At 45.2% G+C, this 1,153,433-nt stretch overlaps 8 protein-coding genes across 21 annotated transcripts in view; 5 read left to right on the forward strand and 3 right to left on the reverse strand.

Moving 5' to 3' along the window:
- The first annotated feature begins 183,498 nt into the window (after positions 1–183,498).
- SDK2 (sidekick cell adhesion molecule 2) lies at positions 183,499–818,948 on the forward strand. Of its 5 annotated transcripts, XM_033961162.1 has the most exons (45): positions 183,501–183,817; positions 541,077–541,236; positions 638,333–638,439; positions 647,968–648,115; positions 657,464–657,597; positions 679,887–679,998; positions 681,602–681,792; positions 682,403–682,486; positions 683,728–683,922; positions 686,814–686,930; positions 696,717–696,884; positions 698,056–698,158; positions 701,111–701,287; positions 701,858–701,994; positions 702,776–702,923; positions 703,133–703,273; positions 703,950–704,131; positions 707,090–707,205; positions 722,276–722,471; positions 724,442–724,540; positions 726,849–727,040; positions 727,612–727,733; positions 729,780–729,889; positions 738,719–738,869; positions 740,327–740,564; positions 741,676–741,791; positions 744,563–744,752; positions 746,961–747,059; positions 748,783–748,977; positions 749,098–749,299; positions 751,890–751,993; positions 752,154–752,224; positions 754,565–754,700; positions 761,090–761,146; positions 761,835–761,936; positions 762,612–762,727; positions 766,670–766,856; positions 769,598–769,735; positions 772,993–773,154; positions 777,548–777,673; positions 779,265–779,429; positions 779,524–779,664; positions 782,744–782,882; positions 795,887–796,013; positions 816,122–816,619. In XM_033961162.1, exons 1-45 carry the CDS (start codon positions 183,739–183,741, stop codon positions 816,473–816,475), a joined length of 6,534 nt encoding a protein of 2,177 aa, XP_033817053.1. In that variant the 5' UTR covers positions 183,501–183,738; the 3' UTR covers positions 816,476–816,619. The 5 variants fall into 5 exon arrangements, with proteins under 5 accessions (XP_033817056.1, XP_033817052.1, XP_033817054.1 ...); XM_033961165.1 differs by lacking the exons at positions 795,887–796,013; positions 816,122–816,619 and adding an exon at positions 785,700–785,985 and having other exon boundaries at positions 183,499–183,817; XM_033961161.1 differs by lacking the exon at positions 795,887–796,013 and having other exon boundaries at positions 183,500–183,817; positions 816,122–818,948.
- Positions 818,949–908,359: 89,411 nt separating this feature from the next.
- CDC42EP4 (CDC42 effector protein 4) lies at positions 908,360–911,552 on the forward strand. Its single transcript, XM_033961468.1, has one exon. It carries the CDS (start codon positions 908,393–908,395, stop codon positions 909,398–909,400), a length of 1,008 nt encoding a protein of 335 aa, XP_033817359.1. The 5' UTR covers positions 908,360–908,392; the 3' UTR covers positions 909,401–911,552.
- An 11,829-nt stretch (positions 911,553–923,381) lies between these two features.
- Positions 923,382–933,288, forward strand: CPSF4L (cleavage and polyadenylation specific factor 4 like). Of its 4 annotated transcripts, none has more exons than XM_033961469.1 (8): positions 923,382–923,514; positions 925,171–925,221; positions 925,514–925,666; positions 927,395–927,490; positions 927,599–927,692; positions 928,039–928,204; positions 930,796–930,939; positions 932,375–933,288. In XM_033961469.1, exons 1-8 carry the CDS (start codon positions 923,412–923,414, stop codon positions 932,441–932,443), a joined length of 876 nt encoding a protein of 291 aa, XP_033817360.1. In that variant the 5' UTR covers positions 923,382–923,411; the 3' UTR covers positions 932,444–933,288. The 4 variants fall into 4 exon arrangements, with proteins under 4 accessions (XP_033817360.1, XP_033817362.1, XP_033817363.1 ...); XM_033961471.1 differs by having other exon boundaries at positions 928,165–928,204; XM_033961472.1 differs by lacking the exon at positions 928,039–928,204.
- Positions 928,263–967,930, reverse strand: C10H17orf80 (chromosome 10 C17orf80 homolog). Of its 4 annotated transcripts, XM_033961464.1 has the most exons (6): positions 967,789–967,841; positions 965,626–965,755; positions 955,367–956,704; positions 949,748–949,870; positions 948,691–948,807; positions 928,263–928,606 (listed from the first exon to the last, which is right to left on the reverse strand). In XM_033961464.1, the coding sequence occupies exons 3-6, from the start codon at positions 956,694–956,696 to the stop codon at positions 928,566–928,568; spliced, it is 1,611 nt and encodes a 536-aa protein (XP_033817355.1). In that variant the 5' UTR covers positions 956,697–956,704; positions 965,626–965,755; positions 967,789–967,841; the 3' UTR covers positions 928,263–928,565. The 4 variants fall into 4 exon arrangements, with proteins under 4 accessions (XP_033817355.1, XP_033817354.1, XP_033817356.1 ...); XM_033961463.1 differs by lacking the exon at positions 965,626–965,755 and having other exon boundaries at positions 967,789–967,929; XM_033961465.1 differs by lacking the exons at positions 928,263–928,606; positions 965,626–965,755 and adding an exon at positions 943,958–944,162 and having other exon boundaries at positions 967,789–967,928.
- A 97-nt stretch (positions 967,931–968,027) lies between these two features.
- FAM104A (family with sequence similarity 104 member A) lies at positions 968,028–979,889 on the forward strand. The gene is made up of 3 exons (XM_033961473.1): positions 968,028–968,310; positions 975,740–975,833; positions 979,258–979,889. The coding sequence occupies exons 1-3, from the start codon at positions 968,294–968,296 to the stop codon at positions 979,477–979,479; spliced, it is 333 nt and encodes a 110-aa protein (XP_033817364.1). The 5' UTR covers positions 968,028–968,293; the 3' UTR covers positions 979,480–979,889.
- A 2,609-nt stretch (positions 979,890–982,498) lies between these two features.
- Positions 982,499–1,010,882, reverse strand: COG1 (component of oligomeric golgi complex 1). 3 transcript variants are annotated; one of them, XM_033960490.1, is made up of 15 exons: positions 1,010,469–1,010,881; positions 1,009,022–1,009,266; positions 1,008,041–1,008,222; positions 1,007,794–1,007,964; positions 1,004,536–1,004,692; positions 1,003,723–1,003,933; positions 1,002,231–1,003,019; positions 1,001,530–1,001,676; positions 1,000,165–1,000,326; positions 999,212–999,339; positions 998,874–998,982; positions 992,563–992,672; positions 989,007–989,088; positions 984,604–984,649; positions 982,638–982,741 (listed from the first exon to the last, which is right to left on the reverse strand). In XM_033960490.1, exons 1-14 carry the CDS (start codon positions 1,010,757–1,010,759, stop codon positions 984,638–984,640), a joined length of 2,796 nt encoding a protein of 931 aa, XP_033816381.1. In that variant the 5' UTR covers positions 1,010,760–1,010,881; the 3' UTR covers positions 982,638–982,741; positions 984,604–984,637. The 3 variants fall into 3 exon arrangements, 2 of the variants coding, with proteins under 2 accessions (XP_033816380.1, XP_033816381.1); XM_033960489.1 differs by lacking the exon at positions 984,604–984,649 and having other exon boundaries at positions 982,499–982,741; positions 1,010,469–1,010,880; XR_004540823.1 differs by lacking the exons at positions 982,638–982,741; positions 984,604–984,649; positions 989,007–989,088 and having other exon boundaries at positions 999,207–999,339; positions 1,010,469–1,010,882.
- A 28,921-nt stretch (positions 1,010,883–1,039,803) lies between these two features.
- On the reverse strand, positions 1,039,804–1,041,044 carry SSTR2 (somatostatin receptor 2). Its single transcript, XM_033960491.1, has one exon. The coding sequence runs from the start codon at positions 1,041,042–1,041,044 to the stop codon at positions 1,039,932–1,039,934; it is 1,113 nt and encodes a 370-aa protein (XP_033816382.1). The 3' UTR covers positions 1,039,804–1,039,931.
- A 46,855-nt stretch (positions 1,041,045–1,087,899) lies between these two features.
- Positions 1,087,900–1,153,433, forward strand: part of SLC39A11 (solute carrier family 39 member 11) — a 549,521-nt gene continuing 483,987 nt past the window's right edge. For both annotated transcript variants that reach the window (XM_033962153.1, XM_033962155.1), the window contains exons 1-3: positions 1,087,900–1,088,040; positions 1,092,770–1,092,888; positions 1,097,928–1,097,966. In XM_033962153.1, the coding sequence (XP_033818044.1) occupies positions 1,092,781–1,092,888; positions 1,097,928–1,097,966 (147 nt within the window). In that variant the 5' untranslated portion in view covers positions 1,087,900–1,088,040; positions 1,092,770–1,092,780. The remainder of the gene's footprint in view (positions 1,088,041–1,092,769; positions 1,092,889–1,097,927; positions 1,097,967–1,153,433) is intronic.

Raw genomic sequence — 1,153,433 nt, forward strand, 5'->3', positions numbered from 1 at the left:
GAAGTATTTCTTCACCAAAAGAGTGGTTGACAATTGGAATGAGCTTCCAGTGCAGGTGATCGAGGCCAGCAGCGTGGCAGATTTTAAAAACAGATGGGATGCCCAGACCGGATCTCTAGAAGGGTAGAGTTAAGGGGATGGGTCATCAGAGCACGATATCTCAAAGGGTAGCTAGGAGGGAGGGTCAATAGAGTGGGCAGACTTGATGGGCCTTGGCCCTTTTCTGCCGTCACTTTTCTATGTTTCTATGTTTCTATTCGGGTCTTTATCTGCCGTCATCTACTATGTTACTATGGTGATGGGGTAAAAAAAAACCACAAAACACCTGGATATTTAATGCGATGCCAGGTTAGATCCATCCCAGAGCAGTCAGCAGATTTTAAAATCATTGACAACCACGGGCTGAACTTTGGGGAGCAGGTACAAATATTGGGGCTTTGAATTTAAATTCAGGCACTGAGTCATTTTAAGCTTTCAAAAGAGGCCAATTTGAGCCATAACTCTCAAAGACAGGAGCGTAAATCCTTTTAAATATTGGCTCACAATTTATTCCGCCTTTTTAATTCCTCTCATACAAATATACAGCAAAAAGAGAACCCGTTGCCAGAATATGCAGTCTGACATCACCTGGCAAAACGAGGATCTTAAAACATGCAAAGGTTTCAAAATGTAAAACCGCAGTAAATCTCAGGAGACAATAGCAATTATGTTGTCAAGCACAATGATATAATATTTGGTACCTTTTACAGACTAGCTTTGAAGCTGTAAATCTTGTGCTCTTCTCTTCAGTTTGTCAGCAGTGATCTATCATAAGACTGAAAATGCAGCCGTACAATACAGGAGCCTGTAACAGGTGCCCAGCGGGTCAGCTGATGAAACAGTGTTAGTCCACTTTAAAAGGTTAATAAAAATAAAAGAAAACGGAGAAAATAAAGGGGTATTTTTTCAGCGGACTAAATTAACACCGTTTGAGTAGCGTTCAGAAGCCAAACATAAGAAGTTGCCTCTGCTGGGTCAGACCCGAGGTCCATCGTGCCCATGACCATGTAATGTGATCCTTCTCTAATCCCTTTTATCCTTCTATCCTTAAAAAAAGAGGGGAGAGAATTGAGCCCTGAGGGACTCCAAAGGTTTGAGCGATCATGGAAGAGATGGAATTGTTGAAACTGCAAAGAGCTTACATGGAGAACTTCTGCCTCAACAATCCTGGAATTTGGACTGCTTGTGCAAACGGAGGGATGAATGCAGTTGGTTCCAAATCCTGGAAAAGGCCACCCCAGAGCCACAAAGCCTGTGCTCAAGCCCACTTGCGGATGAACCTGGGGGCGAGCCTTGCTCCTGAGGGAATGTCCCTGAGCCCTTGAACTATTAGTGCAGGTTATCCAAGTGGGTGCACTACAAAGCAAATCATCCCCTTGGAAGCAGACCCTCGACCTCAGAGTCTGTGCTCTCCTGCAGCCAGAACTGTCCCACAAAGGGTGTCCTCTGTGGCACCAAAAGCCTCGTAAACTTAGCGAAAAAAGCCCAAATTTAAATGAAAATAAACACGAGCAGACAAGAGCCTACTGTCTCGCTTGTAAGAAGACAACTGAGGAGCTGAAGGAAAGTCCATAGGTAAGGGAGAAGGAGCAAAAAAGAATGCAAATGAAGCTCCCTACAGGAGTTCTCGTGAGAAGAGGTTGACTACTCACAGGTTCAGGATTATAATGTCTGTCGTACTAGAAATGTGTTTATTCCTCATTTCAAAAGGGGAACAAACATAAGCCACAGGACAGTAGGTCAGCGTGAGTACGACATTCGTAGCAGAAAGCGTCGAGTGGTGAAGGGTTGTCCCCTTGGCATCGTGCCCTTTGAAATCTGTATTTAGGGTCAGTCAGGAAATCTTAACTAAGAATCGGTGAGGGCCCCTTTTACAAAGGTGCGGTAGCATTTCTCCCATGGCAACGGCACCGAAGCCCGTTCAATTCCTATGCGCTCTGGTGCATTTTCCGTGCAAGAAGCGCGACTGCGGCTTCGTAGATGGGCCTCGGCCTCCAAGGAAGGCAATATAGAAAATGGAATGAATAAATAAGGGAATAAATGCATATGGATTGCAATAAAAGTGGGAGGGGGGCAGGGGACATGGGGTTGCCCTATGGCTCCAGAAAAAGGAGGATGGATTGAGCTCTCCTGGTTTTACTTCCATTGCTCTGGAATGCGATGCCACAACATCTAAGAGAGGAAATGAATTTGACCCGCTTTAAAAGTAATTGAAAAAGCTTCCTTTTAAAAGATGCTTTTAACCCTTAAAATACATGCGGTTCTTATACAAAATTCCTTCTCTAATTGCACCCTTTTTTAAAATTATTTTTTTCCCCCTTTTTTCCCTTTTCTTTCTCTTTTTAGATTCCTCGTCCTATTGTTTTTTCCATATATGTCTCTCCTCTGAATTTTAAAAATACTAAATTGTAGTTCTATCCCCTCTGTATGTCCAATTGTCTACCCCATTATTTTAAATTTTAAATTGTGTGTAAAAACATATGCAGCAATTGTGATATCATAGCTGCAGTGAGTTCGTTAATCCCGGTGATGGGAAACGCTACCAACTTAAGGTTCGGACCTCTTGTGAATCTGATCATGTGATCTACTGTATTGTTTGCCCCTGCAGACTTATTTTTGTGGGACAAACTTCACGTCCTCTGAGACTGCGCCTAAATGAACACAGAAGTGCTTTAAAGAGAGGACTAGCCTCACCTCCGATGGTTCAACATTGTGATACTCACAAGCACGATTTTTTTTCAACTCCGCTGTTTGGTACTTGATCAGATTCCTATTCATCCTAGGGGCGGCAATAGAAGACTTCAACTCCAGCGCAAGGAGCAATTTTGGATTTTTCAGCTCCAGGCTGTGCAGCCCCATGGATTAAATACAAGCATCGATCGGTTCTATTTTTACTGAATCCCGTCAGCATTGCTACAGTTAATCATGTCATCATTTTAGTTTTACCTTGTCTGCAGTATTTCTCTAGTATGCTCACTTTTGCGTATCAGCTGTCTCTAGCTCAAGTGACTTCAATCATTCTGTTTTGTGAATGAGCTGACATGGTCTGCCCGGATTGGCTGGTTCGTGTTCAGCTGACCTGTCACGTGATCTTTCTCCTTGACAGGGCTGCACTTGGTTATAAGCCCCACAACAGTGCTTTGAAAGTTGTGGTTGAAAGCAGCAGTTAGGATCGGCGTACTGTAAGTAGTTGAATGAGCGTCTGCTCTTTTTCCAACTTTCAGCAGGTGAGCAATTTCATTTCCCTTTTGGGTTTGTGTTTTGTGTTATAGGATAGCCTGGATTTGGCGCTAAGGCCCTGAAGCAGCACGAAACGATCTTCAACCTGGCCTGTTTGTGTTTAGTGGTTTTTACCATTAATCGTTCTCGGCTATTTTTTGCTCCCACCTGCTAACTTTAAACTTGTGCGAAAGTTTTTTGCCTATGATGCTTTGGTGGAAGAGTGTGGGTCCACCTCTTCGTTAGTCTGAGGCTTTTCTTTCACTTAAGTAATAAGCTCGCTCTCTTGTCTTGTGTGGTGCTTTTGTTTTGGAGTGATATTTTTTAAATCTAAAAACATATGTTTACGTTTTATTAATTTTTGTATCTCGCTTAGTAAAACAAAATAAGCGATTCATCAAAGCCCCCGGGTGCCATCATGGTGGGGGTGCCAGCACCCCTCCTCCTCTCTGCCCCCTCCCCCTGCACCCCCCTTCCCCCGTAGCTCTAGTTCTTCACCACCATGAGTGACAACTTCAACGCGCTTCTCGCAACCGTGTCGGCTCCCACTGACGTCACTTACGGGTGCTGTGCATAGGATGTCTCTCCAGCTTTCCCCACATCACACACCCTAGCGCCACCCCCTCATCCTGTTCTCGCCGGGAAAGAGGGTACCGCGCATGATGTCACTGCATTGCATCTGTTCATGTGGAGATGTCCTCCCGACGCGGTCCCAAAGAAGAAGCTTTTCAAAACCCGGACAAGTCCAAATAAATCCGGATGTCTGGTAACCCTAGTCACACCTGCAAAGATGATACCAACATACATAAGCCTAAGTTACAACGCATTTTCTCCCATGTTCTATGAATGGGAATCCAAAACTGGGATTTCTGAATTGAAATGTTCAAGCTGGAGGAACGTTTCCATCAGATGCCCTTAGTGGCACAAGTACTGCAATTCCAGCCAGCGGCCACCAGAGGGGGCTCAGCCTTAACAGCCCACAGGAGAGGGGAATACAGTGAGATCCCTCCCAGACAATATGGTAGGGTTACAGTTGTAAAAATTGTTCAAGTGGGGATGGAACTGTACGCATCAAGCAGGGATAGGTGAAATGAGTAAATATTTCTTGAAATATTAATATAACAGTCTCCCTCTGTATTTACTGTGAGTCATGGACTGCAGAGTTTCGATAGAAAGACAGATTGATCCCACATCTTGACTGTCGTACCTTCCATTGGTGTTAGGCCCTACAATGACCACAGGGACCAGATAAGCATCCTCCACACAGCTGGAGTGGATGAGCGTGCCAGATGTGCTAACCACACAAAGATCCCACTAATTCCTACAATGTGCCGCAGAATATTTAAGTGCTTAATGGGCTGCGGTAATGTTTGTTTAGACTTGTTAATCTACTATGAAAAGAAGAATAAAAAGCAGTAAATACTTGGTGGCTAAAAGAGGCATTGCATCCTGTCTGCTGTGCCTCAGTGACTCAGCCCCTCCCCCCCAATAAAGAGCGGCTGCATTTCCACAAGCCCGAACATAAACAGAGCAGAATCTGGTAACTGATAACGTAGAAATGAACGCAAACAGGTGACTAGATAAAATGATAAAAATGTAGCATTCACAACAGATCCTGCCTCACAAGTCATATACTAAAGAGCTTGCCTACAGGAGCAATGCTTTGCACATTCATTGCATCTAACTATAAACACTGAACATGTGTATTTTAAGGTGATGCTTTTCAACCTGGGCATAGAGACCAGGAGGAACTCAATTACTCCGTCCCATCCCCGTGAGCTTTGTCGCTGACCCTGCCCCATTCCTGTAAGCTCTGCCTTAACCGCCTAAGCCTCTAACACTTATGATTTTAAAGTGTTTGAGACTTGTGCAGGTGAAGACGGAGCTTAGGCATTGGTGGAATGAGGCATTATGACATCACAATCTGAGCTCTAGATGTTGCTACTTAGGATTTTAAAGCGTTTGAGGCTTGTGCAGATGAGGACGGAGCTTAGGCATTGGTGGAATGAGGTATTATGACGTCACAATCTGAGCTCTAGATGTTGCTACTTAGGATTTTGAAGTGTTTGAGACTTGTGCAGATGAGGGCGGAGCTTAGGCATTGGTGAAATGAGGCATTATGACATCATAATCTGAGCTCTAGAATGTTGCTACTTAGGATTTTAAAGTGTTTGAGGCTTGTGCATGTGAGGACGGAGCTTAGGCATTGGTGGAATGAGGCATTATGACATCATAATCTGAGCTCTAGAATGTTGCTACTTAGGATTTTAAAGTGTTTGAGGCTTGTGCATGTGAGGACGGAGCTTAGGCATTGGTGGAATGAGGCATTATGACATCACAATCTGAGCTCTAGAATGTTGCTACTTAGGATTTGAAAGTGTTTGAGGCTTGGGCAGAAGAGGACGGAGCTTAGGCATTGGTGGAATGAGGCATTATGACATCACAATCTGAGCTCTAGAATGTTGCTACTTAGGATTTTAAAGCGTTTGAGGCTTGTGCAAGTTTCAAGTTTCAAGTTTATTTAACTCTTGATATATCGCCTATTTGAATATTCTAAGCGATGTACATAATATGATAAAACATAGAAACATTAATAAACATTTAAAAACAGCAAATTTCAATAGTGACTAACAGGAAAGCGAGGGAAAGGGGGCAAAGTTACAATAAGGGCATAGGAAAAAAGGGAAAAAACGAAAGGTAGGGTAAATAGTTACAAGGCACTCCTTAAGAAAATTAATTTAAGCAAAGTATATCCATTAGAGCTTTAAAGATCATAGGCGTCCCTAAACAAATAGGATTTTAAAAGTTTTTTAAAAGCTGAGGTATCGTGTTCCATTCTGATATACTGAGGAAGGGAGTTCCACGATTGTGGACCGGCTACAGTAAAGATGTCGGCTCTCCGTGTACCGATGATTTTTAGAGATGGGATAGTTAGTAAATTTGATTCGGATGAACGTAAAGATCGTTGTGGTTTGTAAGGGATCAAAGATTTTGATATGAATTGTGGCTCGCTAGATGTTAAAGTCTTAAAAATTAGAAATATAATTTTGTACAATATCCTATGATTTATTGGTAACCAATGTGCGTCAATCATCAGTGGGGATACGTGGTCGAATTTTTTAGCGTTGTAGATAAGTTTGATAGCCGTATTCTGGATGATTTGGAGTCGCCTTCTTTCCTTCTGAGTGATGTTTAAGAATAGAGCGTTGCAATAGTCGATTTTTGCAATGATAAATGAGTGTATTAAGATTTTTATGGAGGAAGGGTTTAGAAATTTGGAAATGGCTCTTATCTGACGAAGTTTGAAGAAACAGTTTTTGACAATAGAAGAGATATGGTCATGGTAAGATAAACTGTCATCAAGTATAACCCCAAGAATTTTAATTGATGCTTCAGTACTAATAGGAAAGTTATTAAGAATAAATGATTTTGCTAGGCAAATATCTTTTTTCCAGTTGAATAATATGGATTTGGTCTTATTAATATTTAATGACAATTTGTTTGAGTTCAACCAATTGTGTATTTGTTCTAGTTTATGGTTTATGGAGGCAATGTCTGTGACATTTTCGGGATCTAAAGGATGGATTAATTGGATATCGTCAGCGTATGCGTATGGAATAAAACCTATGGCCTGACAAATTTCTAATAATGGCGATAAAAAGATATTAAATAAAAGTGGAGATAAAATGGATCCTTGAGGGATTCCAAATGTTGAAGTGAAAGTAGTAGAGTCTTCGTTGTTAAAATTTACAGATGAAGTACGATTGTTAAGATAAGACTTAAACCAATCTAGAACTGCGCCGCTTAAACCTTTTTCTTCTAGTCTATTTAAAAGCAAGTCGTGATCAATGGTGTCGAAGGCAGCTGAGATGTCTAAGGAGAAAAGGATCACGGATTTGTGGTGGTCAAGGTAGTATTGAATGTTGGAAGTTAGACCTATTAATGAGTGTTCTGTACTATGATATTTTCTAAATCCTGTTTGATGTGGGTGTAGTGCGTTTGTTTTTTCAAAAAAATCGGAAAGCTGGTTAAATATTAGTTTTTCAGTGAGTTTGGCCAAAAATGGAATATTCGCTATCGGGCGGTAATTAGATAAATCGTTTATGCTGGATTTATAATTTTTAATGATTGGGGTAATTGATGAAGACTTCCATTGAGGTGGTACTATTGATGTAAGTAGGCTGTTTTGGATAATGGACAAAATAAAAGGGCCAAAGTGGGAAAAGTATTTTTTCAGATAGAAAGGAGGGATTATTTCTGATCGAGAACTTTTCATGTTGACTTGAGAGAAAAGAGATTCGATATCTTTTAATGATGGGATTGAAAAGTTTGAACATTTAGCTGTCGGAAAGAAGTTTGGTTGATTAGAGTTAGAAATAGTGGTAGATGTACTTTGAGTGAAGGAATTCCGAATATTATTTATCTTAAGATTAAATGCGTCAGCTAGATCTTGGGCTTTGAGAGAAGATATGCGAGAGAAGTTTTTTAATTTATTTAAGGGGTCCATTGATTTTAAGATATTAAAGAGAACAGAAGAGTTATTTGCTTTTTCGATTTTTTTAGAGAAATAAGACTTTTTGGCCAGATTGATTTTAGTTTTGTATGTAGTAACCATATCCCTGAAATTTTGTAGATTGTCTGGTGTCTTACTTTTACGGACGGAGCTTAGGCATTGGTGGAATGAGGCATTATGATATCACAATCTGAGCTCTAGAATGTTGCTACTTAGGATTTTTAAGTGTTTGAGGCTTGTGCAGGTGAGGACGGAGCTTGCAGGAATGGGGCAGGGACAGGAAAAGAACTTGCGGGGATGGGAGGGGAAAATGAGTCCCCACAGGGACGGGGAAAAAAATTGTCTCCATGTCATTCTCTAGGGACCACCTCTGAGCTCAAACTAGCACCCTGGGCAGTCACGGAAGGAGGTGGGGGGCCTTCTTAGAGTACAGGCAATGCTATGTCTCATCGTAATATGTTTGTCATGTTATGTCTTCCCATGCTTTGTTAACTATGTTTTGTCATCTCTGTCAGACAAGGTCTTGCCATGCCATGTTTGTCTTCACCTTGTACAAATGCATCTTTAATATGTGTGTAACCTTGCAATCCGTTCGGAGCTCTTCTGGGAGGACAAGATATAAAACCAAATAAATAGAAAGCAAATAAATAAAATAGAGGAATAGCTTAATGGCCAAAGCAGCAGGTGGAGATCCAGGGGAGCCACTGTATCTTCTCAGGATCTTGAACAAGCTGTCTGTCTCTCCATTGTTTCAGGTATCAGGTTAGATTGTAAGCCCTTTGGAGACAGGGAAATTCTTAGTCTGCCTCTACTTGCCCTGGATCAGTAGCTTGGAATGTTGCTACTCTTTGGGATTCTGGAATCTTGTTACTCTCTGGGATTCTGGAATCTTGCTATTATTTGGGATTCAATGTGGAATGTTGCTACTCTTTGGGATTCTAGAATACTGTTACTCTCTGGGATTCTAGAATCTTACTATTATTTGGGATTCAATGTGGAATGTTGCTACTCTTTGGGATTCTATAATCTTGTTATTCTCTGGGATTCTGGAATCTTGCTATTCTTTGGGATTCTCTTATGGAATGTTGCTACTCCTTGGGTTGTGGCCAGTACTAGGGACCTGGATTGGCCACCGTGAGAACGGGCTACTGGGCTTGATGGACCATTGGTCTGACCCATTAAGGCTAGTCTTATGTTCTTAATGTAACCCTCCTTGAGCTACAACCAAAACAGGCACTAGTCCAATCCCTTCTGTTTTGATGGCATGACCCCGTTTGAAGATGTGGCCATATCCGAGTGCCTGCGGAAGAATTAGCTCTACCAGCACTGCAGTAACAGGTGCAGCACTGGTGATGACAGCAAGACACCCTGTCCCCTCACTCTGCAGCTCTAGGCAGCTGCCTGCTTTACCTAATGGGGATACAAAAGAAAAGCGGAAAAGTTGCAGGAGCGATGATGAGGCAGGGCTCCCTAGCTGCAGCCCTGAGGACCACAACCCAATTCGGTTCCCAGGAGTTCTGCAGTGGAAGCAGGAGCTACATATGCTGACGATGGAAGCAGTGGAAGCAAATATGCGTGGGGTCCAGTGCCGAAAGCTGCACATTAGAGCTATTGGCCAAGGGCAGGTTACTGCATCGGTGGGAACAACTCTCTCATTAAATAATCCAATGCAAATTCAAAGCACTCAGAACTTTTGCGCTAATCAAGGCAGGCCTCTGGACACATGCACCTGAGAATCTGCGCCAAGGGCAGTTAGTACTGTGTGCATGTCTGAGCAAAACAGAAGTGTTGGCACATATCAATGCAAGTGCTGGAATGTTATTCTGTGGATAAATATTGTCACAGGGCAGCCCCTGTTCCTAGCGAGGAAGCCTTGCCAGAAGAGGGAAATGAGGTTAAAACCTTTGAAAGTGTTCCTAAGCCTGCTAAGGAGAGTCTCAAAGCAGCCCCTAAGAATACTTACAAGCCAAGCCTTCCAGCAATGAAACCTCCTAAAGCCCTGCCTAAAGCAGGCAGATCTGGTTTAGCGTTACCTAAGCCAGTTGTGGGAAAACAGACGAAAAGACTACATCTCCCAGCAGCCATAGGGCCAGGGAAAGGAAAGAGCAGGAATGGAATACTGGCCACACCCAAACAAGCTCAAACTGGTTTAGGTCAGGTGAGAAGTTCCTGGAGGGCAGGCTACCCTAACACACCTGCAAGGAGAACTAATCAGCTCCCTGCAGTGAAAGAAAACGGTTTAGCTTTCCCACAGAAAAGGGAGCTCCAGGGCCAGCCTCAGAGTACACACCCGCTCCAGACCCAGTAAGCCAGGGCCATTCAGCAGGCTGCAAGCACAGAGAACCAGAAAGCCACAACCCACCTCTTGGCAACAAGCCCAGAGGTTGGTGAAGAAGTGGCTATCGAGAAATGTGATTCTGTAGTGAGATGGCAGGTCATGATGACCTTACTTGTGATATGGAAGTAGAGGAAACAGTTTTGCCTAGCATGGAAGAGATGGAGCTATGTTAATCTCCTCAGGATAAAGGGGGCTGGGTGAAATGGATTGTGCTCCAGATCAAGGTACAGCTGATATTTTGTGGAACCCTTCCAAGCCACCAGGCAGTCATTTTTGTTAAGGGAGCTACTGGAGCGGATCCCTTCCTTGGGCTACTACGTAAATCCCAAGGGGAGTTGTGCTTGGCAAAAGAAAAGTTTTTTTTTCTGATATTGAGGGCTTGGAACTGAAAATTGTTTTGTTGTCTGAATGCTGAAATGATACACAAGGGGATACAAACCTGAAAATCCCATCTGGAAGTTTGTTTATGATTCATGAACATTAAACTGCCCCATTGTTTTTGGAACTCTTTTATGCTAATACCAAGCTACCAAAAGACCCTCGCAAAACCACTCGGCTGAGGTTTGTGTGTACTAGGAATGGCCACTTGCTAAGGCCAGCTTGACTGCACCCGGTCACAATATCAACCTTGCAAAACTTTCATGCATGCAAAATTTTTGCACAGAACAGTCCAGTGTGTGCACAGATGCAATTTCTTCCTGCTCGTACCTGTGCGCCGGACTGTCACTTCCTAGTTTGTCTTAAAAATTGTGGGTGCTGTTATGCCAACAGCCTAAAGCAAACAAAACTGGCATTAAATCCTCCCGCTAACCCTGGTGCATCTCCTCAGAACTGGTGTTCAAGTTATAGCACTGGTGCTGGGGGCAGGTTCTGGAGGGATCCAGAGTGGAGTTGTGGATCTGCTGCAACCTGCGGTCACTTGTCATTTCGGAGTCCCAGGCTGGTCAGGCCCATGATGCAGGAAGCAGGCCTGGGTCCCCAGTGGCAGCTGATTTGCCGGCCACTGGGAGGGGAAGAGCAGAAAAGAGGGCTCAAAGGTGCATGCACAAAGAAGAGAAGAGAAGAGCCGGGCCAGGAGGAGGACGGGGCATTCTCAGCGCAGGAGTGTGCCAGCATTGTGGAAGAGGCCGGTAGCTGTGGGAGCTTCAGGAGTGCTGCCTATGGCGGCAGTTTGGTCCCATACCCTGGCTGAAGTGAAGACCAGGGTCCGAAGGAAAGGCATTTGGGGACAAAGGATGAGAAAGAGATGCAGTACTGGGAAGGAGGGAGGTAGGAAAAATATTGTTTTTGTTGCTTTAGAATAAGTAGTATTGTAGCTGTATTGATAAATGTTTATAAACAGAATATGGAAATAAGGTAATCTTTTTATTGGACTAATTTTAATACATTTTTTTACTAACTTTCATGGACTAAAACCTTTTTCCTCAGATCAGGATAGGATACTGTAACAGCTATATACCGTACTGACCTGAAGAAGGAGGTTTTGATCTCTGAAAACTAATTATTGAAAAATATATTAGTACAATAAAATGGCATTATCTTATTTTCCATTTTTTGTTTTAATTCTCTTTGTTAATTTTGTAAAGTGGTGAATGTTTGTTAGTTTTTTCAAATTTACATCTGCTATCTTTATATTTTGCACAGTTTTAGAGGACTGTGTCATTGTTTCTGTGATGCTGCATTGTATGCAGAGTCTGGCTTCTTGGCGGTTCAGTTTAACTTTTGTCTACATATTTCTATTTTTAGTTTGTAGATACTTATCCCATGCTTGGTGAGGGTTTGTTTATGTGAAAGAGGCCAGTTATTCTGATAGCACTGAATGTCTATGTAGAATCAATCTGTAATAATCCAGTTTGTTTAGTAGCTTGGGAACAAGAGTATTTCTTAAACTTAATGCTAAACTTGAACAATTATAATGGATGTTGATATTATTTTGCCTGTTTGGTTTCTCACTGAAAAGGCAATAAGCCATTTGCTATATGTTAATACAGTATAATCTCGTTATAACGGACTCGCTTTATAACGGAATATCGTCTATAGCGGAGGAGGTCCGCTGGTCCCGGCTGTGTGCCTTTATAAACATACAGAAAATCATTGGATATAACGGACAACCAATTTGGTCCCCAGAGCTGCTTTTAGCTACAGTTTTGTTTGGCTATAACGAACATGCAGGCTCCGCCTACAGGGCGCGTGGCGTGCCGGTGATATAGTATCAAAATGCAGCTCAGAAGAAAACGAAAAAAGTATTTTTTTTTCCAGTACAGTACGACATAATGCTTTAGAACAGTGGTTCCCAACCCTGTCATGGAGGACCACCAGGCCAGTCGGGTTTTCAGGATAGCCCTCATGAATATGCATGAGAGATATCTGCATATAATGGAGGTGCCAGGCATGCAAATCTGCTCCACGCATATTCATGAGGGCGATCCTGAAACCCCAACTGGCCTGGTGGTCCTCCAGGACAGGGTTGGGAACCACTGCTTTAGAACAGTGTTCTTCAACCTTTTTACACCCGTGGACCGGCAGAAAAAAAATAATTATTTTGTGGACCGGCAAACTACTAGGACTAAAATTTAAAAATCCCATTTCCGCCCCATCTCCGCGAGCTCGGTCCCCACAAATCATCTGATCCCATCCACACAAGCCTCAGTTATGATTTTATATTGAATGTATTTTATTAAAGTATAAAAAGAAACAATATTCTGTAGAATTGTCATTTTATAAATACAAATAATTCAGAGCAAGGATCAACAAAACCCCTGTCTCCCCTCCCCTTCACATATATCCCCTCTACTATCAAGAAAACTGAACAAGCCAAATTATTACAGAATGCTACACAGAAATATCATGCTAACAGAATACTGAAGTAACACATGACAGGAATAGTTTTAGGGGAGTGCAACTAGGGCAACTGCCCCCTGGTCAGAGAGCGCCCTAAGCCAGCTGAAAGCTAAAGAAGCACTGCCTGGGTTTTGCAGTCCCCAGTTATGTCTAACACCAGCTCTAGCAGGATATATATTTCAAATCTGATATATTCTAATCACAAAATAGAAATAAAATTATTTTTTCTACCTTTTGTCGTCTCTGGTTTCTGCTTTCAATCTTTTTTTCACTCTCTTCCTTCCAGCGTATGCCCTCTCTGTCTCTTCAATCCAGCATCTGCCCCTTCCATCCACTATCTGTCCTCTCCCCCTTCCATATGGTATCTGTCTTCTTTCTATGTCCGTCTCCCCTTTCCATCCAGCTTGTGCCCCTCTCTCCTATTTATATGATTCATTCCAGCTTCACTGCTCTCTTCATTTTTATCTCTCCTACACCAGATCTATCATCGTTGTCCCTCTGCTTATTTTTCTGCTGACCCCTTCCTATCATCAATCTCTCTACTTTCTCATGCCTGTGTCTCCCCTTCCCCTCCTCTAATCTCTCTGCCAGCTGTTTCCTTCCTTTTTTCATTCTCCCTTCCCTCCTCCTCCTGTCCAGCAGTAACTCTCTTCCCTTCCTCCCCTCCCAGCAGCATCTCTCCGTCTCCCTCTCCAGTAGCAGCTGTCCCTTTTTTTTCCTTGCCCAGCAGCTTCCCAGATTCCTTTCCCTCCTCCCCTCCCAGAAGCATCTCTCCTTCTCCCTCTCCAGTAGCAGCTGTACCTTTTTTTCCTTGCCCAGCAGCTTCCCAGATTCCTTTCCCTCCTCCCCTCCCAGAAGCATCTCTCCTTCTTCTCCCTCTCCAGTAGCAGCTGTCCCTTTTTTTATCTTGCCCAGCAGCTTCCCAGATTCCTTTCCCTCCTCCCCTCCCAGAAGCATCTCTCCGTCTCCTTCTCCCTCTCCAGTAGCAGCTGTCCTTTTTTTTCCTGGCCCAGCAGCTTCCCAGATTCCTTTCCCTCCTCCCCTCCCAGATGCATCTCTCCTTCTCCTTCTCCCTCTCCAGTAGCAGCTGTCCCTTTTTTTTCCTGGCCCAGCAGCTTCCCAGATTCCTTTCCCTCCTCCCCTCCCAGAAGCATCTCTCCTTCTTCTCCCTCTCCAGTAGCAGCTGTCCTTTTTTTTCCTGGCCCAGCAGCTTCCCAGATTCCTTTCCCTCCTCCCCTCCCAGAAGCATCTCTCCTTCTTCTTCTCCCTGTCCAGTAGCAGCTGTCCCTTTTTTTATCTTGCCCAGCAGCTTCCCAGATTCCTTTCCCTCCTCCCCTCCCAGAAGCATCTCTCCTTCTTCTCCCTCTCCAGTAGCAGCTGTCCCTTTTTTTATCTTGCCCAGCAGCTTCCCAGATTCCTTTCCCTCCTCCCCTCCCAGAAGCATCTCTCCTTCTCCCTTTCCAGTAGCAGCTGTCCCTTTTTTCCCCTGCCCAGCAGCTTCCCAGACTGATAGTGGTTTTCTCCCCTCCCAGCAGCTCTTCTTACTTCCCAGCGCAGCGATTCACGAAGGCAGCCTCGGGTCCTTTGTTGTGTCGCGCCGCCTCTGAGGAAAGAGGAAGTTGCATCATCAGAGGCAGCCGCGACTCAGCAAAAGCCCCGAGGCTGCCTTCGTGAATCGCTGCGCTGGGAAGTAAAGGAGAGCTGCAGAGAGGGGAGAAAGCCACTGTCGGAGGCTCCCCAAGATCTCTCCGGCCCAGCGCACGCTTCCGATGCTGATCTTGCCGGTCCTGCGCGGACCGGCAGGAAGTTCAAATGAGTCAATCTTGCCGGTCCTGCGCGGACCGGCAAAAATTTCCTGCGGACCGATACCGGTCCGCGGACCGGCGGTTGAAGAACTGTGCTTTAGAACACCTTGTAGGGTTCTGGTTTTGCAATCGTTTCATGCCAGACTAATGTTTTGCCGAGTTTTGTTCTTGATGTTGCTGATATTTAGAAAAATTTAAAAGTAACCTGAAAACTTTTTTATTTAATGATGCCTTCATAAATCCACAATAATTTCATTATAAAATAATGACAAGACTCTGTTTTACCCCTCCCTAATGTACCTTCCCTAAATGTTTGCCCCATCTGTATATTATATTGTAACTTCTAGCCCTTCTCTTTCCTATGTGTGTCTAGTATTGTTAAATTTGTCATCAGTTTAGTCAACATTCTTTAATGTATTAATTTTTTATATTGTAATTTTATTATGTACATCGCTTTGAATTAAGATAAAGCGATTAATCAAACCTAAATAAACTTGAAACTTGATATGCTTGTGCCGTGACGTTGTTTCAAGTTGACCTAAATAAAGTTTTTTTTTAAAAATGCAACGCTGGATATAACGGACTGTTTTTCCAGGTCCCTTGAAGTCCGTTATAACGAGATTAGACTGTATTAAGGATTGTCTGTATAGACTTCAAGGTTTCTGGAAATGGCTGAGAGAAAAGCGCTCTTTTACAAAGCGGTGGTAGCGATGCTGTCGTGGTAAATGCACCAAAGCCCTTTGCAAAAGAGGCCCCAAGTGATTTGTGTGTGAAATTCTGAGGTTTCCTTTTCTTTGCTTTGCTGCTTGCAAGTGGCCGTTGTCTGATTATGCTGTTTGGTTTCGCTTCACACCGAGCAAATCACTAAGCCATGTGCTACTGGTTTGCTTTTACACCGATTCCCCCCCCCCCCCCGGACCTCTTATACTAAGCCGCGGTAAAGATTTCTACCATGTCCTGGGGCGCTGAATGCTCCACGCTCATAGAATTCCTATGACCGTTGGAGCGTTTAGCGCCCTGGGCCGTGGTAGAAACGTCTACCATGGCTTAGTAAAAGCGGGGGAGGGGTAAATAATTCCAGAAGTGTGTGATCTTCTCAGGGCTGTTTTTGACACGTTTGCAATTGTCTGTTTTGCTCACACACACAAAAAAAATTCACATCTTGGTTTATTTGTTGCAATTTTTTGGAACTGAATAAGAACAAAAAATAAAAATGATTGGGAGAGCTGGACTAAAACATCACTAGTATTGAGCTGATGTCTGGTTTCCTGTGCGCAATGCAGAGCCCATCAAGCCTCGCAAGTTCCACTTTTATTGATGTTCTTTCAATCAAAATAAGTTAGAAACCCCCCTCCCACCCACGTTTATTTGCAATGCTTTATGCCCATAAAATTGAGTAACATCATCTGTCTGCTTTGAGAGGGGGAGAGGCGGGGGAAGAAAATGAAGACGATGGTGATGGGGAGAGGGCAGGGATGAATCTTTGTCCCCGCACCACTCTCTATTCCTGAAACACTTTGCGGCATTGCAAGGGAATAATGATGCACACAGATGTCTTGCTAACTGCACGCTACCACCCGCAAAACATTTCTGCATCAGCCCCCTCATTGCGCAAATCCTGAAAACCAGACTGCTTTGAGGCTTTTGAGAACCAGAATGCCACAGACTGGCTGGATTAGGAGAACTGGGAGTAAGACCATACCATACCATACTAGGGTTGCCAGAAGTCCGGATTTCTCTGGACATGTCCTCCTTTTGAGGACACGTCCGGGGGACCGGAAGGCTTTTCAAAACCCAACACTTTGTCCAGATTTTGGAAAGAAATTGCGTCGGGAGGAGGGCAACCGCGAATGCGTGGATGTAATGCGGAGACGTCGCCTGCATGCATGCAACATCATCGCATTGCATCCACCCATGCGTGGGTGCCTTCCTACCCAACGAACAGGCAGCAGGGGCAGGGCAGTGGGCAGGGATGAGAGTGGAGCTGGGGGATAACAGGGTGAGGATGGCGGGAACTGGGGGCCGGGTCTTGGGGTCTGGATTTTACTGACATAAAATCTGGTAACCCTATACCAGGGATCTCAAAGTCTCTCCTTGAGGGCCGCAATCCAGTCGAGTTTTCAGGATTTCCCCAATGAATATGCATTGAAAGCAGTGCATGCACATAGATCTCATGCATATTCATTGGGGAAATCCTGAAAACCCGACTGGATTGCGGCCCTCAAGGAGGGACTTTAGGGACCCCTGATGTACAGGCTACGTCTCTTACATGTTCTATATCAGGGGTCCCTAAAGTCCCTCCTTGAGGGCCGAATCCAGTTGGGTTTTCAGGATTTCCCCAATGAATATGCATTGAAAGCAGTGCATGCACATAGATCTCATGCATATTCATTGGAGAAATCCTGAAAACCCGACTGGATTGCGGCCCTCAAGGAGGGACTTTGGGAACCCCTGCCCTATACCATACAGACTCTTGTATCCCGCTAATGTCAGTTAGGAATCGTTGCAGATTACACATCCCCCTCCGTATTCGCGGGTGTTTGGGGCAGAGCCGGTCCGCGAAAATGGAAAAACGGCAAATTAATATTCGGGCCGGTTCTGCCCCTAACCCCCGCTTCCCCCGGCTATTTTAAGCCCTGAAAGCCCCCCCTTAACCCTCACCTGGTGGTCTAGCGGGTTTTCAGGCAGGAGCGATCTTTCCACGCTCCTGCCCCATGCAGATCGCTCACAGGAAATGGCTGCCTTGAGCTCCCATAGTCTCTCGAGCCATTTCCTGTGAGCGATCTGCATGGGGCAGGAGCATGGAAAGATCGCTCCTCCCTGAAAACCTGCTAGACCACCAGGTAAGGCTTAAAGGGGGGGGGGGGGGGCTTACAGGGCTAAAAATAACCCAAAAAATGAAAAAATATTTTCTGGTCAAAAATTGCGAATAACTGAATCCGTAGATATGGAATTCGTGAATACAGAGGGGGAAGTGTACATAATATTAAAAATGCTACAGAGACATAGATATCGCGCTGGTGACTTCATAGAATTGGGTCAGAGCAGTGAGCAGCAGAGTTGTGACCTTACCTGTGGCATTATTGGAAATGATAATTCAGTTTTCAGCACTCGGAGCACAGACTAGGGGTCTGGAGGGACTGTCGGATGACCTGACTTTATTAGAGGGAAGGACAGGAGAAGAGGGAGAGTGAAAAAACCTTATTCTGAGTGGCCCTATACTGAAGGGACTGTTCATTTTACAAATGAGACTTTGGGTGTCGGTTTCTGCCAGAAGTCCTGACCCATCACCTGTCTTGGAACAGTCGATCTCTGTTTGCCGCATCCAGTAGCACAGGTTAAGCTGCCCCGCAGAGCTCATCCAAGCAGCAGGTTCACTGACTTTAATGAGGACACCTTTATATTAAGGACAAGAACTGTCTCCTGGTGTTTGTGTGTCGCATGAAGGAAAGGGAAAAGTGAAGAAAAAAAGGCAGGTGGAGGGGGAAGTCTGAGTGGTGCGCTGGCGGCATTTGTGCGCATTGATGAAGAGAAGAACGGTTGGATGGAGCTAATGAGAAGGGTCCTGGCAGCGAGGGTGGCCGGGTTAATATCTTCTGCTGTACTGGACTGCAGATGAACATAATTAAGTCCTAACTTGTCATTTTTTTTAATGAAGTTCTGGAGCCAGAGTGCTAGAATTCCTAATGAGGCAGGATAATAATTAGTTGTTTTTTCTAATGAGGAGGATGATCACTGTCAGACAGCGCTGGATACCCGGAGCCTTTTGCCTTAATTTTTCTTTTGTAATTGTGACAACCAGATGTCTAGGCCTCTCAGGTTCCATCCTGCGAAGGCGCTTCTGAGCCCAGCTTCCTGCCATCAAGCTGCTGGCATATGCCATGCCATCCTTCAGCCTTTCCTATTGATACCTTCAACAGCATGCCAGGATGGAGGGATATCGCATGCTGCGCTAGGGCAGTGTCCTGAGACTGGCTGGTTGCCGCGTCCTGTCTAAAATTTGTGAGATAGTGATTTCAGCAGCTCACATCTCATCTTTGTATGGTGTCTGCAGTCTCCTGGCACAATGACTGCTTGGCGTGCGCCCATTTGTATAATAATCACTGCTCATATCCACAGTAGTACTGAATCAGGCAATGATTTGCAGAGATAGTGTGGAGGAGAGTTCCTGCCTGTGGGGATATGCTGCAGGATTAACTTCTACCCACTGTCAGGAGATTGTGGGAGTTACCAGAGGTGTGGGAGTCCCTTTTTACCTGGACTATTGTAGCACTGCAGCTGCCTGCCTGTGACTCTGGGGCTCTTTTTAGTCCTATCCACGTCTTCTGATTTCATAGAGGGACTGACAATAAGTAAAAGATGGCCAGAGGTGGGGGATTACAGTTACAGGTTGCCACTCAAGGGGTTAACCCAGCGGTGTAGAAGCTGCGGTCTTTTGCGGCTTCTAGTGCAGCCTGTTATGAAATGGTACAATATAGAAATAAAATTTGGGGCATCTTTATTTATTATGTTCAAAAGTGTGCCTGAAATTAAGCTCTGGAATTCATTACCAGAGAATGTCATAAAAGTGGTTAGCATAGCAGGGTTAAAAAAAAAAAAAAGTTAGGACATATTCCTAAAAGAAAAATCCATAGGCCATTGCTAATAAGGACCAGGGAAAATCCACCACTTATTCTTGGAATGTTGGCAGGTACTTGTGACCTGAGCTGGCCACTGTTAGAAACAGAAGACTGGTCTGTCCCAATATGGTCATGCATATGTTGTTATGAATGACTACAATTGTGTGACACAAAAGATCACATGCCAACAACAATCAGCTGTAAGTTGTGACACAACACTAATGCACCAATGCAGGACCTTGAGCATCTGCGCTTGCTGAAGGCCCACCAAGTGCCTACCCTTCTGAACGTCCCATTTTAGAAGAGGTGGGACCGGTGGGCTTGATCATGTGCAGAAAGGTTATGTTGGCAAGCTCAATGACAAGCCATTACTGCCCAGAGGGGGTAAAGAATAGGGTTACCAGACGTAGGGATTTACCTGGACATGTCCTCTTTTTAAAGGGCATGACTGGGTGTCTGGACGGCTTTTCAAAACCCAGCAGATGCAATGTGGTGATGTCACGTGCATCATGTGTGCATGTGATATCATCGTGCCACATCCGTGCATGCGCAGATGCTCTCCCGAACGAGAAGAGCAGGTAGAGGGGGCAGGGCTAGGGACAAGGCTGGGGCATGGCATGGGCGTGACAGGGCGGGGATGGGTGGAACTGGACAGGCTTGGGGGGGGCGGGTCTAGGGGTCCAGATTTTACATACCTAGTTGCAAGTCCAGGAAGTGATGTCAGGGGAAGAGCAGACACTGGCGTAACAGCAGTTTGGGGGTTGCTGCTCACTCCAGGAACATTACAGAGGTATGGGGTAAGGGAAGCACTGTGCGATGTAGTACTTCCATTTAGAGAATCCTCTTTTCCTCAGGGTGAGGTGACTGTTTATCTTCCCTCCCCCCTCCCCCGCACCACCACCAACAACTATCCACCAAAGAATGGGGATCAGAGGAAGATCCCTCTTGACCTCTTTGGGGTCCATTTCGAGTCTTTTGGAATCTTTTTCCCCTCTTCAGGACTCTCCTTTTATCAGTTTAGCTCAGTATGCAAATCAACTACATATATTCATAATAAAAATCCCGTTTTCTTACCACTGAGAATAAAACAGTTTGAGGAAGGGTGGGACAGCCTATTCCTGATAGCACCCACCTAATCTTCTACCTAATCAGGAATTAGAATAACCAAGCAATCCCCGGGATGGTTAACCCCCGGATGTTTGGCCCTCGGGGCCCCTCACTTCCTCGTGATAGGAAGGGCAGTATAAAATCTGTTTTACTACTTGGGACCTGGGTTGACCACTGTTAGAGACAGGTTGCTGGGCTTGATGGACTTTCGTTCTGTCTCATATGTTCTTATGTGAGCTGAGTCTAGGACAATAAATCCATTGTGACATCATTGCTGAGTTTGGCTCTTAGGCATTGGTGGAATGAGGCATTATGATATCACAGTCTCAGCTCTGGAATGTTGCTACTCTTTGGGCTTCCGCCATTGTGACATCACTGATGAGGTTGGTTCTTAGGCACTGGTGGAATGAGGCATTATGACATCACAAGCTCAGCTCTGGAATGTTGCTACTCTTTGGGCTTCCGCCATTGTGACATCACTGATGAGATTGGCTGTTAGGCATTGGTGGAATGAGGCATTATGACATCACAATCTCAGCTCTGGAATGTTGCTACTCTTTGGGCTTCCGCCATTGTGACATCACTGATGAGATTGGCTGTTAGGCATTGGTGGAATGAGGCATTATGACATCACAATCTCAGCTCTGGAATGTTGCTACTCTTTGGGCTTCCGCCATTGTGACATCACTGATGAGATTGGCTGTTAGGCATTGGTGGAATGAGGCATTATGACATCACAATCTCAGCTCTGGAATGTTGCTACTTTTTGGGCTTCCGCCATTGTGACATCACTGATGAGGTTGGTTCTTAGGCACTGGTGGAATGAGGCATTATGACATCACAAGCTCAGCTCTGGAATGTTGCTACTCTTTGGGCTTCCGCCATTGTGACATCACTGATGAGATTGGCTGTTAGGCATTGGTGGAATGAGGCATTATGACATCACAATCTCAGCTCTGGAATGTTGCTACTCTTTGGGCTTCCGCCATTGTGACATCACTGATGAGATTGGCTGTTAGGCATTGGTGGAATGAGGCATTATGACATCACAATCTCAGCTCTGGAATGTTGCTACTCTTTGGGCTTCCGCCATTGTGACATCACTGATGAGATTGGCTGTTAGGCATTGGTGGAATGAGGCATTATGACATCACAATCTCAGCTCTGGAATGTTGCTACTTTTTGGGCTTCCGCCATTGTGACATCACTGATGAGGTTGGTTCTTAGGCACTGGTGGAATGAGGCATTATGACATCACAAGCTCAGCTCTGGAATGTTGCTACTCTTTGGGCTTCCGCCATTGTGACATCACTGATGAGATTGGCTGTTAGGCATTGGTGGAATGAGGCATTATGACATCACAATCTCAGCTCTGGAATGTTGCTACTCTTTGGGCTTCCGCCATTGTGACATCACTGATGAGATTGGTTCTTAGGCACTGGTGGAATGAGGCATTATGACATCACAGGCTCAGCTCTGGAATGTTGCTACTCTTTGGGTTTCTGCCTGGTACTTGGGACCTGAGTTAGCCACTGTTGGAAATAGGATACTGGGCTTGATGGCCCTTCGGTCTGTCCCAGTATGGCTATTCTTATGCTCTTAATTCTTGTACCCCATTATAGACGGCTAACCTGGATATTCAGAGCCTGTGCCTGGACATGATCCATCATCAAACAGAATGCTAGGAATGATAAAGAAGGGGATCACAAACAATCGGAGAAGGTTATCATGCCATGGTGCGCCCTCACCTGGAGTACTGCGTATAGAACTGGTCCCCATACATGAAGGAGGACACGGTACTACTCGAAAGGGTCCAGAGAGCGACTAAGATGGTTAAAGGGCTGGAGGAGAAACTGGGCCTCTTCTCCCTTGAAAAGAGGAGACTGAGAGGGGACATGATCGAAACGTTCAAGATAATGAAGGGAATAGACTTAGTAGATAAAGACAGGTTGTTCACCCTCTCCAAGGTAGAGAGAACGAGAGGGCGCACTTTAAATTTAAAAGGGGATACAGTAGATTCCTTACAAACATAAGGAAGTTCTACTTCACCCAGAGAGTGGTAGAAAACTTGAACGCTCTTCCAGAGTCTGTCATAGGGGAAAACACCCTCCAGGGATTCAAGACAAAGTTAGACAAGTTCCTGTTGAACCGGAACGTATGCAGGTAGGACTGGTCTCAGTTAGGGCGCTGATCTTTGATCAGAGGGCCGCCGCATGAGCGGACAGCTAGGCACGATGGACCACTGGTCTGACCCAGCAGCGGCAATTAAAAATGCTCAGTATTTGCCCCTTAGCATATAATTGTCCTCCCTTCTGAAATCCCCTGCAGCTGAGACTTGAACGGGATTTTCAATCTGGCTGTGTGTGTGTGTTCCTAGCAATGCCGTTTTGTAATGTGATAGGACAGAAATCCTTTATACTTGAAGAATCTCTTTAATCTGGTGGGAGACAAGTCCTGTACTCTTTGAAGTTTCCAATTTAAATGTGTGTGTATGAGTGAGAGATTGAGATTCATCAAGGTGTGCCAGTTCGGTTGATACTCAACTCTTCATCTGATGTGCTGTAGGTATTTTCATGGCTTGGACATTCGTTCTGGGCCAATGGCGTACCTAGGGTATATGACAGAACGTGTTACAAAATAGCATTACATAGGGTCCAACCCCATGCCAGCGCTGTGGTGTAAACAAAAAAGACTTTTCCTCTCTCTGTTGGGTCCTAGCCCATGCTCACTGTCTAACACCTGCTCTGGCAAGATACACATTTCAAATCCGACATATTGTAATCACAAAACAGAAAATAAAATTAATTTTTCTACCTTTTGTGGTCTGGTCATTTTATTATTCAAATCATGTTGGTCCCAGGCTCTGGTTTCTGTTTAACTTGCTCACCAGGGTCTCCTGCCCATTTGAGGTTTTCTTCTTTCTCCAGGCTCACCATCCATCTTTCATCTCAGTACCTTTCCTTCCACTGCCATATCCAACATTTCTGTTTCTTTCCCACTGTCTACCATTTCTCTCTCTTCTTGCTTTGTGCCCTGGGCCAAACCTCTCTTTTCCCTTCCATGCAGCATCTCTCCCTTCCTCCCCTCCATTATCATGTGCAATATTTCTTTCTCTCTCTCTCTCTCTCTCTATGCACCATCTCTTCCTGCCCACCACCCTATGTCCAACATTTCTCCATGCATATCTCCTCCCCTCCACCATATGCAAGATTTCTCCCTCTCACCCCTTTCTACCTCTTTATTGCATCTCCCTTCCTCTTCTCCAGCCCATGTCCAACAATTCTTCCTCTCTCCTCTCTCCACCCCATGTGCAGCAGCTTTCCATCCCTCGCTCCAATCCTCCTGTATAGCAGTTTTCCAGCCCTCCCTCTCATTCCCCTTTTCAGCACCTCTGGACTTAATTGACCTCCTCTCCCCACCATGAGATTTGACATTCCTTTGGCACTCCAACGGCAGCAATAACAGTGATGGCAGTGGCCAGTGACGCAAAAGAGGGAAGGCCCTGGTAGGCCAGACCACAAGAAACCTGTTCAGGAGTGCTGCCTCCAACAGCCGGCCACCGCTGCTGTTGCTGTAGAAGGCAGGCCTGGAGGTATGCGAGTTCTCTCTTTTGATGGCAGCCTTAACTCTCTGCTCTGCCGGTCTTCCTCTCTGCCAGTCCTCCTCTCTGCCAGTCCCGCCTACTTCCTGCTTCCGTGAAGGCAGGACCCAGCAAAGAGGAAGGCCTGACGCCGGTAGAGTAGTGAAATTCCCTGACCCATGACGCTGATCCCGGGAGCACTCCATCATGGTCTGCACCCACTTTTCTGTGCATAGAGGTAACTATAGGAGGTAAGTATTATGCCCCCTGATATTCAGCAGGTCTGAGCCGGCTCACGACTGGTTAAGTCCTGTATCTGTTGATATTCAGTGGGAGATTGCAGCTATATATCACTGAATATCAAGCTCTCCAGCCAGCCCGGTGGACAACTATATCACCTGACATAGCTGATCGCTGCCAATTTTCATTGGCTGGCCAGACTGGCCCACCTAAAAAGCAGGTCTTTCTTTGGCTGTTTGCCTTTGGTGGCCAGCTGATGAAAATTGGCTTGGCCGGCTAAGCATGAACGGCTGAACTTTTCCCTAGATTATTCATTGCCGGGGCTGGATACAGCCCCAGCACTGAAAATCCAGGATGGCCGCCGGGCTGTCCAATATCGTGTGGTCCAATATCGGGCCCTATAGATTCTTAGGGTACTCTATATCTCCCTAAGCCAGAGGGCGGGAGCGTCAAATGCCAACTCTTTGCAAGAAGGAGGATAGAATCCACAAAGCTAATAAAACCATCAGAATACAGATTAAATGTGTCTGAACTGTGACTGAGATCAGTACGTAATTTTGGTATTCACTGACTTATTAGGAAAGGTTTGGACAAGTTCCTTGAGGGAAAGTCCATAGTCTGTTATTGAGAAAGCCATGGGGGAAGCCACTGCTTGCCCAGTATCAGTAGCATGGAATGTTGCTACTCTCTGGGATTCTGGAATCTTGTTACTCTCTGGGAATTCAGAATCTTGCTATTCTTTGAGATTCTGTATGGAATGTTGCTACTCTTTGGGATTCTGGAATCTTGTTACTCTCTGGGATTCTGGAATCTTGCTATTCTTTGAGATTCTGCATGGAATGTTGCTATTCCTTGGGTTTTGGCCAGGTACTAGGGCTACTGGGCTTGATGGACCAGTAAGGCTATTCTTATGTTCTTATTAGGATGTTTCATCTTTTTGAAGAAATTCACCCATGATATCTCACCCATGATCTAGAATCAGAAAATGCTAGTAAATGTTGAAGAACTAAAGCCAGGACTGGGCAGACTTGCACAGTCTGTGTCTGTATATGGCCGTTTGCTTGAGGATGGGCTGGGGAGGGCTTCAGTGGCTGGGAGGGTATAGATGGGCTGGAGTAGGTTTTGACGGAGACTTCAGTAGTTGGAACCTAAGCACAGTACCGGGTAGAGCTTTGGATTCTTGCCTCGAAATAGCTAAGAAGAAGAAAAAATTTTTTTAATTGAATCAGGTTGGACAGACTGGATGGACCATTCAGGACTTTATCTGCCATCATCTACTATGTTACTATGAATAACCTAAAAATAGGCAATAATTGATTATAGAGTACAATGCCTTGAAATGACAGTATACACTATTACCTAGTATGTTTCTTCGAATTTCAACACAACACTCATTAAAACAGCTTAATAGATAGCACAGGGGTAAGTGGAGGTGAAACACATAGATAAAAGTGGCAGGATGTAGCTGGATTTACTGTTAAAAAAAAAAAATTTGTGTTCAATGAAAACCTGCAGTTTATGGACTTTTCCTCCAGGAACTTGTCCAAATCTTTCTTAAAACCAGCTACACTATCTGCTCTTACCACATCCTCTGGCAACGCGTTCCAGAGCTTAACTATTCTCCGAGTGAAAAAATATTTCCTCCTATTGGTTCATCTTTCAGTTGTGTCTTTGTGAGTAGGTAAACAAGTGATTTACTGGTGGCCATGAGGAAGCAAGGAAAAATTCCAGGCCTGTATGAGTAGGAGGGTGGACTTGACCTACCAGAATCCAACAGGCCTTGTTTTCCTGTGTTGGAGCTCCATTGCTAGGATGCGTGACTGCAGTCAAGCTTTTTATGTCCGTCTTTTACTGCCCATCCTCCTGTCGGCTCGCCCCATTCCCGGCACGCAGCAGACATAGCAACAGCGGGCAGAAGTGACTCAATCTGCAGGTGCTTGACTTAAATGTCTCATCTGTATCCGAGGAAAGATTTTTGATAATCCGTGGTGAGGCAGCTGCATTTGAATTGCTCTTTTTATCAGATTTGACATTCCTTCAAAGCCGCACTGAGATTTCTTTTACATATATTAATACAAAATCCAGTGACCTCCCAGCGTCTACCTGGCTCATTCAGAAATGTTCCTAGCTTTCCGAAACAAATTTTATGAGCTCTTTCTCGTTTCTGTGGGCGATGGTGCATGGCCGTTCGTAGTTGGTGGGGCGATTTTATGTCTGGTTAATTCCGATAACGAATGAGACTCCTCCGTGCTAAATAGTTACACGACCCCCGGCGGTCGGCATCTAACTTCATAGAGAGACAAGTGGAGTTCGACCACACGAGATACATTATGGTGTCACCTGGCATTTGAGTCGGGTGTGGAAAATATACCAACCCAATCGCCCAGAGGGAACACTGCGATTAATGCGTGAGGAATTAACTACCGTACTTCTGTCATTTTGGTGGCAGGGGTGTTTTTGTGGAATAATCTGACAGGATCATTTAGAGTAATTTCTGATGTTCAGAAATTTAAAAAAAGGTGCTGAAGCCGACTTTATTTGTAGAGACGTTTTACGAAAAATGATTCGTGCTAATCTTGACAAGTGAATTTTTATGTATGGCTTATTTATTGCTGTATTGTCTTATAATTATGAATGTATTATGTGGATTCCTTAGGTGGAAGCGAGGTACAAGTTTTTAAAATAAATAAAATGTCACCATCTTGTCTTATGTCAGCAAAAACTGCGAGGACAGAAAGTTAGTGCACTAGAAGGAGAGGGGGGGGTGGGGGGTATCCTTTGGCTGTCCAGTTCCGATTTCCTGCCAAGTCATGCCAGGCTGTTGACCTGGAACCTTTTCTTCATTTCCATTTCCCTCACTGCAACCAGACTGGAAGCTGCTGACCCCATCCCGACTCCTACTTTTTGGAGAATTGTCACGGAGGTGGATTTAGGCCAGCCAGCATTCACTTCCACCCCTGTGATTTCTCATCCCTGGGTCATCCAGGACTGGATGCATTTGACAAGTATGAACAGGAAATTCAGTTTATATTGCAAAATGTTCCAAAAGTTTGCAATTGCTCATGGATTCATCCTGCGCAGCCCCCCAGGGGATTCTCCCAGAATCTCTCTCCACCTTCCGTAGGGCTATGGAGATGAAAAGGAAATCCTTTTCTCTTGCTGACTAAAGACATTTAAAAAAGTCCAGAGGTCGATATTCAAAGCGATTTAACTGGTCCGAAATGACCCTTGGTAGTTAAATTGCTTATTCGGGGGGGGGGGGGGGGGGGGGGAGTAAACAGTGAGAATGAGCTGGCAAATAAGTGTCACAAGTCACAACAAGCAAGAAACCTCAAAACGCCACTGTTAGAAGGAGAAATCGCAAAACAAAACTCCAGCAGACTAGAACCGGCAAGGCGGAGTAGATGAACTTGAAAATCCCAGGTTTATTAAAATGAACCTGAAAATTAAAGCATAAGACATTAAAAAGCAATAAAAGGCAATAAAATCCCATACAGCTGGCAATGCTGGCAAACAGTGCCAGGTAAATAAATACCAGTCTCTAAAAGGGAGTGATCATCGCATAAAGATGATTTCACTTTGTGGCACGCAGTTGAAGCAGTTGTGTGGCTGACTATCCTGCTGTTCACGGAGAACCTACGTTACAGGTAAGTAACTACACTTTCTAGGCTGGACTATTGTAACTCCATTAATCTAAGTCTAACCAAGAAAAGTCTTCAAAGACTTCAGCAGATCCAGAATACTGCAACTAAGTTGATCTTCGCAAAAAGCAAATTTGATCATGTCTCCCCCCCTTCTGTCAAAACTTCACTGGCTTCCAGTAATTTCTATGGTTCACTTTAAATGCGAATGCCTAACATTCAAGATCCTGCATGGCATTCTTCATGCCATTCACCTCTTCCTGAAATACCTAGACAGCTGACCCACTTCCCTCCTTCCCCTCTCTTGCCCTTTCTCCCCATTGTTCCCACATCCCTTAAGTTAACTCAACTTGTACGTCAACTCAACTTGTACTCCACTAATCTTCTGTAAACCGCATAGAACTTAATGGTATTGCGGTATATAAACTGTTATTATTATTATTATTCCTCCTCTAATTCCACTCTCTTGGAATTCTGCGAGACCTGACGCTACCAGATCCATTCAAAAACTTAAACTATCTTTCCCCTCGTTAAAAGGCGTTATCTGTGCTGGAAAATTAGGGAAATCTCTTTTCTTCAAAATCACAGAGTTTTGGAATAACCTTCCTGCCCAGCTGCGGAATCTGGGCTCCTTCCAATTATTCCGAAAACATCTGAAAACTTGGCTATTCTCAAAAATGTAAATTTCGCTGCTCTCTTTAGAATTACTAAATCTTATTATGGTTTTTTTTCCCTTTTTTTTAAACTTCCTGTAAACCGTGCCGAGCTCTATCTTTATAGAGAGGATGTGGTATATAAGCCTAAGGTTTAGTTTAATTTACAAATTATCAAGCGCAGTATGGGCAAATCGACTGACAAAATGGTGATTTTTCTGTTTAAGAATTTGTATTCTCTTTGAATACGCTTGATATTTTGAAATTTAGGACCCCTGATGAAGGCATTTCGACATGACGAAATGCAGCCAATGTAGGGTCCAATTGAATCTACCTGGTTACCTATTTGCTACAGAACAAAAAACAAGAAGCAAAGGGACTGTGCAAATCAACCTTTTGGGCAATTACAATTTATTGAAAATAATCATAAAAACATATCACAAAATAAAAATATGTAAAACAAACAAAAAAAAAAATAGTGCTTTATTTTTTTTTTTTTTAATATGCAGATGGTGGTGAGAACACATGGATAAGAACCGAGCAAGTGTTAGCTCCGCATCTATCTCTGACCTAATGCGCCTAAGTTCTACCCTGCAGCGCCCCCTGCAGTAACACTGAAGAGTGTCAGGGGACCAGTGAGGTATCTGTACTATGAACAGAAGCTCTGAGAATTTGTAACGGAAAGAAGCAAGTGACCTCACCTGGAGTATTGCGTTCAGTTCTGGTCTCATCTCAAGAAAGATATATAGTGGCGCTAAAAAAGGTTCAAAAAAGAGCGACCAAGATGGTAAAGGGGATGGAACTCCTCTCGTATGAGGAAAGACTAAAACGGTTAGGGCTCTTCAGCTTGGAAAAGAGACGGCTGAGGGGAGATAGGATTGAAGTCTACAAAATCCTGAGTGGAGTAGAACGGGTACAAGTGGATCAATTTTTCACTCTGTCAAAAATGACAAAGACTAGGGGACACTCGATGAAGTTACAGGGAAATACTCTTAAAACCAATAGGAGAAAACCCATATGTGGCTGACTCATCCTGCTTGTCCTAGGAGAACCTACGTTACAGGTAAGTAACTACACTTTTTCACTCAGAGGATAGTTAAGCTCTGGAACGCGTTGCCAGAGGATGTGGTAAGAGCAGTTAATGTAGCTGGTTTTAAAAAAAAGTTTTGGACAAATTCATGGAGGAAAAGTCCATAGTCTGCTGTGGTAGCATGGAATGCTGCTACTATTTGGGCTTTACACCCCAAATGTCCCAAAATGCAAGGACACAAAGGCGCCTATGTTTCTGTAACAATACCACAACCTTCCCAGGTAGAAAGACAAGGAAAACAGCAAATTCTTTCTTTATTGGGTCAATGGAGACAACACGTTCGTGTTTCGGCCTGCCTCAGGAGTCTGAATCTTGAACTTATAAATGAAATTAATATCAACTGTGTTATTAGCTGCTAGAGTCTGATATTTTGTTTCTACAAGCAGACACATTTTATTTTTAATTTTTATTTTCTTTCAAGTACAACAGCAATAAGGCTAAGTATCCACGAAGATGGGATACTGGACTAGATGGACCATTGGTCTGACCCAGTAAGGCTATTCTTACGTTCTTAACTAAACCAGTTTCAACAAAGCTGTAGGCATGCCTAGATGTCTTTTGATGGTAGCGAGGAAGGGATACAAGGTCTGCATTTCCCAACAGAAGGTCCGTCCAGGACCCAGGCTACAATCGGAGCCCTAATGAGCAGGAAGTCGGTCCAAGGAGAAACATGAGAAGTAGCGACTGGGAAATGCTTCAAAACCCTCCAATTGAAGCACATCTGGTTCTCCGCACGCTCGGTTCCATCAGCAGAACATTTTATTGGGCACCGAGTGTGTTGCAGTGAGGGTTCGGGTTGCCAGATTTTACGATTGTGACATCCGGACGCATGGCCCTGCCTCCCATGCCCGGCCACTTCCACATAGCCCCGCCCCCTCAACCTGCTTTTGTGCTTGGAACCGTGTCAGGAGGGCATCTGCGCAGGTTTGGCTCAGTGACATCACCCTGTTGCATCGGCACGTGCGCAGAAGCCCTCCTGACGCGGTCCCAAGCCGGAAGCTTTTCAAAACCCGGACAAAGTGCCGGGTTTTGAAAAGCCAAAACGGGAGATGCCCAGGTAAATTTGGACGTCTGGTATCCCTAGTGAGGCAGCATGTGCACAAGGGTGTGTGCCATCCTCACCGTGTGTATGTGCTTACCGGTACACCGTCAATCACGCACAAGACAAACACGGTAGCCAAATACACACTGACAATTGTGTGCAGTACACTCATAAGTCTTCATGCGCATGTACCACAAAATGAATTATGGTTGGCATATGACCAGAACTGAACCTTGCCACATCATCTTCCGAAGAAAACTGAAAACCCATCTGTTCGACACTTAATCTCCTGTACCCTCTCCTCTTCTCCTGCCCTTCCCCTCCCACCTCCTCTCCCCCTCTTTTCTCTCCCTTCCCCTTCCTCTCCCTCCCTCCTCTCTTTAAAGTCGCCTTGAGCCTGTAAAGGTATGAGCGACGTACAAATAAATTAGATTAGATATCAGCTTTTTAAAAAATCACGCGCATGCAGCACGCTCGTGTATTGTCCGTCGCACAATTGTCCAGCAAGCAGTTGTCTGGCACGTAATAGTTCTGTGTGCAATTGTTGGCGTGTATTTGACTGTGCGCGTTTTTTGACTGGTCACCGTGCTTACCAGACAACTTGTGTGTACTGGCTCACGCCTTTAGAACAGTGGGTGGTATAAAACATCTGGACCGCTCAGCCCCTCTCTCTTCTTCTCGCCATGTTGCTTGAGCTCAGTTCTGCATCATCCCCAGGGTATATACAGACTGGCAGCGTTTTTCTAAGGCAGTGTGACGGATCTGCTCAAGAGAAACCAGCGTCTCTGGGAGTAGCACGGAGAGTCTCGTTGTATCCTCAAGTGGTGCTGGTGGGAGGGGAGCAAGAGCAGAAGAATCACATTCTGACATTTATGCTGGCGCTGGCCTCGTCCTCTGCTTGTTCTAGCGTCCCTCTCTCCCAGTGCTATAGATTTACGCATCAGACATTGTACTTGTACCACAATGACATTAATTGGGAAAAAAATCATTGCATTTGTGCTTAGAATGACTGCAAAATTCTTCCCGGCACTTTCTTCCCATACATTTAATAAGGAGCTACGGGAAGGTGCTGCTTTATAATAATAATAATAACTTTATTCTTCCCTACCGCCACAGTCTGACAACTTTTCAGTGGTTTACATCAAAGAGAGCTGGACAACCAGCAAAGTACAAAATACAAATAGCAAAAGTACAATATCTTTCTTAAGGATAATCAGAGTAGAATTATTGCAATTATTACAGAATGATTGCAATTAATGTAATTTCTATTTAGGAAATGAATCTATCAAACAGTACAGTTCTAATTTCTTTCCGAAAAGCGCCATAGGTCAACCTGGCTCCACTAATGTAATGATAGGCTCTTTCTTTTTTTGTAATCAAAAGGCTGTATAGTTTTCCAGGTTTGACCATTTTGAGCTCCACTCCTTTCCCCACACATCCCATATTGTAAAGGGTTTCAATTTCAGGCTGAAGACCAAGAAAGGACCATCCTGTGCTCTTGCCTCAGCCCTAAAATTTAATCTAGGCCAGCAAAAGGCCAGGAAATGGACCTGTGTATGCCGGGATAGGATAAGAGAGGGCCACTCGCATAACGAATGTCTTGGTTTGGGATCAGGGCTGGGAGGCTGTGGATAGTTTTACCTAGGGTTACCAGAAAAAAAGAGGACGGATTTAGGCATTTAAATATCTACGTAATGTAAATGCACATGAGTTGAGTCTTTTTCATTTGAAAGGAAACTCTGCAATCAGAGGGCATAGGATGGTGATGGGCTCCGGAGTAATCTAAGGAAATACTTTTTTACGGAAAGGGTGGTAGATGCGTGGAATGGTCTCCCAGAAGAGGTGTTGGAGACAGAGACTGTGTCTGAATTCAAAAGGGCCTGGGATAGGCACGTGGCATCTCTTACAGAGAGGAAGAGATAATGGTTACTGCGGATGGGCAGCTCTATGACCTCACAATGCAGGTGCACAGAGCCTTAGCCTATAGGAAGAGGAAATGCAAATGTTATGAACCTTAGCCAATAGGGAGAGGAGGAGATAGTGGATGCTGCGGATGGGCCATTTGGCCTTTATCTGCCATCATGTTTCTATGTTTCTTTAACCAAAAAGCTCTATGACATCACAATGCAGGTGCAAAGAGCCTTAGCCTATAGGAAGAGGAAATGCAAATGTTATGAACCTTAGCCAATAGGGAGAGGAGGAGATAGTGGATGCTGCGGATGGGCCATTTGGCCTTTATCTGCCATCATGTTACAATGTTTCTATAACCATAAAGCTCTATGACCTCACAATGCAGGTGGAAAGAGCCTTAGCCTATAGGAAGAGGAAATGCAAATGTTATGAACCTTAGCCAATAGGGAGAGGAGGAGATAGTGGATGCTGCGGATGGGCCATTTGGCCTTTATCTGCCATCATGTTTCTATAACCATAAAGCTCTATAACCTCACAATGCAGGTGTAAAGAGCCTTAGCCAATAGGAAGAGGAGATGCAAATGTTAAGAGCCTTAGCCAATAGGGAGAGGAGGAGATAGTGGATGCTGCGGATGGGCCATTTGACCTTTATCTGCCATCATGTTTCTATAACCATAAAGCTCTATGACATCACAATGCAGGTGCAAAGAGCCTTAGCCTATAGGAAGAGGAGATGCAAATGTTAAGAGCCTTAGCCAATAGGGAGAGGAGGAGATAGTGGATGCAGTGGATGGGCCATTTGGCCTTTATCTGCCATCAGGTTTCTATGTTTCTCAGCACATCAAGGTTGTGGGTTCAAACCCCACACTGCTCCTTGTGACCCTGGGCAAGTCACTTAATCCCCCCATTACGTTAGATAGATTGAGAGTCCGCCGGGAAAGACAGGGAAAAATGTTTGAGTACCTGAATAAATTCATATAAACCGTTCTGAGCTCCCCTGGGAGAAAGGTATAGGAAAATGAATGAATAAACGACTGAGCATAAGTTGTGCACATATCCTGTAAACTTGCACATAACAAGCCATGCCCAAGATCCGTCCCTAACCACACACTCTTTTTAGGTTTGTGCACTGGAACCAATGCAATCTTTTACAGAATTGCACCTACCAAGTTAAACTGATTGTGTCTATCTTTAGATCAGTGGCGCAGTGGTTGGATCTACAGCCTCAGCACCCTGGGGTTGTGGGTTCAAACCCCGCGCTGCTCCTTGTGACCCTGGGCAAGTCACTCAGTCCTCCGTAGCCCCAGGTACGTTAGATAGATTGTGAGCCCACCGGGACAGAGAGGGAAAATGCTTGAGTACCTGATTGTAAAAACCGCTTAGATAACCTTGATAGGCGGTATATCAAATCCTAATAAACTTGAAAGAAATCAGAATAAAGCACTATTAGCCCCAAGCCTGAAATTTTAAGATTACATACAGGATAATGACAGATAAAGACCACGCACAGAGAGGTGGTGGAGAGGAAAACGGTGACTGAATTCAAAGAAACGTGGGATGAACACAGAGGATCTAGAATCGGAAAAGAATATTAAATATTGAACTAAGGCCAGTACTGGGCAGACTTGCACGGTCTGTGTCTGTATATGGCCGTTTGGGGGAGGATGGGCTGGGAGGGTATAGATGGGCTGGAGTAGGTTTTGACGGAGATTTCGGCAGTTGGAACCCAAGCGCAGTACCGGGTAGAGCTTTGGATTCTTGCCCAGAAATAGCTAAGAAGAAAAAATTTAAATTGAATCAGGTTGGGCAAACTGGATGGACCATTTGGGTCTTTATCTGCCGTCAACTACTATGTTACAATGTAACTTATAATTATGAGGTATTGAAAGCTGGACAGTACGGAAACACGGCAGAAAGAAAGATGACTCGTTTGAGCTCTGGTGCTGGAGAAGGATTGTAGGCGTGCCATGGACCGCCAGAAGAACTAACAAATCGATTCTGGAAGAGATCAAACCGGCTGTGTCACTCGAAGCCCAAATGATGAAGGAATGACTTGTTTTATTTTGGTCCCACCGTCGGAAGAGAGAGATCGCTGGAGAAGGACATCATATTTGGGAAGATTGAAGGAACCAGGCGAAGAGGGTGACCTGCAACCAGATGGCTGGACACGTTGAAAACAGCCATGGGGATGACGCTGGAGGACCTTTCCGGACTTGCACAAAACTGATCTCTTTTTAGATCTGTAATTCATCAAGTCACTAAGACTTGAACATGAGTTAATGGCAGCTAATAATAATAATGAAGACATAATTATGCCTCCATTCATGCTTTATTTTGTGGCATTTAACCTGCGAAATGAACTACATTTATGATTTTCCACTGAGCCTTCCTTTTATAGAGCTTTAGACAGGCAGTGAAGACTTATTACTTTGAGAGAACCTTTCCACTTGCATAGATTTGGCTCTGGTTGAAACCCATCTTTTAGTCTTCTCTGGAGTCCACACTCTATAATACTCATATATTAAATTTCTTCTTGTGCTTCCTACCTTCCGTGGCGAGTGTGTGACGCAGTGGTTAAAGCCACAGTCTCAGCACCCTGAGGTTGTGGGTTCAAACCCACGCTGCTCCTTGTGACCCTGGGCAAGTCACTTAATCCCCCCATTACCCCGGGTACTTTAGAGAGATTGTGAGCCCACTGGGACAGACAGGGAAAATTGCATGAGTACCTAAATAAATTCATGTAAACCATTCTGAGCTCCCCTGGGAGAACAGTATAGAAAATTGAATAAATTAATAATGTGCCTATGTTCTCTTATGTTGAGGAGCCAGCTTTTCAAAATGATTGAGGGTGCTAAATTCAAAGCAAGTAGAACGGGTACAAGTGGATCGATTTTTCACTCCGTCAAAAATTACAAAGACTAGGGGACACTCGATGAAGTTACAGGGAAATACTTTTAAAACCAATAGGAGGAAATATTTTTTCACTCGGAGAATAGTTAAGCTCTGGAACGCATTGCCAGACGTTGTGATAAGAGCGGATAGCGTAGCTGGTTTTAAGAGAGGTTTGGACAAGTTCCTGGAGGAAAAGTCCATAGTCTGTTAAGACATGGGGGAAGCCACTGCTTGTCCTGGATTGGTAGCATGGAATGTCGCTACTCTTTGGGATTCTAGAATCTTGTGACTCTCTAGGATTCCGGAATCTTGCTATTGTTTGAGATTCTATATGGAATGTTGCTACTCTTTGGGATTCTAGAATCTTGTGACTCTCTGGGATTCCGGAATCTTGCTATTCTTTGAGATTCTGTATGGAATGTTGCTACTCTTTGGGATTCTAGAATCTTGTGACTCTCTGGGATTCCGGAATCTTGCTATTCTTTGAGATTCTGTATGGAATGTTGCTACTCTTTGGGATTCTGGAATCTTGCTATTCTTTGAGATTCTGTATGGAATGTTGCTACTCTTTGGGATTCTAGAATCTTGTGACTCTCTGGGATTCCGGAATCTTGCTATTCTTTGAGATTCTGTATGGAATGTTGCTACTCTTTGGGATTCTAGAATCTTGTGACTCTCTGGGATTCCAGAATCTTGCTATTCTTTGAGATTCTGTATGGAATGTTGCTACTCTCTGGGATTCTAGAATCTTGTCACTCTCTGGGATTCTGGAATCTTGCTATTCTTTGAGTTTCTGTATGGAATGTTGCTACTCCTTGGATTTTGGCTAGGTACTAGGCCTACTGGGCTTGATGGACCATTGGTCTGACCCAGTAAGCTTATTCTTATGTTCTTTTGGAAGTTGCCTCTCCTTTAACACACTCAAGGAGTTTGTTGTGTATCAGCGGTGCTCCAGAACCTACAGAGTTCACTCCTATGTTTAAGGCAAACCCTTTTCTGTCCTCTTTTCCTTCCTCCTCTTATTTCTCTCACTTGTAAGCCACTTAGATTTTATTTTGATTGGCAGCACATCAAATAAAGACGACCGACCATAAGTTGTGGTGTTAGTCTACATGTAAGGACTTCTTCTGTTTGAAAGCATTCTGCTCTCTGTTACCCATCTGTTTTCTCACCACCACCATGACGTAGGGCGGAGACCTCATTCCCAGAGCTCTGCCTCTGGAGAGACATCAAATCAAAGAACCATTTTCACAGGAGGGAATCTTTCCAAGAAACGCATCAGGTCTCTAACCTCTGAGTGCCATCACCAATAAGCACCATTAAATCTTCTGAAGCTTTAGAGTGGGGGCTGGGGGGGGGGCTCTTTTCTTGCTTTTAAAAATATTGCTACCTGTTGCTCTGCAGACGGTGTCTCACCAGAGCGGCAACAGTGCAAGTTATTTTTAAAGCCTGAAAGCATTTTGTGGTTTTTTTTTTTCAGCTCCACTGAAACCAGACCCCCAGGCTTCCATTTTTTGGAGACCCTGCTATAGCAAGTGGAATGGAGAGGAGGGAGGAGCTGGCCCATTTTCAAAGAAGGGCTGCTGCCAGACTAAAGCCTCACCTTACAAATGCAGAACAATTACGTAGCATACGTAAATCTTTACATCATGTATAATTCTGTGTAACATGTTGAACTCTATACAGAATCCTATGTAGAAATCTGATGCTTGTAACCCATCTTGAACTCTAATTAATGAGGATTTGGTGGGATAAAAGATTGCACCTAACATAACATGTTGAACAGAATCTTCCATCTGTACAGCTGGGTTCCATTAAAGATGGGTGGTGCTGTGCTGTTTGTCACCAGGCAACTATGCAGACAGGAATAGATTGGCGGCCTATAGGTAAAGATAAAGGGTTGTGGATTTGACATGCCACCTTTGTGTGCTACAACCAAAGTGAGGAGTGTATGGCACAGTGGTTAGAGCTACTGCCTCAGAGGCCAAGGGTTCAAATCCCACGTTGCTTCTCATTACCCTGGGCAATGCCACCTAATACCCTATTGACCCAGGTACATTAGGTAGAGTGTGGGCCACTGGGACAGATAGGGGGAAAAAAGCTTGAGTACCTGGAGACAGGGACAAAATGTGAGGTTATTAAATTTGCTGATGACACCAAACTCTGCAGCAGAGTTAGAACCACGGAAGACTGTGAAGACCTGCAAAGGGATCTAACGAGACTGGAAGAGTGGGCAAAAAAGTGGCAAATGAGTTTCAACATAGAGAAATGCAAGGTCATGCATGTAGGTAATAAGAACCCGATGTTCAGCTACAAAATGGGGGGATCATTGCTAGGGTGAGGAACCTTGAAAGAGACCTGGGGGTGATGGTGGACACAACATTGAAAGCATCGGCACAGTGTGCGACAGCCTCAAAGAAAGCGTTAAAAAGGGTATCACAACCAGGACGAAGGAAGTCATCCTGCCGCTGTATCGTGCAATGGTGCGCCCACATCTGGAATATTGTGTCCAGTACTGGTCGCCGTACCTCAAGAAGGATGTGGCAGTACTTGAGAGGGTCCAGAGAAGAGCGACTAAACTGATAAAAGGTATGGAAAACTTTTCATACGCTGACAGGTTGGAAAAGCTGGGGCTCTTCTCCCTGGAAAAGCGGAGACTTAGAGGAGACATGATAGAAACCTTCAAAATCCTGAAAGGCATAGAGAAGGTAGACAGGGACAGATTCTTCAGACTGTGGGGAACCACAAGTACAAGGGGTCACTCGGAGAAACTGAGAGGGGACAGGTTTAGAACAAACGCTAGGAAGTTCTTTTTTACCCAGAGGGTGGTGGACACATGGAACACGCTTCCGGAGGTTGTGATAGGCCAGAGCACGCTACATGGGTTCAAGGAAGGTCTAGATAGATTCCTAAAGGATAAGGGGATTGAGGGGTACAGATAGAAGTAGAGGTAGGTTATAGGAATAGTCAGGGACCACTTCACAGGTCATAGGCCTGATGGGCCGCCGCTGGAGCGGACCGCTGGGCGCGATGGACCTCTGGTCTGACCCAGTGGAGGCAACTTCTTATGTTCTTACCTGAATATAAGTTATGCAGGTACTTTCTCTCTTCCTAGTGGGCTCACAATCAAAGGGCCATTTTTTAAATTAGGGTTGCCAGATTTTGCATTTGGAAAAAGAGGGTGTGTGACCCCAGCCCCATGCAGACCTCGTCTCTTCAGGCCGAGTCTGGCGTGCATCTACACATGCGTGTGACATCACCGCAGCGCATCCGTGCATGCACGCCAGACTCAGCCCCAATCTCGATAGCTTTTTCAAAACCTGGTCAAAGTGCCGGGTTTTGAAAAGCCATCCAGACATCCGGATAACTCTACCTTTTATCAAGCTGTGCTGGAGGTTTTTAGCGCGAGCCAGCGAGGTAAGTGTTGGGTTATCAGACGTCCGGATTTCCCAGGACGGCTTTTCAAAACTGGCACATTGTTTGGGTTTTGAAAAGCTGGTGAGATCGGGGCCAGGGCTGGAGTGCATTTGCGCACATGTGGATGTGACGTGATGCTGTAGCACGCATGCTCAGATGCACCCCAGCCCGAAGAGATGAGGTTGGGGTGGAGCGGGCTTGTGCTGGGGGCGGACCCGGGGTGTAACAGGGCGGGGCCACGCATCCTCTTTTACCAGATGGAAAATCTGGAACCCCGAGGTATGTGCTCCGATCTTCATAGGAATTCTATGAGCGTCAGACCATTTACTGACCTAAGGGACTTACGGTTTTGTAAACCAACAAATGCAGCGAAATGATATTTCTGCCTCTAGAACAGAAAGGATTTTGCATTGGTGGGACTGAGGAGCTCCAAGTAAGGAAATACTTTAAGAAGCAGTCTAACAGTTCTGCTTTCGAGCTCCAGGGGTGTCTCTCTATTTACAAACCCCCCACCAAGTTCAGAAAGAAAGCGGGAGAGAGAAGAGGCAGGTGAGCATCGCAGACAGGGCCAGACTTGAGCAAGTGCAGAACTGTGTTGTAGGCGCAACAAAACACACTTTTTTATTTTCTTCCTGGAAATAATGATCAATCAGCAGCAGATGTAACAATGAAAGAATGCTCTACTGGCTTCCACTCTGCGGGGGAGAAAAAAAAAAAAAAAAAAGCAAACCATAGCAGAAACATCTAAAACAAGAACTCTAGTTAGATTTTTGTGTGTTTTTTTTTAAACCAACTTTATTCAATTAGGCCCAAATGTGTTTGTATCCTTAAAGTGTGCTGGGAACCCTCCTCCCTCTTTAGTCTCTCTCGGGGGGGGGGGGGGAAGGGGGGGAGGAAACCAGTCTCTGAACCTCAGCCTGTGCATCAGAGCCTCACATCAGCATCTTTTCAAAATGAAATTATACCAAATTCTCCAAACAGTGCTGTATGTTAGGCTGTGGCGTAGCGAGGGTGAGAGGCGTCTGAGGCGGTAGTGCCCCTCCTCCGCCCTCATCTCTGCCCCCCCTTCCCTTCCCTCTAGTTGAAATTGTTGTTTGTTTGCGGCACTCGGAAGTGATGTCAGTGGGAGAGCCGAAGGGGTTGCAAAGAGCGCGTCGTCGACCGTCGCGAACAACAACTAGAAGTAGGGGGGAAGGTAAGGGGGAAGTGCGCATGGAGGGGCGGGATGGGAAGAGGTGTGGGCAGAGAGGAGAAGAGGTGCCAGCCCCCTCCCTGCTGTGGCGGCGGCGGCGAAAATGGCACCCGGTGCAGACTGCCCCACCCCCCCTTACTACGCCACTGAGTGGTAGGCACCCTACCTCTGCCTAACTTAATTGTTTTAATGGGTTCAATCTGTGCAGTAATTGACTGCACTGATTAAAAACTCATTTAAAAGAAATGTAGGCACCTGGATCTGCCTCAAAAAATGGCACCGAGTGTCCAGCATCGCCTAAGATCGAAGTAGGCATGGTTTGCACCAAAAACGACATTAGGCGCCTCTGTAGATGTGATTCAAGTCAAAGATAGATGCCGGTACTGAAGGCCTTCAAAACTCTGGCCTACGTGTCTGGCGCCTACCTTTGACGTTAGAGGTGATTCTGCAACTGACGCTTTAATGTGATTGACACATGACTGGCACTGCATGTGCAGGCAGCCGCCGAATACAGCGCCGTTTGCAGAATCTGGCCCTAAATGTCCAGATTCGCAGCGCACCTGGAAGTTATGCAGGTGCCAATATACAAATAATAATAACTTTATTTTTCTATACTGTGCCATGACATACTGTGCCAGTGCATACTGCACTGGGCTAAGATCCAAATGTGTTTTGTGCTGCCCAGCTGGTATATGGGCATGAGCACTGAATATCAGCAGCGCCCAGATTGTCCATGCCTAACCTAACTCTGCCTCTGAACCACCCTGCACCCACTGGACTGTGCTGCAGAGATCAGGGGAGATACAAATCAGGGTGCACCGGGAAGGGGCCTAAGGCCCTGATTGGCTCAGGCACCTAAGGCCCCTCCTATGGGAAGGGCCTTAAACACCTGAGCCAATGGCCCCTCCCAATACATCCCAGGGTGCATCAGGAAGGGTGCACCTGGGCCAATCAGAGTCTTAAGCCCCTCCCAGTGCAACCCAGGGTGCACCAGAAAGGGGTCTAAGACCCTGATTGTTCCAGGTGCCTAAAGCCCCTCCTATGGGAATGGCCTAAAGTGTCTGAGCCAATCAGAATCTTAGGCCCTTCCCAGTGCTGGGAAGGGGAAGGCCCATCATTTTGAGGAAGCTGGCCTGCTGGCAGGAGGGGTAGTGGGATTGGTGGGTGGGAGGGAGGGATGGAGAAAGACAGAGACAGGAATCAGGGATCTCCCTGCTGGTTCAGCTAATGGCAGCAGGGGAATCCCTATCAGCTGAGCCTGTAGGACCTCCTGAAGCTGCGATCTGGGGAGTCCTGCTGGCTCAGCTGATGAGGATTCATCTGTGGCAATCAGCTGATGGCCAGCTGTGGACTATTGTCATGGGATCTCTCAGCAAAGAAAGGCCCCAGAAATGTAAGTAAGGGTTTTCCCGGCATACATTTCTGGTGCTTATATTTGAGTGAATTACACCTATGTAGGCCACTTCCAGCCTAAAGCATTTTTAACGGCGTTCTTCAATTATCTTAGGCTGGCAAAATTAGTCACTTGGATCACTTTTATTAATATAAGCAACAATGAACTTGTTTGCAAAATCAGGAAACTGATAAGCCCGACAACAGAAAATTTATGCTTAAAATATTACTAAAATTAATTTTGTATGAAGCCATTTTAAAAGTATAGATGAAAGTAATTCCACCTCTCAATCATTTAAATAAGAGCCCCCCCCTCCCCCCAATTCTGAACTTTTGTGAGGCCCCTGCAGATTGTGAGGCTCTAAGCTGTAACTTGTTTAGCTTCAAGGTAAATATGGCCCTGACCTCATTCCTGCTCCGGTTATACAAATCACTTACTGTTGCGGTACTGAGACTTTCGCTCTGCCAACCCCTGCCACTTCAGTACTGAAATGCCCTCCTCCCCCACCACTACTACTGCTATGAACTATTTCTATAGCGCTTCCAGACATACGCAGTGCTGTACAGAGTCACAAAGAAGAAGACAGTCCCTGCTCAAAAGAGCTTACAATCTAAACAGGCAAGATAGACAAACCGAATATCACCGATACAGTTAAGGGGAACGGTTAATCTGCCGGCTGGGTTGGAGGGCAGAGGGGAGTACATTATGACATCACTGGTTGGCTCTTCTTGGTGGAATGAGGAATTATGACATCACAATCTCAGCTCTGCTTCCCAAAGACTGAAACTCTTCAAACTACTACTATGAATTATTTCTATAGCACTATCAAACGCACGCAGCGCTGTATAGAGTCACAAAGAAAAAGACATTCCTTGCTCCAAAGAGCTTACAATTTAAACAGCCACGACAGACAAACGGGATGTCATGGATACAGTTAAGGGGAAGGGTTAATCAGCTGGCTGGGTTGGACGGCAGAGGGGAGTACAGGACAATCCAGCCATTGTGACATCACTGAGGAGGTTGGCTCTTATTGGTGGAATGAGGCATTATGACATCACAAGCTCCACTCTGCTTCCCAAAGACTGAAACTCTTCAAACTACTACTATGAATTATTTCTATAGTGCTACCAGATGCACATAGCGCTGTACAGAGTCACAAAGAAGAAGACAGTCCCTGCCCGAAAGAGCTTACAATCTAAACAGGCAAGATAGACAAACAGAATATCACCGATACAGTTAAGGGGAACGGTTAATCTGCCGGCTGGGTTGGAGGGCAGAGGGGAGTACATTATGACATCACTGGTTGGCTCTTATTGGTGGAATGAGGAATTATGACATCACAATCTCAGCTCTGCTTCCCAAAGACTGAAACTCTTCAAACTACTACTATGAATTATTTCTATAGCACTATCAAACGCACGCAGCGCTGTATAGAGTCACAAAGAAAAAGACATTCCTTGCTCCAAAGAGCTTACAATTTAAACAGCCACGACAGACAAACGGGATGTCATGGATACAGTTAAGGGGAAGGGTTAATCAGCTGGCTGGGTTGGACGGCAGAGGGGAGTACAGGACAATCCAGCCATTGTGACATCACTGAGGAGGTTGGCTCTTATTGGTGGAATGAGGCATTATGACATCACAAGCTCCACTCTGCTTCCCAAAGACTGAAACTCTTCAAACTACTACTATGAATTATTTCTATAGTGCTACCAGATGCACATAGCGCTGTACAGAGTCACAAAGAAGAAGACAGTCCCTGCCCGAAAGAGCTTACAATCTAAACAGTCAAGACAGACAAACAGCTGTGGGAGGGGGTTCCAAAGCTTGCTTGCAGGCTCTCCCTCTTTTAACTTCAGGCAGGTTTGGGGCCCCTGGTAACATGGGGGCCCAGGGCAATTGACCTGTTTGCCGACCCTACACTCAGCTCCACAGATGCTGCCCACTCCTGCCTTCCCTGATTTCCCAGTACTTAGACCACCACCCATAGATCGGCCAGTGCACCCCCCTCCTATTCTAGTCCCGAGTGCCTCTTTCCTCCATTCCCACCCCCCACCCCAGCGCATGCAAACACTGCTCTGCCAATGCAGTTATACACATGCTGGCTATTTAAATCTAAACCACTTTAGGATAAGAACATTATGGTAATGCGTCATTATGGTGATAAAGGAAACTACATTCATAGAAACTGCAAGATCTTAAAAGGAATTTGCAGGAAAGTATTAATATGCAAATTGAAAGCAACAGTCATTTAAATTAATGTCCTTGCTGACGATGGATGTTACAGCATCGGATGCGTCTGTCCTGTTTCCCATCTATCCAGCCTGCAAGGGATCAAAAGAGCAGCTAGATCCAATCGATGTGGAGCGGTTAGGTTCTGTCATTGTGCCCGGAAGCTGCCTGCCATGTCGGATTCTGCTGTGCACAGAAGATCCAGAGGTCCTGATGAGGTCCGGTCCATGGCACAGAGGATGCGCTGCTATTCAAAGCAGACGTATAGACTTTCATACAGGGCAACCTGCCACTTTTGAGAATGTCTCAAGTTTTGAGAACGTGGAGAATGAGAACGGCCAATCAGCAGGAATTAGAGAGAGAGAGAAAGAGACAGAGAGAGATATATTCAGAGAGAAAGAAAGAGAAAGACACAGACAGAGAGAGAAAGGGAGAGAGATTCAGAAAGAGAGACAAAGAGACAGAGAAAGATAGACAAAGAGAGAGAGAGAGAGAGAGACAGATTCAGAAAGAGAGACAGAGAAAGATAGACAGAGAAAGAAAGAAAGCAAGATAAAGAGACAGAGAGAGAGATTCAGAGAAAGAAAGAGAGAGAAAGATAGACAAAGAGAGAGAGAGAGAGACAGATTCAGAAAGAGAGACAGAGAAAGATAGACAAAGAGAGAGAAAGACAGAAAGAAAGAAAGACAAAGACAGAGAAAGGGAGAAATAAAGAAAGCAAGATAAAGAGACAGAGAGAGAGAGACAGAGAAAGAGAGACAAAGAGAGAGAGAGAGAGAGAGAGAGAGACAGATTCAGAAAGAGAGACAGAGAAAGATAGACAGAGAGAAAGAAAGAAAGAAAGACAGAGGCAGAGAAAGAGAGAAAGAAAGAAAGCAAGATAAAGAGACAGAGAGAGAGATTCAGAGAGAGACAGAGAAAGAAAGAGAGAGAAAGAGACAGACAGAGAGATACAGAGAAAGAAAGAGACAAAGAGAGAGAAAGGCAGAAAGAAAGAGACAAAGAAAGACAAGAGAGACAGAGAGAGAGACAAAGATTCAGAGAGAGACAGAGAGAGAGAAAGAGAGAGATCCAGAGATAGAGAAAGAAAGAAAGACAGAGAGAGACAGAGAAAGAGAGAGAGAGAGCTAGTGTGTGTGTGTCCCTAGGTCCCTGAGTATTTTGGGTGGAGAAGACACATACGTTTAAGACCTCTTGTCCAGGAGAGACTGTTGTCCTTTCCCCTCCTGTTAAGAGACATCCTGCCCTTCTGCTCTCATCCAGCCTTGGGTTGGTGGGCTCTCTCGTACCACACCTATCCCTATTTTTAGCTAAAGTCCAGCTGTGCAGAATTTCAAGTGTTTCTAGAACATTTCAGTCTCTGACTCCAGGGTATTTTGGCCAATTGGTTGGCCTGATTCCACAACCTTAATGTGAGAACTCTGAGCCTGTCTCCTTATGCGTGAACAGAGGCGCAGCCTCTCTGTTTCAGGAAAGATGAGCTCTAGCAGGAATAAAAGAAAAAAATCCTCTCCTCTGAAAAGGAGGGATGTGAAGTGGCTCAACTTGACATACTTTACGTGCCAGCTAAAGAAAGTAACTTAGTCTCGGCTGTTCTGAAAAATTGGCGACTGCAGCACCAGTAAGATCAAAGAAGCTGAACTAAAGAAACCGCTGTTCACATAAAATCACAAATTATTTCCCCAGGTAAAAACTGACTTTCTCAGCTTGGAGGGCCTGAAGGACTTGAGTGGCAATTTGTCATCATGGCACCAAGATAAGAACATAAGAATAGCCAATGGTCCATCAAGCCCAGTAGCCCATTCTTACGGTGGCCAATCCAGGTCCCTAGTACCTGGCAAAAACCCAAAGAGTATCATTACTCCATACATAATCCCAAAGAATAGCAAGATTCCGGAATCCCAGAGAGTAACAAGATTCTATAATCCCAAAGAGTAGCAACATTCCATACAGAATCCCAAAGAATAGCAAGATTCCGGAATCCCAGAGAGTAACAAGATTCTAGAATCCCAAAGAGTGGCAAGATTCTGGAATCCCAGAGAGTAACAAGATTCTAGAATCCCAAAAAGTAGCACCATTCCATACAGAATATCAAAGAATAGCAAAATTCCGGAATCCCAGAGAGTAACAAGATTCTAGAATCCCAAAGAGTAGCAACATTCCATACAGAATCTCAAAGAATAGCAAGATTCTGGAATCCCATAGAATAACAAGATTCTAGAATCCCAAAGAGTAGCAACATTCCATACAGAATCTCAAAGAATAGCAAGATTCTGGAATCTCAGAGAATAACAAGATTCTAGAACTCCAAAGAGTGGCAACATTCCATACAGAATCTCAAAGAATAGCAAGATTCCGGAATCCCAGAGAGTCACAAGATTCTAGAATCCCAAAGAGTGGCAACATTCCATACAGAATCTCAAAGAATAGCAAGATTCCGGAATCGCAGAGAGTCACAAGATTCTAGAACTCCAAAGAGTAGCAACATTCCATACAGAATCTCAAAGAATAGCAAGATTCTGGAATCCCAGAGAGTAACAAGATTCTAGAATCCCAAAGAGTAGCAACATTCCATACAGAATCTCAAAGAATAGCAAGATTCTGGAATCCCAGAGAGTAACAAGATTCTAGAATCCCAAAGAGTAGCAACATTCCATACAGAATCTCAAAGAATAACAAGATTCTGGAATCCCATAGAATAACAAGATTCTAGAATCCCAAAGAGTAGCAACATTCCATACAGAATCTCAAAGGATAGCAAGATTCCGGAATCCCAGAGAGTCACAAGATTCTAGAATCCCAAAGAGTGGCAACATTCCATACAGAATCACAAAGAATAGCAAGATTCCGTAATCCCAGAGAGTAACAAGATTCTAGAACTCCAAAGAGTAGCAACATTCCATACAGAATCTCAAAGAATAGCAAGATTCTGGAATCCCAGAGAGTAACAAGATTCTAGAATCCCAAAGAGTAGCAACATTCCATACAGAATCTCAAAGAATAGCAAGATTCTGGAATCCCAGAGAGTAACAAGATTCTAGAATCCCAAAGAGTAGCAACATTCCATACAGAATCTCAAAGAATAACAAGATTCTGGAATCCCATAGAATAACAAGATTCTAGAATCCCAAAGAGTAGCAACATTCCATACAGAATCTCAAAGGATAGCAAGATTCCGGAATCCCAGAGAGTCACAAGATTCTAGAATCCCAAAGAGTGGCAACATTCCATACAGAATCACAAAGAATAGCAAGATTCCGTAATCCCAGAGAGTAACAAGATTCTAGAACTCCAAAGAGTAGCAACATTCCATACAGAATCTCAAAGAATAGCAAGATTCTGGAATCCCATAGAATAACAAGATTCTAGAATCCCAAAGAGTAGCAACATTCCATACAGAATCTCAAAGGATGGCAAGATTCCGGAATCCCAGAGAGTCACAAGATTCTAGAATCCCAAAGAGTGGCAACATTCCATACAGAATCTCAAAGAATAGCAAGATTCCGGAATCCCAGAGAGTAACATGATTCTAGAATCCCAAAGAGTAGCAACATTCCATACAGAATCTCAAAGAATAGCAAGATTCTGGAATCCCATAGAATAACAAGATTCTAGAATCCCAAAGAGTAGCACCATTCCATACAGAATCTCAAAGAATAGCAAGATTCCGGAATCCCAGAGAGTAACAAAATTCTAGAATCCCAAAGAGTAGCAACATTCCATACAGAATCTCAAAGAATAGCAAGATTCTGGAATCCCATAGAATAACAAGATTCTAGAATCCCAAAGAGTAGCAACATTCCATACAGAATCTCAAAGGATGGCAAGATTCCGGAATCCCAGAGAGTCACAAGATTCTAGAATCCCAAAGAGTGGCAACATTCCATACAGAATCTCAAAGAATAGCAAGATTCCGGAATCCCAGAGAGTAACAAGATTCTAGAATCCCAAAGAGTAGCAACATTCCATACAGAATCTCAAAGAATAACAAGATTCCGGAATCCCAGAGAGTCACAAGATTCTAGAACTCCAAAGAGTAGCAACATTCCATACAGAATCTCAAAGAATAGCAAGATTCTGGAATCCCAGAGAGTAACAAGATTCTAGAATCCCAAAGAGTAGCAACATTCCATACAGAATCTCAAAGAATAACAAGATTCTGGAATCCCATAGAATAACAAGATTCTAGAATCCCAAAGAGTAGCAACATTCCATACAGAATCTCAAAGGATAGCAAGATTCCGGAATCCCAGAGAGTCACAAGATTCTAGAATCCCAAAGAGTGGCAACATTCCATACAGAATCTCAAAGAATAGCAAGATTCCGTAATCCCAGAGAGTAACAAGATTCTAGAACTCCAAAGAGTAGCAACATTCCATACAGAATCTCAAAGAATAGCAAGATTCTGGAATCCCATAGAATAACAAGATTCTAGAATCCCAAAGAGTAGCAACATTCCATACAGAATCTCAAAGGATGGCAAGATTCCGGAATCCCAGAGAGTCACAAGATTCTAGAATCCCAAAGAGTGGCAACATTCCATACAGAATCTCAAAGAATAGCAAGATTCCGGAATCCCAGAGAGTAACATGATTCTAGAATCCCAAAGAGTAGCAACATTCCATACAGAATCTCAAAGAATAGCAAGATTCTGGAATCCCATAGAATAACAAGATTCTAGAATCCCAAAGAGTAGCACCATTCCATACAGAATCTCAAAGAATAGCAAGATTCCGGAATCCCAGAGAGTAACAAAATTCTAGAATCCCAAAGAGTAGCAACATTCCATACAGAATCTCAAAGAATAGCAAGATTCTGGAATCCCATAGAATAACAAGATTCTAGAATCCCAAAGAGTAGCAACATTCCATACAGAATCTCAAAGGATGGCAAGATTCCGGAATCCCAGAGAGTCACAAGATTCTAGAATCCCAAAGAGTGGCAACATTCCATACAGAATCTCAAAGAATAGCAAGATTCCGGAATCCCAGAGAGTAACATGATTCTAGAATCCCAAAGAGTAGCAACATTCCATACAGAATCTCAAAGAATAGCAAGATTCCGGAATCCCATAGAATAACAAGATTCTAGAATCCCAAAGAGTAGCACCATTCCATACAGAATCTCAAAGAATAGCAAGATTCCGGAATCCCAGAGAGTAACAAAATTCTAGAATCCCAAAGAGTAGCAACATTCCATACAGAATCTCAAAGAATAGCAAGATTCTGGAATCCCATAGAATAACAAGATTCTAGAATCCCAAAGAGTAGCAACATTCCATACAGAATCTCAAAGTATAGCAAGATTCCGGAATCCCAGAGAGTCACAAGATTCTAGAATCCCAAAGAGTGGCAACATTCCATACAGAATCTCAAAGAAGAGCAAGATTCCGTAATCCCAGAGAGTCACAAGATTCTAGAACTCCAAAGAGTAGCAACATTCCATACAGAATCTCAAAGAATAGCAAGATTCCGGAATCCCAGAGAGTAACAAAATTCTAGAATCCCAAAGAGTAGCAACATTCCATACAGAATCTCAAAGAATAGCAAGATTCTGGAATCCCATAGAATAACAAGATTCTAGAATCCCAAAGAGTAGCAACATTCCATACAGAATCTCAAAGGATAGCAAGATTCCGGAATCCCAGAGAGTCACAAGATTCTAGAATCCCAAAGAGTGGCAACATTCCATACAGAATCTCAAAGAAGAGGAAGATTCCGTAATCCCAGAGAGTCACAAGATTCTAGAACTCCAAAGAGTAGCAACATTCCATACAGAATCTCAAAGAATAGCAAGATTCTGGAATCCCATAGAATAACAAGATTCTAGAATCCCAAAGAGTAGCAACATTCCATACAGAATCTCAAAGGATAGCAAGATTCCGGAATCCCAGAGAGTCACAAGATTCTAGAATCCCAAAGAGTGGCAACATTCCATACAGAATCTCAAAGAATAGCAAGATTCCGGAATCCCAGAGAGTCACAAGATTCTAGAACTCCAAAGAGTAGCAATATTCCATGCTACCGATCCAGGGCAAGCAGTGGCTTCCCCCATGTCTTTCTCAATAACAGACTATGGACTTTTCCTCTGGGAACTTGTTCAAACCTGTCTTAAAACCAGCTGTGCTATTCGCTCTTACCACATCCTCTGGCAACGCAATTCCATTATAGAATACTGGTATAAGTCAGTATTGGCACGCCCTCTTTCAACATCACAGGCCCATGCCCTGCCCAAGACTCCGCCCCTTGCAGTGAAGCACTATGGCACTTGAGCACTACCTTATAAAACATTGCCTACAGTAGTACGCATAGATGCCTAACTGCCAATGAATGCCTCCTTTGATGTGCCTAAGTGGCGTGTACTTCTAGGCCAGGGGTAGGCGATTCTGGTCTTCGAGAGCCACAGGCAGGTCAGGTTTTCAGGATATCCACAATAAATATGCATGAGATAGATCTGCATCTCAAGAAGGCAAATCTACACAGGGGTAGAGAGAGAAAATGCTTGATGTATCTGTATGGAAACTGCAAAAAGGCAATATACAAGTCCCAATCCCCCCATTGATTTTGGAAAGCTACCTCCTAGGGCTGGCACAAACCCTTTTCAGATAGACAACAACAGAGTGCAATCAATCTTGATGTTATCAGAACTTTATTTATGAATGGCAGATACCTCCTGGTCCTATGCGATGTGCAAAAGATAAAGCCAGCACATTAACTGTTAAATTTACTATCTTGGCTTGAACCCCTGTGATGAGACTTGTTTTCTTGATGGATGGAGAGAGATTTTATGGCGATTACTTTCCACAAACGTACACACGCCATTTGCTGATCTCACTGAACACTCTCTTCCCTGAGGTGGATTAATCATCGCCAAATGCCACCAGCCTCTCATGCGACTATCTAAAGATGGGTCAGAAATGTCACACCCAGATGCCACCAGTCGTCAGTTTAGGCAGAATTTTTCCAATGCCATATCCCTACAGGTAGCTTGTTATGATAACCTTACAAATGGAAGAGTGAAATTAAGAAATATTTGTTTATTTATTCCGTTTTTTATACCGTTCTCCCAGAACAGTTTACATGAATTCATTCAGGTACTCAAGCATTTTCCCCTTTCACAATCTATCTAATGCACCTGGGGCAATGGGGGGATTAAGTGACTTGCCCAGGGTCACAAGGAGCAGCATGGGGATTGAACCCACAACCTCAGGGTGCTCAGGCTGTAGCTTTAACCACTGCGCCACTCTAGAAATCAAAATGTACTAAAAGTGAGCTGAGTCTAGGATAATCAAGCCATTGTGACATCACTGATGAGGTTGGCTCTTATTGGTAGAATGAGGCATTGTGACATCACAATACCAGCTCTGGTGATCAGAGGCTGAAACTCTTCACACTATTTATTCAGTTTTCTATACTGTTCTCCCAGAGAAGGTCAGAACGGTTTACATGAATTTATTCAGTTACTCAAGCATTTTCCCCTGTCTGTCCTGGAGGGGCCACAATCTATCTAATGTACCTGGGGCAATGGGGGGGATAAAGCGACTTGCTCAGGGTCACGAGGAGCAGCGTGGGTTTGAACCCACAACCTCAGGGTGCTGAGGCTGGAGCTTTAACCACTGTGCCACACTCTCCCCTACATGGGGAATAAATGTGAACATGTTTTGACAGATTCATCTTACAACTGAACAATACTACAGCGCTGCTTTCGCCTTTCAGCGCTATATAAATGATAAGCAGTAGGAGTGTTAGCGATTGTGATACTACAATAATTTATTTAAAAAAAAAAAAAAAAAAGTCGAATGTGTTTTTTGGGAATCAGCATGCCAAATGCTAAAAATAGACTTGAAAACATGCAGTTGAACCCAACTTTTATGCAGAACGTATAATTATGCTACATACGTAAGCCATTTCAATGGATTTCTGATTGAGCAGTATGAAACTTCTAATAAACTTGAAACTTACAGTGGGAGGATCTGGCTCACAGTCCGGGTGTGAGAGACCTAGGCAAAGTCATGAGTAGGAGGGGGGCTGCTAACTCAAAACCTAATTTCCTCTGTTCATTGCAGAGGTGCCAAGTTCTGCAGTCTCAGGCTGGCGATTTTTAGTATAGTCCTGGTTTTGAACCCACATAGCATAACATACAGTATTCCCCCGATATTTGTGGGGGTTCCATTCCATGAAGCCCCGCGAATCTCGAAAAAACCGCGAATATGGTTTTTCACGGGGGAGCCTGAAGAGGGAGCGGGAGAGGGCAGCAGGAGAGCAGTCAGGGCACCGCGAGTGCAGGAAATCACTCGCGGTAGAAAGAAACATAGAAACATAGAAAGATGACGGCAGAAAAGGGCCAAGGCCCATCAAGTCTGCCCACTATAGACCCTCCCCTTAAGATTAGCTAGTGTTTTGCCCTGACCCTCTTAGGGATCCCACATGGGCGTCCCATTTATTCTTAAAATCTGGCACGCTGCTGGCCTCGATCACCTGCACTGGAAGCCCGTTCCACCGATCAATCACTCGCTCCGTGAAGAAATACTTCCTGGTGTCGCCGTGAAATTTTCTAAGTCGGGCCTTATCCAATCGGGAGCTGCGTGTCAAAGCAGCTCCTGATTGGATAAGGCCCAACTTAGTGCAGAAAGAGGCGGTCGGAGCGTACTGCGAGTGATTTCTTTCACTCGCAGCGCTCCGGTTGCTCTCTCCTGTCTCTCCCGCTGCCCTTTCCTGGTCGGTAGTTCGCGGTCGGAAAATACCGTGAATGACCGGGACCACGAATGACCGGGGGAACACTGTATTGGATGTGGTACTAAAATGCCTAAATATGCCCTCCAAAACAAATTTCAATAGATTAACATGTGTGGCATCTTAGGGCTTTCACCAGTCCGTGAAATACTGGAGATAGCTACACTCTGACTGGCTACTTTCAAAACTCCCGCCAAACCTTTTCAATCATCCTGATTGGCCACTGTGCTTCCAAACATTTTGTATATGTAAATTTAACTCTCAAGGGATGATTGAAGCATGAGGTCCCTATACAGTATGGTTCGGACTCTCAAAGTTAATACAAATGGCATCGATGCTGCAATTCAGACATGTACATAAGAACATAAAAATAGCCTTACTGGGTCAGACCAATGGTCCATCAAGCCCAGTAGCCTCTTTTCACGGTGGCCAATCCAGGTCACTAGTACCTGGCCAAAACCCAAAGAGTAGAAACATTCCATGGAGAATCTCAGAGAATAGGAAGATTCCGGAATCCCAGAGAGTAACAAGATACTAGAATCCCAAAGAGTAGCAACATTCCATACAGAATCTCAAAGAACAGGAAAATTCCGGAATCCCAGAGAGTAACAAGATTCTAGAATCCCAAAGAGTGGCAACATTCCATACAGAATCTCAAAGAATAGCAAGATTCCAGAATCCCAAAGAGTAGCAACATTCCCTACAGAATCTCAAAGAATAGCAAGATTCCGGAATCCCAGAGAGTAACAAGATTCTAGAATCCCAAGGAGTAGCAACATTCCATACAGAATCTCAAAGAACAGGAAGATTCCGGAATCCCAGAGAGTAACAAGATTCTAGAATCCCAAGGAGTAGCACCATTCCATACAGAATCTCAAAGAACAGGAAGATTCCGGAATCCCAGAGAGTAACAAGATTCTAGAATCCCAAAGAGTGGCAACATTCCATACAGAATCTCAAAGAATAGCAAGATTCCAGAATCCCAAAGAGTAGCAACATTCCATACAGAATCTCAAAGAATAGCAAGATTCCGGAATCCCAGAGAGTAACAAGATTCTAGAATCCCAAGGAGTAGCAACATTCCATACAGAATCTCAAAGAACAGGAAGATTCCGGAATCCCAGAGAGTAACAAGATTCTAGAATCCCAAGGAGTAGCAACATTCCATACAGAATCTCAAAGAATAGCAAGATTCTGGAATCCCATAGAATAACAAGATTCTAGAATCCCAAAGAGTAGCACCATTCCATACAGAATCTCAAAGAATAGCAAGATTCCGGAATCCCAGAGAGTAACAAAATTCTAGAATCCCAAAGAGTAGCAACATTCCATACAGAATCTCAAAGAATAGCAAGATTCTGGAATCCCATAGAATAACAAGATTCTAGAATCCCAAAGAGTAGCAACATTCCATACAGAATCTCAAAGGATGGCAAGATTCCGGAATCCCAGAGAGTCACAAGATTCTAGAATCCCAAAGAGTGGCAACATTCCATACAGAATCTCAAAGAATAGCAAGATTCCGGAATCCCAGAGAGTAACATGATTCTAGAATCCCAAAGAGTAGCAACATTCCATACAGAATCTCAAAGAATAGCAAGATTCCGGAATCCCATAGAATAACAAGATTCTAGAATCCCAAAGAGTAGCACCATTCCATACAGAATCTCAAAGAATAGCAAGATTCCGGAATCCCAGAGAGTAACAAAATTCTAGAATCCCAAAGAGTAGCAACATTCCATACAGAATCTCAAAGAATAGCAAGATTCTGGAATCCCATAGAATAACAAGATTCTAGAATCCCAAAGAGTAGCAACATTCCATACAGAATCTCAAAGTATAGCAAGATTCCGGAATCCCAGAGAGTCACAAGATTCTAGAATCCCAAAGAGTGGCAACATTCCATACAGAATCTCAAAGAAGAGCAAGATTCCGTAATCCCAGAGAGTCACAAGATTCTAGAACTCCAAAGAGTAGCAACATTCCATACAGAATCTCAAAGAATAGCAAGATTCCGGAATCCCAGAGAGTAACAAAATTCTAGAATCCCAAAGAGTAGCAACATTCCATACAGAATCTCAAAGAATAGCAAGATTCTGGAATCCCATAGAATAACAAGATTCTAGAATCCCAAAGAGTAGCAACATTCCATACAGAATCTCAAAGGATAGCAAGATTCCGGAATCCCAGAGAGTCACAAGATTCTAGAATCCCAAAGAGTGGCAACATTCCATACAGAATCTCAAAGAAGAGGAAGATTCCGTAATCCCAGAGAGTCACAAGATTCTAGAACTCCAAAGAGTAGCAACATTCCATACAGAATCTCAAAGAATAGCAAGATTCTGGAATCCCATAGAATAACAAGATTCTAGAATCCCAAAGAGTAGCAACATTCCATACAGAATCTCAAAGGATAGCAAGATTCCGGAATCCCAGAGAGTCACAAGATTCTAGAATCCCAAAGAGTGGCAACATTCCATACAGAATCTCAAAGAATAGCAAGATTCCGGAATCCCAGAGAGTCACAAGATTCTAGAACTCCAAAGAGTAGCAATATTCCATGCTACCGATCCAGGGCAAGCAGTGGCTTCCCCCATGTCTTTCTCAATAACAGACTATGGACTTTTCCTCTGGGAACTTGTTCAAACCTGTCTTAAAACCAGCTGTGCTATTCGCTCTTACCACATCCTCTGGCAACGCAATTCCATTATAGAATACTGGTATAAGTCAGTATTGGCACGCCCTCTTTCAACATCACAGGCCCATGCCCTGCCCAAGACTCCGCCCCTTGCAGTGAAGCACTATGGCACTTGAGCACTACCTTATAAAACATTGCCTACAGTAGTACGCATAGATGCCTAACTGCCAATGAATGCCTCCTTTGATGTGCCTAAGTGGCGTGTACTTCTAGGCCAGGGGTAGGCGATTCTGGTCTTCGAGAGCCACAGGCAGGTCAGGTTTTCAGGATATCCACAATAAATATGCATGAGATAGATCTGCATCTCAAGAAGGCAAATCTACACAGGGGTAGAGAGAGAAAATGCTTGATGTATCTGTATGGAAACTGCAAAAAGGCAATATACAAGTCCCAATCCCCCCATTGATTTTGGAAAGCTACCTCCTAGGGCTGGCACAAACCCTTTTCAGATAGACAACAACAGAGTGCAATCAATCTTGATGTTATCAGAACTTTATTTATGAATGGCAGATACCTCCTGGTCCTATGCGATGTGCAAAAGATAAAGCCAGCACATTAACTGTTAAATTTACTATCTTGGCTTGAACCCCTGTGATGAGACTTGTTTTCTTGATGGATGGAGAGAGATTTTATGGCGATTACTTTCCACAAACGTACACACGCCATTTGCTGATCTCACTGAACACTCTCTTCCCTGAGGTGGATTAATCATCGCCAAATGCCACCAGCCTCTCATGCGACTATCTAAAGATGGGTCAGAAATGTCACACCCAGATGCCACCAGTCGTCAGTTTAGGCAGAATTTTTCCAATGCCATATCCCTACAGGTAGCTTGTTATGATAACCTTACAAATGGAAGAGTGAAATTAAGAAATATTTGTTTATTTATTCCGTTTTTTATACCGTTCTCCCAGAACAGTTTACATGAATTCATTCAGGTACTCAAGCATTTTCCCCTTTCACAATCTATCTAATGCACCTGGGGCAATGGGGGGATTAAGTGACTTGCCCAGGGTCACAAGGAGCAGCATGGGGATTGAACCCACAACCTCAGGGTGCTCAGGCTGTAGCTTTAACCACTGCGCCACTCTAGAAATCAAAATGTACTAAAAGTGAGCTGAGTCTAGGATAATCAAGCCATTGTGACATCACTGATGAGGTTGGCTCTTATTGGTAGAATGAGGCATTGTGACATCACAATACCAGCTCTGGTGATCAGAGGCTGAAACTCTTCACACTATTTATTCAGTTTTCTATACTGTTCTCCCAGAGAAGGTCAGAACGGTTTACATGAATTTATTCAGTTACTCAAGCATTTTCCCCTGTCTGTCCTGGAGGGGCCACAATCTATCTAATGTACCTGGGGCAATGGGGGGGATAAAGCGACTTGCTCAGGGTCACGAGGAGCAGCGTGGGTTTGAACCCACAACCTCAGGGTGCTGAGGCTGGAGCTTTAACCACTGTGCCACACTCTCCCCTACATGGGGAATAAATGTGAACATGTTTTGACAGATTCATCTTACAACTGAACAATACTACAGCGCTGCTTTCGCCTTTCAGCGCTATATAAATGATAAGCAGTAGGAGTGTTAGCGATTGTGATACTACAATAATTTATTTAAAAAAAAAAAAAAAAAGTCGAATGTGTTTTTTGGGAATCAGCATGCCAAATGCTAAAAATAGACTTGAAAACATGCAGTTGAACCCAACTTTTATGCAGAACGTATAATTATGCTACATACGTAAGCCATTTCAATGGATTTCTGATTGAGCAGTATGAAACTTCTAATAAACTTGAAACTTACAGTGGGAGGATCTGGCTCACAGTCCGGGTGTGAGAGACCTAGGCAAAGTCATGAGTAGGAGGGGGGCTGCTAACTCAAAACCTAATTTCCTCTGTTCATTGCAGAGGTGCCAAGTTCTGCAGTCTCAGGCTGGCGATTTTTAGTATAGTCCTGGTTTTGAACCCACATAGCATAACATACAGTATTCCCCCGATATTTGTGGGGGTTCCATTCCATGAAGCCCCGCGAATCTCGAAAAACCGCGAATATGGTTTTTCACGGGGGAGCCTGAAGAGGGAGCGGGAGAGGGCAGCAGGAGAGCAGTCAGGGCACCGCGAGTGCAGGAAATCACTCGCGGTAGAAAGAAACATAGAAACATAGAAAGATGACGGCAGAAAAGGGCCAAGGCCCATCAAGTCTGCCCACTATAGACCCTCCCCTTAAGATTAGCTAGTGTTTTGCCCTGACCCTCTTAGGGATCCCACATGGGCGTCCCATTTATTCTTAAAATCTGGCACGCTGCTGGCCTCGATCACCTGCACTGGAAGCCCGTTCCACCGATCAATCACTCGCTCCGTGAAGAAATACTTCCTGGTGTCGCCGTGAAATTTTCTAAGTCGGGCCTTATCCAATCGGGAGCTGCGTGTCAAAGCAGCTCCTGATTGGATAAGGCCCAACTTAGTGCAGAAAGAGGCGGTCGGAGCGTACTGCGAGTGATTTCTTTCACTCGCAGCGCTCCGGTTGCTCTCTCCTGTCTCTCCCGCTGCCCTTTCCTGGTCGGTAGTTCGCGGTCGGAAAATACCGTGAATGACCGGGACCACGAATGACCGGGGGAACACTGTATTGGATGTGGTACTAAAATGCCTAAATATGCCCTCCAAAACAAATTTCAATAGATTAACATGTGTGGCATCTTAGGGCTTTCACCAGTCCGTGAAATACTGGAGATAGCTACACTCTGACTGGCTACTTTCAAAACTCCCGCCAAACCTTTTCAATCATCCTGATTGGCCACTGTGCTTCCAAACATTTTGTATATGTAAATTTAACTCTCAAGGGATGATTGAAGCATGAGGTCCCTATACAGTATGGTTCGGACTCTCAAAGTTAATACAAATGGCATCGATGCTGCAATTCAGACATGTACATAAGAACATAAAAATAGCCTTACTGGGTCAGACCAATGGTCCATCAAGCCCAGTAGCCTCTTTTCACGGTGGCCAATCCAGGTCACTAGTACCTGGCCAAAACCCAAAGAGTAGAAACATTCCATGGAGAATCTCAGAGAATAGGAAGATTCCGGAATCCCAGAGAGTAACAAGATACTAGAATCCCAAAGAGTAGCAACATTCCATACAGAATCTCAAAGAACAGGAAAATTCCGGAATCCCAGAGAGTAACAAGATTCTAGAATCCCAAAGAGTGGCAACATTCCATACAGAATCTCAAAGAATAGCAAGATTCCAGAATCCCAAAGAGTAGCAACATTCCCTACAGAATCTCAAAGAATAGCAAGATTCCGGAATCCCAGAGAGTAACAAGATTCTAGAATCCCAAGGAGTAGCAACATTCCATACAGAATCTCAAAGAACAGGAAGATTCCGGAATCCCAGAGAGTAACAAGATTCTAGAATCCCAAGGAGTAGCACCATTCCATACAGAATCTCAAAGAACAGGAAGATTCCGGAATCCCAGAGAGTAACAAGATTCTAGAATCCCAAAGAGTGGCAACATTCCATACAGAATCTCAAAGAATAGCAAGATTCCAGAATCCCAAAGAGTAGCAACATTCCATACAGAATCTCAAAGAATAGCAAGATTCCGGAATCCCAGAGAGTAACAAGATTCTAGAATCCCAAGGAGTAGCAACATTCCATACAGAATCTCAAAGAACAGGAAGATTCCGGAATCCCAGAGAGTAACAAGATTCTAGAATCCCAAGGAGTAGCAACATTCCATACAGAATCTCAAAGAACAGGAAGATTCCGGAATCCCAGAGAGTAACAAGATTCTAGAATCCCAAGGAGTAGCACCATTCCATACAGAATCTCAAAGAACAGGAAGATTCCGGAATCCCAGAGAGTAACAAGATTCTAGAATTCCAAAGAGTAGCAACATTCCATGCTACCAATCCAAGACAAGCAGTGGCTTCCCCCACATCTTAATAACAGACTATGAACTGTTCCTCTAGGAACTTGTCCAAACCTTTCTTAAAACCAGCTACGCTATCCGCTCTTACCACATCCTTGGGCAACGCGTTCCAGAGCTTAACTATTTTCTGAGTGTAAAATCTTCCTTGCCACTATGAAGAAACAAGAACTGTATGTACAGGTACATAAAGAAGGCAGCGATCGGGAGTATAGTATCAGTAAATTTCTGTAATAACAGTAAGAAATAAGAGATAAGAAATAAGAATTACTGTACAGTATATTGTTCTAAGTAAATTATTGTCAAGAACATACAAGAAAAAAACGCAATTGAGTGAGGGAGGAAACCCCCCCGCGAATGACAGGGCCCAAACTGAAACGTGATTAAGCGGGGATTTACTGTAAAACTTTATTTAGGAATCTCAGATACTTCACAGTCTGATTTACAAAAGATAAAACCAAGACATTAACCGTTGAATTAATATTTAAACTCATGCAATAATCCAAAGCAGTGTGGGATTCATAGCGTCTGATCCTGTGCACTGAAATCACTGCTGCAAGCCCCCTAATGGCATCAGGACAGGGTGGTCCGAAATCCAGAACTGTCCCACAATCTTCAGCCTAGGGCTGGGACTTGCCATCTCTGTCACTTGCTCCAGATGGGCTCCCAGCTCCTCTTTTCCCATCTGGGACTGAGGGCAAGATTCTCAAAGCTTTAACCCCGTCGCTAAACTGTTTTCCGGTGATTTAGCCTGCACGCAATTTAGCGGCGGATTATCTCAACGGATTATCTCTGTCTTTAGCGAGGTTTCTAGCAGTCTCCGACAAAGGCGTGCAAATGGGCTCTTTAACAATGAAATGAGCCCTCCGGTGGATTCTTAAAAATTGCCAAAGCATTTTCGAAGAGTGGCGTCAGCTTTTGGCGACAAAAAGCAGCGACTGGTCCAGGGGTGTCGTTACAGTGCCAGCACTTGTGCTTTGACTGTGGATAATGAGAAAAAAATGTGTCTCTATATATTTTTTAAGTGGAGGGTAGTAAAATCTTGTTTCTTTTGAGTTTTTGGGAGAGACAGGCATGTTTCATGCGCGCTTGTTAAAAGCCAACGTTTCTTCTTGAGTGTGTGTATGATACCCTTGTCTTGTGTGTTTCTGGCTGTGGGTCATGATTACATTTTACATTAAAAACAAATTGGAAGATTTACCTGAATTATAGTCGTTTTTTGGAGAGAAAGGCATGTTTTATGCATGATTGAAAAAAGTCGACGTTGCATCTCCCCTTCTCTCCCTTCCATTCGTCCAATAGTGCAGCAGGAGAGTGTGGGTTGTGTTGTTTTGGGGGATTTTTTTACGGTGTTTTTCTGCGCACGTGCCCATCAGCGATGGGCACATGCAAATGTAGGAAATCTTCGCTGCTGTCCGCCGATCTTATTTGCAGGTGCGATTTTATAAGAATGTCTAGGGGTTTTTAGATTCGGTATCAAAACGGCTGCGATAGCAGACCGTCGCTTTTTAACGCTGGTTTTTGAAAATCCTGGCCTGAGTTCTCAAAATGACAACACAGTGCCAGGGGCTGGGCAGGTGATGGTGCCTCACAGACAAGAGCTCTTCTGCCGCACTAATCTTTCCCTTGTGCTACAAATAATTCAGCACCTCATGGCCAGGACCAGGTACTAAAGAAAATGATTATTCTCCAGAAAATCCCCTCTATTAAGTTTCCAGTGTGTCTCGCTACTTCTCCCCGCATTAATCCTTCCTGCTGTTCATCTCATGCATGGCTGTCTCCTGCCTGCAATGCAAAGGTTACTGTATGATAAAGATGGGAAAGCAGCCATGGCTCAGACCTGGAGAATTAAAAATGCGTTTACCCAGAATCGAAAGTAATTACACTGCATAACTAAGAAGCAGGCAACACCAGAAGCTGCTGAAAGGAACCATCATCTCTACAATCAATGCTGTAGTCGCATCTGAATTGGTTTAATAGTTTTAAAACAAATTAGCATTCATACACAGAATACATGTAATTATGGCTGTCTGTCAGATGTAGGATTCTTTTTTTTATTAAACCGTTTAATGCTTCCTGGAAATGTATTTAATAGTTTGGTCTTTCGGATATGGTTGTGATACAGAACACACAGAATAATGATTAGTGGTATAATGAGCCTGTAATTCTACCCAGATATCAAAGGTCAAGTGGTTAATTCAGGACTCTAGAGTCCCACCACAGGACTATTCTAATCAAGAAATACAGGTATGTGGATTGCTAAAATATAAATTTAATTAAGACCATAAACAAGTCAGCTACAGAGCTCATTACCAGAAAAAAACCAAAACGATGAGTGACAGCGGACATTTTGGCCAAAGAAATGCTCGCATTGTTACAGAGATGCCAAGTTACCCAGCTAAAGGCAGGAGACGTGGGGATTTTCATGGATTTATGACAACCCTATCTTGGTGCATGATGGCACTTGCAGCACTGATTTCAATGAGCAGGATTATTCACTCAAAGCCCACAATGCTTTGGAATGTAAGTTCAAAACCAGGACTGTCCCAAAATCTCCAGCCTGGACCTGGGTGACCTGGCATCTTTGTTACATAAGCCTCCTGTAGTCTCTAGGGCAGAGGTAGGGATCTCCAGTCCTCGAGAGCCATATTCCAGTCGGGTTTTCAGGATTTCCCCAATGAATATGCATTGAAAGCAGTGCATGCAAATAGATCTCATGCATATTCATTGGGGAAATCCTGAAAACCCGACTGGAATACGGCTCTCGAGGACCGGAGTTCCCTACCCCTGCACTAGGGGCTAGTTACATGAAAGAGGATCGGTAAGAATGTGTGGGTCTGCTCTGATCCAATTTTTGGCCGATTCAAAAACAGCTATTGATGCACTAAAAAGTTTGCATGCGGGTTCATCATAATCCCCAACTCTCCCATCTAATTGATCACTGCGAGAGTGACTCTCATTCATGTGCAGAGCCGGCAGGGGAAGTCCCCGAAGCAGCCTCCTGCCTCTCAACTGTTTGGGGCAGGAAACCTTTTTTTTTTTTTTAATGCGCACAGATGTTGTGCGTATTACACACAATATTTGCCCATTAAAAAGAAAAGAAAAAGCCCCTGCCCCCCATTGATGACTGCCCTCCCTGATGAACCCTGATGAACGAGGCACTGGGATTTCCCTCCCCCCCCCTGGGATGCCCACTCCCTCCTACCATGGCGACTCTCCCTCCCCCCACGAGAGAAAATAGGCAGGAGGGATCACATGGGACACAGAGGGAGGAGCCCAAGGCCCTGATTGGCTCAGATGCCTAAGGCCCCTCCCCGTGCATCACATGATGCACTGAGGAGGGAAGGCCTGCCATTTTGGAGGCATCCCCCAATCTATTAGAGCAGTGTTTTTCAACCTTTTTACACCTATGGACCGGCAGAAATAAAAAAAATTATTCTGTGGACCGGCATCGGTCCGTGAACCGGCGGTTGAAGAACACTGGGCTAAGTCGTGGGCCTGATCCCGCCCCCATAATAGTACTAATTGCACCTTGCACGTCCCTTGCCTCATCTGGAAGCCTTCTCTCTGATGTTGCAACGTCAGAGAGAAGGCTTCCGGTTCAGGCGCAGGATGCCCGTAGGAGCCACTGCCCATGGCTTTGTGCACTGAATCAGTTAGGAAGAGGGAGCTGGCTCAAAGATAATGCTGCATCGATTGCACCGTGGACCGGCGGTTGAAGAACTCTGTTTTGGGCCTGATGCACGTGCTGGCCCTGTGGACTGACAGGAAATTTCTGTGGACTGGCACTGGTCCGTGGACCGGTGGTTGAAGAACACTGTATTAGAGAACTAGACAACCTATGGAGCTTTAGGAAGGACACGAAAACCTTTCTCTTCACGAACCCAGCTCCATGAAAAGATCAAGCTTTAAAGAACTCTTAATAGTCTCACCAACTAGGCCATTTGTCTACGTTCCATACCAAAGTATGTATTGTAAATTAGTGTATTAGTCTATTACGTCTTGTCTGTATTATCTTGACCATTCTGTAGGTACTCCTGTAACCCATCCTGGGCTTTTTTGGGAAGATGGGCTAAATGAATGAATGAATGAAAAAAATAAATACTCATCGCTTGATTACTTTGGAAGTTGCTCTTAGGCCATCTGAGCTTGTCTGCAACAGCGCAAACCCAAGTGCCATGAAATATATCCCAAATTCCAGCTGCAAAGAACGGCACAGAGAAAAGGCATCTTACGCATGCCAATTCCCTCTCCTGGGTAGCCCAGCTCCTTCTGGGAGCCCCTTTCCTCAGCCGTTCAAAGTGGGCACTCTGTTACATAGCATGCATTCCTCGCCCCCAGCCAGATGTGCAAATGCAGGGAGCAGCTGTTGCGTTTCTCCCAGCTGGCAAAAGAGTTCTTGCCACTGCAGCGCACAAGCACTTTTTAAAGGGCCACTTTATGTGTGTGTGTGTTTACCTATGTGTTATGAGCAGAAAACGGCAGTCTTTGTGTGTACAGTGAGAAAAGTGTAGTTACTTACTTGTAACGTAGGTTCTCCGTGGACAGCAGGATAGTCAGCCACATATGGGTGTTGTCCCAACAGCTCCCAATTTGCGGATAAGCTCTCCAATAGCTCAGAGAGATTTTTTTTTTTTTTCTCTGAGTACGTGCAGTGCCCGGGCCCTACTGGGCATGCCCGAGCCCTACCCATTTCCCCCTGCTTCCCCCTAATGCCCAGGATGTTCCTAGCTGTGGCCAGGTTGGCCGTATGGGGAGGTGGGTGGTTTGTGTGGCTGACTATCCTGCTGTCCACGGAGAACCTGCGTTACAGGTAAGTAACTACACTTTCTCCTAGGACAAGCAGGATGAGTCAGCCACATATGGGTGACTCCCTAGCCGAGGGATGTACCAACTGGACCTGCGATTTAGCGCTCTGTGCATCCCTCGCCTGGCTGTGGAGGCCGAGCCGGGCAGGGTAATCAGGCGAAGCAGGTGAAGTTGAGGAAACAAGGTTTTAGATAAAGTGCTGTGTTAACTGTGGGGATTAGGGGGAAGCAGGGGGAAATGGGTAGGGCTCGGGCATGGCCAGTGGGGCCCGGGCACTGCACGTGCTCAGAGAGAGAGAGAAAAAAAAAAAAATCTCTCTGAGCTATTGGAGAGCTTATCCGCAAATTGGGAGCTGTTGGGACAACACCCATATGTGGCTGACTCATCCTGCTTGTCCTAGGAGAAACGGTTTTACGGTGGTGTGTGTTCAGTTTAGATTGTTACGGGAGAAATTGTTGGTTGAATTTGAAAAGTGACCTCTCGGGAAACAAAATCAATCATTAGGTTTCTTAAAAATGCAGCACAGTTTTTTTGGAATTTGACTGACAGAATACACAAACAGAACAAATTATATATCTGGCTACATACACACACACTGGAGGAAGGCACTAAGCAAATGAGGGGCATATTTCACCTTGCCTCTTTGAACACACTGCAAGAAAGGAATTGATCCCTGCTGCTTTATTTATTAGATGGTGTAATACCGCACAAAATCGTTTCCACAGTATCCCCCAAAACTAAATCATTTATTCTTGACAAAAATCCAATAAAAAGCTCAATCCTTCTCCATAGGCAGATAAAGCAAAGATTAATAGGGCTGGTCAGATCAAAAGAACACCGGGAAAATGAGGGAGAGAACAGAGGCTTCCGCCTACCCGAGGCTGGCGCAGCTTTATTACAAAAGCCGTCTAAACATCACAGACTAATCCTCAAATACCAGCCTAGCAAAATATGTGACCAATTTGTAAATCGTGCCCTTTACAAATTTGACTGAACTTGGGATTTTTTTTTTTTTTTTTCCCATTACTTTGATTTCTTCCTTGCCCAACTCAGATGCCCAGGACTCTTCCACCCTCCTAGTGCCCGGGGTTACAAGATCAAATTCCTCTGCCGCGCATTGCTGATGGGAAGATAAAGACCCTCTGTTAAAAATACCCTGCGCGTGCATCTCTTTGAATTTTATGGGGAATGCCTTCCCTTGTCACTGTCCAAAGATTTATCCATCCTGTTAAAAGCGGCCTAAAGGTACGAGGATGGCTGGATAGATATGTGTTATCAAAGGCAGGTTCAACCAGTCTTGGTTACATTGTAGTGTATTCATGGAATTATAGTAGAGTTGAAATCAATCTCAACTATAATCTCTAATATCGCCGGTAAAATCCGTTGGATCGCTGTAGTGCTGACAAATTGTTCGATTTCAAAACGGCAATTAATGTTGAAACAATTTAGCATTCAAATGAGTTCCATGCTCCCTCCCCCCCTCCTCCCTTGTGAAGATCAACAGCAGGGATGCCCAATTCCTTCTGCCTTGGTGGTCACCTTGACCCCCCCCCCCCCATACACACACACCCTGAGCCCCCTGAGAAGATCAGCAGAAGAGATGCCCACTGTCTCCTGCTTTGGCTACCCAGACCCTCCCCATTCCCTCCAACCCACCCACCCCATACCTTATTTAGAAAACAGCACGAGGGATGCCAATTGCCTCCTGCTGGCAGGCCCACCTCTTCAAAATGATGGGTCTTCCCCTTCCTGATGCATTCTGGGATGCACTGGGAGGGACCCAAGACTCTGATTGGTTAAGATACCTAAGGTTCCTCCTATGGGAGGGTCTTTAGGTGCCTGAACCTATCAGAGTCTAACCAGCTATGGCAGACACTTGGGATATAACCTGGTCTAGATGGGATGGATAGGAGGCAACAGAAGAGACTGTACTCGTCAGTGGTCCTAGGAGGAGAAACAGAGACCCTTCCTTCCCATTTGGAGAAAAAGGTGTGTCTCCATCTATCACTCTGAAGAAGTCAAGATAAGACTTACTGGAGCAGAGCCTTTGGGAAGTGATTACTCCTAGATCAGGGCAGTAAATACTGCTTACTTGGCCACTGATGCAGGTGATAGCATTTTCGGGAGGGAAAAGAGGTCTCCACAGCAGAGGTGCTCGACTCTCAAGGTCCGGTCCCACAATGAATATGTATGAGATCTATTTGCCTACAATGGAAGCAGTGCATGCAAAGAGCTCCCATGCACATTCATTGGGGAGAGCCAGAAAATCCAAGTGGGTGAGCACTGACTTTGAGAACCCCTGCCTTAAACTTTCCTAGGGTTAAGGGAGAAAAGTTCCAGGTGCCAGTGTATCGCAAACGGTGTGCCACAGAACAATAATGAGCGAACGGTATAGAAAACTGAATGAATGAAAAATGAAATAGTGTGCCATGGCAAGATTCCGGGTGTGCCGAGAGACACCAGTGAGGAGGAGAGGCACGGGCACTGGCTGACAGCTTACAGGACATACTTCCGCCTCTCTGCGTCTCTCTTCCTCCAGCATCCGCCCACCGGAGTAGTAACAGCAGGCTCAGGGCCCCGTCTGGAGGGCTGTTGATGTGATGATGTCATGCATGTGTGTGATGTCATCGTGTTGACGTCCACGCATTTCCAGAAGCCCTCCGGCCGCGGCCCTGAGCTTAGTGAGCCATGGCTTCAAAACGTTTGTGAGACACTGGCTTATTGTGTAGACAAGTAGAAAGTGGAACTGTGGATCCGGGGCAGATGGGGCAGGGGCAGAAAGAACAGCGACTGCTTTCTAATGATGAGCTGTCATTTGCAATGGTTATGATATATCCCGTGTCACTGTATGTCATTAAGGAATCAAAATGAGCAGGAAGAACAGATTTTGTAGGGGTTTTGTCCATTTGCTGATAACAGTGCATACTGTTTGCACAGAGGTGTTCCCAGACGTCCGGATTTTCAAAACCTGGCACTTTACGGCATTAGTCACGCCTGAAGTGGCATTAAGCGCCATAAAACACCTACATAGATGTGCTTCCGGCGTATATTATTTAGGCGCCAGTAGGCACATTGACTGTCGTGTTTGGTTCATAGACAACGGCGCGAAAGACAAAGGCGCGCCCAAACAATTGAGCGCAGCACGGAGGTGCGCGCCGCTCAAAATGACTGTTTTTAGGGCTCCGACGGGGGTTTTTGTTGGGGAACCCCCCCCCCACTTTACTTAATAGACATCGCACCGGCGTTATGGGGGGTTTGGGGGGTTGTAACCTTCCACATTTTACTGTAAACTTAACTTTTTCCCTAAAAACAGGGAAAAAGTTAAGTTTTAAGTAAAATGTGGGGGGTTAAAACCCCCCATGCTCCCCACAACGCCCCCACAACGCGGCGCGATGTCTATTAAGTAAAGTGTGGGGGGGTTCCCCCCCATGCCTCCCCGTCGGAGCCCTTAAAACAGTAATTTTGAGCAGCGCGTGCCTCCGCGCTGCGCTCAATTGTCTGGGTGCGCCTTTGTCCCGGCGCGCTTTTGACCTGACACGTCCTGTTTTTTGCCATTTTAAATGGGTGACAAACCTTTTTGTGAGGCAAGTACACTCCGCCCTCCGTGTTCACGGCGGTTACGGGCAGAACATAGCCGCGAATACGGAAAAACCGCGAATAACGTTTTGTATGTTAATTGCAGTTTATTTGTAACAGCCACCGTTTTTACTATTGAAACTGCGAATAACTGATAGCAAGCAAGCAAGCAGCGTTTTTCTCTGTGAAGACTGGGAAGCTGGGAAGCTGCGATTTTGAGGGTGAAAGCATGGAAGCAGCAATTTTCTGAGTGAATGCTGGTAGGCACTAAACTTGTTTATCAGTGCAATACAGGTACTTTACTCTTGATGTAATTAGGGAGGGAGGAGTCGGCACACGAAAAATTGTGAATAAGTAAATCCGCGAGTGCTGAAACTGCGAATACGGAGGGAGAAGTGTAAGTAAAAGTAAGAGGAAAAGAAGTTCTGCTGTGGTTCTCAAAAGTAGTAGCGAGAAGGTAGGGAACAAGAGGTTAGCTTTCATAAACTACAAAAGATTGCAGAAAGAGGAAGATAGGCAAAAATATCTGGAAAAGTTAAGAGAGGCTGGTCGAGAAGTCAGGAAAGCAAAGATACAAATGGAAGATAAAATAGCCGACAAGGTAAAACGGGGAGACAACCGAGTGTGCTGAAGGAACTCAGGGAAGTACTGGTGGCTCCGCCGACTGACCTTTTCAATGCTTCTCTAAAGTTGGGAGTGGTACCGGAGGACTGGAGAAGCGCAGATGTGGTCCCTCTCCACAAAAGTGGAAGTAAGGAAGAAGTAAGGAATTACAGGCCAGTAAGTCTGACTTCTGTGGTAAGCAAATTAATGGAAACACTTTTAAAACAGAGAATGGCGAAATTTCTGGAATCTGATAGATTACAGGACCGAAGGCAACATGGATTCACTAGAGGTAGGTCTCGTCAAACAAATCTGATCAATTTCTTTGACTGGATGACCAGAGAGTTGGATAGAAGATGTGCGACAGATGTGGTGTATTTAGATTTTAGGAAAGCCTTTGATAGTGTTCCACAGAGACATTTGATAAATAAACTGAATGCCCTAGGGATGGGTTCCAAAAGGAGGCATGTCAGGTGAAATCCGGACGTCTGGTAACCCTGTCCCTAATGAACATGCATGAGAGAGTTGCATATAATGGAGGAGACAGGCATGCAAATATGTCTGGTGCATTTTCATTAGGGATATACTAGCTGGGGGTCCCCAAGGAGTAGACTCTGCTTGTATTCTTTTTCAGAAGATTAGAAACTGTGCAAATTACAGACGTTATTGCATCCCTGTAGCACCTCTGTTCTCTTTTTTTCCTGTTCCGCTACAACCCCAATCGCTTCTGAAAAGGAGCTGCGTAAACGTTTAATTGCAGAACTCTTATTCGAGCAACCGAGTCAGATTTTTTTTTGATCTTGGAGAAAAGATGCAAGAACATCGGAATATATTTTCCAGTGACTGTGCAGAACCTCTGGAACCGGCTCTCTATAATTAGGGGCTTCTATTCTTAGCTGTTAATAAATTGTAAATTTACGAGTTAATATTCCAGCTAATTAGCTCTTCTTTGAAGGGCACAAGAAATTGGTGCTTATCTGTTTTCATACTACAGAATCTGTTGTTGATGCCTTTTCTATTGGAATCAAACGTCTCAATATGTCAGTGCAGAAAAGGCAAGAAAAAAAAAAAAAGCTTGACTGCCTAGAAGACGACAAATTACAGGGAGACTAGGCAAAGTGGTGTTTCCCCACCATTTAGCCAATAAATATGTTTCGCTTTGGTCCATCAGAGCTTACTTCGATGTCTCATCATTTAGAATTCTGGTACAATCCCTCATACTGAGTCAACTCGATTATTGTAACATCGCCTACTTGGCACTCTCCCAGAAAAATATGCGGCGATTGCAACTGGTACAAAATGCAGCGGTTAGGCTACTTTGTGGACTGAAGAAGTTTGATCACGTGACACCTTCCTATCGACTTCTACACTGGCTGCCGATGGAGGCACCTGTGAAGTTCAAGTTTGGTTGTTTTTGCTTCAAGGTACTTTATGGCTTAGCCCCTAAATACATAACAGACCTTTTCTCTTTCACAACCAACAGACATAGGAGAAGTTCACATCCGAACTTTGTTTCTCCACCGGTTAGAGGTTGTAAATGTAAAAGTCATCACCAACATCTTTTCTCACATCAAGCAGTTTTATGGGGTAAAGACCTGGAACAACTGCTCGTGCCTACTACTTATAGGGAATTCAGGAAACGCCTAAAAACACATCTGTTCCTGAAGTACTTAGGTAACTGACCTACACAATCTTAGTCCTCAACAAATGATCTTTAGAACTGTTATTCACTAACTCTGAACTTTGTTTATTCCACTCAATCTGTAATACCTTTTAATCATTGTAAACCGCATAGAACTTCACGGTCCTGCGGTATATAAACTGTTATTATTATTATTAAAACCTAACATCAGAAGCCCTATATCTAACACAAGTCTGTAGTTCAAATTGGCACCCTTGCAGGTCAGTGAGGAGGTAAGTTCCAAGTTCAAATTTGATTTGATATACCCAGTGGCTGCCCTCGTCTCCGCACGCCCCTCTTCTCTTCCGTTGTTCTCTCTTTGCTGGATTTTACGTGGGGCTTTTGTTCCTTTTGATTTGCTCTGTAATAGACGGCCCCCAATAGTGGTGCGGCACCCTCGGCCAGCACTGGAGTGAGACTGAAGCCCAGGGGTGGAGCGGCAGAAGGGCCTGCTGATGAGGGATGTCCTATGAAAGTATGTGGTTCGGTCGGCTGCGTATTTGTAGGGTGACCCATCAAATGCCCACACAATTGCATCCACGACAAATGCGCACACTGAATGGGAGGTGACCCATCAAATGTGCTCTGACAATTAAGAACATAAGAACATAAGCAATGCCTCTGCTGGGTCAGACCTGAGGTCCATCATGCCCAGAAGTCTGCTCACGCGGCGGCCCAACAGGTCCAGGACCTGTGCAGTAATCCTCTATTTATACCCTTCTATCCCCTTTTCCAGCAGGAAATTGTCCAATCCTTTCTTAAACCCCAGTACTGTACTCTGCCCTATTACGCCCTCTGGAAGCGCATTCCAGTTGTCCACCACTGTTGGGTAAAGAAGAACTTCCTAGTATTTTGTCTTTGGGGGAGCCCCCCCGGGGGAGCCCCCCCCCCACTACACTTAAAACATTCACTTCCTATCTAGTGTTAGGGTACATGATGATTATCAGAACTCTTTACATAAGTGGATACCTGGAAGGTCCTGATTTGCTCAGACTCCTCAGGCCCCGTCCCTTGGGAGGGGTTTGACGCGCCTTAGGCCAAGGGGCAAGGCCTGAGGAGTCTGAGCAAATCAGGACCTTCAATGTATGTATACCTTTCAAATTTCATGGGCATTGTCCTGCACATAGTTGTCCCTGCATGCAATTGTCAGGGCGCATTTGTTGGGGCACAATTGTCCTGCGCGAATTTGTCAGTATACCATTTGTAGGCCTGAGAGGGCTTGACTGCTGCTAATGTGTAATGGAGGTCTCGTGGTCTTCATTTTTCGCAAGTGTTGTTGTCCTGGTGAGCGGTGTGGTTGGGGATTGTGGAATGGATTGCCCTCGGGTTGGATGGTTCCGAGATCACGGGCCGCATTGAGGTGGAGGAAGAAATCTTTTTTCTTACGGGTCCCACGGCGACAAGAGGGCATCCGCTAAAACTTAAGGGGGAAAGATTTCATGATGACACCAGGAAATACTTCTTCACCGAAAGGGTGATTGATCGATGGAATGGTCTTCCATGCCAGGTAGTTGAGGCCAGTAACCTGCTCGACTTCAAGAGGCGATGGGACAAACAGGTGGGGTTGCTACAGAGTTAGACTTGTTGGGCCGCTAGCCCTTTTCTGCTGTCATACTCTATGTTTCTATGTTAAGATCCCACATCATTTCAGAAATTCAGTGCCTGTCATCAGAGCTTGTGTGTGTGTGGAGACATGTGGGCACAAATCAAGTATGACTGGTCCTCATGCATCGTTCCTAGGCAGCGGACGCTTAGTTCATGACGACCCAGCTTTCTAACCTGCTTTCTGAAGCCGGGGCATTTCTTGGATCCTGATGTTTCTGGTATTCTTACAAGATGAGTGGAAATAGCTTTGTTAGGGTGGAGAGCTGTAAGAAAAATTGACCATTGGGAATGGCACAAACTACAGACTGAGGAAGGAACAGGAAATGGCTGGGCCCAGAGGGACCTCACTACCACTCAGGCTCAGACAGAGAGAAAAAAAATCTCTCTGAACTATTGTAAAGCTTCTCCGCCAATGGGAGCTGTTGGTGACATCACCTATATGTGGCTAACTTATCTTGCTGTCCACAGAGAACCTACCTTACAGGTAAGTAACTGCACTTTTTAGCCCCATGCCAGGTCTTTCCCACAAATAGGATTGTTTGTACAGGGTGTTACAGTGATGGCCGCATAAAGATACAATGGTGTGAAATATTGATCTGCTGGCCTCCAAAGACCTTCCCAATGATTAACACAGAATTGAGCTGTTCTTGAGCTGCCGAATAAGTATCGGTGAATCCTTTGAAACTAGCACCTGCGCGAGAAAGAAATACGCTTGTGGCTCAGGGCTGCTTGGACCCAAGAAATACTGTCATTTCTTTCCCCAAGACGAGAGCGAGGTGTCATGCGTGAGTTAAATTATCCCCCTCCCCTACCATTAAATGGAAGGTTTATTGGCTGCCCTGACACAGACTAGTAGGTCCTGGATATTTAATGAACAGGCCTGATGCCAGAGCACACCGGCGGCAGCAGCTTCATGGGCTTCCCTGGCAGCCAGTAAATTGTCTGCACTTTTCACTCTGTCTTCTGATTACTTCCAGAATAACTGGCTCAGTCCTAGCAGCTATAGATAAGATGAGATTTGCATCCCCCTGTTTTTAATTTCCTTGAGTCCGTTCTTTTCTCTGTCCTTTTATAACCCAAAGAGAGGAATATATATATATATGTATGTTAATATATGTTAATTTAGGGGAATGCACTACCTACTTATAACTTGGCTCTGTGTAATATTTAAGAAAATATACTTAAAGCATTTAAGGAAGAACTAGACTTTAATTTTTACAGAGAAAAATTTTATTTATAAGATTAGGTGTTCAATGCAGTAATTTTAGTTAGAATTTTTAGAATCTTTAAACAAGGGAAATGTGCCACAAGATAAAATATTGTTAGAGAAGCAGAATGATTAATTTAAGCTGGATTAAAAGTAACTCGCTATGATGAAGGCCCTTGCTGGAAGAAGAGTTCTTCAGTTGTAGCATAACTGGGAGCACACGGCATCTTGTTTGTAGAGTAGAGAGTTGCACGGGGACAGAAATCCCACCCATCCCCGCCCGTCCCTGCCAGGATCCTCTCCGTCCCCACCCGTCCCCACAGGATCCTCTCTGTCTCCACCCGTCCCCGCCAGGATCCTCTCCGTCCCCGCTAGGATCCTCTCTATCCCCGCCAGGATCCTCTCTGTCCCCACCTGTCCCCGCCAGGATCCTCTCCGTCCCCACCTGTCCCCGCCAGGATCCACTCCGTCCCCGCCAGGATCCTCTCCGTCCCCACCCGTCCCCACCAGGATCCTCTCCGTCCCACCCGTCCCCGTCAGGATCCTCTCCGTCCCCACCCATCCCCGCAAGGAATTACCTCCATCCCCGCCCCGTCGGCACAATGCGCGGCAGCGGCAAATAAGGCAAATAGAATGTTGGGCATGATAAAGAAAGGAATCTCGAGTAGATCGGAGAAAGTTATAATGCCGCTTTATAGGGCAATGGTCAGACCACACTTGGAATACTGCGTCCAACATTGGTCTCCCTACCTAAAGAAGGATATAAAACTGCTGGAGAGGGTGCAGAGACGAGCAACAAAACTGGTGAAGGGTATGGAAAAACTGGAATACGAGGATAGACTTATAACACTAGGATTATTCTCCCTTGAGAAAAGGAGACTGCGTGGGGATATGATCGAGACCTTCAAAATACTGAAAGGAATCGACAAAATAGAGCAGAGAAGATTATTTACATTGTCCAATTTGACACGGACAAGAGGACATAAAATGAAGCTAAGGGGGGGCAAGTTCAGGACTAATATCAGGAAGTTCTGCTTCACTCAGAGAGTGGTTGACATCTGGAATACTCTCCCAGGGGAGATTATTGCAGAATCGACAGTCCTAGGCTTCAAGGGCAAACTAGATGCATATCTCCCTAAGAGAGGCATATAAGGATATGGTGGACTATAAATTAAGCCAGGTGTACACCTGACAGGGCCTCCACGTGTGCGGATCACCGGACTTGATGGACCGAAGGTCTGATCCGGAGATGGCGCTTCTTATGTTCTTATGTTCTTATGTTCCCCATAAAAAGCAGCAATTACTTCTGACAGGATCATCAATTCCACATTTTTTGTGTTTGCGCTGCTGTTTTCCTTGTGGAATCTCTTTGGTGGAACCCTTTTTTTGTTTTCTGTTCAGGTAATTAACTTATAAACCCCCTCTTTTACTAAGGCTGACGTGTCCATTATATTATATGGACGAACCCTGCTTCCAAAGCCTTCCATCCCCTTGGGAGTCCCGTTGGCTAGAGGGGGGTCCCCTTGGGAGTCCCGTGGGCCAGAGGGGGGTCCCCGTGGGAGTCCCGTGGGTTAGGGGGGGATTCCTGTGGGACCCTCGCGGGACCCGCAGGATTCCCGCGATCTTCGTTCCCGTGCAGACCTCTATTGTAGAGGAGAGATTCCAGCAAGGTGTCCAGCGGTGATCCAGAGGGGAGGAGTTTAGATGCATCTCCCCTTTTTAAGGACTAGAGAGGCTTTAAGACAGGTCCAATCACCAAGTCAGGAACTCAGGAACAATGTCCAATCACACGCCAGGAGCAGTGTCCAATCCTGGGCTTTCAAGAATGACTCGTAGAACCCCAGTCTTGAAACAATTGCGTTGGTTGAATATGCAGCAGAGAGTCCAGTTTAAGATTCTTTCAATCGTACATCAAATTCTATATGACGCTTCTCCAATGGTACTAAAAGGTGGTTGTTGTTGATTTTTTTTTAATCTACCAACCCAGAAAATGTGTGAGATCAGAAAATAGTATGAAACTGAGTTTGGAGGGTAACATGTTAATCTCTCATGTTAAGATCGGGGTGACAATGCTGGCGCTAAGGGCTCCTTTTTATCAAGGTGCGGTAGGCGATTAACGCGCGGAATACCGCCTGCCGCGCTAGTCGCTAACGCCTCCATTGACGAGGCGTTAGTTTTTAGGCTTGCCGCGGGGGTTAGCGCGTGATGAAATGTCCGATGCGCTAAGCCCCGTAGCACGCCTTGATAAAAGGAGCCCTAAGCTCTGGAATGCGCTGCCTGGTATTTTGCGATTCTGTGATGGGAGGATGAATTTTAAGAAAATGTTGAAAACGCAATTATTTGTCCATGCCTTCCTGTGCCTGTTAATGCTTTTTTGGGATTTTGAGACTCCATCCCGGCAGGATGAATTTGAAGAAGATTTTGATAATGATACTGTCTGTTTGCTGTGTTGAAACATGTTTAGCATTTGTGTAACGTGTGTAATTCTGTAAACCGCATGGTTATTGTGCGGTTTATAAATTTTTAAATAATAATAATTCAGTTCAGACTGGTCGGATGATGTCATCCGATTTGGCTCCCTAGCTGGGCAGTGCCTTGACTGAATTTTAATAGGGTCTTTGTCTGGGGAGTTTCAGGTCCTGTGTTTTTTCTTCTGCTCCAGCCTTTGTTTGCTGTCCATAGCTTGGAGAATAGAGTTCAGTTTAATACTGCTGCATCTTCTTTTATGGTGCATATCTTGCAGAGTAAAGGTCAGAGGAGATACTGCTGCTACACCCTGCCATTCTTTGTTATCCACTCAATGGGTACTTAACCTCTATTTTATTTTTTCAGGCTTTCAAACAGACGGCCAGAGTTTTCAGAGTTCTCGTAGTTCAGGCAATATTTTTCCAATTGCTAGATCCAGCAAAAATTAATTATATCATACTATTCTTTGAGTAAGCACACAGTGTGCCGGCTCTTGTTAACACCTCTATAAGACAAGAGAGGACTTTCTGTTGTTGAGGACTCCAGTGAGGTCCATTTCCTTAAGGAAACCAGGGCAAGTCTACTAGTGGTAAACCAGATCTGGACCAGTTTCTCCTGCACAAAAAGGAGCTGGTGGTCTCCAGGCTAGTCACAAAGATCGTCCTAGATCAGCTCCTCTCAAAGCTGCTTTGACACTGGTAGTGGTACAGCTCTATCCTGTTTTCTAGAGCTCGTTTCAGTGCTGTAAACTGCTCAGACGAGAGGTTCTGTGCAATCAGAATTACATGTGTCTTCATCTGCCAGTGTAAGCTTTCTGCCTGCTTTGTAAGAGTGAATACTGAAGAGAGAGATGGATGAAGCAGCTATATATCAAACCAATCTTTTTGGAACTGGTAATATACCATAGAAACATGATGTCAGATAAAAGCCAGATGGTCCATCCAGTCTGCCCAACTGCAGCATCCACTATCTCCTCCTCTCCCTATAGGCTAAGGCTCTTTACACCTGCATTGTGAGGTCACAGAGCATTATAGTTATAGGCCAGGGGTAGGCAATTCCGGTCCTTGAGAGCCGGAGCCAGGTCAGGTTTTCACGATCTCCACAATGAATATGTATGAGATGGGTTTGCATGCACTGCCTCCTTGAGATGCAAATCTATCTCATGCATAACCTGGCCTGGCTCCGGCTCTCGAGGACTGGAATTGCCTACCCCTGTTATAGGCTAAGGATCTTAACACTTGCAGTATGAGGTCATAGAGCTTTATGGTTATAATAATAATAATAACTTTATTTTTCTATATCGCCATAGTCGGACCACTTCTAGGCGGTTCACATCGAAAGAAGGCTGGACGTTCAGCTAAGGCTCTTAACATTTGCATCTCCTCTTCCTATTGGCTAAGGCTCTTTCCACCTGCATTGTGAGGTCACAGAGCTTTATGATTATAGAAACATGATGGCAGATAAAGGCCAAATGGCCCATCCGCAGCATCCACTATCTCCTCCTCTCCCTAAGAGATCTGAAGTGCCTGTCCCACGCTTTCTTGAATTCAGACGCAATCTTTGTCTCCACCACCTCTACTGGGAGACTATTCCATGCATCTACCCCCGTTTCTGTAATGAAATACATATTTCTTTAGATTACTCCTGAGTCTATCGCCTCTTAACCTCATTCTCATGCGTATATATACCACACAGGTATTTAAACATCTCTATCATATCTCCCCTCTCCCCCGTATACTTTATGGTAGCAAGGAGAGACCGCTTTGCACCAAAAGTGGAATTATTTTTCCAGGATCTCATTTATGAAATAAGTGCCCAAATTCCAGGCCTTTGCATTTATTAATGGTGCTTCCTAAGAAAGCCTGGGCCTTCTGACCTCTGGTTTCTTATAGCACACCTGTCTGATTATGCAGTGTATCAATACACGTACAGACAAAAAAAATAAAACCAGACCTGCTATCGTAGCAGTGACAGAAGCCAGAGCTCCCTGGGTTTGAAGAGGAACTTAAGAACAAAAAAAACGGGGGTTCAAAGTCCTCCAGCAAAAGTCAAAATAAATGTATTTTTTTAAGACTTAAGTAAAAAGTACAGTTTATTTATGTGAGTGAAAGTCAAAAAAAGGTTATTGCCTAATAAAATACTTCAAGAGTAAAAGGGTAAAAATATCATAAGTACAATGAATGGAACTGTTAACGTTTTTATCCCAACAACTTTATTGATAGTTTCATGGTTTATTAAAATTTTAATTAAACGCTTATCATTACATTCAAAGCGTTATAGAATAAAATGCTATAAATAGAGATGGGGGAAGAAACGACAAATAATAGACAAGATCTTTATACAACAAACCAACTTGATTGGGAAGGAAAAAATAGGGAGAAGTACAATTTATGAGTAAAGAAAACATTAAAAGATAAAAACGATGGGATTTGGAAAAGGTAGGGATTAAGGACAACTCAATCGTAAGCATCTTGAAAAAGAAAACATTTTAAACTGCTTTTGGATTTATCCAAGTTTTTTGTTCTGCTCTAATACATAATGGAAGAGAGTTCCAGATTGAGGGCGCAGTGACCGAAAAGATAGTAATGCGACGGGTGCCGATTATTTTTAACGAAGGAATGGTGAGAGTATGTTGCGAAGTGGACCTTACATTCCGGGGGTATCGTATGAGATTAGAAGTCTGTCTATGAAAGCGGGGGCTTTAGTCTTTTGAGTTTTGACAGTTAATAAGGCAATTATGTATGGCATTCGATATGGGATGGGTAACCAGTTTATTTATTTATTCATTCAATTTTCTATACTGTTCTCCCAGAGGAGCTCAGAACGGTCATGTATTCAGGTAGCTGAGTATTTTTCTGTCTGTCCCGGTGGGCTCACAATCTATCTAAAGTACCTGGGGCAATGGGGGGATTAAGTGACTTGCCCAAGAACTGTGTGGGATTTGAACCCACAAACTCAGGGTGCTGAGGCTGTAGCTCTAACCACTGCGCCACTCTAGAAATCATAATGTAGTAAAAGTGAGACAAGTGTAGGGCAATCCAGCCATTGTGACATCACTGATGAGGTTGGCTCTTATTGGTGGAATGAGGCATTATGACATCACAATACCAGCTCTGGTTATCAGAGGTTGGAACTTTTCACACTATTTATTTATTCAATGTTCTATACCGTTCTCCCAGGGGAGCTCAGAACGGTTTTACATTAATTTATTCAGGTACTCAAGCATTTTTCTCTGTCTGTCCTGGTGGGCTCACAATCTATCTAATAATGTACCTGGGGCAATGGGGGGATTAAGTGACTTGCCCAGGGTCACAAGGAGCAGCGTGGGTTTGAACCCACCACCTCAGGGTGCTGAGGCTGTAGCTTTAACCACTGCACCACAACCTCCCCTAGTGGGTATTCTTTAGTAAAGGAGTAACAGGATCATATCTTTTCGTTATGATTTTGATGGCCGTATTTTGAACGAGTTGAAGATGCCAAATATCTATTTGACAGAGCCCTTTGTAAAGTGAATTACAGTAATCGATTTTTGATATAATGAGGGAGGGAATTAGAATATTGAGAGAATTAGGATCCAGAAGAGGAACTAAGGATCGAATACGTTTCAATCCACTTTGCTTTTAGTAAAACTCAGTTTTGAAAATGACTGTCATGCAAATGTGCTTGTGAGTCACCTCAAGAAAGATGTTCAACCGCTGCATCCGTTGTGCACACAGCTTTTTTATTTGCAATATTTCATGCACTCAGTCACTTGGAGATGCCTCCAGTCTCAGCGTCCGGCTAAAGCTTTGGTCACAGATGGTTTGAAGAATGAAGCTGGCAAACAGTGACACCACTTAATGGGCTGTGGCACCGTCTCCTGGAAATTTATCAAATTTTTCAAACAACCCTCGTAAACCAGGGAATCCTGTTCAGTTTCCACTTCAGCTCTCTTCCTCACCCCCCCCCCTCAACTCTTTCAATTGTGAGCCCTCCAGAAACAAACATTGTGACACCTGCAAACCTGAAGGCTACTGAGTACAGTCAGGTACAGTAGAGATTTCTCTGTTCATAGAGGGCTAGAAAGATGCTGGGGTGCATAAGGAGAGGTAGGAAAAAGGAGGTATTGAGACCCGTGTATTAGACTTTGATGAGACCTCATTTAGAATATTGTGTACAATTCTGGAGGCGGACTTGGGGTGCAACAGGGCAGGGATGGGGCTGGGGGGCGAGACTAGGGAGGGTCCAGATTTTCCGTTTGGAAAATCTGGTAACCCTACTGTAAACCAGGGCATCCGACTTCATATTCTACTGCAGCTCGCTGGACTATATGAATAGCCTTCGATGGAACCTACGTTGTTTAACCTGCTTTTCAAACCACCCTCGTATACTGCATGAGTCCCTGGGGGGAGGTGCCACAGGACCAGCCACTATGTTAAAACATGCTTGTTGGTTTTTTTTTAAATTATAATACTGTGTTTCCCCGAAAATAAGCCCTAGTCGCCGGCAGCAGCGCTTCCCTGCAGGCGCTCTCCCCGCCCCCGCCATGCGCCCTCCCTCCCCCACTGACTTCCCTCCCATCCAAACCCCGACTGTGAGACCAAAATACCTGGTAAGAAACGGCAGCGTTGGCCGCACAGGCTGCATCGCGGCCTTCTCACCCCCGGGTGTTCCTCTGCTGCATTTCTGATGATGTCATCAGCAATGCGGCAGAGGAACGCCAGGGCGTGAAAAGGCCACGATGCAGCCCGTGCTGCCGACGCTGCTGTTTATTACCAGGTATTTCAGTCTCGCAGTCGAGGTTTGGATGGGAGGGAGAGATGAAAGGGTCAGCGAGGGGGGTGTGGAGGCGGGGGGGATGGGAGGGATAGAAAGATGCTGCACGGGGGGATGGGAGGAAGGGAGGAATAGAAGCTGCAAGGGTTCTGCTGCACAAGGGATGGGAGGGAGGGATAGAAAAATACTGCACAAGGGGATGGGTAAGAGGGGAGGAAAGGTGCTGCACATGTGGAGGAGAGAAAGGAAATAGGAAGAAGGTGGAGGAGAGGACGGGAGAGATGATAATTGTACATGAAAAAAATTAGCCCTACCCTGAAAATAAGACCTAGTGCCTTTTTTGGGCCCAGAATTAATATAAGACTGTCTTATTTTCGGGAAAACACAGTATATTATATGTGATAAATTATTGTCGGGCCACAGTCCTTTTTGGCTGCTTTGACAGATCTGATATTTGTGCAGGCTAATGGAAGAGACAGGAAGCTCCGCAGACCTGTGCCTGGGGACTAGGATATGTGCAGGTCGTCTTTATAGGTTGGCTGCATAGAGGTAAGGCTGTCTCCCTTCTGTTTTTGGTTCCGATTTGTGCTGTCTTCGCCTTCCAGTTCTGTAAAGAAATTCCAACTAAAAGGCTGAGAAAGCTCCATCAAAGAAAGTGTCTCCTTCTCCGGGGATACCGATTATCATTTTATCACGTATAATAGACTGTGCTGGCACTGATGGGACCTAAACCCATCATTTAAGCATCATTAAAAACTGCCGGAGCACGCCGTGTTAGCAGCTGCATGTAATCTGCGTGCAGCCAGTGGGGCCCGAGGGTGCTTGAAATCACTGGAGGTTAATGGCACGCTGATGGCACTTTTATTCCTGGAAGCAGGTGGCTCCCCTTACTCCCACAAGTAATAATCAGGAGCCCTTAAAGGTTGCTTCTGGGCCCCTCTGAACTCCTGTCACTCTCCGCTTCCTTTTTCAGAGAGCATCGCTGTAAAATTTTTGAAAGGGGAGACGTTGGCTTTTTTTTTTTCCAAGGTACGCTCTTGTGCAAGTGTGACAAGACCAAACAGGGGACAGTGATGACAGCTGAGCTGCACCCGCAAAGAAGATTTAAATGGTCCCTGGACACTCAATTAAAGACAGCACATGTGTCAAGTTTTGAATCTCCAGGAGCAGCAGCAGAGTTTTGCTTCCTGTTCCAGGGCTGGCAGTGGGGACAGAGATTGCTGGAGGAAGACTCGACTGCTATCCCATAAAAGTAATCGCACAGGTGGGCTTTGCATCAGAGCACTTCCTGTCTTTTTCAGCATGAGGGAGTGATGTCAGCACTCCTATGGTAGGGATGGGAATGGACCTCTGCTTCCTATTTTCTCCCCAGGGCATTTCCGGGCAGAGAGGCTGAGCATCGAGATGTCCAACACCCCCCCTCCCCCTCCCCCGAGGGTTAATGCGTCAGCTCAGATGACAAGTACTGTGCCACTGCCCCTGGTTTGGCTCCCAGGTCAAGGACTTGTGCCAGAGCCAGACATGGGGGTAGAGGGGGGTGTAGTTATTATCTGTGAGTGATGCCTAGTTCTGAACTATCCCCTTGCCAGTCAGGTTTTCAGGATATCCACAATGAATATGCATAAACTTGATTTGCATACGCTGCCTCCATGATATGCAGATTTCTTTCATGCATATTCATTGTGGATATCCTGAAAACCTGACTGGCAAGGGGGCACTCGAATCAGGACCCAAGGGAGTCACATGAGGTGGCATCTCCAACTAGAGAGTTGCGCGGGGACAGAAATCCCACCCATCCCCGCCCGTCCCCGCCAGGATCCTCTCCGTCCCCACAAATCCCCGCCAGGATCCTCTCTGTCCCCACCCGTCCCCATCAGGATCCTCTCCGTCCCCACCAGGATCCTCTCTGTCCCCACCCATCCCCGCCAGGATCCTCTCCGTCCCCACCCGTCCCCGTCAGGATCCTCTCCGTCCCCGCCAGGATCCTCTCTGTCCCCGCCAGGATCCTCTCCGTCCCCACCCGTCCCCGCCAGGATCCTCTCCGTCCATCCCTGCCCGTCCCCATAAAAAGCAGCAATTACTTCTGACAGGATCATCAATTCCACAGTTTCTTTTGTGTTTGCGCTGCTGTTTTCCTTGTGGAATCTCTTTGGTGGAACCCTTTTTTTGTTTTCTGTTCAGATAATTAACTTATAAACCCCCCTCTTTTACTAAGGCTGACGTGTCCATTATATTATATGGACGAACCCTGCTTCCAAAGCCTTCCATCCCCGTGGGAGTCCCGTGGGCCAGAGAGGGGTCCCTGTGGGAGTCCCGTATTTATGTATGTATCTATGTGCATCTGTGTGCATGTGTAAGTGTATGTGTGACTATGTATAAGTGTGTGTGCATGTGTGTCTATGTGCATGTGTCTGTGTGTGTACATGTGCGAGTGTGTGTATGTGTCTGCTTGTCTGTGCATTGTATGTGTGTCTATGTGCATGTGTCTGTGTGTGTACATGTGCGAGTGTATGTGTAAAAATCTGTGTTTGCCTCTAGCTGCGTGTACATTGGCGTGAGGAGTTTAGAGCATATCAGATCATTAAGTAAAGAGACAGAAGGAGGGGCTGCCAGAAGGGAATGTATGGAACTAAAACGGAATTATCTCTTGATGAAATACAAACATTTAATCTATTCAGTATTTTCCCACTGATCAATGTCTGTGTCTTAATTCACACCATTAACAAGCTCAAGATGTACCTATGACTAGTTCAGCTGCCTGCACTCTGCCATTTCTACACATTTGTTCCACAATTTTCTATATGCAATCAACATAATTTATTATTATTTTTTTTTATAGAAATTATTAATTGCCATTTTCTGCACAGTATGAGAAGTCATTAATTTTTTCTACTGATTTATCTAAAATGGAAATAAATGTGCCTCAGGGAAACTGGATGTTAGTAATCTCTACCATTGGGAGCCCCTTGTTAAAATATTGCCCCATGAATTCAGAATCAAGCTTTTGAAACTCAGCTTCTAGGGTTTTCCAGAATCAACAGGAAGAGTAAAAAAAATTCTTTTGGATGGGAGAAATAGGTGGGTAATGCCTATGTGGCTCAAAGCCATGAAGAGAAGGGAGACAGGCCTGGTTTTCACCCCTTATTCCAAGGCCGCCTAGGAAGAGATACTTTTTTTTCTGTCAAAAGGCTTTGAAACAAGACAGGATTTAAATACCAGTGATAATCCACTTGCTCCTTCTTTCTCTGCAGTCAACTAATTCAGTCTTTCCCAAGCCAGTCCTGAAATCTATCCTCTAGAAGGGTAGATGTTCTATTAGGTAGACTAGACAACTGACTACAAGTGGTCACATCATTACATAAGAAGGGCTGGTCAATACTAGAGGTACCAGATTTTCTGACAATGAAAATGGCAGGAGTAATGCCCATTTCCTCCTGCCATGGCAATACCACCCCCCCCCCCCAATGCAAGAGAAAATTGGCAGGAGGGAAGCCCACTCCTTCCTACCACTGGATGCTCCCCCCCTCCCCCGGTACATTTTTCCATTGGAAGCAGGAGGGAAGCACGATCCTTCCACCTTCAACACCTGCCAATCCAAAATGGCTGGCCTTCCCTCCTCAGTGCATCATGTGATGCACAGGGAGGGGCCTAAGGCCCTGATTGGCTCAGATGCCTTGGAAGGGGCCTTAGGCGTCTGAGCTAATCAGGGCCTTAGGCCCCTCCCTGTGCATCACATGGGATACAGAGGGAGGAGCCCAAGGCCCTGATTGGTTCAGACACCTACGGCTCACACGGTCTTACTGATCCTTAGTGCATCTGGGCCCAAATGTCTAAGGGCACCTGAAATTTAAATCCATTGCTGTTTGGCTAATGAGTCAGGTTTCAGAATATCTACTATGGATGTTACCAGTGGTCTGCCGCAAGGTTCAGTTCTTAGTCTGATTCTTTTTAACATGATATTGCTGAAGGGCTCAAAAAAAATGCAAGGTTATGGATTTGTCAAAAACCCTAGGGTGTGGTAAGGTGCAGAGTGTAAACTACTTTTGAGCATGAAAGAGGAGCAGAACTTGGGTGTGATTGAATGTGATGATCTTAATGTGGCAAAGAAGCGGAAAAGGTGACAGCAAAAGTTAGAAGGGTGCTAGGGTGCATAGGGAGAGGAATGGCCAGCAGGAAAAAAGGCGGTGATAATAGCTCTTTAGGGTGGTTTGAAAAGTTTGGTAAAAAAATGAGTTAAACAAATATTTAAAAAAAACCAAAACAGTTATATCTCTCAACATAGTCTCCATTGCGGCCTGTACATTAGTCTAATACAATACAATAAATCAATTTCTAGACCGCATAACCAAAGAGTAATAAGGAGAGACACAAATCTGAAGTAAGGAATCTAATTACCTATGATTTCATCAAAGAGATACGTCTTCAGTTGCCTTCTAAACTGAAGATAAGAATGGTATTAAAAGCACTGGGAAGCTTAGTAAATCTTTTACTTTTAAATTGGTGAGAATTTGGAATGGACTTCCAGATTCTCCAAGACTGGTAGATCAATTATTTCAATTTTGAAAAAGTTTAAAAACCTGGTTGTTTTCACAATAGTTAATTTGATTTTAGCTGTCGAATAGTAATTTTAAGCAATTCAACATACTTTTGTATTCTAACTTTTTCCATCCACCTAATCTAACCAATTTCTGTTTTTATCTCACAGTTTTTACTTGTTATGTTTCATTTTTTAACGAACTGTAAACCGAGTCGAGCTCCTTAGGGAGTAGATTCGGTCTATAAAATGAAGATTCGATTCGATTAGAGATCGAGCACAAATACCCGAAATCATCATCGTGCAGAGCAGCTGGAAAGGAAAGTTGTCGCTCGTGGAATCTTTTAAATTTGCAGCCATTGGCTGGTGGAAAAACAAACAGATCTGTCAGGGATTGTGGAGCCTGGCAAATGTCCACTTTTCCATCCCGTTGGAAAAATAGGTTTTGTCAAATTTTTAAAAAATATTTGTTTAACTTGTTTTTTCACTGAACTTTTCAAACCGCCTCACTGGTGAGACCTCTTTTAGATGATCAAAAACGTGGCCTACTAAAATAGTGGTCTAGAGCCAAAGCAAAACCAAGACTATGTCTTGGTTTTGGCCAAAAGTGAAGCCAAAAATGAAACTAGCCCTGTCCAGGCCCCCAAACAGCACCCACTCTCTCCCCCCAACCAGAAAGAGCCCCCCTCTTGGACCCACCTATCGTCAGCAGCCCTCTCCCATGCTTTTCATGCTAATGGGGCCACAAGCAATCCCCACTTGCTTCTGCCCATGCTGGCTCCTGCATCAAAATAGCTCCTGGATCTCCAGCACCAGCCTTATGGTTTATTCTTGGACAATGCCCTCTTTCCTTCCTTCCGAAACTGGTCTCTTTGTTTCACGTGACCTGACTGATAGACCAGCTAGCCTTCTTGGAGGGCTTTCCCTCAGGTTTGTCCAAAAAGGTTCATAACTTAGCCATCCATAAAGTCTTGTGTTATCTGGAGAAGACCAAATCTTCATTCTGTTGAATCGCCTGTGTGCCTTTTTTCAGGGACAGTGGAAAGGTCAGGTGTCTTCCAAATCCTCGATTGCAGGTTGAATCAAGATGACCTTTGAGACGATAGGTACATTCTGAGAAGGACGAGGTCCCAGGAAGTTTGAGAACCATTCTATCTAAGCTACAGTGACCTTGATGGGGTCAGAATAGCGTGTGACAAATTGAATTGAATTCTGCTTTGGCAATGGTGTTCTGAGTTCCAGGGTGCACCAGCACTGGAATAGTTCAGTATCTCTACCTCCATCTGCTGGTAGGAGGACTCTAGGAAAGGAAATTGACAGGTATGAACAAATTTCACTCTTATGTAAGCTGCATCTTAGAACAAAGAATAGCCCAATTGTCCATCTAGCCCTGTATCCTGTCTTCACGTGGCTAATCCAGGTAAAAACTCAAATAGTAGCAACATTCCATACAGGCCAAGCAGGGGCTTCCCCCCATGTCTGTCTCAAAGGCAGACTATGGACTTTTCCTCCAGACTTTATTTTGGTAAAAGCTTGTTTCAAATTCTAAAAGAAGCTGTCTTCAGATTCCTTTCTTAATCGGGACAGCGGGTGTTGCTGGCACAATTTTGAAATGGAAATAAAAACAGGTCTGAATCTGAAAGCCACAGAATGGTGTCACGAGAACTGCTTTGCAGCCAATCTCATAGAAATATCTTGCGTACAGCACTCCAACAAGGTTTAGTATTGATACTGGATGTGGATAGATAAGGAGCTAGGACAGGAGAAACTCCTAGACACATGGACGTCTGTTCTGGGGATAGAGGCTGCCTTTGTTTTCCTGATATCGGTTTTAAGGTGGTGGGTTAACAAGCCAAGCCACAGCTGTGAGAGAGAGAGAGAGCAAGAGAAGACACAGCAGGTGCTGGAAGGAGGCCCAAGAACCTGAGGCGTCTCACCTAGACAACACACAAGAGTATCCCCTTTGCCAGGCCAGATAATTTCTAGCATTTAAAATGTTCAACCTCCTAAAATTTTCCAGGCTCTAAATTCAAAGGAAGACTAAGAGCTGTCATTTTTTTTTTTCTTGCTCGAAAATGCCCTGTCTCACTAGCAGTCTCTACATCCCCACTTTAGTGCAATATTTCTAGTCTTTGCTTCTAACTAGAGAATGACACAAGATCAGATTTATCCTCATCCCCGCGGGAACTCAATTTCTCCATCCTGTCCCCGCGAGTTTTGTCGCTGTCGCTGCCACAATCCTGTAAGCTCTGCCTTAACCGCACAAGCCTCGAACACTTATGGAGTACTGTGTGCAATTCTGGAGGCCGCATTACCGTAAGGAGGTGCTGAGACTGGAGTCGGTCCAGAGAATGGCCACCCGGATGGTCTCGGGACTCAAGGATCTCCTGTACGAGGAACGGCTGGATAAATTGCAGTTGTACTTACTCGAGGAACACAGAGAGAGGGGTGACATGATCGAGACATTCAAGTATCTCACGGACTGCATCGAGGTGGAAGAAGATATCTTCTTTTTCAAGGGTCCTGCAGCAACAAGGGGGCATCCGTGGAAAATCAGGGGCGGGAAACTGCATGGGGACACCAAGAAATTCTTTTTCACTGAAACGGTGGTTGATCGCTGGAATAGTCTTCCACTTCAGGTTATTGAGGCCAGCAGCGTGCCTGATTTTAAGGCCAAATGGGATAGACACGTGGGATCTATTCACAGAGAAAGGTAGGGGAGGGTCATTGGGGTGGGCAGACTAGATGGGCCCTGGCCCTTATCTGCCGTCTATTTCTATGTTTCTTTGTTTCTATGAGGCTTGTGCAGATAAGGATGGAGCTTGCAGCAATAGGGCAGGGACAGGAATAGAACTCACTGGGATGGGACAAGAAAATGAGTTCCTGCGTGGATGGGAAAAAATGTGGCCCTGTGTCATTCTGTACTTGGGAGAACAGTATAGAAAATTGAATAAATAAATAGTGTGAAAAGTTACAGCCTCTAATAACCAGAGCAGGTATTATGACATCATAATGCCTCATTCCACCAATAACAGCCAACCTCATCAGTGATGTCACAATGGGTTGAGTGTCCTTTAATTGGCTCACTTTTACTTCATTTTGATTTCTAGAGTGGTGCAGTGTAGAGAATATACCAACGGCTGAGTGGAATTGTCCAGCTCAGAATGATGGGCACTAATGAAAGTGTCCTCCAATGCATCTGATAATATAGGAATCTTTATTCATCCAATGGCATAAAAATACATCCAACGACTCAATGACTTGACATGCACATGTTTCGACCAACAGGCCTTCCTCAGGAGTCTTGAGTGCCACCAATGTGAATATCTAGAATATATTCCCACTCTGATAGGTCTTACCAGACTTCGAACGAAAAAGAAAGTCAACTAAAACTTCTCAAAAAACGAATATAACATCAGGTAACAGGAAAGTGTAGTTACTTACCTGTAACGTAGGTTCTCCGTGGACAGCAGGATAGTCAGCCACATATAGGAGTCTCACCAGACCGAGAGATCTCTCCAGGAGTTCCTGCATGTTGCTGCTGACAACCAGCCTCCGCAGGGCATGAAGAGAAGTGAGGCCCGAGAATCTTCCTCCAGCAGCCATCCTCATCAGAATGCAGCAGCGGGGGATCCACATGCTACAGTGGCAAGGAGCCTCCAGGATGCCCTGGCTCAGCTAATCCCCCCGCCTGCACTTGGCCCGGTAGAGAAATATCTCCCGGAGTCCCTGCATGTTGCCGCTTAGAACCAACCTCTGCAGGGCAGCCGATAGGAGTCTCGCCAGACCGAGAGATCTCTCCAGGAATCCTTGCATGTTGCCACGCAGCCATCCTCTGCAGGGCAGCCGATAGGAGTCTTGCATGCTGCTGCGTAAATCCACAGCCTCTGCAAGCAACAGATCGGGGCTTTCACCCTCCAGACGGCATGCTGCCTCTTACAGCCGGCCTCTGAAGGGAGCCGATTGGGGTTCAAAGGTAAGTCCTATCTGCTTGTTTTTGGGAAAACCTCTGATAATCTGTTGCAGCCCCGAGGGCTCTGCCCCACCCTCCTCCCAATCTGAATTTAAGGAGAAAGAATCTCCCATGCTTCTTTCCCTTGGAGGGGACCTGCAGACCTCTCCCCCCAGTAGGAGACATGCTGCCCCAGAGTTCAGCTTATAAAGGACATGCTGAAAAAAAAAAAAAAAAACCAACTCGATGTTTCTTTCCCTCTTGGGGTCCTGCAGAGTCTACAATTCACACCTTTCCCACCCCTCCCCCTCTCAGGTTGGGAACGAGGAGTCTGCCTTTCTCAGCAGGGTGCTGATATCTTCAGAGATGCGGCATGTCAGACCATGCCTCTCCAAGGGTGGGGGTTTGAAACTCCACAGTCTAAAAGCTGTTTGCTCTTCATAAAACCTAGGCAGAGTGTTTTTCCAGCTAGCATGAGGGACTCTGTACTATTCATGATTTCTATAGCACTGAAAGGCATATGCAGCGCTGTACAGTTTAATATACAATAGACAGTACAGCAGCAGAAGCCCACTCAAGAGGCATTATCACTCCTCTTTCTCTGCCTCCAGGCACAGTGGGAAACGCAGCCAGGAGCACCGGCACAGATGAAGGGGTGCATCCTGCCCCCTCTCTGCAGGCTCTCCCCCCCTCTCAAGAAGGACAGAGAAGGGTGGTGGGGTACATGGAGCCACCCAACCAGTCAAGTGGAGCAGCACATGAACCTGCGAACCACCAGGGGTGGGACCAGCAGCCACAGTTAATCCTCCTGCTGACCCACTCCTCTCTCAGCGGGCTACACTCCCCACAATGCCCCCCTTTAGAGGGAGCCACGCACAACAACATGGCGCGGTTCAGCGGCAGGCCATGCACCCAAGCAACGGAGGAACAAGCTACACACCAGCCTCCAGCCACGCCCCGAGTCACCACCCACAAAAATAAATAAATATTTACTAAAAAATCCACGTGGGGGGACAACAAGTACCCAAGACAGAGTACTACAAGGCCTGAACTACCACTACCAGTACTTCACGCAGGCAGTGGCGATTCCAGTCCACAAGAACCTCCTGGACTGCAGAGACAAGATTTGGCTGACTCCCTCCTCAGGGCAACCAACATCAAGGAGACTGGGATTGAAGTACCAGATCTTTCCAGCCCAGGGATTCGACAACCCGCAGCAGCCATACATGGACATTGCGGTAGCTTAAGAGAAACAGGGCAGCACGACCCCCCCCCCCCCCCCTCCAACCCCCGTCAGGGAAGGACCTGAAAAACCCTGGTTTCCACGGGGAAAAAGACCTTCGAGGGCGCAATGCTGAGCGCACGAATTGCTGCGCTCCAGTTCCAGATGCGGCTTTATCAGGAGGCCAGTGAGAGGAAATAAATAAATTAAATAAATAAAATAGAGACTCCAGCTCACAACTGAGCCAGTCCACACTGACAGCAGTCTGTGCCCCAGCACTCGCAACAGTAACATAACTGCTACGCAAACAAGCACCGCCCGAGGGGCAGGGGCATCCAAGGGCAGCCCTCTCCCCAAGACAAAAAATAGAACCTTGACCACCCTCCGGCCCAGCAGGATCAGATTGTCTGCGAAGGCTTGGCCCAGGATCACCATCGACCAGTGGGCCCTCAGCATCATCAAGCAGGGATTCCGAATTCGTCTCTACTCCCGCCCCCCCCAAGTGGGTGGGGCACCCTCCATCTGACGACCCAACTTTCCTGCAGCAAGGAGAGGACCTGCTTCGGCAGAATCAATAGATGCGGTGACGAACAGAGGAGATCACCAAGGGGTTTCTACTCCGGGAACCCCCGCGTCACCATAGACAAGGACAACGCTCGTCCCTGGATCTCTGTAAGCTCAACAGATACATACATAAGGTCCAGATGCACTCTTTGGGTACAGTCTTGGCCCTGTTACAGCCCGAGTATTGGCTAGTATCCCATGCACCCAGCCCACAGGAGGCATCGTCGCTTCTAAAGCCAAGACAGACGCCTCCAGTACAAGGTCCTGCCCCTTGGACTCTCAACGGCTCCAAGAGCGTTCACAAAGTGCGTGGCAGTGGCACATCCTCACCTTCAAGGGGTGCGCGTCCTATCTTATCTCGACAGCTGGCAGCCCCGTTAACCACCATAACCCTCCTCCAAGAACTGGGGTTCCTCATCAACTACATGAAGCCCAACCTGATACCCACCCAGGGGATATCGTTCATCTGGGCAGTCATCGACACCACGCAGACCAAGGCCGTCCTACGGGACTACCAGATCGACGCCATGACATCCCTGGCCCAGTGCATCCCTGCCAGCAGCTCATTGTCAGCACGCTCCGGTCTTTGTTGTGCAGCACACCAGACTACTCATGTGATCCCTGAAAGGGCACCTCAGACATCACTGAGACCAGTGTACCCAACCTCTGACCACCCACCCATGTGCAGTGCCCGGGCCCCACTGGGCATGTCCGAGCCCTACCCATTTCCCCCTGCTTCCCCCTAATCCCCAGTCTTTAGTTTCCGCCCGTTCCCATCGGTCGGATTTTCTACAGCTCTCCATTACAACTTTTCTACTCATCAACTTGAAGATGCCTGAATCATCTAAAGAAACAACTGGGATGCAGGAGGAGGATGAACACACTGGATCCTCACGAATTGTGCGCCCACTGATTGGATCCGGCGCTCGAGGTTTCCGTGTGGCTTGCATTGTGCGCACATGTCACCACGTGCACGCAAGCTAAGGAAGAGGGCACTGAGAGACTTCATGAAGAGAAGTGAGGCCCGAGAATCTCCCTCCAGCAGCCATCCTCATCGGAGCGTAGCAGCGGGGGATCCACAGACGAATCCGGTGAGGAGCCTCCAGGACGTCCTGGCTCAGTCAACCCCCCCGACTGCAACTTGCCCGGTCGAGAAATCTCTCCCGGAAGTCCTGCATGCTGTCGCTAGCCGTCGGCCTCTGCAGGAAGCCAATAGGAGTCTCACCAGACCGAGAGATCTCTCCAGGAGTTCCTGCATGTTGCTGCTGACAACCAGCCTCCGCAGGGCATGAAGAGAAGTGAGGCCCGAGAATCTTCCTCCAGCAGCCATCCTCATCAGAATGCAGCAGCGGGGGATCCACATGCTACAGTGGCAAGGAGCCTCCAGGATGCCCTGGCTCAGCTAATCCCCCCGCCTGCACTTGGCCCGGTAGAGAAATATCTCCCGGAGTCCCTGCATGTTGCCGCTTAGAACCAACCTCTGCAGGGCAGCCGATAGGAGTCTCGCCAGACCGAGAGATCTCTCCAGGAATCCTTGCATGTTGCCACGCAGCCATCCTCTGCAGGGCAGCCGATAGGAGTCTTGCATGCTGCTGCGTAAATCCACAGCCTCTGCAAGCAACAGATCGGGGCTTTCACCCTCCAGACGGCATGCTGCCTCTTACAGCCGGCCTCTGAAGGGAGCCGATTGGGGTTCAAAGGTAAGTCCTATCTGCTTGTTTTTGGGAAAACCTCTGATAATCTGTTGCAGCCCCGAGGGCTCTGCCCCACCCTCCTCCCAATCTGAATTTAAGGAGAAAGAATCTCCCATGCTTCTTTCCCTTGGAGGGGACCTGCAGACCTCTCCCCCCAGTAGGAGACATGCTGCCCCAGAGTTCAGCTTATAAAGGACATGCTGAAAAAAAAAAAAAAAAAAAACCAACTCGATGTTTCTTTCCCTCTTGGGGTCCTGCAGAGTCTACAATTGACACCTTTCCCACCCCTCCCCCTCTCAGGTTGGGAACGAGGAGTCTGCCTTTCTCAGCAGGGTGCTGATATCTTCAGAGATGCGGCATGTCAGACCATGCCTCTCCAAGGGTGGGGGTTTGAAACTCCACAGTCTAAAAGCTGTTTGCTCTTCATAAAACCTAGGCAGAGTGTTTTTCCAGCTAGCATGAGGGACTCTGTACTATTCATGATTTCTATAGCACTGAAAGGCATATGCAGCGCTGTACAGTTTAATATACAATAGACAGTACAGCAGCAGAAGCCCACTCAAGAGGCATTATCACTCCTCTTTCTCTGCCTCCAGGCACAGTGGGAAACGCAGCCAGGAGCACCGGCACAGATGAAGGGGTGCATCCTGCCCCCTCTCTGCAGGCTCTCCCCCCCTCTCAAGAAGGACAGAGAAGGGTGGTGGGGTACATGGAGCCACCCAACCAGTCAAGTGGAGCAGTACATGAACCTGCGAACCACCAGGGGTGGGACCAGCAGCCACAGTTAATCCTCCTGCTGACCCACTCCTCTCTCAGCGGGCTACACTCCCCACAATGCCCCCCTTTAGAGGGAGCCACGCACAACAACATGGCGCGGTTCAGCGGCAGGCCATGCACCCAAGCAACGGAGGAACAAGCTACACACCAGCCTCCAGCCACGCCCCGAGTCACCACCCACAAAAATAAATAAATATTTACTAAAAAATCCACGTGGGGGGACAACAAGTACCCAAGACAGAGTACTACAAGGCCTGAACTACCACTACCAGTACTTCACGCAGGCAGTGGCGATTCCAGTCCACAAGAACCTCCTGGACTGCAGAGACAAGATTTGGCTGACTCCCTCCTCAGGGCAACCAACATCAAGGAGACTGGGATTGAAGTACCAGATCTTTCCAGCCCAGGGATTCGACAACCCGCAGCAGCCATACATGGACATTGCGGTAGCTTAAGAGAAACAGGGCAGCACGACCCCCCCCCCCTCCAACCCCCGTCAGGGAAGGACCTGAAAAACCCTGGTTTCCACGGGGAAAAAGACCTTCGAGGGCGCAATGCTGAGCGCACGAATTGCTGCGCTCCAGTTCCAGATGCGGCTTTATCAGGAGGCCAGTGAGAGGAAATAAATAAATTAAATAAATAAAATAGAGACTCCAGCTCACAACTGAGCCAGTCCACACTGACAGCAGTCTGTGCCCCAGCACTCGCAACAGTAACATAACTGCTACGCAAACAAGCACCGCCCGAGGGGCAGGGGCATCCAAGGGCAGCCCTCTCCCCAAGACAAAAAATAGAACCTTGACCACCCTCCGGCCCAGCAGGATCAGATTGTCTGCGAAGGCTTGGCCCAGGATCACCATCGACCAGTGGGCCCTCAGCATCATCAAGCAGGGATTCCGAATTCGTCTCTACTCCCGCCCCCCCCCCCAAGTGGGCGGGGCACCCTCCATCTGACGACCCAACTTTCCTGCAGCAAGGAGAGGACCTGCTTCGGCAGAATCAATAGATGCGGTGACGAACAGAGGAGATCACCAAGGGGTTTCTACTCCGGGAACCCCCGCGTCACCATGGACAAGGACAACGCTCGTCCCTGGATCTCTGTAAGCTCAACAGATACATACATAAGGTCCAGATGCACTCTCTGGGTACAGTCTTGGCCCTGTTACAGCCCGAGTATTGGCTAGTATCCCATGCACCCAGCCCACAGGAGGCATCGTCGCTTCTAAAGCCAAGACAGACGCCTCCAGTACAAGGTCCTGCCCCTTGGACTCTCAACGGCTCCAAGAGCGTTCACAAAGTGCGTGGAAGTGGCACATCCTCGCCTTCAAGGGGTGCGCGTCCTATCTTATCTCGACAGCTGGCAGCCCCGTTAACCACCATAACCCTCCTCCAAGAACTGGGGTTCCTCATCAACTACATGAAGCCCAACCTGATACCCACCCAGGGGATATCGTTCATCTGGGCAGTCATCGACACCACGCAGACCAAGGCCGTCCTACGGGACTACCAGATCGACGCCATGACATCCCTGGCCCAGTGCTTCCCTGCCAGCAGCTCATCGTCAGCACGCTCCGGTCTTTGTTGTGCAGCACACCAGACTACTCATGTGATCCCTGAAAGGGCACCTCAGACATCACTGAGACCAGTGTACCCAACCTCTGACCACCCACCCACTGGAGCTCAGGGCCTTAGGGAATGCCCTCGAAACCTTCAAACAGGCAGGGCAGTCCTCACCCAAACAGAAAACCAGGTGGCCTCGCACTATATCAGCAAACAGGGAGGGACAGGGTCAACCTCGCTATGCAAGGAAGCTTGCCACATGTGGGAGTTCTCCAACTCCATTCAATGCACCATCCAGGCAACTTACCTCCTGTGGGAGCAGAACGACCTGGCAGAAAGACTCAGCCACCAGCTGGATCCCGATGAGTGGTGTCTCAACCCAGCGGCGATTAAGAAGATCTTCAGCACCTGGGGCACACCGAGCATTGACCTGTTTGCAACCGAACCGAACTCAAAATACTCGACCTTCTGCGCAAAGAGATCAACCCATCGCCATCTCAGCCCCGACGGTCTGTCTGTGAGTTTGAACACCCTAAGTCCTGCAGAAGATTCTTCAGGACAGAGCAACGGTGATCATGATTGCCCTGATCGGGCTCCTGCAACCATGGTTCCCGTTCTGGCAAGGGATAGCGGTTCACCCACCTCTCCCCGCTCCAGATCAGTGCAGTTCTCATTACCCCCTCCACCACGACCTGCGTTCCTTAGCCCTGACCGCATGGATGATGAGAGGATGAACCTACCACAAGACGTGGAGCACACTCTTATGGCAGCCAGAAGACCTTCAACCAGAAAACGCTATGGGTTGAAAGGGAGAAGGTTCCGCTACCAGTGCACAGACACGCAGCGAGACCCCTACAACTGCCCCATACCGGACATCCTGCAGTACATACTGAGCTTATCTCAGGGGGACCTAAAACCCACTTCCATCAAGGTCCACCTAAGTGCAATCACGGCATACCACGCTGGCCTAGACAGCAAACCAGTGTCGAGGCATCCAGTAATCACAAAATTTCATGAAGGGACTGTCCAATCTGCACCCACCGGTCAGACCACCACCGCCCGGATGGGACCTCAACTTGGTGCCGCATCATCTCACCTCGACCCCTTCAAACCTTTGGGGGAGGCAGATCCCGTATTCCTGGCTGGGAAAACCCTGATCATCGTGTCTACCGACACACTCCCTCATGAGAACAGGGTGGTACCCAGTACCCACCCCCGATTCTTGCCGAAGGCGGCTTCAACGGGCCTCCCGGCACTCTACATCTCCCCACAGGGAGGCACACTGCCACCTCAGCAACACCTCCTGGACTGTGTGCGGGCCCTGACTATGCAGCAGATTAGACAAGCCTCAATTGTTCGTCTCCTACGACCAAAACAGACCGGGACTTCCGGCCACCAAACGCAGGCGCGCGCGCTGGATATAAGAGTGCATCCCCTTCACCTATAGAAAAGCGCAGCATCAACCGCAGGTGGGAGTCAACGCCCACCAGCGCAGAACCATAGCCAACACAACGGCACATCTGCACCACACACCAATAGGGGACATCTGCGATGCAGCCACTTGGTCCTCCATGCACACCTTCACCAAGCACAGGTTCCCTCCCAGGAGGGACAGCAACCACTAGCACAGCCTTGACAAACACTGATCAAGTAGGGTGTTATAAATATCGACAAACACTGTTCAAGTAGGGTGTTATAGATATTGATTAAGTAGGTCTTCCAGCACTCCTTCTAGACTGAATGTGGAATAGGCAAGTATGAATTCTCACATGCAAGTACGATTTGTCACTGTTGACCAGTTGGTTTCTCACTGTTCATTGATTGTCATTGACCAATTTCACTGTTCTGTGAGTTAAGTAGGTCTTCCAGCAATCCTGTCTAGTCTGAAGGTGGAATAGGCAAGTATGAATTCTCATATGCAAGTACGAATTGTCACTATTGACCAGTTATGAATTGTCACCGTTGACCAGTTGGTTTTCTCACTGTTCATTCATTGTCATTGACCAGTTTTTCGCCGTTCTGTGAGTTAAGTAGGTCTTCCAGCACTCCTGTCTAGTCTGAATGTGGAATAGGCAAGTATGAATTCTCATATGCAAGTACGAATTGTCACTGTTGACCAGTTAAGAATTGTCACCGTTGACCAGTTGGTTTTCTCACTGTTCATTCATTGTCATTGACCAGTTTTCGCCGTTCTGTGAGTTAAGTAGGTCTTCCAGCACTCCTGTCTAGACTGAATGTGGAATAGGCAAGTATGAATTCTCACATGCAAGTACGAATTGTCACTTTGGACCAGTTGGTCTCTCACTGTTCATTGATTGTCATTGACCAGTTCACTGTTCTGTGAGTATTATTGCTCAGTTAACACAGCACTTTATCTAAAACCTTGTTTCCACAACCTTACCTGCTTTGCCTGATTACCCTGCCCGGCTCGGCCTCCACAGCCAGGCGAGGGATGCACAAAGCGCTAAGGCGCAGGTCCAGTCGGTACATCCCTCGGCTAGGGAGTCACCCATATGTGGCTGACTCATCCTGCTTGTCCTAGGAGAAAGTGTAGTTACTTACCTGTAACGTAGGTTCTCCGTGGACAGCAGGATAGTCAGCCACACAACCCACCCGCCTCCCCATACGGCCGACCCGGCCACAGCTAGGAACATCCTGGGGATTAGGGGGAAGCAGGGGGAAATGGGTAGGGCTCGGGCATGCCCAGTGGGGCCCGGGCACTGCACATGCTCAGAGAAAAAAAAAAAAAAAAAATCTCTCTGAGCTATTGGAGAGCTTATCCGCAAATTGGGAGGTGTTGGGCCTTCCTCAGGAGTCTTGAGTGCCACCAATGTGAATATCTAGAATATATTCCCACTCTGATAGGTCTTACCAGACTTCGAACGAAAAAGAAAGTCAACTAAAACTTCTCAAAAAACGAATATAACATCAGGTAACAGGAACTCAATTTCCCTGTCCCTTTCCTGTGAGTTTTGTCGTTATTCCTGTCCCTGCTCCATTCCTGTAAGCTTCGCCTTAACCACACATGCCTTGAACACTTCTGATGTTAAAGTGTATGAGGCTTGTGCAGATAAGGGCGGAGCTTAGGCATTGGCGGAACGAGGCATTATGACATCACAATCTGAGCTCTAGAGTGTTGCTACTTAGGATTTGAAAGTGTTTGAGGCTTGTGCAGATGAGGATGGAGCTTAGACATTGGTGGAATGAGGCATTATGACATCACAATCTGAGCTCTAGAATGTTGCTACTTAGGATTTCAAAGTGTTTGAGGCTTGTGCAGATGAGGACGGAGCTTAGGCATTGGTGGAATGAGGCATTATGACATCACAATCTGAGCTCTAGAATGTTGCTACTTATGATTATAAAGTGTTGGAGGCCTGTGCAGATGAGGGCGTAGCTTAGGCAATGGTGGAATGAGGCATTATGACATCACAGTCTGAGCTCTAGAATGTTCCTACTTAGGATTTTAAGGTGTTTGAGGCTTGTGTTGATGAGGACTGAGCTTGCACGAATGGGGCAGAGACAGGAAAAGAACTTGCAGGAACGGAACGGGAAAATAAGTTCCCAAAGGACTGGAGAAAAATTTGTCCCCATGTCATTCTCTACTTTTAACCTCTGAAATCCAATGGACTGTTAGAAATTCAGGCTTGGTCTACAGCTGGTAGCTCTGTGATGGAGGCACAGGTAGCATCAGCAGATACCTCTGGCACTGAATTTGATAGGTGCTGGAGTGTGGCTGCAGTGGATGTGCCACTTGTCCTGCAGTGCTCTGCTCCCGCCTCCCGTTACCATGGAAGCCTGAGTGAGAAACAGGGCATCACAGGGTCCCTCAGTGCTCAAGGCCTAGTGCAGACCCTACCTTGCTGGATTTTCTTTTTTTCAGTGGCGTTACTTCTGCAGGGCTGGGGCTGTGCTATACTGCAAGCAAGACAGGGACTCAGCAATGACAGGGGAAAATGTGGGCAGAGTTTCCATGGACACCCCCCCCCCCCAATGACTTATGGAGATTTTCTTCTCCCTTTAACCTATAGGTACTCACAGTTGAAACTTTGTCCTGATGCCGTCTGCATTTTTCTAATGGGACTTGTGCGCAGAAGTAGTTTTTATTGCAAATTTAGAGGATCCACTGACTAACCTTTAAGTGCCATTTTTGATTTTTAGTGCCTAAGACAGGGGACCTCAAATCAAATCTAATGCTTGGCTTTATATACCGAGACTTCAATCTTGGTTTAAAGTAGTTAGTTTAGGCCAATAAGGACTGAAGAGAAAGAAAAAAACAAACAAACCCGAGAGGGAATTAATTACCAAAGTGAACAGAATAGTTTTCAAAGACTTACGAAAAAAAGGAAGAGAGACAGAACTTCTTAAAAAGAGTGGAAGATTTTTCCAAAGTTGAGGAAACTTGAAGGTCAAAGAATGGCCAAAGATCTTGGTTCCTTTGATGCCTTTGCTAGAAGGACAGGATAATTTGAGTTGTTGGTCACCCCTTGCAAAAGAGAATCTATAAAGATTTCAGGATAGCAGAACTAGAGGAGTGAAAATGCCATGAAGAATTTTGAAAATAACACAAGCACATTTAAACTGGATTCTGAAATACACAGGAAGCCAATGAAGACTATGAAGCAGTGGTGTCACATGATCAAACTTATGCTTCCTGAAAATCAGTCTGGCAGCTGTATTCTGGACCAGTTGCAGTCTAGAAAGACAGGTTTTTGTAATGCTAATTTAAATGGCATTACAATAGTCAAGATGAGATAAAATAATTGGCTGAACTAAGATAGAGAAGTGGTGTTGATGAAAGAGGTATCTTATCTTCCTCAACATATGCAAATTGAAAAAGCATTTCCTGATGACAGAGTTAATCTGATCCTTGAAAGAAAGCGAGGAGTCAAGAAAGACTCCCAGAATCTTAGCGGAAAACTCGATTTGTAAGGAGGAACCAGAACTAGGCAAAAAATCAAATTTTGTGGCTAGCCATAATAATTTTGTCTTAGATGCGCTCAGTTTCATCTGAATGGCTTGGGCCCATAATTGGAGTTTCGAGACACAAAGGTTAACTTTAGATACTAAATCGATAGTATCCGGATCTATCTCTATCAGTATAAAAATGTCGTCTGCATAAGTGAATAAGTTTCGCAAGTAGATAAGGCCCTCCAAAGTCATTTACCCAGTCCCCACTCGAGAGTTTTCAGCTCATGTTCTTAACCATTGCTGACCTGCTCCATTGTGGCTTTCTCACTATAGCGCTGCCAGTAATCCCCTCACATGAGCTGGACGGCCAAACTGACGTCACGCTTCCATGCCGCGTGACCCATCCACTGAGCGCTCAAGCTGGTGTGCACAGCCCTGTTGCCGCTGGGAGGGTTTCATGGAAATTTGATACGGCTGGCGGGAAACTTTTGGCATTTCTGAGTTGCCGGATATTTAGGCTACTTTATTGCAGGGGCCTGGTTGTTCCAAACTTCAGTATGCTGTTTTGGCTCTTTTTGTGAATACTGGTAAGTTTATGTTGGTTCTGTTCGGGTGGGGGGAGAATAGGGGGGTGCAGGGGTAGGATGAAATAGGTCATATAGAAATGTATATTGAAAGAATGATAAATTTCATATTTTATTATAATTTCATTAATTACTTCAATACAATGTGAATAGGAGGGGGAAAGGGGAGGGGAATTGGGGAAGGGAGGTGGGGGTAGTAGGGGGGTTGATATGGGTCTTATGGAAATTTATTTTGGAGGAATGTTAGAAATATGTATGAAAATATCATAATTTAATTATTTCCTTCAATAAAATGTTATAAATTAAATATTGTATTGTTCTTTCATATGGAGTTTTTTTTGCACTACAAATAAGATATGTGCAGTGTGCATGGGAATCATGTTTTGTTTTTTTCCAAACTATAGTCCGGTCCCCAACAGTCTGATGACCCCTAATAGCATGCTAAATTCTGGCTTCAGTAGCTGAACCTCTGGTCTCAGTTGCCAATGTGCAGTCTCTAGTCCAGTGAGACATTACAGGAGGGAGACTGCCACTCCGACCTAGAAACATCCTGGTACCTTTTCAGTTAGCATCAGAGTCCTTCAATATGTTAATGAACTCACAACTCATTCCCCGTGCATGAGTGCTTTTTGGCTAGGGCTTCTAATTCCTCCCCAGTGTGATGTAGGCAGCCATTAAAGATGGAAACACAATAGGCTCTTCTGAAGAGCTCCAAGCGGCACCGCTGTTCGTGGGTTTATACTTTATCCAAACAATCTTTTTACTCAGTTTGACTCAGAATCCCTCTGAAGCTCTTAATTGGTAATTGTCTGCCTTAGATTCCTGCCTAACCTGGGCTTCATGTAACATATGCACACAGGAGAATTGTTCTTATCATATAGTCTTCTACTGAGACACACATGGGGGAAGCCACTGCTTGCCCTGGATTGGTAGCATGGAGTCTTGCCACTTTTGGGGGATCCTGCAAGGAATGTTGCTACTATTTGGGGTTCCGGAATCTTGCTTATTCTTTGAGATTCTGGAATGTTGCAACTATTTGGGGTTCTGAAATCTTGCTTACTCTTTGAGATTCAGGAACGTTGCTACTATTTAGGGTTCCAGAATCTTGCTTACTCTTTGAGATTCTGGAATGTTGCTACTATTTAGGGTTCCAGAATCTTGCTTACTCTTTGAGATTCAGGATCGTTGCTACTATTTAGGGTTCCAGAATCTTGCTTACTCTTTGAGATTCTGGAATGTTGCTACTATTTAGGGTTCCAGAATCTTGCTTACTCTTTGAGATTCAGGATCGTTGCTACTATTTAGGGTTCCAGAATCTTGCTTACTCTTTGAGATTCTGGAATGTTGCTACTATTTAGGGTTCCAGAATCTTGCTTACTCTTTGAGATTCAGGATCGTTGCTACTATTTAGGGTTCCAGAATCTTGCTTACTCTTTGAGATTCTGGAATGTTGCTACTATTTAGGGTTCCAGAATCTTGCTTACTCTTTGAGATTCTGGAATGTTGCTACTATTTAGGGTTCCAGAATCTTGCTTACTCTTTGAGATTCAGGAACGTTGCTACTATTTAGGGTTCTGGAATCTTGCTTACTCTTCTGGAAGAGTTTCTGGAATTTTGCTACTCTTTGGGTTTTTGTCAGGTACTTGTGACCTCGATTGACCACCTTGAAGACAGGATACCATTGGTCTGATCCAATACGGCTATTCTTATGTTCTTATGACACTCTACAAGCTCTGATACTTGTTTGTTTTATCTTGTATCCCACGGGACAGGACCTGAGAAGTCTCAACAAATCAGGGCCTTCCAGATATCCACTAAAAGGGTTCCCATAATCATGCTGTCAACCTAACCCTAACACTAGATAGGAAGTGAATCCATTAAGTGTAGTGGGGGGAGTTCCCCCCTTCCTCCCTCAAAAAGACAAAAAAGTATCCTGTCGGGGCGTACCTCCCCACGTGCAAATGTCAGGGCGCAATTCTTGGCGCGCGTTTGTCCTGCACGCATTTGACGGGTCACCGGGCAACACACAGGGGAGCCTTCGTTGTCTAGACCGAACCTTTAAGGAACACAATATTCTGGCTGGAAAACTTTTGCATAACACGGCTGCAGAAATCTCCAGCAGACTAAAGGAATCTGGAAGACAAGGGAGGTGGGAGACGGAGCATTGTAGCCCTGTTACAAAGGACGACAAGATGCAGAAAGCAACAACAGCAGCAACACAGAATAAGCCAAAACACTTGCTTCTATTACCTAAGTACTGTATTTTAAAAGCTCGGCTCACTGCATTCCGTCTGGGGGAGGGGGAAGAAAACGAGTTTGATTCCTTTAATCTTTTGACACTAGCTGTCTCAAAGCAGTGCATAATGAGGACATCCACTTTCCCTTCCCAGGCATGGCAGTTCCTGCGCTTATTCTTGGAATGCAATTTCAGAAGGTGGCGGAGGAAACGGTGCCAGCAATCAGACGCTCTTGCTTTAATTGGCTTATTCGCTTCTCCTCGCAGCTGTCTCGTTAGACCAGGAATCACTCTCCGTGTTGGTGGAGGAATGTGCTTGGCATTTTGCCACCTGCAGGAAGCTGTCAGTCACCAGCGGCAAATACCAGTGCGGAAGGAAGCGGCTACACCTGCTGCCCACCATTAGTAGGTAGGAAGAGGTGGGAGTGGCAAGGCAGGATGAGGGGCTTCCTGTCTACCTCCTACCCCAGTCCCATGAGATAATGTTCGATCCTCCATGTGTCAGAAGCCCAGGAATTTTGTACACGGGCTGAAAATTCAACTTACCTCAGTCTGAGTTAATCTCAAAAGGTGTCTGATCATATGTTTAGAAAATTCAAAGCATGGTCTAGGCTAGGACATACCATGGAACTTGGTCTCCCTCCTTGACATTATTGATTTATTTAAAAATGTATATACCATCTAAGAACATAAGAATAGCCTTACTGGGTCAGACCAAGTCCATGAAGCTCAGTAGCCCGTTCTCACGGTGGCCAGTCCAGGTCCCTAGTACTTGGCCCAAATCCAAAGAGTAGCAACATTCCAGCATCTCAAAGAATAGCAAGATTCCGGAACCCCAATGAGATCAACATTCCAGAGCTGAGATTGTGATGTCATAATGCCTCATTCCAGACTGAGATTATGATGTCATAATGCCTCATTCCAGAGCTGAGATTGTGATGTCATAGTGCCTCATTCCACAGTGCCTCAGGCTCAGAGCCAGCCTCAGTTACAATGGCTTGATTGGCACACTTAAGAGCATAAGAACAGCCATACTGGGTCAGACCAATGGTCCATCAAGCCCAATAGCCCGTTCTCACGGTGGCCAATCCAGGTCCCTAGTACTTGGCCCAAACCCAAAGAGTAGCAACATTCCAGCATCTCAAAGACTAGCAAGATTCCGGAACCCTAATGAGAGCAACATTCCAGAGCTGAGATTGTGATGTCATAATGCCTCATTCCAGAGCTGAGATTGTGATGTCATACTGCCTCATTCCACAGTGCCTCAGGCTCAGAGCCAGCCTCAGTTACAATGGCTTGATTGGCACACATAAGAGCATAAGAACAGCCATACTGGGTCAGACCAATGGTCCATCAAGCCCAGTAGCCCGTTCTCACGGTGGCCAATCCAGGTCCCTAGTACTTGGCCCAAACCCAAAGAGTAGCAACATTCCAGCATCTCAAAGACTAGCAAGATTCCGGAACCCCAATGAGAGCAACATTCCAGAGCTGAGATTGTGATGTCATAATGCCTCATTCCAGAGCTGAGATTGTGATGTCATACTGCCTCATTCCACAGTGCCTCAGGCTCAGAGCCAGCCTCAGTTACAATGGCTTGATTGGCACACTTAAGAGCATAAGAACAGCCATACTGGGTCAGACCAATGGTCCATCAAGCCCAGTAGCCTAAACAGGTTCGAGGTCAAGTTTCAAGTTTATTAGGTTTTTATTTACCGTCTATCGAGGTTATCTAAGTGGTTTTACAATCAGGTACTCAAGCATATTTTGGATTACAGAATGCATATACTACAAGAGGCAAGTTTGAGGAGGAGAGAATTATGAATAGGATAACAGAGATGAGAGATGGAGGTTCTTTGATTGTATTGAGTAGAGGGCGGGATTTTGCGATATTAGATATTTTGAGTTAGTTGTGTAACATAGTAGATGACAGCAGATAAAGACCCGAATGGTCCATCCAGTCTGCCCAACCTGATTCAATTTAAATTTTTAAATTTTTTAATCTTAGCTATTTCTGGGCAAGAATCCAAAGCTCTACCCGGTACTGTGCTTGGGTTCCAACTGCCGAAATCTCCGTTAAAACCTACTCCAGCCCATCTACACCCTCCCAGCCACTGAAGCCCTCCCCAGCCCATCCCCCTTTCAAAAAAGACAGTTTTTAATTTTTTTTTTTTTTTTCAGAATCTGTTGTAGAATGTTTCCATCCTGATGTCAGTTGGGAGGTTGTTCCAGGTCTTGGTGCCAAGGTATGTGAAGAGCGAGTCGAGTACACGTTTGTAAAACATGCCTTTGCAGTCTTGACTATTTGCAACTTCATAGTCAGGCCTGGATCCAACACAACCCCTACAACAGTCTGCCAGACTGAGCACTCTCTGGGAGTCTCACATATTTGGATTGTCTACCTCTGAAGATACTATATGTTTCATTGCACGGCTTGAATACAGATGTGTTAAGATTGGTTAGACCAAAGACAAATCAAGCCCGTCATCCTGTTTTCAAAGCTCCCAGACTAAGGCAAACAGCACAGAAAAATAACCCTCCAAAGCCCATTGCTAATGACATTCAAAATACGTGAAAATAAAGGGGAGAATTGTTCCTGGCACACGAACACAAGTTTCGCAGTAAGTACAGCTCGTGCACATGTCCAGGCAAACCCTAAAATGAAGCACACATTAGTGTCATTCGTCTATGCTTTTAAATATAACCTTTCCAATTCTCTTTTCCATCTGAAAGGCTTATATTTAAGTGCAGAAATCAGGCGTCATCATTTTGCCCTTCTCTGAATCTTTTCTACTTCACTATCTCTTTTGAGAAGGGTAACCAACATCTACAATGATCACAATTTCTCCATTTTGCGCTTGTTCGGATGTTCAGTTTACTTTTTTTTTTTTTTACCTTCCGCTGTCAGCTGAGTTGAGGATATTAGCATAAGTCTCTGTTAACTCCAAGATCCTTTTCCTGGGTGTTGATACCTAATGTGGAATTCAATGTTACTCTAATTAAGATTTTTTTTCCCCAATGAGGGCTTACCACACAGAGATGAATGGGGGTGGGGGTGGGGGTTCAACTCAGTAATCAATCAGATTGCCTAAGGGCTTCGTGATGCTTCTAGATTCACTAAGCAAACCGATCGTGTACCGATCGGTTTGCGAACCCTTTGCGACCCGATTTCCCTTAGACCCGATTCACTAACCTCTGTCCCGATCCGATTCCGATCCGCGCATGCAAATGAGGGCAAACGGCATGCAAAACATGAAGGCAGCGATTCACTAAAAATAAAAGAGAACACCGACTGGGCTGGCCGATCCAAAAATAAGCGAGTGCTGAGAACCAGTCGCTCACGTCCCTGCCGACTCTCCTGCTCCATGTTGCCCTGAAATCCAAACTGATATGAAAGGAAACCTCTACAATACAGCTCTTGTGCAGCTGACGTGTAGAATTTGCTGCAAATGGAAAATGAATGTTTATGAAAGAGCTTAATAAAAAATAAAACCTCTTGCTCGAGGTTCCCCCTGCTCTCTGCTGCCCCAACTCTGGTCTCTGCCGCCCCGATACTGGGAGCAGGAGAGTCGGGGCGGTGTTCTCTCCTAACCCCGCCACTGGGAAGGTGCGAGATGAAAGCCTGTTCAACTCCCCAGCCTGAGTGCTACACCCCAGCAGCGGCGCAAAAATGATTTTCAAATCCTTTGGAGCAGACTGGACGTGTCCACCAAAGAAGGCTCCGGGAAAAGAAAGAAATGCAGTATTGAACGGTTGTGCATTTTTCTTTTTTTCCACTCTGGCCGCGGAAGACCTCGCATCCTCTTGCCCCAAATCTTCTGCTCTCTGCCGCCCTTCCCTGCAGTGCAAATCTGTGGTTCTAAAGCGGGGCTACACTGCGGGGAAGGGCGGCAGAGAGTAGGAGAGTCGGGGCAAGAGGAGGCGAGGTCTTCCGTGGCCAGGCAGCTGCTCCAGCTTCAAAATATCCTTCAATCGAGTTGGAAGAGCCGCATGAAACGCAAACGTTTCCGAAGAGATGCATAGCAATCCCGCATTGTGAAGGGGCCTCTCAGGTAAAAAAGATTGCGGCTCCGACGGGCATGGGAGGACCATCTACAGATGGTCTGCGCATGCGTGGGGATCGCAGAAAAGTGATCCGTGCCGGCAGATGGGGGTGTTCTCCAATTGCCCCCATCTGCATATTTTACTTCGCAGAATTCGTCGGACCTGCCCGGATCGGGCCCGATCGGGCAGGTTGGTGAATCTGGCCCTATATCCATTTCATTGAAGGCTGTTTTCTTACAATGAGATGCATTCAGAGTACAAGAATTGACAAATAATCTTGCAAACGTTTTTGGTTTTTAAAAAAATTCTGTTCTAAGATTTTAATGTACTGCCCAGTACCCAAAGTTTAAGAGCAATTCACAATCAAAGAAAATACAGGTATGAAATGCATTTTTGTCATGTCTGCTGCAACTTTTTCCTGGAGAAATAAGTTCACATCAAGAACTTAAAGTACGAAGTGAGGTTTGCTGATTTGGGCTAGTTTAGAGAGACGGTAAGAGATAAAGGAAACAGCCAAAAATCTGTCAAAAATGAGAGGAAAAGCAAAGCGGAGGCTATAACCCATACACTGAGGTCAGGAAGAAAACTCAAGGATGGAACTGCCCTTAACAAAGAGGTCGGGATCAGAATTTCAACAGTGGAATATTTCTACACAAACTTCAAAAGACACATTTACTGGGGAAACAAATGTGACAAGAGACAGAGTCCAGTTCAAAAACTTCACCTTGTGCAGCTTTTACACATTCTCAGACTTCACCTGAAGGTCCAACAAGCCCAGTAGCCCGTTCTCAAGGTGGCCAATCCAGGTCCTTAGTACCTGGCCAAAACCCAAGGAGTAGCAACATTCCATACAGAATCTCAAAGAATAGCAAGATTCCGGAATCCTCAGAGAGTAACAAGATTCTAGAATCCCAAAGAGTGGCAACATTCCACATAGAATCCCAAAGAGTAGCAACATTCCACATAGAATCCCAAACAATAGCAAGATTCCGGAATCCCAGAGAGTAACAAGATTCTAGAATCCCAAAGAGTAGCAACATTCCACATAGAATCCCAAAGAGTAGCAACATTCCACATAGAATCCCAAACAATAGCAAGATTCCGGAATCCCAGAGAGTAACAAGATTCTAGAATCCCAAAGAGTAGCAACATTCCACATAGAATCCCAAACAATATCAAGATTCCGGAATCCCAGAGAGTAACAAGATTCTAGAATCCCAAAGAGTAGCAACATTCCACATAGAATCCCAAACAATAGCAAGATTCCGGAATCCCAGAGAGTAACAAGATTCTAAAATCCCAAAGAGTAGCAACATTCCACATAGAATCCCAAACAATAGCAAGATTCCGGAATCCCAGAGAGTAACAAGATTCTAGAATCCCAAAGAGTAGCAACATTCCACATAGAATCCCAAACAATAGCAAGATTCCAGAATCCCAGAGAGTAACAAGATTCTAGAATCCCAAAGAGTAGCAACATTCCACATAGAACCCCAAACAATAGCAAGATTCCGGAATCCAGAGAGTAACAAGATTCTAGAATCCCAAAGAATAGCAACATTTCATGCTACCGATCCAGGACAAGCAGTGGCTTCCCCCATGTCTTTATTAATAACAGACTATGGACTTTTCCTCCAGGAACTTGTCCAAACCTTTCTTAAAACCAGCTACGCTATCCGCTCTTACCACATCCTCTGGCAACGCATTCCAGAGCTTAACTATTCTCTGAGTGAAAAAAATATTTCCTCCTATTGGTTGTAAAAGTATTTCCCTGTAACTTCATCGAGTGTCTCCTAGTCTTTGTAATTTTTGACAGAGTGAAAAATCGATCCACTTGTAGCCGTTCTGCTCCGCTCAGGATTTTCTAGACTGCTCAGAATGTTTGATAATATGCAGCATAGAATTGTTTTCAATTAAAAGTAAATAAATGAAATTATATTCAGTTGATATTCACAGTATTTAGATCATTCCTGTAAATGACTTCTGTGCATTTAATTATTTTGTACATCGGAAAAACAAACAGCGAAGGAGACTTTTGGTGTTCAATGTCCTTTATTTTATCACATGACTTGACACGATCGTGTTTCGGTCCAAGAGGAAACTGTATACGCTTGCGGCTAGCGTCATAGTCAGCACAGCCGAGTGGGTTCTCAGAGCCATTTTTTCTTTGTTTTTAAATATTGACTTATAAGGACAGTGAATTTACAACTTTTTGATTACAGACTCCTGAGACAGGCCCTCTTAGGCCGAAACGCAATCGTGTCGACTCGTGTGATATAATAGAGGGCATTGAACGCCAAGAGTCTCCTTCGCTGTTTGTTTTTCCGCTTTCCAAGTTTTGGGAAGTTGGTTTCTCCTGTTTTCCTGGGATTATTTTGTACATCACCATGGACTGAGCAATTAAGATAAGGAAATGTTATATAATGTTTGTTAAATTTATCCAGTTTACAATTCAGATTTAAAAACAAGAATAAAGAACACCGTTTCTTTGATAAAAAGCCTAATCATAATGACAGGAGTTGCTATTCAACAAATTGCGAGAAACTGGAAAAATTAGAATAGATTAAGTTATAGTTTTTGGTGGAATTCATTGTGCCATATTTTTTAAATGGAGAAAATATTAGCTATCCAACAGGGAGGTTATAAAAATATTCATTGAGGTTTGGGAGCCATTAATAAATTATTGTAAGGATTGATTATAATTAATAATTTATTTCTCCCATTTTGTCTACTGAAGAATAGGGAGGGGGAGGGGGGGATTAATTTTAAATGTTATGAAACTCTAAGATTATACTGGTGGGAGGGAGAAATTATATTATGATTTCATTGAATGTATGAATAATAAGTAATATTACAGTGTATTTGATTATATTATGAATCACTTGTTGAAAGTTTAAAAATGAATAAAGAAATTTTAAAAAAACCCAGAATCACAGACTAATAAACCCTATATTGTATGTGGTCCACAGAATTGCAAAAAGCCTGTATAAATAGATTTTTTTTTATCTTTAGATTTTTAAAAATCTTCATTTCTAATCACTTTAAGCCCATCATTCTACAAATACGGTCCTAAGGGTTCCTTTTACTAAGCTGCGATAGCGTTTTTAGCGCACGCTGAATTGTTACGTGTGCTAAACCTGTGCTACGCGGCTAGAACTAATGGCAGCTCAATGCTGGCGCTAGCATCTAGCACGCGCGGCAATTTAGCGCACGCTAAAACCGCTATCGGAGCTTACTAAAAGGAACCCTAAATAAAAGAAGTCCCTTTTATGAGTCCATGAGGGGTGCTGAAAAGTTCTCAGGCCAACCAAGAAGAGAATGACATGGAATGGTTCAATCAATGATCTGAAACAAGGTCAAAACACAGATTTTGTTTCTCCAAATTGGCACATAACGAAATCAGAAAAACCTCTTTTCACTCCAGTGGCAAAATAACGCTCAGAATTGAGGAAGTTGGTTGGCTGGGCTGAGAACTTTTCAGCACCCCCTCATATGTAATAAAAGTGAGCCAAGGATAGGACAATCCAGCCATTGTGACATCACTGATGAGGTTGGCTCTTATTGGTGGAATGAGGCATTATGACATCACAACTCTGGTTACCAGAGACTGAAACTCTTCACACTATGAGGAGGTGCTGAAAAGTTCTCAGCCAAACCCAGAAGAGAATGATGTGGATATGGTTCAATCAATCATCTGAAACAATGTCAAAATTTCATTTCTGCAAATTGGCACTTAGCGAAATCAGATCACCCTCTTTTCAGCTCCAGTGGCAAAATAAGGCTCAGAATTGAGGAAGTTGGTTGGTTTAGCTGAGAACCTTTCAGCACCCCCTCGTATGTAATAAAAGTGAGCCAAGTAAAGGACAATCAAGCCATTGTGACATCACCGATGAGGTTGGCTCTTATTGGTGGAATGGGGCATTATGACATCACAACTCTGGTTACCAGAGACTGAAACTCTTCACACTACGAGGAGGTGCTGAAAAGTTCTCAGCCAAACCAAGAAGAGAATGACGTGGATATGGTTCAATCAATGATCTGCAACAATGTTGAAACAGAACATTTTTGTTTCTGCAAATTGGCACTTAACGAAATCAGATCACCCTCTTTTCAGCTCCAGTAGCAAAATAACGCTCAGAATTTAGGAAGTTGGTTGGTTGGGCTGAGAACCTTTCAGCGCCCCCCTCGTATGTAATAAAAGTGAGCCAAGTAAAGGACAATCAAGCCATTGTGACATCACCGATGAGGTTGGCTCTTATTGGTGGAATGGGGCATTATGACATCACAACTCTGGTTACCAGAGACTGAAACTCTTCACACTACGAGGAGGTGCTGAAAAGTTCTCAGCCAAACCAAGAAGAGAATGACGTGGATATGGTTCAATCAATGATCTGCAACAATGTTGAAACAGAACATTTTTGTTTCTGCAAATTGGCACTTAACGAAATCAGATCACCCTCTTTTCAGCTCCAGTAGCAAAATAACGCTCAGAATTTAGGAAGTTGGTTGGTTGGGCTGAGAACCTTTCAGCGCCCCCCTCGTATGTAATAAAAGTGAGCCAAGTAAAGGACAATTGAGCCATTGTGACATCACTGATGAGGTTGGCTCTTATTGGTGGAATGAGGCATTATGATATCACAACTCTGGTTACCAGAGACTAAAATTCTTCACGCTTGGATGGGGTGCTGAAAAGTTCTCAGCCAAACCAAGACAAGAATGACGTGGACATGGTTCAATCAATGATCTGAAACGATATCAAAACATAGACTTTTGTTTCTGCAAATTGGCACTTAACGAAATCAGCTTTTCAGCTCCAGTGGCAAAATAACGCTCAGAATTTAGAAAGTTGGTTGGTTGGGCTCAGAACTTTCCAGCACCCCCTCATATCTCCCTAAAAAGTTTGAAAGCCATACTCCTAAGAAGTCATAGTAGTATGGTGAGCCCTCCAAAATCCACCCCAAATCTTCCGTAAATATATATTGTAGCCCTTCTGCCTGCAGATGCCATCTATATGTACATGCAGTAGGTTTTGGGTGCATTCGAATGAGATATGGGCCTGAGTCCCCATCTCTATAGACCACTGCACTGACCGCTAGGCTACTCCAGGACCCTGCTCGCTGCTTTAATAAGACTGGCCATAACATCTGATGCTGTCATACAGGCTGGTATGTACTGGGGAGGGGGGGGGGTCAGTGACCACTGGGGGAGAGCATGGTGGGAACATGCCTTAATCCCTCCAGTGGTCACATGGTCAGTTTGGGCCCTGTTGGCACTTATTCATTATTGAATCAGGTCTAGCCTCAAATGCCCTGTTTGTACCTTGGGCGTTTTCTACAATACTATTTACTACCATGTATCATTTCTCTAGCGCTGTACATTTAACATTCAATAGTCCCTGCTCAGAAGAGCTTACAACCTAATTTGTTCAGACAGGACATTTCAGGTTATGGAGTTTCTGGCAGAAGGAATAATGCAATGGATATAGGTGATTGGGAGTAGAGAATGACACGGGGCCAAACTTTTTCCCATCCCCGTGGGAACTAATTTAAGGCAGAGCTTACAGGAATGGGACAGCGACAAAACTGAGGAAACTGAGTTCCTGCGGGGACGGGGACAAATTTGTCCCTGTGTCATTCTCTAATTGGGAGTTAAGATTTGAAAGCAGCTTCAAAAAAGTGGGCTTTACCATTATTGCAGGAAAATGGTCAAATTATGAGCCCACCTGAACAATATAGGGGGGTCTTTTACTAGGGCGCATTAAATGCTAATGCATGCATAAAATATAATGGGCGTGTTAGCATTTTGAAAATAGTGATTTGGATGTTAATCTAATCTAATCCTTAAGTTTATATACCGCATCATCTCCATGAGAATGGAGCTCGACCTGGTTTACAAGAACTTAAATAGTAGGTAGAGAAGAAGAAAAAGGATGACATGAACTTATGTGTAGAAGGGGGGAGAGAAAGGGGGGAAGGATAGAGCTACAATTTGCTGAAAAGCCAGGTTTTCCAGTTTTTTTGCGGAATAACTGAAGGGAGCTCAGGTTCCACAGGTTCCAGGGTGGTGAGGTCGTTCCAAAGACCTGTGATTTTGAAGAGAAGGGATTTTCCCAGTTTGCCTGAATAGTGGATGCCGCGTGGAGAGGGGAAGGCTAGAGTACCTGATTGGGAAAACCGCTTAGATAACCTTGATAGGCGGTATATAAAAAATCCTAATAAACTTAAACTTAAACTTAGTCTAAGCCTTTGGGCAGTTCTGGAGGAGTCAGGACTGGAGGAGTTGAAGGATAGCGGGATGAGAGGAGTTACTGGGTCAGACCAATGGTCCATCAAACCCAGTAGCCTGTTCTCTCTTTGATGCATCGTGGAGAAAGATTACCAGGTATTCCTCCTTTTCTTTGTTGGGGGGGGGGGGGGTTGGGATTCCCATGTCCCCGGTTGGCTTGGCTTTTCATTTCTTTTCCTGTGGTTGTTCTCCAGAACCTGTAACTTCCTCTTTCCAGTTTATTAGGTTTTTATAAACCGCCTATCAAGGTTATCTAAGCGGTTTTTACAATCAGGTACTCAAGCATTTTCCCTGCTCACAATCTGTCTAATGTACCTGGGGCAACGGAGGACCGAGTGACTTGCCCAGGGTCACAAGGAGCAGTATCGCCACGCACTCCTCCCTTTTGGAGAAACAAATGTCCAGCGGTCACTCATAGGTTGTTTTTGTTTTGGATATTCTTCTGTTTTGAAAATGAGCCCCATAGTCTCATTTTGTAAAGCTACCTAACAATGGCCAGGATTCACTAACCTGCCAGATCGAGGCCCGATCCGGTCCCGATCCTGGCAGGTCCGACCAATTCAGAAACCAAAAATGTGCAGATGGGGGCGATCGGAGGATCACCCCCATCCGCTTGCATGGATCGCGCATGCGCAGACCATAGGAGCAGCTTTCTTTTTTTTAAAACTTTTTTTGTACTTTGGGCGGCAGGACTTTGGGGAGACTGAACCAACCGCCGGCACCTCCACTGATCCCAACCCATATGGCTCCCAGAAAGCTGGTCCCGCTCTTGCCAGCTGCCGCCCTCACTAATAATAAAAAGATAAATGGAGCCCGTGGTTTTAACCCGCTTAGAGCCCGCGGGTTAAAACCGTGGGCTTGCACTGCGGGAAAGCGTGGGAGAGTCCAGGCAGGCAGGAAATCATGGCAGTTCGGGGCAGGCAGGAGAAGAGCATCAGAAAGACGAGCAGCAGGAGATAAGAAGCAGGCCAGCATTCAGGGCGCGCAGGCAGGAGAGATTGCGGGGCAGTGAGCAGGGCTTCCAGTCGGAAAGACGTTTTTGACTGGTCCCCAGCAGTCGCTTCTTCAGGTAATGAATGACCAGCTCAGTCAGACCAGAAATTTGGTGTAGTGAATCGGGTCGCTGTCCAATTTGCATGCATTTCACCTCATTTGCATGCAAGGATTCGAAGCGGATCACAGGAGAGGTAAGTGAATCAGGCCTGATAGAAATTTGATAGTAAAGGGGTCACAAACCGATCGGTACACGATCGGTTTTCTTTGTGAATCTAGCCCAATCTTATGGTTGGTGACTGGTAGTTTTTTTGAAGTCTCTTAAGATTAGCCCGAGACATCCCTTCATACACTTCGTTTGCAGAGTCTACAACAGTCTTCCAAGTTTAATAAACCATGAACCACATCCTTCCATAATGCAGTGTAAGTATGATATACCTACGTCAAACACAGAATCACATGCTGAGTGCACACAAGGCTGCGTGAATTGTGGTTCCACATGCACACACATACAGTTTCATAAGTCTGAAAAGAAATGTGTGTTGTTGTTTTTTTAAAAAGGTGGAGCATCAGCAATAAAGGATTCATTACATCTGGATTTATCTTTTCGACAGAAGGCTCCATCAGTGAATGCAGTTGATGAGCAAAGCCTGGGCTGTTTACAAGGAACATAAGAACTGCCGCTGCTGGGTCAGACCTGTGGTCCATCCTGCCCAGCAGTCCGCTCACGTAACGGCCCTTAGGTCAAAGACCAGCACCCTAACCGAGACCAACCCTACCTGCGTTCATTCTGGTTCAGCAGGAACTTGTCTAACTTTGTCTTGAATCCCTGGAGGGTGTTTTCCCCTATAACAGCCTCCGGAAGAGCGTTCCAGTTTTCCACCACTCTCTGGGTGAAGAAGAACTTCCTTACGTTTGTACGAAACCTATCCCCTTTCAACTTTAGAGAGTGCCTTCTCGTTCTCCCTACCTTGCAGAGGGTGAACAACCTGTCCTTATCTACTAAGTCTATTCCCTTCAGTATTTTGAATGTTCCTATCACGTCCCCTCTCAGTCTCCTCTTTTCAAGGGAGAAGAGGCCCAGTTTCTCTAATCTCTCGCTGTACGGCAACTCCTCTAGCCACTTAACCATTTTAGTCGCTCTTCTCTGGACCTTTTCGAGTAGTACCGTGTCCTTTCTTCATGTACGGCGACTAGTGCTGTACGCAGTACTCCAGGTGAGGGCGCACCATGGCCTGGTACAGCGTGAACCCCTTCTTAATCATTCCTAGCATTCATTTTGCCCTTTTCACTGCCGCCGCACATTGCACAAACGGTTTCATCGACTTGTCGACCAGTACTCCCAAGTCTCTTTCCTGGGGGGTCTCTCCAAGTACCGCCATGGACATCTTGTATTGCTCTTTGCACTTATTTCACATTTTTAAAATTGATATTATGCAATAATGAATTCAAAACCTCCTTTGTCTTGGATGTAATCTGTTGCTCGTGTTTCTCCAGGATGATCCCATGTCAGTCCCTTTGAGACCCTCTCTCGTGGAATCACCAGATCTAGCCCTCCATGTGATGCTGAGCTGAATTGCTTCCCCCCCCCCCCCAACTCTTCCCATCTTTCCCCCCAGTCCCTTTTCTGCAGTTCTGTTACTTGACACTTTCTGTACTGTTTATTTTTCTCTCTAGAGCCCAGGGGGAAAGAACATGAAGTCATGTGACAGAAAACCAAAAAATAAATTTCATAATTAATGAGTTGTGAGTTCTTTGAACCAGTGCTTGGTCCTGGGGGACTGAAAGCATTTAACAAACTGAGACTAAAACTGGCACAATCAGAAAAAAAAAACCAACAACCAGAAAGTTTACATTCAGCCGTGAGAGAGACAGGATCTTTTATTTTTTTTTTCTTGTTTCCAACTCTGCAGGCAGAATATTCTGCATCATATCTGCCTCCTGTCTTCCTCTTTTCCCTTTCTTATTCATTTATTTTGTTCATTTTTGATCCCGTTTTCCCCAAAGAGCTCAGAACGGGTTATAGGTTGACATACATAATATACACTTAACAGGTTACAATTTGTTATAGTTACAATATAAGATTTTTTTTTCGATACAAGTTTTTATCCTAACCTGACACATACTAGGAATCTAATAGTTTCTAAGGACTATTAAAAATAGCCAAGCTTAGTTCAAAGATTAGCAAACCTGGCTAACAATTTTTGGAGCAATTTCAGAGAAGACAATCCTGAATTATGGCTTCACAGTGCCTAATAACAGTAATAGAATCCTGGGATATTGTGACCTCATAAAGGATAAGAACAGTGAAGGAATCTGGAGGATAGTATGACATCACAGAGCCTGATAACAGTAGTAGAATCCTGGGATACTGTGACCTCATAAAGGATAAGAACAGTGAAGGAATTTGGAGGATAGTATGACATCACAGAGCCTGATAACAGTAATAGAATCCTGGGATACTGTGACCTCGTAAAGGATAAGAACAGTGAAGGAATTTGGAGGATAGTATGACATCACAGAGCCTAACAGTAGTAGAATCCTCCAATAGTGTGAGCTCATAAGAATATGAACAGCAAAGAAGTTCTTAGGATAGTATGACATCACAGAGCCAATGAACAACAGGGGAAGGCTGGTGATAGTGACATCACAGAGTCTGGAATCTACAGGAGAATCTTAGACAATATGTGCTACTATTAAGACAGGTTATTTTACCACAAGTCATTCTATTTTAGCACAGGGTCCCATTATAGATATAGGAATGGCCAAGATCTAGTACAGTGCTTCCCCGCAAATTCGCGGTTGGCGGTTCCGCGGTCCCGGTCATTCGCAGTATTTCCTGAATAAGAATGACCGGGCAGGATAGGGCAGCTTGTGAAGGTACGTTAGATAGATTGTGAGCCCACCGGGACAGAAAGGGAAAATACTTGAGTACCTGATTGTAAAAACCGCTTAGATAACCTTGATAGACAGTATATAAAATCCTAATAAACTTGAAACTTGAAGCAGGAGAGGGCAGCTCTTTCCTCGCTATATGCTTCGACCGCCTCTTCCTGTACTTCCTGTACACTCTTCTTGCGTGTCAAAGCAGCTCCTGATTGGTGAGACTGACTTTAGTACAAGAAGAGGCGGTCGGAGCAAACAGCGAGTGATTTCCTTCACTCGCTGGCGCTCTGGCTGCTCTCTCCTGTCTCCCCTGCCTAAAAACCGTATTCGCAGTTTTTTGAAATTTGCGGGGGTTCCTAGAACGGAACCCCCGTGAATTTCAGGGGAGTACTGTAATATGGTACTGCACAGTCTTCCTCAAATTTTCTGTTCATTTAAAAAAAACCTCTAAAATTTGTCTGACATAAGGGTAAACTGTTTTAACTTTTGTGTTACAATGGATTTTTGAGCACACTATCCCTAGAAGACCATAAAATAATTTTATTTAAAGTAAGAGTGAGATGGAAACAAACTGTGACATCCTAATGACATCATTAGTCTGCATATTTGAATTTCAAGAGAGAAATGATGAAGGTTGATGATGCTATCCCAGAGAGTAACAATATTCTAGAATCCCAAAGAATAGCAACATTCCACTTAGAATCTCAAACAATAGCAAGATTCCGGAATCCCAGAGGGTAACAATATTCCATGCAGAATCTCAAAGAATAGCTAGATTCCGGAATCCCAGAGAATAACAAGATTCTAGAATCCCAAAGAATAGCAACATTCCACATAGAATCCCAAACAATAGCAAGATTCCGGAATCCCAGAGGGTAACAAGATTCTAGAATCCCAAAGAGTAGCAACATTCCATACAGAATCTCAAAGAATAGCAAGATTCCGGAATCCCAGAGAGTAACAAGATTCTAGAATCCCAAAGAGTAGCAACATTCCATACAGAATCTCAAAGAATAGCAAGATTCCGGAATCCCAGAGAGTAACAAGATTCTAGAATCCCAAAGAATAGCAACATTCCACATAGAATCCCAAACAATAGCAAGATTCCAGAATCCCAGAGGGTAACAAGATTCTAGAATCCCAAAGAGTAGCAATATTCCATGCAGAATCTCAAAGAATAGCAAGATTCCAGAATCCCAAAGAGTAGCAACATTCTATGCAGAATCTCAAAGAATAGCAAGATTCCGGAATCCCAGAGAATAACAAGATTCTAGAATCCCAAAGAGTAGCAACATTCCATAAAGAATCTCAAAGAATAGCAAGATTCCAGAATCCCAAAGAGTAGCAACATTCCATTCTATTGATCCAGGGCAAGGAGTGGCTTCCCCCTTGTCTTTCCCCTTGTCTTTCTCAATAACAGACTGTGGACTTTTCCTCCAGTAACTTGTCCATACCTTTCTTAAAACCAGCTACACTATGTCTTGGGTCACAGGAGTCCGAAAGGAGAAACCTCAGAGAAGGGGAAAGGTCTCTTTTGGTGAAAGAAGAGTGAGTGTAATATCAAAGGCAAAATTTATAACCTGGATTAGTGACTGATTTAAAAATATCCTGCCAGAGATTCCTCTGTCTCCCAGACCTATATCTGTTGTTTCTCATTGATAAGCAGTGACTATTTTGGTTTTGTTTTTTGGTTGGTTTTTTTTAATTTCTAAATGGAGGTGGGATTACACCCATCCATCCCACAGTGCAAGCCAAAGCCCTTGTAATAATTCACAATCCACAGAATAAACACATTTGTTTCCTTGTCAGTGGCAGACTCTGAGCTGTGCAGCAAACGTCCCATGGAGGCTCTATCGGAATTTATATCAAATGCTGTTGAAGTGCCTGAGGTTTATCAGTTTTCCCTCTTTGCTAAATATTTCCAGGGGGTTTTTGTAGTGCTTATATTTTAGCAGAGAGAAGCTATTCTGTAGGGCCCGTTGACCATAAAGCAAGCATTGAACAGATTTTATAGCAGAGAGTGAAAGATGTTGGACAGGAGGTAGATAGATCAATGGAGAGATGTCAGGCAGTATGCAGCTTATTAAATTGATTTCTTTGTTTAAGAAATTTGCTTGACTGCCTTTCAGAGTGTCCTGGTTGTGCTTCTGAAAACTGCCATGAAGATTTCTCCAAAGGAAACTTTCTCTAGCAGGTCTGTGAATCAGCAGCATTTTTGCTCTGTTATGAGGCTGAGTTGTAACAATAATGTGCCCCATGGCTTAAATCGAGCACAGAAGTCTCGAATATTTTCATTTATAAACCAAAAAAAAGGCTTTTAAGTGGCTTCACAGACACCTACTTGGTAGCTGCTTTGCCAGAGTTCCCCCAAGGGAGGCACTCAAGCATGGTCTGAAAATGAAGGAAAAGGAAAAACAAAAATGCAAACCTCCTCCGATATCTCTAAATTAGCCAGTGAAAAAGGCAGATCTTATGCAGACCTTTTTATAAGATTTGCTAAAAGATAGCCAAGGCAGAACCCATGCAAAATGTCAGGCTGAGAATGTTTACAGATGCAACTGGGGGGAACCACCACAGTTTCCTTGTTAAGCAGCTTGAAAACTGGGGACCTGATGCTGAAAACTCTGGTGGGAAAGCACACGTCCCATAGTTCCCAATGCCCGAAGCAGGGGTGTCAAAGTCCCTCCTTGAGGGCTGCAGTCCTGTTGGGTTTTCAGGACTTCCCCAATGAATATGCATGAGATCTATTAGCATATAATGAAAGCAGTGCATGCAAATAGATCTCATGCATATTCATTGGGGAAATCCTGAAAACCCGACTGGATTGCATCGCTCGAGGAGGGACTTTGACACCCCTGGCCCAAAGCAAATGGAGGCCAATTTTACGCATGTTAGTACATAAGAACATAAGCAGTGCCTCTGCAGGGTCAGACCAGAGGTCCATCACGCCCAGCAGTCCGCTCACGCGTGACCTGTATGGTAATCCTCTATCTATACCCTTCTATCCCCTTTTCCTTCAGGAAATTATCCAGTCCCTTCTTGAACCCCAAAACCGTACTCTGTCCTATCACGCCCTCTGGGAGCGCATTCCAGGCGTCCACCACCCTTTGGGTGAAGAAGAACTTCCTAGCATTGGTTCTGAAACTGTCCCCTCTTAATTTTTCCGAATGCCCTCTTGTTCTTGTAGTTTTCAAACGTTTGAAGAATCTGTCCCTCTCTACTTTCTCTATGCCAGTACCATGCTCTGTCCTATTACGCCCTCTAGAAGCGCATTCCAGGTGTCCACCACACGCTGGGTAAAGAAAAACTTCCTAGCATTTGTTCTGAATCTGTCTCCTTCCAACTTTTCCGAATGCCCTCTTGTTCTTTTATGTTTTGAAAGTTTGAAGAATCTGTCCCTCTCTACTCTCTCTATGCCCTTCATGATCTTGTAGGTCTCTATCATGTCTCCTCTGAGTCTCTGCTTTTCCAGGGAGAAGAGCCCCAGTCTCTCCAATCTTTCAGTGTATGAAAGGTTTTCCATGCCCTTAATCATTCGTGTCGCTCTCCTCTTCTGGAGCCTCTCAAGTATTGCCATATCCTTCTTAAGGTACGGTGACCAATACTGAACACAGTACTCCAGGTGCGGGCGCACCATTGCCCGATACAACGGCAGTATGACTTCTCTCATTTTTAACTGCTATTTATAAATTGAGTTATTTTTCGCTTGCTTGCATCGGTTTCATTTCTGTTTGCATTTCTGTTTAATAATGTTATACACTGCAAAGGTTAAGCTGCAACTAGGTTATGTGGAATCATAAGGATGGATGGATGCAGTTAGCCAAGGCTGAGAGCATCCGTTTCCAACCAGAGCTGTATCTCTGCAGAATTGGACAACAAAATTTCCTTCCTGGCCCTGTGTCAGGTGATGGACTCTGAAAGGCTGGATTTTAAAAGTTTTCCCTGGCTTGTGACTCTGACTTCATCCACATTAATATTTCTTTTCTTGTAAACTTTTTCAGTCTATGCTTTCTCATTATTTGTGCCACAGCCATAGATAACTCTGATGACAAATTGCTCCTTTATTTTCTCACTAAGCTTTTCTTTTTTTCCCAGAGGCCTTTTCTCTCTTTCGCTTCAAAGTGTTAAAATGCTTTCTTTTGATGCTGGGAAATATTATTAAATATAGCTGTTGTTATGTCTGCGGACCAGATTCAGTAAATGACGGCCGAATTTGAAAGACACACAAAAAAAATCAGTGCAGAATAGTGCTGCCCGATTCACCGATTCACTTTGATGAATCAATTTGAATCGATTCAGCGACCAACACCCCTCTGGTATGACCTTCTAAAGCAGCAGCAGCGGCGGTGGTGGCCAGTCAGCAGAGGCAGTGCTCTGAACAGGCTGCTCGAAGCCTTCCCTCTGCCAAGTCACTGATGATATCACTGATGACACGGTTTTAAAAGTATTTCCCTGTAATTTCAGCGAGTGTCCCCTAGTCTTTGCAATTTTTGACAGTGAAAAATTAATCCACTTGTACCCGTTCTACTCCACTCAGGATTTTGTAGACTTCAATCCTATCTCCCCTTAGCCGTCTCTTTTCCAAGCTGAAGGGAAAATCACTTCATCAGCTAAAAACCTCCACCTTACCCTTTCTAGTGTGCTTCTTGAGTTTTGTACCTGTAGTACACAGGGATCTGAGGCTTTTTTTTCCTTTAATTTGATTAAATTTTGAAGTATATGGAGTACGTTTTCAAACAGTGAGTATCACAGCTCTGAAGATTTTGAATTTTCCCTAAAATCAATATTTGGAAGAGAGCTGGATGGGAAATCACCCAGGCGTGTAGCCCTAAAGTTCCAATTTAACTGAATGACCAAAGAGGGTAGTTACTGGGTGCAAAAAAAAAAAAGAGAGAGAGAGAGAGAAGAGAGAGACCATGACATGTACGATCAGAGCACTGGGAAGGGACAGAGGAGAAAAAGGGGATTCCTGAATGAGAGAAACCAGGAGGCAGAAAAAGATGCACAGTAAGCAAGACTGAAGTGAGAGAAATGTGAGAGGAAAGAGAGTGTCGCAGGAAGTTTTTGGGCTGAAGAACTTTTCAAGACAGGTGTTACAAAGGGACGTTGTATGTTACATTCATAAGAACATAAGAATTGCCGGTGCTGTGTCAGACCAGTGGTCCATCGTGCCCAGCAGTCCGCTCACGCAACGGCCCTTAGGTCAAAGACCAGCAGCCTAACTGAGACTAGCCCTACTTGTGTACGTTCTTGTTCAGCAGGAACTCGTCCAACCTTGTCTTGAATCCCTGGAGGGTGTTTCCCCCTATTTGAATCCCTGGAGGGTGTTTTCCCCTATGACAGACTCCGGAAGAGCGTTCCAGTTTTCCACCACTCTCTGGGTGAAGAAGAACTTCCTTACGTTTGTATGGAATCTGTCCCCTTTCAACTTTAGAGAGTGCCCTCTCGTTCTCTCTACCTTGGAGAGGGTGAACAACCTGTTTTTATCTACTAAGTCTATTCCCTTCATGATCTTGAACGTTTCGATCAAGTCCCCTCTCAGTCTCCTCTTTTCAAGGGAAAAGTGGCCCAGTTTCTCTAATCTCTCACTGTACAGCAACTCCTCCAGCCCTTTAACCATTTTAGTTGCTCTTCTCTGGACCCTTTCAAGTAGTACCGTGTCCTTCTTCAAGTACGGTGAATGCTCCTTTCCTGCCTCCCTCTTCTCAATGGGCTCAACATTTCAGTTTTAGTGTTATTCGCTAGCGGATGACCCAATATTTAATCTGTCATTCACCTTCTGCAGTGTTAAAATTCTTTTGTTTGTTATCCCTGACAACTCAGGCAATAATAGACTCTCAAAAAACAATACGGAGACGAGATGAAAAAGAAAAAAAAAAAAACCAAAACCTAATGAAAGGCATTTCTTCTCTCTTCAGCCACAGTTCCACTCCCTTATCTGGCAGGTATTAAAATTTATAAGTCTGACACACTGCAAAGAGTGAAAAGAAGGACAGAGGGAGAGCGTGAGAGAGAGAGAGAAAGGGTCTATGTATCAGTGGTAAAAATATAATCAGAGGTAGGGAGAAGGAAAGAGACTGAAGAAGATGGAGTCCAGGAAAACAAGGTTTTGGATTCTGCCCATTTGTTTTCACTGATAATTATTTTTTTGTCAGTCTCAAGTGGCTACAGTAATAGAGTGGAAACGTTCTTTGAGGGACTATTTACAGGCAAGGAAAGCCTAGTTGGTGAAAATTTTTTGTGACTCGGTGTAAGACAGAAACTTTAGAGGGGATTCCATAAGTGCCACCCAGAGTTAAGTATCTGAATAAACACCATGCTAAACTAGTATCCCCAAACTGTCCCTGCATGTTCCATTCCTGCAAGCTCTGCCTTAACTGCACAAGCCTCGAACACATAGGATTTTAACATTATTGAGGTTTGTGCAGATGAGGACATAGCTTGCAGGAATGGGGCAGGGACAGAGCTCGCAGGGAAGGGACGGAGATAGAGAGACACCGCAGGGATGGGAAAAATGTGTCCCTGTGTCATTCTCCAGCATGAAGCATCCTTTGGAATACTAGCTTAGTGTGGATCTCACTTGATTTTATTTGCGGCACTTAGGATCAGATAAACTTGTTAATTATGTGGGATTTCAGAGATTTTCTGAAGGATTGGTATGATGGAAAATTCAAGAGGAGGGCGCTTAAAGTGTTGTTCCAAATGCCTGCCTGGAAGGATAGTGTCCTATCAAGGAATTTTTTTTGTATCGACATCCTTTTGGGGTTTGGAATAAGAACAGAAGAGTATTGCGGGAGGGGCGGGGATGATCCTGAAGAACGAAGTGCTTCATGAGGTAGGTGGAAGGAGACGTACATAGATGGATCAAAAATTGGTTGGCAGGTAGAAAGCAAAGGGTGGGAGTGAAGGGCCACTACTCAGACTGGAGGAGGGTCACGAGTGTTGTTCCGCAGGGGTCGGTACTTGGACCGCTGCTGTTCAATGTATTTGCAAATGATCTAAAAACAGGGATGAAGTGTGAAGTAATAAAATTTGCAGATGACACCAAACTATTTAGTGGAGTTGGGACTAAAGAGGACTGTGAAGATTTACAAAGGGACCTGAACAAACTAGAAGAGTGGCCGACAAGATGGCAGATGAAGTTTAATGTAGAGAAATGTAAAGTCTTGCATGTAGGAAACAGAAACCGAAGTACAGCTATACGATGGGAGGGCTGGTAATGGGTAAAAGTACACAAGAAAAGGACTTGGGGGTAACAGTGGACAACACAATGAAGCCGTCGGCACAGTGCGCAGCGGCCTCTAAGAAGGCGAATAGAATGCTGGGTATTATCAAGAAAGGTATTATAACCAGAACGAAAGAAGTTATACTGCCGTTATATCGGGCGATGGTGCGCCCACATCTGGAGTACTGCGTCCCGTATTGGTCGCTATACCTTAAGAAGGATATGGCGATACTCGAGAGGGTTCAGAAAAGAGCGACATGATTGATAAAAGGTATGGAAAACCTTTCATATGCTGAAAGATTAGAGACATTGGAGCTCTTTTCCCTGGAAAAGAGGAGGCTTAGAGAGGACATGATAGAGACTAACAAGATCATGAAGGGCATAGAGAAAGTAGAGAGGGACAGATTCTTCAAACGTTCGAAAACTACAAGAACGAGAGGGCATTCGGAAAAATTAAGAGGGGAGAGATTCAGAACCAATGCTAGGAAGTTCTTCTTCACCCAAAGGGTGGTGGACACCTGGAATGCGCTTCCAGAGGGTGTCATAGGACAGAGTACGGTTTTGGGGTTCAAGAAGGGATTAGATAATTTCCTGAAGGAAAAAGGGATAGAAGGGTATAGATAGAGGATTACTCTACAGGTCCTGGACCTGATGGGCCGCCGCGTGAGCGGAGTGCTGGGCGTGGTGGACCTCTGGTCTGACCCAGCATAGGCACTGCTTATTTTCCTTAGGTGGGCAAGGTGCCGAATAGTGTCTTGTAACATAGGCAGCCGAATTTGAAGATGATTCTGGCTTCAAGTGGTAGCCAGTGCAGTTTTTTGAAGTATGGGGAGATGTGGTCAAATTTTTTTCAGGCCGAAGATCAGTCTTACTGCCGTGTTTTGGATTGCTCATAGTCTCTTAATGGTTTTTGGTGGGATCCTAGGTAGATAATGTTACACTAGTCCAGTGAGCTTAGAATTAGAGCTTGAACTAGCAGCCTAAATGCAGCGAAGTCAAAGTAAGGCTTTAGCGTGCGTAATTTCCATAGCAGGCAAAAGCATTTATTGATCAAGATGTTGGTATGGGCGTCAAGGGTGAGTTGTTGGTCGTTGGTGACACCTAGGATTTTTATGGTAGGGTTGATTGGGAAGATGCTACCGTTTAGATTGATTGATGAGTCGATGGTTTTGTTTGACGGGGTCGCCATGAATTATGAGTTAGGTGCTATGAAATTTAGGCACGCACTTTATAGAACAGGGTGCAGAATTGCCAATTAATATTTATTGTTTATGTATATTGGATTTGATAAGCTGCATATTTCAACTTAGTATGAGAACTTTGACAATTTCAATAGCAGGGGTGACATTATGGAACAACTTGATTGGTCAGCTGATTAGGTGATGTGAAAACAGGTATAATTATTCTTTAGGGGGTCAGTAGATTTAAGAGGGTGGGCAAATAGTGTGGGCAGACTTGATGGGCTATGGCCCTTATCTGCCGTCATCTTTCTATGTTTCTATGTTTCTAAGTGCCAAAAAGGTATCCAAAGTGATCAGATAACCACTGCAGAGACAAAGTAAAGACCCCCCCCAGCGTTCACTGACCCTCTCATACTCCCACAAAGATTGGAATAAAACCATACATATCTGTCTCTAGAACATCAGCACCTGGCACAGGAAAGCCTAGTAGAGCTACACAGAGGTGGCTTAAGTAGCCTGGGGGTGGGCTAATGAACCTTAGAGAGGAGGACCCAGGCCCATAAGCCGCTCTAACCACTACATTCATGGCGAAAAATGTGGGTCCACCAAAAGAAACCAAGACCCTACTCTACTGCCATGCTCTATGAGTGTCAGGAGCTGCGCAGAGCATTAAGTGAACCGGCCTGAGCTAAAAATCGCTATCGCAGTTTTGTAAAAAGAGGGAGGGGTGGTAGATTGCTGGGGGACCTACAGGTCGTTGAGGATGATGTTAATTTTAGCAAACACAAACTTGACTATTTGCTTAATATTTTGCACAATGATTGGAAGACAGACATGATTGACTACTGGTGGGGAAGGGGGCGGGGCAGGATTAACTCAGGTGGGCCCTATACATAATATATTTTAAAGCTCCCTCAAATGGAGCTTTGTGTGCTTCTGACAACATAGGAGGAAACAGCAGTTAAGAATGTGCTGACTAGAGAGATGTGGGGAGAATAGACAGCGGGGGCTCTGTCCCCCCCCCCCACACACACTCTTCTTTCTACCACAGCTGACTTACCAAGGCAACAATGTGCTTTGCGAGCCTTTGAATTAGCACATTTGAGTCCTAGACACATGCCTAATTTTCCTAAGCTTTAATCCTTCCCTGGAGGTGGGATGAGAGGAAAAAGAGGAGAAAGGAATGGAGATCACATATTGTTATTGTTGGGGATTTTTCGGCTGCACCAGCTTTCCTTCTGGAGAAGTTTCTTCAACCCTGGAACCAACAACTTTTCTTATTTTCAGATGTTTTGGTTTTGGTCCTTGCAGCTGGATTCATCACTGCTGAAGTCGCTCAAGGGTGTGTGTGCGCGGAGGGGGGAGGGGATGTTCACTGTGTGGCTTTGTTTCCCAATAGCAAGCGTGCCTGCTGTGATGGGATAAAATGGACCACGGCTGAGCGCAATAGATTGAGAAGACCCCCACAGGCCACTTCTATCTTTTCTGCCAGGCCCTGACTTCCATCTTCGAAATGACAGACAGCGCCGGCTGCTCCGTTTCCTCCTAGGTTCCAGCACCTCCCCCACTGAGAAAATTAATGGTCTGAGTCAGGTGTAAGGTACAGGATGGCTGACCCAATATTTCAGTATTGTTTATGGCTGTATACTGAAGAGCTGGGCTCACACACACACATGCAGATAAACACACATACCTGGAAAAACACAGAGCACATTATTAGAGAATGGCACGGGGAAAAAATATATCACCGTTCCCGCCCCGTCCCTGTGAGCTCGTCCCCATCTCTGCCCCGTCCCCGCGAGCTCGGTCCCCGTCCCCACCCTGAAAACTGTCAGATCCCATCTGCACAGGCCTCAAATAGTTATGATTTTATACTGAACTTATTTTATTCAAGTATAAAAAGAGACAATATTCTGTATAATTGTCATTTTATAAACACAAATAATATAGAGCAAGGACCAACAAAACCCCCGTCTCCCCTCCCTTTCACAAATATCCCCTCCACTACTGTGAAAACTGAACAAACCAAATTACTACAGAATGCTACATAGAAAAATCAAGCTAACAGAATACTTCAGTTACGCAAGACAGGAATAGTGTTAGGGGAGAGCAACTTGGGCAACTGCCCCCTAGTCAGAGAGAGAGACCTAAGCCAGCTGGAAGCTAAAGAAGCACAGCATGGGCTTTACAGTTCCCAGTTATGTCTAATACCAGTTCTAGCAGGATCCATATTTCAATCCTGAAATATTCTAATCTCAAAATATAAAATAAATTTATTTTTTTCTACCTTTTGTTGTCTGGTAATTTTATTCTTCAAATCACATGGGTCTCAGGCTTTGGTTTCGGATTCCTTCTGTCTTCATCATGGCATGGCTGGCTCCTGAAGGTAAAATAGGCGCAAGAGGAACTGGGAAGGAGATGCCGAGTCTGACATGGGCACAATTTATTTTACCACAGGAGCAAGACTTTCCACCGCTCCTGTGGGGTGGTAAAAGGTCTTGGCCCCATTCCCGCGGGGCGGTGAAAGGTCTTGTCCCTGTTCCTGTGGTAAATCAGTTGCAAATGTCTCCATTCCTGCGGATTTATTGCGGTGACCACGGTTTACCGTGATAAACGGTCTCCGTGTCATTCTCTACACATTTTCTCATATACAAGACTAGACACAAATACCCAGCTCACATACATACACAAGCATGCACATGCTCTGTCCCTATGAGAAACAGGTCAACTTTTGTGTTTATATTTGTTTATTGGGTCTTTCAAAACCTGAATCAAAGAGTTTTACAAATTTAAAAATAAGAGAAAAAGAACCACAACTTACTGACAGGACAGAGGAAGAAAAAGTGAAAAGGGGGGGGGGGGGAAGAAGAAAAGGAAAGGGGACCTTGCAGATGACCACATGCTAGGGGTGAAAAAGTGAATTTTCAGGGAGATCCTGAATTTAGGGTATGAAAATTCAGTTCTAAGTTTGGCAGGAAGAGAGCTCCAAAGAGAAGGAGCAAGAAAAAAACCCAGAGTGACCAGTAGATTTCAGTCTAGAACGTGTGATTGATGGAATGGATAAACGGTTACTGGTAGAAGAACACAGAGTTTGAGTCGACCTCTAAAGGGTAATAAGGAAGGAAAGATAAGTTTCAAGTTTCAAGTTTTATTCAATATTTGATTAATCGCCTATCGTAACTACTAAGCGATTTACATTTACAGAAAATACATAATTAAAAATTAACAATAATATAATAAAATCTAAAAATCAATTTAAAACAAACTAGACAAATTTGGACAGGAAACATTGGGAAAGAGGGGGAAGAAATACAATTTATAATAGGAAAGGAGGGATCGATAAGGGTAAATACATAGAATGGATGGGAAAACAAAATATATATATATAGCTGACTGAAGTGAAAGGGAGTTGTAAAGAGTAATTGGCAATTCAATTAAGGATTAAAAGCGTCTATAAAAAGAAAACTCTTAAGTTGGCTTTTGAATTTGTCGAGGTTTTTCTCCTCCCTTAAATAAAGTGGGAGAGAATTCCATGTTTGCGGTGCTGTGACTGAGAAAATATACTGTCTTCTGGTATTTATGATTTTGAGAGAGGGGATAACTAATAAACGTTGCTGATTGGATCGTAAAGTTTTTTGAGAAGTGTATGGAATTAGAACTTTATAAATGAATGATGGAGTTTTAGATGATAAAGATTTAAAGGTGAGTAAAGATAACTTGTATAAAATTCGATGTCCCACTGGGAGCCAATGTGCTTTTTGTAATAAAGGGGTTACATGGAGGGGGCGGATCCCGCGTTAAGGTCAAACTTGTACGCTTGATCAAAATTTCAAGTTCATTCGGAACGTTCTATCCCACTTATCAAATTAGGACCAGCGATGGTGTCTCAGCAGAGGGGAGACATGGTTGACATGTTGAGCGATGGAAAACGAAAGGACAGAGGTGTTTTGAACTAACTGAAGTTTTTTATGGAGGGAGGCAGGGAAGTCAACGTAGACCGTAGTACAGTGGTCAAGTCTGGATAATTCTAGAGAACGGTGGCACACACATTGTTGTCCAGAAAAGGAGAAAGAGTTTCAAGTTTATTTAAAGTTTCTTATACCGCCCAATCAACCTTCTAGGCCAGGGGTGTCAAAGTCCCTCCTCGAGGGCCGCAATCCAGTCGGGTTTTCAGGATTTCCTCAATGAAAGTGCAAGAGATCTATTAGCATACAATGAAAGCAGTGCATGCAAATAGATCTCATGCATATTCATGGGGGAAATCCTGAAAACCCGACTGGATTGCGGCCCTCGAGGAGGGACTTTGAGACCCCTGTTCTAGGTGGTGTACAAAGTCATAAAAACATGTATTGACTAAAAAAAAGCTAATGGCTTATACGGTGAGCTATCATCGATCCCGTTTATACTCTCTATACCAAAAAATTTTTTAATTGTTTTTTTAAAACTTTTTAACTTTTTATAATTTATTTTGTATATATGCTTTTTTTGTGTGCTTTTTTCTACATTTAGCACAATATTTTATAAATTTTTTGGTATAGAGAGTATAAAAGGGATCGATGATAGCTCACCGTATGTAAGCCATTAGCTTTGTAATATACATCGGGCTTTTGGCTGGGAGCACTTGAGGCCCCTGGTTTCTCTCTGAAATACCTGTCTTTGTGATTATATTTGTGTGATAGCCTATTACTATAAGATTTCAGTGTGGTACACAAATTTTGGAAAGTTGACTAAAAAAAAAACATATTTAAGATGACAGAACATCATTAAAAACAATAATTATTAAAAACATTTAAAAACAAAGACGAACAGGAACAAAAGGGAAAAGGGCAAGAACTACAATAATCAAGTAGAGAGAAAACAAAAGGAAGGGTAGCTAAAGATAAAATCAAGCTATGTAGCCCTGAAAAGGACATTGACGTCTCGAAGGCATCAAGAAAAAGGAATGTTTTTAACTTCGTCTTAAAATTATTAAGAATTGATTCTTCCCGTAAATGGGATGGAATATTATTCCAAAGAGAGAGAGTGCTAATGGAGAAGATGGTGGACCTCACTGTGTTGATATACTTCAGAGACGGGATAGAAAGAAGATTTTTGGCAGACGATCTTAGAGTCTTAGAAGGATTATAGGGGATAAGAAGATTATTAATAAATTCAGGTTGGTTATTTTGTCTAGTTTCGAAAGTTGATAAAAGAATTTGATAAGTGATTCTGTGTTCTACTGGTAACCAATGAGCTTTATGTAGGAAGGGGGTGACATGGTCAAACTTCTTTGCATTAAATATAATCTTTACTGCAGTGTTCTGTATTATCTGGAGTCTTCTTATTTCTTTTTTAGTTATGTCTTTGTAGAGGGCATTACAATAATCAATGCAGGAGATCACGAGAGAATGGATCAAGATGTTCAGAGAAACGGGCTTTAACAATTTAGATATGGACCTAATCATGCGTTGCTGGTAAAAGCAGCGCTGGACCACTGTTCTGATATGGAGATGATAATCGGGTTTACTATCGAAAGTGATTCCGAGTAGTTTTAAAGAAGGCCCAACTTGAAGAGATTGAGTTTTCAATGTAAGAGGAGTTGGCAGAGAAGGTCCATCCTTGTTGGGAAAGATCATTAATATGGACTTTTCGATGTTCAAAGAGAGCATATGTAAATCTAGCCAGGAATTGATTTTTTCCAATTTTTGGTTTATGAGATTTATTTCAGTTAAATTGTTTAAGTCTATCGGATGAACTAATTGCACGTCATCCGTAGAAGCGAACATTGTGAAACCATTAGTACTTAAAGATCGAAACCAGGACTAAAGTACCAATACGACCTGGGGATCAAATGGCATCTGTAAATCCATCTGTAAATCAAAGATCACCCCAAGATATTTAAAAGACTCAACCAAACAAAGAGGGGTGTTCTGGATGGTGGGAACAACTGGAGGGCAAGTAGCTACTTTTTGGGTTTTGCTAGGTACTAGTGACCACCTTGAGGATGGGTTACTGGGCTAGATGGACCATTGGTTTGACCCAGGCCAGTAAGGCTATTCTTATGTTTTTATGGCTTGTAATCCTGAGTGCTACAGATTTAGATGGGTAAGCTCATTTTGGGGAAACAAAAGTATGATCATATTTCCCCTTTGTTGATCAAGCTTCACTGGCTCCCAATTCCCTTTAGGATCCAGTTTAAATGCTCATGCATAATATTCATGCTTCTCTATGGAATATTTGATCCTTTTGTCCCCTTATGTTGGAACACCCTCAGACTTTGCCATTTGAGAAACACACAAGGATATAAGTTAGTCTTCCCTTCCTTTAAGGGAATTAAATCTGCTGGGAAGCTCAGTCGATCTTTTGTTTTCAAGTTTGTAGAGATCTAGAATAGAGAGTTGCACGGGGACAGAAATCCCACCCATCCCCGCCCGTCCCCGCCAGGATCCTCTCCGTCCCCACCCATCCCCATCAGGATCCTCTCCATCACCACCCGTCCCCGTCAGGATCCTCTCCGTCCCCACCCATCCCCGCAAGGAATTACCTCCATCCCCGCTCATCCCAATAAAAAGCAGCAATTACTTCTGACAGGATCATCAATTCCACAGTTTCTTTTGTGTTTGCGCTGCTGTTTTCCTTGTGGAATCTCTTTGGTGGAACTCTTTTTTTTGTTTTCTGTTCAGGTAATTAACTTATAAACCTCCTCTTTTACTAAGGCTGACTTGTCCATTATATTATATGGACGAGCCCTACTTCCAAAGCCTTCCATCCCCGTGGGAGTCCCGTTGGCTAGAGGGGGGTCCCCGTGGGAGTCCCGTCAGCCAGAGGGGGATCCCCGTGGGAGTCCCGTGGGTTAGGGGGGGATTCCCACGGGATTCCCGCTATCCCCATTCCCGTGCAGACCTCTAATCTGGAATGAACTTCCCGACTCTATTAGGCTTTTAGGCCAGCTGCAATTATTTTGTAAATTCCTGAAAACTTTGTTGTTCTCACAATTTTTAAATGGTTTAACTACAGCTTCAACGAAATGATAATATTATAGTTATTTTTCTTATGCTCTTCTTATGTACTTTAGTTTTTAATTCGTTCTTCCTTCTCCTATGTTTTCTGCTATGTACTCTACTTAATTATATGTGAACCGAGTTAAGCTTCACTGGGAGATGACCCGGTATATAAACCAAAGATTAGATTAGATTAGAAAAAACTAGACAATTGATATCAATCTAGTGATCAGTTATGTTGAGAACCTTTGGCGAGCACTGAGATTGGGCATGTAAGGGTCTTGAGTAAACGAGCAGAATAGATGAAGACCCTAATAGTTGACTCCTGAAACAGCTGCGACTGAACTAAGGAAAGTATTAATAGGTACTGAACCTCGGGGGACCCCTCAGGAGAGTGGATAGTGGTTGGAATCAATAGATGGAGTGAACACCCTAAAGAAATGATCGATAAGCAAAGAGGGGGACCAATGGAACACAGATCCCAAAATACCCAGAACAGAAGGCCTAGACAGAAGAAGGGAGTGCCACACTAAATCAAAAGATGCAGAGAGGTCTAAAGAAATCGGCACAACAGAATTGAGCAAAGATGCAAATGGAAGAAAAGATAGCTGATACGGTAAAATTAGAGGACATAAGAATAGCTTTACTAGGTCAGCCCAATGGTCCATCAAGCCCAGTAGCCCGTTCTCATGGTGGCCAATCCAAGTCACTAGTACCTGGCCAAAACTCAAGGAGTAGCAACATTCCATACAGAATCTCAAAGAACAACAAGATTCTGGAATCCCAGAGAGTAACAAGATTCTAGAACTCCAAATAGTAGCAACATTCCATACAGAAACCCAAGGAATAGCAAGATTCCGGAATCCCAGAGAGTAACAAGATTCTAGAATCCCAAAGAGTAGCAACATTCCATACAAAATCTCAAAGAATAGTAAGATTCCGGAATCCCAGAGAGTAACAAGATTCTAGAACTCCAAATAGTATCAACATTCCATACAGAAACCCAAGGAATAGCAAGATTCCGGAATCCCAGAGAGTTACAAGATTCTAGAATCCCAAAGAGTAGCAACATTCCATACTACTGATCTAGGACAAGCAGAGGCTTCCCCATGTCTTAATAACAGACTATGGACTTTTCCTCCAGGAATTAGTCCAAACCTTTCTTAAACCCAGCTACACTATCCGCTTTTACCACAACCTTTGGCAATGCGTTCCAGAGCTTAATATTCTCTGAGTGAAAAAAATATTTCCTCCTATTGGTTTTAAATGTATTTCCCTGTAAACAGGGCCCTATTCGCAGATGGGCAGATTCTTTGTTGGAACATATATTTTCTTTTGTGGGAGAAGTCAACAATATAACTTCATTTGACGTATTATTGACTAATTCGGGTTTGAGGCACACAGACATATATGCTAATACCAATTAATTCCTTATATTACCACACTGAAAAAGGAAGGTTGACATTGGGAGTGGGATATAGACTGGGAACTTTGTTTGAACATCTGGAAGCTCTGTCCTCAATTTCATACTTGAAAAAGATCCTTGATTTTGTATCTCCACATATGAGCTATAAATCGATTGCAGATAAGTGGACTGAGGAATTGGGAGTGGAAATTAGTGAGGTAATAATAGAAAAGGCTCTTCAATTAGACATTTCATCAATTTCTTGCACTTATTATAGAGAAAGTCTATTTCGAATGGTTATGGGAGCTTATGTTTCTCAAGTTCAGGCTTCACATTTTGGTTGTGTTGAGACAAGAATATGCCTAAAATGTAAAAAATGGATAATACATTGGGTCATGCTTTTTGGTTATGTCCCAAAATTCAGAAATTTTGGAATGCTGTTTGTGTTTTTCTTGGATCAAGTATTTCTAGAATTGCGGTTCCTTCCCCCCCAGATGGTATTATTTCTTCAATGGGACACGATTTTAAAGAAAGGGGTTAGGGAATTATTTTGCAAATCCTTTATTGTAGGTCAAAAATGTATTTTACAACATTGGTTGGAAGAAAGTCCACCCTCATTTTGGCATTGGAGGGCAGCATTTCATGCTCTTATGATTATGGAAGCTAGGGCGACCAGTAGCGTACCTAGGGGGGGTGGGGGGGAGGTCTGCCCCGGGTGCACACCCTAAGGGGGTGCACAGGAGAGAGCTGAGTGTTCTCTCTAGGGCAGGGGTGCCCAATTCGACGGGTAGCTCGCCAAGGCAAAGTGAGTCGATCACCCAGGACTCACTTTGCCTTGGCGATCTATCGGGCCGATCAGTCTTCCTCTCCCCGACGTCAATTCTGCCGTCGGATAGGAAGTTCGGGCCAGCCAATCGCTGCCTGACTGGGCGGAACTTCCTCTCTGATGGCAGAATTGACGTCAGGGAGAGGAATGCTAGTCGGCCCGAAGCAGGGAGAGCATGGGGCGTCGGCGGTGTCGGCTTTGGGGCCTGTTATCCATTGGTGGCGGTTTGGGTCCTGTTCCCCGATGGCAGTGGCAGTGGCTTGGGGAAGGGCAGGGAGAAAGAAAGAAAGGGGCAGGCAGGGAGACAGAAGAAAAGAAGAGAAGCAGAAAAATAGAAAGGGGGCATGAAGAGAGAAAGAAAGAAAGGTCAGGGAGAGAGGAAGAAAAAGTTGGGGGAGGGAATGAGGTGTGGAGGAGAGGAAGCATACAGGCTGAAAGAAAGATTGGATGCACAGTCAGAAGAAGAAAGTGCAACCAGAGACTCATGAAATCACCAGACAAGGTAGGAAAAATGATTTTATTTTAAATTTAGTGATCAAAATGTGTCTGAATTTATATCTGCTGTCTATAGAGTCATCTGCTTTGACCTCTTTGAAAAAACCCCGGAATAGGAATGATAATTAACAATTCTATGCGTACAGTGTGCGTTGTGGGTTTTTTTTTTTTTTTTTAATTATTTATTTATTGTTTTCAACTTAAATTTCAAGTATAACACTTGTACAGAAAGCAAGAATAGAATAGAAATCAAATACAATAGTAATATAATTCCTAAATTAAACAAATATACTATTTATGCTCAAGTCCACAATTAAGATCCAAGAATTAAAGAAAATTGGCGAAATTATCAAAAAAGAAAGTTATAATATTAAGAAACTGAGAACTATAGCACTGAGATGGGGTCACAATATCCCAAATATAGGGCTCAAGAATTGTTTACATTCAGACGAGACATAGCCACGAAATTTGTCAATTGTAATGGTTCAAAAAACACATATTTAAGAGTACGGTGATATACAATACATTTACACGGATGTCTCAAATAAAAAGTTGCCCCCAAAAGATAAAACCCCAGGTTTCAACAGAAGAATTTTTTTTAATTTTATTGTTGGTAGATAATTTTGACTTGGCCACAAAGGTAAGAGGGAGGGAGGGAGGGGAGCTACTGAAAGACATCTAGTAATCCTTGCAGGCTTGACTGTGCAGGGAATTATTTTTGTAAAATCATGTTTTGTTATGTGACTGGCATTATTTAGACTTTAATTTTTATGAATGAATAGAATGAAAATGATATAAATTACTTGCTTGTTTTTATGTGCGTGCGCTGAAGGAAAGTGGAGAAAGAGTGGGCTAAGGACGTTGAAGGGAAATGGGGAAGAGAGAGTGGGGAGAAGACACTGATTTATAAATTGACAATTGTACAGAATATTGTTTCTTTTTATACTTTAATATAAACAATTCAAGGCTTGTGTGGATGGAATCAGGTGGTTTGCGGGAATGGGGACCGAGCTTACGAGGATTAGTCCAATAAAATGGTATTTTTTTATTTCTCATTATTTGTTTTATTTTTATTTGTTAATTTGTAAAGTGGTGATTGTTATGTATCAGTTTTTTCAAATTTACATCTACTATCTTTATATTTTGCACTGTATTAGAGGACATGTGTTACTGTTTTTGTGGTGTTGCATTGTATCCAGGAACTGGTTTCTTGGTGGTTCAGTTTAACTTTTGTCTACATATTTCTATTTTTAGTTTGTGATTATTCCATATTGGGCGAGGGTGTATCTCTGTTCTGTGTGTATGAAAAGAACATAGTTTTCAGTTGGCATTGACTACAGGATCAACTGACTTGTGCGGAATCTGGCTTGTTTAGTTTTACAATGTATGTGTTGGTGTTCTAGTGCTCACTGCAGTGTTTAAGATGCTGCCTTTTCCTAGGTACACTCTTGTTGTGTGATATGTGGATTGTTACTAAAAATCATATTTTTCATATAGATGGGGGGGTGTCAAAAAATGATGGGCCCCGGGTGCCACATACCCTAGGTACGCCACTGAGGGCGACCCCCCATCTTATAAAAAACAGAGTAAATTTGGGATGACCTGGGAACCTTATATACAGCAATTATCAGTCAGAGCAGGCAGTTTTGGAGTGAACTCATTACATTTGTAATCAGAAAGTGAAGCACTATTTATTAGTAATATTTGGGAATGGGATGGGTGGAGGGGGAAGGGGGGATGGGAAGGGGGGAGGTACTTTATCTGTTTGTATTGTGATGATAATTGATTGTCGATTTCTTTGAATTTATAGATCTACAATGTATTAACTGAGTTGAGATGAGATTCTTTCTAAGATTTTTGTTATGTATATTTGATTTTTAAAACTCAATAAAAATTATTGAACAATAAATGTATTTCCCTGTAACTTCATCAAGTGTCCCCTAGTCTTTTTAATTTTTGACAGAATGAAAAATCGATCCATTGTACCCGTTCTACTCCACTCAGGATTTTGTAGACTTCAATCCTATCTCCCCTCAGCCGTCTGTTTTCCAAGCTGAAGAGCCCTAACCTTTTTAGTCTTTCCTCATACGAGAGGAGCTCCATCTCCTTTACCATCTTGGTCGCTCTTCCCCGAACCTTTTCTAGTGCCACTATATCTTTCTTGAGAAAAGGAGACCAGAATTGAACGCAATACTCCAGGTGAGGTCGCACCATGGAGCGATACAGGGGCTTTATAACCTTTTTACTCTTGTTTACCATCCCTTTTTTTATATTCCTAGCATCTTGTTTGCGTTTTTGGCCGCCGCCACCACAACAGATTGGGCAGAAGGCTTCATCGTATTATCTACAATGACACCCAGATCCTTTTCTTGGGCGCTAACCCCCAAGGTGGACCCTAGCATCTGGTAACACTGATTTGGATTATTCTTCCCAATGTGCATCACTTTGCATTTGTCCACATTAAATTTCATCTGCCACTTGGACGCCCATCTTCCAATTTCCTAAGGTCTGCCTGCAATTTTTCACAATCCGCCTGCATTTTAACAACTTTGAACAAAATGTTTTTTTTTAGATATGTAAGTGATAGGAAGAAGTGTTAAAATGGCATTGTGAGGCTCAAGGGTGAAGGGGACAAATATGCAGAAACTGATAAGGATAAGCATGGAGTACTTAACAATTATTTCTATCAAAGACATTATGGATATCTTAACAAGGGAAGAAATAACCATGTTGGTTGAATAAATTGCTCAGAAAACAGATTGCAAGGGGTGTAACACATCTGCCAGGTGCTGGGACCCATGGGTCTTGGTCCGGCTCAGCATGGCTTTTCTTAAGTTCTTCAGGGATGTTAAAACATAGATGTGATGTGTTTAAGGAACCTGATCGAAGGACTCTGGGGGAACGGTGTTACCTGTAGCTTATTACAAATGCATTTGTTATAGAAAGTGATCCCATTATTCAGGCCGCTTGAAACTGAGTTGAGGTCCACGAAGTCCTCAAGCCAAGATGTGACATGGCTGTGAGTAACCCAAAGGATGGAGGAGGGATCCCCCCAAAAATCCTTCCAAACACATACCCACAATTGGTTCCATGATCACCCCCTTGCCCCATCAAGCCCAGCAGAAAACATACACTCTCTCTCAGAAGAAACTGAAGCAGAGGGAAAATCCCTGTCTGGTGAGTCCTGAACTGCTCTTCTGAGGCTGGGGGAGGGTGATGTAAGCGTAACAGGCCTGACTGACATGCTAACTAGTCTCACTAACTAGTCCTCCAGTTTCTCCACTGCAGACAGAGTAAGTGCAATCTGTCTCCCAAACCCTTGAAGCAGCCCAGACGTGCCAGGAAGGTGGGAATGGGGAAACATCCGTGACCTCTGCCGGCTGGTTAGCCCACATTACTTTTCCAAAATATTTCTACAAGCAGAACTTTTATTCCTGGGCCAAATAACCTCAGTTGGCAGGAATTTCTGCACCATCTGCTGGGCTGCACTTAGGACTTTCAGTCCAGGTTTACATCATTAATTATGATAACTTTCTCCCTGCCGGCTCCTCTTGCTCACCCATTCCTCCTTCAATGTACTTCAGGGCTGCCAAGTTACGCAGAGAGATTGTCTGGCCAGCTCTGTTACTCAGTTTGCATCCTAAAGTACTATTGAAGAGAGTGTGGCATAGTGGTTAAAGCTACCGTCTCAGCAACCTGAGATAGTGGGTTCAAACCCTGTGCTGCTCCCTATGACCCTGGGCAAGTCACTTAATCCTCCACTGCCCCAGGTCCATTAGATAGATTGTGAGCCCACTGGGAAAAAGAGGGAAACTGCTTGAAGTGCCTTTATGGAAACCGCTTTGAGTGTGGTTGTAAAAGTGCAAAAAGGTGGTATACAAGTCCCTTTCTCTGATGTCATAATGCCTCATTCCACCAATAAGAGCCAACCTCATCAGTGATGTCACAATGGCTTCACTGTTCTATACTTGGCTCACTTCTGCTATTGTATCAGAGGAGAGTGTGGTGCAGTGGTTAGAGCTAAAGCCTCAGCACCCTGAGGTTGTGGGTTCAAATCCTGCGCTGCTTCCTGTGACCCTGGGCAAGAGAGGGAAAATGCTTGAAGTACCTGCATGGAAAACTACAAAAAGGCAGTGTACAAGTCCCAATCCCTTTCCCTATATGGTTTCCAATCCTGATTTGACCGATTGAAATCAGTGCTGTAGGTCCCATAATGCAGTGATTCCCAACCCTGTCCTGGAGGAACACCAGGCCAATCGGGTTTTCAGGCTAGCCCTAATGAATATGCATGAGAGAGATTTGCATATGATGGAAGTGATAGGCATGCAAATTTGTTTCATGCATATTCATTAGGGCTAGCCTGAAAACCCAATTGGCCTGGTGTTCCTCCAGGACAGGGTTGGCAACCACTGCCATAATGCATCAGGACGTAGTGTTCACAAATCGAGGTCTGGCCCAAAATCTTCCTTCAAGCACTAGATGTAACTTAGCAGCTCCACCACCCAGAGCTAGGTTTTAGGACTTTCTGAAACCGCGCTGGGTCCAGGCAAGCTCCAGAATCCCGGATTCTCCTGCGTGTCAGAACCAGCCTTGAGAAATGAACGCTAGTACTGGGTTTTCACTTTTAGGATCAGATCGTGTCACCTGACCAGTGCCAGAAACGGAGCTTTCAAGACCTCACATGTCCCCCGTCATTGGTAAGTCCTTGCCCCTAAATTACCCTTCATGCTTCAGGGGTGCAAAGACAGAGCTCATCCTGAGTGTCTGTAAAGCAGTCGTGAAGATTCAGCTGCTATATTGATCAGAATGTCTGCGATGCCAACCCAAAAAAGGCTGGATGTTTAATCAATTTTCTTCTGCAACCTACTTTGACACTGTCAAGCGGCAAAGACGGGAAAATCTTTTGAGGAAATCGTACTGTAGTTTTACTGTAAGAAAGCAGAAAACTTTAATTGAGAGAGGCAGTGAGTTATCGAATACAAGTTATACATAGAAAAAAAAGTTGGCTGGCTTTGGAATTTTGTTCTTTACCTACAGCAGGGGTGTCAAAGTCCCTCCTCAAGGGCCGCAATCCAGTCAGGTTTTCAGGATTTCCCCAATGAATATGCATGAGATCTATTTGCATGCACTGCTTTCACTGTATGCTAATAGATCTCATACATATTCATTGGGAAAATCGTGAAAACCTGACTGGATTGCGGCCCTCGAGGAGGGACTTTGACACCCCTGACCTACAGAGAGAAATCAGTTGCTGATATTAGAGGAAGTCAAAAAAAGACACGTTTTCTGATTTCCTGTCTTCTGACACTGTTTTTCTAGGGGGGTGGTTGTTGCTTTTACCCTAGATGGCTGCAGAGACTTCATTTGGGATTTTTGTTCTTGGTTTGATCTGAACTTGTCTCGGAGAAGACATGTCCAAGCCCCCAAGAGAGAGCTGCTATTGTAACCCCTGCTAGCAGGAGGCAGGGAGAGGGATCAAGCATACAGCCTGGATTTTGAGTTCCTGGAGGAGTCAATGGAGTATGAAGAAAAAAAAAAAAAAAAAGGTTTGATGGATGGTTTTCAAAAACACAACCACATACAATAAGAGCTGTACTTAGGAGCATCTCAACACAGCTTGAGTTCTGTTTTCTTAGTGTGGCACACAAGGGAAGTGGACCAGGGAAGATGGTTTAGGGCAGTGGTCTCAAACTCGCGGCCCAGGGACCACATGTGGCCCGCCAGGTACTATTTTGAGGCCCTCGGTATGGTTATCATAAAAGTAAAATAAAACAGTATCTTGATCATATGTCTCTTTAGCTATACATGACAATATTATTATTAAGACTTAACCAAAACTATAAAGAGTTTTACCTCATGCAAAATTGTCATTTCTTTAATAAGACATTAACTATTTTTTTCTGCGGCCCTCCAAGTACCTACAAATCCCAAATGTGGCCCTGCAAAGGGTTTGAGTTGGAGACCACTGGCTTAACTGTAACCATGACATCCTGTTTGTCTTTGGGAACCAGAACTGAGATTGTGATGTCATAATGCCTCATTCCACCAATAAGAGCCAGCCTCTTCAGTGATGTCACAATGGCTTGATTGTCCTGTTCTCCTCTCTGCCCTCCCACCCAGCCAGCTGATTAACCATTCACCTTAACTCAGTGGCCTCAAACTCAAGACCCGCCAGGTCCTATTTTGAGGCCCTGGGTATGTTTATCATAATCACAAAAGTAAAATGAAACAGTTTCTTGATCATCTGTCTCTTTAGCTATAAATGATAATATTATTATTAAGACTTAGCCAAAAGGAAAGATTTATAAACTATAAAGAGTTTTACCTCATGCAAAATTGTCATTTCTTTAATAAGACATTAACTACATCATTTACTTTTGTTTGAAATTTGGGAGGTTCGACGTTCTTCTAGAACAACTCGTCTTTTTATGGAGGTTTGGGATCCTTATATTTAAAACCTTTCAACTAGAGCAAGAAGTTTAATTCTCAATAAGGTTGTTTAAATTACATTCCAGATTTTTATTTTATTTCTTTATTTTTGTCACCTTTCATCGGGGAGGGGGAATTGATTATGGGGTGGAGGGGAGGAAATAGGATGGAAGGGGGGAATGAAAGATTTGGAAGGGGGGGAGGGAGGAAGGGTGTGGGATTGGGTAGAGCTGGTGTTGGAAAGGGGTGACGGGGGTGATAGGGGGGTTATGGTTTATTATATAAAATGTTTGGAGGAATGATAGAATTTTATAGAATATATGGATTAGAATTTTAACATTTGTGAAATCATTTGTAAAGAATATCTTTCCAACATGGAGAGAGTTAAGGGTAGGGTTACCAGATTTTTCAATTGTAAATTCCGGACCCCATGGCCCTGCCTCCAGGCCCGCCCAGACTGCCCTGTTCCTCCCAAGTCAAGCCCCGTTCTGCCCCAGCCCCACCCCCCAATGGGAACTATAATTTTGCAAGTGGTGCTGCTTGCCTAAAGCTTCCCTCTGACGCAGCTTCCTGTTTGCCTGGGCGCATGGTGGGGTGGGGTGGGATGGTGCGGGGCAGGGGGCCTAGGGGCCCTCGACGAATTAATCCTGCCCTGCTGCATACGCCTTTCAGCGCTATAGAAATAATAAATATTAGTAGTGGTCAGTTATCAGGAATAAAGAGAACTGTGCTGGTTTAGGGAGAAATGCAGGTCTTGTGTGGAAGGTGGGGTTGGGGGGAGAGAAATGCTGAACGTTTTGAGGGGCTGGAGAAAGAAGTGCTAGCTGAACCCAGGAAGGGAAAGAGAGGAGTCGCAAGGCCAGGACAACCCCCCTCCCCCCAGCTTTTGTATTGCCAGTTTTAGGGGTCTGCCGGCAACCAGCCTGGCCATTGAAAAACCACCCTGACTGGCTAGTTAGCAACCTTTGTGCTTGCCTTCTCCCTTCCCCAGGAGCAGAAAACTGAGCCCACCAGAGTGGGAAGGAAGAAGCAGAGCAAAGCTTCCGGGGTAGTTATAGAATCGCTCAGATCTCCCATCCCTGCAGTGCCAGATATAGGTCGACAGAGTTAAAGCTAGCTGAGCTACAAAGAAAAACGCTTTAATGGAGAGAAAAAAAAATGAATGCAACAGGCAAGTAGAAAAGTGCAGAGTCACAGTGTGACAAAATGGCGAGTTTCCCCTTTCGTTTATTTGCAAACCCATGCGTGTCTGTGAGAAGCCATATCTCGTTAGGGCAGCAGGGTATGTGGAACTCCTCAGGGAGTGCTTTTCTCTGTGTATTTGTCAGATACCTAGACCCACTATAACCTCCCCAACCCTGAAATGTTCTGTCTAAATTAGATTGTAAGCTCTTCTGAGCAGGGACTGTCTATCATATGTTAAAATGTCAGATACCTAGACCCACTGTATCATTTCCTCTACCATAATCTCCCCAACCCTGAAATGTTCTGTCTAAATTAGATTGTAAGCTCTTCTGAGCAGGGACTGTCTATCATATGTTAAAATGTCAGATACCTAGACCCACTGTATCATTTCCTCTACCATAATCTCCCCACCCCTGTAATGTCCTGTCTAAATTAGATTGTAAGCTCTTCTGAGCAAGGACTGTCTATTGTATGTTAAAACGGCAGATACCTAGACCTGCTGTATCATTTCCTCTACCATAATCTTCCCAACCCTGTAATGTCCTGTCTAAATTAGATTGTAAGCTCTTCTGAGCAGGAACTGTCTATTGTATGTTAAAATGTCAGATACCTAGACCCACTGTATCATTTCCTCTACCATAATCTCCCCAACCCTGTAATGTACTGTCTAAATTAGATTGTAAGCTCTTCTGAGCAGGGACTGTCTATTGTATGTTAAAATGTACAGCGCTGTGTACGCCTTTCAGCGCTATAGAAATAATAAATAGTAGTAGTAGTGGTAGTCCTTTTTGGGTGGGGGGGAGGGAAACAGTAGCGAGGGTGAGAGGCGCCCGGGGGCGGTGGTGCCCCTCTCCTGCCTCCCCTGCTGCGCATGCAGACGCTCCTTCTTGTTCCCCGTACCTTTTTTGACTTCTCTGACACGAGCAGCGCGCCCACATCGGTATCAGATCGCCCTTTGACGTCACTCGCTAGGCGTGGGACCCAGACGTGGCCGATGCCAACGTGGACAGCAATGTTGCTCACGCCCGAGAAATTAAAAAGATACGGGGGAAGGCAAGATGGCGCGTACGCAGCAGGGGGAGGAGCAGGGGGTGGGTGGAGAGGAGATGGCACCTGGGTGGACCGCCCCCCTGCCCCCCCCCCATTACTATGGCACTGGGGTATTTGAGATGTGTAGGGGCTGGTATGTGACTTATGTGCAGATGGGGTGTGTTTGGGAGAAGGATATGTGTGGGGGAAAAGTGTTTGATGGGTTTAAGGGGGTGTATTTTTGCCCCTCTCAGCCCCGTCACAGGCCTTTCCCTGGGCCTACCTTAATCCCTGTGAGCCAGGGCAAGAGTGATGCAAGGTGGCTGATGCAAGTTGCCACAGGGCTGCTGCAGTGATTTACTGCCTTTTCATGAAGAGATTCACCCAAAGTGGTTACAATAGATCGAATAGTAGGTCCTCTTAAGTATTTTCCCTGCCTGTCCCTGGGCCAATGGAGGGATTAAGTGACTTGCCCAGAGTTGAACTCATAAGGTTAACAGACGTCCGGATTACAGCAGACCTGTCCTCCTTTTCGAAGACATGTCCAGGGGGCCGGATGGCTTTTCGGGTTTTGAAAATCTTCCTCGAAATCACGTCGGGCAGGCAGCAGGGGGCGGGGCTAGGGTAGAATTGGGGCGGGACTGGGGTGTAACAGGGCAGGAATGGGTGGTTCTGGGCGGGCCTGTAGGCGGGTCTAGATTTTACTAGCCCTAAACTCACAACCTCAGGTAGGCAATAGCCCTAACCACTAGGCCACTCACTCCTGCAGTAACCTTTTAAGACTGACATGGGTTCGGGTTTATATTAGAGTCAACTTTTTCCCCCAGTTTATATGTGGATGGGCTTATATTCGAGTATATATGGTCGCCACCTTTCTTCTGGTCAAAGCAAAACCCACAGACTCGCCCAGCAGAGCTCTCTCAAACTGCTCTATAATCGTGTTAAATCAGTTTGGTGAAAAGGTCTCACTTACAACTGTGTGTTAACCTTTCATTCTGCAATAAACTAACACATTCCTTCTATGCAAGAAAAAAATAGAATATTAAAAAAAAAAAACCCGATGACAAAATTGGCATTTTCTAGATTTTGACACAAACCCATTATTGCTTAGCAAGATGAATAAATTCCACCCCCTGGCAGATATTTCACCTGACAGACACACGGTATTAATAAAAGCCAAGCTCTTAGAAGGTCACATGGACTTATTAAGGAGTCCGGCTGCCTACATATGGTACCTATGTGCCCAGGCTGTAATTGACCGGCAGTGCTAACGAAGGGAGATAAGTCTTTTTTCACACCCTGGGGATGAAGCAGTTACTTTACAGAAGGGACCGTTTTGGGAGTCCCAGTAGGCTAAAATCAATTCTGGTGCCTCTCTGGAAATGAACAGAGCGCGTCAAACCTGAACCTCTGCCTATTAACCAAATGAGCTTCCCGTTCGAGCAGTCACAGAGGGTTATTACATCTGTTATTACAGGGATATGGGTGTTTAAGCAGAAGAAAAAAAAACCAAAATCCCTCCGAGTCATGGCTGCGCTGCAAGGCCACGGCGGAGGGCTAGGGACGTGACGGGACTGAAAGGCAGAAATCAAAAAGACGGGGGAAAAGTCAAGAGAACAGAACAAATTGAACCTGAAAGAACATGGCTTGTTGCACTCGGGCAGCTGCAGACTGCAAATTGCCCAGTTTGTCCACTAAAAACTATTCCGCTCTGTGTTTAGGAAGCAGGGAAAGAATGCCCAGGACAGATGCCCTTGTATCGTTTCTCTATCTGCCCTAAAGAACATAAACAATGCCTCCACTGGGTCAGACCCGAGGTCCATCGTGCCCAGCAGTCCGCTCACGCGGTGGCCCAACAGGTCCAGGACCTGTGCAGTAATCCTCTATCTATACCCTTCTATCCCCTTTTCCAGCAGGAAATTGTCCAATCCTTTCTTAAACCCCAGTACCGTACTCGGTCCTATTACGTCCTCTGGAAGCGCATTCCAGGTGTCCACAACACGCTGGGTAAAGAAGAACTTCCTAGCATTCGTTCTGAATCTGTCTCCTTCCAAGTTTTCCGAATGCCCTCTTGTTCTTTTATATTTTGAAAGTTTGAAGAATCTGTCCCTCTCCACTTTCTCTATGCCCTTCATGATCTTGTAGGTCTCTATCATGTCTCCTCTGAGTCTCCGCTTTTCCAGGGAGAAGAGCCCCAGTCTCTCCAATCTTTCAGTGTATGAAAGGTTTTCCATGCCCTTAATCATTCGTGTCGCTCTCCTCTGGACCCTCTCAAGTATTGCCATATCCTTCTTAAGGTACGGTGACCAATACTGAACACAGTACTCCAGGTGCGGGCGCACCATTGCCCGATACAACGGCAGTATGACTTCTCTCGTTCTGGTTGTAATACCCTTCTTAATAATACCCAATATTCTGTTTGCCTTCTTCGCGGCTGCTGCGCATTGCGCTGTTGACTTCGTTGTTGTGTCCACCAGTACACCCAAATCTCTTTCAAGGCTACTTCTTTCTAACACTAATCCCCCCATTTGGTAGCTGAACATCGGGTTCTTTCTCCCTAAATGCATGACCTTGCATTTCCCTACATTGAAGTCCATCTGCCATTTATTCGCCCACTCTCCAGTTTGCTTAGGGGAGGGGACTTGACATAGGGGTAGTGTTGAGAGTTGAGCTGGAGTATTTGGGAGGGCTGGGGGTAGGTACATGGGGGTAGTGGAAGGTATAAATGCAGTTCTCCTAAGACAAGCAGGACGAGTCAGCCACAAATGGGCTGTCCACGGAGAACCTACATTACAGGTAAGTAACTACACTTTGTGGGTGCACTATAGTTGGGATCAGTTTTTGGGGGGGTAGTTTTGAGGGTGGGAATTGGGGTGATGGTAGCTATGGGAGGACTATTTTTTTAAGGGGCCGATGTTAGTGCTAGATTTTCCCGGACTTGTCCTCCTTTTCAGGACCTATGTTTATAATTATTAGTATTATCTTGTACATCGCCTTGAATGTAGAGTAGGCGATTAATCAAATTATTGAATAAACTTGGAAACTTGGAAACCTGTCCGGGTTTGGAAAAGCTTGGAACAAATCACTCTCGGGCAGGATGTGTGGAGGTCATGAGATGATATCACGCACACACGCGTGTGACATCACTGCGTCGCATCTGCCCTCCTGCCCGACGACAGCAGGCAGTGGGGGGCGGGGCTAGGGCGGGATTGGGGGTGGGACTGGGGTGCAACGGGACGGGGAGGAGTGGAACAGGGCGGGCCTGAGGGTGGAACTAGAGGTCTGGATTTTCCAAACGGGCCCTGTAAGTCTCATCAAAATCCCCGAAAGGCTAAAATACCGACACTGTGCTTTCCCTATAGCTCAAGAAGGCATGAAATGTCCTGTAGTGAAGAGGCGGGATTAATTGCTAGATGACTGATGACTTGTTAAGCACTTTGGCCGCATGCAGAGCTTAATTAGGAACGGGAACGTTAAAAGCCTTGTTCTCCTCCTGCCTATAGGTGCTGGCAGCTAGAGAAGGGTCATGTCCCGAAGACAGAGACACCATCCTGGATCCAATGACATGCACGATAATCCCCAAAAGCTGAATCCTCACCAGCCTTCTTTTGGAGACTAACATGACTCCCCTTAGCTGGAATTTTTTCCTTTTCAGGGCTTTGCATGTGAACAGTTGGCAGTGATCAGCATTTTGCTGACCGCCACTGGCGTTATCCCTGGAAATTCAGTGCCATGCCCTGGCATGGGATTTCCAGGTTTACAGAGTTGGCAAAAACAGAGTAAATGACGGCAGATAAAAAGATCTGAATGGTCCATCCAGTCTGCCCTGAAATCACATGCATTACAATTTCATGATTAAATTAAAATGTTTCTTTGTCTTTGTTATTTCTGGGCCATAGACCTTAGAAGTCTACCCGTACTGCCCTTAAGAGTCTACTCAGTTGACTTACTGTGGCCAGTTAAGAGCTGACTCCTCCTAAGGAAAGTCCCTAAAAAGTTGGTTTTGAGTTGGGTACCAACACTCCAAACGAAGATCAGATTCGTCCATGCATTCATTTTCTCAGTGGTCAGTTACGGATGCGAGAACTGGACACTACGGAAACAAGACAGTAAGAAGGTTGACTCGTTTGAGCTCTGGTGCTGGAGACGGATTGTAGGCGTGCCGTGGACCGCCAGAAGAACTAACAAATCGATTCTGGAAGAGATCAAACTGGCTGTGTCACTCGAAGCCCAAATGATGAAGGAACGACTTGTTTTATTTTGGTCCCACCGTCGGAAGAGAGAGATTGCTGGAGAAGGACGTCAACTTTAAGAAGATCGAAGGAACCAGGCGAAGAGGGCGACCTGCAACCAGATGGCTGGACACGTTGAAAACAACCATGGGGATGACGCTGGAGGACCTTTCCGGACTTGCACAAAACTGATCTCTTTCTAGATCTGTGATTCATCAAGTTGCTAGAACTTGAACATGAGTCGATGACACCTAAGAACAACTAACCATTCACTTTCCAAGACACTATTCAGTTTCGTTTGCAAATTTCTGCCGAATGTGTCGATGCGCGATTAATTCTACATTAATACCGGCTTCTGTTTATTATGAATTCATATCGCGGTTTATTTCAAAACTTACTAACCCTGGACCCCCTGAAGAAGGCGTGTTTACCGAAACACGGACCATGTCGAGTCCTTAGGTTTGTTTCAGAGGGTGGTAATATTAACCGCATTTATATTTGATACAATAAACATAGGGCTCCTTTTATCAAGCCACGCTAGCGGTTTTACGCGCGTTATAGGGAGCGCTAAACCACCGGACGTGCTAGCCACTACCGCCTCCTCTTGGGCAGGCGGTAGTTTTTGGCCGGCGCGGGGGTTAGCGCGTGATGAAACATCGTGTGCGTTAACCCCACTAGCGCGGCTTGGTAAAAGGAACCCATAGCCTGCATCGTTGTACATTCTGTCTGCAGTTTTTTTTTTTTTCTTGTTTTCTCACTATCCAGTTTGGTGCCACTTAAAAGTGACCGATTAGCCCTGAAGAAGTGATTTAATTTGCCAGGAACCTTTTCTGACGGGTTAAATCGCTTTGACTCTTGACCGCTTATTTTGATTTTCTGTTCGGGGAAGGTATCTGAAGGCAATTGTAGGTTTGAAAGCATCTTATTTGATCTGGCAGGTACAGAAGTGCTGACTTCTCTGAAGCAGTCAGGCTCCATGAGCGAAGATGCTGAGGACTGAATAAAAGTGTGAGACCCTCTTTATAACAAACAGGTTTTAAGACTAATAAGTGGTTTCCTTATGAGGAAGGTCGTGACCAAGCTGGCTAACACAACAAGAATCAAAAGAAATTGGGACAGGTTCCTGGAGGAAAAGTCTATACAAAATTATTAGCCAGGTAGACTTTGCTGGAAATGAGTTATGCGAAACAGATCTACACTTGAGAGCTGCCGAGTAATTGAGCCATTGCAGAAGCAGGATGCTGGGACCGATGGACCTTGATCTAGCTTTTCTTATGTTAGAAACATAGAAACATAGAAAGATGACGGCAGAAAAGGGCTATAGCCCATCAAGTCTGCCCACTCTACTGACCCACCCAATTTAGTCTGTGTGCTAATGACCCAACTCTTTAACTCGACCTTCGTAGTGATCCTACGTAGGTGTCCCATTTATTCTTAAAGTCAGGCACGCTGGTGGCCTCGACCACCTGCACTGGAAGCTTGTTCCAGTGATCTATCACTCTTTCCGTGAAGAAGTACTTCCAGGTGTCGCCATTAAATTTCCCTCCTCTGAGTTTGAGCGGATGTCCTCTTGTGGCCGAGGGTCCTTTGGGAAAGAAAATGTCATCTTCCACCTCGACACGTCCTGTGATGTACTTAAAAGTCTCAATCATGTCCCCCCTCTCCCTACGTTCCTCAAGAGTGTAGAGCTGCAGTTTGTGCAGTCTCTCTTCGTACGAGAGACCCTTGAGCCCCGAGATCATCCTAGTGGCCATCCGCTGAACCGACTCGACTCTGAGCACGTCTTTATGGTAATGTGGCCTCCAGAATTGCACACAGTATTCCAGATGAGGTCTCACCATGGCTCTGTATAGTGGCATTATGACTTCAGGTTTCTGGCTGACGAAACTTCTATTGATACAACCCATCATCTGCCTTGCCTTGGATGAGGCCTTCTCCACTTGTTCTCCAGGTCTGTTAAAATAAGGACTCTGGGAAACAATCTTTCACCTGTTACAAATGCATTTCTTACAGAAAGTGATCCCATTATTTGGGCTGCTTTACATCGAGCCGAGGTCCGCTGTGTCCTCACGCCTACTTGTACTATGGCTGTGAGTCCCCTGAAGAGTGGGAGAGGGATCCCCCCCCCCACACACACACACACTCCTTCCAGACATGCATGTGCAATCGATTCTGCAATTGACATCACAGTGCTGTACCCATCCCCCGCTCCGAGGAGCACATATGACCGCAGCACTTGACAGACTGTTGACGTGGCTCAAAGATATGATGGGCCACCCGTGGATCTGCAAACGAGAGCCCCCCTGGATAGTGTTGAAATGGGCACATGACAAGCAGAAAGGCACCTAATTTTAGGCGACGAATATTCCGGCTTAAATTGAGGACCTCTAAATGTTAAAACAGTGAGCGCCGCTGAGCGTGATTCTATGATGGGCATCTAAGTTTTATAGAATCAGGGCCAAAATACTTGGCTTACTCTTCCTATATATTATATTCTGTTTAAGGTTGTCGATAGAGCTGTGGCTATTTAATCCACTGTGCCTAGACTCTGATGTCTCTCGCTACCATTACATTAGTGATTTCTATTCCGCCTTTACCTTGCGGTCCAAGGCGGATTACATAAGAATTGTTAAGATATTAAGAAGTACTTAGGGAATAGTTTGAACATTTTCTAATTTGCTAAGGAGTAGTTGGTAATGCAGGAGGAGTTCGGAACATTATTGGTTGTGTTATATTGGTTTTATGTATTTTTTGAAGAGTAGGGTTTTTGAAGGTTTTGTAGTCTGTGGTCGAAGACAACAGATTGATGAGTTGGTGGTCCAGTTTCACTGCTCTGGTGGCCAGTAGGTTGTCATATAGTTTTCTTCGTTTGACATTTTTGGTTTGCGGGTGTGTGCAGGGCCGGATTTTCCTATAGGCTAACTAGGCTTCAGCCTAGGGCCTCAAGATCAAGAGGGGCCTACATTCAAATTGTTAGCAAAATTAAAATGACACTATTCTAAAAACAGTGAACACTAAAACACTGAACCGAAAATAAGGAGAAATTCTACGCATATGACTAATAAACAAACATAAAAATGTATTGGTTAAGATCAACGCGTTTGGCTGATTGTATATACTAGATTGCACCAAAGTATAGTTCGTACGTTCACTGATTGCTATGGCAAATATTGACCTGCCTTATGCTCCTAAGCTCTGGTTTGTTCTTGCATCAATAAAGTGTAGATTGGAACAGACAAACGAACAGACCTATTGATATCCCGACGTTCGGTTATATTCGTGTTACTTCGATAATATGAAACACGTGTTAATGTTATTAGAAAAGATTCTTATTGTAGGATTGCGTACACGATCATTTGATTCTCGCCTTTTGAGTTCAGTAGGTTCAATACTTTAGTGAAGTGTTTATAGACTATTGAAAAATTTTTTTGTGACAATATCTTCATTTTGCGGAATTCTAAGTAAGTTCTTAACATATGTTTTAATTTGCATATTTTAAAATGTATATTACGTGCTTTATTTTATATTTTCATGATTATATCATAAATAATAAAATCCTAGAGCGCGCATGCGCTGTTGAAATATCGTGAGTCCTGGTGGCGTGAGGTGTGCTTCTGTGTCACTCCTCACGGCGCCTGCGCCAGCGACTCATCAAAATTCAGCCGGGGGTGGGGAATCTGAATTGCACACGTGCTCCAGCTCCGGATCAGATCCCGCTACTCCTCTATCCCCCCAATACCAACATGTTTCATTTAACATATTGATATATATCACAGTAATGATGTATTTTATTATCTCTCATGTAATTTACAAACTTAAAAATGGGAGGTGAAAGGGCCTCATAAGTGGAATAGCCTAGGGCCTCTTTTCATCTAAATCCGGCCCTGGGTGTGAGTGGGTTCTCCTGTGTCTGGTTGAGGTGGATTGAAGTAGTCGATTGATCCAGTAGGTTGGGCTGTTTCCGTTTATAGCTTTGAATAGTAGGCAGTGGAATTTGACGTGTACTCTGGCTTGAATTGGGAGCCAGTGTGAGTTGTGGTATGCCTCTGTGATGTGGTCGTATTTTTTCAATGAATAGATAAGTCTTAGGGCTGTGTTTTGTATTGTTTGAAGTTGTTTCATCATTTTTGCTGGGCAGGGGAGATATAGTATAGAAACATAGAAAGATGACGGCAGAAAAGGGCCACAGCCCATCAAGTCTGCCCACTCTACTGACCCACCCCATTAAGTCTGAGTGCATATGACTTAGTTCCTTAGCTCGACCTTCGTAGGGATCCCACGTGGATGTCCCATTTATTCTTAAAGTCGAGCACGCTGGTGGCCTTGATCACCTGCACCGGAAGTTTGTTCCAATGATCCACCACCCTTTCTGTGAAGAAGTACTTCCTGGTGTCACTGCTAAATTTCCCTCCTCTAAGTTTAAGCTGGTGCCCCCTTGTGACCGAGGGTCCCTTGGAAACGAATATGTTGTCTTCCAGCTCTATACGACCTGTGACGTATTTAAATGTCTCAATCATGTCACCCCTTTCCCTGCGTTCCTCTAGAGTATAGAGCTGCAATTTGCCCAGTCTTTCTTCGTATGAGAGACCCTTGAGTCCGGAGACCATTCTAGTGGCCATCCGCTGGACCGACTCAGCTCGAAGTACATCTTTACGGTAATGTGGCCTCCAGAATTGCACACAGTATTCCAGATGAGGTCTCACCATGGCTCTGTAAAGTGGCATTATGACTTCAGGTTTGCGGCTGACGAAGCTTCTCTTGATACATCCCATCATTTGCTTTGCCTTGGATGAGGCCTTCTCTACTTGTTTGGCAGCCTTCATGTCTGCACTGATGATTACTCCCAAGTCCCGTTCTTCTGAAGTCCTAGCTAGTGCTTCTCCATTCAAGGTGTATGTTCTGCATGGATTTCTGCTGCCGAGATGCATGACCTTACACTTCTTAGCGTTGAAGCCCAGCTGCCATGTCGAGGACCAGTTTTCCAACGTGATCAGATCCTGCGTCATACTATCCTTGAGATTACTTTCACTTACTATGTTACACAGCTTGGCGTCGTCGGCGAACAGTGCTACTCTACCCCGAAGCCCCTGGGTCAAATCCTCCACGAATATGTTGAAAAGGGATGGTCCCAGGACCGATCCCTGCGGCACTCTGCTAATCACCTCCGATGTCTCAGAGAGGATGCCGTTGACCACCACCCTCTGAAGTCTTCCGCTCAGCCAATCATTGACCCATGCAGTTAGTTTCTCACCCAGCCCCATCGATTTCATCTTGTTTAATAGTCTACGGTGCGGGACACTGTCGAAAGCTTTACTGAAATCCAAGTACACTATGTCCAGAGACTCTCCCGAGTCTAGTTTTCCTGTCACCCAGTCAAAGAAGCTGATGAGATTGGATTGGCATGACCTGCCCCTAGTGAATCCATGTTGACAGGGATCCCTCAGATTTCCCTCATCCAATAGCATGTCTAATTTGCCTTTAAGTAGAGTTTCCATGAGTTTACACACTATTGATGTGAGACTCACTGGCCTGTAATTCGCAGCCTCTGCTCTGCAACCTTTTTTTGTGCAGAGGAACAACGTTGGCTGTTTTCCAGTCCAGGGGGACTCTCCCTGTACTTAGGGAGAGATTGAAGAGCATGGCTAACGGTTTCGCCAGAACATCGCATAGCTCTCTGAGCACTCTTGGATGCAAATTGTCCGGTCCCATGGCTTTGTTCACCTTGAGTCTCGACAGTTCTCTGTAAACATCAGCTGGTGTGAACTCAAAATTCTGGAATGGGTCTTCTATGCTTTGCTTTGCTTCCAGCCGTGGCCCGTGCCCTGGTGCCTCGCAGGTGAAGACTGAACAGAAGTAATCATTCAGCAGCTTGGCCTTATCGGAATCTGTTTCCACGTAGTTCCCTTCTGGCGTTCTAAGGCGTACTATCCCGTTTGTGTTCTTTTTCCTGTTGCTAATGTACCTGAAGAAGGATTTGTCCCCTTTCTTAATGTTCTTCGCTAGAGTTTCTTCCATTCGAAGTTTGGCCTCCCTGACTGCTGTCTTGACCGCTGCAGACTTTGCCCTGTATACAATGTTTGCTTCTTTTTCCCCCGTGTGTTTGTATACGAGAAATGCTCTTTTCTTCTCTTTGACGAGGTACGAGACCTCATCAGTGAACCATTGGGGTTTCTTTTTTCTTTGCTGTTTGGTTACCGATTTTATGTAGCGTTTAGTTGCCTCATGAAGTATGTTGCAGTAGTCTATTAGCCTAGGATTCATGACAATGGGAACATCCCTGGGGAGGCATTGTTTAACCCAGGGGTGATCCTGTTCTCCTAGTGCATATTATAGCTAGAATATTTTGGAAGCTGCAGCCATCTCAGCTCAGAAAGTCAACCTGACCATCTGTTGAACATAGTAATATAGTAAATGTTAGCAGATAAACGACCTGCAAGTTGACCAGAGCAGTATCTGGCACTCTTTTCAGGTTCCACTTCTTCACAAGAGTGTGGCGCAGTGGTTAAAGTTACAGCCTCAGCACCCTGAGGTTCTGGGTTCAAATCCATGCTGCTCCTTGTGACCCTGAGCAACTCACTTAAATCCCCTCCATTGCCCCAGGTACATTAGATAGATTTTGAGCCCACCAGGACAGACAGGGGAAATGCTTGACTACCTGAATAAATTAATGTTTCCCTGGGAGAACAGTATAGAAAATTGAATAAATAAATAGAGTGAAAAGTTTCAGCCTTTGATAACCAGAGCTGGTATTGTGACATCATAATGCCTCATTCCACCAATAAGAGCCAACCTCATCAGTGATGTCACAATGGCATCACTGTCCTATACTTGGCTCATTTTTACTACATTAGGAGGGGGGGGTAGCACTATACACTAAGGATAATATCAAAACTACCAGGATCACAGAGGTTAGATACACAGGGGAATCACTTTGGGTAAACTTGGCCAGAGGGAATGAAAAATGCCTTTACCTCGGTGTGGTATACAGGCCTCCGAGACAACAGGAAGACAAAGACAAGGAATTGATTGAGGACATAGAGAACATCACTTTGCGTGGTGACACAGTACTGTTAGGGGACTTCAACATGCCAGATGCAGACTGGAACACCCTCTCCGCGACTACGAGTGGTAGCAGAAGAATATTAACCTCCATTAAGGGTGCACAACTCAAACAAATGGTATTAGAGCCCACCAGGGAAAAGGCAATACTGGACCTGGTACTCACAAATGGAGACAGTGTCTTGGAGGTATCAGTAGGAGACACGTTGGCCTCCAGTGACCACAACGTGGTATGGCTCAACCTCAGGAAAGGCTTCTCTAAATCAAACACAGCAACGAGGGTCCTCAACTTTAGGGGCGCAGATTTCGACCACATGAGAGACTTTGTCCATCAAGAGCTGCAAAACCATGCTAAAACTGACAATCCGGAAACTATGTGGTCAAATCTAAAATCCATCCTGAACGAAGCATCTAGCCGCTACATAAATACAGTAAGCAAACGCCGGAGAAACAAAAAACCACAATGGTTCAGCAAGGAAATTTCGGACCTCATTAAAAAGAAAAAAGAAGCATTTATCACCTACAAACATCTTGGGAAAAGGGAGGCAAAAGAAGACTATCTGGCCAGATCTAAAGCTGTCAAAAAGGCAGTCAGGGAAGCCAAACTTCGAACAGAGGAAGATCTAGCACGGAACATTAAAAAAGGGGACAAATCCTTCTTCAGGTACACTAGCGACAGGAAGAGAAACAAGGATGGGATAGAACGCCTTAGGCAATCAGATGGAAACTACGCAGAATCTGATACCACCAAGGCAGAACTGCTAAACGAATACTTCTGCTCAGTATTCACCTGTGAAGCACCGGGAGATGGTCCACAACTACAGACAAGAGACAACCAAAATGACCTGTTTCATGATTACGAGTTTACACCCAGTAGCGTCTACCACGAACTTTCAAGACTCAAAGTAGACAAAGCCATGGGACCTGACAATCTACACCCCAGGGTACTCAGAGAGCTGAGTGAAGTTCTGGCTGAACCACTATCCGTGCTCTTCAATCTTTCCATGCGCACGGGAAAAGTGCCCCTAGACTGGAAAACAGCTAACGTAATTCCACTCCACAAAAAGGGCTGCAGAACAGAGACAGAAAATTACAGACCGGTGAGTCTTACATCCATAGTGTGCAAACTCATGGAAACACTGATCAAACAGAAACTCGACAAAATTCTAGACGAAGAAAATTTACGTGATCTACACCAACACGGATTTACCAGGGGAAGGTCCTGCCAATCTAATCTGATTGACTTCTTTGACTGGGTGACCAGTCATCTGGATGCTGGGGAGTCCCTGGACGTGATATATTTGGACTTCAGCAAAGCTTTTGATAGCGTCCCACACCGCAGGCTGTTGAACAAACTAAAATCGATGGGATTAGGGGATACATTCACTACATGGGTAAGGGATTGGCTAGGTGGTAGGCTTCAAAGGGTGATGGTAAACGGTACCCCCTCCAAAACGTCAGCAGTGACGAGTGGAGTACCTCAGGGCTCCGTCTTAGGGCCGATTCTATTCAATTTATTCATAGGAGATTTGACCCAAGGGCTTAGAGGAAAAGTATCACTGTTTGCCGACGACACCAAACTATGCAACATAGTAGACAAAAGCAGTGTGCCTGACTTTATGATGCAGGACCTACGGCAGCTGGAACAGTGGTCATCAACTTGGCAGCTAAGCTTCAATGCTAAAAAATGTAAAGTAATGCACCTAGGCAAAAAAAATCCACACAGAACTTACACACTAAATGGTGAAACCTTGTCCAGGACCACGGTGGAACGTATTTTAGGAGTGATCATTAGCGATGATATGAAGGCTGCCAATCATGTGGAGAAGGCTTCATCCAAGGCAAGACAAATGATGGGCTGCATCCGTAGGGGTTTTGTCAGCAGAAAACCTGAAGTCATAATGCCACTGTACAGATCCATGGTGAGACCTCATCTCGAGTATTGTGTTCAATTCTGGAGACCACACTACCGGAAAGATGTGTTGAGAATTGAGTCGGTTCAGCGAATGGCTACCAGGATGGTCTTGGGGCTCAGGGATCTCACGTATGAAGAAAGGCTAAAAAAACTGTGGATGTACTCACTGGAGGAGCGAAGAGAGAGGGGGGACATGATAGAGACCTTTAAGTATATCACGGGGCGTATAGAGGTGAAAGATGATATCTTCAGTTTTACAGGGCCCTCGGTGACCAGAGGACACTCGCTGAAAATCAGGGGAGGGAAATTTTGGGGTGATGCTAGGAAGTACTTCTTCACCGAAAGGGTAGTCGATCATTGGAACGAGCTGCCTCAGCAGGTGATTGAGGCCAACAGCGTGTCAGATTTTAAGAGAAAATGGGATATTCACGTGGGATCTATAGGGGAGTAAAAGTCAGGGAGTGGGTCATTGGTATGGGCAGACTCGATGGGCTGTGGCCCTTTTCTGCCGTCAATTTCTATGTTTCTATGATTTCTAGAGTGGCGCAGAGGTTAAAGCTACAGCTTCAGCCCCCCAAGGTTGTGGGTTCAAACCCATGCTGCTCCTTGTGATCCTGGGCAATTCACTTAATTCCCCCCCCCCCCCCCCACACACACACCCATTGCCCCAGGTACATTAGATAGATTTTGAGCCCACCAGGACAGACTACCTGAATAAATTAATGTTCCCCTGGGAGAACAGTATAGAAAATTGAATAAATAAATAGTGTGAAAAGTTTCAGCCTCTGATAACCAGAGCAGGTATTGTGACATCATAATGCCTCATTCCACCAATAAGAGCCAACCTCATCAGTGATGTCACAATGGCTTCATTGTCCTACACTTGTCTCACTTTTACTACATTCTGATTTCTAGAGTGGTGCAATGGTTAAAGCTACAGCCTCAGCACCCTGAGGTTGTGGGTTCAAATCCATGCTGCTCCTTGTGACCCTGGGCAAGTCACTTAGGGCTAGATTCACTAACCTGTCCGATCGAGGCCAAATCCGTGGCAGGCTGACGAATTATGAATGATTCAGCATGCAAATGGGGCCATTGTAGGAACGCCCCCCACCGACCACATGGATCGCTACTGAGCGATCCTGAAGCATGCGCAGACCATCTTCTTTGTCTGTAGATGGTCTGCGCATGCTTTTAGAGCTGCGAGCTGCTTTTTAAAACTTTTTTAATACTTTGCGAGCCCGTGGTTTTAACCTGCATGAAACCCGCGGGTTAAAACCACAGGCTCGCACTGCAGGGAAAGGGCAGGAGAGTCGGGGCGGCGAGTCGGGGTGGCAAGAGGAGATACGGGGCGCAGGGCAGCGAGTCGAGGCAGAGAGCAGGGTGGCGAGTCAGGGTGGCAAGAAGAGATTCGGGGCAGAGAGCAGGAATTTTACTCAGCAGGGTGGAAGAGAGCGGAGAATCGGGTCGGGGCAGAGAGAAGGAGTTTACTGAGCAGGGCGGCAGAGAGCAGGAGAGGGCAGTTGGAAAGGGCGTGAGCGACTGGTCCACAGCAGTCGCTTTTTTCTTGATCGGCCAGCCCAGTCAGTGTTCAAGATTTTGTTTACTGAATCGCTGCCTACCTACTTCGCACGCCGTTCCCTCTCATTTGCATGCACAGATCAGAATCGGATCGGAGGTTAATCGGCCACAGGTTAGTGAATCGGGTCGGGGTCGAAAGCCGATCAGTACACGATCCGTAAGCTTAGTGAATCTAGCCTTTAACCCCCCCCCCCCCCCCATTGTCCCAGGTAGATTGTGAGCCTGCTGGGACCGACAGGGAAACCGTTCTGAGTTCTCCTGGGAGAACAGTATAGAAAATTGAATAAATAACACTGGTCTACTTAATGTCCATCTCGAGCACGGACCGTAGAAGCCTTCCTGGCACCAGTCTTTTTCCAACTACTGTAGTTGCTCTTGAAGCCTTGATCCTGATCTGTCTGCCATAGAGGTCTGCCCAGCACTGGTCATTCTTCCCAGCCTCTGAAGCTGCCATCAAAGTTCACTCCAGCTATGAGATCATTTAAGTTTTGCTCTCATTGGATTCCATCCTTTTTTGCTTTTGAAGGAGAAAAGAGGGAGAGAAATTGGCAACCGTGGTTGAGCGGAAGGGGCTTAGGGGAGTAAGCAAGGCATATATAGCTCATGCCAAGGACCTCAAATTCTGATCTCCGAATCTCCACGCCAGTCGCTGCTGCAACCTAAAGAGAGAGAGCGAGAAGCTGAAATAGCAAACATAACATCAAGTGGACACCCGAGGTCAGAGCCGTGAGAATGGCGGGGAGCCGCTGGCAGAGGAGTGGAAATAAACTGACAATGAGGTTGAGCAAGTGAGAAGAACATGTGTTATTGTCTCTGCTCGGATGGCTCCAGCAGCCTGCCCTCTCCGCACATACAGAGTAATGGAATTTAGTCAAAGCAATTTGTAACCTAATGCAATCTGGCTGGGGTACACGGGGGTGAGGGGGGGGTTAAAGTGCAAAATGAATTGCCTTCAACTATTATAAAATGGAATTAAAACTAGATTAAAGCTAAGTGCAGGTTTAATAAGGATAGCCGTGCACAACTAGTAAATAGAATATGCCTAAGGTATCCCTCCAATATCCCGTGTGAGTGGTTGTGAAGGTGTGAACATGTCGAGCAGAAAATAACATAAAAATTCACTTCTGTACCGCAAATACCATTAAGTTCTATGCGGTTCACAGAGATTAGCAATACAAATGAATAAACAACCAGAATCTAACTTCCAAAAGAGTCCATAAAAAGATGCGTTTTTAAAGCACGTCGAAATTGTTGATACGAATTTGAAAGTGTAAATATGCGAGTCAAATCCCTAATCCATGAGGCTGCCTGGAAGGACAAAAATTGTTCCTGGGATTTCTTATCTTTGCATCCCTTTGCAGAAGGAAACGAGAAGAGTGAGTGAGATTTTCTAGAATGTTTAGAATTTGTAATGGTGAAAGATGTGCGGCGGCGGCGAAGAAAGCAAATAGAATGCTGGGCATGATAAAGAAAGGAATCACGAGTAGATCGGAGAAAGTTATAATACCGCTCTACAGAGCCATGGTCAGACCGCACTTGGAATACTGCGTCCAGCATTGGTCTCCATACCTAAAGAAGGATATAAAACTGCTGGAGAGGGTGCAGAGACGAGCAACGAAGCTAGTGAAAGGTATGGAGACCCTGGACTACGAGGAACGACTTAGGAGACTGGAGTTGTTCTCCCTTGAGAAGAGGAGACTGCGAGGGGATCTGATCGAGACTTTCAAAATACTGAAAGGATTTGACAAAATGGAGCAGGAAAAGCAGTTATTTACAATGTCCAATGTGACACGGACAAGAGGACATAGACTGAAGCTGAGGGGGGACAGGTCCAGGACGAATATCAGCAAGTTCTGTTTCACGCAGTGAGTGGTGGACACCTGGAATGCTCTCCCAGAGGAAGTAATTGAGGCTTGTGGATCCCCCGCTGCTGCATTCCAATGAGGATGGCTGCTGGAGGAAGATTCTCGGGCCTCACTTCTCTTCATGAAGTCTCTCAGTGCCCTCTTCCTTAGCTTGCGTGCACGTGATGACATGTGCACACAATGCAAGCCACACGGAAACCTTGAGCGCCGGATCCAATCAGTGGGCGCACAATTCATGAGGATCTAGTGTATTCATCCTTCTCCTGCATCCCAGTCGTTTCTTTAGATGATTCAGGCATCTTCAAGTTGATGAGTAGAAAAGTTGTAATGGAGAGCTGTAGAAAATCCGACCGATGGGAACGGGCGGAAACTAAAGACTGGGGATTAGGGGGAAGCAGGGGGAAATGGGTAGGGCTCGGGTATGCCCAGTGGGGCCTGGGCACTGCTCGTGCTCAGAGAAAAAAAGAAAAAAAAAAAAAAATCTCTCTGAACTATTGGAGAGCTTATCCGCAAATTGGGAGCTGTTGGGACAACACCCATATGTGGCTGACTCATCCTGCTTGTCCTAGGAGAACCACTGTTCTAGGATTTAAGGGTAAACTAGATGCACATCTCCTTAAGAGTGGCATAGAGTGATACGGGTATGGGTAAGCTGGATGCACATCTCCCTAATGAGAAGCATAGACTATGCCAGGGTACACTTGGCGGGGCCTCCGCGTGTGCGGACCTCCGGACTTGATGGACCTAAGGTCTGATCCGGAGATGGCAATTCTTATGTTCTTATGCCATATAATACTCTGGGATTAGACCTGTTAATGCCTTAAAACAAATACAGCCGAACTTAAATTTAATTTGTGCTTCCGTAGACGTCGGAACGGGGGAGGCCACAAGATTGGTGTTCCCGTGTGGTGCCCGCCCCCACCCACTTCCTGGTGTTCTAATTTTAAATCTTCGGCCAGCTGTTGTGTCAATGGGCAAGCCTGCCCCGGGGCACTTCAGTCTACTTCCGGGTCAGGCCTGCTCGTTGACGCTACGCAATGGCTGCCTGAAGACTTACAATTACAGCGCCGGGAGGAGGTGGATGGGGAGTCGGGAGCTGGGGAGAGCCTGCGCCCACGCTGTAGGGCTCTACTGGAGCTAGGCGGAGCTCCTGGGCCACCCCCCTCCCAAACCATGCAGCGTTCTAACGTCTCTGCGTGCTTCAACCGGAAGCCAGTGCAGTTGACGATAGAAATCGGTGACATGATCAAATATTAATCTAACTGCTGCATTTTGCCCTTGCCTGCCTGGTTTGCGTTTCTGTATTTAAAGGTGTAGGGCAAAGCGCTTACTTCAGCTGTGTGTCCGGTATGTTATGTATTCATTTTATTTTGGAATTTTACAATTCAAATACAACACCTGCCCCCTCCTTTTCAAAGCCGCGCTGGCGTTTTTAGCGCCGGCCGCCACGGTAACGGCTCCGAAGCTCATTGAATTCCTATGAGCGTCCGAGCTGTCACCGCAGGGGCCGGCACTAAAAACGCCAGCGCGGCTTTGTAAAGGAGAGGGTTGGGGAAGAAAACAGATCTTACATGAAAATTCAAAGAATATTATAAAAACCTAATACATAGTATAAGTATCTATTACAAAAAAAACCCAAAACAATTTAAGGAAATAATTGTAATCAGGGAGAGAGAAGATTACAGAAAAGGTAGGGGACTAATATGGGAAAAAAACAACTTATAAATATTCCATATAAGCTTCTAGGAAAATTCTTAATTGAACTTAGGCGGGTTATCTAATCATTTTCTCCTATCGCTCAGTCCTGTATGTTATTAACATTTGTACAGACGTGAAGGGCGCTGTGTGAGCCTTTGATACGGCATCCACTTTTCACTGGTGCTGGAGCAGTGTGGGTGTGTTTGATAAAATATTAACTTTTCAGCGTTATCAATGCAGTCCGTGTTCCTTTTCACTCATCAGTGCAGTGGGCATTCTTTGAGAGACTGATGCCTTGTCAGTGTAATTAGTGCGTTGTGTCTGCTTTGGAAAACCGGTTCCTTTTTTCCTAGGTTATCACCGCACCGTGCATCTTTTTCTGTATTTCTGGGCCATTGGCTTACGTGTAGCTTGCCTGAAACGTTCATTCTGGGCTATGTTCCTGCAGCCTGAACACATAAGTTCAGATATTACAGATAAAAGAATGAATTTGTCCAAATGACTTCCACAATAGTCTACAACAGTGTTCTTCAACCTTTTGACACCTATGGACCGGCAGAAATAAAATCATTATTTTGTGGACCGGCACCAGTCCAGGGACTGGCAGTTGAAGAACACTGGGCTAAGTCGTGGGCCAGACCCCGCCCATCTCTGCCCAGACCCCGCCCCCATAATAGTCCTAATTGTAACACCATTTTTTCCATCCATTTTTCATATACACACATACAATATAATTGTATTAACAACACATAATGATTAACCACAAAATTAAAATACACAAATCACACTGTGCTTTTCAACATTCATTCCTACCAGAAAACAGATAACCCCATGCAAATACAGGACCAAAAACTAAAAGTACTAATATATACAAACAAAACCTAAGATTCAAGACTTTGCATGCAGTACAACCCCAGAGGAAAAGAAACCAATGCATTTCTTCCTGAACAGACAGCAGATGTAAATCAATCAGTAAATTCAAAAATAAAACCATTCCCCGCTTCCATTGTTGTTTCCCTCCCTCCATGCTGTGCCTTGCCTTCTGGTCTGCCCCCCCCCCCCCCCCCCCGGTGTTATCTTCAGGCTGGCTCCCACTTCCTTAGTGCTGCAGTGCACAAAGGCTTGGGCAACTGCTCCTCGCGCGTCTCATCTGGAAGCCTTCCCTCTGACGTTGCGACGTCAGAGAGGCGGCTTCCAGTTCAGGCGCAGGACACGCGTAGGAGCCGCTGCCCACGGCTTTGTGCACCGTAGCACTCGGGAAGAGGGAGCTGGCCCGAAGACAACCCCGCATTGATCACACTATGGACCGGCGGCTGAAGTGCACTGAATGGGGCCCGATGCAAGTGCCGGCCCTGTGGACCAGCAGGAAATTTCTGTGGACCAGCACCGATCCACAGAACACCGGTCTACAATATTCAGTAGCTGGGTTTCAGAAAACATCATTTTTCTTTTGTCGTCTCCCCCCTCCACCACGTCTATGTACATACACACACACACACTTGTTATTAAAATCCTCCTCTGGGGTTTCTCCACTATTCCAGGCCCCGAAGCTAGTCCTTAATCTAAATATGTGAAGAGGCCGAGGAGCTACTCTGTCTTAGAATAGCTGCAGCAAATTACATGGGTTATATGTGTGACCTAAAAGTGATCAAGGAGGGAGAAATGAGACAGATGGACAGAAAGGGAGGGGAGAGGCTCGGATCGATGGGAAGGTTAAAGCGAGCCTTCAGAATCAGTTTCATTTGAAATGCCAGGAACAGATTGGAATTGAATCTGATCACGGGAAGAGACCCCTAGCTCTGGGGGAAGGGGACAGCGGCAAATGGGAATCTCGTTGAGCGAGCAAATGGTGCGGACAGAGGTCTTGCATAGCATCCCAGTGTCAGCATGCTAGATTACTTAGGATTTCTGCTTCTTGATTAAATCTTAAAATATGTAGCTTAGTCTCTGATGGCTTTGTCTGAGCTTATAGGGCTCATTATTCATCTACGACAGACAAGATATCGGGTAACTTAACAGGGAGTATTTGCTCTAATAATATCATCAAATGTACTGGCACGGCTGCGCTACAGGACAGGAATGAGGTATATTGGCAGAGCTGAGTGTGAGAAATAGTCTCGGTTCTGCAGTCAGAGAGGGCGCTGCAAGGCAGGAGCGAGGTTCATTCTCGGAGCAGTGTGTGAGGCAGATTGGCAGAGCTGTTTGTAAGGGCCGCAGTACCAGTGGAATAAAAGGGGACAGAGCAGGAGTGAGGTGCATTGGCTGAGAGTAATGGAGCCTCCATATGGATAAGCAAGGGGTATTGCAAGACAGGCATGAGCTGCTTTGACAGCGCTGTGGGCTGGGGAAGGAAGATTGCCTTTTTATCACTGACAAGAGCACTATAACTGCACCCAAGTTTTTGAAAGCGTCAGTGCCCTTGGAAAATAAATAATTCAGAAAGCTCTTCCTGCGCAGAGTCATCATTGCATGCCACCGATTCCCTGTCACGCTGCCGATGCGTCTCCTTGTGAGCTGTAACCTGTCTCTGCTCCAACGTCCATCCTTCCATCTTCAGTTTGGGAAAATGTACATGAATGTCTGGGCAGTAATTCATCTTCTTGTGCATAAGTCCTCCACATCAAGGCACGTAAAGAGGATTTGGGCACGTTCAAACATGCTTCAATCAAACCTTGCACGCAATAAGGTCTGAAATGAACTGGAGTATCCAAAAATCGACTAATCCTCCTGCCAAATGATCCCTGCACCTCCCTATCCTTTCATTTGCATTGCTCTGGAGTTCAGGGGTCTGTTTTAGATCCACCGTCTGATCCCACCTCCTCAGATAATGAGATCAGGCAATTTAGGAAAAAAAAGATCAAAACACATCGCAAAGCAAAAGTCAAAACCCTAATTACAAAAGCTCCTTCCTGTATAGATAAATTTCTCATCCCACAGGCTCCCCCCAAATCGCTCAGGTCTACCATTCAGCATTTATTGTTTGTACCATCGCCGTATGAAAATATCCTCTTTAACAGTACCTCTCATTTGGAACTCTTTACCCTCTCACCTTGGGGAGGGAGGGGTAACTTAGATTAATTTAAAGGGGCATTAAAATGTTTCCTCTTCAAAAACGCATTTCATTCATTATAATTAATTGTGGGAGCTGTGGCGCAGTAGTTAGAACTACAGCCTCAGCACCCTGAGTCTATGGGTTCAAAACCCTCGCTGCTCCTTGTGACCCTGGGCATGTCACGAACATAAGAATAGCCTTACTGGGTCAGACCAATGGTCCATCAAGCCCAGTAGCCCGTTCTCATGGTGGCCAATCCAGGTCCCTAATACCAGGCCAAAACACAAGGTGTAGCAACATTCCATACAGAATTACAAAAAATAGCAAGATTCCGGAATCCCAGAGAGTAACAGGATTCTAGAATCCCAGAGAGTAGCAACATTCCATACAGAATCTCAAAGAATAGCAAGATTCCGGAATCCCAGAGAGTAACAAGATTCTAGAATCCTAAAGAGTAGCAACATTCCACATAGAATCCCAAACAATAGCAAGATTCCAGAATCCCAGAGAGTAACAGGATTCTAGAATCCCAAAGAGTAGCAACATTCCATACAGAAACTCAAAGAATAGCAAGATTCCGGAATCCCAGAGAGTAACAAGGTTCTAGAATCCCAAAGAGTAGCAACATTCCATGCTCCTGATCCAGGGCAAGCAGTGGCTTCCCCCATGTCTTTCTCAATAACAGACTATGGACTTTTCCTCCAGGAACTTGTCCAAACCTTTCATAAAACCAGCTACGCTGTCTGCTCTTACCACATCCTCTGGCAACGCGTTCCAGAGCTTAACTATTCCCCTCATTGCCCCCATGTACACTAGATAGAGTTTGAGCCCACCGAGAAATATGATAAAGTACCTGAATATATAATTCCTTGACATTTCAATTTAGTAATCTAGACCTATGAGTAAGAGAAACTTATTTCTCCTCACTCCCCTTTGTTTTAACCGGTTTATGTTACTTTAAAAAAAAATTGTCTAGTTCTACCCCCTTCTCTCTTGTGTAATTGTGAGTCTGTCTTGATCTATGTAACTTATTTCAAACGTTTATGGTGTGTTTAGTTTTTGTTCCTATATTTTATGTTCAATAATTTTTTATTGAGCTTTAAGAATAAAATATACATAGGAAAAATCTTACAAAGAATATTATCTCAACTCAGTTAATACAATGTGGATATATATAAATTCCAAGAAATCAACAATCAATTATCACCACAATACAAACACGGTAAAGTACCTCCCAACACTCCCTCCCTCCTCCACCCACCCCATTCCCAAATATTACTAATAAATAGTGCTTTTTGTTCCTTTATTTTAATGTACATCGCCTAGAAACCATGATAGGCGAGTAATCAAATCATTAATAAACTTGAAAAAAAACCCAACAAACTTGAAACTTGTCAGTTTAAAGATGTCTGACAGTCAAGAAAGAAAAAGAATTGAAAGGGTCTGATGAACGCTCTAAAGAAAAAAAAAAGTTAAGTGGAACTGAGCCCAGAGGGTAAAGCATATCCCAATCAGGGCTTAAACTCGGTCCATGCCCTCGCTGTCTCCTTTGTTTCGGAAAAGAGCAAAATTCAGCTGCGAGTTGTAGCTGCCTGTGTCTGTCAGAAAAGCTCACTAGGACCACAGAGGTCAGTTAGTGAGAAAGGAAGAAAAAAAAAAAATCTCAGAAGTTGCAAATTGAAAAGAATGAGGCTTTTGCGAGTTCCAAAGGCTTCTAAAACATCCTGAATCGATATCGGTACCTTTGCGTAGACTGGGTCAAAAGCAGGTGTCTGGTAGCAGCTCGTAATGAAGGTCGTGTCAGGATACCGCACCCTTTCGCATTTGATTCGGTTATAATGAGGATCAGCCGTCTCGGTTGTTGTCATCCTATTTGGCGGGTGAGCAGCTTGTAAAGGACATAAGATGGTTACAGCAAACCTCTCATTTGGATGCAACTAGAGAGAAATGACACAACAGAGAAGTCGACTGATTAGACCGTGATTCTGGTCAGCCCATTTCAAAATCAATATAACCATTACTAGCCCAGTGAATATTGGTTTTGGATTTGGCACCCAAAACAGCCTGAAATCTGGATTCAGGTCCCCCATCACGCCCCCCCCCCCCCCCCCCCCGCCATCACTATTCACCCTCGACCCTGCCCAACTTCCCTGGACCTATTTTAAGAAACTCTAGTGGTCTAGTGGCATTTTGAAGGGTAGGAGTGAACCCCACTTGTTCCTGCCTGATGCCGCTGCACAGTGGAAATAGCTGCTGAGACTTCCCATGGCAGCCCTGCGAGACTGTCACCGGAGGTCCCAGCAGCCATTTTGAGATTGGAAGCAGCACGAACCGGAGAGTCACTTCTGCCCAGCCTGGTTGCAGTCTCAGAATGGCTGCTGGGAATTCCCATAGCAATGTTATGAAACTGCCACTGGAAGTCCCAGCAGCCATTTTGACTGAAACCAGCCAGTTGCAGAAGCGAGTGGGGATGCTCCTACGCCCACCCCCACCGATGACAAGGTGGGCCCGAGAGGGGGCCACTCCTAAGGGCGGCTCAGGGAGGGGCGTGGGAGTGGTTGCTGCTGGAGGAGTGGGCTTGAGAGAGGGGCTTTATTGGTTGGGTAGAAGAGAGGGAGTGGGGGCTGTTTGGGGAGATAGTTTCATTTTTTGATTATTGCTGAAACTGAGTGGCCAATTTTAGTTGCAAACTCAGTTTCAGCAGAAACTAAAGATGCTGCGGACTCTAAGCCTAAAGGACCTTTCACGAAACCGCGTTATTCACCCACATTTCTGACTAGTTCAAATTGTGCATGCAAACTTGTAGAATAAGGCTAATTAGCTGCTAATTGACCTTAACATCCAATTATTGTCTATAATTGGTGCTAATTAGCTCCAATTGGCAAGTACTTGCATAACTGGGCTTAATTGGCATTCTATAAGTTGCGTGCTCTGATATCAGAGTATATATCTTCAAGGGAGTGTGGTCCTGGGACGGGCATTTCAGACAGCTAAACACATGGCTTATAGATAGGGTTACCAGACATTTGGATTTCCTCGGACCTGTTCCCTCACCGTTCCCGCAGTCTGAATTTTTTCACTGCATCTCCACGCTCAAAGCAGAAAGATGATTCTGAAATTTCATGAGCTTACAGCATTGCAAATAAACATTTTAACCCCTTATTTGGCATCGTTGCCCAGATGCAACATGCGTCTTCAAAGGCTCTTATGGGAGATCTGATTCTGCATCTCCAAATGCCCGTTTGCTTGGCACTATCGCTCTCGTTCAACATCAAGTTACGTAAAGCAGCCGTTTCACCATCTGCCAAGTAAAGGGTTAAGACTATTGTGTGTGGGAGGAGGGTTTCTATTTTTTATTTTGATTGAAAGAACATCAGTGACAGTACAACTTGAGAGGCACACAGAAAACCAAACAGTCCAGCACTCCCACAAATTTTAGTTCTTATTCAGTTCACAAAACCACAACAAATAAAGCAATTTTGTTTATTTTTATTTTCAGCACAAGACACAGTTGCAAACATATCAAAAACAGCCCTCAGAATATCACACACAAATCATTTGGGACCTCACGAGGCTGCTCTGTGAAGTCTCTACAGCCATTCTGAAAATCTTTGGAGTGGTGGCATTTGCGTTTATGGCGGCAGCAGGGGCAGGAAAGAGTTGGGTTCTTTTCAGCCCCCAAAGAGGCCACCAGACCACCAGGGATGTTAAATGTCCCCATTGCCACAGTATTACCGTGACAGCATTTCCCATTCCAATGGTACTACCTTCGGTAATACTGGGCAAGGTGGTCCAGATCCTCCCCAATTACCACAGTAATTACTGCGGTAACCATAAAATTACCACGGTAACAATTACCATGTCACTCACTCTCTGGAGAAAACCATCTGCACTGCTTATTCCTAGGATAAGCAGCATAAAATCTGTTTAACTCCTTGAGATCTTGCCAGGTATTTGTGACCTTGGTTGGCCACTGTTGGAAACAGGATACTGGGTTTGATGGACCTTCGGTATGTCCCAGAACGGCAGCTCTAATGTTCTTATGTGAGCCAAGTATAGGACAATCGAGCTATTGTGACATCACTAATGAGGTTGGCTGTTAGGCATTGGTGGAATGAGGCATTATGACATCACAGTCTCAGCTCTGGAATGTTGCTACTCTTTGGGTTTCTGTCAGGTATTTGGGACCTGGGTTGGCCACTGTTGGAAACAGGATTCTGGGCTTGATGGACCTTCGGTCTGTCCCAGAACGGCAGCCCTTATGTTCTTATGTGAGCCAAGTATAGGACAATTGAGCTATTGTGACATCACTGATGAGGTTGGCTGTTAGGCATTGGTGGAATGAGGCATTATGACATCACAATCTCAGCTCTGGAATGTTGCTACTCTTTGAGTTTCTGCCAGGTATTTGGGACCTGAGTTGGCCACTGTTGGAAACAGGAGACTGGGCTTGAAACTGTCCCAGAATGGCAGCTCTTATGTGAGCCAAGTATAGGACAATCAATCCATTGTGACATCACTGCTGAGGTTGGCTCTTAGGCATTGGTGGAATGAGGCATTATGACATCACAATCTCAGCTCTGGAATGTTGCTACTCTTTGGGTTTCTACCAGGTACTTGGGACCTGGGTTAGCTGCTGTTGGAAAGAGGATACTCTTGATGGACTTTTGGTCTATCCCATTATAACAATTCTTATGTTCTTATCTTTAAAGCTTAACAGTCTATTTATTGATATTTTCATTTACATTCTACTTTTCTGCCACTAATTAGACAGAAATTCACCGAACAAATTTCATAAATGTGTCCAAAGAAAAGCAGACACCACAAAATGCTCACAGTGTTCCTTCGTTCTTTGATGACTAAAGCACATCTCTGCTGTGCAGATAATGTAAAATGTATTTGCTGTTGAATATTTAAGTTTCTAAGGGAGAGTATTGCAGTTTTAAATCCATATTGAACAGTTTTTTTTTCAGCCATGAACATTTGGGAGGGGGGAAACCTTCTGCTGCTTTCAAAATAAGCATTGCATAAAACTAAATCTCTCAGGAACAGGAAATGTGAAATGAGACTATCTCAAACATGCAAAAGATCAAAATCTACATCCTGACTGGACTGGAACCCGTTTAGCCCTCTGCTCTTGAAATAAACCATGTTCTACTGTTTGCTGATTCTTCAGATAACTCACAGAGAAATTAGGCTCTAGGTTTTAAAAAAAAAAATTTTTTTTAAGGAAATTTACCTGAAAAGAAGGAAGCAGTTCAAAGCATTTCTAGTTGCTTGATTGTAGTTTTCTTAAAGGAAAAAATGGAAGATTTGGAATTGAAAGTCCAGTGTCCTGGCTCGACCTTGCAGGTGGATCAGAAAAACCAAGAGCTCAAGTTTCAAGTTTATTATCTTTTAATATACCGACCATCAACAGGTATCTGGCCGGTTCACAGTAAAATTATAAAAAGAGAGAAGAGTCATAAATATAAAAAGAAGATGGGTGAACGTCAAAGACATAACTTGACTGACATGAAAGTGAGGATAAGAGGGAAAGGAGGGGGAAAGTTACATGTTTTGGAGAAGAAAGGGAGAAAGTGGGAATGGGGAAAAACATATTGGGTGGGGTCGCTTTTTTAAAGCGGTTGGTTAAGTAAATTAGAACCAGCAGAGTGAAGGAGAGAAAAAAGAAAGAGAGAGAAATAGAGATGAAAAAATTAGGAGAGGAAAGAAAGGAAAAAAAAAAAAAAAAAAAGGTAGCTCTAAGCACAGGCAAAAGCGTCACGAAATAAGAAAGTCTTCAAGTTAGTCTTGAATTTATCTAGATGTTGTTCTTGGCATTCCACAACGTTGGGGCGACTACTGTCAAATTTATTTTTCGGGTATAATAGAACTCTTTTACGGAAGGAATTCGTAAAAGTTTTTGGTCTGTTGACCTCAAAGTACGTGAAGAGCTGAATCGAGAGACCATAAATGAAGTCAATGGACACGAGGCAGGTTTAGCAGAGACAACCTCTCCGGAGTCAGTGACAAAGCAATTGGAAGTGGCTTCGTGTCAGCGCAATGGGCTGAGAGCCAGGCAAGCCAGGGTTCAATCCCTGCATGTTACACAGACACTCTATGGCGCAGATGAGGAGATACGCCGCATAAATCAGAAAATAACTACAATTTGTCAGTGACTAAATGATAATATACTTTCCTTGAATATTAACAAAACCATGTTCTTTCCATGGAAAAATGGCCTCAAGTCCCCCTCACCGATTAGTATCAAGAACGTTCCTCTTCAGGAAGTTCTAGGTATAATCATCGATCAAAAATCTCACTTATCATGATCAAATAAATACGGTAGTCAAAAGTAGCTTTCACAGACTTCGAATGATCAGATCCCTGGCAAATATTCTCCACACACCTTCTTTAAACACCCTAATACACTCCTTAGTAATATCCAAATTAGACTACTGCAATTCCCTCTCTAAGGGAGTTCCACTTAAGAATTAAGACGGTTACAAATTATCCAAAATACTGCAATAAAAATCATCACCAAGTCTAGAACGTTTGATCATGTTGTACCCCTTCTAAAGCAAGCGCATTGGCTACCAATAAACCACAGAATATCTAACACTCCCACTCGCTTCTTCTACTCCCTTCAATACACATGAACCTCCACCTTCCCCTCCTACTGTACCCTCCAAACCAATTAACTTCACTGACTGGTATTTTTTCCCTGTAAATAAAAAAAAAAAAAAAATGTTACCCTCCTATTGTACACTCTTGTATATTCCTATTGTACACTATTGTATATTCTGTCAACTCCATTGACCTGTACACTCCAAAAATTGTTAATTCCAATGTTATCTTCGTTTGTAATCGTATTAATTGTTGTGAACCGCCTAAAACTCTCTGGGTATGGCGGTATACAAAATAAAGTTGTTGTTATTATTATTATTATATTAACTTATAAAGTATTATCCTGTAAACCTCCCCTAGTCCTAGAGAGAATGCTTATCTCCTTACCTCTCCTCTTGCCCAATCTTTCCTTTTAGAGCCTGTCTAGGTTTGTGCGACTCACAAATATTAAATTAGATTAGAATGCCCATTCCCGATGTCCTGTCAAGAGCATTAAGATCTGATGACAAAAACCTGTCTGTCCCATCCTTAAGATACATTAATACCTGGAGGGATTCTGTCTTTTCAGTTGCAGTCCTACAAACCTGGAATTCACTGCCAAAACAATTGAGGGACGAGAAGTCATTAGATAAATTCAAAGGATCACTAAAAAGCTTTCTGTACAAAGACGCTTTCGACAGAAAGGATTTCTACGAGGCTCTGAGTATTATTTTTCTTCCTGTCCTCATGTTCTGTCCTATAACTCATTTGTTTTCTATCACAATTGTAGTTCTCCCCGAATCCCTTTAGCTTCTAATAAGTCATGATCATCCATGTTTATGTTCTTAATTGTTCTGTCTGTCTTCCCCATATTTTGCTGTACATCGCTTTGAATTTCTTTTTTGGAATTACGATTTGATCAAAATTTTTATTAAACTTGAGACTTGAAACCTTCTGGAAGTCACTTTACCTCCCACAATTTCAGAGGCACACTTACCAGTCAATATTCAAAGTCCTGTCCAGTTAAATGCTTGTGAGTGACCACCTAAGCTATATTCAGACTCCTAACTACTTCAAGAAGAGCGATCAAGATGGTAAAGGAGATGGAACTCCTCTCTTATGAGGAAAGACTAAAAAGGTTAGGGCTTTTCAGTTTGGAAAAGAGACGGCTGAGGGGAGATAGGATTGAAGTCTACAAAATCCTGAGTGGAGTAGAACGGGTACAAGTGGATTGATTTTTCACTCCGTCCAAATTTATAAACTCTAGGGGACACTTGATGAAGTTACAGGGAAATACTTTTAAAACCAATAGGAGGAAATATTTTTTCACTCAGAGAATAGTTAAGCTCTGGAACGCGTTGCCAGAGGATGTGGTAAGAGCAGATAGCGTAGCTGGTTTTAAGAAAGGTTTGGACAAGTTCCTGGAGGAAAAGTCCAAAGTCTGTTATTGAGGAAGACATGGGGGAAGCCACTGCTTGCCCTGGATCAGTAGCATGGAATGTTACTACTCTTTGGAGTTCTAGAATCTTGTTACTCTCTGGGATTCCGGAATCTTGCTATTCTTTTTAGATTCTGTATGGAATGTTGCTACTCCTTGGGTTTTGGCCAGGTACTAGGGACCTAGATTGGCCACCGTGAGAACGGGCTACTGGGCTTGATGGACCAAGCTCACCCACCAGCAGGGGGAAAGGATGGAGAGCATGAAATAGCTTTATTCACATTGGCGAATGTGACGCAGACTCGGACCAGAGGTCATGGCCTGAAGCTGAGAGGGGACACGGCCAGGACAAATGTCAGAAAGTTCTGCTTCACACAGCGAGTGGTGAACGCCTGGAACTCTCTCCCGAAAGAGATGGTGGAGGAAACTACCATTCTAGGATTTAAGGGAAAATTGGACGCACATCTTCTTGCAAAAGACATTGAGGGATACGAGTGACTAATGCATGCACCAGGGTACGCCTGGCTGAGCCTCCGTGTGTGTGGATCACCGGACTGGATGAACCCCAGGTCTGATCTGGTGCAGGCATTTCTTATGTTCTTATGTTTATGTTCTTATTGGTCTGACCCAGTAAGGCTATTCTTATGTTCTTAAATAAGTGACTCAAGCAAGGATAGCAAAGAAATTACTAACCAGGCACCGGTCTGAATATTGGCTGGTGCCTGGTTAACATTTGGTAAATTCTGGCCCACTTCAAGCCCCCAACTCCTCTGCTCCTGGTCCCAATTCCCCTCCCTCCTCCTCCTCCAAAGAAAGGTTGTGGTCCATTCTTAGCCTGCAACACTCTCCCAGCATGGTACTGGAACACTGGAGGATGGCCAATGTAACGCAGATTTTTAAAAAGTGTTTCAGATTAATATGTTATGTTTCTACTTGAATTATGTTTATTTGTAGTAATTGAGGGTGAATGGGTAGGATGGGTGGTAATTGTTATATTTCATGTGTAAGATTTTCAAGTGTTATATGTTTATTACGTACTGGTATAATTTTGTACACTTGATGGATTTAAAATGAATAAAGAATTTATTTTAAAAAAAAGTGTTTCAGAAGTGATCCGGGCCAACTATAGACCGGTGAGTCTGACTTTGGTGTTGAGAAAAATGGCAGAGACTATTACAAAGAACAAAATGGCTGAGCATATATGTAAGCACGGATTAATGAGAGAAAACCAACATGGATTTAATCAAGGGGAATCTTGCCTCATCAATCTACTGCATTTCTTTGAAGGGGGTGAATAAACATGTGGATAAAGGTGAACCTGTTGATATTGTGTATCTGGATTTTCAAAAGGCATTTGACAAAGTACTTCATGAAAGACTTCTGAGGAAATCAGAAAGTCATGGAATTGGAGAAAATGGCCTTTTATGGATTGAGAACTGGTTGAAAGGCAGAAAACAGAGAGAGGGTTTACATGGTCAATATTCTCAGTGGAGAAGGGTAAATAGTGGGGGTTCAATAAAGTTAGCCACGTGAAATACTCCACATCACAAAACCAAGGGACAAACTAATCCAAACCCCACTACCCTCGGAAAAACATAAAATGCCTTATTCCTAGGTAAGAAATATTTTAAATCTGTCTTAAAGTTTTAACTTCCCATTAATGTCCTTCTTGGCCTCACCACGCATTAGAGAATGACACGGTGACAAAATTCATCACCATTCCCGTCCCCGCGGATAACCGCAGGAAATAATCCCATGTCATTTACTAGTGTCTATTTCAACCTCAGTCCTTCTACCCCAGCATTCTTCAACGCAAAGCTTGAGGGTCAGTGGTTGTGGCCATTCATACTCTGATTCTTATGTGAGCCAAGGATAATGAAGCCATTGTGACATCACTGATGTGATTGGCTCTTAGGCACTGGTGGAATGAGGCATTATGACATCACAATCTCTGCTCTGGATACCAGAGACTGTCATTCTGTAGTGTCTGTTTCAACCTCGGTCCTTCTACACCAGCATTCTTCAAAGCAAAGCTTGCGGGTCAGTGGTTGTGGCCATTCATACTCTGATTCTTATGGGAGCCAAGGATAATGAAGCCATTGTGACATCACTGATGTGATTGGCTCTTAGGCACTGGTGGAATGAGGCATTATGACATCACAATCTCTGCTCTGGATACCAGAGACTGTCATTCTGTAGTGTCTGTTTCAACCTCGGTCCTTCTACACCAGCATTCTTCAAAGCAAAGCTTGCGGGTCAGTGGTTGTGGCCATTCATACTCTGATTCTTATGGGAGCCAAGGATAATGAAGCCATTGTGACATCACTGATGTGATTGGCTCTTAGGCACTGGTGGAATGAGGCATTATGACATCACAATATCTGCTCTGGATACCAGAGACTGTCATTCTGTAGTGTCTGTTTCAACCTCAGTCCTTCTACACCAGCATTCTTCAAAGCAAAGGTTGCAGGTCAGTGGTTGTGGCCATTCATACTCTGATTCTTTCCTCTCTCCTTAAAGAATGACATGAAGATGGTTTCCCGCGGTTATCCGTGGGGACGGGGACTGTGATGAATTTTGTCACCGTGTTATTCTCTACCACGCATCGATGAAATAAATGTTTCAGGCCAAGAAGGACATTAATGGAAAGTTAAAACTTTAAGACAGATTTAAAGTATTTCTTACCTAGGAATAAGGCATTTTATGTTGTTCCAAGGCTAGTGGGGTTTTAAATAGTGGGGTTCCCCAGGGGTCCGCGCTGGGACTGCTGCTTTTTAACATATTTATCAATGATTTAGAGATGGGAATAACTAGTGAAATAATTAAATGTAATGATGACACAAAATTATTCAAAGTTGTTAAGTCGCAAGAGGATTGTGAAAAATTGCAAGAGGAGCTAATGAGACTGGGCGGCTGGGCATCAAAATGGCAGATGATGTTTCATGTGAGCAAGAGCTTTGTGATGCAAGGTTCCATGTTAGGAAAAGGATCTAGGTGTCATCACTGAGGTTACGTTGCAGCTCTTCAGCTCAGTGTCTGGTGGCAGCTAAGAAAGCAAATGGAATGTTAGGAATTATCAGGAAAGGAACTGGAAAACAAAGATGAACATGTTATACTGCCCTTGCATTGCTCTATGGTTTGGCCGACCTCGAATACTGGGTGCAGTTCTGGTCACCATATCTCAAAAAAGATATAGCGGAATTAGAAAAGGTACAGAGAAGGGCAACAAAAAATGATTAAAGGGATGAGATGGCTTCCCTATGAGGATAGGGCTCTTCAGCCTGGAGAAGAGACAGCTTAGGGAAGATATTATAGAGGTCTAGAAAATACTGAAGGGAGTAGAGTTGATTGTGTACTCTTTTGAAAAATATTAGCCATAGGGGGCAGACCATGAAGCTATTAAGTAGTAGATTTAAAACAAATTGGAGAAAATATTTCTTCACTCAACTTGTAATTAAACTCTGGAATTTGTTTCTAAAGAATGTGGTAAAAGCAGTTAACTTAGCAGGTTTAAAAAAAAAAAAAAAAAAGGTTTGAATAATGTCCTAAAACAAAAATCCACTGCTTTTTCCTAGGATAAGCACCATACAATCTGTTTTACTCCTTGGGATCTTTCCAACTACTTGTGACCTGCGTTGGTCACTGTTGGAAACAGGATACTGGGCTTAACGGACCTTCGGTATGTCCCAATAAGGCAACTCAAGAAGGACATGGCGGTACTTGAGAGAGTCCAAAGGAGAGCAACGAAGCTGGTAAGAGGGCTGGAAAACTGCCCATACGCCGAGAGGCTGGATAAGCTGGGTCTCTTCTCTCTGGAAAAGAGGAGGCTCAGGGGAGATATGATAGAGACCTTCAAAATCCTGAGAGGCATAGAGAGGGTGGATAGGGACAGGTTCTTCAGACTGAGAGGGACAACGGGTACGAGGGGGCACTCGGAGAAACTGAAGGGGGATAGGTTCAAGACAAATGCAAGGAGGTTTTTCTTCACCCAAAGGGTCGTGGACACATGGAATGCGCTCCCGGAGGAAGTGATCAGGCAGAATACAGTACAGGGATTCAAACAGGGATTGGACGGATTCCTGAGGGACAAAGGGATCGTAGGGTACTGAAAGGGGTGCGGGGACAAAGGGTCAAAAATTGGATGGGAAGATAGGACTTCGATGAGAAACCAAGGGGTGATTCAGACAGGGCCGCCGCGGGAGCGGACTGCTGGGCGTGATGGACCTGTGGTCTGACCCAGCAGAGGCACTACTTATGTTCTTATGTTCTTAGCCTGGTTCTGATCCCGTCAGCCCTCCTTAAAATCTCCCTGTTGGTCAGGGAAAAGGGAATCATACAGGGAGAAGTGATGCCCTCTCACTCCTGCCTGTTGTGGGTCTGGCCTCAAAATAGCCACTGTGACCCCCCAGCTGACTGCCTTGACCAGTTGGAATATAAACTCTTTGGAGCAGGGATATATTTTGCACTATTTAACCCTGGATTCCTTGGCTCATAACCTGCTGCTCTAACCATTAGGCTTCTCTTGCACTCCCCGCTAAAGAATGTCCCCTTCCCCACAGGAACTCAGTTTACCCGTCCTATCCCCATGAGTTTTGTTGCTGTCCCTGCCCCATTCTTGTAAGCAATGCCTTATCCGCAGAAGCCTTAAACACTTATGATTTTAAAGTATTTAAGGCTTGTGCAGATGAGGACGGAGCTTAGGCATTGGTGGAATGAGGCATTATGACATCACAATCGGAGCTCTAGAATGTTGCCACTTATGGTTTTAAAGTGTTTGAGGCTTATGCAGATGAGGACGGAGCTTAGGCATTGGTGGAATGAGGCATTATGACATCACAATCTCAGCTCTAGAATGTTGCTACTTAGGATTTTAAAGCATTTGAGGCTTGTGCAGATGAGGACGGAGCTTAGGCATTGGTGGAATGAGGCATTATGACATCACAATCTGAGCTCTAGAATGTTGCCACTTATGGTTTTAAAGTGTTTGAGGCTTGTGCAGATGAGGACGGAGCTTAGGCATTGTTGGAATGAGGCATTATGACATCACAATCTCAGCTCTAGAATGTTGCCACTTAGGATTTTAAAGTGTTTGAGGCTTGTGCAGAAGAACTCACAGGAACGGAACGGGAAAATGAATTCCCACGGGGACAGGGAAAAATTTGTCCCCGTGTCATTCTCTACTCCCCGCTACTGTCCAGACACTGAATGACAGCAACAGTGATGGGGTCCTATAGGTCTTTTTCTGTGTTGTAAGAAAGGATCCCAGGACCAACATGGGAATCCCTAGCCTAATAGCTCAGCTGAGAGAAGATCTACTGGTGTCCTGTCCTTTCTCCCTAGTCTCTTGCCTACAATAACAGTGACCCTGATTGTGATTCTCTCTCAGAGTAATGACAGTAGGTGATTTTTATGGTACAGTTGGACATACACAGCACTGTACAGTATTGATAAATACAGCGGGGCCAATATTCAGACCATGAGAGTTAGCTGGGCTGATTTCCACAGTTGGCGATGAAATCAGAAGCTCAATGACCAGCATTGAATTTCCAGACTATTTTTAGATACTAAAAATATAACTGGCTAACTTATAGTGGCCAAAGATATGTATAACTGCTATTTATATGGTCCTGTCTGGCCACTCAACTTGTTCAGCCAATGAATATTGGCAGTAATCAGCTGTGGCACGTGACGAAGCCAAGGACCAGGCTAGCTGCTAAGAGCTAATATTCAGCAGCCATCTTGCACTGCAGAGAGGACTGTTTGAACCCCATAATAGTTGCTTGGTACAGCAACATAAGAACATAAAATAAGAATTGCCTTACTAGTCCATAAGCCCAGTAGCCCGTTCTCATGGTGGCTATCCAAGACCCTAGTACCTGGCCAAAACCCCAAGAGTAGCCACATTCCATACAGAATCTCAAAGAATAGCAAGATTCCGGAATCCCTGAGAGTCACAAGATTCTAGAATCCCCAAGAGTAGCCACATTCCATACAGAATCTCAAAGAATAGCAAGATTCCGGAATCCCAGAGAGTCACAAGATTCTAGAATCCCAAAGAGTAGCCACATTCCATACAGAATCTCAAAGGATAGCAAGATTCAGGAATCCCTGAGAGTCACAAGATTCTAGAATCCCAAAGAGTAGCAACATTCCATAGAGAATCTCAAAGAATAGCAAGATTCCGGAATCCCTGAGAGTAACAAGATTCTAGAATCCCCAAGAGTAGCCACATTCCATACAGAATCTCAAAGGATAGCAAGATTCAGGAATCCCTGAGAGTCACAAGATTCTAGAATCCCAAAGAGTAGCCACATTCCATACAGAATCTCAAAGAATAGCAAGATTCCGGAATCCCAGAGAGTCACAAGATTCTAGAATCCCAGAGTAGCAACATTCCATACAGAATCTCAAAGAATAGCAAGATTCCGGAATTCCAGAGAGTAACAAGATTCTAGAATCCCAGAGTAGCAACATTCCATGCTACCGATCCAGGGCAAGCAGTGGCTTCCCCCATGTCTTTCTCAATAACAGACTATGGACTTTTCCTCCAGAAAATTGTCCAAACCCTTCTTAAAACCAGCTGCGCTATCTGCTCTTACCACAACTTCTGGCAACGAGTTCCAGAGCTTGTTACTGGGCTCCCTGGCTACATGGTGGGAAGCCCTGAATTGGTGACTAAAAAGGTACAGTTGGCCCCAAACCCCACCCCCAATTTCTTACCCTCCTGCTATGTCACCTCTATGTATACTTAACATCATGAAAACAGACCCTTTCCGATGGAAGAACCAACGCCACAGCTTTGTTAGGGGAACCAAATTTGTGCAAACATTAACAACAGAATAACACCTCCCACGTTATCAATATGTGCCCCATAATGAACCACATTAAAGTCCCCTGACCCCGCTACGTCAGCTAGGGCTTGAGGATGGCATGAACTCCACACCCCTTTCTGGGTCAGCTGACCAGCCACTCATGACCTGATGAGCCCAATACCCGGTAGCTCGGGATTACCACGACTGTGACATCTCAAGCCCCCCTTGCCATCTTTAACCCATCTCACCAATAAGAAGCGGGAGGGAGGGAAAACCGCCTCCGAGAAAGAGGAAAAACTCCTGAGCTTTGGAGGTCTTGAACTTTATATTCTCTCCCGTGATCCCATGCTCCTTTGCTCCTGCCCAATCAAATTAAAGTGTTTTAGCAGGGAGCCATTCCCACCGTTCCCCTACCTGCCTACACTACCTTCCCCCTTTTGCTCTCAGCTTGAGCACGGTCACTAGACTACCGGCACCTTCACCTTTGTTATAGCCGCCCATCAAGACAAGACTTCGGGCTCTACCATGCAGAAAAAGAGAAAGCACAGCTAGGGTTACCATATGGCTCCAGAAAAAGGAGGACGGATGGAGACATCCAGGTTTTACTTCTGTCGCATTCAGTGGATGTAAAACCTGGATGCCTCAATCCATCCGCTTTTTTCTGGAGCCATGTGGTAACCCTACTCAGCAACCAAGTAAAGAACTCACTTTTCAGCCCTTGATGGTTCCAACATCATTCATCGGTTACTCAATATTTGGGGTAGAGAATGACAAGGGGACCGTTTACCGCAGTAAACCATGGTCACCGCAGTAAATCCGCAGGAATGGGGACATTTGCAACTGGTTTACCACAGGAATGGGTACAAGACCTTTCACCGCCCCGTTGGAGCGGTGAAAAGTCTTACTCCTGTGGTAAAAAGAATTGCGCCCGTGTCAGACTCGGCATCTCCTCCCCAGTTCCTCTTGCGCCTATTTTACCTTCAGGAGCCAGCCAAGCCACGATGAAGACAGAAGGAACCTAAAACCAAAGCCTAAGACCAATTTGATTTGAAGAATAAAATTACCAGACAACAAAATGAAGAAAAATAAATAAATTTATTTTATATTTTGTGATTAGAATATTTCAGATTTAAAATATTTATCCTGTTAGAGCTGGTATTAGACATAACTGGGGACCGCAAAGTCCAGACTGTGCTTCTTTAGCTTCCAGCTGGCTTAGGTCTCTCTCTCTGACTAGGGGGCAGTTGCCCTAGTTGCACTCCCCTAACACTATTCCTGCCAAGTGTGACTGAAGTATTCTGTTAGCTTGATTTCTCTATGTAGCATTCTGTAGTAATTTGGTTTGTTCAGTTTTCACAGTAGTGGAGGTGATATTTGTGAAAGGGAGGGGAGACAGGGCTTTTGTTGAACCTTGCTCGGTATTATTTGTGTTTATAAAATGACAATTATACAGAATATTGTCTCTTTTTATACTTTAATAAAATAAGTTCAGTATAGAATCATAACTATTCGAGGCTTGTGCGGGTGGGATCTGACAGTTTGCAGGGTAGGGACAGAGACTGAGCTCGCGGGGACGGGGATGAGCTCAAGGGGATGGGGCGGGAATAGTGATAAATTTTTTTCCCTATGTCATTCTCTAATTTGAGGTGCTCAAGCACCCACAGAGGAGGCTGCTGTGGCTGAAGCCATACTTTGACGCCGATGTGGTGTACTGCGGTCTTTTGTTATCCTGGCCCAGGCTGACATCCCTGCTGAGGGTTTGGGGAGGTAGAGGATTCAGGGGGGAAAAGAAGTCATCAGCTGCACACACTGCATATCTGCTCTTACACCAGCTGGGATTATTTTCACACATCTTCTCTGACTCTGCATGAAATTTGTACCTAGTCATCTTTATTCTCTGTCTAACTCAGGGGTGTCAAGGAGGGACTTTGAGATCCCTGCATTAAAGCATCTTAATAGAGAGCAGACAGATGTGATAAACCAGGGGTCTCAAAGTTCCTCCTCGAGGGCCACAATCCAGTCGGGTTGTCAGGATTTCCCCAATGAATATGCATGAGATCTATATGCATGCACTGCTTTCATTGTATACTAATAGATCTCATGCATATTCATTGGGGAAATCCTGAAAACCCGACTGGATTCCGGCCCTCGAGGACCGGAGTTGCCCATCCCTGACATAGACACTCTAATCCAGGGATCTCAAAGTCCCTCCTCGAGGGCCACAATCCAGTCGGGTTGTCAGGATTTCCCCAATGAATATGCATGAGATCTATATGCATGCACTGCTTTCATTGTATACTAATAGATCTCATGCATATTCATTGGGGAAATCCTGAAAACCCAACTGGATTGCGGCCCTCGAGGAGGGACTCTGACACCCCTGGTCTAACTGCAGTGCCATTAGTTTATCACATCTGTCTGCTTTCTATTAAGATGCTTTAATGCAGGGATCTCAAAGTCCCTCCTTGAGGGCCGCAATCCAGTCGGGTTTTCAGGATTTTCCCAATGTATATGCATTGAAAGCAGTGCATGCACATAGATCTCATGCCTATTCATTGGGGAAATCCTGAAAACCCGACTGGATTGTGGCCCTCAAGGAGGGACTTTGAGATCCCTGATATAGAACATGTAAGAGACGTAACCTGTACATCAGGAGTCCCAAAAGTCCCTCCTTGAGGACTGAATCCAGTCAGGTGTTCAGGATTTCCCCAATGAATAGGCATGAGATCTATTAGCATACAATGAAAGCAGTGCATGCAAATAGAGCTCATGCATGTTCATTGGGAAAATCCTGAAAACCTGACTGGATTGCAGCCCTCAAGGAGGGACTTTGAGATCCCTGCATTAAAGCATCTTAATAGATAGCAGACAGATGTGATAAACTAATGGCACTGCAGTTAGACCAGGGGTGTCAGAGTCCCTCCTCGAGGGCCGCAATCCAGTCGGGTTTTCAGGATTTCCCCAATGAATATGCATGAGATCTATTAGTATACAACGAAAGCAGTGCATGCACATAGATCTCATGCATGTTCATTGGGGAAATCCTGAAAACCCGACTGGATTGCGGCCCTCAAGGAGGGACTTTGAGATCCCTGATATAGAACATGTAAGAGACGTAACCTATACATCAGGAGTCCCAAAAGTCCCTCCTTGAGGACTGAATCCAGTCAGGTGTTCAGGATTTCCCCAATGAATAGGCATGAGATTTATTAGCATACAATGAAAGCAGTGCATGCAAATAGAGCTCATGCATGTTCATTGGGAAAATCCTGAAAACCTGACTGGATTGCAGCCCTCAAGGAGGGACTTTGAGATCCCTGCATTAAAGCATCTTAATAGATAGCAGACAGATGTGATAAACTAATGGCACTGCAGTTAGACCAGGGGTGTCAGAGTCCCTCCTCGAGGGCCGCAATCCAGTCAGGGTTTTCAGGATTTCCCCAATGAATATGCATGAGATCTATTAGTATACAACGAAAGCAGTGCATGCACATAGATCTCATGCATGTTCATTGGGGAAATCCTGAAAACCCGACTGGATTGCGGCCCTCAAGGAGGGACTTTGAGATCCCTGATATAGAACATGTAAGAGACGTAACCTATACATCAGGAGTCCCAAAAGTCCCTCCTTGAGGACTTAATCCAGTCAGGTGTTCAGGATTTCCCCAATGAATATGCATGAGATCTATTAGCATACAATGAAAGCAGTGCATGCAAATAGAGCTCATGCATGTTCATTGGGAAAATCCTGAAAACCTGACTGGATTGCAGCCCTCAAGGAGGGACTTTGAGATTCCTGCATTAAAGCATCTTAATAGATAGCAGACAGATGTGATAAACTAATGGCACTGCAGTTAGACCAGGGGTGTCAGAGTCCCTCCTCGAGGGCCGCAATCCAGTCGGGTTTTCAGGATTTCCCCAATGAATATGCATGAGATCTATTAGTATACAACGAAAGCAGTGCATGCACATAGATCTCATGCATGTTCATTGGGGAAATCCTGAAAACCCGACTGGATTGCGGCCCTCAAGGAGGGACTTTGAGATCCCTGATATAGAACATGTAAGAGACGTAACCTATACATCAGGAGTCCTTGAGGACTTAATCCAGTCAGGTTTTCAGGATTTCCCCAATGAATATGCATGAGATCTATTAGCATACAATGAAAGCAGTGCATGCAAATAGAGCTCATGCATGTTCATTGGGAAAATCCTGAAAACCTGACTGGATTGCAGCCCTCAAGGAAGGACTTTGAGACCCCCTGCTTTAATGTGTCTTGTGTTGCCACTGGTGTCCTGTTATTCGAACAGTTGCTTATCCCCGGAAAGGGTGGAGCGAAATGCCAAGTAAGGCATAGGGTTCAGGGGGATCCAGGCACGGCGCTGCAGAGCGGCGCCAATGTGGGCGAGCGGCCGCCAGGTGGCGCTGTGCCTCTCCCGACCCAGACTCCCTCCGCCCCCTCTCAGCCCGGATCCCGAGCGCACGGCTCACTCTGCCCTGCAGCTCGCCCACAAGCAGCGGTACCGAGCGACGAGGCCGGACAACTTGCCGTCGCCTGGTCCGGACGTGCTGGCCATCGAGACCTCGCAAGCCGGGGATCGGGGGCTCCCTGAGCGGAGAAGTTTGGCAGCGGGGCGTCGCGACCCCCCCTCAGTTGCCCCCTCGCTCGCTTTGGACCATGCTGGAGCCGAACCGCTGGACGCTGGCCCTTTGGATCGCGCTTCGCCTGACGCTGCTGCTTCCTGCCCGGGCTCAAGGTCGGTGCGATTTCTGGGCTTTGGGGCAGAATGAAGTTGATGCATTGGGGCAATGAAGTGATGCTTTGGGGGAGCCTAAAACTCCCCCCCTTGGGTCGGAGCAAAAGAAAGAGAGAAAAAAGGAGAAGGGAATCTTTTTTTTCTCTCTCTCTCCATAAATATTGACATTTTGAAGAAAAATATCAACACAATATTAGAATGAGGTGTATGTGGGGGGTGGGGGGGGGGGGAGAAGTGAATCTTGAAAGCAAAGGGGGTGAGTTCCTCTTTGCAAGTGCAGCTGTACTTTTCATGCCCGGGTCTGCAGACTGCATCGGGGGGGAGGGGGGGGGGACCGCTTGCAGACTGTACATTGCTCGCTCAGAAATGGCTCACGGGGGCATGCACGCTTTAAGAGATCCAGTTCAGTTGTTGCAATCTGCCTGGGGTCCCTCTCACTTCTTTCATACACCAGCAGCCTTTCATTCAACAGATTTCCTAGGCAGCCTCTTCTCCCTGACAGAAGTCTTGGATAGGATGCAGAAAGCTGGACCACCACTGCTTTTGGGTTTCCTAAATTGGGCTCGGGGAGTAGATGGTTTCTGTTCCCAATCCCGACCAAAAACCAGGGAAGGAGATCAAAGGAAGGAGGGAAAGTGAGGTGATGAAAGGATTAGACCAGAGGGGGGGGGGGGGGTTAAGTGGCTGCAGAGCCGGGGCTAGTGCCCCATTTCAAAGGAGTTCTTCCAGGTACCTGATATCTTTCTTAACTGTGATTGTCTCAAATGTACTTTTCACATGGCTGATTCCTTGAAGGCAAACTATGTCCTGACCTCCCCCCCCCCCCCCCTCTGGGAGGGAGAGCCACCAGAACCCCCAGAAGAGTGGAACAGACAGGGCTGTTTGGGACACGTCTTGTCCATGTGGTTGGAGCTGGGAGAGCTGCCCGTGAAAATGACGAATTCTCCTCCAAGGGGAAAACATTTCAGTTTGTAAATCACTGTCTAGGCGACCTGCCCACTAGTTGGCACTTCAGCTCGGGGGTTTCTTCAGGCTGAGAGCTCGGCACCGATGGACGAGCTAAAGTTGCGCTATGTTATATCCCACTGAATCCTCGTTAATTAGAGTTCTGGGTGGATTGCAGGCAACATAACCGAACATTTTATTTGCCTACCGCAATACACCGCGAAGTTCGATGTGGTTAACAGGAGATGAAAAAATTAATCATACGTAAGAAGTGAGGATACAATTATTACAAGTAACGTAGGAGTAGAAATAAGAGGACCATTGTAAGGTTGGTCAGATACAATAGAAGAAAATCGAAGGAGAAGCAAACAGAGGTAGAGTCTCAGTACAGATATAGAGACGGAGACCCGAAAAGGAGGGGGAAGGGGAGGTTGTAAGAGTAGTGGCATAGCGTTACATAGAATTTTGTATAGAGTCAAATATGTTACGTGCTACATAATATTATCAAATTGTTTATATAAACACTAGTATTTTAGCCCGTTACATTAACGGGTGCTAGAATATATGTCTGTCTGTCTTTATTTCTGTCTCTCTCTCTGTCCCGCTGTCTTTCTTTCTGTCTGTCTCTCTCCCTGGCCCCCTTTGTCTGTCTGTCTTTCTGTGTCTTTCCCTGTCCCTGTGTCTTTCTTCTTTTCTTTCTGTCTCCCTTCCTCCCGCTGGTGCTAGAATATATGTCTGTCTTTCTTTCTGTTTCTCTCCCTACCCCTGTCTTTTTTTTTCTGTCTCTCTTCCTCCCGCTGTCTTTCTGTCTCTCTCCCTCCCTGGCCCCCTTTGTCTGTCTGTCTTTCTGTCTCTCTCCCTGCCCCTGTGTCTTTCTTCCTATCTCCTTCCCTACTTCCCTGTGCAGTAGCCGTAGCATTCCCTCTCCCTCCATTTCCCTGTGCATCATCATTTTTTCCCTCAGTCTAGCTTCTCCTGCGTCTCCTACACTCACTACTTTAAACTTCAGCCCGGCCTGTAGGTCAGGGGTTTCTCGGGCTGACCGCCACCCGCTGCTGGTGGCTCTGTGCTCGGCCGCCACGGCCTGCAGCCACCGACAGCCACCGGGGCTGACATCCGCCTCGGGGGAAGAGAGAGAGATTCACGCGCATGCGCACTCCTACCTGCGGTGCCCTACAGCACACAGAAAATGGGAGCACGCAGGTGGGAGTGCGCAAGCGCAGCTTAGGGTTTTATTATATTAGATTACATTACATTAGTGACTTCTATTCCGCTCGTACCTTGCAGTTCTAGGCGGATTACAAAAGAAGATAACTGGACATTTCCAGGAGAATTGCTATTATTAGTCTGGGTTTCTTTGGACCCCTGGTAGAGATTTCTTAAAGTCCCAGTGACGCCCCTTACTGGCCGGGTTTATTTGGTGACTGGGCTAATGTGTCCTCTCTATGTCTGTAGGGGGGGTATTTGGTAAAATGTTTCTGGGTGAAGCCTGTTGCATATGTGTGAAAGGGTTTTAATACAATTGAAGGAGGGGGTGGCATGCGGGTGTAGAAAGCGAGTGCGTGGAAAGAGCTGCTGAGAGTTCATCTGCGCTTAGACGGCGTAGGGGCGACGTGTGTGTGTGGAGTAGACGGGGAGTTGTGATGGCCGGGTGTGTTTTATAAAATGCACAGATATGTGGCGTTCACATGCTTTTTATAACTGGCTCAGGGCAGGAACAAATTTGTGGCTATTTGTTCAGTAATTGGCCTCTGTCTCATATAAATATCCTGTTATGAAATTATTTCCTCAGTGTCTAGACCAGGGATCTCAAAGTCTCTCCTTGAGGCCGCAATCCAGTCGGGTTTTCAGGATTTCCCCAATGAATATGCATGAGATCTATGTGTATGCACTGCTTTCAATGCATATTCATTGGGGAAATCCTGAAAACCCGACTGGATTGCGACCCTCCAGCAGGGACTTTGAGATCCCTGGTCTAGACCCTGAGAAGTCTTTTACGTATTTAGTTTAAATGGTCCTTTTTCTTCGCTATTTCTGGGCCAGAAACCCAGAGCCCTGTCCAGTAGTGTGCTTAGGTTCCATCAAAGCTCACTCCAGCCCATCTTAACCATCGAAACCCACCCCAGCCCGTCCTCAACTGAATGTCCATATACGGGACACAGGCCGTGCAAGCCTGCCCAGTCCTGGCCTTAGCTCCTTCAATGTATACCCATTATTTTCTGATTCGAGATCCTCTGTGTTCATCTGCGTCCTTTCCCTGTCTTTTTCATCTGTGGTCCTTCGAAAGACTCCTCCTCTGCTTGTGTAGTCGTTTTCCGAGGTGCAAAGCTCCTGCTCTGGTGGCAGTGAATGATTTTGTTCTGAAAAACAATTACTGGGCTCACATCTTCCTCCTCCTCTGGCCTCCGAGAGATCTATGTACACCGTTTCTGTCGGTTCACAGACGGCAGCGTAATTAGAAAAGCCAAAGAAGCCCAGGGCCCGCTGCTCAAAAGTCCCCGTTAGAATCCTGCGAGCTGTTGTAGTGCGATGCTCAAAAAAGTCCATCCGATCAGTCGCTGGAGAAGGTGACTGGCACGTCCGCAGAACACTTCCTGGAAAGAGGCGTACGCGTGTGCGTGCGCCAGGAAAAGCTATGTCAGGTGTGCCTTATTGCATAATAGGCGCGTGTCATAAGCGCCATTGTGGGGGGAGGGGGGAGGCAGAGAACTACCAACAGACCATGCAGATTAGTTGTTCTGGGCATCCACTCCATGCAGTTGGCAGCCCCAGACTTGCCAGTAAATGGTTTTTATGAAGTGCTTTTAACATGCATATAGCAAGCTATACATGCTTTTTTTTTTGGTGCCCCCAACCCTGTAAAAGTATGAAGGATGTATGTTTTTTAAACTTTCACCTCTCATGCGATCAGCAGCCCCAGACCTGTCAATATACGCCTTTTAACTCGTGCATTTCAATGCTACTGGCACCTCCAGACCTGCCGGTAATTTCGGAGCATTGAAGGTCATTGTGGGTATCATCTGGCATCCACACACACCTGCTGCCCCAGAGTGGACCCACCCTTGGCACGCTAGAGCTTAGGGAATGCTGTACGTTGGACTCCTTCCTGTCACGTTTAGGGACAAATATTTAAAGTCCTAAATGTGCACCCTACATGTCAGCCTGTGTTATTAGACTGCCTAAAAGAGATGCCCTGTTTGCCGGGTACAGAATCAGATAGGAATCCAATTTTTGGCCGGTTTTTTTTTTTCTTATCTTGCTTTTGGTGTGAAATGGGTCGGTTCCTGTACAGTTGTGTTTGTGTGTTGTTTTTTTAAAAAAATTCACTGTGGCCCTAATTGTGTCAGTTTTGTTCTCATGTTTCCGGCTCAGGATAGGGATAAAACTGCTCCCTCCACATAGAACCCCCCCCACCCAACCCCTCCATGTTAGAAATTTGCCAGGATGATCAGGGGGAATGGAACGATGCATTTCCTATCAGAGTTCCCCGCGCTCGAACAGATGAGAAACGATGCAGTGATTCAGCCGCCCCGAGGAAGGTTGCTCCTTGCCAGGAACACGGTGTATTACAGAAAGAGATCGCTCCACATTTGGGAGAAGGGTCTGGATGTGGGGTCCAGGCCCTCTTCCACCCTGCGCCACCTTTAATGCGGCATCTCCCGCAGGCCCTGGTCAAACCGCCCTCTCTCTGTGTTCCACTTTCTTGGACCAGATTGGAAAGCAGGGCTTTTATTTGTCTTGCACTGACTTTTTCGATTAGAAAACCAATCAATAACGTTATTTTGCAACGCCCCGCGTGGGATGCCAAAGCACCTGTAGGAAAGAAAAGTGTCGCCCTCCCGCTGTATGAGCCATCTTTCCCTTTCCTGATCAACGGGTGCAGTGATTTTGCAAGCAGAGCTCTGTGACAGCTTTTAAAAAAAAAAAAAAAAAAAAAAAAAGCCGTGAGGAGCTGGGTAAAGATGCTCCCACTCATAGCAGCCAACTTTTCAAAATAATTGGGGGTGCTAAAGGCCGAGGAGTTTGTTCAGTTTGGGGGGGGTGCTCAGGCATCCACAGAGCTGGCTCCTCTGCGCCCACCTGCCAGGGCACTGGAGCGGGCTTGCCGTAACAGCAATAGGATTCTTCCCTGAAGCTCCCAGGGCTTTGAAAGTCTAATATTTGGTCGGCTTCTTTGAACAGCTGCGTTTAAAGTGAGCGGCGGCTTTTTTAACAACCTTGTATCGCACTGCAACACCTGCCTCCCCCTCCTCCTTTTCGCCGCAGACCTGTCAAAGAGAACAATGCAAGAACGGGGGAGATTTACATGAAGAAGGTGGCAGTGTTGTCCAAGCCAGAGCTGCAGAAGGTTATTAGAGTACAGGGCGGCTTGCGAAGGAAGAGGCAAAGGGAGGCAATCGGAAAGCAGATTTGCGTTGAAGCCCCATGAGTTGCTCTCAGGGCGGTGGGAGCTGACAAGGGCCGTGCAGAACCTGTTATTATTCCCTCTGCTTTGTTGGGAGGGAGAGTCGCTAGAAGCCAAGGCGAAGGCTGGAGTTGTAGAAAGACTACCACAGACACATTTATCTTTCTGGAAACCCTGCTGTGGGGGGGGGGGGGAGTGGAGGGGTGACATGCGAGGAGGTGGTGGTGTGTGGCAGGTAGTGTGGAGGATGAGGTCATGAGGAGGTCATGAATCCTCGTACTTACGCTACAGTATTGTATGCCGACCCCTTGTTGGGACAGTGAATCGGGGAAAACCAGAGGGATCCGAAGAATGCCTTTTGTCCTCGTTAAAAATAATCTCCTACCTGTTGGATTGCTGAAAACCTTAGTTTCCATTTTGGGGTTAATTGAAAAGGGTGCCACGGTTTTGTTTTTGAACTCCGCTGCTTGTCCCCCCACTCTTTTTAATTTTAATTAATTAATTAATTTTGCTTAGCAGGTTCAGCTGTAGGTGAGTACGCGCATGTGCCAAAAAAAGAGCAGAATCTCCTGTTGTTCGGTAATGCAAGCAAATTAGCGGGCTACAGTCAGAAGGATTGAAATACGCTCTCCTCTGAGCATAGGGCCAGCCGGCAGGAGAGTCATGTGGAGGCTTCTGAGCAGCTAATCACACGGGCTGCCTTCATGCATTAGGAGAATGACAAGCAGAAAGAGTTCTTTGACTGGTTTTCTGTGATGTGGCATGTTCTAACGAAATATCATTTGAATGGAACGCCTTCGACAAAGAGCAGCCGAGGGATTCTGGACTCCGCTCGCACTCAGAAGCAGGCATGCATGCAGCCATCTCTAAGGAGGATGGCCATATCCGCGCTTTCCCAGATGAGACAGTCAGGATACCCACCGTGAATATTTCCGAAAAAAATTTGCATGTAGTAGAGGCAGTCCAGGCAAACCAATATCGTGCAAATTCACTGGATATCCTGAAAACCTGGCTGGCAAGGGGAGGGCTCCAGGACTGACCTGGGAAAGACGGCAGATGGGCGGAAGGTGCAATGTCGCAGCCCAGTTACAGGTAGAATAATGCAGTGCAGGATCCCGCAAACTTTCTCGAGCCGCGGCAGACTAGACGTAGTGGCCGTGGCTCGAGGCATCCGGAAGTGCGTGGATGTCGTCCGTGATGATGCCATGCGCATGTGTGATGTCATCACAAAGATGTCCGCACATGCACGAAGGCCCTCCAGATTGAGACACCAGTGTGGGGGTGCCAGCAGGGAGAAGGGCCAGAGAGAAGGAGAGGTGCTGGCGTCGGCTAATTCACTACAGGGCGGGCCTCTCACCGTGAGAAGCACATCCTGTAGGCAGTCTGCTGGCACCAGCGCCTCTCCTCCCCCCCACCCCACCAGTATGCCACAGCACACCTGAAATCTGAGGAAGCACATTAGTTTCTGATACACTAATTTTTACTGTGTTACTCCACTTTAAAGGTTTGAAATAGAAAAAGAAGAAAAAGAAAACATAGAAACCTGATGGCAGATAAAGGCAAAATAGCCCATCCACAGCATCCACTATCTCCTCCTCTCCCTATTGGCTAAGGCTCTTTACACCTGCATTGTGAGGTCATAGAGCTTTATGGTTATAGAAACATGATGGCAGATAAAGGCCAAATGGCCCATCCGCAGCATCCACTATCTCCTCCTCTCCCTATTGGCTAAGGCTCTTAACATTTGCATCTCCTCTTCCTATAGGCTAAGGCTCTTTACACCTGCATTGTGAGGTCATAGAGCTTTAGGGTTATAGAAACATGATGGCAGATAAAGACCAAATGGCCTATTCAGAGCATCCACTATCTCCTCCTCTCCCTATTGGCTAAGGCTCTTAACATTTGCATCTCCTCTTCCTATAGGCTAAGGCTCTTTACACCTGCATTGTGAGGTCATAGAGCTTTAGGGTTATAGAAACATGATGGCAGATAAAGGCCAAATGGCCCATCCGCAGCATCCACTATCTCCTCCTCTCCCTATTGGCTAAGGCTCTTAACATTTGCATCTCTTCTTCCTATAGGCTAAGGCTCTTTACACTTGCATTGTGAGGTCATAGAGCTTTATGGTTATAGAAACACAGAAACATGATGGCAGATAAAGGCCAAATGGCTCATCCAGTCTGTCCATCCACAGCCTCCACTATCTCCTAAATTACTACTTGTATTTATAGATCGGGTCATCTTTATAAAATAAAGCTCAACTCGGTTTACAATAAATAAAACAGAAGAATAGAGGAAAAAAAACAAACAATAAACTTAATAACTTACAATTTTGAAAATAGCCAGGTTTTTAGATGTTTACAGAAAGATTGGAGTGAACCTAATTCTCTCAACCATAGATAACATTCCATAATTCAGTTAGTTTAGATGAAAAAGATTTCCCCAGTGCCTATCCCACGTTTTCTGGAATTCAGACAATCTCTGTCTCCACCACCTCTTCCGGGAGACTGTTGCACGCCTCTACCACCATAGAAACATAAAAAGGAGGCGATACCTCCTTTATTGAACTCTCATGATTCATGTTTTGACTAGGGTGCCGATGCTATAAACGTTGCCTAATTGTGCAATTGTTGATCTTTCGCTAGGTGCCTTGTATAGAATCGCAACTAACAGTCCCTAAGCAGTCTTAGTCACTGACGGGCGTTGACACCTTAGGCACCCTCCCATTCATGCCTAAGTTAAGCATGCATTGGCACCTACGCCCATATCCGCCCCTAACATTGCCTATTTTCTGGTAGGTGCCTTGGGGTAGACACTTACCTCTAACTGGTAGGCGCCAACTGAGTTAGGCACCTACCAGCTAATTATTAATTTTTCAATTGTTTTTTTTATGGTGCTTTTCAATTAACGGTGCCAATTAAGTGAAATTGAATCATTAAGGGCTCCTTTTATCAAGGTGCGCTAGCGGGGTTAGCGTGTCGGACATTTCATCACGCGCTAACCCCCGCGGCAAGCCCAAAAACTAACGCCTCGTCAATGGAGGCGTTAGCGACTATCGCGACAGGCGGTTTAACGCGCGGTATTCCGCGCGTTAAACCCCCTACCGCAGCTTGATAAAAGGACCTCTAAGTTAGGCCCCTAGATCGGCTAGGCAGGCCAACCTAGGTGCCTCACTCCAGGCATCGTTTATAGAAGAATCTGGCCTTAGATTTTTAAGAACATTCCGGTTTTTAAATTCAGTTAATCCCTGTTAAATGTTTGTTAAATCAATTTTTACTTTAAATCATTTTTATTGAACATGAAGAAGTACAGTGAGAATTAGATATAAATAATTTCAATTTCAACCACCAGTCTCTCTCCCACCAACCCATTTCCCACCCAATTTCCAGAGCAATAAATATGTAAATATAATAAATAAATGAGAAAATAAATAATGAATATATCTACCTGTATCCTCTTCTAAGATTGCAAAAAAAAAAAATTAAAAATTTTCCTGACAAAACACGACTGCGAGCAACTGGAGTCCATGTTTCTAAAAATGGTTTCCAAATAATAAGCAAATTTCTACCTTGTTTCATATCCCAGTCAGAAACGGACATAGCTTCCACGAGTACTGGACATATAACATTCGTGCTCTCCAATAACCATAATTCGGTGCCTTAGGTCCTGTCCATGAATAAAGAATTACTTTCAACTCTGAAAGAAACACCCTTTAAAAAAAAAAAATCTTTAAGACCCTTAGGTAGTGGTAAGCCAAACTAAGCTGTAACTATTAATTTTTTCAATTTTTAATGATGTGCTCAGACCCACAACCTCGAAATTAAAGTGAAATACAAGGTTCACAAGCACGGATGGTCGCGGGACCATCATGGCACCATCTGGTCCCTCCGCATCAACTTTCAAGGTTGTAACATTCCCGTTTCTTATTTTTCAGCATAAACTGTGCTACTTACTGTGAGGCGGTTTCTGCCGTGTCTCCGGACACTGATTCAGTATATTACTGTTTGCTGCTCTTTTCGAGTCGGCCCCCCGACTCAAGTTTCGCCGTCTTACTGCTTTCCTTAGGAGGAGAAGCTTAGATTTTTAAGGCCAAAACATTCTTCTCAAGGTCAGAAAGAATAATTTAGTGAGAGAAGACAAATAAGCTGGCAAAGTGGTAAAGCCAGGCTTCATACCCTGGAATTCAGACTCCCTGGTCTCTCGGTTGTAGTTCTAGTCACATCACTCCTCACTTGCCTCTTTCTTTCTTACTTACAAGACGATTCTCAAGACAAGGCCAATTAACGCGGGAATAGCACGCATATAAATCTGTGCAGAATGCTCGGAGAGCTTTGACACAGGAAACAATGTGCATGGCAGAGATGGCCGCAAATTGTATTCAAATGTAGTCAAATGTATGCTAATGATGTAGTTTGCAATGCCTTCTCGATGCTGAGTACAGTGCACAAAGAAACCTGGAAAATACAAGTCATCCCCGATGTTCATGGGGTTCCGTTCCAGAATGTTGGAAAAACGCGAATATGGTTTATAGCAGGGGAGACAGAAGAGGGCAGCCGGAGCGCCGGCGAGTGAAGGAAATCACTCGCGATATGCTCCGACCGTCTCTTCCTATACTAAAGTCGGGCCTGACCCATTGGGAGCTGCTTTGACACGCAGCTCCTGATTGGTGAGGCCCGACTTTAGTACAGGAAGAGTCGGTCGGAGCATACCGCGAGCGATTTCCTTCACTCGCTGGCGCTCCGGCTGCCCTCTCCTGCCTGGTCATTCACGGTCGGAAAATACCGCGAATGACCGGGGCCGCGAATCGCGGACCGCGAATGACAACTTGGAGCTGCTGGTGGAAGGTTTGAAGAGAAGATTTATTTTAATTTCCAGTTTAAAATCTGCTGGGTTTGATTTCGTTCTAGAAGGAAGCCCAAGCAAGCCTGTAAGCGCCGATACTGAGAGAGAAATATGCGCGTATCCAGGCTAGGGTTACCAGACGTCCGGGAAAACCCGGACATGTCCTCGTTTTAGAGGACTGTCCAGGTGCCCGGACGGACTTTCCAAAACTCGGCAGATTGTCCGGATTTTGGAAAGTCCAGACGAGCTCCGGCTACATCAGAGCATGCGCAGATGATATCACTCACATCAGCGCATGCTCCAGGCCTTCCGGGCGCAGCCGGAGCTTGTCGGGGAAGAAGAGAGGAGGTCTGCGGGGGCGGGACTGGAGGCTGAACTGAGGCGGAAGAGGGTGGAGCTGAAGGCAGAACAGGGCATGGCTAGAAGCAGAACAGGGCAGGGCCATGTGTCGGGGGGGGGGGGGGGTGGTATTGCGGCTTGAAATGTGGTAACCTTAGTCCAGGCAAATCCGAAAGTGAAAGCACACATTGGCGCCTTAACTATAAGCCTTCCATATAAATTGAAAAGCTGATATTTTAACGGCACAGAAGAGTAGCACTGATGCGTGCTGCACATTTGGTTTTGCTTGGCGCACGCGCACAAGAGCTACAGAAACCCTGAAACTTCTGCGCTTGGCCCAAGCACATTCCTCCCCTTTGCTTTCATTTTTCAGTGCACATGGAATTTGACTAGAAGCTCTCTTGAATATTGCAGAGCAATTTTTCTTGGCGGACGGGGCGGTGTGGAGGTGTGTGCTGTCGCCTGTACCTCGGCAGTTCTAAAAATCTGCCTGTGAATTAGAACATAAGAATTGCCGCTGCTGAGTCAGACCAGTGGTCCATCGCGCCCAGCAGCCCGCTCACGCGGCGGCCCTCTGGTCAAAGACCAGCGCCCTAACTGAGACTAGCCCTACCTGCGTACGTTCTGGTTCAGCAGGAACTTATCTAACTTTGTCTTGAATCCCTGGAGGGTGATTCCCCCTATAACAGCCTCCGGAAGAGAGTTCCAGTTTTCTACCACTCTCTGGGTGAAGAAGAACTTCCGTACATTCATACGGAATCGATCCCCTTTCAACTTTAGAAAGTGCCCTCTCGTTCTCTCTACCTTGGAGAGGGTGAACAACATCTGCGTCTCTACGTCTGCCCCTAACAGTCCCTCATGCTCCTCTCTTTTCTCCAGTTTTCAGTTCCCTCCCTCCCCCCCCCATCACTTCTCCTTTGTTTCTCTCCCTCCTGTGGAGAAGATTCCCGCTCCTTCCTGTCTTCCCTTGAGTGATGAAGCAGTTTTCTGGGCTGCTGGTGTTGGCAAGTGTGACATTTCTTCTCTGGCGCTGTACTTTTCTGTCCTCAGGGGTTTTGCGGAAGGAGCCTTTGCTGCAGCCTTTCAAACCTTTTGTGTGCTCAGCACTGGAACAATTTGTAAGGGGCAGAACTGACATTTTTTCCCCTATATATATATATGAACCGAAATGTAATGGCGGAATAGAAATCTGTAATGTAATGTAATATATACATACACATTTTTAAAATGTTTTGTTTTCATTTTAAACAAAACCTTTTCCTGCTTATATTTGACTTTTCATGTGAAGATAATAGGGGCTGGGGGGGGAGGGGGGGAAGATTAATGGTAGTGTCCCGCAAACTTTTTGTAGTTGCGGCAAACTAAACGTGGGGGCCGCGGCTGCAGGGCATGCGTACATGCGCGGCCGTTGAGGTGATGATGTCACGTGCATGTGTGAGGTCTTCATTTTGACGCCTGCGCATGCGTGGAGGCCCTGCAGCCGCGGCCCTGAGTCTGTTATCACTGTGCCGGTGTGGGGTGCTGATGAAGGAGAGGCGCCGGATGACTGACCACAGGACGTGCCTTCACCGCGAACGGCATGTCCTTTAAGCAATCAGCCAGCGTCTGTGCTCCTCCTCCTCACCGGCGTCTTGTGTCACACCCGGAATCTCGCTGCAGCACCCCCTCCCCCCTCTTTTACTGAGGCGCTAGCCGATTTAGCGCATTCTAAATGCTAACGCGCCCATATCGTTAGCGCGCCTTAGTATAAGGACCCCCACAGTTTGCGATACGCCGTCCTAAGGAGATTTGGGCATGCGATTCTGGTGAAGAACAAAGCCCCTAGGCTAGGAAAACCTGGGCCACAGCTGGCATTCCCACGTGCTCTTGTTTTTCTTCCCCAGCCCCTCCATGCCTTGGGTGCAGTTTTTCCTGCTTCCTTTGAGGGACAAGGGGTAAGAAAGTCATTAAGCATGGGGCGGCAGGAAAATCAATTCAGCATTAGCACTTGCAACACTCGTCTGGTTGTTTCTATCGGGAACTCAAAGAGCATTCGGAAAATACAATTCTCCAGTATTATTCTGAAGGGTGTTGTTGATTCCTTCTCCCCAAAATGAGATTTCTTTTTAAAGAATGTGTGCAAATAAGGGGGAAATAAATAGGACCAGATTTTTCGAGAGTTCCTAGCTTCCACCTCTGGGACGGCAGTAAAAAGCGCTTGTTTCCCCCCATCTCCATGGCCTGTGTTTTCTGCACCGTGCGTCACCGATTAAGGCTTGATGTTAAGATCAATCACCCGGCTTCATTGACGGTTCATTTTCCTCTCACCAGGAGAGCGGCTGCACAGCCAACTGGTGAAGCACCAACTGTTGGAATGGAAATATCTCGCAGCGTTCGCTCTGAGCCCTCCCGGTCCCAGCCTGGCTCGCTGTGTTTTTAGTTGTCTTTTCGCCTGTTTTTCTTTGACAGCTGAACATGTTCCAGGGCTTGTTGGAAGATGAGGTCCTCCGTCAGGCCAGCTACAGCACAGTGCAAAAAATGACAACCGAGGGGGAGGGGGGGAACCAGAGGAGGGACAAAGGGAGGAATGGAGAAATGAATGGAAGGGAAAAAGAGGAGAGGGAAGGGCAAAGAAAAGGACAGATAATAGATGAGTGGGGAAGACAGAAAAGTGTGGGAATGGATGAAAATGAAGAGAGGGCAGATGAGAAGGAAGTGAGGGATGTGAGAGGGGATTTAAGGAGAAGAGGATGATTACATGCATGTGTGAAAGGAAGGAAGGGGAGATTGGAAAAGTGTGTATGGGGGGGAGGAGAAGAGTGACTAAAATGGTTAAGGGGTTGGAGGAGTTGCCATACAGTGAAAGATTAGAGAAACTGGGCCTCTTCTCCCTAGAAAAGAAGAGACTAAGAGGGGACATGATCGAAACATTTAAGGTACTGAAAGGGATAGACTTAGTAGATAAGGACAGGTTGTTTACCTTCTCCAAGGTAGGGAGAACGAGAGGGCACTCTCTAAAGTTAAAAGGGGATAGATTCTGTACGAACGTAAGGAAGTTGTTCTTCACCCAGAGAGTGGTAGAAATCTGGAACGCTCTTCCAGAGGCTGTTATAGGGGAAAACACCCTCCAGGGATTCAAATAGGGGGAAACACCCTCCAGGGATTCAAGACAAAGTTGGACAAGTTCCTGCTGAATCAGAACGTATGCAGGTAAGGCTAGACTCAGTTAGGGCACTGGGCCCTAACTGACCAAAGGGCTGCCACGGGAGTGGACTGCTGGGCACGACGGACCACCGGTCTGACCCAGCAGCGGCAATTCTTATGTTCTTATGACAGAGAAGAAGCGGGACCTGGGAATGAGATCAGTAAAAGAAGAAAGGGGCAGATGAGTGAGAGAAATGGAAAGCATATGGCTGCAGGTGGCATCTGGCACTTCCAGCCACAACTTACCCTCCCTTTATGTGGAGTAGTATCACTAGGGTTACCAGATTTTCCCAGACGGCATCCGTGCATGTGCGGACACGATGCAAGGACGTCACGTGCGCATGTGCGTCCGCGCATGCACGGATGCCCCTTCCCGACGCGATTTTGATGGGAAGCTTTTGAAACTGCTAGGTTTTGGAAATCCTTCTGGGCACCTGGACAATCCTCTGAAAAGAGGACATGTCCGAGTTTTCACGGATGTCTGGTAACCCTACTCTGTAGCCCCCCTCCCCCCATCTCCACGTCTTCATCCCTTTCTAATTCCCTTTAAGAGCAAAGTATATTGATTCACCCTTTGTCCTGTGTGTCTGTCATAATTAGATTGTAAGTTCTTTAGAGCAGGGACCATCTCTTGCGTGTTTAATGTACCGCGCTGGCATCTGGCAGCGATATAGAAATAAGTACAGTGTTGGAAGTGACTGTTTGGTTTAGGCGCTAGTCAACTGGCTCAAACTAAAATGCCTCCCTTAGCCAGAGAGAGGCGATATGGGGCACATGGGCGCTTCAGGTTCTCCCATGATAAAGTCTCCTAAACCTGCTGTGATCCTGACACCACGGAGATGTTGTTATTAATTAGGATTGGTCCTAATTGGTCTGAAAGAAATGCTTTGAACTCCCTGGGCCTCTTTCTCTGCCATTAAAGATCCTCTGGCGAGTAGATGATGCTTAAAATCCTCAGAAAGTGGCTCCCAAGTGAGCAAAGTATATTGAGCTTAAAATAAGCTTTTCCCTTCGCGTAGAAATTTTCTAATGAGTGGAAAGTGCTGAGCGGAACAGCAGCAGTCAGTTGGTAATGAGGATAAAGCAGCCACAAGAGACCACGATGTGACACTTACATGGATAAATTCTTCCAGGCTGGTCATTTTTTCTCTCCAGTTGGCATGGAAGGATTTCCCTAGGAAGACGAGCAGACGAGCTTCCCTGCAAAATACCAAAGAACGTATTTATTTGCCGAATTTGCAAAGGGCTCAGAAGTTTTCTTTAAAAAATGGGAGAGGCCCTTTAATCAAAGAAATTATTGCAATTTTTTTCAGTTTTTGGTTTTTCACCCCCAACATCCTTTCCCTTGCAGTTCAGCATCCTCCTCTCCCTACCTCCCATAGTCTGACATCTTCCTCTCTTTCCCCCTATCTTCACCTCCCTATGGTCTGTGAATCCCCCCTCCCCCGCTCACTCACCTAAGGACTGGCATCTCGGCAGTTCCCTCTCCCACACTGATCTAGCACTCCTCTACCCCCCCCCTCCAAGTCCAGCACCTCTTCCTCGACTTCCCTGACCACCCCGTCCAACAAATCTTTCTATGCCAGTGCCTCTTTCTCGGCCTCCCTCAGCACCCCCGGACCAGCGAGGTAACACTTGCCCGAGTCGATCCAGCTCCTTCCCTCTGCAGCATCCCACCTGTGCATAAGCTGGACATTACACCAGAGGGACAGGACGCTAGACAAGGAAGGAGCCGGCTGGATTCGGACGATGTGTTATCTCTGTCGCTGCCAATGAAGAACAGGTTTGCTGAGAGAGGAAGAGACGCTGGACTCGAGGTAGGAGGAGGAGAAGTTCTGGATGCATGGGGGGAGGGAAGGGAAAGATCTGCAGGCCCAGGCATTTGGCACCCTGGACCAGAGTCCCTACGTATTTTGACATTATCTTCTCTCGATTATTACTAGAACAGACCTGTCAAACTGCAACCCGTGATGGCTGCAAACTGAGCTAGTTCGTACGATATCTATAGAATAGCATGAAAGATATTGGGGTTTTTTTAGTCTTAGTTTATTTACAGAATTTTGCAATCATACAAAGATACAAAATAAGGAACAAAGAATGTAACCATCTGATCTTAAAGCATATTTGATGCTGAAACCTGATTCTTGCTTAGATATTGTTTGATATAATTTTGGATTTACAGAAACCTCTCGATTCTCTGTTTTACAAGCATATCCAAACTTCCATGAATTTACTTACCATTCTTCAGTCCTCCAGGACCATTCCCAACTCTAGAGAGGCTAGAAGGATGCCAGGATGCATAGGGAGAGGAATGGACAGTAGGAAAAAGGAGCTATTGATGCCCCTGTATAAGACTCTGGAGGTCGCACCTTCAAAAAGATGTAAAAAGGATGGAGCCGGTTCAAAGGAAGCAACTAAAATGTCCTGTGGTCTTTGTCCTAAGGTGGATATGGACAGACTTAAAGATCACAATGTGTATAGTTTGGAGGAAAGACAGGAGGCGCATTTAAACACGAGGCAAATCTCTTTCATTTGAAAGGACTCTCTGGAATGAGAGGGCATAGGATGAAGTGAAGCGGAGATAGGCTTTTTTACAGATAGGAAATACTTTTTTTACAGAAAGGGTGGTAGATGCGTGGAAAAGTCTCCCAGTAGAGGTGGTGGCCCGATTTCCGATTCGAATCGATTCACTGCGGGTGACCAACCCTTCTTCCCGTGCCTTCAGGTCTCCTAAAGCAGGAGCGTCAGTGCTGCCTCTTGCTGGCCGTCCACTGCTGCTGCGGCTCCTGCTTTAGGGGGCGAGGGGGTAGGGTCAGTCGGGAAGTGCTGCAGTGCTTAGGCGCTCTTTGCAGCGATTTCCAGCTTCCCCCATGGCCTCCTGATCTTACCTTTACTTAATTACAGCATCGGAGTAGCTGATCGCCGGTGATGCAGCAATCCTTGCAGGCTACCATCGTCCTCAGGAGCGTGTTCCCTCTGCCACGGTCATGGGCAGGATCGTGGCAGATTGAACGTGTTCCTGAGGACGACGGCAGCCTGTAAGGATCGCTACAGCACCGGCGATCCTTTCTGCAGGCTGCTCCGCTGCTATAATTAAGTAAAGGTAAGACCAGGAGGCCAGGGGGAACATGCAGGCCTTCGAGGGGGGGGAGGGGGCAGGCCCTCAGGGGGGGGGATATGCTTTCAGGGGGGTAGTCCTTCAGGGGGGAGGTGCAGGCCTCGCTGTGGATTGTGATCGGGAAGCACAATTTGTTATGCACACAATTGTCGGGGTGCATTTGACGGGTCACCCTCCAGACGATATTAAAAAACTTGTTTGTTAGGGATGCTCACCTCCCCATGGGATTATCTGACCCATCATTTGTTCATATGGAAAGGAAGGGGGATGGGACCTGATATATAAGGTCTGTTCAGAAGGTTCCAGGACCGTTTCAATTGCGCATCAACGGGGAGTTCTTTTGAGACATGCTAGGTGGCGTTGAGTAACTTGAAATCTCACGAGTAACCTCCTTTTTCCCATTGGTTGATACCTGCTTTCGTCTCCAAGCTACAGCAGTTTTGTGATCGGCTATTTTTCCTCATGCACGACAGCGTAAAGTTCAGTTTTAAATTGGGTAACTTTCTTTCTTTTTCTTGGTAAACTTTGTTAAGGCTTTGCAGGAGGAGAACTGGGAATATGAAACTGTGATTATCTAACCAGTAGCTGTATTGCCAGATGCCACTGTGGAAAACTTCCATTCCCAGTGAATCATGCTTGACGCTTTCTTCGCATGAAGAACGGGGAAAGCATTTACATACCTTCTGGCTTCCTGCATTCATCATGTCTGTTAAGAATGGCCACATCGGGTATAGGGGGTCCGGATTTTCCAAACGGAAAATCTGGTAACCTTATCTCCACCACTTCATCCATTATCTCACCATAGCATAAAATAATTTTTCAACACCCGTATTTCATTTTACAAACTAAATACCTTGGACTGGCCTAAATCTTCCTTCTGGAACCAGATAATGGGAGCTCCAAGAGCAGTGAGCTAAACCAGTGAATCAATTTCTTATTCCTTCCCAGGTTTCCAAATTCTGGGAGAAATTCCTGCCTGCTGAATAATTTGGCCTGTTGTGGATATCCCGAAAACCTGACTGGCTGGGTGTGTCCCGAGGACTGGGTTTAAAACCCCTGCCCTAGAGAGAAATGGGAACCACAAATCTGCACCGTTATTATGTAACCTGCCTAGCATGTTAGAGATAGTTCAGAGAATAAATATGGAAAATAAATAAGGACACTAAAACCAGGTCTGGATCAGCCCACCCCTCATGACATGGAGCTTGTTGCTGACCCAGCTGGCGGTGCTGTCGGGCAGCTTCAGATAGGTATAATTTTTGTCTCAAAATAATAAGTTGTTGTCGCTTGACTGCAATCATGGCAAATACCACTCAGGCTTCACACAACTGTTTGTAAATTGTCATTTCAGAGTCCAGCTTTCCCCTAAACTACTCCTGCCTTTACTGAATTAACTTTTGACCTGGTACAATTTGCCTTCAGTGTTTACAGCCACATAAGGATTCCTTCTCCTGGCAGGATTGGTGGGGACTAGGAGGGAGTTGAAAGTAAAAGCAAGCTGGTGGAAGGACCGAAGCCAGGCCCTCAAATCTCTCCCGACCCGACTGTCAGAGGGAGAGAGAGCACTCATATGAAGAAACAGAGGACCGCAGACATTTAGGAAACAATAAAGTTTAATTACAGCTGAGAGGCTCACCAGGAGTGAGAGTGTATTGATTACCTATGGCAGAAAAATAACTAATTGATCAGAGTCTCTTGCTAATTACCGAAATGGCTCTCTTATTGTGCAATCAGTCCCAGGTCTGATGGAGGTGGAATTTCCCTCCATTAGACCTGAAGCTGAAATGTTGCAAAGACTCTGCATTTCTGGGAGATTATGAGCCAGGCCTAGTGTTCAAAATCTCATTTGGGGCTGTCACGTTAATGGGACATAATTCTAATATCAATCCAGCTAATAGGCCTATCTGCTGCAATGATTCTGTGTAATCAGGTTTGTACCCCTGATCTGGAGTTGTCAAGGAGCCCAGTTCCAGGAGGGAGATCTTTAAACCAGTCCTGGATTTCTGATAGCCCTCTCTTGAAGCATTATGAGACCTGGAAGAACGGATTTCACTGGGACTGCAAATTCAATCCCAGTCATTTTCCAGCAGCAGTAAAAACGGCCTTCGTGCATAGAAAACTCTAGTAACTTTTTTCGATGGAAAGCTAAATTAAACTAAACCTTAGGTTTGTATACCGTGCCATTCCACAAGCGTAGAGCTCGGCACGGTTTACAGGGTTAGGTTGAAACGGAGCTACAATGAAGGGTTATAGGAAAGGAGCTAGGAAGATAAAGAACCAAAGAGCGGGAGGTGTTAGATTTTTGAAAAGAGCCAAGTTTTCAGGTGTTTGCGGAAGGATTGGAGGGAGCTTGAAATTCTGAGCGGGGAGGTGAGGTTGTTCCAGAGTTCTGTGGTTCTAAAGGGGAGGGATGTTCCTAGTTTTCCTATGCGGGATATACCTTTTGCAGAGGGGAATGATAGTTTCAGTTTTTGGGAGGATCTAGTGGAATTAGGGTTAGAGGAGTTCCAGAAGAGTGGGATAACGGGAGGAAGGATACCATGTAGGATCTTGAAAGCTAAACAGGCACATTTAAAGGGGACTCTGGAGTGAACTGGGAGCCAGTGAAGTTTGGACAGGAGTGGGGAGACGTGGTCGAACTTGCCTTTAGCGAAAATAAGCTTGGCCGCGGCGTTCTGGATTAGCTGAAGTCTATGGAGTTTTTTTTTAGTTAGGCTTAAATAGATGGAGTTGCAATAATCCAGTCTAGAGAGGATGGTGGATTGAACAAGGACGACGAAGTGAGAATGATGAAAGTACGATCTCACTTTCCTCAGCATATGAAGACTAAAGAAGCATTTTTTAACCAAGAAGTTGAGGTGGTCATTGAAGGAGAGAGAGGAGTCTATGATGATGCCAAGGACTTTGCTTGAAAACTCAAGCTGACGAGTGGAGCCGGAAGATAATGGGATGAAGGTTCTCTCCAGGGAGCTCCAAATGGTTTACATTTATTCAGGTACTCAAGCATTTTCCCTGTCTGTCCTGGTGGGCTCACAATCTATCTAATGTACCTGGGGCAATGGGGGGATTAAGTGACTTGCCCAGGGTCACAAGGAGCAGCGTGGGTTTGAACCCACAAGCTGCACCACTCTAGAAATCAAAATGTAGTAAAAGTGAGCCAAGAATAGGACAATCAAGCCATTGTGACATCATTGATGACGTTGGCTCTTATTGGTGGAATGAGGTATTATGATGTCACAATAGCAGCTCTGGTTACCAGAGGCTGAAACTTTTCACATTATTTATTTACTCACTGTTCTCCCAGCGGAGCTCAGAACAGTTTTACATGAGTTTATTCACGTACTTAAGCATTTGTCCCTGTCACAATGTATCTGGGGCAATGGGGGGGTTAAGTGACTTGCCCAGGGTCACAAGGAGCAGCGTGGGTTTGAACCCAAAACCTGAGGGTGCTGAGGCTACAGCTCTAACCACTGCGCCACACACTCCCCTGTATGTAGCATAAGATCATAAATCATTTCCATACGGGGTGAAATCACCGGTCCATCCGGCTAGTATTCCATTCCCAGCAGTGACCAATTTGGGTTACGAGGGTTCATAGACAACGGCGCGAAAGACAAAAGTGCGCGCCGACAACTGAGCGCAAGATGGAGGCGCGCGCCGAAGAAAATTACAGTTTATAGGGGCTCCGACAGGGGGTTTTGTTACTTAATAGACATCGCGCCGGCGTTATGGGGGGTTGTAACCCTCCACATTTTACTGTAAACTTAACTTTTTCCCTAAAAACAGGGAAAAAGTTAAGTTTTCAGTAAAATGTGGGGGGTTACAACTCCCCCCACCCCCCACAATGCCCCCACAACGTGGCGCGATGTCTATTAAGTAAAGTGTGGGGGATCCCCCCCACGCCCCCCCCCCGTCGGAGCCCTAAAAACAGTAATTTTGAGCGGCGCGCGCCTCCGCGCTGCGTTCAATTGTCTGGGCGCGCCTTTGTCCCGGCGCACTTTTGACCTGACACCGGTTACGAGTACTTGGAAGGATCCTCTAAGGTGGAAAGAGTCCAGGGATAAGCTGTGGGTTTCCCTTCAGAAAGCTTGTCTAAACCATTTAAGCCTCACATCTTAATTATACATGGAATTACAAAATATTTTCTCCTATTTGTTATACAAATTAACTTCATGGAGTCTTTGTATTGGCTGAAAGAGAAAATAACCGATTTGCGTTTACTCGATCCACTCTGCTCATGACTTCACATCAGGGGATCTGTAGGCAGTGGAAGTCCTGGAACCCATGAAATTCTTGGTTTCTCTGCTTCAAAGCAGTGGAAGGGGGGTTCATATGGCTGTTCTGTTGGAACTAGACAGCATGTCTGACATGTCACCAGAGCCGCTTAATCTTGTGACGCTCACATTTCTTCGTCATGACCCTGCATCTCACAAACATTGCCGTAGAAATAGCCACGAACAACAGAGATTCTTCAGCTGACCTCGGAGACTGAAAGAGAAACAACTGACATAAGATCATGTTTTAAGTATTATTTCGATTTGATATACCGCTTAAAATCAATCCTAAGCAGTTTACATAAAAATATAGTCTAAAAATGAATCTAAAACAGGGAGAACTAGCGTGGACAATTAAAATAACAAGGGAGACGACAGGGAAAAAAAGCATGGATTGCATCATTTCATAAAATAAAAAATGGACGGGGAAAGGAAAAGATAAAAGGGGGTGCAAACTGAAAACAGGATCCAGATTTATACCCCAGAGAAAGGTTTTGAGGCTTGCTTTAAATTGGGCAGTGTTAATTTCTTGTCGCATATTCGAAGGCGGGGAGTTCCACAATGTGGACGCTATTACCGAGAAGATTGTTTTGCGAGTTGTGTCGTAGACTATTTGGCAGATGGAAGGAACTGCAAGATTTTGTTGTGACGAACAAAGAACTCTAGAAGTTGTGTACGGAACTTAACAGTCGATCCATGAAGGCTGCTTTTACTTTGAAGGTAAGAAAAAGTAATTTGAATGTAATCCTGCGGGTGAAAGGCAACCAGTGTGCATTTGTCAGGAGAGGAGTGACATGATCATATTTCTTTGCCTTGAAAATAATTTTTACTGCCGTGTTTTGTATTATCTGAATCCTTCTGGTTTCCTTCTGTGTGAATTACAGTAATCCAAGTGGGAGATAACCAGTGAATGGATGAGGTTATTAAGAGATCAGATTTAGGGAAATATTTCAAGGTGGACTCTTTAGAGGATATTAAAACAACATGTTTGTTAGGGATGTTTACCTCCCCATGGGATTATCTGACCCATCATTTGCTCATCTGGAAAGGAAGGGTATGAGATCTGATATACAAGGTCTGTTCAAAAGGTTCCATGACAGTTTGAATTGCACGTCAACGGGAAGTTCTTTTGAGACACACTAGGCAGCGTTGAGTAACTTGAAATCTCATGAGTAACCTCCTTTTTCCCATTTGTTCATATCTGTTTTCATCTCCAAGCTACAGCGGTTGTTGTTATCGGCTATTTTTCATCATATGCGACCTAAGTGAGCAGCACTACAGCGTGAAGTTCTGTTTTAAATTGCATAAGACCGCTACAGAACCTTTTGAAATGTTAAAAATGGCTTATGGAGAGCATGTCATGAGTCATGGAAGGTGTTTTGAATGGTATTGATGCTTCAAAAGTGGTCGTGAATCAGTGGAAGTTTATTTGCAAACTGGAAGACCATCAATGTCAACTCATCATCATGTTGATCAAGTGAGGGTTCTTTTGCACGTCAATCGTCGATTAACTGTTAGAGAATTGGCAGAGGAATGTAACATCTCCATTGGTTCATGCCACAACGTTCTAACAGAGAAGTTGGGGATGTCTCGAGTTGGCAAAGTTTGTTCCACAGTTGATGAACAACGACCAGAAGAACAACTGCGAATTTTGCGCAAAAAATGTAATGACAGTTCTTCCCCAGCTACCTTGCTGGCCTGACTTAGCCCCTGCTGACTTGTTGTTTCCTAAACTTAAACCCAGCCTGAAACGAAAGCAATTCGACACCATTGAAGACATAAAACAAAATTCCTGAAGATGCTTTTAAGGACTGTTCCCAGAAGTGGAAACGACGTTGGGAAAAGTGTATATGTAGGGAAGGGGAGTACTTTAAAAGGGACCCGACGGAATAAGTTGTAAAATTGTTTAATATATTTTTTATAAAATCAGTCCTGGAACTTTTTTTTTTTTTTTTTTTTTAATACTTTATTTAAATTTTTTAGATAAATACAACAATTGTGCTTAACAGGCAACATTACGATATTAGTCCATCCAATATTTCAATTAATAAACAAAATAAATCAAAAAGGCAATAGAAAAATAAATCCAATTTCCTATTGGATCAATAGAATATAACAAAAAGGAAAACCCATATTTAATTTAAACATAGTCCTCAATCATAGAGAGGGGAGGAGACAAAGAGCGAAAATCTTCCAGGAAAGATCACATATTGTAAATTGAAAAGGAAATTAAGTGTAAAACCGATGGCACAAATAATAGACTTGAGTTATACCGAAAATCACTATGGTGCAAACGAAACTCCTTTCCCTTCTAAAAAGAAACGTAATTGATCTGAATCATAAAAAATATATCTATTGTTTTGATGTACAACAAAGCATTTACAAGGAAATCTTAACTGAAAAGAGACTCCTAATGATACAACTTTTTCCCGGTATGTAAGGAATTCTTTCCTTCTTGACTGAGTCCATTTTGAAACATCCGGGTATATATATATTCTTTCTCCCAAAAAAGCAACTTGTTTTAGACCATCATACAATCTCAAAATCATTTCTTTATCCTGGAACTTTTTGAACAGACCTCGTATCATCTTTCTGTGATTACAATCAAAGCAGGTTGCATATTACGAGTATACAGATCCTTATTTTGTACCCAGGATCACAAAGAGCTGCAGGAGGAATTGAGCTTGGCTCCTCAGGTTCTCAGCCCACTGGACTATCTATCTGGCAACTGCTCCACATTAGATATTCTTTTCCCCCATGTGTCTCCTACTCAAGTGGGATCCATGACCTAGAGCAGGGGTGCCTAAATGGTCGATCGCAAAGGCAACACGAGTCGATCGCATTGCCTTTGCGATCTTGTTCTTCCTGCCTCCCCGTGCCAGGCCTGGCACATACAAGCGCTGGGCCTATATGCCCCCTACCCCCCCTCCCTGATGTCAATTCTGACGTCGGAGAGGAAGTTCTGGCCCAGCCAATTGCGAAGTGGAGAAATCGGCACGATGGCTTGGGGAAGGGGGCAGGGGGAGAGAGAAAGAAAGACAGGCAGGTAGGGAAAGACAGAAAGACAGAAATAAAGAGGGGGCAGGGGGAGAAAGAAAAGGGGAGTGGGCAGAAAGAAAGAAATATTGGATTTACAGAAGAAGAAAGTGCAACTAGAGACTCATGAAATCACCAGACAAAAAGGTAGGAAAAATGATTCTATTTTTAACTTAGTGATCAAAATGTGTCCGTTTTGAGAATTTATATCTGCTGTCTATATTTTGCACTATGGCCCCCTTTTACTAAACCGCGATAGTGGTTTTTAGCGCAGGTTTAGTAAAAGGGGAGGGGGTATATTTGTCTATTTTTGAATAGTTGTTACTGAGGTGACGTATATTTTAAAGTCATCTGCCTTGACCTCTGAAAAAGCCCTGAATACAAATGATAATTAACATTTTCTCTGTGTATAGCGTGCTTTGTGTTTTTAAAAAATATTATTCTTGGTAGATCATTTTGACTTGGTCATTTTAAAAGTAGCTCGCAAGCCAAAAAAGTGTGGGCACCCCTGACCTAGAGAGTTGCACGGGAAAAGAAATTCCGCCTGTCCCCACCAGTATCCCACCTGTCCCCGCCCATCTCTGCGAGGAATTCCCTCTGTCCCCGCCCGTCCCCATGAGAAATCTCATCCGTTCCTGCCCGACCCCACAAGGATTCTGCTCTGTCCTCGCCCGTCCCCCTATAAAAGTTACCTGTCCCTATTAAAAGCAGCAATTACTTCTGACAGTTTTGATTTTTTTTTTTTTTTAAAGTCTTAGTTTATTTAAACCAACAATAAAATACAATATAACCAAATAACAGTGAACAGAAATAAGAGATGCATAACATTAGAATTAGAATAGACATTAGGTCATGTGACTGTAGGGTCGACCATTTCTTGGTAAAAGAGTTGGATTTTTTGGCAATATAAAGCTCATATCCGTAGAACAAACAAATCTGGTTCCACCATCTGGCAAAGGTAACTCGTGAGAGTTCCTTCCAAGATCCACAAATGGTTTTTAATGCAGCAATGAATAAAGAATCGAACAATACGGCAACAAAATAATTTAAAGCAGAATTGAGAGAGGAACTTTGCAGGACAACGGTTGCATAAGAAAAATGTGCCAAAACCGAACTAGAAACCCCCAAAACAAACTCGGCAAGTACTTCATTTTGTACTAAGCACAATTGGTTGCATAACCACGAGAGGGGGCTGGGCCTCCTGCTTTGAGCTTAGCCCCCCTCAAAATGAACATCTCCCTTGCTGTAGCTGGTGGGACATTTTGGCTTTCCATCATTTTGTCTATCTTCTACTAATTCTCTTTCCAGGCCTCGGGAACCCCGGTTCCATCACCGTGAGCCTGGGGGGGGGGGGGGTTTCCCCGCGGGAGTCCCGTAGAATTGGGGAGGATTCCCGCAATTCCTGTTCCCCTACAGACCTCTACCATGACTCTAGCCACTTATTTCCATGCTGTCGGGTCTTGTTTGAGTTGTAGGCCTCATTATCCCGGAAAATGGAATTAATTTATTCCTGTTTGTGGTTCTTTTTCCTCCACCCGCATTCCCAACACTTTCCCGCTGACATATCTTTCATTCCTACTTTCCACATATTAGAGCTGAAACTTCATCCCCTTTCATCCCTTTTCCCAATGTCTTTACTTTTGACCTTGTCCGTCACGGATGGTTTAGATGAGCTGGCATGAGTTTTGACGGAGGGTTCAGTAGATGGAACCTAAACACAGTGCCGGGCAGAGCTTTGGGTTCTGGCCCACAAATAGCTAGGAAGAAGGGAAATTTAAATTAAATCAGTAATTTAAAGAGAGGGTAAGGTTGGGCCGACTGGATGGACCATTCGGGTCTTTATCTGCTATCATCTACTATGTTACTATATGTTATCCCTAAGCATCCAAAGTAGGGTTCCTGTCTCTGTCACACTCTTATACTTTATGAAACGCATTAAACAAAACTGGGTCCATAAGCTTCAATTTCTTTGCTTTTCTGGATTGTGTCATACATTCAGGGCCAGTGCTAGACCACTGGACGGCCTAGTCAAACCTTCAGCCTTATGCCCTCCCTCCCAATTAACTTTCAGGCTCTTAGCCTAACCACTCTCCCCCCCCTTCGCAAAAAAATAGGCCATCCTCCCAGCAATAAAAGTAGACATTAATGGGTTTTTTTCAGTTTGCCTGTCAGGAGCTATTGTTTTGTTTTGAATGTAGACTGCTCTTTGCTGCCTCTAAAAAGCAGCAGCCCTGGGTGATCACATAAGTCTAGATCAGTGGTCTCAAACTCAAACCCTTTGCAGGGCCGCATTTTGGATTTCTAGGTACTTGGAGGGCCTCAGAAAAAAATAGTTAATGTCTTAATATAGAGAAATGCAAGGTCATGCATGTTGGGAAAAAGAACCCAAAGAGAGACTGAACAAATTGCAGCTCTACACTCTTGAGGAACGTAGGGAGAGGGGAGACATGATTGAAACATTTAAGTACCTCACGGGACGTGTCGAAGTGGAAGATGATATTTTCTTTCTCAAGGGACTCTCGGCCACAAGAGGGCACCCGCTCAAACTCAGGGGCGGAAAATTTCATGGCGACACCAGAAAGTATTTCTTCACAGAGAGAGTGGTTGATCATTGGAACAAGCTTCCAGTGCAGGTGATCGAGGCAGACAGCGTGCCAGACTTTAAGAATAAATGGGATACCCATGTGGGATCCCTACGAGGGTCAAGATAAGAAAATTGGGTCATTAGGGCATAGACAAGGGGTGGGTAAGCAGAGTGGGCAGACTTGATGGGCTGTAGCCCTTTTCTGCCATCATCTTCTATGTTTCTATGTTTCTATGTTCAGCTATACAATGGGGGGAACATTGCTAGAGGTAAGTACCCTTGAAAGAGACCTGGGTGTGCTGGTGGATACAACAATGAAAGCATCAGCACAATGCGCGACAGCCTCAAAGAAAGCAAACAGAATGCTGGGTATCATCAAGAAGGGTATCACGACCAGGACAAGGGAAGTCATCATGCCACTGTATCGTGCAATGGTGCGCCCGCATCTGGAGTACTGTGTCCAGTATTGGTCGCCGTACCTCAAGAAGGACATAGCAATGCTTGAGGGGGTCCAGAGAAGAGCGACGAAAATGGTAAGAGGTATGGAAAACCTTTCGTATGCCGACAGGCTAGAAAAGCTGGGGCTGTTCTCCCTGGAAAAGAGGAGACTTAGAGGAGACATGATACAAACTTTCAAGATCCTGAAAGGCATAGATAAGGTAGACAGGGACAGATTCTTCAGACTGTGGGGAACAACAAGTACAAGGGGGCACTCGGAAAAACTGAAAGGGGACAGGTTTAGAACCAATGCCAGGAAGTTCTTCTTCACCCAAAGAGTGGTGGACACATGGAACGCACTCCCGGAGGTTGTGGTAGGGCAGAAGACACTACAGGGATTCAAAGAAGGTTTGGATAAATTCCTGAAGGATAAGGGGATTGAGGGATACGGATAGAAGTAAGGATAGGTTTTTTAGCGCAGGGAACACTTGAAAGGTCATGGACCTGATGGGCCGCCGCAGGTGCGGACCGCTGGGCGCAATGGACCTCTGGTCTGATCCCGGTGGAGGCAACTTCTTATGTTCTTATTAAAGAAATGATAATTTTGCATGAGGTAAAACTCTATAGTTTATAAATCTTTCCTTTTGGCTAAGTCTTAATAATAATATTGTCATTTATAGCTAAAGAGAAACTGTTTTATTTTACTTTTATGATTGTGATAAACATACCGAGGGCCTCAAAATAGGACCTGGTGGGCCGCATGTGGCCCCCGGGCCGCGAGTTTGAGGCCACTGGCCTAGATTCACTAAACATACCGATCTGGATCGTTGTTGCGCAATTCTTGGCCGAGTTCTGCCGAGCGACCGATTCGCAACAGATTCTGCGTGCAAATGATCTGATTGGACGCACGCCCTACAGCGATTGAAACGCATATGCAGAGTATCCTTGTTGGTTATTGATACAATTTACGCACGCGCTTGCTCTTCGCCCCTTACTATGTAGTTAGTGGGCGGGGTTTATTGCCACACATCATTGGTGGGTATCGAATGCGCCGCCCGCAAAGCGCAAACGAGCTCAAAAGAAAAGGGGGCGAGGTGGCCGCAGTTTACTTTTGCTGGCCCCACGGGTTGTACATTTTAAAAAAAAGGAATGATTTGTGACCGACGCCAGATTATCGAACAGAACACGCTTTAAACCCGTGGGTTCCCAATGCGCTTTTTACAGAATATTTAAAAAAGGAACTCTTACGCATATTTATAGTTTTATTTTTAATTTTGATGGTTGTTTTATATGGGGTTGTAACCTCGATACTGATATTTCAGAGTGGAACCCAATCGTTGTTTCTTCTTCTGCTCTGTAGGGGAACAGGAATCGTGGGAATCCTCCCCAAGTCTACGGGACTCCTAGGGGATCCCCCCCCCCCCCCAGGCTCACGGTGATGGAACCGGGGTTCCCGAGGCCTGGAAAGAGAATTAGTAAAAGATAGACAAAATGATGGAAAACCAAAATGTCCCACCAGCTACGGCAAGGGAGATGCTAAGCTCAAAGCGGGAGGCCCAGCCCCCTCTCGTGGTTATGCAACCAATTGTGCTTAGTACATAATGAAGTACATAGAAACATAGAAGATGACGGCAGAAAAGGGCTATAGCCCATCAAGTCTGCCCACCCTACTGACCCTTCCTCTTAAGTCTATACCTAGTGACTATTTATTCAGATTGACCCTCTTAGGGATCCCCTATAGGCATCCCATTTATTCTTAAAGTCCCATTTATTCTTAAAGTCCAACACGATGCAGGTCTCGATCATCCCATCAAGTCTGCTGACCCATCCTCTTAAGTCTATACCTAGCGACCGATGTTCCAGTTCGACCCTCGTAGGGATCCCACATAGGTATCCCATTTATTCTTAAAGACCAGCACGCTGCTGGCCTCGATCACCTGCGCTGGAAGCTCATTTCAACCTCTCTTTCTGTGAAGAAATACTTCTTGATGTCGCCATGAAATTTCCCGCCCCTGAGTTTGAGCGGATGCCCTCTAGTGGCAGAGGGTCCCCTGAGAAAGAAGATATCATCTTCCACCTCGATACGTCCTGTGATGTATTTAAATGTCTCAATCATGTCTCCCCTCTCCCTACGTTCCTCTAGAGTGTAGAGCTTTAGTTTGTTTAGTCTCTCCTCGTACGAGAGACCTTTGAGCCCCGAGATCCTCCTGGTGGCCGAGTGAATTGATCGCTTCCAACTTTTTTGCATGCCATTTGCATGGGCGGATCGGATGAGGTAGGAGATTGATCAGGCAGAAGTTTAGTGAATCGGGTCGGGGATCGATCGCAAAACCGGTAAAACTGGTTTTGTGATCGTCGGGACAGGATTGGAAGGTTTAGTGAATCTAGCCCATGGTCTTACCCAGTGATTAAGCCAGCCCTAATTATAGCAGATCCTAGGATGCAGCTTCTCAGGCAAGGTTGAGAGAGACACACACCGGAATCTGTTCTGCTAATTACTCAGACCCGGGCCCGGGGTTTCCTTTATGAGCCCTGAGGTTGGCGGCAGAGCTCCAGCAGTTGGCTGTATTCTTTTGGATCTCGCAGTGGATGGAGAAGGAGGGCTAAGGCCACAGTCAGAGTGGTAGAAATTAGTGACGCTGACTGAACATTTGGAACACCGAGCGGAAAAACCTGGAGCCGCTGAGCAGAATATGTTGTCTGCTCTCGGCAATAACTCGTGCAGAGAAGGACACAGAAGACGTGCGGCTTAAAAGCCCTCATTCTTCCAGTGTTCAAACATATCCTGAGTGGCTTATGGAAATTTGGGGCCCGGTGAGAGCTTTTTCTGTGTGGGCAAACACTGGATAAATAACAATTTTATAGAGCAATGTTAGTCTGCTCAGTGTTGTCAAAGGAAATTATACTTTCTGTTCCTGGGCTCCAGGATTTCATAAACTGAATTATAAGTACTAGTGCTGGGGAGATGATTGCAATGGAAATCTCCCTCCCCCCTCCTTCCCTTTCAATGACTGAGCGAGAAGGGGAAGACGGGAGCCCAAGTAAATAAAAGGAAACCAACCGGAATAAGAAGAAAACCAAAACGCAGGTGTTACCTGAAGTAGTAAACAGCACTGACGTGTGTTCACAACCAGGTTTTAGCATACCGGAGGTTGAAATGAGAGGCCTTTATGTTTCTGATCCAGGGGGACTTTTGAAATAAAAGAATTGATACCGTGACATGCAATCCAATTAATCTAATACAAGATTTATGAATCGCCTAATACCAAACAGTTCAAGGCGATTCACGTCAAAGGAAGCCACAATAACGGATCCCTAGAGATGTTAATCGCTAAATTTCAACTCTGTTAAGTCCACTCAATTTGTACCATCTTGTAAACCGCATACAGTCCTGCGGTATATAAACTGTTGTTGTTATTATTATACCTGCAGTCGGTGTAATTAGTTGGCCCAGAATTCTTTCAATGTCCCTATAGCTGTGCAACGATTCAGCACTGCATCTGTTCTGGTGCCTTGATTTGAATCCCGAGCTCTGGTCTGTTCACTTGAGTGCTGCACTTCTTTCTCCGTGAGCAAAGTCTTTTGGTGGTCTCCTGGCAGCAAGCCAGGAGAGCACCATACGGCTTCTCCATATCTACTGCATTTGGTAACTTCTCTCTCTGATTTTCCCTTTTTGTAAAGTTAGAATTTTTTTTAGCTTTTAAATGAAGCTACAGCCACACGGCATGAATTTAGGCTTTGCCCTGCTTTAAAATTTACATAGTAACATAGTAGACGACGGCAGATAAAGACCCGAATGGTCCATCCAGTCTGCCCAACCTGATTCAATTTAAATTTTTTAATTTTTTCTTCTTAGCTATTTCTGGGCGAGAATCCAAAGCTTTACCCTGTACTGTGCTTGGGTTCCAACTGCTGAAATCTCTGTTAAGACTTACTCCAGCCCATCTACACCCTCCCAGCCATTGAAGCCCTCCCCTGCCCATCCTCCTCCAAACGGCCATACACAGACACAGACCATACAAGTCTGCCCAGTACTGGCCTAGTTCAATATTTAATATTATTTTCGGATTCTAAATCTTCTGTGTTCATCCCACGCTTCTTTGAACTCAGTCAATGTTTTCCTCTCTACCACCTCTCTCGGGAACGCATTCCAGGCATCCACCACCCTCTCCGTAAAATAGAATTTCCTAACATTGCCCCTGAATCTACCACCCCTCAACCTCAAATTATGTCCTCTGGTTTTACCATTTTCCTTTCTCTGGAAAAGATTTTGTTCTACGTTAATACCCTTTAAGTATTTGAACGTCTGAATCATATCTCCCCTGTCTCTCCTTTCCTCTAGGGTATACATATTCAGGGCTTCCAGTCTCTCCTCATACGTCTTCTGGCGCAAGCCTCCTATCATTTTCGTCGCCCTCCTCTGGACCGCCTCAAGTCTTCTTACGTCTTTCGCCAGATACGGTCTCCAAAACTGAACACAATACTCCAAGTGGGGCCTCACCAATGACCTGTACAGGGGCATCAACACCTTCTTCCTTCTACTGACTACGCCTCTCTTTATACAGCCCAGAATCCTTCTGGCAGCAGCCACTGCCTTGTCACACTGTTTTTTCGCCTTTAGATCTTTGGACACTATCACCCCAAGGTCCCTCTCCCCGTCCGTGCATATCAGCTTCTCTCCTCCCAGCATATACGGTTCCTTCCTATTATTAATCCCCAAATGCATTACTCTGCATTTCTTTGCATTGAATTTTAGTTGCCAGGCATTAGACCATTCCTCTAACTTTTGCAGATCCTTTTTCATATTTTCCACTCCCTCTTCGGTGTCTACTCTGTTACAAATCTTGGTATCATCTGCAAAAAGGCACACTTTTCCTTCTAACCCTTCAGCAATGTCACTTACATACATATTGAACAGGATTGGCCCCAGCACCGAACCCTGAGGGACTCCACTAGTCACCTTTCCTTCCTTCGAGCGACTTCCATTAACCACCACCCTCTGGCGTCTGTCCGACAGCCAGTTTCTGACCCAGTTCACCACTTTGGGTCCTAACTTCAGCCCTTCAAGTTTGTTCAACAGCCTCCTATGAGGAACTGTATCAAAGGCTTTGCTGAAATCCAAATAAATTACATCTAGCATATGTCCTCGATCCAGCTCTCTGGTCATCCAATCAAAAAATTCAATCAGGTTCGTTTGGCACGATTTACCTTTTGTAAAGCCATGTTGCCTCGGATCCTGTAACCCATTAGATTCAAGGAAATACACTATCCTTTCTTTCAGCAACACTTCCATTATTTTTCCAACAACTGAAGTGAGGCTCACCGGCCTGTAGTTTCCTGCTTCATCCCTGTGACCACTTTTATGAATAGGCACCACATCCGCTCTCCTCCAATCCCCAGGAATCACTCCCGTCTCCAGAGATTTGTTGAACAAGTCTTTAATAGGACTCGCCAGAACCTCTCTGAGTTCCCTTAGTATCCTGGGATGGATCCCGTCTGGTCCCATCGCTTTGTCCACCTTCAGTTTTTCAAGTTGCTCATAAACACCCTCCTCCGTGAACGGCGCAGAATCTACTCCATTTTCTCGTGTAACTTTGCCGGACAATCTCGGTCCTTCTCCAGCAAAGTTACACGAGAAAATGAGTAGCCTCTCACTAAAATGATCTACGGAGGGTGACCCAATGTAAGACCAATTTTTAAAAAAGGGTTTCAGGGGTGATAGGGGAAAATATAACCTGTGACTCTGACAGCACTGCTGGGCAAAATGATAGAAACTATTATGAAGACAAAATTACTGAAGCCAAGCGAAGTCTTCTCTTGCTTCACCGACCTGCTACAGGTTTTTGAAGACTTCCATAAACATGTGGATAAAGGTGAGCCAGTGGATGCATTGTATCTAGGTTCTCACAAATATTTTGACTTCTGAGAAAATTAAAAAAAGCCGTGGAATAGGAGGCAGTTCTGTTGTGAACTGAGGCCTGGTTGAAAGATTTAAAAATGAGGGTTGGGTTAAACGGATATTTCTCTCAATAAAGGAAGGTGGAGAGTGGAAGACCCCAGGGATCTCCCCTGCTTCCTTTTACCACTGACCATTCCGAGAAGCGCCTCCTTTTCTAGTGAGTTCGCCCTCATCACATGACCAAAATACACTTCTCCCTCCGTATTCACGGTTTCAGCAATCGTGGTTTCGATTATTCGCGGTTTTTAGCTTACTGGCTCCTCCCCCCCAATTACATCAGCTTGCATAGAGAAATCGCCGATTCTAAGCATTTCCAGAGAAAATCGCCGATTCTCAGCGCTTTCTTCACCGTGTTTTGCCTCTCCTTCAGGAACAGACCAGGTCTCCCTCCATGTTATTCGCAGTTTCACCCTATTCATGATGGTTTTTAATAGAAAACAGCGAATAACATATGAAAGCTTGGGATAAGACAGCTGATGGGGGGATATGATTGAGGTTTATAAAATCCTAATACAATGGAATAGGTAGATGTGAATCGATTGTGCTCATGAGAATATAAAAATTGAAGTATTGGGACATCAAGCCCAGTATTCTGTTTCCAACAGTGGCCAACTCAGGTCCCAAGTAGTAAAACAGATTTTATGCTGCTTGTCCTAGGAATAAGCAGTGTATTTCTCCAAGCCATCTCAATAATGGCCTATTGACTTCTCTTTTAGGAAATTATCCTAACCTTTTTTAAACCCCGCTAAGCTAACTGATTTCATCACAAAAGTACAATGATGAGGGGACACTGCATGAAATATGCAGTAATACTTTTAAAATAAAAAGGGTATTTTTTTTTTAACCCAGTACTTAGTTTAAGTTCTGGAATTTGTTATCAGAGGATGTGGTAAAAGCAGTTAGCATAGCTGGGTTTAAATAAAGTTTTGGCTAAATTCCTGGAGGAAAAGTCCATATACTGTTATGAAGGTAGACCTGAGGAAAGCCACTGCTTATCCCTGATGGTAAATAGTAAGCAATCTTGCTACTTACTGGGACTCTACCAGGTACTTGTGACTTGGAGTGGCCACATTTGGAAAGAAGGTTACTGGGTATTTGACCTCTTGGCTTGCCTCACTAAGGCACTTTTTATCTCAGGGTCTCTTGAACATGGCGCCATTTAGGAGTCAGAGTTCTGTAACAGAGTAATTAGACAGATAGATAGATGGGGGGGGGTCTGGAATGTTTATCAAACACATTTTATTAGTTGTTAAAAAAAAAATAAAGTAAAGAGAGAAAATGAAGTTCCTTTGTGAAACCTTCTTTGAATTTAGCAGAGGTTCTTCTCTTGCACCTAATCAATTTGCTCCACTGAATCCCCTGAAAAATACTTGTTAGTACAGTAGATTCTCAGTTAACCGGCACCCATGGGGATTGATAGATGCCGGATAAATGTCGTTTCTGGTTGCTTGAGAGTTACTATTAAAAATAGGCCTAACTAATACTATACTCATACTATGCCATACCATAAACTGTTCCAGACAAACTACCGGCCATGTGGTAAGCAAAGTGTGGGCATACCAAGTTTACACTTAAATTTCTGCCTGAAATTGATTTTATTTTCATTTAAAGTATTACAGTATTTCTTAGATTTTTTGTTTTGCTGGCTGCTTGCGAGTTCTGGTTGCTTGAGTTCTGGTTAACAGAGAGTCGACTGCATTCTTGCCGTACGAGGCATTTTCTCGTTGCTGTCCTCTGAGCACGCTCTCGGCATGACGACAAGCAAGCCCTGCCAGCTTCCAGGCCAGATGTGAGGAAGCAACTTTTGCTAGAGTTTGGAAAGAGAAGGGAATCCGAACTCCCTGTGCAGCACACGGAGGGTAGCAGTAAGCCTAGGGGAAGGCCCTATAATGGAAAACAGCTTGGACAGGGTTGGGAACAAAGTCGAGGAAGCAGAGAGTCTTACTGGAGACACAGCTGCTTTCTGGAACATCTTTTCCTAATTTTATGTCCATCTCTTCACCAAAGTACAGAAAGAATTTTTTTTTTTTTTTTTTTGGGGGGGGGCTTTATTTAGCACACCTACTTTCCCGTCCTACCCTTTCAAATCGCTGCATGCCCTGTGTAGTTCTGCAGGTGGGTTTAATGGAGGAAAAAGCAGAGGCCCTTCCAAGCTGTAGCACAGTCTGGATTTAGACCATGCCAATGCGAGACTTTACAGCACGCTCGGCGCATTTTTAATGCGGAATATCAGGCGCTGTTTTGAATTGGCTTAGACTCTAGAGCAGGGGTGCTCACACTTTTTGGGCTTGCGAGCTATTTTTAAAATGACCAAGTCAAAATGATCTACCAACAATAAAATTTAAAAAAAACACAAAGTACACTGTACGCAGAGAAATATGTGAATTATCATTTAGATTCCGGGGTTTTTTCAAAGAGGTCAAGGCAGATGACTTTATGCAATCTCACCTCAGTAACAACTATACAAAAATGGACATATATATCCCCTCCCTTTTTACTAAACCACGATAGCGGTTTTTAGCGCAGGGAGCTGCTCTCGACGCTCATAGGTTCCCTGCGCTAAAAACCGCTGTATGCTTACTCTTCTCCAGCCCTCATATTCCCTCCCCTAGCTTTTTCTTCCTCTCTCTATGCCCCCTTTCTTTCTTTCTGTCTCCCTGCCCCCCTCTTTCTTTCTTTCTGTCTCCCTGCCCCCCGTCTGTCTTTCTTTCTCCCTGCCCCCCCAAGCTGCTGCCGCCATCGGGGAACAGGCCCCCAAGCCACCGTCGCCGAGTTCTGAGCTCTCCCTGCTTCCCGACGTCGTAAACAGGACAGCAGAAGCGCCAGGCCCACCAGCCTTCTCCCCGAGGTCAATTCTGACGTTGGAGAAGAAGTTCCGGGCCAACCAGGCAGTGATTGGCTGCCCGGAACTTCCTCTCTGATGTCAGAATTGACATTGGGAGGGGGGGAAGGCTGGTGGGTCCTGCGCTTCTGCTGTCCTGTTTACTGCGTCGGGAAGCAGGTAGAACACGAAGGCAACGCGAGTCTATCACGGAGCCCGGGATGGGCTCCGCAATCCACTCGCATTGCCTTCACGATCTACTGGTCGATCACGATCGATCTCTTGGGCACCCCTGCTCCAGAGGATTCCTTTAAAACAGACAATATTATTAAAAAAGAATAACTTCTTTTAATTTACACCCCCGTCCCCCTTTTACAAAACCGTAGTGTGGTTTTTCGTGCCGGCTGGGGCAGTAACATCTCCAACGCTCATAGGAATTCTATGAGTCTCGGAGCTGTTACCATTGTGGCCAGTGCTAAAACCCCCACTACGGCTTTGTAAAAAGGGGGGAGGGGTTAGTTAGAGTCCAGATTGCGAAGTACATTACATTGATGTCTTCTATCCCGCCAATACCTTTCAGTTCTAGGTGGTTTACAACAAGAAATTAGCCTGGGCATTCCCAGGGAGATTACAAGGTTGATAGCTATAGTATGTGTCAGGATCTGGGAATGGTCGATACGGTTTGGTTAGATCTTTTGACAAATTTCTTGAGTAGTATGGTTTTCAGTTCTTTCCTGAATATTTTGTAGTTGGGCGTCGTGGTCAGCAGATTTGAGAGGTGGTGGTCTATTTTTGCTGCTCTGGTGGATAGTAGACGGTCATATATTTTTTTTGCTTTGCATGCCTTTGATTGTGGGGGGGGTAAAGTGTGATTGAGTTCTCCTTGGTCTGGATGTGTTTTTCCGGATTAGACGGTTGTTCAGATAGCTTGGTCCATTTCCATTTAGGGCTTTGAATAGGGTGCAGTAGAATTTGTGTTGTATGCGTGCTTGGACTGGGAGCCAGTGAGAGTCTTGGAAAGGTGAGGTCATGTGGTTGTATTTTTTCAGCGAGTATATTAGTCTTCGGGCTGTATTTTGGACTGTAATGTAATGTAATGTAATGTAATTTATTTCTTATATACCGCTACATCCGTTAGGTTCTAAGCGGTTTACAGAAAATATACATTAAGATTAGAAATAAGAAAGGTACTTGAAAAATTCCCTTACTGTCCCGAAGGCTCACAATCTAACTAAAGTACCTGGAGGGTAATAGAGAAGTGAAAAGTAGAGTTAGAGGAAAAATAAAAATAAAATAAACATTTTAACAAGACAGCATTGATCTAAATACTTTGGAAGGTAGAAGAGAGGAGAGAAAAGAATAGAAGCATGATGAAGTGATGAAGTGGAGCAAGTAAGTTTAGAAGGAGCGATTGACGTTTCCAGAAAGGGCTTCTTCAGGGAAGAGACTTGGCCGACAGTCCCAGGATGCCTATGTCTCCTCCCCTGAGATGTTCTCCCATCCATGCATTCCCTCCCAGACACACTGCCCGTGCCCCAGCCGCTCCAAGGAGGCTGCCCCAGATGAGGCCCACGGTGAATGCAGGATTCTCTCCTCTGCGGGAAAGCCGCCCGGAGCCGACAATCGATCTTCTTAGCGGATTGCAGGGAGGAATAGTTAACACTCTTGGTAGTATCGGGTCTGTGTGCTCTCGGTGGTTGTGGCTGGTCTCGTTGCTGCTTAGGTGTAATAGCAGTTGATCTCCACTGCTGCTGATATTTAAAAGCAGGCAGATTGATCTCTCCAATGGACTGCAGGGGGAGGAGTTCACACTCCTGGCAGGATCGGGTCTGTGGGTTCTTGGTGGTTGCGGTAGGTCTCGCTGCTGCTTGTATGTAAAAGCAGTTGTTTTTCTACTGCTGCTGATATTTAAAGCAGGTAGATTGATCTCTTAAACGGGATATAGGGGGAGGAGCTCACAAGCCTGGCTGGATCGGGGCAAGGGCTCCTATTATAGGCAGCTGGTCTTGCTGCTACTTAGGTGTTAAAGCAGTTGATCTTCCTAGCGGACTGCAGGAGGTGTGGAGCTCACACTCCTGTCATGATCTGGTCTATGGGCTCTTGGTAGTTGCGGTTGGTCCCAATGCTGCTTAGGTGTAAAAGCAGTTGTTCTCCCACTGCTGCTGATATTTAAAAGCAGGTAGATTGATCTATCCAATGGAATGCTGGGGGAAGATCTTATATGTCTGGCTGGATCCTGGCAAAGGGTTCCCGGTAGTGGCGGCTGGTCCTATTGCTGCTTAGGTGTAAAAACAGTTGATCTTCTTATCGGATTGTAGGGGGGGCGGATCTCACATTCCTGGCAGGTTCGGGTTTGTGGGTTCTTGGTGGTTGCGGATGGACCCGCTGCTGCTTAGGTGTAAAAGCAGTTGTTCTCCCACTGCTGCTGATATTTAAAAGCAGGTAGATTGATCTATCCAATGGAATGCTGGGGGAAGATCTTATATGTTTGCAATTGTTTTAGCATGTTGGCAGCGCATGACAGGTAAAGTATGTTACAGTAGTCCAGGAGTCCTAGGATTAGCGCTTGCACTATGAGTTTGAATTGCGCATGGTTGCGAATGCCTTCTGAACCATTTTGATTTGAAGTTGCATGGTGCAGCCTTTGTCTATCATTATTCCCAGCAGTTTTAGGTTGGGTTGTAAGGGATATGTGATGGAGTTTATTTCTAGGTTTGTTATTGTTTGGGGTTTTGTTTCTTTCTAGAAGTAAGAATTTGGTTTTGTCTTGCTTCAGTTTTAATTTGTGGTCTCTCATCCATTTTGACACTGTTTCTAATGCAATGTGTAGTTCGTTGTGTTGGGTGTGGTTTGGTCGAGAGGCAGGAGGTGGATGGTGATATCATCTGCGTAGACGTTTTGCCTTTTTTGTCTAAGCATGTGCCAAGTGTGGCTATGTAAAGGTTGAAGAGTGTTGGTGATAGTGGGGAGCCTTGGGGGACTCCGCAAGGGTTGTCCAGGATTCTGATTGTTCATTGAAGTACCTTACAGCTCCCCGCTTTTCCTGATTCTGTTTAATGATTTTATGAGTTCCGTAGGTTTGTCTCTTAATTCATTAAAGTATTACGGATATTCTTATGTCGATGATAATTTTGATTTTCACTCCAATGACTTCTAAGCTTTGTTAATTCACAAACTGTTGTCTTAGATTGCGTTGAAAAAAAATCCAACTGTGGGCCAATCAGCATTTGTTAAGACTTGATACTGTTAAGACAAAGATTTCCCCCTCTTTTAGAAAACTGCGGCACCAATTCCCATGCTGTAAATGTGATGAAGCCTATTCAATTCCTATGGGCTTTGTCACATTTGCCACACCAGGAATCGCTACCATAGCTTTGTAAAAGGAGCCTTTGATTTGAAACGTCTTTTAGGGCAAGGGTCAGGAACCTTTTTAAAGGAAAGAACCACTTACTTGATCCTAAATGTTTGACTCAAGATTACAAAGAGCCACAATGGGTAGAGAAGGGGGTTTGAGATATGATTTTCTTAATGTGATTTGGGTATATTCATGCAGTCTTCGGGTTCCATTTTTTAAACCGTTCTTAAGTTGAATTTGTATGTAACTCGGATCCTAGTATTCTTCCCACCATCTCCACCTCCTTGAGGCCCCTCTTACATTCCTTTCCATTCATCTCTTCCCTGTCCACCACCACATCCAACATTACTCCTTCTTATCTCTTGCTTCCCCATGCATTTCTACCTCACTCCTTTCCCACCACCATATCCAATAATTCTCTCTCCCTCCCTATGCCCAACAATTCTCCTCTTTCTTCATCTCCCCATGTGCATCATCTCTCTTTCCCTCCTTCTTAAACTTCCAATTTACCCTTTCTATTCTCTCCCTCACCTCAGCATCTCTTTCCCTCCCTCTTTCAATCCTATGGCTCATGCTCCCCTCCATTCTGTGTCCCAGGTTTATGCCCTCTCCCTCCTTTCTTCCATCCTTTGTCTGAAGTTTGTGCTCCCTCCCTCCGAAGTCTCAACACGTCCCTCTCCCTCCCTCCTGTGTCCCAACGTGCCCCTCTCTCTCCCTCCCCTCCATTCTATGCCCCAAGTAAGTGCCTCCCTCTGGTGGGTGTTTAACTATTAGCCGGCTCCTTCCTCCTTCCAGCCGCAGTCGTTTCTCTGCACAAAGCCGCCAGCAGCTAAGCCGGAAGTCTTCCCTCTGACGTCGGAGGAAGCTCCTCTGACTTCAGAGGGAAGGCTTCCGGCTCAGCCACGGGCAGCATGTTGGAAGAAACGCATGCAGCTGCCTGGAAGGAAGGAGACCACCAGGAGACAGGTACATACATACTTTGGGATCACTACAAGAGAAGAGCTGCAACCATGTGGTCAAAGAGCTGTATGTGGTTCGCGAGCTGCAGGTTGTCGATCCCTATTCTAAGGTTTTAGGTTTTATTTTGGATATCCAATTGACTTTGGAACCTCAGTTAAATCGTTTAAACAACAAGATCTTTGTAAATTACACCAATTAAAATCAATTAGATCTATTTTTGTTTCCTGAACATTATCAAATACTAGACTAGGCAATAATCATATCCCAAACTGATTATTATAATTCTTTATATATAGGTTTACATCAGAAACTTTTTTAACAGCTTTTCTGCAGGTGTTGCAGAATTCCACAGCAAAATTAATATTTGGCCAAAGGAAGTTTGACCATGCAACTCCTCAGCTGAGGGATTTGCATTGGTTGCTTGTTCATGCATGAATCAAGTTTAAGGTTGTCCATTTGGAATTTAAAATTCTACATGGTTTTTGTCCACTCGCATTCAGCTTTAAACCATACCATGCTGCTTATCCTATGAATAATCAGTGGATTTCCACAAGTCCATCTTAATAATGGCTTATAGACTTTTGTTTTAGGAAATTATGCAAACCTTTTTAAAACCCTGCTAAGCTAACTGCTTTCACCATATTCTCCAACAATGAATTCCAAAGTTTGATTACATGCTGAGTTCTCTTGCTACTGCAAAGAGTAGGAGAAAAACTTCATGATTCAAGAGCAGAATTGGTGATTCGTCTCGAAACAGGTCTGCAGAATGAACCTCTATTCTGCAAGGACAAGCAGTCACGAAGGTGCTGTCAATATGTCATCTGCCTGTCTCTGCCTGTAGCAGCTGGCTCCTTGCTGTCAGCTCTAGAAGTCAAGACTTTGAGTGGGAGATGAGGGTCTGTTTTGCTGTCCTGACACAGTCTCCACTGCAGAAGCCCGGGTCCTTATAGCTGTTACTCAGAGTCTCCTTGTCAGAGATCGTTCAACCTCTCAGTTGCTAGAATCATGCTATGCAAGCTTTTTCCTTCTGGTGTGAGATTTAAAATAAATACAGCTTCAGAGTTTGGCAAGCCCACACATTCTAGTTAGAAATAATTCAAGTTCCCAGATGAATATCCCAGAATTCCTCCTTTTTCATTTTTAAACTGGTGTGGTAGCCATGTTATTCCAGTTTTAAAGGTAATACATTTCTCCCTCCGTATTTGCGGTTTCAGCAATCGCGGTTTTGATTATTCGAGGTTTTTATCTTGCTGGCTCCTCCCCCCAAATTACATCAGCTTGCATAGAGAAATCGCTGATTCCAAGTGTTTACAGAGAAAATCGCAGATTCCCGGCACTTTCTTCACCATGTTTTGCCTCTCTTTCAGGAACAGGCCAGGTCTCCCGCCATGTTAGTCGCTGTATCACCATATTCATGATGGTTTTAGTAGAAAACAGCGAATAACATATGAAAAAGTTATTCACGGACCTGTTTATCCCCTATCACTGTGAATATGGATGAGAAATGTATATGGAAATAAAATAAAACATAATGAAGATATGGTGATACCTTTTTTTTATTGGACTAACAATGCATTTTTTTGATTAGCTTTTGATTAGCTTTCAGATCAGAAATAAGCAAATGTTTACAAATATCAGTAATCAATAATAATAAAATGCTAGAGGCGCATGCGCTCTTGAAAATTTGTGAGCGCTGGCGCCCTGAGGTGTGCTTCTGTGGCAACATTCTAAACCTCAGGGCGCATGCGGGGGCTGGAGGCGTGCGCACGGTGGCTGAAGGCGCGCGACTGTGGAGCTTTCTCAGCGGTCGTCTTCGGCGCATTTGGCGGTTTGCAGTCTGCCGCTGATTCGGAGGGAGAGGGGGAGGGGAAGGGGGGGCACAGGCACACCTGCCAGGATCTTCTCACCCTCCTCACCCACCCGCCACAGCTCCTCTCTCGAACCGCACCAGGCAGGGATCGAGAGAGGAGCTGCGGCGCGGCCGGCCGGCCCGCAGACAGGAGGCTGCCGAAGCCGGAAATGAAGCTTCCCGGGGGGGGGGGGGGCGGATGGCGAGGAAGGAGTGGGAGCAGGCTGCAGAGGCTGTCGGTACCTGCAGGCCGCGGCGGCTTTAGGCAGATGTCGGTGGAGGTAAGGGTTGCTGCTGGACATGGGAAGAGGTGCTGATGGACGGGGGGGGGGGGGGGGGGAAGGAAGGGAGGCCTACTGCTGGACAGGGGGAACAGAAAAGAGGTATTGCTGGACAGGGGAAGAAGTGCTGATGGACCGGGGGGGCAAAAAAAGGAAGGGAGGCCTACTGCTGGACAGGGGGAGCAAGAAAGAGGTGCTGCTGGACAGGGGGGGAGTTAAAACAAAGGGAGAAGGGCTGCTGCTGGATAAGGGGTCAGGGAAGGGGTGGTGGTGGACACAGGGGAAGAAAAAGGAAGGGAGAATGGACAGGGGGAGCAGGCAAGGGGTGGTGGTGGACCGCCGAGGAAAAAGAAAGACAGAAAGAAAGAAATACAGAAACAGGCTAAGGAGAGAGAGAGAGAAAGAAAGAAACACACACACACATATATATTCTAGCACCCGTTAATGTAATGAGCTTAAAGACTAGTACAGTATATAAGTGAGAAATAAAAGCATTCCAGTGATAGTTTCACAGGAAGAGATGGGGGTGAGCAGGGGGTGGGAGACAGAAAGATAAGAAAGTGACAAAGCAGTTTTAGTTCATGGCGTGTAATGCGAAACCAAGGTCTTTAAGTCCTGTCTGATGGGTGTCAAAATGTTTTATCATTTTGATTTCAAAGGACTTACGTTCCTGGATTGTCTTAAAATTTCCTTTTAGTATTCTCACCATAAAATCTTCGATGCAGTGTCCTGTTTTTCCGAAGTGTTGTCTGATGGAGGTGTCATCCTGGTCGGCATTGCAATTTTTAAATAATGGTATCTGTGCAAATTGATCCTCGTCTTTGGTATCTGGTTTGCTTCGCCAGTGTAACACCCTTCTTTACCCTTTTCCCGTTGGATGCTATATACCACATTAGGAGATGAGCATGTGAATGTTTTCCCCGTGTGAGTGACATTATTATTATTTGCTCACGATTGGGACTTTTTTTCCGAGCTGCAGTACATACTAGTGCAAAAAAAAATGACTTACCGTGTGGCACGCTTGGCTGTCCCGTGGTAATTCTGGGATTGGCAGATGCTACCTACGCACTGGGGGGTAGGTAGTGGGCGTGCTCTATGCTAATCGGTTAGCACAGCTGCTTTGTCGCACACTATTCTGTAAAGGCCAAATTCTGTAAAGGCCAAATTCTGTAAAGGACATCTGAAAGTTGGGCGTTGTTTCGACGTCTAGCGGGAAAACGCTGAGTGCGATTCTATAATGCATAATCGTAGTATAGAGAACCGTGCTCAGCGCTGCTCTGAGTCTAGATGCGTCTAAATAGTTAGACGTCCTTTACAGAATCACCTTTTAGGCGTCTTCGCAACGTCTATAACTTTATCACATCTCATTATTATGACATCATTAGAATGGTGATTTTATGCTGTTTTGCATTAAAATTGTATGCAGTGAAATGCTGCCAACGCTATTATATTTTATTTATCTTTTAATCCTTTTTTAAAAATTTTGCTTCTGTCACAGGGAGCAGAGTGGGAGTCAAAATAACACTATCAGGGCGCTGAGGCTGTCGCTCTAACCATTGCGTCAGATAATAAACTGCATGTCAGTTCCAAAGCCAAGCTTATATCCTCTTGATTTACAAGCAGTCATTTCTCTAGGGCAGGGGTAGGGAACTCCGGTCCTCGAGAGCCGTATTCCAGTCGGGTTTTCAGGATTTCCCCAATGAATATATATTGCATGCAAATAGATCTCATGCCTATTCTTTGCGGAAATCCTGAAAACCCGACTGGAATATGGCTCTCGAGGACCGGAGTTCCCTACCCCTGCTCTAGGATATATATGAAACATGTACCTTCAACACCTGTCCAATTCATTTTTTGGCCTCTATATTCCTCAAAGACCATGAAAAAAAAATACTGTGTGTGTATATATATATAGTATATTACATACTAAATTCTTTATTTTATAGTAAGAGGATTTTTTAGTAAGAGGTCTACTTTTGAGCGTGAGTTGGGCGCTAGATAGGCTTCAGTTTGATGGACGCGACTTAGGCATCTCCTAGGCATGCTGGAGGCGTCTGCATATAGGTGAACGGGGCTTCTATTTTTTGATGTTTAATAATTGCATTATTCAAGCAAAGCACATGAGATATATATATATATATATGTATATATATATATATATTGCATACTAGACCTCATTTCCAAAAGGTTAAGAAAAGAAAATGAGATATACTACTCACAATGGCTGTGCCTTGTGTCTGATGCACAATCGTGACATCATTGTGACATCATCAATATGCACCTAGATGGCAGAATACCACTAAAAAAATAGGAATATGTGCTGGGGGATCTGACCATACTTGGGATTGGAACCCATGACTGTTGGAAGATGGAAGCAGTGCTTTTAACCACTGAGCCACAGGTGCTTTCTTTTAGGCATGGGTTCCTGTCATGTGAGATGATACCTTAGGACGGGGGTAGGCAATTCCAGCCCTCGAGAGTCGGAGCCAGGTCAGGTTTTCAGGATATCCACAATAAATATGCACGAGATAGATTTGCAACTCATGGAGGCAGTGCGTGCAAACTCATCTCATACATATTCATTGTGGATATCCTGAAAACCTGACCTGGCTCCGGCTCTCGAGGACCAGAATTGCCTACCCCTGCCTTAGGAGATCATAACCATCTCAGGGTAAAAATAAGTTTCCTTCTGGACCCTGGAAAGGGCAAAGTCCACAATCCATACTCTCTAATGAGACCAAAAAGAAGCTGTTAAGGTACTAGGGGGGTTGTGTGGATTTAAACCCATGCCCTTTGGGAGATGGGAGCTTTTGTTTTGATAGGGGTTCCTATTATTTTTTAGAGGCATTCTGCCATCTAGGTGCATACTGATGATGTCACAATGATGTCACGATTGTGCATCAGAAACGTCCACTTGTTCTGAAGCACAGCCTTTGCAATTAGTGTATCTCTTTCTTTTCTTAACCTTTTGGAAATGAGGTTTAGTATGATATATATATATATATATATATATCTATCATGTGCTTTGCTTGATTAATGCATTATTAAACATCTTTTTCTATTCCTATCAAATAGTCCTCTTTAAATAGAAGTTTAGTTTGCAATATATATTTTTAATGTGCTTTGCTTAACTAATGCTTAAGGAACTTCTGTCGTATGTTAAATAGACATAATATTGTATGTTAAAATGTACAGCGCTATAGAAATAATAAATAGTAGTAGCATATTTTGAGCTTAATATCAACCTGGAGTCCTCTATACCCCCCAAATAAAAGCCCCGTTCACCCATAAACAGACGCCTATGACACACCTAAGTGACGCCTAAGTCACGTCCACCTAACTCCCAGTTCACGCTCAAAAGTAGACCTGTTTTTGCAACGCCTACATTTTGGGCGTTCGATAGACGCGTTAGCATGCGATTCTGTAAACGGACGTCCAAATCGGAGCCACTCCCACGCCACGCCTGTCTTTTAGGGGCAGCTTTTTCCGATGGACGTCCACGAAACTATTTGTAGAATTGCGTCCAGCGTTTTTGGACGTCCAACTTCCAATTATTACTTGTTAAACCGTTAATCTAGCTTATTATCCACTTGATTTGGACGCCTGAGTACGTCCTTTACGGAATTTACCCCTAACAGATTGGCATGTGTTTAGCGTCTGGGCCCTTAGCACCTGTATAATGGGTGGCAGGAGGGGCTGATGTGCTAATGGGAAAACCAGCGCTTGGCTAGGAAAACTGACTATTTACCCCTGCGGTACAAATGGCCTTAGCATGTGGGAACGACCCGTGTAAGGGCGTGCTAAGGCCACTTTTTACCGCAGTTTGATGAAAGGGCCCCTATGATTTTAAGATTTCATTATTTGATGTACACTGCATTTTTTAGATTCATTTTTCTGTTTTCTTTGAATGTTATTACTGTCTGGACAGTTGTATTATTGATATTGTATCGTTTAATATTAATATCCGATTACTCCTTTATTGTGATTTTTGTTGTCTGCTCAGAACTTTAAAGCCCCAAATTAAATTAAATTAAATTGGAGTAATGGAGATTTGTAAGAGACTCGGAGGAGGCCAGTGATAGCATGTCCTGAAAGGGTGATGGATGTGTGGAAGGGTTTCCGGGGGATTGATGGAGACTAAAACGGTTAAGGAATTCAGGAAGGCGGGAGATAAGGACAGACGATCCTTAGTTGTAAAGCCATGAAAGGAAAGCCACAGATCAGCTGGAGTCTGTTGTGCAAGTAGAAAGCAATGTAGGCAGCCTAGATGGGCCTCACAGTTCTTCTCTGTATCATAAGAACATAAGAATAGCCTTACTGGGTCAGACCAATGGGCCATCTCAAGCCCAGTAGCTCGTTCTCACGGTGGCCAATCCAGGTCCTTAGTACCTGGCCAAAACTCAAGGAATAGCAACATTTCATACAGAATCCCAAAGAATAGGAAGATTCCGGAATCCCAGAAAGTAACAAGATTCTAGAATCCCAAAGAGTAGCAACATTCCATACAGAATCTCAAAGAATAGCAAGATTCCGGAATCCCAAACAGTAACAAGATTCTAGAATCCCAAAGAGTAGCAACATTCCATACAGAATCTCAAAGAATAGCAAGATTCCGGAATCCCAGAGAGTAATGAGATTCTAGAATCCCAAAGAGTAGCAACATTCCATACAGAATCTCAAAGAATAGCAAGATTCCGGAATCCCAGAGAGTAACGAGATTCTAGAATCCCAAAGAGTAGCAACATTCCATACAGAATCTCAAAGAATAGCAAGATTCCGGAATTCCAGAGAGTAACAAGATTCTAGAATCCCAAAGAGTAGCAACATTCCATGCTACTAATCCAGGGCAAGCAGTGGCTTCCCCCATGTCTTTCTCAATAACAGACTATGGACTTTTCCTCCAGGAACTTGTCCAAACCTTTCTTAAAACCAGCTACGCTATCTGCTGTTACCACAACCTCTGGCAACGCGTTCCAGAGTTTAACTTTTCTCTGAGTGAAAAAAAATTTCCTCATATTGGTTTTAAAAGTACAGTATTTCCCTGTAACTTCATCGAGTGTCTTTTTGTTTCTAACACACTTTCTCGGTGTTTCATTCTTTCTCATACATAACATTGGTCCTTGGCCTTTCATGCTATATCAGTATTTCTCTATCAGGAATCTCGGAAACCAATGTTCCTCTGAGGGATAAAGGACGTCTATGTCTCTCTTCATCACTACTGCATCATAATTAATCTTTGACCCACTCGTACACCTCAGCCCGTGCACATGGCGGAAAACACAGAGGCTTCGTTTTCATACCTCTATGTTTCTTCCTCAATCTGTAAGCTTTTAGGATGCTTAAAAATTAGATATGGGGAACCAAGAATAAATCTCTACAGATATGAGAAAAAGAATTCTACAGATCTTAAAATGCTTTGGGGTAAGAGCAATAAAAAAAAACCAGCCTCCAGATAGGAAGAAACTGCTTCTCATTAATATTTGGCTGCTGTAGAGAAGACCAGAGAAAGTCTGCAGTTTGACAGCAAATATGGTTAAAAGTGGAAACGTGATTCACTGGCTCTGGAATAAAATAATCCTGTTGTGTAATTTCTAACATTTCTCATATGCATATGCATGCTGTGTTAGACACCAATAATGTCAGATAACCAAATTAGATGTTGTGGGTTTAAAAATTAACCAACAATGCTTTGGATCTCTCTCCTGATGGAAACCAATAGTTTCCAAGTTGATTTAAAATCTGATATTCCGTAAGACGGATATAACTATCTAAGCCACTTATAGTCTAAAATAAATTATCCTACTAGAGCAGGGGTGTCAGAGTCCCTCCTCGACGGCCGCAATCCAGTCGGGTTTTCAGGATTTCCCCAATGAATATGCATGAGATCTATGTGCATGCACTGCTTTCAATGCATATTCATTGGGGAAATCCTGAAAACCCGACTGGATTGCGGCCCTCAAGGAGGGACTTTGAGATCCCTGCAAAACATCACACAAAAGTGAGGATCAAGGGATAAACTACAATTTTATAATAATAATAATAACAGCAACTTTATTCGTATATACCACCACATCACATAGTTCTAGGCAGTTTACATCAAAGAGGACTGTACAATCAGTGAAAAAATACAATTAACATAAGAATACATTCAGGAAGGGTCAAAAATTATAACATACACTAGTTTTTTTAGCCTGTTACATTAACGGGTGCTAGAATAGATGTGTAGACTTAGGGTTTTCTTTTCTTTCTTTCTTTCTTTCTCTTTTTCTGTCTCTCCCCCCTGTCCACCAGCACCCCTTCCCTGCTCCCCCTGTCCAGCAGTAGCCCTTCTCCCTTCCTTTTACCTACCCATATTCAGGCTCTCATTTCCCCTTTTACCTTCCCTATTTTCGTCTGGCGCTGGTGGGATTTGGGCTCCGGGACAGCTGACTTGTACATCGGGTGCCAACGCACTCTGGCGCGGGGCCTCTGCTGGGCCGCGGGGAATTGGTTTGCCCACACTGCATCTGTGGAGCTCGGTGTCCAGGGTTGTTGGGTAGGTCTTCCGGGTCGCGGGAGAATAGGTTGTGTCCGGGAGCCGACAGGATAACGCCGTGGCTCCCTTAGTCCCTTGCCGCCCCCCCTTTCCCTTCTCACGGTCCTCTCGATACATACCACAGCTTGTGTAACTTTCCAGCGGCTCCTCTCACGATCGCCGCCTGTGTCGGAAGCCTTCTTCGATGCAGGAGCGGCTCGTGAGAGGAGCCGCCGCAGCGTCTTTTAACTTAAAAAGAAACTTCGGCCGGTAGGGCCGTATTTCCGGGATGGAGGACTGCGTGAGGTGGAGAGCAGGGAGGCCATCGCTTTTCAATTTGTCTGGTGGCCACTGGCACAGCTAAGCGTGCAAGCGCACTCCTGGCGGCCAGGGACCTACGGATCACGCAGGTAAGAGTGCGCATACGCGCTTAGCATTTTATTATAGTAGATTAAGATTTCAGTTGACAAATTTACCAAACAAATCAGTTTTTAACAACTTCCTAAAAGACAAATAAGAATGAGCCTGAGAAACAATGGTACACAACCAAGAATTTATTTTACCTGCCTGAAATGCAAATGATTTGGCAAGAAATCTCTTATACCGACAAGATTTTAGAGTTGGATAGGCAAATAAATGATCGAAACATTCAAGATAATGAAGGGAAAAGACTTAGTAGATAAAGACAGGTTGTTCACCCTCTCCAAGGTAGAGAGAACGAGAGGGCACTCTCTAAAGTTGAAAGGGGACAGATTCCGTACAAACGTAAGGAAGTTCTTCTTCACCCAGAGAGTGGTGGAAAGCTGGAAAGCTCTTCGGGAGGCTGTTGTAGGGGAAAACACCCTCCAGGAATTCAAGACAAAGTTAGACAAGTTCCTGCTGAACAAGAACGTATGCAGGTAGGACTGGTCTCAGTTAGGGCGCTGGCCTTTGACCTTAGGGCCGCTGCATGAGTTGGGCACGATGGACCACTGGTCTGACACTGCAGCGGCAATTCTTATGTTCTTTTATTCTTCGAGTGATCTTGGTCGGTTTATATCGTTCAAAACATGAAGACGGGTAAGTTGGAGCCAGACCAAGTAAAACCTTAAAACAAATACAACCAAACTTAAACAATATTGTTGCCTCAAACGGCAGCCAATGTAACTGTTGATAAAATGGTCTAACATGGTCGTATTTTTTCAGGCCAAAAATCAAACAAACTGCTGTGTTCTAGATGAGTTTTCATCTTTTAAGGAGCTTTTAATGAGATCCCAAGTATATTATATTACAGTACTGTATTTTCACGCAGATAACGCGCACCCGTGTAAAACGCGCACACGGGTATAGCGCGCAGAAACCACGATTTTATGTACAAAAACTTTTGTATACCGCGCTCACGCGTATAACGCGCGAGGGGTATGCGCGGTAGGTAAAAACGTGTATAACGCGCGCGTTATATGCGTGAAAATACGGTAATCAAGAACAGATAGGATGGAAAATTGCAGTAGCAACCTAAAGGATATACTATCAAAATATTTTTTTATTGTTCGAAGGTTCCAAAGAATCGAAAAACATTTTTTGATCAATAGATCCGTATGATCATCCAAGTTTCCAAGTTTATTATAAGTTTTGATTAATCGCCTATTCCAAATTCTAAGCGATGTACAGTTAAAAATTACAAAATCACCCAGAATGTGGACTAACTTAAGAGCGAAATTTTGTTTAATTATGAAATGGACAGTATCCAGATATATTTTTCCTTTAAAAAATATGTGGAAGTTCTCTCTTTATTTTCTTATACAAGCAATGTATATGTATCTATATATAAAATGATAAAGAAAAAAAAAAAAAAAAAAAAAATTACAAAATTGAGGGAAACAAACCTGACTAACAAAATTATTACTAAACATATTAAAATTTCAATAAGTACGTACAAGGTCAAAGAGAGGGAAAGTTAGGAGAAGAAGTACAATTCAATTCAAAAGTAACAATGAAGGTAAATAACACATTGGGAGAGGGGAGAGGTCAACTGGTGATCTAAGGATCTCCCGAACGAGGAGCAGCTGGATAAATTACAGCTCTACTCACTCGAGGAACGCAGAGAGAGGGGCGACATGATCGAGACATTCAAGTATCTCACGGGCCGCATCGAGGTGGAAGAAGATATCTTCTTTTTCAAGGGTCCCGCGGTAACAAGGGGGCATCCGTGGAAAATCAGGGGCGGGAAACTGCACGGTGACACTAGGAAATTCTTTTTCACTGAAAGGGTGGTTGATCTCTGGAATAGTCTTCCACTTCAGGTTATTGAGGCCAGCAGCGTGCCTGATTTTAAGGCCAAATGGGATAGACACGTGGGATCTATTCACAGAGAAAGGTAGGGGAGGGTCATTGGGGTGGGCAGACTAGATGGGCTGTGGCCCTTATCTACCGTCTATTTCTATGTTTCTTTGTTTAATGTAATTCCCAAGATTTTTTTTTTTAATTTATAACTTCTTAGTTTTACAATCAAGCATAATGAAACTTGAAAAAAGGTGAAATGGTTCACATTAAAAACAAAATCATAATAAGGAAACAGTAGTATTTGATTATTTAGTCCACAATATTAATATAAAAGAAAATCAACAGGTAATTAACCCTTAATGAAAATTAGCTTACATTATAAGGAAGCGGTAATACTCTTCATTACCTAAAGCCGGTAAAGCAAGTTACACATCATTTGTTACGGGTACTCCTTTGATTCAATGAATTCTATCAGCTGTTTGGGTTCAAAAAAAAGTAAGTTCTTAGTTTGATAAGTAACAAAACATTTTACCGGAAATTTAGTAAAAATATTCCTCCCTAGGCCAGGATTCTTGGCCTCAGTGCCAAGAATTCCTTTCTCCGCCTCTGGGACTTTTGAGACATGTCTGGAAATATAGGAATTTTAGAATACAAAATCTGATCATTTAAATGGCGGAAATACAATCGTAGTATATATTCCCTATCGCTTTCCAAAGCTAAGGTAACTACCAAGGTTCTCCTTTCCCAGCGAGCTCTCCCAAAAAGTTGTTAAGTCCACATCCACCACTTTATCTCCTTGATTTTCATTAGGAGTAGAAACTCCTACATGATTTTTCATCTGAAGGTAATTAACTCTGACAATAGGAGGTACATTTTTTGGTGGAATATATAATACTTCCATCTCAATAGTAGAGATCACAGGGGATTTGGGAAAATTTAAAAATCTCAAGTTATTTTTTCTCAGTTGGTTTTCAAAACTCTCCATTTTCCTAGAAATATAAGATCTTTCCTTTACCAATTCAAACTCTGTCTGTTTCATTTCAGAGAGTTTTTGTCTCCTGCTTCTCTACTTTTTCTTTTTTTGAGTGATAATTAACCCCTGTTGTTCCACTTTGGAAAAGATAGTCCCATAGTCAGTCGATAATGCAGAAAAGGATAGTTTCAGATTAGCATCCATAACTGATATAGCTTGGCATAGCGCCTCCAAGTCTATCTTTGCGGGCTTTTCCAACACCTCAAATTGTAAGTTAGACCCTCCTGAAGCACCTCTCACCTCTACACTGGTGCTGGGTCGTTGTTGAACTTCTCCCTGCATTCGTTCTCTTGATGAGGCAAGTGCTGAGCTCCCTCCTAAGCCGGGATCAGAGGATCCAGCTCTCCTTCCACCAGCGTGCTTCTGGGTTGGGGTGTTGTTATCCGCTGCTCCGGGCTCAATGACGCCCTTCCTATTTGCACAGGTTCGCCCGAGAAAATCCGAATTAGGTAGTGCTGAGTCATCCGTGCGGGAGAAAGCATCCGCGATCGTTGTCTGGACCAAACGCTGCTGGACTACCGCCGCTGGAGGGTTATAACGGAGGGCTCCCTTTCTCTTCCCCATGTCTCCTGTCTGGGGAAGACTATCAGGCAGTGTCGACCGAACAAGGTAACGGAGCTCCCCTCTCGGGCATCCGCTTCCGACGCCATCTTGATTTTCATAACTCCCAAGATTTTAATGGACATAGCTATTGAGAAAATTTGACCATTCAGATGGAGTACCTTCTCACCGATATTATCAGAAGAACTATCCTCCCCAAATTTTGTTTTTTCGGGGTTAAGTTTAAGCTTGGCCCTGATGGTTCATTGTTCGATTTGAACCAAAATTGATGAGATGTGATCTCTTATTTCTGCCGTGAAAGATGTAAGAGGAAGATGGGGAAGGAAAACACATTAGGATCCAGCCTTGCCCTTTTGTGACTGTATTGTATAGTATTAGATTGGATTGGATTGCCAAATGTACTGTCCAATGTAACTTCTGTGAATGTTGGCTTGTAACCCATTCTGAGCTCCCGGGATGACAGGATAGAAATCGAATCAAATAAATAAATGTACATCTTTCATAATTTTTCTCCCTATTGATAAAATAGTCCAGTTATTAACTATAAGCATCACTAAATAACAATGTCTTTAAATCAGGGGTGCCCAATACGTCGATCGCGATCGACCGGTAGCTCAGGAAGGCAACGTGAGTCGATCGCGGAGCCCATCCCGGGCTCCGTGATAGACTAGTATTGCCGTCCTGATCTACCGGCCGATCAGCCTTCCTCGGTGTTCTCCTTAGGGCCTTTTAGCTGCTGCTGCCGCTGTTGCTGAACATAAAAAAACCCCAAAAAACCGGCTTGGAGATTTCAGCCCGTAGCGAACTTATGCTCCGGGCTCTAAAGTGTGCGTGCCGGCTTCCCTTCTCGTCCCTCCGAAACCGGAAGTTATGTCCGGGGTGGGGGGGGAGGAGAAGGGAAGCCGGTGCGCACATGTTGAGAGCCCTGATGCAAGCGTTCGCTACGGGCTAAGGCGGGAGACATGTTAGTGAAGCATTTCCTCTTCTTGCTGCCGGGTCCTGCCTACTTTCTGTTTCCGCGAAGGCAGGACCCGGCAGCATTTCTCCCAACAGCTCGATCGCGGCCGAAGTAGGGAGAGGTTGGGGCGGCGTCGGCTTTCAGGCCTGTTATTGGCGTCGGCTTTTGGGCCTGTTATTGGTGGCGGTTTGGGTCCTGGTCCCCGATGGCAATGGCAGTGGCAGTGACTTGGGGGAGGGCAGGGAGAAAGAAAGAAAAAGGGCAGGCAGGGAGACAGAAGGAAAGAAGAGAAACAGAAAAAAAAGAAAGGGAGGCAGAGAGAAAGAAAGGGCAGGGAGAGAGGAAGAAAAAGTTGGGGGAGGGAATGAGGTCTGGAAGAGAGGAAGCATACATGCTGAAAGAAGGGAAGAAAGATTGGATGCACAGTCATAAGAAGAAAGTGCAACCAAAGACTTATGAAATCACCAGTCAACAAGGTAGGAAAAATGATTTGATTTTAAATTTAGTGATTAAAATGTGCCAGAATTTATATCTGCTGTCTATATTTTACACTGTGATCCCCTTTTACTAAACCGCAATAGCGGTTTTTAGCACAGGGAGCCTATGAGCATCGAGAGCAGCGCTGGGCATTCAGCGCAGCTCCCTGCAGTAAAAACTGCTATCGTGGTTTAGTAAAAAGGGAGGGGGGTATATTTGACTATTTTTTTGTATGTTTGTTACTGAGGTGATAGTGCATAGAGTCATCTGCTTTGACCTCTTTGAAAAACCCTGGAATAGGAATGATAATTAACATTTTCTATGCGTACAGTGTGCTTTGTGTTTTTTTAAAATTTTATTGTTGGTAGATCATTTTGACTTGGTCATTTTAAAAGTAGTTTGCAAGCCCAAAAAGTGTGGGCACCCCTGCTTTAAATCTATGTAAAATTTGTTGAGAGATGATTATAACCGAATAAAGGATGTGAGTTCTACAATGAAGGACATTGTACTGAAAAAATTGATCGTCAGATATGTTCATGAATAATTATTCTGTACCATGGAATATGTAACAGATTTTGATTCACTGATCTGGAATTCGTTGCTGGAGAAAGTGTGAAATCAGTTAAATAAGTGGGGTTTAAAAAAGGTTTGGATAATTTCCTAAAAGAGAAGTCCTTAGGCCATTATTGAGATGACTGCTTATTTCACGGATCAGCAGCATAGAATCTAGCTAGGGACTTGGGACCTGGGTTGGCCACCGAAACAGATGCTGGGCTTGAGGAACCTTCAGAATGTCAATTCTTATGTTCTAAGAAATCTTGTAGGAATATATGGAATTAAATGGTGAGCCAAATCAATTGGTTTGTCAAATTTAAGAACTTTATACACCAAAAGAAATATCTTATAAGTAATTTGGTGTGCCAAAGGAAGCCAATGTTCCTTTTTCAGTAAAGGAGTTACGTGATCATATCTTTGACCATTATTTTGTATAAGTGGTAACCTTCGTAGATCTTTTTGTGGAAAATGAGCATAAAGTGAATTGCAATAATCAATCTGCTGGATTAGAAATGAATGAGTCAGAAGAGTAAGGGACCAATTTGTTGTTTAAATTTGAATTGTGAATCTAAAATAACTTTTGTTCTTAACACACAAAACATGAACAATATTTACTCTAGAAATTTTAACATTTATTTTATTTTTTTATAAATATACAATTCAAGTATATATATATATAAAGAAAAAAGAGAGATTTACACACAGTTAAGCAGGAAACACAATCCAAAACTAAATAAAAATTCCATATGGAATTAACAATCTCTCTAATAAAGCCCACAATGTGGGAGAAGCAATTCATATTCCATCATGGGATCTGATAGATATCAAGGTAATATACAAAACAACTATATCAATAATGTGGTGTTACATCTTCTACAATATTTAAGGACTAAGTCCGCTTGGGGGTACTGGGAGGGATTACTCCTTTCCCCTCTAGGAAAAACCGTAACTGAGAACATAAGAACTTAAGAAATGCCTCCGCTGGGTCAGACCTGAGGTCCATCGCGCCCAGCAGTCCGCTCATGCGGCGGCCCAACAGATCCAGGACCTGTGCAGTAATCCTCTATCTATAACCCTCTATCCCCTTTTCCAGCAGGAAATTGTCCAATCCTTTCTTGAACCCCAGTACCGTACTCTGCCCTATTACGCTCTCTGGAAGCGCATTGGCTAAGGCTCTTAACATTTGCATCTCCTCTTCCTATAGGCTAAGACTCTTTGCATCTGCATTGTGATGTCATAGAGCTTTATGGTTATAGAAACATGATGGCAGATAAAGGCCAAATGGCCCTTCTGCAACATCCACTATCTCCTCCTCTCCCATAAGAACATAAGCAATGCCTCCACTGGATCAGACCTGAGGTCCATCGTGCCCAGCAGTCCGCTCACGTGGCGGCCCAATAGGTCCAGGACCTGTGCAGTAATCCTCTATCTATACCCCTCTATCCCTTTTTCCAGCAGGAAATTGTCCAATCCTTTCTTAAACCCCAGTACCGTACTCTGCCCTATTATGACCTCTGGAAGCGCATTGGCTAAGGCTCTTAACATTTGCATCTCCTCTTCCTATAGGCTAAGGCTCTTTGCCCTGCATTGTGATGTCACAGAACTTTAGTAACATAGAAACATGATGGCAGATAAAGGCCAAATGGCCCTTCTGCAACATCCACTATCTCCTCCTCTCCCATAAGAACATAAGCAATGCCTCCGCTGGGTCAGACCTGAGGTCCATCGTGCCCAGCAGTCCGCTCACGTGGCGGCCCAATAGGTCCAGGACCTGTGCAGTAATCCTCTATCTAAACCCCTCTATCCCCTTTTCCAGCAGGAAATTGTCCAATCCTTTCTTGAACCCCAGTACCGTACTCTGCCCTATAACGTCCTCAGGAAGCGCATTCCAGGTGTCCACCACACGTTAGGTAAAGAAGAACTTCCTAGCATTCGTTTTGAATCTGTCCCCTTTCAACTTTTCCGAATGCCCTCTTGTTCTTTTATTTTTTGAAAGTTTGAAGAATCTGTCCCTCTCTACTCTCTCTATGCCCTTCATGATCTTGTAGGTCTCTATCATATCCCCTCTAAGTCTCTTCTTCTCCAGGGAAAAGAGACCCAGTTTCTCCAATCTTTCTCTATCTATCTATCTCTATTTCTGTCTCTCTCCCTTTCTCTCTCTCCCTTTCTCTCTCTCTTTCTTTCTCTCTCTCTCTCTTTCTCTCTCTCTTTCTGTCCCTCTCTACTCTCTCTATGCCCTTCATGATTTTGTAAGTCTCTATCGTATCTCCTCTAAGTCTCCTCTTCTCCAGGGAAAAGAGTCCCAGTTTCTCCAATCTTTCTCTCTCTCTCTCTCTCTCTCTATTTCTCTCCGTCTCCCTTTCTCTCTCTCTTTCTGTCCCTTTCTCTCTCTCTTTCTGTCCCTCTCTACTCTCTCTATGCCCTTCATGATCTTGTAAGTCTCTATCATATCCTCTCTAAGTCTTCTCTTCTCCAGGGAAAAGAGACCCAGTTTCTCCAATCTCTCTCTTTCTCTCTCTCCCTTTCTCTTTCTCTCTCTCTCTCTCTTTCTGTCTCTCTCCCTTTCTCTCTCTCTGTCTTTCTATCTCTCTCTATATATATATTTCTCTCTCTTTCTGTCCCTCTCTACTCTCTCTATGCCCTTCATGATCTTATAAGTCTCTATCATATCCCCTCTAAGTCTTCTCTTCTCCAGGGAAAAGAGTCCCAGTTTTTCCAATCTCTCAGCGTATGAAAGGCGTTTGAAGAGCGTAAAAAAAAAAATATGAATGTTGATCCAAAAGGATCAAACATTTACAGGGCTATCTAACTGAAATTTAGCACCCAAAGACAGTACGGATTGTCTCAATTGCAGGAACCCTTTCCTTCTAGTCTGAGTTAACTTTGAGACATCTGGGAACATGGAGATCTTAGAGTCCATAAAGGTCACCTCTTAAAGCCTAAAATGCAGCCTAAGAAGTGCCTCTTTGTCTTGTTGAAAGACAAAAGTCACCAGAAGTATAGAGTAAGAGATGGCTTTATCCACCGAGGCTTCCAATATTCTTGTTAAGTCCATTAAACTCGCTGGATCAGGTAATACCTCAGGTTGTGAAACCTTCCTAGGACTGGAAGGAAATATATTCTATGTAGAGGTGGAAGTCCAGCCTTAGGAAATTTAAGATTTTGTAGCACAAATGGTGAAAGTGAAACAGAATCATCTGTAGGTATAAAAATGATAGCCTTTGATTTATCTGGATTAACTTCGATTAGATTCTGTTATCTATATCCTCCAGGGCCACCACTTAAGATGAAGGGACTAGAGAATTTCCTACCATTATAGCCATCCAAAATATAGAGGAGCAAGATATGATCGCTGCACGCAAGCTGTTGCCCAGATGAATAGATGGATTGTGGGAAGGAAGATAGGCACTCAATCATCGGAATTCGAGGAAGGAAACTTCTCATTAGCTCTACTTCAAGCTCATTATCGGGCTGCGCATCACTGGGCGAGGGATGGTCGACACTGGGACCACAATAAATATGCTGCTGTCAATGCTAATGTGATTGTGGTAATGAAGACAAACGTGGCACAGATGGGGAAATCTCTTGGCAATTACCACTAAGCCGGTCCCAGCTGGCAGCCCCCCCCCCCCCCAGTCCCCTCGGTCCTTTCTTACTCTGAATCTTCACCTAAGCTGGAAGACTGAGAGGGGGGCCTGGTTTTGAGGAGGTTCAAAATGTTGTAGCCCAAGAACGGAGTTAATCTGCAAGCACAGTTCACTTTGAAAGACCAGCTTTGCGCGATGTTCTGGCCGATGCAAACCTAATAAAGAAGACGACGAGGTGGCTCTGGGATGACTACGAGAAAGCAGGGCATCTCGGGCTTCCAGAAGAGCGATGGAAGTTGCAGGACACCTGCTGATTTTGGTGGTAGTTACAGTGTGCTGGCCTATCCAGGGTGGCAGCAAAGGCCTCTGGGATATTATATTAAAATCCTGATCCCTGTGACTGCAACAGACTAGATGTCTCCTGCCTTAACCCTTTCAGGACCATAAGGATCGTAGGCCAATTTTTGTGGTTTTGACGACATTTTTATGGTAAAAAGGGCTTGCAGATGCCAAAAAATTGATTTTTTTTTGGTGAAATATCATTATTTTTATTTAAAAAATCAAACTTCTGGCTTATGGACAGTGTGGCAAGTGAATCTTCTCGTCAATCTGGCAACGACGCTAATGAATGAATGTCGGAACCAGTTTGTTTACATAAAGGCAGTATCATATGGAATCCGTACATATCAAATTTAGAACTGTAGACTATCCCAATCAAAATTTATAGGATTTTAAAGTTATGGGACAAATATGTCCCTTGGTCCTGAAAGGGTTAAGCCCAGTACTTTTGCTTAGTACTTGGAATAGACAAAAGGACCCAGCCAGGCTGGCTCCATGTCCCAAGTCTTGAGTCTACACCTTCTTGGTAATTAGGAGACATCAGATGCAAAGGAATACCAATAGGTGACACAGAAAATACTGGAAAAGAGAAAAAAGATATACCTTTGTAATAATAGGCTTATTTCTTTATTATATACCTTTTCCAAACCACCCCTGGCTTTTGCCTATTATTCTGCAATCCCACTGCCTCTCTGAGGGCTGGACCCGGGACTAAAAGACTAGGAAAAACCCAAAAGATTACAATACTCTCAATGTATCAGGTGGACAGGACTCTTAGACACATGTTTTGTCTCCTGTACTGACCCACATTTCCAAATTCCTGTTATGTCTCTTCTATGGGGTCCTTTTATCAAGCTGCGGTAGGGGGGTTAACGCGCGTAATACCGCGCGTTAAACCCCCCTGCCGCGCTAGCCGCTAACACCCGCATTGAGCAGGCGTTAGTTTTTTAGCCGGCTGCGGGGGTTAGCGCGCGATGAAATGTCCGACGCGCTCACCCCGCTAGCGCGGCTTGATCAAAGGAGCCCTGTGATTCAAGCTGGTCTAGTTCACCTCTCCAGTTCAGCCTGGCACTTGTCAGGAGCGGGGTCCGTTTTCAGAGGTGTACAGGCAAGTTACATGACATTCAATATCCGTACTCGAGCACCATATTTCAGAGCCACCAATATGCAAACAACATTTGTTTTGATCACAAATACTAAGACCAGCTCAAGATCTTAAGTTTCCAAGACTTGATGTGACATTAGTAATAACCAATGCATCTTTCTTCTGGACAGCCTGACCTGGAGCTCGGTGCCTTCAGTCGAGGGAAGGGCTTCCTGAGTGACCAGAACGATAAATCGGGGGATGGGAGCTGGCTACGCAGAGTGTCTTATGTTCTGCTGCTAGTGAATCTGCTGTGAGCGGAGAAAGCCCACGTTGGGTGATTAGACGGTGCCTCGCAGAGCTCCCACTGCTGCTGATCAGTGCCCCGCTGCTTTATCTTCCAGCGGAAGGAGTCACTTAGCAGAACCAACCACTAGGCAATTCACTTGTTAATTGGCCCCATTCATTTAACCAACAAATCCCATCCTATGATAGTTAGAAGATAGATCTCAAATGCATGAGTGAGGGATGTGCACTGACATGTTTCTATTCAGACCTAAAGGTGAACAGGCTCTGTATTCTAGAAACATCTCTTGAACTCTGCAGTCCTACAAATTACAGGCTCTGTATCTCTGTGGCCGTCCTCTGAACCCTCCAGTCCTAGAGGTGACAGGCTATGTGCGCCTTTGTCCATCCCCGAGCCTTCCACTCTTAGAGGTGACAGGCTCTGTACCCTGCAACCATCCACTGAAATCTCCAGTCCTAGAAGTGACAGGCTCTGTATCCCTGAGACCTCCAGTCCTAGAGGTCCTATCTCTACCCATCCCCTTCTGGTCCTCTTCAGTCCTATCGCTTCTGTAATCTTTCCCAGACTTACTAACTTCTACTAGAGGGTGACCTTGAGACATTGACTCTCCTTTCATAGAGTTTGTAGTGAGTGGAAGAAACACAGGAGAAAAGGCAGCTTGTCCTGCCAACTGCCTGTTTAGATGTGTGCATAGAACCATTACACGGAGATTTTCCCTCCCTCTCCCTGACAGATACCACCTGTCTGCTATAAGGAGCTGTATCTCCTCCCCGTTCCCTAGAGTCCTTAGTATTCCTCCCCCACAAGTCTCTGCTTTGGATTCCACTGCCAGGGAGTGGGGTTGGGGGCTTTCGGTTCTGTTCTGGTTGGAACAGCTGTGGGAGGTTTTCTTCTCCTTGCTCACTGCCTCTGGTCCCCTCCCCAAACTTTTATACGGTAAAAATACTTTCCGAATCCTAGCAAACTTAATTAGCAGCTGCAAAGTAGGCAAGAGACAGATTCTGGTGTTTTACTTTCCAAAAATAACCCAGCACAAATTCTGGTTTTTAAATTGAAGCAAAGGTGCTGACATATGAGATTCACAACCCCCCTCTCCCCCCCCCCGACTTCCTCTTTGATGCTGCAGTACTTTTAACTCTTAAGCCCTAATTCTCCCACTCGCAGCCTTGTTTTTCAAGTATTTTTTTAAATAAGTGAATTTCTAATATCTCGTGTGTATTGTATGATTGTCTTAATTGATTGCAAACGCTAGGAAGCAGACACTGTCTCTTGTGTGTCATTTTAAAGCACTGTTTGCGCCAAATAGAGAGATGTAGGGGTGTGGTTACTAACAAATGTTTAGGGAATGAGGCACAATTTTGTCCCTTAAGACATTAAATGGCAAAATCACGTATTGGTTTTCTGTAACACACTTTAGGTTAAGCTACCATGTGCTTCATAATAGAAACATTGTAACATGATGGCAGATAAAGGCCAAATGGCCCATCCGCAGCATCCACTATCTCCTCCTCTCCCTATTGGCTAAGGCTCTTAACACCTGCATTGTGAGGTCATAGAGCTTTATGGTTATAGAAACATGATGGCAGATAAAGGCCAAATGGCCCATCCGCAGCATCCACTATCTCCTCCTCTCCCTATTGGCTAAGGCTCTTAACATTTGCATCTCCTCTTCCTATAGGCTAAGGCTCTTTACACCTGCATTGTGAGGTCATAGAGCTTTATGGTTAGAGAAACATGATGGCAGCTAAAGGCCAAATGGCCCATCCGCAGCATCCACTATCTCCTCCTCTCCCTATTGGCTAAGGCTCTTAATATTTGCATCTCCTCTTCCTATAGGCTAAGGCTCTTTACACCTGCATTGTGAGGTCATAGAGCTTTATGGTTATAGAAACATGATGGCAGATAAAGGCCAAATGGTCCATCCGCAGCATCCACTATCTCCTCCTCTCTCTAAGAGATCCCATGTGCCTATCCCAGGTTTTTTGAAATCAGACACACTCTGTGTCTCCACCACCTCTTTCGGGAAACTTCCACGTATCTACCACCCTTTCTGTAAAAAAGTATTTCCTTAGGTTACTCCTGAGCCTATCATCTCTTAACTTCATCCTAAATCCTCTCCTTCCGGGGTTTTCCTTCATTTGAAAAAGACTCATCTCCTGTGCATTACCACCACAGTTATTTAAACGCCTCTATCATATCCCCTCTCTCCCGTCTTTCCTCCAGATTATACATATTAATTCCTCTCTGTCTGTCCCCATACAATTTATGACAAAGGCCACTAACCAATTTTGTAGCAGCCTTCTGGACCGACTCTGTCCTATTTATATCTTTTTGAAGGTGGGTCTCCAAAATTGCACACAATATTCCAAATGGGGCCTCACCAGAGACTTATTCAACGGCACTATCACCTCCCTTTTCCTACTGTCCATTCCTTCTCCTTATGCACCCAAGCATCGTCCTGGCCTTTTCTACCTGTCTTGCCAACCTGAGATCAGACACAATCACAAGTTTTAATAAAATTTGATAAAATTGCTTATCTGGAATTACTAAGTGAATAACAATCCAATAATTATACAAATTAAAACTTATAAGAACATAAGAATTGCTGCTGCTGGGTCACACCAGTGGTCCATCCTGCCCAGCAGTCTGCTCACGCGGCGGCCCTCAGGTCAAAGACCAGTGCTCTAAATGTGTCCAGCCTCACCTGTGTACGTTCCAGTTTAGCAGGAACTTGTCTAACTTTGACTTGGATCCCTGGAGGGTGTTTTCCCCTATAACAGCATCCAGAAGAGCGTTCCAGTTTTCTACCACTCTCTGGGTGAAGAAGAACTTTCTTACGTTTGTACGGAATCTATCCCCTCTCGTTCTCCCTACCTTACAAATAACAGGGGAACATGACAAACTGATACATTAGGCCAAAAGTGATGAAATACATCATCATGCCCCGCTCTTCTTTCGTACACGGAAGTTCCTTGCCTCCTATACTAATAATAATGAGATGCAAATGCATTCAGAGTATTTCATGCCAAGAAACGTTATTTTTCTTATCTGGAAGCATGTCCTGAAGCAGGGGGGTGGATGATCACGGTCCTCAAGGGCTACAACCCAGTCACCATGAATATGCATGAGATTAATTTGCATGGACTGCGGCAGCGATAAGGGTGAACAGAATGCTAGGAATGACTAAGAAGGGGATCAAGAACAGATCGGAGAAGGTTATAATGCCGCTATACTGGGCTATGGTGCGCCTCCCACCTGGAATGCTGCGTCCAGCACTAGTCGCCATACATAGAGAAGGACATGGTACTACTCGAAAGGGTCCAGAGAAGAGCGACTAAAATGGTTAAGGGGCTGTTGGAGTTGCCATTCAGTGAGAGATTGGAGAAACTGGGCCTCTTCTCCCTTGAAAAGAGGAGACTGAGTGGGGACATGATCGAAACATTCAAGATAATGAAGGGAATAGACTTAGTAGATAAAGACAGGTTGTTCAGCCTCTCCAAGGTAGAGAGAACGAGAGGGCACTGTCTAAAGTTAAAAGGGGATAGATTCCGTACAAACGTAAGGAAGTTCTTCTTCACCCAGAGAGTGGTGGAAAGCTGGAACGCTCTTCCTGAGGCTTTTATAGGGGAAAACACCCTCCAGGAATTCAAGACAAAGTTGGACAAGTTCCTTTGACTTAAGGGCCACTGCAAGAGCAGACTGCTGGGCACAATGGACCACTGGTCTTATGTACTTAAGGAAATCTTGAAAACCCAACTGGAGGACCGTGATCGCCCACCACGGTTCTAAAGGAACTGGTGTGATTAAAATATAACTGTTGTCTGAGAACCCCTGTCCCCTTCCCCCTAGACCTCTTACCCCTAATGAAAACACATTTCAAATAGTCATTCCTAAACCCATCCCCACCCACCCCTCCTAGGCTTCCCTGGATCCCTGAGAAACCCTCCCCCCAACTTAGGTTAAGTTATCCCTGGTGGGCTAGGGGCTCGGAGGCAGGAGTGATCCCTAATTGTTCCTGCCTCTGCTGGTTCTGGGTTCAAAACAGCGCCTGCAATCCCTTTTGGTATTTCCACAGGAGATCGTTGGCAAGAGCGACTGGAATAGTGGAGGAGTGGCCTAATGGTTAGTGCAATGTTCTTTGATCCTAGAGAACTGGGTTCAATTCCCACTGCAGCTCCTTGTGATCCTGGGCAAGTCACTTAATCCCCCCTATTTCCCCAGGTACATTAGATAAATTGTGAGCTTGCTGGGACATACAAGGAAAAATGCTTGATTACCTGAATAAATTCATGTATGATATTCTGAGCTCCCAGGGAGAATAGTTTAGAAAATTGAATAAATAAATAGTGTGAAGAGCAGGTATTGTGATGTCACAATGCCTCATTCTACCAATAAGAGCCATCCTCATCAGTGATGTCACAATGGCTTCACTGTCCTATAGTTGGCTCACTTTTACTACATTATGGTTTCTAGAGTGGTGCTCCTTGTGGCCCTGGGCAAGTCACTTAACCCTCCGTTGTGCCCCAGGTACAAAAACAGATTGTGAGCCCACTAGGGACAGAGAGAGTTCCTGTATATAATGTGTACGTCTAGTAACGCTACAGCAGTGTTCTTCAATCCAAGGGCCAATGGCAGACCTCAGAGACCTTTTTGGAAATCCTCATTTTCTTTTTTTTTTTTTGGGGGGGGTATCCCCTGCTTCTCTGCCTCTCTACCCAGGCTGAGGACAGAAAGAGAAAAGTAGAAGGGGGAGGAATGTATGCTTCCAGTAGAATGAAGAAAAACCAGTGTAAGATCGTAACTTTAGTGCAGTGGTCTCAAGCTGAAACCCTTTGCAGGGCCACATTTTGGATTTGTAGGTACTTGGAGAGCCTCAGAAAAAAATAGTTAATGTCTTATTAAAGAAATTACAATTTTGCATGAGGTAAAACTCTTTATAGTTAATAAATATTTCCTTTTGGCCAAGTCTTAATAATAATATTGTCATTTATAGCTAAAGAGACATGATCAAGAAACTGTTTTATTTTACATTTGTGATTATGATAAACATACCGAGGGCCTCAAAATAGTACCTGGCGGGCTGCATGTGGCCCCCGGGCCGCGAGTTTGAGACCACTGCTTTAGTGTATAAGTCTTGTTTCCTTCTTTACCAAAGGTGACTCGTCCTTAAGCTAAGAATTTCTTGGTTGCTCCCTCTCTTCAATTCATAACTAAGGCAACTATTCGTTCCCGGGTTTTTTTTTGTGTGGTAGGTCTCCAATTTTGGAACTCTTCCTGAATCAGTCCGTTGTATTCCTCCATTTGTAAATTTTTGAAACAGTTTGAAAGCCTTTTTTTGGCTTTGGATAGACAGATTTAATAAGATTGTTTAATGTGTTTAGGGCTCCGAAATAATATGTAGAATTATCTATATGGTAAGATTTATGTATGTTACATATCCTATATAATAAAACCCTAGAGCGCACATGCGCTCTTGAAAAATAGTGATCCCTGGTGCCGTGTTTTCTGATCCGTGGCCGTGTTCCATTTTAGAACGCGGCCAGGGATCACTCTGGCCACTCCCCTCCTCATTCACCAACCCGAAGCAAGCTCCTCACCAACCGGAAGCAAGAACCTCACCTCCCACCCTCGCTCACCGCTGCTGCCGCTGCCGCTGATCTTTCTCTTCGGGGCAGCCTGCGATCGTGGCCGGCTTTGGCGGGCCTCGCAGGCCGCTTTCCGGCCTCGGTGGCACGTTCCCTCTGACGCACGGGATCGCGTCGGGAGGGAGCGTGTTTCCAGGTTGGGGAGCGGCCTGTGAGGTTCGCTGGGGCCGGCCACCACGATCGCGGCCTGGAGCAGGCCAGAAGACGCCGGGATGCAGTGAGGGTAAGCAGGGGAATCAATACAGGGGGCCAGAGGGAGAGGGAAAGGGGACTACTTTGGGGGGAGGGGTGTGCTGAGGGGAGACGGAAGGGGCCATGGAGAGACAGGGAGAGGGAAAGGGGGCTGCTTTGGGGGAGGGGTGTGCTGAGGGGAGACAGAAGGGGCCATGGAGAGACAGGGAGAGGGAAAGGGGGCTGCTTTGGGGGAGGAGTGTGCTGGGGGGAGACAGAAGGGGCCATGGAGAGATAGGGAGAGGGAAAGGGGGCTGCTTTGGGGGGGGAGGTGTGCTGTGGACAGACAGTTTTGCACTGGGGGGGAAGACGGGGCCATGGAGAGACAGTTAGGGAGAGGGAAAGGGGGCTGCTTTTGGGGGTAGGGGTGTGCTGGAGGCAGACAGCTTTGCTCGGGGGGGGGGGGGGGGGGAAACAGAAGGACACAGACAGCGGCCAAGGAGAGAGAGATAAAGAAACACAGACAGACAGACACACATATATTCTAGCACCCATTAATATAACGGGCTTAACGACTAGTAAGGGAAATAAATAGGCATAAAAGAAGGCATTTGGAAATGCTGACCCCAAATAACTGTGAAGGTGGTCTATGGGGATGGATGTCATTGATGCCCACTGGTCAGGACTGTCGTGGCTTCACATTGGAAGATATTTGGCAGCTGTGCTCTAGCTCATTAGAAGCCAAAGAAGCCCCAGTTTAAAAATTAATGATGACCACTCTGCAATAGAATGATTAATAGTGGTAATAGCTCTTTGGGAGGGGGGATCCCTGCCGATTTGTTCAGGAACAGAGCTAATTTCAGGACATTTCTATTATTTTGGAGGCTTCACAAAGCCTTTCATGTTTCCTTTTTTAGTAATTCTCCATCTGGGGGTTTGTCATTGCAGCCTGGTTTTTAAAGGTACTTTTTCCTGCCCTTTGTATTTGTCAGTCATTCACATGCCTGGATTGACTAAACATTCCAGGATTTATAATCTGCCAAGAGGTCACCTTGTGCGGTAGAAGAAGCTCTCCAGAGTGCGCATTCCTCTAGGATGGTTTTATCTTTACGCACAGTGTACATTAAATGCTGCATATTAAAGCGATATAAAACCTTGACGACTCATCACTCTCTGCTGCTTCAGCTTTTGTCTTGTGTGGTTTCTACTGGGAGGAAATATTTTTTTCACTCAGGGAGTAGTTAAGCTCTGGAACGTGTTGCCAGAGGTTTTGGTAAGAGCGGATAGCGTAGCTTGTTTTAAGAAAGGTTTGGACAAGTTTCTGGAAGGAAAGTCATAGAAACATAGAAACATAGAAAGATGACGGCAGATAAGGGCCATAGCCCATCAAGTCTGCCCACACTATTTACCCACCCTCTTAAGTCTACTGACCCCCTAAAGAATAATTGTAATTATACTGTCACTCTACTGACCCGCTCATTCAGTCCTAGTGACCCTATCCCTTGGCATGACCTCGTAGGGATCCCACATAGGTATCCCATTTATTCTTGAAGTCTGAGATGCTGCGTGCCTCGACCACCTGCACTGGAAGCTCGTTCCAATGCTCAATCACTCTCTCCGTGAAGAAGTATTTCCTGGTGTCTCCACGAAACTTCCCTCCCCTGAGCTTGAGCGGATGTCCTCTTGTGGTCGAGGGTCCCCTGAGAAGAAAGATATCATCTTCCACCTCTACCCGTCCCGTGATGTACTTGAATGTCTCAATCATGTCTCCCCTCTCCCTACGCTCCTCGAGAGTGTAGAGCTGCAATTTGCTCAGTCTTTCTTCGTACGGGAGACCCTTTAGCCCCGAGACCATCCTGGTGGCCATCCGCTGAACCGATTCCAGTCCATAGTCTGTTATTGAGAAAGACACGGGGGAAGCCACTGCTTGCTCTGGATTGGTAGCATGGAATGTTACTACTCTTTGGGATTCCAGAATCTTGTTACTCTTTGGGATTCTAGAATCTTGTTACTCTCTGGGATTCCGGAATCTTGCTATTCTTTGAGATTCTCTATGGAATGTTGCTACTCTTTGGGATTCTAGAATCTTGTTACTCTCTGGGATTCCGGAATCTTCCTGTTCTTTGAGATTCTGTATGGAATGTTGCTACTCTCTGGGATTCTAGAATCTTGTTACTCTCTGGGATTCCGGAATCTTCCTGTTCTTTGAGATTCTGTATGGAATGTTGCTACTCTCTGGGATTCTAGAATCTTGTTACTTTCTGGAATTCCGGAATCTTGCTACTCTTTGAGATTCTGTATGGAATGTTGCTACTCTTTGGGATTCTAGAATCTTGTTACTCTCTGGGATTCCGGAATCTTGCTATTCTTTGAGATTCTGTATGGAATGTTGCTACTCTTTGGGATTCTAGAATCTTGCTATTCTTTGAGATTCTGTATGGAATGTTGCTACTCTTTGGGATTCTAGAATCTTGTTACTCTCTGGGATTCCGGAATCTTGCTATTCCTTGGGATTCTGTATGGAATGTTGCTACTCTTTGGGATTCTAGAATCTTGCTATTCTTTGAGATTCTGTATGGAATGTTGCTACTCTTTGGGATTCTAGAATCTTGTTACTCTCTGGGATTCCGGAATCTTGCTATTCCTTGGGATTCTGTATGGAATGTTGCTACTCTTTGGGATTCCAGAATCTTGTTACTCTTTGGGATTCTAGAATCTTGTTACTCTCTGGGATTCCGGAATCTTGCTATTCTTTGAGATTCTCTATGGAATGTTGCTACTCTTTGGGATTCTAGAATCTTGTTACTCTCTGGGATTCCGGAATCTTCCTGTTCTTTGAGATTCTGTATGGAATGTTGCTACTCTCTGGGATTCTAGAATCTTGTTACTCTCTGGGATTCCGGAATCTTCCTGTTCTTTGAGATTCTGTATGGAATGTTGCTACTCTCTGGGATTCTAGAATCTTGTTACTTTCTGGAATTCCGGAATCTTGCTACTCTTTGAGATTCTGTATGGAATGTTGCTACTCTTTGGGATTCTAGAATCTTGTTACTCTCTGGGATTCCGGAATCTTGCTATTCTTTGAGATTCTGTATGGAATGTTGCTACTCTTTGGGATTCTAGAATCTTGCTATTCTTTGAGATTCTGTATGGAATGTTGCTACTCTTTGGGATTCTAGAATCTTGTTACTCTCTGGGATTCCGGAATCTTGCTATTCCTTGGGATTCTGTATGGAATGTTGCTACTCTTTGGGATTCTAGAATCTTGCTATTCTTTGAGATTCTGTATGGAATGTTGCTACTCTTTGGGATTCCGGAATCTTGCTATTCCTTGGGATTCTGTATGGAATGTTGCTACTCTTTGGGATTCTAGAATCTTGTTACTCTCTGGGATTCCAGAATCTTGCTGCTATTTGGGATTCTGTATGGAATGTTGCTACTCTTTGGGTTTTGGCCAGGTACTAGTGACCTGGATTAGCCACTGTGAGAATGGGCTCCTGGGCTTGATGTACCATTGGTCTGACCCAGTAAGATTATTCTTATGTTCTTAAACTGTTGCACCTAAATGTGGCAGTTGAGTGGACAGATGCAACCGTTTTGTAGAGAGCGAGCAAGAATACTCCCATACCCCTTTGCCCTTGGACGCGAGAGAAGCTAGCCTAGGGTTACCAGACGTCCTTAAAAACCCGAACACGTCCTCGTTTTAGTGGACTGTCCTGGTGCCAGAGGGATTTCTAAAATCCGGCAGTTTTGGAAGTCCCTGACCTCGGGGCCGCATTTTGAGGGCATGTGTGCATGTGCAGAAGTCGACATGATGACATCATATGCAAACGTGCATGCATATGATGTCATCATGTTGACGTTCATGCATGTGCAGATGTGGTCCCGAGCTCTGGGTGGTTCGTGTGGGGGTAGGACGTGAGGAAGAATGAGTTGGGGCTGGGGGCTGGAACAGGGAGAGGTTGAGGGTGAAATGGGGAGGGGCCAGGTGTCCTCTTTTTTTCAAAGAGAAAATCTGGCAACCCTAAGCTGGGCGCACTTCTTATAGAATAGGGGTTGTAGTTCACATATGAAACAGCAAATTAGCTCAAACAAGTGCTTGTTAATACTGATTAGTTAATTGCAGTATGTTACACACGTAACTGGCCCTTTTCTACATCTATAAGTCCAATTGCACGCTTTTCATCACCATTTATTGAATTTGGGGATAGTGCATGACCTTTCCTGATAGAATGCACACACCTGCACATATATGCTGGTTCGTGCATGCGCATCTAACGGGAAAGAACAATATATCTTCTCTTGTACGGCACCGCAGACATGGAACGCCCTCCCTATGTTTTTACGGGAGGAGAAAGAGTTTCTAAAATTTAAAAACGAATTAAAGACTTTCCTTTTTAGAGATGCATTTGCAAGTTAATTTTTAATCTTATTACTTTGCTTATTTTAATTCCCCTTTAATGTCTTATTACCCTTTTGTACTCTCCTTTGATGTTTCTTCTTTACTTTACAAATTGTATTTCATCCCTCCTTACCTTGTGTTAACAATGTTAATTTTTAGTTTTTTAAGTTTATTTATTAATTGTATGGACTGTTTTGTTACCTAATCTATGTAATTTTTTTTTAAATGTTCACCGCTTAGAAACTTTGTCTAAGGCGGTTAATCAAGCCACCTAATAAACTTGAAACTTGAAACTTGAAACACGCACTCTGCGCTGACAGCATGCTCTCTCTACGAAGAATATGCACAATGGGCCAGATTCTATTTCATGCATCGAAAGATCAGCACCAGAAATGATCCATGTGAAGCACAGTCTATAAAGGTAACACGACCTGTATAGTGTACGAGTGTAGCGTGAAAGTCAAGGCTAACATTGGGTCCAGACTTCTGTCTCATAAAAGCAGAAGGTTAAGCGTGGATAGACCTAATTGTCTAAAACCAGGCCTAACTTTTAGAAATGCCCCTGACCTGCCCACGCCCTTCCCATGGCCACATCCCCTTTTGAGAGCCACGCGAGAACACTCAGGCACAGTTGGCGGAGATCCTCATGTATCCCTCAATTGGTGTCAATTAAATGCATGTTAACAATAATAATTGCACCAATTGACCAATAATCCAATTAAGTAATTAAATTGCATGCAGATCTCCAGTCTACATGCAAATTCTGATGTCAGTGTTTTGGCACCGGAGAAAAAGCCCGCGAGATCTCTACGACGAGAGCAGCAGAACAAACACAGGCGTAGTGAGGGCGAGATGTCACCAGCTTAAGTGGGGGTCAAACAGGAGAAACTTTATTGATAGTTGCGATAATCAACTATTGTTTTGGCATCATATATGCAATTGGGGTCTTGTGTGCATAATGCACTCTTTTTTATTTTTTTTATTTATAATTTTGAATACATTACAATATCCAATAATTCAAAAGAAAAAAAGGAGAATCACATAAAACAATACATTATCAAATCATACATACATAATTCCTTTTAAGCCCACATTAATGGGGAGTATATCTTGCTATTTTTAATAAAATAAAGTTCAAGAAATATAAAGGACAATAATTCATGGTTCATACTAATGAACCTTTAGTCATTCCTTAAACTGGGATACTATTTATATTAATTCTCCTCATATTCTCAGTGGGATGAAACAAATCTCATTTCTATTTCTATTCTCTTGCAATTAAAAATTGTTGTAGTTGTAAAGGATCCCCAAAAAAATATTCAATATCCTGTAACTTAATCAAGCATTTACAGGGAAATTTCAGGTAAAAGGATGCATCCAGTGCCAACACTCTATCCTTCAATTTCAAAAATTCTTTCCTCCTCAACTGAGTGGTTCTGGATACATCCGGAAAAATCCTAACCAAATCCCCACAAAATTTCATTAACCTGTTTTTAAAGTAAAGTTTCATTATCAACATCTTGTCCATCTCGCTCATGCATGTTATTACCAGGGTGGACCGACTCTGAATCACATCCTGTGTATCTTCCAAAAATTCAGTCAAATTTACCTCTGGTGTGGTCAGATGGTCAATGCACTCTTTTAATAACATCTGTTTCCACATGAACCCCCCCCCCCCCCCCATGAACACAATAAGAAATATTTCTGGGTGCCCTCCTGTCCCCAAAATACCAGTCCTTTACTAATTAGAAAGTGCTGTGGATTGGTCTTCCTGAGTTATTCCGGTCTCCTGAAGGGCAAGAACGGGGCGTGACTCCTGTCTTCAGGCCAGAAATTCCAGGGCCCAGGAGACTGAGCAGGAGTCCTGTCTTGGCATATCTAAAGGACAAAAGAATCCCAGGAGCTAGTGCTTGTGTTTCAGAAAAAGGTAGAGAAGAAGGGCATTTGGGAGCGGGCAACCCCAGTGCCTGGAAACAGCTGACAGCAGCAAAAAGGGATCAAGTGGGATTAAGGAATCTTTTTCAGAGCAGAGAATGTGTCCGGTGTACCATGAAATTCACAGCTCATAGTCCAAACCATGAGTCACTTGGATGTATGGGGCATGCACCGTTTCCTAGCCTAACTTAATTCTGTCTCGGTGACTACCCTTGGTAAGGACAGAGAGATATGGAGATAAACGGAGACAGGGTTCACATTCCTGCCGTGAGGAGGCCGTTCTGGCTGCTGTTGTCTTTCTTTTAGCCAGAGTTCTTCTAACCCTGGTTCTTCTAACCCTGTCCAGGGGCACACTCTCCTTAAAGAGTCTTGCTAGAACCTTCGTAGTAGTAGGTTAAGGGAACACGCAGGGAATTTCTGCTGAAATAAATTGATTTTGCTGTAGTGCACTGGGTGAATTGATTGATATTAGCTTTGCAAACAAGTCAATAGTAAGTTGTAACTTAATAAGATCAGCTGACTAGCAAATCTGTTCAGTGCTGGAGGATGTTTTCAGCAGCTCCCGAGTTACCCCAGCGCTTCTCTGCAGCCTTGCGCGCTCAGTGGTAAAGCCGATGTGCAGGTCCTCTCTGTCCTTGCTAAGCTGTATCAAAGATGTCCTCTTCTTTCCACTTCCTGAAACCGAATCTAAATTTATTATTTATTTATTTAAAAGATTTCTTAACTGCCTAGAACTAGGCGGTTTTACAAAAAAAAAAAATCATGTAAAAAATAAGAAACATACAGCACATATGATACAAATAACAGAAGTTCCTTTATATCAGCCATATTTTACGGCCCTTGACAGCGTATCAATACAAAAACATTCAAGACCCAGAAAAGACATTTGTTGAAATGCTTCTACAAATAATGTAGTCTTCAGAAGTTTCTTAATCTTCTGAAAATCTACAAGAGCTCTTAGTGGTCCAGTCAACTTATTCCACAGCGTTACTCCCATAAGAACATAAGAACATAAGCAATGCCTCTGCTGGGTCAGACCTGAGGTCCATCATGCCCAGCAGTCCGCTCACGCGGCGGCCCAACAGGTCCAGGACCTGTGCAGAAATCCTCTATTTATACCCCTCTATCCTCTTTTCCAGCAGGAAACCGTCCAATCCTTTCTTAAATCCCAGTACCGTATTCTGCCCTATTACATTCTCTGGAAGCGCATTCCAGGTGTCCACCACACGTTGGGTAAAGAAGAACTTCCTAGCATTTGTTTTGAATCTGTCCCCTTTCAACTTTTCCAGATGCCCTCTTGTTCTTTTATTATTCGAAAGTTTGAAGAATCTGTCCCTCTCTACTCTCTCTATGCCCTTCATGATCTTATAAGTCTCTATCATATCCCCTCTAAGTCTCCTCTTCTCCAGGGAAAAGAGACCCAGTTTCTCCAATCTCTCAGCATATGAAAAGTTTTCCATCCCTTTTATCAGACGTGTCGCTCTCCTCTGAACCCTCTCGAGTATCGCCATATCCTTCTTAAGGTACGGCGACCAATATTGGACGCAGTATTCCAGATGCGGGCGCACCATCGCCCGATACAACGGCAGGATAACTTCTTTCGTTCTGGTAGTAATACCCTTCTTGATTATACCTAGCATTCTATTCGCTCTCTTAGCGGCCGCTGCGCACTGTGCCGTCGGCTTCATTGTCATGTCCACCATTACCCCTAAGTCCCTTTCCTGGGTACTCTCATTCAATAACATCCCTCCCATCGTATAGTTGTACCTCAGGTTTCTGCTTCCCACATGCAGTACTTTACATTTCTCAACGTTGAACTTCATCTGCCATCTCGTCGCCCATTCCCCTAGTTTATTCAGGTCCCTTTGCAATTCTTCGCAGTCCTCTTTAGTCCGAGCTCCACTGAATAGTTTGGTGTCGTCTGCAAATTTTATTATCTCACACGTCGTCCCTATTTCTAGATCATTTATGAATATATTAAATAGTAGTGGCCCGAGCACCGAGCCCTGCGGAACACCACTTGTGACCCTCTTCCAGTCCGAGTAGTGGCCCTTCACCCCTACCCTCTGTTTCCTACCCGCCAACCAGTTTCTGATCCATCTATGCACATCTCCGTCCACCCCATGGTTCTTCAGTTTCCGGAGTAGACGCTCGTGAGGCACCTTGTCAAAGGCTTTTTGGAAATCTAGGTATACGATGTCTATGGGGTCTCCTTTGTCCGTCCATTTGTTGATTCCTTCGAAGAAGTGCAATAAGTTAGTTAAGCACGATCTCCCCCTGCAGAAACCATGTTGGCTTGGTATCAGAAGTTCATTTCTTTCCAAATGTTCATCGATGTTTTCTTTTATCAGCGCTTCTGCCATTTTCCCCGGAACCGAGGTCAGACTCACAGGTCTGTAGTTTCCCGGGTCACCTCTTGATCCCTTTTTGAAGATGGGCGTGACGTTGGCTATCTTCCAATCCTCTGGTATCACACCTGTTTTCAGGGATAGGTTGCAAACTTGCTGCAGTAGTTCTGCTATCTCCTCCTTTAATTCCTTCAGAACCCTTGGATGGATTCCGTCTGGACCCGGGGATTTGTCAGTTTTTAGTTTTTCTATCTGCCTGCGCACATCTTCAAGGCTCACTTCCATGGATGTTAATTTTTCTGCTTCATTTCCATTGAAGAATTGCTCAGGTTCCGGTAAATTGGTTGTGTCTTCGTTCGTAAATACAGACGAAAAGAACATGTTAAGTCTTTCTGCGACTTCTTTCTCCTCCTTCACTACCCCCTTCCTGTCTCCATCATCCAGCGGTCCCACCTCCTCCCTAGCTGGCTGTTTCCCTTTAACATATCTGAAGAATGGTTTGAAATTTCGTGCCTCCCTGGCTAGCTTCTCTTCATACTCTCTTTTGGCTTTTCGAACCACTCGGTGACATTCTTTTTGATACTTCCTGTGCTCCATCCAGTTCCCCTCAGTTTTGTCCTTTTTCCATTTCCTGAATGAATTTTTCTTATTGCCTATCGCTTCCTTCACTATTTTAGTCAGCCATACCGGGTCTTTTGTTCGACTCTTTTTGCTCCCCTTTCTGAATCTGGGTATGTACAAATTTTGCGCCTCGCTCACCGTGTCCCTGAAAAAAAGCCAGGCATGTTCTACCGTTTGCCATTTCTTGGAAGTGTTCCTAAGTTTCTTCCTTACCATTTCCCTCATTGCTTCATAGTTTCCTTTCCTGAAGTTGAAAGTTGTTGCTATGGTTCTCTTTCCTTTCGGTATTCCTACTTCAACTTTGAACTTGATCATATTATGATCGCTGTTTCCCAACGGTCCCACTACTTCCACTTCCTTTGCAGGGCCCATTAACCCATTTAGGATTAGATCCAGAGTGGCATTTCCTCTCGTTGGTTCTCTAACAAGCTGCTCCATGAAACAATCTTGTGTAGCCTCCAGAAATTCTGTCTCTCTAGCGCATCTGGAGCTTCCAAGTTTCCAGTCTATCCCGGGGTAGTTGAAGTCTCCCATAATAACTGTGTAACCACTTTTGCATTCTCGCTTCATCTCGGTTTCCATTTCTCTGTCGATATCTCCGGTTTGCCCGGGTGGATGATAGTATAGGCCCATCTTTATTTCATGTCCTTTCCTATCCGGTATTTTAATCCATAGCGATTCCAGCTTGTTGGTCATCTCCACTGTGTCCATTCTTGTCGATTGTATGCTTTCTTTTATGTATAGGGCTATTCCACCTCCTTTCTGTCCTGACCTGTCCTGGCGATAGAGCTTGTACCCCGGCAGTGCTGTATCCCATTTGCTTTCCTCATTCCACCATGTTTCAGAGATTCCAATGATGTCTATGTCCTCTGCATTGGCCAAAGCCTCTAGTTCCCCCATTTTGTTGCTTAGGCTCCTTGCATTAGTATATATGCAATTTAGGTCCTGGCATTTTCTTGTCTTCACTACCTTTCCCTGTGCTTCGATGAAAGAGATGGCGGAGGACCCAGTACTCTCATAGTGCGCTGCTGAGAAACCTGTCAACGACAATCATACTGCCCCCTCGGATCGCAACGCTCTGAGTAGCCTATAAAGTGCCATAGCCTGTGACAGATAACATGGGATCCCTTGGTGGATGGCCTTAAACACCAACGATATTGTCTTAAAAATAATACGTGATCGAACAGGCAGCCAATGAAGTTTTTTCGACCATGGCGTTATATGGTTGAATTTTCTCAGACCACAAATCAACCGTGCAGCAGAATTTTGAATCATCTGTAGAGCTTTACATTGTAGGATCGTAATCCCGAGATAAAGGGATTTCCTTATGTATCTCCCTTATTTGTTTCTATAACTTTTAAACAAATTGTAACTCTTATCCATCTCCTCCCTTATGTTCCTAGTTTTGTTAAATTTGTCAATAGTCTCGTTCGTCTTAGTTTTGTTATTTACTGTATTATTCCCTTTATTTTGTAATTTTATTATTATGTACATCGCTTAGAATTTAGATTAAGCGATTAATCAAATTATTATTAAACTTGATAAAGGGCATTGCAGTAGTCTAATTTCTTTGGTCACCTTTAAACACTTTACCTGTGGTACAAGGGGCTTTGAGAAGGATTAGGAATTGATACCTAATGGTGTCAGAAGGGCAAGATTCTTGGGCTGCGTGGATACCCTGAAATTGAATGTTCCATCAGACTGTGGCGGAGAACCGTTAAGTAGGGAAAAGATTCAGCAACTTGTTAAAGGCTGGTGATGGGAATCCGTCCTGTACCTTCTGGCTTTGCTCCTCTGTGACTAAACCTGGAACAAATCTCAGGAACAGAGTTGTCCTACCACTGCTGGATGTCACCTATGAAAATATCATTTGTACACTACCCAATAAACACCTGTTTGGCAGTGTTAAGTGACTTGCCCAGTCCCAAGGAGCTGCAGTGGGAATTGAACTCACAACCTCAGGGTGCTGAGGGAGCTGCTCTGACCACTAGGCCACTCTTCCACTCCTTTAACCCTTTCAGGACCAAGGGACATATTTGTCCCATAACTTTAAAATCCTATAAATTTTGATTGGGATAGTCTACAGTTCTAAATTTGATATGTACGGATTCCATAGGATACTGCCTTTATGTAAACAAACTGGTTCCGACATTCATTCATTAGCGTCGTTGCCAGATTGACGAGAAGATTCACTTGTCACACTGTCCATAAGCCAGAAGTTTGATTTTTTTTTTAAAAAATAATGATATTTCACAAAAAAAATCAATTTTTTGGCATCTGCAAGCCCTTTTTACCATAAAAATGTCGTAAAAACCACAAAAATTGGCCTACGATCCTTATGGTCCTGAAAGGGTTAAAATGAGAAACATGAGCTTGAAAGATTCCCGTTAGAGAGCGCTACAGACTAGTGCTGCCTAATCCAGGGAAAAAAAAATTTCGATTCGATTTGGCCCATTGAATTGATTTTTTGATTCGATTCACTTTTCCTGGTGGGTTTATTTTGTAGCCTCTTCACCTACCCCACCCCCCTTTGCCCTCTCCAACCTCATGCCGAAGCTGTGGTGTTAACAAAATAAACAAAAAAGACTTTTCTTCTCTCTGCGCTAATTACTGTAGTGCTTTTTTTAGAATCCAGACTGTACATCTTTACGAATAATTAGGGTTACCATATATAACGACAGACAAACCCGGATGCACGGCCCCGCCCCATTCTGACTCTAGCCCCGCCTTGTTCTGCCACCAACCTTCCCCGTTCCGCCTCCAGCTCCGCCTCCAAAAGCCTCATCTCTTTTTTTCCTGACCTCCAGGCCGCGTTTGGAGGGCCTCCAGCGTGCGTGGATGCGTGTGACATCATTCGCGCATGCTTGTTGTAGGCCCCTCCAGATGTGGCCGGAGCTTGGGGCATTCTAAAACCTGGACAAACTGCCGGGTTTTGGAAAGTCCATCCGGGAATCTAGACAGTCCTCTAAAAAGAGGACATATCCGGGTTTTCCCGGATGCCTGGTAACCCTATGAATAATCATGGTGGAAACTCTGAAAAGCAGATCTGTAGTGGATGGCAAGAAGCTTCAGACTGCCTGCTCTGGAAAGCCATCCCTGTGCCGCGGGGGGGGGGGGGTGCTTTCAGAATTACCCACTGAACAGTAACATAGAAACATGATGGCAGATAAAGGCCAAATGGCCCATCCACAGAATCCACCATCTCCTCCTCTCCCTATTGGCTAAGGCTCTTAACATTTGCATCTCCTCTCCCTATTGGCTAAGGCTCTTAACATTTGCATCTCCTCTTCCTATAGCTAAGGCTCTTTACACCTGCATAGTGAGGTCATAGAGCTTTATGGATATGGAAACATAGAAACACGATGGCAGATAAAGGCCAAATGGCCCATCCATTCTGCCCATCCGCAGTAACCATTATCTCTTTCTCTCTCCGAGAGATGCCACGTGCCTATCCCAGGCCCTTTTGAATTCAGACACAGTCTCTGTCTCCACCACCTCTTCCGGGAAACTATTCCACGCATCTACCACCCTTTTTGTAAAAAAGTATTTCCGTAGATTACTCCTGAGCCTATCACCTCTTAACTTCATCCTATTCCCTCTCATTCCAGAGCTTCCTTTCAAATGAAAGAGACTCGACTTATGCACATTTATATTACACTAGTGTTTAAGCCCGTTACATTAACGGGTGCTAGAGTAGATGTGTCTGTCTGTCTTTCTTTCTTTCTGCACTCAGGCCCAACAATTGTTCCTTTCTATTTCCTCCCTCCTTCCTTCCTTCCTATGTCCTTAGTGCCCCCAGTGCCTCCTTCCCATGTCCTTAGTTCCTCCTTCCTATGTCTCCAGTGCATCCTTCCCATGTCCTTAGTGCCCCCAGTGCCTCCTTCCCATGTCCTTAGTGCCCCCAGTGCTCCTTCCTATTTCCCCCCCTCACTGCCTTCCAGCCTTTGTCCTACCCCCTCCCCCGAAGCTAGCCAGCCTACCTCCCTCCCTATCTGCCACGCTAAAGCCAACCTACCTGCCTGCCTCCCTCCAGCGCCGAAGCCTACCCCCCTGAACCTGCCCCCGCTGCTGCTACCTACCGTTTGGCCTACCACCGCTTCAAACACCTCCCCCCACAGTCTGCCGTTGCTGCCGCCTGCTGAAACTAAACCAAAAGGAAAAGGGTCTGCCGCACACAAACTGCTGAACGCGTCAAACACTGCCGTGGAGCTACGGATCACGGAGGCAGGGATCACGGAGTTAGAAGTGCGCATGCGTGCTTAGGGTTTTATTATTATTGATAGGTACTTAAACGTCTCTTATCATATCTCTCCTCTCCCGTCTTTCCTCCAAAGTATACAGATTGAGATCTTTTAGTCTGTCCCCATACGCCTTATGACGAAGACCAAATACCATTTTAATAGCCTTCCTCTGGACCGACTCCATCCTTTTTATATCTTTTTGAAGGTTCTCCAGAATTGTACACAATATTCCAAATGAGCTCTCACCAGAGTCTTATCCAGGGGCATCCATACCTCCTTTTTCCTACTGGCCATACCTCTCCCTATGCAACCTAGCATCCTTCTAGCTTTCGCCATCGCCTTTTCAACCCAAGCCCCGCTCTTCTGTCATGCACATAAGCTCTTCACTCGCTAATCTGTACCGCTCCCTCGGGTTTTTGCAGCTCAAATGCATGACCTTGCATTTCTTAGCATTAAATTTTAGCTGCCAAATATCAGACTTCAAGCTTCGCCAGGTCTTTCTTCATATTATTCACACCATCCGGTGTGTCTACTCTGCAGATTTTGGTATCATCTGCAAATGTGATCAGTGCAAACCAGCCCCTTCTTATTCGGATAAAATGCATAATTTGCAAATGAAATCTGTCTTACGCAAAGCATACCCATTATACAGACAAAACTTTTCTGGCATCTAAAAGGCCGGGAACAGCCACTTTTTTTTTTTTTTTAATAACTGTGTTTCTCTTCATTAGGGTGCGTACATTTTTTAAAAAGTTTGATGGTTTTGTCTTCTATGTCTCATTAAATTTTATTGCGTTTTAAAGGCAATTTGGAAAGGTTCTATTTATTTTTTGCTTTATAATGATTTTCAGTAAAATCCTCATTTCTGGCTCGTTTTCACTAATAAGACATGTTAAATGTTTCTCTGTCTGATACGGTATTGTATCCTATTACTTGGATTCAATTTGCCATCTCAAGTTTATCTCATTCTATATTTGGTCATTTCACTATTGCCAGGATGTTGACAACATTATAAGCTTTTGCCAAGCTAAACCTGCCGTTTACTGCCTTGAATTAATTTCTTCTTAAATGCGATTAATAAAGCCCAATAAATACTGTGTTTCCCTGAAAATAAGCCCTGGCATGATTTCTGGAGTAGGTCCTAATATAAGCCCTACCCCCAAAATAAGCATTAGTTAAGATCCATGCCAATCATCTTTCCATTCCTCTCCTCCACCCCACCTCCAAAAGCAGTGGCAGGGGGCCCGACTACCTGCGCAGACAGCTGGAAGGCACGGCTCGGGCGAGGATGAGCACTGTAGAGAGACTGGCTGCAGACAAGGCCAAGTACGTAAAGAGCCAGAGGCCGATAGTGACCGTCGCCAGCCCCAGCTCGACGTCAGAAAGCAGTGGCAGCAGTAGCAGCGAGGGCTACTCGGGCAGTGCCAAAAAGAGCTGCTCATGTACCGGTGGGGAGAAGAAAGCGAGACCAAAAGTGGGCGGCGGAGACCCCTCTGCGGACAGCGGGCTCAGGCGATCCAAGGCCTGGTACGCGAGAACTTTGCTGCTGTGGCCGAGCATGTGGCCCTGCGTGGGTGCTGCGTCAGTGTGGCCATATCTGAGGGTGGCTTAAGCCAGCGCAGCCGTGACGAGAACGGCCTGCACGAGGAGGAACTCAGTGAGCAGCTGCACCTCGGTAGTCGAGCGTAAGGCTTCGAAGGTATGTCATGCTCACGGAGGGTGGGTCGGTGAGGTTCCGCTGCTACTACTACCCGTGTTTCCCTGAAAATAAGACATTCCCCGAAAATAAGTCCTAGTGTGTTTTTTTGGAGCACAAATTAATATAAGACCCTATCTTATTTTGGGGGAAACATGGTATTAAATAACATGTGCATTGATGTGTAAGTGAAGGGTTTCTGCTGTACATAAAGCAGGGGTGTCCAACCTTTTGGCTTCCCTGGGCCGCATTGGCCGAAAAAAATGTTTCTGGGGCCGCACAAGACAGAGGAAGGAGCCGGCAAGACGGTAAACACCCGGGGGCAGCAGAGGAAAACACTGCATCGCCCTTGACCGGGGCCGCACAAAATACTTCACTGGGCCGCAGGTTGGACACCTCTGACATAAAGGGTCACATTCCGGCAACTAACCACCCCTACATTGTCGACGCTGCTTGGCGCAGTTATCAATCAACTGCTAGACGCCGCTTATAGAATAATGCCTAGCAGCGCTTAGGCTCGCTTAGGCTTGCTTAGGCATCCTAGCGGTAGGTGCCGGTATATTCTCCCAGGCTCTAGCGTCGGCTCTCCGGCTGCCCGCAGCCAAACATTGTGTCTTCAAGGGCCTGATGCTAGTGTTCAAATCCTTGCACGACATGGTTCCGGGCTTCATGACGGTTAAGTGTCCTCCGTACGCGCCGAACAGATCCTTCCGTTCCCAGGATGAAATACGCCTCAAAACGGCCCCCTGGTCGTGCCCTTCAACTGCATACCGCCAAACGACGTTCCTACTCCCACTTCATACTGAGCCACTGGAATCGACTGTCCCCGCAGATTATTTATTTTATTTCATGAAAATTTTATTGATTTTACTATAAAACCAGTATAACAAAGGCACAGAGCAGTACAAAATCAAGCAAAGTTATATAAAAATATAAATCAAATACAGTCAGACATTGATGTTTGCAAATAGTTCAGTAAAGGGGACCAACAAGAATTAGCAGAACGAGATTGACCTTTACGTTCATAGAATACCATTTCATATTTATGATGCTGTAAAACTAAATTCCACCAATGTTGGACGTGAAGTAAATTAGCAGATTTCCAATTAGTTAGAATCAGTTTTTGAGCTAGTATGATTAATATATCAAACAACTTTCTTTGAGAGTCTAATAGGTCAATATGTATAGAGTGTGACTTAAACATTATTATAGATAAAGATAATTGATTATCTAAACAAAACATTGATTTCATGATGGACCACACATCTTGCCAGAAGGAAGTTACAAATGAACATTCAAATATCATATGAATCAATGAACCTTGACCCATATTACAGTTCCAACATAGGCTAGAAGGTAAGAGACCTGCAATATTTAATTTATGAGGGGTCCATAGAGCTTTATGATATAAAAAGTACATAGACTGTAATGTACTGGCTGATGATAGAGACCTCAAAGATTTAGACCAAAGAAGCGCCCATTCTTTATTATCTAATTGATGTTCACAATCTTTTTCCCAAATACCCATTATTGTGTTATTTGGTAAGTTATTCTGTATTAGGGCCAATTTATATAGTTTAGAAGCAGTGTGTCCTGTTGTCAATAGAGTTGAAGCAAGATTAAAGATGGACGGTTGATGGGCATTAATAGTTTGAAAAGAGACATTGTTCGAAATACAATGATGAAGCTGCATCCATCTAAAGTAGGCTGATGACGGAAGAGTAAAGTTGGTTTGTAAGGTGGAGAAAGGGAGTAATTTAAGATTAGTATCTACAATATCTTTTAGGAAGAATATTCCTTTGTCTATCCATTCCTTCCACAAAAAAGGTTTTTTGTCAATGAGGATATTTGGGTTATACCATAGAGAGGTGTATAGAGAAGCAGTATAAGCTTTTTCCAGAGTAGAATCAAAATCTAAGAGACATTGAATTGTCGATTGTATCAAAGGATACAAAGATGGGCTACGTGTTGCTGTTAGATAGGCAGAAGGAGGGAGAGGAGCCATCAGTTGTTTTTCAATTTCTAACCAAACTGGTGAATTAGGGTCTTGATCAAAAAACCAGTATAGACCTTGGTGAGTGATGAAAGCTTTATGATATGTATAGAAATCTGGAAAAAAACTCCGCCAGCTTCCTTTTGTCCCCGCAGATTAGATCCCTTGAAGGACTCCTGAACTTTAGGGAAGCAATAAAAACATAGCTCTTCACCTAACTTCCCTGCCTAAGGTCACTAGATTACAAAGAAATATATATATTGGTACCAGATCCTGGTATGTGTCATTTATTTATTTATTTGTTTATTTCGATTTCTATCCCGTTCTCCCAGAAGCTCAGAACAGGTTACAAGTAGACATTCACAATCGTTTGAAGACAGACTAGTCATGACAACAAATAGGTTACAGTAGACAATAACAGAGTTTATTCTAGAGACCAGACTGGTCATAGCGAAGAGTACTAGAAGTATATTGAGGAGGCAATTTTTAATGGCCCGATTGGCAGAAGAGGAAGGTCATTAGTGAGTCTAGCGACCTGATCTGTGTGGGTAGTCTGTTCCATAGCTGAAGTAGGAAATGGCTGTAGAATAGTTTGTATGCTTTACTCATTCGGAGGGATCTCCCTGCGGGAATGCTGAGTCTTTGTTCCGCTTTGGAGCGGAGGGGGCGGTTAGGAGTGTATAGGTGTAACTTGGATGCTATGTAGGCTGGGATTTTTTTGGGTAGAATCTTTTGTGTATCGTGACCAGGGCTTTGAAGACGCATCGCTTTTTGACTGGTAACCAGAGAGCTGCATAGAGCGCTGGAGTAATGGGGTTATAGTAGCTGAGGTTGTATAGGAGTCGAATTGCTGAGGTCTGGTCTTTTTGGAGGTGTTTTAGATCTCTTGCAGCGATGCCATTGAGTAGAGAGTTGCAGTAGTCTAGTCTAGAGAGTACGTAGGCATATAGCAGTTGGGCTAAGTCTATTTCTGGGAGGTAAGGTCTGATCCTTCGCAGTTGGCGTAGGTAGTAAAAAGATGTAAGGAAAACTTGTTTTGAAAAATCATGCACTATAACTATGTATATTAAGTATATTAGTATTAGACCCCTAGTATTTGTGAAGTTAGGACAAAAACTTGTAAACTTGTACTGTAACTATGGCAGATCATAACCTATTACCCATTCCGAGCTCTTTGGGAACAACACAATAGAAAAGTAATTAAATAAATCAATAAATAATTGCAGGTTTATTGTCCTAATTTACTGGTGCCTAACTCGGATGATTAGCGACGCCTAAGTCAACCATGCCTACTTTTCAGTTAGGCATCCTAAGAGTTTGACACCAAACTCTTAATTGGTTATTTTAATGGTTTGGTTGGTTTTTGTGATTGGCTGAAAACTGGTGCGGTCACTTACCATGCCAATTAAGCCAATTAAAAAAAAGTTGAGCGCGGATTCCAAATTTAGGCAACAGTAGGTGTCTTTGATTAGGGCGCCTAGTGGCGCATAATATAGGCATCCTATACAGAATCTGGCCCCAAATGTCTTGTCCTCTTATTTGTGTAACTGAATCCAAATCAACGGCCATTTGCTTTGTGTCTTTATCAGTCTCTGGTGTCTTTTTCTCTGGTTCTCCGTTATCTTAGAATTTTACTTACTCAATGCAAAGCCTTCTCTTCAAACATCCGTCTAAACAACATGAAAAGTGTCATTAACGTGCTTAGGGGGGTAGGGGGAGTTGTTCCTAAAAATTGCTAGGTGCTTGTATTATGACACTTTTTTTTCTCATCTGTTTCTAGAAGAAAAAAGAGTCTGGAATGGATACAGTTAAGGGGAACGGTTAATCTGTTGGCTGGGTTGGTGGGGAGTAGGGTTATGGATTGAGGGCTATATCAGAAAGGTGGGGTTTTGGTCTGCTTTAAGGGAAGGGGCTTGGCAGACAAACTTAGGTAATTTATTCCAGGCATAGGGGCAGCTAGATGACAGGAACAGTCTAGAATTGGCAGTAGAGGAGAAGGGCAACACTAAGAGCAACTTAAACTGAGGAACAGAGTTCTCTGGGAGGTGTATAAGGAGAGAGAAGGGAGGAGAGATATTGGGGGGCAGCAGAAGGAACACACTTGTAGGTCAGCAATAGGAGCTTGAACTGTATGCGATGGCAGATGGGGAGCCAGTGAAGTGATTTAAAGAGAGGGGTGACATGAACGTAGCGAGATTGGAAGAAGATGAGTCGCGCAGCAGAGGCGGCATTCTGGGAGACCAGTTAGACATAGATAGCAGTTTTACTTACTTTGACCACAAGGCCACTAGAGGTTGACCAATTATTCAGCTCCAACAATTATTGAGCTTAGTTATTGCAAGATCTTTATTTCCTACTAACGGAAGCAACAATAAGATACCATCTGCATATATGAACATCTGAATTAGAGAATGACACGGGGGACAAATGTTTCTCCTTCCCGGCGGGAACTCATCTTCCTGTCCCTGCCCCATTCCTGCAAGCTCCGCCCTCCTTTGCACAAATCATAAGCATTCAAGGCTTGTGCGGTTAAGGCAGAGCTTTCTGGAATGGGACAGGGACAAGGACAGCGATAAAACCTGCGGGGATGGGACATGCAAATTGAGTTCCTGCAGAGATGGGGAAAACTTTGTCCTCATATCAATCTCTAATCTGAATATCATAGCTATGGATCAAACCTCCTACAGGTTGAAGATAGAAATGAAAAAGCGATGGGGTTAAAGTCGAACCCTGAGATGGACCCACTTCCATTGGTGTATTTGGGACCAACTGCTTTTATATCAAGCATGAAAGGATTTGTCTACCAGAAAACATGAAAGCCACCTTAGCATCAACCCAGATAATCCAGCTGTTTGACATCTTCGCAAAAGAATGGTTGGTTCCACCAAATCAAACGCATAGGATAAGTCCAAAAACAGAAGAGCGGCATTCTTACCCGTCTAGTGATAAACGATCTCATCCATCTTAGTTACCAACATAATTTCAGTACCACTATTTCTCTGAAAACTAGCCCCCCCCAACCCAAACAGATTAATTTATGAAACCAACTTTTTCGATCAATTTGGTCATAAATTGCAGATTTGAACTGGATGAAAAATTGCCAGAAGAGTCTTATCTGCACCCTTTTTCTTCAAAACCGGGGTAACCATGACTTCCTGTAAGTGCTCCGGAAACCAGTCCTGTGATAAAGAAGCATTGATCATCAGAACAGACTCTAAACCAGTGGTTCCCAACCCTGCCAGTCAGATTTTCAAGATATCCCTAATGAATATGCACGAGAGAGATTTCCATAGAACGGAAGTGACAGGTATGCAAATCTCTCTCATGCATATTCATTAGGGATATCTTGAAAACCCAACTGGCTGGGAGTCCCCCCCCAGGACAGGGTTGGAAACCAATGCTCTAAACAATGATAGAATAATCTAGCTGGGCCTGGATCGAGAGAACCAAAAGAAGTGTGAACACCCTTTACTGTACTTTTCAAATCCTCCAGCGATAACAGATGAAACTTTGTGCGTTTACCCTTCTCCACTGTTAATGATTGTGCAGAAAGGGTCAACCAAGGTCAGGTCCCCTTGCCCTTAGGTCTGGCGAATACAAGGATAGCTTGGCCTCCAAAAGCCATATTGTTCTCTAAGAACTCCGGAGCTCATCCAGGGAAGGGGGAGGGGGGAGAGTTGTGTGCTTGTGAGTCTCAAATACATTGATGCCTTGACGCTTCCACAGAGACTGAGCAGGGCCATCCTAACTCCTGTGCTTTAAATCTTTATCTTCAGGGATTACTGACTTCTGCTCCGGCTCTGTACAGACACAGTGGAGGAAGCAGCTTATCTGAGACTTTACAGTGCTCCCATGGGCGGATTTACCGGCCACAAGAGGCCGGCTCGGATTTATTTGTGATCACTTGAATGGCTAGGGGCTTTCTTTAGAGCCAGAAGAGAACCCTGCTTGGGGCTTGAGCGCATTACTTGAAATCCCTTTGATGCATTCCTTAAGGATGGCGCATCACGGCCCAACCAGTTCTTTTCCGTCATTTATTTAGCCCTGTGAAGGGTTGATATGAGGGTTTCTTCTACTCTACCATGTCCACAAAGAGTTCCACTACTAGTATTTATTATTTCTATAGCGCTGAAAAGGCGTACGCAGAGCTGTACATTTAACATACAAAATAGACGGACCCTGCTCAGAAGAGCTAACTATCTAATTTGACAGGACATCTCAAGGTTGGGGAGATTATGGTAGAGGAAATGGTACAGTGGGTCGAGGTATCCGACAGCAGCGAGGGGGAGTTAAGAGTTGAAAGCGGTTTCAAAAAAGTGGGCTTTTAGCTCGGATTTGAACGCTGCCAGGGACGGAGCACGGCGTATTGATTCAGGCAAGTCTGTTCCAGGCATACGGTTGCCGCAAGAAAGAAGGGACGGAGTCTGGCGTTGGCAGTGGAAGAGAATAATAATAATAATTTATTTCTTCTATACCACCAAACCAGTAAAAGGTTCTAGGTGGTTCATAGCAAGATAAGGCTGAACCTCCAGCCGGTTTACAATACAAGAAAAGCTATTTCTAGAAGATACATAATGCCTATAGGTTAAAAGCATTAAATTAGAACACTTAAGTTACAAATTTATCAAATAGTTGTGTTTTTAGTAAGTTTCTAAAATTATAGTAAGATGGAACTTCTAGCGTAATTTTGCCAAACCAGGTATTCAATTTAGCTGCCTGAAAAGCGAGAGTTCTCACTAAAAATATCTTAAAAGGACATAATTTGACAGGAGGGTGTGTAAATAACTGGATTTTACACGTGGGCTTGTTCGAGTAATTTGAGGAGAAATGGGAAGCGAGGTAAGCTGGAGACATACCGAAAACTGATTTGAAGCAGATACATGAAAATTTGAATAAAACTCTGGCCTCTATCGGTAACCAATGTAATTTTTGGTAATAGGGAGTAACCAAAAATCAATCGAACAGCCATGTTTTGAACGACTCTTAGTTTTTTGAAAATTTTCTTATAAGCACCCAAGTAAATTATATTGCAATAGTCAAGGATTCTCAATATCAATGACTGAACCAACAGACGAAAGGAAACTGTATCAAAATATTTCTTAATTGTTCGTAGTTTACATTTCCTGAGTAACAAATCTGTCTCCTGTTCTAAAGTGAGATGTCGATCTAAAGTCACGCCTAGTATTTTTATGGACTGTTCTATAGGATAATCCAGGCCATTAAAATGTATCATTGATTCTTCAATCTTGTCCGTAGGATTGGCTAAAAAGAGTTTCGTCTTTTCAGGATTCAATTTCAATTTGAAATCAATCATCCAAAATTCGAAGGGTACAGAAAAGAGGGGCTTGCCCGACGAGCGGAGATCACAGGCGGGGGGAGCATAGGGGGAGATAAGTGAGGAGAGATATCAGGGAGGCTTCAGGGTGAATACACTTGTAAGTCAGCAAAAGGAGTTTAAACTGTATTCGGAAGTGGACGGGGGAACCAATATAGTGACTTGAGGAGAGGGATAATGTGAGAATAGCGGCTCTCACGGAATATGAGTCGTGCAGCAGCATTTGGAACGGATTGAAGAGGTGAGAGACGGGTGCGCAGGAGACCGTAGAGAAGTACGTTGCAGTAGTCTAAGCGTGAGGTGATTAGAGCGTGGTCAAGGGTTTTTGGTGGTGTATTCAGAGAGGAGCGGATGGATTTTTGTAATATATAGAGGAGGAAGTGTCAGGTTTGCGGCGGTTTGTTGGATCTGAGCAGAGAAGGAGCGAGAGGAGTCAAAGATCACCCCAAGGTTGCGAGCCAACGAGACAGGGAGGGGGAGAGTGTTATCCACAGAAATAGAGAATGGTGAGAGGGGGGAGGTGATTTTAGGTGGAAAGGTAAGGAGTTCGGTTTTAGCCATATTCAGTTTGAGATGGCGGCGAGACATCCAAGCTGCAATGTTGAACAGGCAGGCTGAGATTCGGGCCTGAATTCCTGTAGCGCTATCTGGTGTGGAGAGGTAGATCTGGGAGTCCTCGGCATAAAGGTGATATTGAAAACCATGAGAGGAGATCAGTGTACCAAGAGAGCGGGTATATTGGGAAAAGAGGAGAGGACCAAGGACGGAGCGGTTATAACACTAGGATTGTTCTCCCTTGAGAAAAGGAGACTGCGTGGGGATATGATCGAGACCTTCAAAATACTGAAAGGAATCGACAAAATAGAGCAGAGAAGATTATTTACATTGTCCAATTTGACACGGACTAGAGGACATGTAATGAAGCTAAGGGGGGACAGGTTCAGGACTAATGTCAGGAAGTTCTGCTTCACTCAGAGAGTGGTTGACACCTGGAATGCCCTCCCAGAGGAGATTATTGCGGAATCGACCGTCCTAGGCTTCAAGAGCAAACTAGATGCATATCTCCTTAAGAGAGGCATATAAAGATATGGTGGACTATAAATTACGACAGGTGTACACCTGGCAGGGCCTCCGCGTGTGTGGATCGCCGGACTTGATGGACCGAAGGTCTGATCCGGAGATGGCAGTTCTTATGTTCTTATGTTCATCCTTACCCTGCCTGTTTTTTTGCTAATTTTTATACCATCTATATCATGTCAGCAGGTGTGTTGAATTTGTGAGTTATAGAGCCAATGTTCCTCCCTAGGTACAACAGAAGGATATGGTCAGGCACTAAAGTAAGTATATTGTGCTACCTTGGGTGGAATCTCTTCATAAAGGTGGTTGATAAATAAATGTTTAAGTAATAAATTTCAGTTCTCCCTATAAAAAGTCTTGGCCATCATGAGGCATTTTCCAGGTGGTCTCAAATACGGGATGTCAGCGTCTCCTTTTGGAAGGCAGCACCATGCACTGGAAGCCATCTGAAACCCAGGAAGGCAATAGCAGTCGTTGCAGGACAGCCGGGAATGTCTCATTCAACTGGGACATAGGGCTAGATTCACAAAGCAAACCGATCGGTTTGCGACCTGATTTCCCTCTGGCCCGATTCACTTACCTCTCTGCCGACCATTCTCCGATCCGCGCATGCAAATGAGGGCAACGGCATGAAAAGTAGGCAGGGACTCGATTCACTAAACAAAACCCTGCAACACCGACTGGGCTGGCTGATCAAAAAAAAAAAAAAGCTGAAGCCCTTTCCGGCTGCCCTGCCTTCTGCCGCCCTGTTCTCTGCCCTGTCAGCCCCTATCTTGCTGCTCCGAACACACTGCCTGCTTTCCTGCCCCGAACACGCTGCCTGCCTCCCTTCCCTGCACTGCAAGCCCATGGTTTTAACCCGCGGGCTTAAGCGGGTTAAAACCATGGGCTCCAAAAACCACGGGCTCCAATAAAACGATCGCCTTAAAAAAAAAAAAAAAAAAAAAATCTATGCCAGCCCTGAGGTCTAGCGCATGCGCTGGGATCGCTATCGAGCATTCCAGGAAGGCAGATGGGGACATTCCTCCGATCACCCCCATCTGCATATTTGGGCATTGTGAATTCATCGGGCCTGCCTGGATCAGGCCCGATTGGGCAGGTTCGTGAATCTAGCCCATTGTATCTCATGGTTCCTGTATCACTTGTTCCATTGCTTTAAAGAGATCTTTTCATTAATGTCAGACTTAGGGTAGTCGTCGTCATAAGGCGTATGGGGACATATTTAGAGAAATTAATACAGTATGTATAATCTGGAGGAAAGGCGGGAGAGAGGGGATATGATAGAGGTGTTTAAATATCTCTATGGTGTTAATGCACCATACGTCAGTCGTAAGGCGGAAGTCATTATGCCATTGTATAGATCCATGGTGAGGCCCCACCTGGAATACTGTGTGCAATTCTGGAGGCCGCATTATCGCAAGGATGTGCTGAGACTGGAGTCGGTGCAAAGAATGGCCACCCGGATGGTCTCGGGACTCAAGGATCTACCATACGAAAAACGGCTTGACAAATTACAGCTATACTCGCTCGAGGAGCGCAGAGAGAGGGGGGACATGATCGAGACGTTCAAGTATCTTACGGGCCGCATCGAGGCGGAGGAAGATATCTTCTTTTTCAAGGGTCCCACGACAACAAGAGGGCATCCGTGGAAAATCAGGGGCGGGAAACTACGAGGTGACACCAGGAAATTCTTTTTCACTGAAAGAGTGGTTGATCGCTGGAATAGTCTTCCACTACAGGTGATTGAGGCCAGCAGCGTGCCTGATTTTAAGGCCAAATGGGATCAGCACATGGGATCTCTTCACAGGGCAAAGGTAGGGGAGGGACATTAGGGTGGGCAGACTGGATGGGCCGTGGGCCCTTATCTGCCGTCTATTTCTATGTTTCTATGTTTCTATGTTTATGTTTCTATTTGGCATGTGGGATCTCTTCATGGAGGTAGTTAGGGGGGGTGGGCCATTAGGGTGGGCAGACTGGATGGGCCGTGGGCCCTTATCTGCCGTCTATTTCTATGTTTCTATGTTTCTATGAGATGAGCCTTTTTGAAATGAAGGAAAACTCCGGAAGGAGAGGACATAGGATGAAGTTAAGAGGTGACAGGCTCAGGAGTAACCTAAGGAAATACTTTTTTTACAGAAAGGGTGGTAGATGCGTAGAACAGTCTCCCGGAAGAGGTGGTGGAGACGGAGACTGTTGTCTGAATTCAAGAAAGCGTGAGATAGGCACGTGGGATCTCTCGGAGAGAGAGGACGAGATGATAAAAATGGTTACTGCGGATGAGCTATCTGGCCTTTATCTGCCATCATGTTTCTATCTCAGCAGTTCTGAATTCAGGACGTCAGGGTTTTATTTACCTCTAACGTTCCGTGAAAAACTCAGCAGATAGAATGTGAGAGACGAGTTTACAGGTCTGCCTATGGTTCCCAGTAAATGTGTCCTGTTTTAGACACCAGGAAATGCAAATCTGAAGGAGGATTTAATCCTCGCGTAGTGACAAGCGCCAACTGGAAACCTTAATAGAAACTTGCCTCCATTTTCACTTTGCCCTTTCACAGAGTTTCAAGGTGACGGCTGCTTTCCTTCCTTAGCCCTCTCAGAAGAATTGCAAATGTTTTTAAAGTAGCACTTTTTGGCTGGATTGCAAAAAAGTGATTGGAGATGAGCCCCGATTTCACCTCGCTTGGCCTCTCTTATCCCCTCCTGTCTTTGTCACATCTGTAAATGAGACGCAAAGGGAACCGGATGCAAAATTACTTCAGTTCAGGCTGCCAAGCTGCCACCTGCAGGTTATACAAGACAGGGTAGTGGTGGGAATGGAGCTGAGTGGTCTGATGAAAGACAAGATTGTAGGGAGGGGTGGCGGAGGGCATTGTGGTGGAATCGCATGTACATAAGAACATAAGAACTGCCTTCTCCGGATCAGACCTTCGGTCCATCAAGTCCGGCGATCCGCACACGCGGAGGCCCTGCCAGGTGTACACCTGGCGTAATTTATAGTCCACCATATCCTTATATGCCTCTCTTAAGGAGATATGCATCTAGTTTGCTCTTGAAGCCTAGGACGGTCGATTCTGCAATAATCTCCTCTGGGAGGGCATTCCAGGTGTCAACCACTCTCTGAGTGAAGCAGAACTTCCTGACATTAGTCCTGAACCTGTCCCCCCTTAGCTTCATTACATGTCCTCTAGTCCGTGTCAAATTGGACAGTGTAAATAATCTTCTCTGCTCTATTTTGTCGATTCCTTTCAGTATTTTGAAGGTCTCGATCATATCCCCACGCAGTCTCCTTTTCTCAAGGGAGAACAATCCTAGTGTTATAAGTCTGTCCTCGTATTCCAGTTTCTCCATACCCTTCACCAGTTTTGTTGCTCGTCTCTGCACCCTCTCCAGCAGTTTTATATCCTTCTTTAGGTAGGGAGACCAATGTTGGACGCAGTATTCCAAGTGTGGTCTGACCATTGCCCTATAAAGCGGCATTATAACTTTCTCCGATCTACTCGAGATTCCTTTCTTTATCATGCCCAACATTCTATTTGCCTTCTTTGCCGCTGCCGCGCATTGTGCCGACGGCTTCAGGGTCCTATCTATCAGTACACCCAGGTCCTTTTCTTGTTCACTCTTCCCCAGAGTTGCACCTGACATTGTATACTCGTATTCCTTATTCTTATTGCCTAAATGCATTACCTTGCATTTCTCCACATTGAACTTCATCTGCCATTTCTCCGCCCATGTTTCTAACCGACACAAGTCGCTCTGGAGTTTCTCTCTATCATCCTGCTAGGCAAACTGGATGGGGTAATTAGCTCTTCATTTGCCATTATCCACAGGGGCTCATTTTCAAAGCACTTAGACACACAAAGTGCCATAGAAACCAGAAATGGAAGATGTGATGGGAAGCATTAGAGCAAGTGCTAGTCTGAGCATTAGATAAGACCAGGCAGCTGCCTAGGGCTGCAGCTTCTAAGAGCAGCAAAGAGCAATAGGGTCCTGATTGTCGCACAACTCAACCACCAACGGGCACTTTTGCTTGCAAAAGGGGGGGGAGGGGAGGAGAGAGACAGTTTTCAAGAAACCCTTTCACCTCGGTAAATTTATTTAATAAGTCAGTTGGTTTTATATCCCATCTTCCTCGCAGAGCTTCAGTTTACATTTATAGTGTTACAGTATATCGTTGCTTAAGGTTGCTTTCTAGACTGGGGGTCCTCAAACTACGGGCCGTGGGCTGGATACGGCCCTCCAAGGTCATTTATCCGGCCCTCGCGCGAGAGTTTACCGCTCGTGTTCCCAATCGTTGCTGACCTGCTCCATTGTGGCTTTCTCACTATAGCTCCCGCGTTTGTTTTCAGAGTAAAGTCCCTGACACAAGTGTGGTGGGGCACAGTTCATACTTACAATGTTGTGTTGATATGGCAAACTGTCTAAAAAAAATCAGTGACACAGGGCAGGATTAACCAATAGGCCAATAGGCACGTGCGTAGGGCCCGAAATGGTCAGGGGGGGCCCGATGAAGGAGAGCATCAACATTGTTTTTTCCAAACGGCGATGGGCCTCTTCCATTGTCGATTGGCAATACGGACCCCCCCCCCCCCAATCGGCAACACGGTCCCCATCCTGATCGGCAACATCGACGGAAAGTAAGACAAGCAAGCGACGCGGGTAAGAAAGGCAACGGGAAGTGTAATTGTGCAAGCGATGCTGCTTGCCCAAAGCTTCCCTCTGACGCAGCTTCCTGTTTCCGCCTGGGCGCATGGTGGGGTGGGGCGGGGCAGGGGGCCCAGTGGACTTGTGTGCCTAGGGGCCCTCGATGAATTAATCCTGCCCTGTAGTGACGTGCATATCAGAGACTTGACGTGCTAGCGGAGTTTCGATTGCCGATCTGAAAGCAGCGTCATTAGGGGGTCCTTTTGCTAAATGCCCATTATATTCTTTGGGCATATTAGCATTTAGCGCGTTCTAAATCGGTTAGCACGTCTCGGGGATCCTTTAACGAAGGCGCGTTAGTGGTTTAACGCACGTAATAGCGTGCCCTAAACCGCCGGCCGCGCTAGCTGCTACCGCTAGCGCGGGGGTTAGCGCGTGATTAAAAGTCACGCGCGCTAAAGCCGCTAACGCGGCTTTGTTAAGGGAGCCCTAAATTAACACTTCTTAAGTTCTCAGTAGGAAAGAAAAACCTTTTCTTTTATTGACCAGTGATACACTCGGCTTTAAACTGGGAGCCAGTGCAATTCAAGCAAAATGGGAGTGATATGATCGAATCTTTGCATTTCGTGCAGTTTATAAAGGTCTCATAGCACAAGTTGGCCAGCTCACATTAGAGAGTTGCGCGGGGACAGAAATCCCACCCATCCCTGCTAGGATCCTCTCCGTCCCCACTCGTCCCCACCAGAATCCTCTCCGTCCCTGCCAGGATCCTCTCCATCCCCGCTAGGATCCTCTCCTTCCCCACCCGTCCCCGCTAGGATCCTCTCCGTCCCCACCCATCCCTGCCAGGATCCTCTCCGTCCCCACTCGTCCCCCCCAGGATCCTCTCCATACCCACCCGTCCCCGCCAGAATCCTCTCTGTCCCCACTCGTCCCCGCCAGAATCCTCTCTGTCCCCACTCGTCCCCGCCAGAATCCTCTCTGTCCCCACTCGTCCCCGCCAGAATCCTCTCCGTCCCCACTCGTCCCCGCCAGAATCCTCTCCATCCCCACCCGTCCCCACCAGAATCCTCTCCGTCCCCACTCGTCCCCGCCAGAATCCTCTCTGTCCCCACTCGTCCCCGCCAGGATCCTCTCCGTCCCCACCCGTCCCCGCTAGGATCCTCTCTGTCCCCACTCGTCCCCGCCAGAACCCTCTCTGTCCCCACTCATCCCCCCCAGGATCCTCTCCATCCCCACCCGTCCCCGCCAGAATCCTCTCTGTCCCCACTCGTCCCCACCAGAATCCTCTCTGTCCCCACTCGTCCCCGCCAGAATCCTCTCAATCCCCACCCGTCCCCACCAGAATCCTCTCCGTCCCCACTCGTCCCTGCCAGAATCCTCTCTGTCCCCACTCGTCCCCGCCAGGATCCTCTCCGTCCCCACCCGTCCCCGCCAGGATCCTCTCTGTCCCCACTCGTCCCTGCCAGGATCCTCTCCGTCCCCGCCAAGATCCTCTCCATCCCCACACGTCCCCGCCAGGATCCTCTCCGTCCCCACCCATCCCCGCAAGGAATTACCTCCATCCCCGCCCGTCCCCATAAAAAGCAGCAATTCCTTCTGACAGGATCATCAATTCCACAGTTTCTTTTGTGTTTGCGCTGCTATTTTCCTTGTGGAATTTCTTTGGTGGAACCCTTTTTTTTGTTTTCTGTTTAGGTAATTAACTTATAAACCCCTTCTTTTACTAAGGCTGACGTGTCCATTATATTATATGGACGAACCCTACTTACAAAGCCTTCCAAACCCGCGGGAGTCCCGTGGGCCAGAGGGGGGTCCCTGTGGGAGTCTCGTGGGTTAGGGGAGGTTTCCGGCGGGATCCCCGTTCCCGTGCAGACCTCTAGCTCACATACAGCGAATTACAATAATAAAAATATGGTGTAATCATAGTGTGAATGACAGACCTAAAATCACAACGTTCTCCTAAAGAAATAGTCCTGCTGTATCTAATGCCTGTCTCTAGCTCAGACATCCTCAGGGGCTGGAGATTTTTCAAGACAGAATCTGCAGATTTCTTATCTCCCTCCCCGCCTCTAAAAAAAGTAAAGGTATCTGAAAAAAAGCTCCCTTTGGAGGAAATCAAGGGAAAATGCTTTTAAGCCTGTAAGTCCCCAGACTGTGTTCCTCTGATGTTACCCTTATTGCCACCTTCATTTTTTCACTTGCCAATTTTATTTTTAGGGTTAAACAGGGGAAGAAAAAGGATAACATATTGTCTGATTTTTGTGTTTTCCATAAGGACAGAGAGATCATTTTTCTTTCAGTTAAACCCGCTCCAGGGGAAATTAACAATGCAATCAAGTTCTCTTTCTACAAGCTTTAATTGTCTGAAGCCATTGCTGCAAGGCACGAGGCCTGTGGAGTGACCCAGATACAGAGGAGCCATGTAATCTCATATTCGGAGGATTTGCAGCCCCTTCAGAAGTTGGGTGGAAAGAATTTCAAGCTAAAACGGCTTCTAGTAATTGATTAATCTTGGAGTGTTGGCTTTGTAGCCTTCTCAAAGGGGACTTGGAGGGAAAGGAGAGAGGTTCAATCATTATTTTTACACCTTGTCTTTTATGGACAAAAAAAGGCATTAGCAAGCTTCCTTTTTTTTTTTATTTCCAGTGGTCAGGAATGTGGGATCTTGTGCAGACACTCAACAAGTTCATAGTTAGAGTTATGCAATTCCCTCAAAAGTGAAAGATTTATACACCCAGATTTGGGCTACCTGAGCAGTCTGCACCTCATTCCTGCCCTGCAGCACTCCCTGCTGTTCCTACTGAGACCCTCATTCACACAGCTTTGCTGAAATACCTTATTCCTGCCCTGCAGCATCCTTTACAATTCCATTACTAAGACACACCTCCCCCCATTCTACTAATTCACCTCATTCCTGCCCTGCAGCATCCTTTACAATTCCATTACTAAGACGCACCTCCCCCCATTCTACTAATTCACCTCATTCCTGCCCTGCAGCATCCTTTACGATTCCATTACTAAGACCCACCTCCCCCCATTCTACTAATTCACCTCATTCCTGCCCTGCAGCATCCTTTACGATTCCATTACTAAGACCCACCTCCCCCCATTCTACTAATTCACCTCATTCCTGCCCTGCAGCATCTTTTACGATTCCATTACTAGTACTCACCTCCCCCCAGTTCTACTAATTCACCTGATTCCTGCCCTGCAGCATCCTTTACAATTCCATTACTAAGACCCACCTCCCCCCAGTTCTACTAATTCACCTCATTCCTGCCCTGCAGCATCCTTTACAATTCCATTACTAAGACCCACCTCCCCCCAGTTCTACTAATTCACCTCATTCCTGCCCTGCAGCATCCTTTACGATTCCATTACTAAGACCCACCTCCCCCCTCCCATTCTACTAATTCACCTCATTCCTGCCCCGCAAATAATGGTAGATAAAGACCATGGTGTATCTAGACTGCCAGGTAAAGTGGCCAATTGTATATCTGCTGCTCTGTGCAAGTTACTCCCTCTCTGCCTTTATTCCGTGCCAAAGTATTTGTGTGAATATAGCTCACACTTTTTTAACAGTAGCTCAGATTGAGTTATGACAGGTATTTCTGTGTCCCCACAGGGTTTACAATCTAATTTTGTACCTCAGGAAAGGGAGAGTTAAGTGACTTTCCAAGGTCAGAAAGAACAGCAGTAGGATTTGAAACCCGGCTGCTCTGATTATCAGCCCAGTGCTCCAGAACATAAAATGAGCCCTCCACATACATCCCCCAAACCTTTCCTGAACTGGGAAGTATAGGTCTGAACGGGGATTGCGGGAATCCCGCGGGTCCCACGGGTGTCCCGCGGGAATCCCTCCTAACCCACGGGACTCCCAAGGGGACCCCCTCTGGCCCATGGGACTCCCACGGGGGACCCCCCTCTGGCCAACGGGACTCCCACGAGGATGGAAGGCTTTGGAAGCAGGGTTCGTCCATATAATATAATGGACACGTCAGCCTTAGTAAAAGAGGGGGTTTATGTTAATTACCTGAACAGAAAACAAAAGAAGGGTTCCACCAAAGAGATTCCACAAGGAAAACAGCAGCGCAAACACAAAAGAAACTGTGGAATTGATGATCCTATCAGAAGGAATTGCTGCTTTTTATGGGGACGGGCGGGGATGGAGGTAATTCCTTGCGGGGATGGGTGGGGACGGAGAGGATTCTGACGGGGACAGGTGGGGACAGAGAGGATCCGGGTGGGGACGGAGAGGATCCTGGTGGGGACGGAGAGGATCCGGGTGGGGACGGGTGGGGACGGAGAGGATCCTGGCAGGGACGGGTGGGGACGGAGAGGATCCTTGCGGGGACGGGCGGGGATAGGTGGGATTTCTGTCCCCGCGCAACTCTCTACTGGGAAGGTCATTTAAGGTTTGCTTTGATTCTCTTCTCCTTCTATGTAGGAATCCCCTGCGTGTATCCCATGGGTTTGAATTCCCAGTGATGGAATTTAAAAAAATGTGTGGGATAAAACCGGAAAATCCATATGTTCCTGGAACTAAACACAGTCTTGCAATCTGACCTTATTTTTAGTGCAGTCTCTCCCAGTACTGGCTGCTGCACTTTGGGCCAGCTGTAAAGCTTTAATATATGTAACAGCTAAACTCACACAGGTCACAATACTGTCATCAAGGCTTGAAAAATGGTCCGTAGATTACTAGGAGTCAGAAGAGGCTTTAATTCACAATGTAATTTACATTCTCATTTGCATTTTATCCATATTTGATATCCAAGTTCATCCGAGTGCTTTACAAATCATAAAAATTATATAGTTTAAAAGGAGGAGATTAAAAGTTACAATATCACATTATCATAATCTGATCTTATATAACAAAGCGGCGGCCAAAAAAGCAAACAAGATGCTAGGAATTATTAAAAGAGGGATGGTAAACAAGAGTAAAAAGGTTATAATGCCCCTGTATTGCTCCATGGTGCGACCTCATCTGGAGTATTGCGTTCAATTCTGGTTTCCGTATCTCAAGAAAGATATAGTGGCGCAAGAAAAGGTTCAAAGAAGAGCGACCAAGATGGTAAAGGGGATGGAACTCCTCTCGTATGAGGAAAGACTAAAACAGTTAGGGCTCTTCAGCTTGGAAAAGAGACGGCTGAGGGGAGATAGGATTGAAGTCTACAAAATCCTGAGTGGAGTAGAACGGGTACAAGTGGATCGATTTTTCACTCCGTCAAAAATGACAAAGACTAGGGGACACTCGAAGTTACAGGGAAATACTTTTACAACCGATAGGAGGAAATTTTTTTTCACTCAGAGAATAGTTAAGCTCTGGAACGCGTTGCCACAGGATGTGGTAAGAGTGGCTAGCACAGCTGGTTTTAAGAAAGGTTTGGACAAGTTCCTGGAGGAAAAGTCCATAGTCTGCTTGCCCTGGATCAGTAGCATGGAAAGTTACTACTCTTTGGGATTCTAGAATCTTGTGACTCTCTGGGATTCCGGAATCTTGCTATTCTTTGAGATTCTGTATGGAATGTTGCTACTCCTTGGGTTTTGGCCAGGTATTAGTGACCTGGATTGGCCACTGTGAGAACAGGCTACTGGGTTGATGGACCATTGGTCTGACCCAGTAAGGCTGTTCTTATGACCATTATTTGAATATGGGATGTTGAAGTCAGCTTGGTGACTATTTTTATGACTATTATATTGACATTTTTATATGCCATGGCTATTATTAACGATAAGGCAGTTTAAAATTAATTTAGCTAAAAAACCATAATAAAATCATAAGGATACAATCTTCTGAGACTTGGTGCGAGTTTTCCTCCAGCAATAGTGTTTCTGACACGTGTTCCTTTTTGAGGGGATCTGGGGATTTATGAACAACTGGTCATCCAAATAACAGATGAAATTTAAAATGGGCAAATGCAAAGTGATGGCCATTGGGAAGAATAACCCAAATGCAGGGGTCCATATTAGGAGTCACCGCGAGGAAAAAAAAAAGATAGGTGTCATGGTGGACACTTACGTTGAAATCTCTTCCACAGACGAAATATATTGAATCAACAGCTTGGCCCACTTTATATAATAAAGCACTCTATGGGCTCCTTTTACGAAGGTTTGCTAGCGTTTTTAGCGCACACACCGGATTAGTGTGCGCTAGCCGAAAAACCACCGCCTGCTCAAGAGGAGGCGGTAGTGGCTAGTGTACGCAGCATTTTAGCGTGTGCTATTCCGCGCGTTAGGGCCCTATCACGCCTTCGTAAAAGGCGCCCTATATATAATAAAGCGTAAAACACTCTGGCGCAATAAAGAAGAGTAGGCATTCTCCAAAAGTTTTTGCGTCCGCCGGGAATGCCCGCTCTTCTGATTGCGCCAGAGAGCTAAAGTGGACCAAGCTGTCGATTCAATACATTTCGTCTTTGTTTCTGCTCAACGTAAGACTCCTGACGCAGGCCGGTTGGGCCGAAACATGTCCGTGTCACGTCAGAGAGTGAATAAAGCGGAGCTGTGAAATATCAGCCCACCTGGTTTCTTTGGACATCTCCACTGTTTGTTTGACGGCCAATAAAAGCACCCCAAATCCTTGGAACAGCGTATTAATTTTCCCCTCCCCCTTCACCCTCAAGCTCATGTTCGTATCTTTAATTTGTCCATTTAATGTTCACCTTTCCCCCCCCCCTATAATAATTTATTTTAACCTTTCATTTTTTGCATTGTAAACCAGCCAGGTGCATGTCGATGGTTGGTATATTAAAATTACCGTATTTGCCGGCGTATAAGACGACTGGGCGTATAAGACGACCCCCCAACTTTTAGTTAAAATATAGAGTTTTGTTATATACTCGCCGTATAAGACTACCCCTTCTTCCGCACACCTTCTCTACCGCCCCGGGTGCAGCACAGCCGGCCAGGTTCCCTTACTTTTGTGGCACTTCCCCGACCGACCGACAACAGCCCCGGTCCGACAAACCTCCCTGCCCTTAACCGCGAATCTAAATTACCTTCTTACAGCTGCTGTAAGAAGGTAATTTAGATTCGCGGTTACAGGGCAGGGAGGATTGTCGGACCCGGGCTGTTATCGGTCGGTCGGGGAAGTGCCACAAAAGTAAGGGAACCTGGCCGGCTGTGCTGCAACCGGGGCGGGGCGGGCCGCTCCTCTCCTTTGGTAGCCACTCGAACCACGAGGCTACTCTCCTTCTCCTTATCTGCCCTGCCTGCAGCACAGAGCCGAACGGAAGTCTTCCCGACGTCAGCGCTGACGTCAGAGGGAGGGAGGGCTTTGTTTAAGCTTTGTTTAAGCCCTCCCCCCCCTCCGACGTCAGCGCTGACGTCGGGAAGACTTCCGTTCGGCTCTGTGCTGCAAGCAGAGAAGGTAGGTAGGGAGAAGAAGAGCCGCGTACATCCAGAAGACTGAGCATCCAGCCCCGCAGGAGCCCCGCGACCCTTGGGGGCGTCCCCATGGGATCCCCGCGACCCTAGGGGGCGTCCCCACGGGATCCCCGCGACCCTAGGGGCGTCCCCGTGCAGCTCTCTAAACAGTACCCGGCGTATAAGACGACCCCCGACTTTGGGGAGGATTTTAAGGTACTGAAAAGTCATCTTATACGCCGGCAAATACGGTAATTAAACTTGGAACTTATTAACGAGTTTAGTTAAATTCCTCACAACGTATCTCCTCTTTTATTTTAAAAACACTGAAAACCAGCCATTAATTGATATGTTTTCCTTATGCTCAGAGATGTGCAGCTCTAGTGGGGAGTGTTTGCCCCCCCTCGCGGAGCTTGTCCGTCCAGTCATTGCATAATGAGTGCTGAATGTCAATCAATCCCTGCTTTTCAATATTTCATGCTATTTTGCTTCTTTTCTTTCTTTTTTGGTTTTCTTCTTTCTTTTTTCTTTATATATTATACATTATTATTATTTTATTCTTCAGTGTGCCAATACAGTAATAAGTGAGGTAATCTGAAGTTACTTATCTTAGATACATTTGAGGGTCCCGACGTGGCCCCATTTCGAAACCTGCTTCAGGAGACCCAATAAAAGCAAACAGAATGTTAGGAATTATTAGGAAAGGAATAGAAAATGAAAGAAAATCGGAAAGGCCTCTGTATCAGACCATACCTTGAGAGTACAGTAATCCCTCGATTATACGGACTTTGGATTTAACGGACTGTGCCCCGGTGACTACAACTCCCAGTTTGCAATGCATCACCCTCTTCAGTGACGCTCTTGGAGTGACGCCAGTGCAATGTTCGGGAGCTGAGTAGCCACTTCCCAGAGGAAAAGCTGGTTGTAACTTGCAACCATATAACCACCCCCCTACCCCTCTCTGGAGGGAGGAAGTTATTCAAGGAGGGAGGGATATTCGAATTTTCCGTACAATCGGGTTTAACGGACACCCCTCCCCCCCCGGGCAGTCTGTTATATTGAGGGTTTACTGTATTGTATGTAATTCTGACCACCGTATCTGAAGAGTAATAATAAAGAATAATAAACTTTATTCTTTTATACCACCTTATCATTTAGTTCTAGGCAGTTCACATTCAAGAGAGACTGAACAGTTCAGTGACAATACATTCTTAGAGAATACAGAGTATAAACATAGAAACATAGAAGATGACGGCAGAAAAGGGCTCCAGCCCATCAAGTCTGCCCACTCTGCTTACCCACCCCCTGTCTATGCCCTAATGACCCAATTTCCTTATCTTGACCCTCGTAGGGATCCCACATGGGTATCCCATTTATTCTTAAAGTCTGGCACGCTGTCTGCCTCGATCACCTGCACTGGAAGCTTGTTCCAATGATCAACCACTCTCTCTGTGAAGAAATACTTTCTGGTGTCTGCAGCAGCCACTCTCTCCTCCTCTCCCTATTGGCTAAGGCTCTTAACATTTGCATCTCCTCTTCCTATAGGCTAAGGCTCTTTACACCTGCATTGTGATGTCATAGAACTTTCTGATTATAGAAACATAGAAACATGATGGCAGATAAAGGCCAAATGACCCATCATAGAAACATAGAAACCTAGAAGATGACGGCAGAAAAGGGCTCCAGCCCATCAAGTCTGCCCACTCTGCTTACCCACCCCCTGTCTATGCCCTAATGACCCAATTTTCTTATCTTGACCCTCGTAGGGATCCCACATGGGTATCCCATTTATTCTTAAAGTCTGGCATGCTGTCTGCTTCAATTACCTGTACTGGAAGCTTGTTCCAATGATCAACCACTCTCTCTGTGAAGAAATACTTTCTGGTGTCGCCATGAAATTTTCCGCCCCTGAGTTTAAGCGGGTGCCCTCTTGTGGCCGAGGGTCCCTTGAGAAAGAAAATATCATCTTCCACTTCGACACGTCCCGTGAGGTACTTAAATGTTTCGATCATGTCTTCCCTCTTCCTACGTTCCTCGAGAGTGTAGAGCTGCAATTTGTTCAGTCTCTCTTCGTACGAGAGACCCTTGAGCCCCGAGATCATCCTGGTGGCCGTCCGTTGAACCGATTCAATTCTGCGCACATCTTTACTGTAATGTGGCCTCCAGAATTGCACACAGTACTCCAGATGAGGTCTCACCATGGCCCTGTACAACGGCATTATGACTTCATAATCGACGTTTAATTTACAAATTTTTCAAAAAGATACGTTTTCATAGATTTTCGAAAGGTGTAATAAGACGGAGTCTGGGAAATGATTGTACTTAACCGATTGTGCAATTTGCCTGCCCAAAATGCAAACGTTTTATCAAGAAGCGCAAAATCTACAGAAAAGGGCAACCGAAGGATTGAGGGCCTGATTCCGTAAACGACGCCGAAATCAGTAGGCGCCTACGGAAACGCCACCTACCGCGTTGTATTTAAAGTTAGGCGCCGTTTATAGCGGCATTTAAATTAAGTTAGGCACCGCAGTTGTTAGGGTTTTCGTGGCCTTTTTGGGTAGGCGCCTACCAGAAAAATAATTTTTAAAAAATTGTTTTTTAATGGCGCTGTTCAATTAACAGTGCCGATTGAACTAATTAAATAATTACTCCCTCCCCCCCTTTTTACAAAACCGCGTTAGTGGCTGCCACTGCGGTAACTACCCAGAAACCCATAGGGATTTAAAGGGCTTTGGGGCTTTTGCCGTGCGGCTTTGTATAAGAGCGGATAAGGTAGAAGCCTAGATCAGCTGGGTGCGCCGATCGAAGCGCCTAACACCAGGCACTTTTTATACATTCAGGGCCTTAGTGACTCTCGCGGTTAGGGCTCTGGAGCAGAGTGGCTGAGCCCAGTGGCTTAGCAAGGGTAAGAGGCGCCCCTTCGCTGCCCTCTCTACCGCCCCCCCTTCCCATCCGCTTCTTCCCCGGCCCCTCCTGCTGCACGCGCACGCCCCTTCCCCATACCTTTTTAACATTCCCGCCCGAGCGACAACCCCAACCAGCAGCTCGTGCCGGCATCGGCTCTTCCGCTGATGCCATTTCCTAGACACGAAGTCCAGGAAGTGATATCAGAGGAAGAGCTGCTTGCACTATGAACGTTAAAATGGTACGGGGGAAGAGAAACAGCACATGCTTGCGGTAGGGGGAGGCGAAGAGGAGGATGGGTGCTGGCGCCCCCCTCAAGATGGCACCTGGGGCGGGACCCCCCTCCTTATTATGCCACTGGGTAAGCATGAGTCGATCATGTACGCTGTCAAAAAATACAAAGAGTAGGAGATACACCGTGAAGTTACCTACAGTATTAGCACATTTAAATCAAATAGGAAAAATATTTTTTTCGCTCAACTCAATTCATTGCTGGAGCAAATGGTAAAAACCAATTAATTTATCTAGGTTTCAAATTGGCCAAATTCCTTAAACTGTTATTAAGGTAGAAATGAGGAAAGCCATTACTTATCCTTTGGGTAAGAATCTTGCTACTTTTTGGGACCCCTTTTAGCGTCATCCACCGCGGTAACAGCATCGGCGCTCTTAGAATTCCTATGAGCGTCGTAGCTGTTACCGCCACAGCCAGCACTATAAAGCACGCTACAGAGAGAGGAGACATGATTGAGACGTTTAAATATATCACAGGCCGTATCGAGGTGGAAGATGATATCTTCTTTCTTAAAGAACCATCGGCCACAAGAGGGCATCCGCTAAAAATCAGAGGAGGGAAATTTCATGGCGACACCAGGAAGTATTTCTTCACCGAAAGGGTGGTTGATCATTGGAACGAACTTCCACTGCAGGTGATTCAGGCAACCAGCGTGCCAGATTTTAAAAGTAAATGGGATACACAAGTGGGATCTCTAGAGGGGTAAAGTCGAGGGGGTGGGTCATTAGAGTGGGCAGACTTGATGGGCCATGGCCCTTTTCTGCCGTCATTTTTTTTATGTTTCTATGTTTCTTGGACTGGCCACTCTTGGAAATGGGATACAGAGCTAGTTGGACTCTTGGTCTGACATAGTAATAACCAACAAATATTCAGAATAAAGCTGCTAATAGTGGAAGGTAACAGGCTGAAAGGCTGGAGAAAAAGACCTCAGTGTTTTCAAGGAAACAACCAAGAAACTATATGTTCAGTTATAAACTGCCGTACAAAACACATCCCAGGTCAAAAAACTCCATGGAAAAGATTCATAAAGATACAGTTTAAAATACACCAGTTAAACGGCAAAAAAAACAGCAAAAAACTGTAAAAACTTGCACTTATCTTCCATTCATCTCCCACAAGCAGTGGAAATAAATATCCGTTGCTCCAAAACGGAACCAGACGCACTTTTCAAAGAATGAACTCAGTATTCCCGACAGGCCCTGTTTCGCCAAGTGGCTGCGTCAGGGGAATATCTTTAGAAAGAGAGCAACTGCTTCAAAAAATCTTCCCGTGTGTCTGGTTCCGTATTGGAGCAACGGATATTTATTTCCACTGCTTGTGGGAGATGAATGGAAGATAAGTGCAAGTTTTTACAGTTTTTTGCTGTTTTTTTGCAGTTTAACTTGTGTATTTTAAACTGTATCTTTATGAATCTTTTCCATGGAGTTTTTTGACCTGGGATGTGTTTTGTATGGCAGTTTATAACTGAACATATAGTTTCCTTGAAACACTGAGGTCTTTTTCTCCATGTTAGTTACTTGCCTTTCAGCCTGTTACCTTCCACTATTAGCAGCTCTATTCTGAATATTTGTTGGTTATTTTTTTTTATTTTTTTTGGATATTCAGCTTGTATACTTTTTGATAAATAGTAGGCAACTCCCCATTTACAGAAACAAACAGCTGAGACATTGTCCATAAACTCAGCTAATCTTGTGCAATCCCTTTGGGTTTAGTCTGTACGTTGGGAAAGCAGAGCTCGGCCTCGTTTTTCCAGGTGTTGTGACCCAGCAGGCTTCGGCCACTTCAAGAGAGCGCCATGCTAATTTATATAATTGGGCAGTAATTGGAGCTGTGAAATTGATTCTAATTAGTAAGTCAAGTAGGCTTTGGTAGAATACAGTAGCATAGTTAACAAAAGCAAACTTTGCAAAATTAATTCACAATATTATGAGCTATTTGGTTGCTGATTTACTATGTATGCTTGTAATCTGCTTTCTTTTGAACTTGGGCTTGAGAAAGGTGGTCTATGAGTGTCATGCGACAGAAAAAGAGGGGAAGGGACCGCTGCAAGGACAATCAGTTTACTGAAGCATTAACATATAACATATACACAGGATGTGACAGCAGCGACTCCCCAGTTCCTGCGGCGTTCTTTTTAAAAATTGTGTTTGTTTTTGAACTTTGTGCCAGGCATTAGGATTTGCGTAGCGCGCACCACAAGTTCAGTTTTTGGCTTGATGTTTCTTGAGATTTGGCGCCATCTACTGGGCTATCCCTTATACCCCTGAGGAAGGCCTTTTCGGCCGAAACACAGACCGTGTTGGGATCCAGTGTATATTACGTTACGAAGGACTGGGGCCCAGTATATACATTTTATTACAAAGGACTGTCACATCTTGGGTATATGTTATATTTGTATTTTCAATTTGTTAATGCTATGATAAACTGAACGTCCTTGCAGCGGTCTGACCAGTGGCCCTTCCCCACTTTCTTTGGCTCCTACAGTTCACACGTGGGGTTGTTTTTTCCTTTGTATTGTTTGATGCAGCAGAATATGACAGTGGATACTTGTGATATATTGGGTTGTACTGCGTACCAGTGTGTGCATGTCTGACGTTAATGATTGGGGCATGGGGCAGCGACTGGCTTTTGAATTAATTGTAAGAACATAAGAATTTGCTTCCGCTGGGTCAGACCAGAGGTCCATTGCGTCCAGCGGTCCGCTCCCGCGGCAGCCCTTCAGGTCCATGACCTGTAAAGTGATCTTTTGTCTAGAACCTGTTCTTCCCTAATCCTTTATATCCTTCAAACCCCTTTTTGTTTTTTATCTATACCCTTTCTTTCCCCTTTATCTGTAACCTTCAATCCCCTTATCCTTCAAGAATTTATCCAGTCCCTCTTTGAAATCCCATAATGTAGTCTGGCCTATTACACCCTCCGGAAGCGCATTCCAGGTATCCACCACCCTCTGTGTGAAGAAGAATTTCCTAGCGTTGGGTCTAAACCTGTCCCCTTTCAATTTCTCTGGATGTCCTCTTGTCCTTGTAGTTCCCAGTACGCTAAAGAACCTGTCCCTCTCCACCCTCTCTGTGCCTTTCATAATCTTGTACGTCTCTTATCATGTCTCCTCTGAGTCTCCGCTTCTCCAGGGAGAAGAGCCCCGGTTTCTCTAACCTCTCAGCATATGAAAGGTTTTCCATACCCTTTATCATTGTATGTGACGTCATAGGCAGCAGAACGCTTTTTTTGTTTGTGTGGGGTGTCCGCCCTAGTCTCGGCAAGGGTCCTGCGGCATGACCTCTCTGGTCACTGTGATTTTAAATCTTTCGGGCAGCCACTCCGCAGCGTCAACGAGCAGACTTGCCCCGGAAGTCTTCATTCTGCAGCAACGCAGCGCGAAGATTTAAAATTGTAGGCAGCCGGGAGGAGGTGGGTGGGAGAGTAGAGCCATAACTGACCGTTAATTTTTGGGGAGGCAATGGCCCCTGTGGCCTCCCCCATTCTGACGCTTATGTGTGAAGTCATATTGAAGAGAGTAGTTTGTGGGGTTTTTGTCTTTTTTTAATTTTTATTTTAACTAGTGGCAACAATATGTACTACAAAGACAAACCAGGTTACGCAAACTGTTTAAAAATAACTTCCTGACAAAATAACTCAGTATAACCCATATGAAAAAGTATCTCCCCCACTTTAAGTCAGTAATCCTTGCTGGACTCCCCCCATGCAATCTCCCTCTGCACCAAAGTGAGCGTGAAATCATAGGAGCGAGGAGTGTGTGTTAGTGTGTGATCACCGGGTAGGTGGGGGGAGGGGGCCCAGCCTGAGCAAGCGGTGCGGGGACGTGGAGAGTGTGCTGCGCTCTCGTTTCTGACGCTTTCTGCTCTGCTGGTAATGAAAGTCTAAGAATTGAAGTAATCACACACAAAACAGCTCGGCAAACACACAGAACAAACAATGAGAGGGAGCAAATGGAGGGGATGTTTGCAGAGACGCTATAAAGAAAGCCATCTTCTCTAATTAGATAGCATTGGCATTGGAGGGACTTAAAAGGCAAAACAACAAAAACGTTTATAAAGGAACGAAAAGCAAAATAGGAAAAAAAAAAAAAAAGCACAAAACAGCAAACTCGGTTATAAAGAAAAGGGGGAAACTAGGATTTTAATTACTTTTGGGTTGAAATTCAAAGCCATTTCAATGGGCAGGAGAAGCTCCTGCCTTCTTAAATGGCACTTTGTGGGCCTGCTGCCGATATGCGGCGGCACTTAACTGGGCTTTGACAGGCTGGTTTTAAAGTGGGCGGGAGAACGAGTTCCAAGGGCGCAGCCAGGGAGAAGGTGGCAGCTCTGAGGACGCCTAGGTGGCAAAGAAACCAACTAGGACCCGCGTAAACAGTCGTCCTAGCTTGAGTTGTTTGGCTGTGCAGGTGCTCGCACTGAACCCCTCTTTTACTAAGGCGCGCATTTCAGCTTCCGATGCACAAAATGGCTCTGCGCGGTCTTTTCTGTGCCCCATACCAGCCTCCGAGAATAGTATGGAAATGAAGTACACTGAGCTCATTAATATTAAAACGAGCACTCCAGACGATCCCCAGATACTGCCAGGTGATGCATAAAATAAAGTGCGCGCCTTTAACACTCCAAAATTACCGACAGGTCTAGAGGCACCAGTAGTGTTGAACCACATGTGTTAAAGGCGCATTCATTCTTGTATATGTACAATTCTTCTGAAAAATTATTTCTTAGTAAATGTTTTATTTTGGGGAAGAAATGTATCTTGTGTTGCTGGCTGTCTTCTGAACCACCTTCATTTTGGTATTGGAGGAATCGCCTCCAAGAACTTATGGGTTGGGAAGCCCGTTTGGCTCGTTCTTCCCGACGCCGGAGCAGAGACTTTGTTCACACTTGGACTCCATATTTGAACATTTTGCCTCCTGAGAGTCGTAGCCTGGTCTTGAATAGACTCCGCCTCTGAAACTGTGCTTCTAGATGTCTCTGCTGTTCCCTGCTTGCGAGTTTTTCTGTATCTGTGGGGGGGATGGGGAGGGGTGGGTGGGGGGTAGGGGTTTTCTTTGTTGGGGGGTGGGGGTATTGTGGGTCCGGGGAGGACATAAGAGTCCAGTCCTCCGCGGGTGTTTGATGAAACTGCATTCCATGGTTATTATTGCTGTTGTACTTACTGTTGATTAATAAAATAGATTTCAACATAAAAAAAAAAAAACCAACAAAAAACAAAACAAAACCATATACCAGCATTACTGAGGCTGCCGATTGCATGGTGTAAGTTTAAAAAAATACATTTGCGTAGTTTGTTGGTAGTTCTCCACCCCTCCCCCCCCCCATGACGCTTGCGATGCGTGCCTACGATGGAGGTTTACCTGATGCATGCACACCTTTATGTCTTTGTGAACTATTCGGCGCATGTGTCACTCACTTACTCTGATGGATCAGATTGCATTTCCTTGGACCGCGTTTGCACCTGAAGTTTGTGGCGCATCGCTCGTCGTTTAGAAAGTGGAAAAATTACCGCCATTACAACGGCTCAGAGGATTTTAACATCGACTTTAGAGCATCAGAGTAGAGGATGACACGGGAACAAACTTGTCCCCGTCCCCGCAGGAACTCAATTTCTCCGTCCCGTCCCCATGAGTTTTGTCACTATCCCTGTCCCTGTCCCATTCCGGTAAGCTCTGCCTTAATTGCCCAAGCCTTAAACACTTATGATTTGAAAGTGTTTGAGGCTTGTGCAGATGAGGGCGGAGCTTAGGCATTGGTGGAATGAGGCATTATGACATCACAATCTGAGCTCTAGAATGTTGCTACTTAGGATTTTAAAGAGTTTGAGGCTTGTGCAGATGAGGACGGAGCTTAGGCATTGGTGGAATGAGGCATTATGACATCACAATCTGAGCTCTACAATGTTGCTACTTAGGATTTTAAAGCGTTTGAGGCTTGTGCAGATGAGGACGGAGCTTAGGCATTGGTGGAATGAGGCATTATGACATCACAATCTGAGCTCCAGAATGTTGCTACTTAGGATTTTAAAGAGTTTGAGGCTTGTGCAGATGAGGACGGAGCTTAGGCATTGGTGGAATGAGGCATTATGACATCACAATCTCAGCTCTAGAATGTTGGTACTTAGGATTTTGAAGTGTTTGAGGCTTGTGCAGAAGAGGACGGAGCTTAGGCATTGGTGGAATGAGGCATTATGACATCACAATCTCAGCTCTACAATGTTGCTACTTAGGATTTTAAAGCGTTTGAGGCTTGTGCAGATGAGGACGGAGCTTAGGCATTGGTGGAATGAGGCATTATGACATCACAATCTGAGCTCTAGAATGTTGCTACTTAGGATTTTAAAGGTTTTGAGGCTTGTGCAGATGAGGACGGAGCTTAGGCATTGGTGGAATGAGGCATTATGACATCACAATCTGAGCTCTCGAATGTTGCTACTTAGGATTTTAAAGGTTTTGAGGCTTGTGCAGATGAGGATGGAGCTTAGGCACTGGTGGAATGAGGCATTATGACATCACAATCTCAGCTCTAGAATGTTGGTACTTAGGATTTTGAAGTGTTTGAGGCTTGTGCAGATGAAGACGGAGCTTAGGCATTGGTGGAATGAGGCATTATGACATCACAATCTGAGCTCTCGAATGTTCCTACTTAGGATTTTAAAGCATTTGAGGCTTATGCAGATGAGGACGGAGCTTGCAGGGATGGGAAAACGAGCTCCTGTGGGGACAGGGAAAAATTTGTGTCCCCGTGTCATTCTCTACATTAGAGCCGCAGTGCCTCTGCCTGGCATATCCAGACCTAATTTAGCTAGTAACTAAATATTGACAGATTTATTAATAAATCATTTATTGGTTTGTAAATTGTATTGCTAAAACTGTGCATTGATTAAGAATGAGTTTTTCTTTGAATTGTGCTTTTATGAATTGAATTTTGAATATGTTGTATTTTGAGGTCTGCATTTATGAGGCAATGAAGGGTAAAGTTACTTTTTTAAACCATTGGATTAGATTGGGTGAAATTAGATTATATGAACATAAAAACATAAGCGTTTCCATACTGGGATAGACCAAAGGTCCATCAAGCCCAGTATCCTCTTTCCAACATTAGCTAATCCAGGTCACAAGTACCTGGCAAAATCTCAAAAGACTAAAATAATTAGCCATCCCCCCTCCCCCCCCCCCCCCCGCCTTTTATTAAGCAGTACTAGACTTTTTTTAATCATCAGCCACGGCAGTAAAAACTCCGATGTTCATAGAATTCTTATAGAGCGTCGGAGCTAATACCGTTGCGGCTGGCAAGAAAAAAGCCTAATTTGGCTTCATAAAAGGGGCCTAGATTAGGTTAGGCTCAAGTAAAGGAGTGGCCTAGAGGTTAGAGCTCCTATCTCAACGCTCTTGTGACTCTGGGCTAGGATTGCCAGATTTTACTTTAGTAAAATCCGAAACCCTTAGACCTGCCCCCAGGCCAGTTCCCCCCATCCCCGCCCTGTTACGCCCAAGTCCTGCCCCAAATCCCGCCCTAGCCCCGTGCCGCTGCTGCCTGTCTTGGGCAGGGGGGGGCATCTGCGCATGCACGCGTGCGGATGACATCATCGCGTTGCATGCACGGATGCCCTCCTGCCCGATATGATTTTGAGGCAGCTTTTCAAAATCTGGAAATTCGGACATTTGGTAACCCTCCATTGGCCCAGGTATGATAGTTAGATTGTGAGTCTGCTGAGACTTGATTTAAAGCAAAATGTACAGCACGCTACCCTGAACTTTTCCAAGACAGGACAGTATATCAAATGCCTATAAACATTGTATTGGATCAGGGCTCAAATGGTCGATCGCAATCGACTAGTAGATCGCAAAGGCAACGCAAGTCAATCGCGTTGCCTTTGCGATCTTGCTCTTCCTGCCTCTCTGAGCCAGGCCAGGCACGTACAAGCGCTGGGCCCACAAGCCTTCACCTCCGAGGAAGTTCTGGGCCAGCCAATCACTGCCTGGCTGGCCTGGAACTTCCTCTCCCACGTCAGAATTGACGTCAGTTGAAAGCTTGTGGGTCCGGCGCTTGCACGCACCAGGCTTGGCTCGGGGAAGCAGGGAGAAATTGGTGTGGTGGCTTGTGGGGGGGGGGGGGCAGGGAGAGAGAAAGAATCGGGGAAGTAGAGAAATCGGCGTGATGGCTTGGAGGGGGGCAGGGGGAGAGAGAAAGAAAGACAGAAATAAAGTGGGGGGCAGGGGGAGAGAGAAAGCGAGACAGAAAGAAAAGGGAAGGGGCAGAAAGAAATAAATATTGGATTTACAGAAGAAGGAAGTGCAACCAGAGATTCATAAAATCACCAGACAAAAAGGTAGGAAAAATGATTTTTATCTGCTGTCTATATTTTGCACTATGGCCCCCTTTTACTAAACCACAATAGCGGTTTTTAGCGCAGGGAGCCTATGAGCATTGAGAGCAGCGCAGGGCATTCATCGCAGCTCCCTGCGCTAAAAACCTCTATCGCGGTTTAGTAAAAGGGAGGGGGTATATTTGTCTATTTTTGTATAGTTGTTACTGAGGTGACATTGCGTATTTTAAAGTCGTCTGCCTTGACCTCTGGAAAAAAAACCCCGAATATAAATGATAATTAACATTTTCTCAGCGTACAGTGTGCTTTGTGTTTTTTAAAATTTTATTGTTGGTAGATCATTTTGACATGGTCATTTTAAAAGTAGCTCACAAGCCAAAAAAGTGTGGGCACCCTGGATTAGACGATTAGTTTAGACCTATATCCCCATATCCTTGCCTCCATCCACATAGCATCTACTCTTAACTCTGCCACAGGCAAAAGACCTTCATGGGAGAGTATCTCAACAAAAAGCTACAGAAGTTGAAAATCGTTATTATTACTGGAATAATAACTTAAATTGAAAACTGTAGATGAGTCCTTGATGCAAGAAACCTTCACTGAGCAAATATAATACTTCATCAGCCTATATTTAGCCTAAGGAAAGAGGGGGTGGAGGCCTCTTTCACAACCCTGATGCCGGTTTCTGCAGAGTTCGGTGATAGCAGCAAATGATGGAGAGAATACAATACACTGCTCCCTCCGTATTCGTGGTGGTTAGGGGCGGGACATAACCGCGAATACGGAAAAACCGCAAAAAACTTTTTATATGTTATTCGCAGTTTTTTTTTTGTAACAGCCACCGTTAATATATTGAAATTGCGAATAACAAGCTGTGATTTTGAAAGCTGGGAAGCGCCAAACTTTTTATCGGTGCAGTATTTTACTCGTGCCGTAATTTGAGGGGGGAGGAGTCAGCATGTGAAAAATCGTGCATAAGCGAAACTGCGAGTGCTGAAACCGCGAATATGGAGGGAGAAGTGTATTGATGATATCTCGCAAGTCCTCACTGAGGAAGACAGTTCTGGCACTAGTTCACATCAAGTAGTTTTTGGGTTTTACCTTTTGACCCTTTTTGACCCCTAGCTTATGGGGGAGTCAGTCCTCATATTTTGCCAATTTCCATCTCAAGAAATCTCTGCCTAGAATTCTCTGCTCCTATGTAACTTCCCCTTTGTGTCGAATGGACTTCAGGCCTTTTTCAGAGGCAAAAATCCCTTTTTTTCTAAAGCGGTTTTGGAGGAGGTGTTGATTCTCTCTGTAGCTATGATGCATTGGTCTGAGTTTTGTCAAGTTTCGCTTCTCACTGATAAGATCAATCAAAATGGAAAAACCCAGAGGAAGAACACCTCAAAATCAAGTTCTATAATGGTTCTTCAAGTGAGCACTAAGAGACATACAGAATCCACTCACACAATTATATCACTATAAATAATAATTTGGTGATTTGGAAGTCCTCCGTGGTGAGTTGCATAAGTCGGAAAAACGCGCAACGTTCAATACTTATCTCATGCAAAGAGAGGCACATCCTGTAAGCAATCTCCCGACGCCGGCACCTGTTCTCTCTGCCGGATCTTCTTTCCAGCGCAGGTCCTTCTCTCGGCCCGAGGCCCGTTCGAGGGCCTTTATCGCATGCACTGATGCCAGCACACTTCCGCGTGCCTCGAGCCGGCGACACTAAGTTCAGTGTGCCCTGGATCGAAAAAGTTTGCGAGACACTGGTGTCAAATAATAATATGACCCAGTGAATAATAATGGACTGAGCGGAGACCGATCTCAAAAGTGCTGCCACACTGCTCAAACCCGCTAAGAGTACAAAATTGAAAAACTTATTTTGTGCTGGAAAATGTTGCCATAAGTGAATTTTCAGCTCCCGGTTCTACCGAGCTCGGTTTCGGGACAACCCCCTTCGTCAGGAACTTCCAAATTGCTGCTTGAACAATAACCCTCAATTTTTTTTTTTCTTATTTCTGTACTCCTAGCGGGTTGTGAAGATGCTTTCAATTGAAGTTGTTATTTCTTAAAATTTTTTTTTTCTTCTTCTTCTTCTTTTCTTTTCTCTTTTCTTTCCTTCTTTTTTCTCCATTAAGTCCTGCCCTTTTGTTCTTTCCCTTAATGTCTCTCTCATTTACTATAATTATTGTATTTCCTCCCTCTTTCCTTCATGTATCCTTTGTTAGTGCGTCCTTATTTAACCTAGTACGTGTTGTAGTTCGTCTAACAGTTTTGTATTTTCATTTTTTAAAAAGTTTGTTTTAATGGTAATTCTGTTTGTTGCAATGTTATTTTATCTAGTGCTTTGTACAACGCTTTGCAGAATCGATAAAGCGTTTAATCAAGAAACTAATTAAACAATAAACAAACAATAAACAATAAACAAACAGTGTTGTAGCACTTTTGAGATTGGTCTCCGCTCATTCCGTTATTACAGTGTCTCGCAAAACTTTTCCGGCTGGCGGCACACTAAATGCAGTGCCCTGGCCGGAAGGCACCCGGAAGTCGACGCGATGATGTCACGCGCATGTGTGATGTCACCGCGCCAGTGCATGCGCGGAGGGCCGTCTGGCTGCGACCCCGCCGTCACCTGGATCCGGGAGGTGCGGGGAGAAGAGGAGAGATGCCGACCAGGAGGAGAGTCATCAGCGCCGGCTGCCTGCCTACAGGATGTGCCTCTCGCCGCCAGAGGCACGATGTGGACGACTCTCCTCGCCAATGTGTCGTGGCACACCAGAAATCTCAGGAGGCACACTGGTGTGCTGTGGCACACAGTTTGCGATACAATGCATTATTATTTGAGTGGGTTTACACCAGGGGTGTCCAACCTTTTGGCTTCCCTGGGCCGCATTGGCCGAAAAAAATGTTTCTGGGGCCGCACAAACGTGCAAACACTGCAGCAAGACAAAGGAGGGAGCCGGCAAGACGGTAAACACCAGGGGGCAGCAGAGGAAAACACTGCATCGCCCTCAACCGGGGGCCGTACAAAATACTTCACGGGGCCACATGTGGCCCTCGGGCCACAGGTTGGACACCCCTGGTTTACAATATTATTATCACGCAGTAGGAAGATCCTGTGCTCCATTGAGCCTTGCGCTCTTGCAAGAGATAAGTATTAAACGCTGCGCGTTTTTCTGACTTATGCAACTCACACGGAGGAGTTCCAAATCACCAAATTATTATTTATAGTGATATAATTGTGTGAGTGGGTTCTGTATCTCTCTTAGGACAAGATTCTCAACACTTTAACGCCGTCGCTAAACTGTTTTCTGGCGGTTTAGCCTGCACGCAATTTAGCGGTGGATTATCTCCATCTTTAGCGAGATTTCTAGCAGTCTCTGATAATGGCATGCAAATGGGCTCTTTAACATTGAAATGAGTCCCCCGGGGGATTCTTAAAAATCACCGAGGCATTTTCGAAGAGCGGCGTCGGCTTTTGGCGACAAAAAGCAGCGACTGGTCCGGGGATGCCAGCACTTGTGTTTTGACTGTGGCTATTGAAAAAAAAAAATAAAAAAAGTGTATCTACATATTTTTAGTGGAGGGCAGTAAAATCACACTTCTTTTGAGTTTTTGGGAGAGACAGGCATGTTTCATGTGCGCTTGTTAAAAGCCAACGTTTCTTCTTGAGCGCGTGTATGATACACCTGTCTTGTGTGTTTCTGGCTGTGGGTCTTCATTAAATTTTACATTAAAAACAAATTACAAGATTTACCTGAATGCAAGTTTTGAATATGTAGACCGGGGGGGGGGGGGGGGGGGGTGATATATGTATTTGACATAGAATATAATTTTGATTGAATTTAAGTGCTATTATAGTGTAAAATGACTGTATAATATGTTGCACTTATTTTTGACTTTAAAATGAATAAAGATAAATTAAATAAAAAAAAAAGATTTACCTGAATTATAGTAGTTTGGTTTTCTTTTCTTTTTTAAATATATTTTTATTAACAACGGCAAATGGTCCAGACACGGAATCGTAGGCATCAAAAGAACAATACAGGAGCAACAATTGTTTGCGTAGAGTGTTTGGGCTGGATGTTGTATGTATGAGGTATGACTGTTGTGTCGATTGCGGGTTGTCGGGTTTTAATAATGACCACTATGGCTGTTGGATTAGTTTGTTGTTTGTATTTCTGCTGGACGTCCCCTTGTTGGACTCGCCATTTGGGGGTGTTTGGCTCTGCTAGTTAATAGTTAGTTTTTGGGAGAGACAGGTATGTTTTATGCACGATTGAAAAAAGTCGATGTTGCTTCTTCCCTCCTCTCCCTTCCATTTGTCCAATAATGCAGTAGCAGAGTATGTTTTTTTTGGGGGGGTTTAACTGCATTTTTTCTGCGCATGTGCCCCTTCGCTGCTGACCGCCGATCTTATTTGCATGTGCAATGTTTTAAGAATGTCTCGGGTTTTTAGATTCGGTATCAAAACGACTGCGGTAGCAGACCATTGCTTTTTAACGCGTGTTTTTTGAAAATCCTGGCCTCAGTGCTCACTTGAAGAATTATTATAGAATTTGAATTCTCACTGATAAGAGACAGGGTGTGATGGTAGGCTCAGTCCCTGAAGATCTCTGCCCTTGAGAAAGTGGCATTCACGCAGGCAGCCTCGAGACAGAAGCTGGACAACAGGGTCATTTAGTTTGTCTGTGCATAAGAAAAAAGCGTCTCTGTTAAGAAAGGAGCCAAAGCTTCAATTTATCCACGAGAGCTTTAAAAAACAGTCTTGCCCTGAAGTTCTGTTTGGAAAAACCAATATTTTCCTCAGCAAACACAAGTGCCTTGTTCAGTATTAAGGAATGTGTGAGGGAGAGCTTTGTTGACTATGATGCAGTGCTCCAGGACGAAGAACTTATTTATACAGGTGGGTTTTTTTTCCTTTGGTGACTCAGGTATTCTGGGCTGAAGTCCTCCAGATTTGAAAGGCAGGTCAGGCCACAGTGTGCACTAATACAGACTTTTTAAAACCATTTTTCATACATTTGAAAATGGCATCATCCATGGGATTTGAAATGGTAATCAAAAGGTATTGGTAACACGACCACTGTTCTTCTGTGATGGACTCAGGGGCGGGAAATTTCATGGCAACACCAGGAAATATTTCTTCACCAAGAGAGTGGTTGATCCTTGGAACGAGCTCCCGGTGCAGGTGATCGAGGCAAACAGCGTGCAAGAATTTAAGAGCAAATGGGATGCCCATGTGGGATCCCTTAGAGGGTTAAGCCAAGGGAACCTGTCACCAGGAGTGGGATCCCTAGGATAGTAGACTTGGGGGTGGGTCAGTAGAGTGGGCAGACCTGATGGGCTATGGCCCTTATCTGCCGTCATCTTCTATGTTTCTATGACCTCAACACTTTGGTTCATATGGGATTCAAACTGATAGCCTCCAGGGAATTAATTTATTTAAGACACTTGTAGCCCACATATCAACCATCTATGCAGATAGCAACGATACAGGATCTGAGGCAACATGGTAAATCTTGTCAAACGAACCTGAATTAATTTTTTGATTGGGTGACCGGAGAGCTGGATCGAGGACATATGCTAGATGTAATTTACTTAGATTTCAGCAAAGCCTTTGATACAGGTCCTCATAGGAGACTGTTGAACAAACTTGAAGGGCTGAAGTTAGGACCCAAAGTAGTAAACCGGGTTAGAAACTGGCTGTCGGACAGACGCCAGATGGTGGTGGTTAATGGAAGTCGCTCGGAGGAAAGAAAGGTGAGTGGTGGAGTCCCTCAGGGTTCGGTGCTGGGGCCAATCCTGTTCAATATGTTTGTGAATGACATTGCTGAAGGGTTAGAAGGAAAAGTTAGCCTTTTTGCAAATGATATCAAGATTTGTAACAGAGTAGACACTGAAGAGGGAGTGGAAAATATGAAAAAGGATCTGCAAAAGTTAGAGGAATGGTCTAATGTCTGGAAACTAAAATTCAATGCAAAGAAATGCAGAGTAATGCATTTGGGGATTAATAATCGGAAGGAGCTGTATATGCTGGGAGGTGAGAAGCTGATATGTACGGACGGGAAGAGGGACTTTGGATGTGATAGTGTCCGAAGATCTAAAGGCGAAAAAACAGTGTGACAAGGCGATGGCTGCTGCCAGAAGGATGCTGGGCTGTATAAAGAGAGGCGTAGTCAGTAGAAGGAAGAAGGTGTTGATGCCCCTGTACAGGTCATTGGTGAGGCCCCACTTGGAATATTGCGTTCAGTTTTGGAGACCGTATCTGGCGAAAGACGTAAGAAGACTTGAAGCGGTCCAGAGGAAGGCGGCGAAAATGATAGGAGGCTTGCGCCAGAAGACGTATGAGGAGAGACTGGAAGCCCCGAATATGTATACCCTAGAGGAAAGGAGAGACAGGGGAGATATGATTCAGACGTTCAAATACTTGAAGGGTATTAACGTAGAACAAAATCTTTTCCAGAGAAAGGAAAATGGTAAAACCAGAGGACATAATTTGAGGTTGAGAGGTAGTAGATTCAAGAGCAATGTTAGGAAATTCTACTTTACGGAGAGGGTAGTGGATGCCTGGAATGCGCTCCCGAGAGAGGTGGTGGAGAGGAAAACGGTGACTGAGTTCAAAGAAGCGTGGGATGAACACAGAAGATCTAGAACCAGAAAATAATAGTAAATATTGAACTAAGGCTGGCAAATAGCTAGGTGTAGAAGGGAGGAACATATGGGATTGGGGGAAGGGAGAGATATGGACAGAGGAAGTAAGAGAGGAAGAGATGGATATGAGGGAAGCGGGGGGAAGGGAGAAATAGATGTGGAGGAGGCAAGATGGGGAGAGGGAGAGAGATTCGGGGAGGGGACAGAAGGGGGAGGGAGAGAGATGGACAGAGAAAGTAAGAGAGGGAGAGATGGACATAAGGTTCATGCCGGTGGGCCAGAAGGGGTGCTGCTGGACAGTGGGAGCAGGGAAGAGGTGCTGCTAGATAGGGGGGGAGGTAAAAGGAAGGGAGATGGCCTACTGCTGGACAGGGGAAGCAGTGAAGAGGTGCTTCTGGATAGGGGGGAGGTAAAACGAAGGGAGAAGGGCTGCTGCTGGACAGGGGGAACAGGCAAGGGGTGGTGGTGGACAGCCGAGGAAAGAGAGAGGCAGAAAGAAAGAAAGATAAACAGACAGAAAGTGGCCAAGGAGAGAGAGAGAAAGAAAGAAAGCCAGACACACACATCCATCCTAGCACCTGTTAATGTAACGGGCTTAAAGACTAGTATCGTAATAAAATCAAACTTTCATACTACATCAGATTCTTAAAACAACCCAAACTTCCTCCTACCCAACCCCCCTTACCCCTCCTGGATGTGTATAAAGAATATGAATAATACAATAAATAATCTGAATAAAAGAAAAGAAACCATCATATACCGCCACGGTCTTTAACAAACATATCCAATGGGCTCCAGATGTCATTAAATGCCCGGAACTGACCATTTGATCCGCTAACATTTGTTCATACCGATAATACAAACACAGTGACCCCCACCAGAATGTGAAGTTTAGATGATCCCAATTTTTCCAGTTTCTTGTGATTAACTGCAACCCAACTCCAGGCTTTACCAAGAGAAGCTTATCTTTGTGAGTATCAAGCAGACTCTCGGGCATATTTGAAGTTCCAAATAAAATGGTCCCATATGATAATGGAATAGGAACACCAAGAATTCAAGTCATTTTGCCCCATATGGATTTCCAAAAGGCCTTAATTAATGGGCAATGAAATAACAAATCATCTAATGTGCCTGGCTCAAGCTGACAATGCCAGCATTTATTGGAGCAATTTTTATCTACTTTTTGTAACCTCACTGGAGTCCCTCCGTATTCGCGGTTTCGATTATTCACGGTTTTTAGCTTGCTGGCTTCTCCCCCCCAAATTACGTCAGCTTGCATAGAGAAATCGCTGATTCCAAGCGTTTACCGAGAAAATCACCGATTCCCGGCATTTTCTTCACCATGTTTTGCCTCTCCTTCAGGAACAGGCCAGGTCTCCCACCATGTTATTCACAGTTTCACCGTATTCACGATGGTTTTTAATAGAAAACAGCGAATAACATATGAAAAAGTTATTTGCAATTTTTCTGTATTTGCGGTTCTGTTAATCCCCTATCACAGCGAATACGGAGGGAGAAGTGTATAGCAAAAAGTACAGAATCTGTCTCATTGAGGCAGAGGCTTTGCATTTCACTCTACGATTCCATGTTCTGGACCACTGACACACCAGGATGACATATTGAATTTCCATTCTCCAAATATAACAGAGACTTGTTTTAGATTTTTTAGGCATATATTCAGATAATAACTTGTACCATTTTGACGCCTGATGTCCATGAAAATCTAATCTAATCTAATCCTTAGGTTTGTATACCGCATCATCTCCACGTTCGTAGAACTCGACGCGGTTTACAGTAGGAGAAATAGGAAGGAACTACAACAGAGGGTTAGAGGTAGAAGTGTGAAGAAAATTTAGAGGACCAAGATATAAGAGTTTCTTTGATTCCTAAGTTGGAGGGAGACTTACATTTTTTGAGAAAAGCCAGGTTTTCAGATGTTTGCGGAAAACTTGGAGAGAGCTCAAGTTCCGAAGAGGGGAGGTAAGGTTGTTCCAGAGCTCAATGATTTTGAAGTGAAGGGAGGTCCCTAGCTTTCCTGTGTGGGAAATGCCTTTTAGCGAGGGGAAGGATAGTTTTAATTTGTGGGAGGATCTGGTGGTATTAGGTTTTGAGGAATTCCAAGAAAGAGGGATAAAGGGAGGGAGGATACCATATAGGATTTTGAAAGTTAAACAGGCGCATTTATAGTGGACCCTGGCGATTATCGGAAGCCAGTGGAGCTTGGCCAGGAGCGGGGAGACATGGTCAAATTTACTTTTAGCGAAGATGAGCTTGGCCGCAGCATTCTGAATCCGTTGGAGTCTGTGGAGGTTTTTCTTAGTTAGGCTTAAGTAGATAGAGTTGCAATAGTCCTATCTGGAGAGGATGATGGACTGGACAAGAAGGGTAAAATGTTTTTGATGGAAGCAGAATCTAACTTTCCTCAGCATGTGAAGGCTGAAAAAGCATTTTTTTACCAAGGATTGGAGGTGGTCATTGAAGGACAATGTGGAATCAATGATGATGCCCAAGACCTTGCTCGAGAACTCAAGCTGCAGAGAGGAGCCAGAGGGTAGTGGGATGGAGGTGGGTAGGTGATCTAGTTTTGGACCGAGCCAAAGAAGTCTTGTTTTGGACTCATTCAATTTCATTTGCACAGTGTGGGCCAGGATTGTAGGTTCATTATACAAGAGGATATGTTCTTAGACAGGTCGGTGAGGTTCGAATCGGTCTCGAGGAGGACGAGGATGTCGTCTGCATAAGTGTAAATTGTTTCAAGGGGGGATAGCACAAAAAGGGGAAGCACTGTTGGCTTGCATAAGTACTCCATTCAGGGATCCCTTTCTGAATGGCTTGCTTCACTTGCAACCATTTAAAAGATTGAGTCTTGGATAGGCCAAATGACTGCTGCAACTGAAGCAAGGAAGGCAACTTACTCTGGAAAAATCACCTCATCCAAAGTTCGTATTCCAGCCTGTAGCCACTGTTTCCAGAAAATTTTGGAATTCTCCACCATAATTTTTTAATTTAACCATAAAGATTGACATTTAGGGTTCCTTTTATCAAGCTGCTCTAGCGGGGTTAACGCGCGTGACTTTTCATCATTTTCGTTAACCCCCTCCCCCCCCCCCCCCCCCCGCGCTGGCCAAAAAGTACCGTGGCTTGATAAAAGGAGCCCTTACTTTTATTAGTGGGGACTGGCAATAAAGAGTCTATAAATCTCAATGTTTTCCAAGTAGAATGAAAAATGTTGTTATTTTTACAAATTTTTGGAAGACCAATAAATAGTAAATGTTTGAGATGAAGTGAGGGCCATAAGATGTTCTTCAGGAAGAAGCCAGTCCGGCAAATTCTCTATGAGTTCAGGGAGGATCCAAAACATACCTTGACGCAAAATATAAGCTTAGAAACATAGAAGATGACGGCAGAAAAGGGCTACAGCCCATCAAGTCTGCCCACTCTGCTTACCCACCCCCTGTCTATGCCCTAATGATCCAATTTTCTTATCTTGACCCTCGTAGGGATTCCACATGGGTATCCCATTTATTCTTAAAGTCTGGCACGCTGTCTGCCTCAATCACCTGCACTGGAAGCTTGTTCCAATGATCAACCACTCTCTCTGTGAAGAAATACTTTCTGGTGTCGCCATGAAATTTTCCGCCCCTGAGTTTGAGCGGGTGCCCTCTGGTGGCCGAGGGTCCCTTGAGAAAGAAAATATCATCTTCCACTTCGACACGTCCCGTGAGGTACTTAAATGTTTCGATCATGTCTCCCCTCTCCCTACGTTCCTCGAGAGTGTAGAGCTGCAATTTGTTCAGTCTCTCTTCGTACGAGAGACCCTTGAGCCCCGAGATCATCCTGGTGGCCGTCCGCTGAACCGATTCAATTCTGCACACATCTTTACTGTAATGTGGCCTCCAGAATTGCACACAGTACTCCAGATGAGGTCTCACCATGGCCCTGTACAACGGCATTATGACTTCAGGCTTTTGGCTGACGAAACTTCTATTGATACAACCCAATATCTGCTTTGCCTTAGATGACGCCTTCTCCACTTGATTGGCAGTTTTCATGTCTGTACTGATGATTACTCCTAAATCTCGTTCTGCTGAAGTCCTAGTTAAAGTTTCTCCGTTCAAGAAGTACGTCCTGCATGGATTTCCGCTTCCGATACCTATAAGACTTTGGGAAATTTATTCCTCCCATAGATTGAGATTTTTGCAAAGATATTAAAGAAATTCTGGGAGTTTTATTTAACCATATAAAATCTGATAAAATTGTATTTAATTTTTTATAAAAGGATGCCTGAAAATATGTAGGTATTATACTCATCTGGGATCATCATTTTAATAGTTTGAACTCTCCCCCAGCAAGATAGATGTAAAAGGTTCCATCGCTCACACATTTCTTTGGCCTTTATCAATCAAGTTCTTTCATTTACCGGTAGAGTGTCTTCCAATTTAACTGAGGGCTTGTTTGCTGAAGGATCAGAAGAGGAGAGAGAGACTGGGGGTAGGGAGAATTCATTTGTTGGATTTTAGAATGAAATTCAGAATCTGAGGGTTTCTGAGACACCGTAGGAAAGGAGAATACCATTCTGGTTCTTTTTTTGTTTAGGGGATTAGGGCACTGATCTTTGACCTAAGGGCCGCCGCAGGAGCGGACCGCTGGGCAGCGGTAATTCTTATGTTCTCTGAAAATAAAATCTTGTTTGGAATCACCAGCTTGTTTGTCTGAAGTAGACAGCCTGAGACAACGAGAGATCTTGATTTCTCACACATTCAGTGGAGGGGGAGGGGCTGATCGACCCTATCCAGGTTAGAAAATCACACCATCCGAAACTTAAGAACCTAATAATCTAGGCAGGAATTGGAACTAACCTGCTGAACTGCATTTAGCATTAACAAGAGACACCTGAGAGCTTTGTCTCATCAGTGCTACCATGATGAGAAGATGTTACCCTTGCATTGGGTATTATGGGCTACCTGCACCTTCTTATTTTAGCAGTGTGAGCCAGCTTTTTCTTATTTAGAGCTTATTTGGGTTAACCATAGTCTTTTGACCTAGCAAGGAGTTTGGATCTGTCCGGGCGTGGCTGGTTCTGGTTTTCTTCTTCATCTTGCTTGAGATGGGGCTCTTTTCTCCTACATTCCTCTGCATGCAACAGGCTCAGCCTCTCCTAGGTTGCATGGATGAAAGATTCTGGTTGGAAGTGGAACGGCCAGCCTGTTCCTCAGCCGGACCCTGACCTTTGCCTTTCAGCTGCGGTAAAGACGCTGGTGCAGAGACAGAGCCGCTTGCAATGCTGAGAGATTCCTTCGGCCGTCTCCCAGTCCCAGCCATGTCAGTGCAACTGTGGCTCTTGCAGCCCTTAAAACAGACTTGGAGTCTGTGTGTTTTCATTTTGAGAGCCCCTTCTGCCAAGCTCCCTATTTCACCTGGAATTTTGCCCTAGATAAGGAGTAAATCAGCAAACAAGCATTTAACAGATTGTCTGTCTGGAAGGCAATATGCTTCTCTTTGCAGACTTGGATTCTTGGTGCAGAAGCTGTGAAAAGTGAAAGAACTGGCACAATGCCCAGTGCATTCTGGGAACGGAGCGATGAGCTAGGTGACAGTGAGCAAACCCCCTTGTTTCGGGGGGGGGGGAAGGGAGGCTGGCACTCTGTTGACAAAATTCTTGCCTGTTCTTCCAGATGTCTTGCGGAGATCTGGAAGCAGTCCCTGGTGCTGTATCTCACATCACATCACATCACATATTTATTGTTTTCTTTGGGGATTTGGGAATCGTTCCGTATGGCAGAACCAAGATCTGAATTATTTCGGTATTATCACCCGGCAAAGAGGGATCCTAGTGACCAGGGCTATTGAAGGGAGGGCTGGGTGAGTTCCTCCTTCCCTCCCTCCCTTTCTGCAAACATGTTGTAGTGCACTGGAGCAGGCTGGAAACCAATAACTTGCCTGCATCTGGTTATTATACACTTCAGTGGCTGCCGCCATCAGTCCTCGTGAGGCACAGGAGGCTGGTTTTTTAGGTTCATTTTAAGAGTCATGATCTGTGGTTTCGTAGCTGTGTTTATTTATTCGTCTGGATTTAGTTCAAGCCACGTTGCGCATCCCCCTCGCAGGGCCTTTGAAAAGCTGCTGGTTCTGCGAAGACCTGGCCTGGGAATTGAACCCAGGTCTGTGTACATGGCAGTGCCCAATTCTGCCCTCCCCCAAAAAAAGCACAGATTAGGTTAATCAGCCCATTTTAACTGTTCAACACTGTGGGTAATGGGTACCAGTGATCAGCGTGCAATGCATGCCAAAGTGCAAACAGGAATAAAACAGGTCCTGAGGCAGGTAGCCAGTGGCCAGTATTAATTATCTCCCCCCACCCCTCCTTATGTGAAATTGGCAGAATCAGGTGGCCAGTTTATTGAAACCTGGGTGTTGGAGGACCAAAGTCTAAAAGCCCAGGCCTTGGTAAATTGGTTAATCTATAAGGTGCCACCTGTCTCTATCAAGATTTTATCATGGTATGTTCTATGTATATGTTCGTTCTGTATGTGTGTCGTATATACAGTCTATGCAAATGCACTGGGGTGGGGTTGCACACTTTATATAAACACACTGTGTGTGTGTGTGTGGGGGGGGGGGTAATTGATTGTTAAATGATTGAATACATGTGAAGCCTGTTTGCACACTGTAAAAGGTTTGAATTCAATTGTCCAGCCACAGATATATTTAACGGGGATGGCGCTGACTGTGGCGGAAGTAGGACAGCGAGATCCCGGGTAACTTAGAAGTTGCCAGAGAGGCAGAGGTGCTGTTAGCCGCTGGTGGCCATAGTTGCGGTGGTGGAGGCTTGGATCTCTGGGCGCTGGATTTCTGCGCTGTAACCAATTGATTTTGAATCTGGCCGGAGAGCAGAGGAGGCGGTCCGCCCTCCCTGCCCCCGCACTACGATATTGTTCCCAGATCACCAGAAATTTCAGCACGATTCCAGGCCCGATTTTCAGCCCGCTTGTGCGACACTGCTGCCTGACTAGGGTTACCGGAAGTCCTGGAAAACCCGGACATGCCCGAGCTCCTGGATGGACCTTCCAAAACCCGGCGTTTGTTCGGGTTTTGGAAAGCTCCTCCAAGCTCGGCCGCATCTGGAGGGCCTCTGAGCATGCGCAGGTGATGTCACACGCATCCGTGCCTGCTCCAGGCCCTCCGGACACGGCCTGAGCTCGTTGCAAAGAGAGCAAGTTTTCTGGGAGGCGGGGCTGGAGTACGGAACTGGGTGGGGCAAAATGGGGGAGGGGTTTCTTTTTTTAAATATGGTAATCCTACGCCTGAATGTTCTACCACCATCTGAAAGTCAAGTTGACCTGGGCAGAGCTTTTTATCTTTCCCTCTTAAACTATCCCGTCCCTTTCCCCGTTCTCTATTTCTCCCCTGTCTCAACTCGTAGCCTTGGAATCATCTCTGAATTTCTTTCATTCTCTGCAGATATCCAACACATTGCTACAACACCTGTTGTTTCTTTCTCTGTACCGATAACATCACCATAAATTGTCTCGTCCTTTCTGAAGACGCTGCCAACACTCTTTCCCACATTCTTATCACCTCCTACTTAGACCACTGCAACTTTCTCCTCTCAAGTGTCTCATGGATCCATTTCTCTTCTCTTCTTCTGCTGATAGGTTAGAAAGGCTGGGGCTGGGGCTCTTCTCCCTGGAAAAGCGGAGACTCAGAGGAGACATGATAGTGACTTTCAAAATCATGAGAGGTATCGAGAAGGTAGACAGAGAAAGATTCTTCAGACTAATGGGGCCCACAATTACAAGGGGGCACTCGGAGAAGCTGAAAGGGGACAGGTTTAGAACCAATGCTAGGAAGTTCTTTTTCACTCAGAGGGTAGTGGACACATGGAACACACTGCCGGAGGCTGTGATAGGACAGAGTACACTACAGGGTTTTAAAGAAGGATTGGATAAATTCCTGAAAGATAGGGGGATTGAGGGATACAGATAGAGGTAGAGATGGGATATAGAGAGAGTTTAGATAGAGACCAAGGGGATTTAAGGGTTCAGACAATGATCACCGTACAGGTCATGGGCCTGATGGGCCACCGCGGGTGCGGACTGCTGGGCGCGATGGACCTCTGGTCTGACTCAGCAGAGGCAACTTCTTATGTTCTTATGTTTATAAGAACATAAGAATTGCTGCTGCTGGGTCAGACCAGTGGTCCATTGTGCCCAGCAGTCCGCTCATCGGCGGCCCTCTGGTCAAAGACCAGCGTCCTAACTGAGTCTAGCCCTACCTGCGTTCGTTCTTCTTCAGCAGGAACTTGTCTAACTTTGTCTTGAATCCCTGGAGGATGTTTTCCCCTACAACAGACTCTGGAAGAGCGTTCCAGTTTTCTACCATTCTCTGGGTGAAAAGAACTTCCTTATGTTTCTTCATCATCCGTCTCCTCAGGTCACTTCATTGGCTCCTTATCCATATTCCCATTTGGTTCAAATTCCTCTTACCTGGACTTGGTGAAATCCACTCCTTACTCCTAGGATAAGCAGCATAAAAAGTGCTCTACTCTTTGGGATCTTGCCAGGTACTTGTGACGGTCTGTCCCAATATGGCAACTCTTATGTGCTTGACCTTCAAATGTATCCATTGTTCAGTTCTCCTCTCTTCTCTCTCCCTAAACCCCTCCTCAGGGACTCCGTTCATTGGATAAGTCACGGATACAGAATCTGTGCTTTTTTCCCTCCACTGCAAGCTCTGTATTTATTTATTTATTTAATTCATTCATTTCCTGTCCCGTTGTGCCCAAAGAGCTCAGAACGGGTTACGGGTTAAACATACTTAATTTCAGTACAAGTTTACGATACAAGTTTTTATCCTAACTTGGCATATACTAGGGGTCTGATATTAATATACAATACTCCCCCGATATTTGCGAGGGTTCCGTTCCAGGAACCCCCGCGAATCTTGAAAATCCGCAAATAACGGTTTTTCGTGGGGGAGACTGGAGAGGGCAGCGGGGGAGGCAGGAGAGAGCAGCCGGAGCGCCGGCGAGTGCAGGAAATCACTCGCTGTATGCTCCGACTGCCTCTTCCTGCACTAAAGTCGGGCCTCACCAATCAGGAGCTGCGTGTCAGGAAGAGGCGGTTGGAGCATACAGCGAGTGATTTCCTTCACTCGCCGGCGCTCCAGCTGCTTTCTCCTTGTCGGCGGTTTACGGTCAGAAAATACCGTGAATGGCCGGGACCGAGAACAACCGGGGGAATACTGTACAGGTTAGTTTTGCCATAGTTATAGTGCAAGATTTTACAATACATACTGGTTCTGGTACCAATATACATTTCTGTGTATTCCATGGGTCAAGGTCAGGGGGTTAAGTGAAGAGGTATGTTTTTATTGCTTTCCTAAAGTTGAGGAGTCCGTCCACCTTGCTGTGCCAGATACCTATAATTATAGGTGTCAGAATGGGGGGAGGCCATGGATTCTCCAAAAATTGGTGTCTACCCTCCCACCCGCTTCTTGATGTTCTAATTTTTAAATCTTCCGGCAGCTGCTGTGCAGCGTCAGCGAGCAAGCCTGCCCCGGAGCACTTCATTCTACTTTTCGGGGGCAGGACTGGTCGCTGACGCTGCGCAGCGGCTGCCTGAAAATTTAAAAGTACAGCGCCGGGAGGAGGTAGGTGGGGAGAGTCCGCATCATAGGATTTCGCAAGGCTAGGGTGGAGCTCCTGGGGCCCCCCCAAACCAAGCAGCATGCCTATAATAGACCTCCTCAATCAGTTCACCCTGCGCCGTCTCTGGCCCTTTTCACATCCGGGAGAAGTCCCCCTTTTTGAGACTGCTCTTAAATCGGAAGATTCCGGAATCCTAAATAGTAGTATCCGTGGCCAGCGTGCACACTGGGATTTACCCCTGGTTTTAGTTGGTGTAACTCCTCGTGCCCACAGATAAGCGCAATCCTGGTGCTACGCGCCATTCTATAGAGGGCGCTGGTCCCAAAATGCCCATGATAAAATACAGTTCAGTGCTCATTTTTTTTTGTCAGGGCTGAATTCTGAGCACCGTTTACTGGATGCAGCCCAAAATGACCAGCACTATAGTATTTCCATTATCCGTTATTTATTTGCAATTAAAATGATGGAACAGAGAGAAAAGGGTATGAAGGACCCACATTGACTTCCCTTCAACAATTCTAACACGTTATGTAGATCAAGCCCTAGTGTTATGCAGATCAGGGTCTGCCGGGAAGTGCTTTCAATCATTTTAATTGGAAAGGAAAAAATATCTTTGAAAGTTTCATTGAAAGGAGCTGATGATGGAAATAATGGTGGTGACTGTATGTTTGGGGGATCTCCCTCTCTCTCTGAGATTCTTCTGTTTCAGAGGAGACATTTAAATGAGCTGCAGAGCCCATGAATATTTTGCTCGTAGATACTGGCTGGTGTCTATTCTAATACTGGCTAAATGTATTACAGAGATACAAGCGGTGCCGGACCAATCTATAGGCAAACCAGGCATTGCTAATGGCAGGAACTAGCAGCTGTGAAGCAAAACAGTAGCACCTGACAGCCCCCAAACTCAAAGAACCACCCTTTGAGAACATAAGAACACAAGACTAGCCGTACTGGGTCAGACCAATGGTCCATCAAGCCCAGTAGCCCGTTCTCACGGTGGCCAATCCAGGTCTCTAGTACCTGGTCAAAACCCAGGGAGTAGCAACATTCCAGACAGAATCTGAAAGAATAGCAAGATTCCGGAATCCCAGAGAGTCACAAGATTCTAGAATCCCAAAGAGTAGCAATATTCCACATAGAATCCCAAACAATAGTAAGATTCCGGAATCCCAGAGAGTAACAAGATTCTAGAATCCCAAACAGTAGCAACATTCCACATTGAATCCCAGATAATAGCAAGATTCCGGAATCTCAGAGAGTAACAAGATTCTAGAATCCCAAAGAGTAGCAGCATTCCACATAGAATCTCAAAGAATAGCAAGATTCTGGAATCCCAGAGAGTAACAGGATTCTAGAATCCCAAAGAGTAGCAACAATCCACATAGAATCCCAAACAATAGTAAGATTCCAGAATCCCAGAGAGTAACAGGATTCTAGAATCCCAAAGAGTAGCAACATTCCACATAGAATCTCAAAGAATAGCAAGATTCTGGAATCCCAGAGTAACAGTATTCTAGAATTCTAAAGAGTAGCAACATTCTTTACAGAATCTAAAAAAATAGGAAGATTCCGGAATCCCAGAGAGTAACAAGATTCTAGAATCCCAAAGAGTAGCAACAATCCACATAGAATCCCAAACAATAGTAAGATTCCAGAATCCCAGAGAGTAACAGGATTCTAGAATCCCAAAGAGTAGCAACATTCCATACAGAATCTCAAAGAACTAGCAAGATTCCGGAATCCCAGAGAATAACAAGATTCTAGAATCCCAAAGAGTAGCAACATTCCACATTGAATCTCAAAGAATAGCAAGATTCTGGAATCCCAGAGTAACAGTATTCTAGAATTCTAAAGAGTAGCAACATTCCTTACAGAATCTCAAGGAAGATTCCGGAATTCCAGAGAGTAACAGGATTCTAGAATCCCAAAGAGTAGCCACATTACATACAGAATCACAAAGAGTAGTAAGATTCCAGAATCCCAGAGAGTAACAGGATTCTAGAATCCCAAAGAGTAGCAACATTCCTTACAGAATCTCAAAAAATAGCAAGATTCTGAAATCCCAGAGAGTAACAGGATTCTACAATCCCAAAGAGTAGCCACATTCAATACAGAATCTCAAAGAGTAGCAAGATTCCGGAATCCCAGACAATAACAAGATTCTAGAATCCCAAAGAGTAGCAACATTCCACGCTACTGATCCAGGGCAAGCATTGTAAAGGATATTTGGGTGACTAGTATGATTGTTGAGTTTAATTATCAAAATCTAGTGGTGAGGAGTGTGGCTGACCGTTTATTGATGAGATGCACCAGCTCTAGACCCAAAAGTATCTATGGGCTTAGTGCCTGATTCTCTATAGGATGCCGATCTCGGTGGACGCCTAAGAAACAGCCGCCGATCACGTGTCAATCACACATTGGCGTCCTAAAAAGAACCGCGTCTACGTTCAATGACAGACGCCTTAAATGTAGGCCGTTTTTTTTGCAGGTCGCGTATCTACTGAAATGGGTAGAGATGCTTAAGCACGCCCAAGGCCACTTCTGAGCAAAACCATGCCCGCGCCCCTCCTCAAGCGTGGTTAAGCGTCCCTGTGCATCTCCATAGGTGCATGACATACGCCTACAATATAGGCATCCTTCCACCTTTTTATTTTTTTTAACGTGCGTCCCGATTGGCTGAGGGACGGCGGTAGTTTGCAGAATAAGGCGCTTAGTTTCTTCAACTTCTTCAACAGGCCATCTGGGGGGAGGGGATTAAAATTTGGTTGTACAGGGGGTCCTTTACCCCATCCGTGATCCCCAAACATTGATTTCAATAGCACCTGACTATAACCAGACCAGACCTCAGCCCCTGTCTGTGCTTCGATCTCCATCCTTTTGAGAAGTGCCTAATATTCCTTTGGCGAAACACAGCTCTCCTCCCTAGCAGAGAGATGCTGTCGAGTGCTTGTCACCGCCGAAGCGCCGGTGGTAGAAGTGCTGAAGGGCCTGCCAGGAAGCTGCGCACCCTTTCACGGCCGTCATTGCTGACAGGGTTAGGTCATTCTTCCAAGCTTCTGCAGTCCGCCCCTCTCTTGCGCTGGGAGCTATCACTGACTGATATTGTGTTTGAGGCCTTTCAGAGGAGTCACACACATGAGCTGCTTGCAAATTAATGCTCAAAAAGTTCACGACGGGGCCTTTTTACGAAGCCGCAGTTGGCACTCGCACATGACTAACAGCAAAAAAAAAAAAAGGCCTAACACAGGACATGCTAATGCACTGTCTTGCCAATTTTTGGGGCTCCGACACACTAATCGGAGCAAATGTTTGTTGTGGCAGATTATAATTGAAATTATACCTCTATACCTCCCCCTTTTACAAAACCGTAGCACAGTTTTTAGCGCTGGCCGTGGCAGTAACAGCGCTGACGCTCATAGAATTCCTATGAGCGTTGGAGCTGTTACCGTAGTGGCCGGCGCTAAAAACCATGCTACAGTTTGTAAAAGGGGTGACGGGATGGTAGATGTTCACCAAGCTGAGCACATTCATGCGGGCCTTTGTTTTCGGAAAATACCCAAACCCTTTTTTTAAACCCTGCTAGCTAACTGCTTTTACTACATTCTCTCTAGTAACAAATTGCATTGTTGTGTATTCGCGGGGAGGGGGGGGGGTCTTGCTTTTGCCACTCTCATTGCCTATGAACGCAAGAATCCCCCTTCCCTCTCCTCACAAATCATAATTGTAGTGGTCAAATCTTGAGGGGGTTTAGGAATTCACACAATTAATAGTCCTTTTACTAAGGCGTACTAACCGTTTAAACGGACGCTAAATGCTAACGCACCTTAGTAAAGGGACCCCTTAGTATCATAGAGTAAGTGTGCGCAGATGAGAAAAGTGCACCTTGGTCCTCAAAAATGTTATCCAATAAGTAAGACAGCAGAGCTGAATCCTCGCTATTAGAGAGTGGGGGGGGGGGGGAGGCCCCTCCCTCCCTCCCTCTCTCTCCCTCTCTCTCTCTCCCTCCCTCCCTCTCTCTCCCTCCCTCTCTCTTCCTCCCTCTCTCTCCCTCCCTCTCTCTTCCTCCCTCTCTCTCCCTCCCTCTCTCTCCCTCTCCCTCCCTCTCTCTCCCTCTCTCTCCCTCCCTCTCTCTCCCTCTCTCTCCCTCCCTCTCTCTTCCTCCCTCTCTCTCCCTCTCTCTCCCTCTCTCTCCCTCTCCCTCTCATATAGCTTTGCACGGGGTGGTGCGTAGGTGGATTGCTGGAGTAAGGGAGGCTTCTAAGCACCGCTAACAATTGTATGTGAAGGTTTTGCTTTGGTTTTGGGGTTTTTAAAAAAAATTTATACCCTTTTACATTTTCATCAAGCAAAACAATCTTGAAAAAGGATCGGAATATACAAAAAAGAAAACGTTAATCTATAAATACACCAAAGTGTATATTAGAAATACAATCAGCTATTTAGTCCACAAATTTTCAAGTTTCAAGTTTTATTCGTTATTTGATTAATCGCCTATCATAACTACTAAGCGATTTACATTTACAGAAAATACATGATAAAATTAACAATAATATAATAAAAATCTAAAAATCCTTTTAAAAAACTAGACAAATACGGACAGGAAACATTGGGATAGATGGGGAAGAAATACAATTTATAATAGGAAAGAAGGGATCAATAAGGGTAAAAACACAGTATGGATGGGAAAACAAAATATATATATATAGCTGACTGAAATAAAAGAGAGTTGTAAAGAGTAATTGGCATTTCAATTAAGAATTGAAAGCGTCTTTAAAAAGAAAACTCTTAAGTAAACTTTTGAATTTATCGAGGTTTTTCTCCTCCCTTAAATACAGTGGTTTTGGTTTCAAGAAAGGAAATACATTTCAATAAACTGAACAAAATATTCAGAATTAGAGTAATGGCACTGGTTATCCACCCTACAGCCGATAGACAGGTCATTCATCAATGGACTAAGAAGCCAACCCTTCTAATAACTGTTTAGGCTCAAAAAAGAGAAAATTTTAATTAATTAATTTATTTATTTTTAAATATAAAACATTTTGCTGGAAATTTTAGCAAAAAAGTAGCCCCAAGGGCCAGGATTCTAGGCCACAAGGCCAAGAACTCCTTTCTACGCCTCTGGGTTTTCTGAGCTAAATCTGGAAAAATTCTAACATTTGAGCCCAAATATAACGGAAATATAGACGTAAAACATATTCCCTATCGCTTTCCAAGGCTAGAGTCAACAAAAGAGTGGTTTGAACGTAAGGAATTTCAGTCAAGTTTACCTTCAGCATGGACGGTAAAACGGCTGCGACATGAAGATGAAAAAGTAGCGTCAGAATAGGCCTGGTAGTGTACGTCAATTTGAATGTGCCTTTACTAGCTTCTTTACTGCAGTTCATCAAGTCACTAGGACTTTCTGCTCCAAGTAAATACCTGTTTGCATTGATCTTCTCCCGGCCCCTAATCATTTTTTGGTTCTAAGTTACTCCTCCATTACCCACTGTGCAACCTTCAGGAAGGCTGTAATAGCAGCACCATGCCCCATGCCAGAACTCCTATAAATAGGAAGCACCATTGCTGCAAGGGATGATGGTCCTTAGCCAGCAGCTGCAGCCCTAGGGGTACAACAGCACATTCTCTGGTCTCCTTGATGCACTCAGCCGGAGGACGAGGGGGGTTAAAGTTCATGAAATTCCTTTACACCTGCTTCACTCAAATGTTTCCATCCATTTTTTCCCAGCTGTCTCATGCAAGAACAGGCAGTGTGTTGGGGGGGGGAGGGGGGGAGAGAGGGAAAGATGTGAGCAGGGAGCTGACTTCTGCAAAACAAGTGGATAGTGTAGCTGGTTTTAAGAAAGATTTGGACAATTTCCTGGAGGAAAATCCATAGTCTGTTATTGAGAAAGACATGGGAGAAACCACTCCTTGCCCTGGATCGGTAGCATAGAATGTTGCTACTCTTTGGGATTGTAGAATCTTGTTACTCTCTGGGATTCCGGAATCTTGCTATTCTTTGAGATTCTGTCTGGAATGTTGCGACTCTTTGGGATTCTAGAATCTAGGATTCTGGAATCTTGCTATTCTTTCAGATTCTATGTGGAATGCTGCTACTCTTTGGGATTCTAGAATCTTGTCACTCTCTGAGATTCCGGAATTTTGCTATTCTTTGAGATTCTGTATGGAATGTTGCGACTCTTTGGGATTCTAGAATCTTGTTACTCTCTGGGATTCCGGAATCTTGCTATTCTTTGAGATTCTGTATGGAATGTTGCTACTCTTTGGGATTCTAGAATCTTGTTACTCTCTGGGATTCCGGAATCTTGCTTTTCTTTGAGATTCTGTATGGAATGTTGCTACTCTTTGGGATTCTAGAATCTTGTTACTCTCTGGGATTCCGGAATCTTGCTGTTCTTTGAGATTCTGTATGGAATGTTGCGACTCTTTGGGATTCTAGAATCTTATTACTCTCTGGGATTCCGGAATCTTACTATTCTTTGAGATTCTGTATGGAATGTTGCTACTCTTTAGGTTTTGGACAGGTACTAGGGACCTGGATTTGCCACTGTGAGAACGGGCTACTGGGCTTGATGGACCATTGGTTTAACCCAGTAAGGCTATTCTTATGTGTTTGAAGGCCTCATTGGGACTTTGCATCCTGAAGGTGCTTCTACATAATAAGAAAGAGGTTATGAGCAGGGAATTCACTTTTCCCTAAGCTAGAGGAGGAGGAGCTGGAGGAAGGGGCTACAGTAGATTCACAGAGCTCTTTTCTGGGCACAGACCTGAAGCTCCCCCTTGCCCTGACTAACAATAGCTTAAGAGTCACTGGGCAGTGGTGTAGTAAGGGGGGAGGGGAAAGTGGGCGGTCCACCCCGGGCGCCATGTTGGGTGCTGCGCATAGAAAGTGCAATAGCTAAAATTACTGCCACAAAGTTAGTGCTTAACAATATATCCATTCTTGACTGCAAACGTCCGAGGGAGAGTCAATGGGACTGCGAGGAGCATGTTGTAACTCGCGGCCCGCCAGGCCCTATTTTGAGGCCCTCGGTATGTTTATCATAATCACAAAAGTAAAATAAAATTGTTTTGATCCTATGTCTCTCTACCTATAAATGACAATATTATTATTAAGTCTTAGCCAAAAGGAAAGATTTATAAACTATAAAGTGTTTTATCTCATACAAAATTGTCATTTCTTTAATAAGAAGAAATTAACTATTCTTTCTGCGGCCCTCCAAGTACCTACAAATCCAAAATGTGGCCCTGCAAAGGGTTTGAGTTTGAGACCACTGTTGTAGAGGGATGGGGGAAGGGAAGGGGGATGCGCGGTAGGCGGGATCAGGGAAGGAGCGAGGAGGGCAGAGTTGAAGGCGGGGGAGGGGCACCACCGCCCCGGGGTCTCTCAGCCTCACTACGCCACTGTCTCATGGACGAATTTTGCTTTCAATGGAAATAAAACCCGGATGTCTCGTTCTTCCTTCCTTTCTCTGGAGCCAAATGGCCACCCTACATTCAGGGAGCCCAAAATGGTGAGAAGAGCACTTGCTCTGATTCCGGCAGCCTCCTTTCACTGTCAACCCCCTCCCCAGGGTCCCACAGCCCTGTCTTGCTCTTAAGTCTGGACACTGGCTCAGTTGGCCGATGGCCATGCACTGGTTGAGGTTCAAAAGCCCCAATATTCAATGCCGGTTGCTGTAAATGGCCCAGGTTGAACACTGGCAGTGGGAAGTCATAGCCCTGTTTGCTGCCAGCTGAATATTGTTAGGGAAGTGGGGGGACTAGTTTTAGACATAAGGATCACATGTATTGGAACTGATTCTATAAAATAAAAGTAGGTTTATTTAGAAGAAACATAGAAGATGACGGCAGAAAAGGGCTACAGCCCATCAAGTCTGCCCACTCTGCTTACCCACCCCCTGTCTATGCCCTAATGACCCAATTTCCTTATCTTGACCCTCGTAGGGATCCCACATGGGTATCCCATTTATTCTTAAAGTCTGGCATGCTGTCTGCTTCAATCACCTGTACTGGAAGCTTGTTCCAATGATCAACCACTCTCTCTGTGAAGAAATACTTTCTGGTGTCGCCATGAAATTTTCCGCCCCTGAGTTTGAGCGGGTGCCCTCTTCTGGCCGAGGGTCCCTTGAGAAAGAAAATAGCATCTTCCACTTCGAGAAAATATCATCTTCCACTATACCGTTTTTTCCCAAAACGGTTTACAACAACTTACATACGTAAAATTTTATAGAAATCAAAACAAGATAGGAACAAAACCAAACAGATTCAATCTTTCCATAAGGTCAGTTGCTCCAAGAAATGCGTCTACAAATAGTTGTGTTTTTAACATTTTCCTAACTGCGTTCCTGTCTCTACATTTTCGAATTTGACCAACCAGGTTATTCCACAGCTTAACTCCTGCACATGTAAAAGTTTTGGCATTCATTTCCACGTATTTAGGGTTAGCCTTCGTTTTCAGCAATGCCGAACTTTCGGAGCGCAATGGATCTTATTTGGTTGATACTCAAACATCAAACCCTTAAAAGAATTCAGGGATCGTACCATATAAAAATTGGTGACATACCACAATTGGTTTGTCTTGAATTCTAAATACAACAGGCAGCCATTGCAGTTGTCGGAGATATGGAGTAATAGGCTCATATCTTCATGTTCCAGTTATCAATCGAGCCGCAACATTCTGTACCTTTCTCTATAAAATACAATGGAAACAGGTCAAATACGCACCTGTATTTTAAGCGTAAATTCCACCAGCTGGTGTAAATGCCAACGGCTAGACTGGGCATACAGGAATTAGGCACCTCCCACACGCCTTACACCCAACACACTCCTGTCAAGTACGCTCCAATACATACGGATTAGCGCATGACTGGGAAATGTTCATTTTCGCTCATTCTCACCACCTGAGTCGTTATCTCCTCCCTTTTTATGAAGCTGCGTCAGGCTTTTCTCAATCTCCATCCGTGGTGGTATTAGCTCTGGCACTCATAGAATTCCTATGAGCTTTAGAGCTAATACCGCTGCGGCCAGCGATAAAAAAAGCATAACAAGGATTCGTATAAGGGGTGATACCATCAGTGTTTAAAAAAAAATGCTACCTAATGGTGGCTGGTTCATTTAATCACATTAACGTGCCTTAATGTGCATCGGTACATGTTCACACATGCCATAAGTTGGTTTTTCTTCATGAGTCAATGGAGCAATATGCTGAAGAAGTGGGATTTGAACCCAGTCCCTCCTGCTCTCGCACACTTAGTCGTGTTCATGTCCACACACTTTCTCTTCGCGCTTTCAAGCCTTCTTGTGCACGCTCGCAGATGTACGCACAAATGCTTGTACGCTGACGTGCACACTCTTATCTTTACCGCTCTGGCTTTGTGCAGGGGCAGCTGAGCAATAGCGTGGCACTGGGATAGCCACGCGGAGCCTTGTTCAGACAGAGAATTTTCTCCTGATTTTGCGAGGAAGGAACGAGTTCTGATATAGAAAGATGACGGCAGATAAGGGCTATAGCCCATCAAGTCTGCCCACTCCCTTGACCCACCCCTTTGAGTCAACTGACCCCTTTAATTATACAGCCACTTTACTGACCCGCTCCTTCAAGTCTATACCCTAGTGACCCTATTCCTGGACTTGACCCCCGTAGGGATCCCACAAAGGTATCCCATTTATTCTTAAAGTCCGGGATGCTGCTGGCCTTGATCACCTGCACTGCTCAATCACTCTTTCTGTGAAGAAGTACTTCCTGGCGTCTCCACGAAACTTCCCTCCCCTGAGTTTGAGCGGATACCCTCTTGTGGTCAAGGGTCCTTTGAGAAGAAAGATGTTATCTTCCACCTCGACGCGTCCCATGATGTACTTAAATGTCTCAATCATGTCTCCCCTCTCCCTACGTTCTTCGAGAGTGTAGAGCCGCAATTTGTTCAGTCTTTCTTCGTACGAGAAACCCCCGAGCCCTGAGACTATCCTGATGGCCATCCGCTGAACTGATTCCATTCTGAGCACATCTTTACGGTAATGTGGTCTCCAGAATTGCACACAGTATTCTAGATGAGGTCTGACCATGGCTCTGTACAATGGCATTATGACTTCAGGCTTCCTGTTGACGAAGCTTCTCTTGATACAGCCTATCATCTGCCGTGCCTTAGATGAAGCCTTCTCCACTTGAGTGGCAGATTTCAGATGAACCATTTCAGATTACATTTGAATTAATTATGCAGCTTAAGCGTTAAGATGTCTAAGATTTATCAATCTGGGTTGTCGTCCCCCCCCCAGCCTCAGAAGCCTGATTTATTATAAAGTTTTTCAGCCATCTTGGGACTATGGGTACATAGGGAGAGGTAGGGCCAGTAGGAAAAAGGAGGTATTGATGCCTCTGTATAAGACTCTGGTGAGACCTCATTTGGAATATTATGTACAATTCTGAAGGCCACATCTTCAAAAAAATGTAAAAAGGATGCAGTCGGTCCAGAGGAAGGCTACTAAAATGGTGTGTGGTCTTTATCATAAGGCGTATGGGAACAGATTTAAAGATCTCAATCTGTATATTTTGGAGGAGAGGGGAGATAGGATAGAGACGTTTAAATACCTATGAAATGTAAATGCACATGAGTTGAATCTTTCATTGAAAGGAAGCTCTGGAATGAGAAGGCTTAGGATGAAGTTAAGAGGTGATAGGCTCCGGAGTAATCTAAGGAAATACTTTTGTACGGAAAGGGTGGTAGACGCGTGGAACAGTCTCCCGGAAGAGGTGGTGGAGACAGAGACTGTGTCTGAATTCAAAATGGCCTGGGATAGGCACGTGGGATCTCTTGGAGAGAGAGGGATAATAGTCACTGCGGATGGGCAGCCTAGATGGGCCATTTGGCCGTTCTCTGCCAGCATGTTTCTATGGTTTCTCTGCATCTGAGCAAAGACCAGGTGTCAGGCTGTAACATTTACAGAATGTCCCTGTAGGTACGTCAGCTGAACACTCTGTGGCAGTTTGTCCTTACTGAAAGAGACGACAGTGGATTTCATGGACCACAGGAAGCGGTCATGTCTTTATGGCTGCACACAGCAGAGAGAGAGACAGGTGCAGCTCTTAAAAAGAAGCCCCAAGAGCTAAGGTACAGGTCCTGACACAGCACCGCGAGAAAGATCTGTTTAATCAGGAATCTGAAGGAGACAGACTGCTATTTCAAGTGGAAAGAGTTTGGGGGGAGGAGGAAGAGATAATGGTGATGGAAGAACTGTACTTATAAGAGAAAGAAACAGATTGTAGAATATTGTGTTTTAATGAAGAGAAATGGAGAACGCAGTTGCAGGGTCTCAAAATGAGGAAGGTAAGCATTTGTTATGGCTCCAGCTGTATCTACAGTATCATAACATCTAATTTGTCTAACTCGCAATCTGGACTCTCTGTCTGCCGTCTGCATAGATCCGTATGAATTAGTGGCCGGCCTCAGTCAGGCTTGTGCTGCCGGTACATTTCTGACTAAAGCAATAACTCTCGTGAGCACAGAGGGATTTGGGGGATTATAAGAGTTTTCCACAGTGGGCCAGAAATCTACACTCGGGAAGTTCCAGCAGATGCTTCGTACTGCAGTGGAGATGTAGAGGTTAAGTGTTGGTGGGGGTCTTTTCCTGATACTCAGCTGTGGGCAATAACCCCCTCCCCCCCAATACACATACACGCAATTCATCACGGTACCGATCCCATTATTGCAGGGGTGTCAAAGTCCCTCCTCGAGGGCCGCAATCTAGTCAGGTTTTCAGGATTTCCCCAATGAATATGCATGAGATATTATTATTATTATTATCTGTTTGCATGCACTGCTTTATTGTATGCTAATAGATCTCATGCATATTCATTGGGGAAATCTTGAAAACCTGATTGGATTGCGGCCGTCGAGGAGGGACTTTGACCCCCCTGCATTAGGGGGATTTGGCGTTAGCTCACACCTTTTTCAGGAAGATGTCACAATCTAATCTCCCCGCCCCCGCCCCCTTTTTATCAAGCTGCGCTAGAGGTTTTTAGCGTGGGCCGGTGAGGTAACTGCGTCAGAGCATTTACTGTGTTGACTTGCGCTAAAAACCTCTTTTGCAGTTTGATAAGAGGGGCCTCTAAGTTTGTATTTGGAGCAATAACGGGTTAAGTGGCTTGCCCAAGATTACAAGGCGCCCGAGTGGAATTTGAACCCCCAGCTTCTCATCAGGCTGCTTCTCCTCCAGTCCTTAGCAATGGCTCACGTTTGCTCCAGAATTTTCCGGCACTACTAGGAAACATTTTACAGTGCCTAGTTTGCATTCCAGAAAAGTCTTATAGAAAGAACAAGATCAGCAATTTAACAAATACAAAAATATCTCCGGGTCACCAGTTTCTTCCAGCTGAACTAGAACCAGTCTCCACTGGGCTACAGTTCCATGAGCAAATCTTGGACCTGCCTGTGCCCTGTAAACACCCCCTTTTATTTATGCATGTAAATGAGTTTCCTGTGACATGTAGTAAGTGTGCCAGGATCTAATTCAGGGGTGTCAAAGTCCCTCCTTGAGGGCCGCAATCCAGTCGGGTTTCAGGATTTCCCCAATGAATATGCATGAGATCTATTTGCATGCACTGCTTTCAGTGTATGCTAATAGAGCTCATGCATATTCATAGGGGAAATCCTGAAAACCTGACTGGATTCCGGCCCTCGAGGACCGGAGTTGCCCATCCCTGACATAGACACTCTAATCCAGGGATCTCAAAGTCCCTCCTCGAGGGCCACAATCCAGTCGGGTTTCAGGATTTCCCCAATGAATATGCATGAGATCTATTTGCATGCACTGCTTTCAGTGTATGCTAATAGAACTCTTGCATATTCATAGGGGAAATCCTGAAAACCCGACTGGATTCCGGCCCTCGAGGACCGGAGTTGCCCATCCCTGACATAGACACTCTAATCCAGGGATCTCAAAGTCCCTCCTCGAGGGCCACAATCCAGTCGGGTTTCAGGATTTCCCCAATGAATATGCATGAGATCTATTTGCATGCACTGCTTTCAGTGTATGCTAATAGAACTCTTGCATATTCATAGGGGAAATCCTGAAAACCCGACTGGATTCCGGCCCTCGAGGACCGGAGTTGCCCATCCCTGACATAGACACTCTAATCCAGGGATCTCAAAGTCCCTCCTCGAGGGCCACAATCCAGTCAGGTTGTCAGGATTTCCTCAATGAATATGCATGAGCTCTATTTGCATGCACTGCTTTCAGTGTATACTAATAGAACTCATGCATATTCATAGGGGAAATCCTGAAAACCCGACTGGATTGTGGCCCTCGAGGAGAGACTTTGACACCCCTGATCTAAGGGAATCAAAGACCACCTCCCCACTCCAAGAAAGGAACTCGTTTTGGTCTTTTCAGCATAGCTTACGTATGTATAATGTAGACTCCCTGGAAATGCTGCAGCTTCATGCAGCAGATACCATGGAATGGACAGACTGGCTGTGATTTCTCTGTATAATCCATCCAGCCTTATCATTGGGATCTCACTGCTAGGGTTACCATATTTTTTTATGGAAAAAAGAGCACATGTGGCCCTGCCCCCAACCCCGCCCTCACAGAACCTCACCTCATCTTTTTCCCAGAGCTCGCGGCCGCATCTGGAAGGCCTCCTGGCATGCGCGGATGTGACATGATGATACCACATGCATGTGATAACATTGCACCACATCCGCGCAGGCTCAGAGATCCCAAAGACCATGGCCCCGAGCTCTGGCAGAGCTGGGGCTGTCCAAAACTCGGACAAATTGCCAGGTTTTCTAAATCCATCTGGACACCCGGACTGTCCTCCAAAAAAAAAAAGGACATATCCGGGTAAATCTGGACATCTGGGAAACCTACTCAGTGCCCCACAAAGCTTCTCCAAGAGGTTTTGGGTAGACCCTCGGGTTTGTTTTCAAAATGAGGATATTTATTTATTAAATTTTCTATACCATGAGCTCAGAACGGTTTACATGAATTTATTCAGGTACTCGAGCAATTTTCCCTGTCTGTCCCGGAGGGGGCTCACAATCTATCTAATGTACCTGGGGCAATGGGGGGATTAAGTGACTTGCCCAGGGTCACAAGGAGCAGCATGGGATTTGAACCCACAACCTCAGGGTGCTGAAGCCGTAGCTTTAACCACTGTGCCACTCTAGAAATCAAAATGTAGCAAAAGTGATCCAAGTGTAAGACAATCCAGCCACTGTGACATCACTGATGAGGCTGGCTCTTATTGGTGGAATGAGGCATTATGACATCACAATAGCAGCTCTGGTTATCAGAGGATGAAACTTTTGTCTATTTATTCTCCAAGGAGAGCTCAGCACAGTTTACATAAATATATTCAGGTATTTTTCCCTGTCTGTCCCAGGGGGCTCACAATCTATCTAATGTACCTGGGGCAATGGGGGGATTAAGTGACTTGCCCAGGGTCACAAGGAGCAGCGTGGATTTGAACCCACAACCTCAGGGGGCTGAGGCTGTAGCTTTAACCACTGCGCCACACTCGAAGTTTGACTCATATTTTTCTACACATGTCTTCAGAAGAGGGATGACCCTGACCCGAGTTGCCTTAGCATAATCTTCCCAGTGCTCATGCCCCTCCCCCCTCTTCCTTTATTCCAAGAGGATATAGAAGTATTAAGAATTAATCATCAAATCCATCTCATTACTTCTTAGGTTGTGCATCGTCTTTTTAATAAGAAAAAGAAAGAAAGGTGCAGATACATTCATTAATCTTTGTAACTTGTTCTGTTCCCTTCGTGCTCAGCCCCCATTTCTCCCCACCAAGCACAGGAGCCGAAACTCCTCCTGGCTATTAATTAAAAGCAACCTCTTCGTTATCAGGAGTGTTCTTGCCATAAATTAATTGTGGCCTTCTTAATCAAATCTTATCTCCTGTCCGGGCCCCGGCTGCTTGGCTCAGGTTTTGCATTTTGAATCGGTCGACCGTGAAAGTTCATTTTCGTTGCCTCGGCTCGCTTCACACTGTGTGCATCTCTCTCCCCCCCCCCCCCCCACCTTGATGTCCGCAGTGTCTGTAAATAGCAATAATAACAAGGCAGCTTGCAGTTGCTTATTCCTGAGTGTAAAGCAAGATTTTCTTAAGATGCTCCTGGCTCTGGCTCTCTTGCTGACTTGGGGCTAAAGACACCGATCGTGTCCTGACCCCGACCTGATTCACTAACCTTCCTCCCACACCCGATCCGATCCGTGCATGCAAATGTAGGCAGGCAGTGATTCACTAAAAAACAAAACGAGGAACACCGACTGGGCTGGCCGATCCCAAAACAAACGACTGCTGAGGACCAGTCCTACATGTCCATGCCGCCCTGAAATCCCAGCCTACTTCCACCAGCCCTGCTCCATTTAGCTCTCTGCTCCCTCCCTGCTCTCTGCTGCGATTCTCCTGCTCTGCCGAAAAAAAAACTCTCTGCTCCTTCTTGCCGCCCTTCCCTGCAGTTCGAGCCCCTGGTTATAACCTGCTTTAAACCCGCGGGTTAAAACCACGGGCTTGCACTGCAGAGAAGGGCGGCAGAGAGCAGGAGAGTCGGGGCGAGTAATAAAAAGTTTTTAAAAAAACCAAAACCCCGGACAGCAAACGTATGCGCAGGCCATCTACAGGCAAAGTAGATAGTCTGCGCCTGCGTCGGGATCAGTCTCCAGTGATCACCCGTATAACCTATAAAATCCTGCTTCTAGGGTTTAAAACACTGTCCACAAACGAACCTCAATTTATAAACCGGATGCTCATTCCATATAATACGTCGCGCTCTCTCCGTTCCACAGCTCAAAGGCTGTTAGCGGTCCCTTCTTTAAAAAGTTATTGGTACTAGACGCCATGACATATATTCAGTGATGGCCCCTCAGACCTGGAATAACCTACCAGAACATATAAGAGAAGAAAAAGATCTTAATAGATTTAAAAACAACCTGAAAACTTTCCTTTTTAGAGATGCTTTTATATCCAATGATTTATATCCAACTTACCAAAACACCATTTATATATTTTTTTTAAAAAAAATTTTTTACCTTCACGGAAAGAGTGGTGGATCACTGGAACAAGCTTCCGGTGCAGGTGGTCGAGGCCACCAGCGTGCTTGACTTCAAGAATAAATGGGACATCTACGTGGGATCCCTACGAAGTCGAGTTAAGGAACTGGGTCATTAGCATTCAGACTTATTGGGGTGGGTCAGTAGAGTGGGCAGACTTGATGGGCTATAGCCCTTTTCTGCCGTCATCTTTCTATGTTTCCTCATGTACCTTCCATTCATTGCTTCTTTTCTTTTTTAAAAATGAAAAACATTAGCTTTGTAACTTTCTCCCTTTTTTCCCCTTATGTTTTCATGTTTGTCTATATGTCTGTCCGTCTAACCCATTTTAAGTTGTACGTTAAATTGTATGTTTATTTTATATTTTATTGTAACTCGCTTAGTAAATTATATATAAGCGATTATCAAATTTAAATAAAACTTGAAACTTGATCCGTGTCGTCGGTGAGGGGCGTGCCTCCGATCGCCCCCATTTGCATGGAGATGGTTGGTGAATCGGTCGGCCTGCCTCGGATCGGGTAAGATCCGTGGGGCTTAGTGAATCTAGGCCTCGGTCTTTTGTCATGATTCCCTCCCTTTTTACTTCGATGTATTTTTTGATTTCTATAACCCTAATTCCTCCTGTATCAAGTCTGTCTGTGCCTCTTCTTCCACTCATGTCTTAATTAAGTAATGCCCCCTTTCTTTTAGAACTGTAGCCTCATTTTAATAAGTTATCTATAATATTGCAAACCGATAAACTTGGTCCCCGTTTTCATGTCTGATTGTGCTGGATCTCAGTGCAATTCCCCCCCCCCCCCCAAGTACGGAACAGAAAGGTCAGTAGATCCGGCAGAGTAAATGCCAAACCAAGTCCCATTAACCCTTCTTGAGCAGGCAGATATGCGAGTCTTACAGTCTGAATGAATTTCCTCTTGATCTACGTAGGAAGCGGCTCAAATGTGAGATAGCTCTGAGCAGAACATGGCCAGGCAAATCCTGATTTGTGATCTGTTCTCCCTCCCCCCCATCTGTCTATTTTTGGATTCTTTGTGTTGGCGGCTGGATCCCTCAGCCCTTGAATTTCGGCAGCTGTTGAATTCCTACGGCTTCGGTTTCCTCGGTAATTCCCGATGAAAAATGGACAGCCGTGGCACCCGTAACTTCACTTCAGCCTTGAAAGAAGTGATATGTCCTAGCCAAATTATATTTCAGGCTTAGATTGCAAAACAGTAGATGTGTAGGATGGGGGAGGGTATACTGGAAGGTCAATATGCAAAGGGTTTAGGCTTCTAACTTTGAGAAATAAGAGTCATTAGCTTTTCTGTTTGAAAATTACTTAAACTAACGATCCACTAAACTCCTAAATTTAGGTGTCTAAGAATTAGGGGGCAACAGGGGTGGATTTGGGCAAGGATTGTAGTATGAATTTTAGCACTAGGATCATAAACAAGGAAGCATAACTTAACAACTTCTAAACGAAGATGAATTTTCAGCTGCGCCAACCTGGTTCTACCACAGAAACTCAATTATCACTGCTCAGTAATGACCTCAAATAATTTACATTCTGTATTATGGTTTGTTTGTTGTTGGTTGGGGTTTGTTTAACGTTTGTGATGTCATCTTAGTGGATCACTCTCTTGGCCAATTAGGTTGCAGCTTTGAAAATTCAGCCTCTAAACTGCTACGACAGCCTAATTCTGCATTTGCCTTTTTACACTCTTCCTTCCAAACCTGCAGCAATTAGACGGGATGGCTCTGTGGGGGGATTTAAATCACTTTTAGATCCTCATTTCTTTCAAATGCCTTTTCTACTCTGATAAATGTTTTTGCTAGTTTATTTCTAATGTGAGTTTAATCTTTTACAGCTGGCGATACTTTTCTTATCATCGCCCTTTTTCATATTACACCACTCTCTTCAAGCATTTGCGTAACTGATGTTTATTTGATGTTTGTGCTCTATGAGAAATAAATAAATTCAGAAAACTGTACCCAGTATTCCCACACTGGCTCTGTACCATCAGGAGGCTTGTTTTTCTTATTTTCACTTCTCCCCAGAAATATGTTCTAATTGTGCTCAGCCTGCAAGAGTAGAATTATTGCAGAAATCCAGAACAAATGAAGTATCTATTGTACTAATATTTTATATCCTTCGAGAGAAATGAGTAGAAGACAGGCAGATCTATAGAAAGATGTGGATTCGATAATAAGATGTAAATGACACATATGATGGAGTCGGACAGGATCTATAGCTGTACGCTTTGAATTGATAAAGTATGAAACTCATTTCCTTTCGCTCAGATGGGTTTCAAACATGATCTATAATGTGAGCGACAAATGCATTTACTTAAGTACATTGGAACTCAATTTCAGACTCATTTGAGGCGTAGAGAAATGAACGCTGCCTGGATTAATGCTATTGAGCAGTGACATGACGGCAGAGGAATGCCAAAGGAGATCCATTATGGAGTCTGTTTATTCAACGCTCCATTCTCCTTCCCTTCCCTCCGACAGAAAAGAGGTGCTTCTGAACGCCACACACTGGCTCTGGCTTCAGCGAGTTCTTTAGCATACCAGTGGGATAATTTGCTAGTCTGTATTACACCAAAGCGTAGTCCATCTGCTGCTCAGTGACTCACATTTCCCTTGTGTGACGCTCTGCTTCAGCTCAGCAGTGCACCCATCCCGGCACTAGGCCATTTTTTTTTTACAGGGACTGGGACCGCTCTTTCACTGTAGGCCTGTACTAGGAATGCTGGAACCTGGATCTCATTTTAAAGATTGGTTCTGAAGACAGACCCATTGCTGGACTGACTTTGGAAGGGCGACTCCTTGAACTGAGGGGAAGATTCTCAAACGTTTGCGGTAAAATCCAACGGACCACATGTATAATTTCAATAAATTAGTTAAGGGGAGGGGGGGGGTGAAAATGCATGTTTTCAAAATATTTGTATATTTAAAGTGCTTTTGTTTGATTCGTTTATGTTTAAATTCACTGTATTGCACTGCTAATAATTGAAAACTAATAAAGATTTACAAAAAAAAAAAAAATCAGACGGACCGCTGTTGCGTTCGCTTATTGTAACGGTTTCAAAAACACGAGTCATTCTTTAAAACCACCAGGCATGCAAGTGAAGTTCATGGAGGGTCGCTAAATTTGCATGCGCCCTTTGCTGGTGATAGCGATCGGCACATGCGCAGAATAAATGCACACACACGCACACAAAAAACCCAGCGAAAATCAGCAGGAGGGATGCCCACTCCATTCCACCACCGAATTCAAGCAACCCCCCCCCCCCCCAGTCACAAAGGCCGGCAGGAGGGATGCCTACTCCGTCCAGCAGGCCCATCTCTTCAAAATGGCAGGCCTTTCCCATATCGGTGCATCCTGGGATGTGCAAGGGCGTGGCCTAAGTCTCTGATTGGCCAAGACGCCTAAGGCCTCTTCCTGCTTAGCCATGGATGTAGTTTGTGAGCTTATGAATAAGTCCAGGGCTGATGTGAAGCGTATTGGCACCCAGAGCACAAACTTGAGAGGGGGGGCCCCCAAAACCCACCAGCTCTGAATAAGTCGGTATGCATTTTTGCCCCTCTCCCTCCGTGACCTTGCATAAGTCACTTTATCGCTCCATCCCTCAGTTTGGCTACAGTAGTTTAAAGAATGGTCTCTCTGTATAAGGAATCCCTTGCTGCTGATGGCCTTTGGATCCACTGGCAGAATGCCAGCTGCCTCCCCAGACATTTCCCAGGCTGAATCAAGTGAGAGAGCCATGTGCCTTGCCTGGCACGAGTGAAACTGGTCTCCAAACATCATCCATCATTCCAGACTTTATTGACCACTCGTATTTTTTTTCTGTGTGCACTCATAGATGATGTGCAGAACAAATAATGTGGAGTAATCGCGCAGCTTCTTAAGTTCCTAGGGGATCACGTACCGTAGCAAGAGGGTTTGTGCACTGACCTTATGACCCTATGACATTTCTGCTCTGTCAGAAAGGAAATTCCTGCTGGTTCTGGTCCTGGCTCTGAAGTGTTCAAAACTGCTCTGAATTCTCTTTACACCCACAGCAGGAGAGGATTTGCCCCAGGCGGAAGTTTTGCTTTTCTGCATTCCTCCTATCCATCCCCTCTGCTTCTCTAAGACGAGAAGAATGGAGAGATCCAGTGAGGCAGAAACCAGGGCCTGGTCTAGTAGCTTTGCTACTGTGTCTTAATGTACAAATTTGACAGATGTTCTAATAGTTAGTAAAAGTTTTATGGAGTTTTCTGATAAAATAAGAACATAAGAAGAGCCTTACTGGGTCAGACCAATGGTCCGTTCTCACGGTAGCCAATCCAGGTCCCTAGTACCTGACCAAAACCCAAGGAGTAGTAATATTCCACACAGAATCCCAAGCAATAGCAAGATTCCGGAATCCCCAGAGAAGCAACATTCCATGCTACCGAACCAGGACAAGCAGTGGCTTCCCCTGTGTCTTTCTTAATTACAAATTATGGACTTTTCCTCCAGGAATTTGTCCAAACCTTTCTTAAAACCAGCTACGCTATCCACTTTTACCACTGCAGCTCCTTGTCACATTGGGCTAGCCTCTTCACCCTCCGTTGCCCCAGCAACAGAAAGGCAGTATATCAAATCCCATTTACCCCTCCTCCATAATCTTTATTCTAAAATATTTAGTGAAATGGCTTAATTGTTCCGTCCCTCTGCAATCTACCAATATACTGCCCTAAAAAGGCCAAAACACAGTAACAGTTGAGAAGGTAAAACACTGATTTCTCTGAATAAATTCCTTTGAGGCTTCCTGGGGGTGGGGCTGGAGGCAGAACAGGGCGGGGTTATGTGTCTGGGGTTTTCCTTTGTATATTATGGTAACCCTATGCTTACGTGAAAAAAAGTTTTAGAATTTGTCGCCCTTACAATACGAAAGACCAAGACAGTCACTTGGGGATTACAGCTAAAATTACAAGTATCAAAAGCAATATTTTACAGTTTAAGGAGGAGTGGCCTAATGGTTAGAGCTGCTGTCTCAGCACCCTAAGGTTGGGAGTTCAATCCCAGCCTGCTCCCTGTGACTCTGGGCAAGTCACTCCGTTGCCCCGGGTACCACCATTAGATTGTGAGACTGATTACTACCATGTTTCCCCGAAAATATGACACTGTCTTATATTAGATTTGGGTTCAAAAAACGCACTAGGGCATATTTTCGGGGATGTCTTATTTTTTTTCATGCTCAACAATCATCTCTCCCTTCCTCTCCTATACCCCAATTCTTCCTCTTTCCTTTCTCCCCCCCCCTCTCCATGTGTAGCATTATTTCTCCCCTTTCCCATCCCCTTGTGCAGCAGAACCCCACTGACCCTCCCACCGTAAGACTGACCTACCTCTGCTCTGAGGCCTCCTAAAGCAGGAGGGGTGTGGGTTACTGAATTGATAAGTCCGATTTTTTTTCAGCAAATCAGGCAGCATTAGTGTCAGGGATGGGGTCGGGGAGTGTTGGGGACATTCAAGGGCCCCGGCTTCGGGGGTTGATCTTAACTAGGGCTTATTTTTGGGGTAGGGCTTATATTAGGAGCATCTTTAAAAATCATGCTAGGGTTTATTTTCAGGATAAGTCTTATTTTCGGGGAAACATATTTTAAAATGCTTTGGGTGAATCTCTTCATGAAAAGGCATTTGATATATCTCAATCAATGCATGCTATTATTACCAAATTGCTTAGCACTGAAAATATTTTCTAAACAGCAGCATTTTTACATTTTTCCTAAAACTTAAATATGTATTCAAACATTCCAAACAAAAGACCATTTCCTTCCGGACTTTTGGAGCTTGTTCCCCCGTATTGAATGACTATGCTACATCTCCTGCCTTCCTTCATATTTCACTCTTGTAACTCCTAAATGTAAGTGTCTTGATTGGCACAGAGCGCCCCAGAAATTGAAGATTAGATTAGAAAGGATAAAATATTTTCATGATGTTTAAATCTTTTAGACCCTGTGGCTGATGGAAGAGCAAGCACACAATTATGATTCCATCTGCTATTGCTATTCAAGGTGGGAAATGAAAGGATGACTCTATAGTTCCCGGACAGTCCACCAAGATGAAGAGCTTACTTACAGAATTGGTCCCTTGGTGTCATCATTTGCCCAGGAGCATTGCCTCCTTTCCCTCAGGGGCTGTGACTGCCAGAATGGAACCTTTAAGGGCCACCCTTTCATTGCAGGACTGTTCAATGCCGCTGGATCAAGGTGGGGTGTATAGGGATGTTGGATTGAGATAAGATGGAGTGCTAGATCTGGGGGGGGGGGTGAGGGGGTTGCTGGATCCATAGATAAGGGGGAGGGGGGTTGCTACATCAGGATGAAGGTGAAGTGCTGATGGGTGTGTGTACTGGATTGCAAGATTTGCTGGAGTGGGGGTGGGGGGCATCAGCCCCCATGAGACATGCTGGAGGATTGCAAGACATGCTGCATCGGGGGGAGGTGTTTGGGGGCAGTGCCCCTCCCCCCCCCACGAGATCAGGGATGTCACAACATCAAGCAGTGATGAAAGGGCTGCGCTGATCTGGCGCAATACATCATTCGAGACACATGACGGCTGCTTCCAGAGTATCTCCATCCCTAACCAGTCCGGGGATTTGAGAACTTGATCCTGTATATTATAAGCTTGTATTGAGTTTTACCGAATGCTGGAGGTGACTTTCGCTGTGCCTCAACCATTTTAAAGAGATGCAGAAACACAGCATTGGAACCTGATGCCAGGGAGATTCCTCTTCCAGGGAGCTTTGGATCTGCTCTGTGTCTGCTGTCGCAACCGTGTCCCTTTCTCATTTATCACGCTGAATGCCTCGGCGTCACCTGTCACAACTCTTGCATAAATTGTGGCTAAGTCTCCGATGGGCGTCTCCTCAAAGAACTTAGCAAGGATTTTGTAACCTGCTTAGGATTTAAGTTGGCTAGAATTTTTAAAAAATAAATAAAATAACATTTCCCCCTCCCCCCCCCCCCCCCGAACTAACACTGACCACCTTCAGGGAAGTGATTGTGTTTTCACCCTCTGGGCTCCTTTTATGAAGGCGCGTTAGGGCCTTAACGCGCTCTAAAATGCCGCATGCACTTGCCACTACCAGTAGTTTTTCGGCTAGCGTGTGCTAAAAACGCACCTTCGTAAAAGGAGCTCTCTGTGTATTTTCCCAGATCTGAAAAAAAAAAAAAGACTCCTGGTCAGAATCTTTGTACCATTCCCCCCCTATATTCTCTGATTCTTACCGTATTTTCATGCATATAACGCGCATACGTGTATAGCACGCAGGTCCAAAGCATTTCTGTTAAAAAAATTTTATATAGCACGCACACACGTATACCGCGCATGCTGCTATAACCTCCTCCCACTCCCGCTTACTCTTCTGGCCTGCGAACCGGCATCCTCCCCCCCCGCTCGCGTCACCTCCCTCCCCCGCGATCCTACATCCCCCCCCAGCACCGCAAAACCCGATTGGGCACCGGCACCAGCACCAATGCACAGAACGTGCCAGTGCCCGAAGATCCTCCCTCGTTGGGCTGGGCTGGGCTGGGCGGTGCGAGGGAGATCCTCCTTCTTCCTTGGGCTGGACTGGGCTTTGAGCATTTGCGCATGCTCAAAGCCTTCTGGTCTCGCTCTCTCCGAGATTCTCAATGCACGTCCAGTGCATTGGTGCTGGTGCCGGTGCCCAATCGGGTAAGAGATGTTTTGCGGTGCTGGGGGGGATGTAGGATCGCGGGAGAGCGGGGGTGACGCCAGCGGGGGGGGAGGATGCCGGTTCGCAGGGGGGATGCCGGATCGGAATGAAAAAAAAAAATTGTACAACGCGCTCACACGTATAACGCGCACGGTTATGCACGGTTTGTAAAATCGTGTATAACGCACACGTTATATGCGTGAAAATACGGTATTTCAATAACATTCCAAATAGACATGTTATTGAGGGGGTCTTGGGGTGGCTGAGGAATAGATCCTTCAGACGTACTTTCTATCGCACACGGTAACCTTAACCCTTTCAGGACCAAGGGACATATTTGTCCCATAACTTTAAAATCCTATAAATTTTGATTGGGATAGTCTACAGTTCTAAATTTGATATGTACGGATTCCATATGATACTGCCTTTATGTAAACAAACTGGTTCCGACATTCATTCATTAGCGTCGTTGCTAGATTGATGAGAAGATTCACTTGCCACACTGTCCTTAAGCCAGAAGTGTGATTTTTTTTTTTTAAATAATGATATTTCACAAAAAAAATCAATTTTTTGGCATCTGCAAGCCCTTTTTACCATAAAAATGTCGTCAAAACCACAAAAATTGGCCTACGATCCTTATGGTCCTGAAAGGGTTAACTGGAAGGGTGATCCCTTGTGTTGACAGTATGCCAAGTCCTGAGGAGCCCCAGCAGATCCCGAATCTGAGTCAAGCCGACCGTTCTTCAAGGCCACCAGGTTAACTCGTGGCCGGTCCCCTGAACAGACTTTATCCATTTCTTCACCGACGCTACAGAATCCAGTTCCCTCCAATGCACAGTGATTACTGGGCTGTCAAACATTTCAAATTGAGAAGCCTCAGTCATGGAAGCCACATAACTGGGCCGATTAGGCAAATTGGAAATAGAAGGAAGTGACTGACAGCAGTGAAATTTTTATTTAAAAAAAAAAAAAAAAATCACACTTAGCACATCTATTGATTCGAGCAGTAACCTGGGGATGTATAGGTGTAATTTGTCTCCCGCTTGATGGTGGCTTGTCAGGGAAGTGACAGCTCCTTTCCGCACCGGGCCCTTGACATGGTTAGCAGAAACCATTCCTCTGCAGTCCAGACATGGAACGAATTGTCAGCTCAGTAATGGGGAAGGCGGAAGCAAAACGAAGAGACAGCCGCGGAGGATGAGGGGGAAAAGTTGGGGGGAACGGGGAACGGGCAGACATGAAGCCCTGGATTGCTACACGTCCTAGAAATTTGCAAAGAAACAACGTGGCCGTCTCTGGAATAGAAAACTGGGTAGTGAATGTCGGGGGAGAAATGGATACCAGGCGTAATATAATTTAAATCGCACTTGGGGATTCTCAGAACATCACCCTGAGAGATTAGTACAATGTGGCAGCACTCCTCCAAACCGTGTGAATTTTTTTTCGTGATATTTCACACACTTTTATTGTGTTTTGGTTTTGGTTTCTATTTTGTGTTATTTCTATTAATTCTACTGCATTGTATAATACCGTGTTTCCCTGAAATTAAGACACTGTCATATTAATTCTGGGCCCAAAAAAGGTCTTATTTTCAGGGTAGGTCTTGTTTTTTTCATGTACAATTATCATCTCTCCCATCCTCTCCTCCACCCCAATTCTTTCTATCTCCTTTCTCTCCTCCACATGTGCAGCATCTTTCCTCCCCTCTTCAGTTCAGTTGTAAAAACTTGTTTCTTTAAATTACGTATCATCCGTTCACTCAGTTCTATTTTAAATACCGACTCGATTAATATCCTTATTCATTCCTTAGTTATCTCTCACTTAGATTACTGCAATTCACTATTAAATGGACTACCCCAAAAAGAACTTCGCCGTTTGCAACTCATACAAAATAGGTAAGTTCGAACACGTCACCCCTCTTCTCAAAGAGGCTCATTGGCTCCCAGTCACACACCGTATAATTTATAAAATCATACTGCTCTCTTTTAAAATCAAACTTTCCCACTTGCCCTTATTTCTCAATAAATTATTAATACCTCAAAGTTCTCCCCGTTCCTTACGATCTACCGACCAAAAACTCCTTTTCATTCCATCTTTAAAAGAATCCTATTATACTAGGAAAACTAATTTTGCTATAACAGCTCCCACATTATGGAATTCTCTCCCTCAATTTCTCCGGGATGAAATTCATTTACCAAAATTTAAAACTAATCTTAAAACTTTCTTATTTCAGGATGCCTTTGACAAATCTTAATCTTTTCTTTACCTATTTATTTACTTATCTTTTTCCTAAAAACTCTCTTTTATTTCAGCGCATATCTTTTATACCATGCACCCTTATCCTTTATGTCCTATCCCTTCCCTCTATCTCATTTCTTCTAATATTATGTAACTTTTTCCTTCCTTCCCACTCATCCCCACGGTCATGTTTGTCAGTATATGTCTAATATGTTTTCTCTAATTTTTCTAATACACCAACAACTAGTTCTTACTCTCCTATTTTAAATTTTTTTATTGTTAACCGGTCAGATATTTGTTTTATGATCGGGATATTAAAAACTAATAAACTTGAAACTTGAAACCCATCCCCTTGTGCAGTATCTTTCTAACCCTCCCTCCCATCCTTTGTGCAGCAGAACCCTTGCAGCTTTTATCCCTCCCTCCCACCCCCCCACCGCATGCACCCCCCAACCCTTCCATCTCTCCCTGCCAACCACGAGACCGAAATACCTTGTAACAAACGTCAGCCTCAGCAGCAATCTACACAGGCTGCTTTGCGGCTTTCTCCCACCTTGGTGTTCCTCTGCCGCATCACTGATGACATCATCAGCAATGCGGCACACGGAACGCCCTGACGAGAGAAGGCCCCATAGCAGCCTGTCTAGATTGCTGCCGACGTTGCCGTTTGTTACAAGGTATTTTGGTCTCGCGGTTGGCGGGGGAGAGATAGAAGGGTCAACGGGGGAGGGGTGGGTGCGCGTGGGGTGGTGGAGGGGCAGGAGGAAGCGCTGCTGCCGGCGACTAGGGCTTATTTTGGGGGGGTAGGGTGTATATTAAGACTTACCCCGAAAATCATGCTAGGGCTTATTTTCGGGGAAACACGGTATATATATTTCTCATCTTCTTTTCATAATTTATGATTCTCATGAAATACACAAAGGAAAAACTTAGCTTGGCAATGTTGTTGCACCGATTCCCCACCAGCGCATTTCGAGTCTTCATCAGGACTGGGTGTGTGCCACAACAACTACATAACATACACAACTACACAACAACTACATAAGTTCCATCACTTGACTTTTCAAACATGCCTTGGTAGCCTTGCCTTGCATTTTTAGCAGTTCAGATGCTCATAAGAACAGCTTTACTGGGTCAGACCAATGGTTCATCAAGCCCAGTAGCCTGTTGTCACGGTGGCCAATCCATGTCACTAGTACCTGGCCACAACCCAAAAAGTAGCAACAGTCCATAGAGAATCTCAAAGAATAGCAAGATTCCGGAATCCCAGATAGTAACAAGATTATAGAATCCCAAAAAGTAGCAACATTCCATGCTACCGATCCAGGGCAAGCAGTGGCTTCCCCCATGTCTTTGTCAATAACAGACTATAGACTTTTCCTCCAGAAACTTGTCCAAATCTTTCTTAATACCTGCTATGCTATCTGCTCTTACCACATCCTCTGGCAACGTGTTCCAGAGCTTAATATTCTCTGAGTGAAAAAACGTTTCCTCCTATTGGTTTTAAAAGTATTTCCCTGTAACTTCATCGAGTGTCCCCTAGTGAAAAATCGATCCACTTGTACCCGTTCTACTCCACTCAGGATTTTGTAAACTTCAATCAAAGCTCCCCTCAGCTGTCTCTTTTCCAAGCTGAAGAGCCCTAACCTCTTTAGGCTTTCTTGAGCAGGGATGCAAAACATGGTGCTCAGGGAGACAGATTGGTGTCAGCATCTCCCTCCATATCTGTTCTAGAGATGCCCAGTGGGCTGGCACCAAGGCCACCAGGGCTCATCTCACAGCAGAGTGGAACTTTTTCCTCTTTTGGCCACTCCTCGGGGCACGTTTATTCATTTCACTCTTCCTTCTCCTCCGCCTCTTCCAAGGAGCGTCTGTTCTCATCTCGCAGATTACGGTGCAGTGATGCCATTATTCTTTGCTAATTGCTCTCGGCCCTCTTTGAGAAACAAAATTACGCCTGCAATTACAAATGAGAGGAAAAACGAAAAAGATATATATATATTTTTTCTCAGAAAATGTGTAATTTAATTAATAAGTGTGCGAATGAGACAGATCACACGTGTGAAGTAATCAGAGAAGCTGTGTTGGCATTGTTAGCAATGCTGCCTTTAATCCGCTTCCCTCAGCACCAGGTTTTGCATCCCAGAGGCCTTCTAACCTTTTGTTTATTTTCCTTTCGGTTTTGCATTTGCTAATTCCCACTCATAATTGGGCAGGTAATCATTTTAAAGAAAGCATTGCTATCTCAAAACTAATTACAGTGGTGCCTCACACAACGAACTTAATCCGTTCCAGGAGCAAGTTTGTTATGTGAAACGTTCGTTGTGAGAAACGCGTTTTCCCATAAGAATACATGTAAAACAAAATAATTCGTTCTGCAGCCCTACATTTCCCTCCCTCCACCTCACCTTATATGCAGAGTTTGCCAGCTTTCTTTTTCACCCAGCCGCACGCTTTCAAAAAGCTGTGCACGCGCAGCTGCTGAAGTTGATCAATGTTCTCCTCTCCTGCAACTTCCGGTTTCCGGTTGCGTCAGAGGAGAAGATTGAACAACAGAGCATGCGCGCATGTGCTGCTCTTTGAAAGTGTGTGGCTGGCCGAAAAAGAAAGCCGGAAAACTCGGCATCTAAGGTAAGGTGGAGGGAGATGATGGAACACTGCATTCAGACAGGAGGGTGCTGCTGTTCCCGGCTCACATTAGGAAGCGGCGAGAGTAGTTCCGCCCCCCCCCCCCCGGGCCCCTCGGGCGACTTCGTTGTGTGAAACGAAGTTCGTTATAGGGAGCAAGACAAAAAGTTCGTTATGCGCAGCGTTCGCTGTGCGAGGCGTCCGTTATGCGAGGCACCACTGTACATGCTGCCAGCTGGAAAGACAGGGCAAGATATGGAGGGCAAACTGAGCATGTGGCTACAAAGTGGATCACCATCATGTAGTTGAGCCAGCCCCTGTATCATCCATTGAGCCCCCCCCACACACATTTAATCCACTGGTCCCCCATATAGCCCAGTGAGTTTCCATATAGTCCAGGGAGCTCCATACAGCTCACTGGGCCCCCATACAGTTCACTGGGCTCTCATGTCCACTGGGCCCTCATATAGTCCAGTCCACTGGGCCTTCATATAGTCCAGTGAGCCCCCATATAGCCCAGTGAGTTTCCATATAGTCCAGGGAGCTCCATACAGTTCACTGGGCCCCCATATAGTCCACTGAGCTCTCATGTCCACTGGGCCCTCATATAGTCCAGTGAGCCCCCATATAGCCCAGTGAGTTTCCATATAGTCCAGGGAGCTCCATACAGTTCACTGGGCCCCCATATAGTCCACTGAGCTCTCAAGTCCACTGGGCCCTCATATAGTCCAGTCCACTGGGCCTTCATATAGTCCAGTGAGCCCCCATATAGCCCAGTGAGCCCACATACAGCCTAAAGCAGTGGTTTTGAAACCTGTCCTGGGACTTCCAGCCAGTCAGGCTTTCAGGATATCCTCAACGAATATGCATGAGAAAGATTTGCATATAATAGAGATGACAGACATGCAATCTTTTTCATAAACAGGTATAGAGAGGGTTCATTCAAAAGTAAAGGTTCTAGACTTTATAAAAACTAGAGTCGGGAGTGATACCGGAGGACTGGAGAAGGGCGGATGTGGTCCCTCTACACGAAAGTGGAAGGAAGGAAGAAGTAGGAAATTACAGGCCAATAAGTCTGACTTCTGTGGAAAGCAAATTAATGGACACGCTTTTAAAAGAGGAACAGGCAGCAAAACTAGACCCCCAACTCTCCAAGCTACTAATCGCGACCCCACATAACAAAATTTTCAGAAAAGAAATAAAAACCTTGCTATTCAAGAAATCCATGAACACTAACTAACACCATATGAAAAATTTCAATGCTGTTCTGTAATCCGCCTTGAACCGCAAGGTAATGGCGGAATAAAAATCACTAATGTAATGTAATGTAATTTAAGATTAGCCTTACTGGGTCAGACCAATGGTCTATCTAGCCCAGTTTCCCGTCTTCACGGAGGCCAATCCAAGTCACAAGTACCTGGCAAAAACCCAAATTGTAGCAGCATTCCATGCTACCGTTGCATGCCTGTCTCAACAGCAGACTGTGGACTTTTCCTCCAGGAATTTGTCCAAAACTTTCTTAAAACCAGCTACGCTATCCGCTCTTATCACAACCTCTGGCAACGCGTTCCAGAGCTTAACTATTCTCTGAGTGGAAAAATATTTCCTCCTATTGGTTTTAAAAGTATTTCCCTGTAACTTCATCAAGTGTCCCCTAGAGTTTATAAATTTGGACGGAGTGAAAAATCGACCCACTTGTACCCGTTCTACTCCACTCAGGATTTTGTAGACTTCAATCCTATCTCCCCTCAGCCGTCTCTTTTCCAAGCTGAAGAGCCCTAACCGTCTTAGTCTTTCCTCATACGAGAGGAGTTCCATCTCATTTACCATCTTGGTCGCTCTTCTTTGAACCTTTTCTAATGCCGATATATCTTTCTTGAGATAAAGAGACCAGAATTGAACGCAATAATCCAGGTGAGATCGCTTTCTTCACCATGCACAACCTTCGCAAAATCAGAAAATTCTTTGAAAAAGAACAATTCAGACTCATAGTTCAATACCTAGTCCTAAGTCTATTGGATTACTGCAATATCCTCTACCTTTCTTGTCCTACCTACCTAATAAAACAACTACAGACCGTGCAGAACACTGCCCTCAGAATGATCTATTCCCTTGGAAAATTTGACCACATCACCAACGCCTTCCTAGACTCACACTGGCTTCCAATACAAGCCCGCATCCAATTCAAACTATACTGTATTTTATTCAAAACCTTAAACGGAACGGCACCCACCCACCTAAACAACCGTCTAAACAGGAACCTCTCAACCAGACAGAGGAGAACCCAATCCCTTTTCTCCTTCCCCCCTTTTAAAGGAACTAAACGCAAAAAGATGTATGACAACTTACTTGCAACACATGCAGCTAAATTGGACCCCTCCATCACCAACCTACTGACAGCATCAACTGACCTCAAGGCTTTCCGCAAAGAAATCAAGACCCTACTATTCAAGAAATTCACCCAAACGTCCTAATCCCTTCCTGTTCCCCTCTCTCCCCCTCTTAGAACCCCCTCATCAAAATTGCTTTAGACCTTACGCCTTAATTGTAATTTGTATTTCTCTTCCTGGAAATGTCCAGTTATCGTTCTGATGTAATCCGCTTAGAACTGAAAGGTACAGGCGGAATATAAGCCAGTTATGTAATGTAATGTAATCATGGCAGTGACATTCTGAGCTAATTGCATAGCCTGCAGAACACACTTGGGTAATCACAAGTAAAGAGAATTACAGTAGTCAAATGTCGGAGTAATGATCAATACAGTGACAGTTCTAAAATTGTCATTTGACAGATAATCTCTCAACCTCCGCAACAGTTGTAATTTGAAAATCACGTGAGAAATCTAACAACACCCCCCAAATACCTACATTGCTGCAGAACCGGGACAGCAATACTACCCAACATAACCTCGGAAGGGCATGCTGCCAAATTTTTCCGATGACTATTAAACAAAACCTCAGTTTTCTCCTTGTTCAATTTTAGATGATTTTGACTCACCAAGTCCTCTATTACCTCAAAACAAACATTTAGGTCAAACAAGGCTTTGTCAAATGATTTGTCCACAGGCGTCACATAAATGCACATGAGTCAAGTCTCTTTCATTTGAAAGGAAGCTCTGGAATGAGGGCATAGGATGAAGTTAAGAGGTGATAGGCTCCGGAGTAATCTTAAGGAAATACTTTTTTACACAAAGGGTGGTAGATGCGTGGAACAGTCTCCCAGAAGAGATGGTGGAGACAAAGATTGTATCTGAATTTAAGAGAGCCTGGGATAGGCACGTGGGATCTCTCAGAGGGAGAAAGAGATGATGATTACTGCAGATGGGCAGACTGGATGGGCCATTTGGCCTTTAGCTGCCATCATGTTTCTATGTTTCTATATCCATAAAGCTCTATGACCTCACAATGCAGGTGTAAAAAGTCTTAGCCTATAGGAAGAGGAGATGCAAATGTTAAGAGCCTTAGCCAATAGGGAGAGGAGGAGATAGTGGATGCTGTGGATGGGCCATTTGACCTTTATCTGCCATCATGTTTCTATGACCTCACAATGAAGGTGTAAAGAGCCTTAGCCAATAGGAAGAGGAGCTGCAAATGTTAAGAGCCTTAGCCAATAGGGAGAGGAGGAGATAGTGGATGCTGTGGATGGGCCATTTGGCCTTTAGCTGACATCATGTTTCTATGTTTCTATATCCATAAAGCTCTATGACCTCACAATGCAGGTGTAAGAAGTCTTAGCCTATAGGAAGAGAAGATGCAAATGTTAAGAGCCTTAGCCAATAGAGAGAGGAGGAGATAGTGGATGCTGTGGATGGTCCATTTGGTCTTTATCTGCCATCATGTTTCTATGTTTCTATATCCATAAAGCTCTATGACCTCACAATGCAGGTGTAAAAAGTCTTAGCCTATAGGAAGAGGAGATACAAATGTTAAGAGCCTTAGCCAATAGGGAGAGGAGGAGATAGTGGATGCTGTGGATGGGCCATTTGACCTTTATCTGCCATCATGTTTCTATGACCTCACAATGAAGGTGTAAAGAGCCTTAGCCAATAGGAAGAGGAGCTGCAAATGTTAAGAGCCTTAGCCAATAGGGAGAGGAGGAGATAGTGGATGCTGTGGATGGGCCATTTGGCCTTTAGCTGACATCATGTTTCTATGTTTCTATATCCATAAAGCTCTATGACCTCACAATGCAGGTGTAAGAAGTCTTAGCCTATAGGAAGAGAAGATGCAAATGTTAAGAGCCTTAGCCAATAGAGAGAGGAGGAGATAGTGGATGCTGTGGATGGTCCATTTGGTCTTTATCTGCCATCATGTTTCTATGTTTCAATAACCATAAAGTTCTATGACCTCACAATGAAGGTGTAAAGAGCCTTAGCCAATAGAAAGAGGAGCTGCAAATGTTAAGAGCCTTAGCCAATAGGGAGAGAAGGAGATAGTGGATGCTGCGGATGCGTGGTTTGGCCTTTATCTGCCGTCATGTTTCTATTAAGCATATCCTGAAAGCCAGGTCAGATTTTGAAACCACCGCTCTAGGCTCGTCCTGAGTTTACCATTTTCATCGTACCATAGCGCAGCCCTTAATATTGTTTTGCTCACTGCGAAACTACCAGAATGCGGTGGGTAGGGCTGAGCTGCTACGGAAAAAGGTGAGAGCTAATTAAAACGAGTTTGGGCTGTCGGCCCATCCCTGCCAAATGGTTCAACCAGCATCGTCCGGCCATCGTACATGGAATGTCAACTGCACGGCATCTCTGCCTTTTGTTTTGTTCTTCCAAAACAGTTTGACCCTCATAAATCCACTTACAAGATAAATATTTGTTCACTGCTGGAGGTGGTATCAAATCCGCACTGCCTGCTGAAAATGGAATAAAGGAGTGGGAAGTCGGAGTCAGAGGATGAAACTCCGTGGCATCTATACTTCATGAAATAGAGCTTGGAAGTCTCATATTATTCCCCAGTGTATAAAACCTGTTATATTCATAAAATATTCAGCCTATGAAAGTTTAAAGTTACATGCCTAGAGATGGTCCGTTGTCAGCCTCTCTGTAGACCCTTGCTGAGAGATTTATGAAGGAATATTGTGCAGCTGGTGTTGTGTCTTGTGGTTTAACCATTTTTGGCTCGGTACCAGAATGTGAATTTTTTTTCCCTCTACCTGGATTGCAGGTTCCGTAGCCTTTGTCTTCCGCCAAGTTCTACGTTTCTAGAACGATCTGTAGTGACGAGTGAGAAAGAAAGGGTGAGAGGCGGATGCCTTTGGCCACTATCAAAAGAACAGTCACTCGTTTAAAGCAGGAGTTTGATCTTCTGTAAAGTCACTCGCTGCTATGTAATGTAATGTAATGTAATTTATTTCTTATATACCGCTAATCCGTTAGGTTCGAAGCGGTTTACATAAAATACATTAGGTCTAATAAAATTATAAATAAGATAGGTACTTAGAAATTCCCTTACTGTCCCGAAGGCTCACAATCTAACTAAAGTACCTTGGGAAAAAACAACAATTAGTAGAATGATAAAAAAGTAAAAATAGAGATAGAGGAAAAAAATAAGATTATAAACATTCTAGCAAGATTACATTAATCTAAGGACTTTGAAAGGTTGAAAAGAGGAGAGATAGAAATAGAAGCAGTAGGGAGGAACCGTTACACAATAGAATTCTGATAAAATTTAAATGATAAAATGAAACAAAATAAGGGGCAAAACAATGAATGAAATTAAAATAATTTAAAAACTGGAAAGAAAGTGACAAATAAAATCAAAACAGTCTAAACAGAAGTCCAGCTTCAAGTCTGGTGTGGAACGTTACAAGAACCCACTCAACTCTTCTGCAAAGTTTCATGGCAGATATGGCGCCATTGAACCCCTACAGAAAGCTTGTTTTGACAGTTCACAATCTACTTACCTTGACAAAAAATGTGCCCTGAGAAGAAACGAGTTTCCCTTTTATTTACTGCTATAGTACAGGCTGCCCATAAAAACACTCCTTGATTTTAAATGGTTACAAAACCACCATTTATTGGAATATTCTTTCACCTTTGAGGCTACAGATTCATCAGCTCATAAAGTTTCATATGGTACCTGTTGATTACATGCACTCGATATGCGCCCCACCTGTTACTCGGCAAACATCGACGCGATAATCGAGTTCGGACCAGACTCTCCGAAGCATATCCGGCGTGATCACGTTTATAGCTTCAGTGATGCGTTCCTGCAGACCATCCATAGTTGCGGGCAGTGGAGGTACGTATCCTCAAAGGAAAAAGTCACAAACAGTAATGTCCGGTGATCTCGGGGGCCACTTGAGGAACACCTGGTTATTTTGTCGCGTTGCATTGTCTGAAGGTTGAAACTTCTGCACCAATTGCAGCTTATAAGGGTGAAAGTGCAAGCGATTGTGTAAGATCTTGCTAAATGTGCTTTTTGGGACTTGTATTTGCCGTCATCTTATTTATAAACATATTCCAATAAAGTGCAAGAGGTCCTGGGTTCAGTTCCCAGACAAGCCCCCCAAATGTCAGTTTCGTTAGTGGCCCCCACGATATTAGGTGGTAGGGGTTAAGTGAAAAGGCGTACTGACAAACGCTGGTCCCAGGTTCAGTTCCCTCACAGATGACTCACCAGGAAGTAGAATCAATTAATAGGCACAGCCAGAGGTGATTGCATAAATAATATATTATAGAAATAGGCTTACAGAAAAGCAATATTTATAAGCATTACAATGAAGCATTTACAATTAAGTAGAGAGCAAAGTAGTTTCCCTGCCTTACAGAGTCCAGAAGGAAGCGTGAAGTTTCAGGGAAAGGCAGAGAGAGAGAGAGAAAAGGGGGATGGTCTAAGCTTCGTGTTCCATAGATAAAGGGAAGGATAGACAGAGAAAGAGAGGGAGAGTCAAGAGAGAACCAGAGTGCCAAGCCAAGAGATAGCTAGATAGAAAGAGAGATAGATGTGTGTTGCAGAGAGGAGGCTTTTATACCTTGGAATCCCATTCTGAATAGAGAAAATATTGTATGTCCCAGTATCTTTCTGTTTAGAACTTGCAAACTGTTTGAGACAATGGTCAATTTAATTGACAAAGGAGGGTGTGATACTTGCAGGCATGGAAGATGGGATTAAGTCTCTGGCTTGATCTGTGCACTTGGACCCATTGTCCTAAGCACCCTCTTAATCAGACATTAACACCTTTTAGCTAGTCATGATTCAATCAGGGATACTTGAAACATATCAATCAGGGCTACTTAAAACCGTCTTCCTGCCCTCAGGGTCTATCTGCATTCCCATGCCAGAGTCAGATTGATATAATTTCCCATAGGCCTTCGCTGACATAAGTAATGCCAACTGAAAATGCTGAATGGTAGCAACAGCTAGGCTGACAGTAACCATTTAAAATCAAGGAGTGTTTTTGTGGGCACCCTGTATATGTTAATATTCAGAGAGTGCCTGGAAATTTGGTGAGTATTAAGCAGAAATAAATAAATACAGCTCTCCCTCTGGATTTGTGGTTTCCCTACTCGCAATTTTTTTTCTTCTTCTTTTTGCAGGCTGCCTGAACCTCCCCGGACCTTACCTGGTAGTCTAACGGCGACGCGGGGCAAGATCGATCGTCCTATGCTCCTGCCCCGTGCAGAATCGTCATCAAAATGGCTGCCGTAAGTTCCCGTTGTAGAACTCACGGCAGCCATTTTGATGACGGCTTTGCACGGGGCAGGAGCATAGGAAGATCACTCCTGCCCGGCGTCACCGCTAGACCACCAGGTAAGGTCCGGCAACGCAGAAGGGAGGCGGAGGTGGGTCGGAGCCGGACCAAAAACTTATTTGCTATTTTTCCCTATTCGCGGGCTGACTCTGCACCTAACCCCCACGAATACGGAGGGAGAGCTGTGTATACTCCATGCCCAAAGCAACTTTTCACAGTAAGAGAAATATGGGTGTGGTGCAAATAACTTTTTAGGATGTGGAAAATGTCCATATGGCAAAGTCCTGAGTCTAGGGGCCGGAAGCCTGAATTCTTCAGAGCTAAGCATTGTGGTTGACCACCACTGGCCCTTCCCAGATGACACTGCCTAAGTCCTGGTTTCCTATTGCAGGAGTAAAGCCCACAGATGGAATTCACACTCCTCCCGTCTTTGCCTCTTTGTGGTGGAGATGAGAGGCTTAGTTTATTTTCAGTCAAGATTATTGCAGGTCAGTTGATCCCAAAAATGGTTTTGAAACCTGTAAGCATTAGAGCTATAGTCAAGGCTTGAATGGGACAGAAATCTTGTATGGTAAAGGGAACAGGACTTGAGATATTGCTTTTTCTGTGTGGTTACAATCAAAGTGGTTTGCATATTTTGGACGGGTGCTTATTTTGTACCTGGTGCAATGAAGTGTCAAATGGCTTGCCCAGAGTCACAGGGAGTTGCACTAGGAATTGACCACTAGGCCCCTCCTCCACTCCCAGTAGCCCACATTGCTAACTTTCAACTACAGAATTACTTACAAATTGGCACTAATTACATTGAAAGTCCTACTACCTAAAGCTCCACGATTCCTGGATAGAGTCATTGGGCTAGATTCTCCAACTGATTGTGTACCGATTAGTTTGCGACGAGCAAATTTCCCTCCGGCCTGATTCACTTACCTCTCCGGCGATCCGCTTTGAATCCGTGCATGCAAATGAGGTGAAACGCATGCAAAGTAGGCAGGGACATGATTCACAACACAATCAACATGATCCGACTGGGCTGGCCGATCAACTGAAGAAGCGACTGCTGGGGACCAGTCAAAAACGCCTTTCCGACTGGAAGCCCTGTTCTGTGCCCTGCAATCTGTCCTGCCTGCTTGCCCCACTTGCCGCCCTGCCCTGCCCTGATCTTTCCCCTGAATGCTGCCCTGCCCCTATCTTCCCCCTTAATGCCATCCTGCTCGTTCTTCCTCCCCCGCATGCCGCCCTGCTCTGCCCCTATCTTCCCTCTTAATGCTGCCCTGCTCATTCTTCCCCCCCGAATGCCGCCCTGCTTGATCTTCCCCCTGTATGCCGCCCTGCTCTGCCCCGCCCCAATCTTCCCTAAATCTCTCCTGCCCTTCCACGATCTGTGAGCCCGTGGTTTTAACCCGCTGGGTTAAAACCACGGGCTTGCAGGCCTAAAAACAATAAAAAAAGTTAGTTATTTTTTTTTAAAAAACGGCCCCCTGCTCGGACGGGCATGGGCAGACCATCTACAGATGGTCTGTGCATGCTTGCGGATCACACAACAGCGATCCGTGCAGGCAGATGGGGGCATTCCTCCGATCGCCCCCATCTGCATATTTGTCTTTACTGAATTTGTCGGTCCTTCCTGTGAATCTGGCCCATTTTCCCTTATAATCCTTTCCGTACTTTACAATCAGAGGATAAAAATATTCTCACAATTCCATCCCTATGAACTATAAACACTAGACCAAACACGCTTTTTTCAGTTACTGCTCCCCAAATCTGGAACTTACTACCAGCCCTGTAAGGGAATAAAAAAACCCTTGAAAAGTTCAAAGCAGACTTAAAAAGCAACCTCTTCAGGGATGCCTTAAATTAATCTGACGTCTCCACTTGAAGCAGGCAAACATTGATCAAACAAATGCCCTTCTGTTTTTTCCCTCCTCTGTTCTCTTTCCTATATTACATTACATTAGTGATTTCTATTCCGCCGTTACCTTACGGTCCAAGGCGGATTACACAAGAGTGGTCATGTTGCTATGAAACACATTCGGTGGATTACATGAGAATTGTCATGATACTAGTGAGTGGTTTGAATATTTTTTGATTTGCTATGTAGATTGTGTTGTGGGTGAAGCTTGGGGCGGGTCTGGTTCTGTTATAGAGGTTTAATGTATTTTTTGAAGAGTACCAAATTGTAGTTCCTCTCTCGTCGAAAGTTGTTTGTCTCCCCCATTTTTTATTGTTCATCGCTTTGTAATCTATGAAAAAAGCGATTTTATCAAATCCTAAATAAACTTAAAACTTGAAACTTTCACCCTTAGTATGAAGAGTTTCAGTTTCTGGTAACCAGAGCTGAGGTTGTGATGTCACAATGCCTCATTCTACCAATAAGAATCAACCTCATTAATGATGTCACAATAACTTGATTTTAAAGGGTAAAGGACTTGATTTACCACTTTTTCTCTGTGGTTACAATTAGAGAATGACACGGTGGCGGTTTACCCGCGGCCACCGCATTTTAGCCGCGGGTCACCCGCCGAAAACGGGGAAGAAAACTAGCAGTCGCTGCGGCGACGGGGACAAGGCCATTCACCACCCGCGGGGCGGTGAATGGGTCTTGTCCCCGCAGTGAGGCATGAAGGATCGCGCGGTCCCCGCAGCTCACACCCGCCTGCCCAATCGATTCTAGTGTTTAGCCAGCTCTCTCCCTTCTCCTCACCTTAGTTTGTAGATTTTCTTTTTCGGCGACCCGCACGCTATCAAAGAGCCGCTGCTGCTCAGTTTCGATCTTCTGCTCTGACGTAACCGGAAACAGGAAGTTGCAGCAGAGCAGAAGATTGAACACTGAGCAGCCGCGCGTGTGCGGCTCTTTGTGAAAGCGTGCAGGTCGCTGAAAAAGAAAGCCTGCAAATTAAGGTGAGGAGAAGGGAGAGAGCTGGCTAAACACTAGGATCGATTGGGCAGGCGGGTGGGGGCTGCGAGGACCGTGCGATCACCCGTGTTCCCGGCTCAGACTGTAAGGAGGGAGTGAAAGGGAAAAGGATGCAGTGGGGACGGTGACGGGGCGGTGAATGGGATGGCAGTGGCGGTGACGGGGCGGTGAAAGGGATGGCGGTGATGGTGACGGGGCGGTGAAGGGAACGGCGGTGACGGGGCGGTGCAGAGGATGGTGGGCCGGTGACGGGGCAGTGACGGGGACAGATTTTTTCCCCGTGTCATTCTCTAGTTACAATCAAAGCGGTTTACATATTCTTAGAGAGGTGCTTATTTTGTACCTGGGGCAATAAACTGTTAAGTGACTTGCCCAGAGTCCCATGGAGCTGCAGTGGGAATTGAACTCACAACCTCAGGGTGCGGAGGCAGCTGCTCTAATCGCTAGGCCAATCAAGCTTTCAAGGTTTATTAAAAATTTGATTAATCGCCTATCACCATTCTAGGCGATATAAAATTTAAAAAAGGGAGAATACAAATTTAAAATGTTTAACAAATGCTGAGACAAAAAACAAGCAAACAAACGGAATACAAAAGGATGGGGAGGGGAGAGAAGTACAATATAATCAGAAAAGATCACAATGAAGGATAATACAAAAGGGAGAGGAAAAAGCTATTTAGAGCTGCCATTACAGAATCTGTCGAGAAGCTTCAAGTCAATGAATGAAAGCATCTATAATAATAATTCTCTAAGCGCGCATGCGCACTTAGGAGGCTGTGGGTTCCTGACATTTCCTGTGTCCGTCCGTGGCCATATTCGGCGGCTTAAGCGCATGCGCCGGCTTGGCGCACCAGACGGCAGGATGAAGGCGGTGTGGAGCAGCGCTGGCGGCGGCAGTGTCCGGTAGGGAACATGTCGACGACTCCCCCCTCCCGCACCAACCGCTACCGCTCCTGTTTGAAGCGGCCTGCTGAGGTTCGCGGCCGGCTGTAGCGAACCTCGCAGGCCGCTCTCCACATGGAGCACGTTCCCTCTGACAGCAATCGGGGGGGGGAGGAACAGAAGGGGGGCCACGAAGCAGGCAGGCATTGCACAACAGGGGGAGAGGGAAAGGGGGCTGCTTTGGCAAGCAGGGGGGCCAGGGAGACAGACAGAAAGAAAGACGCATAGACAGGGGACCAGGGAGAGACACAGACACAAAGAATGACAGACAGACAGCGTCCAGGGAGAGAGAGAGAGACAAATTAAAAAAAACAAAAAAAAAAACCCAGACATACAGACATCTACTCTAGCACCCGTTAGTGTAATGGGCTTAAACACTAGTCTAAATATAAGAAGATTTTTAGAGCTCCTTTTGAAATTATCAATATTTTAATTCAAAACTACCCTTCTATGTGCTACAATATGTTTAATCAGCTTGTATCTTTGTATTTCATGATAGTGAGGGTGTCATGGATTTGATATATCGCCCTTCTGTGTTCCTAACGGGCTCACAAAGTTTTTGTACATGGGACGCTGCAGTGCGAATCAAACCCAGTTACATAGTAACATAGTAGATGACGGCAGATAAAGACCCAAATGGTCCATCCAGTCTGCCCAACCTGATTCAATTTAAATTTTTTTAATTTTTTCTTCTTAGCTATTTCTGGGTAAGAATCCAAAGTTTTACCTGGTACTATGCTTGGGTTCCAACTGCCGAAATCTCTGTTAAGACTTACTCCAGCCCATCTACACCCTCCCAGCCATTGAAGCCCTCCCCAGCCCATCCTCCACCAAACGGCCATATACAGACACAGACCATGCAAGTCCTTCCAGTACTGGTCTTAGTTCAATTTTTACTATTATTTTCTGATTCTAGATCCTCTGTGTTCATCCCACCGTTTTCCTCTCTACCACCTCTCTCTCTCTCTTTGTCTTTCTTTCTTTCTCTTTGTCTTTCTCTCTCTCTCTTTCTTTGTCTTTCTCTCTCTCTCTTTGTCTTTCTTTCTCTCTCTTTGTCTTTCTCTCTCTCTCTTTCTTTGTCTTTCTCTCTCTCTTTCTTTTTCTCTTTCTCTCTCTTTCTCTTTCTTTCTCTCTCTCTCTCTCTCTTTGTCTTTCTTTCTCTCTCTCTCTTTCTCTCTTTCATAGTAACATAGTAGATGACGGCAGATAAAGACCCAAATGGTCCATCCAGTCTGCCCAACCTGATTCAATTTTAATTTTTTAATTTTTTCTTCTTAGCTATTTCTGGGTAAGAATCCAAAGTTTTACCTGGTACTGTGCTTGGGGTAAAGCTTTGGATTCTTGCCCAGAAATAGGTAAGAAGAAAAAAATTAATAAATTTAAATTGAATCCGGTTGGGCAGACTGGATGGACCATTCGGGTCTTTATCTGCGCACTTTATCCTCGTTTTCAGGCCATCGCACCAACCTTAGACGACGACTCCATTCCATGGGAGGAGCACAATTAACTTTCATAACCTGCTAATGCTGTGTCCAATTAGAGGTTACATTTTGCCCTACATTTCAGAACCAAGGCCAGCTACGGCACCAAGACCTGAAAAGAGAAAGAAGTCATAACATATAGTAACATAGTAGATGACAGCAGATAAAGTACGTCTGCCCCCCACTTACCTAAACAACCGCCTAAATCAGAACCTCACTACTAGACAAAGAAGAACTCGGACCCCATTTACCTTCCCCACATTCAAAGGAACTCGACACAAGAAGATGCAACGAAACTGGTAAGAGGGCTGGAACACTGCCCATACGCTGAGAGGTTGGATAGGCTGGTGCTCTTCTCTCTGGAAAAGAGGAGGCTCAGGGGAGATATGATAGAGACCTTCAGGATCATGAGGGGCATAGAGAGGGTGGATAGGGACAGATTCTTCAGGCTGAAAGGGACAACAGGTACGAGGGGGCATTTGGAGAAACTGAAGGGAGATAGGTTCAAAACAAATGCAAGGAAGTTTTTTTTCACCCAAAGGGTCGTGGACACCTGGAATGCGCTACCGGAGGAAGTGATCAGGCAGAGTACGGTACAGGGATTCAAACAGGGATTGGACGGATTCCTGAAGGATAAAGGGATCGTGGGATACTGAGAGAGGTGCTGGGATGTAACATAGGTATAGAAAGCTAACCAGGTAATAAGTATAGAAACCCAACCAGCTCGTGCATGTGCAAGACCGAAGGGTTAGGACTTCGATGGGAAGATAGGACTCAATGGGAAACCAAGGTGGCAAGGGGGCCCCTTCTAGTGATTCAGACAGGTCGTGACCTGTTTGGGCTGCCGCGGGAGCGGACTGCTGGGCAGGATGGACCTATGGTCTGACCCGGAGAGGCAGTGCTTATGTTCTTATGCAGGCAGCGAAACTTGACCACTCCATCTCCAATTTACTGACAACCACGAGCAACTTCAAATCATTTCGAAAGGGAATCAAAACCCTACTATTCAAAAAATGTATAGAGATATCTTAACTCTTCCCCTTGTCCTCTCCCCTCCCTTGTAAATCTCCCCCCCCCCCCACAGTCTCATCCTCTCTTATAATTTCTTCTCTCCAAAGTATCAGCCATGTATACAGCTCCCTAAATTGCAATTCTCCTGGAAATGTCCAGTTATCTTCTTTGTAATCCTAAGTCCTAAACTGTAGTTTTTCCTGGAAATGTCCAGTTAGCTTCTTTTGTAATCCGCCTAGAACTGCAAAGTACGAGCGGAATAGAAGTCACTAATGTAATGTAATAAAGACCTGAATGGCCCATCCAGTCTGCCCAACCTGATTCAATTTAAATTTTTTCTTCTTAGCTATTTCTGCCATCTCATCCGAACCAAGGTTGGCTATGTGCACCGTTGAAAAGAGTTGATTTTGGTTTGGGTGTCTGTCTCTTCTCAAGTGGTTCCGCATGTCTTTTGGCCCGTTCTTTTGAAGCCCGATTTGTCTGTCGATTTGGCCAGGGACAAAAATCCTAGCGGTTCTGGTAAAAATAGCGAAAAATGGAAGGTTGATGCTTTTGTATCAGCTGCTGGTCTAAGGCTTCTCTAGCTCTCGTCTTCCAGGGGAGACGCTGATGAGTCTGTCACCGGGTCCACAGAGACCGCACTGTAATGACCGACAGCCACCTGCTAATGTTCTAATGTAAACCAGCAAAACTGATTATCTATGGCTCACTTTAAGATAATAACAATTACCATTATTTATAATTTATGCTGGACTTGTAGGCACATAGTATCAAATATTCTTTGGATGCCGTGCTGTTCAAATGTTTCGGGATGAAGTCTGGCAACAAATCTTTGCATTCTGTATAGCACTGTCTAATGAGGCTGCACCATGCAACCACAAATTAACAAAACAATACAGAAATCTTTCGCAGTTATGAGAAACCTTAGACAAGTCCAAAAATTCTTCGAAAAAACACAGTTTCAGCTCCTAGTACAATCTCTGATCCTAAGTATTCTAGACTACTGCAACATCCTCTACCTCCCCTGCCCTGCAATAATGATTAAACAACTACAGACAATTCAGAATACAGCTCTGAGACTCGTCTACTCACTGAAGAAACATGACCACATTACTGAGGCTTTCATCAACTCACATCAGCTTCCAATCCAGGAATTTAAATTTAAATTCTACTGTATACTATTTAAAACTATAAATGGAGACAGCTCAATCTACCTAAACGACCGCCTCATCCAAACTACCTCTACCAGGCATAGAAAAACACCCCCCCCCCCCATTCACTTACCCCCCAATCAAAGAAGTAAAAAGGAAAAAAAACTATACAACGGACTACTGGCCACTCAGGCAGCGAAGATAGACAACCAAGTCTCCAACCTGTTGACAACAACCCCAGACTACAAGATGTTCAGAAAGGAAATAAAAACTATACTCTTCAAGAAATCCCTTAATAAAGCTTAATACCATGATAAAGCTTAACCCCCCTCTTATCATCCCCTCCCTAACCCCAGATCCTACTTTTCTCTCTCTTGGAAACCTTCTCTGATCTAACGTTGTAACTCTTCTTCCATAACTGTTTTTGTAATCCGCTTTGAACCGAAAGGTAATGGCGGAATAGAAATCTGTAATGTAATGTAATGTTTTGCGTTCTGCTATCTTACCGCATTTAGTTAAAAAATCTAAGGCCAAATTATTTGATGTTCTTACGGGTCTAGCAATTCTGCATGCTTCAACAAAATGGAAAGACAAACATTACCGGACCCTATCGTACGCATGAATCGTGTCTACAGAGAGACCTAATAGCGCCTAAGGGCATTTCCGGATGTAACCGTGTATCCTTAAGCGTGCCGCAAGGCACCTCCGTAGTGGCATTTTGGGGAGGCGTCTGTGGGCACTTACTTTGGTTTTTAACATAAGAACATAAGAGCTGCCATCTCCAGATCAGACCTTCGGTCCATCAAGTCCGGCGATCCGCACACGCGGAGGCCCTCCCAGGTGTACAGCTGGCATAATTTGTAGTCACTAAACTACATACAGTGGAACATTGGTTTACGAGTATAATTCGTTCCAAAAGCATGCTCGTAAACCAAATTGCTCGTATATCAAAGCAACTTTCCCCATAGGAAGTAAGGGAAACTGCTTTGATTGGTTCCACCTCCTCCCCCCCCCCATGAGGCTACCAGCGCTGCTCCATTCTCCCCCCCCTTTGAGGAATCCGACGCTGTTCCAAACCCCTCCCCGCGATCCAGCTTCCCCCCCCCCTGCGAACCGGCATCCCCCCCCCCCGCTCGCGTTGCCCCCCCCTCCACCGCGATCCTACTTTCCCCCCTCCCGAGCAGTCAATGACACCCTTTACCCGACTTGGTACCAGTGCCGGTGCCCGAAGATCCTCCTAAGCCATATTGAACTATTCGAGATGCTCAAGTGATAAAATAACTGCTTGAGATAAGTAATTTTGCTGCCTTTTGAGCGAGTAATGCACTTATCCTATATAGTTTAGACTGAAATTTTATTATAGATTTTCTAGCACAATATTTAAGCAATACTTGAAAAATTTTTCTATATAAATAACTAATTAGATCCAGGAATCTTGGCCTATGACTGGAGTATGGAGCTATAGAGATACGCTGACCGTTCAGTCCATGATAGGACTACGCGTATGCTCCAAATCTGAGGCCTTGTTTCTGAACAGCAGTATATTTAGTATTCCTCTTATGAATAATTTGTAGTCACCCATATCCTTCTAGGCCTCTCATAAGGAAATGTGCATCTAGTTTGCTTTTAAATCCTAGGACGGTCGATTCCGCAATAACCTCGTCGGGGAGAGCATTCCAGGGGTCCACCACTCTCTGCGTGAAGCAGAACTTCCTGGTATTCGTCTTGAATTTGTTCCCCCCTCAGCTTCATTTCGTGTCCTCTTGTACGTGTCCAATTGGACAATGTAAATAGTTTTTTCTGCTCTATTTTGGTCGATTCCTTTCAGTATTTTGAAGGTCTCGATCCTATCCCCTCGCAGTCTCCTTTTCTCAAGGGAGAACAATCCCAGTCTCGTAAGTCGATCTTCGTATTCCAGTCTCTCCATACCCATAACACACTGATTGAAGCAATTAACACAAGTGAGGCGGCAGTAGGACGCCATTTAGAGAATTTGCTGTGTTCAGCGGTGATTTTGATTTATAGAATCGCGGCCTGAGCACTCCCTTGTCGAATATTGTCGTAAGCGTGAATTGGCGTGAATAAACTTAGGTGCAGCCACTTATGTGAGATCAATGGCAGGTGAAATGGCTGTGCCTACATGTACCATGCAAAGCACATAACTAGTAGTATATTATAAGAGACCCCCCCCCCCGCCCGAACACCTCTGTGGAGGTGGAGCAGAAGGATAGCGTAATGACGAGTGGAGTGGACTGAACTCCTGTGGAACCGGATTCAAATCCCATCACAGCGCCTTGTGACCCTGCTTAAGTCACTTAACCCTCCATTGTTCCAGGTCCAAACAAAACCTTCCGAGCCCACTAGGGACATCAAAAAGTGTCTGCATGTAATTTATTCATTCATTCCATTCTCTATACTGTTCTCCCAAGAGAGCTCAGAATGGTTTACATGAATCTATTGAGGTACTCAAGCATTTTCCCTGTCTGTCCTGGTGGGCTCACAATGTACCTGGGGCAATGGGGGGATTAAGTGACTTGCCCAAGGTCACAAGGAGCAGCGTGGGTTTGAACCCACAACCTCAGGGTGCTGAGGCTGTAGCTTTAACCACTGCGCTACTCTAGAAATCGGAATGTAGCAAAAGTGAGCCAAGTGTAGGAGAATCCAGCCATTGTGACATCACTGATGAGGTTGGCTCTTATTGGTGGAATGAGGCATTGTGATGTCACAATATCCGCTCTGTTTACCAGAGGCTGAAACTTTTCATATTATTTATTTACTCACTGTTCTCCCAGGGGAGCTCACAATGGTTTACATGAATTTATTGAGGTACTCAAGCATTTTCCCTGTCTGTCCTGGTGGGCTCACAATGTACCTGGGGCAATGGGGGGATTAAGTGACTTGCCCAAGGTCACAAGGAGCAAGCGTGGGTTTGAACCCACAACCTCAGGGTGCTGAGGCTGTAGCTTTAACCACTGCGCTACTCTAGAAATCGAAATGTAGCAAAAGTGAGCCAAGTGTAGGAGAATCCAGCCGTTGTGACATCACTGATGAGGTTGGCTCTTATTGGTGGAATGAGGCATTATGACATCACAATACCAGCTCTGGTTATCAGAGGCTGAAACTTTTCATGCTATTTATTTATTTAATTTTCTATACTGCTCTCGCAAGGGAGCTCAGAATGGTTTGCATGAATTTATTCAGGTACTCAAGCATCTTTCCCTGTCTGTCTTGGCAGGCTCACAATCTATTTAATGTACCTGGGGCACAAGGAACAGCGTGGGTTTGAACCCACAACCTCAGGGTGCTGAGGCTGTAGCTTTAACCACTGCGTCACACTCTCTCCTCCTGTAATGTGTACATCCTTAGAAATGATTGCTAGTTTCAACATTGACTCCTCAGACAATGAGGTAGTTCCAGAATTACGATGCTGACCCATAAAACGGAGAAATTGGTGAGGAGAACATTCACCCCTGGTTAAATACAGTGCACCACAAAACCTGCTGCTCTCCGAACACATTGAGCCTCCTTTCTGAGCTAATAACCATCTTTATTCCACCCTTCTTCCAGCCTCTGTCCTATTTATAAGCAAAAATAAGCCTCTCTGTGGCCAAAGTCTGATTCTGTGCTCAAAGCCAACCAGTTATCTGCTTAAAAATGACTTGAAAAATGTACTCACCGACTACACAGTAGCAATCCATTAGAAAGCAGAGGGAGATTCTTACAAGCGCAGTGGGTGTCACTCTCAATCATTTTGCACTATTAGTCCCTGAAAGATTGAATTTTGCATTCTTAATCATTGGAGGGTCTCCTTAAGGACTTCTTGAAATGGAGATTGAGGCTGAGCAATTTGAGAAGAGGGGGGAGGAGAGAGAGAGAAAAAAAAGAGAAAAATGTATCTGATGGGGGTTTGCTAAGTAGAATGTTATGAACATCATAGAAAAATAAATTTGGGGGCAGCTGTGAGGGAGTAAAAGATATTGTAGGTCTCGGATCCAAAGATCTATTACACTGCATAATGTATCTCTCCAGAGGGCATCTCCTGTCATACAATTGCTATTCAAATAAACTTGAATGTATCCTGCTATTGAGTTAACAGAGGTCACAATGAATTTCAGTGAATCAACTCTTTGTAATTTGTAGGATCAAAGAAAAAAGACTATTGAAGTTAAATAAGGTATCTTGTATGAGCATTGTAATCACGAGAGAGAGCGAGAGGGGAAGAAAGTCAGAGAAGTGAGGGAAACACAAAAGTCTTTGATAAAAAGAGTGAAGCCTTCAATTGTCCAATAAATGGTTCCAACATAAAATGTACAATATATTCAACCACAAAAAAAGTCTCAACATGGCCATGTTTTGGCTAGATGCCTGCTACAGACATCACTATAGTAAGGTAAAACACTCCTTTTCTGTCGTGGGCTCAATCTTATGGAATGAGATATCTGGTGGACGTGGTAAGAGTGGATAGCATAGCTAAAAAGTTTGGACACGTTCCTGGAGAAAAAGTCCATAGTCTTGTTATTGAGAAAGACACAGGGGAAGCCATTGCTTGCCCTGGATTGGTAGCATAGAATGTAGCTACTCTTTGGGATTCTAGAATCTTGTTACTCTCTGGGATTCCGGAATCTTGCTATTCTTTGAGATTCTGTATGGAATGTTGCTACTTTCTGGGATTTTAGAATCTTGTTATTCTCTGGGATTCCGGAATCTTGCTATTCTTTGAGATTCTGCATGGAATGTTGCTACTTCTTGGGTTTTGGCCAGGTACTGGGGATCTGGATTGGCCACTGGGCTTGATGAACCATTGGTCTGACCCAGTAAGGCTATTCTTATGTTCTTATGAGTAATAGGATTCTGGAAAATGTGTTACAATGTAGGAAATTACTTAAAACACATTTCTTTGTTCAAGCTTTTGGTTGAAACTTCTTGATAGTCAAGTGATATTGGAGTAAGGCCTTGGAGAAGAGATTACGATCAAACTGGATAGAATAAATTTTTATTGATTTTGCTTATTTTGGTAGGTATGTAAACCTGCATTAAAAAAACCACACTGGCTGCCTATGGAAGCAAGGGACATCTTTAAGTTTGCCTGCCTTTGCTTCAAAACCGTGACAGGTTCATCCCCAACCTATCTGTCTCATCATTTCGAATTCCCAGGCACAACTAAAACACGTAGTGCTTATTTGTTTGCTTTTCCATCCTTAAAGGGCTCCTGGATAGAACATTATCATTTCAAGGAGGCAAACGGAACAAATGTCTAACCAACTTCATCTCAAACGCACTTTCTTATCAAACTTTTAGGAAGTCAATCAAAACGTAATTCTGACAAATTTCTCTGACCCCACTTCAACCTTGATGTATCTCCAAAACACCTCCAGATAAAATTGACTAACCTTAACATGCTAATGTAATTTTGAAAGTTTTCTGTAATATCACTTGTCTGTATATAGTCTCTTCCTCTGTAAACCGCTTTGAACTGTTTGCAGTAATAATAATAATGATAACAACTATTATTGTACTAGTTTTTTAGCCCGTTACATTAATTGGTGCTAGAATAGATGTGTAGACTTAGGCATTTCTTTATTTCTTTCTTTCTGTCTGTCTTACTGCTGGGCGAAATAGACCAGTGGTCTGACCCAGCAGCGGCAATTCTTATGTGTCTTGGCCCAAAGTAAGAACATATTTGTTGGCTCCCCTTCGCCCCTTTTCGACCCAAAATGGCCCTCGCTTAAAAATTAACTAAGACCACTGGTCTATGGGGACAGGAGGGGCCTTTACCTGCTAGCAGATACAGTACTTAGCTTATTTTATGAGCGTGGGCAGGGATGGTGCCCTTTAAAGGAAGGAGAATGTTTTCAAAGCTGCTCAGGCAGCACATTGCAGGCACGAATGCGTCTCTTATATCATGGAATTGGTATGTGTGCCCACTTCTCTCATATTTGAAGATATAACCCTCTTTCCACTTGTTCTCCCTCCCTTCCTCAAAGTATCTCTGTCTTCAGGCAGTAGATCAATCTCTAGGTGGGGAGAGGGAAGGGGGGACTTCCTAGGAGGAAAGAGATGTGTGTTGAGAAATAGAAGAGAATCTTTGCCGTGTGGAGATGGAGTGGGGAGATGGAGGGCCGGCCAGCAGGCTGCCGTTTATTGGAGACAGAACAATTTCTCAGTTTTAACCCCCCAGAGCAAATTGCAGCAGAGAGGGAAGATTCAATAAATCAATAGCAGAGTCATCTGTAAAATAAAGCACTTATGACAGCAGTGGGGCTCAGTGCCATGCCGGCCAGAGCTGCTGCCATCCCGCGCCGTGACAGATGGAGATGAACCGGCTCCGAAACAAAGACAGCTAGTACACTTAACTTACTAAAGCAGGAGACAAAGACAGAAAATTGGTCTGTTCCGGTCTATACTGCCAAACATATATTCCAGCTCTCAGCCATGAAGGATATCTTTGCTTCTCCAAATCACCTGCGGAGTAATTCTGTAAGACTAGAGTTGCTTTGTAGGCAGCTATGGCCTGGCCATGGGTGTCGGAACGGGGGCGGCCATGCCCCCCTCCCCCCAAAAAAAATTTGTTGTCAGAAGAAATGGCTCTCCCGCCTCCCTCACTCATCTCCTCCCCGGGCGCTCTCGGTTTAAATCTTCGGGTAGCGGCAGCGATGGGATGCCGCACTGCTAAAAGTGTGAAAAGTTTGCCATGACTAAATCTCGCTTAAATTCGTGGCCCACAGTTGGTCACCTTACACTCAACATCAGAGCTAATTACAGCATCGCTGATCTTCTGTATTGAAAACAATAGAAGAAATGGAAAGTCTGTACTTGGGTAGGGATCAGGCCCTCATAAGAAACCGTGTTATTAATGCAGCTTCCCGATGACATCATGGTAAAAAGCATAGAGGCCCATAGTAAACAGAGTTATTCTCCTGATGCACCCTGGGAATGTTTGTCCTGCCTGGGGAACTAAAGGGTTAAACCTCTTTTCCCCTTGCCTTTTTGTTAAGAGGCGCGAGCTTTTAATAACTCCAGATCTCCCCAGGCGTTCCGAATGCTTGGCATTTTGAGACTGGATTTGTTGTTTTATTAAGGGACGACATCCCATCTGCGGAATATTAAGTGCTTGGGGAAACGATACTAAGCTTCTTTTCGACTGTGATTCACTTTTGTAGAAGAAGCTTCTGGGGTGGGGTCGAGAGTGTCAGTTCCATCTGAGATTGAATTACACTTCCCCCTCCGTATTCGCGGGGGTTCAGGGCAGAGCTGGCCCCGCGAATATGAAAAAGCCGCAAATAATATTCGGGTCGGTTCTGCCCCTAACCCCCGCTTCCCCCGGCTATTTTAAGCCCTGAAAGCCCCTCCTTAAGCCTTACCTGGTGGTCTAGCGGGTTTTCAGGCAGGAGCGATCTTCCCACGCTCACAGGAAATGGCTCAAAAGACTACGGGAGCTCAAGGCAGCCATTTCCTGTGAGCGGTCTGCACGGGGCCCCTAAAGCCTGCTAGGCCATCAGGTAAGGCTTAAAGGGGGGGGGCTTACAGGGCTTAAAATAACCCGAAAAATGAAAGTGATTTTTTGTTTGTTTGTTTAAAACCGCGAAGAAGCGAATCCGTAGATACGGAATTCACGAATACGGAGGGGGAAGTGTAGAGCAGATCTGAAATTCGTGTTTGTTAGTCCCTTTCAGGAGCATTTTCGATATGACATCTTAATTCGAATTGAGGCGTTGTGCCGAAAACGTCTCGGTGAAACCAAGTTTCTAAGTTTATTCTATATTTGATGTACGGACCATCAGCGAGTATCGGATCGGTTTACAGAGTAAAATTGCAATGTTAACGACAATATTAAAGTGAAAATATATTTGAACCTCAGCAGTTGATAAAATTTATTTCCTCAAAGGAGCAAGTTTAGTATTCTTGACAGTATCTCTGCTTCAAGTTAGCTTAGTTAAATAAGGTTCACGTCCCCAACCAGATACATCTTTTATTTCCTTATATTGTTTGGTTAAAAATTTGAGTGAATGCTTAGCCCGCTTCCCCTTTAATTAAGGTGCAATTATACAAACCAGCATACTTGATTTCTTGAAATAAGTTTGGTATTTTTATAGGGATGGGGAAATTAATTTCAATGTAAAGAAAATATATATATATATATTTTTTTCTTACCATCTCTTTAATTTACTGTTGACTGGCATTGTATTATTTCTTGTTTAGACTAATAACTTTGTCAAAAGTATAAAATGTAATAAAGATTTAAAATATTAAAATGAAAATATAGTTCTAAAAACAACATGGTGAGACCTCATTTGGAATACTGTGTGCAATTCTGGAGGCCACACTACCGAAAAGATGTGCTGAGAGTAGAGTCGGTGCAACGGATGGCCACCAGGATGGTCTCGGGGCTCAAGGATCTATCATACGATGAAAGGCTGAAAAATTTGCGGCTGTACTCACTCGAGGAACGTAGGGAGAGAGAGGAGACATGATCGAGACGTTTAAGTATATTACCGGCCGTATCGAGATGGAAGAAGAGATTCTCTTTCTCAAGGGACCCTCGGCCATAAGAGGGCATCCGCTCAAACTCAGGGGCGGGAAATTTCATGGCGACACCAGGAAATATTTCTTCACCGAGAGAGTGGTCGATCCTTGGAACGAGCTCCCGGTGCAGGTGATCGAGGCAAACAGCGTGCAAGAATTTAAGAGCAAATGGGATGCCCCTGTGGGATCCCTTAGAGCAGGGGTGCCCAACGTGTCGATCGCGATCGACCAGTAGCTCAGGAAGGCAACTCGAGTCGATCGCACTCGTGTTGCCGTCCTGATCTACGGGCCGATCAGCCTTCCTCTCCAGTGTTCTCCCTAGGGCCTTTTAGCTGGACGGTCCGCCCAGCTGTCATCTGCCGCTGCTGAACATTTAAAAAAAAAACCCAAAAAACGGCTTGGAGATTTCAGCCCCTAGCGAACTTATGCTCCGGGCTCTAACGTGTACGTGCAGGCTTCTCTTCTCTTCCCTCCGAAACCGGAAGTTATGTCCGGGGAGGGGGGGGGGGAGAAGGGAAGCCTGCATGCACATGTTGAGAGCCCTGAAGCAAGCGTTCGCTACAGGCTAATGCGGGAGACAGGTTAGTGAAGCATTTGTTCTTGTTCCTGTCGGGTCCTGCCTACTTTCTGTTTCCGCGAAGGCAGGACCCGGCAGCATTTCCCCCAATAGGTTGATCACGATCTTGGGCTGATCAGCCTTCCTCTTCCCGACAGCAGAATTGACGTCGGGGAGAGGAATGCTGGTTGGCCGAAGCAGGGAGAGCTTGGGGCCTGTTATTGGTGGTGTTTGGGTCCTGGTCCCCGATGGTAATGGCAGTGGCAGTGGCTTGGGGAAGGGCAGGGAGAAAGAAAGAAAAAGGGCAGGCAGGGATACAGAAGGAAAGAAGAGAAACAGAAAAAAATGAAAGGGAGGCAGAGAGAAAGAAAGGGCAGGGAAGAGGAAGGAAAAGTTGGGGGGAAGGAATGAGGTCTGGAGGAAAAGAAGCATACAGGCTAAAAGAAGGGAAGAAAGATTGTATGCACAGTCAGAAGAAGAAAGTGCAACCAGAGACTCATGAAATCACCAGACAAGGTAGGGAAAATGATTTTATTTTAAATTTAGTGATCAAAATGTGTCTGAATTTATATCTGCTGTCTATATTTTACACTAAGGTCCCCTTTTACTAAACCGCAATAGAGGTTTTTAGCGCAGGGAGCCTATGAGTGTCGAGAGCAGCGCTGGGCAATCAGCGCAGCTCCCTGCGCTAAAAACTGCTATCGTGGTTTAGTAAAAAGGGAGGGGGGTATATTTGTCTATTTTTGTATGGTTGTTACTGAGGTGATAGTGCATAGAGTCATCTGCTTTGACCTCTTTGAAAAACCCTGGAATAGGAATGATGATTAACATTTTCTATGCATACAGTGTGCTTTGTGTTTTTTTTAAATTTTATTGTTGGTAGATCATTTTGACTTGGTCATTTAAAAAGTAGCTCGCAAGCCCAAAAAGTGTGGGCACCCCTGCCTTAGAGGGTTAAGCCAAGGGAACCTGTCACCAGGAGTTTGATCCCTAGGATAGTAGACTTGGGGGTGGGTCAGTAGAGTGGGCAGACCTGATGGGCTATGGCCCTTATCTGCCGTCATCTTCTAGGTTTCTATGTTACTAAGTAATTACGTAATTGATGGACAGGACTTAGACTGGTTTGATACGTAAGGTAGGGGGATTAGGTTGAGAGAGTAAAATACATCGAAGTAAAAAAAATTAAAAGGGCGGTGAAAGGGGGAGGAAAGGAGACAGCCACAATCGAACCAGAGAAATATCTACATTCCTCATTTGATTATAGTTCTACACGTCTTATCTGTAAGGACCATTATTGAAATAGAAATGTCCCAGGGAATACATAGAAAAGCGAGCCATTCAACCATCCGTCTGACCACATACCTTTGTGTATATGTTATATATGCATTATTTTATTTATGTATTTTCAATAAACTGTTTGCCCCAGAGGTTGGCTGACCGAGCCCCTTCCCTACTCCTTTAAGTTCTCCCATTTTTTTTCTATGACTTGGCATCCCTCCCCCACCCTCCCACCCCCCATTAGAGCACTCTGCGAACACTGGTAAAAGCCACCGAAAGGCTACCAGTCCTCTATCATAAATTTCAAAATCTCCGCCACATCTTGCGGTGAGTGGGTATCAGTTTTCTCTGGTTTTATACAGCGTCTCCTCTGAAGCCATCTTCATCGTTTGGAACGTACTGACTTTAACTTTTGTCTTCATCTCTCGGAAAGTCGTAAATTCTCTTCCTCTTAATATTCAATCTAATATCCATATCCCCATCTTTGCCTCCCAGGTCAATCAATGCACAAATGGCTAGTTGTAAACACCGGGCTGTGCGTTGAAAGATTTTTGGTTGGGTTTCCCATTTATTTTTAATGAATTGCTCAGGCAGTTTGCAACAACTGTGATGTCAAAAGTACTTCCAGCACCAGAACAAAACCTGCCTTAAGCTAAATGGAAATGTTGTAATGGAAATGGCGGTGTAGGAATCGACTCGGCAGCAGTTTCAAGAAAAACAGAGAGTGGCTAATGTAAAGGATAAACTGAAGAAGGGAAGACTGAGGGATGGGAGGCTGTGGCTCAGAAATTCTCTCAGGCGCCTAAATAAACAGCTCCTCGCCCCCTCTTTTACAAAGCTGCGCTAAGCTTTTTAGCGCGTGCTAAATGCTAACACGTGCATGTTTTTGCTATGGACGCGTTAGCGGTTGGTGCACACGTCGATTTAGCGTGCGCTAAATCTGCGCTAAAACGTTTAGCACGCCTTTGTAAAAGGGGGGGCCTTAAAGTTAAGCGCCTAATTTTCCCCCTCCTTTACTAACGCATAGCACGGGCTTTAATGCCGGCAGTGGCGGTAGCTACTATGACGCTCAGCGCCGGAGCAGTTACCGCCGTTGCTGGCGCTAAAACCCGCGCTACGCATTAGTAAAGGAGGGGGTTAATTAGTAAACGGGCATTCTGCAGTTCGGGAAAATGGTTAAAACTAGGTAGTCGTTTTACTAAGGCGCAGTAGCCAATTTTAACGCGCGCTAAAAATTAGCACCTGCGAAATGCTGACGTGTACTAACGCGTCCATAGGATATAACGGACACGTTCGCAGGCGCTAAAACGGCTAGCGCGCCTTGGTGAAAGGACCCCTAGGTTGTCTGAGTAAATATTTTTCTCATAATCTGGTTTTCGGTGTTATTTTCCTAAGCTTTGAGCGAAGTTTGCAGAAGTAGTTCGTGTTGTAAACGATTACCGTATTTTCACATAGATAACGCGCACCCGTGTAAAACGCGCACACGGGTATAGCGCGCAAAAAACACATATTTATGTACATAAATTTTTATATACCGCGCACACCCGTATACCGCGCATGCTGCCCGACTCTCCTTTCGCCCGCCCCGACTCTCCTCTGGAGACCCCGACTCTGTTTTCGCCCGCCCCGACTCTCCTTTCCTCCTTGAAGTCCTGTCCCTACCCTGAAAGCCTGATGCCCCCCCGATGTCCGATTCCCCCCCCCCCCGCAGGACCGCTCGCACCTCCACCCCGAAGGACCGCTCGCACGCACCCGCACCCCCACCCTGAAGGACCGCTCGCATCCCCACCCCGAAGGACCGCTCGCACCCCCACCCGAAGAACCGCTCGCACCCCCACAGCCTCCCCCCCTCCCCCATGGAGAAGCTGTCTACCTTGTTTCCGGATGCCAGCGAGCCCAGCTGTTTTCTCTGCCGGTGGTCCCGCCCCTTCTCTGAGCCCTGCTGCGCTGCTTTTTCTTCCGGCGGTCCCACCCTTTCTCTGACATCAGAGAAAGGGCGGGACCGCCTGAAGAGGAAGCAGCGCAGCACAGGGCTCTGAGAAGGGGCAGGACCACCGGCAGAGGAAGCAGCTGGGCTGGCATCCGGAAACAAGGTAGACAGCTTCTCCATGGGGGAGGGGGGGAGGCTGTGGGGGTGCGAGCGGTCCTTCGGGTGGGGGTGCGAGCGGTCCTTCGGGTGGGAGTGCGAGCGCTTCTTCCGGGTGATGAATCGGGTGTCGGGGGGGGGAAACTATGTAAAAAAAATTTTGTACAACGCGCTCACGCGTATAACGCGCAAGGGTATGCGCGGTTTGTAAAAACCACGTATAACGCGCGCGTTATATGCGAGAAAATACGGTACTGCTATTTCGTAATGTTGTCTTTCCTTTTTTATGTTTCTAATGATTTGACATTGTAGGATTCGTAAGTTATTTTACTAAGTAAGTTATGTTGTTACCCACTTAAAATTGTAGGATATGTGGGATATAAATTTTAAAAAAAATTATAAGTTTTAACAAGCTCATAATTGAAAAAAGTAAAACTTAATGGGGTGGTAGGTACCTATCTTCTTAGGCATGATTCTTTAAAGGATTTGGGGGCCTATAATGTACACTTCTCCCTCCGTATTTGCGGTTTCAGCATTCACGGTTCCGATTATTCACATTTTTTAGCTTGCTGGCTCCTCCCCCCAAATTACATCAGCTTGCGTAGAGAAATCGCTGATTCTAAGAATTTACAGAGAAAATCACCAATTCCCAGCACTTTCTTCACCGTGTTTTGCCTCTCCTTCAGGAACAGGCCAGGTCTCCCACCATGTTATTCGCGGTTTCACCATATTCATGATGGTTTTTAATAGAAAACAGCAAATAACATATAAAAAAGTTATTTGCGGTTTTTCAGTATTTGCAGTTCGGTTAATCCCCTATCACAGCGAATACAGAGGGAGAAATGTCATTCATAGTAGTAGTGTGAAGAGTTTCAGTCTTTGGGAAGCAGAGCTGAGATTGTGATGTCACAATGCCTCATTCCACCAATAAGAGCCAACCTCATCCGTGATGTCACAATGGCTTGATTGTAGCAGTTTAACTTTTCCCTTAACTGTATTCACCACATCCTGCTTGTCTGTTTAGATTGTAAGCTCTTTGGAGCAGGGACTGTCTTCTTTGTGACTCTGTACAGCGCTGAATACATCTGGTAGCACTATAGAAATACACTTCTCCCTCCGTATTCGCGGTTTCAGCATTTGCGGTTTCGATTATACACGGTTTTTAGTTTGCTGGCTCCTCCCCCCAAATTACATCAGCTTGCGTAGAGAAATCGCTGATTCTAAGGATTTACAGAGAAAAATCGCTGATTCCCAGCACTTTCTTCACCGTGTTTTGCCTCTCCTTCAGGAACAGGCCAGGTCTCCCACCTTGTTATTCACGGTTTCACCATATTCACGATGGTTTTTAATAGAAAGCAGCGAATAACATATGAAAAAGTTATTCGCGGTTATTCTGTATTTGCGGTTCTGTTAATCCCCTTTCACAGCGAATACGGAGGGAGAACCCTGGCCTACATTGTGTCTTGCTCTATAATAAATGTACAAATTGGACCCCTGCTTTGTAATAACTGCAGGGCCTGGGTTTTTTTCCCCTGGATTTACCTGAACATGTCCTCTTTTTAGAGGGCAAGTCCGGATGGCTTTTCAAAACTTGACATTTTGCCCGGGTTCTGAATAGCTACTTCTTTGGGACCGCGTCAGGAGGGCATCTGCGCATTACGAAGATGCAGTGCGGTGACATCATGCACTTGTGCGCATGACATCATCGCGTTCCATCCGTGCATGCGTCGATGCCCTCCCAACCGACAAAAACAGGTTGAGGGGGAGGGGCTGAGGGGCGGGGCTAGGGCAGGGCTTGATGTGGGCGGAATAGGGCGGAACTGGCGGCAGGGCTATGGGTCCAAATTTTATTTAAATAAAATCTGTATGTATAATAAATGTATAGACTGGGCTTCTGTGTATAATAAATACAGGACCTGGTTTCCTACTGTATAATAAATACAGGCATTATTACTGTTGGTTCTATATCATCTGATAGTAGGATAATGTGCAGAGCTCAAACACATGGAGCAGAGACCCACAGACCCTAAGCACAGTCCTTATTCTTATTGGAGCTTGTCAGCAAAATTTAGGTGGTTCGACTTGATCCACAGAGTAAATTAGAAAGGGGGAGGGGCTGAGGCAGATAAAACCCAGGCAAATTGTATTACTATGTACCTCATCTTCCTCAGTATTTCTGTGAGGTTCAGCTAGAAAGATACTTTGGGCTGCTAATTACATATCACGTAGGATTTGGAAGAAGGGGCCTGATGTGTATGAGTGACACCTGGGCTGTTGTACAAGAAACCTCTGTCTAACGGAATGCTCCTGGGTTAAGTGATCATTGTTCCCTGGTTATTAATAGAAACATAGAAACATGATGGCAGATAAAGGCCAAATGGCCCATCCGCAGTAACCATTATCTCTTTCTATCTCTAAGAGATCCCACGTGCCTATCCCAGGCTTTTTGAATTCAGATACAGTCTCTGTCTCCAGCACCTCTTCCAGGAGACTGTTCCATGCATCTACTTTCTGTAAAAAAAAGTATTTCCTTAGATTACTCCTGGCAGTGTTCCCTCTAAGCTGCGCTGGTGTGCGCTGGCGCACAAAATATTGCATCGCAGCGCACAAATTTACGTCACAGCGCACGGCGTACGGAGATGGCAGGGCGGCGAGACTGGAGAATCGGGCGACTTGGCGCTGGCGCCCGATATTTGTAGCGCACAGCGAAAAAAAAATTGCCCACAACACCCGCCCGCTTAGAGGGAGCACTGCTCCTGAGCCCATCGCCTCTTAACTTCATGCTATACCTTCTCATTCCAGAGCTTCCTTTCAAATGAAAGAGACCTGACTCGCATTTCAATCACATAGGTATTTGAACGTCTCTGTCATATCGCCCCTCTCCCACTTTTCCTCCAAAGTATATAGATTGAGATCTTTAAGTCTGTCCCCATACGTCTTATCACGAAGACCACGCACCATTTTAGTTGCCTTCCTCTGGACGACTCCATCCTTTTTATATCTTTTTGAAGGTGAGGCCTCCAGAATTGTACACAATATTCTAAATGAGGTCTCACCAGCCTTATACAGAGGCATCAATACCTCCTTGTTCCTACTGGCCATACCTCTCCCTATGCACCCTAGCATCCTTCTAGCTTTCGCCATCACCCTTTCAACCTGTTTGGCCACCTTAAGATCATCACATACAATCACACCCAAGTCCCGCTCTTCTGTCGTGCACATAAGCTCTTCACTCCCTAATCTGTACCGTTCCCTCTGGTTTTTGCAGCCCAAATGCACGACCTTGCATTTCTTACCATTAAATTTTAGCTGCCAAATTTCAGACCACTCTTCAATCTTCGCCAGGTCTTTCTTTATGTTATTCACACCATCCGGGGGGGGGTCTATTGCAGATTTTGGTATCATCCACAAAAAGGCAAATCTTACCCAATAGCCCTTCAGCGATATCACTTATAAAAATGTTAAAAAAGAACAGGCCCAAGAACAGAACCTTGAGGCACACCACTGGTACCATCCCTTTCCTCAGAACAATCTCCACAGACTACTATCCTTTGTCGTCTTCCAGTTCCTGACCCAGCTCTTCAGCAAGAGAACCAATGCTACCCACTTCCTTCGACTGACCACTGTGGAAGAGCTGTGGTCAATTCCACTTCCCCTTCCCCTCCCATGGCAACATTTGTTCTCCATGAACCTCACAGCCGTCAGATGCAGCTCCATTTAGACCAGGAAGAGCAAATAGCAGCCATCCCAAACTTCCAGCTGGCACGGGCCTGCCCTTCACAGGGACATGGAGTCTGTCTTGCAGGCAACAGATGTGGTGCTTTAATTAAATGCTCATCTCTTGTTCTCCCTTTGGTATCCGGGACCTCAGCTCTCTATTTAAAGTGAAATTTAAGGACAGTGGTTGAAAGCACTGAGCATAAGACTGAATTTACAATGTCCAGCCACAGAAAGAAGAGATATTTTTTCATGGGAAGCATTTTTCCAGGAAATTTCTCTTTCAGTCTGTTGGTATATGAATCATTTACTTGGAGACTATATAATCTTGACTGAGAGATGAATTATTTATTCATGGAGCCTAGTGAGACATAAATTATTTTAGGAGCAATGCCATTGTGAAGGTGAACTTGTATCCTGATGCCTCGTTTCAATCTGTCGATAGATGTGTACTTTATTTTTGGAGACAAAATCCGTTGTATCAGAAGACTGTATTTCAACCCACTGGAAAATTCATCCTTTGCTGATGGAAGTGACATCCTGTTCTCTAGGGAGATTTTACCAGTCCTCCGGGAGGCAATTCGCTCTCTTCTCTTCCCCTGGAAATGAATTCTTTATCTCGGCAAATTCCACCTAATCTCTTGGGAGATGTTTGCTTCATGTCTGGGGGCTCGGGGGTAAACCGGGAGAGCTAATGAACCTTAATTGGGGTGCTGAGGAGGTGATCACACAAACAGACTGGGGGTCAGGGGTGTTGAAAGTTGTAAGATTTTATGAAAACTGACTTTACATGCTAATTCCTTCCCTTCTAATTAGATGTAATTTCTTTTGAAAACATCAGACACAGAGCAGCTGTCTGTGGAAGGGTCTTTTGAGAATATCAAGGACACGAGAAGCATTTATCAAGGGCAGCCCATGGAGGACTTTGTAACAGAGACAAAGCTGAGAAAGAAATATATGAGGAGAAAAAGGAATTTACTTAAGGTCACATGCACTAAGCTTTTTCCCCCGAAAAGAACAATTCTCTAGGCTAGGTGGCCATTAAAATAGTAGCACTTCAATGCATATATGAGGATATATCTGGGAAGTGCTAGCACAATGCCTAGGCGTACCGTGCAAATAGTTACTCACTTAACTTACAGCATACGTATTTGCAAGGGGTGCCGTGGCAGTGTGGCTGGCGGCAGGAGCTCACACAAATGTGGTTCTCACACACATAAGAATAGCCTTACTGGGTCAGACCAATGGTCCATCAAGCCCAGTAGCCCATTCTCATGGTGGCCAATCCAGGTCACTGGTACCTAGCCAAAACTCAAAGAGTAGCAACATTCCACAAAAAATCTCAAAGAATAGCAAGATTCCGGAATCTCAGAGAGTAACTAGATTCTAGAATCCCAAAGAGTAGCATCATTCCATGCTCCCGATCCAGGGCAAGCATTGGCTTCCCCCATGTCTTTCTCAATAACAGACTATGGATTTTTCCTCCAGGAACTTGTCCAAACCTTTCTTAAAACTAGCTACTCTATCCGCTCTTACCACATCCTCTGGTAAATGCGTTCCAGAGCTTAACAATTCTCTGAGTGAAAATTTTTTTTTTCCTCCTATTGGTTTTAAGAGTATTTCCCTGTAACTTCATCGAGTGTCCCCTAGTCTTTGTAATTTTTGACGGAGTGAAAAATCGATCAACTTGTACCTGTTCTACTCCACTCAGGATTTTGTAGACTTTGTAGATTTTGTAGGTTGCAGGTTAACATTAAAACATTTTATTTACGTACACAAAGGGGTAGGCATGAGCTCTGTTACTCTCTCTCAAGAAACACTCTTAACAGAACCAACTCCTAGCCAGCTCCAAACATGTGTTGGGCCTTGTCTGAGCATACATTACATTAGTTTCTTCTATTCTGCCAATACCTTGCGGTTCTAGGCGGATTACAAAAGGAAGAGATTCTGGTCATTTCCAGAAGATTACAGGGAAGCTATTGGTTGTAACATTTGGAGTCTGGTGATAGAGTGAGGATAATTGGTTGTATCAGGAGTTTGGCTTGACATATTTCTTGAACCGCCTGGTTTTTATTTTCCTCCTGAAGGTTCTGTAGTTTGGTGCTGAAATCAGTAGATTGGAGTTGTGGCTGTTTAGTTTTGCTGCTTGTGTGGTGAGTAGTCCGTCGTGTATTTTTTTTACTTCAGGTTATTGAGGCCAGCAGCGTGCCTGATTTTAAGGCTAAATGGGATCGACACGTGGGATCTATTCACAGAGAAAGGTAGGGGAGGGTCATTGGGGTGGGCAGACTAGATGGGCTGTGGCCCTTATCTGCCATCTATTTCTATGTTTCTATGAATGCCTCTGATTGGGGGGGTGGGTGAAGGGTGTCTGCGTTCTCCTTGGTCTGAAAGAGTTCTTCCGAGTTAGGCGAGTGTTCAGGTAGGACGGTCCGTTGCCCTGTAGGGTTTTGAAGAGCATGCAGTAGAATTTTAAAAATATTCTTGCTTGTAGAGGTAGCCATTGTGCGTCTTGGTATGCAGCGGTGATGTGGTCAAACGTCTTCAGTGAGTAGATCAGTCTGAGGGCTGTGTTTTGCACTGTTTGCAATTGTTTTATCATGGTTGCGGGGCAGGGTAGGTAGATGATATTGCAAACCCCAAGTTCAGGTACTCTCTAGATCTACTTCAAGGTTATCTCTTACCTTGGCCATCTTCCCTACAAGTACAGTAAAACCTTGGATTGCAAGTAACTTGGTTTGCAAGGGTTTTGCAAGACAAGCAAAACATTTGATTAAATTTTAATGTAATGTAATGTAATATATAAGCAATGTCTTGCAATACAAGTACATAGACTACACACACGTCACAACTGAGCCGATGGTTCTTCTCTCTCTGACGCTGCAAGACTGTAGTGACTGTTCTAAACGAGCAAAGTCTTGCAATACGAGTACATACAGTATATAAGCGTCACATCTTCACAACTGAGCTGATGGTTCTTCTCTCTCTGACGCCTCGGGAGTGGAGTGACTGTTCTAAACGAGAGAGGTCTTGCAATACAAGTACATATAGTATTTTGTATTAAAGTTTTTGGGTTGTGGAACGAATCGTCTGAGTTTCCATTATTTCCTATGGGGAAATTCGCTTTGATATACGAGTGCTTTGGATTACAAGCTTCTGGAACGAAATATGCTCGTAAACCAAGGTTTGACTGTATAAGTCTTAATATACTGCTTTTATAAAACCAAAGCGTTTTACATCTTTACATTTAAAAAAAAAATAGTTAAAAATCAGGGGAATAGACAGACAAAACTAAAAGTAACTGAAACGATAAGTATACAATATTAAAAAAATAAAAGGAAGAGGTACAGGGAAAGAACATCAGGGACGTGGGGTTGACAGGAGCAAGCATCAAACATTTTTTTTCCCCATTATCAATCGTAAATCTCAGAAGCGTCTCTGAAAAGTTTAAGTTTGATTTTCAAGTTATTTAAACTGTTTTCTTGCCGTAGAGTAAGGGGAAGTGCATTCCAAAGTGTTGGCGCAACTACCGAGCAGATGGATTTGCGTGTTGTGTCGGATTGAGGGAATGGTCAGTAGATGTTGCCGAGATGATCTCGGTGGCCTGGAGGCTCAGCTGAACACATTCAGGAAACACTTGGAGCTGCTTTTACGAAGGTGCGCTAGACGCGAACGCCTCCATTTTCCGTGTAGCGCAGGGGGCGCTAAAAACGCTAGCGCACCTTTGTAAAAGGAGCCCTTAAGCTCAGGCAGCTCCTCTTCCCAAGCACGTCACTCAAGTACTCTAGCCCAGTGTTCTTCAACTGCCGGTCCATGGACCTGTGCCAGTCCGCAGAAATTTCCTGCCGGTCCACAGGGCCAGCATGTGCATCGACTCGAGACAGTGTTCTTCGGCCGCCAGTCCACGGTGTGATCGATGCGGCGTTGTCTTCAGGCCAGCTCCCTCTTCCTCAGTGCTGCAGTGCACAAAGCCATGGGCAGAGGCTCCTACGCGCATCCTGCACCTGAATCGGAAGCCTTCTCGCAACGTCAGAGGGAAGGCTTCCGGATGAGTCGCAGGACACGCAAGGAGCCGCTGTCCGTGGCTTTGTGCACTGCAGCACTGAGGAAGAGGGAGCCGGCCCGAAGATAACACCGGGGGAGGCATAAAACAGCCATGCGGGAGCAGGCCAAAAGGCAAGGCACAGCATGGAGGGAGGGAGGGAGACAACGACGGTAGGGGGAATGATTTTATTTTTGAATTTAGTGATTGATTTACATTTACTGTTTGTTCAGGAAGAAATGCATTGGTTTCTTTTTCTCTGGGGTTGTACTGCATGCGGAGTCTGGCATCTTAGGGTTTGTTTCTATATATTAGTACTTTTAGTTTTTGGTCCTGTATTTGCATAGGGTTATCTTTGTTCTGGTAGGAATGAATATTGAGAAGCATATAGTGTACATTTTATGGTTAACCATTATGAGTTGTTAAAATGATTATATTGTGTGTGTTTGTGTGTATGTATGAAAAATGAATGGAAAAAATGGTGTTACAATTAGTACTATTATGGGGGCGGAGTCTGGGGTGGAGATTGGGTGGAGATGGGCGGGGTTTGGCCCACGACTTAGCCCAGTGTTCTTCAACTGCCGGTCCACAAAATAATTATTTTATTTCCGCCGGTCCATAGGTGTCAAAAGGTTGAAGAATACTGCTCTAGCCCTCTCTCTTACTCAGGGCCACTCCCTTGAATAGGGTTGCCATATGCCCAGATTTACCCAGACATTTCCTCTTTTTAGAGGACTGTCCGGATGTCCAGACGGATTTCTAAAACCCTGCAGTTTGTCCGGATTTTGGACTCTCTTCCAGCCTAATTTTTTTTTTTTCTTACCTTCGGGCGGGTAGCAGGGGTCCCCCATGGGTGGGAACTGCAAGAATCGCAGTCCCACCAGGGGTACCGGCGATCCAGAGGTAGGTTGCGAGTCACTGGAGGTAGCAGGAAAGGTCCCGGCTCTTCCTGAGCTTGGGGCTGTGTCTGGAGGATGTCTATGCAAGCGCGTGATGTCATTGCATGCACACTTGCTTGGAGACCCTCCAGACACGACCCCAAATTCAGGCTGAACTGGGGCCTTTCCTGCCACCTCCAGCGACTCACAACTTGTCTCTGGACCACTGGTACCCGTGGTGAGTTTGCGATTGATGTGGCTCCAACCTGTGGATGTCCCCACTGCCACTAAAGGTACATATATCGTGGGGGAAGGGGAGGAAAGGCTGAACTGGGGCCTTTCCTGCCACCTCCAGCAACTCATAACCTGTCTCTGGACCGCTGGTACTTGTGGTGGGTTCTGCGATTGATGCGGTTCCAACCCGTGGGTGTCCCCGCTGCCACTAAAGGTACATATACCAGGGGGGAGGGAAGGTAAGAGTGGATAGCTTAGCTGGTTTTAAGAAAGGTTTGAACAAGTTACTGGAGGTAAAGTCCATAGTCTGTTATTGAGAAAGACATGGGGGAAGCCTCTGCTTGCCCTGGATCGATAGCATGGAATGTTGCTACTTTTTGGGTTTGGGCCAGATTTTGTGGGGGTGACGCTGGGGGCAGGGCAGGGCAGGACTTGGGGGTGGGCGGGGCCACATGTCCTATTTAACTTGAAAAATATGGTAACTCTACCCTTGAAGACTTCTTCACTCGAGGCTTCACTGATCCTCCTCTGCTCTAGGACATTTAACCTCCTCCCTGCCTGAGCCCAGCCCCTCTGACTCAGCAGGTAAACTCCACCTATCCTAAGTGGCTCAGTATTAGCACCAGTAAGGGAGTGTTGCAAAGGAAACCTATCTCTGTACCACTCCCTCCCTCACAGAGGCGAAGCATGTGGGGTATATAAATGTGTCTCCCACTTACACAAAATGCGGTAAGTTATGGGTGTGTCTGCCATATGTTAGGCTCACCAATCCCAGGTGCCTTCTATGCAGCTAGAGGTGCCCAGTAGAATTACTTCCAAAATGGGGAATCCCTTTCATGTATCTAGCCCAGGGGTTCTCAACCAAGTCTTCAGGACACACCAGACCAGTCTAGGCTTCAGGCCGGGCTGGCGCAAGTCGTTATGATGCTCCTAATCCACTTCTGTTTTTGCTCCTGCCTCGCGTTCCAGACCCGGCCCCACTTCCGTTTTGGTGTCCCCTCATGCCCTGTCCCCCCCCCCAGGACAATTCCCTCCTCCTTCCTCTGACGCTACTGCCTGGTCTCGAGGATGCAACTTTATAGGCCCAAGTATCGCCTCCCGCAATCGACATTTCAACTATCCAGCGCGAACCCTATGACTTACTCGCTCACTTTTGTTTTTTGACTGCAGATTCCCGCAATGTACTCTCTGTGAGCTCCCATCGTGTGTTGAGCTCTTGCCTTGCAGGCTGTCTTTTCGCTATGTAATCCGTTGCCGCTGCTTCTTCTGTGCAGCACCCATGTTTGAATGGGCTCATACGTAATTGTAAATCGCCTTGAACCTTTATAGGCAGAGTGATCCACAAATCTTAGATTAGATTAGATAGACCAGCTGCTGTGAGGGAGGGCCATCATCAGAAGGGAGGAGGGAAACGCTGCACTTCCCTCCTCCCACCTCTGATGCTGCTGCTGGCCCCCTCCGCTTGTGGTGTCTGGCCTCTGAAGCTGCATCCTATTGGTATTGGGCAGCAGCATCGGAGGAAGGAAGAGGGGGGTGTTCAAGCTGCATCTCTTAGCTTTACTTATGGGCCAATGACGTCATGGCCTGGGGCATTTGGTGCCCAGTGCCAGAGTCTCGCCTGGTCCACAGGTAAAGCTGGCTCTAATTTCAAACTACCCACCATGAATATGGTGAGACCTCATTTAGAATATTGTATACAATTCTAGAGGCCGCACCTTCAAAAAAATATATAAAAAGGATGGAGTCGTTCCAAAAGAAGGCTACTAAAATGGTGCTTGGTCTTTGTGGGGACAGACTTAAAGATCTTTGGAGGAAAGGCGAGAGAGGGGGAGATTTGATGGAGACGTTTAAATACCTACGTAATATAAATGTGCATAGTCGAGTCTCATTTGAAAGGAAAGTCTGCAATGAGAGGGCATAGGATGAAGTTAAGAGGTGATAGGCTTCAGAGTTATCGGAGGAAATACTTTTTTACAGAAAAGGTGGAGGATGTGTGGAACAGTCTCCTGGAAGAAGTTGATGAAACAAAGACTGGTCCTGATTCTCTAAAGTGCATCCCGATTTTAGGCGTTTTACAGCTGTCTAATCAGCCAATCGGGATGTACGTTTTTTTTTTTTTTTAAAATGCTCCCCAGGCAAGCCTGAAGGCACCTCCGGGAGTCTAGGGAGACCCGCAAGATGCCTAAGCTCGTCTAAGGGCCTTAGGCGGGCCTTAGGCTGAACCTAGGTGGCCCTATGCGTCTCCCTAGTAGAGGAGAAGCTTAAAATGTAGGCCAGCAAAATGCTGGCCTACATTGTAAGTAGACGCAGCCGCTATACTTATCGCGGCAAGGGATCTCTCTGCCGCTATAAGTATAGCGGGCCGCGGCCCCCTGACCAGGAGGGTGCCCAAACCCTCTGCCCGAAGACACCCCCCCCCGACACTACCGACCGCCCCCCCCCCCCCGACAATATCGATAGCTGGAAGGAGGGTGCCCAATCCCTCCTGCCCGAAGACGCATCCCCCCCGGCGCTAACCCCCCCCAAACCTCCACTCCACCAAACCTGTTCTTAGAAGGGTCTTGCACGTCTTGAGCCGGCAGGCACACCTCGTCGAAATGAAGCGGGCCCGCCCCTTCCCGGCCCATCCCGCCGAAGCCTAAGGCCTGATTGGCCCAGGCTCTAGAAGCCTGGACCAATCAGACCTTAGGCATAGTGGGTCCGCCCATCCCCACTTAATCTAAGGCCTGATTGGCCAATCAGACCTTAGACTTAGGCGGTCCAGAGGAGGGCAACGAAAATGATAGGAGGCTTGCGCCAGAAGACGTATGAGGAGAGACTGGAAGCCCTGAATATGTATACCCTAGAGGAAAGGAGAGACAGGGGAGATATGATTCAGACGTTCAAATACTTAAAGGGTATTAACGTAGAACAAAATCTTTTCCAGAGAAAGGAAAATGGTAAAACCAGAGGACATAATTTGAGGTTGAGGGGTGGTAGATTCAGGGGCAATGTTAGGAAATTCTACTTTACGGAGAGGGTGGTGGATGCCTGGAATGCGCTCCCGAGAGAGGTGGTGGAGAGTAAAACTGTGACTGAGTTCAAAGAAGCGTGGGATGAACACAGAAGATTTAGAATCAGAAAATAATATTAAATATTGAACTAAGACCAGTACTGGGCAGACTTGCACGGTCTGTGTCTGTATATGGCCGTTTGGTGGAGGATGGGCTGGGGAGGGCTTCAATGGCTGGGAGGGTGTAGATGGGCTGGAGTAAGTCTTAACAGAGATTTCGGCAGTTGGAACCCAAGCACAGTACCGGGTAAAGCTTTGGATTCTTGCCCAGAAATAGCTAAGAAGAAGAAAAAAAAAAAATTTAAATTGAATCAGGTTGGGCAGACTGGATGGACCATTCGGGTCTTTATCTGCCGTCATCTACTATGTTACTATGTTAAGTGTAGCGGGCTGTTTCTAATCTAACCTGTTTCTCTAACCCGCGTCTGTAACCTGGACGCCGGTTACAGAATCGGGGTTTAGTTTAGGCCGATTCTGAATAGGACGCCTCTCCTGGGCGTCCTATTCAGAATCAGGGCCTAGGTGTCTTGCGGGCCTCGCCTTCAATATAGGCGGCCTGCCTGGGGAGCATTTTTTAAAAAAACGTGCATCCCGATTGGCTGATTAGACAGCTGTAGGACGCCTACAGCTGCCTAAAATCGGGACGCACTTTTAGAGAATCAAGCCCACTGTGTCTGAATTCAAAAGGGCCTGGGATAGGCACATGGGATCTCTCAGGGAGAGAAAGAGATAATGGTTACTGGGGATGAGCCATTTGGCCTTTATCTGCCATCATGGTTCTATGCCTGAGTGACATTTGCATACAATGAAGGCAATGCACGCCAATCTCTCTCATGCATATTCATTGTGGATATCCTGAAAACCTGACTGGCTGGATGTATCCTGAGGAGTGGGTTGAGAACCTCTGGCCTAGCCCATAGTCCTGGATGCTTTCCCATTACTGGGAAAAGACCTGATTACCAGTGACAAGGAATTGCCACTTCCAGCAGTGAGGTCACAGGTCGATCTCTCTGACATCACAGTCTATTGCCATGGAAGCGCTGCTGATGCTCCCATGCAGAGTGACAGAGCTGCAGAGAAGGGCGTTTCTGCTTTAGGCACACATTCCCTTCTTATAATTATCTCAGCGAGAGATGAAAGGTAATTGGTTGGAAGCATCGTGCTTGCCTGTGTTTTTAAAGTTATTCCCAGCATGTAAGCGGGCAACAGATGGGGAGCAAAGTGAGTGAAGGCTGTTGAGTCAAGGAAGGAAAGTAGGAAGATGCAGTTAGACATTAGCAGCTGGGAGTCCAGGAGCCCTGCCAGGGATGAGAGAATCGGGGAAAGTTACATGGAAGGAAGTGCATGATGTTATGGCTTGGAACAGGGTGGTGTATGTGTGTTCTTTATTTAGCACATAATTATAAATACCGAGTCTCTTACTTACAGAAAGAGTTTTGCCTTGTAGAGAAAATATTATGTCTTTGGATTATACAAAATCTGTCCTTAGGAATCCTTTTACTAACGGATAAAGGGGATGGAACTCCTCTCGTACGAGGAAAGACTAAAAAGGTTAGGACTCTTCAGCTTGGAAAAGAGACGGCTGAGGGGAGATATGATTGAAGTCTACAAAATCCTGAGTGGAGTAGAACGGATCGATTTTTCACTCCGTCAAAAATGACAAAGACTAGGGGACACTTGAAGTTACAGGGAAATACTTTTAAAACCAATAGGAAATATTTTTTTACTCAGAGATAGTTAAGCTCTGGAAACACGTTGGCTGAGGATGTGGTAAGAGCAGATAGCGTAGCTAGTTTTAAGAAAGGTTTGGACAAGTTCCTGGAGGAAAAATTCATAGTCTGTTATTGAGAAAGGCTTGGGTGAAGCCTCTGCTTGCCCTGGATCGGTAGCATGAAATGTTGCTACTCCTTGGGTTTTGGCCAGGGGCTGGGGTCCTGGATTGGCCACTGTGAGAACGGCCTACTGGGCCTAATGGATCATCGTTCTGACCCACTAAGACCATTCTTATGTTCTTATGGATTTAGCTCACACTACCAAATAAGTGTGCATTTAAGTACCAAGGTAGCAAGTGCACTGCACAGTATTCACCACCTTAGTGAAAGGATCCCTTAGGAAGGTCAATGGGGTCTGAGTGACCTGCTTTCTGTCGCAGCCCCACCAGTGAAAGATGATGGTGGGGAGTGTAGGGAGGAAGAAGCCGTCCTCGTCCAATCTCCCATCCTTTCCAGATTGGACTATTGCAATTCTATCTACTTATATACTCTATGTTTCTCTATAGGAGGCCATCTTTTCAAAATGATTGGGGGTGCTAAACCCAATGAATCTTACCTCTCTGTGGACACAGTCACAGAGTTTGCAGTTTAAAGAGATGTTGAAAACACTAACTGTTTGTGGATGCCTTTTTATGAAATTGTTCTGAATATTGATCTAGCATCAGGATATATTGATGAGCATTTTAAGGATTTGAATTCTCGCACTCTATTTAGAAGGTTGCATGTTGGGTATGGAGAGATTTAGTGGAATTTATTCTATTGGATTATGAATGTAATTGACAGAATTGATGTAATGTATGTCCTATAAACTATTTTGAATGTTTTAAATGGAAACCGTTTTGGTTCAAGCGGTTTAGAAATTTTAGAAATAAATATTCGGGAAAGCAGGTCACTCAGACCCCATTGACCTTCCTAAGGGATCCTTTCACTAAGGTGGTGAATACTGTGCAGTGCACTTGCTACCTTGGTACTTAAATGCACACTTATTTGGTAGTGTGAGCTAAATCCTTAAGAACATAAGAATGGTCTTAGTGGGTCAGAACGATGATCCATTAGGCCCAGTAGGCCGTTCTCACAGTGGCCAATCCAGGACCCCAGCCCCTGGCCAAAACCCAAGGAGTAGCAACATTTCATGCTACCGATCCAGGGCAAGCAGAGGCTTCACCCAAGCCTTTCTCAATAACAGACTATGAATTTTTCCTCCAGGAACTTGTCATTGGGTTCTATGGGTTCTGCTATCAAATACCACACACAGACTTATAATCAAACAGCCGGCATGAGACCTGGCTTCTTTTAGCCACTAGAGGCCACTCATTTGGCCAATTTGAACCATGTTGGTTGTGTCCATCCTATCCACAGATGCAAAAAGTGAAACCAGCCAAAGAGGATCATATGAATTAGCAGTAATTCATCAAAAATATCCCTTTAAATGGCCCGACACAGCAGTGTTTCAGCAAAACGTGCCTCCATCAGGGGATCCACTATCTAAGAGGAAGGGAATGCTTACTGATCGTTTTCTTCTGTGAAAAACGAGTCCAAAATGGCTTCCAAGATTTTGGAAACAGTGTTACAGCAAAACTATTTCCTGACTGACCAGAGGCTGGCAGGGTCTCACAGCATTCCCCTCTCATTCCTAGATAGAGCAGAGCAAGAGTCCAGAAACATTGGCAGGCTGGGGGGGGGGGAAGGGGTAAAAACCGGACCTCACAGATCTTAACTGCACGTCCTTAAAAATCTTCATTTATTGACAGCTGAGGTTTTAGATTTCATGTCTGCAAGGCCGTGTTTTAGCCCTTCATTCCACCGCTGTAAATGTTGTCATTTCTGACCCCACGTATCTGTGCTGACAGTCTTAACATAAGAACTGCCATCTCCGGATCAGACCTTCGGTCCATCAAGTCCGGCGATCCGCACACGCGGAGGCCCCGCCAGGTGTACACCTGGCGTAATTTATAGTCCACCATATCTTTATATGCCTCTCTTAAGGAGATATGCATCTAGTTTGCTCTTGAAGCCTAGGACGGTCGATTCCGCAATAATCTCCTCTGGGAGGGCATTCCAGGTGTCAACCACTCTCTGAGTGAAGCAGAACTTCCTGACATTAGTCCTGAACCTGTCCCCCCTTAGCTTCATTACATGTCCTCTAGTCCGTGTCAAATTGGACAATGTAAATAATCTTCTATGCTCTATTTTGTCGATTCCTTTCAGTATTTTGAAGGTCTCGATCATATCCCCACGCATTCTCCTTTTCTCAAGGGAGAACAATCCTAGTGTTATAAGTCTATCCTCGTATTCCAGTTTCTCCATACCCTTCACCAGTTTTGTTGCTCGTCTCTGCACCCTCTCCAGCAGTTTTATATCCTTCTTTAGGTAGGGAGACCAATGTTGGACGCAGTATTCCAAGTGTGGTCTGACCATTGCCCTATAAAGCGGCATTATAACTTTCTCCGATCTACTCGAGATTCCTTTCTTTATCATGCCCAACATTCTATTTGCCTTCTTTGCCGCTGCCGTGCATTGTGCCGACGGCTTCAGGGTCCTATCTATCAGTACACCCAGGTCCCTTTCTTGTTCACTCTTCCCCAGAGTTGCACCTGACATTGTATACTCGTATTCCTTATTTTTATTGCCTAAATGCATTACCTTGCATTTCTCCACATTGAACTTCATCTGCCATTTCTCCGCCCATGTTTCTAACCGACACAAGTCGCTCTGGAGTTTCTCTCTATCCTCCTGCGATCTGATCGCCCGGCATAGTTTTGTATCGTCTGCAAACTTGATGATCTCACTGGATGTTCCTTCCTCCAGGTCATTGATATAAATATTAAAAAGGATCGGCCCAAGTACCGAGCCCTGGGGTACACCACTAGTCACTTTCTCCCAGTCGGAGAACTTCCCATTTATGCCCACTCTCTGCTTTCGGTTTTCCAGCCATTTGCCTATCCATCTTTGTATATCTCCCTCTATGCCATGGCTTTGTAGTTTCCTGAGAAGTCTTTCGTGTGGAACTTAATAATAATAATTAAGTTGAGGAAACACTTCAGCTAAGGGAGGTCTGCGTTTTACCGCAGAACTGCGGCAGGAAAATGTTTTTTTGCTTGGTTCAAGCCGGTCTTGAACCCAGATCAGCAGCGCCCAAGACAGCTGTTCTAACCACCAGGATACTTTGGTAGCTTGTGAAATGACAAGAGTTTTGCTCCTTTTAGTCTCAGCATAGGTCATGGCTCTGACAGACCTCCATGACAATTTAGCTCTGACGGGTCCTAATGCTTTTCCCTCCCTATGCTGAGACTAAAAGTGGCAAAAGTTTGTTATTTCACAAACTACCAAAGTCTTGGGCCTCTGCTGATCTGGGTTCAAGACCGGCTTGAACCAAGCAAAAATACATTTTCCTGCCACAACTCTGGCTGTGGTAAAACCTCCCTTAGGTGAAGTGTTATTAATAAAAGATCCGTGGGGGGTCAGAGTTGGCAACATTTACAGCGGTGGAATGAAGGGCTAAAACACGGCCCTGCGGACATGAAATCTGAAACCTCAGCTGTCATTAAATGAAGATTTTTAAGGACGTGCAGTTAAGATCCGTGAGGTCCGCGTTTTACCCCTTCCCCGCAGGCTGGCTGTTATCTATTGCACACCCCAAACTTACTAGAAAAGTCAAGAAAAACCCAGACAACCTTCATATCCTTTTCTGTCCTCGCTTCTTCCACCCAGACATGTAGCCTCGGCAGACCCACAAGTTGTCTGCGCCTGACTCTAAAACCACAAGCAAATCAATTACTGCCCTAACACACTGCACAAATGAATAATAAAAACAAAGAGGAAAATTACCCCTCTTTATCCAAACGCCTTTTATGAATAAAACAATTATTCTGGTAATTGAAAAAATATGTCGTTAAATTAAATGCAGTGGTTCCCATTAAAATTTTACTACTTCTTGCTGCTGGCGGCTATCGGATCGTAATTATAGTGCAGAGTTTCTCTCTCCCTTTATTGTTTTTTAATCTCTGTGTGCCGCGGCGCTCCAGCGATGTTTTATGTCGGAGAGATTTAGCACAATATTTGTCATGGATAGAAAGTACAACATCTGCTTTGTTTAGCCTTGTTTCTCTTTGCACAGGCGGCCCCGACCGTTCCTTCTGCACCGAGATGCTGCAATAAAACGTATTTTTTGTTTCCAGCTGTTTCACGCGAGGACATAAATCCTTCATATTTGGCTGAAAACGTGCCATAGATGTCTTTAGTCTGCCACGCCCCCTCGCTCTAATCCTTTTTTTAAAATTTTAACAGCAGATTAAGTGCCAGACTCAGGAAGGACCAGACTGAACGGGAGCTTCCCCTCCCCCACTGAATCCGAGCCTTGAAGATTCTGTGCCAGCGAGCTCATTCTTAAGACTTTGCAGATGTCGGCTTGCGCGGCGAGGCACGTTTCCATAAGGTTCAAAGACCAAAGCCGGGAGAGTGCACGGGCTGGCAAGTTACCCAGAGTTGTAGCAACTGGCCGGGGTCCATATTTCTCGTCACTGGAATAGTTCCGAGCCCACTGCTGTTCTACACTGACATCAATTCATTCGCCATTAGTTAGAGACTTTTCATATGATAAGTTTAATCCTGTCAAAACCTGGGCTTTGGTTAGAGGTTCCCAGATGGCTCAAAGGCCTTAGGGAGAAGCAAAGCCTGAAAGCCCTTCCATTCTTCTCATCTTCAGTTCATTTCACAAGGAATCTCCCGCCCTCATCCCCATCAACGAGACTTGGTTTTACAGAGTCTGGTACAGGTGGGCTCAGTCATTTCAACAGCTTTTTATATAAGTTTATTGCATGGCACTCCCCCTTCCCCCCCCCCCCCCCTCCACCACCACACACACTTCTACCCAGGACACAGCCCGACCAGTTTAATCCAAAATTTGATTTCTTGCTTATCCAAAAACCCACTAAAATTTTTAAAAAATTGCTTCACAGATTAAAAAAAGGACTCCGTTAGTTCTCACTCTCCCCCATATTCCTTTCTAGCTGCAGCCTGCAAAAGATGTGTGATGAATTGTGTTACTATTGTGAAATCCTCCCCTCCCCCTCAACATCCGTTTTTCCTTCCTACTCCCATCCTTACTGCAGCATTCATCTACTGGTCCACGCAGGATACTTGCTCATGTGGCCATCCCCAGTTTGAATACCACAGGTCCTTGGGCAACAGAGTGGGTGCCAGCACAGTTTCTTGAATGAGAAGGGGCTCTGTACGTCAGAAGAGTTTGGCAATTTCATTAACAATATCATTGACAAAACATGTCAAGAACGTTAGATGGGGCCATTGGATGCCATGTTGGCTATTGCCTGTATCCAACCTCTGCTTCTTGGGCTCTGCTCATGATTGCTGTGGATTTGCTGCAAAATTGCCTCTGTTTTCAGAATAAACCTATTTCTAGAAACTGAGCTGGTGGGGGCTCTTGAGTTTGAACTGGAAGAGAATTCTCGCAACCCCCGGAATGTGCTAACTGCATGCCATGAACTAAATGGCTTCTACATTAACCCTGGTGAAAGAGCAGCTGGGCAGATAGCATTTATTTAGCAATTACCCTGCCTGTTCCTCCGTGGGGAGTCATTTGGGTTTTACAGCCACAGTGGCGGCTCGTGATATGAGCCAATGCACAAAGGCATGACTTCCAGATGGCATGTGGAAGAATCTTAAGAGATTGTTGGAATGCCATCGGTGGAAGAAGTAATTTGCAGTGCGGTGTCAAATCTCTGATCTACAGTCACTGCCCCAGCTCTTGCCCGCCACTAATCCCCCTATCCTTCCTCGCCCTAACGTTAGCCTGCTACCACCAGATCAGCCCACAGACATAAACTATCCTTCCCCTCTCTACATGGCATCCTCCACGCAGGTAAACTGGGAAGATCCCTCCTCTCCAAAATCACGGGCCTTTGGAACGATCTCATTATCCCACTTCGGAACCTGGGCTCCCTCCAACTGTTCCGAAAACAACTGAAAACCTGGCTTTTCTCTAATATATAACATCTCCTGCTTACTTCCCCTCTTTTCATATGCTCTTGTAAATTCTCTCTCCCCTCTCTCCTTGTATTTTTAAGCTTTGTAAACCGTGTCGAGCTCCACTTCCGTGGAGATGATGCGGTTTATAAACTTAAGGCTTAGTTTAGTTTAGTTTAGTTTCTGTTGATTTGGGTCGGGGGGCACTTCCAGCACCTTCTCCTTTCAGAATGTGTTTCAGATTGCATATAGTGACCCTCTGGCCTATTCTGGTTTATGTTCCTTGTAAAATCTAAAATCTCTCAACTGTTGCTCTCGGAGTCTTCACTCCATTGTTTTATGTTGTGAGGGACAGGGAACGGGAGGTAGGTTTCTCCTAGCTCTAATGTAATCAGACTCTGTTGGACTTCAGCATTTCAAGCCTTCCTTGACTTCTTCTTGGAGATTCCTCCCCCCCCCTCATTTTACAACTGCTCCATTATTCCAGCCATTTTTTGATGATGGTCCTTGACCAGGGATCACATTCTAGAGCTCCCTCCAGAGCCCGGTGCAAATATACCTAAAGTCTGATCTGTTGGGTGTCACCGCTGGACAAGAAATGAAGCTTCTTTCCCACAGCTGTTCTGAATATTGTGTCTGCAGCAATAGCAGCTCCAACCTCAGTCAGGCTGAGCAAGGGAAAAATCAGATATGGGAATTAAGTCTATCTCCTCCTTGTGGAAGCACCCAGCACTGCAAGCAAGCCTCATACCTGGTCCCACTATTCATTCTCTTACAAAATGCAAAATTCCCAAATAAAAGGAGGATAGAGTCTTCTCCATGAACCAGTGTCATGATTATGCTGTTATTATGCTCAAGAGCACCGCACAATCTGAAACCAAATAGAGGTATTCATGGCGATGTCATCTTCAACCTTCCCTTGAGTATTTGATTGAGCTACCAAATGACCTATTTTATGCCCATATAAATGTATCAGCTGCCAAGTGACCAACTAGACTTGACCTCCCACAAAGCCGTAACGGGGAAGGTGTTTTCCACCAGCTGCTCACTAGGATTTTCATTGAACCTGATAACTTTAATAACATGTATGAGGTACCATTTATCTTGCTAGCTCTGGCATTTGGGGTTTCATTTATTTCAAGGGTACCCACCCTGAGGAAGCTGTAAAATTGCACTTAATTAAAGTTCTCCCAGTTAACTAACAACTAACATCAGGAGGCCACAAAGAAAATGTCCAGATAATAGGGCTGCATGTTACACCCTGATTTAATGAAAGACAAATACAGGTAAAGAATCCTGAGATCACTGGGTATTTCTTATCCAGAACGACAGAGCTGAAGAGCACAGTGTGTAACCAGCTTTCTGACTAAGAGGAGAAGATTTTATTTTCCTCTTGTGATTTGGGAGATATAGTTTAGAAAGAATTTAATCAGCAAGAAATGTGCGCATGAGTGAAGTCTAGGTGGGTGAGGAGAGAGATTTGCTATGTTTCCCACTCAAATTCTTCTTTGATGTGGAGGTCGAAACCTTTCTGTGTTTAAAAGAAACTATGCCCAGAACCTGAGAAAAAAAAATAAAATATATTTCAGCAAAAAGATAAATTTAGCTACAAAGCAGACACAGTGCAAGCGCCCTCATCTTTTTTTCTCTCCTTTATGAAATAATTTTTGGAGCAAACTCAATGACATCATGGTTGCCAGGCAGATGATTGTGATGTCATCAATTCAGGTTTGTGATTTCACATATAGCAAGGGAACCTGAGTAAGGAGGGAGGAAGTTCAGCATGCATCTGAGTAAACCAACCAAACAGAGGCAAGGAAAACAAGGCAAATAGATTCCTGGTGAGTATAGCAGTAGGACTCCATTCCATTGAGTTCATTCCTTGTCTTGCCTTTGGTTCGAACAAGTCAGCCAGCAAGAATACTCCATGAGGTCCTTAAGCTTTGATGACTATCAAAATCTGTTTTTTTAAAATAGATATTGGAGTACATAAGAATCGTCTTACTGGGTCAGACCAATGGTCCATCTAGCCCTGTAGCTCGTCCTCACAGTGCCAATCCAGATCACTAGTACCTGGCAAAAACCCAAAGAGTAGCAACATTCCATAATCTCCAAGAGTAACAAGATTCCGGAACCCTAAATAGTAGCAACATTTCATGTGGAATCTCCAAAGAGTAGCAACATTCCATAATCTCCAAGAGTAACAAGATTCCGGAACCCTAAATAGCAGCAACATTTCATGCGGGATCTCCAAAGAGTAGCAAAATTCCATAATCTCCAAGAGTAACAAGATTCCGGAACCCTAAATAGTAGCAACATTTCATGCAGAATTCCCAAAGAGTAGCAACATTCCATGCTACCGATCCAGGGCAAGCAGTGGCTTCTCCCCATGTCAGTCTCAATCACAAACTATAGACTTTTTATCCAGGAAGTGGTCCAAACTTTTCTTAAAACCCGGTACGTTAACCTTTATCTGGGTGTACTGGCAGGACTTAAGGGCCTCACAGAGTGTTCTGCAAATCTGAAAGCTCATGGTTTCACACACTTCCTGAGACACCCGTTCGAACTGAATCTGTAGAAGCAGAAAAATTCTAGTCTCTTTGGTTTAAGAACAGACCGATCTTAACCAAAGTAGGTCATCTCTGCACAGTCGAGCGTGTTCTGAGTCAGCGGGTGGAACGAGCAACGTGTAATCATTTATCCCGGCATCAAAGTACATTTCACAAGTATTTTCTAACATCAGCTCTGTTAATATACCTTGTTTATATCATGTGTCAATTTGGTTATAGGCTGTTTCTAGAAATATATATCATTGTGACAAAAGGAATTCTCGGAGGCGTTAAGTACATTAGATCCCATATACTTTGGTAGGGTCTCAGTAGACGAGTGACACTAGTAAATCTCGTTGAGTACAGGACTCTATTTATGCCGATGTGTTTCTGTCCTTGTGTGAAAAATTACTTTGTATTTCACCTTAACCTTGCTTGGGCTTGGCGTTTGCTATCCACGTTCATGAATGGGTTTGTGCCCACTGAGGTTTGAATGCGTTGCACTGAAATCTCTCTTTCCCTATAACCCAGGGGAGAACAATGTCAAGGCCTTGGAACAACCCTTTTGCTTACAGCTTTTAGAGGCCTCTGTGGAAATCTGTTCCATGAACAGCAGCTGCTACGTTTATTTATGGCGTCGGCGCCCCTCCCTCGGTCTTGAGGCTTCGTCCAGAGTTGGCTTCATTTGGATACATATTTTCAAGAAGCACAGAGCGCAGGACTGGCCAAGGATTTGTTTGAAAGGGGATAACTGTCGCTTCACAATGAAGTCGTTGAAATTTAGAAAAACTTTAAGAACACAAGTCCACCCTGGAAAACGTCAGTGTGTCTGGAACCTGTCTCGAGCCGGGTAGTGTGTGAAAACGGCTGTTGGGATTGTTTTCTCAGCTCTACCCACAGTTTCCTGGCACTTGGCTGGGGCCATTAAACCTGGCAGATGTTATGGTGAAGCTTGCCTTGCATGTGCCACCTCTGCTTCCATGATATTCACTCAACGACGAGCTGACAGCTTGCTCCTTGGTAACAGATGTGCTGTAGCTGAATCATTACCACCAGCATATTTCAACTTTTCTTGTCTTTTGTTTCAGTTTGAGCTTGGCCTGCTATCCTCTCAGTATGGCAAACAATTAAAGAGGTATAGAGGAGGAGCGTGAGAGGTGTGAGGCGTGCGCTCTTTAAGATGGCGGTACAAATGAAATTGATCTTGGACTGGGCAGAGTGTTTTAAGGTGTGTTAATATATTTCAAATTCAGACGGACAAAACCGGTTCCTCAGTTGTTGACGTCCTCATTTGCTATTCCTGTGCTGGTCGTCACGCATTCAAATGTACAGTATATTCTCCTTGCCTCCATCGTTTTCAGCTGCCTGCCGGAATGTCTCTGGCTGTCTTTCTGGCATTCCTTGGGTCTTTCTGCACAATGGCATACAGTGATTGCAACACTGGGGCATCACTAGGGGGGTTCACGAAAAGAGGGTTCCTCGGTCTTCATGCTCTTGACCAGCAGATGGCAGCACGCATTGGCGAGATGGGAGAATCTGCTAAATTCCCATTATCTATCTTAAAACAATTTTTATTGAGTAGAGCAAGGTAGTAACAGTACAGTCTTGCATCCGGCCATCCTGTCCCTAGAGTCCCAGTGTGAAAAAACTGGTGGCATTAAGCGTAGGGTTACCAGATTTTTTTGTTAAAAAAAAAAGAGGATGCGTGGCCCCGCCCCATCCCACCCCTGGCCCCGCCTGTTCCACCCACAGCGATGCCCCATTCTGCCCCCCAACCTCATCCCCACACAAACCTCGTCTCTTCAGGGCCATGTCTGGAGGGTCTCTGTGGATGCGCGCACTTGTGTGACATCATTGCGTCACATCCTGTGCAGAGGGCCCTCCAAATGTGGCCCCGAGCGCCACGCTTTTCAAAAACCTGGACAAACTGCCGGGTCTTGAGAATCTGTCCGGGTGTCATCCTACTTTAAAAAGGTCTTTAAAGTTGAAGTCATCTGCATCTTGCTGGACTCTCCAGCATTTTCTGGCCCCATCATCTGCATCTTGCTGGGGGGGTCCTGTATTTTGTTCAAACCCCACAAATTCATTTCAAGTGCTCAGGCAAAGCGGCTTCCTGTAGGACAGCTCTAAAATCACTTGCAGAATACATGGGAGAAATTTGGTCTTTCCATTCGCCTGGGGTTGGTGATGCAGTTGTGTGATTATTTTCAAAATGAAAACATGATTTTATGACCGTAGGAAATTGCAAGTGACCAGAAATGGATGTATTAAATTAACCATGAATGTTCCCCTTCAATATCATTTCTACAAGACCAATAGAAGGAAATAGTTTTCTGATGGATTTATTGATTTGTGCACTGAGCAACAGGCTTGCCAATTCTCTGAAGTCATTTTGGGTATTCCTGACTCTGATGCTTGGGATGCTTGCAAAACAGAGGCGCCAGCTCTGTGGGTGCTAGAGCGCCCCCAATATTGAGCAGATGCCTTCACTTTGTCCAAGGAGAGGTCATGTGTGATAGGTTTAGCACCAACCATCGTTCTGAAAACTTGGCTCCTACGCTCCAAAGTCCTGGTCCGAGTCGATCAAATGCAGCTGCATCGGTGGAGGCCTCCAGGGCTTTGTCCATTTATACTCTCTGCTCTTACCTGGCCGTACTTGAGATGAAAGGACTTCCAGCGCACAGGTGACCAATGCAGAATGCACTTCTTTATTAACAAAGCATCCAACTTAGGTGTCGCTGCTTCTTTTATAGATTCACAGCTCTCATTTGCACGCCATGCTCATACTGGACATCGACATGACTTTATTCATTTTGTTTTAGATGCCATAACTTATTCAAAAGATTATTTGTGACCCCTGAAGCAGACAGTTTTTCTGCAGAAACATAAGAACATAAGCAATGCCTCTGCTGGGTCAGACCTGAGGTCCATCATGCCCAGCAGTCCGCTCTCGCGGTGGCCCAACAGGTCCAGGACCTGTGCAGTAATCCTCTATCTATACCCCTCTATCCCCTTTTCCAGCAGGAAATTGTCCAATCCTTTCTTGAACCCCAGTACCGTACTCTGCCCTATTACGTCCTCTGGAAGCGCATTCCAGGTGTCCACCACACGTTGGGTAAAGAAGAACTTCCTAGTATTTGTTTTGAATCTGTCCCCTTTAAACTTTTCCGAGTGCCCTCTTGTTCTTTTATTTTTCGAAAGTTTGAAGAATCTGTCCCTCTCTACTCTCTCTATGCCCTTCATGATCTTATAAGTCTCTATCATATCCCCTCTAAATCTCCTCTTCTCCAGGGAAAAGAGCCCCGGTTTCTCCAATTTCTCAGCGTATGAAAGGTTTTCCATCCCTTTTATCAGACGTGTCGCTCTCCTCTGAACCCTCTCGAGTATCGCCATATCCTTCTTAAGGCACGGCGACCAATATTGGACGCAGTACTCCAGATGCGGGCGCACCATCGCCCGATACAACGGCAGGATAACTTCTTTCGTCCTGGTTGTAATACCCTTCTTGATTATAAATAGCATTCTATTCGCTCTCTTAGCGGCCGCTGCGCACTGTGCCGTCGGCTTCAATGTCATGTCCACCATTACCCCCAAGTCCCTTTCTTGGGTACTCTCGTTCACTAACATCCCTCCCATTGTATAGTTGTACCTCAGGTTTACATTTCTCAACGTTGAACTTCATCTGCCATCTCGTCGCCCATTCCCCTAGTTTGTTCAAGTCCCTTTGCAATTCTTCGCAGTCCTCTTTAGTCCGAGCTCCACTAAATAGTTTGGTGTCGTCTGCAAATTTTATTATCTCACACTTCATCCCTGTTTCTAGATCATTTATGAATATATTAAATAGCAGCAGCCCGAGCACCGAGCCCTGCGGAACACCACTCGTGACCCTCCTCCAATCTGAGTAGTGGCCTTTCACTCCTACCCTCTGCTTCCTACCTTCCAACATGGCCCCGTATCGTTTCTTTCTTTCTTTCTTTCTTTTTAATCTTTCGGTGTTTCGGTGAGTGTGGTCTGCCTTGTACACTTGTGTGTCTGTGGTTTTGTCCCGTAGTGGGGGGTTTCTCCGTTTTCCCTTTGTTTTGTTTTTGTCTGACTGTACTTGGCCCTAGTGGTGGAGCCCAGAGCCCTAAATAGAGAATCACGAAACTTAATCAGGTCACGTTTCTTTTCTTTCAGTGCAGTCAGACTCTGTGCAAGGGGCGCGGTAAGTGTGAGTGGCGTCCCTCTCCCGCCCCACCCCCCTGTCGCACATTCCCCCCTCCCTTTCCCCGTAGCTTTTTAACTTCTCCAACGTGAGCAGCGTGCCTACGTCAGTGTGGGCTTGCCCTATGATGTCGCTTCCTGGGTGTTGGTCCCGGAGGTGACGTCGGAGAGAACACCGATGCCGACGCGGGCTGCAACCTCGTGCTGGGGAATTATAAAAGGTATGGGGGAAGGTAAGGGGGGAGGGGGCGAAGAGGAGGAGGGGTGCCACTCCCTTAGGAAGACCACGCCCTGCACCTCCCTTACTAGGCTACTGTATCTGTGAAAAATGAAAATGGTTACATGCAAATCTCCTTTGTTTTTATGAAAATGGCCTTACTCCTCTCTTAATTTGTTTTATCTTGCACCTAATTATCCATCACCAAAAACTATTCCGGATGTCCATTTATATAATTTTCAACATAGAGCACAGCTACATTAGCGCCCTATGAATGTGTGCGAGTCTCATATTCAGCTATATTATGACAGATCGAGATCAAACATTTGCAAAGCCCATGGTGTACTTCTTGGTGCAGAGGCCTCAGGTACTTTCGTAATAAGCATCGTCCAAGTTTCTGCAGCAAAAAGCAGCTTGAGATGGCCACTTGTGCATCAGCACTCTTTCCCTGTTGGTCTCCTGCAAGGCCCGATGGTGCCTTTGTTTCTGTAGAAAATAATTCCTCATTTTTGTTTCTTTTAATGATCTCCACAAATCGCCTCCTTTTCCAAACTCCTTTGGGCTCTTAAACTGGATATTTTCTTTCACAGCGCCTCCTGTCTACTGGACTAGGTATTCAAATAGTCAATTTGAAGTAAGAGCAACCTCAGAATATGTCACCGATGGTACATGCTCACAAAAAGGCCAGCTCCGAATATTTCTTATTTCCAAAGTTCATCTGAGGTATTAGGTACTACACAATTTGTGTCAATCAATATAGGACCCCTGAGGAAGTCTGATTACTTGCCGAAACACGGACTGTGTAGGGTCTGAATATCTCTTTTTGTGAGCTTGTACCATCGGTAACAAATTCTGTACCTAATAAATCCTGAGGTTGCTCTTACTTCAAATTGACTATTTGAATAAATTAATTTTCCTGGTACATCCGGAGACTTGTGTTCTTTGTTGGTGTTTGCTATTGGACTAGGTATGTAATGGGCAAATAAGGACATAAGAACTGCTCTACTGGGCCAGACCAAACATCCATGAAGCCCTGTATCCTGTTTCCAAAAGGGGCCAATCTAGCTCACAAGTAAATGGTTACAAAACCACAATTTATTGGAATATTCTTTCACCTTTGAGGCTACAGTTTCATCGGCTCATAAAGTTTCATATGGTACCTGCTGATTACATACACTCGATGTGCGCCCCCAACTGTTGCTCGGCAAACATTGACGTGATAATCGAGCTCGGACCAGACTCTCCGAAGCGTTTATAGCTTCAGTGATGCGTTCCTGCAGACCATCCATAGTTGCGGGTAGTGGAGGACCGTACCCCCAAAGGAAAAAGTCACAGACAGTAATGTCCGGTGATCTAGGGGGCCACTTGAGGAACACCTGGTCATTTTGTCACGTTGCATTGTCTGAAAGTTGTAACTTCTGCACCAATTGCAGTTTATAAGGGTGAAAGTGCAAGCGATTGTGTAAGATCTTGGTAACCCTGTTTTTGGGGACTTGTATACAACGGCCATAAACATCAAAATACTGTAATGATTAAACCAAGTTTAAACCACCCACCCACATTATAGGACCGAACATGCAGCTAAGCCAAAAGGTCCTTCTCGAATCACTGATCTCTTCTCAAAGATCCCACAGAAGTTGATTTCAGAGGAGCAGTCCATTCTAACTAAAAGAGATAATCTGCGTGAATTCTAAAAGTATTTCCTAAAAAAAAAAATGGCAATTTGTAACTTTTCTTTTTGTGAAGATGTCTGGGGTCTAGATCAGGGGTGGGCAGCCTTGATCCTTGAGGCCCACAATCCACTTGGGTTTTTAAGATGTCTACTAGAGAATGACAAGGGGACAAATTTTTCCCCGTCCCCGTGGGAACGCATTTCCCATCCCGTCCCGGCGAGTTCTTTTCCTGTCCCATTCCTGCAAGCTCCGTCCTCATCTGCACAAGCCTCAAACACTTATAAAGTACAAGTGTTTGAGGTTGGTGCGGATAAGGCTGAGCTTACAGGTATGGGACAGAGACAGCGACAAAATCTGTTGGGTTGGGACAGGGAAATTGAGTTTCTGCGGGGACGGGGAAAAATTTGTCATTCTCTAATGTCCACTAAAAATTCATGTGGTTGACTTGCATGTACTGCGCCCATTGCATACAAATGGATCTCCTGCATAGTCATGGTGGAAATTTTGAAAACCCCAACTGGATTGTGGTCCTTGAGAACGTGCTTACATAAGAACATAAGAATAGTCTTTGTAGGTCAGACCAATGGTCCATCAAGCCCAGTAGCCCGTTCTCACGGTGGCCAATCCAGGTCACTAGTACCTGGCCAAAACCCAAAGAGTAGCAACATTCCATAGAGAACCCAAAGAATAGAAAGATTCCGGAATCCCAGAGAGTAACAAGATTCTAGAATCCCAAAGAGTAGCAACATTCCATACAGAATCTCAAAGAACAGCAAGATTCCGGAATCCAGGAGAGTAACAAGATTCTAGAATCCCAAAGAGTAGCAACATTCCATACAGAATCTCAAAGAATAGCAAGATTCCAGAATCCCAAAGAGTAGCAACATTCCATGCAGAATCTCAAAGAATAGCAAGATTCCGGAATCCCAGAGAGTAACAAGATTCTAGAATCCCAAAGAGTAGCAACATTCCATACAGAATCTCAAAGAATAGCAAGATTCCAGAATCCCAAAGAGTAGCAACATTCCATGCAGAATCTCAAAGAATAGCAAGATTCCGGAATCCCAGAGAGTAACAAGATTCTAGAATCCCAAAGAGTAGCAACATTCCATACAGAATCTCAAAGAATAGCAAGATTCCGGAATCCCAGAGAGTGACAAGATTCTAGAATCCCAAAGAGTAGCAACATTCCATACAGAATCTCAAAGAATAGCAAGATTCCGGAATCCCAGAGAGTAACAAGGTTCTAGAATCCCAAAGAGTAGCAACATTCCATACAGAATCTCAAAGAATAGCAAGATTCCAGAATCCCAAAGAGTAGCAACATTCCATGCAGAATCTCAAAGAATAGCAAGATTCCGGAATCCCAGAGAGTAACAAGATTCTAGAATCCCAAAGAGTAGCAACATTCCATACAGAATCTCAAAGAATAGCAAGATTCCAGAATCCCTGAGAGTCACAAGATTCTAGAATCCCAAAGAGTAGCAACATTCCATACAGAATCTCAAAGAATAGCAAGATTCCAGAATCCCAAAGAGTAGCAACATTCCATGCAGAATCTCAAAGAATAGCAAGATTCCGGAATCCCAGAGAGTAACAAGATTCTAGAATCCCAAAGAGTAGCAACATTCCATACAGAATCTCAAAGAATAGCAAGATTCCGGAATCCCAGAGAGTGACAAGATTCTAGAATCCCAAAGAGTAGCAACATTCCATACAGAATCTCAAAGAATAGCAAGATTCCGGAATCCCAGAGAGTAACAAGGTTCTAGAATCCCAAAGAGTAGCAACATTCCATACAGAATCTCAAAGAATAGCAAGATTCCAGAATCCCAAAGAGTAGCAACATTCCATGCAGAATCTCAAAGAATAGCAAGATTCCGGAATCCCAGAGAGTAACAAGATTCTAGAATCCCAAAGAGTAGCAACATTCCATACAGAATCTCAAAGAATAGCAAGATTCCAGAATCCCTGAGAGTCACAAGATTCTAGAATCCCAAAGAGTAGCAACATTCCATACAGAATCTCAAAGAATAGCAAGATTCCGGAATCCCAGAGAGTAACAAGGTTCTAGAATCCCAAAGAGTAACAACATTCCATACAAAATCTCAAAGAATAGCAAGATTCCGGAATTCCAGAGAGTAACAAGATTCTAGAATCCCAGAGTAGCAACATTCCATGCTACCAATCCAGGGCAAGCAGCGGCTTCCCCCGTGTCTTTTCTCAATAACAGACTATGGACTTTTCCTCCAGGAACTTGTCCAAAACTTTCATAAAACTAGCTACGCTATCCGCTCTTACCACATCCTCTGGCAACACGTTCCAGAGCTTAACTATTCTCTGAGTGAGATCTAAATGGAGATGAGCATAAAAGTCTTATCTACCAGGTACGAAGGCTCTTGTGAATAGCTATGTACACCATGCACAGAGTCTTAAATGTAATTGTGGCAGTGGAAGGTGGCCAAGGAAGAACTTTCATGAATTGAGCAGAGACAATTGATATTATAATCGTCCTTCTAGCAGTCAGAGATTCCTGAGTATAATAAGCAACAACTTGACTGAAATCCTATTGTGTGCTTCCGAGGATAGTCAGATCCATACTCATGAGAGTCTGAAATTGAGATTCAGGTCACTTGTCTTAAAAGCCGATGTGTTATGTGCATTGTTTCTTTCTTCCACGATGTATACTTAGCCGTATGATTATCGAGGGCTTAGAAACTCTTCTTCCACATCCACCGGCTGCTGATAGGTCACCGAGCTCTCATTGTAGCTCAGCAGGAGACGATGTTAGGCTGTAGCATTCAGGAGAACATGGTCGAACAAAGCAACAAAGAAAAACGGAGTCTTGAAATGTAAGTGTAACCATGGCAACAAGCAGGCCTTTGGATGAACAAACTTAAATTTAATGAAATGACCATGAACTTATGTGGACGTGTTAACGTTCTACATCAGGCAGACTTTTCAGTTTTGATGAAAGCGGCTGGACCTGCAAAGAGCAATTGGCTGGAGGGGGCCCTTGAGATGATGTTTGTGGAGACCAATGTGCCACGGGTGAAATTATGGAGATGGTTTCATGCTGAATGACATTCCAGGTGGCTAAACGCCTGATTGTAGGTCAGATGGACAGGTGTGAACATTATTTATAGTAATAATGTGCTCCAGCATTCGGTCTTAGGGCCAAGAAACAGATTCTTCTGACGACCCAGACTGGAGAAGAAGAGGACAGTGATTGCAATTACGTATTATAGGGAAAGGGATTTATCTACTGCCTTTTTGTAATTTTACCACCACACTCAAAGCGGTTTACATACAGGTACTTCAAGCATTTTCTCTATTCGTCCTGGTGGGTTCCCAGTCTTATCTAATTTACCTGGGGCAGTGGAGGATTAAGTGACTTGCCCAGGGTCACAGGGAGCAGTGCGGGGTTTGAACCCACATCCTCAGGGTGCTGAGGCTGTAGCTCTAACCACTACGCCACACTCTACTATTATAGAGATGCCATGAGATGCATGGAGACATGCCCAGGCTCACACAGAAGTTTAGTGACAGCGCTGGAACTGGAACATGAAACATAGAAACATATAGAAACTTAGAAGATGACGGCAGAAAAGGGCTACAGCCCATCAAGTCTGCCCACTCTGCTTACCCACCCCCTGTCTATGCCCTAATGACCCAATTTCCTTATTTTGACCCTCGTAGGGATCCCACATGGGTATCCCATTTATTCTTAAAGTCTGGCACGCTGTCTGCCTCGATCACCTGCACTGGAAGCTTGTTCCAATGATCAACCACTCTCTCTGTGAAGAAATACTTTCTGGTGTCGCCATGAAATTTTCCGCATGTGTCCCAGGAGTTCTCCTGATTCATTTCTAGATTATTCATAAGAACATAAGAATTGACGCTGCTGGGTCTGACCAGTGGTCCATCATGCCCAGCAGTCCGCTCACACAGCGGCCCTCTGGTCAAAGACCAGCACCCTAACTGAGACTAGCCCTACCAGCGCACATTCTTGTTCAACAGAAACTTGTCTAACTTTGTCTTGAATCCCTGGAGGATGTTTTCCCCTATAACAGCCTCTGGAAGAGCGTTCCAGCTTTCTACCACTCTCTGGGTGAAGAAGAACTTCCTTACGTTTGTACGGGATCTGTCCCCTTTCAACTTTAGAGAGTGCCCTCTCGTTCTCTCTACCTTGGAGAGGGTGAACAACCTGTCCTTATCTACTAAGTCTATTCCCTTCAGTATTGTGAATGTTTCGATCATGTCCTCTCTCAATCTCCTCTTTCGAGGGAGAAGAGGCCCAGTTTCTCTAATCTTTCGCTGTATGGCAGCTCCTCCAGCCCCTTAACCATCTTAGTCGCTCTTCTCTGTACCCTTTCGAGTAGTATCATGTCCTTCTTCATGTACGGCGACCAGTGCTGGACCCGTGCTAGACTTTCTCTCTTAGGGCTCAGCTCATGAACTGTAGGATGTCTTGCCAAGTAGAATTTGTTACCGAAGTTGGTGTCAAAGGCTAGAACAACTTAGCCTTAAGCATCAAACTCCTCTTGGAGGGTGGAGGGGAGGTACAGCCTCACGAAGAGATGGCAAAATTATTCTCCCTTACTTTAGAGATTCTGTTTTCAGGCCGCGCCGGCCCTTTAAGTGGCCCTATTTTCAACACTTCTACTATTTCTAAAGCACTACTACACAGCACTGTACAAAAACACCCAAGACACAGTCCCTGCTGACAGACTTACGCAACTGAGTCTCTGCCCATGGCCCTTCACATCCCCCTCAGGCGGGATGCATTCCACATTCCTCTTTTCCTTTGTCTCTTAAGCCTTTGGTTTCTCCAGGGTCAGGCACACAGACCACAAATGCCGTATCTTGAAAGCGCCAGTCATGTAGCCTTACTTTCGACCGTGCTATCAGCAGCAACAACTGGATTTAATGTGTTTCCAATCTCTAAAGTATTGCTACACGGAAAGGTTGACATGTGTTATTTGTTTGACACTAGTGACTGCGGAAAGCCAAGTAGGGGAGGTCAAGTGAAGGTCAGCTGGTTGGATTGAGCTCTGGGCTGATCTAAGAGGCATAGAAAGCTCTCTGCAAAGCAGGATTTTTTTTTATTTTTTTTGCATCTGTGCCTTAAGGTTTGAGCTGTTTAGTATGTCAGTGTGTGATTCAAATGCTTGAAGATAGACATAAGATGGCAGAGATTAGATAGATTGTCTCTTTTTCAGGGTAACTAGTGTGCAGCCTGTTTGCAGAACTCTTGCAGTGGTAGAAGGCGGCCATGCTATCTCTCAGATAGACCAAGCTTGCCTCAGGGCACATGTAATTCTGATTCACCTTCAATGAAGCTAAAAATGTAAAAATGGTACTAGAAAGCCAGAGCATGTGGTGTTTACAAAGCAGCCTTACCATTTTCCCAAGTCTCCTCCTCATTTCTATAGTGCAGCACTGTACATTAAAACAGTCAAGAGACAGCCCCTTCTCAATAGAGCTTACAATCTAATCCAGGGGTGTCAAATGTCGGTCCTCGAGGGCCTCAATCCAGTCGGGTTTTCAGGATTTCCCCAATGAATATGCATGAGATCTGTTAGCATATAACGAAAGCAGTGCATGCAAATAGATCTCATGCCTATTCGTTGGGGAAATCCTGAAAACCCGACTGGATTGCGGCCCTTGAGGACTGACATTTGACACCCTTGATTTCTAATCAGACACACAGGACATGTAGGGGGGGGTCAGGAAATTCCTCTCACTCACACCTTATTTCATTAGAAGAGATGGTACATGTTCCTCTTTGGGTTTCCCAAAAATCCTGTTTTCACCTAGAACTGAAATCCCCACTACAAGTCTGCCATCTAGTGACAGCACAAACTTTGCTTTAGCTTCTTCCTTTGTATTAACTCCTCTGCTGCTTCCACTCGTAGAAAACATTCCTGATTTTAAGAACTGACGTAAATACCAACTCATCCTGAAAATAGCTCTCCTTGGGCTGCGATTGAAAAGGTAAATGCATTTTTAAAAAATTACCTGAAGGGGGCAGTGTTTCTAAATGGGTTACTTTTGTACATACCGTACTGTGACAGAAATGAACCTCAATCCTAAACCAGGGCATGGAGTATGATCTCAGTCTCTCAAATTTACTGCTAATGAGTATTGTAGTACAGTGATCCACAACCCATGCAATAGAAGCAGTTAATACAAATAGATTCCATACATATTATTGTTTGTGGAAATCCTGAAAACCAGACTGGATTGTGGACTTCAGGGACTGGATTTGAGGACTCCCTGCTGTAATACTTGCACAGTGCCAAAAGAAGCTTCCTTCTGGGAGGCCATAAGATATAATGTGTGCAAACAACCTATTCCTTTTAATTAGGCCTGTGATATCCAGACCGATGGGAAATTTTTCTGTATCTTTCTTGGTCTATGACAGGGGCATCCAACCTCGGCCCTCGCCAGGTCGGGTTTTCAGGATTTCCCAAATGAATATGCATGAGATCTGTTTGCATACAATGGAAACAGTGCATGCAAATTCATTGGGGAAATCCTTGACTCTACGTCTTTTCTTGGTACTTAAGGATCTTCTCTCTTTCCACATGATTCACGAATAATCACTTGACCCTGACAGTGCTATAATCAATGATGTGTTCTCTTGGTTTTTTGCTTCCACTATGTCCAGTTTCCTTGCATCCATCTTTTTATTGGTTGGAATGGAGTCCAAGTGGTCCTAAACCTTGTCATTCTTCATAATTTCTCTTCAGATCATGATCCCAGTGCTTCACCAATACAGATCAAAAGTGCTGTAATGTTTACAAAATTTCCAGTAAATGACTTGAGCCACATTATTCCGCCTTTCTGTGTAGATAATTTCTACCATCAGAACTTCACAACCCGCTATGTTTCTTCAGAATCTCCAGATGTCTGATGTATCAGTGTTTTCTATACTTGCTATGAATCAACTTTAATAGATGGTCCAGAGAAAGGCTGCTGAAATGGTTGGTGGTCTTTGTGGAAAGCCGGGAGAGGGGAGATATGATAGAGATATACATACATGATGTAAATGTGCATGAGTTGAGTCTCTTTCATTTGAAAGGAAGCTCCAGAATGAGTGGGCAAAGGATGGTGATAGGCTCCGGAGTAATCTAAGGAAATACTTTTTTACAAAAAGGGTGGAAGATGCATGGAATAGTCTCCTGGTACAGGTGGTAGAGACAAAGATTGCGTTTGAATTCAAGAAAAAAGCCCATTGGTTACCTATCACACACAGAATCTCGTTCAAAACTCTCTTACTGGCATTCAGAGTTCAACTCAATCCCTCTCCCATGTTCATTGACAGGCTTTTAATCCCTTATGAATCCTCAAGTTCACTGAGATCCTCTAACCAACATTTCTTGAGTATTCCATCAAATAGACAGCTATTCTATGATACAACACAAAAAACTATTTACTCAGTCGTTAAATTGGCTACCTATCCAATCATGAATAACCTGCAAAACTACATTCACCATATACGGAAACTCCACGGCTCCTCTCATCCAATTCTTCTCCAAGGCATAGTCTACTTCCCACAGAACCCTCAACAGAACACTTCTAAATATCCCTTCCATAAAAAATCAGCAATACAAACGTGTTTTCCACTCCATGCTCACTTTTCTAGGCATAAAAACTTGTAATGACCTTACTGGAATGACCAGGACGGAACTTAACTACTCCATATTCCGGAAGAAGCTGAAAACTCATCTATTTGACACTTAATCACCTGTATCCTCTCCTCCCCCTCCACCCCTCTCCCTACCCCCTCCTCCCCTCCTCTTCTCTTCTCCCACCCCTCCTCCCCCTTCTCCTTCCTCATCCCCCCCTCTTTAAGTCGCCTTGAGCCTACCTAGGTATGAGCAATGCAAAAATAGAAGATTAGATTCGATTAAACTAAACCTTAAGTTTATATACTGCATCCTCTCCATAAAGATAGAGCTCAGCACGGTTTACAGGAACTTTAATATAAGGAAAGGAAAACATAAGAAGAATTAGTGATTATAAAGAGGGCCACACTTTGGAACGTCCTTCCCCTAACACTGCGACAAGAAACATTTAAATAATTTCAAAACAAATCTTAAAACGTTTCTTTTCAAAGATGCCTAAGAGATTTACGATTGATAATGGGGGGGAAAAAAATAGAGCAAGAGAAACCCGAAGCCATCTGTTCCTTACATTCCCTCTCCCTTGTCGTTGTTTTCCTTTGCCCTATCTTTTTTTTATCCCAGGACAAGCAGGCGGCATATTCTTAACGCATGGGTGACGTCACCGACGGAGCCCTGGTACGGACTTTTTAACTAGAAAGTTCTAGTTGGCCGCACCGCGCATGCGCGAGTGCCTTCCCGCCCGACGGAGGAGTGCGTGGTCCCCAGTTTCTTTGTTTCCGCGGAGCGAAGAAGTCGCATGTGTTTCAACGGCTGTTGAAAACTTAGTTCCGCCTTTCCGCTCGCGTACTTTTTTCATTTTTTCAGTATTTTTCCTTTCGGATTCTGTTAATTTTCCTTTTAAAAAAAAAAACAACTCGTCGAGTTTTCGTTATTTTTTCGAGCCGGCCCCAACGGGGCCTGTTGCCACCATACAGGCCTCCGGTTTTGATTTTGCGGAGGCCGTGTTTCCCTTCATGCCCCCTCAACCGGGCTTTAAGAAGTGCCAGCGGTGTGCACGCCCGATCTCCCTCACCGACCCGCACAATTGGTGCCTGCAGTGCTTGAGTCCAGAGCATCGGGCTGACACCTGCACCCGCTGTGCTACGCTTAAAAAGCGCACATTAAAAAATAGGCAGATCCAGCAAAATATTCTGTTCGGTACCGGATCTGCCGCGACGTCGACGGCACCACAAAAGTTGACACCGACTACTTCGACTCCACCGGATCCTTCTTCGGGGTCGCTGGCCCCAGGTAAGCCGGCTAAGAAGCCTTCCACTTCCCTTGAGCGCCCTCCTGCCACGGTTGCGACACCGGCAACCCCGGCACCGCACCGACCCCACAAACGCTCCGCTCCGATATCGGTGAGTGCCTCGTCATCGGCCTCCTCATCGCCGGAGCATAGAGCGGCACCTATGGTACCGAAGAAGAAAAAAGCGGTACCGGTGCCCCCCCTGGACGACCGCATTGCGGCCATACTCCAAACCCAGTTACAGGAGCAGCTGCAGCAACAACTCCAACAACTGTTGTCGGCGTTACTGGCACCGCACCTTCCGGTACAGGACCGGTCCGAGCCTCGCACCGTCCCATCGGTGTCGACCCCCTCGGTACCGCTCAACACTTCCATGCCAGTCCTCTCGGCTGAGCCACATCTTTCCCAGCTGGTGGTACAGACCCGCTCCGATGCCGATCCTTCTCAGTACCAGGAACGGCACCGGTCTTCCTCTCCCGGTACCGCCTCGGTCTGCTCTGGCAAGTCTCTCTCCAAAACCCGCCATGCCGAGCCCTCCACACCAATGTCCCGCCGTGTACACCCCGACATCAGGGACCCAGACTTATGGGAAGAATCCCCACACGGTACCGAGGAAGACGCTTCCTCAATGGACGAGGAACCTTCAGTGACTGATACCGTTTCAAAACCTGAACAGTCCTCGTTCACCAAATTCCTCAGGGAGATGTCAGCTGCTCTTTCCATTCCCTTAGAGTCCGACTCTAAAAAGTCACAGGCCTTTCTCGATGTCCTAGACTTTGAGCAACCTCCCAAAGAATTCCTTAAGTTACCCGTACATGACATCCTACGGGAAACTTTTTATAAGAACTGGGAGAACCCCCTCACTGACCCTGGGGCCCCTCACGAATTGGATAGCTTGTATCGGGTCATTCCCATCCCAGGATTTGACAAGCCTCAATTGCCCCATGAATCTCTCCTGGTGGAGTCCACCTTAAAGAAAACTCAGGGCTCCAGTGTCTATGCCTCCACCCCTCCTGGCAGAGAGGGAAAAACTATGGATAAGTTTGGCAAGCGCCTTTTCCAGAATGCAATGCTGGCCAACAGGGCAAATAATTACACCTTTCACTTCTCCTTCTACATGAAGCATCTGATGCAACAACTCTCCTCCTTACAAAAATACATCCCTGAACGTAAGGTACCTCTTTTTCAACAACAAATTTCCAGTCTACTACAACTCAGCAAATTCATGGTGCGCTCCATTTATGACTCATTTGAGCTGACCTCCCGAGCGTCTGCCATGGCTGTTGCCATGCGGCATCTGGCCTGGCTGAGAGTTTCTGACCTCGACATTAACCACCAAGACCGCCTGGCTAACGCACCTTGTCTTGGTGATGAACTCTTCGGGGAATCCCTGGACTCAACAACCCAGAAACTCTCAGCTCACGAGACCAGGTGGGACACCCTGGTGAAGCCTAAAAAGAAGACTCCGCCTGCTCGCCCCTACAGACAGCAGTCTTCCTACCAACGCAGGTTCTCGGCCAGACCTCTCAACCCGCCTCAACAGCAGCCTCGCCGACCTCGTCAACAGCATCAAACTCAGGCTCGCTCACAGTCTCACCAACCTGCCAAGCCTCTCCCTCCGTCAAAACCATCTCAGCCCTTTTGACTTTTTTCTCCAGGGCATAGCCAGTCTCCCACCATCATTGCCTCTTCCTCAGCCTATCAGAGGTCGCCTCCAACTCTTCCTCAGCCGTTGGGAGGTCATCACATCAGACCAATGGGTCCTCAACATCATTCACCACGGCTACTCTCTCAACTTCCAGACTCTTCCACCAGACAATCCTCCCATAGAGTCTGCTTCTCACTCCTCCCAATCCCCCCTCCTCCTGAGAGAGGTCCAATCCCTCCTTCTTCTCAATGCCATCGAAGAGGTGCCCTCAGACCAAAGGGGTCAGGGATTCTACTCCCGCTACTTCCTGGTTCCCATGAAGACAGGAGACCTCCGTCCCATCCTCGATATCCGGGACCTCAACAAGTGTCTGGTCAAGGAAAAGTTCAGAATGCTCTCCCTTGCCACGCTTTACCCTCTTCTCTCTCAACACAACTGGCTATGTTCCCTGGACCTCAAAGAGGCCTACACTCACATCCCAATCAATCCGACTTCACGTCGCTAGTTACGGTTCCAGATTCAGCACCGTCACTATCAGTACAAAGTGCTATCCTTTGGCCTCGCATCATCACCCAGGGTGTTCACCAAGTGCCTTATTGTGGTGGCGGCCTTCCTCAGGTCTCACGACCTCCAGGTGTTCCCCTACTTGGACGATTGGTTGGTGAAAGTGCCTACGTCTCCGCTTGTACTACAAGCCACTCATCACACCATCTCGCTCCTCCATCTACTGGGATTCGAGATCAACTACCCCAAGTCGCAACTACTTCCCACATAGCAACTTCAATTCATTGGCGCAGTTCTCGACACCACTCTGATGAGGGCGTTTCTCCCCTCCGACCGACAACGGACTCTGCTCCACCTCTGTCGTCAGGTGCTCCTTCATCAAACCATCCCAGCTCGGCAGATGATGGTCCTCCTGGGCCACATGGCCTCCACGGTCCATGTCCTTCCTCTGGCACGACTCCACCTCAGGACACCTCAGTGGACTCTAGCCAACCAATGGTCACAGACCACGGATCCTCTTTCTCATCCCATCTCTGTGACATCGTCTCTTCAGCAATCTCTTCAATGGTGGTTGAACTCCTCCAATCTTTCCAGGGGTCTACTCTTCCATCTACCCCCTCACTCTTTGACTATAACCACAGATGCATCCCCCTATGCATGGGGAGCTCACATGGGAGATCTTCGCACCCAGGGACTCTGGACCCCTCAGGAGCGTCAACATCATATCAATTTCCTGGAACTCAGAGCCATGTTCTATGCTCTCAAGGCCTTCCAGCACCTTCTCTACCCTCAGGTTCTTCTCCTGTGCACAGACAACCAAGTCGCCATGTATTACATAAACAAGCAAGGCGGCACCGGATCTCCCTTCCTCTGTCAGGAGGCCATCCGCATCTGGACCTGGGCCACGGCCCGCAGTCTCTTCCTCAAAGCTGTCTATATCCAGGGCGAACAGAACTCCCTGGCCGACAATCTCAGCCGCATCCTTCAACCTCACGAATGGACTCTGGATCCTCCCATACTCCTCTCCATCTTTGCTCGCTGGGGCACTCCTCAGGTGGACCTCTTTGCAGCTCCTCACAACCATCAGCTGCCCCAGTTCTGCTCCAGACTCTTCTCCCCGCATCGTCTGACCCCGGATGCATTCCTGCTCGACTGGACGGATCGGTTCCTCTATGCCTTTCCTCCACTACCTCTGATGTTGCGGACGTTATCCAAACTCCGCAGGGACAGAGCCACCATGATTCTCATCGCTCCTCGGTGGCCTCGCTAACACTGGTTCTCCCTCCTGCTCCAGCTCAGCTCCAGGGAGCCCATTCCTCTTCCTGTGTTTCCTACTCTACTTACGCAGCAGCATCAGTCTCTACTACATCCCAATCTGTCCTCACTCCACCTGACAGCTTGGTTTCTCTCGGGCTGACCTCTCCAGAGAATCTGTCTCAGCCTGTCCGTCGTATTTTGGATGCCTCCAGGAAACCGGCCACCCTCCAATGTTACCATCAGAAGTGGACCCGGTTCTCCTCTTGATGTCTACTACATCATCACGATCCCACCTCATTGGCGGTGGAAACTGTACTGGACTATTTTCTCTCTCTCTCCGACGCTGGCCTCAAGTCCACCTTCATCAGAGTCCACCTCAGTGCCATCACTGCGTTTCATGAGCCTATCTCGGAAAACCTCTCATGGCTCACCCACTGGTTTCCCGGTTCATGAGAGGCCTCTTCAATGTCAAACCACCTCTGAAGCCTCCTCCAGTCATTTGGGACCTCAATGTGGTTTTATCTGCCCTCATGAAGCCTCCTTTTGAGCCTTTTGCATCAACTTCGCTCAAATTTCTTACCTGGAAGGTGCTTTTCCTCATTGCCATCACCTCTGCCAGGAGGGTTAGTGAGCTGCATGCACTGGTCGCCGATCCACCTTTCACTGTTTTTCACCATGATAAGGTGGTTCTGCGTACCCATCCTAAATTCCTTCCCAAGGTGGTCTCGGCTTTTCACCTCAACCAGTCCATTGTGTTGCCTGTCTTTTTCCCTAAGCCCCATTCGCATCCTGGGGAACAGGCGTTGCACACGCTGGACTGTAAGCGTGCCCTTGCATACTACCTTGACCGTACCAGGGCTCACTGCTCGTCTCCTCAGCTCTTTTTGTCCTTCGACCCTAACCGTCTAGGTCGCCCTGTCTATAAACGGACGCTTTCCAACTGGCTTGCTGCCTGCATTGCGTTCTGTTATGCTCAGGCCGGTCTCTCACTGGAAGGTGCTGTCACGGCCCACAGGGTCAGAGCTATGGCTGCTTCTGTAGCTTTCCTCCGTTCCATGCCCATCAAGGAAATCTGCAAGGCTGCCACTTGGTCCTCAGTTCACACGTTCACTACTCACTACTGTCTGGATACCTTCTCCAGACGGGATGGACACTTCGGCCAATCTGTGTTACATAATTTATTTTCCTAATGGCCAACCATCCCTCCTCCCTCTCTGTTAGCTTGGAGGTCACCCATGCGTTAAGAATATGCTGCCTGCTTGTCCTGGGATAAAGCACAGTTACTTACCGTAACAGGTGTTATCCAGGGACAGCAGGCAGATATTCTTACGTCCCACCCTCCTCCCCGGGTTGGCTTCTTAGCTGGCTTATCTTAACTGGGGACCACGCACTCCTCCGTCGGGCGGGAAGGCACTCGCGCATGCGCGGTGCGGCCAACTAGAACTTTCTAGTTAAAAAGTCCGTACCGGGGCTCCGTCGGTGACGTCACCCATGCGTTAAGAATATCTGCCTGCTGTCCCTGGATAACACCTGTTACGGTAAGTAACTGTGCTATTTTTTATATCGTGCCCTTACCCTCTTCCCTTTTGTTTTGACCCCTTTTTTTGTCCTATCTGTCAGTATTGATTGTTCGTCTTTCCCCAGATTTTTAATTAATTTTTAAGATTGTAAAGTTGTAAACCACTTTGGTATGTAAAAGCGGTGTATGAAGTCTGAATCAACTTGAAACGTAAAGCGCCTCCGTAGGTACGATTCCAGTGCTTTTACTGGCGCCTTAAAGAATTGGCGCTGGTTTGAGAATCTGGCACTTTGTCTAAGCTATGCTATAGGTTCAAAAAAGCAACAGGATATCCGATCTGCAAGATCCGATGTGGTTAATAAAAAAGCAGATCGGTTGGAAAAGCCCTTTAAACAGTAGTTGATTTTAAGTGTAGTTCCTTAATAAATATCTATTTAAAGGATTTTTCCAATTGATCTGCTTCTTCTTCTTTTCTTTTTTTTTTAACTACATAAGCTTTGGAAAAGACTGAGGAGGATGAGTAACAGCCCCAGAGAAGAGAGCATGCATATATGCCCAGAAAGCTTTTCGAGATTTTTCTGGACTTTGAGAGAGGAAGGTGAAAATCACGGTAAACTACCCAACCCAAAGTTGACATGGGGTCATGGGTTTGATATACCGTTGGTTCTGGATGAGCTGGAAATAAGAAAGAAGGAGAGTCCTACCAGGCCAAACACTCTCCCCATTCCCAAATAAAGAAATGTAAAAACTGAAATTCTCTCACAAGGGGTGCAGAGTGTCTCCTAGATTCTCCTCTCTCTTGCTATGCAAGAAAGAACCCCTTATGTGCCCGTCTTCTGCCACCTAGATGAAACTCTTCACTCTCTCTTTCCAGCCTTCTTTCTCACCATCAGTCCACCCATCCTCTTTGTCATCAGAGAGTCTCGTCTGCTCAGCAATGGAACTTCTGTTCTTAAAGGCAAGACCAGTGCTGATAGTGGCTGGAGAATTAATGAGGGCGGTGGGGGGGACAGATTATATTAATGTCCAATTAGGTTCTACTCCTAGTTTCCAGACTCCTCCACCTCCTTCCAGGTCCCTCTTATCTACCTTACTGTGCCAGAAATATTTCATAGGTGATGCTTTGTGTTCTGCTGACTGAAAGCGAGAAAGAATTAAATGATGGCTCATTAGAGCCTGGAGAATGCTTGCTCTTTAAACTTTGCTGGGGTTTCTTTTTATAAGAACTGCAAGAAACTCTGCACAAAGTCACAAGACCGAAATAAAGTCCTGCGTTTGGGAGTCGGAGAAGACCCAGCTGTATTTTTCACAAGAGCTAGAGTGAGCCTTCCAGACATAGAGTTTAATTAGACTTTTCAGCCAGATTTAGGAGCTTAAAAGGGGAATTCATCAAGGGCAGGGTGAATAAAAAATTTTTTAAAAAAATTTTTTACTCTGATTTTTTAAAATTTTAATTGGACTTTTTTTTAACATAAAATGCTTTTGTGAGGAAAAATCTATCAAAAGATGGTTTTCTATTTAAGATACATTATAGTTCAAAAGTTATTCATCATGAAATAAGGATTTGTTTTTAATTATGTAGCACGAAGCTGTGTATATTCATGCAATGTTTATATTTTTTGGGTTAATGAATTCCATTAATCCATTCATAATGTCACTGGCATGATTTAAATCAATTCTTTCAAACTAGCGATTTTAAATCGATTTGATTTAAATCAAATCCACCCTGAACAAGGAACGCTGTTGGTTACTGTGTGTTAAATGCCAAGACACCCACGGGAATATAATGGGCATCTTAGGGCTCCTTTTACAAAGGTGCACTCGAGTTTTTAGTGCACGCACCAGATCAGCGCGTGCTAGCCGAAAAATTACCGCCTGCTTAAAAGGAGGCGGTAGCGGCTAGTGTGCGGGGAATTTTAGTAAAAGGAGCCTTTAGTGTTTAGAATACACATGAAATCTGTTAGTAACATAGTAGATGATGTCAGATAAAGACCTGAATGGTCCATCCAGTCTTCCCAACCTGATTCAGTTAAATTTTTTTTTTTCTTCTGAGCTAGTTCTGAGCAAGAATCCAAAGCTCTGCCCGGTACTGTTCTTAGGTTCCAACTACTGAAGTCTCCGTCAAAGCTCACTCCAGCCCATCCACACCATCCCAGCCGGAATTGGGCGGGGTTAGAGGCAGAATGGGGCGGGGCTGGGACAGAATGAGGCAGGGCCATGCAGCCGGGATTTTTGGATGCAAAATCTGGTAACCCTAGTTGTAGAACCGAGCTGAGGAAGATGCATGCACAAATATTTTATAATGCCAGTCACTGATTGTGGACATCAATGTAGTGCAATTAATTTGCTCATAAGACAATTATTTTATGTGTGCATCTTTGAGCTCCACTCCAAGTTGGGCGCCATATATAGGATCCATGGGTTTGAGTCTAAATTTAGGCGCTCAGCTCTAGGAAATGTTGACAATGTAGGAACTTAACTCTCGAAGTTAGAAGCATGTGCTGGTGACATACAAGTTCTTCATCCTCTCAATCCCAAGAACAAAGCTGATATCTTAGAAATCAACCTTAAACATTACTTCAGCAAAACATGCGATCACTAAACATCACTAAATCAAAATGTGTACTGTTTCCCGCCTCAGCTACTGATTCTCTAGGTCAGGGCTTCCCAAATCCGGTCCTCGAGATCTACTGGCAGGCCAGGATTTCAGGATATCCACAATGAACATGCATGAGAGAGATTTGCATACCAAGAAGGCAGTTCAGGCCAATCTCTCTCATAGAAACATAGAGTATGACGGCAGAAAAGGGCTGATGGCCCAACAAGTCTGCCCACTCAAGAACCCTCCCTCCTTCGGGAATCCATCTTTTAAGCATTCCTCTGGAGCGACCCCACCTGTCTGTCCCATCGTCCCTTGAAGTCGAGCGTGGTTCTGGCCTCGACTACCTGGCATGGAAGACCATTCCATCGATCAATTACCCTTTCGGTGAAGAAATACTTCCTGGTGTCCCCATTAAATCTTCCCCCCCTGAGTTTTAACGGATGACTTCTTGTCACCGTGGGACCCGTAAGCCAAAAGATTTCTTCCTCCACCTCAATGCAGCCCGTGACGTATTTGAACGTGTCTATCGTGTCCCCCCCTTTCTCTGCGCTCTTTAAGAGAATATAAGCGCAGCCTGCTCAAACGTTCTTCATATGGGAGATTTTTTAGTGCTGAGACCATCCTAGTGGCCATTCACTGAATCGACTCCATTCTCTTCACATCCTTTTGATAATGTGGCCTCCAAAACTGAACACAGTACTCCAGGTGAGGTCTCACATAGACCTCGAGGACCGGACTTGGGCAGCCCTGCTCTAGATAGACTCCATCCCAGTCCAGTCAGACTCCAAGGTGAAAATGCTAGGAGTCATTTTGTACCACAATCTTTCTTATCACCAACAAATCAGCTCGGTAATTAGCAAATGCTTCTATAAACGAAAACTTATTCCATCTCTTTCTTCATTGCTGGATCCTTCCCTAAATATTCTCATCCACTCCCTTATCATCTCAAACATTGATGACTGTAATACACTTTGCCAAGGTATAAACCAAAAAGAGATTTGCAGACTACAAATTCTACAAAATACAGTGGTACCTTGGTTTACGAGCATAATTTGTTCCAGAAGTATGCTTGTATATCAAAGCAACTTTCCCCATAGGAGATAATGTAAACTCAGTTGATTCGTTCTACATCGTTCCTCACTCTTAAGCACATAAGAACATAAGCATTGCCTCTGCCGGGTCAGACCAGGGGTCCATCGTGCCCAGCAGTACGCTCCCGCGTCTGCCCCCCCAGGTCCATGATCTGTAAGTTCTTCACCACCTAAACTGTTTATACCCTAATCCTGAAGTACCCTGTATAGTAACCCTCTATCTATACCCTGTAATCCCTTTCTCCTTCAGGAAGTCATCCAATCCCTTTTTGAACCCCAGTATTGTACTCTGTCCTATCACCTCTCCTGGAAGCGCATTCCAGGTGTCCACCACCCTCCTCTGAGTGAAGAAGAACTTCCTAGCATTCGTTTTGAATCTGTCTCCTCTCAATTTTTCTGGATGACCTCTTGTTTTTGTTGTCCCCGCTAGCCTGAAGAATCTGTCCCTCTCCACCTTCTCTATGCCTTTCATGATTTTATAAGTCTCTATCATGTCCCCTCTAAGTCTCCGCTTTTCCAGGGTAAAGAGCCCCAGCTTCTCTAGCCTTTCAGTATATGAAAGGTTTTCCATGCCCTTAATCATCTTTGTTGCTTTTTAATGGCACATCCTGGGTACGTCCAATTTCACCCCACAGCGTAGAATTATACTCAGTTCCAGTAAAACGAAACAGGGAGCATCCCTGTTGGGATTTTTTTAATATGACTGTTACTTTGTTGAACTAGGACAGGACAATAAAGCGGCGTGGGAGCGGTGTAGATCGCCTCGTCTACTTACTTTATTAGCCATTCTCTCGCACACCGTTTCAGCCCTGCATTCCCTCTCCTTCAGAGCAGGATCCATTCGCCGCCAGCGGCTGGGGAACAAGCCGACCCCAGTCATTCTTCTTCCCGGCTCGAAGGTATAGTAGGTCGGTCCGGCGCCCCCTTCCCAGCTCCCTGAGCTGATTGAGTGCCACTTTTAACCCTCGTTGGGTGAGACGCATGGGATTGGCTGCTGGCTTTTCTTGGGTTGGCCGCGTGCGGGGTTTGATTGAACGGGATTGGCTGTTGCTCGCTGCTGGCTTCTCTTGGGTTGGGTGCGCGCGGGGTTTGGTTTAATGGTGTGGTGGAGGAGCAGAACAGGCCTTACTTCAGTTTTGAGCATGCCGCCGAGATCGTGGGGCGGCAGGGTTGGAAAATCAACTTAAGCTGCAGGTAAATTTTGCTCGTTTTGCAAGACAGCGCTCGGTTTCCGAGTTACAAATTGCTGGAGTGTTTTGCTCGTCTTGCAAAACACTCGCAAACCGCATTACTCGCAAACCGCTACAAAATTTGATCATGCCACCCCTCTTCTCCGTGATGCACTAGGGTTCTCTATCCCCCATCGCATCACATTCAGAATTCTATTGCTCGCCTATAAAATCAAACAACATCATATCCCTGCCTTTACTAATAAATATTGAATCCCTTACGCCTCTAGTCGTACACTTCGTTCAAACTATCAAGATCTTCTTGTTATTCCCTCCATTCGAGAAATCTCCGATACAATCCGTAATTCCATCTTCTCAGTCATGGCGCCCTCTCTTTGGAACTCCCTGCCTCTCTCCCAAACTCAAAACATGTCTCTTCGGTGATGCCTAGGATATCGTGTGCTCTCCCTGGAACAATTCTCCCTGCAGATTTAGAAATCCAAACGCCTCCTTAGAGGTGAACCATCCCTCCTTGTTCTACCCTTCTTCTCCTTGCATTTATATTTTTTTAATCTCATTGTATTTTTTGAAACCTTATGTACGAATCTTCACCATGATGTTAGTCTTAAGTTATGTAATCCCTCCCCTTCACTAAATTCAGCGATGGGTTTTTCTTTCTCCCCTTTTTTTTAACGTTAGCTTTTAAAAATTATTTTATAAATTGTAAACCGCCTAGATATTCTTGTGTGATAGACGGTATATCAAGAGATTAATAAGCTTGGAAACTTGGATAAATCCAGTGACTTGTAGGCCCTGGGTGGTTTGCATAGACCACCAGGGTATGTCTGAGATAATTTAATTTCAATATATTGTGTTACACAGCAATTCCTTTGGGAGTTTGTAAGATGCAATATGTAGCCCTAGGGCAGGGGTAGGCAATTCCGGTCCTGGAGAGCTTGAGCCAGGTCAGATTTTCAGGATATCCACAATGAATATGTATGAGATGGATTTGCATGCACTGCCTCCTTGAGATGCAAATCTATCTCGTGCATATTTATTGTGGATATCCTGAAAATCTGACCTGGCTCTGGCTCTCGAGGACCGGAATTGCCTACCCCTGCCCTGGGGGATCATTTTTTCCACACTCCTAAAAGAACTTTAGGACTCCTCATAAAAGTATGAACATTTTTTTTGGTTTTGTTTAGTAACTTTAATCTAAAGAACTTCCCCCTCCCCCGTCCATGAGAGCCACCTCCAGGGTCATCCCTGCCCTGTGTGACTTTCTAAGCAGAAAGGAGGGGAAGGAGAGCCAGGCTTTCTTTATCAAGGAGCTCTCTTTCATTTTGTGCCCAGGGGATAATCGACTATAAATTAAGTCCAGTCATATTATTATTATGTTACAGCTGAATAAACTGAAACTTAAGAAGTGAAATGACATTTCCTGTGATTGGAACTGAGGCACAGGGTGATGAAAGGACCCGCCAGTGTTAAGCAGGTTTTTGAGCTAGTGCTTACCAGGATGCAGGGTCAGGCACGGTGAAGACATATGGGGAGAGGAAGGACAATGAAAACACATTTAAAACAACCCTCAAATATCCCAGCTCTAAAAATGGATGGTTAACAAGACTAAGAATGTCATAATGCCCCTGTATCGCTCCATGGTGCGACCTCATCTGGAGTATTGCGTTCAATTCTGCTCTCCTTATCTCAAGAAAGATATAGCGGCGCTAGAATAGGTTCAAAGAAGAGCGACTAAGATGGTAAAGGGGATGGAACTCCTCTCGTATGAGGAAAGACTAAAACGGTTAGGGCTCTTCAGCTTGGAAAAGAGACGGCTGAGGGGAGATAGGATTGAAGTCTACAAAACCCTGAGTGGAGTAGAACGGGTACAAGTGGATCGATTTTTCACTCCGTCAAAAATGAAAAAGACTAGGGGACACTCGATGAAATTACAGGGAAATACTTTTAAAACCAATAGAGGAAATTTTTTTATACACAGAGAATAGTTAAGCTCTGGAATGCATCACCAGAGGTTGTGGTAAGAGCGAATAGCGTAGCTGGTTTTAAGAAAGGTTTGGACAAGTTCCTGGAGGAAAAGCCATAGTCTGTTATTGAGAAAGACATGCGGGAAGCACTGCTTGCCCTGCATCGGTAGCATGGAATGTTGCTACTCTTTGGGATTCTAGAATCTTGTTACTCTCTGGGAATCCGGAATCTTGCTATTCTTTGAGATTCTGTCTGGAATGTTGCTATTCTTTGGGATTCTAGAATCTTTTTATTCTCTGGGATTCTGGAATCTTGCTATTCTTTGGGATTCTATGTGGAATGTTGCTACTCTTTGGGATTCTAGAATCTTGTTACTCTCTGGGATTCCGGAATCTTTCTATTCTTTGAGATTCTGTATAGAATGTTGCAACTCCTTGGGTTTTGGCCAGGTACTAGTGAACTGGACTGGCCACCGTGAGAACGGGCTACCGGGCTTGATGGACCATTGGTCTGACCCAGTAAAACTATTCTTATGTTCTAACTCCAATGCCTGTGGGTACATGTTTCCAAAGGATAGCAGAATAGGGAACCAGGGACCCTTAGTATGTATCGTACCTTCCTCATTATCCCCATTGACTCTTCTGAGTTTTTTGTTTTGGGTTTGCAGAGGGGAGACAGAGGGGTTTTTTTTTCCGACTTCTGAAATGCTTTAGCTGGAAGTACTGAGCAGTGGACCAAAAGTTACTCTCACATGTGATTCCTGCAAAAACACACTCAAAAGGAAGACAGTGGGGGGCATTGGAGGTATTTGTTTTCGTTCCAAGGTTTTGTACCAATATTTCAAAATGACAGTGACTCTCTGTCCTAGTCATTGTGTTTGTAGATGCTATAGAAGTCTTTTCTAATGGGTTGAACTCACTGTGGGATTCTGCACCATCTGGGTCCTTTACAGGCACAGAATAAGCAACTGAGGCTTTCGGAGTTCATATCCCGGCTGTGCTAGAATCACATTTGAAGAGCAACTTTTGAAGGCAATTTCTGCACATAAAATAAATGCTTTTAAAAACCAAGAAAGCAAACAGGATGCTAGGAATTATTAGAAAAGGGACGGTAAATAAGATCAAGAACATTATAATACCTTTGTATCGCTCCATGGTTGAGTATTGGGTTCAATTCTGGTCTCCTTATCTCAAAAAAAGATATAGTGGAACTAGAAAAGGTTCAAAGAAAGCGACCAAGATGATAAAGGGGATGGAGCTCCTCTCGTATGAGGAAAGACTGAAAAGGTTAGGGCTCTTCAGCTTGGAAAAGAGACGGCTGAGGGGAGATAGGATAGAAGTCTACAAAATCCTGAGTGGAGTAGAATGGGTACAGGTGGATCGATTTTTCACTCCCTCAAAAATTAGTAAAACAAGGGGACACGATGAAGTTACAGGGAAATACTTTTAAAACGAATAGGAAGAAATATTTTTTCAGTCAGAGAATAGTTAAGCTCTGGAATTAAATGCCTGAGGATGTGGTGACAGCGGTTAACGTACATGGGTTTAAAAGAAAGGTTTGGACAAGTTCCTGGAGGAAAAGTTCATAGTCTGCTATTGAGACAGATGTGGGGGAAGCCACTGCTTGCCCTGGATCGGTAGCATGGAATGTTGCTACTCTTTGGGATTCTAGAATCTTGTTACTCTCTGGGATTCCGGAATCTTGCTATTCTTTGAGATTCTGTCTGGAATGTTGCTACTCTTTGGGATTCTAGAATCTTGTTACTCTCTGGGATTCCGGAATCTTGCTATTCTTTGAGATTCTGTATGGAATGTTGCTACTCTTTGGGATTCTAGAATCTTGTGACTCTCTGGGATTCCGAAATCTTGCTATTCTTTGAGATTCTGTCTGGAATGTTGCTACTCTTTGGGATTCTAGAATCTTGTTACTCTCTGGGATTCCAGAATCTTGCTATTCTTTGAGATTCTTCATGGAATGTTGCTACTCTTTGGGATTCTAAAATCTTGTTACTCTCTAGGATTCCGGAATCTTGCTATTCTTTGAGATTCTGTCTGGAATGTTGCTACTCTTTGGGATTCTAGAATCTTGTGACTCTCTGGGATTCCGGAATCTTGCTATTCTTTGAGATTCTGCATGGAATGTTGCTACTCTTTGAGATTCTAGAATCTTGTTACTCTCTGGGATTCCGGAATCTTGCTATTCTTTGAGATTCTGTCTGGAATGTTGCTACTCCTTGGGTTTTGGCCAAGTACTAGTGACCTGGATTGGCCACTGTGGAAACAGGATACTTCGCTAGATGGACCATTGGTCTGGCCAAGTATGGCTATTCTTATGTTCTTGAACTGCCCAACATGTTGGCACTCAAGAAACAATTCTATAAAGTGAGTGCCAACACTTATGTGCCATGTTATGTGGTAAATGACCAGAACTCTGGTCCAGATGCAGCTAAAATGTCAGAATTCCAGCTAAGCGCTGGTTATCTAGTTCATTTCAGAGCTGGAACAGTTCTTGAGGGAACATTTGCTAATGTGGACGGTGTAATTGTTTTCCAAATAAGGCTGGGGTTAAGCCTGGATTGGTTCTGAGGGTTTCAGTGATTTAAGTATACGGTTCAATAAAGGCTGAAGATTTTTTTTCCTCTTTTTTTGTGTACTAAATGTGTTGATAGGAAGGATTAGCTTTTTCCGAGTCTCTCTCTCTCATTTCCTTGGCTTGAAGGAATTCTACTGTTTTTTTCTGCAGTACTATTTGCCACATTTCCCGTTTGTTGTCGGCGTATTTTTGGAAATGATTATAAGTAGAACATTTTGAAAATGCAGGCGTCGAGGAGATTGAAATTACACTGGCATTGTTTTTTACTTATTTGTGGGCACAGTGAAAGGAGAGACCCGTGCAGAAGAGAGGCAGTGAGAACTGGAGAAAACTGCCACCAGTAACAGCTGGCTCTGGGCTGCCACAGTATATACGAGCGTTTGTGTAATTTGTTCCGTGGTTCTGTTGCTGTGGAGAGAGCGCTGGGAAGCGGTTTGCTTCTGCTCTAGTCCCTGAAATTCTTTTTATGATAACTGTTTGGCTTGTATAGGAGCCAAAAATATCCTGAAGAGCGTGTGATCTGCACCTGGCTTTCAACCTAGAGCACTGTGGTGACTCTGAAATCCAGGACCGGATTCCGACTCTGCTGCCGACATGCATTTTACTGTGTCAATATTTATGGATCACATCTCTCTGTGATATTCAGATAGGGCAATCTATAAGCTGGTGCCTCATTTTGGGTGCCACAAACGAGCACATCTCAGCCATTATAAGAGGGTCATTTCATAAATAATGCACGCTATTTTTTTTTTAATTTACATGTTTTATTATTTTTTTTCAAGTATTTCTTTACAGTCCTTCAATATAGTCTCCCTGCTTTGCAATGATTGAGTCCCAACTTCCGGGAAGCTTCATTATTCCATCCAAGACACCATTTTTGTTCAGTTGCCGAATGACTCGGGTACCGACAGAAGAAAGCTCTTCCAGAGATGCAAAATGATGTCCACGAATACGTTGTCTCAACATGTCTGGACTGTAGAGAGCATGAGGTAACACCTCCCAGCCGTATTCGCGTGGTTTTTCAGTGATGAGTGGAGAGCTCCATCTTCCCCACGACCTAAAAAATTTCGATGAGCTCAATCAAAAGTCAAACAAATGATGATTTTAGCTTAATATCATGAAGGCGTCATCATCACAGACAAAGTTCCACGTGGACGATGTGTCACAGCAGTGTATTATCGTGGTTTTTTTTTTGCAAAAAAATGCTCAGAAAGTTGCACAAAACTCAACCTCAGTTGCTCTTGGCTGGACCACTCATTCTTCACGACAACGCTCGCCCGCACATAGGGAATGTTGTCATTGAAAAACCACGCGAATACGGCTGGGAGGTGTTACCTCATGCTCCCTACAGTCCAGACATGAGTCTACCAGACTTTGACCTTTTTCCACAGTTGAAACAACCTATGCGTGGGCATCGTTTTGCATCTCTGGAAGAGCTTTCTTCCGCCGGTACCCGAGCCATTCGGCAACTGAACAAAAACGGTGTCTTGGATGGAATAATGAAGCTTCCCGGACGTTGGGACTCAATCATTGCAAAGCAGGGAGACTATATTGAAGGACTGTAAAGAAATACTTGAAAAGAAAATAAAATTTGTAAATTAAAAGAAATAGTGTGCATTGTTTATGAAATGACCCTCGTAGAATTCTAGTGCAAAGCCACAAAGATGCGCCAAAAGGTAGGCGTGCCGACTTGCTTGGTGATATGCCTATGACACCTCCATGCTCTACCCACATGTACAACTCCCTGATAATTGCACCCTAAGGTCCGCGTTCTGCAAACACCGCCTAAATTGACCGGTTCATAGACAAAATCACGCCGACAACTGAGCGCAGACAACTGAGCGCAAGGTTGACGGCGTGCCAAAGAAAAGCACTATTTTAAAGGATTCCGACGGGGTGTGTTGGTGGGGGAACCCCCCTATTTTACTTAACAGACATCGCGCTGGCGTTGGGGGTTTGGGGGGTTGTAACCCCCCTCATTATACTTGAAACTGAACTTTTTGCCTGTTTTTTTAGGGAAAAAGTTCAGTTTTAGGTATAATGCGGGGGGTTACAACCCCCAAACCCCCCACAATGCCAGCGCAATGTCCGTTAAGTAAAGCGTGGAGGGTTCCCCCCACCCCTCCCCCCGTTGGAGCCCTTTAAAATAGTGCTTTTCTTCGGCGCGCCGTCAACCTTGCGCTCAGTTGTCTGTGCGCTGTTGTCTCGCGCGATTTAGTCCCGTCACCAAATTGACCAGTGCCTACAAAAATGTCACCGGCTGCGTGCCGGTCACTCTTAGGCACCATTAACAGAATCGCGCCTGAGAAAAAAGCTTAGGTGCTGGTATTGTAAGCACTGACCGCTAGGCTGTCGCTCTGCTTTGCAGGAATGTCCGTGTGGCCATTTTTGTATAAATGATGCCAGGCTAGGGTGACCAGAGTCCGGATATCCCCAGACATGTCCTCCTTTTCGAGGTCATGTCCAGGGGTCCGGATGGCTTTTCCAAAACCCAGCACTTTGTCCAGGTTTTGGAAAGCTTTCCAAGTAGCAGTGACATTGGGACAGCATCTGCACATGCGTGGGTGCAATGCGGTGACATCACATGCATGCGTGTGACATCATCGCATCACACCAGCACATGTGCAGATGCTCTCCCTACGAGCGACCGGGTTGAGGGGGCGGGGCTTGAGGAGGGGCTGGGAGCAGAATAGGGCAGGCCTGGGGGCGGGGCCATGGGTCCCGAAAATCCGGTAACCCTATGCCAGACAGATGGTTTTGTGTCTCCTTTTTTTTAGCATTCATATTTTAAACATTCCATTTTGGAAAATGGCTGTTCAGTTTGGATGTTTTCCGTGCATAAAGGTCTTTCTCACAATTTTCATAGAGGTAGTCCCAATGTTTTTTCCCTGTTTGAAAACGACTATGAAATTGACGGACTCTCTTTTTGCTTGTTAAGAGCGGGACATGCAAATCCCGTGATGGTTCGCTAAGCCCTATGTTGTATGATTGTCCCCCTGTCATGGCCTTTTGGTCTTCCATATGGCTTATGATTACCATCATTTTCCATATCCTTGATCCCTTTTCATTTGATATTCTTATCCTTACAATACCTTTACCTTCAGCAAATGGCCACCAGGATGGTCTCGGGACTTAGGGATCTCCCGTATGAGGAACGACTGGGTAAGTTGCAGCTGTACTCACTCGAGGAACGCAGAGAGAGGGGAGACATGATCGAGACGTTCAAATATGTCACAGGCCGTATCGAGGTGGAAGAGGATCTCTTTTTCTTAAAGGACCCACGGCAACAAGAGGGCATCCGTTGAAAATCAGGGGTGGGAAATTTCATGGCGACACCAGAAAATATTTCTTCACCAAAAGGGTGGTTGATCGCTGGAATAATCTTCCACAACAGGTAATTGAGGCCAGCAGCGTGCCATATTTTAAGAAAAGATGGGATTGGCATGTGGGATCTCTTCATGGAGGTAGTTAGGGTGGGAAGACTAGATGGGCCGTGGCCCTTTTCTGCCGTCATGTTCTATGTTTCTATGTATCAAGACCGCCTACTGACGATCCTGTTGTTTATTGCTATTCAGATTATCCTTCAACATTGGAAAGATTCCACGAAACTTGATTTTAACCAGTGGTGGAATTCTGTATGTCTACATATTAAATTTGAACGTCATATTGCTGAACGCCATAATTCGTTATCCTCCTATACTAAAACATGGTCCTTGTTGTTAGATTACTGTAATTCAGACCTTTGATTGATTGATTAAATGATTGGCATGATTAATTGATTTCTATGTCTGATAAATCCCCGACTATGTACAGACCCCTTTCTATACATGGTATACTTGCCTTCTTTCACCTATACCTTTCTACCACTATAGAAGCTGTTTTACCTATCTGAAATTCTTATTCACTCCCCTTGCTCTATATACTTCGATTTGCTGTATTGCATATTCCCTTCCACCTCTTATATGCATAGCTTTTTCTTTTGTGATTTGATATACCAGACGAGTGTTATTATTCTCAGTTTGCTTTATGCTCCTTGGAAGCATATATTACATTGTATTGTATTCCTGTTTGTATAACCATAAAATCAATAAAAGTTGTGAACTAAAAAAAAAAAAAAAAGAGCGAGATATCCCGGTTCTGACTTGGACGATCTTTGGGAAAATGCCCGTTCAACTGATTTAGCTGCATTGCTTATAGAATGCTACTTAGCATTTCCGCATGTAATGCACCCATCACGTGTGAGTGGAACTAGATGGGTTTCACTGTTGGAGCTTATAGAATTGGGATTTACAGTAATCATCATAAAAAAAAAAAAATCAAACGTGTATCAATAGTTGGTTGGTGAAAATCTGAGTTGTATTAGGCTGCTTGAGATTGATTCTTGGTATAGGAAAAGTGATTGGCATTGGCATTACGGTCAGGCTGGTATTTGATTTTGATTTTATGCTGAATTTGATGTATATTGTTGGGGGGGGGGGGTTGTCTGTGAAGTACTATTTGTGTGTGATGTTGTACTTCGCTTTGAAAAAAGGCAGATTATAAATAAAGAAACTATAACCCATAATAGCTATAGTAAACACCGCAGCCTAAAACTCCTCAAACACCTCAAAGGACAGAGTTCGCACCTAAACATGCCCAAAGCTCACATTAGAGATTGGAGAAACTGGGTCTCTTTTCCCTGGAGAAGAGGAGACTTAGAGGGGATATGATAGAGACTTACAAGATCATGAAGGGCATAGAGAGAGTAGAGAGGGACAGAAAGAGAGAGAGAGAGAAATATATATAGAGAGAGAGATAGAAAGACAGAGAGAGAGAAAGGGAGAGAGACAGAAATAGAGAGAGAGAGAGAAAGGGAGAGAGAGAAAGAGAGAGAGCTAGATAGAGAAAGATTGGAGAAATTGGGTCTCTTTTCCCTGGAGAAGAGGAGACTTAGAGGGGATATGATAGAGACTTACAAGATGATGAAGGGCATAGAGAGAGTAGAGAGTGACAGATTCTTCAAACTTTCAGAAAATAAAAAAACAAGAGGGCATTCGGAAAAGTTGAAAGGGGACAGATTCAAAATGAATGCTAGGAAGTTCTTCTTTACCCAACGTGTGGTGGACACCCTGAATGCGCTTCCAGAGAGCGTAATAGGGCAGAGTACGGTACTGGGGTTCAAGAAAGGATTGGACAATTTCCTGCTGGAAAGGGGATAGAGGGGTATAGATAGAGGATTACTGCGCAGGTCCTGGACCTGTTGGGCCGCCCCGTGAGCGGACTGCTGGGCACGATGGACCTCAGGTCTGAGCCGGCAGAGGCATTGCTTATGTGCTTATGTTATCAGTAAATCCATGGAGCTGGGCGAGGCAGAGCGAAGAGAGGACTGGTTGGATCCACTGCGAAGGACTCTATATACACCCCAGCTGAGAAATTTGCTTTATTCCCCCTCTCCGAAAAGCAGTTATGAACTGCCATGCTGTTCTTTAAACAAGCTAAAAACCTTTGAGGGATATAGAGAGACAGGGAAAAAGATTATCTGTAACTATTGAAGATTAACACTTGACACCTTGACTCAAATAGTGTTTCATGCCAGAAATGAGCACGAGCAGAAACCAACAGCTCTCGTGGGCCATATCCGTCCATCTAACACCAGTCTCTCCCTCACTGTTTCCCTGTATCCTTTTCTCTCCCTCAGGTAAGATTCAGATTCGATGCCAGTTGCCCTGGTTCTCCTTTCCCCCCACACACATTCAAACCATTCTCAGTTGACGGAGGAGTTCTGTAATTTGTGCATCTGTTTTAAATTGAGATGAGGGCATTTCTGTTTGCAAGCCTCTGTAATTCCAGATGCATGAGAGAGAGACATGCTGCTGGGTTGGAGGGAGTTCCTGGAGGAGCTGAGGATATGATGGAGGGGGTGGAAGTGGGAAGCCAGAGTAGGTGATTTTGAAAACTTCTTCACCCCGTCGAAAGCACAGCACATAACTTCAAATTCCAGTTATCATTTAATGTTTTCATCGCCCCACATATAAAGGTGCCAAAGTACAGGGCATCTGATTAATTATGGCATTGTGGAGACGCCAACTGTATTACCCTGTGCAATTTATAGCTCTGTAACTGTACTTAGGAATTTGTGGAGGGAAGCATGGTCTCGTGGTTAGAGCTACAGCCTCAGCACCCTGAGGTTGTGGGTTCAAATCCCGTCTTGCTCTTTGTGACCCGGGGCAAGGCACTCAGTCCTCCGTTGCCCTAGATCAGGGGTGTCCAATGTCGGTCCTCGAGGGCCGCAGTCCAGTCGGGTTTTCAGGATTTCCCCAATGAATATGCATTGAAAGCAGTGCATGCACATAGATCTCATGCCTATTCATTGGGGAAATCCTGAAAACCCGACTGGACTGCGGCCCTCGAGGACCGACATTGGACACCCCTGCCCTAGATACATTTGATTGATTGTGAGCCCCTTGGGACAGACAGGGAAAAATGCTTGACTACCTGATTTTAAACTGCTTAGATAGCCTTGATAGGCAGTATATAAATAAATAAATACACTTCCCCCTCTGTATTCGCGGGGGTTAGGGGCAGAGCCGGCCCGCAAATATAGAAAAACCGTGAATAATATTCGGACCGCAAATAATATTTTTAGCCCTGTAAGCCCTCCCCTAAGCCTTACCTGGTGGTCTAGCGCAGTGATTCCCAACCCTGTCCTGGAGGAACACCAGGCCAATCGGGTTTTCAGGCTAGCCCTAATGAATATGCATGAGAGAGATTTGCATATGATGGAAGTGATAGGCATGCAAATTTGCTTCATGCATATTCATTAGGGCTAGCCTGAAAACCCAATTGGCCTGGTGTTCCTCCAGGACAGGGTTGGGAACCACTGAAGTAGAGGACAATGAAGTCATTGTGACATCACTGATGAGATTGGCTCTTATTGGTGGAATGAGGCATTATGATGTCACAATACCAGCTCTGGTGATCAGAAGCTGAAACTTTTCACACTATTTATTTATTCAATTTTCTATACTCTTCTCCCAGGGGAGCTCAGAACAGTTTACATGAATTTATTCAGGTATTCAACCATATTTCCCTGTCTGTCCTGGTGGGCTCACTATCTATCTAATGTACCTGGGGCAAAGGCGTAACTGTCTATGGGGTGGTAAATTGTGCAAAAACCTTCCCGGTTGCAGCGTCTGCAATATTAGTCCCTGCAGAAATGACTCCAGGAAGATTTTGATGGCTGCGAATATGAAACATGCTAAGAGAGTATTTATGAGTCGACAATAACGAGCGTAATTTAAGAAACAATGATAGTAAGTTGTCTTCAGTTGACGGAGTGATGTAGGCACCAAGAAGCTGGTAAATTAAATTATGAACGTACAGACTGTCTGTGATTAGGTTCGATGGACAGTGGGAAAAGGTTGGCAGTGCAAGAATAACAACGGCTACTTTGATCACTGAGCGGATTGTTGCGGGGGAGTGAATAAGACCCGAGAAGCATTTTCTTGAGTCCAGTGCACGACTCCGCGTGTCTTGCTGCCATCAGTATAGACAGTGAGCGCGTCAATTATATGTGTTAAGCTTAGTGCAGAATGAAAATCCAAAATGCCTTCTGCAACTACCGTGTTTCCCCGATGATAAGGCAGGGCCATCAAATAAGACAGCCCCCCCTTTTTAGAAAAAAATTGTAAAATAAGGCACCCCCCCCCCAAATAAGCCACCCACCGATACCTGCGCTTACCCGAATCGGGTGGTACGGTGGGTGACTCCGTGTGGTCCCTCCGTCTACCGCGGGGGTCGGCAACCCGCGGCTCCAGAGCCGCATGCGGCTCTTTTCCACCTTTGCCGTGGCTCCGGTAGTGTGTCACGCAGGCATGCAACTTACAAGTCCGGCGTCGCGGCGGGAAATAGCCATGCTGATTGGTCCGGCGGCCGTGCCGGACCAATCAGCAAGCAAGGCTTTCATCTGTGTAGTGCTGAGCTCACTGCTCAGCATGGCTATTTCCCGCCGCGACGCCGGACTTGTAAGATGCACGCCTGAAAAAGAAATCATCCTGGCCGGGGTCGGTGTCATGCTCCGGAGATCTACAGCCTTCCTATCTCCCTCTCCCTTCTACCTGCTTCCGGCCACATCCCCTGCTCCGTGGCTCTCTTCGGCAACTCAGCAGCAGCGATCGACACAAGCTTCTGACGTCGGGGCCTACCCTCTGCGAGTCCCGCTTGTTTCAACTTCCTTTTTCCACAAAGGCGGGACTCGTAGAGGGAAGGCCTCGATGTCGGTAGCTTGTCTTGATCACCGCTGCTGACAAGTTGCTGAAGAGAGCCGCGGAGCAGGGGGGTGTTGCCAGGTGCAGGTAGAAGGGAGAGGGCCAGATGCAGGACTCGTGGGTGAGGGAGCAGAAGAGGGAGAGAAAGAGAGAGGGGAGGGAAACAAAAGGAAATATTTCATACTGGGCTGGGCCGGAGTGGAGGGAGGGTGGAAAGATTCTAGCTACAGGGTGCAGTAACAAAGGAAAAGGGGGGGGAAAGCTGAAAATGGAGATAGTGACACAAAGAAGAGAAAGGGTAAGCAGGACCTACTGAATAAGGATAGAGATACAGAGGGGACATGAAAGGGTAAATAAGGCATCCCCCCGAAAATAAGCCCTAGAGCATATTTTGGCCTTCCAAAAAAAATAAGACAGTGTCTTACCATCGGGGAAACACGGTAGGATAACGATGACAAATATGACTGATGTAATTTGTTAAGGCAATTTGCAATTCATCATTATATTTAAAAAGAAATTTCCATTGATCTTGTGAAATGGGAACGGTGGTATTCTAATCCCATAATGTCTAAGGCTCTTGCCTTACAAATTAGTGAACTATACATGTATTGAGGAGAGTTGATATTCTTAGGGGGTATATGTGGTAAATAGATCCATTCCACAATATGTAAATGATTATCTGGGGTTAGTTGGCCTAAAACCACAATAGGTTGGCGTTTCTGCGGAAGGATTAATAAAGAAAGTGCTATATTATCCTGAATCCTATTGACCCATTTACAAAAATATAATTCATTGTTGTTATTTTCTGAACCAAGTCTCAAATTTACAAATATAAGAGGTTATAAAGATAAGAGGTTAAAATCCTTATCCTCTCTCTAGAGCTTTGGACCAACTCCTCCTTTGCTAATTTCTCTTCAGACCCATCTTATCAGTCGTACAAGAAAAACACACATTCATGCAGGCAGACAGCCCCCTCACACACAAACGCAGTTTCTAAATCCTCGGTTCTACTAAGCTAATTCCTGCACCTACAAACCTCTAACCTCATCTCCTGCTTTTTTTTTTTTTCTTTCAATTCCTGTTCTGCTTGAATATATAAGTCTATGCCCGCACTTTGAGTTGTTTCAGATTTCAAATTTAACACAGTTGGCTTTGTGCCTGAAATTTCAAGGGGCAGGTTAGGGTAGTTTGTACCGAGGCAAGAGACCTGCCCGATGGGAAGTTTCCCGAAGGGTTGTGTCTCGTTGTTTCTGAACGACATTGGTTAACCCAATGATATCCCTTCTTACATTTTGGACAAATACTAGGTAGTCGTCCTCTGTTCAATATGGGCAGTTTATTAATATTTGCCTTGCAGTTTCGTTTGAAGTGTCCTGGTTTACCACACAGCCATAACAAGTGCCTTTTGGAGTGGAACTTTTTGTACTGCAGCTGCTAAAATGCCCATTGCTTCCTATAACCTGCTTATAAATTCTATATAAGGCTCGGTGGCCCCCTGTTTGATGCTTGCATAACTTTTAACTGGTGTTCCTGAGGCTTGTACTTTATGATATGCTCTGAAGGCACACTGACTCCCTATCGTCAGCGTTTCTGTTGGAAGTACACCTTGTTGGGGAATAATAGAGAAATTTCCTGTTCCATATAACTGATCTGGGGTATAAAGCCCTCCAGACTGTAAAACTCTTTGTTGAGCCTCCCTTTGATATTCACTATCCCACATAACATACTGACATGGTAGTCAATACCATGCGCATAATGTCTTTCCAATCCTGTGGTATTAAGGTATGTGCCCCAGCCAGGGTTTCAAATAACCCGGCTGTGAAATTACTTCTTAAACCTGTCTCTGAAATAGATTTACAAATTTCTCGCAATATTGCAAAGGATAATGGTTGATAAGTAGCTATCTGTCCTGGACCATTAGGATCTTGGGCATATGTGACTGGATAGGCTTGAATTAAATCTTCCATATCTTCTGCTTCTAATTGCCCTTCCTCTCTCGCCTTTTTCATCATTGCTTGAAACACACTTAAAGGGTATGCTAATGTTTCTTCCTTTTTTACACTTAAAGGAGCTGGCGGTAACTGATTTTTGGATATGTGTTCTGACTGGAATATTCAAGGGGGGGAGGAATGGTTAATGAGACCGTTGACACCTTGGAGGACGCCTCTGTCCCTATCTTCTCCAAGGCACACTTGCACTTATGCCATACAATTAAGATGGCTGCCGACGCCCTAGGCTAAGAATACAATACTTTCCCGACTCTTATCCAATCTTCTACTTTTAGGGATCCCTTTTCTGGATACCGGGAGCAGTGCTCTCCTATCTCTTGTACTAAACATTTTAGCTGTGAATCAGAGACCTCTCTATCTGTATGTTTCAGAATATACTTCAATTCTTTCACATGAGCATGCTGTAAATATGACAGGGAATTTCACATACTTACTCGAGGGGATCCCGGAGGATGAGGTGCACCTAGTCTTATTGTCAGACGGGGCAAGCAGGGTGAAGGATCCCTGCTCCTGTCACCACTTGTAGGGATGGGACACAGCAAACACACACGATACGAGTCGGGAAGGAGGCGCTGCCAGTTACTAGCTCTGAGTCCCTTTTATTATGCTTCTAAGCTAATGACATCATAGTAACTCATTCGATTACATGTCTAATGATTGGTGGATACAAAGGTACATGCTTTTACATCGTGATCAACCTCCCTTTACGTCGTGATCACCCTCCAACTCAGCACTTAGACAATACCTGTGTTTTTGCACGTCCTCAATGCCTGTCAGCTGATGTCCTTTCCAAATATGGACAGCTTAAATAAGATAAGGATTAATGTGTGGTATGTAAGGGGGAGAGAGGGAATGATTCAGTATTCATTCACAGGGGCTAAAGATCAGTGTGCTGATCTGGCCTTGTATCAGAACTGATAAGTCTGACTTTAAATTGAAGGCTAAAGATTTGTCAACGCGATTGATTGAAAGAGGGTATCCAAGTTAGAGTTGGCAAACAGGCATTTAAAAGAGCCAAATGTATAAATCGGGAACTTTTTGTTTTTACCACAAGTGCGGGATGAGATATCCTGGACACCTAGAGCCATAAGAACATAAGCAATGCCTCCGCTGGGTCAGACCCGAGGTCCATCGCGCCCAGCAGTCCGCTCACGCGGCAGCCCAACAGGTCCAGGACCTGTGCAGTATTCCTCTATCTATACCACTCTATCCCCTTTATCCCCTTTTCCAGCAGGAAATTGAACAATCCTTTCTTGAACCCCCAGTACTGTACTCTGCCCTATTACGCTCCCTGGAAGTGCATTCCAGGTGTCCACCACACATTGGGTAAAGAAGAACTTCCTAGCATTGGTTTTGAATCTGCCCTCTTGTTCTCTTATTTTTTTTGAAAGTTTGAAGAATCTGTCCCTCTCTACTCTCTCTATGCCCCTCCTGATCTTGTATTGAAGTATTCTCCAGGCATTAAGAAAATAGTTGGCATGTTAAAGAAACATTGGTTTATAGTTGCAACAGAATCTTCATTCACTGATTAAAAAAGAACTGAAGAGTGTCTTTCTCCAGAAGACACAATTACAATGAAATTTTGGGCAGAACTCAGCACCATCACACAGAAACCTCTGAGACTGGGAGACTTGGACGATGTGGAAAATGTCAAACATGCCACATTACCATGGAACTGGACGAGTGGTCTATTCATCCTGGAACACAATATAAATATTGTTTAAGTCATGACACTAATTGTGGTTCCAGTTTTGTTATTTTTGCAATTATATGCTCTTGTTTAAAAATTTACATTGGCCAAACTTCACGGCAATTTAGAACTCACATTACTGAACACACAAGTTGTCTGACATGTCAACGTACCGAGGAGCCTATAGGCCAGCATTGTTTGTCTAATCAGCAATGGTTTTCCGATTTAAAGTTCTGCATCATTGCCAAAATTATTCTTGGGCCACATGGCGGTAACGTGAAGGAACTCTTGTGCAAAAGGGAACAGGAATTGATTTTCCAGTTTAGTTCAGAAGAACGGAATGGTCTAAACAACAAATTAGAATGGCATCATTTTTTTTAAAAACGTCATTTAGAACTAGATTTTAGAACCTCTAGCGTTAATTAGTGATTTATAGTGGAAGATCATTGGTTGAATTATTGAGCCATGGCAGAGTCGTTCTGTAGAATCAAATGATAATAATAACATTGCTGGACTGATGCTTGACTTTTGAAGACCATACCAATGCTCAGGTTAAAAAATGCTTTTGCACCCTCTGGAAACTCCGTATCATCAAACACTACTTTGACTTCCTCTCCTTTCGATTGCTGGTTTAGTCTCTAATCTTAAGTACCTTAGACTACTGCAATATCATATATCTGGGATTCCTCAAGAAAACCGTCAAACGCCTGAGAATCATTCAGAGTACTGCCATCCACCTCATTTACGGTCTCAAAAAGTCAGATCATGTAAGTCCGTTCTACAGAAAACTTCACTGGTTGCCAATGGAGGCAAGGGCCATCTTCAAGTTCGCCTGCCTTTGCTTCAAAGCCTTAACTAGTACATCCCCGATTTACCTGTCACGCCATTTTGTGTTTCCAGGCACCACTTGCACACGTAGTGCCTACCTGTTTGCCTTCTCCTCCCTGAAGGGCTGTGTCTACGAGAGATTCCTTGATATAACACTGTCATTCCAAGCTGGCAAATGGAATAAATGTCTAGCCACTCTCAATTCAAGTGCACCCTCCTACAATCCTTCAAGGAAATCAATTAAAACCTACCTCTTTGATAAATTTCTCTGACCCCTCCCTACCTTGTTATATCACTGAAATACCTGCTGTATCTCTGACATATTTCCGATTATACCCAACCTCTCTCGGCTCACTAATGTAATTGAAATTTGTTACCACTGTACTTGACAAAACTTTCTGTAACATTGCTGTTTATGTACAGTCTCTTCCTCTATAAACCGCTCTGAACTGCTTATGGTATTGCGGTATACAAAATAAAGTTATTATTATTATTATTTTGAAACTCACTACCCAGAAGCGGATTAAGAAATGCAGCCATGTTTGTTGATAGAGTGAGCGTGGCGAACACCGAGTGAGTACCGTTTACAATAATTAAGGGGCTTTTGATTATTTGAATCTATTGAAGTTCAATTGAGATTGCACACTGTTGGTTTTAGGTCCCGTTGCCGTGAAGCAGCTGATACAGGCGAAACGCTGGCTGTCGTTGGCCCAGGGGATTTTGGTCGCCTATAATGGGGATCTGCATTTCTGAAGATTGAAGAGCGGAATCAAAATTTAAGCTAAGTTCATAAGCGTCTACAGCTATTTTGAATCCACAGAGATTCTACAGTCAATTAAAGTACATAGGCTTTGAAAGTGCAGTATTTAAAAGTGAATCAAATGGGGTTTTTTTATGCCGGTGAGGAGGTACGTTAAGGTTTATGAGGATACTATATAGTCCTGGACTGTGCCCTGAGATTTTTCCTCCATTTGATACCTTTTATAGTGGCTGGAATAACACATTTAGAAAGATTTGTGCCCAATATAGCGTGGAATTTGATTATTACTTAAACTCCCCCCCCCCACTATTTACCCATCTCCATTGAGAATATCGACTAGTCAGCACTACTCTTTGTTTTCTATCTTTCAGCGATTTCATAATCCATAGTAGGACATTACCTCCTATTCCATGATTTTCTAATTTCCTCAGAAGTCTTTCATGAGGTACTTTGTCGAATGCCTTTTGACAATCCAGATATATAATGTCTACTTGCTCAGCTTTATCTACATGTTTATAAACTTTTTCAAAGAAATATAGTAGACTGGTGAGGCAAGATTTCCCTTGACTAAATCCATGTTTCCTCTGTCTCATGAACCCATGCTTATGTATATGCTCGGTCATTTTGTTCTTTATAATAGTCTACCATTTTGTCTGGCACCGACATCAAATTCAATGGTCTATAATTTCTTGGATCACTTCTGGAACCCTTTTTAAAAATCTATGTTATATTGGCCACCCTCCAGTCTTTCGGTACCATGCAGGATTTTAAAGATAAATTGCAAATCACCAACAATAGCTCTGCAAGTTCATGTACTTTGGGATCTATACCATCCAGACCAGGTGATTTGCTACTGTCAGTTTGTCAAATTAACCCATTAGATTTTCCAATGTTACAGATATTTGTTTCAGTTTCTCTGACTCATCTGCATTAAATATCATTTCTAGCGCCAGTATCTCCCCCACATCTTCCTCATTAAAGACTAAAAGAATTCATTTAATCTTTCTACTTTGCCTCAACTTCCCTGAGCACCCCTTTTACCTGTCTAGTGGTCCAACTGATTCTTTTCCAGGCTTCTTGATTTTAATATACCTATAAAAGTTTTTACTATGTGTTTTTGCTTCCAGCACAATCTTCTTTTCGAGGTCTCTCTTTGCTTTCTTTATCAGTGCCTTGCATGTGACTTGCCATTCCTTGTGCTGTTTCTTATTATTTTTAGTTGGATCCTTCTTCCTCTTTCTGAAGAATTCTCTTTTAGCTGTAATAGCTTCCTTCACTTCACTTTTTAACCACACCGGCTGCTGTCTAGTCTTCCTTCCTCTTTTTTTAATGCGTGGAATATATTTGGTCTGGGCTTCCAGGATGCTATTTTTTAATAACAACCATGGCTGATCTAAATTTTTGATCTTTGAAGCTGTTCCTCTTTCTTTTTTACCATTCTCCTCATGTTATAATAGTCTCCTTTTTTTTAAAGTTAACTTCTGTTGTTTTGGAGTTCTTATTTAAATTTTCCTTCAAAGGACTTCACATTGCTAAACTCCCCGGTTTGATAGCGAAGAAAGATTTTTGAAGATAGTGGGGAGGAAATTGTCCTATTCATATGGCCTAAGCACCTCTGAAGAAAGGGCAATGAAACATTTTATTTCTCTATAATAACATAAAAATAACATACAATCCCCTTAATTACAGTCCTCTGAAGCTCATTTTCTATTTCGTGTACCTTTCAGTTTGAGTTGTACGACGTAGCTATCTTGCAAAGGGGTCTAGGAAAGGTCCTATCCCTCTTGTATGTTGGGTAGGAGGGAAGTGTTACATGTCAAATCGCTACTGATAGAGGCCCGTTGATGTTCCTGTTAGACAGTGGCAGTTTCCCATCTGCTGAGTTTCCTGAGGCCACAGTGGAATTGACAGTCCACATCCATAAGCAACCAGTGAAAGCAGAGCCCCAATCAACCAGAAGCAGAGGGGGGAGCTGTTTGCCATCTGTAAAACAATTAACAGTGTACCCCCTTGCATTTCCCCGTTGTAGCCCAGTTAATTAAAATGAAAACAAATAAGCTATGTTCAGGGTTTTGTTTTCCACTTTAGACAGCTTTGTGAGATAGCTACATTTCTATTATAACCCTGCTCCCTCTTCCCAGGGTGCACGAGGTTCAAGGAACCGATAGAAAAGCGAATGGGCGAACAGCGAGTGAAATGCTTTTACAATTTCTGAGGTCCACAATGGGAGGAGCGAAAGGCCATTGCAGTTTGTGAGGTGAGGGATGGAGAGAGCGAGAGAGTATGTGACCTCTGTAATGGGAGTGATGAGGGAGACTCCATCTCGGTGTCCACGTCCAGTGATACACTTGTAATGCCTTAACCCCTCTTCTCGTTCAGGTCCCTGCAATAATGGTAAGAGTTGGTGCATGCTGGACATGCCTCCTTGAACCCTCATTCCATAACTGTTTTCCACATAAGTCACTTGATTTCTTCAATTCCACAGGCAAACCCCCCAGACACCGAGGTCTGGGAGGCCCCCACTGGTTCATGAGCACTGAACAAAGGGCTGTGTACAAAATCACTGCGTGCCCAGATGTAGCTGGACATAGAAGGAGCTGGGTCAGGGTGAGCCTAGGCTGGGGTTTTCAGATTGGGCAGGTTAGAGCAGTATTTTCTGCTGCCAGGCTGTGTACATGCAGAAATAACCACCTAAAATCTAACTGCTTGGGATTTGTGTGGTAGATTGATTGGGATACTCAAAGATGGCTCTGCTATCTTAACCAATCATCTCTGGCTTCTATATATCTGGAAGAAGGATGGGATTTGATATACCACTTTTCTGTGCGGTTTACACCAGTGTATTGCAAACTGTGTGCCGTGGCGAAGAGGAGAGGCGCCGGCACCAGATGACTACATACAGGATGCGTCTCTCGTGGCGAGAGGCACGTCCTGTAGGCTGTCAGCCAGTGCCAACGCCCCTCCTCCATCAGTAACCCCTACCGGCATAGAAATAGGCTCAGGGCCGCAGCTGGAGGGCCTCCAAAAATGCACGGACATCGATGTGATGACATCACACATGTGCGTCAACGGCCATGTACTTACGGATGCCCTCCGGCCGCGGCATCGAGTATAATGCGCCAAGGCAGAACACTGGTTTACACAATCAGTAGTTGACGTATTTTTGACAGGCGCGTATTTTTTTTAACCTGGGTCAATGAAGTGTTAGTGACTTGCCCAGACTCCCAAGGAACTGCAGTAGGAATTAAACTCCCAACCTCCAGTTGCTGAGGCAGTTGCTGTAACCACTAGGCCACACCTCCTTTCTGACCTCTATTAAGACCATCTTTTAGCTTTGAAAATAGCACGACCCTGCTGCTGCTTCTGCTTCACTGACCCTGAAAAGTGCAATGAGCAGGTGCAGAACTGGAGGTCCATCTTCTCATGAAGGCAACACTTGGGGTATAGGCTAAGGGGGCTTTAGAATGCTGCCTGGTCTCTACAGGGAGACAAAATGAAAGAGGTGGTTTCTACAATCCATCCAGCTTGACTAACCGATGGTGTCATTCCTTTCATGTGTTACAGACCTGATGCACACTGTTAAGAAGACTTCTGTGGTTTTCTATGTACACTTTCCATCAGTTTAGATTGGATTAATCTCCTTGTAGGAAGTGATGTAGCCAGTGAGCATTTTGCTTTTGTGAACCAATTTGGAAATTTAAGAACTCCTGCGTGAGCCCCGCTTCTTCCAGCCGATAAAAGGTGACAAATCCAAGAAAAGAAATGGATCAGGTCAACACCCTTGCTAAAAAGAAATCCAAAGACATATCAACTCTCTTAGAGAGCATTAAAAAAATGAAAAAAGAGAAAAAGGCACCACCACAACCCAGGAAATCAAGAACCTTTGGCAGGAAACTTCTGAACAGACTCCGGCGCTGTGGTCGCCGCACCAGGCGCTTCTTCCGCCGTTATTGGCGGCGTTTCCGCCGACGCTTCAGGCGCTGTTGCCGTTTCTGGGGGAACTGCTGTCTGGACTGCTGTTCGTCATGCTTAAAGAAGAAAACAGCCAAGACCCCCTCAGGACCCGAACTGGCTCCGTTGAAGAAGTGATTCTCAAATGTTAAGACTTATTTTCTAAGCTGTTCTCCAGTAAAAGGACCTATTCTCAGGATGAATTCAGGAATTGGTTTTACCAGAACATTCTGTAACCTAAGGGCCCCAGTTACATGCATGTTACGTGTGTAATGTTTACAATACTATGTGTGTGTGTGCGTGGCCATGCACATTAATGTCGCTAGTCTTCAGATACATGCTTTAACTTGCACAGCGCATATTTGCAAAGGGGCGTACACATGACGCAGCTGGAGCTTGCACTTACAGGTCTAATTTTACAGAACGCTACAAGTGATGCATGTCCCTGCTGCACCGCCACTAGCGGTGTCGCTAGTAATGTGCTGATAACTGCTAATCCCACTATTTTATAATGGAATCTAGGCGTCTAGGTTCCCTTATAGCAGGGGTGTCCAATGTCGGTCCTCGAGGGCCGCAATCCAGTCGGGTTTTCAGGATTTCCTCAATGAATATGCATTGAAAGCAGTGCATGCAAATAGATCTCATGCATATTCATTGGGGAAATCCAGAAAACCCGACTGGACTGTGGCCCTCGAGGACCGACATTGGACACCCCTGCCTTATAGAATAGGCTTCCACTGCACACCCTCTAGGCATCTAATTAAAGGCACCAGTTATAGACTTGGCCCTAAATATTTTCTGCCTCTGTTTCCAGTTAAACTTGACCTGGGCTTATTTATTTCGGGCTCGATATTCAGCCCTGCACTTTGCTGACCGTCACCTGCATTATTCCCAGAAAAATCAATGCTGGGGCATGTCTGGGCTTCAGCACCGAGTTTGCAGGTTTGCGGAGGTGGTTAAGTGCAATATTCGGCATTAACTGGCTACGAGTTAGTGTATAAAGATAGGACAGACTTTTATGTGGTCCTAGTTTGTGCAGCGACCTTGGTTGGTTAAGTGCTGAAGATCGGCATTTAACCAGCCAAGTGCTGAGTCCAGCTCTGGAACACCCCTACCAAAGCTGGATTTGGCATAGGCGCTAATCAGACACTTTCAGTGGCGCCAATCAATTAACTGCCGCTGAAAATGACCAGCTAGCCTTGAACAGGTAATTTAACAGACTAGGACCAGGAGTGGGCAACGAGGGCCGCAATCCAATTGGGTTTTTAACAGTTTCCCAATGAATATGCATGAGATCCATTTGCATATGATGGGAGGCAGTGCATGCAAATAGATCTCATGCATATTCATTGAGGAAATCCTGTAAACCCGACTGGATTGCGGCCCTCGTTGTCCACCCCTAGGCTAGGAGCCTTTTCTGGCCAGTTAAATCATTCTGAATATCATTCACCCTTGTGTTCCCATGAAAACCTAGGTAACTTCTTTTCCATTTAAAAAGGGACCATTTTCAAATCTGACGACTGTCACAGTTTCAAGTTTATTAAAATTTTGTTACTCCGCCAAATCATACTTCAAGGCGGTGTACATCCACCTAGGGTAAAAAAATCATGCAATTATAAAAGCAAAACATTAAGATTTAGTGGTCATTCAAAGGACTAATGAGATGAACAGGAACATGAGGGAAACGGTAGGACAGCAGAAGCAGGAAGACCCAAGTTTCCACAGGAAATGAAGAACAAATCCAGACGAACAAAACTGTGGAAACACAATGTTCTCGAGACTTGGAGACATTTTATTCAAAATTTTCTTGATACAAGCATACATAGCACTGAAAACTGCTAGAGAAACTCAATCCACATGTGTCTTTCAGAAGGACCCGACACCGGCCGTGTTTCGTCTAAACACGACTTCTTCGGGGATCCTAGGATATGCTAGCCTAACTATGTGTAAATATTAAGAATAAATGGTGTCCAAAAGATGTGAGCTACGGAGGGGGAGTCTTGTGCTAGTGGAGAACCAGCATGAACCAAGAAACTGAGAGGCCCCTCTAAGTATTGCTTTTTATAGCGTTGTTTTGCCCCCTTTAGCTCAGGCCGCTTCGCACCTGCCCCTCATGGTGTTTTCAGCTAGTTTGTCACAGATTCATCATGCCCTCCGTAGATTTTGCAGTATTTGGACAGTCAGACTTTTTCCCTTCCCTCTACTCTGAGGCTTGCATAAAATATGGTCAGCGCTTTGGCTACAAGTCTTAGCTTGTTAGTCTGGCTATGTTCGATCCTCGTGTTTTATCCCTTGGTCCTTCACAACAAGACAAATCTGGTCAATTAATTAATTAATTGTATACTCTGTGTGTTGTAGGATTTTATTTTTATCCACATCCGTTAAAGACTGGTTTGGTCTATCATGGTATGTAAGCAGTTTTTACACTGATCACGATAATCTTCCTCCGATCAAGATGTTCCAGTGATCACGGTACTTTTCCTTCTCAATTAAATATTCACCATCTACATGAACATCATGGGGGGTCTCTCGGTTTCTCGGTTCACTATCACATGACTCCCCTTCCGTAGCTCACATCTTTTGGACACCGTTTATTAATATTTTACACATATTTAGTCTAACACACACCTTTTGCAATTCATACCCTAGGATCCCTGAAGAAGGCGTTTAGCCGAAACATGGCCCGTGTTGGGTCCTTCTGAAAGACACATGTGTATTGAGTTTTTATAGAAGTTTTCATTGCTGAGTGTGCTTTTATCAAGAAAACTTCGAGTAAAATGTCTCCAAGTCTCGAAAACATTGTGTTTTCACAGTTTTGTTTGTTTGGAAATGGTACAACTACATTATTTAGAGAAAAAGCACAAAAAGGGAAAGAGAACACAAGGGAAGGGATTTAATGCCAGTAAGTAAATAAAAATCAGAAAGGTTGCGTCCTTAACAGGACGGTTATACATTAAAAGCATCCTTAAACAGGTAGGTTTTTAATTTGGACTTGAAGTCAGTTAAAGAGGTGTTTTCTCGTAGGTAATTTGGTGTAGCGTTCCAAAGGGATGGTGCGATAACCATGAAAAATGTTTGAGCACATCGTATTGATGTGTCTTAAAGATGGAATGGCAAATAAGTTTTGAGATGTGGAGCGGAGGACCTTTGAGGGGTGTAGTGGGGTTTCTGCTCCATGCCCACCAGAGGACGCTCATGCTTTCTCTTGCTCTGTTAGATCAAACTAGGCTGCTGACTCAGGGCACAATGGTCCAACAAGACAGTAATGAATACCGTGTTGGGAGTGATTTTAAATTATAGGGCGATGCTCAGCACACTAGCATGCAAATGGTATGCGTGCTATTTGTGCAGAGCAGCCCCAGTAAAAGAGGGAGGAACTGTCGCTGGTGCCCACTCAGAAGAACTAAGGGGTAGGCACAGCTCCTCCCCTATCCCTCCTATAATCTCTTGGTTTATTTGGAGTTTTTTTTCTCTCCTCTGCTCCTTTTCCTGCTGCTGCTGCTGCTCTCCCCTGCCGACTCAGCTGATTGTGGCTCCAGAGATCCGATCAGATGAACTGGTAGAGGGAGAGCAGGGGCCTGCCAGCTCAGCTGCGGGAGTGTTTGGGGGCAATAAATTGGGCACAGCTGTTCTGAGTGTGTTGTGTGCGCTGGATATGCAGGCACACAATACACGCACAACAGCTACCGGCAGATCCAGACCTGTAAAATTGGGGAGGGGGGGGATGTTATCTTTTGTGCATCAAAGGAAAAGCCCATTTAAATAATAATGAGCTCCTTGTGATGCATATACATAGGGTTCTTGGTGGCTGCAACGAGGATTGATAACAGCCTCCAAGAACCCTTTTGAGCATGGAAGCAGAGCTTCTATGCCAATAAGACTGATTTAAGAAGTCTTACCAGCACAGAAAGCTTTTGAGTATTGGGGCCTCAGTTTTATAGTCCCCACAGAGGCCTGGCTTTCAATATACCCAAAATAAAATACTGTAGGTTAAGACCAACTTAAATTATATAAGCCTATGAGAAAGTCTCAAAGACCAATCTTGAGGACCAGTGATCGCCTTCCTTCTGCGATGTAATAGGGACTCTTCGCTAATGATAATCTCACAACGCACACAATGCACATTCAGCTCTGAGAGCTAAAAGCTTTTATTTATTGAAATACACCTTTTTACTTTAAGTAAAAGTGGTTGTTTGACACTGTAAGATGAATGGACATCCCATATGAAGCCTTGGGGCATCCCCAATGCCAGGGCTATGATGCTGAAAATTTAGACCCGTTTTTGGGGTGTGAGACCTAGGTAACTGCACAGAGTGATAAATCCGAGGGTGTGATGCTCTGCCGGACCCTCCTCCCCCTCCCCATATCCTTCCACATCATATGGGCAAGGCCAGAGAGAGGAAGTTGGAGGATAGTGATGTGGAACAGGAAAGCAGGAAAGGCAATGACCTGCAAAACAGAAGCAGACCAGGAACAGGAAGAAAGAAGAGTAACAAATTATATTACTACAGCATTTGGAGATAAAAGTAAACCCAACTGAGCCACGTTTCGCCCATGCAAAGGCTGCATCAGGGGGATCTTTGTCAAACATAGAAGGACTTAAGAGTCCTTTTACAAAGCTGAGGTAAGCACTTACTGCAGCTTAAAATGCTTCATGTGTCCCGTGGTAATTTTGGCATCAGCATGCACCTCCCGCTTGCTAAAAAATAGATTTCATGTTTTGGTGGAGGGGCAGAGAATAGGCATGTTGTTCTCTAATCAGTTAGTGCAGTGACATTCCTACATGCTAACCAATTAGCATGTGATTAGCGTATGGACCTTACAGCCTACAAACTAGGTAGCGGTTTAGGGGGTCAAAATTAGCATGTGGACATTAATTCAAAAAAATAGAAAAAGGTGGCCATTTTACCTGTGCAGAAAAACTGGCCTTAGCCAATGGGAAGGACCCACATCAGGGAAAGGGATTGGGACTTCTATTTCGCCTTTTTACAGTTTTACAACCACACTCAAAGCGGTTTACATACAAGTACTTCAAGCAGTTTCCCTCTCTTGCCCAGGGTCACAGGGAGCAGCACAGGGTTTGAACCCACAGCCTCATGGTGCTGAGGCTTTAGCTCTAACCACTGCACCACTCTCTCCTGTGATACAATATCAGAAGTGAGCTAAGTATAGAACAATGAAGCCATTGTGACATCACTGATGAGGTTGGTTCTTATTGGTGGAATGAGGCATTATGACATCAGGGAAAGGGATTGGGAGTTGTATACCACTTTTTTGTAGTTTTCCATACAGGTACTTCAAGCAGTTTTCCTTTCTGTTTCAGTGGGCTCACAGTTTAGCTTATGTACCTGGGGCAGTGGAGGATTAAGTGACTTGCTCAGGTTTGCAAGGAGCAGCATGGGATTTGAACCCACAACCTCAGGGTGCTGAGGCTTTAGCTCTAACCACTGCACCACACTATCCTCTGATACAATAGCAAAAGTGAGCCAAGTATAGAACAATGAAGCCATTGTGACATCACTGATGAGGTTGGCTCTTATTGGTGGAATTATGGAGGCATTATGATACCAGGGAAAGGGGTTGGGACAACCACACTCAAAGCAGTTTACATACAGGTACTTCAAGCATTTTCCCTTTTGTCCCGGTGGGCTCATGTACCTCGGGCAGTGGGGGATTAAGTGACTTGTCCAGGGTCAAGGTTTGAACCCACAGGGTTTGAACCCACAACCTCAGGGTGCTGAGGATTTAGCTCTAACCACTGCACCACTCTGACACAATATCAGAAGTGAGCGAAGTATAGAACAATGAAGCCATTGTGACATCACTGATGAGGTTGGCTCTTATTGGTGGAATGAGGCATTATGACATCAGGGAAAGGGGTTGGGATAACCACACTCAAAGTGGTTTACATACAGGTACTTCAAGCATTTTCCCTCTCTATCCCAGGGGGCTCACAATGTATCTAATGTACCTGGGACAGTGGAGGATTAAGTGACTTGCCCAGGGTCACAAGATGCATGGGATTTGAACCCACAACCTTAGGGTGCTGAGCATGTGCTAAGGCCAATTTTTTTAACAAGATCTGGTAAAAGCCTCCTAATCAGTGGCATTTAAACATATAAAAATGTAATTGATAACAGATAAAAACTAACAAATTATAAGATACAATAATTATAAATTAGTCCAAATATAATAATTCTATCAAATAAACATATTTAACAGTAAAAAAAAAAAAAAACCCTTGAAATTAAGAATATAAACCATTCTTATAAACTGATATTGTACATGTGAATGTAAGAAACATTAAAAATGAGACTATTTTGGGCATATACTGACAAGGACATACTGTAAAAGGTGAACAGGTGAGAACATTGTGCTAGAATGGGGAAGGATAGGGTTGAAAAGCCTCCTCAAATTGCATCAAGCAGGCAGGAAGTCCGCGCATGAGTGGATGCTACGCAATGACATCACACACGTGTGGGTGACAACATCGCGTGGCATCTGCACAGACAGTTGGGGGGGGGGCTAGGGCGGGATTAGGGCATTATAGGGCAGGGATGGGGGGAACTGGGGGGGCGGGTCTAAGGGTTCGGATTTTCTGATTGGAAAATCTGGCAACCCTAGTGAAGGAGAGCTCCAGTTTCAAGGTTCGCACAGCATGCTGGGTAGCCTAGAGTAGGTTACCAGATTCCGTCTTTAATGAAAAAGGACACCTGTTTCCGTTCCACTCCGCTCTCCACCCCCACACGAACCTCATGTCTCCTTCCCTAAGCTCGGGGTCGCATCTGGAGGACCTCTATGCATGCAAGGATGTCAACGCAATAATGTCCCGTGCATGTGTATGATGTCATCACGTTGATATCTGCGCATGCTTGAGGCCGTCCAAAACCCAGACATACTGCTAGGTGTTGGAAATCCCTCCAGGCACTCAGACAGTCCTCTAAAAAGAGGACATGTCCGGTTTTCCTGGACATCAGCTAACTCATCTAGAGCAGAGGTGGGCCCAAGGTGGCCGGCCACCAAATTTTACATGGCCTGGCAATTTTAAAAACTGTATTCCACAAGTATTTTCAGAATAGCCACGCTAGCAGTTTGTTTCCATTGTTTTAATTACATTTTTACTCATTTTGTTATCACAGAAGGTCTGTGGAGCTCTGTGCATTTCCGGTTCCAACATTATATATAATGTTGTGGCCTGCCAGGGGTGATTCTGACATGTGGTCCTCTGGGTATAAAGGTTGCCCACTCCTCCTCCAGGTCATATGGACAGGCCTGGCCAGGCAAGAAATGATTCTGTCCAATCCCATGCGTGCCTGTAAACGCCTTTCAACCTTTAGAGAGCTCAGAACCTAACATAAAATTCTCACAGGCCATGAGGGGTGAGTGATTCATTCCATTTATGGTGCTCTGGAGTAGAGAATGACACGGTGACAAAATTCATTACCGTCCCCGTCCCCGCGGATAACCGCGGGAAACCATCTTCATGTCATTCTTTAAAGAGAGAGGGAAGAATCAGAGTATGAATGGCCACAACCACTGACCCGCAAGCTTTGCTTTGAAGAATGCTGGTGTAGAAGGACCGAGGTTGAAACAGACACTACAGAATGACAGTCTCTGGTATCCAGAGCAGATATTGTGATGTCATAATGCCTCATTCCACCAGTGCCTAAGAGCCAATCACATCAGTGATGTCACAATGGCTTCATTATCCTTGGCTCACATAAGAATCAGAGTATGAATGGCCACAACCACTGACCCTCATGCTTTGCTTTGAAGAATGCTGGTGTAGAAGGACCGAGGTTGAAATAGACACTAGAAAATGACATGAGTTTATTTCCCGCGGTTATCCGCGGGGACGGGGACGGTGATGAATTTTGTCACTGTTTCATTCTCTACTCTGGAGCTCTCGAGAAGCTCTTTGGACATGGTAATTTCATTATCTGAAATTTTGAAAGCTGACGTGTCCGTCTCCTTTTGGGACCTTTTTGCCTGTAAGTGAAACAGCACAGGGAGCCCCCATGGAGTACTTCACCCTGGTTTCTGAGCAAATTATGGCCTCCCCCAAATGTGCTCATAATTCAAAGCCTTATTAGATGTACCCAGGTCCGAGATACCCTCATCTTGTCATGGTTTGGTCCTAATTGCATCTACAGGTCTGTTTTTGCTTGAATTGTCTATAGTTTTTTGGGTTTTTTAAAAAATAAATCTAGTTGCCTCGTGTGACCTGGAGAGCCCTGGTGTTGAATAGAACATCACCTGTTTATTTGGATTTAGCTCCGGCCTTCCCAAGTTGCATTCAGGTCTGGGGCGGGGCTTATAATCTAAGGATCTTATTTATTAACCTGCCGTAATGTGATATTGAGCGCAAACCCTTTGCTGTCAAGGGTCTATTTACTTTGAACTCAAGTTAAGTGCATTGACGCACATCAATGCTTAAACACACAGTAAATCTAACTGCAGGTTTGTACCTGAGCAGCAAAATATAAAGTGGCTTCCGCGGGGTGATAAAGTGTATCCCTTCGGAGGGAACCATACCGTCTATCATAAAACAGCTCAGGAAGTCAGTCCATCGTGCAATACAGCAGATCGCCTACGTCTGTCCACTTGGGTTAACTGAACTCGCATAAAAGAGCTTCGTAAAACACAAGAGTTCCCCAGTTGTGAGTTTAAAAACTGGAATTTGTTTCAGGTCGCAGCACTGTGAGCTCTTCCCACTGCCTCTAGCATTTCAGACGACTCCTACCACATTCGGAATGCTCATATCATTCTCCGTTCCCTTCATCGTTCTTTCAAGACAGACTTGATTGGTTTTCTCCGTATAAATACATTGAGGTTTTTGCAGTGCGGAACAGCTCTGCTTCTGAATGTCGAGCTCAGGTAGGGAACTGGTTGGGGGCTGCAGTCCCGACTTGGCTATTATCAACCCTGGGGACGAAACAGAAACTCATAAAATGTGAAAATGGGACTTTTCCTAATGGTTGGCTTCCTGTCAGGAGCTCCTGGTATGACAGCAAATTAAGAATACGGAAAGCTTTTAGCTCCTTACTTTCTCAGAGAGTTTATTGTCCGCCTCTGGGACTCAGGGAGATTAAGTTTGGCAACGCAGTCAGTCTGAAAGAAGGCCTTTGCTGCTCCAGCTGGTCATAACTGCAGAGTGGCTGTGGTACATGATACAGCCTCTCACTGGTGCAAAAGAGGCCTGCAGATGACCTGGGCTTTGCTTTCATAGGGCACTTGGTTATTCCATACAGCAGCGCTCCTCAACCTACTGCCATCTGGTTTTTCCTAGGAGAATCAGGATGTGATGTCATCCTACAATGAATATGCATGAAATACATTTCCATGCACTGCCTCCTTTGTATGTAAATCTATTTCATGCATATTCATTATGGATATCCTGAAAACCTGATGGGACTAGGTGTGCCTCAAGCACCGTCTTAAAAGTGCCATATAACGATGTGCCCACCTGTGTGCATACTAAGGCATATAACATTTGTTTGAAATTAGGTGCATTAACTTCTGCAGCAAGATAATTTAAAATGCTTAAGAGTGCACTTGTGGAGATGGGAACCTACAGCGCTGTACCTAGGGTTAACCAAGACATGGCCTCTTTTTGGAGGACTGTCCAGGGTCTCGGATGGACTTTCCAAAACCTGGCAGTTTGTCCGGGTTTCGGACAGCCCTGACAAGCTCCGGCCACATCTGGAAGTCCTCTGAGCATGTGCGGACGACGTCACACACATCTGCGCGTGCTCGAGGCCCTCCAAGTTTCCAAGTTTATTGATTTTTAATATCCCGACCATCAAACAATTGTCTGGCCGGTTAACAATAAAATTAAAAAAAAGAATTAAATATAGTAGTTTGTGCGAAAAGATGTCTAAAGTTAAACATAAATGACAAAGACTTGACGTATTGGATTGTGAGGGCAGTAAGTGAGCAAAGGGAAAAAGTTACATTGTATAGGTGAGAAGGAGAGAGTGGGGGGGAGGATTGAACAATGGGGAGCGTTAAAATGATGAAAGCTTGCTAGCCGAAAGAAGAGAGAGAAGAAAGAGAAGAAAATTAAAAAAAAAAAAATTTTTATTATTTTTTTTTTTTTTTAGGTTTGATTAAAAGCATCTCGAAATAAGAAAGTCTTTAGATTGATCTTGAATTTGACTAGTTGTTGTTTGTCGCGGAGGTTCTTATGTTCTTATGTTCTAGGTGTTGTGGAAGTGAGTTCCATAATGTAGGGGCTTTATAGCGAAGTTTGTTTTGCGAGTATAATAAAAGTCTTTAAGGGATGGAATATAGAGAAGTTTTTGGTCAGATGATCTTAATGTGCGAGTGGAACTTTGAGGTATAAGGAGTTTATCGAGGAATGTAGGTTGATGTAAGAGTTTGATTTTGAAAGTGAGTAGAATAATTTTATAAGTGATACGATGAGAAATTGGAAGCCAGTGGGCTTCCTTTAAGAGAGGAGTGACATGATCATACACGGATGGAGCTCGTTGGGGAAGAAGACGAGGCTTTGAGGGGCGGGGCCAGGGGTGAAGCAGGGTGGGGCTGGAGCGGAACAAGACAGAATGGGTGGAACGGGCGTCCAGGTTTGTGAGGCTCCAAATATGGTAACCCTAGCTGTACCCCCCAAATATCTGTTGCAGGTTGGGGGTTGCATGTGTGTGGAGTGTAAGCTTTGTACTAGATCCTGAGGCTCTGCCTGGCATTTCCAAGTAACCCTTAATGGATGCTCTCTGTTCTGCACAGTGGACTGGTATACAGAATGGCACTTCTCAAGTTCTGGGTGCATGGGGTGTGTACCAGGGCGTAGCTACCAATGAGTGGGCCTGGTAAAATGGTCAGGGCGGTTCATAGTCATTAGCGATAGCACTGAGTGGTCATGCGTGCAATTGTCATTGCGCTCAAGTGTCATTCCACGCAATTGTCTTGCGCTGAGTTGTCTTTGGGCGATTGTCCGCGCGCTTTTGTCTTGCTACCGGTCAGGGCTGCCTGCAGCTTCACCCTCCCTTCTGCCCACCGAGGTCTGGCATCTTCTCGCCTCCCCCCTCCCAGCTACTTACTTGTCTGCTGGGTCCTCTACAACTAAAGGCAAAAGCACCAGAGGCTGTCTCTCTGATCAGCAGGACTTTTCCTCTGCTGCATCCCGCCATGATGATATAACTTCCTGTGGGCAGAATGTGACAGAGAAGGGTTCCACTGGCGAGAGAGGCAGTCTTTAGCACTGTCTCTGATGTTGCCGCTGTGGAGAACCTGGCGGGTGGGTAACTAGCTGAGTGAGGGGGAGATGCTCGACCTGAGGGGAGCGCCAGACCCCGGGGTGGGGGGGGGGGCATGCATTCTGCATCTTGGTCCTCCCACCCAGGGCCCAGAGTCCCAGCTGTGAGCATGCAGTCTTTTGTAACTAGATGTGAAGGAACGTTAAAGGTCTCACTGCCAGATAGTTTTAATAGTTTAAAACACTTCAAACAATTGTCAGAATGGTGTACAGTTCAAAAACTAAAAAATTAAAAGTTAACCAGGTAATGAGTAAAAACCAACCAGGTCGTGCATGTGAAAGACCGGAGGGCTAGGGCTTCGATAGGAAGGCAGGACTTAAATGGGAAGCCAAGGTTGCAAGGGAGCCCCTTCTGATGATTCTGACAGGTCGTGACCTGTTTGGGCCGCCGCGGGAGAGGACTGCTGGGCGGGATGGACCTGTGGTCTGACCCGGCGGAGGCACTGCTTATGTTCTTATGTTCTTATGTTCTATACTGCCACAATCTTGCGACTTATAGGCGGTTTACAGTGAAGAGAGCTGGACAATCAGCGAATTACAGAATACAAATAGGGAAGAAAATAGGAAAGATCCAACATACATTCCTCAGTTTTAAAGATTTGTTTTTTATTCCCCGCTCGTAGTGTGAAGGAGAACTTTGCACGCATGATGCAGCCACTACGATCAGAGTATAAAACATAACAGTTGCTGCAAGCCAGTAATATTGGCTGCATGTTTTATGTACTTTTGCAAGATTGCTCTGGGAGTGTTGAATCAATAACTAGTTTCCCTCTGAAGTCAAGTTTAGCGTGAACGCCGAGCCTTGAGTGAGACTCACAATAAATGACGGCAGAGTTTGACCATAACGCCACTCAGTGCAGGTTGCCCTCCTTCGTGATTGAACACTGGCACCACAGCCAGGGCCATTAGCAATTTCTTACCCTGTCTGTTACATATACACCTCTCCCTCCGTATTTGCGGGGCATGCGGGCGGACCATAGGCGCGAATATGTAAAAACCGCGAATAACTTTTCTACTGTTATTTGCGGTTTTTGAAATAAGCAGCGATTCCCAGTGATTTTCTCCATGCATGCTGGGAAGAAGCCTTTCTCTCTATGGATGCTGGGAAGCAGCGTTTTTCTCAGTGCCTACTGGGAAGCAGCAAATTTGTGGGAGAAAGCATGGAAGCAGCGATTTTCATAGTGAATGGTAAGCGATAAACTTTTTTATCGGTACAGTAAAAGGAAAAAAGAACTTTAATGATGATGTAATTTGGGGGGGGCGGAGTCAGCAGCCGAAAAATCGTGAATAAGCGAATCCGCAGATACGGAGACCGTGGATACGGAGGGAGAAGTGTAGGCAAGGTCTATAAGATGCCACAGTATTTTATTGTTAACCAGCCAGACAATTGTTTGATGGTCGGGATATTAAAAACCAATAAACTTGGAAACTTGGTATCACACCGCCGTTCCAACAGTCTGAAGTGTGGTTCCATTATGATGACGATTAAACCAACAATCCAACCATATTGCTAATTATCAATATTTTTGCTCTCTAATTTCAACCTTAAGATGTCACAGAGATAAATAATATCCACACTCCTAGGTGCTATTAAATACGCAAGCTTCATCCGTACCTGCCTTTGCCGTTTTCGGAACAGACCATAGAAGTCTTGTTGGCTCTGCCCTCCCCAAATGCCGGAAGCCAAGTCCTTCAATTTCTTTTTTTCATGAACACTGGGTGATGGTAGAAAGGAAGATTCCCCCGATTCTTAGGGGAGGGGCAAAGGAAAACCCAAGCCATCTCTCAGTTCACTCCGGACCTGGTTACTTGCATATTAACCTAATGGGACAACTCAGAGGCAGATTCTCTAATATTGGAAGTAAAATCCGACGGGCCGCTTTTGCAGCCGTAAATGTTTATGTCTATTTATTTATAACCCGCTTTTTACAGAGCGGTTTCAAAAAGACGAGTCATTCTCGAAAAACCATACATGCAAATGAGGTTCAAGGAGGGCCGCCAAATTTACATGAGATGAGTCGCTAGTGATTAGCGATTGGTACTTGCGCCGAATAGACCGCGGTATGAGGCATACATGTGTGCGTGTGCTGGAAGAAGCTACGCTACACATATTGGAGCATAATATTGGATAAAGGGGAAGGGAAGTGTAAGCGTCAGCTTTCAAGAAGTGCGCATAAAATACGCCTGTAATACACACACGTGAGACATGTGCTTTTGAGATCTTTTTTTTCCCAAAAAACTACTATAATTTATGTGGATGGTGTATTTTTTATGATTATTATTATTTTTTAAGAGCCACAGCCCCCCCCCCCCCGACCAGCCGGTAATTTTTGGTCGTCAAAAGCCAGCGCTATCCATGGAGAATCACCCAGCGATGATCGAGAATTGCCCAGAGTGCTCCTTTAAATATGAGCCCATTTTACTGCCACATTAATATTTATGACCTTGTTGTAATGCATTTGCATGGCACAGGCAGAGTCGGCCAGAAAGCTTGGAAAAATACTGCCACGTTAAACCGGTTTAGCGACCATCGTTAAGTTTTGAGACTGCTCCCTTGTGTTCCCCAGTCCCAATCCAGTGGAGGGTTAACAGATGTCTGGATTTCCCCGGATAATGCCCTCTTTTAGAGGACATGTCTGGGAGTCTGGAGGGCTTTTCAAAACCCGGCACTTTGTCTGAGTTTTGAAAAGCTGGTAAGATCAGGGCTGGAGTGCATGCATGTGCCATCATCATGTTGCATCTGCGTGTGTGCAGATGCACTCCAGCCCTGGCCTAAAGAGACGAGGTTTGTGTGGGGCTGGATTTGGGGGCAGAATGGGGTGGGGCTGGGGGCGGAGCAGGGTGGGCCTGTGGTGTAATGGGGTGGGCCAGGGGGCAGAGCAGGGTGGGCCTGAGGTGTAATGTGGTGGGGCAGAGCAGAGTGGGCCAGGGGTGTAATGGGGTGGGCCTGGGGGCAGAGCAGGGTGCACCTGAGGTGTAATGCGGTGGGGCTGGGGGGCAGAGCAGGGTGGATCTGGGGGTGTAATGTGGTGGGGCTGGGGAGCACAGCAGGGTGGACCTGCAGGTGTAACGGGGTGGGCCTGAGGGTGTAACGGGGTGGGCCTGGGAGCGGAGCAGGGTAGACCTGGGGGGTATAATGGGGTGGGCCTGGGGGCACAGCAGGGTGGGCTTGGGGGTGTAACCGGGTGGGCCTGGGGGCAGAGCAAAGTGGGCCTGAGGTTGTAATGGGGTGGGCCAGGGGGGCAGAACAGGGTGGGCCTGAGGTGTAATGCGGTGGGGCAGAGCAGAGTGGGCCAGGGGTGTAATGGGGTGGGCCTGGGGGCAGAGCAGGGTGCACCTGAGGTGTAATGCGGTGAGGCTGGGGGGCAGAGCAGGGTGGATCTGGGTGTGTAATGTGGTGGGGCTGGGGAGCACAGCAGGGTGGACCTGCAGGTGTAACAGGGTGGGCCTGAGGGTGGAGCAGGGTGGACCTGGGGGTGTAACGGGGTGGGCCTGGGAGCGGAGCAGGGTAGACCTGGGGGTATAATGGGGTGGGCCTGGGGGCGGAGCAGGGTGGGCCTGGGGGTGTAATGGGGTGGGCCTGGAGGCGGAGCAGGTGTAATGCGGCCTGAGGTGTAATGCGGCCTGAGGTATAATGCAGTGGGGCTGGGGGGCAGAGCAGAGTGGGCCGGGGGTGTAATGGGGTGGGCCAGGGCGGGGCCACATGTCCTCTTTTACCAGATGGAAAATTTGGTAACCCTAAGTCAATCCAGTGAAAAAGGTAAAGCCTTCTGCACTTTGGTTACCAAACCGTTCTTTCTACCGTTGTTAGTGAACCAGCAGAACAGCCGTTGCACCTCTGAGAAACTAATTAGCATTGATAAATAGATTAGCTAGTGGTGAGAGCTTCTCTGTAAAACATTAAAAAAAGCAGCTGCAGAAATCATTTCCTGAAGGAGCTTTGCCTCCTACATAGTGGGGGGGGGGGGGGGCAGAGCTATCAAATAGTTCCTCCCATCCTCTGCCTGTAAAAAAAACATTGGATAAATCAATCCCTTTGTCGTGCGTTCCCTTTAATTTTCTGTAGCCATAAAATGGCTATTTTTTCCTGCAAGGAAACGGAGAAACACCACCCAGAGACACGTGGCACGTTCCCTGAAAGGGTTTCTTCAGCCCCCGGCTCTGTGTCTCAGAAAAAGTGTACACCGTGTGCCGAAACTCCTGGAGACACCACAAAATGTACTGTGTAATTTTAGGAAAGCCTCAGTCTTCATATGAAAGACACTGTCTTTTTTGTCTGCACTCCTACAGAGTATCCAAACAGTTTAGAAAGACAGAAACACACAGACCAAATCTGCAACATGTTTACGTAGAGAAGCCAGTGTTGACATGGCAGCGGCAGGAGGAACATTCCGAGTCTCTGATCCAGAGTAGGGCTGGTCAAACTAATGAAGGGGTGAGCTGTTCTAGGAAAGTAGAATGGAGGGAAATCTTCCCAGAGAGGATTCCAATAAGGAGGAAAATTGTAGTGTACAAGCTGGTGGGTGTCCTGCTAGTGGTTCTTCAGGACCTTGGACTTCAACCCTGGAGACAAAGGAGGAGAAGGCCAGGAGAGGAGATAGATTGGAAGTCTGAAATCCAGCTGAACCCTAGGGCACAAGATGCCTAAAGGAAGGATTGTCAGGGAGATCTCATCCTGTCCTAAAGCAGAACATAAGAATAGCCTTACTGGGTCAGACCAATGGTCCATCAAGCCATTAGCCCAATCCAGGTACCTGGCCAAAGCCCAAAGAGTAGCAACATTCCATACAGAATCTCAAAGAATAGCAAGATTCCGGAATCCCAGAGAGTAACAAGATTCTAGAATCCCAGAGAGTAGCAACATTCCATACAGAATCTCAAAGAATAGCGAGATTCCGGAATCCCAGAGAGTAACAAGATTCCGGAATCCCAAAGAGTAGCAACATTCCACGCTCCCAATCTAGCGCAGACAGTAGAGAGAGATAAAGAGAGAAGCAGCAACCTGTTCCATATCCAAATCAGGGGAAGGATTGGAACACAGGAGTAGTGGGAGTTCATGCTGGAAGCTTGTGTGATAGGTGGTGGGACCCAAATCCTGAGTGCATCTTGCTTGCCTAGTCCAGAAGGGTTGAGCAAGGGGAGCAATTGTTAAGGAGTGAGGAATTTTGGGTCCTATATATGTTACCTTCCTCTCCTCTAAAAACAGATTGTAGTTCCACCCCCCTCTTCCCTGTTGTATCAGTTGGTATATGTGTTTGTATTGTTCATGTTATGTACCGTTAATAAATTTTAATTTTTATGACTTTTATGCTTTTTAAAAATTGTATTTCGCTTAGTAAAACAAGATAAGGGATCAAATGAAATTTTAATAAAACTTAAACTTAAGCAATGAAAAACCCCACAGTCCATGAGGAGTGAGAGAGATTGGAGACCAGGGTATATTTGAGTTGGCTGCTAACTCACAAAAAAAATTTTAATCAACGACGCGCAAGCAAGCAAAAACAGAAAAATCCCTATGGAATTGTCACAAATCGTCAAGAAGTAGGGGTGAAACTTGGAGGAAATGAGCAAAGGATTCTTTGATGAACCACTCAAGACAGCCCTTGCTGGGATAGTTTCAGCAGTGGAGATCTACGCTTTAAGCCTTGATGTAGGCTTCTTAGAGCCGAAACACGGACCATGTCGGGTCCATTGATTTGGTGCAATAAAGATTCATTGGAAGAATATGAAAGGGTCTATTTAAATGGTTCTTCTAAGAATTCTTTGGTCATTTGCCTCAGGCTTCCCCCTGCTTCTTGCAGAGCTTAAAAAAAATACCATTATTAAGGAATAATAAAATTGAAACTTAAGCAACCAGTGGCTGGACAGTGCCACTTCAAGATCAGGAAACTAACGGTTGTGTGCTACTGAAGCTTCTTTTGAGATCTCTGTTCTCCGTTATTGTTTAAGTTTGATTGTTAAATTATGTATTGTTCTTTTGATGGTATTGTTCAAAGTACAGTAAAACCTTGGATTGCAAGTAACTTGGTTTGCAAGTGTTTTGCAAGACAAGCAAAACACTTTATTAAATTTTAGCTTGATATATAAGCAATGTCTCGCAATACAAGTACATACAGTATACACACATCACGACTGAGCCGATGGTTCGTCTCTCTCTGACGCTGTGGGAGTGGAGTGACTGTTCTAAACGAGCGAGGTTTTGCGATATGAGTACGTACAGTATACACGCGTCACATCATCACAACTGAGCCGATGGTTCTTCTCTCTCTGACGCTGCGGGAGTGGAGTGACTGTTCTAAACGAGCGAGGTTTTGCGATATGAGTACATACAGTATACACGCGTCACATCTTCACAACTGAGCCGATGGTTCTTCTCTCTCTGTCGCTGTGGGAGTGGAGTGACTGTTCTAAACGAGCGAGGTTTTGCGATACGAGTACATATAGTATACACGCGTCACATCATCACAACTGAGCCAATGGTTCTTCTCTGCGGCAGTGGAGTGACTGTTCTAAATGAGCAAGGTTTTGCAATACAAGTACATACAGTATGCATGTGTCACATCTGAGAACATAAGAACATAAGAAGTTGCCTCTGCTGAGGCAGACCATAGGTCCATCCTGCCCAGCGGTCTGCTCCCGCGGCGGCCCATCAGGCCCATCGCCTGAGTAGTGGTCTATACCTATCTATACCCTTCAATCCCTTTTTCTTCTAGGAATCTATCCAAACCTTCTTTGAAGCCACTTAATGATTTCTTGTCTACAACAGCCTCTGGAAGCGCGTTCCATGTATCCACCACCCTCTGGGTGAAAAAGAACTTCCTAGCGTTTGTTCTAAACCTGTCCCCTTTCAATTTCTCCGAGTGCCCCCTTGTACTTGTGTTGCCCCATAATTTGAAAAATCTGTCCCTGTCTACTTTTTCTATGCCCTTCAGGATCTTGAAGGTTTCTATCATGTCTCCTCTAAGTCTCCGCTTTTCTAGTGAGAAAAGTCCCAACTGCTTCAATCTGTCGGTATATGGGACATAAGAACATAAGAAATGCCATCTCCGGATCAGACCTTCGGTCCATCAAGTCCGGCGATCCGCACACGTGGAGGCCCTGCCAGGTGTACACCTGTCGTAATTTATAGTCCACCATATCCTTACATGCCTCTCTTAAGGAGATATGCATCTAGTTTGCTCTTGAAGCCTAGGACGGTCGATTCCGCAATAATCTCATCAGGGAGGGCATTCCAGGTGTCAACCACTCTCTGAGTGAAGCAGAACTTCCTGACATTAGTCCTGAACCTGTCCCCCCTTAGCTTCATTACATGTCCTCTAGTCCGTGTCAAATTGGACAACGTAAATAATCTTCTCTGCTCTATTTTGTCGATTCCTTTCAGTATTTTGAAGGTCTCGATCATATCCCCACGCAGTCTCCTTTTCTCAAGGGAGAATAATCCTAGTGTTATAAGTCTGTCCTCGTATTCCAGTTTTTCCATACCCTTCACCAGTTTTGTTGCTCGTCTCTGCACCCTCTCCAGCAGTTTTATATCCTTCTTTAGGTAGGGAGACCAATGTTGGACGCAGTATTCCAAGTGTGGTCTGACCATTGCCCTATAAAGCGGCATTATAACTTTCTCCGATCTACTCGAGATTCCTTTCTTTATCATGCCCAACATTCTATTTGCCTTCTTTGCCGCTGCCGCGCATTGTGCCGACGGCTTCAGGGTCCTATCTATCAGTACACCCAGGTCCTTTTCTTGTTCACTCTTCCCCAGAGTTGCACCTGACATTGTATACTCGTATTCCTTATTCTTATTTCCTAAATGCATTACCTTGCATTTCTCCACATTGAACTTCATCTGCCATTTCTCCGCCCATGTTTCTAACCGACACAAGTCGCTCTGGAGTTTCTCTCTATCCTCATGCGATCTGATCGCCCGGCATAGTTTTGTATCGTCTGCAAACTTGATGATCTCACTGGATGTTCCTTCCTCCAGATCATTGATATAAATATTAAAAAGGATCGGCCCAAGTACCGAGCCCTGGGGTACACCACTAGTCACTTTCTCCCAGTCGGAGAACTTCCCATTTATGCCCACTCTCTGCTTTCGGTTTTCCAGCCATTTGCCTATCCATCTTTGTATATCCCCCTCTATGCCATGGCTTTGTAGTTTCCTGAGAAGTCTTTCATGTGGAACTTTGTCGAACGCTTTCTGGAAGTCCAAGTATATTATGTCCACCGGCTTCCCACTATCAATTTGCTCGTTCACGGTCTCAAAAAATTGGAGTAAATTCGTCAAACATGATTTTCCATTCCCTTTATCAGTTTGGTTGCTCTTCTTTGTACTCCCTCAAGTACTGCCATGTCCTTCTTGAGGTACGGCGAACAGTACTGGACACAGTACTCCAGATGCGGCCGCACCATTGCACGATACAGCGGCATGATGACTTCCTTCGTCCTGGTCGTAATACCCTTCTTTATGATACCCAACATTCTGTTTGCTTTTTTTGAGGCTGTGGCGCACTGCGCCGATGCCTTCAGTGTTGCGTCTACCATCACTCCCAGGTCTCTCTCCAGGTTACTGACCCCTAGTGGTGTTCCCCCCATTTTGTATGTGAACATCGGGTTCTTTTTCCCCACGTGCATGACCTTGCATTTCTCTATGTTGAAGCTCATTTGCCATTTTTCGGCCCACTTTTCCAGCTGCATTAGATCCTTTTGGAGATCTTCGCAGTCTTCCCTGGTTTGAGCCCTGCTGTATAGTTTGGTGTCATCTGCAAATTTAATGACCTCACACTTGGTTCCCGCCTCTAGGTCGTTTATGTAGATATTGAACAGGAGCGGTCCTAGCACCGACCCCTGCGGAACTCCGCTCGTGACCCCTTTCCAGTCTGAGTAATGGCCCTTTACGCCAACCCTCTGCTTCCTGTTTGCCAGCCAGTTTTTGATCCATCGGTGGACCTCCCCTTGCACCCCGTGGTTCCATATCTTCTTAAGCCGATGGTTCTTCTCTCTCTCTGACGCTGCGGGAGTGTAGAGACTGTTCTAAACGAGCGAGGTTTGCAATACAAGTACATATAGTATTTTGTATTAAAGATTTTGGGTTGTGGAACGAATCGTTTGAGTTTCCATGATTTCTTATGGGGAAATTCACTTTGATATACGAGTGGTTTTGGATTACAAGCATACTTCTGGAATGAATTATGCTCACAAACCAAGGTTTTACTGTACTTTCTTTGTTGATTAAGTGTGTTTTCTATGAGTTAGCAGAGTGCGTTTGAGCAGTCAATATCGTTGATATTGCTGGCATTGTGCCGACCTCCTTTCTTGCGTAAACGAAAGTATATCCTATGTCTTAAAAACTGAGACTGCCAGAATAGGGCTGCTAAAAGTCCCGAGAATGAAAAGGAGCAGAGAGGGTTCAAAACCCGTCTACTGGAGCAAGGAATGCAGGAGAGCAGGAGCGTTAATATCCCTTCCCATTGGAGACCCAGGACTGTAAATAGTGTGAACACATTCAATATGTCTTCCATCGCTTAGCTTTCATTATATTGTCTCTGTGTCTCGCTGCCTTTACAGCTCTGCTCTGATATATTTTTGTGTTTATGGGGACAGCCCGATAAATAGAATTTTTCTTCCAATCCTTGATATTCTCCTTTGTTTTCCAGGGTGAGTTTTCTTTGTCTTTCCAGAGACTATTCACAGATTATAGAGCCAGCCCTTACAGACTCTTCGTAAGAACATAAGAATTGCCGCTGCTGGGTCAAACCAGTGATCTATCGTGTCCAGCAGTCCACTCCCGCGATGGCCCCTAGGTCAAAGAAAAGTGCTCTAACTGAGACTAGTCCTACCTGCCTACGTTCCGGTTCAGCAGGAACTTGTCTAACTTTGTCTTGAATCCCTGGAGGGTGTTTCCCTTATTTGAATCCCTGGAGGGTGTTTTCCCCTATGACAGACTCCGGAAGAGCGTTCCAGTTTTCTACCACTCTCTGGGTGAAGAACTTCCTTACGTTTGTACGGAATCTATCCCCTTTCAACTTTAGAGAGTGCCCTCTCGTTCTCCCTACCTTGGAGAGGGTGAACAACCTGTCTTTATCTACTAAGTCTATTCCCTTCATTATCTTGAATGTTTCGATCATCTCCCCTCTCAGTCTCCTCTTTTCAAGGGAGAAGAGGCCATATTTCTCTAATCTTTCGCTGTACAACAGCTTCTCCAGCCCCTTAACTATTTTAGTCGCTCTTCTCTGGACCCTTTCGAGTAGTACTGTGTCCTTCTTCATGTACGGCGACCAGTGTTGGACGCAGTACTCCAGGTGAGGGCGCACCATGGCCCAGTACAGCGGCATGATAACCTTCTCTGATCTGTTCATGATCCTCTTCTTAATCATTCCTAGCATTCTGTTCGCCCCTTTCGCCACAGCTGCGCATTGCACGGACGGCTTCATCAACTTGTCGACCAGTATTCCCAAGTCTCTTCCTGGGGGTTTCTCCAAGTACCGCCCTGGACATCCTGTATTTGTGCATGAGATTTTTGTTACCGACATGCATCATCTTACACTTATCCACGTTAAACCTCATTTGCCATGTTTCAGCCCATTTCTCGAGCGTGTTTATGTCACGTTGCAGGTGTTCGCAGTCCTCCTGCGTCTTCACTACTCTGAATAACTCCGTATCGTCAGCAAATTTAATCACCTCACTCGTCGTACCAATTTCCAGATCGTTTATAAATATGTTGTAGAGCGCACGGGTCCAAGCACCGAACCCTGCGGCACTCTACTGGTGACGCTTTTCCAGTCCGAGTATTGTCCATTTACCCCCACTCTCTGTTTCATATCCGCCAGCCAGTTTTTAATCAACATGAGTATTTCACCCTCTATTCTATGGCTCGCAATTTATCGAAGTAGTCGTTCATGCGGAACCTTGTCGAACACCTTCTGAAAATCCAATGTCAACCGGGTCACCCTTGTCTATCCGTCTCCTCACATCTGGTCTGTGTATTTTAGGAGAGGATTTTGGAAGAGATTTTGATTTATAACCTTAGGGATACCGTCAGCCCTATTACATTGTGGGACCAGCAACACACGTGATTATAACATTGTCAGCCCAGTTTAGAAGCCTGGCCCCCTCCTTCCCGCATCACTTGAATCTATGATGGATGCAACATAAGATCAAACAGAGAGGTCTAGGTGGACTGGGTGACATGTAGGTCTGGTGTCATCGCTTCAACTCTCGTCTCTCAAATCTTCTGGGACTTACAGTCCTGAAGTCTCCACCTGGAAAGCCTGAAAAACTACAAACTTGAAAACTTTATCCTAGGATTTGCAAAGGTGAGGACAGTGATCTTGGAATCTCCTGATGAAGATGTGGTGGACAGTTTGTTATGATTTCCCAGGATTCCCCATTAACACAGGTTGTAAAATCTTTTAAGGTCGCTGTTCAAAAAGAATTTTAGTATCGACCCCTGCTGGCTGCAGAATCAATAGAATCTCTCCTTTTGGTCTCAGACGTCCCGGCGTCTGTAATGCTGATGTATTGGTAACTTCCTAAGTCCATGAAGCCTCAGTGTAGTAATAACTTCACTATTGATTCTAGGAAAGCTCTGGGACATTATTTTCTGCGAGGAGCGCGCCGTCATGAAGTGAGAGAGGCAATAGACCAGTTAATTGGCTGCTTAAATAGACTGTGTTATTAATCCCCAGGGATTCGGGAAAGAGGCACAAAGTCTTCTCTTTTCGTTTTGCATGGGAGAGGGGAAGAGATCCTGTACGTAATGGGATTACAGGCTCTTTTTGTAAGTTAGATTTTACAGCAAGGAGCATGTTGTAAGCACGAGACGTGCATTTCATTCTGGGGCCTGGGTTTTGCTTATTAGGTCAGGAGGGCCCGGGGATGCTGTTTACTAGAGCAGTGTCTCTCAAACTTTTTGGGGGTTCCGACCCACGAAACAGAACAAATAACATATTATCACGAAATTTCATGTATACTGCAGCTACCTCATGGTTCTGTGCGGTTAACAGAAATTAAAATACAAGTTAATTAATCAAAATATTTGCCAAATAGATAGAAAGATACACACTAACTTAGTCTGCGCTAGGGTTACCTTGTGACTCCAGAAAAAGGAGAACTGATTGAGACATCCAGGATTTACTTCCGTTGCTTTCTTGTAAACAAATAGTAATGGTTATAATATATTTCTCCCGTTCTACAAATCAGACATCCTGATAATGCCACTTCAGAGGTGACTACTACCATTAAGCCCTACCTGCGAGAATAATCTTGGAACAGGCCATCTAATAAGCTTGGCAGACGTATGAGGAGAGACTGGAAGCCCTGAATCTGTATACCCTAGAGCAGGGGTGTCAAAGTCCCTCCTTGAGGGCCGCAATCCAGTCGGGTTTTCAGGATTTCCCCAATGAATATGCATGAGATCTATGTGCATGGGTGTCAGGTCAAAAGCGCGCCGGGACAAAGGCGCGCCCAGACAATTGAGCGCAGCGCGGAGGCACGCACCGCTCAAACTTACTGTTTTTAGGGCTCCGACGGGGGGGGGGCGTGGGGGGGAACCCCCCCACTTTACTTAATAGACATCACGCTGCATTGTGGGGGCATTGTGGGGGGTTTGGGGGGTTGTAACCCCCCACATTTTACTGAAAACTTCACTTTTTCCCTGTTTTTAGGGAAAAAGTTAAGTTTACAGTAAAATGTGGAGGGTTACAACACCCCAAACCCCCCTTTACGCCAGCGCGATGTCTATTAAGTAAAGTGGGGGGGTTCCCCAACAAAACCCCCCCGTCGGAGCCCCTAAAAACAGTAAGTTTGAGCGGCGCACGCCTCCGCGCTGCGCTCAATTGTCTGGGCGTGCCTTTGTCTTTCGCGCCGTTGTCTATGAACCAGGTGCATGCACTGCTTTCAATGCATATTCATTACATTACATTACAGATTTCTATTCCGCCATTACCTTGCGGTTCAAGGCGGATTACAAAAGATTTATGAAAGGGGGGTTACAATGGAAGAACTTTAGTCGTTACTAAAATTGTAAAGAGTAGATCATTTGTCAATATTTGAATGGTAGAAAGTGGAGAAGAGTAGGTAGAGATTTAGGAAGAAAGGGAAACTAAGGAAGATCATTTGTTATTTTTCAGGTTGTACAATAGGAGAACATTTGTCCTTTCTAGAGTTGTAGAGAGTAGATCTTTTGTCATTTCAAGAGTTGTGTTGAGGGAATTTGAGATCCCTGCCCTAGAGGGACAGGGGGAATATGATTCAAACGTTCAAATACTTGAAGGGTATTAACGTACAACAAAATCTTTTCCAGAGAAAGGGAAATGGTAAAACCAGAGGACATAATTTGAGGTTGAGGGGTGATAGATTCAAGAGCAACGTAAGGAAATTCTTCTTTACAGAGAGGGTGATGGATGCCTGGAATGTGCTCCCGAGAGAGGTGGTGGAGAGGAAAACGGTGACTGAGTTCAAAGAAGCATGGGATGAACACAGAGGATCTAGAATCAGAAAAGAATATTAAATATTGAACTAAGGCCAGTATTGGGCAGACTTGCACGGTCTGTGTCTGTGTATGGCTGTTTGGGGGGAGGATGGGCTGGAGAGGGCTTCAGTGGCTGGGAGGGTGTAGATGGGCTGGAGTAGGTTTTAACAGAGATTTCGGCAGTTGGAACCCAAGCACAGTATTGGGTAGAGCTTTGGATTCTTGCCCAGAAATAGCTAAGAAGAAAAAATTTAAAAAAATTTAAATTGAATCAGGTTGGGCAGACTGGATGGACCGTTCAGGTCTTTATCTGCCGTCATCTACTATGTTGCTATACCAATTTTCAAAGGAAATGCACAGATATGACTCTGCCTGGGAAAATGACCTGCAGATGTTCAGATGCTCCACGACCCTCGAAGGAGAGACAGTCTTCTCTGCACACGCAGCAGCGAGATCCAAGAAAAGGAGCAGTCTGTGCCTGGTCTTCAAAATCCCTTCTTTATTGGTAGCAATTAAAATAGGTGCAAACAGTCACATAAATATGGCGGATAATAATTTCGGATCATGTACTCGACACGGCCCGTGTTTCGGCTATAATGCCTGCATCAGGAGTCCCACGTAATTTAAAAAAAAAAAAACCCACCACTAATGAAATCCAAATTCCACCAAAAGATAAAACCAACCATAAATGTAATCCAAATGCAGAATGACCTTTTTTTTTTTTTTTTTAGACTGTTTGCACCTATTTTAATTGCTATCAATAAAAAAGGGGTTTGAAGACCAGGCACAGACTTCTCCTTTTCTCAGATGCTCCATGAAACATCTGAGGCTACCTCTCCAACTACCTTTCTCACATCCCATGTGAAAGAGCAGTGCCATGACTCCCTATATCCACTTATACGTTCTATCAAGTTGTTTCTGAATATAAACTGCTTTTGAAATGATGCTAAAATACACAAACGGACATCATTATTCTTTTTGTGGTAGCTCAGAGTGTCTTACATACAGAAATTGCGGCCACTTCTCTGTTTCCAGAGGGCGACTATTATCATTTCTATAGCGCTGAAAGGCGTACGTAGCGCTGTACGTTTAACATTCAATAGATGGTCCCTGCTCAAGAGAGCTTACAATCTAATTTGGACAGGCAGACAGGACTTCTCAGGGTTGGGGAGATTCTGGTAGAAGGAATGATATAATGGGTAAAGGTATCTGACAGTGAGTGGGAGTTAAGAGTTGAAAGTGGTTTCAAAAAAAGAGGGCTTTTAGCTTGGATTTGAAGACTGCTAGAGATGGAGCAGGGCGTATTGAATCAGGCAGCCTGTTCCAGGCATACAGCAAGAAAGAAGGGACGGAGTCTGGAGTTGGCAGTGGAGGAGAAGGATTCGGATAAGAGAGATTTACCTGATAAATGGAGTTCATGGAGGGGGGAGAATAAGGGGAGATAAGGAAAGAGAGATATTGAGGGTCTAAACCAGGGGTGTCCAATCTGCAGCCCCATGAAGTATTTTGTGCAACCCCGGTCGAGGGCGATGCAGTGTTTTCCTCTGCTGCCCCGGGTGTTTACCATCTTGCCGGCTCCCTCCTCTGTCTTGCTGCAGCGTTTGTGCGGCCCCAGAAAATTTTTTTCGGCCAATGCAGTCCAGGGAAGCCCAGTCTGTTTATATTGGAGGCACTGGAGAGATCAGGGACTCTCCCAAGGTCACAAGGAGCTACAATGGAGGGTTTGAACCCTCCTTCCCTGGGTCTCAGCTCACTGCTGCATCAGCTCTTTATTTCATATATGAATTAAAAAGCATTCGGTTTCCTGCCATCTCCATTTAATGTTTTTGGCTGTATTAGTGATCATAAATGACTCCCCAATGGTCCATCTCTTCTGCTTATTCTGCTTATCCACTGCTTATCTCACTGCTTTTTCCTTGCAGGCATGATTCTTGAAGTCTGGCCTTCTAGCTTGTGCCACTTCACAGACTCACACCTTGCTCTTCCCAACTCCAGTCTAGCCCAGGGGTAGGCAATTCCGGTCCTCGAGAGCCGGAGCCAGGTCAGGTTTTCAGGATATCCACAATAAATACGCATGAGATAGATTTGCGTCTCAAGGAGGCAGTGCATGCAAATCCATCTCCTACATATTCATGGTGGATATCCTGAAAACCTGACCTGGCTCCGGCTCTCGAGGACCGGAATTGCCTACCCCTGGTCTAGCCTCATGGTTCATTGCGTAGGCTGAGACTCTGGGGAACTGGGATTGATTTCCACTACTGCTCCTTGTGACCCTAGGCAGCTCACTTGCCCAGGTATGAGATTATAATCCCAAAAGGAGCAGAGAAAGTTCTTGCCTATAATAAAGCATATCAAATCCCATTAGCCCTTTCTCCTACCAGAGTCAATGCAAGGATATTTCTGCCTTCATGGACTGGTCTTTCTTCACCCCAAACGGTCCCTGTTGGAAATGTAGCTCTCCAGGGCAAGTACTACATAGGAACACAAATGGTGCAAAAAAAGAAGCCTAGTCTTGAATCCTGTGCAGAGAGCAGCTTATTGAGATGGATAAGGACAAAACCACTTGTTTCTAGTAGCTGTACAGAAAAGCTTTGTTTGTTTCTTTAACAAAGGACACAAAGAGGCTTCTGTTCTTTGCCTGTCTGCCTGACACACTGTTTCAGGGACAGTCCTTTGGGAGGAATTTTGTTTAGTTCATTCTTTTTCCCAGGTTTGAAATAGAAAAAAAAGATTATTGTACTTCTGCAGTAAAAATCCACTCCCATCTTCATGTGCTTTTATTTGTCTTAGGGCCCCTTTCACAAAGCCGTGGTAGCGAGTCCCGGTGCGGCAAAATCGACGCAGCCCGTAGGAATTGAATGGGCCGGGTTGCATTTGATGCGTGGGAATCACTACCACAGCTTTGTAAAAGGCACCCTTAATTGTCTCTTTTTGCGGCCTTGGACCAGAGTGAGGAAGAGAGAGAGTAGAAAAAGTCAGCAGAGTAGCAGGATTGGAGCATCCAGAATGTTCTAAATGGTTTATTTAAAATGTCATTATCTGCGTAAAGTTTAAAATCAAATCTACAGAAAATATAATAACAAAGAAGCCTGAATTTAATATAATCTAAAAATTCATTAGACTTTTCATAGAAACATGACGGCAGATAAAGGCCAAATGGCCCATCCAGTCTGCCCATCCACAGCATCCACTGTCTCCTCCCCTCCCTAAGAGATCCCACGTGCCTGTCCCAAACTTTCTTGAATTCAGACACAGTTTTTATCTCCACCACCTCTACCGGGAGACTATTCCACGCATCTACCACCCTGTCTGTAAAAGATTTTCCTTAGATTACTCCTGGAATTGTTCATCTCTGAAGCTAGGAAGAGGCCTAATGATCTGTTCCATGGATTATTAATCCCTGGGGCTTCAGGAAGGTCTTAGCTGCCCATGGAATGGATGAATTCTGAAGATCCAAGTTTCTGGAGTTATTAATCTGAGGTTAGGGTTGGATCTGAGTCCCCAGGTTCAAGAGCTACATGGGACTAGGGATCACGAGAATTGTACGGAACCCACAGCATGCCCATGGGGATGGAAGACGTTGCTGCCAGAATCCCACAGGGAAAGACTAAAATGGTTGGGCTCTTCAGCTTGGAAAAGAGACGGCTGAGGGGAGATAGGATTGAAGTCTACAAAATCCTGAGTGGAGTAGAACGAAGTGGATCGATTTTTCACTCTGGCAAAAATTGCAAAGACTAGGGGACACTTGATAAAGTTACAGGGAAATACTTTTAAAACCAATAGGAGGAAATATTTTTTCACTCAAAGAATAGTTAAGCTCTGGTACGCGTTGCCAGAGGATGTGGGAAGAGCGTAGCTGGTTTTAAGAAAGGTTTGGACAAGTTCTTGGAGGAAAAGTCCATAGTCTGTTATTGAGAAAGACATGGGGGAAGCCACTGCTTGCCCTGGATCGGTAGCATGGAATGTTGCTACTCTTTGGGATTCTAGAATGTTGCTCTCTTTGGGATTCTAGAATCTTGTTACTCTCCGGGATTCCAGAATCCTGCTATTCTTTGAGATTCTGTATGGAGCGTTGCTACTCCTTGGGTTTCGGCCAGGTACTAGTGACCTGGATTGGCCACCGTGAAAAGAGGCTACTGGGCTTAATGGACCATTGGTCTGACCCAGTAAGGCTCTTCTTATGTTCTTATGAAGAGGTTACCCCAGGATTCCCATGGAAGTGTAGTCGAAATGCCAGGATGAGGTTTGGGATACTCAGAGAGGCAGCCAGAACACCAGAATGAGACTTGGAACACTCATTGGTTGAATAGTGAATATAGTACTGCCCCCTAAAAACATGGATTGCTGATGGGATCGGAAGGAAACAGAGGGATGCGATGGTATGGTGGGGGTGGGGTGGATGGAGGAGATTAATTGCTGGGATAGGTGGAGTGGAATGAATTTGGGTGGGTGTGGGTTCCATTCCAGAGGAGAGCAGACAGGGATGGATGAAATTTCTGTCCCTGCTGTGCCATTCTTTACCCAGGATTCATTGTTGATTGCCGAGGATACGAAATGATGATTCTGTGTTTATAGCACAAGTTAAGCTCCAAAGAGTGACAATGAGCCCTCACACCACATGACCTTTTAAAGGCTTCCTGGTCCCCTTTCTCAAATCTGCACCAGGCTCTGCTCCACCTCCCCGCCTCCCCCCATGCACTCAAAGCAGCAGTCTCAAGATCTAGCCTGAACAAGCTGCATTGATTTTGCCTGGCATGTTGTTTTTTTTTTCTAGTTTTAGAATAAAGTTGCTTTTAGTGAATAATTTAAATCCTCCTGCCTGTAAACTCAGTGTGAGGAGATGCGATCTGCAGGCCTTTCTGCCCACTCCGGCTCTGTTGCTTTAACTAATAATATTATATCTGTTTTATCAACATGAGGTTATGGTGTTGGCCAGGATCATTTCTGTACTTCAGAGAGGAAACCTTGAACACACTGAATTGAATTAGAACTCCATTTTACTTTCATGTCTCTGAGGATTTGATTTCCCTGAACCCCGTGCAATCAGATGCATTGTCACATGTGTCAGAAACATTAGCACGAGAGGTCGGGAGGTCGTTAGCGTGCAGGCCAGTAGGGGCTGTGGACACCGTACACTGTGACACGGTGGAAGGAGGAAGACCCAAAGAATCTTCATTTTCTGCAGTCCTGAACTTCATAATCTTAGTCGAAACAACTCGTGGCCTTCCTCTACATTTTGCTCTAGTAATAACAGATTAAGGCATAATCATTTGTGCAGGAGTTCAATTCCTGACAGTGCTAACGGCCGACACCAAAAGAGCAGGAAATGTCCCAACAGAACCTCCAATCCAGGAAAAAAAAAAAAAAATAGAACATATGAATTGCCACACTGGGACAGACCAAAGGCTGCCTCTCTGTAGCGACTTCCTGTCCTCGCGGAGGCAGGACCTACAAAGAGGCAACTTCTGGGGCTACTATTTTAACTTCTCCTTGTTTTTTAACAGATGTATTCTTTTATTGATTGTTTTATTATGCATTTCACATATATTGATTGTATGTATCTTTTTTTTTGTTGTGAACCGCTTCAAACTTTTGGTATTATTATTATCAGCCTGTCTTATTTACCCAAATCACTTTAATAGATTCAATTATGAGTTTTGTTGTTCTTGGGTTCCAACGACTCGTGCTCGAATGAATAGCGGATCTAAAAAGAAATTGGGTTTATGCTAGTCTGGAAAGGTTGTTTTCAATGTGTCCAGCGATCTGGTTGCAGGTCGCCCTCTCCGCCTGGTTCCTTCGATCTTCCCAAACATGATGTCCTTCTCCAGCGATCTCTCTCTTCTGATGATATGACCAAAATAAGACACTTCATCATTTGGGCTTCGAGTGACGCAGCCGGTTTGATCTCTTCCAGAATCAATTTGTTAGTTCTTCTGGCGGTCCACGGCACGCCTACAATCCTTCTCCAGCACCAGAGCTCAAACGAGTCAATCTTCTTTTTGTCTTGTTTCCGTAGTGTCCGGCTCTCGCATCTGTTATTGACCACTGAGGAAATGAGTGCGTGAACAAGTCTGATCGTCGTTTGGAGTGTTACCTCCTTGCCTTTGAATACTTTGTCGAGAACCTTTAGCAAGCTCATAATTGGAAAAAAAAAAAAAAAAAAAATTTTATTGGCCGATAGGCACCTATCCAATTTTGTAAAAGGTAGGCGCCCATTTCATGGCGCCTAACAGCTAAGAGGGTGGAGACAGACATAGGCGCCGCTAGGCCTCATTCTCTAAAGAACTTAGGTGCCTGTAATGCAGGCCAGTAAAACCGTGCCTACGTTTTTGGATAGGCGTGATTCGGTGAATGGTGCCTAAGCGTGACTGACATGCAGCCGTTGCCTTTTTTCTAGGCGCCCGCCGATTTAGGTGCCGTTCACAGACTCCCGCCCAAAATGCCTTCGTGTGGGGTGGCAACTGTGGCCTCGTGCAGGTTAACCCCTTCATGCCTTTTCACAGGAAATCTTTCGGTTCCAGAGGCACCGTATCGAAGAGCTTCTCGTCGTTCTCCTGGAAGATTTTCTTGTACGCACGATTCCCTCCGTCCTCTGACTGGAAGCTCTGACAGCTGAAGCTCCTGACTCTGCCCTGGAGCTCAAAGCGTTGTTGCTTGGAGACTGGCAGCCTCTCGCCTTAAGACGTTGCGCTCTCTTTCAGCTCTGATTGCTAGAGCTGCTCATACAAAGTGCCTCACCTACCATCTGCAGTTCCAGAATCCCTACTCCCCCCCCCACCACCCCACCACCACCAGAGAATGCTCCCAACATCCCTTGACTAAAGCAGTGAGATTTATTCTTTTACGCCACTGTAAATGTAATATATGGAAAGGCAACAGCAAGAAAGGAAGATGACACCTTGTTTATTGGACTAACGTAAATTATTTTATGGCAAATTCATGAACACTAAAGCTCTTTACAAGGGCACGTGGAGAACACTGATACACAAGCATCACCAGGGGGTGCAAATATGACATCTTTTGCTACTGAGAGATGGCCTTTGAGTGAGAGGCTTTCAAAGTGAGGCTGGGGATACTGCTAATGATGGAAGACTTAAGATTTAATAAAGGTAAAAGAATATTATCCCAGGACAAGCAGGCAGCATATTCTTTACGCATGGGTGACGTCACCGACGGAGCCCACGGTACGGACCTTTTTACTAGAAAGTTCTAGTTGGCCGCACCGCGCGTGCGCGAGTGCCTTCCCGCCCGACGGAGGAGAGCGTGGTCCCCAGTTTCTTCGTTTCCGCGGAGCGAAGAAGACGTGCGTTTTTCAACTCCGATTGAAATCCTCTTTTGCCTTCCCGCTCGCGTTCTTTTTCGTTTTATTTACCTTCGGGTTCTTTTTTATTTCATTTCCAAAAAAAAAAAAAAAAAAATTATTTTCTTTTTGTTTCGTTTTTTGTCTTTGCCCCGGCGGGGCCTGTTGTCACGATCCAGGCCTCGGGGTTTGATTTTGCGGAGGCCGTGTTCACATTCATGCCCCCGCAGCCCGGTTTTAAGAAGTGCCAGCGGTGTGCACGCCCGATCTCCCTCACTGACCCACACAATTGGTGTTTACAGTGTTTGGGACCGGAGCATCGGGCGGACTCGTGCACCCGCTGTACCACTCTTAAAAAACGGACTTTGAAGAATCGCCAAATCCAGCAAAGTCTGCTGTTCGGCACCGGCCCGACTATGGACTCGACTTCTTCAACTGCGGCACCATCGAAGTCGGCACCGACCACCTCGACACCGCCTGACATTACATCGGCGCCACCGGCGCCAGGTAAGCCGGCTAAGAAGCCTTCCACCCTTGAGCGCCCTCCCACCTCGGTGGCGACACCGGCTCTTTCGGCTCCACGCCGAACTAAAAAGCGCTCCGCTCCGATATCGGTGAGTGCCTCGTCATCAGCCGCCTCATCGCCGGAGCGTAGAGCGGCACCCATGGAACCAAAGCAGAAAAAAGTGGTTCCGGTGCCAACCCTGGATGACCGCATTGCGGCCATCCTCCAGGATAAGTTGCAGGAACAACTCCAAAAGCAACTTAAACAGCTCTTGCCCTCTATCCTGGCACCGCTGCTTTCGGTACCAGACCGGCCCGAGCCCCACACCGTCCAACCGGTATCCACGCCATCGGTACCTATGGACCCCTCCATGCCCATTCTCTCGGCACCGCATATCCATGCCCATGCCGAGACCGTAGCTCTGACGACATCCGATCCTCCTCGGGACCGAGCGGAACACCGGTCTTCCCGCGAACCTGACCGGCACCGTTCTTCCCGGGACCGAGACAGACACAGGTCTTCATCCCCCGGTACCGTCTCGGTACGCTCAGGCAAGTCTCGGTCTAAAGCTCATCATACCGAACCTTCCACTCCAGTCTCTCGGCACGCACACACCGATGTCAGAGACCCGGACCTCTGGGAGGAATCTCCCCTCGGTACCGAGGAGGATGCATCGTCGTCGGACGAAGAGCCCTCGGCCCCCGATACCACATCTAAACCTGAGCAATCTTCTTTTTCAAAATTCCTCAGGGAGTTATCAGGAGCCTTATCTTTGCCTCTGGAATCCGATTCCAAGAAGTCACAAGCTTTCCTGGAGGCATTAGATTTCGATCAACCTCCTAAGGAGTTCCTGAAGTTACCCGTGCATGACATCCTGCGGGAAACTTTTTATAAAAATTGGGAAAATCCATTAACTGTCCCTGGGGCACCCCGTAAACTGGATAGCCTTTACAGGGTTATCCCAATCCCGGGATTTGATAAACCCCAGCTGCCCCATGAATCTCTCCTGGTTGAGTCCACTTTAAAAAAGACTCAAGGCTCCAGTGTATATGCCTCTACCCCTCCTGGCAGGGAGGGCAAAACTATGGACAAGTTTGGCAAGCGGCTCTACCAGAATGCCATGCTTGCCAACAGGGCAAACAATTACTCTTTCCACTTTTCATTCTACCTGAAACATCTGGTAATGCAACTCTCCGCCATGCAAAAGTACATGCCGGAGCACAAGGTTCCACTATTCCAGCAGCACATCTCCAGCCTGCTTCAACTTAGAAAATTTATGGTGCGCTCCATCTATGATTCCTTTGAGCTCACCTCTCGTGCATCTGCCATCGCTGTGGCCATGCGCCGCCTGGCCTGGCTCAGGGTCTCTGATCTGGATGTCAACCATCAGGACCGACTAGCCAACGCCCCATGTATGGGAGACGAATTGTTCGGAGAGTCTCTGGATACCACCACACAAAAACTCTCCGCCCATGAGACCAGATGGGATACTCTCATTAAACCAAAGAAGAAGGCCCCTCCTGCTCGGCCTTACAAACCACAGTCTTCATACCAGCGCAGGTTCTCCGCTAGGCCGCTTAACCCGCCTTCACAGCAACCTAGGCGGGCTCGCCAACAACACCACAACCAGGCTCGTGCACAGTCTAATCAACCTGCCAAGCCTCTTCCTCCTGCCAAACCTTCTCAGCCCTTTTGACTCCTCTCTCCAGGGCTTAGCCAGTCTTCCACCCTCATTGCCTCTCCCTCAACCAATCGGAGGCAGGCTCCACATTTTTCTCAGCCGTTGGGAGGTCATCACATCGGACCAGTGGGTCCTCAACATCATCCGCCACGGCTACTCTCTCAACTTCCAAACTCTTCCACCAGACAATCCTCCCGTAGAGTCTGCTTCTCTGTCAACTCAAACCCCCCTCCTCCTGAGGGAGGTCCAATCCCTCCTTCTCCTCAATGCCATCGAAGAAGTACCTCTGGAACAAAGGGGCCGGGGATTCTACTCCCGTTACTTTCTGGTTCCAAAAAAGACAGGAGACCTACGTCCCATTCTCGATCTCAGGGACCTCAACAAATGTCTTGTCAAGGAGAGGTTCAGAATGCTCTCCCTTGCCACGCTTTACCCTCATCTCTCTCAGAACGACTGGCTATGTTCCCTGGACCTCAAAGAGGCCTACACTCACATACCAATCAATCCAGCTTCACGTCGCTACCTAAGATTCCAGGTGCACCATCGCCATTATCAGTACAAAGTGCTACCTTTTGGCCTCGCTTCATCACCCAGGGTGTTCACCAAATGCCTCATTGTGGCGGCGGCCTTCCTCAGGTCTCACAACCTCCAGGTGTTTCCCTACTTGGACGATTGGTTGGTGAAAGCACCTACGTCTCCGCTTGTGCTACAAGCCACTCATCATACCATCTCTCTCCTCCACCTCCTGGGGTTCGAGATCAACTACCCCAAGTCGCATCTGCTTCCCACGCAGCGCCTTCAGTTCATTGGAGCAGTTCTCGACACCACACTGATGAGGGCGTTTCTCCCCTCCGACCGTCAGCGGAACCTGCTCCGCCTGTGTCGTCAGGTGCTCCTTCATCACTCCATCTCTGCCAGACAGATGATGGTCCTCCTGGGCCACATGGCCTCGACGGTGCATGTGCTTCCCCTGGCACGACTCCACCTCAGAACACCTCAATGGACTCTGGCCAACCAATGGTCGCAGACCTCGAATCTTCTTTCTCATCCCATCTCTGTGACATCGTCTCTTCAGCAATCTCTACAATGGTGGTTGAACTCCTCCAATCTTTCCAGGGGCCTTCTTTTTCATCTGCCCCCGCATTCCATGATCATCACCACGGATGCCTCCCCTTATGCATGGGGTGCTCACCTGGGAGACCTACGCACCCAAGGTCTTTGGACCCCGCAGGAGCGTTTTCATCACATCAATCTCCTGGAACTACGAGCCATGTTCTATGCTCTCAAGGCCTTCCAGCACCTTCTTTGCCCTCAGGTTCTGCTCCTGTGCACGGACAACCAAGTTGCCATGTACTACATCAACAAACAGGGCGGCACCGGATCTCGCCTCCTTTGTCAGGAGGCTCTTCGCATTTGGACCTGGGCCACGGCCCGCAGTCTCTTCCTCAAGGCTGTCTACATCCAGGGCGAACAGAACTCCCTGGCCGACAATCTCAGCCGCATCCTTCAACCTCACGAGTGGACCTTGGACCCTCCCACGCTCCACTCCATCTTTGCTCGCTGGGGCACTCCGCAGGTGGACCTATTCGCAGCTCCTCACAACCATCAGCTGCCCCAGTTCTGCTCCAGACTCTTCTCTCCTCATCGTCTGGCCCCGGATGCATTCCTTCTCGACTGGACGGATCGGTTCCTCTATGCCTTTCCTCCTCTACCTCTGATGTTGCGGACTTTATCCAAACTCCGCAGGGACGGAGCCTCCATGATCCTCATAGCTCCCCGGTGGCCTCGTCAACACTGGTTCTCCCTCCTGCTTCAGCTCAGCTCCAGGGATCCCATTCCTCTGCCTGTGTTTCCTACTCTACTTACACAGCAACATCAGTCTCTACTACATCCCAATCTGTCTTCGCTCCACCTGACAGCTTGGTTTCTCTCGGGCTGACCTCTTCAGGAAATCTGTCTCAGCCTGTCCGTCTCATTTTGGACGCCTCCAGGAAACCGACCACCCTCCAATGTTACCATCAGAAGTGGACCAGGTTCTCCTCTTGGTGCCTCCGTCATCATCACGATCCCACCTCTTTAGCGGTGGAAACTGTTCTGGACTACTTGCTCTCCCTGTCCAATGCAGGCCTCAAGTCTAACTCTATCAGAGTCCATCTCAGTGCCATCACGGCATTCCATGAACCTGTCTTAGGAAAACCTCTCACGGCTCACCCTCTGGTTTCCCGATTCATGAGGGGCCTCTTCAACATCAAACCACCTCTGAAGCCTCCTCCGGTCGTCTGGGACCTGAATGTGGTTTTATCTGCCCTCATGAAACCTCCCTTTGAGCCGCTTGCCACAACTTCGCTCAAATTTCTGACATGGAAGGTTCTTTTCCTCATTGCCATCACCTCTGCCAGGAGGGTTAGTGAGCTTCATGCACTGGTTGCCGATCCACCGTTCACTATTTTTCACCATGACAAGGTGGTTCTGCGCACCCATCCAAAGTTCCTTCCAAAGGTGGTCTCAGCTTTTCACCTCAACCAGTCCATTGTGTTGCCTGTTTTCTTCCCGAAACCTCATTCACATCCCGGAGAACAGGCATTGCACAGTCTTGACTGCAAGCGTGCCCTGGCTTACTATCTTGATCGTACAAGGGCTCACCGCTTGTCCCCTCAGCTCTTCCTGACCTTCGACCCAAATCGTTTGGGTCGACCGGTCTCTAAACGGACGCTATCCAACTGGCTTGCAGCTTGCATCGCGTTCTGTTACGCTCGGGCCGGTCTGTCACTAGACGGCGCTGTCACGGCCCACAGGGTAAGAGCTATGGCCGCTTCTGTTGCTTTCCTCCGTTCCACACCCATTGAGGAAATCTGCAAGGCGGCCACCTGGTCCTCAGTTCACACATTCACTACTCACTACTGTCTGGATGCTTTCTCCAGACGGGATGGGCACTTCGGCCAATCTGTACTTCAGAATTTATTTTCCTAATGGCCAACCATCCCTCCTCCCTCTTTGTTAGCTTGGAGGTCACCCATGCGTAAAGAATATGCTGCCTGCTTGTCCTGGGATAAAGCACAGTTACTTACCGTAACAGGTGTTATCCAGGGACAGCAGGCAGATATTCTTACGTCCCACCCTCCTCCCCGGGTTGGCTTCTTAGCTGGCTTATACTAACTGGGGACCACGCTCTCCTCCGTCGGGCGGGAAGGCACTCGCGCACGCGCGGTGCGGCCAACTAGAACTTTCTAGTAAAAAGGTCCGTACCGTGGGCTCCGTCGGTGACGTCACCCATGCGTAAAGAATATCTGCCTGCTGTCCCTGGATAACACCTGTTACGGTAAGTAACTGTGCTTTTTGGACACACCTGTGTGTAGTTGTGCGAACCCTTGTGTTTGAGCCATAGTTGCACTAAGTCCTCATTGTGCTCCAGCTTTACTGTTCATAATGTAGCTTTTCCCCCCCCCCCCTCCCCCCTTCCTCATTGCTCCCAATATCTTATGCTGGAATTTGTCCAGAGACTGAAGGAATCCTCTGGCCCATTGCCTCCTCTCTGCAGCCGCTGGCACAGTCATTAGTCTAGAAAAGGGTGAGCAGATGTTGAACAGCTGTGATCAGCTGGTGTGACCCTGTTATAGCCAACACACTGACCGCTTTAGATAAACCAGAAATTTGTATCGGGGATGTTCGCTCTGTAAATACAGACACACGTAGACTGTGAGGGTTTTAAAAGCTGATTCAAGAGGTCTCGTATCGCCGCTTGATCAGAGCACTACCTTAGCTTTGGTCAGCAGAGGGTGCGAAGGTCCGGTCAACCCAAGCAGCCTGGTTTACTGGTTCTGGTGTTTATCTCTCTGCATTCCGGGAGTTTCAGCCATGATTTCCCTGAGAATAGTCGGACCGGATGTCAGAGAAAACCAAAAAAACTCTGTGGAGTGACGATGTTCCTAAATGGACTTTATTTGAAAGTGTCAAAGTTCCAAAGGTACAAGGACTGGATCAGCCTCGTCATATTGGCCTGGCAAGCAGTGTTTCACATTAGAAAATGACACGGGGACGAATTTGTCCCTGTCCCTGCAGGAACTCAATTTCCACATCCCGTCCCCATGAATTTTGTCCCTGTTCCTGTCCCTGCCCCATTCCTGTAAGCTCTGCCTTAACCACACAAGCCTCGAACACTTATGATTTTAAAGGGTTTGAGGTTTGTGCAGATGAGGACGGAGCTTAGGCATTGGTGGAATGAGGCATTATGACATCACAATCTGAGCTCTAGAATGTTGCTACTTAGGATTTTAAAGCGTTTGAGGCTTGTGCAGATGAGGACGGAGCTTAGGCATTGGTGGAATGAGGCATTATGACATCACAATCTGAGCTCTAGAATGTTGCTACTTAGGATTTTAAAGGGTTTGAGGCTTGTGCAGATGAGGACGGAGCTTGCAGGAATGGGGTAGGGACAGGAAAAGAACTTGCGGGGATGGGATGGGAAAATGAGTTCCTGCGGGGATGGGGAAAAACTTGTCCCCGCATCATTCTCTATTTCACATGTCAAGGATTCTTAGTGCGAGAGGCTTTCCAGACTGTAGCAAACTGTGGACTGGAGTGAGCCGCTAGGGAATGTGAGCTCCTCAAAGCCAGCCAGGACCAGAAATAGAGATGAACTTGCTGTTTAAACAAAGTGCAGATGAATCATGAATAAATGGAATGTAAGAATGTAAATGGAGCCGTGACGCTCTGACTGTACCACACTGTGCTTGTGCCAAAGTTAATGGATCTTTGAGAGGATTCACTTACTCAGGGTAATGGGGCAGATGTAATTCTGCTCATGACTACCTCGATATCACTAAAGCAGTTTATTGGGCACCCTGCGAGGAAGGGTTTTCACCCGGAGTTTGGCTGCCTGAGTCATGCCACCACGGCTTTTGGGCACTGCGCCCTACCTCTAGTTAGCAAATCTGTCTTCACACGGGGGAGGGGGTAATGACTCTGGTTTCCTCCAGCCACAGATAATATGCATTAAGGACATGGGCTTGCCATAATTCTTTAGCCCCTCTCTATTTTGCCCTCCCTTTTTACTTTTAACTCCCCCCTCCCCACACACACACACATATTTCTTCTCCGAAAGGGTGGTTGACCGCTGGAATAATCTTCCACAACAGGTCATTGAGGCCAGCAGCGTGCCAGATTTTAAGAAAAGATGGGATTGGCATGTGGGATCTTTTCATGGAGGTAGTTAGGGGGTGGGCCATTAGGGTGGGCAGACTGGATGGGCCGTGGCCCTTTTCTGCCGTCACGTTCTATGTTTCTATTTGGCATGTGGGATCTCTTCATGGAGGTAGTTAGGGGGTGGGCCATTAGGGTGGGCAGACTAGATGGGCCGTGGCCCTTTTCTGCTGTCATGTTCTATGTTTCTACACTGAGGAAACAGGGAAAGAAAGTGGAAAGTGTTTTAGTTTGCAAGTAAGAAAAGCAGTGCTGGAGTGGCCTGTCCCAGCGATCTGGCACTGTGGTCGTCCCAGGTAGGCCGAGCAGGGAAGATAGAGCGGTAGAGAACGTTTTACTAAAAGGTATCTCACAGAAAGAAATGAGACGGTTACAGATAATCCAGAACACAGTAATAAAAATGATCACAAATTCAAAAACATTTGACCCTGTGACACCTCTCTTGAAAAACGCACATTGGCTCCCAATCACACATAGGATAACGTACAAAATAGTCCTCATAATCTTTTTTTTTTTTTTATAAATCTTTATTGATTTTTCAAACAGTGCAAAACACAAATATAGATACCTATAATAATACCAAGAAAAGCACATTCATCTTACAGACATACATGAGCAACCATTTTAACCCTCCCACCCACCCAATAATTAACAAGAAAACATAAAGCCATAGAATCTTTCAATAACCTTTCCCAATTTGAAATAATGGTGCAATTTGCCCCTCCACCTGCCCACCCTGGATGTGTATGTTGAGAGGGCCAAAATAAGATCAATTATTATTCCTTACAGAATTTTGTCAATGGTTCCCAAACATCCATAAATTTCCTATAATGTCCCTGTTGTACGGAGCCCTCATAACCTTCAAAGTCAGAGCATCAAATATGCCAGCCTTCCCAGATAGATGACGAATTCCTAAAATCCCTGAGATCAAATGGACAGCACCTGTCATCTATCCCCCTCCTTGAAAGTTATTAATACTAGACGCAGGGACATCTTTTCGGTTACAGCCCCTCAAATCTGGAACTTCCCTTCCCTTCTACCAACGAGAGGAAATCTCATTAGAAAGAGACGCTTTTGGAGACTGATAAGTCAGTTGATCAGCAATCGTACTCAGGATTTTTAACTCTGCCCTATTTCCTTTTTTTTTTAATTGGTTTTTCTTTTTTCCCTCTTCCTTATTATCTTACATGTTTTCTATCCTATTAGTAATTGTAGTTCCTCCCGTTCTCCGTTTCTTATTGGTTAGTTGTTTTATTTTGGGTTTTTGTTATGTCTTATATGTGTGATTTTATTGATCATTTTTTAAAAACTTGTAAATCGCTTAGAACTATTGATAAGCGTTCAATCAAATGTTAATAAAACTTGCAACTTAAATCAACTAAACCTTGGTTTGCAAGTATAATTCGTTCCGAAAACATGCTTGTAATCCCAAACGCTCGCATATCGAAGCAGATTTCCCCATAAGAAATAATGGAAACTCTGCAACCCCAAAACTTTAATACAAAATACTGTACGTATTCGTATCGCAAGACTTTGCTCATTTAGAACAGTCACTACACTCTCGCAGCGTCAGAAGAACCATCGGCTCAGTTGTGATGATGTGACGCGTGTACACTGTATGTACTCGTATTGCAAGACCTTGCTTGTATATCAGGTTAAAATTTAATAAAATGTTTTGCAAAACACTTGCATACCAAGTTACTTGCAATCCAAGGTTTTACTGTACTTTACAATTTTCCACCATAACTGACAGTAAAAGGCTTCCTCCAGGGCAAGACAACCCTTGGGGTGTATCCGCAGAGGTTTCGCCAGCAGGAGACCTGAAGTTATGATGCCATTGTACAGAGCCATGGTGAGGCCTCACTTGGAGTACTGTGTTCAGTTTTGGAGACCACACTACCGAAAGGACGTGCTGAGGATCGAGTCGGTTCAGCGAACGGCCACCAGGATAGTCTTGGGGCTCAAGGATCTCACGTATGAAGAAAGATTAAAAAAATTGCGGCTGTACTCACTTGAGGAAAGAAGAGAACGGGGAGATATGTTTGAAACATATAAGTACATCACGGGACGCATCGAGTCAGAAGATGATATCTTCTGGCTCATGGGACCCTCGACCACCAGAGGGCATCCGCTGAAGATCAGGGGAGGGAAGTTTCATGGCGACTCCAGGAAGTACTTCTTCACCGAAAGAGTGGTGGATCATTGGAACAGACTCCCACTCCAGGTGATAAAGGCCAGCAGCGTGACGGATTTTAAGAGAAAATGGGATACTCACGTGGGATCTTTAAGGGAGTAAATTCAGGGGAGGGGATACTTGGAATGGGCAGACTTGGTGTCTTTTCTGCTGCTTTTTTCTATGTTTCTATGATGGCAGATAAAGGCCAAATGGCCACAGCATCCACTATCTCCTCCTCTCCCTATTGGCTAAGGCTCTTAACATTTGCATCTCCTCTTCCTATTGGCTAAAGCTCTTTACATCTGCATTGTGAGGTCATAGGGCTTTATGGTTATAGAAACAGACTCCCACTCCAGGTGATAAAGGCCAGCAGCGTGACGGATTTTAAGAGAAAATGGGATACTCACGTGGGATCTTTAAGGGAGGAAATTCAGGGGAGGGGATACTTGGAATGGGCAGACTTGGTGGGCTATAGCCCTTTTCTGCTGCTTTTTTCTATGTTTCTATGTTTCTATGATGGCAGATAAAGGCCAAATGGCCACAGCATCCACTATCTCCTCCTCTCCCTATTGGCTAAGGCTCTTAACATTTGCATCTCCTCTTCCTATTGGTTAAAGCTCTTTACATCTGCATTGTGAGGTCATAGGGCTTTATGGTTATAGAAACAGACTCCCACTCCAGGTGATAAAGGCCAGCAGCGTGACGGATTTTAAGAGAAAATGGGATACTCACGTGGGATCTTTAAGGGAGTGAATTCAGGGGGGGGGGATACTTGGAATGGGCAGACTTGGTGGGCTATAGCCCTTTTCTGCTGCTTTTTTCTATGTTTCTATGTTTCTATGATGGCAGATAAAGGCCAAATGGCCCATCCAGAGCATCCACTATCTCCTCCTCTCCCTATTGGCTAAGGCTCTTAACATTTGCATCTCCTCTTCCTATTGGCTAAAGCTCTTTACATCTGCATTGTGAGGTCATAGGGCTTTATGGTTATAGAAACAGACTCCCACTCCAGGTGATAAAGGCCAGCAGCGTGACGGATTTTAAGAGAAAATGGGATACTCACGTGGGATCTTTAAGGGAGTAAATTCAGGGGAGGGGATACTTGGAATGGGCAGACTTGGTGGGCTACAGCCCTTTTCTGCTGCTTTTTTCTATGTTTCTATGTTTCTGAAAGGTGGCAGGGAAGGTATATTACTTGCACACTTATGAGCAAAATTGTGAAGGAGGCTGGTGCGGAAATGTTACCTCATGTTCTGAAATTGGAGATATTCTGATCACAGCAATAACTCATAAAATCATTCTCTCTGCCTTTGTTCTTTCACACTGGCCTGCAGTGGCTGAATTTGAGCTTCAGTGTCAACCAGAGTCACCGACTAGAAAGGTGAGCGTGGTGCCTCTCCACAGACCTAAAGCTGGCGTCAGAACTGTGACAGCTGATTGCTCTCGGCAAACCTTGCTGTGTACCAGCTTTCTGTCACGCACACAAGGAGAACAACAGAATGTTCCCAGGCATGTTTGTGAAAAGACCGTCATTTTGGCATGTCCTGGCTTGGCCACCTCATATGCTGGAAAGCTCCTAAACCTAGTGGTGACTGCACAGTCCTGCTTGATTTCATGAAATCATCTCAAGCCCACGTCCTCTAGAACTCGCATCTAGCCTCACACTTCCAAAAAGCAATCCCAGAATGCCATCAGTTAGTGAGGCAACCAAGTTTGACTCACCTGACCCTATTGGCCTGGTTGAAAAAAAAATAATGGCAGGCGTATTGAAATGATAGTTTATTTTTTCAGTTTTCTAAAGTGTTCTCACAGAGGAGCTCGGAACGGTTTACATGAATTTATTCAGATACTCAAGCATTTTTCCCTGTCTGTCCTGGCAGGCTCACAATCTATCTAATGTACCTGGGGCAATAGGGGGGGATTAAGTGACTTGCCCAGGGGTCACAAGGAGCAGTGTGGGTTTGAACCCACAACCCCCAGGGTGCTGAGGCTGTAGCGTTAACCATACACCACTCTAGAAATCAGAATGTAGCAAAAGTGAACCAAGTAAAGGACAATCAAACCATTGTGACATCACTGATGAGGTTGGCTCTTATTGGTGGAATGAGGCATTGTGACATCACTGATGAGGTTGGCTCTTATTGGTGGAATGAGGCATTATGACATCACAATACCAGCTCTGCTTGCGGTATTGCGGTATACAAAAATAAAGTTATTATTATTACTATCAGAGGCTGAAACTCTTCACACTATTTATTTATTCAATTTTCTATACGGTTCTCCCAGAGGAGCTCAGAATGGTTAACATGAATTTATTCAGGTACTTAAGCATTTTTTAGGGCTTGGAGTTGGAGTCTTTTTAGCCAATAGCTCTGTAGTTGCCTTGTAGCTATGATGTCACTTCCTTTTTCTAAATAAGCAACCCTTAGTTGAAAGGATGTGAATTTTGCCTAAAACATAAATCCTGCTAACTGTAATTCATCTTCAAATTCAACTCAACCAATAAATGTACATTAAAGTCAAAATGTGTTTGCTGATCTATTTTGGTGTTGCTATTCATTCTGACATAGGTTTTGAGGATTACTTTGTAGAGGATGTCTCAGAAGGAGAATGGATGCTGGTTCAAAAATCACCCGTTATTTCATACGTGGATTGCTAAAGGTGGCGCCTTTGATCCAATACCTATAACACTGCCAGAAAAGCATTGCTGAGATCAATGTCAGGATTTGACTAGATATTTAAGCTCTTTAGAGCAGGGACTGTGTTTGTCTAGTAGTGTTTGCCCCTGTGTTTGGATATACAGTGCTGTGTTTGTCTAGTAGTGGTTGCCCCTGAGCGGTTTTCGAGAAGTGCACCTTTTGACCAGTGGAGTTTAAACCCTTTTATTAGGGTTACCAGACGTCCAGTTTCCCCAGACATCCCCTCCTTTTGAGAGGTCCGGATGGCTTTTCAAAACCTGGCACTATGTCTGAGTTTTGAAAAGCTTCCAGACAAAATTGCGTTGGGAAGGGGCATCCACGCGTGCGCGGATGCAGCGCGGTGATGTCACGTGCAAGCACACATGCATGTGATGTCATTGCGCCGCATGCGTAGATGCTGTCTGGGGGCGGGGCTAGGGGGTGGAACAGGGAGGTCCTGGGGGTGTGGCCATGGGTCCGGTTTTTCCACAGGAATATCTTGTAACCCTACCCCCAGTGTCATCCCCCCCTCCATAATTGATTGTGTGAATAATAGCTGACTGTACTTAATGGGCAACATTAAACAAGTAGATTTCTAAAATTACTCACAAACACATTTGGCATCTACATGATATCAATATACACATGTAAGTACCAACACATAGACATATATGTTACCGCATTCATAGGTAGCAGAACACTTTTATGTGTGGTGGGGCCAAAGTTGCGCCCTAGCCCCAGCAGGATCCTGTGGCACACCAACTCTGCCACCTACCTTCCCCGGTCGCTACAATTTTAAATCTTCGGGCAGCCGCCGTGCAGCGTCAACGAGCAGGCCTGCCCTGGAAGTCTTTATTTTGCAGCGACGATGCGCGGCGGCTGCCCGCAGGTTTAAAATGACAGCGGCTAGGAGGAGGGAGGGGAGCAGAGTCATAACTGACTCTTCTGACCACCAATTTTGGGGGGAGGCCATGGCCCCTGTGGCCTCCCCCGTTCTGACGCCTATGATTGCCCCTTTGATGTTTTAGGCATTAACAGTTGTATAACGGCTGCTCCTCTCATCTACATTCATCCCTACGAGTATAGTACCAAGGGCTCTACATCGGCTGGTCCTTCTCTAAAACACTACAGAAATTTGGCACATCCAAGTTTTATTGTTATTTCATATACTGCGCTTCATATATAATACCAATGCGGATATCTCAATTCTCATTTCTATGTTCTATCTAAAGTCTGTCTTCTTGTCAACTCCTGCTGGGACAAGCTTGGCGCTAATGGTCTCTTTTGGATTAAGGGATTATTCCTTTGGTGCCCACTTTCAAACTTTTGGTGCCAGCAATGTTCCATTATTCTTGTATGGTTTATCCATGCCACCCTTCTCCCAAAGACAGGAAAACATAAGCTTGGTGTGCCGTTCCCATTATTTCAGCTTCAGCGAAGGCAGCTGAGAAACGTAGGCTTCTTTCTTTCATCCAGATGCTGTTCCCGCCTGACCTCCAGAACCTCATTTCAACATTCCAGCTTTCTCTAGCCCTTTAATCTCTGAGAAATCTCCAGCAAAGTTGGAGTAGAAATAAACCTCCCATTATAATCCCCCGAATGTGTTTTCAGAAACATTACCAGGCTAGGGTGATTAAAAATAGGGGCAGGCCGGAAAGAAGTGAGAGCTTCAAAGTGAAATTCTTTGAGAATTAAGAACCAGGCCTCAGGCAAGAGAGAGAACATTGGTTTGCTTGTCTGAACGTCTCTGCAGCTCAGATGGAAGATGTTTCTCTTGATACTCTGTCACAAGGTTGACATAGTACTGTAATGCAAGAATAAGGTCCCAGTGACTGCGAAGACCCTGATGGCAGCTGATGGCATTCCTCGAGGCTATTTGTTCTCTTCCAGGGACACATGGCCACCATAGATCTCAGTTAGCTCAACTGAAAAGCATATTATCACGTCTAGAATTACAATCCAAGACTATCTCTCTGTTGGAGCTAAACACTAGCATGCTGAAAACACAAGGATATGGAATGAAACATTGCAAGACTGTCTATCCTTTTATATTAGGAAATGGCTAGAGAATGACACGGTGACAAAATTCATCACCATTCCCATCCCCACAGATAATCGCAGGAAGCAATCCCACGTCATTCTTTAACGTCTATCTCAACCTCAGTCCTTCTACAACACCATTCTTCAACACAAGGCTTAAGGGTCAATGGGTGGACCCATTCATACACTCTGATTTTTTTTCCTTTCTCCTTAAACAATGACATGGGGATGGTTTCTTTCTGTTAACTGCAGGGACGAGGACAAATTCTGTCCCTGTGTCATTCTGTGCCTGACATAGTAGCAACATTCCAGAGTTGAGCTTGTGATGTCATAATACCTCATTCCACCAAAGCCTAAGAGCCAACCTCATCATTGATGTCATGATGACTTGACTGTCTTGTACTTGGCTCACATAAGAACATGAGTTTCCATATTGGGTCAGACTGCAGGTCCATCAAGCCCAGTATCCTGTTTCCAACAGTGGCCAAACCAGGTCCAATTCTTTGGAGTCTATCTCAACCTTAGTCCTTCTCCACCAGCATTCTTCAATTTAAGGCTTTGCCCATTCATACACTGATTCTTCCCTTTCTCCTTAAAGAATGACATGGAGATGGTTAAGAACATAAGAAGCGCCATCCCTGGATCAGACCTTCGGTCTATCAAGTCCGGCGATCCACGAGGATTGTAATGGTAATGAATTTTGTTACCGTGTCATTCTCTAGAAGTGGCTTAGAGCATCCAATTTGTCTGTCTTGATTGCTGTCCCTCATAACCTGCCCTCGAATCTCTCCTATAAACTCCACTCCTCTGCTAAGTCACCTTCAGCTCATCTTCCCTTCTATTACATCACTGGCGCCAAACTTCATGCTTTCCACTTTATGTTTGGAATAAATTTCCTGCACTGTTGCTCCTGTGGCTTTATTCGGATTCTAAGCTCCTTTTTGGCTGTTTTTTAAAATGCATTCCTTGGCTCTCCTGAGAACAGCCTTGTTATTTTTAACCATTTTCTTGCTAAATAAAATACCAAAAGTGGTGTTTGTCCTGTAGGATTTTAAGCTCTTGAGAAGAGTCACTTGAGGTATATTTCAATATAATACAATATGATATTACGCTTATAATTCCACAATTACCAAATCAAAGGTTCAACATGGATTACAATGCAGAAATTATTATTATTATACAAAGTTTATAGCCCACAGATACCATAAATAGTTCTTTGAGGGTTGCAACATTAAGACTAATTGAACCGATAATTCAAGAGCTCATAGAGTTAAAACAAGAATCATAAAATCACTGTTCATCTAATAGAACAAACTTTTGAAACAAACAAAAAAAAGGGTTTTAGGCAACGTCTAAATTCCTGGTAATTCTTAAACTTTTGAATTTCTAATGGTAATGAGTTCCAAGAAGCTGCTTGATAAGAGAACGAAGATAACCGATTATTTTGCGACTTTGACCTATTTCATAGCGGGACAACCAGCAACCCAAAGACCTCAAGGTTAACTAAATAGAGAGGTTTCTAGCTTCTAAAACTCACGTTGTTTATTTCATGTTTGAAAGCTTTATAGAAATGAGAAGTAGTAAGCAAAAGGTAACCCAAAATTTGTCAAAGGTTTCCCATCAACTTGTGTTCAGCAACTTCCATTATCAGTGTGCCTGATGGCTGCAACCTTCCATATTTTAAACCATTCCTGCCTCCTATACCGTATGTACACACAGGTTCACATGCACACGTAGGTTCCTCTCACTCATGTAGCATGCCCTCCTCCCCTTCCCTGGGAACACCTCTAAAACAGGAGACATCACTCAGTACTAGGGACTGAGTCCCACTCTTATCTGCAAACCCTCCTATGGTGCCTTTAGCAAGGGTGAAGGAATCACCTTCAGAGCTCGAAGTTCCAAGGATGCAGTTCTCTGAATATTTGGAGCTCTTCTTAAGTCTATACTGGAAGAATTTCCTCAGAGCAGATACAGTTGTAAAGATTATGTCTGCAGTTTCCTCTGTTTGCAGTTTCCAGTTCACAGCTGCAGGCAGAGTAGAGATCTCTGGTTCTTGCTGCACACGGTGCCCTCACTTCCCTTCTGGACTGCCCATTCACGCTGGGCTCTCTGACTCGCTGCCAAATCTTTCGCACTCTCCTCTTAACTTCTTTACCTTTTTCCTCCCAGATGGCCAGCTCTCTCCTTTCTTTTTTCCATAAGGCTTGACACCTATGGAAAAGCACCTGGCACACCCGTCTGACCCACTCCTGTGAAGATCTTTGTTCACTTTTGACTTCCTTCCACACAGAGGCCTGAGGTAAAAGGCTTTTCAGACTGGATATACTCTTCACTTTACTGCTGAAATCCAAAGGAAGAGATAATAAACTAACTATTGTAAACTTCTGACATTTGTGACCCTGTGACCCACTGCAGGCTTCCTTCCTCCCTCTACAGGTCCCTTTTAAGACCAAGAGACAGAATACACCACTTTCGTCTGCAAGCTCCAGGATAGTCTCAAGGATCTCTAACCAGTACCCAGAGCCGTACCACTGGGACATGCCATCTACTCACTGCCCTGATAACTACACTATGTCCCTCCACTGAGAAGAGCTCGGACCTTGTAAAAGGGTTGTTTTATTTATTTAAAACATTTATATTCCGCTTTAAACCAAAGCGGTTCGCAATAAACATACATAGTAAAAATGCAATAGGAATTGTAATTAAGAAACAAGCAACAATAAAAAAGTGTGGAAGCCGAATGAAAAGAACATTCTCATTAAGGCTTTACAAAAATAAATCAGCCGAAATAAATCTAATCTCTTCATACCGAGATAAAAGCTTGGGCAAAAAAAAAAGGGTCTTCAATCATTTTCTAAGCTGTAATAAGTTCCCACAGAATCTCAAAGTGCCAGAAAGGGCATTCCATAAATCAGACCCAGCAGTAGAGAAGCACAAATTTCTAGTAATTACATATTTTGCTGTATACCTTTTTGCTGGTATCAAGCAACAAATGGTTCTCAGATCTTAGAGCTCTCATTGGTTTGTACACCGTCAAAGATTTAGCCAAGTAATGTGGCAGGGTGTTGTAAATACCCTGCTGGATAAGTGTCAAAATTTTAAATTGCATTCGAAAATGTATTGGTAACCAATTCATCCATCTACTTCCTTCAGCTTGAATTGTGTACCCCCCTCACGGACACAAATATACACACACCTCAACTATCCACCCACCTGCTGCTGCCTTCTCACATCATCGCATTTTAGTCACTCAATAACTCACCAGCACTTCAGCTGTCTCACTCACCCAACTAGTCAGAGGCTGGTCTACTAACACCTCCTCAGGAACATATCTGATAATTTACTAGCCCCAGGGGCAGATTCTCTAATGTTCTCGATGAAATCCGACGGGCTGCTGCCGTGGCCTTTATTGTAAAGAATTTAAAAAGATAAGTCATTCTCAAAAAAACTGTGTATGCAAATGAGGTGCATGGAGTTTCCATAAAGGGTTGATAAATTTACATGGGATGAGTCGCTGGTGATAGTGATCGGCACGTGTGCAGAATACACCATGAAAGAGGCTTAAATGTGCACATGTGCCAAGAAAAGCAACGCTGTCATCATCATCTTTGGGTCTCATCACATATCTCCTCTTGTGGACAACATGTGTGGCTCACAAATGCCTACAATTCACGGGTTTTTGAATTTTGTGATTATTTTTAAAATGTCAAATTTTTTCATGAGCCACAGCCAGAAACACATGACACATACCTATAATGCATGTGCTCAAGAAAAGTGTTTTTGTTTCCCCCCTCCCCAAAAAACTACTATAATTCATATGATGATAGAAAGTCACCTGGAGTGCGCCACTGAATATTGATAGCCCCATTTTACTACCATTTTAATATTAATGACCTTGTTGTACTACATTTGCACGGCAGAGTCGGAGACTGTTAGAAAGCTCGGAAAAAGCCATTTTGATAATCGGCCACTAAAATATATGTATGCTAAACCAGCTGGAACAGGTTTAGTGACCATTGTTAAGGGTACCGTAAGGTTTTTAAGAATCTGCCTCCCAGATTCTTCACCTACCTAGTCACCTTCATCAAAGGACACACACATATATGCATAGGCACGCAGACTCAGAAAGAGCTTAAATTCTAACATGAGAGTGTAACAGTAAGGATATGAGCTGCTAAACAAATTTCCATAAGACTTAGCTAATCCCATCTGCCTCTTTACACACTGCATCTTCCGCACGGCTGGGCTGTCTGCTCCGTTTAGTCAAGAGTTCTCATACAGATAAGTGTGGTGGCTTTTATACATTTTAGAGTCTACTCTGTACCTTAAGAGCAGTGTGGGAGTCAAGTTCAGCTCCCTGCTTCCAACTTACTGTGACCACTTGAAGGTAAGAACCAAATGATGCCTGGAAACCTTGCACTTTTTTGGGGCCGCTGCCTTCGATCTGCAAGCTATCTGACTTTCCCTCTGTTCTTGCTTCTTCTAATTAGCATGTGTAACTCATGCACTGTGAAATCCTTTTCTCGCACATCCTTCAGCTCAACACAGTATATTTCATTGAGGATAGAATCTTTACTGAGATGCAGCTCTCCTGTTCTAATGTCACAATATCTCTTTAGTGAATCTGGTCACTCGCTTTCTGTATCCTTAGAAGGGAGACTCAGCTTATTTAATGGAAAACATGTCCAATTTATCTTTAACCCTTTATTTGGCATTGTTGCTCTGAAGCAACATGTGTCTTCTATGGCTCTTATGGGGTATCTGCATCTCCAAATGGCACTTGGCACTGTTGCTCCCATTCAACATCAAGTTATGTTTCACCATCTGCCAATTAAAGGGTTAAATAATTCTCAAGATATTTAAATATTGGGGAATCTGATACAGCAGAAACCTCATTCAAGTGATAGTCCAGAAACCTGTGATAGGAGCGTTCAGCTCTCTCCATGGTACTGCAAGGGGAAGTTATTTAACCTTGCCAATACCAGTTGCAACATTGATTGCACCATGTGTGAATTGCATTCAGGGGTTTCCAAGTTGTGCTTACAAATGGAGACACAAGGCATTTCTTGTGTGCATATGGGCCCTGGTCTTCCAAACTATATACAAGTGGCCATGTTCGATAGTGCTTCTAAATCCAATTTGGATGTTTTGAGAAGCGCGTTCAAAAATAGGGAGGCAAAAATGTTCATTTTTGAAACAGCTATACGTCTTTTTTTATGGCCTATCTAAGCGTCTTGGCTCTTAAAACGTTCAACTTGTTCTGCCGTTTTTTGAAAAGAAAAATGGCAAAGTTCAAAATGTCTAAAACCAAGACATTTGGACGTAGGTGAGGCCACCATTTATACTACACTGGCCACACAGACATGCCAGCAGAGCAATGAGATATCTTAGGGATAAACTTCACATATATTACCAGGACTCCTTAAAATATATGGTGAGCCCTCCAAAACTCCCCCCAAACCTACTCACCTGTCTTCCACCCCAATAGCCCTTATATGGAAATATAGTAGGTTTTTGATGGGTTCACACTTTCCACCATAAATGTAATGAGATAGGGTGGGATATGGGCCTGGGTTACCCTCTCTATGGCTTACCAGGCTACTCCAGATATTTGCTTACTGCTCTACTAGAATTTCCTAATATCAGGTGCTGGTGTTATAGAGACAGGTATGTACTGTTTCTTTCACATCTATGGTGGGGGGAGGGGGGTTTGAGAGGGAATCATTGACTATTGGGAAGTGTGGGGGGGGAGGGAGTCATCACGTAATCCCTCCAGTGGTCATCTGGTCAATTTGGGAACCTTTGTGGCACTTAGATGCTTTCAAAACAGGTCTAGCTCGGAATGTCTAAATGGAATCTTGGACGTCATGGGAAATGTTTGATTATTGCCATGAGACATCCAAGCACTAAGCACACCCAGATCCCACTCAAAACATGCCTCCAGCACACCCCCTTGAACTTTGGATGCACTGCAAACAAAAAAGCCTAGCAGGATTTTCTAGGAAGTCAGTTTCAAAAATCATCACTTGGACGTTTTGGCGGCTAAAACATCCATGTGCCGATTTATGCTGCTTTTTGGCTATCTTTCTTTTTTGAAAATGAGTCCCATGAACATCTGTCACACAACCATCATCATGCACACAACTGTCAAATGCATGCATGCACTTTTGTACAACCTTTCACACACACACACGCACATGCATATTTCATTCAAACTATGCATAGACACACGGGCTGCCTGTGACCTGGCCCCTCCCTCTTTCTCTGCTCTCTTTCCTCCTTTATCTTCCTTGTTGATCTCCAAACCCTGTTCAGTCTCCTAATTCTCTGCTTCACTGCAGATTGTCCTCATTCTCTCACCATATCCCCATTCCCCAAACTCCATTTCTGCTTTTCAGCTATCTGTCTCTTCCATCGCTTTCAGAAACTCTAAGCTGCTTCTGTTCTGCTTCACTGTTCACTGAAATGGTCACCCTTCCTGCAGCCAGGCAGTGCAGACAAGTGGAAAGTGTCCAAACCCTTAATGTACCAACAAATAGCTTCTATCCAAGAGACCAGAAATAGAGCTTGCACTCCCACACTAATTACTATATACAAGAAAACTAACCTTGGATACTCAGGAAGCAAATAGACCAAGGACTGCACACTAATGCAAATGAGCATGTTACTGGACCCGCAGTGCTTTTGTCTCTGGTTTAATTACCCCATTGTAAATGAAGCTCACCCTGCTTTGAAAGCATTAAGGCTAATTCTCAATGTTGTAAGCCTGAAGTCTATATGTGTGTAGCCTCAGCCCTATGTATTCCCATATATACGTTCACCATTGTCCACATTGCTCTTGACGTTTATATGTCATCATTAGGTGTGCAATTGTCCCAGCTGGGGATAAAGCTGTTTAGTTATGCAGATGATTTTACGATCATTATTCCATTTGCTATTTCTCTTTCTGAAGTTATTCCTAAAGCAACAGAAGTATTAGGTCTAATGGAGCAATGGATGACTGAATTTAGACTGAAGCTTAACTTAGAAAAAATGAAGTTTTTGTAGCTTCACCGCGCCCGTTTGATACTAAAACATCATTGTGTATAAATAAATTCAGCTATCCTATTCAATCTACCATTAAGGTTTTGGGAATAATACTGGACCAGGGCTTGACTATGAAGAACCAGGTGGACTCTTTGATCAGAAAGGGTTTCTTTACTCTTTGGAAGCTTCGGTCCGTTAGGGCGTATTTTGATGTTTCATCATTTAGAGTTTTGGTACAGTCTCTTATACTAAGCTAACTTGAGTACTGCGATATTGCCCATTTGGCAATTTCCCAGAAGAATATGCAACGATTGCAAATAGTACAAAATGCAGGGGTCAGGCTGATTTTTAGGTTGAAGAAATATGATCACGTAACACCCTCCTTCGAGTACTGCGTTGGATGCCAATGGAGGCGCGGGTGAAGTTTAAGTTTGGTTGCTTCTGTTTTAAGGCTTTGTTTGGTTTAGCTCCCAAATATATAATTGAGCTTTTCTCTTGTGCAACCAACAGACATAAGAGAAACTCGCATCAGAATTTTGTTTTTCCGCCTGTTAGAGGATGTAAACTTAAAAAACATCTTCAAAATCTTTTTTCATATCAAGCAGCGTTTTGGGGTAAGGATTTAGAACAATTGCTTTTGCTTACTGACACTTATGGGGAACTTAGGAGACATCTAAAAACATCTGTTTTAATACCCAAGGGTATTAAAAGAGCTGAGAAACGAAATAGCAGAAACTTTTCGCAAAATATGTAACCTTTCCTTAGAAACAGGGGAGATCCCAGAGGACTGGAAAATAGCAAATGTCACACCCATCTTCAAGAAAGGATCAAGGGGTGACCCGGGAAACTACAGGCCGGTGAGTTTGACCTCGGTTCCGGGAAAGATGATGGAAGCACTGGTTAAGGACACCATCTGCGGCCACATAGAAAACAATGGGCAGCTGAAGGCAAGCCAGCACGGCTTCTGCAAGGGAAGGTCATGCCTCACGAACTTGCTGTACTTCTTTGAGGGAATAAACAGACAGATGGATAAAGGGGAATCCATTGACATCATTTACCTTGACTTCCAAAAAGCCTTCGACAAGGTACCCCACGAACGGCTGCTTAAGAAGCTGTGGAACCACGGGGTGCAAGGGGATATCCACCGATGGATCAAACACTGGTTGGCAGGCAGGAAACAAAGGGTTGGAGTAAAGGGCCATTACTCAGAATGGCAATGGGTCAGGAGTGGAGTCCCACAGGGTTCGGTGCTGGGACCGCTCCTGTTCAATATATTTATTAATGACCTGGAGGCGGGAACAAATTGCAAAGTTATTAAATTTGCGGATGACACCAAACTCTACCGCAGGGTTGAATCCATGGAAGACTGCGAAGATCTGCAAAGAGACCTAACGATGCTAGAAGAATGGGCCAAAAAGTGGCAAATGAGCTTTAACGTAGGGAAATGCAAGGTCATGCATGTAGGGAAAAAGAACCCGATGTTCAGCTACAAAATGGGGGGGTCACTGCTAGGGGTAAGTAACCTTGAAAGAGACCTGGGAGTGATGGTAGACACAACTTTGAAGGCGTCGGCACAGTGCACCACAGCCTCAAGAAAAGCAAACAAAATGTTGGGTATCATTAAGAAAGGTATCACGACCAGGATGAAGGAAGTCATCCTGCCACTGTATCGTGCAATGGTGCGCCCGCACCTGGAGTACTGTGTCCAGTACTGGTCGCCGTACCTCAAGAAGGACATGGCGGTACTTGAGGGAGTCCAGAGAAGAGCAACTAAACTGATAAAGGGTATGGAAAACCTCTCATATACTGACAGACTGAAAAAGCTGGGGCTGTTCTCCCTGGAAAAGCGGAGACTTAGAGGAGACATGATAGAAACCTTCAAGATCCTGAAGGGTATAGAAAAAATAGACAGGGACAGATTTTTCAAATTAACGGGATCAATAAGTACAAGGGGGCACTCAGAGAACTTGAAAGGGGAGAAGTTTAGAACAAACGACTTGGAGACAGGGACGAACTGTGAGGTCATTAAATTTGCGGACGACACCAAACTCTACAGCAGGGTTAGAACCAAGGAAGACTGTGAAAACCTGCAAAGGGACTTAACGAGATTGGAAGACTGGGCAAGAAAATGGCAAATGAGTTTTAATACTGAGAAATGCAAAGTCATGCATGTAGGAAAAAAGAACCCGATGTTCAACTATAAAATGGGGGGATCGTTGCTGGGGGTGAGCAAACTTGAAAGAGACCTGGGGGTGATGGTGGACACAACATTGAAAGCATCAGCACAGTGTGCGACAGCCTCAAAGAAAGCGAACAGAATGTTGGGTATCATCAAAAAGAGTATCACGACCAGGACGAAGGAAGTCATTTTGCCGCTATATCGGGTGATGGTGCGCCCACATCTAGAGTACTGTGTCCAGTACTGGTCGCCGTACCTCAAAAAGGACATGGCGGTACTTGAGGGAGTCCAGAGAAGAGCGACAAAGTTGATAAAGGGTATGGAAAACTTCTCATATGCTGACAGATTGGAAATGCTGGGGCTATTCTCTCTGGAAAAGCGGAGACTTAGGGGAGACATGATAGAAACCTTCAAAATCATGAAGGGTATAGAGAAGGTAGACAGGGACAAATTCTTCAGGCTGTGGGGAGCCACAAGCACAAGGGGGCACTCAGAGAAATTAAAAAAGGACAGGTTTAGAACAAATGCTAGGAGGTTCTTTTTCACTCAGAGGGTGGTGGACACATGGAACACGCTCCCGGAGGCTGTAATAGGCCAGAGCACGCTACAGGGGTTCAAGGAAGGTCTAGATAGGTTCCTAAAAGATAAGGGGATTGAGGGGTACAGAAAGAAGTAGAGGTAGGTTATAGGATTAGACAGAAACCACTTCACAGGTCATGGACCTGATGGGCCGCCGTGGGAGCGGGCCACTGGGCGCGATGGACCTCTGGTCTGACCCAGTGGAGGCAACTTCTTATGTTCTTAAGTATTTAGGCAGCTAATTCATAAAAATTTTATTATGCACTATTTTGATCATTTTAGTGTCTCTAATTATTGGCTTTTAACTTTTTTAGTTCTATTCAATTTCTTTTATTGTTGTTTTTTTTAACTATTGTAAACCGCATAGAACTTTAGGCCTTGCGGTATATAAACTGATTATTATTATTATTATTATCACACATGGGAATAATAGGGCTTCTGCTTTGTCCTCTGTGCTGTCAGACCAGGGGGAATCAGGGCTGAGATTCATTCGCAGCTGTCCAGGGAATTTACCCTTTTTCTTATCCCTTACGAATTCATAATCCTCTCAGTGTAGCAGCAGCAGCATGATCCTTAAATCTGGCCACTAGGTGTAGCTGTTGCACAACGACCAGGATTCCTTTGCTCCACATTCTCCCCATTCCCAACTAGACTAGGAAGTGGAAATTTTAAGCACATGGCTTTTCCAGATCTGAAATCTGAATATCAGGTATTAGCTCCTGTATTAGATGGTCTACCTTTGGAAACTGGGGGCACAGACATTTAATATGATTTTTTTTTAAATAGTGATTATATGTATAACAATTGTATTCCAGAAAGCTATGTACAATCAATGAAGCAATAACCCTCCAAAAGGAATTTGTTTACACTTTCAAAGCAATATAAATTACTGGGAGGACTAAGCCCTTTTGCTCACTCGATCAGTCATTTCAAGCTCAGGCCAAAAGGATCAAGTTTATTTTGTTTAATATACTAACTGCAACCTAAGCGAATGCCATCTGGGTGGTTCACAATATCATATGCTAAAAAAAAGGAAAGGACCTGCAATATGGATAGGAAAGTGGAATTGAGAAAAGTAGGATAGAGGTTAAGTGGATAGAGGAAGAAAGGAGTCAATGTCTTTTCATAGTTTATTTAAAAATTTAATTAATTGCCTATCGAAGTTCTAGGTGATATACAAAAGTATTAAAATAAGGGGAATTACAGCTTTAAAATATTCACCAAAACTAGGACATAGACAAGATGCAGACAAACAGAAAACAAAAGGAATAAGGGGGTGAAATACAATATAATCAGAAAAGATCACAATGAAGGAAAGAATGGAAGGGAGGGGAAGGGAGTCAGTGGAAAGGACCAGAATCAGTGTTCGAAGGCATCTCTATAAAAGAAGCTTTTAAGAGCTCCTTTGAATTTATCTAAGTTGGGTTTATCCCTAAGTTGGGAGGGAAGAGAATTCCAGATGAGGGAGGCAGTAACAGCGAATGAGGAAGGTCTTAAGGGAGAGAACAAAGAGTAAGTTTTGGGAGGAAGATCTCAGGTTCCTAGATGGGGTGTGCGGGATAAGTAATTTATCAATGAAAGCCGGCTGTCTAAATTTGAGCATTTTAAAGGTAAATAGGGCAATTTTGAAAGTAATTCGGTGAGGGATGGGGAGCCAATGGGTGACATGATCATATTTCTTAGAATTAGTGATGATTTTGTTAGAAGTATTTTGAATAAGTTGGAGCCGTCTGATTTCCTTTGCTAGTATTCCTTTGTAGAGGGAATTACAATAATCAATTTTAGAGATTAGGAGAGAGTGTTTTAGGATGTTTAAAGAAGAAGGACCTAATCATTCAAAGTTTGTGGAAGCAATTTCTGACCACTGTGCCAATTTGTTGGTGAAAGTTTAGCTTTCTATTGATGATGACACCCAAGATTTTATCCCAAAAAACCTCGGTGATAGGAGAATTGTCTATGCTGATTGTGGCCGATAACTGCAAGCTAGGGAAATAGGATCATGTTACTCCTTTTCTGAAAGAAGCCCACTGGCTACCCATTACTCACCGTATCACTTATAAAACCTTAATGCTGGACTTCAAAATCAAACTTTCACGTCTCCCATCTTTTCTTGATAGAGTCATCCCTTTTTCTCCTTCCCGGACCCTTAGATCAGCTGATCAGAATTTATGGACCATCCTTTACATCAGGGGTGTCAAAGTCCCTCCTCGAGGGCCGCAATCCAGTCGGGTTTTCAGGATTTCCCCCATGAATATGCATGAGATCTATTAGCATACAATGAAAGCCAGTGCATGCAAATAGATCTCATGCCTATTCATTGGGGGAAATCCTGAAAACCCGACTGGATTGCGGCCCTCGAGGAGGGACTCTGACACCTCTGCTTTACATCAAAGAATTCTACTACACTAGAAAAACTAACTTTTCTTTTGTCGCTCCAACCTTATGGAACGCCATGCCACCTCAACTCCGCCTTGAAAATTCTCTCGACAAACTCAAGATTAAACTAAAAATGTTCTTATTTCAAGGCCTTTAAATATTTCCTCTTCAACAGCTAGCAAAATTTAACATGAACCGCTTTTAAGAAGCGATCCCCTCTCCTTCCCTTTTTTCTATTTTTTTTTTAAATTTTGTTTTTAATGATATAATTATCGATTCCCCCCTCCCCTTTTACCCTCAAGCTCATGTCCGTATTTGTAATTTGCCTTTTTAATGTTCACTCTTTCCCCCACCCATAATAATTATTTTAACCTTTCATTTTTTTTTAGTATTTTAAACTGGCTAGATACATGTCGATGGTCGGTATATTAAAATTAATAAAACTTGAAACTTAAACTTGAAACTTGAGGTAGTTAGTAGAGAATGACACGGTGGCGGTTTACCCGCGGGCACCGCATTTTAGCCGCGGGTCACCCGCCGAAAACGGGGAAGAAAACTAGCAGTCGCTGCGGCGACGGGGACAAGGCCATTCACCGCCCGCGGGGCGGTGAATGGTCTTGTCCCCGCAGTGAGGCATGAAGGATCGCGCGGTCCCCGCAGCTCACACCCGCCTGCCCAATCGATTCTAGTGTTTAGCCAGCTCTCTCCCTTCTCCTCACCTTAGTTTGTAGATTTTCTTTTTCGGCGACCCGCACGCTATCAGAGAGCCGCGCACGCGCGGCTGCTCAGTGTTCAATCTTCTGCTCTGACGCAACCGGAAACAGGAAGTTGCAGCAGAGCAGAAGATTGAACACTGAGCAGCCGCGAGTGCGCGGCTCTCTGATAGCGTGCAGGTCGCCGAAAAAGAAAATCTACAAACTAAGGTGAGGAGAAGGGAGAGAGCTGGCTAAACACTAGAATCGATTGGGCAGGTGGGTGTGAGCTGCGGGGACCGTGCGATCGCTAGTGTTCCCGGCTCAAATTGGAAGGAGGGAGTGAAAGGGAAAGGGGATGAAGTCGGAAAGAAAAACCCACAGCAGGAAAGAAAGGGAAGGACTGGCAGGTGAGCCAGATGCTAGAAGCAGGGGGGGGGGAAAGAAAGAGGGAAAAAAGCTAGATGGGGTTGAAAAGAAGAGACACACTGGTATGGAAGAGGAAGATAGGGGAAATCTGGACACAGGAAGGTAACAGAAAGGGGAAATTATGTGCATGGGGCATAGGGACAGAGACATAAAGGGGACATGCCATGGGGATGGTATATGGACACAGGGGGGGGGCAATGGCAGATACATATGGGAGATATTAGAAATGGGGAAAATAGGAGCACAGAAGCGAGATGGTTTGTGGGGATGGGACAGGGACCGAGCTCGCAGGCTCCAGTGGCTTGCACAAATTACATTGTAACGTGCCATGAAAATAAGAGGGAGGAAGGTAGATAGATAAGCCACGCGAGAGAAGCTGAAGGGTGGTAGAAAGGAACAGATGGTAAAGGAGGGAGGGAAGGGTGGTGGTGGAAAGGAATAGGACAGACATTGAAGGAGGGTGGAGAGGAACAGACCCCGAAGGGAAATGTGGAAGACAGAATGGGAAGAAGACAGATGCCAGACTATGGGGGAACGGAGGGAAGAAGATGGGTGCTAGACCAATTGGGGGGGGGGGGTTAAGGGAGAGGCACAGTAACAGCAAATGGAAGACGCAGAGAGAAGACACACAGTGGATGGAAGGAATTCAATGAGAAGATGTGGAAAGCAGAAACCAGACAACAAAGGTAGAAAAGAAAATTATATTTATTTATTTATTTTTTGCTTTAGGATAAAATAGTATATTAGTTGTGTTGATAAAAATTTATAAACAAAGCCCTGCCAGCTGAACATCTCTTTCTCTAGTTCAGCAGCAGGAACTTTGATTTATAAGAAAGGAATAAGCTAAATATTACAGTACTAAGGCTTATATGGATGCAGCGGGGACGGTGACGGGGCGGTGAATGGGATGGCAGTGGCGGTGACGGGGCGGTGAAAGGGATGGCGGTGACGGGGCGGTGAAGGGAACGGCGGTGACGGGGCGGTGCAGAGGATGGTGGGCCGGTGACGGGGCGGTGACGGGGACAGATTTTTTCCCCGTGTCATTCTCTAGTAGTTAGTTTTAGAAGTGCTAAGAGAGCGCGTGTTGTCTCTTAGCCAATTTTTAATCCTACATAGTTTTGAACTGATAGCATGAATTTCATTCAAGTTTCTGGGGTCAATAGGGTGGATTAGCTTAATGTCATCAGCATAGGCATAGGACCTAAAGTCTATGGATTGGCATAGTGTCAGGAGAGGTGCCAAATAGATATTGAACAACAACGGAGATAAACTCAAACCCTGTGGAATGCCAAACTGGTTAGTATAGGTTTTAGAAGAAGTGCCATTAAGTTCTACTGTAGAAGTACGATCTTTGAAGTATGAGTTAAACCATTCAAGGGCATGATCTTTTGCATGTTTAACTGAAGAATACATCTATGTAGCCAGGGCTGGGGAAAAAGGAAGATTTAGTAGGCCTCGGAGCCATTAGCTTACTTTAAAAGAAATGTTTTTAGACCCGATTTAAACTTGTCGAGGTTGCATTCCAATTAAAGATAAAGTGGTAGCGGATTCCAACGTTTGGGTCCATTGATGCTGAACAGTTTTGAACAAATTTGACATTGTAAGCAGCAATTTTCTTACTGCTATAATTACACAGGTCTGGTCTTCATTTGTTCTTGTTGAGAAAATCTTTCTTGGCAACAAGAAGGCAGACAACTACGCACAATTAGTAGAGGAAATGCTCTGTCATTTCAACCAGGCTTAAAGTCCATTATCTGCACCATCACTTAGATCGCTTTCCAGAGAACCTGGGTGACTTAAGCGAAGATTTCACCAAGACATAAAAACAATGGAAGCCATTTACCAAGGAAGATGGGCTGCACACATGATGGCAGACTATTGTTGGAATCTTATGCGGGAGCCACGGGGTGGAAAGGGACGTGCACAGATGGGTCAAAAATTGGCTGGCGGACAGGAAGCAGAGGGTAGGAGTAAAGGGACACTACTCTGACTGGAAAGGCGTCACGAGTGGTGTTCCACAGGGGTCAGTGCTAGGACCATTGCTGTTCAATATATTCATTAATTACTTGGAAACAGGGACGAAGTGCGAAGTTATAAAATTCGCGGACGACACAAAACTCTCCAGTAGGGTCAGAACTGTTGAGGAATGCAAAGAACTACAAAGTGACCTAAACAAGCTGGGTGAGTGGCCAAAAAGATGGCAGATGAGCTTCAATGTAGAGAAATGTAAAGTCTTGCACATAGGGAAAGGAAACCCGATGTACAGTTATACGATGGGAGGGAGGGTACTGGAGGAAGGCAACCTAGAAAAAGACGGGGGTATTGGTGGATACAATGATGAAGCCAACGGCACAATGTGCAGCGGCCTCAAAGAAGGCGAACAGAATGTTGGGCATTATCAAAAAAATAATCACTACCAGAACGAAGGAAGTTATCCTGCTGCTGTATCGAGCGATGGTGTGCCCGCATCTGGAGTACTGCGTCCAATACTGGTCGCTGCACCTTAAGAAGGATATGATGATGCTCGAGAGGGTCGAGAGGAGAGCAACAAAGATGATAAAGGGCATGGAAAATCTTTCATATACTGAAAGGCTAGAGAAGCTGAGGCTCTTTACCCTGGAAAAGCGGAGACTTAGAGGGGGCATGATAGAGACTTATAAAATCATGAAAGGCATAGAGAAGGTGGAAAGGGACAGATTCTTCAGACTAGCGGGGACATCAAAAACAAGAGGGCATTCAGAAAAACTGAGAGGAGACAGGTTCAAAACGAATGCAAGGAAGTTCTTCACTCAGAGGGTGGTGGACACCTGGAATGCGCTTCCAGGAGAGGTGATAGGACAGAGGACAATATTGAGTTTCAAAAAGGGATTGGATGACTTCCTGAATGAGAAAGGGATTACAGGGTATAGATAGAGGGTTACTATACAGGGTACTTCAGGATTAGGGTATAAACAGTTTAGGTGGTGAAGAACTTACAGGTCATGGACCTGGGGGGCCGCCGCGGGAGCGTACTGCTGGGCACGATGGACCCCTGGTCTGACCCGGCAGAAGCAATGCTAATGTTCTTATTGTCCTGGCAGATCCCACTCTCGGAAGTCTTTCAAAAGGATGCTAGGGGAGAAGTATGGCCAGTAGGAAAAAGGGAGGTATTGATGTCCCTATATAAGACTCTGGTGAGACCTTATTTAGAATATCGTGTACAGTTTTGGAAACCACACTTTCATAAAGATATAAACAAGATAAGAGTCGGTCCAGAGGAAGGCTACTAAAATGGTGCGTGGTCTTTGTAATAAGGCGTATGGAGACAGACTTAAAGAGCTCAATCTGTATACTTTGGAGGAAAGGCAGGGGAGGGGTGATATGATAGAGACGTTTAAATACCTATGTAATGTAAATGCGTATGAGTTGAGTCTCTTTCATTTGAAAGGAAGCTCTGGAATGAGAGGGCATAGGATGACGTTAAGAGGTGATAGTCTCAAGAGTAATCTAAGAAAATTTTTTTTTTTTTTTTTTTTGCAGAAAGAGTAGTAGATGTGTGGAATAGTCTTCCAGAGACAAAGACTGTGTCTGAATTCAAGAAAGCATGAGACAGGCATGGAGAGGAGACGGTGGATGCTATGGAGTAGCAGACTGGATGGGTTACATAGTAACATAGTAGATGACAGCAGATAAAGACCCGAATGGTCCATCCAGTCTGCCCAACCTGATTCAGATTCTGACACAGTTTCTGTGTGGTGCAAGCTTTTTTTCTCTTTCTCTCTCTTTGTCTTTCTCTCTTTCTCTTTCTCTCTCTGTCTTTCTCTCTTTTTTTCTTTCTCTCTCTTTGTCTTTCTCTTTCTTTGTCTTTCTTTCTCTCTCTCTCTTTGTCTTTCTTTCTCTCTCTCTCTTTGTCTTTCTTTCTCTCTCTCTTTCATAGTAACATAGTAGATGACAGCAGATAAAGACCCGAATGGTCCATCCAGTCTGCCCAACCTGATTCAGATTCTGACACAGTTTCTGTGTGGTGCAAGCTTTTTTTCTCTTTGGGAGACAATAGAGACGTCTGGAGAAAAATTAGCCCGGACCTTTGACCTGGGCTATAACCTTTCATTTATCATAATTTCCTCCTATGTGGTCAATATTTTCTGTGGTTAATTTGTCTTCATTAAACATGTGTGTTCATTCTGTCAGGTATTCTCTGAACCAAACCAAACAGAGGTCCTGTTACAAATCTGCTGTTTCATAAATTTGCATACACTGTATTTATGCATATCACCTAATTTGTTCAATTTCATAAGAGAGACGGGGAGGGAAACAGGCATCATTTAGCCCCCAGCGCATATGCAGATGTGCCGGTCTGCGTCCTTCCTTCTGGTCTGTGACTGTTTAGAAAAATATGAATTTATGAATTTCAACACCAGCTAAATAGACTCTAATTAGCGAGTACAGTGTAGCAATCATAACAGATGGTTAAAAAAAATAAAACAGCAAAATATAAAGGGAAATAATCCTAATGGATTTCGTTGTCTGCTCGACTGTGAAAAGGATGCCACGCATTCCCAGCACAGGACGTGGGTGATGTTCTGAATGCACTTCGAAACTATGAGGAAAAGAGGTTCTAAACAAATGGGAAGGAGAGAAGTTTTTAGTTTATTTATTTATAAAGAACTCTTCCAGCTGACTTGTGTGCAATAAAACATACATATAGCATAACAAAGTATTCAAAGGCAAGGGGATAACACTCCAAACGAAGATCAGATTCGTCCGTGCATTCAATTTCTCAGTGGTCAGTTACGGAAGCGAGAGCCGGACACTACGGAAACATGGCAGAAAGAAGGTTGACTCGTTTGAGCTCTGGTGCTGGAGAAGGATTGTAGGCGTGCCGTGGACCGCCAGAAGAACTAACAAATCGATTCTGGAAGAGATCAAATTAGCTGTGTCACTCGAAGCCCAAATGATGAAGTAACGGCTGGTTTTATTTTGGTCCCACCGTCGGAAGAGAGAGATCGCTGGAGAAGGACATCATATTTGGGAAGATTGAAGGAACCAGACGAAGAGGATGACCTGCAACCAGATGGCTGGACATGTTGAAAACAGCCATGGGGATGACGCTGGAGGACCTTTCCGGACTTGCACAAAATTAATCTCTTTTTAGATCTGTAATTCATCAAGTCGCTAGGACTCGAGCACGAGTCGGTGACACCTGAGAGCAACATAGCATAACAAATAACATGCGTAGAATTTAAAACATTAAATAATAACGTACATTAAATAACGTACATTGAATACAATTTTAACCTTCTTCGTCAGTTGAGCTTACAATGAGGGAGAATCTCATTAAGGAGTTATCGGGCACAGTCTGGTTTTGTGAGTGGACAACGATGGATTTCATTTGATACAATCACACCAGGACTTCTCTCAGGCCTTTTGCGAGTTTCCTTCCCACTTTTTTAAGGCGCTGGGTTTGTCAACGTGAAATTGAAAGCCTGCCATCTCAGTGTTATTTTTACCATGGTGGAAAATGCTGCCTCAAGAGACAGGGTATTAAAACTGCTCAAGGTATAATTAAAGTGCTTTAAAATGTCAGGTATTATAGAATCAGGTGTGAAATCTTTAGAGGTTGTAATTATCTAACTCTGCAAGCTTAAAAGTTGCAAGGTTCGTGGTTGCTGGTTTTAAGTTTTCCCTGTCCATTCTGACTTAGCATGCGGGATTTGTACAGAAGAAGCAGGAAAATATTTATAATTCCTTCTTTGATTGTTTGTCTCTTGTGGAAGACATACACTTTTAACATGTTGAAACATGTTCTCTCAGGGTTTCCGCAGCTGGCATTGCGCTTGTTGCAGGTTTCCGGGTCTCGCTGCGTCTTGGTCAGGTAGAAACCGACGTTTCAGCCACCATACCGTGGCTTTCTTCAGGGACTGCTCTGAAGTCTGTAGCGCGACTTTGGAAATAGAGGGTTCACTGACCTGATTGGGAACAGGGCAGTCCACCAATTTGAATTTTGGCGGGAAAGTCAGTTGGTCAGAAATTTGAGTTTTCTTGTGAAAGTCCATAGAATGGAAAAAGTCTCTGGTAGGATTAAAGATATTCTCTCCGTCGAGCTGGGTTAGATGTTCTCTCAGGGTTTCCGCAGCTGGCATTGTGCTTGTTGCAGGTTTCCGGGTCTCGCTGCATCTTTGTCAGGTAGAAACCGACGTTTCAGCCACCATGTTGTGGCTTTCTTCGGGGTAACATAGTAAATGACAGCAGATAAAGACCCGAGTGGTCCATCCAGTCTGCCCAGTAGCGTGCTTAGGTTCCATCTACTGGAGTCTCTGTCAAAGCTCACTCCAGCCCATCTTAACCATCCCAGCCATCAAAACCCTCCCCAGCCTGTCCTCAACTTTGTAAATAGTGGATTCACTGACCTGATTGGGAACAGGGAACAACATTGTAGCTGAAACGTCGGTTTCTACCTGACAAAGACGCAGCGAGACCCAGAAACCTGCAACAAGCACAATGCCAGCTGCAGAAACCCTGAGAGAACATCTTTAAACCTACCAGAGACTTTTCCATTCTATGGACTTTCACAGCAAAATTCAAATTTCTGACCAACTGACTTTCCCGCCAAAATTCAAATTGGTGGACTGCCCTGTTCCCAATCAGGTCAGTGAACCCTCTATTTCCAAAGTCACACTGCAGACTTCAGAGCACACCCTGAAGAAAGCCACAACATGGTGGCTGAAGCGTCGGTTTCTACCTGACAAAGACGCAGCGAGACCCGGAAACCTGCAACAAGCACAATGCCAGCTGCGGAAACCCTGAGAGAACATCTTTAAACCTACCAGAGACTTTTCCATTCTATGGACTTTCACAGCAAAATTCAAATTTCTGACCAACTGACTTTCCCGCCAAAATTCAAATTGGTGGACTGCCCTGTTCCCAATCAGGTCAGTGAACCCTCTATTTCCAAAGTCACACTGCAGACTTCAGAGCACACCCTGAAGAAAGCCACAACATGGTGGCTGAAGCGTCGGTTTCTACCTGACAAAGACGCAGCGAGACCAGGAAACCTGCAACAAGCACAATGCCAGCTGCGGAAACCCTGAGAGAACATCTTTAAACCTACCAGAGACTTTTCCATTCTATGGACTTTCACAGCAAAATTCAAATTTCTGACCAACTGACTTTCCCGCCAAAATTCAAATTGGTGGACTGCCCAGTTCCCAGTCTGCCCAGTGAACCCACTATTTACAAAGTCACACTGCAGGCTTAAGAGCATACCCTGAAGAAAGCCACAGCATGGTGGCTGCAACGTCGGTTTCTACCTGACAAAGACGCAGCGAGACCCGGAAACCTTCAGCAAGCAAGTTGAAACATGCTGCGCCGTGAAGCATATGCACTTTGCGTTGTGAAGGGGCTTCCTGTAGGAAAAAGGTTGCGCCTTAAGGCTTGGGCCCTTCACCTGGATATCGTAGAATCAGAAGCGCCTATTACTTTTAAGAAAATCACAAATATTTTGCAGAAGCATTGAGCTTTGTTTTAATGGAGAAAACCATGATATAAGCACTAGAAGTCCTGGGGGGGGGGAGAAGGTTTAGATTATGTTAATCCATACCAGAAAGTACTATTCACTTGTTCTCTATTACAGTAATAAAGATGAGTATACCAGTTCTAAACACACAAAACATTAATTAATTACCTTAACTGTTTCAGTCCATAACCTCGATGAAAATCTAATTATTGACTGAAATATTTGTTAATGTAATTCATGTTTTATTCATTTATAATTGGTGTGCCTGACTTTATTATCATAAATTGATGTATTGGTTCTTATGCATTCTTGTGATTTATGAACAATGAGTGTAGGGTTCCTGTTTGGATTAATTTTCATTTAAGAAATATTCTGGAGCTTTGGAGCAACTTTGCATATTTTCCTCACCGCCTGCTCTTTCTGTGGCTTTCCCCTCCTCGTCAATTCTCCAATCGTGACCCTTTTCCTTGTGGATAGCTGATAATTCAGTCCTATTCTCTGTTTCCTGTCTTTTAGCCAGATTGCAATCCACAAAAAGGCTTGGCACGCTATTGAGATCTACGTATTACAGTTTGTATGTTTAATGAATTTTTTAAATTTAATTAATTATATTCCACATATCTTACAATTCTATGCGGATTGCAAATAATTCAGGTACTCAAGCATTTGTCCCTATCTGTTCCGGCGGGCTTGCACTCTGTCTAATATACCTAGGGCACTGTGGGGATTAAGTGACTTGCCCGGGGCCACAAGGAGTAGTGTGAGATTTGAACCCACAACCTCAAGGCGCTGGGGCTGTAGCTCTGAATGTCTGTGTTTATTTGTAAATTGATTAGAATTTTATGATGACCAGGTACAAACTTTGTGAATAAATAAAGCAATAAAGTTTCTATTTGGTATTCCAGTTGCATTCAGTTAGTTCAGTGGTAGAGAACTCCGGTCCTCGAGAGCCGTATTCCAGTCGGGTTTTCAGGATTGCCCCAATGAATATGCATTGAAAGCAGTGCATGCAAATAGATCTCATGCATATTCATTGGGGAAATCCTGAAAACCCGACTAGAATACGGCTCTCGAGGACCGGAGTTCCCTACCCCTGAGTTAGTTCATTGCGGGTCTTCACAAGAACCCTCTTAAAGTGACAAGAAATTTTCTCAAGATAGGTAATAAGATGGCGAGACTACATTGCAGGGTCCCTTCCTGTCTAATTTATCTATCTGCTTCCATGCTTCAGCCAACTGGAGCCTAAGACAGCCGATGGGAATCACAGACTGACACGGTGAGAGCAGGTCATCTGCTCTGATTAGTTCTGAAGGTGAAAGCTGTGACCTTCAGGGATAGCAAGTGAAATTCAGGATAAGCCAGAGTGGAGAAGCCCCTGAAGGTGGATCTGCTGCTGTGGTTATGGGTTTTCCAGTCTTAGGGAGTCTAAAGATCTGGGTGAGGGGAACAGTTTGGAAAGATACTCGGTGCCTGCAGAGCCAATGGACTTTCAGGAGGAAGTGCAGTCTACTGAACTGGCATGTGGGGTGGGGTGGGGGGGGGCTTTAGATGAGATCGATAGCCACTTGCATTTCAGTTCTTCAGACTGAAGTATTTGCTAACCACGCTCTAAGTACTTAAAAGTAATACTGTCTGGAGAAATCCTTGGGTTTTATTCCTATAATTCCAACATGGCAGAGCCAGATCAGGAAGTTACCCAAAAGCAGCATTTATGTCTTGAGGCTTTTGGATGAGGTGAGTTTAGTAATACACTTTCATTAACACAGATGATTACCGAGAACGAAGAGCTACACTGTAATCATTGCTCCTTTGACCACAACAGTCAAGGATTTATAAATAGATGGGACACAGCAGAAAATGTGAAATCATATATAATGGCCCCTCCCTCCCCATTCCTCCCTCCCTCTCCCTCTTAACTAAATCCAGATTATAAAGACCAAAACATTCCCAGGAGGCAAAGCAGGACAACAGAAAGGATTTAATGGTGGCATTGTTCTCTCTGCCCCTCTTCCCCTTTAGCATAAGAACATAAGAATAGCCTGTTCTCACGGTGGCCAATCCAGGTCCCTAGTACCTGGCCAAACCCAAAGAGTAGCAACATTCCATACAGAATCTCAAAGAATAGCAAGATTCCGGAATCCCAGAGAGTAACAAAATTCTAGAATCCCAAAGAGTAGCAAGATTCCATACAGAATCTCAAAGAATAGCAAGATTCCGGAATCCCAGAGAGTAACAAAATTCTAGAATCCCAAAGAGTAGCAAGATTCCATACAGAATCTCAAAGAATAGCAAGATTCCGGAATCCCAGAGAGTAACAAAATTCTAGAATCCCAAAGAGTAGCAAGATTCCATACAGAATCTCAAAGAATAGCAAGATTCCGGAATCCCAGAGAGTAACAAGATTCTAGAACCCCAGAGAGTAGCAACATTTCATACAGAATCTCAAAGAATAGCAAGATTCCGGAATCCCAGAGAGTAACAAGATTCTAGAACCCCAAAGAGTAGCAACATTCCATACAGAATCTCAAAGAATAGCAAGATTCTAGAATCCCAAAGAATAGCAACATTCCATACAGAATTTCAAAGACTAGCAAGATTCTGGAATCCCAGAGAGTAGCAAGATTCTAGAATCTCCAAAAAGTAGCAACATTCCATTCAGAATCTCAAAGAATAGCAAGATTCCGGACTCCCAGAGAGTAACAAGATTCTAGAATCCCAAAGAATAGCAACATTCCATATAGAATCTCAAAGAATAGCAAGATTCCGGAATCCCAGAGAGTAACAAGATTCTGGAATCCCAGAGAGTAACAAGATTTCGGAATCCAAGAGAGTAGCAACATTCCATGCTACCGATCCAGGGCAAGCAGTGGCTTCCCCCATATCTTTCTCAATAACAGACTATGAACTTTTCCTCCAGGAGCTTGTCCAAACCTTTCTTAAAACCAGCTACGCTATCTGCTCTTACCACAACCTCTGGCAACGCGTTCCAGAGCTTAACTATTCTCTGAGTGAAAAAATATTTCCTCCTATTGTGAATACCTCAGTTTAAAAATACTGAGTTTAAGTCTTCAAGGTATGAGCTTCCATGCAGTATGGGCCAGAAGCAGCCTTGGAAATGCAGTCCTGGGAATGGACACATTCAACTCATACTCAAAAGGCCAGAGATGATGAATGAGAGGGACAGCTTAAGAGGATAGTTATGAAAGCATTAGACATGCCTTAACTCTGGGATCTCATACCTTGCAGTGTTCGCAGAGGGCAGTTTGCAGTGGTGACCCAGCCTCAGGCATGTGGTGAAAAAAGGCGCCTGGTAACCAGTAAAGTTTTGGCTTCTGTGAGGATGAAAAAGACAGAATAGGGAAACCAAGCTTTTCCTGTGAGTAGGGTTTAGCATGCAGTTAGAGACTGCGCTCCTACCGGGTGATGGAGGGAACACCCAAAGTAGGGTTACCAGATTTTGCATATGTAAAATCTGGACCCATAGACCCCCCCCCCCCCTCTACATTGTCTTCTCGTGCGTACAGGCAGTCCCCAAGTTACAGACACCTGACTTATGTACGACTTGTACTTAAGAATGCGGTCGCGGCTTCATTTGATTTCACTGAGCAGTATTTCCAGTGGCCTAGACTCCTCCACTTCTGCACAGATTCAGGAATGAATCAGGGCCACATTAAGAACAGTGTGTGGTAGGGACAGTTGGCCCTTTTGTCAGCTGGGAGCAGAGGGAAGCAGCAAGAATCTACAAATCCGACTTAAGAACCGCTTTAAAAACATAACTCGTTCTTAACCCGGGGACTGCCTGTACTTGTTACAGATATCCTAAAAATCTGGCTAGATAGAAACATAGAAACATAGAACATGACGGCAGAAAAGGGCCACAGCCCACTCAATTGACCCTCCCCCTTACTGCCCTCTTGGAGATCCCACTCTGATGACCCCTCCTCTTAGCTCGACCCTGTTAGAGATCCAACATGTGCATCCCATTTATTCTTATGCCTCCGGGACAGAATTGGGAAACCCTGTTAGAGAACTATGTCCGTTGGGTTAGGGTTACCAGATGTCCGGACATGTCCTCTTTTTAGAGGGCATATCCGGACGGCTTTTCAAAGCCTTGCACTTTGTCCGGGTTTTGAAAAACAGATCGTGTCGGGAGAGGCATCCGCGCATGCATGGATGTCCTCCAGACCGAGATGAGCAGGCTGAAGGGGCTTGGGCATAATGGGGCGGAGACATTCAGGGGTGTGGAGGAGGGAAGGGAAAGATTTTTCTCTAAGGCCTTAGCTTGCCGGGATAGGGTTGCCATATGGCTCCAGAAAAAAAGAGGATGGATTGAGACATCCGGGTTTTACTTCCATTGAAAATAATGGAAGTAAGGAGCAACAGAAGTAAAACCCGGATGTCTCAGTCCATCCTCCTTTTTCTGGAGCCACATGGCAACCCTATCCCAGCAAGCTAAAGCCTTAGAGAAAAATCTTTCCCTTCCCTCCTCCAAACCCCTGAATGTCTTAGAATGGTCCTAAATGCACAAGGCATTTTCAAAAGCCAATTTTTGTGTCCGAACAGAGAGCATGAGATATTTTTTTAGAATATGGGACTGAACTCCAGATGTGGACTTTGAGCCACATCGGTGACTGTGGAGCCAGTGACCAGCCCGGCCCTCGATCAGTGGCTTCAAATCTTTGTGATTCATTTTCCGATATACATTTTGTGGCACAGTGCGCACATACCTGAAGCCAGACTCCAAGCATCTCAGCCTCTTCCTAACCGCCGGGACAAAGACGGTCTCCTGCCCCCCCCCCTCCTTCACTTAATTTTACTTTTAAACAACTTCCAGACAGACAGCTTTAGCGACACTTTGATGATTTCTGACGAGGAGAAGAAAGGAAAAAAGAGGTGACTGATAGCAGAAGCTCAGGAAATAAATTATTCCCGGAAGGGAGCGAGTCTTCAAGGCAGTGAATTGGAAATGCCCCCGTTCATGTACTAGGCCCATCAATCACACCAGGGCTGGTTAAGTCCCCACCTGACAATATGCCACTCACTCCCGAGCTCGGTCTCCAGCTGAATTAATAGCATCTTCAGTTACTATTAACACAGGCCCTGTCTGGAACATTGGGGTGGCTCTCGGCTCCCTGCTGCTCTGTCACTGCACGATTAAGACTGGCCCCGGTAAAGACAACTTTTGCACAGTGGGAAAGGAAAGGATTTTGCACAAGTGATTTGTTCCTTTCTTTTGCTCTGCTGCCTCAAAACCTTCAGCTGCCACCTGCTCACAGAGGGCCTGATTCAGCTTTAAACAAGGGCGATGCAGTGTTTTCTTCTGCTGCGCCCGGGTGTTTGCCGTCTCGCCGGCTCCCTCCTCTGTCTTGCTGCAGCGTTTGCCCCAGAAACATTTTTTTCAGCCAATGCGGCCCAGGGAAGCCAAAAGGTTGGACACCCCTGGGATAGGCCATTTGGCCTTTACCTGCCATCATGTTACAATGTTTCTATAACTATATTCATATCACATATTACTCAATTAAATATTAAATAATTAATTTAAATAGTGCTCAGACCCACAACCATTAGTGTACAAGTGTAAAAACACACACAACACCGGCTGCCATCAGACCTTCATCGCACTATTGTTGTCTGTACCATCATTCATCAGTCTAATATACTAGTGTATAAGATTATTTTATCTTTTTATGGTGGTCATAACGTAGGCAGCTGGGTGTGATAAAAGTGCTCGTGCCACATCTAATTAATTTCTGGAAGCCCAAAAAATTTCTATGTCCTCCCTTCTACTCGAGTTTCGCCTTGTGCTTCCTCAGGAAGGGATTATCTATTGATCAAAAGAACATTATAATCTTAACAACTCATTACAAAAACTTTAACACTAATGCTGTTTGTAAAATATAACAATACATTAACCAAATACCATAAAATACCACGACTCAGCCTCCAAAGATTGACCCATCCAACCTGCTCCAACTATCTGACATCACAACGCTAACTTCCTTCCTCATCTTAAATAGGGAGCCCGATGTCACATGCTCAAACTCCTCCCTCTAACTCATGATTCGTCAGCGACTTATAGCCCTATCTAAGGGGGAATGGCATTCTACATCTGGAACCAATCGATTTCATTATTAAGCCCTCTAGGGCTTAATGTTTGCCAATTGAAAATAAACTGGTGTTCCTTCTCCATTAAAATCTGAGTGACGTTCCCATATAGTTAGGCAAATTAACAGTACAGTATATCGTAAGTCCTCGCTCTCGTGACCTCTATCTATCCAATGGTTGTAGATCTAAGGCAGTGGTATATTGTATTATATGCCCCTGTGATAAATTATACATCGGTCACACTAAAAGAAGCATCAAAATTAGGATAGCGGAACATTTAAGCAATATCCAGTGTGGCCGCATGTCAGCTCCTCTGGTCTCCCATTGGATAGATAAAGGTCACGAGAGCGAGGACTTACATAGCAGTGGCCATAGCATAGCAGTGGACACAACATAGCAATGGACAGGCCATAGCATAGCAGTGGACATAACATAGCAGTGGACAGGCCATAGCAGTGGACATAGCATAGCAGTGGATATAACATAGCAGTGGACAGGCCATAGCAGTGGACATAATATAGCAGTGGACAGGCCATAGCAGTGGACATAGCATAGCAGTGGATATAACATAGCAGTGGACAGGCCATAACATAGCAGTGGCCATAACATAGCAGTGGCCATATCATAGCAGTGGGTGGTGTAGTGAACCATAGAGATGGGGTCTCAGGCCCATAACCCACTCTAACCACTACACTTGTAGTGGGACATGTGAGCCTTCCAAACCCCATCCTAGTCTCAATGTACCCACATGGTAAAATCCAGACCCACGCCTGCCCAGTTCCACCCATCCCCGCTACACCTCTGCTCCTCCCCATGCCCCTCCCCCACTGCCTGTCCGTCGGGCAGGAAGGCATCCACGCATGCGTGAATGCGACACAATGACGTCACATGCAGAGATACCCCCTCCCGGCGCGATTTCTTTTCAAAACCTAGGCAAAGTGCCAGGTTTTGGAAAGCCATCCGGACCCCCGGACATGTCCTCAAAAGGTGGGCATGGCCGGGGAAATTCAGACTTCTGGTAAGCTGAACTGCAGGTATAAGGGCTATGGGTGCAATGTACAGTAGGTGTTGGATGGGTTTTGGAGGGCTCACCATACACCATAAGAGGGGCTACGGTGCGATGTGTACCCCACTGTTGTGTGGCCAGTATAAATATTGGTCCCTCTCACATCCCACTGGCTTGTTCTGAGGGTGTTTCATTTGGATGTGTTTTGTTTGGTTTTTCTTTCAAAAATGGTTCAAAAAGAGACGCACAGAACACAAACATCCATTTAAAAAAAACAAAAACCTAAGATAAATGTTTTGCAGTTTTGAAAATGGGTGAGTTTCGTTCTCGGATTTTTGTGCTTCTTCCGCAAAACCTTCAAACCCGGATTTAGACGTCATATCGAAAATGCCCTTCTAAATGGCCTTCACACACAGGCAACGTATTGTAAAATAACTCTCCAAACGTCAACAAGTCAGATCACCCCCACCCTATCTCACCAGCTCCCCCAGTTCCAAACAGAATGAACCCTTGCCCGTCTCCTCACTCTGATGACAGATCTTGGAACAGCGCGTCGATTTCTAATCGGATAAAATGTTTATTCAAACCAATTGATGATCTGCCCTATTAGATGGTTTTCAAGCATGTTTTTCTCAGCAAAAAATCTATGAGCGACATTGTAATTGATTGTTGTGTACTTATAAAAAGTAATATTAGCAGACGTTCCACATCTGAAGGTCAAAACTGGGGAATAGATTAAAAAGGACGAAAGATTCACCCTTGGCTAATGAAGTTGACATTTATAAAATGATAAACATCTGCAGGAAGCTCTGTGGCCCAGGAGGATAAAGCGGCAGAATCTTTGAATCAGAAAAACAATACATTGTTGATAAACCGGGTTGGCGATCCAAGAGAGGCAGCCGGTATTTACTCGGCACCTGTGGCTGAAAATCTCTCCTGCTGCAGGTCCAGAGTAGAGGTCTGCACAGGAACGGGGATTGCAGGAATCCCGCAGGTCCCGCAGGAATCCCTCCTAACCCAAGGGACTCCCACGGGGACCCCCCTCTAGCCAACGGGACTCCCACGGGGATGGAAGGCTTTGGAAGCAGGGTTCGTCCATATAATATAATGGACACGTCAGCCTTAGGAAAAGAGGGGGTTTATAAGTTAATTACCTGAACAGAAAACAAAAAAAGGGTTCCACCAAAGAGATTCCACAAGGAAAACAGCAAAAGAAACTGTGGAATTGATGATCCTGTCAGAAGTAATTGCTGCTTTTTATGGGGACGGGCGGTGATGGAGGTAATTCCTTGCGGGGATGGGTGGGGACGGAGAGGAACCTGACGGGGACGGGTGGGGACGGAGAGGATCCTGGCGGGGATGGGTGGGGATGGAGAGGATCCTGGCGGGGACGGGTGGGGATGGAGAGGATCCTGGCGGGGATGGGTGGGATTTCTGAGCCCGCACAACTCTCTAGTCCAGGCAAGTAGTCCCAGTGGCAGGCAGGACCCCCACCCTGAGGCAGGCAGGCAGGGCCCTCCACCTCCCAGCAGTGCCCCCCCCCCCACCCTGAGGCAGGCAGGCCCCCGTACCTCCCCCAGTACCTTTTTTAAAATCCTGCCATCCAGCGCTGTATGGCAGGAGCTTTCAGCGATTCTGACTTTTAGCCCGGTGTGCACGGTCGCCCTCACCGCTGCCTTTGCGCCCTTCTCATCATCATTACTGCTGCCCGTGAGGCACCTGCCCTGGCTCGCCTGGAGGGCTGCGACTTTGAGTTCCTGATGCGGCAGCTGGTGGTGACCATAGGCCACAACTCGAGCCAGGGCCCGGTGGACGTGAACATGGGCCATTCGAGCTTCATCTCGTTCCGGCACCTGCAGCTCAACTTCCAGGAGCCGCACTTCTACATGCGCTGCCTGGGCAAGTATAGCGTCATTGTGGACGGGGCCTTCCAGAGAAAGGGGTGCGCCAGCGCTGCAGCTTCCCAGGCAGTAAGTGCACCGGTCAGCTCGCCGGGGCAGGGGGGTGGGCTCCGTGGTTGCTTGAGCCCGGGCAAAGGTCGTTTCCATTGGGGTTTAGCATTTTGGAAAACGTGGCTCCTGTGATCTGGATCGGGAGGGGGGGGCTGCTCGCCCACCCCCTACAGAAATACATGCAGAGGGATCAGGGAGTGTGACCCCCAAAACCCTCGAGCCTGTCCTGTGATGCATCTTCATAATTCTGTGTGGTTGCATATGATCTTGTCTATCTCGGTGGAATCCTTTTCGTTTTGATTTAGGGATTTTTTCAATTTGATTTCGGGATTATTTTGGGGAACCACTTTGATCTTATACTTTAGCTAAGCGACATATAAAGTATTTAAAGAAAAAACGTAAACAACGTAAGCAGCAGTTTTTAGCTGGGAGACTGGAAATGTGGCTGTGTTTGGAGAGGAAATGTCTTACGGAGAGAGGAAGAGTGAATTAGTATACACAAGAGCCCCCCCCCCCCCCACACTTCTCGCCTCTTGCTCCGCTCTGACGCTCGGAATTCAGCTCAGGAGTCAGCGGAGGGAAGGGCAGGATCTCTGAAAGCTCCTGCCATACAGCGCTGGACGGCAGGATTTTTTAAAATGTATGGGACTACGGGGGATATTCGCTCCATAAGACGCACCCTTAATTCCACCCACTTTTGGGGAAAAAAAAGTGCGACATATGGAGCGAAAAGTACGGTACATTGTGGATTTCCCTTCCCATCATCCTCAGACAAGAACCTTGGGCTTTAATGCGCGGAACAGCGCGCGCTAGACCTTAACGCCAGTATTGAGCTGGTGTTAGTTCTAGAAGCGTAGCACGCGGTAATTTCCTGCTTGCGCTAAAAACGCTAGCGCACCTTAGTAAAAGGAGCCCCTTGTGTCTCAGAGTTTAAAATCAGGGCTTAAAACCATCCTGTTCAAAGATGCTTTTGAAACCGAGGGCTCCTTCTATCAAGCCGCGCGCGCGATTTTTAATCACGCACTAACTCTCGCGCTGGCCAAAAAACTACCGCCTGCTCAAGGCAGGCGTCAGCGGCTAGCGCGGCCGGCGGTTTAACGCGCGCCATTACGCGCATTTAACCGCTACCGCGGCTTGATAAAAGGAGCCCCTAATCACATTACCCCTGTAATTAATTTCTTCAGGCTTCTTTGGAGGTTTTCCTTCCTCTTTCCCACCCTCCTGGTTTGTTCCTTCCCCATGTCCTTCTTCAATAAAGAGGCCCTTCCCTTCCCCCTCCTCGCGTATTTTTCCCCCTTTCTGTGTCTGCTTTTCTTTTAAATATTGGATTTCACCTAACTTACCTTCTGTTTTATTGTATGTCCTTATTATGTCCTGTCTATAAGACCTTGTGCGTCCCTCCATTTTTTTTAATAGAGTAAACTGCTTAGAATTTAAATAGGCCGTATATCACATATCAAAATATAATAAACTTGAAACTTCTAATAATTATATGCGGGTAGGTAGCTGGTTCCAGAGACACAACATATAGGGCAAGATCTTCTTCAGACGTTCTCGAAGATGGAGGGCGCACGTAATTGCTTTTTGTCTCGTGAGCGGAGCGCTTTCAGTGCATAGGGAAGGATTGCCACTGATTGGGAAAGAATGGGATTTGATATACAGTGGTACCTCGGAATCCGAACGCCCCCCCCCCCAGAACTCGAACAACTTGGAATCCGACCATTTGTTAAATTAAATTTTGTCCCGGAATCTGAACGCTGTTTTGGAATCCGAACCTACAGAAACTGCAAGCGTTGCTCAGCCCAAAGCTTCCCCTCTGACGCAGCTTCCTGGGAGGGAAGCAGGCAAAGAATTGCACAGAGGGGGAGTAGTTAAGTCAAAAAGCCGGTTTTCAGAATTATCGGTGCAGTGTGCAACTCCTTTGGTAAATTGGTCTGTTTTTAGGGCTATCAATGCAGTGTGTGCTGTTTTGGTAAGCTGGAGTCATTTCACCGTTTAGTGAATGAATACTAGCGAGCGCTTCATTCAGATTATCCTTTGCACCAGATTTCTGCTTAATTTGAAGTTTTCCTCTTTTTTTTAATATAAAACATGGGAACAGAGAATATGGCATTAGGTGGGAACCTAACACTTACCCCCCTCTTTTACCATAAGAACATAAGCAATGCCTCTGCTGGGTCAGACCTGAGGTCCATCGTGCTCAGCAGTCCGCTCACACGGTGGCCCAACAGGTCCAGGACCTGTGCAGTGATCCTCTATCTATACCCTTCTATCCCTTTTTCCAGCTGGAAATTGTCCAATCCTTTCTCGAACCCAAGTACCGTACTCTGCCCTATTACGCTCTCTGGAAGCGCATTGGCTAAGGCTCTTAACATTTGCATCTCCTCTTCCTATAGGCTAAGGCTCTTTGCATCTGCATTGTGATGTCATAGAGCTTTATGGTTATAGAAACATGATGGCAGATAAAGGCCAAATGGCCCATCCGCAGCATCCACTATCTCCTCCTCTCCCATAAGAACATAAGCAATACCTCCACTGGGTCAGACCTGAGGTCCATCGTGCCCAGCAGTCCGCTCACGCGGCGATCCAACAGGTCCAGGACCTGTGCAGTAATCCTCTATCTATACCCCTCTATCCCCTTTTCCAACAGGAAATTGTCCAATCCTTTCTTGAACCCCAGTACCATACTCTGCCCGATTACGCCCTCTGGAAGCGCATTCCAGGTGTCCACCACACGCTGGGTAAAGAAGAACTTCCTAGCATGCGCGCATTAGGGTTTAGCAATCGGTTAGCGCACCTTGGTGAAAGAGGGCCTCAGTGAGGGATTCTTTGCACTTGTACGGTTGAGGGAGCGCTTGGGTCCCCACTACCAAAAATTACACTGGTTACCAATGGAGACCAGAGTCCTGTTCAAATTTGCCTGTATCTGTTTTAAACCAGTCTTTGGTATGTCTCCATCTTACCTCGTTTCCCATTTCTTTCTGGATCTTTCCAACAAGCCCACACGCAGAGTACTTCTATTTGCATAGCCTACTATTAAAATCCTGTCGTTTCAAGAGATTTCTTGATAGAACTCTTGCTTTTCAGGCAGCCAAAATGAACGACTGGCTCGGTAAAATTGTGTCATGTGTTTCATCTTCCTACTCCTTCAGAAAATTAGTAAAGACGCAATTATTTGATAGATTTGTAACCTAAATTTTTTTTACTGTTTTGTTCATTTTGGTTTCAAGTTTATTGATTTTTAATATACCGACCATCAACGAGTATCTAGCCGGTTTACAATAAAATACTGAAATAGAGATTTTAAAAAATAGTACTTAAACAAAATATCTAAGGACATCGACAAGACAGACTTGAAAGTGATGACTGAGAGGGCGGAGTGGGATAAAGTTACATTATTAGAGATAAGAAGGGGGAAAAGAAAAAAAAAAAAAAGGGGGGGTAGAAAGGAAATGGAAAGAGAGAGGATAAAACATTAGGGGTAGGATCGCTTCTTGAAAGCGGTTGGTGGATTTAAGAATCATGTATTCTATGATTCTGTACAATTCGCTGACTGTTTCAGTTTCTCTTGTTGTAAACTGCCTAGAACTGGCATGGCCTGGCGGTATATAAGAATAAAATTATTATTATTCCCCATTTGCTATGGTTCCCGCATTTGCTTCGGCTCGTTTCCTTGTTTCTCGTTTCCCTAGTCATGTCCCTCCCTCATGTAGCGATGTACTATTAATTTGCAAGCAATCCATTTTTCCCTTGTTTACTGTGCTGTCCTAATACCCCCCTACCCTCGCCCCCCTCCCCCCCAATAAAGACATTCCAATTTTCCTTTCTAGTCTAGCTCACAGACTCACAATTACTGGCCGATTGAAAGACGGCCTGCGCTGCTGACTGGCTTCGCTGGTGGGTAATAGGGCCCTGAATTGTTTTGATTAACTGTTCCTTTATATAAAAGTAAAATGAATGAGCTGGAAACATTGTTAGGGTCTAAAATAATGGTTGTGTTAGATACAACTCTAATTGGCTTCTTAAAAGAAAACTTTCAGCCCAAGACAGAAAAGCTGAGCTGAAATGACAGAGCAATCAATACGTTTTTGTTTCGCCGAAAATATACTTTTCTGACAAGCAGGAGAATGAGGTACCACGTGGCATTGTCTGCGAGCGAGGCTGTGCTCTCTGAAGACGAGAAGACAATGAATGTAGCTTGATTACAGGCCGGGCTGGATGTACGTTCACCCATTTCCCATTCAAAGACTGCCTCAGATATTGGAGCTGCCGGGGAGTGTCCCAGGCCTCCCTCCTCCATGCCTTTGTCCAACCGGGTAGTCTATGCTCTCAATATCACCACAGTTGCTTCATGTACCAGAATGTCAGCATCGGCTCGCCAGCAACCTGGAAAAGCATCGACAGCGCCTCTGCTAACAGGTGTAAAGCTGAAAGAGTGAGACAAACGAAATCTCTAAACAGGGAATGTGGACGTGGGTGTGAGAGAGATTGGTGCTGTGCCTGTTTCTGTTGGTACCGTGTACGTCCATATGAACATAATACTGGGTCAGACCAATAGACCATCAAGCCCAGTATCCTGTTTTTAACAGTGGCCAACCCAGGTCCCAAGTAACAGGCAGAAACCCAAAGAACAGCAACGTTCCAGAGCTGTGATTGTGATGTCATAATGCCTCATTCCACCAATGCTTAAGAGCCAACCTCAGCAGTGATGTCACAAATGGCTCGATTGTCCTAGACTTGGCTCAAATAAGAACATAGGAGTTGCCATACTGGGACAGAACAAAGGTCCATCAAGCCCAGTATTCTGTTTCCAACAGTGGTCAACCTAGGTCCCAAGAACTTGGCAGAAACCCAAATGGAAGCAACATTCCAGAGCTGAGATTGTGATGTCATAATGCCGCATTCCACCAATGCTTAAGAGCCAACCTCAGCAGTGATGTCACAAATGGCTCGATTGTCCTAGACTTGGCTCAAATAAGAACATAGGAGTTGCCATACTGGGACAGAACAAAGGTCCATCAAGCCCAGTATCCTGTTTCCAACAGTGGTCAACCTAGGTCCCAAAAACTTGGCAGAAACCCAAATGGAAGCAACATTCCAGAGCTGAGATTGTGATGTCATAATGCCGCATTCCACCAATGCCTAAGAGCCAACCTCAGCAGTGATGTCACAATGGCTCGCTTGTCCTAGACTTGGCTCACAAAAGAACACAATAATAACCATACTGGGTCAGACTAATGGTCTAGCCAGTATCCTATTTCCAAAAGTAGCCAATTCAGGTCACAAGTACTGTTCCCTCTAATCTGAGCAGGACTTCTCCAATAGCTCTGCTGTTCATAGTGGTGGGTCTGATGCTTCAAAATATTGTATTTTCAGTCACTAGGGACAAGCAGGTTCTCTGGAGTCCAGCAGTGCTAGTATATTCTTCACTTTTGAACATATGATAGTGAAACAGCACCCCCTTCTGGCAGGACTGTAGGGTAGGACTCCTGCTCAGCTAAGAAGCAACAATGGTCACAAGTACATACTTGGCAGAAATCCAAACAGTAGCAGCATTTCATGCTACCGATCCCCCAGGGCAAGCCGTGCTTTCCCCCATTTCCATCAGAAGGTAGACTATGAACCTTTCCTCCAGGAACTTAGACTTTTTTGTAACCCAGATATGCTAGCCACTGTTACCACATCCTCTGGCAATGAGTTCTAGAGCTCGACTATTTTTTGAGTGATTAAATATTTCTTCCAATTGGTTTTAAAGCTATTTCCATGTAACTTCATTGAGTGTCCCCTAGTCTTTGTCATTTTTGAAAGAAAAAAACATTGATTCGCTTCTACCCGTTCTACACCACTCAGGATTTTGTCGACTTCAATCATATCTCCTCCCCTCAGCCGTCTCTTTTCCAAGCTGAAGAGCCCTACCCTCTTTAGCCTTTCCCCTCATATATGAGGAGTTTCAACCCCTTTATCGTCTTGGTTGCTCTTCTTTGAACCTTTTCTAATTCCATTATATGTTTTTTGAGATATGGTAACCAGAATTGAACACAATACTCAAGGCGAGGTCGCACATCAAGCGATACAGAGGCACTTAAATATTCTTTGTCTTATTTACTATTCTGTTTGCTTTTTTGGCTGTGGACACACCGTGGGTAGATTTCAGTGTAGTGTCTACAATGGCACCGAAATATTTTTCTAAGGTGCGGACTCCTAAGGTGAACCCTGGCATCGAGGAACTATGATTTGGGTTATTCTTTCCCATGTTTATCACTTGGGTGTTAAATCTCAGACCTACAGAATTTGACTGAATCTTTACATTTCTAAGCCAAGACTTCTACAGCATTTTCCAACTTAGAAGTGAAACTGTTCCTTCCTCTGTCACTAGAGGCCTGAACATATACCAGAGCTCTTGGGTGTATTCCACAAGTAGCTATCAGTTAATTAACAAAAGTATTAAAAGCAGATGTTGTTTGAATCATGGTAAAGTGAGATATAAAAGGCTAATTTCCATCACTGGAAGCCCTTTACCTCATCAAACCTACCTTGCATTAAACCATCATTTGATTGACTGCTCTTGACTAGCTTTGTTACAGGGTGAATAAGATATACCCTGGCACTCTGGGATATGGTGGAGGGGATGTAAGGAGATGGGTACATCTGGTGGAACTGTCCCAAGGGGGCGGCGATACTGGACAGAAATACAGCAAGCAATAAAGGGAATATGCCGGGTCACTGTGCAGCTGGATTTTTCTCTTAGGAATGGTGTGACAGAGGCGGTGGAGTGTGGTGGGAGTACGTTGCAAGATAACAGCTTGAAGGAAATAGGATGCAGAAATGGCGAGGGAGCATATACCAAACTGGAGTCCAGCCCTAAGGTCAGAGAGTTTGGAAAAATATTTGGAGTGCTGGGTATGGGGTTGGTTTTAAGCTCCAGATTTTTTGAGTCAACCTGTTGGATCCTTCAAAGAACTGGGAACAGGAAGTTGGGATAAATAGGAATTTCTCATGAGAATTTGGTGAGGGAAGATCCAGGGGTGGGGGCTAAGTAGATAGGGGGGAGAAAATATACAACCTGTGGATTGAAACTGGCGTTGAAAGGCTGGTGTGTGATAGGAACAATAGTATGTCAGGTTTAGACACACTTCTCCCTCCATATTCGCAGTTTCAGCAATGGCGGTTTCGATTATTCGCGGTTTTTAGCTTGCTGGCTCCTCCTCCCCAAATTGCATCAGCTTGCTTAGAGAAATCACCGATTCCAAGCGTTTACAGAGAAAATAGCCAATTCCCGGCACGTTCTTCACCATGTTTTGCCTCTCCTTCAGCAAAAGGCCAGGTCTCCCACCATGTTATTCTCAGTTTCACCATATTCACAATGGTTTTTAATAGAAAACAGCGAATAACATATGAAAAAGTTTTTTGCGGTTTGTTAATCCCCTATCACAGCGAATGCAGAGGGAGAAGTGTATAAGCAACAAAATTACCAAATTAATCCCCTCCCCCCCCCCTTTTTTCAAAACTGTAACGCAATTTTTAGTGCTGGCTGTGTCAGTAACAAGTCTGGCGCACATATGAGCGTCAAGAGCTGATATCACCACGGACAGCACTAAAAACCACGCTACAGTTTTCTAAAAGTGTGTGTGGGGGGGGGGGGGGGTTTTAAAAATAACCCAACCAATGACAGATTACATTACATTACATTACATTAATGACTTCTATTCCGCCTGTACCTTGCAGTTCTAAGCGGATTACAACAAAAAGATAACTGGACATTTCCAGGAATAGGAATACAATTAACGACGTAGGGCCTAATACATCTAAACGATAGCTGGACGTTTTCAGGAAGAGGAATACAGTTAAAGGCGTTAGGTCTAAATCACATGTTGAAGGGAGGATCCTAAGAAGGGGAGAGAGGGGAGAGGAGTGGGGTTAGGAAATTAGAATGTATTTCTTGAATAGTATGGTTTTGATTTCTTTTCGAAAAGCTTTGAGGTCAGTTGAAGCTGTCAGTAGGTTGGTGATGGAGGGGTCCAATTTAGCTGCATGTGTTGCTAGTAGGTTGTCGTACATCTTTTTGCGCTTAGTTCCTTTATAAGGGGGGTAGGAGAAAGGGGACTGGGTTCTCCTTTGTCTGGAATAGAGGTTCCTATTTAGGCGGTTGTTTAAGTGGGAGGGTGCCGTTCCGTTTAATGTTTTGAATATTATGCAATATAGCTTAAATTGGATGCGGGCTTGTATTGGAAGCCAGTGTGAGTCTAGGAAGGCGTTGGTGATGTGGTCAAATTTTCAAAGGGAATAGATCAGTCTGAGGGCAGTGTTCTGGACAGTCTGTAGTTGTTTTATTAGGTAGGTGGGACAAGGAAGGTAGAGGATATTGCAGTAGTCCAGTAGACTTAGGACTAGGGATTGAACTATGAGTCTGTATTGTTCTTTGCCGAAGAATTTTCTAATTTTGCGAAGGTTGCGCATGGTAAAGAATGCTTTTTGTGTGATTTTGTTGATTTGCACCTGAAGAGTGCAACATCTATCTACTGTTACTCCAAGGAGTTTGAGAGTGGTCTGTATAGGATATTTGGTGGTTTTTATTTCTAGTTCTGTTATCGAAGGGGTTTTGTCTTTTTCAAGCAGTAGAAATTTAGTTTTGTCTGGATTGAGCTTCAGTTTGTGTTCTGTCATCCAGTTTTCCACTATTTCTAGGGTTTTTACCAGGTTATCTGTTGTAGTGGGGTCTTGTGAGTCAAAGGGAAGGAGTATGGTTATATCGTCTGCATAGCTGAATGAGGTTACTTCGAGTTTGTCTAATAGGGTACCAAGGGAGGCGATGAAGACATTGAAGAGCATGGGTGAGAGTGGTGAACCTTGAGGTACTCCGCAGGGATTGGTCCAGGTTTCCGATATTAGATCTTTTGTTTTTACTCTGTATGTTCTTGTTTTGAGGAATCCTTGGAACCAATTGTATACTCCGCCTGAGATCCCTATTGCTTCTAATATCTGAAGAAGTATACTGTGGTCAACCAGGTCAAATGCGGCTGAGAGGTCTAGTTGAATTATCAGCATCCTTCTTCCTTTGCTAAGGTGTTGTCGGGCTGTATCTAGAAGGGAGGCTAGCAGTGTCTCAGTGCTGTGGTTGGATCTGAACCCTGATTGAGTTGGGTGGAGTAGGTTGTGGTCTTCAAGGTAGTTGGTGAGGTATTGGGCAACCAGACCTTCTATTAGTTTAACATAAAATGGAATAGAGGCTATGGGTCGGTAGTTGGAAGGGGTGTCTATTGGTCCTTTGTGGTCTTTCAGTATTGGAGTGACTATGATTTCTCCTAGGTCTTGTGGGAATTGGCCTTCCGTGAGCGTTGTTTGGATCCATTGCAATAGGCAAGCTCTAAATTTGGGGGAGGCATTTGTTAGTAAATATGAGGGGCAATTATTCAGGTCGCATGAGGCTCGACTATATTTATTGTAGAGTTGGTTAAAGTCCCACCATTGCACCTTTTTAAAGTTGGACCAGTGTCTGTCGGCTGCAGTGGCTTCATCAGTTGTTGGGTTTATTATGATCTCTTCTAGGAGGGTCGGTGAATTGGAGAAGGAGGCTCTGATGGTAGCGATCTTGTTCTTGAAGTGGTCTGCTAGTTGGGTGGCCGTTGGAGGTTGGATTCCTTGAGTGGCTAGGAATGGCTGAGTGTCTGTGAGGCTTTTCACAAGTTGGAAGAGTTTCTTTGTGTCTATGGATTCTGTGCCTATTAGTTTGGAGTAGTAAGCTCTTCGTTTTTCTTTAAGTTTGGCTTTGTATTGTTTTATTAGGTTTCTCCAAGCTACTTTGGTTAGTTCTTGGTTCTTTTTTTGCCATACTCTTTCGAGTTGTCTACAGTGTCTTTTTAGTTGAAGAAGTTCTGTGTCGAACCATTTGTCAGAGGATCTGCAAAGTTTGTGTTTTGTCTTTTCTGGGGCTAGTCCATTCAGGGTTGTTTCGCTCAGGGAGCGCCACTGGCGAATGAATACTTTGTGGTCTATGGAGGCGATTGCGGTGTCTACTGTGGTCCAGAAGGTAGAGGGGTCGATTTTTGGTCGGGTTTTGAAGGTGGTTTTGTGGGTTTCGTGTTTGCTTGTGCTTTGTGTCCAGTTGATGTTGAAGGTGAATTTGAAGTGGTCTGACCATAGAGAGGGGTGCCAAGCCCCATTGGTGATATGAATGTTAGGTGTATGTGGGTGTTGGGCCATGTAAGCTGCAATATCGAGTTGGTGGCCTTTTTCGTGTGTGGGTTGCGGATACAGAATTTGGTAGGAGAGTGCATTGAGGTATGAGATTATGCCTTCAGCTTGTTTGGAGGAGCTGTCTTCTAGGTGGAGATTTATGTCGCCAAGAAGCAGGTTGTGTGTTGAGGTTAATGAGTTCCGGAAGATGAAATCTTCAAGATCATGTTTTGTGGTAATCCATTTTCCTGGAACGATGTAGCAGAGGATGCAAGTTAGGGTATCTTTGAGTGAGTTACTGGAGAGTTGACAGGCAAGCAGGTCTGATTGGGGGGTGGAGTGTTTGTCTAGGACTGTAATGGTAAGGTTGTTTTTCACTAGGATAGCCAGACCGCCCCCTCGCTTTTTTTCTCGGCAGACTAATTCGAGTTTGTATCCCTTAGGGCAGAATTCTGTAATGCTAGGGTCCGAGTCGGAGGATAGCCAGGTTTCGGTTAGGAAAAGGCAGCCTAACTGTTCTTTAACTATCCAGTCTTTTAATAGGTCTGCCTTTGGGCTGATTGATCTTATGTTCATATACGCACAGGGGATTGTGATTTGATTCTTGTGGATGTTGGGAATAAGCTGTGGGTGAAGGAGGTTCTTGGAAGTATGGGAGAGTTTGTGACCTGACTTCTTTGTGTTGTGGGGTGGTTTTCGTCCCCATGTGGTTGGGATGCTTTCTTTTGTGGTTGTTGTGCATTCTATCAGGTTTCCTATCTGAAGTTTCTTGTGTGGATGTGTCTGTCTGTGTGTTGTTGTCACTATTGGGATTGTTGAAAAGTGGTAGCCTGCTGTTTTCCAGTTTGTTGAGAGTAGGGAAAGCAGTAACATGATGCATAGGAGTTTGGTAGTGGAGGGTACCATTTTGTTGAGTGGGGGTGAGAGGCTTGGGTCAGGGATCTAGAGTAGAAACTAGGGGGACTAAAAAAAAAAAAAGAAAAAAGTTAGTCTCCTCTCCCGGCAGGCAGTGGGGAGAAGTCGGAGCGGGCTCTCTAGACCTGCAGGCAGGTCCGATGGTTGTCCTCGGTCTCCGGCGGCGTGGGCTGGAATCCCTCAGGGTCTCACCGAAACTCGGTGAGACTTGATGGCTGCAAAAGTCTCCTCTCCCGGCAGGCAGTGGGGAGGAGTTTTAGCAGTACCAATCCATCCAGACTTCTCTCCAAATCTTAAACTGCTTCAGTTTCTCCTATGGAAAAGCCTGGATAAATGAATGCATTTTCCATCTTTTGCTTTTGCCCCGCAAAGAATTCTTTGTTTTTCAGGAAAAAGCCTTATTTTGGCTGTTGCTGTATAAAAACAGCTTCGTGGCGCACTGCACTGAACTTTATGCGGAGTGAGTGAAAACATAATTTGCAGCATGCTAAGTAATGAACTGCTTGCTGGTGTGATCATTTAATTGGTGTTTCAACAGGAAAAAAATAACAAACCCATATGTCCACACACAGGAGAGTTGACTGTTTGTGGTGGATAAAAAGCAATAAATCCACTGATTCCTAAAGAGATTTCTCCTAATTGTATTTTTTGCCCAGAAAAATTCTTGGGGATTGATTGATGTTCAGCGTGATTTAACTGGCCAGAAGTGGCCCCTGGCTGGTTCCATTGCTTGTTTCGGAACTAACCACTAATTTTCAGCAGTACTTAACCAGTAAGTGATGCTAAAAATAACCAGTTAGCGCCAAACTCAAAACAAGCTATTTTGGGGGTGTTGGGACAAAGGCAGTGGGGGGGAGGGATTTGTATACTGCCTTTCTGTATTTTTACAACCACCCTCAAAATAGTTGTACATACAGATAGTTCAAGAGTTTTCCCTGTCTATCTTGATGGGCTCCCAATCCATCTAATGTACCTGGGGCAGTGGAGGATTAAGTGATTTGCCCAGGGTCACGGGGAGCAGCACAGGGCTTGAACCCACAACCTCAGGATGCTGAGGCTGTAGCTTTTAACCACTGCCCCACTCTATAAATCATAATGTAATGAAAGTGAGCCAAGTGTAGGACAGTCCAGCCATTGTGACATCATTGATGAGGTTGGCTCTTAGGCATTGGTGGAATGTGGCATTATGACATCACAATACCAGCTCTGGTGCTGAGGTTGTAGCTTTAACCACTATGCCACACTCTCCTCTTTGGCTGATTAATGTACCAATAGTGAATATTTATCGGGTCAGCTTAACTGCATAAAAATAAGTCCTATCTTAGGGCCTCTTTCACAAAGCCACGATAGAAATGGCAAATGAACCAAAGTCCGTAGGAATTGACCGAGCTTCGGTGCATTTGCCACGGGACAATCGTTAACCAGACCTTTGTTAAGTTAAGTTCTGAATATCACATTTAACCTTCTGTGTTAACCAGCTCTGCAAACCCAGAAATTCAATTCCAATATCCAAACAAGGCCTAACATTGAATGTCCCAGTTCAGCGCCAGTGGCAGCCATCAAAATACTAATTACCACTGGCTCCCATAGAGTTTTTCTCCCTTTGATTGTTATTGTTCCTGTTTGCACGAGGAAGGTCAGCTTCAACCTCTGTGCCCTCTCTGGCTAGCCGTGGATCACTTATCTGTATGTGTTGCTGTGTACACTTCCGAGAGCTTCCGTCAGTGCTTTAAGGCACAATCTCCTTTCCACTTGAGAAATGAACGTATTGATCCCGTAGGCTGCTGGCAGTTCCAGGACTTGGTGTAGTACATGAGGGGGTTTTGTTTTTCACATGTACCAGCAAGATTCTGCACAGGGTACTAATAAAGATTAGCACGCTACGCAGATTTACTGGCATCCCAGAAACACGGGAACCAGCTGAGTGTCTAAAAGCCATTTCAAATTCGGTCATTGGTCCGGATGTTCGACATTTACCGAGCCTGCAACAAATCGATGCTAAACCAGTTTAGCATCGAAGTAACTTACCGACTGACGCACATAATGGCCCACGCGGGCTTTTCCCAGGGTTCATTGCAGCCTCTGACTCTGTTAAGCAAATGTGGTATAATGAGGTCATTAATATCAAAGCAAGCGCTCCGACCAATGCCCCAACATTGCTTTGTGAGGCGCAAAATGTAGCGATGACTTCTAACAACCCAAAATTACTGACAGGTCTGGTACTGATAAGGAGGAGGGCCATATACATGTGTGTTAAAGGCGCATTTTATGTGTGCCCCTCTTGCCTCAGCCACCTGCCAGAACTCCGGACTCACTGGACCCCCCCAACCCCCATGTAGAACAGCAGGAGGGGATGACCACTCCCTCTACCTCAGCGGCCACCCAGACCTCCCCCCCCCCAGTACCCCAGAAGACAGCAGGAGGGATGCCCATTCCCTCCTTCTGGCAGACCCACGTTTTTCAAAATGATGGGCCTTACCCTTCCTGGTGCATCCTGGGATGCACTGAGAGGGGCCTAAGACTCTGATTAGTTCAGATACCCAAGGCCCCTCCTATGGGAGGTGCCTTAAGCACCTGGGCCAATCAGAGGCCTAGGCCCATTAAAAAAAAAGTCTTCCTGCCCCAAACAGCCAAGTCGGTCATAAATTGTGTGTCAGGGAATAATCTTCTTTTACAAACAAAGGGGGATTATATCCAAAAACCTCGAACATGCATTGATAATCCCTCATTAGCAAAGGAGACTTTCTACATCCATATAACTTGTTAATGATTGATCAGATGGGATTATAGCAGATCTCCATGAAACTCATTTGCATTGAACATTGATCGCTGTTTTGAAATCGATCAATTTTCCGGCACTACAGCGACCCAATGGATTTTACTACTGAAACTGCCCTAACAATAAACATACCATCCTTCCCCCCCTCCCTCTTCCCACCACACAGAAACTACATAACCTACTCTTTACCTGTCTAGAAAGGACAAATGTTCTTCCATTGTAACCCTCCGTTTTTTTATCTCTTTTGTAATTCGCCTTGAACCACAAGGTAATGGCGGAATAGAAATCTCTAATGTAATGTAATATTAGAAAATCTGGGCCTTAGTTAGGGTTCATTGGAAAAGAAGGGCTGACAAGCACTATAGAGCTAGCCAGCTGCTTAAACACTTTCTTGAGGCTAGCTAACCAAAAAGAAAATCTTCATACAGAGCAAGTAAAACAAGTCTTCATCCATAATTCTAAGGCTTCAGTCAGAGAAGCCAGGATCTTCCTACTGGAGACAGGCTCCACTGTTATCTCTATGCTAAGTATTTTTTAAAAAAAAACAACCTGATGTGCTCTTTCAGCACCAGAGTCTGGACAGCTCCCATGATAAGACGGGAACATTTGCTCACCTGAACATTAGTAGGACTTTTCAAAGGTTTCAGGCTTAAATCACGTGAGGCTTTGTTTCCCAAATTCTACGGAGGTCACTCAAATTTGGGGATGGAGCCCTGATCTACATGCAAACTGATTAGTTAGCAAGGTGTTAAGAATCTATTATTGGTTAGGACTTGGGCACGGACCTGCCTGTGTGCTGTTCTTCAACTGCCGGTCCACAGAAATTTTCTCACCTCCATCGGGCCCAAGAGATTGTTCTGTAGCCGCCGGTCCTCAGTGCGATCAATGCAGCGTCTTTGGGCCAGTTCCCTGAGTGCTGCAGTGCACAAAGCCATGGGAAAAAGCTCCTACCCGCAGCTTGCACCTGACCCGGAAGCCTTCTCTCTGACGTCGCAAAGTCAGAGGGAAGGCTTCCAGATGAGGTGCGGGACGCAGGCAAGGAGCCGCTTCCCACAGTTTTGTGCAATGCAGCACTCAGGGAGCTGGCCCAAAGACCCTGGCACCATGGACCGGCCTGAAGCTAACACCAGGGGGCAGGCCAGAAGGCAAGGCACATGGAGGGAGAGAGACAACAACGGTAGGGGAAATGCTGTCTGTTCAGGAAGAAATGCATTTGTTTCTTTTCCTCTGGGGTTGTACTGCTGGCAGAGTCTTGCATCTTAGGGTTTGATTGTGAATATTAGTACTTTTAGTTTTTGGTCCTGCATTCGCATGGGGTTATCTGTTTTCTGGTAGGAATGAATGTTGAAAAGCATACAGTGTGCTTTGTATATTTTAATTTTGTGGTTAACCATTATGTGTTGTTAATACGATTATATTGTATGTGTGTATATATGAAAAATGGATGGAAAAAATGGTGCTACAACTAGTTCTATTATGTGGCAAGGTCTGGGGCAGAGATTGGGTGGAGATGGGCACGACTTAGCCCAGTGTTCTTCAATTGCCAGTCCGCGGACCGGTGCTGGTCCACAAAATAATTATTTTATTTCAGCCTGTCCATAGGTGTCAAAAGGCTGAAGAACACTGGTCTAGTATGTGACTTGAAAGGGGCGTGGCCATGGGAGGAGCATGAGTAGGTTAGGGATATTCCCCAAATATCGGCACAGTGTAAACTGTTCTGAGTTCCCTGTTATTAGTCTATAAAGCATTAAATACAGGAGAACCCTTATATCTTATGCATTTATTGAGTCCATTAAGATCACACAACAGTTCCAACATAGCATAAAATAGTTAGAGCGGCCATCTTTTCAGTAATTGGTCCCAAACTTTGAAACTCTTTACCATTATCGCTTAGATTATTGAGTTCTCTTGAAAAATTTAAGGTTGATTTTAAATCATTTCTATTTGAAGATGCTTATAAATTATAATGGAAAATTTTGTTAATATGCAGGATTGTATGTGGGTTTACCTGCTCTGGAGATGATCTGCGAAACACAAGATTACCAAATTGTATTTACCTCCCTTTTTTTTTTATTATAAAAATTGTAGTTCAACCTTTTATCCTTAAATTCATGTATAGGTGATTTGTCTTTATCTGCCGTCATTTACAATTTATATTAAATCATTAAGGGCTCCTTTTACAAAGCCGCGTTAGCGGTTTAATGCCTCTTGAGCAGGCGGTAGTTTTTCGGCTAGCGTGGGGGTTAGCGCGTGATAAAAAGTCACGTGCAATAAAGCCGCTAACACGGCTTCGTAAAAGGAGCCCTAAATTATGGCGAGTGTATGTTTGGGCAGATTGGATGGCCCATTTGGGTCTTTATCTGCTGTCATTTACTATGGGGGTCCTTAAATCAAGGGGCGGTAGCCGATTAAGCGCTCGCTAACTGCTAATGCGTCCATTACCGCACCTTATTGTATTACCGAATTTTAGATTTTAAGTCACACCGGACTGTCAATTGTGTGGGATAGTAAGATTTTAATAAACTTGGAAAAAGTACAAAAAATGGACCCCCCTCCTTTACAAAGCCGCGCTAGCATTTTTAGCGCCGGCCGCCGCGGTAAAGGCTCCGACGCTCATAGAATTCCTATGAGCATGCGAGCTGTTACCACGGTAAAACGGCTTTGTAAAGGAGGGGGTGAATGAATGAATGAATGAATGAATAGAATACCAGGGTAGCATGTTCAACTCGCACGATGATTTACACCAGGTTTAAACAGATGCAAGTTCTTGCATCCAAACGTGGACACGAGAATCCATGCTAAGCACTATTTTGTATAGGCTGCTCAGTCCGAAATGCCCTTTAAAGAATGGTGCTTAGCCTGAATTTTTCCCAACACCTAAATTTGAGTGCTGTTTACTGAATCTGGCCCTGTGTGTTTACGTTTATTAATCTCTTGATGTACCGCCTTTCAAATAAAATCAAAATGGTTTACAACCAGTATAAATTAATTTAAAAGAAAGGAATGAACGCCATATAATAACAGGAAAGCCTAGTAAAATACAAAAACAAGGAAGGAGAAGGAGGCCAAAGCGATAGAGGGACTGGAAAAGAAGGGGGCAATAAAGTAGGAAGACGAGTTTCCAAGTTTATTAAAAATTTTATAGACAGTCTAATCAAACTTCAAGGCAGTGTGCAGTAATAATAAAAGCGGTTACATAGTATTAATAAAATCGGACAATACATTGATTAATAAATAAAAACAATCAAACTTATTACTTGAGACGAACTGGGACAAAAGGGAAGAATTGCAATCTTGAAAGGAAAGGATGTAAAAGGAGAAAACAATAAGGAGGGGGGAGGAAGGTACAGGTATGGTTTTATTGGTTGATGTAGTCCAGTGGTTCCCAAACCTGTCCTGGGGGACCCCCAGTCACTCAGGTTTTCAAGATATCCCTAATGAATATGCATGAGAGAGATTTGCATATAATGGAAGTGACAGGTATGCAAATCTCTCTCATGCATATTCATTAGGGATATCTTGAAAACCTGACTGGCTGGGGGTCCCCCAGGACAGGTTTGGGAACCACTGAGGTAGTCTTTAGAACAGTGGTCTCCAACTCAAACCCTTTGCAGGGCCACATTTTGGATTTGTAGGTACTTGGAGGGCCTCAGAAAAAAAGAGTTAATGTCTTATTAAAGAAATGACAATTTTGCAGGAGATAAAACTCTTTATAGTTTATAAATCTTTCCTTTTGGCTAAGTCTTAATAATAATATTGTCATTTATAGCTAAAGAGACATAGGATCAAGAAACTTTTATTTTACTTTTGTGATTATAATAAACTTACCGAGGGCCTCAAATTAGGACCTGGCGGGCCGCGAGTTTGAGACCACTGCCTTAGAAGGACCATTAAAGTCCAAAAGCATCACCAAAGAGGCAAGATTTTAATTTGGACTTAAAATTATTTGGAGGCATCTCTTCTCATAGATAATTAGGCAGGGAATTCCAGGGGGATGGGGCAGTTACTGAGAAGATATTGGTCCGCATGGCATTAATGTGCCTCAGAGAAGGAACGGTGAGCATGTTCTGTGAGATGGAGCGCAGAGATCTGTGAGGGGAATAAGGAGCCAGTTAATGAATTCTGGAACGGGTTTTGACTATCAATAGAAGGTTTTTAAAAGCGATTCTACACTCCACTGGTAGCCAATGAGCTTTAATCATTAGTGGAGAAACGTGATCATACTTTTTTGCATGGAAAATTATTTTAATCCCGGTGTTCTGCACTATTTGTAACCTTCTGATTTCTTTTTTAGTTATTCCTTTGTATAGGGCGTTACAATAGTCTAGGCGAGAAATGACGAGTGAATGGACTGTGAATGAAGAACGGTAGAGAGTGAACGCCAGAAGACCTGAGAATGCTAATGTAATGGGAGCCTCCAAGTACAGAGCCCTAAATATCTTCAAGATTGCTCAGATCAAAGAGAAATATGGAGGGGATTTCATAGATGTGGAGCGGTGCACTGGCGTATGCTCACATACTCTGCGAAGCACCACGGACAAGCTGAATTCTGATTGGCTCAGCTCACCCCGGAGCACTAGCTAGTCGGCAGACCTGTTTTATAAATTACAACCACTACTATATATGCAATGTGACAATAAAAGCCCTTCTGGGGCTGGAGCCATTAACTCCTCAAAAAGTGGAGAAAAAAAGGCATCAAACACATCGGCTCCCTCCTGTTAATTCAGCAGCTCAAAGGCAGGGGCCAAATACAGCATCATTCATCAGAAAAAAACAACAACACTTAAATTTAGCTTCCAGCCACAGAAACGTGCCATACTCACAACATAAATTTAAGAAACTGCAGTAGAGAATGACACAGGGACAAATTTTTCCCTGTCCCCGCAGGAACTCAATTTCCCCATCCCATCCCCCATGAGTTTTGTCGCTATCCCTGTCCCTGCCCCATTCCTGTAAGCTCTGCCTTAACTGCATAAGCCTCGGAGACTTATGATTTTAAAGCGTTTGAGGCTTGTGTGGATGAGGTCGGAGCTTAGGCATTGGTGGAATGAGGCATTATGACATCACAATCTGAGCTCTAGAATGTTACTACTTAGGATTTTTAGTGTTTGAGGCTTGTGCAGATGAGGACGGAGCTTAGGCATTGGTGGAATGAGGCATTATGACATCACAATCTGAGCTCTAGAATGTTGCCACTTATGATTTTAAAGCGTTTGAGGCTTGTGCAAATGAAGATGGAGCTTAGGCATTGGTAGAATGAGACATTATGACATCATAATCTGAGCTGTAGAATGTTGCTACTTAGGATTTTTAGTGTTTGAGGCTTGTGCAAATGAGGATGGAGCTTAGGCATTGGTAGAATGAGACATTATGACATCATAATCTGAGCTGTAGAATGTTGCTACTTAGGATTTTTAGTGTTTGAGGCTTGTGCAAATGAGGATGGAGCTTAGGCATTGGTGGAATGAGGCATTATGACATCACAATCTGAGCTCTAGAATGTTGCCACTTATGATTTTAAAGCGTTTGAGGCTTGTGCAAATGAAGATGGAGCTTAGGCATTGGTAGAATGAGACATTATGACATCATAATCTGAGCTGTAGAATGTTGCTACTTAGGATTTTTAGTGTTTGAGGCTTGTGCAAATGAGGATGGAGCTTAGGCATTGGTAGAATGAGACATTATGACATCATAATCTGAGCTGTAGAATGTTGCTACTTAGGATTTTTAGCGTTTGAGGCTTGTGCAAATGAGGACGGAGCTTAGGCATTGGTGGAATGAGGCATTATGACATCACAATCTGAGCTCTGGAATGTTGCTACTTATGACTTTAAAGCGTTTGAGGCTTATGCAGGTGAGAACGGAGCTTGCAGGAATGGGGCGGGGACAAGAAAAGAACTTGTGGGGACGGGAAAATGAGTTCCCGTGGAGACAGAGAAAAATTTGTCCCCGTGTCATTCTCTAAACTGCAGCACTTATCTCCTCCATCAAGTCGCCACTCCAAGAGTTCATTCTTCCATCTTCAGACGCCCACACTTCTTTAACAAAAGCCCACATATAAATATTTCCCCCCCTCCCATTTGTGTCTCCCCTCTATCCCTACTTTCTTTTTTCTTTTTACATATTGTATTTTTTTCCCTCATTCCCTCTCTCTTGATTATTGTGCTTCCTGCAATTGTCTTTTTAATTATCTGATGAGCGCTATATCAAGAATTAAACTTGAAACTTGGACACACAGTTAATTACCCCGACAGGGAATCTCTTTTTCGCTTCCACTGCATCGGGGGGGGGGGAGGGGGCGGGGGGGAGTCGTGCATTTCTTGGTACTGAAGGATTTTTTCTCTCTCCCCATTGTGCGAAGTCGGCACTGACAGTTCTACAATACCATTCTCAAGTTTTTTCTCCTTTATCAATATGTCAGGTTGTCTTGCATTGAGCTTTTTATCGACTGCAATGGGAATGTCTTATGTTTTTTGATCTGATGTTCTGTGACTCCATTTTTAAAAAATCGTTTTTATTTGTAAATATATCTAAAAGAAACCAGTTTTGCCCTTATGGAAAGGAATGCAATTTGATATACCGTCTTCTTGTGGTTACAAACATAGTAGCTTGTAAAAGAGGGGGTTAGTGTGTACCTGGGACAATGGATGATGAAGTGATTTTCCCAGTCTTAAGGAGCCATCGCTTACCTTCAGTGGTTTTCTACCGACTCGTCATCACTGCTCTCATCTCCTCTTTCTCGTCGCCTTGAGCTTTCTTTGCCAACTAAGCTAAGGTGGTTCTGTTGACTGGGTCGGACCAGCCCTACATTGCTAAAGGTTCTACCCTGGCCTGCCACTGGCTACATTTTCTTTTAACCCTTTCCCATCTTAATAAATTTTACGTTACGCTGGTTCCAGTCGTAATTATTTTAGCAAAGTTTTGTATTATTCACCGTTATCATTTACGGCTATTGTAAACAGAATGTAAATAAGTCATACGTCTGTAAATTCAAATATTTTGTGCTCCTGGCTCTTTATTAGTCCATACAGACTGATTATCCACTGTCTATGTCATTTTTGGAATGTCCCGTCATCCGGGGCACACATAAGAACATAAGCAATGCCTCCGCTGGGTCAGACCTGGGGTCCATCGTGCCCAGCAGCCCGCTCACGCGGCGGCCCAACAGGTCCAGGACCTGTGCAGTGATCCTCTATTTATACCCTTCTATCCCCCTTTCCAACAGGAAATTGTCCAATTCTTTCTTAAACCCCAATACCGTACTCACGATAGGAAGAGGTTAATGCCTTCAAGACAGGGAAAGGACATGAAGGCAGAACTTTCGCCATCACTCAGCAGGTGCCAGAGAAGTTGACATCTTTGCCTGTGTATAGTAACAGCAGCTTAGATTCTTCGCTGAAGCAAACAAATCACAAAAATCAAAATTCAGCACATCTCTCGCATTTGATAGCGATGCACGGAAGTGTTTGAATTTTTTTTTTTTTTTTTTAAAGAAATGTGCAAATGTATTCTGGCAGGCACAAATCTATTGCCGCTGGAATTTTCTTTGAGAGAAAATATTTTTAGTAGCCAGATTGCATTCGAGCAGTGACCCTCACCTTTGCTAATGCTGTTGATTTTATAAGGTGGATTCAAATGAAAGGCTTCAAATGGAAGCTGAATTTCTCTTTACCCTGCAGGAAAAGCAGATCCAGAGTCCTCAGAGTGCTGATAAAAACCTGTACTGAAACACGCTACGCCTATTTATCATACAGGCATTGTATATTCTTTGAGGAGGAAAGGGGGGGATTATATTTTTCGACACCGTAAAGAGTTTGCGGCTACCCAGTTCCATTGCAGATCTGCGTAAAATGACTCACCATCACATTTATCCCAAGTGGCATCTTTAGTCCCAGCAAAGTTGACATTGGGGCTCATTTCAAAAAGATGTCCAAAGGAGGGTGACCCGTCAAAAGTGTGCCAGACATTGGTGAGCCGACAAAGCTGCACTGACAATTGCACGCGGGGACAAATGCGCACTGCTGCCTGAAGCTGTTCTTACCATTCTCGTTAACGCTGTGAGGGGGGAACCTCCCCACTATACTGAGAAATACTCGTGCTCATGTTGATGGGGGGTGTGTGGGGGGGAACCCCCCAATACACCAAAAGTCCCACTCTTTTCCTGAACACCTGCTCTTCCGCTCTGACAGGCGGTATGGGGGAGCCCCCCACATCCTCTCCAATGTGAGCACGAGTATTTCTCAGTGTACTGGGGGTTCCCCCCCAACTCCCCCTCACAGCGCTAATGGGAACGGTAATGGCTTCAGGCGTCGGCACGCATTCGTCCCTGTGCGCAATTGTCAGTGTGGCTTTGTCGGAGCGCTTTTGTCTTGCGCTCAAACATCGGTGTACCCCAAAAGATAGCATAAACCTGTATTTGGACGTCCAAGTGCTGATTTTTGAAAACGACTTTCTAGATGTCTTGCTAGGTTTTTTTACCAACTGTGCGTCCAACATTCATGAGACACACGGTGTTAGAGGCATATTATGGGTGGGCTTTGAGCAGGCTTAGGACATGCTTAACATTTGGATGTTTTGCTGTGATAAATAAGAACATAAGAATAGCCTTATTGGGTCAGACCAATGGTCCATCAAGCCCAGTAGCCCATTCTCACGGTGGCCAATCCAGGTCACTAGTACCTGGCCAAAATCCAAGGAGTAGCAACATTCCATACAGAATCTCAAAGAACAGCAAGATTCCGGAATCCCAGAGAGTAACAAGATTCTAGAATCCCAAAGAGTTGCAACATTCCATACAGAATGTCAAAGAATAGCAAGATTCCGGAATCCCAGAGAGTAACAAGATTCTAGAATCCCAAAGAGTAGCAAAACACTCCATACAGAATGTCAAAGAATAGCAAGATTCCGGAATCCCAGAGATTAACAAGATTCTAGAATCCCAAAGAGTTGCAACATTCCATACAGAATCTCAAAGAATAGCAAGATTCCGGAATCCCAGAGAGTAACAAGATTCTAGAATCCCAAAGAGTTGCAACATTCCATACAGAATCTCAAAGAATAGCAAGATTCCGGAATCCCAGAGAGTAACAAGATTCTAGAATCCCAAAGAGTTGCAACATTCCATGCTACTGATCCAGGGCAAGCAGTGGCTTCCCCCATGTCTTAATAACAGACTATGGACTTTTCCTCCAGGATTTGTCCAAACCTTTCTTAAAACCAGCTATGCTTTCCAAGACGTCCTGGACGAAACTTAGAGGTCCGGAGCTAGACCTGTTTTAAACACATCTAAGTTCCAAAAAGGAGCTCAAACTGACCAGATGACCACTGGAGGGCTTAATTAATGACCCCCATACTCCCCCAGTGGTCACTAACCCCCTCCCACCCCACAAAGATCTGAATGAAACAGTATATATCTGTCTCTAGAACACCAACACCTAGTATGAGGAAACCTAGTAGAACTATACTGGGCTAATGAACCATAGAGAGGAGGAGCCAGGCCCATAAGCCTCTCTAACCACCAAAACTCTACTCTAGTGCCTTAGAGGTGCTATCTGCAGCCATAAGGGCTGGTAAGGGGTGGTAGACAGGGGTCTAGTAGGTTTTGGAGGACTCGTCATAAATTGTAAGGGGGGGGCTATAGTGAGATGTAGATCTGGCACCCTTTATGTGAAGTTCACATCAAAGCCCTCTAAGGCAGTGGTTCCCAACCCTGTCCTGGAGGACCCCAGGGCCAATCGGGTTTTCAGGCTAACCCCAATGAATATGCATGGAGCAGATTTGCATGCCTGTCACTTCCATTATATGCAAATCTCTGTTATGCATATTCATTAGGGCTAGCCTGAAAACCCGATTGGGCTGGGGGTCCTCCAGGACAGGGTTGGGAACCACTGCTCTAAGGTGCCCCAATGCTCTTGGCATGTCTGTGTGGCTAGTCCATGACAGTGCTGGCCCCTCCCACGTCTAAATGGTCTGGATTTGGCCGTTTTGAGGTTGGATGTTTTTGTGGTCAAAAATGGTGAATAAAGTTAAGGTTCCCTAAGGTTGGACATCCTGGTGGCCAAATAGATAATTTAAAAAAACACAACATTTTGGACATCTAGCAATTTGGCTGGTTTAGAAAAAGGACATTTCTCCGCCCCCAACTTTGTATGTCTTGTGGGAAATGTCCAAAGTCGGACTTAGACATCCTGTCAAAAATGCCCCTCATTGTGTTGACATTGTAATGCAGCAAACTATGCCATACATTGAATATTTTTTACTGCTGTAATTGTCTCTTGCTTATGTTTGACTTATTCTTGCGGTACCACTGCCCTGAGTGAATTCCTTCAAATCCTAATGAATAAATAAATAGATATTATGAGAGGTGGGCAGGGTCCCCCCGTCTAGGCCGTTAATCTTCTTTTCTCAGAGAGTCATGGGGTCGATACTGCAGAGGAAGAGCAAAGAGGAAATAGGGTTTCTGGCTAGTGGAGAGCAGGGCAGCTGGTATGGACTGCACTGGCCACGTGTAGAAACTCCCTGTTGAGCCAAAAAGCAGAGCCCGGGTGATAAAGGCAGAGCCACTCGATGGTAGAGAGCTAGACTGGAAGGACTAGGGGTCTGCATCTCTGACAAGGATATCTGAACATCATCCTCTTTGTGCCTTCAAGGAAACGCACAGGCCCTGTTTACATAAAACAAAATCAGAGATAACATTTAATAGAAAAATGAATTGAAAATGAAGAGGCAATACCTGATAGTGAGTGATAAGGGCGATGGAAAGCTGGTTGTCTTCTAACAGTGCCGAGGGCGGCAGAGCAGCTCCCCGCACTGGTAGGAAATCTGAAATTTGAGCACTGGGACGTGCTGGTGATGGCGCACACGTTGAGAGATCTGTCTGGCGTCTTGTGAATAGTGAACCTTTTAAATAATGCCAATCCAATCTTTGGTTTTAATGTTCAATCATTTTTATTGAATTTTAAAAATAAAATATAAAAAGAATCTCATCTCAACTCAGTTAATACATTGTCAATATAGAAATTCAAAGAAATCGACAATCAATTATCATCACAATACAGACCCGATAAAGTACCTCCCCTTCCCATCCCCCCTTCCCCCCTCCACCCATCCCATTTCCAAATATTACTAATAAATAGTGCTTCACTTTCTGATTACAAAACTGTCTGCTCTGAGTGATAATTGCTGTATATAAGGTTTCCAGGTCATCCCAAATTTACTGTATTTTATAAAATGGGGAGGTCGCCCTAGCTTCCAGAATCATAAGAGCCTGAAATGCTGCCCTCCAATGTCAAAATGAGGGTGGACTTTCTTCCAACCAATGTTGTAAAATACAATAAAGGATTTGCGAAATAATTCCCTAACCCCTTTCTTAAAACTCCTGTCCCATTGAAGAAATCATCTTTGATTTTATATACCAATTCATCCCTCCAGCAGGGCTCGACTCGGTTAACAAAATATTCACAGAACGAATAAAGAATTAGGCAAGACCTTAACCTCTTTAATCATTAGTTTGAAACAGAGGAATCAGTCGGAAATTTTTAAAATAAGTAATTTTTCAGCACTTTCCGAAAGATTGTTAATTGAGAAGGAACTCTTAACTTCAGAAGGAAATAAACGATCGGCAAACTTTGGCCATAGTTTAAATTCTCTTTTATTAATTACAATAATTGTTATCTCATGCTACTAAGATTGCCAAGGAGCAGCACCAGATGGGAAAGAATCCCAATCCTGTAGGTATTTTCCATATGGCGACTACTTTTGCTAAAGAAACCCTTCAGCATGAGAGTCGGATCCGTTACCAGATAGTGAAGTGGCTGGTCTGGCTGTTCAGGTGTATAACAAAAGTGAATTCTCCTCCCCTTCCTCCTGTTCGACTCGGTTCCCCTTAAGTTGACTTTTCCCTCTCTGGAAACCTACTGCCAATGATGCTTCTGGACCAGGGGTTCTGTTTTCTACCAGCACTGTGTAGCTTTTGATGAGTTTGAACCATGCATTGCTCAAATTCCCAGGTTATTCTTAGAGGCTCCTGAGAATAATGCATGAGTTTAGACATCCAAACTGACCCAAAGAGCTGTGTAATTGCGGAGGATAACGGAACGTCTGGAAAAAGTGGGGGCGGGCGGAGTGTTTAGTAGGAAAAGAGAGTTAGAGGGTAGAGAACGACAAGGGACAAATTTTTCCATTCCCCCGCGGGAACTCATTTTCCCTTCTCATCCCCGCAAGTTATTTTCCTGTCCCTGCCCCATCGCTGCAAGCTCCGTCCTCATCTGCAACAAGCCTCAAACGCTTTAAAATCATAAGTGTTCGAGGCTTGTGCGGTTAAGGCAGAGCTTACGGGAATGGGGAAATTGAGCTCCTGTGGGGACAGGGGAGAAATTTATCCCCGTGTCATTCTCTATTAGAGAGTCTCCCATAAGATCAATGGGTGCTGCCACTGGTCTTCAGGCCTTACAGTGAAGGACACTACTTTGGCCAATCAGGTTCTAAGTTAAATGAAACTAATATGAGCCTATTTTTTTTCAGATGATGTCCCACCCTACTTTAAGACAGAACCGGTCCGAACACAGATTCATTTGGAGGGAAACCGTCTGGTGCTTACCTGCATGGCAGAAGGCAGCTGGCCCCTCGAGTTCAAGTGGCTTCATAACAACAAGGAACTGACTAAGTTCTCACTGGAGTACAGGTGAGTTTGGATTAAGAGCCCTCACTAACGTGATTGATCAGTTGCTTCGTGGCTGGATCATCCTCATGTTCCTTCCAGAAATGCTCTTCTGATAACATTAGTTCTTTGGATTTGGGAACTGGGAGATAAAGAGGTTTTAATTTTTCCAGAAAATCAGAGAAAGTTGGTAAGGTGCATGACTTATTCTGCGTGATAGATTCTTCCAAAGTCTAATGAATTTTATTGGATCTCTGAACTCCTCGACTTTTGTCTGGGGCTCCAAGTCTTAGGAAGAAAGATGTGACTGGGGGACTCTGGTACAGAACAGGACTGTGTAAGGAGATATTATAGAAACATAGAGTATGACGGCAGAAAAGGGCCAACGGCCCAACAAGAACCCTCTCTCCTCGAGAATCCATCTTTTAAGCATTCCTCTGGAGCGACCTCACCAGACGGTCCCATCGTCCCTTGAAGTCGAGCGTGGTACTGGCCTCAACTACCTGACGTGGAAGACCATTCCATCGATCAATTACCCTTTCGGTGAAGTACTTCCTGGTGTCCCCATGAAATCTTCCCCCCCTGAGTTTTAGCGGGTGCCCTCTTGTCGCCGTGGGACCCATAGGACAAAAGATTTCTTCCTCCACCTCAATGCAGCCCGTGACGTATTTGAATGTTTCTATCATGTCCCCCCTTTCTCTGCACTCTTCGAGAGAATATAAACGCAGCCTGTTCAGACGTTCTTCATATGGGAGATCCTTGAGTCCTGAAACCATCCTAGTGGTTATTCGCTGAATCGACTCCATTCTAAACTAAACTAAACTAAACCTTAGGTTTGTATACCGCACCATCTCCGCAAGCGCAGAGCTCGGCACGGTTTACAGAGGTTGAGAGGAAAGGAACTACAAAGATGGATATAGGAGAGGGACTGAGAAGATAGAGAGAGGACAGGGTACTAGAGAACGGGGGGTGATTAGATTTTTGAAAAGAGCCAAGTTTTCAAGTGTTTGCGGAAGGATTGGAAGGAGCTAGAATTTCTGAGTGGGGATGAGAGGTTGTTCCAGAGTTCTGTGGTTCTAAAGGGGAGGGATTTTCCAAGTTTTCCTGCGCGGGATATACCTTTTATAGATGGGAAAGATAGTTTCAGTTTTTGAGAGGATCTAATGGAGAGTGGGTTTGAGGAATTCCAAAAGAGTGGGATAACGGGAGGAAGGACGCCATGTAGAATCTTGAAGGCTAAGCAGGCACATTTGTAGAGGACTCTGGAGTATTCTGGGAGCCAGTGAAGCTTGGAGAGGAGTGGGGAGACGTGATCGAACTTGCCTTTTGCGAAAATAAGCTTCACATCTTTTTGATAATGTGGCCTCCAAAACTGAACACAGTACTCCAGGTGAGGTCTCACCATGGATCTGTATAACAGCAGTATAACTTCAGGCTTCTTCAAATGCATCCCATGTGCAAAGAGGTTCTGATGGATCACCTAATTTAGATCTGTATGCAAACGAAGGAGTTAGGGAGCGGAGGCCCCCTGTAAACATCCACAGAGTGGGGAGAGTTAATCACTTTAGGGAGTTGTGTATTGTTTCAAAGCAAACTAAGCATGACAATATTCCAGGAACTCAGAGAGAATTTCAAACACAATTCAATTTCTAAGCCACTTAAGCGTTGCCATGAAACTTGAGCATCCCTGTGTGAGGAGGGTCAGTGGATCAGATTGGAAAGAGATGAGTGTAACTGAACAATAGAGAGCAGATCGTAGCAGGTGTAGAAAAGAGGTCAATCCACTCTCCTGATTCGATTAATGCATTGTGGACAACTCAAAGTATCTTCCGTTGAGCAACAAGAATGTGGAGAGCTGTGGGGAAGTTTCTCTTGTCAGTATTAGAGAATGACACGGGGACAAATTTTTCCCCATCCCTGCGAGAACTCATTTTCCCAATCCCGGTGAATTTTTTTCCTGTCCCTACCCCATTCCTGCAAGCTCCATCCTCAACTGCAGAAGCCTCAAACCCTTGAAAATCCTAAGTAACAACATTCTAGAGCTCAGATTGTGATGTCATAATGCCTCATTCCACCAATGCCTAAGCTCCGTCCTCATCTGCACAAGCCTCAAACGCTTTAAAATCCTAAGTAGCAACATTCTAGAGCTCAGATTGTGATGTCATAATGCCTCATTCCACCAATGCCTGAGCTCCGTCCTCATCTGCACAAGCCTCAAACGCTTTCAAATCATAAGTGGCAACATTCTAGAGCTGAGATTGTGATGTCATAATGCCTCATTCCACCAATGCCTGAGCTCCGTCCTCATCTGCACAAGCCTCAAACGCTTTCAAATCATAAGTGGCAACATTCTAGAGCTGAGATTGTGATGTCATAATGCCTCATTCCACCAATGCCTAAGCTCCGTCCTCATCTGCACAAGCCTCAAACACTTGAAAATCATATGTTCTAGGCTAGCACGGTTAAGACAAAGCATGCAAGAATGGAACAGGAACAAAACTCACAGGGATGGGATAGGAAAATTGAGTTTCTGTGGGGACTGGGAAAACTATGTCTCCGTGCCATTCTCTAGTCACTATCTCATTTATTTCAACAGTGGGAAATGGTTTTCTCAGTCTCTCTTATCTCTTTCATTATCACCCCCTTTTACGAAACTGTGTTAGGCTTTTTTATCGCCGACCACAGCGGTATTATCTCTGACGCTCCTAGGAATTCTATGAGCATCAGAGGTAATACCGCCGCGGACGGTGATAAAACAGCCTAACGCAGCTATTAATAGGAGCCCCATATTAGTAACGGGCAGTGAAATTATTCAGATAAAGAAAGGCAGGGATTCTTGTGGAAAATATGGGATCGTCAGTGCTGTTTGCTCCTCAATTCTGCTTTATAAAGTGAGAGGAATTCGTGGGGAAATGAGGATCGTCAGTGCTGTGTGCTTCAGAGTGCTGCTGTCTGTGAGTGAGGGGAGCAGGGATTCTCTTAGAAAGAGTGAGGTCCCTTGACCCGGCTGTTGCTGACGGTGGGAAGAAAGGTTTCTTGACCTCCCAGACAGCGAGGGGGAGACCTAGGATTGAGGGGGTTGATACTCGTGATGCTGACGCGCTCACTTCCTGGCTTATGCATGCGGGTGCGCCACCATTTTGAAATGGCAACAAAAGAGCTAGAAACTGAAAACGTCACCAGGGGCCTTGTAAATTGCTTCATTCGTTTCTTGTTTCCCATCTGAAGCGACAGAAGAAACTGTGAAATGTCATTTCATTTCTGTCAGTTTAGCACATTTTCAGTGCATTGACTGTGTTTTAAAGCTGTTTGTCCTCTAAATTGTTGTTTTTTTATAAAACTGTTCATCGCTTAGAAAGTTTGTATAGGCGATTCATCAAATGGTAATAAACATTGACTGCATTATGACATCATTAATATGCTAATATTATTAATGTGCTAAAGAGCACTGAGCGCCTGCGGTCAGTGGGTGCACCCTAGATCAAAAAACAGCCGGGCTCTACACCTTTCCCTCACCCCCTCCTTCAGTGTGCGGTCACCACCTCCCCAGAAGCTGTAACAAGGCTGGCATATTTTTTCCCCTCTCCGTGCACCAGCCTCCCATCCACCAGCACCACCACCATCCGCGCTCTGTTCCCCTTTTCTGTTTCCTTCTTTTCCCTCCGACCTGATGTGCAGGTTTGTTTTTATTTTGCTCTCTCCTCTCTTTTTGTCCCCCCCCTCCCACAACTTGGATGGGAGGAGGGGATCCGTGTTCTTTCTGGCTCTTCGCCACCTGTCATATGCCTGGATTGCGGTATTTTTCAACCCCAAAAGGCTTTGTACTCTGGCTGGCTCTTGTTCGCACCCACCCCTAGCTGTGATTGACTCCCTCAACTCCCTCTCCACCTATCACAGCAGGTCTTTCTTTTGCTCCTCCTTTCTTTCCTGAACAATGGAATTGTGGGACCCCGCCCTGGCTAGCGTGGGCAAGGGAATGGAAGCCAAGCATGATTGAGCACTTCAGCTCAAAACAACGTTGAAATGCTATTTTGCGCTTCTAAAAAGATAAGTAGGGGGTGATAATCAACATGGGATGGCAGTTACAACCCTAAATGAAGCAGGGAACTTGCCCAGAGTGGCACTTAGAAGTCTAACCACGTTTTCTGAGCATGGGTCATGCTGGTTTTATCGGTCATCATCTGCTATATTGACACATTCCTGTTATACAGCCTTCAGGTCCCCTTCCTTCTGTGGTGTCAGTTTCCATTTCAGACAGAAAATCAGCAGGAAGAAGGTGTAGGTGAAGTTCTGGGAAAGGGATTCTACCTGCAGTCCTTGACTACAGCTTGAGTATCCAAATGTAATAACTGAGGGTTCAAATCCCATGCTGCTCCTTGTGACCCTGGGCAAGTCACTTAATCCTACATTAGATACAGTGTGAGCCCAACGGGACAGGCAGGGAAAAATGCTTGAGTACCTGAATAAATTCATTGATACTTCTGGGCCGTAGACTGTAAAGTTTGGTCTTGTCCTAGGTTCCAAATGCTGAAGTTGCCGTCCAAGCCCACTCCAGCCTATCGAACCATCCCGTTGTTTGCAGGACTTCTACCATAAAGACTGGCCAGGAGCATCCTCCTATTCCATATTAGTGGAGTTCCCATTGATGCCCACCCCAGCCCACCCTATACCGAATCACCATATATGGAACACACCGTGCTGGTCTGTCCAATACCGGCCTTAGTTCTTTAATTTGCAACCTTCAATTTCTAATTAGAGATTCTCTATTTTTATCTAATCTAATGTAATCTTTGGTTTATATACCGGGTCATCTCCCAGTGAAGCTTGACTCGGTTCACATATAATTAAGAGTAGAGTACATAGCAGAAAACATAAGAGAAGAAAGAACTAATTAAAAACTAAAGTGCATAAGAAAAGCATAAGAAAAATATCGTATTTGCCGGCGTATAAGACGACTGGGCGTATAAGACGACCCCCCAACTTTTAGTTAAAATATAGAGTTTTGTTATATACTCGCCGTATAAGACTACCCCTTCTTCCGCACACCTTCTCTACCGCCCCGGGTGCAGCACAGCCGGCCAGGTCCCCTTACTTTTGTGGCACTTCCCCGACCGACCGACAACAGCCCCGGTCCGACAAACCTCCCTGCCCTTAACCGCGAATCTAAATTACCTTCTTACAGCTGCTGTAAGAAGGTAATTTAGATTCGCGGCTACAGGGCAGGGAGGATTGTCGGACCCGGGCTGTTATCGGTCGGTCGGGGAAGTGCCACAAAAGTAAGGGAACCTGGCCGGCTGTGCTGCAACCGGGGCGGGCCGCCCCTCTCCCTTGGTAGCCACTCGAACCGCGAGGCTACTCTCCTTCTCCTTATCTGCCCTGCCTGCAGCACAGAGCCGAACGGAAGTCTTCCCGACGTCAGCGCTGATGTCGGAAGGAGGGAGGGCTTTGTTTAAGCCCTCCCTCCCCTCCGACGTCAGCGCTGACGTCGGGAAGACTTCCGTTCGGCTCTGTGCTGCAAGCAGAGAAGGTAGGGAGAAGAAGAGCCGCGTACATCCAGAAGACTGAGCATCCAGCCCCGCAGGAGCCCCGCGACCCTCGGAGGCGTCCCCATGGGATCCCCGCGACCCTAGGGGGCGTCCCCATGGGATCCCCGCGACCCTAGGGGCGTCCCCGTGCAGCTCTCTAATGTAAAAGTAAGGGCATGTAAACAGTACCCGGCGTATAAGACGACCCCCGACTTTGGGGAGGATTTTAAGGTACTGAAAAGTCGTCTTATACGCCGGCAAATACGGTAACTATAATATTATCATTTCTTTGAGGCTTAGCTAAACCATTTAAAAATTGCCAGAACAACAAAGTTTTCAGGAATTTACGAAATGATTGCAGTTGGCCTAAAAGCCTAATGGAGTTGGGAAGTTCATTCCAGATCGCTACAAACTTGAAAACAAAAGATCGACTGAGCTTCCCAGCGGATTTAATTCCTTTGTGTGTTTCTCAAATGGCAAAGTCTAAGGGTGTTCCAATATAAAGGGACCTCAAGAAAGACATGGCGGTACTTGAGGGAGTACAAAGAAGAGCAACCAAACTGATAAAGGGAATGGAAAATCTCCCAGATTGAAGCAGTTGGGACTTTTCTCCCTGGAGAAGCGAAGACTTAGAGGAGACATGATAGAAACCTTCAAGATCCTGAAGGGCATAGAAAAAGTAGACAGGGACAGATTTTTCAAATTATGGGGCACCACAAGTACAAGGGGGCACTCGGAGAAATTGAAAGGGGACAGGTTTAGAACAAACGCTAGGAAGTTCTTTTTCACTCAGAGGGTGGTGGATACATGGAACGCGCTTCCAGAGGCTTTTGTAGACAAGAAAACATTAAATGGTTTCAAAGAAGGTTTGGATAGATTCCTAGAAGAAAAAGGGATTGAAGGGTATAGATAGGTATAGACCACTACTCAGGCGATGGGCCTGATGGGCTGCCGCGGGAGCAGACCGCTGGGCAGGATGGACCTATGGTCTGCCTCAGCGGAGGCAACTTCTTATGTTCTTATGTACTTTGGGGGATTTCAAATGGAATGTTGGTGCTATTTGGGGTTCCGGAATCTTGCTTACTCTTTGAGATTCTAGATGGAATCTTGCTAGAAGAGCAACTAAACTGATAAAGGGAATGGAAAATCTCCCATATACCGACAGGTTGAAGCAGTTGGGACTTTTCTCACTGGAAAAGCAGAGACTTAGAGGAGACATGATAGAAACCTTCAAGATCCTGAAGGGCATAGAAAAAGTAGACAGGGACAGATTTTTCAAATTATGGGGCACCACGAGCACAAGGGGGCACTCGGAGAAATTGAAAGGGGACAGGTTTAGAACAAACGCTAGGAAGTTCTTTTTCACTCAGAGGGTGGTGGATACATGGAACGCGCTTCCAGAGGCTGTTGTAGACAAGAAAACCTTAAATGGTTTCAAAGAAGGTTTGGATAGATTCCTAGAAGAAAAAGGGATTGAGGGGTATAGATAGATATAGACCACTACTCAGGCAATGGGCCTGATGGGCCGCCGCGGGAGCGGACCGCTGGGCAGGATGGACCTATGGTCTGCCTCAGCGGAGGCAACTTCTTATGTTCTTATGTTCTTAAAAGGTTCAAATATTCCATAGAGAAGCTTGAAGATGATGCATGCGCATTTAAACTGGATCCTAAAGCGAACTGGGAGCTTTATCAACAAAGGGGAAACATGATCATACTTTCGTGTCCCCAAAATGAGCTGGGCTGTAGGATTTATCCCACGCTTTTTTGCATTCCATCACCATTTTCCTCTCCACCTGGGAGGCCATTCCAGGCATCAGCCTGAGCTGTCATTGTGATGTCATAATGCCACATTCCACCAATGCCTAAGAGCCAACCTCATCAGTGATGTCACAATGGCATCATTGTCCTAAACTTGGCTCACTTTTGCTACATTATGATTTCTAGAGTGGCGCAGTGGTTAAAGGTATAGCCTCAGCACCCTGGGGTTGTGGATTCAAACCCATGCTGCTCCTTGTGACCCTGGGCAAGTCACTTAATCCCCCTGTTGCCCCAGGTACATTAGATAGAGTGTGAGCTCACTGGGACAGATGGGGCAAATGCTTGCCACTTAGGCTATAAGTGATATATAGATGCTATTAAACTTGGATCCAGGCTACCTTCTGGGTGAGTGGGAATGGAAGGAAAAGAGGCTGGTGGGAGCTGGCTGTTATGAATTATATTACCCATTTAAACGTTCTGCTCACCAGCCAGGCCAACCACATTAGCCAATCGGTAACCTTAAGTGCTAGGCTCCTGGTTTTGGGCAGCTCAAAGGCTTAAGCTTTCCATGGTAACAGGTCATCGCGTCATCATTCCAGGATCCCCCTTTCCCCCCCCCATGATACAACCTGAATTACAGTAGACTGGAAGCGCCCTTTCTCTTGGTTCAAGTCCCGCAGGGTGACGGGACTAAATCCCGCCAGACAACGGTGCGCCGACAACTGAGCGCAGACAACTGAGCGCAAGGTTGACGGCGCGCCGAAGAAAAGCACTATTTTAAAGGGCTCCGACGGGGGGTGTGGGGGGGGGAAAACCCCCCACTTTACTTAACAGACATTGCGCTGGCGTTGTGGGGGGTTGTAACCCCCCACATTATACTTAAAACTGAACTTTTCCCCTAAAAAACAGGCAAAAAGTTTGGTTTCAAGTATAATGAGGGGGGTTACAACCCCCCAAACCCCCCCACAACGCCAGCGCGATGTCTGTTAAGTAAAATAGGGGGGTTCCCCACCAACACCCCCCGTCGGAACCCTTTAAAATTGTGCTTTTCTTCGGCGCGCCGTCAACCTTGCGCTCAGTTGTCGGCGCGCCGTTGTCTCGCGCAATTTTGTCTATGAACCGTCCCGCAGAGGCAGAGAGAAGCAACGCGCGTTCCCATCTGATGACGGTACTTAGAGAAAGTAATTAGATTCTGAAATTTACACTCTGGGGGAGGGGGGTGCACACTTGTGCGTGCATTGTGTGTGCATGTGTTTGTGCTTGCACGGACACTGTCCGTGCTGCACCTATCCTGTAGCAGGGCAGTTTGGGGAGCAGGAGAAGGGATGGGAACTGGCGATGCTGTGCTTTACATGTGCAGTGAGGAACCGGGGTGGTGGGGGGGGGGGGGGGGGGAGAAGCTTGCACTGCTTTGTTGCTAGCAAGAGTGTACCAGCTTTCAAAGTTGTCAGTTCAGCACCTTTCACGACCCCTAAATCCATAAAAAAAATGTTTAAATAACAGAGACAATATATTATCACGGATGCTTTCTGTAATAATAAATGCACAAAATAATCGAGAGGATTATTAAAGTCTTTTTCGGTTTTCACTTCGTAAATAATAAATGAACAGAATAATTTGCCACCTCACATGTCTCTTTTGCACATTGTTCACGATATATAGTCAAATTTAACGTTAATAAAAAATATTCACAAATGGCTCGGATGTTGGCGAAATGATACTGCTCCCTTGCTATATGGGAATGCCGTCCCCAGACAAATATCACCTGCCTGACATACCAGCCTTTAAATCATCTCATATTTGGGGGGAGAAGCATAATGTGAGCCTCATATATCTTACTGAAAGATTTTAGCGAGACCAATTCAAGTTGTATTATAGCTTTGAAAACTCTGTGTGCGGAAGAGTGGGAGGGAGAAACCAGGACTGACTCATCTGATTTAAGTGACCTGGAGTCACCTCCCAGCCCTGTTTACTGAAAGTGCAGAATGCAGTAATGTGTCAGAGCCTTGGAAGATGCACTTTTAACTGTCTCCTGTCAAAGCCTGTGTAGACTCTTTCTGAAGATGGGGCTTATGACTCCACCAGATTTCAGAACGATCACGAATGAACATAAGAACAGCCATTCTGGGTCAGACCAATGATCCATCTAGCTCAGCTTCCTGGTTCTAACAGTGGCCAATCCAGAACACAAGTACCTGGCAGAAACCCAAAGAGTTGCAACATTCTAGAGCTGAGATTGTGATGTCATAATGTCTCATTCCACCAATGTCTAAGAGCCAACCTCATCAGTGATGACATAATGACTTCATTGCCCTATACTTAACTAACATAAGAACAGCCATACTGGGTCAGACCAATGATCCATCTAGCCCAGTTTCTTGGTTCTAACAGTGGCCAATCCAGAACACAAGTACCTGGCAGAAACCCAAAGAGTTGCAACATTCTAGAGCTGAGATTGTGATGTCATAATGTCTCATTCCACCAATGTCTAAGAGCCAACCTCATCAGTGATGACATAATGACTTCATTGCCCTATACTTGACTAACATAAGAACAGCCATACTGGGTCAGACCAATGATCCATCTAGCCCAGTTTCTTGGTTCTAACAGTGGCCAATCCAGAACACAAGTACCTGGCAGAAACCCAAAGAGTTGCAACATTCTAGAGCTGAGATTGTGATGTCATAATGTCTCATTCCACCAATGTCTAAGAGCCAACCTCATCAGTGATGACATAATGACTTCATTGCCCTATACTTGACTAACATAAGAACAGCCATACTGGGTCAGACCAATGATCCATCTAGCCCAGTTTCTTGGTTCTAACAGTGGCCAATCCAGAACACAAGTACCTGGCAGAAACCCAAAGAGTTGCAACATTCTAGAGCTGAGATTGTGATGTCATAATGTCTCATTCCACCAATGTCTAAGAGCCAACCTCATCAGTGATGACATAATGGCTTCATTGCCCTATACTTGACTAACATAAGAACAGTTATACTGGGTCAGACCAATGATCCATCTAGCCCAGTTTCTTGGTTCTAACAGTGGCCAATCCAGAACACAAGTACCTGGCAGAAACCCAAAGAGTTGCAACATTCTAGAGCTGAGATTGTGATGTCATAATGTCTCATTCCACCAATGTCTAAGAGCCAACCTCATCAGTGATGACATAATGACTTCATTGCCCTATACTTGACTAACATAAGAACAGCCATACTGGGTCAGACCAATGATCCATCTAGCTCAGCTTCCTGGTTCTAACAGTGGCCAATCCAGAACACAAGTACCTGGCAGAAACCCAAAGAGTTGCAACATTCTAGAGCTGAGATTGTGATGTCATAATGTCTCATTCCACCAATGTCTAAGAGCCAACCTCATCAGTGATGACATAATGGCTTCATTGCCCTATACTTGACTAACATAAGAACAGTTATACTGGGTCAGACCAATGATCCATCTAGCCCAGTTTCTTGGTTCTAACAGTGGCCAATCCAGAACACAAGTACCTGGCAGAAACCCAAAGAGTTGCAACATTCTAGAGCTGAGATTGTGATGTCATAATGTCTCATTCCACCAATGTCTAAGAGCCAACCTCATCAGTGATGACATAATGACTTCATTGCCCTATACTTGACTAACATAAGAACAGCCATACTGGGTCAGACCAATGATCCATCTAGCCCAGTTTCTTGGTTCTAACAGTGGCCAATCCAGAACACAAGTACCTGGCAGAAACCCAAAGAGTTGCAACATTCTAGAGCTGAGATTGTGATGTCATAATGTCTCATTCCACCAATGTCTAAGAGCCAACCTCATCAGTGATGACATAATGACTTCATTGCCCTATACTTGACTAACATAAGAACAGCCATACTGGGTCAGACCAATGATCCATCTAGCCCAGTTTCTTGGTTCTAACAGTGGCCAATCCAGAACACAAGTACCTGGCAGAAACCCAAAGAGTTGCAACATTCTAGAGCTGAGATTGTGATGTCATAATGTCTCATTCCACCAATGTCTAAGAGCCAACCTCATCAGTGATGACATAATGACTTCATTGCCCTATACTTGACTAACATAAGAACAGCCATACTGGGTCAGACCAATGATCCATCTAGCCCAGTTTCTTGGTTCTAACAGTGGCCAATCCAGAACACAAGTACCTGGCAGAAACCCAAAGAGTTGCAACATTCTAGAGCTGAGATTGTGATGTCATAATGTCTCATTCCACCAATGTCTAAGAGCCAACCTCATCAGTGATGACATAATGACTTCATTGCCCTATACTTGACTAACATAAGAACAGCCATACTGGGTCAGACCAATGATCCATCTAGCCCAGTTTCTTGGTTCTAACAGTGGCCAATCCAGAACACAAGTACCTGGCAGAAACCCAAAGAGATGCAACATTCTAGAGCTGAGATTGTGATGTCATAATGTCTCATTCCACCAATGTCTAAGAGCCAACCTCATCAGTGATGACATAATGACTTCATTGCCCTATACTTGACTAACATAAGAACAGCCATACTGGGTCAGACCAATGATCCATCTAGCCCAGTTTCTTGGTTCTAACAGTGGCCAATCCAGAACACAAGTACCTGGCAGAAACCCAAAGAGTTGCAACATTCTAGAGCTGAGATTGTGATGTCATAATGTCTCATTCCACCAATGTCTAAGAGCCAACCTCATCAGTGATGACATAATGGCTTCATTGCCCTATACTTGACTAACATAAGAACAGTCATACTGGGTCAGACCAATGATCCATCTAGCCCAGTTTCTTGGTTCTAACAGTGACCAATCCAGAACACAAGTACCTGGCAGAAACCCAAAGAATAGCAACATTCCATACTACTGATCTAGGCAAGCAGTGGCTTCCCCATGTTTGTCTCAATAGCAGACCATTGACTTTTCCTCCAGGAACTTGTTCAAACCTTTTTTTAAACCTAGTTATGCTAACCGCTGTAACCACCTCCTCTGGCAATAAGTTCCAGAGCTTAGCTATTCTTTGTTTTAAAAATATTCCCATGAAATTGGGTGTCCCCTGGTTTTTGTACTTTTTAAAAGGATAAGAAATCAATTCACTCTTATCCAGTCTAAGAGGGGACAGATTCAGAACCAATGCTAGGAAGTTCTTCTTCACCCAAAGGGTGGTGGACGCCTGGAATGCGCTTCCAGAGGGTATGATAGGACAGGGTATGGTATCAGGGTTCGAGAAGGGATTGGATGAATTCCTGAAGAAAAAAGGGATGGAAGGGTATAGATAGAGATCACTATACAGATCCTGGACCTGATGGGCTGCCGTATGAGTGGACTACTGGGCAGGATGGATCCCTGGTCTGACCCAGCAGAGGCACTGCTTATGTTATTATGTTCTATACCAGTGTTTTCCAACCTTTTTATACCTATGGACCGGCAGAAATAAAAAAATTATTCTGTGGACCGGCATCGGTCCGTGGACCAGCAGTTGAAGAACACCGGGCTAAGTCATGGGCCAGACCCCGCCCATCTCTACCCAATCTCCACCCCACACCCCGCCCCCATAATAATACTAATTGCTCCTTCCACATCCCTTGCCTCATCTGGAAGCCTTCCATCTGACATTGCAATGTCAGAGAGAAGGCTTCCGGTTCAGGCGCAGGATGCCCGTAGGAGCCACTGCCCGTGGCTTTGTGCACTGAATCAGTGAGGAAGAGGGAGCTGGCTCAAAGATAACGCCGCATCGATCGCACCCTGGACCAGCGGTTGAAGAACACTGTTTTGGGCCTGATGCACGTGCTGGCCTTGTGGACCGGCTGGAAATTTCTGTGGACCGGCACGGGTCCATGGACTGGTGGTTGAAGAACACTGTTCTATACCACTCAGGATTTTGTAGACCTCAGTCAAATGCTCCCTCAGCCATCTCTTTTCCAAGCTGAAGAGCCTTAACCTCTTTTGGGTCACCCTTCTTTGAACCTTTTCTAGCTCCACCATATCTTTCTTGAGATAGGGCAATACACACCATGGAGAGAAACAGATGCAGACAAGAGAATTGAACGGGGTTGTCCAACCTCAGCCCTCATGGGTTGCAAGCCAGTTGGGTTTTCAGGATTCCCTGGAATAAAATATCTTGCCTAACCGCCTGACTACTCACTAAGGGAGGCACGAGTAATATTTAAATTTTCTTGCATTTACTTCAAGTTACTTTGGGGATTAGCCCCTACATATCTTTTGTCTCATTTCATGCTATACCCCTACAAGGATGACCAGAAATTGTAATTTATTTGCCTATCCAAAGATCACCGGTTGTAGATACAGGTCCTTTTTGGATAGGACTTTTATGTTCCAAGCAAGTAAACAGCAGTCCTGGTTAGGTAGCTACGTCAATGGAGGCAGGTTGACCTATGGCGAATTTCGGAAAAAAATTAAGACTGTATTGTTTGATAGATTCATTTCCTAAATAGAAGTTATATCAATTACTATTAATTTTACTCTGATATGTTGTACTTTTGCATTTGTATTTCACTGATTGTCCAGCTTTCTTCAGTGTAAACCGCCTAGAAATCGTTTGATTGTGGCAGTAAAGAAGAATAAAGTTATGTTATGTAAGTTTTACATGATAAAGGTGCACATGAATTGAAGGTATTCCACTTATTTATATGTGTAAATGGCCACTTGTGCATGTGAATAATTATATTCTACCTACTTGGGGGTAATCGTCAGTGAGGACATGAAGTCTGCCAATCAAGTGGAGCAGGCTTCGTCCAAGGCAAGACAAATCATGGGCTGCATACGAAGGGGTTTCGTCAGTCGTAAGGCGGACGTCATTATGCCATTGTATAGATCCATGGTGAGGCCCCACCTGGAATACTGTGTGCAATTCTGGAGGCCGCATTATCGCAAGGATGTGCTGAGACTGGAGTCGGTGCAAAGAATGGCCACCCGGATGGTCTCGGGACTCAAGGATCTACCATACGAAAAACGGCTTGACAAATTACAGCTATACTCGCTCGAGGAGCGCAGAGAGAGGGGGGACATGATCGAGACGTTCAAGTATCTTACGGGCCGCATCGAGGCGGAGGAAGATATCTTCTTTTTCAAGGGTCCCACGACAACAAGAGGGCATCCGTTGAAAATCAGGGGCGGGAAACTACGAGGTGACACCAGGAAATTCTTTTTCACTGAAAGAGTGGTTGATCGCTGGAATAGTCTTCCACTACAGGTGATTGAGGCCAGCAGCGTGCCTGATTTTAAGGCCAAATGGGATCGGCACATGGGATCTATTCACAGGGCAAAGGTAGGGGAGGGACATTAAGGTGGGCAGACTAGATGGGCCGTGGGCCCTTATCTGCCGTCTATTTCTATGTTCTATGTATGTGTTATTTTGTAAGTGTTCTTAAGAACATAAGAATTGACGCTTCTGGGTCAGACCCAACAGTCAGCCCCTTAACCATCTTAGTCGCTCTTCTCTGGACCCTTTCGAGTAATACCGTGTCTTTCCTCATGTACGGTGACCAGTGCTGGACGCAGTATTCCAGGTGAGGGCGTACCATGGCCCGGTACAGCGGCATGATAACCTTCTCCAATCTGTTCGCGATCCCCTTCTTAATCATTCCTAGCATTCTGCTCGCCCTTTTCGCCGCCGCCGCACATTGTGCGGACGGCTTCATTGACTTGTCGACCAGTACTCCCATTTCTCTTTCCTGGGGGGGTCTCTCCAAGTACCGCCCCAGACCTCTTGTATTCATGTGTGAGATTCTTGTTACCGACAAGACCCACTCACAAACTTAAATTATCCTTTCCTTCATTAAAAGGCATTTCCCGAGCAGGAAAACTAGGGACCTCCCTCCCCTTCAGATTCACTGAGCTCTGGAACAACCTTACCTCCCCCCTCCAGATCCCGAGCTCCCTCCAACTCTTCCGCAAACATCTGAAAACCTGGCTTTTTTCAAAAATGTAACATTTACCTCTTCCTTGGCCTTCTAAGCCCCCCAAATATCCCTCTCACTATTCCTTTTAACCTCTTTGGAGTTTCCTTTTTCTCTCAACTCTTGTAAACCGTGCCGAGCTCTACGATTGTGGAGATGATGCGGTATATAAACCTAAGGTTTAGTTTATTTTAGACATGCATCACCTTGCACTTATCCACGTTGAACCTCATTTGCCATGTCACTGCCCATTTCTCGAGCGTGGTTATGTCGCACCTTCACTACTCTGAATAACTTCGTATCGTCTGCAAATTTAATCACCTCACTCGTCGTACCAATTTCCAGATCGTTTATGAAGAGCACAGGTCCAAGCAACGAGCCCTGCGGCACCCCGCTGGTGACATTCTTCCAGTCTGAATATTGGCCATTGACCCCCACTTTCACCGGCCTGCGTTAAAACCGTTTTTGCGGCTTTGTAAAAAGGGGGGTTAGTCCAGTGATTTTTCCCCCCTTTTTTTTCGTTCTGTCAGAAAACTAGGGAACAAAAGTATCACCAGTCTTTAATGGTGTGCACTTTCCTAAAAGAAAAGTCCATAAGCCATTATTAAGATGGACTTGTGGAAACCCACTGCTTATTTCTAGGATAAGCAACATCAAATCTGTTTTACTCCAGGGGATCTTGCCAGGTACTTGTGTCCTGGATTGATGACTACTGGAAACAGGATACTGGGCTTGATGGACCTGTGGTCTGTCCCAGTATGTACTTATGAAGTTGGGCAGAGTGAAGGCAAAATGCAAAGCTAAGGGCAGAAATAAAGCAGGTTCCAAATGAAATACTCCAATATTCCAGAATACTGTGGTTTCCAAATCTTCTTTCAGAATCTGGGCACAAGCATTTAGAGCAGATCTTTGGCTGGTGTAAATTATTGTGTCTAAAATGCATGTATTACTACTGCACTTCTCCCTCCGTATTCGTGGTTTCAGCAATCGCGGTTTCAATTATTCGCGGTTTTTAGCTTGCTGGCTCCGCCCCCCCCCCCCCCAAATTACATCAGCTGGCATAGAGAAATCGCTGATTCCAAGAGTTTACAGAGAAAATCACCGATTCCCGGCATTTTCTTCACCGTGTTTTGCCTCTCCTTCAGGAACAGGCCAGGTCTCCCGCCATGTTATTCGCGGTTTCACCATATTCACAATGGTTTTCAATAGAAAACAGCGAATAACATATGAAAAAGTTATTTGCGGTTTTTCTGTATTCGCGGGTCTGTTAATCCCCTATCACAGCGAATACCGCGGGAGAAGTGTACTACTACTGTTCATCATTTCTTTAGCTCTGAAAGGCGTACAGTGAATGGACGGTCCCTGCTCAGAAGAGCTTACAATCTAATTTGGACAGACAGACACAGGACATCTCAGAGTTGGGGAGTTTCTGGTAGAAGAAATGATACGATGGGTATAGCTATCTTACAGTGAGTGGGAGTTAAGAGTTGTAAACAGCTTCAAAAATGTGGGCTTAGTATTTTCAAAAGGAAAGTGTCACCTCTTTATACAATTATCCTCCATGTTACAAAATCATTGTCACTCCTCCCAAATTTTTCCATTTTTTACTTGGGAGGGAAGATGGAAAAATAGAGAGACACTTCACCCAAATCAGCTTTGATTGTTTACAACACATCTCCACTTCAAAAGTGATCTTTGTAATCTGGTGATTCATTATAAGAAAGCTTTGACATGAACTGGGCTGGTCTCTGATTATGGTGTGCAGCAGGGTTACCAGAAATCTGGAGAAACCCAGACGTGTCCTCTTTTTAGAGAACTGTTCTAGAAGAATTTTCAAAACCCTGCAGTTTGTCTGGGTTTTGGAAGGCCCTGAGCTCGGGGCCGCGACTAGAGTGCTTCCAAGGATGCCTGCATGTGCGCAATGACATCACACCTGTCATTGTGTCGCATCTGCACATGCTTGGAGGCCCCCCAGACACGGCCTGGACTCAGGGAAGGAGAAGAGATGAGGTTGGGGGGGGCAGGTCTGGGGCAGAATTGGGCGGGGCTGAGGGTGGAACAGGGAAGAGCCACGTGTCCTCTGTTTTTTCTTCAACGAATCTGGTAACCCTCGTGGGCAGTGCGCAGGAAACCATTCTTCCGGGCTGTGGCTGTGGGCAGTGACTGTCCACAGCTAGACTTCCTATGAATTACCGTATTTTTCGGACCATAAGACGCACTTTTTCCACCCACAAAAAGGGGGTGCGTCTTATGGACTAAATACACTGCACGCCCCCCCCCCCCCCCCCGTACCTTTTTTTGTGGCGGTGGTCCAGCGAGGTCTCCTTGTCGGCTGCCTTAGTCTTAGAAGAGCTCTTAGCGCTTGCTGAAGCTTTGGACTTGCCAATGAAGCACAGTTTTCATCCATCCAAAGTGGATATTTAGTAATTTATTGACTTTTACACCATCTTCTTGATAGAAACATCAATCAAAATGGTTTGCATAGCATAAAATAATAATAACTTTATTTTTTTTCTATACCGCCATAGTCAGACAACTTCTAGGTGGTTCACATCGAAAGAAGGCTGGACATTCAGCGAATTACAAATGTGTAAGGGGAATGTTGCAGAAGAAAGGGGGGGGGGGGAGGGAATGTAAGCGGGGTTGAGAGGGGAGGGGATGTGAGAGGGGGTTGGAATTGCCTGAGAGATTGTTTCGGGTTTGTAGGGGGAAAATGCGTAGAGCGAAGGTCGGTCTGTTTATGTGATGAATTTTGTCAAACAGAGCGGTTTTGATTGATTTTCGGAATGCGTTGTAGGTCTGTCTGGTTTTATTTCTGTAGTTTCCCGGCCAGGATTGTTGTCTATTAGCTTGGAACATGAAGGTCCTGTCAAGGAAGGATTTGTATTTGCAGCCAATAATATTAGGATAGGTGAAGATGTTTTTGTTTCTGGTTGTTCGTGTGGGGTTGTGTAGAGTGAAGTGTGTTTGCTAGGCCCCAGATTTGTTTGAAGCAGATGCATGCAAATTTGAACTGTATTTGCGCTTCCAAAGCAATCCAAATCAGAAAATGAGAAGGAAGACACAGTGGGGGGGGGTCAATGAATGCTAAGCAAACCTTTTTTCCATCATGTACCTCCAGTTCATACCTAATTTTTTTTTTCCCATCGTTATTTCACTTGTATCCTTTCTCTGTTTCTTTGCTTGTTTACCTCCTCTTTTGTAATGGATGCGTTAGCATTTAGCGTTGAAACGGTTTTTATTGAAAAGTCACAAGGTCAAAATATATACAGAATGCACAACACTAACAATGTCCTCAGATCCTCCCAAACCCCCCCTCCCCCCCCCACTGTAGTCAAACTGGAAGTATTAGCCCCGGACACACATGACCATCATAACCAAAGCAAACTGGGAATCTGTACTCCGATAATTCCCACTCACTAGAAGAACAGGCCCAAGAACCAACCCCCCCATCCCCAATACCACCCTGCTCCCCCCAACCTCCCATCCTTCAATCAGCCATATACTACTCCCAACCTATAGACCACCCCTCAGAACTGGGAAAAGAACCAAACCCACCCCTACCACAACACTCACTATCCCACCATGCCCCCAAGATACCACAGACTCCTCCCCCCCACCCCCAAACAGCCCTTCCCTCCTCACGCCTCTCCCAAATCATTCAGAAGAAGACTGCGACCCTTAGGATGCAACTGCCGAATATACGGATCCCAAACTTTCAGAAAGTGCCGCCCCCTTTTCCGAGGCCCTTTCACGTCTCTGGCTTCCCAACAGACCAACTGATGCACGTCCGCTCTCCAAAGCCAAAACCCGGGAGGGGCGTCAGAAGTCCAACATTTCAAAATGCCTTTCCTCGCCACCAGCCTGAGCTTCCGACACAAAAGTCGGCGCGCTCCTCCCAACGGACGCGTTAGCATTTAGCGCACGCTAAATCATCTAACACGCCATCGTAAAAGGACCCCTTAATGTTTAGCCTTTCTTCAATTTTCTCCCAAAGCGAAGTTCCTCTCTTTTCAGGGTTATTTTCCTCTTCTTTCTATTTCTGTCCACTCAATCAACCTTTCCCACCTCTCTGACCTCCAACTTGCCTTGCCTAGGACTTCCTCCCCCGTTCCATGTTTGCTTTTTATTGATTTACATTAACATTCTCAGAACGGGCTGGCCCAGTGCCCCACATAGTAAGTGCTGCGTACTGCAAGATGAGGTTTCCTTGGGTCATCCTTGTACGACTCTTCTGCTTCCTTCGTTGCAGGGCAATAGAGATGCTACAGACGGGAGGGCAAGGTCATGGTCATTGTTTAATGGTGACACCTAGTGGCCAGTTTCAGAACACATGATTGCTGAGTTTTGCAAGGAGACCTGGTGCCTGGACCTTGCTTATAGTGATCAGATTAAGCATGCTAGGATAACAGGGGGGGGGGGGGTGGGTAGGGGTGAGAGAGCGAGAATAAAAATTCTCATGTACCAGATCCCAGCCATACTTCCATTCAAACTGGAAATAAAAGAGAGCAGGAGAAAATGGCTCATTTAAACACACACACACCACTGTTCCCTCTAAGCCAGTGGTTCCCAACTCTGTCCTGGAGGACCACCAGACAGTCAGGTTTTCAAGATAGCTCTAATGAATATACATAGGAGCAGATATGCATGCCTGCCACCTCCATTATAAGCAAATCTCTCTCATCTATATTCATTAGGGTTATCCCAAAAACCCGGCTGGCTGGTGGTCCTCCAGGACAAGGTTGAGAACCAATGCTTCTAAGCTGTGTGACCGTCCTCCATCTGTTTTACTGCCAGTGGGAGGTGGTGTTTCAAATATTTCAAGTCACTAGGGGCAGGCAGGTTTCTGGGAGTCCACGGTGTTTGTCTGTCCCAGCCACTCTCCTGTTAGATAGGCCTGGTTCAGTCTGCTTTACTGTATTGTTCGTCAACATTTTGAGATTCCTTATTTTGAGCAGCTAATAAAAATCTTTGAACTGAAAATGTAATAGGGAAACAGCACCCCCTCATTGGCAGGGCTGTAGGTGGAGGACTCCCACATAGCTTGGAGGAATCAGTGATTTACACATACACACATGTCCTTTCTCATTTCAAGTTTTATTTAAAATTTGATAATGCTCACCAGCATTTCTAAGCGTTGTACATTAATAAAAGTGGAGGGACATGATTATAGGCGTACAATAGACTCATATATAACATAGACCAGCTCAAAGACATAAGGAAATACTTTTTTACAGAAAGTGTGGTAGATGCATGGAACAGTCTCCCAGAAGAGCTGGTGGAGACAGAGACTGTGTCTGAATTCAAAAGGGCTTGGGATAGGCACATGGGATCTCTCGGCGAGAGAAAGAGATCATGGTTACTGTGGATGGGCCATTTGGCATTTATCTGCCGTCATGTTTCTATGTTCTATAACCATAACGTTCTATGACATCACAATGCAGGTGTAAAGAGCCTTAGCCAATAGGGAGAGGAGATGCAAATGTTAAGAGCCTTAGCCAATAGGGAGAGGAGGAGATAGTGGATGCTGCGGATGGGCCATTTGGCCTTTATCTGCCATCATGTTTCTATAACCATAAAGCTCTATGACCTCATAATGCAGGTATGAAGAGCCTTAGCCAATAGGGAGAGGAGATGCAAATGTTAAGAGCCTTAGCCAATAGGGAGAGGAGGAGATAGTGGATGCTGCGGATGGGCCATTTGGCTTTATCTGCCATCATGTTTCTATGGAACTCAAAGACATAGGGCTAGATTCACTAAGCAAACCGATCGTGTTTGCGAGCTCTTAGCGACCAGATTTCCCTCCTGCAGTATTCACTGACCTGTGTAGCGATCCGCTTCCGGTGCGTGCAGGCAAATGAGGGGAACTGCATGCAAGTTAAGCAGGGACGCAATTCACTAAACTTTTTTTCGATCCGACTGGGCTCGCAAAAAGCGACTGCTCAGGACCAGTCACTGAAGCCCTTTGCGATTGTCCTGCCTTCTGCCGCCCTGCTTTCTAACCTGTCAGCCCCATCTCCTGCAGCCCTGAACAAGCCTGCCCTGAACACGCTTGCCCCCAACCCCAACCCCCTGCCTGCTTGCGCCGATCTCTCCTTCCTGCTCGCCCCCAACTCTCCTGCTCTCTGCCGCCCTTCCCTGCAATGCAAGCCCGTGGTTTTAAAGCGGGGCTGCACGCCGCAGTGCAGCGGCAGCTTTAAACCTGCGGGCTCGCACTGAAGGGAAGGAGGGAAGAGGCTGCCACCCGCCGCAAAGTTTAAAGTTTAAAAAAAGTTTAAAGTTAAAAAAAAAAAAGTCGCAGCTAGGGTGGGTCTGCGCATGCACGATCTGTGCAGGCAGATGGGGGCGTTCTCCGATTGCCCCCCATCTGCATATTTTAGGTTTGTGAATTCGTCAGACCTGCCTGAATCGGAAACGGAGTGTTCCGTTTCGGGCAGGTTAGTAAATGTAGCCCATAAGGTAAAAGGGATGAACTACAATATTTATAGCAAAGAGAAATATTAAGGTTTGAACGAAGGGTGTGGGGGGGGGAAATAATATAATGCTAAAATATATCATTGATCGAAAGAAACATTATAAGAATATGGGCTAAGCTCTAATCATAAATATCGAAAGCATCCTTAAAGAGAAAACTTTTAAGGGAACCTTTAATCTCTTCCCTGAGATAGATGGGTAAGAAATTCCAGAATTGGGGGGCTGCAACTGAGAAAATCTTCAAGGATGGAATGGATGACAAGTGTTGTTCATTTGGTCTTAAGGTCCTTGTAGGAGTGTGTGCTATAAGGAGTTTATCAAGAAAAATGCTTGTAATATAATGCTGATAAAAGAGGCATAGAACACGCAGTGGTACGAGGAGAGTTAGCAGCTTCCACTAAACGAAATTACTCTTAATTAACCAGTCTACACAAAGAAGAAGGAAGGTGATAAGTGAACATTTTTTCAAGAGTTCTGTCATCTTGAAATTCTGCCTCAAGGAGAACAGGAGAGAGAATGAAAAGCGGCTGAAACTTTTTATCATCCGTCGCACCTGTAAGGAGCATATTTCCGTTCTAATGAAGCTTGTCCGCACCTTTTAATGTCAGAGGGAGGACTTTTTTTGAAATATAATAACAGCAATTATGTCTGCAGAGCTGTCATTCACACCGCTGGTGTTTTGCTTCATTAATCGAAGAAAAGCATTGTGCAACTTCGGGTGTCGTCAGCTCCCGATATTTCTAGTGGGGGGAGGTGCGCGTTTTTTTCACAGTAAGATCACAGAGAAGTATCGCAAAGTGCCAACGCAGACAAAAGGCTTCTTACTTACCCCCTGGTGTGCGGTGAGGGCTTTCAGGGGATTCAGGCCCGGATGCACTGAAGCCAGCGATCGTCGCTAAACCTGTTTTAACAGCTTTAGCGACGATCGCATTTGCCGACCCGGTGCGGAAAACGGCTCACCGCCTGGTTTTCTGCACGATCGCTCATTCCCCGATCCGATCATGCAAATAAGCTAATTAATATTAAAATGCCATGTAAACTAGTAGAGCGATTGATGCTCTAACATGGCTTCCCGATGCACTAAAAAAAAAAAAAAGTGATCGCTTTTAGCGATCCAAAGAAGTGACTGGTCAAGACTTACCTGTCAAAACCCCTGTCAACTTACCTGTCAAAACCCCTTTTTTTTAATGGGCACAAGATGCTGTGCATATTATACACTTCAAGATCTTGATGTCAAAATCCAAAATATATCCAGAACACTCATCAAAATTCTAAATAAAGTACTAGATATCAGCGTTCATTTATTCCTTGTTCTACTGGCCTCACACCCACCACTCCACTGCCTAGCACAGTGGTAGGGAACTCCGGTCCTCGAGAGCCATATTCCAGTCGGGGTTTCAGGATTTCCCCAATGAATATGCATTAGAAACATAGAAGATGACGGCAGAAAAGGGCTACAGCCCATCAAGTCTGCCCACTCTGCTTACCCACTATGCCCTAATGACCCAATTTCCTTCTCTTGACCCTCGTAGGGATCCCACATGGGTATCCCATTTATTCTTAAAGTCTGGCACGCTGTCTGCCTCGATCACCTGCACTGGAAGCTTGTTCCAATGATCAACCACTCTCTCTGTGAAGAAATACTTTCTGGTGTCGCCATGAAATTTTCCGCCCCTGAGTTTGAGCGGGTGCCCTCTTGTGGCCGAGGGTCCCTTGAGAAAGAAAATATCATTCCACTTCGACACGTTCCGTGAAGTACTTAAATGTTTCGATCATGTCTCCCCTCTCCCTACGTTCCTCGAGAGTGTAGAGCTGCAATTTGTTCAGTCTCTCTTCGTACGAGAGACCCTTGAGCCCCGAGATCATCCTGGTGGCCGTCCGCTGAACCGATTCAATTCTGCGCACATCTTTACTGTAATGTGGCCTCCAGAATTGCACACAGTACTCCAGATGAGGTCTCACCATGGCCCTGTACAACGGCATTATGACTTCAGGCTTTCGGCTGACAAAACTTCTGTTGATACAACCCAATATCTGCCTTGCCTTAGATGAAGCCTTCTCCACTTGATTGGCAGTTTTCATGTCTGCACTGATGATTACTCCTAAAGCGGTGTATGCAAATAGATCTCATGCATATTCACGATGCACGACCTACTCCTACTGGAGCGATGGTCTAGGACATGGCAACTCAACTTCAATGCCAAAAAATGCAAAGTTATGCACCTGGGCAGCCAGAATCCATGCAAGTCTTATACCCTTAATGGCGAGATCCTAGCAAAAACGGTAGCAGAACGAGACTTGGGGGTAATCGTCAGTGAGGACATGAAGTCTGCCAATCAAGTGGAGCAGGCTTCGTCCAAGGCAAGACAAATCATGGGCTGCATACGAAGGGGTTTCGTCAGTCGTAAGGCGGAAGTCATTATGCCATTGTATAGATCCATGGTGAGGCCCCACCTGGAATACTGTGTGCAATTCTGGAGGCCGCATTATCGCAAGGATGTGCTGAGACTGGAGTCGGTGCAAAGAATGGCCACCCGGATGGTCTCGGGACTCAAGGATCTACCATACGAAAAACGGCTTGACAAATTACAGCTATACTCGCTCGAGGAGCGCAGAGAGAGGGGAGACATGATTGAGACGTTCAAGTATCTTACGGGCCGCATCGAGGCGGAGGAAGATATCTTCTTTTTCAAGGGTCCCACGACAACAAGAGGGCATCCGTTGAAAATCAGGGGCGGGAAACTACGAGGTGACACCAGGAAATTCTTTTTCACTGAAAGAGTGGTTGATCGTTGGAATAGTCTTCCACTGCAGGTGATTGAGGCCAGCAGCGTGCCTGATTTTAAGGCCAAATGGGATCGGCACATGGGATCTATTCACAGGGCAAAGGTAGGGGAGGGACATTAAGGTGGGCAGACTAGATGGGCCGTGGGCCCTTATCTGCCGTCTATTTCTATGTTTCTATGTTTCTATGTTTCTAAATCCTGAAAACCCGACTGGAATACGGCTTTCGAGGACTGGAGTTCCCTACCCCTGGTCTAGCAAGAACTTCTAGCGGAGAGAATTGCATGGCTCTTCATCATTGGCCCAACAAATTATTACTCGTGACCTAATCTTTTACTCATTCTTTATAATTTATAGTGAAATCAATAAATAATACATAATAAAAATTGAAAAGCTTAACTTAGCTTAATATGCGTAACCCAGGAGGGAATGACCCGACATGTTTCGCACTGTTATGCTTTATCAAGGGTCCCCCACAGCCGCTACTGTCATCCGACTTCTATACTGCTTAAAGAGCACAATACATGTACAATATCTGCCCTATTAGAAAAAAGAAAGAAAAGCGCGCACACATACACTCCCCTGCCGATGATGGCCCTCCCCGGCAAACCAACGAACGCAGCACCAGGAAGACATCCCCCACCCCCGCGCTACAAAAAAATGGCAGGAGGGATGGCCATTACTTCCTGCCATTCGCCCTTACCAACCCCCCCCCCCCCCGCATGCCAATGAAAATAGCAGGAGGAATGCTCACTTCCTAGTCCTGCCATGCCAAATCCCCCCACTGAGAAAGAAAATTGGCAGGAGGGATGCCCACTCCCTCCTGCCACCGAAGGCCCGCTCCCACGCCATGCACCGCCCCACGCTTCCCTCAAATATCCCCTACCCTACCCACCCCCCAAAAAAAAAAACGGCAGAAGGGATGCCTACTCCCTCCTGCCACCGGAGATCCCTCGGCACCCCCCAACCTCCCCCCCCCCTTCATTGGTTGGTGGGGGAGGGGCCTTTATTTATTTTTTGATGGGGCAGATTTTGTGCATGTGTAACACACACAGCATCTGTGCCCATTAAAAAAAAAAAAAGTTTCCTGCCCCAAAGAGTTGAGTGGCAGGAGGCTGCTTTGGGGTCTTCCCCTTCCTCTCAGCTGTTCAAGCTTCCCCTGCGCATGTGTGTGAGTCGCTCTCACAGTGATCATCAGACGGCAGAGTCATGGATTACGATTAAGATCTGCGTGAATAATTTCTATGCAAACTTTTTAGTGCATCAATAGCTCTTTCTGAATCGGCCCAAAAATCGGATCAGTGCAGACCCTCACAGTCTTAACGATCCTCTTAGTGCAGTGGTCTCAAACTCAAACCCTTTGCAGGGCCCCATTTTGGCTTTGTAGGTATTTGGAGGGCCGCAGAAAAAATAGTTAATGTCTTATTAAAGAAATGACAATTTTGCATGCGGTTAAACTCCTTATAGTTTATAAATCTTCCCCCCCTCCCCCTCCCCTGAAGGCCTGCATGTTCCTCACTTCTTTGCAGCGTCCTCCAGCTTTCCCCCTGGCCTCCCAGTCTTAGTTTCAGCTAATTAACACAGCCTGCAGAGAGGATCGCCGGTGCTATAACGTTCCTTGCAGGCTGCCATCAGCCTCCGCAGTCCCGCCCCTCCTCTGACGTCAGGGGCAGGATTGTGGCAGAGGGAGCATGCTGCCGAGGACCACGGCAGCCTGCAAGGATCGCTGTAGCACCGGCAATCCTCTCTGCAGGCCGTGGTAATTATTTGAAGGTAAAAGTGGGAGGCCAGGGGGAAGCCAGAGGACACTTCAAAGAGCGAGCAGCACTAGTAGAGGCTGCGGGCCGCAAAATAGTACCTGGCGGGCCGCGAGTTTGAGACCACTGTCTTAGTGCATCTAACCCTCAGTGAATCCCCAGCTCTACAGCCCTGCTTTTTAATTTTTTTTTTTCTTTGTGCAGTTTGATTTGTTGAGTAAGGAACCTGCTCAACCAAACAAACTGCATCAAACAAAAAGTAACCCCCCCCCCAAAAAAAAAAAAAAGCAAGGCTCTTGGGCTGGGGATTCTCTGAACCCCCCTGAAGGCCCTGACAGTACTGATCTGAATTTGATTGGCTGAGCAGCATCTGCCTGTTGCCTGCTCAGCCAATAAAATTCAGAGCAGTGCCCTCAAGGCCTTTAGGAGGTAGGGTGAATCCCCTGAAGGCCCTGACCACAGCCACTGACCAAAACATGCCACCCATAAGATCACCAAGACTAAAAGTCAGCCCATCTGACAACGATGTCTCTGTTCTTCTTCTGCTGAATCCTCCTTGTTTCTTTTCCTACTGCCTTTGGCTGAATGGAATCTCACATCTTTAGGCCAAATCAAGAGACATTTGAGCTCCTTTTCCAGGACACTGGCCCTCTGACTCCATCCCTGGAAGCCCTGTCTTGTGTCTTCTGACCCCTGATTCATTCTTGACCTTCATTCTTGACCTTTCCCTTTACTGCAGACCACTTTACAGCACAGCTTAGGAAAAGCAGGGTTGCCAGATTTCCTCTTTGAAAAAAGAGGACGCCTGGCCCCGCTCTGTTCCACCCATTCCGCCTCTGGCCCCGCCCCATTCCTCACCCAACCCAGCCCCCCCCCCCCCCACAAACCTTCCCGAGGTCGAAGGCCACATTTGGAAGCCTTCGCGCATACACAGACGTTGACACAATGATGTCACATGTATGCGCGCGTTCGTATGATGTCATCACGATGATGGCTGTGCAGGCGCAAAGGCTTCTACATGCAACCTCCAAACTCAGGACTTACAAAATCCGGACACACTGCCAGGTTTTGGAAATCCCTCTGGGCGCCCGGACAGTCCTCTAAAAAGAGGCCATGGCCGGGTTTACCAGGATGTAAATTAACCCTACGGTAAAGGGCCTCGTATTCACTAACAAGAGAAATATGGTCTGAATTTTCTGGGGTGGTGAGGTTTTTTTTTTATAGCATGACATGGCCTCCAAAACTGAACACAATGGTTCAAGTCAAGCCCCCACCTCCTTTCTTCTGCTGGTTACTCCTCTCTCTATACAGCCTTTCACCCTTTGTTACCTTGAGATCCTCAGACTCTGTTAAATCAAGATTCCTCTCCCCAATCTTAGAGTTGCCAGATTTTCCAATCGAAAAATCTGGACCCCTGGACCTGCCCCCAGGCCAGCCTAGTTCTGCCCACCCTGTAATGCCCTAATCCCGACCCCAGTCCCTCCTCCCCCCGACTGTCTTATTTTGGTCACATCATCAGAAGAGACAGATCACTGGAGAAGGACATCATGTTTGGGAAGATCGAAGGAACCAGGCGAAGAGGGCGACCACGTTGGCTGGACACCTTGAAAACAATCATGGGGATGACGCTGGAGGACCTTTCCGGACTAGCACAAAACCGATTCTTCAAGTCGCTAGGACTCGAACATGAGTTGATGGCGCCTAACAACAACAACATAAAAATTTAAGAACATAAGCAATGCCTCCGCTGGGTCAGACCTGTGGTCCATCGCTCCCAGCAGCCTGCTCACCCAGTGGCCCAACAGGTCCAGGACCTGTGCAGTAATCCTCTATCTATACCCCTCTATCCCCTTTTCCAGCAGGAAATTGTCCAATCCTTTCTTAAACCCCAGTACCGTACTCTTCCTTATTACGCCCTCTGGAAGCGCATTCCAGGTGTCCACCACACGTTGGGTAAAGAAGAACTTCCTAGCATTGGTTTTGAATCTGTCCCCTTTCAACTTTTCTGAATGCCCTCTTGTTCTTTTATTCTTTGAAAGTTTGAAGAATCTGTCCCTCTCTACTCTCTCTATGCCCTTCATGATCTTGTAAGTCTCTATCATATCCCCTCTAAGTCTCCTCTTCTCCAGGGAAAAGAGACCCAGTTTCTCCAATCTTTCTCTATCTATCTATCTATCTCTATTTCTGTCTCTCTCCCTTTCTCTCTCTCCCTTTCTCTCTCTCTTTCTTTCTCTCTCTCTCTTTCTCTCTCTCTCTCTCTCTCTTTCTCTCTGTCTCCCTTTCTCTCTCTCTTTCTGTCCCTCTCTACTCTCTCTATGCCCTTCATGATCTTGTAAGTCTCTATCATATCTCCTCTAAGTCTCCTCTTCTCCAGGGAAAAGAGTCTCAGTTTCTCCAATTTCTCTCTCTCTCTCTATTTCTCTCCGTCTCCCTTTCTCTCTCTCTTTCTGTCCCTCTCTACTCTCTCTATGCCCTTCATGATCTTGTAAGTCTCTATCATATCCCCTCTAAGTCTCCTCTTCTCCAGGGAAAAGAGACCCAGTTTCTCCAATCTCTCAGCGTATGAAAGATTTTCCATCCCTTTTATCAGACGCGTCGCTCTCCTCTCAACCCTTTCGAGTAACGCCATATCCTTCTTAAGGTACGGCGACCAATATTGGACGCAATACTCCAGATGCGGGCGTACCATCGCCCGATACAACGGCAGGATAACTTCTTTCGTTCTGGTTGTAATACCCTTCTTGATTATACCTAGCATTCTGTTCGCTCCTTAGCGGCCACCGCGCACTGTGCCGTCGGCTTCATTGTCATGTCCAACATTACCCCCAAGTCCCTTTCTTGTGTACTCTCATTCAGTAACATCCCTCCCATCGTATAGTTGTACCTTGGGTTTCTACTTCCCACATGTAATACTTTACCTTCCTGTGTCACTGGTACTCGCATGCACCAGTCCTCTCTATGTTCCTATCTAGGACAGACATGAGGTGCTTCACTGAAGTATCATTTAGGCAGGTTAACAAATGTTCCTCCTGCCCATCAACCATCCTGTGATTTATACGTATTCATAATATAACAATGGCAGTCCTAAACTATCACATTTTCAATAGTGAGAGGTAGGCAAACTCTGCAGAACTCCAGGGAACCTGTCTGTCCCTAGCGATTGAAAACATAAAGCACTGCCCCCCGCTGGCAGCAATGCATTTGGAGGACTCCCGCTCAGCTTAGAGCAGGGGTGTCAAAGTCCCTCCTCAAGGGCCCAATCCAGTCAGGTTTTCAGGTTTTCCCCTATGAATATGCATGAGATCTATTAGCATACAATGAAAGTAGTGCATGCAAATGGATCTCATGCATATTCATTGGGGAAATCCTGAAAACCCGACTGGATTGCGGCCCTCGAGGAGGGTCTTTGACACCCCTGGCTTAGAGGGAACAAGGGTCCTAACCAGTGGTGTAGTGAGGGCAAGAGGCGCCCATCCCCCATATCTATTCCTTCCCTGCCCACTCCTGCCATGTGTGCGCATGCTCCTTCACTTCCCCCATACCTCTTTAACGTTCCTGGCACAAGCAGCAACCCCAACCTGCTGCTCGAGCCAGCATTGGCTCTTCCTTTGATGTCACTTCCTAGGTGCGGATCCAGGAAGTGAGATCAGAGGAAGAGCCAATGCTGGCACTCGCCAGGAACGTTAAAGAGTTATGGAGATAAGGAAGGGGTGCATCCACGTGGTAGTGGGGGGGCAGGGAAGGAACAAGGGGTGGAGAGGAGGATGGGTTAAAGCACCCCCACAAAGATAGCACCCAGGGCAGACCTCCTCCCCCCTTAGTACGCCACTGGTCCTAACTTTGTTTCCTTCCTTGGCACAAGCCACTGGTGTGAACTGTACTACCTGCAGGCTAGGCTATGGCCTACAAGATCAGTTCCTGCTGCACCAGGGTGATGTTCTCTTTCCAGATTCCTTTCTCTTACAGTGCAGCATAGAAACTGCCAGACTGGAGGTGACACTACTTTACTATGAAAGAGGTTGTGGTAAGAATGGTTTTAAAAAAGGTTTGGACAATTTCCTGAAGGAAAAGCCCATAGTCTGTTATTGAGAAAGACATAGGGGAAGCCACTGCTTGCCCTGGATCGGTAGCATGGAATGTTACTACTCTTTGGGATTCTAGAATCTTGTTACTCTCTGGGATTCCAGAATCTTGCTATTCTTTGAGATTCTGTGTGGAATGTTGCTACTCTTTGGGATTCTAGAATCTTGTTACTCTCTGGGATTCCGAAATCTTGCTATTCTTTGAGATTCTGCGTGGAATGTTGCTACTCTTTGGGATTCTAGAATCTTGTTACTCTCTGGGATTCCGGAATCTTGCTATTCTTTGAGATTCTGTATGGAATGTTGCTACTCTTTGGGATTCTAGAATCTTGTTACTCTCCTGGATTCCGGAATCTTGCTGTTCTTTGGTATTTTATATGGAATGTTGCTACTCTTTGGAATTCTAGAATCTTGTTACTCTCCTGGATTCCGGAATCTTGCTGTTCTTTGGTATTTTATATGGAATGTTGCTACTCTTTGGAATTCTAGAATCTTGTTACTCTGGGATTCCGGAATCTTGCTATTCTTTGAGATTCTGTATGGAATGTTGCTACTCTTTGGGATTCTAGAATCTTGTTACTCTCTGGAATTCTGGAATCTTGCTATTCTTTGAGATTCTGTATGGAATGTTGCTACTCTTTGGGATTCTAGAATCTTGTTACTCCTGGATTCCGGAATCTTGCTGTTCTTTGGCATTTTATATGGAATGTTGCTACTCTTTGGAATTCTAGAATCTTGTTACTCTGGGATTCCGGAATCTTGCTATTCTTTGAGATTCTGTATGGAATGTTGCTACTCTTTGGGATTCTAGAATCTTGTTACTCTCCTGGATTCCGGAATCTTGCTGTTCTTTGGTATTTTATATGGAATGTTGCTACTCTTTGGAATTCTAGAATCTTGTTACTCTGGGATTCCGGAATCTTGCTATTCTTTGAGATTCTGTATGGAATGTTGCTACTCTTTGGGATTCTAGAATCTTGTTACTCTCTGGAATTCCGGAATCTTGCTATTCTTTGAGATTCTGTATGGAATGTTGCTACTCTTTGGGATTCTAGAATCTTGTTACTCCTGGATTCCGGAATCTTGCTGTTCTTTGGTATTTTATATGGAATGTTGCTACTCTTTGGAATTCTAGAATCTTGTTACTCTGGGATTCCGGAATCTTGCTATTCTTTGAGATTCTGTATGGAATGTTGCTACTCTTTGGGATTCTAGAATCTTGTTACTCTCTGGAATTCCGGAATCTTGCTATTCTTTGAGATTCTGTATGGAATGTTGCTACTCTTTGGGATTCTAGAATCTTGTTACTCCTGGATTCCGGAATCTTGCTGTTCTTTGGTATTTTATATGGAATGTTGCTACTCTTTGGAATTCTAGAATCTTGTTACTCTGAGATTCCGGAATCTTGCTATTCTTTGAGATTCTGTATGGAATGTTGCTACTCTTTGGGATTCTAGAATCTTGTTACTCTCTGGAATTCCGGAATCTTGCTATTCTTTGAGATTCTGTATGGAATGTTGCTACTCTTTGGGATTCTAGAATCTTGTTACTCTCCTGGATTCCGGAATCTTGCTGTTCTTTGGGATTTTATATGGAATGTTGCTACTCTTTGGAATTCTAGAATCTTGTTACTCTGGGATTCCGGAATCTTGCTATTCTTTGAGATTCTGTATGGAATGTTGCTACTCTTTGGGATTCTATAATCTTGTTACTCTCTGGAATTCCGGAATCTTGCTATTCTTTGAGATTCTGTATGGAATGTTGCTACTCTTTGGGATTCTAGAATCTTGTTACTCCTGGATTCCGGAATCTTGCTGTTCTTTGGTATTTTATATGGAATGTTGCTACTCTTTGGAATTCTAGAATCTTGTTACTCTGGGATTCCGGAATCTTGCTATTCTTTGAGATTCTGTATGGAATGTTGCTACTCTTTGGGATTCTAGAATCTTGTTACTCTCTGGAATTCCGGAATCTTGCTATTCTTTGAGATTCTGTATGGAATGTTGCTACTCTTTGGGATTCTAGAATCTTGTTACTCCTGGATTCCGGAATCTTGCTGTTCTTTGGTATTTTATATGGAATGTTGCTACTCTTTGGAATTCTAGAATCTTGTTACTCTGGGATTCCGGAATCTTGCTATTCTTTGAGATTCTGTATGGAATGTTGCTACTCTTTGGGATTCTAGAATCTTGTTACTCTCTGGAATTCCGGAATCTTGCTATTCTTTGAGATTCTGTATGGAATGTTGCTACTCTTTGGAATTCTAGAATCTTGTTACTCTGGGATTCCGGAATCTTGCTATTCTTTGAGATTCTGTATGGAATGTTGCTACTCCTTAGGTTTTGTCCAGGTACTAGGGACCCTGAATGGCCACCGTGAGAACGGGCTACTGGGCTTGATGGTTAGACCCAGTAAGGCCAGTCTTATGTTCTTATCTCACCTCCTCCAAGTCTGCTATTCCATCCTCCAGAGATCAGACTCATTCTCTGAGGGGAAAGAGTTCGCTGCCTCTTTAAACACTTCACATCAGCAGTGAAATTAAAGCCAGAAAACCAGAGACAAAAATGGGAATCTTAATGAACTCACTGCTTCTAATTTTTGATTGAATACCAAGGGAGAAAAATGCTTTGCTAGTGTTACACTGCTTTAAGGCAGCTTTATTCCCTACTGAATTTGAAAAAAAAAAATAGAACCTCCTTGATTAAATTTACTCCGGCACTTTCATCCATAAAGATCAAGGGCAATAGAAAAGGTAGTTTGTCATCTTTCTGCTTTCAGCATGTCTGTATAATAAAAATGCAATTTAAATAAGAAAAGATGCTAAAATTCAAGGCTTGTCTCTGAATGTGTATTTTCTGTTATTACTAACTACCTTTCTCAGCTCTCTGATCTGAAGGAGGCGGGATGATGTCATTGGAGACATATCAGGGTTTCCCAGCTGTTGGAAAATAGAATATTGTAACCTTTTCTCGGCACATAAAAGAACCCCCTTCCTACTGAGACGTCCTCTAGCTTTTGGGTTTCAGTGTTTTCTGGAAAGTTGAGCTCTTCACCAGTCGGAGGACAGAAGCAGTGAACTCCAGGGCTAACTGTCGAGTCCAAGAGCCATCCCCAAGGCTCCATGCTCAGTGGCCTACAGGGCAGGGGCTTTTCTTGGCTTGGGCTCATATTTCTTGGTCTGACGAGGGTCCAGAAAAGCTCCTGATCTTGGGGCCTTTGGGGTCATCTTGCAGCCCAGCTCTAACCTCGTTCTGCAACCTTTACAGAGCTGTCCTGCTGAATACATGCTCAATCCCTTGCAGGTGGCTGCAGGGGCATTCCTGGGGTGCCCCGATTGTCAAGACCATTGGAATCCATTTTTAGCTAAGTGGTCTTTCATCGTTCCTTGTTTTATCGTTCAGGGTGCCATTAAATGTGGAAAAGACAGTGGTGATGACAGTTCAGTGCTTCCTTATTCCAGAGTCTACGGTAGAGAATCCCAGGGTCCCTCAGATAAGTGGTTTACAGTCTGGTTTAGAGGACATTCACTGGCGATTAGCTTGCATGTAGTGGAGGCAGTTAACGGTTGATTTAGGGCTCCTTTTCAGAAGGTGCGCTAGCGTTTTTAGCGCACGCACCGGATTAGTGCTCTATAGCACGCGCTAGCCGAAAAACTACCGCCTGCTCAAGAGGAGGCGGTAGCGCCTAGCGTGCGCGGCATTTTAGCGCGCGCTATTCCGCACGTTAAGGCCCTAACGCGCCTTCGTAAAAGGAGCCCTTAGTTATATCCCCCCTTTAACAAGGTGGGTTACAACAGTGGTTCCCAACCCTGTCCTGGAGGACCACCAGGCCAGTCGGGTTTTCAGGATAGCCCTAATGAATATGCATGAAGCGGATTTGCATGCCTGTCACTTCCCGACTGGCCTGGTGGTCCTCCAGGACAGGGTTGGGAACTACTGGGTTACAATACCACATTCAGAATAAGCATTAGAAACAGCCATAAGACACGCATATAAATTTTATCAACATAACATAGAAATTGCCCAGTAAAAATACTCAGCACCTATGCTTCATTTCACAAAAAATATGTCTCTTCAAAAGCCTCTTAAAAACAATCACACCTTCTTGCTTTCTACTATCCCAGGGGTAGGCAATTCTGGTCCTCGAGAGCCGGAGCCAGGTCAGGTGTTCAGGATCTCCACCATGAATATGTACGAGATGGATTTGCATGCACTGCCTCCTTGAGATGCAAATCTATCTCATGCTTATTTATTGTGGATATCCTGAAAACCTGACCTGGCTCCATCTCTCGGACCGGAATTGCCTGCCCCTGGACTGTACAATGGAATAGCGTTCATAGAAAAAAAAAAAAAAATGACGGCAGAAAAGGGCCACAGCCCATCAAGTCTGCCCACCTAACAGACCCACCCACCTAGGCTTACCTTCCCAGAAATCCCACTCCCAACGACCCTACTCCTCAACTCTACCCTCTTAGGGATCCCACATGGGCATCCCATTTACTCTTAAAATCTGGCACGCTGTTGGCCTCGATTACCTGTACCGGAAGCTCATTCCAATGATCAACCACTCTTTCGGTGAAGAAATACCTCCTGGTGTCGCCATGAAATTTACACGCTTCTGGCCCAGCACAAGAAAAAGCTGCCATTCTTGTGACTTTCAACCTTGCCTGCTGAATAGTAGCTTGATCAGAGCGTAAATTACGTGATGGTCGATCAAATATCTCGGAGCCATTCCATGAAGGCAAAGTTAAGTTAGCAACAGCAGTTGATGTCGTATTCTAAAATCAGTCTCCAACCAGTAAAGGGTCACACAAAATTCAGACACGTGGTCAAATTTCCCACTACCAAACAGAACGCGAATAATCGCGTTTTGTGTAACTTGTAGCGCATGAATTGCACTCTTGGGAACACCTAACAGCACCGAATTGCAATAGTCCAAACTGGACAACACGACCGATTGTAGAGCGCGCTTATAAATTGGCACCAGACAAATAAGATTTAAGATTGCTCAGTGATGAGTACAAATCGTTTATCGTTTATCGAACCTGATATTCCGCCTCAGCTGCAACACAGTTCAAAGCGGTTTGCATTCAAACTGAAATGGATCGCCATTAAAAAATAGGAAAGCATACTTCATTCATACAAAGAGAGACGTTAAAAAAAAAAAAACATTCATTCAAAGGCTGACACTGCAAAAATGTGCTCTCCCGTAATGTTTTCAATTAAGCAAAAGCTCGTTCGAAAAGATGAGTTTGCAAAAGTGCACGAAACTGAGAATATGAAAATTCTAAACGTAAATTTGGGGATAGAGAATTTCATAGTGCAAAAAATGCTGAATTTTGGGTTCTCTCCCGTTTAAGCCCTCTTTTACAAAGGTGCGCTAAGCATTTTAACGCGCTTTAGCGTGCACTAAATCAACGTGTGCGCTAACTGCGTTAGTGTTTAGCGCATGCCAAAAAGCATAGTGCACCTTTGTAAAAGAGGGGCTTAGTTTTCGAGGGAAACGGAATAATCGATCAAAGATCGGGGAGTCTTTGATGGAAAATAAGGAATAATTAAAGTTGCCAGATGTATTCTCCCTGGAAATGCCCAGGCCAACTCTTGTTGTAAACCGCCTAAAACCAGTGGCGTACCAAGGGAGGGGGGCAGTCCGCCCCGAGAGCAGCCTTAGGGGGGTGCACAGCCGGCCAGGTCCAGAAAATTCCTGGGCTGCAACGGCGATGGCACTCAGCAGCTGAATACTGTCGAGGAGGTGGGGGGGCGCTGATGCCGCGGTGTGCCGTTGCCGGGGCGGACCACCCCCCCCCACCCCCTTGGTACGCCACTGCCTAGAACTGAAAGGTATTGGCGGGATAGAAGACACTAATGGAATGTAATAATCAGAAATACCCGAATGTAACCTTTTGTAAGTCAAAGTAAGAATTTTAAAATGTATCTGAAAATAAACAGGTAACCAATGTCATTGCTTTAATCTGAATCCTGACCCGACCGGGTTTTGAAAAGCTGGCAAGACTGGGGCCGAGTCTGGTGTACATCTGCGCATGTGTGGATGCGACGCGGTGACGTTGCACGCATGCCCAGATGCATCCCAGACCCGGCCCAAAGAGACGAGGTTTGCGTGGGGCTGGGGTCGGGATTTGGAATGGGGCGTGGCCACGTGGCCTCCTTTACAGGATGCAAAATCTGGTTGCCATGAGTCCACAACAGCGCTGTTGAATGATTGAGATGCGATCAGTGGCCATTTCTTAGGCATCCACCAATACCGGCACCGTTTGTAGAATCCAGGCCTACGAGCTCATATGGTAATAATTATTAATGCAAACTATAAGATGATAGCAATATATTCAAAATAGCCGACAAAACGAAAAAGTCTAATTGTTATGACATGTTAAATGGAAGACTTAGAAATCATAGTGGAAAAAAAAGCCTCCGACTACCATGATTGCATTATACGTACAGTAAACGAATTATTTTGGGCGTTCCACTGTTCCAAGCCGCCATGAGTTGCATGTTTAAGCCCAGAGTTTTGGCTTCTTAAAACCCCTGAATCAGCCGAGGTATTTGAGAAACAAGGACCCTTGAGAGGTTGAATTTGGGACGATAATTGTTTACGACCGCTTGGGGACAGCTTTTGAGCGCTCTGAACGTTGATAGATTCAAGTTGAAGGTCGATAACTTCTGGGTTATGCATGCGGACGTCTTTATTTCATTTTGAGACTTTGATAGTGTTTGTCTTGGAGTCTTTTTGTGCCAGTGATAATATTTGGACAGCTTTCAATCACTGTGCGGTCATGGTAGTCAGAGACTTTTTTCCACTCTGATTTTTAAGTCCTATCAAGTATCTAATGAGGTGTTTTCCATTTAACATATCATAACAATTAGATTTTGTTTGTTTTTTTGCCATTTTGAATAGTTTTTAATGGCCATAACACTGATAACAAAAGCCAGTCAGGTTTTGAAGATCTCCCTTATGAATATGAAGTGAGTGTGAGTGTGAGTGATGGGGATTGGATTCACTGACTAAATTATTCTGATATTTATTAATAAATTAATTATTAGTAAGTTGTAAAAGTAGCTTAATGAAATGAACTGTGGGAGATAAGATTAAAATTGAATTGATTCAGATAATACTTGTTTGTATTAAATATTTAATAGCTGGTTTTAAGAATGTGTTGGGCAGACTGGATGGACCATTCGGGTCTTTATCTGCCGTCATCTACTATGTTACAATAGGCAGCTATTTAACTAACTGAACCCTCCCTCCACCCCCCCCCCCCAAGCTTAGGCTTTAGGTTATGAATATGCAAGAGACAGATTTACATACCTGTCACTTCCATTATATGCAGATTTCTCTCATGCATATTCATTAGGGATATCCTGAAAACCTGACTGGCTGGGGGTCCCCAAGGACAGGTTTGAGACCCACTGCTTTAGAAAATGGCCTCTAATTTAAAAAAAAAAAAAAAAATTGGTCATTTTACAACTGTGGTAAAAATGGACTTAGCGCATGGGGAAACCCCATATAAGGGGTACATTGACCATTTTCTACCTCTTTATTAATGATGCATGTCAAGTGAATTTTAATGGAGACCTATGAGGCCCGGAGGCCTTACATTCTGGCAGTGGAAGGTAAAGGAAGTAAAATGTAACATAAGAACATCCTTACTGGGTCAGACCAATGGTCCATCAAGCCCAGTAGTCCATTCTCACGGTGGCCAATCCAGGTCCCTAAACCCAAAGAGTAGCAACATTCCATAAAGAATCTCCAAAGAATAGCAAGATTCCGGAATCCCAGAGAGTAACAAGATTCTAGAATCCCAAAGAGTAACAACATTCCATACAGAATCTCAAAGAACAGCAAGATTCCGGAATCCCAGAGAGTAACAAGATTCTAGAACCCCAAAGAGTATCAACATTCCATGTAGAATCTCAAAGAATAGCAAGATTCCATGCTACCGATCCAGGGCAAGCAGTGGCTTCCCCCATGTCTGTCTCAATAACAGACTATGGACTTTTCCTCTAGGAACTTGTCCAAACCTTTCTTAAAACCAGCTAAGCTATCTGCTCTTATCACATCTTCTGGCAACGCATTCCAGAGCTTAACTATTCTCTGGGTGAAAAAAAAATTTCTCCAATTGGTTTTAATAGTACCAATTGAAGTCTAGTGTCCCCTTGGGACCAAAAGCAGATCAAAGTTCCTGTGATAAACTGGAAGTTTAGTTTAAACCAACAAAGCTGAGAGCCAAAGACATGACAGATCATCTGTAATGGACACGGTAACCACAAAACTTCACTTTAAGACAATGTTTACAGAAAGGGACTATTTAGAATATTTTTTCACAGAAAACAGATGCTTGATGAGGAGTTGCAAATGTATCAATGCAATTGTTGGGCAAAGCACTGCCAGTATATTTGAGAGACTGAGACCATCCTTTTGGCGTGCACTGGCTTATGAGTGAGATTCATTCCTGTCACGGAATCAGGAAAACAATTCGTTTGGAGGCTTTTTTTTTTTTTTTTTTTTTACTGCGGGAGCAGTAATCAGAACAAAAGGTGCCTTTGAAGATTAAAGGGCTGTGGATGTCACAGGAGAAGAAGTTACGGACCACTGAGTAACTGAATGAAAGAGAGGCAGTATTTTAGAGCAAAGACAGGTCAGGATACAGTTAAATTCTGAGGATAGCCTTAGATCACGATATGTCCTCTAGATCACCTCGGAGACAGCTGTCAGACAGTGTTTGGGCCCTGTGTGTGTCTCTGCTCATTTTTCAGTCTATGTAGCCACGTGAGGTTTCCAGACTTCTTCTGACACTTTCTGATAGGCCATGGAGACGTGAACTCTGGACCTCCTCTTGTGCCCCATCTGCTTCCTGACCTTAAATACAACTCTAAATCTTTCTACTAGTTGACTGCATTTTCTTTGTTCATTTCGGTCCAAGTGAAATGAAACCTTCAGTGTGCTTGAGGTGGTGATCATCAATCTTTGAACATAAGAAATCCAGTTCCAGTTGCCTTATGGATCCTGGACAAAATGAAAGTTCTTGTAGCTTGAGGGGAGAGTGTGATGCAGGGGTTAAAGCTACAGCCTCAGCAACCTGAGCTTGTGGATTCAAACCCACGCTGCTCCTTGTGACCCTTTGCAAGTCACTTAATCCCCCCCATCGCCCCAGGTACATTAAAAAGATTATGAGCCTACTGGGACAGACAGACAAAAATGCTTGAGTACCTGAATAAATTCATGTAAACTTTTCCGAGCTCCCCTGGGAGAACAGTATAAAAATAGTGTGAAAAGTTTCAGCCTCTGATAACCAGAGCTGGTATTGTGATGTCATAATGCCTCATTCCACCAATAAGAGGCAGCCTCATCAGTGATGTCACAGTGACTCAATTGTCCTTTACTTGGCTCACTTTTGCTACATTTTGATTTCTAGAGTGGTGCAGTGGTTAAAGCTACAGCCTCAGCACCCTGGGGTTGTGGGTTCAAACCCCACGCTGCTCCTTGTGACCCTGGGTAAGTCACTTAATCCCCCCATTGCCCCAGGTACATTAGATAGATTGTGAGCCCACCAGGACAGACAGGGAAAAATGGTTGAGTATCTGAATAAATTCATGTAAACCGTTCTGAGCTCCCCTGGGAGAACAGTATAGAAAACTGAATAAATAGTGTGAAAAGTTTCAGCTTCTGATAACCAACACAGGTATTGTGATGTCATAATGCCTCATTCCACCAATAAGAGCCAATCTCATCAGTGATGTCACAATGCCTCATTCCACCAATAAGAGCCAACCTCATCAGTGATGTCACAGTGGCTCAATTGTCCTTTACTTGGCTCACTTTTGCTACATTTTGATTTCTAGAGTGGTGCAGTGGTTAAAGCTAAAGCCTCAGCACCCTGAGGTTGTGGGTTCAATCCCACGCTGCTCCTTGTGACCCTGGGAAAGTCACTTAATCCCCCCACTGCCCCAGGTACATTAGATAGATTGTGAGCCCATCGGGACAGACAGTGAAAATGCTTCAGTACCTGAATAAATTTATGTAAACCGTTCTGAGCTCTTCTGGGAGAACAGTATAGAAAATTGAATAAATAAATACTTTGCAACCCTTTAAGAAGGCTGATGAAAAAGATACTGTGAAATATGGCTCAAAGTACTTGCAGTATAGAATCCGATAAAATCTTCTTAATTCTGCTGCTGTATTTACAAATCTTGCTTTGACTGAAAGCCAGGGTTGGACCAACAATGATCTGGGCCCCCAGGAACTAAGCTGCCATTCTTGTGACCTAAGGTTAAGGTGCCCCTAACCACCTACCAAAAATGATTAAACTAGATGAAAGCTAGGGGAGAGAGGGCCCCCTACTTTTAGGGGTCCTCAGGTATTATCCTAATGGTCAGTCCACCCCTGTCATACACCATAATGGCATCTTAATCTGAAAGACAGGGGTTTTAGAAGCGGAAGAACGTTTGGTGATAAATTTATGGCATATTAGTAGGAAGATGACAGGACCATTCCTTAATGTAGTGACTCTTATTTATTATTTCAAGACCAGTTACATTCCAGTACTGGTCCCCAGTCTAAGAAGCCCCTTTCTGAAGGCTTGAGCCCCTAATGCATGCTTTGCTTCTTTTAACAGGGAACTGCACAAAAAATGCATTAAGAGGTTGTACAATCATTTGCAAGTTACCATGCGTTGTTGCAATTTTCTGAATTTTTGTCTGAAGCAGAGTGGCGCGGGTGGAGAGTGGATGGGGAAGCGTTAACCTGTTGCATATTATACTTAGCGCATTTTAGCTGGCTAACAGAAGGGTGGTCCTACAGGTACCATGCGCAAATGGTTACGTTAACACATGATCTTACATAAGAATAGCCTTACTGGGTCAGACCAATGGTCCATCAAGCCCAGTAGCCCATTCTCACAGTAGCCAAAACCCAAAGAGTAGCAACATTCCATGCTACCGATCCAGGGCAAGCAGTGGCTTCCCCAAGTCTTTCTTAATAACAGACTATGGACTTTTCCTCCAGGAACTTGTCCAAACCTTTCTTAAAACCAGCTACGCTATCCGCTCTTACCACAACCTCTGGCAACGCATTCCAGAGCTTAACTATATTCTCTGAGTGAAAAAGAGTTTCCTCCTATTGGTTTTAAAAGTATTTCCCTGTAACTTCATCGAGTATCCCCTAGTCTTTGTCATTTTTGACGGAGTGAAAAATTAATCCACTTGTACCCATTCTACTCCACTCAGGATTTTGTAGACTTCAGTCCCATCTCCCCTCAGCCGTCTCTTTTCCAAGCTGAAGAGCCCTAACCTTTTTCTTCTTTCCTCATACGAGAGGTGTTCCGTCCCCTTTACCATCTTGGTCGCTCTTCTTTGAACCTTTACTAGTGCCACTATATCTTTCTTGAGATAAGGATATCAGGGGGGTGTGTGGCACAGTGGTTAAAAGCTAAAGCCTCAGCACCCTTAGGTTGTGGGTTCAAATCCACACTGTTCCTTGTGACCCTGGGCAAGTCACTTGGACAGACAGCGAAACATGCTTGAGTACCTGAATAAATTCATATAAACCATTCTGAGCTCCCCTGGGAAGAACAATATGGAAAATTGAATGAATAAATACTAAGTTGAAGGAACATCCCCCAAAAGGTGGTGCCTGAACCTAGGTGCTGATGCCCTGAGCACCAACCAATCAGATTACTTGGAACACACCTTAATCAATGTTCCATTTTTACAAATCCAATGTTATCAGAAAATTCCAGGGAATTTAGCTAAACGTCCCTTGCGCTTAACCTGTCTCCAGATGAAAGTACGAGGCTCTACAAATTCCTTTCACTTCTCTCAGCCTTTGTTCAGCAGTCGCTGACTCGGCATATGATGTCATCCCAACATTTCAGGGAGCTGACTCATCTTTGGAGCCCTTGGATATCCTCTTTGTGTCATGCGTGAGGATTTTGCATTCTCCCGCAAACAACCTTTTCATAGATGAAATGCTCATCCCAACGAAACTACAGGTTCCAGAATGCATTACAGTGCGGGCTTCTTTTCAGATGCCACTGCAGTGGAACCACCTCCCACCCATTCCCTTATATGGTAGACTGGCTCCACCCAGGGCACAGCACCCCCTACTTCTAGGTCCCTCCTCTTGCTTCTCCATGCCCCCTTCCCCTTCCTCTTTGATCTGTCAACTTGAGCCTGTATAAGTATGAGCGACTCACAAATGGAAGATTAGATTCGTAAAATGCCACCATTTTGTGGATCCAAACGTATGAAAATATTCCAAGCGCTAATGAATCTTTACATTACAGAATCCATCAAATTTTCTTTGGTCGTGAGTTATTCTTTCATTTAAACAGGTTTTGTTGTCTATCCTGTTTAAATGAAAGAATAACTCACGACCAAAGAAAATTTGATGGATTCTGTAATGTAAAGATTCATTAGCGCTTGGGATATTTTCATACGTTTGGTTTCATTGGTAGTTCTAGGTTACATCTTGGTTGCCAGCTTTGTTGGTTGACACCATTTTGTGGATGACGGTTCCAGAGGCAGGAGTGAGTAGGCACTGCTCCTGCCTTTTCAGGTATGCGGGTCTGGGTGTTGGTGGGTGCCAGTAGACACCAGGGAGTGTCTTTTCACAGGCGGAGGAAGGAGGCCACCAGACACCAAGGCAATATTAACTAGGGAGGGAGGAAGGAAGGAGTCAGTCATGTTGAGGGAGGGAAGCCAATAGCAGAGCCGTAGCCCAGTATCCTGTTTTCAACATTGGCCAATGCAGGTCCCAAGTACCAGGCAGAAATCCAAAGAGTAGCAACACTCCAGAGCTGAGATTGTGATGTCATAATGCCTCATTCCACCAATGCCTAAGAGCCAACCTCAGCAGTGATGTCACAATGGCTTGACTATCCCATACTTGGCTCACATTAGGATGGCTATAGTGGGGCAGACCAAAAGTCCATCAAGCCCAGTATCCTGTTTCCAACAGCGACCAACCCAGGTCCCAAGTACCTAGCTAGATCCCAAGTAATAAAACAGATTTTATGCTGCGTATCCTAGGAATAAGCAGTGGATTTCCCCAAGCCATCGCAATAATAGGAAATGATCAAAACCTTTTTTAAACCCTGCTAAGCTAACTGATTTCACCACATTCTCCGGCAGCGAATTCCAGAGTTTAATTACATGTTATATTAAGAAATATTTTCTCCAGTTTGTTTTAAATCTACTACTTAGTAGCTTCATCGCATGTCCCCTAGTCCTAGCATTTTTGGAACGAGCGAACAAGCGATTCACATCTACCCTTTCCACTCCATTCATTATTTTATAGACCTCTATCATATCACCCCTGAGCCGTCTCTTCTCTAAGCTGAAGAGCCCTGGCCACTTTAGCCTCTCCTCATAGGGAAGTCGACCCATCCCTTTTATCACCCTTCTCTGTACCTTTTCTAATTCCGCTATATCTTTTTTGAGTTATGGCGGCCAGTATTTGAGGTGCGGCCGTACCATAGTGCCATACAAAGGCATTATAACATGTTCATCTCTGTTTTAGTAGTAATTTGCATACTCACCACTTCTAGCATGCCATGGCATTTTTAGATAGCTGGCTTTTCGGTGGAGCAGTGCGCTGAGCTGGCTTTGCCACGAGTCTTTCTGCATCAGGCACATTGTGTTTGCCCTGCTGGCTGCATGTTTCACCAGAGTGACCTTGACCGAAATGTCATTGACTCTGAAGCCTCCCAAAAGCATGTCCCTGTGTCATTATTTCAGAGTGCCCTCTATTATGTCCTTTGCCTGTGCATTTTTGATTAATGTGGCTGTCTCTCATTATCTATAATTTACTTCTCATCATAAGCCATGTGCAGACAGTTAAACATTAAAAACAGCATCATTCAAGGGATCTGGGTAAAGATATCATCTCCGCAGTGTGAGTGCTCAGTCTGAACTCAGGTGACTATGAGTGATATTCCAGCTTTAGAGTAGAAGTCTACTCTGCACGGGAACGGGGATTGCGGGAATCCCGCAGGGATCCCCTCCAGGTCTACGGGACTCCCGTGGGGATCCCCCAGATCTACGGTCTATGGGACTCCCACGGGGATCCCCCCAGGTCTACGGGACTCCCGTGGGGATTCCCCCCCCCTCAGGCTCACTGGACTCCTGCGGGGATGGAACCGGGGTTCCCGAGGCCTGGAAAGAGAATTAGTAGAAGATAGACAAAATGATGGAAAACCAAAATGTCCCACCAGCTACAGCAAGGGAGATGTTCATTTTGAGGGGGGCTAAGCTCAAAGTGGGAGGCCCAGCCCCCTCTCATGGTTATGCCACCAGTTGTGTTTAGTACAAAATGAAGTACTTGCTGAGTTTGTTTTGGGGTTTCCAGTTCAGTTTTGGCATATTTTTCTTATGCAACCGTTGTCCTGCAAAATTCCTCTCTCAATTCTGCTTTAAATGATTTTGTTGCCGTATTGTTCGATTCTTTATTCATTGCTGCATTAAAAACCATTTGTGGATCTTGGAAGAAGCTCTCACAAGTTACCTTTGCCAGATGGTGGAACCAGATTTGTTTGTTCTAAGGATATGAGCTTTATATTGCCAAAAAAATCCAACTCTTTTACCAAGAAATGGTCGACCCTACAGTCACATGACCTAATGTCTATTCTAATTCTTTCCGGTGATGTTATGCATCTCTTATTTCTGTTCACTGTTATTTGTTTATTTTGCATTTTATTGTTGGTTTAAATAAACTAAGACTTAAAAAAAAAATCAAAACTGTCAGAAGTAATTGCTGCTTTTTATGGGGGAGTCGGGCAGGGACAGAGGAGATTCCTCACGAGGTCAGGCAGGGACGGAGGGGATTCCTTATGGGGACAAGCGGGATTTCTGTCCCCGCACAACTCTCTACTCTAGAGCTCAGGACAAGAAACAGTACCATAACATGTCGAAATGCTGTTCTTTTTCTTTTAACCCCCTTCCCCCTCTGCTCTGGCATTTTTGTACCAAATAAACAGTAACATAAACTTCTCCAGTCCTTTTCCCCATTCTCCTCGCTTGCTGCCAAACCAGGTTTGCAGGAAAGTGGTGATACTTTTCCTGGCTTTTTATTCACTGTTTGCCCACCCTTGCGTTTCAGATATTTTTCACTCTCTTTCCCCACTTTCTTGCTGACCCTTTCCACCCCCACCACCCCTTTTTACAAAACCGCAAAAGTGTTTTTTTAGTTACCGGTGACAAGAATGAGACATGACTTTCATTCTCTCCGACCTCCTCTTCAGTCACTTTTCCCCTCTTTTTTCACTTTCCCTTTTCCCCTTTTGTCTTCCTCTTTATAATAATAATAATAACTTTATTTTTTGATACCGCCAACACCCAAAAAGTTCTAGGCGGTTCACAGAATAAAAAGGACTGGACATTCCAGTCTGTAATGGACCTCTTTATTAATGATGCATGTCAATTGAATTTTAATGGAGATCCTAAGAGGCCCAGAGGCCTTACGTTCTGGCAGTGGGAGATACAGGAAGTAAAATGTAACATAAGAACATCAGAAGAGCCTTATTGGGTCAGACCATCAGGCCCAGTAGTCCATTCTCCAATCCACAAAAGCACAACAAAAAGGCAGTACAATATTTCAATAATGAAAAATACAGTGAGAAACTATGACTTAGTCATCAATCAAGTAACAAATTTTTTGAACAAATAGGTCTTAACCAATTTTCTAAAGGTACAATAAGAAGCAGATTGTTGAATCAGATCGTCTAATCATAATTGAACTTTACCTGCTTGATAAGCCAAGGATCGATCAAAATACTTTTTATAACGGCAATTTTTGGGATTAGGAAAAGTGAATAAACCAGTACGTCAAGTAGACCTAATTGAACAGTACCATTCAAAATGAGAGAAAAGATAACATAAGAACATAAGCAATGCCTCCGCTGGGTCAGACCTGAGGTCCATCGTGCCCAGCAGTCCGCTCACGCGGCGGCCCAACAGGTCCAGGACCTGCGCAGTAATCCTCTATCTATACCCCTCTATCCCCTTTTCCAGCAGGAAATTGTCCAATCCTTTCTTAAACCCCAGTACCGTACTCTGCCCTATTATGTCCTCTGGAAGCGCATTCTAGGTGTTCACCACACATTGGGTAAAGAAGAACTTCCTAGCATTCGTTATAACGGAGCTAATCTAAATAACATCTTATAGCACATGCAAGCAAATTTAAAAAGTACCCTTGACAACCAGTGCAGCTGACGGTAGTATTGGGGACACTTGGTAATGACACTTGTGAGCATGACCGCGGGTTAAGAGGGGTCTAAGCACCGGCACCTCCTTTAAATCAAACCTTCAGCCACCTATATTATTTGTTTGTGATTTTATTTCTAATAATTTACGACCAATTCCAGTCCATCTGGAACCAGATTCTTCTTGGTGAAATCTGGATCTGAATTCCAACTAAAAGGCAAATTCATTGCACAGATACGACTTGGAAAGAGCTTCAGAGGACTATTGAAACTCCACCTCATCTGTTGATGGAGCTCAATGACATATGAAGTTCAACTTTCTCTGGCTTCTCTTCACAGATTAAGGAGCAAGAAAGCAATTAAATGAACTGCTACCTTGGGGTTCTTTGCCAGATTAGTTAGGGTTAACCGGACACGTTCTTGTTAGTCATATCAAAAATTGACTACTGCAACAGTTTGTACAAGGGAATAACCTTAAATACGTAGATTACAAATCCTACAAAACATGGCAATAAAAATAATTACTAAAGAGAAAAAATGTGATCTTATGATTCCCCTTCTAAAGGAAAAGCATTGGTTACCTGTAAATCATAGAATTACATATAAAATAGCATTACTTACACACAAAATTTTAACGAATAAAGCGCTTGCATTCTTAGAAAGGCTTCTACCGGTAATCCCTTAAATTCCTACAAAATCGTTAAGATCAGAAGAGAAATCTCTCCTCTTAGTCCCTTCACTGAGACTCATTTATTCAAGGAGAGACACGATCTTTTCCGTCACGGCCCCTCAAATCTGAAATTCGCTTCCAATCAATATAAGGGAAGAAAAATGACTTAGTAAGTTTAAAAAGTCTCCTGAAAAGCTTTTAACTGAGTTATGCAAATTTTATATATTCAGGACTAGTAATGCTGAGAGGTGAAAATTGAGCAGGTAACCTTTCCCCCATCCTATTGCTTCATCACCTCGCCCTTTTTATTGGTTTATAAATTGTATTTTACCCTTTATTTATTATTTTTTAGCTTTTGTGGTTGGTTGGTCTGGTTTGATTAATGTGTTTTTCTTATTTTACCCCAATTTTATTATTATTTGTAAATCGCGTTGAATTTCGATTTTGCAATGAAATCAAATTTTTATTAAACTTGAAACGTGACCTGTCCGGGTGTCCAGACAGCTTTTCAAAACCCGGCTCTTTGTCTGGGTTCTGAAAAGCTTCCAGCTCGGGACGGCGTCAGGAGAACATCTGCGTATGCGTGGACACAATGTGGTGATGTCACATGCATGCATGTGACATCATCACCCTCACGTTTGCAGATGCCCTCCCAACGTGGCTCCGAGCAGATGGAGGGGGGGAGCACTTGATAGGGTTGCCAGATTTTCCCATCGGAACATCTGGACCCCTAGAACCCCCCCAGGCCCGCCCAGTTCCAGCCAGGCCCGCCTAGTAGCCCCCTAACACGATTTGAGGAGACTTCAAAACCTGGACAAAGTGCCAGATTTTGAAAAGCCGTCCGGACTCCTTGACATGTCCTCAAAATCCGGACATCTGTTAACCCTGGGGTTGCCAGATTTTCCTTTTGGAAAACCCGGACCCACCCTAGCCACGCCCCCCCAGGCCCGCCTAGTTCCGTCCATCCCTGCCCCCAGCCCTGCTCCCCACTTCCTGCTCTTGTCGGGCGGGCAGGGAGGACGTCTGCGCATACGCGGATGATGTGTGAAGCGCGTGACGTCATCTCTGCCTGACACAGCTTTTCAAAACCCAAAATGCCAGGTTTTGAAAAGCCGTCTGGACCCCCGGACATGTCCTCAAAAGGAGGACATGTCCGGGCAAATCCAGATATATGGGGGTTGAGGCTGGGATTGAACAGGGCGTGGAATGGGCAGGGCTGGGTAGAATTGGGGGCAGGGCCATGAGTCCGGATTTTACAATAGTAAAATCTGGTAACCCTAAGAGATGTAAACAGTGAGGCTGCTACAATTTGGGTTTCTGGCAGGTACTTGTGACCTGGATTGTGGAAACAGGATAATAGAGGTGACAGGTATGCAAATCTGCCTCATACATATTCATTAGTGATATCTTGAAAACCCGACTGGTTGGGGGTCTTAAGAACCACTGCCGGGATCAGTGACCTGGTAGTTTGCATTGTCTCTCCAGGTCAGGCCCTGCCCACGGGTCACGTGACTTCCCAGAAGCCATCTATGTTCTCCCTGTTAGTGTAAGGTGGTGTCCCGCAAACTCTCTCGAGTTGCGGCACACTAAAGGCGGCGGCCGCAGCTCGAGGCACCCAGAAGTACATGGGCGTAATGATGTCACGCGCAGGCGTTATGTCGTCACATCGATGTCCGCGCAAAGGCCCTTCAGACAGGCCCCGAGACGCCATTGGGGGGGTGCCAGCAAGGAAGAGGGACGGAGAGCAGGAGAGGCGCTGGCCCCGGCTGATTGACTACAAGACGTGCCTCTCGCCGTGAGAGGCACGTCATGTAGGCAGTTAGCTGGCCCCGGTGCCTCTTTTCCTCCCCAGTGTGCCGCGGCACACCTGAAATCTCAGTTTGCGATACACTGGTATAAAGAATCAAGGGAGATCTTTATAAATGTGGTCTCCAAAATGGATTTAAATTCAGTTAAATTTCAGTGCCTTTTCTCCCCCCACCAGAGCCCTGAAACCCGCAAAGTTGCCTCTCTGAGTGAGGTGGGGGGGGGTCAGCAATTCACATGTGTTGGCAAAATCACCAGGCTATAAACAGATTTTTCATTATTTTCTGAAGCTTTTGGGGTTTTTTAGTATTATTACTCGTATTTCAGATTTCAAATAGAAAACGGTTGTAAAACCATTCAGTCAAGTAAATCAAACAACCCAACCATTTACTGAAAGCATAAAAAAAACGAAGATTGTCCCCTACAGGGATGGAAAGGCAGACTTAAGAAATCGAGAATAACAGGAAAGCATTTTCCAAGCCGCCTTTTAGCATAAAATGATTCATTAGCAAACTCTGTAATTAAAGAGTTTTCAATGTAATAAGATTCAGGCTGATTTCTAATGTACAGTTGATTTCATGTTTAGGTCTCTCTGTAATAAGCTAATGTCAGTCTACAGAAGCTATTTAGCAAGTCATTCAGTTTGATGGAAATTCCATCCGACAACGCTGCAGCTCTTGGAAAATCCAGTCTATGGAGGCAGTTTCCAACCCCACTGAAAACCAGAGCTGGTGTTACCCTTAGGATAACTAGGCAGCTGCCTAGAGCGGTAGCAAGGACCTAGTACTTCCGGCAGCACTGCAGCCTGAGATGAGGAAGGCAAAGCAGCGTGATGCCTGTGTCCTCTGCTCTCCCTCCAAGACTAGATTCAAGGAGGGATCTTCAAATGTGCTTCAAGGTAGGTGCAGGGAACCATTTGAGGAGTGGAGAGCAGGAAGGACTCTTTTCAAACGCTGTGGCTATTGCCCCCATCCACGGCATTAACAGCAGAAGCCATTTGAGGTAGGAGCAGGTAGAGGGTTGCTGTGCAATGTTTTCTGTCTGTGCCGGAGCCAGGATGGTCTCTGATAGGAGACGGGGCAGAAGGAGGGCAGGGGGGTAAGAGTAGAGAAGGACCCTAGTGTAGGGGAGAGGAAGACCGTGGCATAGGGGGAGGTAGAGAGAGAGAGGGGATCTGGATGGTGTTAAGAAGGGGGTGGAAAGAAAGAAGAGCTGGGGAGAGAGAAGGGAATTCTGGGTAGAGTTGGCACATACTTGAAGGTTCTCCTGAGGCATGCAGTAAGGGAGGGGATGGAACTTGTATACTGTCTTAGTGTGACAACACATTCAGAGCACTTTACATATATACAGGTACTTATTTTGTACCTGGGGCAATAAAGGATTAAGTGATTTGCCCAGGGTCACAAGGGGCAGTGCTGGAATTGATCTCCTAACCTGAGGGTGCTGAGGCAACAGCTAAGAAAGAAGTTGCCTCCGCTGAGGCAGACCAGAGGTCCATCTCGCCCAGCGGTCCGCTCCCGCGGTGGCCCATCAGGCCCATTGCCTGAGCAATGGTCCCAGACTATTCCTATAACCTACCGCTACTCCTATCTGTACCCCTCAATCCCTGTACCCCTCAATCAGCTCTACCACTTATCACCTCCTTGCACCGACCCTGCCAAAAACACCCTCAGGAAACGCTTTCCCTCAGTCTGGATAAATATTTGTGCTGTAAGGAAGCCCATGCATATACATGGCTTCCCACGGGTTTCTTACTAGGAAACGTGTGTCTCCACCAGGAAGATCGTATCATTAGACGCATTGTTAATGAACACACTCCAGTTAATGCTGCCTCAAGATAAGTAGGAGTGAGAACAATCAGGGATCTCTCTTGATCGGGGCTCAAGTTCTGCCGTTCCTGTGACTCAGAGGAGGTGGGTGGGCTTTGACCGGCTGGGCGGGGCTCTAGATATAGGATTCCTAATTAAAGGGTAGAATTCTTCTGGAATTATCCCCTCCTGTGTGTTTTGGTGGAGCAACACAAAAGCCTGGAACAGTTTTTTCAGAGTATCTGTGTCTGTAGACATCTTGATAGCCAGAAACATGGAAACATGATGGCAGAAAAAGGCCAAATGGCCCATCCAGTCTGCCCATCCGCAGTAACCATTATCTTTTTCTCTTTCTGAGAGATCCCACATGCCTATCCTAGCCCTTTTTGAATTCAGACAGTCTCGGTCTCCACCACCTCTACCAGGAGACTGTTTCACGCATCTACCACCCTTTCTGTCAAAAAGTATTTCCTCAGATTACTCCTCAGCCTATCACCTCTTAACTTCATCCTATGCCCTCTCGTTCTAGAGCTTCCTTTCAAATTAAAGAGACTCGACTCATGCGCATTTACATTACGTAGGTAATTTAAACATCTCTATCATATCTCCTCTCTCCCGCCTTTCCTCCAAAGTACACAGATTGAGATCTTTAAGTATGTCCTCATATGCCTTATCATGAAGACCACGCCTTCCTCTGGACCGACTCCATCCTTTTTATATCTTTTTGAAGGTGAGGCCTCCAGAATTGTACACAATATTCTAAATGGGGTCTCCCCAAAGTCTTATACAGGGCCATCAATACCTCCTTTTTCCTACTGGCCATACCTCTCCCTATGCACCCTAGCATCCTTCTAGCTTTCGCCTTCACCTTTTCAACCTGTTTGGCCACCTTAAGATCATCACATACAATCACACCCAAGTCTCTTCTCTTCTGTCAGCCCCTAAACTGTACCATTCCTTTGGGTTTTTGCAGACCAAATGCATGATCTTACATTTCTTAGCATTAAATTTTAGCTGCCAAATTTCAGCCCATTCTTCAAGCTTCGTTAGATCTTTCTTCATGTTATTCACACCATCCGGTGTGTCTACTCTATTGCACATTTTGGTATCATCCACAAAAAGGCAAATCTTACCTGATTGCCCTTCAGCAATATCACTTATAAAAATGTTAAAAAGACCTCCCTAGGCCCACCCAAGCTTTGCCCCAGATCCCATCCCCTTTACTAATTGTAATGCAATTTTTTCCATTCATTTTTCATAAGCACACAATATACACAGCAGATATAAATTCTCAAAACATTTCAATCACTAAGATAAAATCATTTTACCTACCGGCGATCCTCTGCAGGCTGCTGTAATTAGCTTTAAAGGTGAGACCGGGAGGCCAGGGGAGAAGCTGGAGGACACTAGAGAGAAGGGGGAAACATTCAGGCCTTCGGCGAATCAGGCAGCGCTGGCGCCGTACCGCGTAGGGAAGTCAGCTTGCAGGCGCCTCTCTTCCTCCTCAGTGTGCCTCGACACACTTGGGATCTCAGGAAGCACACGAGTATGCCTCAGCACACAGTTTGAGATACACTGCATTAGAAGAGAGTAACTAGGATAAGTCAGGAACCAAACATGAGGGTCTTAAGAGTACAGGGCAGTGGTTCCCAAACCTGGACCTGGTTTTCAGGACATCCACAATGAGAGACATTTCCATACCAAGGAGAGAGAGCATGCAAATCTCTGTCATGAATATTCATTGCAGATATCCTGAAAATCTGACTTAAGGACCGGGTTTAGAATTCCTTGTACTATCCCGTGGAGTATCTGAAAGTCAAGGGAGACTCCTGACTACTTGAATTAAATTTATGCATATTTATTCCCACTGCAGCTAATCTCTTATGTTTTTTAATATCCTTCAGTTGTTTTTTTTTGCTTGCTACCAGAATGATAATGCTGTGCTGTTCATCTTTGCCTACCACGTGATTTGACTTTTCTGGTTTTATCTTCTGTTGAGATGGTCATTAATTCTATACACCGCCACAATGTTTGTTTAAACAGCAATCTATCAAACCCAGATAAATAAAGCCCTTTTTAATTTTGGAGCAACACAGACTTGCATGGTCGTATCTTAATTATTAAAACCCAAGAGGGTGGTGTAAGCTCTAAGGACCTTAAAACAAGGACTTCCCTTCCGGACGAATCTCAAGGAGTCACCAGGGTTTCACGATAGTCGACCATGGAAAAGGAATAAGATACGAATTCAGCTAGACTGAGTGAGGATAACCTTCAGACAGCCAGTTTCTCTTTCAAATACTGTTTTAAACTTAGGTCGTATCTTTTCTCGATGGTTCAAGTGAAACCTTGCAGGTCAAGTGCCAGGGTTATGCCTTCTGGGATGTATCTTTAAAGGGTAACTTCTTGCAGGATATATTTGTCTGAACATGTCCATGCAGACCCTTCAGTCAAATGGTTCTCGTCTGAGGAGCTCAGGGGCCTAGTTAGTACCATATTTTACACTATCTTGAGCCATTTTAGTTCAACTCCTATTTAATGCAATGAGACCCAGTCACTAATAATTGGGTTAACATAGAAACATGATGGCAGATAAAGGCCAAATGGCCCATCCAGTCTGCCCATCCACAGTAACCATTATCTCTTTCTCTCTCCAAGAGATCCCACGTACCTATCCCAGGTCCTCTTAAATTCAGACACAGTCTCTCTCTCTACCATCTCTTCCGGGAGACCGTTCCACGCATCTACCACCCTTTCTGTAAAAAAGTATTTCCTTAGATTACTCCTGAGCCTATCACCTCTTAACTTCATCCTATGCCCTCCCATTCCGGAGCTTCCTTTCAAATGAAAGAGACTCGACTCATGTGCATTTATATTACATAGGTATTTAAACGTCTCTATCACATCTCCCCTCTTCCTATTGCCTATTGGCTAAGGCTCTTAACATTTGCATCTCCTCTTCCTATAGGCTAAGGCTCTGTGCACCTGCATTGTGAGGTCATAGAGCTGCCCATCTGCAGTAACCATTATCTCTTTCTCTCTCCAAGAGACCCCACGTGCCTATCCCAGGTCCTCTTAAATTCAGACACAGTCTCTGTCTCTACCATCTCTTCCGGGAGACCGTTCCACGCATCTACCACCCTTTCTGTAAAAAACTATTTCCTCAGATTACTCCGGAGCCTATCACCTCTTAACTTCATCCTATGCCCTCTCATTCTAGAGCTTCCTTTCAAACGAAAGAGACTCGACTCATGCGCATTTACATTACGTAGATAATTAAACGTCTTTATCATAGCTCCCCTCTCCCGCCTTTCCTCCAAATAAAACTTCTTAATGATAGCCCACAATGATAACTATCCCCTCCTCTATGAGCATCGGGAGCAGCGCAGAGCATTCAGGGCGGCTCTCTGCACTAATAACCGCCATCGCGGACGGGTATGCCATTCAGTGGCCATGATGCATATACCAAGCTAAGATATAAGAGGCTGCCAGCTTACAACCTCGGGGTCATCTTTGACTCCTCTCTCTTTCTTTCTCTGCACAGAGCCAACTGACCGCCAAAACCTGTTGTTCCTTTCTCAATAATATCTCCAAAATCTGGCCCTTCCTCTCTGAGCACACTATCAAAACCCTTATCCACACCATTATCATCTCTCGCTTAGGCTGCTGCATCCTGCTTTTCTCAGGTCTTCCACATAACCATCTCTCTTCCCTTCTGCCAGAGTCTCCATACCCACATCACCCGTCTCCTCAAGCTCTCCTCAAGTCTTCCTCCTCAAGCCTATTCATTTCCGCATTCAATTCAAACTTACAAGTGTATCTACTCTGCAGCTCCTCAAAATCTCTCCTCTCTTCTCTCTCCCTATACTCCTCCCTGGGAACTCCATGCATTGGGCAAGTCTCTCTTATCTGTACCCTTCTCTTCTACTGCCAGCTACAGACTACGTTCCTTCTCCCTTGCTGCACCACACAGCTGGAACAGACTGCCTGAACCACTACGTCAGGGTCTCAAAGTCCCTCCTTGAGGGCTGCAATCAGGTTTTCAGGATTTCCCCAATGAATATGCATGAGATCTATGTGCATGCACTGCTTTCATTGTATGCTAATAGATCTCATGCATATTCATTGGGGAAATCCTGAAAACTCGACTGGGTTGCGGCCCTCGAGGAGGGACTTTGAGATCCCTGCACTACATCATGCTCCGTCCCTGGCAGTATTCAAATCCAGACTAAAAGCCCACCTTTATGAGACTGCTCTTAACTCCTAACCCCCCACTCGCTTGTAGATTGCCCCTGCCTGAGAAACTCCCTAACCCCCCTACTTTCCTGTTTGATTAAATTGTAAGCTCTACCGAGAAAGGACTGTCTCTTGAATGTTTTCATGTACAGCACAATAGAAATAAGCAGTTGTAGAGTCGCCATCTTGAAAAAGGAGGGAATTAGAGCATGAGGGGAAAAAAGGTGGCACAGGTTGAATGACTGAAGTACACCCTGAGCCCACTGTTAATGGATACTGATTAAAGAGGTGTTGTAAGCACTGCATCGTTTTTATACCATTAAAACTAATATGTTAATGTTATTGACAAAAAGGTTCTGACTTTTGCTAGCAGTATTACCATGGCAACTCACGTCCTATTTCTAGCACCCTAGAAATATAATTATTGGTTTGCAGAGGGTACCCTTGTGTGGCAGGCGCTGTGCCAATGAGGGTGGATGGGAATACAACTCTGTGCTCTCTTCTGTAGGTCATTTTATATACCGTATCACCTGGGCTAACAGGATTCTTATGGGGTTTCTTATGGGGTTCTTAGAAGCTTTGGATAGGTACTTGGAAGACAAAGGGATTGAGGGGTACAGATAAGAGTAGAGGTAGATTATAGGGATGGGATTAGAGGTAAGCTACAAAATTAATCAGGGACCACTGTTCTGACTCAGCGGGGGCAACTTCTTATGATTCTAGGGTCTTGAGGGTTATAGGAATTCTGATTCTGAAAAGCAGATCAGGTTGCAATCAAGCGTAGTTAATGCTATTGGCTGAGGTCCTGGAGGTCCAGTTTCTTCTAACACCAAAAAAAAACCTAACGGTTCCACAGTAAATTAAAAGGACCTAAACCAAAGACATAGAAACATAGAAGATGACGGCAGATAAGGGCCATAGCCCATCAGGTCTGCCCACTCTACTGACCCACCCCCAAGTCTACTATCCTAGGGATCCCTCCCTTACTGTGGTGGGAAATGTTCGTGATTCAGGCATTAATTTGGTCCACAAACAAAGCAGTCAACAGTTTCGAGCAAAATAACCCACATATGAAAAAAATGTGGCGGACCCAACGTTTCGACTTAACCGCTTTCCTCAGGGGTCATAGTAGCATAGTAGATGACGGCAGATAAAGACCCGAATGGTCCATCCAGTCTGCCCAGTCCTACCCACTCTTTAAATTACTGATTTAATTAAATTTTCCTTCTTCTTAGCTATTGCTGGGCCAGAACCTAAAGCTCTGCCCGGTACTATGCTTAGGTTCCATCTACTGAAGTCTCCATCGAAGCCCTCCCCAGCCCATCCTCAACCAAATGGCCATGTACGGACATAGACCGTGCAAGTCTGCCCAGTACTGGCCTTATTTTTTCTGGTTCCAGATCCTCTGTGTTCATCCCACGCTTCTTTTGAACTCCGTCACCGTTTACCTCTCCACCACATTCCTCGGGAGCCCATTCTAGGCATCCACCCCCCTCTCCATGGTGTACGGTTATACGACAAACAAGCGAATGTGGATATTTTCTAGGTTGAAGAGATCAGCGCTCAGTTCTTTAGAACAGCTGCTCCACCTGTACACGAGATTGCTCATTCCATTGCGTTCTAACTACAAACCGATCAGGATGTTAGAGGTAGTTAGAGCGCGATGGACCGTGCAATCTCGTGTACAGACAGAGTGGCTTCCGGGGCGGGGGGGGGGGGAAGGGGGGTTCTGTTTCTGTTTAGGTGGATGAATGAGTGCTGATGTTGTGAAGGAATCAGACTTAGCCAGCACATGGTTAGGGTTCCTGTCTGCATTAACACGGTAATCAAATGATTCCATGTTTATGGGGGCATTTGTGTTCAGTTTTGACCCTCCAACGTGCTTTGTGAAGCTACAGATTTTCCTAAAATGCAACCGTGGAGTTCACAGACTTGCCAGAAATGTTGTAGTGCGACATGGCGTCGTTGAGTTCAAGGACGGCAACCAGAGGAGGGCGAGGAGAGATGCAGAGCAGAGCTCAGAGAAGAACTTCCAATCCATCATGCAGACTGACAGACTGATAGATTAGCCCTGTATCTACAGGATTCTCGGGAGCATTCAGACATGGTGGCTGTTTATCCATTCTGTTTGCTGTACCTGGAAATAGAAGCAAGGAAGTGGATTTAGAAAGGAATGGATCAATCCATTCTGAGGGCTCAGTCTTGACTCGGCTTTAATCAGCTTCTCGTGGTCTCGTTTGATTTGTCCTGTCTTGTAGACCTCTGGAGAGTGCAGTAATCACAGCAGATGCCATTTCAAAAGAAAGAGAGCAAGGCAGTGTGTTAGAGCTGCCTCTTCATTCAGCTCGGCTGATTTTTACCATGTTGCACGTATGCAGAAGCAGTTCTGTATTCCTTGGGAAAATGAAAGACTATAGATCCCTCTGTCTGTGTGATGGGGGTATAAAGCAGAACAGCAATCCGAGACAGATATTGGGAGAGAGAGAAGAGTCTGTGCAAGTTTTGCCTTACAAAATGGCCTCGGTGTTTTCACAGTCTCCACCTGTAATGAGTTAGAAGTGGCAGGAGAAGTAGTTGGTGACATTTAAATGGGAGGTGTTTGGAACATAGAAACATGGTGGCAGATAAAGGCCAAATGGCCCACCCAGTCTGCCCATCTGCAGCATCAACTATCTCCTCCTTTCTCTGAGAGATCCCACGTGCCTGTCCCAGGCTTTCTTGAATTCAAGCACAATCTCTGTCTCCACCACCTCTACAGGGAGACTATTCCACGCATCTACCACCCTTTCTGTAAAAAAGTATTTCCTTGGATCAGGGGTAGGCAATTCCGGTCCTCGAGAGCCGGAGCCAGGCCAAGTTTTCAGGATATCCACAATAAATACGCATGAGATAGATTTGCATCTCAACGAGGCAGCGCATGCAAATCCATCTCATACATATTCATGGTGGATATCCCGAAAGCCTGACCCGGCTCTGGCTCTCGAGGACCGGAATTGCCTACCCCTGCCTTAGATTAATCCTGAACCTGTCACTTCTTACTTCATCCTCTGCCCTCTCATTTTGAAGCTTCCTTTCAAATGAAAGAGACTCGACTCATGCACATTTATGCCACATAGGTATTTAAATATCTTTATCTTATCTCCCTTCTCCCGCCTTTCCTCCAGAGTATACATATTGAGATTTTTAAGTCTGTCCCCATATGTTTTATGATGAAGACCACCCACCATTTTAATAGCCTTCCTCTGGACCGACTCCATCTTTTTTATATCTTTTTGAAGGTGCAACCTCCAGAATTGTACACAATATTCTAAATGAGGACTCACTAGAGCCTTATACAGGAGCATCAATACCTCCTTTTTCCGGTTCATAGACAACAGCGCGAAAGACAAAAGCGTGCGCCGACAATTGAGCGCAGTGCGTGCCGCTCTAAATTACAGTTTTTAGGGGCTCCGACGGGGGTTTTTGTTGGGGAACCCCCCCAGTTTATTTAATAGACATTGCGCCGGCGTTTGGGGGGTTGTAACCCTCCACATTTTACTGTAAACTTAACTTTTTCCCTAAAAACAGGGAAAAAGTGAAGTTTTCAGTAAAATGTGGGGGGTTACAACCCCCCACACCCCCCACAACGCGGCGCGATGTCTATTAAGTAAAGTGGGGGGGTTCCCCCCACGCCCCCCCGTTGGAGCCCTAAAAACAGTAATTTAAAGCGGTGCGGTGGCACGCACTGCGCTCAATTGTCTGGGCGCGCCTTTGTCCCGGCGCGCTTTTGACCTGACACCCCTTTTTCCTACTGGCCATACCTTTCCCTATGCAACCTAGCATCCTTCTAGCTTTCGCCATCACCTTTTCAACCTGTTTGGCCACCTTCAGATCATCACATACTACTACAGCAAAGTCCCACTCCTCTTTCATGCACACAAGCTGTTCACCCCCTAAACTGTACCATTCCCTCAAGTTTTTGCAGCCCAAATGCATTTCTTAGCATTAAATCTTAGCTGCCAAATTTCAGATCATTTTTTTAAGTTTCGTTAGGTCCTTCCTCATGTTATTCACCCCATCAGGGGTGAATAACATGAGGAAGGTTAACAAAACTCAAGTGTTGTGGGTGTTTCTTTGTCTTTTTTTTTTTTTTTCCTTTCCTCGGTGGGGGGGGGAAGGGTGCCCAGACACAAGGAAGGGAGTCCCTTGGATCCTGAAGGGTCCAGAGATTTTGAGAAGGAGCCAAAGAGACCTTTTTTGCTGTAGAGATATATGTCTGGAATTGTTTCCCAGTAATTCTCTTAGGAAGCGGTGAGGAAAGGGTTTGTTTAGAGAAGAAGCTGACTGAAACCCAGAGAGGAGCGAGCTGGTGGTTCAGGGATGAGGTGCCAGTCCTGACCTGCAGGAAATTGGACTGGATCTTTTCCAGGGAGGAGAAGAACTGAGAACGCACAGATGGACTTTAAGATCCTAGACTTTGAATTGTACACGGCTGATAACGGATTTGGTTTTCCTACTGTTGATTCAGATTTTTTTTCCCCCTAAGGATTAAATCAGCTTTCGTTTGTACAGCCCAACTGGTTTTCTTTAAAAGTACCAGAAAAGCAGAATATTTGTGGGCCGATTGAAAATATAGAAGGCATCTCTGCTGCAGAAGACTTTGCCCTGTTGGATACTTGAGCCTGGAACGAGTCCAGGTTACCTCTTTTTCGCACAGCTGACTCGTAGATTTCTTTTCCACAAGGCTCATCTATTAACATGACAAAAATGATCTGGTGCTTATGCCAAAGGATGTATGAGAAGACCTCAGTATGTATACACTGAAGGAAAGGAAGGCTGGGGGGGGGGGGAGGGGGATACGATACAAACGTTTAAAAATAGTCTTTTTCAGAAATGGAGAGGTGGTAGACCTAGACTAGAGGTCATAGGGGTCGACATAGGAGTAATATGAGGAAATATTTTTCCACAGAAAAGATAGTGGATGCCTGCAATGCCCTCCCGCAGGAGATTATAAAGACAAAATCAGTAATGGAATTCAAGAATGTGCAGATAAACACAGAGGACCACTATATAGAAAATGGATGGAATCCAATTAAAACTTAAATTACCTCATAGTTGGAATGAGTTGGGAAGTCAGACTAATGCCGAGCTGACTTCTGTGGTCTGGGTCCCATAAATGGCAAGGATGGATCAGGATCAAGGCTCGAGGAAACCTGGACAGCAACTCCAGTAGATGGGGACGTAGGGAACAGTGCCAATCTGTGCCCTAAAATTGGTAGGGAGAGACGGAGATTCATCATGAAGATGTAGAGCTTGTGCAGGGTGCCCAAATGCAACTCTGGCCGCCTTCGCGGGCAGACTGGATGTACTGTGCAGGTCTCCCGCCTGCCGACATTTACTGTGTTACTATGGGGCTCATTTTCAAACAAGAAAAACAGCCAAAAAGTGGCACAAAGAGGCAGATGGACGTTTTTCTCGTCAAACCCTTCCAATTTGCTATTTTCGAAATGTGTTTTGTACACGGAATTCTTTGTTGGTTGTCTGTAGTGCTTCTAAATATCAAGGGAGCATGTCAGAGGTGTGGTTTAGGTGGGAGTAAGCCAGGCTTGAGATTTGGATGTTTTTTATGCAATAATCATAGATTTTAGAAAATGTCCAGGGCACAGTTTGGACATTTGGGGATAGACCTGTTTTAACTACAAATAAATGCCAAAAGGGTGCCCAGACTGATCGGTGACTACTGGAAGGATGAAGGCACGACCCTACTACAATCTCCTAGTGGTCACTGATCTCCTCCCATCCCCCAAACAGTACGCATCTACCTGGATGACAGTTTCAAATATTATGGCCAGCCCTAGTAGAGCAGCAAGTAGGTTCCTGGAGTAGCCTAGTGAGCGGAGTAGTGAACTACAGAGATGGGGACAGGCCCATATCCCACTCTGACTACTACTATACCAGTGTGTTGTGGTGGTGGGCAAGAAAGCAATCAGGATGCTGGGAATTATTGAAAAAGGGATGGTTAACAAGACTAAGAATGTCATAATGTCTCTGTATCGCTCCATGGTGCGACCTCACCTGGAGTATTGCGTTCAATTCTGGTCTCCTTATCTCAAGAAAGATATAGTGGCGCTAGAAAAGGTTCAAAGAAGAGCGATCAAGATGGTAAAGGGATGGAGCTCCTCTCGTACGAGGAAAGACTGAAAAGGTTAGAGCTCTTCAGCTTGGAAAAGAGACGGCTGAGGGGAGATAGGATTGAAGTCTACAAAATCCTGAGTGGAGTAGAACGGGTATAAGTGGATTGATTTTTCACTCCGTCTAAAATGGCAAAGACTAGGGGACACTCGATGAAGTTACAGGGAAATACTTTTAAAACCAATAGGAGGAAATATTTTTTCACTCAAAGAATAGTTAAGCTCTGGAATGTGTTGCCAGATGTGGTAAGAGCGGATAGCGTAGCTGATTTTAAGAAAGGTTTGGACAAGTTCCTGGAGGAAAAGTCCATAGTCCGTTATTGAGAAAGACATGGGGGAAGCCATTGTTTGCTCTGGATCGATAGCATGGAATGTTGCTACTCTTTGGGATTCTAGAATCTTGTTACTCTCTGGGATTCCGGAATCTTGTTACTCTCTGGGATTCCGGAATCTTGCTATTCTTTGAGATTCTATATGGAATGTTGCTACTTCTTGGGTTTTGACCAGGTACTAGGGACCTGGATTGGCCACCATGAGAACGGGCTACTGGGCTTGATGGACCATTGGTCTGACCCAGTAAGGTTACATTTGTTCTTATGTAAGCCTTCTAAAACCCACCCAAATCCTGTTGTACCTACATATAGGTGACGCCTGCAGACATAACTGCTATTGGTATAGTTATGGGTGGGTTTTGGAGGGCTCAACAAACATGTTCGCTACTGGATTTTTGTGTGCATTCTGCGAAATGTCCAGACTTGGACGTTATATAAAAAATGCACCTCTATATAACAATCAAAATTCAACAATCGCACTGCCCTCCTTTCTTAGACAGAATATTAATTCCCCTCTGCCCTCCAAGAGCCGTTAACCATCATAGTTCTACCCTTTTTTTCCTGTCATGTTTCTGATTGTAAATCATTCATTATTCGTTAGGTCTGTTTTAACTTTAATTGTTTGGTATTCCCCATTTCTATGTACTTCGCTTAGAAATTATTTTTATAAGCGTTTTTATCCAATTTTAAATAAACTTGAAACTTTCAAGTTTAACGTCCTCTTTTACAAAGCCGCGTGGCCCTTTAAATCTCTATGAGCTTTGGGGCCGTTAGCGCGGCTTTGTAAAAGAGGCTGTAAGTTTTATTAGAAATTTGATTAATTCGCTTATCAAATTTTACTAAGCGAGTTACAAAAAATAAAAACAAATACCAATTATTAAAAATCAAAAGGACATATTTACAGGGTGCGACATTAAACAGACCAACTGGAATCGAAGGAAAAGGGGGGTAGAAATACAATCTTTATAGGCAAGGGAACATATGAGGCAAACACAAATTGTTAAGGGTCTAGATAAGAGCAGGGAGAATACAGTGAAGGAATATTTCTAATTGGCACATTTTAAGTCAAAGGCATCCTTGAAATGGAAACTTTTCAGGTTGTTCTTAAGTCTAACTTAAGTTTTGTTCCTCTCTTATGTATAACGGTAGAGCGTTCCAAAGTTGTGAGCCGATAATAGAAAAAAATGTCTTGACGTCTTGTACTAATTATCCTAAGTAACTGTTGGTCTCTAGATCTAAGGCAGGGATCTCAAAGTCCCTCCTTGAGGGCTGCAATCCAGTCGGGTTTTCAGGATTTCCTCAATGAATATGCATGAGATCTATGTGCATGCACTGCTTTCAATGCATATTCATTGGGGAAATCCTGAAAACCCGACTGGATTCTGGCCCTCGAGGACCGGAGTTGCCCATCCCTGACATAGACACTCTAATCTAGGGGTCTCAAAGTCCCTCCTTGAGGGCCGCAATCCAGTCGGGTTTTCAGGATTTCCTCAATGAATATGCACGAGATCTATGTGCATGCACTGCTTTCAATGCATATTCATTGGGGAAATCCTGAAAACCCGACTGGATTCTGGCCCTCGAGGACCGGAGTTGCCCATCCCTGACATAGACACTCTAATCTAGGGGTCTCAAAGTCCCTCCTTGAGGGCCGCAATCCAGTCGGGTTTTCAGGATTTCCTCAATGAATATGCATGAGATCTATGTGCATGCACTGCTTTCAATGCATATTCATTGGGGAAATCCTGAAAACCCGACTGGATTCTGGCCCTCGAGGACCGGAGTTGCCCATCCCTGACATAGACACTCTAATCTAGGGGTCTCAAAGTCCCTCCTTGAGGGCCGCAATCCAGTCGGGTTTTCAGGATTTCCTCAATGAATATGCATGAGATCTATGTGCATGCACTGCTTTCAATGCATATTCATTGAGGAAATCCTGAAAACCCGACTGGATTGCGGCCCTCAAGGAGGGACTTTGATATCCCTGATCTAAGGGAATATGTATATGGAATAAGTAGTTTTTCAATAAATTGCGGTGATTTAGGGCTCCTTTTACGAAGCCGCGTTAGCGGCTTTATCGCATGGCAACTTTTTATCACGCGCGAACCCCCGCGCTAGTCGAAAAACTACCGCCTGCTCAAGAGGAGCCGGTAGCAGCTACCGCGGCTGGCACATTAGCGCGCATAAAGCCGCTAACGCAGCGTAAAAGGAGCCCTTAGTTGACAACAGCATATATACCGCCTTATCAGAATTCAAAGCGGTTTAACATAAGATTTAAAAACAGAGAATAAAAAGGCATAGGTTAAAAACAAATTATAATTAATAAAACAAACAATCAAACACACCGACAAACGTTAACTTACCGAAACAAAATGAAAAAGGGTGGAAATACATTTGTATAATGTAAAAGAGAGGGAGAAGGATCAAAACAAAAGAGATTCTATGTGTAACCGGTAACCAGTGAACATTTTCTAAGAGGGGTGATGCAAGGTCAAACTTTTTGGCGTTGAAGATGAGTTTTACAGCTGTATTCATTGGAGGGGCAGCTAATGCCTACTGAAAGGAGCTTACTTCCACGGATAAAAGGTCTTAAGTCTCCCAGTGAGACTCCCAGTTTACTACAATGCACTTTTACCAACCTGGCAGAGACCTGTGAATTATTTGCTCCAGCAATATATAACAGCTTTTGTGTACGTTTCCTCAAGAGGCCGTGGCATCCTGTGCCCACTTGGGTGAGCCGGTGATGTCAGATAAAGGGAAATTTTGGAGCCCTTCACCTCGGGTGCCCCCGAGTTAGTGCCTCGCCTGGCTCGTGGTTTAAGCCAGCCCAAATACTGGGTTTCCATAATGACTCCCGTCTTTTTGTATTTCTATATTTGTAAATCTTTATTCATTTTTATATGTACAATAAGTGTGATAACACATAAACACATTTGCACGTTGAGAATATCACTTAATATTCAGCAATAATACCAATCATAAAATCTTATCTCCCTCCCTTCCCATCCCTTCATAAGATGTTATACTTAAAATTCCCCCCCCCCCTTGAAAAATGAACTTTAAGAATTAAGGGAAAAGTAACAACTAATCATTACAAAAATTTTTTAATGGCTCCCACACGTCTTGAAATTTCTTAATATATCCTCGCTGTGTTGCTATTACTCTTTCCATTTTATACATATGACATAATGAATTCCACCCAAAATTATAATTTAGTCTACTCCACTTCTTCCAGTTATAAGTATTTCTATATTTGGCTAGTTACGTTTACGCTTTATATTCCAGTTGTTTTGCTAATACAAAAGCCACATCAGCAAACTACAAAGGGTAGAACGTCTGCCTGGCTACCTTGTTCCCCTAACTGTGCCCAAATCATAAGGTTACAAAACCCAGAACAAAACAGAACAGCATAATGAACATTTTGAGAAGACACCAGAGGCATTCTTAGTTGGGAGACATTTTCTCCCCCCGTAATGCCTGGATATAAAGATTAGTCTAATGTCTGTCGTGTATCTTTCACTGGACAGCTGTCCTGTGAATTGCGAAAATTTGTATTTCTTTTTAATGGAGAAATATGGTATGTAAACGAGCTGTGGAGGGAATAGGTAGGTGATATTTTCTGATAAACTGTACAATATTTTCCAATGAGAGTGGCCGCTGGGGCTTTCCATCTGCAACTGCAAAAGATTCTTTCTGGAATTCCTTCCTAAGTCGGTCTCTATCCCTTCTTCCTCGGCACATCTGGCTGTGAGACCTGAGATGGAGCAAGAGGATTTTCTTCCTCCCCAAATCCCCGGCAGCCCTTCTGCCCGATGCTCCAGAGGTGAGGGAAATTTAATTAGACTCTTGACTTATTTATTAATGCTTACTCAAATGAGCAGACAAGTGCTTGGAAAAAAATCATTAATAATTATCTGTAAGCCTTCTAATGCACATATTATATTTCATCCGGCAAGCAAACTTTACATGTCCTCCAAACTTCTGAGAAGCTCTGTGTCCTTGGGGTAAAATCTTGATGGCCTCTCTGCAGAGAGCCTGAGTCTTTCTCAAGTGCTTGTGGCTTTCTGGTGAGTACTCGGGCCCTAAGTCTAGGGTTACCAGACATCTGGAAAAACCCGGACATGTCCTCTTTTTAGAGAACTATCCAGACTCCTGGACGAACCTTCCAATATCCGGCATTTGTCCGAGTTTTGGAAAGCCCGGACTAGCACTGACCACATCTGGAGGGCCTCTGAGCATGCGCGGCTGACCTTACACACACCCGCACATGCTCCAGGCCCTCCGTTCGCGGCTGGAGCTTGTCTGGAAGAAGAGAGGAGGTTTTGTGGGGGCAGGGCTTAAGGCAGAACGGGGTGTGGCTGGAGGCGGAACAGGGCGGGGTCATGTGTCCGGGGCGCCGATATAAGCACCGATTCTTTAAAACGTAGGTGCCCAATATAGAATCATGCTTAGGTGACGATCAGCGTCCTAATATGTAGATACAACATATGTATGCCAGGGGTTTCTTTGACTAAAGTTAAGTGCTGATATCGGAGCTTAACAGCACCTAATTCACAAAGAGGAGCCTAACTCGAAAGCACCCTAACCATGTAGTGTAGGCGCTTTGGGTTACTTGCCTACTTTTTATACAGTTGAGTTTTCAAGTTAGGGTCAAGCCTGACTTTAGAACATAAGAATAGCCTCGCTGGGTCAGACCAATGGTCCATCTAGCCCACTATCCCGTCTTCACAGAGGTTAATCCAAGTCACAAGTGCCTGGCAAAAACCCAAAGAGTATCAAGATCCATGCAGAATCTCAAACAGTAGCAAGATTCCAGAACCCCAAAGATTATCAAGATTCCATGCAGAATCTCAAAGAGTAGCAAGATTCCGGAACCCCAAAGAGTATCAAGATTCCATGCAGAATCTCAAAGAGTAGCAAAATTCCGGCACCCCAAAGAGTATCAAGCTTCCATACAGAATCTCAAAGAGTAGCAAGATTCCAGAACCCCAAAGATTATCAAGATTCCATGCAGAATCTCAAAGAGTAGCAAGATTCCGGCACCCCTAAGAGTATCAAGCTTCCATACAGAATCTCAAAGAGTAGCAAGATTCCAGAACCCCAAAGATTATCAAGATTCCATGCAGAATCTCAAAGAGTAGCAAGATTCCGGAACCCCAAAGAGTATCAAGATTCCATGCAGAATCTCAAAGAGTAGCAAGATTCCGGCACCCCTAAGAGTATCAAGCTTCCATACAGAATCTCAAAGAGTAGCAAGATTCCAGAACCCCAAAGATTATCAAGATTCCATGCAGAATCTCAAAGAGTAGCAAGATTCCGGCACCCCTAAGAGTATCAAGCTTCCATACAGAATCTCAAAGAGTAGCAAGATTCCAGAATCCCAGATAGTAGCAGCATTCCAGAACCCCAAAGAGTATCAAGATTCCATGCAGAATCTCAAAGAGTAGCAAGATTCCCGAACCCCAAAGAGTATCAAGATTCTATACAGAATCTGAAAGAGTTTCAAGATTCCAAAATCCCAAAGAGTATCAAGATTCCATGCAGAATCTCAAAGAGTAGCAAGATTCCGGAACCCCAGATAGTAACAGCATTCTGGAACCCCAAAGAGTAGCAAGATTCCATGCAGAATCTCAAAGAGTAGCAAGATTCCGGAACCCCAAAGAGTATCAAGATTCCGGAACCCCAGATAGTAGCAGCATTCCATGCCACCAATCCAGGGTAAGCAGGATTCTGGAAGACTGGTCACCGTACATGAAGAAGGAAATTGTGCTACTCGAAAGGGTCCAGAGAAGAGTGACTAAAATGGTTAAGGGGCTTGAGGAGTTGCCATAAAGTGAGATATTAGAGAAACTGGGCCTCTTCTCCCTTGAAAAGAGGAGACTGAGAGGGGACATGATCAAAACATTCAAGATAATGAAGGGAAAAGAGTTAGTAGACAAAGACATGTTGTTCACCCTCTCCAAGGTAGACAGATCGAGAGGGCACTCTCTAAAGTAAGGAAATCTTCTTCACCCAGAGAGTGGTAGAAATCTGGAACACTGTTCTGGAAGTTGTTATAGGGGAAAGCAACCTCCAGGGATTCAAGACAAGGTTAGACAAGTTCCTGCTGAACTAGAACGTACGCAGGTAAGGCTAGACTCAAACAGGGCACTGATCTTTGACCTAAGGGCCACCGCGTGAGCGGACTGCTGGGCATGATGGACCACTGGTCTGACCCAGCAACGGCAATTCTTATGTGGCTTCTCCCATGTCTGTCTCAACATCAGTTTATGGACTTTTCCTCCAGGAACTTGTCCAAACCTTTTTTAAACCAGCTACATTAACTGCTCTTACCACATCCGCTGACAAATCATTCAAGAACTTCACCTATTCTCCGATTGAAAAAAATGTTTCCTCCTATTGATTTTAAAAGTATTTCCCTGTATCTTCATCGAGTGTCTTCTAGTCTTTGTAAATCTTGATGCAATAAAAAAAAAAAATTGATCCACTTGTACTCGTTCTACTCCACTCAGGATTTTGTAGACTTCAATCCTGTCTCCACTCAGCCATCTCTTTTCCAAGCTGAAGAGCCCCAACCTCTTTAGTCTTTCCTCATACGAGAGGAGTTCCATCCCCTTTATCATCTTGGTCGCTCTTCTTTGAACCTTTTCTAGTACCGCTTTATCTTTTGAGATGAGGAGACCAGAGCTGAACGCAGAGCCGTCAACAAAAATGATTGCCGTGAGTTCCCGTAGTCTCACGAGATTACAGCAGCAACTCATGGCAGCCATTCTTGTTGACGGCTCTGCACGGGTCAGAAGCGTAGGAAGATCACTCCTGCCCAACTTCACCGCAGCTACGGCATGGAGCGGTCCGGATGGCAGGGGAGGGTCAGAGTTTTGAAACTTGTGAATAACTAAAGTCACGAGTCCTAAACCCATGAATTTGGAGGGAGAAGTGTACTGAAGAAACTGCCTTTAAAATCTGTTTCATTTCAGTACTGGACATTTTATCGATCTCAAAACAAACATATCTGTGTAGACTTTTCGGGGCAGTTACTGAATGATTTTGTTTACTCAGGTTCTACTCATTATCCCAGGACAAGCAGGCAGCATATTCTTAACGTATGGGTGACGTCACCGACGGAGCCCCGGTACGGACCTTTTTAACTAGAAAGTTCTAGTTGGCCGCACCGCGCATGCGCGAGTGCCTTCCCGCCCGACGGAGGAGTGCGTGGTCTCCAGTTTCTTCGTTTCCGCGGAGCGAAGAAGACGCATGTGCTTTCAACGGCCGTTGAAAACTCTATTTTTGCCTTCCCGCTCGCGATTTTTGATTCCTTTTTGTTCTATTTTTTCTTGTCTTTCGACTTAATTTCTTTTTAAAAAAAAAAAAAAAAACCTCGTGTCTTTTTTCTTTGCTTTTGCAGCCGGCCCCGGCGGGGCCTGTTGTAATCATCCAAGCCTCCGGGTTTGATTTCACGAGTCCTAAACCCATGAATTTGGAGGGAGAAGTGTACTGAAGAAACTGCCTTTAAAATCTGTTTCATTTCAGTACTGGACATTTTATCGATCTCAAAACAAACATATCTGTGTGGACTTTTCAGGGCAGTTACTGACTGATTTTGTTTACTCAGGTTCTACTCATTATGCCGCCCCCCCCCCCCCCAAAAAAAAACAAAAAACTGGCCCCTAATAATCTCGACTATGAAATACAGCTAAAATGATTTTCATCCTACTTTTCGCCTCCTGTAAATATGGCTAAAGTTCATATTGATGAAGGGAAGGTTATGGACTGCTAAGGGGGGGCAGAAACTTTCTTTGCAAAGCCGCCCTTGAAAGCAGGGAAGAGAAGGCAACAGAGCGCAGGAAGTGAGGCCAAGAGAAAACAAAGCAAAGGGTTTGCAGAGAATGGAAAGGAGGCTGAAAGAGGAGATGACGGCAGATTCAGTAGAGAGCTGCAAATTGACGAATGTGATCTGCCAGCTTTGTGAAACATTCACATTCATTTATATATACATAAGTTGTTTAAATGCTCCCCTCCCCCCATCAGTTTAGTCAGGCACTTCTATTACTCATAGTAATGAAAGGAACAGATATTTTATTTCCTGTGTGCAGAAACATAAGAATAAAAACTGTATTTTATTTAATGTATAATTTTGATTATGTAAACCGCTATGATACATAGCCTTGTCAAGAAGTAAAGCACTGCTTCCACTTGCTTTGTGATAACAAAAGGTGAATCACACAGAAAAGCAACAGAGGTTTGCACACATCTGTATTTCATTGCTGGTATGAAATCATAGACTGCTGCCAGAGGTTGTGGTAAGAACAGATAGCGTAGCTGGTTTTATGAAAGGTTTGGACAATTTCCTGGAGGAAAAGCCCATAGTCTGTTATTGAGAAAGACATGGAATGATACTACTCTTTGAGGTTCTAGAATCTTGTTACTCTCTGGGATTCCGGAATCTTGTTATTCTTTGAGATTCTGTATGGAATGTTGCTACTCTTTGGGATTCTAGAATCTTGTTACTCTCTGGGATTCCGGAATCTTGCTATTGTTTGAGATTCTGGGGTATGGAATGTTGCTACTCTTTGAGATTCTAGAATCTTGTTACTCTCTGGGATTCCGGAATCTTGCTATTGTTTGAGATTCTGGGGTATGGAATGTTGCTACTCTTTGAGGTTCTAGAACCTTGTTACTCTCTGGGATTCCGGAATCTTGTTATTCTTTGAGATTCTGCATGGAATGTTGCTACTCTTTGAGATTCTAGAATCTTGTTACTCTCTGGGATTCCGGAATCTTGCTATTGTTTGGGATTCTGTATGGAATGTTGCTACTCCTTGGGTTTTGGCCAGGTACTAGGGACCTGGATTGGCTACTGTGAGAATGGGCTATTGGGCTTGATGGACCATTGGTCTGACCCATTAAAGCTATTCTTATGTTGTTAAACACTATGGCAGCGTTTTTTATGTTTAACTATTTTTTATTAAATTTCCAACAAAGTGCTAGACAATTATACAGAAGTGTTCACCAAAATCTATCACATGTGCACAAACCATTCCCCCCAACCCTCCTTTCCCACCCCCCACCCCCCCAGCATATATATAAATAGAGTCCAGCAACATCTCAGGAAGCATGTGGTCATCTTCACAAATTCAATAGTCTACTGCGAGCGTGGGGAGTAAGGTCCATCCAGAAAGGTTCCCAAGTCCAGACCTTGCTCCAGATCCCCAATCTGTCTCCTCTCCAAAGAGACATTATGTACGATCATCAAGGATCTCCATTGATTATAAGAGGGCAGGTCCCGGGACAACCAGTTAGTCAATATAGCTTTTTTCCCCAGCAGCACTCTGGTCAATTTTTGGTTCATAGACAACAACGCGGAAGACAAAGGTGCGCGCCGACAACTGAGCGCAAGACGGAGGCGCGCGCCGAAGAAAATTACTGTTTTTAGGGGCTCCGACGGGGGTTTTTGTTGGGGAGCAACCCCAGTTTACTTAATACAAATCGCGCCGGCGTTGTGGGGGTTTGGGGGGTTGTAAACCCCCACATTTTACTGTAAACTTAACTTTTTCCCTAAAAGCAGGGAAAAAGTGAAGTTTTCAGTAAAATGTGGGGGGTTACAACCCCCCAAACCCCCCCATAACGCTTCCACAACATGGCGCAATCTGTATTAAGTAAAGTGGGGGGGTTTCCCCCACGCTCCCTCTGTCGGAGCCCTAAAAACAGTAATTTTCTTCGGCACGCGCCTCCACGCTGCGCTCAATTGTCTGCTCGCGCCTTTGTCCCGGCGCGCTTTTGACCTGACACCCAATTTTTAAAAATGTTTACACAGGCAAATTTTTGAAAATTGCCTCCCTGTTCTCATGGTTTCACACAGCACATACGCTTTTAGCTAGGTAGAAAAGGGTTGTGGTGTTTATATGGGGGAGGGGGGGTTAAAGGCAGATGCAAAGGATTTGGATAGAAATATCCAGGGCCCTTCTAGCCGGTAAGGCTATTCTTATCTTCTTAGTCTGCCAAACCAGACATCTGCCTTGGAGAAAGGAAAACCCTGTAGCTTGCCTTTTCATTGAAGATGGGCCTTGTCCAATCTGGACTCTGCTGAGGCTACTTCACCATAACGGAACATGCCCACAAGTGGAAAGAAACTTTGAAAGTCAGGAGAAGCAGCTAAAATACAATTTCTCCATTAAACTTCAGCACAGCTTGCAAAATTGCTAGAAAGCAACTAAGAGAGGGGAGAACAAGATGAATATCACATAGCCTTACTTCTGGAATCTTCATTCGTTCATTCTTAAACCATCCCACACATTGCCACGCTAGGACTGTGCATATGGGAAACAGTGTTAGGGGACGGCTTTCAATGCCAGAGACTAGATTGTCTTTTAGTTGCCCTGGGCCACCTGCCACAAGGAGCCCAAGCCTGCCTTTATCTGAAGAAGGTATAGCCTAAAGGATGACTTTGGAGTAGAGAATGACACGGTGACAAAATTCATCACCGTTCCCGTCCCCACGGGAAACCATCTTCCTGTCATTCTTTAAGGAGAGAGGGAAGAATCAGAGTATGACTGGCCACAACCATTGACCCGCAAGCTTTGCTATGAAGAATGCTGGTGTAGAAGGACCGAGGTTGAAACAGACACTACAGAATGACAGTCTCTGGTATCCAGAGCAGATATTGTGATGTCATAATGCCTCATTCCACCAGTGCCTAAGAGCCAATCACATCAGTGATGTCACAATGGCTTCATTATTCAGAGTATGAATGGCCACAACCACTGACCCGCAAGCTTTGCTTTGAAGAATGCTGGTGTAGAAGGACTGAGGTTGAAATAGACACTAGAAAATGACATGGGATTATTTCCCGCGGTTATCCGCGGGACGGGAACGGTGATGAATTTTGTCACCGTGTCATTCTCTACTTTGGAGCCCTCTGCCTGTCCTGGTCCTCTGGATGTGCAACTTCAGTCCTGCAAAACTGACCTTAAGGCAGTAAAAATCAGCCCACAAGTGATATCAGCTCGTAAGAACCTTCCGGGAGCTTTTCTAAAAGAGATGTAGTCAATACTTCCCAGATCACTGCATACTAAACTGTGAATCCCTGGGCAGAATTCAAGAAGTGAAATCAATGGTCATTGTCCAGCAGGGAGCAGTGAATTGATCCAATCCAACACCTCACTTAGGGGGTCCCTTTACTGTGGTAGAGAGTGGCCGTAGCGTGCCTTTATGCAGGTTTTCCCTGTGCACTAAGACCATTTCTACCACAGCCGGAAAATGGATGACTTTAGCGGCACTGGGAGTTCCTTGACAAAGCATTTGTGAAACATGTTGGACTCCATATCTCCCAGGTCGTAGTTAAGAAAACTATAAAGTTAAGTTAAAAAATTTTCTTTACTACTTATTCCTAGAAATGATTTAAAGATTAATAACATTCACCCCTAAAATTATGGCATTTTGATCAAAAAAGCCGGTGAGGATTTATCACCCAAACTCCCAGCTAAACATTTGATGCAGTGGAGGAGGGGGTGTAACTGAGGCTTTTGATTGAAGAAACATTTCAAGCTATTAGGAGTTTATATACTTACTCATAGTATTTGTTGGTTTTGGATATTAAAAAATAATCGTGAACACTTTCTGACACCTATTTTGTAGGTAGTAAAGGCCCACTTCTAAAAAACAGCACCCGAAGTTAGGCAGCGGTAGGCGCCCTTCCTGTCGCCTAACTTAATTGGTTTTAATTGGTTTAATTGGCGCACTAATTGGCTGTGGCAATTAAAAACCAATGAAAACGCCATTACAAAAAAATGGGGCTGCCTCCAAAAATGGCCACTGTTATCCTGCCTATGAATGCGCCTTACGACGCCTAGCACCACTGTAGGCGTGATTTACACCGGAATTGGCATTAGGCGTGGTAAGGCGCCTCCGCAGGCGTGGTTCTCATGAAAGGTAGGTGCTGGAAATGTAGGCTTTTAAAACCCTAGCCTACGTTTCCGGCGCCAACCTTTCACGAAGCTGCAGTTCTACAAATGGCGTCGTTGCACGATTGACACTTTTTTAGGTGGCCCCTAAGGGCTAATGCTTTAATCCTGTTCTAATCAGTTAGCATGCGGTAATGTAGCTGTGCAGTTAGGACAGAAATACCCCCTCTGCCCAGACACTCTCGCTCCATGGAAACATTTTAAATATTTTTTAACCTTGTAGTTTGTGAGCGCAGATAGGAACTGACTGTGGGAAGCCGGAGCACGTCCTGCTGTAAGCTGTTTTAAGCTACAATAAACATGTGCTAGTGCTTCCCACAAATTTGTCACCGTCCCCGCAGGAACTCAATTTCCCGTCCCATCCCTGCAAGTTTTGTCGCTATCACCCATTCCTGTAAGCTCTGCCTTAACCACACAAGCCTTGAACACTTATGATTTTTTAAGTGTTTGAGGCTTGTGCAGATGAGGACGGAGCTTAGGCATTGGTGGAATGAGGCATTATGACATCACAAGCTGAGCTCTAGAATGTTGCTACTTATGAGGACGGAGCTCAAGCATTGGTGGAATGAGGCATTATGACATCACAATCTGAGCTCTAGAATGTTGCTATTTAGGATTTTAATGAGTTTGAGGCTTGTGCAGATGAGGACGGAGCTTAGGCATTGGTGGAATGAGGCATTATGACATCACAATCTGAGCTGTAGAATGTTGCTACTTAGGATTTTCAAGGGTTTGAGGCTTGTGCGGATGAGGACGGAGCTTAGGCATTGGTGGAATGAGGCATTATGACATCACAATCTGAGCTCTAGAATGTTGCTACTTAGGATATGACAGTGTTTGAGGCTTGTGCAGATGAGGACGGAGCTTAGGCATTGGTGGAATGAGGCATTATGACATCACAATCTGAGCTGTAGAATGTTGCTATTTAGGATTTTAATGAGTTTGAGGCTTGTGCAGATGAGGACGGAGCTTAGGCATTGGTGGAATGAGGCATTATGACATCACAATCTGAGCTCTAGAATGTTGCTACTTAGGATTTTAAAGTGTTTGAGGTTTGTGCAGATGAGGACGGAGCTTAGGCATTGGTGGAATGAGGCATTATGACATCACAATCTGAGCTCTAGAATGTTCCTACTTAGGATTTTAAGGTGTTTGAGGCTTGTGCAGATGAGGACGGAGCTTAGGCATTGGTGGAATGAGGCATTATGACATCACAATCTCAGCTCTAGAATGTTGCTACTTAGGATTTGAAAGTACAGTGGTGCCTCGCATAACGAACGCCTCGCACAGCGAACGCTGCACACAACGAACTTCATGTCTTGATTCATACAACGAACTTCGTTTCACACAACGAAGTCGCCCGAGCTGCCGATGTATTGCATCCTTCCGCGCAGGCACTGCAGGCAGTCGTTAGTCACTGCGCTTAACTGCCCTCTCTCACAGCCCTTCGCCTGGCTCCCTGTGCAGTGGCGGACCGTCGGCTCGCCTCCTTTTATGGAGGGGCCCGGCGCCTACTGCTGATGCGGTGGGGGGGGCGGAGCTACTCTCGCCGCTTCCCCGATGCTAGAAAAAAAAAAAAAAAAAGAAAAGTTAAGTCCCAGTTTTTGCCGCTGAGACTCTGCCCTCTCTCACTGTATACAGTCGTCCTTTTAAGATAAACTCAATCTTTTTTATATATCATGGCTTCTAAAAAAAGCAGGAAGGTGATTTCTGTTGAAATGAAACGGGAAATAATTAGAAGGAGTGAATGTGGGGTAAAACAGTGTGACCTCGTCAAAGAGTTTGGCCTCAGCAAGACCACCATTTTCACCATTTTGACAAATTTATCTTTTTTTATGTCATCTTAGCATATTTTATGCTGCAGAACGAATAATTTTTTTTAACATGTATTGTTATGGGAAAACGCGTTTCACATAACAAACTTTTCGCATAACAAACTTGCTCCTGGAACGAATTAAGTTCGTTGTGTGAGGCACCACTGTATTTGAGGCTTGTGCAGATGAGAACGGAGCTCAGGCATTGGTGGAATGAGGCATTATGACTTCACAATCTGAACTCTAGAATGTTGCTGCTTATGATTTTGAAGTATTTGAGGCTTGTGCGGATGAGGACGGAGCTTGCAGGAATGGGGCAGCGACAGAAATAGAACTCGCAGGGATGGGATGGGAAAATGAGTTCCCGTGGGGACGGGAAAAAATTTGACCCCATGTCATTATCTACCACAGCTTAGCAAATGGACTCCTTACTAGGGTTACCGCTCATCCAGATTTACCTCTTTTTAGAGGACATGTCCAGGCGTCTAGACAGCTTTTCAATTCCCGGCACTTTATCTGAGTTTTGAAAAGCTTCCAGCTCGGGACTGAGTCGGAGGGTATCTGCACATGCACGGATGCAACGCGGTAATGTCACACACATACACGCATAGGTGTGATGTCATTGCATCACACCTGCGCAGGTGCAGATGCCCTCACAGCGCAGCTCTGAGCACGAGAACAGGTTGCGAGGGGCGAGGCTGGGACGGAACGAGTCATGGATGGGTGGAATGAGGTGAAACTGGGGGGGGCTTGGGGGGGGCCATAGGTCTGGATTTTACAATAGTAAAATCTGGTAACTCTACTCCTTACTGCACTGGAGGAATGCATCTGATCTGATGCATTGCCTAACCTGTTGCATCACCATTTTCATTAGGCCCTCACTTATAACGAGTTAAAGACAGAGATGACTATCATGAATGCTGGCCAGGAGTCTGGCACCGGAATGGACACGCTGCAAGATACTTCAGCGCCACCTAGAGTCTCTTCAGGGCAAAATGGACCCCAGTTTCTAGAGAACAAAAATAAGTTATTTTACTTTTCCAGAGCCGGTTCTGAAGGACAATATGTATTTTATGTTTCTTGAATGTCTTTAAAAATCTCAGGGAGGGATAGCCTTAAGCTATTCTGTGCCAGCACTTGATTTCAAAGAGCATGAACTCTGGTTTTTCTACTTACAATTTGTCCTGCTTTGGTTGTGATAGAGAATGACACAGGGACAAATTTTCCCCCGTCTCCGTGGGAACTCATTTTCCCGTCCCGTCCCCGCAAATTCTTTTCCTGTCCCTGCCCAATGCCTGTGAGCTCCGTCCTCATCTGCACAAGCCTCAAACACTTTAAAATCCCTTCGGGACAGTAAGGGAATTTTTTAAGTACCTTCTTACATCTCATTTATAATCTTAATGTACATTTTCTTCAAACCGCTTAGAACCTAACGGATGTAGCGGTATATAAGAAATAAATTACATTACATTACATTAAGGCAGAGCTTACAGGAATGGGGCAGGGACAATGACAAAACTCACAAGATCAGGACGGGGAAATTGAGTTCCTGCAGGGACGGAGAAAAATTTGTCCCTGTGTCATTCTCTACACTGCACCACTCTAAAAATCAAAATGTAGTAAAAGTGAGCCAAGTAAAGGACAATCAAGTCATTGTGACATCACTGATGAGGTTGGCTCTTATTGGTGGATTGAGGCATTATGACATCACAATACCAGCTCTGGTTATATCAGAGGCTGAAATTTTTCACACTATTTATTTATTCGATTTTCTATACTGTTTTCCCAAGTAGAGAATGACAGGACAAATTTTTCCCCATTCCCGCGGGAACTCATTTTCCCTTCCCGTCCCCATGAGTTCTTTTCCTGTCCCTGCTCCATTCCTGCAAGCTCCGGCTTCATCTGCGCAAGCCTCGAACACTTTAAAATCATAAGTGCTCGAGGCTTGCGCAGTTAAGGCAGCGCTTACGAGAATGGGTCAGGGGCAGCGACAAAGCCCGCGGGGACAGGACGGGGAATTTGAGTTCCTGCAGGGATGGGGGAAACATTTGTCCCTGTGTCATTCTCTAGTTGCGGGAGCGTTCCTTGCACTTTCACCAGTGACCTCTGCTGCAGAGGAACTGACCAGAATTTATTTCTATGACTATATTCCACTTTTTCCTTCTCTTCGTGTTTTGGATTGAAAAGTGGAGAATGGGATTCTGTAGGGCAGGCTGATCATGGAGGGGTCGGAGGTAGATCGCCAGCCCCAATTAGCTCCGTCTCTCCAGCAGTTCGCCTCATCGCTAGGGGAGAGCTCGTGCTGACAGGTCGTTTGCCGAGAGCTTGCCGCCGCTGCTGATCCTTTACCTGTCTCTTTTTCCCTGCCTGTGAGAATCTTACCAGCGGGTGTATTTGGGGCGCTTGTTGTTTTCATGCCAATAGGTTGTGGGTACCCTGTGACAATACACCACAGGCCCAGTGTCATACCTGGTCTGCTGCCTCTCAGAATCACCCATTCCTGCCCCTGCCCCAACACCCCTTAGAAGTGTGTTATGTACCGGGCGATATCCATTCACCCGGGCTTTACCGGAACACACTTTTACTGTATTATTTGCGTCGTGTGCTGGTCATTGGTCGCTTTATAGTTTGCTTTCATTAAACGTTTTCGGGCAGACACAACAAAGTGTCAAGAATCTGGTGATTTTGGCGGACTTTTCCAATTTTGTTCTACTTGCCTATGCCTTGCCTTCGAATTGGTTCAAACCACTGTGACTTTTGCATGCCTCTGCAATTTTATTTTGCCTAGCCTTTGTTTTAATTCTACACTGCAATTTTATTTCGCCTTGGCTTTGCGTTGATTCTACACTGTATGCAGAATTTATTAAATCGCGTGAGCTGGTATTTGAACTTGTTTGGCGGTATTTGATTTTATCTGGTTTGCTGGACAGGTGCTTGAGTTTTTTTGATGATTCTTTGGTGGTATTTGATTATTGGTACCAGTATAATGAATTCTTATTTTCACTTTTAGAACTGCATGTGTGGTTTTGGCATCTCCATTCCTTGTATTGCACATTATCCAGAGGTCTTCAGTTCCTGTTGGTCTTTAATACTTTGGGACAGTGACAACTTTTGGACCAGATTCAGCCAGTGTTTATACTAATTTAGCAGGTTTGGCCTTCTTACATCCAGCTACTCCAGTATAATGAAGTTGAATGTTTGAAAGAAGAACAAAACCTACCACTTTCATGATGAATGGGAAATGGACTTCTTCAATGTGGTGAAAGACAAGTGTTGTTGTCTAATTTGTAATGCCCCAGTATCCTTGCCCAAAAGGGGTAATCTGGAACGTCATTATAAGGCTCAGTTCTGCATAGCAAAAGTTTGATGCTGATTTTCCACCCAGAAGTGAAATTTGTAAACTGAAGCTCAAAGAACTTAAATTGAAATGGGCTACTCAGCAACAATTGATGGTGAAACCAAGGTCACATTCGGTCAATGCAACCATAGCATCCTTCAAAGTCAGCAACCTGATCTCAAAGACATGCAAACATTTCACTGAAGGGGAATTTGTAAAAAGATTGTTTTCTTGCAATCGTTTTGAAGGATTTAAAAATAAGAAAGAGTTCATAGCTGCTATTTAAGATGTACAATTGTCAAGAAACACCGTCGTGTGGCGAATAGAAAAGATGTGTGGAGACACAACTGAACAATTGGAGGATGTTTCAGATTGGGTTGCTTTCTCACTCCCAACTGGATGACTCTACAGACATAAGAGACATAGCCCAGTTACTAATCTTTATTGTGATGGTTTTTGAAGACTTCAGTGTTGAAGAACTACTTAGAATGATTTCTTTAAAAGGAAGAACTACCGGTCAGGAAATATTCAGTTCTTTCGTGACATAGAGTAATCTTCCATTGCATAGACTTGTTTCCATCACTACTGATGGAGCAAAAGCAATGACAGGTGAGGTTAAGGGTTTCATAGCCCTCTGAAGACAGCATGACGACTTCCCAGATATCTTTTCTTACCACTGCATCATTCACCAGCAAGTTTTGGCAAGCAAGAGACTCCATACAAAGACAGTCATGGACATCACTTTCAAAACAGTAAATTCAGTTCGTGGAAGATCACTTCATAGACAGCTTTTCAATCTTACTCTTGATGAAGGGGCAGCGGAAATCATTTTGCACACAGATATAAGGTGGCTAAGTAGGCACAAATTTCTGCAAAGATTTCGTAATTTGCTGAATGAAATAAGAAGTTTTTTGAAGAAGAGGTGAGATGACCATGCAGAGTTGGGAAGATGAGGTTATGTGATCTGGCATTTCTTGATGACTTTAAGGCGAATTGGCGAGATGATGAGGAAAGTTTCATCCTACAAGAGCAAATTTGAGCTAATGATGACTGACCTTGCAAACAACACTTTTGATCATTTTCCTAATACCATCTGGGACAATATCCTAATTTTGTTTTTCAGAACGAGAAGTATGTGACAGAAATCTATTCTGTTATCCAGGAATTCGAAAATAGATTCTGTGACTTCCAAAAAATTGGAACCGTTGTGGAGTACTTGTCATATCCATTCAAAGTAGATGTGGACATTAAAGAAACTGCAGCTGCTATCATTGAACAAGCCATCTCTTGAAAACGAAATATTAACCCTTAAAATTGACATTTTTCTCAAGACCCGTGCTGAGCAAGAATCGTTTTGGAAGCTAGTTGCCTAGAGACAAATTTCCCAACCTGAGAAGATGACGTGAAGCTATAGACTCCTGTTTCGGTTCAACTTATTTGGGCAAATCTGCGTTTTCCCATCTGAAAATGACAGCGTGTGCAACGTTCCAACATGACAAATGAACATCTCCAGGATTCCCTGAGACTGGCCCTCACGTAATATTCACCCAACTTCAAAAAGCTGGTGGATGAAATGCAGGCTCAGACGTTTCACTAATGAGAAAGAGCAAAATATTAAAGATTGTGTAAGATCAGCCTGGATCAATACTCGACCTAAATTTAACTCAAATTACTCAATAAAGTTATTAAGACAGTTAAAATTATTACTCAATAAAACTTTAAGAAAAAATGGATCTTCGTCTCTCTGTTTAATTTTTGCTTAATTTTCTTAACTGCTGATCACATCCAAGTAATTGACAGAAGGTTCGTTAAAAATGGGGGAAGGGAGGAATCCTCCAACTTTATTGTGTTAAAATGTAATTTAAAATTAATTTGAAACTTAATTTTCATGGTGGTAGATCACCAGCACTTTCTGCCAGAAAATGTAGGTCACGCCCTGTTCAAAGTTGGACATGCCTGCTATATGGAATGGATTTTTTTTTTTTTTTAAAGCCCTTATGATTGAAAATCATTTTAGAATTCATCTTGGATGAAAGATGCTCTTGAAAGAGATTGGTAAAGCTCGGTCTGTTTTCAGGACTTTCTATTGTAGGTCCATTTTCTCTTTTTTTCCTCCTCCATATTCTGTTTCAAAATGTCTCTTGCGCAATCTGCAGCTCCAACGACGACTAATGAGGTCGATCTTGGATTGCCAGACTCTTGCCACCACTCTGAGCAGGATGGGCAAACCCAAACAACTGATTTGACCCACACATCGTGCCATTCCTGCCACACTCGTTCTCCTCCTCCCGTCGCCACTCGTGGGATTTCAAAACGATCTGAAAAACAGATGCTTCGCTGCAGACAGTTTAGGCTGTCTCTGATTAATTAAAGCTCACCTTTCTAATCAAGCTTTTGCTTAATGGACCGCGTCCACTGGCTTTTCCTGTCATCGTCTTATGACTTGTCCACCAGCTATTTTTACTGGTGTTACTATGTTTGTGCTAATGCTTTGGGATCTCTGATGTGTTTATTTATTCCGTTTTCTGCTGTGATTTATCACGGTGTTGCAGTCCACTTCGCTTCTCTTCAAAAGAGTAGAAAATAAACGGCAGACAGTAAAACCTTGGAATGCAAGTTACTTGGTTTGCAAGACAAGCAAAACATTTGATTAAATTATAACTGGCTATAGAAGCAATGTCTTGCAATACGAGTACATACAGTATACATGCGTCACATCATCACGACTGAGCCGATGGTTCTCTCTCTGACGCTGCGGGAGTGGAGTGACTGTTATAAACGAGCGAGGTCTTGCGATACGAGTACATACAGTAAACACTCGTCACATCATCACAACTGAGCCGATGGTTCTTCTCTCTCTGACGCTGCGGGAGTGCAGTGACTGTTCTAAACGAGCGAGGTCTTGCGATACGAGTACATACAGTATACACGCGTCACATCATCACGACTGAGTCGATGGTTCTTCTCTCTCTGACGCTGCGGGAGTGCAGTGACTGTTCTAAACGAGCGAGGTCTTGCGTTACGAGTACATACAGTATACACGCGTCACATCATCACGACTGAGTCGATGGTTCTTCTCTCTCTGACGCTGCGGGAGTGCAGTGACTGTTCTAAACGAGCGAGGTCTTGCGATACGAGTACATACAGTATACACGCGTCACATCATCACGACTGAGTCGATGGTTCTTCTCTCTCTGACGCTGCGGGAGTGCAGTGACTGTTCTAAACGAGCGAGGTCTTGCGTTACGAGTACATACAGTATACACGCGTCACATCATCACGACTGAGTCGATGGTTCTTCTCTCTCTGACGCTGCGGGAGTGCAGTGACTGTTCTAAACGAGCGAGGTCTTGCAATACGAGTACATACAGTATACACGCGTCACATCATCACAACTGAGCCGATGGTTCTTCTCTCTCTGACGCTGCAGGAGTCTAGTGACTGTTCTAAACGAGCGAGGTCTTGCGTTACGAGTACATACAGTATTTTGTATTTGAGTTTTTGGGCTGTGGAACAAATCGTCTGAGTTTCCATTATTTCCTATGGGAAAATTTGCTTTGATATATGAATGCTTTGGATTACAAGCATGCTTCTGGAACGAATTATGCTTGCAAACCAAGGTTTTACTGTATAAGTAAATAAGATAAAGTGTGATTTAAAGGAGTTGTGTTTTAAAACCAATGTCACATAGCTGTGGGCTTTCTTTCAGTGTTATTCAGTTTCAGCGGTGCTCCCTGTTCTTTCCCATGGATATTTTTCTGGTCTACTAAATGAATGCAAAGGAGCCACGGGATACCAAAGCCCCCTCCCCCCTCCATTTAAATAACAGCGTATAGTGTATACCGCTCTGTGCCCTGTGCTACGAGACACCACAGGGAGCGTGAAACTGGAATTTAATGATCAGAGTAAACGGGATTACTACATGTTACATTGCAAGCTCCACAAATAACTGCTGTGCTTTGGGAAAAAAAGAGTGGATTTTACAATTGAAGGAAAAGAAAACTGAATGCAGGAGTCGTAAGAGACGAATTATTCGCAGAGCCAATAATGCTGACTAGAGAGTTGCACGGGGACAGAAATCCCACCCATCCCCGGCCGTCCCCACCAGGATCCTCTCCGTCTCCACCCATCCCACGTCAGGATCCTCTCCATCCCCACCTGTCCGACCCAGGATCCTCTCCGTCCCCACCCGTCCCCGTTAGGATCCTCTCCGTCCCCACCCATCCCTGCAAGGAATTACCTCCATCCCCGCCCGTCCCCATAAAAAGCAGCAATTACTTCTGACAGGATCATCAATTTCACAGTTTCTTTTGCTGTTTTCCTTGTGGAATCTCTTTGGTGGAACCCTTTTTTTGTTTTCTGTTCAGGTAATTAACTTATAAACCCCCTCTTTTACTAAGGCTGACGTGTCCATTATATTATATGGACGAGCCCTGCTTCCAAAGCCTTCCATCCCCATGGGAGTCCCGTTGGCTAGAGGGGGGTCCCCGTGGGAGTCCCGTGGGTTAGGGGGGATTCCCGTGGGACCCCCGCGGGATTCCCGCGATACCCGTTCCCATGCAGACCTCTAATGCTGTCTGCAAAACAACTATCCCTCGTGCACATGAGTCCCTGCCCACCCAGGGCATTGACGTGTTTGGGCTGTCTTTGTAATAGGGTGCACTGTTCTCCCAAGTAACCCAAAATTATAGAACACCCCAAGAAACCCTGGCAATAGAGCTAGCTGGAAACAGTTTCTGTATTCATTGGATAATAGAGTGATGTATTTGGGGTTCAGGTGGCTCTGGAATGGGACAAATCAGCCTCAAATATATAGTAGCAACCACTGTCCAGAGGGAAAGATGGATGGACATACAGACAAAATGAAGAAAAGTCAACAGCAATAAAGGAGGAATACCTAAAGACCTTCTTACCAATTTGTTGCAATATACGAAAAGTTCTCAGCCCAACCAAGAAGAGAATGATGTGGAGCCAGGAAACTTACAAGTTATTCCACACTTTTCGCTTCAATGAGGCAAATGCATCTATTAAATGGGCACCTGTATAGAGAAACCAAGCCATTGTGACATCACCAATGAGGTTGGCTCTTAGGCATTGGTGGAATGAGGCATTATGACATCACAATACGAGGGGCCGCTGAAAAGTTCTCAGCCCAACCAAGAAGGGAATGAGGTGGAGCCATGAAAATTACAAGTTATTCCACACTTCTCTTGACACTTTTTACTTCGGTGGGCATAAATATAAGGAAACCAAGCCATTGTGACATCACCAATAAGGTTGGCTCTTAGGCATTGGTGGAATGAGGCATTATGACATCACAATACAAGGGGCCACTGTAAAGTTCTCAGTCCAACCAAGAAGGGAATGAGGTGGAGCCAGGAAACTTACAAGTTATTCCACACTTTTCTTGACACTTTTTTCATTTCAATGATAAGAATTTAAACACAAAGTGTGAAATAACTTGTAGGTTTCATTGTTCCATATCATTCTGTTCTTGGTTGGGCTGAGAACCTTTCAGTGGCCCTTTGTATCTATATGTTCCATCTTTGTTTACACCCCATGCTGTCTATTAAAATGTTTTATTGTACATTGTGTTGACATTGTAATGTAACATACTATGCCATACCTCATTTATTCATTCAATTTTCTATACTGTTTTCCTAGGGGAGCTCAGAATGGTTTACATGAATCTATTCAGGTACTCAAGCATTTTTCCGCCTATCCTGGTGGGTTCACAATCTATCTGATATACCTGGGGCAAGTCTAACAAAGATGGCAAAAGAAAATTTACAAAGCAGGGTAAAAATATAATATGACAAAACATGGCATGGTGAGCATAGTTCAGCAAAACTTAGCATGACATGACTAGCAAAAATGTTTAGGCAAGCATGGATGATGAAACATGGAAGACATGGAACGTCAAACATGGTATGAGGGAACGTAGCAGGACCAACATAGTATGGGGCATAGTAAAGTATAGTAGGCCAAGGATGACGAACAGTGGTAGAACATTGGATGATCAAACATGGCTGGTCAGAGATAGGATGAAGCACATCAGCGTTTGAGACTCGAGACAGTGGAGAGTCGGGCTCTTTGTCAGAAGGTTGGGGAAATTTGGGTTAGCGCACTCTCATAGAGGGTCAGGGGAAGAGGTGAGTTTTTATTGCTTTCCTGAAGTTCAGTAGATCTTCTAACGACCTTATGTAGGTAGGCAGTTTGTTCCAGAGGCGCGATAGGTAGTACAAGATCTTTTTTGGGCGTTCTCAAGGCGGAGGGCGCATCCTGAGGGAATATGTAGCCGCTTTTCTTCTCGTAATATGAATATTTTACTGCTGTAATTGTCTATTTCATGCTGGACAGCTCCTTGAGTAAATTCCTTCAAAAAGGCAGTAAATAAATCCTAATAATTAAATAAAATAAATCTAATGATTACTTACTTACTAATTCTTTACAACAAGTACCTTGCACTGACAGATGTTCCTAAAATGTTATGTTAATGTCAATCAGGTTTTTTTATTCTGCTTTTACCTATTCATTTCAAGGTCAGATTACATTACAAGAGGTTGGGTCGGTTACTCAGGGAAAGATTAGAGAAACTGGGCCTCTTCTCCCTCGAACAGAGGAGATTGAGAGGGGACATGATCGAAACGTTCAAGGTACTGAAGGGAATAGACTTAGTAGATAAGGACAGGTTGTTCACCCTCTCCAAGGTAGAGAGAACGAGAGGGCACTCTCTAAAGTTGAAAGGGGATAGATTCCGTACGAACGTTTGGAAGTTCTTCTTCACCCAGAGAGTGGTAGAGAGCTGGAACGCTCTTCCGGAGTCTGTCATAGGGGAAGACACCCTCCAGGGATTCAAGACAAAGTTAGACAAGTTTCTGCTGAACAAGAACGTGCGCTGGTAGGGCTAGTCTCAGTTAGGGTGCTGGTCTTTGACCAGAGGGCCACCGCGTGAGCGGACTGCTGGGCACGATGGACCACTGGTCTGACCCAGCAGCGGCATTTCTTATGTTCTTATGTTAGTTACAATGGATAGTTTGACACGGACATTCAATGTGGTTGTTTCTACAGGTAGATCAGTCCAGTTGTTAATATAGTTTGGTCATAGTTACAAATACATAGTTGCAAGTTCAAGTAGATCATCATCGGCTCATCGTTATGTCCCAGGAGTTGCATGGACATGAGAAAAGGGCTTTTACAATTACCATTTCAGTTACTTCAGGGTTGGCTCCCTGTCTTGGTACAGAATTGCTTTTAAAGTTTTTCTGAACCTCAGATAGTGGTCACAAGATCATAGTGTAAGTAGTAGTTGGTTTTGGCATTTTGCTAATTGATAGTGGATGAATAAGGTCATTTGCCTGGTAGACTATATTGTTGCATGCTGGGAATTTTAAGTGGGAAAGATTTCTGGTGGAATATCTGTTGGAAGCACCCTGGAGTAAGATGGCCAACTCTGTTAGGTGGTCGGGGGGGGGGAGGGGAGGGGGCATTCCCTCTCAGGATCTTACAGCTGAAAACTAAAATGATCAATATTATTTTTTTAACCAAGATCCCTGGGAAGCTGAAAAACTAAATGAGCAGAGCATGGGTCTAGCCAAAACCAGGAACTTTAGCTTTGTATGGCCCATGATTTTGATTTGTTACGAATGTTTCACTTCATGATCTACAAAAAATAGTTCAAGTAACCTTTTTTGTCTCAACTGGGCTACTGCAGTGTCTTGTATTTGGGTCTTTCCAAAAACACTTTAACCAGATTACATATGCTTCAAAACACAGCAGCAAAATCTTTTTTTATTTAGGTCCAAATTTATCTGATAGAGTTACTCTTCTATTAAAAACAATTACTTTGGCTACCAGTTGCAGCCAGAATTGAATTTCAAGTTCTTTGTGTGTCTCATAAAATCTAGTATAGCCTAAGGCCAGCTTATCTGTCTTCTTATTTAAAGTTAATGTCTTCTTTGATCAGCCTATCAAAATAGTTACCTGCTGCTTCAGATTTTAGGTTGAAAATAGCATTTAGAGAGAAGATACCAGAATACTGGAATGCTTTACTGGTAGAACCGCATTTGGAAAGCAATAAATTGAATTTCATAAAATGCTGAAGTCGTGGTTATTTGCTAAATGTTTGAGATGGTCTTCACTCATGGTGCAGGCAGCATAGAAGTGCTGATTCGACTGTATTGTGTCTACCTCAGGGAACTCATATGGCCAACAGGGGTCTTTGCTTTGTGGTGCAGACTCCCAGGGTGAGTGAAGGGGGCACTCAGGCATGCTGCCTTGAAGGTCAATTGCCCTCTTCATCTTTGTCCACAAAGAGTGAGTGAAATAATAGACCATACTTCTTCAGATCTTTCTAGTATCTGCGTTTTCAAATGATCCACCAGCTTAATATTGTAAACCACTCAGATGTAAACATGATAGGCGGTTTGTCAAATTAGCAAATGAAATTACAGCCTATAAGGAGCAAGTGGAGTGGGGGCTGGAAAAAGGGCTTGCTTAGAGAGTAGTTGATTTGAGTGATGGAGAGACTGTCAATAGTCAACTGGTGAATGTATCAGAATTTGCTTGCTGTGGGCTGGACATCTGGTCTTGAAGAGTGACTCTACTGGGTTGAAGTGTAGGGGTAGTTGACCAGCCTTGCTCTGCCAAGTAGGTGTGACATCTAACTACTTGCCATGAAATGACAAAGGAACGGCATTTAACCTGGAAGAGCCACCACATTCATTTAATGGAAGTTGCTCTGTCATCACCTGAAATTTTTATCCAGACCTAAATTAAACTAAACCTCAAACTAAACTAAACCGAGTAGAGCTCGGCAAGGTTTACAGAGTTAGGATAGAAAGGAACTCCAATGAAGGGTTATAGGAAAGAAACAAAGAAGAAAGAGAGGGACAAGGGTCCCAGAGAGCAGGAGGTGTTAGATTTTTGAAAAGAGCCAAGTTTTCAGGTGTTTGCGGAAGAATTGGAGGGAGTTTGAACCTCTGATACCCATCTAAGCTTCTTTATGCCATTCACACTTGATACTTTGGTATCACCTGAATAAGGAGCATCCTAGCATCATTCCTTCCTCTAGTATTTGAAAAGCCCATTTTCCTAAACCCTGCCAAGTCCTGTGAGCAGTAACTGAGGTTGGCATTGTATCTCCATCACCGATAGAAGATCCAGACAGTAGCAGGTCTACCAGGTTAAGCCACTCGATCATAATTAATTAAGCCAACCATCCCTGAAGCATCAGACCAGAATGAGAATGGAAAAAACATTGTCTGTAATTTACCTACAAAATAATATTCGTTCTCAATTTAAAACTGGCTCTTTATGTTACCGCATGACTTCACATTGTGATGGGCTCAAGGTTTTAAAGCCACAAATTAAGATAAGAAATAAGCAATTGTGTTTGTCATCCAGCCATGGCGCGTTTAACTAATCCACTGTGTCCAGCTCCGCTGTGTCTGAGACGGATCAGAAGAGCTTCATCCTCTCCGTCATTGTCCTCTGAGAAGGTCACGGGAGAAAGTCGCGTTGCTGCCTTAGGTTTCATGAGGTCCCGTAGGCTGGTATTCTTTTGCAGAGGGGATAAAGGGTAATTACTATACTCCAGTAATTTATTTGCAATTTGTCAGACCACGTTAGTGTTTATTGACTGTGGAATAACAGGGTTTCTCTGTCATAGCAGTTTTATCAGAAGGAATTCTTGTGACCCTTGAATATTCTTGTGACCCCTCTGCTTCAAAACCCTAGCAGGCTCTTCTCCAATCTACCTATCCGAGCACCTTGAAATTGCTGGCCCCTCTCGTACACGAAACACCTACCTGTTCTCCTTTCCTTCCCTGAAAGGCTGCCTCTACAAGAAATTCCTCGACAGATCCCTAGCATTCCAAGAGGGAAAATGGAACAAATGCCTCACTGCACTCATCTCCAATCCCCCCCCCCCTACCAAATGTTCAGGAAGTCAATCAAAACCTACCTTTTTGATAAATCCCTCTAACTTCTCCCCCCCTTTTTCCTTGCCTCCTCCTCGGACCTTGACTTACCTCAGACTCTCGACTCCTCCAATCTTGTCAGCCACCAAATGGTTAAACAAAATGGATCACCCTATCCAACTAATCACCCCTTCTTCGTTACCTCCCATACTAAATGCCTCTGCTCTGCCTTATCGAACATCGCAGTATGTATCACCGCCGTATGTAATACTACTGTATGAACTCTGCTATATATATGTAACTTATAGCTAATGAAACTTCTCTGTAATTTGTAACCTAGCTGATAAATAACTTCACTGTAAATGTACAGTCTCTTCATCTGTTAACTGCATAGAACTTCCATGGTAATGTGGGGTGTCAGGTCAAAAGCGCGCCGGGACAAAGGCGCACGCAGACAACTGAGCGCAGTGCAGAGGTGCGCGCCGCAGAAAATTACTGTTTTTAGGGGCTACGACGGGGGGTGTGGGGGTGAACCCCCCCACACTTTACTTAATAGAGATCGCACCGCGTTGTGGGGGCATTGTGGGGGGTTTGGGGGGTTGTAACCCCCCCCACATTTTACTGAAAACTTCACTTTTTCCCAGTTTTTAGGGAAAAAGTTAAGTTTACAGTAAAATGTGGAGGGTTACAACCCCCCAAACCCCCCACAACGCCGGCGCGATCTCTATTAAGTAAACTGGGGGGGGGGGCTCCCCACGTCGGAGCCCCTAAAAACTCTAATTTTCTTCGGCGCGCGCCTCCGTCTCGCGCTCAGTTGTCGGTGCGTGCCTTTGTCTTTCGCGGGGTTGTCTATGAACCGTAATGCGGTATACAAAAATAAAAGTTATTATTATTATTAGCCTTGTTGAAGAGAAGCACAGATGGAACTGATGTCAAAATACGACTGGGCTTTATTTCTGGTTTTCTCACTTGCACTGGAACTTTCACGGCTACCTGGGAGCAGCTCTGGGCAACCTGGAACTGGCTTAGTGTGACCCCGGTAATGCAGAGCCATCTGAAAATGCCAACCGGCGGATCCCTTCAAAAGATCTGTCAGGGGTAGAACCGTTAAAAGGAAAGCTTTGTGAACCAATCTGAGGAGTCCGTAAGACTTGGGCAGACTCCTTTCACTAAGGCGAAATAAGCACATACCGCATGAATTTAGCGAGTAGCAGCGTAGCGGTAACAGCGTCCACACTGGCAGGACAGCACAGCGCACGGTAACTCTGCCATCAGTGCAGATAAAGCGGACGCACTTACCATGCCGTGAAGAGTCTTCCTCTGCAGTAGCTGCATGAGAAGGTGTTGGAAAGGCTCCCGATGGTTAACGCGCAAGCTTTACAGCCACCCTGTGGTAATTTGGGCATTTACCTCATGCTGGGAGCCATTGCCACACCTTGGTCATTGAGCGAATAGGTCATTACAGGACATTGAGCGAATAGGGTATGGACATTTTAGGTTAGGTAGGGAAAACTTTCAGGTCATGGACCTGGAGGGCCGCCGCGGGAGCGGACTGCCGGGCACGATGGACCCCTGGTCTGACCCGGCAGAGGCAATGCTTATGTTCTTATTTTAAAAGTAGCTCGCAAGTCAAAAAAGTGTGGGCACCCCTGCTTCAGATAATCCAGGACACCGCTGTCAAGATTATATTCAATGCAAAGAAATCCGATCATGTTACTCCCCTTTTGCAAGAAGCCCACTGGTTGCGGGTGGAACACAGAATCACTTACAGAACAATCAACCTGAATTTATTAATAGAAACATAGAAATAGACGGCAGATAAGGGCCCACGGCCCATCTAGTCTGCCCACCCTAATGTCCCTCCCCTACCTTTGCCCTGTGAATAGATCCCATGTGCCGATCCCATTTGGCCTTAAAATCAGGCACGCTGCTGGCCTCAATCACCTGTAGTGGAAGACTATTCCAGCGATCAACCACTCTTTCAGTGAAAAAGAATTTCCTGGTGTCACCTCGTAGTTTCCCGCCCCTGTGTCACCTCGTAGTTTCCCGCCCCTTTCTTACCCCTTATAATCCTTCTAAGCCTCTAAGATCGACAGCCAATAATCTTCTTTCTATTCCGTCACTGAAGTATATAAATACAATGAGGTCTACTAGCTTCTCTCCCAAATTACTTACGCAAAGAATCAGTTCTTAATAATTTTAAGACGAAGCTCAAGGCATTTCTCTTTCTTGATGCCTTTGAGACCTAACTGTCCTTTTAAGGGCAATTGAGTTCATCGTTATTTATAGCCTCCCACTGTTTTTTTTCTTAATTGTTCTCATTTACCTTGACTATTGTAGTGCTTGCCTTTTTACCTTTTGTTCCTGTTTGTCTTTGTTTTTAAGTCTTCGAAAGTTACAGTTTGGTGACGCAATGTCAGTTTAGCTAAAAGTATGTTTTATGTTTTTATGAATTTGTATACCGCCTAGAAGGCTGATTGGGCGGTATAAGAAATTTTAAAGAAACTTGAAACTTGATTTGAAACTAGTAAAGTCTTGTCAATTCACACCAACTCTTGTTAAATTTGATTGAATTCTCCCTAGATTTTCTAGTGAAATTTCAACAAATTGCACCAAAGGAATCTGGAAAAAATCATAAAATTCCATCAAGCCAAGGTAGAAATTTTCCTGTTTCTTTTTTTTTTTTTTTGTACAATTGCTTTTATGAGAAATTATTCAAGAAAAATAAGAAATGCAATTTTTAAAAAATTACCCCGTCATCTTATCATTCTTGCTTCTGTTGTGATCTCCAGTTCTTTTTGACTCTAGAGATGGGACAGGAGGGGGGTCCATTGTCCAGTACTGGTCGCCGTACCTCAAGAAGGACATGGCGGTACTTGAGAGAGTCCAGAGAAGAGCAACTAAGCTAATAAAGGGCATGGAGGACCTCTCATATACTGACAGACTGAAAAAGCTGGGGCTTTTCTCCCTGGAAAAGCGGAGACTTAGAGGGGACATGATAGAAACCTTCAAAATCATGAAGGGCATAGAAAAAATAGACAGGGACAGATTTTTCAAATTATGGGGAACTACAAGTACAAGGGGGCACTCGGAGAAATTGAAAGGGGATAAGTTTAGAACAAACGCCAGGAAGTTCTTTTTCACACAGAGGGTGGTGGATACATGGAACGCGCTACCAGAAGAAGTGATAAGCAGGAGCACGCTACAGGGGTTCAAAGAAGGTTTGGATAGGTACCTAGAGGACAAAGGGATTGAGGGGTACAGATAGGAGTAGAGGTAAGTTATAAGGATAGGATTAGAGGATTAGAGGTAAGTTACAAAATTAGTCTGGGACCACTGTTCAGGCGATAGGCCTGATGGGCCGCCGCGTGAGCAGACTGCTGGGCAAGATGGACCTCTGGTCTGTCCCAGCAGAGGCACCTTCTTATGTTCTTATGTGAGATAGCGGTCTGGTCTTCTCTTCGTTCTCAATGCCTTTCTGTCAGGAAAGCAAAATACCCACCCCCCTTTTACAAAACCGCGAAAGCGTTTTTTAGTGCAGGCTGGCTCGCTGAATGCTCTGCGTTGCTCTTGACGCTCAGAGTTCCTAGGAGCCTCAGGAGCAGCGCAGAGTATTCAGCGCGCCAGCCAGCGCTAAAAACTGTTTCCGCGTTTTTGTAAAAGGGGGGTATGTTTGTAGGCAAAAGGCTCTGACTTGTTAAATTAGCATTCAGGAAGCCTAAAATATTTTCATCAATAAGCAAAGGTGAAAATTCTTTATAAATTATCTTTACTCACCTTTAAATCATTGTTTTACAAAACTCCATCATTTATTTACAAAGTTTTAATTCCATATTCTTCTCTAAAAACTTTAAGATTGAATGAACAACTTTTATTGGTTATTCCCACCCTTAAAATGATTAATACACGAAGGCAATATATTTTTACCGTTACAGCACCACAAACTTGAAACTCTGTCCCACTTTACTTAAGACGATCTGGAGGCGGGGACAAAATGTAAGGTTATCAAATTTGCCGATGATACCAAACTCTGCAGCAGGGTTAGAAACACGGAAGAATGTGAAGACCTGCAAAGAGACCTAACGAGACTGGAAGACTGGGCAAAAAAGTGGCAAATGAGTTTTAACGTAGAGAAATGCAAGGTCATGCATGTAGGGAAAAAGAACCCGATGTTCAGCTACAAAATGGGGGGAACACTGCTAGGGGTGAGTACCCTTGAAAGGGACCTGGGGGTGATGGTCGACACATCACTGAAACCATCGGCGCAATGTGCGACAGCCTCAAAGAGAGCAAACAGAATGCTGGGCATCATCAAAAAGGGTATCACAACCAGGACGAGGGAAGTCATCATGCCGCTGTATCGCGCAATGGTGCGCCCGCACCTGGAGTACTGTGTTCAATACTGGTCGCCATATCTCAAGAAGGACATGGCGATACTCGAGGGAGTGCAGAGGAGGGCGACTAAACTGATAAAAGGTATGGAAAATTTTACATACGCCGACAGGTTAAAAATGCTGGGGCTGTTCTCCCTAGAGAAGAGGAGACTTAGAGGGGACATGATAGAAACCTTCAAAATCCTTAAGGGCATAGAGAAAGTGAATAAGGATAGATTCTTCAAACTGTGGGGAGCCACAAGAACTAGGGGTCACTCGGAGAAATTGAAAGGGGACAGGTTTAGAACAAATGCTAGGAAGTTCTTTTTTACTCAGAGGGTGGTGGACACATGGAATGCGCTTCCGGAGGATGTGATAGGCCAGAACTCTGTACAGGGGTTCAAGGAGGGTTTAGATAGGTTCCTGGAGGATAGGGGGATTGAAGGGTACAGATATAACTTGAGGTAGGTTATAGAAGAGGACAGAAACCACTTCACAGGTCGCAGACCTGATGGGCCGCCGCAGGAGCGGACCGCTGGGCGAGATGGACCTCGGTCTGACCCAGTGGAGGCAACTTCTTATGTTCTTATGTTCTTATGACAGGAGAAAAATTTTGATAAATTTAAAAGCCAACTTAAGAGCTTTCTTTTTAAAGACGCTTTCAATATCTAATTGAAATGCCAATTGCTCTTTATAACTGCCGTTCATTTTGTTCAATTGTGTATTTTACTCCCAATAAACTATTTTGTTTTCCCTTTCCCTTTGTATATTACCCTTAAATGTTCTTCCTTACCTATCATAAAATGTATTTCGCTCCCTTCTATCCTAGTGTTTCCTGTTGTAATTGGTCTATTTTTAAAAGATTTTATATTTTTTAGATATCCTTGTTATTGTTTACCTTATATTTATAGTTTATGTACATCGCTTAGTAACTGTGATAGGCTGCCAATCAAGTGGAGCAAGCTTCCTCCAAAGCAAGGCAAATCATAGGTTGCATACGCAGGAGTTTCGTCAGCCGTAAGCCTGAAGTCGTTATGCCATTGTATAGATCCATGGTGAGACCGCACCTGGAGTACTGTGTGCAATTTTGGAGGCCGCATTACCGAAAAGATGTGCTGAGACTAGAGTCGGTGCAGAGAATGGCAACCCGGATGATCGGGGGTCTCAAGGATCTCCCTTACGAGGAAAGGCTGGATAAGTTACAGCTCTACTCACTCGAGGAACGCAGAGAGAGGGGAGACATGATCGAGACGTTCAAGTATCTCACGGGTCGCATCGAAGTGGAAGAAGATATCTTCTTTTTCAAGGGTCCCACGGCAACCAGGGGGCACCCGTGGAAAATCAGGGGCGGGAAACTGCACGGGGACACCAGGAAATTCTTTTTCACTGAGAGAGTGGTTGATCGCTGGAATAATCTTCCACTTCAGGTCACTGAGGCCAGCAGCGTGCCTGATTTTAAGGCCAAATGGGATAGACACGTGGGATCTATTTACTGAGTTAGGTGGGGGAGGGTCATTGCGGTGGGCAGACTAGATGGGCCGTGGCTCTTATCTGCCGTCTATTTCTATGTTTCTATGTAATCAAATAACGAATAAACTTGAAACTTGAAAATAAACTTTGGAAAGAGATCCTTTACCCCGTTCTGGGCTCCTTTGGGAGGACAGGCTGTATAAATGAACAAATCAATATTCAGTTCGTATTTGTTCAAGGGACCTTCCTACGAATGACAATCTGTTGCCCAGCACATTTCCTTATAGGCTTTTGCCGCCCTTCGCGTAACTATATCCTGGACCGTTTCGTCTGAGGAATCGTTCCAGTCTGCTCTGCAAGTCTTTAAAGAGACTGACTAAACCTACGAAAATTTGCCTGGATGTGGCAGATTGTTCAACAATTTTATTTTGAAAACATCGGCACTGATCCTCTGGCCTGTGCCCAAAGCCAACCTAACAACAAAGTGACGAATGGGATTATTTGACAATGTGACCTTATTAACTGTGTGGTATTCAGCTGACTGATGTGCCAAAGGGTCCATATCACGCTTCAGCACCTCTGTTAAATAAACCAACCAGATCTGCACAAGCAGACGGCTTTGCTCCGGATACACAAGGCCTTCATAAGGCTCTGTGGCATTCCATAGCTCTTTGTAGGATGGTTCAGTCTTAGTGTTAGATGGATGCTTATATTTTTTTTTTTTTTAGGGGGGTGTATATGAGAAACCCATGCCAGAGGCATCCTGGTGCATCACATGCAAAGTATCCTTCAAATGGCACAGTAGTGGCCCCCAAGACACAGGAGCGCTGTGTTGTCAGCCACAGAAACATAGAAAATGACAGCAGAAAAGGGACATGATCCATCTAGTCTGCCCACACTAATGACCCATCCCCTAACTACGCCCATGAAGTGATCCCACATGCCAATCCCATCGTTTCTTAAAGTCTGGCACGCTGCTGGCCTCAATTACCTGTTGCGGAAGACTATTCCAGCGATTAACCACCCTTTTCGGTGAAGAAATATTTTCTGGTGTCGCCATGGAATTTCCCTCCCCTGATTCTCAACGGGTGCCCTCTGGTTGCCGTGGGTCCTTTAAGAAAAAAGAGATCCTCTTCTGCCTCGATACGGCCCGTGACATATTTGAACATCTCGATCATGTCTCCCCTCTCTCTGCGTTCCTCAAGTGAATATAGCTGCAACTTACCCAGCCGTTCCTCATAAGGAAGATCCTTGAGTCCTGCGACCATCCTGGTGGCCATACGCTGAACCGACTCAACTCTCAGCACATCCAGTACAACTATAGCCATAGCAACCAAAAGGGGCTCGATTTCCCGACCCTTCATGAAATGATTTGTATGCTGTGGAATGCGTTCCCATCCACAGCAGGTGTGTGCAGAGGGGGGGGGGGGGGAAACCCCAAACATTAAAAAACTGACAAAAAAATGGGCTGACTGGGTCTCTTTCGGTAATCACCTGTTCATACTTCTGAGAATTCCTTCGAATTGCTTGCTTCCTGTTCTCTGCATGCCAATGAAAGCCTGGGAATGATGGCACGCCAAAGAAACGCAGGGCAAGAAAGCTGACCTCCTTGGGATGCAAGCTTACCTCACCCAGATGAACCCAAACAGGCTGATCTGGACCCTACGCTCAGCTCTTTGTTTATATTTCAAGATCATTCAGACCCTGCACTTTGACCTCCTCATTGACGACTCTGATAAGGTCCCCTGTTTGATAACCACTCGGCACACCCAGTGATGATCCTGGGGGCAGGAGCGGTGCAACAGGGGTCCTTCTGGAACAACAATTTTTTTTGTATTATGCTTTGCAGTGTAAGATTATAATTCCTTAATTGTATGTCTTTTATCTTTCTGGATGTTTTATTGTAATCCGTATAGAATTGTAGGATATGCGGAATATAATTTTTTTTAATGAATAAAATAATCAGAAGCCCTGAGCCTTAATCAATGTTTGGAACTCCCTATCCCAGTATCCCCCTTTCCCCTAGGGGCAGGGGTGTCAAAACTCAGTCCTCGAAGGCCATAATCCAGTTGGATGTTCAGGATTTCCCAAATGAATATGCATGAGATCTATTAGCATACAATTAAGGTAGTGCATGCAAATGGATTTCATGCATATTCATTGGGGCAATCCTGAAAACCAGACTGGATTGCAGCCCTCAAGGACCGACATTTGACACCCCTGCCCTAGGGAGTTGTGAAAGCCTGCCTCTACAGCAGGGGTGTCATAGTCCCTCCTCGAGGGTCGCAATCCAGTCGGGTTTTCAGGATTTCCCCAATGAATATGCATGAGATCTATTTGCATGCACTGCTTTCATTGTATGCTAATAGATCTCATGCATATTCATTGGGGAAATCCTGAAAACCCAACTGGATTGCGGCCCTCGAGGATGGACTTTGACACCCCTGCTCTACAGCATCTCCTGCCCCAGCTGACTTGGGGAAGTGAACAGGGAACCTTCTTCATGGCAGTGCACAACTCTTCCACCTGGCACCCCCTAGCGTAGTTCTGATATCTTTAATAAAGGGAGATCTATACCTACCTGCATGCAGTGGCAGCAAAAGAAGGACTGGATTAGTTCATTTGGGCTGACCTGGGTGAGGCCCTGGTATGAGTAATCTTTCTGAATTTTTGTCAGATGGCAGTCCTCTCTTGTAATGCCTTGTTTTCTCTTTCTCTCAGGTACATGATCACGTCTTTGGACCGCACCCATGCCGGCTTCTATCGCTGCATCGTCCGTAACAGGATGGGAGCTCTACTACAGAGGCAAACGGAAGTCCAGGTGGCATGTAAGTGGTGGTGTTCATGGTTTTTAGGGTGAGGGTTCCATTAGATTGACAGTGAGGCAGAGCCACAGGATCAGAGAGAGAACAGGCTCTCAATAGCATTCAAGTTCCAAAAAGGTCTATAAAATACTGAGAGGAGTGGAAAGGGTAGATGTGAATCGTTTGTTCACTCTTTCCAAAAATACTAGAGGACATGGGATGAAGCTACTAAGTAGTAGATTTAAAGCAAACTGGAGAAAATATTTCTTCACATGACTTGTAATTAAACTCTGGAATTCATTGCTGCAGAATGTGGTGAAATCAGTTAGCTTAGCGGGATTTAAAAAAGGTCCATGGGCAATTATTGAGATGGCTTGAGGGAACCCACTGCTTAATCCTAGAATAAGCAGCATAAATTCTGTTTTACTACTTGGAATCTAACTGGGTACTTGGAACCTGAGTTGGCCACCGTAGGAAACTTGATGGACCTTCAGTCTGTCCCAATATGGCAATTTTTATGTTCCTAAGACTCTCTAGAAATTGATGCACTGACCATGAATTTGCTTATCAGGGAATGTGGAAACCCGTACGCTGCTAAAAATGCAGAATATAAGGAATGAGCATAGCGAAGGAGGCCGAGTCCAGGGTTCCACATCTCTAGAGCACAGCTTCCCAGACTGTGAGTTACGACCTTCAAATATGCATTTGGTGTCACAACTTGTTCCTAGGACATCATTGTCCCATACCACCTGGAAGTTGTACACTTTTTGTGACTGCAAAAAGATTGGTGAGCTGGCTCTAGAGAAGTGGTCTCAAACTCGCAGCCCAGGGGGCCACATGCGGCCCACCAGGTACTATTTTGAGGCCCTATGTAGAAACATAGAAAAAAGCGGCAGAAAAGGGCTATAGCCCACCAAGTCTGCCCATTCCAAGTATCCCCTCCCCTGAATTTACTCCCTTAAAGATCCCACGTGAGTATCCCATTTTCTCTTAAAATCCGTCACGCTGCTGGCCTTTATCACCTGGAGTGGGAGTCTGTTTCTATAACCATAAAGCCCTATGACCTCACAATGCAGATGTAAAGAGCTTTAGCCAATAGGAAGAGGAGATGCAAATGTTAAGAGCCTTAGCCAATAGGGAGAGGAGGAGATACTGGATGCTCTGGATGGGCCATTTGGCCTTTATCTGCCATCATGTTTCTATGTTTCTCCAATCAGACAATGAAATAATGAGCAACACTACATTTTAGATAAGCACTTTTATTTATTTTTTATTTTTATTTTTCACATACTTAGTTGTTAAGTTAAATGTCACCAATGAGAAGTAATATCGTAGATAGCTCCCCGAAATAGAACAACATAAATTGTTGGACACATCAACCAGATAGGTATAGGGAGGGCCGGGGACTTGTGAAGGCAATGATGGTCCCCTTGAAAACCTCATTGTAGTGACATCACTATTTTATGGGTTTCTTGGTCTGAGCACTTCACAAATAATTTATATAATAATCAACAAGAGTTTAAAAATCAAAGTTAATGAAGAATAATTCTATTTGAACTATAGCTGTGATCATAAGAGTATATATGTTTCTATAACCATAAAGTTATATGACATCACAATGCAGGTGTAAAGAGCCTTAGCCTATAGGAAGAGGAGATGCAAATGTTAAGAGCCTTAGCCAATAAGGAGAGGAGGAGATAGTGGATGCTGCGGATGGGCCATTTGGCCTTTATCTGCCATCACGTTACAATGTTTCTATAACCATAAAGCCCTATGACCTCACAATGCAGATGTAAAGAGCTTTAGCCAATAGGAAGAGGAGATGCAAATGTTAACAGCCTTAGCCAATAGGGAGAGGAGGAGATACTGGATGCTCTGGATGGGCCATTTGGCCTTTATCTGCCATCATGTTTCTATGTTTCTATAACCATAAAGTTCTATGACATCACAATGCAGGTGTAAAGAGCCTTAGCCTATAGGAAGAGGAGATGCAAATGTTAAGAGCCTTAGCCAATAGGGAGAGGAGGAGATAGTGGATGCTGTGGCCATTTGGCCTTTATCTGCCATCATAGAAACATAGAAAAAAGCAGCAGAAAAGGGCTGTAGCCCACCAAGTCTGCCCATTCCAAGTATCCCCTCCCCTGAATTTACTCCCTTAAAGATCCCACATGAGTATCCCATTTTCTCTTAAAATCCATCACGCTGCTGGCCTTTATCACCTGGAGTGGGAGTCTGTTCCAATGATCCACTACTCTTTCGGTGAAGAAGTACTTCCTGGAGTCGCCATGAAACTTCCCTCCCCTGATTTTCAGCGGATGCCCTCTGGTGGTCGAGGGTCCCATGAGCCAGAAGATACCATCATGTTACCATTGTTCTGGAACATTGCCCGTCTCACTGCTGTAACCTCACGCAAGCGCTTTCCTGCATCTGTACGTGATTGTGAGGTGGGAGTGGAGAGGACAATCGCGTGCAACATGCAACACTTTCTGCAGTGCAACATGCAGAAAGTGTAAAACTCTCTAAACTTTACTTTCTGCATGTTATACTATTTTCAGCTGTGTATAGCAGAAATGATCAGAAGCAATTAAGGAAAGATTTATAAACTATAACGAGTCTTACCTCATGCAAAGTTGGCATTTCTTTAATAAGACATTATCTATTTTTTCCGATACCCTCCAAGTACCGACAAATCCAAAATGTGGCCCTGCAAAGGGTTTGAGTTGGAGACTGTTGCTCTAGAGCAGTGGTTCCCAACCCTGTCCTGGAAGACCACTACCCCAATCGGGTTTTCAGGCTAGCCCTAATGAATATGCATGGATCAGATTTGCATGCCTGTCACTTCCATTATATGCAGATCTCTCTCATGCATATTCATTAGGGCTAGCCTGAAAACCCGAATGGCCTAGTGGTCCTCCAGGACAGGGTTGGGAGTCTAGAGCATTGCATCGCAAACCGTGTGCCTCCCGAGATTCCAAGTGTGCCGCGGCTCACAGAAGAGGAAGAGAAGCGCCAGCCAGCTGGCTTGCCTCTCGCCGCGTATCTCCCTGGACTCCTGCCTTCCGCGTCTTCGCTGCACCCCCCAGAACAGCAGCGGCAGCTCAGTGTGCTTTTAACTTGGCCACAGAGCTGCCGCGAGGATTCATTTAGACGCGGTTTTCATCCACAGCCTCACGGTCTTTGCTGTGCCGGCCCATTTCAATGGTGCGACTTCCTCTAATGGAGGAATGATAGTATTTTATAGATTATATGGATTAGAATTTTAAAATATGTGAAATCTTTTGTAAGGAATATCTTTATGTATTTTTATTCCTTTAATAAAAATGTTTGAACATAGCCCCAGTTTGGTCACCATGTAAAGAGAGTAGGAGAAGACAGTCCGGACAAAATATAAAACATTTATTCAGATGAGAAGTGTGCCAGGATTAGGATGAGTCAAGCTGGGGCTGCACTGATACTTCTGGTTCTCAGTAGAAGAGATGAAGGCTTGTCCAGGCTTGGAGTTAATTTATTTTTTCCCCTGTCCGTCCCAGTGGGCTCACACAGTCTATTTAATGTACCTGGGACAGTGGAGGATTAAGTGACTTGGCCAGGGTCACAAGGAACCGCACAGGATTTGAACCCACAACCTCAGGGTGCTGAGGCTTTAGCTCTAACCACTGCACCACACTCTCCTCTGATACAATAGCAGAAGTGAGCCAAGTATAGAACAATGAGGCCATTGTGACATCACTGATGAGGTTGGCTCTTATTGGTGGAATGAGGCATTATGACATCAGGGAAAGGGATTGGGACATGTATGCCACCTGTTTGCATCCAGGTACTTCAAGCATTTTCCCTGTCCGTCCCAATGGGCTCACACAGTCTATCTAATGTACCTGGGACAGTGGAGGATTAAGTGACTTGGCCAGGGTCACAAGGAGCAGCGCAGGATTTGAACCCACAACCTCAGGATGCGGAGGCTGTAGCTCTAACCACTGCACCACACACTCCTCTGATTCTCAGTAGAAGAGATGAGAGCTCGTCCAGGCTTGGATTTCTACAGAAAGAGTTTTCTTCTGCTTACAAATTAGTCAGCTTTGGGCTTCTCTCTTGTATATGGGTGATCAAACGCACATGTGCTCCTTCTAACTTCTCTTTTCTCCCTCCTGTGTTCCTTCTTTCTGCCAACAACATCCCTTGGCTGCAAGGATAATATTGGATGGTCTTCCTTCCGGCTTTTGGTACTGCATTGTTTTGATTTGTTTTTTTTAATAGTATGAGGAGAGTCCCCTCCCAGAGACAATTCTTGATTTTCTGCTTTTGCATATATCTGCAGACTCGGCTTCTGCTGTCCTCTGTACCTGTTGAGTGATTTTAAACACCTCTGTTGGTTTTATGATATTGTCCTAAGGAAGGAGGAAAAGGAGGTTTACTGCCCGCTGCATGAAATATTATTGGCTCTTGTGATGTTGTCTTTCAGTTTCCACAATTCGGACGGATTCATACACAGAGTGCAATATGTCAGCAATCCGCTATGGCTGGATGGATGTCTTTAGCTGCACTGCCGTTCTGACTCATTCATAAATTGGTCATTGGCTTGGATTTCTGGGCTGTTTAAATAGCACTGGAGGACTGTCTGTAATTGCTCTTCAGAGCAGACGGCCGGCTTGCACTTGCAGGGGAAAAAAAAACCCTGACATAATAAATTGGAATTTGGCATGAATAGTGTATGGCTATGTTTCACATCAATTGTCAATTTGTAATTACACCTTTCGGATGGGTAAAGTTCCAGACTCTCCAGCCTCCCAGCATGTAAGACACGTCTTCCATGTCAAGTGGCTGCGGATTTGGGATCTATGCAGGGCCCTGGGTGTTCTGTGCAGCCTGCTCTGGGATGCACAGCCGGGGAGCTGCTTCTTTCCCTGGCAGCATTTGGGGAGAGCAAATGAGAAATTGTTCTATTAGTGATTACAAGAAGACTACGCAGAGATTGCATGGCGGAGCACAGGGGCATTGAAGTGGAGGTGAATACAGAGCTTTGCTTAGGCAGCCTGCCTCCCTGGAAAGATGTCCATGTCATCAGCAAGTTTTATGCTGAGATTCCTGTAGAAAAAGCATAAGAATAGCCTTACTGGGTCAGACAAGCCCAGTAGCCCATTCTCACGGTGACCAATCCAGGTCCCTAGTACCTGGCCAAAACCCAAAGAGTAGCAACATTCCATACAGAATCTCAAAGAATAGCAAGATTCCGGACCCCAGAGAGTAACAAGATTCTAGAATCCCAAAGAGTATCCACATTCCATACAGAATCTCAAGGATCAGCAAGATTTCGGAATCCCAGAGAGTAACAAGATTCTAGAATCCCAAAGAGTAGCAACATTCCATACAGAATCTCAAAGATCAGCAAGATTTTGGAATCCCAGAGAGTAACAAATTCTAGAATCCCAAAGAGTAGCAACATTCCATACAGAATCCCAAAAGAGTAACAAGATTCCATACAGAATCTGAAAGAATAGCAAGATTCTGGAATCACAGAGAGTAACAAGATTCTAGAATCCCATAGAGTAGCAACATTCCATACAGAATCCCCAAAGAGTAACAAGATTCCATACAGAATCTCAAAGAATAGCAAGATTCCGGAATCCCAGAGAGTAACAAGATTCTAGAATCCCAAAGAGTAGCAACATTCCATGCTACCGATCCAGGGCAAGAAGTAGCTTCCCCCATGTCTTTCTCAATAACAGACTATGGACTTTCCCTCCAGGAACATGTCCAAACCTTTCTTAAAACCAGCTACTCTATCTGCTTGTAGCACAACCTCTGGCAGTGCATTCCAGAGTTTAACTATTTTATGTGTAATCAGGAAAGGATTGGGAAGGAAAGCCTCCAGAGCCAGAGATGGAAAGATAGAGAGAAACCATCCTGCGTGAAGGGAGGGGGCGAGAGCAAGGATCTCATTCTCCTCCGTCTTCATCTTCCCACTGTCATGAGCCTGGAGGCTCTCCATTCCCTCCCGTATTCAGGGATCGTGGTGAACTTGGCATTCATTTCCCTCTCAGAAAAGGGCACCTGATCAGACAGACGGAAGGCAAATTAAAAACTCCTAATGAATAAAGCAGTGTGCTCACCGGGTTAGTCCACTAAGACTCTAATGAGAAATTAATAAGAGCAGCTGCAGTAACAAGTAACGATAATGGCAAAGTCGTTAGAAGAAAAGATTCCTTCCCTGTTTTTAATTACAACAATTAAGACGAGTCAATACATACAGTAGTACCGTACTTGCTTGCTCTGTTCTTTCATTTTCTTCCGGTGAATTCTCAGGTGCCTGTGACTCGCCGTTTCTTCAGAGCCGGGGTTAGCTTATTCTGGGATGAGGCCGGAGGGTCCTGGAGCCTTCGCCAGACCCCCGCTGCTTCCTCACACTTTCATAGTGTGTTATAGGGCTAGATTTAGTCAAATTCACTGCTGTATTCACACACACAGTAAAGTCATTAATCCGTGTTGTTAATACATTGCTCCTTTGATAAATAACAGGCACACTAATGTGATAAGACATTTGATTAAATCTAGCCCGTAGCCTGCATAGGAGGGATAGAAAGAGATAAATGAGTGAAACATGACCGTGAGGGAGAAGGGTGAAGTATTATGATGTCATGAGAGTGTCACAGAGCTGATGACATCATGGTATAGTTTCCAGCCCTCAAACTAACGGCCTCTTTTACAAAGCCGTGCGAAGCCCTTTAAATCTCTATGGGCATCGGGGCCGCTAGCACGGCTTTGTAAAAGAGGCCGTAAGTATTTAATTCGAATTTAGCTCACACCCTTTTCAGCAGTAGTTCAAGCCAAGTTACAATCAGGTATTTCCTTGTCCCAGAGGGCAATTCTTTAACTTGGTACCTCAAGGTACGCACACACCAGTACCATGCATTTAGGGTTACCACACGTCTGGATTTCTCCGAACATGTCCGGGCGTCCTGACAGCTTTTCAAAACCTGGCACTTTGTCCCAACGAGCAAAGAGGTCGAGGGGGCGGGGCTGGGGAGCAGAACAGAGCATGGTGGAGCCAGGGGTCTGGATTTTTGTTCCCGAAAATCTGGTAACCCTACATATAGTAAACACCAATGCGCCAAGTTGCTTTTAGCAAAAACTATAGACCTGCCAAGTTACCCACTTTCAGCAGAAAATTCCCCTTTTTGTGGGTCATCTCCTGCATTCCCACTGGGGAGCTGGGGGTCTCCCGCTGAGCAATTTCCCCTTCCAGCAGCAGCAGGAGACGCCTTAATGAAACATCCTCTCCTGCTACCGCGGAACCATTCCCACAGCGCTTATCATGAGACTGGTTGTCCGGCAGCAGGAGAGGACGTTTTATTAAGGCGTTTCTTCCTGTTGCTGGAAGGGAAAGCAACTTCTGGTGCCACTGGTTGCCACCAGGATATGCCGAGGGTGGAGCTTTAGGCGGAGCTACGGGCGGGCAGGGAGCCCTAAATTTCCCACTGAAAGAGTTTGCCCCCTTGGAAGCTCTGAAACTAGCTTACACCCAAATTGTCCATTCCCAAATTTAGGGATGACCATTTACGCCAAGGAACGCGTGCTCATGTTTATCCTTGGACGGTGCAGGAACGAAGAGGGGAAAGCCTAGGGTTACCAGGTATCCGGATTTTTCCAAACATGTCCTTCTTTTGAGGGCATGTCCAGGGGTCCAGACAACTTTTCAAAACCCGGCACTTTGGGTTTTGAAAAGCTTGGAACTGCATGCGCGGATGCCCTCCTGCCTGACGAGAGCAGGTTAGGGGGGGGCGGGGAGGGGCGGTTTGGGGCAGGGCTTGAGCGGGATTGGAGGCGGGACTGGGACGTAATGGGGCAGGGATAATAACAATAATAATTATTTTATTTTTATATACCGTCTAACCAAAAAATGGTTCTAGGCGGTTTACAACAAATAAGCACAAGTGGGCAGGTCTAGGGAAATCCAAACAGAAAATCTGGTAACCCTAGGAAGGCCAGCAAGGGGGAATGCGGGTCCCCAAGGTGTTCCGAGACCTTTCACAACAGAACTGTTGTCCTCAAGGGCCGCTAAACAGTCTGTCTGGCGTGATAAGCCCCACTCAATAATCAGCATCTGAATACGTTGGTCTAAAATGCATCACTGACACCCTCGTGAAAACCAGGCCTGTTCCTGTTACTTACTAGTATTGCAGGGGTGTCAAAGTCCCTCCTCGAGGGCCGCAATCCAGTCGGGTTTTCAGGATTTCCCCAATGAATATGCCTGAGATCTATTAGCATACCATGAAAGCAGTGCATGCAAATAGCTCTCATGCATATTCATTGGGGAAATCCTGAAAACCCGACTGGATTGCGGCCCTCGAGGAGGGACTTTGACACCCCTGTTCTACATGAACCAAAGCCTTCTTTAGAGTGTCTCATTGTAGCAAGTGGTGCCCAGATTTAATTAATAATAATCATCCGAAAGAGCTCGTCTGATATTCTTGCTGTGACACTCCTGGTGATACTGGCAGGACTAACTGATATGCCACCTTCACTGGGAAGCAGTGGTTTGCCCCAAGTGGGCACAATGGCAAGAGCTTCAGCATAGAGTGGCAGAGTAGCTCTTCGAGTATAGACCTATAGACTAATACAATTATTATATGAGGAGAAGGTCTTCTTGCTATTTTTCCTTTGCTTTTTGGTTGTAGAGCAGGGGTGTCAAAGTCCCTCCTCGAGGACTGCAATCCAGTCGGGTTTTCAGGATTTCCCCGATGAATATGCATGAGATCTATTTACATGCACTGCTTTCATTGTATGCTAATACATCTCATGCATATTCATTGGGGAAATCCTGAAAACCCGACTGGATTGCGGCCCTCGAGGAGGGACTTTGACACCCCTGTTCTACATGAACCAAAGCCTTCTTTAGAGTGTCTCATTGTAGCAAGTGGTGCCCAGATATAATTAATGATAATCATCCGAAAGAGCTCGTCTGATATTCTTGCTGTGAAACTCCTGGTGATACTGGCAGGACTAACTGATATGCCACCTTCACTGGGGAGCAGTGGCTTGCCCCAAGTGGGCACAATGGCAAGAGCTTCAGCACAGAGTGGCAGAGTAGCTCTTCGAGTATAGACCTATAGACTAATGCAATTATTATATGAGGAGAATGTCTTCTTGCTATTTTCCTTTGCTTTTTGGTTGTAAAGCAGGGGTGTCAAAATCCCTCCTCGAGGGCCGCAATCCAGTCAGGTTTTCAGGATTTAGACAATGAATATGCATGAGATCTATTAGCATACAATGAAAGCAATGCATGCAAATAGATCTCATGCATATTCATTGGGGAAATCCTGAAAACCCGACTGGATTGCGGCTCTCGAAGAGGGACTTTGACACCCCTGTGGTATTATGTACTAAGTGGTATGGTCAGGAGGAGCAGCTGAACCACCATGATCTAGTTGTCAATGGATGTTTGTTTAACCTTTTGCAATAAAGATAAAGAAAAAAGGAGCATTATGGGACTTGTTGCGTTAAGCGACCTTAGTATGGCTAGACGTCTGAGTTTTGTTTTTTGCCTTAATCTTTCAGATATGGGAAGCTTTGAAGAGAGGGAAAAGCAGCAAAGCGTTTCTCACGGAGAAGCTGCCGTCATTCCGGCTCCCAGCATCGACAGTTTCCCACAGCCGCAGGTCACCTGGTTCCGGGATGGACGAAAGATTCCGCCCAGTAACCGCATGTACGTAAATCTTGCTGGGGGTTGTGGGGGTAAAGTCCAAGGTTGCGCAACATCTGGCCAAATTTAGTCTTCCTGTACAAACGCTACAAGCCATGACAGAAAACCCTGTGTTTTTAACCCATTGTTCCAATAGAATTTTGTTTATACTTTTAATTCTAGGTAAATATGTATTTAGGCGTCCATAGTGAAAGTGATTTAACCGAGTGGAAACGGCTCCTGCTTGGTTAAATTGCTTTTTCACCACAGACCACGCAACTCAAAACTGGCTGTTTTGGGGGCGGAGTCAGCGCTTAAGTGGTTGCAGGCCAACATTCAGCACCTAACCGCCTACGTTTAGTGGTTAAATCAGTCCTATTTTTATTCGGTATCACTTAGGTGACTAAGGGCTGAATATCACACATACTGTAACTTCATAAGAGATAGTCAGACACATAAACCTGGATATTTAATGCTGGCGCCTGGACTTGACCCGGCATTGATTACATTACATTAGGGATTTCTATTCCGCCATTACCTTGAATATCTGGGAACGATACCTCAGGCGGATAAAAAACACTCACCGCTGCTGGCTGACTATTGCCCCTCTATGCGTATGTATTTATTTGGGAGACTCCCTAGTTCAAAAGAAAGGATGGTATCTTCCACTCCCTGTGGCGTAAAGGGTAGGGGGTGCCATGTGCAGAGATGCACTTCCGCCTCCCTCCCACCACCACCACATGTGCATGCACCCCCCTCCCCCGCCGCCAAAAGCAAGAGCCCCTGACATCCCCCCAACACTAACCACCCCCACCTTCCGTTCACCCCTCCCCTCTTACAAAATCCTGATGGTCTAGTGGGCTGCGGGGGTTCGGCTCAGACCCCTCCCAGCTCGAGAATCATCTAGCCCTAACACTCTCCCCGTACCCTTCATCGAAAATGCCCACTCGCTCCTGCCTTGAAGGGCCACCTCTTAAAAATGGCGGACTTTCCCCCTCCTGGTGCATCCTGAATACACTGGAAGGGGCCTAAGGAGCCTGAGTCAATTGGGGCCTTAAGCTTCTCCTAGTGCAGGGGTGTCCAATGTCGGTCCTCGAGGGCCGCAGTCCAGTCGGGTTTTCAGGAGTTTCCCAATGAATATGCATGAGATCTATTTGCATGCACTGCTTTCAATGCATATTCATTGGGGAAATCCTGAAAACCCGACTTGACTGCGGCCCTCGAGGACCGACATTGGACACCCCTGTCCTAGTGCATCACCAGCATGCATTGGGGGGGAGGGGGGGCTAAGGACCTGAGCCAATCAGGACCTTAGGCCCCCTTCCAGTGCATCCAGGATGCACCGGGAGGGAGAAGTGCTGACATTATGAAGAGGTGGCCCTTCAAGACAGGAGAGAGTGGGTATCCCTCCTGCCTGATTTTCGATGAAAGATTTGGGGGGGAGGGTTCTTGAGCTGGGGTGGGGGTCTGATCTGAACCCCTCAGCCCAATAGACCAGCAGGATTTTGTGGGAGGGGTCAGGGAAATTGAAAGCAGGGGGCGCTTAGGCCCTGATTCTCCAAAGTGCCGTCCCGATTTTAGGCAGCTGTAGGCGTCCTACAGCTGTCTAATCAGCCAATCGGGATGCACGTTTTTTTAAAAAAATGCTCCCCAGGCAGGCCTGAAGGCGCCTCCGGGAGCCTAGGGAGACCCTCAAGATGCCTAAGCTCGCCTAAGGGCCTTAGGCGGGCCTTAGGCGAACCTAGGCCGCCCTACGCGTCTCCCTAGTAGAGGAGAAGCTTAAAATGTAGGCCAGCAAAATGCTGGTCTACATTGTAAGTAGACACGGCCGCTATACTTATCGCGGCAAGGGATCTCTCTGCCGCGATAAGTATAGCGGGCCGCGGCCTGTCCGATCGCTGGCAGGAAGGGTGCCCAATCCCTTTTGCCCGAAGACGCACCCTCCCCCCCGCCCCCGACAATATCGATCGCTGGCAGGAAGGGTGCCCAATCCCTCCTGCCCGAAGACGCACCCTCCCCCCCCCAGCGCTAACAACCCCCAAACCTCCACCCCACCAAACTAACCTGTTCTTACGGCCAGATGGGTCTTGCCCGTCCAGCCGGCAGGCACGCCTGGTCGAAATGAGGCGGGCCTGCCCCTTCCCGTCCTATCCCGCCGAAGTCTAAGGCCTGATTGGCCCAGGCTCTAGAAGCCTGGACCAATCAGGCCTTAGGCATAGCGGGTCCGCTCATCCCCACTAAGTCTAAGGTCTGATTGGCCAATCAGGCTTTAGGCATAGCGGGTCCGCTCATCCCCACTAAGTCTAAGGTCTGATTGGCCAATCAGGCCTTAGATTAAGTGGGGATGGGCGGACCCGCTATGCCTAAGGCCTGATTGGTCCAGGCTTCTAGAGCCTGGGCCAATCAGGCCTTAGACTTCGGCGGGATGGGCTGGGAAGGGGCGGGCCCGCCTCATTTCGACCAGGCGTGCCTGCCGGCTGGACGGGCAAGACCCATCTGGCCGTAAGAACAGGTTAGTTTGGTGGAGTGGAGGTTTGGGGATGTTAGCGCCGAGGGGGGGGGAGGGTGCGTCTTCGGGCAGGAGGGATTGGGCACCCTTCCTGCCAGCGATCGATATTGTCGGGGGGGGGTGCGTCTTCGGGCAGGAGGGATTGGGCACCCTTCCTGCCAGCGATCGGACAGGCCGCGGCCCGCTATACTTATAGCGGCAGAGAGATCCCTTGCCGCGATAAGTGTAGCGGGCCGTGTCTAATCTAACCCGATTCTCTAACCAGCGTCTGTAACATGATCGCCGGTTACAGAATCGGGGTTTAGTGTAGGCCGATTCTGAATAGGACGCCTCTCCCGGGCGTCCTATACAGAATCAGGGCTTAGGTGTCTTGCGGGCCTCGCCTTCAATATAGGCGGCCTACATGGAGAGCATTTTTTTTTTTTAAACGTGCATCCCGATTGGCTGATTAGACAGCTGTAGGACGCCTACAGCTGCTTAAAATCGGGACGCACTTTTGGAGAATCAGGGCCTTAGTGTCTGGGGTGTTGGAGGGAAGGCGTGTATGTTGCAAGGGATCGGAGAGGGTTGTTACCATCTGACGTAGACTGTCCCCCTCCCTTATTACGCCACTGGCCACTACCACCAAAGGGGATGGAACTTGATATACCGCTTTTTCTGTGTGGTTACAATCAAAGTAGTTTACATATTCTTAGACAGGTGATTATTTGGTACCTGTGTGGTTTATTTTGTACCTGGGGCAATAAAGTGTTACGTGACTTGCCCAGAGTCACTAGGAGCTTCCGTGGGAATTTAACTTACAACCTCAGAGTGCTGAGGGAGCTGCTCTGACCACTAGGCCACTCCTCCCAATCCCTCCTTCCCTCTACACTTTTTTTTTTTTTTTCTATTTCCCTCTATCTTTAGTGAGAACTAGGCTGTCCTGGCTTGCTCCAGTTGCTCAGAATAGGTGGATCCAGTCCCGGTTTTACTCTGCGACATGCACGGACTGGTAGTCTGGATTTTCTGAAAGGCGTCGGCGCTGCAGGTCCTGGTTCATCATAGAGATAAAGCCAGCCCTGCATCGGGTCATCTGGACTAATAGATGCAGCTGGTGCCTCTGAACCTGCCCTGGGGTTGAGGGATGCGACATGCTGGTATCTGCGAAGCAGGAGATGCAGAGCCCTTATCGTAGTGATTAAAGTACCTGGAAAAGTTCCAAAGGCGCTCCAGCAAAAAGCAAATTCAGCCATGTCTGTGCCAGAAAGATAGATATCAAACAAGCCCAATCAGAGGCACTGCGCCGCCTGCGGCTCACAGAGATAGCTCCAAGGCGTGTTTCCTTGCAGTTCCTTAAAGTGGAGATTAAAGCACCTTATCAAACCACTGCCTGTATACAGCTGACACCGAGACAAAGGGAAAGGCACATGGCATATTTCAGTATTGTCATTATGTATTTGGCTACCTCCTAATTAAATTATCAGCTTGCTGCAGGTGTGTGAGGCTGAGATGCGAAAATAAAGCAATGCAGAGCGAGAGCAGGGAGAGTGACAACAGGTCTAGGGCAGGGATTGCTGGGGAGGGAGGTTATGAAGGTCTCTCTCCAGGTTCATGTCTCATAGCAACTGTGCAAGATTCTCCCATCACCCGTCTCATCCTCTCTTCCTTATGGCCCCCCATTGTCTTCTTTCTCCATATCCTTTTATCATTCTTCATCCTCATCCTCTTGTCCTCATGATCCCCTGTTGTCTTCTTTCTCCATATCCTTTTATCATTCTTCATCCTCATCCTCTTGTCCTCATGATCCCCTGTTGTCTTCTTTCTCCATATCCTTTTATCATTCTTCATCCTCATCCTCTTGTCCTCATGATCCCCTGTTGTCTTCTTTCTCCATATCCTTTTATCATTCTTCATCCTCATCCTCTTGTCCTCATGATCCCCTGTTGTCTTCTTTCTCCATATCCTTTTATCATTCTTCATCCTCATCCTCTTGTCCTCATGATCCCCTGTTGTCTTCTTTCTCCATATCCTTTTATCATTCTTCATCCTCATCCTCTTGTCCTCATGATCCCCTGTTGTCTTCTTTCTCCATATCCTTTTATCATTCTTCATGAAGGGCATGGAGAAAGTGGAGAGGGACAGATTCTTCAAACGTTCGAAAACTACAAGAACAAGAGGGCATTCAGAAAAATTAAGAGGGGACAGATTCAGAACCAATGCTAGGAAGTTCTTCTTCACCCAAAGGGTGGTGGACACCTGGAATGCGCTTCCAGAGGCTGTGATAGGACAGAGTACGGTTTTGGGGTTCAAGAAGGGATTAAAAAATTTCCTGAAGGAAAAGAGGATAAAAGGGTATAGATAGCCGATTACTATACAGGTCCTGGACCTGATGGGCCACCGCATGAGCGGACTGCTGGGCGTGATGGACCTCTGGTCTGACCCAGCAGAGACACTGCTTATGTTCTTATCATCCTCCTCATCCTCTTGTCCTCACGATACCCTGTTGTCTTCTTTCTCCATATCCTTTTATCATTCTTCATCATCCTCCTCATCCTCTTGTCCTCGCGATCCCCTGTTGTCTTCTTTCTCCATATCCTTTTATCATTCATCATTCTCTTCCTTTTGTCCTCACGATCCCCTGTTGTTTTCTTTCTCCAAATCCTTTTATCATTCTTCATCATCCTCCTCATCCTCTTGTCCTCACGATACCCTGTTGTTTTCTTTCTCCAAATCCTTTTATCATTCTTCATCATCCTCCTCATCCTCTTGTCCTCACGATCCCCTGTTGTCTTCTTTCTCCATATCCTTTCATCATCCTCCTCATCCTCTTGTCCTCACGATCCCCTGTTGGTCTTTTTTCTCCATATCATTTTATCATTCTTCATCCTCCTCCTCATTCTTTTGTCCTCATGATCCCTTGTTGTCTTCTTTCTCCATATCCTTTTATCATTCTTCATCATCCTCTTTATCTTTTCCTCATCTTTAACCTCCTTGTTGTCCTTCATATCTCTAATCTCTCATCACTTTGTTCTTCCTCATTTTCTCTTCCTCATGATCCCCTATTGTTCTCTTCCTCTATATCCTTTTATCATTCTTCATCCTCATCCTCATTCTTTTGTCCTCATGATCCCTTGTTGTCTTCTGTCATTCTTCCTCATTCTCTTCATCCTCTGAAAACTTTGTTGTCCTTCTATATCACTAATCTCTCATCACTTAGCTCTCACTCATCTTCTCATGCTCATGATCCCTCTTCCTCTATATCCTTTTGTCATTCTTCCTCATCCTCCTCATCTTCTCTTCCCCTTAAACCTTCTTGTTGTACTTCTATATCTCTAATCTCTTTATCTATTTGTTCTCCTTCATCTTCTCTTCCTGATGATCCCCCTGATTTCATCCTTTTCTCTCGCTAATTTCTCATCACTGTATTCATCCTCTCTTCCTCCTGATCCAATTTCTATTCAGGACCAGCTTAACCAATAGGCAAACTAAATAGTAACCTGGAGTGGCTACTTCTGAGAGCAACAAAGAGCAGGCAGAGCCAACTGAAAACAATACAAACTCAACATAACATAACTTTATTCTTCTATATCGCCACAATCAGACAATTTTTAGGCGGTTTACACTGAAGAGAGCTGGACAATCAGCGAAATACAAATAGCAAAAGTACAACATATTTCTTAAGAATAGGCGGAGTAAAATTATTGTAATTAGTATAACTTCTCTTTAGGAAATGAATCTATCAAACAATAGTCTTGATTTCTTTCCGAAATGCGCCATAGGTCAACCTGGCTCCATTGACGTAGTTACCTAACCAGGACTGCTGTTTACTTGCTTGGAACATAAAAGTCTTTTCCAAAAAGGACCTGTATCTACAACCGGTGATCTTTGGATAGGCAAATAAATTGCCATCAGTATCTGCTGAGAGGGGTGGGAGATTTTCAAAAGGCCCATTTGGGAAAATGACTTCTGAAAATTGTCAAACAGCAGACTGACTTCTTTGAAGTAATGAAACATAACGCAGACTGCAGGCTATGACCGAAACACAACTAGTGTTGAGTCAACGTGCTTCTACGAGTAGATTCAATAAAGGCTCTTCAATTGCGCCCTATTTTTGTCATTGTTTCCCTTCCACTTTTCTGTTAGTTGTTTCATCTTGTGCTTTGATCTTCTTTTTTTGTCTTTTGGAAATTCTCCCCCTTATGTTTATATAGAGGGGCATAGAGTGCTGGTCGCCCAAAGTCAGCAGTGGCAAAATGTCCATTCAAAAAAAGTGCGTCCAAATTTTTATTTATTTTTAAATTGTCTATCTTTACGTCCATGCGTTTGATTGTCCGGACCGCCACTACGTCTATATTTATACCATATTCTCGACAATAATTTGTCCAAGTCCCAAACAACCAGAACAAGACCTTTTGGATGTGGAAGGGGGCCAGCATTGTGTTGGACAGACCACCCAGACTTGGAAAAAGAGCAGTGTGGCACCTTACAGGGCACTGCTGTGAACTTCACAAAAAGAGTGCTACATAAACATCTCACCCAAACTCCCTTATAGCTTATGGTGAGCCCCCCAAAACCCACAATACTTACCTGTCTACAACCCCAATAGCCCTTATGGCTGCAGGCACCTCCTATATGGCAGTAGAGTGGGGTTTGGGGGGCTCCTCTCTATGGTTCACTAGCCCACCCCCCCCAGACTATTTAAGCCACCTCTGTGCAGCTCTACTAAGCTTTCCTATGCCAAGTGCTGATGTTCCGGAGGCAGGTATGTACATTATTCTGAACTTTGTGGGGGCATGATAGGGTCAGTGAACAAGGGAATGGGGGGGTCTGAACTGTGCCCTAAAGTGGTTTTCTGGTCACTTTGGATATCTTTTGGGCATTTATATGTGTCTTTACATTGTCTAAGTCACAAAGTATAAGTTCTGTCTAGGCAGTCTCGTCAAACCTTCGATTATCCCTGCAGGACAATTAAGTCTAGGTCGGCCCACATCCCGCCCTAATCACTCCTCCAAAAACGCCCCTTTCAGCTCTGGGCACACAGCAGGATTCAGAGGCCTAAAAAGTCCCTGGAGACATCTAAAAGGTGTTTCAATTATCGGCGCTTGACGACCTGTCTTTTAGATCGTCCAAGTGCCGACTTGGGCGGGTTTTTAGACGTATTTAACTTTTGATTATGAGCCCCATATTGTATAAATGACAGAGTTTAAGTTGGGAGATGTCTTCAGAGTCCCAGAGAAAAGGATGAAGGAACAGAGAAAATGAAAGACAGGATAAAGGAAAAGAGAGAAGAAGTGAGTGTACAAAGAGACAGGAAGAATGTAGCCTAAGACATGTTTATTTCTCGAAAGAAGCTTTTGGTCTGCAAATACAGAAGCCAGTCCATTCAATGTCCTTTACAGGCAAACATATATAATAAAATCATAAACATAAAATCAAAATAAACTCATACACTACACAAACCTCTTCCTAAATTATTACTTAGTTTCACTTCATATCTCATCTTTCCCTTTCATCTCAAGAAGGATTACAGGAACGTGAGAGTCACAAAAAGTTATCTGATTACTAGAAAAAACAAATACACCTACGAAAAGTTCTGAAAAGTTCTCAGCCCAACCAAGAAAAGAATGATGTGGAGCCATGAAACCTACAAGTTCATTGAAATGAAAAGGGTCAAGAAAAGTGTGGAATAACTTGTAAGTTTCCTGGCTCCACATCATTCTCTTCCTGGTTGGGCTGAGAACTTTTCATATTGTGATGTCATAATGCCTCATTCCACCAATGCCTAAGAACCAACCTTATCGGTGATGTCACAATGGCTTGGTTTCCCTATACTTGTGCCCATTTACTAGATGCATTTGCCTCATTGAAGCGAAAAGTGTCGAAAAAAGTGTGGAATAACTTGTAAGTTTCATGGATGGAGTGAAAAATCAATCCACTTGTACCCAATTCTTCTCCACTCAAGATTTTGTAAACTTCAATCATATCTCCCCTCAGCCATCTCTTTTCCAAGCTGAAGAGCCCCAACCTCTTTAGTCTTTCCTCATATGAGAGGAGTTCCATCTCCTTTACCATCTTGGTCGCTCTTCTTTGAACCTTCTCTAGTGCTGCTATATCTTTCTTGAGATAAGGAGACCAGAATTGAACGCAATAATCCAGGTGAGGTCGCACCATGGAGCGATACAGGGGCATTATAACCTTTTTACTCTTGTTTACCATCCCTCTTTTAATAATTCCTAGCATCCTGTTTGCTTTTTGGGCTACTGCCGCACATTGGGTGGAAGGTTTCATTGTATTGTCTACGATGACACCCAGATCCTTTTCTTGGGCGCTAACCCCCAGGGTGGACCCTAGCATCCGGTAACTGTGATTCGTGTTATTCTTTCCAATGTGCATCACTTTGCATTTGTCCACATTAAATTTAATCTGCCACTTGGACGCCCAGTCTTTCAATTTCCTAAGGTCCGCCTGCAATTTTTCACAATCCGCATTCATTTTGACAACTTTGAACAGTTTAGTGTCATCTGCAAAGGGTTAAATGCATATTCTCGCCTAGAAAAGAATCCTTTCTAAGTGAAAGGCGGTAACTACTGCTGGAGAAAGTTTGCCCAGTTTCCTCTGATAATCCTCTAGGATGCACTGCATGTATAATTGATCCAAGTTGTAAGTTTTCGTTTCTTGTAATATGAGGTCACAGTAAATGCTAACGAAGGAGCAGAAGTGAAGTCCTCCAGAAAGTTTCCTGTTGACTCATACATGCTCCGTTGGATGAATCCATTCAGTCTCCAACACACTTGAGTTCTTCCTTTACCTGTTGCCTCATGCATGCTATTTTGGACTGATCGTCTTGGTCACTATATGCCTGTGTTGTCTCTCTTGCCTTCCAGAGCTATTACCCTGGATAATACCCTCGTCATCCTTTCTTCAGTGGCTCCTGACACAGGACGGTACTATGTCCAGGCGGTTAACGACAAGAATGGCGATAACAAGACCAGCCAGCCCATAACTCTCACTGTTGAAAGTAAGTGATGCCGGGGACTGGTGAGGATAGGAGTTGGGTATTAAATCTTCCTCCCCGAGGAACAATTTTTATGCCAGTAAAAAACTGTGAGACTTTAATCATCTTATTAAAAAAAGCATTAATCAAAGGAGACACAGGAGTTGCAAGTTTAAAAGAAACATGAATATCTTAATAATTCAGCTATGAGGTTTGATTCATCGGCCATGGGATTTTCACTTATTGCAGTAGGACTGGGGAAGACAGAAGGGTGTGTGGGACCCTCATATAGGGCTGTAATACTGGGGATAACAGAAGAGAGAGAGAGAGAAGAAAGAGCTTCAGGACAGGTGTTAGATGTGCAGGAGATCAGGGCAGAAAATGGGAAAGGCCTCCCCCCAAGCCCACTTTCAGTTATTCCTCTTCCAGAATGCAGCAGGTTGTGAGCCCTCTGTTACATGGGGCCATTCCCTAAAGCCAACCCTGCTTATAATAACACAGTAGAAAGCTGTAATAGCCCCCCCCTCCCCAGTGCAAACAGCTGGATGGCTCCTGTCTTTGCAAGGACTGCCCCACATTTACACTATCAAAAGATTTCATTTTGTCCTACACTGGATGAGACAAGCACTGAGTGGGCTTATCCTCCCCTCTAGCCTCTCAAAGACCAATGGTCCATCAAGCCCAGTAGCCCATTCTCACGGTGGCCAATCCAGGTCACTAGTACCTGGCCAAAACCCAAAGAGCAGCAATATTCCAAAATCCCAGAGTAACTAAAGATTCTAGAACCTCAAAGAGCAGCAACATTCCACACAGAATCTGAAAGAATAGCAAGATTCTGGAATCCCAGAGAGTAACAAGATTCTAGAATCCCAAAGAGCAGCAACATTCCACACAGAATCTCAAAGAATAACACGATTCCGGAATCCCAGAAAGTAACAAGATTCTAGAATCCCAAAGAGCAGCAACATTCCACACAGAATCTCAAAGAATAGCAAGATTCCGGAATCCCAAAGAGTAACAAGATTCTAGAATCCCAAAGAGTAGCAACATTCCATAAAGGATCTCAAAGAATAGCAAGATTCTGGAATCCCAGAGAGTAACAAGATTCTAGAATCCCAAAGAGCAGCAACATTCCACACAGAATCTCAAAGAATAACACGATTCCGGAATCCCAGAAAGTAACAAGATTCTAGAATCCCAAAGAGCAGCAACATTCCACACAGAATCTCAAAGAATAGCAAGATTCCGGAATCCCAGAGAGTAACAAGATTCTAGAATCCCAAAGAGTAGCAACATTCCATACAGGATCTCAAAGAATAGCAAGATTCCGGAATCCCAGAGAGTCACAAGATTCTAGAATCCCAAAGAGCAGCAACATTCCACACAGAATCTCAAAGAATAACAAGATTCCGGAATCCCAGAGAGTCACAAGATTCTAGAATCCCAAAGAGCAGCAACATTCCACACAGAATCTCAAAGAATAACAAGATTCCGGAATCCCAGAGAGTCACAAGATTCTAGAATCCCAAAGAGCAGCAACATTCCACACAGAATCTCAAAGAATAACAAGATTCCGGAATCCCAGAGTCACAAGATTCTAGAATCCCAAAGAGCAGCAACATTCCATACAGAATCTCAAAGAATAGCAAGATTCCGGAATCCCAGAGAGTCACAAGATTCTAGAATCCCAAAGAGCAGCAACATTCCATACAGAATCTCAAAGAATAGCAAGATTCCGGAATCCCAGAGAGTCACAAGATTCTAGAATCCCAAAGAGCAGCAACATTCCACACAGAATCTCAAAGAATAACAAGATTCCGGAATCCCAGAGAGTCACAAGATTCTAGAATCCCAAAGAGCAGCAACATTCCACACAGAATCTCAAAGAATAACAAGATTCCGGAATCCCAGAGAGTCACAAGATTCTAGAATCCCAAAGAGCAGCAACATTCCACACAGAATCTAAAAGAATAACAAGATTCCGGAATCCCAGAGAGTAACAAGATTCTAGAATCCCAAAGAGTAGCAACATTCCATACAGAATCTCAAAGAATAGCAAGATTCCGGAATCCCAGAGAGTCACAAGATTCTAGAATCCCAAAGAGCAGCAACATTCCACACGGAATCTCAAAGAATAGCAAGATTCCGGAATCCCAGAGAGTAACAAGATTCTAGAATCCCAAAGAGTAGCAACATTCCCCCATGTCTTTCTCAATAACAAACTATGGACTTTTCCTCCAGGAACTTGTACAAACCTTTCTTAAAACCAGCTACGCTATCACCCTCCTAAATGTAGCTTGTGATGTCTTTGGGTCACTAATCAACCCCTGTCCTTTTCCTGCTGATTTTTTAAGCTTGTAAGCCACCCAGAAGGTTCATCCTTGATGCGGGATAGTAAAATTTGAATAAACTTGGAAACCTGGCACACCAACGCTTCGCAAAGTAGCCGTTGTTTGAACGCTCGCCACCCAACTGATCCTGCAAATTTTACTGGAGCGCATTATCAGGGTCCCTGCGATGGCCGAGCACAGAAGCACAGCTGTTAATTGTACCTGCACATCTGCCCTCCTGTCTGTCCTCAGAACCAACAGCATCAATCAGACGATATGAAGGGGAAGACATATACTAGCAGCGGGCAAGCTTTTCCCTTCTGTTTAGTCATTTTTTAGGGAAGGGAGAGGGGGGAGAGGACGCAGCCTTTCAAATGTTCTCTTTTCTTTGGCCCTTCTGCTGTTGTCGCTGGTTGTGCTGCATGACTCCTAAATCACGTTAGTGCCCTATGCCCCTCCCCCCCTTAACCACAGACACTCGGGCTTGGACCCCATCTTGAACAAATCCTGCTCTTCCCAGCCCTCTATTCCCTCCCCCAGTGGCAAAAAGAAATAGTTATTTATTGATAAAAATTTATACGCTGTAACCACAAACGTGGTTCATCCAATGGGGCTAATTTTCAGCAGCACTTAACAGCCCAGTTAGGATCCAAATGAAAACTGACTATTGGGGGAACGTTCAGGGCAGGATTCATTCTTCGAGGGCCCCTAGGCACACAAGTACACTGGGCCCCCTTCCTCGTTCTGACGCGCCCCGGCAGAAACAGGAAGCTGCGTCAGAGAGAAGCTTTGGGCAAGCAGCACCGCTTGGAAAATTATAGTTGGTGTTGCCTTTCTTACCCGCGTTCCTTGCTCATCTTTCTTTCCGTCGATGGGGGAGGGGGGTCCATTTCTAATCGGTCTGTCGATGGGGGGGCCCGTGTTGCCGATTGGGGGACCGCATTGCCGATCGATGCTGGGGGGGGGCCCATCGCCGTTTGAAAAATTTTTTTTTAAAAACCTCCGTCATCGGGCCCTCCTGACCATTTCGGGCCCTAGGCATGTGCCTACTGGGCCTATTCGTTAATCCTGCCCTGGGAACGTTCCAGAGTCAGCACTTGGCCAGTTTAGTGCCCATATTCAGCATTTAAGAGACCAGGGTAACCATATAAATAGGACTGCCTACGAGTGGCATAGAGGGAGGCATGGACTCTTGGTTAGAGTTTCCAGGGCGGCTTACAATCTAAAATACACTTCTCCCTCCAAATTCTCGGGTTTAGAACTCGCGACTTCGGTTATTTGCGAGTTTCTAAGCCCTGACCCACCCCTGCCTCCCGGACCTCTCCACACTGTACCTGGTGGCCTAGCGGCGAAGCAGGGCAGGAGCGATCTTCCTACGCTCCCGCCCCGGGCAGGGCCGTCAACAAAAATGGCTGCCGTGAGTTCCGGCTGTAGACTCATGAGACCATGGGAACTCGCGGCAGCCATTTCTGTCGACGGCTCTGCACGGGGCGGGAGCGTAGGAAGATCGCTCCTGCCCCGTTTCGCCGCTAGACCACCAGGTAAGGTGTGGAAAGAAATAGGAGGGTGGTGGGGGTGGGTCAGAGTCGGCCCTAAAAGTTATTCGTGATTTTTCCATATTCGCGGGCTGGTTCTGCTCCTAACCCCTGCGAATATCGAGGGAGAAGTGTACAGTAAAATGTTGGTTAAAACTAAACAAACAGCACCCTGAGCTTGTGAGTTTGATCCCAGCCTTGTGACTCCGGGGAAGTGACTTGATACTCCATTGACTGGTAGGGCTAGTCTCTGTTAGGGTGCTGGTCTTTGAACACAGGGCTGCCACGTGAATGGACTGCTGGCATGATGGACCACTGGTCTGACCCAGCAGCAGCATTTCTTTTTTTTCTTTTTTTTTTCAATTTTTATTAGAATTTTATAATAAAAACAATAACAATATAATCACCACAAGAACACCACTGTAGAATATTACAACCACTCGATATAGCCCACAGAGTAATCAGTGCACAATTATACCCCAATCCCACAACCCATCATATAATACAATATAATAAAATAAAATAACAAGAAAAGCATCTTATGCTCCCTACCTGTCGGGACAGATAGGGAAAATACTTAAAGAGTACCTGATTGCTATTCAATGAATTGTAAACTGCTTAGGGTGAATCCCTTCATGAAAGGCAATTAATAAAGTCTGAATTTAAAATCAAAAAGTCAGATCTAGCTTCACACAGTCATCCGTAGCCAGTTAAATGCTGGAAACTCAATGCTGAAGCCCAGATAGGGCCTGGCATATAATTTCTGAGCACAACTTTGACAGTGGGGCATTCACTCTGTAGCCCCTCAATACCTCTCCTCACTTATCTCCCCCTATGCTCCCCCCCACCCCATGAACTCCATTCAGCCGATAAGTCCCTTTCATCTGTCCCCTTCTCCTCCACTGCCAACTCCAGACTCCGTCCCTTCTTTTTTGCCGTAGGCCTGGAACAGGCTGCCTGAATCAATACGCCCTGCTCCGCCTCTAGCAGTCTTCAAATCCAAGCTAAAAGCCCACTTTTTTGAAGCTGCTTTCAACTCTTCCACTCACTGATAGATACCTATATTCATTGTATCATTCCTTCAGCTAAAAACTCCCCAACCCTGTTATGGCCTGTCCAAATTAGACTGTAAGCTCTTCTGAGCAGGTACCGTCTATTGAATATTAAATGTACAGCGCTGCGTTCACCTTTCAATGCTATATAAATGATAAATAGTAGTAGGAGTAGTCAACATAATGCTTAAGAACATAAGACTATCCATCAAGCCCAGTAGCCCATTCTCACGGTGGCCAGTCCAGGTCCCTAGTACCTCGTCAAAACCCAAGGAGTAGCAACATTCCATACAGAATCTCAAAGAATAGCAAGTTTCCGGAATCCCAGAGAGTCACAAGATTCTAGAATCCCAAAGAGTAGCAACATTCCATACAGAATCTCAAACAATAGGAAGATTCCGGAATCCCAGAGAGTCACAAGATTCTAGAATCCCAAAGAATAGCAACATTTAATGCTACCGATCCAGGGCAAGCAGTGGCTTCCCCCCATGCCTTAATCAAAAGCAGATTATGGACTTTTCCTCCAGGAACTTGTCCAAACCTTTCTTTTAAACCCATGTACGTTAACCACTGTCACCACATCCTCGGGCATTTAATTCCAGAGCTTAACTATTCTCTGAGTGAAAAAATATTTCCTCCTATTGGGTTTAAAAGTATTTCCCTGTAACTTCGTCAAATGTCCCCTAGTCTTTGTAATTTTTAACGAAGTGAAAAATCGATCCACTTGTACCCGTTCTACTCCACTCAGGATTTTGTAGACTTCAATCCTATCTCCCCTCAGCCGTCTCTTTTCCAAGCTGAAGAGCCCCAACCTCTTTAGTCTTTCCTCATACGAGAGGTGTTCCGTCCCCTTTACCATCTTGGTCGCTCTTCTTTGAACCTTTTCTAGCGCCACTATATCTTTCTTGAGATACGGAGACCAGAATTGAATGCAATACTCCAGATGAGGTCGCACCATGAAGCAATACAGGGGCTTTATAACCTTTTTACTCTTGTTTACCATCCCTTTTTTAAAATAATTCCTAGCATCCTGTTTGCTTTTTGGGCCACCGCCACACAGTGGGCAAAATGTTTCATTGTATTGTCTATGATGTCAGCTGAATATTGCACCCAATATAAATATGACAAACAGCAAGTGAACCCAGTACCTGGCTCATGACAGACACCAATTTCCACTCCCTACCGAGTTCCAGCTTCACTGATTTCTCACTAATTTCCATCCCAGTGAGTCCCCTCCCCCCCCCAGAGACCTCCTCTGTAAGTGTCTCTTTCACCTCCTGTTCAATTCTAAATCCTTTATGCTTTACATAACAAAAATAAAAGTCCTTTTTTCATCTGTAAGCTTCAGGAACATACAATGAAACCTGTTCCAGAAATAAAATTGCAAAAAAACATTGTAAGCAGATGGAAAACGGATTTTAAATAGACAGAGGGTTGCTTCAAAAATAAAATCAAAACTCAGTGGAAGAGAGGACGCCTACCTTTCTGTTTTTTTTTCAGCCCCACTTTGCGCTGCAAGAGCAGGCATTGACAGGTGGCTTTGAAAGATGCCTGACTGGGCTGCCGAAGTCTGTTTGTGTCTCTCTTCTCTTGAGCCGGCCTCATTAGTGGGTGAACCATGGGTAGCCTACTGGTTGAGGCAGAGCCAGGCAGCGTATGTTTAGGGTTCCCGACAGAGAAATAATGAGCAGTTTTAGAGAAGGTAGGAAGTGTGTGTGAGCAGGGTCTTCGGAAATAGCAAAGGCTGAACTCTTGCAAGGTAGATGTGCTTAGGTGGGATGCTGAGACCGTCTCGAATTCCTTCTTGGAGGCTTAACTGAGCTGTTGTTGGCACGATGCAAGCTGTGGCACTGTGGCATGGCCTGCGGTGATTTTCTAGAGCATGATTTCAGCCATGGCTTCGTCTCCAGCTGTAACGGGGAAAGGGAAAAATCAATGAGCGGCCTGCTGGTGGCGTCCGGCACCCCTTAGAAGCCACAGGAGGCCTGAAGATGTGGGACAGCCTGCATTTGAGTAACTCCCCCTTGCGGAAGCTGGGAAACTAGGGTTACCATATTTGTGAAGACAAAAAAAAAAGGACACATGACCCCCCCCCCCCACCTACTTCCCATCCTCTGTACCCTTTTAGTGCTTCTTGTTCTCTCTCCCTGCCTCCAACCCTCTTCTCCCAACCCTGAAATGTCCTGTCAATTAAATTGTAAGCTCTTCTGAGCAGGGACTGTCTATTGTATATTAAAATGTACAGCGCTGCGTACGCCTTTTCAGCACTATAGAAATAATAAATAGTAGTATTAGTAGTAATGGGTGCCTGTCTCTCTCTCTTTTCTTCTAACCCCCTTCCCCTTGAGTACTCCCTCTGTCCTTGTAATCTTCTCTACTGCTATTTCTGTCACTCCCGTCCCATCCAGCACTACCCTACTCCATGCTCTTTTCTCTAGTACTCTCTCCTTTTTATAATGCTTCACCAGCCATCCCTCCTCCCTCCCTCCATACTCTTTTCCAGACCTCCTTCATGCTGTTTCTCCCTTCCTTTCCCTCTTTTCCAGCCCTCCCTCCATGCTGTTTCTCCCTCCCTCTCCCTTCATCCATGCTGTTTCTCCAGCCCCCCTCCATGATGTTTCTCCCTTCCTCTATCCCATCCATGTTTTTCCAGCCCTCTCCCCCTCCCTCCTTCCATGCTGTTTCTTCTTCCCTCTCTCCCTTTATCCATGCTGCTTTTCCAGCCCTCCCTCCCTCCATTCTGTTTCTCCAGCTCCCTCCCTCCCTCCATGCTGTTTCTCCCTCCTCTCCCTTCATCCATGGTGTTTTTCCAGCCCTCCCTGCCTCCATACTGTTTCTCCAGCTCCCCTCCCTCCCTTCATGCTGTTTCTCACCCCCTCCCCCCTTTCCCTCCTCCAACACTGCTTCCCCTCAAGATCTCTCTAGATTTATTTCCTAAATAGAAATTACAAAATGTAATAATTCTGTAATAATTACAATAATTTTACTCTGATTATCCTTAAGAAATATATTGTACTTTTTGCTATTTGTATTTTGTACGTCGCTGATTGTCCAGCTGTCTTCAATGTAAACCGCCAAGAAGTCGTTGGATTGTGGCGGTATAGAAGAATAAAGTTATTATTATTATTATTAGCTCCCAATTTTCCCACCTACCTCCTCTATGGGCCCGGCCATTGCAACCAAATCTTCAGGCAGCCGGCAGCAACAACAAGGTGAGCCTGCTACATCCGACCTGCCCCAGAAGCTGCCTCTCTGCAGTGACTTCCTGTTCCCATGTAGGCAGGACTTGCAGAGAGACAGCTTCTGGGGCAGGCCGGTGGTAGCAGGCTCACCCTGTTGCTGCTGCCGGCTGCCTGAAGATTTGGTTACAGTGGCCGGGCCTAGGGAGGAGGTAGGTTGGGGAGTTGGGAGAGCCAGCTAAACCTGGACAGACTCCCCCATTTGAAGAAAAAAAATGTCCAAAAAAGAGGACAAGTTGGAGTCTCAAGAGACTCCAAGGAAAGGGCAGATGAAGGTGAAATGGATAAAATAGTGGCACCTGATAGTTTGAATGTGTCACAGTTTTTGGAGTCATCTAAAGACATAATAGATAAGTGAGCAACTCTTCTCGTGACCTTCAAGACAGAGCTTGATAAACAAGATATTTTAAAATTATATTTTCTGAACAAACAAGAGAGGTTTTGTGTTCAACGGGTGATAATTTTTCCGGATGTCTCCAGACAAACTCAGTTTAAAAGGAAACAGTTCCTTCAGCTAAAGTCTAAGGTTTTGGCAGTTGGAACTACTTTCTTTTTGAAATTTCCATGCAAATGCCTGATCTCGTATGGAAGTGATAAATATATGTTTTATGATCCAGCCCAGTTGGAAGATTTTATTAAAGAGAAACCTTTGTTGAAAGTTTAATTTCTAGTAATGATTTCATTTTTGGAGGATGATGTATAATATATATAAATGCCATTTGCCTGTTCCTAGATAGTAGACAGATAGATTTGATGTTTTAGTTTAAAATACTGGCGATCAGCGATAATGTGGATTAGGACACGGTTGATTAATTTTCTTATATATTTTGTTGTTCCTTATATGGAATATGTATTTTTGTGGTCATTCATGAATGTTTGTTACTCAGGTATTTTAATGAATAATCAAATAAATAAAGAATTAAAAAAAAAGAAAAAAAGAGGACGTCCAGGGTTTCCTGGATGTCTAGTAACCCTAACCAGAGATTGTCCTGTACCCTCTCGCTGACACGGAAACGTTTTCTTGTCATGTTTTTATAACTAGTTTAATGGGGAGGAAGGTGGATGCAATACATGGAAATGTGAGTCTGGTTCCCCCCCCCTCCCCCAGAAGTCACCGTACTTGATCAAAATGCATTACAATTCAGACTGGATGAAGCGAGGTTAGCAGACTAAGCCAGTTGTACACTTCTAGTGGAGCACATCACGAGCTCGCTCTACGCACCGTCAGGCTTTTGAGCGTCTCTCTCTCTCGCTATCTACTTTCTGCACCTGTTTGTTTAGAGAGCTGGGCCATTATCCGTTGGCTTACTCTTTTCAGGATTGCTTACTTATCTCGTGTGCTGTCTTGGGCTGTCAAGGTCTTTTCTTCACCGGTGAGCCTTTTGGCTAGTGGCCATATTTAATTTGCAGTAAATCTCGGTCGATGCTTCACTTCTGCTGACTCAACAATTCAAATCTGTTCAAACTGTATTTAGATGTTTTGGGCTGTGTTACTGGAATCGGGCCCAGTCCTGTGGCGGTTTCTTAATTCTCTGTTCTCTTCCCCTTCCCTACTCACATCGCTTCCTTGCCTAGGTTGCTGATGAGCTGCGTTGCTTTGAGAGGTCTTTGAGCTTTGAACTAAATTCAGGTGATGAAATGCCCTTGTCTAGGAGTGGAGCGATTCATGGGACTTTAATTGGGATCTCATACTGGAAGAGCTAAGAAGGTTGTATGACTTTCCGCCAGCTGAGTCAGGATGTGTGGGCAGGATCCAGTTCCAGTCATACCCCCATGTTTAGATGTTCCAAAGCAGATTGCTCTCTACAACTACAGTAGACTCTCAGTTAACCGGCACCCATGGGGATTAATAGATGCCGGATAAATGTAGTTTCTGGCTCCTTAAGAGTTACTATTAAAAATAGGCCTAACTAATACTATACCTACGTCCCGTTTTGAGATCACCTGTCCCGTTGTCCCCATGCACAGCTTCAGGACGCCGAAATGTCCCGTTTTCAGAGAGACCGTCCCGAAGCTGTTCATGGGGACAACGGGGCAGGCGATCGCAGAGCCCGGGATTTCTCCAATGCAGCTGCGACTGCACAAACCTTTCCCCCCCCCACCCCCCCATGTCAATTTTGATGTCGGAGAGGAAGTTTTGGGCCAGCCAATCGCTGCCCAGCTGGCCCGGAACTTACTCTCCGACGTCAAAATTGACGTCCGGGGGGGGAAGGGGAGAAGGCTTGTGCAGTTGCAGCTGCACGCACCTGTTGCTGCGTCAACTTGGAGAATTCGGCCCCAGCACCACTGGCGGTGGCGGCTTTTGGGGGAGGCAGGGAGAGAGAGAGAGAGAAAGCACAGTCGGAAGGAAGTGCAACCAGACAACACCATGAAATCACCAGACAACAAAGGTAGGAAAAATTATTTTATTTTCAGTTTAGTGATCAAAATGTATCAGTTTTGAGAATTTATATCTGCTGTCTATATTTTGCACTATATTAAACGGGGTCCAGGGAGGAGCCGGGAGGGGGAGGGGCTCAGAGCATATTCTTTACTCACTCTTTGAACAGTCTTCAAAAGAAGATCAGTTTCATTAAAGAGACACTTCCTTACTGGAAGGTATTACAGTCCAGCCTCCTTTCTAAGGCTGCTATTTGCTGAGCCATCAATGTCCTCCTTTCTCTTCTGCTGACTCATTTAGTAAGAAGGTTGTATCTCCTGGTGGTAACTCCTGTTTTTGAGAGCTTCTGATGGGTCAAGGAAGTTAAGAGCCTTGGGGTCATTTTCAAGCAGATCTTAGGATCTCAGGGACCTGGCTGGGGTAGTCAAACCGGTTCCTGAGATAACCAGAGCCAGATCATTAATGGCCTTATTTGAATCAGAATGGGAATGAATGGCAATTATCAGCCCATGTACCCATGCAAGATGTGATGAAATGTGGTCCCTCATATGCCAATCATGCAGCCTCAGGCTACAGTGTTCTGGGGAAGCCGTGATCACCTCAGGGTTTTGATGGGCGTTGGCCTAATCCAGGTAAAATCAACTGAAGTCGCTAAAAGGTGGTTCTCAAAACGCCATCTCTATCAGTGTAGCATTTATAATTGAAATTATCTAATCTAATCTGGTATTTCTGAGTTGCATTATAAGAACCTAAGAATAGCATTACCAATGGTCCATCAAGCCCAGTAGTCTAAACACCCTCAAGGCGACTTACAATATCTCGAATTACAGAATGAATATATTACATTACTAGTCTTTAAGCCCGTTAGATTAACGGGTGCTAGAACATATGTGTGTGTGTCTGTCTTTTTTTCTCTCTCTCTCCTTAGCCGCTTTCTTTCTTTCTGCCTTTCTTTTTCCTTGGCTGTCCATCACCACCCCTTGCCTGCTCCCCCTGTCCATTTTCCCTTCCTTTTACCTCCACTGTGTCCACCACCACCCCTTCACTGCTCTCCTTATGCAGCAGCAGCCCTTCTCCCTTTGTTTTACCTCCCCCCTGTCCAGCAGCACCTCTTTCCTTCTCCCCCTGTCCAACATTAGTCCTCCGTTATTTTTTCTTCACCTCCCCTGTCCATCAGCATCTCTTTCCTTCTCTCCCTGTCCAGCAGTAGGCATCCCTTCCTTTTTTATCCTCCCTCCTCCTTCTTATCCCTATGATACTCTTACCTTGCTCTGCCCCTGATCAGAGGTTCCCGACAGCTGCCCAGTTGCACCCATTGGAAAAGTTCACACTGCCGCATCCCGCACCCCTCCTGACGCGGCTCCCGCTGTCCTTTCTGTCTGTCTCTGTCCCTGGCCCCCTTTGCCTGTCTGTCTTTCTGTGTATCTCCCTGACCCTGTGTCTTTCTTCTTTCCTTTCTGTCTCCCTTCCTCCCTCTGTCTGTCTGTCCAAAGCAGCATTCCATCCCCCTCCCCCCACACCAGTTCCCTGTGCACCTGCCCCTGTGTCTTTCTTATTTTCTTTGTGTTTCCCTTCCTCTCTCTGTCTGTCCAAAGCAGCATTCCATCCCCCTCCATTTCCCTCCCCCCACACCAGTTCCCTGAGCACCTGCCCCTGTGTATTTCTTATTTTCTTTGTGTTTCCCTTCCTCTCTCTGTCTGTCTGTCCGTCCAAAGCAGCATTCCCTTCCCCTCCCCCCCCCCACCAGTTCCCTGTGCAGCAGCATTAGCGTTTCCTCTACCCGCCCCTGTCCCTTCCCCTTCCCCTTCCCGCGGGCCGGACTACAAAGGTGGTGATTCCAGCAGCGCTTTTATCAGTCTCCACACGTTGCTTCGGGCCCTTCTGCCCTGATTTACTCTGGCACGTCCCTGATGACATCATCAGAGACGCGGCAGAGCAAATCAGGGCAGTAGAAGGGCCCGAAGCAGCGTGTGGAGACTGATGTACACGCTGCTTGAATCACCATTCGGACCCGCGGGAAGAGAAGGGGGTGGGCGGCAAAGGAGAAACGGAGATCGGCGGCGGCGACAGGAGAAACGGAGAACGTCGTCTGGCTGCGGTCCGGCTTGTGGAGGCGATCGGGTGGTGACGTATTCGCGCGCATGCGCACTCCTTCGGCCACAGACCTACAGCGCACGGAACACGAAAATAGGACTGCGCATGCGCGAGTTAGCCTTTTATTATATAGGATAGTCATTTGAGGAGGACAGAATTATGAATAGGGTAATAGAGATGAGAGAATGGAAGTTGTTTGATTGTATTGAGTAGAGGGTGGGATATAGTTGTCTACGGTGTGTATGTTTTCAAAGAAGACAGTTTTTAATTTTGTTCGGAATCTGTTATAGAATTATAAAATTGCAAAACCAACAAACAATTCAATGTGAGAGTTATTTATTTAAAGTTCTTGACGCTAAGTTTGGGTAACTAACAACAGTGAAACTAAAGCAGGTGGAATAGAATTGCTAATCAATGCGATGGATGAGCTTGTTTTTGAGTGGCTCAAGCGAAAACGCATTTCATCATTCACCCTTTGCAATTGTTCTCTTTTTTTTTTCGATTTAATTTCGATCAAAGCTGAAAATCCAAGTTCGCAAAGATAAGAGGATTGCTTTGTTGCTCAAGCTAGGATAACGACTGCATAAAAATGAAAAATGACTTGCCGTTAGTTTTCAAGGACCAATCACGTCAAAGAATGATGCTTGTCCGGGCGGTTGTAGCCTCACGCACCCAGACGCTCATAACATCGACCGACTCTTGTGCACATGACGTACATGTCATCTAGTCGAGTGTATACTTATGAAGAGAATTTTTAAGAATAAAATTTTAAAAAGAAAGTAAAATTCTGGAATCTCTTCGGGGCACAGTTTCCCGGTTTCGGATTTTTCTGCAGCTACTATGGAAGTCCAAATTCCAGACTGTGTTTCCGGTTTCTGTGCTTGCTCATTTCTGGGGAATGAAGCCTGCTCAGAATATCAAAGAGAACCTGCAGCTCATCTCCTTTAAAATGAATCCCAAACCTCACTTTTTTTAATCTGGTTTTTATGGCGACGTTGCTGATCTACACAGAAGGAAATGAAAGTCTATGAGATTGCTTTTGGGATGTCTGTGTGTTTTTTGTGTGTGGATGTGTTCTCCTAATAACTCAAATGTGCACAGCACATTTTCAGTCCATAATCAGGGGAGTCATGAGGCGTGACGTGAACTGTTTTTAGATCCATGGACATGCATGGATCATAGATAGGTGGGATTCACCGTTTGTGAATTGTTGTGCTTCAGAAATCTCAGATAAATGCAGTTTAAAAATATGTTTGTGTTTTTTCTTGATATAAGTATTTTCATGCTAAAAGCAATTAGGGCTCATAATTGAAAGAGAAAAACGTCCAAAAACCAGCCTAAGTCGGCACTTGGACGAACATTGTCAAAATACATCCAAGTGCCGATAATAAAAACGGGTTTTGGACGTATTTCTAAATGACCCAGGCCTTCATAGTGCCGCTGAAAGACCATAGCTAAATGGGGCGTTTCAGGAGGAGTGTCGAGGGCGGGATGTGGGCCGGCTTAGACTTAGTCGTACTGCATGTATAACCGAAAGGGTTAGGGACTCATGGAGAGGAGGCCCCATGCCCATAAGCCCCTGTAATCACTGCATTGATACTTAAACATGTGCACTCCCCTATACACCCCCAAAACCCTTTTGTACTGACATATAAGTGGCTCCTGCAGCCAAAAGGGCTATTGGGGTGGTAGATAAGTGGGTCTAGGGGATTCTGGAGATGGTTTGGGGGGCTCACCATGACCTATAAGGGAGCTGTAGTGAGGAGAAGACATGGCACCCTTTTTGTGAAGTTCAGAGCAGTGCCCTGTAAGGTACCCCACTATTTAGGTGCCCTGTCTGGGTGTTCTGTCAATCACTTTGCAGACCCCTCCCACGTCCAACAGGGCTTGTTCTAGGCATTTTTCACTTGGACGAAAAGTTGGACGAAAATGTGGTATAAAGATGGATGATTTAGTGACTTGGACAATGAGATTAGCAGGACGTATACTTAGACGATTTTCGAAACAAAAAAAAATTTTGATGTATTTTTTTACTTTGGACGACGTACGACTTAGACAAAAACTGACTTAGACATTCCTTTCGATTATGCCCCTCCACGGATTATTTTTAGTGCATGAATATAATTGAGCGAGTGATGGGGGGGGTTCAGTGCTTTCCTCACCGCCCACCGAACTTGTTTGGGAGGGGACACTGAGATCTGCACAGATGAGGCTCTGGCACTGATTTTTCCATCCCTTATTTTGTTTTTCACTTAGACTGCTTTTCTCTACTATCAATCCCGTGTGGATTTTGCTGAAGCAGCCGCTGTGTTCACAGATGTGAAAAATTATATTTTTTAAATCTCCCAGGATGACCTTTCAGGGTGAATCCCCAGGCCGCCAGCTCTCTAGGGGCTGTTGGAACCAATAAATCTTGTCATGAAGAGCAGAGAAATTACAGGAAGACCTTTGAAGGCTTGAAAATTGTGGAAGTTAGTGTATGACTCAGTTTGAGATTATAAACTAATCTTCTAAGTAAACCCCCCCCCCCCCCCCCAGACGTTGTCTGAATGTTTATGTTTGTCTGGGATCTGCATTCCAGGTCTCGTTCTGCACTGACCTGATGCACTTTCGGGCCTTTCCTACATCTCTGTGGCATTAATCTGTTCTCTGTGCTTCCATCCTTGTAATAAACACAATAAAACCCCCTCCGGATGTGCAGACTCAGCATTAAGAGACACGTTCGCATTTTTGGGGTGTTTTCACTCGTTCATTTCTCTGCTCCTGACACTGGTTTTTCTCAGCCTTTGTATTTTACATTTGCTTTTGGTTCCTGTAAAAACACCCCTTTATTTTCCCCTGTTTTCACTAAATGAGACTGAGGGTTAGAGGGCTCAAGAACTTCTGGGAAACCCCACTCAGCTATTTGTTATTATTCAGTTTCATTTCAGTTTTAATTTTAATTGCCTTTTTTCCTTTTCTCTTCTTGGTTTTTATTTTTCTTTCCATCTCTTGCCTTGGTGAAAAGTGCACTGTCCCTGGTGTGTTCTTTTTCCTCTAATTTGTCATCTCTCTCTCTCTCTCTTCCCCTGTCTCCTACTGTTTTTCCCTCCCTTTCTCTCTGTCTCCTGCATCTCCTAATATGTCAGTTTTTAGAGGGTTTTTTTCTGCATACGTGCAGTTTCAGTATTCTTCCAAGGCACTATCCTTTTTCCTAATATTCCCTCCATTCCTGCAATTACATTAGTGATGCTGAAAGGCATCTGAGGAATGTGACAATTCAACTTGCCTGACTGTCGGGGATGTGTTACTCCTGGCAGAATACTGCAAGGGCAGAATTCCTCACCCCCTCAGGATGCATAGAATTCTGCATATGTGGGGAAGGAGAAGTTGCCGTACAGTGAGAGATTGGAGAAGCTGGGCCTCTTCTCTCTTGAAAAGAGGAGACTGCAAGGGGACGTGATCGAAACATTCAAAATACTGAAGGGAATAGACTTAGAAGAGAAAGACAGACTGTTCACCCTCTTCAAGGTAGGGAGAACGAGAGGGCACTCTCTAAAATTGAAAGGGGATAGATTCCGTACAAACGTAAGGAAGTTCTTCTTCACCCAGAGAGTGGTAGAAAACTGGAACGCTCTTCCGGAGGCTGTCATAGGGGAAAACACCCTCCAGGGATTCAAGACAAAGCTGGACAAGTTCATGATAAACTGGTGAGACTGAACTCATTTGGAGCACTGGTCTTGACCTGGGGGCTGCCGCGTGAGCGGACTGCTGGTCAGGATGGACCATTGGTCTGACCCAGCAGCGGCAATTCTTATGTTCTTATGCAGACACAGGCAATAGAGGAGGAAGTGACTCGTTGTACGGCGTGTCACTTCCTCATTCTGTGCCACCTTAGACCTGACTGCTTATGTGAACCACTATCTGGTACTTGCAGAATTTTGCCAGGAGTAATGTGTCTACAATATATGTGTGTGTGTGTGTTTTGTCTTGAATAGTGTGAGAGAAGACTCTTGCTTTATAAGCAGGAGAAGAGAGTTCCAGAGTGAGAGCGCTATGACTGAGGAGATGGACTTTCTGGTGGTATCGTAAAAGATTTCTTGGATGGAGGGGACAACAAGCAGATCTTGATAATCTGAACGCAGCGTTCAAGGAGGATTACATAAGAATTGTTATGATATTAAGAAGTTCTTTAGGAATAGTTTGAACATTTTCTAATCTGCTAAGGAGGAGTTGGTAATTGCAGGAGGAGTTCGGAACATGTCCGGTTGGGTTATATTGGTTTTATGATACCACCATCCAATTAATATTCAATATGAAAAAATTCAATCATGTTTCAAGTTTCAAGTTTTATTTAGATTTGATGGTTCGCTTAATAAATTCTAAGCGAATTACATTACAGTTTAATTGGGGTAGAACAATTAATTAAAAAAACATAAAGAAACAGGGACAATACAGACTAACAATGCAGACAAAACTGGAATAATTAGGAAAGAACATTAGGGAATAAAAGTTACAAATCTGTTATTTCCCTACTGGGAAGAGAAGAAAACGGTGAAGGATGGGAAAAAACACTAGGGATGGGGTATAAAAAGAATAAAGACTGTTCACTTTTATTATTTTAAATTTTCTTGGGAAAAAATTCCTTTTTAAAGATTAAAAGAAGCCTTGAAGAGAAATGTTTTTAGATTAGTTTTAAATAAGGTGAGGTCTTTGATGTTTCTGATATATAAAGGGAGAGTATTCCAAATAAGCGGCGCTTTGACTGAAAAAATATCATGGCGTCTAGTTCCTATTATTTTTAATGAGGGGACCATGAGTAGCTCTTGAGTATTAGATCGAAGAAGGCGGCTTGAAACGTGTGGAATTAATAGACGATTAATAAACTGAGGTTCATTAGAAATTAATGTTTTGAATACTAATAATGCGATTTTATATGTTATTCTTTGACTAATGGGTAGCCAATGATATTCTATTAAATAAGCAGTCTCATGATCGTATTTCTTCCCGTGATGGATTATTTTTATAACTATATTTTGTATTATTTGTAAACGTCTTTGTTCTTTATATGTAATGTTTAATAACAGTGAATTACAATAATCTAGTTTGGAAATTATAAGAGAGTGAACTAAGATATTTAAGGATTTTGGCTCTAGGTACTTTGACATTGAGCGAATTAAACGCAGACGATAAAAACAACTTTTAACTATATAGTTAATATGCTCTTGATAAGAAAGTTTGGTGTCGATTATTGTACCTAATATCTTAAGTGATGTTGCTAATTCAATAGTCATATTGTTAATCGAGAAAGGGATGGATAGTTTTAGGTCCTGTCTTGAAGGGAAGTATAAAGCCTTTGTCTTGGATATGTTTAATGCAAGTTTGTTTAGTGAAAGCCAATTTTTGATTTTTTCTAATTTTTGATTAATTTGAAGTATATCATTAGGATTTTCTGGATTAACAGCGTGTATCAATTGAATGTCGTCTGCATGTGCTGAAATATTATCAAATACTGCATTGGCTGCCAATAGAGGGGAGAATTTTGTTTAAGTTTGGTTATATAAGAACATAAGAATTGCCGCTGCTGGGTCAGGCCAGTGGTCCATCCTGCCCAGCAGTCCGCTCACGCGGCGACCCCTAGGTCAAAGCCCAGTGCTCCAAATGAGTCCAGCCTCACCTGCGTACGTTCCAGTTTAGCAGGAACTTGTCCAACTTTGTCTTGAAACCATGTAGGTCATATGCAGAATATACATTTTTTTAAATAAATAAATTTATCAATAGAATTCGCCCCACACGGGACTCGCAATTTTTCTTATTTCCTTCTATAAGGGGATGTGTTTGCAAACGATTTTTAATAGAAGTTTATCGTATCAGGCAGGTGTATGGGACAAACATTTTGGTGATTTTGTATTAAGCTCTAACATGTATTTAGCATTCAGAAAATAGCTAAAAACATGTTTGTTTGATAAATTTTTTTTTTCCCAGGGATTATAATTCACTGTGAATGTACTGTAAGATTTTATTTTGTTAATGGCACAGAACTGAGAGGTAGATGCAGTATACAAGTACATTGTTATGTTATGTCAATGGCTCATAATTGCAAGGGAGCGAACCCATGGTGGCGCATGGGCAGGATCTTGCAAGGCTGGGCTTCCAGTTCCATGCATAACTAGGTTACAAGTGCCCCTATGATCATGTGACCCCCCTTTGCTGTGAGCTGAGCATTGGCTCCCGGTGGAGTATCCCATTGTTGTCTTCAAGATCACTCATAGAGGTTCACCTCAGTTTAAGTCATCACATCTTTGGCCAGGTTCTGCGTTCTAGCCAAGAATATGTATTGGCGGTCTCTTCAGTCCAGAACATCTCATCGCGTACATTCCAGAAGTTGAGATGTTCAACATAGTAGGGCTCGTGGTCCGGAATGTTCTTCTTAGATCACTATGCGTTGAGGCTTCCCTCTTTCTTCATTCAAAGTGCATTTCAACATGATACAGTTGATGCTATAGGTGGACTGTTGCTGACCCTGGAGCCTACTGAACACTTTTGGACACTGCAGACTTGGAGAACTTTGTCCCTATTAATAGGTTGTATTTCTATTTGCTCTGCTAAATTTTATATTAATGTATGCTAAATTGATGGCCTTAATTTAGGTGGTTAATCAAATGTGTTACCGTGAACTATGATCCCTGACAGATTTGGGTGCCGCACTTATGCCAACTCTGTGGCTGGTGTAGTTGTGGATATGTGAATATGGACATATTAGGGGCTTGATTCATATTTTCAAGATCGCTCAGCAAAAGTAGTGTTTAATAATTCAACATCTAATAATTTTACCAATTCATTTGGAATTCCACAAGGCTCGATTCTTTCACCACTTTTATTTAATATCTTTTTAGCCCCTCTACTGACACTTAGTCAATCTATTGGATTTTCAACATTTGCATATGCAGATGACATACAACTGCTTCATCCTTTAAATCCATTAGATTCAAACGAAATAACAATCATAAATAACAAGTTAATGCAAATAAGTCAGTGGCTCAAAGATAATATGTTAATGCTAAATCCAACAAAATCTTCAGTGATATTTTTCCCTTGGAAAAAGGATTTAAAAGAACAATTTTCATCTCAGATATTATTAAATAATATCCCCCTTCAACATGTAGATAAAACAAAAATATTGGGAGTAACCTTGGACCAAGAACTAAATTATCATAATCAAATCAGTACAGTTGTCAAAAACTGTTTCAATAAACTGCGACTTATTAGATCAATTGCAAAAGTTCTCAAACCAGAAGCACTTAATATTCTCATCCACTCTCTGATCATTTCTAGGCTAGATTATTGTAACTCTTTATACTGTGGAATAACTCATAAAGAAATAAGAAGATTACAAATAATACAAAATACAGCCATTAAAATTATAACAAACTCCAAGAAATAAGACCATGTTACTCCGCTTTTACAAGATGCACACTGGTTACCAATTATACATAGAATTACATTTAAAATTGCATTACTAACATTTAAAATCCAACAAGTACACGCGCCATTATTTCTAGATAGACTATTAATCCCTTATTCTTCGTTAAGGACGCTAAGATCAACACAACAAAATTTACTAACTATCCCTTCATTAAAAATAATTGGGACAAGACGAACAACTATATTTTCAGTACAAGCACCTCAACTGTGGAATAATCTACCTATTTATTTACGTAACGAAACATCACTAGACAAATTTAAACATGGTTTGAAAAGCATTCTTTATAGAGATGCATTCAATACATAAATAGATAATGATAATAAACACAATATTTATCCTTTAGGAATCAAATATGCAGAACATCAACATAGAAATTAAAAGAGCTCTTTTAATCTTACATTTCTTTCTTTTCTATCAAAACATCTTTTTTTTTTTCTCTCTTTCTCTCTTTCTTTCCTTCATTACTTTTCTCACCTACCCTACCCTTATGTATAAACCTTAACTGTTAAAAATGTTTTTGTTTTTTTTTAAATTGTAATTCCATTTTTTCTTTACCCACTTGTTTCAGTTTGTATTAATAATACATAATGATTTGTTTGTATAATTTTGTCCTATTTGTATTTGTATTTGTCACCCTAGTTTTTTTTATTGTACATTTCAATTATGTAATACGCATTGAAATATTTGATATTGCGTAAAATCAAAATCTAATAAACTTGAAACTTGATAGGACGCTGGTCTCGGCAGCTGCCCAAGAAGCGGCTAAAAATTGCACACCGGCGTCCTATACATAATCGCGTCTGTCTTAAAGAACAGACGTCTTACACACACACACACACATTCTCTAATTGGTGCCCACGTCACCAGCACTGGTTACAGAATTGTGCCTTCCTGATCACAAAGATAGGCGGCTCAGCCGCCTATCTTTGCCGAGGGATCCCTTGCCATCAGCTGATCGCAGCAAGGGAATCCCCGATCGGCTGAGCCGGCAGGACTCCCCAAAACTGCTGTTTCGGGGAGTCCTGCCGGCTCAGCTGATTGGGGATTCCCTTGCCAAGTTCAGCTGAGCCAGCAGCGGCGTCTACTTATAGGATGAAATGGAGGCCAGCATTTTGCAGGTCTACATTTCAGGCGTCTCGCAGCTCTAGGGAGACGGGCAGGGCCACTTCCGGGTGAAACCACGCCCAGCTTTGGGCAAGTTTGTGCCTGTACGCATCTCCCTAGACCCACGACAAACGCCTACAGGGTAGGCGTCCTGCCTTGGGGATTTTTTTTTTTTTTAAACGTGCATCCCGATTGGCTTGCGGACAGCGGTAGAACACCTACCACCACCTACAATCAGGACACCCATTTACAGAATCAGCCCCTAAGCACCCAAAACTACGTCAAGCTACTGTTCTGTAGTGGAACCTAAGCGTCCAAGTGCTGTTTTAAAAGAGGCTTCCGCCACGTGTCCTCAGGGCATCTAAATGGAGGTACCCAGTTGTAAAATGCCCCTGGCTGCAGCCGTAGAAACTGGTGAGCAACTAGAAATGGACTGGACAGAGGGTCCCTGCAGGGTCTACTGGGAGCTTCGAGCTCTTGGGTCAGAATGAACCAGTCCTGGATTTGATCACTCATGTCTTTGACATTGTGCCTTGGTCTGTTCCAGCCAGTGGTGGCTCTTTCAGGACCTCTGAAACAATTGGACGAAACCCCCTCTCCTCTCGTTGCTTAGCCATGCCCAGTAGTATAAAGCAATTGGGTTGCACCCTCCCAAAAGAAAGCTTTTAGGGATTTAGAGTCCTCTACTGCAAAAGCATAGAACGAGAAATGGCCAAATGTGGAAGTGAAAAGAAAAAAAGCTGGGGTTACCATAAAAGCTGCGTAATGCCAGCTACTTGGAACGATTCAAATTTTATTTCTTATCTCTAAATCTGAACCATCAATGTTAAAGTCTCTCATCTTTAAACCTTGAGTCATTAATGTAAAATCCTCTTGCTGTGAGCCGCATTGATGCCATGTAGAAAGTTGCAGGATATAAGAAGTTGCATTGTATTGCAAGCCTTCGTCTACTCCTGATGGAAGTGAAAGTGTGGTCTTGGGCTCCCTTTAATGTTCTTTGGTGATGTAACTGTCTGAGCAGATGTCGCAGCTGAAGTGCCTGCGATGTCTGGCCTCTTGCCTCAGACTTCCTACTTTTCCAGTTTATCTCTTTGAAGTCTCTGATATTTTCCAGATGTTGGAGGCCCTGCAGATCCCATTGCTCCCACCATCATTATCCCACCTAGAAACACCAGTGTTGTGTCAGGGACATCTGAGGTGACCATGGAGTGTGTAGCAAACGCAAGGTAGGTCTGAAACAGTTCTCTCGTACATCAATACAAATTTTAGCATGTTGATATTGGCGATCAGGAAGTGAGCCTGCCAGCAGTGGCAGCGAGGGTAGGAGGTGCCTGCTCGGCTACTTCTGCACCCTCCCCACACCACACTCACGCCTTCCCTTCCCACCCCTGTACTTCTTTAAATTTTCACCAGCGCGAGCAGCTTCTGAGGTTTCCAAGTTTATTTAAGATTTGATGAGTCGCTTAATCAAATTTGAAAGTGATGTCTGTTGCTCGTGCCGGCATTGGCTTTCTCTCTGATGTCACTTCCTGGCCCATGACTCAGAAGTGATTTCAGAGGGAGCCAAGCTGGTGTGAACAGCAGGCCAGAGTAGTTGCTCGCCATGGTGAAGATTTAAAGAGCTACGGGGGCGGGAAGGGAGGACGCAAGTGTGATGTGGGGGGAAAAGAGGTGTATTCGCCCCCATAAAGATAGCGGTCCACACCCCCCCCCACTCCGCCTCCTGTTATTATGCCACTGTCTTGCCAGCAAAGACCAGTACCTGGATTGGGTTTGTTCTCACCCAAGGGCTTTCTGGTCCTTTCAGTCCTCCCGTTCTTCAAACAAATACTCAGCAGGGAAGGAAGAGCACCAGAATTTGTTAGGGAAAAAAGTTTGGTTGGATAGACACAAAACAAGGTGGCCACTCTGAATCCAGCTGCAGTAACAGATCAGGGTCTAAATCCTGCAACAGGTCTTAACGTATCAGGCACATCTTCCTATGTGATTTGTTTCTTGATATAGAAGCAGCCACCCATGGAACCCACCTTTAAGAACCAGGTTTCGGGCGTTTGCTGAGTGTTAAAAAAAACCCTCTCCTTGAAGCACTGGGTTTCACTGATGAGTCCTCAAAGTCCGATTTCAGGCTGTCCCTAATCAATATGCGAGCGGTTCTTCAAAACGTTTCCGCACTTCGATATTTTTGCAGGATATGGTTGGGGTGGGAGAAGCAAGGGGGCATGTTATAGAATATCATGGGACTAAGCCAGCTCACCTTGCAGGTGGTGATGTAATTTGCTTTTCAGATATTGAATAAATAACAAAATAGAGATGCAGAAACTTTCTGAAGATCCCTCGTATATGAGAGATTTGCATGCAAACTTTTGTCAGCTGTATTTATTAGGGATACCCTGAAAACCTGAACTGTTTATGGCCCTTGAAGACTGGAAGAGAGTACTTCTTCCTTATAGAAATCTATGCCTTGAAGGTCATCGATCCCATGCTTCAGGTCGGGCCATGGGTGAGATGCTGTTCACCTGAACCTAGAGCAGGGGGTAGGCAATTCCGGTCCTCGAGAGCCGGAGCCAGGTCAGGTTTTCAGGATATCCACCATAAATATGCATGAGATAGATTTGCATCTCAAGGAGGCAGAGCATGCAAATCCATCTCATACATATTCATGGTGGATATCTTGAAAACCTGACCTGGCTCCAGCTCTCAATGACCGGAATTTCCTGCCCCTTGACCTAGAGGAAAAGCTGCTGGTTTCTTCTGTTGCAGCTATACAATTGCCGAGTCCCTTCTGATGCACGATGCCACCTTTCTCCTGTTTTGGCATCTCCCCTGCAGGCCTCTGATGAAACTCCAGATCATCTGGAAGAAGGATGGTGTGCCGCTGTCCAGTGGAATAAGTGATTATAACCGGAGGCTGACCATCCTAAATCCCACAATCAGCGACGCTGGATACTACGAGTGCGAGGCTATCCTCCGTAGCAGCAGTGTTCCTTCCATCACCCGTGGTGCCTTTTTCTCTGTGCTGGGTAAGTCCAAGCTGGGTTTTAGGAGATCCAGAGCTAAGCTAGCAGGAACCACACACCTGTCACCTGACGAAAAGGAATTACAGTTAGTTTGGTGGCTTAATGCAGGCTCAGACTGGGTTCAGTTCCCGAAATTGGCCAGGCTAAGAATTGAGCCGAGTTAGCACACACAGCTCCAGAGAGAGAGAGTTCCAGTCACTGTACAACAGTGACACCTGCTGGACGGAATTAAGGCCCCTGATTGCAAGGTTCTGGAAGAAGTCCTGTTGCATGACCCTGATCATGGAAGGGAAGGCAAAGTAGGGCGAGCATTCCTGGGTGGTTGTGAATGAAAATTCATGGTGCCAGATTTCAGCCCTCATTCTGACCGAGCTGGTGACCCAAAGAAGCCAGAGGAATTTGCCAGTACCAAAATTAATAAAAATCTCAAAAAATAGGCATTCTGTAGGAAAGAACATTGAACTCTGAGACAGTGTCATTGTAAGTAAGAGGAATGAACTCAGTGAAAGGTATCTATATAAATTTGTTCTCTTAAGATGGGGATACATGGAACCACTGGTTGCTCTCTGAGAGGTGCAAAGGTAGGAACATAACATCCCTCCCTGTCTTGCAGAGCCCCCGCAGTTTGTAAAGGAGCCACAGAAGCACCTCAGCGCTGAGATGGAGAAGGTGATAGAGATACCTTGCCAGGCCAAAGGTAATCTGTGAAAATTCTTCTAGGAGGTAAAACTTTCCATAAGAGCCTGCGTTAGAACAAGATCCCCTCTCAATCTCCTCTGTTCGAGGGAGACGAGGGCCAGTTTCTCTAATCTTTCACTGTACGGCAACTCCTCCAGCCCCTTAACCATCTTAGTCGCTCTTCTCTGGACCCTTTCGATATTAATATCTGAACTTTGAATTAAAAAAAACAAAAACTATTCTTAGAGACATTTGAAGCATTGAGATTAAGCAGCGTCTCAATGTCCACGAATTTCGACTTGGAGGATGAGATGTACGGCATCAGCATCTATGAGACAAACTTGGATTTTTTTTTGTTGCATAGAAGTTTTTGGACCCCTGTTAGATTACAAAAATTAGATAGTTGTAAGTCAAAAAGATGCTGGCACTGTCATCTCGATATAGGGACACTGGATCATCGGCTCTTCTGTCTCTTGATACTTAAAGTTTGGCGATCCATTTGGGATCAAATAAATAGAATGCTGGAAGTTCCACTGGCATTGACGTATGACGGAGTGCTGTTTGGTACGTTATTGAGGGCCAAGAGTCCAATAACTCCATATGTTAATTGACTACTTCTCATCTTGACGGGAGCTTATTTTGAGAAATTGGAAAAATTGGGAGAGGTTAAACTATAGTTTTTGGTGGGAATCCTTGTGCCAAACTTATAAATTTGAACGTATGAGTGCAATACAATTGGGACCAGTGTTCCCGCTAAGCTGCGCTGGCGTGCGCTGGCGCACAAAATATTACATCGCAGCGCACAAGTTTCACGTCACAGCGCACACTCGAGCGGAGGTGAGAGGAAGCGGCGGCGGTCTGCCCTGATCGCCTAAGATGCAGCAGCGGCGGCTCCTTTCATGATCCCCGTAAATTACGGGGATGCCGCCGCTGCTGCATCTTAGGCGATCAGGGCAGACCGCCGCCGCTTCCTCTCACCTCCGCTCGAGTGTGCGCTGTGACGTGAAACTTGTGCGCTGCGATGTAATATTTTGTGCGCCAGCGCACGCCAGCGCAGCTTAGCGGGAACACTGATTGGGACATTATAAGAAATTCAAGGAGGTTTGGGACCCATTGACAAAATTTTGTAAAAGAGTTATTTGTTTCCTGTCTTTTAACCAGTCTCCAATTCACAAAAGAGCTTAACTCTGTCCATTCCCCATGGAGTTTCTCATGAAATTTGTCTCCTCTATCCTTTTCACCATCTCCGTCAACCTGCAGGAGTGATACAGCCACAGATATCCTGGTACAAGGACGCCACCTTCCTTGCTGTGGATAAAGTGAGCCGGTTCAAGGTGCTGAAGGCCGGGAGCCTACAGATCAGTGGTCTGGTGCCAGATGACACAGGAATGTTTCAGTGCTTTGCCCGGAACGGTGCTGGGGAAGTACAGGCCTCTACCTATCTCGCAGTGACTAGTAAGTGGGGTTCTTGGCTTTTCCAGAGTGATCCACCGCAGTAGAGGGTGGTGACGCGTCAAAACCGCAGGGGGCATTGCCGCGCCGGCAATCCCGCGCAGGACTTCTGTGCGCCGCATTAAAAATGTTCCTGTTAGCGCTCAGAGGGGGTGTGTTCGCGCTCACGATTACCCGAAAACCGAAGGAAAATGGCAGGGTGGGGTTTCCCTCCCCCACACCACCCCCTAGGGGAGCGCGAACACTTGTCAGTTTACTGGGGGACCCCCCCCCCCACTCACAGCGGTAACAGGAACACTTTGAATGCGGCGCGCTGAAGTCCTGCACGGGATTGTCGCCACGCCAATGTCCCACGCAGTTTCATTACAGAGCCGTAAAGGGGATGAGTAAGTCCTGGAATAAATGATTCAACGTGATTTATACATTGGCATCCTGGCTCGGCAGGAACCTGGGGTGGAACCTCCTCTGGCCAGATCCCCTCCCCCTCCCCCCCACTGCATGCGGCCATCAGTTCTGCCGGTCCCTTGCCCCAGAACAGGAAGTTGACATCAGATGGGGTGGAGCCGACGGCCGGCCACAGACAAACCACAGACCCGCAACTGCTCCAGTACCCTCCGAGCATCCTGCACCCGGGGCGGACTGCCCCCACCCCTGGCACACCACTGGATTCATGTCTCCCCTGTATAATGACCTATAAGAAAGTGTAGGTCAATAATGGGGACATTTAGTGAGAAATTAAGTTGTTTTAACTTTAAGGTGTTATATAATGCGTCCAACTGACAGTAGCTAGGCGTAAGCATTTTTACCAACCTTTGGCTGACATAAATGCTTTCTCCTAAAGTCACGTGCAAAAATGGCACACGGAGCTGTCTTGATAGGATTCGTGCTTACGTGCGTTATTCCGGCACCTAATGTGGGAACCCTTATACAGAATTGCCCCCATAGCGTAAGTACATTTTCAGGTGCCGATTTCAGATCAGTTTTTATCAAGACAAGCAGGTGCTTACTTTTCCATTAATTTATCTATTGTTTTGCCTTTTGTCTTTGTTTTGTTCTATTTCTATCATTTAAATTTCTCCAGAATTCTACTGTTCAACGGCTCCCCCTTCTGCATCTATTCCTTTCTCTCCTCTCTTCTACCTTCCAAAGTATTTAGATCAATGCTGTCTTGTTAAAATGTTTATTTTATTTTTATTTTTCCTCTAACTCTACTTTTCACTTCTCTATTACCCTCCAGGTACTTTAGTTAGATTGTGAGCCTTCGGGACAGGAAGGGAATTTTTCAAGTACCTTTCTTATTTCTAATCTTAATGTATATTTTCTGTAAACCGCTTAGAACCTAACGGATGTAGCGGTATATAAGAAATAAATTACATTACATTACATTATTCATTTACTGGCTATATCACTTTGCACTAAATAACAATTACCATGAAAAATAATGCAAAGACACAAAGGAAGAGGTAGAATTTTAACAGATGGAAGACCCCGAAGGAGGGACCATCCAGGCCCAAGCTTTGCCACCTGTGTTATATCAGAGCAGAGTGAACGAGAATGAGGAAATGAAATCAAAGGGCTCCTTTTACAAAGCATTGAGCTGGCGTTAGTTCTAGCTGCGTAGCGCGGATTTAACGTACGCCAAAAATTCTGCTTGCGCTAAAACCGCTCTCGCGTTTAGTAAAAGGAGCCCAAAGTGTCTGGGAATAGCCCTCTGTGCTGTCCTGCTTTCCCCACATTGGCCCTTTCGAGGCGTTTTTCAGCAAAGCGGTTTTTCATACCTTGGGCTTTTTTGCCCGGAAATGCTGAGCGTCCTGATGTCTCTGGACTCCCTACTGAGATAAGTTGTCCTGTTTTTCTTGATTGATTTCAGGGCTGTGCAGTACTTCTGTCTCACAAATTGTGGTTCTGCAGCATTGTGAATACAGTGGTACCTTGGATTACGAGCATAATCCGTTCCGGGAGCATGCTCGTAATCCAAAATGCTCATTTATCAAAGCGAGTTTCCCCATAGGAAATAATGGAAACTCACTTTGATAGGTTCCCCCCCCCCGAGGCCAGCAGCGCTGCCCCCCCCCCATGAGAACCAGCATTGCTCCCCCCAAAGACCCCCCCCCTGTGAACCGGCACCCTCCCTGCGATCCAGCACTCCCCCACGCCGCCATCGGGCACCCCCCCCCCCCCCGCCGCCATCGAGAGAACGTGAACTCTCAAGCCTTGAGCCCAGCACAGGAGGCAGGTCTTCGAGCACCGGCACCAACGCACAGGACATGCTGGTGCCGGTGCCGGTGCGGAGGCTACACTAAAGTAAGAAGAGGGTTCGGGTGGGTTGGGGGACCCCAGGTCGCGGCAGGGGGGTACCCGATGGTGGCGGGGGGATGCCCGATGGCGGCGGGGGGTGCCGGATTGCAGGGTGGAGGGTGCCGGTTCGCGGGGGGGGGGGGGCGCTCGCAAATCGAGGCGCGCTGTTTCCGAGGCGCCGATTTTGCGAATGTTTGGCTCGTCTTGCAAAACACTTGCAAACCGGTGCACTCGTAAACCGAGGTACCACTGTATATATGTTTGTGATTATTGCTTTGAGTGTTATTGCACATTTTTTCACTGGATTTGAATCACACAAAGGAAGAATCTATGACGGCGTGATGCACTGGGCTGCCACCCATGCACGGGTTGTAGTATTGAACGTTAATTCGTTTGCTTGACTAATCAATCCACGCTGAGGTCTTCCTATACACTAAAAATTTTAAGTATTATTTGAATATTTCATTTTTTTTATGTTCCTGTGGCTGCGTTTCCACACTTTGTTTGACACAGACATTATAGAACTTTTTTTCCCGTTAGTTTGGTGGTTGTTCTATGATAGCTCGGGCTCTTTGTAACCACTGCTTTCCCCACAGGCATCGCTCCGAACATCACCAAAGGGCCGTCAGACAGCACGGCGATCGATGGCATGGCAGTGGTTCTGAGCTGCGAGACCTCGGGAGCCCCCAGACCTGCGATCACTTGGCAGAAAGGTAAAGAGGGGGGGACGGAAAGGTCAAGGGGCTCCTGGGAGTTAGGGGGCTTGGCGGGGCACATCACTTGAGACCTTTTACTGAGGGGAAGACAATTCCGTGTACCCAGAACTCCATGCTATGCATTTGGGTCTTGATTCTTTAAAGTTAGGCTCCAATATCGGCTCCTGACTTAATTGATGGATTGGTTTAATCAGTGCCGATATAGGCACTCAACGCCTCAAAATCCATTTTAATTGGACTTAATCGAAAGTTAGGCGCTTTACTCAAGAACCTCGATTCTTCAAAAAGTAGGTGCCCCGCCCAAAGTGCCTGCCCTAAAAGTGGGTGGGGTTCATGGGCGGGTTTTCGAGTTATGCGCCTCTGTGAATCTGATATCGGCTGCGGACTTTATAGAATCGGGGTCTTGGTGCACAAGGTTGGCTGTCGATCCAAGATGTGTGCCCAACTAAGCCGCGCTAGCGACTGCCTCGCAGCAAAAGCCCCAAAGCCCTGTAAATCTCTAGGGGCTTCGGGGCAGTGGCAGATGCTAAACGGCTTTTTAAAAGGGGGGGGCCAAATTGGCTGCTAATGGGTACTTATCGGAACCAATTTGAAATTGCGCACACATCTTGGTGTTCTGTAACAATTGGCACACAACTCTTGTAGTGCGTAACCCCAAAGGGGGTGTGGCCATGTGATGTGCACAGACAGGTCAGGGTTGTTCCAAAAATTTGTGGGTTTTTTTTTTCAAATTCTTTATTCATTTTACCATCGTACATCAAGAACACAATATTACATCATTTAAACCTTGTAAACATTTCTTGTATTTCTTTTAACATCATCTTAAAAACATACATTTATACCCTTCTCACAAATTTTTTAATCAAAAATATCCTATAAATATTATCAATTGAATGAACCTTAATATAACTTTATTCCCTCCCCCTCCCCTCTATGTATAAGTGTACTTTCAATGGTTAATGGTGCCTAATCATTGCAATAACTTGTTAATGGCCCTCAAATCTTTTTAAACTTATTATAATTCCCTCTTTGTATGGCAATTACTCTTTCCATTTTGTAAATATGGCATAACGAATTCCACCAGAAAGTATAGTTTAGTCTACTGTAATTCCAAAAATTTCTGTGCTTTATTATACAATACAGGGGATGTGCACTCAAATGGGACACCAGGATTATAAGTCCCGATGACAAAACATTTCTATTCCAAGATGCTTTCGGATAAAAACTGTCCTTCTAAGGACAAAACCACCAGAAGAATGCTATCATCCCACTCCTACCGTACCTTCCTTTTATGTTACTCCGATCCTATAAGAATTGTATTTCTGCCCTGCTACCCTGCTGTTTGAGTGAGTCTGTTCATGTTATTAGTGTTTTTATTGAGTTTTTAACGTTATTATACCCCAAAGTAATACTTGTTTTTATGTAAATATATAATGTTAACCGCTTAGAAATTGGGATAAGCGATTTATAAAATCTTTTAATAAACTTGAAACTTAGTAAAAAGACCCCATTAGCAATCAATAATTGACATCAATTGGCTGTCATTTGGGTTTACCTATGGATACGCCTTCTGACCTACAGCGCCCAACTCAAAAGGGGGCGTGACCGTGGGAGCAGCATGAGCGAGGCAGGGGTGCTCCCAGAAAGTAGGCGTGATGTTATAGAAGAGGGCATTTACACGCCCCGCTGCCCTTAGCTCCGCACCCAGCATTTACAGCAGGTTTCAGCGGGCAGAAGTGCCGCGCTCACAGTTAAGCGTGACATCCACGCTAAGCTAGGTAGTTCCACGCAGACCGCCCTTTCCGGAATACTGGTGCAGCCCAGATCTTCCCAGCACCTATCTCCGCACGCCATGGGTTGCATTTCCCCCCTTAGTGGCAGTGAATAAATGCGACTGTGGCGGATAACACGTTAATGGAATTAGCGCGCGCTGTGAGTAAATGGCACGCCCAAATCGTGCAGAGAGTAAGTGGCAGAGCTGAGATTAGATCTGAGGACAAGATGCATAAAGCTCCGGCAACCTGGTGGAAAACTCCGGGTCGGGAGCAATTTTCTTTTGCCGTTCTATGCGTGACATCATCACATCTTCGTCCGCGCACATGCAGAGGCGTTCCAGATGGGCCCTGAGACGCCAATAGGGGGTGCCAGCAGGGAAGAGGGCCAGAGAGAAGGAGAGGCACTGGCGCCAGCCTACAGCAGTGTTTCTCAACGACTTCAAGCTAAGCAACCCTTAGTCTAACAAATATCAACTGAGTACCCCAACCGCAGACCTCCCTAGGCCCAGATCCCATCCCCTTTACTAACTGTAATGCATTTTTTTCCATTCATTTTTCATATATACACAGCAGATATAAATTCTGAAAACTGACACATTCAATCACTATATCGAAAATAAAATCATTTTACCTACCGCCGATCCTCTGCAGGCTGTTGTAATTAGCTTTAAAGGTGAGACCGGGAGGCCAAGGGGGAATCCGGAGGACGCCAGAGAGAAGGGGGGAAACATGCAGGCCTTCGGCGAATCTGCAGCGCTGGCGCTGGACTGCGTAGGGAAGTTAGTTGGCAGACGCCTCTCTTCCTCCTCAGTGTGCCACGGCGCACTTGGAATCTCAGGAGGCACACAGTTTGAGATACACTGGTCTAGAGCTAAACAACCCCCCCCACACACACACACACACAAAAAGAGAGTCAACGTTGGAAGGGGAGAAATTGCCAGAGTTGTTGACTGATGAGACTTTGGCAAGGGCTTGGGGTTTTTTTTTGTTTGTTTGTTTCGCGGGCGATTTGGACGCAGCTGTTGTGCGTATTTTGTGTGTGTGTGTGTGTGTGTCCCACCTATGGTCAGGATGCAGCTGTTAGGCATGGGGCACACACACACGCGCATTAAACAAGAACAAACAGCTTCAGACCTGCTGGGACATTTTGCAGGGTGAGAGGTGGGAATTCCCTGCTGTGCATTACAAGGACTGCGCATTTTAATACGAATGAGATCCTTCTAATCCATTTGCCTACGATTCTCGGTGGCTGCTGCCATGATTGGTAAAAGCCCTCCCCTCCCCCCCGAACCGTTTTGAGCATCAGGGCCTGAGTCCTCGGGGTCATTCAGCCTGTGTGGCAACTTCCCCCTAATGTATAACCCAAATTTACAGCATCTGAACAGCGAAAATCTCTGTGGCTCCAGCACTTCACTCTTCTGTCACTTGGATGGGCAAATTCAAGTTTTCAAGTTCAAGTTTTTAATAAAAATTTGATACAGTCACTTATTGAGACTACTAAGCAAGTTACAATTAAAATAAAGGGAGTAGACCAGGGGTGCCCAAATAGTCGATCGCAAAGGCAACGCGAGTCGATCGCGTTGCCTTTGCGATCTTCTTCCTTCCTTCCCGAGCCAGGCCAGGCGTGTACAAGCGCCGGACCCACAAGACTTCACCTCTGACGTCAAATCTGATGTCGGACAGGAAGTTCTGGGGCAGCCAATCGCTGCCTGGCTAGCCTGGAACTTCCTCTCCGACGTCTGAATTGTGTCGGAGGTGAAGGCTTGTGGGCCCGGCACTTGTACGCGCCAGGCCTGGGAGAAATCGGCATGGTGGCTTGAGGGGGAGGAGGGTGGCAGGGAGAGAGAAAAAGAATTGGGGAAGTGGAGAAATCGGTGCAATGGCTTGGGGAGGGGCAGGGGGACAGAGAAAGAAAGAGACAAAGAAAAGGGGAGGGGCAGAAAGAAATATTGGATTTACAGAAGAAGGAAGTGCAACTAGAGACTCATGAAATCACCAGACAAAAAGGTAGGAAAAATGATTTTATTTTCAATTTAGTGATCAAAATGTGTCCGTTTTGAGAATTTATGTCTGCTGTCTATATTTTGCACTATGGCCCCCTTTTACTAAACCGCGATAGAGGTTTTTAGCGTCGGGAGCTGTGAGGAGCATTCAGCGCAGCTCCCTGCGCTAAAAACCGCTATCAAGGTTTAGTAAAACGTATAGTTGTTACTGAGGTGACATTGCGTATTTTAAAGTCATCTGCCTTGACCTCTGAAAAAATCTCCGAATACAAATGATAACGTTTTTTCTGCGTACAGTGTGCTTTGTGTTTTTTTTTTTTTAATTTTATAGTTGGTAGATCATTGTGACGTGGTCATTTTAAAAGTAGCTCGCAAGCCAAAAAAGTGTGGGAACCCCTGGAGTAGACAAACATACAATCAAATTGTTTTCTTTTTTAAAAAAAAATTTAGAAAAATATAAATCATTAATATAAACGAATGGACTAACAAGACACAAAAGGTATATGGGTAGAAATACAATTTAAGATCGGGAAGCGGAACAATTAAAGGAAAGAAACGAAAGGTATTGGGTTTCAGAAGATCTTCGATTAAAAATGGCAAAATAGATGACGTTTAATAGAAAAAGCTGAGCTTAAGAACGGAACGCATCCTTAAGTAGGTGATTTCTGAGATGGCCCTTAAAACGATCAAGCTTTTTTTCTTCTCGAATTAACATTGGCAAGGTATTCCAGAGCTGAGGGGCGACTACAGAGAAGATGTCCCGCTGTTCGGTGCAATCGTCAGCAGGCTGCGGTTTGCAGATCTAAGGGCGCTCTCGCATTTGATATGGAGACTGTTTGAGACCCGCTGTTTAATTTTTCAGCTGAACATCTGGTCAAGGACTGTCCCGTTTCGCATCTTAAGGAAGGATGCATTTCACTCGGTTCACTGCTGCTGTCCTGGATTGTCTGAGAACTGACAAATTCAACATTCTGGCTGTCAGTCGAGGCACGAATAATCTTCAAGTTCTCCTGCATATGTTTCAAACTACCGTATTTGCCGGCGTATAAGACGACTTTTCAGTACCTTAAAATCCTCCCCAAAGTCGGGGGTCGTCTTATACGCCGGGTACTGTTTAGAGAGCTGCACGGGGACGCACCTAGGGTCGCGGGGCTCCTGCGGGGCTGGATGCTCAGTCTTCTGGATGTACGCGGCTCTTCTTCTCCCTACCTTCTCTGCTTGCAGCACAGAGCCGAACGGAAGTCTTCCCGACGTCAGCGCTGACGTCGGAGGGGAGGGAGGGCTTAAACAAAGCTTAAACAAAGCCCTCCCTCCCTCCGACGTCAGCGCTGACGTCGGGAAGACTTCCGTTCGGCTCTGTGCTGCAGGCATGGCAGGTAAGGAGAAGGAGAGTAGCCTCGCGGTACCAAGAGAGAGGGGCGGCCGCCCCGCCCCGGTTGCAGCACAGCCGGCCAGGTTCCCTTACTTTTGTGGCACTTCCCCGACCGACCGATAACAGCCCGGGTCCGACAATCCTCCCTGCCCTGTAGCCGCGAATCTAAATTACCTTCTTACAGCAGCTGTAAGAAGGTAATTTAGATTCGCGGTTAAGGGCAGGGAGGTTTGTCGGACCTGGGCTGTTATCGGTCGGTCGGGGAAGTGCCACAAAAGTAAGGGGACCTGGCCGGCTGTGCTGCACCCGGGGCGGGAGAGAAGGTGTGCGGAAGAAGGGGTAGTCTTATACGGCGAGTATATAACAAACTCTATATTTTAACTAAAAGTTGGGGGGTCGTCTTATACGCCCAGTCGTCTTATACGCCGGCAAATACGGTAGTTTGGGGACTAAGTCCTACGTACTTGCTATCACACTTCATATTCTACAGCCCTATAAGACAAACCAGAAGCCGCTATCTTTTTGCCTACCCAAGCATTACCAATTGTAAATACAAAACCTTTCTGGATAGAACTTTCGCATCACTTTGCATTTGTCTAGAAGAAGTTTAACATAGACAAATGCAAAGTGATGCACCTGGGTAAGAAAAACAAGGAACATGAATATAAAATGTTTTCTACATTTTGAGTATCTCGAGTGACATCAAGAAAAACACAAATTTTTAGTTTATAACATTTTATTGAAGGAATCAAATAAATATACAATAATATAATACAAAAAGATATTCATTGCAATTAGATTCACAATAATAATATTCCATGTATATTTCTATCATTCCATATGACCTAATCCATTCAATTCTACACCCTCCCCCCTTGATCCCCTCCCCTTCCCCCCTTCCCCTTCCCCCCTCATTCTAAATGTTCAAACATTTATTAAAGGAATAAAGTAAAAATACATATAAATTATACAGAAAGAAATTCTTTACAAATAAATAATTCACAAATGTTAAAATTCTAATCCATATATTATATAAAATTCTATCTTTCCATCAAACATTTTATATAATAAACCATAATCCCAACCCCCCACTTCCTCCCTTCCATCCCATAATCAAGTCCCCCTCCCCAGATGAAAGCTGAGAAAAATAAAGAACTGGAATGTAATTTTAACAATCTTAGCTTCAACGTAAATCATTGAGAATTAAACTTCTTGCTCTAGGTGAAAGTTTTTGAATATACGGACCCCAAACTTCCATAAAAAGACGAGTTCTTCTAGACGATCGCTTAACCTCCCAAATCTCAAACAAAAGTAAACGATGCAACTGGTTCCTCCAATGCCAGAAACTTGGAGATTCTTTCTGTAACCCAAACTGCATAATACATTTATGCCCTATCATGAAATAAAAGACATTTCCTTTGATCAAATACCCCACAAGCTGCTGCTTTACCAAAAATTACTCCCCTTGGAGAACCCACAACAGTACAACCCCATAAAGAACCCAAATATTTAAACCATAAAAAAGTTCCTCTTTCCGTCTGAAAAATAAGTTCAATAACCATTGTTTGTTTGGTGCCAACACAATGATTCTATGAGAGGAGAACAAATCACTACTTCAGTTTCAAATGTCTGTAAAATTGCTGAGACATCTCATAGGGTTACCATATGGCTCCAGAAAAAGGAGGGTGTGTTGAGACATCCGGGTTTTACTTCCATTGCTTTCAGTGGAAGTAAAACATGGATGTCTCCGTCCATCCTCCTTTTTCTGGAGCCATATGGTAACCCTACTAAGGGATCTTCCAACTCCTGCCGATCGTCTTAATTTGCTTCCGAACTCTTAGATAAGAGTAAATAATAAACCCAAGTTAAAGGTGGAATTTGCTCTGATGGAACTTGCAACACTTCGTAATATATACATCTCTCTAACATCTCTTTAGGTCAGGGGTCTCCAAATCTTTCGCCATGAAGGCCACATTGGGTACTCGAGCGCTTTTCAGCGGACCGTAGTAAAAAAAAGAAAAAGAAAAAATAACTCTAGATATATGAATTTTATTGAAAGCAGAAAATTTTATAAACTAATTACAGAGTATGTGAGATTAAATTATCGTATATTAATGGCAACGAACGCTACCAGCAAATTTTCATCACAAATTATAATAAAACCATGATTAAAATCACGAGAACTCCGTACAAGCAAATATGTGAATAAGTGAATACGCAACCTTTAAATATAAATTTATGCAATAACAAGTTGAGTATTACGCTGCCACCACTGCAAGTATTCTTATGGACAATTAACCGTAACGACTAGTAACGAACTTCCAGATTCAATTTAAAGATTAGTCATAGCACCAGAGCTACCTACAATGCCGCGAATTGACACTGTCGATCGAGGCTGAACAAAGTACAAAAAAATACCGCGAGGTATACAATTATGATTCAGTATTAAATAAAGTTGTGAATAATATTAATATTAACATAATATGGAATATCAATATATTTTGAACATAATTTTAATTAATGCATTTGAAATCTATCAACACCCTGTGGGGTTTTTTGTGGATTCTCATTGGAAAATTAGTCCATTTGGCACATTTACGCATAATTCTTCTGTGGGCCGGATAAAATCATATCACGGGCCAGATTAGCCCGCAGGCCGTACTTTGGAGACCCCCCCTGCTTTAGGTGATACAAGGTTCAATCGTGAAAAGTTTAAGAAGCACAAATTATTACTTCTAACAGAATTTTCCAAACCTCATTTCTACTTCGAAGATCGTTTATATCCTTAATAAAAGCAGCCTGAGCTGCTTTAAGGTCTTTCAATTTCTTTTACTATCTCTAGAATCTTATTAGACAATGTTTGACGCTCCAGGTTATCTTCATCTATCTGACATTCTACTTTTACCATTCTTTCATGAAAAGAATTATTTTGAGTTATCATAGACTTCCCCAGATCCACAAGAGTTTGCCAGATCAAACTCCAGGGTAAACTCAGAAGGGGGAACTGTACGAAAAGTTGGAAAGTCAGATCAAAGGAATCATATTCAAGGGAATGCTCACCAACCACTCTTTGAAGCAAGTTTTGGGTCTCTGTACCACATCTGCCCAGTGCTGTTCCATCTCTCCTCGCTCCATGGCGTCACTGCCAACGTTAGGGTAGTATGCTGACAAGAACATAAGAACATAAGAACATAAGTGTTGCCTCTGCCGGGTCAGACCAGGGGTCCATCGTGCCCGGCAGTCCGCTCCCGCGGCGGCCCCCCAGGTCCACGACCTGAAAGTGTTCCCTACCTAACCTAAAATATCCATACCCTATTCGCTCAATGTACGGTAAACCTCTATCTGTACCCTGTTATCCCCTTTGCTTCCAGGAAGTCATCCAGTCCCTTTTTGAACCCCAGAATTGTACTCTGTCTTATTACCTCTCCGGGAAGCGCGTTCCAGGTGTCCAGACTGTGGCTGAGGAGGCAGAGATCCAGTGTTTTGGCTGACGATGACTTCGTGCCCAAAAGAAGACAATCGTCCTCCACTCAACATCAATTCCTTAAGCGGGCTCTCAGCGTTGTTCAGAGTCATCTATGAGCTGAGTCTCTGCATGAATTTGTCAGTTGCTCTAGTGGCAGGAGAGGAGTGAACAGCAGCCTTCCTCCAATGTTTTGGCATAATTATTGTAGAAAAAATACCAAAATGAGAAGAGCGGAATCTCAGTGTGTCAGGTCAGTCGGCCATCTTGAATCTGTCCACCACTGGTTTTATCCCTGGATATTTAGTGGTGGGCCCAAAATGAGAAGAGTGGAATCTCAGTGTGTCGGGTCAGTCGGCCATCTTGAATCTGTCCACCGCTAGTTTTATTCCTGGATATTCAATGGTGGGCCGTGTCCGGGCATCAGCATTGAATATTTGGGCATACACAGCAATATTCAGCACTTAGGCAGCTATGATGAACCGCATAAAGATAGGACTGTGTTATATGCAGTCCCATTTATGCGGTTTTCCTAGTTAGGGGCTGAATAGCATCTCTTATCTGGCTAAGTGCCAACTCCGCTCCTGGAACATCCACAAAGTATCTGGTTTGAGCTTAGGAGCTAACCGGGCATTTTCAATGGCCCAATTAAGTGCCAGTGAATGTATCCGGTTAGCCCCGGTCAAGGAATTTAAAATGACCAGGAGCCATTACTTAGGGTTTGACTATCGGCCCCTTAGTTGTTTGACGCTAAGAGGCCCTGTGGCTCAGAACAGTGTGCTGTAGTGAGTTTGTGGTCAGATCCCACACACCCATTGGGCTCATCTGGGCCTTGGCACACAGCAGAGACATAAGAGCCTCGTCGTTTGCCTTGAATTGTGCTGGGTTCACTGAGGTTGCAGGTGAAGAAGCATTACTATACAGAGAGGCTTTTAGCTGGGGGAGGAAGTGTGTAAAATCATTAAGGGTGCATTCCATTTTGGAGAATTCATTTGCTACCCATGGGGTCTGGGAGAGGGGTTCATGCTGGGGTTATTTTACCAGACTGAAAATCCATAGAATGTCTTTTGTCATCCACTTCCTGGGGGTTCCCGTCTCTAAGTTCCTCCATTGCACTGTCAACCCTATCCCCAGATTTTCACCCGGGTTTTCTGTCTCTCTTCATTCCAGGGGACCGGATCCTGGCCAGTGGCTCTGTCCAGCTCCCTCGCTTCACCTTGCTCGAGTCCGGCAGCCTGCTGATGAGTCCAGCCCACCTCTCTGATGCCGGCACCTACACTTGCTTGGCCACCAACTCACGTGGAGTGGACGAGGCCTCTGCAGATGTTGTCATTTGGGGTAATAACAGATACTGGGGGAAAGGGATAAGGTCCTGAGTCTAGCCCTTATCATTTGTCTCCCATCACAGGAAGATAAACTGATCCATCACATCGACGTCTGCACACTTCTGGATGCCTCAGGCCACGGCCACCACGTTTAGTGTGCCACGGCTTGGCAAAGTTTGCGAGACACTGGGATAGTAGATGGCATGGATAGGCCATGTGGTCTTTAGCTACCTTCATTTTTTTTGCTGTTTCTGTGTTTCTCCGAGCGTGACTGTTGGGCAAACTGGATGGACCATTCAGAGAGGGGAGATATGATAGAGACGTTTAAATACCTACGTGGCATAAATGCACATGAGTAGAGTCTCTTTTATTTGAAAGGAAGGAAGCTCTGGAATGAGAGGGCATAGGATGAAGTTAAGAGGCGATGGGCTCCGGAGTATTCTGAGGAAATACTTTTTTAGATGCGTGGAACAGTCTCCTAGAAGAGGTGGTGGAGACAGAGACTGTGTCTGAATTCAAAAGGGCCTGGGATAGGCACATGGGATCTCTCGGAGAGAGAAAGAGATAATGGTTATTGCAGATGGGTAGACTAGATGAAGAACATTATTTGCAATCATGTTTCTGTTTCTATAATCATAAAGCTCTATGACCTCACAATGTGGGTGTAAAGAGTCTTAGCCTATAGGAAGAGGAGATGCAAATGTTAAGAGCCTTAGCCAATAGGGAGAGGAGGAGATAGTGGATGCTGCGGATGGGCCATTTGGCCTTTATCTGCCGTCATGTTTCTATCATTTATTTACCCCCCAGTGTTATATAGGCTGAGACTCCAAAATACGTTTCTTATTTCTTTTGAGTCGTTCATGTTAAGCCTTCTTATGCGCTGAAGGAAGATGTTCCTTCTTCTAGCCTTTCTTGTAGATTCTAATTCTCCGCTGCCTGGTCAGGCTTTCCTGTGAGAAATAACTTGCAAATAGGTGCAAATAACATAAGAATATGGGTCAGTCTGCATTGCAGATTGTTCCGAAAATCTGCTCTGTCCCTCCTGGAGAAGACCTAAGGTCTCATGCCACCTAGAAAATCCCGGCTGGAGATGACCCCCCCCCCAAAAAAAAAAAAAAAAAAATCATTCTGATTGTTTCATTAAGTCGCAGAGAATTTCATTTTTCCTCTCTTGTTTCTTCCAGCCCGCACCCGGATCATGGACCCACCACAGGATCAGAGTGTAATTAAAGGTACTAAGGCCTCCATGAGCTGTGGAGTGAGCCATGACCCCAGTGTAAGCATCAGGTATGTCTCATGTGTTGTTCCAACTCTTTGTTTTTTTTTATAAATTTAAGTATTTATATACCAGTCCAAGCCTAAAGTGATTTACATTCAGGTACTCAAGCATCTTCCCTAACTGTCCCGTTGGGCTAATGTACCTGGGGCAATTGGGCTTGTGGCCTGGGGCAAGTGGCTTGCCCAGGGTCACAGTGAGCAGCGTGGGATTTGAATCCACGACCTCAGCGTGCTGAGGCTTTGGCTCTGACCACTGCGCCATACACTCCCACACACTTAGCTGTCTCAGATTTTTGTATGGTTTGGGGCGGGGGGATGGGGATGGACAGACATGTTCAGTGACTCAGGAGATTGGCACAGAATGACAGAACCTGCTACCCATGAGTCATCAATTTAAATCCAGCTGCAGTGTGTAAATATCACCACCTGAAAGTTGGTTGATGTGCGATGCAAAATGAGTTGGTGGTCTTGGTCCTCTTTCCAGTGGACAGGTGTCCAGGTTACTGAACCCATCATCACAATTTGGCACTAGTCAGATCCCCCCCTAACCAGTCTCTAAGATCCTTCGGAGCCGTTTCTTCACACACAGTCTGTTCTGTATTGTGGTACTTGAGTAAACAACCACTTGTGAGTATTTGTAACGTAAAGCACTGGAGAGAAATATGAACAGTGCGGCCAGGAAGGAACCTGCTTATGTCTGTGTGGACAGTGCAGTAGGGATGGGCATTAAGAACATAAGAATAGCCTTACTGGGTCAATCAAGCCCAGTAGCCTGTCCTTACGGTGGTCAATCCAGGTCACTAGTAACTGACCAAAACCATCAGAAGGATGTGAGGGCCAGAAGGGCTCGTCAAAACATCTTTTGACCCTCCATCTGTTGGATTTCCATATCCGTTTCCCATCGCTAGAATTTCCACGTTGTTTCTCTAAATATTGCAGCCAAAATTCTGAGGAAAGTTAGATCCTGCTTCCATCAAAAACATTTTACCCTACTTGTCCAATCCATCATCCTCTCCAGATTGGACTATTGCAACTCTATCTACTTAAGCCTAACTAAGAAAAAACTCCACAGACTCCAACGGATTCAGAATGCCGCAGCCAAGCTCATCTTCGCTAAAAGTAAATTTGACCATGTCTCCCCGCTCCTGGCCAAGCTCCACTGGCTTCCGATAATCGCCAGGGTCCACTATAAATGTGCCTGTTTAACTTTCAAAATCCTATATGGTATCCTCCCTCCCTTTATCCCTCTTTCTTGGAATTCATCAAACCCTAATACCACCAGATCCTCCCACAAATTAAAACTATCCTTCCCCTCGCTAAAAGGCATTTCCCACACAGGAAAGCTAGGGACCTCCCTCCACTTCAAAATCACTGAGCTCTGGAACAACCTTACCTCCCCTCTTCGGAACTTGAACTCTCTCCAAGTTTTCCGCAAACATCTGAAAACCTGGCTTTTCTCAAAAAATGTAAGTCTCCCTCCAATTTAGGAATCAAGGAAACTCTTATATCTTGGCATCCCAAGTCCTCTAAATTTTCTTCACACTTCTACCTCTAACCCTCTGTTGTAGTTCCTTCCTATTTCTCCTATTGTAAACCGTGTCGAGCTCTACGAATGTGGAGATGATGCGGTATACAAACCTAAGGATTAGATTAGATTAGATTAGATTAGATTCACTGCCACATAAAGTCTACTCTTTCTTTTCTTTAAAATATATATAGCCCGCAAATCCAACAATGCTAAGCGGGTTCCAAAATTACATACATAATCAAAAACCAAAATAGAACAAGACAAAAATGACAAAAACTATATGACAAAAGCTAAAAACAAATGTATAAAACATCCTAAAAACTGCAGATCATACAACTAAAAAAAAGTATTCAATAAAAACCCACCTCAAGCAGATTTATAACCTCATAAATCGATGTGTAAATGAGACGGTTTTCACACCTTTCCTGAGCTGAGCCAAAGTAGGAGCCTGTCTTAACTCCAAAGGAAGATCATTCCAGCAAACTGGACCCTGTATGGAAAACATACCCCCCTCTTCCATTAAACCGCGCTAGCAGTTTGTAGCGCAGAGGGCCGCGCTGAATGACCCACGCTGCTCCCGACGCTCCTAGAGTCATTCAGTTTAATGGAAGAGGGGGAGATAGTTTTACAAGTAACAGATAGCTCCGCAGAGCTCAAAGATAGCACTTTCAAACTCGCCCCCGTCTGTGGAACGTAACGTGCGTGATGGTTGATAGTCTGGTAGACCAGAGCGCAACACTGTCGGCCAGTTATTCTGCAGCAGCCTAAAGATGGTACATAAGACCTGAAATTCGATTCTAAGGTCGATCGGTAACCAATGGAGAGCACGCAGAATTAGCGAGATGTGATCGAAGAGGCCCGTACACTAGGGGCATTAAGGAATTCAGTTTTGGATCTCACCTTCTTCTGGGACCAGTCTGGATTTTGTTGTAAAAGGAGCAGACCTCATGCCCAGAGAGGGCAGGATGAGAGCTTCTGCCACGGCGGTGACCTCTGAGGTCTGGGCATGATGTGTGGGGAGGGATACATGAGGCAGGAGGCCAGAGATAACCAAGCTAGAAAAACAGAGGAGCTCCTCCCCTCCCCCCCATCACCTCCCTATCCACTGCCACCAAAAAGTCCAGAATTGAAAATGTGAAGATTTGTAAAAACATCTGTGTTCTCTTTGACAAGGTTTTCTTGTTATATAAAGACAGTTTATAATTACATCTTGAAGTGAGAAGCAAAAAAAAAAAAAACCCCACAAAGGCGAAGGCAGAGAGATAGCTTGAAAGACTCATAGAGCAAAGAGAGAAACATGCAGAGGCAGATATCAAGACTAGACTTTTGAACACCAGTTGTTTCCTGCAGGGTTAATAAAGGCCAGACGCCTCATGCTGATTGTCTTCTTTGTAAGAAAGTGAAGCGGGGTGTAATAATCTCTCTCTCTCGAGGTATGTGTGGGAGAAGGATGGATCAGCTCTGAGCCTGGATGGCATCCCCAGGATACGGCTGGATGCAGATGGAACGCTGCACATCTCTCAGACCTGGTCAGGAGATATCGGTACCTACACCTGCGGGGTACTGTCTGCTGGAGGAAATGACTCTCGCAATGCACACCTACGGGTCAGGTGAGTCCTCCGCACCCTGGCTGGTTTCTGATTGTAAAACACGCCCCCCCCCCCTTCCCCGAAAGAGAGAGAGGGAGGGTTAGTCAGAAAGTGCTGTGTTCATCATAAGAAGGACCCATGAGATGGTGTCCTAACTAGAGAATGACACAGGGACAAATTTGGAACTCAATTTCCCCCTCCCTGTGATTTTTTCTGCTGTCCCTGCTCCATTCCTGTAAGCTCTACCTTAACCGTACAAGCCTCAAACACTTATGTATGACGTTAAAGTGTTTGAGGCTTGTGCAGACGAGGATGGAGCAGTGGCAGGAAAAGAGCTCGTGGGGATGGAGAAAATGAGTTCCCGTGGGAATGGGGGAAAATTTGTCCCCCGTGTCATTCTCTAGTCCTAATGTCACTTGCAGCATCTGAAGGTCTGCCCTTCTGCCCTATCCAATTACAGAAGACAAATTTGTCAGAAAGTAACGGAACGGTTTCGCGCCTTTTCGCCGTGTCCTCCGCAGCCCAGACTCCTTTGCTGCATATGTTGATGGCATGAACCACCCGGTGACGCGGGTCTGCTTTCTCCTTCAGGCAGCTGCCACATGGTCCTGAACACCCGGTGGCGTCGCTGAGCGCTCTGGAGAAACGAGCCATTAACCTGACCTGGGCTAAACCCTTTGACGGAAACAGTCCTCTGATCCGGTACATCGTGGAGGTGTCCGAGAACAGTAAGCCCACATCCTCTGCCTCTCACGCACACGGGGAGGGGGGGGGGGGAAGTACTTTGCAAACTCTCACACCCAACGTTCACAATCTCAGGCATGCCTGCTGTTGCTTTTGTTTCCAATCTGAATACATTTTAATTATGTTTCCCAGAGAATTCATAGAAACAAGCTACCCCTCTGCCTTTGAAACCACCTGAAACATGCTGTAAATAACCGTCAACACTGTTCTTAGAAAGAGGGGAAGGTTTATGTTTGTTTCTGTTTATTAAAATCTTTATATGCTGCCCAGTTTGCCAAAAAGGATCAAAGCGGTTAAGAATCCAATCAAAGTAACGACAGAAACTCCATTTGAAAGACAAAAAAAACCCAAAAACTAACCCCCCCCCTTCTTTACTGACATGTAGCGCGGGTTTTAGCGTCCACAGTGGCGGCAATTGCTCCAAAGCTCATAGAATTCCTATGAGCGTCAGAGCCGCTGCCGGCGCTAAAACCCACGCTGTGCGTTAGTAGAGGAGGGTGTACCTGTCATACATCTGACATTCTTCAAAAAATGAAATGAAATGATGGCAATGCAAAAAAAGCCAATTGCAAATAATGGGCCTTTTAAAATTTAGGAGAGATTCTTCCTCTCTCAGTTCTATAGGTCTCTTTTGCTGGTTCCCCCAAATTGCAGACACGGCTCCTTCACCACAGCCCGGCAAACTTCGAGGTGGACGAGCATCCTTGCAGGGCATTGAACACGCCTGGTGCGTCTAATGTCTTGACAGATGTGTCTGTGTTTCAGATGCCCCTTGGACTGTGCTTCTCTCCCACATTGACCCCGAGTCCACGTCCATCACTGTGCGAGGACTCATCCCAGCCAGATCCTACCAGTTCCGTCTCTGCGCTCTTAACGACGTGGGAAAAGGCCAATTCAGCAAAGACACGGAAAGGTACGAGAGGAACAGCTGTTCCCCCCCCTCCATTACTCCCACCCTCTCAGCCTTCCAAGTTTCATTCTCTCTCTTGCCACTCCCACCTCCCTTCATCACTCACCTCCCACAACCAGCTTCTCACTTTTATCTCTGCCTTGCGAAGCTTCTGGCTAAGGAGGGTGGGAGGCGATGTGGCAGCTCTGGATTATGTCCTCTTTCTGTCCCAGAGTGTCCCTCCCAGAGGAACCACCCACTGCATCCCCGCAGAACGTCATCGCCAGCGGGAGAACCAACCAGTCCATCATGATCCAGTGGCAACCACCGCCGGAGAACCACCAGAACGGCATAATGAAGGGCTTCATCATAAGGTTGGCCACTGCAAAAGAGGGGGGGGGGGGAGAAGGGAGGAGCAGAGAGTGTGTAAAGAGAGGTGGTGAGAATAACGCAAAAAGAAACGAAGAGGATGCCCAAAATATTAATGCTAGATCAGGGGTAGGCAATTCCAGTCCTGGAGAGCCAGAGGCAGGTCAGGTTTTCAGGATAGCCACAATGAATATGTATGAGATGGATTTGCATGCACTGCCTCCTTGAGATCTCATGCATATTTATTGTGCTTGTAGAAGTGATTATTGTGTATTAATGTATTTGTTGCATCAGAGGTAAGATAACTCTGTATTATAACATCGCTACAAAAGCTCATGTATTGTACCACCTTTACAGAAGCTCATATAGACCGCTCTGAATCGACTCCCCAGTCATTAGCAGTATAGAAGCTCTTATTACACAATATCCACTGTATCACACTGCCAGTATCATTAGTGAGAACATGGCTGTATATTATTCAGCACAGATGATATCTACAGTCATAACATGTATCATATAATCATATTACAAAGGGAAGTTATATCACCGAGCGGAATATTTATTTTATTGCTATACAAAATAATAGGCTTATTCTCCCTGTAAGAATAATTATTGTTTCACAACGGGTCAAAAGGGCTTCCAGTATGAGGTGATATGGAAATATTGGTTCTCCTTCCCTAGATACTGTCTCTCTGGCCTACCCGTCGGCTACCAGTACAAGAACATTTCCAACCCCGATGTCACCAATTTAATCCTGGAGGATCTCATCATCTGGACCAACTACGAGATAGAGGTGGCAGCCTACAACAGCGCTGGGCTGGGGGTCTACAGTTCCAAAGTGACCGAATGGACGCTTCAGGGAGGTGGGGTTTGGAGAGCGGCTTGGCTCTCTTTTGGCCTTTCTAAAGTGTCTTGGCCTCCCTCTCTCTCTCTTTCTTGCTCTCATAGTGACTGTCCTTTTCATGTCTCTTTCTCTCAATGTCCTCGTCTCTCTCTTCTCCTCAACCACGATATAAAACTTAAGGGCGTTAAGTGGCAGCTCAGATTTGTGTTAAGATTGTATGTAGCATCTTCTAAACTGGAAGAAAATGAGGCAAGCTCTCATCTCAGGACATTCTGGTACTTGTCAGTTTTTAATAAGAATGTTTATTGGTTTATTATATACTAGTTTTTTAGCCCGTTAAAATAACGGGTGCTAGAATAGATGTGTAGACTTAGGCATTTCTTTCTTTCTTTCTGTTTCTCTCCCTGGCCCCCGTCTGTCTTTCTTTCTTTCTATCTGTCCCTCTCCCCCTGTCTGTCTTTCTTTCTGTTTCTCTCCCTGGCCCCCGTCTGTCTTTCTTTCTGTCTCTGTCCCTGTCCCCCTGTCTGTCTTTCTTTCTATCTCTCACCCTGCCCCCTGCCTATTTGTCTTTCTTTCTGTCTCTCTCTCTCTCCCTCTCTGGCCCCCTGTCTGTCTGTCTTTCTTTCTGTCTCTCTCCCTGGCCCCGTCTGTCTTTCTTTCTGTCTCTGTCCCCCTGTCTGTATTTATTTATTTATTTCTATCTGTCCCTCTCCCCCGTCTGTCTTTCTTTCTGTCTCTCTCCCTGCCCCCTGCCTGTTTGTCTTTCTTTCTGTCTCTCTCCCTGGCCCCCTGTCTGTCTGTCTGTCTTTCTTCCTGTCTCTCTCCCTGCCCGCTGTCTGTCTGTCTCTCCGCCCTGTCCAGCAGCACCGCTTCCCTGCTCTCCCTATCCAGCATCTGCTGGGTTGGTAGCATGGAATGTTGCTACTCTTTGGGATTCTAGAATCTTATTACTCTCTAGGATTCTGGAATCTTGCTATTCTTTGAGATTCTGTAGGGAATGGTGCTACTGTTTGGGTTTTGACCAGGTACTAGGGATCTGGATTGGCCACTGTGAGAACGGGCTACTGGGCTTGTTAAGGCATTTATACAGCAGGTGAAAAATGGCCAATTTTCCATTTTCTGAATTAATGGCCATGTGCTAATTGGGACAGTGGCAATAAAAATCACTCTATATATGAAATAAACCCACTGTGCGATAATGCCACCTCTAGTAATTAAATTTACTCTTCACATGTTTTATGAAATATTCAAATTTTCATACGGCATATATTAACACTGGGGGGGCAGGAAAAGCCTCAGCGCTTAAGGAATTTGCTACTGTTGACAAACCAGAGTAAAGCGAGTTTTCAGAATACAGTATATACTCAAATATAAGTCGATCCGGATATAAGTCGAGAACCCATTTCCCCCCCCAAAAAGGAGGAAAAATGGTTGTCTCAAATATAAGTCATGCGACTTAATATTCAAGTGCCCTGCCCTGTTAGGCACTGCACCCAGCCCCCTTCCTTCCCTCCCTCCCCTGTTAGGCACTGCACCCAGCTCCCTTCCTTCCCTCCCTCCCCTGTTAGGCACTGCACCCAGCTCCCTTCCTTCCCTCCCTCCCCTGTCAGGCTCTGCACCCAGCACCTTTCCTTTTTTCCTTCCCCATCATACTTTGCACCCTGCCCCCCTCCCTGCCCTAGCCTCATACCTCATCTGCTGATCCCTGGTGGAGGTGCAGCTGGCAGGAGCAAACTTTCCGAGTTCCTGCCCCACTGCTAACCGGCTCCTGCGAGATTGTTTCTTCAGCCGCTGAGCAACACGAGCAGGAGTGCGATTTGGCGCTGCTGCTGGGTGCTGAGCGGCTTACTTACTGGCTCCCACAAGAAGCCGCTCGGCACCCAGCAGCAGCGCCAAATCGCACTCCTGCTTGTGCTGCTCAGCGGCCGAAGAAACTATTTCGCGGCAGCGGTGCAGGAGCTCGGAAAGTTCACTCCCACCCGCTGCACCTCCGTCAGGGATCGGCAGATGAGGTATGAGGCTAGGGCAGGGAGGGGACAGGGTGCAGAGCCTGGTGGTGGCGGACAGAAATAATTCTGGGAGGGGGCGTAGGCTCGAATATAAATCGGAACCCCCATTTGTGGGCCAATTTTTGGGCCCCAAAATCCTGGTTTATATTTGAGTATATACAGTATATCCTTAAATTGTTGTAGGGTCAACATTTGCATTAATTTTTCATGTTTAACACTCAGTCTGAAAAAGCAGGTTTATAGTTTATTTTACTCAATACACCGCCGTTCCTTATACAAGAACAGAGCGGTTCACAAAATTGATAAAACGTACAATAAAATGATCTATTCCTCAAAAACAAAACAAGAAAAAAAAAATTAAGATTAAAAAAAAATTGAAAAAATTTTCATGCGACCATATCCGAGCCGTCCAACTGAATTGGAAAAGCCTGTTCAACGAGATGTCAAGGCAGTTTATAGACTTAGTAGTAAGTGGAAGCTTGAAATCTTTTGGTAGTCATCAGAGCTCTTTCGTAGTCACACCGCGGCCTTTTCCATGCAAAAGGTTGGAGACCAAGACGTCCCTTGTCCACCATAGGATGACCAGTCTCACATCTCCACTTTAAAGAAAAGCAGGGTCTAAGGCAGGGGTGTCCAACCTGTGGCCTGAGGGCCGCATGCGGCCCCGAGAAATATTTTGTGCGGCCCCGGTCGAGGGTGATGCAGTGTTTTCCTCTGCTGCCCCCGGGTGTTTACTGTCTCGCCGGCTCCCTCCTCTGTTTGCGCATTTGCGCGGCCCCAGAAACATTTTTTTTCGGCCAATGCGGCCCAGGGAAGCCAAAAGGTTGGACACCCCTGGTCTAAGGTCAGTGCTCTTAACTACCAGAATGCACTGGGATGGGAATGAAGCCTCTGGGGGTCCTCTGTTTACTGGCGCATTGAATAATCAAGAGCTGCTGGAAAGTAAAAATGTCTCTTCTTTCCCTCAGTGCCCACCGTGCCTCCAGGGAACGTACAGGCTGAAGCCATCAATTCCACCACCATAAGGCTCACGTGGAACCCCCCCAGCCCGCAGTTTATCAATGGCATTAACCAGGGGTACAAGGTAAGTGCCAAAACATGTTGGACTAATATTTTAAGCACCAAACGCTTCTGTTGAAGCGATCCCCGCCCTAATAATAATAATAACTTTATTTTTGTATACTGCAGTACCAGAATAGTTCAGAGCGGTTTACATGACAAGAGACTGTACATCTACAGCGAAATTTACAAATAAGTCAATCAATCAATATAACTTAGCAAGTCGGGAGCAGGCAAGAAGGAGATAGAGAGGTTATAAACAAGTCAATCGGCGTGACTTAGGAAGTCGGGTGCAGGTAGGTAGGAGGTGCAGGTAGGTGGGAGGTGCAGGAAGGTGGGAGGTACAAGGCATAGTTAAAAGTAGAGTTACAAGGAGGGCGGGAGTCAGAGATATTTGTCAAAGAGATAGGTTTTGATTGACTTCCTGAAAGTTTGGTAGGAGGGAGAATTAGAGATGAGAGTGGATAGACATTTGTTCCATTTGCATGCCTGGAACGCCAGGGATCTGTCGAGGAATCTCTTGTAGATGCAGCACTTTAGGGACGGGAAGGCAAACAAGTGGGCGTTACGTGTGCGGGTGGGGCCAGGACGGACAAAGTGATCTGACAGGTAGATTGGGGACGAGCCTGTTAGGGTTTTGAAGCAGAGGCAGGCAAATTTGAAGATAATCCTCGCCTCCATAGGCAGCCAGTGCAGTTTTTTGTAGAAGGGGCTTATAGGGTCAGATTTTTTTGAGATTATAGATGTCTCACCACTCCCCCATTTACCTACCTTTTTTGCTAATTTTACTTCGATGTATTTAAAAAAAACTTCCCCCCCAAGTTCCCTTTTGTTCTATGTACGTCAATGTGAATCCGTCTAGTATTTTTTAATATTTGATAAGATATTACTTTTATTTACCTTTTTTATTGCTTTCTTGTTTTGATAGACGGTATATCAAAAATAAAGAAACTTGAAACTATTTTTGTGAACTTTGAATAAACAGCTACTGACTTACAGTGCTGCTGTGTTTCGCCTAATAAGTAGGTAACATAGTAGATGACAGCAAATAAAGACCCAAATGGTCCATCCAGTCTGGTTTCAGGTTTCAGGTTTATTTAAAAATTTGATATACCGCCTTATCAAAATTCAAAGCGGTTTTACATAATATATAAAAACAAAGAGTAGAAAGGCATACATTAAAAAAAACAAATTATAATTATTAAAACAGACAGTCAGACACATAGACGAACATTAACTTACCGAAACAAAATGAAAAAGGGTAGAAATACATTTGTGTAATGAAAAAGAGAGGGAGAAGGATCAAAACAAAAGGGAGGGAACAAAAAATAAATAATCTAGCACTTTGTAGAAAAGATTAAAATGAATAAGAAAAGCAAGGAGCGAAGTTCCATTACAGTCCTTAAAAGGACTATTATACTCCAAATGCGTCTTTAAAAAGAAAGGCCTTCAAGCTACTTTTAAATTTATCAAGGGATGAAATTTCTCTTATATAATTTGGTACTGAGTTCCAGATGGTAGGGGCTGTCACGGAAAAGATATTAGTACGCATGGTGCCAATGTGTCTTAAAGAGGGAATGGATAACAGGTTTTGATAAGAAGAACGTAATATGCGATGGGGGTTTTGGGGGATTAATAACCTGTTGATGAAATCAGGTAGACCGGAAGCTATGGTTTTATGTATCAGTAACATTATTTTATAAGTAAATCGATGATCTATGGGAAGCCAATGGGAGTTAATCAAAAGTGGTGTGGCATGATCGAATTTTCGAGCTTTTGAAATGATTTTAATGGCAGTATTTTGCCCAACCTTACCCTCTCTTTAAGTTACTGATTTAATTTAAAGTTTCCTTCGTAGCTATTTCTGGGCCAGAACCCAAAGTTCTGCCCGGTACTTTGTTTAAGTTCCATCTACTGGAGTCTCCGTCAAAGCTGACTCCAGCCCACCTAAACCATCCCAGCCAACCCTCAACTGAACGGCCACTGACCTTACAAGTCTCCCCAGTACTAGCCTAGTTCTTCAATATATACCATTATTTTTTTTTTTTTTTTTTTATAAATCTTTATTGATTTTTAAACTTTGGCAATGCAATACAATTACCTGAACATAAATATTTCATAAAATGCTTTATTAAACATACAATTTATACTTAGAACAATCATTTTCTCCCCCTCTTACCAAATTACTACAAAAAGACAAATTATGTAATTATAATATTATAATTAAGTATTTTAATAAACAAAATATCTTTCCCTCCCCCCTCCCGTTTTCTGATTCAAGATCCTCTGTGTTCATCCCACGCTTTCTTGAACCCTCTCACCATTTTCCTCTCCACCACCTCCCTCGGGAATGAAGGGTTTTGACTCTGAGGACTAGATGCACAAAACACGGTTGTTGAGACCGTGCGGGTCGCTCTGGGCCAATTTTGGGGGGGCCAATTTTGAAACGGCGACTGATGTTCCAACAAGTTTGCAATTTGCATGCAAATGATTTGTGCGGAGGTTCGACGTAATCCCATTCAATCGGTCGCTGTGAAAGCGATTTTGACACGTGCGCAGAGCCGGTTTGGGGAATCCTGAACAGCTGAGCAGTGGAAGTCCCAAAGTAGCCTCCTGCCACTCAGCTGTCTTGGGCTTCTTTCTTTTTTCTTTTTTTTTTAATGGCACAGATGTGCATGCATTACCACACACAAAATAACTGCCCCCCGCCGAACCGACCCCTTCCCTCCCTTTCCCCACTTTACTAAACATCAGCAGGAGGGATACTCACTCCTTCCTGCCACCAGTTGTCCTCCCCCCCACCCCCTCCCCAAACCTCACCTGCACCTTAAAAATAGATGACAGCAAGATGCCCAGTCCCTCCTGCTCTCCAGGCACACCACTCCAAAATGGTGGGCCTTCCCCTTCCCAGTGTATGCTGGGATATATGAGGAGGGCCTAAAGCCGCCAAAGGCCCCTCCCCTCTCAGTTAAGCCAATCAGGGTCTTAGGTTCCTACCTTTGTATCACAGGATACAAAGGGAGTTGCCTAAAGCCCTGATTGGTTCTGACATCTAAGGCCCCTCCCCATGTTAGGCCATGGATCGGATGGCTGGTTTTAATATTAATGACCTCATTTGCATGCCAGAGTTGTAGAGTGTACAACTGCACGGAAAACCATGTTGTGAGCCATTATGTGTATTGGGTCGGCAAATTCGATCAGTCGTTAAACCAGTTCAGCGACAATCATTAGACAATCAGAGACTTTAGCACATCTAGCCCTGAATCTGGATTAGAGAATGACACAGGGCCAATATTGTCCCTTCCCGCTCTCCACCATGCCCCCACAGACTGTCTGTATCCCTATCCCCATCCCCGGAGGCTCTGTACCCATCCCTGCAGCTTCCGAATCCGTTCCTGCCCCATCCCTATGATATCTGTCCCCACCCTGTAGCCGTGGACTTTGTCCTCATTTGCACAAGTCTCAAACATGTATGATTTTGTATTTAAATCTTTTTATTAGAGTATAAAAAGGGATCATATTCTGCACAACTGTTTGTAAATCACAAATAGAGCCTTCCATTTCTATCTGGTTTTGTTACAACCTTCCCAAAGATTCAGTTCCCTATGTTTTAACACAGGAGTGGGCAACTCCGGTCCTCGAGGACCGGAATCCAGTCAGGTTTTCAGGATTTCCCCAATGAATATGCATGAGATCTATTTACATGCACTGCTTTCAATGAATATTCATTAGGGAAATCCTGAAAACCCGACTGGATTGGGCCAAAGTTGCCCAACCCTGTTTTAACATCACCTGGGAAGGTAACTGTGTTGTCTTTCAGATATGGGTGTAGGAGAGAACATAAACAGTGTAGTGAAGGAGTAGGCAATTCCAGTCCTCGAGAGCCGGAGCCAGGTCAGGTTTTAAGGATATCCACAATAAATATGCATGAGATAGATTTGCATCTCAAAGAGGCAGTGCATGCAAATCCATCTCGTACATATTCATGGTGGATATCCTGAAAACCTGACCTGGCTTCGGCTCTCGAGGACCGGAATTGCCTACCCTTGCCCTAGATGTTTCCCAGGAATTCAGGGAAAGGATTTTTATTTAATAAAAAAGACTTTCTAATACATTCAATCTATAGACATATTGAGATCATTTAGCAGACCAGATTGAAAGGAAATATTAAGACTGGTCTCTGCAAGTCCACAGTGTAGGGACCTTCCAAAATGAGAGGCAAGATGTTGTTATTAGGTGCCATTGACTCACGCTCGAATCCTAGCGACTTGATGACTTGCGGATCTAAAAAGAAATTGGTTTTGTGCTAGTCCGATATGGTCCTCCAGTATCATCCCCATGGTTATTTTCAATGTGGCAGGGAAAGGATTGGAACCAGGCAGTGGAATGCCTCCTTGCAAGAGACCCGGTGAGGTGCAGTGGGTGTATCTAGGGCAGGGGTAGGCAATTCTGGTCCTCGAGAGCCGGAGTCAGGTCAGGATTTCAGGATATTCACAATACATATGCATGAGATAGATTTGCATGCACTGCTTTCAATGAATATTCATTGGGGAAATCCTGAAAACCCGACTGGATTCTGGCACTCGAGGGCCGGAGTTGCCCACCCCTGTTTTAACATCACCTGGGAAGGTAACTGTGTTGTCTTTCAGATATGGGTGTAGGAGAGAACATAAACAGTGTAGTGAAGGAGTAGGCAATTTCAGTCCTCGAGAGCCGGAGCCAGGTCAGGTTTTCAGGATATCCACAATAAATATGCATGAGATAGATTTGCATCTCAAAGAGGCAGTGCATGCAAATCCATCTCGTACATATTCATTGTGGATATCCTGAAAACCTGACCTGGCTCTGGCTCTCGAGGACCAGAATTGCCTATCCCCTGGCGGATGAACAGGAAAATAAGCGTCTCTTCAATGGATGAATCTGTTGCAGTAACAGTAAGATGCTTGAGCATCTGGGCAAATAATGGAAAGACGTTGCAGATGGTAGGAGTCTGATCGGCACATCAAAGTCAGACAAGACACAAATGATGTCGTTTAGCACTAGTTCATTTAAATCCAAAAACAGGTTCTACAGTTTTTTTAATCATTGAATTCATTTGTCAGTTGTCTAAAATGTGTAAAGTTTTTAAATATAGATACTAGTTTCAAGTTTTTAGAGAATGAGACGGAGACAAAGTTTCCTCAACCTGTCCTCACTTTATGGACTCTATCCCCGCCCTTGTGTTATTCTCTAATCTGGATGAAATTGCTTTTTTGCATGTTATAAATCGAATTCTGTGTCTATGGAGCTAAATAAAACTCATTTATTGAACAATGGCGGCACCTTGTGGACAAGATGTTGTATTAGAGAAACATAGAGTATGACGGCAGAAAAGGGCCGACGGCCCAACTAGTCTGCCCACTCAAGAACCCTCCCTCCCAACTAGTCTGCCAACTCAAGAACCCTCCCTCCCAACTAGTCTGCCCACTCAAGAACCCTCCCTCCCAACTAGTCTGCCCACTCAAGAACCCTCCCCCCCAACTAGTCTGCCCACTCAAGAACTCTCCCTCCCAACTAGTCTACCCACTCAAGAACCCTCCCTCCCAACTAGTCTGCCAACTCAAGAGCCCTTCTTCCCTGGAGTATCTATTGTTTGAGCATAACTCTGTAGTACTCCCACCTGTTTGTCCCATCGATTCTTGAAGTCGAGCACGCTACTGGCCTCGACCACCTGGTGGGGAAGATCATTCCATCGATCAATCACCCGTTTGGTGAAGAAGTACTTCCTGGTGTCACCATGAAATCTTCCTCCCTTAAGTTTTAGTGGATGCCCTCTTGTCGCCGTGGGACCCTTTAGAAAAAAGATTTCTTCCTCCACTTTGATGTGACCCGTGATGCATTTGAATGTTTCTAACATGTCCCCCCTTTCTCTGCGCTCCTTGAGAGAATATAAGCGCAGTCTGATCAGGCGTTCTTCATATGGGATGTCTTTAAATCCTGAGACCATCCTAGTGGCCTTTCTCAAGTTCTCAAGTTTATTTATACTTAATGAATCGCCTATTTTAAATTACTAGGCGATGTACAATACAACTAAACATATAATTAAAACATAGGTAGTAATGTATAAATTAACTTATGTTGTACTTTTAAAAACAAAAATTAACATACAATAATACATACATGATAAATAAAAAAAAAAAATATTAGTTTAGGACAAAAAAAACAAACAAACATACAAGAGACATGAGGATATATCGACTCCATTCTCTTCACATCCTTTTGATAATATGGCCTCCAAAATTGGACACAGTACTCCAGGTGAGGTCTCACCGTGGATCTGTATAATGGTAGTATGACTTCTGGCTTTCGGCTGATAAAGCTCCTTCTGATGCAACCCAGCATTTGTCTGGCCTTTGCTGAAGCTTTCTCCACCTGATTAGCAGTTTTCATATCTTCCCGGACGAGAACTTCCAAGTCCCTTTCTGCAGTAGTTCTTGTTAAGTTTTCACCGTTCAAGGTGTATGTTTTGCATGGATTTCCGCTCCCAAAATGCATTACTTTACATTTCTTGGCATTAAAGTTTAGTTGCCAAGTACTGGACCATTTTTCCAATACAAGCAGGTCTTGCTCCATAGTGCTGGGCCTGGTTGCGCTGTCAGGTTCTGATGCCCTGTCCACAACGTTGCATAGTTTAGTGTCGTCGGCAAATAGTGTAATTTTGCCTCGAAGTCCCTGAATCAGATCCCCTACAAAGATATTAAATAGCATCGGGCCCAAGACCGAGCCCTTTGGCACTCCACTGGTCACTCTCGACGTTTTTGAGGGGATACCGTTTACCACCACTCTTTGAAGCCTGCCGCTAAGCCAATCTTGTACCCATGCTGTCAGTGTTTCTCCTAGTCCTAACGAGTTCATCTTCTGGCTCCACTCTGCAGCTTGAGCTCTCAAGCAATGTTCTGGGCATCACTATTGATTCTATATTGTCCTTCAACGACCACCTCAATTCCTTGGTAAAAAAATGCTTTTTCAGCCTTCACATGCTGAGGAAACTTAGATCCTGTTTCCATCAAAATCACTTTACCGTCCTTGTCCAATCCATCATCCTTTCCAGATTGGACTATTGCAACTCTTATCTACTTAAGCCTAACTAAGAAAAACCTTCATAGACTCCAGCGGATTCAGAATGCTGCGGCCAAGCTGATTTTCGCAAAAAGTAAATTTGACCATGTCTCTCCGCTCCTGTCCAAGCTTCACTGGCTACCGATAATCGCCAGGGTCCACTTCAAATGCGCCTGTCTAGCTTTCAAAATCCTACATGGGATCCTCCCTCCATGTATCCCTCTTTCTTGGAACTCCTCAAACCCTAATACCACCAGATCCACCCACAAATTAAAACTATCCTTCCCCTCAGCAAGAGGCATCTCCCATAAAGGAAAACTAGGGACCTCCCTTCCTTTCAGAATCACCGAGCTCTGGAACAACCTTTCCTCCCCTCTACGGAACATGAGCTCCCTCCAATTGTTCCGCAAACATCTGAAGACCTGGCTATTCTCAAAAATCTGATTCTTTTTCCATCTATGACATCCTAAGCCCTCAAAAAACTCTTCATACTTGGTCCTCTAACCCGTCATTGTAGCTCCTTTCATTCCCATCTCCTGTAAACCTCTACCTTTCATTGTAGTTCCTTTCTATCACATCTCCTGTAAACCGTGCCGAGCTCTACGAATGTGGAGATGATGTGGTATACAAACCTAAGGTTTAGTTTAGTTTAATAACCTATGGTGTGGAACACTATCAAAAGCCTTACTGAAGTCCAAATACACTATGTCCAGGGACTCACCCTCATCCAGTTTTTTTGTTACCCAATCAAAGAAGCTTATCAGATTGGATTGACAAGACCTTCCCTTTGTAAAGCCATGCTGGTGGGGATCTCTTAATCTATCATCATCCAGAAACATGTCTATTCTTCAAATATACTCTTTTATATTCACCGAAGTCCCTCAGATCCCCACACTTGCACTATGTATTTGGCAAATCTTGTGTGGTGGTTCTCTTCACCGGAACTATTTAAATCGGTGTAGTTAATTATTGTTATCAAATTTTCTTAAAGTGCCTGTGCTTATATTTAATAATTTTTTTTTCAATAAATAAATATGTATATGTGAACTTAGCTTTTTGATTCATTTGATTAATTTTGAACAGTTACAGCCTCATTCCCCACCGATGCGTTTTGTTCTTCATCAGGGTCGGGGATGATGTAACGGCTAAGAAAAACAATACATAAAAAGCTAGCGTTAGTTCTTCACTATGCTGAACCATCTAAGCGACATAAAAGTTAAGATTAATCTTATCAGAATAGTTCAGGCAAACAGCTTATAGCAAGCATGACTAAGGTGACCATACGTCCCGTTTTCAACAGGACTGTCCCGTTATTAGACCGACCGTTCCGTTGTCCGAAGCCACTGCTTCTGGACGCCAAAATATCCCGTTTGCAAAGACAGCGTCCCGAAGCTGTGCGCGGGGACAAGGGGACGGTCGGTCCAGCGCCAAACCCCTTCCGTGTTTTCTGTGCCCTAATCCTGCTGCTGCCGTCCCGGGCTGACTCCAGCATTCAAATTGAGCCCACGCTCTGGGGCTCTAACGTGTGCATGCCGGCTTCTCTTCGAAACCGGAAGTTACGTCGCGGAGGGGAGGAGAAGAGAATGGAAGCCGGCACGCACACATTCGAGCCTCGGAGCAGGAGTTCACTACAGGCAGCGACGGAGGGAAGCTAAGGGAGACACGGAGGAAAGCTTACAGCTTGCTTTGAGCCTTTCTCGCTGCCGGATCCTGCCTACTTTCTGTTTCCGCGAAGGCAGGACCCGGCAACGAGGAAGGCCCGAAGCAAGGAAGAGCAGCAAGTTATAAGCTTCCCTCCGTCGCTGACCTATGGAAGATAGGTAAGCAATGGAGGGAAGCTTGCGACTCTGCCGTTGGGAGGGATGGGAAGAGAAATGATGCTGCTGCACCCAAGGGGGGGAAATAGAAAAGCTGCTGCTGCTGCACCCAAGGGGGGGGAGAGGTGAATAGAAAAGCTGCTGCTGCACCCAAAGGGGGAGGGGGGAAGAGAAAAGCTGCTGCACCCAAGGGGGGGAGAGAAAAGCTGCTGCTGCTGCACCCAAAGGGGGGGAGGGGGGAAGAGAAAAACTGCTGCACCCAAGGGGGGAAGAGAAAAGCTGCTGCTGCACCCAAGGGGGAGGAGAGGGAAAGAGAAAAGCTGCTACTGCATCCAATTGGGGAGGGGATAGGCGAAGAGAAATGCTGTTGCTGCTGCACCCAATTGGGGATGGGATAGGAGAAGGGAAGTGCTGTTGCTGCACCCAATTGGGGAGAGAGAGGGGAGAAGGAAGACCAGGGAAGGGAGAGGAGAGGAAAGAGATGCCAAGACAATGGGAGGGAGGGAAAGGAAAGGAGCTACCAGACCATTGGGGGGAAAGATGTCAGGGTATATGAAGGGAGGGGAAGGAGACAGATGCCAGACCAGGAGGAAGGAAGGAGAGAAAGGAAGAAGAGATGCCAGATAATGGAGTGGGAGGGCGAGATGGAAAGAGAGGAGAGAGATGTGAAGGAGATAGAGATGCCAGACCATGGGGTGGAGTGGGAAGGAAGGAAGGAGAAGAGAGAGATGCCAATGCATAGGGGATGGGGTGGAGACAAAGGCTGGAAGGCAGTGAGGGGGACATAGGAAGGAAGCACCGAGGACACTAAGGATATAGGAAGGGGCACTAAGGACATAGGAAGGAGGCACTGGGAGCACTAAGGACACAGGAAGGGGCACTAAGAACATAGGAAGGAGGCACTGAAGGCATAGGAAGGAAGGAGGGAGGGAATAGAAAGGGATAACTGTTGGGCCTGAGTGCAGAAAGAAAGAAATGAAAGAAAGGATGCACAGTCAAAAGGAAACGCAACAAGAGACTCATGAAATCACCAGACAGCAAAGGTAGGAAAAAATAATTTTATTTTCAATTTAGTTATCAAAATGTATCTGTTTTGAGAATTTATATCTGTACTATATTTGTCTATTTTTCTATAGTTACTGAGATGACATTGCATATTTTAAAGTCATCTGCCTTGACATCTTTGAAAACCCCTCAAATATAAATAATTAACATTTTCTCTGCGTATAGTATGCTTTGTGGTTTTTAAAAAATTTTATGGTTACCATTATGAATTAATAAGATATTATGTGTACATTAAAAATGAATGGAAGAAATTGGGCGGAGCTTGGGCAGGGCTAGGGCGGGATTGGGGTGTGGCTAGGGCGGGGTTGGGGCGGGACTGAATATTAATAGATGTCCCGTTTTGATGAAAAAAATAAATGGTCACGTTATGCATGACACATAAGGTGAGCCTCCAAACACCATCGCCCACTCTTACAAAGAAGATTCTGTCTTGCAAGGACTTAGCAGATGTTGCAGGGGAGAGGCCATGAACAACATTTATGATTCTTAATATACCACCTTTCTGTGGTACGACCAACACGATTTACATTTGAGATGGTTGCTTGGTGAAAGCCAAGTAGAAAGAAGTAACGGGATGAGTAGAAGACAGTGGAAGAATGAGATGTTGCTATGGATATGCATTCTTTACATGAATTAAACTTAAGAGGTAGAAAACAGTGCAAGCAAAATGTATTTGTATTTAGTTTAACCCTTTCAGGACCATAAGGATTGTAGGCCAATTTTTGTGGTTTTGACGACATTTTTATGGTAAAAAGGGCTTGCAGATGCCAAAAAATTGATTTTTTTTGTGAAATATCATTATTTTTATTTAAAAAATCAAACTTCTGGCTTATGGACAGTGTGGCAAGTGAATCTTCTCGTCAATCTGGCAACGACGCTAATGAATGAATGTCGGAACCAGTTTGTTTACATAAAGGCAGTATCATATGGAATCCGTACATATCAAATTTAGAACTGTAGACTATCCCAATCAAAATTTATAGGATTTTAAAGTTATGGGACAAATAGGTCCCTTGGTCCTGAAAGGGCTACGGGAGGAGCTCACTAGAACAGGATAGGATTATAGCACCCTGTGTGACCTCATGACCTTTCTTTCCGTTTCCAGGAAGGACAGAGATCCACAGCCTACCCTGGGTGTTCATGATACCTCTCTTTAAAGCTGTCTTTGGACAGGAGACCTCAATTTTTTTTTTTTAAAGCAAATGAGCTGCAGCATTAGCATATGTTAACACCCTCAATGACTATTATCCCCAAATTCAACAAATAGGACCAGTTATGCATGTCACATAATTAGCAAATTGGAACTTAGGGCCAGATTCACCAACCTGCCCGATCGGGTCCGATCCGGGCAGGTCCGACGAATTCAGCAAAGTAAAATATGCAGTTGGGGGTGATCAGAGGAATGCCCCCATCTGCCGGCACGGATCGCTTTTCTGCGATCCCCACTCATACGCGTACCATCTGTAGAGGGTCTGCGCATGCCCATCGGAGCTGAGATCTTTTTTTTTTTTTTTTTTTTTTACTGGACCTCTGGGCCAGCATAGATTATTATTTTTTTCTTTTTCTTTTTTAACTAAGGCAAGAAGTTTAATTCTTAATGATTTACATTGAAGCTAGGATTGTTTATCTAAAATTCCAGTTGTTTTTTTAATTATTATTATTATTATTCTTTATTTTTGTCAACTTTCATTGGGTTTGGGGGGTTTAGTATGATTCCTTCAATAAAAATGTTGTAACTAAATTTAGGGGGAGGATGGGGGGAGAGGTGAATAGGGAAAAGGGAAAGGGGGTAGGAATTAGGGGAGGGTATGGTGAGATATAATGGTTATTTTGGAAATATATTTTGAAGAAATGAAAGATATTTGATGGAAATTAATATGATGAATTTTAATTTAATGACTATTTTATTGTGTTATATTATTGTATATTTACTGATTTCTTCAATAAAAATGTTATAAATTAACTGGAGCCTGTGGTTTTAACCCGCTTATGCCCACAGGTTAAAACCATGGGCTAGCACTGCGGGGAAGGGTGGGAGAGTCGGGGCAGCAGGAGATCGGGGCTGACAGGGCAGAAGCAGGGCAGCCGGAAAGGGCTTGAGCAACTGGTCCTCAGCAGTCGCTTGGGAGTGATCGGCCAGCCCGCTATTGGTTTGTGAATTGGGTCCTTGCCTACTTTGCATGCCGTTGACCTCATTTGCATGCGCGGATCGGAGGATGATCGGCAGTGAATTTGGTCGCTAAGGGGTCGCAAACCGATCGGTTTGCTTTGTGAATCTAGCCCTTAATTGGAGATAAGTACCAAGAATTATTATTAACAAGTACTAATTTGCCATTGCGCACTTAACAGACTAACTATCAACAGCATGCCTAACTTCTTTTGCATGCAAATTCAAAGGTGGCATAAATGTGGGAGCAGTGGCGAAATAAGGGGGCGGGGGGTGGCAGAACCCCGAATGCAATCTTCATGGGGGCACCTCTATTCCTCTCCATCCCCATGTACCTCTTTAAATGTTCGCCGGCACGAGCAGCATCTTCTACCTGCTCCTCGCACTGGCCTCAGCTCCCTGCTGACATCACTTCCTGGTTGCGGGAGCAGGATGTGATGTCAGAAAGGATCATAAGAATAGCCTTACTGGGTCAGACCAATGGTCCATCAAGCCCAGTAGCCCGTTCTTAGGGTGGCCAATCCAGGTCCCTAGTACCTGGCCAAAACCCACACAGAATCTCAAAGAATAGCAGGATTCCGGAATCCCGGAGAGTAACAAGATTCTAGAATCCCAAACAGTAGCAACATTCCATACAGAAGCTCAAAGAATAGCAGGATTCCGGAATCCCGGAGAGTAACAAGATTCTAGAATCCCAAACAGTAGCAACATTCCATACAGAAGCTCAAAGAATAGCAAGATTCCGGAATCCCAGACAGTAACAAGATTCTAGAATCCCAAAGAGTAGCAACATTCCATACAGAATCTCAAAGAATAGCAAGATTCCGGAATCCCAGAGAGTAACAAGATTCTAGAATCCCAAAGACTAGCAACAAGAATAGCAAGATTCCGGAATCCCAGAGACTAACAAGACTCTAGAATCCCAAAGAGTAGCAACATTCCATGTTACCAATCCAAGGCAAGCAGTGGTTTCCCCATGTCTTTCTCCCCATGTCCAAGAAATTGTCCAAACCCTTCTTAAAACCAGCTACACTATCCGCTCTTACCACAACCTCTGGCAACATGTTCCAGAGCTTAACTATTCTCTGAGTGAAAAAATATTTCCTCCTATTGGTTTTATTTCCCTGTAACTTCATCGAGTGTCCCCTAGTCTTTGTCATTTTTTACAGAGTGAAAAATCGATCCACTTGTACCTGTTCTACTCCACTCAGGATTTTGTAGACTTCAATCCTATCTCCCCCCAGCCGTCTCTTTTCCAAGCTGAAGAGCCTTAACCGTTTTAGTCTTTCCTCATACGAGAGGCGTTCCATCCCCTTTACCATCTTGGTCGCTCTTCTTTGAACCTTTTCTAGTGCTGCTATATCTTTCTTGAGATAAGGAGACCAGAATTGAACGCAATACTAGCAAACATTTCAGGAGGTACATGGGAGGGGGCACACGGTGCAGTGTGGAAGAGCAGGGGGCGCGTGGCATGGTGATCTACTGCCCTGGGCACCAACCTCCCTCGCTATGCCACTATGTGGGAGGGTCGAGGGAGCGTCAGAGTTGTTCTAACTGTTCCTGCACTCACTTCATAGACTAGTTGCATCCATGTGCCCAGCTGCCGCCATGTTGACCATGCACACTCATGGCATAAGTGGTCGAACCTAGATGTTGGCACATGACTATGTACTTAGGCTGATATCCTATAATAGTTTTGGTGTGCCACTGCGCCATCTGAAAATGCTAGCTTTAAAGTTTATCACCATCTCTCAAATTTGACCTTGTGCCGTTGCATAAAACAGTGGGTCGGGGGTCTATAATGTGAATTAATGCATGCTGAGGGCATGGCGATGGGATAGCGCCTTTTAGTTATCTAGTCCGGAGTCTGAAATTGCTTTTTCATGCTTCGTGGAGCTCAAGCTGGCATCAAGTCCCATTCCTGCTGGCAGTCAGAGCTAGTCCTGGTTTTACCCCGGTTGATTTTGTAAACATAGGAGTCTCTATCACTACACGTGGGGTTGGTTTTTCCTTTTTTTTTGTGGGATCCAGTCCATCTAGTCTGCCCAGCTGTTTCCGTCTGTGTTGCCCGATCTTGATGAAATCGTTATTCGATCGAGGTGCCGATTAATACCCGAATGAAACACAATTAGTAGGCATCGCTGTGATCGGCAACGCTCAGGCTTACGCGGTATCTTCTTGTGCTCATTTTGCAATCTTTAACTTGTGGTGTATAGCAGTACCGGTCCCCGGAAGAAGGTCTTTTACGACCGAAACACGGCCCGTGTCGGGTCTATACCACAAACGTTTTACTGTGTTTTATGTTGTGTTTCATTTGGCTATTAATCTGCATCTCATTCCAAATAAAGATTTTGTCAAGTTCCTTTGTTTTTGCTCTGCTTTCTCTTTCCTTTGGTGGACTTCGTTGTTCTCTCACCTAAGGAACTATCCCAGCTGTCAGCCATAGATAGGGTTACCAGATTTTCCATCTGGAAAATCCGGCCCCCTAGACCCTCCCCCAGGCCTGCCCCATCCCACTCATCTCCGACACGATCCCGCCTCCAATCCCATCCCAGCTCCGCCCCCTGCTGCCTGTTCTTGACGGGCAGCATGCGCGGATGAGACCCAGTGACGTCACGTTTGTGTGACGTCATTGTGTCGTGTGTACGGATACCCTCCTGCACGAAGGAAAGCTTTTCAAAACCCAGTCAAAGTGCCAGGTTTTGAAAAGCCGCCCGGACCCCCGGATATGTCCTCAAAAGAGAAATCCAGACGTCTGGTAACCCGACCCATAGAACATGGCTTCCTGCATTGATACCATGCTTACACCAGGCAGTTTGCTTATTTTCCTTAGGGGATGAAAAAAAAATACTGGGGCCAGCGGGCAACCCCTGTTTAGAAAGGACTATTGAAAACTGAGTGGCCCTGAAATCTGTGTTGAGTACTGAGAGAGGCTCTTCTTCCCGCAGCTGATAGCCTGGGAACCCAGACAAGAAGAGGACGCGACCCTGGTGACGGTGAGGCCTAACTTCCAGGACAGCATCCATGTGGGCTTCATCTCGGGCCTGAAGAAGTTCACGGAGTACATGACCTCGGTCCTGTGCTTCACCACACCAGGGGACGGGCCGCGCAGTCCAGCACACCTGGTGCATACCCACGAGGATGGTAGGAGAGTTCCACCGAGCAATGCAACATTTCTAGAGCAGGCGTGCAAGAGAGTGGCGAGGCAAAGGGGCCGAGAGACAGAGGAAAACTGGAGAGAGGGTCTTTACAAGGAGCTGGCAGAGAATATAATGAAGCATTGTGGCTGGATAACTGTTATATGTAGGATGAGAAAGAGGTTGGATCAGTCCTACATCCAGAAGTTTATAACTCCTGGGGGGGGGGGGTTCACACATTTTGAAACTACAGGTTAAGACATGGAGCTGCCCCTCCTAATAAACTACAATTTTTTTGATAACTCAATGCACAGACATCCTAGACCAGGTAGAGAGATCTCACTTATCCACTCTTCGCTGTCTCCAGTGTGGCCCTGGCTAGAGAATGACACGGGGCCAAATTTGTCCCTGTCCCTACAGGAATTCAATTTCCCCATCCTGTCCCCGTGAGTTTTGTCGCTGTCGCTGTCGCTGTCCCTGCCCCATTCCTGTAAGCTCTGCCTTAACCACACAAGCCTCGAACACTTATGATTTTAAAGGGTTTGAGGTTTGTGCAGATGAGGACGGAGCTTAGGCATTGGTGGAATGAGGCATTATGACATCACAATCTGAGCTCTAGAATGTTGCTACTTATGATTTTAAAGCCTTTGAGGCTTGTGCAGATGAGGACGGAGCTTAGGCATTGGTGGAATGAGGCATTATGACATCACAATCTGAGCTCTAGAATGTTGCTACTTAGGATTTGAAAGTGTTTGAGGCTTGTGCAGATGAGGACGGAGCTTGCAGGAATGAGACAGCGACAGGAAAGAGAACTCGCGAGGACGGGACGGGAAAATGAGTTCCTGCGGGGATGGGGAAAAACTTGTCCCCATGTCATTCTCTCCTTGGGAGAACAGTATAGAAAATTGAATAAAGAAATAATGTGAAAAGTTACAGCCTCTAATAACCAGAGCAGATATTGTGATGTCATAATGCCTCATTCCACCAATAAGAGCCATCCTCATCAGTGATGTCACAATGGCTTCATTGTCCTTTACTTGGCTCACTTTTACTACATTCTGATTTCTAGAGTGGTGCAGTGTAGAGAATGACCCGGGGGACAAATTTCTCCCCATCCCCGCAGCAACTCAGTTACCCCGTTCCGTTCCTGTGAGTTTTGTCACTGTCCCTGTCCCATTCCTGTGTTTGAGGCATATTCAGATGAGGACAGAGACCGCGACAAAACTCTACAGGAACGGAACGGGGTAATTGAGTTGTCTTTGTCTAGCCCTGGCAATTAAAGGCAAAACCATTAACATTATTCACCTCCCCCTCCCCCCTCCATAACTATCAGAAGTGATTAATTTTCAGAGTGGATTTTATTAAAAAATTTGTAGCTCCTTCCACTACTGAATCTGCAACTTCTAGGGCAGGGGTGGGCAACGAGGGCTGGAATCCAGACAGGGTTTTAGCATTTCCCCAGCGAATATTCATGAGCTCCATTTGCATACAATGGGAGGAAGTGCATGCAAATAGATCTCATGAATATTCATTGGGGAAATCCTGAAAACCCTCATTGCCTATCCCTGTTCTAGGGCAGTGGTCTCAAACTCAAAACCTTTGCAGGGCCACATTTTGGATTTATAGATACTTGGAGGGCCTCAGAAAAAAATGGTTAATGTCTTATTGAAGAAATTACAATTTTGCATGAGGCAAAGCTCTTTATAGTTTATAAATCTTTCCTTTTGGCTAAGTCTTAATAATATTATCATCTATAGCTAAAGAGACATATGTTCAAGAAACTGTTTTATTTTACTTTTGCGATTATGATAAAAATACAGAGGGCCTCAAAATAATATCTGGCAGGCCACATGTGGCCCCCGGGCCGCGAGTTTGAGACCACTGTTCTAGGGTGTGCACGGAAGGGGACCCAGCAAAAGCATTCATTTCGGGCTTTCTTGATATCCACTTAGGATATTTGTGTGTTTGTGTTCCTAGTGCCAGGCCCTGTGGGCCACCTCAGATTCTCAGAGATCCTGGATACCTCGCTCAAGGTGAGCTGGCAGGAGCCACTGGAGAGGAATGGAATCCTGACAGGTAGGGGCAGTCACGACACGAGACAGCCACTGTGTGAGGCAGTCATAGTGCGAAGCAAGCACAAAGTGAGACAGCCATGATATGGGCCAGTGTGTAGAAAACGAGGGCTTCAGCCTTATCCTGACATCTGAGGGTCACAGCACCCGTCTTCTGAGAAGGTTCAGAGATCCTGTCCTCATCGCCTCCAAGATTCCCTATGGATGGTCCCTCAGTCTCAGATTGGTTCATGCCTTCTATAATTCTAACAACAGAAAAATTAGAATATATGTGGTTTTCAGAATCAATAAATGATTAATATAAACCGAACCACTACATAACTAAAGAACTGAGACTGGAGTAAATGTTTTTTCCTGGGTTTAGAAGCCTCAGAATATGGAGCTTTTTTTAAACCCAAACAAGGGCTTTTTGTGGAAACAATCCATTTGCTCCTGCTCACCTCATTGGCTATAACCCGCCCTCTCTCTCACTAAAATATATTTTATTTTCTCAATTGATGAAAACTTCTTTTTTTTTTTTAAACATTAAAATTGATTATAGGCACTCTGGCCAAACTGTAGTTCAACTCTCCATGGAGGAACAAGTTCAGTATTTAAAATGTCGCAACTCAATTCAAGACACAGGATCGGCAGACTAGTGCAAACATAAAACCAGATTATAATTGTTAGTGCTTTTGCTTTGTACTTATCTTTTGGCGTATTTCTGGCCAAGTATAGAGAGAAGTGAGCAGGAGCAAGTTGATTTTTTCCACAAAAAAACCCTTCTTTGGATTAAAAAAAAAAGCTCCATATTCTGAGGCTTCTAAACCCAGGAAAAAACATTTAGGGCTTCTTTACAAAGCTGCATTAGCGTTTTTAGCGCATGCTAAACCCGCCCTACGCAGCGAGAACTAATGCCAGCTCAATGCTGGCATTAAGGTCTCGAGTGGGTGGCAATTTAGTGATGTTTTATGAGGGATTATATTGGTCGGTTTATTTTAATAGTTTATTGTTTTTATGTAGAAACATAGAAAATGACGGCAGAAAAGGGCCACGGCCCATCTAGTCTGCCCACTCTAATGACCCACCCCCCTAATTTCTTCCATGAAGAGATCCCACATGCTTATCCCATTTTTTTCTTAAATTCTGGCACGCTGCTGGCCTCAATTACCTGCAGTGGAAGATCATTCCAATGATCAACCACCCTTTCAGTGAAGAAATACTTCCTGGTATCACCATGAAATTTCCCGCCCCTGATTTTCAGCGGATGCCCTCTTGTTGCCGTGGGTCCTTTAAGGAAAAAGATATCTTCTTCCACCTCGATACGGCCCGTGACGTATTTGAACGTCTCAATCATGTCTCCCCCTCGCTCTGCGCTCCTCGAGTGAGTATAGCTGCAACTTACCCAGCCGTTCCTCATACAGGAGATCCTTGAGTCCTGAGACCATCCTGGTGGCCATTCGCTGAACTGACTCAACTCTCAGCACATCTTTTTGGTAATGTGGCCTCCAGAACCGTACACAATATTCCAGATGAGGTCTCACCATGGATCAGTACAACGGCATTATAACTTCGGTCTTCCGGCTGACGAAGCTTCTTCGGATACAACCCATCATTTGTCTAGCCTTGGATGAAGCTTTCTCCACTTGATTGGAAGTCTTCATGTCTTCACTAATGATTACCCCCAAGTCTCGTTCTGCTGTAGTCCTTGCTAAGGTCTCACCTTTTAGGGTGTAAGATCTGCATGGATTATGTAATGTAATGTAAACTGCTTGGATCTGTGACAAGTAGAGCGGGATATGAAATTGTTTAAGCATCAAACATTCATTGGTCCGTGCTGAAAGAGGTATGATGATGTCATTGGTGACATCACTGTTTATGATTATGTCGTCAATGATATCAGCATTAAGGGCTACTATTACTAACCATTGTTAATACAGGGATATTCATTATTTTATTTCACATACATTATTAGTTAAGGCCAACTGGCAGTAATGGGTCCTGCTTTAAACCCCTTCCCCCCTTCTGCAAAGCTAGGTTGGACTCTTTCATTGCTGGCTGCGGCGGTATGAGCTAATACCTCCGCGGCCGACGATACAAAAGCCTGACGCAGCTTCGTAAAATAAGGTACATTAAATAGCAATAATGTGCATTAAAGTCCACCAAGGCGTGTCGATGCCTCAATGCGGCTTAATGCATTTAGCCCTGAGCTCGTTGCCAGAATTCTCACGGAGGGAGGTGGACGTAATCTGACATTTCCGCCACACACTTGAACTGAAGACTGACGTTCTGGTGTAGTGAGCAGAGCTGGAGGTTCTGATGGTGTCTTTCAGGATACAGGATTTCATGGGAGGAGTATAATCGGACGAACACGCGAGTGACGCACTACCTCCCCAACGTCACCCTGGAGTACCGGGTCACTGGACTCACTGCCCTGACTACCTACACTATTGAAGTGGCAGCCATGACCTCCAAGGGGCAGGGGCAGGTCTCGTCCTCCACCATCTCCTCTGGGGTGCCCCCAGGTAAGAATCAGCAGCTTCCCCCCGCTCCTTCCCCTTCCTATCCTCTTCCTTCCTCTGCTCTCTCTCTCTCTCTGCTGAGTTCAGACTGTCAATCTTGGCTCCTACCTCCCTTCTCACCTTGATTAATAATATATTCTAAGCTGTCTCTCTCTGCTACCTTCTCATTTCTTTCCTCTCTATGATTACTCCCTACTGTCTCTCTCTGTTTGTTACTGTCTGTCTGCTCCTTTCTCTGTGACTATTCCTAGCTGTCTCTCTACTCTCTTTATAACCCTTCCTCTGTCTGTCTCTCTCTCTCTCTCTCTTACTTTTCTCCTTTCACCCTTCTGCTTCAAGCTGTCTTTGCAACTCTTCCCGACTGTCTCTCCACTCCTCTCTCCCTTGACTTTGTGACTGTTCCCCACTGTCTCCGCTCTCTATAGCCCTTCTCACCTGTCTCTCTTCTGCATCTCTGCTATGACTCAGCTTCATGGGAATGAGACGGCGGCATGGGTTAATTTTCAGCTGGTGGTTAAAGCCAGCCCTGTCGTTGCCTCTTGACCTTTGGACTCTCTTATTTTCCTCCTTTCAGAACTTCCTGGGGCTCCAACAAACCTGGGGATCTCCAACATTGGCCCTCGCTCTGTGACGCTGCAGTTCCGGCCAGGCTATGATGGCAAGACCTCTATTTCCAGATGGCAGGTGGAAGCCCAGGTAAAAAGAGAGGAATTCCCAATTTTTCAGAGATGGTGTGTGAGCTGCTCTCTATGTGCAATGCCTCAGCCATTGGACAACAGAGAAGCACCAGAAACCATCTTTGGAAATCCTTTCTTGTTGAAGGTTTCCGGGTCTCGCTGCGTCTTGACAGGTAGAACCGATGTTCCAGCCATTATGCAGTGGCCTTCTTCAGGGTATGCGATGAGGTCTGCAGTTTGTTTTTATATAGTAGGTCCTCAAACCTGATTGGTTGGAGCTTGAGGTGAATGAGGCAGAAAAGTCAGTTGGTCATCAATTTGAATTTTGGTGGGAAAATCAGTTGGTCTCTTTTTCCCACACAATGGAAAAGTCTCTGGTGGGTTTAAAAATGTTATCCCCATGAAACTGGGTTATGTTTTCTCAGGGTTTCCATTGCTGACATCATACTTTTTGCAGGTTTCTGGGCTTTGCTACGTCTTGTCAGGCAGAGCAAGACGTTTCAGCCATCACGCTGTGGCTTTCTTCAGGGTATGCTGTGAGGTCTGCAGTTTGTCTTTATATAGTAGGTCCTCAAACCCGATTGGTTGGGGCTTGAGGTGAATGAGGCAGGAAAATCCATTGGTCGCCAATTTGAATTTTGGTGGGAAAATCAGTTGGTCTCTTTTTCCCCACACAATGGAAAGGTGTATGGTGGTTTTTAAAAGTGTTCTCCCCGTGAAGCTGGGTTATATGTTCTCTCGGGGTTTCTGCGGCTGGCATCAGCTGTGGTAACTCTGAGAGAACATCTTTGTAATCACTTGCAAGAGAGGAAGTGGCCCTAGTGGTTAGAATAGGGTTCAGTTCCTGCTTCTGTCATAGACCCTCTTTGTGACCTTTGAGCAAATGACTATCTCGCACAGCTTCAGATCCGAGCTTCCCAATTGTAGGTCAGATGGGGATCACACCCTGCACGGTCATCATTATTCTGCACCTCGGAGGGGGTGGGGGGGGTTTCACACAATTTTTTGTGGCCCTGATCATGGGCTCACGGTCACAAAAAGACTGATAAGCACTGCCTCAGGTACTCACTTACGGGGAAGTCTATAAATGGCAGCTAGAAGTGTGCGTCACTTGTACGTAGCATCAATGCCAATAATGGACATTGACGCTCGTATAGACACAACGGAATAAGGGCTGGATTCTGTAACCGGCACCACTGCATGATCGCGTGTCAATCAAGCAGTGGCGCCGGTTACAGAATTGTGTTGCTGGAAATGTAGACCAGGGTTTTCTGGTACCCTACCTTTGATGTGACGTTAGGCGGCTTAAATAGGGTTACCAGTAGTCCAGATGTACCCTGACGTGTCCTCTTTCTAGAGGACTGTCCGGACGGTTTTTCAAAACCCGGCACTTTGTCCGGGTTTTGCAAAGCTGGTAAGACCGGGGCCGAGTCTGGCGTGCGTGCATGCGATGTCATCACGTCTCATCTGCGTATGCGCAGACGCATTCCAGACCCGGCCCGAAGAGACGAGGTTTGCGTAGGGCTGGGGTTGGGAGGCGGATTGGGACGGAGACGGGGGTAGAACGGGGCGGACCAAGAGGCGGAATGGGGCGGGGCCACGTGTCCTCCTTTACCAGATGCAAAATCTGGTAGCCCTGGGCCTAAAGCACCTACCGAAGCACGTTCCCGGCGCCGATTCTATAGGCAGCAGAAGGCGCTTTGAAACTCAGTTAAAAACCTTTAACCGGCATTTTTTTACTGAGCTTTGGACCGCTTAGAGAATCTGGGCCTAAGTGTTTAGCGGCTAAAAATCGACCAACTCTTCTTGCAGCCTGTTTTAGCCGCTAAACAAAGCTGGTTCGGTGTTGAATATTCACAGTATATAACCGGTGGCACAGCTCGCCGCTAAACGTAAATATTCAACAGAAGATAGCCGGCTAAAGTATCTCCCACTGAAAATCAGAGGTTAGGTGTCGATGTGCCGTTTAAGTGATCAGGAGCCCGGAGTGTTCAATACCGGGGGGTCTGCGCCCTGTCCTAATTCTAACCTTTACGTCCTTGCCCTCTTGTTCTTTTCTTGAAAGGTTGGTACAGTTGGCGAGAGTGAAGAGTGGGTTCTGGTGCACCAGCTGGCTAATGAACCCGATATCCGGTCCTTGGAGGTCCCCAGCCTGAATCCGTACACCTTCTACAGGTGAGTGTCACAGGCGCTTCTGGTTACTGTACGTTAAAGGACCTGTAATATTTTCCCATCAATATCTCCCAGTGGCAGAATGTAAGATATATATTAAAGGGGGGAGGGAGGGGATCGGTGTACAGAGAGTAAAGAGGCACCAAAGAGATAAAAAGCACCACTAAATAAATCATAAGAAAAGCATAGTGGGGTGAGTCGATGGACTTGCAGTGAAGACCAGAGGGAAGCCAGAAGATTAATATCCAAATTTATTGAAGTCTCCACAAGGCAGAAACAATGAGAGCAAAGTAGGGATTAAAGAGACACAACACTGTGAACTACTGTCCATTACCACGATGGCTACTAGCTCCAATACCACGATGGCTAGTGCATTACTACGATGGCTACTAGAACGATGGCTAGTGTTTTACCACGATGGCTACTAGAATGATGGCTAGTGTTTTACCACGATGGCTACTAGAACAATGGCTAGTGTTTTACCACAATGGCTACCTCGATGTAATAGCGATATCTGAGACTTGGTTCACAGACTCACATGGGTGGGACATGGCTATACCAGGATACAACTTACTTCGTCGGGACAGAGAGGGAAGGATAGGGGGTGGGGTAGCACTATACACTAGAGATAACATCAAAGTCACCAGAATCACAGATGTCAACTACACCGGGGAATCACTTTGGGTGAACCTGGCCAGAGGAAACGAAAAATGCTTGTATCTGGGTGTAGTATATAGGCCCCCAAAACAGCAGGAAGACAGGGATATGGAACTAATCAAAGACATTGAGAACATCACTTTAAGCGGGGACACGGTTCTGCTAGGGGACTTCAATATGCCCGATGCTGATTGGAAGACACTTTCCGCTACTACCAGCAGCAGCAGAAGGCTTTTAACCTCCATAAAAGGGGCGCGACTCAAACAAATGGTGCCCACCAGAGATCAGGCGACACTGGACCTGATACTCACCAACGGAGAAAGCGTTTCAGAAGTTTCGGTAGGCGATACACTAGCCTCCAGCGACCACAACATGGTATGGTTCAACATCAAGATAGGCTTCACTAGATCAAACACAGCAACAAAGGTCCTCGACTTTCGGGGCACTGACTTTAAACGCATGGGAGACTTCGTCCATCAGGCGCTACAAAACCAAGCTGAAACCAATAATGTAGAGGCTATGTGGTCAATCCTGAAATGCACCTTGCATGAGGCAACAAACCGCTATATAAAAACAGTAAGCAAACGACGGAGAAAGAACAAGCCCCAGTGGTTCTCTGCAGAGATCTCGGATCTTGTCAAGGAAAAAAAAAAAGCTTTTATTTCCTACAAGCATACAGGAAACAGAGTGACAAAAGAAGATTATCTGACCAGGTCTAAAGCAGTCAAAGCGGCAGTCAGAGAGGCCAAGATTCAAACAGAAAAACAACTAGCGAAAAACATTAAAAAAGGGGATAAATCCTTCTTCAGATACATTAGCGACAGGAAACGAAACACAGATGGGATAGTACGTCTCAGGAAAACAGACGGGACCTATGCAGAAACGGATTCTGATAAAGCCAAACTACTAAATGAATACTTTTGCTCAGTCTTTACTTGTGAGGCGCCGGGGACCGGTCCACAACTGCAAGCAAGGCAAACCTCGGAAGACCCGTTTCAAAACTTCAAGTTTACACCCAGCAGCGTCCATGGCGAACTATCAAAACTCAAGGTGAACAAAGCCATGGGACCGGACAATCTACACCCCAGGATTCTTAGGGAGTTGTGTGATGTCCTGGCGGAACCGCTATCCGTGCTGTTCAATCTTTCCCTAAGTACCGGAAAAGTCCCCATGGACTGGAAAACAGCTAACGTCATTCCATTGCACAAAAAAGGTTGCAGAACGGAGGCTGCGAATTACAGACCGGTCAGTCTCACCTCAATAGTGAGCAAACTCATGGAAAGACTTATTAAACAAGAATTAGATATGATCCTGACCGAGGAGAATCTACAGGATCCCCAGCAGCATGGATTCACAAAGGGAAGGTCCTGTCAATCCAATCTGATCAGCTTCTTTGACTGGGTTACAAGGAAACTGGATATGGGGAAGTCTCTAGACGTCGTGTACTTGGACTTCAGCAAAGCTTTTGATAGCGTCCCGCACCGCAGATTGTTGAGCAAGATGACTTCGACGGGATTGGGAGTGATATTGACGACATGGGTCAATGACTGGTTAAGCGGTAGAATCCAGAGGGTGGTGGTTAATGGTACCCCCTCCAATACATCGGAGGTGACCAGTGGAGTGCCACAGGGATCGGTCTTGGGACCGATCCTTTTCAAAATATACATAAGAGACCTGACTCAAGGGCTTCAAGGTAAAATAACACTATTCGCCGACGACGCCAAACTATGCAACATAGTAGATAACAGCACCTTACCCGACAGTATGGAGCAGGACCTGCTCTTATTGGAACATTGGTCCTCGACTTGGCAGCTGGGCTTTAATGCCAAAAAATGTAAGGTCATGCACCTTGGCAGCAAAAACCCATGCAGAACTTACACTCTGAATGGTGAGACCTTAGCTAGGACTAGGGAAGAACGTGATTTGGGAGTAATCATTAGTGCAGATATGAAAACTGCCAAGCAGGTGGAGAAAGCTGCATCCAAGGCTAGACAAATGGTGGGATGCATCCGTAGAGGTTTCGTCAGCCGGAGGCCCGAAGTCATAATGCCCCTGTACAGATCCATGGTGAGACCTCATCTTGAATATTGTGTTCAATTCTGGAGACCACATTATCAAAAAGATGTGCGGAGAATCGAGTCGGTTCAGCGAATTACCACCAGGATGGTCTCGGGACTCAAGAACCTCCCATATGAGGAAAGACTGAATAAACTGCAACTATACTCGCTCGAGGAATGTAGAGAGAGGGGGGACATGATTGAGACTTTTAAATATATCACGGGCCGCATCGAGGTGGAAGATGATATCTTCTTTCTTAAAGGACCTTCAACCACAAGAGGTCATCCGCTGAAAATCAAAGGTGGGCAATTTCATGGCGACACCAGGAAGTATTTCTTCACTGAAAGGGTAGTCGATCATTGGAATGAACTTCCATTGCAGGTGATTAACGCCAGCAACGTGCTCGATTTCAAAAAGAAATGGGATATGTATGTGGGATCTCTAGCCGGGTGAAGTCTGGGGGTGGGTCATTAGCGTGGGCAGACTTGATGGGCTACAGCCCTTTTCTGCCGTCATATTCTATATGTTTACTAGCACTATGGCTACTGCTTTACCACGATGGCTACTAGCTCTAATACCATAGAAACATAGAAAAATGATGGCAGAAAAGGCCCATAGCCCATCTAGTCTGCCCACACTAAAGATCCCCTTCCCTAAATTTATTCTCCCAGATATCCTATATCTCATCAAGTCTGCCTATTCTAATGACTCTCCCCCCACTATTACCCTCTTAGAGATCCAACATGCGCATCCCATTTATTTTTAAAATCTGGCACGCAGCTGGCCTTGACCACCTGCACAGGAAGTCTATTCCAATGATCAATCACTCTTTCGGTGAAGAAATACTTCCAGAAATCGCCATGAAATTTCCCACCCCTAATTCTTAGCGGGTGCCACCTTGTAGCCGAGGGTCCTTTAAGAAAGAAAATATCATCTTCCTCCTCGATACGACCGGTGATATACTTAAACGTCTCAATCATATCTCCCCTCTCCCTACGTTCCTCGAGAGAGTACAGCCGCAATTTATTCAGCCTCTCTTCGTATGAGAGATCCTTGAGCCCTGAGACCATCCTGGTGGCCATACGCTGAACCGACTCGACTCTCAGTACATCTTTACGGTAGTGTGGCCTCCAGAACTGCACACAGTATTCCAGATGAAGTCTCACCATGGTTCTGTACAATGGCATAATGACCTCTGGCTGACGAAACTTCTACGGATACATCCCAACATTTGTCTAGCCTTGGATGAAGCCTTCTCCACTTGATTGGCAGTTTTCAGGTCTTTACTAATGATTACTCCTAAATCGCGCTCTGCTGTGGTCCTAGCTAAGGTCTCACCATTTAGGGTGTAATTCCTGCACGGATTTCTGCTGCCAAGGTGCATGACCTTACATTTCTTATCGTTAAAGTTAAGTTGCCAAGTCGAGGACCAACGTTCCAACAAGAGTAAGTCTTGTGTCATACCGTAGGGCAAAGTGCTATTACCTACTATGTTACACAGTTTGGCGTCATCTGCGAATAATGTTATTTTACCTTGAAGCCCCTGAGCCAAATCTCCTACGAATATGTTGAAAAGGATCGGGCCCAACACCGAGCCTTGCGGCACTCCACTGGCTACTACCGACGTTTTGGAGAGGGTGCCATTAACCACCACCCTCTGAAGTCTACCACTTAGCCAGTCGTTGACCCATGCAGTTAGTGTTTCTCCTAATCCCATTGATTTCATCTTGCTTAATAACCTACGGTGTGGAACGCTATCAAAAGCTTTACTGAAGTCCAAGTACATGACGTCTAAGGACTCTCCCAAATCCAGTTTTCTAGTGACCCAATCAAAGAAACTAATTAAATTGGATTGGCAGGACCTACCCTTGGTAAATCCGTGTTGGTAGGGATCCCGTAGATTCTCTTTGCTCAGAATCATATATATTTCATGTTTAATTAGCGTTTCCATGAGTTAACTCACTATCGATATTTTTTAAAGTATTTTCATTAGTATTTTCATTAAAGTCACTTATCTGAACATATTGCTGTTTGAACGTAGTCCTGGGGTTAGAAATTTCGCAGGAACAAAATTGCTCCGTGAGAAGTAAGTTGAAAACTTATTCAAGCATGTCCATTGTCACACCTCCACATAATCCAACAGGGCTCCCTGTTTCGCTACAACGCTTCTTCAGGGATTTGAGCGTCCATTCACCCGCTTCCACTCCTGTCGCTTTCAACTTACTTCCCACGGAGCAATTTTGTTCCTGCTTTCTAACCCCAGGACTACGTTCAAACAGCAATATGTTCAGATAAGTGACTTTAATGAAAATACTTTAAAAAATATTTATAAAAATAGATTTGTGAGACTTTGAATTTGCTAAGAGAGCTTTGAGGAGTTTTTTGACCGAGGATGTGTCTGCTGGTCTCAAACTCTGTCTGAAACCAGCTTGTCTATGTGGGAAGCTTTTTTAGAGCCCCTGTTGGACACTGAGGTCTTTTCTCCTTTTTTGTTATAATTCTGATACGTAGCCCTGTGCTTTGGAGGGTGTTTTTTTGAATTTTCTATGTTTCTATAACCATAAAGCTCTATGATATCACAATGCAAGTGCAAAGAGCCTTAACCAATAGGGAGAGGAGATGCAAATGTTAAGAGCCTTAGCCAATAGGGAGAGGAGGAGATAGTGAATGCTGCGGATGAGCCATTTGGCCTTTATCTGCCATCAGGTTTCTATGTTTCTATAGCCATAAAGCTCTATGACCTCACAATGCAGGTGCAAAGAGCCTTAACCAATAGGGAGAGGAGATGCAAATGTTAAGAGCCTTAGCCAATAGGGAGAGGAGGAGATAATGGATGCTGCGGATGGGCTATTTGGCCTTTATCTGCCATCATCTTTCTAATATTCATTTTTTCATGTATATTTTTGGAAGGGACATGTCAGGGATAGAGAATGGGTATCGCAAATCATATAGCACACTCACATGATAACTAAGGGCTCCTTTTACTAAGCTGCGTTAGCGTTTTTAGCACACGCAGCATTTTAGCACGCACTAAACCCGCACTACGCAGCTGGAACTAATGCCAGCTCAATGCTGGCGTTAAGATCTAGCGCGCGTGGCAATTTAGTGCGCGCTATTCCACGCCTTAAAGCCCTAATGCGGCTTAGTAAAAGGAGCCCTAAATAATGAAGGGTTAACACGGGAGCCCGTAGCACGTCCTAAATAGGAAGTAGGAAGGACTTCTCCATTAACTCCCCCCCCCCCCATTGGCCAGTGTGCTGAATACACCGCTGCTCCCGGCGCTCATTCTGTGAGTGTCGGGAGCAGAGCTAAAAACCGCTTCTGTGGTTTTGTAAAAGGGGGAGCAATTTAATTATTGATTGTCATGTATGGTGTTCTACTGAATTCCTGTTAGCCGCATCGAACTTCATTAAAAGGCATTTCCCATGCAGGAAAACTAGGGACCTCCCTCCGCTTCAGAATTACTGAGTTCTGGAACAACCTTACCTCCCCTCTTCGGAACCTGAGCTCCCTCCAACTTTTCCATAAACATCTGAAAACCTGGCTATTCTCAAAAATGTACTACTTCCTCCCTCTCTGGTATACTAAGCCCCTCTAAACATTCTTTATACTAAGGCCTGTAACCCTTCATTGGGGTTCCTCTTCTATCCCAACTCCTGTAAACCGTGCCGAGCTCTACGATTGTAGAGAGGATGCGGTATACAAACCTAAGGTTTAGTTTAGTTTGGTTTATCTATATATATAAAATCGGAGGTATGTGTGTATGTATGTGTGTGTGTATGTGCCGCGATCACGTAAAAACGGCTTGACCGATTTGAACGAAACTTGGTATGCAGATCCCTCACTACCTGGGGTGATATGTTCTGGGGGTCTCGCAGCCCACCTGCACACGTGGGCGGAGCTACAAACAGAAAATCAGATTTCACCCATTCATGTCTATGGAAAAAATGTACAAAGCTGCCATTCTCACAGTAATTCAAAAACGGCTTGACCGATTTGAACGAAACTTGGTATGCAGATCCCTCACTACCTGGGGTGATATGTTCTGGGGGTCTCGCGGCCCACCTGCACACGTGGGCGGAGCTACAAACAGAAAATCAGATTTCACCCATTCATGTCAATGGCAAAAATGTAAAAAGCTGCCAACGCAAAAACGGCTTGCCCGATTTGAACGAAACTTGGTATGCAGATCCCTCACTACCTGGGGTGATATGTTCTGGGGGTCTCGCGGCCCACCTGCACACGTGGGCGGAGCTACAAACAGAAAATCTGATTTCACCCATTCATGTCAATGGAAAAAATGTAAAAAGTTGCCAACGCAAAAACGGCTTGCCCGATTTGAACAAAACTTGGTATGCAGATCCCTCACTACCTGGGGTGATATGTTCTGGGGGTCTCGCGGTCCACCTGCACACGTGGGCGGAGCTACAAACAGAAAATCTGATTTCACCCATTCATGTCAATGGAAAAAATGTAAAAAGCTGCCATTCTCACAGTAATTCCAACTATAAAACACTTTTTATGACACTATAACCACTAGGGACATCGTTACTATTCTACCACGGACACCATACATATAGAGTTTGTATGTTCTAACTGTGTTTGTAACTGTTTCCTTCATGCACCCCAGTTCATAATGTTATTACATTACATGAGTACTGACATATGCTGAACTAGGAACACAGGTTCCATTCGGGAAAAACCTGCATGGAGTTTCTTTTCAACCTGAGTTTCCACATATTTAGTTGTTTAAATCAATACTGAAACTTTTGTTCGGGACAGGGACAAGGTGAAACCGTATTTATCCCGCGGATACCACTTATTCCAACACATCTTCCTTTTCAGTTTAAGAGATTGCAAATTCCAGTGAGACTTGCATTCTCTATCACAATCAACAAATCACAGGGACAGACTATTACATACTGTGGAGTGGATTTAAGATCCCCCTGTTTTTCCCATGGACAACTCTATGTTGCTTGTTCAAGGGTGGGTTCACCCAAGAATTTATATGTTCTTGCTCCTGGAGGTGAAACTAAAAATGTTGTTTATAATCAAGTTTTGTGTTAGTTGTATTGTATTCATTTTGTCAAATATTTCACATTATAATTTGAATATTGTACTTTTTATAAAGCTGTAAAAAAATAATTTCATTCACCACTATAAAGTATCTTTATTTGAATCCATTTACAGTGTTATTGCTATAATTAAATACCCGTGCAACGCCGGGCCATCAGCTAGTTGCACTATACAAATAACATTTCCAGGATGGGGGGAGGGGGATTTTTATTGATCTGAACATTAAATAAGGTATATAAGAATGGGGTTAATGATAGGTTTTCTGGAATTTTAAGAGTGTAATTGATAAGGGGGGAGGGGGATAAAGTCTGATATAATATTTAAGAGAATATTAAGTGTTGTATTTGAATTTTAAATGCTATAAATACTATTACACTTATTGTAAGTTTTTAAAAATGAATAAAGCATTGGAAAAAACCCCAAATAACATTTTAGGTTATGTTATTTGCAGTTCTCAAGCACTAATGACAACATTAACATGCCGTGTTTTATGGATGCGCTAGAAATTGGCTTAGCGTGCGGCGAATCCCCACGTTAGGAGGCACTAAGGCCATTTCCTAGTTCACATTAGTGAAAGGGTCCCGTGTCGGGTGTTTTGTCACTGGGCTGCCTGTCAAAAGCGTGGAGGACAACGGTGCACCGACATATGAACACAGGACAAATGCGTGCCACAACTTTGAGGCTTTCCGTTTTGTGCTCTGAGGGGGGGGGTGAACCCCCTGACTACAGTTAAAACTTCTCGCACTCCCAATACACTGAAAATTCCCATTCTGCTTCCCATTTTTTGGTCTTCGGGAGTTTTCAGTGGGGGGGGTTCCCCTCCCCCCCCCACACACACACACACATCCCCAACGGGAGTGCAAGGACTTCTAAGTAAAGTGTGCGGTTGCCCCCCACACCCACCCTTAGAGCAGAAAAGCGAAGGCCTGGAATTTGTCCTGCGCGCCGTTGTCCTCCGCGGTTTTGACGCGTCACCGCTTGAACTGGTGGTACCTGCTCCGAATTCTCCCACTTTCAGGGCATTCTCTTGTTCCTTCCTAGTTTCCGAATGAGGCAGGTAAATATCGTGGGCACGAGTCCTCCAAGTCTGCCGTCCCGCAAAATCCAGACCCTTCAAGCCCCGCCAGACATGTCGCCAGCCAACGTGACACTGCGCACAGCCAGCGAGACGAGCTTGTGGCTGCGTTGGGTGGTGAGTACTTGTGCAGGACGTGACATCAGACGTGGCACGTGAGGCGGTGTGCAAGCCACAGGCTGCGTTGGGTGAGACACATGCGGTGGTGAGGTGCCACTTTCTATGGTAACTTAATATCCAAGATAACTATATCAGCTCAGGAAGCTACAATGAAGCATTTTGTAAAAAGAGTCAATTTTCAGAGACTTAGGCCCTTCTTGCGTAGATCAAATCAGTTGATTCCACCTAAATCACCTGTGTGCGGAGCAGCAGAATTTCAGCCATGTGGAAGTGCCTCTGTGCTATCACGCACATAATCTTATCCGCATAAAAAAGAGAATTTCCGGAGGATATTTTGTGCGAATGTGTTAGATGTGCTCAAATCACTTACATGTTTGACAAGTAGCATAACATACCCTCTCGCAGTTTTTAATGCCGCCAGCGGCAGTAACAGCTTCAGCCAGGGCAGGATTAACCAATAGGCCAAGAAGGCATGAGCCTAGGGTCCGGTTGGCCCCTCCTCTCCCCTGATCAGCAACGCGGGTAAGAAAGGAAACGGGAACTGTAATTGTGCAAGGGGCGCTGCTTGCCCAAAGCTCCCCTATGACACAGCTTCCTGTTTCCGCCTGGGCGCATGGTGGGGTGGGGCGGGGCAGGGGGCCCAGTGTACTTGTGTGCCTAGGGGCCCTCGACGATCCTGCCCTGGCTCTGGCGCTCATAGAATTCCTATGAGCATCAGAGCTGTTCCCTCCAGCGCTAAAAACTGCGCTATGTTTTGTAAAACGGGGGGGGGGGGGGGGGGGTAGGGAGCAGTGACATACGTAATGGTGTAGAGCATCTGCGCATGCTCAAGGCCTGTGAGTTCACGTTCTGAACGTTCTGAACATGAACTCGCCGGCTCTGAGCATGCGCAGATGCTCAAGGCCCAGCAGAAGAGGAGGCTGATCTTCGGGCACCGGCACCAAGCACAAGACATGCCGATGCCAGTGCCCAGATGATGGTAAGAAGCGGCAGGGGGGTGCCCAATCACGGCGGTGGGGTGCCGGATCGCGGTGGGAGGGTGCCGGATCGCAGCGGGGGGGATGCCCAATCGCGGTGGGGGGGTGCCCAGTCATGTGGGGGGGGGGCCAGATCGCATCGGGGGGGTGCTGGATCGCGGGGGAAGGGTGCCGGATCACGGGGGGGCGCTCGTAAATCGAGCCACGCTCGGTTTCTGAGGCGCCGATTTTGCAAATGTTTTGCTCGTCTTGCAAAGCACTCGCAAACCGGTGCACTCGTAAACCGAGGTACCACTGTACATCATCCCTGCAGTATTTTTCTTTTTCAGGCCCATGTTTACTGCAGTTTTCTTGGTTTCTTCCTTGTTTACTTACCGAAAATGTAACCTTTAATGACTGTGTGCCTAGGGTTACTTGTCAAGCGAGTGGTGTTTAGTGAGATTCTCTTCAGAGACCCTCATTCTTCTTTCATTACAGCCCCTTCCAGAGTCAGAGTACAATGGGAATCCAGAATCGGTTGGGTACAGGATAAAGTACAGTCGTGCAGATGGGCGTGGGAAAACTATGACCCATGTCATCCATGATCGGATCGAGCGGGAGTACACCATTGAGGATCTGGAGGAGTGGACAGAATATCGGGTCCAAGTGCAGGCTTTTAACGCCATCGGTGCAGGCCCCTGGTGCGCACTGGTCCTGGGACGTACAAGAGAATCAGGTAAGTCAACCCACTAGAAGAGACAGCTGAGGGAAGATAAAATGCTGAATGGAGTGGAAGGATAGACCTAAATTGCTTGTTTACTCTTGCCCAAAATTCTAAGACTAGGGGGCATGCAGAACAAATCAGAAAAAAAATATTTATTCACTCAATGTGTAATTAAACTCTGGAATTTGTTGCCAGAGAATATGATAAAAGTAGGATTTTAAAAAGTTTGGATAATTTCCTGAAAGAAAAGCTGATTGGTCATGGGCTTGGGAAAATTCACTGCTCATTTCTACAATAATAATAGGCAGTATAAGATCTGTTTTACTGTTTTAGAATTTTGCCAGGTACTTGTGACCTGGGTTGACCACTGTTGGAAACAGGATACTGGGATTGATGGACCTTCGGTCTGTTCCAATATGGCAGCTCTTATGTTCTTAAGGGAGCCAAGTGTAGGACAATCAAGCCATTGTGACATCACTGACAAGTGTGGCTCTTAGGCATTGGTGGAATGAGGCTTTATGACATCACAATCTCAGCTCTGGAATGTTGCTACTATGTGGGTTTCTGCCAGGTACTTGGGACCTGAGTTGGCCATTAGAAACAGGAGACTGGGCTTGATGGACCTTTGGTCTGTCCCAGTATGGTAATGTTTATGTTCTTATGTTGTAAAGCTGTCTTTCCTCTATGTATCAAGGGTAATTGTAGGACTCCTCAGTGGGGTAGTAAGGGGTGGGGGCAGACTACCCCAGACACACCGTCTTCACGTGGGGCACTGGTGCCTCTTGGCCACCCTCCCCCCCCAAGTACCTCTTGAAATGTTTGCCGGTTCGAGCAACATCTTCCATCTGCTGCTGACATCACGTCCTGGTCCCGTGACCAGGAAGTGACGTCAGAACGGAGCTGAAGCCGGCACGAGCGGCAGGTGGAAGATGCTGCTCGCACCATCAAACACTTCAGAAGGTATGTGGTGGGTACTCAAGTGTTGTAGAAGAGTGGAGGGGCGCCCAAGGGGGGGGGGGGGAAGTGAGCGGACGCTGCGTGCCACCACCTCGGGCATCAACCTCCCTTGCTACGCCAGTCATTGACTCTGATTTCGTTTGTATGATTTCTTCCTTCATGCCAGTCCCTTCCTCTGGACCTACCAACGTCTCGGCGCTGGCAACCACATCCAGCAGCATTTTGGTGAGATGGAATGAAGTGCCGGAGCCAGATCGCAATGGCCTCATCCTGGGGCACAAGGTTAGTAGAAATTGTTGGTGTTGTATTTTGGAAATAACTGACCTCTCTTCCAGTTCAGTCAGGGCCAGCTCCAACCTGTTTCTTCTCTTTGTTGATGGGGATGGCCCAGAGCCAAAGTATCTTGTGCTTTTTATGTATTATTCAGAGGGATTTCATCATCATTTTTATCTGCTTTCTAGCCTTTTGGCAGCTCACTTATCACAGTTGCAAACATGTGGTCTAAAGATCATCGTTCCTCCCAATATCCTTTGCATGGCAAATAGGAGTCACTTTTATGCAATAAGTCTGTAGGAAGAAAGTCGCTGGTCTCAAATATATTAAGTTAGTCTCATAAAACAGTTTCCAACTATCTACTTGACTTTGAGCTCTACATAACCCAGTGCAGCTGTGGTTCTGAACCTAATTCTCAAGATGCACCCGTCCAGTCAGGATTTCAGGATACCCTCAATGAAGAAGCATGAGATAGATATGCTTGAGCAGGTTTCCGGGTCTCCCTGCGTCCTGTCAGGTGGAGCCGACGTTTCGGCCACCACGCTGTGGTTTTCTTCAGGGCATGCAGTGAGGTCCACAGTCTTCTCTTTACATGGTAGGTCCTCAAATCCGATTGGGGCTTGAGATTAATAAGGCAGGAAAGTCCATCATTCCCCTCAAGCCTCAACCAATCGGGTTTGAGGATCTACTATATAAAGACAAAACTGCAGACCTCACAGCATGCCCTGAAGAAAACCACTGCATGGTGGCCGAAATATCGATTCTGCCTGACAGGACACAGCAAGACCCGGAAACACCGCAACAAGCATGATGTCGGTTGTGGAAACCCTGAGAGAACATAACATAGATACATACAATGGAGGTAATGCAGGTTAATTTATCTCCTGTATATTCATTCTGACTATTCTGAAAACCTGACTAGGTGGGTGTGTCCTGGGTTAAGAACCTCTGCAGTAGACTAACACAGTCACTCCAGTTGGACTGTTCTTTCTTAGTAGGAAGGATATATTTATTTACTTATATAATTCGTTTTCTATCCCATTGACCCCAAAGAGCTCAGAATGGGTTGCGGTCAGCGGTTCGCGGTCCCGGTCATTCGCGGTATTTTCTGACCGCGAATCGCCAACAAGGAGAGGGCAGCGGGAGAGGCAGGAAAGAGCAGCCGGAGCGCCGCGGGTGCAGGAAATCACTCGCGGTACGTTCCGACCGAGGCGGACGGAGCATACCGCGAGTGATTTCCTGCACTTGCGGCGCTCCGGCTGCTCTCCCGCTGCCCTCTTAAGGCTCCCCCATGAAAAACCGTAGTCGCAGTTTTTCGAGGTTCACGGGGGTTCCTGTCTACGGGGGGAGGACTGTGTACAGTTAACAGGTTACGACTGGAGCTGGATTTGTCAGGGCTCCTTTTATGAAGGTGCACCAAGCGTTTTAGCGCATGCACCGGATTAGCGCGCGCACTAGCCAAAAATCTACCGCCTGCTCAAAAGGAGGCGGTAGCGGCTAGCGTGCGGCAATTTAGCACGCTATATTCCATGCATTAAAGCCCTAACGCTCCTTCATAAAAGGAGTCCACAATGTCAGTACGTTTACATTAGAATAATAACTTGTAACTTAACACATACTAGGGTCAAATCCTAATATACAGTGGTGCCTCGCATAACGAACGCCTCGCACAGCGAACGCTGCGCACAACGAACTTCATGTCTTGCTTCCTACAACGAACTTCGTTTCACACAACGAAGTCGCCCGAGCTGCATCCTTCCGCGCAGGCACTGCGCTTAACTGCCCTCTCTCCGCCTGGCTCCCTGTGCAGTGGCGGACCGTCGGCTCGCAGGGGCCCGGCGCCTACTGCTGATGCGTTGGGGGGGCGGAGCTACTCTCGCCGCTTCCCCGATGCTAGAAAAAAAAAAATGAACAGTTAAGTCCCAGTTTTTGCCGCTGAGACTCTGCCCTCTCTCACTGTAAAATTAGACTCTATTTAGTCTGTCTTTAAATTTAAAAAATGTGTGTTGTTTTAAAAAACAATTATGTTTTTAGATGTATCTAAATAAAAATAGTAACCAAAAATTTATCTTTTTTTATGTCATCTTAGCATATTTTATGCTACAGAACGAATTATTTTTTTTAACATGTATTGTTATGGGAAAACGCGTTTCACATAACGAACTTTTCGCATAACAAACTTGCTCCTGGAACCAATTAAGTTCGTTGTGTGAGGCACCACTGTATATAATATTCCCGTTACCATTACAATTTACCGTAGTTATCCTAATAGTGCAAGTTTTCCAGTACAAGCTTTATCCTAATTGACACACCAACAGTTTACAGGTTAGAGTTGCCATAGTTACAATGCAAGATTTTACAATATATGTTTATTATATTAAAAACTTTATATACCATATAATAGCCAAAAAGGATCGGGGTGGGGGACACCTCATTTTATCCAATCAGCATGGCTCAGAGCCGGCTCACAGCAGTAGCGATTAGAAGTCATTAACGCCTTACGAATATTGGTGACCCATGTAAATGAGTTGCTGGGTCTCATCTAGTGCCCACTACATTTCAATCACCGTCACAAACCAAGCTTATCCAGCTAATGTTAGTGGGCACCGAAGAAACAGCACTACCTCATGCGTTATATTGTTAATTAGAATGTTAATAAATGAATAACTAAAAAAGTAATCACCATTAGAGCTGGAAGAGTTGGGCAGCCTGCTGGCGGGGTTGGCAGTACCATCTGGTAGACGTTGGCGCCTTCTAACGTTCTTCAATGTGGTCCTTAGGTGGTCTATAAAGAGAAGAATTCAGACTCCCTGCCTCAGTTTTGGGTGGCGGAAGGGAACTCATCCCGTAGTGCCCAGCTGGTGAACCTGGGGAAGTATGTTCTCTACGAGATCCAGGTGCTAGCGTTCACCAGGATTGGAGACGGCATCTCTAGCACCCCCTCAATTCTGGAACGGACTCTGGATGATGGTAAGACCCTGGGAAGGAAACCACGAGAGAGGCAGACTAGCTTGATGGGGGTTTTCTCATCCTTCCAAACAGGACCTCACTTACAGGCCTAGGCCTTCACAAACTGATGTACAGCCACCTCTGGTATCTCCCATTGACTCACTTAAACGAACAGCCCTCTGGGACAGGGTCTTACTGTGCCCGTATGTCATTTCTTCGTAAAATAGAAGTCTAGGATTCCACAAGTGCTGAAATAATTTCAGCAAATCTCTAGGACAGGGCTTCTGGACCCAGTGCGTGTGATACACCCAGCCAATCAGGTTTCCAGGGTAACCGCAATAAATATTTAAGAGATAAATTTGCATAGAGTACTTCCATTGTATGCTGAAAACCTGACTGGCTGGGTGTGTCCTGAGGAATGGATTGAAATCCCCTGTGCTAGGGTGAAGTCAAAACACCAAAATAGCTCAGTGCACAACTGAGACTGTGTTCTACCAGGTGCTGTTATTTTTGTCGGCTGGGCTTATGTCGGTGAGACACCTGTGACACTGATAATCCCGTGGACTTGATAGACGCACATTTAATGGCGCAAGCGATGGAGGTTAAAAACCAGTAAAGGCACGAGTTTAAAAGTAGCCTATGCGAATGATTCGGTGAGAAGGTGACGTGTGAATGCTGTGAATTGATAGAAGTCCTGGCAGAAAGCGCAGTCGGTAAAAGCTGCAAAGATTCTTTTTGTACATTGGAGGCTGAATGAATTCGCGAGCTAGACTAGCTACAACTGGTCTGACTCGCACAGAACGCTTTTGAACCTCTGCCTCGTAACGTTCACATGGCCAGGTCAGTCTGGCAGGCTAGGCACGCTTCGTGTTCACCAGGTCATGTGGGGCCCGTAAGACAGTTCTCAAGCAAGGTCCTTGGCATCATTATTGATTCTTCTCTCTTCCTTAATGACCACCTCAACTCCTTGGCTAAATCATGCTTTTTCAGCCTCCACATGCTGAGGAAAGTAAGATCCTATTTTCGCCAACAACATTTCGCCGTCCTTGTCCAATCCATCATCCTCTCCAAATTAGACTACTGCAATGCCATCTACTTAAGCCTATCAAAAAAATGTCTTCAAAGACTCCAGCTAATCCAGAATACTGCAGCCAAGTTGATCTTTGTAAAACGCAAGTCTGACCATGTCTCCCCACTCCTAGCCAAACTTCACTGGCTCCCAGTGATTTCCAGAATCCATTTCAAATGCTCCTGCCTGGCTTTTAAGATCATTCACGGCGTCCTTCCTCCCTTAATCCCACTATCTTATAACTCCTCGAGTCCTGACTCTACCAGACCCGCCCAAAGGTATAAACTATCCTTCCCCTCTCTACACGGTATTCGCTATGCAGGCAAACTGGGAAAATCCCTTCTCTTCAGAATCACAGGTCTTTGGAACGACCTTACTACCCCACTGCGGAACCTGGGCTCCCTCCAATTATTCCGCAAACAACTGAAAACCTGGCTTTTCACTAAAATGTAATTCTATCCCCCCCTTACTCTTCTCTTCTATATATAAGTTCATGTAAACCTTTTTTTTCCTTCTCTTCCTATATTTTAAGTTCTTGTAAACCGTGCCGAGCTCCACAACATCCGTGAAGATGATTTGGTATATAAACTTAAAGTTTAGTTTAGTTTAGTTTAGGAGGAAAGAGAACGAGTAAGGGAAAAACGAAGGGGTGTTGCGTTAATCGTGGGACGGGTTATTCAAAAGCGTCCCGAAATAGGTAACATTTTAGTTTCCCTTTAAACTTGTCAAGGGTTTTTTTTCTTCCCGTACCTGGGCCGGTAATAGATTCCAAATATGAGCCGCAGTGGCTGAAAAAAGTGTTCTACGCCCGTTATTGATTCTACGCAAGGATGGAATTGTAAGAAGATTTTGATCTTCTGATCTTAGAGTTCGAAATGGATTCTAAGGGGTAATTACTCTATCCAGGAATAGCGGGACTTTAGATGTTTGCACTTTCAAATCTATGAATTAGTCCCCCCACCACACACACAGACTCTTTGTAAAAGGCTTTGTTCCTGTGCCCAGTTCTACAGAGGAGCTATTGATTAATTTCGGGGTTGGATGCCTCTGGTAATAGGGTGATGGGGGTGGCGGGGAAGAACATTGTATTGCAGTATGCTTTCGGCTGCATTTGTTTCTAAGCTGACCTGCTCCTTGTCTCTCTGCTATTCCATTGCCAGTGCCGGGGCCTCCTGTGGGAATTCTCTTTCCAGAGGTGAGAACCACCTCCGTGCGGCTTATCTGGCAGCCTCCGGCAGCACCAAATGGCATCATTCTAGGTGAGACAGGAGGCGCTGTGCTGGGAGGGAGGGGGGGAAGAGGAGGGGCAGTGATGTCTCTTGCAGAAAATCCATGGGATATTATCAGTACTAACTCTGGAAGACTTTCTGAATTTTTTCTCTTCTCTATTCTGTGGTGCCCCCCTCCCTACACGCTAACAAATGGAAATGAATGCACAAAGGGCCGCTGAAAAGTCCTCAGCCCAACCCACAAAGCTGAGGCCATCTACATTTTTTTTCATTCCAGAGGAAAAATGCGGAATACAAAAAGTAGAAAATCACTAGGCTCAGGGCCAGATTCTCAAAGATTTGCTTTAAAAACCAATGGGCCACTGTCGCAGCCATTATTGTAGCAATTTTAAAAAAGCAAGTCATTCTCCAAAAAATGCTCATGCAAATGAGGTTGGCGGAGAATAGCGAAGATTTGCTAAATTTGCATATGTCCCATCGCTGGTGATAGATGGGCAGAATAAACGCGAAAAAAAAATTGAGCCAAACGCCGAAGTCAAGTGACCCATCCCCCGACATCCCCACCCCAGCAGCGGGAGAGATGCCCACTCCCTCCCACCACCCAAACAGCTCCCATGCTTCCAACGACCCCCCCACCCCTTACCTTGCTTATGATGGCTGGCCAGTGGGATGCCTACTCCCTCCAGCCAGCAGACCTGGCTCTTCAAAATGGCTGACCTTCCCTTCTCTGGTGCATCCTTGTATGTACCAGGGAGGGACCTAAGGCTCTGATTGGCCCAGGTTGTTTATGGACCCTCTTATGAGAGGGGTCTTAGGTGCCTGGGCCAATCAGATCCTTAGGCCCCCTCCTTGGTGCATCCTGGAAGGGACCTAAGGCTCTGATTGGCCCAGATGCCTAAGACCCCTCCCATAGCAAGGACCTTAAACAACCTGGGCCAGTCAGAGCCTCAGGCCACTCCCCAGTGTATCCCAGAATGCACTGGGGAGGAGAAGGCCTGCCATTTTGAAGAGGCGGGCTTACTGGCCAGAGGGAGTAGGCATCCCTCTGGCCAGCCATCATAAGCAAGGTAAGGGGGAGGTGGGGGATTGCTTGGTGGCGGGAGGAAGTGGGCATCTCGATCAATGCAGGGAGGCATTGCTTGGCGGCAGTAGGGGGAGGGGGTTTAGCAGTGTCGGGTGATTGCGTGACACAGCAGGAGAGAGTGGGCATCTCTCCTGCCGATCTTTGGTTTGAGGTTTTTTGCTGTCAAACCTTACTGTCCTGTCAGTGCCTGAGCCAATCAACACTCAAGCACTGATCACAAGGTAAGGCAACGACAGCTCATACCTGTCAGTAAATTTTGACCGCAAATGTGGCACAATGAGGTTAGAGAGAATATTAATGACCTCATTGTACTACATTTGCATGGCAGTATCAGAGACTTCTAGAAAACTGGGAAAAGACCTCGCTAAGCCATTTTGATAATCCGCCAATAAAAAATACATGCACGCTATACCAGCTGGAGCACGTTAAAGGCAGATTTTAGTTTTGAGAATCTGCCCCTAAGTGTATAGCCCTCGATGGAGACTGCCTCAACTTTGTTGCAGCCCTCGTAGACACCCATCTAAAGACACATGACCACAGCAGAGAGAACTGCATGAATATTGTGCACCTATAATCACCCAGATGCACACACAAACATCAAGCTCCAGGAGCAGAGGGTTTCCTTAGCCTGCAATGGGGATCTCTAAGAAACTGTATTTGCTTTGACAGCCTATCAGATCACCCACCGCCTGAATACCACCAATGCCAACACCGCTTCGGTGGAGGTGCTGAACCCCAGCGTCCGGCAGTACACCGCCACCGGTCTGAAGCCAGAGTCGATCTATCTGTTCCGAATCACAGCCCAGACTCGCAAGGGGTGGGGACAGGCAGCTGAGGCACTAGTTGTGACTACAGAAAAGAGAGGTAATTGTCCCTGAAATGCGAGCTGTGTGATCCGTGGTACTGGCTTGTGTAGAATTTGGCATTTCTTCCTCCTACCTGTATTCTAAAGTCTGCTTCTTCACCCTTTTTTTGTGTCTTCAGATCGCCCTCAGCCTCCAAGCAAGCCTGTAGTGCTACAGGAGGATGTGAAGGCTCGCAGCGTGCTGTTATCATGGGAACCAGGCAGCGATGGCCTGTCCCCGGTCAGATATTACACCATTCAGACCCGTGAGCTGCCGAACAAGAACTGGACTGTGCATTCTGCTTCCGTGAGCCATAATGCCACAAATTTTGTGGTAGACAGGTGAGGTCCCTTCCAGGCTGAGGGATTCCAGTCCCGTGCTGGACTTTGAGAAAATCTGAGGCTTGAAATCATGGAGGGGCATTTTCGATAGGACGTCTAAGTCAAATTTGGACATTTTGACTGCTCCTTCTAAAGAACCAACTTGTTCTTGATGACCACGTTCTTCCTTTGCTCTCCACTTGAAGGCTTTTCACTTCTGAAAACCTCCCAAGAAAGGGTGCTAGAAGGAAAACATTGGTGAATGAGCATCTCATTCATTTTTTTCTAGATACCATAATTTTGTTACTTGTTTATCCGCGCACTGGAAGATTTTGGATCTCTAACCGGGGCCGGCGTTAGGGGAGGCAAGCAGGGCAGCTGCCCTGGGCCCCAAGCCTCTGAGGGGGACCCTGTGGGCCGACACATACTCCCCCTTCTAAGCAAGCCGCTCCGACGTCGCCTTCACTTTTCGTTCAACTTCTCATCCATTTTAGTGGCAGGGAACAAACGCCTGCGGCAGCAACTCCGAAAGGCAGCCTGCGGCCTCCTTCCCTGATTTCCTTCTGCCGTGGTCCGCTCCCAATGATGCAACTTCCTTTTTCCGCCTGGGCGGACCGCGGCAAAAGGAAAGCACGGAGGTAGGCCGCAGGCTGCGTTCAGAGTTGCTGCCGCAGCTGCCAGTTCCCTGCAACTAAAATGGATGATAAGTTGAATGAAGAGCGAAGGCGAGGTCAGACCGGCGCACGTAGAATGGGGAAGACATGCCAGGCCAGGAAGCCCCCTGGACCAACTGTTTTCTTTTTTTTTTTAAGTAGAGTTGGCGGAGGGGTTTCAAAGAAGTGCCAGACTGGGGGTGGGGGGTGAAGGGAAAGAACTTTTAGGGCCAGAAATAGAAGGTACTAGAGAGACAGATGGTGGGCAGTGGTCTGGAGGGAGAGAAGTTGGGCATGAGGTGGTGTGAAGGAAAGGAGAAAGAAATACTTGGGGAGAGAAAAGCAGAAATGGTGGACCTGGGAGAGGCAAGAATACCCTGCCAGGAATTTTGCGTTTGTGTGCTGCTAGACTGAATTTTAAGAAAATGTTAAAAACCCAGCTGTTTGTAATTGCCTTTTTGAGTTGAGATTTTATATTCAAACTGGATTTGAAGGTTTCTGATGTTGATTGACCATTTTTAAGAGTGTTGTTTTTTAAAATCTGAACTATGTATGTTTGGTTAACATTTTATGCTTGTTACTATGGAAACCATATAGGTAATATATGGTATATAAATTGTTAAATAATATGAGATGGGAGGGCAGTTGGGAAGGGAAAGGGAGAAAAATTGGACCTGGGGATGGAAGGAGGGGAGGGAGGGAGAAATGTTAGGTCTTGGGGTGGAAGGGAAAGAGAGATGCAGCATCTCTTTTTTTCCTTCCCTCTCTCCCATTGTTCAGCATCAAAGAAGGAGAGAAGAAGAAGAACAGAAAAGAGAGGGAGAGATGTTGGACCATGGGGAGAGAGGGTGAAAGGTGGAGCCATAGGAGGCAATAGAGATGGGATAAGAAATGCTAGGGGATGGAAAAAAAGGGGCAGGGAGAGATATAGCCTGATGAGAGAGGAAGGGGGATTCTGGAAGTACTGAGCCATGCAAAAGAGATCAAGAGGGAGGATAGGAAATGGGAGAGCTACAGAGTGAGAGGAGGTGGAAAATTGAAAGGTAGCTGAAAATTTAAAAAGAAGGAGAAGGATGAGAACGAGGGGACAGAGGCAGAAAAGAAAAGAAAAAAGGAAGAAAGTTGAAAGGGAAAAATCAATATGTTGGAGACAGGCATATTCAGTGGCATAGACTCGTGGCTAATTTGGAGGGGGTAGGGCTGGAGCCCAAAACGGGTAGAAGGCCACCAAATTTTCTCCCCACCTGAAAGCAAAATATAAATACTTGAGCCCCAGACCTCCTCCTCTGGTCCAGCAACCAGAAATCTCCAAACTTTGCAGCAAGTGGCCGTATCTTCAAGCTGCCAGTGCTTCCATGAAAGCCAAGGCGGTGGAGAGGCAGCAGCAGCAGCTCTGAAATACTGTTGCAAGCTGCAGAACTTGGAAAGTTCTGGTCACTGGACATGAGGAGGGGAAAGGAGGTGGGCGTCAGCTGGTGAGGCTTGGGGAGGCAAGGGAGATGTTCATTTTGAGGGGGGCCTAAACTCAAAGTGGGAAGCCCAGCCCCCCCCCTCTCATGGTTATGCCACTGATTGACTTTAGTACAAAACAGAGTACTTGCTGAGCTTAACGTTTTGGGGTTTCCCAGTTCGATTTGAGTATTCATATTTCTAATTTGCGATCCGTGGTGAAGGTCTGTCGGTGTTTTGTGTGTGAAGAAGTCATTTAAAATTGTTTTTGTACGCATATGCTAGGAATGGTGCATGGGGAAATTGGGAGAAGGGTAGGTAGAAGAGAGGCTCCCTCCTTAATTTTTGCCCTGGGCCCCAGCCTGTCTAAAACCGACCCTGTCTCTAACAGTAAGCGAATGTCTTCTTAATGCAGTTTTACCCAGGGTAACATCAGGATAAGGAAATGATTTCTGTAAAACCCCCTCCCTACCTCTCTCACATTCCCATCCTTTTCCTGACACTTTCAGGTTAAAGCCCTTCACTTCCTGTAAGTTCCGTGTCAAGGCAACGAACGACATTGGGGACAGCGAGTACAGTGAAGAATCGGAGTCGTTAACCACGCTGCAGGACGGTCAGTGTCTGCTTTTGAATAAACTCTCCTGCTTTGCTGGAAAGCCTCACCGCAGGCCCCTCCCATCACCCCTTGTGCGCATGATGGGTGTGTGGGACCTGCGTCGTCTACAACAGTCTTAACTCTAAATTTCCCTCGTTTCATCTTGTCTCTGTCCCAGCTCCGGATGACGCCCCTACAGTTCTCTCAGTTACACCCCACACCACAACCTCGGTGCTGATCCACTGGCAGGTAGGTGCCCAAAGCCCACTCACTAGCTCTTCAAGGTTGGCACAACGAATATGGACACCAGGGAGAGAAAGTTGCCCAGCTCAGTGGTGTAGTGAGAGTAGGAGATGCCCTTCTGTGCCATCCCTGCCTCCTACGCCACCCTCACTCCATCCCTTCACCCCCACCTCTTTAAATATTCGCCAGCGTGAGCAACTACTCTGGCTTGCTACTCGCACCGGCCTGGCTCCCTCTGAAATCACTTCCGGGTTGCCAGGAAGTGCTGTCAGAGGGAAAGCTGACGCCGAAGCGAGCAACGGGCCAGAGAAGCTGTTTGTGCTGGCAAAGATTTAAAGAGGTCCGGGAGTGAGGAAAGAGGGAGCGTGGAAGAAGTGGAGGGACGGAGAGGAGTGTGCGGAGGGAAGGGGTGCCATTAGTGCGATTTTGGGCTAGATTCACGAACCTGCCCAATCGAGCCCGATCCGGGCAGGTCCGACGAATTCTCTAAATGCCAATATGCAGATGGGGGCGATCGGAGGAACGCCCCCCATCTGCCTGCCAGGATCGCTATATAGCGATCCCAGCACATGGTCTGCGTATGTGCTGGACCTCATCTGTATTTCTAATGTGGCGCTTCGACTCCACTTCTGCCTCTACCATGCTGCCACAATGACGACGTATCTTGTGGCACCCAGAGATAAAGTCAATTAAAAACAATCCCCAAGGTACAGGGGTGGTTGTTGTGATGCCCACTGTATCTGCGCTAACTGAATAGCTGTCTGTCAGGCTCTGGAGACTTGGGAAGCTTTTTATACTGTTTTTTCGGGCCCCGACTCCCGACGGCAGCAGCTACTTCCCGCCGCCGGCGGCAGCCTCTTCCCTTTGCCAACACTCAGCTGGTCATGCCCTGCTTTCTGCGCCTTCCCTACACTGCGAACCCGTGGGTTTAATGCGGGGCTGCACTGCGGCATGCAGCCGCGCTTTAAACCCGCGGGCTCGCACTGCAGGGAAGGTGCAGAGATCCAGGGCTCGTAGCAGAGAGGAAGCAGGGCAGGAAAAAAAAACCCTCCAGGGTCAGAGAGTGCAGGGCGGCAGTGGAAGATTGGGGCTGAGTGCAGGGCAGCAATGAAGCAGAAGAGTCGGCAGAGAGGTGTACAACTGGTCCCCAGCAGTCACTTCTATTCTTGATCGGCCAGCCCGATCCATGTCACAAATTTGTTTGGTGAATTGCATCCCTGCCTACTTTGCATGCGTTTCCCCTCATTTGCATGCACAGATTCGGAGCGGATTGCAGGAGAGGTTAGTGAATAGTGCAGGAGGGAAATCTGGTCGCAAAGGGGTTGCAAACTGATTGGTACACGATCGGTTTGCGTTGTGAATCTAGCCCATATTGTTGGATGTGTGGGACTTTGAATGAGGAAGTGAGGGGTTAAACCAGAAAGTCTTAAAATGAGCTGTGACATGATTTTTTGGCATTGGAGGAACCAATTTCATTATTTACTTTTATTTGAGGTTTGGGAGGTTCGTCGTTCTCCTAGACCAGTGGTTCCCAAACCTGTCCTGAGGGACCCCCAGCCAGTCAGGTTTTCAAGATATCCCTAATGAATATGCATGAGAGAGATTTGCATATAATGGAAGTGACAGGTATGCAAATCTCTCTCATGCATATTCATTAGGGATATCTTGAAAACCTGACTGTCCCCCAGGACATGTTTGGGAACCACTGTCCTAGAAGAACTCGTCTCTTTATGCAAATTTGGACCCCTATATTTAAAAAGTTTCACCTAGAGCAAGAACTTTAATTCTTAATGAATTACATTGAAGCTTTTATTGCCTTTATTGTATCCCAATACCTAGCAATCTTTGTCACCTTCCATCTTGGGAGGGAGGGGGGAATGGGAAGGGGGTGGAGGGAAAATAAAGGGGGAATAGAGTCAGTCATATGAAAAATTTTTTGGAGGAATGATAGTATTTCATAGAAATATGGCGTAGAATTCTTAGAGTTGTGAAATTATTTGTAATGAACAATTTTGCATTATATAATTGTATATTTACTTTTTTCTTCAATAAAAATGTTTGAGCTGTGACAGTAGGAGTCATGTTTGTTAGCAGACGGCTAAGGAGAGGGTTTAGGAGCCCCGGGATCCCTCCTGGTCAGAATCATTCATTTGGGTTGAAGGAAATCTCATAGTTGCCAGCAGGAAGGATTGACAGCAGCCCCTGCTGGTGGCAGAGGCATGTGTGTGTGTGGAGATTTTGGTGGGTCTGGTGGGGGGACAGCTTCTCACATCTGGCAGGCGCTGGAGATAGAGAATAGTGCTGGAGGTTGAGGGACCAGCATTCACCTAACGTTTGTTTTCTCAGCCCCCTGCAGAGGACAAGATCAACGGTATCCTGTTGGGTTTTCGGATCCGGTACCGGGAGCTGATTTATGATGGGCTCAGGAGCTTCACCGTGAGAAATATAAATAACCCCAGCTCCAAGTGGAGCGAGCTGACCTGTGAGTTACTTGATTTGTGAAGTCATTCTTTACCAGCTAAAAAGACAGAGGGAGAAAATAGAGTAATCTCACTTCTCCCCCCCTCCTGAAAATAGAGTAATCTCACTCCCTCCCAGAAAATAGCATAATCTCACTTCCTTCCCAGAAAATAGAGTAATCTCACCCCCCCTGAAAATAGAGTAATTTCACTTCCCCCCAGAAAATAGAGTAATCTCACTTCCCTCTGAAAATAGCGTAATCTCACTTCTTCCCACCCCAGAAAATAGAGTAATCTCACTTCCCCCCCCCCCTGAAAATAGAGTAATCTCACTTCCCCCTGAAAATAACATAATCTTACTTCTTCTCCAGAAAATAGAGTAATCTCAGTTCCTCCCACCCCAGAAAATAGAGTAATCTCACTCCCCCCCACCCTTTTTGTCTGTCTCTCTCTTTGTCTCTCCTTCTCCCTTCTATGTTTGTCTGTCTGTCTCTGTATATATTGGTGAACACTGGCTTAATAAGAGGGGACGGGGGTGGGGCAGTCCGCCCTAGGCGTAGTCTTTGTAAAGGCTACAGACACCTATCCTCCTCTCCGCATCCCCCTTCCTTCCCGACCAAATCTACCATATGCATGCACCCTTCCCTTCCCTTGTACCTCTTTAAGTTTTCCTGCGTGAGCAGCATTACGTACTTGCTGCCCACGTCGGTGTCGCCTCTCTCTGACGTCACTTCTGGGCCCCGGGCCTAGGAAGTGATGTCGGAGGAATAGCCAGCATGACACGGGCAGCAAGATCGTGCTGTTGCTCTCGCCTGGAAAATTTAAAAGGTATGGGGGAAGGGAAAGGAGGCACGTGGGGGCGGCAGGAGGGATCTGGAAGGAGCAGGGGAGGGGCACCACTGCCCCAGGCGCAACTTAACGCTCGCTAACCCCAGAACCGGACTCGGAGCAGAGTTTGTTATTCTCTAGGAAGGCAACAGGCGACATCTGCAAAATCCCTTCCTCTGTGCTTTTTCAGGATATTTTCTTCAAAGAATCGCAAAATAACCATTTTTCTAGAGGAACCATTCAGGGTGGGCCGTTGGGCCAGTGATTTGGGTCTGAGCACCTGAGAAGCATGCATTTGCCACTGTTTTCATTTCATGAGTTTCCAACGTCTGCTTGAAAATGTTCTCCTGACACTGCCCAAAGCTCTTTCCTGAGGAGGTGGATCACAGGCCCTGGGAAAAGAGATTGATCCTCTCAGCAGCATATTCCCACCCCTTCGGCTGAAGAATCTAAGGGGTCCTTCTACTAGTACAATTTGTAGAGCGCTACCAGCTGTACGCAGTGCTGTACAGAGTCACGAAGAAGACAGTCCCTGCTTGAAAGAGCTTATAATCTAAACAGATAAACAGGATGCCAGGGTGGGGGATGGTTAATCTGCTAGCTAGGGTGATATGATAGAGGTCTATAAAATAATGAGTGGAGTGGAAAGGGTAGATGTGAATCGTTTGTTCACTCTTTCCAAAAATACTAGGACTAGGGGACAAGCGATGACGCTACTAAGTAGTAGATTTAAAACAAACCGGAGAAAATATTTCTTCACATAACGTGCAATTAAACTCTGGAATTCGTTCCTGGAGAATGTGGTGAAATCAGTTAGCTTAGCGGGGTTTAAAAAAGGTTTGGATAATTTCCTAAAAGAGAAGTCCCTAAGCCATTATTGAGATGGCTTGGGGAAATCCACTGCTTATTCCTAGGTTAAGCAGCTATTTGGGATCTAGCTAGGAGCTTGGGACCTGGGTTGACCACTGTTGGAAACAGGATGCTGGGCTTGATGGACCTTTGGTCTGTCCCAGTATAGCAAGTCTTATGTTCTTAAGTGAGCCAAGTCTAGGAGAATCGAGCCATTGTGACATCACTGCTGAGGCTGGCTCTGAGGCATTGGTGGAATGAGGCATTATGACATCACAGTCTCAGCTCTGGAATGTTGCTACTCTTTGGGCTTCCGCCATTGTGACATCACTGATGAGATTGGCTGTTAGGCATTGGTGGAATGAGGCATTATGACATCACAATCTCAGCTCTGGAATGTTGCTACTTTTTGGATTTCTGCCAGGTTCTTGGGACCTGGGTTGGCCACTCTTGGAAACATGATACTGGGCTTGATGGACCTTTGGTCTGTCCCAGTCTGGCAGTTCTTATGTGGTAAGTAGTGGGGAGTAGGGTTATAAATTGACGAGAATTAAGTACTTGCCACCAAGTTAATTTTTTCAGATTTCTTTGTAGGAGCATGACATAAGAACGGAGACGTGGAAGCGTTAGGCCGCTAGCATATTACGCTTACTGCGCAGTAAACTCCTTAAGTTGTGCACACTATTTAATTGATCATTTGGCCTAATCAGTATCAATAGTTGCCAGCTGACACCTCATTATTGACACTAATTAAAAGTCATGCACTCAACTCGGAACGTTTGAGTCCATAAGAAGTAGCTTTCGTTGACCTTTTGGAATCTGTTTTTTTAGCCTTTTTAGGGAAACTTTACATGACCTGAGGCCTGCCACGCTGGCTGACCATTATCCAGACCGACCGCAGTACACAATCTCCCTTTGCAATTTTTTATTTACTGTTCCAAAGTTGTACACAAATGTTAGTACGCAAGAACATAAGAAAAGTCTTACTGGGTCAGACCAATGGTCCATCAAGCCCAGTAGCCCGTTCTCACGGTGGCCAAAACCCAAGGCGTAGCAACATTCCATATAGAACCTCAAAGAATAGCAAGATTCCGGAATCCCAGAGAGTAACAAGATTCTAGAACAGGGGTGTCAAAGTCCCTCCTCAAGGGCCGCAATCCAATCGGGTTTTCAGGATTTCCCCAATGAATATGCATGAGATCTATTTGCACGCACTGCTTTCATTGTATGCTAATAGATCTCATGCATATTCATTGGGGAAATCCTGAAAACCTGACTGGATTGTGGCCCTCGAGGACCGACTTTGACACCTGTGTTCTAGAACCTCAAAGAGTAGTAACATTCCATGCTACTGATCCAGGGCAATTAGTGGCTTCCCCCATATCTTTCTCAATTACAGACTATGGACTTTTCCTCCAGGAACTTGTCCAACCCTTTCTTAAAACCAGCTACGCAATCCGCTCTTATCACAACCTCTGGCAACACGTTCCAGAGCTTACCTATTCTCTGAGTGAAAAAATAATGTCCTCCTATTGCTTTTAAGAGTATTTCCCTGTAACTTCATCAAGTGTCCCCTAGTCTTTGTAATTTTTGATGGAGTGAAAAATCGATCCACTTGTACCCATTCTACTCCACTCAGGATTTTGTAGACTTCAATCCTATCTCCCCTCAGCTGTCTCTTTTGCAAGTTGAAAAGCCCTAACCGTTTTAGCCTTTCCTTTACCATCTTGGTCGCTCTTCTTTGAACCTTTTCTAATGCCGATATTTCTTGAGATAAGGAGACCAGAATTGAACGTAATACTCCAGGTGAGGTCGCACCATGGAGCGATACCAGCCCTGACAATTTTCACTTAAATGTAACCTAATAGACAGTGCCATAGATTCTTCTAGTCTGTGTCTGTAAAGTGTGTTATTTATCAGAGTCCATTCTCTATCAATGCCTCGCTGCTTTACACTCTCATTCGCAGGGCCACCTGTTCTACTTCTGCTCTAGGGAGCAGGCCATGGTGTAATGAAGGTAGGTGGCACCCGAGGCAGCAGTGACACCCTTCTCTCTGCCCCATGCCACACTCGCACCCTCCATTCCCCCCCGTACCTCTGAATTTTCACCAGCAAAAGCAACCTCTCCATCCTGCTGCTCGCACCAGCGTTGGCTTTCCCTCTGATGTCACTTCCTGATCCCGCGATCAGGAAGTGATTTCAGAGGGAAGCCAACGCCGGAGATGTTTCCCATGATGGCGAAGATTTAAAGAGGTAAGGGGGGAAGAGGGGGCTCAATCATGTTGTAAGGGGGGTGGAGTGGTGCTGATGCCCCCACAAAGATGGCGTCCAGGGCAGTCCGCCCCTTCCCCCTTACTACGCCACTGGTTTTAGGATAGCATAGCTGGTTTTAAGAATGGTTTGGACAAGTTCCTGGAGGAAAAGTCCATAATCTGTTATTAAGAAAGACATGGGAGAAGCCACTGCTTGCCCTGGATCGGTAGCGTGGAATGTTGCTACTCTTTGGGATTCTGGAATCTTGTTACTCTCTGGGATTCCGGAATCTTGCTATTGTTTGAGATTCTGTATGGAATGTTGCTACTCTTTGGGATTCTAGAATCTTGTTACTCTCTGGGATTCCGGAATCTTGCTATTCTTTGAGATTCTGTATGGACTGTTGCTACTCTTTGGGATTCTAGAATCTTGTTATTCTCTGGGATTCCGGAATCTTGCTATTCTTTGAGATTCTGTATGGAATGTTGCTAATCTTTGGGATTCTAGAATCTTGTCACTTTCTGGGATTCCGGAATCTTGCTATTGTTTGAGATTCTGTATGGAATGTTGCTACTCTTTGGGATTCTAGAATCTTGTTACTCTCTGGGATTCCGGAATCTTGCTATTGTTTGAGATTCTGTATGGAATGTTGCTACTCTTTGGGATTCTAGAATCTTGTTACTCTCTGGGATTCCGGAATCTTGCTATTCTTTGAGATTCTGTATGGACTGTTGCTACTCTTTGGGATTCTAGAATCTTGTTACTCTCTGGGATTCCGGAATCTTGCTATTCTTTGAGATTCTGTATGGAATGTTGCTACTCCTTGGGTTTTGGCCAGGTACTAGTGACCTAGATTGGCCACCTTGAGAATGGACTACTGGGCTTGATGGACCATTGGTGTGACCCAGTCAGGCTATTCTTATGTTCTTATGAAATTCTGGGCAAAGGAAACCTGCAAGAATTTTGTGCTCAGTATGGATCATTCAGGCACCTGCGGAGAGTTTATCACCCTGAAAGACTAAATATTGCACCTGAAGGGAGGGATTAAGAACAGAGGGTCCAGCAAGAGGCAGAAAGGAAACATTCAAAGGTCATGGCTTCAGGATAGGGCGGCAAAACCAGTAGCAACAAAACATGGCATAGTGATATGGGGGTAGAGGATGTGGCGGTGACACCAGAGATCAAGGAGGGAAACTTGATCAGAGACCAGAAGAGCTTCGTGGCCTTCATCTCCTGTCATATTCTCTGTATCTGTGAACCACAGGTTGAGGTAAAGGAGGCGAAGGTCGCTCCCCCCTATACTCCACCCTGCACAGATTTTGATTTTCATTTCCTGGGTGGAATATGCGCATTAGCCCCCCCTCCCTGCCAAAGGCCAGACCCCCCAATGACCCCAGGTGAAAGCCAAACCCTGCAGGACATCTGTGTGCTTTGGCGCTTCTCTGCATGCAGAATGGCAGCGGCTGGGACGAGTGGAGTTGGCGCAAGTGACTCTGTTGCGGGCAGCATAAGACTTTAGTTCAGTCCTTCGGGACCACAGACAGGCCAGGTTTTCAGGATGCTCCTGATCACTAAGCATGAGATTAATTTCCATACAGTGGGAGCAGTGGACAAGCAAATCTGTCTCATGCATATTAATTAACCCAATACATAATCAATGGGATGAATATCTAGTGAATTCTAGCTCCAGTTAATTCTATACTTCATACATAAAGAAGCCATTTACGAGTAACAATTGAAAAGTGAAATATTTTATTTAATGATTTTAACTCATTTTAAATGTCAATAAATTACAATAATATTTTGCCAGCCTATCCTGGTGTTTTTACCGGCAAATGGTGATGCTTTTCGTGATAAACTGTGACAAGGTTTTTTAAAGTTATGGTGGGGAGATTGTGTATGTGGGTTTCAAATGTTTAAGAACATTTATTGTAATTTATTGATGTTTAGAATGAGTTAATATTATTAAATAAAATGTTTCACTTTTGAATTGTTAGTAGTAAATGGAGAGTGTGGCTCAGTGGTTAAAGCTACAGCCTCAGCACCCTGAGGTTGTAGGTTCAAATCCCACACTGCTGCGTGTGACCTTGGGCAAGTCACTTAATCCCCCCCATTGCCCCAGGTACATTAGATAGATTGTGAGAGGGAAAAATGCTCGAGTACCTCCCCTGGGAGAACAGTCTAGAAAAATCGATTTTAAAAAATGTGTAATGCATATTAATTAGGGATATCCTGAAACTCTGGCCGGTTTGCAGTCCTCGAGGACTGAACTTGGGCAAACCTGCTTTCAGTGCTTTAACTAGCCTCTGTTTTTCCTTCTGCTGTATTGAAAGGTTCTGTGGAGACGTTCTCAGTGTTGCCTCAGCCTTCCTCTGCCGTATCACTAAAGCCTCTGTCCAGCCTGCTGAAAGTATTTGAATGTTCTAACAATCTCACTCACTGCTTTGCTCCTCCTCTCTTCCTGCTTCTCCCCCGAGGGTAGCTGTCTATGCCATCCGAAACCTGAGCGAGTCCAGTCTCACCCGCTATGAATTAGACAGTAAGTTGGTCTTTTCCGTTATACAACTTTTGTAGCGACTGTCCTTCCAGCTTTCCAGGCCACATGGGATTGAGATCACTGCTCAGATAAAGCAGTCCAGTCCCAGCGAACTGAGCCTGACTTTTAGAGTGCCACCTGCTGGCTGACTGGAGAATAGCACTGCAAGTATCTCATGGGCGAGCTGCATGATGCTTCTCAGTCACTTGAGGCCACTGTAGGTGGGATGACATGACAACGACCAGTCTGTTTGTGATGGCTCCCTGATGAGAGACAAATAGGTGGTGTGAGAAGAGAGTTTCCCTGATGACTAGAAGATTTAAATGAAAAGAAGAGAGAGGTGGAAAGTTAACCAGACCGGGGGGGGGGGCACCAGAAATCTAGGTTTTATGTTATATTTATTCTTATATCCAACCAAATCCTCATTAATTAGAGTTCTAGGTAGATTACAGGTTACATTATTTTTACATAGAATTTTGTATACAGTTAAATATGTTTCATAGAATTATGCATGTTATTTAAAGTTATCAAATTATACATACAGTCTGAGGTAATATAAATAGCAACTGATGAAGTGCTTCTCTGATGTCTGGTTGGCTTCATTGTACACCTCGGGTTCAGATGGGTCTGGTTCTACTCTGGGAGCTCAGGATTCTAGTCATTCACTGACTTCTCTACACATATTTTGCAGACCTCAACAAACACCGGCGCTATGAGATCCGAATGAGTGTGTACAATGCAGTAGGGGAGGGACCCACCAGCCCCCCACAGGAAGTCTTTGTTGGAGAAGCTGGTGAGTGGATAAAACAAGTGACCCCCCCCCCCATCCCCTGCAAGTAACTGCCTGAGGAATTTTGCAACCAAGTCACCATATAGCCTAAATCCAATGTGTGTTCTAACATGTTTGTATGTGGTCTTAACAGAAATCTTTCTCATGTTTCTGTAAGAAACTCCAAAGCGAGAGGGCGTGGGATGAAGTTTAGAGGTGATTAGGCTCAGGAGTAATCTAAGGAAATACTTTTTTACAGAAAAGGTGGTAGATACAAGGAATAGTCTCCCGGTAGAGGAGTCTGAATTCAAGAAAACGTGGGACAGGCACTTGGGATCTCTTAGGGGGAGTAGGAGATAGTGGATGGGCAGACTGGATGGGCCATTTGCCTTTATCTGCCATCATGTTTCTGTGTTTCTATAACCCTAAAACTCTATGACCTCACAATGCAGGTGTAAAGAGCCTTAGCCTATAGGAAGAGGAGATGCAAATGTTAAGAGCCTTAGCCAATAGGGAGAGGAGGAGATAGTGGATGCTGCGGATGGGCTATTTTGCCTTTATCCGCCATCACGTTTCCTTTTTTCATGCTGGTCTTTGTGTCCCCTGCTCTAGGGCACCCGGGTTTTAGCTTTGCTCATTCGGTATCTGTGTGGGGTGAGTATCTGCTGATGTCTTATCCTATAATTCTCTCTCACACAGTGCCCACAGCACCTCCGCAGAATGTAGCAATTCAGAGCAGCACCGCAACGCAGCTGGACGTGACATGGGAGCCGCCACCTCTGGAAGCACAGAATGGGGACATCCAGGGCTATAAGGTAAAGCTAGGACTGACCGATATACCTGGAAATGGAGCGAGTGTTGGACGTGAGACGCAGGCGGATGATGTGCTGTGCCCTGGGTCACACAAAGGATCAGCAGGATACGTGAACTCATCAGTCCAGAGTCCGTGTGCTCCCCTCCCCCGCCCTCCCCCCTAGTGTTCTAGAAAAGCTCATATGTGTCATCATCTTTGGAAAACTGCTACATTACTCCAGAGGTGAAGTAAAGGGAGGGGGCGGTCCGTGCCGGGCGCCATCATGGTGGGGGCACTGGCATCCCTCCTCCTCTCCACCCCCGCCTCTTCCCACCCCACACCTACCCCCCTTTCCTTTCCCCGCCGCGAGGAACAACTTCAGCGTACTCCTCGTGATCACGTCGGCTCCCGCTCGGGGGAAGAGAAGGGGGCACGTGCAAGGCAGGGGGGGTCGGGGAAGAAGAGGGGGTGCAGAGAAGAGGTCGGGGGAGGGGCACTAACACACACGGTACTTCTCACCCTCGTTACGCCACTGAGCAAAGGCCACACAGACTTCTCTCTTCTGCAGGATGAATAGGACACCTGGAGATAAGCGTTTTGGCACCATTTCATTTCATAAAAACAAACGCTGTTAAAACAGCAAAATGTTACTCTGATACACAAAAAAAGAGAAATCAGAGTCAGCTCAAAATGTCCTGATGCCTGGAATTTTCTGAACGTCCACTTCTGCCTGCAGGGCCACCCTCGTGTTTGTTTTCTAAAATACTTCTGAGCGATACCCCCATCTATCCACTTCTTGTCTATTTCCTTGACAGAAGGAGGATATTTTTGCTGTGTTGTTCTGTTTTTCTGTTATGTGAAGTAGAGAATGACACAGGGATAATTTTTTCCCCGTCCCCACGGGAACTCATTTTCCCATCCCGACAAGTTCTTTTCCTGCCCCTGCCCCATTCCTGCAAGCTCTGTCCTCATCTGGGCAAGCCTCCAACACTTGAAAATCCTAAGTAGCAACATTCGAGATTGTGATGTCATAATGCCTCATTCCACCAATGCCTGAGCTCTGTCCTCATCTGCACAAGCCTCAGACCCTTTAAAATCCTAAGTAGCAACATTCTAGAGCTCAGATTGTGATGTCATAATGCCTCATTCCACCAATGCCTAAGCTCCGTCCTCATCTGCACAAGCCTCAGACCCTTTAAAATCCTAAGTAGCAACATTCTAGAGCTCAGATTGTGATGTCATAATGCCTCATTCCACCAATGCCTAAGCTCCGTACTCATCTGCACAAGCCTCAAACACTTTAAAATCCTAAGTAGCAACATTCTAGAGCTCAGATTGTGATGTCATAATGCCTTATTCCACCAATGCCTAAGCTCCGTCTTCATCTGCACAAGCCTCAAACACTTTAAAATCATAAGTGTTTGAGGCTTGTGTAGTTAAGGCAGAGCTTACAGGAATGGGACAGCGACAGCAACAAAACTCCCTACCTTGGAGAGGGTGAACAACCTGTCCTTATCTACTAAGTCTATCCCCTTCAGTGCCTTGAAGGGGACGGGATGGGGAAATTGAGTTCCTGCAGGGATGGGGTAAAATTTGTCCCCATGTCATTCTCTAATGTGAAGCTCTGTTTCATTCCTTTAACTTATGTTGTTTTGTCCAGGCATTGGGTGGTGAGAGCACAGCTAGTTTCATTGGTTCTCTGTCCAATAAACCCTCTTGTAAAGGAGAATTCACAGGAATGTTCATGCTTTGGATTTCTAAAAGTCCCCTTCGCTCCAAAGCCTTGAACATTTTCACTGATCTCTCTTGGTTTTCCCTGATTCTAGTGCTTTCACATTAGAAGAGAGAACAGCTTGAGGGCTCTTCAGAGGAGAAGGATGGAAAGGATGACTGCAACTCCAATTATGGACACATGGTGGTGCAATTGTACAATATTTGGGAGAACCGTGGTTCAACTATTTAACAGATTGGATTTAGCTCACAGCTATTTATGTGGTAGCACCAGATAAAGAGATTCAGGTCCAGAAGGTGTTTCCCTGTCCCCAGAGGGCTTACAAGCAAAGGTTGGACCTGCAGAGATGCTAAGTTACCAAGTTCCTGGCTGGAGGCTTTTTGGCCAGTCCTAGTTTTGAACTCCCACAGCAATGTGGGAGTTGTAGTGCCTGAACCTGGCCATTGAAATCAATGCTGCAATTCTTATAATGCACCAGGATGGAGTCATCAGAAATGCAGGACTCTCCCAAATGGGTAACTTGGCATCTGCAGACCTGAGGTAATGCAGGGGGAAATGATGTGCCCAAGCAAACAAGGAGCAGCAGTCTTTGAACCTGACTTTGCTTGTTGCCAGTAGAGAATGACACAGGAACAAATTTGTCCCCGTCCCCACAGGAACTCAATTTCCCCGTTCTGTCCCCATGACTTTTGTCACTGTCCCTGCCCCATTCCTGTAAGCTCTGCCTTAACCACACAAGCCTCGAATACACTTATGATTTTAAAGGGTTTGAGGCTTGTGCAGATGAGGACGGAGCTTAGGCATTGGTGGAATGAGACATTATGACATCACAATCTCAGCTCTAGAATGTTGCTACTTAGTTATTTTAAAGTGTTTGAGGCTTGTGCAGATGAGGACGAAGCTTAGGCATTGGTGGAATGAGGCATTATGACATCACAATCTGAGCTCTAGAATGTTGCTACTTAGGATTTTAAAGTGTTTGAGGCTTATGCAGAGCTTAGGCATTGGTGGAATGAGGCATTATGACATCACAATCTGAGCTCTAGAATGTTGCTACTTAGGATTTTAAAGTGTTTGAGGCTTATGCAGAGCTTAGGCATTGGTGGAATGAGGCATTATGACATCACAATCTGAGCTCTAGAATGTTGCTACGGATGAGGATAGAGCTTAGGTATTGGTGGAATGAGGCATTATGACATCACAATCTGAGCTCTAGAATGTTGCTACGGATGAGGATAGAGCTTAGGTATTGGTGGAATGAGGCATTATGACATCACAATCTGAACTCTAGAATGTTGCTACTTAGGATTTTAAAGTGTTTGAGGCTTTTGCAGAGCTTAGGCATTGGTAGAATGAGGCATTATGACATCACAATCTGAGCTCTAGAATGTTGCTACTTAGGATTTTAAAGCGTTTGAGGCTTGTGCAGATGAGGACGGTGCTTAGGCATTGGTGGAATGAGGCATTATGACATCACAATCTGAGCTTTAGAATGCTGCTACTTCTGATTTTAGTGTTTGAGGCTTGCCCAGATGAGGACAGAGCTTGCAGGAATGGGGCAGGGACAGGAAAAGAACTTGCCGGACAGGACGGTAAAATGGCTTCCCGCAGGGACAGGGAAAAATTTGTCCCTGTGTCATTCTCTAGATCAGGATAGAAAATTGAATAAATAGTGTGAAAAGTGTCAGCCTCTGATATCCAGATCTGGTATTGTGACATCATAATGCCTCATTCCACCAACGCCTAAGAGCCAACCTCATCGGTGATGTCACAATGGTTTGATTGTCCTATACTTGGCTCACTTTTACTGCATTTTGGTTTCTAGAGTGGTGCAATGTAGAGAATGACACAGGGACAAATTTTTCCCCGTCCCCGCAGGAACTCAATTTCTCCGACTTGTCCCCACGAGTTTTGTCATTGTCCCTGTCCCGTTCCTGTAAGCTCTGCCTTAATGGCACAAGCCTCAAACACTTATGATTTTAAAGTGTTTGCGACTTGTGCAGATGAGGAAAGAGCATGAAGGAATAGGGCAGAGACAGGAAAAGAACTTACTGGGACAGGACGGGAAAATGAGTTCCTGCGGGGACAGGGGAAAATTTGTCTCCGTCATTTGTCATTTTCTCAATGCTCTGACCCCCCTGGAGTTCTCACAATAGTCCCACTGCATTTGTTCTAAACACTCCGAGGCCCTCGGACTCCCTCCATGACCTGTTGCCTCCTGTTTTGCTGCAGATCCAGTTTTGGGAATTTAAGCGCAAGAACGAAACACAAAAGGTGAAGACACTGTTTCTTCCAGAGAATGGGGTGAAGCTGAAGAACCTGACAGGCTACACGACCTATTTCATCAGTGTGTCAGCCTTCAATGCGGCGGGGGATGGGCCCCTGAGTTTGCCAATCAGGGGGCAGACCCAACAAGCAGGTGGGAGCTAGAGGAAAGCTCTATAGCCCAAGCAATGAGCTGCTTCTACCACAGCTTGTCATTTCTATAGTGCTACCTGACGCACGCAGCGCTGTACGTTAATACGGAAGAAACAGTCCATGCTTGAGAGAGCTTACAATCTAATTGTGACAGGCAAACAGGTAGGGAATTACAAAGGGAATGATGAGGCAGATAGGGTAGGGGTCTGTAGAGGGAATGGCAAACAGATATGGATGCTTTGCAAGTGGGTTGGAGTTAGGACTTCAAAGCAACTTCAAAAAGGCGGGCTTTCAGCGTGGATTTGAACAGTGCCAGAGATGGAGCCTGATGTATTGAGTCAGGAAGTTTGTGACAGGTATGCGGTGCAGCACACTCGAAGGCCCAGATGCACTAAAACCAGCGATCGTCCCTAAACCTGTTTTAACAGCTGTAGCGACGATTGCATTTGCCGACCCGCTACAGAAAACGGCTCACCGCCTGGTTTTCTGCACGATCACTCATTCCCCGATCCAACCGTGTAAATAAGCTAATTAATATTAAAATGCCTTGTAATCTAGTAGAGCTCTAACGTGGCTTCCCAAGGCACTAAAAAAAAAGTCATCACTTTTAGCGATCCAAAAAAGCAACTGGTCAAGACCTTTTTTTTTTAATGGGCACAAATGCTTTGCATGTTATACATGTACAATATCTATCCCATTAGAAATAAAAAAGCAACCTCCCCCTTGCCGATGACAGCCCTCCCTCCCTGACAAATGGACCATGAACCATTCTCCCGCACCAGCGAAAATAGCAAGAGGAATGCCCACTTCCTCCTGGAATGCCAAACCCCACCACCGTGAAAGAAAATTGGCAGGTGGGATGGCCACTCCCTCCTGCCAATGTGACAACCCCCCCCCTCGGCAGCAATACGACAGGAGGGGTGCTCACTCCCTCCTGCCACCGGAGGTCCCCTGCCACCCCCTAACCTCCCCCTGTACTGTTTCAGAGATGTGGAGAAGGCGGAAACTCATAGGCCCACTGCTCCAAAATGGTGGGCCTTTCCCTCCCTGGTGCATCATGTGATGCATGGGGAGGGATCTAAGGCCCTGATTGGCTTGACTGATGGCAATCATGGCCTTAGCTTCCTCCCCCTTGTATCACAGAATGCAGAGGGAGGAGTCTAAGACCCTGATTGATGCAGACACCTTAGGCCCCTCCCCGTGCTTGATGCACCAGGGAGGGAAATGTCTGCCATTTTGGAGTGGCGAGCCTACAGGTGGGATGGTCTGAGCTTCCGTCCTGCTCCAATGTCTCTAAAAAGTTGGGGATGGCAGGGGATGGTGGGGGACTTCTGGTGGCATCCCTCTTGCCTTTTTTTCAGGGGGGAGGGGAGTCAGGGATGTTTAGGTGGTATCTGGTGCGGGAGTGGGCCTCGGTGGCAAGATGGAGTGGGCATCCCTCCTGCCATATCACTGCCGTGGGGAGGAATCACACTGGAAGGAGAAAGTGGGCAGGGTTGTCCAATGTCAGTCCTTGAGGGCCACAGGGTTTTCAGGATTTCCCCAATTAAATTGCATGAGATCTATTTGCAAGCACTGCTTCTATTGTATGCAAATAGATCTCATGTGCATTCATTGGGGAAATCCTGAAAACCCAACCTGGCGAGTGCTGAGGTCAGACACCTCTGCATTAGAGCAAGCTTCAGGCTCTCAGATTGCAGGCAGAGCTCAGGGATGCAAAGGCTCGATGCAAAACAACAAACTTCACCAAGAGAATTCCACAGGAAAACCAGTCAAAAGGACAAAACTGTGGAATCGATCTTGATACAAAGTTTTATTCAAAAATTCTTCACATAGAGGATTCAGTTTAATCATTATGGTACGGACCCGACAAGGTCCATGTTTCGGTCACAGATGACCTTCTTCCGGGGTCCGGTATGCTGTTGACCACAAGAAATGTTTTAAGATAACATCGGATCTCTATACCGCATAGCTGTAAAGTTTAATGTGATTGATAAAAAATAAAAGAGAAACGCAGATTAAATCAGTGGTCTCAAACTCGAACTCTTTGCAGGGCCAAATTTTGGATTTGTAAGAAAAAAAGAGTTAATGTCTTATTAAAGAAATGATAATTTTGCAGGAGGTCAAACTCTTTATATTTTATAAATCTTTCCTTTTGGCTAAGTCTTAATAATAATATTGTCATTTATAGCTAAAGAGACGTATGATCAAGAAACTGTTTCATTTTACTTTTGTGATTATAACAAACATACCGAGGGCCTCAAAATAGGACCTGGCGGGCCGCGAGTTTGAGACCACTGGATTAAATGAACATCGTATAAGAAGAATCTAGTGAGCTATAAACCTGGGGGGAAAAGCGTTTTTAATAGTTTTCTAAAGTGTAGGTAAGAATGGGACAAAGAAAAAAGTTGTTGCAAGTCCTTATCATAGAACGCAGCTGGAAAGCAAACAAGGTAGAGTGTATTTGAGAGCGTTGCTGATTGAGCCAGCCGTCGAGTCCACACCGCACTATTTCTACTAAGTATCATTGTTTTGGATGATTGAACTGCACCCTTTGAATAAAACTCTATAGCAAGATCATCGATCGATTCCAGTTTTGTCCTTTTTGATGAGTTTAGGCTCCTCGAATTTCCACATTTTTGTTAGAGAGAGAGGGAGAGAAAAATTGGAGGTTCGCAGAGCATTTTATCAGCCCCAAGAAATTTATTAACGGAAGACGGGGATTTGTTTCTTTCCACGCAGCTCCAAGCGCTCCCCGCTCCATCCGCTTCAGTGAACTCACCACAACCTCTGTCAACGTCTCTTGGGAGTCACCTGCGTTCCCCAATGGCATTCTGGAAGGTTACAGGCTCATCTATGAACCCTGCACCCCTGTGGATGGTATGTTTAGACTCTTCCAGTTCCTCCCCGCTTTCATAGTGTGATGCACCACCTATAGAGTTCGACTCGTATCACTGCAATCATTAATTAATTAGGACTTATTCACTGCCTTTTTGAAGAAATTCATCCAAAGCAGGTTACAGCAAAAATAAGCTGAAAATAGGGAATAGACAGTTACAGCTCTACACTTCTCCCTCCTTATTTGCGGGTTCAGCAATCGCGGTTTCAATTATTCGCGGTTTTTAGCTTGCTGGCTCCTCCCCCCCAAATTATGTCAGCTTGCATAGAGAAAATCGCCGATTCCCGGCCCTTTTGTCACCGTGTTTTGCCTCTCCTTCAGGAACAGGCCAGGCCTCCCACCGTGTTTTTCGCGGTTTCACCATATTCACGATGGCTTTTAATGGAAAACAGCAAATAACATATGGAAAAGTTATTCGCGGGTCTGTTAATCCCCTGTCACAGCGGATACGGAGGGAGAAGTGTGCAAATATTTACACAAAATATCAACACAATATACGATAAAGTATTCCACTAGACTGCATAGGGTGTAAGCAGAAGTGGAACACAGAGACAATGAAAGTAACAGGATTTACTAAGAGAGGAGTCAGAAAGGGGCGGGTTGGGGGGGGGAATTGATCTTGATAAGCCAGTCCAGCCACTGTTAGTTCTTGTGTGTGTAGCTAGCTGGTAAATTGCTTCTTTCATTAAAGGCCTCTCCTCCTCCTCCTGAAATATCTATCCTATGAGGTCAACAAATCCTGCATGCGTAAATCAAGTCATAGCACCTCCTTCTGAAATCCTCCACCCATGACACCCAGTGACACCTTTCTCTCCACATTTATTTCATATGATCAAGACAGGGCCAGAATAGGTTGGGGCTCTTTTGGGACCCTTCTGCTGGAATGATACAGAAGCCTTCACTTGCCCAATTGCTCCTCTCCCCTACATCTCCCACTTCACATGTCTGCTTTCCTCTCTTCTTGCTCAGTCCTAGCCCCTGTCTGTCTCACCAGCATGCTGCATTTTCCTGTGGAAATGTTAGGGCTACCGGATGTCTTCAAGGAAAAACAGAGGACATGTGGCCCTGCCTCCATACAGACCTCTTCTCTTCCCCTTCCCCAAGTCCGGGCCGTGTCTGGAGGGCCTCTGAGCATCCACCCAGAATAAGAAGAACACTGACACCATTCTCATACCCACCACTCAACGGCACTCATCGTAAAAAGCTTTACGATAACCTCATAGCAACGCATGCAGCAAAACTCGAACCCTCCATAACCAGATTGTTAACCTCAACATCTGACTTCAAAGCATTCCGCAAAGAACTCAAAACGCTACTTTTCAAAAAGCATATTCATAACACCTAATCTCACTCTCCTCTTCCACGTACACCGACCAGGTTTACCCACTCCCTGGCACCATACCCTCAACCGACCAAAAAAAAAAAAAAAAAAAACCCTAATTCTTCCTACCGATTCATATTACCTACCAACGCCTGGAAAAAGATTTGATATGTAATGTAATATAACTGCTCTCATCCAATGTTACCAAGTCTATACTCATTCTGTAACTATGTCTTACCCTAAATGTCACGTACCCTCCTGGAAATGTCCAGCTTCTTCTTATGTAATCCGCTTTGAACCGCAAGGTACAAGCGGAATAGAAATCACTAATGTAATGTAATGTAATGTAATATCACACGCAAGTGCATTCCCGAGCTCAGGGTAGGATTATGAGTGGCTCCTGAAAAAAAGAGAACGAATTCAGAAATCCGGGTTTGACATCCTTTGAAAGCAATAGAAGTAAAACCCAGATGTCTCAATTCATCCTCCTTTTTCTGGAGCCATTTGGTAACCCTGATTCAGGGGTCTTCCAAAACCTGGACAAACTGCCAGGTTTAAAAAAGAGGACATGTCCGGGTTTTCCTGGACGTTTGGTAACCCTAGGGTTTTGAAAAGCTTTCTCAAAATCACGGGCAGGAGGGCATCCATGCATGCAGCGGGGGGTGGGGGTGAAGGGAGTGGGACTGGGGCATAAGGAGCAGGGATGGGTGGAATTGGGTGTGCATGGGGGCGGGTCTGAGGGTCCAGATTGTACTAAAGTAAAATCCAGTAAACCTAGAAAAGCTAGACGTTGCCATCTGCTGGAGCGTCATCTCATCTGACCTGTACTTGCCCCCACTCCCCAGAGGTGCTTCTCTGTGCCCCACTCACAGTGTCTTAAGGCCATATTAACTACTCTAGTGCATTCTGAGATCCAGTGGCATAGTTCGGGGGGGGGGGATTTGCCCCGGGCACCCTCTTAGTGGGGGAACCAGTACCTGCCCTCCATCCCTGCCCCTCCCACTATCGTGCACGCACGCCGCTTCCCTTCCCCTATGCCTTAACATTCATGGCACGAGCCAGCTTGTGCCAGCGTCAGCTCTTCTGATGTCATTTCCTGGTCCCGCACCTAGGAAGTGACATCAGAGGAAGACCCAACGCTGGCGCGAGCAGCAGCTTGGGATTGCTGCTTGTGCCACGAACGTTAAAAAGGTAGGGCGGAAAGGAAGTGGCAGGCGGGAGAGGGGTGCCCCTGCCCCAGGCGCTTCTTACCCTCGCTGCGCCACCACTGAGATCTGCAAAGCACGCCTTCATCTTGTCCACACTAGAAATGGTAAAACCACACCCTCACACCAAAAAGAAAGGGCACTACTATGACTAATAATTAGTTCTATAGCGCTACCAGACGCACGCAGCACTGTACAGTCACAAAGAAGAAGACAGTCCCTGCTCCAAAGAGCTCACAGTCTAACCAGACAAACAGGATGTGGTGGATCCAGTTAAGGGGAACGGTTAATCAGCTGGCTGAATTGGAGGGCAGAGGGGAGTACAGGACAATCAAGCCATTGTGACATCACTGATGAGGTTGGCTCTTATTGGTGGAACGAGGCATTGTGACATCACAAGCTCAGCTCTGCTTCCCAAAGACTGAAATTATTAATTATTTCTATAGCGCTACCAGACGCACACAGCGCTGTACAGAGTCACAGAGAAGAAAAAGACAGTCCCTGCTCGAAAGAGCTTATAATCTAAACAGACAAGACAGACAAACAGGATGTCATGGATTCAGTTAAGGGGAACGGTTAATCAACTGGATGGGTTGGAGGGCAGAGGAATAGGGTTAAGAGTTGAAAGCTATATTGTGTATATATACACGAAAAATAAATGTTTCAGGATATTCAGTGGTCAAAAGGTTTTTCCTTTGGCTCTTGTCTCTAGGTGTGAGTAAGATTGTGACTGTGGATGTCAAGGGAAACAGCGCCCTCTGGCTGAAGCTGAAAGATCTGGCAGAGGGTATGACCTACAGATTCCGCATACGGGCCAAGACCTTCACTTACGGTCCAGAGCTGGAAGCCAACATTACCACAGGACCAGGGGAAGGTAAGTGGACAAAGAACACGATAACCCCTCAAACAAAGACACTTCAGGGCAACGGAAACTTCTGCACAGCTAAAGAAACATTGCGTCAGTAACAGAGCGTTTCATTTGTCACGAAATTGAAAGTTCTCTGCCACCACTGCACTGCTTTACCACAATTATCATTTGGGATAATATTGAGATTTTTCAGTTGCTACTAGAGCTGGTGCAAGGTAGCGGGCGCCCTAGGCAAATGCTTAGCTCCTCCCCCACCCCCAGATTTTAATCACTCATGTCACACTGCGCCATGTTTGTCATGTTATATTGTACCAGGCTTTATTATATAGGTAAACTGAGCTCTCCTGGGAGGACAGGTTATAAAGCCAAATAAAGTCTTCAATCGTGATCATCAGACAAACATGCAAGTTAAAGAATGTACTGATGGTTCTTTGTTGAGTTTGGTGGCTGTCAGATCGTGTGGTGTTGCTTGGACTGGAATGAGAAACCGCTGCTATAGGTTACTAGTTCTATTTGTCTAATGGGGAGGAGAGGAAAGGGACTGGGACTTGTATACTGCCTTTTGTAGTTTCACAATCACACTCAAAGCGGTGGGCTCACAATCTTTCTAATGTACCTGGGGCAATGGGGGGATTAAGTGACATGCCCAGGGTCACAGGGAGCATCACGGGATTTGAACCCACAACCTCAGGGTGCTGCAGTTTACAAAGGCCAAATAGCCATCTAAATGGGCTGCTATCGTCCATTTCATAGAGGGACAGAGTGATAATTTCACAGACAGAAGTAATATTCATATAGGGTTCAGATATTCCAAATGAATTAACGGGCCAGAAACAGCCACTGACTGGTTAATTTGTTTGGTCGGGGCAATCCTCTCATTTTCAGCAGCGCTTAGCTGGTCATCGCCGCCTAAGTGAAAACCGACTATTTGGGGAGCATTCCAAGATGGAGTCAAGGCAACCATATAAATGGGACCCCGTAAATCACAGTCCTATCTTTTCCCTCCTTTTACAAAGCTGTAGCGTGGTTTTTACCGCCGGCCATGGCATTCTGCATGGAATCTTGCTACTCTTTGGGGTTCCGGAATCTTGTTACTCTGAGATTCTGCATGGAATCTTGATACTCTTTGGGGTTCTGGAATCTTGCTACTCTATGAGATTCTGTATGGAAGCTTGATACTCTTTGGGGTGCCGGAATCTTGCTACTCTTTGAGATTCTGCATGGAATCTTGATACTCTTTGGAGTTCCGGAAAGCTGCTACTATCTGGGGTTCCGGAATCTTGCTACTCTGAGATTCTGCATGGAATCTTGATACTCTTTGGAATCAAGAAAACTCTTATATCTTGGCATCCAGAGTCCTCTAAATTTTCTTCACACTTCTACCTCTAACCCTCTGTTGTAGTTCCTTCCTATTTCTCCTACTGTAAACCGCGTCGAGCTCTACGAACGTGGAGATGATGCGGTATACAAACCTAAGGATTAGATTAGATTAGATTAGATTAGTAACAGCTCCGATGTTCATAGAATTCCTATGAGTGGCCGGCGGCAAAAAACACGCTACTGTTTTGTAAAATGAGGGAAAAGATAGGACTGTGTTTTACGGGGTCCCATTTACATGGTTGCCTTGACTCCGCCTTGGAATGCCCCCCAAATAGTCGGTTTTCACTTAGGCGGCGATGACCAGCTAAGCGCCTCTGAAAATGAGAGGATTGCCCCGACCAAACAAATTAACCAAGGTATTGTTTGGAAAATGGATGGGGGGGGGGAGTTAAGCAGCCAGATAAGTGGTGAATATCGACTTAATCACCTGCTGTATGTGGTTCAATCATTAGTGCAATCTCATAAAAACATAATAGCCTTACTGGGTCAAATCAAAGGTCCATCTAGCCCAGTATCCCGTCTTCACGGAGGCCAATCCAAGTCACAAGTACCTGACAAAAACCCAAAGAGTAGCAAGATTCTGGAACCCCAGATAGTAGCAGCATTCCGGAACCCCAAAGAGTATCAAGATTCCATGCAGAATCTCAAAGAGTATCAAGATTCCGGAACCCCAGATAGTAGCAGCATTCCGGAACCCCAAAAAGTATCAAGATTCCATGCAGAATCTCAAAGAGTAGCAAGATTCCGAAACCCCAGATAGTAGCAGCATTCCGGAACCCCAAAGAGTATCAAGATTCCATGCAGAATCTCAAAGAGTAGCAAGATTCCCGAACCCCAAAGAGTATCAAGATTCTATACAGAATCTGAAAGAGTAGCAAGATTCCGAAATCTCAAAGAGTATCAAGATTCCATGCAGAATCTCAAAGAGTAGCAAGATTCCGGAACCCCAGATAGTAGCAGCTTTCCGGAACCCCAAAGAGTATCAAGATTCCATGCAGAATCTCAGAGTAGCAAGATTCAGGAACCCCAGATAGTAGCAGCATTCCGGAACCCCAAAGAATATCAAGATTCCATGCAGAATCTCAAAGAGTAGCAAGATTCCGGAACCCCAAAGAGTATCAAGATTCCATGCAGAATCTCAAACAGTAGCAAGATTCCGGAACCCCAGATAGTAGCAGCATTCCGGAACCCCAAAGAGTAGCAAGATTCCATGCAGAATCTCAAAGAGTAGCAAGATTCCGAAACCCCAGATAGTAGCAGCATTCCGGAACCCCAAAGAGTATCAAGATTCCATGCAGAATCTCAAAGAGTAGCAAGATTCCCGAACCCCAAAGAGTATCAAGATTCTATACAGAATCTGAAAGAGTAGCAAGATTCCGAAATCTCAAAGAGTATCAAGATTCCATGCAGAATCTCAAAGAGTAGCAAGATTCCGGAACCCCAGATAGTAGCAGCTTTCCGGAACCCCAAAGAGTATCAAGATTCCATGCAGAATCTCAAAGAGTAGCAAGATTCCCGAACCCCAAAGAGTATCAAGATTCTATACAGAATCTGAAAGAGTAGCAAGATTCCGAAATCTCAAAGAGTATCAAGATTCCATGCAGAATCTCAAAGAGTAGCAAGATTCCGGAACCCCAGATAGTAGCAGCTTTCCGGAACCCCAAAGAGTATCAAGATTCCATGCAGAATCTCAGAGTAGCAAGATTCAGGAACCCCAGATAGTAGCAGCATTCCGGAACCCCAAAGAATATCAAGATTCCATGCAGAATCTCAAAGAGTAGCAAGATTCCGGAACCCCAAAGAGTATCAAGATTCCATGCAGAATCTCAAACAGTAGCAAGATTCCGGAACCCCAGATAGTAGCAGCATTCCGGAACCCCAAAGAGTAGCAAGATTCCATGCAGAATCTCAAAGAGTAGCAAGATTCCGAAACCCCAGATAGTAGCAGCATTCCGGAACCCCAAAGAGTATCAAGATTCCATGCAGAATCTCAAAGAGTAGCAAGATTCCCGAACCCCAAAGAGTATCAAGATTCTATACAGAATCTGAAAGAGTAGCAAGATTCCGAAATCTCAAAGAGTATCAAGATTCCATGCAGAATCTCAAAGAGTAGCAAGATTCCGGAACCCCAGATAGTAGCAGCTTTCCGGAACCCCAAAGAGTATCAAGATTCCATGCAGAATCTCAGAGTAGCAAGATTCAGGAACCCCAGATAGTAGCAGCATTCCGGAACCCCAAAGAATATCAAGATTCCATGCAGAATCTCAAAGAGTAGCAAGATTCCGGAACCCCAAAGAGTATCAAGATTCCATGCAGAATCTCAAACAGTAGCAAGATTCCGGAACCCCAGATAGTAGCAGCATTCCGGAACCCCAAAGAGTAGCAAGATTCCATGCAGAATCTCAAAGAGTAGCAAGATTCCGAAACCCCAGATAGTAGCAGCATTCCGGAACCCCAAAGAGTATCAAGATTCCATGCAGAATCTCAAAGAGTAGCAAGATTCCCGAACCCCAAAGAGTATCAAGATTCTATACAGAATCTGAAAGAGTAGCAAGATTCCGAAATCTCAAAGAGTATCAAGATTCCATGCAGAATCTCAAAGAGTAGCAAGATTCCGGAACCCCAGATAGTAGCAGCTTTCCGGAACCCCAAAGAGTATCAAGATTCCATGCAGAATCTCAGAGTAGCAAGATTCAGGAACCCCAGATAGTAGCAGCATTCCGGAACCCCAAAGAATATCAAGATTCCATGCAGAATCTCAAAGAGTAGCAAGATTCCGGAACCCCAAAGAGTATCAAGATTCCATGCAGAATCTCAAACAGTAGCAAGATTCCGGAACCCCAGATAGTAGCAGCATTCCGGAACCCCAAAGAGTAGCAAGATTCCATGCAGAATCTCAAAGAGTAGCAAGATTCCGGAACCCCAGATAGTAGCAGCATTCCATGCCACCAATCCAGGGCAAGCAGTGCCTTCTCCCATGTACTAAACTCCTGATTTGCTCTTCTTTCTGCCCTGTTAGGTTCACCTGGTCCTCCCGGGGAGCCCTTCATCTCTAGGTACAGCTCTGCAATCACTATTCACTGGTCCAGCGGAGATCCAGGGAAAGGGCCCATCACTCGATACGTCATTGAAGCCCGGCCATCAGGTACGGCACCTTCCTTGCCTCACTATGAGTTTTACTTGTTCACCACAAGGGGGCAGAGTTTTCTGGGAAGAGCTTTAACCATAGCGAAAAGGTTATCACAACCCCTACCATACTTGTGTGGAGCAGATGAACATTTTGGAAAGCAGCAAAAGATATTAGGAAGAATGGGAGAACCAACCGTTGACCCAGAGCCTCAGACCTTCTGCTGCCGCCCAATGCATTATTGATAGGATCCAGGCTGGGGATGCAGGGAGAGAGGAGCAGATGGAAAGTCTCTGGAGTGTGGCCAACTCTCACTTGTAGTAAATCAGATCAGAAATCAGCAGCCTGCAGCGAGGTTTATCGCCCCCCTCCCCCTCCCTCTCCCCGCTGATTTAGCAAGACTCATACACAGTAAGCTGATCTTCTCAGCAGATGAATAAAATATACAGCATCTCATGACCTGAACAGCTGATTGCTTTAAATAGCAGGAAAAGAAAGCTAAAACAATTTTGCACGTAAATGGCACAGAACACCAGAGATGCCAAGTTACCCAGCCCTGGTGCATTATGGGATTTGCAGCACTGATTTCCGTAGACAGGATCAGGGACTACGAATCCCACGCTGCTTTGGGATGTAAGTTCAAAACTAGGACTGTTCCAAAATCTCCAGCCTGGGACCAGGTCATTTGGCCTTTTCATGAATTCCCCAAACATTTCTGTGCAGAAACAGACATGCAAAGATCTGCCACACGCTAACTTGGAACGAGGCCCAGAAGATTCTAGCTGGGGCAGTTACTGACGCTCCCTTCAAGAACATCCAACATCACTAGCAGTATAGAGACCCAGCTCCTGACTGAAAATGTGGGAGGTCCCAGTGACAGTGGCAGCCTGGTGCAATGAGTCTAGGGAACTGAAACTCTATGAAACCGATAGAGGTGGTGGAGACAGAGACTGTGTCTGATTTCAAAAAAGCAGGGGATAGGTACGTGGGATCTCTTAGAGAGAGGAAGAGATAATGGTTACTGTGGGCGGGCCATTTGACCTTTATCTGCCATCATGTTTCTATAACCATAAGGCTGTCTATGACCTCACAATGCAGGTGTAAAGAGCCTTAGCCTATAGGAAGAGGAGATGCAAATGTTAAGAGCCTTAGCCAATAGGTAGAGGAGGAGATAGTGGATGCTGTGGATTGGTCGTTTGGCCTTTATCTGCCATCAGATTTCTATGACCATAAAGCTCTATGACCTCACAATGCAGGTGTAAAGAGCCTTAGCCTATAGGAAGAGGAGATGCAAATGTTAAGAGCCTTAGCCAATAGGGAGAGGAGGAGATAGTGGATGCTGCGGATGGGTCGCTTGGCCTTTATCTGCCGTCATGTTTCTATGTTTCTAAACTGCTTTGCATCAGACACCTTCCCCCCCTCCACACACACACACACTAGGTTTACCATATGGCTCCAGAAAAAGGAGGACAGATTGACACATCCGGGTTTTACTCCCACTGAAAGCAATGAAAGTAAAACCCAGATGTCTCAATCCGCCCTCCTTTTTCTGGAGCCATCCCTTCACCCTGTGCTTTCACATGCCTGAAAGATATATTTTGCCTTTCAGATGAGGGCCTGTGGGATATTCTCATCAAAGATATCCCAAAGGAAGTGACATCATACACCTTCAACATGGAGATCCTGAAGCAGGGTGTCAGCTATGATTTCCGGGTGATTGCAGTGAATGACTATGGATATGGAACACCCAGTGCCCCCTCCCCCGCAGTGTCAGGTAGTCGACGCATCCAAGGCTATTCCCTCTGCATGCTGGTAGCCACCGGCTCCTGTAAGCTCATAGCCCTTGGGTTCATTTCTTTATTCCGCAGCCCAGAAAGCCAACCCATTTTATGAGGAGTGGTGGTTCCTGGTGGTTATCGCATTGGTGGGCCTCATCTTTATTCTCTTGCTGGTCTTTGTGCTGATTATCCGAGGACAGAGCAAAAAGTATGCAAAGAAGTCGGATTCAGGTAAGAACAGAGGACCTGGCATGTGCACGTGTGTGTGGATACGGACTGCGTGTAGACAGAGAGACACAGACATGTTAATGTCAAAATAAGCAAAAGTTTGGGAGAAAGTCACTGAGCTACATATATATATAGAAAAAGTATGTCCATTATAGACCTAGGCATGGGTAGTAGAGAGCTCCGTCCTGGCCCCAGCAGAATCCTGCAGCACCTCTCATGAACTTCAGACTCACCCACGTATCTCCTCCAGGCGCGGTAGTTTTAAATCTTCAGGCCGCCGCTGCATAGCGTCAAGGAGGAGGCCTGACCCCGGAAGTAGAATGAAGAGCTCCGGGATAGGCCTGCTCATTGACGCTTCATGACAGCGGCCCAAAGATTTAAGGTAGAACACTGGGAGTTGGGTGGGTGGGCACCAATGTTTGGGGAGGCCATGACCTCCATGGCCTCCCCTGTTCCGATGCCTTTGGACCTAGGATACAAAAAAGAACACGGTTCAGCCCCTGTTACTATCGTCCCAGACAACCAAGACTAGGAACCCACTAGGGGGAAAAGAAAGTACCTGAATGTGGTATGTAAACCACTTTGGCTGTACCACAAAAGGGTGGTTTATCAAGCATCTCACAACATAAACCTGCCTGCAGTACCCAGCCCCTCCCCCCTTTGACTCCCTCTGTCCTTCACATATCTCCTCCCTCCAAAAGTAGAATTACCAGACATCTGGATTTCCCCGGATATGTCCGGGTTTTGAAAAGCTTCCTCGAAATTGCGTCGGGCAGGAGGGCGTCCTCGCATGCACGGATGACCGATGAGAACAGGGGGCAGGGCTGGGGTGGGGCTAGGGTGGGATTGGGGCGGGACTGGGGCATAACGGGGTGGTGATGGGTGGAACTGGGGGGGCGGGTCTAGGGGAGTCTGGATTTTATGAAAGCAAAATCTGGTAACCCTATCCAAAAGCACATAATAATTATGTGGGAAAGGAGGAGCTGTAGTGATTAAAGCAGTGAGCTGAGAACTGGGGAAGCCAGGGTTCCAATCCCTCTCTGGTACAGGGGACATTTGCTTTGGACACAGCCTGAGGGTGTCTTATGGCTGCCTCCGACCATGCTCTCATTACACTTCCAGTCTGCAGCACTGGGGACATGATACTGCCACCTGGCTGCCGCTGTGGGTACATTCAGCTCTTTTCTCTGCGCAGAGCAGATGGTGAGGATAAACGGAAACGCAACCTCAGACATTGGAAGCTGAAGATTAAATAAATATCTTATGTTACTGTTTGTGGAACAGACTCGACTGGATAAGATATGACAGATCATTGGGATTAGCAGAAGGCTTAATCCTCTCTATCCCTCGCCGCTGAGTTTCTTTAAGTCCCAATGTGTATCAGCTCAGTAACTGGAATCTCGCTTTGAAGCGAGGGGGAGTGCTGCTGCCCATTACAGGAGCACTAGAGAGCTGTGTTCAGACTAGCCGCGGGCGTACAAAGGGCCTGATCGTTAAAGGCAGCTGCCATGTTTCCCCGAAAATAAGACAGTGTCTTCTAGTAATATTGGGCCCAAAAAAACACACTAGGTCTTATTTTCGGGGTATGTACATGATCATCTCTCCCTTCCTCTCCTTCACCCCAATTCGTCCTCTTTCTTTTCTCTCCCAAACATGTGCAGCATCTTTCCTTCCCTCCCTCCCTCCCATCCCCATGCAGCAGAACCCTTGAGCACTCCCCCCACCCCCCGCCGCACAACCGAACCTCCGCTGACCCTCCATCCTTCCCTCTCTCCCTTCCGAACTCCACCGACCACGTGCCCGACAAAGCTGGGAAAAACTTCGCAAGTCTGTGGTTTTAACCCGCTTTAAACCCGTAGGTTAAAACCATGGGCTTGCACTGCGGGGAAGGGCAGGAGAGTCGGGGCAGAGAGCAGGAGAATCGCGGCAGAGAGAGCAGGGTTCTTACACAAGCGACTGGTCCTCAGCAGTCGCTTGTTTTTGGATCGGCCAGCCCAGTCGGTGTGCCTGTCTATATTTGTTTAGTGAATCGTGTCCTTCCTACTTTGCATTCCATTTCGCCTCATTTGCATGTGCGGATCGGATCAGATCGGAGGATGATTGGCCACGAGGTTAGTGAATCGGGTTGGAGAAAAATCGGGTCGTTAAGGGGTCGTGACTTGATCGGTGGTCTCAGTGAGTCCAGCCCTTAGTGCATACATGTTATACGGGCTGTACATACCTGCATTGCTAAACCTGACTGCATTAGTTGATTGGATGTGGGTGGTATAAATGGTTCATAGTCAGATGCGCGCAAGACATATGCGCTCGGACAAATGGGCGAAGACAAGTGAGCGCAAAGACAAGTTTGTGGCGCGCTCAATTGTCGTTGCGCTCAATTGTCATAGCGCTCAATTGTCGTTATGCTCAATTGTCTCGCTCAATTGTCGTTGCGCTCAATTGTCGTTACGCTCAATTGTCTCGCTCAATTGTCGTTACGCTCAATTGTCTCGCTCAATTGTCGTAGCGCTCAATTGTCGTAGCGCTCAATTGTCGTTGCGCTCAATTGTCTCGCTCAATTGTTGTTGCGCTCAATTGTCGTGCTCAATTGTCGTTGCGCTCAATTGTTATTGCGTTCAATTGGCTAGCGCTCAATTGCGCTCAATTGTCATAGCGCTCAATTGTCACTGTGTTCAATTGGCTTGCGCTCATTTGTCATTGCGCTCAATTGTCGTTACGCTCAATTGCCGCGCTCAATTGTCATTGCGCTCAATTGTCGTAGCGCTTAATTGTCGTTGCGCTCAATTGTTGTTGCGCTCAATTGTCATTGCGTTCAATTGGCTTGTGCTCAATTGTCGTAACGCTCAATTGTCTTGCGCTCAATTGTCGTTGCGTTCAATTGTTGCGCTCAATTGTAGCGCTCAATTGTCATAGCGCTCAATTGTCGTTGCGCTCAATTGTCGTAGCGCTCAGTTGTCTGTGCGCGATTGTCCACACGCTTTTGTCTTGCGCGCATTTGACTTGTCACCGTCAAAATGGAACCAGTTTTTCAAACATACTTAGGAAATTGTTGTGTCTGTCTGTCTGCCTGTCTGTTCTTCAGGAAATGGCACCAAGTCTAATGCCCTGAGCCATGGGGAGATGCTGAGCCTGGATGAGAGCAGCTTCCCTGCTCTGGAGCTGAACAATCGCCGTCTCTCAGTCAAGAACTCCTTCTGCCGAAAGAATGGTATTTATACCAGGTATCGGTCTTTCAATTTGATTAATCACCTTTCAATAAAATAACAGTATAGAAATGCACAACATAAAATAATCAAGTGCAAGAAAATATCTCAAATACATTTAATCATAAAAGAACAAACACAAATAATCAAAACAGATTACACTGGGAAATACACAGCTGTGCCAGCAGCCTGTGTACAATCCAAGGGGTTTAATCTTGGTTTCAACTTCGTATACAAAAGGCATTCTACAAAAGCAGAGCCAGACATGGCACCTAGAATTTTACAATGCAGGTGCACCAAACTCTTCCCTATTTACCAGGGTTACCAGAAAGAGAAAGAGAGATCCTTGGAGGGCTTGTGAGACCAGTGGCGTACCTAGTATAATTGACACACGGGGCCAATCATTTTTTAACACCCCTCCTCTATATGAAAAAATGATTTTTAATAAAACTCCACAAGTCATACAACAAGGGTGTACCTAAGAAAAGGCAGAATCGTAGACACTGCAGTGAGCACTAGAACATCAATAAGCCCATTGTAAAACTAAACAGCCAGATTAATACAGATCGATCCTGCATGGTCAATGCTAACAAAAAGCATGTCTTTTTCATACACACAGAACACAGACACACCCTCACCCAGTAAGGAATAAGTAATCACAAAATAAAAATATGTAAATAAAAATGAAACTGAACGGCCAAGAAGCCAGACTCTGCATACAATGCAACACCACAACGGTGATACAAGTCCCCTCATACTGTGCAAAATATAAATAGAAAGATATTAGATGGAAATTTAAAAAAAAAAAAAAACAAAACCCAAAAAAACTGGTAAATGCCAATCAACACTTACAAATTAACAAATAAAAATAAAACAAAAATGGAAAATAAGATAATACCATTTTATTGGACTAATACAATTTTCAATTAGCTTTCAGAGGCCAAAACCTCCTTCCTCAGTACAGTATCCTGTTCTGACCTGGGGAAGGGTGTTTTGCTCTCTGTAAGTTTATCAAAAATATATTAAAATTAATCCAGTAAAAAGATCACCTTATTTCCATTTTCTATTTATAGATGTTTATCAACACAGCTACAATACTACTTTATCTTAAAGAAAATTTACTTTTTTCTACCTTTATCATCTCTAGTTTCTGTTTTCTTCATCTTCTCTTCACTTTCTCCCTTCCATCCAGCATCTGCTATCTTTCTCTGCCCCTTCCATCCACTGTCCACCCTCTCACCCTTCCATCTACTGTCTGCCTTTTATCTCCCTTCCATCCAACATCTGTCCTCTCCCCCTTCCATTCGCTGTCTACCCTCTCTCTCTCCTTTCCATCCTGTGTCTGCCCTCTACCCCTTCCATATGGCATCTGTCCTTTTTCTATGCCTCTTCCATAAACTGTCTGTCCTCTCCCCCTTCCATCCAGCACCTTCTCTCATTTTTACATGAAAATACACACACACACACATTTTCTCCTTTCCTTTCCTTCCTTCTTTCCCTCCATGTACACAGACATATTAGGGACTTAGGTGGTGAGGGTTGAAAATTCTTAATACCTGACTAAGGGCTGGATTCAAAAAGCAAACTGATCGTGTACCGATCGGTTTGCGATCACTTTGCGACCCTATTCCCATTCACTAACCTTACTCCCAATCCGATTCCTGCCCAATCCGATCTGCGCATGTAAATGAGGGGGAATTGCATGCAAATATAGGAAGGAAGCGATTCACAAAAGAAAACTTCAGGAACACCGACTGGGCTGGCCGATCATAAGAAGTGACTGCTGGGAACCAGTGGCTCACCTCCTTTCCGACTGTCCTGCTCTCTACTCTGCCTGAAATCCCAGCTCTCTGCCGCTCTTCCTCTCTTCCGCCATGCTACCCTGCTCTCTTTTCCCCTTGCCTGTCTTTAGTGCTTATTGGGCAAGCTGACATGTCCTCTCTGCTCCCCCTGGCTCTGCCGCCTTCCCTGCAGTGCGAGCCCGCGGGTTTAAAGCAGGGCTGCAAGAGCAGGGCTTGGAAGGGGAGAGCAGGAGAGTCGGTGCGCGTCAAGTAAAAGTTAAAAAATAAAAAGTCGCGGCTGGTCGGGTCTAGACGCATGCGCGGACCTTCTACAGATGGTCTGCGCATGCATCGGGATCGCAGACCTGCGATCCGTGCCGGCAGATGGGGGCGTTCCTCTGATCGCTCCCATCTGCATATTAGAGTTTAGGGAATTCATCGCACCAATCGGGCAGGTTCGTGAATCTAGCCCATAGTTTTGTTTTTTTTAATCTCCACTCCAGTCACACATAAGAACATAAGAATTGTCGCTGCTGATTCAGACCAGTGGTCCATCGTGCCCAGCAGTCCGCTCCCGCGGTGACCCTTAGATCAAAGCCCAGTGCCCTAAGTCTAGCCTCACCTGCGTACGTTCTGTTTCAGCAGGAACTTGTCTAACTTTGTCTTGAATCTCTGGAGGGTGTTTTCCCCTATAAGAGCCTCCGGAAGAGCGTTCCAGTTTTCTCTGGGTGAAGAAGAACTTCCTTACATTTGTACTGAATCTATCTCTCGTTCTCTCTACCTTGGGAGAGGGTGAACAACCTGTCTTTATCTACTAAGTCTATTCCCTTCGGGAATATCTATTTTTAAATCAGCTCTACATGACCATCTAGTGAAAGTTATATTCAGCCCCTTTGCAGGGAAATGTTTTCATAATGTCAGGTCTGGTAGCTAACTCCCAAAGTCAAATCAAGTTTCCAAGCTAATAACTGTGTGATTATACTGGCTAAAGGACTATTTGCATTAGAAATAAGATGTTATGCGGAGATCTAATTACATTATGTAAATGTTTCAGGTGCCTTTCTTTCTTGAAGCAGCCAGACAGCAAAAAAGGAACTTAAGGGACAACAGATTTCACTTTTAAAGAAAGGGACTGTGTTTATTTTTTTTAAATGTATTTACCTTTTTCTTACTTTGACTTTCTTTAATTCATTCTATTTTTTCACTTGTTTTCTCCTTTGTATTATTATTATTATCCTATTTACCTGCATTCATGCTGAAATGTTGTCTTTAGCCATAAGGGCTCATTTTTCAAATGTTACACCTATAGGTTTGATGGTTTAGGATAATCTTACTTATCTCACCAGTTTCATGTTTACATACATGTTTAGCAATGTTATTGTATACAAGTGTGATATTTGATATACAGCTAATTTCTATGTACCTTGTTATATTCTCAAAAATTTCAATAAAAATACCTTGACTTAAAAAAAAAAAAAATGTATAACCCACTTTATCTACAATTCTGGTTTTAAAAGCATTTCCCTGTAACTTCATCGAGGGTCCCCTAGTCTTGGTCATTTTTGATGAAGTAAAAAATTCCTTCCCAATGCACAGAAGGGAATGATGGTCCATAATGCCAAAACATTTTCCACCATAGAAACATAGAAACATAGAAGATGACGGCAGAAAAGGGCTACAGCCCATCAAGTCTGCCCACTCTGCTTACCCACCCCCTGTCTATGCCCTAATGACCCTCGTAGGGATCCCACATGGGTATCCCATTTATTCTTAAAGTCTGGCACGCTGTCTGCCTCGATCACCTGCGCTGGAAGCTTGTTCCAATGATCAACCACTCTCTCTGTGAAGAAATACTTTCTGGTGTCTGCAGCAGCCACTCTCTCCTCCTCTCCCTATTGGCTAAGGCTCTTAACATTTGCATCTCCTCTTCCCATAGGCTAAGGCTCTTTACACCTGCATTGTGATGTCATAGAACTTTCTGATTATAGAAACATAGAAACATGATGGCAGATAAAGGCCAAATGACCCATCATAGAAACATAGAAACATAGAAGATGACGGCAGAAAAGGGCTCCAGCCCATCAAGTCTGCCCACTCTGCTTACCCACCCCCTGTCTATGCCCTAATGACCCAATTTCCTTATCTTGACCCTCGTAGGGATCCCACATGGGTATCCCATTTATTCTTCAAGTCTGGCACGCTGTCTGCCTCGATCACCTGCACTGGAAGCTTGTTCCAATGATCAACCACTCTCTCTGTGAAGAAATACTTTCTGGTGTCTGCAGCAGCCACTCTCTCCTCCTCTCCCTATTGGCTAAGGCTCTTAACATTTGCATCTCCTCTTCCTATAGGCTAAGGCTCTTTACACCTGCATTGTGATGTCATAGAACTTTCTGATTATAGAAACATGATGGCAAATAAAGGCCAAATGACCCATCATAGAAACATAGAAACATAGAAGATGACGGCAGAAAAGGGCTACAGCCCATCAAGTCTGCCCACTCTGCTTACCCACCCCCTGTCTATGCTCTAATGACCCTCGTAGGGATCCCACATGGGTATCCCATTTATTCTTAAAGTCTGGCACGCTGTCTGCCTCGATCACCTGCGCTGGAAGCTTGTTCCAATGATCAACCTCTCTCTGTGAAGAAATACTTTCTGGTGTCTGCAACAGCCACTCTCTCCTCCTCTCCCTATTGGCTAAGGCTCTTAACATTTGCATCTCCTCTTCCTATAGGCTAAGGCTCTTTACACCTGCATTGTGATGTCATAGAACTTTCTGATTATAGAAACATGATGGCAAATAAAGGCCAAATGACCCATCATAGAAACATAGAAACATAGAAGATGACGGCAGAAAAGGGCTACAGCCCATCAAGTCTGCCCACTCTGCTTACCCACCCCCTGTCTATGCTCTAATGACCCTCGTAGGGATCCCACATGGGTATCCCATTTATTCTTAAAGTCTGGCACGCTGTCTGCCTCGATCACCTGCGCTGGAAGCTTGTTCCAATGATCAACCTCTCTCTGTGAAGAAATACTTTCTGGTGTCTGCAGCAGCCACTCTCTCCTCCTCTCCCTATTGGCTAAGGCTCTTAACATTTGCATCTCCTCTTCCTATAGGCTAAGGCTCTTTACACCTGCATTGTGATGTCATAGAACTTTCTGATTATAGAAACATGATGGCAAATAAAGGCCAAATGACCCATCATAGAAACATAGAAACATAGAAGATGACGGCAGAAAAGGGCTACAGCCCATCAAGTCTGCCCACTCTGCTTACCCACCCCCTGTCTATGCCCTAATGACCCAATTTCCTTATCTTGACCCTCGTAGGGATCCCACATGGGTATCCCATTTATTCTTAACGTCTGGCACGCTGTCTGCCTCGATCACCTGCACTGGAAGCTTGTTCCAATGATCAACCACTCTCTCTGGGAAGAAATACTTTCTGGTGTCTGCAGCAGCCACTCTCTCCTCCTCTCCCTATTGGCTAAGGCTCTTAACATTTGCATCTCCTCTTCCTATAGGCTAAGGCTCTTTACACCTGCATTGTGATGTCATAGAACTTTCTGATTATAGAAACATGATGGCAAATAAAGGCCAAATGACCCATCATAGAAACATAGAAACATAGAAGATGACGGCAGAAAAGGGCTACAGCCCATCAAGTCTGCCCACTCTGCTTACCCACCCCCTGTCTATGCCCTAATGACCCTCGTAGGGATCCCACATGGGTATCCCATTTATTCTTAAAGTCTGGCACGCTGTCTGCCTCGATCACCTGCGCTGGAAGCTTGTTCCAATGATCAACCTCTCTCTGTGAAGAAATACTTTCTGGTGTCGCCATGAAATTTTCCGCCCTTGAGTTTGAGCGGGTGCCCTCTTGTGGCCGAGGGTCCCTTGAGAAAGAAAATAGCATCTTCCACTTCGACACGTCCCAGATCAGGGGCAGTGTAGAAGGAGAAGATTTTGTGACTTAAACTCTGGATTTTGTCTTCTTTTGCAAACAGAAGGAAACCCGTGCAACTTTATTTATTTATTTATTCAGTTTTCTATCCCGTTCTCCCAGGGCAGCTCAGAATGGTTTACATGAATTTATTCAGGCACTCAAGCATTTTTCCCTGTCTCTTTGGGCTCACAATCTATCTAATGTACCTGGGGCAATGGGGGGATTAAGTGACTTGCCCAAGGTCACAAGGAGCAGCGGGGGTTTGAACCCACAACCCCAGGGTTCTGAGGCTGTAGCTTTAACCATTGCACTGAGTGGCACAGTGGTTGGAGGAGTGTGTGGTGCAGTGGTTAAAGCTACAGTCTCAGCACCCTGAGGTTGTGGGTTCAAACCCACACTGCTCCTTGTGACCTTGGGCAAGTCACTTAATCCCCCCATTGCCCCAGGTGCATTAGATAGATTGTGAGCCCACCAGGACAGATAGGGAAACATGCTTGAGTACCTGATTGTAAAACCGCTTAGATAATCTTGATAGGTGGTATATAAAAATCTAATAAACTTGATATGTGAGTCCAAGCAAAACCAAAAGAGCTTATTTCTCTCTGCTTAAATATGAGCCTTTCAAAAAAAATTAAGAGAACAAACAATTTTTGAAAGGCTTATATTTAAAAGCGCAGAAGAACAGCGCCGATGTATGCTCGCACTTCCGGGTTTCCCTGGACATGTACACTAGGGGGCGCTGGCTGCAATATGCTCGTGCACATGTGCCAGGCACGTTCCTCCCCCGGCTTTCACACAAATTAACAGAGCGTATTATTTGCATATCATTTACTTAGGGCTTTGTTGAGGTATTTTTCTGTGCTGTTGCGCTACGGGGGATTTGGGTCGTGGGCTTTAGTGCCTGGCTTTGAGCATTGGCCCCTGAATTACCCCAGAAACATCGACAGATAGTCAGAGGATGATTGGGTCAGTTGGGGACCTCTAAGTTGAACAACCATGTAAGGACATGAGAACAATATCCATTTGCTGATTTGTTACTGATTTGCAGCCTTGCCCTCCCCCCCTCCTACCCCCCCGGGTGTTAATGATGACTATTGAAGAGTCGAGGCCGGTTTGTTAGCGTGTGCTGTCAGTACACTGAATTCTGCATGGCTGCTTCAATCATGCTTTTTTTTCTTTCTATCTGTTTCCCTCCTGCCGCGATTCCTCATTTTGGTATTCAAGTCTCGTTCTAGCGAGCTTCAGTATGGGAAAGATTCTCTATCTTCTGACTGAGGACTGATCAATGGTGCCTCTGTTACCCAGCTCCTGCACCGAGAGGGAGCAGGGGGAACCTCAAGTGTCGCAGGCTGGCAAAAAGAGCTGTAGCAATGCTGAGCCAAGCCATCCATGGTTCGAGAGGAAAGAGCTCCTCAGAAAGCCTGCCAGTCGAAAAGTCATACGTCCAAAGCTTGCACACAGATCTGAGCCCCCTGGCGCATAGCAATATTCTACCACTAATCCATTTCACAAGAAACAAACTGCCCTGGAAATTCAATGTGGTAACCCTAATGGTTTAAACTGGGAAGTGAAGAAAAATGGGGGGGGGGGGTTTAGCTCACATTTTCTGTGTACAAGTACAAAATTCCGCTTAGTATCCACATGGACACCCGAAGAAAAGGGAGACAAAATGATTCGGCAAAGAATTTCAGAGGGAGAAATGGAATATGAACCCCACCCTTCCTGGTTTGCCCATTTCTCCTGCATGTTTTTTCATATCATTTTAAGCTATATGTCAGGGTTAAGATTTGTCAGATGTTTTTTTTAACTGTGTCAAGCATTTTGTAGGAGTGATTAATAACAGTAAATACTAATTAGAAGCTTTTGAAACCCCACAAGTTCTTCAGCTTGAGCTGCTGTTTTGGGATAATTTGAGAGGAACTGGGATGTTCCTTGGATATTCCCAGCCCTGCACGTCTGGTTTCCCCTTTGATTTCCCCAGTGCAGCAGAGACCTCCAGGGTAGAATAATTCAGCCAAGTGTCCAGACCTGGCATTTCTAAGTTCAGATTCCAGCAAGGCTGACTCAGCATTTCATTCTTCTAAAATCTAAAAATAAACAACAATAAATAACAGCAGGCACTTTTAGAAGAGGTTTATATGGAAAAATAGGAAAAACCTTTCCTTTCTAAATTGCTCTCTATGCTGCGCAACCATGAAATTCACTTTCAAAATCTAGCTGCACTCTGGAAGCTAAGCAAGAGTGCTCAAAATAGCTTTTCAAGAAGGCAATTTCTTAACATTGAGATATGTTAGAGGCATATAAAATACTGCCTGGAATGGGTAGATGTGAATCACTTGTTTATTCTTTCCAAAAATGCAAGGACTAGGGGGCTTGCATTGAAGCTAGGAGTAGTAAATTTAAAACAAACTGGGGAAAATGTTTCTTCACTCAGTGTGTAAGCTCTGGAATTTGTTGCTGAGAATGTGGTAAAAACAGTTAGCTTTGCAGGGTTTAAAAAAGGTTTGGCTAATTTCCTAAATGAAAAGTTCATAAGATGGATTTGGAAAAATCCACTATTTAGTTCTAGGATAAATAGCATAAAATCTGCCTTCTTCTTTTGGGATCTTGCCAAGTACTTATGACCTGGATTGGCCACTGTTGAAACAGGATACTGGGCTTGATGGACCTTCAGCCTATTCCATTATGGCAGTGCTAATATTGTTATTTTATTTACTGCTGTCTGAAAATAAGTAGTCCTGGGTCAGGCTGGATGAGAAAATAATGTGCCTCATTTTGATCATAAGATGCAGACATGAACCCCTACAGATACCTTGGCCTTTGAAAACTAGACCAAAAGACTGCAGGAAAAATGACCACCCGATGATGCAGAAATATGGGCCTTTTTTAAAATGGCCCTCTTAAAGTGCTAGGTTTGTAGCTTTTCGTTGAAAATTAGCTAGTGTAAAGTGTGCCTAGACCCATTCTATCATTTCCTTTACCATAATCTCCCCAACCCTGTAATGTCCTATCTAAATTAGATTGTAAGCTCTTCTGAGCAGGGACTATCGTATGTTAAAATGGCAGATACCTAGACCCACTGTATCATTTCCTGTACCATAATCTCCCCAACCCTGTAATGTCCTGTCTAAATTAGATTGTAAGCTCTTCTGAGCAGGGACTGTCTATTGTATGTTAAAATGTCAGATACCTAAACCTATTATATCATTTCCTCTACCATAATCTCCCCAACCCTGTAATGTTCTGTCTAAATTAGATTGTAAGCTCTTCTGAGCAGAGACTGTCTATTGTATGTTAAAATGTACAGCGTTACGTACGCCTTTTAAGCGCTATAGATATAATAAATAGTAGTAATAATTGCATGTGGTTTGCAGCCTTCTCTGTGCAGGCGGTCAAGTAAAGTGCCAGACGAAGGTCATACTCTCACTTCGTACTGGAATCAGCTGCCTCCGAACATCAGATCCCTTAATGGACTTTTGAGCTTCGGGAAAGCAATAAAAACCTACCTCTTTACCTAACTTCTTAGGACAAGCTGGCGTTCAGACGGTTACACCCAAACCACTGAATTCCTAAAAGATGTCCAGCTGACTCCCTCCCTGTGCAGGCTTCAGGCTCCAAGTGTCTGCTAATACAGAACTATGGAACTATAAGCTCCCCATGGTACCCTGTTGCCTTAGTCTTCTAAAAAAGCGTGGAATAAACCTAGAGGATCTCTAATGAGAAAACGAAGGATGTAAATTAAAGAACTATGGCCGGTACTGGACATACTTGCACGGTCCGTGTCCCATATGTGATGATTTGGTGTAGGACTGGGCTGGGGAGGGCATCGATGGGAACTCCACTGACTTGGAACATGAGGATGTTACTGGCCAGACTTTACGGTAGATATCCTGCAAACAGGATGGTTGGATAGGCTGGAGTGAGCTTGGACAATAACTTCAGGATTTGGAAGTGGAACCTATTACAACACCAGATGGACTTTAGTCTGTGGCCCAGAAATATCAAAGAAGAGACAAGTTAATTTCCCGCAGAGGAGAAAATCCTGCATTCACCGTGGGCCTCATCTGGGGCAGCCTCCTTGGAGCGGCTGGGGCACGGGCAGTGTGTCTGGGAGGGAATGCATGGATTAGAGAGCTGCACGGGAACGGGGACGACGGGAATCCCGCGGGACCCGCGGGTTCCCCCTTTGGGTCACGGGGATCCCGTGGGGACGCCACTAGGGTCGCGGGGATCCCGTGGGGACGCCCCCTAGGGTCGCGGGGATCCCGTGGGGACGCCTCCGAGGGTCGCGAGGTTCCTGCGGGGCTGGATGTACTCAGTCGCGCGGCTCTTCTCTCTACCTTCTCTGCTTGCAGCACAGAGCCGAACGGAAGTCTTCCCGACGTCAGCGCTGACGTCGGAGGGGAGGGAGGGCTTAAAGCTTAAAGCCCTCCCTCCCTCCGACGTCAGCGCTGACGTCGGGAAGACTTCCGTTCGGCTCTGTGCTGCAAGCAGAGAAGGTAGAGAGAAGAGCCGCGCGACTGAGTCGGGAAGACTTCCGTTTGGCTCTGTGCTGCAGGCAGTGCAGGTAAGGAGGAGAGTAGCCTCGCGGTTCGAATGGCTACCAAGGGACGGGGCGGTCCGCCCCGCCACACCCCGCCCCGGTTGCAGCACAGCCGGCCAGGTCCCCTTACTTTTGTGGCACTTCCCCGACCGACCGACAACAGCCCCGGTCCGACAATCCTCCCTGCCCTGTAGCCGCGAATCTAAATTATCTTCTTACAGCAGCTGTAATAAGGTAATTTAGATTCGCAGTTAAGGGCAGGGAGGTTTGTCGGACCGGGGCTGTTGTCAGTCGGTCGGGGAAGTGCCACAAAAGTAAGGGGACCTGGCCGGCTGTGCTGCACCGCACCCGGGGCGGTAGAGAAGGAGGGGGGGAGAAGGACGCTGAAAGCACTTGAAGACAGAGGAGGGAGAAGGACGCTGAAAGCACATGGGGGAATACAAAGGGGTGGAGAAGGACGCTGAAAGCACATGGGGGAATACAAAGGGGTGGAGAAGGACGCTGAAAGGCCATGGGAAGGGCGGGGGGAAGGACTCTGAAAGCACTTGTGGAAGACAGAGGGGGGAGAAGGATGCTGAAAGCACATGGGGAAGACAAAGGGGTGGAGAAGGATGCTGAAAGGACATGGGGAAGATAAAGGTGTGGAGAAGGACGCTGAAAGGCCATGGGAAGGGCGGGGGGGGGAAGGACTCTGAAAGCACTTGTGGAAGACAGAGGGGGGAGAAGGATGCTGAAAGCACATGGGGAAGACAAAGGGGTGGAGAAGGACGCTGAAAGGACATGGGGAAGACGGGGGGGGGGGGTGGAGAAGGACGCTGAAAGGCCATGGGGAAGACAGAGAGGGAGAAGGACGCTGAAAGGACATGGGGAAGCAGAGGGGGGAGAAGGACACTGAAAGCACATGTGGAAGACAGAGGGGGGAGAAGGACGCTGACAGGAGATGGGGGGAGAAGGACGCTGAAAGGAAATGGGGAAGAGAGAGTAGGGAGAAGACGCTGGCAGGGAAGAAGACAGATGCCAGACTATGGGGGGAGCGGAGAGAAGAAGATGGGTGCCAGACCAATTTGGAAGGGGGAAGAAAGGGAGAGGCACAGTAACAGAGCAAATGGAAGATGCAGAAGGAAGAGAGACAGTGGATGGAAGGAATTGAATGAGAACATGAGGAAAGCAGAAACCAGGCAACAAAGGTAGGAAAAGAATTATATTTCTTTTTTTTTATTTTGCTTCAGGATAAAGTAGTATATTAGTTGTGTTGATAAAAATTTATAAACATTAGAGGCTCTGGTAGAAACCCATTTGCAAAGTATGTATTCTTCCCAATTAATATTTTCAAATTAATAAAGTCTTTTTGCTTATTTGTAAATGGTTTCTACCAGAGCCTTTAATTCAGTAGCATAATTAAATGAAATAACTATTTCTGAAGTTTATATGGACGGGCGGGGACGGAGGGGATACCTCGCGGGGACGGGTGGGGACGGAGGGGATTCCTCGCGGGGACGGGTGGGGACGGAGGGATTCCTCACGGGGACGGGTGGGGACGGGTGGGATTCCTCACGGGGACGGGTGGGGACGGGTGGGACTTTGGCGGGGACGGGTGGGGACGGGTGGGATTTCTGTCCCCGCGCAACTCTCTAGCATGGATGGGAGAACATCTCAGGGGAGGAGACATAGGCATCCTGGGACTGTCGGCCAAGTCTCTTCCCTGAAGAAGCCCTTTCTGGAAACATCAATCGCTCCTCCTAAACTTACTTGCTCCACTTCATCACTTCATCATGCTTCCATTCTTTTCTCTCCTCTCTTCTACCTTCCAAAGTATTTAGATCAATGCTGTCTTGTTAAAATGTTTATTTTATTTTTATTTTTCCTCTAACTCTACTTTTCACTTCTCTATTACCCTCCAGGTACTTTAGTTAGATTGTGAGCCTTCGGGACAGTAAGGGAACTTTTCAAGTATCTTTCTTATTTCTAATCTTAATGTATATTTTCTGTAAACCGCTTAGAACCTAACGGATGTAGCGGTATATAAGAAATAAATTACATTACATTAATTTAATCACGTATTTTTAATGGGAATATCTAATGGGCAGACTGGATGGACCGCTCAGGTCTTTATCTGCCGTCATTTACTATGTTACTATGTTACCTGGCAGAAACTCAAAGAATAGCAACATTCCAGAGCTGAGATTGTGATGTCATAATGCCTCATTCCACCAGTGCCTAAGAGCCAACCTCAGCAGTGATGTCACAATGGCTCGATTAGATGGTAACTTCAGCATTTGGAACCTAGGACAAGACCAGACTTTACAGTCTACGGCCCAGAAGTATCAAAGAAGATACACATTAATCTAATCATGTATTTTTTTAATGGGTATAACTTATGGGTAGACTGGATGGACCGTTCGGGCTTTTAGCTGCCGTCATTTACTGTGTCTTCTTTGCTGTTTTGTATGCTACCATGTAACCTGTTCTGGGCTCCTCAGGTAGGGCAGTATATAAATCGAATTAAATAACTAAAATGGCCCACATACTTTTGAGAATAAGTGCACTATTTTCCTCTCCCTATCTCTGTCCCTTCTTCAGGCACACACACAAGCTGATGTAATTTGGGGGGGAGGAGCCAGCAAGCTAAAAACCGTGCATAATCAAAACCGCGAATATGGAGGGAGAAGTGTTCATGAATAAATAAGTGCCCTGTTTGTCTTTCTTATTAATTTGGCCTTATTTATGTCTCTCTCTTTTCTGTAAGGTCTCCTCCACGGCCAAGTCCCGGCAGCCTCCATTACTCTGACGAAGATGTGACAAAGTACAATGACCTGATCCCAGCCGAGAGCAGTAGCCTCACGGAGAAGCCCTCGGAGGTCTCAGATTCTCAGGTGAGCTGGGGCAGAGGGAAAAGGGAGAGGCCCCACGGTGCAAGTTCTCCTGGGTAGAGCAGTCGTGGCACAAAAGAGTGCCCCCCTCCCTGGCAAGGTTCCTTTCAGGGCCAATTTTAGCCACAGGCAGAAGCTGGGGAGGTAGCTCCAAAGCCTGCCCAAAGGCTATGCCTCGTTCAGTTTGCAGCAGGCTTGGGGCCTCCTGGGTCATGGAATCCCAGGGGAATTGCTCATCCCTGGCTCCAGCCCGGGTTGCTTTGGGTGCCCCGCCCCCCAGTTCCACCCAACCCCACCCAAGTCACACCCCATCCAGCCCCTCCCCCCTCAACTTTTCTCATGCACAGATGCCCTCTCGAAGCGGTCCCGAGCTGGAAGCTTTCACAAAACCCGGACGGATGCCCGGACACGTCCTCTAAAAAGAGATGTCCGGGTAAATCCGGATGTCTAGTAGCCCTATGCCTGCCTTCTCTTTTAAGCTGCACTGTGACACCCTGGGCTCCTGCCCTGCTCTTGGATCAAGGACATGCTGATGTAAGATTGGCAGCATCTGCTTGTCAGCGACAGAGAAAAATTTCACTTTCTCAGAGATAAACTCGTAGGTGGGCCTGTTAACACCAGATCTACGAAGCTTCTGATGGTGAACAGTTAACCTTGGTGGCAACCAAAAGACCTTTCCAAATAAAGAACCCCAGCTGGACGGTAAATTTGCTGAGCACTTAATTAAACATGTCTGCCATTCAGCACAGCTTCGATTTTGGTTTGCTTTGCTTCTGTCAAGACTGCTTTCATTCTTCTACCTGTTACGTGGCGATGTTAGGGATTTTTGGGCGCAGTGGGTGAAGTGAAAAATAGCCTTAGGCCAAGGGCACCCCTAGGAGGAGATGCGCGCTCTGCCCACACACCTCATTCCTGTGGAGCTCCTTCCGTTATGTTAGTCCTGAGACCCATAATACAGCTCTGTCAATGCACCTCATTCCAGCCCTGCACACACCCCTGTTATTCAGCTCTGCCAATGCATCTCCTTCTGTGTAGCTCCCCCTGTTACTCTGAGACCCCTCACAAGAAACTCAGCAAGCTTACAGGGATTATAGGGCCAGTGTGTGACCCCCCAGAGGCTGTGCTTTCAACTCTTAACTCCCCCCTCACAGCTGTCAGATACCTAGATACCACTATAACCTCCCCAACCCTGTAATGTCCTGTCTAAATTAGATTGTAAGCTCTTCTGAGCAGGGACTATCTATCGTATGTTGAAATGTGAGATACCTAGACCCACTATATCATTTCCTCTACCATAATCTCCCCAACCCTGTAATATCCTGTCTAAATTAGATTGTAAGCTCTTCGGAACAGGGACTGTCTATCGTATGTTAAAACGGCAGATACCTAGACCCACTGTATCATTTCCTCTACCATAATTTCCCCAACCCTGAAATGTCCTGTCTAAATTAGATTGTAAGCTCTTCTGAGCAGGGACTGTCTATTGTTAAAATGTACAACGCTGCATACATCTTTTCAGTGCCCAGGAAGTGACATCAGAAGAAGAGCCAATGTGCAGCAAGAGGGGGCAGGGATGGAGCAAGTGGGGGGCAGGGAAGAGGATGGAGAGGGGCACCACTGCCCCAGGCGCCTCTCACTCTTGCCATGCCACTGCTCCCATGTGTTGGGGATCATTCTGCGTGTGTGACCCCTGGGTGATGAGGATTGCTTTAGGACCGGGGATAATTCATGTGTGCAGCTAATTAGCCTCAAGCTCCTTCTGTGCATCTGAATCCCAGGACTGAAGTTGACTCGGGGGCTGGGGATGGTTCTTGCATGTGAGTCATGGCACATCCTGAAGTCAACGGCTTGCTAGAGGCAACAGCAAAAGAGGCTTTTTTCCAATACCCTGTGATCCTCACATGCTTCATGTAACAGAAGGAAGCCATGTGACCTACCGAATATTTGCAATACTGTTGGGTGCCTAGGGGAGACTCGCTCACTGACACTTTATTGAGACAGACATGGGGGGTGAAGCCACTGCTTGCCCTGGGATTGGTAGCATGGATTGTTGCTACTCTTTGAGATTCTATATGGAATCTTGCTATTTAAGGATTCCGCATAGAATGTTGCTACTCTGGGATTCTATATGGAATCTTGCTATTCTTTGAGGATTCCGTATAGAATGTTGCTACTCTTTGGGATTCTATATGGAATCTTGCTATTTAAGGATTCCGCATAGAATGTTGCTACTCTTTGGGATTCTGTATGGAATCTTGCTATTTGAGGATTCCGCATAGAATGTTGCTACTCTTTGGGATTCTATATGGAATTTTGCTATTCTTTGAAGATTCCGCATAGAAAGTGCTACTCTTTAGGATTCTATATGGAATTTTGCTATTCTTTGAAGATTCCGCATAGAAAGTGCTACTCTTTAGGATTCTATATGGAATTTTGCTATTCTTTGAAGATTCCGCATAGAAAGTGCTACTCTTTAGGATTCTATATGGAATTTTGCTATTCTTTGAAGATTCCGCATAGAAAGTGCTACTCTTTAGGATTCTATATGGAATTTTGCTATTCTTTGAAGATTCCGCATAGAAAGTGCTACTCTTTAGGATTCTATATGGAATTTTGCTATTCTTTGAGGATTCCGCATAGAATGTTGCTACTCTTTGGGATTCTGTATGGAATCTTGCTATTTAAGGATTCCGCATAAAATGTTGCTACTCTTTGGGATTCTATATGGAATCTTGCTATTCTTTGAGGATTCCGCATAGAATATTGCTACTCTTTGGGATTCTATATGGAATCTTGCTATTTAAGGATTCCGCATAGAATGTTGCTACTCTTTGGGATTCTGTATGGAATCTTGCTATTTGAGGATTCCGCATAGAATGTTGCTACTCTTTGGGATTCTATATGGAATTTTGCTATTCTTTGAGGATTCCGCATAGAATGTTGCTACTCTTTGGGATTCTGTATGGAATCTTGCTATTTAAGGATTCCGCATAAAATGTTGCTACTCTTTGGGATTCTATATGGAATTTTGCTATTCTTTGAGGATTCCGCATAGAATATTGCTACTCTTTGGGATTCTATATGGAATCTTGCTATTTAAGGATTCCGCATAGAATGTTGCTACTCTGGAATTCTAAATGGAATCTTGCTATTCTTTGAGGATTCCGCATAGAATGTGCTACTCTTTGGGATTCTATATGGAATCTTGCTATTTAAGGATTCCTCATAGAATGTGCTACTCTTTGGGATTCTATATGGAATCTTGCTATTCTTTGAGGATTCTGCATAGAATGTGCTACTCTTTGGGATTCTATATGGAATCTTGCTATTTAAGGATTCCTCATAGAATGTGCTACTCTTTGGGATTCTATATGGAATCTTGCTATTCTTTGAAGATTCCGCATAGAATGTTGCAACTATTTCGGATTTTGCCAGGTACTTGTCATCTGCATTGACCACTGTGAAAACAGGATACTGGGATAGATGAACCATTGGTCTGACCCAGTCTGGCTGTTCTTATGTTCTTCCTCTGGACTTTGCACTGTTGATTATTTCAGGCCAGTGGTCCCTCTGGTCCTAGGGGCCTCCTGAACAGTCAGAGGAAGGAAGACTGAGATCTGAAGCCCTGGATCTTTCATCATCTTCACCTGCAGACTTTCCTCTTATCTTATCCTCCCATTCCAGTTTACTGTCGTTCTGTCATTGCCGGGACCGTCTTTGACCGGGAGACTCTGAATCCAGTCATTGAGTTTCAGCAGTGAAGACTTCCTCTTCCAGACTGAATCAATGTGTGGGAAACCTGATCCAGGAATCTCTGACATACATATTCCAGCTGGAACAGTAATACTCACCTTCCTCCAATTAAAAATGTTTCAGTAGCTGTACAGGTGTTCCTCTGTCTAAATCAGGGATCTCAAAGTCCCTCCTTGAGGGCCGCAATCCAGTCGGGATTTCAGGATTTCCCCAATGAATATGCATTGAAAGCAGTGCATGCACATAGATCTCATGCATATTCATTGGGGAAATCCTGAAAACCCAATTGGATTGCGGCCCTCAAGGAGGGACTTTGAGACCCCCTGGTCTAAATCCATGATAGTAAGAAAATTGAAGATTCCTTCACACTTGCTGAATCTTACTGATCTTTGAATAGTGATGCCATCACACGTGACACCATACAGCAGGGGTGCCAAAGTCCCTCCTGGAGGGCCGCAATCCAGTCAGGTTTTCAGGATTTCCCAATGAATGTGCATGAGATCTATTAGCATGCAATAATTGCAAGCAGTGCATGCAAATAGATCTCATGCATATTCATTGGGGAAATCCTGAAAACCCGACTGGAGTGCGGCCCTCGAGGAGGGACTTTGACACCCCTGCCATACAGAGTGTGTGTGATGATTTATACCACCCCCATTTGCCAAAAAGGATTAAAGCGGTTAACAATCCAATCCAATCAAAGTAATGAAAAGAACTGAATTTAAAAATAGGAAAAACAAAATAAACTAAGTATCATACATCTAACATACAAAATATTTAATACATTCTTTTTTTTAAAAAAAACCCTCTGAACTGTGCGGCCTGGCTTACGGACAATGCCGGTTCAGTGGAATTCAGACATGTTTTCTTTCCTGGTCTGTTCTGTGCGCAGTTCCTTTGGGAGAGGAGCAGAAGGGAGTGGCTTCATTCACTCTGCGCCTGTATCATGCAAAAAGAAAGACACAGAATTGCTGTATAGAGGGGCCGACCCTGTCTAGTTAAGTGTGTGCGATCAGAGAATAAATCATTGGCCACTCTTCATTATTACATTACACTTCTCCCTCCGTATTCGCTGTGATAGGGGATTAACAGAACCGCAAATAACTTTTTCATATGTTATTCGCCGTTTTCTATTAAAAACCATCATGAATATAGCGAAACCGCGAATAACATGGTGGGAGACCTGGCCTGTTCCTGAAGGAGAGGCAAAAACACAGTGAAGAAAGTGCTGGGAATCAACGGTTTTCTCTGTAAATGCTTGGAATCAGCGATTTCTCTATGCAAGCTCATGTAATTTTGGGGGAGGAGCCAACAAGCTAAAAACCGTGAATAATCGAAATCGCGAATGCTGAAACCGCGAATACGGAAGGAGAAGTATAGTTTATTTTCTTCCGCCAATACCTTGCCATTCTAGGCGGATTACAAAAGGAAGAGATTCTGGTCATTATTACCGAGTGTCATCCCTCTGGGAGAAGGGGGACACCAGGAGGGGCCATTCTTCAGATCTTTGAGTACTAGGGATACAGATCAGGACCCAGGGGCTCACGTGGATTCTCACCAATGCCGTATTTCCAAGCCTGGCTTCTGAACTCATCTTCCTATCAATGCGTTGCAAAAGGATTTCAAGAAACTCGAAATGGAGGTTGGGGGGAGGAAGAGGATCCTTCTTTGAAAACCTACTTAGCACTGAATAGGAGACAGCCCTGTACTGCAAATACTTCGTGGGAGAAGAAACCAAGTGGAGCCTCCCACAATTTGCAAGCACTGCGCCACGCAACGCCATAGAGACATTCCGTTTTGAGCGTTTCCGTAAGTTCAGAGTATTTTGCGTTGCGTCATGAGCAAGGGAGGCTGTATACCGATGCCACGGAAACAAGGCCTCCCAAAATCTAGCAGGCCTCAACTCTGCTAATAGATTCTGGATTTATTTTGATTCCCTTCTCCATCCCCCCCTCCCCCCCCCCCCTCAATTCCACCATGACAGCTGTATTGCTAGCTGCTACAGTTCATTGAGCCTGATAATAGTCTGATAGGAGAGCAGTAAAAGGGAAAAGATATTGCACTGAGGGTCCAGATTAGGGAGTCCCATAGGCCAGATATGAGTAGAGAATGACATGGGGACAAATTTTTCCCCATCCCCGTGGGAACTCATTTTCCCGACCCGTCCCCGCGAGTTCTTTTCCTGTCCCTGCCCCATTCCTGTAAGCTCCGTCCTCTCCTGAACAAACCTCAAACACTTTAAAATCATAAGTGTTCAAGGCTTATGCAGTTAAGGCAGAGCTTACAGGAATGGGGCAGGGACAGGAACAGCGACAAAATTCACGGGGATGGGACGTGGAAATTGAGTTCCTACGGGGACTTACTCTAGATATGAGCTTTCAAGGCCACCTTAAATTTATTTGCTCAAGTTGGAGAGAAGGGAACAGTTGATTCCGTAGAATGGGGGCAACGAAGATGAAAACTGAGAAGCCAGTAGAGTCAAGATAGGGGGGGGCTGTACGGATCAGATGAGGGGAGATGAAGTAGGGGGTAAGCAAAGATGCTAAGTTGGGACAAAGAAGGTGGACAGTTGTGTTCGGAACTGCTTGGATGTCTTAATAATCCAGTTGGGAAGTTATGTGCATGTGGAAAACAGAAGGTACGAGTGGATCGGGGGCACCAAGTGTGAAATCCCAGATGGAGGACATTCGTGTTTTTCACATAGTTCAAGAGCTGAGAGAACACTGACCTTTCCACAGATTTGGAAAGAAAGGATATGTTTGAAAGAGGCTTGACGTGAGCAAGAATAGCAAGGTCGAGAGGCAGCTTCTTCAAAACGGGTGCGTTCCAATCAGTTAGTTGGAACCTCTCCCGTCAGAAGACTATGATTAAGCCCAAGAGAAAGTACGTTAATCCAATTGGAGGGAAGAAGATCAAGGGTGCAAGTAAGAGACTAAAGAGGGTCAAACGCAAGATCAGAAGAAAGAGACACCCAAGAAGAACCAATGTGGCCTTTTACTAAAACGCATGGAAAGCCCAGATAGAACACGGCCCCTTTAGGGCTCTAACATTGCACCTCAGAACAGTGGCGTAGCAAGGGGTGGTGGTGCCCCTCCCCCCACTCCTTCCACACACCCCACGCCATGCTCACGCCCTCCCCCCTCTTTAAATTTTCACCAGCGTGATAAGTTTCTCTGGCCTGCTGCCGACATTGCACAACGTTAGAATTACAGGGTTGTAAGTGACAATTTTCAGTATTTTTAACTCCGATGACTTCCGGGTTCTATCTAACATGTAGATGTTACAACACTCACAAGGATTTATTGCAAATTAACCGTTCCTTCATGTCATAAGAAATTACTTGGTTCTACGTACAGAAATCAGTCTATGCATGGGATTACAAGGTTCTAACTACGGTACAGTTAGAACCCTGTAATTCTAAGGTCGCGATTGGTGTTGGCTTTCCCTCTGATGTCACTTCCTACCCCCGTGACCAGGAAGTGATTTCAGAAGTGAGTCAGGCCAACACAAGCAGCAGGCCAGAGAAGTTGGCTCAACCTGGTGAAGAGGTATGTGGGAAGGGAGGGCGCGAACATGGTGTGAGGGGGGGGGCAGAGAGGTGCTGGTGCCCTCCACCAAGGCGGTGCCTGGGGCAGTCCACCCCCTCCCCTTACTATGCCACTGACTCAGCAATCTAATATTCTCATTAGTATACAGGAGCACTATTTTAAGTGGTGCTAAGTGTTTGCATGTTAATATTGCATTAGCCAGTTAGCATAAATAAGAACATAAGCAATGCCTCTGCTGGGTCAGACCTGAGGTCCATTGTGCCCAGCAGTCCACTCACGCGACGGCCCAACAGGTACAGGACCTGCGCAGTAATCCTCTATCTATACCCCTCTATTCCCTTCTCCAGCAGGAAATTGTCCAATCCTTTCTTGAACCCCAATACCGTACTCTGCCCTATAACGTCCTCTGGAAGCGCATTCCAGGTGTCCACCACACGTTGGGTAAAGAAGAACTTCCTAGCATTTGTTTTGAATCTGTCCCCTTTCAGCTTTTCCGAATGCTCTCTTGTTCTTTTATTTTCTGAAAGTTTGAAGAATCTGTCCCTCTCTACTCTCTCTATGCCCTTCATGATCTTGTAAGTCTCTATCATATCCCCTCTAAGTCTCCTCTTCTCCAGGGAAAAGAGTCCCAGTTTCTCCAATCTTTCTCTATCGATCTCTCTCTCTCTCTCTCTCTCTATTTCTCTCTGTCTCCTTTTCTCTCTCTCTTTCTGTCCCTCTTTACTCTCTCTATGCCCTTCATGATCTTGTAAGTCTCTATCATATCCCCTCTAAGTCTCCTTTTCTCCAGGGAAAAGAGACCCAGCTTCTCCAATCTTTCTCTATCTCTCTCTTTCTCTCTCTCCCTTTCTCTCTCTCTCTTTTTCTGTCCCTCTCTACTCTCTCTATGCCCTTCATGATCTTGTAAGTCTCTATCATATCCCCTCTAAGTCTCCACTTCTCCAGGGAAAAGAGACTCAGTTTCTCCAATCTTTCTCTCTCTCTCTCTATTTCTATTTCTCTCTGTCTGTCTTTCTGTCCCTCTCCACTCTCTCTATGCTCTTCATGATCTTGTTGTAAGTCTCTATCATATCCCCTCTAAGTCTCCTCTTCTCCAGGGAAAAGAGACCCAGTTTCTCAGCGTATGAAAGGTTTCCATCCCTTTTATCAGACGTGTTGCTCTCCTCTGAACCCTCTCTAGTAACGCCATGTCCTTCTTAAGGTACGGCGACCAATATTGGATGCAGTACTCCAGATGTGGACACACCATTGCCCGATACAACTCCAGGATAACTTCTTTCGTTCTGGTAGTAATACTCTTCTTGATTATACCTAGCATTATCCCAGGACAAGCAGGCATGATATTCTCACATGTGGGTGACGTCATCTACGGAGCCCCGATGCGGAAGCATTTTCAAGCAAACTTGATTGAAGATTTAAGTTTGCTCTGCTGCTCCACGCATGCGTGCCTTCCTGCTCCACTAGGGGGTGCATCCCCTCGTGGTCTCCAGTTCAAAATTTTCCGCGAGCCTAGAAGACGTGTTTTTCAGGCTGTGCCCCAACTGCCTTCTAGCACCGCGATTTTTTCTTGTTTTTTCACGATTAAGTCGCTGTGCGCGAATTCCTTACCTTTTTACTTGATTCCTGCTTCGTTTTCAACGACCCGGAGGCTTCCGGGTCCCCGTGGCCGCGTGGCTAATCGAGCCGCGGCTACTTTCGATTTAATGTCCCGGCCTTTGACCGGCTTTAAAAAGTGCACCCGGTGCGAGCGGCTTCTTTCTCTCACAGACCCGCATCGCCGGTGCATCCTTTGTCTGGGGGCGACTCATCCAACCGACTCCTGCCCCCAGTGCGCTATTTTCCAAAACCGGGCCCTCCGCCGAAGAAAAGCCCGCATGGCGGATCTCTTCACCCCGGACCAACCCTCCACTTCGGCCTCGAGGTCGGCCCTGGCCTCGGCCCCGGCCTTGACCTCGGCCCCGGAAACCTCGGCATCGCCTCGAGACTCGACCCCGAAGTCCTCGGGACAACAGAAAGCCTCGGCTCCGGGTAAGTCCCCTCTTCCCTCTTCAGGTTCTGTAACAGCGAAGAAGCCAGCCTCGGGGACAACGGCGACGCATGGCGGAAGCCCCATGCTTACAGCCCCGTCTAAGCCCTCCAAGCCTTCGGGCCGTGCCTCCACCACACGGGAATACTCTGATACGAGGTCGCCCCCGGTGGAGCGCACAGAGGCAGGGGACATGCCTTCGATGCTGTCCGTGCCCGTCTTCCAGGACCTACTCCGAGCGATGATCACGTCGGAGCTGTCCGCTGCAATGGCCCAGTTTCAATCGGCCTCGACCTCGAATGTGCCAGACCAACCTGAGCCTCACACCGAACAACCTCGAGGAAAGGTGCGCAATCCTCGCCGCATCCCATCCTCCTCGGACTCCTCGCCGAGACGCCCGAGACGTTCCCCCTCTGCGGACCGCCGAGGGGCAAAACGTCGGGCTAGAACGACAGAAACCTCGAACCGCCGTACCTCCAAGAAGGCCCGAGGTTCACCAACCCTACGAGGCCGTTCTCCCACACCTCGTACAGGACCACTAAGGGTGGCTGAGTTATCACTCTCCAACCCGCGTATCCTCCGAACTCCCCCTCGGACGCATTCTCCGAGGGAGTCCGGATCGAGGTCACCAATCCGACATCGATCGGTACCCCTAACCCCGGCATCGTCTCCGAGGGGCTCCTCGAGACGCCGAAGATCGACAACCCCGGAACACTCTCACAGTGCTTCCCCAACCTCGGAGCATGGATCAGAGCATGAACCTCGATACTCGAGGGAAGCCTCCTTATCCTTCTCCACCCGACGAAGGTCTCGTTCCCTGACCCCGCACGGGGCTCCGGGGACATCTCGCCCATCCTTCACTCGCTTTGTCCAAGACATGGGCCACGCATTGGACTTAGACCTCCAGTCCGACTCCAGATACTCTAAGGAGTACCTGGCGGAGCTGGATATGCCATCACTGCCCAGAGAGTCCCTTCGCTTACCACCTAACCCGGTACTCCAACAGGCCTTCTTCAGGAACCTGGAGACCCCCTACATGGTCACGGCCGTACCCTCCAAAATGGAGGCCAAGTACCGCACAGTACCTTATCCGGGATTCGAGCAACCACAGCTCTCCCACCAATCGCTGCTAGTGGAATCCTCCTTGAAAAAGGCTCACCCGTCCCGGGTCTCAGCAGCGGTACCCCCAGGCCGGGAAGGCCGAACCCTGGACAAGTTCGGCAGGAGACTATACCAAAACGCAATGATGGCCTCTAGGGTGCAAAGCTACACTTTCACCTTCACATCATACCTCAAACACCTCATTGGACTATTGAGAGCCTTTGAGACTGACCTACCGGCCTCCCGGCAGGAAACGTTCGGCCTGCTTTTAGAGTCCCTCTCCAACCTGCGCCTTCATCTATTCCACGCGGCCTACGATGGCTTCGAACTCTCCTCCAGAGAAGCAGCCTTCGCTATCGCCATGCGCCGACTAGCTTGGCTGCGCCTGGTCGACATGGACCCCAACTTACAGGACCGGTTAGCTAACCTCCCCTGCGTGGGAAAGGAATTGTTCGATGACACTATCGAGGCGGCGACAAAACGCCTCTCCGAACATGAACGCTCATTTGCCTCCCTTGTCCGGCAAAAGCCCAAACCGCCAGCGCCCAGGCCATACAGGGCCCCTCCGCGCCGCTACCCACAAAAGTCCACCCCTGCTTTCTCGCGGCCCCCACCCAGACGTCCGCAAGCCCATCACAGGGCCATGCCCAAGTCCCAACCGCCCGCGACCACCAAACCATCCCCGTCCTTTTGACGGGACACGCGGAAGGGGGCGGGCCCCCTCCGCCATAGTCCCAGGCCGCCTTCCCATCGGAGGTCGACTCAAAGCCTTTTACCCTCGCTGGGAACAACTCACGACGGACGCATGGGTCCTTGGCGTGATCTCATCAGGGTACTCTCTCAACTTTCGGGCCATTCCCCCGGACAACCCCCCAAGGAATTGCCCTCCCAACAGGACTCAGCTACCTCTACTCCTCTCCGAAGCTCGAGACCTGCTTCGCCTGAGAGCAGTGGAGAAGGTCCCCCCCGACCAACGGGGGAAGGGCTTCTACTCCCGTTACTTTCTGGTACCGAAAAAAACGGGAGACCTACGCCCAATACTAGACTTGAGACGCCTCAACAAATTCCTGGTATGGGAAAAGTTTCGGATGCTCTCACTACCAACACTCTATCCCCTGATTGACGAGGGCGACTGGCTCTGCTCCCTCGATCTCAAGGAGGCGTACACACATGTCCCAGTGCACCCCGCTCACCGCAAGTTTTTGCGTTTCCAAGTAGGGGACTGGCACCTACAATACCGAGTCCTCCCCTTCGGACTAGCATCATCACCTCGAGTCTTCACCAAGTGCCTCGTGGTGGTAGCAGCAACCTTACGCTCCCAGGGCCTCCAGGTATTCCCCTACCTGGACGACTGGCTAATCAAAGCCCCGTCCAAAGAAGGGGCTATCTCAGCGACCCAACAGACTATTACCTATCTACAAAGTCTGGGGTTCGAAATAAACTTCCCAAAATCTCAACTACGCCCCTCACAATCCCTACAGTTCATCGGGGCCACGCTGGACACGGTTCGCCTCCGTTCCTTCCTCCCCCCTCCGCGCCTGGAGGCGTTAGTAAGTCTGAGCCGAAGGATCTCTTGGCTGACCTCAGTATCAGCCCGACAGATGATGACCCTCCTGGGCCACATGGCCTCCACCGTCCATGTCACACCCTTCGCCCGCCTCCATCTGAGAACCCCTCAATGGACCCTGGCGTCTCAATGGCGTCAAGACCGGGACCCGATCGACCGCTCCGTGACAGTGACTCCTTCATTGCAACGATCGCTCCGCTGGTGGGCCGACTCTTCAAATCTTTCCAAAGGTTTGCTCTTCCTCACCCCACCCCACAGCAAGGTACTCACCACGGACTCGTCGGAGTACGCTTGGGGAGCCCATCTGGACGGCCTGCGCACCCAAGGAATGTGGTCAGCACAAGACCGCCGTTGCCACATCAACGTGCTAGAACTTCGGGCCATCTACCTCGCAGCAGTAGCCTTCCAACATCTGCTCCGCGACCGAGTGGTTCCCATCCGAACCGACAATCAAGTAGCGATGTACTACGTAAACAAACAAGGGGGCACAGGATCTTGGCCCCTTTGCCGGGAAGCCCTGCGCCTCTGGAAATGGGCAATCTCCAACAACACCTTCCTTCGGGCGGTGTACATACAAGGAGAACAAAACTGCCTGGCGGACAGACTCAGCCGCCTCCTCCAGCCACACGAGTGGTCACTACACTCTCAGGCCCTACGAGGAGTGTTCGAACGGTAGGGGACGCCTCAAATAGACCTGTTCGCGTCCCCTCACAATCACAAGCTGCCTCTCTTCTGCTCCCGGATATACTCCCCGGACCGGCTCGAAGCCGACGCCTTCCTCCTCGATTGGGAGGGAAGGTTCCTGTACGCGTTCCCGCCGTTCCCTCTGATACTGCGGACGCTTGTCCACCTGAAAACAGTACAAGCCACCCTGATCCTGATTGCCCCTCGCTGGCCACGCCAGCCGTGGTTTTCCCTTCTACTTCAACTCAGTGTCAGAGATCCACTGCCTCTGCCTCTGTTTCCCTCTCTACTGTCACAGGGTCAGGGTTCACTGTTACATCCCAATCTTCAATCTCTTCATCTGAATGCTTGGTTTCTCTCCCCCTGACTGCTCTCCCCGTGTCTCAATCAGTCAAGGAGATATTGGAGGCCTCTAGAAAAACCTCGACGAGAACCTGCTACTCCCAAAAGTGGACCAGATTCTCAACCTGATGCTCCTCCCACAGCCAGGACCCGGTGTCGGTCCCCGCCCCCCTGGTCCTTGACTATCTACTTCAACTATCTCATTCCGGCCTAAAGACCAACTCCATTCGAGTACACCTCAGTGCGATTGCGGCCTTTCATCAGCCCCTGGAAGGGAAAGCCCTCTCGCTCCATCCCTTAGTCACTCGCTTCATGAAGGGCCTGCTGAACGTCCACCCCCCTCTCAAACCTCCCCCCGTGGTTTGGGACCTTAACGTGGTTCTGGCTCAACTAATGAAACCTCCATTTGAGCCCCTAGACAAATGCCATCCAAAATTCCTCACTTGGAAGGTAATTTTCCTACTTGCACTCACGTCCGCACGGCGGGTTAGTGAGCTACAAGCTCTGGTAGCGGACCCACCCTTCACGGTATTCCATCACGACAAGGTGGTACTCCGCACCCATCCAAAGTTCCTACCTAAAGTAGTGTCTGATTTCCATCTCAATCAGTCCATTGTCTTACCTGTGTTTTTCCCCAAGCCCCACTCTCACCCCGGAGAAGTGGCGCTCCACACTCTTGACTGCAAAAGAGCGTTGGCCTTTTACCTCCAACGCACTCAGCCACACCGGAAAGTCCCACAACTGTTTTTGTCCTTCGACCCAAACCGGTTAGGTCACCCAGTTTCCAAACGCACCTTGTCCAACTGGTTGGCCGATTGCATCTCCTTTTGCTACGCTCAGGCTGGTCTCGCGCTGCATGGTCGAGTAACGGGACACAAAGTCCGAGCGATGGCAGCCTCCGTAGCCTTCCTCAGGTCAACACCTATTGAGGAAATCTGCAAGGCTGCCACATGGTCTTCGGTTCATACCTTCACCTCCCACTACTGTCTGGACTCCCTGTCCAGAAGCGATGGCTGGTTCGGCCAATCGGTGTTGCGAAATCTATTTGCTTAAATTGCCAACTTCCCTCCATCCCTCTTCAGTAAGCTTGGAGGTCACCCACATGTGAGAATATCATGCCTGCTTGTCCTGGGATAAAGCACAGTTACTTACCGTAACAGGTGTTATCCAGGGACAGCAGGCATATATTCTCACAACCCACCCACCTCCCCGAGGTTGGCTTCTTGGCTAGTTAAGTGAACTGGAGACCAAGAGGGGATGCACCCCCTAGTGGAGCAGGAAGGCACGCATGCGTGGAGCAGCAGAGCAAACTTAAATCTTCAATCAAGTTTGCTTGAAAATGCTTCCGCATCGGGGCTCCGTAGATGACGTCACCCACATGTGAGAATATATGCCTGCTGTCCCTGGATAACACCTGTTACGGTAAGTAACTGTGCTTTATATTTGCTCTCTTGGCGGCCGCTGCGCACTGTGCCGTCAACTTCATTGTCTTGTCCACTATTACCCCCAAGTCCTTTTCTTGGGTATTCTCACTCAATACCATCCCTCCCATCATATAGTTGTACCTCGGGTTTCTGCTTCCCACGAGTAATACTTTACATTTCTCTACGTTGAACTTCATCTGCTATCTTGTCGCCCATTCCCCTAGTTTGTTCAGGTCCCTTTGTAATTCTTCGCAGTCCTCTTTAGTCCGAGCTCCACTAAATAGTTTGGTGTCATTAATTATTATATGTCAGCTGATTACATCCCAACTCTCCACTCTTGACATGCCCCCTCTCAAAAATATATTTTTTAAATGTGCAGGTTAATGAAAAAAGGGAAACTATCACAAAATGCCTTAACACATTTGTATTGTTTACGGCCTTTAGTAAAAGGGCCCCCAAGTGAGGGAGAGAACAACGGCAACAGAGCCTGAGAATGTGATGGTGGAGTGGGGAAACAGACGGATGAGTCGGCAGAATGCAAGTTGGAAGAAGCAGGACTACATTTCCCACAATGCATTCACACTGGGTAGTCAGAAACGCCGGACTGGCCAAGCACTCTCCTCCCTTAAAGGAGTTACATCACATTCCTACTGCAATACTAAAAAGGCTCTGAGTTTTGAGAGCTGCCAAGTGACCAAATCCAGTTCAAGGAAGAAGACTTTTGGCCCGCCCTGCTTTTTGACTTCATTTCCTAGTACACACTTCTAGCTTTATTTTAAATCAGTGGTGCATTTACCAGCCTGAGATAAGGGTTGTCAGAAATGAAGGACTGGCCAAGATCCTTCTTCTCAAGCCAGTGGCATAGCCAGGACTGATTTTTGGGTGGGGCCTGAAGTTAACTTGGGTAGGTAGATGCTAGGGGTTACTGTGTGTGTGTTGGTTGTGTTCGTGTGTGTATGTAGGGGGAGGTGTTAGTGTGGGTTTGGATGTTGTGTGTGGATGGGGGGGGTGTTGGTTGTGTTGGGGTGTGTGTGTGCTTTGTATTTGGATGGGCGGGGGGTGTGGGTGTTGATGTATGTATTGGTATGGATATTTGTGTGTGTGTTGTGGGTGGGTGTGTTGGGGTGAGTGTGTGTTTTGTTGGATGTGTGTTGGGGTGTGTGGGTGTTGATGTGTGTGTTGGTGTGTGTGTTTGTGTGGGGGGTGTTGGGGTGGGGGAAGGTGTGTTGTGTGTGGATGGGTGTTTGTGTTGGTGTGTGTGTGTGGCAAATGTAACTTGATCCATATTAATTTTAAACATCCTGAGAACCTGACGGCCTGGGTGTATCCCAAAGACTGAGCCAGGTTACTTGGCAGTTCTGCTGGCTGTGTACACTTCAGTAGGTACCAGGAGGAGGCTGACTAATACCCAGTACCAGATCCATGGTACTGATTCACTCAGGGGAAGGAGATCTGGGAATTTTGCCTGGGTTTTGTCTTTGCCAGTTCCATGATGTAATTCAAAGCCAGAAAACTGTTCTCTTCTCCTTGACTGAATGTCTCTGAGAAGCTGTTCATCGCTGAAATGCTTTTCCTTGCCGGCCCAGTTTCCCCATGAATGGGCTCCATTGTTCGGTCCCCTTTCAGGGACAAGAGGTTTCAGTCAAGGGAGCAGAAAGAAGGCAGCGGTGAAATGCCTGTTTTAAAGGTGGTCTTCCACGGCTTGGAATTCAGAACATCAGATTTTTCGAAAGGTGGCTTCATAGGCTCTGCCTTTCTCACCAGCTCTTTTCATGGCCCAGAGAATATACTTCTTTCTTCCTTTGTCAGAGCTTCCTCTGTTGTCCCCCTGACAAAGCTGAAGAGGTGTGTGGGGTTTGGCTCTTCCTTACCTTTCTTGGCTCTCCTCACTCCTTCCCTTTCTGTTTATCTGCCTCACTTTCTTACAGAGAGACGTTCTCTCTTTTTTAAGCTGAAATTCCAGTTTTAATCTCCTCCCAAACTTTCCCTACTCCAGAGCATTTCCCATTCTGTGCATCTTGTCTCCCTCCACTCTTTCACTCTCCATTCCCATTATCTGCCTCCTGAAAACTTCCAAACTGGGGTGATGGCATTAAAGAAGGATACTCTTCCCTCATAGAATCTCATAGAAAATAATACTGTATTCTTTTAAAACACTGTCGTCAAAAGCCAGAATTTAGAAACAAACTACTTATCCCTTATACCGTATTTCCCCATGTATAGGCCGCCGCCTATACATGGGTTTTACAAATTTATGCAGTGAGTGCGGATTGCTTAAATGGGGCGGCTTATCTAAAGACATTAAAACTCCATTAGAGGAGTACCGTAATCGAACTTCCCCCTTAAATACCTGAGCAAACTGTGGACCCTGGTGAAGGCGCGGACCCAACAAATTCACCACTTGGAAGGTTGGTGCCAGCCATGGAGCTTAGGCCCAGACTCCTCTGTGTGTGCCGAAGACATCTCCACTGGCAGGTGCTGCCTCTTCCAATCACGCTGTGCGGGGCAGGAGCGATATTTGCGATCTCAAGTCTCACCTCGCCCTGCTTCCTGAATGGCTGCCCTGGCAAGAACTGACAGCAGCCAATCAGGAAGCAGTGCAGGGCGAGCCTTGAGATCACAAACGTCGCTCCTGCCCTGCACAGCGTGATTGGAGGAGGCAGCCGTCCAGGAGGTATTTACTGGCAGGGAGGTTGGCGAGGGAGGATGATGTATAGGCCGTTCCATTGTGTAGGCCGATGTAGGTTTATAAACTCTTAGATAAGCCACGGCTAGTACCATGGGGCGGCTTATCTAAGAGTTTTTAAACCTACATCAGCATTTCCGGCGGCCTATACATGGGGAAATAGGGTATGTCTTGCCATTCACTTGGGTCTGTCGACCAACACTTGCTGTCTGTCCCGTCTTTGAAAATAATAAGTACGTGACGTCAAAACATCTTCCCCGTTGTTGCGCCCCAACTTTGGAATGCCTTGCCGTTACACTTAAGAGAAGGAAAAAAGCCTTGACCGTTTCAACAGCAGCTTGAAGTGTGTTTTTTTTTTTTAATTTAAGGGCGCCTATAATCTATAATTCGTTATTGACTGACACTTCATTTCTCCTCAGCCAATCCCCTCCAAATTGTTCTTCTCTTAAATGTTACCTTTTCTTTAAAGATTGCATTTTCCATCCTTTCCTCTTGTTCAAGTTAGTCAATGGGGTGTTTTTTTGTTTTTTTTATTTATTGTGTTTAAATCTGTATGGTACCCAATTTTAATTGAATTGTACCTCGTTTAGGAAACCAGATAAGTGATTGTATCAAATTTTAATAAAAACTTGAAACTTGAATCATGGCACCTGGCAGCAAAACGCTACCATTCCCCTAGTAATACAATCAACCACCTGAAAAGGCTAATAGTTTATTTATTCATTCAATTTTCTATACCGTTCTCCCAGAAGAGCTCAGAACGGTTTACATGAATTTATTCAGGTACTGAAGCATTTTCCCTGTCTGTCCCGATGGGCTGACAATCTATCTAATGCACCTGGGGCAGTGGGGGGATTAAGTGACTTTCCCAGGGTCACAAGGAGCAGTGTGGGATTGAACCCACAACCTCAGGGTGCTGAGGCTGTAGCTTTAACCACTGCACCACTCTAGAAATCAAAATGTAGCAAAAGTGAGCCAAGTAAAGGACAATCCAGCCATTGTGACATCACTAATGAGGTTGGTTAGCTCTTATTGGTGGAATGAGGCATTATGACATCACAATACCTGTTCTGGTTATCAGAAGCTGAAACTTTTCACACTATTTATTCAGTTTTTTATACCGTTCTCCCAGAATAGTTTACATGAATTTATTCAGGTACTCAAGCATTTTCCTGTCTGTTCCGGTGGGCTCACAATCTATCTAATGCACCTGGGGCAATGGGGGGATTAAGTGACTTGCCCAGGGTCACAAGGAGCAGCATGGGGATTGAACCCACAACCTCAGGGTGCTCAGGCTATAGCTTTAACCACTGCGCCACTCTAGAAATCAAAATGTACTAAAAGTGAGCTGAGTCTAGGATAATCAAGCCATTGTGACATCACTGATGAGGTTGGCTCTTATTGGTGGAATGAGGCATTATGACATCACAATACCTGTTCTGGTTATCAGAAGCTGAAACTTTTCACACTATTTATTCAGTTTTCTATACTGTTCTCTCAGGGGAGCTCAGAACGGTTTACATGAATTTATTCAGATACTCAACCATTTTTCCCTGTCTGTCCTGGTGGGCTCACAATCTATCTAATGTACCTGGGGCAATGGGGGGATTAAGTGACTTACCCAGGGTCACAAGGAGCAGCATGGGGTTTGAACTCACAACTTCAGAGTGCTGAGGTTGTAGCTTTAACCACTGTGCCACACACTCCCCTCCATGGAAGGTTGCTGCTTCCACATCAGAGTTCCTCTTAGGTAGGAGATATCTTCTTATGTGGTCCAAACTGTTACCATTTTATCACCGATGCACTCTAGAAGTTCCCTTAATTCAGTGCATTTCGCTAAGAGATCTAGATATGCTCTTGCTTTGTCCAAGGAGAATTCAGACAGAGGAATGTGGGCTTTAGCTGATGCCAAGTTCTCCAGTTGCAAGCTGGAGATTTTGGGCAGCCCTTGCTCAGAACTTACATTTTCAATATAAAAATTCATTTCCTATACAAAATTTATTTTTTTCCCTTTCCCTATGTCATTATCTTAATTGTTCTCTCTTTCTCTTAAATTGTATTTCTCCCCACATCCTGTTGTTCCATGGAAGTAATGTTATGTCATTAAAGGTTTGTTAACTGGACCCCTTTTTAAATTTTAATGTTCAATAATTTTTATTGAGTTTTAAAAATAAAATATACATAACAAAAATCTTACAAAGAATATCATCTCAACTCAGTTAATACATTGTAGATATATATTGTATATCATATATTATATTGTAAAATGCTTAGAATTTATGATTAGTGTTTTATCACATTTTTAATACACTTGAAACTTGACATGCCAAAGCCGTGTGGGATTTGCAGCTCCTGATCGCGCATCAGTACTACGAGTCTCATAAAGCCCTAGAATGGGGTGGTCAGAAAATCAGGACCGTCCCAAAATTTCCAGTCTGAAACAAGGTAATTTGGCATCTCCGTTGCAGGGAAGGGCGAAGGAGTCATGTGGGACCTGGTCATCTCAGTTGCTGGTCATCAGCTTTTGTTCAGATAGAAAAGTTGACCTTCCACAGTACCCAATGTACAGAACTGTGGCCTCGGTGGCGTGGGGGGGACGGCAGTCTGTCCTCCTCTCCGCCCTCTTCCCGACCCCCCTGCCGCATGCATGCGCCCCTTCCCTTGTACCTCTTTAATTTTCCCCGCATGACCAGTATTATGAACTTGCTGCCCGTGTTGGCGTCGCTTCTCTCTGACGTCACTTCCGGGCCCCGCAACTTAAGAACTGACGTCAGGGGGGATAGCCGACACGACGCGGGCAGCAAGCTCATAATACTGGTCGCGCAGGGAAAATTAAAAAGGTACGGGGGAAGGGAAGGAGCTGGAGGTGGAGAAGAGGCACCACCATCCCGGGTGGACTGGCGATATCGTGGTCTATATTCTCTCTGTGTCTGTAATATGTCAATCTAGCGTTAAAACCTCTCTCTCTTTCCAACCACAGGGAAGTGACAGTGAATACGAAATGGATCAGGAGCGTCAGAAGACCCACTCGTTCGTCAACCACTACATCAGTGACCCAACTTATTACAACTCCTGGCGCCGCCAACAGAAGGGCATCTCGCGGGCGCAAGCTTACAACTACACTGAGAGCGACTCTGGCGAGCCAGACCTTTGCCACTTGTCCAACAGCAATAGCACCCAGCAGGGCAGTCTTTTCCGGCCCAAGGCCAGCCGGACTCCTACGCCTCAACAGCCCTCAAACCCCCCCAGCCAGCAAAGCACTCTCTATAGGCCCCCCAGCAGTTTGTGCCCTGCACCCCGGGCCCCTGTGGCTGGATTTTCATCATTTGTTTGATATTAAACATTTTATGTGGAATTTATTTTTTAAGGGGTGTGAACCGAAATTGTCAAGAGTTCAAAGGAGACAATCAGTAGATACGAATTCCTTTTGCTGCTTCAGAGGTTGCACAGTAATAAGCGAAAGTTACAAACGTTTACATAATATTGATATTTGCGCTTAAGAAAAAGGAAATATGAAATAGATTAACTATGGAAGCATTAGAGGAACCTTCTCTCGAAAGGGAAGGGCTCCTGTGCAGATCCAACACGATGACAGCGAGAATGTTTGCAAGGAAAGCAAAGTGACAACACCCACAGAAAAGGAACAGACCTTTCTTTAAGAAGCAGAATCGTTTGGCCAAAGCTTTTTTTTTTATTATTATTATTTCCAGGTAAAGGGACTTTATTTGCGGATGAGTGGTCCATGCGCAGTAAACGCAGACCAGAGGAAAGGAACCAGGAAAATGTGACTAAGGTGGAACAGCGGTAAGGATGAGAACAGTTCGTTGTATGACGTGCAAAATATCATTAGTGGGACTCAAAGACGTTCTCCACCTGCCATTGAGTTCCCGAAAGTGGCATCCCGCGTTGCCCACACCAAAGAAGGATTAGGAAAAGAGAGACCATGAACGGGTGGGGAATGCTGGTTTCCTTTCCGCCTCTCCGAATCCACCAGGCACTGTCAGTACTGAAGAGATTGCTTCTATTACGTGTCACAAAACAGGGAACAGAAAATAAAGCGGGGGTCCTGGTCCCAATGTGTCATTTTCTTGGTAGTGAAAAGGGGCCGAGAGGACAGAGCCTTGGTTAAGGTCACGCCATGGGGTCACAAAACAGCAAGTCAGGTGGAGTGCCTGGGTAGAGCGGGGTTCTTCCAGTTGAAGGATATGGGTGGACTGTAGGGGAACGTAGGACCATGAAAAAAGAGTCATTACTGGGCAAATCAATAGGAGCTAAAGAGTGGTGGCTGACCCTGCTGAAGGAAGACAGAAAGATGACCAGCACTGGGTGGATCTTAAATGTTGGACCTGTGGTGAATGAGACATTAAGATCAGAGTGGTCCATTGGCGCATCCAGTCATGCCGTGGCAACCCACTTGGAGCCTCTCCGTTTAGACAGAGCTCTTTCAAGGGCTGTGTGAGCAATGCGGGTACGCAGGGCACAGAGATGAAAACTTGTTCCCCGGTCCACTCTTTCTTCTCATTGGTGGTTTTGAAATGGATGAGCCAGGGAGTGCCGGTGGGCTCGTCACGCTGGGCACAGCTGTAGCGCAGCATGGTCCCGGTTGGAGGCGCTCTCTCCTTTGCACCCAAGTATAAAAAAGATGGATTTTTACCTACAAAGCAGACTTTATTTTGTTATACATTACTGGAAGGAACACGATACAAGTACGATTTTGATTTTTCAGCATAACAAAACCCACAGTGCCTGCTTGCTTATTCAGTTCTGAAACCTGAAATGGCATCTTATGCTAGACAGAGACAACTTCGCACCCATCCGTTTCAGTCTCTCGGGAGTCCCTTTCACAGCTGGTTAGAGGAATCGTGGTGCAGAACTGGATTCCGGAAGCAGGAGAGACGCTCGGGGTATCCTGCCAGTTTTTCCGCAGAGGAGAGGGTAAAAGGCAGGCTTGCCGTGTCTCCTAGTGGAGGAGTAACTCAGCCCCTCACTAACAAAAAAATGTGCTCAGTTTCTCAAGTGGTGCTGATATAATCACAGGCCTGTGGCAATTGCATTAAAACAAATGTAGATTTTCAAAATTCACGAGCATTGTTTGCACATGGTCATAACAGAACTGTACCCTGTTAGAATATTTCTTGTGTCTTGAGTCCAAATAACCAAATAGCTGTACTGTTCTCGGTGATGACTGAATTCCCCGTTGTCTGAAGATGTCTCAGGCACGCGTGCCTGGTTGCAGAAATGTTAGCATGACCTGCAGATAATCCTTGAATGTAGTAACTTAAGTGTTGACTGTACTTCGGAACTAGTCCAGGCACAGTTCTGGGAGTGGTACATAAAATTGATATTGTGGTGTTGTGGCCGACGGAAAGTGCACATATCCAGGTAGGAAAAACAAAAAAGGAAGACCCAAATTTCCACAGGAAAAAGAGCAATCCCAACACAAAAGAACTGTTGAAACCCCAACGCTCTTGACGTTCCTTTTATTTCTTGCAAAAATCTTCAAACATATTCAAAAAAGTTATCCCCGTTGATTACAGTGATGTTCGGACCCGACACGGGCCGTGTTTCGGCATGCAAGCCTTCCTCAAGGGTCCAAGAGGATGTGTTGTCAAAATATGCGAATGTGGAACGAATGACTCAACTCTTGAAGAAACTAATCGATGTGAAGTCTGAAGCCGAAGAAGCGGCGAAAATACAAAGTTGAACTGGGTGTCAGGTCAAAAGCGCGCCGGGACAAAGGCGCGCGCAGACAATTGAGCGCAGCGCGGAAGTGCGTGCCGCAGAAAATTACTGTTTTTAGGGCTCCGACGGGGGTGTGTGGGGGGGGAACCCCCCCACTTTACTTAATAGAGATTGCGCCGCGTTGTGGGGGGTTTGGGGGGTTGTAACCCCCCAAATTTTACTGAAAACTTCACTTTTTCCCTGTTTTTAGGGAAAAAGTTAAGTTTACAGTAAAATGTGGAGAGTTACAACCCCCAAACCCCCCATAACGCCGGCGCGATCTCTATTAAGTAAACTGGGGGGGCTCCCCAACAAAAACCCCCGTCGGAGTCCCTAAAAAGTGTAATTTTCTTTGGCGCGCGCCTCCGTCTTCCACTCAGTTGTCGGCGCGCGCCTTTGTCTTTCGCAGGGTTGTCTATGAACCGTTGAACTGTAATCAATGCGGATAGCTTTTTTGAATATGTGTGAAGATTATTGCAAGAAATAAAAGGAAAGTCAAGGACATTGTGGTTTCCACAGTTCTTTTGTGTTTGGGTTCCACATGTTCCCCCACCCCTGCTGTGTCTGAAGCCAGTCCTGCTTGGAAGAGTATGAGTAAAACCGGCCAATGCACAGACGCACCTAAAAAAAGTGGAGTCTCAGTTTTACAAAATGCCTTCTGATAGCAGCCCGAGAGGGAGTTCATAAGGATCTAAACTAGTGTTGCACCAAATATTTGCACTTGATTTGGGCCCAGAATATTTTATTCATGTTCAACCAAATAGTGACTTTGCAGGACCTGTTTTACAAAGCCACGCTAACAGCTGCCATGCGTCAACAGCCCCGAAGCCCTTTAAATCTCTATGGGCTTCGGGGCTGTTACCGCACTGCAGCCGCTAGCGAGGCTTTGTAAAACAGGCCCTTAAATTTGAATACGAATAATCAGGAGCTCTATCGAGCTAATTCATACTGAAATAAACACTTGATCTCCGATTTCATGTCATTGCTTTTACAATTGGTTATATTAAAGTTCAATGCCCGTTAATCGTGTTAGATATTTGTATTCAGCCGAACAGTAAAATCTGCTATTTTGGTACAGCTATAATTTGAACCCTCGGCCCCCCATATATAATGAAATTAGCAGGTTAGCACAGTGAGAAGAGGCCTCTGCTTATTCTGCGCAGCGGGGGATGGGGAGGGATGAGTTCTCGGAACAAGACGGTGTTTACCATCTCCCCCCAGTCGATTTTGGAGAGCTTCTACAAAGCTGCCAAGTTACCCAGTTCCAAGCTGGAGATTTTATGGCAAGTCCTGGTTTTTCAGTTCAAACATTTTGTTGAATTTTTTTATAACAAACAAAATATGACTAAGGAGAACTCTAGAAAATTTAAAATATAAATAAAACATAGTTATATCATTTTCATAAGGGAAGCAATACCGCAATCAAAATCAGTTTATAAGTTTATGTATAACAATTTTTATTGAAAGAATCCAATAATCAGTACAATAGGATAATACAAACATACATTCAATACAATAAGAATTACAATAAATTTCATACAAATTTAAATCATTCTTTCAAATTTAATTTCCATATGAATTAATTCAATCTTATCTACACCCCCCTTAATTCCATCCCCTACCCACTATCTTCCCCTAAATGAAATCCCTCACCCTGGATGAAAGTTGACAAAAATAAAGAATTAAAATAAATAACTGGAATGTAATTAGTAAACCTAATTTTCATAATAAATCATTGATAACCAAACTTCGTATTTTTGGTGAAAGATTCTGAATATAAGGATCCCAAACGTCCATAAAAAGACGAGTTTTTTTTAGGCGAACCTCGAACCTCCCAACTCTCAAATAAAAATAAGCAATGTAATTGATTCCTCCAATGCCAAAAACTTGGAGATTCTTGGAGTTTATAAGTTTATATTTAAGCTATTAGCTCTAACCTTTAAAGCAGTGTTTCTCAACTCGGTCCTGAACTACCCCCTTTGCCAGTCAGGTTTTCAAGATATCTGCAATGAATATGCATGAAAGACATTTGCATATAATGGAGGCAGTATATGCAAATCAAGTTTATGCAAATTCAATGTGCCTGAAAACCCGACTGGCAAGGGGGATAGTTCAGGACCGAGTTGAGAAACGCTGCTTTAATTAAATAACATTTTATTAAAGAAATGCAATAAATACATAATAATATAATACAGTAAAATGGTCATTACATTTAAATTTACCATATTAATCTCTAATAAATGTTTATCATTCCTTCAAAATAAATTTTTCAAATTACCTATTACATCTCTCAATATATTCCCTCAATTTCTGACCCCCCTTATCCTCTACCCCCGCTCCATATGGGTCTTCCACATCATCTTTCTTCCATAGTAACATAGTAGATGACGGCAGATAAAGACCCGAATGGTCCATCCAGTCTGCCCTCTCTCTTCTACACATTTGTAAGATCCCTAAATGACCATCGCCTTATCCTCCAAATCCGAAGTTGACTCAGCTACTAGACATTCAACAGTTTGCTTCGTGGCTCCCCCTTTATTCTGGAACTCATTACCGTCCTCTTTTAGGAACAGAACTCAGTTTCAGAACATTTAAATGCAACTTAAGAGCTGGGTTTAACAAGAGTTTAACAAGTTTGCGGTCTCTTTGGAATTTCACTGGAAAATCACACACCCCTCCCCTACCTTCCTTCTTTCCCTTTATGACAGGGGTGTCAAAGTCCCTCCTTGAGGGCCGCAATCCAGTTGGGTTTTCAGGGTTTCCCCAATGAATAGATCTTGTGCATATTCATTGGGGGGAAATCCTGAAAACCCGACTGGATTGCGGCCCTCGGGGAGGGACTTTGACACCCCTGCCTTATGATGATTTCAAAGAAATAACCTTTTAAGTGGGAATGTATCTTTTCTGTCAAAAAAATTGAAGTTCTGATCTTAATTTTATACATGTTTAGACGAGGCAGTAGAACAAGAATAAATGATAAGAATACCCATTGAAATCCATGTTTCAGATCCCATAATGCATCGTGATAGACTTGTCAGAAATCCAGGACTAGCCTAGAATCTCCCTCTTGGAACCGAGGGACTTGGCGGTTCCACTGCAGTATTTTGTGGACTGGGGCTGTATTTCATGTTGTTACCAGCCTGTCTGGAGATAAGAATTCTGAAAGACGTAATAGGTTCCTGGGTTGGCTCCAGCCTAGGTCAGAGGACTGGACTTCCACATGATTGTCACATCTGTAGACTTTGCAGTGCCTGATTTCCAAAGGGACATCTGGCTGTTAGCAGATGCATCAGATTAGCCTGACCCTTCTCACACCAAGCTTGTTTGCATGATTTTGTAAAAGATCTCCACGCTGACCCTCTTCCCTTTCCTTTTTCATCTATGAGCTGATTGGCTGCAATCTTTAATTTTATCAGTAATAACCAATTAAACGTGCTCTTCTCAGGCGGCTGCTTTTAATGAAGTAAAGACGCTTCCTGTATGATAAGTACTGAAATGCGCAGGAAAAGGTGAGAAAAACAACACTTTAGAAACCTCCCTCGGAGGCAGGATTAAAAATATAAGTGTGGCATCTGCAGGAAGCTTCTTTCAGCAACTTTATGACTCTCCTGCTAATTTTGCTTTGCTTTTTTTATGTGTTCTTTTGCAGATTGCAGTGTTCTGAACTTAAAATTGTTTTATGATATTTTAACTGTATAGCAGGGATTATTTTTTAAGCCAAATTTCCCTTTTTAAAAAAAAAAAAATAAATTCTTTATTCATTTTTAAACCAAATACATAGTGCAACGTTTGAACAACTCAGTAGTATAGCATACTGCACTCTATTCCATGAAGTAATATACAGCAATTAAAACCCTCTCACCCATCCTACCCCCTCCCCTCCTGGATGTGTATAGAAATCTGTCATGAATCAAAGGGAAAATAACATTAACATTTCATAACTTACAATACTTTGTTAACGGACCCCAAATTTCCTTAAATTTGCCATGATGTCCCCTCTGTAGAGAATTAATGTTTCCAACTTATAAATCTGACATAAGGATTCCCACCAAAAACTGTAATTCAAGTTATCCCAACTTTTCCAATTTTTCGTTATCGATTGCATGGCTGCTCCTGTCATGATAAGGAGCAATCCATTCTGATTCGCATTAATTGGTTTCTTGGGTAGTAATATTGCTCCAAATAATATTATATCATATGATAGTGATATTGGAACTTCCAGAATCGTAGTAATTTGACCCAAATGGATTTCCAGAATTTGAGTATCAGGGGACAATATGACAGTGCCAGCGTCTATTAGATTTTGAACTGTCTAACCTTTGCAACCTAACTGGGGTCCAAAAAGATCAATGTAAAAAAAAAAAACCAAGTTTGTTCATAGATGCTGATGCTGTACACCTCATCCTCCAATTCCAAATTCGTGGCCATTGAGATGCAGAAATCTGCAAATTTTAAATACATACAGTATGTCCTCAGGAAAACTGGAGCTGTCATTTCTGAATATCAACTTCCTTATTTAAACTGCTTTCAAATGCTCCAGGTTAAAAACACTATAACGATTTAAAGCCCTGGGTTTCTCACTGGCTTCAAGAAAACAATATCAACCTCTTTCCTCTTACAAAAATTGCTTCTGTATTGGCCAAACAAAATGTGATATGACGGGCACAGTTGCCTGATGGATTCGGGTCACAAGAGAGGCCAGTCTCCCGTTTGCAAAGGGTTCAGGCTGCTTTTTATAACCGGGAGCCTCCCTGCAGCGTTCATGTTACACATTGGTGACGTACATGCTACACGTCTGATAATCCCTGTAGTGTACATGCTAATGATTTCTGGCAAGATTATGAGAGAGGGCTCCCTAAACTAATGACCCGTAAGCTGGAGCCTCTTCAGTCTGGGTTTCAGAGGAACATGGAGCCTGTGACCTCTAGGACTGCAGGACTCAGGAGATGGGCACAGAGACAGACATACATGTGAATATATGGACTAAAAAAAAAAAAAACCCATGTAAATTTATCTCACTTATATTTATTGTAGATACAAAGAAAACCCAATTGGCTTGTGGGATTCTCAAGACAAATTTAGAGAAGATTGAACCTTGCGACTGTGCTATATGATGGCAGTCCCTCACAGCAAGGATAATCTCCTTCAAGAAAGCAAGTATTCTAAGTGACTCCCTTTTATAATTGGTGTCCACTGAGCTCTGTTAGTTAATCAAAAGAGACTGCATGTCCCAGAATGAAGCAGGAGACAGAGTAGAACAGATCTGCTTCCTTAGCAGGCTCCAGCCTTCAAACTCTCTCTGTATGTTGGCCTCCCTTGTGTCATTGAGAAAACTCCTTGATGGGGTTGTGAAGGGGGGGGGGGGATCAATCCACCATCCATCAAGGACAGTTTAATCTGTTTTATCTGTTCACTATCAACTAACTTTACGTCTGCTGTAACGGCATGTCCTCTCCGCTCATGAGACTCTTCTTCCCTCCTGTTATGGGAGGGGCCGTGTCGGTTTCCAAACCACAAACTACTTGGAAAAAAAAAAGTCAACCATATAGCAGTGTTTTCCAGTCCTATTGGTGCTAACACATTGGGGGCCTTAAATAATTCAGCGAGAACAGCAGGCAGGAAATAAGAATTAACATGCATGTGGGGGTCTTTGTCCAGAAACATGTCTAAACCGCTCTCACACATCTGCTATGGAAGCCCTAGCAGGAAAGTTACTAGCACGCCTTAGTAAAAGACCCCTTATCCCTTCTCTAGGAAAGACCATCAGTATGTGAGCATCTCACCTTTATTTGCCTTTGTGTAGATCTGGGAAAAAATATTTTTGTCTCTCCATTCAGATGTAATTTAGAAAGAAAAAGATTTGGGAAGAGAATGCTATTAGCGGCTGTCAGTAAATGAAAATACAAATTAAATGTCCTGTACAGCATTTATTTTTAAATAAAATGTAAAAATAAAATAAAAAAGTCAAAGCGCTCTCAATGTATTAATAGATTGAATATTTTCAAAAGCATGCGTTCAAAAGTCCCAGAACCGCTAATCTTACGAAGGAGTGATTGTCAGGGCTGACACTTTGCGTCTGATATGCCTTAGCCTGAAGCTTTTCACTGCTGGATGGATGTGGGATTTGCTGGATTCTGGTTTGTGGACACACTGGCTAAGACGGTCCTGATTTTACAGAAATGCAGTGATCCATTTTTGTTACAAATGGGCTTGTAGGGTTACCATATGGTTCCAGAAAAAGGAAGGTTGGATTCAGACATCCGGGTTTTACTTCCAATGCGTTCAATCCGTCTTCTTTACGTCCATTATTTTCACTGGAAGTAAAACCCAGATGTCTCATTCCATCCTCCTTTTTCTGGAGCCATATGGTAACCTTAGGCTAGGGAAGGACAGTAGTTATGTTTGATCGAACAAAAGATGGGTTTTCTAACAGATGTTCAATAAGAGTGATTTAATGTGACAGGAAAATGATCCCCTTTGCCCTTTTTCTTCTTACAAAAATAAAACGCAACAGAGATTCCAAGTTACCCAGTTCCAGGCTGGAGACTTTTTGGCCAATCCTGGTTTTGAACTTACATCTGAGAGCAATATGGGGTTCGTATTGCTTGGTTTTGCCCACTGAAATCGGTGGTGCGAGTCCCATAATGCACCAGGTTGGGGGTGGAGAGAAATCCAGGACCGTCCCACATCTCCAGCCTGGAACTGGGTAACTTGGCATCTCTGGTGCAGAAACAATCCAAAGCGATCCATTTGTAAGTGTAGGTGTTATTTTGGAGCCCCGCCAGAAAAGCTGTGGCTTGCAGACCAGTAATCAGATCATAACTAGGAGCGCGATACCAGAGTTTTACTGTTCAATCATCCTGATTACTGTAACCCTTTAGATTCAAGCAAGCATTTACACAACATCTTCATCTGCTATTAAAAAAAATTAATAAATTGCAACAGTATAGCTCCTACTCTGTGCTGTTAGTAGATAGGAACACATCACAAGCTTCTTCGCTGGCTCCTGCTAAGTACTTGGGACCTGGGTTGGCCACTGTTGGGAACAGGATACTGGGCTTGATGGACCTTCAGTCTATCCCAGTACAGCAATTCTTATGTGAGCCAAGTATAGGATGATGAAGCCATTGTGACATTACTGATGAAATTGACTCTTAGGCATTGGTGGAATGAGGCATTATGACATCACAATCTCATCTCTGGAATGTTGCTACTCTGGGTTTCTCCCAGGTACTTGGGACCTGGGTTGGCCACTGTTGGGAACACAATACTGGGCTTGATGGACCTTCGGTCTGTCCCAGTATGGCATTTCTATGTTCATATGAGCCATTGTGACATCACTGATGAGGTTGGTTCTCAGGCATTGGTGTAATGAGGCATTATGACATCACAATTTCAGCTCTGGAATGTTGCTACTCTTTGGGTTTCTGCGCATGAGTCGAGATCGCTACCCAGCGATCTGTGTCGTCGGATGGGGGCGTGCCTCCGATTGCCCCTATTTGCATGAAGATGGTTGATGAATCAGTCGGCCTGCCTCCAATCGGCCACGGATCGGAAGGTTAGTGAATCTAGCCCATGGTTCTCTGTTAGCATTGACTGTGCAGGCTCAGTCTCTATTAACCTGGCTTGTTTAGTTTTACAATGGGTGTATTGATGTTCTACTGCTCACTGCAGTGTGTAAATCATGTCAGAAATGATGGGCCCCGGGTGTCACATATGCTAGGCACGTCTGGGAGTTACCCACAAAGCACTGCATCTAAGTAACCCGCCACTTCCATTGCTTCTTCCCATCTCACTCTATTTAGGTCAGGGGTGTTCAACCTTTTGGCTTCCCTGGGCTAGAGAGTTGCGCAGGGACAGAAATCCCACCCATCCCCGCCAGGATCCTCTCCGTCCCCATCCATCCCTGCCAGGATTATCTCTGCCTCCACCTGTCCCCATCAGGATCCTCTCCATCCCCACCAGGATCCTCTCCGTCCCCATCCATCCCTGCCAGGATCCTCTCCGTCCCCATCCATCCCCGCCAAGATCTTCTCCGTCCCCACCCGTCCCCGTCAGGATCCTCTCCGTCCCCACCTGTCCCCGTCAGGATCCTTTCCATCCCCACCCGTCCACGCCAGGATCCTCTCCATCCCCGCAAGGAATTACCTCCATCCCCGCCTGTCCCCATAAAAAGCAGCAATTCTGACAGGATCATCAATTCCACGGTTTTTGTATTTGCGCTGCTGTTTTCCTTGTGGAATCTCTTTGGTGGAACCTTTTTTTGTTTTCTGTTCAGGTAATTAACTTATAAACCCCCTCTTTTACGAAGGCTGACGTGTCCATTATATTATATGGACGAACCCTGCTTCCAAAGCCTTCCATCCCTGTGGGAGTCCCGTTGGCTAGAGAGGGGTCCCCGTGGAAATCCCGTGAGTTAGGGGGGATTCCTGCGATCCCCGTTCCCATGCAGACCTCTACCCTGGGCCACATTGGCTGAAAAAAATTTTCTGGGGCCACACAAACGCGCAAACACTGCAGCAAGACAGAGGAGGGAGCCGGCAATTTGGTAAACACCCAGGGGCAGCAGAGAAAAACACTGCATCACTTTTGACCGGGGCCGCACAAAATACTTCACGGGGCCGCAGGTTGGACACCCCTGGTTTAGGTCAACTCGTCTCTTGCACTGCTAATATTTAAAAGTAGTTCTCTATTCCCTCCTTATCTCAGGTCCTTCTGGCTACCACCAGACAGAGCTTTTCGCGGTGCGCTCCCTTTCCACTCGAATGCCCTGCCACCTTCTGTGAGGTCTAAGGCCAGTCCTGTCCATTTTAAATGGGATTAAAAACTTTTCTCTTTAGCTAAATCTTTGGAAAATGCTGAGCCGTTTTCTGAGATCCAGGGTGCTGGAAGCAAAGTATATTGGCCCAAATTCCTCTCTTTTCTAATACTGGTCAAAGCAATTTAACCAAGTAGAAGAGGTTAAATGGTGTCCATCAAACCACATGCACAGATGTGTGCTGGTATTTTTGGGGGAGGTTTTCAGACACCCACTCATGAAGCCACTGCAACCTTCACAAGACAAAGACAAGTTCCTGCTGAACAAGGACATACGCTGGTAGGGCTAGTCACAGTTAGGGTGCTGATCTTTGACCGGAGGGAGCGGACTGTTGGGCATGATGGACCTCTGGTCTGACCCAACAGTGGCAATCTTTATGTTCTTAGCAGAGCTGTTACTTCCAGTCTACCTGTTAAAGATGCAGGTATTTGCTATTTGTAGGAGCAACAATGGCAGTAAATTCCCCCCCCCCTCCCTCCCCCCGTTGAACAACCTTCTGTGCTGCCTGGGACCTGGCAGTGACTTTAACTGTGTGCATTGTGGTGGAATACCTAATGCAGTATGTGTGCTTATGAGTGCCGAATGACTTAACTCCTGCACCGTGCACCCATTAATCTGTAATGTACAGTAAAGCTCATGGTAAACATGTGCCTCTGCCCCCCTGAGTTGGGGGCAGAGGAAGGGGATACCCTGAAGTTCATGTCAGGGAGCTGTGGGTGGTTTATAAAGGCAGAGCTGTCAAGGTTCCCAGTTCTGGGAATGAGACTTTTCCGCATTGCGAAGCAGTGTGGGATTCATAGTTCCTGAATCTACCCATTGAAACCAGTGCTGTTGGTCCCACAATGTATCAGATTGGGCTTCTCTGAAATCCAGGTCTAACCCAAAATATCCTTCCTGTAGGCATCCATCTAAGGCAGCACTATGTAGGGGATGGCATTGCGTTGGCCTTTGGTCTCCAGGTTCCCTTTCCTTCCTCCAGCCAGAGAGTGGTGGAAAACTGGAACGCTCTTCCGGAGTCTGTCATAGGGGAAAACACCCTCCAGGGATTCAAATAGAGGGAAACACCCTCCAGGGATTCAAATAGAGGGAAACACCCTCCAGGGATTCAAGACAAGGTTGGACGAGTTCCTGCTGAAACCAGAACGTACGCAGGTAGGGCTAGTCTCAGGGCGTTGACCAGAGGGCCGCCGCGTGAACAGACTGCTGGGCACGATGGACCACTGGTCTGACCCAGCAACGGCAATTCGTATGTTCATGCCTTATCCCGCTTCTTTGCAGGGAGTGATGCAGCCATAGAAAATGCATGGTGGCCGGTGTAGGGCCTTGAGCATCCATACACGCTTAAAGGTTGCTGGTTTCTGACCCCTCTGAAACAAGATGACCAGAGGGGGTGGGACTCAGCAGACCTGGAGCATATGCAGCTATTCAAGGCCCTGTTCTGGCTGCGATATAACTTCGATAGCTGCCAATATCTGCATCACTGCCTAAGTGGAAGAGAGGTAAGATTTGAATAACTCACGAGGTAGAGGGGGGAGAAGAGAGAGATGGTGAGGGAGAATGCTAGAGATCAAATAGGAGGGAAGTAGGGAAAGAGAGAAATGCTGGACACTGAGGGGGGAAGCCTTGACCTGTGAGCTGGCCAATGGGAACAGAGGGGCGCATGGCGGCCTCCTAGAACTGGGTAACTCAGAAGTTCTGAGGGTGATAGGGAAGGGGAGAATGCAGGGGTCATCCCTAGAAGAGGAAGAGACTAAATGGGGGAAGGGAGGGAGAGAGAAAGTTCTCATTTTAATCACACCTCCACCTTTTCCTGCTGGAAGGAGGGGGAGAGGGGTGAGCCCTTCTGGTAAATTTACTGGGGGAATCTCTTCCCAGATTGCTGCAGGGCTAGCTGCTTCATGATTTGGAAACCAGCAAAGAGGCTGCCACAGAGGTTTAAGAAACATTTCACTTATTCCAGGCTGGTCACGAGCTGCCTATTGGCAATGAATTTAGGAAGGGATATTTTAAGGCACGCCAGGCAGCTTCCCAAAAGGTTATTCCTTCTGGTAGGTTGTTACATTTTAGGACCCCCTCCTCCACACCAGTCGCTCTTTGCTTCTCCACAGCCCCTAACAGAAAATAAAAGAAATGGAAAGGGGGCTGCCGTGGTAATCTGCCCCCAAACATAGGGGAATATAGTACTACAGAGCTTCCTTTGCCGACACCAGTGGTTTTTGCCAATTTATATTCCATAACATTTCTTTATCCTTAACTCAGCCATAGCAACGATGGTCCTCAACAAGAGGCCAAAAGCTTAAAGCTCCATTCAGAACCCACTAATCCCTCCCCCAACCCCAGATTCTAAATATGGTGACTAAAATTGCAAAATTTACAAAGCCACGGTAGAGGTTTCTACCGCAGGCTGTTGAGGTAAATGTTCCAACGCTCATGGGGACTGAATGAGCATCGGAGCATTTCTCTTGCCGGCCTGCAGTAAAAAGCTCTACCACAGTTTAGTAAAAGGAGCCAATCAGCACTGATAATAGGCCGCCACAGTTACGGGCACTACCGTAATGAGAACTTACACGCATAACTTTCTAAATATTTTCAGTAACATCGTGTGCATAAATTCTAATTCATGGATCAGAAAAAGGGGTGTGGCCAGGGGGTGGAGCAAGGGCAGGCTGTGGGCGTTCTTTAAAATTATGTTCCGTTATAGAATACATCCAATCTGTGCTGAATTTAGGTGTGGGTGTTTATTCCAGGTTTTAGCTGGCATGAATGGATGTGCCTACGCATTAGTCACGGGGCCACTATGGGGCCAGATTCTACAAACAGCTCCGGCACCGACAGCTGCCTAAAAAACACCAATCGCATGTCAATCCCATACCAGCATTGTAGAGTCGCAGCTTCATGATAGGTAGGTGCCGGAAACGTAGGCCAGGGTTTTCAAAGCCTACATTTCGGGTGCCTATCTTTCACGTGAATCACGGCACCGTAAAGCGCCTCCATAGCGGTGATTTTTTAAATGCTTTTTTTTTTAAGCAGCGTTTTGCACTTAGGTGCTGGGAGGGGGGCATCGTTTATAGATTATAGGCCTATGTGGTATTTTATAAGCCATGCCTAACTTTAGGTAAGGTTTAGAGCAGGGGTGTCCAACCTTTTGGCTTCCCTGGGCCGCATTGGCCCAAAAAAATGTTTCTGGGGCCGCGCAAATGCTGCAGCAAGACGGTAAACTCCCAGGGGCAGCAGAGGAAAACACTGCATCGCCCTCGACCTGGGCCGCACAAAATGCTTCACGGGGCCGCATACAGCCCTTGGGCCGCAGGTTGGACACCCCTGGCTTAGAGAATAACACTTAGTGTGTTTTTTCCATGCTGATTTTTTATTTGCTGCCATACATAGAATCTGGATCTGCATGTGCCCCCCACCCACCCAATCCTAACCTGTCAGTGCTGAAAAAGACGTCTTTCCCAGCCCATGCAGCAGAAACCAAAACTGGAACTTGAACCCAAAGCATTAACATGGCAGTACACACAGCCCTAGGCTGACCCAACCTTTGAGAATCCTTGAGGGAAAGAGATTAGGGAAGGGAGAAAAATTGTCAGAAAAGCAATGAAAGGTGTGAGGAGAAGAAAAAAAATAGAATTAACTTTCTTCAGATCAGATCCTAATAAACCAAAACCCATCGCACACAAGCCTGTGCGTATCACCTACAGAATCCAGCAAATTCTTTGGTTAATACGTTCCGTAAAGAGGCATATCAGTTTAAGCTGAGAAATTATTTTGCACCCTTGAATTTCCCTGGACAATCACATGATCTAGCATAGATCTATATCTTTGGTATTCACGCCAAGTCCCCGAGGGCTACAATGGGTCAGGTTTTCAGAATATCCCTAATGAATATGCATGAGATGGGTGTGTCTACACCATGAACATGTCTCTCAAGCATATTTATTAGGAATATCCAGAACCCATGACTCACTGGCAGCTCTTAAGGACCGTGAATGAATATCACAGATCTATATTAGACAACAAAACTTGTTAAAAATCTGCCTCAGTTGGAAAGCTGATCAGAATGAACCATTAAAAAGAGAGAGAAAAATTGTTCACTCTTTATTCCTTCATTGACTCAACATGTAGTTCAAATGGTCTGCATCACAAGTCTTCTGAATAATAAGTCCTACTTTGCAGTGTGACAGTTGACACTTAACGATACATCAGCTTGATAGATTTTGCATAATATATCGACATATCAAGCGCTCTAGCCGAGTATCCAAAGCTTACGGACTCCACGCTCACTGAAAAGTTAATATATCAACACATCAAGCGCTCTTGTCGAGTATCCAAAGCTTACGGACTCCACGCTCACTGAAAAGTTAATATATCGACACATCAAGCGCTCTTGCCGAGTATCCAAAGCTTACGGGCTCCACCCTCACTGAAAAGTTAATATATCGACACATCAAGCACTCTTGCCGAGTATCCAAAGCTTACGGACTCCACGCTCACTGAAAAGTTAATATATCGAAACATCAAGCGCTCTTGCCGAGTATCCAAAGCTTACGGACTCCACACTCACTGGAAAGTTAACTTTTCAGTGATCACGGAGCCCAGAAGCTTTGGATACTCGGCAAGAGCGCTTGATGTGTCGATATATTATGCAAAATCTATCAAGCTGATGTATCATTAAGTGTCAACGGTCACACTGCAAAGTAGGACGTATTATTCAGAAGACTCCTGATGCAGGCCATTTGAGCCGAAACATGTACATGTCGAGTCATTGAATGAGTTTTTAAATAAGTCAACACACCCTTCTTTTGGGGTACATCTCCACTGTTTGCTTGTTCAACTTTGATTCATGGAGGTGATTCTCCCGTTGACTACGTGGCTTCAAAATAAAACATTCAAGATTATTTTTGGCCCCTTGTTGGTATTTTGTAATGTACAACCTGTCGTGCCAAGATTGTCATGTGAAATATAAATATGCATTGTAACAGAGGATCCCTTCCATTCCCTCTGAAGTGCCGTGGGACTGAGATCATAATACCCACTACTGGTTAAAGAAATATTGAATTACTAAATAATAATAAAACAAAGGGGAACAGAGAAGAAACCGAAGCAAGTGTCTGTGTTGATTATTTAAAGAAAAAAACCCTACAAAATATAAAAGGCAATGCATCTTACAATGAAAATTAAGTTGTCTTAGCATCTGCACTTCTGTTGAAATGTATCAACAAATGATTGTGTTTTCAATAGCTTTTTAAAGTTAGCACGTTCTGCGCAAAGATGTTATTGACCTGGCAAGGCATTCCATAGTTTCACCTCAGCTATAGACAATAGAGAATGACACAGGGACAAATTTTTCCCCTTCCCTGCGGGAACTCAGTTTCCCCGTCCCCGTGAGTTTTGTCGCTGTCCCTGTCTTTGCCCCATTCCTGTAAGCTCTGCCTTAACCGCACAAGCCTCGAACACTTATGATTTTAAAGTGTTTGAGGCTTGTGCAGATGAGGACGGAGCTTAGGCATTGGTGGAATGAGGCATTATGACATCACAATCTGAGCTCTAGAATGTTGCTACTTAGGATTTGAAAATATTTGAGGCTTGTGCAGATGAGGACGGAGCTTAGGCATTGGTGGAATGAGGCATTATGACATCACAATCTCAGCTCTAGAATGTTGCTACTTAGGATTTTAAAGCATTTGAGGCTTGTGCAGATGAGGACAGAGCTTAGGCATTGGTGGAATGAGGCATTATGACATCATAATCTGAGCTCTAGAATGTTGCCACTTATGGTTTTAAAGTGTTTGAGGCTTGTGCAGATGAGGACGGAGCTTAGGCATTGGTGGAATGAGGCATTATGACATCACAATCTCAGCTCTAGAATGTTGCTACTTATGATTTGAAAGTATTTGAGGCTTGTGCAGATGAGGACGGAGCTTGCAGGAATGGGGAAGGGATAAGAAAAGATCTCACGGGGACGGGACAGGAAAATGAGTTCCCGCAGGGATGGGGAGAAATGTTTTCCCGTGTCATTCTCTAATAGACCACATAGAGCCTCTAGTATCTGCATAATGTGCTTTCGACTCACTATCCACTAACGCCCCATTTTCTGATCTCAAAGCTCTCCCTGGATGATATATCTTGAACATTTTCTCGAAACATTCTGGCACAGCATAATACAAAACCTGGTGAACTATGGTTAACCCGTTATACTGCACTCTTTGTAATATAAGAAGCCAGAGCAATTGTTCCCAAATAGGTGTTATATGTGTCATCCGAGGAACACCAGTAATTAACCTGGCAGCAGAATTTGTTAAAAGCTGTAAGACCCTGCATCTTGCTTTCATTATCTCAAGATACAGCAGATTGCAGTAATCAGGCTTTGAAAAAAAAGATCTCTAAAATGAATCAAACAAAATGCAAAATACACTCAGAACTGTGTAATCTAGCCAAAGACCAAAGTCCCTATAACTCAGCGGTCTCAAACACGTGGCACGCGGCCACATGTGGCTCTCCAGGTTTTATTTGGGGCCCGCGGTCTGGACGCGATCAACAGCATTTCTCTTCCCCTTTCCCTTCCTTTTGGAGCAGCAGCGTGTCTGGCCGGCTCGTTCCGTTCAAAGCCACGGGTTGGCAGCTCCTCGCGCTATCCACTCCTGCATCGGAAGCCTCTCTGATGTCACAACATTAGTGAGGCTTCAAACGCAGGCGCAAATCTCGCAAGGAGCCGCCACCCGCAGCTTTGAACGGAATGAGCCGGCCAGACATGCTGCTGCTCCACAAAGAAGGGAGGGGAAAGAGAAATGCTTCTGCTACATAGGAAAGGGGGACCCTAGGGAAATGCTGTTGCTGCTGCTGTACAGGGAAAGGGAGAGGGAGGGAAAGGGGAAGAGAAATGCCTCTCCTGCACAGGAAAGGAGGAAGGGAAATGCTGCTTCTGTTGCTGCTGCACCCAATTGGGGAAAGAGAGGGAAGGGAGAGGAGAGGAACAAGAGAAGGGAGGGTAGGAAAGGAGATATCAGACCATGGAGGGGGAGGGAGAGATGCCAGGGCATGGGGGAAGGGAAGGAGACAGATGCCAGACCAGGGGAAAGGAAGGAAGGAGGGAGGGAGAGAAAGGAAGGAAAGAGATGCCAGACCATGGAAATAGGACGGAAGAAGAGAGAGATAGGAAGGGAAGGGAAGACATGGAAACGTAGATTTTGAAAAGAAAGCAGAAAAATTGAACATTAAGTTAATGCCAAAGATGGATGCAAGGCAGAACATGAAGACGGAGAGAAAAACAGTCAAAGGAGAAGAAGGCCCTGGAAACATAGTTGAAAGCACAGAAAAATTAAGTCACCAGACAACTAAGGTAGGGAAAATGATTTTATTTTTAATATAGTGATTGAAATGTGTCAGTTTTGAGAAAGAAAAGATATTAAACTTTAAATGTGAGGACTGCAGAAAAAATAGAGTACTTGGAGGGCCGCAGAAAAAATAGTTAATGTCTTATTAAAGAAATGACAATTTTGCATGAGGTAAAACTCTTTATAGTTTATATATCTTTCCTTTTAACTGTTAAAGGAAAGTTTTATAAACTATAAAGAGCTTTACCTCATGCAAAATTGTCATTTCTTTAATAAGACATTAACTCTTTTTTCTGCGGCCCTCCAAGTACCTACAAATCCCAAATGTGGCCCCGCAAAGGGTTTGAGTTTGAGACCACTGCTATAGCTGGACCCACCATCTGATCATTGTGTATGAATTATCATCGATAAATCATGAAAAATATAATTTATGTGTAATTCTTAGTATGAATTGTGCATTGTGGTAAAAAACAATTGTACTGAACTTTTGGGGTATTGAGGGTCCCTGACGTGGACCACATTTCATAAAACCTTTCTCAAGGAACCCACATAGAGAAGCAGAAAAGCTTTCTTTGTGGGTTCTTTGTGGGTTCCTTCAATACCCCAAAAGTTAAGTACAATTGTTTTTTACCACAATGCACGATTGAAACTAAGAATTACACATAAATTATATTTTTGACACTTTATTAATGATAATTCATAAGCAATGATCGGATGGTGGGTCCAGCTATAGCAGGGGTGGGCAACTCCGATCCTCAAGGGCCAGAATCCAGTCGGGTTTTCAGGATTTCCTCAATGAATATGCATGAGATCTATTTGCATGCACTGCTTTCAATGCATATTCATTGGGGAAATCCTGAAAATCCGACTGGAATACGGCTCTTGAGGACCAGAGCTCCCTACCCCTGAGCTATAGGGTCCTTGGCTAGATTACACAGCTCTGAGTGTATGATAAAATCAAGTTTTAATTTTGTTTGATTCATCTTAGAAATCTTTTTTTCTTTGATTTCAACTCATTAGATCTCTACATTTACTACAACACATTTGTGGTATTTCCAGTCCTCAAGAGCCAGAGCCAGGTCAGGTTTTCAGGATAGCCATAATAAATATGCATGAGATTCATTTGCATCTCAAGGAGGCAGTGCTTGCAAATCCATCTCATACATATTCATTGTGGATATCCTGAAAACCTGATCTGGCTCCGGCACTCGAGGACCGGAATTGCCTACCCCTGCCCTATACTGTATATTGTGTGAGTGAGTACCAGGCTTTGGGCAACAGTTCTAAAATCATAGGGTGCCAACTTTGGTTTTAACCTGTTCAAAAGATGTAATTGAGCCTAATCTTTTTGGATGGTCTTCATTATTTGACTTGGGGGTAATAGTGGACAAGACAATGAAGCCATCAGTGCGCAGCGGCCTCTAAGAAGGCAAATAGAATGCTAGGTACTAGCAAGAAAAGTATTACAACCAGAACGAAAGAAGTTATCCTGCCATTGTATCGGGCGATGGTGCGCCTGCATCTGGAGTACTGCATCCAGTATTGGTTGCCGTACCTTAAGAAGGATAAGGCGATAATCGAGAGGGTTCAGAAGAGAGCGACAGAAGAAAGCGCCTTGGGGACAGTAGTCGGCTGAGGCTTCTGTTGAGCCTTCTGCGGAGGCTGTCTCTTTGCCGGTTGTCTCACAGCCGGGCCTTGCCGTGGAGTGTAACGCCACTGATAGATCAAAGGCGGTCTAGCAGGTCGAGACTGTTGCGGCTTAGGCTTGGGCCGAAGAATGGACTGAAAGGATTTTTCATGGTCAGACAGCTTCTTTGTCACAGTCTCGATGGACTTGTCAAATAAATCCGCTCTCACACAAGGAACATTGGCAAGTCTGTCCTGGAGGTTCGGGTCCATGTCAATGGTCCGAAGCCACGCCAAGCGACGCATAGCCACAGAACAGGCGGCATCCCGTGCCGAAAGCTCAAAGGCATTGTAAGAGGATTGCATTAACTGGAGACGCAGCTGGGACAGCGAAGCAACCACTTCCTCGAATTCGAAGCGAGCCTGAGATTCATTTGATAAAAGGTACGGAAAACCTTTCATACGCCGAAAGATTGGAGAAACTGGGGCTCTTTTCCCTGGAGAAGCGGAGGCTTAGAGGGGACATGATAGAGACTTGCAAGATCAAGAAGGGCATAGAGAAAGTGGAGAGGGACAGATTCTTCAAACTTTCGAAAACTACAAGAACGAGAGGGTGTTCAGAAAAATTAAGAGGGGACAGATTCAGAACCAATGCTAGGAAGTTCTTCTTCACCCAAAGGGTGGTGGATGCCTGGAATGCGCTCCCAGAGGGCGTGATAGGACAGAGTATGATTTTGGGCTTCAAGAAGGGATTAGATAATTTCCTAAAGGAAAAGGGGATAGAAGCGTATAGGTAGAGGATTACTATACAGGTCCTGGACCTGATGGGCCGCCGCGTGAGCGGATTGCTGGGCATGATGGACCTCTGGTCTGACCCAGCAGAGGCAATGTTTATGTTCTTATGTTCCCATAGCCAAAGCAGAATCTAACTGAACCCCCAACACCTTCAATTGACTTCAAGAGACTCTGGCTGTGGCCACGTTTTAGAATGTTATCTAAGTTTATGCAGTCTGAACAGCATTAGTACTGTCCATTGATAACAAAATATTCCCACCCCTCTCCCGCCCATCCCCCTACTTAGGGCTCCTTTTACACTAGCCGCTACTGCCTCCTCTTGAGCAGGCGGTAGTTTTTCAGCTAATCTGGTGTGTGCACTAAAAACACTAGTGCACCTTTGTAAAAGGAGCTCTTATAGTCTTAATTTATAGTCAATTATTCTAATTAGGACAACAGGAGAACTCTTTATTCCATATTCTTATTATAACATAAGCGCAATATCGTTAAGTTCTATGCGGGTTACAAAATAATGGAATTACAATAGATGAAGTGCAATCAGTTACCTCAGGAACTTGTGAATAAATATGTTTAAAAATTTCTCCTGAATAGAAGTCGTGATGAAAGAATTTAAATCCTTATCCCAAGATGCTGCTTGATAAGACAGAAGGTGTTGATGATATCTTTTAGATTTACATCCTTTGAAAGATGGAAAATTAAACGGAGCATGCAAGCATCTAGGATGTTTGGAGTTGGCAAATGTGAATGAATCCACTAGATCAGTGGTTCCCAACCCTGTCCTGGAGGACCACCAGGCCAATTGGGTTTTCAGGATCGCCCTAATGAATATGCATGGAGCAGATTTGCATATCTGTCACTTCCATTAAATGCAAATCTCTCTCATGCATATTCATTAGGGCTAGCCTGAAAACCCGATTGGCCTGGTGGTCCTCCAGGACAGGGTTGGGAACCACTGCACTAGATAGTTGAGTATAAGGCCAGATATTACCTTAAAACAAATACAACCGAACATAAGCTTCACACAGGCCTCTATCGGCACCCAGTGCAGTTCTCGAAGGAAAGTAGTGTGATCAAACTTTTTCAAATTGCAGATCAATCGAACTGCTGCATTCTGGATAATGCGTAATCTATAAAGAATTTTTGAGTGCCTACCAAATAAACAGTGTTACAATAGTCCAGCTGACATAGAATCAAGGAATGACGAGTGAGGTGATTAAATTTGCAGATGACACTAAACTGTTCAAAGTTGTTAAAATACATGCTGATTGTGAAAAATTATAAGCAGACCTTAGGAAATTGGAAGACTGGGCGTCCAAGTGGCAGATGAAATTTAATGTGGACAAATGCAAAGTGATGCACATTGGGAAGAAGAACCTGAATCACAGTTACCAGATGCTAGGGTTCACCTTGTGGGTTAGAGCCCAAGAAAAGGATCTGGGTGTCATTGCAGACAATACGATGAAACCTTCCGCCCAATGTGCGGCAGCAGTCAAAAATATCAAACAAAATGCTAGGAATTATTAAAAAAGGGATGGTTGACAAGACCAAGAATGTTATAATGCCCCTGTATTGCTCCATGGTGCGACCTCACCTGGAGTATTGCATTGAATTCTGGTCTCCTTATCTCAAGAAAGATATAACGGCACTAGAAAAGGTTCAAAGAAGAGCGACCAAGATGATAAAGGGGCTGGAACTCCTCTCATATGAGGAAAAACTAAAGAGGTTAGGGCTCTTCAGCTTGGAAAAGAGACGGCTGAGGGGAGATAGGATTGAAGTCTACAAAATCCTGAGGAGTAGAATGGGTACAAGTGGGTTGATTTTTCACTCCGTCAAAAATTACAGACTAGGGGACACTCGATGAAGTTACAGGGAAATACTTTTAAAATCTATAGGAGGAAATATTTTTTCAGTCTGAGAATAGTTAAGGTCTGGAATGCGTTGCCAGAGGTTGTGATAAGAGCAAATAGCGTAGCTGGTTTTAAGAAAGGTTTGGACAATTTCTAAACTAAACTAAACTAAACCTTATTTTCTGGAGGATAAGTCCATAGTCTGTTATTGAGAAAGACATGGGGGAAGCCACTGCTTGCCCTGGATCGGTAGCATGGAATGTTGCTACTCTTTGGGATTCTAGAATCTTGTTACTCTCTGGGATTCCAGAATCTTGCTATTCTTTGAGATTCTCTATGGAATGTTGCTACTCTTTGGGATTCTAGAATCTTGTTACTCTCTGGGATTCCAGAATCTTGCTATTCTTTGAGATTCTCTATGGAATGTTGCTACTCTTTGGGATTCTAGAATCTTGTTACTCTCTGGGATTCCAGAATCTTGCTATTCTTTGAGATTCTCTATGGAATGTTGCTACTCTTTGGGATTCTAGAATCTTGTTACTCTCTGGGATTCCGGAATCTTGCTATTCTTTGAGATACTGAATGGAATGTTGCTACTCTTTGGAATTCTAGAATCGTGTTACTCTCTGGGATTCCGGAATCTTGCTATTCTTTGAGATTCTGTATGGAATGTTGCTACTCTTTGGGGTTCTAGAATCTTGTTACTCTCTGGGATTCCGGAATCTTGCTATTCTTTGAGATACTGAATGGAATGTTGCTACTCTTTGGAATTCTAGAATCGTGTTACTCTCTGGGATTCCGGAATCTTGCTATTCTTTGAGATTCTGCATGGAATGTTGCTACTCTTTGGGATTCTAGAATCTTGTTACTCTCCTGGATTCCGGAATCTTGCGATTCTTTGAGATTCTGTATGGAATGTTGCTACTCTTTGGGTTTTGGCCAGGTACTAGGGACCTGGATTGGCCACCATGAGAACCGGCTCTTAGACTTGATGGACCATTGGTCTGACCCAGTAAGGTTATTCTTATGTTCTTATGAACCCAGAGAACACAAAAAGTTTTACAGAGGATGAATGATGAAATAAAAGGTAGGATAAGATAAAAACATAATAATGCCAATGTTTGAGATAAGAAGCTAAAGAAGAACGTGATTTACAAACAGGCATTTTAAGAGAGAAAATCCTGTTTTGGTGCTGATTAGTTTTCTCCATGATTTTTTATTTCAAACCTCTGTGTTGTGAAATCCAGGTACCATCATTAGGATATAGTTGATCTGAGGTGTCAGTATCATTCTGTTTCAATCCTGGCCCACCAGGATATATTAAGTGGAGACTATTTTGCCTGCAGAGCTGTTATGCAATAGCTTAAAGAACTTTTATTTTCACTGCCACCAACTTACAGGCTCCTATCAGCACATATTTGACAGAAAAATGAAAACATTGTTTGGAACCATAACAGACCTCTTGCCATGGCAGATAAGAAACAGCTTTATCTTAGAGTAATGTTCTGAGAGAGGTTTAGGGGTGGCTCTGGGTCTCGGAACAACTTTCAGGGCTGACTTGGGCATAGGTGGCAGATGGGGAGGGCCAACAGGGTCACAGCCCAGCCAACCTTTTGCCAAACCTGGAATTGGCAACTAGGGAGCTTAAGGTGGGGTGGGGGGGGAAGTTGCTATATTTGCCTCCCCCCAATCATAAAGATTTTTTTTTTTTTTTTACTGCTCCTAAATTTGAGTACTTGCTCTCCTTTATGAAAAAGATTCCTCATGAAGGGAACGTCCTCAGCTCATGGCTCAGATCTAACCATTCATTGATGTTTGCAATTTCCAGATGGTCTATGTGGTTTGCAATAAAGATTATTACCCAGATCAGAAGGAAAACATTTGAAGCAAGAGGTGTAATAATCTAACTTTGGATGACAGGGCATTAATTCCCCAATCCCCATTTTCTTACACATTTTTAATCTCAACAAAAAGACCCAGAAGGAGCCATCCTTGGACCTCCTCTTTAAACCAAAAGGTAGTGTGGTTTGAGGGGAAGGGAGCTGGTGTGTGTGTGTTTGCTTCAGCCTCTTTTTTCCTTACCTTTAATATACTGTTTGCATTGCTGTGGATAACATTATGGTTACTGAATCTTTGACTTATACTTGTTTCGATGGGTCAAGCTGCGGGGGGGGGGGGGGATTGTTTTTGTATGCAACAAAACTTTGGTGACTGGGGTTACACCAGTGGTCTCAAACTTGCGGCCCCCCAGGTCCTATTTTGAGGCCTTCGGTATGTTTATCATAATCACAAAAGTAAAATAAAACCGTCTCTTGATCGTATGTCTCTTTAGCTATAAATGACAATATTATTATTAAGATTTGGCCAAAAGGAAAGATTTCTAAACTAGAAAGAGTTTTACCTCATTTCTTTAATAAGACATTAACTATTTTTTTTGAGGCCCTCCAAGTACCTACAAATCCCAAATGTGGCCCTGCAAAGGGTTTGAGTTGGAGACCACTGGCTTAACTGTAACCATGACATCCTGTTTGTCTTTGGGAAGCAGAGCTGAGATTGTGATGTCATAATGCCTCATTCCACCAATAAGAGCCAACCTCATCAGTGATGTCACAATGGCTTGATTGTCCTGTTCTCCCCTCTGCCCTCCAACCAAGTCAAGCAGATTAACCTTTCCCCTTAACTCAGTGGCCTCAAACTCACGGCCCGCCAGGTCCTATTTTGAGGCCCTCGTTATGTTTATCATAATCACAAAAGTAAAATAAAACAGTTTCTTGATCATATGTCTCTTTATCCATAAATGACAATATTATTATTAAGACTTAGCCAAAAGGAAAGATTTAGAAACTAGAAAGAGTTTTACCTCATTTCTTTAATAAGACATTAACTCTTTTTTTCTGAGCCCTTCAAGTACCTACAAATCCCAAATGTGGCCCTGCAAAGGGTTAGAGTTGGAGACCACTGGGTTACACTGTCTTATCTTGTTCTTTGTGAATTTTTCTGTGGTGTCATTAATAAGAATTGTTCAAATTAAACCAAAAGGTTGAGAAGTGAATGAAGGTCCCAGTAGAACTAAGGGCTCCTTTAGGCGCGCTAGGGCCTTAACGTGCGGAATTGCGTGCACTAAAATCCCGTGCGTGCTAGCCGCTACCGCCTCCTCTTGAGCAGGTGGTAGTTGTTTTGGCTAGCGTGCACTAAAAACGCTAGCGCACTTTTGTAAAAGGAGCCCTAAGAGTTGCTTCTCAGGGATGAGATGGAAATAACAGAGCTAAGAAAGTTAAGATCCATAGAGTTGGGGTTTTTTTGGGGGGGAGAGGATCCTGCGCCGCTGTCTACACTGTAGCCCAAGGCTAAGCAAGAGTTATGGCAGACAGTGGAATCCAGGAAGAAGATAAATTCCTCAGTAAGAAAAAAGAGGCGGAGTCGAGCATAATTATATGGACAAGGAATGGGAGGAAGCATTCTCAAACCATGAGTCTCTGGCTTCCAGAAATCTCTGAAGATGCAAAAAAAAAGATGACTCTTGAAAGACAAAGTTTGATGCATTAGGGCTGAGGAAGGAGGGGCTGTTCTGTGCCCTTAGAAAAGCTTTTTGCTGCCATCCACAAGGCTTTCCGTTATGCTATCTGGTGTGTTGCTTTGACACTGGAGGTTTGTTTGATTGTTATGGCTGAAAATTTCTCTTGAGGGTCAAGGGAGTGACTAAATAGTGAAACTGCAGAGTAGGCGAAGTGGGTACACTACGGGCTGCAGTTATAACCCCTTCATTCCCAGAACAAATTAAACTCCCTAATTCTCTTATTTGACCTGTAACAGCGGAACCTGGAGTGGCCCGCTCCCTCCCCCCAAAATACCACCCCTCACCCCTAACCCGTAACCTCCTGCCCATTCCCCAATAAGACAAATCTGCACAAAGTCGCTGCCCTGTTTATTGAAATTAAGCATATAACTTAAATATATTAACTTTTGTTCAACAAACACTAATTGTAACAATAACCAACTCCTTGTCCTGAGCTACTGTAACAGTTAAATGACCCCCGCCCCCGCCGTGCTAGCAAGGGTCCAAGGGATGGCATGTCCCCACATGCCCCATGGTCCAGGGTCATCTGACCCACCAGGCACAGCTCCTAGCCGGCCCACCGCTCATCCCTTGATGAGCCCAGTAGCCAATAGCTCAGGACACCACCTCCCAAGCTACCCTAATCCCCCCCTGCCGTATTGCAGGTGGGAAAGCTGCCTCGGAGGACCGATTGACCATTTGGGTCCTCCGAGGTCCGCCCCTAAATACTCCCTCCCATTGCCTCCTTCGGCTGCGGCCTCCCACTAATCCGGGGTCTTTTCTCAATGGGAAAGACCCCCCTTCCCTAATCTACTCCAGCCCCCTCCTAACGGGCAACCTCACGGCCTCCCAGCTCCGCGTTAAAGTCTCCCATTGAGACAGGCTCTCAGGCTTCCTGTTTGTCTCCCAGGCACCAGTACTTAACAAATTGATCAATCTTTCCAGAACAATGTAGGACATGCCTGCATGCACGGGTTGCTTTCCATGAACTTTTCTTGACCAGTAGACCTGAAACCTGGGATCTGCTCAAGTCGACCGACTGTTGTCATCTCTTCCCTAAGTGGGAAATGTTTGCCTTGAATCTGGTCCATACTCTGAGAAAAGCAATTTAGAACCAGTTTGGGTGCAGTGCCGGTGGTCAAATCAGCTCTCACATAAACAGGCCTCGCAAAAGATTCGCCATCACTGGGTCCCACACTTTTGCCCATTCTATCATAGCACATCGAACGTGGGACGAGGCATGTGTGAGAGCCGCAGGAAAGGTCTCATTACCTCATTGCGTTACCTCTCCACAAAATTGTGGAGAAAAGAGTGTGATCTTAAATGGAATCACTTATCCCGTTGCATCCACCATCAAAATATTAGGTGTCTATTTGGAGAGGAATTTATCTATGATTACTCAAGTTGATTCATTGGTAAAAAAATAAAAATGATTTTTTTATGCTTTGGAAACATGGAGCTAATAAATTGCCAAATAGACTTGAAACATTCAATTTCAATAGAAGGAATGACTCTGAATCACAATTAAAGGGATGGTGTGATTCAACCTCCCCTGAATGCCTTATATATCAGGTGGCCACGTCGTGAGAAATGAGCTAAATTGAGGGATTGGGCCCTGAGGAAACCCCCTAAGGGTGAAACATGTTGGCGACTTCATCCCTCTTGGTCAACCACCCAAGCTAAGTACTATTCACTTTATAACCTAATGGTTTTATTTAACTTATTGAAGATTGAGCACTGTCAAATTATTGTAGATATAATACATATTACCAAACCAATGACCCGATGACGATAGGGTGCATAAAGCCAACTGTTATGAAAGTTTATTGACCATTTGGTGGCACGTCTGAGGGCCGGAAGAATTATTCACATAGAAGGCATTCAGGGGAGGTTGAATCATACCGTCCCTTTAAATTGTGATTTGGAAACATGGAGCGGCATAATAATAATTTAAAAAAAAAAGTCTAAGGGCTCCTTTTACTAAGGTTTGCTAATGTTTTTAGGACAACGAGCATAGACTGGAAAAAAAAAAATGAACTCCTCGCCCTGGAGAAGAAGACAGAAAAACTGCCACCCTGCAAGCAAGAATGCGGTGCCGGATTCTGGCAAAGTAGTGCCAGTCTGAGAAGCAGCCCTTCAGAATTTCAGAGAATGCACGAGGCAGCGGGCATTGCCTTGCTGGTTTCTAGATGGGTATATCTTGAATAATATGGTATTTAGATTTTCCCTGGGATGGCTGTAATCTAACAGTCTGAACCTCTATTAAAATGCAGCCCTAACAGAGAACATCTGTTAATTAACCCCCTCCCCTAAGCATGATAAACAAGGAATATATTACCATCAAGATGTCTGCTTTTGGGAAGGACTTTTCAGCCTATAGAGCAACGTACATCCTGATTAGACAGGATTAAATAAACATTTGAATCATGTGCATCAGCCCAAAACTGAAGCTCCCCCTTCCCCCCGCCCCCCCCCCCCCACTTCCCTAACTCTGGAAATATTTATTGGTTGACTTGGGTTTCAGTGAGACCCCTAAATTATTTAATAGGATTCCCATTACTTGAACTAGAGAGTGCTTTCCAGTCTTAAAATGGGGTACAGCGTGGGGGGAGAGAGGGCATCTGAGAAACTGGTGGGAGTGTGTCTGTTCAGGAAACTTTCTTGGAGGGACATTGCAGGGACTGTCACAGTTGTGCCTCTGGGGCCCTTCCCGTTGGCTCTCTGGCTGAGTGCCCAAAGCTCCTTAAATTCAGTTCTCCCACACCAATCCTGCAAGGACCATCTTGGTGAGAGGGAGGGGTGTTTGGAGTATCTTTTTGACAGCATTCTTCCACATGACTGGTTTCCCACACACTGCTAGAAAACAAATCCCCAATGCCAGTTTGAAAACGGATTTGGCCACAAGCTATTCACTCTCATTTTGCCTCAATTCCATGCCTTTTTCAATACGCACCGTTCACTGGATTTGATTTCTCTGGATAGATTCTTAAAATGCTAACGTGCCACAGGCCGCAGTGTCTCTGAAGATTTGCCTTTCATTAAGCAGAACTTAGGTCAGTAAAGTCCAGCCGAGCATTTGAGAAAACATTAAAAATGCTAGAAATGTAAATTGAGGGGGGGGGGGGAGGTACAGAAAAGTTCTCAGCCCACCAACCAACTTCCTAAATTCTGAGCCTTAAGTGTTATCTTACTTCCTTAAGTGCCAATTTGCGGAAACGAAATTCTATGAGCTCCTTTTACTAAGCTGCATTAGCGTTTTTAGCACACGCTAAACCCACGCTACAAGGCTAGAACTCATGCCAGCTCAATGCTGGCGTTAAGGTCTAGCGTGCGTGGTGCTATTCCGTGTGTCAAAGCCCTAACGCGGCTTAATAAAAGGAGCCCTATATTTTGACATTGTTTCAGATGACTGATTGATTGAACCATATCCACATTCTCGTCTTGGTTGGGCTGAGAACTTTTCAGCACCCCCTGGTAATGTCTTTATGATGTTATCTGGTCTGTGTCTAGGAGAGGCGCTGGTAGCCTCTTTGTGATTTTCATGGGGTTTTATATTATTTGTATGTGTTATGATGTTTGATAGTGTTGAAATGGTTGTGATTTTGATTATGTTTGTATCTTATTGGGACTCGCCTTGGGAAAGCGGGATCTAAATAAATACATTATAACTATCCCCCTCTTCCACAAAACTGCAATAGCAGTTTTTAGCGCAGAGATCCGCACTGAATGGCCTGCACTGCTCCCGACGCTCATAGGAACTCTATGGGCCATTCAGCGCGGCTCACCGCACTAAAAACTGCTTTCGCACTTTCGTAGAAGAGGGCCTATATTTCTAGACTTGTCTGGAACATACCATTAGTGCAGACATTGAAAACGCCGATGGAGAGAGTTGGGACCAGCAATAAATTTTGAGAACTTTTGGGAGGAGAGTCTGCCGAAAAAGGAACTTTCATTCATACCCTAGAACATCTGGAAACAAGCTGAGCAACAGACTGGTATTCTAGGACAAGCAGGATGAGTCAGCCACCTATCCTGCTGTCCACGGAGAACCTATGCTACAGGTAAGTAACTGCACTATCTGGTCCATCAACCAGGACCATCTTTCAGGTTTGCATCTTCCCCCCACCCCATCACCAGATTTTATTTTTCTACTAGTCTTTAAGCCCGTTACATTAACAGGTGCTAGAATAGATGTGTCTGTCTGTCTGTCTTTCTTTCTGTCTCTCTGTCTCCTTAGCTGCTGTCTGTCTGTCTTTATTTCTTGCTGCCTCTCTCTCCCTTGGCCGCTGTCTGGGTATCTGTCTTTCTGTCTGTCTCTCTGGTCCCCTGTCTGTCTGTCTTTCTTTCTTCCTCCTTGGCCGCTGTCTGTCTCTCTAGCCCCTGTCTGTGTGTCATTCTTTCTGTCTGTGTCTCTCCCTGGCCCACTGTCTGTCTGTCTTTCTTTCTTTCTCACTCCTTGGCCACTGTCTGTCTGTCTCTCTGGCCCCCTGTCTGTTTGTCATTCTATCTGTGTCTCTCCCTAGCCCCCTGTCTTTCTTTCTTTCTCACTCCTTGGCCGCTGTCTGTCTGTCTGTCTCTCTGGCCCCTGTCTGTTTGTCATTCTTTCTGTCTGTGACTCTCCCTGTCCCCCTGTCTATCTTTCTTTCTTTCTCACTCCTTGGCCACTGTCTATCTGTCTGTCTCTCTGGCCTCCTGTCTGTCTGTAATTCTTTCTGTCTGTGTCTCTCCCTGGCCCCTTGTCTGTCTGTCTTTCTTTCTTTCTTTCTCGCTCCTTAGCCGCTGTCTGTTTGTCTGTCTGACCCCCTGTCTGTTTGTCATTCTTTCTGTCTGTGTCTCTCCCTGGCCTCCTGTCTGTCTTTCTTTCTTTCTCACTCCTTGGCTGCTGGCTGTCTGTTTGTTTCTCTGTCCCCCTGTCTATTTGCCATTCTTTCTATCTGTGTCTCTCCCTGGCCCCCTATCTGTCTTTCTTTCTTTCTCGCTCCTTGGCCACTATCTGTCTGTTTGTGTCTCTGGCCCCCTGTCTGTTTGTCATTCTTTCTGTCTGTGTCTCTCCCCGGCCCCCTGTCTGTCTTTCTTTCTTTGTCGTTCTTTGGCCGCTGTCTGTCTGTCTCTCTGGCCCCCTGTCTGTTTGTCATTCTTTCTGTCTGTGTCTCTCCCCGGCCCCCTGTCTGTCTTTCTTTCTTTGTCGCTCTTTGGCCGCTGTCTGTCTATCTCTCTGGCCCCTGTCTGTTTGTCATTCTTTCTGTCCCGTGTCTCTCCCTGGCCCCCTGTCTGTCTGTCTGTCTGTCTTTCTTCTTTCTCATTCCTTGGCCGCTGTCTGTCTGTTTGTGTCTCTGGCCCCCTGTCTATGTGTCATTCTTTCTGTCTGTGTCTCTCCCTGGCCCCCTGTCTGTCTGTCTTTCTTTCTTTCTTTCTCGCTCCTTGGCCGCTGGCTGTCTGTCTCTCTTGCCCCCTGTCTGTTTATCATTCTTTCTGTCTGTGTCTCTCCCTGGCCCCTTGTCTGCCTGTCTTTCTTTCTATCTGTCTCTCTCCTGGCCCACTGCCTATCTCTCTCTGGGCCCCCCCCCCCCCGAGCAAACCAAGATTGCTGCCTGCCCCCCAGCACACCCCTCCCCCTAAAGCAGCCCCTTTTCCCTCTCCCCCTCCACTTCCCTGTGCAGCAGTAGCAGCTTGACGCCTTGCAGCACCTCAAAGGACACCCTCCTGTCTTTGCTCTCACTGCCGCATGCACTGCAAGCCGCCACGCACTGCATGCGCCACATGCTGCCGCAAACCGCAAATCGAACACGGCCACGGAGTCACAAATGACGCTGTCAGGGATCACGGCATTGTAAGTGCACATGCGCGCTTAGGGTTTTATTATAGAGGATTATCTCAGAGAGAGCTTGAACAATTTTGGAGGTCTTCTTTTTCCATTCCCCAGGTCTTTGATTTTGGACCAGACCCAACTTATGCAGGTTCCCCCCCTCTCCCCCCCCCCCCCCCCCCCATGTCAGGCGTCTCGGTAACCTTTTAGCTGTTGGAATCAAATGTGCTCCCGCAAAATATTGTCCATGTTTTTGCATCTGAAAATACCAGGCAGCGCAGCAGAGAGAAAGGTGATCACAGAACGAGGAGACAGAAGAATCGGTTGGGAGTCTTGAGAGAGGACAAATACCAGCCTGCCCTGGGCAAGGAGAGGAAGTCTGTCACTTTCACAATTCACAGAGAAACCGTTAGTGCCAAGTTTGCTCAAGAGGCTCATTTGCCTACTCACAGCTCCTGCTGTTTGATTAGTCACTATAGAAACCTGTCAAAATACGATTTACATCCTTATAGCCCGACCCACCCGGGTCAGCAGCGGGTTTGTGCATTCTGGTGCGGATTACATTATAACTCTTGCATTGTTTATCAGCTCCATTACATACCATTACTGTGTATTTATTTTTCTGTTACCTTGTAACAAAGTGTTTCAGAAGCTGTTCAGGCTTGATACTGTGTCTCTCTGGTTTAAGCTGTTGATCTCAGCCTTGCCAAAGTTTATCTGCAGCCAGAGTCTTCTTGTGCTTCCAATGTGATCCCTCTCTAAGTCTTAAACTGGGACAAAGCCCTATGGAAGCGATTTGGAGGGGGAGGGAAATGTATTTTGAGGAGTTAAATTATTTCATTATAATACTGAAATCATATCATATGTATTATTGTTTGAATAATTAAGATAAGAAGGAGAGAAAAAGATTGGTTAATGTAATAATTGTATAGTTCAGTGGTTCCCAACCCTGTCCTGGAGGACCACTTGGCCAGTCGGGTTTTCAGGCTAGCCCTAATGAATATGCATGAAAGAGATCTGCATATAATGGAGGTGCCAGGCATGCAAATCTGCTCCATGCATATTCATTAGGGCTATTCTGAAAACCCGACTGGCCAAGTGGTTCTCCAGGACAGGGTTGGGAACCACTGGTGTGTTTTTATGTAGTTTGTATGATTTACCATTATCAAAGTTTAAAAATCAATAAAGATTTAAAAAAAGAAAAAGAAAACTACCCCACCTTTCATCTTACTGGATAGACCTTTGTGCCTCTCACAAATATGACCTCTATTTTAAGATCGCCCCTTGCTCTCATAACTCGGATCCGATCCGCGTTTTACCTCTTCCCTGTAAATCGTAATCGGAGCGTTCTCCAGGTGACTCCGCCCTCTCGGCTGCACCTGGCCCCGCCCTCTCGTTGCTCACAGAAGCCAAAGTCAAAGGTATTCGAATTTCGAATGGAGAGCGTGGAAGCCCCTGTGACGTCTCCGAATCCGATTGGCTGCAAAGACGGGATGACGTCATTGCCGGGCTGGCGGAGTAGCAAAAATGAACAATAGCAGGGCTGCGGAGAGAAGTCGAGGAAGGAGGAAGAGGACACGGGGTCAGCCTGGAACGGGGCTGTGATCGGAGGTGAGGTCCAGAGGTGGGATCAGGGGAGGGGCCCATGCATCTGTATCCAGAGGTGAGATCCAAAACAGAGAGAGTCCCATCCAGCGGTGACATCCAGGAATAGACAGGTGGCAAGACGTGGGGTAGGGAGAAGTGAGAGATCCAGAGGTGTGTTGCGGGGGGGGGGGGGGGGGGAAGGAGAGAAGAATCTGTAAACAGATGTGTGATCTGAAGAATAAAAAACGTCATGTATCTAGAGAGAGAGGTATGGACAGATTAGGGAAGGGACAAATGGACCCTTACCCAGAGATGAGATGCAGAAATGTGATTGGGAGATACAGATGATGATGTGTGATTGGGGAGGGAGGAGAGACAGACCCGCATCAAACAAGGGAAGGAGATTTGGACGGACTCATTCTCACACATGAGCCGAAAACTCTTTCCTGTCAAAGCTGTATTCTTGCGAGAAAAAATATTCAGAAAAGTGCGTTGTTCAGTGATGCGTAAGTGCTGGAGGTTTATGGGATGAGACTGGAAAGGCATATCGGAAAACAGAACCGAAATGGTATTGGAAAAGACATGGGGGAAGCCCTGGATCAATAGCATGGAATGTTGCTACTCTTTGGGATTCTAGAATCTTGTTACTCTCTGGGATTCCGGAATCTTGCTATTCTTTGAGATTCTGTGTGGAATTTTGCTACTCTTTGGGATTCTAGAGTCTTGTTACTCTTTGGGATTCCGGAATCTTGCTATTCTTTGAGATTCTGTATGGAATGTTGCTACTCTTTGGGATTCTAGAATCTTGTTACTTTCTGAGATTCCAAAATCTTGCTACTCTTTGGGATTCTGAATGGAATGTGGCTACTCTTTGGGATTCTAGAATCTTGTTACTCTTTGGGATTCTGGAATCTTGCTATTCTTTGAGATTCTGTATGGAATGTTGCTACTCTTTGGGACTCTAGAATCTTGTTACTTTCTGGGATTCCGAAATCTTGCTACTCTTTGGGATTCTGTATGGAATGTTGCTACTCTTTGGGATTCTAGAATCTTGTTACTCTTTGGGATTCTGGAATCTTGCTATTCTTTGAGATTCTGTATGGAATGTTGCTACTCTTTGGGACTCTAGAATCTTGTTACTTTCTGGGATTCCGAAATCTTGCTACTCTTTGGGATTCTGTATGGAATGTGGCTACTCTTTGGGATTCTAGAATCTTATTACTCTCTGGGATTCCGGAATCTTGCTATTCTTTGAGATCTTGTATGGAATGTTGCTACTTTTTGGGGTGCTAGAATCTTGCTACTCTCTGGGATTCCAGAATCTTGCTATTCTTTGAGATTCTATGTGGAATGTTGCTACTCTTTGGTTTTTAGCCAGGTATTAGGGACCTGGATTTGCCACCATGAGGACGGGCTACTGGGCTTGATGGACAATATATACAGGTTAATACACAAATAAATGAGGACTGGCCAATATGTACTATCAGCTTTATATTTGTATCTGTAAAGTACAATCCGATCTTAACCGATTAAATTGGTGTCTATTGAAATGCTCTTCAGACAAAGTAAAATTTATTTTAAAAAATTTATCACCTAAGAGGTTTACATAAAGACATTCATATTAAGTTAAAAATCTGTTTCTAACCAGCTTAGAACATTTCTAAAAATAAGATAACACGTGCAAACTTTTTTATTTATTTATTTAATTCGGGGGGAGGGGGTTTCTATCCCACCCTCCCCAAAGAGCTCAGGGCGGGCTACAATTTGCCATAGTTACAATACAAGTTGTTTTGGTTTGTTTGGTTGTTTTTTTTGGGGGGGAGGGGGGTTCTGGTACAAGTTTTTATCCTAACTTGACACATACTAGGGATCTTCTATTATGGCTACATATGGAAGCAGAAAGTACATAGAGAATGTGTGTGTGCGGGGGGGGGGGGCATTTAATGCAAATCCGATTTTATTTTCTGATCGAGGCAATTGTTTGGGATCCAGGTCATTTCATTATGCAAAGTCCGGGGCAGGAGCCTTTCAGGAAATGCAAATCCAGGGGGAGGGCCGGCTGTGACTGCAGCTTTCTCCCATGGAAGGAGCAGGCGAGGGAGCCCAGGGAGCGGCTGTGCTGAAAAGGGGCAGGAGAGCCGTGCCTGGAGGATGGGGCTGCCCGAGCCTAAGGAGAACAGCAGCCCTCCCCTCTCCCCAAAAGGTGGGTCTGCGCCGCTCTCTTAGGTCTGGCTTAAACCCCGCGGCGGAGCAAGGCTTTGATCTCAAGCCCTCTCTCTCGGAAGAGGGGCCCGAGCCTGGGGGGGTAATTGGCTCCTCTTTCTCCGCGGCGTCTCCGTGGCCGGGCTTTGCTGCTCCTGGGCTTAGGCCGGCGCTCGGGTTCTTTTCGCCTCCGATCGTGCCCCCTGGCGGTTGGCCATGAGGCTGAAAGCGAGCCAGAGCCCAGGGCACACAAAAGAGCGAGGCTGATCCCTTTGCCAAACACTTTCCTGGGTGGGGTCTGTTTTTTTCAACATATTTCAGTTAAGCCCAACCGTGACGAGGGCTCTTAGTTTGCTTTCTGGCCCTACTACATTATAAATATTTATTGTTTCTCGAAGCTCCTCCTCCTTAGCCTCACCAGCCTTTTTAGTGTATAAACAGCAAACACAGCAGGGTGGTGCTCCTCATCTGAGCCCCCCCCCCCCTCGAAACTGGAATGGATACAAAGTAACTATATTTGGGAAGAAAAAAGTAAATAAATTTTGGAGAGTCTGACACAGTCTTGGTTCAGATTCTGAATCAAAGAAGCACTTTTTTATGGTCTTTGATCAGGTTTAGAAAGGCAGCCCCCACCTCCACCTCTTCTGAATCTGGTGCAGGGACATCCCCACAGCTTGCCCACATCCACACTCCTTTCAGCGCCCCATCAAGAGCGCAGTTCTGGCTAGAGTGTTATAACAGGGACATGAAATGCTAGGACTCAAGATCTGGCCTCATCTCAGTGTAACAGATTACAGCAGCGTGAACCGTCCAACCAGATAAGTCACTTTGGTTCTTTAATAAGTCAAAGTTAGTTAATTTTCCTTAATGCATTACATCAGGGGTGTCCAATGTCGGTCCTCGAGGGCCGCAATCCAGTTGGGTTTTCAGGATTTCCCCAATGAATATGCATGAGATCTATTAGCATTCAATGAAAGCAGTGCATGCAAATAGATCTCATGCATATTCATTGGGGAAATCCTGAAAACCCGACTGGATTGCGGTCCTCGAGGACTGACATTGGACACCCCTGCATTACATCAATGAAGATTAATTCTTTTTTTTTTTTTTTTTTTGGGGGGGGAGTCCCTTTCTAGCACCGGCACAAGATTTGCTCTGGCGGAGTGCGGGGGGATCTGAGACTTTTCCCCTTGATAAAGTACACTCTCTGTCCAAAAGTGTGTTTGCAAATTTTGCTTTGTGAATAATGTGGAAGAGGGATATTGTTGAATTTGAAAGCCAGTCCTCTTCCCCCTTCTCCGCCTAGAACTCTGTGATCCCCCGTCCTCCCTCCTTACGACACACTTGATATTAGTGGTTCAACCTGGCAACAGTTTTCTTAACAAAACAGAGAAGCAACTATTGCGTAAGTGTCCCAGAGCCAATAATCACAAATCTGTCCTCAGCCCACCATGTGACCAGTAATGATGTTCATCTAACAGCAACTGGTCCAGAAAGGAGACCATCCACAGGCACAGCTAACCTAGGGTTAAGCAGCCTCCCTCCTCTTCTGACCAATAGGATGCCCCATCATCAGCCTGACATAGTTCTAAACTAAAACTTAACTTTATATAACAGGTCTTCAACCAAAGGAAGCTCGACGTAGTTAACAATAAATTAAAAAAAAAGTAAACTCAAATACAAGAATTAGTTTTCAAAATGTTTAGCGAATAAAAAAGTTTTTAGATGTTTACGGAAGAGTTGGAAGGAACTGGGACACCTCAAAATTAGGGGAAGTTCATTCCATAGTTGGGGAATTTTAAACGCCAGAGAGCTGCTCAAATTCTTAACTCCTTGAATTCCTTTCCTAGAAGGAAGAGAAAGTTCAAATCGATGGACGCCTCTCACATAGGAAAATCTATAAACATTCCATAGCAGAGGAGCAAAGATACCATGTAAGAGTTCTGCCACTTGGACATGTGAAACCCTGCCACAAGGACCAGTGCACGGGGAGGGGGGAGGGGGGGGGGCTACAGTGGGAAAATCTCCTAGTCCACCAATTATGGAACATGGGTAAGTAGGCTGTGGGCTGGGAGCTCCTCACCACGTTATAGGCATTTTATGTGCCCCTGGCATTCCACTTTGCCCTTATCTGAAGTGGCAGGTGCGAAACCAGTGCCTGAGGTACTGGGTACAGGCTACAATAACATTTTCAGGTTTTTTTTCTTGTGTTTGGTGTTTTCTGACACCTTCCGCCATCAGATAAAACCTCATCATACTTTACAAGCATACAGCTCCAATTATATATTTCACTTCTGGAAACCCACGTTCTGGCCCTCAAAATCAACTCCTGAATATTTCTGAATCGGGGCACTGCTGTGATGGCCTAATTCATATAAATATACCAAGCATAGGTGCCATCCCCATGGCGGGCTCCATCTCTGGTAGTCTTCAAGTCCAAGCTAAAAGGCCACCTCTTTTGAGAGTGCTTTCAACTCCTAGCTCCTCTCACCTTGGGTTCACCATCCCCAACCCTATGTGTCATGTCTGTCTGTCCAAGTTAGATCGTAAGCTCTTTGGAGAAGGGACTGTCTATTAAATGTCAAACGTTAAGTGCTGCATATGCCTTTCAGTGCTATAGAAGTAAAAAATAGTAGTAGTTCTAGTGACTTGATCAATTACACATTGGTTGTGTGCTAGTCTGGCAAGTGTCATCCCCATGGTTGTTTTCAACATGTCCAGCCATCTGGTTGCAGGTCGCCCTCTTTGCCTGGTTCCTTCAATCTTCCCAAAAATGATATCCTCCTTCAATGATCTTTCTCTTCTGACAGTATGACTAAAATAAGACAGTCGTAATTTTATCATTTGGGCTTCGAATGACATAGTTGGTTTGATCTCTTCCAGAATCGATTTGTTAGTTCTTCTGGCGGTCCAAGGCACACCTAAAAACCTTCTCCAGCACCAAAGCTCAAATGAGTCGATCTTCTTCCTGTCTTGTTTCCATAGTGTCCAGCTTTTGTATCCATAATTGACCACTGAGAAAATGAATGTGTGGACAAGTCTGATCTTCGTTTGGAGTGTTTCCTCCTTGACGTTGAATTAGAGAATGACACGGTGACAAAATTCATCACCGTTCCTGTCCCCACGGATAACCGCAGGAAATAATCCCATGTCATATTCTAGTGTCTATTTCAACCTCGGTCCTTCTACACCAGCATTCTTCAAAGCAAAGCTTGAGGGTCAGTGGTTGTGGCCATTCATACTCTGATTCTTATGGGAGCCAAGGATAATGAAGCCATTGTGACATCACTGATGTGATTGGCTCTTAGGCACTGGTGGAATGAGGCATTATGACATCACAATATCTGCTCTGGATACCAGAGACTGTCATTCTGTAGTGTCTGTTTCAACCTCAGTCCTTCTACACCAGCGTTCTTCAAAGCAAAGCTTGCGGGTTAGTGGTTGTGGCCATTCATACTCTGAGCCAAGGATAATGAAGCCATTGTGACATCACTGATGTGATTGGCTCTTAGGCACTGGTGGAATGAGGCATTATGACATCACAATATCTGCTCTGGATACCAGAGACTGTCATTCTGTAGTGTCTGTTTCAACCTCGGTCCTTCTACACCAGCATTCTTCAAAGCAAAGCTTGCGGGTCAGTGGTTGTGGCCGTTCATACTCTGATTCTTCCCTCTCTCCTTAAAGAATGACATGAAGATGGTTTCCCCCCGCGGTTATCTGCGGGGATGGGGACGGTGATGAATTTTGTCACCGTGTCGTTCTCTACGTTGAATACTTTGTCGAGAGCCTTCATTGAAGAGCGACCAGGTGCTATTCTGCTCCCTGCTAGTTGCTTCTTTGTTTACAAAAGAGCCCAGGAGATCGAAATCCTTTACAACTTCTATTCTATCACCTCCAAGCTCAAAATCGTCATCATTTTCCGTGTTCAATGATCTTCGTCTTGTTTATGTTCCATTCTAATCCCATGCTATGACTTTCAGCTTCGATTTTTCTCAGTAGATACAACTTGTCTTCTTTGCTGCAGGTGATGAGCGTTGTATCATCTGCGTGGCACTGGGTGTTTATATTTCGGCCACCAACTTTGAAACCAAATGTGCTTTTCTGAAGATGGCTTGGCCGTAAAGGTTGAACAAGTAAGGTGACAAGATGCATCCCTGCCTGATGGAAACCAGTCGGGGTTGCCATACTCTGTTCTCGCTGCATGGATCGGTGGAACAGAACTGCCGATGGACAGTACAAAAACATTGTTTAGTTCCCATTATCATTTGCAGCATGTTTCGTTTTGTTTGGCGCCGTCTTCATTTTTGTTTCGGGCCATTGTCGTTAAGCGTTCACCTTCTTTGCTAACAGTGTGCGTGATCTGTAAAGCGGCTGCCCTCTTTTGGAAGGAGTGCGCACACTTTTCTAGTGGCGGACACTTAGGCCCTCGCACGATGGTTTGCACATCCCTGCGCTATCAGGAAATAGAGCATGCACTTTCTTAAAGTTTGTCGCTTGTGCAAGTAAAGTGCTCTGTTAATGGCATTGCAAGTGGAAATACAAAATACTACGGGGTTAATATTCAGTGTGATTTTAACTGTCCAGAAACAATTAAATTGCCTGTTTTGCACATTTTCAGTGGCACTTAACCGGTTAATGCCACTGAAAATAACTGGTTAGCACTGAACTCGAACACCAGCTATTTTGGGGGCGTCCCAGAGGTGGAACTGGCAATATTCAGTACTTACCCGGCCAGGTTGACCACATAAGTCAATCCCATCTTTGGTTCTCTTTTACTCCATGCAATTGGCACAGAATGCGGTGGCACGAAATACGATCATATTTCGCCGATCCTGCACAACTTACATTGGCTGCCGATAGAGCAGGTTGTGTCAAACTCAGGCCCGTGAGAAAATGCCAAATGTCTGCTAGAGCTGGCCCGCCGGGCATGTCAATGTCGGACAGCTGTATTGTCGTCACGATGTGTGTCAGTTGTTTGTAGACCTTTCACTTTTATTTGTTACTAGCTGATGCCCCGGCGTTGCACGGGTAATTAATTATAGCAATAACACTGTAAATGGATTCAAATAAAGATACTTTATAGTGGTGAATGAAATTATTTTTTTACAGCTTAATAAAAAGTACAATATTCAAATTATAATGTGAAATATTTGACAAAATGAATACAATACAACTAACGCAAAACGTGATTATAAACAACATTTTTAGTTTCACCTCCAGGAGCAAAAACATAAAAATTGTTGGGTGAACCCACCCTTGAGCATGCAACATAGAGTTGTGGGCCGCGAGACCCCCAGAACATATCAGCCCAGGTAGTGAGGGAGCTGCATACCAAGTTTCGTTCAAATCGGTCAAGCTGTTTTTGAATTACTGTGAGAATGGCAGCTTTTTACATTTTTTCCATTGACATGAATGGGTGAAATATGATTTTATGTTTGTAGCTCCGCCCACGTGTGCAGGTGGGCCGCGAGACCCTCAGAACATATCACCCCAGGTAGTGAGGGATCTGCATACCAAGTTTTGTTCAAATCGGTCAAGCCGTTTTTGCGTGATCGCGGCACATACACACACACACACACATACACACATACATACCTCCGATTTTATATATATAGATTTTTAATCGGGTTTTAATTCATCATGTGACCATCGATTTCTTTAACGTTTTTTTGGGTGTCACTTTCTGCTTATTACGGTTGTGACTACGGCATTTGTCATGTGACATCCCTCCCCCCCTTTTTTAAATTGCCAATGTTTTTTGAGCTGGTTTTACTTTTGGCTTGCTCAGCTCAGAGCGCTACAGATTGTCTCTGCTAGGTAAGAGCCACCATGGCGTTATGTTTCTCTTTAGGAGAGCCCGAGAGTCTCGTCTCAATGGGCGGCTGTAACGCGGGGATGGAGGGCCCGTGCTGCCTCCCATGGAGACGAGCGCTCCGCGCGAGTGGGTGGATATAGGAGAGCAGGAGGCAGCTTAGCGGTAGGCGAGTTTTCCCGCCGTGGGGCTGCCTCCTGATAGGGCAGGCGGAGATTATAAAGCCGGGACCTCAGAGGACTTGGCATCTTCCTGGGTCCTCCGAGGCGGCTTTTCCTGCCCACTCTCCCACCCCCTATTTGTCTGGTTCGGTAGGTTGCAGAGTTCGGGTTGGCGGTTATCCCGAGCTACGGTATGGTGGAGCTCATCAGGAGATGAGCGGGGGGGGGGGGGCCGGCAGGGAGCTGTGCCCGGGTTCTGGTGATTCTGGTTAAAGGGGCATGTTGGGACATGCCACCACCCAGACCCTTGCTGGCATGGCAGGGTCGGGGGGGCCGAATATTATTGGTAATGGTTTAAGGTGTAGCTCGGGAAACTGTTATGTAAGTGTTAAATTAATTGTTTCTTAATAAACAGAGCGGCGGCTATTTATCCATAAGCGAGTGTGGTTTGGTTATTGGAGGGGAGTTTATGTGTGGGTGGGGTGGGGGGAGAGAGAGAGCGAGCCAATACATATCCTGCTGTTATTATTTTTAACATGCTCATATTGTTCCCCTAAAATATTAGCTGAAGGTTTTTATGTTTTCTATAGTCTTATTGCCACACTGTGGCGTTTGTTAGTGCAGGACAGCTACACTTTTTCCACGCTCTGCAGCAGAGACTTTTTATTTATACATTTTTAAACCATTCCGCACACATGGTTTTGTTATTTATTTTTCACTATTTAGATTATTTTTTTGTTGTTGTTGATTTTAAGTGATGCTTCTTTGGCCACTTTTATGTTTGCACTCTTTTAGTTTTCTTTTGCCAAACCTTGTCCTTAAACATGATTACGACCACGGCACTTGTTTTGGTTGGCCCGTGATTTTGGCCAGGTTTTTAATTTGACTTTGTCACACCCCTGCGATAGAGGCTCGCATTGAATGCAAGGTATTGTGTATCATTTTCAGGCTGCTGCAAGATAACTGTCCAGCTGTTTTACGTGCCATGTTGCAATTTTATCGGCCGGAACGCATCTTGCGATCTGCTGAGAGGAAATGGTTGCTCGTACCATCTTGGATTACTTTGAAGCTATCTGTTAGTCGCAAAACGATGTTTTCAGTGCAGTAATACCCTTTCCTTGGGATTAAGACAAGCGTTGACTTTATTGAATTTCAAGAAGGGATTAAAAACTGCTTTGTTTGAACGTTGTTTTGTCAAGTAAAGTGAGCAGCAAGCAGTTTTGAGAACAAGTTTTCTCTTGAGTTCTTAGTTTTAAGGTACGAGGGTCATTTCATAAATAATGCACACTATTTTATTTATTTATTTTTTTTTAATTTACATGTTTTATTATTTTTTTCAAGTATTTCTTTATAGTCCTTCAATATACTCTCCCTGCTTTGCAATGACTGAGTCCCAACTTCCGGGAAGCTTTATTATTCCATCCAAGACACCGAATGACTCAGGTACCAGCAGAAAAAATCTCTTCCAGAGATGCAAAACGATGTCCACGCATAGGTTGTTTTAACATGTCTGGAGTGTAGGGAGCATGAGGTAACACCTCCAAGCCGTTTTTGCGTCGTTTTTCAATGACGAGCGGAGAGTTCCATCTTCCCCATGACCAAAAAAATTTTGACAAAATCAATCAAAAGTCAAAAAAGTAAGACTTTTGCTTATGATGATGAAGGCATCATCATCACAGACAAAGTTCCATGTGGAAGAAGTGTCACAGCAGTGTATTATCGTGATTTTTTTGCAAAAAATGCACAGAAAAATGCACAAAACCCGACCTCAGTTGCTCTTGACTGGGTCACTCATTCTTCATGACAACGCTCGCCCGCACATAGGGAATGTCGTCATTGAAAAACTACGAGAATACGGCTGGGAGGTGTTACCTCATGAGTCCGCCAGACTTCGACCTTTTTCTAAAGTTGAAACAACCTATGCATGGACTTCGTTTTGCATCTCTGGAAGAGCTTTCTTTCGCCAGTACCCAAGCCATTCGGCAACTGAACAAAAACGGTGTCTTGGATGGAATAATGAAGTTTCCAGGAGGTTGGGACTCAGTCATTGCAATCCAGGGAGACTATATTGAAGGATTGTAAAGAAATACTTGAAAAGAAATGAAAACATGTAAATCGGGAGTGTCCAACCTGAAGGCAACATGCAGCCCCGTGAAGTATTTTGTGCGGCCCCAGTCGAGGGCGATGGCAGTGTTTTCCTCTGCTGCCCCCTGGTGTTTACCGTCTTGCCGGCTCCCTCCTCTGTCTTGCTGCAGCTTTGGCGCATTTGTGCAGCCCCAGAAACATTTTTTTTGGCCAATGCGGCCCAGGGAAGCCAAAAGGTTGGACACCCCTGATGTAAAAACAAAAAAATAGTGTGCATTATTTATGAAATGATCCTCGTATTTTGTGTGTTTTTTCGTTGACTGTTTGTATTTATTGTTAAGGGGGAGAGGTTTGTTATATGAGTTTCTGTGTACTTTTTTGCGCTTTTATCATGTATGTAAGAATTTTGTTACCCGCTTAGAACTGTGGATTTGTGGGTTATACGTATTTAAATAAATAAATAGTAAGCTACGGTTGAGGTTTCTACCACGAGCCAGGATGCTAAATGCTCCGATGCTTATAGGAATTTTATGAGTATCGGAGCATTTGGCACTCTGGGCCACAGTAGAAACCTCTACCACAGCTTAGTTAAAGGGGGAGAGGGGTCGGTTTATGTGAACATTTCTCCGGCTACGTTAGCTGGCTCCACTAACCCAGAAATTCAATGCCATCACCCAGATATGGCCAATTTTTCAGTTTTGTGCCAGTGGTAATCAGCAAAATGCTGATTGCCACATACTAAGGGGGTGGGGTTACATTATTATTATTATTTTTCCTGCTTTTGGGTGAATGTGTAGCATGGCTTCCTGGAGGAGGTGGACCAAGGAAAGACTCATGAAAGCTAGAAACATGATGGCAGATAAAGGCCAAATGGCCCATCTAGTCTGCCCACCCGCAGTAACCATGATCTCTTTCTCTCTCCGAGAGATCCCACGTGCGGAAGCTAGGTTGCACAGGGAGAGGTATGGCCAGTAGGAAAAAGGAGGTATTGATGCCCCTGGATAAGACTCTGGTGAGACTTCATTTAGAATATTGTGTACAATTCTGGAGCATCTTCGAAAAGATATAAAAAGGATGGAGTCGGTCGAGAGGAAGGCTACTAAAATGGTGTGTGGTCTTTGTCATAAGGCGTATGGGGACAGACTTAAAGATCTCAATCTGTATACTTTGGAGGAAAGGTGGGAGAGGGGAGATAGGATAGAGACGTTTAAATGTGCATGACTCAAGTCTTTTTCATTTGAAAGGAAGCTCTGGAATGAGAGGGCATAGGATGAAGTTAAGAGGTGATAAGCTCCGGAGTAATCTAAGGAAATACTTTTTTTACACCAAGGGTGGTAGACGCGTGGAACAGTCTCCCGGAAGAGGTGGTGGAGACACAGACTGTGTCTGAATTCAAAAGGGTTTCGAATAGGCACATGGGATCTCTCGGAAAGAGAAAATTAGAAGCAGCCTCCTGTCACTGCTGTCAGGGCTCAGCCCAGCCCAGATCTCTCTTGCCTGCTCCCGGACTCTCCTGCTCTCTGCTGCCGTTCCCTGCAGTGCAGGCTCGTGGTTTTAAAGCGGGCCTGCACTGTGGAGAACGGCAGCAGAGAGTAGGAGAGTCCGGGAGCGGGCAAGAGAGATCTGCCCAACACCCTCTCCCCAGGCCCCGATCGCTCCTGCCTGCCCTGCTCTGCCCCGATCTCTCCCTCGCCCCCCCTCCTGGCATGGCCCACCCACCCCGGCACCAAAAAGTTGGGAGCAGGAGGGGTGCTCAGTTCTTGATCGGCCCAGGCGGTCGGGCCCAGCCCATCACCCACCCCAGTACCTTGAAAATAGTTGGGAGCAGGAGGGGTGCTCGGACCCTCCCGCTCCTTCGACAATCCTTCCAACTCAGTTACCGACAGGTCTGCAGCAGTCGGGTTTGTCAGTAGTAAAACCCGACCCAAAATAGCCAAGCAATTGTTAGTGAATCAATCGCTTGGCTATTTTGCATGGGGTTTTGTTAATTTGCATAGGACGATCGGGATCGGATCGCTACAGGAGTTAGTGAATAGTGCAGGAGGGAAATCGGTACACGATCGGTTTGCTTAGTGAATCTAGGCCCAAATAAGGCACCTATATTGCTAGGCATCATGACATAGGCGTCTAACTTTACATAAATTATATAGAATCTGCCCCAGAGTTCTTAATATCCTCCATCTGCTTCTCCTCCTCGGAGCTCTCACAGCGGCGTTTGGGTCTGACTCAGACTGAAGGGTGGGAAAGGGCTTCAGAAATCCATTTCCCCATTCCTTCTATGCCCCTTCAAGTGAAAGCCGGATCGTCCAATCAGAATCTCGCAGGGTCGAGCCTGGGGTCAAACTTTTCTCCCATGTGAAAGGATAATGGATCGTCCCCAGGAAATCTTGATTTGCATCTCGTACACGCTGGCTTCTTTCCAGGCAGTGATTCATCAGAGAAGACGTGTAGAGAAAAGAAACTGGAAACCCCCTCCCCTTCCACCCCCGGAAAATCCCCACAGCGTTTCAAGCACTCTTTCCCACATCCGGAAACCTTCTTGGCCTTAATGTGGCAGTGTGATTCAGCAGAAATCCCTCGGGCTTCCTCTGTGTTAGCTACAGGGTCATGTCCAAACTGCCTTACTCCCTTGTGCTCCAGCATCACAAACCTTGGAGCATTTTAAAACACCCAACAGCTTTCTTTCCCCCTTTCAAGTTTTTCACCCCATTGTTACAGACCATATTCCCACGTTTTTTGTTCCTTGTTTGGCTGAAGTGAATTTCTCAGTTTCTATACTTTCCACACCTGTTTCTTGTAGTTTCTTCCATTTTTTGTAAGCTAAATGCTGGCTGCTTACATTTGGGACCTTCTGTCCCTTCAAAAGGCTCATGTGCTTTCTGTTAATTTTTCAAAGTCTTGGGTTACATGTACGCTTCTGATGCCATCATAGGATCTTGTCAGGTGTACGCTAGTGGCTCTGGCTGGCTTCTGTCTCAGAAGAGCCTGCGTACCTTAATCGCTGTCTCATTCCATACATTCCCTCCAGATTTCTCAGATCGACTAATCAGAAACAACTTATAATTCCATGGACATATCAGGCAATCAACTTTTTCAGTCCTTGACCCACAATTATGGAATTCCCTCTCCTGTATCTGGTTTTAAGAAAGGTTTGGACAAGTTCCTGGAGGAAAAGTCCCTAGTCTGTTATTGAGAAAGACATGGGGGAAAGCCACTGCTTGCCCTGTATTGGTAGCATGGGTTTTGGGTTTTGGCCAGGTGCTAGTGATCTGGATTGGCCACCATTAGAACGGACTACTGGGCTTGATGGACCCAGTAAGACTATTCTTATGTTCTTATGGCTCGTAACATCATTTCAACCCCTTAAAGCATATTACTACTACTATTAATTATTTCTGGAGTGCAACCAGATGTACTCAGCGCTGTACAGAGTCATGAATGAGACGTAACTTCGGTCTCTTGTTCTATCTCCCCTTTCAGATCTCCAAACCCTGGCTGCGGTTCGTGAAAACACAGAACAATCCTTGTGTGGTTTACCTTCCCTCTTCCCTTTCAGGAACATTGTAGCTCTTCCCCCCCTACCCTCGGTGTTCACGTCTGTCTCTCACACTAAAGCCCCTGCCCTTCTCCCTTTATTAGAACTCCAAACCACCTAGAAGGTCATTCATTACTCCTAGTGCGGCATAATCAGTTTAAAATAAACTTGGAAACATTTCCCCGTCGCCTGCTTGGTTCGTTCCCCCTGCATGCATGGATATCATGTTTGCTTCTTTGTAAGCATTCTTGTCAGTGTGCCTTAGGGGGAGGAGCCACATTGGGTTTGATATTCAAAGTGATTCAGTCTGCCAGAAAGCTCCGGGCTGGTTAAATTGCCCGTTTAGGGATAACTGGTCATTTCCAGTGCCACTTATCCAGTCAGGGGTGTTTCTGGGGGTGGAAGCTGCACCTAACTGGCCTGCTTAACTGCTTAAATCAGACCACCTGAAGGCCAGTCCTATCTTTATGCAGTAACTCATAGCCACTTGTGCTGAATATTGCACTTAAATCCGGATATAATAATAATAATAATAATAACAGTTTATATACCGCAGGACCGTGAAGTTCTATGCGGTTTGCAATGATTAGAAAGATGCTACAAATTGAGTGGAACTTACATAGTTGGAGATTAGTGGCTAACAGTTTAAGGCAGGGGTAGGAAACTCCGGTCCTCGAGAGCCGTATTCCAGTCGGGTTTTCAGGATTTCCTCAATGAATATGCATGAGATCTATTTGCATGCACTGCTTTCAATGCATATTCATTGGGGAGATCCTGAAAACCCGACTGGAATACGGCTCTCGAGGACCGGAGTTCCCTACCCCTGGTTTAAGGGATCAGTTGTTATGGGAGAGATTGTGCAGATCCGCTACCTAGGTATTTCAAGAACAGGTATGTTTTTAGGTGTTTCCTAAATTCACCATAGTTATTTGCGTATATAATTAGTTTTTCCAGGTCTTTGCCCCATAAGGCTGCTTGATAAGAGAGAAGATGTTGATGGTGTCTTAAGTTTACATCCTCTAACCGATGGGGAGACGAACTTCAGGTGTGTACTTCTCTTATGTCTGTTGGTTGAGAAGGAGAAGAGGTCAGTTATATATTTAGGGGCTAGACCGGATAGTACCTTAAAGCAGAAACATCCTGGCATTGAATTTCCGGGTTCAGCGCCATCAGCAGTCAGCGATACACTGATTGCCACTAGCTGAAAATTGGCCCCATTGTCTCTTACGATGAACTCGTGCCATGTTTACCACTCCACGCTATGTTTCACCATGCACGTTGGCCTTACCGTTTTTGCCAAGTCATGTCATACTATATTAGCCATGTTTTGAAATTCTATATTATGCTTTACTATGCTCGCCATGCTATATCCCACCATACCATGTTTTGTCATATTATGTTTAACAGCTGGATCTGGAAAGGCCCATCGGTCTCCTCCCCACCCCCCACCCCCTTCCCAAAGTCCCATACATAATCCATTAGTGAAATCAGACAACAACATTTTGGAAAAAATCGAGTTGCAGCTCTGTTTATTATAACAGCAAATAACTTAGTATTATAAATATAAGAACATAAGACTTGCCGCTGCTGGGTCCATTGTACCCAGCAGTTCGCTCACGCGGCGGCCCTCAGGTCAAAGACCAGTGCTCTAAATGAGTCCAGCCTCACCTGCGTACGTTCCAGTTTAGCAGAAACTTGTCCAACTTTGTCTTCAATCCTTGGAGGGTGTTTTCCCCTATAACAGCCTCCAGAAGAGTGTTTCAGTTTTCTACCACTCTCTGGGTGAAGAACAACTTCCTTACATTTGTACGGAATCTATCCCCCTCTCGTTCTCCCTAACTCGGAGAGGGTGAACCATCAAGCTACCACACAATAACATATAAACAGCTTTTTGGCACCATGACCCTGCCCCTGTCAGCAAGGGTCTGGGGGTGGCATGTGCCGCCCTGCCCCTTCAGCCGGGTCACCAGCCCACCTGGGACCCGCTTCCGAACCAGCTGCCCTCCTGCCACTCATCTCCGGATGAGCCCTGGCTTTTGGTAGCTCGAACCCCGCCTGCGACTCCTGAGCTCCCTATCCGGGAGCCAGCCACCCCTCAAAGGGAGGAAGGTCAGGAAAGCCGCCACCCAGGACCAAAAGAGACACTCGGCAGCTGTCAGCTATGTATAGGCCCGCCCCCACATTCTGCCGCTAACCAATCCCCAACTCTAGCCACTGCAGGACACGCTCTATCCTATCCTAACCCCGCCCTCTTCCCTTACCCCTCCTCGCTCCCCATCGAGAGCCAATCCCGACGGGTCGACACGAGGGCCTTCCAGCCCTGTGTTATATGTGCCCATCGAGACTCGCTCTCGGGCTAACTTTTACCATGCTTTGTTATCTATGTTTTTGCCATCTCTGACAGACAATGGTTGCCATGCTATCTTGTACCATACTATGTCTGAGAGCGTGGCACAGGAGTTAGAGCTACAGCCTCAGTACCCTGAGGTTGTGGGTTCAAAGCCCCGCTGCTCCTTGTGACCCTGGGCAAGTCACTTAATCCCCCCATTGTCCCAGGTACATTAGCTAGATTGTGAGTCCCCTGGGACAGACAGGAAATAAATGCTTGAGTACGTAAACCGTTCTGAGCTGCCCTGGGAGAATGGTATAGAAAAATTGAATAAATAAATAATGTCCTCTCGCTGTGACCACAGAGCTGGGGGAATGGGGGCGCCATCTTGCTTGGGGCACTGTCATCCCTCCGCCCTTCCCACTCCTCCCCCTGCTGTGCACACGCCCCATTCCCTCCCCCCCTCCCCTCCCCCCGTACCCTTTTAACTTCGGTGAAAGCAGCTACCAAATTGCTGCCCGTGTCAGCGCTCTCTCTCGCATCACTTCCGGGACCCGCGCCTAGGAGGTGATGTCAGATAGAGCGCCAAAGCCGACGCAGGCCGTAAGTTGGTGGCTGCTCGCACCGGCGTTTAAAAAGGTACAGGCGACGCTCATCCTCGCTTTGCCACTGCCACTGAGCTGAGCGGCATGAGATAATCTCCCTTAACCCTTTCAGGACCAAGGGACATATTTGTCCCATAACTTTAAAATCCTATAAATTTTGATTGGGATAGTCTACAGTTCTAAATTTGATATGTACGGATTCCATATGATACTGCCTTTATGTAAACAAACTGGTTCCGACATTCATTCATTAGCGTTGTTGCCAGATTGACGAGAAGATTCACTTGCCACACTGTCCATAAGCCAGAAGTGTGATTTTTTTTTTTTAAAAATAATGATATTTCACAAAAAAAATCAATTTTTTGGCATCTGCAAGCCCTTTTTACCATAAAAATGTCATCAAAACCACAAAAATTGGCCTACGATCCTTATGGTCCTGAAAGGGTTAACCAGGCGTGTCTTCAGCTTTCTTCACTCAGAGCAAAGGCAGGCAGTGAAAAGCCGCATCGTATCAGTCTGACTTTCAAAGTAGCAGCTCTCGTATTATAAACCCAGAAACCCTCAGTCGCGATCCCTCCTCTCCCTTCAAAAGGATTGGAGATTCGGTGCAGCATCACCGAAGCAATGCAAGTTTTAAAGGCCTTGAGGTTCTTCAGAACCTGGGAGAAATAATTCTTGTATTTATAATGCCCCCCCACCCAATAAACACCAAAAGCCTTATGAGACTGAGGGAAAATGAAACAGACCACCCAAAAGGTACTAATCGGACCCAGGAAGTGACCCTTTTTGAATGGAAAACGAAGCTCTTAGAATGGGGTGGGGGCTGGAGAGAAAGACTGAGGAGGCGTTTAAAAGAAAAAGAGAGATTTCATCATGATTCCGCTTTCCAGGGCATGTGATAGAAGCAGTCAAAAAACAAAAGGAATTGACCCCAAAATATCCACAAAGAAGAAAATCCAGAGAAAACCAAAAGAACTCTGTGGAGTGACGATGTTCCCAAATGGACTTTATTTGAAAGTGTCAAAGTTCCAAAGGTATACTGAAATCATCCACATAAGAGCCTTAAAGGACCTAGTCCGCTAGGGATACAGGACCCAACACGGTCCGCGTTTCGACAAAAAGTCTTCTTCAGGGGTCCCTGGGGGTCCTATAAAGGTGTGTACGTGGGAAACAATTTTGTGGTGAACCGGAAGTGAGACACTGCTTGCATTTGCAATGGAAAATTTAGGAACATCGTCACTCCACAGAGTTGTTTTTTTTTTGTTTTTTCCATAGAAGCAGTCAAAACAGCCTGGAATAGGCACCGAGGAGCCTCGGTTGTGAGGATGCCAGAACTCGGTTGTGGTTAGTGGCAGAGCCCCAGAAGTTTTCACCTGGCTCCCAAGAGGTTTAAAGACCAGAAAACAGCTCCGCGGTCCTTGTTTGTCCCATAACTGCACCTCTGTCGGCTTTGTTTTGCTCAAACTGCCCTTCCCTGAATGCCCGGGGATTCGATGCTTTGGTGACAGCTGTGCTGGGACGATTTCCACGCAAAGCTCTCTAGGTCAAATTGCGTAATTGTGTAAAGAGTTTCGACCAGACCGATGGTCTGCAAGCTATAAATACGGATGAATAAAACCAGCAGTGTGGTTGGCTGCTGGAATGTATTTATTTATACAAACCGAAACACCAGACAATGAATGACACTGTTTAATTGTATTGAATAATAACAAAAATAAGCCTCCATAAGCCAACAAACGTTGAAAAAGTATTGCCACCCAGGGGCAGATTGCCCATTTCCTGCATCCTATTTGGGTCTTTCTTGTCTCGATTTTGTTTTGTGAATGTACATGGTGGGCTCTACCCCTGCTCTTGAAATAGTCCCAAGATTCAGCAGTTCATGGTTTACATGTCACCCTTGAATGGCGTTTTGGTGAAAGCCCGTTCTCCAGCTGTCCGTGCTGTATTCATGATTTAGCCTATGAGAGTTTTGATGAAGTTGTGCTTTGTTCCTGCCACCTGCTCGGGGCTCTGAGGACCAGCAAAGCAGCGCCATTATTTGTCATCCGGGAATTATTTGCACTTCCAAATGTTTGAACACTAATATTTCTTCAGCAAAGGCGAAAAAAAAGGACCTTTAATATTAACTGCGAGGTTAGTCCTACTTGTGTTTCTTGTGGTGGTGAAGACGAGCCAGTGGGGGGAAGGGATTAGAAATTGTACCGGTGGCTGCTGGGAAACCCCTTCTCCTGGTTATAATTAATGTAAAATGAGATACCCTGAGGCTAGTTGTTGAGCATTTTGATTTGAAGAGCTGTATCCGGAGCCGAACGCTGACCTCTTAAAGCATCCCTCCCTCTACTGGTCCATCTGCTTTGTGTGTTCCAGGCCTCCCTAGCTCATTTGATGACTTTTAGATCTAAGAAACAAACCCTAAGCACCCAGACCGTGTCCTGCCAGGACTGATCTCTGGCTGACATTAAGTCATAAACTGCAGGCTTGCTTTTTGTTTTTGGTGATTTCCTTTGCTTGTCTGGTTAGTTCTGTTCTGCATTAGGGTTGTCCAGAAAAACCTACCACCCCTTTTTACTAAGCCACGGTACCGTAAGTAAAGCACACCAGACAAAAACGCGGCAACAGTCCCGTGCAGGACTTATGCGCGTGGCCTTTAAACAGTTCCTGTTAGTGCTCTGAAGGGGGTTGGGGCAGAACCCCCCCCCAGTAAACTCACAAGTGTTCTTGCTTTCACTGGGGAGGTGTGGGGGGAGGGGAACCCCCCATTACAGTGGAAACTGCCGTTTTCCTTCATTGTTTGGGTATTTGGCCATTTTTAGTGTAGTAGGGGGGTCTCCCCCCACACATCCCCAACGGGGGGGGGGGGGGTCTTCAGTAATGTGGCAGAGTGAAATACCCAATGGCAAGGCCAAGCAGCCTGTTTAGATTGCTGCCGGCCCGCTGCTGCTTTGGTTGAAGGTAGGGCACGCTCACGGTCAGCAGGGAGGGAAGGAAGGATAGAGGGTCAGCAGGGGTTCGGTGACACGGTGGGGGCGGGGGGGTGCTCAAGGGTTCTGCTGCATAAGGGATGGGAGGGAGGGGAGGAAAGATGCTGTACATGTGGGGGAGAGAAAGGAAAGAGAAAGAATTGGGGTGAAGGAGAGGGAGGGAGAGATGATCATGTGCAGAGTCTGAAAATAATAATAATAATAATTTTATTCTTATATACCGCCAAAGCCATATAAGTTCGAGGCGGTTTACAGCAAGAGGCGCTGGACAATCAGCGAAGAGGTTACAATCAAAGCCAGCAATACAATCTTACTTAATAAAGAATATGAGAGCTAAAAGGTTCATAGGGTTACAGGATTGAATACGAAGTGCTGAGTAGATTCTTAGTTAACAAATCGATTGAACAGACTTGTTTTTAATAGTTTTCTAAAATTGAAGTAGGATGAAGAGCGCACGAAGACGTTGCTAAGCCAGTCGTTCCATTTGGCTGCCTGGAAGGCAAGAGTTCTGTCCAAGAATCTTTGGTAGTGGCAGGCTTTTATTGTCGGATAGGTGAACAGATGAATTCTTCGTGTGGGCCTAAGATAATTTGCCAGATTGAAGTGGGAAACCAGGTAAGTGGGGGCCAGGCCAAATATTGATTTATAACATAGACAAGTAACTTAAACAGGATTCGCGCCTCTAGTGCCTTTTATGGGCCCCAAACGAATATAAGACAGTGTCTTATTTTGGGGGAAGCGTGGTACCACAGTCCAGGGTGCTAAATGTTCCAAGGCAGCTCCAATGCTATAGGAATTTTATGAGTGTTGGAGCAGCTAAAAAGCATTTAGTAAAAAGAGTGTATATTCCTATGGATGTCTTAGCATTTAGCATGTGCTAAATCGCTTAGTGCTTGTTGATAAATTAGAACATAAGACTTGCCATACTGGGACAGACTGAAGGTCCATCAAGCCCAGTCTCCTGTTTCCAACAGTGGCCAACCCAGGTCCCAAGTACCTGACAGAAACCCAATGAGTAGCAACATTCCAGAGCTGAGCTTGTGATGTCATAATGCCTCATTCCACCAATGCCTAAGAGCCAATCTCATCAGTGATGTCACAATGGCTTGATTGTCCTATACTTGACTCACACAAGAACTGCCATACTGGGACAGACCGAAGGTCCATCAAGCCCAGAATCCTGTTTCCAACAGTGGCCAACCCAGGTCCCAAGTACCTGACAGAAACCCAACGAGTAGCAACATTCCAGAGCTGAGCTTGTGATGTCATAATGCCTCATTCCACCAATGCCTAAGAGCCAACCTCAGCAGTGATGTCACAATGGCTGGATTGCCCTAGACTTGGCTCACATAAGAGCTGCCATTCTGGGACAATTTCAAGCCCAGTTTCCTGTTTCCAACAGTGGCCAACCCAGGCCCAAATACCTAGCTAGATCCAAAACGTATTTTAAAAGTCACATAAAATCCAAGCAGAGGCTACAAAGAAGCCTCCAATGTAGGCTGGTGACTTTTATATTTTTACATTTAAGACAGCCAAGGACCCTATAAGACCCCCTGAGGAAGGTATTTTTATTTTGCTGAAACACAGCCCTTGTTGGGTCATTTTTATCGCATACATTAGTTGCTTTTTTTAATCCTGTGGGTCTCTTGTGGCTGTATAACACACTTTGTGGATTGCTTTTAAGATTATTGTTTTAAAGTTATTAAACTATAAACTGGTACATCCCATCTTCTGTTCCACAATCTTGTTGTTGTTTTCATACATAAAAGGATAACATTGTTCCTTATTTCACCCTTTTCACCTCCCTGGCTCATAAGCTTTTATGCAAGAGGGGCTGGGTGTGCTAGCTAGCTTATAATTTACCTTGGGTTTAGAAGGCAAAGAACCCAGTTATGCAATGAGAAGGGAGGTCCCGGATTACTTTACTCCTGGCCTCCTGTAATGATTATCTCTAGTGGCTTAAAGAAAAAGCGGCAGGCATCTCAACCCACCACACCCCTGCCTCACATGCAGCCATTCAAAATCTGTTCTTCCTGCTGGCTCAGAGTCCATCTGCTGCATTGTTGCTTAGGTAGGATTACCTTATGGCGCCAGAAAAAGGAAGATGAGTTGAGACATCCAGATTGGCCACCGTGAGAACGGGCTACTGGGCTTGATGGACCATTGGTCTGACCCAGTAAGGCTATTCTTATGTCTCAGTCCATCCTCCTTTTTCTGGAGCAATATAGTAACCCTATAGCTAGGGGTTCCTCAGGACACACCTAGCCAGGGTGTCCACAGTGCAAATGCATGAGAGAGATCATATAGGTCATAATAACATAGTAGATGATGGCAAATAATGACCTGAATGGTCCATCCAGTCTGCCTAATGATTGCATGCATTATAAATTCACGATTAAATTGTCTTATACTTCTAGGTCATAGACTATAGAAGACTGCCCGGTACAGTTCTTAGGTTCCGACTACTGGAGTTGACGTGGAAGCTCATTCCAACCTGTACTTCCCAAAGCCCTCCCAAGCTCATCCCAAGACACATATAGGACACAGATCGTGTAAATCTGCCCAGTTCCAGTCCTAGTTCTGCAGTTTATACCCTTCACTTTCTGATTCGTACTAGAGAATGACACGGGGAACGTTTATTGCGGGTCACTGCAGTAAATCCACAGGAATGGAGATATTTGCAACTGGTTTACCGCAGGAATGGGGACAAGATCTTTCACCGTCCCGTGGGAGTGGTGAAAAGTCTTACTCCTATGGTAAAAAAAAATTGTGCCAGTGTCAGACTTGGCATCTTCTCCCCAGCTCTTCTTGCGCCTATTTTACCTTCAGGAGCCAGCCATGCCATGATGAAGACAGAAGGAACCTAAAACCGAAGCCTAAGACCAATGTGATTTGAAGAATAAAATTACCAGACAACAAAAAGAAGAAAAAAAATATTTTATATTCTGTGATTAGAATATTTCAGATTTTTTCACCACTGTGAATATGGGACTCCCTGCTCTCTGTTTAGAGATAGGATGGAAATACCTGACCGATGCACCTTCCACTGTGTGTATTAAATGTAAATGAAGATGCAATATATCTGGATTCTGGAAGTCAAGCTGAATTTTAAGTAAAGACATATGAACTAAAAAAAAAAGAATAATATTTCAGATTTGAAATATGGATCCTGCTAGAGCTGGTATTAGACATAACTGGGGACCGCAAAGTCCAGGCTGTGCTTCTTTAGCTTCCAGCTGGCTTAGGTCTCTCTCTGTCTCTGACCAGGGGGCAGTTGCCCTAGTTGCACACCCCTAACACTATTCCTGCCATGTGTGACTAAAGTATTCTGTTAGCTTGATTTTTCTATGTAGCATTCTGTAGTAATTTGGTTTGTTCAGTTTTCACAATAGTGAAGGGGATATTTATGAAAGGGAGAGGAGACGGGTTTTGTTGAACCTTGCTCTGTTTTATTTGTGTTTATAAAAAGCTTCCGCCCACACACATACGACTGCAGGGCGGCACAGGCAGGTTTCGCCGGCATCAGTTTCTTTTCTAAAGCGCCGCAAAGGTAAAGGGGAGGGAGGGAGATAGATTTAGCCAGAGGTAGGAAGGGAAGGGGCCACGCACGCGATCAGTGACCGCGCGCCTTCCCTCCCTTAAGTTTCTTTACGCCGCGAAGGTAAGGGGGAGGGAGGGAGAGTCTCGGGCTGCTGAAGGGCGGTGAGACTTGGCATCTTGAGGATCGGTGAGGTGGCGAGAGGGAAGTGTGGATGCTGCGGGGACGGGGCAGTGAAGGGGATGGCGGGGACGGGGCGGTAAAGGGGACAGCGAGTTCAGGGATGGGGCGGTGAAGGGGATGATGGTCCGGTGACGGGGACAGATTTTTTCCCCGTGTCATTCTCTAATTCGTACCACTGTGTTTTGAAGTCTGTGTCACCCTTTTGATATCCACCACCCCTTCCGTGGAAAAAGAATTTCCTAACCTTACTCTTTAAGTGTCCCACCCCACAATCTCCATTCATGTCCTCTAGTTTTACCCTTTTCCCTTCACGTGTTCTTTGTGGATATCCTGAAAACCTTCCCTTGAACATTTTTTCCAAATGAATTTAGCACTGGTGAAAGTTTCGGAGTCCTCTGTACCCTGCTAAATGCTGATGTCAATGGCGATAAATCACATAATAAACCCAATCCACTCTTATTGCTTCCTTTTAATTTATTTATTCAATTTTCTCTACCATTCATCCAAAGGAGCTCAGAATGGTTTACATGAATTTATTCAGATACTCAAGCATTTTTCCCTATCTGTCCCGGTGGGCTCACACTCTTCCTAATGCGCCAGGGGCAATGGGGGATTAAGGGCCCGATCCGTGTCCGATCCGGGCAGGGACGATCAATTCTGGAAGCCAGAATATTCTAATGGGGGCGATCGGAGGTCCGCCCCCATCCGCTGACACGGATCGCTAGGTAGCGATCCCGAATCATGCACAGACCATCTACTTTGCCTGTAGATGGTCTGCGTATGTGTTTGCTGTCTGGGTTTGTTTGGTTTTTTTACTGGCCCCAACTCACCTGCTCTGCCGCCCTTCCTTGCAGTGCGAGCCCGTGGTTTTAACCCGTGGGTTTAAAGCGGCTTAAAATCATGGGCTCGTACTGCAGGAAAAGGCGTCAGAGAGCAGGAGAGGCAGGGGAGCCAGAGAGAGAGAGAGAGCAGGAGAGGCAGGGGAGCCAGAGAGAGAGAGAGAGCAGGAGAGGCAGGGGAGCCAGAGAGAGAGAGAGCCGGGGAGGCAGAGAGCAGGAGAGGCAGGGGAGCCAGAGAGAGAGAGAGAGAGCTGGGGAGGCAGAGAGCAGGAGAGGCAGGGGAGCCAGAGAGAGAGCCGGGGAGGCAGAGAGCAGGAGAGGCAGGGGAGCCAGAGAGAGAGAGAGAGCCGGGGAGGCAGAGAGCAGGAGAGGCAGGGGAGCCAGAGAGAGAGAGAGCCGGGGAGGCAGAGAGCAGGAGAGGCAGGGGAGCCAGAGAGAGAGAGAGAGAGAGAGCCGGGGAGGCAGAGAGCAGAAGAGGCAGGGGAGCCAGAGAGAGAGAGAGAGCCGGGGAGGCAGAGAGCAGGAGAGGCAGGGGAGCCAGAGAGAGAGAGAGAGAGCCGGGGAGGCAGAGAGCAGGAGAGGCAGGGGAGCCAGAGAGAGAGAGAGCCGGGGAGGCAGAGAGCAGGAGAGGCAGGGGAGCCAGAGAGAGAGAGAGCCGGGGAGGCAGAGAGCAGGAGAGGCAGGGGAGCCAGAGAGAGAGAGAGAGCCGGGGAGGCAGAGAGCAGGAGAGGCAGGGGAGCCAGAGAGAGAGAGAGAGAGCCGGGGAGGCAGAGAGCAGGAGAGGCAGGGGAGCCAGAGAGAGAGAGAGAGCCGGGGAGGCAGAGAGCAGGAGAGGCAGGGGAGACAGAGAGAGAGAGAGAGCCGGGGAGGCAGAGAGCAGGAGAGGCAGGGGAGCCAGAGAGAGAGAGAGAGAGAGCCGGGGAGGCAGAGAGCAGGAGAGGCAGGGGAGCCAGAGAGAGAGAGAGAGCCGGGGAGGCAGAGAGCAGGAGAGGCAGGGGAGCCAGAGAGAGAGAGAGAGCCGGGGAGGCAGAGAGCAGGAGAGGCAGGGGAGCCAGAGAGAGAGCCGGGGAGGCAGAGAGCAGGAGAGGCAGGGGAGCCAGAGAGAGAGAGAGAGAGCCGGGGAGACAGAGAGCAGGAGAGGCAGGGAAGCCAGAGAGAGAGCCGGGGAGGCAGAGAGCAGGAGAGGCAGGGGAGCCAGAGAGAGAGAGAGAGCCGGGGAGGCAGAGAGCAGGAGAGGCAGGGGAGAGAGAGAGAGCCGGGGAGGCAGAGAGCAGGAGAGGCAGGGGAGCCAGAGAGAGAGAGAGAGCCGGGGAGGCAGAGAGCAGGAGAGGCAGGGGAGCCAGAGAGAGAGAGAGAGCCGGGGAGGCAGAGAGCAGGAGAGGCAGGGGAGCCAGAGAGAGAGAGAGCCGGGGAGGCAGAGAGCAGGAGAGGCAGGGGAGCCAGAGAGAGAGAGAGAGCCGGGGAGGCAGAGAGCAGAAGAGGCAGGGGAGCCAGAGAGAGAGAGAGAGCCGGGGAGGCAGAGAGCAGGAGAGGCAGGGGAGAGAGAGAGCCGGGGAGGCAGAGAGCAGGAGAGGCAGGGGAGCCAGAGAGAGAGAGAGCCGGGGAGGCAGAGAGCAGGAGAGGCAGGGGAGCCAGAGAGAGAGAGAGATGGGGAGGCAGAGAGCAGGAGAGGCAGGGGAGCCAGAGAGAGAGAGAGAGCCGGGGAGGCAGAGAGCAGAAGAGGCAGGGGAGCCAGAGAGAGAGAGAGAGCCGGGGAGGCAGAGAGCAGGAGAGGCAGGGGAGAGAGAGAGAGAGCCGGGGAGGCAGAGAGCAGGAGAGGCAGGGGAGCCAGAGAGAGAGAGAGAGCCGGGGAGGCAGAGAGCAGGAGAGGCAGGGGAGCCAGAGAGAGAGAGAGAGCCGGGGAGGCAGAGAGCAGGTTTATTTCAGGGCTGCAGGGCTGGCAGGACAGTCGGAAAGGACGTGAACGACTGGTCTCCAGCAGTCGCTTCTTGTTGATCGGCCAGCCCAGTCGGTGCCTACTTTGCATGCTGTTTCTCCTCATTTGCATGCACGAATTAGAATCGGATCGGTACACAGGTTAGTGAATCGGGTCGGAGGGAAATCGGGTTGCAAACTGATCGGTACCACAATCGGTTTGCTTAGTGAATCTAGCCCTAAGTAACTTGTCCAGGGTCACAAGGAGCAGCATGGGATCTGAACCCACAACCTCAGGGTGCTGAGGCTCTGGCTCTAACCACTGTGCCACACACTCCTTGACCTGTCTCCTGCCTTTGATACTGTTAACCAATGCTTGCTCCTTGATATTCTGTCCTTGCTTGGACTCCGCAAATCTGCCCCCTCCTGCTTTGCCTCCCATCACACCTTTAGTGTATGCATTGCTGGGTTGCCCTTCTGCAGTTGGTGAACCCCAGGGTTATTTATTTATTTAATTCATTTCCTATCCCTTTGTCCCCAATGAGCTCAGATTAAACATACATAATTTCAGTACAAGATTACAATACAAGTTTTTATCCTAACTTGACACATATGGACAGTTTACAGCAGTGGTCTCAAACTAGCGGCCCAGGGGCCACATGCGGCCCACCAGGTCCTATTTTGAGGCCCTGGGTATGTTTATCATAATCATAAAAGTGAAATAAAACAGTTTCTCGATCATATGTCTCTTTAGCTAGAAATGACAATATTATTATTAAGACTTAGCCAAAAGGAAAGATTTATAAACTATAAAGAGTTTTACCTCATTTCTTTAATAAGACATTAACTATTTTTTCTGAGGCCCTCCAAGTATCTACAAATCCCAAATGTGGCCCTGGAAAGGGTTTGAGTTGGAGACCACTGGCTTACAGGTTAGATCTGCCATAGTTACAATGAAAGATTTTACAATACAAGTTTTCCTTACGTGACAAATACTGGTTCTGGTACCAATATAGAACATAGAAACATGACGGCAGATAAAGGCCAAATGGCCCATCCAGTCTGCCTATCCGCAGCATCCACTGTCTCCTCCTCTCTCTATTGGCTAAGGCTCTTAACATTTGCATCTCCTCTTCCTATAGGCTAAGGCTCTGTGCACCTGCATTGTGAGGTCATAGAGCTGCCCATTCGCAGTAACCATTATCTCTTCCTCTCTGTAAGAGATGCCACGTGCCTATCCCAGGCCCTCTTGAATTCAGACACAGTCTCTGTCTCCACCACCTCTTCCACATTTCTTTGTATCCCATGGGTCAAGGGCTGGGGGTATGTTTTTATTGCTTTTCCAAAGCTGAGGAGTCCTTCAGGGGATCTGATCTGTGGGGGCAGTCGATTCCAGTGGCTCGATATGAAGTGGGAGTAGGATTGTCGCTTGGCGGTTTGCAGTTGAAGGGCACGACCAGGGGGTGTTTTGAGGTGTATTTTCATCCTGGGAGTTTAGCACATATGGAGTAAGTTTAACTATCATGTAGCCCGGTACCATGTCATGCAAGGATTTGAACACTAGCATCAGGACCTTGAAGACACGTTTGGCGGTTCATAGACAAAATCGCGCGAGACAACGGCACGCCGACAACTGAGCACAAGGTTGACAGCGCGCCGAAGAAAAGCACTATTTTAAAGGGTTCCGACGGGGGGTGTTGGTGGGGAACCCCCCATTTTACTTAACAGACATCGCGCTGGCATTGTGGGGGGTTTGGGGGGTTGTAACCCCCCTCATTATACTTGAAACCGAACTTTTTGCCTGTTTTTTAGGGAAAAAGTTCAGTTTTAAGTATAATGTGGGGGGTTACAACCCCCCAAACCCCCCACAACGCCAGCGCAATGTCTGTTAAGTAAAGTGGGGGGGTTCCCCCACACACACCCCTGTCGGAGCCCTTTAAAATAGTGCTTTTCTTTGGCGCGCCGTCAACCTTGCGCTCAGTTGTCGGCGCACCGTTGTCTCGTGCGATTTAGTCCCGTCACCCATTTGGTTACAGGCAGCCAGTGAGTCGACGCTAGAGCTTGGGAGACAGGATCGTGGGCACAGAGGATTTTTAGAAGCCTGATCACTGTGTTTTGAACATGCTGGAGACATTGTACATTCTTCACCGTGATACCATTGAATAGCGCATTGCAGTAATCCAAGCAGAAGAGTACTAAGGCATGGAGTAGTTGGGCAAAATCAAACTCTGAAAAGTAGTTCCTTATTTTTCAGAGTTGTCGCAGGTCGTAAAATGAGGAAGATACCACCTAAGAGATATGGTCGGAAAGCGACAAGTTGTAGTCGAGGAGTATTCCTAGGCTGCGTGCTTGGTCTTGGTCCAGGCGCAGTGAGGAACAGGCGAGGTTGCAGCATTCTTTGTGGGTCCAAAGGAGTTCCATCTTGGAGGCATTTAGTTGTAATTTGTTGACGGACATCCAGTTTTTGATTTCTGAGAGGCAGATTAGGAGCTTTGCAATCTGGGCGTCACGGGCTTCTCCTAGCGGTAGGTACAGTTGGTTGTCATCCATGAAGGCTTGACTGTGTTTGTGGTATTGTGGGCTATGTCTAGGACAGGTCTAACGTAGAGATTGAATAATAGGGGGGGCTAGCAAAGCCCCCTGTGGAACACCATATTTGATCAGTTTTGGTTTCGATAGCGCATCGTTCAGCAAAACACTTTGGGATCTGTTACTCAGGAAAGAGGAGAACCATTGTAGGACCTCTTCCCTCAGCGCCCTGATCTCCTCCCAAGGCTTCCAGTATCATGTATATGCTGATGACTCCCAGATCTACACCTGAAATTTCCCCTAAAGTCCAAGAAAAGTCTCAGCCTGTTTAGCTGACCTTGCTGGAGAAGGCTTCGTCCAAGGCAAGACAAATGATGGGCTGCATCCGTAGGGGTTTTGTCAGCAGAAAACCTGAAGTCATAATGCCGCTGTACAGATCCATGGTGAGACCTCATCTCGAGTATTGTGTTCAATTCTGGAGACCACACTACCGGAAAGATGTGTTGAGAATTGAGTCGGTTCAGCGAATGGCTACCAGGATGGTCTTGGGGCTCAGGGAACTCACGTACGAAGAAAGGCTAAAAAAACTGCGGATGTACTCGCTGGAAGAACGAAGAGAGAGGGGGGACATGATTGAGACCTTTAAGTATATCACGGGGCGTATAGAGGTGAAAGATGATATCTTCAGTCTTACAGGGCCCTCGGCAACCAGAGGACACTCGCTGAAAATCAGGGGAGGGAAATTTCAAGGTGATGCTAGGAAGTACTTCTTCACCGAAAGGGTGGTCAATCATTGGAACGAGCTGCCTCAGCAGGTGATTGAGGCCAACAGCGTGTCAGATTTTAAGAGAAAATGGGATATTCACGTGGGATCTATAGGGGAGTAAAAGTCGGGGAGTGGGTCATTGGTATGGGCAGACTTGATGGGCTATAGCCCTTTTCTGCCATCAATTTCTATGTCTGGATGTCGCGCTGCCATCTGAAACTAAACATATCCAAGGCTGAGCTTCTCCGCTTTCCTCCTACGCCCTCCATTCTCCATCTTTCTACTGTACTATTATCGTTCCAGTCTCCTCTGCTCGCAACCTTGGAGTCATCTTCCACTCCAACCTCTCATTCTCCATGCACATCCAACAGACCACTAAGGCCTGTCGCTTTTTTTTTTTTTAATCTCTACAACTTCACCAAAATTCACCCTTTCCTCTCTGAGCACACTACCCGGACCCTTGTCCACACATGCTTAAGACTACTGCAATTTACGTCTGGCAGGTCTCCCACTGAAATCGCCTCTACCCCTGCGATCTGTGTAAAACTCTTCTGCACGACTTATCTTCTGCCAACCTCGCTACACTCACCTGACCTCTCGCCTCAAATCCCTTCCCTGGCTCCCTATCCGCCTCCGCATACAGTTCAAACTCCTATTGCTAACCTTCAAGTGTGTTCATGCCGCAGCCCCTCAGTATCTCTCCTCTCTTATCTCTCTTCATACACGTCCCTGAGAACTCTGTTCCTTAGATAAGCCGCTTTTATCGATACCCTTCTCCTTCACTGCCAATTCCAGACTGCATTCCTTTCAAGTAGCTGTCCCGTATGCTTGGAATAAACTACCTGAGTTTGTCTGTCAAGCTCCTTCCCTTACCTTGTTGAAACATAGACTGAAACCCCATCTTTTTTTGACATAGCCTTCAATCTTCCTCCCCACTGCCCACCAACCTAGGTGGCAGATTAATAAAGTTTCAAGTTTATAGTTTATTATAAAATTTGATTAATCGCCTATTCCAGATTCTAGGCGATGTACACTAGATAAAAATACAAAATATGGGAAACAAATCTCACAAACATGAATCTAGACAAATTAACTCAACAGATACAAACATTCCTATACAAAATTTAAGTCTATTAAATATAATAACTTATACAAACGATGTCAAAACAAGAGGGAAAATTATTAAGAAATTACAATCAGTGTTTAAGTCAATACATTTAAGGTAAAAACAAAAGGAGGGAAAACAAATGTAGATTATAATGAAATATTGAGTAAAGAGAGTCAATAGCATTTCGTTTACTCATTAAATGCATCTTTGAAGAGAAAACTTTTGATCTTAAATTTATCTAAATTCTTTTCCTCTCTGATATATAGTGGGAGGGCATTCCAGGACTGAGGGGCTGTTACTGAAAAAATAGTGTGACGATAAACCCCCCTCCTAACTGTATCCTCTTGTTATTCTGTTTTCTCTGCTTAGATGGTAAGCTCTTCCGAGCAGGTACTTTCACATTCGTGACTCTGTGCAGTGCTGTGTATGTCTGGTAGCGCTCTAGAAATAATTACTAGTAGTGGAATATGTATGAAGGAGATTTGCAAACAGCAGAGAAAATAGCAATGCAAATTTCCTTCATCCATATTCATTAGATATATCCTGAAAACCTGACCCTTGAGAAGGGAGGGCTGTTGTGCTTGCCCGGCTGGATTATTGTAATTTTGTTTATATGGGCATCAAGCAGAGTCGTCTAAACTCTAAATCGACTACAGTTACCGTATTTTCACGCATATAACGCGCGCGTTATACACGATTGTACAAACCGTGCATAACCGTGCGCGTTATACGTGTGAGCGCGTTTTACAACTTTTTTTTTTTTCAATCTGATCGGCATCCCCCCTGCGAACCGGCATCCTCCCCCCCCCCCGCTCACGTCACCCCCCCCCTCCCCCACGATCCTACATCCCCCCCAGCACTGCATTTGCGCATGCTCAAAGCCTTCTGGTCTCGCTCTCTCCGAGATAATCTCACTCTGATTATCTCGGAGAAAGCGAGACCAGAAGGCTTTGAGCATGCGCAAATGCTCAAAGCCTAGTCCAGCCCGGCGCAGGAAGAAGGAGGATCTCTCCCACACTGCCCAGCCCAGCCCAAACCAACGAGGGAGGATCTTCGGGCACTGGCACTGGCACATCCTGTGCATTGGTGCTGGTGCCGGTGCCCAATCGGGTAAGAGATGTTTTGCGGTGCTGGGGGGATGTTGGATCGCGGGGGAGGGGGGGTGACGCGAGCGGGGGGAGGATGCCGGTTTGCAGGGGGGATGCTGATCGGATTGAAAAAAAAAAGTTGTAAAACGCGGGTAAGCGAGCGGGGGGGAGGATGCCGGTTCGGAATAGGTGGGAGGAGGTTTTAGCATGCGCGGTATACGCGTGTGCGCGCTATATTAAATTTTATTTTACATAAATTTGTGTTCCCCGCGCGCTATACCCGTGTGCGCGTTTTACACGGGTGCGCGGTATATGGGTGAAAATACAGTAATACAAAACACGGCAGTTAAACGTATTTTCGGGAAAAGAAAGGACGACCATGTCTCTCCTTTGTTGAGAAAGCATCACTGGCTCCCAGTTCGTTTTAGGCTCCAGTTTAAGTGTGCATGTGTTATCTTTAAGCTTCTCTTTGGAATATTTGACCCTTTTCTTCCCTTATATTGGAATACCACTAGATCTTGCCACTCGATGATTACACAGAAATATAAACTATCGTTCCCCTCTTTTAGAAGAATTAAATCTGTTGGGAAACTTAGCCTATCTCTTGCGTTCAAACTGGTAGAAACTTGGAACAAACTTCCTGACTCTGTAAGATTGATAGGTCAGCTACAACAATTTTGTAAAGCCCTCAAAACGTTGTTGTTCACGCAATATCATAATGGTTTACCTACTGAAGTGACGAATTGACAGCATTTTCAAATTCATTTTCTCAGGTTCGTTTTCTTTTATATATTCTGATCTTAATTATTTGTGAACCGAGTTGACCCGGTAAGACTAGACTAGACTGTTCTTCATTGCAAGGCTCAGGGTCTAGTGGCACCCCTCCTCGAACCTAAGGGTAGCCCCCTGACTCTTTCCCCCAGTACACAGTCCTCTCTTCCATACACTTTTTCCTCAGACTTGCTGACAGCCTACGTCCATAGCAATTATTCTATTTCATATCAGTTTTGCCGCCATTTTTGTGTATCGGAAAACTTAGCTCGAGCAATGTCTGATCCAAAGGATTACGCCATCAAAATGGATTTTTCTATGTCAAAGGACTGCATCAGCCCAAAGACACTGACAATCATTACATCAGACCAAGGGCACTGTGATCAACTAGGTCCATCTATGAATATTCAGAACATAAGAACAGCCTTACCGGGTCAGATCAATGGTCCATCAATACCAGTAGCCCATTCTCAAGATTGCTAATCCAGGTCCCTAGTACCTGGCCAAAACCCAAGGAGTAGCAACATTCCATACAGAATCTCAGATTCCAGAATCCCAAAGAGTACCAACATTCCATATAGAATCTCAAAGAATAGCAAGATTCCGGAATCCCAGAGAGCAACAAGACTCTAGAATCCCAAAGAGTAGCAACATTCCATACAGAATCTCAAAGAGAATAGCAAGATTCCGGAATCCCAGAGAGCAACAAGATTCTAGAATCCCAAAGAGAAGCAACATTCCATACAGAATCTCAAAGAATAGCAAGATTCCGGAATCCCAGAGAGTAACAAGATTCTAGAATCCCAAAGAATAGCAACATTCCATACAGAATCTCAAACAATAGCAAGATTCCGGAATCCCAGAGAGCAACAAGATTCTAGAATCCCAAAGAGTAGCAACATTCCATGTTACCAATCCAGGGCAAGCAGTAGCTTCCCCCATGTCTTTCTCAATAACAAACTATGGACTTTTCCTCCAGGAATTTGTCCAGACCTTTCTTACAACCAGCTACGCTATCAGCTAGCTGCTTTTTCCAGAGATTCTTGAAGAAGAGACATTGTTATATCATATCAGTCACATGTGAGCCTCTCTGCATACTCTCAGGCTGACATATAAGAATATAGACAAGATTCCTCCAATATTGTGGATAGTCATCAATCCGCCAATCTCCTTCTCCTGTTTATCTTGTTTTCAAGGTCGATAACAGAGATTATAGTGTATAGGAGAGAAACATATTTCTAATTTTCTATATAGGGTTACCTGATTTTCAGAAGTAGAAACCCGGACACATGGCCCTGCCCCATTCCGTCTCCAGTCCTGCTTTGTTCCCCCTCCTAACCTGCCCTGTTCCACATCCAGCCCCCTTCCCCCCGTTCTGTCTCAGCCCTGCCCCCACAAAGCCTCATCTTTCTTCTCTGACCTCCGAACCACATCTGGAGAGCCTCTGAGCATGCGTGGATCCATGTCACTTCATCCATGCTTGTTCAAGAGGCCCTCCAGATGTGGCCGGAGGTCAGGGATTTCCAAAACCCAGACAAACTACCGGGTTTTGGAAAGTCCATCTGGGCACCCAGACAGTCCTCTAAAAAAGGGGAAATGTCTGGGTTTTCCCAGTTGTCTGGTAACTCTATTTATCCCAGGACAAGCAGGCAGTATATTCTTTACGCATGGGTGACGTCACCGACGGAGCCCACGGTACGGACCTTTTTACTAGAAAGTTCTAGTTGGCCGCACCGCGCGTGCGCGAGTGCCTTCCCGCCCGACGGAGGAGAGCGTGGTCCCCAGTTTCTTCGTTTCCGCGGAGCGAAGAAGACGTGCGTTTTTCAACTCCGATTGAAAACCTCTTTTTGCCTTCCCGCTCGCGTTCTTTTTTCGTTTATTTACCTTCGGGTTGCTTTTTTATTTCATTTTCCAAAAAAAAAAAAAAAAAAATATTTTCTTTTTGTTTCGTTTTTTGTCTTTGCCCCGGCGGGGCCTGTTGTCACGATCCAGGCCTCGGGGTTTGATTTTGCGGAGGCCGTGTTTCCATTCATGCCCCCGCAGCCCGGTTTTAAGAAGTGCCAGCGGTGTGCACGCCCGATCTCCCTCACTGACCCACACAATTGGTGTTTACAGTGTTTGGGACCGGAGCATCGGGCGGATTCCTGCACCCGCTGTGCCACTCTTAAAAAACGCACTTTGAAGAATCGCCAAATCCAGCAAAGTCTGCTGTTCGGCACCGGCCCGACTATGGACTCGACTTCTTCAACTGCGGCACCATCGAAGTCGGCACCGACCACCTCGACACCGCCTGACATCACATCGGCGCCACCGGCGCCAGGTAAGCCGGCTAAGAAGCCTTCCACCCTTGAGCGCCCTCCCACCTCGGTGGCGACACCGGCTCTTTCGGCTCCACGCCGAACTAAAAAGCGCTCCGCTCCGATATCGGTGAGTGCCTCGTCATCGGCCTCCTCATCGCCGGAGCGTAGAGCGGCACCCATGGAACCAAAGCAGAAAAAAGTGGTTCCGGTGCCACCCCTGGATGACCGCATTGCGGCCATCCTCCAGGATAAGTTGCAGGAACAGCTCCAAACGCAACTTAAACAGCTCTTGCCCTCTATCCTGGCCCCGCTGCTTTCGGTACCAGACCGGCCCGAGCCCCACACCGTCCAACCGGTATCCACGCCATCGGTACCTATGGACCAATCCATGCCCATTCTCTCGGCACCGCATATCCATGCCCATGCCGAGGCCGTCGCTCTGACGACATCCGATCCTCCTCGGGACCGAGCGGAACACCGGTCTTCCCGCGAACCTGACCGGCACCGTTCTTCCCGGGACCGAGACAGACACAGGTCTTCATCCCCCGGTACCGCCTCGGTACGCTCAGGCAAGTCTCGGTCTAAAACTCATCATACCGAGCCTTCCACTCCAGTCTCTCGGCACGCACACACCGATGTCAGAGACCCGGACCTCTGGGAGGAATCTCCCCTCGGTACCGAGGAGGATGCATCGTCGTCGGACGAAGAGCCCTCGGCCCCCGATACCACATCTAAACCTGAGCAATCTTCTTTTTCGAAATTCCTCAGGGAGTTATCGGGGGCCTTATCTTTGCCTCTGGAATCTGATTCCAAGAAATCACAAGCTTTCCTGGAGGCATTAGATTTCGATCAACCACCTAAGGAGTTCCTGAAGTTACCCGTGCATGACATCCTACGGGAAACTTTTTATAAAAATTGGGAAAATCCACTGACTGTCCCTGGGGCACCCCGTAAACTGGATAGCCTTTACAGGGTTATTCCAATCCCGGGATTTGATAAACCCCAGCTGCCCCATGAATCTCTCCTGGTTGAGTCCACTTTAAAAAAGACTCAAGGCTCCAGTGTCTATGCCTCTACCCCTCCTGGCAGGGAGGGCAAAACTATGGACAAGTTTGGCAAGCGGCTCTACCAGAATGCCATGCTTGCCAACAGGGCAAACAATTACTCTTTCCACTTTTCATTCTACCTGAAACATCTGGTAATGCAACTCTCCGCCATGCAAAAGTACATGCCGGAGCACAAGGTCCCACTATTCCAGCAGCACATCTCCAGCCTGCTTCAACTTAGAAAATTTATGGTACGCTCCATCTATGACTCCTTTGAGCTCACCTCTCGTGCATCTGCCATCGCTGTGGCCATGCGCCGCCTGGCCTGGCTCAGGGTCTCTGATCTGGATGTCAACCATCAGGACCGACTAGCCAACGCCCCATGTATGGGAGACGAATTGTTCGGAGAGTCTCTGGATACCACCACACAAAAACTCTCCGCCCATGAGACCAGATGGGATACTCTCATTAAACCAAAGAAGAAGGCCCCTCCTGCTCGGCCTTACAAACCACAGTCTTCTTACCAGCGCAGGTTCTCCGCTAGGCCGCTTAACCCGCCTTCACAGCAACCTAGGCGGGCTCGCCAACAACACCACAACCAGGCTCGTGCACAGTCTAATCAACCTGCCAAGCCTATTCCTCCTGCCAAACCTTCTCAGCCCTTTTGACTCCTCTCTCCAGGGCTTAGCCAGTCTTCCACCCTCATTGCCTCTCCCTCAACCAATCGGGGGCAGGCTCCACATTTTTCTCAGCCGTTGGGAGGTCATCACATCGGACCAGTGGGTCCTCAACATCATCCGCCACGGCTACTCTCTCAACTTCCAGACTCTTCCACCAGACAATCCTCCCGTAGAGTCTGCTTCTCTTTCAACTCACACCCCCCTCCTCCTGAGGGAGGTCCAATCCCTCCTTCTCCTCAATGCCATCGAAGAAGTACCTCTGGAACAAAGGGGCCGGGGATTCTACTCCCGTTACTTTCTGGTTCCAAAAAAGACAGGAGACCTACGTCCCATTCTCGATCTCAGGGACCTCAACAAGTGTCTTGTCAAGGAGAAGTTCAGAATGCTCTCCCTTGCCACGCTTTACCCTCATCTCTCTCAGAACGACTGGCTATGTTCCCTGGACCTCAAAGAGGCCTACACTCACATACCAATCAATCCAGCTTCACGTCGCTACCTAAGATTCCAGGTGCACCATCGCCATTATCAGTACAAAGTGCTACCTTTTGGCCTCGCTTCATCACCCAGGGTGTTCACCAAATGCCTCATTGTGGCGGCAGCCTTCCTCAGGTCTCACAACCTCCAGGTGTTTCCCTATTTGGACGATTGGTTGGTGAAGGCACCTACGTCTCCGCTTGTGCTACAAGCCACTCATCAGACCATCTCTCTCCTCCACCTCCTGGGGTTCGAGATCAACTACCCCAAGTCGCATCTGCTTCCCACGCAGCGCCTTCAGTTCATTGGAGCAGTTCTCGACACCACACTCATGAGGGCGTTTCTCCCCTCCGACCGTCAGCGGAACCTGCTCCACCTGTGTCGTCAGGTGCTCCTTCATCACTCCATTTCTGCCAGACGGATGATGGTCCTCCTGGGCCACATGGCCTCGACGGTGCATGTGCTTCCCCTGGCACGACTCCACCTCAGGACACCTCAATGGACTCTGGCCAACCAATGGTCGCAGACCTCGAATCTTCTTTCTCATCCCATCTCTGTGACATCGTCTCTTCAGCAATCTCTACAATGGTGGTTGAACTCCTCAAATCTTTCCAGGGGCCTTCTTTTTCATCTGCCCCCGCATTCCATGACCATCACCACGGATGCCTCCCCTTATGCATGGGGAGCTCACCTGGGAGACCTACGCACCCAAGGTCTTTGGACCCCGCAGGAGCGTCTTCATCACATCAACTTCCTGGAACTACGAGCCATGTTCTATGCTCTCAAGGCCTTCCAGCACCTTCTTTGCCCTCAGGTTCTGCTCCTGTGCACGGACAACCAAGTCGCCATGTACTACATCAACAAACAGGGCGGCACCGGATCTCGCCTCCTTTGTCAGGAGGCTCTTCGCATTTGGACCTGGGCCACGGCCCGCAGTCTCTTCCTCAAGGCTGTCTACATCCAGGGCGAACAGAACTCCCTGGCCGACAATCTCAGCCGCATCCTTCAACCTCACGAGTGGACTTTGGATCCTCCCACGCTCCACTCCATCTTTGCTCGCTGGGGCACTCCGCAGGTGGACCTATTCGCAGCTCCCCACAACCATCAGCTGCCCCAGTTCTGCTCCAGACTCTTCTCTCCTCATCGTCTGGCCCCGGATGCATTCCTTCTCGACTGGACGGATCGGTTCCTCTATGCCTTTCCTCCTCTACCTCTGATGTTGCGGACTTTATCCAAACTCCGCAGGGATGGAGCCACCATGATCCTCATAGCTCCCCGGTGGCCTCGTCAACACTGGTTCTCCCTCCTGCTTCAGCTCAGCTCCAGGGATCCCATTCCTCTACCTGTGTTTCCTACTCTTCTTACACAGCAACATCAGTCTCTACTACATCCCAATCTGTCTTCGCTCCACCTGACAGCTTGGTTTCTCTCGGGCTGACCTCTTCAGGAAATCTGTCTCAGCCTGTCCGTCTCATTTTGGACGCCTCCAGGAAACCGGCCACCCTCCAATGTTACCATCAGAAGTGGACCAGGTTCTCCTCTTGGTGCCTCCGTCATCATCACAATCCCACCTCTTTAGCGGTGGAAACTGTTCTGGACTACTTGCTCTCCCTGTCCAACGCAGGCCTCAAGTCTACCTCTATCAGAGTCCATCTCAGTGCCATCACGGCATTTCATGAACCTGTCTTGGGAAAACCTCTCACGGCTCACCCTCTGGTTTCCCGATTCATGAGGGGCCTCTTCAACATCAAACCACCTCTGAAGCCTCCTCCGGTCGTCTGGGACCTGAATGTGGTTTTATCTGCCCTCATGAAACCTCCCTTTGAGCCGCTTGCCACAACTTCGCTCAAATTTCTGACATGGAAGGTTCTTTTCCTCATTGCCATCACCTCTGCCAGGAGGGTTAGTGAGCTTCATGCACTGGTTGCCGATCCACCGTTCACTATTTTTCACCATGACAAGGTGGTTCTGCGCACCCATCCAAAGTTCCTTCCAAAGGTGGTCTCAGCTTTTCACCTCAACCAGTCCATTGTGTTGCCTGTTTTCTTCCCGAAACCTCATTCACATCCCGGAGAACAGGCATTGCACAGCCTTGACTGCAAGCGTGCCCTGGCTTACTATCTTGATCGTACAAGGGCTCACCGCTTGTCCCCTCAGCTCTTCCTGACCTTCGACCCAAATCGTTTGGGTCGACCGGTCTCTAAACGGACGCTATCCAACTGGCTTGCAGCTTGCATCGCGTTCTGTTACGCTCGGGCCGGTCTGTCACTAGACGGCGCTGTCACGGCCCACAGGGTAAGAGCTATGGCCGCTTCTGTTGCTTTCCTCCGTTCCACACCCATTGAGGAAATCTGCAAGGCGGCCACCTGGTCCTCAGTTCACACATTCACTACTCACTACTGTCTGGATGCTTTCTCCAGACGGGATGGGCACTTCGGCCAATCTGTACTTCAGAATTTATTTTCCTAATGGCCAACCATCCCTCCTCCCTCTTTGTTAGCTTGGAGGTCACCCATGCGTAAAGAATATGCTGCCTGCTTGTCCTGGGATAAAGCACAGTTACTTACCGTAACAGGTGTTATCCAGGGACAGCAGGCAGATATTCTTACGTCCCACCCTCCTCCCCGGGTTGGCTTCTTAGCTGGCTTATACTAACTGGGGACCACGCTCTCCTCCGTCGGGCGGGAAGGCACTCGCGCACGCGCGGTGCGGCCAACTAGAACTTTCTAGTAAAAAGGTCCGTACCGTGGGCTCCGTCGGTGACGTCACCCATGCGTAAAGAATATCTGCCTGCTGTCCCTGGATAACACCTGTTACGGTAAGTAACTGTGCTTTCTATTACTGGATGGGCTGGAACTGGACCAAAAAAAAAACAACTAGTAAACCTTTTTCACGGCCTCTGTAGGCCAAGGACCTTTGGACCCATAAAATGAAAACTAGCTTTTGTCCTGCTCATCCTGAGCTCCCATTCTGACTTCCCAAGCTGTTATAACTGACTTTAATTCTATTAGAGTCGGGGCAACGGTAAGCTGTAGCCTGGCCATACTGATCTGTCTCTGCTCCAAGAAGGTTGGCCCAAAACAAGCCTATGCGTTCCTCATCTTTCCACGTCCATAGTCTTAAGGATAATACGAAAAGGCCAGTGAATGTAGAGCTAACATCTAGGCTGCTATGGACTCTGAGCAGGCTGAGCCATTATGAATTAGACAGCATCTAGGAGTGATTTGGAACAGATTGCCCTGTGCTGAGGCGGGACAATTTTCTGAATACCTCAATGATATAGGACTGTACTGAAGTTTACTGACGTGGACTGGTCCTGACTGAAGAAGCTTCGTCCCTCTGTAGTGTGAGGCAGTAGAGCTCTGGGGACTACTTGTCAAATCTATGTTTCTATCAAGAGGGCCTGAGATGGGCACATGGGATCTCAGAGAGAGAGAAAGAGATAATGGTTACTGTGGATGGGCAGACTAGGTGGGCCATTTGGCCTTTATCTGCCATCATGTTTCTATGTTTCTATAACCATAAAGCTCTATGACATCACAATGCAAGTGTTTAGCCTATAGGAAGAGGAGATGCAAATGTTAGGAGCCTTAGCCAATAGGGAGAGGAGATAGTGGATGCTTGCGGATGGGCCATTTGGCCTCTATCTGCCGTCATGTTTCTATGTTTCTATGAGATTAGTTGTGTCTCCCTGGCCCTTCCGTTCCTGAAGTCTTTGCACATGTGGCACCCCATGTCTGTACTGGATGGATTTAAGAATAGACTGGTTTTGATAGGATATCATCACCCCCTTCACTTCCTTATACAGGCAAAGGGTGACTACCTGGCATCCAGTGTCAGTCACGTCACAGAGACCTAAAGACTCAGCCCTTATTATGGTAGGCTGGTGACTGGAGGTGGGAATTGGGTCACAAGCATGGGTTTCACCTCTTCCCTTCAAGCAGGGGAAGAAAGTTATGGGGCTCATTGGTGGACATGGCTTGTGGGTGGCCTCGGGCTTTTGTCATTAGTATGTTGGGAGAGGGGGGGGCTATGAAAAGCCCAGTATGTTGGTACACTGACAAATCTGCGCATGGCAATTGCGCCCCGACAAATGCGCTCTGACAATTGCACGCAGGGACACGTGCGCGCATAACAATGGTGCCCCGTCAATTGCGGCCTCTGACTGAATCTGTCATAAGTGGATATCTGGAAAGCCCTGATTTGCTCAGATTCCACAGGCCCCGTCCCTTGGGAGGGGCTTGAGGAGTCTGAGCAAATCAGGGCCTTCCAGATAAACCTTACTCTAAAACTAGATAGGAAGTGAATATTTTAAGTATAGTAGGGGGTGGGGGATGGATTATTTTGTTGGGGGTGGGGGGAGGGTTATTTTGTAATCCTCAAAAAGACAAAATGATATCCACCGTCGCAGGTCACCTCCCATTCAGTGCGCACATTTTTCATGTGCGCAGTTGTCTGGGTGCTATTGTCGTGCGCGCTTTCGACGGGTCACCAGTAGGTCTATACCAGGCTCTGCTCCAGTCTGTGAACAGTTTTGCCTTCTGCATATATAGATATCCCTCTTTGGGCATCTTGGCAGCTCAAGGATGGGCAAACTCGGTCCTCGAGGGCTTGAAACCTAGTCGAGTTTTCAGGATTTCCACAATGAATATGCATGAAATCTATTTCCGTACAATGGAGGCAGTGCATGGAAATAGATCTCAGGCATATTCTTTGGGGAAATCCTGAAAACCCAACTAGGTTGTGACCCTCACGGATCGAGGTTGCCCATCCTTGTGGTAGTTGATTTGCATCATAGAATCCAGTGGTTGGGTGTTGAGCAGGAGTTTTCAACCCAGTTCTTGGTACAGATCAAACTAGTCAAGTTGTCGAAGTATCCACAATGAATCTGCAGCTGATAAATTTGCATGCAACACCTCCATTATACGTAAACCTATCTCCTGCGGAAACTTGAAAACCCGATTGGCTGGATTGAGAACCTCAGGTGTAGAGGAGATACTTATGTAAGGAGATGCTGCAGATACTTTATTTATTTATTTATTCAATTTTCTATTTAATTCTCCCCAGGGAGCTCAGAACATGGATTTATTCAGGTACTCGAGCATTTTCCCCTGTGTGTTCCGGTGAGCTCACAATCTATCTAATGTACCTGGCACAATAGGGGGATTAAGTGACTTGCCCAGGGTCACAAGGAGCAGCGTGGGTTTGAACCCACAACCTTGGGGTGCTGAGGTTGTAGCTTTAACCACTGTGCCACATTCTCAGACATAATATGATAAAAGATAGCATGGCAAAAACATAGTTAAAGCCTGATAAAACATACCATATTTTTCGCTTCATAAGATCCACCTAACCATAAGACGCACCCTATATTTAGAGGAGGAAAACAAGAAAAAAACATTCTGAACCAAATTCTCCCTGCTAGGCTCTGCATCCAACCCCAAACTCCTTGCCAGGCTTTGCACCCTGACCCCCTCTGGAGGTCTTGTGGTAGACCGGGACAGGGCAGGCAGGCTTAGTGTTAAGCAGGCAGGTAGGTCCCCCCACCACGAGGCAAGCAAGCAGGGCCCCCACCCCCAAGGCAAGCAAGCTTGGAGGCAAGCATGGCCTCCCCCCAAACTCCCCCCCATTATCTTATTTAGCTACTCTGGCAGTCCTGCCCTTCCCTCCCGCTGACTCTTGAAGCTGCACCAGCGTCACAGCGGCGCCAAAGGCAGGCGCAAGCTTTTCACGCGCATGCCTTATCCAGCACCACTGAGTGAATGGCTGCCGTCAGTTCTCTTTGCAACAGAAAATCCTTTCAGCAGGCAGTCTAGTGTCAAAGTGTAAAGCCTCACATCAAGAATTGGCAGCAAGATCCATTTCCTGAGCTTCTGGCTTGGGTAAGGACACATAAACCTTATTTCAACCACGGGAGACTTTCTGACACATGAGAGTCACCATTCTCTATTCTGGTTCTTGAAGGGAAGATTGTTCATGTGAAGGGGCCAATGCAGATCCCAATTTAGCTGCCTGCTCCATTTCTTCCTCAGCTTGCCTTGCCATGACAAAGACTAGGGTGAAGGGGAAACCCCATCTATGCTTGATTCCATTATCTCTCAGCAGTCATTTCTGCAATTGGGAGATATCCACAAAAATATTAATTTCTGCCTCTCTAAAGAAAAGAGGGGCTTTATTTCAGACCATCAATATATGGAAGCAAACAATTATAGTACATTTAGTACTGGTTTGAGAATGTAGCCTTCCTGTGGATCTGTAAGTTCTCTGTAATCTAACCCCTTTATTTACAACCTGGTAAAACAAGATAGAAGGGGTCCTTCATTATTTGAAAAGCATACTTAGTGTCACGTTCAGAGATAACCAGAATTTGCACATTATTTCTTTGCTGTTGATTTTCCAAATCTGTCTGCTTATTTTGGATTTTGCAAATACCCCTCCCCCCCTGCGTTACCTTATTTAGCTCCTCCGTCAATCCTGCCCTTCCCTCTGGCTGACTCCTGAAGCTGGCAGCAGCATCACAGGGGCACAAAAGGCAGGCACAAGCTTTTCGCACGCCTACCTTGTACCGTACCGCTGCGTGAATTGCTGCCATCAGTTCTCACATGTGATCTTCATTTGAAGAGCGACCCAGTGCTATTCTGTGAAGTATTTATTTTCTGCCAGTTGCTTCTTTGTTTACAAAAGAGCCCATGAGATAGAATAGAAGTTATAAAGGATTTCATTCACATTCAAGCTCAAAATCTTCATTATTTTCTGTGTTCTTGATCTTCGTCATCTTTATGATCAGTTCTAATTCCATGTTATGACTTTTGGCTTTGACTTTTCATTGTATTTCCCATGCATTTGTCCTGGGCATATGAGAAATACAGTACAGGCTCTATACATGCAAAAAAGAATCCAGTCCATGACTTGAATATTTTACAATTTGACCATGAAAAGTGTGAGTTTAAAGCTTATGCTGATGATCGCAATTTGCAAAACACTGAGAGGAGAGATTCTTTCTGAGAGGAGAGAAAGAGGGAAGCGGACATTCTTTGTCTGAGATGAGAAGAGTAGAAGACATTATTTTGTTCTGAGCTTTGATAGGTTTGGGGAGAAAAGCTAAATTGTAGGTTCCCTTCTATAGACAGTCTAGATCTTAAAAGAGAAAACTTTACTTAGCTAGTCTCCATAGAATAAAGCCTTTTATAGTTCTACAGTTTTGTAAGCTTGAACCTTCTGCTAGAGATAGTTTCTGGCAGGCAGAGCAGGGTCTGGCTTAGTCTCTATTAAAAAAATAAAAGCACATTTTAGAACTAGTTAATAATGGGGTATACAACCCTTTCCAATAGTTTTAAAAGTGAAGTGTTTTACCAGAGGTAGAACCTAAATTGAAACAGTTAGAACAGGGGTCCCCAAAGTCCCACCTTGAGGGCCAAATCCAGTCGGTTTTTCAGGATTTCCCCAATGAATATGCATGAGATTTATGTGCATACACTGTTTTCAATGCATATTCATTGGGGAAATCCTGAAAACTCAACTGGATTTGGCCCTCAAGGAGGGACTTTGGGGACCCCTGAGTTAAAAGATTTAAAGTTAGGAGCAGAGCTCAAACTCTTTGTTTAAAACAAACAGAAAGTCAGTTTCTGTCTTGCCTTAAGGAACAGAAACCAGTGCTGCTGACTTGAATTAGGTGTTAATTAGTTTCTGTGAGTCTCAAACGGTCTGTTTGGAGCAGTCCCCTCAAATCATATGTATATAAAGAGGGGAAAAGTCCAAGTTAGCATTCTTTCTGAGAGGAGAGAAAGAGGGAAGAGGACATTCTCTTTCTGAGAGAAGAGTAGAAGACATATCTTTGGGTAAGTATACATTATTTTGCTCTGAGCTTTGATAGGTTTGGAGAGAAAAGCTAAATTGTAGGTTCCCTTCTATAGACAGTTTAGATCTTAAAAGAGCAAACTTTACTTAGCTAGTCTCCATAGAATAAAGCCTTTTATAGTTCTACAGTTTTGTAAGTTTGAACCTTCTGCTAGAGATAGTTTCTGGCAGGCAGAGCAGGGTCTGGCTTAGTCTCCATTCCCTCCCGCCAACCCCTAGCTCATTCCTTTACTTATAGTCTTAATGTATTGTCAGTTATTCTAATTAGGACAACAGGAGAACTCTTTATATTTCATTACCTGCAAAGAATCAAACACCAAATAAGCATACAATATAAGTATAACCCTAAGACTATCGAAGAAAGAAACACTAAATAAAGTATATAATAAAATCCTAAGGCTCTCTATACTAGTTTAATATATTCCTAGTAGTTTAATAAGGTTTAATTAATTAATTAATCAACTCAATCAATAACAAGATGCAGACAGGGTTACTATCCAGTCTTTTGCACTGAGTTTCACTTGTATGATTTTCTCCCGGTTGTGTGTGCTTTGTAATCCAATGGTCTGTCCCTGTAGATGTGAAACTCAAAACAATTTCTGCTAATTATTGTCAATTTGTAAATTAATTTGCCTGGTCGCCACAGGCTGTGAAAGAACATGAAATGAGAGGGGCTCAGTAGGGCAGGTCACAATTGCTTATTGTCAACCAGACTAAAAGAGAGACTGCAATGATTCGTGTCCTGTGTACACTCGGATGCCCCGGGGCAGAGACAAAGCTCAGAATCTGTTTTATGAAAATGTCTCTTTACCAAGAAGACATAAGACCCACAGCAATATTTTTCCACGCGGGGAAATGCAAAGCAAAACTGCAGGAGCCAGATGCTCTAAAAATCGCCATTAAAATCTTGTGGGTCGCTATGGCGCGCCTTTCATGCAATCCAAAGCTTGGGATTTTCTACATTACAGGATTTGTAGCGGAGCGGAGCAAGCGTCCTTCTAATGATAGGACCCGGCTTCTAATATGTGGTACCCGGCTGAGGTGTAGCTTTCTGAGAATACAAAGGGAGAGGGATTAGGACTTGTGTACCGCCTTTTTGTTGTTTCACAACCACACTCAAAGCGGTTTACATTTATACAGGTACTTATTGTGTACCCGGGACAATGAAGGATTAAGTGACTCGCCCAAGGTCACAAGGAGCAGTCCCGGGATTTGATCCCACAACCTCTGGGTGCAGAGGCAGCATCTCTACCACTAAGGCCACTCCTCACCTGCAAAGCATCGTTTTGAGAGATCACAGGAAGAACATTGTCTCACAAATGCAATGTAATGAAACCAGCAGCTGAAGTTGCAGCCATCGAACCCTGGAAACCGCACAGGAACAGCTGTCGGAGCTCTTTAATATGAGTGGCAAGGGCCTAGAGTCATGGGAGCCAGATCTTTGGGTACTGAGCACCCCTAATTGTGAGCAAGCTCCTTCATCGTGTCCCAGGAGGGGCAATTTCTATTGGTTTGTCCTCCTCCTCCCTCGCCCAGCTATTTTGAAATGATGATGCCTCTGCCTAGCATTCTTGCAGAAGGTAAGTGAATGACCGGAGCTCTTTTAACAGATACTCAGGACTGACATTGTGCACCTCTGCCTGTAACCAGCTGAGGGAAAATGTAGAGGGTGACTGTGACCTAATGCAGACATTTGGTACCCATAGTTCAGATCTGTATTGGCAGCTCACAAAAACAAAACGACTTATTTCTATACCACCACTAAACATACACAGTGCTGAACACATTACAGTGGTGCCTCACACAACGAACTTAATTCGTTCCAGGAGCAAGTTTGTTATGCGAAAAGTTCGTTATGTGAAACGCGTTTTCCCATAACAATACATGTTAAAAAAAATTATTCGTTCTGCAGCATAAAATATGCTAAGATGACATAAAAAAAGATAAATTTGTCAAAATGGTGAAAATGGTGGTCTTGCTGAGGCCAAACTCTTTGACGAGGTCACACTGTTTTACCCCACATTCACTCCTTCTAATTATTTCCCGTTTCATTTCAACAGAAATCACCTTCCTGCTTTTTTTAGAAGCCATGATATATAAAAAATATTGAGTTTATCTTAAAAGGACGACTGTATACAGTGAGAGAGGGCAGAGTCTCAGCGGCAAAAACTGGGACTTAACTTTTCTTTTTTTTTTTTCTAGCATCGGGGAAGCGGCAAGAGTAGCTCCGCCCCCCCCCCAACGCATCAGCAGTAGGCGCCGGGCCCCTCCATAAAAGGAGGCGAGCCGACGGTCCGCCACTGCACAGGGAGCCAGGCGAAGGGCAGTGAGAGAGGGCAGTTAAGCGCAGTGAGTAACGCAGCTCGGGCGACTTCGTTGTGTGAAACGAAGTTCGTTGTATGAATCAAGACATGAAGTTCGTTGTGTGAAGCGTTCGCTGTGCGAGGCGTTCGTTATGCGAGGCACCACTGTATATGCAGGTAAGTTTCAAGTTAATTTCGGTTTCATATTCCGCTTAAAACCTAAGTGGTTTACATTTTAACAAAAATTAATCTACAACTTGGGGATATAACATGAGGATTTACGTATGCAGGTGAGGCTGGACTCATTTAGAGCACTGGTCTTTGACCTGAGGACCGCCGCATGAGCAGACTGCTGGGCAGGATGGACCGCTGGTCTGACCCAGCTGCAGCAACTGAAATCAGAATCCATATTTATACCCCGTAGGCATCTTTAAAAAGGAAGGTTTGGAGGCTTGCTATAAATTTGACCAAATTAGTTTCACGTCTCATGTATGAAGGAAGGGAGTTCCACAATGTGGCTGCTATTACCGAGAAGATGGTTTTGCGGGTCATAACGTAAAATATCTGACGGAGGGAGGGAATTGTAAGAAGGTTTTGCTGTGATGATCAAAGAACTCTAGAAGTTGTGGGTGGAGTTAACAGTCTATCAATGAAAGCTGGTGAGTGTTCTGGGCTCACACTTCGAGAATAACGCAGGGACAGTTTTGTCCCCCATCTCCACCCCAGTAGTTCCATTATTTTTTTACAGCAATCGCTCACTTTTTGGGTGAATGAGATTTTTTTGTACTATTGCAGGGAGAAACTATCACTGTGTCATTCTCTGTTCACAATCAACAGTACTTAGTGGGTTAAGTGACTTGCCCAAAGTCACAGGCATCGAACCCAGATTAGGGTTACCAGATATTCATAAACGAAAATCCGGACGCATGGCCCCCAACTCCAGGCCACACCCCATTCCGCCCTAGTCACGCCCCATTCTGCCCCCACAGCTCCACCCCCCTCAACCTGTTTGCTTGTCGAGACACCATCTGCGCATGCGCTGGTGTGAAGCGATGATGTGACACGCGTCACCGTCCCGATGTCACCCCCGATGTCCAAACCCGGACAAAGTGCCGGGTTTTGAAAAGCTGTCCTGACCTTCGGACATCCGGTAATCCTAACCCAGACCCTCGGAACCTCAGCTGAATGCACTATTAGGCCACGCCTCTGCTATAATAATAATAATAATAATAACTTTATTCTTATATACCGCCAACAATCTTGCGACTTCTAGGCAGTTTACAATAAAAGAAACTGTAAATACAATCAAGTGAAACTTTACGAACAGCTAATTAAAGAGTATAGCAGTGTATATTTCATACAACGAATTAGAGAATATAGCAGTGTACATCTGATAACATTGATCATGTTAACGTCAGTTTGTGTCTTGCAAGGCCAGGAAGTGCCAAGTTGTTTACACAGAAGTAGAAATATTCCGTAAGTTCATAGAGTGTTCATATTTAGCGAATAGGGGTTGGGGTTAGCAGTTTGCACGTTCCGGTATGTGTTGATGTTACGAGGGGGGTTGATGTTCCGGTTCGTTACCTAGGTATTTCAAGAATAGGTAAGTTTTTAGGTGTTTCCTGAATTCTTCATAGTTGTTTGTGTGCATAATTAATTTTTCTAGGTCTTTACCCCATTTGGCTGCTTGATATGATAGCAATTGTTGATGGTGTCTCTTATATTTGCACCCTCTAGCTGGTGGGGAGACAAATTTCATGTGTGTTTTTCTTTCATGTCTGTTGGTTGGGAATGAGAAGAGGTCTGTGATGTATTTTGGGGCTAGTCCATTTAATACTTTGAAGCAGAGACATCCTAGCTTGAACTTCGTGCGTGCCTCCATCGGCAGCCAGTGTAGGAGTCATATAGCCAATGATACGGTTCTAGGGGAAGTTTCTGCCGGGCAGCATTTCTTTGGGCTCTCTGTAGGAATATTTCATGCTGTTGTGACTAGGTCAAGTAGCAGCTGTAGAGCTGTGAGTTGAGAGCTCAGCTCTCAGGCCAACCTATTCATCTTAAGCCACCATGCAGAGCAGAGTATTCCCCCTGGATAAGGCAACACAATACTGCTAAAATCTAGCAGCTGGGAGATATCCTCGCCAGTGAGGATAGGATGAACAGACACACTGTGTCATCTTTTTCTGCTCTCATCTACTAAATTGAAAAAGCTCGATCATATTACGCCCTTTGCTCGTGAATTGCGTTGGTTGCCGACAGAGGCTCAGGTACAGTTCAAGTTTGGCTGTATTTGTTATAAAACCTTGTTCGGGCTTTCACCAAATTATCTCGTGAACTTGTTTTCATTCGTCAATAGTAAACACACAAGACGTTCACATGCACATCTGTGAAAGGGTGTAAATTCAAAAGATGCCATCAGTGCCTCTTGTCCTATCAGGCAGCATCTTGGAATAAAGACCTAAATCTCTTAATTACAATCTCTACTATCTATCAAGTATTTAAGAGACATTTGGGGTTTTTTTGTTTGTTTTTTTTAAGTTCAATAAGTTTTATTGAGTTTATTTGTAACATAAAACAAAACTAAATAAAAGATAACATCAATCAAGAAGTATAAAGATCATTCATTTTTAAACTCACAATAAGTGTAACATAAAATACATACATTTTATACTTTAACATCACTTAATATATCTTCAAATTCTAACTCACATCAAATATTCCACCTCCCTTATAACCAACAATTATTCATAAGCGAAAGAAATCATAAAATATTCCCACCCACCCCCCACCCCACCCTGGATGTGTATGAACAAAAGGGGAAAAAAAATATTTATTCTTTGCAGTAATTTCAATCTTTACAGTATCTTGTTAATGGCTCCCAAATAACCTGAAATTTCTTAAAATTTCCCTGCTGCATGGCAATCACCCTTTCCATTTTAAATATGTGACACAAAGAGTTCCACCAAAAGCTATAATTCAGCCTATCCCAATTTTTCCAATTATTCGTAATCTGTTGTATGGCAACCCCTGTCATAATGAGTAGAAGCTTATTGTTTTGTTTTTTCTGTTCAATAATTTTTATTAAGTATTTTAAAGGATACAAGAATCATTTAAAGTACATAGAAACAAAATAAAGCTTTCTGTATATAAAATATATAAATCTATGTTTAACTGTATAGGAGCAAAGGCTCCAATTATTAAAAATGTATGTAAGGGATATATAAGATAAAGATGAGAGAGAGCAGTAAAGAAAAAGGAAAGAAAAATGAAAGAGAGAAGAGAGGAGAAGAAAAGGATAACAGGAGTGTCTAAGAAGATGAGCGTACATAGGAATCTAAGAATGACCATGGAGATTTGTTGTATTTCAAGTTCATGCAGGTTCGGAATGTAACTCTCTTCTCATATGCATAGGATTCAAATCTATGATACATACTCAGAGAGTTCCACCAAAAGGTATAATCTAATAGCGAAGGTGATTTCCAATTTTTTAGAATGTGCATGAGAGCAGTCACCAACATGGTATCAATGAGTTTAGGTGGACAATTTGATTGTGTGAAGCTTATTGTTATTAGAGGATATTTGGCTCTTAGCCCTCATTGACATGCCAAACAATACGTTGTCGTAGGATAATGACATCTGAAAACGTATTTGTTCACTAGATATTTGGGTAATTAAGCTATTTCATCTATTGTAACTACTTTGCTTTTGTAAACCGCATAGAGCTTCACGGTACTGTGGGTTAGAAGCAGATTTTTTAATGTTATGTTAAATGGCCACACCAAAGAGTGAACAACCCAAAACAGCAACAATAACAAAAAATAATTAAAAATGATTAAACATAAATACTAGACTAATGAAACAATGTCACAGTACAATGTATTAATAAATCAAATGCATTACAGCAATGATATCCATAGAAAACCTGTTTGACTTATTCCTGTATAAAGGGTTTAAAATCTGAAACAAATTTTAAAATAAGTTCTGTATATACACTTTCATTATAACAGATTACAAAAAAATTTTTTTTTTTTTTTCCAATTCTTTATTCATTTTCATATCTCATAACAAGTATACAATAATCATTCAATATTCATACAATTCACTTGTATAATTCATATAATATTAAATCTTATATTATCCCCCCTCCCCCCTTCCCTTCCACACATATCAACATTTTATTTGAATCTCACACATTATACCCTCCCAATCCCATATCATATTATTCTTCTATAAAAAAAAAAAAAAGTGTCTAATCATTCGAATATTCAATCAATGGCCCCCAAATTTTTTTAAACTTGTTATAATTTCCTTTTTGCATAGCAAGAATTCGTTCCATTTTATAAATATAACATATAGAATTCCACCAAAAAGTATAGTTAAGTCTTGTATAATCTTTCCAATTTCTAGTTATATTCTGAATGGCAACTCCTGTCATAATCATTAGTAATTTATTATTATTTGCTGAAATTTGACTCTTTGCTCTCATCATTGTTCCAAACAAAATTGTATCATATGACATAGCAACTGGATTTTCTAGAAAATAATTAATTTGAGACCAAATTGACTTCCAGAAGGCGTTAATACAAGGACAATAAAAAATTAGATGATCCAAAGTCCCTGCTTCTAGATTACAGTGCCAACATTTATTAGATCTAGAGCTATCAAACTTTTGTAAACGTACTGGGGTCAAAAGAGCTCTATGCAACAAAAAGAACCAAGTCTGTCTCATAGATGCCGACACTGTACATCTAATTCTCCAAGACCAAATTCGTGGCCATTGAGAAGCAGAAATTTGATGCTTAATCTCAATGCTCCAAATGTCTCTATTAATTCTAGGAAATCATTAAAATATATACCTTGTGAAAATAGCTGGAACTTCTTTCTTCAAGTCGAGCAACTAAACCGGAGAGAACCAACCGGAGCACGGACTATCAAAACCTTTCGAAATGCTTCCCACGGCAGCGGTTAGGGGGTGCGCTGTTATTCTCGCCATTCTTCTTGATAAAGGAAAGATAAACTCTGCAGCCGTTCACTAATGCAACATCCTGTCTTTGTAATACTAATAATAATTTTTAAAAAGAAACTCAATACATCAGCATGGTAGCTTAATCTCCAAATATTTTATCCTATTTCTGAATGTACTACACGATCTTATATAATCCAAGCTTAATATTTATTAATACTTTTCTCTCTTAGTTTAGCAAATTGGTCAATTAAAATATTAAAAGACTGCATTGCATCTTTTTAAGTATTATTTTTACAAATATTTATTTTATCTTTTTAATGAAATATTTGTGTTTGATAATTACAAGGCAATTATCATTGTCAAAGAGAAATAAGGAATTCATATCAAAGAAATTAAAAATGGCATGGTAGCCCATTAGTCCATTTTTAATTAGTCCATGGGTAATATGCAGAATCAGGGATCAGACGGACTCCACCTGACCAACAGAGGTAAGAACGTCTTCGGACACCGACTAGCCCGCCTACTTCGAAGGGCTTTAAACTAGGTAAGTCGGGGGTGGGTACCCACTTTTACACCAGAGCAGTAAGTAACAATCCTGATGTGGCGAACCAAAACTCCGCTTCTAAGTCTGAGGTAAGTACCCTTACTGCAAAAGAATCGCTAGGAGACACTTTAATTCAAATGGGTGGCTCTCTACAGGAGAGTAATAAACATAAAGAGTGGAGAGCTATGTATGTTAACGCACGCAGCCTAGGGAATAAATTTCTAGAACTGGAAACAGAAATAGTTAATGCAGACCTTGATGTAATAGCAATATCCGAAACATGGTTCACAGACTCTCATGGGTGGGATATAACTATACCAGGATACAACCTGCTTCGCCAAGACAGAGAGGGTAAGTTAGGAGGAGGGGTAGCACTTTACATCAAAGAGATCATCAAGACAACCAGGATCACGGATGTCAAGTATAGTGGGGAATCCATCTGGGTAAACCTGGCCAGAGGCGGAGAAAAATGCCTGTACCTTGGTGTGGTATACAGACCTCCAAGACAATCGGAGGACAAGGACGCAGAATTAATTGAGGACATTGAGAATATCACCTTACGGGGGGATGTTGTTCTGTTAGGAGACTTCAACATGCCTGATGTAGACTGGAACACACTCTCAGCGACAACTTGTGATAGCAGGAGGATATTGACGTCCATGAAGGGAGTACGGCTCAAACAAATGGTACTAGAGCCCACCAGGGCCCAGGCCATCCTGGACCTGGTACTTACGAACGGGGAAAGCGTCTCTGAGGTCTCGGTGGGAGAAACGCTAGCCACCAGTGATCATAACATGGTATGGTTTAACCTTAAGAAAGGCTTCCCTAGATCACAAACAAAAACAAGGGTACTCAATTTCCGGGGCACTGACTTCGCACGCATGGGAGATTTCGTCCATCAGAAGCTGCAGGTTCAAGAAGTAACTGATAATGTGGAAGCTATGTGGTCAACCTTGAAATCGACTCTTCACGAGGCAACTATCCGCTACATAAAATCGGTAACTAAACAACAAAGAAAAAAGAAACCCCAATGGTTCACTGATGAGGTCTTGTACTTCGTCAAGGAGAAGAAAAGAGCATTTCTCTCATACAAACGCACCGGGGAAAAGGAAGCAAACATTGAATACAGGACAAAGTCTACAGCGGTCAAAACAGCAGTCAGGGAGGCCAAGCTTCAAATGGAAGAAACTCTAGTGAAGAACATTAAGAAAGGGGACAAATCCTTCTTCAGGTACATTAGCGACAGGAAAAAGAACACAAACGGGATAACACGCCTTAGAACGCCAGACGGGGATTATGTGGAAACAGATTCCGATAAAGCCAAACTACTGAATGATTACTTCTGTTCAGTCTTTACCTGTGAGGCACCAGGGCACGGGCCACGGCTGGAAACAAAGCAAAGCATGGAAGACCCATTTCAGAATTTTGAGTTCACAACTGCTGATGTTTACAGAGAACTGTCAAGACTCAAGGTGAACAAAGCCATGGGACCGGACAATTTGCACCCAAGAGTGCTCAGAGAGCTATGCGATGTTCTGGCAAAACCGTTTGCCATGCTCTTCAATCTCTCCCTAAGTACGGGGAGAGTCCCCCTGGACTGGAAAACAGCTAACGTCGTTCCTCTGCACAAAAAGGGTTGCAGAGCAGAGCCTGCGAATTACAGACCGGTGAGTCTCACATCAATAGTGTGTAAACTCATGGAAACTCTACTTAAAGGTAAATTAGACACGGTATTGGATGAGGGGAATCTAAGGGATCCCTGCCAACATGGATTCACTAGGGGCAGGTCATGCCAATCCAATCTTATCAGCTTCTTTGATTGGGTGACAGGAAAGCTAGACTCGGGAGAGTCTCTGGACATAGTGTACTTGGATTTCAGTAAAGCTTTTGACAGTGTCCCACACCGTAGACTATTAAACAAGATGAAATCGATGGGGTTAGGTGAGAAACTAACTGCATGGGTCAATGATTGGCTGAGTGGAAGACTTCAGAGGGTGATGGTCAACGGCACCCTCTCTGAGACTTCGGAGGTGACCAGCGGAGTGCCGCAGGGCTCAGTCCTGGGACCATCCCTTTTCAACATATTCATAAGGGACTTGACCCGAGGGCTTCAGGGTAAAGTAGCACTGTTTGCCGACGATGCCAAACTGTGTAATACAGTAAGCGAAAGCAATCTCAAGGATAGCATGACGCATGATCTGATCACGTTGGAAAACTGGTCCTCGATATGGCAGCTGGGCTTCAATGCTAAGAAGTGTAAGGTCATGCATCTCGGCAGCAGAAATCCATGCAGAACATACACCTTGAATGGAGAAACACTAGCTAGGACTTCAGAAGAACGGGACTTGGGAGTAATCATCAGTGCAGACATGAAGGCTGCCAAACAGGTAGAGAAGGCCTCATCCAAGGCAAGGCAAATGATGGGATGTATCAATAGAAGCTTCGTTAGCCGCAAACCTGAAGTCATAATGCCACTTTACAGAACCATGGTGAGACCTCATCTGGAATACTGTGTGCAATTCTGGAGGCCACATTACCGTAAAGATGTGCTTCGAGCTGAGTCAGTCCAGCGGATGGCCACTAGGATGGTCTCCGGACTCAAGGGTCTCTCATACGAAGAAAGACTGGGCAAATTGCAGCTCTATACTCTCGAAGAGCGCAGGGAAAGGGGTGACATGATAGAGACATTTAAGTACGTCACAGGTCGTGTCGAGGTGGAAAATGACATATTCTTTCCCAAGGGACCCTCGGTCACAAGGGGGCACCCGCTCAAACTCAGAGGAGGGAAATTTAGTGGTGACACCAGGAAGTATTTCTTCACAGAAAGGGTGGTGGATCAGTGGAACAAACTTCCGGAGCAGGTGATCAGAGCCACCAGCGTGCTCGACTTTAAGAATAAATGGGACATCCACGTGGGATCCCTGCGAGGGTCGAGTTAAGGAGCTGGGTCATTAGCACTCAGACTTAATGGGGTGGGTCAGTAGAGTGGGCAGACTTGGTGGGCTGTAGCCCTTTTCTGCCGTCATCTTTCTATGTTTCTAATGGTAGAATTTAGGAGGTAAAGAACTTATGTTCCTGACAGAAAAGCGAGTCTTGGGTGTGATTGTATGTGATGATCTTAAGGTGGCCAAACAGGTTGAAAAGGTGACGGTGAAAGCTAGAAGGATGTAGGGTGCATAGGGAGAAGTATGGCCAGTAGGAAAAAGGAGGTATTGATGCCCCTGTATAAGACTCTGGTGAGACCTCATTTAGAATATTGTGTACAATTCTGGAGCACCTTCAAAAAGATATAAAAAGGATGGAGTCGGTCCAGAGGAAGGCTACTAAAATGGTGCTTGGTCTTCATCATAAGGCGTATGGGGACAGACTTAAGGATCTCAATCTGTATACTTTGGAGGAAAGGCGGGAGAGGGGAGATAGGATAGAGACGTCTAAATACCTATGTAATGTAAATGCGCATGAGTTGAGCCTCTTTCATTTGAAAGGAAACTCTGCAATGAGAGGGTATAGGATGAAGTTAAGAGGTGATAGGCTCAGGAGTAACCTAAGGAAATACTTTTTTACAGAAAGGGTAGTAGATGCACGGAACAGTCTCCTGGAAGAGATGGTGGAGACAGAGACTGTGTCTGAATTCAAGAGGGCCTGGGATAGGCACGTGGGATCTCTTAGAGAGAGGGAGAGATAATGGTTACTGCGGATGTGCAAACTGGATGGGCCATTTGGCCTTTATCTGCCATCACGTTTCTATGTTTCTATAAATGAAAAATGTGTTAACCTTTCTTATTGGACTAAAAAAAATCACCATTTTTCATTTTTGTTTTACTTAATAATAATAATAATTTATTTTCTTGTATACCACCCAACCAGTAGTTCTGGGCGGTTCACAACAGAAACAGACATTTCAGCTCATTGTACAGTTTCTTTATATTACATTGAAATTAAGAGTTTACATAGTAAAGTTCTCCTTTTTGTACAATATGTTTGAAATGAATTAAAAGTAGACTATTCCTGAGCTGTACTTGAACAGGTAAAGGTTCCGAACCGTTCCTGTCCCAGGGCAGGGAGAAAATGCTACAGCGTCTCTCTGCTCGCCTTTTGATGGGGTGATGAATGAGTTTATCTCATGCCTATCTTCCCTTTCAAAAAGTTTCAAAGAGGCCTTGACTAATAAAGGCCCCCTTTTATCAAGCTGAATGAGGGTTTGTTGTTGTTTTTTTAAAATCACACATCGCTGTGGTAAAAGCTCCGACGCTCAACGAATTCCTGTGAGCATCGGAGTTTTTTCTGCAGTGGCCGGTGATAAACTCTAATGCAGCTTGGTAGAAGGGGGGCTTGTAACAGCTGGTTAAGATCCACAGTATTACCACTAGAACCCCTGCAGCCTTTCAGATGTCCATGTAAAGGGGCAACAATAGCAGCGGCTGCCCTTTTACCCCCTAATATCCTGGACTATCTGTTTGATTAAGGAAAGAGCCACCTCCTTGTTTGTTCTTTCCCAAAACTCATCTCTTTGATGTAGAAGGTCTGTATTTATGATGGTGCATTGGGTTGCTCACACACAATAAAACAGGGGAAACAATTCCACAAAAATCAAACAGGCAAAGAGCAAATTGGAAATGTCCAATCAGAATGGTGCACAAAAAAGTGTCTTTCAACTCATCTGATAAATCCAATGGTCTTTATTCATCCAAAATAACTCATACATCCAAAGCAACTCAATGACTCACGAGTGTTGATCATGTTTCGGCCATCCGGCCTGCATCAGGAGTCTTAGGAGTCTTTGGGTATCAAGTGGTATTTGGGTATCAAATGGTCTAAAGCAAAACGATCATACCGTTGCTCCGAATCTGTAACGCTACAAAACAACACGGCCTTGCGTTACAGATTCGGAGCAACGGTATGATCGTTTTGCTTTAGACCATTTGATACCCAAAAACCACTTGATACCCTAAGACTCCTGATGCAGGCCGGATGGCCGAAACATGATCATGTCGAGTGAGTCATTGAGTTGCTTTGGATGTATGAGTTATTTTGGATGAATAAAGACCATTGGATTTATCAGATGAGTTGAAAGACACTTTTTTGTGCACCATTCTGATTGGACATTTCCACTTTGCTCTTGCCTGCCGCATTGGGTTGCTGCTAACAGCTAAAAAGGCAAGCATGTGAGGAAAGCAAGAGAAATGTGAACTTTGAACAATAATTGACTTAGTTTTGGACCCCATGATGTGGATCGTAAAGACCTCCTGTGTCTGTGTTCTCCCTCATAAACCTTCTGATTTGCTCCTTCCTTGACTGCCATGTTTTCAGAAATTTTAGGCGTTTATAAAACTGCTAATGATATGATTCCTTTTCTGGGTTTTTTTTCCCCTCTGCAGGTCTGATGCTTTGAATGAAGGCTGTATAAAGATCATTCAAAACAGACAACTCCAAGCATCCCGAGGAGATATAGACACCAAAAGCCTCCAAACTGTTGTAAGAAATTGTACAAAAGCTCAAAGGCCATTTTTAATATTTACAAAGCAAATCTTGAACAGAGCAAACCATGCCGATCCTAAAGCAGCTGGTGACAAATTCGGCAAGTGCCAAGCGCCGTTCAAGGGCCGACCTGACAGCAGAGATGATCAGTGCCCCCCTGGGGGACTTCCGCCACACCATGCATATAGGAAGGTCGGGAGATGCCTTCGGGGACACGTCCTTCCTCAGCAGCAAGGCAGAGGAAGCAGAGCCCGAAGAACCAGGCTCCAAACCTGGCCTGCTGTCCCGAACTTTTCGTAGCAGCAAGCGGTCCCATTCAGTCACTCGCAGCGATAAGAGAGACATGCTGGGGTCCTTGAGAGACTCTGCTTTTTTTGTCAAGAATGCAGTGTCTCTTCCACAACTTACTGAGAAAGAGGCAGAGAAAAGTTCCTGCAAGTTGCCCAAAAGCTTGTCTTCGAGTCCGGTCAAGAAAGCTGGTGATGAGAAGTTGGAGGAAAAACACATGAACGGTGCATCAGCCCATGGGGCAACACCCAGTTTGGACCCAATCATGACTGAGCAGGATTTTGGGGAACTGACAGACCTACCTTACACTGCCCCTAAAAACAGCTATGGGATGAAGCATGCTGAATCCATCATGTCGTTTCATGTAGACCTGGGACCCTCCATGCTTGGAGACGTCCTGAGCATCATGGACAAAACCCAGTGGGACCCAGATGAGATGGACCTGGGTTGCCCTGTGTATGAAAGTGGCATTGAGAGAGAGGCATCTAGCATGAACACAGCGCTGGCCCATCAGCCGTACCCTGATCTCAAGCCTACTGCAGCGCCAGTAACGGCATTTGGGGAAGAGATGCAAGCCACTACTTACAGCCCAGGCTCTAGACGCAGCACCGGAAGTCACTTGACCAAGGACAGCAGTTCAGTGTCCAGCTACACATCTGGCTCTCTGGAGGAAAGGCATGAGGTACGACACGTGAGGCACCTGATCAGCAGCTCTTCTGGATCCAGCCAGTTACACGACAAAGACTTCTCCTTCATGGATGAAGAGGATGATGAAATCCGAGTGTAGACCAGATCTAAAAAAGGAGAGAAAATGAACAGTTGTAGGCTTTATTTTCTCTGCTTAATACTTTTTTTTTTGGACCAATAAGTGAACAAAAGGATGACCCTATCGCTTATAATAATGAAATTGGGAGTTATCCAACAAGCAATATACCAGAGCCCTCATCTCTAAACTACCAAGGATTTTGCATCATTTCTTGAGGTCTGTAAACTCCTAGGAATGTGGATTTGGGATAATGACTTTCCTTTCCATACCTGAGTTCAAAACAAGTTACAGACGGACACACAAGCTAGTCCCCTGCACTCTTCAGTTTATGGTTGAGACAACAGAGGGCGGTATGACTTACCCAAATGGGGGATTTGGACCTGGCTTTCCTGGTTCTTAGGCCACCGTTGTAGCCACGTATGGAGAAGCTCCTATGGGTGTCTCAAAACCCTTTTGACATTAGAGCCCACCACAGCCTCTTCAGCCAGGACTGGTCTGGAAGACACGAGCTGGTGGATCTGTTGAACAGTTGCTTTTGGAGTGTATAATATTTTCTTTTTGACTTTGGCTTTGCAGGGAAATAGCTGTCCACAGCGTTCTGCTCCAATGAAGCAGTATTTGGTAAAATAAGAGATGGGTAGAAACTCTGGACCCCGGAGCAGCATAATTTTCCAAGAATTTGGAAGTCCTTCCACTTGTATTTTTAATATTGGGAGGGGCCTGACGTAACAGTTTGAATTCTGCAGAGCACTGACACAGATTTATAATAGCAGTGAGGTTAAGCACTCCCCCCTCCCCCCGGAATCTATATAGGTCACCCAAATTTGGGCACAGAGCTTAGATGTGCATGTAAGCTAATTAATCAGTTGGGCGCCAACAATTATTGATATTAATTGGCACATCTTCCTGTGCTTTCCAAAGAGTCTTGTGTGCAACCCAAAAGGGTGATGTGGCGAGTGGAGGGGCATATTTAAGTCAGGGGCATTCCAAAAATGTCAGATTATGCACCCAACTGGAGCGCCCGGACTTATGCCAGGTTTCAGCTGGCGTGACTCTTTGTGCCCAAAGTTGGACGCGGGAATCCATTCTGGGCGCTGCTCTCTAAAGAGGAATCAGCCTGGAGTTGCCCTTCAGAGAATTAACGCGTAGCGTGGATTTTTACTGGCACCTAAACCTGAGCACCATGGCCCCGATTCTATAAACAGCGCCGAGGAACGCAGCAGCTTACAATCTTAAATTAAATTGGACTTGGGTACCAATCAAAGATGCTCCCTATTTATGCCAAGGTTTTCTACTGCGTTAGGCGCCTACCGCCCAAATTAATTTTAAGTGTCGCCAATTATGAGCTCGTTATTGCTCAGTAATGGAATGCCAGTCTTGGCATCTAACTTAGGCGCCGTTTCTGGAATCTGGGCCCATTTGCCGACTCTGATCCTTTTATTCTTCCAGGATTTTCTTAGTTTGTGTTCCCTCCCGGCGAGTGAGTGCTGAGAAGGTGTTTTGTTGTACCAACACTGAGGAGCAGATGTGCATTTCTAAGCAATGGTACTCCACCAGGGGCATGATGAGAGACAGAGAGAATCACTCCCTCCTTCGTTCCCCCTCCCCCAAACCCTTTTTGCCCAAATTACAGTAGAGATTACCCTTCTTGTGACCAATTAGGGTTACATATCTCCTAAGAACATAAGATCAGCCGTAATTACTGGGTCAGACCAATGGACCATCAAGCCTGCCTGTTCTCACGGTGGTCAATCCAGGTCCCAAGTACCTGGCCAAAACCCAAGAGCAGCAACATTCCATCCAGAATCTCAAAGAATAGCAAGATTCCAGAATCCCAGAGAGTAACAAGATTCTAGAATCCCAGAGAGTAGCAACATTCCATGCTACCGATCCAGGGCAAGCAGTGGCTACATAAGAGATGCATTTTGCACAGCTTTTGGGCAATTTTCAAACCAATCACATTGGGACATAGTCCACAAGTACTTTATACCTGCAAACTTTGCACCAATTTTCAAATGAAACGTGATAGGTTTATTTTCACTTGAAAGCAAACATCCATGTACATTTATATTCGCTTTGTATGGAAACAATAGGAGTAATTCTGAAAGGGACATCAAAATTTAGGCACTAGGATGCTTTGTGCCAAGTGCAAATTCTGTATACTAGCATAATTCAACACTTATGTGCCGACGTTTAGATGGTTCCACTTACGCTGTGTCATTGGCTGGTGCAAATGACCATAACTCAGTTTTGCAGTTAGGCATTTAACTCTTGGTATTCTAGAATCTTAGCTTGTGTTGGACACGCCCCTGACCCGCCCATGCCTCTCCCATGTCCACTCCCCCTTGCAGTTATGCACTCTAGAGGTATGTCTGCTGAGCACATGCTGACATGGCACTTTCCAGAACGCAAAGCCCATCTAGGAAATCGAGCAATTTCCCACATTTCTTTTTCAGGTCATGTGCTAATAATTCAGATTTGCACATGCAACTTGAGCCAAACTGATGGGGGAAGCACTTATCACCTTTTATGTAGGAGGCACTAAGGGCCACCCGCATTATGAATTTGCTAACTAGTTAGCGTGTTGGCTGGACAGCTAAAAATATTAAGGAGATCAAACCAACTTATGATATGCTCAAAGTCATATGAATCAATCAAATTTGCTTTTAATGTTCCAATGATAAAACAGTATTGAATGTCACTTATCCTTTTCATGATGTCGATCATAGCATATCTCAACCCAAATGGCCCGGCCCAGTAGGATCAATTTTTTCATTGCTGTGATAAAATGCTCCGTGAATTTAAAATCATGTTGCTCCCCAGAGCACTGGGCAGAAGTCACATCACGTCAGCACCCGCCCCGGGCCTTTGCGATGCTATGTTTTGATTAAACAGTCAGATTCCCCCGGTCCACACCAGTTTTAAGTCAGCTGCTAGGTGCCGGCCGAGGGGAATCCGACTATTTAATTAAAACATAGCATCGCAAAGGCCCGCGGCGGGTGCTGACGTGATGTGACTTCTGCCCAGTGCTCTGGGGAGCAATATGATTTTAAATTCACGGAGCACTTTATCACAGCAATGAAAAAAGAGAAAAAATTGATCCTACTGGGCCGGGCCGTTTGGGTTGAGATATGCTATGATTGACATCATGAAAAGATAAGTGACTTATCATTGGAGCATTGAAAGCTTATCACATAAGTAGACAAATGATAACAGATTGAAAATATTGTGGCGGATAACATCAGGGACAGGGAAGAAAAGTGATACGATGTCCCCGATTTTGTTCTCCTAGCGGCTCCTTTTACGAAGCCGCGTTGGTGGCTTTATCACGCCACGACTTTTTATCACGCACTAACCCCCATGCTAGCTGAAAAACTACTGTCTGCTCAAGAGGAGGCGGTAGTGACTAGCGTGGCCGGCGGATTAGCGCACGTTGTTACATGTTAAACCGCTAACGCGGCTTCGTAAAAGGAGCCCTTAGACACTGAACACTTTTCACGATCTAAGCTAATAATTTATCAGCGTTCAATATAAGATATGCTTTAAATTTGATTGGTTCAGCTGGATAGCATTTCCGTGCCCATTCTCCGCCCTCTTCACTAAGCAAATACAAAAATCTAAATACTAAACGGGTTACTTACCACCATACATTTGAAAATGCTTTCACACACGCTAAGGGCTCCTTTTACAAAGTCGAGCTAGCGGGGATAACACGTGTGACTTTTCATCACGCGCTAACCCCCCGCACTGGCCAAAAAACTACCGCCTGCTCAAGAGGAGGCAGTGGTGGCTAGCGCGGCCAGCGGTTTAGCGTGCGTTAAACCACTAGCGTGCCTTTGTAAAGGGAGCCCTAAGCTTGCCTTCGGGCTTAACACCCTGTACTAGACGTACCCCTAAGTTTCCAAAATGGCAACTCGGGCCTGGACTCTTGAACCGACGCTAGCAGGTGTCCATACCTCCGTTAAAAATGCCAAGATTTTGAGGCACGTACTAGTGTCTAGAAAATTAGCATTGCACCTACGTTGGGGCTTTAGGCTGCTGAGCGCCAAAGTAGGCGTGGCCAATGCCACGTTGAGTGGCCGAAAGCGCCTATGTAAGCGCGATTCACGTGAAGGTAGGCCCAGACAAACCTGGCACCTATCTGTCAAGGAACGATTCCAAAACCGGCGCCAATGCATGATCGGTGGCCGCTTTTAAGGCGGCTGCCGATAGCGCTGGTTCAAGCATCTGGGCCCTAGTGCAGTTACACGAATAACTGCTAATGAGTGCCAGTTTCAGCCTCAATTAACTCCAATTGGCGGTGATTATTGATAATGACAATTAGCACTTAATTTGCCAATTAACTTTCACGTGGAACTGCCACTATTCTGTAATCTGTGCTGTCATTTGGTGCACTGAAGTCACGAGGTCATAGAATGCGGGGCAGGTGTGCAATTTGGGTTCCTGGGCTTCATCCAGCAAAAGCCGTTCCCTCCCTCCCCACCCAATATATTCAACATATAGACCAACCCCCAATCCAGTTTCCCTATACAATGACTCTCCCCCCTCCATTCCCTCTCAGTTTGGGCCCTTGAGATCTTCCGTCTCCTGGTTGGTCAGTGGCTTTCACAGTGCAAACCGCACTGGTCCATATTTCAAAAGGACGATGGTGGAGCTCCGCCAGAACTTGCATTGAGGTTGTGCCCCAAGATGAAGCGTGAGAATGACTGAGAAGAAACGCCATGATATTTACGAGACGGTGCCTCGATGGATGGGCGTTAAGAATTGCTAAGTGCCTCTGTTATAGCTGAGCCGGGCTCTCTTCAATCTAGTGCCACATGATTTTATAACACTATTTTTTCTAGCGTAATGTAATGTAACAAAGTACTTTGGGGTTTTTTGCTTTCTTTTTTTTTTTTTTTGTAACTCTGCCAAGCTACAAATGGCAAAAGGGACGTCAGAGGCTCTCTGGGCTCTGCCCTTTGCAGATACTGGCGTGAAACACAGACTGTAGATTCTCTTTTTTGTACAATGTACATATGACCTGTAAACACTAATTAAAGAGAGAAAATAGTAACTTTACGAGGAATGAATTCTTTCTCTAATTCTACTCGCTGAATGGGCCTCTTGTACTGGCATGGCAGGAGCTCTCGTGGCTTGAGAGAGAAGAAATCTCTTGTCTTGTGAGCAGATCTCGTGCAAATTGCTGAGGTTATCAACAGTCGGAAATGTATCGCCACACAAACAAAAAGTTCACACCACATTTCTAGAGTGATCCACCATCAAACCATAGCAAACTGGCTTACCTCTCTCTCTTTTTTTTTTTTTTTAGCACTGACTGGCGTGCTGAATTGCACTGCTTCCGACACTCATAGAGTTCTTATGAGCGTCGGAAGCAGCGCAGAGCCTTTGGCGCACCAGCCTGTGCTAAAAACCATTTTTGCGGTTTTGTAAAAGGGAGGGGGGAGGGGTTAGTGCCTTCTGGTTTCACCTGCACAGAAAACACACCCTGGACTTTGTATTCCAGTTTGACCGTTTACTACTTTTGAATACAATAGCGTGTGGTGGTTACGTGGATTTGCCAATAAACTTCAGGTGCACATGGTACCTTTTTTTTATTACAGCTGTGGATTACTGGCTGATCTTTCTTTCCGTTGTGAGGTGGAAGGGACAGAGCGAGAGGGCTGTGATAATGTCAGACTGAGCACGGCTAGCATTTTCCACTCTCTAGTCTGAATCCCAAATTGCGCTTGGACCAAATGTACAGCAGCTGCTGCGTCTTACCCAGCTCCTCTCGGATAGTTCTTTATTATTTTGGAGTCGCTTCTACCTCTCTCAGTAGCTCAGGGCGAGATACATTTACATGCCCGAGATATATTTCCCTGACCTGGGAAGGGGGAGGGGAGCTTACAATCTAAGGAACCCTTTTACCAAACTGCGGTAAAAAGCGGCCTTAGCGCATCTTTATGCTGGTCATTTTTATCACGGGGTAAAAATGACCAATTTTTCTGTTTTCCATATTAATGGTCACGGGCAAATTTTTCCCATTGGCACACGAGTCCCTAATGTCAACTATTTTAAAGGTGATAGGGGCTCAGGCACTAAACCTGCGCTAATGCCTACATCCTAAATGATGAGTTCTGAAAACGCCCCTAGACACATCTCCATGAATAAAAAATACATTTTATTTTTTTAGTATGTGGGTAACACCTGAAAACTTGGCTATTTTCAAAAATGTCAATTTCAGCTTCCCCCTACCACCAACTCCCACTGTACTTCCCTTTTAATTTTTGTAAACCGCGTTGAGCTCTATATTTATAGAGAAGATGCGGTATATAAAGAAAGAAAAACCAAAGGAAATAAGGTGATACCTTTTTTATTGGAGTAACTCAGTGCATTTTATGATGAGCTTTCAAAGGTAACTCCTTCTTCAGACCACAAATAAGCAAATGGTGATAAATTTCAGTATATATAAGGAAAGCATTTCAGGGATAGGGAGGAGGTAGGGTGGGCAGGAGACCAACAGGTGGCAGAGCAGTTTCAAATGTCTTTTATAGTGGGAAAGAAAGCGTTAAGTCCTGTCTGGTAGGTGTCAAAATACCTTATTTTGATTTCAAAGGTTTTACATTCTTGGATTGTCTCAAAGTTCCCTTTTAGTCTTCTCACCATAAAACCATTGGTGCAGTGGTCAGTTTTTCCAAAGTGTTGTCCGTCAGAGGTGACATTCTGGTTTTTATTGCAATGTTTAATATGATATGGAAAAACACATCCAGACCAAGGAGGACTCAAGCACACGTTACCCACCCCCCCAATCAAAAGCAAAAAAAATATAGGACGGTCTACTAGCCACCAGAGCAGCAAAAATAGACCACCACCTCTCAAATCTGCTCACCAACTACAAAATATTCAGGAAAGAACTGAAAACCATCCTAGTCAAGAAATTTGTCAAATGATCCAACCAAACCGTATCGACCCTTCCCAGATACCGACGCACACTATAGCTATCAACCTTGTAATCTCCCTGGGAACGCCCAGGCTAATTTCTTGTTGTAAACCACCTAGAACTGAAAGGTATTGGCGGAATAGAACACATCAATGTAATGTAATATAATATCTATGTAAGTTGATTCTAGTCTTTAGCATCTGGCCCGTTTCACCAATGTAACATCCCTCTTTGCACTTTTGCACTGAATGATGTCTACCGCATACGAAGATGTCCATGTGAAGGATCCCTTTCTGCTGAATGTGTTTCCCGTGGGATCCTTTGCACAGTTTGCAGTTTGTCACCCCAGAAGGATGTGTGCCATTCTCTTCTTCATGGGTTTGCGTGGGGAGCTTGCATTTTAGGTGGCTGACGGAAGGCCAGCGCAGGTGGAGCTGGGAATATTTCTTTGAGTAATTCATCTTCCTGGAGTAGTGGTTGTAGATCTCATACAATCCAGAACTGGAAAAACTAAGAAAAATCATATGTGGGTAGAATGAACACCTTGGCACACCCTGCAATAAGCCATTTTATGTGGATCGGGACGATGCAGAATAAGTTGTGAAGGGGGGGACCTTTTCTTGAAGCAGCCTGTCGGCGAAATATGTCAGATATGACAGGTCCCTTTCCCGATGAGATAAGATCATCAAGAAAAAGAATATAATAAGATAAGTTTTAACCAGTTTTTATAATGGTTAAGTTATTGACTTTAAGCATTTTAATAAGTTTCAGATATAATGAAGCACTTAAAAAAAAACCAAAAAATTGTGAAACATATTGAGTAGGGGCTAGTGAAGAAGCCATAGCCAGTGAGAAGAATTTTGGCAACCAAGCAAACACAAAAAATGGCATGTCTGAAGCCCTGATAGTTTGACTAAAGCAATTTATCAAGAGATATAGTTGTGGTATTATGAGTGGTTAGTACACAGCCATACCTCCAACCACTTAGTAAAAGGGCCCCTAAGTTTCTACCTGAAGTAGAGAGTTGCACGGGGACAGAAATCCCACCTGGCCCTGCCAGAATTCTGCCCAACCCCACCAGAATCTCTGTCCCCGTGAGGAATCCCCTCCGTTCCCCCCATAAAAATTACCTCTCCTCATAAAAAGCAGCAATTACTTCTGACTGTTTTGATTTTAGTTTTAATTGAGTTTTACAGAAAATTCAAAAGAAAGTCAGACATCTGCCAGAACAGGCATAAAACCCCTCCTCCCTCCCTCTCCCCAGTTGGGTGAGGTTGGCATATCAACAAATGCTAAACCAAAGAAGTAGATTTAAGGCAGAATTTGATGAACAGAAAGAAGATGCCCGGTGTAGCAATTCTTTCCTCCTATGCTCTTTGTTTTTTTTAAAGTTAAATATTTAATGTTGGTACCTGCTGGGCTGAAGCAGTTTAATGCAGGGTAATCTGGCTCCGGAGCTGCCCAGTTATGCTGCCCAGTCTCTCCTGCACTCCTCTGCACAGCCACAGTGAATGGTGGCAGGCTTGAGCCAACAAGATTCTTGAGGGGAGGTCTCACGCCAAGGCTCACGACTGGGAGAACTCTGCACATCCACCAATCTGGGAGCACTTCTACAAGGAAGTGCTCAGGATTGGCCATAAAGCTCCAGCTCTGTCTCCCTGATTGGTGGATGTACAGAGCTCCATGTGAGGGGGAATCAGCAACTGGTGTACTGAGGGATCGAAGAAGCATAGAGGGAACATTGGAACAAAGGTAGGCTGGCATTTCCGTGGGGACCTCGGAGAACCAGCGTCCATCCTCATGGGAGTCCCATGGACCTAGGGGGGGGATCCCTGCGGGAGTCCCGTGGTCCTAGGGGGGGATCCCTGCGGGAGTCCCGTGGACCTAGGGGGATCCCTGCAGGAGTCCCATGGACCTAGAGGGGGATCTCCGCAGGAGTCCCGTGGACCTAGGGGGGATCCCTGCAAGAGTCCCGTGGACCTAGGGGGATCCCTGCAGGAGTCCCATGGACCTAGAGGGGGATCTCCGCAGGAGTCCTGTGGACCTAGGGGGGATCCCCGTGGGAGTCCCATGGACCTAGGGGGGATCCCTGCAAGAGTCCCGTGGACCTAGGGAGGGATCCCTGCAGGAGTCCTGTGGACAGGGGGATCCCTACAGGAGTTCTGTGGACCTGGGGGGATCCCCGTGAGAGTCCCGTGGACCTAGGGAGGGATCCCTGCAGGAGTCCTGTGGACCTAGGGGGGATCCCCGCGGGAGTCCTTTGGCCCTAGGGGGGATCCCTGCGGGAGTCCTTTGGACCTAGGGGGGGATCCCCACAGGAGTCCCATGAACCTGGGGGGATCCCCGTGAGAGTCCCGTGGACCTAGGGAGGGATCCCTGCAGGAGTCCTGTGGACAGGGGGATCCCTACAGGAGTCCCGTGGACCTAGGGAGGATCCCCGCAGGAGTCCCATGGATCTGGGGGGGGATCCTGTGAGAGTCCCGTGGACCTAGGGAGGGATCCCTGCAGGAGTCCCGTGGACAGGGGGATCCCTGCAGGAGTCCCGTGGACCCAAGGGGGATCACCGCGGGAGTCCCGTGGACCTAGGGGGAGATCCCTGCAGGAGTCCAATGGACCTAGAGGAATTCCCGTAATCCCCGTTCCCATGCAGACCGCTAACCTGAAGCAATGGAGTGACTGGCCCAAAGTCACAAGGAGCAACAGTGGAATTTGAACTGGGCTTCCTTGGGTCTAAGTCCAGTGCTGTAACCATTAGGCTCCTCCTCTGTTCCATACACCACAACAGAACTTTTCATTCATTGGTGTATAATACATCAATCGGCCTTTTGTTATGAAGGTCTGCACAAATCTTCACTCTTATACGACAGGATCGGTGGATTATGAAAGGATCACGTATGACTGTACCACATGTGGCATAAAGTACAAGGGATGTAGCTAAGGATCCGCTCGTCAGAGCTATGGATTAAAGCAACCGGGAATTTCAGAGCTATTGTCAGCACAGATGTCTGCTAATGAAATACAACATCTCCCCAAAGCCCCGGGCAGAGATACAATGGTGAGAGCGAAAGGACATAGGCCCTTTGTATTGTCCAAGAAAGACAAGAGCAGAGCTTTCCATAAACCTGGCATGGTGAGGCCTCTCCGCTCCTTCTTAAAGGGGCAGCCCGCCCTTTCCTCCCGGGCCACGTGAAAGAGAATTTGCACACATACAGGAGAGCGAGATGGTTAGCAAACTTGTTCAAGGCCAGGCACAAATACCGATTACAGCTACTAGAAACCAGGGTTTATAGGTTCATTGCGGAAAATCTGGAAGTAATTTGATCTCGCTGTGCAAGCATTTCGGCTAATGATAAACAAATCTTACTTCCACATGTAAGAGCCCTTTTCCTAAAGGGTGCTAAGTCCTTAACACAGGGTTAGCGTGTGAGAATAGTGCATTGTAGTGTGTTAACTGTCAGTGCATGGCAACCTGTGCATTACATAAGAATATAAGAATAGTCTTACTGAGTTAGACCAAACTCCATCAAGCCCAGTAGCCTGTTCTCACGATGGCCAAAACCCAAAGAGTAGCAACATTCCATACAGAACCTCAAAGATCAGCAAGATTCCGGAATCCCAAAGAATAACAAGATTCTACAATCCCAAAGAGTAGCAAGATTCCATGCTACCGATCCAGAGCAAGCAGTGGCTTCCGGGAAAGGGTAAAACGCGGACCTCGCGGATCTAAACCCGCACGTCCTTAAAAATCTGAGGTCCGTGCCGCTTCTAGTTAAGTTTCTGGCTCTGACAGACCTCGGTGACAATTTAGCGCTGACGGATCCGTCGCAGCATAGGGAGGGAAAAGTATTAGGATCCGTCAGCGCTACAATGTCATCGAGGTCTGTCAGAGCCGATTTACTGGGGCTGCAGGAAACCAGTTTAAAGGATTCGTTTTAGAGCCACTGCAGCACTAGTCTCTGGCTCCGACAGACCTCGGTGACATTGTAGCGCTGACGGATCCTAATACTTTTCCCTCCCTATGCTGAGACAGATCCGTCAGCACAAAATTGTCACCGAGGTCTGTCAGAGCCAGAAACTAACTACAAACGGCACGGACCTCAGATTTTTAAGGACGTGCGGGTTTAGATCCACGAGGGCCATCAGGTCTGTGAGGTCCGCGTTTTACCCCTTTCCCGTGGCTTCCCCCATGTCTTTCTTAATAACAGACTAGGGACTTTTACTCCAGGAGCATTCCCACATTATCCATCAAGTGCATTGGAATAGCATGCTAACTGGATAAGAAAGAGTTAATGCAGGAGCACCTAGTGTTCCCTAAATAGGAGGTGGCAAGTGCTTCTGCATTATTTGCAGAACTTTTGAGCTCATGTCAACATTAGCACAATGCCTGCAAATAAACAAATACTCCAAAAGCCCTATAAAGTGCTTTGTTAAATCTGGGCTCTGTGTGTGGGAAAGTCTCACCTTAAAAAGCGCCAGGCCAAAATGTTAATCACATGAACATAGCATGAACATAATCAGTTATTAGTTCTGAGTAGCTGCAGCCCCAGCCCTTCCATTAAGAGGGATTTCAAGTTACTCAGTTCCAGACTAGAGATTTTGAGACAGTTCTGGATTTCTGATCACCCCCATCCTGATGCATTATGGGAGTTGCAGTACTGGTTCCCCACACTGCTTTGAGTTGTAAATTCAAAATCAGGAGTGGCCAAAAAGTCTCCTGCCTGGAATTAGGTAACTCTGCATCAATATGAGTAAACATGAATTTAAGATGAACAGAAAATTAGTGTTATCTATGGCAGGGTAGGGAACTCCGGTCCTCGAGAGCCCTATTCCAGTCGGGTTTTCAGGATTTCCCCAATGAATATGCAGGAGATCTATTTGCATGCACTGCTTTCAATACATATTCATTGGGGAAATCCCGAAAACCCGACTGGAATACGGCTCTCGAGGACCGGAGTTCCCTACCCCTGATCTATGGGATCAGCAGTATGGAATCCTGGAACTGTGTTACTCTTTGGGACGTTGGCAGGTACTTCTGATCTGGATTGGCCACTGCTGGAGGCAGGATAATGGACTAGATCAGGGGTAGGCAATTCAAGTCTTCCAGAGCCACAGGCAGGTCAGGTTTTCAGGATATCCACAATAAATATGCATGAGAGAGATTTGCATCTCAAGGAGGCAGTGCATGCAAATCTATCTCATACATATTCATTGTGGATATCCTGAAAACCTGACCTGGCTCCTGCTCTCGTGGACCGGAATTGCCTACTCCTGTGTGACTAGATCAAAATTAACCTGGTTATTGGCAACATCTATGTCAGGGGTCTCAAAGTCCCCTTCTTGAGGGCCGCAATCCAGTCGTGTTTTCAGGATTTCCCCAATGAATATGCAGGAGATCTATTTGCATGCACTGCTTTCAATGCATGTTCATTGGGGAAATCCTGAAAACCCGACTGGATTGCGGCTCTCAAGTAGGGACTGTGAGATCCCTGATATAGAACAGTGGTTCCCAAACCTGTCCTGGGGGACCCCCAGCCAGTCAGGTTTTCAAGATATCCCTAATGAATATGCATGAGAGAGATTTGCATACCTGTCACTTCCATCATATGCAAATCTCTCTCATGCATATTCATTAGGGATATCTGGAAAACCTGACTGGCTGGGGGTCCCCCAGGACAGGTTTGGGAACCATTGCTGTACATCAAGGGTCGCTAAAGTCCCTAAAGGGCCGAATCCAGTCAGGTTTTCAGGATTTCCCCAATGAATATGCATGCACTATGTGCATGCACTGCTTTCAATGCATATTCATTGGGGAAATCCTATATACTGTATATTAAATTTTTAAACAATTAATTAAATTTTTAAATAATATATATAGGATTTTTTAAAATCCTATATATCAAATTTTTAAATAAACCTGAAACATTCATGATTTCCACATTGCACAAGGGTTTTCCCCAAGCTCTCCAACAATTCCATGTCACAAGGGATAGTATGAGCCAGTCCTGGTGTTATCCCGAGGCATGCATGGTGTGGGCAAAACCAGGACCAGATTAGCCTGTCCCTTATATTATTCCTTACCCAAGTCCTTGCTTTGGATGGATCTGTGCTTCCCCCCAAGTGTTTGCTCTGTGATCTCAACGCTTCCATTGTATTATGACATTTGAAGCTTCTAGAAAGGCTTATTTGTTTTCATTATATTTTTTGTCACAAGTCCAAATATCAGCAGAGTATATGGGATAAGCACATACTTTAAAGCTGAAATGTGCAGCGATGCTATGTTACCCAGTTCCAGTCCTGGATTTCTGACCACCCCCATCCTGGTGCATTATGGGACTGATTGCAATGTGCAGGATCAGGCACTACAAATCCCACACCGCCGTGGGATGTAAGTCCAAAACCAGGCGTGGCCAACTGGAATTAGATAACCTGACGTCTCTGAATGTAGGAAGGCTGCAGGGCCCCAGTCACAAACTCCCCCCCCCCCCCCATGCTTGCAGAATGAAGTCATTTGTGTAGGGTTCTAATATTGGTTCTTGTTCCCAGCTGAATGGGTTTTAGGATAAAAACGGAGGTACCTATTTCCAGTCCTGGATTTCTGATAGCTTCGTAGTGCATCATGGGATTTCAACAGATCTGATCAGAGACTGCCCATCCCCTCCGTCTTTGGGATGAAAGTTTAAAAGCAGGACTAATTAAAAGTCTTCCTCCTGGACTTAAGTCATTAAGGCACCTTTCTGGACTCAGTATATGCAAATTCATCTCCTGCATATTTAATATGGATCTTCTAAAACCCAACTGGCTGTGGGATTCATAGGACAGACTTGGGAAACACTTTTATTATTTCAAACTGCTTAAAAAAAGAAGGGAGGGTTTGTTTATTTGAATTAAAAACAGAAGCTTAGCTTTAACTGGACTCCTGAATGCTGTCTCTTTAAGAGACTGTTCTGAGGATCCAGGTCTCTCTCTCTCCCCCTCCCCCCCCCCCCATGCTAAATAAAGACTGATTCCTCCTCTCTGTGCCGTTGTACCTCGGGATCCGAGTGGAAGAGCTCCTTTGCTGATTAGGGAAGCAGGTCCAGGCCCTGGATCTGGGCTGGCTCGTTGCCTAGCATGCAGGACCTCATAGCCAGGGTGGAGAAGATCACTTTCCAGCTGGAGACCGATGTGCTGGAGCAGACTGGAGCGGTGCTGCTTCCCTTCCAGGGCATGGACAGTAAGTAGGCAAAGCAAGGCTAGTGAGGAAACCCCTGGGGTACCACTGCTTATGGGATGTGCAGTTTCTAGAGGTACCAGTCTTGGCTTTGAACTTATATCCTATTGCAGTGTTTCAGAAACCCAGGACTGGATTAAAATCTCCTTATGTAATTTGGCAGCCAGGGTGATACCATAACATTCATTTGTAGACACACCCTGTACCCGCAGACCAGGAACTGCTGCCAAGCCAGAGCTCTGCTGTAAGCAGTCAGGCAGGAATCTTATGGAGTGCAGTCTTATTGCCTTAGATTCTGTATATGACATCATAGTGCTGTGGACCAATAGGAAGCAGTGAGTTTGCAAACAGCCATTCCCAGGGAGTGACTTTAAAGAGCTTCCAAGTTAAGGACAGTATTGGGCCTCTCACTGTTGTTTACTCGTGCCAACGGGTTTTACTTCCATTGAAAGCAACCAAGATGTCTCAATCTGTGCTTTCAATGGAAGTAAAACCCGGATGTCTCAATCCGTCCCCTTTTTTCTTGAGCCATATGGTCACACTACTACCCCGTCTTGCAGATACACTGTAGACCCCCATATGTGAATGTTGTGGTCCATGATGATAAAAGATTAGCCTTACTGGGTCAGACCAATGGTCCATCTAGCCCAGTATCCTGTCTTCACAGAGGCCAATCCAAGTCACAAGTACCTGGCAAAAACCCAAATAGTAGTAGCATTCCAGAATCTCAAAAAGTTAAAAACATTCCAGAACCCCAAAGAGAAGAAACATTCCATACAGAATCCCAAAGAGTCTCAACATTCCGGAACCCCAAAGAGAAGAAACATTCCATACAGAATCCCAAAGAGTCTCAACATTCCGGAACCCCAAAGAAAAGAAACATTCCATGCCACCGATGGTTTCTCCCATGTCTCTGTCAAGAGCAGACTATGGACTTTTCTTGCAAGAACTTGTCCAAATCTTTTTTAAAACCAGATAAATTAACCGCTCTTACCACATTTAACTGCGATATGGGCAAATGCCAGCCTGAGTACTGCTAAAGACTTCCAGTGCATGGTCTGAAGTGTCCTAAAGTCTAGCTTTCTATATTTTGACAGGGACAAACCGATGAAAGCTCACTTGATGAGGGTCGGCCTTATGGCCGGTCCCATTTTTCCCATTGGCTTTCATCTGTGTTGTCCCTGGAGGACGATATTTTTGTCAGTCATGGTTTCAAAGTGCCTCCCAAAGCAATGTGATGTTTGTAATCTAACTTAATATCAGTACCAGAGGTCTCATAATGCATTTGGATGGGACTTTCAGAAATCCAGGACCGGCTAGAAATTGCCCTCCTGGAACTGCACCAAAACAGCAGATCTGGAGCTGGAAGGTTTGCTCTGTGTACGCTTAGATGTATTAATTGTCAGGGACTGGTTAGCTTACTCCTTTTCAGTCGTAGCTAAAGGTTCGTTACATTCAGGTCCACTCCCCTCCCCCTCCCCAGTGGGCTCCACAGTCTAAGTTTATCTGAAGCAGTGGAGGGTTAAGTGACTTACCAAGGTCACAGGGAACTGTAGTTGGCTCCCCTGGTTCTCAGTCCTCTGCTCTTATCACTAGGGGTTGTGCGGACAAAGTTTTAGCATTCGTTAGGGTGATGTAACTATTTCTTTTATTCCACAGAGTCCGGAACAGCTGTATGTGAATTTTTCATCAAGGGGCAGTGCCGACATGGTAAAATCAACCGTGATGCCAGGGATGGTCTTAATGTAACTGGTGTCACATCTGCACAGATTATGCTACAATATGAGCCTTCAGTGCTGCTTCCTTATGGTTCTGAAACCCCACCTGGAGTCTGATCGAGACCCCACTTTGCCTCCTCCAATGGCCTCGTGCTATCTACTCCTCTCTCCTAATTTCAACCCTTTTCTTCCCAACCGATTGCACCTACTCTATAACCTCATATAATGTCATTGAAAATGTGACCACCTGGCATCCTTGTTGAAGGTTTCCCTTCCTTTTGTAGGTCTAATGTGTCCCTTCCGGCACGTGAGTGGGGAAAAGACGGTGGTGTGCAAGCACTGGCTCCGTGGGCTGTGTAAGAAGGGTGATCAGTGCGAGTTTCTGCACGAATACGACATGACCAAGATGCCCGAGTGCTTTTTCTACTCCAAATTTGGTAAGTCCTAGTATTTAGTCGGTCGCCGCTAGTGCCTGTCAGTGTAGATTTGAGCCGAGAATTTAGCTTTCTAATCGTTTGTGCTTTTCACACACAAATTATATCCCAAAGCGCTTTTCTGAATTGAGTATTTCAGGAACGTAGGCGCAGGCGTCTCTGGGGTGGAATGTCTGGGGTGGTTACTCTGTGTGAGAATTCCCTAAGGAGAGATGAGGCGGAGCTGCTGTAGCCCAGTTCTTACTAAGGAACCTGCAGCATAAAGGGTTAAAGGGACTTTGCCAAGGTCACAGCAAAGGTCAATGGCAGCCACAGGATTAGAACTCTTAGCTCTTCAACTCCTAGACTGGTTCTTTGCTCTGTGTTGCGTACTGGTGAATGGCATGTTTCTAAATTGATTGATTGGCTCTGCAGATATGCTTTCTTTTACTAGTCTGTTAATTATGCAAATAATTGTCCTTGAAAGGCCATAGTTCCTGGCAACAATACCCGGTTATGCCACTCCTTCCTGGAATCCGTTTCCTTCTCCCTGTTCTGCTGGGAAGACAGTTATACAGTGCACTGTGGAATAAGTTGGGCCTAAAATGAAAATTAAGAGTGAGACATCCTCTCCCTAATAACAAGAAGCTCTGAGATTATCCCTGGAAGAGGAGATTGAGAAAATAAAATACATCAGTGTCACCCTGGTCTCTCAGTTATGGTACTGTGTGCATTGCCACGTGTAGGACCTGGGTTTATTTCTCTGGTCAAGTTACTGGGGGCTGAAGATGCTGCAGAGGCACTGCCCACAGTCCTGGTGGGGGTGGGGGGGGTGGGAATCCCAGTCATTGTTCAACAGTGACACCTAGTGGCTGGATTTAGGGACCATGATGCATGGGCCTTCCTAAATGAGTTGGCAAGTGGGCATGGGATATATAGAATAGAAGAAAAATCCCCAGGTAGTTAGGCTCATGTGTGTAGCCCAACAGAGTGTGCTGGAAGCCCGAAAATAGTGCATAGAAAGAGAGAATTTTTCAGGGAGAAGAAACAGAGACAGGTAGACTTGGAAGTCACTAAGAAAATATTTTGTCACAGACAGGATGGTGTGTATATGGTATCTGAGTTCAGAAAGGTTTAAACGTACACCCAGAATATTTAGGACTGGGGAAATTAAGGTAATGCAAAGACCAAGTAGAATCTGTAACTTGAGCATACAAACTAGAGAGTTGCGCGGGGACAGAAATCCCACCCGTCCCCGCCAGGATCCTCTCCGTCCCCACCCGTCCCCATAAAAAGCTACAATTACTTCTGACAGGATCATCAATTCCACAGTTTTTGTGTTTGCGCTGCTGTTTTCCTTGTGGAATCTCTTTGGTGGAACCCTTTTTTTGTTTTCTGTTCAGGTAATTAACTTATAAACCCCTTCTTTTACTAAGGCTGACGTGTCCATTATATTATATGGACGAACCCTGCTTCCAAAGCCTTCCATCCCCGTGGGAGTCCCGTTGGCTAGAGAAGGGTCCCCATGGGCCAGAGGGGGGTCCCCGTGGGAGTCCCATGGGTTAGGGGGGATTCCCATGATCCCCGTTCCCGTGCAGACCTGTAATACAAACTACATTTGAAAGTGCTGAGCTAGTGCACCCTGCTGTCCATAAAGTGAATTACATCCTGATGGGTTCCCAATATCTGAGCTCTTTCGAGACCTGTAAAACTCTCTTTTCACCTGTCAATGGCTTGACTTTTACATTTCAGGTGAGTGCAGTAACAAAGAATGCCCATTCCTCCATATCGATCCAGCACTGAAAATTAAAGACTGCCCTTGGTATGACCGAGGTTTCTGCAAGCATGGTGAGCCTTTTCTACATGAGAGAGAGAGAATAAAAAGGGACTTTCAGCGCCAAAGAGATTTCCCTAGGGACTGGCTGAAGGAATGTTCTGGTTCTCTTCTTACCACAGGTCCCGCTTGCAAACACAGACACACCAGGAGAATCATGTGTGTGAACTACTTAGCTGGATTCTGCCCAGAAGGACCCAAATGCAAGTTTGTACAGTAAGCATCTCCAAGATGGGGTCGAAAGCACCCTGGCTTTGCAAAGGCTTTTTTTCTGTCTGGAGCCGCTAAGGGGGTAGGCTTTGCTGACACGGTCTATCTTTATCACCACCAGCACATTTTGGCTTCAGGAACCAGCTGATGAGCGGAGCAGAGCACATGTCAATCTGTGCAGTTAATTTTAAGCAGCAACTGCACAGAAGCAGTGCCACTACAGCTTAAGCTCCCTGGGAAAGGCTATCCTGTGGCTTAATTTTGTGCATCGTCGCTGTCATTGCACCTGAAAATAACTGCATATCTATACGTTGAATTATTTTTTGGTTCTCCTTTTTTTTTTTTTATCCAGTTCTGACCCTGTTCGTTTTCAAGGGGAGTTTCCATACTTTCTTTTCTCGCATTACGCAGAATTATCCTGGGGATCTGAGTTTGAGTTTCCTTCAACTAGAAATCACTTTCTCATCTTGCTTTGTAGCCCCAGATTTGATATGTTGTGCATTTCAGACCATATGAAGGTAAGACCTAAGAGATGAACATTTCTTTAAAAGTCAACACTATTTCAACTGATTTTATTTTTTTAAAGTTTTGTTTTCATTCTTGTACAGAAATGTGGTGGAAGTGTATGAGAGGTCCTTCTATAGGTACAATGGCCAAACACTAATGGGGGGAGCATCAAAGGGGTTGGGGAGCTAGAGGATGATGAGGAAACCAGAGATGAATTGACACAACCGTCTCCAGTGTTACACACTTCTTCCGGGGTTTGATGGGAAAATAAAGTCCTACCAGACCACCTGAGGTTGCACAGGAAGCCTGCTACCTGCTGGGGACTAAAAAGTACCGGCCAGGGGGTTTTGCACAGGATTAAGTGATGACAGCTCAGTAGGCGGGACAGCAAAACCACAAACGTCTGGACTGGTCTGTTGGGAGAATAAGGAATGATACGTCAGGCAAGCTACCCAGTTTCTAAATTTATATAGTTGCTTCCTAAAAATCAGACAGCTCTGGGATGCATAATCTGACATCTAAACTTCTTGAAAACAGCAGATTCTATTAATATAAAAAGTTAAAATAATTCCTGGTCAATGTGGTGCTGACCTTTCTTGTAATGGCTTACGATTTGCTTAGAATTCAGAATCCTGAGCTCACAATTGAAGTTGGGTCTGTTGGTGCTTCAGCACTTCCATTATGGAGCAAATGCCTTCACTTTGCCCAAGAGGGGTAAATGTTGGCTTTAACTCCTACCCCATCATTCTAAAAAACTGGCATCTGTGACGAAAGGGCTTACAATCTAAGGGGTTGATATTCAGCCAGAGCATTTTGCTAAACCTGAAAATTCAACGCCAGGCCATGTTCAGGCACCAGCATTGAATTTCCAGATTTGGCTACCACATAGCTAGATAAGTGTGATATTCAGCATTTAACCAGCTACGGGTTACGGCTTAAAGATAAGACTGACTTTTATGTGGTCCTATTTCTGTGGTTAACCTGACTGCTTTAGTGTAGAGAGTTGCGTGGGGACAGAAATCCCACCCATCCCCACCTGTCCCCGCCAGGATCCTCTCCGTCCCTACCCGTCCCTGCCAGGATCCTCTCCGTCCCCACCCGTCCCTGCCAGGATCCTCTCCGTCCCCACCCGTCCCTGCCAGGATCCTCTCCGTCCCTACCCGTCCCTGCCAGGATCCTCTCCGTCCCCACCCGTCCCTGCCAGGATCCTCTCCGTCCCTGCCAGGATCCTCTCCGTCCCAACCCGTCCCTGCCAGGATCCTCTCCGTCCCCACCTGTCCCCGCCAGGATCCTCTCTGTCCCCACTCGTCCCCGTCAGGATCCTCTCCATCCCCGCCAGGATCCTCTCTGTCCCCACCCATCCCCGCCCGTCCCCATAAAAAGCAGCAATTACTTCTGACAGGATCATCAATTCCACAGTTTCTTTTGCTGTTTTCCTTGTGGAATCTCTTTGGTGGAACCCTTTTTTTGTTTTATGTTCAGGTAATTAACTAATAAACCCCCTCTTTTACTAAGGCTGACGTGTCCTTATATTATATGGACGAACCCTGCTTCCAAAGCCTTCCATCCCCGTGGGAGTCCCATTGGCCAGAGGGGGGTCCCTGTGGGAGTCCCATTGGCCAGGGGGGGGTCCCTGTGGGAGTCCCATTGGCTAGAGGGGGTCCCTGTGGGAGTCCCGTGGGCCAGAGGGGGGTCCTTGTGGGAGTCCCGTGGGCCAGAGGGGGGTCCCCGTGGGAGTCCCATTGGCCAGAGGGGGGTCCCTGTGGGAGTCCCGTGGGCCAGAGGGGGGTCCCTGTGGGAGTCCCGTGGGCCAGAGGGGGGTCCCTGTGGGAGTCCCGTGGGCCAGAGGGGGGTCCCTGTGGGAGTCCCGTGGGCCAGAGGGGGGTCCCTGTGGGAGTCCCGTGGGCCAGAGGGGGGTCCCTGTGGGAGTCCCGTGGGGTAAGGCTGGATTCCCGCGATACCCGTTCCTGTGCAGACCTCTACTTTAGTGCTGGCTCCACCCCCGGAACCCCAATACGACGAGCAGGTTCTGAGTTTGGCAGTAACGGTTAAGTGCTGCTGACCATGACTGATGGGCCCCAAACAGGCAATTGAACTGGCAAAGAACTGTTTCTGACCAGTTAAATATTGGCCCCTAAGATTTTACCTGAAACAGTGAAAGACATTGACGTGACTTGCCCTGCAGTTAGGGAAAGCAGGACTTAAGATTTGGCTACTCAAGTTTCAAGTTTTTATTAAAATTTGATTGAATCGTTTATCTAAATTCTAAGCAAGATACAAATTAACATCTAGGGCTCCTTTGTAAGAAGGTGCGTTAGAGGTTTTTATCGCACGCACCGGATTAGCGCACGCTAGCTGAAAATCTACCAACTGCTCAAAAAGAGGCGGTAGCGGCTATCGCACGCTATTCCGCGCGTTAAGGCCCTAGCAAACCTTCGTAAAAGGAGCCCAAAATTAAGAACATAAATAGAAAAAAAAGCATAAACATATTTGAAAATAAAAAACAATGGCAATAACCAAATAATTAAGAGTTTAAGTAAAACATCAAATGGCGTGCTCTTCCTTTGACATGACAAGAGATTTTTATCACTTTGTACCTTAGACCACAGCTCAGCCCCAGAGATTGCAAGACTTCCCTCTCCTCTCTAGCAACATTCTGGCGCAGAGCCGCCTGCCGAAATCGCAGGGAGCTGCGGCTTATCCTTGTGGAACACTCCGCCCACTGGAGCAGGTCACCTGTTTTAAGGTTAGGTTCTGATGGGCCATTTTGGAATTACAAAGCGGTCTTCCGCGAATGGATGGACAATGTCACCGCCAGCGAGGGTGATAGGCTTTGCTCACTTGCCCCTGGGTTCTAGAAATGGCACCCAAATTTGCATCTAAATTAGTTAACAATACTTGACTGTTAATCAATGATAGACATCATTTGGCTGCATGCACTTAAATCGTCCTGTGTGCATCCCAAAACGGGGCATGGCTGTGGAAAGGGGTCGGGGACATTGCAAACAATTATGCAGTTACAGAATTGGGGGGGCTGCACACCTGAGTTGCATGCCATGATTAACAGCAGGTTTCAGTTGGTATAAGCCCTCATACCCAGTGGCGTAGTGAGGGTAGGAAGCACCAGGGGCAGTGACACCCCCTGCTCTCACCCTCCCCCCTCCCCCGGCACATTCATGCCCACCCTTCCCACCCCATACTTCTAAATCTTTGCTAGCACAAGCAGCTTCTCTGGCCTGCTGCCGGTGCCGATGTTGGCTTTCCCTTTGACATCACTTCCTCGACCCATGACCTGGAAGTGATGTCGGAGGGAGCCATGCCAGCACAAGCAGCAGGCGAGAGTAGTTGCTCGCACGGGCAGGGAAGGGGGTCACGAGTGTGGCATGGGGGAAGGGGCAGAAAGGTGCCAGTGCCCCCACCAAGATGGCGCCCGTGGCAGTCCACTCCCCCTCCCCCTTACAACACTACTGCTCACACCCAAAATTGGGTGCTGGAATCCGTGCTAAGGGACATTCTATATCTATACAGTGCAGATGGCCCAGAGCGCTCTCTGCAGAACAGCACTGAATGTAAATTTTTCCCAGCTCCATTTCCTGAATCTGGCCCATGGTGATGGTTTGTTTCGGGTTGCCAGACGTCCGAATTTCCCCAGACATTGACATGTCCGGGGGTCCGGACGGTTTTTTAAAACCCGGAACTTTGTTTAGGGGGTCCAGAACTTTGGCTAGGGGGTCTGGATTTTCTAAAAGGAAAATCTGGCAACCCTAGGTTTGTTTTCGTTAGACAAGGATGGTGGGGAGAATTGTGCACCTCAGGCTGATTCCCCACTCCTCCTCTCTGCCATATTTTCAACTTTTGGACCTGGTGCATTTCTCCTGCTTCTTGTTCAGTTGGAACCAAAGCTGGGAGCTTTAATTTCCTTAGTTTATATCCTTTGCACAGTCCCTGACTAGGGCTCCTTTGTAAGCCAGCAGCTGCCCCGTAGCTCCATGACTTCCTTCCCTTATGGTTTTCATTTACATCCTTAATCTTTGCAACCCTGGCTGACTCAGAAGGCAGAATGCCTGAGCCTGGAGTCAAACCCAGGTTCTTGCTAGGGTAATGCCCAGCACATGCCACCAAATCAACTAAGCCAACCCGAACCGTTCCTCAATTGTGACATATATATGTTTATATTGCAGTGTGGAGAGAGAGGCCATTACGCTAATAAGTGCAGCAAAGGTCGTGCTCTGTTCCTCATGAAAAGTTAACATCTTTTGGGGGTTTGTTCAAAAAGACCTGGATTGCACATCGCAACACGGTGCTTATACACTTGGGCAGACAGAAAACAGGTGAAATGGTAGAGATTGAAGTGTACAGATCATGTGAGAAGCCTTCACTCAAGACCGCAACTAATACAGGCTCTTCGTAATGGGATGGGAAATCTAGCCTGGTGACAAATGTGTTATTCCCAGAAAGAGGCAAAGGGACGAAGTAGGGTTGGACATTAAGATGTTTTATAAGCAGTGTTAATTTATTGAACAAAGACTTTATTGGCCATGAAATGCCTCCATGCAAGTTGCTGTTCAGAATCCTCCATCTCTCGTGCATGAAGCCATCCTATGTGTTTACCTGTCTTCTAATCGGGGTACTAATTGATCACCAATGAGCAGCAGGAAAATCTTGACTGTAAAGTGGTCAGTGACATACCGTGTTCCCATACCAGAAGGCAGATTGCTCTATTAGCATATCTGGGACCCAGCGTTCTTTGAAAACCAGTCAAGCAAAAAACATTTAAAAAATCTCATTTGTTATGTAATTTGGTTTTATGGGATTAGAAAGAGGGATGACTTTGTTTGCTTAGAACCATGGCAGATTTCAAACTGGCTGTAAAGTTTAAAATATATTTTACAGCTAGTTCACCAGGCTCTTAGGGGGGCTGCGGTGGGGGAACTGCCACAGATTATGTGACAGGGAGTGAGATGATGCAGTCCATTCCTGTTTAGGAGAGATGAGTAATTGCCAACCTCTGTTTTCAGTCATTTAATGTAAAGTGATTGCTATTTATTGTACTATAGTGGAACTTATTGATAATAAAATTTCTTACTGCAAAGGAGTTTGGAATTTTGGTACGAAGCTGATTAAAACATTTGTGTCTGTCTTGTACAGCAAATGAATCCGTGAACTAGAAATAACGCAGGCCAAGAAAAAATTTTTTTCTTGGTGCCTTGGGTTGACCTGTTCCTAAGGTTATTTGGGGTGCTGACAATCGCATTGGATAGACCGCATCAGCTGTAGTTTCTTAGACGATAAAGCATTGTTGAGAGATGAAGCAGAGCCAGGTACAAGTTTTGGTCCTTAGGGCGTCTACCTTTTTTGCCCATTTTCAAAAATAAAAATGTCCATTTGAACAACGTATAAAAGCAAGTTTTCTAGATGTTCCCACCACCTACCTTGTCTCATGATGGCAGAAGAACTCCCCATCAGCTGAGCCACTTTTGGGGATTCCTGGCAGCTCAACTAATAGGGATTCCCCCTGCCAGGATCAGCTGAGCTGCAGAGTCCTACACCCCTGCCCCTGAAATCCCCCCCAAAATTCCTGGACCCCCCCTCCCACATACCCCCATACCTTTGGATGAGAGCACGGCAAGAGGGAAGCTCACTCCCTCCTGCCTACAGGTCCACATGCTGCAAATGAGGGGGCTTGCTCCTCCCAATGCATCTTGAGATGCCCCGATTGGCTCAAAATCACCATCTGATCCTGGCAGGGGGAATTCCCCATCAGCTGAGCTGGCCGGAATCCCCGCAACTGGCTCAGCTGATGGGAAACCTATGGGGTTTGGGGTTTTTTTCTCTTTGGGTGGTGGGAGGGGGGGGTCATGATCACTGGGGTGTAAGGGGGGTTCATGCTTTAAATCCTCCAGTGGTCTTCTTGTCTGTTTGAGCACCTTTGTGGAACTTATACACCAGCGTCTAGGTTCCCTCTAGGAAAGCTTTGATTATGGCAGGGGTACATCCAGGTTGAAGCCCACCCGATTCCCAACCATAACACACCTCCCAACATGCCCCTTTGAGCTCTGGCTGCACATCCAGGAAGTTGGTTTTGATTATCAGCACTTGGACATCCCTGCTATTAGGACATCCAAGTGCCAACATAGGCTGGATTTTGGACATTTTAAACTTTTGATTATGAGCTCCACTGCACATATGTTACCTGGACTTACCATGGAAAAAAATGAAGGCAGGAATTTTCGATGGTCCACAGATCAGATAATAAATGACCCACATTTCATAGCATCAATGAATACTTAAGAATATAAGCAATGCCTCCACTGAGTCAGACCCGAGGTCCATCGTGCCCAGCAGTCCGCTCACGCGGTGGCCCAACAGGTCCAGGACCTTGTCAGTAATCCTCTATCTATACCCCTCTATCCCTTTTTCCAGTAGGAACTTTCTTGAACTCCAGTACCGTACTCTGTCCTATTACGTCCTCTGGAAGCGCATTCCAGGTGTCCACCACACGCTGGGTAAAGAAGAACTTCCTAGCATCCATTTTGAATCTGCCCCCTTTCAACTTTTCCGAATGCCCTCTTGTTCTTTTATGTTTTGAAAGTTTGAAGAATCTGTCCCTCTCTACTCTCTCTATGCCCTTCATGATCTTGTAGGTCTCTATCATGTCTCCTCCGAGTCTCCGCTTTTCCAGGGAGAAGAGCCCCAGCCTCTCCAATCTTTCAGTGTATGAAAGGTTTTCCATGCCCTTAATCATTCGTGTCGCTCTCAAGTATTGCCATATCCTTCTTAAGGTACGGTGACCAATACTGGACACAGTACTCCAGATGCAGGTGCATCATTGCCCGATACAACGGCAGAATGACTTCTCTCGTTCTGGTCGTAATACCCTTCTTAATAATACCCAACATTCTGTTTGCCTTCTTCGCGGCTGCTGCGCATTGTGCCGTTGACTTCATTGTTGTGTCCACCAGTACACCCAAATCTCTTTCAAGGTTACTTCCCTCTAATACTAATCCCCCCATTTGGTAGCTGAACATCGGGTTCTTTTTCCCTATATGCATGACCTTGCATTTTCCTACATTGAAGTTTATCTGCCATTTATTTGCCCACTCCTCCAGTTTGTTTAGGTCACTTTGTAGTTCCTCACACTCTTCGGCAGTTCTAACCCTGCTACAGAGTTTAGTGTCATCTGCAAATTTTATAACTTCACACTTCGTCCCCGTTTACAGGTCATTAATAAATACATTGAATAGCAGCAGTCCGAGTACCGACCCCTGCGGAACTCCGCTCGTGACCCTCCTCCAGCCTGAGTAGTGACCCTTCACTCCAAACCTCTGCCTTCTGCCTGCCAACCAGTGTTTGACCCATCTGTGTACGTCCCCTTCCACCCCGTGATTCCACAGCTTTCTAAGTAGCCACTCATGGGGTACCTTGTCAAAGGCCTTTTGGAAGTCGAGGTAAATGATGTCTAAGGGTTCCCCTTTGTCCAACTGGCTGTTTACCCCCTCAAAGAAGTGCAGTAAGTTTGTTTGGCACGATTTTCCCTTGCAGAAGCCATGTTGGCTCGCATTCATCAGCCCATTTTTTTCGATGTGCTCACAGATGCTGTCCTTTATCAGTGCTTCTACCATCTTGCCTGGAACCAATGTCAAACTTACCGGCCTGTAGTTTCCCGAGTCTCCTCTCGACCCCTTTTTAAAGATAGGTGTAACATTTGCTATCTTCCAGTCCTCCGGGATCTCGCCAGTTTTCAAGGATAGGTTGCAAATTCGTTGGAGTATTCGTGCCTGGTCTTCATTTGTTCTTATTATGAAAAACTTTCTTGGCAACAAGAAGGCAGACAACTACACACAATTAGTAGAGGATATGCTCTTTCATTTCAACAGGCTTAAAGTCCATTATCTGCACAGTCAGATCGCTTTCCAGAGAATCTTGGTGACTTAAGCGAACAGCAAGGTGAAAGATTTCACCAAGATATAGAAATAATGGAAGCCAGATGCCAAGGAAGAAGGGATGAACATATGATGGCAAACTATTGTTGGAATCTTATGCGGGATTGTCCTGGAAGATCTGTCGATCAAATCGGGAAAGATTCTGGAAGACTGGAAAGTGGGGAATGTTATGTCGATCTTCAAGAAAGGTTCAAGGGGCGATCCTGGAAACTACAGACCAGTGAGTCTGACCTCAGTACCGGGAAAGATGGTAGAGGCGCTGATAAAGGACTGCATCATTAACCACCTTGACGGACACAATCTGATGAAGACCAGTCAGCACGGCTTCAGCAAAAGAAGATCTTGCTTGACGAACTTACTGCACTTCTTCGAGGGAGTTAACAGGCAGATAGACAAGGGTGACCCAGTCAACATTATATATCTGGATTTTCAGAAGGCGTTTGACAAAGTCCCGCATGAACGACTACTTTGAAAAATTGAGGGCCATGGAATTGAGGGTGAAATATTCACCTGGATTAAAAACTGGTTGGCGGATAGGAAACAGAGAGTGGGGTAAATGGACAATACTCGGACTGGAAAAGCGTCACGAGTGGAGTGCCGCAGGGCTCGTTGCTTGGACTCGTGCTCTTCATTAACAATCTGGAAATTGGTACGATGAGTGAGGTGATTAAATTTGCAAACGATACGAAGTTATTCAGAGTAGTGAAGACGCAGGGGGATTGTGAAGATCTGCAACGCGACATAACCACGCTCGAGAAATGGGCAGCAATATGGCAAATGAGGCTCAACATGGATAAGTGCAAGGTGATGCATGTCGGTAACAAGAATCTCACACATGAATACAAGAGGTCTGGGGCGGTACTTGGAGAGACCCCCCAGGAAAGAGAAATGGTAGTACTGGTCGACAAGTTGATGAAGCCTGTCCGTGCAATGTGCGGCGGCAGTGAAAAGGGCGAACAGAATGCTAGGAATGACTAAGAAGGGGATCACAAACAGATCGGAGAAGGTTATCATGCCGCTGTACCGGGCCATGGTACGCCCCCACCTGGAATACTGCATCTAGCACTGGTCGTCGTACTTGAAGAAGGACACGGTACTACTTGAAAGGGTCCAAAGAGCGACTAAAATGGTTAAGGGGCTGGAGGAGTTGCCATACAGCGAGAGATTAGAGAAACTGGGCCTCTTCTCCCTTGAAAAGAGGAGACTGAGAGGGGACATGATCGAAACATTCAAGATAATGAAGGGAACAGAATTAGTAAAGACAGACTGTTCACACTCTCCAAGGTAGAGAGAACGAGAGGGCACTCTCTAAAGTTGAAAGGGGATAGAATCCATACAAACATAAAGAAGTTCTTCTTCACCCAGAGAGTGGTGATAAACTGGAACGCTCTTCCGGAGGCTATCATAGGGGACACCCTCCAGGGATTCAAGACAAAGATGGACAAGTTCCTACTGAACCAAAACGTACGCAGGTAGGGCTGGTCTCAGTTAGAGCACTGGTCTTTGACCTAAGGGCTGCTGCGGGAGCAGACTACTGGGCACGATGGACCACTGGTCTGACTCAACAGTGGCAATTCTTATGTTCACTCTAGGAAGTCTTTCAAAAGGAGCTTGTGTATCGAATGACTGGAAAGTTTAAGCTCTTTGGAGCAGGGACTGTCTTCTTTGTGACTCTGTACAGCGGTGCGTGCATCTGGTGGTGCTATAGAAATAATTAATAGTGGTAGTAATAGACACGTGATCGGCAGCCTCCGATTTCGGCACCATATAGAAAATCTGGGCCATTGTGCCCACTCATTTTTCCTATTGCTTCCCCCTCCCCACTTTGCTGCCTTGTTATACATGACTAGCACAGACAGAGGCAGAACTGGAAAGCGTTGTTTTTGAGTGTAATGCACTACACAGAAAGGCACTACAAAGTAGCCTCTTATCCCCTGGAAACTGTGTAAACTCTATAACATCAGGGCCAGATTAATCAATAGGCCCAGTAGGCATATGCCTAGGGCCCGAAACTGTGAGGGGGGCCCGCTGGAGGACAACTCACTTTGCTATTCTTTTAAACAGCAACGGCCCCCTGGCAATGCCCCCCCCCCCTGCAGCAATGGCAATGGACCGTCACCCACAGCAACAGCAATGCGGCTGGATCTGTTAATGGAAGGTCCTGCGATGACTGCTTCTGCCGGTCCATCCCCCTCCGACGTCACTTGCTCTGGAAGAAGTGACATCGGAGGGGGATGAACCAGCAGAAGCAGTCATCGTGGGACTTTCCTGTAATAGATTTGGCTGCGTTGCTGCAGGGGGGGCCCGTTGCCATTGCTGTGGGGGGGGGGGGTCTGTTGCTGTTGCTGCGGGGAAGGGTGTTGCCATGGGGGGTAACCCGTTGCCATCAGCGAGTAGAGTCGTCAGCTGCAATGTTTGGAGGGAAGGGAGAAAGGTGCATGGAAGGGTGGTGGAGGGAGAGAAAAGGGGCAGGGTGGTATGGAAGGGTTGTGAGGAGGATGGTATGGAAGGGTGGTAGATGAAGAGAAAGGGGGCAGGGTGATATGGAAGGGTGGTGGAAGGAGAGAAAGGGGCTGATGGAATTGGTGTGCAGGAGAAGGGGAGAGATATAAGGGGAAGGATATTGGATGGAATTGGGTTGAAGGGAAAGAAAGGGGGAAGATGCTGATGGAACTGGGGTGCAAGGAAAGGGGAGAGACATAAGGCAGAAGGATCCTGGATGGAATTGGGTTGGAGGGAGAGAAAGGGGGCAGATGCTGATGGAAGTGGGAGGCAAGGAGAGGAGAGAGTGAAATGCCCGACCATGGGGGTGTGGGAGAGGGAAGGAGAGGAGAGAGATGTCAGACCATTGGAGGAGGGAAGAGATGATGGATGCCACACCAATTGGGGGGGGGGAAGAGTTGGAAGGGAGAGTCAGACAATTTCTGGAACAGGCACAGAAGGACAGAAGATGAAAGGAAGAGAGTGACAAGAAGATGAGGAGAGCAGAAACCAGAGAAGACAAAGGTAGAAAAAAATTTTCTATTTATTTATTTATTTTTTTGCTTTAGGTGACATGCATCACTGAACATAAGAAGTTGCCTCCACTAGATCAGACCAGAGGTCCATCGCGCCCAGCGGTCCGCTCCCGCGGCGGCCCATGACCTGTGAAGTGGTCCCTGACTATTCCTATAACCTACCTCTACTTCTATCTGTACCCCTCAATCCCCTTATCTTCCTAGCGCTTGTTCTAAACCTGTCCCCTTTCAATTTCTCCGAGTACCCCCTTGTACTTGTGGTTCCCCACAGTCTGAAGAATCTGTCCCTGTCTACCTTCTCTATGCCCTTCAGTATTTTGAAGGTTTCTATCATGTCTCCTCTGAGTCTCCGCTTTTCCAGGGAGAATAGCCCCAGCATTTCCAACCTGTCAGCGTATGAAAAGTTTTTTCCATACCTTTTATCAGTTTAGTTGCTCTTCTCTGAACTCCCTCAAGTACTGCCATGTCCTTCTTGAGGTATGGAGACCAGTACTCCAGATGAGGACGCAACATTGCACGATACAGTGGCATGATGACTTCCTTCGTCCTGGTCGTGATACCCTTTTTAATGATACCCATTAAAAACATTCTGTTCTCTTTCTTTGAGGCTGTCGCACATTGTGCCGACGCCTTCAATGATGTGTCCACCATCACCCCCAGGTCTCTTTCAAGGTTGCTTACCCCTAGCAATGATCCCCCCATTTTGTAGCTGAACATCGGGTTCTTTTTCCCTACATGCATGACCTTGCATTTCTCTATATTAAAGCTCATTTGCCACTTTTTTGCCCACTCTTCCAGCCTCGTTAGGTCCCTTTGCAGGTGTTCGTAGTCTTCCGCGGTTCTAACCCTGCTGCAGAGTTTGGTGTCATCTGCAAATTTAATAACCTCACATTTTGTTCCCGCCTCCAGGTCGTTAATAAATATATTGAACAGGAGCGGTCCCAGCACCGACCCCTGTGGAACTCCGCTCATGACCCATTGCCAGACTGAGTAATGGCCCTTTACTCCAACCCTCTGTTTCCTGCCTGCCAGCCAGTGTTTGATCCATCGGTGGACATCCCCTTGCAGCCCATGGTTCCACAGCTTCTTAAGCAGCTGTTGTGGGGTACCTTGTCGAAGGCTTTTTGGAAGTCAAGGTAAATGATGTCAAGGTAAATGATGTCTATCCATCTGGCTGTTTATTCCCTCAAAGAAGTACAGTAAGTTCGTGAAGCACGACCTTCCCTTGCAGAAGCCGTGATGGCTTGCCTTCAGCTGTCCATTGTTTTCTATGTGTTTGCAGATGCTGTCCTTAACCAGTGCTTCCATCATCTTTCCCGGAACCGTGGTGTTGCATTGCATGCAGAGTCCAGCTTCTTGGTGGTTTTATTTAAGCTTGGTCTACGTATTTCTATTTTATCCCCCTTTTTACAAAACTGTAGAGCATTTTTTAGCGCTGGCCGTGGCTAAAAAAGGGGGAGAGGGTTAGTTTGTGATTACATATTCCATACTAGGCGAAGTGTTTTTTGTGTTCTGTTTGTTTGAAAGACATGTTTTTTTTTGTTAGCGTTGACTAGCCTTGTTTGGCGAAATGCATCAGGCATGGTTCTTGGGAGCACCTTGAATTAACCTGATTTGAATCTCCTTATTTTTCTGCCAATCTTCTTTTGTTTCATGTTGGATTCTTTGGTGGACTGCTTGCCTTGTTGTTTCGTTGCAAGTTAACATACATGGAGTGGAATGTACAAGAGGAGTTACAGATTTGGTTGTTTATACACAGTAACATAGTAGATGACGGCAGATAAAGACCCGAATGGTCCATCCAGTCTGCCCAACCTGATTCAATTTAAATTTTTTTACATTTTTTCTTCTTAGCTATTTCTGGGCAAGAATCCAAAGCTCTACCTGGTACTGTGCTTGGGTTTCAACTGCCAAAATCACTGTCAAAACCTATTCCAGCCCATCTACACCCTCCCAGCCATTGAAGCCCTCTCCAGCTCATCCTCCCCCAAACCATGCAAGTCTGTCCAGTAGTGGCCTTAGTTCAATATTTACTATTATTTTCTGATTCTAGATCCTCTGTGTTCATCCCACGCTTCTTTGAACATATGGGTTACAGTTGGTTGACGTAGAGTGAGGCAGTTGAGAGGCGTTGTAAACTTGGTTATTAATATAGACTTATATTTCGGATAGTATTACTGCTTTACAAATATTTGAACACTTTTATATATGCATGGAAAGGGTTCAGAGTTAAAGTCCTTGGTAAGTAGGTGGGAAGGGAAGGGAAAGAAAGGGAATTTGTTCAGAGATGTTTAGGGGTTGCATAGAAGAAAAACTGTGCACTGGTATGCTAATCTTTCTTTGTTTTGAATTTAAAAAAACACCAAACAAGAAATACAAGTGGAAATAAAGAAGTAAATAAGAAAACAGATAAATGGGGGCCCAGTGTACTTGGGTGCCTAGGGGCCTTCGAAGAATTAATCCTGCCCTGTATAACATCACTGGGGCCTTGTCCCTATATAGAATGAAGAAGTTATGATCACCTGAGCCATTCCCATTCCGTCTGCTATAAAGTTGAAATTGGAGGAAAATGAAAGAATAGCCTTAACAGAAGAGCCGCCAGCAAGAAGCTATTCTGTGCAACTTATGGAGAAAGATTAAAACTTGACAATGCAATGAAAAACTAAGGAGCTTTAATTGAAATACAGAACAGTCAAACCTCGGTTTGTGAGTAACACAGTTTGCAAGTGTTTGCAAGACAAGCAAAACATTTTCGCAAACTGAGCGTTGACTCAATTTGCGAGTCCTCCCGCCTGCGAACTGGAATTGCCCCCCTCGCAAACACCCACCCAAACTGAAGCCTTACCCCCATCTGGCACCAACCCACAGGAGGTGCTGGTACCCGATGATACTGCCTCTTGCCGGACTGGGCCTTGAGCATCTGCGCATGCTCAAGGCCTTCTGGCTCCCGCCTCTCTCAGAGATTCTCGGAGAGAACGAGCGCCAGAGGGCCTTGAGCTTGCGCAGATGCTCAAGGCCCAGTCTGGCAAGAGGCAAGATCTTCGGGCACCGGCACCTCCTGTGGGTTGGTGTTGCGTGCTGGTGCCAGATGGGGGGTAAGGCTTCAGTGTGGGCAGGCGAGGGATGCCGGTTCGTGAGGGGGGGTGATGCCAGTTCGCAGGGGGCGATGCTAGTTTGGGGGGGGGGGGGATGTGGAAGCCACAAGTGGCCTCGGGGGTGGGGGGGGTCTTTTGGGGAAGTGGTGGGGTGGAGCAGCACCGGTAGGGGTGGGGGGAGGTGGAACCAATCAAGCGAGTTTCCCTTACTTCCTATGGGGAAACTTGCTTTGATATACAAGTAATTTGGTTTACGAGCAGGCTTAATCAAGGTTCCACTGTATATCAAAACCTGTCATACTGGGCAAGAAGAAAAGAGCCTGCAGCTCTCTTCAGCACGATGCAAATATGAAGCAGAACACGATAGCAGTACATTTTGAAAGCAATATGAAATCCCAGGTCTTCTAGCCTTAAGTAAGGCTTGTTCAAAGCGGGAGAGGATACCCTGAGCCAGCTCAACGTGATCAGATGCTGAAGTACATAAGAAGAACCAAAACAATCATGTTCCTGTGTGGCTCATTTATTGGAGACTGATATAAATATAAAAACCTTCTGCAGTGAATTTCTTATCAACTCTTCCCCCGCAGCACAAGTCGGGTTTGACTGAACTCCTTCCCCCTTCCCCTCAATTACAGTAAAAACATCTAGTTTCACAGTAATTAGAAAACACAAAATCAAACACGATTCGAAATTCCATTGAAGTCCAAGAGCCAGGACTGCACGTGGTCTTTATTCAGTCAGCTGGTACCTGCTAGATTGCATTCCTGACAAACAAGTCACCGTTTCTGGGCAGTGTTCAGGCTGTTTCCACGTAGCCAAGACCCTCTTCACAGATGAATTTGGCTCAGATGTGATGCAAGACATGTAATTAGATTCCTGCTCTCCTAGCAAAACTCAATCAAACCTCCCGCTGTAGAGCCATAGGCCAGGTTTCTTTGCCTACATCGCTTAGGGAGAGCAGGAGATAGTGGATGGGCCATTTGGCCTCTCTATCTGCCACCATGTTTCTATAAGCCCAAACCAGACAAGCAAAATGAGAAAATTAATCAAAATAATCACACTCTCAAAGATTCACAGCACAGTAAACATACAAACCATGAGGAACAAAATACGTTTACACATTCATAGGGTTCTTTCAAATGACCTGGGTAAAATCACCTCGAGGTAGGAAAAAGCCCCAGAGCCCCTCCTCCACCAACCAAACAACAAAAGTCATGAAAAAGTGGAGGCTATCACGGGGTAAAGTTAAGTCATTGGCATAAAAAAACCTCTTTAATTGATATTTTATTAGAAAAAAAAACCTTGTGCAATGCAAAACCTCTAGGGTAACTGAATGAAACCACCATGAAAGTAATATTTATACAGACCAGTGCTCTTGTAACTATGATAGAGGAATCTGAGGTTAGAAGTTAGAAGCACACCACACATCGACGATGGCCAGCGCTTCTCCAATTAGGTGCCTCAGGATGTGGAGGTGATTAAACTTTCACTGGAACTCCGCGTTACAACACGGCAGGAGTTTGTATAACCATAAGTTTCTATGACCTCACAATGCAGGGGTAAAGAACCTAAGCCAACAGGGAGAGGAGAAGATGGTGAATGCTACGGGACGGGCAGTCTGGATGGGCCATTTGGCCTTTATCTGCCATCATGTTACAATATTTCTATAACCATAAAGCTCTATGACCTCACAATGCAGGTGGAAAGAGCCTTAGCCTATAGGAAGAGGAGATGCAAATGTTTAGAGCCTTAGCCAATAGGGAGAGGAGGAGATAGTGGATGCTGCGGATGGGCCATTTGGCCTTTATCTGCCGTCATGCTTCTATGTTTCTGTCCATGGAACGGAGATGTCGGGAGAGTGAGTCACTGCCTAAGCACATCCTTGTGCCATGCTCTTCTTCTCCAGCACTGTTTCTGAAAAAATGAAGGAAAAAAAAAAAAGTTGGCTAAAGTTTTCCAGTTCTAGTGATAAGTCTTCGTATCACGGACTATGTGATTTGCTGCAACACACTGAATACTAGGTGCAGAGTTGACTCTTGAATGGCTCTGGTGGGAATGCATGCTCCTAATCAACAGCTGTCCTTAGGGATCTTCCTCCGGTGGTCAAGTTAAACCCCCTAATTCACTCTCTAGTGATATCATGTATAGACTACTGTAATGCCCTGTATAAAGGTATAACAAAAAAAAGAATTAAGGCGCCTCCAAATCGTGCAAAACACTGTAATAAAAATTATATTTAATGCTAAAAAATACAACCATGTTTCCCCCGCTCTTGCATAAACCACATTGGCTACCTGTCGAACACAGATTTAGTTAAAACGCGTCTAAATCAGGGCTGCTCAAGTCCGTCCTCGAGATCTACTGGCAGGCCAGGTTTTCAGGATATCCACAATGAACATGCATGAGAGAGATTTGTGTACCCAGAAGGCAGTGCAGGCAAATCTTTTCTCATGCATATTCATTGTGGATATCCTGAAAACCTGGCCTGCCAGTAGATCTTGAGGACCGGACTTGGGCAGCCCTGGTCTAAGTAATCAACCCTTCTCATTCCCTACTGTGCAATTCCATCTTTAAAGCAGATTAACACGATAAGATCAACCAATTTTGCAGTGACTTCACCATCTCTTCCCAATTACCTTTGTGAAGAATCATCCCTGCTCCATTTCAAAACAAAGGGTGTTTTTAGCGCACGCACAGGATTAGCGCGCCTTACCCGAAAAACTACCACCTGCTCAAGAGGAGGCGGTAGCAGCTAGCTTGCGCTATTCCGTGCCTTTAGGCCCTAACGCGCCTTTGTAAAAGGAGCCCAAAGTTGAAAACTTTTCTATTCCAAGATGCTTTTGTAAGGGCGAAACACTTGCCAACTTCTATAAAGAAACCTCCCTCCTATTGTTTACCCCAGGGGTGCCCAATAGGTCGATGGCGATCAACCGGTAGCTCGTCAAGGCAAAGTGAGTCGATCACCCAGGACTCACTTTGCCTTGGCGATCTATCGGACCAATCAATCTTCCTCTCCCCGACGTCAATTCTGCAGTCGGAGAGGAAGTTCGGGCCAGCCAATCGCTGCCTGGCTGGGCAGAACTTCCTCTCCGACGGCAGAATTGACGTTGGGGAGAGGAAGATTGATCGGCCCGAAGCAGAGAAAGCATGGGGTGGCGTCGGCGTCGGCTTTGAGGCCTGTTATCCATTGGTGGCGTTTGGGTCCTGTTCCCCGATGGCAGCGGCAGTGGCTTGGGGAAGGGCAGGGAGAAAGAAAGAAAGGGGGCAGGCAGGGAAACAGTAGGAAAGAAGAGAAACAGATAAAAAGAAAGGGGGCATGAAGAGAGAAAGAAAGGTCAGGGAGAGAGGAAGAAAAAATTGGAGGAGGGAATGAGGTGTGGAGGAGAGGAAGCATACAGGCTGAAAGAAAGATTGGATGCACAGTCGGAAGAAAAAAGTGCAACCAGAGACTCATGAAATCACCAGACAAGGTAGGAAAAATGATTTTATTTTAAATTTAGTGATCAAAATGTGTCTGAATTTATATCTGCTGTCTATATTTTACAATATGGTTCCCTTTTACTAAACCGCAATAGTGGTTTTTAGCGCAGGGAGCCTATGAGCGTTGAGAGCAGCGCTGGGCATTCAGCGCAGCTCCCTGAGCTAAAAACTGCTATTGTGGTTTAGTAAAAAGGGAGGGGGTGGGTATTTCTCTATTTTTGTATGGTTGTTACTGAGGTGACAGTGCATAGAGTCATCTGCTTTGACCTCTTTGAAAAAACCCCGGAATAGGAATGATAATTAACAATTCTATGTGTACAGTGTGCGTTGTGTTTTTTTTAAATTTTATATTGTTGGTAGATCATTTTGACTTGGTCATTTTAAAAGTAGCTCGCGAGTCAAAAAAGTGTGGGCACCCCTGGTTTACCCCTTATTTCAGGGGTGTCAAAGTCCTTCCTCATAGAAACATAGAAGATGACGGCAGATAAGGGCCATAGCCCATCAGGTCTGCCCACTCTACTGACCCAATAAATATGCATGAGATCTATTAGTATACAATGAAAGCAGTGCATGCAAATAGATCTCATGCATATTCATTGGAGAAATCCTGAAAACCCGACTGGATTGCAGCCCTCGAGGAGAGACTTTGACACCCCTGCCTTCTTTGTTCTTTTTTCTCTATTGTAGTTCTTCCCCTTTTTCCTCATGTTCCCTTTCATTTTTATCCAAGTCTATTTGTTCTTCTAACCTCCCCTGTCGTATTTTATTAGAACATAAGAATAGCCTTACTGGGTCAGACCAATGATCCATCAAGCCTAGTAGCCCGTTCTCACGGTGGCCAATCCAGGTCACTAGTACCTGGCCAAAACCCAAGGAGTAGCAACATTCCATACAGAATCTCAAAGAATAGCAAGATTCCGGAATCCCAGAGAGTCACAAAATTCTAGAATCCCAAAGAGTAGCAACATTCCATACAGAATCTCAAAGAATAGCAAGATTTCGGAATCCCAGAGAGTAACAAGATTCTAGAATCCCAAAGAGTAGCAACATTCCATACAGAATCTCAAAGAATAGCAAGATTCCGGAATCCCGGAGAGTAACAAGATTCTAGAATCCCAAAGAGTAGCAACATTCCATGCTACCGATCCAGGCCAACCAGTGGCTTCCCCCATGCCTTTTTCAGTAACACACTATGGACTTTTCTTCCAGGAAATTGTCCAAACCTTTCTTAAAACCAGCTATGCTATCCGCTCTTACCTACAACCTCTGGCAACGTGTTCCAGAGTTTAACTTTTCTCTGACTGAAAAAAAATTTCCTCCTATTAGTTTTAAAAGTATTTCCATTCTATTACACCACTCTGAAGCCCAATTGAGCGGTATAAGAAATTTTAAATAAACTTGAAACTTGATATGATCTGACTGACTCTGTGCTATCTTACGGCAGCGGCAAATGACTGCATGGAAAAGCCGAGTTTGCGCTCTGAGGTGCTACAGCAGCATAAAGTGGCTCTGGGTTAAGACAGGGTATATTAATGTCAAATACTTGCAGTGCGCATTGCAGAAGTCATAGCCTCTTGCTGAATGAGTTGTGAATGTTCAGAAGAGGCAACAGTACGGTAGGATGGGTGGAGAACCAGACATACCCTGTGGAGTGGGAGGGGGAGGGGTAAGCGTTCGGTGTAAGGAACCTGATAATATTATCTTGTATTTGTTGAAGATGGTACGGAGGGTGTTGTTTATTTTAAAGGTGAACGCACATTGTTGTGGACGACCTTACGAGTGGGACATGCTGACCTGATTGGATACGCAGGTGGGGGAAGGAGGGGAGAGCAGGAGATGGCTGTGATATACTGATAATGATAGGTCAGCGATATAGCGTTATGGAAGTCATCAATAAAATTGGCTTTTAATGCAAAATAGCGCCAGGCTGAAGTGGAAAATGGAAAGAAAAGAGGGCGATCATGTTGAGGAAATGAGTTCATGCCCAAGAAACTGGGTTGGGATTTCAGGATTACATACAAGAAACTACCAAAGCTCAAAGACGCTTCACCCACTAATCCTCACCTGAGCAATCAGATTGGTATCCAAATAAAGAAATAGGCCTGCACTTAATTCTGTTGGACCTAACCCAACACCACCAGATCTACTCAAAAATTCAAACTATCCTTCCCCTCTTTAAAGGGCATATCCCATGCAGGAAAATTAGGGACATCCCTCTTCTTCAGGATCACCGAACTCTGGAACAACTTTACTATCCCGCTTCAGAGTCTGACCTCCCTCCAACTCTTCCGAAAACATTTAAAAACATGGCTTTTCTCTAAAATGTAATGACCTCTCCCTCTTCGATATACTAAGTCTCTCTAAACTTCTCTGTACCAAGTTCTTCTACTTTTCTTTGGAGTTCCTTTCTATATCAATTCCTGTAAACCGTGCCGAGCTCTACTTCTGTGGAGATGATGCGGTAGACAAACTTAAGGTTTAGTTTAGTTTAAACTATAGCAGGGAAGGGATTGCTATCATTGCCCCAAACACGATGGGGGTGTAATGAACATCCTCTGACGTCTCAAAGCCTGTCAAGGAACAGCATTTCACCTTGGCATTGGTGATCTGTGAAAAGGACTCTAGGCGAGGCCTATCCCTGCTGCCCAATTTCATTCTTGCTTCATTGCTTTAGGGGCCAATTGATCTCTGTCTCCCAGAATAATGATTAAACTTACACAGGGAACACTCGGACACTGAGAATGACAGGGACAGAATTTGTCATTGTCCCTGAGGATAACCACAGGAAACCAACCCCGTATCATTCTTTAAGGAGGGAAGAATCCGAGGATGAATGGACACAGCCACTGACCCTTAAGGACTGAGGTTGAGATAGACACGAAAGAATGACACGGGATGGTTTCCCGTGGTTGTCCCCATGTCATTCTCTCCTGAGCAAAAACAAAGAACTACCAATACTTACAAATGAGTTCACAGTGCCATGCACAGCTGAGAATGCAGCAGCCTGCCACCAGCATGGTTAGTCCTCCCGCTCCAACCTTCCTCGTGTTCGGGAACTTGTTGCAGTGTCTGTCCCAGGCTGAGAGAAATCAAAGGTGTCCTGTGTCAGCCACAATGCTTGCAGAAAGGCAGGGCCTTTCATTTAGAGCTCTTCAGCCCTTTATCTCAGAACACCTGACCCACTGGCTCTGCGGTTGTTTCTCAGTGCTGTTAAAAGGGAAGCCTAAAACGGGGGATAAGTTACAATTTTGCATAAACAGAAGTTATGATCTAGATCAATGGTTCCCAACCCTGTCCTCGAGGACCACCAAGCCAGTCGGGTTTTCAGGATAGCCCTAATGAATATGCATGGAGCAGATTTGCATGCCTGGCACCTCCATTATATGCTAATCTCTCTCATGCAGATCTCTCTCAGCGGATTCAGAACACTGCGGCCAAGCTGATCTTCGCAAAAAGCAAATTTGATCGTGTTTCCCCACTTCTGTCCACACTTCACTGGCTTCCAGTAATTTCCAGGGTCCGTTTTAAATGCGCCTGCCTAGCTTTTAAGATCCTACATGGCATCCTCCCTCCCCTAATTCTACTATCTTGGAATTCCTCGAGTCCTGATACCACCAGATCCACCCAAAAACTTAAAATATCCTTCGGCATCTTCTAGGCGGGAAAATTAGGGAAATCTCTCTTCTTCAGAATCACTGCCCCACTATGGAATCTGGGCTCCTTCCAACTATTCCGAAAGCATCTGAAAACTAGGCTATTCACAAAAATGTAATGCTCTCTTCCCTCCTATACTCAACCTCCAACCCCATTATGCTGTTCCTTCCATACATTAAGCTCTTGTAAACCGTGCTGAGCTCTATAATTATGGAGAGGATGCGATATATAAACTTAAGGTTTAGTTTAGTTTATGCATATTCATTAGGGCTATCCTGAAAACCCGACTGGCCTGGTGGTCCTCTGATCTAGATTTCCCAAAAGAGAGCCTCCTGCTAATGACCCAGGCAAGGTCCTTCTTTTACCTTTGTGTACGGCTGCTGGAAACTGCTTTGCAGAAACGCATCTAGATGCCGGAAAGGACAGGCGCTGACGAAGTTTCAGGTCCACTGCTCGCCCTTCCGATAGGAAAACTTCACTCAAGGGGGCTGCAAAGAAGGATCCTGGGATTATTTTTTAGCTTGTTGTTGTCCTTTAACTGGAGCTTTACAGACCTGAAAGAATTTAAGCTGTTTGAGAGTCTACCTGTAATGTTCATGTTTTCTGCCTTTCCCTGAAGCTCCAGTTTCTCTGTGGTACAGAAGCAACACTGCAAACTGCAGGACGGTAGAACACTAGCCTGGCTGAAATTAGATACAAATGCCTCTTTTAAATATTGTCCTCCCATGCCCCCTACTGCCCTTCTGGTACTGTTACATAGAGTAAACACTAGTAGATGCTACTTCTTAGTAAACCAAGACTAAATCCCACTGAAACTACGTTAATACTAACTGATAAGAACATAAGACTTGCCTTACTGGGTCAGACCAATGGTCCATCTAGCCCAGTAGCCCATTTTCACGGTGGCCAATTCAGGTCCCTAGTACCTGGCCAAAACCCAAGGAGTAGCAACATTCCATACAGAATCTCCAAGAATAGCAAGATTCTGGAATCCCAGAGAATAACAAGATTCTGGAATCCCAAAGAGTAGCAACATTCCATACACAATCTCAAAGGATAGCAAGATTCTGGAATCCCAGAAAATAACAAGATTCTAGAATCCCAAAGAGTAGCAACATTCCATACACAATCTCAAAGGATAGCAAGATTCTGGAATCCCAGAGAATAACAAGATTCTAGAATCTCAAAGAGTAGCAACATTCCATACAGAATCTCAAAGAATAGCAAGATTCCGGAATCACAGAGTAACAAGATTCTAGAATCCCAAAGAGTAGCAACATTCCATACAGAATCTCAAAGAATAGCAAGATTCCGGAATCCCAGAGAGTAACAAGATTCTAGAATCCCAAAGAGTAGCAATATTCCATACACAATCTCAAAGAATAGCAAGATTCCGGAATCCCAGAGAGTAACAAGATTCTAGAATCTTAAAGAGTAGCAACATTCCATACACAATCTCAAAGAATAACAAGATTCCGGAATCCCAGAGACTAACAAGATTCTAGAATCCCAAAGAGTAGCAACATTCCATACAGAACCTCAAAGATCAGCAAGATTTCGGAATCCCTGAGAGTAACAAGATTCTAGAATCCCCAAGAGTAGCAACATTCCATGCATAACTATGTTGCAAGCCTTTATACAGCTGAAAAATGATAGCTAAGGACATGTATGAACTAAACTGATTTCTTATTGCAAGAAACACTCTGAGGTCCAAATTCTATTTATAGAGTTCTCACACGTTAGAAAACACTTCAAAGTTCTTGTGAAATATGCACGTTCTCACACAGGTTTACTACAAGTAAATTAAGGTTTCTCTCCTAACCTGTCTCCACCCAAAAGCATTTCTACCAGCTTACTCTTAGGCATCAGGTGGTTTTCTGGGAGTTCAGGCAATTAAAAATAAACCATTAGTGAAAAATGGTACAGATAATGATATAGTGGGAGATATATGTGCTGTCACTAATTTAGCCATTCCAAAACCAGACAAGGGGAAATCCAAATGAATGCAGAGGGGAAACAGAAACAACTTCACTGAAAATGCCATTTGTTTAAATGGCATAGATCTTATTAGAGAATGATACGGGGAAAAAATCTGTCCCCGGCACTGCTCCGTCACCGGATCACCGTCCCCTTCACCGCCCAATCCCCGTAGCATCCACCTTTCCCTCTCGCCACCTCACTGCCCTTCGGCACCCCTCGCGTGGTCCGTGCATCTCCCTACCTCCCCCTTACCTTCTTGGCGCATTTTAAGGTTTCAGAGTACCGTATTTTCACGCATATAACGCGCGCATTATACACGATTTTACAAACCGTGCATAACCTTGCGCGTTATACGCGTGAGCACGTTGTACAAATTTTTTTTTACATAGTTCCCCCCCCTCTGACTTCTGATTCACCCCCCCGCAGGACCGCTCGCACCCCCACCCCGAAGGACTGCTCACACGCACCCGCACCCCAAAGGACCGCTCGCACGCACTCACACCCGCACCCGCGCCCCCACCCTGAAGGACCGCTCACACCCCCACAGCCTCCCAACCCCCCCATCATGTAGAAGCTCCTACCGGTGTCCTGCTGCTTCCTCTTGGCGGTCCCGGCCCTTCTGTGAGCCCTGCGCCTGCGCTGCTTCCTCTTCCGGCGGTCCCGCCCTTTCTCTGACGTCAGAGAAAGGGTGGGACCGCCGGAAGAGGAAGCAGCGCAGGGCTCACAGAAGGGCCGGGACCGCCAAGAGGAAGCAGCAGGACACCGGTAGGAGCTTCTACATGATGGGGGGGTCGGGAGGCTGTGGGGGTGCGAGCGGTCCTGCGGGGGGGGGTGAATCAGATGTTGGGGGGGCATCAGGCTTTCAGGGTGGGGACAGGACTTCAAGGGGGAGAGGAGAGTCGGGGCGGGCGAAAGGAGAGTCGGGCGGCGATGGGAGAGTCAGGGCAGCATGCGCGGTATACGTGTGTGCGCGGTATACAAAAAATTTTTTACATATATTTTGGTTTCCTGCGCGCTATACCCGTGTGCGCGTTTTACACGGGTGCGCGTTATGTACGTGAAAATACGGTACTTGTTGAAAGCCGCTGGAGCCTGCTTGCATCGCGTGTGTATGTGGGCGGAAGCTTCACCTCTGACGCAACCGGAAGCTTCTGCCCACACACGCACGCGATACACGTAGGCTCCGGCAGCTTTCAACAAGTACTCTGAAACCTTAAAATGTGCCACAAAGGTAAGGGGGAGGGAGATAGATTCGTAGGAAGGAGGGAGGGGGCTGTGTGCGACCAGTGACCGCGCGTGATCCCTTCCTTAACTGCGGGGACAAGGACATTCACCGCTCCATGGGGTGGTGGATGGCCTTGTCCCCGTACCTGCGGTGAGCACCTTTCCCCCCTCCACTGTTTCGGTGGGTTACCCACGGCTACTTGCAGCTAGCCGCAGGTAACATCCACCATGTCATTCTCTAGATCAGGGGTGTCCAACCTTTTGGGTTCCCTGGGCCGCGTTGGCCGAAAAAAATGTTTCTGGGGCCACACAAATGCTGCAGCAAGACAGAGGAGGGAGCCGGCAAGACTGTAAACACCCGAGGGCAGCAGAGGAAAACACTGCATCGCCCTTGACCGGGGCCACACAAAATACTTCACAGGGCTGCATGTGGCTCTCGGGCCGCAGGTTGGACATCCCTGCTCTAGATCTTATATCAGGTAATAAATATTTCATGTGCTCAATGCTAGTTCACAAGGTGCCAAGCGATTAAAAAGAAAAACCTTCTCCCAGTGTCTAATCATAGCACATACTATTGCCAAAAGGTAACCGTTGGCTTAGTGAAGTAACCCCGGCTTTAACACGAGCTGTGTTTTGCTGACGCTACCTCAGAAAGCCAAGAAGCAGCTTAATTTCATGGGAACTTCCAACTTCCAGCATTAATGAATTTGCTCAGACGCCAGGACCTGATGGAAGTTAAAGAGTATTCAAGGTTCCCATGAAATTGAGCTGCTTCTTGGCTTTCTGAGGTAACATAGAAACATAGAAATAGACGGCAGATAAGGGCCACGGCCCATCCAGTCTGCCCACCCTAATGACCCTCCCATACCTTTACCTTGTGAATAGATCCCACGTGTCGATCCCATTTGGCCTTAAAATCAGGCACGCAGCTGGCCTCAATCACCTGAAGTGGAAGACTATTCCAGCGATCAACTACCCTTTCAGTAAAAAAGAACTTCCTGGTGTCACCTTGCAGTTTCCCGCCTCTGATTTTCCACGGATGACCTCTTGTTGCCGTGGGACCCCTGAAAAAGAAGATATCTTCCTCTGTCTTGACTCGGCCCGTGAGATATTTGAACGTCTCGATCATGTCTCCCCTCTCTCTGCGCTCCTCGAGTGAGTATAGCTGCAATTTTTCCAGTCGTTCCTCGTACGGGAGATCCTTGAGTCCCGAGACCATCCGAGTGGCCATTCTCTGGACCGACTCCATCCTCAGCACGTCCTTGCGATAATGCGGCCTCCAAAATTGCACACAGTACTCCAGGTGGGGCCTCACCATGGATCTATACAATGGCATAATGACCTCCGGCTTACGGCTGAAAAAACCCCTGCGTATGCAACCCATGATTTGTCTTGCCTTGGATGAAGCTTTCTCCACTTGATTGGCAGCCTTCATGTCCTCACTGACGATCACCCCTAAGTCTCGCTCTGCTACTGTTCTTGTTAGGATCTCACCATTAAGGGTATAAGTCCTGCATGGATTTTGGCTACCCAAGTGCATAACTTTGCATTTTTTGGCATTGAAACTGAGTTGCCAGGTCCTAGACCAGCGCTCCAGTAGGAGTAGATCGTGCATCATGTTGTCGGGCATTGAGTTTTTGTCCGTTGTGCTTTTGCCCACTACATTGCTTAGCTTGGCGTCATCGGTAGTGTCAGCAAAACGCGGCTCATGTCAAAGCTGGGGTTACTTACATTACATTAGTGACTTTTTATTCCGCCTTAGCCTTGAAGTTCTAGGCAGATTACAAAAGAGGTGTGCTGGACATTTCCAGGAGAGTTACAGGTTCAGGTACTTGTTACATGACTATGACTTTGTCCGAGATATGAGATACTTGGCACGGCATTAACTTGTTTTTACAAAGTTCTTGAAAAGCAGGTTCTTTATTTCCCTTCAGAGGGTTTTGTAGTCGGGCGATGTTAACAGTGTATGGGTGCGATGGTGGTCTAGTTTTGCTGAGTCGCTAGTAATCCGTTGTACAACCTCTTGCGATGCGTGCCTTTGATTGGGGGGTGAATAAATGGAGTCTGTGTTCTCCTTGGCCTGGCTGAGCTATTCCGGATAAGGTGATCGCTACTTTACCAAGCCAAGTGCCTTTTGCTAATGGTTACCTTTTGGCAATAGTATGTGCTATGATTAGACGACTATTTTGCACCATAACATAAGAACATAAGAAATGCCTCTGCTGGGTCAGACCCGAGGTCCATCATGCCCAGCAGTCCGCTCACGCGGTGGCCCAACAGGTCCAGGACCTGTGTAGTAATCTTCTATCTATACCCCTCTATCCCCATTTCCAGTAGGAAATTGTCCAATCCTTTCTTGAACCCCAGTACCGTACTCTGCCCTATTACGTCCTCTGGAAGCGCATTCCAGGTGTCCACCACACGTTGGGTAAAGAAGAACTTCCTAGCATTCGTTTTGAATCTGTCTCCTATCAGCTTTTCCGAATGCCCTCTTGTTCTTTTATTATTAGAAAGTTTGAAGAATCTGTCCCTCTCAACTCTCTCTATGCCCTTCATGATCTTATAAGTCTCTATTATATCTCCTCTGGGAGGTTTTTTTCTTTTTACCGCTTGGCGCCTTGTGAACTAGCATTCTCAGAGCACATGAAGTATTTATTACCCGATATAAGATCTATGCCATTTAAACAAACGTGATTTAGGATTCGTGTGGGGTTGCTATTTTCAGTGAAGTAATCTAGCCACAGCTGTCCTCAGAAACAGCAACTCCCTTATACTCGTACCTTTCCATCTCCCACTGATGATGTTGTTCCGACACAAAGGTCTTTCAGTGCCGATATTCAGCCTAAGGTAACTGTCGTAGAATTCCGGAAAGTACTGGAGCCCCAGAGACTCACAGTGGATTGTGTTACTGCCCGAGGGCAGTGATGCACAAGAATGTTTATCATTCAAAGCGAGACTTGAACTCTGTTTCACAAGATGCTCCTCGGACACTTTGAGTTCTAAATTCTTTAGAACGGACCATGAAGAATCCAGTTTGTTGCTCGAAGTCTGCATCACCTTTGCTCGCGTTGCATCAATGCCTTCTCCCTCTTCTTTATCACTAGTCCTTAGTGAAGGCTGGGTGGTCCTGAAGTCAGGGAGTGCAGTGAAGTTTGGGGAGGAGGGTAGGTGCTTCTGTTCTTCCAAGGCAACCATCAACTTATCCTCCTGCTTTTTCTCCCTGCTGTTATTTTTACACACTGCTTCCCTCAAGCTTTCTGCTTCTCCTTCCGTCCTGCAGCTACTTTCTGCTGGGTTGTCTTCCTGCAGTTCCAGTTCCAGGTTTGATCCCTTCATTTCGTGATGACTTGCACTGACACTGGGCTCTCTTCCATACTCTAGTTCTGCGCATTCATCCACACTGATTGGTGCTGTTTGTCTTTCTTGCGCATCAGTCATTTTGTCTTTATCATTCTGGTTCCAGGGGAGATTCTGTAAAACACTAATGGACACATCCAATGCTTCTGCCCTTTTTTGTTGATTTGGAGATTTTACTGCATATTGGGTTGGATTCCGGTCCAACAAATCTTTCATAGGGGATTTTCCTTTATTGAACGTTAAAGTGCTTTTAGGCAAAACATTTGTTTGGCTGGAAAGGACTTGAGCCTTACTCTTCTTACATAATTTGGCTGTATCCTTCACAAGTTTCATCTCTGGCAATATTCCCTTTGTGGTTTCTGTGAGTGAGTTGGTCTCTTTTTGTGTCATCAGCTGCATTATTTCATCAGTCTGTCTCTTTTTATATTCTACCTGCATAGGTTTCCCCTTGCCTTCCTCTGTTTCAGATCCAGCTGTATGTGACCTTCTTTCTGGCCCAGCTCTCAGGCTTTCCGATTTGAATTGATTTTTTTCTCCTTTTGAAGTATTCTTTGTTATTAGTTTTAAGGCTTTAGTTTGCTTCTTACATTGTTCAGTGGAGTGCACCGTTGCTGCCCTAGACTTAGCTGTTAATGCTGGCGTTTGAGTTTTCTCATCGCCAGCCATTTTACAGTGGGGCAGATGGGACTTCAGCCTCTTAAATGGCCTTCCACAATATGGACAACTTTCCATTCCTGTTGAGATGCCTGCCATCTTGCGGTCTGAAACAAGAACAGTAAATCAGGAATTAATTACTTAATTGAATGGGAAGATCAGGTACTTACCTCGGTAGTCTTCTTCCTAGAAAATAGGTACCTCATTCCAGAACTCTTGGGGAGTCAATCCCTTCCCGTGAGAATTGTGTTGAGAGCCTCATTAGCATTTTCTTCGCTCCGCCTCTCATCTCTCTGGGCTACCCTGTGATCCCCTCAGTTCATATCAAAGCAGATGGTCAGCCCTAGAGAGGAGACATAAAAGGGAGAGGTATGGGGACCTTCCCCAAGGAACAAGTCTGTTCTGCTCATAACACATATAATATAAAATTGAAAACATGAACCAGCGAATAGATCAAGCCCTGAGGTCAGAGGGGACACTACGGGTAGTTAGTGAAGAGCTGACAAGCATATATTATACAAAAATGAGGGCTTCAGTAATCTCAGTGGCAGGGGTGCTACTATGGAATAATCTGATAGGGTCCCTTAGGATGTTCTCTGACATTGATTTAAAGGTGCAACTTAGGCCCTCTTTTACTAAGGTGCGCTAATCGATTTAGCGCACGTTAAACGCTAACGCATGCATGTTAGTCTATGGACGGATTAGTGTGCGCTAATTTGATTAGCGCATTCTTAGTAAAAGAGGGGGTTAGTCTTTATGGAAATGAGAATGACTAACAAAAATTTCACAGTAGTTGCATTAAATATGCAACATCTAAATTTGCACCAAAACCACTTATCATGTGCCATTTAAACAAATGCACTCTTCGTTGTGGATCACAGACAAACTAGGCAGTTAACCAACTAAGGTGCCAATGGGTCCCGTTTCACCTAAATAGGCTTCTTCAGGGCAAGCGCCAATCTAGCTTTTTGCCAAGCACTGCTTTACAAGTGACGTTTAAAAACTGTTTAAAAGTTTTTTCTGTTGTCATATTTATAATCAAAAGCAACATAAAGATAAGAAAAGCAAAAATAAAATAAAGATAACAAAAAGAAAGAAAATTAAAAACAAATAAAGCTTAATGAAAAGCTTTTTGTAATAATAGATCTAAAAAAAGGATTTAATGAAAGTTTTTTAGATCAATGAAAGAAAATTCAATCCAATAATAACCAACGGACGCTAATCTTGCCCATGGTTTGGATTTCTGAGATCCTTTTTCCTTCACCACCATCTGTGCGCAGTGTTATAGTGGCATGCACTTTCAAGAAATAAAGCTCTACTTAACTGACATTTTATATTTTTGGTTTTTTACCATTTTTTGGTTTGATATACATTGTTTGAACCCACAATCTCAGGGTGCTGAGGCTATAGCTTTAACCACGACGCCACACTCTCCTCCCGAAAGAAAACAAAAAAAACGCCGGACTTCCCGGCTTATCTGAGGCAGAAAACAGATTAATGAACAATCTAATTGTATTATCCACCTATACTAGCAACCATATTGAATGTCTGTGTCAAATTGTCCATTATAGCTTCCTGGATAACTGACCCAACCTCTTGTACTGTATTCTGACCTTGAACTAAAGAGGTAAAGGTGGAATAGAAAACCTGATTAACATAACATTTCAGGGCTCTATTGCATGGTTTTCTTCCTATCTTTTCCATCACGTATGCTGTGGTGGGTTGTCCTCCAATGTCATCCTGCTCTTGGTCGGTGCACCTCAGGGCTCTGTCCTGGGACCACTTCTTTTATCCATCTACACTTCTTTCCATGGCTTTCAGTATCATCTCTCTCTACACCTGAAATATTGACATTTCAGACCTGGATGTCTCGCTGCCATCTAAACTTAAACATGGCCAAGACTGAGCTCCTTATCTTTCCACCTAAACCTGTCTCTCCTCTTCCTCCGCTCTTCGCCCTCATCCTCCCTGTCTTGTCAGCTCGCAAACTTGGAGTATTCTTTGGCTCTCTCTCCTTCTCTTCACATATTCAACAGACTGGCAAGACCTGTTGTTCTATCTCTACGATATTCCTGTCCGAGCACTGTCAAGAACCTCATCCATACCCTCATCACCTCTCGCCTAGACTACTGCAACCTGCTACTCACTGGCCTTCCGCTAAACCAGCTCTCTCCCCTTCAATCTGTTCAGAACTCTGCTGCATGCCTTGTATTCCGCCAGTCGCTAGGCCCAGTGGCGTTGTGAGGGTGAGATACGCCCGGAGTGGTGGTGCCCCTCCCCCGACCTCATCTCCGCCCCCTGCTCCTTCCCCAATCCTGCCTGCTGCATGCGCTCTCCCCTCCCCCTGCCATGTTCCCTTGTACCTCTAGTTGAAGTTGTTGCGGTCAACAATGTGCTCCTTGCGATCCCATCAACTCTGATGCCACTTCCTATGCGTGGAACTTGGAAATGATGTCAGTGGGAGAGCCAACAGGTCACAAACAGTATGCCGTTAACCGCCGCAAACAACTTCTTCAACTAGAGGTATGGGGGAAGAGAAGGGGGTGTGCATGGAGGGGGGAGAGGAGGGGAGGTGTCAGTGCCCCCACCAACATGGCGCCTGGGGAAGACTGCCCCCCTCCTCTGTGCTACGCCACTGGCTATGCCCACACTACCCCTCTCCTCAAGTCACTTCATTGGCTCCCTATCTGTTTCCATGTTCAAATTTCTCTTCCTGACCTACAAGTGTATTTGCTCCACAGCTTCTCAGTCTCTCTCCACATACTCCCCCCCCCCCCCCCCCGGGCACACCGCTCATTATTTGTAACCTTCTCCTCTACGGCCAACTCCAGACTCCGTCCCTTCTATTTTGCTGCATCGTATGCCTGGAACAAACTGCCTGGCACAGTACGTCAGGCTCCGTCCCTAGCAGTATTCAAATCCAAACTCAAAGCCCACTTTTTTGAAACGGTTTTCAATTCCAAACCCACCAATATCTGTTTTCTCATTCTCTCTGTAGTTCCCCCACCTGAGAAGTATTGATGCACCTTCTTGTCCAGTTTGTCTGTCTTGACTAGATTGTAAGCTCTTTAGAGCAGGGACTGTCTATGTTTTCATGTACAGCACTATGTCTAGTAGTGCTACAGAAATGATTAGGAATACAGCAGTCTGCCCCTTGGCTATTTCAAGTTTATTAGGATTTTATATACCGCCTATCAAGGTTATCTAAGCGGTTTTTACAATCAGGTACTCAAGCATTTTCCCTATCTGTCCCGGTGGGCTCACAATCTATCTAACGTACCTGGGGCTATAGAGGATTAAGTGACTTGCCCAGGGTCACAAGGAGCAGCGTGGGGTTTGAACCCACAACCCCAGGGTGCTGAGGCTGTAGATCCAACCACTGCGCCACACACTCCTGACCTCAAAGTTTGAGCTCTCTTGCAGCCAGAGATGTTTCAAGCTGGGAGCCTCATAGGAACATAAGAATAGCCTTACTAGGTCAGACTAATGGTCTATCTAGCCCAGTATCCCGTCTTCACAGAGGTCAATCCAAGTCACAAGTACCTGGTAAAATCCCAAATAGTAGCAACGTTCTAGAGCTGAGATTGTGATGTCATAATGCCTCAATCCCAAATAGTAGCAACATTCTAGAGCTGAGATTGTGATGTCATAATGCCTCATTCCACCAATGCCTACGAGTCAGTCTCATCAGTGATGTCACAATGGCTTGAATGTCCTATACTCAGCTCACATAAGAACAAAAGACTAGCCTTACTAGGTCAGACAAATGGTCCATCTAGCCCCATATCCCATCTTCATGGAGGCCAATCCAAGTCACAAGTACCTGGCAAAAATCCAAATAGTAGCAGCATTCCATGCCACTGATCCAGGGCAAGCAGTGGCTTCTCCCATGTCTGTCTCAACAGTAGTTTATGAACTTTTCCTCCAGGAACTTGTCCAAACCTTTTAAAAAACCAGCTACATTAACCACTCTTACCACATCCTCTGGCAACACATTCTAGAGCTTAAGTATTCTCTGAGTGAAAAATTTTTTCCTCCTATTGGTTTTAAAAGTATTTTCCTGTAACTTCATCAAGTGTCCCCTAGTCTTTGTAATTTTTGACGGAGTGAAAAATTGATCCACTTGTAGCCGTTCTACTCCACTCAGGATTTTGTAGACTTCAATCCTATCTCCCCTCAGCTGTCTCTTTTGCAAGTTGAAAAGCCCTAACCTCTTTAGTCTTTCCTGCAACACAAACAAAAAAGCCTCACGATTGGATGAAAAATCGAGAACAGATAGGCTTCTACTATCTCACGTGTAGAGAGACAAAACTAAGGGATCAAAGCACAGCCCAGAGAGATGGGAGGCGGAGTGAAGAAAATGCTAATGAGGCTCTCCACACAATTCTCGCGGGAAGGGATTGACTACTACAGTTCACAAATAAGGTGCCTATTGCATTAGTGAGGGGGATTGAGTTGGCATGCTCTTCAAGACAGCCCATCTAGGCAACTGTTTATTCTGAAACAAGCAAAATCATTTCAATGGCTCAGTAGTAAATTAGGTTCTGTCTCACGGACTTTGGGATGTTGTGATGAAGCCAGGGGCTCCTTTTATTAAGCTGCGCTAGTGATTTTAGCACGCGCTTCACGCTAACGCCTCCACAGAGCTGGCGTTAGTATTTTCCACGTAGCACGGGGGTTAGCGCGTGCTAAAAACACTAGCGCACCTTAGTAAAAGGAGCCCCAAGTACCAAGAAGTAGTGGAGTCCAAGGACTTAACCTGCTTGGTTTTATGAATATAAATTACCAAACAGGGAACATCTATGCAGTGGCATAGCTGCGATTCAAATACTAAGGGCTCCTTTCACGAAGCCACGTTAGCGGTTTAATGCACGCTAAACTGCCAGCCGCGCTAGACGCTGACGCCAGCATTGAGCTGGCGTTAGTTCTAGCCACGTAGCGTGGGATTAACGCGCGCTAAAAAGCTGCATGTGCTAAAACTGTTAGCACGGCGTCGTAAAAGGAGCCATTTCGTTATATGTAGAACTATTATTTTTGAAAATAAACACTTAAAATTTTTACATCTGGTTTTAACCTGTCAATGCTTAGAGGTATAATTTATCAATTTAGCAGCAGCAGCCCCGAGGCTTTAAATTTCACTACCAAATTTAAACTTTTTCTCCTCTTCTTGCTCCTCCCCAAAACAAATCTGGCCATCCTACACACAAGATAGCCAAATCTCTCCATAAAACTGCCTTTGATTTTTTTCTTTAAGTATTTATAAGATCAGCACTGCTGCAAATTACATACATGATTTTCAGTATTAGCCTCTGGGTTTTAATCCAAAGAAATGTATCTGGTTATAGGCTTTGCCTCTCCAAAGGAAGCCAATAAATAGAGATTGAGCACAAAGCATTACTGGATGAGTCAAGATGCAAAGGAAGAACTTTTATATAACTGCGCTGCTTAGTCATGGTTATGATAGGGTGATACAGTTGTCTCCAGATTTCAGCTGTTTATGTTGGTGTGAATAGCATGAAGAAAGACCTGGTGAAGAATGGTCTGAAATTTGACAGCTAAATTTAATGCTAAGAAATGCAAGGTCATGCGTTTGGGCTACAAAAACCTGAAGGAATGGTAGTTTAGGGGGTGAAGAACTTATGTGCACGACAAGAACAGGACTTGGGTGTGATCAAACAGGTTGAAAAGATGATGGCGAAAGCTAGAAGGATGCTAGGTTGCATAGGAAGAGGTATGGCCAGTAGGAAAAAGGAGGTATTGATGCCCCTGTATAAGACTCTGGTGAGACTTCATTTAGAATATTGTGTTCAATTCTATTGGTTGCACCTTCAAAAAGATATAAAAAGGATGGAGTCAGTTCAGGAGAAGGCTATTAAAATGGTGCGTGATCTTTGTCATAAAGCGTATGGGGCCTTTAGCTTAGAGGAAAGGCAGGAGAGGGGACATATGATAAGAGACATTTAAATACCTATGTGGCATAAATGCGCACGAGTCGAGTCTCTTTCATTTGAAAGGAAGCTCTGGAATGAGAGGGCATAGGATGAAGTTCAGAGGTGATAAGCTCAGGAGTAATCTAAGGAAAGGGTGGTAGATGCATGGAACAGTATCCTGGAAGAGGTGGTGGAGATGGAGACTGTTTCTGAATTCAAGAAAATGTAGGATAGGCATGTGGGATCTCTTAGAGAGAGAAAGAGATAATGGTTACTGTGGATGGGCAGCCTGGTTATCTGTCATGTTTCTATTTGTCCAAGGAGGTGATCCATCCAGAAGGGCAGACTATACATTTTCAATAAATAAATACCCCTCCTCCATGGGAAAAGATCCATAAGGCCCATTTACTCTGCCCAGATTGTTTGTTTTTACAAGTGTGATTTGTTTATGGTTTATCCAGATTCGCTATACCTCATTTGCAAGGCAAGTCTATGCAGTTTCCAATAGAAAAAAACCAAAGCTCTTGTTCTAGCGTCTGGAAGCCTAGCCGGGGCAGGAAAAATCTTTAGTTTCTTCTGCTACTATGATCTCCACCAGCAATCGTGCAAAACTATTGTAGGTAGTCCCATCAGCCATTTAGAATGTGGAACTTGCATGGGCAGGAGCCACTAGAGATCATTCTTGTCCCTAATAGGCCAATAAACCACCAGGGCTTCTAAGATTGCCCTGGGGAGGGCAGCACTTGTAGTTGAGGGGAGCCAGTGGATTTGCTTTCTCTTAGGGTAGGAGGGTGCAAGCTTTTGGTTGGGGTAAGGGAGTTGTGTCATACTGGTTTCGGTTTCAGCCAAAATTGTGCAGTGCATTTCAGACAGATTTGTTTTGGTCGCCTTGTTAAGTGGCTCCATCTGTAAAATGACCACCACAAACTTCAGCAGTAGTCTTGCAGTCAGACTTTGTTAGGTCTTGGCTGTTTAGGCTGTAAGCTCTTTTGAGCAGGGACTGTCTTCTTCTTTGTGACTCTATATAGCACCGCGTGCGTCTGGTAGAAATAATTCATAGTAGTGTGAAGAGTTTCAGACTTTGGGAAGCAGAGCTGAGATTGTGATGTCATAATGCCTCTTTCCACCAATAAGAGCCAACCTCATCAGTGATGTCACAATGGCTTGATTGACCTGTTCTCCCCTCTGCCCTCCAACCCAGCCAGCAGATTAACCGTTCCCCTTAACTATATTCAGAGCTGAGATTGTGATGTCATAATGCTTCATTCCACCAATAAGAGCCAACCTCATCAGTGATGTCACAATGGCTTGATTGACCTGTACTCCCCTCTTTTTTTTTTTTTTTTGTAAATCATGTTTATTAAAGAGTCAAAAGAGAGCAGATTAACTGTTCCCCTTAATAGTATCCATGACATCGTTTGTCTGTCTTATGTTTAGATTGTAAGCTTTTTTGAGCAGGGACTGTCTTCTTTATCTCTACAGTGCTGTGTTCCTCTGGTAGTGCTATAGAAATAATTAATAGAAGCAGTAGTAGTAGTCCTGCAGGCATGGTTAGCTACGTGGGCGTTAGCATTGAAGTTTGCCAGCACCCACATAACTTCTCCTGGCTCCAGTTCTGGAATGCCCCTCCTGATACTATAAAAATGGCCAGATGGCGCTGATATTACGTATTTCTCTTTGCAAAAAATATGCATGCAGAAATACATGTAGTCACTTGGCAATACAAATTTTGTATTCATATATATATATTTCCTTTCCATCCTAAACACGCAGCTAAAATTATGCATGCTGTTTCACACCATGAAGCTGTTAAGCCACATTGATGGAAGGCATTTTTCAATTAATGGAAGCAAAATACTTTGTAATATTTAAATATATCTTGGTATTTAAGCTGCACAGGGAAAGGATTATTTGAACCACCGTATGTCAATAAAGGCTTTGCTGTGAAAACAGGCTTTAAGGCAGTGGTTCTCAAACCAGTTTGTCAGGACACGCTGCTTCACCAAAAATTTAACAGACGACACGCTTATGCTTTCCTCAACAACCATATATGCAGCAGATCAGGGACGGCTGAGCCCCAGGAAGTTGAAATCTCCGCAATTAGTCCCTGTCACCAGGCCCCAACTAGAAATGTTGCTGGCCTCTGGCCCACCTTCTTCTCCACTCTGGCAGTCATCATCATTGTGTATTTCCCTTGCATCAGTTAGCAGCAATGAAATATTTAGGATTTTTCTTCTTCAGCTCAGTGTGTCATGCACAGGAACAGTGCTTACCAGGCATATCACATCAGAAGAAGGTTTACGAACCACCGCATTAAAGAAAGGGGTAGAAGGTGGTGATGCTTTTGTATTAGTAAGTGAGACGGGATTTGTTTCTGGTTTGTGATATACTGAATGTTAATGTTGCTAGTATTTTTACTGTTAATCGCCTTGATTTTTGTGATAAAGGTGATAAATAACGATGCAATCTCTACAATTATGTTGCAAAACAGACACAGAGCAGCTTAAAACAACCGTTTTATACTCCCCTTTAGTATCACTCCTCATGAGGGGACAAATTTTCAATCATTAGAAGATGCTGAGACTGCTAACTATGCAAGCTTCTACCACGAGGAATTAGGTCAGAGAGTAATAACAGGAAGGAGATATCAGTTAATCTTCTTCTGCCATCATCTACTGTGTATGAAAGTTGGATATAATCAATACTCTGTCAGTGTGCACTGAACCAGGACTATGGAGTTGGAGTCAAGGAGTCGGAGACAATTTTGAATACGTGGAGTTGAAGTCGTGGGTACCAGAAACTGAGGAGTCGGAGTATTTATTTACCGACTCCACAGCCCTGCACTGAACTGTTCTCAACTGCTGGAATAGCAAATTCCCTGCATTAGAAACCATGAAATGATAATAAAGTTCAGGTCTGGCAAACAGTTCTAGTATGAAGAGGAATTCACTTGCAAGTTGTCATTTTCAGTTCCATAACAAGAATCACTTTCAACCCAAATAAGTTCCTCAGAGAAACGGCATCATAGACTAATTTGGCTAGAAACACAATAGGCATGTCCCATCACCTCGGACCAAGCTCAGAATCGCTAACCTTACCAGGTCACCTCTGTTCCTGCTGCTCAAGCCTCCTCAAAGCAAGTGTTTCAACCAACAGAAGGAATAAATGAAAGTTCATCAGCACAAGAGAGGAAAGAAGCAACAGAATGTGGAAAATGGCACAAAACCTCTGTAAAGAAATAGATCAGAAAACAAGGAAAAACAGCTGGTTAAAGCATAAATATAGAAGGAAATACAGGGAACAACTAGATCCAAGTATGGGACAGGCATGTGAGAGATCTCTTAGGGAGAAGAGATGGTGCGGAAGGATAGAATGGATGAGCCATTTGATCTTTATCTGCTATGTTTCTATGTACGAGAGTGGTTTGAAAAGTTTAGTACAAGAACAAGTAAATCAAATATATATTTTTTTTTAATTTGAGGTAATATATAGAAATAACTTTTGAAAGCTCATGATAAAATGCATTTAGTCCAATAGAAAGTTTTACCGTATTTCCTGCTGTTTTAATTCTATATATTACCTTGAAAAGTGGACTAACACAACCACCACACCATTTCACTTAAAATCTATTTTTCTGAGAGGATGGAAAAACTGGACACTTGCTGGCCTAAGTGTACAGTCTGCGATGGAGACTATGTTGGGAAATATAACTTCTTTTAAAAAATATTTTACTTTTTTTTTCACCAAACTTTTCAAACCACCCTCGTAAATTCTATGTTGAATTATACCTGCTGTCCACCGCCTTGGGTGAATCTCTTCATAAATATGGCTAACATAGTAACATACATAGTAACATAGTAGATGACGGCAGATAAAGACCCGAATGGTCCATCCAGTCTGCCCAACCTGATTCAATTTAAAATTTTTTTTTTTTTTTTTTTTTTTCTTCTTAGCTATTTCTGGGCAAGAATCCAAAGCTTTACCCGGTACTGTGCTTGGGTTCCAACTGCCGTAATCTCTGTTAAGACTTACTCCAGCCCATCTACACCCTCCCAGCCATTGAAGCCCTCCCCTGCCCATCCCCCACCAAACGTCCATACACAGACACAGACCGTGCAAGTCTGCCCAGTAACTGGCCTAGTTCAATATTTAATATTATTTTCTGATTCTAAATCTTCTGTGTTCATCCCACGCTTCTTTGAACTCAGTCACAGTTTTACTCTCCACCACCTCTCTCACATTCCAGGCATCCACTACCCTCTCTGTAAAGTAGAATTTCCTAACATTGCCCCTGAATCTACCACCCCTCAACCTCCAATTATGTCCTCTGGAAATCACAGTAAATCAATGAATAAATACTAGGGTTATGATATGGCTCCAGAAAAAGGAGGAGGGACTGAGGGCTAGATGCACTAAAGCAGTGGTTCCCAACCCTGTCCTGGAGGGTCAGGAGCCAGTTAGGTTTTCAGGAGCATGGAGCAGATTTGCATGTCTGTCACCTCCATTATATATATATGCAAATCTCTCTCATCCATATTCATTAGGGCTATCCGAAAAACCCGACTGGCTGGTCGTCCTCCAGGCACTAAAGCTTCCGATCGTCGCTAAACTGGTTTAGCGGCCGATCGTATTTGCCAACCCAATGCTCTAAACCAGTGGTTCCCAACCCTGTCCTGCATATAATGGAAGTGAGAGGCATGCAAATCTGCTCCATGTATATTCATTAGGGCTAGCCTGAAAACCTGATTGGTCTGGTGGTCCTCCAGGACAGGGTTGGGAACCACTGCTCTAAACAGGCTCATCCGATTCAGGTATGCAAATGAGGTCATTAATATTAAAACCAAGCATCCGATTGATGCCCTGAACTTGTAGTTGTTTTTTTTTCTATGGGCACAGATGTAGTGCTGGCAGGGGGGGGGGGGCATCCCTTCTGCCTCCATTCAGGTTCCAGGGTGGGTCGTCGTGGGAGGGGTTGTCGGGAGGGGGGGCTTTTTAATGGGGAAGATCTGTGCCATTAAAAAAGCAAAAAGGCCCGAGTGGCAGGCGCCTGCTTTGGGTCTTCCCCTGCTACTCAGCTGTGAGCATGCGCTCAGTCCCTCATTTGCACGGAAACGTGTGGGAACGGTTTTGTGCATCTGGCCCTGAGCCACGCGCGCTTTACGTGCATTGACAGCCGCGGAAAGAAAAGCCCGGCTGTCCCCGCTGTCCGGAGCTGGCAAGTGAGCGGCGCATCAACCGAAGGCGTAGCCGCTTCCTCCCACCTTAAACACCGGAACAAACGTTGCCGTCGCCTCTTCTTCAAAGTCCCTCATCGCGCAGGCCAGGAAGCGCCGACGTCGGCCGTGACGTCTCAAAAGAGACGCGTTGCGTCGGCCGCAGCCCGCCGTTGCCATGGCCACCCGGAAGGGGTTTGTCTCCGCGCCCCGCCCCCCTGCGTCGGCTCTCGCCTTCATTCCGGCGTCTGCTGCGGCCCCCGACGCGAGGTAGCGCGCGCTCGCTTTACTGTCCGCCTTCCGGAAGCGCAGCCGACGCCGCCGTCGGTCGGCCATCTTGGTGAGGGCGGCACGGTGACGCAGGGCGCGAGCGAGGTCCAACAGGCGCCGTTTGTCCACTGAAGCCGCCGGCGATGGTTCCCGGGGCGGCCTGAGGCGCTGACACAGTAGCATGAGCGGCGCGGAGCCGGGGCCGGGCAGCAGCCAGAGAGACGCGCGGCCCTGAGGAGACGGTGCGGCCCCCCCCCGGGCCCCCGGGACGCTCGGCGGATAGATGTTAGCGGACAGCAGGTGAGCTTTGCGGTGGGGGAGGGGGTTCGTTTCCTAGCAGGGGCGGAGCCTGGTGACATCATTCTGAATCCCCCGACCCTGTATGTCCGAGTTAGATTGTAAGCTCTTCAGAGCAGGGACCATCTATAAAGGTCAGCCCACCTCTTCGAGTGTTTTCGACTCTTAACTCCTCCCATCGTGGATTCTGCATCCCCAACCCTCTATGTCATGTCTGTCCAAATTAGATTGTAAGCTCTTCCGAGCAGGGACCGTCTATAAATATCAGTCCACCTCTTTAAGAGTGCTTTCGACTCCTAACCCTTCTCACCTTGGGTTCTTCATCCCCAACCCTATATGCCATGTCTGCCCAAGTTGAATTGTAAGCTCTTCTGAGCGGGGACCGTCTATTAAATGTCAAAACATACAGTGCTGTGTACACCTTTCAGCACTATAGAAGTGATAAGTAGTAGTAGTAGTCACTGTCGTGAAGCTTCTTCGGGGTGGGGTGGGGGCTGAGCATGATCCCTTGGGTTAGCACCCCCCAGACACGTGCTCACCTAGAAGCATGTAAGCCCCATGTCCCTCAGTTGCCAGGATTAGACGGTTTCTGCGATGCAGGAGCGCTTAGCTCAATTGACTACAATTTAAATCTTAACCCACACTGACTTGTAAAGCACCATATTTGTCTATCATCCCCTCTGTAGTCTCTGACCCTCTCTACTTCTTCACCTCTTCATCCCTTTCCATTTCCCTAAATGAACTGCATTTATTCATTCACCATTTTGTCCAGTTTTTCTGTCATAATTAGATTGTAAGCTCTTTTCTTGCATGCTTAATGTACAGCGCTGCAGGAGTCTCTTTTCTCCAACATTCTCTCCTTTCCATCGTGCTTCTCCTGCCCTCCTTCCATGCTTTTTTCTCCAACTGCTCCTGTCCCAATGTTGATTCTTCAACCCTCCCTCCAAACTCAGATGCTGCTTCCCTTCACAACTTCTCTCTCCATCTCCCTACTCCACCACCTACACTTCTCCCTCCGTATTCGTTGTGATAGGGGATTAACAGAAACACAAATACTGAAAAACCGCAAATAACTTTTTAATATGTTATTTGCTGTTTTCTATTAAAAACCATTGTGAATATGGTGAAACCGCGAATAACATGGTGGGAGACCTGGCCTGTTCCTGAAGGAGAGGCAAAACACGGTGAACAAAGTGCTGGGAATCAGCGATATTCTCTGTAAACGCTTGGAATCAGCGACTTCTCTATGCAAGCTGATGTAATTTGGGGGGAGGAGCCAGCAAGCTAAAAATCGTGAATAATCGAAACTGCAAATGCTGAAACCACAAATATGGAGGGAGAAGTGTACTTCCTCTCTGGTCACTGCAACTTTGAATCTTCGGGAAGCTGCCTCTCTGCAGCAACTTGCCTACGCGTGAACAGGAAGTCACTGCAGAGAGGTGGCTTCCGGGTCAGGCTGATGTCAGCAGGCTCCCCTAATTTCTGCTGCTGGCTGCCCAAAGATGCTAAATTGCAGCAGACGGGGAGGAAGTAGGTGGGAGAGTTAGGAAAGCTGGCTGAACCCGGATAGATGCCCCGATTTTAAAAATATCATCCAGACACCCGAACAGTCCTTCCTCTAAAAAGAGGACATGTCTAGGGTTACCACACACTCAGGAAAAACCCAGTTTTGACAGTTTCCTTTGTGCACACAAACATTTAGAGGAGTACTGTAAACCGCTTATATTTTAACCCTGGTTTTATATTTGCGGTATATCAAATAAATTGAACTTACTAGGTACCTTTCTTCCAACTTGCATACATGATAGCTAAAATCCAGTTTGGGAAGGGCAGTGTATGGGGCAGAACCTAATTTGGTATGCTACTGCTATTTTTATGCCTGGAGAGGAATGCAGCACTTTAGACTTAAACTCAGTTGGCAGTCCCTTCTCTGTAGAGCTTAAAACTTTTATAGTCAAGACAAGTAAGAGATTTTGGAATTGACATTTAGTACAGAAAATGCTTAAAACCAAGTTGGGAAATGGACAATAACATTTAAAAGCAATGGATGTTCAGACTGGATTTTGAATAAGGCCAGAAAGGGAGCATGACACAAAGCTCAGGAAGTCTTTTCCCATCTAGAGGAATGAATGCTGACTGGACAAGTGAATGTGGTTAATGGAATGGCAAGAACCCATGCTCAATGCTAGGAATTATTAAAAAGGGATGGTTAACAAGTCTAAGAATGTTATAATGCCTCTGTATCACTCCATAGTGCGACCTCACCTGGAGTATTGAGTTCAATTCTGGTCTCCTTATCTCAAGAAAGATATAGCAGCACTAGAAAAGATTCAAAGAAGAGCGACCAAGATGATAAAGGGGATGGGACTCCTCTCGTATGAGGAAAGAATGAAAAGGTTAGGGCTCTTCAACTTGGAAAGGAGACGGCTGAGGGAAGATATGATTGAAGTCTACAAAATCCTGAGTAGAATGGGTACAAGTGGATCGATTTTTCACTGTCAAAAATGACAAAGACTAGGGGACACTCGATGAAGTTACAGGGAAATACTTTTAAACCAATAGGACATTTTTTTTTTCACTCAGAGAATAGTTAAGCTCTAGAACGTGTTGCCAGAGGATGTGGTAAGAGCGGATAGCGTAGCTGGTTTTAAGAAAGGTTTGGACTAGTTCCTGGAGGAAAAGTCCATAGTCTGTTATTGAGAAAGACATGGGGGAAGCCACTGCTTGCTCTGGATCGGTAGCATGGAATGTTGCTACTCTTTGGGATTCTAGAGTCTTGTTACTCTCTGGGATTCGGGAATCTTGCTATTTATTCTTTGAGATTTTGTATGGAATGTTGCTACTCCTTGGGTTTTGGCCAGGTACTAGGGACCTGGATTGGCCACCATGAGAACGGGCTAATGGGCTTGTTGGATCTTTGGTCAGACCCAGTAAGGCTATTCTTTTGTTCAGATCCATTTCAGCTTTGTCATTCAGTGGTTGTCTGAAAGGGAGGACCAGCAAAAACAGAAGGGAGTGGGACTATATGCTTTCTTCATTAGAGCATGATGCCGGTTGTGTTGTTGTAGTGGGACAGAGAGCTCAGCTGTGTCAGTCCGAAGCTTGTGCTATTATGGTATGAATCTTCTTGAACTTCCTTTCAGAATGTATTTAGCACTGCAGTAGAAAACCAGGTCTGGGAAAGTCATAAGAGCCAGGTAGCTAAGCCCTAAAAAAATAAAAATGTTGGAGAAAGAAAGAAAAGGCAAAAACTTAGCAAAACTTTTTAAAAGTAACGATATTTAAAACATCGAAAAACTAACAACAAAAAAGAATAAGGAAAAATATTTTCTGGCTCCGAAAGTTTTCCCTGGTATCTACGGTGTCTTTTTATTAAGCTAGCACAGGGCTTACCATGGGGCACACTCAGTCGATGATTCGAGAACTGGTATACCCGGAGGATACCATGCAGGAAGATAGAGGGCCATACTCACCAGATCACAGGCAAGACAGATCGAAAGGAACACAAGAAGAAAGGTACAGGCCGCAAACTCAAGTGTATGTACATGAATGCAAGGAGCCTAAGGAATAAGTTGGGTGAATTAGAAGTAGAAGCTATGACACAAAAAGATAACGTGGACATCATCGGCATCACGGAAACATGGTGGACTGAGGAAAATGTCTGGGACACTGTGCTACCGGGATACAAACGATACCGCAGAGACAGAGTGGCTCAAAAAGGTGGAGGCATTGCCATATACGTCAAAGAGGGAATTGAATCTACTGGAGAGAACACGCCACAACCGACGGATAAGTTAGAGTCTCTATGGGTCAAAATTCCAGGAACAAATGGAGTGGAAATGAAAATCAGCATCTACTACTGACCCCCAGGGCAGTCCGAAGAAATTGATGGAGGAATGACGGATGAGATTAAGCGCAACTGCAAGGGAGGCAACGTAGTTATCATGGGTGACTTCCAACTATCCAGGGATAGACTGGAACCTAGGCACCTCCGGCTGCACTAGGGAGACCAAGTTGTAGGCGATTGCTTCCTGGAACAATTTGTCTAGGAAAATACAAGAGGAAATGCAATTCTGGACTTAATTCTAAATGGACTGCGAGGACCGGCACAAGGTGTAGAAGTAGAAGTGCCGCTGGGAAACAGCAATCACAACATGATCCGCTTCGACCTGGATGCAGGGGAGAAACATTGGTCCAGAATGACGGCCATGGCACTGAACTTCCGAAAAGGGAATTACAAAGGGATGAGACTCATGGTGGGGAAGAAGATTAAGAAGAGGATAAGCACTGTAAAAACGCTAGAGCAAGTTTGGTCCCTTTTTAAGGACACAGTCCCTGAGGCGCAAAATCTATATATACCGCATATCAACAAGGGATCCAAGAGGAAAAAGAACAAGGAACCGGCGTGGCTCACTGTAGAGGTGAAGGAAGCGATCAGAGACAAGAAAACTTTGTTTAAGGAATGGAAAAGGTTAAGAATGGATGAAAACTGGAATAAGCACAAACAACATCAACGCATGTGCCATAAGGTGGTAAAAGGGGCCAAAAGAGACTACGAGGAAAAAATAGCCAAGGAGGCGAAAACCTTAAAGCTGTTCTTTTAATATATTAAGGGGAAATGAACCACAAAGGAAGCGGTGGGACCATTGGATGACCATGGAATAAAGGGAGTGCTAAAGGAGGACAAAGCAATCGCCGACAAACTGAACACATTTTTGCATCTGTATTTACCGAAAAGGATATACACAGCATACCGGAACCCATCAGGCTATTATATGCTGGAAACGAAGATGGGAAACTGACAGGTTGACGGTCAGTCTAGAAGAGGTATGCAGGCAGATCGATAGGCTTAAGAGCGATAAATCCCCGGGACCAGATGGCATCCATCTGAGGGTCATCAAGGAACTGAAAGGGATTATAGCTGAACTGCTTCAACTAATAGCCAATCTGTCGATCAAATCGGGAAAGATTCTGGAAGACTGGAAGGTGGCAAATGTTATGCCTATCTTCAAAAAAGGTTCAAGGGAAGATCCGGGAAACTACAGACTGGTGAGTCTAACCTCGGTACCGGAAAAGATGGTAGAGGCGCTGATAAAGGACCGCATCATTGATCACCATGACGGACACGGTCTGATGAGGACCTGCCAGCATGGTTTCAGCAAAGGCAGATCTTGTTTGATGAACTTGCTGCACTTCTTCGAGGGAGTAAACAGTCAGATAGACAAGGGTGACCCGGTCGACATTGTATATCTGGATTTTCAGAAGATGTTCGACAAGGTTCCACATGAACGACTTCTTCGGAAAATTGCGAGCCATGGAATCGAGGGTGAAATACATGGATTAAAAACTGGCTGGAGCATAGGAAACAGAGAGGGGGGGGTAAATGGACAATACTCGTACTGGAAGAGCGTCACCAGTGGGGTGCCGCAGGACTCGGTGCTTGGACTGTGCTCTTCAACGTCTTTATAAATGATCTGGACATTGGTACGACGAGTGAGGTGATTAAATTTGCGGATGATACGAAGTTTTTCAGAGTAGTGAAGACACAGGGGGATTACGAAGATCTGCAACGTGACATAATCAAGCTCGAGAAATGGGCATCGACATGGCAAATGAGGTTCAACGTGAATAAGTGTAAAGTGATGCATGTCGATAACAAAATTCTCATGCACGAATCCTGTACGGGGCAGTACTTGGAGAGACCTCCCAGGAAAGAGACTTGGGAGTTCTGATCGAAAAGTCGTTGAAGCCGTCCGCGCAGGTGAGGCTGTTTATTTTTTTCTATAGTAAAGTTAGAACTCTTCAGCTAGGAAAAGAGACGGTTGAGGGGAGAAATGATTGAAGTCCACCGAATTCTGAGTGGTATAGAATGGATCCAGCCTGGTGGTCTGGTGCTCTCCCTGCTGATACCAGGCCCTTCTGATACACCCCAGCTGCCTCCCATGCTGATGCCAGAGTGTGTGGTGCAGTGCTTAGAGCTACAGCCTAGGCACCCTGTCCATTTCCTTTCTACCCCCCCCCCTTTTTTTTTCTCCCCCCTTTCTTATCTCTAATAATGTAACTTTTCCCCACTCCCCCCTTTCAACCATCACTTTCAAGTCCGTCTTGTCGATGTCTTTAATGTCCACCTCCCCTTCTTTCCATAGACATTTATTTTAACTACTACTTTTTTATCTCTATTTTAGTATTTTATTGTAAACCGGCTAGATACTTGTTGATGGTCGGTATATTAAAAATCAATAAACTTGAAACTGCTCCTTGTGACCCTGGGCAAGTCACTTAATCCCCATTGCCCCAGGTACATTAGATAGAGTGGTAGTCTGCCGGGACAGTTAGGGAATAATGATCGAGTACCTGAATAATTTGTAATCCGCATAGAATTGTAGGATATGCAAAATATAAATTAAGGTAAGTATACACCCGCACCCCCCCATACCTTCTACTGAAGACCAGCAGGAGAGATGCTCATTTCCTCCTGCTGGCAGGCCTTCCTCTTCAAAATGGCATGCCTTCCTCTTCCTGGTGCATCCTGGCCTTGATTGCGGCTCTACCGACAGGGGAAGCCCTGATCAGCTGGGGCTCAGAAGCCAGCAAGGGTAAGCTGGTAGGTACCACTCCTCCCTCTGCTGGCTCTCCGGAGCCGCCATCAGCTGGCAGAGGGGAGAGTGGCAGCTGCAGGCAGGCAAGAGGAGCTGTGCCTGGCGATTGTTCTTCTAACAGGTGCCAGGCACAGTTCCCCTTCTTTTACCAGCAATGCTCAGCAGGAATGGCATGAATATACAGTGGTACCTTGGTTTGTGAGCATAATTCGTTCCAGAAGCATGCTCGTAATCCAAAACGCTCATATATCAAAGCAAATTTCTCCAAAGGAAATAATGGAAACTTGGTCGATTCGTTCCACACCCCAAAAACTTTAATAGAAAATACAGTACTATCGTTTCGAACAGTCACTACACTGTGGGTGAATTGGGCGTGATGTTTTTAATACGTTCAGCCACACTCAGCGTGAGATGTGCATATGTGGTGCGCACTTGAACTGCATGGCATGTATTACATTCAGACGCGATCAGTGATACAACATGCATTTACTGTGCGTATTTGATGCGCCACACTTATGTGCTCGTACTACAAGACAACCTTCGTTTGTCGAGTTAGAATTTAAGAAAATGTTTTGCTCGTCTTGCAAAACGCTCGTTACTCATTATTCAAGGTTTGTAATTTGCTGTGGATCGTCAGTAAGAAACAAAAAATTATTTCTCCCACCATGGTATTTTTTTAACGTGCATCCTGTCTTTGGGCTTGAGCACCAGGAATTTTGATGACTTACTGAATGAAGTAAGGATGGAATTGGAATAAAACTTGTCTGTGCCAGTGTTAGGCTGTTGAGTGAAGACATTGCAACAAAATTGAACGGGTTGTTTCTCTCGTTTAGAAAAAGAAAGAGCTGTAACGATGAAGACAGTCATGTGCCTCAGTCTAAGCGCTGCAGCAGAAACCATGTGGTTCTCGACACTTGGGATACAGAGGTGAGACACAGAAATTGCAGTTCCACATTTGATAGGTTTTCAATCTCCCCATTCGTGCAAGTTCTGTTCTCATCTGCACAAGCCTCAAACACTTTAAATCCTAAGTAGGAACATTCTAGAGCTCAGATTGTGATGTCAAAATGCCTCATTCTACCAATGCCTAAGCTCCGTCCTCATCTGCACAAGCCTCAAACACTTTAAATCCTAAGTAGGAACATTCTAGAGCTCAGATTGTGATGTCATAATGCCTCATTCCACCAATGCCTAAGCTCCGTCCTCATCTGCACAAGCCTCAAACGCTTTAAAATCCTAAGTAGCAACATTCTAGAGCTCAGATTGTGATGTCATAATGCCTCATTCCACCAATGCCTAAGCTCCGTCCTCATCTGCACAAGCCTCAAACGCTTTAAAATCCTAAGTAGCAACATTCTAGAGCTCGGATTGTGATGTTAAAATGCCTCATTCCACCAATGCCTCAGCTCCGTCCTCACCTGCACAAGCCCCAACCACTTTGAAATCCTATGTAGCAACATTCTAGAGCTCAGATTGTAATGTCATAATGCCTCATTCCACCAATGCCTAAGCTCCGTCCTCATCCGCACAAGCCTCAAAAGCTTTAAAATCATAAATGTTTGAGGCTTGTGTGGTTAAGGCAGAGCTTACAGGAATGGGGCAGGGACAGTGAGAAATCTTGTGGGGATGGGAAAAATTTGTCCCCGTGTCATTTTCTATTCATGATATCCCAAAGTACATGAAAGTGTGGCTTAAGACAGGAAGGCAGAACAACAAAACCAGACATTGCCTTCCTGTACCCTTATTGCTCCTTGCTGAATAAGTAGCGTCTTGTTCATCTTGTATAAATCTTGCTTTTAACCATATTTCTTAGCACTGTAACATAGAAATAGACGGCAGATAAGGGCCAGGGCCCATCAAGTCTGCCCACTCCAGTGATCCTCCCTATCTATCTTTGCGGATAGATCCCACATGTCTATCCCATCTGGCCTTAAAATCCGCCACACTGGTGGCCTCAATAACCTGAAGTGGAAGACTATTCCAGCGATCAACCACCCTTTCAGTGAAGAAGAACTTCCTAGTGTCACTGTGCAGTTTCCCACCCCTGATTTTCCACGAATGCCCCCTTGTTGCCGCAGGACCCTTGAAGAAGAAAATGTCTTCTTCCACCTTGATGCGGCCCGTGAGATATTTGAATGTCTCGATCATATCTCCCCTCTCTCGACGCTCCTCGAGTGAGTAGAGCTGCAAATTCCCCAACTGCTCCTCGTACGGGAGCTCCCTGAGTCCCGAGACCATCCTGGTGGCCATTCTCTGGACCGATTCCAGTCTCAGTACATCCTTGCGGTAATGCGGCCTCCAGAATTGCACACAGTACTCCAGGTGCGGTCTCACCATGGATCTATACAGTGGCATAATGACTTCAGGTTTACGGCTGACGAAACTCCTGCGTATGCAACCTATGATTTGCCTTGCTTTGGATGAAGCTTGCTCCACTTGGTTTGCAGACTTCATGTCTTCCCTGACAATCACCCCCAAGTCTCTTTCTGCTTCAGTTTCGTCATTGCTGGTGGATTTCTGGGTAAAACATGAAGCCCTGACCCTGCAGCTATGCAGGGATATTTGGTTCCAGATGATCGGTTTTCTTTCCCTCATCAGTGCTACTTTCACATGCAAAACAAGATGAAATGGCATCATTCTGAGCCTTTTTTTAAATATAATTGTAGCAACAAATTCAAATTGCTTTTAAGATGCAAAAACCAATCACTATTTACAATATTTTAAAAGCTTGTTAAAGTATGTAGAATGTAAAATTTTCAAACACAGCACTACATTAGGAAAATCCTTTGCCATCTCCCTTTCCCTTAAAACATAGTGGTCCGGATTCTGCAAACAGCCGCACTACCGCTACCCGACTTACTCGCTTTAATTGCCTTGCATCGATACAATGATTGATCGTGCTGTTTAAAAGCAATTAAACTGTCATACAAAGAAAAAGGGCTCCTCCCACAAACGGCATTGGAGGTGCCTACTGGCACCTAAGGGTAAAATAACGCTGGAAGTACCCTTGGGCATTGGTAAGCGCCTCCATAGTTGCAGTTCTCATCACAGATGGGCACCGAAATGTAGGTCAGAGTTTTCAAGGTGCCTGTCTGTGACGCGACCACAATTCTATAACCGGTGCCATCAAGTGCTTGACACACAATCAGCGCTGTCTTTTATAAAATCCAGGCCAGTGTTTTAATATAGCTCATCTGAGAAGCCCATCCTAAATAAGTTAAGAATTCTAGAGAGAGAGAATGTGCCCAGGAGTTGGCTATGGATTGTCTAAAGGGAGAGGTTTGCTGGTTGATACACACTTATAATACTATAATAAAACCCTAAGCGCTCATGCGCACTTCAAACTTTGTGATCCCTGCATCCGTGATCCGTACCAGAACGAGCCTGTGGCGGTTTTCTGGCTTCTACTGCGCATGCGGAGTTTGAAATGGTGACCACAGATGCAAGGAGGAGGAAAACACGCCAGCGACTCCCCCCTCCCGCCGTCACTCACTCTAAGAGGACCACGCAACGGAAGCAGCCGTGGTTTGGGAGCAGGTATTGATGGACAGGGGGGAGCAGGGAAGAGGTGCTGCTGGACACTGGGAAGGTAAAAGGGCTGCTGCTGGACAGGGGGAGCAGTGAAGGGGTGCTGCTGGACAGTGGGGAGGTAAAAGGAAGGGAGAAGGGCTACTGCTGGACAGGGGGAGCAGGCAAGGGGTGTTGGTAGATAGCTGAGGAAAGAGAGACAGAAAGAAACAGACAGCAGCCAAGGAGAGAGAGAGACACACTTCTATTCTAGCACCCGTTAATGTAACGGGCTTAAAGACTAGTGCTTATAAGACTTTTGGGAGGACACCTTGGTATAGAGCAGTGTATCGCAAATTGTGTGCCTCCTGATGACACACTGGCGAGGAGGAGAGTTGTCCACGCTGGCTACAAGCTTACAGGACGTACCTCTCCTGTAGGAAGTCAGCCGTTGCAGATGACTCTCCTGGCCGGCGTCTCTTCTCCTCTCCCTGCACCTTCCACCAGTGAGTCGCGGCCAGATGGACGCACTTCTGGATGCCTTCCGGCTGGGGCACTGGATTTAGAAAAGTTTGCGAGACACTGATCTAGAGGGTTTATTTGGATGGCTGATAAAGTAATGAGTATGAAATAATAAGAGCTCATCTGGTTCCCCTGTATTTCCTGAAGGGAAAAGGGGGCTTGTGAGAGAGGTGCATGTATTTGGATTAGGTGTTCTACAGCGAACGTCCATGCTGCAGGCATGTGTTCCTCACGTTAAAATGACCAAGTTAGCGCAGCTTTTATTCTGCAATCTGTTGTCCAAATTGTAATTGCAGATTTCTCTCTCTTCTTTCTTGTGAAGTCCTCCGGCAGTGACAGCAGCAGCATCAACAGCCCCGACAGGGCAAGTGGTCCAGAAACCAGCTTAAACCAGATGCTAGCAATGTCCAGCCCTGAACTGCCTCAAGCTATCTCCTTCCTGGAGCAGTCTGCACTAAGCCAAGGTCCCTACGTCCACATCAACCAGATACTGAAGGAGGCGCATTTCTCCAGCTTACAGCACCGGAGCCGCCCCTCGCCTTGAGAAACCAGCAGTTCCTTGCCTTCTGTGAAGGGACAGCACTGTGTACATTGGATATTTCAGCTGAAAAATTGCACAAATCGCTGCCTGTTGGCTGTTCAGTCTACATTTGAAATACCAGCTTAACAGGCACTTGTTTACTCATGTTTTGCTGCACTATTAAATTTTCAGAGGGGCTTGTAAGCAATTTTGTAGAGCTTTTTTTTTTGTTTTTTTTCTCCTATGGGCTGCAAAGGGTACATCCAGATGGCAAGCTGGGGAGGCAAAGTTGTGATATGTAACTTCAAGTTAGACTGACTTTTCTCAGTTTTGTGTATACTCATTTTGAAAAGTCTTTTTTTTTTTTTTTTGTAAGTTTTGCTTTTTCATGTAAATAAACTAGTTGGCAGCACAAAGATTGATAGTAAAATGCAGAGCTTTGTCCTGTTGTCTTTAGTGACTAGAGATCTGCTTTAGAGTTGAGAAAATTTGGGGGACTGTGTTTTAATAGAGCCTTAATTTTTTTGTACAGAAAACACAATTTGAAGAGTGCATTTCCCAAGGCTGTGAAAATTAGTTGTAGTGTACTCTCAGCCACATTTAATTTTTCTATATTACAACTTAAGGTGGAATTGTGAAAGCCTTTCTTCTCCTTCCCCACCCCCCCCCCAGAGACAGCTTTATTTTTTAGTGGCAAATTTAGAAGTACAGTGCTCCCCCACGAATTCGTGGCCAGTGGATCGCAGTCCCGGTCATTCGCAGTATTTTCCGACTGCAAATGACTGGACAGGGGGGACAGGAGAGGGCAGCCGGAGTGCCGGCGAGTGAAGGAAATCACTTGCTGTATGCTCCGACCGCCTCTTCCTGTATTAAAGTCAGGCCTTGCCAATCAGGAGCTGCGTGTCAGTGCAGCTCCTGATTGATGATGCCTGACTTTAGTACAGGCAGAGGCGGTCAGAGCATACAGCGAGTGATTTCCTTCATTTGCCGGCACTCTGGCTGCCCTCTCCTGTCTCCCCTGCCTAAAAACTGTATTTGTGGTTTTTTGAAATTCACGGGGGTTCCTGCATGGAACCTCCACAAATTTCAGGGAATTACTGTAGTTGAAATCTGGTTCAAACCCCATGCTGCTCCTTGTGACCCTGGGCAAATCACTTAATCTTCCACTGCTCAAGGTACTTCAGATGGATTGTGAGCCCACCAGGACAGATGAAGAAAATGCTTGAAGTACCTAGTCCCAATCCCTTTCCACTAGTGCTGCCCGATTCACAATTCAAATCGATTCACCATGAAAAAAAATCAGCCTCCCGATTCGTTGAATGGCCCTCCCCCCTAAAGCAGGAGCGGCAGCGCTGCCTCTTGCTGGCCTGCCGCTCCTGCTTTAGAGGGCGAGTGAGGAGGGTCAGTCAGGAAGAGACTTCCCCGCTAGTGCTGGCTTCCCTGCAGCAACTTATCTTTCAGCAGCCTGCCCTGCAGAAGATCGCCACTGGCTCTACTGAACTTTGTAAGCTGCCATACGATGTCCGAGTCGTCTTCTCTGCCGTGGTCCTACCCCTTCTCTGACATCAGAGAAGGGGGCAGGACCGCGGCAGAGAGAAGACGATTGGGACGTCATGGCAGCTTACAAAGATCGGTAGAGCCAGCAGCGATCTACAGGGCAGGCTGCTGAATTTAGATAAGTTGAACACGCAGGCCTTCTGGGGGATGGGGGTGAAGCCTTCAGAGGTGGGGTGAAGATGTTCAGGGGAGGGGGCCCTGGTGTAGAAGTACACGGAGGGAGGGGGGGGTTCAAAGAGATGTACATATACCAGATTTTGGGGGGAAGGAGTAATGGGTCTAAAACCAGAGGAGAGGGCAAGAGGTGGTGGGGAAAGAGGGAGAGATGATGGATGAAAGGGTAATTAAGAAAAGGTGGATCTGTGGAGGGAGATAAAAAAAAGGAAAGATGCAGAAGGGGAGGACAGAGATGGTAGATGGATGGTTAGCATGGAGAAAGAAGGAGACCCTGGCAAGCAAGTTATCAGAAGACAACCAGAGCCTGGGATCAACAAGATTTGAATAATGACCAGACAACAAAAGGTAGAAAAACTAATTGTATTTTCTGTTTTGTGATTACAATGTCAGATTTGAAACGTGTATCCTGCCAGAGCTGGTGTTAAACCGCAAACGTGAGCTAGGATTTAACAGAGAGGAAAAGTCTTTTTTTGTTTACACCATGGTGCCAGTGTGGTTAGGAGAGGGCAAAGGGGGTGAAGAGACTATAAAATAAACCCACCAGGATGTTTTAAAAAAACAAACAAACACCCAAATGAGGAGGAAAATCAAATCGAATCAAAAAATCAATTCAATAGGCTGAACTGAATCAAAATTTTTTTTCCTGAATCAGGCAGCTCTACTTTCCACCAATAAGAGCCAACCTCATCCGTGATGTCACAATGGCTTCATTGTTCCATACTTGGCCCAGATAAAGAAAATGCTTGAACTATCTGTATGTAAACTGCTTTGAGCATGTTTGTATAATTACATAAAGGCAGTATATAGGTTCCTAATTTTTATGTTGTGTATTTTGTAAGTCCAGCTTGTCTAGTAAACCCCATTGAGCCAAATGAAATTCAAAGCAGCTGATTAGGCAGTTCAGTCAGTTACTGTAGTCCTTGGAGCTTTCTAGTGAGGGATTTTTAAGGTACTGTGACAAATTTGGCCTGGATATTCAATCTAGGCCTAACCTAGGCAATAGCATGGACTATACCCAGCTTCAGGAAGTTAAGCAAGTGTCAGCTGAACAGTGCACTGGTCCCTGGCATACCCCCGTAACTTTAAGTCTGCTCAGACTGATGCAGGAACCGCTCCTGAGGCGGGATAATCCCCTATTTTGTTTACAGTCAGCAGAATCCACTTGTCTCTCGGTATCTTATAATGCAGATGGAACCTGAGCAAGACAGTGGCAGGGAGCTGGCATTAACAGGTGCTTACTTCAAGCATCCAGTTTTGTTTATTCAGGATGTGCCTTAGAGGAAAGACAGACAGCAGCGCTTCTCAATAGCTCAGGTAGTGAACCTCAAAGCAAACAAACACAGGCCTGCCTATGTGTATTTTATTAACAGAAAAATACATATTTTACAACAGATTAACTACTTCATGTCCCGATTCACTTGGTCATACTGGAGAGCCAGCCCAGTTTAAAGAGTGATGGTGTTGAGGTGTCCTCTTCTTGGGCCAACTGTTTAAACAATGAACCGGGCTGGAAAGACTCCTCTTCTGCTCTTATGTTGGGGGTAGGAGGAACCTGTTAAAAAGAAGCAACTTTTACTGTGTAATCTTAGGTAAAGGCACCCACACCACCCTGCATCCTCAAGACCACCATGCAAACAACTAGTTCCCAAAAGCCAAGAGCTTTCCACATTGGTAAATTGCTTCCCTGAGGCACTAAAAACTCGATTTCTCCTAGGTTCTGCCTTCTCTCTATTCCTGTTTATTACTGCAGCTACTGTTAGATGCCAAACATCTTAGTACATACAGATCTCCTTTAGTTCAGTTTGTCAACGTGCAAAGCCTGGACTAAGCAGATTCACAGGGCAAAATGGAGGTAAGAACGCAGAATATTAAGTACACTCCTCCCTCTATATTCATGGGGGTTAGGAGCCTGTCCCACCCCTGCCTCCCAGATCTCTCCACACCTTATCTTCCTACGCTCCTGCCTCTCAGAGCCATAATAAAAAATAGCTGTCGTGAGACTGCAGGAACTCTTGGCAGCCATTTTTGATTGGAGCTCTGCACAGTGCAGGAGCTTCTGCCCCGCTTCACTAGTAGACCACCACAAGACATTAAAAGTAAGGTGTGGAGAGGTCTGGGTGAGTTAGAAACTCGTGAATAACTGAATTCATAAATCCTAAACCCACAACTATGGAAAGGGGAGTGTACTCTCTAAATATAATATACACTTATTGTAAGCATCATGGTTGATATTCAAGCCCAGCATCCTGCCTCAAGTACAAAGCCAATTTCAAAATTGGCTAAAACTTTGTTACAGCTCAAATCCAAAGATAAGCATTGGCTTTAGCAGGGGTACAAAGCCAGCAGTAGTATTTCCTCCAAAAACTTGTAATAGAAGGAGTTAAAATGGCCTCCAGAAATAAATTCCATGACTTAACCACATGGTGCCTCATCTTTCTACAATTGGTTTTTAAATCTACTAGACTGATTTAGCATTAACATTTGTTTTAGTGTTCCCAATTTCACCATACTTGCACATGGCTATGTTTTAAGCTTTAACTGGTTTGTCGTTTGCCCCTTTTCTAGGTCCACCGAGTCCCGTTTTAGCTGGAACACTCACAACTGCACACACTAACAGGCTAAAGGCATAATTTGTCCTTTTCATTCACCCTTTTTAAGGATCCTAAGCATGCAGACAGAAGACACAAGAACCACTTTACTGAAGACCAGACCACAAGTGCTCTGAGCAGTTTGTAAAATCACACCCCCAAGGATTATTTTAAAAGAAGAGAAGAGCGACTAAAATGGTTAAGGGGCTGGAGGAGTTGCCGTACAGCGAAAGATTAGAGAAACTGGGCCTCTTCTCCCTCGAACAGAGGAGATGGATAGGGGACATGATTGAAACATTCAAGGTACTGAAGTAGATAAGGACAGGTTGTTCACCCTCTCCAAGGTAGGGAGAACAAGAGGGCACTCTCAAGTTGAAAGGGGATAGATTCCGTACGAACGTAAGAAAGTTCTTCTTCACCCAGAGAGTGGTAGAACGCTCTTCCGGAGTCTGTTATAGGGGAAACACCCTCCAGGGATTCAAATAGGGGAAAACACCCTCCAGGGATTCAAGACAAAGTTAGACAGGTTCGTGCTAAATCAGAACATACACAGGCAGGGCTGGTCTCAGTTGGGGCGCTGGTCTTTGACCAGGGGGCCGCCGTGTGAGCGGACTGCTGGGCACGATGGACCACCTGTCTGACCCAACAGCAGCAGTTCTTATGTTAGGAAGCCAATCATGAGCTGCCTACGGTGATGGAAAATGAAGCGCTTCATGACACACAAGCAATGGCGTGAGGTACATGCGAAAGCAGGACAGTAAAGCAGAAACATTGCCACACTCAGAACACAGCAACCTTTTTGTAAATTAAAAAAAAATAAAAATACCCCAATGAGACTTCCTCAGTAGTTATGGACCATCTCATGTAAAAAACTGAAACATTTATAAAAGTAGAAATTAAGTATAAGGACAACTGCAGAAAATAGTGTGTTGAAGTTGCTGGAGCCATGGCAGCCCCTGATGTCAAACCAAAATCTATAAGTCGTGCAAAACAATGATCTGATGAGAGAGAAAACCTGTACAGATTTCAGCAGGCTGGACATAGGGACAAAATTGAATATAAACAAAGGTTTGTGAAGAAGCTTCAAAGGCGGAACAATACTTTCTATTATTATGACAGGCAACGAGAATGTGAAGACAAGGGTGCAAACTTGAGTCTCTCCCACTAGGGCCACAGCCAGGGCTGAATTTTGGGGGTCATGGCCTGCTGCACAGTTCCACCACAACTCTGCGGCCCCTCCCTTCCTCCAGAGGGGAGAGGAGGGGGAAAGTCACTCTACCCACCCATTCCTACCTCCACTATTTCACTCCTCCTATGTACAAAGTAAGCCCTGCCCACATCTTACAAACATGCTATGATCAGAGATGGTACAAGGGCAGAAGTGTCCCTGTGATCCTCCCACCTTACACTCTTAATTACTGAGCCAGCAGTTCCCTGAGCTTAACTATCTCACCAATATACCTGATGTGCTGATGGTTCTTTGAGTTGGTCTGACTGTTAAGATCTATTGCTTTAATGCTTTTTACTGTCCCCAACAACAGCATAATCTTACCTGATAGTTGGGTAAGCCCTTGCTATGACTATGCAAGAGATGTAGTTTCCTATCTGAATCTACAAAGAAATATACCTATGTTACCATATGTCCAGGAAAACCAGGACATGTTCTTTTTAATGGGGGGGAGTCTCTCCAGGGTTAGCCAGCTCTCCTGACTCCCCCAATTAACTCCTCCCAAGCCACTGTAATTCAGTCTTCAAGCAGCTGGCAATAGCAACGAGGTGAGTCTGCTGCTGCCAGCCTGTCCCAGAAGCCACCTTTCTGCAGGTCCCGCCTATGCAGGAACAGGAAGTTGGTGCAGAGAGGTGGCTTCTGGGGCAGGCGAGCAGCAGCAAGCTCATCTCATCGCAGCTGCCGGGGAGAAGGCAGGTGGGGAAATCGGGAGCTGGAGACAGAGGTCACGAGGGGATGCAGCATTGGAGGTCAGAGGAGAGAGGGCTGAAGAATCAACATCACCAATCTGGAGAGGAGGGCTGAAGAAAGCAAGGTGGGAGAGGGGCTGGAGAAGCTTTATGGAAAGGAGAGTGTGCTGGAGAAAAGAGCATGAAGTAGGGTAGTGCTGAATGGGAGGGGAGAGATAGAAAGAGCAGGTTGGAAGGAGAGAGAGGGGCACCTGCAGGGAGGGGCTCTGGAAGGAGAGAGAGAGAAAGAAAGAAAAAGAAGCACCCACAGAAGGGGGGGAGGGTTGGAAGAAGAGAGAAAAGTATCTGTGGGGAAGGAGGGCTGGAGGAAGGTAGAGAAGCACTAAAAGGGGATCAAGGAAGTGGGTGAAAGGTGGGGGGGGCAAAGGGCAAGGCACTGGGGTGCAGTATGGGCAGGGTTATGTGTCCCTTTTTTTGTCTTCAAAAATATGGTAACCCTCTACATATGCCTGATGGCAAGTCTGAGAATCTAGAAGAGCTTTAGGCGGAGAGTCTGGGAAGCCTTGTACAGTAGTGACACGTCAGAGGAAAGTCCCTGCTGGGGCTGGCTACGAGCATCCTGTTTTGAGCGCTGCCTCCTGCCGCTCGGAGGGGGATTTGCGGCTCAGGACCACTGCCGCTTCGGGGGACTTTAATTTCTTTTCCCAGCTATTTTTTTTCCAGGTTAACCGAGATAAAATGAGATTACCATCTTATGTTGTACTTATTTTTGTTCAGGTTCTTTGTTCTAACTTCAAATAAATATATTGTGTCTTTATTTTGTACAAAAAGCAATATCTTAGATTTACTATACAGAGTAGGAGTCAGAGTTGAAAGTTTGGTGCACACTTCTCCCTCCGTATCCGCAGTTTCCATATCTGCGGATTCGCTTATTCGCGATTTTTCAGCTGCTGACTCCACCCCCTAATTTTCATCACTTAACCCGGTGTTTCACATTGGAAATCGCTGCTCCTGGTGGTTCCTGAAGGAAATCGCTGCTCCCGGCGTTGTACGGAGCAAATCACAGGTTGGGCTATTCACGGTTTATTATCTTTTTCAGGTCTATTTTACCGAAAAACTGCAAATAACATGCAAAAAGTTATTCGCGGTTTTTCGGTATTCACGGCTATGTTCTGCCCGCATCCCCCACGAATACAGAGGGAGAAGAGTACTGACTCCACAGCCCTGTCCTAGGCTTCCGGTATCTCATAGAATAACTTACAAATTATGCTTACTCACTTTCAAATCATTACTCTTTAAAACTCCTGCATTTATTTTTAAATTATTAATTCCTTACTTCTCGAATAGAATATTACGGTCAAACGAACAACATCTATTGACTATTCCTTCTCTCAAGATCATCAATACCAGATGACAATTTATTTTTTCCGTTACGGCCCCTCAAGTCTGGAACTCTCTTCCAATTTATTTGAGAGAAGAACAAAATCTGGATAAATTTAAGACTAACTTAAAAACATTTCTTTTCAAAGATGCTTTTGAGTGATAATTCTCACCCTTGGATTTATTAATTATGTTGATTTTAATTAATGAATTTTATATCCCCTACCTTGTGTTTTTTCCCTGACTATTCTTTCTATAATATTTTGTAGTTCAAATCCCTTTTTTCTTGTTTGTGAAGTTTGTGAATAGTCTGGTTTGATTTTAAGTTTCTGTTAAATATTGTATTATTTTTTAATATTGTAATTTTTAATGTTTATTATTTATGTTCATCGCTTTGAAGTATGATTAAGCGATTAATCAAATACACTAATAAACTTGAAACTTCTCCAGCCATGTTCACTTTTACAGCGCAAATCTGAGCTTCTTAACTTGTTGTGACTCTGGAAGAAGATAACTCACAGGAATTAGAGGACCTCAGAAAGAGCTGATCAAATTAGCAGGACACGGAACTCAAATACCAGAACTGGGTATCAGCCAGAATTAGATTAAATACGTAGCAGTTTGCTTAAGTTTTATTAGAATTTGTTATACCGCTTGTTCTTACAAGGTCCAAGCGGTTTACAAAGATGCAAAATTTAGAAAATAAAATGCTAGAGCGCGCATGCGCTCTCGAAAAATCGTGCAGTGTGGCGCCGTGAGGTGTGCTTCTGTGGCAACATTCTAACCTCACGGCGCATGCGGGGGCTGAAGGCGCGCGACTGTGCTCTCTCCCTGCCTCGGCGCGTCACCGCCCGCCCTCTCTCGCCGCTGCCTCTCACTCACTGCCTGCCCGCGTCCTCGCCGTGTCACCTCACTCGCTGCCGCCGATCCTCTTCAGAGCAGCCTGCGATCGTGGCCGGCTTTAAAGAACCTCGCAGGCCGCTCTCCAACCTCAGTAGCACGCTCCCTCTGACGCACAGGATCGCGTCAGAGGGAACGTGCTACCGAGTTGGAGAGCAGCCTGCGAGGTTCGCTAAAGCCAGCCACCACGATCGCAGGCTGCTTTGAAGAGGAGCAGGCCAGAAGACGCCGGGATGGAGGGGAGGGTAAGAAGGGGATCAGTACCGGGAGCCAGGGGGAAAGGGAAAGGGGGCTGCTTTGAGGGGAGGGGTGTGCTGGGGGAGACAGAAGGGGCCATGGATAGGGAGAGGGAAAGGGGGCTGCTTTGGGGGGGAGGTGTGCTGGGGACAGCTTTGCTCTGGGAGGAGACAGAAGGGGCCATGGAGAGATAGGGAGAGGGAAAGGGGGCTACTTTGGGGGGGAGGTGTGCTGGGGACAGACAGCTTTGCTGGGGGGGGGAAGACAGAAGAGGGCCATGGAGAGATAGTTAGGGAGAGGGCTTCTAACACCCGTTAATGTAACGGGCTTAAAGACTAGTTTAGAAAATAACTCCATTTAAAACAGGACAGACCTACATAGCATTAAAACATACATACATTCATATCTAGATACCAGATACAATATCTCTCTTGTACTAATAATGTTAAATTACAGGATGTCTGCTAAGAGTCCTGATTCCTCTAATATATGTGAATTGAATCAGATAAAACAATCTACTCCAGATGCTTCCAGTATCTGTTTCTCCAGCCCCCTCCCGCTCGCAATATGAGCTAGGACACATGAAATTCCATTAGAATTTCATACAAAACTATATTTACTAAACAGCAAACACCGCACAAATATCTAACAATATTAAAACTGAATTTTAAGCTTCAACACAATATTACACCTTTGATGCATTTAAATTCACCTTCTTGGCTTTTAATCGATTGATGCCTCAGTAAACCAAATCTTGTGGCTTTGTTCCTCTCCCGTTCTTACTGCCTCACTCACCTGAGTTTTGTGGGCCTCTGTGACCTGGGAACCCAATTTGGCCTTGCGAGAGCTCGACATGCTAAGTGGAAGCAGTCCAAACCTTAATTGGGGGGGGGGGGGAGAGCTGCATTAATAAAATCTTTAAAACTGACAATGTAGAAATATAAAAAAGCAACATTAACAAACTACTTCAAACTAGAAAGAGCGTCAGGAAATAAATACTGGCCTGAATTGACAGAATATATATAGCATTATCCTCTAAGTATATAATCTGCAAGAGTGAAAGGATGTAGATTGGAGCTCAGTTTATTTCTGAACGTAGCGATGTAGATAGGAAGCTGCATTTATCATGCATATATGTTCAGGTATCTGCTGCTGCTTCAGAAAAAACATTTTAAAACTAGGGCTGCATTTTGATTAAAATTTAATAGCGCAATTAAAAAAGGTATGTCATTTAATTTTCCCGACTGCAGCTCCTTGCGATTCTAGGCAATAGAGGGATAAGTGACTTGCTGCAGCGGAAACAAAAATAAACAAACATTACCTTTAATTGCAATTAAATTCTAATCAAAATGCAGTCCTAAATAATCAAAAAGTAATGAAAAGATATATATAAAATACAAATTGAGAAATGACAAATTAAAGAATCTAAAACACTTTGCAGAATAGTTATAAACAGCCCCTATTTAAAACAGAGATTTCTTGGCCCTGGACTTTCCTCCAGCTTCTTTGGGCCTTTAACTCAACTGAAAACTGAAACAATTGCTGGAAAAGTGCCACAAATTTTCTTTCATATACCTGGGATCCTGCCCCCCACCCAAAAAAAAAAAAAAAAAAAAGAGAGAGACATCCTTCTTTCCCTCTGCCCAGTCATTGCAAATATCCTGAACCAAAGAGCATGGATTGCAGCTCCCTCCAGAGGTATATATCTGCAATCTCAATCTGATACACAGAGGTCACCGTAGTAGAACAGCAAATGCAACATTTTCAAAGACCCTCAGGGATAATCTATCTAGGGACCAAAGGTGTGCATGAATGAAGGCCAGATCTCCTAGACAGCAGCGTGCAGCACTGACATGAGACAGAACTTGCCTTAAAAGCTTAAGTGGAGCACTGGATCTTCAAATATGGTAAAGCAGGGGATCTCAAAGTCTCTCCTCGAGGGCCGCAATCCAGTCGGGTTTTCAGGATTTCCCCAATGAATATGCACTGCTTTCAATGCATATTCATTGGGGAAATCCTGAAAACCCGACTGGATTGCGGCCCTCAAGGAGGGACTTTGAGATCCCTGTGGTAAAGTCAACGTATCACAGGACACAATCAGCTCTGGAACACATTGCCAGAGAATATGGTAAGAGCGGATAGCGTAGCTGCGTTTAAGAAAGGTTTGGACAAGTTCCTGGAGGAAAAGTTCATAGTCTGTTATTGAGAAAGATATGGGGGAAGCCACTGCTTGCCCTGGATCGGTAGCATGGAATGTTGCTACTCTTTGGGATTCTAGAATCTTGTTACTCTCTGGGATTCCGGAATCTGGCTATTCTTTGAGATTCTGTATGGAATGTTGCTACTCTTTGGGATTCTAGAATCTTGTTACTCTCTGGGATTCCGGAATCTTGCTATTCTTTGAGATTCTCTATGGAATGTTGCTACTCTTTGGGATTCTAGAATCTTGTTACTCTCTGGGATTCCGGAATCTTGTTACTCTGTGGGATTCCGGAATCTTGCTATTCTTTGAGATTCTGTATGGAATGTTGTTACTCTTTGGGATTCTAGAATCTTGTTACTCTCTGGGATTCCGGAATCTGGCTATTCTTTGAGATTCTGTATGGAATGTTGCCACTGTTTGGGATTCTAGAATCTTGTTACTCTCTGGGATTGCGGAATCTTGTTATTCTTTGAGATTCTGTATGGAATGTTGTTACTGTTTGGGATTCTAGAATCTTGTTACTCTCTGGGATTCCGGAATCTTGTTATTCTTTGAGATTCTGTATGGAATGTTGTTACTCTTTGGGATTCTAGAATCTTGTTACTCTCTGGGATTCCGGAATCTTGCTATTCTTTGAGATTCTGTATGGAATGTTGCCACTCTTTGGGATTCTAGAATCTTGTTGCTCTCTGGGATTCCGGAATCTTGCTATTCTTTGAGATTCTGTATGGAATGTTGCCACTCTTTGGGATTCTAGAATCTTGTTACTCTCTGGGATTCCGGAATCTTGTTATTCTTTGAGATTCTGTATGGAATGTTGTTACTGTTTGGGATTCTAGAATCTTGTTACTCTCTGGGATTCCGGAATCTTGTTATTCTTTGAGATTCTGTATGGAATGTTGTTACTCTTTGGGATTCTAGAATCTTGTTACTCTCTGGGATTCCGGAATCTTGCTATTCTTTGAGATTCTGTATGGAATGTTGCCACTCTTTGGGATTCTAGAATCTTGTTGCTCTCTGGGATTCCGGAATCTTGCTATTCTTTGAGATTCTGTATGGAATGTTGCCACTCTTTGGGATTCTAGAATCTTGTTACTCTCTGGGATTCCGGAATCTTGCTATTGTTTGAGATTCTGTCTGGAATGTTGCTACTCTTTGGGATTCTAGAATCTTGTTACTCTCTGGGATTCCGGAATCTTGCTATTCTTTGAGATTCTGTATGGAGCGTTGCTACACCTTGGGTTTTGGCCAAGGACTAGTGACCTGGAGTGGCCACCGTGAGAACGGGCTACTGGGCTTGATGGACCTTCGGTCTGTCCCAGTAAGGCTATTCTTATGTTCTTATGCTTCCAAAATCAGTTCCTTAGTGACTAATTTCACTCTAGGGTAGAATGCAGAGACTATTCAGTGCTTTGTATAAAATAAGTACCTAGATATAATATGTACAAGTGCTTTGATTGAAACCGCAAAAAGGTGCTATATCACATCCCATCCCCTTTTCCTTTCCTCTTGTAAAGTACAGGAATTGCCAGACTGAAGGTCCATCAAGCCCAGTATCCTCTTTCCAACAGTGGCCAACCCAGGTCCCAAGTAACAAAACAGATTTTATGCTGGAATAAGCAGTGGATTTCCCCAAGCCATCTCAATAATGGCCAATGGACTTCTCTTTTAGGAAATTAGCCAAACCTTTTTTAAACCCTGCTAAGCTAACTGATTTCACCACATTCTCCACAAATGAATTACAGAGTTTAATTATAAGTTGTGGGAAGAAACATTTTCTCTGGTTTTAAATCTACTGCTTAGCAGCTTCATTGCATGCCTCCTACTCCTAGTATTTTTGGAAAGAGTGAACAAGCGATTCACATCTACCCTTTTCACTCCACTCATTATTTTATAGACCTCTATCATATCACCCCTAAGCCGTCTCTTCTCCAATCTGAAGAGCCCTGACCGCTTTAACCTCTCCTCATAGGGAAGTCAACCCATCCCTTTAATCATTTTTTGTCGCCCTTCTCTGTACCTTTTCTAATTCCGCTATATCTTTTTTGAGATACGGTGACCAGAACTGCACACAGTATTCTCGCTTTTTTTTAAATTGATGAAAACACTGAAGAGTATTAACCCACCTAGGTAGAAACAAAATCTTACCGAATTTGGCTCGATGCTAATGGCAGGATGTTGTGCGTCTCCTGAGAACTGAATGTGGCATTTCTGCTGCTGCATTGATTCTCTGTCCCTGTCATCAATCCAAACAAAACCTAGAATGCAAGGACAGAGAGTTCTGAGGGTGGGGAGACGGCTGATGTGCCCCTCCCAACCCCCTCCTATTCACAGTAGCAGCACTGAAATTAATAAGCTCTGCTTGGTGGCAGCAAATAGGAACAAGACTATTAAACAACAAATACAGATTTGGGGAGATGGATGGAGAATACACGTGAGCAAAGGGCTCCTTTTACAAAGGCGCGTTAGCGTTTTAACGCACGTAATGGCGCACGCTAAACCACCGGCCGCGCTAGCCGCTACCGCCTCCTCTTGAGCAGGCGGTAGTTTTTGGCTAGCGCATGATGAAAAGCCGTTACCACGGCTGAGTAAAAGGAGCCCAAAATCTAATAAAGCAGGCTCTCATTACGTATCTATAACTTTTTTCCTCCTCAGTGGGCTTACATAAATCTGGGGACAAATTTCATCAAAAACAGAATCTCATGCTTTTTGGGAAATAGGCTGAAGGAATACAAAAAGATAAACAAGACGGAGCCCACATCACCTCAGTAGATGTCCCTTCAGTGATGTCAGCAAGGTCTAACCTGCCTGAGACTGCTCTTCTCTTCCCTGGACTCTGTTGCGCATCCCTCCCTCCCTCAGATTGCACCCTGACCTTCTACCAAATTTACTAAGACACAAAATTCTTATACTGGTTCTTTAAATTCTCCAGCATCTAATGAACTGCAGGCAGTCCCCGGGTTAAGAACGGGTTCCGTTTTTAAAACCGTTCTTAAGTTGAATTTGTATGTAACTCGGATCCTAGTATTCTTTCCACCTTCTCCACTTCCCTGAGGCCCCTCTTGCATCCCTTTCCATCCATCCCACTGTTCCCTCTCCACCACATCCAACATTATTTCCTCTCATCTCTACCTCACTCCTATTCCCACCACCATGTCCAATAATTCTCTCCCCCTCCCTAAGCCCAACAATTCTCCTCTTTCTTCATTTCCCCATGTGCACCATATCTCTTCTTCCCTCTCACTCACACACCCAATTCTCCCATTCTAGTCCCTCCCCCACCTTAGCATCTCTTTCCCTAACTCCCTCCATTCTTCCTTCCTATGGACCAAGTTCATGCTTCCCTCCCTCCATTCTGTGTCCCAATGCGACCCTCTCTTTCCCTCCCTCTCTCCATTCTGTTCCCCAAGTACGTGCCCCTCCCTCCTGCGGGTGTTTACCTTTTGGTCGGCTCCCTCCTTCTTCCAGCCACAGTCATTTCTCTTCACAAAGCTGTGATCCGCTGAGCTGGAAGCCTTCCTTTTGACATCAGAGAGGGAAGGCATCCAGCTCAGCCACGAGCCACACGTAGGAGCTGCTGCCAGAGGCTTTGTGAAATGACTGCAGCTGGAAGAAGGAGGGAGCCGGCAGAAGAAAGTAAGCACCTATGCATCTTTTAGGACTCTTATAGTGTTGAGTAATCCAACAATCAATATAGGCATGTGAGATCTTTTAGAGGAAGACATAATGGTTACTGTGGATGGGCCATTTGGCTTTTATCTGCCATCATGTTTCTATAACCATAAAGCTCTATGACCTCACAATGCAAGTGTAAATAGCCTTAGCCTATAGGAAGAGGAGATGCAAATGTTGAGCCTTAGCCAATAGGGAGAGGAGGAGATAGTGGATGCTCCAGATGGGCCATTTGGCCTTTATCTGCCAATATGTTTCTATGTTTCTAGGTGCTGCCACTTCTATCCAATATCTTTATCTTGGAGGTGATGCATTAAGCCTCATTTTTGTTCCCTGCTTCAATGTAGATGCAGCTACATCTTGGTATATTTCTAGATCATGTGTGTCCCATTGTACCTGATTTTGTAGGCACACCTTAGCAAGCACAGCTTCTTCGGTTTTGAAATCCGCAAAACAGGCAATGATATATTTTGGGCAGTTGGGTATACTGCACCCTAATGCCCGGTGTGCCCAAACTATTTGAATATCTGCTTCTTGAAATTGGGCGTGTTTCCTCTGATAATTTCCTGGGCTGCCAATCCACAATTACTATAATCCAGCAGTTCCAGTAGCCCCAAGATACAGATGTTGCATATCTGCTTTGATTTTCTAAATCTTCTAGTTTATCTAATATGTATGATTCCGTGTGTATCAAAATTGGAAAGCACCTCAGTATGTTCCTCCAATTCTCCTATCCACCAAACTCACAGATCTCACCTCGTAGATCCACTGCTAAGGAGGTCAGTTCCTTATGCACTATTTTTAAGTCTGTCCTGATTTCTTGCAGGATGGAGCCAAAGATCGTGGTTGAGTCCGAGTTGGCATCCTGCTCTCACACAGTGAGCCCCGGGTTTAGCTCCTGTGTCCCATCCAGTAAAGTTTTGTAACTCTGAAGTCGCAGTGGCAGCTGGCCGGGCACCATTTTACCAATGTGATGGTGATCCAGGGTGCCTGGCTGGTATGCAAATCTGTTGAGATTAAGAGCCCCTGGAGCTCCGTAAAGCAAGCGGTGTACTGACTATAACGCAGCTGAAATGGGGGGGGGGGTGGATCTTGCGTTAGCGATGGAGAGGATAACCAGGGAGGCACGAAATTTCAAACCGTTCTTCAGATATGTTAAAGGGAAACAGCCGGCTAGGGAGGAGGTGGGACTGCTGGACGACAGAAACAGGAAGGGAGTAGTGAAGGAGGAGAAAGAAGTTGTGGAAAGACTTAACATGTTCTTTTCGTCTGTATTTACGAACGAAGACACAACCAACATACCGGAACCTGAGCAATTCTTCAATGGAAATCAAGCAGAAAAATTAACATCCATGGAAGTGAGCCTTGAAGATGTGCGCAGGCAGATTGAAAAATTAAAAACTGACAAATCCCCGTGTCCGGACGCAATCCATCCAAGGGTTCTGAAAGAATTAAAGGGGGAGATAGCGGAACTACTGCAGCAAATTTGCAACCTATCCCTGAAAACAGGTGTAATGTAATGTAATTTTATTTCTTATATACCGCTAATCCGTTAGATTCGAAGCGGTTTACAGAAAATATACATTAAGGATGCAATAAGATAAGATAGGTACTTAGAAATTCCCTTACTGTCCAGAAGGCTCACAATCTAACTAAAGTACCTGAGAACAAACAAATTAGTAAATAATAGAGAGGTAAATAAAGATAGAGGAAAAAAATGAGATATGAAGCATCCTAACAAGAATATATTGAACTCTCAATACCATACTTTTAAAGCAAAATGTACAATCCAAAATAATAATGTAATGGGGAAAAAAAAAAAAACAAAACTAAATTAGATAAAAATATAATTTTAAGAATTAAATAAAATATAGAAATGTAAAAAGAAAAATAAACATTAGAAGTGAGGAAAAAAAGGTAAAGGAAGGAATATGAATAGAATGGAATGAGAAACCGTTAAAACAATAGAATTCTGAGGAAATTTAAATGAAAACTAAACAAATAGATAAAAAAGAAAAAGATATAATATGCACAATGGAATAAAAGTTAGGAAGGACTTAATTTCATTTCCATCGATCATCAATGTCATCATCCCTAGTGCTTTAGCCATTTCAACCAGACAACTGCCATCATCGGCTTCTGCACATCAGCCATGGGTCCACTTTTTCAAAGCAGTGAGAAACATCTCTCGATTTACTGGCTTACTGTCCATTACACTCAACAGCTCTCAGATCTTCCGGCTCCAATTTTCCGCTCCTTGGTCCGGACTATGCAACTCATTCAACCAGCCCTCACACTTGATGGCATCGTCCCTCACAACAGCACTCCAAGCCGGATGCGGGACATCAGGCGCAGTGAGACTCCAGGCATGATGAAAAGCCAATCTCCGGACCTCCCATCCTGCTGATGTCGCACTGCCAGTAGGAAATCCGAAGCTGCATCGCTGCAGGAAGCCAGAGTCCACGCCGATCACCTCAGACATGGCGCATCTGCCTCGACAACCGCCTCCACTCGACGACTCAGTCACCCTCTGTCGACCTCGGCAACGCTCCCCCTCCGGCTCTCTACCATCAGCCCTACTTGCCATGGATCGGTCGCCAGGCACAGCTTAGGATCGCCAATGTTATCAGGTGAGAAAGAGGCCAGCCGCCAGGCACAGCTCAGGATCGCCAAAGGTGCAGGAATACCAGGTGAGAACAAGGCCTTTCTGACAGACCGAGAACAAAGGTCAAATCAGAACTGTCGGATCAAAGTCCACAAGTGAAGTCCCAACCAGTATAAAAAATCAAAGAAGATTAAAAAATAACACAGATAAAAATAACAATTAAATAAATAAACAAAAACAGCAGGAAAACCAAAAAGAAAAAGAAATAAAAGAGAACAAAAGGAGACAGCACAAATGGTGACTTAATAGGCTGCCATCTTGTTAGAATGTTATACCAGAGGATTGGAAGATAGCCAACGTCACGCCCTTCTTTAAAAAGGGATCAAGAGGTGACCTGGGAAACTATAGACCGGTGAGTCTGACCTCGGTTCCGGGGAAAATGGCGGAAGCACTGATAAAAGAAAACATCGATGAACACTTGGAAAGAAACGAATTTCTGAAAACAAGCCAACATGGTTTCTGCAGGGGAAGATCGTGCCTAACTAACTTATTACACTTCTTCGAAAGAATTAACAAACGGATGGACAGAGGAGACCCCATAGACATCATATATCTTGATTTCCAAAAAACCTTTGACAAGGTGCCTCATGAGTGTCTACTCCGGAAATTGAAGAACTATGGGGTGGACGGAGACGTACATAGATGGATCAGAAACTGGTTGGCGGGTAGGAAACAGAGGGTAGGGGGTGAAGGGCCACTACTCAGACTGGAGGAGGGTCACAAGTGGTGTTCCGCAGGGCTTGGTGCTCGGGCCGCTGCTATTTAATATATTCATAAATGATCTAGAAACAGGGGCGAAGTGTGAGATAATAAAATTTACAGAGGACACCAAACTATTTAGTGGAGCTCAGACCAAAGAGGACTGCGAAGAATTGCAAAGGGACTTGAACAAACTAGGGGAATGGGCGACGAGATGGCAGATGAAGTTCAACGTTGAGAAATGTAAAGTACTACATGTGGGAAGCAGAACTCAAGGTACAACTATACGACGGGAGGGATGTTATTGAATGAGAGTACCCAAGAAAGGGACTTAGGGGTAATGGTGGATATGACAATGAAGCCGACGGCAAAGTGCGCAGCGGCCGCTAAGAGAGCGAATAGAATGCTAGGTATAATCAAGGGTATTACAACCAGGACGAAAGAAGTTATCCTGCCGCTGTATCGGGCGATGGTGCGCCCACATCTGGAATACTGCATCCAATATTGGTCGCCGTACCTTAAGAAGGATATGGCGTTACTCGAGAGGGTTCAGAGGAGAGCGACACATCTGATAAAAGGGATGGAAAACCTTTCATACACTGAGAGATTGGAGAAACTGGGTCTCTTTTCCCTGGAAAAGAGAAGACTTAGAGGGGATATGATAGAGACTTACAAGATTATGAAGGGCATAGAGAGAGTAGAGAGGGACAGATTCTTCAAACTTTCAAGTAATAAAAGAACAAGAGGGCATTCAGAAAAGTTGAAAGGGGACAGATTCAAAATGAATGCTAGGAAGTTCTTCTTTACCCAACGTGTGGTGGACACCTGGAATGCGGTTCCAGAGGGTGTAATAGGGCAGAGTACGGTACTGGGGTTCAAGAAAGGATTGGATAGAGGGGTATAGATAGAGGATTACTGCACAGGTCCTGGGCCTGTTGGGCTGCCGCGTGAGTGGACTGCTGGGCACGATGGACCTCAGGGTCTGACACAGCAGAGGCATTGCTTATGTTCTTATTGGTAGCTACAGGCTCGGAGCTCTAAGCTCAGGCATCAGTGTTAAGTCAGCGAAGTCCACAAGGTCTCTTCTCTACCATCTCTCACACAGACCTATCGGATAAAAATAGCAAGAGCGCAAAGCCTGCTGTGGTATAGGCCAGAGTGCGACAGAATCCACCAGGTAAAAATCAGTAGAGTCAAAATTGGAGAGGAAAAAGCCAAGAGCTTGGCACTTATGTCCTCCCTCTAGGCCACCATACTGGATCTTCCTGCAACAGGATTTTACAGTCTGTCTTTCTTCTTCTAGAATGGCAATTTTTTTTTTGTTTGGTTTTGTGGCGCCAACGCAGAATCCTTAGAACTTTCCCAACCTAGGAAATTTTTCATAAACATATGAGTGGTTCTCAGAAACAACTCCCAGACTTACAGATGTGCGCTGGACCAGACGATTAAGGTTGCTGTTTAAGTGCGGAGTAAAAACATCCAGGTCAAATGGGTCAATATGGCTCTCCAGAAGATCTGCTACCTTCTGAATCCTGCAGAGAGATGGTATAATGTATGAGCTTACAAGATCACTTCCTGTGACACGCAACAACCCTCCTCCAAAACAAAAATTCACAGCTTCTACTCTAGTGCTAAAAAAAGAGCAGACATTATACCCTGAGCTTCTATTCCTCCCAGACAACCTTTAGCATTCTTCTGGAAGTATTTTCAAGAGAAGGTAAATGTGCTCCTGACAGAGAGGAGAAGCAGTATATACCACACCGTGTGTCCTGTTTGTTCCTGCTTCCTTTCAGGTCTTCGCTCCGAGGAGTTAAAAGTATATTCAGATAACGCAGGTCATACAATAACTGCAGAGCCCTGTTCTGGGTCATGGGAAAGACATCTTGGCTCTGTAACACACAAAGCAATGAGTGGAAAGTCTTAACCACACGGTTTCGCTGTACTAAGCTCTGTATTCAAGAATAGAGCTGCCAGTCTCAACTATTTATTTGTCACTGGCTCACCAAAATAAAATCAATGGTCCTCAAAGGCCATCAGAAACCAATCTCTCTCCAGAACAGAGTACAGGCAGTCCCCGGGTTAAGAACGAGTTACGTTTATAAAGTTGTTCTTAAGTCGGATTTGTATGTAACTCAGAACTTGTAGATTTTCAGATTCTGCTCCCAGCTGACAAAAGGGCCAACTGTCAGTGTTCCCTCTAAGGTAGAGCATGCACAACCACACTCTGTTCTTAATGTGGCCACGCATCATTCTTGGATCCGCTAAGAGAGAAGCGTAGGAGTCTATGCCACTGGAAATACTGCACAGTGAAATCAAATGAAGCCACGACCACGTTCTTAAGTACGAGTCATACTTAAGTTGGGATCTGTAACTCAGGACTGCCTGTACACCTGCATCCTGAATCTTGCCACTAGGTGGTGTCATTGTGCCAATTCCACATAAAATCCATGCAATTACAAAATTGGTTAAGCCAATTTATTTGAAGTACCAAATTAGTTACATTAAGTTTGCTACACCAGAAATTTCCGTTAACCATAAAAAATTGTTAAATTAAGAAAAATGTTCTTTATAAACCCAGTTCTTGTCCAACAGTGACACAATATCCTCTGGAAACATCTGGATGACAAAATCTGTTTGGTAGGTCAAAATCCCAACAAAGCCTATAATTCCCCCCCCCCCCCCAATTCTCAGCCCCAAACCTTCAAACAACATACCTTGTGCTGCTTCTCCCTGGCGAGCTTCTCATAGCTGGCAGTGACCTCAGTCAGGCAGCCCCTCAAGAGTGCCTGCAGCATAACCTTGGGCAGGGCATGGCCCCCCACCCGATTAACTTCCTGGCACAGGCTGAATAGGAGTGATTGAACATACCAAGATACCTGCAACAGGAAAATGAGAATAGCGGATATTCACAATTTTAGAAAGGCAATTTTAGAAAGGCAAAATGAAATTGAAGAGATTGCAAGAGGCAACCAACAACTTAAACTATCTCTTCCTTCCAGAAAAGGGATTAAAGGAGTTAAGATTTTTGGTCAATCTTTGATTTTTAAGTTTCCCCAACTTTGGAATAATCTTCCGCTCCTTTTAAGAAGCTCTGGTTCTTTTCCATTCTTCCGTAAACTCTTGAAAACCACTTTATTCACTAAGCACTTTGGAAATTAATTTTCTTCAAAATCTTTCTTCTTATGGTTCTTATTTGTTTAATTAACTATTGTAAACAGAGTCGAGCATTCTTAGAATGAAGACTCGGTATATAAAGCCAAGCATTAGATTAGATTAAATTACATACAATCTCAGCAATTGTTAATGGCACAATGTAGAAATGGGGATTAAACACGAAGCAAGACTTTTGCATTTGACTAATATCTGTGTCTAGCCTCTATCTCTCGGGTTAGTAGAGAAAACAGCAGTCATGCTGGCTTAGAAACATTCAGCCCCCCTCCCCCCATTTCTCAAAGGGGAATGTTTTATGATATGTAGTCAAAAAAAATTCATGTTTCTCTATCGCTGGACCATTTAAGTGGAATGCATTGTCTGGTACCTTACGGTTTTGTAGAAATCTATTGCAATTTAGAAAGTTGTTCAAGACCCATTTGTTCAAGCTTTTTGAACTAATATTCTGCTTCTTGAGTTAATTTTTTACTTTCTGAATATCCTCTTTTCTGCAGGTTTTTAGATTTATGCATCTTGATTGAATTAATGTAGTAGATGAGCAGTTGAGATGGTATAATGTTATGATTTTTGCTGATGTAGGGATCTTTATGTTGTGCAAGTCTTGAATATGTATGTAATATTGTGAGCCGCCTTGGATAAAGGTGGATTAAAAATGTTTAAATAAATAAAAATAAGCCCCTTTTCCATGCACAAGAGAGGTGGAGGGGGGATGGGGACCCAATTTTGAAAGGGGCATTCTGAGCAGATTACCTACACAAAATTCTTGGAAAATTTACCCCACATATTTTAAAATCCATCGAAACCTCAATTTTACTTTCATAAATGGAAATTTTTAAATAACTGCTTTTCCTGATGTATCCACTGAGCCTTTAGGCTACCCTTTTCCCTTAAGAGCAGGTTTCTCACACCTGTACAGGAAGTCGGATTTGGGAGGTCACAGTACTTCCAGACTCAGTCTCCTCCTGTATCTCTCTCTCTTCCCAGCTGGTGGCGGTGGTCAGGATAGAGCCAGCTGATTCCAAGAGTAGGGTCTTTGTGAAACTGTGCACCAGAACCTTCAAACACAAAGTTTTCTAAGTTTTTATAAAAGAAAGCAGAATCAGAGAAACACTTAACTCAAATATAGATATCACGAAAAGTAAAGTTACAGTGGATCGATTTTTCACACCGTCAAAAATTACAAAGACTAGGGGACACTCGATGAAGTTACAGGGAAATACTTTTAAAACCAATAGGAGGAAATATTTTTTTCACTCGGAGACTAGTTAAGCTCTGGAATGCGTTGCCAGAGAATGTGGTAAGAGCGGCTAGCATAGCTGGTTTTAAGAAAGGTATGGACAAGTTCCTGGAGGAAAAGTCCATAGTCTGTTATTGAGAAAGACAAGGGGGAAGCCACTCCTTGCCCTGGATCAATAGAATGGAATGTTGCTACTCTTTGGGATTCTGGAATCTTGCTATTCTTTGAGATTCTGTATGGAATGTTGTTACTCCTTGGGTTTTGGCCAAGTACTAGGGACCTGGATTGGCCACCGTGAGAACGGACTACTGGGCTTGATGGACCATTGGTCTGACCCAGTAAGGCTATTCTTATGTTTTTACAGTTGCTTACGTTAACAACAGCTGAGCTCCAGATGCGATAGGCTGCCAAGCTCTGCTCTAAAAACTTCTCTTTCACTTCTTGCCATTTGGCCAGCACTGGATTCACTTCCTGCGTCTTCCCTTTCCCCAGCTTTTTTAACGGCCGCACTTCCCTCACTGTTTGATCCGAGGTGCCGGATTTTCCCAGGATGCACTGCTTCAGGTGAGGGCAGAGTTCTCCCAGGGACTGACAGAGTCTTGCCATGAACAGAACTGGGCCAAGCTGGACCTCTTTGAGAGTGTCCTTGTTTTCCATGTTGCCCTGGGCACGCTGCAGTTCTTCTTGCAAGCAGCTCAGGATATACTCCACGCAAGACAGGCAGTGACTTCGCAACATTTCTTCCACATTGCTGGCGTCTGTATACCTGTCAAAAGCAGAGTGCTCCGACTCTGCAGGTGAAGAGATCCTTGGATGTGGAAGGTCCTTGGATGTGGAAGGCTCGGAAGGAAGATAGGACAAGAGGTCATCAAGCTGGACTTGGAGTTTGGCATCCAAGGCAGAGCAGAAGTTTTGAACACATGGGGTCAGGCCCCGGGCCTTCATGGAAAAGCCACTCTTAACAAACTGACTTCTGTTGGCCACGTTAACCCAAGCCGCATCAGGAGGAAGGTCATTCAAGCTCTCGGACCAGAGAAACGATGCCATATCGCATTCAAAGTGTCCATGTTTGCTAGATTTGGTCACCAGCTCTTTAAGTGCAGAGATGAGAAGCTGTTTGGAACTGATGGCGATGGAGCTGAATCCTTCTTTGGTTAGAGTCTGGAAAAGAGACATACACACACATAAATTGGTTATTCATAGACACGTTATGAGTCGGTAGAAATGGAACTGAAACTGGAAGGATAAATTTCAGCAATGCGAGTCCTTCCTGAGAATTATTGTGCAGCCATAGTACTGCAATAAGACATTCCAACGTTAACAGTGAATGGGTTAAATTATAGAGGGCTCCAAATATAGTCCAGTACTTGAGTGAGCTTTAGTTACAGTGCGACACCCCCAGGGAACAAAGACTCCCAAGGATCTTGGCCCTAAGCACAGGCTAAATGGAGCTCTTGAGAGCAGGATTTTTATAATATAACACCTAGGAACCAACCCCCTCCCGTTGGAACAGCCAAACCAGCCGAGATTGCAAAATACCAACTCTCTGGATGGTCTGCACCGCTGTTACAGGCTCCCTCAGGAAATCTTAGCCTCCATCCAGTAAGTCTGGGCCAGTCTGGAGGGATGTTAAGGAATCGCTTGCAACTTTCACAAAACAAAGCAATACTGCACATGAATCTGTTCTTTTGGCCACGAAAGCATGCTGCCTTCAGCTGGGCAGAAAATAGATTTGTGATTACTTGCAGAAGGACAGGAAGGAATGGAATGAGGACAGACGTGGCGACAGGAAAAGCCAGAACATCAAAGCCAAGTGCAAGAGACCAACTTTACAGGATGCTTGCCAGTAAGTGCATCTCATCACCTGCAACCTTGCCAAAAAGAGCTGCTGCAGGAGATCCTGCCAAAAGTGAAGGGGTTGGTCCAGCAGGCGAAGGCACACCACTTCCCAATTGCATCTCATGGACTCGCTGCTCAGTAGTTCCCACACAGCATCCCGGATCCCAGCTAATCCCTTCAGGCTCTTCACATACACCAAGAGTGATGTAACGCTGGCTTTAATATCCTCACTGCACCTGGACACAAATTCAGGAGGCGACGGGTTACACATGCTTTCCGTAACTTTGCAAATCAGACTGCAGTCTCTCCTCTGCTCCCATTATCTTATTTATCACGCACACAGAAATAAAAATTTTAGATTTTATTAATTGAGAGACAGCATGGGAGCATCCAGCTAGGGAAGAATTTCAGTGATAATTAAATGAAACTTGATGACCAAATTCACCTGTAGAATTGTGCGTCAATGACCTTGTTGCCACCAGGAATTTTTGATTCTCAAGTGTCAAAGGAGAATTTGATGAAAACTAAATACAATCCACCAAACCTTGAACATGTAAGCTCAAGGTCCAAGGATTACAGGTGTCACTGTCAACACCCTTACAGAGTCCTAAGGAAGCACAGCAAAATTAATTAACTGCAAGATTAAAGAACAAAACAACAAAGACAGCCACTAGACCAGATGGTATCAATGTGACTAAATTAAGTAAACAGCACTTGGAACTTCTGCTGGCTTTCAGATTATATTTGATCTCCTAATCAGCCTTCTGGTCAGTGCAATTCATTGTTATTTTTCTGAAGGGGTTGAAGAGGCAATGTGGTCTTTCTCCCCCTTTCTTACATGCTGATCCATTTCTGAAGAGCGTCTCGCAGATAATCCCGGCTGATGGGATGTGCCAAGGTTCGGAGTGTTGGCTGGAAGTTCACGACGGAAGATGGCAAATACTTGAACCAGCTTCCTGACTTCATCTCCTCTTGCAGAATTCTAACCCCTTGACCTGGAAATAGTTGCGAGACAAAGAACAGCAAAAGTCTAAGTTGTGCTAAACACAACCAAAATGAAACCGAGAGAAATAAGGAAAGGATACACACACGATTCCTCATGCCTACGGAAAGGGGCTTCCATTCCCCAGATGGATCTGCCAGTGTTGGAAGCTCAGGCTCACTCGCAGTTTGACAATGAAGTGTGGGGGGAGGGGAGGGTGGGGGGAGGGGAGGGTGGGGGGGCAAATGACAGCATTAACACACTAGGAACCCCTTTGGAGATTCTGTGGGGGGTTTGTTCTTTTTTTAATTACTGTACTTTTTGTATTAAGTCGCAAGGACAAAAAAATTCAACAAGCGTTTATGTCGGTGCCAAATTTTCAGACAGTGGTGCAGAGTCTGGTAATTGCAAAATGAGATTTTTGCAATGCATTACTTTTAGGTGTTGTAAAATCTAAGGTCAAAGCGCTATAGATAGTAGAAAATACAGCAGTGAGAACGATTACTGGGGTGTCACGATATGAGAACATTTCTCCAGTGTTGAAACGATTACACTAGTTACCAATTAACTTTCAAGTTCAGTATAAAAGTTTGACAATTATACACCAAGTAATTTATGGAAAGGCACCCTAGTATCTGACACAAGTTCTGAAGAAGTACTTGCATTGAGGTCACAGTTGGCAATGAAACTGTCAATTGAGTCTGTTGGAGAAATACATTATAAGAGAACACGGGTGACAGCAACATCAGCGGCAGGTCCTCAGCTATGGAATTGCTTGCCTGGCTATTTGAGGTTTTATGTAGGGATGTTAAATCTTTTAGGAGACATCTGAAAACTCATTTGTTTGTGCAAGCTTTTTGGTAGAGTTTTGAAAGTGAAACTGTGGAGACTGTTGGACGAGTTTGTGGGATTTGTCATTGTGGTTAAGTTTTGAATATCGACTTAACCGGCTAAGTGTTAGTTGGTTCCACCTAAACTGGATATTCAGTGCTGAAACCTGGACACAGCCCCGCAATGAATAACCAGGACCACCACCGGTAGCTGGCAAAACACTCACCACTGATAGGCCCTTAGCATTTCAAGCAGGATTAATGAATTCACGTTTGAATCTTCTCGTTTCTCCATTTCTTACTTACTATCAATTTTGAAAAGATCTTAAAACCCATTTATTTAAACAATATAATATACATTACTTATTTTCATATTATCATGTACTTTTAATCTTTCTATCTATACTTATTTTAGTTTATATTGTGTTTTTTTATTCATTAGTTTTAATGCTTGTATTAGTTACTTAGAATTTTATTATGTATGATATTATTATATTGTATGCTGAGTACCTATTGTGTAAACCGCTATGAACTGCTGGTTAGGCTGTATAGAAAAATAAATTATTATTATTCACCCTTTGGTGTTTTGCTAAGAAAGTTCCTTCAGATTTAATTATTCTCTACTACTACTGACCATTTCTATAGCACTACCAGGAATACCTTGCAATCTGTGCGCGTCTCATCTTCTACCAACCTTGCTACGCTCATGTCACCCCTCTCCTTAAGTCACTTCACTGGCTCCCTATCTGCCATCGCATACAGTTCCAGCTCCTATTGCTGACCTACAAGTGTGTTCATTCTGCTGCCCCTCAATATCTCTCTCCTTATACACCTCCCAGAGAACTCCATTCCTCAGATAAGTCACTCTTAACATTACCCTTCTCCTCCTCCTCTGCCAATTCCAGACTTCGTTCCTTTCATCTAGCTGCCTCTTATGCCTGGAATAAATTATCTGATTTTTTCCGTCAAGCCCCTTCCCTTGTTTAAAAGCAGAATGAAAAACCTACCTTTTTGATATAGCTTTTAATCCTTAACCCTACTCCTCCGCCCTCCAACCCAGCCAGCTGATTAACCCTTCCCCTTCACTGTATCCATGATATCCTGTTTGTCTGTCTCAGCTGTTTAGATTGTAAGCTCTTTGGAGCAGGGACTGTTTTCTTACGCTTTGTGACTCTGTGCAGTGCTGCATGCGTCTGGTAACGCTATAGAAATATTTAATAGTAGTAGTGGTGGTGGTATATGCAGCAGCGTTATACACCAAAACAGGGAAGATTGCTTGGGTACATAGTCAGTGTCAGCATTCATTCGATACATGAAATATACATGCAATCGTTAATGGCTAGTGCTAAGCACTTTTGTACAGATACAGATTTTGTGAAAGCTTGTAAAAAAATCAAAAAAATTATACAAACGGTTGTGAAAAATCCAGAAAAATCAATATACGTGGCAACCAGAAACGCACCTGTAAAAAAAATGCAACTTTAGTCTAAAAATAGCCTCCTCCAAGATAGGGCAGCATATCAAATGCCAACATACATAAAAATACGGCAATCCACATAAAGAAATAGTGCGATTTGGATAATATGATTTGTACAGCTGTATTACCACCGCACAGGCTCAAAGTAGTCTCAAGTTAAATGAGACTAAAAAGGCAGAGCAATACAGCTTGAAGATATCACCTCTTTTTCATCTAGAGATTTCCTCTTATATACTTATCTTTCTAGGGGAATAAAACCACGCACACTCGCCTTCATGTTTAAGATCCCTCTGAACTGTTTATCCCACACTTACGCTTTAATGTGCAAACTCTGAGGCTACTGACATCAGAAACAGTATCAATTTATTCATATTCAAAGCAGCTAGCAAAAATGTCAGTCCTTATCTTTACCTGGGGAAAGACCAAGGTGAAATTCTGCTGTTCTGGAGATGCGAGAGCTAACAAAGCATCATCTTAATTTATTTATTTATTGGAAGAATTTCGTGTGTCATGACCAGGGCTTTGAAGATGCATCGCTTTTTGACTGGTAACCAGTGAGCTACATAGAGAGCTGGAGTAATGGGGTCATCTAAGGCGACGGGTTACACATGGTAGCTGAGGTTGTATAGGAGTCGAATTGCTGAGTTCTGGACTTTGTGGAGGCGTTTTAGATCTCTTGCAGCGATGTCATTGAATAGGGAGTTGCAGTTGTCTAGTCTGGAGTGTACATAGGCATATAGCAGTTGGGCTAATAATGGACCATAATTACCTGACAAGACACAAGCCAACACTCATGCCTTTTCTCACCTTCTGGATATTGGCCTGTGACGGTCTCCAGCATAGAAAAAAGAACACCGCAGGGCAGGGCTGGGTCTGAAGCTACACCCTCTGGTAGAGTGTAAAAGAGGGCATGAGCCTGGTAGACAGTTGTGGCTAATAACTCTACAACTGAGCACACCTGTGACTTTATACCAGCCCCTGCAAAACAGAAAAAAAACATCAGCTCACTCTTTGCATTGGAGTCTCCTCCGGAACAGATTTTCTTCTTACTAACCATGGTGTGGCTGGTTCAACAGCTGCTGAATGGCCGCTTTTCTGGCAAGCAAGAAGTCTGCTAGAGCCTGACGCGGTGAACTATCTTCCAGGAACATGATGGCACATAAAGCTTCGGCAACAGCCTGGTCGGACACAGTGGGGCATTTCAGCAGGGATTTGCTTTCCTGCAGGATTGTTGCTCTGGTAAGAAGACAAACAGACTGTGATCGAAGCAGCTCTTAGAAGAAACACGATCTTGCCTACACTGAGCTCAAGCAGGCAGATACAGCCCGTGTATAACTGCAGAACCTCGTCTCTTCTCTTATACTGTACAAGAAGAATGGCAAAATTCTTCACAAAAAAATAGCTTGTTTTCAGCAGAGTTTATTTGGAAAAACTGAACATAAACCGTAAGTTATAACATCACAGAAATCTGCATTAGAATTAAGCACTATCTTGTCATGCTGTATACTAGAGAATGACACGGGGAAAAATTTGTCCCCATTTCCGCCCCGTCCCCATGAGCTCATCCCGTACACCATCTGATCCCATCTGCACAAGCCTCAAATAGTTTTAAAAAGAAACAATATTCCGTACAATTGTCATTTATAAATGTTTATCAACACAATATACTACTTTATCCTAAAGCAAAGAAAAGAAATAGAATTTTTTTTCTAACTTTGTTGTCTAGTTTCTGCTTTCCTCATCTTCTCGTCATTCTATTCCCTCCATCTACTGTCTGCCTTCTCTCTGCCTCTTCCATATGGCATCTGCACTGTTACTATGCCTCTCCCTTCCATCTCTCCCCATGCCATTGGTCTGGCACCCATCTTCTCCCCTCTCTCTCTTACCCACTAACATGCAGATCTACTCCTTCCTCTCCCTCTACCTTCCAGCGTGTTCCCCTCTCTCTCTCGCCTACCCATTTCCATCCAGCATGTTCCCCTCTCTCCCCTCCACATCCCTTCAGCGTCCCAAGCCTTCATGTGGGTACTTTTACCGAAAGTGGCCAGCAGCAGCAATCTGTCGCACCAGAATCGGGAACCTGGCCAGAATGGGGCTATAGCGGGAGCCTGACGAGTCCAGCTGCAGCAGGCTGTGCAGGTGGCAGCAGAGTAGGTAAAGCTGTGTTGCCTGTAGTGCCTGGGAGGCTTCCATGCAGCTCCAGATCTGCTCTGGGATTTCTAGCAGCAGTTTGATTTGGGCTGCCACACTGTAGAACTTCTCCTGAGACTGAATTGGAGCCTGGACCAAATAAGAAGGGAGAGAAAAGATCACATAGCATATTTCCTCCTGTGATGGTCTCTTGCTCCCCCTTACCCTTTGTTCCACAAACCCTTTTGTTATATTAAAATATAGCACTACAATATACATCTTAGATGACCTCCCCAAGAGATCTGAATGTCACAGTAAGGTAGATAAAGCCTAAAATAGCCTGTGTGAAGTGGTTAGAGTTGTAGCAGCCATTTTGACAGCAGGAGCAGCTAGGCCACTAGACCAGTGTTTCTCAACTCAGTCCTGGAGTACCTCCTTGCCAGTAAGATTTTCAGGATATCCACAATGAATATGCCAGGAATAAATTTTTATATAATGGTGGCAGTGTATGTAAATCAAGTTTATGCATATTCATTGTGGATATCCTGAAAACCTGACTAGCAAGGGGGTACTAAGTTGAGAAACACTACACTAGCCCACGAGGGAGTGTGTTAGGTGCTGAGCCATCTCCGGGTTTGTTTGTTGTTTTGGGGGTTTTTTTGTTGTTTTTTTTGTGGGGGGGAGTTTGGAAGGAGCACTTTTGAGGTCATGGCACAAAGTTTTGGTTTCAGCTGAAACCAACACAAGACTGAACTCCTGATGCTGGTGTTCGCATCTAATCTGGAGAAAGTGGTTTAAATGTTTCCCAAGATGAGCAAATATATATATATGAAGAAGGGGGAGGATCTGAATACAGGCAGTCCCCGGGTTAAGAACGAGTTATGTTTTTAAAGCTGATCTTAAGTCGGATTTGTAAATGTTAAGATTGCTTACCTCTGACCAGTGTTCCCTCTAAGGTACAGCAGACACAACTGTTCTTAATGTGGCAACATGGCCTGACTCCGCAGCAGGAGTCTAAGCCACTGAAAATACTGCTGAGTGACATCAAATGAAGCTGGGCAACCTCGTTCTTAAGTACAGTCGTACTTAAGTCGGGCATCTGTAAGTCGGGGACTGCCTGTACACAGAAGATCTGATCCAAACAGACGGGAATTTTGAATTACACTCCACTCGAAGGGGGTTCAATACTTTCAAAATAGAACAATACACAAAAGACACCCCTCTCATCAATACTGGGCAAATCGATCTCATGCATATTCATTGGGGAAATTCGGAAAACCCTCGAGGAGGGACTTTGAAGACCCCCCTGCTCTACACACTTGATGTGGGATGGACCGAGACTGGCCGGTTACCTGCTCCCCGCGGGGCCCCCGCCGCAGCGCGCCGCACGTCCGGTGCATGTCGCGCACGGCGGTCAGCGCTTGGCCGCAGCAGCGCCGCATGTCGCCGATAGTGTCGGCCGCCTCGATCAGGTCGCGGTAGCGCTCGCCCACCATCTGCCGCAGCTCCTCCTTCTTGTGCTCGATGCCGGCCCGCAGCCGCCGCTCCACGCCCCGGATCTCCTCGGCGCTGTACGCCTCGAAGAGGGCCTCGGGGTCGCGGATATCGGCCGCCCGCAGGCTCGGAGCTGGCACCGCCGCCATGGCACCCGGAAGAGCTTAGCGTGACGTTGGCGCTGTGGGCGGGGCTTCCCACGCCTGACGCAGAGCGGGCTGAGGGATGCGTGGGCGGGGCTTCGTGCGCAGGCCGTCTCGCGACACCAAGGCTCAGGTGTGAGTGGAAGCGAGAAGCAAAGGTCACGCGAAGCGAAGGTCAGGTATGCGTGGGCGGGGCTTCACGCGTCTCCCCGTCTCCTGACGCAGAGCGGCCCGAGGGATGCGTGGGCGGGGCTCCGTACGCTGGCCGTCTCATGTGTGAGTGGGCGTGGCTTACACGCGTCCCCCCCCCCGTCTCCTGACGCAGGAGGGGCTGAGGGATGCGTGGGCGGGGCTTCTTGCGCAGGCTGGCTAGCGACACCAAAGCTCAGGTGTGAGTGGGCGGGGCTTCCACGCGCATCCCGTCGCCTGTCGCAGGAGCGGCCTGAGGGATGCGTGAGCGGGGATTCGTACGCAGGCCGTCTCGCGACACCAAGGCTCAGGTGTGAGTGGGCGGGGCTTCCCCGCGTCTCACCGTCGCCTGACGCAGGAACGGGCTGAGGGATGCGTGGGCGGGGCTTCCGTGCGGTCTCGCGAAACCAAGGTCCAGGTGCGAGTGGGCGGGGTTTCCGCGCGCAACCCGTCGCCTGACGCAAGAGCGGGCTGAGGGATGTCACGTGATGCTCCTTGTTACCTGGCCTGGGGTTTGGGGGCATTTTTCTCCTAAATCTATCGAATTATGAGTCATGTTTTTCTCTAGGGTTACCATATGGCTTCAGAAAAAAGAGGCCATAATCGATTCGTTAGTGCTTCGGGCCTAAAATCCTTCTCCAGCACCAAAGCTCAAATGAGTCTATCTTCTTTCCATATAAACCTTTGTACTGTAGTTCTTTAGTTGGAGAACATGGGTTGAAAGTTAGGAGCCAGAGTTCAAATCCATCAGCCACTGATACTCTCGGGACCTTCAGAAAGTTTGCAAACTATCCAAAAGTTGGAAGAGTCCGATCTCACCTGGAGTATTGCGTTCATTTCTGGTCTCCTTGTCTCATAGGAAGTGCCTGCAGTGACCTTTGCCAGCGGCTCTTCAAGGGCTTATTTCCAACAATTTACCTGGTTAAACTTAAATCAACTCAAAATTCTGCATTTTTTGCCATCAGAACCTTTCTTGTGAAACTCACTTCCTAATGAACTTCTTAGTCAACTTACTTATATTACAAACAGGATGCTGGGAATTATTAAAAAAGGGATGAATAACAAAGCTAAGAATGTCATAATGCCCCTGTATCGCTCCATGGTGCGACCTCATCTGGAGTATTGCGTTCAATTCTGGTCTCCTTATCTCAAGAAAGATATAGTGGCACTAGAAAAGGTTCAAAGAAGAGCGACCAAGATGGTAAAGGGGATGGAGCTCCTCTCGTATGAGGAAAGACTAAAACGGTTAGGGAGTAGAACAGGTACAAGTGGATCAATTTTTCGTTCCATCAAAAATGACAAAGACTAGGGGACACTCGATGAAGTTACAGGGAAATAAATACTTGATTCCTTCAATAAAATGTTATAACATAAAACCAATAGGAGGAAATATTTTTGCCAGACATTGTGATAAAGGCAGATAGCATAGCTGGTTTTAAGAAAGGTTTGGACAATTTCTTGGACATGGGGAGAAAGACATGGTGAAGCCACTGCTTGCCCTGGATCGGTAGCATGGAATGGTGCTAGCATTTGGGATTCTAGAATCTTGTTACTCTCTGGGATTCCGGAATCTTGCTATTCTTTGATTCTGCATGGAATGTTGCTACTCTTTGGGTTTTGGCCAGGTACTAGTGAATTGGATTGGCCACCGTGAGAACGGGCTATTGGGCTGACCCAGTAAGGCTATTCTTATGTTATGTTCTTATTTTTCTTTTTAAAGTACAGGACTTAATGCCACAAACTCTTATTTAGCTTTTTTTCCACTGAACACCAGTAGCATCGCTCAGACACCCATCCCATATTTCTCTTAGCCTATATTCACAGTGGCTAAATATATTATTTGTTGTGGAAATGCATTTCATAAGACTGTAATATTTCATCGAAACCCGTGATGCAGGCCAGTTGGTTGAAACATGTTTGTGTTAGGTCCTTTTGAGTGAATATAAAGTTCTTAGCACCCTTGGTCATCTTCATGCAGGGTCAGGTGCTGCTATTTCCCAAAATGGCAGCACAGAGGCAGGAGCAAGCAAGCATCACTCCTACCTCCCAAGTTTAAAGATGCAATTTGGGAGTTTCTGAAGGGTAAGGGCATATGAGAGGGTCCATTTTGGCCCTGGGGAGATTTGGGGGGACTTGGAGAAAAGGTGGGGGGTCCACAAGCCTACCAGTGAAATATTTTGGGATGAGGAGTGCTAGGATCAGGGACCAGAAGACATGCCACTGAACCACCAAGGTTGCTTTTGGGGTCAGAGGGTTGGAGGTTAAGTGAAGCGTTGGGGTAGTGGATCAGAGTGAAAGGTCACTTTGGTCAGCCACAAAATTTAGAGACTTGAAGAAAGCACAGATGTTTTATTCAGCATATGCGGACTTCTGAGCCCCCAAGCTGGCAGCTTAGAGGTCCCAAAACCAGGAAATTACAGTGATATTTATACATTTTTCTTGCTATACAACTGAATGCTAGAAAAAAATTCTCACGTTACTTTTCTTAACAATCATTGGTCCTAAGCAGGTCACTAGCAGGTCACTTATCTAAGCCCTGCAGTCTTTCTGTTACATGTCCAGGAGGGCAGAATACAATATTTTGTATGCTGAGATAACAATAAGAAGCTAAAATGCCCAGTTCAGGCAGGCTAGAACATGAGATAAGTTAGGTCTGCAATTAAACATAATTCAGCATTTTATTAAGGAAAAAACTTAGTTCAAAACTCAGGAAAACCAGTCCCAGACTCCTTCAAGAGGGCTTGGGATACCAATGGGCCATATCAGGTGAAGTGATCAGATGATCTCTTTGCTCCTACGCTACATCTTTCACCAGTCCTGAGCTGAAATAAAGATGCAGCAGTCAGTGAAGAGTAAAAACAAAAAAACTGTCCTGAATTCTAACACAGCATTTTATGTCACGAGCAATTTATAATTACATTACATTAGTGATTTCTATTCCGCCTTTACCTTGCGGTTCAAGGCGGATTACATAAGAATTGTTATGATTTTAAGAAGTACATATTGTTAAGATAATAAGAAGTACTTAAGGAATAGTTTGAACATTTTCTAATTTGCTAAGGAGTAGTTGGTAATGCAGGAGGAGTTCGGAACATTATTGGTTGTGTTATATTGGTTTTATGTATTTTTTGAAGAGTAGGGTTTTTGTTTCTTTTTTGAAGGTTTTGTAGTCTGTGGTTGAAGACAGCAGATTGATGAGTTGGTGGTCCAGTTTCGCTGCTCTGGTGGCCAGTAGGTTGTCATATAGTTTTCTTCTTTTGACATTTTTGGTTGGCGGGTGTGTGAATAGTGTATGGGTTCTCCTTTGTCTGGTTGAGGTGGATTGAATTAGTCGATTGTTCCAGTAGGTTGGGCTGTTTCCGTTTATAGCTTTGAATAGTAGGCAATGAAATTTGACGTGTACTCTGGCTTGAATTGGGAGCCAGTGTGAGTTGTGGTATGCCTCTGTGATGTGGTCGTATTTTTTTCAGCGAATAGATGAGTCTTAGGGCTGTGTTTTGTATTGTTTGTAGTTGTTTTATCGTGGTTGCAGGGCATGGGAGATGGCCTGGGATTAGTGATTGAATCACGAGTTGGAATTGTTTTCTGTTGAAGAATTTTTGGACTTGTCTTAGGTTTCTCATAGTTTCAAATGATGTTTTTATTATTTTGTTGATTTGTGGTTGCATGGTACAGCCTCTGTCTATCAGCACTCCAAGGAGTTTTAGCATGGGTTGAATGGGGTATGAGATCGAGTTAATTACTAGTTAGTCAAGGTTGGGGTTTTGCTGTTTTCTAGGAGGATACCCACTGCACGATCTTTTAGCATAGTGGTTATAACCAAGATTTTCCTGCACTAGAAAGCTTTCTTGTTGTCATTGAGGAATCCTGGGTGAACTGCTGCACTAAAGCATAGTTCAGTCTCCTGTATCAGCCCTCCGACTGATTCATGCATTGGGACTTATGTACAATTTGTTTAGTGTGGCCTTGATTAAGAAGCTATAAGTATGTTTTAATAAACACGATTTTAAAATGGAAAAACCAATGAGGCAGTTTCTGAACTTAAGAATGGGGATGAAGTGCTGATCAAAGGCAGAGAGGAAAGGCCGTTGATAAAACTGCAAATGTACCCCGCAGGATCTCTGTTCTCCCAGGATAAAGCAATGCAGGTTCCATAGAAAGAATGATGGGTTATAGAAATGCTCAGATCCTTCCTATTCAAATACCACAGGCTTGTTAGAATGGGTGGCTGATCTCATGTAGCTTAGGATGTCTGATAAGATTGCCTGCTTTCTGCTGATAGAAAGAGAATGGATTTTCAATGCAGAAGTAATTATATCTCTGCAGACCACAGTGTTTGAGTTTCCAGAGGTGATAAGTAGGAAGTCAGAGTGAGAGAGAGAGAGCTGTATTTATGTACAAGGAGGAAGGAGCAAGCTAGAAAAGAAAGAGACTGAACTAGAAAGAAGAGACAGCTATAAATACATAGAATGACTGAGGAGAGCTGGTAGAGAGGTAGAGGCTGGCCCAACTGCAGAGGCAAGAAGCACATTTCAGGGGGGGGGGGGGTTATAACCCAAAGGGGAAGGGACAAAAGTGAAATGAAGAGGATATATACAGGGGAAGCCACTGCCTGCCCTGGGTTTGGAAGCATGGAATATTACTACTAGTTGGTTTTAGCCAGGTACTTGTGACCTGGATTGACCACTGTGGAAACAGGATTCTGGGTTTGATGGACCTGCAGTCTGACCCAATATGGAAGCTGTTATGATGTTAAATGAGCCAAGTATAAGCCATTGTGACATCACTGATGAGTTTGACTCTTAAGCATTGATGGAATGAGGCATTATGACATCACAGACTCCGCTCTGGAATTTGGGGTTTCTTCCAGGTACTTGTGTGACCTGGATTGACCACTGCAGAAACAGGAGGGGTCTTAAGCAACCTAGGCCAATCAGAGCCTTAGACCCCCCCTCCCTGGCGCATCCCAGGATGCACAGGGGATGGAAAGGCCCGCCATTTTGAAGAGGCAGGTCTGCTGATTGAAGGTAGGAGACATCCTTCTGGCCCGCCTTTGTAAACAAGGTAAGGGGGGGTCGAAGGGGATTCAATGTCAGCAGGGGCAGGGAGTGGGTATCCCGCTGCAGGGGAGGGGGTTGCTTGGTGTCAGGAAGGAATAGGCAGCTCTTCTGCTGCTTGGGGGTGGTTTGCTTAACAGCAGTGGCAGGAGGGAGTGGGCATCCCTCCCGTTGGTGATGGTTGGGGTGGGGTTTGCTTAACGGCAACAGCAGGAGGGAGTGGGCATCCTCCCACTGCCAGATGGGGGTGCTTGATAGCTGCATAATTTTCTGGTAGGTCTTAGCTGTCAAATCTTCCTTTCCTGGCAATGCCTGAGCCAATCAGTGCTCAGGCACTGACCAGAAAGTAAGGCTGGGTCAGCTCGCCCAGAGTGCTCATTTAAATATTAACAACCTCATAATATATTTGCATTGCAGAGTCGGAGAGTGTGCAAGGAAACTCGGAAAGACCATGGCAAACTGTTTTGATAATCTGCTGCTAAAATAACATGAACGCTAAATCGGCTGGAACCAGTTTCGCGACCAAGTTAAAGTTTTGAGAATCTTCCCCTAAGTGTACAGGCCGTGATGGAGACTATGTTGAAAAATATATCTTGCTCTGCCGGAGACGCAATGCTCTAACCGTCGCATGATTGACACACGCTTGGCGGCCGCTGGCAACACTGGTAAGAGAATCCAGGCCTAAGTATTTATAAAAAAATTTTGCTCCTAGCATTTAAAATATGATCCAATCATCCCCCCCCTCCCCGAATTTCTAGATAAGGTTCTTATTCCTTATGCTCCCCCTCTCGATCTCTCCGATCAAAAAATCAGAATCTTCTAGCAATCCCCTCCATGTGACAAATTATATACGATGCCACCCGTTTCTCTATCTTCTCAGTAACCGCTGCAGAATGATGGAATTCCATGCCAATCCACGACCGTTTTAAATCTAACCTGAAAACTTTCTTATTTAAGTTTCAAGTTTTCAAGTTTTTATTAGTATTTGATGGATCGCTTATTTAATTTACTAAGCGGTGTACAATTTTATAAAAACAGGGTTGTGAATACAGAAAAAGTAACTTCAAACTTACAAAATAAGACTAACATAAATTGTGGAGGATAGGTGGAAAAAGTTACAATTCCTTGTTAGAGCGGAAAAACAGGAGGGGAGTAAACCGTTACTGGAATCAGGTTCTAATAATTTTTGTTCCTTCACTCCAGTTCTTTTGTGCTGTTTTGTTGCTGTGCTTTTTTCACTGTTGCTTTTCCTTCCACTTCTTCGTAGCAAAAAATGAGTTAAATTTCAAACTCTACCTTTGATTTTCAAGGTCCTCAGATAACATGTGTCAGAGTACATAAAGGTAAAGTTAGCCCTTTGCATCCCTTTGATGCCTCCAAAATCCTCTCAAGGAACATCACTAAGAGGGAAATTCTTCAAGCAGCGTTAGGGCCTTCACATGGGCTTTAGGGCCTTGCACATTATGGGAATTAATGTGCTCCAAATGCTAGAAAGCTCATAATGGGCTTCTTAGCATTTAGCGCAAGTTCAGGCCCTAATGCCTGTGCAAAGGCTCTAACGCTGCTTAATCAAATTGCTCTTTAAGTAGGGTTGCCATCTATTTGACCCCGCCCTGTTCTGCCTCCAGCCCTGCCCCGTTCTACCTCCCACCCTGTTCCACCACCACCCTCATCCTGTTCTGCCCCACCCCCACAAAGCCTCCTCTCATCTTCTGGATGAGCTCCAGCTGTGTTGGGAGGGCCTGGAGCATGCGCAGGTGTGTTTGACGTCATCCACACATGCTCAACGGCCCTCCGGACACGGCGGAAGCTCGTTGAGGCTTTTCAAAACCCTGACATCTGGGATTTGGAAAGTCCTTCCGGGAGCCCGGACAGTCCTCTAAAAAGAGGACATGCCTGGGTTTTCCCGGATGTCTAGTAACTCTTAAGTGACCTGTTGGCAAATCTCAAGGACCAGGATTAGAGGCCAAGGCTCTGGGTTTTTTATTTCACATCCAAAAGCTTTTTTGGTTTTGTAATCAAATGTTTCCACTTGCATAGATAGGGTTACAAACTCCAGGGCACTTTTGTAAATAAGCTATCTAAATTTTTACTAGCCAGTGCTTAAATCAATAGAACCAAACATTTTCCTTTTGGGCCCGCCTCAGGAAGGTGCCCCAGAATGATGGCACTGAAGTTTGTTAAACAGCATGTGAACTCTTCCATGGCTTTAAGTGCAGTACATGAAACAGCAAGATGTCTGCAGGTGGCAGTCTGACTCACGGTTCTGAGTCTCCACTTGAAAACCTTCTACAAGCCTTTCCCTGCATGTGGATGGAGATGCAGATTTTGTAGAGAGACTGGAAGTTTCTTGATGTCCAGTTTTGAAACAACTGCTCTGGGGATCTTTGGAGTTTTTTGACCCTCAAGCTCCCAGATCTTGGTTCTATGTTTCTTTATTTTTGATATACCATTTATCATACAGGTATCTAAACGGTTTAGAATAAAATGTAACAAATATATTAAAAAAGAAAAAAAAAACAACTTATCAAAATTAAGAAAATGGGAAACATTTACGCATGGATGTACATCAGTGGTCTCAAACTCAAACCCTTTGCAGGGCCGCTTTTTGGATTTCTAGGTACTTGGAGGGCCTCAGAAAAATATAGTTAATGTTTTATTAAAGAAATGACAATTTTGCATGAGATAAAACTCTTTATAGTTTATAAATCTTTCCTTTTGGCTAAGTCTTAATAATAATATTGTCATTTATAGCTAAAGAGACATATGATGAAGAAACTGTTTTATTTTACTTTTGTGATTATGATAAAACATACCGAGGGCCTTAAAATAGGACCTGGCGGGCCGCGAGTTTGAGACCACTGATGTACATGATACATTAGGAAAGGATGAGAGGGAGAGATTAATAAATACATCGAGATGAAAATATAAGTAAAAGAGGAAAATGGGAAAGGGAAATACAGTTAAGTGGGGGAGCGCTTTGGTTGTCTTGAGAATTCTGCAAAGGATAATCAATTTTCATAAGAAATGGAATTTACAGATTAAAGGCGTCTTTAAAAAGAAACGTTGTTGTTTGTTGATTCCTTGGACTGTCCTTTCAGAGCCCATCCAAAATTGCCCTTAGATATTAAGAATTTTATTTGCTTTAACTACAGCTTGGGGTGCGCTAATAGAATTAGAGCACAATAAGGCACGGACTAAGCTTTAGTAAAAGGGCCCCAGATACTCTTTCCCATAGAAACAGAATGGGGGAAAAGCCTTAGTAAATCAGCTCATTAAAGTACAAACTCTGCTTCAGGACGTAGTCTAGACCAGGGCTGTCCAAGTCCGGTCCTCGAGATCTAGTGGCAGGCCGGGTTTTCAGGATTTGCCTGCACTGCCTTCTTGGTGTGCAAATCTCTCTCACGTGTGTTCATTGTGGATATTCTGAAATCCTGGCCTGCCAGTAGATCTCGAGGACCGGACTTGGGCAGCCCTGGTCTAGACTCTCTGCGTGTACAAGCATATATTGGACGCAATTGCGCACTAAACCCCATTCTATAAATAGCGCACTCAATTGGACGTCATTTAGAGAATGGCACTTAGCATCAGGATGCACACCCAGTTCTGGGCAGGAACATTGACATCAACTGAGCCCTGGTGTAAATCTACGTACCTAAGTTAGGCCCATGCGGAAAAATTCACAAGCGCATCTTTATAGAGTACTGACTAAAGATGTGTGTGTAAATTCCAATCAGTGCCAATAATTGATTATTTATCTCCGTTATCGGCATTAATTAGCTTGTAAAGCAATTGAACTGCACACATAATTTTGGGCCCGTGTCCAAATTTGCGCACACAGGTTTGAGCTTTATCTATAGAATTAGGGGAATGTAATAAACTGAATTCTTTTACCTGCTGGGAGGGTAAATATGTTTTGTGACAGATAGGGAAATGTATTTGGAGGGAGGCGTAGCCTATTGCGATTAATTTCTGTCGTGCTACTGGATGTACGCAGCGCTGTACACATGAGGCAGATTCTGCAAACGGCGCCATAATCGGTCGCTGCCTACAAAAATGGCACCGTTCACGTGTCAGTCATGCTAAGGCGCCATTTGCAGAATTGTAGCTCCTGTTAAAGGTAGGCTATCGGTTGTCGAATTGATTGATTGCTTCGCCTACTGGCTCCCACTTAGACAAGCCTCAGTTGCGCCTAACTTTTGGTGCGCCAAAGTAACTGTGCTAGTAGACACGCCCAAGTGCCATTATAGAAGGGGCTCCAGGGTTTTACCTTTGACGGAGAATCATGCCTGGAGGTGCCTGAGGCCATTTCAGGGCCAAACCGCGCCTACTTCGACTTTAAGCATCTCTGTAGACGTGATTTGGATACCTACATTTTTTTAAATCAAGATTTTAATTGGGTTTTAATCAGGGCAGTCAATTAGTGCACCAAAGAAAGCATTTATCGCCGCCTAACTTATGATGCCGTTTATAGAATCAGCCCCTATATACAGGTACTTTCTTTGTCCCTAGTGGGCTCACAATTTAAGTTTTTGAACCTGGAGCTTCTGTTGCTTCCAGATTTAAGGGGGGATACATAAGAGAGGAGAGACTGCTGGTTACTGTGCCCCTAGGGCCATAAGAGCCCAGGCCCTGGGATATACCTTAGTTCTTAGTTTTGGATTCTTAGTTCATTGCTCTCCTGCCGGGATGGAAGAAAACCGGGAAGAGGAGATGGTTGGTGCGGTGATAATTATGTAATTAACTAGTTGATCTGGATTGTTCTTTGGCAGGAATTATGTTCATTTGTATTTCTTTCTCACTGTGTGACCTTAACAACATTAGAACATAAGAATAGCCTTACTGGCCCAGTATCTCGTCTTCACAGAGGACAATCCAAGTCACAAGTACTTGGCAAAAACTCAAATAGTAGCAACATTCCGGAACCCCAAAGAGAAGAAACATTCCATACAGAATCCCAAAGAGTAGCAACATTTCAGAATCCCAAAGAGTAGCAACATTTCAGAACCCCAAAGAGAAGGAACATTCCATACAGAATCCCAAAGAGAAGGAACATTTCAGAATCCCAAAGAGTAGCAACATTTCAGAACCCCAAAGAGAAGGAACATTCCATACAGAATCCCAAAGAGTAGCAACATTTCAGAATCCCAAAGAGTAGCAACATTTCAGAACCCCAAAGAGAAGGAACATTCCATACAGAATCCCAAAGAGTAGCAACATTCTGGAACCCCAAAGAGAAGGAACATTCCATACAGAATCCCAAAGAGTAGCAACATTCTGGAACCCCAAAGAGAAGGAACATTCCATACAGAATCCCAAAGAGTAGCAACATTCTGGAACCCCAAAGAGAAGGAACATTCCATACAGAATCCCAAAGAGTAGCAACATTCTGGAACCCCAAAGAGAAGGAACATTCCATACAGAATCCCAAAGAGTAGCAACATTCTGGAACCCCAAAGAGAAGGAACATTCCATACAGAATCCCAAAGAGTAGCAACATTCTATGCTACTGATTCAGGGCAAGCCTTGTACTGCCTTTGTTGTTTTTCAATAAAAATTGTTTGAACGTAGGTCTTTGTACCAGAGCCATGGAATGTCAAGTGATTTGCTTAGGGTCACAAGGAGCTGCGGTGGGAATTGAACCCAGTTCCCTAGGATAGCAGTCAGCTCCAGTACCATTATGCATTCCATATGCAGGACACGCATATAGTTTGTCTCCTGTGGTGAAATTTTAGAGCTCAAAGCTGAGTGAAAATGTAAATCAGGGGTGCCCACACTTTTTGGGCTTGCGAGCTACTTTTAAAATGACCAAGTCAAAATGATCTACCAACAATAACATTTTTTAAAACCGTAAAGCACACTGTACGCAGAGAAAATGTGAATTATCATTTATATTCCGGGGGGTTTTCAAAGAGGTCAAGGCAGATGACTCTATGCAATGACAGCTCAGTAACAACTATAAAAATAGGGAAATATACCCCCTCCCTTTTTACTAAACCGCAATAGTGGGTTTTAGTGCAGGGAGCCATCGGGGAACAGGCCTCCAAACCACCACTGCCCCAAGCTCTTCCTGCTTCGCGACACAGAAGCGTCAGGCCGACCAGCATTCCTCTCCCCAACGTCAATTCTGACGTCGGAGAGGAAGTTCCAGTCCAGCCAGGCAGCGATTGGCTGGCCCGGAACTTCCTCTCCGATGTCAGAATTGACGTCGGGTGGGGAAGGTTGGTCGGCTCAGTGCTTCTGCAGGTAGAATGCGAAGGCAACGCAATCGACCTTTTGGGCACCCCTGATGTAAATGGTTCTTGCCCTCTGTGGATGATTTGGTGACTTTGAAGTAATAGTGGGGAAACTGGGTTCTACTTCCCCTGCAGTTCCTTGTGATTTTAGGCAAGTCACAACCCTCCCTTGCCCCAGGTACAAAATAAGTAAAAAGGTGGTATATCAAACCCCATTTGTTAGCACTGTTGTTAATTTCTTACCATCCTACCTTCAAAAAATTAATTGAATGTTATAAAGCATGTTAACCTATGAATTAAAATGAATCCTACTAGTGCACATTAACATTTTATTAAAATGAATGTGTGAAACAAACTGAAAAAAAGTCAAGAAGACCACAAAGAGGACCCCCTTGATAATGACACAATCCAGAGCTGGAAAAACAAACAAAAAAAATAAATTATACGAGATCTACAACCGCTACACCAAGAAGATGAATCTCTAAAAGGAAGATTTCCAGCTCCACCCATGCTGGCCTTCCTTCAGCCACCAAATCTGAAACAGAAACTGGTAAAAAGCAAATTCCCTAAAGAACCCACAAAGAAGAGATTGGCACACATCCTTGCAACATGACAAGCTGCAAACTATGCAGGCACATCTAAGAGAGGCGTCCGGACAACTTTTCAAAACCTGGCACTTTGTCCGGATGCCATCTTGACGCACGAACAGGTTAAGGGGGGTGGAGCTGGGGGAGGGGATGGGGCAAGGCTGGGGGCATGTCCATGGGTCCGGATTTTCCTTCAGTCACTCATATGGGAAAAAAAACATTCAACATAGGATCCTTCACATGCTTCATCTTCTAATGTGGAATATATCATTCAATGCAAAAAGTGGAAAGGAAGTGTGTAACATTGGTGAAACAGGCCAGATGCTACAGACAGGGATCAATTTACACAGCTGTATTAAAAATTGCAATGTCAACCAGGATGTCACCTCTGTTGGACAACCCTTTGGAAAAACAGAACACTGCACCAATGATTTTATGGTGAGGATAAGAAACGGAAATTTTAGGCCAATCCAAGAACCTAAGACCTTTGACATCAAAATGATAAAATATTTGGGACCCACCAGACAGAACCACAAGGACCTTGGTTTTCTTTCACATTGCAAAGGAATGTAAATGATTTGACACCTCCCCATCACACAACCATAATAGCTCTCTGTCTCCTACCCACCCAGCCCTCTCTTTGTTAAGAACATAAGAAATGCCTGCACCGGATCAGACCTGGGGTCCATCTAGTCCGGCGATCCGCACACGCGGAGGCTCAACTGGCGAATACACTGGTCACTCGTATCCCTCAATGTCTTCTGCAAGAAGATGTGCGTCCAATTTTCCCTTAAATCCTAGAATGGTGGTTTCCTCCACCAGCTCTTTCGGGAGAGAGTTCCAGGTGTTCACTACTCGCTGTGTGAAGCAGAACTTTCTGACGTTTGTCCTGGCCGTGTCCCCTCTCAGCTTCAGGCCATGACCTCTGGTCCGAGACTGGGTTACATTTGCCAATGTGAATAACGCTGTTTCTTGCTCACCATCCTTTCCCCCTGCTGGTGAGTGAGCTTGCTCCATTATGTCGATCCCTTTTAGCAATTTAAAAGTCTCTATCAGATCCCCTCTCAGTCTTCTCTTCTCAAGGGTGAATAGTCCCAGTTTTCTGAGGCGATCTTTGTAGCTCAAGTTCTCCATACCTTTTACTAGCTTTGTCGCTCTCCTCTGCACCCTCTCCAGTAGTGTTATATCCTTCTTCAGGTATGGAGACCAGTGTTGGACACAGTATTCCAGGTGTGGTCTGACCATTGCTCTATAAAGCGGCATTATGACCTCCCTTGATCTACTCGTGATTCCTTTCTTTATGATGCCTAACATCCTGTTAGCTTTCTTTGCCACCGCTGCACATTGAGCCGATGGCTTCAGGGTTCTATCTATCAGTACTCCCAGGTCTTTTTCTTGTTTGCTCTTCCCCAATGTTATACCTAACAGTTTGTACCCATGCTCCTTGTTTTTACTGCCCAGGTGCATCACTTTGCATTTTTCTACATTAAAACTCATCTGCCAATTTTCTGCCCATCTCTCAAGTTGCTTCAAATCTCTCTGGAGTTCTTTGCTGTCTTTTTGTGACCTGATTGCTCGGCATAGTTTTGCGTCATCTGCAAACTGGTCGTTTCTTCTTCCAGGTCACCTTCGAAAGCTTATCATAAAATGCATCACGTTAGTCCAAGAAAAATGTATCATCTTATTTCTTTTACGTTTTTGTTTTATTTCTATATATTATCAGGAAAAGAGGTGGAATGGATATTTTGCTCGGAGCATGTCTTCAGTAGCAGGGGGTGTTCTTTTTGCATGCGTATTCAGTGTGAGCCTGAGAAACAGTGTGGTCCCAAGGGTGGGAGGTTGGGGCAGCGAGTCTGTGCGTGCACCTGACATTTTTACCAATCATGTGGAGACCATCTGGTCTAAAAAAAAAGCTCTTCTCTAGACAGAAAACTGCTGGGCACCTTTGCCCATGACGGCTTAACCTCCAGTCAGGGTGACCATACTATGCACAAAGCTGTGATAGCAGTTTTAACGGGTGCTGAATGCGCCCTAGACGCTAACGCCAGCATTGAGATGGCGTTAGTTCTAGCCGCGTAGCGTGGGTTTTGCATGCGCTAAAAACGCTATCAGAGCTTAGTAAAAGGAGCCTGAATCTCAGAAGCCGCCGCTGAAAGGGATCTACGAAAGCTCTGTGCAGCCTAATTGAGAAGTGCAGATAAGGAATACATTAGACAATTCAGCCTAGAGGTAACTGAGATAACCAAACAGCCTCTTTTAAGAATATCCATGTACTGTATTTATTATCATTTATTTATAGACTTGGTTGTCAGTGTAATCAGGTCTCAGGCTTTCTTTGCTCTGCATGACACCACCTCCTCTATTTCATAATCTTCAATTCTGGAGGGGGGGGGAGAGAATGGGTGGGGGGGGTCTACACATTTCCATCTAGTGTTTCATTTTGAGGGAAGAATCTGACTCAGGTTATTAGATATTTAAACTGTCCCCTGTTACATCACAAATGCTTTTCACAATTCTTTCTTGGAAGAAACAGATATGGATTTTCTAAAACCTACTCAGAAATAACAGGACCTCGGAGCCCCTTAATCCTCTCCCCCACAGAATTTGGATCCGATCATTTTTCTGCCTGTATAATGCACAATAATGTGAACAGAAGTCATGCACAGAGCCATAATATAGTGTTGTAGTCTATTTTAAAGGTAATAAAGAGAAATAATAACCCACACACAAACAATACTTTTATTTTCACTTATATATTCTGATATTTTTCACCTTTTGCCTATATTGTCCTGACCTGAGGAAGAAAGTTCGATCCTGTGAAATTTAAAAATGTATTATGTTAGTTCAATAAAAAGGTTGTATCTGTTATAAAAGATGGATTATAACTTACGAGTAGCGAGGAATAAATGAAGCAGATAGGGGCAAAGGTGGCAGAGAAGCAGAGAAGCTCACATCCTGGAAATGAATGAGTGACTGTGTGGATGGTGTCATCAAGAGCGATGAAGCTTCCAGGAGCATGAGATTTTCTAAGTGCTGCTGGACAGAGATATCATCTAATCTTAGGGGCCAGATGCACTACACTGGATGGGTAATACCGCGTGGGTCCGCAGAGATCCCGTTTTTGGACGATTGCTGCACTACCAAGTTTACAAGCAAATAACTTGCGCAGAGGTTCATCGTAATCCCTGTCTCTCCCATCCAATGGCTGAGAGAGCAACTCTCACACGTGCAGAATGGTCCAGTTGATACAGCAAGTGCCAGGTTTGCTATGTCATTCGTAGGCGTGGATTATTGCAGCGCATCATGTGTACGTCATTAGCATGCGTTGAAGGCATCAGCCATAATGCATTATTGTCACAAAGCATTTTATAATACGGCCATTAGAGATTTTCCTTCTTTCTTTTGGTGCTGTTGGAAGCCGTTTTTGGGAAGGAAAAGCGTACAGTTGCCGTAAAGTAGCAGCCAATGCGATGCCATGATGTCATATACACGCGACCATCAAGGCTGTATGGAGGGGATGGAGAAGTAGCAACAGACTAAGCAAATGCAGAGCATAAATGACGTTGGTGCTGTATACGTTATGGCCCAGCCTGTATATATTTTTAATCATCAGAAATTTTAGCTTCTCATTGCTCCATCTTTTCGCTGCCCGCTCATATACATTGTACGCTGTTAATGGGCATGCATAAGACGCACCTTCAACACACGTGCTCACAACATGCATATAACATGTTTACGTCCCTTCTATTCTAAAAACTGTATTTATGGTATAAATGTTATAAATATTATATTAATTTCAGGCTAAACTTAAGACACGTAAGCGACTGGTCTTGACCAGTCACTTTTTTGGGATCGCTACAAGTGATCACTTTTTTTTGTGCATGGGGAAGCCATGTTAGAGCATCAATCGCTCTGCTAGTTTACACGGCATTCCAATATTAATGAGCTTATTTGCATGGCCGGATCGGAGAATGAGCGATCGTGCAGAAAACCAGGCGGTGAGGTGTTTTCTGCATCAGTCGGCAAATGCAATCGTCTCTAAACCAGCCAAAACTGGTTTAGCGATGATCGTTAGACGATCACCGACTGTAGTGCATCTGGGCCTAGGTGTCTTCTGCAGCTGATTGGCTAAACCTACAGAAAATACAGTAGCTACTATACCCTGGATCAAAGTTCACACCCAACTAACTACCGACCGTAATAATAATAATAACAGTTTATATACCGCAGGACCGTGAAGTTCTATGCGGTTTACAATGATTAAAAGGTATTACAGATTGAGTGGAATAAACAAAGTTCAGAGTTAGTGAATAAGAGTTCTAAAGATCATTTGTTGAGGACTAAGATTGTGTAGGTCAGTTACCTAAGTACTTCAGGAACAGATGTGTTTTTAGGCGTTTCCTGAATTCCCTATAAGTCGTAGGCACGAGCAGTTGTTCCAGGTCTTTACCCCATAATGCTGCTTGATGTGAGAAAAGATGTTGGTGATGACTTTAAATTTACAACCTCTAACCCAGGGGTAGGGAACTCCGGTCCTCGAGAGCCGTATTCCAGTCGGGTTTTCAGGATTTCCCCAATGAATATGCATTGAAAGCAGTGCATGCACACAGATCTCATGCATATTTATTGGGGAAATCCTGAAAACCTAACTGGAATACTGCTCTCGAGGACTGGAGTTCCCTACCCCTGCTCTAACCGGTGGAGAAACAATGTTCGGATGTCAGCTTCTCCTATGTCTGTTGGTTGTGAAAGAGAAAAGGTCTGTTATATATTTAGGGGCTAAGCCGTAAAGTACCTTGAAGCAAAAACAACCAAACTTGAACTTCACAGGTGCCTCCATCGGCAGCCAGTGTAGAAGTCGATAGGAAGGTGTCACGTGATCAAACTTCTTCAGTCCACAAAGTAGCCTAACCGCTGCATTTTGTACCAGTTGCAATGTAATGTAATGTAATGTAATTTATTTCTTATATACCGCTAAACTCTGTTAGGATTCTAAGCGGTTTACAGAAAAATAGACAATAGGGTGCATTAAAATTATAAGTAAAATAGGTACTTAGAAATTCCCTTACTGTCCCGAAGGCTCACAATCTAACTAAAGTACCTGGAAAAATGACAATTAGTAGAATAATGAAGAAATAAAATAGAGAATAGATGAGAAAAATAAGCATTCTAATAAGACTACAATGATCTAAAGGACTTTGAAAGGTTGAAAAAAGAGGGGAGATAGGAAATAGAAGCAGAAGGGAGAACTGTTGAAGCAATAGAAATTTAAATGAAATTTGAATGATAAAATAAAACAAAATAAGTGGTAAAACAATAAGTGAGATTAAAAAATATATCATAAACTAAAAAGAATTGAAAATAAAATCAAAACAGTCAAAACTGAAGTCCAGCTTGAACGGGCCCCCGAGCCGACCGTTGGTCCGATGGCCGGACTGCAGCCCTCCTCCGTCGGCTCTCCCCTGCTGGAATGGGGGAGGAGCGAAGACAGTGTCGGGTGCCCCGCTGGAACGGGCCCCCAAGCTGACCGTTGGTCCGATGGCCGGACTGCAGCCCTCCTCTGTTGGCTCTCCCCTGCTGGCATGGGGGAGGAGCAAAGACAATGTTGGGTGCCCCGCTGGAACGGGCCCCCGAGCCGACCATTGGTCCGATGGCCGGACTGCAGCCCTCCTCCGTCGGCTCTCCCCTGCTGGAATGGTGTTAGATGGTGTTACAGGGTTTGGTTTTGGTCTTTTACTTTTCCCATCTGTAGCAAATACAGTATCCAATGTAAGTTGTTTTCTTGAAGCCATTAGTTAAACTGAAGGGATTAAATAGTTATAAAATCTTTAGTGAGAATGTCCAGGGAGAGGAGCTCTGCACTCAAACTGCCATCCTCCTCACCTCCAAGTTCCGGAACTTTTTCCGCATATTTTTCTGGGAGAGTGCCAAGTAGGGGATGTTACAATAATCGAGTTGACTCAGTATGAGGGATTGTACCAGAATTCAAAATAGACTCATCTGTTCATTCCCAGCTTCTGAACTTTCTCAATAAAACACACACACTTTATTCAAACCAGACATGTTTTAGGCAAAATCAGAGTTCTGAAACAACTTTGCTAGGTATTGCCACCTACATCTTCTACCACCTGAATCAGCCAAAATCTGTTTTCTCTATAGACCCATCTGCAACCTTCTGCCTTTTTGATCATTCTTGCTTTGCAGATTGCACTAGATTGGAATACAGTAAAGATACTCATAAGAACATAAGGTTAGGCAAATGGTCCATCAAGCCCAGTAGTCCGTTCTCAAGGTGGCCAATCCAGGTCACTAGTACCTGACCAAAATCCAAGGAGTAGCAATATTTCATGTTACCAACCCAGTGGCTTGCCTCATGTCTTTCTCAATAACAGACTATGGACTTTTCTTCCAGGAACTTGTCCAAACCTTTCTTAAAACCAGCTACGCTATCCGCTCTTACCACATCCTCGGGCAACGCATTCCAGAGCTTAACTATTCTCTGAGTGAAAAAAAATTTCCTCCTATTGGTTTTAAAAGTATTTCCCTGTAACTTCATCGAGTGTCCCCTAGTCTTTGTCATTTTTGACAGAGTGAAAAATCGATCCACTTGTACCTGTTCTACTCCACTCGGGATTTTGTAGACTTCAATCCTATCTCCCTCCCCTCAGCCATCTCTTTTCCAAGCTGAAGAGCCCTAGCTGTTTTAGTCTTTCTCATACGAGAGGAGTTCCATCCCCTTTACCATCTTGGTCGCTCTTCTTTGAACCTTTTCCAGCACCACTATTTCTTTCTTGAGATAAGGAGACCAGAATTGAATGCAATACTCCAGATGAGGTCGTACCAAGGAGCAATACAGGGGCCTTATAACATTCTTAGTCTTGTTAACCATCCCTTTCTTAATAGTTCTTAGCATCCTGTTTGCTTTTTTGGCCGCCGCCACTGCACATTGGGCGAGGAAGGTTTCATCGTATTGTCTACAATGATACCCAGATCCTTTTCTATCAGAAATGGCCATTGTCTGGTTAGTGTTTTTGCAGCTAACTGATTATTTCCCACTGAATATGCGTGATTAGTGTTTGCCATTAAACTGGCTCTATCATGTGACTTATACGATTAGGCATGAACATTCAGCACCAGACAGAATAAGATTGGCAATCCTATCCTTAACTTCTACAATTTAACTGGTCAGCCACTGAATATTGGCTTAACCAAATACTGTAAGTCAGGGGTGTCCAATGTCGGTCCTCGAGGGCCGCAATCCAGTAGGGTTTTCAGGATTTCCTCAATGAATATGCATTGAAAGCAGTGCATGCAAATAGATCTCATGCATATTCATTGGGGAAATCCAGAAAACCCGACTGGACTGCGGCCCTCGAGGACCGACATTGGACACCCCTGCTGTAAGTATTTAGCAACCAAAAAAAACACCAGATATTCAATATCGGTCGCTAGAAACAGCCAGGCTATGTTCTTAGCTTACTATCCACAAACAAATCATATATGTTGATGCAACCTCTAATTACAAATTTGAAGTTGTATATTAAACCTCTAAGCCAGAGATGGGCAACTCCGGAATCTAGTCGGGTTTTCAGGATTTCCCCAATGAACATGCATTGAAAGCAGTGCATGCAAATAGATCTCATGCATATTCATTGGGGAAATCCTGAAAACCCGACTAGATTCCGGCCCTCGAGGACCGGAATTGCCCACCCCTGAGCACTGCTCCGACCAAGGTTCGGTTCTTTTTAACTCTCCTGTATCTAATTGGAGAAGGAGCGGGCTGAGGATGGAGAGCAGAAATGTGCAAAGGAAAGTCAGGGCAAATGAGTGGTGAGATTCTGCCACACACCCCCCCCTGCACCTTTGCTGCGTTTATTTTTTTCATATTAAGATGATCAGTTTTAGAGGCGCCCCCTACTGGGAGGCTGATTTCCATCCGATACACGAGATGCCTGTTATTAAGCCAGTAAATTATTCTACTAGACTGATTTTCCAGTATATGGCTGCAGATTCTCTCCCACTGCCCCCTATCTTTCATGGACTAAAATAAGACGTATCGGGAGAAGAGACCCAGGAGGCCGCAAGAACTAATGTGCAAATAAAATGTATGTATCAGTTACTGTTAATCCAATTAGACACCATAACCTCCAGAGTGCCATTACAAAAGGTAGACAGAAATGAATTTATCTCATACGACCTTTTCCACTGTTTACTTGTATAATTACTATAATCTGTAGCTGTTATTAAGAGCCTCCTATTCAAAAGGTTTCTCCTGCCCGGTTAAACCCCACTGAGTTGGCTAATCCATGGCACTTAAGCAGGTAATGCCACTGACCACGTGTGGAGTTTGGGCATTTAGCATGATATTTACCTCACTAAGTTAGGACAATGAAAAGGCTGCCCTAACGTTATGCACCGAGCTAACTGGGCACCAGTCTGAATATTGACCGATGCCTGGCATTGAATATCTGGGACCACCATGGGCAGAGTCTTCCCGTAGACCTTAAGCGGCTGATTCTGTAAGCAGTGCCTGTTGTGTGCCAATCACAGCCAGGGGATGCTTTCAGAATTGGGGATGCTGGACCCAGGGTTTTCTAGGCCTATGTTCCCGGTGACTAGGGACCTTGCAGAATCATAGCTAGAGTCGACTAGTGATGCCAAAGTCCCTTTGACATGCCCACTTCCAGGCTTTGACATCACTAGGTGATGCTAGGCATCATGGACAACCGCCGGTCCCAGAGGCTGCCTAGCATCGCCTGAGTTTGGGGTTTGATGAGGTTTTAATTGGTTTTTAATGGCGTAACCAATTATCATGCCACATACAACCAATTAAAACCCTTAAGTTAGTCTTATCAGTAGGCTTGTTCTAGGCGCTTGCCAGTGGCTAACTTTCGGTGGCTTTTTGAGATTCTTGCTAGGGCTTGCTAGGGCTACCAGATGTCCAGGAAAACCCGGACGTGTCCTCTTTTTAGAGAATTAACAGGGTGCCCAGGGGGTGGGGGGGGACTTCTGAACCCCAGCAGTTTATCCACATTTTGGAAAACCCCGAGCTCAGGGCTGGGTCTGGTGGCCATTCAGCTCAGGGAAGAAGAGATGAAGTTGTGGGGGGGTGGCGTGTGGGGGAGGCGGGGTTGGAGCAGAATGGGGTGGGGCCACGTGTCCTCTTTTCATGTCGACAAAATCTGGTAACCCTACATCTAGCTTTTCTCACTTTTTGTGGCTTAGGGATTCACGGGCGTGGAGGATTCACATTAGGATAAGGCAGGCATGGGCAACTCCGGTCCTCGAGGGCCGGAATCCAATCGGGTTTTCAGGATTTCCCCAATGAATATACATGAGATCTGTTTGCATGCACGGCTTTCAATGCATATTCATTGGGGAAATCCTGAAAACCCGATTGGATTCCGGCCCTCGAGGACCGGAGTTGCCCATGTCTGGGGATAAGGCAATCTTTCCTTGTACTTGTTCAGCCAGGATCCCTTTTGGTCTATCTGGAAATCAGTGTATTGCAATCTGTCCTTAGGACAGGGGTGTCCAATGTCGGTCCTCGAGGGCCGCAATCCAGTCAGGTTTTCAGGATTTCCCCAATGAATATGCATGAGATCTATTAGCATACAACGAAAGCAGTGCATGCAAATAGACCTCATGTATATTCATTGGGGAAATCCTGAAAATCCGACTGGACTGCGGCCCTCGAGGACCGACATTGGACACCCCTGCCTTAGGATGTTACAAATTACTTTCTTTGTGGTTGGTGCCTGTTTGCCATGTCCCTATAAACCAGGGCTGCCCAAGTCCGGTCCTCGAGATCTACTGGCATGCCAGGTTTTCAAGATATCCACAATGAATATGCATGAGAGAGATTTGCCTGCACTGCCTTCTTGGTATTCAAATCTCTCTCATGCATGTTCATTGTGGATATCCTGAAAACCTGGCATGCCAGTAGATCTCGAGGACTGGACTTGGGCAGCCCTGCTAGAAACGAATTAGCCTGACTTTCTCTGCTCAGGCAATAAGGTTAACAGTCTTGGCACCATTTGTAGCAGCTTGAAACTAGCTTGGCAGGCCGAGCCGTCCCTGGCATATTCAACTCATGCATTCTGGCAGCGGATGAGTGAGGGGAGATTTCTCAGTCCCTCTTTTCTGCATCTTATCTTGGAGTCCTGAGTGCATTCCGTGTCTACGAGCGCACAATTCACACACCTGTGACAAAATGCAGGAGAATGTTTGGTAGCCCTATAGAAAAGTGTCAGTAGTGATAACAGTAGAACTTCTGCTACCTTTTGAATGAGAGCGTTCATGATCTACATTATAGGAATTCTTTTGGGGCAATATTTTTTTAGTCAAAAATGGTATATTTTCCATCCTAGCAATGGGAAAGAACCACAGAGGGGGGGGGGGGAGGAATCAATCCAGTTGGTACATCCAATTTTCTGTCCTTAAGGTCATGTGTTTTTTATTGACAAGTGGTCTTGTTTGCAGGTTCCACTGGTAACGGTGCTGTAGCTGCTTCAGTCCTAAAACATACATAAGTGTCCCCAGTCTTTAACTAACTGTCGACCAATTATGGTTAAAATTTAGAATCACTTAAGAACATCTATTATATTAAAAGTTCACAAAAACAAATCTTGATGTCTCTACCACCCATGTGAATAAATGTATGTTGAGCAGACATGCCCAAGCTTCACTGAGACAACAGAATTCTTTAAATTAGAGACAAAAAAAAGAAAAGTTTTTTTCCACTCAGTCACCCATAGCAGAATACTTTAAACAATAGCATCCTACAAGTTTAGAGAAAAACAGAGTCACAGTTAATTATATAGAGTAGAGACTAGGGTCAACATTAGCTGTGGAACTCGGCTTTGCCTTTGAGAAACAATATGGATAAAGTTTACTTTGTTTGTGGCACTGGTAGACCATTAGCAGCCACTCTAGTGAACACTGAAGACTTTGCTAAGCCCCTTTGCTTAACTGGATGACAGTTTCTAAGAAACCCCCTCTTTTACTAATGCGTAGCATGGGTTGTAGTGCCGGCAGTGGCAGTAACTGCTCCAACGCTCATATTAGCGTTGGACTGCCCTTTGACACGGGACTGGATTAGGGTTACCATTTCAACTCAGCCAAGACTAATCCAGACCTGTTTACTGCCCCATTGCATTCATGGAGATGGAACCCAATGTTTCGGGAGGGAATCCTCTGGGACCCAGTCCGCTGAAGAGAATTAGACCCAACACGGTCTGTGTTTTGACGAGAATGTCTTCCTCAAGGGTATTGGAGATACGTGGAAAAACTAAACAATCCAAATGTACTAATTCGTAGAAGCTCCGATATTGGAGCAGGGCTCACGCATAGCTTCTACGAATGAGTACATTTGGGTTGTTTCATTTTTCCATGTATCTCCAACCCAAGGACTAGCAGGGACCCCTGAGGAAGACATTTTCGTCAAAACACGGACCGTGTTTGGTCCAATTCTCCAGCGGACTGGGTCCTAGAGGTTTTTATGTGGATTACTAAGTGAATTTATCAATAAAGCCCATCTCAGGAACATCACCTTTCCATAGTGTGTTTTTTGTTTCTCTTGGACTTCTTCTCTATGGATTCTACGGGGTCAATTTCTTTGCTCTCGTGGGGGAATCCAGCACTATCAGATCATCAGGTCTAGGGAAGAGATGTTTTGGCCAGTCCTGATTGTGGAGTCACAGTCCAAATTTGTAGCACTTGATTCTATCCATTAAATTCATTGCTACAGGTTTACATAGGGCCAGATTCAGTAAATGGTCCTGAGATTTGGATCAATCACATCTCCAAGTCAAGAGATACAGTAGACTTATCAACATCACACACCCAAATACCCATTTTATCAAGGCGTTTTTACTGGGGTATGAATATCATCATAGGTTCAATATCAACAATGAGACCTATTAAAATGTTGCTTACCTTAACCCGACGGGTGCTCGCTATCGTTTCACTTATAGTAAGCTTAGACAGGGGTAAAGAATCATGAAAGTCTCTTATCACTCCAACTGCAGCCTCCGCACAACGGATTTAAACTGCACATCGATATTTTCGTGCTTATTTTCACGGTTTCATCTTTTGTGGAGAGTTAAGATAAGCACCATTTTAAGCACCATAGGTCTCATTGTTGATATTCAATGCAGCTTAAGAGAAATATGAGCCTAATGATGATATTCATACCCCAGTAAAAACGCTATGATAAAATGGGTATTTGGGTGTGTGATATTGATAAGTCTATTATTTTCTGATTCTAAATGAACACAGAGGATTTAGAATCAGAAAATAATATTAAATATTGAACTAAGGCCAGTACTGGGCAGACTTGCACAGTCTGTGTCTGTATATGGCTGATTGGTGGAGGATGGGCAGGGGAGGGCTTCAATGGCTGGGAGGGTGTAGATGGGCTGGAGTAGGTTTTAACAGAGATTTCGGCAGTTGGAACCCAAGCACAGAACCGGGTAAAGCTTTGGATTCTTGCCCAGAAATAGCTAAGAAGAAAAAAAATAAAAATTTTTTTAAATTGAATCAGGTTGGGCAGACTGGATGGACCATTCGGGTCTTTATTTGCCGTCATCTACTATGTTACTATGTTACTGTATCTCTTGATTCAGAGGTGTGATTGTTACATTTCTTGTTGAGCAAGATTTTTGTTTCTGAGTTTTTCGTAAATCGTGCTGAAATTTTGATGCCATAATAAAGCGTGTTTACCCTTTTTAGAATTGCACTTAACTCAGATTCCTACACCAAATTTTGGGTGCAAGGACCCACTGGTGTAGCGAGGGTGGGAGGTGTCCAGGAAAGCAGCATCCCCCCACCCTCTTCACCACCTCCACTCCTTCCCCGTGTATGCCCCTCCCCTTCCCCTGCTTAGCTTCCCTGGCGCGAGCAGCATTTCCAACTTGCTGCCCGTGCCAGTGTCGGCTCTCGCTCTAACGTCGCTTCTTGATGTGACATCAGAGAGGAGCAGCAGGTTGGAGCAGCTGCTCACACCGGCGAAGGGCTAGAGGTACGATGGGGGGGAAGTGAAGGCACGCAAGCAGTGAGGGAGGAGTGGGAAGGAGCAGGGGGTGAAGAGGAGAGGTGCCAGTGCCCCCATTAATATGGCGCCCAGGACGCCACTCTCCCCCTTACGATGCCACTGCAAGGACCTACGCCAACTGAAACCTGGTGTAAATCCTGGTGTGAACTTAGGCGTGGATCCCCTGAATTCTACAACCCTGTGTAAGAATGTCTCTGACCTGCCCAAGCCCCTTCCATGGCCACACCCCCTTCCGGGTTGCATGCTATGGGCTTTGGGTGCTGCTAAATGCTAATAATTGGTAATGTTAATTGACTCATTAATCAACTGAGATGCACCTGCATCTTGGAATTGGTCACCCTATATAGAATCTGAGGACAATGACATAGGATAGGATCACCTGAAATCCAGGACTGACCTAAAATCTTCCTCATGGAAATGGATAAACGTGGTTGCTGTGCTGATCAGAACCACAAGTCCATGTCTGCAGGGATGCAAACCAGAGCTGAGTGGACCTCTGCAATGTGAGTTGGCGACCACTAGAGTCCTTCATGTCGTAGTCGCAAGGAACGTTGGTTAGATTTAAGCCCGGTTTATCAGAATCTGACCTCGGCCAGGCCTTGAAATAGTCTTGTGACCCAATATTCAAAAGCGCTTACTGTGTGGGTATTCAGAGGCGGGTTTTAGCGCCAACAGTGGCAGTAACTGCTCCAACGCTCATAGGAATTCTATGAGCGCCGGATCAATTTCTGCTGCCGCCGGCGCTATGCGTTCGTAAAAGAAGGGATAAGTTAGATGTTAACTTAAATCCAACCAGAATTCATTAATAATCTTCTTATTCCATATAACCCTTCTAAGGCTCTTCGATCGTCAGCTCAAAATCTTTTCTCTGTTCCGTCCCTAAGATACATAAACACTATGAAATCTTCTATTTTTTTCTGTGACTGCTCCTTCACTCTGGAATAGTATTCCAGCTTACTTACGCAAAGAATCAACTCAAGACAAAGCTAAAGACATTTCTGTTTATCCATGCCTTTGAGACTTAACTGCCCTTTTAAGGGCGACTTAGAATGATTTTATCTTTATTTACCCTCTTATTGTTTTTCCCTTAAATTGTTATCTTTTATCTTTGAAATTATCCTCTTGTTTCCACCTGTTATGGTTTTATGTCTCCAAAAGTCTTTGTCGCCCCCTGTCTTCTTAAATTTGTATTTTAACTATTGCTTTCTATTTTTAATTTTGTACACCTCCTAGAAGGCTGATTAGGCGGCATGAGAAATTTTAATTAAACTTGAAACTTTCAAATCATCCATTGACTGTGCGACTGTATATTAATCTCACCGAGCCCAGGGCGATCAGAAATCTCACAGAGAAGGAATCAGGAAGGCGCACATGGGATCTTGCTGCATCGGGTGTAAGAGGAGGCACGTGTGCATTTTAAACTTGGGATCATTATATGCACGTACGGCTGATAAAAATCTTGGAACCACATTTATTGAATACTATAATAGTAATTTTGTAAAGTGCAGCTGAGTCTCCTCTCACGTGTCCTATTTCAAGATACCCTTATTTGCCTTCCTGCGTTTTTTTCTCTTTGGCTCCTGAGCACCTTGAACTCAGCAGTTTTATACATCTGGTGACGTGTTCGGTGTGGTAGAACATGTTAGTGGAAACTGTCCTTCTAATATCTGTACAACGGTTGCCTTGTGCCTTATTTCTGACCGGCAGAGAAGCTCACGGGTTTAGACCTAACTTGCATATTCTTTAGATCCAGGATTTGTTCATACCTGTCCCCACCCATTGTGGGATCTCCCTGGATTCAACCTATCCTTAGCATATATAAGCTTTTTAAAAATATATATTGTTTATTGTTTAATTAGTTTCTTGATTAAACGCTTTATCGATTCTGCAAAGCGTTGTACAAAACACTAGATAAAATAACATTGCAACAAACAGAATTACCATTAAAACAAACTTTAAAAAAAAAAAAAATGAAAATACAAAACTGTTAGACGAACTACAACACGTACTAGGTTAAATAAGGACGCACTAACAAAAGATACATGAAGGAAAGAGGGAGGAAATACAATAATTATAGTAAATGAGAGAGACATTAAGGGAAAGAACTAAAGGGCAGGACTTAATGGAGAAAAAAGAAGGAAAGAAAAGAGAAAAGAAAGAGAAGAAGAGAAAAAAAAATAAAAAATTAAGAAATAACAACTTCAATTAAAAGCATCTTTAAAAAGGAAACATTTTAAGCTACTTTTAAACGTTTTTAAATTATTTTCTGTTTTTAGATAAAGCGGAAGAGCATTCCAAATCGTAGGAGCAGTTACAGAGAAGATAGAGGTTCGGCGTGTACCAATTATTTTTAAGGAGGGGATATTTAAATTGGATTGGGTTATGGATCTTAAAGATCTTGGTGGATCATAGGGAATCAATATTCGATCAATAAAAGCTGGGGAATTAGTCTGCATAGTTTTAAATGTCAAAAGGGCAATTTTGTAAGTTATCCTATGTGAGATAGGTAACCAGTGGGCATCTTTTAACAGAGGAGTAACGTGGTCATACTTTGTTGCTCTGGAGATTATCTTGATTATCTATATACTGGGAACTCTCTATTCTATAATATATGGAGTCTGAGAACATTTAAAATGTTTGCAGAAGACTAATTTAAGTAGCTTCTAAAGTAACCTGAACATCCTTTAAGAAGCCTGAGAAGACAGTGATTGACTTGAGGCCTCTGTTGATTATCTTGTACCCAGTTTTCCATAAATGATCTCTTTAAAATTCAGCTATATATTTCCACCACTAATGCCCAGATTAACAAAGTCTGACCCTAGGGGATCTCTGGGGTGTGTGAGGAATTTGGAAACATGCTCTCTGAATACCATCTTCCCCTTGTCAGAAAAATATGATCTTTTGTCACAATGCCTTGTGAAGGCGATTCTTACTTTTTGCCTCATCCCCCGGGAGGAATTGGGTCAGTGTTGACTAGGTTTTTTGTCTTTTGTCCAGATCTTCTAGAATACTAAGGTGTCTGTGTAATGTGCTCATAACGAGACACATGCTTCAGACTCAACAGGATAAGAATAGTGGCATTTCTCCGAGCACTGCCAGAAAATGAAATCATTCAGTTCTGATTCGATTCCCATGCAGACGCCTTTCTTCTCCAGTTTCAGAGAGCAAATGCTTGTTCCTCTCTGTGGACATTTATGTGTCTGTGTGTGCACATGTATGTATGTCTTCAGGGCTGATTTTTGTGCATGTAGCTGACACTTCATTATTCCAGCTGTGCATTTTCAATTATTCATCTGGGTTGATTTCTGTCCCCTTCTGGATGGGTGAAACTGTGGCCCTTGCCTGTATGTTTTCTAAATGTACAGGAATTTTGCATGCATATCTAGTGATACAAATGAAAAAGGGGTGCTCCCATCTGTCCCCTGTAAGTTACATCAAACGCTCTTTTCTCTTTTAAACCTTCACCTCTATCAGAAATACACCGGTTGCACCTTTTTGAGAACTGGACTTCTACAGCATCTGGTTTTCTTCTTGTGATTCAATGCTACAAACCTGTTGGTATAAATCTCCTTGCAGACGGAAAGGGCTGTCCCAGGAGGGCTTATAATCTTAGTTTGTATCTTAGGCAATTAAGGGTTAAGTAACTTGCCCAAGACCACAAGAAGCATCCCTGGCATTCAGACCAGGCTCCGCTGGCTCTCTGCCCACTGCTCTAACCATCAGGCTAGTCCTCCACTACCATGGCACAACAACCTGACCTCACAGACCTAATACTTTTAAGCATGGGTGTCGATATGGGCAAATACACATGGCTTTAATAATGTTCATATGCAAACACACACTCACACGTACACACACATGCAGAGACACTCACATTCTTTCTTCTGAGTTCATTCTCTTCTGTGGCACCACATGAGAAAGGTCCCTGTGCATTCAAGCCACCTAGCAGGGGAGCAGAGTCGGCCTGATCTGTCAAGTCAAATATATAAAGAAACTTGTGATGAGCAACGGGCCAGCAGTGGCGATGCTTTTGAGTAGAGAAGACCCACTGGCCCTCACATGCTTGTCTGAAGATCCCCATTGAGCAGAGTCCGCTGCGTTTCCGTGGTTTCGTTGAGTCTCGACTTGTCCTGCTTGCTGTCGCTCCGATCTCCGTCGTCCATCCCGCTCACCCTGACAAGGCAGAGGACATTCTGAAAGCTCTTCTTGAAGTTGTCGGACAGGAAGGCATAGAGGATGGGGTTGGCGCAACTGTTGGCATAGCTCAGCACCACCACAAAGTCCCACATGCCTTTCAGGAACGGGGTGACTATAATGGAGATGGAGACAGAGGCGACGTTAAAAATGTAGAAAGGGAGCCAGCAGAAGATGAAGACAGCGACAACTATGGACACCATCCGAGTGACCTTCTTTTCAGACCGTTTCCTCTTTGAAGAGCCCACTCTGATCCCAGAGGATTTCACCTTAACGATGATAAATAAATAACAAAGACAAATAATACTGAGAGGCACCAGAAAGCCCATGATGAAAGCATAGATAATGAATCCTGTGTACCAGGATTCGCCTGGCCAAGTGATTGTACAACTGTCTCGTCCGTTCCGATTTTGGATGTCAGCATAAATCATAATGGGCATGATAACCAACAGGGAAATGATCCAAACAGCCGCGTTGACCAGCTTGGCTGTTCGTGGTCTTCTCCACTTGGCGGACTTGATGGGATGGACCACAGCCAGGTACCTGTCCATACTCATAACAGTCAAGCAGAAGATACTGGTGAACTGGTTAATCCCATCCACTGTCATAACAACCCTACAGATGGCTTTGCCAAAGGGCCAATGGACCAGAGCCACCTGCATGGCAAGAAAGGGCAGTCCAAGCATAAAAAGCTCGTCTGCTATGGCCAGGTTCAGGATGTAGATATTGGTAATGGTCTTCATCTTGGCATAGCGCAGAATGACATAGATTACCAGGGTGTTTCCGCCCAGCCCTACGATACATACCACAAAGTAGATGAAGGTGAGGATGGCGTTACTGGTCATGTCAAAGTGGATGCCTGTGGCATTCTGGGAAGCATTGATGGGCACCTCGGTGGGAAAATGATCAAACTGAGGGACTGAGGCAAACCAGAATTCCGTGCTGTTTGCCAGTTCTGTGTAGTCCAGCTCCATGGTGCCTTTTTTTTTTTTTAAATTAAGCAAGCGAGGTTTTCATGTTTGATGACACAGCATCTGGGGAGACAAAACCAAGGACAAAGCAAGCATTCACTTGATTTACAGAGCAAAGTTTTTAAGACCTTATATTTTGGTGGTAGATTAGGATCAGTTTATGTGTGGCTCTGTATCCATTCATCTGGGCACCAGGCAGCTTTGCCCTGGCTGTGATATTTAAAGATTTAGATGACTAATTTAAAATATGCCCTATAGAAAATGTTTAATCTTACACAACAAATACCCTTTTGGTCTATTGCAATTTCTTAGACTTTGACAAGGTAACTTAATGAAATCATTTCTGCTAGAAAATGCTATTCTGATGAATTAAGGATTTCCATTTTCAGCCATTTCTATGTGTATTTTAAAGCCATGGGTTTTATGATCGAATGCAAATTTTTGAACACTGGCGTGTTTTCCTTAATATGAATTTGAATGCATTTTTTTGCATTTCCCCCAGGATCACAGTCGAATGTTAGATTCCAAAGACCTGAGGCTCCAGGAGATTCCATCCGGTAGCTGCAAAGTTAAGGGAAACTCCCCATCGCCCAGGAAAACGTTTCAATTCCCCACCAGGTGGATATTTGCTTAATACAAAAAGCAAACAAATCACTGTCTATATTTGCTGAGAAAAGCTCTCTGAAGTCTTGCAGGGAAACAGCTGGACAAACCCTGGAAGCGGTTATCAGGTGTTTTGATGTTACTTTCTTAAAAAGACATTATCTAGGGATGCTGAGCACAGCAGGCATCTGGGGGGGATTCTGCTCTCCCCACCCTCACCCCCTCCTTTGACAAGATTCCCCTTCTTTCTCCTAAAAACAGCAAAAGCGACCAGCAGAGACTCTCCGGGCTTCCCCTGGAGAAGTTTTCACCTGTAGCTGGCGGCTGCTCCAACACTGCGCACGGATAGAGAAGAGAATAGACGCGCAAATGCATTTACACTTACGTTTGGGTGTCCTGCAGGGAGGGGAGCCGTCCTTCCCGGGGAAAAGGCAAGATTCGAAGGGGAAGCAGGAGGGCTGGGATGAGCAGGGAAGGCAGGCAGGAGCTCCAGCAGCAGCTCTGGCAGTGCGCGCACAGACGGAGCCCTTTTCCCTCGCACTCCCACCCACCCCTCTAGCAGGCAGCCTGCGTCACCGCTTGCAGCCTGCAACTTCTTCAGCCACACGGAGCTGTCGATTCCACCTAGGTGGTCCACATACAGTACCTGCCCCGAAAGATGCATGCACAAGCAAACACATCAGCTCTGGGTTTCTTGCAAGATTCGTCCATCCCAGTTGTGCCTTATCGTCTCTTCCACACATATGTAGCTCCCCCTCCTCCCCCTATGGATTTTTGGGGCTGTTACATGTTCTTTCTGGCTAGTTCCGTTCCCCTACTGGAGTGTCCGAGCTTTATAACTCTGGAAACCAAAGCATGCCTCTGACGCCTGGATCTATGCAGTGTACAGAGAATTATGTGACCCCTGATGGCATCAAGCATTCCCAGTGCCCATCTCGGTGCTGCATGCAAGTCCTCAGCCCTCACCCCAGCAGCTCATTCCCCTCGTTCTTTCTGTCGCTTTTCTTCTCAGCTCAGTACTTGGCTATTAAGTATGCCACAGTGTATTCAGATACTGGGCATTTCTGTTAAAAGCCCTTTAATTTATTAAATGCAAAAAATATGTTGCCCATTTCCCCCTTCCCCCTCAGCTTCAGGTTTATGTCACATTGTCACCGTCCCCAGGACTGTCCAGGGGTTCATAGGCCACCCAAAAGCAGAACCAACAACTACTAAATCAGCATCAACAAAAAAAAGCTTCTGTGAGTGAAAAAAAAAACTTTATCCAATCAGGAGTCCCTTCTTCCCCCCCCCTAATTGTGTATTATGAGAAACATCGGGCCTATGGGTGACAGAGACTGTTTTTATTTGCCACAGCACTCACTGACACTGGCTAAGCATTCAGCCAAACTAAGGACATGGATGTAAATGTCTATATTAAATTAAATGGTAGAAATGCAGAGTAGAGAATGGCACGGGGACAAATTTGTCCCTGCCCCCGCAGGAATTCAGTTTCTCCGTCCCTGCCCCATTCCTATAAGCTCTGCCTTAACCACACAAGCCTGGAACACTTAGGATTTGAAAGTGTTTGAGGCTTGTGCAGATGAGGACGGAGCTTAGGCATTGGTGGAATGCGGCATTATGACATCACAATCTGAGCTCTAGAATGTTGCTACTTAGGATTCTAAAGTGTTTGAGGCTTGTGCAGATAAGGACGGAGCTTAGGCATTGGTGGAATGATGCATTATGACATCACAATCTGAGCTCTAGAATGTTGCTACTTAGGATTTGAAAGTGTTTGAGGCGTGTGCAGATGAGGACGGAGCTCAGGTATTGATGGAATGAGGCATTATGACATCACAATCTGAGCTCTAGAATGTTGCCACTTAGGATTTAAAAGCATTGAGTATTTGTGGAGCGGCTCTAAAACGAATCCTCATATTGACAATAATTTTGTAATTTGATGATTTCAAGGTCTGCAAACCATCCGGAAGCGCTACTCATGGATCACAGATTGGCACATATAAAATTTTCTGTGCTCTTTAAAGAGTATATATATTGTTTGTTTTCAGTAAATTTAAAAATCTGAGGTCCGTGCCACTTTTAGTCTCTGGCTCTGACAGACCTCTATGACATTTTAGCGCTGATGGATCCGAATACTTTCCCTCCCTATGCTGAGACGGATCCGTCAGAGCTAAATTATCATAGAGGTCTGTGAGAGCCAGTAACTACAAGTGGCGTGGACCTCAGATTTTTAAGGACGTGCGGTTTTAGATCAGTCCGTCAGGTCTGTATTTTACCCCTTCCTTGTGCAGAAGTGGATGGAGCTTAGGCATTGGTGGAATGAGGCATTATGACATCACAATCTGAGCTCTAGAATGTTGCTACTTAGGATTTTAAAGTGTTTGGGGCTTGTGCAGATGAGGACAAAGCTTGCAGAAATGGGGCAGGGACAGGAATAGAACTCACAGGGATGGGATGGGAAAATGAGTTCCTGTGGGGACTGGGAAAATTTGTCCCAGTGTCATTCTCTAATGCAGGTCTTTAAGGTGATGTATTCTCTTTGGCAGCTAATCTTGCATCAGCGCCCCCCACTGGTCTGACAAGAGCATAACACAAAATATAACTGAAGTCATTGCCTTGTGGATGACACTTTATTTCCCTCTAGTTTTGAATTGATATCTTAGAGCAATTTGGTCAGTTGTATAGATATTACATTCTAGAAAGGAAGACAAATCCCCAGGAGCAGTAGTGCCTTAACTTCAACTGCAGAAAATATGATGTATTGTCAGTCCCTATATTCCCTGGCTGCTGCTTTTTCTTAGGTGCCATCGATTCGTGGTGGAGTCCCAGTGACTTAATGAATTACAGATCTAGAAAGAAAATCAGATCTGGCTTAGGGGTCAGTATTTTCCACTTATTACCACTGGTAGTCTATATTGGATACATGTTATCAACGGGTTGACTAATAACTATTGCATATCCACTTACAGTATCTATATTTTTATCTTGTAGTTTTGTCTGAACCAATAGGAAACATTGTAGTCCACTGAAGATTGTGAAAAATTGCAGGCAGATCTTAGGAAATTGGAAGATGGGTGTCCAATGCAAAGTGATGTACATTGGGAAGAATAACCCAAATCACTGTTACCGGATGCTAGGGTCCACCTTGGGGGTTAGCACCCAATAAAAGGATCTGGGTGTCATCGTAGATAATACAATGAAACCTTCCACTCAATGTGTGGCGGCGGCCAAAAAAGCAAACAGGATGCTCGGAATTATTAAAAAAGGGATGGTTAACAAGACTAAGAATGTTATAATACCCCTGTATCACTCCATGGTACAACCACCTGGATAATTGTGTTCAATTCTGGTCTCCTTATCTCAAGAAAGATATAGCGGAACTAGAAAAGGTTCAAAGAAGAGCGACCAAGATGGTACAGGATATAGAACTCATCTCGTATGAGGAAAGGCTAGGGCTCTTCAGCTTGGAAAAGAGACAGCTGAGGGGAGATAGGATTGAAGTCTACAAAATCCTGAGAGGAGTAGAAAGAGTAGAAGCGGAACGATTTTTCACTCCGTCAAAAATTACAAAGACTAGGGGACACTCGATGAAGTTAAGGGAAATACTTTTTAAAACCAATAGGAGGAAATTTTTTTTTCACTCAGAGAATAGTTAAGCTCTGGAACACATTGCCAGAGGATGTGGTAAACACGGATAGTGTGGCTGGTTTTAAGAAAGGTTTGGACAAGTTAAGAACATAAGAACATAAGAACATAAGCATTGCCTCTGCCGGGTCAGACCAGGGGTCCATCGCGCCCGGCAGTCTGCTCCCGCGGCGGCCCTCCAGGTCCATGACCTGAAAATGTTCCCTACCTAACCTAAAAAGTCCATACCCTATTTGCTCAGTGTCCTGTGAGTTAAACCTCTATCTGTACCCCATTATTCCCTTCGCTTCCAGGAAGTCATCCAGTCCCTTTTTGAACCCCAGAATTGTACTCTGGCTTATCACCTCTCCGGGAAGCGCGTTCCAGGTGTCTACCACCTGTTGAGTGAAGAAGAACTTTTTGCATTCGTTTTGAATCTGTCTCCTCTCAGTTTTTCTGAGTGACCTCTTGTTTTAGTTGCCCCTGCTAGTTTAAAGAATCTGTCCCTCTCCACCTTCTCTATGCCTTTCATGATTTTATAAGTCTGTATCATGTCCCCTCTCAGTCTCCGCTTTTCCAGGGTAAAGAGCCCCAGCCTGTCCAACCTTTCGGCATATGAAAGGTTCTCCATACCCTTTATCATCCTCGTTGCTATGTCCTTCTTGAGGTATGGCGACCAGTATTGGACGCAGTATTCCAGATGTGGGCGCACCATTGCTCGATACAGTGGCAGGATAACTTCCTTCGTTCTGGTAGTGATACCCTTTTTGATAATGCCCAGCATTCTGCTCGCTTTTTTTGAGGCCGCTGCACATTGCGCCTCCGGCTTCATTGTGTTATCCACCAATACCCCCAGATCTTTTTCTTGGCTGCCTTCCCCGAGTACCCTCCCTCCCATCGTATAGCTGTACCTGGAGTTCCCCTTCCCTATGTGCAACACCTTACATTTCTCCACATTGAAGCTCATCTGCCATTTTTTTGCCCACTCACTCAGTTTGTTCAGGTCGCTCTGCAGGTCTTTGCATTCCTCAACAGTTCTGACCGTTCTGGAGAGTTTTGTGTCATCCGCGAACTTGATAACTTCGCACTTTGTCCCCGTTTCTAGATCATTAATAAATATATTGAACAACAGTGGTCCCAGCACTGACCCCTGCGGAACACCACTTGTGACCCCTATCCAGTCAGAGTAGTGCCCCTTTACTCCTACCCTCTGCTTCCTGTCCGCCAGCCAAAGTTCCTGGAGGAAAAGTCCATAGCCTGTTATTGAGAAAGACATGGGGGAAGACACTGCTTGGATCAGTAGCATAGAATATTGCTACTCCTTGGGTTTTGGCCAGGTACTAGTGGCCTGGATTGGCCACTGTGAGAATGGGCTACTGGACTTGATGGACCATTGGTCTGACCCCGTAAGGCTATTCTTATGTTCTTATGACCTACAAATGCACTCACTCAGCTGCCCCTCACTTTCTCTCTTCAATTATCTCATCCTATAATCCCCTGCTCTTCCGCCCGTAAGCTCCGCTCAGATGGTAAGTCCCTCTTACCTGTGCCCTTCTCTTCAACCGCCAACTCCAGACTCTGTCCTTTCTGCCTTACTGCGCCTTATGCTTGGAACAAGCTGCCCGAATCTCTATAGGTTCTCACATTGGGTTCTGCATCCCCAACACTCTATGTCATGTCTGTTTGTCCAAGTTAGATTGTAAGCTCTTCCGAGCAGGGACCGTCTATAAATGTCGGCCCACCTCCTTGAGAGTGCTTTCGACTCCTAACTCCTCTCACCTTGGGTTGTGCATCCCCAACCCTATATGTCTTGTCTGCCTGTCCAAGTTAGATTGTAAGCTCTTCCGAGCAGAGACCCTCTATAAATGTTAGCCCACCTCTGAGTGCTTTCGACTCCTAACTCCTCTCACCTTGGGTTCTGCATCCCCAACCCTATATGTCATGTCTGCCTGTCCAAGTTAGATTGTAAGCTCTTCCGAGCAGGGACCGTCTATAAATGTCAGCCCACCTCCTTGAGAGTGCTTTCGACTCCTAACTCTTCTCACCTTGGGTTCTGCATCCCCAACCCTTTATGTCATGTCTGCCCAAGCTGTAAGCTCTTCTGAGCAGGGGCCATCTATTAAATGTAAAAAAGTACAGTGCTGCGTACGCTTTTCAGCAATATATAAGTGATAAGTAATAAGAACATAAGCAGTGCCTCTGCTGGGTCAGACCAGAGGTCCATCGCGCCCAGCAGTCCACTCACGTGGCGGCCCATCAGGTCCAGGACCTGTATAGTAATCCTCTATCTATACCCTTCAATCCCCTTTTCCTTCAGGAAATTGTCCAATCACTTCTTGAACCCCAATAGCGTACTCTAACATAGTAACATAGTAACATAGTAGATGACGGCAGATAAAGACCCGAATGGTCCATTCAGTCTGCCCAACCTGATTCAATTTAAATTTTTTAATTTTTTCTTCTTAGCTATTTCTTGGCAAGAATCCAAAGCTTTACCCTGTACTGTGCTTGGGTTCCAACTGCTGAAATCTCTGTTAAGACTTACTCCAGCCCATCTACACCCTCCCAGCCATTGAAGCCCTCCCCTGCCCATCCTCCACCAAACGGCCATACACAGACACAGACCGTGCAACTCTGTCCTATCACGCCCTCTGGGAGCGCATTCCAGGCGTTCCCCACCCTCTGGGTAAAGAAGAACTTCCTAGCACTGTCCCCTCTTAATTTTTCCGAATAGTAGTAGGGTTGGCCTGCTCATTGACACTGTGCAGTGGCTGCCCCGAAGATATAAAGTAGAATACCAGGAAACGGGTGGGAGCGCGGGCACAAGCCGTCAACCGCCAATTGTGGGGGAGGCCGTGGCCCCTGGGGCCTCCCCTGTTCTGACGCCACCATGCAGAGAAGATTTTTAAGGTGAGCACAAAAATCAACATTTATCACCAGGTCTGAGACGGCGTGAAGTGGCTCTGCAGGAGCATCCACAAGGCAAGTGCAGTTCCGTGCACAATTTTGAGCAAAAAGGAATACGTATGCACATAATTTTATGCACGTTAGACTGTTTTTGATTCGCTTCCAGCAGTACAGCACATGTGAAATCTGTTCTTATTTTCTCTGGAAAATCTTTTCTTAAGAAACACTCTGAGACAGTGTCGTTTACTGGCACTCCAATTAGCACAAGGGCTTGTGGATTAAACGGCACAAATAGACACCGTCCAAGGCAGAATTATGCGCATATCAAATTACGCACAGATCAAAATGTTTATCGTAATCTTCATAGGTCGCACATAAAATGCCCGAGTGGTGCACAATTAAAAAGTAATGGGGACAAAACAGAAAGAGAGAAAAAAAAAAGTGAAAAGAGAAGCTTAAGAAGGACGAAGCAAGATAAAATAAAAGAGGGAAGTGGGGAGGAGCTACGATGTCTTAATCGGAAAGGAAGAAAAGGGAAATTACATGAGGGAAGGGTGTCAGGTCAAAAGCGCGCCGGGACAAAGGTGCGCCCAGACAATTGAGCGCAGTGCGGAGGCGCGCACCGCTCAAAATTAATGTTTTTAGGGCTCCGACGGGGGTGTGTGTGGGGGAACCCCCCCACTTTACTTAATAGACATCGCGCCGCATTATGGGGGCGTTGTGGGGGGTGTGGGGGGGTTGTAACCCCCCACATTTTACTGAAAACTTCACTTTTTCCCTGTTTGTAGGGAAAAAGTTAAGTTTACAGTAAAATGTGGAGGGTTACAACCCCCCAAACCCCCCTTAACGCCGGCGCGATGTCTATTAAGTAAAGTGGGGGGGTTCCCCAACAAACCCCCCCCCCGTCCTAGCCCCTAAAAACAGTAATTTTGAGCGGCACACGCCTCCGCGCTGCGCTCAATTGTCTGGGCGCGCCTTTGTCTTTCGCGCCATTGTCTATAAACCAGGGCAAGGGCAGTGGCGTAGTGGGGGTGAGCCGCCCCCATCCTTCCCTTTCCCTGTGCCTTTTTAACTTCTCCAGCATGCCCGCATCAGCGTCGGCGAGCCCTTTGACGTCACGTCCTAGGCGCGGGTCCCAGAAGCGATGTCAGAGAGAGCGCCAATGCCGACGCGGGCAGCAACCTCGTGCAGGGGAAGTAAAAATGGTATGGGGGGGGGAAGGCAAGGGGTGTGCACATGTGGCAAAGAGAGGAGCGTGGGGGCAGAAAGGAGGGGGGCCGCGCTCTTAGGAAGACTGCCCTTGGGGTGGACCACTGCCCCTCCCCCGCACCCTCCTTACTACGCCACTGGGATTAATATAGGCAATCCCATGTTTCAGGCTGTAAAGCAGGGGCCTCAAATTCACACCCTTTGCAGGGCCACATTTTGGATTTGTCAGTACATGGAGGGCCTCGGGAAAAAAGTTTATGTCTTATTAAAGAAATGACAACTTTGCATAAGGTAAGACTCGTTATAGTTTATAAATCTTTCCTTAATTGCTTCTGATCATTTCCGCTATACACAGCTGAAAGTAGTGCAACATACAGAAAGTGCAAAACTATCTAAATTTCACTTTCTGCATGTTGCACTGCTCTCAGCTGTGTATAGCTGAAATGATCAGAAGCAATTAAGAAAAGATTTATAAACTATAAAGAGATTTATCTCATGCAAAATTGTGATTTAGATTCTAATCTAAAGTATCAGCTGCAAGAGACAAGATTTTGGTGTAGTCCTCTAGGCTTTTTTGCAGAGAGGAGAAGCAATATCCGACTTGTGCCTTAAACCGCCTTCAACTCTCACCTCCTCCAGCACTGGACACAACCGCCATCTTACAACAAGCAGCCACCGCCAGGAGAGGTGCCGAATTTCACGAGAGTTCACGAGATTACGTACACACGCAGAAGCTGTCTCCAATGGTTACCTTACGTTCTAGAACGTTGCCCGCCTCACGGCTGTAACCTCACGCAAGCGCTTTCCTGCGTCTGTACGCCATTGTCCTCTCCACTCCCACCTCACAATCGCGTAAAGACGCAGGAAAGCGCTTGCGTGAGGTTACAGCGGTGAGGCGGGCAACGTTCAGGAACCATGGTAACATACCGAGGGCCTCGAAATAGTACCTGGCGGGCTGCGAGTTTGAGACCACCGCTGTATAATGAAAATGGTATTCTAGATGAGCTTACTATAGCATATTGTCATGTATTTCAGATGCAAAAAAAAAAAAAAAAAAGCTCTCTTCTGTGGTAAAACAGGATTTACAAGTGAAAAGGGCATTATAACATTTCCACTCACATGTAATCAATGCCCTGAGTGGGATGATAAGAATCACAAAGCACGAGATGTGACATGGCAGATGGATTTCTCTCGTCTGAGTCAGGTTCGCATGACTGACGCAGGGCTGAAACTACATTTCTCCTCTCCATTTCAAACATTCAGGGTCCAGAGAACTGTGCTAGCCTCGCTCATCCACTTGACTATTTATGAAGAAGGGTCAACAGAGAAGTTGTAGGTGAGACCTTTTTTTTTTATTAGCCTATCTCAGTACATCTGTCTCTTGCGCAGAGAGAATAGTAATGATTCTGGAGGGCTGATCAGCTGCTAAATCAGAGAGGGTCTCAGTGGCAGGCTTCTGGCAGCAAAAGATAAGGAAACGTGCCTGCAAAGTGGATATCTGATGGGGGGGAAAGGTCTGACAGAGGCACCTGAAGTTTTCTGCTTCCGCTCATTCCACCTCTCACCCCCCCCCCCACCCGCCACTCATAGAGATGGGGCTACGTAATGCAGAAATGGATACCAGATGGCTGCAGCTTGATCTTTTTTAATATATATTAAAAAAAAACCATAACCCACTATCCTTTGATCTATACTGTTACATATGGCCATAAACGAGAATCTAGCCACAACAATGGCATCCTTTAGAACCAGTCTCCTGATGCCCATATTCTCTAAAGTCACCGTGCATTTAACGATGGCGCTAAACCATCGTTAAACGCACGAATATTACTGACCGGTTATCAAAACGACTCACCGTGGGGGGGTTTTCCTTGCTTTCTAGCAGCCTCCGATTGTACTGTGCAAATGTAGTGCAGCAAGGTCATTAATATTAAAATGAGTTCTCTCAGAGATTCTCAAAAAGGAACGCTCCTCCGTTTACAAAGAATCAGGGGCCGGTATTTACCGGTAGGGTCTAGGCTGTCGATGCCTTACTTTTCTGTCAGTGCCTCAGCACAGATTGGTTCAGGCGCTGACAGGAAAATAACGCAGCTCAGACCCACCACCACGAATGGCCCCGATTCCCTACCCCCCTGAAGGGTCCAAAAGCAAGCCTGGTGGTAAGAACATAAGAAGTTCCATCTCCGGAACAGACCCTAGGTCCATCAAGTCCGGTGATCCACACACGCGGAGGCTCCACCAGGTGTACTCTGGCATAGTATTAGTCCCCATATCACTCTAAGCTTCTCATAAGAGATGTGCATCTAACTTACCCTTACCTATGTCACCTTAAGCCACTCATAAGGAGGTGTACATCTAACTTACCCTTAAACCCTAGGACGGTGGATTCCGCAATTACCTCTTCTGGGAGAGCATTCCAGGTGTCCACCACTCGTTGCCTGAAGCAGAACTTCCTGATATTTGTCCTGGACTTGTCCCCCCTTAGCTTCAGTCCGTGTCCTCTTGTCCTTGTCACATTAGACATTGTAAATAATTTTTTATTGTGCTCTATTTGGTCGATTCCTTTCAGTATTTTGAAAGTCTCGATCATATCCCCTCGCAGTCTCCTCTTCTCAAGGGAGAACAATCCCAGTCTCTTAAGTCGTTCCTCATATTCCAAGTTCTCCATGCCCTTTATTAGCTTAGTGAGGAACGACTTAGGCCTTAGGCCCCTTCCTGGTGCATTCATCTATCCAGAGAGGGAAGGTGTACCCCCCCAGATCCTCAGCAGAAGTACCCTGATCTGCAGCAATACAAAGTTATGTCCATTCTAGCTGACAGTTCCTGAATGTCGACAAAGCAAATCCCATGCTAGTTTCAGTCTCATGGCTGGGCTTCATAGTAACATAGTAGATGACAGCAGATAAAGACCCGAATGGTCCATCCAGTCTGCCCAACCTGATTCAATTTAAATTTTTTAATTTGTTCATTGTAGGGTTTCCTCAAAGCAGCGAGGTTGGAAGGACCTTAGAATGGAGAGGTCTGGGCCATATATTCAAAATCACTTATGCGGTAAGCAGCAGGGCCTACTACAGAAACCCATTAAAAAAAAATCTGGACTTCTTGAATGGCTAATTTTGGATGTAGAAATGGTTGTATAATAGAGATAATCTGCCCAAAAGGGATGAGAATTCCAGGATTGGCCATATTTAACCATCTAACTTGCAGATTTAAGATGGCATCTCTATGGCTGCCTCATAATGTGTGACCGTGAGGCCAGCACCCTCTGCGGCTCATTTCATGGCTTCACACACTGCAAGCTTAGTATCAGAACATTCTGGACTGCGACCAAGGGTTTTGAACATGGTCTGTGGTACCAGCCTTAAAAAAGGAGAAAGAACAACTGTGGGGAACTGAAGGTTGGGGCAGGAGCAGACAGCTTACAGCTCCGATCCTTTGCTGAGAGCTGTTGGCCAAATGCACTCATTCAGCCATAGCCACGTAGGGTTACCAAATGGCTCCAGAAAAAGGAGGATGGATTGAGACATCCGGGCTTTTCTTCCATTGCTTTCAAAGGAAGTAAAACCCAGATGTCTCGATGTATCCTACTTACTTCCATTGCTTTCAGTGAAAATAAAACCCGGATGTCTCAATTCGTCCTCCTTGTTCTGGAGCCATATGGTAACCCTACGTGCAAGAAATACTGTTAAATGTGCCCAAGAAGCCGAAACCTGCTGCTCAGCCCCAGGTCTTTAGACTGGAGGCTAAAAGCAGAGACCAAAAGAAATCTAGACACCTCCCCCTCTCTGCTTCAGTCTCTTGCACTTCAATTTAATTCATCTATGTGAAACATAAATATTGCTGAATCTATTGCATTATTTAGGAAGAAAAAAATAACGATTGTTTTGTGATTATGCTTTATATATTACATACATAAACAGTTTCTCTCTCTCCCTCCTCCTCCCCCCTCCCCTCTCCCATGAAGCTTTCAGTAGCCTCTCTCAATATTGCCTAGCTGGCTCTTTATAACCTATGACCTTTCAGTTCTTTGCGCTTAATACTCTCTTGAAATCTGTCACACTCTAATTAAACCTCTGCTACCTCCAACAGGAATCAGCTGTTTTGGTTTATTAGTATAGTGACAGCTAAATTATTACACCTCTCTCTTGACATCTGGCAGTAAGGCATTTAAATCCCGCTCCCCCCCCTCCCCTTCAATGGCCCTTCAGAAGTTTACACACTCCACATTTTTTTCATAGATAACTCCCCCCTCTCCCCATACAGATATTTTGTGCATGTGACAAAAAAAGCGTTTTTGAGCAAGAACCATAATGAGATATTACATTACATTACATTACATTACCTGATCAGCTTCTTTGACTGGGTGACGAGGAAGCTGGATATTGGGGAGTCCCTGGACGTCGTGTACTTAGATTTCAGCAAAGCATTCGATAGCGTACCACACCGCAGGTTGTTGAGCAAGATGAGCTCTATAGGTTTGGGAGATACATTGACTACATGGGTGGGGAACTGGCTAGGAGGTAGACTTCAGAGGGTGGTGGTGAATAGCTCCCCCTCCGAAACGACAGAGGTGATAAGTGGAGTGCCGCAGGGCTCGGTCTTGGGCCCAATCTTGTTCAACATCTTCATAAGGGACTTGGCTGAGGGGCTTCAGGGTAAATTAACGTTATTCGCCGATGACGCCAAATTATGCAATATAGTGGACAAGAACACAACAGGACCTGACAACAAATCCAAGACCGATAGTATGGCACACGACCTCCTCCTACTGGAGAATTGGTCCAGGACCTGGCAACTAAACTTCAATGCCAAAAAATGCAAGGTCATGCACCTTGGCAACAAAAATCCATGTAAGACTTACACTCTTAATGGTGAGATCCTAGAGAGAACTGTAGCGGAACGAGACTTAGGGGTAATCAACAGTGAGGACATGAAGACTGCAACTCAGGTGGAGAAAGCTTCATCTAAAGCCAGACAAATCATGGGTTGCATACGAAGGAGTTTCGTTAGCCGTAAGCCCGAAGTCATAATGCCATTATATAGGTCCATGGTGAGACCCCATCTGGAATACTGTGTACAATTCTGGAGACCACATTACCGCAAAGATGTGCTGAGACTTGAATCGGTCCAGCGAATGGCCACACGGATGGTCACGGGGCTCAGGGATCTCCCGTATGAGGAACGGCTGAATAAATTGCAGCTCTACTCCCTAGAGGAACGCAGGAAGAGGGGGGACATGATCGAGACATTCAAGTACCTCACGCGCCGTATCGAGGTGGGGGAAGATATCTTCTTCTTCAAGGAACCCACGTCAACACGAGGGCATCCATGGAAAATCAGGGGAGGGACATTGCATGGTGACACCAGGAAATACTTCTTCACCGAGAGGGTGGTGGATCGATGGAATGGTCTTCTGATGCAGGTGATTGAGGCCAGCAGTGTGCCTGATTTTAAAGCTAAATGGGATCGAAAGGTGGGATCTCTTCGCAAAGGGAGGTAGGGGAGGGTCATTGGTGTGGGCAGACTTGATGGGCCTTGGCCCTTATCTGCCGTCACTTTCTATGTTTCTATGTTTAGTGATTTTTATTGCGCCATTAGCTTGTGGTTCAAGGCGGATTACAGAAGAGGATTTCTGGACATGTCCAGAGGTGTTACAGAGTAGAGCGGGTTGTTTCAGAGGATTGAAATGTTTCATACGGTGTTAGTTAGTCTTCATGGATTTCTTGAATAGCAGGGTTTTTATTTCTTTTCTAGAATCCCAAAGAGTAGCAACATTCCGTTCAGAATCTCAAAGAATAACAAGATTCTAGAATCCCAAAGAGTAGCAACATTCCAGAACCTCAAAGAGTAACAAGATTACATTAGTGATTTTTATTGCGCCATTAGCTTGCGGTTCAAGGCGGATTACAGAAGAGGATTTCTGGACATGTCCAGAGGTGTTACAGAGTAGAGCGGGTTGCTTCAGAGGATTGAAATGTTTCATACGGTGTTAGTTAGTCTTCATGGATTTCTTGAAGAGCAGGGTTTTTATTTCTTTTCTAGAATCCCAAAGAGTAGCAACATTCCGTTCAGAATCTCAAAGAATAACAAGATTCTAGAATCCCAAAGAGTAGCAACATTCCAGAACCTCAAAGAGTAACAAGATTACATTAGTGATTTTTATTCCGCCATTAGCTTGCGGTTCAAGGCGGATTACAGAAGAGGATTTCTGGACATGTCCAGAGGTGTTACAGAGTAGAGCGGGTTGCTTCAGAGGATTGAAATGTTTCATACGGTGTTGGTTAGTCTTCATGGATTTCTTGAATAGCAGGGTTTTTATTTCTTTTCTAGAATCCCAAAGAGTAGCAACATTCCGTTCAGAATCTCAAAGAATAACAAGATTCTAGAATCCCAAAGAGTAGCAACATTCCAGAACCTCAAAGAGTAACAAGATTACATTAGTGATTTTTATTGCGCCATTAGCTTGCGGTTCAAGGCGGATTACAGAAGAGGATTTCTGGACATGTCCAGAGGTGTTACAGAGTAGAGCGGGTTGCTTCAGAGGATTGAAATGTTTCATACGGTGTTAGTTAGTCTTCATGGATTTCTTGAAGAGCAGGGTTTTTATTTCTTTTCTAGAATCCCAAAGAGTAGCAACATTCCGTTCAGAATCTCAAAGAATAACAAGATTCTAGAATCCCAAAGAGTAGCAACATTCCAGAACCTCAAAGAGTAACAAGATTACATTAGTGATTTTTATTCCGCCATTAGCTTGCGGTTCAAGGCGGATTACAGAAGAGGATTTCTGGACATGTCCAGAGGTGTTACAGAGTAGAGCGGGTTGCTTCAGAGGATTGAAATGTTTCATACGGTGTTGGTTAGTCTTCATGGATTTCTTGAATAGCAGGGTTTTTATTTCTTTTCTAGAATCCCAAAGAGTAGCAACATTCCGTTCAGAATCTCAAAGAATAACAAGATTCTAGAATCCCAAAGAGTAGCAACATTCCAGAACCTCAAAGAGTAACAAGATTACATTAGTGATTTTTATTGCGCCATTAGCTTGCGGTTCAAGGCGGATTACAGAAGAGGATTTCTGGACATGTCCAGAGGTGTTACAGAGTAGAGCGGGTTGCTTCAGAGGATTGAAATGTTTCATACGGTGTTAGTTAGTCTTCATGGATTTCTTGAAGAGCAGGGTTTTTATTTCTTTTCTAGAATCCCAAAGAGTAGCAACATTCCGTTCAGAATCTCAAAGAATAACAAGATTCTAGAATCCCAAAGAGTAGCAACATTCCAGAACCTCAAAGAGTAACAAGATTACATTAGTGATTTTTATTCCGCCATTAGCTTGCAGTTCAAGGCGGATTACAGAAGAGGATTTCTGGACATGTCCAGAGGTGTTACAGAGTAGAGCGGGTTGCTTCAGAGGATTGAAATGTTTCATACGGTGTTGGTTAGTCTTCATGGATTTCTTGAATAGCAGGGTTTTTATTTCTTTTCTAGAATCCCAAAGAGTAGCAACATTCCGTTCAGAATCTCAAAGAATAACAAGATTCTAGAATCCCAAAGAGTAGCAACATTCCAGAACCTCAAAGAGTAACAAGATTACATTAGTGATTTTTATTGCGCCATTAGCTTGCGGTTCAAGGCGGATTACAGAAGAGGATTTCTGGACATGTCCAGAGGTGTTACAGAGTAGAGCGGGTTGCTTCAGAGGATTGAAATGTTTCATACGGTGTTAGTTAGTCTTCATGGATTTCTTGAAGAGCAGGGTTTTTATTTCTTTTCTAGAATCCCAAAGAGTAGCAACATTCCGTTCAGAATCTCAAAGAATAACAAGATTCTAGAATCCCAAAGAGTAGCAACATTCCAGAACCTCAAAGAGTAACAAGATTACATTAGTGATTTTTATTGCGCCATTAGCTTGCGGTTCAAGGCGGATTACAGAAGAGGATTTCTGGACATGTCCAGAGGTGTTACAGAGTAGAGTGGGTTGTTTCAGAGGATTGAAATGTTTCATACGGTGTTGGTTAGTCTTCATGGATTTCTTGAATAGCAGGGTTTTTATTTCTTTTCTAGAATCCCAAAGAGTAGCAACATTCCAGAACCTCAGCACCGAAACCATCATAGCCTCCCTTTTGGACCACCTCCACACGCTCTTCAGCCAAGGCTCAAGTGCCCTGATAATACAACTGGACCTGAGTAGTGCCTTTGACTTGGTCGACCACACTATTCTCCTAGAATGCCTGGCACACATCGGCATTTCTGATCAGGTCTTCAACTGGTTCCAGGGGTTCCTAAGAAATAGATCCTACAAGGTTTTCCAAAACAATGCGTTCTCATACAGCTGGGATAACACCTGTGGGGTCCCTCAGGGCTCCCCCCTGTCACCCACCCTGTTCAATATCTACCTGGCCTCCCTAGGTAACCTCCTACACAACCTCAAGCTCAAATTCTTTATATATGCAGATGATATCACAATAGCCATCCCTCTAACCAATTTCTCACAAGAACTACTTAACCACATCACAAATATTCTTAACCAGATTGAACTATGGATGCTCTCGTTCAGACTGAAACTCAATCCCGACAAAACAAAATTCTTCCTTGTCACCCCCAATGACAAAATCAAAAACACTACTATTCAATTGAAAGGAATTACTTTCCCTCTTGAACCCACCCTAAAAATTCTGGGAGTCACTCTGGACAAAAATTTATCCTTAGAAAACCACACTGACCACTTGGTCAAGAAAAGTTTCTCCGTACTATGGAAACTACGCACAATAAAAAAATACTTCGACGACACCGCTTTCCGCCTACTGGTTCAATCTTCCATCCTCATCATTCTTGACTACTGCAACATCATTTACCTAAACGCCACGAAGAAAACCACCAGGAGATAAAAAATAATCCAAAACACCGCTGTGCGTCTCATCTTCGGCCTAAAGAAATGAGAACATGTCACCCCCTTCTACCACCAACTACACTGGCTGCCATTCGATTCATGAGTCCTTTTTACACCATACAATTGTTAACTAATTCTTTGCACCTGCATTGCATAAATTGCTCTGAACTGATATGCTGTAACTTCGCTGTAAATGTACAGTCTCTTAACCTGTAAATCGCTCTGAACTGTTTTGTGGTATTGCGGTATACAAAAATAAAGTTATTATTATTATTATTATTACCAAGCAGCCAAGCTCAACACATGCCTGGCCCAAATGATACTCAAGGCCCCCTCCTACTTCGACTTCAGAAAATCTCTTAAAACTTACCTATTCAGCAAACAAGACCCCTAGCGGCCCCACCCGCTCACATTATCACCTCGCCCCCCCTTCCTCCTCCCCCAGCTCTCACCCCCTTTATAGCTTCTCTCTTCCCTATCTTCAACGACCTCCCTCCATCCTCTGTCAATTCCGGTTTTTACTTGTTACTTAATTGTTTATTTGTTTGTAAATCTGCTTGAAAACGTAGATCCTAGTCTAATTGATGTAAACCGCCTAAAACTCGCCGGGTATGGCGGTATATAAAAAATAAAATTATTATTATTATTATTATTAACAAGATTACATTAGTGATTTTTATTCCGCCATTAGCTTGCGGTTCAAGGCGGATTACAGAAGAGGATTTCTGGACATGTCCAGAAGTGTTACAGAGTAGAGCGGGTTGCTTCAGAGGATTGAAATGTTTTATACGGTGTTAGTTAGTCTTCATGAATTTCTTGAATAGCAGGGTTTTTATTTATTTTCTGGAGAGTTGGCGGCCTAGTTTTGCTGCCTGTGTGGCTAGAAGGCCATCGTCCAGTTTTTTCCGTTTGACGTCTCTGATTGGATGCGTCTCTGAGGGTGCGTGAATGGTGTCTGGGTTCTCCTGTGTCTGGTTGTGGTAGTTTGGATTAGGCGGTTGTTCAAGTAGGCTGGGCTGTCACCATTTATGGATTTAGATAGCAGACAGTAGAATTTAAATAGTATTCTTGCTTGAATTGGGAGCCTGTGTGAGTCAACGTAGGTCTCGGTGATGTGGTCGTGTTTTCATAGTGAATAGGTTAGTCTCAGGGCTGTGTTTTGTACTGTTTGTAGTTGTTTCATCATGGTTGTGGGGATCTTGGAGGGATCTTTGCCTTTGGGCAGCATTGGATAAAGTCATACGATTACTGTGTTAGTTCACCTGAATGCACATAAGTAAAGATTAATATACATACAACAGACAAAAAGTAATGCGATTAGCAGACAAAATAATGTGAAGCATTTTGATCGGACTAACTTGCTGCATTTCTTGATTAGCTTTTCAGATACACAGGAGTTTAACCCCCTTCCCCAAACCCCACTATAAGAACACGAAAATACAGTTGTACCTTGGATTACGAGCATAATCCGTTCCGGGAGCATGCTCGTAATCCAAAATGCTCGTTTATCAAAGCGAGTTTCCCCATAGGAAATAATGGAAACTCGCTTTGATACGTTCCCCCCCCCCCTGAGGCCAGGGAGCTGCTCCCCCCCTGCTCGCAAAGTCCCCCCCCCACATGATCCGCCCCCCCCGTGATAACAGGCACCCCCCGCCCGACCAACTTTAACTCACCCCCCCCCCCGTCTGGCACTGGCACGAGATCCACTCCCCCCAGCTCGCAAAGGCCCCCCCCGGCTCGAATCGGCACCCCCCGCAAGAACAGGGATTCTCGGCGAGAGGGAGAATTAGAAGGGCTTGAGCATGCGCAGATGCATGCTCAAAGCCGGCAGAGACTGGGAAGATCTTCAAGCGGCAGCGGCACTTGTGGGCTGCGTGCCGGTGCCAAAGGGGGGGTGAGTTAAAGTTGGTTGGGCGGGGGGTTCCTGTTCTCGCGGGGGAGGGGGTGCCGATTCAAGCGGGAGGGGGCCCTTTGCGAGCGGGGGGGAGCGATGCCGGTTATCGGGGGGTGCTCGCAAATCGAGTCAACACTCGGTTTGCCAGACACGTTTTGCTCGTCTTGCAAAACACTCGCAAACCGGGTTACTCGCAAACCGAGGTTTGACTGTACCTAGTAGGCCTGAATTTAAATCATCTTGAGCTGGTACTGAGAAATGTGTGGGTTCAATTCACATAAGCAGATACAAAGAAACCGAAACGCGAGCAATGCTCCCTCTAAGCTGCGCGGCCGCACACTTTATCGCAGGAGGCCGCGCAGCCATTCAGCCCCCAACGCGCAGCCATTGGAGTCGGGAGCACCACTCCTCTGTTGTCACTCTTCATCTTATGCTGCCCGTTGCAGCGGCAAACTGAACCCAGCTGCAAGACCTTCCCATGCCCGCCCTCTCCGACGTCACATCTTCCAGGGCAAGGTCAGCAGCCGGTTTGTTTCAGAAAGGCAGCAGCAATGGTGGGGATTCTAGGGGGCATATGTTGGTGGATGTGGGGGTAGGGCAGAGAGAGGGAGCAAATGCTGGGGGGTGCGGGTTGGGTGGGAGAGAGGGGGTAGATGCTGGATAGGAAGGGGAAAGAAATGAGCAGATATTTGGGGGAGGGGGAAGAGACAGAAAGGAGGGAAATAATGATGGAAAGCAAGAGAAAGGGCAGAGTTGGTGAAAGACAGAGGATGAGGGGAAGTAAAACAGGAGAGCCAGGGTGAGGGAAAGAGATGGAAAGCTGCCAGTAGACCGTCAAAAAGAGGGAACTTGAAGACTAAATAGTAAGAATGACCATAAGAGGTAGAAAAATAAATTGAGAAAAGAAAAATCCTGGAAAGACACTTAAGACGGAGGAAAGCAGAAATCGCTTTGAACTTCACGGTATAGCGGTATATAAGAAATAAATTATTATTATTTTCTTTGAGACTTGACTTGGGGCTCCAGTAGCTCCTTGCATAGAGAGTGGGAACCCCGAGGCTCGGGCTGAATCGCTCCCCTTTCCCCCACCTCTGTCTGACCTTGGCCTGCTTCTGCTTGGGGGGGGGGGGTCTCCCATTTGGAAATGCCCAGAAACTCAGCAGGGCGAAAGTATTTCATTTAAAATGACATTTGATGTCATTTCAACCAGTAACTCAGCTTCAAGGCGGTTCAGGGTCATACAAGTAACATTACATACATCAACCAAATTTAACATATTCGATCGCAGACATAATAAAACAGAAATAAATGTAAGTTAACACCCCCCCCCCCATCTTCAGCCTCAAGGGCTAGTCCTGGGCACCAAATCCAAGGACTCTGATCAGGAGGAATGGGCTCCAAGGAGCAGCTGTACTGCCTAATTATGCATTTTTTCTGCTTCACACAGGTCTAAAGTCATTTGCTAGAGGAGAAGCCAATCGATTTTCATTCTGTGACCTTAAAGACCTTCTCGGATATTATTTGCACACATGTGAAAGGAAAAGGGATTGGGACTTGAATGCTGCCTTTTTATAGGTATACAACCACACTCACAGCGGGACAGTAGGGGATTAAGTGATTTGGCCAAGGTCACAGGGAGCAGCACAGGGTTTGAACCCACTGCACCACTCTCTCCTCTGATACAATATCAGAAGTGAGCTAAGTATAGAACAATGAAGCCATTGTGACATCACTGATGAGGTTGGTTCTTATTGGTGGAATGAGGCATTATGACATCAGGGAAAGGGGTTGGGACTTGCATTCCGCCTTTTTTGCAGTTTTATAACCACATTCAAAGTGGTTTACATACTGGTACTTCAAGTATTTTCCCTCTCTGTCCCAGTGGGCTCACAATCTATCTAATGTACCTAGGATAGTGGAGGATTAAAGTGAGCTTAAATACTGGGCCCTTTCTTACTCAGAATTTATATGTTTAAACTGAATTCTAACTCTTACAGATATCCACAGCTACTTAGAAACATGATGGCAGATAAAGGCCAAATGGCCCATCCACAGCATCCACCATCTCCTCCTCTCCCTATTGGCTAAGGCTCTTAACATTTGCATCTCCTCTTCCTATGGGCTAAGGCACTGTGCACCTGCATTGTGAGGTCATAGAGCTTTATGGATATGGAAACATAGAAACACGATGGCAGATAAAGGCCAAATGGCCCATCCAGTCTGCCCTTCCGCAGTAACCATTATCTCTTTCGCTCTCCGAGAGATCTCACGTGCCTATCCCAGGCCCTTTTGAATTCAGACACAGTCTCTGTCTCCACCACCTCTTCTGGGAGACTGTTCCATGCGTCTACCACCCTTTCTGTAAAAAAAAGTATTTCCTTAGATTACTCATGCAAATTTACACCACGTAGGTATTTAAACATCTCTATCATATTTCCCCTCTCCCGCCTTTCCTCCAAAGTATACAGATTGAGGTCTTTAAGTCTGTCCTCATATGCCTTATCAAGAAGACCACGCCTTCCTCTGGACCAATTCCATCCTTTTTTGATCTTTTTGAAGGTGTGGCCTCCAGAATTGTACACAATATTCTCTAAAGAGGTAAAATCAAGGGGGGTGGGTCAATAGAGTGGGCAGACCTGTTGGGCTATGGCCCTTTTCTGCCGTCATCTTCTATGTTTTTATTATAAATGAGATCTCAGCAGAGTCTTATACAGAAGCATCAATACCTCCTTTCTCCGACTGGTCTTACCTCTTCCTATGCACCCTCGCATCCTTTTAGCTTTCACTGTCACCTTTTCAACCTGTTTGGCTACCATAAGATCATCGCAAGCAATCACACCCAAGTCCCGCTCTTCTGTCGTGCACATAAGTTCTTGACTCCCATTTGCTTTTTGTTTTAGTAGTGAGAACTTAACTTCAGATCTGAGGTGCGTAAAAAGTAACATTTCAGTACCAGCCAGCATGAATTACCTGAGTCTCCGCATGTGCACTCCCACATAGGCCAATTACATTACATTACATTAGGGATTTCTATTCCGCCTGTGCCTTGCGGTTCTAGGCGGATTACAATATAGAAAATATCTGGGACATTCCAGTAGAGTTACATTTCAGGATAAGAGTAAGTTACAGGAACAGTAATGAGTTATGATACTACAATTTCACAGAAGATAATACTTATTACAGAAGATATTACATATAATAGAAGATAATGCATTTTACAGAGGTAATACATGTCAACTCGATCGGTTAAATCGGGTGTAGTGTAGAAGAAATTACAGTACATTCTAGATCGCAGATAAAAAGATGATATAGGTGGGTATTTCCGAAGTCGTTGATTGGGAGCTCATTGGGTGGTGGTTAGAGTGATGGGAGATATTTTTTGAACAGTAATGTTTTTATTTCTTTGAAGAGGAAAGGGCAGGCGATGGGCACAGCCACTCTGAGGCATGGGCAGCTGGTCTACTGCCAAAAGAAAACGGGCTTCTTGGGAGTCGGGACTCCAAAGTACAGAAGACATTCAAGTTTTTATTCTAGGTGGAATGAGAAATCTAAGCATGTGCAAATGTAACCAGAGTTCTCCGCGAGTGTGGAGGAATCAATTGCATTGGGGTAAGATAATGCGCAGCCGTTTATTAAGCTCACTTCAGGTCCAACTTGGAAATGAAGCTGTAAATTACAAGTGTGATTAGTTCACATTCTTCATTACGTCTGAATTTTCTGGGCCAATATAAATGTATTAATTACACAGTAGCCTAATGGTTGGGGCATTAGGCTGAGAACCAAGGAAGTCAGGTGAATAAATGGAGCTCCGAGAGTAGCTTGAGACATGACCACCCCATGTTAAAAAATTGTGCTGGTCAGCAGGATCCTAGTGGAATATCACAGAAGGAACAGCATTCATCTAGTCTTTGCTTTTCAAGCCCCCTCCCCCTTCCCCAAGGGACTTAGCTTAGTTAATATATTGGCACCATCTAATATTGAGAAACACATCTGGGCCCCTACATAAGAAATTTCTCTATGAGAGATAATTGAAGCTACTTATTTCATTCCTTCAGCTTATTGCATGGGGACATGAGAATCATTCCTAAGGGGGGGGGGGGAGGGGGGGTGTTCCTTCTGCTTCTGTGTATTCCCAGATAATAACTTTAATCAAGCATCAGCTGTCTTTTATACACTCCATACTGAGCCCCACTCTCTGTCTTTTCTGCTCAGTTAAAGTGCATTTTCCTTTCCCAGGCTTTCCTTTCCTTCCGCTCTTTGGGCTTCTAATTGAATCGGAAGTGATTTGTCGCTGTCCCAATGGATAACTGCGAGAAACCATCCCATGTCATTCTTTACTGTCTATCTTGACCTCAGTCCTTCTACACCAGTATTCTTCAACGCAAGGCTTGAGGGTCAATGGCTGGGCCCAGTCAGACTCTGATTCTTCCCTCTCTTCTTAAAGAACAACATGGGGATAGTTTCCCACAGTTAACCATAGGGACGGGAACAAATTCTGTCCCTGTCCCTGGTAGAAACCCACATAGTAGCAACATTGCAGAGCTGAGCTTGTGATGTCATAATGCTTCATTCCACCAATGCCTAAGAGCCAAACTCGCCAGTGATGTCACAATGGCTTGATTGTCCTATACTTGGCTCAAATAAGAATTTAAGAAAAGCCTTACTGGGCAAAACCAATGGTCCATCCAGTCCAGTATCCCATCTTCAGTGTGGCCAACCCAGGTCCCAAGTACCTGGCAGAAACCCAAAGAGTAGCAACATTTCAGAGCTGAGATTGTGATGTCATAATGCCTCATTCCACCAATGCCTAAGAGCCAATCTCATCAGTGATGTCACAATGGCTTGATTGTCCTATACTTGGCTCACACAAGAACTGCCATACTGGGACAGACCAAAGGTCCATCAAGCCCAGTATCCTGTTTCCAAAAGTGGCCAATCCAGGTCCCAAGTACCTGGCAGAAACCCAAAGAGTAGCAACATTCCAGAGCTGAACTTGTGATGTCATAATGCCTCATTCCACCAATGCCTAAGAGCCAAACTCATAAGTGATGTCACAATGACTTGATTGTCCTATACTTGGTTCACATACGAACATAAGAATTGCTGTAGTGGGACAGAACGCAGGTCCATCAAGCCCAGTATCCTGTTTCTAACCGTGGCCAACCTCAGTCCTTTTACACCAGCATTCTTCAACGCAAGGCTTGAGGGTCAGTGGCTGGGCCCAGTCAGACTCTGATTCTTCCCTCTCTCCTTAAAGAACGGCATGGGGATGGTTTCCCACAGTTAACCGTGGTGAAGGTGACAAATTCTGTCATTCTCTAAGAGCCTACCCCAACTGATACTTCTGTGCCATGAAACTTCATTCCCGGATACTCTCTTGGACTTTAGTAAAGCTTTTGATAGCGTCCCACACCAAAGGTTATTGAACAAACTGAAATCAATAGGGTTAGGGAACACTCTAACTACATGGGTTGAGGATTGGCTGAGTGGTAGACTTCAGAGGGTGGTGATAAACGGTACCCCATCCAAAACGTCAGGCGTGATCAGTGGAGTGCCGCAAGGCTCGGTCTTGGGCCCGATTCTATTCAACTTATTCATAAGAGATATGACCCAAGGACTTAGAGGAAAGGTATAAATGTTCGCCGACGATGCCAAACTTTGCAACATAGTAGGTAAAAGCATTTTGCCTGATAATATAACGCAAGATCTACTACTGCTTGAACAGTGGTCGGCAACATGGCAACTAGGCTTCAATGCTAAAAAGTGTAAGGTAATGCACCTGGGTAAGAGAAACCCACACAGAACTTACATACTAAATGGTGAGACCTTGGCCAGGACCACGACGGGACGTGATCTAGGGGTGATCATTAGTGAGGACATGAAGGTTGCAAATCAAGTGGAAAAAGCTACCTCCAAGGCAAGGCAAATGATGGGTTGTATCCGTAGAGGTTTTGTCAGCAGGAGACCTGAAGTTATGATGCCGCTGTACAGGTCCATGGTGAGGCCTCACTTGGAGTATTGCGTTCAATTCTGGAGGCCACACTACCGGAAGGACGTGCTGAGAATCGAGTCGGTTCAGCGAACGGCCACTAAGATGGTCTTGGGGCTCAAGGATCTCACGTATGAAGAAAGACTGAATAAACTGAGGCTGTACTCACTTGAGGAACGAAGAGAGAGGGGTGACATGATTGAAACGTTTAAGTACATCACGGGCCGTATCGAGTCGGAAGAAGTTATCTTCTACCTCATGGGACCCTCGACCACCAGGGGGCATCCGCTGAAAATCAGGGGAGGAAAGTTCCATAGCGACTCCAGAAAATACTTCTTCACTGAAAGAGTGGTGGATCATTGGAACAAACTCCCACTGCAGGTGATTGAGGCCAACAGCGTGTCAGATTTTAAGAGAAAATGGGATATTCACATGGGATCCCTAAGGGAGTGAAACCAGGGGGCGGGTATTTGGAATGGGCAGACTTGGTGGGCTATAGCCCTTTTCTGCCGTCTTTTTCTATGTTTCTATGTTTCTACAGTCCAGTGATCACAGAGACAGTCCTAGCTTCTTCCTGTTGAGGGCTGACACTGCAGAGACCAGGTTATAACAGAAGAGAGGGCAACAGAATGATAATAAGGGAAGTCAGCTGCGAAAGATGTCTTGCCGTGCTATCACCGGGGTGGGCTCGGACTGAAATGGGAGCAGGAAAAAGAAATGCTTCCAGGATAACTGCTAACTGACACTCAGCCACAGCTGCTGTTTCAGTCACTCCTCAGGCTTTACTTGCCTGCAGAGTGGCTCTGGTGTAGTATTAATAATCTGACCATTTATTTTTCTCCTCAAAACGGGACAGGACCCCCCCCCCCCCCGGTACCTTTTTTAAATCCCGGCATCTGCCTCCTGTCCTGATGTCTTGCGGCAGCGGCAGCGGCAGAGCGGCGCATGTGACAGGCACAAGCTTTTCGCACGCCTGCCTGGTTCCACGCCACTCACTAAATGGCTGCCGTCAGTTCTCACGGGACTCGCGAGAACTAACGGCATCCATTCAGTGAGCAGCGTGGGACCAGGCAGGCGTGCCGCTCTGCCGCTGCCAGAAGACATCGGGACAGGAGGCAGCCGCCGGGATTAAAAAAAGGTGCCAGGATGTGTGTGTGGGGGGGCGCGGGGGCTGTATTCGCTATGGTACTTGTTTCTTCAGCGGGCCCTGAAAACAGAACATTTTGGCGTCCTGAAGCTGTGCTTGGGGACAACAGGACAGGCTACCTAAAAATGGGATGATCCCGTACAAAACGGAACGTAAGGTCATGTTAAGTATTAATGATGATGATCAGTAACAGAGACAGTTGCATTTCATGTCTGTCACTAATTCTAGCTACTTTTAGGAATAATTTTAGGTGCTGATATGACTTAATGCCAAATCAAGTTTATATTATTCACCGGAATCTGTGAGGCACAGGGGCAGTTTGTGTAATTATCTAAGCCTGATGGGTATCCAGGGCATTTGCTAACAAGTATAAAGTTCAAGTTCAAGTTTATTTGTTCTTAATGAATCGCCTATTTAAATTGCTAAGCGATGTACAACATAGTAAAATATACAGATAAAATATTGGTGTTAACATACAAAATAACTTTTGTTATGGGTTAAAACTTACAAGAATTGTGTGGGTAAGTGGGGAGAAAGTTACAATGTTTAGATAGGAGAGAAAGAAAAACATATATACTTTATATATACTTTATACTATATATATATACATAGGTACTTTAGTTAGATTGTGAGCCTTCGGGACAGTAAGGGAATTTTTCAAGTACCTTTCTTATTTCTAATCTTAATGTATATTTTCTGTAAACCGCTTAGAACCTAACGGATGTAGCGGTATATAAGAAATAAATTACATTACATTACATTACATAAAAGGAATGAACAAAATAGGACAATTCTATAACTTGACGCCTCAGTCTAGGTCAGTGGCATAGCCACGGGTGGGCAGGAGAATATCCAGTTTCTCTTCAGGCCCACCCAAAGGCAATGCACATGATTAATGTGGCTGGTGGGGATGCCTAGACCCCACCGGCTGAAGAGTCCTCGTGAGCAGACTCATCCTCCCTGCAGTCAGCAGCATGTTTCCAGCTGCCAGAGCCAACATGCCCCCCTCCCCCACACATGCAGCAGTGGTGGCTCAGTGGGAGGAGAATTTTCTGCTTCGGCAGGAGTGCAAGAGATGACCCGCCAAGGCGGGAGCCTCCCCCTGAAAGCGGGAGACTTAGCAGATCTGTGAAACTGCGGCGGCAAAGGGGCGGCAAGCCTTTTTTTTAAGGGCAGGCACATACTCCTCTCCCCATAGCAACACCTATTACCTGGGTATGCCTCTATCGGGCAGAAATTGAACTGGAGTGTTTCACCCTCCCTTGAGATGTGGTAAGATCCATGGTGCTGCACCCCCCCCCCCCCCCCCATGTCTCAATACCCTTCTCTAGGGAAAGTTGGGGGAAAGGAGCTTTTCAATGTTATTAACAGACTAGGGCAGTGTTCTTCAACCACCGGTCCATGGACCAGTGCCGGTCCACAGAAATTTCCTGCCGGTCCACAGGGCCAGCATGTGCATCAGGCCCAAAACAGTGTTCTTCAACCGCCAGTCCACGGTGCGATCGATGCGGCATTATCTTCGAGCCAGCTCCCTCTTCCTAACTGATTCGGTTCACAAAGCCACGGGCAGTTGCTCCTACGGGCATCCTGCGCCTGAACCGGAAGCCTTCTCTCTGACGTTGCAACGTCAGAGGGAAGGCTTCCAGATGAGGCACGGGATGTGCAAGGTGCAATTAGTACTATTATGGGGGCGGGGTCTGGGGTGGAGATTGGGTAGAGATGGGCGGGGTCTGGCCCACGACTTAGCCCAGTGTTCTTCAACCGCCGGTCCACAGACCGATGCAGGTCCACAGAATAATTCTTTTATTTTTGCCGGTCCATAGGTGTAAAAAGGTTGAAAAACACTGGACTAGGGCATAGTGCTCCATGAATTGCTGTGCATGTAGAGATATTTTAGTGCGGCGTTAAACCCTTTTCCTGATTCATACCTACCCTTTCTTTCAGAAAGCTGTGAGGGCACCTGACCAAACCGGGACTGGAGAGCCGAGCCGCCCGGCTCGCCAGCTCCAATTGCTGAATAAAGGAACATATGCGGTAATCCAACGCCAAGCAACAAGAGGCTTGCTCTATGCCAAATAATTCCAGCGAAGCGAGATTGGAGGGAGGACAAGAACATTTGAAGGTTTGTAGGTGAAGGGTCAGTGAGTGGTCCTATTTATTGTAATCGGGGAGCTTGCATATGGATGTCCTCCCGGTTGCACCTCATTAGCGAGCTGTGAGCTAACCTGTAAACACACATTGCAAGGCTACTGTAACACTGCATATATATTAAGCCCAGGCAACCCAACCTGCCTGCCTCCGCGTGCATGCACAGGGCTTCTGCATTTATTCCCAAGCTTTATGTTCTTCCAGCAGTGACATCTGATCTTCCCTGGATTTGCAGCTATTGCCATATTGAAATCAAGTCTACCTAGTACAAAGGAGAAAAACCTCCCTCCTTTTAAAGGTATGGACCAATTATTCTGCTAATGATGGTTCTTACCTGGGTATTGACATGCCCCTCCCCCACCATGGCACAATATAAGCCCCATTCAACATCCTGATCATCTTGACAGCACAACATATTGTTCGGTCAATATCCCCAATAGCCTCTGTGGTGCATTGATTAGAGCTACAGCCTCACTACCCTGAGGTAGTGGGTTCAAATCCCACACTGCTCTTTGTGACCCTGGGCAAGTCACTTAATCCCCCCATTGCCCCAGGTACATTAGGTCAGGACAGATAGGGAAAAATGTTTGAGTACCTGAAAGTAAACCACTCATAAGAATAGCCTTACTGGGTCAGACCAATAGTCCATCAAGTCCAGTAGCCTGTTCTCACGGTGGCCAATCCAGGTCACTAGTACCTGGCCAAAACCCAAGGAGTAGTAATATTCCATGCTACCAATACAGGGCAAGCAGTGGCTTCCCCCATGTCTTTCTCAATAACAGACTATAGACTTTTCCTCCAGGAACTTGTCCAAACCTTTCTTAAAACCAGCTACGCTATCTGCTCTTACCACATCCTCTGGCAACGCATTCCAGAGCATAACTATTCTCTGAATGTAAAAAAAATTTCTTCCTATTGGTTTTAAAAGTATTTCCCTGTAACTTCATCGATTGTCCCCCTAGTCTGTAATTTTTGACGGAGTGAAAAATCACAGCTATAAGTGGTATATAATTATTTAAATAAATAAACCAATATGTCCGTCCCCCCCCCAACTCCAACAGAAAAGGGTCATGAATTTAATAAACCACCTTCCTGTGGTACAGCCAAATCAGGCTCTTTCTCTGTCCCTAGTAAGCTCAAAACCTGAGTTCTTTTACTTGGGGCAAAGGAGGTTTAAGTGACCTATCCAAGGTCACAGGGAGTTGTAGTGGCATTGAACTCAGTTCCACAGGTTCTCAGCTCATTGCACAAAACAGTAGGATACTCCAACATTCAAGGAGCTGCCCCTGAGGCCCATCTTCAACCCCCACTCTCCCTCTCTTTGAATTCCCCCAGGGGTGGATCAGTGGTCCTGGGTGACAGCGATCCTCTTCTGCTGCTGTCCAGGTCGGCACCATCATCCAAAGTGATGCTAAGGGTCAGTGCAGGAGGATCGGTGCCACCTGGAGCCACTGATCCATGATTGTGAACCCCTAGGTAAGATGGGAGTGGAGGCAGCCTTTTTTTGTCAGGGGACTCACTGACAGAGGGTGGCATTTGTAGCTGAAGAGGAAGGGTTGTTGAGCAGGGGCTATGTTGTGGCATCGAGGAAATTGGGATATTGAGAGAGAGAGGTTGGGGGTTACACAATGTCCTCTCTAAACTGTCCAGGAGTCCTTCAATCTAATTTCTGCCAGTGGGGAGTGATGCTTCAATCTCATGTTTTCAATCACTGGGAGGGACGTAGGATTACCAGATTTTCCAAACAGAAATTCTGAATCCCCTAGACCCACCCCCAGGCTCACCAGGTTCCACCCATCCCCCCTCTTATGCCCCAGTCCCGCCCCTAATCCCACCCTAGCCCCATCCCCGTAGCCTGCTCTCATCGGGCAAGTGCCGGGTTTTGAAAAGCCGTCTGGACCCCTAGACATGTCCGGGGAAATCCAGACGTCTGATAACCCTGGGGGGGGGGGGGCAACAGGTCCTCTGGAGTGCTGCAGAACTTGCCTGTCCATCACCATTGCAAATGTGATATTGGAACAGCACCCCCCACTGGCAGGAACACAGGTGGCGGTCTCCCACACTGCTTAGAAGGAGCATTGTGGTTATGCCATTCAGCGATCACCGATAGCCTCCTCTTGAGGTGTCTGTATGTTCAGCTGCACTATCAGTACTTGTGACAGCTTGCCCACACATCTGCCCACCCATGTCATGTCCGGATCCCGCCCACTCCTGCATTAGACAGCTAATGTGAAATTTTAAATGCAAAGCTCCTTTATGAATGGAGCAGACAGGATCCTGGGACTGCATTACTGTCAAATCATATCAAAAACCCTGCATTAGCTGCTTAACACTGTTTAGTAAAAGAATTTCTAAAGAAGGTAAGACCCTACAACTAAAGAATGATATGAGGACAAATTTGTCCCTGATCCCACAGGAACTCAATTTCCTCATCCCATCCCATCCCTGTGAGTTTTGTCACTGTCCCTGCCCCATTCCTGAAAGCTCTGCCTTAACTGCACAAGCCATTTTGAAGGCTTTGAGGCTTGTGCAGATGAGGACAGAGTTTGCAGGAATGAGGCAGAGACAGGAAAAGAACTCGCGGGGACGGGATGGGAAAATGAGTTCCTGTAGGGATGGGGAAAAATTTCTCCCCTTATCATTCTCTACTTGGGAGAACAGTTAGAAAATTGAATAAATAAATAGTGTGAAAAGTTTCAGCCTCCTCTGGTATTGTGATGTCATAATGCAACATTCCACCAATAAGAGCCAACCTCATCAGTGATGTCACAATGGCTGGATTGTCCTACACTTGGATCACTTTTACTACATTTTGATTTCTAGAGTGGTGCAGTGTAGAGAATGACACGGGGACAAATTTTTCCTTTCCCCACAGGAACGCAATTTCCCCATCCCATCCCTTTGAGTTTTTTCACGGTCCCTGCCCCATTCCTGAAAGCTCTGCCTTAACTGCACAAGCCTCAAACTCTTATGATTTTCAAGTGTTTGAGGCTTGTGCAGATGAGGACGGAGCTTAGGCATTGGTGGAATGAGGCATTATGACATCACAATCTGAGCTCTAGAATGTTGCTACTTAGGATTTTAGAGTGTCTGAGGCTTGTGCAAATGAGGACGGAGCTTAGACATTGGTGGAATGAGGCATTATGACATCACAATCTGAGCTATGGAATGTTGCTGTGTAGGATTTTTAAAGTGTTTGAGGCTTATGCAGATGAGGTCGGAGTTTGTAGGAACGGGGCAGGGACAGGAAAAGAACTAACGGGAACGGGACGTGAAAATAAGATCCCGTGGGGACGGGGAAAAATTTGTCCCCATGTCATTCTTTACTTCTAACCTATTTGCAATGCAATGGAAAAAAAAATAGATGAAGCACTCTAAGGGAAAGACAAGTCAAAAGATTCTACTCACCAGAGCATAAAGAACTCAAGGGTTAGTAAAAGAGAACCAAAGAAATCAGTTCACAAGGAATTTCACCTGTTAACACTTTAAACACTGTGGGGCCAAAAAATATGCCATTATCTGCTCCATCACCCAAATGGGTGTCACCTCTTTCGGCCCTTAGAGTAATTGCAGTGTATTGTGACATTCAAGGGAAGGACTGACACTGGTGGAGTGCATCTTATTGTTGTATGTCGGTATAGAGCAGCGGTAGGCAATTCCGGCCCTTGAGAGCCGGAACCAGGTCAGGTTTTCAGGATCTCCACCATGAATATGTATGAGATGGATTTGCATGCACTGCCTCCTTGAGATGCAAATCTATCTCATGCATATTGATTGTGGATATCCTGAAAACCTGACCTGGATCTGGCTGCCTACCCCTGGTATAGAGCATGGTGCAGTCAGGTACTGGATTCAGAATAAATTCATTTACCCTTTTAGTGTCCTTAGGCCACCTACACTTATTTATAATACTGCCTGATTATTGTCTGATAACATCATAATAAGGGGAGAACACAGCCCGAGCTGAATAATCCATTGCCATTCAGCAGTAAAGCACAGTTACTTTCCTGTAACAGGTGTTATCCGAGGACAGCAGGCAGTCCTTCTCACATGTGGGTGATGTCCTGAGTGGAGCCCTGGCACGGACTTTCCACGTGCGCTGTCACTTTAAAAGTTCAGGTGCACCCATATGTGCATCAGCTGTCCCATATCTCCCCGTGCCTTGAGAGTGCCTCAGTTCAGTGACATGCTAAGAAGCCAATAAGGGGAGGCGGGAGGGCTGTGAGAATAACTGCCTGCTGTCCTCGGATAACACCTGTTACAGGAAAGTAACTGTGCTTTATCCAAGAACTAGCAGGCAGGATATTCTTACATTTGGGACTCACTAGCTGCCAGGGTCATGCCTCTGAGAAGAGGGTATACACTTCCCCCTCCCCATTTGCAGTTTCCACACTCGCGGTTTCACAAATTTGCGATTTTTTTTGGGGGGGTTGGGAAAACCACATATTTTATCACGTTCCCCGCCTCTCTCCCGCCTACCCCCCGGCATCCCGGCTTTACCTGGTGGTCTAGCAGGCTTTTGGGGCAAGAGCGATCTTCCTACGCTCCTGCCCTGTGTAGATCGCCAATAGGAAATGGCTGCTGTGAGCTCCCGCCGTAGTCTTGGGAGACTAAGGGAACTCACGGCAGTCATTTCCTATTGGCGTAGGAAGATCGCTCCTGCCCCGAAAGCCTGCTAGACCACCAGGTAAGGCCGGGGGAAGGCGGGAGGGAGGCGGGGGTGGGTTAGAGCCGGACGAGAAGATATTTGTGGTTTTTCGCAATTCGCGGTCCGGCTCTGCCCCTATCCCCCGCGAATACCGAGGGAGAAGTGTAACCAGCTACCAAGAACCTGGTAAGACCATGTGGGTTGGAGGGACATTGGCTTCTAGGAGAAAATTAAATTTTGTAAAACAACATAGCCAATTTTGTCCGGGTTTTGAAAAGCATCCTGAAATCGTGTCGGGCAGGGAGGAAGTCCGCGCAATGATGTCACGCAAACGCGCGGGTAACATCATTGCACGGCAACCGCACATGCGCAAACTTCCTCCTTGCTCGACGAGAGCAGGTAGCGGGGGGCAGGGCTAGGGCAGGACTGGGGGCGGGATTAGGGCAATACAGGGCGGGGATAGATGGAACTGGGTGGGCCTAGGGTCTGGATTTTCCGATAGGAAAATCTGGCAACCCTAACCCGCTGGTCTGTGGTAATCTGGTCCCAGTGCAGATAGAAATAGGCGAGGTGGCATCTAAGATGCAGAGTGAGAGGAATATGGGTCATACTCTCTAAGTGAGAGTGAAAAAGATTGCAGATGCTTAGGCTGAGAAGGCAGAGGGAGCGTGTTGCCTGGGGTGTGCTGAATTGGACAAGTGGATGCAGTCGGCTGGTGGTACCTGCTTTGCCTCAAATAGAAGAAGGAGCACCTATAGGCAGTTGAGGTGGCTGAGGCTGGTGGGATCTGGAGGAGGATAAGGTAGTCATGCAGTCAATGTGACGTTTAATCCTCTGTGAGGCCTTCTTTATATGCTCTCCAAATAAATCCTCCCCTGTGTGTATGTTAGAGAGATGGTCTTTGACATTAGGATCGAGGTCCGAGATTTGTAGCCAAGTCTGCCTTTGCATTGCAATAGAGACTGCAAAAGGTTGAGAGGTAACATCAAATGCATCAAATGTAGAATGCACTGTCTGCAACAGTGGTTCCCAATTCTGTCCTGGAGGACCCCCAGGCCAGTCGGGTTTTTAGGACAGCCCTAATGAATGGAGCAGATTTGCATGCCTGGCACCTGCCTTATATGCAGATCTCTCTCATGCATATTCATTAGGGCTGTCCTGAAAATCCGACTGGCCTGGGGGTCCTCCAGGACAGAATTGGGAACCACTGGTCTTTAACGTATCAGGCCCAGCAGAGGGCTGACAAACACATTTTTGGGAAAAAAATAATAACAAATAATAATAATTTATTTTTATATACCGCCATACCAAAAGTTCTAGGTGGTTCACAACAGTCAAGGCAATACATACAAAATAGATGAATACATCAAAGAATCGGCGAGATTAAATGCATACAATATAGGTAAAATATAGCAATTTAAAATAGAATAAAAAGGTAATTAAATTGAGAAGTGAGATACATTAAGATATCAGCCTATCGAATAATTGAGTCTTTATCTGTTTTCTAAAACCAAGATAAGAGGAAGCTTCTAACATCATTTTTGCAAGCCATGTATTCAGTTTGGTGGCCTGAAATGAGAAGGTTCTCTCGAGGAACCTCTTATAATGACAAGATTTTATAGAGGGATATGCAAGCAGATGAACTCTTTGTGTACTGACACGTCATTACTGGGCTTCTTTGCTCTGCGAAATAAAAGAAACCGAGGCTGTCTTGGGGCGCAGGGAGATATGGGATAGCTGTTGTGCACACGGTGCAGGTGTGCCCGAACATTTAAAGTGACAGCGCACTTGGGTCCACGCCAGAGCTCCGCTTGGGACACCACCCACATGTGAGAATATCTTGCCTGCTTGCCCTCGGATGACTAAGAGGCTAGAACACTGAGCAGATGGCTCCCGGAGCAAAGGCACATTAGAATTCAGGCCTGGCATCGAGATAGATATAAGCTGTCATTCGTGCCTCAATACAGAACAATAGAACACCAATACAAACAAGAACAAATAACAAAAAACCAGTAGCACTGGCCAGACGTGTAAACATCATATGACTTAATTATAACTGAATGATGTACTAATATTAAGCAGAGCACAGCAGATAGATTGATATAATGGGAGTGTTTCAGTCGTAATATAACAGCAGGGTCACATAAATAGAATCAATAGCATCAAGTGTATCAAAAGCATCGAGCGCATCAATAGCATTAGCATCGCAGGGGCCACAACAGAGCATGTCAAGTGAATAATTTCCGCAAATGCAAAGAAGAAAGCACCCACATTCTTTCAAATTAAGACTTTTCCGTAAATGCTAATAAAGGTGCCCACATTTTCTCAAATCTAGGCAGGAATCCCCGGCGTTCAGCTGCTATTCTTTCATATTTGGCATACAGGCATACTGTATTCCACCATTCAGTATGTGACACATTAGAGAAGTCTTTCCAGTTAGTAAATATGATACGTAGAGCTACGAGTAGTAGGAATTGAAGTAGCGGAGTTTTATCCGCAGGGAACGTCATATGCGCGCTGGTCAGACTAATAAATAGCAGCTTATATCTATCTCGATGTCATTGTCCTAATATGTAGGTCATTCCTGCCCGACTGTTGTATAACTGAAACTGTTAATAAAAATGATTGAACTCAAAAAAGAATTCAGACCTGGCTTTCAGCACGATGACATGATGGTGGCTTGAGTGCACATGGTGACCTTCATGAGCAATAGTGAACCTAGGGTTACCAGACCCGGACATGTCCGGACGTCTGGACGGCTTTTCAAAACCCAGCACTGTGTCCGGGTATTGGAAAGCTTTCAGCTGGGAGCGGCTTTGGGAACACATCTGCGCATGCGTGGATGCAATGTGGTGACATCACGTACATGCGTACGCCATTCTGAACAAATGAACTAGTTGAAGGGGCGGGGCTGGGGCATTACAGGGCGTGACTCAAATGATTAGGGCGGGGCGGAACTGTGTGGGCCTAGGGGCGTGGCCATAGGTCTGGATTTGACTTCCGTAAAATCTGGTAGCCCAAATTGAACTTGAAACGTGCAAATGTTGGTTTTCAAGAGCTGAGAAAGCTTTAATGTATGTAGGCTCCATCTTTGTGCGGGTAATGCTGCTTTTTGCACTAGGCCCCAGGGCCACACTGGAATACAGCAAAGGAATGGGGTGCAAACCTGATTTCCCTTGCTCGGCTCTGCATTTAGTAAGCCATGCATAATAATGAGTTTCTGTCTCAATTCCCAGCACTGTTTGTTTTTCATGAGTGCTCCAATCAAGGTGATAGAATTAATTAAAATGAATTTTTACAGTCAATAACTTACAGCTGAGGCCATGAGGAATGAATTATTTGGTGTCTGCCAGCTCAATGTTTTCTGAGTTTTTCTTCCTGTGCGAGACTAATTACCTGATTACCCAGTCACGGAAAATCCCCCGTGTGGGAGTTCCCGGCTACGTTTCAAGATTCCTAGAGCCAGGTGATTCCCAGGGAAAGACCTCACAGTCGAGTCACTTCCATTTGGTGACTCTTTTACTTCTAAAAAATGTTTTTATTTTATACATTCTGAAGACGAGAGCTCGGTACCGAGGAAATTATATGAACTACATCTTGGGATGGTTCCAGTACTAGTCCAAAGGACCTTATCGCAGCCATAAAATAAGCCATTTTGTAATGCTTGTGTGTTTTTCTGTTAATTTCATCTTTACTGAGAACAGGAGTTGGATACTTGCAATTTTTCATGTACCATAAAACTTGTGATTTAATAAAATGTGTGTAAGTATCCAAAGGAAACAAATTATTCAAGAGAGGACAAGAAGAACTATTTGAATCTTGACGGATGTGGGGTACTGCAGTCCCTGAGAGACAACCCCCAAACTTTTCCTGGATGAGGGAAAATGCGGTTGTCTGCTTCAAAGGTAGTTCTAGTTTTAGCAGAAGGGCCCTTGGTCTGCTCTCCCTACGGCTCTAGTTTCAGGGTCTTGGTAGTTAACTTGGAGTAGCCTAATGGTTAGTTTAATAGGCTGAGAATGTGGAGAACTGAGTTCAGCTCCTACCCTAGGCCCCTGTGACCTTGGGCAAATCACACACTTCTTCATTGGATGGTGAGCCCACTAAGGACAGAGAAAGTACCTGCATGAACATGGTCAAGTCACATTAGGGTTACCAGAGACGTCCGGATTTCCCAGGACAGGTCCTCTTTTTGAGGACATGTCCGGAGGTCCGGATGGCTTTTCAAAACCTGGCACTTTGTCCGGGTTTTGAAAAGCCTCCTCAAATTGCATCGGGCAGGGAGGACGTCCGCGCAGGCGCAGATGTCACACGATGACATCACATGCACGCGCAACATCATCACATGACATCTGCGCATGCGCGGACTTCCTCCCTGCCCGACACGATTTGCAGACAAGAGTGGGCAGCGGCGGACAAGAGCAGGCAGCGGGGGTGGGGCTAGGGCGAGACTGGGGGGTCTGGATTTTTCGATTGGAAAGTCAGGCAACCCTAAGTCACATTATTATGACCACTTGCTAATATCCACAATAACCCTCTCTGGCTAGGGTTACCATTTTTCAGGCCTCAAAAATCTGGACATATGACCCCGCCCTGTTCTGCCTCTGGCCCCGCCCTGTTCCTTCTCCAGCCCCTCCCAATTCAGCTTCCAGCCCCGCCCCCACAAACCTCTCTTCTTCCCCGACAAGCTCCAGCCGTGTCAGGAGAGCCTGGAGCATGCGCGGATGAGTGTGATGTCATTCGCACAAGCTCAGATGCTCTCCAAATGCAGCTGCCGCTTGTCGGGGCTTTCCAAAATCTGGACAAACTGCCGGATTTTGGAAAGTCTGTCTGAGACCCGGGACAGTCCTCTAAAAGAGGACATGTCTGGGTTTTCCCGGACATTTGGTAACCTTACCTTTGGCAGCACAGGCGGCAGCCAGACTCTGTGGTCGTGACTCAGTAAGATGCTGGATGGTTGCTAGAGATATCATGAGACATGCAGACTGCAGTGCATCTGACAGTTGCTGACGGGTGTTTGGTGGTTGGTCCAATTGTCAAATATGTCGATCGAGGTGGTCCGAAATGTGCTCAACTGGGTTAAGGTCTGAGGAATTTGGAGGTCAGGGAAGTAGCTGGAAATCTTGGTCATGCTCTACGAACCACTCGCAAACAATTCTGGTGGTATGAGATGTCAAATTGTCCCGTTGAAAGATCCCATTGGCCACAGGGAAGACCCCCCAACTTAGACAACAGAACTCATTATTAGCATTCCGTAAATCGGTAAAGACCCTCCTCTTCAATTAAAGATCTCCTCTGTCTCTCCCCCCCTTAAGCCCCACCCTCCACTCTCCTATCTCCTTCCCGAAATTCCAGTATGACCCTCTCTTACTCTATCCACTAAAAATTTGCATCTATATGCTTATAACTTTCCGTAAATTAAACTACGGTATTTCCCCCTTCTCTCTCTCTGCTTAATCTCCCTGTATTCAATTCTCTCGAAAAACTATAAATCCAACCACTAAACCTGTTGTACTACTTATATGTCTAGTTACTCCGCACTGTGTATGTTCATTTGTAAACCGTTCTGAGCTATTGGGAGGACGGAATAAAAATCTAAATAAATAAATAAATAAAATAAATAAATAAATAAATAAATAAATAAACATGTATGGGTATACTTGATCGGCAAGGATGGAGAGGTGCCCATATCAGTTGAGAGTGTGTTCCAGAGGTATCAAGGGACCCAGACCATACCACAAAAACATTCCTCAGACCATAACGCTGCCGCCACTAGGTTGCTGGGTGTTTGTTCTCAGCAGTTTCATGCCTGACATGCCAACGTCCATCCATTCGATGGAGCTCTCAATGTGACTCATCAGGGAAGGCAACCCTCGGCCAGCTGGTGCAAGTCCAATGCCAGTACTCCTGTGCAAATTGCAGCTGTTTTTTGCGATGAACCCTTATGAGCATGGGCGCAGTCTCCAGCCGTCTGCTCCGTAGCCCCATTCGCAACAGAGTTCACTGCACGGTCATTTTGGACACACATCTGGAAGCCCCCTGGTTCATTTGATGGTGAGTTGCTCCACAGTAGTGTGATGATCGGCTCGCACCAACCTGTGCAGCCAACGTTCACCTCTTGCATTGATGGCCTGTGCTGCCCCACAGTTACCACGTTGGGTCATCAAAAAGGTTCCATTCGTCCACTCGTGGTACAGTTCAACCACAGCAGCTTGTGAACAGTTCACAAACTCTTTCGTTTCCGAAATGCTGCCGCCCTTGGCCTGGTAGCCGTTGATCATGCCTTTTTTAATGTCTGATAAATCGCACTTTTTCCACATGACATCCCACCTTATAAATCCACGAAGTCTGCATGTGACCCTTAGAGGGTTAAGCCAAGGGAACCTGTCACCAGGAGTAGGATTCCTAGGATAGTAGACTTGGGAGTGGGTCAGTAGAGTGGGCAGACCTGATGGGCTATGGCCCTTATCTGCCGCCATCTTCTATGTTTCTTTTCGTTCATTAGCTGTGTATTCCTGACGTCAGAGGTAGGTGGTGGTCCCACTCATCAAACTCTTAACCGATGCACGGTCCACCTCACACAGAATTCTCAACAGGATCCAATTGAACCTCCTCTCGACAAAAAATCTCAAGTACAAAAGAATCTTCCAGTCCATGTTCACCTTCATTGGAGTTAAAATCTGAAATGATCTCGCAGAGACTATAAGAGCGGAAACCAACCATACCCTATTCTGAAAGAAACTGAAAACTTCACCTTTTGACAATTAATTCCTCCAAGATCTTCACAAGCACCTGACCTTTGCCTAAGTTTTTATGTTTCCTGTCCCCTTTCTGCTCCTTCCCCCCACCCTATCCCTCTCCCCTCCCTTTCCTCAAGTCGCCTAGAGCCTGTTTAGGTGTGCGCGACACACAAATATTGCATTAGAGTAATAATGTGACTTGAACATGTAATACATGTAATAATGTGGAATACATGTAATAACAACTTTGATTAGTTCATCAAATCCATGATCCACAGCCATAGTTACACCCCTCAGCTCTGTCCTAGCTCAAGTGGCCTGTTTGAAATGAGATTATGGGTCTTGGGGAACATACTAGAAAGATATGTACCTTACTAATGGGAAAAATAACTTTAACTGGAGGAATGATAGATTATCCAAAATACTTTACCCTTCTTAAATATCATACATACCAGGTAGAATGATGAAGCACTTCCGGGAGAGCTGCTATTCTCATGTCACTCCTCTCCTAAAGCCACTTAATTGGCTTCCTATCCGTTTCCGAATACAATTGAAACTCCTCTTATGACCTACAAATTCATTCAGCTGCCCCTCTCTCTCTTCACTTATCTCCCCTTATGTTCCTCCCCGCAAGCTACGCTCAGATGGTAAGTCCCTCCTGGCTGTGCCCTTCTCCTCCTCTACCAGCTCCAGACTCCGTCCTTTCTGTCTTGCTGCACTGTCTGCCTGGAACAAACTGCCTGAATCCCTACAGCGGGCTCCATCTCTGGCAGTCTTCAAGTCCAAGTTAAAAGCTGCTTTCAACTTCTCTCACCTTAGGTTCTGCATCCCTAAGCCCTATAGGTCATGTCTGTCTGTCCAAGTTAGATTGTAAGCTCTTCGGAGAAGGGACCATCTATTAAATGTTAAAATGTACAGCGCTGCACCTTTCAGTGCTATATAAGTGATAAATAGTAGTAGCCTTGTACTTTGTTATAAAAACATAGTTATATCGTGACCCTGTCAGGTTCCTAAAGAATTTTTGAAGGGAAAGAAAGAGAGAGAGAGACATCAACACAAGACATAAATGGAAAGCAAAGAAAAAAAAATCTGGGCATTAAAATGCTGAGAGACTCTGCATTCACACCTTTTATAATTAATAAATAACCATGAGAGAAGCCTCACATCTTATAAACTGCAGAAGGAAAAGCTCTCTGGCAGGATTCAAATCGCTAGTGAGCATTAGCAGCAAATTTGAGACATTAAGATGACACTTCACCTACCCTGGCATAGAAGGGAGGCTCATTACTGTCACAGTATGTTGAAATGTAGGTTCCTTAGTTGGAAACATGGCCACGTTGAAAACTGCAGGAGAAATCCTGTCTTCAGGTCTCTTGTAATACAGTATATCAAAGTGCACAGCCCAAACTCATGGAGTATGGAGCCCCTGCCTGCCTTTCCTCACCTGGAAGCATGGGTCCGTTTCTGTACATATTACACTTCTCCCTCCGTACTCGCTGTGATGGGGGATTAACGGAACCGCAAATACAGAAAAACCGCAAATAACTTTCTCATATGTTATTCGCTGTTTTCTATTGAAAACCATCGTGAATATGGTGAAACCGCGAATAACATGGTGGGAGACCTGGCCTGTTCCTGAAGGAGAGGCAAAACACGGTGAAGAAAGTGCTGGGAATTGGCGATTTTCTCTGTAAATCCTTAGAACCAGTGATTTCTCTACGCAAGCTGATGTAATTTGGGGGGAGGAGCCAGAAAGCTAAAAACCGTGAATAATTGAAACCGCAAATGCTGAAACCGCGAATACGGAGGGAGAAGTGTATTTCTATAGTGCTACCAGACGTATTCAGCGCTGTACAGAGTCACAAAGAAGACAGTCCCTGCTCCAAAGAGCTTACAATCTAAACAGACAAGCAGGATGTGGTGAATACAGTTAAGGGAACAGTTAAACTGCTACAATCAAGCCATTGTGACATCACGGATGAGGTTGGCTCTTATTGGTGGAATGAGGCACTGTGACATCACAATCTCAGCTCTGCTTCCCAAAGACTGAAACTCTTCACACTACTACTATGAATGACATTTCTCCCTCTGTATTCGCTGTGATAGGGGATTAACCGAACCGCAAATACTGAAAAACCGCAAATAACTTTTTTATATGTTATTTGCTGTTTTCTATTAAAAACCATCATGAATATGGTGAAACCGCGAATAACATGGTGGGAGACCTGGCCTGTTCCTGAAGGAAAGGCAAAACACGGTGAAGAAAGTGCTGGGAATCAGCGATTTTGCTAAGCAAGCTGACATAATTGGGGGGGGGGGGGGGAAGGAGCCAGCAAGCTAAAAACCGTGAATAATCGAACCGCGAATGCTGAAACCGCGAATACGGAGGGAGAAGTGTACTAGGGTTACCAGATTTTACCCCCCAATCTGAGAACTTAAAATAAATCTTGATCGTTTAAGGGTTTGCTTAAAAGTCATTTGTTTAAAGAAGCAAATTTACAAGATGACGTCCTTCAGTACCAGATTCTGTTTATTGACTAGCAAGGAAACACCGATTGATTTTTTTTGTCCGTCCATTAAATGTTCTTTTTTTCTTTTACAATTGTATTTCACACCCTTTAACCTTACGTTTCTCGTTAGTCAAAATGTCCAAGTGTTAGTTTTGTTATTTGTGTTGTATTTTTTTAAATCCTTTAAATTTTTTATTGTAATTCGCTTAGAAATCTAGATAAGCGATTTGATCAAATTTTAATAAAACTTCAAACTTATTTTAGTAAAATCTGGGAGAGGGGAGATATGATAGAGACGTTTAAATACCTACGTGGCGTAAATGCGCATGAGTCGAGTCTCTTTCATTTGAAAGGAAGCTCTGGAATGAGAGGGCATAGGATGAAGTTCAGAGGTGATAGGCTCTGGAGTAATCTAAGGCAGTGTTCTTCAACCGCCGGTCCGCAAAAATTTCTTGCTGGTCCGTGAAGAATTAGTGTCCCCTGCAAGCGCGTGTCCGTCTTGGCTGCTCCTTATCTTCAGCGCCAGCTGCACTTGTTTGCCGGGACAGCGCACAGTGGCTCTTGCTCGCTGCACGTGGCTGACCCGGAACCGAAGCAGCCAAGCCAGAAGGAAGACGGACACTGATCTGGCTTCGGCAGAGGATGGACGGCCCTGAACAAGTAAGGGAGAAAAGGGGGGGGGGGGTGGAGCGCGTTGGGACATGGAAGGGGCATGAATTTGGGATAAAGGTTGGAAGGCGGAGAAGGGGCATGAACTTGGGACACAAGGGAGGGGATAGGAAGGGAGAATTGTTGGGGATGAGTGTGTAAGTGAGAGGGAAAGATGGTGCACATGGGGAAAGGAGCAGGGCTCGGTGCTCGGGCCAATGCTATTTAATATATTCATAAATGATCTAGAAACAGGGACGAAGTGTGAGATAATAAAATTTGCAGATGACACTAAACTATTTAATGGAGCTCGGACAAAGGAGGACTGCGAGTTATTGCAAAGGGACTTGGACAAACTAGAGGAATGGGTGACGAGATGGCAGATGAAGTTCAACGTTGAGAAGTGTAAAGTATTGCATGTAGGAAACAGAAACCCGAGGTTCAATTACATGATGGGAGGGATGTTATTGAATGAGAGTACCCAAGAAAGGGACTTGGGGGTAATGGTGGACATGACAATGAAGCCGACGGCACAGTGCGGAGCGGCTGCTAAGAGAGCGAATAGAATGCTAGGTATAATCAAGAAGGGTATTACAACCAGGACGAAAGAAGTCATCCTGCCGTTGTATCGGGTGATGGTGCGTCCGCACCTGGAGTACTGCGTCCAATATTGGTCGCCATACCTTAAAAAGGACATGGCGTTACTCGAGAGAGTTCAGAGGAGAGCGACAAGACTGATTAAGGGGATGGAAAGCCTTTCATACGCTGAGAGATTGGAGAAACTGGGTCTCTTTTCCCTGGAGAAGAGGAGACTTAGAGGGGATATGATAGAGACTTACAAAATCATGAAGGGCATAGAGAGAGTAGAGAGGGACAGATTCTTCAAACTTTCAGAACATAAAAAAAACAAGAGGGCATTCGGAAAAGTTGAAAGGGGACAGATTCAAAACGAATGCCAGGAAGTTCTTCTTTACCCAACGTGTGGTGGACACCTGGAATGCGCTTCCAGAGGATGTAATAGGGCAGATTACGGTACAGGGGTTTAAGAAAGGATTGGACAATTTCCTGCTGAAAAAGGGGATAGAAGGGTATAGATAGAGGATTACTACACAGGTCCTGGACCTGTTGGGCCGCCGCGTGAGCGGGCTGCTGGGCACGATGGACCCCCAGGTCTGACCCAGTGGAGGCATTTCTTATGTTCTTATGAAAACTGTTGGGCATAGAGAGAGAGAGAGGAGTGGGGAAGAGGATGAGAGGGAGAAATATTGGATATGGTGGTAGAGAGGGAACAGAGGGATAGATTGAAAGGGATGCAAGGGGGAGGAATGTTGGACATAGTGATGGAGGGAGAGGTGTGGCATAGTGCTGGAGAGGGGTGACAGAAAGAGAAATGTTGGACATGAGGCTGGTGAGTAATAGTGAAAAATGCTGCACATGATCCGGGGGATGAGAGAGGGAAAAATGTTGGATATGGCAGTAGAGGGGATGGGAGAGATGCACCATGGATCTCTCTCTTTACCCACTCCCTGTACACAGGGACGGGATGGAGACAGGGACTGAGTTTATGGGGACGGGACGGGGACCGAGTTCACGGGGACGGGATTGGGACTGAACTGCAGGGATGGGGTGGAGGCTTTTATTTCAGTTTTAGGAGATTGCCGGTCCACAAAATAATTCTTTTTTTTACAGAAAGGGTGGTAGATACGTAGAACAGTCTCCTGGAAGAGGTGGTGGAGACAGAGACTGTGTCTGATTTCAAGATAGGCAAGTGGGATCTCTTAGAGAGAGGAAGAGATAATGGTTACTGTGGATGGGCAGACTAGATGGGCCATTTGGCTTCTTTTTTATCTTTTCAATTGTGTAAGGGTTTAAATCTTTATTTCAACTCCTATTGTTTGATTTCTTTAGTGATTAAGACTCAGATCTAGGGACCTCCTGCTCCATAATATAGGCTGGGACAAAGCACCCCCCCAGAACTTTAGTTGCACAAAATGCATAACAAGTAGATGAGCACCTGGTTTCCCTGGTTCTCACTCATGACAGTGAGTGAGAACCAGGGAAACCAGGGTTCAAAAGCCACTTTTTCCTCTAATCCTGCAGTGGGCGGTCTCTTAGACTGTAAGCTCTCTCAGGCAAGGACCTACCTACTACTGTATGTGAGGGCCAGATTCTCAAAACTTATTGTGCCTTTAACAATGGTCACTAAACCGGTGCCAGTTGGTTTAGCGTGCCAGTATTTTACTGCCCAGTTATCAGAAGTTAAAAGAGGTGCGGATTAGGGAAGGGGTGCTCATGTGCGGCAGGAGGACGGGGAAGGAGCGGGAGGTGGCAGGGGAAGGTTGGCCCTGCCCGGGGCACCTCTCACCCTCACTACGCCACTAGTGCCAATTAAAGGAAGCATTGAAAGAAAAAAGGATAGGGAAGCTGCGGAAAGGAGTTCTCTCACATGCAGGGCTGTGGAGTCGGTAGATAAATGTTCCGACTCCAACGTTTTTTGTACTTCAGACTCCGTCTCCGACTCCAGGTACCCAAAATTTCCTCCGACTCCTCAACTCCGACTCCACAGCACTGGTTAATTTTCAGATCGTTAAAATGGAATGTCAAGTTGAGAGAAATGAGCATTTTCGACACCACCTTCTTTTTGCTTTTAATCAAGGTTCTAAGGCCGCAGAAGCTGCTCGCAACATTTGTGCTGTGTATATAGCTATAGCACCTATAGCTGAAAGAATCGCTCGTGATTGGTATGCCAAGTTCAAAAATGGAGTCGGTAGATAAATGTTCCGACTCCGACTCCTCAGTTTTTTGTACTTCTGACTCCGACTCCGACTCCAGGTACCCGAAATTTCCTCCGACTCCGACTCCGACTCCTCAACTCCGACTCCACAGCCCTGCTGGCCAAACGATGGATGTTTTGACGCCGCTGGGGTTTCAGCTCATAGACCATCCACCCTGCTCACCAGATCTTGCTCTGACTATTTTCTGTTTCCAAACCTTTACAAGGGTGACGATTTTTGAGTGTTTTGGAGGTGGCTGCAGCAGCGGAGCAGTATTTCCGTGACCAGACATCAGAGTATTTTGGGGCAGGGTTACAGAAACTTCAGATACCATGTGCCAAGTTTGTTGCACTTAGGGGGTGAATTATAGACAATAACTTGTAAGTTTTATGGCTCCACCTCATCTCCTTCTTGGTTGAGCTGAGAACTTTTCAGCACCCCCTGGTAAAGTATTTTCTGGAGTGGCCCTGGATGGGATGGGACAGGGGGTGAAGCTAGGGTGAAGGTGTAGAAGTGGGGCATATACTAAAATTCTCTCAGAAAAATAGTGTCCTGCTCTGTCCCCTCTCCCCCCCCAATAAACTTGAAGGATCCTAGGCACCTTCACAAATCACAATGACCCCCAACATCAGGGGTCCCCAAAGTCTCTCCTTGAGGGACAATCCAATCGGGTTTTCAAGATTTCCCCCAATGAATATGCATGAGATCTATTAGCATACAATGAAAGCAGTGCATGCAAATAGATCTCATGCATATTCATTGGGGAAATCCTGAAAACCCGACTGAATTTGGCCCTCGAGAAGGGACTTTGGGGACCCCTGCCCAACATCATCCTCAGAATCATCTGTTTGAAGCTGTCCACATCGACTGCTTTGCTTTGCCAACTACTACTCTTTGGCATCCATCCAAACCTGCTGTCCTAGGCGGTCGCCTAGTCCTGTCGAACGCTCGAACTAGCCCTATAGAATCCCATCCAGCCTCCTGCTCGGCAGTTTTGGACCCGCCCCTCCCGTACTTTCGATCCCTCCTCCCTCTTCCAAAGTCCCGCCCCCTCCTCCAGTTCCCCGCCCCAGTATCCGAAACACCGCTCTCTCGCCAGCAGCTGTGCCCAATAGGAAACCGGAGGGGCGGAGCCAATTGGCAGCGCAACAGGCGGGCGTCAGGCGAGCGGTCCAATAGCAGCGAGGAGCGCGTGTGTGAGCCACGTGTTCGCTGTGGACCCGGAAGTCGGATCCGGAGACGCTGAGACCGGTAGCCTGCGGGATCCGGGAGCTGTGAGTCGGGGCTCCGGTTGCTGGAATGTGGGTGGAGGGAGGCTCTGGAATGCATCGTGTTCTTCCCAGTCCTCTGGCTTTGTGCTTCCCTCTGGGGCGAGCACATTGCCGGCTGCTTTGCGTTTCCTTCCTCTGGATGCTGCCAGGTCCTGCAGAATCGGGGGGAGGCTGAGGTTAGAATAGTCCTAATGGGTCAGACCGAGGGTCCATCAAGCCCGTCCTCACGGTGGCTAATCCAGGTCCCAAGTACCTGGCCAAAACCCAAGGAGTAGCAACTTTCCATACAGAATCCTATAAAATAGCAAGATTCCGGAATCTCAAAGAATAGCAAGATTCCGGAATCTCAAAGAATAGCAAGATTCCGGAATCTCAAAGAATAGCAAGATTCCGGAATCCCAGAGAGTAACAAAATTCTAAAATTCCAAAGAGCAGCAACATTCCATGCTACCGATCCAGGGCAAGCAGTGGCTTCCCGCATGTCTTTCTCAATAACAGACTATGGACTTTCCTCCAGGAAATTGTCCAAACCTTTCTTAACCAGCTACGCTATCCGCTCTTACCTTTGGCAATGCATTCCAGAGCTTAACTATTGAGTGAAAAAATATTTCCTCCTATTGGTTTTAAAAGTATTTCCCTGTAACTTCGAGTGTTCCCCCCCCCCAGTCTTTGTAATTTTTGAGGAAGTGAATAATTGAGCCACTTGTTAAAGGCAAAGCCAATCAAGTAATTATATTCTTTTTTGTGATAAGAAATAGTAACAGGCTAATGTCCCAGCAAACACTATTAGCATTCATGCCATGTCAGAAAATAATTACAACTCCACCACACCTTCTCATAACAAAACGTTGATCCTAGTGGGGTGTAAATTGGCTTTTTAAAAAATCTCCCCCAGTTTGTTAGGAACACAAATGCTCATTATTGAAATGAAACAGCTGAATCCTGCAAGAGAAACACGTTTCTCTCTTCAGGTTCCTCTGTCACATCTGTACACAGTGTAGAAAGCCTTGTAGGTACCAGGGTGCAGCATGTTGAAATCGGTGGTAATGAGGATATTAGCTTGCCTGCCCTCCTGCAGGGAAGTGTGCAAGTGGACTTTTAGGCTGAGCACTGCACCTGCTCTTCATTTTCCTGTGGGCACACTGGACCCAGCAATTTATTCATGCCCTCCATGAAGAGTATGGGTTAAAAAAAAAAAAAAGAAGACAGAAAGGTGATTCTGCGCTAAGGGCAGCACAGCTGAGCACAGATCTGAACAGAAACATTGGAATGCTATTCTGGATGTAAATATCCACAGTGCAAAAATTTGTATGTACAGAATGGAATTCCAAATGAAACAACAAAGGGAGAAAAAGCAAGAACAACAATGGTGATGATATATGCTTATTATCTATTTAATTCGTTTCCTATCCCGTTGTCCCCAAAGAACTTGAAACAGGTTAAACATACATAATTTCAGTACAAGTTTTTATTCTAACCTGACACATAGTAGGAGTCTAATACTACACTTCTACCTCCGTATTCGCGGGGGTTAGGTGCAGAGCCATACCCCGAATTGCAAAAATAAGTTTTTCATCCGGCTCTGACCCACCCCGTCTCCCTCCTGCGTCCCTGGACCTTACCTGGTGGTCTAGCAATCTTCCTATGCTCCTGCCCCGTGCAGAGCCATCATTAAAATGGCTGCCCTAAATTCCCGTTGTAGTCTCGAGCAGCCATTTTGATAATGGCTTTGCACGGGGCAGGAGCATAGGAAGATCGATCCTGCCCCGCTTCCCCGCTAGACCACCAGGTAAGGTCCGGTAAGGTTCAGACAGCCTAAAAATAGATTAAATTTAGAAAAAAAAAATCGCGACTAAACGAAGCCGCGGATACTGAAAAGGCAGATTCGGAGGGAGAAGTGTAATATACATAATATACAGTTTACCGGTTACAATTTGCCATAGTTCTCCTTTCAGTGCAAGGTTTTCAGTACACATCTTATCCTAATTTGATACACATAGACAGTTTACAGGTTAGATTTGCCATAGTTACCGATTTCCAAAAGAAAGGCTTTATTCATGAAATCATCAAATGGAAGAAGAGTCGATGTGGCCATGTTTCAATTGTATACCCTGTGTCTGGAGTTGATCAGCCTTCTTGACAATGAGGTTAATGAATACTTCCAGTATTGATGAAACCATTTGACAGTACATATGACGGTACCTGAAACACAGCCCAGCACGCAGGGTTAATAGCCATGAATGCTGAGCTGTTTCAGGTACTCTCATATTGTTGAATGGTTTCATTGATATTGGAAATATTAATCATCATGGTCAAGAAGATTGATTGACTCTTGACACAGACTGTACATTGCCATGTCGTCTTCCATTTGATGATTTCATAAATAAAAGACTTCCTTTTGGAAAGCTCTTTTCTTCTCTGAAGCTCAATATATATAAGAACTGCCATCTCCGGGTCAGACCTTCGGTCCATCAAGTCCGGCGGAAGCCCAGCCAGGTGTACACCTGGCGTAAATTTAGGCAACAACTATCAATAATCAAAAATGGACAGAAACCTCAAAAAATGTCTATAACAAGTCAAACATACAGGTTTCAAGAACAACTGTGTTTAGATGAACAAGGGGAAAAGACCTCAGAAGCCTGCACCACAAAGAATATGAAATTTCAAACGTGGTTAGCAGGCGCCATTTTTTTGAAATGCAAGACGGTTCAAACGGAATGCATTTTTCAAAAAAATCCCCCAACGAAGCCAAAATTCTGGCGAAACGGGCCCGTCGGGCTCTTATCTTCTTTTGAGATAAGTGTACTTTATGCTGATTGTTATCATTGAAGTGCTTAATACATGATAATATTTAGCTTTTTTAGCTTGCCAATCAGCCACAAGAGGTTTTTGGAGACCTATGATAGAGAACCTGTCCTGCTGCTAACCATGTTTGGAATTTCATATTCTTTGTGGTGCAGGCTTAGAACTGAGGTCTTTTCCTCTTGTTCATCTAAACACAATTGTGCTTGAAACCTGTATGTTTTGATTCGTCATTTTAGCCACCCATATCCCTCTATGCCAGGGGTGTCAAAGTCCCTCCTCGAGGGCTGCAATCCAGTCGGATTTTCAGAATTTCCCCAATGAATATGCATGAGATCTATTAGCATACAATGAAAGCAGTGCATGCAGATAGATCTCATGCATATTCATAGGGGAAATCCTGAAAACCCGACTGGATTGCGGCCCTCGAGGAGGGACTTTGACACCCCTACTCTATGCCTCTCGTAAGGAGATGTGCATCTAGTTTGCTTTTAAATCCTAGAACGGTGGATTCCGCAAGAACCTCCTCTGGCAGAGCATTCCAGGTGTCCACCCCTCGTCACTGGAACAAGAAAGGAGCTATGGAGCGGTCTACGTCACAGTTGACGGTCCGAACCGCCCCAATAAGGGACTGAAGTCCCACAGCAACAACGAGAACAAGTTTATTTAAAATTTGATAAATCACTTGTACATTATTTCTAGGTGGTTTACAGCTAAAATGTTCAAAAGAAAACAGCGTGGAACGTGTTCCTGGAATATTAAGGAGTCAATTTATTAGCAATACAATACAATCTTTGATGCTGTATCTTGAAGGTCTGACCCTACATGGGCCAAGTTTTGGCAATATTTTGCCTTCTTCAAGGGTCCTTTGAGCGCACCTGACTAAAAATAGGCAGCATCAGATTGAGCCTGTTCCTTGAACACCAAGCGGTGTTGCTGAGTGGGTCCTGATTAGACGTGTGCAGAACACTAGCTGCCTTTAGCACAGGATTTGCGCATGTATGCTAAATATGTTCTCTTTGATTGGTACCCAAGTCCTATCCTCTATAACAGGGGTGTCCAACCTTTTGGCTTCCCTGGGCCGCATTGGCCGAAAAAAATGTTTTTGGGGCCACATAAACATGCAAACACTGCAGTAAGACAGAGGAGGGAGCCGGCAAGACGGTAAACACCCGGGGGCAGTAGAGGAAAACACTGTATCGTCCGGGACCGCACAAAATACTTCATGGGGCCGCAGGCTGGACACCTCCTACTCTATAATAAACCCTAAGAGGCTTGCGGCACGCACAGAGATTTGAGCGGCGGTGGCGGTTTGACTCCTGCGCTGTTGAGACGCCTCTTCTCACCCCTGGACCAGCAAATGCAGCAGCCGCGGGGCATTTGCTAGGCCGGCTCACTTTGATAATCCCACATTTGCAAAAAGTTGCGCATTCTTTTTCTCGGATCCCTGAGGAAGGCGTGCTTTGCCAATACACAGCCCGTGTTGGGTCCTCCATGACAAATGTGGACATTGTTTCTTGAAAGGATTAACTTAATAACACAAGAAGCATCAAGAACATTGGATTTTCACAGTTTCGTTTCTTTTGCCTTAATTCTAACTTCTGAACGTCCAAACCAGGCTTGGACGGAGTCTTCCTTCAACCTCATGTTTTTAATTGAAAGATCCTCTTCAAAATGAATGGGTGCATGAGAAGATGATGACAGTTAAAAGAATCTGGTCGAGTTTTCTGCCAAATCAAGAGTCATGACTTAAAAAAAAAAATAAAAAGGGCGTAGGGAGCAAGCTCTGGAAACAGAAAGAAAAATAATTTAGAATAGAGAGAATTGGTGCATCGAAGTTACCCAGCCTTTATTTCAGAAATGTTCCCAGATGATGGGGGGGATTATGTGCTGCCTAATTGCACTTTCTTCTTTGTTCTCATGAATCCAGGTGTGTCTAGCATGATCCCGGGTTATGGTCCAGTGTTCCAGGCCTTGCTGGGAACCTTCTTCACATGGGGCCTCACAGCGGCTGGCTCTGCCCTAGTTTTCGTGTTCACTAGCGGACAGGTGAGTCTCAAGTGATAATGTTTGACTGAAGAACTAGGGCACTAGCATTTCAGTTGATTCAGTGATAACAGCAGTTTTCTTCTATGGGTCTGGAGGGCTCAGGAGATGGGTAGAGGGATAGAAAGCCTGTGATCTGGAGGGCTCAAGGGGGTGGGCAGAGGGTCTTGTCATTTGTAGGCCTAAAAGGAGAACTTGGGATGGCAAGGGACCACTAGTATGTATTTGTTCACGACTTAGCCATGGGCATGCTAAGTCTGTATATACTTCTGGTGGACAGATGCCAACATTAATGAAATTGGACTGAGGCACGTTAGTGAGGCAGCATTTAGGGAACTTTCAGGGCCATTTCAGTTTCCACACCATCTTTTTTTTCTGGAGATGTTTACTTTTCTGCTGTGCTGACCCCATTCTGTAGTGGCGCGGTGGATGTGCATATGCATCGAAGCAAGAGAGTCTTGGCGCTGCTGCGGCCCCCCACCCGTAAGGATTCAGGAACTAGATTGAGGGTAACTCTCCTGTCTCCCTTCCTCCCCCTTTAGTTCCAGATCCAGGCATTGAGGTTTTTGGCAGGCCATGAATAGCTGTGGTCTCCCCTATGGGCCTCGTCTCCATAGGGGAGGGTGCATCCTTCTTCGAAAGCTTTCTTTGTTCCTGCTTGCTAGTTGTTAAATTTAAGAACCCAAAAGTCCTTTCCTCATCCTGTATAGACAGAGTTTTAACTGGGATTTTAAGCTGAGTTTTTATGGTCTGATTTTCTTTTCTTAACTTTTGTTTTAAACATTAAGGGATCCATTTATTAAGGTGCACTATAAGTGTCAGAGCTTTTACCGCTGTGGCCGGTGATAAAAAACCCCCCCCGCTAATGTGGCTTCATAAAAGTGGGGGGTAATTGCCATACAGCCCATAAAAATTTAATGGGTTACATTGCATTTAATGTGTGCTAAAATTTCTTAGCACACCTTAGTAAAAGGACACCTAAGGGACCTATTTACTAAGCTGCATTGTGTTTGACATGAGTTAACAGCTTGGTGCCAAATTAATGTGCGCTATGAGCATGTATTAATTGCTCTATTAGCCACCTAATGGGGCATAGAATAGACTGGGACTGTGCCCTGTGATTCATATAGGACAGTGATCGCAAACCTGTCCTGAGAGAACCCTGGCCAATTGGGTTTTTCAGGATCTCCACAATGACTAGGCCCGAGAGAGATCTGCATATCAAGAGGCAGTGGGGCTCATTTTCAAAACACTTGGTTGCAGAAAGTACCCTAGACATTTTTGTGTGTCTGCTTTGAAAATGAGCCTCGGTGTATGCAAATGAATCTCAAAAAAGTAATAGAGAAGGACGGGAGGAACAAAAATACTGAAATGTATCCAATCGTACACTCCAGAATTGTGTTGAAGCCAAACCATATCTTGCATATCAGAAACAGCTGCTTAGATGGGTAACGGAGGAAAAAGCCTCTGCAAAGTCTGTAGCACGCCCACTGACTGAAAGAGTTCCTTAGGGAAAAAACCTCATTCATTAACAAAGCATCACAGGCTAGTTTGACGATCCCGACAGCCCTGAAGCATACCGTGAAACGTGGGGCCATCGCGGGTGGGATCATTCTTATAAAGCTTTTTTGGATGGATGGAGGGTTTTGTGATGCTTTGTAAATGAATAAGATTTTTTTTCACAAGTACTATATATACTTCAATATAAGCTGAGCTTTTTGGGCCAAAAAATGACCCCCAAATGGGGGTCTTGTCTTATATTTGGGTCAGGGCCACCTCCCCCACTGTCCCCCTTCCTGGACCTGTTGCAGGCTTCCGCTGGACTGCTGTAAGACCTGGTAGGTCAGCGATGGGCCGAGACAGGAGGAATCCCTTCTGTCCCGGCTGACTCGAAAAATTGGCTGCTGCAAGCTCTCGTGAGGCCTGTGAGAACTCAGAGCAGCCAATCATTATATAACATTAAAATACATTTCTAGACCACAATTCCTTCCAGGTAGATATGGTTTCCATCATCAAGAGACTGTACATCACAGTGAAATACAAGAGAAATATTATCTTCCTTACTTTCCTAATAATTTTACAGAAAGATGTCTTTAATAGTTTTTGGAGATGCATATATGAAATTGAAGAAGCAAACAAAATACGCAGTTCTGAATCCCAATTAGAAACCTGATATGCAATTGTTCGATGTGGCTCTCCACTGGGCAGGAGTGCAGGAAGGCCACTCCTGCTCTGATTTACCGCTGGACCACCGGTCATTGTAAAAAGTATGCGGAGGAGGCGGAAGGGAAGTAAACGAAGGCGGAGGCAGGAGGGATCTCTCCTGTCCTGGCCCACTAGGTCTTAAGGTAAGCCTGGCGGAAGCCTTTAAGACATCGGGAGGGAGAGGGTACAGAACATAGGGGAGAGGGACAGGGTGCAGAGCCAGGCAGGATGGGATGGAGACGGGGTGCAGAGCCCTGGAGGAATGGGTGCAGAGCCTGGCAGGGTAGATAGGGAGGGGGCTGTGTGCAGAGCCAGGAAGTGAGGGGGGACATGGTGCAGTGCCAGGGAGAGAGGGGAGCCAGGCAGTGTACTAGAGTATTAACCCTCTTGGTTTATATTCGAGTCAACCTTATTTCCTCCTTTTTTGGGGGGGTTTAACCTCGTTTTATATTTGGGTTGGCTTATATTCGAGTATATACGGTAACTTTTAGTTAGTGGGTGTACAACAAAGACCTACTGACTTTTCTGAGGCTTTTTATTCCATTGTGGTGGGAAACCTGTTTATATATATTTGCCATTCACCATTTTGAGGTTTCTGTCCATTCTTGTTTTGTGGTAGTTTTTATTCCATTACCCATCTAAGCAGCTGTTTTGGCTTTCTGGTAGGCACTTTGGACTAGGTACCTAGCTTGCCTAGAAAGCTAATCATTTTAATTTAAGCCAATTAAGTCTGCGTTTTACTAAATCGCAGAACGTCTTGCCGCTGGCCAGCGAGGTAAATGCTCAGACGCTTATAGGAATTGAATGCGCATTGGAGCATTTACCTCGCCGCCCCAGGGTAAGAAGCTCTTCCACAGTTTAGTAAAAGGAGCCCTAAGATTGTTATCCGTGCTCATTAAGCCTATTAAACCATTACGTTGGGACCTACATTGGCTAGACGGGCTGATCCAAATGCCTATCTTTAGGTGTCTTTCATAGAATCTGGGCCAAAACGTTCTCAGTGGTGGCCACCCAGGTTTTGCACTTAAGTAAATAATTTCTTTAAAATATTTATAATCCGCTTAAGAAACTAAGCGGCTCATGATACCATTAGACAAAACCACATTCATCTTATTTTAAAAAACAGCACTTAGGGCTCCTTTTACGAAGGCGTGTTGGAGCCCTAACGCGCGGAATGCCGCGCGTGCTAGCCCCTACCGCCTCCTCTTGAGCAGGTGGTAGTTTTTCAGCTAGCGTGCGCTATAGTAGAAACATAGAAACATAGAAAGATGACGGCAGAAAAGGGCTATAGCCCATCAAGTCTGCCCACCCTACTGACATGGTGACATAATTCAGAGTGCGCGCTAATCCGGTGCGTGCGCTAAACACTAGCGCACCTTCGTAAAAGGGGTTCATAGTCAGTCGCGCGCTGACAATTCGGTGCAAGGCAAGCGCGCCGCGGGAAAACTTAGTTTTAAAGAGCTCCGAACCCCCCCACTTTATTGCATAGTGTTTACGCTGCTGTTGAGGGGGGATTGGAACCCTCCATTATAGAGAAAACGGAACTTTTTCCGATTTTTTTTTTTTTTATCAGGAAAAGTTCCATTTTCTCTATAATGGGGGGGTTGCACCTCCCACACACCCCCAACGGCAGCGAACGGCAGCGCGGACAGTATGCAGTAAAGTGGGGAGGGGTTCCCCTGAACACCCCCGTCGGAGCTCTTTAAAAATAAGTTTTCCCGCGGCGCGCTTGTGTCTTGCACTGAATTGTCAGCGCGCTAGTGTCTGGCGCGCGATTTTCCGTCATCGTAAAAGTTGCCCTTAAGGTTCAAGTCCGGCAACAAAGAAATCAATCTTTTTTTTTTTTTTCTTCTAAGTCAGGTTCCACCATCTACTTAATGCATGTTAGATGCAAATCCTTAGTGCATTGTAGTCACACCCAGCCCTAGGACCATCTTTTTTTCCTGTTTTTGTAACAGCCATTATATTTCTTATAACTCTGTTTTATATTTTTAATGAATAAGACCATTGCCCCTTTTTAAATGGTCCTTTATTTTGCTATTTTTGTAATGCTCAGTTGGAGTAACCTGTAGTTGAATAAACTTGACACGGTGACATAATTCATCACCGTTCCCGTCCCCGCGGGAAACAATCCTGTGTCATTCTTACGTGTCTCTCTCAACCTCAGTCCTTCTACACCAATATTCTTCAATGCAAGGCTTAAGGATCTGTGGTTGAGCCCATTCATACTCTTGATTCTTCCCTCTCTCCTTGAATAATGACATCGAGATGGTTTCCCGCGGTTATCCACGGGAACGGTGATGAATTTTGTCACCGTGTCATTCTCTAGAATAAAGCTACCTCCTTAGCTGGGGTTTGCTATATTTGGTACTTAAAACAGAAAAGATTTTCTCAAAGAGCCGACGGGTGCTGGTTCCTTTCTAAGGGCAAGGAAGATGCAGGGTAGCTTCAAAGTCCTGGTTGACATTTTGTGGACATTCCCCTCTCCATGTTGAATCCTGTAGTGGTCTCCAACTCCAACTCCAACCCTTTGCAGGGCCACATTTGGGATTTGTAGGCACTTGGAGGGCCTCAGGAAAAAATAGTTAATGTCTTATTAAAGAAATGACAGTTTTGCAGGAGGTAAAACTCTTTATAGTTTTGGCTAAGTCTTAATAATAACATTGTCATTTATAGCTAAAGAGACAGATGATCAAGAAACTGTTTTATTTCACTTTTGGGATTATGATAAACATACCGAGGGCCCCAAAATACTACCTGGCGGTGAGTTTGAGACCACTGCCTGTAGTGGAAGCTGCATGTGACATGGCGTTAATCCTATTTGCTTTAATTTGCAGAGGTGGATCCTGGATGGCAGTCTTGGTTTTGCTGCGGGGGTAAGTACTGAGGGGGGAGCAAATGGGATTTTAATTTGTGTGTGTCTTACTTAAGACCTCATCTCAGCCTGTACTAGAATTTGTAAAATTATATGGGAAGGAACTTTAGTAGGCCTCTCTAGATGTCTGTGCATCCTGCTTGCACTTTGATTTGGACCGGGATAAGGCATAGTGTAACTTTCAGCTCTCAGAACGAGCCCTGCGTTTCCTAACGGAGGCCAACGAGTCAAAGTGCTGAAGTGTTCCTCTCCTCTGAAGACGTGGAGGGGCATTTTCGATAGGATGTTTAAGTCTGTAATGTTCTAGGAGCTCATTTATGCGCATAAATCTTGATTTTTTTTTTTTAAATGTGCAAAATGGCTTATAAAGTTAAGCAAATCCGAAGAAAGGTACTTCAGACGAATGTACAGGAAGCGGGCAAAGTTTACTTTGAACAAACAAACAGATTGTTGGGTACAAATGGGCCACTTTTTACAGAATCTGGGACCCTACAGTTTTTTGGCAGCGTATTTTCACCGTGAATGCGCACAGCTTACAGATCAGGCAATTTTGTTGCATGAGGAAGAAGTGTTGAGTCCCTTCTTCTGTAAAATGTGGCCCATTTGTGCGCAACAATCTCTTTGCTTGTTCAAAATAAACGTTGACTGTATCCTGTACATTCGCCTGCAGTACCTTTCTTTGGCTTTGGTTTACCACATTTGCAATGCAGATTTGTTGCATTTTCTTCTCTTGTCTTTATAAAGTTAGGCCTCGCCTAAAAGCTGAGGCATATTTGTACTGTAGGTATCTTATCCACTCTAAACCAGATTTCCGGGACTGAACGGGTTATAAATACCTGAGGTTGAGGGGAGGAGAAGTGTTGACGGTGCTATTTGGGAGTGAAGAACATCTGTGCATGACTCAGGAGCAGGACGTGTGTGTGAAAACATATTTGTTTACAAGGTTTTTAGGGAATTAATGTTCTGTATAGAAATAAACTCTTACGTCTTATGTTTTGTTATGCTATGTCCTGATCTGAAGGTGGCCAAGCAGGATATGGTGAAAGCCAGAAGGATGCCTGGATTGACAGGAAGAAGAATGGCTATTAGGAAAAAAAAATGATAGTACTTCTCTATAAGGCTGTTGTGGACAAGCTGCTAAAATGGTCATTTATCTGATCTCAATAGGTGTAGCAGAACAAAAGAATAGCTTTACTGGGTCAGACCAATGGTCAATCAAGCCCAGTAGCCCATTTTCACGGTGGCCAATCCAGGTCCCTAGTACCTGGCCAAAACCCAGAGAGTAGCAACATTCCATAGAGAATCTCAAACAATAGCAAGATTCCGGAATCTCAGAGAGTAACAAGATTCTGGAACCCCAAAGAGTAGCAACATTCCATAGAGAATCTCAAATAATAGCAAGATTCTGGAATCTCGGAGAATAACAAGATTCTAGAATCCCAGAGAGTAGTAATATTCCATAGAGAATCTCAAACAATAGCAAGATTCTGGAATCTCAGAGAGTAACAAGATTCTAGAATCCCAGAGAGTAGCAACATTCCATAGAGAATCTCAAACAATAGCAAGATTCTGGAATCTCAGAGAGTAACAAGATTCTGGAACCCCAAAGAGTAGCAACATTCCATAGAGAATCTCAAATAATAGCAAGATTCTGGAATCTCAGAGAGTAACAAGATTCTGGAATCTCAGAGAGTAACAAGATTCTAGAATCCCAGAGAGTAGTAACATTCCATAGAGAATCTCAAACAATAGCAAGATTCTGGAATCTCAGAGAGTAACAAGATTCTAGAATCCCAGAGAGTAGCAACATTCCATAGAGAATCTCAAACAATAGCAAGATTCCGGAATCTCAGAGAGTAACAAGATTCTAGAATCCCAGAGAGTAGCAACATTCCATAGAGAATCTCAAACAATAGCAACATTCCGGAATCCCAGAAAGTAACAAGATTCTAGAATCCCAAAGAGTAGCAACATTCCATACAGAATCTCAAACAATAGCAAGATTCCGGAATCTCAGAGAGTAACCAGATTCTAGAATCCCAAAGAGTAGCAACATTCCATACAGAATCTCAAACAATAGCAAGATTCCGGAATCTCAGAGAGTAACCAGATTCTAGAATCCCAAAGAGTAGCAACATTCCATAGAGAATCTCAAACAATAGCAAGTTTCTGGAATCTCAGAGAGTAACAAGATTCTAAAATCCCAGAGTAGCCACATTCCATGCAGAGGCTTCCCCCCCATGTCTGTCTCAATAACAGACTATGAACTTTTCCTCCAGGAAATTTTCAAAACCTTTCTTAAAATCAGCTACACTATCCACTCTTACACAACCTTTGGCATTGCTTTTCAGAGCTTAACTAGTCGCTGAGTGAAAAACAATTTCCTCCAATTGGTTTTCAAAGTATTTCCCTGTAACTTCATCGAGTGTCCCCTAGTCTTTGTAATTTTTGACTGAATGAAAAATCGATCCACTTGTACCCGTTCTACTCCACTCAGGATTTGGTAGACTTCAAAGAAGAGCGACCAAGATGATAAAGGGGATGGAACTCTTCTTGTATGAGGAAAGGCTTAAGAGGTTAGGGCTCTTCAGCTTGGAAAAGAGATGGCTGAGGGGAGATATGATTGAAGTCTACAAAATCCTGAGTGGTAGAGAATGGATGAAAGTGAATTGATATTTCACTTTTCCCAAAATTATAAAGACAAGGGGACGCTCGATGAAGTTACATGGAAATAATTTAAAACAAATAGGAAATAAAATTTTTTTCATTTAATGACTAGATAAGCTCTAGAACTCGTTGCCAGAGGATGTTGTAACAGCGGTTAGCATAGCTGGATTTAAAATAGGTTTGGACAAGTTCCTGGAGGAAAAGCCCACTATCTCATATTGCGACAGATATGAGGGAAGCCACTGCCTGTTCTGGAATCGGTAGCTTGGATTTTTGCCATGTACTTGTGACCTGGATTGGCCGATGTTGGAAACCAGCTACTGGACTAGATGGACCATTGGTCTGACCCAGCTGGGCTATACTTTGGAGGAAAGGCAGGAGAGGAGGGATATGAGTGAGAGATTTAAATACCTCCATGGTCTACATATACTTAAGGAAATACTTCTCCATGGAGAGGGTGGTGAATTCATTGGCCTTGTAGTGGAGATGAAAGCTGCACTTCTCCCTACGTATTTGCGGTTCAACAGTCACAGTTTAGATTATTTGCGGTTTTTAGCTTGCATGCTCCTCCCCCCCAATTACATCAGCTTGCATAGAGAAATTTCAAGCGTTTACAGAGAAAATCGCTGATTTCCGGCACTTTCTTCACCGTGTTTTACCTCTCCTTCAGGAACAGGCCAGGTCTCCCACCATATTATTCGCGGTTTCACCATATTCATGATGGTTTTTAATAGAAAACTGTGAGTAACCTATGAAAAAGTTTTTCACGGTTTTACTGTATTTGTGGTTCTGTTAATCACCTATCACAGTGAATATGGAGGGAGAAGTGTACACTTCCCCCCTCCGTGTTCGCAAATTTCGTATCTATGGATTCGCTTATTTGTGGTTTTAAATCACAAAATTAATTTTCATTTTTGGGGCTATTTTAAGCCCTGTAAGCCCCCCCTTAAGCCTTACCTGATGGTCTAGTGGGTTTTCAGGACAGTAGTGATCTTCCTATGCTCCTGCCCCATACAGATCGCTCACAGGAAATGGCTTGAGAGACTACAGAAGCCAAAGGCAGCCATTTCCTGTGAGCGATCTGCACGGGGCAGGAGCGTGGAAAGATCGCTGCTGCCTGAAAACCCGCTAGACCACCAGGTGAGGCTTAAGGGGGGGCTTTCAGGACTTAAAATAGCCAGGGGAAGTGGGGGTTAGGGGCAGGACCAGCCCGAATATTATTCGCTTTTTTTTAATATTCGCGGGCCATATCTGCCCCTAACCCCTGAGAAGAATATGCATGAGATCTATGTGCATGCACTGCTTTCAATGCATATTTATTGGGGAAATCCTGAAAACCCAACTGGATTCGGCCCTCAAGGAGGGACTTTGGAGAACCCTGGTGTATAGTTTGCTTGTTAACGTTTTTCCTGCTCTAGAGGAGCTGTAAATGGTATTATCCACAATGTAGGCACTGTTTCTGCAGCACTGCAGGCTGGGGCACGGGCGGTGTGTCTGGGAGGGAATGCATGGATGGGAGAACATCGCAGGGGAGGAGACATAGGCATCCTGGGACTGTCTGCCAAGTCTCTTCCCTGAAGAAGCCCTTTCTGGAAACGTCAATCGCTCCTCCTAAACTTACTTGCTCCACTTCATCACTGACGCTGAAACCGTGGATTGAAGACAAAGTTTTATTTTATTTTTCTTTCCAGCTTATGATTTATCTTTAATCTTATCTATTGTTTTGCCTTTTGTCTTTGTTTTGTTCTATTTCTATCATTTAAATTTCTCCAGAATTCTACTGTTCAACGGCTCCCCCTTCTGCTTCTATTCCTTTCTCTCCTCTCTTCTACCTTCCAAAGTATTTAGATCAATGCTGTCTTGTTAAAATGTTTATTTTATTTTTATTTTTCCTCTAACTCTACTTTTCACTTCTCTATTACCCTCCAGGTACTTTAGTTAGATTGTGAGCCTTCGGGACAGTAAGGGAATTTTTCAAGTACCTTTCTTATTTCTAATCTTAATGTATATTTTCTGTAAACCGCTTAGAACCTAACGGATGTAGCGGTATATAAGAAATAAATTACATTACATTACATTACCCGATTACACTTGTGTCTTTATAGGAGAGGTCAGCCTAAGTGCCCTGTTATACAATTACTCATGGCGGATGCTGAATTATTTAGGATATTGTTTGGGTGAAGCAGCTCTCGTGTGTGTTTCTTACAAAATTTCATGTACTGCCCTTTATGAGAAACCAAGTTACAGTAAAACCTTGGTTTGCGAGCATAATTTGTTCTAGAAGCGTGCTTGTAATCCAAAACACTTGTATATCAAAGTGAATTTCCCCATAAGAAATATTGGAAACTCAGACGATTCGTTCCACAACCCAGAAACTTTAATACAAGATATTATACATACTTGTATTGCAAGACTTCGCTCGTTTACAACAGTCACTACACTCCCGCAGCGTCAGAGAGAGAAAAACCATCGGCTCAGTGATGATGATGTGACGCGTGTATACTGTATGTACTTGTATCGCAAGACCTCGCTTGTTTAGAACAGTCACTCCACTCCCGCAGCGTCAGAGAGAGACGAACCATCGGCTCAGTTGTGATGATGTGACGAGTGTTTACTGTATGTACTCGTATTGCAAGACCTCGCTTGTTTAGAACAGTCACGACACTCCATAGCATCAGAGAGAGAAGAACCATCGGCTCAGTGGTGATGATGTGACACACGTATACTGCATGTACTCGTATTGCAAGACTTCGCTCATTTAGAACAGTCACGACAGTCCCACAGCGTCGGACAGAGAAGACCCATTGGCTCAGTTGTGATGATGTGACACACGTATACTGTATGTACTTGTATCGCAAGACTTTGCTTGTATATCAAGTTAAAATATAATAAAATGTTTTGCTTATCTTGCAAAACACTTGCAAACCAAGGTTTTACTGTATTTACAAATGAAGCCAAATATAACTAAAACACAGAGCCGAAAGGGAGACAAGAGCACCTAGAGATCCAGTCGCAGAACATGGCATTTGACGTAAACACAGCACTTGTTCAGACCTGCTTAATAGTCTTTGCTAAGAATTTCCATTTGCTTTGGCCGAGAGTATTTAAGGATGTGTAAAAAAAAAATAATAATAATATTTTTGTGCTTAAGAGGTAGAAGATTAATGATTGGTTGAAAAATAAATTCCAGGTTATGCCAGTTAGGATTTTGCTAACCCCCAGCAGAAAGAGAACAAGTGGGGCGTGGGATACAACACGTCAACCTTGACGAATAAGCTTTATTTCTTTAAATTTTAAACAAAATATATGTAGAAACACATGAATAAAGAGTCCTATAAAGATGATGCCTTATTGTGAAAGGATCCAGTAAATGACCCAGATCAGACTGAGGGTTTTTTTTTAAGAGTCCTGTTGATGAAATGAGAGTTAACAGCATTTGCTAAAGTTGCATGGTTTGTGGCAGAGCTGGGATTAGGGCTGACGCCCGGGGGATAAACTGACTTGGCCCAGGAGTACACAGAGTCTGTTGCCCAGCTGGGACGTGTGCTCTCCTAGCGGGAAAAGGTTAGGATCGGAGCATCAGTGATATGCCTTGCCTGGTATCCTACGGTTTTGTATGGGGAGGACGAATTTTAAGAAAATGCTAAAAACTCAATTATTCGCCAATTCAGTTGATAATCACCTTTTTTTTTTTTTTGACAGCAATGTATACTTTAAAGCTTGCTTGTATTTCTGAATTGATTGAATTTGCGCTCTATCCCTGTTTATAACAGGGACGATTAATGTTGTTTAGACATGTCTATGTTATAGGTGATAATTGTAGGGAAACAAGATTTTATGTATGTGATATGAATCCGGCCATATAATAGATGTTTCACTAAAAGTGCTGATAATATTAACTATAACGCTCCTGAAGAAGCTCTGTTCCATACTGAAAGAACGAAACGGAGATCTTCCGTCGTTTCTTGATGGCTGTGTAGTATTCAAGCTAAGTACTACTACAATAATGATATAAGAAGATTTTTGCAGCAAATAGCTATAGTAAACAGTTAAAATGAAATTAATAATAATAATAATAATAAAAAGAATAAAAGGACCGATGATAGCTCACATTAAGGTTACAGGCCGAAAAGTATACTAATGGCATTGTAACTGTGAGCGCTTGAGTTCCATTATGAAATTCTTTTATTATAAGTCTATGAGGAACTTTTAAATGATATGTGGAGAAGTGTGGCTTGAGCAGTAGCCTCTATGTATGGTGGTAATTAAGTGCCGGTGGTACCTCGGTTTACGAGTGCACCGGTTTGCGAGTGTTTTGCAAACTTGGTGCCTCGTAAACAGAGCTTGCCTCGCTGTACGAGCGCCCCCCCCCACCATCGGGCATCCCCCCGCCGCCATCGGGCAACCCCCGCCGCAACCTGAGATCCCCCAACCCACCCGAACCCTCTTCTTACTTCCAGTGTAGCCTCCGCATCGGCACTGGCACCAGCATGTCCTGTGCGTTGGTGCCAGTGCCTGAAAATCTGCTTCCTGTGCTTGGCCTTGAGCATGTGCGCAAAGGACAAAAAGAGTTGAGGTGAAGAGCGATGAGCCCTGGTACGGTCCAGGTAGTATGCAAGGGCCCGCTTACAGTCTAGCGTGTGTAACGCCTGTTCCCCAGGATGAGCATGGGGTTTAGGGAAAAAGACAGGCAATACAATGGACTGGTTGAGGTGGAAGTCCGAGACCACCTTGGGAAGGAATTTAGGGTGGGTACGCAGAACCACCTTGCCATGGTGAAAAATAGTAAAAGGTGGGTCGGCCACCAGTGCATGCAGCTCACTAACCCTCCTGGCAGAGGTGATGGCAATGAGGAAAAGCACCTTCCACGTCAGAAATTTGAGTGAAGTAGTGGCAAGAGGCTCAAATGGAGGTTTCATGAGGGCTGATAAAACCACATTCAGGTCCCAGACGACTGGAGGAGGCTTCAGAGGTGGTTTGACATTGAAGAGGCCTCTCATGTACCGGGAAACCAGTGGATGAGCCGTGAGAGGTTTTCCGAGGATAGGCTCATGAAACGCAGTGATGGCACTGAGGTGGACTCTGATTGAGGTAGACTTGAGGCCAGCGTCGGACAGAGAGAGCAAATAGTCCAGTACAGTTTCCACCGCCAACGAGGTGGGGTCGTGGTGATGCAGGAGACACCAAGAGGAGAACCTGTTCCACTTCTGATGGTAACATTGGAGGGTGGCCGGTTTCCTGGAGGCATCCAAAATGCGATGGACAGGCTGAGACAGATTCTCTGGAGAGGTCAGCCCGAGAGAAACCAAGCTGTCAGGTGGAGCGATGACAGGTTGGGATGTAGTAGAGACTGATGCTGCTGCGTAAGTAGAGTAGGAAACACAGGAAGAGGAATGGGCTCCCTGGAGCTGAGCTGGAGCAGGAGGGAGAACCAGTGTTGGCGAGGCCACCGAGGAGCGATGAGAATCATGGTGGCTCTGTCCCTGCGGAGTTTGAATAGCGTCCGCAACATTAGAGGCAGTGGAGGAAAGGCATAGAGGAACCGATCCGTCCAGTCGAGCAGGAATGCATCCGGGGTCAGACGATGAGGAGAGTAGAGTCTGGAGCAGAACTGGGGCAGCTGATGGTTGTGAGGAGCTGCAAAGAGGTCCACCTGAGGAGTGCCCCAGAGAGCAAAGATGGAGTGGAGTGTGGGAGGATCCAAGGTCCACTCGTGAGGTTGAAGGATGCGGCTGAGGTTGTCGGCCAGGGAGTTCTGTTCGCCCTGGATATAGACGGCCTTGAGGAAGAGACTGCGGACCGTGGCCCAGGTCCAGGTGCGGATGGCCTCCTGACAGAGGAGGGGAGATCCGGTGCCGCCTTGCTTGTTTATGTAGTACATGGCGACTTGGTTGTCTGTGCACAGGAGAAGAACCTGAGGATAGAGAAGGTGCTGGAAGGCCTTGAGAGCATAGAACATGGCCCTGAGTTCCAGGAAGTTGATGTGATGTTGACGCTCCTGAGGGGTCCAGAGTCCCTGGGTGCGAAGATCTCCCATGTGAGCTCCCCATGCATAGGGGGAGGCATCTGTGGTTATGATCATGGAATGAGGGGGTAGATGAAAGAGTAGACCCCTGGAAAGATTTGAGGAGTTCAACCACCATTGAAGAGATTGCTGAAGAGACGATGTCACAGAGATGGGATGAGAAAGAGGATCCGTGGTATGTGACCATTGGTTGGCTAGAGTCCATTGAGGTGTCCTGAGGTGGAGTCGTGCCAGAGGAAGCACATGGACTGTCGAGGCCATGTGGCCCAGGAGGACCATCATTTGCCGAGCAGGAATAGAGCGACAAAGGAGCACCTGACGGCAGAGATGGAGCAGGGTTCGTTGGCGGTCTGAGGGGAGAAACGCCCTCATCAGAGTGGTGTCGAGGACGGCACCAATGAACTGAAGTCGCTGTGTGGGAAGGAGATGTGACTTGGGGTAGTTGATCTCGAACCCCAGGAGATGGAGGAAAGAGATGGTGTGTTGAGTGGCTTGTAGCACAAGCGGAGACATAGGAGCTTTCACCAACCAATCGTCCAAGTATGGGAACACCTGGAGGTTGTGAGACCTGAGGAAGGCTGCCACCACAATAAGGCACTTGGTGAACACCCTGGGCGATGATGCGAGGCCAAAGGGTAGCACTTTGTACTGATAGTGGTGGTGCTGTACCTGAAATCGGAGGTAGCGACGTGAAGTCAGATGGATTGGAATGTGAGTGTAGGCCTCTTTGAGGTCTAGGGAACATAGCCAGTCGTGATGAGAGAGAAGCGGGTAAAGCGTGGCAAGGGAGAGCATCCTGAATTTTTCCTTGACCAGACACTTGTTGAGGTTCCGAAGGTCGAGGATGGGACGGAGGTCTCCTGTCTTCTTGGGAACCAGGAAATAGCGGGAGTAGAATCCCTGACCCCTTTGGTCTGGGGGTACCTCTTCGATGGCATTGAGAAGAAGAAGGGATTGGACCTCCCTCAGGAGGAGGGGGGATTGAGAGGAGTGAGAAACAGACTCTATGGGAGGATTGTCTGGTGGAAGAGTCTGGAAGTTGAGAGAGTAGCCGTGGCGAATGATGTTGAGGACCCACAGGTCTGATGTAATGACCTCCCAACGGTTGAAGAAGAGTTGAAGGCGGCCTCCTATCGGCTGAGGAAGAGGCAATGATGGCGGGAGACTGGCTATGCCCTGGAGAAAAGAGTCAAAAGGGCTGAGATGGTTTTGACTGTGGGAGAGGCTTGGCATGTTGGTGAGACTGTAAACGTGCCTGAGTTTGGTGCTGCTGACGAGGCCGGAGAGGCTGTTGTTGCTGAGGCGGGTTGAGAGGTCTGGCCGAGAACCTGCGTTGGTAGGAAGACTGGTGTTTGTAGGGGCGAGCAGGTGGAGTCTTCTTTTTAGGTTTGATTAGGGTATCCCACCTGGTCTCGTGTGCTGAAAGTTTCTGGGTAGTTAGTCCAGGGACTCCCCGAATAGTTCATCACCAAGACAAGGTGTGTTAGCCAGGCGGTCTTGGTGATTAATGTCGAGGTCAGAAACTCTCAGCCAGGCCAAGCGCCTCATGGCAACAGCCATGGCAGATGCTCGAGAGGTCAGCTCAAAAGAGTCATAAATGGATCGCACCATAAATTTCCGGAGTTGGAGCAAACTGGAGATTTGTTGTTGAAAAACCGGGATCTTACGCTCAGGGATGTACTTTTGTAAGGAGGAGAGTTGTTGCACCAAATGCTTCATATAGAAGGAGAAGTGGAAGGTGTAATTATTAGCCCTGTTGGCAAGCATGGAATTTTGATAAAGGCGCTTGCCAAATTTATCCATTGTTCTGCCCTCTCTGCCAGGAGGGGTGGAGGCATAAACACTGGAGCCCTGGGTTTTCTTCAAGGTGGACTCCACTAGAAGGGATTCATGGTTGAGGTTTGTCGAACCCCGGGATAGGAATGACCCTGTATAAACTATCCAGTTTTCGAGGGGCACCTGGTACCGTGAGAGGATTTTCCCAGTTTTTGTAAAAAGTTTCCCGTAAGATGTCATGGATGGGTAACTTTAAAAATTCTTTGGGTGGTTGTTCGAAGTCCAGGGCGTCCAGGAAAGCCTGGGACTTCTTACAGTCGGGTTCCAAAGGGATCGACAGAGCCGCCGACATTTCCCTGAGAAATTTTGTGAATGAGGACTGTTCAGGTTTGGAACTGGTATCGACCATCGATGGTTCCGCGTCCGTTGAGGAAGCCTCATCATCAGTACCGGGTGGGGATTCTTCCCATAAGTCCGGGTCCCTGACTTCGGTGTGCGCAGGACGGGACGGTGGTGCGGATGGCTCAGTGTGGCGAGTCTTAGAGAGAGATTTTCCAGAGCGCATCGAGACGGTACCGGGGGAGGAAGATCGATGCCGGTCCTGGTCTCGGGGGGACTGGTGTCGGTCTCGATGTCGGGGAGGGTGGCATCAGAGCGTGTTTGTACTGGAGGATTAAGTGGTTCAGCCGCGAGTACCGGCATGGAGGTGTTCAACGGTGCCGATGGTGTCGACACCGGCGGTATGGTGCGATGCTCGGGCCGGTCTGGTACCGGAAGGAGTGGGGCCAAAATTGCAGGCAACAAGTGCTGGAGTTGCTGTTGCAGTTGCTCTTGCAATTGGCTTTGGAGTATGGCCGCAATGCGGTCGTCCAGAGGGGGCACCGGTACCGCTTTTTTCTTTGTCGATACCATAGGTGTCGCTCCATGCCCCGGCGATGAGGATGCCGATGACTAGGCACTCACCGAAATCGGGGCGGAGCGTTTGCGGGGTCGGCGTGATGCCGGGAGGACCGGCGTCGCCGGTGTGGCAGGAGGGCACTCAAGGGAAGTGGAAGGCTTCTTAGCCGGCTTACCTGGTGCCAGCGACCCCGAGGAAGGTTTTTCAAAGTACGTTTTTTTAAGAGTAGCACAGCGGGTGTAGGTGTCAGCCTGATGCTCTGGACCCAGGCACTGTAGGCACCAATTGTGCGGGTCAGTGAGAGATATCGGGCGTGCACACCGCTGGCACTTCTTAAAGCCCTGCTGAGGGGGCATGAAGGGGAACACGGCCTCCGCAAAATCAAAACCGGAGGCCTGTATGGTGGCAACAGGCCCCGCCGGGGCCGGCCCGAAAAATAAAGAAAAAACAAAGTTTTTTTTTTTTTTTTTTTTTTGCAAGTTAGAACGAAAAACGAAATCCGAAGGAAAAAGAACAAAAGGAAGAAAATAGCGCGAGCGGGAAGGCAAAAACAGAGATTTCAACAGCCGTTGAAAGCACATGCGTCTTCTTCGCTCCGCGGAAACGAAGAAACTGGGGACCACGCTCTCCTCCGTCGGGCGGGAAGGCACTCGCGCATGCGCGGTGCGGCCATCTAGAACTTTCTAGTTAAAAGTGTCCGTACCGGGGCTCCGTCGGTGACGTCACCCATGCATTAAGAATATGCTGCCTGCTTGTCCTGGGATAATCCAAGGTACCACTGTATTATGATATGGAAACCACATAGTTGTATGCGGTATATAAATTTTTAAATAAATAAAATAATAAATGGTTATGCATGAAATCGTCAATGCTGTTCTAAATGCTGGAAAATTTCTAGAGTACATAGGTGCATTACAGGTCAGTTACGGTTGCGAAAGCTGGACACTATGGAAACAAGACAAAGAAGATTGACTCGTTTGAGCTTTGCTGCTGGAGAAAGATTTCATGCACACCGTGGACTGCCAGAAGAGCTAACAAATCATTCTGGAAGAGATCAAACCGGCTATGTCGAGGTCAGCCACCGCTATGTCGAGAGTCATGCACCTAGGCAGCCATAATCCATGCAAGACTTACACCCTAAATGGCGAGATCCTAACAAGAACTGAAGCAGAGCGTGACCTAGGGGTGATCGTCAGTGAGGACATGAAGGCTGCCAATCAAGTGGAGCAAGCTTCCTCCAAAGCAAGGCAAATCATAGGTTGCATACGCAGGAGTTTCGTCAGCCATAAACCTGAAGTCATTATGCCATTGTATAGATCCATGGTGAGACCACACCTGGAGTACTGTGTGCAATTTTGGAGGCCGCATTACCGAAAAGATGTGCTGAGACTAGAGTCGGTGCAGAGAATGGCAACCCGGATGATCGCGGGTCTCAAGGATCTCCCTTACGAGGAAAGGCTGGATAAGTTACAGCTCTACTCACTCGAGGAACGCAGAGAGAGGGGAGACATGATTGAGACGTTCAAGTATCTCACGGGTCGCATCGAAGTGGAAGAAGATATCTTCCTTCTCATGGGTCCCACGGCAACCAGGGGGCACCCGTGGAAAATCAGGGGAGGGAAACTGCACAGTGACACCAGGAAATTCTTTTTCACTGAGAGAGTGGTTGATCGCTGGAATAATCTTCCACTTCAGGTCACTGAGGCCAGCAGCGTGCCTGATTTTAAGGCCAAATGGGATAGATACGTGGGATCTATTCACTGAGTTAGGTGGGGAAGGGTCATTGCGGTGGGCAGACTGGATGGGCCGTGGCCCTTATCTGCCGTCTATTTCTATGTTTCTATGTCACTCAAAACCCAAATGATGACGTTACGACGGTCTTATTTTGGTCACACCATCAGAAGAGAGAGATCACTGGAGAAGGACATCATGTTTGGGAAGATCGAAGGAACCAGGCAAAGAGGGTGACCTGTAGTCAGATGGCTGGACACGTTGAAAGCAACCATGGGGATGACGCTGGAGGACAGTTCCAGACTAGCACAAAACAGATTTCTTTTTAGATCTGCAATTCATCAAGTCGCTAGGACTCGAGCATGAGTTGATGGCACCTAACAACAACAGCGTAACAGCAAGAAGCTTCCCCCCCCAGTCAGAGGTTGCAAACTAAAAAAACACCACGAACACCTTCTCTCACATCAAGCAGCATTATGGGGCAAAGACCTAAAACAATTGCTTTCGCCCTCCACTTACGAGGAATTCAGGAAGCGCCTAAAAACATACCTATTCCTGAAATATCTAGACAACTGACCCACACACCACTCTCAACAACGATTTTCTTGACCTACTTCTCACTCTCTTCTCTCTTCAGGTCACTCATTTTGTACCTCTTGTAATCTTTTGTAAACCGCATAGAACTTCACGGTATTGCGGTATATAAACTGTTATTATTATTATTTCTATGTGTCGCAAGTTGTAGATGCTGGAAGCTGTGAGTGAATGGCCTCTGGTTGTACAGAAAATGAATGACATTAATTGAAGAGCAAGGGCCGGTACTAGGTGGACTCGCCCGGTCTATGCCCCTTCTATGACAATTCGGTTTAGGATGGTCTGGGGAGGGCTTTGATGGGAACTCCGGTAATTTGGAACATGAGGAAGGTACTGGGCGGACTTTTATGGTCTGAATCCTGCAAATGTGAGGGTTTGGATAGGCTGGAGTGATCTTCAATGGCAACTCTAGCACTTGGAACCCAAGGTATCGAGCTTCGAAGGTAACTCCAGTAGTTCTGGGCAGACTTCTCCAGTCTAGCACCCAGTAATAGCAAAGGAAAAAAAACGATTCAATGTAAGCATGAATTTATGAGTGGTAGTGTTGGGCAGACTGGATGGACCATTCAGGTCTTTTATCTGCCGTCATTTACTATGTTACTGAAAATGCATCTTCATTTCTTTTTTGACCGTAAAGGGTCAGGTAGATTGCTATTTACTCATAGCTTTGTGCAGCCCTTGCGATTAGTGACTGCTAGAGACTTTTCCCAGCTGAAGGGAGCTAAGCCCAGGCTGTTCTGTTAGGCTGAGACCCAGGAAACAGGGGTAGGTGTCACTATAGAGAGCTGCTACTTCAGTAGACACAAGGGGGGCAGAGCGAAGGGGTCGTAGGCCACCGTGTCGCACTACTGATCTTTTGGCCTAAGAGTGTCAGTTTCTTTTCAGGACTGTTGGTTTTGTATCCTGAATTGCGCTCTCGTATCATTAAAAGACACCCTGGTGACGGCTTTAATACAGGAACCAAGGCATTCAGTAGTTGCCAGGAGAATGCAAACTGCGGGATACTGTGATTAGAAACGAGTAGATGCGTGAGAGGTGAACGCACATTCTTGCACTTGGAGGTTTTGCTGTCTTTCAAACAGCGACACGTTAATGTTTCTACGAGAGTCATCAAGACAAATAATGACACCAATTGAATGAACACTTCCACTAGCTGGTTCTTTAGTTGCAACTCCTTAAATAGTTAGTTATCATAGAAACATAGAAATAGACGGCAGATAAGGGCCACGGCCCATCTAGTCTGCCCACCCTAATGACCCTCCCCTACTTTTGCCCTGTGAATAGATCCCATATGTCGATCCCATTTGACCTTAAAATCAGGCACGCTGCTGGCCTCAATCACCTGCAGTGGAAGACTATTCCAGCGATCAACCACCCTTTCAGTGAAAAAGAATTTCCTAGTGTCACCACGCAGTTTCCCGCCTCTGATTTTCCACGGATGCCCTCTTGTTGCCGTGGGACCCTTGAAAAAGAAGATATCTTCCTCCGCCTTGATGCGGCCCGTGAGATACTTGAACGTCTCAATCATGTCCCCCCTCTCTCTGCGCTCCTCGAGCGAGTATAACTGTAATTTGTCAAGCCGTTCTTCGTACGGGAGATCCTTGAGTCCCGAGACCATCCGGGTGGACATTCTCTGAACCGACTCCAGTCTCGGCACATCCTTGCGATAATGCGGCCTCCAAAATTGCACACAGTATTCCAGGTGGGGCCTTACCATGGATCTATACAATGGCATAATGACTTCCGGCTGACGAAACTCCTGCGTATGCAACCTATGATTTGCCTTGCCTTGGATGAAGCTTGCTCCACTTGATTGGCAGCCTTCATGTCCTCACTGACGATCACCCCTAAGTCTCGTTCTGCTACCGTTCTTGTTAGGATCTCGCCATTAAGGGAATAAGTCTTGCATGGATTATGGCTGCCCAGGTGCATGACTTTGCATTTTTTGGCATTGAAGCTGAGTTGCCAGTTGCTAGACCAGCGCTCCAGTAGGAGCAGGTTGTGCATCATGTTGTCGGGCATTGAATCTTCGTCCGTTGTGCATTTGCCACATTGGAGAGCCTGTGTGGTGACTGTCCTCATTAGAACTTAAAAACTGGTGTTTTATCAATTCATCTATATCTAATTATACTTTTTATAAGTTTTTTTGTAGTTATTTCATTTCCTTTCCTTATTAAAGTGCCAGTGCTTTTCTAAAATTCAATGTGTAAATATATTTATAAATACATTTGTAATTTTTATGAAAAGTGAGGCTTAGCTTTGAATCATTCCTGTTTCATTCCTCTTCAGGGTTGGGCAAAGTACAGGAATGGTCAGGCTATTAGCAATCCCGGCATGATTTTTTTTGGAATAAGCTAAACGCTAATAGCCTGACCATTCCTGTACTTTGCCCGACTCTGAAGAGGAATGAAACAGGAATGATTCAAAGCTAAGCCTCACTTTTCATAAAAATTACAAATGTATTTATAAATATATTTACACATTGAATTTTAGAAAAGCACTGGCACTTTAATAAGGAAAGGAAATAACTATAAAAAGTATAATTAGATATAGATGAATTGACAAAACACCGGTTTAAGTTCTAACGAGGACAGTCACCAGTGTGGCATACTGAGGAACTTCAGTGTGATAATTAACTATTTAAGGAGTTGCAACTAAAGAACCAGCTAGTGGAAGTCTACTAAAGAGTGACATGGGGACACATTTTTCCCCTTGCCCGCAGGAACTCATTTTCCTGTCCCATCCCGGCAAGTTCTTTTCCTGTCCGTGCCCCATTTTTTCAATCCTCCATCCTCATCTGCACAAGCCTCCAACACTTTAAAATCATAAGAACATAAGAATTGCCACTGCTGAGTCAGACCAGTGGTCCATCATGCTCAGTAGTCCGCTCACGCGGCGGCCCTCTGGTCTAAGACCAGCACCCTAACTGAGACTAGCCCTACCAGCGCACGTTCTTGTTCAGCAGGAACTTGTCTAACTTTGTCTTGAATCCCTGGAGAGTGTTTCCCTTATTTGAATCCCTGAAGGGTGTTTCCCCTATAACAGCCTCTGGAAGAGCGTTCCAGCTTTCTACCACTCTCTGGGTGAAGAAGAACTTCCTTACGTTTGTACGGAATCTATCCCCTTTCAACTTTAGAGAGTGTCCTCTTGTTCTACCTACCTTGGAGACGGTGAACAACCTGTCCTTAACTACTAAGTCTATCCCCTTCAGTATCTTAAATGTTTCGATCATGTCCCCTCTCAATTTCCTCTGTTCGAGGGCGAAGAGGCCCAGTTTCTCTAATCTTTAGCTGTATGGCAGCTCCTCCAGCCCCTTAACCATCTTAGTCGCTCTTCTCTGGACCCTTTTGAGTAGTACCATGTCCTTCTTCATGTACGGCGACCAGTGCTGGACGCAATACGCCAGGTAAGAGTGCACTATGGCCCGGTACAGCGCCATGATAACCCTCTCCGATCTGTTCGTGATCCCCTTCTTTATCATTCCTAACATTCTGTTTGCCCTTTTCACCGCTGTCGCACATTGCGTAGACAGCTTCATCGATTTGTCGATCAGAACTCCCAAGTCCCTTTTCTGGGAGGTCTCTCCAAGTACCGCCCCGGGCATCCTGTATTCGTGCATGAGATTTTTGTTACCGACATGCATCACTTTACACTTATCCACGTTGAACCTCATCTGCCATGTCGATGCCCATTCCTCAAGCTTGATTATGTCACGTTGCAGATCTTCGCAATCCCCCTGCGTCTTTACTACTCTGAATAACTTCGTATCATCCGCAAATTTAATCACTTCACTCGTCGTACCTATGTCCAGATCATTTATAAAGATGTTAAAGAGCACGGGTCCAAGCACCGAGCCCTGCGGCACCCCACTGGTGACGCTCTTCCAGTCCGAGTATTGTCCATTTACCCCCACTCTCTGTTTCCTGTGCTCCAGCTTGTGTTGTTAAGGCAGAGCTTGCAGGAATGGGACAGGGACAGCGACAAAACTCATGGGAGTGGGGACAAATTTTTCCCTGTCCCCGCAGGAACTCATTTTCCCATCCTGTCCCAGCGAGTTCTTTTCCTGTCCCTGCCCCATTCCTGCAAGCTCCGTCCTCATCTGCACAAGCCTCAAACCCTTGAAAATCCTAAGTAGCAACATTCTAGAGCTCAGATTGTGATGTCATAATGCCTCATTCCACCAATGCCTAAGCTCCGCCCTCATCTGCACAAGCCTCAAACCCTTGAAAATCCTAAGTAGCAACATTCTAGAGCTCAGATTGTGATGTCATAATGCCTCATTCCACCAATGCCTAAGCTCCGCCCTCATCTGCACAAGCCTCAAACCCTTGAAAATCCTAAGTCGCAACATTCTAGAGCTCAGATTGTGATGTCATAATGCCTCATTCCACCAATGCCTAAGCTCCGCCCTCATCTGCACAAGCCTCAAACCCTTGAAAATCCTAAGTAGCAACATTCTAGAGCTCAGATTGTGATGTCATAATGCCTCATTCCACCAATGCCTAAGCTCCGTCCTCATCTGCACAAGCCTCAGACACTTAGGGTTAGATTCACTAAGCAAACCGATCATGTACCGATTGGTTTGTGACCCTATTGTTCCCCGACCCGATTCACTAACCTTTCTCCTGATCCGATCAGCACCCGATCTGATCCGTGCATGCAAATGAGGGAAATGGCATGCAAATTTTTGAAGGCAGCGATTCACTAAACAATTTCCCCGACACCGATTGGGCTAGCCGATCAGAAAAGGAGCGACTGATGAAAAGCAGTCGCTTCTGTTCTTGCCAACTCTCCTGCCCTTTAGCAGAGTATATAAAAAAGGAATTTTTCCTTTTTGTATATTGTGCAAAGCGCATTGCAAGCCCGTGGTTTTAACCCGACACTGCCCCCCTCCCCGAACCAAAAAAAAAATCCCTCCCTGCACTGATGCCCGCCGCCGCCCACCCACCCACTCCCCGTGCACGAATGAACAACAGGAGGGATGCCAACTCCCTCCTGCCATCGCAGAGCTGTCCGGGCCCGGCCCACCTCTCTCCCCGTACCTTTAGCTGGCCAGCAGGCCGGGTTTGAGATGGCAGGAGGGAGTTGGCATCCCTCCTGCCTTTTGTTCTTTGGGGCTGCGTTTGGGGGAGGGGGGTATTTTTTTTTTTTTTTTTTTATCGAGCAGTTTTTTTGCATGTGTAATACATGCAAAATATCTGCCCGATTTTTAAAAAAGAAATTAAAAATCCGGCAGAAGCCGAGTGGTGGACACCTGGAATGCTCTCCCAGAGGAGGTTATTGCGGAATCCACCGTTGTAGGATTTAAAAGCAAACTAGATGCACATCTCCATACGAGAGGCATAGAGGGATATGGGTGACTAAAATTACGCCAGGTGTACACCTGGCTGGACCTCCGCGTGTGCAGATCGCTGGACTTGATGGACCAAAGGTCTGATCTGGAGATGGCAGTTCTTATGTTCTTATGTAAGCCCTAACAGTAGTGGCAGGAGGCTGCTTCTCCTGTCACTATTGTCAGGGTCTGCCCCGACTGACTTGGAGTTTGCATGCAAATGGTTTGCACTTCTGTGTAAATCATTTGCATTAAAACTTGATAGTGAAAGTTTTAAAATCGGCCAACAGCGATTGACTTGCTATCCTTTAGTGAATCTAGCCCTTAAAAATCATAAGTGTTTGAGGTTTGTGTTTGTTAAGGCAGAGCTTACAGGAATGGGACATTGACAAAACTCATGGGGACAGGGAAAAATTTGACCCCCCCCCAAGTCATTCTTTAGTTTCTACAAAATAGCATTATTCAAAATCATACTCAGCTTCTATGAAATTGAAGTAAATTGATATGTCTGAATTTCTCTTCATTTAGAAGGATTTTACTAGAGAGAGTTGTTTGGCGTAACAGCAGATGGTAATCAAGATATAAATGTGTTCCTTTATAAGATCTGACAACCCTGGGACTCTCGGGGAGTTTGTCTTGCTTTGCTTTTAAATAGTCATAAGGTACAGCAAGAGTCGCTTTCTTGCCTTGGACCATTAGCTTGTGGAAGGGGCGTCTGTGCACTCTTGGCGCTGCGTCTTTCGTGATCCAGCGTGGCAGTTCTTCCTCTCCTGTAGAATAGTCACTTTTGCCTTGGCAGATGCAAAGTCTGTTTTTTCTTAAAAAAATTTGAATTGTAAATCCAGCAAGCCAGGACAGCAGAGCAAGGTGTAATTTGGTTGTCATGTCGCTATTTAGGAGTGCTGGGTTTTCATTATACGCTAATCATACGGTTCGAATGCCAAAAAGTTCCAATAGAATAACTCGCTGGAGCTAGTCCTTGTTCATCTTTTGGGCGGGGTGCATAAATTACAGAATATTATAATTTGCATGCACGCTTCAGCAGTCATAACGAGGTCTGTAATTAGTGTAAGTGCTGGGCCTAAATTATATCTCCTAAAACGTGGGTAAACAACTTAAGACGGGCCTAGATATACAAATTAATTCTGAAGTTGACCGGTAAATATATATATTTTTTTAATATCTCAATATGCATATCTGTTTTATTGAATAAATCTCATTTGAGGCTATAATTAGAAGCCATCGGAAGCGGCTCTTCTACGGGACATATTTCACCCGTTCAGACAAGAATGCTCAGCCGCAAACCTCATCGGCTTCACTTTTTTTTTAACTTTTAAAAAGATTTTTATTGAGCATAAATTGTACCACAAGCATATAACAAAGGATACACAGCCAATGACTTCAAGAACTAACACTGTAAATTATCCAAAGACCACAGCAGGGATACACACACCCCACCACCGCCAATGCCAAAGTAAGAAATGGCACAACCCACACCCAACGAACTAGACCTCTCTCCCCCCCCCCAAGCTTTCCCCAGGCATCATAACAAGGAAAACCGGTAATATGTGCACAAAGCAATACACCAAGGAAGAAAGCAAGCCAGAAAACACCAAAAAAGACTGAAAAAAGGTGCCTCTCCCAACAGAACTCCCCAGATCAGAAGTTTAAAGAACAAAAACCTGGGTAGCAGGAAGTAAACCTCCCCCATATGCGATCAAATTTAGACAGAGTACCCTGTTTAAGCGCAGTGAGTCTATACCTAGGACGCCATTTACACAGCTTCTGAAACTCCCAAGTGCCAGTCCGGCTGCTCGGACCGCTTCGAGCTAGCCGCCACAGTCGACCGAGCAGCTGTACAATATAATTTAAGAAAGCTCAATTCTCCAGGCTCCAAAGCAAGGTCACAATGGCAAAGAAGCACCACCTCTGCTGCGGCGGCGAAAAGGGCGAACAGAATGCTAGGAATGATTAAGAAGGGGATCACAAACAGATCGGAGAAGGTTATCATGCCACTGGCAATGGAATGCCCCCACCTGGAATACTGCGTCCAGCACTGGTCGCCGTACATGAAGAAGGACACGGTACTACTCGAAAGGGTCCAGAGAAGAGCGACTAAAATGGTTAAGGGGCTGGAGGAGTTGGCGTACATTGAGAGATTAGAGAAACTGGGCCTCTTCTCCCTAGAAAGGAGACCTGAGAGGTGACATGATCGAAACATTCAAGATAATGAAGGGAATAGACTTAGTAGATAAAGACAGGTTGTTCACCCTCTGCAAGGTAGGGAAAATGAGAGGGTACTCTCTCTAAAGCTAAAATGGGATAGATTCCGTACAAACGTAAGGAAATTCTACTTCACCCAGAGTGGTAGAAATCTGGAACGCTCTTCTGGAAGCTGTTATAGGGGAAAACAAAACCTCCAGGGCTTCAAGACAAGGTTAGACAAGTTCCTGCTGAACCGGAACGTAAGCAGGTAAGGCTAGACTCAGGTCTTTGATCTAAGGGCCGCGTGTGAGCGGACTGCTAGGCATGATGGACCACTGGTCTGATCCAGCAGCGGCAATTCTTATCTTCTCCCACGCAGCATCAACATCTCTCCCCCAAACCCTAGACAGCAACCCAAAACCCCTGTACCCGAGGGCAATCCCACCACATATGTTTATAGTCGCCCACCAGCCCGCACCCTTGCCAACAAATCCCCAATTCCTCCTAGACCTAGGACATCTTCAGCGGGACAGGAGCCTCGAGCTGCCTCTTCATCACCGGATCCTCTGTCGGGGGTCAGTTCCCATGGACAATCCTCACTGGAGTATAATACCAATGCGGGAGGGGTCGCTATCCCTATAGACCTCACCTGGGACCACATATACTCCCACTCCACCTCCGTCAACCGCCTACCCAGATCACGCTCCCAGGCTTTCATATAGGGCAGCCGATCTCCCCAACGTGCATTAAGACGCTTGTACAAGGCAGGAATCGCCCCCTTCTAGAGCACAGGTCCCACCGAGCGCTCAAAAGCTGTTTCACTTTTTAAATTTCTTTAATGATTTTTAAATTTTAACTTCATCAGTGTTTTGGGTTCATAGACAACGGCGCGAAAGACAAAAGCGCGCGCCGACAATTGAGCGCAGTGCGGAGGTGCACGCCGCACAAAATTACAGTTTTTAGGGGCTTAGACGGGGGGGGTTTTGTTGGGGAACCCCCCCAGTTTACTTAATAGACATCGCACCGGCGTTATGGAGGGTTTGGGGGGTTGTAACCCTCCACATTTTACTGTAAACTGAACTTTTTCCCTAAAAACAGGGAAAAAGTTAAGTTTTCAGTAAAATGTGGGGGGTTACAACCCCCCACAACGCCCCTACAACGTGGCGCGATGTCTAATAAGTAAAGTGGGGGGGTTCCCCCCACGTCCCCCCGTCGGAGCCCTAAAAACAGTAATTTAGAGCGGCGCGCGCCTCCGCGCTGCGCTCAATTGTCTGGGCGCGCCTTTGTCGCGGCGCGCTTTTGACCTGACACCGTGTTTTGAATATGGCTTTTTTTTCAATTCCACTTGTAATATTCTATATGTACAAAATATGCTTGAAGTACTTTATCTCAATATGCCATGCATCAGCTCACTGCCGAATCTGATGGTGACATGCATGTTTCACTGTCTGTCAGGGCAGGGTTTGTTTTGCAATGAAAAAAAAAATCCCAAAAGTCCAAATGAAAAAGAACCCCAAAAAACCAGGTATAGCAAATTCAAGTTATTACTCAAATTCAAAAATCATCTTAATTTCTTACTCGATTTCACATGTCTATGCATGCATCTATTTGCAAAATGGCATTTCAGCGTCTACTAAGCTTTTCCTATAACGATGATCTCATTACCTATGAACATATCAGCCACGTGGCAATATATTATTGGTAATTCTGTATTATAGGCATCTAAATTATAGACATATACTTTACCTGTTAGTGCAGTGTTGCCGAATGGCTCTCTTGGTGCCCAGCAATTCTAAACTGTCCCTGTCGTTGTTGTCGTCGTCAAAGAAACAGAGAAAATGATGGCAGATAAAGATCTTGGACAAAATTCTCTATATGGCGCTCCACGCTGCGTACAGTTTACAGAAGAGTGCCTCTTTCTGCAGCTCACAAGGCCGGAGTGGAGAATGTGTAGGCCGATTTTCTCAGTCGACAGTTTATGGACCCGGTGGAATGGTCTCTATCCCAAAGGACATTCAATCTCAATTTACACTTCTTCCTCCGTATTCACGGTTTCAGCATTCGCGGTTTTGATTATTCACGGTTTTTAGCTTGCTGGCTCCTCCCCCCTCAAATTACATCAGCTTGCATAGAGAAATTGCTGATTCCAAACGTTTACAGAGAAAACCGTTGATTCCCGTTGCCTTTCCTTCAGAAACAGGCCAGGTCTCCCACCATGTTATTCGCGGTTTCACCATATTCACAATGGTTTTGAACAGAAAACAGCAAATAACATATGAAAAAGTTATTCGAGGTTTTTCTGTATTTGCAGTTCTGTTAATCCCCTACCACAGCGAATACGGAGGGAGAAACCAGTGATGGAGTTTGATGACATTTGCCAAAAGCTCAAACGTGAAGCACTTCTTCAGGAAGCTTAGGGTTGGACGCGTTGGTTCAGACATGACCCAGCCAAGGATTCCTTTATGTTGTCCTACCTTGTCCCCTGGTGGGCTGGGTCATTTGCAGGGTCGCGACTCATTCAGGACTTGTGATTCTGGTGGCCCCAGACTGTCCTCGCTGGCCATGGTATGCAGACCTAGGACATCTTCAGCGGGACAGGAGCCTTGAGCTGCCTCTTCATCACCGGCTCCTCTGTCGGGGGTCAGTTCCCATGGAGAATCCTTAGCGCTTTAGGCAACACTCCTGAGCGCATGGCCCTAGTCTGCAAGGGATATTCAGACCTGGTTGTTGCCACTCTGCTCTGGGCTAAGAAACCTACTATGGCGGCCTATGCAAAAGCCCAGAAGGCTTTTCAGCAGTGGTGTGAGAGGGACTGGGTGGAACTGCTTCAAGCTCCTGTTCTGGTCATCCTTGCTTTTCTTCAGTCTGGACTGGAAAAAAGGCCTTGTAGTGTCTTCCCTCAAGGTGCAGGTGGCTGGCCTTTCTTTCTTCCTGATGGCTCATCCAGATGTGCTCCGTTTGAGGCCTCTGCTGAGACATCCCTTTCCATTGTATAATGCTGAGGCATTGTTCTGAAGGGCCTCACTAAAGCCCCATATGAGCCCCTTAAGGACACTTCCCTTTTGGACCTCATAGTAAAGACTGTTTCTGGTGGTGATTATTTCGACAAGGTGAGTCTCGGAACCGCAGTCTCTCTTCCTTAGAGTCACGGGAGAGGGCGACACTCTCCGAGCTGTTCCCTCCTTTCTTCCGAAGGTTGTGTCGGATCTCCATATCAAGCTGGAAGTTCGCCTGCCTGCTTTTCAATTCTAGAGGTTCAGACAAGCAGGATAGGATGTTGAAAAAACTGGAGGTGTGAAGAGTTTTGCTTCGGTACTTGGAAAAGACTAATAACTTTTTGTCTTTCAGACTATCTGTTTGTGCCAACTTTCCTGAATCATAGCCAGCGGTGCATAGTGACACCAAAGTCTGGTGCCACCCCCCTAAGCACGCCCATTTCCAGGGACCTAGATGCTGGTCCAGAGGCATGGTAGCCATTTTTTTTTTTTTTTTTTAAATTCTTTGTTCCTTTTTAATCATTCAACAAGTGTACAATAAAAAGTAATACATAGGCTCAAAAACAACACTTGATAACTCCATCAAGATAACAATTGTATATATATATAAACCCCTCACCCACCCTCCCTTTCAATACTATTCTTCTTAATTCATTTAACCTTCTTTTTTCCTTTTACCATTTTCTTCAATTATACAATCCCTCCCCTTCCCCTCCAAAAATAAATTATGTTAAAAAATGGTGTTTATTCATTACAAAACAATGCTAATGGCTCCCATATTTTATTAAACCTTTTATAATTTCCATTTTGTATTGCTATTGAACGTTCCATTTTATATAAATGACATAGTGAATTCCACCAGAAATTAAAGTTAAGTCTGCTATGATCTTTCCAGTTGTTAGTAATATGTTGCATGGCAACTCCTGTCATAATCAGTAAAAGTTTGTTATTATTTGCCGATATCTGACTCTTTTTTTTCCTCATAGAAATGCCAAATATCACAGTATCATAAGTTAATGCTACAGGATTTTCTAATAAAGAATTTATTTGATCCCAGATCGAATTCCAAAAGGCTAATATATAGGGACAAAAAAAAAAAAAATAATAAAAAAAAAAAAAATGAGTTTAATTGGATTTTAATGGCGTGACTAATTGTGCTACTTAAACCAATTAAGTTAGGCTACAGTAGGACGGTGTTTTGTAGAATCTGACCCTTATTGCTTATCGCCAGGAGTATAAAGCAAGAAATAGATCTTCGTTTCAGGATCCTGCAGGGTATTTGACTTGCTTTGGGCACTAGGGTCTGACCCAGTATGGCACATTACATTACTTTACAGATTTCTATTCCGCCATTACCTTTCGGTTCAAAGCGGATTACAAAAAGAGTTATGGAAGAAGGGTTACAACGTTAGATCAGAGAAGGTTTCCAAGAGAGGGAAAAGTATGACACACGACCTACTGTTGCTGGAACAATGGTCAACTACTTGGCAGCTAGGCTTTAATGCTAAAAAATGCAAGATAATGCACCTGGGTAAGAGAAACCCGTGTAGAACTTATGTACTAAATGGTGAGACCTTGGTTAGGACCACGGCGGAACGCGACCTAGGGGTGATCATTAGTGAGGACATGAAGGTTGCCAATCAAGTGGAGAAGGCTTCCTCCAGGGCAAGACAAATGATGGGGTGTATCCGCAGAGGTTTCGTCAGCAGGAGACCTGAAGTTATGATGCCGTTGTACAGAGCCATGGTGAGGCCTCACTTGGAGTACTGTGTTCAGTTTTGGAGACCACACTACCGAAAAGACGTGCTGAGGATCGAGTCGGTTCAGCGAACGGCCACCAGGATAGTCTTGGGGCTCAAGGATCTCACGTATGAAGAAAGATTAAAAAAATTGCGGCTGTACTCACTTGAGGAAAGAAGAGAACGGGGAGATATGATTGAAACGTATAAGTACATCAAGGGACGCATCGAGTCAGAAGATGATATCTTTTGGCTCATGGGACCCTCGACCACCAGAGGGCATCCGCTGAAGATCAGGGGAGGGAAGTTTCATGGCAACTCCAGGAAGTACTTCTTCACTGAAAGAGTGGTGGATCATTGGAACAGACTCCCACTCCAGGTGATAAAGGCCAGCAGCGTGACGGATTTTAAGAGAAAATGGGATACTCACGTGGGATCTTTAAGGGAGTAAATTCAGGGGAGGGGATACTTGGAATGGGCAGACTTGGTGGGCTATAGCCCTTTTCTGCTGCTTTTTTCTATGTTTCTATGTTTCTATGTAGGATCTGGGGTTAGGGAGGGGTTAAGCTTTATCATGGTATTAAGCTTTATTAAGGGATTTCTTGAGTATAGTTTTTATTTCCTTTCTGAACATCTTGTAGTCTGGGGTTGTTGTCAATAGGTTGGAGACTTGGTTGTCTATCTTCACTGCCTGAGTGGCCAGTAGTCCGTTGTATAGTTTTTTCCGTTTTACTTCTTTACATCTAGCCAAAACATAACGCTCGAACAATTCCAAGTAATGGCGGGTTAGAGACAAGTATTTTTTTTTAAATATAAGTTCACAGAGAGATGGTTTGGTCTCTGGCTGTTCGTTCTATTTTAAATCCTCTTGTAAATGTCATCTAGTTGATAAATAAAGCAGCACACTTTTTAATGTCCTGTCCAACTTCTGGTGATTTTTGCAAGGGGAGGTAGGCAGTGGGCGAGGTGTCCTGGTTTTTGTTCACTAAGCTGCGTTTATTTGGCGGGTTGCATGTATCCTTTATTTACTTAAAGTTAACATTACACTTTTTTCCTTTTCAGTAAAAGAATTTGTTTTTCTTCTTTCCTTCTCTGCAGACTTGTAGCGAATTTATTGTGTTCAATAATATCTTAGGGATCCTGGATATAATTCTGGTTGGATGTGGAGGAGTATGTGGGTTTTTTTTTTCCTCAAGTATTCTGCTTGGAATTGTTTTATTTTTATCATTAAAAGATCGGAGTTAGATAAAAAATAAAGAACAAAAGTACTTATGTTAGGCCCCGGTTGAAAATAAACTATTTGTCTTTGGCAAATGCAGTCTGGCTGTTAATGTTGAGTGTCTGTTTGTAATACTCCACTGAAAGAGGTATCCTGGGGCTTTATGAATCCGTCCCTGTACATTTAATTTTCAAAGTGCTCATCTTTGAGCTTACGTCTCTTTTTAGAAAACTGGTAAAATTGCACATCTGCGCTAACTACGTAGTCTTGAATTCGTACACAGTTTGCATCTGAAAACTGGCTTGTTCTATGTGGCCGTCTGTGGGGTGCTTGTGTGTCGTGGAAGCCCTATCCCTGGGCTGTGTATTGATCTCTTGATTGCTATTGACCTCTTTCCATGAAGATAGTCTTCCAAGGTAGTGTGCAACAAATGTTTCATAGAAACATAGAAGATGACGGCAGAAAAGGGCTACAGCCCATCAAGTCTGCCCACTCTGCTTACCCACCCCCTGTCTATGCCCTAATGACCCAATTTCCTTATCTTGACCCTCGTAGGGATCCCACATGGGTATCCCATTTATTCTTAAAGTCTGGCATGCTGTCTGCCTCGATCACCTGCACTGGAAGCTTGTTCCAATGATCAACCACTCTCTCTGTGAAGAAATACTTTCTGGTGTCGCCATGAAATTTTCCGCCCCCGAGTTTGAGCGGGTGCCCTCTTGTGGCCGAGGGTCCCTTGAGAAAGAAAATATCATCTTCCACTTTGACACGTCCCGTGAGGTACTTAGATGTTTCGATCATGTCTCCCCTCTCCCTACGTTCCTCAAGAGTGTAGAGCTGCAATTTGTTCAGTCTCTCTTCGTACGAGAGACCCTTGAGCCCCGAGATCATCCTGGTGGCCGTCCGCTGAACCGATTCAATTCTGCGGACATCTTTACTGTAATGTGGCCTCCAGAATTGCACACAGTACTCCAGATGAGGTCTCACCATGGCCCTGTACAATGGCATTATGACTTCAGGCTTTCAAGTTTAATAAAAATTTGATTTGATCGCAAAATCTTATTTCAATGCGATTTACAAGTACTAGTAAAACTGGGGTAAAAAGGGAAAAAAACCCATATTGCTCAAACCAGACAATTAAGGCAACTGTGGACCGGACAAACACAAAAAGGAAAAAATAAAAGGATTAAATACAATTTATAAATCAAATCAAAAAGGGCAAGGTCTGAAACAAAAGGATGGCGGAAAGGTTACCCACTCAATTTTAACCTCCTATTTATTACTCAAAGGAGCATCCTGAATATATAAAATTTGCACAACTCAGTTAAAAGCATCCTTAAAAGCCAGATTTTCAGGAGACTTAAACTTACCAAGTAATTTTTCTTCCCTTATATTAAATGGGAGCGAATTCCAGATTTGGGGGGCCGTGACGGAAAAGATCATGTCTCTCCTAGAATAGATGACTCTTAATGAGGGGACTAGGAGGAGCGATTTCTCTTCCGATCTTAAAGATTTTGTAGGACTATAAGGTGAAAGGACACATTTGAAAGGACATAAGTTTTCTGTCTCTGTCTGTGCTGGAGGTAATCAAACACTTGATGTTTGGGAAGAGGCCATTTAATCTTGTTAATGAAGTTAGTTGTTTGGAGACAATAGAGGTTCGACCCCCCCACTGCCATGTACCGGTTGAGAGTGATAAAGGAAGCTTTTAACACCTTTAGATTTAAACAATGAAGTACATATCCTGCTCACGCACCCCCTCCCCTCTCTTGTCCAACCCCCTTTTCCTGTGATGGTTACCACTGACCCATGTAAAAAGATATATAAATGGATGTACACTGATAATAAAACAGGCAATCTCTTTAGGACACTGTCTGTATCTTTTCTCTCTAAGGAGAATGCCTCCGGATATCTGCACCCAGATGACAGGGTGTGGGCAGGGCAGTTTTGGGACCAAGAAACGGACCTGATTCGTTTCATAAGGGATTACGAGTCTTTGTTCATTAATATTTTGTGTGAGAGTAATGCTATTTTATATGTGATTCTATAGTTAATAGGTAACCAATGCTTTTCCCTCAGGAGGGGAGTCATGTGATCAAATTTTTTCCTTTTAGTAATTATTTTTATTGCCGTATTTTTTGATATTGTATTAATAGTCTAACATTAGCAGTAATACGCAGTCAAAATAATGAGTTAATTTTTTTGATACTCATAGGATTTAAAGTTGCTTCGCTCATAATATTCAAGGGAATGTTCAAATGGACTACAGTAGAAACGTGATTATCTGGACTAATTGTGACCAGGTGTAGTCCGTATAATAAATCTGGAAAATTGATGACATACTAGTGTATATATATGTAATAAAGAAGGTTATACATGAATTCAGAAAACAGTGTCGCACAGAATAACGCTTTCTTTTTAACATTTGTAATTAAAGGTTCATGCATGGCGTGCAGTTGGGAAAGCAAAACGGGCAAAATGAACAAGGCGTGTGCACTCACCTCGTGCTGCTCTATGATTGACGAGCGCGTGTGGCGCAGTAGAGTCGAGCACTGGCACAGTAACTTATATTTACAAATTTAGCGCCAACACCAATTGGTAATCATAATTACTGTAATTGCTGAATCGCAAAATACGAGTCTGCATAACTGAAGTCCAGGTAATCGAGTTTCTGCTGTGGTTTTAATAAAGTGATTTTTGCACAGCATAAACCCTCTGATTAAATTTATCATTTTAATCGTATTTCAATAAAATACATATTGAACAAATACAAGAGTCTTGCATATTAAAATAAAAAGAAATTATAAACAAATCAACAGTTCCCTTCACAATATCGATACTCTTGTGTAGTCCTCATTATGGAGAGAGACAATTTCACAATCGGAAGGAATCGTATTATAAAGAAAAAGTTATTAGGAAAAGTAGTGACATCTCCATGTACAATATGGACTTGCATACTAAGGGCTGCTTTTACGAAGGTGCGTTAGGGCCTTAACGCGCGGGATAACGTGCGTGCTAGCTGCTACTGCCTCCTCTTGAGCAGGTGGTAGTTTTTCGGCTAGCATGCGCTAAAAACGCTAGCGTTCCTTCATAAAAGGAGCCTTAAGGCACTCTCTTGGGAATCTGCAATGTTACCCAGTGTCAGTTCAAAAGCGCGCCGGGACAAAGGCGCGCGCAGACAATTGAGCGCAGCGCGGAGGTGTGCGCCGCACAAAATTACTGTTTTTACGGCTCCGACGGGGGTGTGTGTGGGGGGGAACCCCCCACTTTACTTAATAGAGATTGCGCCGCGTTGTGGGGGCGTTGGGGGGTTGTAACCCCCCACATTTTACTGAAAACTTCAACTTTTCCCTGTTTTTAGGGAAAAAGTTAAGTTTACAGTAAAATGTGGAGGGTTACAACCCCCCAAACCCCCTACAACGCCGGCGCGATCTCTATTAAGTAAACTGGGGGGGCTCCCCAACAAAACCCCCTGTTGGAGCCCCTAAAAACTGTAATTTTCTTCGGCGCGCGCCTCTGTCTTGCGCTCCGTTGTCGGCGCGCGCGCCTTTGTCTTTCGCCGACTTGTCTATGAACCATGTTACCCCTTTCCCCTCTAAAAACAATTGTAACTGGGAGGGCTCATAAAATATATAGGAATTCTGATCCCAATAGATCAGGGATCTCAAAGTCCCTCCTCGAGAGCCGTATTCCAGTCGGGTTTTCAGGATTTCCCCAATGAATATGCGTTGAAAGCAGTGCATGCACATAGATTTCTTGCAAATTCATTGGGGAAATCCTGAAAACCCAACTAGATTGCGGCCCTCGAGGAGGGACTTTGAGACCCCTGCAATAGATCATACATTTACAAGGATATTGTAATTGAAATTTTGCTCCCAGTGCTTTCATTTCCAGGAATCTTTTTCTTCTTATCTGTGTAATTCTTGATACATCTGCAAACATCAAAATTTTACTATTCAAAAAATAAACTTCCTTCAGCCTAAAAAAAGCGAAGAAGTGTGTCCTTATCTTGATGAAATATAAATGTTACAAGGAGCGTTGGACACAAAATGACTTCCTCTTGAGAATTCTCCAATATATTTGAAATATCCAATGGACTTGCTATCATTGCCGGAGGCAAAACTTCAGGATGAGAAGAGGAAGGCTTTTTTTTATTTATTTTTTTTTTTTTTTGAGAAGCTGGCTAGAAATAAATTTTATGTAGAGGAGGCAGTCCGTTATCAGGATATTTGTAAACTTTTTTTCAGGAACTTTTTTATGAAAAGTTTCTTTAGGTGTCATAATCAGTGTCTTAGGGAACTTTAACAGTCTTAAATTCATCAAACGTTTGTCCTTCAGAATAATTCCAGTAGTAGATTTTATTTCCTGCACCGACTGTTCTGAGGAATTAACTTTTTCTCCCTGGGACTTCAAATCCTTTTCAAATTTCTCTAACCTCAAAGATTGAGCCTGGACAAGAAAGATTCCAAGACATACCTTTATAAAGGGAATCTAACGCGGTCTAAGTAACCTCAGCGGATCTAACAGGGGGCTGTAATGTTGGTAATACCCCTCTCCGCTGAAGCTTCGTTGTCTAAAGCTGGTGAGCCCAATAGCTCTGGGGGCGGCAGAGAATCCACTGCCGACATTGCTGCCGAAATTCCCCTCTCTCGCGGCTGCAAGAGAGGTGCAGGTCCCACGGGACTAAGCGAGATCTCGCTTCCTAGTACCGACGCTTCCTTCGCATCTGGCTCAGCAGGATCACCCCGAGGTGAGGATGTGAAGAAACTCGTGAGTAGTCCTTGCCTCGTTAAGGTAGCTTCTGGCTGTTGGGCTGAAGCAGCTACCCTGCCTCGTCTCTTAGGCATAACAGATTCACTCGAGAGCTGTAGTATGAAGAAAACTTTTCTGGCAAGATGAGAACTCTGAGCGTCCTTCCATTATGACGCCATCTTGTCTCCCCTCGTTGATCAAATTTCTCTATACATAAAAGTACAGGCGCTTAATAGAGACATGTTCAGGGGTGGAGCTGTGTCTTAGTGTAGTTGTCTGTAAAGCACATGAATGATTATAATCTGCTAGTTATTGCTAGTTTGCTTGGAGCCTTTTTATTGAAGCTTAGCACGCTCTAATGGAATTAGCATACATTAACCCCTAAATTCTGTATGTAGCATCCTAACTTGTGTGTGCATAGCTGATTTGTGGTTACAACTTCATTGTTTAACAAGACCAATTATCACTGGTAACTGGCAATTAACTTCTCATAACTGATGCTAATTGGCACGAATTAGAAGTTATGTTCACAGTTTGGTGCATTCTATAAAGTGGTGCACGTTGTTTGCTGACCTCTGGTGGTACCTCCCAGAAGTGCAACTGTCAACACAACAGCTCTAATTGTGGCTGTTTTTATAAAGATCCAAGTTGCACAACAGTGGTGATCTTTTATTTGGGTTAAGTTATTTTTGGTTTATTATGAATAATGAACCCCCCTCCCCTCCCAAAAAATAAACATTCATAACACATCAGAAGGCCAGCATGGCCATGTTTCACCCAAGGCTGCATCAGGATATATAAACTAGAACAGAAAAGATGAAACAGAAAAACTTTGATCAAATATTATGTGGTATAGAACATCAAAATTTCTATAATTACATCATTGTATACATCTGATTTTTAAAAGAAAAGGACCTGAAAGTTCACCACGTATGAAATAACTGTAAATGAAAATAAACATGTTAAAATTCATAGATGCAAAATCTTCAAGCAGCACGCTTGACAATGGCACACTGACCTACGCAGGATGTTGGTGGTTTTATCTACTTAACCCCCTGTTAAAACTGTGCTAGTGGTTTTTAATGCAGAGCGCTGCGCTGAATGGCCTGCACTGCTCGCGACCCTCATTGAGTTCCTATATGCGTCGGGAGCAGTGTGGGCCATTCGACGCGGCTCTGTGCTAAAAACCGCTAGTGCGGTTTCGTAGAAGAGGGAGTCAATATACAGATATTAATATCATCAGTTAATAGATATCCAAATTACTTAAAAAAATGCAAATGATTAATGAAAATATCATTACACAATAGCTTATTGTATTCCATTAACTAAATATCTAATTTAAAGAATGTCTTGAGGCAGAACACAATTAGGGAGTCTACCACAGCATTAATGCATGGTGTAACATCGGGGTTAACATTATGTTGAATCGATTTTTATTATTATCAAATAACACAGAACAGACCAATAGGTCAGAACCACAGTAACAAAAAAAACAGCAGAAACAAAATAGGAGATCCAACAATCCCACCCACACCACCCCCCCTCCCCAAACCCCCTAGTCTGAAACGAGAAAAAGTGAGTGCAGTAGGCTTGGACTCAGATAGCCCACTGCCCAAGACAATGAGGAACACCAACACAGAAAGAAAGAAGGAAGAGAGTAAAGAAGAAGAAGAAAGAAAGAGAAAGAAGTATACCTGGCGCCCCTCAAGGATGGAACACAAGCCCAGGTCTCAGAAAAAGTCACAAGGAATTTAGAATGTCACTTCTAGCCCGTGGTGATAATGAAAAAAGGTAAGAATCCCAGATCCGAAGAAAGAGTCGCCTTCGTCGTAAGCTATAAGACGCATCTTTACACTCCAGCAGCAGCAGAGCATGCAAACGATTCCTCCACTCCCAAAAGGATGGAGAAAGTTCCCCAATCCAGACAGATAGAATTACTTTCTTCCCCAAGACCCCCACCCGTCTCATAAACTGCCGCTGACCCGAATCAGACAAGCGGAAGGCCTCATACTTATCCAGCAAGAGACCAGCGGCAGAAAAAGGTAATGTAGTACCAAAGACGCTCTCCACATATGTTACAACCTGTCGCCAAAAACGTTTGATTTTCACACAAGACCAGAAGGCATGGATAAACGAATGGGGTTGCTGGAGACACTTAGGGCATAAAGGAGAGTCCGTATAACCCGAATAATATAACTGACTTTTCGTAAAATAGCCCCGATGAAGAACCCTAAACTGACACTCCCATAGATCTGCATTAACGGAAACTCCCGGGAGTCTTGCAATCAAGGAAGGGAGATCCAAAGCGTCTCGTGCTATCCCCAGATCCTGGCACCAACGGGCGTGTAGGACAGCTCGGTCAGCCGGACCCAATAATCGATGGAAGTCTTTATAAAGACCCGAGACTGTAAACCCATCTTCCAAATAGGGATCCAGCAGCGCCGCAAATTTGTTCTCAATAGGAAAAGCCAAAGCGGCTCGGGGGAGGGATCGAACATAATGTTGAAGTCGGGGTTAACATTATATTGAAGAGGGAAGTGATGTACTTGAAAGCCCGCTGCAGACGTAGGCGGATAGATTAAACATGTTCTTTTCATCAGTTTTTACAAAAGAGGACACATTCAGCGTGCCAGAACCTGAAAAGATCTTTAAAGGTGATCAGGCAGAAAAGTTAAGATCCATGGAGGTAAGCCTCGAGGACGTGCTCAAGCAGATAGAAAGATTAAAAGCTGACAAATCTCCAGGCCCGGACGGAATCCACCTTAGGGTATTGAAAGAGCTAAAAGTGGAAATAGCTGAGTTACTGCAGCAGGTTTGTAACCTATCCCTGAAAACAGGGGTGATCCCAGAGGATTGGAAGATAGCAAATGTTACACCCATCTTTAAAAAAGGTTCAAGTGGCGACCCGTAAGTCTGACATTGATCCTGGGAGAAGATGGTGGAAGCACTGATAAAAGATAGCATCGATGAGCATCTAGAAAGGAATAAACTGATGAACACAACCCAACATGGCTTCAGCAAAGGAAGATCGTGCCTAACGAACTTATTACACTTCTTCGAAAGAGTAAACAAGCAAATGGACGAAGGAGCCCCCATAGACATTGTATACTTGAATTTCCAAAAAGCCTTTGACAAAGTACCACATGAACGCCTGCTAAGGAAACTAAAGAGCCATGGGGTGGAAGGAGATGTACATAGATGGATCAAAAACTGATTGGCGGGTAGGAAGCAAAGGGTAGGAGTGAAGGGCCACTACTCGGACTGGAGAGGGGTCACGAGTGGTGTCCCGCAGGGATCGGTACTCGGACCGCTGCTGTTCAATGTTTTCATAAATGACATAGAAACAGGGCTGAAGTGCAAAGTTATAAAATTTGCAGACGACACAAAACTTTTTAGTGGGGTTAGGAGCAAAGAGGACTGGGAAGATTTACAAAGGGACCTGAACAAACTGAAGTTTAATGTAGAGAAATGCAAAGTCTTTGCATGTAGGACACAGAAACCCGATGTACAGCTACACAATGGGAGGGCTGGTAATGGGTGAGAGTAGCCTTGAGAAAGACTTAGGGGTAAAGGTAGACAGATCAATGAAGCCATTGGCGCAGTGCGCAGCGGCCTCAAAAAAGGCGAACAATGCTAGGTATAATCAAGAAGGGTATTATAACCAGAACGACAGAAGTTATCCTGGTGCTATATCGGGCAATGGTGTGCCCGCATCTGGAGTACTGTGTCCAATTCTGGTCGCCGTACCTTAAGAAGGATATGGTGATACTCGAGAGGGTTCAGAGGAGAGCGACGTGATGTCCCCTGAGGGACAAAGGGATCGTAGGGTACTGAAAGGGGTGCAGGGACAAAGGGTCAAGAATTTGATGGGAAGATAGGACTTCGATGAGAAACCAAGGGGTGATTCAGACAGGTCATGACCTTTTGGGCCACCGCGGGAGCGGACTGCTGGGCGTGATGGACCTGTGTTCTGACCCAGCAGAGGCACTACTTATGTTCTTATGATAAAGGGTATGGAAAACCTAACGTATGCCGAAAGATTGGAGAAACTGGGTCTGTTTTCCTTGGAAAAGCGGAGGCTTAGAGGGGACATGATAGAGACTTACAAGATCATGAAGGGCATGGAGAAAGTGGAGAGGGACGGATTTTTCAAAATTTTGAAAAATACAAGAATGAGGGGGCATTCGGAAAAGTTAAGAGGGGACAGATTCAGAACCAATACTAGGAAGTTCTTCACCCAGAGGGTGGTGGACACCTGGAATGCGCTTCCAGAATATGCTACAGCAGTGTTCTTCAACATTTTTGCACCTATGGACCGGCAGAAATAAAAGAATTATTTTGTGGACCGGCATCGGTCTGCAGACCAGTGGTTGAAGAACACTGGGCTAAGTCATGGCCAGACCCTGCCCATCTCTACCCAGTCTCCACCCCAGACCCTGCCCCCATAGTCCTAATTGTAACACTATTTTTTCCATTCATATATACACACAATATAATCTTATTAACAACTCGTCGATCGCACCGTGGACCGGCAGTTGAAGAACACAGTTTTGGGCCTGATGCACATGCCGGCCCTGTGGACCGGCAGGAAATTTCTGTGGACTGGCACAGGGGGTTGAAGAACACTGCGCTACAGGGTTTCAAGAAGGGTTTGGATGATTTACTGAAGGAAAAGGGGATTGAGGGGTACTGATAAAGAATTGCTATGCAGGTCCTTGACCTGATGGGCTGCCGCGCAAGCGGACTGCTGGGCGGGATAGACCTCTGGTCTGACCCAGCAGAGGCACTGCTTATGTCCTTAACAAGTCAGCTGAAAGCTGTTATCCGAACTTGGAACAAAGCCTTGAAGGAGATCCAGAAGAAGACAATGGTTGTGGCGATGGGCTAGATAATGACATTGTGACCATTTGTAAAACAAACAGTCTGGTAATTGGTTCCAGATTAATGCATAAGTAATGGTGAACAGTGAGCCCCCAACCACGATAACCTTTTGGAAGCAGCAAGAAATCTTTTAGCTGGGCCCCCTTAGTGCGGGCATCTGATTTGGGCATGAATTATTCAGAATCTATGAATTGTAATTTCTTGCAACCTCAGAACTGCCTGTGGAGGGTTTTGAACCTGACTGTGGCAGAGAGCCTGCTGGTCAGCTCTGTGTGGCACTTAGGCGGTTTGTGTTAGAACATAAGAATATGCTTATTGGGTCAGACCAATGGTCCATCAAGCTCAGTAGCCCGTTCTCACAGTGGCCAATCCAGGTCACTAGTATCTGGCCAGAACCCAAGGAGTAGCAATATTCCATGCTACTGATACAGGGCAAGCAGTGGTTTCCCCCGTGTCTTTTCCAATTACAGACTGGACTTTTCCTCCAGGAACTTGACCAAACCGTTCTTAAAACCAGCTACGCTATTCGCTCTTGCCACATCCTCTGGCAACGCGGGTATTAAAGCAGTTCTTGTACTGGCTCAGAGCAGGGTACCAGACTCACCAAAGAGTTTTAATTTCAGAGGGCTTGCTTGGCCAACAAGGCCCCAAACCCAGAAGAAATTCATCTTGTAATGCTGGTTTCTGAAGACATTTCTTGGGACATATCTAGCCACTTGGTTTTTCAGGGTATCCACAATGGATATACTTGAGAGAGCGCATGCAAATTTATCTAAGTCATACTTACAGTGGATGGCCTGGAAACTTGATTGGCTGGATGTATACGTAGGGCTGCGCTGAGGCCTTTCTCTAAGGCAGTGGTATTCACTCTTGGTCCATGAGAGCCACCAGTGTAACTGTTGGGCAGACTGGATGGACCATTCAGGTCTTTTTCTGCCGTCATTTACTAGGGGCCTGTTTTACAAAGCCACGTGGTAATGACCCCAAAGCCCATAGAGATTTAAAGGGCTTTGGGGCTGTTGCCGTGCAACTTTGTAAAACAGGCCGTAAGTATGGTACTATGTTTTCAGGCCTCCTCTAATGGATGTGCACAAGAGAAATTAGCGTACAGTGGAGTTGGTGGACATGCAAATTTCTCTCATGTGTAGTCCATTAATAATAACAGTTTATATACTGCAAGGCCGTAAAGTTCTATGCGGTTTACAATAGTTAAAAATACAATAAATTGAATAAAACTAAAAAGGAAAAGCCAATAACTAAAACCCCCTAAAAAGATCTGATTGTTGCATGATAAAATTCTACAAATCAGCTACCTAAGGGGAAAACACCCTTCAGGGATTCAAGACAAAGTTGGACAAGTTCCTGCTAAACTGGAACGTACGCAGGTGAGGCTGGACTCATGTAGAGCACTGGTCTTTGACCAAAGGGCCGCCGTGTGAGCGGACTGCTGGGCAGGATGGACCACTGGTCTGACCCAGCAGCAGCAATTCGTATGTTCAAAAACAGATATGTTTTTACATGTCTCCTAAATTCCCCATAAGTATCAGTAAGCAGAAAGAAGTTTACATCCTCTAACTGGCAGAAAACCAAAATTCAGATGTGAGCTTCTCTTATGTCTGTTAGTTGCAAAAGAGAAAAGCTCAGTTATGTATATAGGAGCTAAACCAAATAAAACCTTAAAACAAAAACAACCAAACTAAAACTTCATACGCGCCTCCGTCGGCAATCAATGCAGCACTCGATAGGAAGGTGTTACATGATTGTATTTCTCCAACCTGAAAATTAACCTGACCGCCGCATTTTGCACCCTTCGCAATCCATTGCATATTTTTCTGAGAAATTGCTAAGTAGGCAATATTGCTGTAATCAAGTTGACTTAAATATAAGAGATTGTACCAAAATTCTAAATGATGAAACATCAAAAGACGCTCTAATGGACCGAAGCATCCAAAGAGTAAAGAAACCCTTTCTATCCAAAGAGTCCACCTGGTCCTTCATAGTCAAACCCTGGTCCAGTATTATACCCAGAACCTTCATAGTAGATTGAATAGGATAGCTAAATTTATCGATACACACTGATGTTTTAGTATCAAATGGGTGAGGTGAAGCTACAAAAAATTTTCATTTTTTCTGAGTTAAGCTTTAGTCTAAATTCAGTCATCCATTGCTCCATCAAATTTAACACTTCTGTTGCCTTAGGAATGACTTTAAAGAGAGAGAGAGGTAGCAAATGGGGTGGAAGTCTGACCCATTGACAGCCTTCAGTGACAAGGAGTGAATATCAAGATGGAGAGTCGTTCTGACAGGGTTGGACAATACCAGCCCTCAGAAGCCACAATCAGGCCTTCCTGCTTCCACGGTCTCTCTTACACATTAGACTTATCCTGAAAACATAGAAACATAGAAACATAGAAATAGACGGCAGATAAGGGCCACGGCCCATCTAGTCTGCCCACCCTAATGACCCTCCCCTACCTTTGCCTAGTGAATAGAGCCCACGTGTCTATCCCATTTAGCCTTAAAATCAGGCACGCTGCTGGCCTCAATCACCTGCAGTGGAAGACTATTCCAGCGATCAACCACCCTTTCAGTGAAAAAGAATTTCCTGGTGTCACCTCGTAGTTTCCCGCCTCTGATTTTCCACGGATGCCCTCTTGTTGCCGTGGGTCCCTTGAAAAAGAAGATATCTTCTTACGCTACGATGCGGCCCGTGAGATACTTGAACGTCTCGATCATGTCCCCCCTCTCTCTGCGCTCCTCAAGCGAGTATAGCCGCAGTTTGTCTAACCTCTCTTCGTACGGGAGATCTTTGAGTCCCGAGACCATCCGGGTGGCCAGTCTCTGAACCGACTCCAATCTCAGCACATCTTTGCGATAATGTGGTCTCCAGAATTGCACACAGTATTCCAGGTGGGGCCTCACCATGGATCTATACAATGGCATAATGACTTCCGGCTTACGGCTGACGAAACCCCTGCGAATGCAACCTAGGATCTGTCTTGCCTTGGATGAGGCCTGCTCTACCTGGCTGGCAGCCTTCATGTCCTCACTGACGATCACCCCCAAGTCCCGTTCTGCAACCGTTCTTGTTAGGATCTCACCATTAAGAGTATAAGTCTTGTATGGATTGTGGTTGCCTAGGTGCATGACTTTGCATTTTTTGGCATTGAAGCTGAGTTGCCAGGTCCTAGACCAGCGCTCCAGTAGGAGTAGGTCGTGCATCATGTTGTCGGGCATTGAATCTTCGTCCGTTGTGCATTTTCCCACTACATTACTTAGTTTGGCGTCATCGGCGAATAATGCTATTTTACCTCGAAGCCCTTCTGCCAAGTCTCTTATAAAGATGTTGAATAGGGTCGGTCCCAAGACCGAACCCTGTGGCACTCCACTGATCACCTCCGTCATTTCTGAGGGGGTGCCGTTCACCACTACCCTTTGAAGCCTACCACCAAGCCAGTTCCTAACCCATTTCGTCAATGTGTCACCTAATCCTATAGAACTCATCTTGTTCAGCAACCTGCGGTGTGGTACGCTATCGAATGCTTTGCTAAAGTCCAGGTACACGATGTCCAGGGACTCCCCAACATCCAGCTTCCCCGTCACCCAGTCAAAGAAGCTGATCAGGTTGGATTGACATGATCTTCCCTTAGTAAATCCATGTTGACGGGGGTCCCGTAGATTTTCCTCATCCAGGATCTTATCCAATTGTCGTTTGATCAGAGTTTCCATAAGTTTGCTCACTATAGATGTTAGACTCACTGGTCTGTAGTTTGCTGTCTCCATCTTTGAGCCTTTCTTGTGGAGTGGAATGACGTTAGCCGTCCTCCAGTCCAACGGGACGCTTCCCGTACTAAGGGAGAGGTTGAAGAGTGCCGACAGTGGCTCTGCCAAGACATCACTCAACTCCCTAAGCACCCTGGGGTGTAGGTTGTCAGGCCCCATTGCCTTGTTAACCTTGAGTTTTGACAGCTCATCGTAGACACTGCTGGGCGTGAATTCGAAGTTACTAAATGGGTCAACTGAGTCTGCCCTTGTCTGTAGTTGAGGGCCAAGCCCCGGCGCTTCACGGGTGAAGACTGAGCTGAAGTATTCATTTAATAGCTGGGCTTTTTCGGAATCCTTTTCCACATAGTCTCCGTTTGGTTTCCTTAGACGTACAATCCCGCCAGAGTTTTTACTTCTATCACTGATATACCTGAAGAAGGATTTATCTCTCTTCTGGATGTTCTTTGCCAGAGACTCCTCCATGTGAAATTTAGCCTCCCTGACTGCTGTTTTGACTGCTTTTGACTTGGTCAGGTAGTCTGCCCTAGAGTCTTGTTTCCCCGATTGTTTGTAAGAGATGAAAGCTTTTTTTTTTTCCTTGATGAGGTCCGAGATCTCCGCAGTGAACCATTGTGGCTTGTTGTTTCTTCGCCGCTTACTTACTAATTTAACATAGCGGTTTGTCGCTTCTTGTATGGTGGCTTTCAATGTCGACCACATTTCTTCCACGCTATCGGTTTTTTCTTGGCTTAGTAGCGCCTGGTGAACAAAGGAACCCATGTCTTGGAAGTTTGTGTCCTTGAATTTGAGGACCTTGGTCAGCGTGTTAGATTTAGTGAAACCTTTCCTAAGATTGAACCATACCATGTTGTGGTCACTGGAGGCCAATGTGTCGCCCACCGAGACCTCTGTGACACTTTCTCCGTTGGTAAGTAATAGGTCCAGTATTGCCTGATCCCTTGTTGGGTCTAACACCAGTTGCTTCAGACCAGCTCCTTTCATAGAGTTTAATAGCCTCCTGTTGCTGCCAGAATCGGAGGTTAGTGTATCCCAATCCACATCAGGCATGTTGAAGTCACCTAACAATACTGTGTCCCCACGCAAGGTGATATTTTCTATATCCCCGATTATTTCCATATCCAGGTCAACCTGCCTGGATTTTGCCCCTTGAAGAACTGGATCTGCCTCTGTGAAAACTGGTTGAATTTTTGTTAGGTTGAATAAAGTACGGAACGCACAGATTGTCCTACTGTTTTTGTATTTTTATCAAGCCTGAGCTGTGTTGGATAAATGCATATTCTGTCATAATTTGTCCATGCTTTTCTTCGTGGCCCTTGTATCTGTCTTTCTTGGTGTTGTTCCTGTTTCTCTCCGCTCTTCCTGAAGGTTTTAAAAAGTGACTGAGTGGGTTTGGCAGGATAATTTTGTTGACATGCCATTATCTATTTTATTCACGCAAAGAGAGCTCTATAAAATATTCGTACTGCTGTGAAATCCTTTTGTAAATGTGAGTACAGGCTATTGGTTTATATGTTCTTAGGTATGCTTGCCCTTGGGCTGAATTTCAGCAGCAAGAGCTTTGCAATGGATGAAAAAATATAATTAAATTTTTTTTTTCTGTGAAGTTGCTTCTATTTGGGCTAATCGTTCCTCATGGACATCCCTAGTGAGTGTTGCATGAAATAGGTTTTGAAGGAGATGTTTTAAATGAACCCATTTCTGATCATTTGATGGTTGCTTGTAAATTGAGCAGTTTTCCTAAACCAAACCACACTAATCTGACGTCACAGGATGAGGTCTCTAATCTCACATGCAAATTCATGCACCTTGGGGGACACGTTTGCGTGCTTGAGTTACAGAATAGAATCAATTATGTATGTAAATCTAATTAATTAGAAATTAATTGGCTGCAAGGATCAGTAATTGGGGAGGAAACTCTGCAATCTGTGGGAAACTCTGCTGCATGACTCATCTTCTACCAACCTTGCTACGATCATGTCACCCCTCTCCTTAAGTCACTTTACTGGCTCCCTATCTGCCTACGCATACAGTTCAAGCTCCTATTGCTGACCTACAAGTTCAGTTGTGGATTAGGAATTAGTTATCTGATAGAAAACAGAGGGTATGGTTAAATGGTAGTTTTCCTCAATGGAGGAGAGTACACAGTGGAGTGCCGCAGGGGTCTGTACTAGGACCAGTGCTATTTAACTTATTTATAAGTTATCTGGAAATTGGAACGACGAGTGAGGTGATTAAATGTGCAGATGACACTAAACTGTTCAAAGTTGTTAAAATGCATACGGATTATGAAAAATTGCAGGCGGACCTTAGGAATTTGGAAGACTGGGCGTCCAAATGGCAGATGACATTTAATGTGGACAAATGCAAAGTGATGCACGTTGGGAAGAATAACCTGAATCACAGTTACCAGATGCTAGGGTCCACCTTGAGGATTAGTACCCAAGAAAAGGATCTGGGTGTCATCGTAGACAATACGATGAAATCTTCTGCCCAATGTGTGGCGGCGGCCAAAAAAGCAAATAGGATGCTAAGAATTATTTAAAAAAGGGATGGTTAACGAGACTAAGAATGTCATAATGCCCTGTATTGCTCCATGGTGCGACTTCATTTGGAGTATTGCATTCAATTCTGGTCTCCTTATCTCAAGTGGTGCTAGAAAAGGTTCAAAGAAGAGCGATCAAAATGGTAAAGGGGATGGAACTCCTCTCGTATTAGGAAAGACTAAAACAGTTAGGGCTCTTCAGTTTGGAAAAGAGACTGCTGAGGGAAGATATGATTCAGCTGAAGGGAGATATGATTGAAGTCTACAAAATCATGAGGAGTAGAACAGGTACACTCGATGAAGTTACAGGGAAATACTTTTAAAACCAATAGAAGGAATTTTTTTTTTCACTCAGAGAATAGTTAAGCTCTGGAACGCGTTGCCAGAGGATGTGGTAAGAGCGGATAGCATAGCTGGTTTTAAGAAAGGTTTGGACAAGTTCCTGGAGGAAAAGTCCATAGTCTTGTTATTGAGAGACTTGGGGGAAGCCACTGCTTTCCCTGGATCGGTGGAACAAAAATAAAGTCACCACTAGTTCATCAATACACTTAAGGAACTTATTTTTTATTTTTTATTTAGAACTCTGCTCAGAGATATGAAGGCTGAAAACTCGGCCTCACCTACCAATCATTGCAGTGTTCAAAAAAGGATTTTAGATTTAAAGTACCTTTAAATACGCTAGCTAAAAAGCTATGCTGAAAATATAAATGCTTCCATGAAATTTGTAGTTATGAAAAAGAACTTAGCTTTGAATAGTGACTGGTTCCGACGTGCACGTTTCGTGGCTGCGTCAGGGAACCAACAATACAGCTGGATTTAGAGCTGGTAGTGAAGTCACATGCGATTAAAAAGCTAGATCTCTCAAAAAGACGTTTCTTCTCTCTAATGTCTCAAACATTTTGTCTCAAAATGTCTAATGTCTCAAAATGTTTGAGACATTAGAGAAGAAACGTCTTTTTGAGAGATCTAGCTTTTTAATCGCATGTGACTTCACTACCAGCTCTAAATCCAGCTGTATTGTCGGTTCCCTGACGCAGCCACGAAACGTGCACGTCGGAACCAGTCACTATTCAAAGCTAAGTTCTTTTTCATAACTACAAATTTCATGGAAGCATTTATATTTTCAGCATAGCTTTTTAGCTAGCGTATTTAAAGGTACTTTAAATCTAAAATCCTTTTTTGAACACTGCAATGATTGGTAGGTGAGGCCGAGTTTTCAGCCTTCATGTCTCTGAGCAGAGTTCTAAATAAAAAATAAAAAATAAAAAATAAGTTCCTTAAGTGTATTGATGAACTAGTAGTGACTTTATTTTTGTTCCATTGACCTCTTGAGTCACTCGATAGTAATTTTGATTTAAATGAGTTACCCCTGCATATCTTTTTTGACTTTCCCTGGATCGGTAGCATGGAATGTTGCTACTGTTTGGGATTCTAGAATCTTGTGACTCTCTGAGGATTCCGGAATCTTGCTATTTTTTGAGATTCTGTATGGAATGTTGATACTCTGTGGGATTCTAGAATCTTGTTACTCTCTGAGGATTCCGGAATCTTGCTATTTTTTGGGATTCTGTATGGAATGTTGCTACTCTTTGGGATTCTAGAATCTTGTTACTCTCTGGGATTCCGGAATCTTGCTATTCTTTGAGATTTTGAATGGAATGTTGCTACTCCTTGGATTTTGGTCAGGTACTAGGGACCTGGATTTGTCACCATGAGAACAGGCTACTGTGCTTGATGGACAATTGGTCCGACCCAGTAAGGCTGTTCTTATGTTCTTACAAGTGTGTTCATTCTGCTGCCCCTCAATATCTCTCCTCTCTCTCCTTATAGACCTCCCAGAGAACTCTGTTCCTCAATAAGTCGCTCTTAGCTGTACCCTTCTCCTCCACTGCCAGTTCTAGATTTTGTTCCTTTCATCTAGCTGCCTCCTATGCGTTGTCCGTCAAGCCCTTTCCCTTCCCTTGTTTTAAAGCAGACTGAAAACCCACCTTTTTGATATAACCTTAAATCCATAAGTCTACTCCTCTGCCCTCCAACCCAGCCAGTTGATTAACCGTTCCCCTTAACTGTATCCATGACATCCCGTTTGTCTGTCATGTCTATTTAGATTGTAAGCTCTTTCGAACAGGGACTGTTTTCTTCTTCTTTGTGACTCTGTACAGCGCTGCGTACGTCTGGTAATGCTATAGAATTAATAGTAGTAGTAGTAGTAGTTGTTAGTAGAGAATGACAAGGGAAAAAATTTGTCCCTGTCCCTGCCCCGTCCCCGTAGCATCCATACAAGCCTCAGAACTGCGATATTTAGCTTATTCCTTCCTTTTAAATCAAAGTTCTGGCTGCTAAACTAGAGAAAGAGATGTTTAGCTGGCAGGGCTTTGTTTATAAATTTTTATCAACACAACTAATATACTACTTTATCCTAAAGCAAAAAAAAAGAAAAGAAATATAATTTTTTTTCTACCTTTGTCTGGTTTCTGCTTTCCTCATCTTCTCATCCAATTTCTTCCATCCACTGTCTGTCTTCTCTCTGCGTCTTCCATTTGTTTTGTTACTGTGCATCTCCCTTCACCCCCTCCCAATTGGTTTGGCACCCATCTTCTTCCCTCCGCTCCCCCCATAGTCTGGCATCTGTCTTCTTCCCTCCTAGCGTCTTCTCCCCACTCTCTGTTCCCCATTTCCCTTCAGTGTCTTCTCCCCACTCTCTGTTCCCCATTTCCCTTCAGCGTTTGTTCCTTTCCTCCATCACCCTTCCCTCTCGCCACCTCGCCGCCCTTTGGCACCCCTCGCGCGGCCCTCTCCCACCTTCCTACCCGAATCTATGTATCTATCTGCCTCCCTCCCCCTTACCTTCGTGGCACCTTTTCAGATTGAGTAACTTCTTCAAAGCCGTTGGAGCCTGCGAGTAGTAGTGTGCGTCAACCGGAAGTTGCGTCAGGAGAAGCTTCCACCTACAGATGCACGCCACTTAACGCAGGTTCCGACAACTTTGAAGAAGTTAATCTGAAAATGTGACGTGAAGGTAAGGGGGAGGGAGGGAGATAGATAGATTTGGGTAGGTAGGAAGGAGGGAGGAGGCCGCTCGTGATGGTGACCACGTGCGTTCCCTCCCTTAACTGTGGGAACAAGGCCATTCACCGCTCCACGGGGGGTACCTGCAGTGAGCACTCCTCCCCCCTCCACTGTTTTGGCAGGTTACCCGCAGGTAGCCGCGGGTAACAGCCACCATGCCATTCTCTAGTAGTTAGCTCCAATATTCTGAATTAACTGGCCATTATTAGCGCATAAAAAAAAAAATAAACACAACTATTGACATGGTCCTACTCAACAAATGGATGATTAGCTCTGAAATCAAGTTAACTGGGTGTATGCTAGCTGGCTAACCCCCCCCCCCCCAAAAAAAAAACAAAACCCCTGGATATTCAAAGCTGGCGACTGGATATGGTCCGTATTTGAATATCTGGGTTTGTTGCTGGTGGTGGACATTAACAGCGCCCTCCACGGCCAGCTGAATATCAGAGGGCTGCTTTCCGAGACGTTGCCACATGTACCTCATTCCTGCCGTGCTATTCTCCTTCTTGTTCAAGCGCTAAGGCTCCACATGTGACTTTACCAGTATACCTCATCCACTCTGTTGTTCTGGTACAGACACCCTGTACGTACACAGCTTGGCCAGCGCCTCTCATGCCTGCTCTGCACTGTCCTTTCCGGTTTCAGGACAGAGATTCCCAGATGTGCCACTGCCCTCTGTCTTATTTTGGGTCTATAAAGTGGGAAACTAGTGCATTCGGTTTGTCTGTAGTGTGCCCACCTGCTGATAGGAAGACCCACAAATTCAGATTTCTGCTGGAAGAAAGTTCTGTTGGTCATACTGTGGTCGTGATAATATTTTTGCTTCTCTTCCAACATCCTGCTTAGCTTCTGCAGTCTTTGCTGACATTCAGTTGGTGCACATATCCCCGGCTAGTAGGGGGTGCGGTGGCATAAAATGGCAAAGACTGCAAATTGTGTCTTCGGAAGACCTATGTCAGGGGGCACATGGCTGTTTAAATTTAAATAAAATAAGCATTGCCCTACTGGGGCAGACCAAAGGTCCATCAAGCTCAGCTGAGATTGTGATGTCATAATGCCTCATTCCACCTATGCCTAAGAGTCAACTTCATCAGTGATGTCACAGTGTCTCGACTATCCTCTACTTGGCACACGTAAGAATTGCCATGCTGGGACAGATTGAAGGTCCATCAAGCCCACCTAAGTGGGGGAGTGTGTGGCGCAGTGGTTGGATCTACAGCCTCAGCACTCTGGGGTTGTGGGTTCAAACCCCGCCGCTGCTCCTTGTGACCCTGGGCAAGTCACTTAATCTTCCATAGCCCCAGGTACGTTAGATAGATTGTGAGCCCACCGGGACAGATACGGAAAATGCTTGAGTACCTGATTGTAAAAACCGCTTAGATAACCTTGATAGGCGATATATAAAATCCTAATAAACTTGAAACTTGAAACTTGAATGTCGGTTAAGCACGCTTGGTTATCTGCAGCCTACCACCATGGTCCCATTTTTTTTTTTTTACACATTAAAGTCAATGGACGTAAACTCCAGATAATTGCAATTCTCATAAGCATACAATCCGCTTATGTGCACTGATCTTATAGGTCCCACCTCTATGCGTTCACGTTATGTTCACTACGGTTAAAAGCAATCGCGTTATCACATTGATGAGCTACGTGTTTCGGATCAGCAGTCTAGGCCTGGCCAGGTGTTCAAATTTTTGAAACTGCACCATGGCCTCTCATGGAGAAAAACCTTTGCCTTTGGCTGGTCAAAAGTCATTGTTTCTGGCTAAACGTGTCCACCACGCTGGACAAAAGTCATTGTCTTTGGCTGAATGTGTCGATGTCTTAAGAGACTTGACCAATGGGAGAGTCAGGTCTCTATTTCAAAACATTACATTACAAATTGCTATCGACGGGCGAACTTCATTCATCTGATGAGACAACTGAACTGACACTTCATCCATTGAACTCCTAGTTGGACTCTCGCCACAAGAGTTTGAGATTTATCTCGCCGTTGACAATGATGTGCCCACATCATCTGACAGCACTAATTCCGATATCTGTACAGTCATAAAGGACACTGCAGACAACCAAGAGTCAGAGGACAGAGATACTGCTGTGCTCATCATGACCAATGAAACACCTTCTCGGACGCACTGAAGTCCCTACACATGCTGCGTTGTTATCTGGAGATAAATGGATGTCTCGACCATGGCCAGTTTTACAGCATCAGTAGTCGGATACACATCCTGAATCGTGCAATCTGCGTGCAGAAAACAATGACTATTTATTTAAAAAAAGGTTTACAGTGTATTGCGTTAGATGGAACTGAACCGGGTAGAATTGTTTTACGTGTTTTATTTGCATTTGACTGCAGCGTACTTTGATTTTTCATGACTAAAAAGTGGTACTCCGATTAAGCGTACTCTCTGTGGCGGTCCGGTCTGGAGGCCTTGCACTTGAGCGGAGTTGACAGTGGCCAACCCAGGTCATAAGTGCCTGGTAGTAACATAGTAACATAGTAGATGACGGCAGATAAAGACCCGAATGGTCCATCCAGTCTGCCCAACCTGATTCAATTTTAATTTTTTTTTTTTTTCTTAGCTATTTCTGGGCAAGAATCCAAAGCTTTACCCTGTCCTGTGCTTGGGTTCCAACTGCCGAAATCTCTGTTAAGACTTACTCCAGCCCATCTACATCCTCCCAGCCATTGAAGCCCTCCCCAGCCCATCCTCCACCAAACGGCCATACACAGACACAGACCGTGCAAGTCTGCCCAGTAACTGGCCTAGTTCAATATTTAATATTATTTTCTGATTCTAAATCTTCTGTGTTCATCCCACGCTTCTTTGAACTCAGTCACCGTTTTCCTCTCCACCACCTCTCTCGGGAGTGCATTCCAGGCATCCACCACCCTTTCCTAACATTGCCTTTGAATCTACCACCCCTCAACCTCAAATTATGTCCTCTGGTTTTACCATTTTCCGTTCTCTGGAAAAGATTTTGTTCTACGTTAATACCCTTCAAGTATTTGAACGTCTGAATCCTATCTCCCCTATCTCTCCTTTCCTCTAGGGTATACATATTCAGGGCTTCCAGTCTCTCCTCATACGTCTTCTGGCACAAGCCTCCTATCATTTTCGTCGCCCTCCTCTGGACTGCCTCAAGTCTTTTTACGTCCTTCGCCAGATACGGTCTCCAAAATTGAACACAATACTCCAAGTGGGGCCTCACCAATGACCTGTACAGGGGCATCAACACCTTCTTCCTTCTACTGACTACGCCTCTCTTTATACAGCCCAGCATCCTTCTGGCAGCAGCCACTGCCTTGTCACACTGTTTTTTCGCCTTTAGATCTTTGGACACTATAACCCCAAGGTCCCTCTCCCCGTCCGTGCATATCAGCTTCTCTCCTCCCAGCATATACGGTTCCTTCCTATTATTAATCCCCAAATGCATTACTCTGCATTTCTTTGCATTGAATTTTAGTTGCCAGGCATTAGACCATTCCTCTAACTTTTGCAGTTCCTTTTTCATATTTTCCACTCCCTCTTCGGTGTCTACTCTGTTACAAATCTTGGTATCATCTGCAAAAAGGCACACTTTTCCTTCTAACCGTTCAGCAATGTCACTCACATACATATTGAACATGATTGGCCCCAGCACTGAACCCTGAGGGACTCCACTAGTCACCTTTCCTTCCTTCGAGCGACTGCCATTAACCACCACCCTCTGGCGTCTGTCCGACAGCCAGTTTCTGACCCAGTTCACCACTTTGGGTCCTAACTTCAGCCCTTCAAGTTTGTTCAACAGCCTCCTATGAGGAACTGTATCAAAGGCTTTGCTGAAATCCAAGTAAATTACATCTAGCATATGTCCTCGATCCAGCTCTCTGGTCACCCAATCAAAAAATTCAATCAGGTTCGTTTGGCACGATTTACCTTTTGTAAAGCCATGTTGCCTCGGATCCTGTAACCCATTTGATTCAAGGAAATACACTATCCTTTCTTTCAGCAACACTTCCATTATTTTTCCAACAACTGAAGTGAGGCTCACCGGCCTGTAGTTTCCTGCTTCATCCCTGTGACCACTTTTATGAATAGGGACCACATCTGCTCTCCTCCAATCCCCAGGAATCACTCCCGTCTCCAGAGATTTTTTGAACAAGTCTTTAATAGGACTCGTCAGAACCTCTCTGAGCTCCCTTAGTATCCTGGGATGGATCCCGTCTGGTCCCATCGCTTTGTCCACCTTCAGTTTTTCAAGTTGCTCATAAACACCCTCCTCCGTGAACGGCGCAGAATCTACTCCATTTTCTCGTGTAACTTTACCAGACAATCTCGGTCCTTCTCCAGGATTTTCTTCTGTGAACACAGAACAGAAGTATTTGTTTAGCACATTTGCTTTCTCCTCATCACTCTCCACATATTTGTTCCCAGCATCTTTTAGCCTAGCAATTCCATTTTTTATCTTCCTCCTTTCACTAATATATCTGAAAACATTTTTATCTCCCTTTTTTACATTTTTAGCCATTTGTTCTTCCGCCTGTGCCTTCGCCAAACGTATCTCTCTCTTGGCTTCTTTCAGTTTCACCCTGTAGTCCTTTCTGTTCTCCTCTTCTTGGGTTTTTTTATATTTCATGAACGCCAACTCTTTCGCCTTTATTTTCTCAGCCACTAGGTTGGAGAACCATATCGGCTTCCTTTTTCTCTTGTTTTTATTGATTTTCTTCACATAAAGGTCCGTAGCCATTTTTATCGCTCCTTTCAGCTTAGACCACTGTCTTTCCACTTCTCTTATGTCCTCCCATCCTAACAGCTCTTTCTTCAGGTACTTTCCCATTGAATTAAAGTCCGTACGTTTGAAATCTAGGACTTTAAGTATCGTGCGGCCACTCTCCACTTTAGCCGTTATATCAAACCAAACCGTTTGATGATCGCTACTACCCAGGTGAGCACCCACTCGAACATTAGAGATACTCTCTCCATTTGTGAGGACCAGATCCAATATCGCTTTTTCCCTTGTGGGTTCCGTCACCATTTGTCTGAGCAGAGCCTCTTGAAAGGCATCCACAATCTCCCTACTTCTTTCCGATTCCGCAGACGGAACATTCCAGTCCGCATCCGGCAGGTTGAAATCTCCCAACAGCAGAACCTCCTCTTTCCTCCCAAACTTTTGGATATCCACAATCAGATCCTTATCAATTTGCTGCGATTGAGTCGGAGGTCTGTAGACTACACCCACGTAGATAGAAGTTCCATCTTCTCTTTTCAGAGCAATCCATATCGCTTCTTCCTCTCCCCAGGTCCCTTGCATTTCGGTCGCTTGGATATTGATCTTTACATAGAGAGCTACTCCTCCACCTTTATGACCATCTCTGTCCTTCCTAAAAAGATTATATCCCAGTATGTTTGCATCCCATCCATGTGATTCACTGAACCATGTCTCTGTGATAGCAACAATATCTAGATCTGCCTCTAATATCAGGGCTTGCAGATCATGAACTTTGTTGCTTAGACTGTGAGCATTTGTGGTCATCGCTTTCCAGCTATTTTTCAGTGATAATCTCCTTTTTCGTATGGATTTTTGTGTCGTTTCACTTTCTGTTGCAATACTAAGAAATGAGTTGCTGATATTGCTTATGTTGCAGCCTTTACTACTATCACATCTTTTCTTTTGCCGGGGGTGGTCTCTATAATTGTCCTTCGTACATACACCACCCCCACCTTCTAGTTTAAATGCCTAGAAAAATATTGTCTAAATTTCTCTGCAAGGTTTCTTTTTCCTGCTGTAGTAATATGTAGCCCATCAGTGCAATATAGCTTCTTGTCCTTCTATGTATTTCCCCATCCTCCTATGTACCTGAAGCCTTCTTGATGACACCAGGCTCTGAGCCATCTATTAAAGTCCTCTGTGTTTTTCACTCTTTGCTCTCCCTTTCCATATGCAGGCAGTATTTCAGAAAAAGCTAAAGTCTTTACAAAAGGTTTCACGCCCTCACCAAGCTCCCGAAAAGCTTTCTATGCTGCAAGTGTGGAGTTGTTGGCCAGGTCATTTGTTCCCAGATGGATAACAACATCAGTGTTAAAATCCTTAGTTTCTTCCTTAATTATAGTCAGTTTTTGCCTGGAACTCCTGGTAGCTGAGGATCCTGGAAGACATTTCACTATTTTGGTCTCCTCGCCCTGTGTTCCAAGGTTAATGCCTCTGATGATGGAATCCCCCAACAGTAATAGTTTGGTAGGAACCCAAATAGTAACTATCCTTCACTATCCTTCAACGACCACCTCAACTCCTTGATTTAAAAAAAATGCTTTTTCAGCCTTCACAAGCTGAGGAAAGTGAGATCCTGCTTCCATCACAAACACTTCGCCGTTCTCGTCCAATCTACCATCCTTTCCAGATTGGACTATTGCAATTCTATCTACTTAAGCCTAACAAAGAAAAGCCTCCATAGACTCCAACTAATCCAGAATACCGCTGCTAAGCTTATCTTCTCAAAAAGTAAATTTAACCATGTCTCACCTCTCCTGTCCAAGCTCCACTGGCTTTCTGTAATCTCCAGGGTCCACTTTAAATGTGCCTGCCTAACCTTCAAGATCCTACACGGCATCCTAACCTCCTTTTATTCCATTTCCTGGAATTCCTCAAATCTAATTTCCACTAGATCCGCCCCAAAACTAAAATTATCCTTCCCCTCTTTAAAAAGCATAACCCATGTTGGTAAACTAGGGTCTTCCCTCCCCTTCAGAATCACGGAGCGCTGGAATAATCTTAGCTCCCCACTTCGTAACTTGAGCTCCCTTCAACTATTCTGTAATCATCTGAAAACTTGGCTATTCTCTAAATTTAAAATGTAACTTTTCTTTCCCTCTGGTACACTAAGCCCTCTAACCTCTCTTCATACTTATTTCTATAATTCCATTGGAGTTCCGTTCTTTTCCCAACTCCTGTAAACCGTGCCGAGCACCACGTTGTGGAGAAGATGCGGCATATAAACCCAAGGTTTAGTTTAGTTTAACAACATTTCAGAGCTGAGATGTGATGTCGTAATGCCGCATTCCACCAATGCCTAAGAGCCAACCTCATCAGTGATGTCACAATGGCTCGACTGTCCTATAACTGGCTCACTTAAGAACAAAAGAGCTGCCATACTGGGACAGACCAAAGGTCCATCAAGCCCAGTATCCTGTTTTCAACAGTGGCCAACCCAGGTCACAAATACCTGGCAAGATCCCAAAGAGTAAAACAGATTTTATGCTGCTTGTCCTAGAAATAAGCAGTGGATTTTCCCAAGTCCATCTTAATAATGGGTCATTTAGGAAATTATCCAAACTTTTTTTTTAAACCCTACTAAGCTAACTTTTCACCACATTCTCTGGCAATGAATGCCAGAATTTAATTACACGTTGAGCGAAGAAGCATTTTCTCTGGTCTGTTTTAAATTTAAGGCACATTTACTGTTGAGGCTGCTAATCGGGACTCTTGTGGCTTCTCAGGAGGAGCTGCCACCTTTGATTACTGTTACATTTGGCTGGCGGAGGGTTGTGTCCACTAACCTTTCGTGCTGTTGGCATTTACATAATGAAGAGAATTTATTTGGCAGTGCAGGAGACAGTGGAGGCTTCCAAGACGGGGAGTACAATGGAGCGTGAATTACTTTGAAACAGGCAGCTTTAATTTAAAATGCCTTAACTGGGTTTGTGTTGGCGTTCGGTAATCTGAAAAAATAAATTATGCCGTTATCTTCCCAGGCTTAGTGCTTTGGAATGAAAATCACCAATAAATGCTGAGCTGTGAAGCCGGTGCCCGCTGCTTCTAGTCTTGGGTTGAAGCACATTTTGGTCTTACATTAGAAAGAACTCGGAAAGATCTTGTGAGGATTTTGCGGGGGGGGCATTTGTGGGAGAGGCATCGGGAGGGCAGACCAGATACTGAAGGAAGTATCGGGAGGAGGGATATGTGCTGGGGGGGGGCTTCATGAGATGAATAGGGGAGGGGGCAACACCTGTTTGCACTGGCTCCTTTAAGAATCATCTCGGAGTTTTGGTTGCAGCTTGATGCTCCTAGCCAGGAAAAACACCAGCTTTTTGATGGTGTATTTTTTTATTTTTTTTCCCAGGAATGATGCAGAAGTCGTTTTATTCAATTTACATAGGAATGAGACGTTTTTGCCTGGTTTTCATCTCATTACTTTGTATCCCAAGAGACCTTAGATTAATATGTGCTAGCAGTAATTTTTTTTCCTTATTATTTAATTATCAAAATGTCAAATCTTCCACAAGAATTACACTTGCTCAGCCAACACAAAAGGGAAATTATTTAAAGAAAACTACAAAATAAATGATTTCCACATTTTTTTCTTTAGATCAGTGTCTCTCAACTCGGACCTGGAATGCCCCCTTGCCACTCAGGCTTTCAAGATATCCACAATGAATATGCATGAAAGACATTTGCATCTAATGGAGGCAGTGGATGCAAATCAAGTTTATGCAAATTCACTGGGGAAATCCTGAAAACCTGACTGGTTTGCGACCCTCGAGGACTGACATTTGACACCCCTGCACCATATCCTAAACCAGGGGTAGGCAATTCCGGTCCTCGAGGGCCGCAATCCAGTCGGGTTTTCAGGATATCCACAATGAATCTGTATGAGATGGATTTGCATGCACTGCCTCCTTGAGATGCAATTCTCTCTCGTGCATATTTGTTGTGGATATCCTGAAAACCTGACCTGCCTGTGGCTCTTGAGGACCGGAATTGCCTACCCCTGTCCTAAACAGCCATTCAACTACAGCAGGGGTCTCAAAGTCCCTCCTTGAGGGCCGCAATCCAGTCGGGTTTTCAGGATTTCCCCAATGAATATGCATGAGATCTATGTGCATGCACTGCTTTCATTGTATGCTAATAGATCTCATGCATATTCATTGGGGAAATCCTGAAAACCCGACTGGATTGCGGCCCTCGAGGAGGGACTTTGGGATCCCTGAACTACAGCTAAACGGTCCCAGAAACCACTCTCTTCAGATCCAGAAAGGCTCATAGCTGTTCAGGTGAGAGAAAAAAAATACTTCACTGCAAGATTTTTAACCATAACATTTGCATGGAGAAGCCAACAAAAAAAGAAACTCCAAAAATCAGTTTCAGATTTTGTAGTCAAAAATAATTTCCTTCTCTCCTGTGCTTGTCTCGTCATGTCCAGAAAATTCAAACCGTTTTCCCCAGAGAATAACACTTGAGAATTGCGAAAATAAAGTCTTAATACTGCATTAAT

This window comes from Geotrypetes seraphini, chromosome 10, assembly GCF_902459505.1.
Source record: "Geotrypetes seraphini chromosome 10, aGeoSer1.1, whole genome shotgun sequence".
Taxonomy (NCBI): domain Eukaryota; kingdom Metazoa; phylum Chordata; class Amphibia; order Gymnophiona; family Dermophiidae; genus Geotrypetes; species Geotrypetes seraphini.

What these genes read in the sequence shown, in the direction of transcription:
- SDK2 (XM_033961161.1), top strand. Translation starts at nt 183,739, where the DNA reads ATGCTGGAGCCGAACCGCTGGACGCTGGCCCTTTGGATCGCGCTTCGC. An exon ending in TACCTATCTCGCAGTGACTA is followed by an intron (nt 683,923 to 686,813) that starts GTAAGTGGGGTT and finishes CTTTCCCCACAG; the next exon opens with GCATCGCTCCGAACATCACC. An exon ending in CGGTGCTGATCCACTGGCAG is followed by an intron (nt 752,225 to 754,564) that starts GTAGGTGCCCAA and finishes TTGTTTTCTCAG; the next exon opens with CCCCCTGCAGAGGACAAGAT.
- CDC42EP4 (XM_033961468.1), top strand. Translation starts at nt 908,393, where the DNA reads ATGCCGATCCTAAAGCAGCTGGTGACAAATTCGGCAAGTGCCAAGCGC.
- CPSF4L (XM_033961469.1), top strand. Translation starts at nt 923,412, where the DNA reads ATGCAGGACCTCATAGCCAGGGTGGAGAAGATCACTTTCCAGCTGGAG. An exon ending in CAAGGGGCAGTGCCGACATG is followed by an intron (nt 925,222 to 925,513) that starts GTAAAATCAACC and finishes TTCCTTTTGTAG; the next exon opens with GTCTAATGTGTCCCTTCCGG. An exon ending in CCCAAATGCAAGTTTGTACA is followed by an intron (nt 927,693 to 928,038) that starts GTAAGCATCTCC and finishes TTTTTTATCCAG; the next exon opens with TTCTGACCCTGTTCGTTTTC.
- C10H17orf80 (XM_033961463.1), bottom strand. Translation starts at nt 956,696, where the DNA reads ATGGCAGGCATCTCAACAGGAATGGAAAGTTGTCCATATTGTGGAAGG. An exon ending in CATCAGTGGGAGATGGAAAG is followed by an intron (nt 949,871 to 955,366) that starts GTACGAGTATAA and finishes CCTTCTTTGCAG; the next exon opens with CCCCCTTGAGTGAAGTTTTC. An exon ending in TCCAGCAGCCGTACACAAAG is followed by an intron (nt 948,808 to 949,747) that starts GTAAAAGAAGGA and finishes GATTTCTCTCAG; the next exon opens with CCTGGGACAGACACTGCAAC.
- FAM104A (XM_033961473.1), top strand. An exon ending in TCGACACTTGGGATACAGAG is followed by an intron (nt 975,834 to 979,257) that starts GTGAGACACAGA and finishes TTTCTTGTGAAG; the next exon opens with TCCTCCGGCAGTGACAGCAG.
- COG1 (XM_033960489.1), bottom strand. Translation starts at nt 1,010,759, where the DNA reads ATGGCGGCGGTGCCAGCTCCGAGCCTGCGGGCGGCCGATATCCGCGAC. An exon ending in GTTGAACCAGCCACACCATG is followed by an intron (nt 1,007,965 to 1,008,040) that starts GTTAGTAAGAAG and finishes TCTGTTTTGCAG; the next exon opens with GGGCTGGTATAAAGTCACAG. An exon ending in CACAGGCCAATATCCAGAAG is followed by an intron (nt 1,004,693 to 1,007,793) that starts GTGAGAAAAGGC and finishes AACTATTTCCAG; the next exon opens with GTCAAGGGGTTAGAATTCTG.
- SSTR2 (XM_033960491.1), bottom strand. Translation starts at nt 1,041,044, where the DNA reads ATGGAGCTGGACTACACAGAACTGGCAAACAGCACGGAATTCTGGTTT.